This window comes from Rhinatrema bivittatum, chromosome 2, assembly GCF_901001135.1.
Source record: "Rhinatrema bivittatum chromosome 2, aRhiBiv1.1, whole genome shotgun sequence".
Classification (NCBI taxonomy): Eukaryota; Metazoa; Chordata; class Amphibia; order Gymnophiona; family Rhinatrematidae; genus Rhinatrema; species Rhinatrema bivittatum.
In genome coordinates, this window is record NC_042616.1 from 483,609,416 (window position 1) to 484,645,899 (window position 1,036,484).

General features: G+C 43.3%; 2 protein-coding genes and 1 long non-coding RNA gene across 3 annotated transcripts; 2 read left to right on the plus strand and 1 right to left on the minus strand.

Moving 5' to 3' along the window:
- Window positions 1–188,026: 188,026 nt before the first annotated feature.
- Window positions 188,027–190,680, plus strand: FOXC1 (forkhead box C1). The gene has a single exon (XM_029590531.1). The coding sequence runs from the start codon at window positions 188,834–188,836 to the stop codon at window positions 190,352–190,354; it is 1,521 nt and encodes a 506-aa protein (XP_029446391.1). The 5' UTR covers window positions 188,027–188,833; the 3' UTR covers window positions 190,355–190,680.
- Window positions 190,681–206,889: 16,209 nt separating this feature from the next.
- On the minus strand, window positions 206,890–974,178 carry LOC115083337 (GDP-mannose 4,6 dehydratase). Its single transcript, XM_029587139.1, has 8 exons — window positions 974,173–974,178; window positions 973,730–973,922; window positions 972,542–972,646; window positions 812,250–812,377; window positions 449,879–449,997; window positions 389,459–389,555; window positions 207,986–208,054; window positions 206,890–207,296 (listed from the first exon to the last, which is right to left on the minus strand). The coding sequence occupies exons 1-8, from the start codon at window positions 974,176–974,178 to the stop codon at window positions 207,234–207,236; spliced, it is 780 nt and encodes a 259-aa protein (XP_029442999.1). The 3' UTR covers window positions 206,890–207,233.
- Window positions 657,274–663,303, plus strand: LOC115085023. Its single transcript, XR_003854694.1, has 2 exons — window positions 657,274–657,392; window positions 662,555–663,303. It is a non-coding gene; the product is annotated as an uncharacterized LOC115085023 (long non-coding RNA).
- Window positions 974,179–1,036,484: the final 62,306 nt, after the last annotated feature.

Sequence of the window (1,036,484 nt, forward strand, 5' to 3'; positions counted from 1 at the left end):
GTATTGTTTTGCCTATAAAGAAATATTTCTTTTTTTTTTCCCCTGCTAACCATTCCTCTCCCTATGCACCCAAGCATCTGTTTGGCTTTTGCAATCACATTATCCACCTGTTTTGTTACAGATTTTGATATCATTTGCAAAAAAATGAAACCTTTCCCAATAGTCCTTCTGCAGAAGGACTATTGGAGAAGTCCAATACCTGGTATTATTTAAGTTGACTTAGAAAATAGCCACCGCTATTCCTGGCATCAGTAGCATGGGATAGACTTCGTTTCTGGGTACTTGCCAGGTTCTTATGTCCAACAGAGGCCAATCCAGGCCTCTGTTGGAAACAGGATGCTGGGCTTGATGGACCCTTGGTCTGACCCAGTATGGCATGTTCTTATGTTCTTATGTAATATCGCTTACAAAAAAGTTATAAAGAACCAGTTCAAGAACCGATGCCCGTGGCACACCATTTGTTACACATCTCTCCTTGGACTGAACATCATTTACCATTACCTTTTGTTGTCTCCCATTCAGCCAGTTGCATACTCAGTTTATTTATAAGCCTCCTATGCGGAACCGATTCCAAGGCTTTACTGAAATCCAAGTACCCTGCATCCAGCACACTCCTCTGATTCAACTCTCTGGTCACCCTGCTAAAGAAATTGATCAGATTCATCTGACAAAATTTACCTTTGGTGAAGCCACGCTGCCTTGGATCATGTAAGCCATTGGACTCCAGAAACTGCACTATCCTCTGTTTTAGCAACAATTCCCTTCATTTACTCACCACAGAGATCAAGCTAACTGATCTGTAGTTCCCAGCCTCCTCCTTACTTCCACTTTTGAGAAGAGGAGCCACATTCACCTGTCTCCTCCTGACTCTAAAAAAAAGCATTAAAAAGGTCAGACAGAAGAGCTACCAGAATTTCTCTAATTTTCCTGAATACTCTTAGATGTATCCCATCTGGCCCCCATCATTTTATCTACTTTAAGTTTAGCTAGCTCCTCACAAACACAGATTTCAGAAAATTGTTTGAGGTTAACCTCACTTTCAATCCTATTTGTGTCTGTTTTCTGTGGTCCTACTCCTGGCTCTTCCTCTTTGAACACTGACCAGAAATATTTGTTAAGCAATTTTGCTTTTTCCTTGTTAGCCTCTACATATTCATTCCCTTCTCCTCTGAATCTCACCATGCCACTTTTGCACTTTCTCCTTTCGTTTACATATCTAAAAAAAAAAAGTCTTGATGCTCCATTTTATTGTATTTGCTATGTTTTCTTCTGTTTACATCATTGCTCTCCTGACTACTTTCCTAACTTCTGTTAGCTTTTCCTGATATTGTTTCCTGTCTTCCTCTTTCTGTGATCTCATGAATGCTAACCTTTTTTCCTTACCTTTTCATCTACCTTATAAAACCATAGCAAGTCTCTTTTTCCTCTTACCTTAATTTACTTTCCAAACAAAAAACTTAGTTGCCCTTGTAATACCTCCTGTTATTTTAGCCCACTATGTTTCTACTTCCCCTGATTTTCCCATCCAGCTGACAACTCCTCGAGGTACTCCTCCATTTTAACAGTTAGTTTTCCTGAAGCCTAGGGCCCTCACCTTTGAATGAGCCTTCACCACTTGAACTTCATCACTGAACTGCACCAGCCATTGGTCACTTGATCCCAGATGATCATCCACTAGACATCACTGACAATTGGCATTTCTTCCAGGGCTCAAATCTTGTAGGTTATTTTGCTCTCTAATTTGCTTGTGAATTTTTTTTATATTGCACATTTTAAAAACCACACACTTCTTTGTATATTATACATAGCAAAATATAATTTGTGGGACTTACATATTGTATATGGTTTTACTTCATTTGCTATTTCCTGAAAATGAGTGAATACAGGATGCTGTGCTTTATCCATTTTCATCTTTTAAAATGGGTGTGAACCCCAATATAGATTCTAAATAAAATCTACATATGCAGGGCAGGTGCAAGGGGATTAGGCGCCCTAGTGACCTTATGCCTTGTGCCCACCCCCTCATCGCACCACCCCCACCTGGTCACACCAACCCCCCCTACACCCCCGGTCGCGCCGCCACAGCCATTGGGTGGCATGAGCCATGGTGGGGCCATGAGCGGTGGCACCGCAGCAGCAAAGAGGAGTGGAGATTGCCGAATCTCTTCTCCTCTCTGGCACGGCCACTCGGGGCCCCACATGGCTCATGCCCCATAATGGTCGGCGCCCTGGGCCTAGGCCTGGTTCACTTAGTGGTTCGCCGGCCCTGTTCATTATGTGTTTAGGTCTACAAACATATAGATATAGATATATAGACACAACTATATCATGAGAATTAATTGTAGCAAATTGTTATGTCCTTCGCTAGTTTGGAATATTTAACAATATATAACAATATATAAATATATGTTTTCTAAAACGGAGTTTTTATGTGCTATGTTATTCACACCATGTAAAGATGCATGGGGGTAACTTGCTGGTGTGGCAGTTACTACCCTTAACCAATAAACCTTGATACTTTTGATGCAACCGCAACACTTGTCTCTGCTTCAGTGGCTGGGGAAAAGGGGAATTGGCTTTAGACGACAACCAGTAAGGGCCCTGATTTTAACGGTCTGGTGAACTAATAAGCATGGGGGTAACCTCATGGGGAAGCAGTTACTAGTCTTAACAGATACTACCATAAGGAGCTTGCTGGGCAGACTGGATAGACCATTCGATCCTTTTCTGTAGTCATTACTATGTTACTATGAACACCCAAAGAATAAGAATAGGAGCAAGATTGCATGAAAATGAGCATTTACCCCGAAGCACTGAACCTTAAATGCTATATGCCTAATGTTATACACTGCGCTTCTAAATGCACAGGCCAGTGAATCGCCTCCACCCCCTCCATCATCGTCTCTCATAGTGAAGCTCGAGGCCCTGACTTTCATCAGCCTTTTCCCATAAGCAGAAAACATTTCCAAACATTATCAACCCTCCTGTCCCCTAAGAGACTTCTGAAAGTTATTTTGGCTAACCCAGCAATGCCTGCTCCTTTGGAGACCCTTATGTTTTTAGTTTCTGTTCCTACCGTTGAGGGTATAAACGTTTTGCTCTGTAAGATTATAGCCTAATATAGGTTTCTGGAGGAAAAGAAAAAGGACTGTAGCTGTCCTCGTAGCTGTAAGGAAATACACACCAGCCCCTGAAACTGGACAGTCGCCTGTGAAAAAATAACTGTTGTTTTTTTTTGCATATATTAGCATCTAGTTTCTAGGAGCAGGTTTTCTATGTGTTTAACGTGAGCTCATTGGAGCGTATAACATTGTTCTTGATTACATTAATGTGTGTGTCTCCCAACTGCATATTTTCTAATCCGACAGATAGCCAGATAGATCTATCTATATATGTTTCCAAGCTCTTAGCAGATGAAGGATCAGCGTTGCAGTTAACGTGCCATTTATGTGAGGTCCGTTGGGGCCTGCAATATATTAGAAAGTCAGTTTCAGAGTTTGCTCTGACCACAGAGCTGTGTTTACATTCTTTCGAAGGCAAGCCTGCATGCTCGTCATTTCTATCCTAAACACTTGGACGTATTCTGTTTATATAAGAGAATGACAGGATCTCAAAGACCAAAAAACTGAGTGGAGCAGAAAGGGGGGGGGGGTGAAGGGGGAGGGAGGAGCGGAGAGTGAGGCTGGAGCGCCCCCTGGTGGATTGATCCCCTGACATCCCATCTCACTCTGAGGATCCTGGTCTTTTCCAGGTACCAGGTTCAACCAGTTTTGGTTATCAGCCTGTTTTCAGTTTGGATTTCTTTTAAGCTATATATATTTTTTTTTTTTTTTTTTTTTGCAATATTTTAACCTGAGGATTTTGTTTCATTAAAAACATTTTGTTTCTGTGAACTTTTAACTTCTTTTTTTTTCCTGTACACTTTTGCTATTTACTTTATCGAAATCTTGAAGAAAACAGATGCCCAGATAGTACATTGACTGCATTTCCATAGATAACTATGAAAAACTATCCAATGAAAGAGGGATCCTAGATAATCAGGTTTACTAATCTTCGGTGCAAAATATGGGCTTAACTTGCAGCTGGTAACCTTTTGATGGCAGAAATGCACTAGAAATCTTTAGCCACCTATGCTGTGTCATCACCATTATCATCGCTGTGATCAGCGGCAGCATTATATAGGCACAGGAATCTTCCTCTTAATTTGCCTCATTTTACAATCCTTCAGTCCTTGAGGCAATTTTGGCCATGTCTGTTCAGATTTACCCTGGCATGCTTTATGTTACCCAGGAGACTTCTTTTAAGCTCAGTTATACCTATAATAAACTCATGCTGTTGATTCAGTGAATGCACAATGACACAATAAGTAATACAGCGTGGACTGTACTTGGAATGATATCTGTTTAATCCCACATTGTGCAAAACAGCTGAAAGCACTCCCAAAATCACACCAGGGAAATGCAGTAAGAATACATACATTTATATCTGGATTCTAAAAAGTTATATATGGACAAAGGACATAATAATGGTCCTGGGGCACTCTTTCCTTCTTTCTGCTTTCTTTGGAGGCCTTGTCATAGCATCAAAAGAACCCCACCTACATTTTATGCATGAATCAGTTAGTGTAAACCTGAGGGAAATTGCAAGACATATCTTTAAAAGTATTAGAAAAAGCATGCATGAAAATGAGTGAAAGTTCAAGGTTTGGTTTATACACTGTGACAGGCAATACAATTTATAAGACTATTAGCGATATATCAGATTTTTCTTTCCAATTTCTAAAGAAACCTGTTGGATGAAATCAAGAAGCAATGGCAGGAAATAAGTGATTTATGAAAGAATAAAGTATTTTTGGCACTTGGAAAAAATAAGCTGTGGTTTGTCATTAGTGCTTTTCGTTGCATTACTCATCAGGCTACATCTTGCATTGGATGTCATTGTGGAGGCTAGGATGCAGGAGCATGTAAGTTCCATTAATCGGGGGAGGTGAGTGATAGCTCTCTGGTAGTCACATATTTTATGGAATATCAAAAAGTGATAAAGACGTTTTCCTTTCACAGAACCGAACAGGCTTCTTTTTTTCATTTGTCCCTTATTACCCCTTGGGTAACTTCAGCTGTTACACTATTGCCTCCGCTGATATTGACTTTCGATTGTGCTACAACTTGTCCAATTAATTTCCATAAGAACATTTTTTTAACTCTGGCAGACCTACACTTTCTCTGCTCCCCTCTATTACTAGGATTTTCCTACTCCTCCCCATTTCCTTTCATTGATTCTCTACATCATATTTGACAGGACACAATCTGCAAATAGAATAAAATTCAGGGCTCCAATTATATTTACAGTGGCAATCAATATCCTGTGAGCACCTGAGCCAGCTAAAATAACCCTAGCACCCCGTCTCCCTTGTACCACCACCATCATCAAGATTTGCCTGTCTTTTTCTGGTCCACTATCCTCCATTGCATGAGCCAGGCAGCCCTCACATTTTCAGTCATGATCTCCCCCTTCCTCCAGTGGTCATGTGCTTACCACCACCATACCAACCAGCCATGTTGCTCCCTACATCTGTTGTGTCATCCAGAGATAGAACAGTCTCTTAGTCTCCTTATTCAATGCCAGTATCCCTCCACCCACCCACCCAGAGGCAGCAGCTTCCACTCTCCTACTAGACTCCTGACTCAGGCAAGAAGTAGTGGTACTCATTTACCCTTTGCCCTGTCCCTATCAGCTGTGACCCTACACAACATCCAGAACTTCCAGGCCATCATCCCATTCCCAAGGTAGCTTCGATAATTCCCTGTAGCATGATGTTAAGTATGTCAGAAAAGTGTATTCCGTTGACTCTGCACTGTTCAGCACAGTCCAGTACTATCAGCTCATGTGGAATGGCCATGCCACCCAGACTCACAATCAAGTTGCACATCTGCTTGTTGCTCCTCTGCCACTCCTGGTTATAGATTCTCTCATGTTGCCAACACTGTTTGGGAATGATGTCTGACCAGACTAATATTTACCTAAGGTAAATAGTAACATAGTAACATAGTAATGATGGCAGAAAAAGACCAAAATGGTCCATCTAGTCTGCCGAGCAAGCTTCCCAAGGTAGTAACTGCCACTCCGTGCAGGTTACCCCCATGTTTCTCTTAAGGGTAGTAACTGCCACTCCAGTGCCGGTTTAGCTTTTTTATTTATTCTCATCCTTTAGCCTTTTAGGGATCCACAGTGTTTATCCCATGCCCCTTTGAAATCCTTTACAGTTTTAGTCTTCACCACTTTCTCCGGAAGGACATTACAGGCATCCACCACCCTCTCAGTGAAAAAATATTTCCTGACATTGGTTCTAAGTCTTCCTCCCTGGAGTTTCAAATCATGACCCCTAGTTCTACTAAATTGTTTCCAATGGAAAAGGTTTGTTGGCGACCATGGATCATTAAAACCTTTCAAGTAACTGAAGGTCTATATCATATCACCCCTGCTCCTCCTCTCCTCCAGGGTACACATAGTCAGGTTCCTCAACTTCTCCTCTTAAGTCATTCGATGGAGACCACCCACCATTTTGGTCGCTCTTCTCTGAACTGCCTCCATCCTGTCTCTGTCTCTTTGGAGATACGGTCTCCAGAACTGAGCACAGGACTCCAGGTGAGGCCTCACCAAGGCCCTGTACAAGGGGATAATCACTTCCCTTTTCTTATTAGATATTCCTCTCTCTATGCAGCCCAGCATTCTTCTGGTTTTGACTATTGCCGTGTCGTACTGCTTCGTCGACTTCAGGTCGTTAGACACTATCACCCCAAGGGACTCTCTCCTGCTCCATGCACATCAGCCCTCCACCCCCCAACGCATATAATTCTTTTGGATTACCACGCCCCAGATGCATGACTCTGCATTTCTTGGCATTGAATCCCATTTAATCCCAAATCTTATGCAGTCAAGAAGTCCTCCTTTATTTTTTTGGTCAACCCCAGGCAGGAGGCTCTTCCTACATCATTGTCTCCTAAGTGAATTAATATGGCACCAAGACACACTTGGGTGACCCCTTTCTGCCACATGAGGCAGATCAGCTCATCCCAGGTCATTCCTCTTTTACACATCCATGTGACCTGAACTCCTTTTGCTGGCAGGCTGAGCAGCTGTCCATAAGATTTGCCCTGTGATCTCTTGGCTGCCCAGGTAATGAAGGAGGGGCACACATTCCACATCTTCCTGATCTGCTCCTCTGCACCTGTGCGATAGAAGAAAATGATTAGTCTAGGTCCTACCTTCCCTTTCCCAATCCATTCAAATATACAATGTATAAACATGACCTACAAGGCCCAATCATTTTATGTACAGTATCCATTTATTTCAATTCGATTACCATTTTTCAGATATACTCCCAAAGTGGATACAATAAAATAAAGTAAACATAAAAATATAGCACTAAACCTATTCACCTCAAAACAGTTCTAAACCCAAACAAATCACACTTCAAATAATAATCTATTAAAATAAAAATTACAAAACAGCAGTCGTGCAAAAGTTCCAGTCTTGCTCAATCTGGATCAAAATAAAAATGCCAAGATTTTACTTTCTTCCTAAAATCCAAATAGGAAGACACGGAGCATTCAGCGAAAGGTTCTGAGCTTCATTAATGAGGAAGCAGTTTTATGGGAAATCTTCAACCTCACCTGCGCTGGGAGAGGGACATGAAGAAGGACCACAAACCTCTAGTAGAGCAATATAGTAGAAGCAGCTTCTGAAGTTACCATGAGGTCTAACCGATCTAAGGATTTAAAATTAAGCTAGAGGATTTTAAATTTAATTCCTCATAGAACAGGAAGCTAATGAAACTTCCTTATGGTCTTTTTCCGCTACCATGTTTCTCTGTTTTATATTAGTTGATACCCTCAAAAGTATGATATCTGTTTGCTCCTCTTTGGGTCAAAAATAGTTTGGGTGGATCTGGCTCCTAGGATTTCAGTGACTCACCCAAACTTGGGACAGAAAAAACGGCAGACAAAGGTTAATCATCAGATTCAGAGAATAAAAACATTTGTATGCTGTGTTAGAAGCAATCACTGCTCAGAGGTCCTTTTTATCTTGCAGAAACTCCATCAGTCTGCATTTTCAGATGAGGCTGCATTTGGAATCACATAATATGCTATAAATATCATTACAATGTAAATGGCCCTTTTGAATCCCTTTCCTGATATGAAGAGTCACTCTCCTGACACCATCAACATCTGTGATTCAACCTAGAATCAAAAGAAGAATGATCTCACAATGATATTAGTGCAGACCAGTGACAAGAAACTAAAAATGCTTTTTTTACAATTTAGCCTTCACGCTATTGCATTTAAATACACTCAGACCCACTTAGGTGGCCCAACTCCATAAAAGACAAGAAGGAGAAAGGGGAAAAAATGCCAGATTATCATTCTTAGAAGAAAAAGCATCTTCATGGGTGGAAGACAGCTCAAGACAACGCTATACAAGAGCAAGGGAGGCTGCCGTGTGTACAGACTAAAAAAAAAGATGAATGAAATGCCTCATCCAACGTGCGTGTTTTGCTTTGTCCATATTACCTTACCAACAGCAACTGCACATCAAAGGGAATCAATCCATTCTGAAAGGAACCTCATATAATTGCTTTTAACTACAGTGAAGATTCATTCTTTTTCCTACTGTGAAAACTCATTCCCCACAATCTGAGCTGCCACTGCATCCTATCCCCCAGAACAGGACTAGACAAAACAGCTTGGTTTGGAAGCTATTGGCCATCTCAGTCAGTTCATTTTTGGAGATCATTTTGGGATCTGTACTTGCAGAGAAAGATCCATTGTATACAAGAGCTAGGAAGACTTGTTTAGCATGTTAATTTGCTCTCTGTTTTGTGTGTTCATTTTTATGAATGCATTATGTAAATCTGGTCTATACATGTTTTAAATGAATACATAACAGCACCGGATGCGTAGGGAGATGGGGGAAAGTGATACTTTTTTTCACCTCACACAACAAAGCCGTCTTCAGCAGTGTACGTGCAAGGTGAAACACTAAACAATGCATGCCAGGCCCATTGCAACCCACACCTCTCCGGCACTCAGACACAGGCATACACATCCAGCTCATACCCAGCTCTGCTATGCAAAGTCACATTCCCATGCCACACAAGTTCATGCCCATTTTCTAGAACTCAGTTGAAGTAATGAAGCGTGATCCGGTCTCTCTGACCCGACCGTGAAAGTACCTGGAGGTTCCACCTCCTTCCTGTCTCCCTCGGGATTCCACAGCTCAGCCACCAGAGTTTCATCCTCCAGCCAAAGACACGCAAGCAAGGCAAGACATGGGCCGTGGAGCGTGCCACACGCGCCTAACTTTGCAAATCAGTCGGGAATGCAAGGACAGAAAGCCTCCTGTGTGGTGCAAACAGGAAATGTGCTGGGTTTGTTTGTTTGTTTGTTTGTTTTTGGGAGGGGGGGGCGGGGATCAAATGCGCACTCAACAATTGTTCAGGTGAGCGGATTGGCATTTATTGGCCATTGCTGCACCCATCTGCTTCCGAGCCAGCAGATCGACACAGCAATAGCATTAACAGGGGGAAGCGGGGATAGTCATTATCATCTACAAACACCCACCTGGAAAAGCAGAGCATTAATTACAGGACTCAGTTTATAAGTTCCTCCCTCCTGAGTAAGTCTCGAGTAAGTCCTTTTTGAGCAGGGAGGAAGATTTCTCCTTTTAGGGCCTTGGGGCTTACACAGCTGGATTAGAACAAAGCAGTCTCCACAAACTGACTAGTGCTCGAATTCAAATCTTTACTGTAACATTCCTTCTTCGGTTTTAATAATCTGGCAAACAATCCATTTGCATGGTGATAAGAGCCTGTGTTTTCCATCTAAAACATTCACAAGCCACGCGGATAGGATCCCCTTGTGTCTCTATCACATGGACTTGTCCTACGGACAAGTTCTCGGAGTTGCCATACGCCATTGAACACCCCGTGGCACCTGGAATCCCATGTCTCTGTTCTGCTTCTCAGAAAGCCAGCCTCCTCTCCTCTCCTTTTCTTTCCCCACCTGCTTGTCATTGAATCCTCTTCTCCCCAATTGTGAAGTACTGTGCCATTTGGGCACGAGATTACAGACTGACTAGGAAAGTCAGCTTGAAACCACCCCCCCACACAGTGGAGTGCTGCATGGGTTCCAAAGCCCATCCTGTCACCCTGGAGCAGGAACTCTACTGAATTTAGTGATAGGGCTCTCTCCTTCCCTGAGAAAATCCAATGAGTGACAGCTGTCCTCCACTACCTGGGCAACTCTCACGCCTCCTTGGTCCTCAGCTGTGTAAAGGTAAAGAAAATAGGACTGGAGAGCTGTAGACTTGCTTTCTCCTCCTTAAATCGTTTGGGACAAGGGGAGGGAGAGGGAAAAAGTCTACAGACCCTTATCTTAATCTGAAGCTGCTCCCCTGCCTAAGAGTTCCTGGGTGCCTCCCTGGCCTCTACATCACTGACTCATCTATCTGGAAACTCTGGGGGTGGTCTCCATCTATCCACACTGGCAAAATCCATTCTTGCAACCTCCCAAAGGAGTACTCTTTTTTTTTTTTAATTCTTTATTTTCAAATTTTGAAACATTTCCCAAGCATATAACTCGTCTTCAGAAAATTAGACGTTGGTACAAATAATAAATCCAGGAAATATAAATGAATTAAGTATGCATCAACATCTTTCAGTACACAGCATCAAAATTATAGGAATTATGAGGGAGGCAGACAGAGCATCAATATAAGGCAATAATTAATATAAAGAAATAAGACTACGTCATCGAGTAGTGCTACTGCTTTCTTAATTTACTGAGCCAGGCTAATAACTGGAGCTTCTTGGGAGCGCGCCTGCAAAAAGGCTCTGAGCTGTTCAAGTTAAGAGTTGTATCCTAGAAGCTACACTGCGGAATTTTGGACTTGATATAAGCTTATTTATAGTTAATTCTGTAATTGTGTTTTGTAATATGTTTTTATTGATGTATGTAGAATGAATTGTATTTTGTATGCATTGTGAACTGAGGTGATGGTACTCCAACCAAACATCGGTATATAAAACTGTATAAATAAAAAACTGTATAAATATACTGGACATTTGATAGCCTTACAAAACATTTACAGGGGTATTTTAATATATAACTAGCCCCTAACTGAAGAACCTCCAGGCGCATCATAAGAAAGTTTTTACGACGAATTTGAGTTGCTTTAATTACATCTGGATAAATCCATATAGGTCCAGAACTATCCAGCAAAGTTTGTCACTGAATGTCATCAACTACCCACTTACTCACACAGAAGATTTTGCCTTAATAAATGAGCCAACCTGGCAGAATCCGGGAAGCTTGACCACTAATTCTGTGACCAGCAAGCAGCAGTCACAGCACACCTGCATATTCAGATGCTGGTTGCCGCCATCTCGAGAAAGGTATTAGAGACGTGCAGGCCATATAATTGTGTTTCAGTTCGGTTTTTCATTTCAGGGCATTTTTTGTTGTTGATTTTCTATGTGTTTAATGTTCTTTCCTGAACTGAAACAAACATTTAAAAAACAAAAAAACCCAGGGCCTCCGCATGTCTGTCCAAGCCTCGTTCCACCTTCCCAAGATGGCCTCGCTGCTTAGGCTGAGACCACCTGGAGCCTCCCTTGGACCCCTCTGGCCTTCCCACCCTGCAAAATAAGCCTTGGGGCCTAGACCCACCTAGCTAGGCTTAATCAAGCCCAGCTGGGGCCACCCGGGCCCCCTCCAGTCCCCCTCCTAAAGCCTGACGGGGCTGGGGACATCCCCGGCCCCCACGTATCCCTTCCGTGGGGGTGGGTGGCAAGGAAAGGGGCAGGAGTGATGCTTGATCGTGCCTGCCTTGACTGACTCCTTTTAAAAAATGGCTCCAGTTGCCCTGAGGTTGGTGCTGAAGTGGCATCACGTTGGGGCCTGTCTCAGGTGCAGCGGTGCCATTTTGTCCAGGACCGCCTCCCCCAGCAGCAGCTTTTGCCCCTCTTCCTCCTTCAGCAGTGATAGTAGCTCCAGCACAGTATGCCTAGCTCTTCCCCCACATGCACAGCCATCCCCTCTGCCCAGCACCAGTACACCCCCCCCCCCCCGCCCACAGTGCCCAGCATCCCTCATCTCTCTCCCTAGCACACTCCTATTTCCCTTTTTTCCTTTCATGCCCAGCAGCAACGCTCTTTTTATTGCCTCCCTTCCTCCTCCTCCTCGCAGCCTGATCCTTCACCTACCAGCACAGGCAGAAGTTCATTTCCTCCTTTACAGTGTTCTTGAGTCTCTGCTTGCAGACATCATATGGAAGGGTGCGGGGGAGGGGGGGCAGTGGCTCCCCTTTGAGCATGGCACTCTGTGCTGCTGCATAGCTCGCACACCCCAAAAGCTAACCCTGATTATGTTGCACGGCCATGTTTATTCTATGGCATTTATTCTTTGCAGCTTATTCAGTGATCTGCATGAAGATTTCGCTGAAAGTTTTTTAAAACTCTGCAGCTTATGTGATTCCAAGACGACACTATACTGATTCCTACACATGTGCAGGAAGTCCTCATTCTGGACTCTGCAAGCTGTGATCTCTTTGGATGTTTGGACAGTTCTCACATCAGCCCACAATAAAAGTAACTAAATAAATAGATAGATAGATAGATAGATAGATAGATAGATGGATAGATAGATAATGATGAAGATATATTTTTAAGTCCTCTAAACCACTCGGATTTCTACAAAGAAACCAAACTAAATGCAATAATTTTCTGGAAATTTGCTGGTAATGCAAATTAGCAAACACGGACAGTGCTTAACCTATGAGCACACTCAAGAGTTTATTTACACATTCTGCCACTTGATTGATACAAAGACGTCATGAAAAGAAGTAAATATAGAAGCCAGTATAGTTTTGTAGAAAAGCCAAATATTCTTCTAGCATTTGCTGCTCTCTTTGAGTAAATTAGAAAGAGTTCAATTATTCTAATCTAAATATCCAGCACTTTTAATATATCTTCAAAAGAATCTACCCTGTCCTAAGGAACTGTAAACATTTCTTTTTCCCATTCAAGAACAAGTTATAGAAATATGTGTTCTCCAAAGAGGGGAGAAGACTGTGGGCACAGCACATGATTAGAGAAGTTAAACACAATTTGATCCATAAATTATAGTGCATTCTCTCGGTTATACTTTATGCCTTCTGACTTTTATCTGGCATGCAACTCCTGAAAGAACAATTGCTTAACACAAGGAATTGCTCTAAAATACCACCCCTGTGAATCATACTTCTGACTGTTTATCCTATAGTGGTACTCGCTAGGACCACCAGTTTCAAAACCATAAGAATATAAATCAATATGAAACATATAAAGGAGCCCATGCGCAAAGCCTCTTCCATTCTGTGACCAGAGGCAGCGTGTACAAAGGGACCAGACTTAAGAAGCAGGCAAAATTAGGGCAAATAAGTGCCAAAAGACTGCAAGCTGGCACAGTCTGCAGCGAGTGCACGTTTCATCCAAAACTCTGACATCCTACAGCTTCTTCTGGAAGGGGCCAAACCTCCACAGAAAAGTGGCGGAAGCAAAATCGTGAACAGAAAGGAGTGCGGGACTTTGATTTCATACTTACATTTCCAGTAGCTCTTACGGGCAGGAATCCTGTAGTACCAGCGGAGGGGGGGGGGGGGGGGCGGGGGAGAGGTCTGGCGGAAGGGGGAAGGAGAGAGGTCTGATGGATCCACTTGCAAGCACTATTCAGTCCCACTCTTAATACCGTGACGTGCACCCACGCTGCTCATTCTGATCCTGGTGCAGCCCTGGGCCGCACTCGCTCCTGGTTTGCGTCTGCACTGAGGAGGAGAACAGGGTGAACACTCATTAACACCACATTAAATAATCCCTTTCTAGGAGATGGTGTTTGCTTCCGGATTATTTAAAGCTTATATAAACGAAGGCGGAAGTGTTTGTTGAAAAGCCAAGTGAAACTCACCTCTGCAAGCCCTGAGGTTTGACCAGAGATAAAGCAGCAGGAGAACCAAGTAACCTGGGAAATGTGTGGACAGGCAATGGGCCCCCAGCAGGGATAGAATTGCTATGAAAGCCAATGGTGGTGGGGCCAGAAAAGGAACCCAACCGTTGTTGGGGGGAGAGTAGGGTTGCCCACTTTTCCGCAGACCAGGACTGGATGCTTGAGGACCAGAAAGGGAGGGGGCGGGGGAAAGATGGTAACCAGCGCCATTTGCATAAATTGTAGATCCTGCCAGTTAACTACCTAAACTGTATCTGTGTTTGCATTAAGGCCAATAATAACCTGGCTGACAGGTTGCACACAGGCAACGGTTTGTCTTCCAGCCTCTCAGGGCAAACAAGGGGACCCCCTTGCCACTCAGCTGATCCCCATTTCTTATCTAGTGGATTATTAGGGGATAGTGGGGGCACAAACATTTTCTTCTCTCTCTCTCTAGCTGTTGGGAATCCCGCCCGCAGTTCCCCGCAGCCAGCTCCCCTTACCTGCTCCAGCAGGCCCCGACGCCGAGTACCTCTCTCTGGCGGCTTGAGATGGCCACTGCACGTCTCAGCCGCTGCAGGCCTCCCACATGGTCCGAGACACCGCCGGCAGACTTCCTGCGCACACCTCCCTAGGCGTGCGCACACGGCACCTGCCGTGTTTTATAGGGGAAGCGGCGGGAAACTTCAGCCCGGCCCCCGAAGATGATGTCAGACGCCCTGGCTATTTAAACCCAGCTCAGACAAGCATTCTCTGCCTTGGCAACAGGTCCTACTCTCTGAGTGTGTGTTGCTGCGTTCCTGCTTGTTCCTGCTTGTTCCTGCTTGTTCCTGAGTTCTTGCCTGTTCATCGCCTGTGGTTCCGCTGTTCCTGGCTCCTTGTCCCTTGGATGGTCTTCTCAGTTTCGACTTCAGCTTGGCTTCCCAGTTTCTCCGTGTCTGCTGCCCGTCCTGACCTTTGACTTGTTCCCGGCTTCTCTGAGTCCACTGCCTGCCCTGACCCCTGGCCTGTTTCCGCTTTCAGCCTGCTCTCTGTTTGCCCTGACTTCCAGACTACCCAGGTGCTTCTGTCCTCAGCCTGCCTCGACCCGGACTTCCTAACACCCCCTCCTCCTCTGGACCGCCCTGCACCAGGAGACCCTCGCCTAAGTCCTGCTGGCCCCAGCACCCAAGGGCTCAACCTGAGGGGAACGGGGTTGGTATAGGTGAAGCTCCTGCTGGGTCTCCTGGATCTGTACCGCCTCTCAGCTATGAGGTCCTCTGGGAGCCGTACCTCGGGGGTGTTACCAGCACTCATGCCGGCTCAAGGATCCACAGAGCTAACAGTTTGCCAAGACAATGGACCCGGTGGACTTGTCTGGCCTCCAGGCATTCTGGGCCTGGCCCAACAACTTCAACAACAGCAGCAGTGTCTGGACATGTTAGCGGCTACCATCGAGTGCCTGGCCAACTGCTTGGATACAGCACCGTTGCCTGGGTTTTCTCCTTCATCACCAGCCCCCTGTACCAGTTTCCTCCACTTCCGTGCCACTGCCAGCACTTCCCTGATATGCAGGAGACCTGAAACAATGCCATGAGTTCCTTAACCACTGTTTCATGCGCTTCTCTCTACAACTAACATGGTTCCCATCAGACCAGGTCAAAACGACCTTCATCTTGTCTCTACTGGATGGCAAGGCTCTGAAGTGGGCTTCCCCCCTTTGGGAGCATGGTGACTCCTTGTTGGAGGACTTCCCACTGTTTGTCCACACCTTCAAGCAGATCTTTGATGAACTGGCCCATCAATCCACGGCCACCTTGGAACTCCTCCATCTTCACCACTGGTCTCTCCCCCTGGTGGACTACTCAGTAGAATTTCACACCTTAGCTTCTGAGCTAGGCTGGTGGGAGGACAGCCTCCGAAGCATTTTCCTAGAGGGCCTGGCCTCTAGGATTAAAGATGAACTCGCAGCTCGGGATCTTCCCGAGGATATGGAGGCCTTGATTGACTTATCTGGACGAATTGATTGCTGCCTACAGCAGCGTCTATGTGAGCAAAAACCAGGGCGCAAGCCGGTGTCATTGGTTCTCTCCTTCTCATGCCCGCTAGTCCCAGCCTCGCCTCCCAGGCAGTGGGCATCATGCTCAGAGGAACCAATGCAACGAGATCATAGTCCTCTTACTACTGAAGAAAGGCAGTGATGTTGGTCGCTAGGACTCTGCCATTACTGCGGTAGCAAGGGTCACTTACTGACCCAGTGCACAGAGCGACTGGGAAAATCCCGAGCCTAGGCATCACAGGTGAGCTGACCCTAGGCTGTGTGAACCCTGCTCCCCAATGCACCGTTCCTGTGACTCTCCTTTACCCTGGAGGATCCTTCATTACCTTGGCTTTGAATGACTCCGGGGCTGGAGTTAACTTTATTTTGGCTGAACTGGTGAAGCAACTACAACTTCCTGTACAACCCAGGGTCTCCCCCTTATGGATATCCTCGATTCAGATGGACCCCTTACTGGTTTGAGTTACTTCAGTCACCATATCGGTGTCGCTCCACACCAGGATCCTTCATGAGGAGAAGATCACCTTTTTTGTGTTAGAGAAGGCCATCTACCCGTTGGTGCTGGGACTCCCATGGCTCCAAAGACATACTCCACACATTGACTGGGAGATCCTGCAGATCACCTCTTGGGACCCAGGCTGTTTCTCCACTTGTCTATCTGGCCTGCCTCGGGCTCGACTTCCGCTGGCCATGGCCTCCCTGGCTCTCCCAGCCCACTATACTGATTTTGCAGATGACTTCTCTAAAGAAAAGGCTGAGACTCTCCTGGAACATCAGCCCTTTGACTGTGCCATCAATTTACTGTCCAACACTACTCCGCCTTGTGGTCGGGTCTATCCATTATCCTTGCTCAAGACACAGGCAATGTCACAGTACATACAAGAAAATCTGAAACGAGGCTTCATCCAGCCTTCAACCTCCCCAGCAGGGTCCGGGTTCTTTTTCATTGCAAAAAAGGATGGCTCGTTCATCGACTACCGAGGCCTCAACGCTATAACCCGTCAGGACAGGTATCCTTTCCCACTGATCCCTGAGCTTCTGGACCACCTGCAGGGGATGAAAATCTTCACTAAACTAGATCTTCGTGGGGCCTTAAACCTGAGAATGAATGGAAGACCACATTAAACATGGGGATGAATGGAAGACCACCTTCAATACGCGAGATGGGCACTGTGAATACTTGGTAATGCCTTCAGATTGTGCACCACCCCAGCGGTCTTCCAGAACCTTATGTATGATATTTTCTGGGACATGCTCCACACCAATGTCATTGTATACCTTGACGATATTCTAATCTATTCCAAGGACCTTTCCACTCATTGCAGGGAAGTACGCCGCATCCTACAGCACCTCCAAGATCATCGACTTTTCACTAAACTCGACAAGTGTCTGTTCGAGTGCAATTCCCTTCCCTTCCTAGGATACTTTGTGTCTACCACCGGCTTTCATATGGATCCTGAGAAGGTGGCTTTCATCCGGGACTGGCCACGCCCAGAAGGTCTCCGTGCCCTCCAGCGCTTCCTTGGGTTTGCCAACTTTCACTAACACTTCATTCCCCGGTATTCACAGTTGGTAGCGCCTCTCACCGCCCTTACAAGAAAAGGTGCCAATGCCAGACGTTGGCCGCCTGAAGCGTTCCAGGTATTTGAGGACTTGAAACAGGCCTTCCTCCGAGAGCCCTGTCTCTGCCATCCCAATCCTTCACACCCATTTGTGGTGGAGGTGGACACCTCAGATGTGGCAGTGAGAGCCACACTGTAGGTGCTGTAGGATACCCAGCTGTACAAGGGTGCCTGAAAGAACCTAGGACTCCCTAGAACCCATTCCAAAATAATCTGTTGCCAAAGGGGCAAGAATTTGCCAGGAGTGTAAACCGGTCACTTGTAACCTCGCCCAAATATGAGATTTTTTTACCCAGGAATAATGTGTACTTTGTCAAATCATCACTATTGAACAAGCTCTACATTTTGATTTAGTAAACTTGTATTTGTTGAACACCACTTCCTGTCTGAAGGCCCCCTTTTACCTAACTGCTCTGGAGTATATCTCCCCCGATTTAGCACGAGCCTGGGACTGGTGAACTGAGTTATGTCAAGACTTGGCAATCCTCTCAGAAACTGCCCTGGGTTATATCAGGTAACAGCCAGCCCCTCAGCTCAGTGAGCACATAGGGGGGTGGGGGTGTGGGTTGGGGGGGGGAACTTCAGAAGATTTGTACCCATTGAAAAAATGAAACCAGACTTCTCTATGGTTTATTATAAATACTAGAGTTGATATCACATTTAACATTTTCTTCTTTTCCTATTCCCTGATACATCTCCTGTTTTGCCATTCTTATCTGTGTAGCAGGAGTGCTTAAGTGTCTTAGGAGATAATTTTCAGAGGGTCTTCTGTGCATAAACACAGTGCTTTATGCCCAGCAGTGGCCTGTTACAAAACTGCCTGCCCAAGAGGTAGATAAACTTGCGCGTGTATGTCCTGTTTCAGACTGAGCAGAGGCAATCCTGGGGATGGAGTTGCGCAGGGGTTTGGACTTTGTGCATATGGTACTTTGTAAAATTTGAGCATACACATGCAAATGTTCTGAACATTTTTTTTGTATCCACAAAACAGCAGGTGTAACTTATGTGGGGTTGATTTGGTGGGATAATTATGTGCGTAAGTCTGTTTTCAAAATTGGTGCAATTTCTGTGCATATTTGTGGCATAAGTTGTGCTGGATGTCTAAAAATGATCCTCTTATAGCTTACCGAAATGAGTCCCCATGGTGACTGACATTTGGGCAAGCATTTTTATCTTCTTGCCCTTCGTTCAGACTGACATCACACCGTGATCATACTCTGTACACTTCCTGTACCCTATTCTAGATGTCGCTGATGTCAAGAAAGTGATTCTGAATGTCCAGAAAGGGATCGTTGGAGCTGATTAATATTGCAAGGAGTCTGATTTACCCTGGAGAAAGAGAGCTAGCCTAAAATCCCATAAGGCTTCTTGGCTGCCATTTCTTACCAATACATGAGAATATTTGAGTTCTATAATGAATACGTTTATTCATTTAATATGATAAGGATTTTATGGGGAATATTTTCCATGGCCTACCTACTTGCAAAGTACAGGCACACATCTCTACATGCACACTTTGTGGCTAATTTTAGAAAAAGGGAAACTACCTAAGTAGTTTCGAGCACACAAATGGCATTTGAGCTTTACACCTGCCAGCTCTCTGGACGGATGATCAAGGAAGAAAGCATGCATGCACTTGAAAATCTCCTTCCCCTTTCTCACCCTGAAATGCCTCTTTTAACCAAACTAAAAGTACACACATCGTAAAAGCCCACACATGTACTTTTAGCCGCTTGGAGGGTGATAATTTTCAACAGAACGATCTACCTAAGTAAATAGCTGTTTACCTAGCCATAAACCTTCCTATTTCTTAAGCAGGGTTGTATCAAGCCCATGTTAGGCGAATTGTTGACCTGGTCCATTAATTGATTACAAGTTATTTGCTAAAGCAATATATATTCTAGAAGAAGAAATGCAACTCATTTTTTAATTCATCCAACCAAGTATGGTTTAGGAAAAATAGAATTAAATATAATGATCTTGATTTGCTTCTGCGACGCAGTGCGAATGAACGAGAAGGAGGGAATGACCTTTGGTACAGATGTTTAAAAAGCCATTAATAGGGTTCATTGAACCCTAATTTGAATACATCTTGCAATGGTTTAGGAGTTGGTAACTTGGTTTAGGAGTTTGGTAACTTTTTAAAGTCTGTTTCTAATTCTTTTTATAATAATTTAGAAGCTAGGGATGTCAGGGTTAGGGTTGCAGGGGGCAACCAGGGCAATTGCCCTGGGCCCACATTCCACAGGGAGTTTGAAGCCTGAATGAAGCAGAAGGAAGCTTTAGACTCCTTAACTGTCTGCCCCTGGTCCCAGCAAGCCTAATACCAGCCCCGAGAGTTGTTACAAGTAATGCTACCTCTAATCATTTCTCTTTTAAGGCAGATACCAGGCAGAGTTTGCCCTTTGTCTCTCTCTTTCCATTTACATTAACATTTGAGCCTCTTGCAGTAGCTATAGATGAATCAATGCAAGACTAAAGAATACCAATACATGAGAATATTTGAGTTCTATAATTTGTTAATATTTATAGCAAAATCTAAAAATAATTCAATGAACAATAACAATAAAGGATACAGAATAAGTCACAAGAAGCAAACCCTATTTAAGTGTTTTTAGATTTTTATGTACTGATTTCATGTGCTGAATTTTATGTATTGTATTGAATGTATTTTTATTGTAAACTGCTTTAATTTTATGTTGGGAATGTGATATAAGAAGGAAATAAATGAAACTAAACTAAATTATCCACTAGAAAGGACACTATAGAACTAGGGATCATAATAAAAAGCTCTAAGAGGTAAAATTCAGTAAACAACATCTGGAAGTATTTTTCATGGAAAGGGTGGGAGATGCCTAGAATGCACTCTCAGAGTAGAAGGTGAAGTAAAAACGGTAACGGGATTCCAAAAGATGTGGGATAAACACAAAGGATCTCTAGTGCAAGAGGATAGTAATGAAGCCCTGGGGTAACCTACACGGGGCAAAATCTCATCCCACAAGAACAGTAAAATGAGCGGATTTTATTTCCAAGGCATGGGAATAGCCTGCATGGAGCTGCAATTACAACCCTACACACTTAGCTGGACAGACTGGATTGACCATTTTGGTTTTTATCTGCTCTCATTTACAATGTCCCTATGTCATCACTTTCAGAGATGTAAACCATTTTGCAGAACTGGAGCAAATATGACATTTCCTCTGCTTTAAATGGTTGCTTATTTTCAGGACTGGTTATGTAAATGGTTTCTCAACAGTAGTTAAGTATGTGAGGCATAAGTTATGCGAGTTGTTATACATTTACCCTCTTCATGTTGACATATCGTCATATCTACACTGAGTCAAGCAGCTGCTTGACAGGGAGGACACATTTTCAAAGCAATTTAGCCAAGTGAAAAATGGATTAATGGGTCTAGATTGCCCTGACTGAAAGCTGTCGTCCTCAGCCTGGCTGAAAGTAAAGTACACATGGGCTTCCAGAACATGTGGACCTCTAACTGAACCGTGAAAAGGTATTCCCAGGAGCGCATTTGGGTGGCAGGAGGAAAACAACGTGCATATATGACACTTTCAAAGGTATGCATGCTTTTTTCACCCTCCCCAGCTGCCCACACAGCCTAACAGGTGCAAGGTAAAGGTGAGTCTACAGCACACATACTAAAAGTACCTGAGTACTGTGCAACCACATGAACTCTTTGAAAATTACTCCCCTTGGCAATCTTCTGAAATGCCAAGTGAATGTACTGAGAATATGACTGTATTTGTGTTTCATCATTGCTGTACGCCATCCATTCTTATTGCTTTCCTGAGGGTGAACTAGTTTTGTCATTAAGAATCTGCGCTACATGAATTTGGCTACTAGGAGTTAAAAAGAAATACATACTGAATAAGATTTCAGTATGGGCAGTTTCTTGTTTGAAGTGCATAGCAAAATCATTTTTGGAGATCAGTAGCATCATTCTGGTATTCATTCTATCAGGCATAGATAGCACTGTTCTTTAGATATGTTAAGACACAAATGTAACATAAAAATGAGCACATGAGAGAATAATTGTAATAGAGACATTTATTAGGTAAAGTAAAACTCATTATGAATAATTCTGTTCCAGAAACTTCAGATATTTATGATGTTATATAAGCCACATCTGGTGCCAAGGATAAAGCTTCCTTCATGTAGAAATGTATTTAAGATGAAATAAAAATCAATTTACAGGGGTTTAAGGAAACTTGCTCTAGTGATTTGGAATTGGACATGACAGAGAACATCTGGCAAAAGATAATATGAAAGGTCAGGATTACATCCATGGACTTGAATTTCTCACTTATTGAACAAAAAGAACATTATTCAGAATGTACTAGACACCATGACGTTGGCATTGCCTCAACAGTCACTTCACCCTCCATTGCCTCAGGTACAAGCTCAGATTGTGAGCCCTCTGGGGACAGGGAAATAGAATCTGGACATCTGCTTTGAAATGGCTGAAAGACAGAATATAAATACAACAAATAAATAAATGGATAGATATCTCTTGGTCATGTAACATGGAAAAAGAATCTTTAATTCATGAATTTTGTCAGAGTTCTGACATTCAAACATTGTGGTCAGAGATTTATGACAAAATAAAAATAGTTCTATGTTTGCAGATACTGAAAATATTTTGACAGCAATTTTAGGTTGGATGAATCACATCCTACCTTATACCTGTGGTCAACTGAGATGGTTAGCAGGACTTATTCACAGTCCACCTTTCATCACTGAAAGTATTGATTGAGATTGTACGCCGCCAGTTAACTTCTTCCTTTTAGAAATCTATCTGATTGGCTGATGCAAGTGCAGCCAATCCAAATCCCATCCCCTAATTTAAACAAAATATTAACAAAACTCCTCATCCCTCCCTAGTCAATACCCCAGTAATGTTCCTCAGTTTTTAGGAAAAAAAAATAGAGTCTTTTGACTCATCTCACTCAATAAATATATAAATGCCGGGAGCTCTGACAGCTCTTGGATTTCATGCATTCATTTATTGACACCACTTCTTCTCCGATTGGCCTTTCACTGACAGCTGAAGGGCCAAGCCTTGATCAGATCTGAGTTCTGAATGGGAATTGGTCGTTTACTATCACCTGAAGGGGTGGAAGGGGGGTGGGAGCATTTCAGGAGCTCCATGGAGGTGGGGCTGTGGAGGTCCATAGAGACTCACATTGGATGGGGTAGGAGTGGGCTATTTTTAACCTGGCAGCCTGATTTTCTAAAATGGTGGTATGAAACAAAATGAAAATCTAATAATCATTTCACTTTAAAAATTAAACTAAATGGGAACTGTTCTTGATGAGATTCATATTCAGATACAGTCTGGATAGCAAAGTTAGCCAGATAAAGTTATCCGGCTAACTTCGGAGGTACACTATTGAATATAGCTAGCTAACTTTAGGACAGCTCTTTGGCCCGGCCAGACTTAGGCCTAGATTTACCTATGTCACAGGGCTCCCTAAATCCCACGGTAACCGGGAGGGGGGGTGAAATGGGGGGGCTGGTCCTGCGATAGCTGGCAGCAATCGCACCTCCTCAGTGCGATTGCTGCCGGCGTCGCGCCAAATAACTACACCATAAAAGGTGTAGTTATTCGGCACGAAATGGGCAGCGAAAAGGATGCGTACCTTTCGCTGTCTGAGAAGTCTTCGCAGAGTCGGCCCCGGTGCCGCCCCGACCTCTCCTCTTCCAGGGCCGACTCCACCCCGAGCTAGCTATCGCACGCGTGCGTTAGCTTTAGAAAATAACCCCCTTAGACAGCTAAGGCATCCAGCTAAGTCTGGATATCACAGTTAGTCTGTTAACCTGGCCAGCTAACTCAACTCCTTCCAGTTATGCCCTTGGAATGCCCCTAACTTATCTGGCTAAATTCTAGCCTTTTAACTTATTAACTAGATAGAATTTAACTGGATATGTGCCCAAATATTCATTTAGCCGGTTAACTTCTGAGTTAGTCAGCTAAATGCTTTTGAACATGGACCTCAATATTTCCTATGTCATTTGAAATCACATTGTATCTTTATTAAGGATCAGAAAAGTCATATCATATGAGACCCCTGTTAGGTTTCACTTAAGTATGTATTATGTGCTAACACAGAAAATGTTCCAGCAATGGGAGGTCCAAGGGAGTGTGCAGGCATTAGTAAGTGATAGGAAGGTTCTTCCTCCAAGGGGATGGGTTTGGAGATATATATGAGATTTATTTTATTTTATTTATTTATTGGTTTTTATATACCGGCGTTCATCCAGGGATATCGCGTCGGTTTACAGTAAAAAACAAAACAAAACGTCAGAGCGTTGTACATAGAACATGGTAGTAATAATTATGAACTAATATAAAATAACTATGAAAATAGAAACGCAGTACATATAACAAGTTTATAATAATTTTGAACTAGTATATAATAATTAACAGGGAAAGACTAGGTAGTTTAAACGGTAGAATATAGATTAAAGGGAAAGGGGGAGAGGGGAGGAGAGGGGAGGGAGGGTAGTGAGGAGGAGGAAGGGGGGGAGGAGGAAGCGAGGATAGGACAAGGAGAGGGACTTAGAAGAGTTGCATCATGGAAAAGGCAGAGAAACGTGGATAATGATGGCTTTAATGAGTCATAAGAGATCATTTTTTTGGAGTTTTAGACTGAGAGCTAGTTACTGAAGAGCTCAGAGCTAGGGGTGTAAAAGATTGTCCATTTTTGTTGATCCACCAGAAAGAGTATCCTTTTCTCTGGTAAGGCCTCAGACCAGCTAGAAGAATCAGGACCCCTAGCCCTTGGGGACACTCTTCCTGTCTGGGGAAGTCTGCATTCAGTGAGTTGAGAAAAGAGGGAAGAAACATCCCACTGTCATCTGGGTCCGAAAGAAGAGAGAGGACCAGGCTGGAGCCGAAGAGGGAAATCTTTTTCCATTGCTGTAACGAATATTATGAAAATAATTAACTGCCTTGGAATCTTGTGGGAAATGTCTAAGAAACTGTTTGAATTCTGAACTCTTTGCTTACTTCTTATTGGCCTTTCTTCTGGGTTTTGAAATTGGACTCAGAGATTGAGTAGGGGAAGCCAGGATTTAGGGATAGGTGGGACAGCATGGATTTAGCAGTTTAATGGGAGGCATTTATTTGTTGGAATACAACTTTCTGGATGCAGACTCTTATTTTGAATTGAGTGAATTTCCCTTGGGCTTATAGCAGCAGTTATCTCCTCTGGATGAATCCTGACCCTATTTTAGTGTAACATTATGAATGAAATCACAATCATTTTGACTTTGCAAACTGGATGAATATAATATTCAATATACAACACAGAATTTTAATGCTCCTCTTTTCCAATTTTCAGTTAATTGTCAGTTATAGACAATAAAGAGGAATTTCTTTTTTCACACAGAGAGGATAACTATCAACCAACTACACACAATGGCATATATGCACTTAAATGACCATATATAGATCTCTGCTAGTATTTTATAATCTGCATGTATGAGATATGCACTTTTATAAAATATGCATATGTTCACCCTGGCACATATGCACATATGTAAGCATACACGCAATGTATACAATGCATTAAAACAGCATATATCAATGCATTGAATGCATGTACTTTACCCACCTATTTTAAAAATATATGTGCATATATTTTACATGTGAAAATAAAGTAGGACTTACATAAGTCAGGATTTATGTGTGTAGGTCAGTGTATTTTAAAACATACATATATCAGTGAAATTACCACTTTTATCAATTACTCCACCAATTTGCCAAGTCCTTCTACAAGCCACCCTCCTAATTCTTTACTCTGAATGCCCTCCAGTTCACCCATCCAGTCAGTGCTACACAATAAACCCATCCAGTCAGTGTTACACAATAAACACATTTAATATGTCATAATTTGCAGGATTTTCTAGTTAGAATCTTTTGTTAAATGATGCTAACAGCTGCCAAAGAATTGAGACTGCACAAATCAGTTTACCAATATGGCTGAAACTGCTTAAGGCAAGAGAACCAAAGATGATGTAGCTTAGCATTGCTATGGACAAACATGTTATATGCATTAGAAGTAATAAATCACCATATATAGTAATAAGATGTTTACTGCTAAAAAGCTGACCGGTAGAGTACGAGGGCAATGCGTGACTTATGCATAAGTATTAGATACAGGAATATTATGAATATTAATATTAGAGAGTATAGATACTGACAGCTGATTTTTTAATTTGCTTTATATTGTCTTCTATGGATAAATGTGATAGTAATCATTGGTATATATGTATGAATGTTAACTGCGTATGTCATAAGAACATAAGAACATGCCATACTGGGTCAGACCAAGGGTCCATCAAGCCCAGCATCCTGTTTCCAACAGTGGCCAATCCAGGCCATAAGAACCTGGCAAGTACCCAAAAACTAAGTCTATTCCATGTTACTGTTGCTAGTAAAAGCAGTGGCTATTTTCTAAGTCAACTTAATTAATAGCAGGTAATGGACTTCTCCTCCAAGAACTTATCCAATCCTTTTTTAAACACAGTTATACTAACTGCACTAACCATATCTTCTGGCAACAAATTCCAGAGTTTAATTGTGCATTGAGTATAAAAGAACTTTCTCCAATTAGTTTTAAATGTGCCCCATGCTAACTTCATGGAGTGCCCCCTAGTCTTTCTATTATCCAAAAGAGTAAAAAACCGATTCACATCTACCTGTTCTAGATCTCTCATGATTTTAAACACCTCTATCATATCCCCCCTCAGCCGTCAAAGAGAGATCAGCTTCCTCTTTTTGGGCTGACAGCTTGGTCCAGCAGATATGCATGCTATCTGATAACAATAAAGAGATGTATTTTACTGCACCTGTTTTAGTTTTATTTCTAAGTTACTTAGGTAATAAAGCTGGAAGAGTACTGTGTAGTGTAGAAGTACACTTCCAGCATTAATACCTAAGTAACACTGGACGCATATGCCGGGATTGCTTAGCAGTTAGCACAATGATCAGGCAATTTGCAAGGTAATTGTGTGGGAGGGAGGGTGACTGGCTGGGAGGGGTGATAAAAGGGTATTTGGGGGGCAGAAGGGATAAAGTTAAACATTTTTAGCAGGGAGAGGGAGCTGGAGGCTTAGGCTGATGGTGCTCATCTTCCTGCACTTTAGTGTGATTTTTAAAGATTGAGGCCCTTTTATTTTGGTGAGCGGGGTAGAGTGGGGGTTGAGACAGATGGTGAGGGGGTGGGCATTGGGCTGAGAGGCCCATGACTTGGTGCCATTTTTTTTTAAAGGTGTGCTCCTTACCTGGATATCTCTGAAGATTATAGCTGAATAACATCATATCCGACTATAATTTAGCCAGAAAAGAGGCTGAATATGCTGTTTAAGTCATATAGATGGATAACTTGTGAGTTATCCATCTAAATGGCTTTTGAATATCTAACCCTAGATGACCAAGTGATAAAAGAAGTGCTCAGAAAGGACAAGGAAATTGCAGAAAAAATAAATGAATTCTTTGCCTCAGTCTTTACTGAGGACATATCCATACCTGAAACATTCTTTGATGGTGATGATTCTGAGGAACTAAAGCAAATCATTGTAAAAATGGAAGTTGTAATAGATCAAATTGACAAACTAAAGAATAACAAATCATTGTGACCAGATGGAATTTATCCCAGAGTTCTGAAAACATTTAAATATTAAATTGCAAACCTATTGCTAGTAATCTGTAATCTTTCATTTAAAACAGCCACAGTGCTGGAAGACTGAAAGGTGGCCAATATAATGCAAATGTTTAAAAAAGGCTCCAGGAAACTATAGACTAGTGAGCCTGACATCAGTGTTGGGCAACATGGTAGAAGCTGTTATTATAAACAAACCACTGTTCCTATAGATAGACAAGGCTTTTCAATGGGAGAAGAGTCAACATTGTTTTAGTAAAGGGAAGACTTGCCTTACCAATCGATTAGTTTTTTGTTTTTTTTTTTTAAGGTGCAAATACACATGTGAATATAGGTGAGCCAGTTGATTTAGTGTATTTGGATTATCAAAAGGCATTCGACCAAGTTCTATATGAGAAAGTCATCAGAAATAGGAATAGGCGGCAGTGTCCTATTGTGGATTTGTAACTGATTGGAAAACCAGGAAACAGAGAATAGGACTAAATTGTTTTCCCAATGGAGAGAAGTCAATAGTAGAGATCTCCAAGGATCTGTAATTGGATCTGTTCTGTATAGCATACTGTATTCATAAATGATCTGGAAAGGGGAGCAACAAGTGAGGTGATCACATTTGCAGATGACACAAAATCATTCAAAGTCATTAAAATCACAGTGGATTGTGAGGAATTGCAAAAAACCTTGCAAGGCTAGGAGACTGGGCATTTAAATGGCAGATGAAATGTAATGTAAACAAAGGCAAAGTGATACCCAAAGGTAAAAAATTAATCCCAACTATAGGTACACTGCTGGATTCCTTATTAGGAATCACCACACAGGAAAAGGGACTTGTAATGGGAGTATGAGAGACAGGGCCTCGCTAATGGAGCATATTAGCAAATGTTACCTGACATTGTTCGGGTTATCTGTCAATAGCAGTCTATGTATGTGTGTGCCTGTTGTGTGCACCTGTGTATGTGTGTGCTTCTGCTTGTGTGTGCAGGGATGGGCGTGTGCCTGTGTTGGGAGTGCATATGCTTCTGTGTACGTGTGTGGGTGCGCGTATGTGTATGTTTGGGGGAACCTGTGTGTGCGGAAATGTGTGTGTCTGTGGACAATACGCTGAAATCAGTGTGCAGCGGCAGTCAAAAAAGAAAATAGAATGTTAATAATTATTCAAAAAGGAATGGATAATAAAATAGAGAATATCAAAATGCCTCTGTATCAATCCAGGTTGCAACTGCACCATGATTGAAGTGTGCAGTTCTGGTTATCCCATCTCAAAAAAGACATAGTGGAACTAGAAAAAGTAAAGAGAAAGGTGACAAAAATGATAAAGGAGATGGAATGGATCCCCTATGATGAAAGGCTAAATAGGTTAGAGCTTTACAGCTTGGAAAAAAGAGGACTGAGAGGGGAGTGGGGACATGATAGAAGTTTATAAAATCACTAGCGAAAAGTGCAGAGCATTGCACTGTCTATAACAGCCAGTGTATGTATGTGCCTGTGTGAGGGGGACCTATGCCTCTGTGTGTGTGTGTGGATGCCTGTGCCTGTATATATGTGTGTTTTTGTTTGGGGGAGGCCGTGTGTGTATGTGTGTTTGTGTGTGTGTGCGCCTGTACCTATGCCTGTGTAAAAGAGGGCTCAATCTGTGTGTGGAGGGGATATCTATCCCTGTGTAGAGGGGGCCTGTGCCTGTGTGTGAGTATGTGCCTTCTTGTGGGTGTGCATGCTTGGGCCTGAGTGTGTGTGTTTGCCTGTGCCTGCCTGTTGTGTGCCTATGTGAATATGCATGTACGAGTGTGTTTCCATGTGCAAACCAGTGGGAGCATGTGTGGGAGCCTGCCCACACCTTTGTAAGCTTGTGACTCCTTACATGAGCTTGCGTGTGCTTCTGTGCTCTAGCACAAGCTTCCATATATACTTGTGCCAGATTGCATGTGCTTGCACAAGCTTGTGTGCATGCACACTAGCATGAGCTTGCATGCACATTTGTGCAAGCTTGTGTACCTATGTGTGAGTGACTATGCCTACCTGTCCCTGTGTGTGGGAATGTGAGAGACAGGTCTTCGCAGACAGCACATTAGCAAATGTTACTCGGTATTACTCGGTTTGACTGGTCAATAACAGCCTGTGTGTGTGTGTGTGTGCATCTGTGCATGTAGTGCCTCTGCTTGTGTGTGTATGTGAGAGCATGTGTCTGAGTGTATGTGTGTGTGTGTGTGGGTATAGGTGCATGTGCTTCTATGTGTGTGTCCCTGTGTGAGTGTGTGTCTAACTGTGTCTGCCTTTATGTACGTGACTGTGCCTCTGTGAGAGTGCCTGTGCCTGTGTATGTATATGTGTGCATTTGTGTGCCTCTGTGCTTGTGTGTGTGTACCAGGGTGTATGTTTGCCAGTGTTTTGCACAGAACATATTGTCTTTGCACCATGCACCTTCCATTGTTCTGGGTGCCACATGGTACCACAGACAGACATGACAGCGTGACAGACACAACCAACCAACTGACATAAGCCTTAGATAGATAGATAGATAGATAGATAGATAGATAGATAGATAGGTGGGGTGGAATGATTAAAGAGTGGTTGTTTTTTCCCCATTCAGATAATACTAAAATAAGGGGGACACTCCATGAAACTAACAACCAGCAGAAGTAAAAAGAAATTGTGCAAAGTATTTTTCACCCAACACACAATCAAGCAATGGAATCTGTTTCTGGAGGATGTGGTCAAGGTGACTAACATAACAGGGTTTAAAAGAGATTTGGATAAGTGAAAAGTCCATAAGCAGTTATGAACCAGGTAGACTTGGGAAAACCATCACTTATCCTTGGGAGAGAGTAACAAAAAATAAATCTATTTTTAGGGATCTGCTGGGTACTTGTGACCTAAACTCTCCACTGTCAGAGACCTTAGTTTGACCCAGCAAGGCATATCTTATGTTCTTATGATTTTATATACAAAATCTTCTTTATATTATCTGTGATATCATATTAATCATATTATTAATCCTTGCTAATCTCTGTATCATTCTTTAAGTCTTTCCAGTGATCTCCTTTTACATTTTTTATTCACTTTCAATGAGTCATAGCTCATTGAAGAGCTGTTAAGTGTTAGAGGTGTAACTTAAAAAGGTTTTAAAACAAGAAAAACATATATAGAAATATATGTATATATATATATATATATATATATATATATATATATATATATATGTGTGTGTGTGTGTGTGTGTGTATATATATATATATATATATATATATATATACATTCTAGCTGAAAAGACCTGTCACACATGATGGACCATCATGACCTCTGGACATGTAGACAGGGGTCCTAATTCTTACCTACCTCCCTTCCCCAGTACTTGCCATATTGCTCAAGTCCACTGTGCCACTTTCTACTTCACTGTCAGTTTTCCAAAGCAAAACAGACAAAAAAGACCTATACAAACCCACTGCCATTTATATATAGTGATATTGATAGACAGATACACATACACGACTCTATACCTACATTGCATTGCTTAGAAAATATAGCGGCAGAGGATGGTATGGGATTGGTGTGGCCTGGATGCATGAAAGGTTGTATCGTAGATTATGGTTACATCTGTTTTATTGGATTTTCAAAAACAAACAGAGTAACATTCAATGAAATACAACTGGGGAGCTCTGACCAGTGCCCCAATAATACAAAAAAAATTCATAACATCCCAAAAAGATCCCCCCTCCCACCCCCTGTAAGGCCGCAGAGTTAATCATCAAGAAGGTTCCAAAGAAGTCCCAGAAAAGTCAATCAAGAGTGCACATCGTGCGTTGTGGGGGCGTGATTGGATGTAGAGGTTCCATATCCCAAGAAAGGTTCTACTCTTCCTTGTAATGTCCACTTGTTCGATGTATTTCTCAGAAAGACACATAACATGCACTAAGTTTCACCGTTGGGTAAAAGTGGAAGGGTCCACCTTCACCCAGTTTTGCAAGATAAATCTTTTACCCAACAAAAGCACTTTACGTATCCATAATTTTACAAAAGGCTTTCCCACAGCCACGCCAGACAGGGAATCTAACAAAAGCACTTTTGGATAAGAAGTCAATTTACGCTTCATTACACTATAAATGTAATGTAATATGTCGCCCCAAAAGGTGGCGATACAGAAACAATGCCAAAAGTGATGGCCTAATGTGCTCTTACTCTTGTTACATTTAATGCACATGGCCTTATCGGTAAGATGGATTTTATGTGCTAAACACTGTGAGAGATAATACCGCATTAGAAACTTATATTGTGTTTCCCGAAGGTCCATCCTACTGGTGATAGAACGAATTCTGCAGGAGCATTGTATATATTGTTCTTCCGTAAAAGATACATCTAGCTCCCTCTCCCAGCACCAAATTAATTCCCCAAAGGTGACACAAGGCTTGCGCCCTCATAGCTGTCTATACCAGAAGGAAATTGTGAGGTGGGTTGGGTCTTCAAAGTCAAATAAATCAGATAAAAATTCTCGATGTTCGTGGGACCAATCACTAAGGGAATGCACATAATGACGGACCTGCAAATAATAAAAATAATGTTTGTTTTCCAATGGAAGTATTGTAGATTAAAACATGCAGACAGATATTTAACTGACATGCACTGCAACATCACCATTACCTAATGTCAGATGATGTGTGTTGCCTTATGGTGGTCCGGGGTGGGTCGGGGGCTTGGCCAGAGGCCTCTGCAGGGCCGCTGGGCCGGGGGATCGCGTGCCGGCATTTGGCAGGCGTAACTTCTATGACAAAGGTACGGGGAGGTTTCTTTAGGGCTGGGGGGTGGGACAGGTAGGGGAAGGGAGGGGAAGATGGGGGGGGAGGAAAGTTCCCTCCAAGGCCGCTCCAAAATCGGAGCGGCCTCGGAGGGAACGGGGAAAGCCAGCTGGTCTCCCCGAGGGCTCAGCGCGCGCAAGTTGCACTGGTGTGCACCCCCTTGCATGCGCTGACCCCTGATTTTATAACATGCGCGCGGCTGCGAGCGCATGTTATAAAATCGGGCATACATTTGTGTGTGCCGGCCCGGGTAGCGCGCACAAATGTAGGCCGCGCGCGTAGGTTCTAAAATCTGCCCCATAGTGTTGATGCATTGTTTGTCAGTTGCTAGTGTGTGAGTGAGTTTTTACTTTAGATTAATACCTTTCTGGGAAGTAATTAATGTATTCATTTTTTATGTTTTCCAAAGCTATCCAGACCCCATGAGAAAGCTATACATGATCTAAGGAGCAGAGCAGGGTAGTCTGCCTCTTGGATGGATACTAGAAGTCAGAAGTCATGGTGACAAAAGGGACCTGTGATGATTTCCATGTATTTGTGTGGTGTTGTGCATCATGAAGGCTGGTATTTTTATGATTGATATTGTCTTTACATGTATTGTCTGTCTTTGTGTAGCATGCTGACATGGTATCTGCTATGTCCTGCAGTCTAGTTTGTGTGTCACTTAATCCAACTTTTCCAGTGTACAAAAATTATTCCTTCTGCCTCTCTCTCTCTCTTGCGCTTCTCTGTGTGTGCCCAGGGATATTGTTTCCTTTCTGTGCTTTGGGCAAAATCTTTTGTCATATGTGATAGAAAAGCATGTGCTTTTCTATGTTCCCTGAATAATATCTGAATGTTCTTTGACTGTCTTCCTTGAGTACACTGTATGGAGCATCAGCATCTAAGATTTAATTTATGACCCCTTTCCCTGTCTGCACAATATTATTTATAATTAGGGCGATATTTAGCGCTGCTTATCTGGATAAATAGGGACTTAGCCAGCAAAGTGACAGCCGCTGAAAATCTAGCTATGTTCAATGGCTGCCACTTAGCCAGATAAATATTTATCTAGATAAGTAGATAGCCAGATATCTTGGGGGTGGGCAATTGGGGGGAATGAGGCGGGACAACTTATCTGGCTATCTTAACTGGATAAGTGCCTATATTCAGCCTTATCCTTTTAAGTTAAATGAATAAGTTAGACTTGCTCAATACAGGTCTAAAGTTATCCGGATATAATTTATCCAGCTAACTAGAACTTATACAGTTATTTTGGCAACATAAGCATGCCGCTTAATATCTCTTCTAAGTTAGCCAGATAAGTTAGATAATTGGATATCTTTGAATATTGGGTCTATAGTTACTTAACTTAAAAAAAAAAAAAAGCACAGATACTCAGAATTAGGATCATGAAAACCACATACACTACTGTAGACAACCTGCTCAGTTTTAAGCTACTGCCTAAATGATACCCAACCAACCGATATATAATCTCTTCAAGTTTTCAGCCTCCCTTACCAGGCTCCCTTTTTAAACTTGAGTTTAAAAAGGGAGCCTAAGTCAGGGAAAATTTGAATACCCAAGTACGTGATAGAGGGCCCCTTTTAAATTGGTAGTCTTGTTTAATGATCTCTCTGGTAGCAGAACTGATGTTACATTCAGTATTTTTTAAAGCATGTATAATATCAAATGCACCTAATTTGTACATAGATTTAATGGAATGAATTTTCAAAAGGTTTTTGTATGTAAAAATAGTATATATTTTATTTATTTAAAAATGTTTATGTTTTGCTGATTCCAACATTGTTTGCAGAGCAAATCACAGATCATATATTCATAATAAAATTACAAAACCAGATAACATGGATCTTAATGAGCATACTCATACAGAGATCATACACTAGAATTATATAGAAAATGTTGTCATTCTGCCTGTTATGCAGCCTCCCAACCACCAGAGGCCCTCTGGAAGCTGCTCTTACCCTCTGTTCAGTCATAGCTACCGTGATCACATGACTCAGCAGGGCTCAGACTATTATGCCCAGGGCCTTGTCTTCGAGTCTACTCAGCTCCCTGCTTGGCCCCCATATCTATGAATGCTTTGTGGCTTTCCTAAGTCTTCTACTCTAGCTTTGTTCTGTGGCTTTCCAGAGCCTTCTGCTCTAGTTTTGTTCTGTGGCCTCCGTAGGCCTTCTGCGTTTGCCTTGCTCAGTGGCTTCCCTAGGCCTTTTGTGTTACCTGTCTGGTCTAGTCTTTGTCTTGTCTGTCCTGTCCTGTTCTGTTTGTCTCTCAGCTTGTCCCAGTGTCCCGACCTGTTCTAGTGTCCCAGCCTGTTCCAGTGTCCCAGCCTGCTTCAGTATTCCATGCCTGCCTTTGGTTCCAGCCTTGCCTCAGTTTCAGTCTCTAGTCCAGCCTGACCTCAGTCTTCAGCCCCCTATCTATGTCCTGCCGGCCACCAGAACCCTAGGGCTCAACCTGCAGGGGAGGTGGCTGGTACAGGCCAAAGATTCCCGAGCTTAGTTCTATCTTGCCCTTGTAGCCCTGGTCTGCTCTTCTGGGGGTTCCCCAGCCTAGCTGAGCCCTCAACCACAATATAAAATCACTTAAAAGCTTCAGTAAAATAAGTTGACTTAAATTGTTTCCTAAAAACCTTTAAATCCTTCTCTGCGTGTAATTCTGCTGGGACAGCATTCCATAATAAATGTAAATGCACTTAACCTTGTGGTTTGGAGTCTGCCAATGCGCACCAGGGGGATGGATAGCTGGCAGGAACCAGTTCATCTTAGCTCATGACCCTGGAGTGTACCATGATATCCTAGAGGACAAGTCACATGCTTACTCACCATACAGGAGCTTATGAATCACCACTAAGATTTGAAATCGAGTCCCTAGTGAAGTTTGCATAAGGCTGGCATAATATGTTTGGATACCTCAAACCTTAACAATAGCCTTGCAGCTGAATTTTGAATTAAGTGAAGCGCTCTGTATTTCTTTTTTTTTTGGGAGACCTGTACACAGGCTGTTACAATAGTCTTCCTGGCCAAATAACAGAACTTGTAAAACCAATCTAAGCAGGCTATCTGACAACAATGACCTCACAGGCCTAAGTAACTTAAGCTTGTAAAATGCTGCCATAATAACTACCTGGGTGAGATGCACTTTAAATGAAGGTTTTGAATCCAAAACAATATCTACATTTCTTGCTTCCTCAACAATCATCAGCTGTGAAGTTCCATATGATAAACTAGATAATCTATTATGAAGACCATCTCTTCCTCCGCAGGATTGGGTACCTGTTACGTAAGTTGAATGTATATGCATGTACTTGCACTGGGGGGGGGGGGGGGGGAAATGGCAGTCTGTGACATTCTGAGGGTGGGGTTCAGATGTATGTGCACAAGTTGCCATGTTATATAAGATATACATTTATATTTTACCAAACTTATTTGTACATTTTTTACACCTGCTAATGGCCTGGCACAATTGAAAATCGCTCTTGTCTTTTGTCTGCAGTTTTTGGGTGGGAGGTCTGGGTGAACTTGTGGGGGTTCCGGGTGAGATTTTGAAGGTCAAGATGATCTGGAGAAAGACTGGGAGAACTGATGAAGATATCGTCAAACTGGTAAGTCCAATTACATGCACAAGTATTTTCAGAACAATATACATGCAAACTTTATAAAATATCTGCCTCCACCTTTAAATCAGGGTTATTAAGTGGACATATTATATATTTTTACTCAACTAAAATAGACTTGCATACATTTATATAATAGTTAGAAATAAGCATTTTCTGGCATTAGAAATATACACATTTACTACAACATATGCCCATACTTTCACAACAGAAATAATCAGCATTTATAAACTACGAGGCACCAAGTTTATAAGATACTTGCATAATCTCCACATGTCACTTAGGTGTGCAACTGTGTACCGTAGACAATTTTGAAAATTTGACTGAATGAGCGCACATACAGTCATTTTATAGTGATGGTGCATGGAGGTTCATGTACTATAGCATGCATTTTTACATGCACTGTGTTTTTCATGCACTATTTTTTTCAGTGCATGCAAAGGAGCTCTATAGAAAGCAGCATGAGAAATTAAGCTGTACACCTCATTGAGATGTAGTTTGTTTTCATGTAAAACAATTCTGTAAACCCAATTTTGCATGTAGATTTTCTGTGCAGTAACACTTAGTGGACTGTTTTACATGAGTTGTATTGCAGCAGCTCATTAAATATTGATGTGAATAAAATTTTGCATGCAGAGGTGACATTTTTATTCACTGCAGAGGTAAAAACATCACAAACAGTGCTTCACGCTAAAACTCCCAATAGCGTGTGCTTTCACAAATAATGTGCACTATTTATTTATTTATTTACATTCTTCCTTTCAGACACTTCAAAGTGGATTACATTTCGAATTTTAGCATCCATTGTGCTATTTGCAAAATTTTAGATACCATCAGATGCAACCATTGATTATTGAGCTGGTTAATTAGTTATTATAATTTATTCATCATCCAAAAAGAGAAACATTTCATGAGATAACTGCGGGTCAAAGAAATCGTCTTGCTAATAATAACATCCTTTCTGTTCTCTTCTGTTCCTAGGTGTGATGGGAACCTTTCTCACAGCCCCAGCTAAGCCTCCTGTAACTCCCTGCCATAGGATGAAGCTTCGTTCATTCCTTGTACAGCATGTGGATAACTTTCGAGCATGTTTATCAGCTTCCAGAAAAAGCTACAGGTCTGTGGCCCCTGGCCAACATCTGTCATCGAGATGGCTGAACTAGATAGAGGGGAGAAAAGGTTCAAAATAAGAGGAAAAGAAAAAGAACTCTGGGCTATACATTGAATAAAGGCTCCTGGAGTGATAGCCATAACAGAGGCTGGATCCAATTGAGCTGGAAATCCAAAGTAGCAAGAGGAACTGCTGGCCCAAATTAAAACGAGGGGGAAATATGTGAATGTATCTAATTGAGCAAATTACACTGTGGCGTTCTTTGTGTAATTTATACTACTTTGAAAGCATGGAAATGCATAACACAGAAAATAAAATGTTATTTAGTTAAAACACGCTTCCTCCCCCTTCCCTTCCCCCACAATCTACTTCACCAGACAGAGCACAAAAGAGTTCCTTTTTTGTTGCCCAATAGCACCATCTCATGGAAACAGGGTCATACAGAAATTTACTGCGCTTGAAAACGATTTCCTTCATGCTGTGGCATATAGGCTGCTTCTCCCACACCCTGCATGGAAAAATGTCTTTTAAATCACACTGGCCAGAAAATATACAAAATCTGTGAGTCCAGAAAGCAAAGAAAGCAGGAATGTTTCTTGATGAAACCTGAAGCTCATACAGTTCACCACATATCCTACTGGTCAAGAGTTTTCATTTTCTGTTTGTCTGAATATTGTTAATTGTGTATTTTGGGGAATGTTTACCTTTGTCAGCCTCCTAGAATGACAGACAGGGTCTGGTTTTTTTTTTTTTTTATAAATACATAATTCAACCATTCCTATTCACCTTCTCCCCTCCCTAACCCAGATCTCAGTTTGGCACACGGCTCCAGGTGCTACTGTATTCCCCCTCATTGGAATAACGCAGCGCAGCTCACCTCTGAGCAGCTTTCCACGCTGCCCCCTGGCCGAGCCACCTCCTCACATCCAGGGTAAACATGAAGCCACAAAAAGTCTCTGAAGAGCTCTGCCATTATTAATCACTGGGAAACATGCCAGCCTTTTCTCTGACCACAGAGATAGCTTCTCATGCAAATGGCGATCAGCTCCCAAAAAGCCTTACACGCGTGAAAGTGACATTTTTAATCTTCTGTGTTATGGGAATAAGTGTCAGACGTGAACAGGCCAATATTCGCTTTGCTGAAGTCGGTTTTCCCAACTCTTTTTGCACTCATATCTTCAACACACCATTTCATCTCACTTTATGGTATTTATTTATAAACTGCTTTTATAAATTGTAGAATCTAAACAATATGGTGTCATCATAATAGCGATAACAGTACCAGAAGCTTCGCTGGCTTCCTATACTCCAGCGAATTAATTTCAAAATATTATTTTTAGTGTTCAGAATTCCTCATAACTCAAGCCCCATTTATTTTTCTGAACATATTCTCTTCTACTCTCCTATTAGACCATTTTGCTCTTCCCAGCAAGCTCTCTTACCAATTCCAGGGAACATTTGGTTAATGACAATAAAGAAAACAGCCTTTTTCTGTGGAATTCTGTGCTGCAATTTCTTAGATAAATTGATAACTCTGCTGCTTTTTGCTAGAAATGTAAAGCACGGCTCTTCATTGAAGGGTTTGTGTGTGTGCGTGTGTGTATATATGTGTGTGTGTGTGTGTGTATGTGTGTGTAAGTGTGTGTGTGTGTGTGTGTATGTGTGTGTGTGTGTGTGTGTTTTGGGATTTATGTTTATGTCTAGGTCATGTTGCTATGTGAATTTTTGAATTGTTTATGTACTTCTCGGTAGTTAGTTGGGAGAGGCGGTTGATAAATCTATAAATAAATGTAGAGACCCCCTTGGGTCTCCACTAGATGGCCTTACCTTCAGCCCTTTAGTTAGCAGCTAAGAGGGAGTTACCATTCCAAGCAGCACCTCCCCCAGAGGCTTGCTGGAATGGCGTGCCCTTAGTCCATGAGGTGGCAGGGTGCGAGAGGCAGAGTAAGTTCTGGTTTTGAAGGTAGAAGGAGCTGTTACAATTTGCTCTCCACATTTAGGCCCCCAAGCCTGAATAAGGAAGGGAGAGACACTGCCCTGGCCAGGTCTTGGTTATAGACAAGAGGGATGAGAGGCATAAAGAGGGTTTTTGCCCTTTTGCTACACTTCTGTAGGTTTCGTTTCTTTTTTTTATTCTAGACCTGTGTTTTCTGGGAGGCAGAAATCTCCTCTCCAGAAGTGCAGGGAGGGATTTGGACACACCTTCGCCCCAGCAAGAGGGAGAGTGCAGTGACCAGCAGTTGAAAGATCTAACATTTGTTTTGCCAAGACTATGTTTTTCCATTTTATTGGGAAGGAAGTATTTTCTCTGCCCCCTCCCCCCTTCCTTGCCCAGAACAACAAGTTAGGAACTGTTCCAGTAAAGGTCCCTCCTTCCTTCAGAAGGACCAGTATCTATTCTGGCAAAGAGGAGAAAAAACATCTGAAAACCCCCAACGGATTTTCCACCCTGGGGATGTAGAACGCAGGCAGGTTGAGGTTTGGGCGTGCCCTCAGTGCATCAGTTCCTGTGGGGAAGGGGACGTCCCCGCGGGCAAGGATATCCCCGCTACACCATGGATGATAGAACAGTTCCAAGCTGCAGTACAAAGGGAGACCTCCACAGAGGGAGACACAACTTAAACCTGTGTTCCCATAAGACTAGGGAACCTGGATGTAACTGGACACTTTATTATTTGCTCCTGTTGATTATTTCAAAAGCAATCACGGGTCATTTTATTTTGAACACCCCCACAATCCAATCGCCCCAAAAATTGAATAAGTTGTGCAGTGCAGGGACAGTGCAGCATGATAGGGTGGGACCGCATAGCTGTGAAACAAGGCAGATAGCAAGGTGGATCAAAAATAGAAGGCGGCAGAAGCACGGATGTGTGTAGCTTTTGCCAATGGGCAGAACACCTTAAATGGCAATTTCTAGTCTTAGGGGAAATGCAGTACAAATTACAGCCAATACAATACAAACTCTAAGGGGGACAGCGTGGGGAGCCGAAGGGCATCTGGGCATAGGAGAGTAAAGCAGCTGCCTCACCTTCAGGGGCTTATTTTGTAAATAAAAAGGAAGTGGAGCTGGAGAGCTGGGGGGAAAGAGGGAGCCAGAGCCAAGTGTCACACATGCGACAGGATGGCTCCAGGACTGTGTGTGAATGCTGTCTCCCAAACACACACACACATGCAAGCACACATGCACACACACACACGCACACGCGCATGCACGCACACACACACACACAAACACACACACGCATGCACGCACAGGCACGCACGCACACTCACACACGCACACGCACACATGTTGTATTCCAACCATTGCTCATCCTCTGGTTACTCTTCGTCCACGAGAACTGATTTACGCCATCAGCTCTGCTCCCTCAGAGCCTAGGAAAAAAGTTAGCCGAGTAGCATTTTTGGGTTATTCTACCGGAAATTAAGCCCTGGGTAAGAAAGACAAAAAAGCGGTCAGTTAGCAGAAGTTTGAAATCCCTTTTTGTGCCTGTTCTTTAGGCTGCAATGTCTGATGCATGAGGGGAGGGGGAAGAACAATAGGGGTGGGAAGTCATTTGTAACCAAATAGGAAGTACAGGCAATATTTCCTATCTCTTTGCATTTAGGGAAATACAAAAAAACGATAGGAAAAAAAACACAAAATTTCATCTTGCCTTTCCCATTGTTTTTTGAGGGGGGTTTAAAAAAAATACAAGCTTAAAAGAAAAAAAAAAAACAGAACCTGCCCCAACCCTTCCCATTTATTCAAAAACTGAGGAACCCTATCCCCACCCCAGGACTCAGCACGCTATGATATTTTATGTTTTATGCACCATGCTCATGGCATGTGCTTACAACATTATGCTAACCTTGATGCATCTGTCATCTTCCTCAAGCGAAACTGATGATTCTTCTCCAGTTCCTAGAGGTGTCTCCTGTACCTTGGTCCATGTCTGAGCTCTATAGAGTAGGGTGCAGATCACAGATGCAACATTAAACAGGAGTTTGGTTTCAGGTCTGATGTCACAGTCATCAAGCTCCTATTTCCTCAGGCAACCAAAGGCCACAGTTGCACATTTGAAGCAGTTGGCTTTCCTCATCAGTGTCAGCCTTCTGTGAGAGGGGGAGTGTCAGCCTTCTGTGAGAGGAGGTTGTCAAAATATTGACAACCTCCTCTCCAGCCTAAATCTAATCTTAAATTCTGCTAAAACCGAAGTCCTCATAATTTCCCCTGAAAACAGTAACCTTACCTCAAATCCTCCAACCGGCTTTCAAACTTCACATGTAAGAGACCTAGGAGCCATTATCGACAATCGGCTAAATCTAAAATCTTTTATTAATCAAACCACGAAGGACTGCTTTTATAAATTACACGTCTTAAAAAGAATCAAACCACTTTTCCATTTCCACGATTACAGAACAGTTTTGCAATCAATAATCTTCTCTAAGTTAGATTATTGCAATTCTATTCTATTAGGTCTCCCGTCTTCTCATACTAAACCTCTTCAGATGGTTCAGAACACGGCGGCCAGAATTTTGACAAACACAAGAAGAAGAGACCACATATCTCCGATTCTCAAAGACTTACATTGGCTGCCAGTGCACTATAGAATCTTATATAAATCCATTACTACCATCTACAAAGCATTCCATCAACTCTCTTCGCTTAACCTCCAAATCCCATTTAAAAAACATACCTCCATCAGACCTATCAGAGAGTCCTACAGAGACTCATTACAGGTGCCTCCTGCAAAAACCTTTAACCAGAGGACTCTCAGAGACAGGGCTTTCTCTACAGCAGGACCTACCTTGTGGAATTCTATCCCACCAGAACTGAGACAGGAACCTTGCCTCCCCACTTTCAGAAAAAGACTTAAAACCTGGCTATTCTTGAAAGCCTTTCCAGACACCAACTGAACCCACTCTCAACTCAAGCAACTAAGAACTCCCGTCAGGGTAATCAACAACCTTTGACAACTCAATAATGTTTTTTTAATGAGGCAGGTTTTATTTACCTTGGTTTTATTTACCTTGGTCATTCTTTTGTTATCTCAGTGTTAATCTCTCTTTTGCCTTCTCTTCATTCCAAGTTGCATTTTATCCCTGTTTTATTGTAACTGCTACCTTATTCTTCTATCACATGTAAATGTTTTTAAGTTATTAAGTATTTATTCTGTTGTCACACCTTGTTATTTGTAAACCGGCATGATGCGACTCCCATCGCGAATGCCGGTATATAAGAAATTTAAATAAATAAAATAAATAAAACACAGGGGGGGCTGATGCAATACAGTGCGCTCAGCTGAGCGCACTGTTGGACGCGGGTTGTGTAGGCGCGTGCACAGCCCCTTATGCTATAAGGGGATTAGCATCTCCACAACGCACGTCCATCGCGCCGGGAAACCAATAGTGCTCATCACATGCAAATGCATGCGAATGAGGCTATTGGTTATTCACTCCCTATGCAAAAAAAAAAAAAAAAAATGTGCGTCCAATACTCACATTTTTGGGCTCAAAAATTAACGCTGGACCGGAGGTGTTAATTTCTGAGCACCCCAAAAAGTTGTACAGAAAAGCAGAAAATACTGCTTTTCTGTACAACCTCTGACTTAATATTGTGGCGATATTAAGTCGGAGAAAGGAAAGATTAACAAAACAAAAAACAATTTTTAAAAAATGCCTGTGGTCAGGTTCAGGAAACGGATGCTCAGTTAACCAGCGTCCGTTTTCCGAATCTGTGGCTGTGCGCTGATTAGGAAAACGGACACCAATAAATTCAGCATCCATTTTCTAAACCTGTAGTCGGCTGGGGACAGCCGATCACTCACGGGCACCATTTGTCCAGGAGGCACTAGGGACACGCAATTGATCCTAGCACCTCCTTGACAATGCGACCCCTAATTTAAATATTGCGTGGCACCCCCAGGAGAGGTGCTTGGGGGTGCGTTAGGAAAGCGGGCGCTGAATGCTTTCAGTGCTTTTTTTTTTTTTTTTTGCATCAGCCCCAGGGAAAGGGAGAGAAAGAAATGTAAAGACAAATACAGAGCTGAAAGCACAAGGAAAACAGAGAAACTAAGACATAGGGGGAAAAGATGTGACAGCAACATGAGCAAAAAATAGGAGGATTTGCTGCCTGAGTTAGTCCAGGTTTTTCATCCATTGCATGCCTGAACCTATGGTTCCCATTTTTTAAGACATTGGTTCAGCCTCCTCCTACAGACATAAAGTTATATTGAGAGGCAAGCATCACCACACCATCCAAATGCTTTCTGAAAGCTTTTCCTAGTCATGGGGGCTGTCCCACAGTTTTATTTACCAAATCTAGTCAATTCATTTAAGGCATATTAATCATATAGCTCTGGTTCCAGAGGACAGGCTGATCTAATCCTGGTTTGTAGTTTTGATTTTCCTAAGAAAAGTAGCAGTGTTCCTCCATGTTGTCAGGACTGATGGGGCTTGAACCAGTGACCCTAAAAGGCAGAAGTCAGGAAGTTACTGAGAAGCCACACACAAAGAAAGGCCAGCAGATATTTACCTGGTGGGTGCCAGGCAGTTAAACATGCCTTTGGAAGGTCCCATTGATTCAGCTCTGGGTGTTCCCTGATTAGTGGTAATATTCGTATTTTACTCCATTCCTCTTTCCTGGGCCTGCTCCAGTATTATAGCTGCGTACCGAGACACTTTCCAAGCTAGGCCTGGCTTTTCCCAGCCTTGGTTCAATCTTCATTCAGCCATCCAGCATCTTCAGGTGTGCCTTTTCCTACCGTACCATTCACCAGCGGCTGGTCATACCCTGACACATGTATGCAATATGGATGGTAAAACCCTGCACTGCCTCCTTTAGACATGGAGGTATATGCTCACCCAATTTAAGATTCCGTTACATTTCCAAAAGACCTTTAATGCTCAGTCTCTCTCTCTCCCTCTCTAACACCACAAAGTGAATTGTTTCTTTGCACTTTTGGACAATTCCTTATATTCTTTTGTGGTTGGCCTCACCGCCCACATGAGGTTAACTTGTTCGCCGCTCATTAAAGTTCAATCCCATTCTGCAACTTTTGGAAGACAAAAAAGGCACAAGAAAAGGAGCAGAAACACATTCTCCACTTCTTAGAATGGGAAGGGTGGATATATCAAAGTTTTTCTGAGTGCAAAAGCCATTCCAGACTTAGCAAAGAAAAAAAAAGCCTTGTGCAAAAATTGAGAAAGCTCTGCACTGACTCATAAAAAGGAGCACAACTGATAAACCCTACCCCTCCTCCCCTAGTCTCACACTGTAGGATACAAATATGGAAACAGCTTTTGAATTGATTTGATTTATTGGAGTCTTTACTGTTGCCATTTATGGCCATATCAAGTAGAGCCTATCTAAAATTCTTGGTGGCTTATGTGCTGTCTGCTTCAGTAAAGACACGTCAGACAAAGCTGCGGATAGCAAACGATTCTTTGTGAGGGCAGACTGCAGCAAGCACCTCACTTGTCTGGTGTCAGTGTGTAAGCAAAGTGTTGCATCATCTCTTTTTCCACTGGGAATGAAGACTGAATCTATTCAGCTGGCTCCTCCACCCTCTGAAAGATTTATTAACCAGCCCCGGCTCTCTTTCAGTCTACCGTATCTTCCAGTGCTCCTGGCACTTTCCTGAGAGCCATCCACTACAGCAAGCCATTGTCTCTGTGTGTATGGCTGCCTCAGTGCTTCGCTGGCAGCTCCTCACTCCCAGAAAATGAGCTCGGGAATTGGTTCCTCTATTTTGTGTGTATGTATTTATGTATTAGAACAAGCGAGGGGACTGATAAACCTAAAAGGCATTTTAAGTCCACCAGTAAATCTGCTTCAGAGTAATTCACCTCTGACAAATCAAATTCCAATTAAAATTGACTTCTTATTTATCAAGGTAGGCTTCATGCAAAATATCTCAATGAATTCACCAAACAGTTGAGTAATAACCACATTTTGTAATCGTCTACAAGTCTGAAAAATACCTTTCATTTAATGCAAAGAACTTTAAAAAAATATATCTATCTATCTATATATATATGTGTGTGTGTGTGTGTGTGTGTGTGTGTGTGTGTGTATACATAAATGTAAGATGTACAAAACAAAGGTCTAGCCTGTGTTATGACTCTGCACTTACCAACGTGGCACGGAGCCGCCGACGTTCTTCGCAGCAGGAGCTGCAGTCAGCTGTTTCCTCTCTTCACCACGGCAGGGAGCTGCGCACTTCGGGACTTCAATGCTGCCGGAGCCGCCGCCGACGTCATCATCATTTTGCGGCCTGGAAGCCGCAGTCCCCAGGCTTTCCTGGCAGCTGGAGCAGCCCTCGGTGCCTCCAGCAGTGGCGGAGGCCGCTGCTGACATCGGGGCCTGTGCAGAGGCCTGGCTTCTCCCTGCACTGCTCCTGCAGCATGGCCGCTGGCCATGGTTCTGCATAACTTCCTGCTTCCTGTCTCCTAAGGCGTGGGCCGCACCTCCTTCACTGATTTAAAAGGCCAGCCTCCTGGCCCCACCTGGACTCCTCCCAGGGCATCTCCTGATCATCAGCCCTATATAAGGGCCCAGCTTCCAGTCCTTAGTTGCCTTCGCATGGAGTTAGTTCCTTTCCAGAAATTCTCGTCTTTGCTCCTGCTGGTATTTCCTGGTCTTCGTGGGATCCCTCATTGTTCTTCACGTTCCTGGTCTCTTCTGGATTATCCCTTGTCTTCCTGATGTTTCTTCCTGATGCCTCGCTATGCTTCTGCTTCCTGGACCCTTGGTTCCTCATTGCTACCTACTCTGGTGTGTCATGTCATGTCTCGTCACCTCGTGGCATGGGCCTGCCTTCTCGTTCGCAGCACTAGTCTCCGGAGGGTCATCTTCACTTGAAGCCAAGTCTCATCTTTGTCCCATGTTTCATGCCTAAAGCCAAGTCTCGTCTTGGCCCCCTACCCTATGCTCGAAGCCAAGCCTCGTCTTGGTCCCTTACCCTGGAAATCGTCTCGGCCCTCGAATGTTCTAGTGGCTGCTCTGTCCATGCCTAAGACTCTGACTGAACCTGTGCCATTCCAGTGTGGTCCATGACAAGCCATGGGCGGCTATGTAGGGCGCGCCTTGGTACAGGCTTCTACAGAATCTTCGCCATGTTCCGGCTTCTACTTTCACGTATTCATCTGGAGTCCGCTTTGCTCAAGCATGGTCCATGACAGCCCATTGGGTCCTCCCGTGTCGGTGGGCTGTGTAGGGCGCACTGCATGGCAGCCTCAACCCAGTACTTGACTTTGTTCCTGAACCTTGATCCTGAGTCTTCGAACTCAAGCTTCTCGTCTACGTCTTCACATCCCAAGTCTCCTGTCTGAGTCTTCATGTTCCAGAGCCTTCGTCCGCCCTTGTCTCCTGTCCAGCCTGCTGCCATTGCCTTTCCCAGCAGCAGGTCCAAAAAGGGCTTGGAGTAGTCGGAGGACCACTCAGAGACCAACTAAGGGTGGTTGGTCTCACTGAGGTATGCAGGTCGGCAGGGACCTGGGCTTGGCTTCGACCCAGACACGGATTTGTCTCACCAGCCTCAGTGTTTCCCCGGAGCTCCTCTCTGAGTTCACCGAGGTCCAAGGGCACACATCTCCTATTCCCGTCCAGCATCTCTTGCTACATCTAGCCAAAGCCTGCGTGCACATAACAGTTTGTGAAGTCCTCTCAAGGCCTCCCTTCACGTAACAGCCTGTTTTTTAAAAAGTGTAAAAATGAATCTATCACAGGGAAAAAAATTCAACAACTTCTTTAAAAGTTTGTACAAACCAGGTCTGACCTAAACAAATCACAAAGGACGTATTTAAAAGTACTTTTTGTTTATTATGAGGATGGGAGGAAAATAAACATGATATTTTATGTTAGACTATTGATTTACTGTATATTGTACTGCATCTTTGAATTTTGTTAATTATTGTATTATATATTGTATTAGATTGTAATCCACCTTGAGGCTTGGATTTGTTAAAGGTGGAAAATCAAAATTAAAAAATAAACAAATATTTGTCATATCAAATGATTCATTCAGAACTCCAAATAATCTAGAATCATGTACAGTTAAAATAGTCTTTTGAAATATAAGATATTCCTTATTTTATTAAGCAGCTCATTTAAAGGAAATGGGGAAACACATTTTAGGATAGGAGACGATGTCCTTTTCTAGATTTTATGTTGGTCAAAAGACAGGAAACAGAGAGTAGGATTAAATAGTCAGTTTTCACAGTAGAAAAGGGTAAACAGTGGAGTGCCTCAGGGATCTGTACTTGGACTCATGCTTTTTAATATATTTATTAATGACCTGGAAAAGGGTACAATGAGTTGTGGGAAATATAAGCTTTGCCAGCAAGCCATTTCATCAGGGTTTAAACATTAACTTCCCTTCTCCCTGAACTTTGCCTGAATAAAAGCATCACTTGTGCTTAAGCCTCTCTGCCTAGGAAAGGATACCTGACTGTCATGTATTTCTCTGGCTTATAATTATTCCTGATAGCCTGAAAGTAGGGCTGGGTGTTCCCTAGTCAGAGGCAGGACAAAAGTCAGGAGGTATAGATTTCAGCAGCCGATGAAATGATCCGTGCACACCCCCTGAGCCAAAGCCAATAGTGTAGGGACTCGTCTGTTGCTATGGGAAAGTAGCCAATCATGTAATGACACATCATCTGCCTTTGTATGAATGTACAATAAAGGAGAGCGCCAAAGCGTGCTCCAGTCCTTTTGCTGCCTGCGATGAAAGCTGCCTCAAGTGTGTTCTTTGCCTCCATACTCAACATCTGGTGAGCCCGACAGTGATGATAAACTCCATGCTCATTTCAGCTGGTCATAGCTTAAGGTACGTACCGTTCAACAGATTTGCAATCGTAATATTTAAAAAAAAAAAAAAGTACTTCTTAGTAATTTTTAAAGTATTTCTCAGCAAGTTTGTTCCCCACACTCGTGAGCATGGGCAATGGTTTGACTGTACAGCAGAGGCTACATGCCAGGGAGCTGCAGAAAATAATCAATAATCATTATTTCATCACCAGAAGAAAAATAGCGCAAGTCAGCCTGGGGGACTTAGAAAAATTAATAAGTGAAATAGCTTGCCGTTGCCCTTGGTATTCAATGGAGGCGGGAACTCTGAATATCCAAGATTGGATTTTAATCGGCAATTGTCTTCATACGGCTCCCAGAGCACCCATAAAGCAAAGATTAATCTGGCAAAAATGTACAGAGGCCATCGAACACATAGAAAAAAAAAGTTTAAAGACAGCAGTTTCAAACCATGTGCTTTTAGAAGCAGGCAGACTCAATCAGAATACCCTTCCCCCATCTTATGCTCAGTCTCCCTCAGAGACAGCAAATTCTTTGTATCAGCTCTCCATACCCACACCCAAGCCCATTCACACCTTCCCCACTTCTTTAGAAAAGCAACCCTTGAGAACAATTGAGCCACAACCTGGCCTGGGTGGGGCGATTAGCATTGAATTTCAGCAGAAACAGCAGAAAGAAAACCTTACAGAAAAAGAATTGTTGGAAGGACTTCAAGCCTTCCCCATCACAGAAAAGAACCATGAACAAAGGGGGACAGAAAATGAAATAGAACATCTGGGGACACACACTCACATGGCTCCTGTGGCTTCCTCTGCGTCCACCTCAGAGAAAAGGCCCCAGGAAACTGAAAACACTGAGGTCAGAAAAACTAGCCTTCCTCCATCTTGCCTGCAATCCCCTTCCCCCACCAACCACTCCCTGTACCCTCATTTGCCATTGCCTGAGACAGTCATTGACTCTGCATCACCAATTTGTCCTGGTAAATTACCATCTCAAACCACTGCTCCCGGTAACAATTTATGTGCCGTGGTCAGCATGGGATTTCACCTAGAACATGGAAATCTCACAAGAGAGGAATTATTGAAAGGGATTCAAGCCTTTCCCATTACAGAAAGAAACAAAGAACTAGGTGTGGCAGCAATAGAGTTGAATGCAGCCCAGAACGCCATGAGCAGTGGCTATGCCCCCAGGTCTTCAAAGAAATCAGCGTATAAGACCTTGGGCCAAGCAGCTGCACTCCTGCGTTACAAGCAAAGAAAATATCAATATGAAAAAAAGGATTTAATTAGACTCCTGCGTTACAAGCAAAGAAAATATCACTATGAAAAAAAAATGGTTTCTCTTAACAAACAGTACAGATTTGGAAAAAATGGTTTCTATTAGTCTTTGAATTCAGTTACAGAAAATCTGCATACTTTGAGAGTATTTTCCCCCACAAAGTGTATGCACAGCCTTATGTTAAAACTGTACTGAAATTTGAACAATTGCTGTGTGAATTACATGTGAAATGTTCACTTATTGCAAAGTTAATTTGGCTCACATTTAAAATGACTCCATTTCTCTGAGATTTAAGTTTATAGTTTGAATTGCCAGCGTACAGAACTTATATTTTTACTGTGATTCTCCCTTTCAGGACAAAAGTAAATTAAAATAGTATCTGTCTGCAAGGAATCAGCAAATCCTCGCCAGCCATTGTCTGTGGTTGATGTTATCTATTGTTAAACAATGCTATCTTTAAGTTCCTATTGACTGAAGGATTAATTCCTTGGGTGCAGTTCTTTTCTTTTGAGAAACACTGCTCCTCCCCCCCTTTACTGTCTTTCTGTTAACTCTTGCTTGCCACTCATGGGGGAGGGAGGGAGAACTTTTGAAAAGAAAAAAAAACTGGACTTAGTACTGCAGTTTCTCTGTCTAGTATATATATGTTATAACTCAGCATTCCTGTACTAGCCCTTCCTCTCAATCTGTCATTAATCTTTTTAATACTTTCAAACATACTTTCAAACTTCGTTAATACTGAACTGAGATTACTGAACAGCGTGTTTAATTTCCTATTCTAATAATTATATGAAGAAATTCTATTCTGATATTCCACATTGAAAGTAAGCTCAGAGTATTATTGATTGCAACCTGGAACAATAGTTGCAATCTATAAAGTAATGATGGTGTCTCCACTAGGAGGCGCTATGCTATTCTACAAGTTATATTATATTATTGTTTTAATAATTCTGTTGTAAAATAGTTTTTATTTTTCAGGCCTACAGACCTTCTGTATTAAGGACACTTCAGTTTTATTTTCTTTTTCACAAAATTTATACAGAATTCTGAACCTTAAAATTTTTACTGATAGAGGTTGCTACATCTAAAGCAATCCCTCCCAAACCTTTTCTTGCAAATCCAAATTGATTTTATTAAATTGAATAATGGAATTGATTTATCCAAGGTTAAAAAAGTAAGAATTTCACTTTAATCCTTACCTTAATAAATTTTTGCTGTATGCCAGTTTTTAATATTTTCCAGATTTACAGCCTTCCTGCCATGAGGAGATGTGAAGGTGAACACTTTGCAGTTTATTTTAACATTTTTCTAACACCTTTTGACTTTTGATTTTTGATCCTTGATCTAATTTTGTTTTTGTTACCTTTTGATAAGATTTTTAGCTCAAATTATGTGTTATCTGTTGTCTGCCTTGATGCCAAGAAGACTATGAATGAATATTTGCGGAATGAATATGAATATGTGTCAGTTTTGTGTAAATGAATATTTGCAGGATGAATGAATATATGTCAGTCTTGTGTAACATATGTTTAATATAATGTCTGACATACTTGTCATTTGTGATCCAGCTTACTGCAAATGACTTTTCCTTTAAATGATTAATTTACATTTATTGCTATTTTACTGAATGAAAATTGATCACTGCATAAAACTTTCTTGATAATGGGGTTACCCTCTGTTATGAAAACTAATAATGGCCCTGCTTATTGCAGCCATTCCTTTGCATGAATTTTGTCAATAATTGAACATTAAATACTTATTTGGCATCCCCTACAACACCACAGGGCAAGCCATTGTGGAGAGAGCCAATCATACCCTTAAGAGCTCTGGACCAAACAAAAAGAAAAAGGAGGGATTGCCACTGGATTTTCCCCTAAGAAGGACTGGCTGAACAAGAACAAAGTATTGTTTTAAATCACTTTAAATCATCCAAACATATCAAATTTAAGAACACAGCCATGAGTAATCATTATGGGACTAGGGTTAGTCACCCACAGCCATCAGTTTTGTATAGAATATTTAATGTCTGGTACGGTCCCGTCACCTTATCAAAGGGACGAGGATATGTTTCTCTGCTTGCTTCCACAGGTATCAAGCCGTGGCAAGATGGAAAGGTGTCCAGGTCTACAGGACCCGATCCCAAACTTCTCCATGAGCCTCCACAGCCCTCAGAAGGACAAAGACCGGACTCCTTGCAAAAAGCAGCACCACATGACCTGGAGACAGATCAAGGCCCTATCCAACCAATCTGCACAACTCTTAGAACAGCAAGGCCTTGAGAAAACTCCAGAGAACTTATTAGCCGCTTTTTCTTGCCTGAATGCCAACTCATTAACAATTGTGTTCTGCACCCTCCTCCTTTGCCTTATTTCTCCAGCTATGGCGATTTCAGAACAAGGACTCTGACAGAACTTTTCACACCTGTTGAATCGAACAGACTGTTGGATCTGCGCACACATGCCAACCCAAGCCTGCGGAGAATGACTGATGCATGCTGTACCATTTAACCTTACAGTATGGACTAATTATCCTTTACAGAGAGGTGTTTTCATTAACTCTCCAGTTAATAATACCATACTACACATTGGTAGCCGTATTCAAGAGACTGCCGCTCTTTGTTGGGACTATGATACAGGGGATGGGAAGGGGATTCAGGTGGGAAATATCCATATTGTAACCAAACTTTTGTATTAATCACTGAACACTTACATAATTATACCACATATATGTATGCAATTGGCAGATTTCAGGATGTGCAGTGGGAGACCCAAGCAGGTACAGAAAGTATAGAGGGGATGAAGGATTTACCTTTTGTAGTTATATAACCCAAATGATAGGAATTACAGAGACTTACACATCCTAGCTAACTGGACAGCTGCCATATTTAATCAGACAGTCCATGCATTAAAACTACTCACAACAGAAGTCTCTCAGATTAGAGAAGTAGCATTACAGAACAGCTATACCTTAGAAACCATTTTAGCCTTAAAGGGTGGTGTTTGTGCATTAATTGGATCTCATTGCTGTGTATACATATCAGACTATAAAGCAAACCTCACACATACCATAGAGCAGATAGAAACCATGGTTGCTGATGCACCACTTTCAGACAGAATACCAACTTCTCCATGGGACTGGCTATGGTCCTGGCTCCCTGATATTTCTGGTCTCAAAAGGGTGATTTCTATTATAATTACTGTAATTATCTTAATTATTTGCCTGTGATGCTGTATTCAGTGCATACCCAACCTCATATCCGTATTGAAACCTTGCTCTCAGCCCGAATACAAAGATGTCTTGTAAGATGCCTAATAGGGAATCCTGAGCCCTGCAGCGTTGGCACACCACCTGCACCAGCTCTGGGTGATATGGAGATTCAGGAGCTCATCGGCAGCTGGCACACAACGTCGAATCAGCTTTCTTCTCTCCATAATCCCCCTTCCCCTATTTCCAGCCCATACCAAGACATAACAGATTTCAGTAAGGGTCTAAAGCTTTACTGAGCTCCCTAAACAAAAACAGAAAGGGTGAGATGTGGGAAATATAAGCTTTGCCAGCAAGCCATTTCATCAGGGTTTAAACATTAACTTCCCTTCTCCCTGAACTTTGCCTGAATAAAAGCATCACTTGTGCTTAAGCCTCTCTGCCTAGGAAAGGATACCTGACTGTCATGTATTTCTCTGGCTTATAATTATTCCTGATAGCCTGAAAGTAGGGCTGGGTGTTCCCTAGTCAGAGGCAGGACAAAAGTCAGGAGGTATAGATTTCAGCAGCCAATGAAATGATCCGTACACACCCCCTGAGCCAAAGCCAATAGTGTAGGGACTCGTCTGTTGCTATGGGAAAGTAGCCAATCATGTAATGACACATCATCTGCCTTTGTATGAATGTACAATAAAGGAGAGCGCCAAAGCGTGCTCCAGTCCTTTTGCTGCCTGCGATGAAAGCTGCCTCAAGTGTGTTCTTTGCCTCCATACTCAACAATGAGTGAGGTGATCAAATTTGCGGTGACACAAAATTATGAAGAGTAGTTAAATCTCAAGTGGATTGTGATGAATTGCAAGAGGAACTTGCAAGACTGGAAGATTGGGCTTCCAAATGGCAGATTAAATTTAATGTGGACAAGTGCAAGGAGTTGCATATAGGGAAAAATAACCCTTGCTGTAGTTACACGATGTTAGGTTCTGTCTTAGGAGTTACCACCCAGGAAAGAGATCTAAGCATCATAGCAGATAAGACATTGAAATCGTCAGTCCGGTGTGCTGTGGCAGTCAAAAAAGCAAACAGAATGTTAGGAATTATTAAGAAGGGAATTGCAAATAAAACAGAGGATGTCATAATGCCTTTGTATCGCTCCATGGTGAGACAGCACCTTGAATACTGTATGAAATTCTGGTCACCACATCTCAAAAAGGATATAGCTGCACTGGAGAAAGTGCAGAGAAGGGTGACTAAAATGATAAGGTGCATGGAACGACTGCCCTATGAGGAAGAAGTTAGGGCTGTTCAGTTTGGAGAAGAGACGGCTGAGGGGGGATATGACAGAAGTCTACAAAATCATGAAAGAACTTGAACAAGTTAATATAAATCGGTTATGTACTCTCTCAGATAATAGAAGGACCAGGGGGCACTCCATAATGTTAGCAAATAGCTCATTTAAAACAAATCGAAGACAATTCTTTTTCACTCAGCGCATAGTTAAACTCTGGAATTCATTGCCCAGCAGTTAGTGTAACTGGGTTTAAAAAAGATTTGTATAAGTTCCTAGAGGAAAAATGCATAAACTGCTATTACGGTAAGAAATAAGCAATAGTAGCCTTTGATTTATCTAATGTTTGGTTACTTGCCAGGTACTTGTGACTTGGATTGGCCACTGTTGGAAATAGGATACTGGGCTTGATGGACCCTTGGTCTGACGCAGTATGGCATTTCTTATGTTCTTATGTACATAGTCAAAGCCAGAGAGTGGCTACTAAAATGGTCAGTGGTTTTCATTGTAAAGTCTATAGGGACAGATTTAATGATCTAAACGTATAATCTAGAGCAGCGGCTATCAACCGGTGTGTCGCAATACACGGGTGTGTCGCCAAGAACACGCAGGTATATCGCCACACTTCCCAGTCCCCCACTGACCCAGCTGCTCCCCCTACCCAAGCAAAATAGGACCTCCACCTGGGCTTAAAATGCTGATAGCCCGGGCAGAACGCGGCAAGACAGCTAGAGTCAGCGGCACCGGCATGCTCTCTTCTTCCTACCCACCCCCCCCCCCGGGCCTGGAAGAGGAAGTGGTGAGCAGCAAGTGCATGGGCGGGAAGAAGAGACCATACTAGTGCGCTCAGCATCGGCTCGAAGGAAAGAAGAGAAGTGCAGCCTGAAGGATGAGCAGAACAGCTCAGAGTAAAATGAGGAACAACGTCAACCCCCGCAGCCAATGGGACTCCTTTCTCAGCGACGGCTGAAAATGAAGGAGGTTGTTGCTGCCTTTAAGGTTGAAAGTGGGGGAGGCTATTGCTGCTGCTTGTTTGGGGGGGAGGGGGGAGAGTGAGTGAATGAGCAAGCATATGTGTTTGAGATCCTGTGTGAGTGTGTGTGTGCCAGTGAGACAGCATGTATGTGAATGATTGAGAGCCTGTATATGTGAAAGAGTGTATTTGTGTGTGATTGAGATTCTTTGTGTGTGTGAGAGAGATCATGTGTATGTATGATTAAGAGCCTGTGGTAAAAGTAAGAGAGAAAGCATGTGTGTCTGTGTGTGACTGAGAGCTGGTTTAGGTGAGGGAGCATGTGAGTATGTGACTGAGAGCCTGTGTGTAAATGAGAGAAAGAGAGAGCATGTTTGTAAGCAAGTGAGAGAAAAAGACAGCATGTATGTGTGTGATTGAAAGCCTGTGTGTATAAGCGAGAAAAGACAGACAGCATGTGTGTAAATGTGTAATTAATGGCCTATATAAGTGAGAGAGAAAAAGCATGTGTATATGTGAGCGATTGAGAGCCAGTGTGAGAGAGAGAGAGAGAGGAGAAAGTTGCAAGCAAACCATCCCGTCTTCTGCTAATTCAAAACAAACTCAGGACACCTGGATATCAAACGTTCCCAGGTATGTAGAACAAAACATTTTGTGTATCCTTATTATTTTTCATTACTGAGCCTTTGTGTCTGCTATTTTGAAATATTTTATTGGTATCTATAAATTTTTGATATGAGACTTTTAATTATTGGATATTCCACTCATCAGCTGTTTGAAATCTGTTCTTTTTGTTCGTATGGTTTTGCTGCTATTGATTTTATTTTTCTTGATTTGTCTTATAAGGACTGGTGATGTATCCTTTGTTACACTGCATACAGAGACTCTGGCTTGTTGCAGTTTCCAGTTCAGTTTTTGTCTGCATGCTTCTAGTTATGCGTTTTGGTCTCTTTATTCTTTGTTAGGTGAGGGTCAGCACATGTGATTCAGGTGAGGTTTTCTGCTGGCGTGTAGTTTCTGTGTAGGGCTCTATAGCAGCCTGGCTTGGTCCGTTTTCCTAATACGAGATGTATTGGTGTCTTAAGGCCTGGTGTAATATTTTCAGTGTTGCCTTTTCTTAGGTAAGGTGGTTACTGTTTGAGTACTGGAAATTGGTGCTGTTTTGGTGTGAGATGTTTACTAGTATTTATGTAATTTCTGTTCAGACAGAAGACGTATCTTTCCCTTGTGTCATTCTTAACAATAAAAATAATACTGGACCTTTATTTTTTATTTCCGCCGTGATTTGTAATGAGCAGTGTGTCACACATGTGAGCGTGGCCTGTCAGGTGTGTCACGATGGGAAAAAGGTTGAGAACCACTGGTTTATGAAGTCAGAAACCTCCCATGCTTTCAGGTTAATTTCTTATGTTCCCAGTTGTTTTCTCTTTTTGCAGGCACAGGGTCCTGGTGCTGGCAAGGGCTACCAAAGAGTAATTAAAACAGAGGAAGTGCTGAAACAAGTGCAGGAAATGTTTTGACATGAAAGCTCGTGTCTGATGGTGATACTCCATTTATTTTTACGACTCGGAAGTGCTATAGAAAGTCCTGGGAGTCTGAAATGCTGAGGGATAGCTTTTTTTTTTTTTTGCTTTAATGGTAAAGAAGCACCTTTGCAGGCTTACTTTATATCCACAAATCACTTTGCCGAACACGGCACAAGATGTGAGATTGCAAGCTACCCTCTTCAAAAAGGAGCACTGAATTACATTCCTCTGCCTCATACATACAGAAACATAAGGGCAGAAAAAGTCTGTATGGCCCATGCAGTCCGCCCATAGCAATGTGACAAGAAATGTAAACAGCTCTATCACCCTACAAAATTCTAACTGTTCTTTTTTTTTTTTTAATTTTGTCATCTCCACAAATAGTCCCAGACATTGCAAAATATTTATATATACACCCCTATTCACAATCGTGAATACTTTCTTAGCACAGAAAATGCACATTATTTAGAGCAGGTTCCCTTATTCCAATGAGGCCTATTCACTAATAATGTGTGTTTTCCATATTGAAATGTGAATAGTGGTGATTGAATGTTTGATTTTTTTTTTTTTTTTTTTAAATAAAGAGTAGGCACTTTTTATTATGGTCAGCTATGCCTTCCAGTGTCTTTATAAATCCTACTCTTAGAGCTACTTTTCTGCTGTTTCTGCAGTTTTTATGTGTAACACATGGTTTAAAAGACTGCAAAATGAGTTTTTCCTAGTGTGTAGACAGATGGACTCAGGACCAGTGGGTTATGCTCCCCTGCCAGCAGATGGAGACGGAGAAAGCTGACGTCACAGTATATCTAGCCCTGCAGTGACACCAGCCTGCCAGTATGAATCCCTATGGGGATTGCTTTGAGTTTTTGGAAGGAGAAATTTGAAATTTGACTTAAGGAAAAGAAAGCCCCACTCTCCTGCGGTGATACCAAATGGTCCCTCCCCCAGTTGAGAATTCATGGTCCCTCAGAAGTGTGCCTTGGTTCGGTAGCTGGGTTTCCCGGTGTGGACATAGCTGCTCATTCAGCTGAAAGGCAGCAGGTGTAGGAGGCCGAGCGCAGCGGTGATGCCAAATTCCCTTTCCCCCTGCAGCCGGTACTCAGCCAGTAAACGCTGAGCTCAGATAAGGTTTAAAAAAAAAAAAAAAAAAACATTTAGTGGGTTTTTTTAGGACTTCCTCTGGTCTCTGTGCTCGGTGCACCATTCCAATGTTAGTTCCCACTCCCGTAGGGGATTGGGGAACTGGGCAGCCTGACAGGTTGAGCAGCCCTGGTGGCCTAAACCCCGTATTAGGCTTTGTGCTTGCACGCCACGTGGTAGGCCGTAGTGGTGTTTTAGCGCACTCCTGTGCATGTTTTGCTGCCCTCTACAGGTCATTGGTGTGTGCAGTGCATTGGCTCTGTGCACGCATTGTGCACTCAGTTTTGGGCGCACCTTTTGCACGCACAAGTTTTGCACTGAATTTTTGAGCACGAGCCGATCAGATGCACTTTACTGCCACTATGGCACCGGTGAACAAGAAGCCTAAGCACCTTTCTCTTTGTGTTGCCTGTCATAATAGGGCTTCTCAGCCTGACCTGTCTTCTAACATGCGCCAGCGCTATTGGATGCTCAGGGTGAGTTGTCTTCCTCGGATTTTATAAGCCTGGCTCCTCCCATTCTGATGAAGGGTTGGTTAGGGCCTTGACTGGAGGGATGCCAGACCTTGGTTGTCCCTTGACTGGCTTCTCCGTAGGCGAGGGCAGTTCTATGGGCCCTGGTCCAGTTCCTTCTGGACTTGGTTTGGACCCAGCTGCTTTTTCTTGGATAAATATTTTCAAGGCTTACAAGCTTTTCTTCAGGCACAGTCCTCTGTTTCCCTCATTCATGTCCAGTCAGACCCTCAGCCAGTGGCTCCTCCCTCATGCAGTCCTATGCAAAGGCAATGGGGTTTGCCTTGGCTTCCCTGCAGGTGTTCCCAACAGGAATTCAGATGGCACTGATGATGAAGCAGATCCTGATTCCCTGGAAGATAGGGAAATCCCTCTGGGTCTGGAACCAAATTGCACCATGTTGTGGTTCTTTCATAGATATGAACTGCTGGCCCTGTTTTACCAAACTTTGAAGCAGTTGATGGACACTCTACCTGGGTAACATCAAGCTAGGTTGAGAGAACATTGCACAAATCTCATCTTTGGCTGAGTTTCCTCACTCCGAAGGTCCTCAAATCTTCACAAGAGAGCACTGTGCTATTCATACGTCTCACTTTGAATGTCAAAGTGGCCCCTAACCCTACACTAATATCTAAACCTCACCTTGAATTACTAGGTGGGCTTCCCATAGAGATATAAATACCTACGTAGGATGAGGGCATTATGGCTAGTCTCTCTCTCTCTCTCTCTCTCTCTCTCTCTCTCTCTCTCTCACACATAGCTAGGCTGTCACAGTAAGGCACTAAACACAATTTGATAAATGACCCCCTTAGACAGCTTTCTCTTGCCACCATCATAGTACCTGCCTAACACTGAGCCAGCAATAGAGAGGCATTTGCATTTTTGGGGAGATGATTGTGCCTGATGTCTCTGCCTGGATCATCACATGGGAGCCAGTTTTTCCTCTCTTCCACTCTCTCACTGGCCTCATCTTTTTGACTGGTCATCTTTAGCCTGGTGTGAGGGCAGGGCCCTTCCAGCCATGGGAGTCGGTACAATCACATTGGCCTAAGACAATGCTGTAGCTTGCCATCAAGAAATTAAACCTTTTAGAAGGGAAGGGGTGCAGTGACTCTATTCATATTTACCATGTGTTATTTGGTCAAAGGAAATTATCAGCCAATTGGTTCTAAGTCTACACTCCCTTCCCCACAGTCACAGACCTTCTGACTTCCAAAAATAAACCTTCTAAACACACACAGGTAGACCACATACAAAATACCCTTTGCTTTGCCATACTAAGCATACCAGCGACCTCAGGGAAGATGCTGACAAGAAGAGAAATGTATCCTACTAATTGTATCTATAAGGGGGCTCTACCAGCAACCTAAGTAGGACAAGACTTTGAAAACTCTGAATAAAATAAAAGACTGGAAGAGAAATGGGAACTTCAGTGCCCATCTGCCATCTGAAAAAAAGGGGCTGGTACAATCAGAGCTGCATTTGCACAAGGCAGCCATCTCTGGCACAGGAACTAGGAGAGCAAGAATACAATAATGACTCTATCTATCTCTTACTGACGGGGATCAGGCAGAGTAGGCTGGTGCTTTATCTCCTGCCTTCTTCAACCGTCTAGTTTCTCTCTGCTCAGGAGAACCAGTCAGAACAGAGAGGTAGGAGATAGCTGTCAAGGGCTTGTGTCTGCTTCCAGCACAAAGAAGGGAAGAGGGAAGCTGTCTGAGAAAGGGTGAAAGGGAGAGAGCTGAGAGGACAGGGGGAGGAGTCAGGTGGAAGGGCAAAGGAGCAGAGGAGGGGAAGAGGGGAGAGCTAAAGGGGGTAGCAAGAGACTAGAGGAGAGGGAGGGGAAGAAAACTAGAGAGGAGGGCAGATGTGAACATGGGCCAAGCTGAAGTGGTAATGGACTGGTCGTCCGCTGTGTGTCATCATTTCAAGGTGGTCCCCTGTGCAAAATGCCTGGGGACGACTGCTCTGCAGGCTTTGGGATTCGCTGTGCAGAGAATCAGAGGAAGAGGGAGCTGGCGTAACCAGCACCAGAGCTGAGCAGTGCAGCGAGGAGGTGCTGGCTTGAGCCAGGGTTCACCCCCTAACACAGACATATGCACATACATACAAAGGTACGCCCCCCCCCCCCCCCCCCCCAAAAAAAAAAAGAAAAAGCTTTCTCAGGTGTTGCAGCCTTTGTAGATGCCCATTATATATAAGATATATTTATATTGGTAATGTCTGAAAAATATCAACTCATATTTTATATACCAAATCTCATATTTTTAAGAGTTTGCCTCTCGATGTTTGAGAGAGTGGGTTTGACGATACTGCAGGTGCTGGGCTCAAGATGCCCTGCCTTTGATGGTTTCAGACCTGGCAAAGTGGAGCCAGGCACCTGCTTATCTAGCACTGCCATACCCAAATGTCCTGGTCAGAGTAGCAGCATGGAAAAAAAAATCCCCGTTGCACCCAATGCCTTCCCCCAGAACTTAGACTTTGTATAACTTCTCCTTCCGGCATAGAAAAGTAGCCTTGTGCCTAGCGCAGCAGACTGAGAGCCACAATTTAAATCCTGCTGAAGCTCCTTCTGACCCTGAGCAAGTCATTTTACCCTCCATTGCCTCAGGTACAAACTTAGAGCCTTTATTTACTAAGGGTTTTTTTCCCCAAGCTATGTCTATAGAAAAAAAGATTAATAAATCAGGTCCTTAGATCGAAATCCCTCTGTGGACAGATAACTAGTTACTGTATCTCGGTGTGACTCACTTTGAGCTACCAAGGAAAAGGTGTGAACTGAAAAAGGAAAGTATAAATAGAAATGTGCAGACAAAATCTGAACTGGAAACCACAGGAAACCAGACTCTAACATTTCATTGAGAAAATTCTTGGTGTTTTGAACCCAAAAGTAAGAACCTTCATTATATGAGCCAGTGGCTCAATTATTTATTTAGCTTTTTATTTTATTTTATTTACTATGCGGTGAAGTACCCCTTTAAGAATCGGGTCTGGACTGGCTTATTGATTTCTTTTCCTCAGCCCGGCAGCAAGAAGGCCCCCGAGTTATGCACCATCGGTAGCGGAAACAGGACCCACGGCCACAACAGTGTTGAAGCCTGAATGAGGCAGAGGCCATGCTGAGATGAGTGGTGGGGGACCGAATCCGGGCCTCCAGTGAGAGCAACACAGATAAGCCGCGCTTGGCTGTGGTAGTGACAAATCAAAATGAGGGAAACCCATTAGATAGCCAGGGCTGGCTTTAGCACCAGTTGCGCCCTCTTGTGGACACCAGGAGCAGTGCTCTCTCCATGGCCCTCCAGAGCACTACAGGAACACTCTTTAAAAGGAGCTGCAGCACACTGCCCGAGGTTCCCCCTCCCCCCTGGGGTGCTGCGTGGCGGTGCCTTTTCAAAGCCACCGTCATGCCCCTGAAGCAGAAGCAACTGGGGCCGATGCAATAAGGCGTGCCCACTCTAATGCATGGGTTTACCTGTGGTTGGGCACATGTTTTGGGAGCACAAGAATAGCATCTGATTCAGTAAAGGGATTAGTGCGTCCAAAACGCGTGCCCTAACAAATGCATACCCGATAGCGCCCAACGCATGTAAATTCCATGTAGATGAAGACATTAACCATTACCCTCAGATGCAGGAAAACACTCCCCAAGGCTGGGGGTCTGATGCACATTTTTAATGCAGGGAATTTAACCTCCAGCTTTGGAGGTGGAATAAAGTTAACTCACAGTCAACATTAAAAACTATAGTCCTCTGTGTTGCAATAAATGTGTCCTCCTCCTTAATATTATTATTCTGACTCATAAATTTACTGTTTGCAGTGGGGAAAAATCTATGGATATTGATTTGATCAAAAGGAAGTTCACCTTTCTCATGACCGCACAATTTAGATGCTCCTAGCAATGGGTGCCTGATATAACGAACTTCAGCACTGAAATCAGCACCTCAGCAAAATAATCAGAAAGAAATGCAATTAAAACGGATGCTCTTATTGAATGCTCATTGCAGTTGTGGTCACCCGACGCACCAGAAAGGCCCAATTCTCCTTAGCATGCTCTTTTTCATGCTCCCCTGATTTTTCTCTAATTGAAGTACTGCATCGAGCGCACAGGGGATGTTGCTGCACGTGCGTTAGGACGCGGGTGCTCAATGTGAGCACTCGCTTTGAGCTTATATCTTATTGCATCAGCCCCCGCAGGCACACAGGGCGCACGTGCCCCTAAAGCCAGCCCCGATTACATCTGGCTCAAAGAGCAGCTATTGGATGGCTTTCAGTGAACAATTTATAGATTTGGGGGGACTGCTGCTTTCGAAAAGCCCTCAAAGTTGCAAAGTGCATAGGAGCTTTTGCCAGCTGCACTTACAGATACTTTTCAAAGTAAAGCTCTGCAAATTAACTCACCTAAAATGCACAGGCACTCCCATATACTTTTACATAGTAAAATGATAGCAGATGAAGACCTAAGTGGTCCATCACCTTCATTTGCCCTCAGTTCAAGCCTTGACTGCAGTCCCTCTCAATATTGGAGCTGACAGTGGGGAACAATTTTTAAGAGAGGGACTTTGAGTCTATGATATTGCATGCTACCATAACCTCCCCCCCTTCCCCATACTTATTCACTCTGGTGACTGCAGGGCTGTAAGAAAAGAGCAGATACCACCTGCCCACTCAAACTTGACCCTACCCAGGTAGCACAGAAACCTTCACCAAACTTTAAATAAACAATTTTCCAACCATTGTGTCTGTAGTTTAAATCTGTCCTCTGTCTCTACTTGCTGTTGGCTTTCTCTTAATCTCCTCTTTGCCTCCTCATTCCTTTTATTTAATAGTATTTATGAATTGCTTCACTGATTTTTAAAAAATCACCTTACTTTTAAAGCTTATTTTCTGGTCTTTATTTGTTTTTTTTCTTCCATATGTATTTCTCTTTCTGTTATGAGTATGCAGTGTTTTGTTTTGTTGTGTTTTTTGTGTGTTTTCATTTTGTGTTGGGTTTTTTTTTTTTGCTTGATTTTATTTTTAAAATGCTTCATTGTTCTTTTTTTGTTGTTGTTGTTTTTTCCTAATTTTGTGGTTAGTGTGCACTAAGGGCCGGATTTTAAAAACCCTACACGAGTAAACCAGAGGATTTACGTGCGTAGGGGGGGGTTACGCTCACCAGGCCTATTTTAAAAAGGCTCAGCGATGCGTGTAAAGCCCCGGGACACGTGTAAGTCCCGGGGCTTTACTAAAGGGGTTGGGTGGGGGCGGGGCGAGGCGGTCCAGGGGCGGGGCGGGACCAGAGGCCTCTGACACAGCGGCCATTTGCCACTTTGTCGAAGGATCACATGCCGGCAGGCTGCCGTGCGCACAACTTATGCCTGAATGGACCATTGGGTCTTTTTCTGCCATCATTTACTAAGTTACTATGTTACTAAGATATTCAAAGGCATTTATCCAAGGCACTTTTGAGTTATCCAGATAAATACCAAGGTTTGAATATCATCACCACTTAGAATAAAAGTTATCCAGATAAGTCATTATTATATAAAATGTATCCAGATAAATGGAAGGCATTTTGGGGGTGTCCCAGGGCAGAGTTGAGTTAGCCAAATTGTATATCCGCCTAACTCCAATATTGGAGTTAACCAAGTAAGTTATTTGTCTGACTCTAATGTGGCTAAGAGCAGGGTTAACATTATAAGAGAACGTGTTCCCAGATAACTTTAACCAGTTATATTCAAACAATATAGGCAATCAAGTGGTGACCATGTTAAAAAAAATAAAAATTGCCCAATTGCCTACACCCCACCCCAATGAAACTAATGTGAGACCTACTGGCCATATCCCCTCACCCCTTCAAGCCTCTCCCAAAAACTGTGCCAAAGTTAATGGTCTATGGAGTCAAATGCCACCCCGCATCTCCCCCCACTCCCCCACCATGTGCCCAAACAAACTTTCTCCAGCCACTTCATCATCTCCCCTCCCCTGCCTGCCACACCAACCCTAACCCTGCCACCCCATCCGGCACCTCCCAAAACCTGCTGGGCTGCCAAGAGAACGGTAATACCTGTACCTCTCCAAGGCTTCCAGGTTTGGTTTTAGAATAATACTCTGACAGCAATGCTGGTAGCTTATAATAATCAGAGAGATTTTCTCTTCTGTGAAAATGCCAGATGAATCCAGAGGGAATCTAGGGATTCCAAGATGCCCCCTGTGCCTGCTTGCTATGCGGTGCCCTCCAGTACGGCGTGATCCTTGTTTGCAGTGCCATCCTTTGGATCAGTGGTAAGAGAACCAGCTTCTTCGTATAATATATTCCATGGTACCTGCATTGATGGGTGTGAGTAGAAAAGATTTGTGTCTTCACACACCAGAACTACCTGTAAGAGTTCTGATATGAGACCATAGTGACAGCCCTCAAGTGTTAGCTCAGTGGCCAGACTGCAAATTGATTCTGGATCTGACCAATTAGATGGATCCTTGCTGGGACTTTTTCCACGTTACCCTCAGGGAGATTCCCTGCGAGCCGAGAAGCAAAATGCGAACCCATCAGTAAGGAGCCTGACCCTCCTTACGAAGGAACAAGGAGAGGGGAGTGGCTTGGAGATTGAAACTAATCAGTACTCAAATGAAACACTGCAACAGCACTTTTACTTTATAATGGCAGCCTATGGGGAAAATTCAGCTGGAATACCTGACCGCCGAATGTAAATAGACTGAACTGTTATTCTTTCCTATGTAATGTTGAACTATCTACCTCAGAAAAATAAATGCAAGCCTGGGGAACAGCAACCCAGTTTTCTAAAATGCATTTGTATTATCACTTTGTTCCCTGCTGTTGCAGGTCTATTTAATTATAACTACAAGAGAGCATTTTTCCTGGAACCTTAAGGGATACAATTATCCATCCACTGCTTAAAAAACCACAGTTAGATTCTCTGAGGGCAGAAAATTACCATCTTCTGTCAAGCTTGGCCTTTTTGGGAAAAGAAATTGAAAAGGCAGTTGTCCAGCTACTGATTAAGATTCTTGACAAGTACACTTATCTAGACCCTAATCAATCTAGGTTTCAGGAGGGTTACACTACACAAACAGCATTAGTGACCCTGGTCACTGACCTAAGGAGACATTTGGATCAAGGCAGTGACTCCGTGGTGATCCTTCTTGATCTTTCAACTGCCTTCAATATCATGGCCACAAAATCCTATTTGAATGTTTGGAGGTCCTAGTTATGCAAGGCAGGAAGTTAAACTGGTTTGCTTCCTTTTAGACAAGAAAATTTGAGGGTTAAAGAAAGAGAAAGAGAGAGAGAAACTGTGCCTTGCCTCTTGGAGATACAGTTGGGTGTATACTAGTGCCCAATATTGTCACTGCTACTTTTCAATATTTATATTCAACTCTTGGCTAAGCTAATTGGAGATTCTGGTTTAAGTTTCTATTTATTTGGATATTACATCCAGATGTACTGTAGTCTGGGTAAGAAATAGTTCAAGGAATTAGAGAAGTTGCAGTTGTGCCTCCATTCAGCTAGTGAATGGTTGTGTTTTAATAAATTAAAGCTAATGGTACCATCAGAAGCAAGAGTCTTAGGTATGATTCTGGACAGTGAATTCATAATGCAAGCCCAGTGTTCAGAAATGGTCAAGCTTTCCTTTATACAACTTTGACTGATTCGTAGTTTGAGACCCTATCTAGATCATAAGGATTTAATTACAGTAACCCATGCCCTGATATCTGTCTAAAATTCAGTTGAGGAGACTACAGCTTATTCAAAATACAGCTGCCCATATCTTATTGGGGTTAAGGATACGAGATGATATCACACCAGCATTAGAAAGCCTTCACTGTCAGGCAGTAATTATTGGAGACCAATTTAAGGTTCTATTATTGGATTTTAAAGCCTTGTTTTTGAGAAACCAGACCTGAGAGAGTTGTTATTGAAGCAAGAGCTACTGAGAGTGGGACCTGGCAATGGCTAAAAATTGGAGCCTGTCTAACTTTCCTAACTAAACTATTGCTTGCTGGGAAAGACTGATTGTACTTTGAAATTATTACTATTTTTCTACTTAGGAGTTTTGCTTGATTGATTGTGCTTTGAAGTCTATTATTTTCTATTTGAGTATAATTATGCTTTATATCAATTAGTCATCTCACACAAATTAGTGCAAAATTAACCCTGACAAAAATTAAAAGAAATAGTAAGTCTATTATAGATAATATGAAATCAGATTAGGAAGAATATGTCATCAGTTGAGGAAAATACTGATTTGTACCTGGAAGCAGGAAGTAAGTAAGTGATATAGGTCAGATTTTTGTCATCTGCAAACAAAACAAAAATTAAATAAATTTCAGGGGGATCTTGATTGGTAGCATCTTATTAGATCCTTGTGGCACTTATTTTTAGTTGGCCTGGTTTATTTTATACCTTAAGCCACAAGATTCTACAAAGCAGCCACACTAAATTCCTTACCTCAGATACATAAATTCAGTATATCTAGTAGTTTGAAAGGATAAGATAACCACTTTATACTTCAATTGAGCAAGCAAACAGGTTTTCTGAATGTGGAGATCTAGAAGCAGTCATGGAAGAGGTTGACCTGGATATAGTAGCAGTCACAGAGATGTGATACACAGAGAACAATGACTGGGATATAGTTATATCAGTTTATAATCTATTCAGGAAGGACAGGTAGGAAGAGTGTGCTATATATAAAAAATAATATTAAAGCAAAAGAACTGCAGGGTTTACACTGTGGGTTAACTTGGAAAGAGGGAATGGAAAATCCATTTATATTGAGTGATATTCAAAACTCATTGGCAGGTAGAAGAAATGGGTAGAAATGTAATTGAACACTCACAAAATTGCTCTGAAAGGAGAGGTAGTGTTGATAGGGGATATCAATATACCTGATTTTGATTGTGACATTGCAGCTGTGGTGTCTTCTAGAAGCAGAGGGATACTGGATTGTCTGCAGGAAGACCTGTTCCAGCAACTGGTGACAAAATCAACTCATGAGAGGCCAATAGTGGACCTAGTGCTTGCAAATGGGGATAGTGTTTCTGATTTTATAGTGGGGGATATCTTGGAATCCAATGATCATTGCTGGATGATGTGGTTCAATATTGGAACACAAGCAGTAGAAGTTCATTCAAAGGCAAGGATCCTGGACTTCAGGAAAACTAACTTTGCTAAGATGGAGGAATACTTCAGGGATTCATTAATTGGATGGGATAAGCTAGGAGAAGTAGAAGAGCACTGGCAGAACTTAAAGGAAATAATGTAAGAGCAAGAAACCTTTCTGCTAGAAAAATATATAAAGATAAGTGGAAAAAGAGGCCACTGTGGTTTACTAAAGAAGTGACTAAAAAGGTAAGGAAATTAAGGTTAGTATTCTTAAATTACAAGAAATTGATAAACGAAGAAAATAAGCAACAATTTCTGGAGAAGCTAAGGGAAGCTGGGAAATTAGAGTAAAGGTGCAAATTGCTATGGAGTCTCAGTTTAGTGGACCCTTGGGCCGACCTGCCAGAGACTGGGAAAGGTGGTCAATGTCTCTAGTATGTGGCAGGCCGGGAGGCAGATGTTCAGACTGGTCGTAGAGGTGCTCTTCACCCTGGAAGATGGTACTCCCCCGGGAGGAGCCCGTAGGAGCCCGGCTGCTGGGACTTAGGCGGGTTGTTGATCAGGACTGAGAAATGGAACCAGACTAGGACAGTAGATAAGTACTGTAACAAGACTCGGGAACTGGAACCAGGCAGGAACTGTAGCAGGCTCAGTTACTGGAACCAGGCAGGAACTGTAGCAAGACTCGGGTACTGGAACCAGGCAGGAACTGTAGCAGGGCTCGGGTACTGGAACCAGGCAGGAACTGTAGCAGGGCTCGGGTACTGGAACCAGGCAAGAACTGTAGCAGGCAAGCAGGAATGGAGCGAGTAGCAAGGCAGCTCACTCCGGGGCACGATGCAACAGGGAACCAGGAGGTAAACCCGTTGCAAGGCAAAGACTGAGTGTCCGCGGCCAGCTTATCAAGGCCGTGGTGTCTGACGTCAGGAACTGGGCGGAGACACCACTGGCGGGAAACGGCCTAGAAAAGCACCCAAGTGGCGTGCGCGCGCCTCGAAGCAGGGCGTCCATGGGAAGCTTCCCGGCGGCGCGGCCCCCTGCGGGGACGCTGCCAAACAGTGCGCAAACCAGGCCTCCAGAAGCGGGAGTAGGTCCAGGAGCACGGAGGTAAGGGTCTGGTCGCGGCGCTCGCGGCCAGAACCACAACACAAATGGAGGAAAAATGGCTAATTCAGTGAAAAAAAGGATGACAAGATCTTGTTTTTAAATATATTAGGGACAGAAATAAGAGCAAAAATGGGACTGAAAGAAAAAGACAAAGGGCGGAATATGTAGATAACAAGGATAAAGTGTTATTGTTTAATAAAAATTTCTGTTAAGTGTGTTGTGATTCTGCTCACAGAAGGGGCCCATGAGCGACTCACTCACCTCCCAGTGCAGCCTTGTGTCTCCGCTCTCCACGGCAGTGCTGCCACCGTTGCTGCCTTCCCTTTCTGCATGGCTTTGGAACTCCGCTTTCCTCGACGCTGCCTCTGCTTAGCTATTTCTCTCCACGGCTAGAGAGAAACCGCCTGTTCTACGTGTCCTGAGGGCCGCCAACTTCCATCCTGCTCCTGCTCGCTAATGTTCTAGGTGCACTGCGCGCACCTCTGTTCAAGATTTAAAGGGCCTGCGGTGCTTCCCAATGATGTCATCTCCTGTCAGCCTTATAAAAGGGCTCTTCAGCCATTTCTTAGTTGCCTTCACAAAGGTCTGCTAGCGCTTTCAAGGTTCTCCATGTTGCCTGTTCCATGTTCCTGGTCTCCTGGTTCCTGTGATGTTCTGGTCTCTTCGTTTTGTTCCTGAATCCAAGTCTTCACCTTGTTCTTGAATCCAAGTCCTTGCCTTGTTCCTGGTTCCAAGTCTTTGTCCTGTCCAGAGTCTTCGGGGTCTTCGGGGTAGCTAAAATTCACAAAACTGCAAGTTCACTCCTCTTTTTCAGATTTGCATCACACCATGTGTTATGGTGCTATCGCATGCACTGTCGCATGGTAAGGGCAAATGCCATCGGCACCATTTTTATTAGTGGCAGCCGACGGCCCAAGAGCGGGAGATCGCTCCCGGGACCCCCACTGGACCACCAGGTACCTGTAAAAAGTTTTTGGGGGGGTTGGGAAGGTGGGGGAAGCTAAGGGATTAGTTTTAAAGGGTCGGGGTGGGTTTTTTGTTTATCGGCTTGGGTGCAGCCGATAAACAAAAACGCGATTGGGCCAGACGAAAAAAAAAACACGATGTGAATCGGAACCGGAATCAGAACCGACTCCGGTTCCGATTCACATCTCTACTGACAATGGTGCCAATATTGTTAAGGCTCTGGCTGATGGTGGATTCAAGGGCATCCGATGCTTTGCACATACGCTGCACCTGGTAGTGAGGGATGCTTTGGGGCTAAGTGGCAAGGAAGTGCAAGGTGGTACTAGTCAAGACCTGAAGCGGTTGATTGAAAAGTGTCACAAAATAGCTGGGCATTTCAATCACAGTGTAAAAAGAGGGAAGGAACTCAGAGAGAGGCAAATAGTAGTTAGGGCACTATTGCACAACCTTATTCAAGATGTGCCTACCAGATGGAATTCCACTTATCTTATGTTGGAGAGTTTCTGTGAACAGCAGACTCCTCTGCATGATTTGGCAATGAAATCTGAAATTGGACTGGAAAGTCCTCTTGGATGTCAGGACTGGACAAACATTGCATAGATGGTGCATGTCCTCAAGCCTTTCAAAGAATATACTGATGAACTGAGTGCAAATATGGCCACGTTAGGTGATATCATCCCTGTAATATACGATCTGGAACAGGTATTAGAGGAATTTCTGCATCAGCCAGATTTCTCGAAGGAAGTGTTGCAGCTTGTGAAATTCTTAAAAGATGAAGTACAGAAAAGGTTGAAACCTCTCATGCAAAGGGATTACTAAATGTCAGCCGCTATGTGTGACCCATGTGTGAAAGGCAGTTTTGCTCTCAAGTGCAATGCTCTCACACACTGGAAAAATAAGTTGCACCCGCCCTCTGGAACAATCTCCCCTCATCCCTAAGTCAAGAAGCCTGCCCAAAAAAATTTAAACAGTACCTGAAAACATGCCTCTTCAAACAAGCATACTCTGATCAGGATACCTCCCCCCCCTGACACCTACTCCCACCCCTGACCTCCACGGCTTCCTTGTAAAAAGTTATCTATTTAACCCACATATCCTATATTTTTATGTCTTATTATTGTAAACCGTTCAATTTTATATCTGTATTTTCATATGTTCTTTGTTTCACTGTAAAGCGCTTGTTGCTGACTTTTGTTTAATGTGAACCGATGAGATGTTCCCAACGTTCATCGGTATATAAAAACTTCTAAATAAATAAGTAAATAAATGATTCTGCTTTCTCTTACTCCTACTTTAGTATCACAAACATTACATTTGCCGCTTTAAATGGCTGCCTTGGTCATGCAGTGATTACAATGGTTGAAAAAATTTTAAAGAGGGATGACAAATTAGAATCTCAGTCTCCATCTGCAACTCCATCCTGCTCAACTGCTTCCACCAGCTCCTCCCCTTTCATGACACCCCATCCTCCCAAATTTCATCAAATGGGTGCCATTTCAAAGGCAAGAGCATCACTTCTTGGGCTTGGTAGAATTGTGACTGGTGGTGCTGCTAACCAGCAGCAATACCTGCAAGAGAAGGTTTCAGAAATTCATGTGAAGAATTTTCTGTCTGAGCCAGTTCAGAGCATGGAGTCAGATCCCCTGAGATATTGGGCAGAAAAAGCTTCAATGTGGCCTGATCTTGCCATAGTAGCAAAGCACGTTCTTTCCTGCCACCAACCAGTGTGCCAAGTGAAAGAGTATTTTCAATGACAGGGGACTTTGTGAGTCCACACCGTACACGTTTGTCTCCAGACTTAGTAGAGCAACTGGTTGTCATCAAAATGAACCTTCCGCTACTTCGGAATCCGAACATTCCCTGTGACTGGGAGGAGGAGTGAGCCTCTTGTCTAGGCCTGGGATGAAAGGTCGGTTAGGGACACAGCAAGACGGAGCGTTCATCATGTCTTGTGACTCCCGGACTGGCTTCTTCTTGAAGCTCCGTCCTGCTGCATCCCCGACACCACCTGTTGGGGCACACTACAGCCTGCCAGCAGTCAGCCCTGCTCCTGCCTCCTGTCCAGGCCCAAGATGCAAGGTCGAGGGCTGGAAGAGAGGCTTTGCTCTGTGCAGCTGTGCTCCCAGCACCGTCCGCTGGGGCACCCGGCAGTGCCGCTGACACCACACTGCAGCTGCTGCCTCTTGTGGCCCCCAGGAGAAGCCAGTCTGGGAGTCACAAGGCATATGAAAAGAAAACGCCCCGTCCTGCTGCACACAGGCTTCTCAAGTTCTCAGTCCCACGCTCTCTCTTGCCCACCTCCAAGGCCGGACCCAGCCAGGTTCCTTCCTCTGCCTCCCCCAGTGTCCACCTCCAAGGCTGGACCCAGCTGGGTTCCTTCCTCTGCCTCCTTTTCCCCAGAGTCTCATAGTCTTTTCCAAAACAAAATAATTGTGTGAATGAAGTATTAAAGAATTTCATGGCCAATGCAATAAAGTAAGTGCAAAGACCTTCAGAAATAATAATACAAAAGAAATATTAGAAAAAGAAAAACTGAGCCCCCAGCAGTTGTGTATTTCTGAAGGATTTTTTTTTAGGACTCTAAGCTCAACTCCACTAAAGCTTGGGCACTTTCCCTAGCTGCACCCGCCCTCTGGAACAATCTCCCCTCATCCCTACTTCAAGAAGCCTGCCCAATAAAATTTAAACAGTACCTGAAAACATGCCTCTTCAAACAAGCATACTCTGATCAGGATACCTCCCCCCCTGACACCTACTCCCACCCCTGACCTCCACAGCTTCCTTGTAAAAAGTTATCTATTTACCCCACATATCCTATATTTTTATGTCTTATTATTGTAAACCGTTCAATTTTATATCTGTATTTTCACGTTCTTTGTTTCACTGTAAAGCGCTTGTTGCTGACTTTTGTTTAATGTGAACCGATGAGATGTTCCCAACGTTCATCGGTATATAAAAACTTCTAAATAAATAAGTAAATAAATGATTCTGCTTTCTCTTACTCCTACTTTAGTATCACAAACATTACATTTGCCGCTTTAAATGGCTGCCTTGGTCATGCAGTGTACTCGTTGCAATAGCTTGAGTGCAGTGCAGTGCACAATATTGCATTGGCCAGTTTGAAAGATGTATGAATGGTCAGTAGCCACTGGCTGAAGCCTTGACGTTGGCGCTACTGCTCACAAGTATACAACTTGTGCTAATTCAACCAGACCGAATGTTCGTTTCTGAATATGTATGGCTGAGTGCCATACTAAAAAACAGTGACATTTGTTGGATTATATAATAATACGTACATATCTGCTCTCTGTAAATTTAGTACCATACTACATAATTTAGTAATAATAATGAAGAATAAGTTCAATAACTTGTTTAAATAGTATAGAAATAAACAAATACAGAAAGATATCTATGAACGTAATCAAGCACACTGGGCAGTTGTCACATTAGAACAATCCAGTCCACTAATATTTCTAAAATAAAAAAAAAACATTTTTTTTTACAAAGTTTAATTAATAAATTAAATATTAATAATTTACAAATTTAAAAAAAAATATATATATATATATAACAATATTATCACATAAAAAAGGGGGGTTTAGCCACGGTCAGGGTTAAATTAGATGGTCATTGCGCAGGACCCATTCCAGGGTCATGTGGAGAGGAGGATGGCAACCGGGAAGAGGATCCTGCTCTGGAGCAGAGGGCACAGGCATCTCCTCCTCGTGAGATGGGCACAGGCATCTCCTCCTCACGAGATGCCTCGTGAGAAGGAGATGCTTGTGCTCTCTGCTCCTGAAAGGTATCCTCCAGGCTGACATCGTCCTCCATATCCTCACAATGAGCATCTAATTTAGCCCTGATGTGGTGTACTCACTGCAGAGTACAGCAGCAGTGCTAGTGCTGCTGGGCCCGGCTGCAGTGGCTATCTTGCTGCTGGGGCTGCCTCTTCTTGCCCTGTAAAGAAATATAAAAAAATTCAACATGAAATAAATAAGTAAATTTTGTACGCGCACCAGCAAGTTTATAATCTTAAAATAAAATCTACCCCTTAGTTTACTAAATTAGAGGGTTTTAGGAAAATGAGTATATAACAGTGGAGAGGGAGAGAAGGGGAGAGTGGAGGGATATCAATCTAGATCATCTATCCCAGCCACTATAAGTGACTGATCACAAAAAATGATTTTGTTTTTCAGCCTCAGACAGATATACTACTACTTACTAGCCCATATATATAATACAAGCCGTTAAGCCCGTGAAATGGGCTACATTTAAAAAAAAAAACATTTTTCGGTTCGTTTTTGGACACGGCACTCTTCTACACTTCTTCTTCCTCACTCACCCTCTTTCTCCCACTGCCTTCCTCCCCTCTCACTGAAACCCCCTTCCCTCACTCTCACCTCTCCCCCCCCCCTCCCCCCATTCACATTTTTGGCACGTCGGGTCAGGACTCATTTATCTGTATTGATATTACCTGGCCCACTGGCTGTGGCTGTTGCCTCTGTCCTCCTCTGGTGGTATCTGCTGCTGGGCCCAGGAAGCCCTGCCTCATCCCTGCCATTGTGTGATTCTGTGCAAGACAGATCAAAATTCAGAGAACAACAGTTAAAATTTAAAAAACAGGAATGAGATCAGACACAAGCATTCATTCACTGTTATAATAAACAAACATTATTAAACACAAATTCCATTACAATTAAATTCCATTACAATTAAAATTTAGTATAGCAGCAGCAAAACACTTATTGAATGAATAATATTTGTGTACTTGTGTAGTATTCTGAAAACAACCTACCAGGCAAGGGACGGGAGAGAGTTCTGTGGACCTCCTCGAGCCACTCACCCTCGTGACGTCTCAAATGGCGACCTGAGAATTAGAGGGATAAAGGAAAAAAAAATAATATTGATTAATAATTACAACATGCCAAAGTTTTGCCTTGACCTACTAGGTTATTTTTTATGCAACATAGAAAAGTTAGTAATAGAAAAATACTATTTTATACTTAGTTATCTTTCAATGTGGCATTCAAAATCCCAAATACCACCTTTTCAAAACGATAAATATTAATATTAATACCACAGATAACTTCCTTTTTTTTTAGTCTAGTTACTAAGTATAGTATAGGGTAAGGGTGGTACACTATTTCTGTTCTTCTAAAATATATTTATTTTAAATTATTACTGTACTTATACATTTATATATTACTCACTCTATGCTACTACTACTACTAGTCATACTCTATTCAATTTTAAAATACAAAATATACATAATAATATGACCAACATTATTATCTCTCACCTTTCATTTTGAGATCTTCGATCTCACGAGGGTACGAGGCTCGCCGGCAAAACTTCTCCTGGAGAGAGGCCCAGACTGCAGACTCCCTTTCCAGGTTAGGTCTGCTGCCTGAGGGAGTGTACAAATTCCTCTCATCCAGGAGGATTAGCCGGGCTAGGAGGTCCACTTTAGCCTGCATAAAGCGGGGCTTCCTGGACATGAATTTGCCACCAGAGGAGGAAGGTGGGGGGGAGTCGGTGTCACGTTCCATTCTTCAATGAGAAAATAAAAAAGAAGATGGAAAAAAAAGTATGTGCTTTAGGACAGCTGTCTGTTCAGAAGCTCACACCTGAATGCAGGGGGCTGTCTCACCCTTCACATCCCTCCCCCCCACACTCACACCATTCACTGGCTGGTAAATGGGGGAGGGGAGGGAGGGTGAAGGGCCAGGCAGTCCCCCGTCTCTGAAGGACAGCTGTCTGTTCAGAAGCTCAGATGGGCCACGCAGAGAAAATTAATGAGAAAACTGTGCCCAAGTTTGTAGTTCCTGTGTTAAACCTTTTTTTTTTTCACTAGAGTAGCATAAATTAAAATGAAGTATTTTTTGTATTAAACTTTTTTTTTCCTCTAAAGAAACTTTACATAAAATGAAATAAAGTACTTGTCTTCAATTAATATTTATTATTATTTAATTATTTATGCTGCTTTAGTGAAACAAAACATTTAATAAAGAAACTTGCAACCTGAGCTTCAAAACATTAATTTATAAAAAAAACTAAAAAAAAAGCTTATAATACTAGTACTTATTGTTATTATACTTACAGTGGTTACATTTAAAGAGCAGAATGCACTGCAGTCAATGTGAGTCTCTCTCTCATTCACTCTCTGTCGACTGTCTACTCTCTAACAGGTCGATACAGTAACGTGCAGTTAAAGATTCCCCGTCTGTAACGTGCTGGGAGCGCACAATACAGACGAGTAAGGCGATCCAGCGATACAGTCTCCAGTTTCACGCGTCCTTAGCGCTTCCTAAAATAGACACATAACCCTTTCCGCACCCAGCATGTAAATGAACGAAAAAGCTGTATAATGAAGGAATTAGCTATTCCCCTCCGATACTGTAACGGGCGCTGATACTATCTCCTCAGTAACCCGCTGTTTTGCCGCGGCCTTAACGTGTTAGTTTACCGCCTCCCCCTAGTAGGAGTTAGCGTAGTGTAGTGTAGTGTAAAAAACATTGCTTACCTGCCCTGGTCCCGTCCGGTCTCCGGTGTAGCCCCAGTCCGGTCTCCTGCAGCCCGTCCGGTCCCCTCCTCCCGAAGCAAAAAAAAACAAAAAACGAAAAAGTAGCAAGACTCGGGCCTGCTACGGCAGTCCCTTCTCCCTTCCTCCCGATTTCGCACGGGCATCCATCCAGGCAGAGGGAGCCGACGGCGAAACGACCTCCGGCTCTCTCTGCCTGGATGAACGCACGGCCCCCGCCAGAATGGATGCCCGTGCGATTTTGGCGCTCATGCCATGAGCGCCAAAATCGCACGGCCATTCATCCAGGCAGAGGGAACCGGTGGCGAAAACGGCCCACGGTTCCCTCTGCCTGGATGGACGCACGGCCCCCGCCACAATGGATGCCCGTGCGATTTTGGCGCTCATGCCATGAGCGCCAAAATCGCACGGCCATTCATCCAGGCAGAGGGAACCGGTGGCGAAAACGGCCCACGGTTCCCTCTGCCTGGATGAACGCACGGCCCCCGCCGCAATGGATGCCCGTGCGATTTTGGCGCTCATGCCATAAGCGCCAAAATCGCACGGCCATTCATCCAGGCAGAGGGAACCGGTGGCGAAAACGGCCCACGGTTCCCTCTGCCTGGATGAACGCACGGCCCCCGCCGGAATGGATGCCCGTGCGATTTTGGCGCTCATGCCATGAGCGCCAAAATCGCACGGGCATTCATCCAGGCAGACGGAGCCGACGGTGAATGACCACCGGCTCCCTCTGCCTGGATGAACGCACGGCCCCCGCCGGAATGAATGCCCGTGCGATTTTGGCGCTCATGCCATGAGCGCCAAAATCGCACGGGCATTCATCCAGCCGGACACGCGCCCACCCATCCAGGCAGCGGTGGGAGCCGGACACGCGCCCACCCGCCCCCCGGGATCTGAAGCCATCAGCAGGATCGTAGCTCCCCCCGACGAAGACAAAGATGGCCGCCTGCACGGGGGAAAGCGTGCAATTGGCCGCTGAAGACGTGACGTCACATCCCGTGACGCCAAACGTCGTGACGTCATGTCTTCAGCGGCCAATTGCACGCTTTCCCGTGCAGGCAGCCATCTTCGTCTTCATCGGTAGGAGCTACGATCTTGTTCCTGATGGCTTCAGAAAAGTAAGTTACTTTTGCGACTTACTTTTGGGATCTTGACAGATCCCAAAAGTAAGTTGCTTTTGGAAAAAACCAAAATTGTCGCTTTTTGAAAAAAAAAACAAAATTGCTTTTGGTTTTTTTTTTCTTCTCTGCCGCCGCTGCTGCCGCCTACCCGCCCAATCGAACACGCGCCCACCCGCCCGATCGAACACGTGCCTTTGGTTTGTTTTTTTTTTGCTTCACCGCTGTGTCCCACTTCCTCCCGGAGCAAGGCTGCTTTCGCGCCCTGCTCCGGGAGGAGGAGAGACACAGCAAGAAGTAAGTCACTTCGCCGCTTCCCTCCTCCCGGTGCCTGTCATTCCAAATGTCATTTGAAATGACATTTGAAATGACAGGTACCAGCGCACCCAGGTTACTGTATAGGCGCTGTATTAAGCGCCTATACAGTAAAATGGGTTGCGCGGGCATAACCCTTCCCTATTGCTTCACAGCCGCGGCATGCATTTGCATGCAATTAGAAGAGAGTATCAGGCGCTAGGTCTAGAGAACTGTGCGTGCGGGGAGGAAGGGTGCGCCTGACACTGCCGCACTGTTTCTACCGCGGCCTTACTGTATCGACCCGTAAGTGTGTACTGCCGGTAGTGGCTGCTCTGCTTACTGCACGGTGAAGTAGCAAAATGTCTGTGGGGAACGCCATTGAGCATGCGCGGGATAGTGTGCACTAACCCGCCGTTAGTGCACACTAATTCACTGTTAGTGCGCACTAACTCACCATTAGTGTGCAATAATCGAAAGCAGTTACAGTTATGGTTCTACTTTCCCATTGGTTCTGCATCCCCATTGGAGACAGCCAATGGGGATGCAGAACCATACCTCTAGCTAACGAAGACTTTCTCAATTGTTACTTTAAACCTTTAAGTAGCATTTTTCTGTAGTGCGCACTAACGGGCCTTAACGCGCACTGCAGATGAGGTAGTGTGCACTACCGACGAGATGGTGTGTACTACTGATGATTGCAATAGTGCGCAGTAAGGCCCGTTAGGGCACACTAACTCACCATTAGTGCACACTAACCGAGAGCAGTTACATGTACGGTTCTACTTTCCCATTGGCTGTCTCCAAGGTGGAGACAGCCAATGGGGATGCAGAACCATACCTCTAGCTAATGAACTCTTTCTCAATTATTACTTTTAAACCTTTAAGTAACATTTTTCTGTAATGCGCACTAATGGGCCTTAGTGCGCACTACCGATGAGGTAGTGCGCACTATCAACGAGATAGTGCGCACTACCAACGATCACAGTAGTGCGCAGTAAAGAAGGTTAGTGCGCACTAATTCATCGGTAGTGCGCAGTAAGGCCCGTTAGTGCGTACTAACGCGCTTCATGAAAATCGTCGAAAAAAAAAAATTACGAACCGCGGGACATACGAAATTTCCCGTGGTTCCACAATAACGAAACCGGAAACGATTCCGGCACCCGATTCACATCTCTACTGGACATCCAAGTATTCCTGTTCCAAGACAAGTGTGCTCCTAGTTCCAAGACAAGAGTATTCCCATTCTAGTCAGCCCATGCCCAGATGCATTCACCTGCCAGTAGGGTGGACTGTGCCCAGCCCCAGGGTTGTGCAGGTCATGCTGCAGTACAGGGGCTCACACTCTCAAGCATCCGTCCATTCTTGCAAAAATGGTGCGGGCCATCCAGTGGTCCTACCATGTGACAGGGGCCGGCCAATGGCACGGATACCCTGTCACATGGTAAGGGCAAAGGACCATCGGCGCCATTTTGATTAGTGGCAGCCGACAGCCCGGGAGCGGGAGATCGCTCCCGGGACCCCCACTGGACCTCCAGGTACCTGTAAAAAAATTTTTGGGGGGTCAGGAGGGTGGGGGAAGCAAAGGGATTAGTTTTAAAGGGTCGGGGTGGGTTTAGGGGTTATTTTTGTGTGCCATTTTTCCCACCCTCCCCCAAAACGATAAGAGAACCCCCACGATCAAAATCGTGGGGTTTTCCTATTGTTTCGGTGGAGCCCCCGATTTCTGACGATTTTGAAAATATCGACGATATTTTCAATCGTCCGAAGCCCGATTCACATCCCTAATCTTTACTCCTTGACTGATTCCTTAAACTGAATCCCCAGTGTTCTAAAATGGCTGGACTAAATAGCATTCAGGCATCCAATCCAGACTCTCCAGGTGGAAGGAATTGAGAGGGAGGGATGGATGGTTTAATACCAAGTGTGCTCTGATAGGGACAGTGATATCTGGTGGCCAGATTGGTAGGGGTGCCACAAACATTTATTTGTTAAGACCCCTAGGGTCTCTACTAGATGTTCCTAGTCCCAGCCCTTGGGTAGTCAGCTGCAGAGGGAGAAACCATTCATTACAGCATCTCCCCCAGAATTTGTCTGACATAGAACATCCCTTAGGCACAAGGGGGGCTAGTTTAGCTAATATTAGGGCAGATGTAGTTTGTTTTCAGAAGAAAAGGATGTGTATCATGTGTGCTCTCTGAGTTAGACCCCCTAGTCTGACAAAGGAGAAGAGAGGCACATGCCTTGCCAGTTCCTTTAAGAGGGCTGGAAGGAAAAGGGGTATTTAAGAAACATTTTACAGTTTTTCTGGTTTCTACAATTTTGACCTGATCCATTCCTAACAGGCTGTATCCCCTGCTTAGGGTGGTCAGGAGGGACTGCACACCATTTTGTCCAGCACAAGAGGAGGTTGCAGCACCCACAGCTATGAGCAGAGATCCTAATTTAAGCTGTTTCAAGTTTGTAGCTTTCCACCAGTGGGGAAGGGAGATTTTTTTCTCCCCTTCTTTCCCCCTGAACTGGAGACGTTTGGTAACTGTTTACAGTATAGGCTGTCTTTTGAAGAGGAACCAGCAAGGCAGAAACATTTGGAGACACCCCATGGAGTTTCCACCACGTAAAGTTTGTGATGCAATGCGACCTCAGGTACTGAGGGAAGGGATCCAGTCACTATTAATTGTTGATGTAACTGATTGTTTATCTTTTAACTGTGTCATTTATGTTTTACATTGTAAACCAATGTGATGTTCCTGACGAACTTTGGTATATAAAAGCAAATAAATAAAATAAAATAAATAAATATTAGAACTCCCCAGCCACCTTAGGACAATTATCTTTCCTTATCATGGAGGATACTCATGTTCCATGCCCCTGCCTGGAAGGACATTTCAATAGAATAAGAGAGCATTCAAATCCTGTCTCATGTAAATCTGGGAACACTGGAAGTAACAGGACACTTTATACTTTGCATCTATTGATCCTTTTACGAGGAATTACAGTAAACTTTAATTTGGACACCCATCCAGTGAGTCCTCCCTGGTTACTAAATGTACCTGTCCCAAAGAGCTATGGTAACACACACACTTGGGAGAAAACTACTACCTGGGCCAAAAAGGTTAGCCTTCAACCCCACAGAAAGGATGCACATCTTGGGGATACAGGAAAGTGTTGCGCAAGAGGTGGATCCTTGGGCCGAGCTGGGGTTGATGCTACCCTTAGGAAGGATCCTACGGGACCCCACCATCGGCAAGCGGAGTGGGCTGACTGACAGAGGCCAGCTGGAGCTTTGCCAATACCAGCCCTCGTTCCCCACGGGTTGAGCCTTTGGGTACCGGGGCCGGCTGGAGTTAGGTGGACCTCCATATGAAGTCGTCGATGGAAGGATGGTGCGGTCAGCCCAGAGGCAGCAACAGCTGAAATGGAAAGTCTGTACTGAACGAGGCAGAGTCCCAGAGTCCCAGGCGCCAATAGGAAACAAAGTATTACAGGGGGTGCCCGAGTAAGAACATGCCAAAGCCTGAAAGGCCAAGTCCAGGACGTAGACAATAGAAGCGTTGTAGAACAAGCTGAAATCAGGGCTGGTGGCAATCAAGGAGTGGTGGCAAGGCAAGGCTGAGGTCTGGTCTCGGAGATGATCAGTAGCATGGTCAGGCAAAGCGGAGGTCTGGACAAGGAGAAGATCAGTAGTGTGGTCAGGCAAAACAGAGGTCGGGTCCAGGAGAAGATCAGTAGCGTGGTCAGGCAAAGCAGAGGTCGGGTCCAGGAGAAGATCAGTAGCGTGGTCAGGCAAAGCAGAGGTCGGGTCCAGGAGAAGATCAGTAGCGTGGTCAGGCAAAGCAGAGGTCGGGTCCAGGAGAAGATCAATAGCATGGTCAGGCAAAGCAGAGGTCGGGTCCAGGAGAAGATTAATAGCATGGTCAGGCAAAGCAGAGGTCGGGTCCAGGAGAAGATCAGTAGTGTGGTCAGGCAAAGAAGAGGTCGGGTCCAGGAGAATATCAATGGCGTGGTCGGGCAAAGCAGAGGTCGGGTCCAGGAGAAGATCAATGGCGTGGTCGGGCAAAGCAGAGGTCGGGTCCAGGAGAAGATCAATAGGGTGGTCAGGCAAAGCAGAGGTCGGGTCCAGGAGAAGATCAATAGCATGGTCAGGCAAAGCAGAGGTTGGGTCCAGGAGAAGATCAATTGCATGGTCAGGTAAAGCAGAGGTCGGGTCCAGGAGAAGATCAGTAGTGTGGTCAGGCAAAGCAGAGGTCGGGTCCAGGAGAAGATAAGTAGTGTGGTCAGGCAAAGCAGAGGTCGGGTCCAAGAGAAGATCAATGGTGTGGTCGGGCAAAGCAGAGGTCGGGTCCAGGAGAAGATCAGTAGCGTGGTCAGGCAAAGCAGAGGTCGGGTCCAGGAGAAGATCAATAGCGTGGTCAGGCAAAGCAGAGGTCGAGTCCAGGAGAAAATCAATAGCGTGGTCAGGCAAAGCAGAGGTCGGGTCCAGGAGAAAATCAATAGCGTATTCAGAGAAAGTAGAGGTCAGGTCCAGGAGAAGATCAATCCATGGAGCAAGCTGGGTAGCAGGAACACAGGATGAGGAAGACGACCAGGAACAGGAACTCAAAGGGAACAGGAACCAGGAACACGGAGGAATCATCAGGAGGCAATGAAGTACACGACCAGCGTGGAGATCTGTTGCAAAGGCGACTACCAGGAGCTGAACTCGGCCTTTTATACCGGAGCTTCAGCGACGTCATCATCCAGGGGTGCGGCCGAGTTCTCGCCGCGGGCTCTTCAAAAATAACAGTGATGCGCACGCATGCCTAGGGAGGGGCGGGGCACTGAACAGCGGCGTCTTTCCACGGGCCATACGGAGAAGCCGTTGTAGAGCACAGGAGCTTAGCACATTGTCAGGATTACTGGGGGTGGCCCAAGGACAGAACCGGCGGCCTACCGCCGGGAGGGACATGGATCCATTCCTAACAGGCTGTATCCCCTGCTTAGGGTGGTCAGGAGGGACTGCACACCATTTTGTCCAGCACAAGAGGAGGTTGCAGCACCCACAGCTATGAGCAGAGATCCTAATTTAAGCTGTTTCAAGTTTGTAGCTTTCCACCAGTGGGGAAGGGAGATTTTTTTCTCCCCTTCTTTCCCCCTGAACTGGAGACGTTTGGTAACTGTTTACAGTATAGGCTGTCTTTTGAAGAGGAACCAGCAAGGCAGAAACATTTGGAGACACCCCATGGAGTTTCCACCACGTAAAGTTTGTGATGCAATGCGACCTCAGGTACTGAGGGAAGGGATCCAGTCACTATTAATTGTTGATGTAACTGATTGTTTATCTTTTAACTGTGTCATTTATGTTTTACATTGTAAACCAATGTGATGTTCCTGACGAACTTTGGTATATAAAAGCAAATAAATAAAATACAATAAATAAATATTAGAACTCCCCGGCCACCTTAGGACAATTATCTTTCCTTATCATGGAGGATACTCATGTTCCATGCCCCTGCCTGGAAGGACATTTCAATAGAATAAGAGAGCATTCAAATCCTGTCTCATGTAAATCTGGGAACACTGGAAGTAACAGGACACTTTATACTTTGCATCTATTGATCCTTTTACGAGGAATTACAGTAAACTTTAATTTGGACACCCATCCAGTGAGTCCTCCCTGGTTACTAAATGTACCTGTCCCAAAGAGCTATGGTAACACACACACTTGGGAGAAAACTACTACCTGGGCCAAAAAGGTTAGCCTTCAACCCCACAGAAAGGATGCACATCTTGGGGATACAGGAAAGTGTTGCGCAAGAGGTGGATCCTTGGGCCGAGCTGGGGTTGATGCTACCCTTAGGAAGGATCCTACGGGACCCCACCATCGGCAAGCGGAGTGGGCTGACTGACAGAGGCCAGCTGGAGCTTTGCCAATACCAGCCCTCGTTCCCCACGGGTTGAGCCTTTGGGTACCGGGGCCGGCTGGAGTTAGGTGGACCTCCATATGAAGTCGTCGATGGAAGGATGGTGCGGTCAGCCCAGAGGCAGCAACAGCTGAAATGGAAAGTCTGTACTGAACGAGGCAGAGTCCCAGAGTCCCAGGCGCCAATAGGAAACAAAGTATTACAGGGGGTGCCCGAGTAAGAACATGCCAAAGCCTGAAAGGCCAAGTCCAGGACGTAGACAATAGAAGCGTTGTAGAACAAGCTGAAATCAGGGCTGGTGGCAATCAAGGAGTGGTGGCAAGGCAAGGCTGAGGTCTGGTCTCGGAGATGATCAGTAGCATGGTCAGGCAAAGCGGAGGTCTGGACAAGGAGAAGATCAGTAGTGTGGTCAGGCAAAACAGAGGTCGGGTCCAGGAGAAGATCAGTAGCGTGGTCAGGCAAAGCAGAGGTCGGGTCCAGGAGAAGATCAGTAGCGTGGTCAGGCAAAGCAGAGGTCGGGTCCAAGAGAAGATCAGTAGCGTGGTCAGGCAAAGCAGAGGTCGGGTCCAGGAGAAGATCAATAGCATGGTCAGGCAAAGCAGAGGTCGGGTCCAGGAGAAGATCAATAGCATGGTCAGGCAAAGCAGAGGTCGGGTCCAGGAGAAGATCAGTAGTGTGGTCAGGCAAAGAAGAGGTCGGGTCCAGGAGAATATCAATGGCGTGTCGGGCAAAGCAGAGGTCGGGTCCAGGAGAAGATCAATGGCGTGGTCGGGCAAAGCAGAGGTCGGGTCCAGGAGAAGATCAATAGGGTGGTCAGGCAAAGCAGAGGTCGGGTCCAGGAGAAGATCAATAGCATGGTCAGGCAAAGCAGAGGTTGGGTCCAGGAGAAGATCAATTGCATGGTCAGGTAAAGCAGAGGTCGGGTCCAGGAGAAGATCAGTAGTGTGGTCAGGCAAAGCAGAGGTCGGGTCCAGGAGAAGATAAGTAGTGTGGTCAGGCAAAGCAGAGGTCGGGTCCAAGAGAAGATCAATGGTGTGGTCGGGCAAAGCAGAGGTCGGGTCCAGGAGAAGATCAGTAGCGTGGTCAGGCAAAGCAGAGGTCGGGTCCAGGAGAAGATCAATAGCGTGGTCAGGCAAAGCAGAGGTCGAGTCCAGGAGAAAATCAATAGCGTGGTCAGGCAAAGCAGAGGTCAGGTCCAGGAGAAGATCAATAGCATGGTCAGGCAAAGCAGAGGTCGGGTCCAGGAGAAAATCAATAGCGTGGTCAGGCAAAGCAGAGGTCGGGTCCAGGAGAAGATCAATAGCATGGTCAGGCAAAGCAGAGGTCGGGTCCAGGAGAAAATCAATAGCGTATTCAGAGAAAGTAGAGGTCAGGTCCAGGAGAAGATCAATCCATGGAGCAAGCTGGGTAGCAGGAACACAGGATGAGGAAGACGACCAGGAACAGGAACTCGAAGGGAACAGGAACCAGGAACACGGAGGAATCATCAGGAGGCAATGAAGTACACGACCAGCGTGGAGATCTGTTGCAAAGGCGACTACCAGGAGCTGAACTCGGCCTTTTATACCGGAGCTTCAGCGACGTCATCATCCAGGGGTGCGGCCGAGTTCTCGCCGCGGGCTCTTCAAAAATAACAGTGATGCGCACGCATGCCTAGGGAGGGGCGGGGCACTGAACAGCGGCGTCTTTCCACGGGCCATACGGAGAAGCCGTTGTAGAGCACAGGAGCTTAGCACATTGTCAGGATTACTGGGGGTGGCCCAAGGACAGAACCGGCGGCCTACCGCCGGGGAGGGACATGGATCCATTCCTAACAGGCTGTATCCCCTGCTTAGGGTGGTCAGGAGGGACTGCACACCATTTTGTCCAGCACAAGAGGAGGTTGCAGCACCCACAGCTATGAGCAGAGATCCTAATTTAAGCTGTTTCAAGTTTGTAGCTTTCCACCAGTGGGGAAGGGAGATTTTTTTCTCCCCTTCTTTCCCCCTGAACTGGAGACGTTTGGTAACTGTTTACAGTATAGGCTGTCTTTTGAAGAGGAACCAGCAAGGCAGAAACATTTGGAGACACCCCATGGAGTTTCCACCACGTAAAGTTTGTGATGCAATGCGACCTCAGGTACTGAGGGAAGGGATCCAGTCACTATTAATTGTTGATGTAACTGATTGTTTATCTTTTAACTGTGTCATTTATGTTTTACATTGTAAACCAATGTGATGTTCCTGACGAACTTTGGTATATAAAAGCAAATAAATAAAATAAAATAAATAAATATTAGAACTCCCCAGCCACCTTAGGACAATTATCTTTCCTTATCATGGAGGATACTCATGTTCCATGCCCCTGCCTGGAAGGACATTTCAATAGAATAAGAGAGCATTCAAATCCTGTCTCATGTAAATCTGGGAACACTGGAAGTAACAGGACACTTTATACTTTGCATCTATTGATCCTTTTACGAGGAATTACAGTAAACTTTAATTTGGACACCCATCCAGTGAGTCCTCCCTGGTTACTAAATGTACCTGTCCCAAAGAGCTATGGTAACACACACACTTGGGAGAAAACTACTACCTGGGCCAAAAAGGTTAGCCTTCAACCCCACAGAAAGGATGCACATCTTGGGGATACAGGAAAGTGTTGCGCAAGAGGTGGATCCTTGGGCCGAGCTGGGGTTGATGCTACCCTTAGGAAGGATCCTACGGGACCCCACCATCGGCAAGCGGAGTGGGCTGACTGACAGAGGCCAGCTGGAGCTTTGCCAATACCAGCCCTCGTTCCCCACGGGTTGAGCCTTTGGGTACCGGGGCCGGCTGGAGTTAGGTGGACCTCCATATGAAGTCGTCGATGGAAGGATGGTGCGGTCAGCCCAGAGGCAGCAACAGCTGAAATGGAAAGTCTGTACTGAACGAGGCAGAGTCCCAGAGTCCCAGGCGCCAATAGGAAACAAAGTATTACAGGGGGTGCCCGAGTAAGAACATGCCAAAGCCTGAAAGGCCAAGTCCAGGACGTAGACAATAGAAGCGTTGTAGAACAAGCTGAAATCAGGGCTGGTGGCAATCAAGGAGTGGTGGCAAGGCAAGGCTGAGGTCTGGTCTCGGAGATGATCAGTAGCATGGTCAGGCAAAGCGGAGGTCTGGACAAGGAGAAGATCAGTAGTGTGGTCAGGCAAAACAGAGGTCGGGTCCAGGAGAAGATCAGTAGCGTGGTCAGGCAAAGCAGAGGTCGGGTCCAGGAGAAGATCAGTAGCGTGGTCAGGCAAAGCAGAGGTCGGGTCCAAGAGAAGATCAGTAGCGTGGTCAGGCAAAGCAGAGGTCGGGTCCAGGAGAAGATCAATAGCATGGTCAGGCAAAGCAGAGGTCGGGTCCAGGAGAAGATTAATAGCATGGTCAGGCAAAGCAGAGGTCGGGTCCAGGAGAAGATCAGTAGTGTGGTCAGGCAAAGAAGAGGTCGGGTCCAGGAGAATATCAATGGCGTGGTCGGGCAAAGCAGAGGTCGGGTCCAGGAGAAGATCAATGGCGTGGTCGGGCAAAGCAGAGGTCGGGTCCAGGAGAAGATCAATAGGGTGGTCAGGCAAAGCAGAGGTCGGGTCCAGGAGAAGATCAATAGCATGGTCAGGCAAAGCAGAGGTTGGGTCCAGGAGAAGATCAATTGCATGGTCAGGTAAAGCAGAGGTCGGGTCCAGGAGAAGATCAGTAGTGTGGTCAGGCAAAGCAGAGGTCGGGTCCAGGAGAAGATAAGTAGTGTGGTCAGGCAAAGCAGAGGTCGGGTCCAAGAGAAGATCAATGGTGTGGTCGGGCAAAGCAGAGGTCGGGTCCAGGAGAAGATCAGTAGCGTGGTCAGGCAAAGCAGAGGTCGGGTCCAGGAGAAGATCAATAGCGTGGTCAGGCAAAGCAGAGGTCGAGTCCAGGAGAAAATCAATAGCGTGGTCAGGCAAAGCAGAGGTCGGGTCCAGGAGAAGATCAATAGCATGGTCAGGCAAAGCAGAGGTCGGGTCCAGGAGAAAATCAATAGCGTGGTCAGGCAAAGCAGAGGTCGGGTCCAGGAGAAGATCAATAGCATGGTCAGGCAAAGCAGAGGTCGGGTCCAGGAGAAAATCAATAGCGTATTCAGAGAAAGTAGAGGTCAGGTCCAGGAGAAGATCAATCCATGGAGCAAGCTGGGTAGCAGGAACACAGGATGAGGAAGACGACCAGGAACAGGAACTCGAAGGGAACAGGAACCAGGAACACGGAGGAATCATCAGGAGGCAATGAAGTACACGACCAGCGTGGAGATCTGTTGCAAAGGCGACTACCAGGAGCTGAACTCGGCCTTTTATACCGGAGCTTCAGCGACGTCATCATCCAGGGGTGCGGCCGAGTTCTCGCCGCGGGCTCTTCAAAAATAACAGTGATGCGCACGCATGCCTAGGGAGGGGCGGGGCACTGAACAGCGGCGTCTTTCCACGGGCCATACGGAGAAGCCGTTGTAGAGCACAGGAGCTTAGCACATTGTCAGGATTACTGGGGGTGGCCCAAGGACAGAACCGGCGGCCTACCGCCGGGAGGGACATGGAGCCAGATGCTGGATTCGGCAGTAGAGGGTATGAGGACCTGGTCGCAGGCCTGCTGTGGCCAGCACACACAACAGAAAGGGGAAAGAGAAGTATGAAGACAGCCCCAGTTATGGCCCTTTGGAACTGGACACATTCCCCAGGAAACGGTTACATAAAATGACGCCCAGCAACAAGGGGGCTCGAGGGCAGTGGAAAGTATATGGAAATGTGTGTTACTGAACCATGATGTTAAAATGTTGCAATTTTGAGAACTGAATAAAACCATGAAAAAGAGTAAAATGGTTGTTCCCACCTTAGGAAGCGGCGGGAAAGAGAAAGTGCATATTGCATCGTGAGGGTCTGACATCATCACCAATGCTCACTGCTCGCAGCAAGAAGCAGCCTATAAAAACGATGATGTGGCCATTGAATCTTCTGAACAGGGTAATGCCATCAGAATAAACTCGCTGAAGCTCTTTTTTGTCTGGGCATGAACACATGCCACAAGTGCTCCGCTGCTGCTGATGTACTCACCACATGCTTCTCCTCATGCTAAGGCAAAAGTTACCTGCGTGCCGCTGGGACTTAGGTGGCTTCACCCTTGGAAGCCAAAGCCCCCCGAGGGGAGCCCGTAGGAGCCCGGCCGCTGGGACTTAGGCGGTAGTGGATCAGGACTGGGAACTGGATCCAGACTAGGACAGTAGGTCAGTACTGTAAAGGGGCTCGGGTTCTGGAACCAGGCAGGAACTGTAGAAAGACTCGGGTACTGGAACCAGGCAGGAACTGTAGCAGGACTCGGGTACTGGAACCAGGCAGGAACTGTAGCAGGTAAACAGGAACCAAGCAGGTACTGTAGCAGGCAAGCAGGAACCAAGCTGGTACTGTAGCAGGCAAGCAGGAATGGAGCGATTAGCCAAGCAGGAAGCTCCGGGGCACAGCGCAACAGGGATCCAGTAGGTAAGCCTGTTGCAAGGCAAAGACTGGGTGGCCGCGGCCGGCTTATCAAGGCCGCGGTGTCTGACGTCAGGATTTGGGCGGAGTCCCCACTGGCGGGAAAAGGCCTAGAAAAGCGCCCAAGTGGCACGTGCGCTTAGAGACAGGGCGTCCATGGAAGGCTCCCCGGCGGCGCAGCCCTCACCGGGATGCCGCCGACCAAGACAGGAATTAGGCCGGTGAAAGCGGGAACAGGTCCAGAAACATGGAGGTAAGGGTCTGGTCGCGGCGCTCGTGGCCAGAACCGCAACAATACCTCCCCTCTTACGCCCCCTTTTAGCTGGTCCGGGTTTACTCGGGTGGTCCAGATGGAACTGCCGTAATAAGTCCTTGTCAAGGGTGTTACGGGCCGGTTCCCAAGAATTATCCTCGGGTCTGCAACCCTCCCAGGCAAGCAGGTACTTGATACGTAACCTCGTCTGGTACTGAAGGATCCGAGGTTTCAGGAGCCCGAGAGTGATACCTGGATAAAACAAGAGGCTTCAGCAATGACACATGGAACACATCGTGTATGCGCATGGAGGAGGGTAGGCGTAGTCAGTACGAGACTGCTCCCATTCATTCGGCGACTCGAAAAGGCCCACAGAATCTTGGAACTAGTCTTCGAGACGGAATATGTAGCTGAAGATTTTTGGTACTTAGCCAGACACGGTCTCCTGGGAGGAAGATAGGTGCTGGCTGATGACGCCTATCCACCCATTTCTTGGCGGACTGGGCGGCTTTACGGGTCTTTCCCTGGATAGACATCCACAAGGAAAGAAGCTGGCAGGCTGAAAGTTGCACTGCCGGGAGTGCACTAGGTTCAGGTAAAGGCAAGGGCAGTCGAAGTTGCTTCCCATAGACGACCAGGAAAGGCGAACTTCCAGTAGCAGCATGCATGTGATTGTTGAACGAGAACTCCGCCCATGGGAGTAGCTTGGCCCAATTATCTTGGCGTTCGTTCACGAATGAACGGAGAAAAGTCTTCAGGGTTCGGTTGGTTCGTTCCGTTTGCCCATTACTTTGAGGATGGAACGCAGATGAAAGACTAAGTTGCACATTGAAGCATTTGCAAAGTGCCTTCCAATAACGAGCAGTAAACTGTGGTCCTCGGTCGGAGACTATATCCTGTGGGAGACCGTGAAGTCTGAAGATATGCTGGGTGATAAGGTTAGCTAAGTCAGGTGCAGAAGGCAACTTTGGCAGGGGGACAAAGTGCGCCATCTTGGAGAATCGGTCTACGGTTACCCAAATGACCGAATTACCTGCTGAAACGGGAAGATCCATGATGAAGTCGGTGGAGATGTGTGTCCAAGGCTCCACCGGGAGGGGCAATGGTTGCATCAGGCCTCTGGGCTTCCCAAAGAGCGGCTTCTGCACGGCGCAGGTTGGGCACGAGCTCACAAAAGCTTGGATGTCCTGTCTCACCGTCGGCCACCAGTAGAATCTATTCAACAAGTCTAAGGTCCCTTTACAGCCAGCATGGCCCCCCGTGAGGGAGTCATGGGCCTAAGTGAGAACTGCTCTCCGGGAGTGACGTGGAACGACGGTCTTCCCTTGGGAGGACACCAAGGTTGTTGCTAGACTGACCTTCACAGGATCCAAAATAAACTGAGGCATGTCAGGGGTCTCTTCGACCTCAGAAGAGCACGAGAGCGCATCGGCTCGAACCTTCTTAGAGCCGGGTTGATAGCGTAAGGTAAAGTCGAACCAGTCAAAAAACAGCGACCACCAGGCTTGTCTTGGGTTCAGGCGTTGGGCTTGCTTCAAGAATGCTAGGTTTTTGTGATCAGTGTAAATCGTAACCGGATGGTTGGCTCCTTCCATCCACTATCTCCATTCCTCCAGGGCAAGTTTCACGGCTAGCAACTCTTTATCTCCAACACAGTAGTTGCTCTCTGTCAGAGAGAATTTCTTCGAGAAATATGAACAGGGTAGCAATTGTCCAGAATCTGAGTACTGGCTCAGTACGGCCCCCATGGCCACATTGGAGGCATCCACTTCCACCACAAAGGGCCGGCTGCGATCCGGATGACGAAGGCAGGTGTCTAACAAAAAGGCCTCCTTAAGGGCCTCGAAGGCTTGACAGGCGGAAACAGGCCAATCCACCGCGTTGGCCCCCTTTCGGGTGAGGGCAGTCAGCAGGGCCACAATACGAGAGTAGTTAGGAATAAAGTGACGGTAGAAATTGGAAAAACCGTGGAAGCGTTGCAACGCTTTAAGGCCCTTAGGCCGGGGCCAATTCTTAATTGCCGCCACTTTCTCAGGATCCATTCGAAAGCCGGTTGCAGAGACTATGTAGCCCAGGAATGGCAGGGACGTCTTCTCACAGCTACATTTTTCCAGTTTCGCGTACAGGCCATGCTCCCTAATTATTTGGAGCACCTGACGGACATGCTGACGGTGGGAAGGCAGGTCCTGGGAGTAGATTAACACATCGTTGAGGTAAACAATTACGCAAGTATTCAGAAGATCCCGAAACACCTCACTCGCAAGGTGCTGGGACTCTGCCGGAACATTACGTAAGTCCAACCTTGTGAAAATCTTCGCTCCCTGGAGCCTATCGAGGAGCTCCGAGATTAATAGGAGCGGGTATCGGTCTCGCTTAGCAAAGAAATTTAGGCCTCGATAGTCTAAGCATGGACTCAGCGGGCCGTCCTGCTCGCTAACATAGAAGGAGCCTGCCCCTGCAGGAGACTTGGACGGGCGAGACTGCGGAAGGGTCTCCGCCTGGGTATAGGAAAATATGTCCGTAAAGTCCTCATAAGGTGCAGGAGGACCCAAGGCAGAGTACATCAATGGGAGTGTGGGAATCTTAGGCACTTTCATACAATTAGCTAAGGAAAAAGGACTCCACTCGACAATCTGTAATATATCCCACTGAATCGTGAGCGAGTGTTTCTGTAGCCACGGCAATCCTAGCACCACAGGGTGGACAGCCTTATCCAACACTAGGAAGGCTATCTCCTCTGAATGGATCACCCCGGTGCGGACAGTAACAGGTGCCGTGGACATCAGGACAGGTCCTGGAAGGAGCGTCCCCTGGATAGAGGTAATTCATATCGGGACCTCCCGTCTTTGCGAAGGGATGAGCAACTGAGAGACTAGGTCCTGCAGGATGAAATTACCTTCGGCTCCCGAATCCAGGAACGCGATCGTCTCAAACGATCCTCCAGGGTATTCCAGGGTAACAGGGACGGTACATTGAGGAGCTGTAGCACAGCCTAGGAGGAGCTCCTCCCGACCTCCTAGGCTTTGGCGTTTTCCGCACGCTCCTGGCAGCGTGCCAGGAAGTAGCCCTTCTGATCACAATATAAACACAACTTCAACGAACGGCAACGTTGCCTTTCTTCAGCAGAAAGTGGGGAGGATGCAGGTCTCGCTGGCCCACAGGCAGGACTATGGCGAGAGGAGCGCTGCTCCTGGGCCCGTTGTTGTAGGCGGCGGTCAATACAAGCAGCCATCTCAATCAAGGCGTTGAGGTCCTCCGGCAGATCTCAAGCGGCAATTTCATCCTTTATGTGTCCGGACAGACCTTCCAAGAAGATGGCCTTAAGACTACCATCCTGCCAACTTACTTCTTGGTCTAAAGTCCGAAACTCCATAGCATAATCTGCCAAGGAGCTGTCGGAGTTGCAACAGATCAGACGTAGCCATGGCTATTCGGGCGGGCTCATCAAAGGCCTGATGAAAGTTCAAAATGAACTGTTGTAAGTTCGTTAGCGAAGGATCATTATTTTCCCAAAGGGGAGAAGCCCACTTTCACCGCATCCGAGGGGAACTGCTGAAGCAGCAGAGAGAACCATACAAAACATTGGTTCAGAAAGCCGCGGCAGGTCCTTAAATCTCCAGCGTAGCGGGAGGGTGCCAGCAGCTGAGTCACTGAGGAGTCTTGACCCTCGGGGGCTGGTTCTGGGGCAGATGAGGTTCTGGCATCCAATCGGGCTGATAACTCCCCTACCGAACCAGTAAGGACCTCGAGGTATTGTTTTTGATACTGCAGCTGCTGGGCCAACCCAGGCAGGTCCAAGGGGACAGGCGCATCCGCCAAGTCCATGGCCTTGCAATCTGTTAGGGAATGTCAGTTTAGTGGACCCTTGGGCTGACCTGCAGGAGACTGGGAAAGGTATTCAAAAGTCTCTAGTATACCGCAGGCCGGGAGGCAGATGTTCAGGCTGGACATAGAGGTGCTCTTCACCCTGGAAGCTGGTGCTCCCCCAGGAGGAGCCCGTAGGAGCCCAACTGCTGGGACTTAGGTGGCTTCACCCTTGGAAGCCAAAGCCCCCTGGGAGGAGACTGTAGGAGCCCGGCCGCTGGGACCCTTAGGCGGTAGTGGATCAGGACTGGGAACTGGATCCAGACTAGGCAGTAGGTCAGTACTGTAACGGGGCTCGGGTTCTGGAACCAGGCAGGAACTGTAGCAAGACTCGGGTACTGGAACCAGGCAGGAACTGTAGCAGGACTCAGGTACTGGAACCAGGCAGGAGCTATAGCAGGTAAACAGGAACCAAGCTGGTACTGTAGCAGGCAAGCAGGAAGGAAGCGATTAGCCAAGCAGGATGCTCCAGGACACAGCGCAACAGGGATCCGGTAGGTAAGTCCGTTGCAAGGCAAAGACCGGGTGGCCGCGGCGTCTGATGTCAGGATTTGGGTGGAGTCACCACTTGTGGGAAACGGCCTAGAAAAGTGCCCAAGTGGCGCGCGTGCGCGCCTAGAGACAGGGCATCCATGGAAGGCTTCCTGGCGGTGCGGCCCTCACCGGGACGCCGCCGAACAAGACAGGAACTAGGCCGGTGAAAGTGGGAACAGGTCCAGAAACACAGAGGTAAGGGTCTGGTTGCAGCGTTCGCGGCCAGAACCGCAACAGTGTGTGAGAACCTATTCTATGATTCAGCATGTGTGTATATATGAGAGAAAGGAGAAGACTGTGAGCAACGATTCCTCTCCACTCCCCTCTCCACAACAATCTCAGGGCATCTAGAAATCAGAAGATCCCAGGTATGGACAGGAAGGGTTTTATCCTTTTTTTTTTTTTTTTAAGTTTTAAGTATTCGGTGGTATATATGACTGCTGTTTTGAAATATTTTATTGGTTTTTGGAAAATGTATATGAGTTTTATATCATTGGATGTTATTCTTTTTGTCAGCTTCTTTGAAATATTCTTTTTATTAGTATGATTTTACTTGTTACTGATTTTATTATTTGTTTTTATGAAGAATTGTAATGTTTCTGTTTTTCCATTGTTGCACTGCATACATAGTCTGGCTTGTTATGGTTTACAGTTCAGTTTTTGTCTGCATGTTTATATTACTACTTTATTCTACATTTGGTGAGGGTCTGTCTGTGTTCTGCATGTGTGATTGAGGTTAAGTATTTTTCAAATGTGTCATTTCTATGTAGGGATCTATAGAAGCTTGATATACTGGTATTTAGGGCCTAGTGTAAGGTTTGCAGGGTCACTTTTTCATAGGGTTATAACTGTTTGAGTGCTGGAGGTTAGTGCTGTTTTGGAATGGGAGGTTTATTATATTGTAATTGTAATTTAGTTTGCTCATGACTTTCTGAAGATCAAGCCCGCACCCAACATGCATTACAATAGTCCTAATACCATATGAGTTACAAGTGTCTCTTTAGCTTTTATGCGGGGTTTGCTGCTTGACACTACAGCAGTACATGTAAATATAATATAGATGCTGTTGCAATATTTTGACTTCAAAAGACTGTACTTTGTAGTCCTTCCTCTTCCAAATCTTCCAGCAATTCATCAAGAGTGATGATCTGTAACTCCAACATATCTACTTCCAACTCCCCGTCTCCATTGGCTACCTTGAGTGCAAGGGTTTCTAACTGGTTAGACCCAGCTCCATTGACAGCAGATTGCACTGGAAACCAGCCAGGTTGCACGCTCTGGAACACAGCAGCAGTTACTTCACTAGCCCCTGCTAGACCTTTCTGTTTGTCAGTTTTAGCCTTATCAACTCACAAGTTATGCACCAATACTATAATAACATCCTCAGTGCAAAAACAAAGATCACAATCTTTTTTCAACTGTCCCTCAAACAGGTCATTTCTTTGGGAAAGAAATGACCTGTTTGACCTGCTTGACCTGCTTCTCCTCTTCCACTTGGAAGTGGAGAAGCAGGCTATGAATTAGGTCAGCCAGGGTTCAAATCCCACTGCCACTCCTTGTGATCTTGAGCAAGTCACTTTACCCTCCATTGCCTCAGGTACAAAGTTAGATTGTGAGTCCTCTGGGGTCAGGAAAATAACTGGAATGTAATCCACTTTGAAATAGAGATGTGCATTCGTTTTTGCCGAATTGGAAAATTGCAACAAAATTGTCCAATTCGGCATGTTTCAGGGAGCCCGAAAAAAATCAGGATTTTCCAATTTTTTCACAAAAATTAGTTTTTCCCATTAATGCGCACTAATGGGAGTCAGTGCGCGGTAACTCCCCGTTAGTGCGCGCTATCTCCCGTTAGTGTGCACTAACAAAAACTAACAAAAAGTAACAAAAAGTAACAAAATCTAACGGTTTTTGTTAGTGCGCACTAACAGGAGTTAGCGTGCGCTAACGGGGAGTTAGCGCGCACTAATGGGGAGTTAGCACGCACTAACTAAAAATCGATTTTTCGCGAAAAAAAAGACCCGAACCAAAAAAAACCGACATTTTCCATGGTGGCCGAAAAACGACACGAACACAAAAAAAACGATGCACATCTCTACTTTGAAATGGCTGAAAGATAAATATAAATAAAATAAATATATGACTCTTTGGCAGGTGTAACTCCTCTGCTATAAACGTTTCCTTGTTCTCCTTCAACTCTGGAGTCTCTGGCTGATAAGGGAGGAATCAGTCTTCAATTCTGGTGACCTCCCAAGACAGGATGCCCTTCCCCTTGGCACCTCCCAATGCACTAATCCACCAACCTCTGTAAAAACGTCTCCTCTCTTGCTCTCTCTCTCTCTCTCTCTTGCTCTCTCTCTCTCTCTCGCTCTTGCTCTCTCAGGAATTTCCTGGAATTTTCACCCTGGCTTTCTTCTCCACTCAAACCTATCTCTATGAAAGACTTGTCCTACGAAGCCCCCTAAGTGGGAGTGGGCTCTAAGACTACCAGGACCCCAAGATTTGGAATCCTCATGCCTGCTCAACTCACAGGAATCCTTGCAAGATGACTCTTCCTTGCAGCAGGGAGCAGGGGCTTTTATACCACTATTATTCCTCTCCTAAATAAGAGTGGAGCTCCTCCTTACCACACTGACACTACTCTGACATCACCAAGGGGGCAGTCTGTTAAGACCCCCAGGAACATACTGAGGGCACTCAGACACACTGAAGTCACATTCTGAGCATGAAAAGTTGCCATACCTAGTCAAACTAAGCATCAAGCCTAGCATCCTGTTTCCAACAGTGGCCAATCCAGGTTACAAATACCTGGCAAGCAGAGATGTGAATCAGTACTGGACTCGTTTCTGGTATCGGGTTCGTAGAACCGTGGGAAATCTTCGTTTCCTGTGGTTCTGAACGTTTTTTTTTTCGGCTGTCCCGAGCCAAAAAAAAACCCCATCCCGACCCTTTAAATCGAATTATTTAGAATCCCCCACCCTCCCGACCCCCCCCCCCCCCAAAACATTTCTAAAGTACCTGGTGGTCCAGCGGGGGTCCCGGGAGCGATCTCCTGCTCTCGGGCCATCGGCTGCCAATAAACAAAATGGCACCGATGACCCTTTGCCCTTGCCATGTGACAGGGGCTATCGGTGCTATTGGCCGGCCCCTGTTACATGGTAAGGGCAAAGGGCCATCGGTGCCATTTTGATTAGTGGCAGCCGATGGCTCGAGAGCAGGAGATCACTCCCGGGGCCCTTGCTGGACCACCAGGTACTTTAGAAAGGTTTTTGGGGGGTCGGGAGAGTGAGGGATTCTAAATAATTCGATTTAAAGGGTTGGGGTGAGTTTGGGGGTTGTTTTTCTGTGTTCCCTTTCTTCCTGCCCAAAACAATAAGAAAACCACACGAAAATTTCCTGGGTTTTTCCTATCGCTTTCGGGGACCCCCCAATACCTGACAGATGAGAAAATATCGTACAATATTTTCATCCGTCAGAAAAACGATTCACATCCCTACTGGCAAGTACCCAAACATTAATTAGATCCCAAGCTACTAATGCCAGTAACAGCAGTGGCTATTCCCTAACTCAGTTTGATTAATAGCAGTTTATGGACTTCTCCTCCAGGAACTTGTCCAAATCTTTTTTAAACCCAGTGTTACACTCCTCCCATGGCAGGAGCCATGGGAGGTGCTTACCTTCATGGCCCGGAGGCCACCGCTGAAGCCGGGGCCTCGCCTGAGGCCACCAACGCTGGGTGCTCTCGTGGCCCGCCTGCCATCTTGTCGGCACGGCAGGAGCCATGCCGGGCTTTCATCTTGCGTCCGGAGGCCGCCGCCGCTCCTGTGGCTGGCCGAGGCTCTGACTGCATCTCTTCCTTGTGGCAGGGAGCCACGGACTTCAGCTCTTCTTCGTGGCATGGAGCCACTGACGTCATCGTCTTCCCATCGGCCCAGAAGCCACAGCCCTTGGGGTCTTCAGCGGTAGGAGCCGCCCTCTGTGCTTCCTTTTGCGGTGGGGAGGCCGCTTCCCTCATCGGGGCCTGCACGGCCCAGCTCCTGTTCCAGCGCGCCAACGTCCTGCAGGGCCACTGTCCATGGTCCTGCAGTTCTCTGCCTGCTCTCCTTAGGCACGGGGCCGCATCTCCTCCCTGGAGTTAAAGGGCCAGCAGGGAGAAGTCCCTCTGGCTCCTGCTGCGAGCTCCGCCTTGAGTGTTTCCTGCTTCACCCTATAAAAGGGTTCTTCAGTCATTCCTAAATTGCCTTTGCAAGGAGTAAGTTCTCTCTTGGACTTCCTGCTCTCTCTCCTGCTGGATGTTCCTGTTTCATCGTTGAAGCTTCTTCGTCATCTTGCTACTGGTCTCTTCCTTGGACGTCCCTCATCTCGTCTTCTGCTCCCAGTCTCGTCTTCGGCTGCAAGCCTTGATGTCTTCCAGTCCTGATGTTCCACTCAAGTCCTGATGTCTTCCTTATGTCTTCCTGTTCCAGTCTTGATGTCTTCCAAGCCTTAATGTCTTCCTGATGTCTTCCTGTTCCAGCCTTGATGTCTTCCAGTCCTGATGTTTCACTCCAGTCCTGATGTCTTCTCTTCTTGAAGTTCTTCATTCAGGTCTCTGAGGCTCCATCATCCCATCCTAGCATGGTCCGCAACCAGCCCGGCTAGGCTGTGAAGGGCGCTGCAGTCCAGTGGTCTGTGACCACCACCGCTGGGGTGTGTAGGGCACTGGTGGGATTCCTCCATTCTGTGGGGCCGAAGATCCTCTTCGTCCTTATCTTCTGATGTCCTCATTTCGTTCTGGGTTCCAGTCTGAACCCTAGTGGCCGTCTTCAATCCAACCTCAGGACTCCTCTGTTGCGTCTTCATGCCGGGTCAGAGGTTCCGACCTCTTTCTATTGACCTGTCAGGTGCATTGATCACTCTGGGTCCCGAGGCTATGTACAGGATGTCGCTGCTTGAAGTTGGCTGGATTCCTTCATCCTCCTGTCTAGATGTTCCCGGATTCCTTCTGGGGCCATTGTCCATCCTTTGCTCGTGGTTGCTCTTCATTGAGTATCTTCCAGCAGCAGGAGGCCCTCTGCTCTCCTGGAGTCTTGGACTCTTGACTCATCTGAACCCAAATCTGAGTCTGACCTTTGTCCACGTCTGACCTACATCCACGTCTGACCTTCGTCCAAGTCTGTTCTTCGTCCTTGTCCACCTCTGCCTCATGCCCTGCCTGCCGCCTCTGCTGCTCCCTGCAGTGAGTCCGAAAGGGCTGGGAATGGTCGGAGGACCATTCAGAGACCACCATTGCGTTGGTGGTCTCACGGAGGCGTGCAGGTCCGGTAGAGGCCCCCGGGTTCCAGACTTGGACTGTCTCATCGCCCCCTGGCGCCCCCTGGTGCTCTCCCCCATCGCAGCACTACACCCAGCTATACTAACTGCCCTAACCATGTCCTCTGGCAACAAATTCCAGAACTTAATTGTGCACTGAGTGATAAAACATTTCTCCTATTTGTTCTAAATGAGCTATTTGCTAGCTTCATGGAGTGCCCCCTAGTAATTCTATTATCCAAAAAATTAAATAACTGATTCACATTTACTCATTCTAGATCTCTCATGATTTCAAACACCTCTATCATATCCCCCCTCAGCCGACACTTCTCCAAGCTTAACAGTCCTAACCTCTTTAGCCTTTCCTCATAGGGGAGCCATTCAATTCCCTTTATCATTTTGATCACCCTTCTCTGTACCTTGTCCAATGCAACTATATCTTTTTTTAGATGCAGCGACCAGAATTGCACACAGTACTCAAGGTGCAGTCTAACCTTGGAGCGATAAAGAAGCATTATGACATTTTCTGTTTTATTCACCATTGCCTTCCTAATAATTCCTAACATTCTGTTTGCTTTCTTGACCACCGCAGCACACTGAGCTGATAATTTCAATATATTATCCACTATGATGCCTAGATCTTTTACCTGGGTGGTAGTTTCTAATATGGAACCTGACATCTTATAACTACAACATGGCTTATTTTTCCCTATTATACATCACCTTGCACTTGTCCACATTAAATTTCATCTGCCATTTGGACACCCAGTCTTCCAGTCTCACAAGGTCCTCCTGCAATTTATCACAATTCACATGTGATTTAACTACTCTGAAAAATGTTGTGTCATCTGCAAATTTGATCACCTCACTCATTGTATCCCTTTCCAGATCATTTGTAAATATATTGAAAATCACCGGTTCAAGTACAGATTCCTGAGGCACTCCACTGTTTATCTTTTACAATTGAGAAAACTGACTATTTAATCCTAATATCTGTTTCCTGTCTTTTAATCAGTTTGCAATCCATGAAAGGACATTGCCTCGTATCCCATGACTTTCTAATTTTCTTAGAAGCCTTTCATGAGAGACTGAAAAACTTCTGAAAATAGAAATAACTATATCTACTGGTTCACCTTTATCCATATGTTTATTAATCCCTTCAAAGAAATGTAGCAGATTTGCGAGGCAAGACTACACTTGGGTAAATCCATGTTATATGTGTTCCATTAAAGCTCATCTTTCTATATGTTCTGTGATTTTAATCTTTAGAATAGTTTCCACTATAGTTTCCCGGATCACCTTTTTAAATATTGGGGGTTATATTGGCCACTATCCAGTCTTCAGGTACAGACCCAATTCCATGAAGGAAAAGGCATAGGATATACAAGAGAAATAGATTTTAACACCCTGCTACATTATGTTATTTTTTGGGCTCACATAATCTGGGGCAGTTCTATCATGAGGCAGCATTTTGAGTGGCGAAACGTACTCCTACAAAATACCACTACTGCAGCCGCTGCCTCACCCTGCCTCCAAAGTCAAACATTGGATCGGGAATCCGCTCAGTGGCAATCCCAAGCAGCAGAAGTTGTGTTTTTCCTAACATCATCTCCTGCTGCAATGAGACCTGCGGCAGCAGGCGATGACATCGGGAGAAATGTGACTCATCATCTCCTACTGCCGAGAGATTGGCCCCATGGCAGCAGAAGATGACGTCGGCAGAAACGCGACTCGTCATCTGCTACCGTGAGACTTGCCCTGCGGCAACAGGAGATGATGAGTCATGTTTCTCCCGACATCATCTCCCGCTGACGAGGTTCTCGTGGCAGCAGGAGATGACATCAGGAAAAATGTGAATCCTACAGTCCGGGGTTGCCACTGAGGGGATTAGGCCTCTATGTGTTAGGGGGGTGAGAACCTGTATGTGGGTGTGTATATGTAACAGTTTGAGTGTGGGTGGGTGAATGAATGGGTGCCTTCCTGGGGGGGGGGGGTGAGAATGAACTGGTGCCTGCCTGGGGTCTGTGTGTGTGTGTGTGTGTGCATGCCTGGAGGGTGGGGGGAGAGCGGTGTGAAAATGAATGGGAGTTTGCCTGAGGGTGTGTGAGTGTATGTGAGGGAGCCAGTGAGAGTGTATATGTGTATGAGAGAATCTGGGGAAGGAAGGGAAGGAGGGGATGGAAAGGAGGTCTTAGAGCCTGAGAGTGTGTTAGTGTCTGTGAGCGCAAGGTTGTGGGTGTGTATAAGAATATGTATGTGTGTGTATGTGACAGTGAATGTGTGAGAGGGGACGGGGGGGGGGGGCACCTTCTCAACTCTCGCCTCAGGCAGCAGATTGCCTTGAGCCACCCCTGCACATAAAACTACCCTACATTGCAACTGTTGCTACCAAGGGGGCAATATACAATGTTCGCGGAAAGCGGGCGCTGACATTTCAGCGCCCGCTTTCTTAACGCACGCATGGCACCCTCAAGGGGGGGGCGCCATGCAATATGTAAATTAGGGGGTCGCGCTAGGAAGGAGGTGCTAGGGTCGCTTGCCGGTAAACTCGGCCTCGGTTTTCATAACCTGCCTGTCTGCCAGTACTGAAAACCGACGCCGAGCTTACCAGTGTCGGTCTTCATAACTTGGCCGTCTGCCGAGTTGTTTTTTTTTTACTTTAAAAAAGAAGTACAGAAAAGAATTTTTTTTCTGCTTTTCTGTACTTCTTTTACCTGTGCTCAGCTATTAACGCCTGCTCCAGGCAGGCGTTAATAGCTGAGCGATAAATGTGCGTCTGAGGCGCACATTTATCTTTTTGCGTGTGAAGTGAATGAGTAATAGCCTCATACACATGCATTTGCATGTGATGCGCATTATCTCATTCACGCTGCATCGGACGCACGTTAAATAGGCGCTAATCCTCCTATTGTATTAGGGGTGGATTAGCGCCTATTTATCCCGCGTCCAACTGCGGGTTATACAGTGCCCTTGGCTGAGCGCACTGTATTGCATCAGCCCCAAGACTAGCGCATGAACTGTCATTTCCTTGTCAGGATAGTGTGGACCCAATCTTAATTTTGTCAAGTCCCATCTTGTCTTGTTGGACTGTATAGTGTGAAGAAGTCTTGAAATTTTCTATTGATGTACAATGTTATATTAGTGTTAGTATGGTAGCAAATGATGCAGGAGAGCTGTTTAATTAGTCGTATTCATTTCTTTAGTGACATATTTTTAATTCAGTTTTTAAAGGTTGGCCATATTTGTGAATATTCATTTGTTCACTTCTGCTTTGATTAGTTATATTACGGAAAATGGGGAAGGAAGAGGAATAGGAGGGAAAATGGGAAGAAAGAGGAATAGGAAAGGATGAAGAGGAGGATGAGTGTGGTAGGGAGATATGAAGGGAGAAGAAGAATTATGAAAGATGGAGGAAGGCAGATGACAAAGATGGAAGGGTAAACAAAATGGAGAGGGGGAAAAAGAGCTGAGCATATGATGGAGAGGAGGTGTGCTGGGTATGAACGAAAGTGAGGATCCCAAATGCTCTTCTAACCAAAATGGTCGAGGAGGAAGACAACAAAACCGTCTTGAATAATGAGTGATATCTTACAAGCAGTTGAGCTTCTGTTACTGGAAGCTAGGATAGATCCTTATCAATGTGAAGTAGCTGAGAAGATTGGATGGGCCCAGTAGTCTTCTTACCATCATCTGCGTTACTGCAACATGTTCCTATGGAAAGAAGTGAATGGAAAGATTATGAAAAATCGATGCTGATACAAGAGGGTTGGGGCAGGGTGGAGACTGGAGAAATGATAAAATGAGAGAAGGTATGAGAGGGATTTATCTCAACGCTGTTTTTCCCTGTTTTGTAAGGTGCACAGCCATTTTCACGCCTCACTTGGACTCATCACACAGTACAAATTAGGCACAGTAAGGCTCATCCTGGCTCCAGTTTCTCCTGGGATTCCCCTATCAGCTATACTCTGGTGTACATGGGCAGTGGGCTTGCCACAGCTAGTTCCTATTTGTCAAGTTTGATTCAGTATGACGGTTTTTAATTCACAGACCGTGTTTCGCAAAGGCTGCATCGGGAGGGACCAATTACATGTGGTAAAATAAAGCGGCATTACATTCTTGAGAAATGTGTCTGCGAAAACAAAATCGATTGAACAATTGGTAGGACCAAAGAAAGGACGGCATGGCTACAGAGGCCACTGTAAAAACGTGTGCAAAACACGGTCCGTGTCGGGGGACTGACATTTCAATAAAGACTTGGCATTTTAAAATTATTGAACTTTTCCTGTTTCAATTGTTTTTTTTCTGGTTTGTTTTACATGGACCTTTGCAATTGATTTTGCAATACAGCTGTTGGATTGTGTTCATATTAATGTGTTTGCCCATCGTTCCACACTTCGTTGTGTGTTTTTAATTCATATCATGTTCACTTATTCCTCAGGTGCGAACGGGCAGACAGACAAGGTATCAGATGAAGCTGTGACTTCTGGAAATGTAATTTTACACAGTTATACACAATATGTGAGGATTAATTATGTCTTAACATTTCATCCGTTTGTTTTTCACCTTCAGAAATTGGTATCAGACTGCGTGCTCAATCGCTTAGGCTCTTGCCCTATACAGGGCTACAATCTCTTTCATGATGGCAATGGCACTAGAATAGTAACTTCATTTACCAATTTCACTAATGTACTCTTTTTATTATATATATATACCAATTTTTAACTTTTTTATCGTTTTAAAAGTTTTTTACTTATCTTGCCAAACTCATGACAACCTCTCCGCACCGATGTGTGAACTCGAATTTTACACAGTCAGACATAAAGTTGCTTAAAGCATTAAAACAAGTGGCACAAGACTCTTTAAGCTCAACTAGTCAGGCTGAGCAGCTTCAGATTCAATTAGAAATACATTGGTTCAAATAATGGAAGTGGCAAAGAAGTCTCATTTCCCACCTCTACCCCTTCATCCGCACCTTCATGGGTGTTCACACCTCACGTAAACACCATCTCAAGCATAGTTCATTTTTTTAAATCACCAGCAGCAAGGCTAACTAGCACAGTGGAAGAGTTTGCACCCTCATGATACATATTCACTCCCACGGAACAGCAGTGATATTTTACCACTAGGTGGTGCTACCACTCCATCTCATCCTTTCAAATTCAAGAGGCATTTCAGTAATCCTGGCTCCAGCAGCTTGAATATCCAGCAATTACTGTGAGCCCCTAGAATACGGAGGTCTGATGCGAAGCCAACGGTTCTATTCCTCTCTTTTCTTGGAGAGAAAATCAGTTCCAATTAAGCCAGCATCACAGGAAATATATATATATATATATCAGTATCAATTTACGACGGAATAGTACCAACAAGGCTTGTGACAAGGAGACATAAGATCTGGAATCTGACTTTCACTTTAATCTTAGAACTGGAGACAGAAGAGCTTGTCAAAGCGTGCCAAAGAAACATGTCGGCTGTAAAATATTAGTCATTTCTAATTAAGGCTCCTGAAAAAGAAGCTGGAACAGTGAGCTGGTTTTCTTGGCTGTTCTTAAAAATGATGCATGCCTTCAATGCTCCTGCTTGCTTCCAGTACTTAAGCAGCATAAGCCCCGTATACATGAACAGACTGTTAAAAAAAAAAAAAAAAAAAAAGCACATCAAGGTTGGTCCCCCATGACTCAGCTGTAGCACTGCAAGGCCAAAAAAAAAATCATGTGATCTGTACAAGGGATGCACACGGGTCCCTCAGTGGGCAAGAGGGCAGCTGCCACCATCCTGGCATCCCCTAGAGGGGCAGAGAAAGGCTGCAAGGGAGTAGCCTCGAGGGAGAACTCTGCTTGAGCAGATGATCAGCAAGCGAATCTAACGTTGCCCATGCCATGCGTGCCATCTCAGACAGGGGAAGCAGAGGAAGGCTAAAAGTGAAGGACAAAATATCCAAACAATATAATTATCAGATGGTTCTCTTAGAACTTTTAAGGATATTATGCCATAAAAGCACTAAGTAATTAAAATGTCAAGGCTAACCAATGATACAGCCTATATTATATTATATATGGGCTTCTGAAACAGTAACATGTCAGCAGAAAAAGACCATATCTCCTTTCTAGTCTGCCCTTCCCACATCAATTATTCAGCTTTATACTCCCTACTACTCCCTCAGACATCTTCTGTGTTTATTCCATTCTTTTTTGAATTTAGATACTGTCCTTGTTGCCACCACCTTCACGGGGAGGTTGTTCTATGCATCCACCATCCCGTTTGTAAAACAAATTTCCTTAGATCACTCCTGAGTCTACCCCCTTTCACCCTCATTCCAGAACCTCCTTTCTGTTAAAAGAAGCTTGCCTCCTCTTCATGGAAACCTTAGAGGTATTTAAATGTCTCTATCATATCTCCCCTATCCCGCTTTTTATCTAGAGTATACATATTTAGATCTATAAGTCTGTCTCCACTGATCATTTTCGTCAACCAGTTTATATCCTTTTGAAGGTGCAGTCTCCAGAACTGTACATAGGATTCCAAATGAGGTCTCATCAGGGACTTATGCAGGGGAAATATTATCACCTCCTTTTTTCTGCTGTCTACTCCTCTCCCTATGCAGCCAAGCATCTTTCTAGCTTTTGCCATTGCCTTAGCCACCTGTTTGGACACCTTAAAATCATCAGGTACAATCACCCCCATATCCTGCTCGTCTTTCATGATTAAAAGAATGTCACCACTATACTGTATCTGTTCTTTGGGTTTTTGCAGCCTAAATGCATAACGCTACATTTTTTAAGCATTAAGTCTTACCTGCCAGACCCTAGACTATTTCTCGAGCTTCGCTGGATCCCACTCCTTCTTGGCTCTCTGCTCTATTGCAGATTTTGGTAGTATCTGTGAAAAGACAAACATTTCTCAATAATCCTTTCTCAATGTCACTCATGAAATGGTGAAAAGAACCGGTCAAAGGACTGATCCCTGCAGCACACTTCTAATAACAACTAGGGATGTGCAATCGTTTTTGCCGAATTGTAAAATTTCAAAGTAGGGCCCTGTCCGACCTCTCCCGCCGTTGCAGCCAGCTCCCTGCACCCGCGGCGCCTCGTGGCGGCATCTCCAGGCCCTTCCGGGCCTTCAACCTCCCAGTGCTCCTCCCAGCATGGTTCAGCATCCTCCTCAGCTTCGGGCCCGTCCCTAGGCACGCGCGCGCGGACCGAGTCCTTTAAAGGGCCCAGGGCGGGAAACTGCTCCGCGGCGCACAGAGATGACATCACATAACGCTAGTATTTAAGGGAAGGCCCGCTCCTTAGTCCCTCACCTTGACAATCGGGTCATCACCTCTGTGTGAGCTAGTTTGCCATCCTCGTTCCTGTGCTTGTTCCAGTGTTCCTGTGTTCCTTGTTCCTGTGCCTGTTCCAGTTTTCCTGTGTTCCTCGTTCCTGTGCCTGTTCCAGTGTTCCTGTGTTCCTCATTCCTGTGCTTGTTCCAGTGTTCCTGTGTTCCTCGTTCCGTGCCTGTTCCAGTGTTCCTGTGCTTGTTCCAGTGTTCCCGTGTTCCTTGTTCCTGTGCCTGTTCCAGTGTTCCTGCCTTGCTCCTGTGTTCCCGTGGTCCTTGCTGTGTTCCAGCATCTGTTCCTGAGTTCCTGCATTCCTAAGTCCTGTTCCTTGTCTTGCTACCCAGGTAGTACCTTCTCGGACTGATCCTTGGTACTGACCTCTGCTCGCCTTTGATGACGCTCAGACTGATACCTGGAACTGACCATTGCTTTGGCTGTTTCTCGGATGGATACCCTGGCTCTGACATTGCGCTCCATTCAGTCACTCTCTTCGCTCTTCCTGTGATCACCAGGCCTGCCTGCCTCGACACCACCCGCTGTCTTCTTCGAGCTGGACCATCAGGCGCTGCCTATCCTACCCGGAGGACCTTCAGTTCCTGTCTCGTTCCAGTGGTCTCTGGTACTCTCTGTTCGGTCTAGCTCGCCTGTTCACTGACAGCCGCGCACCTCTGCTCATGGTGGGCACACCTCTCCGTCATCTCTCCTGGAGACCCCCAGAGGCCCACCTAAGCCCAGGCGGTCCGGGAAACCAAGGGCTCAACCCGCAGAGCTCCCAGATTGTTATTGGTGAAGTTCCTGTCAGCCTCTGTCTCCTCGTGTGCTCCGCCTCCTGGCGGCAGGCGCCCTCTGGGATCCCTCAGAGGGCCGTACCAATCCTGCGCCGGGCCAAGGGTCCAACTCCAGCGCAACATTTAGGTGCTTATTTTTCAGGCAATTAAATATTTTTGGAGGATACTAAAAATATGTGATAATTGGTGTTTTTATGGCACAAATTAAATTTACAGGTGCATTTTTAGGTTTAAATCAATTTATATACACATTTTTGCATGGCTTTATTATTTAAGTTAAATCTGCAAACTGCAACATCACAATGCTGTGCTGCGGAGTGTGTTATGTCACCAGGGAGATGGCAGGGTGCGTGTGTCTGGGGGTTGCTGGCAGTGGGGGAGAAGAGTGGGGTGGGTGTATGTGTGGCTGGGAGTTGGCAGGGTATTTGGCTGGGGGTTACTGGCAGTGGGGTAGGTGCAGGTGGGTGTGTGTGTATAGCTAGAGGGGTGGTGCAAAGTTGAGTGTGTTTGACTGAGTGGAGGGCAGTGGGTTGGAGGGTGTGTGTGTGTGTGTGTGTGTGTGTGTGTGGGTGCGGCAGGGGAAAGGTTTTGTCTGCTGCCTCCCCTAGACTCTGATTCAGTTCTTTAGCATTGCCAGCCTTCCATCCAACCCTCAATTCCCAACCCTGAACTTCAGCTCCAGCAGCAGTCCTCACAAATCAGGGAGTGCAGGGATTAAGCCTGTGCTCACAGACTCCACACCCTGCCCAGAAGGGGAAGGACCCAAAAGGGCAAGCTTAATCCCACACTCATTGACCTATGGGGGATTGTCTCTGGAGCTGAGGTTCAGGGTTGGGAGGAGGCAGGAAATGTGCTGCTTCCACCAATTTTGCTGCCCTAGGCATAGGCCTAGTAGACCTGTGCAGAAATCCAGGCCTGGACGTGGCTAGGGGGTGGCAAGGAGTGGATGTGTAAGGCTGGGGAGGGGGGGTGTCTTTCCCCCTTGCATTCCCTCATGGTCCTCCCCTCTTCATTCCCCCTTCTGCCCTTCACTCACCCCTCACAGTTTTACTCCCCTTCCCCCTCTTCACTTTCCCCTTCCTCCCCTTCACTCACTTCAAATCTTCATGGACCAATGAAGCTTGGGACTCCCCACTGATTCACTCCTCCAATGATCTCGTCTTTTTCTTGGGCCAGTGGGGCTTGGGATACTTTGATGATGTTATCTGAGCTCCCCAAGGTAGGCCTCATATCTGGGTTTTTCAGTTTAAATCAAAAAAACTCAATTTCCCTATCGGGGCTGGTGTTTGGTTTTTTTTTTTTTGGGGGGGGGAGATTCTGTCCTACCTGAAAATCGGGAGCCCTAGTTATATATTATACCTCTGTCCTATGAGGATATTATTCCTGCCCCTTCCTCATAACCCCAGGAAAAATGCATAAGAACATAAGAAGTGCCAACCTTGGGCCAGCCCGCTGCCTCAGTGGCAGTGCTGTGCCAGGTGAAAGGCCTGGCTCAGGTTATATCCACTCCCCTGGTCAGCCAGGGCTGGGGAAGTTGAGAAGGTAGCATTCACAGCCCATAGGAGGGGGAGTCACGCTCATCATGCAATGGCAACACCTAGTGACTGGATTTTGGGCCCAGGATTACAGGGTACCAGGATTGCCAGCACAATGATTGGACTAAGTAAGTTGAGAGGGGATATACAAAAGGGGGAAACACTCTAGGTAGCTGTGATGGAAGGCTCATGGTTGTTTGAGCTGGATGCTCAAAGGAGCAGGAGGAAACTGCTAGGTCAGAAAAAAAAATAAGTTCCCTGCTGTACCAGGCCAATGGTCCTTCAAGCCCGCACCCTGTCTCTGACAGTGGCCAATCGGATCGGTTCCAAGAACCCAGCAGATCCTCATGGGGAGATCCATTCCCTGTTGCTCACTCCCAGAAGAGATGGTGATCCCCAAATCTACCTGGCTAATAATTGTTAGTGGACCTGTCCTGCAGAAATGTCTCCAAACCTGATTTACAATCAGCTAAGCTGCTAGCTTGACCTGCAGCAACAAATTCCACAGCTTAATAGCATGCTGACTGAAAAAATATTTTCTTAAATTTGTTTTAAATTTGTTACCATTTATTTCATGTGTGGCAAGATCCCCAAATTTGTGCCTCTTTTCTGTTCTCGTCGTACAAGATATTTTGGTTGGGGGAGACCCAGGGATTCCCATTGGTTAACGTTTATCTAAAATGTTTTAACTGTTTGAGGATGTAATACCACTGAATGACCACAGGATTGCATTTGTTGTGAGGAGGGTCCATATGACATCTTAATGTTGTGGATTCGGGGTGGTGTGTTGGTTTTCATAAGAGTGTGGCCCTATATGATTGGTGGAATGCTGTGTCCGTGGGAGGTAAAAATTTTGGAGGATTTGGAAGGTGTTGGCCCTTGCTAGGTTGGAGCTGATGGAAAAAGGGACCTACAAGATTGCAGGGAGCCTGGAGTAGCCAACCATGAACTAGTGAGGCCCAGGGCCCCTCCAATATGGAGAGGGCTTGCAGGGGCTTTTCCTCTCAAAGGAAAAGGCCTGAGACCATGGAGTGGAAAGGAGAATTCCTCTCACTGAGGAAAGAATCCTGTTGCTGAAGAGAGACCCAGGTAGTTCCTCCTTCTGAGGGGGGTTAGTCCAAGACAAGGAGGAACTTCTTGAAGTCCAGAGCATGGAGAAATCTGGGTAATCCTACACATTTCTGGAAGAGTGAAGTGGAGAAGACCCATAGGAATGTACTCTATAGAAGTGTGAGTAATGTGATGGGGGTGTTGTGGTGAGAGGCCCCTAAGTAAGAGAGGTGAATCCAACTTCCCACAATGGAGAGTTGGTGTTAAAAAAAAAAAAGAAAGAAGAAGCAGGGAGCTAGATCTGTCCAGTCCATATAGGTTTGGGAGGTTACGGTGTAAGCTCTGCATCCCGACAAAGATTATGGTGGATTAAAAGGAGTTGGGTACCAATTGGGGATTGAGATGTCTAATGACTGTTCAAGTGAAGAATGAGAGATTGGTACTCTTACTCCTGGGTCTCCAGTAAATATCTATGTTGCATGTGTAATATCTGATGGTAGTCCCATGATTTTTCAGTATTTATTATATTATCCTTTACTAAACTATATAGTTTCTGGCTGGAAAACACAGAAAAAATAAAAGTTAGAAGTTGGTTAAGCCAATAAGTGGTGTGGCTTTGCTCTGAGCTTGTACTTGTGCCAGCACTAAAGTAGAGATTAGGGTTCATGGAGGGGAGGCTAAAACATGCCCCCATTTTCCCAAGTCCAAGAGCAGTGACCCTCTACCTGACTGCCTTTAACTGGGTCCACTTCACCATCTGCACGCCCCCAAGTTAGAACCCACAAAAATAAATGTGGGACCCTGATTACTAATGGGTAGGAACCTCTCTTTATCTTGTGTACCTTGAGAATAGGGTTACACATGGAAAAATTGAGAACCTACAGCAGCAGTTAGTACCTGTGTCAGATAGTTTAAGGCTGGAGGATGATCCCCCTTCAAATTACATTTGGACTGAGTTTGATATGACCACACTAAAGGAAGTAAGTACCAAGGTATATAGTCTAAAACCAACTTTTTCAGTACTTGACCCTTGTCCTTCTACAGTTGTAAAAACCTGAATGATGTTTCTTTTGAAGTTTTAAAGACAACGATTAATAAATCACTGAATGGTGGGGAAGTTCCTGTTGTTTGGAAGAAGCTACCATAAGATCTGTTAAAAAGGTCAGCAAGCTTCCTTCCATGGAATTGTCAAACTATTGCCCAGTTTCAAACTTGCCAATAGTAGTACAAATATTAGAAAAGATAGTCTTAGAACAGCTTGAGTCCTTTGTAAATGAGAGTCAGTTATTAAACACAAATCAATTTGGATTTCATAAGTCTCATATTACGGAGCATCTACTTTTGAGTTTTTGGACCAGGGACCTGCAGGCATATTAATTCAGTTAGATCTATCTGCAGCGTTCGATACAATTCATCATGAGATATTGATTCACTATCTCTCTAAGTATGGTTTTGGAGGTTTGGTGTTAAAATGGTTTCATTCCTATTTGACCAATTGGGCGCAGAGGGTACAGATAGGTGCGCTGCCTTCTGCATGCCATCGTTTTTGATGGGGTGTGCCACAGGAGTCGGCACTTTCTTCAGTACTTTTTAATATATACCTTTCCCGCTTGGCATCCTTATTGCAATCTTTAAATGTGAAGTTTTTCATGTACGGGGATGATGTCCAGTTTTTTCTACCATGTAGCTATAATGGGGAGCTTCCAGAGTCCGAGTTACAAGTGATCATTAAGGAGGTAAAGGGCTGGTTGACAAATCATCATTTGGTCTTCAACATAAAAAAAACCACCACAGATTCTTTGGGTGGGAAAGGGATCTGAAAGTAGGATTTCAGCAAAAGTCTTGTTGATTGATGAGTTATCTCTTCCCATTCAAACATAAGTGAAAAGTCTACGAGGCTTTTTGGACTCTCAGAGGAGTATGAAGCAGCAAATTCATCATGTTTCAAAAGTGGCCTTCTACAAATTCAAAATGGTTACACCATTGAGGTTTTCGTTACCTCATGATTTATTTCATTCAGAGATACAGGCTTTAGTCCTAAATCATTTGGATTATTGTGGCATATTGAATGTGGGATTATCTGAGAAACTAACTCATGTGCTACAATTGGTCCAGAATACTGCTGCTCGAGTCCTGACTGGTCACTCAATAAGTGAGCATGTCACCTCAGTGTTTCAAGATCTCCACTGGCTACCAGTTAAGAACAGGGTAAGATTCAGATTGCTGAATATGTTGTTTAAGCTTCTGAAACATTCTTACTCATGTGTCTAATGAAGTCTCATTGACTGGTATACTCCAAAACGGGCTCTAAAATCAGAAAGTGCCTACTTGTTGACTATCCTTTCAGCCACCAAGTATAAATGGGTACAGACAAGGGCACAGGTTTTCCCTTCCATAGCTGTGGGAGAGTAGAATAAGTTGCCAGTAGGGTTTCGTAAGCAGAAAGATATAAAAGTGTTTAGAAAAGGTCTCAAGACAATGTTTTTTGAACAGGCTTTTTGATGAGTTATATGTCTTTATTTCTGTGTTTAAATTTGTGTTTTTAAAATTTTATGCATTTTGTGATTTTATGAGTGTATTTTGTAATCTGCACTGAACACATACTTGGAAATTGCGGAATAGAAGATTTTCAAATAAGTAAATAATTTAAAAAATTGAAAGGCCCCTAATACCAGTACAGTTTGAAAGGATTAATAGTTGTTCTCTACTTACCTGTTCCATCTCACTCTTGATTTTATAAACTCTATCATATTCCCTCTCAATTGTCTCTTTTCCAAGCTGAAGAGCCCTAATCTGTTTGGGCATTCTTCATAATGGAGCCATTCTATATACATTTGTTTCTTTTCTTTGGCCCAATAGTTTCTTCCCGCTCCCTTGTGCTTACAGTTCAATCAGAACTGTCTTCTATTGGGCTAAGATGCCATGAGACTTCATCTGGAACTACCCAGGGTTTTCCTCTATATCCTAACCCTCCACCTGTAAACTACTGGGAAAGACACACTATCAGGCTTAGATAAGATTGCTCTCAAATTTTATTAACAGAGATTTCCTGACAATAACAGAATATAAAGTTGCATCTTTAATCATTTTCCTTTGTAATTATTACAGTAGAAACAAAAAGAGATAGTAATGTCACTGAACACAACAGAAACTTCACTTCTTCTCCCTCACTGAACAAAAGCATTCAGTATAAACTTTATTCTGTGAGTTCAATAAGTTGTATATTCTTTCTTTGACATTATAGGTATAAAAATTATCCCCTTCCTTAATTATTTGTTTGAAGAGACTTTATATCATTAATTTCTCCTGTTGTTGCCCATTAATTTTCCCTTGTTTCCTAGACAAAATTTGAAAACATGCCATTCTAAGCTTAAAGTCTTTAAATGCAAGGAAAATAAATCAGAGACCTAAACTCAAAATCTTGGATTCTTATTGTCATAAATTAATCTCCAGGTTAATTATCTATAATTTTAATGTACAAATAGGCCAACCCTTGGTGGACCCCTTTACTTCTCAGGCTCCTAATTGGTATACTGCTTAACCCTTAGTAGATCCCTTTATCTCTCAGGCTCTATAACCATGTACAAATCAATTATAGGCCTTGTGACCTCCACCCTTTCCAATAACTCTACTGGCTCCAGACTATCATTTAAAAATAGGAATTCACCCAAAATATATTAATAAAATTTACTATTTAAAGTTGCTACCCTGTGAGGCTAAACAGAAACATGTAGCCCCCATCTAAAATTTATATCACCTGAGGTTTAGCTGCTTCAGAAGTCTGGCTAAAAAGAAGTCTTTAGTAGAGCATGCTGATGTGCTGCCAGGACTCTGCAATGTCTTGTGCTCCCAACACTTCCTGTTTCCTTTGCAATCTTCTTTTTTAAAACTTCTGTGCTGATGATTTTGCATGCAGTCATTGTAGACAGAGCTTAGTGTGAATGTTGCAGGTGTGTGAGTCCTTTGTTTTGCGGCATAGTTGACACAGTCTCAGGGCAAACCTATGAGGCTTATGCCAGTAGCTGGCAAGTGCACCCTATAGTAGAACAACTTAGAGTTTCACATTTTCTAGCCACCTCCCTAACAGGTTGAACCCTTGGGTTCTGACAGCCAGCAGGACTTAGGCAGGTCCTTAGGGCAGAGGAGATAACTAAAGTCCAGAAGCACACCAGGTTCAGGGCAGGCAGCTAACAATCATGGTCAGATCCAGGCAAGGGATCAAATCCAGGCAGCAGGCAAATGTGATCAGATCCAAGCAGGAGGTCAATAACCAGGGAGTCGAGCCAAGGGTAGACAAAGACATACTGATGACAATATAAATAGGACAAGCAAGGCTGGATATGAAAAGCAGGAGAGCAAGGCTAGAAGGCAAATCTGGATGAGGCAAGGCTGGAGGCAAGGCACAGGAGCCACGAACATGGACAAGAACCAGTAACCAACACGCAAGAGCAACAGGCACTGCTGCAAGAGTAGGATACCTGTTGCTGAGGCAAAGACAAGGAGTGAAATCAGGGTTTAAGTAAGGCAATCCCTGCTGATGACATCACTGGGTACAGCAGGCTTTTCCCCACCACTTGCCCTTATACATATAGCCAAGTGGTGTGCACACGCACCTATGAGTCCACAGGTATGAGTAAGATGGTGGTGGTGTGTTGGCGGCACCAGAGCCACATCAGCAATTGGGGTCTGTAGTGCCTTTGAAGCATTTCTGCTGTGTCTGGAGGGCTTCGCTGGAGTTGGGGTGAGTGATGCCAGTCACGGTGGGTCCCACAACCAGCAAGTGTAACACTTAGCATGTCATCATCAGTATCTGGCTCATAAGTGGCTGATGTATGGTACTAGGCCTCTTTCATTGGTTAGCTAGTTCAAAGACATCTGATTAATTGGCCTTCCAGATATCTCATTAGGTATTACTGAGCCTTATGACAATCAGAGGAACATTTTGTAATGTCAACAAGTCATTATCAATTGGCTAAAGTTCATTTCAAATCTGATTGGATAGCATATCTGTCATTGTCAGTCTTTAATTGGTAATCATGGCCTGTTTAACAAAAGATTCACAGTTTTATATCTGCACTTACTTCCCATGCTGTGTTGAATTCTTGTACAGATCTCATGTATCTCTGTCTGCTCCACACTGTCAAGTCATTCCCTGCTATAATATAATTTTTTGTGTAATACTTAATACTCAGATTTATCTTACTGGCCCATTCCACCCTTCCCCTTCATTTTTCTGCTTTTCTTTTAACTTCTGAGCTAAGAAATGGCTTCATGTGTATCTCTATCTCACAGGATACATCTGTAAGCAGAAGCTAATTGCCTGTCTCTATGAAATGGATTCAGTCTTTAAGCTTAGAAAGGTAAAAATATAATATAATAGAAACAAAAGTATATATCTTGAGTAGGGTCACTTACACATATGTGCCTCTCCTACGGGTTAACCACTAGATGTTCCTAGTAGCCCACAAACGAACTTTCAGGAATACCAAATTTCAGCTCCTCCACTAGAGGCTGCCTGAGTGGGTGGACCTTGCCTATAAATAAAGGCTAGAGCTATAGGAGTCACATTTGAGTTGAGATTTTGTAGAGAGAGGAGCTCTCTGAGAGGTTTTCCTTTATAATAAGGCCTACTCCCTCAATAAGGATATTTTTTGGAGGAAAGTCTTTTCCAGGCATTACCTGCTTGTTAAGGCTCTACCACAGAGATAGAACAGAGATTTTATTTAAGAAGATTTCCTATGTGTATTTTATTTTTCTGGAGTGCAGCCTGGATTTCTCTTTGAGATGGCCATTCTCTGTATCCAGAGGCCAGGACACTGAATACCTGCCAGTTTCCTTCTAGGTCTCAGAAGAGCTGCAGTGACAGTAGCACTGTCAGAAGTTTTCAGGACAGTCTACTGAAGTATTTTTTTCTCTTTATGTTGAAAGGAGGCATTTTTGCCACCCCTCCTTTCAATTGGAGACAGAAGAAAGAAGAATAGCACTGAAGACCCTCGATAGGATCTTCCCCCTGGAGCAGAGGCGCAGGCTGAGCAGAAGAGAACAACTTAGACCTCAGGTAGGACTGCTTCATGATGTAAGGGGACCCCCAAGCAGAGCAGAATTTTCCTCAGAGCCTAGGCCTCTTACACACTTACTTCAGGAGTGTTAGGAATCACCCCAAGAACCTGAGTCCTTACCATGTATACAGAGAGAAGACATATCTGGATGTACTTTCAGTTGATTTACAAGTTGGACATTGATTCAATTTGAGAAAAATCAGTAAACTATCATTCTGAACACCCAGTTCTGTGTGCTGCATCATCTGTCCCAATATTTACTACCCCACACTGACAACCAGGAAGAGAGATGTGCACCACCACCCGGGCCAAAAGCTGCAGCTTTCCCCCCTCACAGAAAGAACTCACCCCTGGGGTACAATCAGCAGGAGGGGACAAGTAGCATTGGAGACAGGCCTCAAAGAAAGAAATTCTTTCGTGTTCTCTGAAGGATAATACCCCTTCAAAGAAAAGGGTTACATATACCTTTACACACCTAGCCCAACCATTGCAGTGATGGTCCTTGTGCAGGGGACACAGGCCATGGCTCCCTTCAGAATCTGATTATACATGCATCCTAGCTCCAGCCAGTAAGTTTGTAAATGGCTGGGACCCCTCCCCCCCAGAAGCTGTGCACATTGCCTCTGCAGCACCCCCAGACTTGGCTGGTCCAGAGGAACAGAAGTTGGGAAGGGGAATCAAACTCGGGTCTTCAGCATGGCAGTTCACAGCATTTTCCATTTAGTCACTGTGCTGGCCCACATTTATTTCTAAATTGAGAGATATGCTTTCACCACTCTGGCCTTGAATTACATCTGTAAATGTTAATAAAACAGACAAATGAATGGAAAGTATGGCTCTGCAACTGTGAAAATCGCAACTGTGACTGCAGGTTTGTGTTGCGCGTTCTGGCCCACGCTGGTGCTGCGACCGGGCCTGCTCACCTTGCACTTCCCTCCACGAGCTCCGGGCACTCCTCTCTCACCACTGCAGCCAGCTCATGGCGTCCTCTGCGCCTTCTCCGTTGTCCTCCGTCATCGCAGGCCTCACAGCGGAGCTCCCTTCGGGGCTCCACGTCCTCGGCATCCTCAGCCCCGCCCCCAGGCACGCACGCGGCCCGCGCTCCCTCCTTTAAAGGGTCCAGGGCGGGAACCTCGGGCCGGACGCCTCCCGATAACGTCACCTGAGCACCACTTAAAAGGCGAGGTCCTTCCCACAGTTCCTCGCCTTGGCAAATGGGTCGTCACGCATCGTGAAGCTAGTTGCCGTCCTGTGTTCCTGCTTCCTTGTTCCTGTGCTCGTTCCAGTGTTCCTGTGTTCCTTGTTCCTGTGCTTGTTCCAGTGTTCCTGCATTCCTGTGTTCCTGGGTCTTCCAGTGCACCTGCATTCCTGTGTTCCTTGTTCCTGTGCTTGTTCCAGTGTTCCTGCATTCCTGTGTTCCTGGGTCTTCCAGTGCACCTGCATTCCTGTGTTCCTTGTTCCTGTGCTTGTTCCAGTGTTCCTGCATTCCTGCATTCCTGTGTTCCTGTGTTCCTTGTTCCTGTGCTCGTTCCAGTGTTCCTGTGTTCCTTGTTCCTGTGCTTGTTCCAGTGTTCCTGCATTCCTGCATTCCTGTGTTCCTGTGTCTTCCAGTGCACCTGCATTCCTGTGTTCCTGTGTTCCTTGTTCCTGTGCTTGTTCCAGTGTTCCTGCATTCCTGTGTTCCTGTGTTCCTGTGTCTTCCAGTGCACCTGCATTCCTGTGTTCCCGCGGTCCTTCCTGTGTTGCCTTTGACCACGTTTGGACCGCTGCCTGGAACTGATCTCTGCTTGATACTGACCATGCTCGGACTGATACCTGAAACTGACCTCAGCTTGATACTGACCACGCTCAGACCGATACCTGGAACTGACCCTTGCTTTGGCTGACCACCCTCAGACTGATACCCTGGCTTTGACCCTTGCTCTTTACTTGGACATTCTCCTTGCTTCTCCTGTGACCACCAGGCCTGCCTGTTTTGATGTCACTCATGGCCTTCTCCAAGCTAGACCACTAGCTTGGTGCCTATTTTGACCGGAGGACCTTCAGCTCCTGTTCCATTCCAGTGGTCTCCGGTACTCTCAGTTCCGATCTAGCTTGTCTGTTCTCCATTAGCCACGCACCTTTGATCTTGGTGGGCACACCTCTCCGCTACCTCTCCGGGAGATCCTCCGACGCCCACCTAAGCCCAGGCGGTCTGGGAATCCAAGGGCTCAACCCACGGAGCCCCCGGATTGTTATTGGTGAAGCTCCAGCTAGCCTCGGTCTCCTCGTGTGCTCTGCATCCTGGCGGCAGGCACCTTCTGGGAATTCTCAGAGAGCCGTACCAGTCCTGCGCCAGGCCAAGGGTCCACCTCCAGCGCAACAGTTTGAGATTATCTTTTCACTTGATTCTGACCCCACCGTTCTCCTATATGAAGTGCTCTTAGCTGCAGCAGCAGACATGCCAGTGCTTCCATCCTGACTTAGAATTTAACACATAGAAAACTTGGACATGGGTGTTGCACATTCCAGCGTTCTGAAGGTATCCCACCCAGTGCCATAACTAGGCATTTTAGCACTCAGATGTGATGGTGACTGTTTGTGAGTTGCCCCAGAAATGAGCAACCTAATCCCAGGAAAGTAAAATCCAAGCCATCAACTGTACATGGATTTCTGCCTAGGCCAGACACCTTCCCATTGGGTGAGCCCTGTGATGTTGGTGGCCAGTGAGGCATAAAAACCAGGGGAAGACCCTGACAAAGACAGGGAACGAGAAGCCTGAAACAGAGTAAAGAGCAGAAATGAACCAGAAATCCAGGAACCCAGGAAAAAGAACAAACAGGAGCACTGAATGTGAAAGCTGAAGATAATGAAGTCTTCCAGCTAAAAGAGCGGAGCCAGAGTACAAGGTCTAGAAGGTAGGATCAAGCTCTGCCAAATGACTGCTGAGACTGCCTATATAGGAAACAAGATGGCTGCTGGGAGGAAGTTAAGAGCACAGAACTGGGAGGATTAGACAGACAGTTCAAGCGGCTGACAATACCACCAGCAGGCTAGAGAAGCACTCATTAACAGATCCTTACAGTCCCACCCCCCCTTCAGGGACAGTATTTTTACAGCTCCTTGCATTGCTTAGCAAGAAATTTCTTCAAAGGACAAGGTGCATGGAGGTCAGATGCAAAACCCATGATCTTTCTTCGGAGCCATACCCTTCCAATAGACCAAGTATTGTACTTTAATACAGGATAATCTAGACTACAGAATCTCCTCAAGCTTGAATTCAGATTGGCCATCGATCAGAACTGGATCTGGAGGCGTTGCTTGCCTATTGAAAGGATTTGGAATGACTGGCTTTAACAAGGAGATGTGAAGTTAGGATGGTATCTTATGAGTGTTGGGAAGCTGAAGGCACATAGTTATTGGGTTAATTTTCTCAATAATGGCATATGGCCCTATGTACTTAAGGCCAAGCTTAGCACAAGGGAACTTCAGACATAGATTCCATGTGGTAAACAAGACTTTGTTGCCAACCTGAAACTGGGATTCACATCTATGATGAAGGTGAGCACATTTCTTCTGCTGGGCCATGGTTTTCTTCAAATTATTCCATACCTGTGCCAAGGTTTTTGTATCGTACCAAGTTATCAGTTACAAGAATTTTCATAGCCAGAGTGGCAGGATGTAAACGAATAGGATGTCAGCCTTAAACTGTGAAAATATTTAAACCCAAGTAGATTCACTAACATGATTGTTGTGAGCAAACCCAGCCCAACGGAGCAATCTAGTCCAATCATTCTGATGAGCAGAAATTAAATATCTAAGGAACTGCTCAAGGTCTTGGTTCATCCTCTCCACAAGGCCATTTGTCTGGGGATGGTATTCTGATGAAAATTGCAAATTGAACCCAGATCTTTACAAAAGGTCCTCCAGAATCTGGCAATGAATTGAGGACCTCAATCCAATATGATAGCGATCAGAATGCCATGTAAGCGGACTACCTCCCTAATAAAGATGATGGCAGTTGAGGGGCCAAAAGCAGCTTACAGATGGGGATGAAGTGTGCCAGTCAGGAAAAATGGTTCACTACCACCAAGGTGGCAGTACAGTAAGTAGAAATCAGAAGATCTGCGATGAAATCTGTGGAGAGGTGAATCCACGATACAAAATTAATTGGGAGCGGGTGCAATTTCCTCAAAGATTGAGCATGAGGAATCTTGGATCTAGCACATACTTGACAGGCCAAGACACGGAACGGTACTTACGGTTTAGCTTAACATGATTTCTCCTCACATCTTCCTGCATTCAAATATGGCGCTCAAACGCCGTCTTTCTCATTTTACCGGAAATCAGCTGTTTTATAGCCATGACATGAATGATAGTCCGACCTATCAGCTTCTTTCTACAGGTATACCGACCAGTCTACTTCCTTGTTAAGCCCCGCTGGGGCTACAGTATTCAATTTAAAAATCCATCTCTGTTCGCGCTGAAGCAAAGATTTAAATCCCCTCCTCGCTCATCTCTCTCCACACTATCCAAAACTGTGCACAGTAAACTTTCAAAACTGTGAGATTTATCTACACAGTGCTGCACCAACGGAGCTTCCAGCTTACCACGTTTCAATGCACTCTTGTGCTCTATTAAATGAGTCTTTAGTAATCTAGTTGTTTTGCCTATGTATATTAGCCCACAAGGGCACCATATAGCATAGACAACGTTACTCGAAATACAAGACGTCTTTTTTATTGGCTTGAATTTTCTCAATTTCTCCAATGGTATATCAGTATTAGAATGGGCTAGTGGGCACATAGCACAGGACCCACACAGAAAATGTCCCTCTCCCTCCCTAGAGCTATTCACTTTTGCCTTAAAATGTGACCTCACCACCTGGTCTTTAATGTTAAAACCTCTTTTAAAGGCTATTAAAGGCTGTACTTCAAAGACCGTATGGACTTGTAAGACATTCCAGTGGCGTCTAATGCTACGTACTACCTCATTCACTCCCAAAGAATATGGTAACACACATGTTAAACGTTTAGTAATTTCTTTCTGTCTAGGTTCAAGTAATTGTTCTCTGTGGTTCCATTTTGCACGCTTGCAGGCTTTCCTTACTACAGATAATGGATAACCTCTGTCTACAAATCTTTGACTCATTTCTCTCGCTCTCACTTTGTACTCCTCTACTGTTGAGCATAGCTTCCTAAGCCTCAAAAATTGGCCAAAAGGAATACTATTTCTTAGTGTTAGCGGGTGACAACTGGAATATTCCAATATTGTATTACGATCTGTTGGCTTCTGAAAAATTGTAAAAAAGAATCTTTCCGCCTCTATAGAGATCTTTATATCCAGAAATGAGACAGAGGATTTATCAAAAGTATATGTGAACTGCAAAGCTTGCTCACAAGTGTTTAACCACTCAATAAACTCCTTAAAAAGAACCTCAGTCCCTTGCCACACTATGAAGATGTCATCGATGAAACGGCGCCACACCAAGATGTTATTTTTATATGGAGAAGTCTCTATCCAACGTGACTCAAAATGTCCTACATACAGGCTAGCGACACTCAGGGCCATCATGGTCCCCATCGCTGTTCCTCCCACCTATTGAAAATAAATATTATCAAAGAGGAAAAATGTTTTCTTTAATGCCAATCTGGCTAACTCTACAATAAAAGATACTGGTGGTCGAATCGATACCATCTGTGCTGTTAAACGTGTATGAATTACCTCTAGAGCAGCTTCTTGAGGTATATTTGTGTACAAAGACACAATGTCTATTGTAGCTAGAAAAACCCCTTCTAAGGGAACATTTAAGGTTTCCAAAAACTGTATCAGTTTTTGGAAATCACGTACATAAGACGGCAGTGTGGGTATTAGTGGTCGCAAAAAAGTGTCGACATATTGAGAAAGTGGCTCAAGTAGTGAACCCCGAGAAGAAATAATGGGGCGTCCCGGTGGATTCTCTAAGTTTTTATGTATTTTTGGGAGATGATAAAAAGTTGGTACCCTAGGGTGCTCAACCTTCAAAAAACGAAATTCCCTCTTTGTAATCCAGCCTTGTAATAAGGCTTCTTCTAATATATTATCAATATGTTCCTTTAATTGATTAGTGGGATCTCCTTCCAATTTTTCATAGAAATGTTGGTCCGCCAACTGTCTCAAAGCTTCTTCCCTATAAAAATCCCGGTTCATCACTACCACCGCTCCCCCTTTGTCAGCACTCTTAACCACTAATGCAGGATCTTTTTTTATTTCTTGTAGTGCCCTATATTCTTGAGCTGTTAAATTCCATAGACCCATATTGGATTTTCTCTGGATACTGTCTATATCTTTTTGTACTAATCTTGCAAAGGTATGTATAATAGGGTCTATGTTGCCAGGAGGGCACCACGTTGATCTTGGAAATACTACCGATTCATCGCTCTCATCTCCCGGTGGTTGTTTATCAAAGAACAATCTTAATTGTAAATTTCTTAAAAATCTTTGAAAGAATTTGTTTATTTAAAAATGATCAAATTGTACTGTTGGTACATATGTTAAACCCTTTTCTAGCAACTGAATTTGTGTGCAAGTTAAAGAGCGTGACGACAAGTTAATCACTGTGGATTCACTGGTCTCCCTTTTCCTTGTGAGTGTGTCTACCTTTTCTGTTGTCTCTGCCCTATTGGTGGATCTTGAGTATGTTGATGAAATCTGACTTTACGATCTTGTTTGGGATCTGTAAAAGGGGTAGTTGGGGGTCCGCTCTCTCCTAAATCTTTCTGCCCACGGGATGTTTCATCTCCCGAGGAATCTTCCGAGCTGGACTCAAATGTTCTTTTCTGAACATAAGAGAGAGAGGAAATGATGAGGGGCTATGAGTATGGTGGAAGTGGTTCATGAAAGCAGAATCAGGAGATGGAGAGATGACTATGGAATCAGGGTGGGGGAGCAAGTGGAGGAGAAAATTAACAGCAGGCCTTTGAGAAAGGAGTGGGATCAGCAGACAGGGTGTTTGCATGACATGGACCATCAGCATCCTGGGGCAAGGAGACATAGCCATAGCCATGTAATTTGGCACCCATCACCAAGTGAAAACATGTGCCCTCGCCCTGTGCACAAAACATTTAAAACATAGCACTATTATTATTTATAATCTGTATGTAGATTCAAGTGTGACTTTGGTCCATTAGGGTCTGTATGGATGTGATCCTTAACGTATATCCCAACTGATTAGTAATCTCTACCTTATTAAGCAGTAGAGCAGGACTTCCCAAACCTGTCCTGGGGACCCCACAATCAGTCGGGTGTTCAGGATATCCACAATGAATATGCAATGAGATAAATGTGCATATCACTGAGACTTAGTATGTGCACATTTATCTCATGCATATTCATTGTGGATATTCTGAATCCCCAATTGGCTATGTGGTCCCCAGGACAGGTTTGGGAAGCCCTGCAGTAGAGGTTGAAGATGGCATGTGTGATGATGATGTCATGCCTTTTTTTTTTTTTTTTTTTTTTTGCTGCCATTGAAATATATGATTTTTTGTTTTATTAAACTAATTAGGTTCTGGATCTCATTAACAGTAAAACAAACTCCCTCCACTACAAGACAAATAGTGAGACATTACAATACAAATCCCTGCCAAAAGCACACTCAGAATCTTTACAGCAAATTTACCATAGCAGAGTCAACACCCCGGGCTCACACAACAACATTACTGCAGGGTCTGTGGTTCCTGTGTAGCTAAAGCAGAATAGGCTCCTCTCCCCACACACCTGGCTGACCCACTTTCTAATCACTTCTCGCTGCTTAAGTCTTTCACTAGATTTCTCTGTTTATCACGGGTCCAGCATGTCTTGTCAGCTGTACCTTTCTCCTTCACAGCTGTTTAGCTTTCTAACATAATATTTTTTGTACTTTTTATCAGGCCGATACAATTCAGTGCGCTTGGCTGAGTGCACCGTTTAGCACGCGTCTGGCTGCGCGTCTATTACCCCTTATACTGTAAGGCGAGTGGCGCTGGTGGCGGTTAGAGTGGAAGGGTCAGTGGTAGATGGGGGAATAAAGTAAGGATGGAAAGGAGCAGAGTCAGATGTGTGTTGGAGGTTGGAGCTATAGGAAGATATTTTAAAAGAGAGTTACAGTGAACATAAATATATAAATTAAAAAAAAAAAAAAGTGAACACGGTAGGTAAAGAATGTGTCGAAAGGCAGAGAAGAGGGAGGAAGGAGAAGGAGTGGTTCTAGCTGGATGGAGAAGGGAGGGGGCCAGGTGAGCCGGTCAGGTTAGACGCTAAGAGGGGTGGGTTGAGGGGTGGGGATAGAGGCAGAAAGGAGAGGTGTGATTCAGGGCCAGATTCTGAAGATGGCAGCATGGAGGGAGGGAGGAAGGCAGGGCAGTGCAGGAAGAGGAAGGATATGGGTCAATGGCAGGATGGGATGAAGAGTGAAAGGAAGGAAAGAGTGGGAGGAAAGTGGAGCAATGCTGTGGTGGGAGGGAGGTGGAGTGCTGGTTTGTGGTAGGATGGGAGGGAGGAGGAGTGATGCTGGCCATAGGGTAAGAAGGAGGAAGATGACGCGATGCTGAGTTGGGAGGGAGGTAGTCTGCTAGTTTGCAGCAGGGCAGGAGGAAGAGGAAGAGCAGTGCTGGTGCTAGGGTAAGAGGAAGGGAGGTAGAGCAGAGCCAGAGCAGGAAGGAAGTGGAGCAGCGCTGGTCAGTGGCAGAGTAGAACAGAGGCAGAGCAATGTTGGTCATCAGTGGGAGAGTGTGTGTGTCAGGTGGGTAACCTGCGTCTGAGGAAGGTCAACAACGGTATGCGTCAGGGCATGTGTGTATGCGGGTGTAGTGTTGTACATATCAGGCGGGGTGAGGACAGGAATTGGAGGGAGTGTCGCCTGGAAGGTGGGCCATGGCAGCCAAGCTGCCTGTCTATGGCTTATTGGCTGCACCACCCTCCCGCACATTCTCAGTTTTTAATGGTAACTGATGGCCAAATACAGCTAACTTGGCGCAAGAATTCAATATTTTGCTTGGTGCAAGGGTTCAAAACCCATAAATGTGAGCGTAAGGAGCTTTGTTTTTTTGGGCCATATGAGTTTTATGTATCTATACTACAATCCACCTTTAACTGCCAGGTGAATTAATGTTTAATGTGTTCCATTTGGCTGTAAAAGAGAGTCTGAGTAAGCGTATCTGAAGCTGAAACAAAATGCATTCCCAGGCTCATTTGTAAGCAAGTTAAATGAGACTTGCAGTAACTCGGCCCTTCCATTCCCATTCTTCATCTCACTCTTAAACAGTGACTAATACGAAAGTTCACATTACAGGCCTCATTTATTCAATTTTTTTCTCTCACTCTGCCCGTGGGAAAAGTCCATGAAAAATCTGACCCTCTATATTTAAGTGCCTCTCTTGAAGACGTTTTCTGCATGATTTACACGGCACTGCATTAACTCTCACAGTAAGAAGCATGTTAACGGCAGCCTGAGTCCCAAAATAAAGCTCACATAAAAGTCTAGGGTGCACACTAGGATTGCTTCTGGCAATGTGGCCTTGACCCACCACCTTTTTTCTGCCAGGCTTCAAAACTTGCCAGGAAGAGGTGTATTCTGTACATTAACCAGCTTTGGGGCCGATGTAATACAGTGCCGAGTGCACTGTATAACCCACACTCGGATGCGGGTTAAATAGGCGCTAATCCACTCCCTAATGCAATAGGGGGATCAGCCCCTATTTAACGCGCGTACGACGCGGAGTGAATTCACTAGCACTCATCACATGCAAATGCATGCGAGTGAGGCTATTACTCATTCACTCCGCATTCAAAAAAAAAAAAAGTGTGCGTCTCAGACGCACATTTTGCTCTCAGCTATTAACGCCTGCCTAGAGCAGGCGTTAATAGCTGAGCGCATGTAAAAGAAGTACAGAAAAGCAGAAAACACTACTTTTCTGTACTTCTTTTTCTTTTTTTTTTACTTAAAAAAAAAAAAATACCTCGGCAGACCGCCGAGTTATGAAGACCGACACCGATAAACTCGCCAGTTATGAAAACCGATGCCGAGTTTACCAGCGTCGGTCTTTGTAACCAGCGGCCGCGGCGGGGTGGCGTTAGAAACGACCCTAGTGCAACTCCCTAATTTGGGTAAAGCATGGTGCCCCCTTGCGGGCGCCACGCACACGTTAAGAAAGCGGGAACTGACTTTTCAGCGCCCGCTTTCCGCGCTTTTTATTGCATCGGCCCCTTTGTAAGAGCTGCACAGTAAAAAAATGATTAGGTCTTGTCGCACAAATGAAACTAATTATGCTTCTAGCTATTTTTTAGTTACCCAGTACACTATAAACAGAGATTTGATGAAACAGGCCCATTAGCAGACTCTTGAATTTCAAAACAGCACACGAAATACCTTCCTTTTTTTTTCTTACAAAATGTTTGCCCAGGGTAGGGAAGATATAATTTTATGTTAGGAGTGACATGAATGCAGTGGGAAAAAAAAAAAAGAGAAAGAAGTTTAGCTGCTAAAAACGGGGAAATTTGCTGCTGCTGCTGCTGCATAAGGCCATAAGCATTACCATGCTGGGTCAGCACCTTGTCTCCCACAGTAGCCATTCCAGGTCAATTGGAATTACCCAACAGATCCTCATGGGAAGAACCATTCTCTGTTGGTCATTTCCAAAAGTATGAGGGGGCAGAGCCCAGATATTCAAGGCTTAATTTGCTTCCACCATTTCTTTTCAGACTTAACAGGCAGAGCAGCAAGACAGTTCTGCTCCAGCTCCTCCTGCAAGAAAGAATAACCTATAGCAGGGGTCGGGAACCCATGGCTCGCAAGCCAGATATGGCTCTTTTGAGGGCTGCATCTGGCTCGCAGACAAGTGTCGCCACACTTTCCAGTCCCCCGCTGACCCAGCTGCTCCCCGGTCCTCCTCCGCCCGGGCTTAAATTGCTGTCAGCCCGGGCGGAACGTGGCACAATAGCTGGAGTCGGCGGCACCGGCATGCTCTCTTCTTCCCGCCCCCCCCCCCCCCCCGGCCCAGAAGAGGAACTGGAGAGCATCGGGTGTGTGTGCGGCAAGAGGAGGCCACGCTAGTGTGGTCTGCGTCGGTCCAACGAAAAGAAGACTGCAGCGCGGCTCGGAAGAAAATGAAGAGCTTCAACCGCGGCCGATGGGACTCCTCCTCCGCGAGGGCTGAAAATGAAGGAGGTTAGCGTTGGGAGGAGGCTGCTGCTGCCACGAGTTCCCGGGGTGGGGGAGAGTGAATGAGCGAGCAAGCATGTGTGTTTGAGATCCTGTGTGTGTGAGTGAGAGATTGCATGTATGTGAATGATTGAGAGCCTGTATATGTGAAAGAGAGTATGTCTGTGATTGAGAGCCTGCCTGTGAGAGAGAGAGCATGAATGTAAGTTTACCATTGGGAACCTGTATGTGTAAGTTTGTGATTGAAAACCTGTTTGTGTGAAAGAGTATGTGTGTATGATTGAGATCCTTTGTGTGTGAGAGAAATCATGTGTATGTATGATTAAGAGCCTGTGTGTATAAGTGAGAGATCATGTGTGTCTTTGTGTGATTGAGAGCTGGTTTAGGTGATGGAGCATGTGAGTATGTGATTGAGAGCCTGTGTGTAAATGAGAGAAAGAGAGGACATGTTTGTAAGCATGTGAATGAGAGTCTGTGTGTGAGAGAAAAAGACAGCATGTATTTATGTGATTGAAAGCCTGTGTGTGTGTGTGTGTAAGCGTGAAAAGATAGACAGCATGAGTGTAAATGTGTAATTAAGAGCCTATATAAGTGAGAGAGAAAAAACATGTGTATATGTGAGTACTGAGAGCATGTGTGTATAGGTGTGTCATTGTCAGCCAGTGTGAGAGAGAGCGCTGGTATGTGACTGAGGGAGGAGAAAGTTCCAAGCAAACCACCCCGCCTCCTGCTAATTCAGAACAATCTCAGGACACCTGGATATCAAATGTTCCCAGGTATGCAGAGCAAAAAAAATTTTGTATCCTTATTATTTTTCATTACTGGGTCTTTGTGTCTGCTATTTTGAAATATTTTGTTGGTATCTGGAAATGTTTTATATGAGTTTTTAATTATTGGATATTCCACTCATCAGCTGTTTCGAAATATGTTCTTTTTGTTAGTACAGTTTTACTGCTGATGATTTTATATTTCTTGATTTGTTTTATAAGGATGGGTGATGTTTCTTTTTATCTTTGTTACACTGCATACAGAGACTCTGGCTTGTTGCAGTTTCCAATTCAGTTTTTTCTGCATGCTTCTTGTTATGCGTTTTGGTCTCTTTATTCTATGTTAGGTGAGGGACAGCACGTGATTCAGGTGAGGTTTTCTGCTGGCGTGTAGTTTCTGTGTAGGACTCTATAGCAGCCTGACTTGGTCCGTTTTCCTAATAGGAGATGTAGTGGTGTCTTAAGGCCTGGTGTAATATTTTCAGAGACTTATTGTACTTTAAAAGTGTGATCTTATATAAAATGCACACATTTACTTGTATTTAGTTTTAAACATATTGTATGGCTCTCATGGAATTACATTTTAAAATATGTGGCATTCATGGCTCTCTCAGCCAAAAAGGTTCCTGACCCCTGCCCTATAGGCTCACAGAGAAGAGAATGGGCCACTCTGCTCCCTAATCGAGTGCCCTCCACCCTCCTCTCCTGTACTGTAGGGAACAGGATGGAAGAGGGTGATCCTGAAGCAGGCACCGGAGAGCAAAGAACAGACACACACAAAAAAAACCAAGGGGTTGAATTGGCACAAATTTATATGCGCACATGTTATAAAATAGCCTGACCACGTACACATATTCGCAAATTTTTATTTATTTATTTATTTAAAGCTTTTTTTATGCTGACATTCGTAGGCACATCACATCGGTTTACATAGAACAGGAATAAAAAATAAGAAACAAAACATTTACAAGTAACAGAGGTAACAAAATAATGAACAATAATGGTAAACACAAAACCAATGGGATTGAGAGATTTCTGGAAAGGATTGTAGGGTTTAACATTTTAAACACGTCAATGAAATCAACTAGGTAAGCAATGGTAAGGGTAGGAGATCAGAGGTTACTGTAGGAAGGGAAGGGCAAGGGAAGAAGAAGTGGTCAAGGGGTATGGGGGGTGAAGAACGTACAGTAAGGGACAAGAGAGGGAAGGAGGGTGGGGTAGTTAAGTATTAATTAATGCTTTATTGATTTTTACAAAGTATTAGAAACATACTTTAAAGGAAAAGAAAAGCATACAAAGGACATTTCATTTTCAGGATAAATTCATAATCAGGAATCCATCACATTTACATGCTTTTAAGCGAGGAATAATACAGAACAAAATAGGGCCAAAACTCACTGGGAGTATTACTTAAAGAAAAGAAAAAATTTCCAAAAAGCGATTGGCTTAACATGCGATGCTGGCTTTATATTTATGATTGTTATGTGGAAGCTGGTCCAGATGGACTAACAACAGTTCTAGCATACAGAAATAATTTTAATTGCTCAATCATGGGAGCTCCAAACTCTGCGTCCTCTCATGTCAACACCATTTTGAATTTCCCCCCTTCTTTTCAGTTTTTATCTGCAAGTTTCTATTTATAGTTCATGGTCTCTTTTTATTCTGAATTTGGTGAAGATCTGTCTGCGTTCTGCATATGACTGAAGCAAAGTATTCTGCTAGAGTGTAGGCATCTATAGCAGCTTGGCTTGTTCCGTTTCCTAATAGCAGGTGTATTGGTCTTTTAAGGCCTGGTGTAATATTTGCTGTATTGCCATTTTCATAGGAAGGCAACACTGTTACTGTTTGAAGGCTGACAATTAGCACTGTATTCATAAAGGAGGTTTACTATATTGTAATTCAATTTCCTTATGGTTGTCTAAGGGTCAAGCCCACACCCAAAATGTATTACAGTAGGCTTAATACCATATGAATTCCGAGTGTCTTTTTTGAAGCATTATTTGGCTGGTACCTAGGTAGTGCATGTAAATATAGACACGTTTTTGTAAGTGATTTTTTTTTCTCAGAAGACTGTACTTTGATGTCCTTTCTTGTGTAAGCTCTGTTATTAATGCATAATGCAGGGGAGATATGATACAGACTTTCAGATACTTGAAAGGGTTTAATGATCCAAAGTCAATGACAAACCTTTTCCATTGCAAAAAAATCAGCAGAACCAGGGGTCACGATTTAAAACTCCAGGGAAGAAGACTCAGAACTAATGTCAGAAAGTATTTCTTCATGGAGAGGGTGGTGGTCTTCACCACCCTCTCCATGAAGGTGGTGGTCTCCATGAAGGTGGTGGTCTTCACCACCCTCTCCATGAAGACCACCACCCTCCAAGAGGGTGGTGGTCTTCATGGAGAGGGTGGTGAAGACCACCCTCTCCATGAAGTTTTCACCACTTCCTCCGGAACGCCCTTCCGGAGGAAGTGGTGAAGACCAAAACTGTGAAGGATTTCAAAGGGGCATGGGATAAATACTGTGGATCCATAAAGTCTAGAAGAAGTGAATGAAGAGAAGAGGCATGGGGGTGGCTTGCGGGAATGACGGATACTACCTGGAGATGAATATCCTTATTCAATAAACATACACACAGTTAATGCGACTCCAACATTGCTCTATGCTTCAACGGCAAGAGGAAATGTGGAAAAAAGGATTTGCATCCACATAAAAGCAGAGGAGTAGCTTGCTTGTTACAGCGGTTACTACCCCAAACCAAAAGTGCCTGATACTTCACTTTCAATGCATATCCAGCATAGCTCGATGCTTCAACGGTAGGAGGAATGAAGAAAAGATGTTTTATATTCAGACATCTACCAAACAAGGACTGAATTACATAGTCTGAGTAAAACAAATAAGCATGGGTGTAGCTTGCTTGTTACGGCGGTTATTACCCCAAATCAAGCCTGATACTTCACTTAGAATACCTATCCAGCTCAGCTCACTGCTTCAAAGGCAGGGGAATGAAGAAAAGAGGATTTATATTCAAACAACCGACAAGGACTGAATTGCACAGGCTGGGTAAACAAGCGCGGGAGTAGCTTTCTTATTACGACAGTTACTACCCCAAACCAATTAGCTGGATACTTCACTTAGATGCTGCTCCAGCACTGCTATCTACGATGGTGGGGGGGGGGGGGGGATAGAACCAAAAAAATTATTTAAAGGGACAAGAGTAACAGAAAAGTATGAAAAAAAAAGTGTCAAAGCTTGCTGGGCAGACTGGATGGACCATTTGGTCTTCTTCTGCCGTCATTTCTATGTTTCATAATTTGTAATTGTGTGTGGGAAGGGCTGGGGGACAGGGAACAAGGCTGTAAGGATCAGCAAGGGCACCACACACATATCCCCCACCATTCACCATCTCTCACTTCCCTGGTGCACAGATGCTGGGGAAACATGGGAGATAGGTGGTAGGGTTCCTGAGAGTATGGCTATGTTGCCAGATTCCTAGAAATATTATCACTGATGTTATCTGCCACTCCTCTGGGAACATGGATGTTTGTGGGTTAAGGGAGCTGGTCAGATGGGAACACATTTTGCTGGTGCTGCCTTCCAAATTTGTTCCATGCCCGGCCTCGGGCCCTGTCTAATTGTAGAATTGCGCAGTTCGCAGATGTGGAGTGTGGGACTGGGAAATTTCTTTATGCTTATTAATTTTAAGGTACGTGTGCATATATATGTAAATTATATATATATAAATTAAATTGTATGTGTAATTGGGTTCCCATGGGCTAATATGGAAAAAAATCCCCCGGGCCAATATTTTCCCAAAATCTGCCCCTGGGTCTCAGGGTGGAGTTAGGTCAAGGGAGGCAACAACGCATGTACTTTTGGATTTTCCAAATTATAGCCTAGAATCATCAAAATGCTATATAGCACAAATAGCGCCCACAATAAAAAAATGAGGGTGGTTAGGCTAATTTCCTATCAACCACATCGCATAGGCAATTTCCGTGAAGCGCGATGCGTTATCATGTCTCGCAATGTGTCAGCGCATTATGGGTAGTGTCAGTGCATTGCAGGTCATTTTACGCAGTAAACGTCGGTTTATGCGTGGCACGTTATTTTTTTAGTTTATATATACTGGCTTCCAGCAGGAGAGGAGAGGAGAGTTAGTAAGTTGGATAGTGGGAGTAGGAGCTTTTTCAGAATCGATTACCTGAGTGCGTTGTCTGGTCTTCTGTTGCCATCAGTTTTGTTTTTGTTCAGTTTGTCTGTCTGTTTTATTTGTGAGGAGTGGTGGTGATGTGTGGAGGAGGTGTGGTGCTAGTGTGATGCTGGTGTGGAGAAGTGAGGAGTGGAGAGAATAGAGCGTGAGAGGTGTGGGGAAAGAGGAGAGGAGGGGGTGGTGCTGGTGTGGAGAAGTGAAGAGTGGAGAGTGGAGAGGATGGAGCTTGAGAGGCATGGGAGGGAGAGAGAGGAGAGGAGGTGGGAAGACGGAAAGGAGGCATGGGGTATACCTCCACCACATACAGACAGAGCTAGTGTGCCTGAGGTGTGCTGCCAGCAGTCAAATCCAGGTCCTGTGTGATCAAATGAAAACACACATAATCTCTAACAATGGTGACAACATCCTTCAACAACATAACCAGCATGTTGACTCAGATTCTACAATGCATGCCAGAGCCTTCACCTATGCCTTCCTCAGCATCCCAAGGACTCCATGCCCCGCAGCAGTCTTCGGCCTGAGTGACAAACCAGAGGTAGGCCCTCATAAGGCATGTCACCCTTAAGTGGAAAGCCATGCCATGGCAAAGGGCCATGAAGCCACAGAGCTTGTGGCAAATAATGCCAAGTAACAAGACCTGTCAAAACAAGCCTGGCCAGGTCTCTGTGTAGAGTTTCTGTGTCAGCTAGATGGAAGAAGCCTGCTGGGCCTGTCCTGACTACAGAGTTCCTGGACCAGCTAGATTAAAGAAGCCTTCTGGGCCTCTCCTGACTACAGAGCTCCTGTGCCGGCTTGATGATGGGGATGGTCTACTGTCTGCCAATCTTGTCCTGCTGTCTACTCCTAATGCCCTCCTCGATGCTCTGCCCATACTCCAGCCACCTTGATGCAATGCCAGTCACAGTCCAGCTGCTGTCTCTTCTCATCATGTCTCATCTCCTGCTCCTGATGCTGGTATCTCATCTCATCTCATCCTGCTGCTGCCTCCATGCTGATGTCTTATCTCATCTCATCTCATCCTGCTCCTGCCTCCATGCTGCGATGTCTTCTCCTGGTCCTCAGCCTCCATGTTGTCCATGCTGCTCTCTTTGGTCCTGGTCTTGCTACCTTCTTGTTGAACTCTGCTACCTTGGCCCGTAGGTTGTCCCCTTGAGTGCACTTTTTCAACATGGACTGTCTGAGGCCTTTATAGAAACATAGAAACATAGAAACATAGAAATGACGGCAGAAGAAGACCAAATGGCCCATCCAGTCTGCCCAGCAAGCTTCACACATTTTTTCTCTCATACTTATCTGTTTCTCTTAGCACTTGGTTCTATTTCCCTTCCACCCCCACCTTTAATGTAGAGAGCAGTGATGGAGCTGCATCCAAGTGAAATATCTAGCTTGATTAGTTAGGGGTAGTAGCCGCCGCAATAAGCAAGCTACACCCATGCTTATTTGTTTTACCCAGACTATGTTGTACAGCCCTTATCGGTTGTTTTTCTTCTCCCCTGCCAATAAGCAAGCTTCTCCCCTGCCAATAAGCAAGCTACAGCCATGCTTATTTGTTTTACCCAGACTATGTTATACAGCCCTTATTGGTTGTTTTTCTTCTCCCCTGCCGTTGAAGCAGGGAGCTATGCTGGATATGCGTGAAGTATCAGTTTTCTTTTTTTCTCCCCTGCCGTTGAAGCAGAGAGCTATGCTAGATATGCGTGAAGTATCAGTCTTCTCCCATGCTGTTGAAGCAGAGAGCCATGCTGGATATGCATCGAAAGTGAAGTATCAGGCACATTTGGTTTGGGGTAGTAACCGCCGTAACAAGCCAGCTACTCCCCGCTTTGTGAGTGCGAACCCTCTTTTCTTCTCCCCTGCCGTTGAAGCAGAGAACTATGCTGTATATGCATTGAAAGTGAAGTATCAGGCTTATTTGATTTGGGGTAGTAACCGCCGTAACAAGCCAGCTACTCCCCTCTTTGTGAGTGTGAATCCTTTTTTCCACATTTCCTCTTCCTGCTGAAGCTTAGAGCGATGTTGGAGTCACAGTAAGCATGTGTATGTTTATTTAATAAGGGTATTGTCTCCAGGCAGTAGCCATCATTCTGGCGAGTCACCCACTCTTCATTGGCGGCCTCTTGACTTTATGGATCCACAGTGTTTATCCCACGCCCCTTTGAAGTCCTTCACAGTTCTAGTCTTCACCACATCCTCCGGAAGGGCATTCCAGGCATCCACCACCCTCTCCGTGAAGAAATACTTCCTGACATTGGTTCTGAATCTTCCTCCCTGGAGCTTCAAATCGTGACTCCTGGTTCTGCTGATTTTTTTCTTGTGGAAAAGGTTTGTCGTTGTCTTTGGATCATTAACACCTTTCAAGTATCTGAAAGTCTGTATCATATCACCTCTGCTCCTCCTTTCCTCCAGGGTGTACATATTTAGATTCTTCAATCTCTCCTCGTACGTCATCCGATGAAGATCCTCCACCTTCCTGGTCGCCCTTCTCTGTACCGCCTCCGTCTTGTCTTTGTCTTTTTGAAGATACGGTCTCCAGAACTGAACACATTACTCCAGGTGAGGCCTCACCAAGGACCTGTACAAGGGAATAATCACTTCCCTTTTCTTACTCGATATTCCTCTCTCTATGCAGCCCAGCATTCTTCTGGCTTTAGCTATCGCCTTGTCACATAGTGTCTAATGATCTGAAGTCGGCGAAACAATCACCCCAAGGTCCCTATCCTGCTCCGTGCACATCAGTCTTCCCCCCCCCCCCCCCCCATCGAATACAGTTCATTCGGATTTCCACTACCCATATGCATGACTTTGCACTTCTTGGCATTGAATCTCAGCTGCCATATCTTCGACCACTCTTCCAGTTTCCTTAGATCTCGTCTCATTCTCTCCACTCCTTCCGGCGTGTCCACTCTGTTGCAGATCTTAGTGTCATCCGCAAAAAGACAAACCTTACCTTCTATCCCGTCCGCAATGTCGCTCACAAAGATATTGAACAGGACCGGTCCCAACACCGATCCTTGCGGTACACCACTTAAAACCGCTCTCTCTTCAGAGAAGGTTCCATTTACCATCACACATTGTCTTCTGTCCGTCAACCAATTTGCAATCCAGGTCACCACCTCGGCACTCACTCCTAAGCTTCTCATTTTATTCACCAGTCTCCTGTGCGGAACCGTATCAAAAGCTTTGCTGAAATCCAAGTATATGATATCGAGTGCTCTTCCTCGATCCAATTCCTTGGTTACCCAGTCAAAAAAGTCAATCAGATTTGTCTGACAGGATCTTCCTCTGGTGAATCCATGCTGCCTCTGGTCCATCAATTCTCCTGACTGTAGATAGTTCACTATTCTCTCTTTCAACAGTGACTCCATTACTTTTCCCACCACCGAAGTGAGGCTAACCGGTCTGTAGTTACCAGCCTCCTCTCTGTTCCCACTCTTGTGAAGCGGGACCACCACCGCTCTTCTCCAATCACTCGGCACCACTCCCGTTTCTAGGGATCTATTGAACAGGTCGCACAGCGGTCCCGCCAGCACATCTCTGAGCTCCCTCAGTATCCTTGGATGAATCCCATCAGGCCCCATGGCTTTGTCCACTTTCAGATTCTTTAGCTCTTCCCATACATTATCTACTGTAAATGGATTTTCCTCTGTTTCGCTACCCTCCAGTTTCTTGTTGTGTAGAGATGGTCCTTCTCCAGGGTCTTCTTTAGTGAACACAGAGCTGAAGTATTCGTTTAATATTTCTGCCATTTCTTCGTCTCTCTCCACACATTGATCATTTCCACCTTTCAATTTCACTATACCACTTTGGACTTTTCTCTTTTTGCTGATGTATCTGAAAAATGTTTTGTCACCATATTCTATCTCCTTGGCAATCCTCTCTTCCGCTTGACTTTTTGCCAACTTGATTAATTTCTTAGTCTCCCTCAGTTGAATCAGATATTCTTCTTTGTGCTCCTCCCTTTGGGATCTTTTGTATTTCTTGTATGCAGTTCTTTTAGCTTTAATTTTGTCAGCCACCTCCTTTGAGAACCAGATAGGTTTCATTTTTCTTTTGCTTTTCTTTACATTTCTAACATATAGAGCAGTTGCCTTGGCGATTGCTCCTTTTAGATTGGTCCACTGCTGATCCATATCTCTCTCATTTTCCCATCCATTTAGTTCTTCCTCTAGGTACTTCCCCATTTCCTCAAAGTCTGTGTTTTTGAACTGTAAAACTCTGGTCTTTGTGCTTCTTTTCCATATTCTTTTAGTGATATTAAACCATACCGTTTGTTGATCACTGGTGCTGAGGTGGGCGCCCACCTTGACATCAGAGACGATATCTCCATTATTGAGCACTAAGTCGAGTATAGTTCCTTCTCTTGTGGGTTCCAATACCATTTGTTTGAACAAAGATACTTGCATGGCATCCACTATTGCTCTACTGTTTTTAGATTCTGCAGATGGGATTTTCCAGTCTACATCTGGCATATTAAAGTCACCAACGATCACCACTTCCCCTTTTTTACCTATCTTATGGATGTCTTCAACCAGATCTCTGTCCAACTCTTCCTTTTGGTTTGGAGGCCTGTAAACCACTCCAATATAAATGGATGCTCCATCATCTGTTTTTAGGTCGACCCATAGTGCTTCTTCCTTGCCCCAACTTCCTTGCAGCTCAGATGCTTGGATATTATTTCTGACATAAAGAGCCACACCTCCCCCTTTTCTATCCACTCTGTCCTTCCTTAACAAGTTATAGCCTGGTATTGCCGTATCCCAATCATGAGATTCTGTGAACCATGTCTCTGTGATAGCAACGATGTCATTAGGGCCTGCAGATCTGGGATTTTATTTCCCAAACTATGAGCATTTGTAGTCATAGCTTTCCAGGTACTCTCTTTACGGTTATTGATTTTCCTGTACTCCTTATGAGACTTTAGTTGAGATTTGTTATTCACTTTACTCTTTCCTTTTGCAGTTGTGCCATTGATGACAGAGTTATCCATCTCAATTAGCTTTTTCTTTTGGTTATGGATCTTGAAGTTCTGCATGCATTGGTTTTTTCTCTTTTCTGGTAACACGTCAATGTTTTTCTCTAGAATTTCTTCAGTTAATATAGGGAGGGCTTTATGTTCTTGTTGCATTTGATACTGTGTGTGTCTCCTTGTTACAGGTCTAATTCTACCAGAGCCCACTGTGATCCTGTTTTTTAATGATTTACTTGATGAACTGATTGAGTGGGGGGGTATACTTGTTGGCTTCCCATCTGTCAAGAATGGGTGACTGTGGGACACATGTGTTATCCTACCTGAGTCTACTGTATTTCTTTTTCTTGACTCCTGGTTCTTTTTTGGTGTTGGGGAATTATTTTCTGAGTAATGCAATGTGGGTGTAATTCTTGTAATTGAAGCTAATTGAGCTTTAACCTCAGTCAGCTCCATTTTCAAAGAAGAGAGCTGTGCACAGATTGGGCAAGCTCCAAGTCTCCAGATGCTTTCCCTCAGAATAAAGGCTCTACAACAGTTGCATTGGATAGTTCTCATATTGGTTAAGTTTTGGATTGGTATGTCCTTAGCTGTTAACATACTAATTTATCTTGTTGCTAATGCTAATTTAGTCAGTCTATATTAGTAATCTAATCCCAGGGGTGGGTGGGTAGAGGGGTAGGGTGGGAGGGAATCAAACAGTTGAACCTGGGACAAGCTGGGTAGAGTAGGACACTTTCTGGAACTTTATTAGTCCTTTAGCTATTAAATGATCCCACAGCACTTCTGTGCCAATATTAACCAGATTATTAAAGAACAGCTATACAAAAATAGAAATGCAGGTATACTGGATCTTAAAAATAACAGTTTGCAAGCAACAATTACAATTAATGTATAATAACAGACCTAGAGAAAGGTATAAAATACAGCAGTTCTACTGCTCAGAGAGCCCAGATATTAGTGGAGCACAGAGCAATTAATTAGAAGAAATAGTGAAGAAAAACAGCAGGTTTTTTTGGGGTTTTTTCTTTTTTTCCCCCAGAAGAGCACCACAGAAAATTAAGAGTCTTTTTTCCCCCAGAAGAGCACCACAGAAAATTAAGACTTTTTTCCCCCAGAAGAGCACCACAGAAAATTAAGAGTCTTATCTGCACAGGAACAGAAGAATCCCCTCTGGGGCTGCCTCAAGCAGTCTGCAATGCCCAGCCAGTTCACTATTTACCTTCTCTGCCACACCCAATCTGGCCTTAACTGGACACCTTAGGAACCTTCTAGTTCTTACCTATTAAAGGACCCCCTCAGCACTTCTGTGCCAATATTAACCAGATTATTAAAGAACAGCTATACAATAATAGAAATGCAGGTATACTGGATCTTAAAAATAACAGTTTGCAAGCAACAATTACAATTAATGTATGATAACAGACCTAGAGAAAGGTATAAAACACAGCAGTTCTACTGCTCAGAGAGCCCAGATATTAGTGGAGCACAGAGCAATTAATTAGAAGAAATACAGCAGGTTTTTTTTGGGTTTTTTTCTTTTTTCCCCCAGAAGAGCACCACAGAAAATAAAGAGTCTTTTTTCCCCCAGAGAGCACCACAGAAAATTAAGTCTTTTTTCCCCCAGAAGAGCACCACAGAAAATTAAGAGTCTTATCTGCACAGGAACAGAAGAATCCCCTCTGGGGCTGCCTCAAGCAGTCTGCAATGCCCAGCCAGTTCACTATTTACCTTCTCTGCCACACCCAATCTGGCCTTAACTGGACACCTTAGGAACCTTCTAGTTCTTACCTATTAAAGGACCCCCTCAGCACTTCTGTGCCAATATTAACCAGATTATTAAAGAACAGCTATACAATAATAGAAATGCAGGTATACTGGATCTTAAAAATAACAGTTTGCAAGCAACAATTACAATTAATGTATAATAACAGACCTAGAAAAAGGTATAAAATACAGCAGTTCTACTGCTCAGAGAGCCCAGATATTAGTGGAGCACAGAGCAATTAATTAGAAGAAATAGTGAAGAAAAACAGCAGGTTTTTTTGGGGTTTTTTCTTTTTTCCCCCAGAAGAGCACCACAGAAAATTAAGAGTCTTTTTTCCCCCAGAAGAGCACCACAGAAAATTAAGACTTTTTTCCCCCAGAAGAGCACCACAGAAAATTAAGAGTCTTATCTGCACAGGAACAGAAGAATCCTGTCTGGGGCTGCCTCAAGCAGTCTGCAATGCCCAGCCAGTTCACTATTTACCTTCTCTGCCACACCCAATCTGGCCTTAACTGGACACCTTAGGAACCTTCTAGTTCTTACCTATTAAAGGACCCCCTCAGCACTTCTGTGCCAATATTAACCAGATTATTAAAGAACAGCTATACAATAATAGAAATGCAGGTATACTGGATCTTAAAAATAACAGTTTGCAAGCAACAATTACAATTAATGTATGATAACAGACCTAGAGAAAGGTATAAAACACAGCAGTTCTACTGCTCAGAGAGCCCAGATATTAGTGGAGCACAGAGCAATTAATTAGAAGAAATAGTGAAGAAAAACAGCAGGTTTTTTTGGGGTTTTTTCTTTTTTCCCCCAGAAGAGCACCACAGAAAATTAAGAGTCTTTTTTCCCCCAGAAGAGCACCACAGAAAATTAAGACTTTTTTCCCCCAGAAGAGCACCACAGAAAATTAAGAGTCTTATCTGCACAGGAACAGAAGAATCCTGTCTGGGGCTGCCTCAAGCAGTCTGCAATGCCCAGCCAGTTCACTATTTACCTTCTCTGCCACACCCAATCTGGCCTTAACTGGACACCTTAGGAACCTTCTAGTTCTTACCTATTAAAGGACCCCCTCAGCACTTCTGTGCCAATATTAACCAGATTATTAAAGAACAGCTATACAATAATAGAAATGCAGGTATACTGGATCTTAAAAATAACAGTTTGCAAGCAACAATTACAATTAATGTATGATAACAGACCTAGAGAAAGGTATAAAACACAGCAGTTCTACTGCTCAGAGAGCCCAGATATTAGTGGAGCACAGAGCAATTAATTAGAAGAAATACAGCAGGTTTTTTTTGGGTTTTTTCTTTTTTCCCCCAGAAGAGCACCACAGAAAATAAAGAGTCTTTTTTCCCCCAGAGAGCACCACAGAAAATTAAGTCTTTTTTCCCCCAGAAGAGCACCACAGAAAATTAAGAGTCTTATCTGCACAGGAACAGAAGAATCCTCTCTGGGGCTGCCTCAAGCAGTCTGCAATGCCCAGCCAGTTCACTATTTACCTTCTCTGCCACACCCAATCTGGCCTTAACTGGACACCTTAGGAACCTTCTAGTTCTTACCTATTAAAGGACCCCCTCAGCACTTCTGTGCCAATATTAACCAGATTATTAAAGAACAGCTATACAATAATAGAAATGCAGGTATACTGGATCTTAAAAATAACAGTTTGCAAGCAACAATTACAATTAATGTATAATAACAGACCTAGAGAAAGGTATAAAATACAGCAGTTCTACTGCTCAGAGAGCCCAGATATTAGTGGAGCACAGAGCAATTAATTAGAAGAAATAGTGAAGAAAAACAGCAGGTTTTTTGGGGTTTTTTCTTTTTTCCCCCAGAAGAGCACCACAGAAAATTAAGAGTCTTTTTTCCCCCAGAAGAGCACCACAGAAAATTAAGACTTTTTTCCCCAGAAGAGCACCACAGAAAATTAAGAGTCTTATCTGCACAGGAACAGAAGAATCCTGTCTGGGGCTGCCTCAAGCAGTCTGCAATGCCCAGCCAGTTCACTATTTACCTTCTCTGCCACACCCAATCTGGCCTTAACTGGACACCTTAGGAACCTTCTAGTTCTTACCTATTAAAGGACCCCCTCAGCACTTCTGTGCCAATATTAACCAGATTATTAAAGAACAGCTATACAATAATAGAAATGCAGGTATACTGGATCTTAAAAATAACAGTTTGCAAGCAACAATTACAATTAATGTATGATAACAGACCTAGAGAAAGGTATAAAACACAGCAGTTCTACTGCTCAGAGAGCCCAGATATTAGTGGAGCACAGAGCAATTAATTAGAAGAAATACAGCAGGTTTTTTTGGGGTTTTTTCTTTTTTCCCCCAGAAGAGCACCACAGAAAATTAAGAGTCTTTTTTCCCCCAGAGAGCACCACAGAAAATTAAGTCTTTTTTCCCCCAGAAGAGCACCACAGAAAATTAAGAGTCTTATCTGCACAGGAACAGAAGAATCCTCTCTGGGGCTGCCTCAAGCAGTCTGCAATGCCCAGCCAGTTCACTATTTACCTTCTCTGCCACACCCAATCTGGCCTTAACTGGACACCTTAGGAACCTTCTAGTTCTTACCTATTAAAGGACCCCCTCAGCACTTCTGTGCCAATATTAACCAGATTATTAAAGAACAGCTATACAATAATAGAAATGCAGGTATACTGGATCTTAAAAATAACAGTTTGCAAGCAACAATTACAATTAATGTATAATAACAGACCTAGAGAAAGGTATAAAATACAGCAGTTCTACTGCTCAGAGAGCCCAGATATTAGTGGAGCACAGAGCAATTAATTAGAAGAAATAGTGAAGAAAAACAGCAGGTATTTTTTGGTTTTTTTCTTTTTTCCCCCAGAAGAGCACCACAGAAAATTAAGAGTCTTATCTGCACAGGAACAGAAGAATCCTCTCTGGGGCTGCCTCAAGCAGTCTGCAATGCCCAGCCAGTTCACTATTTACCTTCTCTGCCACACCCAATCTGGCCTTAACTGCTAATATGTGCTAATAACAGCACATAGTTGTGCTGTTATTAGCTATAACATTAGAGCTGTACTGTAGCTATTGGTGTTGTGTTCCGTGGACAGCCACAATCACGGCCCCCTACCTGAACGCTGATGGCGGACCGCCGTGACAGTGTCGGGGGAAGCTGCTGGAATCTGATGCCCGTCATTCCCGCATGCCGACGCAGGCCTCTGGGGTGGCCGCTGGGCTGGGAGCCATCCCTGCTCCTCCCTTGCGGCATCGGGCAGCCTTCCTCCGTGGCCGGGGATCCAAGATAGCTGCCGCCATCTTAGGTGCGAGGCTGCATCTCCTTGCTGTATTTAAAGGGACCTTGTCCCTTTAATTGCCTACACCTGTTCCCAATGTACCGGACCAGGGGAAGTATATAAGGAGACTTCCTCTGCTCATTCCTTGACTTGGCAATGTCTTCGTTATTCGAGTCTGCTTGTTTCGATGAGTCTTCTTGTGCTTCGGATCCTTGCTTCTGGTTCCTGTCTCATCTCAGTGATTCCTTGGTGTCTGACTTCGGATTGGCAAGCAGTGATTCTTGGGGTGTGACTTCGGACTGGCAAGCAGTGATTCCCGGTGTGTGACTTCGGACTGGCAAGCGGCGATCCCTCGATGTGTGACCTCAGACTGGTAAGCGATGACCCTCTGGCACTTGACCTTGGACTTCTTCTGGCCCATCGTCTCCAAAGGCCCACCTAAGTCCCAGCGGCCCGGGTCCCTACGGGCTCCTCCCGGGGGAACCGTGGGCTTCCAGTGGCGAAGACCCAGTTGGCTTCTCCGACGTCTCGACTCTTCGCTTCCCCACAGTCACCACAGTCTTCAGTGCCGAGGGTCAGCCGGTCACATCTTCTGTTCCGCCTCGCCACCCGACGGGGGAACCTAAGGATCCACCTCCTAAGGTATACCATCCTCCCATTAGTCCAAGGGTTCACAAGCCTAATCATGACAATTGGGGTGCCACGTCTGCTTTCTGTGTTCTTTGCTGTAATCATGATTGTACAAAAGGATAAGATCGTAAGACTATATATGTAATGTTGCCATTTGGAACAATCTATGTACAGGTCTACACTCAACATGCTGTTCATTTCAGTTACAATGTCATGTGCAATTTGATATCTTCTCATTGCAGAATGTGATTACCAAAGATGTTTTCTTGCTTTCAATCTGTTGACATTTGTTGTATAATAGAGTGGTCATAGGTTTGACAAAACATTTTCTGGTTGTCTTTTTTCATTGTGTGCTTTTTGTCTAGGTCAAAGGTTTGGGATCCACATGACTTTGCATGCTAGTCCAAGGTCGGTACCCAAGAGAATCACCAATCGCCAGTCCGAGGTCAGGAGCCAAGAGTCGTCGGGAGCCAATCCAAGGTCAGAATCCAGGAGATCCATCCAAGGAGCTAGAGAAGGGGAACAGGAGCAGGACAGGAATTTGGAAGGCAGGGAAGGACACGGAAGGCAGGAACAAGGAAGCAATACCACACAAGTGCTACAGATCTCACAGGAAGTGAAGCAAACTCGTTGCCAAGTCGAGGAATGCAAAGAGGAGGCTCCCTTATGTAGTCCCAGGATCCTGACGTCATCATAAGGGGTTGTCTTTTCCAATTGCTGCTGGCCCCTTTAAATCTTCATAGGAGGCGTGGCCACGCACCTAGGGAGGGCCTGGCCTGACCAGGGCAGTCGGGAGCGTCGGTCTGTGGCCTTGAGCCGTGAAGGGAAGGACAGGGAACGTTCCTCCTGCTGCGGAGCATGGCACAAAGTCGGCAGGCGGCATCACGAAGAAGGAGAGGGCCCGCAGCCTGTGCCAGGAACGCCTCCCTGCCGGCATGCCGATGCCGATGGCGGTCCGGGAGCCAGGAACAGAGGTAGGAGTATCCAGCCGCAGGTGGCCACAGCTGGCGATTCTAACAACAGAATTAAGAAAACATGAATAAAGTCTTCACACCTCTCTGCATTGGGGAGTAACAGCTATTGCCTTGATTAACAAATGATTTGCCTGAAGGAGTGCTAATTTTTACATACAACTTTAATCACAATTGTGCACATGTTTTGGACAGTAAACTCCTTGTTACATTAGGAACAAAGTTCTATGCACAAAAATGTGTGCATAACCAAGCTCTAGCATGAATGCACAGCTAAGCGCACCTTATTACTTAGGGGCCCTGATTGACAGCCTAAGGCTGGCAAATAGTTCTTTTTTTTAAGTAATCTGGAAGAGTAGGCAGAGGCAGCAGGAGTCAAGAGGACCAGAGGACACCATCTGCATTTCTCCAGGTCTGCAAGACAGATTTCCTGCTTATGGATTTGGATAGTCTTCCTATGGTATCCATCACAGAAAAGAACCATGAGCTAGCTCAAGCAAAACATGTACTCTCATAAATTAATTCTGGCTAGAATTTCACTGTTTTATTCAGAATTTGATGGAATTCCACTAAGGCATCATTTTTTTTTAACATGTACACCTTAATGATATTTAACACATAGCAAATGTTGTCTGAATGTACCCATGAAAAGAAAGGTATGTGCTGAGTTTTGTGACTCTCTTACAATTTTAAAATAGAGCACTTGTTAGGATTCTGTAAGTATCAGTTGGTAAGTGAACCCTAGGCTGAAGTGAGAGCTGGTACTGCCCACAGGGAGAAGCCCCGTGAGCCTCACTGTCGGGAGGCTAGGTCTCAGCTGGAGTTAAACATGGAAGCAATATAGAGTCTTTATTAAAGAGATAGAAGCACTACCCATGGAGCGGGGGGTGCCAGAGAGGAGGTCACACAGACCTAGAGACACAGGGTCGATAGAATAGGAAGTGCCAAGAGGGAATACCTTTGTAGCATTGGTAGAGGTCCATGGAGTGGGTACACCGAAGAGGTCTCCTGTAGAGATGGTAATGGCCCGCGAAGCAGGGTACACCGAAGAGGTCTTGGTAGAGATGGAAGTGGCCCGCGGTGGGGTACACCAATAGTGTCCTCAGTAAAGGTGATAATGACCCGCAGAGCGGGATATGCTGGTGGGGTCCTCTGTAGAGATGACAGCGGTCCACAGAGGAAGTGCACAGTCGAGGCCCTCGATGGAGGTGGCAATGGCCCGCAGAGCGGGTTACACCGGTGAGGGTCCTTGGTAGAGCTGGTAGTGGTCCGCAAGGTGGGGTGCGCCTGTGAGGTCCTCGATAGAGTGGTAAGGGTCCATACAGCGGGTACCTCTGAAGGAGTCCTCCGTAGAGATGGTAATGGTTCGCAGTGCGGGGTACACCAGGGAGGCACTTAGTAGAGTAGAAAGTAATCCGCAGGGCGGAGTACTCATGAAAGAGCAGTATTGGTTCCAGGGAAGCCCCAGGGAATGGGGCAGGCAGAGTTCCAGGCATCAGGCCCTCCGAGGAGCGGATAGCCAGGATGAGAGAAAGGCCCCTGAAATGTGGGTACCTGAGACGTCCACGTCGGAACAGGAACTGGAACGCAGAATCCTCAGGAAGCGAGGCGGAATTAGCAAGGATGAAACTCTTTGCCAAATCGCCTTTAGGCAGGGCCAGCTGGTTTAAATATCCGAGGAGAATGATGTCATCTGGAGGGGACACCCCGAGGTTCCCGCCATGACGTGGATAAGACTGGCCCGTGTGTGCGTGTGCGCACCTAGAGGGACCCAATGGCAAGATGGCGGTCGACGGCATCCGTGCCAACCCGGGAGGCCTGAGAGCGGTAGGCAGGTCGTCGGCAGCTAGCGGAGTCTGCCAATCTACCCCATGGAGTCAGAGAAGCAAAGAAGGAGGTGAGCAGTAGTAGTCGCAGCTGTCTGTGACCGACGGGTGTAACAGCACTATTGTGTTTAAAAAAATGGTTTTGATGAAAGAAAATTTTAAAGGTAATATTTATTCATTTATTTGCACAAAGCAGGATAGTTGAATATACTTAGCAGTAAAATCAGTTCCCAAAATTGCAAAGAAAAGAAAGTTTATGAAAAATTGACAGTGAATATTAATTAGTTAAAAAGTATGCAATGTGTAATTACTTACCTGCTTAACAAATTGACATCTCTTCATATTCTCCTTCCATTCCAAAGCAATCCTTAAAATTATGCATTCTACTTTGACAACGTTGTGTGCTTTATGAGATTTGAACAGATATTGTTAAGAGCTGTAAAGCAAAACCAGTAGGCCCATCCTACCTGGGCTCCAGTGGCATACCGAGGGGAGGGTGGAGGGGGGCCAATATCCCCGGGCGCAGGGATATAGGGTGGTGCTCATGGCTGACATGGAGGCCCATACGGCCGCCGGTGGACCTCATCCCACTGGTGACTGAGCAGGGAACTACTGCTGTGCTGAGTGCTGGACGCACACAGCAGAAGATCAGGGGGGCTATGGTAGAGCTCATCTCACCACGGCCTGAAGAAAAAGGTCACATCCAAACCTACAGGTGCTCCTCCTCCTTCCTGTGGTGCGGCCCCGGAAGAGCCACACAAGAAGGGCAGGAAGGAGGAGGAGCACCAGCCACATACAGAAGAGGAGCAGTGATTATGAACCACTGTGGATCCCATGTCGCAGCGACCTGAGAAGAGGAGGAGACCCGCTAGCAGGGCCGCCATGGATCCCATGTCGCAGTGGCCCAAGAAGAGGAGGCCTAGATGTGAGAGAGAGGCTGAGGGCCTGTAGAGTGTGTCTGTGTATGAGAGTGAGTTGAGAGACTGTGTGTGGCAGTGAGAGCCTGAATGTTTGGAAAGAAAGCATGTGAGAGCCTCTATGTGTGTGTGAGAGACAGCATATGACAGAGAAAGAGTGTTTGTGTGTGTGTGTGTGTGTGTGTGTAGGTGTGTAGGTGTGAGAGAGACAGCGTGTGAGAATGAGAACTTGACTGTTTGAGGGAAGAAGACAGATGGAGAGAAAAGGAATAGAAAAAAAGGAATTGGCAAAACTACAAGAAAGGGAAGGTGGAAAAAAAAGCCTGTGACCAACCCATTAGAAAACAAAGATCAGACAGCAAAGGTAAAAAAGAAATAATTACTTTTTAGTGATTGGCGTATGTTACCTTTGAGAATGTGCAAGAGTAGCACTTTCTCTATGCTGAACTCGCAATGTTCGAGATCGACATGGAGGAAGTGGAAGCCCCACAAATGTTTAATATCGCGGGGCCTGCACAGAGGAGGCAGCAGAACTGGCTTCAGTGTCAGTAGCAGCGATCGGTGCTTTCCCAAAAGCCACACGGCAGCATTGACAATGGCAGCAGAAGAATGAGAGAGGCTCCGAGGTTGCTGGCAAAAGAAAGTGAAGGGGTCTGCCTTTAGTGTGTGCATGTGTATGAATGGGTGCCTGTCTGAGGGTGTGTCTGTGTATGAGAATGAATGGGTGTCTTCCTGGGGTTTGTATGTGTGAGAATAGGTGCCTGCCTGTGTGTGGTGCATGTGTATGTGAGAATGAATGTGTGCATGCCTGAGGAGTGGGAAGGGAGTGGTGTGAGAATGAATGGGAGTCTGCCTGGGGATCAGTGTGTCAGTGTGTGTGTGTGTGTGTGTGTGTGTGTGTGTCTGAGCCTGCCTAGGGTTTGTGTGTGTGTTTGAGAATGACTGGGAACTTGCCTGGGTGTGTCTGTGTGTATGTGATGGAGCCAGTGAGAGTGAGAGTGTGTTTGTGTATGAGAGAATCCAGGGGAATAAGCTTGTTTGTAGGGGGGTGGGGGGAGGAGAGAGGGTCTTAGAGCCTCAGAGTGTGTCAGTGTCTGTGTGAGAGAGAAAAGGTTGTGGTGGGTATAAGAGCATGTATGTGTGTGTATGTGACAGTGTATGTGTGAGAGAGAATGGACATGTGTGTATGTGTGTGAGAGAGAGAGGATAACCTCCTAATCCTTGACAATATCAGGGTGACGGGAAATCAAGAGTTCCCCGGTATAGACAGCAGGGACTTTTTTAAAATCCTTTTTAGTTTTAATTATTGGGTGTTATTTGATATATGTGCTGTTTTGAAATATTTTATTGGTGCTTGGGAAATTTTTTTAAAATGTATATGATTTTAATTAATAGAAATTATTCTATTTATCAGTAGTTATAAATATTCTTTTATTAGTATGGTTTTACTATTATAATTGATGCTTTATGTTTCTTGATTTTATTTGTTTTATGAGGAATGGTGCTTCTGTTTTTTCATTGTTACACACAGAATCTGGCTTCTTGGGGTTTCCATTTCAGATTTTGTCTAATTTGTGATCCTTTATTCTAAATTTGGTGAGGTTCTGTCTCTGCTTGTGCATGTGATCAAGGTGAGAGATTGTGCTAGCGTGTAGTGTCTGTGTAGGGATCTATAGTAATCGGATTTGATTTGTTTCCCCAGTAGGTGGTGTATTGCTTTTTCACAGGTAGGGTTCTTGTTTAAGTCTTTGGTGTTACTATTGTTACATTACGATAGGTTTGCGCTATAGATTTGAGTGCCTTTTTTGCAGGGTTTTGTATTAGTTCATAATGTGCCTGGCAGTGGAAGGTGTTTGTGCTGCTGTTACTGTGAGGTGACACCGGAATTTGAAAATATCTTTTTATATGATGAGCTGTAAGGGAAACATCTAAGCTCCATTGTTGGGTGAATTTCTGAGGATGCACAGTGTGTTACAGAACTGGAGGTGCGGATATATATTGACATTGTTTTCCTTCCTGTACACATTCCAGACTTCACTCTCATGGCCATATAAAATTAGTTGAATGAAGCTATCAAATAATTTTAATAGTAGTTTTACTAGAAGTGTCAAACTGGCCAGATTTTTAAAATTATGCAGAAGACCCTTTGGACTTTCTTATTAGGACTTTTTTTTATAGCCAATTCTAAAGCAGGGGGCCATGCTATGGAGGTGGGTGTGATGAAGAAATGTCATTTTGGCTCCCCCCCCCCCCCCCCCCATTTCTTCTGTCTAGAGACACCACAGATTTTCTGTGACCTTAAGCATTAGTACAAGAAGGATTAAGGGGGGGATGCTGGAGAGGCACACAAATGCATTCGCCAGATGCCAGAGACCCTTGGTGCGCCACTGCTGGGCTCACCGTGAACAGCCTCCCTACCTCCAGGATGTGTCTTTCCCTTTCTCTGACGGCCACTCTACTAATTTGATTCCATTGACTAAACTCTGTCAATGAAAACAACCTCCAAATTTACAAGAGTGTGGGAGAATAATTTATGAATAAAAGTATTATTTTTAAAAAAGTCAAAATAATGATGACTAAACTTGGAAAGAAAAAGAAAGACAAAGCAAAGGCTGCTGAAGCCTTTGCTTTGTCTTTCCAAGATGTGTCTTTCCAAGATGTGTCTTTCCAAGATGTGTCTTTCCAGGTGTGTCTTTCCAAGATAGCAGATACACCTGGAGAAAACCTGTTGGCGGTAAGTGAGTCACAAACCTCAGCATTCACTAGCTCAGTTGTTAAAACCCTGGAGAGGAAATTTGAAAAGCGTATGACAAATTAGTAACATTAACCCAAAATGTTGGTAATAAAAAAAAAAAATGCTACAGAAGTAAAGCAACAGGTATTTGAAACAGAAGATCATATGAAGGGAGCCTTAACAAAAATTGCTAAATTCAAAATGCAGTTGCTTCCTACGAAGACAAAATTGAGGACCTAGACAGGGACAGCAGAATACCTTTTTCAATGGGAGGGGCTAGGCCAACAAGCTCCTTCCCTGCCCCCATATCCCCTCTCTTCCTCCTGCACACCCCTCCCTCTCTCTTCCCTATCCTACCCCCACTCCCCTCACTATCTCTTCATTTCATCCTGGCCTTCTCCCCGCTCCCACACTCAGCATAGTTGAGGTGTGTGCAAAAAGAGAGAAAGCCAGAGAACTGTTGAAAGGCAGCCTGATCCCTCTGAATAATGAGCCAAAACCCCGCCCAATGCAAATACACAGCTGGAGGCCTGAAAAAAAGAAAAATTCCTGCTCCTTAGTTAACCTGTTGCTTTTAAAATAGAGTGGTTCCTTGTCAGTGCCTAAAATATCAAGCGCTGACAGTCTCGACATTGTGCTAGGATTACCATTGGTTTAAGATTAAAAAGAAATTATAATCCCAATTGATAAGAAATAATAAAATAAAAATAACATTCCTTCTGTGATTTTCATACAATAGGAATAATTATCCTTTGTTTTGTAGGGTTAGTTAAATTAAGAAGTTCAGTAAGCCTTTGTGACCTACATACACCAGGGAACATTCTAGTTTTTCTGAAGTTAAATACGGGTCGATTCAGTATGGTGCGCTTGGCCGAGCGCACCGTTAGCCCCCGTTTGGCCGCGTGTTTTCAACACGCTATTTTTACCCCTTATACCCCCCCAAAACTAATAGCACCCGCAACATGCAAATGCATATTGATGGGCCTATTAGTTATTCCCGCCGCGATTCAGAAAGTAAAATGTGCAGTCAAGCCACACATTTTACTTTCAGAAATGAATGCCTGCCCAAAGGCGTTAATTTCAGCCGGCACAGGGAAAGTGTACAGAAAAGCAGAAAAAACTGCTTTTCTGTACACCCTCCAACTTAATATCATAGCGATATTAAGTCGGAGGCCCCAAAAATTAAAAAAAATCAGCCCACAGCCCGCGGGTTGGAAAACGGACACTCAACTTTGCTGGCGTCCGTTTTCCGAACCGGTGGCTGTCAGCGGGTTTGACAACCGACACCGGTAAAATTAAGCGTCGGCTGTCAAAACTGCTGGCAGCTGCCGCTTCTGTCAAAAAAGAGGCGCTAGGGACGCGCTAGTGTCCCTAGCGCCTCCTTTTTAATGTGGGCTTCCTGAATCGCGCGCCCAGGCTCTCCCGCGAGGTTTTCTGTATCGGCCCGATAGTAACTTCAGAAAACTACAGCATAGTAGTTTTCTAGTTTCTTTTAGTTATTTAAAGCATAGGTAGTAGATCCCAGAGAGAAGAAGAGAGAAACACAATGACACAAATGAGAAAAAAGACAATGCACCTCAAAAAAAGAAAGGCATTGAACGCTAGCATCACTAGCAAGCAGTATCCCCTAGCAGCAACTTGGTTTGTAAAAATTCTTCTCAAAAACAATTCAGGAAAAGGCTAAGCCTCAGACACCATAGACAGAGAGAGAAAGGAATATGCAGAAAGCAAAGATTCTTAAAGACTATTTTTGAGACAAATAACCCTGAAAGAAAAAAAGAACAGGAAAGACAGAGAGAAGAAAGAACAGAACATATAAAGAGAGCTAAAATAAATATATACCTACCAGAAGAAGACTTCTGCAGAGTTCCAAGACACTGCAGGAAAAACAAAAATAAGAACATGCAAATCCTCATTTAAGTATAGTTTTTTTTAGTTAAAACAATAACAAGATTTACTTAAAACAATGACCAGATTTAGTTATTGCTGATAGAAATATAGCTGTAGAGAGATCAGAACTGGTTCTGTAAAGAGGAAAGATAAGTTAGATTTGTTTGTTAAATTCTATCACCTTTCCTGATTTTTGTTCCTGTTTTCAGCACTTCTTTTCTTTATAATACGTTTTGATAAAGCTATTTGGCAACTCCTAATTTGCCTTTTCTTTTTCCCCTGCTCTCCCTCCCTATCACTGGGAGACCAGATTGGGTGGGTTTTACGCCCCAGTGCAACAAACCCAATAGAAGAGAGGAATCATCTAGAGTCTCCCTAACCTTATCATCACTGGCCTAAGACACTGTTATGGGAGAGGGCTCCATTGATAGAGCGGTTTACACGAGCATCTTTTGTCAATGATATTTTAATTCAAACCATGGATCCAAAAACCCCACTGGAAAGTACAATGAAAGAAACTGAGAGACTTTGCTTCTTTTCAGAATTAAAAATTAATTGAATTAAATCAGAGGCTCTGGCTCCCATTGATTCTACTAAAGGGTTATTGGGTTCAAACTTTCCTCTCTAATGGGCAGATAACACTTTTTACTGTTTGCAGTTATTGTATCTAAAGACCTGGATAATTTGCATAAAGTGAGTGTCGTACTGCTTATTAAGGAGACACAAACATTCTTACAGGGATGGGAGTCCCTTCCAATTCCACTGATGGGCAGAATCAACTTGGTTCACATGAAAGTCCTTCCAAAATGTATTTATGTGCTGCAAATGTTACCCTTGTTCTTGGACCAGAGAGACTCAGATGTAAATAATAGGATTCTATGGAAATTTTTATGGTGCGGGAAGAGACCTTGTATGAGATTGAGTTCCCTTTTGGGTAGATGAAAATGGCAGCGGGGGGAGGGGGGGAAGGGGGTTTAGTGGAAGTTAGCACTTCCAGATATTAAATTTTATAATCTAGCCTACACTTGTGCCATTTGAGTGACTGGCTACATGACAATTATTATACTCCCGTAGCTCTTGAATGATTTGTTCCTAACTCCTTAAACAGGGATGGATTTAGGATTTTGCCACTTTTGGTGCTTATAAATGCCCCCCCCCCCAACACTTCCTGTAAGGATCTGTTACAGCAGTGGTCTCCAACCCTGTCCTGGGGGCCCCCCAGCCAGTCAGGTTTTCAGGATATCCACAATGAATATGCATGAGAGAAAATTTGCATGTTATGGAGGCAGTGCATGCAAATGTTCTCTCATGCATATTCATTGTGGATATCCTGAAAACCCGACTGGCTGGGGGGCCCCTAGGACAGGGGTGGGGACCACTGTGTTACAGAGTCACAAAAGGCTGTTCTCTGCTGAATGAGATTCAGCAAAGCTGGAAGGCAACTCCTAGCTGTTGGGCGCCCCGTCCACACCCGGCCCATGCACAGGCCTGCTCACCTCGCTAGCTCCTCTGCAGGTCACAGGTCGGCCTCCCCAGTGGCAGCCGTGAGCTTCTCCAGGCCTCAGCGTCCCACGGCGGTGGTCACCGGGCCTTCCACTGTGCACCAGGCCTCATGTCGGAGTTTGGCGTCCTCAGTGGCGTTGGCAATGCCCCTACGCGTGCATGCACGCGGACCACCCGGCCTCTTGTAGGGCCAGGGGCAGGTCCTAGCTCCACGGCGCGCCCTGATTGAACGTACGATATAAGGACGTCCCTGCCTGCACTTCCTTGCCTTGGCAATCAGGTCGGCACTGTATGTGTACTAGTTTGCCTCCATGTTCACAGCCTTGTTCCAGCATCCTACTGTTCCAGCGCCCTTCTGTTCCAGCGTCTGTCCGTCCTGTCTCCCCAGGTAGTACCCTCGGACTGTCTCTCTGGTACTGAACTCGGCCTGCTCCTTGACCATTCTGGTACTGACCTCTGCCTGCCTTGTGACCTCATCTGACCTCTGGAACCTGACCCTTGAAACTCCTCAGACTGATCCTCGGATTCTGACCCCAGCTGTCATTGACCACGTCTCCTGATTCTGGCTTTGTCCCTTGCCTTGTCATCGTCTACTCTGCACTGGCCTTCCTTGCTTCTCCAGACCTACAGCCTAGTGACCAACTGTGCTCCCTTGCTGCTCGTGGGCACGCCTCTCTACTACCTCTCTGAGAGACCCTGTGAGGTCCACCTAAGTCCAAGCGGCCCGGGTCCCTACGGGCTCCACCCGGGGGGACCGTGGGCTTCCAGTGGTGAAGCTCATCCTTGCCTCTGTCTCCTCCTGTGCTTCACCCCCTGGGGGCAGGTGCTTCCTGGTCCCTACCAGGGAACCGTTCTCCACTGCTCCAGGACAAGGGTCCACCTCCAAGTGCAACAGGTTGCCAAGGCCATGGACTCGGCGGAGTGTCCCGCCTCCAGGACCCTACCGGGTTTGGCTGCCACAGTCCAAGAATATCAGAGAGCTTTGGAATCGCTAGCCTCTTTCGGTGGAAGAGCTTCATTCCCAGCTGCGAGATACAGGTCTGGCCAATCCCGTGGGCCTATTGACCTTTATGTTACCCAAAGCATCTTTGGTGCTCCCTGCACCTCCTCGATACAATGGGGACCCACGCTCCTTTCGTGGCTTCCTCAATCAGTGCTTCATGCAATTTGCACTGCAACCCTCCTTGTTCCTGAAGGAAACCACTAAAGTGACCTTCATCCTTTTCTGCCTAGAAGGGAAGGCTCTTGCATGGGCCTTTCCATTATGGGAATGCTCTGATCCCATGCTTTCCGAGTTTGTTGCTCTCTTCAAGCAGACCTTCAGAGACCCAGACAGCCAAGCTGTAGCCAGCCATAAGCTGCTCCACCTCCATCAAGGGTCATGGACCCTCTCTGAATATATGGTGGAATTCAGGACCCTGGCTACTGAGCTTGGGTGACAAGAAGATTGTTTGCAAGCCATCTTCCTAGATGGTCTCTCCAGTGCTCTCAAAGATGAACTCTCCACCTGTGAGACTCCCACGTCTCTAGAGGACCTGATTTCCCTCACCGGGAAGATCGACCATCAACTCCGGCAAAGGCACCTAGAAGTAAAGGCTTCACGCTCTCCTCCACCGCATTCCATGCATGTCCAGAGTCCTCCAGCCAAGACTCCATCACCACCACCTCCTCCCATGGTGGAACCCATGGAGGTGAACCGTGGGTGACTGTCTCTGACCGAACGTCTCTGTCAGAGGAAGGAGGGTCTTTGCCTTTTCTGTGGTGCTTCCAGACATCTTCAGCAGTCCTGTCCTGTCCAGTCCGTCCAGAAAACTGCAACGCCTGAGCCTGGCGGGGGTCCCAAGCTTAGGCGATACTGTCACTGGCCCCCAACTCCTGCTTCCAGTCTCTCTGGGCATCGAGGCCCACTCCTTCACCACCACTGCTCTTGTCGATACAGGAGCAAGAGGCAGCTTCATCATGGATGACATTGTCAAGCTTCTGAACATTCCTTTCTAGCCATTAGATATGAGTCTCCACATCACCTCCATTCAAGGAGAACATTTTCCAGGGCTCATCACCCATCAAATAGTGGCTGTCCGTCTTACCGTGGACATTCTCCACGAGGAGATGTCCTTCTATCTGTTAAAATGTTCCACACATCCAGTCATCGTGTGGCTGCCCTGGCTCCAAGTTCACGAACCCCAGTTTGATTGGCATTCCCTGCAGTTGATGCAGTGGGGTTCCAAATGTCAGAAGACGTGTCTATGTCAAGTATCTCCAGCTGTCTCTGTCTTGAAGTCTACCACCCTATCTGGTTTGCCTACCCAGTATGCTGAGTTCGAAGATGTCTTCTCGAAGCAGAAGGCGGACACTTTGCCTCTGCTATGCAAATTGAATTGCTCCATAGAACTTCTGCCGGGCACGATGCCTCCCAAGGGCAGAACTTATCCATTGTCTCATCTAGAAACCCTAGCCATGTCTGAGTATATCAAAGAGAACTTAGAAAAAGGGTTCATTTGTCCCTCTGATTCTCCCGCTGGAGCGGGCTTTTTGTTAAGAAAAAGGACGGCAGTTTATGCCCTTGTATTGACTACAGAGAGCTCAATGCCATAACCCGCAAAGACCAGTATACCCTGCCCCTTATCAGTGAGCTGTCTGACTGCCTTCAAGGGGCATGGATCTTCACCAAGTTGGATCTGAGGGGTGCGTATAATATGGTACACATCCAACCTGAAGATATCTGGAAAACCGCATTCAACACGAGGGATGGTTACTCTGAATATACTGTGATGCCCTTTGGGTTATGCAATGCCCCAGTGGTCTTTCAACACCTTATGAATGAAATCTTCTGAGATCTCTTGTACGCATTTGTAGTCATATATCTTGATGACATCTTGATTTTTTCCAAAGACCTTGAATCCCATCGAGATCATGTTCGGATCGCCCTCCAACGTCTGAGAAAAAATCATCGTTATGGCAAGTTAGAAAAGTGCCTCTTCGAGTGAAATCGCTTACCCTTCCTAGGGTACATCATATCTGATCAAGGTTTCTCCATGGATCCAGATAAAGTCCAGGGGATCCGAGACTGGCCCCAGCCATTAGGACTATGGGCCTTACAATGTTTCCTTGGCTTTACTAATTATTACAGGAGCTTCATTGCCAATTATTCTACCCTAGCTGCTCCGCTCATCGCCATGACCAAGAAAGGGGCTAACACTCGTGTGTGGACTCCTAAAGCACAAGCCACCTTTCAGACGCTAAAAGAAGCATTCTGTTCTGGTCCTTGTCTTCAGCATCCAGACCCAAGCCGCCCATTTGTCGTCAAAGTTGACGCCTCTGCAATTGGAGCAGGAGCTGTCTTAAGTCAGTTTTCTCCAAAAGGTAAATTAATACCTTGTTCATTCTATTCACACAAGTTCTCTCCTACAGAGCAGCACTACACCATTGGTGACCGAGAACTTCTAGCCGTCAAGTTGACGCTCCAAGAGTGGCGCCCCTGGTTGGAAGGGGCGCAACATAAATTTACCATTTTCACCGACCATAAGAATCTTGAGCACCTTAAAAAAGCTCAACTCTTGAATCCTAGACAAGGCCGATGGATGCTCTTCTTTGAACGCTTCAATTTCGTCATACGTTATCGCCCAGCTTCCAAGAACTTCTGTGCTGATGCACTATCAAGATCCTTCGAACCAGAGGATGTTCCTGATGTTCTCAGACACATCATAGATCCTGCCTGCATATCCCTTGCCATGACCACTACAGATACAGTTGGGAAAACTGTCGTTCCACGTAGATTACATGAACGAGTTCTGAAATGGGCCCATGATTCCAAGTTGGCAGGATACCCGGGTCATACCAGGACCCTGGAGATATTGCGGAGATATTACTGGTGGCCCAACATGGTGCAAGACTCTCGTAACTAAGTAGATTCATGTCCCGTCTGAGTAACAATTGGGTCTAGTGACTTACAAGCTCAAATTGCCAGTATCCATATGGATTCACGATGTGTTCCAATTCTCTCTGTTGAAACCTCCAATTCTTGGCTGGGCAGACTGTCTCTCCAGACTACCAAAGTTGCTACTGATAAAAACATTCAATTCAAGATCCAGGAGATTCCCAAGGAGTCCAAAACCAGTTATAGTATCTTATTTCCTGGAAAATCATTGGATCCTGTGAATTTTTGGGAGCCAGCCTCCAATCTGCAAGCCCCCCAACATATCTGAGATCCACAAGAGATTTCCTACAAAGCCCAGACCCAGAAGATTTTGCAGGGAGGCACTATTACATTTAGCAACTCACTGGATGGCCTCATGAGCCACCTCACTCACCCCCAATGCCAGCAACAGAGCTCCATGGCTGGGATGCTGTTATAACTTGTAAGAGAGTGAACCCTAGGCCGAAGTGAGAGGTGTCTCCACCCACAGGGAGGAGCCCTGTGAGCCTCACCATCGGTAGGCGCGGTCTCAGTGGTATAAGACACAGCTGTGGAATAGAGTCTTTATTAAGAGAGGAGAAAAGCACAGCCCGTGGAGTGGGAGGTGCAGTATAAGTATAGTTCTGAGCAGAGGGGTATACCCAAGGGTGATACTTCCAATGTGAAGATCCGGTAGTGGCCCACAGAGAGGGGTATACCCAAGGGTGATACTTCCAATGTGAAGATCCGGTAGTGGCCCACAGAGCGGGGTACACCAGGAAGTCTCTCAGTAGTGTAGAAATACTTCAGACGTGCTGATCCGGTAGTGGCCTGCGGAGCCATCCATACATTTACCAAAACCCACCAAACTCTAAGACTCTACTGAATCAAATGCAAAAGAGACATCAAGCAACACCAAAAGCACCTCACCTTCCAAATCCATCTCACATAGCAGAGGATTAAACAAAGAAGCCAGCAATGTCTCCGTGCTAGTACCACACTAGAATCCATGCTGAAAGGAGTTCAGTACATTTTATTTATCCAAAAAATAAATTAATTGCACTAATACACATTTCTCCAGCACCTTTGAGAAAGGGGAGATTTGAAATTGGGCAATAACTTGCTAGATCAGCAACATCCAGTGAAGACATACTACAACTCATTTAAATATATTAGGCACTATATCAGCAACAAACAAGAAGTTAATTAGCTAAAAACTCTACAAATTAATCCTTAAGAGTATGCACTACCCAAAATGAGCAAGGATCTAGCACACAATCAATTGAATTCAACTAAGCATAATAGCTACCACCCAAGAGGTGACTGATTGAAAACTCATCCACTGTGCCAGAACTGGAGCAGTAGAGTTAGCAACACCTGATCCAACTTGAACATTAAGGATGCATTGAAGATTCTTCAACTTCTCAGTACAAAAACTCGAAAACTCCTAACAGTCAATCACACATAACTGATCACTTTCACACAGTTTTTCAAGACAACCTTTCACAATCATGAACAATTCAAGTGGACGTTTCCAACATATCTCTAAATGTAAGATGAAATGGGACCTTCTCAGGCACAGATTTAGGTATAGGTAACTGCCTCTGGCACCAAATTTTGATAAGCATCAGAGCACTTCTGATTCTGCTATGCCTCTATCCAAGCCTGCCTCCCAGCCACTTGCTATCTAAATTGATAAACCCTCCTTACCTCCAAGCACTTCCAGCAGAGCATTCCGCTCCATGCTGCATCCTGGAGCTCCTCTTATAGGCCTTGCAGCCGGGACTTCCTGGAGTGCTGGCTGATGTCATCACATCCTGCTAAATATATAAGGTAATCTTTTTCAACCATCCAGTACCTCAGCAGCAAGTCATCCTATGCTAGCTATCAATGCTATTCTGCTACTGCTCCTGCCTTGTGCAGTCTTGCCTTGCTGTGTTCCTCCCTTGCTTTTCTCCTGCCCTGCCTTGCCTCTCTGCCCTGCCTTGCCATGTTCTCCTGCCCTGTTTCATCTTGTCTTTCCTTCCAGTCAGCCTTTCCTCAGACTGTTCTTCTGTTGCTGACCCAGACTGTCTTCTGACTTTCCTTGATCTCTGCCTGACTTGACCCCTGCCTGGACACCGACCTTGCTAGTTCTCTACCAAACCTGACCCATGCCTATTTTCAATGCTGTCTGAACTCTACTGGCCTTGAACTCAGCCCTCCTTGGTCCTGTCTGACATGTCGTTCCTTGCACCCTGCCAGAGAAGTCCTGCCGACTGCCAGAACCTGTGAGCTCAACCTAAGGGGAAGGGAGCCAGCCAGGTGGAAGGCCTTGCCTTGTGGCGTGTCAGCCACAACCTAGGTCCAGGCCCCAGGCTGTGCCAACCTAGCAACGGCCCAAGGGCTCACATCCCCAGAGTATGACAGAGGCAGCCGTGTGGACAGCCCAATCTGGTAGCAAAAACAATTTTAAAAAATTAATTTAACACAAGGCTTCCAGCTGCTCATCATGTGCTCAAGAACTTATGGCAGCTCCATCCCTTGCATGGATTTCCACATTAACAGGAAGCCAATGTGGGAGGAGGGGCAGGGCCATCACAGGGCCTTGAACATGTAACAGGTGGCTAGAAGCCCAGTGCTAAATTTCTTTTTTAAGAAATGCCAGATCGGGATGCCACCACCCCTTTAGGTAACAAGCAGCTGGGACATGAGGGGGAAAGTCAGGGAGGGGAGGATATGGATGGGGTAATCTGGGGACCCTTGCTACCTTCCCCTCTCCCCTCTTTCATGACAGTGAGAGGGTGGGATGGGATTAGAGCACCCACCCCCCCCCCCCCCCACACACACACACACACACACACACACTGTACAACTCAGGGGAGTGGTCACAAAAAGAGGGAGGGTGCTCGCCACCTCTTGCTGCCTATGAGTGCCCAAAATGTAAATCCAGCCCTGAACCTCCTGGTAACAGAGCTGGCTATTTTATATTGCCAAGAAACAACTTTAAACTTTTTCAATAAATGGGTTGTGTGTTTTTTTTACCATTGCTTCTGACTACGCCATCTTTCGACTGCTGTCTCTGGGCTGAACCAACTACTCTCACAAACCAATCTCGAGGCCCACCTAAGTCCTGCCGGCCCAGGCACCCAAAGGCTCAACCTGCGGGGAACGAGGGCTGGTAAAGGTGAAGCTCCAGCGGCCTCTACCTTCAGCCCACTCCACCTGCCGACGGAGGTGACCCGTAGGTTCTCACCTACGGGTTGCATCAACCTCACCTCGGCCCCAGGATCTACCTCCGACACAACAGTGATCTTGGGTTTCCATTCCAGGTTTTGTTTCCACATTTGTAATTTGTGGTCTTTTATTCTATATTTGGTGAAGGCAGGTCTGTTTGTGTTCTGTGTGTATGTTACTGAGATGAGGTACTTTACTACAGGTTTGTATCAGCCTTATTTATTGTATTTTTTCAATATTATATTGCACTGGTGGTGAACTGCTGCCTTTTCATGGGTAGGCCTATTGCTGTTTAATTTCTTGGAGTTAATGCTGTTGAGGTATGGCAGGTTTGATAAACATGTGCAGAGTGGGGTTTGTTTGTATTACTTTACAATGCACATGGTAGTAGAGGGAGTTTGCGATGCTGTTATTAAGATGACACCAGAATCAGAATATCTATTTTGTACAGGGAAATGTCTTAGTTCTGCTCTGCACCCATTGTTAGGAAGCGGGGGGACTCCTGTGGATGCAGAGCAAATGCTTATATGTAGTCCCATGATGGTCATGTGTTCAGTGTGTCACGCATGTGGGCGTCATCTCTCAGGTGTGTCCTGATAGAAAAAAGGTTGAGAGCCACTGCTCTAGGAAAAGGGAAATACCTACGGTATCTGAATGGACCTCACCTTGAGCTATCAATGAAAAGGTTAGATAACTATAACTTAATTAATTTAAAACTTTCCAGTTATTGTAATCAAATAATTTGAAAAAAAAGACTCTTTTACCTTTACCTTCCCCACCCATATCATAATGTTCCCTTTCCTCTACTTTCCTCTTCTGGCTTTTCTTGACTCCTTATCCTGGTTTTCTTTCAATTTTTTACTTTTCCCTTTTACAATTTGCATCCTTTCTCCAGCACTCCCCCCCCCCCCTCCCATAGCTAATGTTTCCCCTCCATGTCAATTCATTTTTATTTTTTTTATCATAATTTTTATTGAAGCAACTCAGCAAAAACCAATACAACGAATGGCAATTAAAGTACAAAGCCCAACAGAAACAGATATATCAGCGTAAAATGCATTGAAGGGCTACCTGTCACTTCAACATTTTCCAAAGAATATCCACTCCCCCAATCTGCAAAAAACAACAGTCATAAACACATCCATCGAACACACACACCAAGGAAAGGAAACCATGAGCACTGTGCCTCAGTACAAGTACAATATAAAGAGAATCAAATCCACGGCTTCCATTTAGAAACTTTCTCCCAAAGCACAAAATAGCTTTTCAAATATAAAACACTGTGCTTATTACCAAGTTCTTTCTTTCTCATATGTTCTACTGTTGCAAAGTGGATCAGTGCTTGCCGAAAAGCCAGAAATAGTGCAGCATTCTAGGTAGATAAAATCACTTTTTTTTGCCAAAGTTAAAGAAATTACAACTAACCTCTAACCCCCGCCAGGTAGTGACGGTGTCTCCTCAAACAAATACAAATAAATGAGGCCACTATTCCATGGAAATGGGCTATCCAATACATGTTCAATAGCTAAGCAAACATTGCTCCAGAAAGACTGAAGCCTCGGGCATTCTGTAAACATGTGACAAAAGTCCCCACACATATGGGAACATTTCAAACATTCATCAGATGCCCACAAGCATAATTGAGCACCTTTATCTCTAGATAAGTAAAGACGGTGAATGATTTTAAATTGAACTCTCTCAGGTTAACAGAAACCATACATCGATAAAGAAAACCAAATGCTCTGCTAATATCAGTCAACTCAATCTCTATACGCAAGTCCTCACTTCATTGCTTAGCTAATTTTTCCAGATGTGGCGAGGACTGATACTGGGACAGAAAATGTGCCCATATGCCAAGTTTGTTAAAGTGAGGAGTGGTTTCCAAAAATGTTTCCTCCTTCTCTGAAAAAGCAAGAAGCACAGTGTTTCTTTGGCAAATCTCCAGGGCATAATGCCTAGCTTGCAAGTAAGCAAAAATATTTTGCCTAGGACTATCCCATTGTTCTTGAAGCTGGTGAAATGACCATGACATTTTTTCTTCCAGATCTACCAGATGTCCAAAGCAAGACAAACCTAACTCCTTCCAGGAATGAAACACACAACGAGTGTTATATTCTGGTATGGTTATGAACCCTGGATCACCGGAGAGGTGACTCCACCCACAGGGAGGAGCCTTGTGGGGACTCACAGCGATAGGCATGACCTCAGCAGAGTAATGAGACTTTATTAGGCTGGTAATAGAATAGAATTAGACCTCGCAGAGTGGGGATATAAACACTGTCCAGGGTAGGGGAGTAAACCCAGTGATGAAGATCTGGTAGTGGCCCGCGGAGCGGGGTATGCCAGGAGGTCCCTCTGCAGAGTGGAATACGTTGCGTGTGCAGCTCCAGTAGTGGCCCGCGGAGCGGGGTATGCCGAGAAGTCTGTACTGTAGGTGGTAGTTGAAATGCAGGAGTCCAGAGGAACTGGGAGGTGAAGAAGTCCATACCCTGCAGCGTAGAATGATGGTAGAGAGCTGACTGAGATGAGCACGGTAGTGGCCTGAGGCACGGGGTACGCCATAGAGATCCTTCAGTGAGGAGATGATGAAGTAAAGTAACGTACTCACAAAGGCTGTTCCAGGCAAAGTCCCAAGAGTAAGTAGATAGATTCTCCAGGCAGGAAGGCCCTCCGAGGAGCAGATAGCCAGGACACGGCAAGGCCCCCATGGAGTGGGTATCTTGAGCATTCAAGGTATGGAGATAACCGGAACAAGTCCAGTAGTAGAGTGGATTTAGGCAACGAAGACTTTCCTTGCTAACTCGTTGAAGAAAGCACAGGAAGAAGTTTAAATAGCCCTGTGGGTATGATGTCATCAAGAGGCTCGGCCCAAGATTCCCACTCAGGGCCCTTTACATTCTCTCCCGATGGCATGTGCTCTATGGAGAGTCAGGGGGCGGAGCCCGAAAGCAGCGGCGGCATTCCTGCCGCGAGTTGAGGCCTGCTGCCCATGAACAGACAGGGAGAGGGGAGTGGCGCGCTGCGGGCAGTTCCCGCGGCCCGCAGCAGAACAGAAGGTCGGCCGGAGAGCAGGTGAGCACGGTCAGTCACAGTGCCTGCAGCCGACCAGCATAACAACAAGTAAGACCCACGGGGAAATCCTAATTGCCAGTTAGAGGTAAAAAAGGAGAAACAGAGGTAGAGCCTTGTGCCAAGGCCCTCCTCCATTTCCATGCATTCTGAAATGCCCCCAACCAGAAGGAATGAAGACATAAACTCTGAAGGATAGACTAAGGGAGATGGAGCAAATACATCCCATAGTAGAGATTGGCCCAATCATCCAGTAGCCCCTCCAGGTCATACTTGCAATTTTGAGAGGCCCAATCCTAAACAGAGCACATAAGACAAGCAACATTGTATAAACGCAGGTCTGAGACAGTCAAACCATCGTACTTTTTCTCGTGCATGAGTACGTCCATCCTGAGTCTCGGCTGTCTCCCACACTATAAAAAAGCAGAGACCATGGATTTAAATTGAAGCACTTTGGATTGTTTTAGCCAGAGAGGGAGCATATAGAGATGGTAGAGCACCTTGGGGAGAATAATCATTTTTACTTCAGTACAATGCCCCGTCAAAGATGGGAATGAACACCAAAGTTCATGCAAAGCCTGAACCTTCCCCAAAGTGGCTCCAATGTTCTTCAAATACAAGCCTCAAGACTTGTGAGCTATATGAATACCCACGCTCTCCATGCCCCATTTAAGAGGAAAAACACCACCCCAAGGAGCAGGTAAATCAGCAAGAAGAGGGAATGCAGTAGATTTGTCATAATTGATTCATAAACCAGAAAAGGAACCAAATAGATTAATAGTACCCTTGATATCCAACAAACAATCCTGTGGGTTAGCAAGGAAAAGAAGCATATCATCTACAAACATGTTCAGCTTAATCACTTTCCTTCCTACAGATAGACCCCGAAAGGAAACTATCCCTTGAAGTATAATGGCAAAGGGTTCTATCGCCAGTACATAGAGCAAAGGGGAAAAGGGACATCCTTGACGCGTTCTTCTCTCCAAACAAAGGGAGAGGACAATGCACCATTAACCATTATCTGAGCTCTAGGAGATGCATAGAGGGCTTTCACCCAATGAATAAACTTGTCCCCAAAACTGAACTGTTCCAACGCCCACCAAATATAAGACCATTCCACCCAATCAAGCGCTTTCTTAGTGTCCAATCCTACCAACAAGCTATCACACTCAGATTGGCCATTGAGCAATACCGTAAGTAACGTTTTGAGCATGTTTGCTGAGGAATGCCTGTGAGAGATGAATCCAGTCTGATCCAAGTACACGATAGTTTGAATAATTGTATTAACCTGTGTGGCGAGCATAGCAGAGAGGATTTTGACGTCCTGGTTCAAAAGATAAATGGGTCTATAAGACCCAGGTGCCACAGGGTCCCTATCTGGTTTTATGAGAAGGATAATCATTGCCAAATTATTCTCGGATCCCATTCTACCCTCAACAAAAGCCTCCCTAAACATATCCCTTAAAGGCTCAAAAATCCGTGACCCTAAAATTTTAAAAAATTTGGGACCAAAACCATCTGGGCCTGGGATCTTACCCAACTTAAGCCTCCGCACCACTGATTGGATCTCCCCCAAAGAGATGGGTTCTTCCAACTTAAATTTATCTACAGAATATAGACAGATCTGGCTGTTCACTGGTATAAAGATCCTGAAAAAATATTTGAAAAGCCTTAAGGACCACCTCTGTGCCAACATGGTCCTAACGCAATTTGATCTCAAAAAGGATAAGTACATAATGGAAACGGTCCAAAGAGAGACATCCAAAATGGAGTGGGATCTGTATGAAAAGCCATGAGATGAGACTGAAGAGCATACCTGGGAGAAGAGAAGAGATGGGGGAGATATGATAAAGACTTTCAAATACCTGAAAGGAATTGATGCACAAAAGTCAAATCTTTTCCAATTGAAATAAAGCTGCAAAATTAGAAGTCGTGATATGAAATTCCAAGGGGAAAGACTCAGGAACAATGTCAGGATATATTTCTTCTTGGAAAGGATAAAAGAGGCATGGAATGCCCTCCTGGAAGAGGTGATGAAGATGAGAATGGTGGTGGAATTTAAAAGGGGGTGGGACAAATGCAGAGGATCCTTGCTGGAAATAAAGAAATGGGATAACTTTTTTCTATTGCACCTAAAGTTTATATTTTTGTTTGTGGGTAGCCTGCACAGAGCAGTAGTTGCTTAACAGAAGGCTTGGGGTAGCCTGCATGGAATGGCAGTTGCTGCTATCCAGAATAAAAAAAATTTGGAGGGCAGACTGGATGGACCATTATGATCTTTATCTGCCATCATTCACTATATGATTGTCCCTGTATGTCTGGCCAGATTATATGTTGTGAGCCTGCCCGTGGCTCGTGGGCAGTCCCTCACCTACCTTCCAGCCTCGAACACGGCAGGCCACCGACGATGCCGTCCTCCACAGCCCAGAGGCCGCGGCTGTCCTCTGCTCTGTGCGGCAGGACTGAGCCACCCGACACTTCCTCCTTGCAGCTGGAGCCGCTGCCGGGGTCCTTGAGTGGCAGAGAGGCCATCTATCCCGGTACCTGTGTCTTCCTGTGCCTGCCTCTTCCTCCATCTTTGCGGCAGGCAGCCACTTCTCCTCGGGCCTCCCACATGGTAGGGACGCCGCCGACGTGTCTTCTGCTTCCTCCTTCATCTTAGGCGAGAGCACGCGCCTCCCTTCGAGATTTAAAGGGCCAGCGGTGAGAAAAGCCCTGCGGCCCGTTGGAGTGATGTCATCAGCGTGTTCCTGCTTCAGCCCTATAAAAGGGCCTTGCTGCCATTCCTCAGGGCCTTCAGATCGGGTTTGCACAGTGTCTGTGATCTTCCTTCCATTCCAGGTCTTCCGTGGTTTCCTTTGCCTTGATGGATCTTCGTTCCATGTTCTTCATGTTCCTGAACTTTGTCTCTGTGATGTTCCTGGTCTCGTCCCTCGTCGGAGCTCGCTCGTCAGCTGTCTTCTGTTCCTGATGTTCCAGATGTTCCATGTCCAGTTGTCCTGATATCCCGTGTCCTGTGGTGCCATGTTCCTTGTTCCTGATGTCCGATGTTCCTGTCTTGACTTCGTCCATCTCATCTTCAGCTCTTCATCCAGTTCCCAGGTCCCTCATCTGGCCACCTCTCTTGGTGTGCCATGTCATGGTCTGTGACCAGCCCATGGGAAGGCTGTGTAGGGCACTTCGTGGTACAGGGCCTTCTTCTCGTCTGCGGCGCAAGCCTCCAGGAGACTTCTGTTTTTAATGCCTTGCTTCTGAGTATCCTGAATCTTGAATCTTGTCCCGGTCTACAGAGTTCCCTTGTGCCTGTTTCCATCCATGCCTAAGACTCTGCCAGAACTTGTTCTGCTCCAGCGTGGTCCGCAACCAGCCACAGGTGGCTGTGTAGGGCGTGCCCAAGTGCAGGCCTCTACTGAATCTTCGTCATGTTCCAGTCTCAAGTTCCACGTCTTCACCTGGAGTCTGCTTCGCGTTCAGCGTGGTCCGCGACCAGCCATAGGTGGCTGTGTAGGGTGCACTGCAATGCAGTTCTCACCCAATACTTTCACCTGACTTCTGAATCCTTGCCTGAAACTTCCGAGCAACCTGATTTCTTGTCTGAGTCCTCCAAGTCTTCTGAGTTTCTTGAATCCTTGTCTGAGTCCTCCAAGTCTTCTGAGTATCCTGAGTCCTTGTTTGAGTATCCAAGTCTTCATCTGAGTCTCCTGAGTATCCAAGTCTTCGTCTGAATCCTCTGACTATCCTGAGATTTCATCCAAGTCTTCATGTTCCTGCCCTCAGCCTCCGTCTGGCCTCACACACTCGTCGTTCCCAAGTGGCGGGTCTGGAAGGGCTATCGAGTGGCCGGAGGGCTACTCACGAGATCAGTATTGCGTTGCTGGATCTCATAGGTGTGTGTAGGTCCAGTGGAGGGCTGAGCCTGCCTAGTTCCTGTTCCGGATAATCCTCACCTTGTCTTCACTCCAGCTTTGCTCCTGCTCCACCCGTGCTCGTACCAGCTCACCTCCCGCGGTGTGTCTTGGGGCTCCTCCCTGAGCCGTGCCGTAGCCCAAGGGCTCACATCCTACCTTAGATGGGACCGCGCCTCTGCGCTCCTAACAGGGCCTGAGGGCATGCCCCGCAACACTATACAGTATGCACTGAGGACAAAAGTAAAGCAAACTATACAATATTCAGTGATAGTAAAGCAGATGAAGAGAGAAAGTCTGAGAAAAGGACAGACACACAGAAAAAATACATAAGGAATATGTCAGGTCCTCCAGTAGTGATGTATGGTCAGGAGGATCTGGAAGTGGGTCTGAAGGTATGCCTGGAGAGCCTTCTTCAGAACTTAATAGCATGGTTCATTGATCCAGGACTCCAGTGATGAGGAGAGCAAACCTGAAGGGTCAATAATATCTGATCTACTGGACTCTGCACAACTGAGTGAGATGATGAAGAACTTTATATCAGGGTTCTGATGATAAGGTCACCCCAATAGGCAACACTGGGACTCCAGTCTGAGGGAGAGCCACAGCTACGGTGGAGAGGAGAGGTTGGATAATTCCTTCTATTTCCGTAGTTAAAGAGGTAAAAAAAATTTCAGACCAGACCCATAATCTGATTAAGTGACTTATGTGTCCTCTGACCTGGAGTAGGTGGTGGAACTTCCTCTTCAGGAACAAGGATAAATTTTTGCATTTGTATAGGAGGTGTATTAGAGGGGAGTGGGACTAGAGAACATACTAGATCCAGTGTTTCTAGGTGAAGGACCTCAGCCAACAGTCTGGATGGTGTGAGGGCTTTTGTCATTGTGGTGGCAGAGGCAACCTAACCCTTTCTTCAGCTGATCTAGAAAGTCCTGTGAAAAGCTAGGTTGGCAAAGAGGCTTGATGATTCGGATCAGAAGCCCGATGCATCAATGATTTGGCTGGAGTGAAATGCCTGGATGCTTCTGAGGCAGTTGGCTTCAATGAAGAAGAAACAGAACAAGGCTGCTTGGTCGATGCATGTGTTGAGCGCATTGGAGGTGCACCATGCATTCTTGCGCTGTGTATCGTGGGGTCATGCATAAGCTGAACCAAAGTACCGTGTGACTGGTGAATCAATGCATCAAGATGCGTTGAAGAGCAAGCTTCATGCATCAGGTGCTTCAGTGCTTCATGCATTGTGTACACCAGGATGGCATGTATCGAGTATACTAATACACTGTGCACCAAGTTCATCAGTGTGGCATGTGTCAAGAACTTTGATCAGAGCCGGTGCAAACGTATTTGGTGCTCTAGGTGAAACCTAGAGCCATGAACCCCCCTTCTCCAACTTACCTCCAGAACAGAGTTTCCTCCTACCATTAGCAGTGGCTCCAGCACAGCATTCCCTTCTTTAGTGGTATTGGCTCTGGCACAGCACCTCTGTGCCTCGTGCTGGTGCAATTTTGCCACCACCCAAAAAAATTTTGGTGATCTAGGTAACTACCTAGCTTACCTAATGGAAGCACCGTACCTGACTGCGAGTGCACCAGTGTGTTCAGCATTGTATGCATTGGTGTATTATGCATCAAGTGCATGTGTGTGCTATGCATCAGGTGCATCAGTGTGCTGAACATTGGGTGCATCGGTGCACCATGCGTCAGATACATGGATGCATCACGTACTGGAAATGTTGCTGCTCCGTGTGCCAATGGTGCCAAGGAAGGGCACTTCAATGACATTGATGTTCCATGAGTGGATTGTGTTAATGCATCATGTTTCATGTGTGCATGTTTTTTCTTTTTTTTTTTAAATTTGTCTATAAGGGGTCAAAGAATACAGAAAGGAACTACAATGAAACCAAAGTCCGACAATGACCCAAATTTTTCAGTTATACCCCAGTCCATTAAAAATGGACGAAATCCATTCATTCTCCCACTCATTCTGAACACACACAACCAAAGCCTCGAGAGGTTCACTCCTACTGAGTACAGCAGACATCATAAGAAAGCACTGAGTGCATTAAATATAACCAGCCCCCGATTTGCAAATCAGGATTTCAAAAGAACTTTATCCCAAACAGCGAAGTAACCTTGAAAACCCATGTGACCTGCAATCCATTACCTCTCTTTTCTGTAGGGTTTCTAGCTGCACCGTTTGAAGCAACAAATTTTTCCATTGGGCAAATGTAGGCACTTCTTCCAATTTCCAACACATTAAGATGGCCTTTTTAGCTAGAAAGATGGCAACAGCGAGAAACTGTCTCCCTCCTTGAGGTATCAGACATCCCTTATCTCAAATACAAAAATAAATAGCAAGTCCTGACCAAGTTATTGAGGATCCCAATAGCTTATCTAAGTAATCTGCAACCTACCCCAAAAAGTCTGCAGCTAATCGGAGTGTATGTAGAGTGGTTAAAGCAGCAGATAGATTTCTCAACCATATGGCGATTTTATTAAATTTAGGCAGGGGTCTCCAAAATTTCCTCCTCATCATCTGTAGGTATAATAGAGGAGATATTATTCTTAGAAATACTGAGGGAATAATGACAAGCTTGCAGATACGCAAAAAAATGTTACTTCAGCAGATCCCAGTCCTCCCGCAATTGCTCAAATGAGAACAGACAAGTGGAATCAGAATCAACTAAGTGAGCCAGGTTACGAATCCCTTTCAAAGCCCATCCTCGAAATATATGGCTACTTAGGCCAGGTGCAAAATCTGAGTTACTAATTAATGTCAAAAAGGGTGAGATAGACCTTCTGTGAGTTGTCATTCCTCGCCACAAGAGCCAGGCTTTGCACAGCTGAAAGTCATAATGAAGCCAATCTGCTCGGTTTTAGATGAACCAAATTAATTAGCAAATATGGAGCTGCCTAATCTATCATTAATCCCTCCACATTGTTGCATGTCCCAGCCGCGACAGATCTGTGACTGGGCCTACTCACCTCCGGTGCCTGACTCCCAGACCTGGCCCATCCTCTCTGGCAGCGATGGCCAGCCACCTGCGCTCCCGAACCCACGCTGCCTCCTCGGGCTCTCCCTGTAACTCTGTGGGCTCCTCCGGCTCCCGGCAGGCCTCCCCACGTGTGCTGTGAGGAGTCGCCATCGCCAGCGTCCTACCTCTTCTTAGGCGCACGCGCACCTATTCTGCTTTTAAAGGGGCCGTGGCGGGAATCTCACCCGCGGCCCGGAATGATGACATCATCGGGCCCTGCTACTTAAGGTAGGGTCCGCCACTCATTCCTTGCCTTGGCAACAGGTCTCCATGCTAGTCGTGTGCTCATTGCTCGTCCTTGTTCCTGATTTCATTCCTGGTTCCTGACTCCGTTCCTGGTTCCTACCTAGCCTTTGCCTTGAACTGATTACTGGCTTTGACCCTTGCTTCGTTTGGACCACGCTTGGACTGATTACTGGCTTTGACCCTCGCTTTGTTGGATCTATGCTCAGGACTGATTACTGGCTTTGACTCTCGCTTCATTGGACTACACTCTGGACTGACTACTGGCCTTGACCCTTGCTCCACTGTACCTCGTCTAGCTCAGCCGCCTGCCCCGACTCCAGCCTGTCCCTGACCTCACCTCTGATATCCCCTAGAACTTGGCCTTCCCAGGCTTCAGTCTTCTGCTGCCCGGGCGTCACCTACTTTTGCTTCTGGCCCATCCTTGCAGCCCGGGCCTCTGGCTCCCTGCCTCATCCAGACCTGCCTCGGTCCCTCCAATACCTCTGCTGGTCCCTGGCTACCTGCTACAACATCCACGGGGAGTCATCTGACGGAGGCCCGCCTAAGATCAGCCAGCGCCGGCACCCAAGGGCTCAACCTGTGGGGAACAAGAGCTGGTATTGGCAAAGCTCTAGTCGGCCTCCGCCTCCTGGTCTGCTCCGCCTCCCAACAGTGGGGACCTGTGAGGCTTGCCCAATGGGTAGCATCAACCCCACCTCAGACCAAGGGTCCACCACCAGCGCAACACACATCAAATTTGGGTCACTGGGATGCCAACTCCTGCAGGTGACAAAGGAGACAGGACATGTTATAAAGACATAAATCTGGGAGGGCCACCCCACAGAATTTCTGGTCTAATCATAAAACATCAAAACTCAACTGAGCTCTCCTATTCCTCCAAACAAAACAGCTCACAGCAGAGCGAAAATAACAGAAAGTCGAGGCCTTAAGCCAAAAGGGGAGCATTTGCATAGGGTAAAGAACTTTGGGGAGTACAACCATCTTAAGTAGGGCACAACAACCCATTAATGAAAGGGGTGAGCTTTCCATCATGTCAGCAAAGCCTGAACAGACTGCAATGTAGAATCGATATTCAGAGCATAAATCTCCTCTACCGTACTCGCAACTTGAATCCCCAAGTATCTAAAGTGGGATCTGGCCCCGGAAAATGGAAAGGGCCCTGCCAATCTGATTGCAAAGTGGGAGATAGCGGAAACACCACCGAATTCCCATAATTAATCCAGAACCCTGAAAACAACACATAATGATCAATAACCTCAATAATAGCTCTTAGGCTATCGTTCGGGTTTCCCAAATAAAGGAACATGTCATCTGCAAAAAGACTAAGCTTAATGTTTTTATTCTTAATCCATATGCCCTGAAAAATGTCAAGGGCACATAGCTTCACCGCTAGTGGTTCCAAAGCCAGGACAAATAATAAAGAAGATAAGGGGCAACCCTGCTGGGTACCCCTGCCCAGTGAGCCTCTGGTGAATAGTATAACAATTTCACCCAAGATAACATTGTTTCCCCAAAATTAAACTGACTTAAAATCTGAAACAAATAAGGCCACTCCACACAGTCAAAAGCCTTCTCTGCATCTAAACTGATGAGAAGAGCTTCAGGATTGTCGACTGATGATTGAAGTGAGACCATCAAGGATTTTAAAAGATTAGAGATAGAAAGCCATCCTTTAATAAAGCCAGTTTAGTCTGGGGCAACCATCTCTATTATCACAGAACTTACCCTATTAACTAGGACCACAGCCAACAATTTGATGTCTTGATTTAGAAGGGATATGGGCCTGTACGAGGAGGTCAGTGCAGGGTCTTTCCCAGGTTTGGGAAGAATTATAGTAGCCAGATTATAGCCCACCTCAAAATGTCCCCTTTCTCTAGCAGCTCCAAACATGGGTAATGGTGGTCATGGTTGCTTCCCATAGATGATGGGGAATGGTGACGTGCCTGTAGCTGTGGCGATGTAGGAGTTGTGAGAGTTGTAGGAGTTGTGAGAAAACTCCGCCCAAGGAAGAAGTTCAGACCAATTGTCTTGGCGGTCATTGATGTAGGCGCGGAGAAAGGCCTTTAAGGAGAGATTCATTCACTCAGCTTGTCCATTGGCTTGAGGGTGGTAAGTGGTTGTTAGACTGAGGTTAATGCCGAATTTTCGGCAAAGAGCATACCAATATCTAGCAACGAATTCAAACTGTGGACTTCTATCAGAGAAAATGTCCTTGGGTAGTAATGTAATCTAAAGTAATGTAATCTAAAGTAATGTAATCTAAAGATGTGATGAAAGAATAGCCGCACCAGTTCAGGAGCAGATGGTAGGCCTGGTAGAGGGACAAAATAGGCCATTTTTTAAAATCGATCTATGGTTACCCATATAACGGTATGGCCCTTAGATGGAGGCAAGTCCATGATGAAATCCGTAGACAGGTGTGTCCACGGTTTCTCAGGAGCTGGAAGTGGTTGAAGTAAACCCCAGGGTGGACCGACCGGGGGTTTTTGTTGTGCAAAAGTGTTACAGGATTCAACGTATGCTTTAGCGTCAGAAACCATAGTGGGCTACCAGAAGAACTGCTGGAGCAGCGCCAAGGTTCATGCTCGCCCTGGGTGATCAGAAAACTTCGAATCATGTGCCCATCAGAGGACTCTTTCTCGGAGTCGTCGGGGCACAACAGTCTTCCCAGTAGGGACTGGGTGAGTAGCAAATAAGCAAATGCAAGCTGGATCTATGATATGGCCAGGTTCTTCCGGAGTATCTTCAGGCTCGAAAGAGCATAATAGGGCATCTGCCCGGAGGTTTTTCTCAGCTGGATGGTAACAAAGCTCAAAGTTGAACCTGGAGAAGAATAATGCCCATCGGGCCTACAGGCGTTGAGACGTTGGGCATGGCTCAGAAGTTCCAGGTTCTTGTGGTCAGTGAATATGATGAATTTGTGTTGAGCACCCACTAACCACGGGTGCCACTCTTCAAGGGCTAGTTTGATCGCAAGTAACTCACGATCTCTGATACTATAATTTTGTTCTGCAAACGAGAACTTGCGAGAGTAAAACGAACATAGGACTGTGGATCCAGAAGCAGTGCGTTGGCTCAGAACCACCCCAGCTCCAATCGCAGAGGCATCCACTTCTACTTGAAAGGGGCGGTTCAGCTCAGAGTGATGGAAGCAAGACCCCTCCTGGAAAGCTTCTTTAAGGCGGCGGAAGGCTGTGATGGCTTCCGGTGTCCAATTTCGAGTGTCTTGGCCCTTGTGAGTCAATGCAGTCAGAGGGGCAGCCAAGGTTGAATAGTGTGGAATAAAATGGTGATAATAATTTGAGAATCCTAAGAACCGCTGGAGAGCCTTAAGGCCAATGGGTTGCAGCCAGTCTCGGATTCCTTGTAACTTAGCAGAGTCCATAGAGAATCCTCGTTGGGAACTAATTTACCCGAGCAAAGGCAGACTGGATTTCTCGAATAAACACTTATCCAACTTAGCAAATAAGTGATTCTCATGAAGGCATTGGAGGATGGTGTGGACATCAGTGTGGTGTGTGGCCAGATCTTTAGAAAAGACAAGGATGTCGTCCCAGTATGCCACAACTTTGATATACAGCAAATCTCTGAAAATTTTGTTCATCATTCGTTGGAAAACTGTGGGCGCGTTACAGAGGCCAAAGGGCATCACCAGGTATCCATAATGCCCGTCTCTGTCCAGTGGCAGAGGGTACTTGTCTTTACGGGTAATGGAATTCAGGCCGCGGTAGTCAATACATGGCCTGAGAGTTCATCCTTCTTGGTCACACAAAAGAATCCTGCCCCAGCAGGAGAGGTAGAGAGGCAGATGAATCCCTTCACAAGGTTTTCTTGAATGTATTCCGTCATGGCTTTTGTCTCTGGAAGAGACAGAGGATAGGTACGCTCTCGAGGAGGCGTGGTCCCAGGTAGGAGGTCTATGGGACAATCAAACCTCCGAAGAGATGGGAGAAGGTCTGCTTTTTGTTTGGAAAATATGTCTTTGAAATCCTTATAAGAAACGGGTATACCTGAAGAAGTGGCAGCCAGGAGAACCACAGGTGATGGTACCACTTTATGTAGACAGGATTGGTGGCAGGTGGAACCCTACTCCACCAGTTGGTGGAGTGGGGTTCCACCTGCCACCCAATCAAATTGGGGAGAGTGACGTTGGAGCCAGGATAGTCCTAAGACCACTGGATGAATGGATTTCTCCAGTACTAGTAATTCAATTTCTTCCGTGTGGAGAACGCCAGTGTGTAATTGAACTGGCTCAGTGGTGAAGAACATTCAACCAGGTAACAGTTCCCCATAAATGGAAGCTATGCACAAGGAGGTCTCCAGAGGACAGGTCTTTATACCCAGGAATTGAACTATATCCTTAAGGAAGAAATTACTTCCTGCTCCGGAATCCACTAGAGAAAGAACTGGGAAGGACCGGGAATCCCAAATCAGGGTAACCGGTACAGACAGTTGAGGGGCCGGAGATGTTGCACCCAAGTTCAGGAACCCTACTGAACTTAGGCCGGGAAGTTTCCCAGACGGGTGGGGCAAGTCTGTAGATGGTGGCCAGGTGCTCCGCAATACAGACACAGACCAGACGGAGCTGGCGGCCCACCACCACCAGAGAGGAGGAACCAGGAGCTGGAGTTACTGCAGAGAGGTGAGGGAGCCGTGCTGCGGGTCTGCCGCAGATGGCACGTGTAACACTGCTCTTCCCTGAAATTAAATACAGGGATTTCCTGATTATCATTTATTTTCTTTAGCTAGATAAATCAAGCCACTGGACACCCGCAGCAGAAAGACTTTTAGCTTGTGGTTGATAACTCGATGCCAGGGAGGTAGTCTTTGGTTTTTGAGTTGGTATAGTTAGGTAGTAGGTAACTCACTCTCTAACAAGCCGATACAGTGCAGTGCGCTCCAGCCTGTTAGGGAGGTGCTGTTTAGGTACCATAGTTATCTGACTAATAGTTGGATTCAGTATAAGAACTTAATAAGAAAAGAATTCAATTGTTAATAGTGTTCTGAGGGACTTGCTTATTACAAGAAAGGGGAGGGGGATTGCAATGAGTCAAGATTTCAAATACTTTTTCATGAGTTAGGATTTAAAGCAGGGCTTCCCAAACTCTTGGGGACCCTACAGCTATTCGGGTTTTCAGGATATCTATAATGAATATGAATGAGATAAATTTGCATATACTAACACTCCGTGATATACAAATTGACCTCATGCACATTCGTTATGGATATCCTGAGATCCCAACTGGCTGTGGGGTCCCCAGGACAGGTTTGGGAACCCCTGCTTTAAAGATACTTATTGCAAGCTGCCAGTAAACTGACTTGTTTACTGCCAGCCAGTTAGTTCTTAATCTGTTTTTAACACAATAAAATTATTCAACCAAATGTCTTGGAATCATTCTTTTCAGAGGTTTCCCAGTTAACATCCTTACATAGGACATTTTCCAAACTTTTATTCCTGGGAGATTAACTGGGTAGGTTATACCCGTTTTACCTGAAACCCGAAACCCAGAAAGACAGAGAGCTTTCAGGAGTAACCCCCTCAGTAAAAACATGGTGGGTGCCTACTTTACTACCTTCACTTACTCAGCCTGGGACAGCACAGCAGGAAGGACTCCAGTGTAAGGGCGATTTACACTTTGATTTTATGAGGCTTTTGCCTGGGGGCTTGCAGCTGCTTGGCATCTCCCCAATGCTTCAGTTGCTTGATGGCCTACAGGGGCAGTTGATGGTGCTCCGTTTGTTGCATCTGGAGCCAAGGGGACCAGTGGGACTGTATTACGTCTCTGGAGGCCTAGAGGCTTTCTTCTGCGATCTTTTGAGGGACGCTGTGCAGTTGTTAGCACTTCTCAAAAACTATTTGTTGGGCCAGTGGTTCTGGAGATGATGGGAATACTATAATCAGTAATGGAAGTTGGTGTCACTATAATCAGTAGCGGAAGTTAGGGTCAAATTCTAACATGAGCACCAATCATTCCTTGTGGCTTTGTTGTTGCTATTTAAAAACACAAGACAAGTCTCTCTTTCTGCACATGGTCCCTCCTTCTTCTGCAGTCACCACCAGAAGAGTCTCGTGCGACCGGGAGGGGATTCCAGTCAACCCTCCAGAAATTAAAGGGGAGAAGTTGAAAAGCCTGCACTTAGATATTCAGAAGCTTCCTGAGAGAATCATGTCAAACCTATCACACCCTCACCCCCAGTGTCAAAAAGGAGGTGAACTTGGCAGCTAAGATTGTAATCTGAGAGTTCTGTTAGGCCAGAAAATCTGACCTGCTTTAAGCCCTCTTTAAGATATTAACATGGCACAATCAATCATTGCTGGACAAAGCTGTAAGTGGAATTTTTGGAGAACTGTGAAGCAATGGCTAATAGGTCGCAGCTATCAGAGGGGCAAGCTGTTTTTATCAGGAGACTTGTTGATCTTAATGCAACATTTTTCTGCTTAAAGCTAGACTGAGGCAAGTATTGAAGTGCAGCATTTTTTGCAGGCTCCAGGACATGTGACTATTTTGCAGAACTCTGGGACATGGGTTTTTTTTTTTTGTGATAGCTGCGATTTCTCTGAATTTTTTTTTAATAAGATAAATCTATAATGCTATGTGCAGGAAGAAAGTAATTATGAAAGGTCCAGTTACACGTGGTTCTTTATCCGTTTGCCCAATGAATTGCTACGTGGTCCAATCAAAGGTGTCAGCGGCATGATTAGGTCCTGATGCTGGAGTACCTTTGCAGGAAGAAGAGCCAGGGTTGCGATGAATAGCCCTTTACCAGAATATGAGGCTACTTTTTCAGGAATTCAGAGATCTCAGCTGGAAGCAGATGTTCCTTTTTGCGAGACTAATTTAAATCCAGGTCAGCCTCCGCAGGTTTTCCTAACAGACTTATCAAGATTGCAGGAGGCAGATGGCGATGATCAGGCATTTTCCCCTTTCTCAAAAATGTCACTTTTATCTATTTCTCTGGAATGAAATGTTAGGAATGTTTTCTATGCTATACAGAATTTAGAGTGGAAAATTGATAAAGGAGTAGATTTAATGGAATCAAAACCTGATGTGGTCTGTAAGCTGGAGGAGACTGTTGCAGTGGCTCGCGGGTTACGAACTTGCTTCTACAAATGAAGTAATTGCTACATTAAGAAATGAGAAGGCACATTTGCAAACACAAAATGAAATTTGGATTAATATAGAAAGGGAAAAAAATCCTAGGTTTGGACTACCAAAAGGGTTTGAAGATAATTTGGAGGGAACCATAAGAGAGAAAGCAACATAATTCTGTGCTGAGCCTTTAGAAGTGGAATTTCCACAGTTATTAAAAGTGATTAACTTGTATCGACTGCCTATTAATGAAATTAAAGAATTGCCCTAAATAACTTGATTTAGCCCATTTACTTCAGAAGAAACCTCCTTTTCTTAGGAAAGAATATTGGTAAAGATATTGGGCTCGCAATGATGATTACTTCTGTTCTGTGTTTGATAAAGACCGAAACTGGTGAGCAAGTAAATTAAAAAAAAAAACACATTTAACTCCCATGTGACAGTTGTACGATTCCCAGTTGTCACAATTTCTCTAAAGTCAATCAGTTGAGATGTAAAAGGTTCTTGGATTCTCCTTGTGAGGAAGATTTGAGAGCGAAGGCAGAAGTTTCTATCCTGTATCAGGCAAACCTTAATTGTGATTTGAGTAGAATTGTATCTTTTTGAATAGATCAGAAACTGCGTAAATGAAATTCTGATGCAGTTCCAAAGGCGAGAGTGATGAGAAATGTTGTACAGTGGAAAAATTGGTAGAGATAATATTTAATCTGGGCAATGTAAAAAAATGAAGCATTGTTTCTCTAAAAGGCTCTCTCTCTATATATATTAGTGCTAACTTGCAGATGTAGCCTCTGCTCATCCACCCCATTCTAAGAATAAAAATAGTATAGATTTGATTTGAGTATGTGGGAAGATGTTCTGTTTTTTTCTCTTCTGTTTTATTTGGGAGAGGGCAGTTTGTATATTGCAATCTCTCGGGATGAAATATCACCATTAAAAAAAAGGTCACAGTGGAGCAGAAGCAGAAAGGTGCCTGGGTCCTGGTGCTCCTAATCAACAATCAGTGGTCGTTCGCCCCTGGTGCTGCCTCCATCATAGCTCTACCATCCAAGCCCTGCTGTCCAGGCCATCATTTGCTGAAAATAAATAAAAACAGTTTGCAAGGAGGAGTACTGAAGAGCCAGTTCCCATCTGTGTGCATCAGTAGGATTTCCCGTTCCCTCTCCTGGTTCATTTGCTATGTGGGATTATGTGAATGCACTGAGGCTCACGAGAGCGCTGTGCTCTATGTTCCCTCTCATTTTTTTTGTGGGGGAATGTGCAGGTGTGCGTTTCTGCTGTGCACATATTCTTTCAGTACTAGTGAGCAGAAGGAGTCCTCTCATCATGTCCTGTTTCATCGCCCCCTCCCCCACCACTTCCTTACCACATTTTTTTTAAAATTACATAACATTGCATAGCCTAAAACTTTCAAAACCTGGCAAAGAGATTTCTAAACTGAAAATAACACACTTCGCTTCTACCTGAGTGCTTGGTGATATTTCTTCCCTCATCACGCTGTTGTGATTCTCCTTGGTGATCTTGTCTGCCTTCTCCTGCTTCCTTTCCAGGTTCTCATGTCCATGCCTCTTTGCCCTTCGCTGTCTCTCTTTCTGTTGATCTCTTTGCAATCTTTTTTTCAAGTAACTTTTTCTCCGTGTCTCGCCTCTCCCCACGTTTTCATCTTTCTGTGCATCGCTCCACCACATCTTGCTGGTCTCCCTCTAGTCCTCTCATCCCTCCGACTATTTCCCCTCTCAGCCTTCAGCTCCCTTGTCCTGCCCCTCCCCATTCCCTCTCTCTTCTTCCGATTTGTACTCCATTTGCCTCGTCCCCTCCCAGTCCTCAAACTTCTGTCTCACTCACTCAGCCTTTTTTCTAGTCCATTCTTCAGGATCCTGTGCTCTCCCTTCTCTTCTTGCTGTTTCCTTTCATCACAGCTCTTTTGCCCTTGTCAAACCCAAACTCTCACCCTTCACTCTCTCCCCCATTTTCTGTCTCCTTCTTATCTCTGTCCCTTCTTCCATCTCTTTTCATTCATCATTCCCTCCCTTCCCATCCATCCTTCTTCCGTCTTCCACCTCCCACTTCCCTCCCCTCGCTCAGATTCCCTTCCTTTTTCCACATCTCCATGTGATTTCATGTAAAAAGACCAATAATCTGATAACAACTACGCTAGTCCCGGAGATAATGTTAATGGAGCGAACAATAAGCAGTGAATGATGTGATGTAAACTGATGTTCAGAGAGCGAGCAATAAGTACTGAATAATGTGCTGCACATCGATGTCATTAGAGCGAGCAATAATTATGAATGCGATGATGTACACTGTTAATGGGATTAGATCCTGTATTCCTATTAAGTCGACCATGAATGTGAACAAATATGAACTAGAACAGAAAATGCACAAACATGAACCAGAGTATAAAGTAACTAAGTGCCAAGGAGATAAAAAATGGTGACAAAACATTTTTCAGATACATCAGCGAAAAGAGAAAGGTCCAAAGTGGTATAGTGAAATTGAAAGGTGGTAATGATCAATGTGTGGAGAGAGACGAAGAAATGGCAGAAATATTAAACGAATACTTCAGCTCTGTGTTCACTAAAGAAGACCCTGGAGAAGGACCATCTCTACACAACAAGAAACTGGAGGGAAGTGGAATGGATATAAATCCTTTTACAGTAGAAAATGTGTGGGATGAGCTAAAGAACCTGAAAGTGGACAAAGCCATGGGGCCTGATGGGATTCATCCAAGGATATTGAGGGAGCTCAGAGATGTTCTGGCAGCTCCGCTGTGTGACCTGTTCAATAGATCCCTAGAAACGGGAGTGGTGCCAAGTGATTGGAGAAGAGCGGTGGTGGTCCCGCTTCACAAGAGTGGGAACAGAGAGGAGGCTGGTAACTACAGACCGGTTAGCCTCACTTCGGTGGTGGGAAAAGTAATGGAGTCACTGCTGAAAGAGAGAATAGTGAACTATCTACAGTCTGGGGAATTGATGGACCAGAGGCAACATGGATTCACCAGGGGAAGATCCTGTCAGACAAATCTGATTAACTTTTTTGACTGGGTAACCAAGGAATTGGATCGAGGAAGAGCGCTTGATATCATATACTTGGATTTCAGCAAAGCTTTTGATACGGTTCCGCACAGGAGACTGGTGAATAAAACGAGAAGCTTAGGAGTGAGGGCCGAGGTGGTGACCTGGATTGCAAATTGGCTGACAGACAGAAGACAATGTGTGATGGTAAATGGAACCTTCTCTGAAGAGAGAGCGGTTTTAAGTGGTGTACCGCAAGGATCGGTGTTGGGACCGGTCCTGTTCAATATCTTTGTGAGCGACATTGCGGACGGGATAGAAGGTAAGGTTTGTCTTTTTGCGGATGACACGAAGATCAGCAACAGAGTGGACACGCCGGAAGGAGTGGAGAGAATGAGACGGGATCTAAGGAAACTGGAAGAGTGGTCGAAGATATGGCAGCTCAGATTCAATGCCAAGAAGTGCAAAGTCATGCATATGGGGAGTGGAAACCCGAATGAACTGTATTCGATGGGGGGGGAAAAGCTGATGTGCACGGAGCAGGAGAGGGACCTTGGGGTGATAGTGTCTAATGATATGAAGTCTGCGAAACAATGCGACAAGGCGATAGCAAAAGCCAGAAGAATGCTGGGCTGCATAGAGAGAGGAATATCGAGTAAGAAAAGGGAAGTGATTATTCCCTTGTACAGGTCCTTGGTGAGGCCTCACCTGGAGTACTGTGTTCAGTTCTGGAAACCGTATCTACAAAAAGACAAAGACAAGATGGAAGCGGTACAGAGAAGGGCGACCAGGAAGGTGGAGGATCTTCATCGGATGACGTACGAGGAGAGATTGAAGAATCTAAATATGTACACCCTGGAGGAAAGGAGGAGCAGAGGTGATATGATACAGACTTTCAGATACTTGAAAGGTTTTAATGATCCAAAGACAACGACAAACCTGTTCCATAGGAAAAAAATCAGCAGAACCAGGGGTCACGATTTGAAGCTCCAGGGAGGAAGATTCAGAACCAATGTCAGGAAGTATTTCTTCACGGAGAGGGTGGTGGACGCCTGGAATGCCCTTCCGGAGGATGTGGTGAAGACCAGAACTGTGAAGGACTTCAAAGGGGCGTGGGATAAACACTGTGGATCCATAAAGTCAAGAGGCCGCCAATGAAGAGTGGGTGACTCACCAGAATGACAGCTACTGCCTGGAGACAATACCCTTATTCAATAAACATACACATGCTTACTGTGACTCCAACATCGCTCTAAACTTCAGCAAGAGGAAATGTGGAAAAATGGATTTACACTCACAAAGAGGGGAGTAGCTGGCTTGTTACGGCGGTTACTACCCCAAACCAAATAAGCCTGATACTTCACCTTCAATGCATATACAGCATAGTTCTCTGCTTCAACGACAGGGGAGAAGAAAAAAGGGTTCGCACTCACAAAGCGGGGAGTAGCTGGCTTGTTACGGCGGTTACTACCCCAAACCAAATGTGTCTGATACTTCACATTCGATGCATATCCAGCATGGCTCTCTGCTTCAACGGCATGGGAGAAGACTGATACATCACGCATTTCCAGCATAGCTCCCTGCTTGAACAGCAGGGGAGAAGAAAAACAACCAATAAGGACTGTATAACATAGTCTGGGTAAAACAAATAAGCATGGGTGTAGCTTGCTTATTGCGGCGGTTACTACCCCTACTACCCCTAACTAATCAAGCTAGATATTTCAATGGTGGGGGTGGAAGGTAAATAGAACCAAGAGCTAAGAGAAACAGATAAGTATGAGAGAAAAAATGTGTGAAGCTTGCTGGGCAGACTGGATGGGCCGTTTGGTCTTCTTCTGCCGTCATTTCTATGTTTCTATGTTTCTATGTCATTTCATTTCTATATTGTAATTACCTAAAATACCTTCCATTTTGAACCAGAACATGTTTACTTGTTGGTGTTGAACTAAAAAGTGATTGCTAACCCACAATATGTGATCATTAAGCAGGAATACGTATGCGGATCTTGTAAACCGCTGTGATCTACTTTTGAGCGACGGTATATAAAACGCCTAAATAAATAAATCTCCCCATCCCCACCTTTTATGCTTCTGCTCCCATCTCTTCATCTCTCATTCTCTTTCCCCATTCCTTCTATTTCTCATCTCCTTCTACATCTTTCTCTCCCCTCTCCCAGTTAAGTCCTCACTCCTCTCTCCCCGAGTTGATCCCTGGTCTTCTTGTTCCCCCTCTATTTGATCCCAGGTGCTCCCTATCTCCCCGCTTCCCCTCTTCCCAGGTTCTCCTTACTCCTTTCTCCAACCCCACCCCAGGTCCTCCTTGCCCTTGCTGCTATTACACCTAGGGCCTCTCTCCTCCTCACTCCTCTCTTCCCTCCCCCTCACCCCAAGTCTTCCTCTCTCTCTCTCTCTCACCCCTACCTCCATCTGGATCCTCCTCCCTGATCTCATGTCTTTTTCTATCTCATCCCTACTCCCTCTGGACCTCCTCTCTCTCACCTCCTTACCTAACCAGCTTCCCTCCCCCGGCCCTTGATCTCAGTTCCTCCTCCCTCCCTAAGAAGCGGCAGGGCAGCACTTCTAGCACTTGTTTGAAGTGTGGGGTTATAAGGAGCCCTCAGCAGTTTGAAAATCGTAAGGCTGCTGGAATTGTCAGGCAGTCGCCAGACACACAAAAAAAAAAAGAGCAGAAAAGTATCACTCTCCTGTCAATCAGGACGGGAGGGGAAAGGTAGACATGCACAAGAACACAGATCAGGGTCATCAGCTGGGAAGTGCGCAAGCAGAAACTGAAGGGATTTAAGTTGCACAGACTCGTCGTACACGTGTGCGGCTTAGGGGGAAAACCTTGGTTGTGTTGATGATTCAGTTTGCCATTACAACAAAATAAGTAAGATATTCCTTCAATCATGGAAACATGATCCTGAAGCGAATTTTGTTTGTTTTCAATTGTATGAATTTTGGGCCGAGAAAGATATCAGATTGACAGTACTGAATAATACTCTCCATCTAGCCAGGGGGATTTACCAATAGGCAGAGTAATCAATCGCCTGAGTGAGTCACTTTTTTTACATCATCAGCTCCACTGCCGCACCATTCCAGCTGTTATTCTTCCTTGTCACTTTCTAAACTGTGAGGGCCCTGTTGAACTGCAGCAGCATCCAGTAGCCATTCTGTTCTGACCATAGTTGACAGCAGGACCATCGCCACTGTTGGGCTAAGTGACTGGTCGGCAGGTGGCGGAGGGGCAGCCAACTATCCATGTGCCTAAGTGCACCTGAAGACATAAATCCACTGCTGAATCCATCCAAAGAAGAAATACAGCATAGGCACACACTGCCCTGCTGATGTGTCCAAGCCCAGCTCTGCAGTGAGAGGGTAATTCAGCCTCCACCCCGTGCCATCTTGGGTTTCTCTTCTGAGACTGCTTCCACTGCTGCCAATTAGTGTCAGATGCTAAACTGTGGTTTTAGTGATGTGGGCCCTGGTCTACAGAGGACTGAACTGAATGCACAGAGGGCACTGAATACATTTTGGTTGTTAACAACTGTCAGTCATTACCAACCTGAGCCCAGAGACTATGACCTAGAAGCGAAAGCTTGTAACCTGGGCCAATCGCTGAGCCATACAGTCCCGGAATATATATTACTGTATGTAAAGTTTCAGAAAGCACTGTGAAATCTGAGTGCAACTGCACTGAACCGTATCTGAACTCCATCCATCAAATATGAATAACAGAGGAGTGCTCTGATTCTGAAGAAAAGGAAAAGTGACCATATAAGATGTGCACACTTGTATTCCAAAAAAAGGGGCCAAAATGACAAGAAAAAAAAACTGCATTCCAACAAACGACAAAGGAGACTTCCGATTAAAGCAGAAAGGTCCCTATTTGGTAAGTGTTTTCCCCGTAGACACAAAATGGGAGAAAACCTTTAGCAAAACCAGGCCGCAAAGCCAAAAAGCAGGAGAGCCGCTATTTTCTAAGCATCCGGCCAAGCCCCGCCGCGGCAGCAAAGCCAGGCCGAGAGAGGGCGCGCCCGCCGCCCGCTGCAAGCAGGCGCCGCCCCGCGTCCGAAGAAGGCTCTGCGAGTCCTCCTGCACATGCAGGCTCGCGGCCGGCAGGGGGCGCTGCAGGCCCGCTCACCGAAGCGCCCCCCTGCCTTTTTCCTTCCCTCCGTCCCCGCGGCGGCGCGCGCGCGCGCGTGCACGAAACTGTCTTTTTTTTTTTTTTTTCCCTCCTTTCGTCACCGGCGAGTGCGCGCCCCGAAATGGAACGAGAGAACACCAAGCGCGCGCATTTCCATAGCCAAGCGTGCGCTCGCCTTCCGGCTCCTGTACGTTCGGCACTTGGCCGAAGATCTAGACGAGAGAGAGGGTGATGGTGCAGAGGAAGGGGGCGGATGGCAGGGATTTCAGGGGAGGGAGCGGGGGGAGCGAGGCTGTCGGCGCTAGCCACACGCATTCTTTGCAGTAGTGGCTGTCCCTTATTGCATTTATGCATTGTAGATAGAGGGGGGGGGGATCACGTTCTGGGCCGCAATAGTGCACTGGGGGGAGGGGGGAGGGTTGGTTACTTCTGATTGATGTAAACTAAAGCATGGATTCCTTCCACGAGTTCAGACAGGGGCGACCGCGGCTTGCAAAATATAGAGACAAAGGCTGTGTATATGACACCCCGCCCCCCCCCCCCCCCCCCAGTTCACTGAGTCTGCGAAAGGGTGCAACTATTTTATTGATGTGAACCAGAAAGAAGCGCTCGATTTCCAAGGATCCAGGTGGAAAGGTGGAGAGGAGGGCATGGGGGCCAGCTGTGTGGCGTAAGCCGCGTTTCCACGGGGGAGTGGAGGGAGTTAATGCCTCGGAGGTGGGCTTCAGCTGGTGGTAGTCACTGAGCTGGGCCACTGTCTGTCTGGCAGTGGCTCCCCTCCCCCGTGTCGGCACCCTTTGGTGGCCACCAGGCCCTCTCACGAGCTCGCCCGATATTTGGCAAGCCAGCACGGGGCGCCGGGGCGCCGCGGCCGGTGCAAGAGGAGGAAAGCCCCGGAGCACAGGGGCGGGGGCATTTCGCGGTCAGCCTGCCGGGGGCTGTGATAAAGCGGAAGGTCTGTGAGCGCTGACCTGCTACCGATTTCGGATCCTGCGTGTGTGAGAGGGGGGGACTTGCTCGTTCATCACCTGTAGAGGGTTGGAGAGACAGAAAACCGGGGGAAAGGGGGAAAAGAGCAGCCCGGAAAGAGAGAGAGCGAGAGAAGGGACCCATCCAGAGCTGCTGGTGGCAGCCGCTCGGACCTACCTCCCACGGGTATGGGAAACGTTCGCATGGGGTAGAATTTAGAAAGAACAATCGGGGATGTCTGTGAACAAGAAGAAGCCTTTTCTGCACAGTCCCACAGGAAGTTAAACCACCTCGGAATGTGTTCCATACATCGTTTGGGCTACACACTTTTTTTTTTTCAAGTAACATTTTCTTATCCGACAAAGCAGAATAATTGTAAAAGCGCCCGAGTCCGAGCATTCATTTATTTGCTAGCTTTAAGGATGAAAACGTACAGATTATTTTTTTTTTCATGATTTACCAAAGACGAGGGTTTTAGATTCATTTTAGAAAGCCACAATTATATTTCAGATTTTTGTAAATAAATAAACAAGCTGCGTCTTCAGGAGTGTTGCCGAGGGGGAGGGGGGCACAATTCATAATTATAAATATTAAGCGGCCCAGCGCTCTGAGGTAGAGCCCATACTTGGAGAGATGCGCTAATCAACGCTCCCCCCGATTCTGCTTTAAACTAAGGGGGAAAGAGGCACGCCAAATTGTCCTTCCGTTCTTATTTTTAGGCGACCTTTTCCATGCCACGCTTAGCTGCAGTAGGTGTGCTCGGTACCTCTTCACAGAGTGAGCTCTGGAGACGGTGTTCAGGAGCTGGAGCCCCTGCAGGACATGTGCCCAGGTTTGGCAGAGGTGGCCCTGGCAGGGGAAGGCTGGAGAGAGCGAGCAGGCAAAGCCAGAGGGGCAGGGCGCCGAGTGAAGTTCTGCCCGCACGGGAACAACCCTGGAGCTCCCAGAGGAAAAGGTGGAGAGACGTATTTTGGGTCACCTGCGGGCTTTCCCAACTCGTTCCCGAGCAGCTAAATAACTCATCTTATTGCATTCGCTACAGAATTTCGCGTTAGCCATCTACGTCTGTGAGGATCATCCTGTCTCATGAGTTTTAATTTAATACACTCAACTAGAGACATGTTTACACACACACACACACACACACACACATACACATATAGCATACCGTAGATCACAGGGCAATACTATTAGCAAAAGGTGAAGTAAATGTGATGAAAGAGATAGACAGAAAGGTAGACTGATGTGTTTGTTTTGTTTTTCTTTATGCTTTTAGCTTTGCATCTAGCTTGATTGGTTTGGGAGGAGGTTACGTTTTATTTTTGTTTCTTTAGATGTATAAAGTTAATGGCGAAAACCTTCAGATGCAAAAGTTTTTGGAGAAAACCCACGGTTATTCTGCAACTTTGGTCTGGCCTACAAATATATTACACTTGCTTTTATTTGTAGGTAGAGCTAAGGAAATCCAGTTCCAAGGTAGTTGAAATAATCCTCTGCCACCAATTTCTTTCCATGAAAGTACCATTAAAATAGCCACTAGTGTTCCCTGTCTTTTGGAGGCCATCCGTACCGTTTCTCCGCATTCCTCCTAAATTTGAAAAAGCCTGTAAAAACAGAATTAGGGCGTTTCCATAAATTCTATGTCCATGTTTCCGAGCAAGGAGATCCAGCGAAGGACCCAGAACCCAATTGCTCTGTCCTGCTTCTGCGCTGAACGTTTCCTTTGAGGCAGTTTAACGCTAATCTTCCACCTTACCAGGGCAGCTCTCCAGAGAAAGGAGATCTCTGGGTTTAGATATACTGATCGGACAGATAATCTTCACTATATTTCACGAGAAAACGGATCGAATGTATAGATTTCCAGAGACAATATAGAAATGCCCCATATAGGGAGAACCTCCGGCAGCTTCGACTCTCACGTTTAATCTACTCAAGTTAAAGCCCAATCGGGGATGTTTTGTTTTCTAATGAGGAAATGTTAAACAAAAGGTTCAACAAAGAACAGTCTGTTAAATTGAGAACCCATAGAAAGACTGCTGAGAAATGTACAGTAAGAAAACCTTAACAAAAGGACACATTCACTCAACTGTTGCAGTTCTAATCGTTTGTATTATTTTTTGTAACAAGGCTGTGCTTAAACCTGGTCTTTTCTTGGACGCTCACTTACCGATGAAGTTTACAACAAAACTCTCCGAGTGTCCCACTGTTCCAGGACTATTTATCAGGATGTAGGAGCCGCTGGAAATAGAAAGTGATGGATTCCGAAAACGAAAACAAGTCGCCACTCAGTCTTTACAAAATATAACAGGGTTGGGGAGGGGGATCTTATTTTAAATAAACAAGTACATGAGCAGTCTTTTTATTATTATTATTGTTATTATTATTATTTTGCAGCCTATTTTCTTATTGCCCGGTTCAAATATTATATGGATCGTTGGCAAACGACTTACAATACAAACAAGCCTTCTTTTCTGCCTGCCTTCTTTCAAAATATCCCTCCTGTCCCTTCGGTAACAAAAGGCGATCCATCAGATCGGAGATGAGAGATGAGACTTTGGGTTTCTGAAAACAACGAAGCTAAAAGAATGAAATCTGGTCACAAGTTAGAGAAAAGGATCGCCTAATGCTGGCAGCAATAACAAAAAAACAGCCCACACAAACACATTTTCTTCAGCTTTCCAAGCTTCTTTCTGTTAAACGAGCCATTATGAATTTTTATTCGAGTGCCATCAAATCTGGAGGTATTTCAGGAAAGTGGAACTGCGTCCTCTTGTTCACATAATCCTTCCTTTCAACCGTGCAGCGTTTCACTCAATTAAGCAGCTGTTTGTTCTTTGCCCTAATATTTATTTACACTGAGATGGTTAGAAAAATAATAAGTACGAATGTGTGTTTCGGCGCTGCTTTTAAATCCCTGAATCGTATTTAAAAAAATATATATATGGCCCTTAATTTCTACACATTCAGGTGGGCTAGCACGGCAGCCGTAATACTTAGCTCAAGTGTAAGAACACGAAAGGCGGTCGCTATTTTTTGTTTGAAAGTGGTTTTGTGAGGGATTTCTGTCACCTTCCCTGAACAGCTTTGTTTTCGTTCGCAAAACACCTGTAATGCTCACTGAATGTCCGTGTCTGAAGTCCCTTTCACTCTGCTTTCTTAACAAACAAACAAATAAATAAAAAGCGTAACATCTGATATTCTGTGAGCATTAGGGGGGTGTGTGTGTGTGTGTGTGTGTGTGTGTGTGTGTGTGTGTGTGTGTGTGTTGGTAATGCGACAAATCCCTCAGACCGGCTGACTAATTAAAGCAACTCGGGCAAAGCTTGTCAAAGAGAAGAATGGCCCCCTTTCATAAACGTTTGGTCTCCCAGCTGTTTGGGGGGGGGGGGGGGGAAAGGGGGGATGAAAGTTGTTTTCGCTTCCTGTGTAAACTCCTTACACTCGTGAGAAACAGGTAACCCGCTCCCCCTCCCCGTCCCAACGCGCCCCCTTTTGACGCGATGGTGCCAGCGATCGGTGGTGTGAGGTGACCCCCGCATCCGTGCCTTAGTTGAGAGAGGGCAGACCGATCGTACTGGATTATTGCAGTTTCGGTGTGAAAAAGGTTGTTCAAAACGTACCAGTCACACAGATTTCCAACAGGAAAATGTTACTTGAAGGTGTGTTGAATATAGGTGCAGTATAAATAGGTGGAGAGAGGGGGGGAAGAGAGATGTGTGTGTGTGTGTGTGGATATAAATCGATATAGAGATAAAGCGAGGTAGATAGAGGTAGATGTGAAGAGAGATTGATAGACCTGGCGAGAGACCCAAGTGCATAGAAGGGAGGAAGGCGCGTGCGCGTTCCCAGTCCCAGGGCTCGGGCTCGGGAGGAGAGAGAGAGGTGGGGAGGGGGAGGGGTTTCTTTTCCCATTCGGCCTTCCGATTGGTTCCCCGCCTGAAAGTGGGCGGGGCACGCCGGAGAGGAAACCCGCGTTAAAAAAGTGCTTGCCCGCCGACTGCTGCTCCAAAAGTTCAGAAGTTTTTTTTCCCAATGCTTTCCGCGGCAGCCAGCGGCTGAAAAGAGATTCTACGGCAACAACAACAAGTACAACTACCAAAAAAAAAAAAGGCAACAACAAACAAAACCCGCGAACGCTACTTATATGAAACGCTTGCACTGTGAGATCCTGAAGTCTGATTTGTTTTCTCTCCCACCACCCGCCGTTTCCCCCCTTCCTCGTTCCATTTTTTTTCTTCTTCTTCTTTTGGGATCATCCTCAGCATCGGCCGGACGACTGCTTTCCAGACATCGGGGGTGGCACCGGCAGCGGACGGAGACAGAGAGAGAGCGAGAGAGAGAGACCCAGAACTTGCAAAAACAAAACTTTGAAGGACTTGGGGCTCTTGCCTGTTCCCGAAAGATTTCTGGACGCCCCTCGCCTCCTCCTTGTTCCTTTACTTGTCGGAGGGATTGTTTTGCTCGCTTCCTGACAAGAACGCTTTGAGTCTTCGCCTCCTTTCCCTCTGTTTTTGTGTGAAGCCGGCGAGGAGCGAGAGCCGCGGGCGGAGGGGGGGGAGACCCTGAACTTTTGCATGGACAGCGCTGCGCCCCGGCCCCCCGCCGCCCCGGCCACCGGCACCGGAAGAGAGGGGGATCGGGAAGTGCCGGCCGGGCTCGGGGGAGCTGGTGGTGGTGGTGGGAGACCCCTTCCTCTCCGCCCGCCGCGGCTGATACTCGGGGGCCCGGGGGCGACCCCCTCGCCTTGCTGCTGAGGACCGGGCCCCGGCGGCAGGAGGAGGAGGCGGCGGCGGCGGCTGCTGCTCGCTGCCCGGAGGAGCCATGCAGGCGCGCTACTCCGTGTCCAGCCCCAATTCCCTGGGGGTGGTGCCCTACCTCGGCGGCGACCAGAGCTACTACCGGGCCGCCGCCGCCGCCGCCTACGCGGGCATGCCGGCCCCCATGAGCATGTACTCGCACCCGGCCGCCGCCGCCGAGCAGTACCCGGGCGGCGGCGGGGGCGGCGGCGGGGGCATGGGCCGAGCCTACGGGCCCTACACGCCGCAGGGGGGGGCGCCGCCGCTGCCGCCGCAGCCCAAGGACCTGGTGAAGCCGCCCTACTCCTACATCGCCCTCATCACCATGGCCATCCAGAGCGCGCCCGACAAGCGCATCACCCTGAACGGCATCTACCAGTTCATCATGGAGCGCTTCCCCTTCTACCGCGACAACAAGCAGGGCTGGCAGAACAGCATCCGCCACAACCTCTCGCTCAACGAGTGCTTCGTCAAGGTGCCCCGCGACGACAAGAAGCCCGGCAAGGGCAGCTACTGGACCCTGGACCCGGACTCCTACAACATGTTCGAGAACGGCAGCTTCCTGCGCCGCCGGCGCCGCTTCAAGAAGAAGGACGTGGCCAAGGAGGGCAAGGAGGCCGGCGGCGCCCCGCAGCAGGCGGCGGCGGGCGCCGGCAAGGAGCGGCCGGAGCGCGAGGGCCCCCCGCAGCCGCCCCCCGTGCGCGTCCAGGACATCAAGACGGAGAACGGCGCCCCCTCGCCGCCGCCGCCGGCCCCCCGCGCCCTCTCGCCGGCCCTGCGCGGCGCCGTGCCCAAGATCGAGAGCCCGGACAGCAGCAGCAGCCTCTCGGCCGGCGGCAGCCCCCGCAGCCTGCCCTCCAGCCGCTCGCTCAGCCTGGAGAGCTCCGACGCGCAGCAGCAGCAGCACCACCAGCAGCACAGCCAAGGCTTCAGCGTGGACAACATCATGACCTCCCTGCGGGGCTCCCCGCCGGGCGCCGGCGAGCTGGCCCCCGCCCTGCTGGCCCCCTCCCGGACAGCCGTCGCCCCTTCCTTGCCCCTCAGCTACTCGCCGGGGGGCCAGAGCTCCCTCTACGGCTCGCCCTGCAGCCAGGCCGCCAGCGGCGCGGCGGCCGGCGCCGGGACCTACCACTGCAACATGCAAGCCATGAGCCTGTACTCGGGCGAGCGGGCGGGCCACAACGCCGCCGCCGCCGCGGTGGACGAGAGCCTGCCCGATTACTCCATCACCACCAGCAGCAGCAGCGGCGCCGCCTCGGCCCTCGGCCACGGCAGCCTGAGCGCGGGCCAGGACGGGCACCACCCGCACCAGGGGCGCCTGGCACCTTGGTACCTGAACCAGCCCGGGGATCTAAGCCACTTGGCGAGCGCCTACTCCGGGCAGCAGCAGAACTTCCACTCCGTGCGAGAGATGTTCGAATCGCAGCGAATTGGCTTGAATAATTCCCCGGTGAACGGAAATAGCAGCTGTCAGATGTCCTTTCCTCCCAGTCAGTCTCTCTATCGCACCTCAGGGGCTTTTGTCTATGACTGCAGCAAGTTCTGACCAAAAGTTACAAAACACACATACACACACACACACACACACACAAAACAACAACCAAACAGTTTTACAGACCTTGTGTTTTGGAATAAAAGGTTTTTAACTGAACACCTTCGCACCCCCAGTCCACCCCCTACCCCTCGAAAACACCCCCCATCCCTATTTACTAAATATTTTGTACAGAACGAACCAAAGGTGTCTTGGTTTGTTAAAGGACAGTGTTAACGCCACATAACACGTAAGTTTCTTCTTGCTTTTGAAAAAAAAAAAAAAAGTCCTGGTTTCTAAGGTGTTATTTACCGTATGTTTTTGTATGAAAACATATCATGGCAAGCTATTCATGGACATGTTCTAAAATGTAAATTGCAATATAGTAATTTATTTTTAATTCGTAGTTTGATGCTTTGGACCAAACACCAGAAAGTGTTGCAAAGCTGACCTTAAAAATTGCCTGAAACATTGAGTTTTTTTTTCATTATAAAAAGGGAAATTGTATCAACCTTATCTTATCGATTTTTTTTTCTCTTTTGTTGAAAATATTCTGAAGATATTGCATTGTTTGTTTATTAATAAATTACCATTCTATTTGAATGACATTTACGTCTGATACTTTAATACAGTTAAGAATGTGCCCGCCGAAGGATTGTAGACGAAGATTTGTCAATCTAGAGTCCGCGAGGCAGCCTACAAAAAAACTCAGTCCTTTCACTTACTTTTTTTTTTTTTAAGGCAAAATCCTAACATTTTCAGGCTCAACTGTGATATCTTCTGTCAAACCTCTTATCCGCTAGGGACAAAAAAGTTTCCTATAGCTGATCTTAACTGGCAAATAAACAAACAAGTTTCCCTAAGAATGAATGAAAAGAACCCAGGGAATAATTACAAGACATATTCAAAAAGGTCATTTAAAAGTATTTGTATAGACCACTGCACAAACAGATAGATAGATAAAGAAGTCTCTCTATTATAAAAACATTTGAACTAAACTTTCTGCTTGCAATTCAAAAGAATTTTCATCCATAAATACGTTTAAAGGCGATTCCTTTTTTTTAGGGATTTCCTTATTAGACACTGACTAGATAGAGGGATCTATGGAGAAAATTATTTTGACTATGGAGAAAAATATTTTAAATTGTTTTAATAGCATACATCCTGGTGGTTGAGATGTTTCAAAATAGAGACTCGCATATTTTTATTTTTATTTTTACAAAAAAGAGCACAAAAGGTTTTGTTGGCCTTTCCCTGGCTGTTTACCAATTTTGCAGTTTAGATCTGCAATTTCGAGCCAGTCTCAATTCCCAGCCTTTCTACAGCTTAACTGATATAAAACACTAACTCTATTACCTTTCAGTCTCGCTGTCAATCACACTTTGAACGATGATTTTATTACGGACATTTAAGGCCTCAGTTTACTTTTGAGATAATGCAATTTCTCTTATCTAAATTGCAGATGCTTGTCAAAAGGCGATCATCCCTAAAAGTTTACTGCAAGCACATGGAAGCCGGTATCGGTAACAGACTAGTTTACTGTCAGCAGGACGAACTGGTCGCTACCCTAAGGGAGCGATCTAAAAGTGAACCGATGTTTAGGACCGACATTCCTCTGTTTTAAACTTATGTTTGCTTCTTTGTTTCTTTTTTTTTTTTTTCTCAAATTCATCACTTAATTTTTCCCACTGAGTAGTGACAAAATGTAAACATCCAAACTCACCATAGATAGTTTAAAAAAGGCTTTAAAATATTCTATTCATTTGCCGTATTATAGATAGATAGATAGATAGATAGATATAGATATAGATATCTTGTAACTTTGCTGCTCAATTTTATTATATATATAGATAGATAGATAGATATAGATATATATATCTTATAACTTTGCTGCTCAATTTTATAAAATAATATTGTTGCTCAAATATATATTATATATATATAAATATACACCCGACCTCCAGATTGATTGCTTTCGTTTTGAAAATGAAAATGAGATGGATTGCATTGTTTAAGCAAAAGCCAGGTGTTATCAATCCCCGCTCTTCGCAGACTGTCTCTGGTCTCGGCTTTCTCCGAGGAAGGACCTCAGTCCCACGCAGGACTGTGGGGGCTGTTTTGGGTGATTTTTCTTCTCCTCCGGCGTCTCAGCTGTTTCTGCTTTAAACCCAGGTCAGGGCCGTGTCAGGAGGAGAACTCGGCTGTCAGACCTCCAACGTTTGAACTGTTGTTCGTGGCTCTGCTTGCGCGTTTGGTTCTGTTGTAATTTTGTTTACCTGTTGTCCCCTTGCTCTCTTAATTCTGGGGAATAGAATGTTTGACTTTGTGATGTTCGCCGGGGGGGGGTGTTTGTTTTGCTAGAGAGGATATTTCGGATTGGGAACGATCCGGGCTGGTTTTCAGTCTCTCCTAAGTGATTGGGCAGGATTGATAGGAAGAAACAAGCTGGACGAGGGGGGGATAATGTTTGTTAAACGTTTTATTGTTTAATGACCCATTACAAAAGGGAGAAAGGATAATGGAAGGGACAAAGGCATTAGCTGCTTGTTCTCTGCCTGCCGATCTTCCTCCCTTCTCCTGGGCCCTCCCTGCACGGAGCGGGTGTGTTAGGGTCTCCTGCCTCGGACTGGCCTGATTATCCACTCCGCGGTGGCTGCTTTTGTTTTGAAGGCACACACACACACACACACACACACACACACACACACGTGTGTTTAGGCTCCGAGGTGGAAATATATTCGTGGTGGTGGAGAGAAGGGAAGGTATCGGCGTTAATGTGCGCGTGAGAGGACCTGAAATGGTAACGCCTCTCCCGGCTCGGTAAGATTTGCTGTCAGGATACGTGGATGGTATCTAGTTTACCCTCTTTTTTTTTTTAATGTCCTCGAGTCTGGGGCCCGCTGCCTTTTTGAGTGAAAGGCGGTGGGGAAAACACGACTTAAACTGCGCAGCTCAGTGTGCAAAGGATCTACGTACATCGCGCTTAAAGTTTCGGGCCACAGAATGTAAACCCACGAAAATAACGCTGGTCTTTGGCTGGGGGGTGCACTTAATTTTACTCTCGTGAATGTGTCAAGAGGCCTAAAGCTTTGCTGAGTCAGGTATAAAAATGTCCTCTTTACCCAGCCATTCTGTTGGATTTTAAAACAGGAGAAGGAAACCCGCTTTAGGCCTGAAGCTACAAGGGTAGGGTTATTTAAAGCCAGATTTTCTTTCAGTACCCCAATTATTCATGGTCTGAGTAATTAGTTCTCTGGAGCTGGTTTTGTACCAATTTCGCTCAGTAATAGTTTAGCCTTAGGATATGAACTTGCTTCCCAGCTTTGGAGAAACAGGTCTCAGGATGGCTCTCAGCTTTCTGCGGGCGGAGGATGTTCCTTTGTGAGAACTTAGGAGAGACAAACGGCTCCCTGCCACGATTGTCTTTTCAAGGGGACAGTGGCCGATGCATTACCAGTCACCGAAAGACATTTGTCGTGCCAAAGGGATCCAGTAAATTCATAGGTCGGCCCTTCTTTGTGGCCACACGGATCCGAGTTCCTTTAACAGGCACTACAGTAGCTAAAATGATTTGGCCAGACGTGGGGGGAGGGGGGGGGGGTGTCCTGATTTTTTAAATGACTGAAACCTGGCCTGTCATAATATTTTGTGTACGGAATGGCTGGAACTAGCTAAATTCGAACCCGCAAAGCAGAGGCAGGAAGAAACGTGTTTTTTGGGTTCATAACCGAAACAAAGCATTAACTTAATGTGTGGCTTGCACATTTCAGTAGAAAACCACTCTTAACATTTTCCCAGCAGTACAAAAACAAAGGCTGGCCATGCATCCTTTTCGTTAGGCTAACAAAAGTAAAAAAAAAAAAAAGGAGACGTAAAAAAAAAATTAAAAAAGAGGGAACTTTCATACTTTCATCTTCTTTCCGAAATTAACAGAATTGTGATTGAAGTTTGGAAAGGACTATTTAACATGCATATTTTAAAGGGAGGGTTTTGGGTTTTTTTTTTTGAGGGGGGGGGGTGTTCCCGATTTTGAAAGAGTAGCTTTCCCTCATTGATCATGACGTGGATAAATGTAGTTCAATCCACGGCGCGTCCAAACCGTAATTTTTAATCTTGTAAAATTGGTAACTTTTGATTTACAGTTTGTCACCACCAGGAACACGTTTAAGGTATAACAGGGACTGCTTTCGATTAAAAATGCTGAAAACTGTGCTTCGATTTTTGAATTGTGATAACCTGGTAAATGGAATAGCTTATTAAATCTGGACCATATTTGGCAGACGAGTAACATAAAAGATGGGCTTGTGTAACTACAATGTCAGATGGGATAAGCGACTTAGAATTATTTATTATATAACTGTAAACAGTATATATAATACATATTGTAAAATATAGAATTTGGCAATCTGTATATCTATAGAAATATCACAGTTATATCTCTTTATTGGATGACATTTTAGTTAATATATTTGTAAGCTAGTTTTTGCACTACTTTTTTTTCTTATAAATTTTCTAGAACTACTTCATCAGAGATTATGATTTTTATCGCTAAAATCACTACTGTAAATCGGTCTTTTTTGTACATTTTTCATAGGTTAGTGGGGAACAATTCAGAATTTAGAATCCATCTTTGTGAGTGAATTGATTTTCAAATCACATAATGGGTGTTTAGGATTCACAGCCTGTATCTCCTAATAGCGTTTGAATCTTGAATTTATATACGAGATCAATATTTGAATTTTATATGTAAGTCGGACCAGCATTGTGAAAATTCATATATCTATATATAAACAGGTCATAAGTCTGAGGCAATGCCCATAAACTAGACCCTGCCCCGAAGTGTTGCTGATGTAGTACAATTCAGGAAACTGTTCAACTTTTACAGTGGGGAAGCAGAAAACCTGCAGGTGGTCACAACGTTTTCGTTCTTTGCCTACCTGTTCGAGCGCACAGATTGAGATTTTATTTTATTTTTTTAAAGGAGGGGGCCGTCTTGGGTCCTGAAGGTATTTTTTTTTTCCTGTCCCGCTGAACTATCTTGTAAATAAATCTGGGCAAAGGTACTGCGTGTGTGCATGAATCTAGCTCTCCAGCTTTAATTATGATCAGGCTCATAAAGCCATTCATTCCTTTCCAGAGTAATAAACAAACGTCGTCTTAGTCCAAGATTGATGATATCCATGCAATAAAAGCAGGCCAGGTCAGGAAGGAATAAAAATGAAATCAGAGCGGCAGAATCATTTTTCAGGGGATGGGGAAGACAGAACGGGAGACTGGGGTCAAGGGAGAGGATGTCAGGCTTAGCAGCACACAGTAAGGAACAATGCCAGGACCGGCTAATGAGAGATTTGTTTTTGAACAAGTGGAGTGCGATTTAATAAAACAATTAGCAAATCGGTGAAAACAAGTCACAGCGGTTAAGCTCTTTAAGATAACTTTGTATTTGGGCGAAGGGAGAGGATTCGCACGAGGCTTACGCTTTCCCTTATTCTGCGTTTCGTTACCCATAACCCCCCCCCCCCCCTCCCCAAATAAATTAAAATCCCAAGTATTAGTTATGCGGAATTTCCAAGCACAGCACCGCACAAGCGTTTCTTGCATCGCAGACAGCGTTCATCTATGTGGGAGTGGGAGGGAAGAGAGGGCTCTAACTGTATTGATACGGAATCCATCAACGTAAAATTGTTACACAAGATAATTCTTTCGATATTTTTCTTTTTTTTTTTTAATCAAAACATGGCTGTTGTATTTCTAACGCTATTCGTTCAGTCCATCTTCCCCTGCGCCAACCCCTCCACAAGACGCCACTGGCAAAATCCCACCGCAGAATGGCTGCTATGAGTTAGGGGGAAAACTCTTTACCGAATTAGGTCCTGCGTTTTGAATTCTGTTTTTGTGCTTCTTTTTTCTTCCTACAAACGTAATTCAGCAGTTTTGTAACAGAGACCCGAGGTCAGTTTATTATGTCTTTAGAAACCTAATTTAGGGGAAAATTTTAGTGGCACAGTGCACGTTCTTGCCTCCATAGGTAAAATAATGGGCAGATTAGTAAATGTTGCTTAAAAAAAATAAGGCCCCCCTAAAAAAAACCAAAAAAACCAACTCTAGTTTCCCCAACACATAGCCGGAAAATATACCAACTGTGAAATGGTTAACATTAAAGGCTTGATTAGGCTTAAAAGGGAAGAAAATTTGTCAACCTGGTTTTATTGAAAACAGGAGTGCAGTCTCGGTGCATACCAGGATCACTATTTTTTTTTTTTTCATGTTAAATTTGTTTCTAACAATCCGGTACTTCATTCGAAAACAATCCTGTTTTTCATTATGTGTGGCGGTTTTTTTGTTGTTTGTTTGCTTTTTTTTTCAGTGTTTCTTCATTCGGTTGGCATAGTGAACGTGTCAGTGCCGATGAAATACAATTTGCCGTTTCCACAATGATGTGAGAACGGTTCCTTCCTATCGTTTGTTTCATGCACACAAGCACATGTTCCTGTGTAGTGTGTGTGTATAGTTTCGTTACATGGTGCGTACATTGATATTGAACGGAGGGATGTAATCGTCGCTATATGCCAGCATGGGCACTATTTGCAGAGATGCACAAAAACCTTTTGCATCTTTTCTTTTCCTATGCTGGCGGGGGACTTCCCATTGTGGTACCTTGGTCGAGGTTGTTCTTCCTTGCAGTTTGGCCAAACCTCACTCTTCTTTGCAATTCTTTTGTCATTTGTATTTTTCTGTTAGAAAGCAGGAGAAACGTGTGCCTGGATGGGTGGGGAGACGTCTGGGCAGTGCTGCTCCCTTGGATTTCCCGGGCGGCTTGCTCCGGGGTCTCGGGCGCAGTGGGGGAGGAGGAAGCCGTGACCGCGGGGTGCTGGGTGCACATAGCCTGGATGGTTCCAGTTGCCCTCTCCCCAGCTGTTCCTCTACCCCGCAGTCCTGATTTCCTGGGCACTTCGGCGTGGGAGGCAGAGAGAGAGAGAGAGAGACATCGGCACCCGACCGATCCCTGTAGCAGAAGGGGCTTGTTTGCTCTCCAGATTCTCGCTTACATTCTCCGCCTCCCCATCTCTTCTTTTATCGTAACTTTCTCTCTGCGCTGTTTTAAAATGACAAGCAAACGGGCAGTGGGAAATCATCAAACGGGCAGGTCGCTTAGAGGCTGATGTGAGTGGGGGAATGGGTGGTCGGGGGGATCTTCCCCCTAAATAAACACAGCTTGAAACAACTTGGGTGGGCAAAAAGAGTTGTATAAGGGGGGGGGGGGGGGGGGGGAGAGCTGGAGCCAGGGAGAGGGCAAGTGACAGCTCGGGCCTGCAAACCCGAAGTCACCTGCAGACCTTTACCTGACCTTTAGTTACAGCAAAGCGGAGGGAGCGAGCTGCAGGCACCGGATATGTAGGAAACCACAGGGGTAGTTTTATGGCTCCGGTGCTCCGGACTGGACATTGACCTTTGCAGCAGGGCTCCAGCGGTGAGGGAGTGTGGGATTATGAGACCGAGGGACATCATCCACCAGAGCTGGCCGGTCCCATCGGGGTCCACGCGTGGTTCTAGGTTCTAGATGTGGGCAGAAAAGGACCCCCTGATTCACCGGCCCGACCCATGACCTGCTGCTTTCTAAATCCTCCTTTTCATGTAAGGTTAGTAGGCAGCCAGGATCGCTGCCCTCCCCCTGCCCATTTTCCTCTTCCACATTCCCTAAAGCCCAGATACAGTTTTATTTACAGAACATTGCAAAACCCCAGGGTGCACCTAATTCCAGGGCCATCAGTTCATTTTATTTTTTTTAAATTTTATTTGAATGTTTGTTTGTTTTTTTATACCGAAGTATTGGTGTCAGCCTTCACTCCGGTTTACAGCCATAACAACGATTTACATTAAAACATCAGTTCATCTCCTGGCCCACCATGGGCTCCTTTAGTCCAGAGGGTATCGGCGGTGAATATGTAGGTGAGAGATTTGCTTACAGCCCTTGCTTGCAAATCTCTCTCCTGCATATTCAGTAGAGATGTGAATCGGAACCAGAATCGGATCCGATTTCAGTTCCGATTCACATCTCTAAGATTCAGTGTGGATACTACTGAAACCCCCACTGGCTGGGAGAGTGGGGTTCCCCCGGGACAGGTTTTGGAATCACCGTGTGTAGTCCTTCCTGACCGGGCCGCCTCGGCCTGCCTCACAGGGAGTCAGACTGCTGGCCACATCGGTCTGCAGGACAAGTTGGTAACCTTGTGACTCTCCCCGCTGCTAGATCCGGAGGGAGAGATTTAGGATTTTGCTACCGGTAGGGGGCGTTTGGTGCTTTCAGCCCTCCCACCTCCCTTAAGGGTCTGTTACAGGGTGGCAGAGGGCTGTTCTCTGCTAAATGAGATTCAGCAGAGCTGGTAGGCAGCAAATCTTAGCCAGCCTGCCGCCCCCTAATTGTTTGCACAACTATAATGGCCGGGTGCCTTTTCCACAAATCCAGGGTTGAGGAAGGGGCGCCTTTCTCCCCCCCCAGGGCAGTTTCAGCTGGCAGAAGACTCCTATCCTGACAAATAGAGATTGTGGTCTCTGGGGCTGGGTCTGCAGGAGGAAGAAAGAGGGCAAGCTACATGCTCGCCCCCTCCTCAAAGGGTCACCCCCTCCTCAAAGGCTCATCCTGCCTCTGCCCAGGGCCTGCCCCCCTGGCAGTCAAGCGCCCGAGTTGAATTCCCACCAGAAAAACCTGGGGAAGGTGGATAGGCAGATCAGGAGAGCAGGGGAACATCCGGGGCAGATTACTTAGCAGGGGTGTTTTTTCTCTTTGCTTCTGCCACTGTCAGGCCACTTTTCCGGGGGATTGTGCCTATGCCATTATACCGCTGGACGCTCTCTCCTCCCATTCTTTCATGTAGGCCCCCCCCCTACATTTTTTTTTTATCGCGTATAAATTATTTTAATGTATTTATAAATTGCTCAACCTGAAATTTTCACTCCGAGGCTCAGGTAGAAAGGGACTGCTTGCCCGCCAGTGAGTTTCTGCCCTGCAGATCCAAACTAGAAATGAGCCGATGGCAGTAAAACATAAATCTTAATGGCTGGATCACGGAGCACTGGTCCCAGCCACATAGCAAAGTCAATTAGGACCAGAGATCTTCCGTTAATGAAACAAGAAATGCAGCTTTTTTTTTTTGGTCAGAGGAAAATAAAGCAGGAAACAGAGTCGTAGACTGGAGGCAAGAGGAGGGTTGGAAAGCAGAAGATTAAATGGCAAGGTGCATCACTGAGCTGTGCCTGGTGTTGGCCCCTTAGTTCAGGACCTCCTCTCAGTCCCTGATGTGCAAGTTGTAGCCGCCAGGGTGGGAGAGCTGCGCCAAATTAGCCGGATTTAACCGTGTGCCTAATACTCTATTACTTGACGGGCAAAGTTTATAGGAAGGTGATTTGAAATTTAGTACAGTATAGGAAAACTGCTAGATGGAGCCCCAGAAGTCACCTATGGCTTAGTTAAGTTCTTTGGCATTTTACTGGAATTTTTTTTTATGTTCAATAATTTTTTTATTAGTATTTAATTATAAAATCAACTGTTACAAATTGCAATGAGCAGGTGATAAATGTAACATACAGTATCAATATTTGCTCCAATAACAATTAGAAAAAATAATGAAGTTATACAAGTAATCTTAACATTAATATTATTCCCTCCCTTTTTTAAAGTTCTTTTTCACAAAATAGTAAATGTAACTATTAATATAAGAACAATAAAAGCTAAAAAAAAAAAAAAATCCCTTCCCTTCTCATGCCCCACCTCCATCATTCTCCAAAACGAAATAAAAGAGCAACATCTAAAAAAAAAATTTTTTTTTTAATTTCAAACTTTTTCAGGCAATAACACTCGGCAGAGCGTGCATTCAAGGATTCTTCCAAAAGCCCTGAGTATTTTGCGCCGCACAAAAGTGAAGGTATTATGCCTTTAACATCTGGGAAGTGCATCAAAATTCTTCCTTGTACACCCTGCAGTAAGTCACTACACTTATAAAATGTGGTGGAGCCAAGAATGCTGAAGACTCTGCTTTTAAAATAAAATTAATACTTTCGAATCCTTTCAACTGACTGAACTGGAATGTCTGGGGTGGTGCAGCGTTTTGTAACCTCACCAAACATAAGCTAAATCTATCCGGCTAAGGTAGTAATGCCTGACCTGCCGGCATTTCTTGACGGTCTGTGCCCTGGTGGAAGGAGCTGTGAGGGCCTGAGGCGAACACCGAGGGCACCCCACAGGAAATGCTTAACCCTGGATGCGATTACGTCTATTACAAAGGTTCACCGGGGTAGTTAAAATAAAACACAGCTAAAACAGAATTACCTTAATGTAAACACTTTCTGAGCTACTCCAGTGAGCATCGCTTTAGAAGTCCCTCCCAGGGGAGAGCCTGCTCCTCTGACATTTTAATGCACAGGGAGGCTGTTAAGCAGCCAGCATGGAGGTGTCCTGCTATGGGTTTCCAATCCTGGAACTGTAATTGTGGAGCAGAGCCTCAGGAACGGGGTTCAAAGCACGTTTACAAGTTCTTTTTCGATGCATTCTGACAATACTGGATCCTCCTCCCCCCCCCCCCCCCCCCAATCATTTTATAAGCAGTTAATCGCGCACATCTGGGTGTACGATGAAGAATTTTGACAAAGGTGCCGTTTAGGGACCTTGAACACCCACTGAAATCTCTTCATGCAGGCCGCCGAGTGTGTTATTGCACTTACAACAAAAAAAAAATGTTCTAGGATCAAAATACTTCAAACTGGGCTTTTGATATTTTCCCTCTCTTCATTAAAGATGAAGTGAGGCTTCGATAGAGGATAGTGTGATGACATCAAGCACTTGGGCAGTGCCTCGTCGTGGGGACTGACAGGTACAGTAGCCAGCTGGTGTCTAACAAATCGCACTGCCGGAATTTTTTGATTATATATAACTAATCTGATATTTGTTAATGAAACGGGCCTCGGTTAGAGCCTTCCTTCTTTTATTTCAATTTGGTTGTGGCTGACTTACTTCAACTAAAAAAAAAACCCCCCAAAAAGGACAGATTCTCCCCATCTATCTAGCCCTTCTTGCAGAAAAGAGCAAAAGTCAGGAATTAACTTTTAAGACCGCTGTTATGTCCTCTCTCGTCCAGTACATCACTAAGCTCTTTCACTGCAATGTGGCTAGCTAGCCAAAAAAGTTATACAGGCGACAATTATTAATGATGACAGTTATCCAAATAAACACTATTTTAATGTTAACTAATAATAATTTAAAGTCATCCTTAGTTATAAGCTGTCGATTACATGCACTCATTTAAAAAAATAAAATGTTTTATAGTGCAATATCTTTTAATGATGCATTATTTTTTTTCTTTTATATTTTAACTTCTGCCTGGAGCTGGTTTGGAAAAAGCGGCTTAAAACTTGAAAAATTAAACAAAATTATAATTAAATTAGTAAAATCGCGGCTGATAATCGTGCCACTTTAGGCAATGCAAACAGCCAGAGGAATATGGATATTGCCATTTCAATAAATTAAATCCAGGGATAAATTGTAACTAATGCCGAACCCTGCTTAAAAGGAAACAGAGTGAGTGGTTTATAGTACAGATTTAATCTGAAGATTGTAAAAACATTTGTTTTTGTCAAAATCTGGCAATTATTTTTAGACAGCTGGAAGGTGACTTGAGGAATTTACATTTATAAATGTAGCGCTACATTAAGTCCAGGTTACACAAACTATCCGTTGTGACGGTATCCTCCAAACGACGGTATAGAAAAGATTTAAATAAATAAATACAATAAATGAAATATCAGATCAGGGCTAGCGTGATGTATAATGGGTTTATCCACCAGTAATGGAAATGAATCTTTCTTTATCAAACGGGCTCGCATTTTGCCGATCATTAAATCAAATAGCCATGGGCTACACGTTTGCGGGAATCGTTGAATCAGGGAAAACACAAGAAACTGAAGAGCAGACATTCTGTCTTTTAGCAGGAAAATAATTAGAATCGTTAACTTTTTCAACGAAAATATTGAAAAAAAAAAAATTACATTGAAACGTAGATAAAACTAAAGGTAGGACCAGTCGAAACCATAACTTTATTCTGGCTCCGAATTCGTCGCATATGAATATTTGAAAGACAAAGAGTAATTGACTATTTAATTGATAATGGCAGATTGCAAACCCTGCCTCCGCCAGTATATTATAACTCTCTATATTTATCGTCTTTTTACAGTATAAATACACTACGAAGTATTTATTTATTTTCGCATAGACTAGCCTAAACTTTGGATGCTGTTTCGTGCTTTCCTTTCCTTTTTTTTTTTTTTCCGATGTGGGTTTTGTTTTGTTTTGTCTGCTCCTGAGCACTTATCCGGGAGAGATAGCGGAGGAGGAGGAGGAGTGTGTGTGTGTGTGTGTGCGCGCAGCTTAGGGTAAGGTCAAGGTAAAAGCTTTTTTTCGGGGAAGGGGTGTCAGCTGCCCTCTCCCCATCCAAAAAAAAAAAAAAAAAATCCTACAGAGCTTCAAGGGGAGCAGCACCGGCCTATCTCCATCTCCCACAAAAAAAGTAGTGAGGTTGCCACTTAGAGACAAGTTTGCTTACTAGAAATCGGGGAGAAGAGATCCTCTCCGTGCCATCCTCACCCCGCTCCTGTGGGGAGCTCACGGTAGGCCCCGGAAAGAGAGGGGGGGGGGGTGTGAGGATTTGAGGTGCAGTTTCTGATCTAAGAGGGAAGGGCCAGGGGGCCCGTGTGCAGGCCTCACTCGCCGCCTGGTCTTTCTCTGGAAGCTGGGTGTGCTCTGGGCTACTTCCTTTCTCAGTGCTTAGGTCCGCACGGTGCCTGCCTGGTAATGAATGCATTCGTCCTCGACGTCAGGCATTTGCCGCGCACGGACCGATACCTAACCCAGCCAGGAGAAGGCCGTGCAGCAGAGACTGGACCAGGGCCACCGAACTCCTGGTCTCGCTAGCCCGATTTCTCAGCTGCTTAAAGAGGGAGGCAACAAGAGTGCGTGATGCAAGAGGAGTGTTTGTGCAGCTTCATAGCCGGAACTACCTGGGAGTCCGTACCCTAATAAGAAAAGGAAAAAAAAAAAAAAAAAGGACCTTTTAAGAGGAGGCTAGCAAGGCATAGATTCGATAGAGGAGAGGAGGAGGAAGCTGGAGAGCTTCGCCTTAGGATTCGGTGGGCACCGATTGCAGAGGAGTTCGCTTCTTGCCAATTCTCCCTTGCTGGGAGTTGCTTGACCTCAAGCTTTCCGAGGTGCAAATCGCTTTGCACAGGTTCAAGCCAGGGCTTAGGTTCCTGCTGCAGCGCCGGAGTCACAGCCTCCTGCACTGACAAGCCCCAAGAAGAGCAGAAATGGCCCGGAGACACATTCGTTGGTAATAATTCTTGTTGCTGAACATCTGCAGACGACAGAGGGAAGATTGTCCAACAAGGTAACATCATCCGGAGCGGCACGGGAGGCAACACCTTGATTTCACTTTTTTTTTCTAAATCACCATCATGTGCTATCAGCGCTGCCCTAGCAAGGTCCGCTCAGGGAGGGCGTTTCCTCCTGGGATTTAGACAAATGTCTCGGAGGGGAAAAAAAAAACAACTTAAGGAAAACCTTCTATAATATTTGCTTGTAAAGCAGAAGTGATTATACAGGGTGGCTGCTGATGAGGATTAAAAAACAAAGTGGCAATGAGAAAACTGGTGCTTTTATTGCTCTGTTTCATACATTGTGCACGCTACAGAAATGATATATATAATTATTTTATATATACACACACATATATCATTTCTGTAGCGTGCACAATGTATATAAATGTGTATAATGTCACACACACACACGAAAAAATGTGGAAAGTAAACCCCCGAAAGCAAAGTTTCCTTTCAAGTGGGAGGGGGTCAGGAAGTGCGAACCCTGCTCCTTATGCTGAAGGCAGCGCACGCTGCATTGTGACCAGAGCTGGGTGAAGCCCGCCCGGACCCTCCGGGAAGCAGCGCTTTCCGCCCGCCAGAAGGGGTCCCGGCCGCCTTATTGTTCCTTTGCAGAAGGAAAAGGAAAAACCAGCGGAGAGCTGCGCTCCTTTCCGCTTCTGTTTCGGCGGGATAACGGCTGCTGGGCTGCCACAATGCCTGCCCGCTGCGCCCTGCGCTGCCCCTGCCAGCTCCAGCTTGTTCAGTGCAGAAGGCCCCCTCCCCCGAGATCACTGTTCGGCATACTTACTGCGGCACTGACCCAGGGACACTGACCAGCAAAATAACATCCAATATCCATTTAGAATTTTATAATAAAGCATGCAAAGCGCGGAAATGAATCCGCTCGCTGGATGCACTCAGATTTCTAGAGGTGAAAAACCCGCGTTAGTCGCAGCTCACCGTCACTTGTTCTTGCTGCACAACTTGAAATTCAGGTTTTTTTTTTAAACTTAAAATTTACAAACCGAAAGCCACTCTTTTATTCTGTATTTTCTTCCGAAGCACACACATTTTGTCCAAATAAAAATCTTAATATTTGCTGGTAATTTTTTTTTTTTTTTTTACAACTTGTTATTCAAAATCGTTTTCCAGAATAAATTTGAGCTATACTAATATCCCAGCCCAGAAAGCCAAGAAGGTGGAGTTTGCACCAAAAGGATCTCCACTGCATGAAACCCCTAAACACTCAGAATAAAAACTCAGTGCAAACATATTTTTAATGTATTCCACAAAATATTCCCATGCATGCTGTCTGAAATAATTCCCAACTTCTCAACACTACGTTTGGAGAAGCATATGCACCTGTAGGAATCAATATTTATAATTCCCTCAAAAAAAAAATCTACTGAATGGAAGAATGTATTTGTATTAAAAGGTTACAATACATTTAGTGCCGCTTGCGGCTACCGTGAAAAAAGGAAAGAAGAAAAATACAGAAAGTGGCTGATTAGAATGGGAAATAGAAAATAACCAGTTCGCTCATTTTGGGCCATTTTTCACTTTCCTAGAGTAACTCTTGGAAAACTTCCGAAAAGGACCTGTACATCTTTCGCTGGTTCCCCCACCCAAATAATAAATAACGGTTTAGATTGCACTGCAAGATCTGCCTTCGGGTGGGAATAGGACATGGGCATGGATATACCGCCTCTCTTCCTAGACTCATCTTATTTTTAAATTCTCTTTCCTAGTCAGCAATGGCTGGGATGGCATTTGCACATTCCTTTAAAAAAAAAAAAAAAAAAAAAAAAAACCAAAACTGAGGAGGAGGCGGTATAACTATAGTGCATTTTATTTTCTGTAAGCAAAGAAGGAATAGAAATCCCGAAGCAAATCATTGCTGGACAAACTCGGAGCCTGGCTGGGGAGGAACACCGCGAAATCCAAGCAGACGGGCGCGATGGATTGGGCTACAACGCGCCTCCCGTGCTTCAGGGACAAGTTTGAGCCTTAATGCGCCACGTCCTCGTTGCCTAAATATTGACGTGGATACCGCGCTGCAGGCAGCTCCCTTTCAAACAAGCAGCGAGCATCGGAGCACAGCAGGCAACGCTAATCGGGCCTGGAGAGAATAATAATCATCATCAGCAGCAGCATCTTAGCGGCTCGGGCGCACCCCCCCCCCCCCCCGTACACCTGTGTGCAAGCGCAGGTCCAGCTCCGGGATCCGCCGCTCTCCCGCCAGACTTTCCTTTCCCAGCGCCTTCTCGCCCCCGCGAACTCTTCCCAAAGCGCGATGGCCGCCAGTTCGCGCACACAACACCACGCGGACGGAGCCATCCATCGGGAAATCCCTCCCAGCCGCAGGCAGCCCTCGGCTCTTCCGACCCGCGCATCCACAGACTCCCGGGCCCGTTTGTGCCCCCCTCGGCTACCGCTCGCGAGCTGTTAGAGATCAGGATGGGGTTAAAATAAAAAGGGATCAGTGCAACGTAGTGACCTGCAGTTCTTTTTTTTTATTGTTGCATTATTGCTGTGAAGTGGTGGCCATCCCGGGGGGGGGGGGGGGTGTCTGTTCGTTGAAGCTGTGCGCCGATCTCTCTCTCCTTCCGCCCGCAGTCCCACGACCTCTGGCTGACCCGAGCAGCCGCTGTTGAGGCAGCGCTTGCTCACCTTGCACCCTCTGGTTTTTTTTTGGTTTTTTTTTTGCAGATTCCTGCCAGCGCTGTCGTCGGGGGCCGGGGGCTGCGAGACACAGGGGCTTATTGTACCTGCGAGAAAGGGAGCAAACCTCTGCCCATTCATCGGCTCCGCGCGGGAGAGAGGGAAAGACTTTTTTTGTTGTTTTTTTTTTCCTTTTCCGCTGTAGGGTAAAATGGCTTCTGTGGTGAAGAACAGCATAGACTGAGGCCTTGTTAGACCGAATAAAAGGGGGGGGGGGGAGGGGGACACAAGGTCAGTGCAGAAGGCTGAAGCAGGTCCGCCAAGCTCTAGCTGAAAGGGACAACCCCAGTGGGGTGAACTCATCAGCTTCAGAGGTTGTGCACAGGCAAAACTGCTCTCTCTTTTTTTTTTTCCTGCAGTCATCTTACTGGGTTACCCAGCCTGTGCATCCCATAGCACAAAATAACTCAAGAGTCACATCCAGATTTAGAGGAAGGCTTTCTTTAATAAGAACAGGCAAAGAGACTTAATGCAAAAAGGACGGTTTCATGTCTCAGGAGGGCTCTCCTACATTACAGGAAAAGTAGTAGTAGTAGGTGCCCCTCCCCCCCCTCCTATCTTCAGGTTCAGCACTCAAGCTCAGAAAGTTGAACAGACAAGATCCCTCACACCTTTGCAGCAATGTAATGTATGAAACCCTGCACCGACCAGCAAAGAGAAAAAAAATCTCCTTCCCACCCTTAAATCAAGGCCCCGGAAGCGTCCTAAACTCTGCAGGCCCGGTCCCGGCAGCTGAAGGCGAGTGGCCCAGCCAGGGCGCTCCCCGGCTCTAGGCGTTCGGGTTGCTCCGCATGAGCTGCACGTCGGCTTCCACCATCTCCTTCACCAGCTCCTGCAAGAGAAAGCAAAAAAGGCAACTCGGGTTAGCTGGGGGAAGGCAGAGCCCAGCTCCCACTCCGGCTGCAGCCTCCAAACAGAATAGGTACAAGGGGCGGGAGAGAGAGCCCACGTTTCCTATCGCCGACCACAACATTTTTTTTTTTCCTTGTAAGTGTCAAAGCTTCAGACAGGAGGACCCGGAGAGGGGCTTTCAAGAGCCCACCGAGTGATCGGTGGAGGAACTTAATAGAAAGCAGAGGAAAATTGCTTAAATGACTGCTTTCTTTTCCAATACTTCTTTCCAAGAGCGCCTTGGTTAGCGAGGAGCAGGAAATATCACGACCTGGTATTTGTTTGCCTTTTGCGAAACATTCCTTTACCTGTTTTCCTGGCTTAGGATTGTTAATGCCACGATTGATATTTCACCCCCATGTTCTTCCGATTTTTTTATTTTATTTTTTTTTTTATTATCTCGCACTGGTGGCAAACTATGAACTCTGTCCACATGACGATCCCAAAAGTGCCCCGGGAAAGAAATATCAAGGAAGGCAAAATAACTTTCATTTAAAATCTCAAATTATGCTTTTTTTTTTGTGTTTTGTTTTATAAAGGTCTCTCCACCCTTTTCCCCTTTTTAAATTTTTGTTTTACAAATGTTGGCCCGGAAAATGTCTCCCCCTCCCCCTTCAGCAGATCACTTACCTCGAAAGTGACTTTGGGCTTCCAACCGAGCTTCTGCTTTGCTTTGGTGCAATCTCCTTGAAGAAAATCCTACACGGGAAAGAGAGAGGGTGGGGGGAGAGGTTAGCAGAGAGGTCGGTGTATTATTTTTCTCCCTCTTGGCCCTGTGTAACCGTATTAGCTGCTTGTTCCGATAATGCAAAGCACCTTGTGAGGAGGCCTCTGGGAGCTACAATTTGTCCTTCAGCAAAGTCCGGGCCAGCCTGTGGATGGCATCGCTAAAGGTTGTACGGGGGGTGAAACTGCCTGCCCCTAGCACCCCCCCACCCCCCACTTCCGACTAAGCAATGAGTACCCGCTTCAGCCTCGCCGCTTATACAGTCCGATCACAATCCGAACATTATTAATAGTAACGATCATGAAAGCACAATTTTTTCCTCCACCACTGATCGTGTACATATGATCGGGTCCCCAACCGCCCACCTACTAAATGCTGGTAAGTAGGTCTGCCAGGCACACCCAGATGAAGTTACTGCAATGATCTGCTTCAAATTATTGCGTTTTGCGTTTAAGAAACGAAACCCCCAGAAGTAAATGGCAAAGCAAACACGACAACTGCAAAGCGCATCTAACAAGCAGGGGCTGCCTATCGGGTGATTTGTGCAGACCCTGTCCCCAATGTCATTTGTAAAGCAGGTGGTGGTGGTAGTGGGGCGGGGGTCCTACCCCACCAGGTTATTTGGGGGGGGAGGGGGGGACCATACCTGCCTTTCTAATTGATGAAAAAGAGGGCTGGGGGCTGGGGGCAGCCACTGCACCAGTTGTGAGGGTTGGATTGAAGGGGGATGAGTTTTGGTCAACGTTTTGGTGGCCCTGACTGCTGCCTTTTGTTTTATGGATTTTTCCCACAAGACAAAAGAACGCAGCCATACTGCCCAGATATTTTTAATCCAGGCCTACATTTGCTAAAACACTTTTTTGGTATTCTAAGGGCCTCCCTCTAGGAAACAAACCTCTCACTAGACTCCGGTAAATAACCATATTTCTTAAGTCACGGTTTCCCTTCCGTTTTTTTTTTTTTTGCTGTGTTCTGCTTAGAGGCAGGATTTAAATCTAATAAAATACATACACACATTTTTGTCTTACAAACACCAGTTTTTAACCAAGACCTTACAGCAGAACTGCATATGAGCATACATTTAATAATGGTCTGAAACATTTTGCTTAGTGCCCCTAAACGAGTTGTATTTTTTTTTTCTCCACTAGAAAAAAAACATTTTATTAGCAAAGCTAAAGAAACAAAAGTTACTTTCCACCTAATTCACACTGCTAAGAACTAGTGAAATATATATGCACATTAAAGCAGTTATTTTAAACAATTCTAAACCGATCAGCGTTCTGGCTCTCAATAATGTTTTTGTAAAGAATCACGATACAATGGTGCATGAAAATTTCTGTAAAGCATATTTTGCACGTGGGTCAGTTTCCCCCACAATCTTTAAACCATTTCCTTTAAAGCCATGCCAATAAAGGTAATTTCTGCATGACAGCTTTCTTCAGCAAGGGGTTTCTGTAATGAGGTGCTTACTGCTGAAATCTTCAGGGCTCCATTCATCCAAATTTGTTTTAGCTTCTTGAGGGCAAAACGTGAAAAATATTCAGGTTTTGCCAAATATTGTAAAAGCAGATATTCAGGAGATATTTGCCAAAAAAAATAAATTATTTGTTAGAGTCTGAAAAAATATATATATTTGGAGGGCACAGGAGGAGTCACCACAAATTGATGATCCAATAACAGCCTCCGCTTCGGTGGAAGACCTGCTTACAAACATTTGAGTACATTTACCACTTTCATTCACCTCTGGGAACCATATGACTCAGATATATTGGCTCTTACTCAAGAGCACTGCCATAGTGCACAGCACCTATTGCTTCCTGTAGGACCCATTTTGACACTCTTACAACTCTATAATCATTTTGGAAAAAACATTTAGTAAACCTTTCTCTTTTACTCTAATGGAAACACCCCCCAAAAGATTTGTTTTAATAACCTTCCTCTGTTTTTGAAGACCACCTAGACTAGGGATGGCGAACTCCAGTCCTCGAGTGCCACAGACAGGCCAGGTTTTCAGGATATCCACAATGAACATATATTTTACGAACTAAAAAAATACAACTTGCTTACTTCAAAATATGATTTCCGTGGAAAAGCTGGTATGCTTTAAAACTAGCGTGCTTGAAATGACCAGTTTTTCGATTCTTTCACCAGTTCACCCAAGTCCTTCTCCAGATCAAGACCCTCCTAGTTCTTCAGCCTCAGCTCCCTCATTCAAACCTCCCACTCAACCAGTAATTGACAACAGACATCTGATATCAATGGCGCTGGGTATAAAACTGCACAGATAAGTTACCAAATGTACTCGCGTAAGCCTCTTATAAAATAGCAACGTACGCCCGTACCTCTTGGCCCCGCCCTGGAATAATTCTAGACCGCCCCTTTTTTTACGCATGTGGATGTTCATGCGAACAAAAATATGCAGGTATACGTATGATGTTTATAAAATAGCATGTACGCGAGTACAGGCTACTTCCGCATGTATATGCTAATTTTACACGTGGATCTCTTTGAAAATTCACCCCAAAGTCTATGTACTATCCACATACATGCAAGTCCTTTACCACATGTACAGCTCTAAGCTTCTCAAAACACAACTACGGGGATCATTATCCAGTAGGCCGGGTAGTGGACAAGTTATCCCATATAATCAGCGGGATAAAAGTCCCACTGAATATACCAGCCTAAAGTTATCCGGCTTCAGGGCCTTGTGTGACTGGATAACTAGCTATTCAGTAAATAGCCAGAAGCACACTTAAAAAAAAAAAAAAGTTGCGAGCCTCCTAGCCCAATGCCCCCCCCTTCCACAGCACAATTTGCAAACCCCCCCGCTGACCCAGAAATCACCCCCAAGCCCTAGAAATGTTTTCTTAATGCATCCACATCAGCGCCACTGGGCCCAGGCCTCCAGCCCTCCCCATTAAAAATACTTCTAAAAGTCACCTCCCCCCCCCCAGTACCCCACCCCCCACACAACACAACCTTCACTAAGACGCCCTCCCTCCCACCCAGCCGGTCCCTGAACGGAGACCATCTCTCTATGCCGAGATCACTGTGCAATATGATCCCGGCCGCTTCTCGCATTACCTGCAGTGGTCACGCTGGAAGGATGCATTTTCTCCGAAACAGAACATTTTCGGTGATGTTGGCCGGATAACTCAACCCCTCCCCAGAATGCCCCTTTTCCATCCAGCTAAAGCTATAGCTATAGAAACTTGGCTGAATATGCCCAATTTGTCATTTAGGCAGATAACGTTTTAAGTTATCAGTCCTCGTGGCTTTGGAGTACGGATCTTTACATTATCATAGCTCTTCGGTTCTTCAGGGTTTCCTGCAGCAGCTTCCCCACAGCTGCGACCATCTGCATGCTTGTTCCGTCCGCTGCTTCTCTAGACCTGGGCTTGGCTGCTGGTTCCACTCCCTTTCGCGAAGCCCATCTATGGCAGACTGTAGAGCAGAGCTCCACCCCTGAGAGAGAGAGCACAGCCGCTTCCCAACCATCCGCTGGCGCTGCAGGAGGATGGAGACTTTCTCCACCAGGTCCCCCCTCTTGCGATGTGATATAAGGAGCTCTGACACCAGGGGCAGGTTGAGGTGATCCAAAGGGGGTCGCATCTCTTTGGGGAGGTCCTGTGGAGGTGACTGGCAGGGGGGACTGGAGAGTATTATTTGAAGCTGAATTGGGGATATTAGTTTTTCAAAGGCCTTGGCGTGAAGGGTTTCCTAGTGTTTGCTGGGGTTATTATGATAGCTTAGTATATTACTGATGCATTTTGCTGTTTGGTGTTTTTAGCAGGGCAGATATGGGCTTGGTGGGGTGGCATTTTTGGGAGGGAGGTCGCTTATTGTCTGGTTTTTGTAAGACAGGTAGATCGAGTCTCTAGAGAGAGAGGAGGGGATAGGCTTATTCTGTATATCAATGAGTGTTTTTTTATTGATTATTTTCGGTGCTTTTCTTTCTAGAAAGGTAGGTGCCAGTACTCGGATGCAGAACTGCTCTTGCAGGGGTGTGCATGTGTGAGTGCGTGCGTGAGGGGCATCTGGGCAATTACCCAGTGTCTTGCCTCCTACAGCTGGCTGCAGGGTTCAATCAGATCTTCCCTCCCACTGGCTGCAGGAGTAAGAGAGCCGCGCTTTTCCCTGCTGTCGTCTCTTCTGCCACCCTCATGGCATGGGAAACGCACCCGTGGGGGGGTAGGAGGTTGAAAGAGAGAGGCACCACTGATGTTCATCTTTCTCAGTTACGGGTGCCATTCTCAGATTTAGATTCAGAAAACTTTATTGTCATGCCAAAATTTGTGCATGGGTTTCCAAAGAAATAGAAGAAGAGAAAAGAGAATAAATGCAATAATTCTACCAACAGTAATTAAAATTACAGGGTTAAAAGGATGGACAGTTTTCATGCTCTGTATTGTCCCTGGTCATGACATAAAGGGTTATTGTCCCATCTCTATTAGTTAGTGCCCTGCAGAGAACAGGCCTCCAGTTCCTGCTCTGTCCAGCTTCTCCCCTCCCAGGCAGCAGCCTGTATTCATTTAAAAAAAAATGCCTGCACCGAGCACCCTCTGCTACCGCCTGTTAGAAAGACCCAGTTATTGTAATTGTTTTTATCTTTAGCATACACTATTTTGGATTTTTAGATATTAAGATGATGTATAAAAGTGTAACATGTAATAATAATTACACTACTTGAAGCACTGAAGTGTATAGTACAACTACAGTAGTCATTTCTAGAGAAAAGGTACAGCACACATATTTCCCTCACAACCTTCCTTCACAACACACACAGACATAAAACCATTACAGATAGTTCCACACTGATATTTTCTGGCCATATGCAGAACAAAAAGTACTTGCAGGATCTGAGACCACACTGCACAAATCAAACAAACATAAGAAAATGCCATACTGGGTCAGACCAAGGGTCCATCAAGCCCAGCAGCCTGTTTCCAACAGTGGCCAATCCAGGCCATAAGAACCTGGCAAGTACCCAAAAACTAAGTCTATTCCATGTTACCATTGCTAATGGCAGTGGCTATTCTCTAAGTGAACTTAATAGCAGGTAATGGACTTCTCCTCCAAGAACTTATCCAATCCTTTTTTAAACCCAGATACACTATCTGCACTAACCACATCCTCTGGCAACAAATTCCAGTTTAATTGTGCGTTGAGTGAAAAAGAACTTTCTCCGATTAGTTTTAAATGTGCCCCATGCTAACTTCATGGAGTGCCCCCTATTTACAGAAATTAGAAACACATAAAGCAGAGGAGAAATTAAACACTCAGCTTCCTTTCTGAGAGATTACAGAATTACCGTATGGAGTGAGTAGCACGTGGCTTAGCCGGTAACCCTTTCATTCTTTGCAACCAGTTTGCTGATACCAGGTTTCATGCAGGTTTGGTACCACAGCGCCAGCCCAGCATTCAACACTGTCCATTGTGCACCCTTCTGCATGGCAAGCGGGTTCGCAGAGATTTACGCTAATATTTTACAAACGGTCTGGTGGCAGCACATAGTTTATAAAAGCATGCAGGAACATGCATACTTTTTAGCAGAGTAACGGTAAATGATGGCGGAATAAAGACGAAAAAAAGTCTGTCCACCAAGGTGTTCAGGGCTGTAACAGCTGCCCCGTGCAGGTCCCCCCCCCCCCCGCCTCCTCTTTAGGGTTGTAACCGCCACTCCATGCGGAAATGTAACCCCAAAGAGAGCACCTGTTACCTCGGTTATTCTTTCCCTTCCTCCAGCCACCAGGGATCCTTTGCGTTGATCCCATGCCCTTTGGATTCTGCTGCTATTCTTGTCCTTCCCGTGTCTTCCAGGAGGCATTTCCAGGCATCCGCCACCCTTTCTGTCTAAAAGTTTTTCTTGGCATTGGTTCCTGAGTCTACCCCTTTGGAGCTTTATACCATGACCCTAGGCCTTTAGCTTCCTTTCCATCAGAAAAGGTTTGACTCCTGTGCATTAATACTTTTCGGGTATTTAAAAATCTGTATTGAAGCCCCCCCCCCATCTCTCCTCTCCTCCAGGATACATATTTATATATTTAGGCTCTTCGGTCTCATCTCATATGGTTTGCAGTGCAGATCCCACACCGTTTTAGTTTTCTCTCCATGGATGGCTTGTAACCTCTTTCGATTCTTTTTGCGATACGGCCTCCAGAACTGAACACAGTACTCCAGGTGAGGCCTCACTAAGGGACCTGTACAGGGCAATATCACTGTCTCTGCAGCCCAGGATTTCCCTGGTCTTATTAACGCTTTGGAACCTTCAGGTCATCTTGTAACGTCACCCTGAGATCTCTCTTCCAGTCCATGCACATCAGTCCCTTGTCGCCTCCCATCACATACAGACTCCTTGGATTCCGCACCCCAAGTACGCGGCTCCGCACTTCTTCGCATAGAATCATAGCTGCTAAACTTTCAACCACTTTTCATCCCCTCTGCTCTTTCAAGAGATGCCAGTGTCATCTGCAAAAAGATAAACTTGCCGTCTATTTCCCCAAAATATTGCCCCAAAAGATCCTTGAGGCTTTCCAATAATCATCCTTCTCTCCTCAAAGTGAGTTCCATTTACCATTATTCACTTTTGTCAGTCAGTTAATCAATTTCTAATCCATTCCATCATCTTTGGAGCCACTCCCATGCTGCTCAGTTTATTCATGAAATCCAAGTTAACTACGTCAAGTGCCTGCCCTTCGATTAATTCTCTAGTCAACTAGTAAAAAAAAAAAAAATCAGATTGATTTGACACAACCTTCCTCTGGTGAAACCATGTCTCAGATCCTGCAGCCCACTGGATTGTATATAGTTCACTATCCTTTTCTTCGGCAGAGCCTCCATTAATTTCCCTACCATGAAGGTAAGGCTGAGCAGCCTGCAGTTTCCAGTCTCTTCTCTGCTACCATTTTTGTGATTGGCTATCATGGCAGGAGCCTGGCCAGTGGGCTTTTCCCACTCAATTCCAGACACTGGTGATGTCATGACAGTAACTCCAGGGATTGGCAAAGGAATGGCGTGTTAGACGATTCAGGCCTGGGCTGGTATAAAAATCAGTGTCCAGGAAGTTGGTTTGGTTTTACCGAGATGTAGGGCTCCTGAGATGCATTTCTTTAAAAGATAGCAAGTGACTCTCAACTCTCTTTTGAAAGCCTAAATATATCACAGCTACTAAAGAAATCTGTGAAGGACTGGGCCGAGAAGATAAGCTCCAGTTGTGAATTTTACCTTGGAGCTAGGCTATAAGGCTCCTCTCTTCTGCAGCGGTAATACTTCATTTTGTAATTTAATTGTACACGGGTTTCCTGACGTGGCTGAGGCCACCAGAGGAAGTGAAAGGATTTCCTTGATAAAGAGTGAAACGGGGCCAAGTTGAGCTCCACAAGTTTCTTAAAATTTCCTTATGCATTTATTTCCTATCATAGCAAATCTGTTTTGATCCTCAACAGTTAAATCTTTTTTTTTTTTAAGGATAAATTTGATTTGCAGCCACTTCCATTCTGCTGGGACTATTTCTGGCTAATTAAATGTAATATCTCCAATGGTTGTTGTGCTTGTATTAGCATTTAAACATTCGCACTGCATTCATTTTCAACTGGGTTACTTCTGGTTTGCTTTTTTCCCCCCTTATTTTCCTTTTTCATGTTTAAATGACTTGGATTTTCCCCATGTTTGTGAGGGCTTGATGAGATACTCATCAGATTATGCTGTTTCTCTACTTTTTTTTTTTTGGGAATATGCCTGATTTCTACCATTTCCATTTCAAGATCATTTCTTGATTGATTTATGAACGTGTTGTGTACATAAAATAATAATAAAAAAAAATAAGATAGGATGCAATTATTTTTGTTTGCCAGTCGGCTATCTTTCTGCCAGAAGTTGTTTAAGGCCCAAATTTGGGTCCGTCAGTTCTATAGAGCAAATAAGGCTTTTCAGAGAGTGTGCAGGAAAGAGAGCAAGATGAGAATTCCCTCCCTGCCTCATTACACTTCAGTTTCCAGCGGAGTCTGTGCTGACCCATATGTGCATGCTTGCATTCACCACTTCGGGACAGGCTTTCATTCTTAAACAGGAACCGCCCTTACGGATGGGAAAGGAATTTTGCTTTATATACTGCCTGTCATATAAACTGTACCTCTATTACAGGCCAGGGCGAACTGCAGCAATTCAGAGATACAAAGCAAAGCGTTAACAAAAAACAAAACAAAACAAGAGAGAATAGGAAAAGGACAGATGGGGGGAGTGAGAAAGAGAGGTTCACTGGTTTGCTCCAGATTCCTTAGTATATGACCAGGATGGGATTACAAGGATGTCTTGGTTCACAATCTTGCAGTGACCTGAAGGCTGCACAGTGCCAGGCATAGTTATATTTTATTACCAAAAACACTGTTCATCAATCCAGGTTTTAAAGATTTTTTTTAAAATGACAATTATTTAATCAAAAAGATTAAAAAAAAATCCCAACAACAACAACCAAGGCTATTGACCTACAGTTATGCTTGAGACTGCCAAATAACACACCTGGAAATGTGCTCTATGAACAGAATGACTTTAATAGAGAAACAAACACCCACATAAATAACTAATCAACAGCATGTATTTTGGCACCCTTGAACCTGCAGAAATGTCTTAATTATTTAAAATAAAATAAAAAATCATGTGCAGCAAACAGGGCTAGAGATATTCTGATATAGTTTTTCAGCGTTCAGCAAGGAAAGTAAGCCCATTAAGAACATAGGAAATTGTCATACTGGGTCAGACCAAGGGTTTAAGTCTATTCCATGTTTCCGTTGGTAGTAGTAGTAGTGGCTATTTTCTAAGTCAACTTAATTAATAACAGGTAATGGACTTCTCCTCCAAGAACTTATCAAATCTTTTTTAAACCTAGGTACACTAACTGCACTAACCACATCCTCTGGCAACAAATTCCAGAGATTAATTGTGCATTGAGCAAAAAAGAACTTTCTCCTATTAGTTTTAAATGTGCCACATGCTAACTTCATGGAGTGCCCCCTAGTCCTTCTATTATCCGAAAGAGTAAATAACAGATTCACATTTACCCATTCTAGACCTCTCATGATTCTAAAGACCTCTATCATATCCCCCTTCAGCCAACCTCTTTAGTCTTTCCTCATAGGGGAGCTGTTTCATCCCCTTTATCCTTTTGGCTGCCCTTTTCCGTACCTTCTCCATCCCAACTATATCTTTTTTGAGATGCGGCAACCAGAATTGTACACAGTATTCAAGGTGTGGTCTCACCATGGAGCGATATAGAGGCATTATGACATTTTCCATTTTATTCACCATTCCCTTCCTAATAATTCCTAACATTCTGTTTGCTTTTTTGACTGCCGCAGCACACTGAGCTGACGATTTCAATGTATTATCCACTATGATGCCTAGATCTCTTTTTTGGGTTGTGGCACCTAATATGGAACCTAACATCGTGTAACTACAGCATGGGTAGTTTATCCTTATATGCAACACCTTGCACTTGTCCACATTAAATTTCATCTGCCATTTGGATAACCAATTTTCCAGTCGCACAAGGCCTCCTGCAATATATCACAATCTGCTTGTGATTTAACTACTCTGAACAATTTTTTATCATCCGCAAATTTGATAACCTCACTCGTCGTATTCCTTTCCAGATCATTTATAAATATATTGAAAAATACGGGTCTTAGTACAGATCCTTGAGGCACTCCACTCTTTACTTTTTTCCACTGCTAAAGAGAATTCACTTTTTTGTAACAGTTCTTTAAAAAAAACTTTATTGTCAATACTGCCATATACAATGAACAAGTTGAAATAACCATTAACCATGACAAGTAGAGTAAAAATCTTACATTTGCTAATATACAATCCATATCATATTACTATTTTTTGCATACAAAACCAAAATTAGCTGTCTAAACAGCTAATAGCACAAGACAACCCTCACGTCCATCCAATCATACATCTTGCAAACTGAACATCAGCACACAACCCTCATCATTTAAGCCAATTAACAAAATAACCCACTGCCTCTAATTTCTCTTTAATTGATTTGGGTAAGATATGATAAAAAAAACAACCCAAACTTTACAGGGTTTCATGTAATCCTTACACACTTGTCTTCAAGCAAGTTTCAGGTCCAACACTCCAGTTGTATCCTATCTACAGAACATCTCTCTGTCTCTCGAATATCTATCTATCCAGACACACAGATACGAAACACACTATATACAGCTGCTTCTTACTTATGGCAGATACACAGGTACATTATTTAGGTGGCAGTAGAAAATTTTCAGAAAGAAGGGAAAAATACAATTTCTCCCCTCAAAATGTTCTAATTTTTTTTTTTAACTTTTATCACAGTTTCTATTTTTCTACTCCTTTCCGTACTTTCCTCTTTGCTCTGTAATTTGTGCTTTCTGCTCAGCTTGCTGTCGTCCCCCCCCCCCCCCTCTCTTGGTTCTCCTGGCTAATGGTTTCCTACTCGTTGTCCATCAGTCAGAGTTCTGACCCGGGGCAGTCCTGTCGGGCTTCCAAAACAACAGAGCTGCTGCTTCAGCACAGATGCAGGCCAGGCAGGGAAGGGGCCGGCGGAGGAGGGAGTGTGGTTGGGGGTTAAAGGGACCAGGAGCCGAGCCACGGAGGAGTAGGAACCCGAGATTTTCCTCTCCCTAGGTGGCCAGCCTTTACTGTGGCTGCAGTGTAGCCATCTTGCCCAGAGCCCTTACTGAAGGGGCTGTTTTATAAATGTGAGTGATAGATAAGAGAGAAAAGAAGTTACTGTAGAGCCAGCTGGGAGTGATTCGACAATAAACTTTTCAGCATCCTAAAAAAAATATTATCCAGACAGTTGCAATTTGTATGTCAATGAAACTCAGTCATTTGCAATTCACTTCACCACTGCTCCAGACTTTATTACTTTATTTTAAAAGCCTTTTTTTTTTTTTTTTTTGCACAAGCATAAAAATAGGATACAGCTTCTGGAAAATAATCCTCTAAGATTTCTTTAAATGCTCAGTGAGAGAAAGGTGTTTATCTCCCAGAAAAAGTCAAACATCTCACCATGATGTCTGAGGCCAAACTGAGAATGGATTATCACGTTAGAAACCCGGAAAATAAAACCTGCCTTTGTTAATATGATGCTTGAAGAAATGAGAAATTACTGAAACAGACGACTAGCTTGAGTACTCGGAAGTATGAAAGGGGCAGGAAGAAAATGGTTTTGCACGAGGAGGAAAGGGTTTTGAAGGAGGAAAAGTAAAGTGGGAAGGTCCCGGGCAGTGAAAGACTAGCACGAGGGTTCACGCACGGGTCTGTCCTGTAACCTTCCCTCCTTTCTCACACCCCCCCTTAAGTCCTTGCTTCTGCCTTTTAGCCATGACCCTGCGCACACGAGAGGAGGAATACAAATATAAACTAAAATATACCGTAATTAAATTACCGAGGTTCCGAAGCACGGGGCATTTGAGGGAAAGATTGAAGGTAACCATTGCCAAAGCAGAAAGATTAAACCTTCCTCCTCCTACAGGAGGAGGCTCCACTGCGGCCGGGCTGGGAGAATTACAGCTGACTGGGGTGGGGGGGCTGTTCGGGTTTTGCCCTTTCTCCTGCTTGACCTCCCTTTCAATTTGCACCTCTGTTTATCAGTAGTTTCCAGAACTGTTCCGTATCCTCAGCCGATGGCTCACACACATGGTTGCAAGCCTGCGGGCTTGTCTTGTCCCTTTTGAAAGAGATTGTAAAGGGCTCACAAACAGTGGAGACAAATCGCCATTTGCGGCACTTTCCTACGCGCGCTGCACGGCTTTCTCGGGTCAGCTCATGAGCCACACAACGTTTTGCATCCCTTCTCGGACAAAAGAAACCCCTCCAACCTCTCCTGTCAGCGGAAATGCCTCCTCCCATTGGGGCTCCTTTTCCACGGATTATAGCCTCATTAATGCTGGGTGGGGAAATATTGAGGCTGGCGCACCATGCTGCTGCTAATTAGGGACAGCACGGGCAGGCCCTGTGCCAGCCTGACATATGACCACCTTGGTGCGACTTGGGGAATCCTTTTCAGTGGTTTGTTTTGTTTTTTTCTTTTGGGAGGAGGAGGTTTAATCTTTCTGCTTTGGCAAAGGTCACTTAAATCTGATTTTTCTTTACATTTTGGATTTAATCACCCACCTTTCCCAACCCTAGCTCAAGGCGAGTTATATTCAGGCACAGGAAGTACTTCCCTACCTCAAAGGACTTCCAATCCTAGGGATCGGTGCAATAAACTGGAAGTAAAAACAAATATGCACTGAACTTCAGTCCACATTCTCTTCACTAATGAGCTAAAATATAGAAATAATGGCAGAAAGTGACCCAACTGGTCCATCCAGTCTGCCCAGCACGTTTTTTAGGGTAGTAACTGCTCCTCCATGCAGCAATTTAACACCTAAAGTCAACACAGGTAACACCATTTCTTCATTTCCATCCTCCAGCCACTAGGGGCTCTCTCTGTTTATCCCATTGCCATTCTTGTCGTCGCCGCCTCTTCCATGGGTGCAGTCCATACATCCACCGTGACTAAGTATTTCCTGATGTTGCTCCTGAGTCTATCCCCTTGAAGCACTGACATCATAACCCCTAATTCTACAGACTTTTGTCCATTGGAAAAGGCTTGATTTTTGTGCGTCATTAATATCTTTAATGTATTTAAGAGTCTGTATCATATCGTCCCCGTCTCTCCTCTCCTCCAGTGTATACATATTTAGGTTCTTCACTCTCATCTCATAAGCTTTTCAGTGGAGACCTCATACTTTGGTCGCCTCTCTCTGGACCACTTCCATCCAGTCTCTATCCTTTGTGAGATACGGTCTCAAGTGGGAAGTTATCTCGTGTGAAGAAATTGAATTGTGGGGGTTCTGTAAGGTTCCCCACTGTCGCCTTTATAGTTTAATGCTTTCTTACAGCCATTGGGAGTTTTATCAGTATCTCTAGGGATATGAGGATATTGCTATGCAAACGATATACAGTTCATGCTCTCATTGGGAAAAAAAGAGAAGAATGTGCTCATTGATTTTAATAATAAAATGATCGAGACAGAATGTAGGCATTCGGGGGGGGGGGGGGGGGCGGAGTTAAGATGGCGGCAGGCGTGTAGCGGCAGAGAGGAGCTGGCTGTTTCTTTTCTCTTCGTTTTTTTAGAATATTCCGTCTAGTATGCCTCCCAAAAGGAAAGGCAGAGTTGGGGTATATCCCTCGATGCCCTTAACACTGCCCAGCCAGAAAACGATCCCCGAACTGACCGCAATTTATCCCGTTGGGGGAGTAGGCCCCGCTGATGGAAAGCCGGTGGGAGCGGTGAATCTATCTGGGGAGAAATCTTTAAGCCCCCCAGATCTGAGAACTCCGGCTGCGCCAGGACCCTATCAACTCCCTGTGCTGACGCCGAGTGATGAGATACCAGAGAGTATCCTGAGCAACGCTGAGGGAGCAGCTTTCTAGTTGGAAGGTCCCGGATAAACAATGGTGCCTGGCGAGTCTTCCCAAGCAGGAGCGGTAGCGAGAGCGGAGACAGACCCTAGGAGTGGAGCGGCGCTTGTCCCAGTTGGGGAAGTGGTAAGAGGAGAACCGTCTAAAGAACATCCTGAGCTAATAGTTATTAACAACCTATACAAAAAAAAAATGTTCGCCTGATGTGCAAATTTTTACTCTCAAAAATTAATGCCTGCCCCGGAGCAAGCGTTAATTCTTGAGGAGCCCCTAAAGTTAACAGAAAAACAGAAAATACTAGAGATGTGCATTTGTTTTAGATGAAAATAGACAATGGCAATGAAATTGTCTATTTCGTCTTCTTTTGGGAGTGCCCCGAAACAAAAAAAAAAAAAAAAAGACAAAATTTTATATAATTAGTATTTTGAGTTAGTGCGCTCTAATGGGACTCAGTGTGCACTAAGTCCGAAATTATGGAAACATGAAAAAAACACCCCCGAACCATTTAAAAAATAAAATTAAGCACAAAAAAACATGAAACGAAAACAACATGAAAAAATAAATCAGTGCACATCCCTACAAAAAAATGCTTTTCTATAGTTCCTCCGACTTAATATTGTGACGATATTAAGTTGGAGGAACCGAAAAAAAAAAGGAGTAAGGAGAAAAAATATTTTTAAAAAATGTCACCAGCGGTCAGGTCAGGAAAGTGGATGCTCAATTAACGAGTGCCCATTTTCCTAACCCATGGCTGTGCAGTTAGGAAAATGGACGCTCGTAAAAATGAGCGTCCACTTTCCTAACCCGCACCGATAGCCACATTGCCTAGGCCCCCATTGCCAAGGAGGCGCTAGGGATGTACAATTTTCCCATGCGCCTCCTTTAATCGCAGCAGCCCATTTAAATACTAAATTGAATGCCTGGGAGAGGTGGTTCGGTGCATGTTAGGAAAGATGAGCGCCCATTTTACACGTGCTGATACTGCATCGGCCTGATTGTTTTGCCGCCTTCAGACCATCAGACACTATCACCCTATGGTCTCTCCCAGTCCATGCAGGCTGCTGTGGATGACTGACCTCTGGATAAGTCTCTCATTCTTTGCTTTTTCAAAATATCTGGGGCAAAGTATAAAGTGTGCCTGTATTTTTTTTATACCTGTGTGCTTTTTGAGAGGGCTGCTTAAAATTATTCACCAGAGAAAAGTTATGCAAAAGGGCTTGCAGTAGGAACTATTTTTTGGCCCTCTCTCTCTCATGGAGGGGCAGGCTAAAGAAATTGAAAAGCATTTGGCCAGTGATTCCCAACTATTAAGTGTTCATTTGTTACCAGGCTTCTGTGAGTGAATAGGCTCTGACTGACCTGTGGCTCAGCCTCTAATTCCAAGACTTAACTCCCAATGCAGTAAGAAAAATATGCTAATGCATCGGGACTTAAAAATAAAAAAACCTTGCTAACCCGAAAAGTGCGCACAAAGGCTCAGTATGCATAAAAAATAATATTTATGTGCATAAACCATGTTTTCTGCACAAAAACACATGGTTTATGTGCAAAAAGTTCTAATTGTGGACAAAGTATAATTTCTGTGCACAAAATCCTGTTTTCTGTATATAAATCACAGTTTATGCGCAGAAAACATGGATTTGTGCCCAAATTGGGTTTTCTGTGCATGAATCCCAAGTACAGGACCCCCCCATCATGAATTCCAGGTTCAGCCCCATAGACTAACATTGGTCACAGGCACATGGGTTAAGGCTATGCACCTCTCTACATTGGGCGTAAAGGGATAAAGCTAAGGCTGTCATTAACATGGGATTTGCACGGAGAAGCACTAATTTGTACACATTTTTTGTATGCAAACTCCTTGTTAAAATGGGAGTGAAGTTGTGTGCAGAAACATGTACGCACAACTGCTCACTAGAATGTGCATACAGCCCAGCACACATCATTACGTTGGGCCCTACATTTGCAACGGAGAGAGAAATGACTTGCCCAATGTCACAAAGAGCATCAGTGGGAATAGAACTGTGGCTTTCCTGTTTCGCAGCCCGCTGCTCTAACCACAAGGCTACAGCTCCGTCATCAGGTCCCCGATGGGAAAGGGTGACAGAGTGTTATCCTCCCATGTAGCACAAGTGCTCAGTCTCAGCCAAAAGGCCAAGCAGAGATCATATTCAGCTCATTGCTCAGATCCTGTGCATAGGGCCATGGGAGTTTTCTAATTTTACATCTACTTGAAAAAAAAAATGCATTGTTAGAATCCATTATGAACAGGACCCATGAGTAGCACATTTAACTCCTGTAATGCACCATACTGTATATCCTGGACGAAAGCAAATATACAAAATGTTTTCCCATTTTTAGCCTCCTTTCTAAAGGAAATGAATGTTTATGAGATTGCTGTGTGTGTGTGTGTGTATCCCCTGAAGAACTTGTGTGTTTGGTGTTCTGTCTATACCAAATTTTCAAAACATGTCAAGGCGGACATGAGGGACCTCACAGGGGTATATTTTCCTGATCTACGCATACACGTGGCTCCTTTACGTCTGGGTGGAATTTCTTGTAACACTAGTTTATTGTAATATCACACAAAGGCAATTTGATGGAAGGGCGGTCCTTCAAACCACCCAGTGAAATCACAGGGTAAGAAATACACACTGGAGAAGCCATCAGTAACACGACCCTCCCTCTCCCCCGATCCTGAACCATCTCTACATGAAATTAAGAGCTCCAGTGTCACTTTCACCATCTAGATACTGTTGTAGGTCATAGGACTATCAAGTAGGCAAGTTAGAAAGAGATTTAAATGCGACCTTAGAACATGGATTTTCAAAAATGCATACAACCTATCGTAAAAGACATCACAATGTAGAGATTTACAATAACAAGTACAAGAGATACCATATGATGCATGAGGAACAAACTTAATGAGAGATTGTAAAAAGCTTAACATACTGGCTAATATGTGAAATTTGTTATTTTAATTTATTTTCTGTACTTAATGTCTTATGTCCTAGATCATTAGTTAATATGCACTAAAACATTTCATTTGATAGATGTTAATGCCTGTTTATCAATATTACCTCTGTAACCCATCACTGTCTGCTGATTTATAGCTATGAATGTTATTCTTGTATACCGCTGTGATCTTTACATGGGACGACGGTATATAAAATGTCAAAATAAATAAATAAATAGTTGTATTTTATTGCGATCCATGCTGAGCATTCTGGAAAGGCAGGCTACAAAGTAGAAATTAAAAAATTAAAGTGACACAACCAATAATTTGATTGCATTTCCTGGTCGATCATCACAATTCTTCCAAGGACAAGTAAAAGTGTTTGGTGCCCAAGAACTGACTGAGTCTGTTGCCGATGTACAGAAGGGTCTACGCAATTTTGTAAATTAAGTCTTAAAGATGTGTTGTGAAAAAACACAGCAAATGCATTAAGGAGATGCGTTTTGTAATATCGCGCCTAAATTACATGGCAAATCCATACATAAGTTATGCCATTTCTCAAAGTGGACTTATACGCCTAAGTCTGCTTACAAAATTAAGCCACCAAATTTACCTGCACATGCTTACACCTGCTATTTAGTGCATACAAAATTTTCAGGAAAATGTACATGCATACATTGGAATTTTCAAAGTATGAGCACAAGTTCAAAGCCCTTCCTAACTCCACCTCCAGGAATGCCTCTGTCCAGTCCAGGTAAACTTGTGTGTGAACATAACATATCCGTGCACACCAGCATATTGGGTGGGCAAGTCTGTAAAAGGCCCAGGGCATTAGTAATGGGTGGACCCAGCTGAGCAGGTGCTCAGGGCTTCAACCTATAAGGGGCGATAGAACATCTGCACCGTTCCATAACGGCGTCCTTCCCTCCCTGGGGACATTATTTCCTGTAGCACCGCTGATCCATGTTTCCCCCAGACCCCTAACAGTGCAACACGAGGCAGTGCTGACACCTGCACTCGCCTGCTTTGTCTGAGATCCATACTCGCTCTGTGCCTATGGGAAAACCCTTTGACAACCCAGCCCAGGGATGGCTGGACCAGAATTAAAGAGAAATATCAGGTTAGATGACTTGGTAGCTGTAGAATCGTGGAAAGGTCCACAAACTCCTTGTCTCGGCATAATAAAAGTGAGAAGGGAGCCCGGTTATAATAGCCGCAGCCACACAACATTATTCAACTGCTCCATTTTCTTTAAATCGTTTTCCATGCTATCCCTCCTATTTAATTCTCTGCAACTGAAAACGCAGATGATTTGATCAAACACTGAGAGAGACATCAAGTCACATAAGCTGTCTGTGGCAGTACGTTTCAAAAGCTGCAAGACAATAGCCCATTTGTATGCTTTCTGAAACCCCCAAAACATTTTTTTTAAATGTCTGGATCAGCAATCAGCCTGCGCAGGCTTCTGCTCTACCGTATCATTAATGTGTGAGATTTAAGCCCAACGCCTTCAAGCCAGGAGAAGAAGGATCTTTCAAATAAGGGACTTTCCTTCAGGAGAGGGTGAGATGGGAGGTGAAGAAAGAAAAAGAAGGGGAGCTGGCAACAGGGGAGCAGAGTGCCAGAGAGGTCTCATGTATTAGCCCCCTTCATCCTTCCATTAGGGCTCAACTCGGGCTTAGACTGAAAGCAAAACCTTGGTGGTCTTTATCCAGCTCCCACTGGAAGCTGGTCTAAATCGTAAAAACCACCGCATGCTTTTGCACGGTTCAAATGTGAGTGCCGGTCTCTCTCTGCTCAGCCGAGGCCCACAGCTGAACTACCAGGAGAGCTGGAGGTCAGCACAGCAGGTCCTGGGTGTAGACGTGAACATTCAGCCTACTGCTTTCACGAACGCCATAATCAAAAGTAGCAGGGTACTTTAAACCCCCTCAACTGAGAAGCAAGAGCAACAAAAAAATCCTGTTGGCAGGCAAGAGTCAAAATTTGCAAGCAGTGGACATGAAACAGCTTTAGGAATTTGAAAAACTAGCACAATTGAAAATCAACTATTTCCCCCTCCTCTACTACCCTCAGAAAAAGTAGTGGAAAAGCTCAGATATCAAGGGAATGAGAAAATGCAAGGGAATTATTTGGTTCTTGGTCTAAATTTGTATTTAACACAACATGAGCGGATTCGTTTTCACTCTTGGGTCAGTGCTTTTTTTTAGCAAGACGGTACCATTTAGTCCAGAGTCACAGGGAAATGCACAAGGCAAATGCTTAAAGACAGTGCCAAGTCAATCTCAGTAAAAGAAACAAACAAACAAACAAAACATCTCCCCAAAACATGCAAATTACAATTCTGATTAGATGGGGTATTGCCTCTTTCAGTGCAAACTGAAGAAGCTGCGGCAGCATTCTTATCCCATCACTGTAGTAATTCCTCAGGTTCATCATATCCCAGCATGGAAAGAAACTTGTTCTGGAGCAGACACAACGGTGATGATAATGATAACTGAGCCAATACTGAAAGTACAACCCCTCCCCCCAAAGCTCCCCTTCCATCCCCTTTTTCCTGTTTGCGCTGCCTATCTGCAGAAATTAAAGCAGAAAGCAAGTCTCTGACGGGGATGATAAGAGATGAGAAAAAAAAAAAAACAACCCAGCAGTGTGTCTGTGTCTGCTCAGGAAGTTGGGAACTGGTGGCATTGTCCATCAGTGAGGCCAAGAGAATGCGGTCAGCACTGAAACAATACACCAGGTTCCGGGTCCCAGCCCGGGGAAACAGAGTCCGTCAGCATTGGCTCCGAGACCACTGCAAAGAGCATGGCAAAGGGAGCCTCCCGTCGAGTGAGCCGAGGACCTGCCACTGACAGACGCAGTGCATGAAGGCTTAACCATAAACTCCACAGAAAAAAAGATTCATGACAAAATGATGTCAGAATGTGATGGTGCTGGTTCCAATAAGTGATTTGGGCTGAGGACCTTGTGAAACTTGGGGAGTACATGCCTGTGGCATAGGGACGGTCCCAACTTCCATTATAATTTACTAGACACAATCTCAGAGTGTCTCTGCAAAATGACTTTCTGGAACACAGGGTACTAGCCCTTCAGAGAACACTCCTCATGTGTTGGAGACTAATAATATTGTTGCCTTCAGTGCTTGGTATAGAGTTAGATGTGTGAGGCTTGGGAGCACTTTTCTTGCGCACACACAACTTCAGTGAATGTGACAATGCAGTCAGATTTCCAGGTCATAGTATCATCTGAAGTATGACAGGTGCATGTGACCATGATACCCTCTGTCAAAGCTGTGTGCTATTACTAGCAAAACGTGCCTAGTATTGCTCGGGTTGACTAGTCCATTACCAGATACAAATTTTAAAATCAAACAAAAGTGATGATATATATTTTATATTTTATTTAGTAATTAACAGAAAGAACATAAGAAATTGTTGTACTAGGTCAGACCAAAGATGTTATGCTCGCCGACCGCGGCAGCCCCGCGGTGCGGTCCTCTCACCTCTCTGCACAAGCTTCAGGCTCCTCGTCGCTGGCGGCAGTGGAACGCCAGTCTCGACCTCGGACTCCCGCCAGCAGCTCCGGCCCTGCTCCGCTTTCCGGGACCTCCAGCCAGGATGCCTCCATTCCTCGGGCCTCTCCGCGGGCCTCGTGGAGAAACGCTGCCGGCAGTGCCGTGCCCCTCCCTAGGCCTGTAGCAGACCTTACCTGCCAAAGTACCAGACTCAAGAGTGTCAGGGGATGAAAGGCTATCCCTAAACGGAATCACTAGCCTAAAAACCCCCAAGTAGAGAGTTAAGCTAGGCCTGAAGCTCACCCACACTCCACCCTGTCAAGGGTAGTCCTAGCCATCCTGTCCACAGGATAGCTCAGATGAGCAAGGAGGCACTTTGATGAACTCAGTGAAAAGCTAAAGGCAATACTGGCCAGAACTTGGTGATAAAACAGGGAAAAGATAGTGTACCATTCCCTGCAGGCATACACCAAGATATACCATGGATGCCCTAGCTTTCCGACCGGAAGCTGGAAGGAGTGAAGAACACAAGGAGGCAGACCACGGGGCTGCAGGGATAAGAAAAGTCGCTGGGCTGTATTTATCACCCCCAACCAAACAACTCACTGCTGATTCCAGTAAGTAGTTCCCCCTCAGGTAGACCTCTCAGTGTGATAGGAACAGCTGAAACTGAGTGTGAACTTTCTGGAGAAGAAATCCAGATTTTTCCACCAAGAGATAGAAAGCAGGGATGCTGCAAGTGCAACCCTCTGTAGAAGCTGACTTTTTTTTACTGACCTGGCAACCCGAAGGGTACCATTGCAGGGTTAGTTTGATCGTGGAACAGACTGCCAGGGCCATGATTACATATACTTTCCCCAAGGAATTATGAGGTCCAGTATGTGGAACAACAGTTGCATGAACCAGGATCTCCCTGCCCGCAGACAGGGTTATCCCTAAACGAGGGAAGTATAGCTTACAAGCCACCGCAACAAAAGTGTAGCACTTCTGTTGCGGGGTCTTCTAACCCCTAACTCACGCAGCCATGGGTATGGTAAGAAGTTGAAAGGCGTACCTATCAACTGGGATGCAAATGGACCAGAATCCATTTGCATCCCGGTTGTAGGGTCCTGCATGCGAGAATGACTGGCAAGAGCTGCCATCTGTGAGAACCACACATTGTGCTCAGCAGGTAACAAAAAGGTGACTCCCATATGTGAGAAACCCCTAATCTTCTCAGGGCAGCTAGCCAGAAGGGAAGATCCTAGGTATGATGGGGGAGACCAAATCTGGAATAATTCCCTCTCGAAACAGACCTGCTGTGCTTTAGGATGACCTAGGAAAGAGTGCTAATACCTGAGTTGTTCTCGGATCCATGGGGAACTAAGAGTGACTGCTAGTCAGAGGTAATGAAATCCCTTTTTTCAGGAAACTGAGAACGAGGGCCACCCCCAGTATCCAAGGGGAAACTAGTAAGGGTTGCCTCTGGAAAACCCAGTCGTATATCCCCTTTCCAAAGGGACAAGAAAACAACAGGAATCGGGTCCTTCCCGATCTCGAAAAACCTTCCTACTCTCCAGGGGAGAGTGGGTTACTGTTGCTGATCACTGAGGTTCATAGGTGACCAAATAGGCCGCAGATGGTCACTCAGTCAAATAAGATAGACCACCATGGTAATCTATGGACCAGCAAGAACGGTACAACCATTGCTGCTGTCTCCCCAATGCCTGCAGATCCTGGTCTACAAGGAGATGCACTGATTAAAACAAATCAAGGCTCCAATTTGGCAACAGTCCTGCACATGGGTCAGAGCCCTAGAGGCTTCCACCTTAAGGATATTCAATATAAGCTAACATGGGAGGGTCAAAAGACTTATCCCCTCTTTTGTGGAAGACTCCCAACACTACCCACCTGGTATCCATGCCCCTAGTGGTTCGACTAGCAATGTAGTCTTATGGCAGTGGCGCACAACTTCTTGTGCTCACCATGAAAGAAACAGTGAGCAATTGGAGGAATAGTGCCCTCCACTTTTAAAAGCATGATGACCAGTACTCATAGATCGGTACCCCATCTTGAGGATGTGCTGCACATATGAATCCGATCACCGTGCTTGTAGGTAGAATCTTACAGCACTGCAGGAACCGAACACCATCTGTTAAAGTCAGCAGCTGTGCACTGCCAAAAAGCAATCCCAGAGTGTTAAAATGCCTTCCTCGTTGGTATCCCATTGTACTCTAAGGTGTGAAACAGACAAGGAAGCTGATACCTTGATACAAGAACAGCTGTCCCGCTATCTCTGGCATGGCTATAGCACCAACAGAGAGAATGTCACCCATCAATGCCTGAGGCACTTGGAAGAGTAGATGACCCCCGCCGTACCTGACTGTGCATGATGTGATCCGCTGCTGTGCTAACTCCTAATGGAGTCTGCATTGTGACAATGCCGTCCCCAGTGCCACTGAAGGTCTGACTATGGCCATCCCTGACTATGCTCAGAGAGGCTGATCGTGGCCCTTGAATGGCTCACCATCCTTTGTGTCGCATAATGGTGGAAGAGAACATAAGAAATTGCCATGCTGGGTCAGACCAAGGGTCCATCAAGCCCAGCATCCTGTTTCCAATAGAGGCCAAACCAGGCCACAAGAACCTGGCAATTACCCAAACACTAAGAAGATCCCATGGAAGCCCATGGTAACTGACAGTGCCCATGGAACTCTGACTGCATCCACCAGTGCCCACAGTGGCAATGGCGATCCAAGTGCCAACAGTGTCCTCAGTGCTCACAATCGATGGATCCATTATATGGCATCAATGACACCATGCCTAGTGTTCCGATGGCTCTTGATTGTGCCACAGGTGCCTGACATCCTCGATAGCATGAACCACCATTGATGGCGCCCCGAGCGCCTATAGATAATGACAGCCAGGGGCACCCAAAGGCACTGATGATTCGCAAACACTGCAGGCTGAGAATGTCTGAGGGTCGGCAGCTCCCGCCCCCTTCTTGATGGCACTCGATGGCCCTTATTGCGTCGAAGGTGTCCCATACCTTGATGGCATCGAGAGTGGCCCGGCACTTTGATGGCATCAAGGGTGACCATGGTGCTTGATGCATTCCTTGTCCTTGATGTGCTCCCGACAGCCACATGTTAGACCATCTGTGCTGTGGCACGGGTATGTACAGGTAATTGTAACCAAGCATGTCACCAAGACGCAGCAGCAAAGCTACTTGCCCAGGTTCCTGCTCACCCTGACTCACAAGGAGACTGCACTGCTATCACTGGCAAGCAGGAGGGGAGGCTATGTCTTCTATGGCCCTTGCCCATGGAGACTAGTTTCCTAGAATGTGATGAGGATGAGCTCTTCCTCTCACAGGAATGGAGCAGTCTTCATTCTCTTCACTGCCCGCGCCTCCATCGATGTCGATTGATCGGTGAAACGACATGGAACTTCTGCCCAGATAGAACTCAGGCGAGTTACCAGTCTCAGCTGCCTATATAGATCACTCATGGACTGCATTCTGTCAGTCCTGTCAGCAGCAGACAAAGGCACAAAACCCAACAGACAGGCCAATACAGTAATGGTCGCGGGAGAGCGCCCGCTCTCCTGTACGCGCAATTCAGGGGGGACAAACATGCAAATTAGGGCCCGTGGTAAAAAGAGGCGCTAGGGACACTAGCGCGTCCCTAGCGCCTCTTTTTTGACGGAAGCGGCGGCTGTCAGTGAGTTTGACAGCCGACGCTCAATTTTGCCGGCGTCAGTTCTCAAACCCGCTGACAGCCATGGGTTCGGAAACCGGACGCCAGCAAAATTGAGCGTCCGGTTTTCAACCCGCGAGCCGTGGGGCGATTTAAATGTTTTTTGTTTTTTTTTAATTATTTTAAACTTTTAGGACCTCCGACTTACTATCGCCATGATAGTAAGTCGGAGGATGCACAGAAAAGCAGTTTTTACTGCTTTTCTGTGTACTTCCCCGGCGCCGGCAGAAATTAACACCTACCTTTGGGTAGGCACTAATTTCTGAAAGTAAAATGTGCGGCTTGGCTGCACATTTTACTTAGTGAATTGCGCAGGAATAACTAATAGGGCCATCAACATGCATTTGCATGTTGCGGGTGCTATTAGTTTCGGGGGGTTGGACGCACGTTTTCGATGCGCTATTACCCCTTACTGAATAAGGGGTAGAGCTAGTGTGTCGAAAACGCGCGTCCAAAAGCAGGTTAACAGTGCACTCCACCGGAGCGCACTGTACTGTATCAGCCCGAGAGTAAGGAGAGGACACAGAAACCAAATTGCAGATGCAGAGAGGGATTTGCAGAGAGAACATATTAACGAAAAGTACCTGGCATTGCTTGGGTTGTATGGTTCACTACAAATGGTGTACCAAGGGGGGGCAGTTGGGAGGGCACTAAGTCCCCTGGATGCCAGGGGTTTGCTAATGACAGACATAGGCATTGCTATGGGGAAGCTCATGCGGCCACCAGTAGCCGAAAAAAGTGAGAGAGGCCCCTGCAGCCACTGTTAGACTTCATCCCACCAGGGGCCAAAGAAAGAAAAGAGAGGCCCGGGAGGCTGCTGGTGGACCTGATCCCACTAGCAATCGAAGAAAGAAGAGGAGCCAGTATGACAAAACCCTACTGGAAGCAGAAGATGAAGCCGGGACCTGTTCATCTTATGTACTGGTGAGGGCTCGTGAAAAATTGGAAAATCCTGCAAATTACCACAATATTCCTCCTTTTGATGCTCACAGCTGATAAAAGACCTACAAATCAGAGCCAGAGACTGCTTCTTTACAGCAAATCAAGGCTGTCTCATTGGAACTCTGTGGAGCCCAGGGCGAACACTACTGATGGAAATGAGGCATGCCTGGTCCTGGAAGAAGCCAACCCAGCTGGAGCATTGTCTAGTCCTCACTAGTGCCTTGACAGAGCCAGGTGTTGCCAGAGTCAAGATGCTGTCTGTGCTCATGCTCCTGATTCTTTTATCTGCTGGATCCTCTAATCTTCATTTGTACCAATGTTATAATCAGGCCATCAGGTTGTTTTACTCCATCAGCTCTGGCCTCAATCTCACTCAGTGCTGGCTTTGCACCCACATGCACCCACAGTGTCACTGTGACCAACTATACCAATATGTTCACTGTTCACCCAGTAAATCTCACTCTTTCTGACTGGGGAGATTTTTATCACCCACCAGCTGTACCCACCAGTGTAGGTGAAGAAGTCTTTTCTGTCAATCCCACTAACCTCAATTGCCTTGAAGGATGACCATGAGCCAACTGACTGGTGCTTCAAGTTGTGGTTGGACTACTTAATGACTCCTAATTCACACGCAAACAGCTCCAATGACTATCCACTGTGCAAGAACATTCTTCATGCCTACCTTAATGGTGTTTTGTGTGTGTCTTTGAGAGAGAATTAATAGTGTATGTATTAATGTGTATGCATGTGTGTGTTTACAAGAATGAATGGGAGCAAGCCTGGGGGTGTGTGTGTGTGTGTGTGAAAATGAATAGGAGCATGCCTGGGTATGTGTATATGTGAGAAAATGAATGGGATCATGCCTGAGTGTGTGTGTATGTATGTATGAGGGAGCCAGCGAGAGTGTGTGTGTGTGTGAGAAAGCCAGCAAGTGAGAGCATATGTATGTGTGTCTGTGTGAGGGAGCTGGTGAGAGTGACAGCATGTATGTATGTGTGTGGAAACCAGTGAGTGACATTATGTATGAATGTGAGAGAGAAGGAGCGTGTATGAGGGAAACTGTGAGAGTACGAGTCACTGTGTGCACTGTGTGGGTGTGTCTGTGAGAGAGGATGTGGTTGTGTGAATGTCTATGAGAGCATTTATGTGTGTGTTGTGTGACAGTGTTTGTGGGTGAGAGGATAAGGTTTGTGTGGACCTCCCCTCCAGCCCCCTAAATCCTCAGCAATCTTAGAGAAACTGGAATTCAGAAATTCCTAAGTATGGACAGCTGGGTATCTTTTTATCCTTATTTCTTTTAATTATTTGGTGTTATTTGATATGTCTGCGGTGTTGAAATACTTTATTGGTGCTTGAGAAATAAAAAAAAAAGTAAATGACTTATTATTAGATGCTATTCTATTCCTCAGCTGTTTTGAAACATTTATTCTTTTCATTAGTTTAGTTTTATTATAGTCAATGCTTTATATTTATTGATTTTATTTTTTGATGTTTTATGAGGAATGGTGATGTTTCTGTTTTTCCATTGTTACGCACAGTCTCTGACTTCTTGGAGTTTCCATTTCAGGTTTGCATGTTTCTGGTTCTAATTTGTGATCCTTTATTCTGTATTTGGTGAGGCTCTGTCTCTGTTCTGCGCATGTTAACAAGGTGAGAGATTCTGCTAGTGTGTAGTGTCTGTGCAGGCATCTATAGTGATCGGGTTTGATTTGTTTTCTCAGTAGGTGGTGTATTGGTATTCTGGGACCCAGTGTAATATTTAATATGCACTTTTTCCCAGGTAGGGTTCTTGTTGTTTGAGTTCTTGGTGTTACTACTTTTACTTTATGATAGGTTTGCTATATAGATTTTGAGTGCCCTTTTTGCAGGGTTTGTGTTATTTCACAATGCATCCGGCAGTGGAAAGCATTTGTATTCCTGTTACTGAGGTGACACCAGAATTTGAAATATTTTTTTGTATGGTGATCTGTAAGGGAAACATCCAAACTCCATTGTTGGAGGGATTTCTGTGCATGCGCAGTCTGTTACAGAACTGGAGGTGCAGGATTTATATTGAGATTCTGTTCCTTCCAGAATTCACTCTCATAGCCATATAGAATTGGTTGAATGAGGCTATGAAATAATTTTTAATAGTAGTTTTTCTAGAACGTTGAAACTGGCCAGCTTTTTAAAATTGCACAAATGGCCCTTGGGACTTTTTCTTATTGTGTCTGTTTTGTTTTTTTTAGAGGCAATTTAAAGGTAGGGGGCCATGCTGTGGAAGTGGGTATGATGTATGAAAATGTCACTTTAACTTGCTTCCCCCCCCCCCAATACTTCTGTCTAGAGATGCCACTGACTTTCTGTGACCTTAAGCATTACTTCAGGAGGCACACACATGTATTGGCCCCCAGGCACTGGAGATCCTCAGTACACCTCTATTCACAAATGTTCAAAACCAAACAATTGTGGAAAACAAATATTGTTTTAATGCATTAACAAATTAAGAGAAAAGCCTGTCTGTGTTTGTGTCTCTGTGTGACTGAGAACCTGTGTGTCTGTTTATGGGAGGGAGCCTGACCGACAGGGCTTTGCAGACAAAGCATATTGTCTTTGTACAGTGCATCTTCCACTGTTCCCGGTGCCAGCTGGTGGCAACAGACAGACACGACAGTGGGCTGACTGACTGATCTACATAAGCCTTTTATATATACAGGACTTTATGAACTATACCACACATAAGCATAAGCAGGGAACAAAAAGGCACTCTTGGATGAATGAAAGTTAACTGTAAGCAGGGCAGATTCTTGTGCTCTCTGGAAGTCAAATTTCTAATCCTAAGCAGTGGCAAGACCATTCCCTTTCACCTAGGCCAGGATTTAGGCATAGGCTTAGGGCACCAAATGTTAAAGTCTGCAAATATCCTGGTCTAAGCCAGCTTCTGCTTGATATAGTGCCATGTGATTCAAAGGGGCACCCAGCACCATGGCACTGCCTATCAGCACCATAATCTTAAACCCTCAACGTCTATTCCATAATTTATTCAATGAAGTCCATGCTTGATTTTCACAGTGCCACACTGGAAAGATGAAGGAAGTACGTTGCAACTGTGACTTTCCTAGCAGAAATGAAATCTAGAGTGGGTTGGGCAACATTATTAGCTTGTTACTCTCTGCATGATCAGCTTCATATTATACTTCACAAAATATTGTTCTTATTACTATTTACATAAAAGGCACCAAGCCTTTGTCTTATGAATAAAAACATGTAGAAAACTTCTGGAAACAGACATTCGTTTAGTTGAAAGAAGGCAATAATTCAAAACAACTAACCAATGTCATGGGAAGATAATATTAGGGGCAAGAGTACACGGTTGTTGGGGCCAAGTAATTTTCTGACTGGACTGTACCGTGCAGCTCGATGACTTCCGAAACACAAGTTATAGCAGGCCATTTGCTAGTGTGCACTATCTCTCACCATGTAAAAACCCTGTTGAAATCATGGCACCTTACCACTGTACAGAGCTTGTTGTTGGATATTAGCAGACGTGCCTGATGGAATGTGTTGTTATGGTTTGGGAAGGAGGTAAAATGCATCTTTTTGTTTGCTGTGGGTGATTTTGCTAGTAATTGATAGGTTTTGCCCTAAGTGGTATCTCTGCATATCCTTTGTTGTAATTGTGGATTGCTTCCCAGGTTATTGAAGTATCTTCAGAGATGTGAATGAACACGTTCTTTAAGTGTGTAACTGATGATAATTACTAACTGCGTAGAATGTTTGAAGTGTATAAACGTGAAGTTTGGTTGTCCCTGCAACCGTTCAGTTTCCTCATGGCACTGGAGATGAAGATTTTGAATGTGAAACTGTCCTACATGAGAGCCAAGTTTAATGTTTTTGAATTTTCCTTGATACAAGTTACACTGATTACAGCTCCCAGTTTCCCGTGGTAGTTGCAAACACAAAAAGGGGTTGAAACTTGTGAGCAGTAGCACCAATTGTCAAGGCTTCAAGAGTTAGAAAACTGCAGCCAAGTTTCTGAAATTATGCAGTACATTTTCAAAAATATGAATATTAAAACATGTACATTTAACTTTAACTTTATAAAAACAGTTGTTTACTGACAATTTTTTGTGTGCCCAGAGGACAGAAAACTAGCTGGACTCCGGCTTTCAACAGAAAGAGACTTTTATTCTTTACATAAAAAGAAAGACAGCAAAAGTCTGCTTACCTCAGCAGTGCTACATCACAAGTCAGGCATTCAGATGTACAGGGTTCTGGACTAATCTCTTGTTCTAGGCTTCCTTGTTCCTCCCGGAGCCTGGGATTTTATTTCTCTCCCCTGGGAAACACCCTATGGCCTGAATTCCCTCTCTGGGTATTTAAAGTGCAGCAGCCCAGATAGCTGGTCCTAGTCCTTTAAGGTGTTCTGGGGTTCTGGTCTATACATCCCTTCACGGTCCAGTAAATGTATTTGGTTCTTTTTCTGGGAAAAGGGATCTTCATGGTTAGTGCTGGGAAGAGTAGAGAGTACAGAGAAGAGAGGTAGGGGAATAGGTCTAGGGTTGGAGCGAGAGGGGATTTCAGGGAGGCGAGATAGGGGATGGAGGAGGGATCAGTGATGGAGGGGGATCAGGGATGAGGGAGGTAAAGGCACAGGAGGGATAAGGGGAAAAAGGAGGCAGAGGGAGGAGAAGGAAAGGGGATCATGAATTGGGAAGGAAGAATGATCCATTCAACTCCTCCTCCTGTTGCTGATCCCTTCTCTCACTCACACTCCTCACACCCTCTCCGATCTCCCCACTCATTCTCTCCCCATCCTCCTGCTCCCATCCCCTAATCCTCTCATTTTATTTCATGTCCTCTCCCATCTGAGCTTGCTGTTGAGAGAAGTACAGTAGCAGCACAGCACCTATGCTGTGTCCTTTCCCGCTGCTGCTGCTTGGGGCCAGAGTGGCACAGTTTGAAGTTTTGCAATTCAGAATGCAATACAAGCCCCACCAGCAGCAGAAGATGTGGCCTGAGGTACTGCCCTCCTCCTAAAAATACAAGTTAGGTCAGCATGGGCTGGGGGTGGGGAAAGATACGTGGGCTACCATTATGCTTCCTCCCAGCCTCGGGGTCCTATGGTGAGACTGAAGGGAACAGAGGTGGGGCTATTGCAGGGCCTGAGAGCACACACTGGCTCCCAGGCCCCTTGCTGACTTTTTTTTTTTCTTCTCTCGCTCCTTGTTGCTGGCTGAGGTGAGGAGGGAGCAGGGTTGCCAACTCTCTTGATTTTTTTTTTCCAAATTGTACAGTTTTTTAGGGTACTGAATGGAAAAAAAAAGAGGGAGGGCTAAAAGTTTTGGAAATGTCCTGATTTTAGCCCTTCAGCTGCAGGTTGGCACCCAGTCCTTCCCTGGAATTATACAATATAATGTGCCCTTTGGCAGTTATTGTATATTCAGTATGTGTTGGTTACCATTTATTTTGTGGTCACTCACGTACCGGTAGATTTCAGTCCACAACTTTAAAATATTTTACAATACAGAAGTTTGGCCCATGTGCTGGTAAAAGCTAATTTTTTTTTTCAGAGTAAAGAAGTTTGAGAACCAGTGGTCAAGATATGAGGCTCCAAAGGGTAGAGGTCAGGAGTAACATCAGAAAATATGTCTTCACAGAAAGGGTGGTAGATGCATGGGACAACCTGCCAGCGAAGGTGGGATAGAGGCAAAAACGAAAGCAGCTCATGAAAAGACAGGACAAGTACAGAGGACCATTAATTGCAAAGAAGTGGAGGGAAAGTCAGAGAACAACTGATATCCATGGCACCGAAGCAAGAAGTAAACTGGGCAGACCAGAGGGGTTCCTATCCGCTATTATAGTCTATGTTTTTGTGTTTTTCTAATACTGAAGAGTGGAAATAAAAGTCACCTGTGAATAAACTCAATCAGCAAAGATGTGAAACAGCATCTCCAAAAGTCTGGAAATATGATGGTTGAAAGTTGGCAACCTTAGGAGGGAGGACCAGGGCGAGTGTACAGGGAAAGGGAGAATCCAAGCACGGGGTTCTCCAGGAGGGCTGCACCACACTGCTCTGCAATCTACTGGGGGACAACCCCCAAAATTCAGCCAAGGCATCGAGGAAGACCAGGGGCCCTAGGTATGATTAAAGCTGCACCTCTCTGCATGCTTTAACCACCGTCTGAAGCCATGATTGTCCTGCTGTAACTATAGACGATTCATCTGAGTTTTTTTCACACTGCTTATCTTTTTGATTGAAAGCGTGCAAGTATGCCTGTTGGCTTTTTGCCTTGGATCACTTTTTTTCAGGTTCCTATTTCCTTGTCCATGGGGTGGCTTTTTTCATTAGTATAGATGCCACTGGGCTGATAAATCCCGAACTACAACTACTATTCATCCATGTGGGGCTCTACTTCTGCCAGCATTCTATGGTTATGGGGCATTTCTTTTGAAAATAGGGCCAGAAGCCTTGCTTTACAACCACCAAATGTGGTAGTTTCCAACACGTCAATCATTCTGCAAGAACAAACCACATATGAGGGGGGTTGGCTGTAAGAAGGGCCGGTGGAGACTTCTCTCTCTGTCTTGAATATACAGGAAGGATTTATGCAAACCAGAAACCACTGCACTTTTTTTTTTTTTAAGGCTTCCAATTAAAACTCATTCTCCAAGATTTAGGGTCCCAAAAGCAATAAACCTTTAATTTTAACACAGCACTTGAAATGGTGGACACCAAAGAAGAATGCTGTGAAGATGGATTATAAGTTAAATACCAGGTTTATTACTTCTTTTGCCAAAGTACTATGCTGGGTTATATTGTACTGGGCCTAGGCTTTGGGCTGGCCACATCATCGGGACCCCCACAACGAAATCTCATTGGTTTTCTATGATTTTGTTTTGAAAACATTATAAAATGAAATAGGAAACATTTCATTTCCTATTTCATTTCAAAGGCATGCACATCCCTATAAAACAGACATTAAGGTCAGCGAACATGCTGATGATTCCTTTGCACTGGACTAATGCAGGAGTGGCCAACTCCGGTCCTCTAGAGCCACAAACAGGCCAGGTTTTCAGGATATCCACAATGAATATGCATGAGATAGATTTGCATGCACTGCCTCCATTGTTTGCAAACCCATCTCATGCATATTCATTGTGGATATCCTGAAAACCAGGCCTGTTTGTGGCTCTAGACAACCAGAGTTGGCCACCCCTGAACTAATGGAATAGACTGCAGTTTATTTGATTAATTCAATAGAAAGCTTTCACCTGCAATTTGTTTGCTGCCTGGTAATGCATTTGAATCAAACCCATGTCTTGAGGAAGGAAGTGGAATCCAAGACATTTTACAACAAAGATCAGCAAGACACCAGCAAAGCCATCCTCAACCCGTCTTGCAGGGACCTGACTAACACCAGAAAGACGACAAAGAAATCCCTTCCCAAAGTAAACCACTTTTCCCTTCCAAAACCTTCTGTGAGCATAAGCATACCTGGGAAATTTTCCTGAATCTGTCGTGGATTCAGGGAGGGGTGGGAAGTGGGGGTAGTGTGTGTACACATTTTCTCCTCTCTCATATACACACACACACACACACACACACACACTGTAGCACACGTTCACTCTCACATGCTCACTCACTCGCTTCTCCCCCTCTTTCACACACATTTGCCCATTAAAACTCTTAAGCACACTCACTTCTCTCCCTCACATACATGCTCATTCTCTTCCTCTCCATCCATGCTCATCCACAATCTCACTTTTCTCCTTCTCCCCCTTCCCCATGTTCTCTCTCCTCTCCCTCTCCCAGACACTTCCTCTCTCACATACCTACTCATTCTCTCTCTTCCTGCCCAGCAGCGAGTGTAGCACTAACGTCGGGCTCCTGAAGGAAGAGGTAGCAGCATGAGCTGCTTGCGTTAGTCCATGCAGCGTTAAGCTGGTAGCAGCAGTGAGTTCTTTCAGCATCCAGGTACTTAAGACCACTTGTGAGAATGTGACTGGGTGTAATGGTGGCAGTGTGGGGATTGGGTCGAGAGCAGGAGCTGTGGGTGACAAAAAAAGAGGCCAGAACTTTAACAAGGCACTGCTCTCAGTGTAGTGTAGGCCAGCACAATTCGATCAATTAATAAAAATACCTAGCTCCTTTTTCTAGCCACACTGCACACCTCTTTCCAGCTCAACGCTCCCCTGGTTTTTGCTTCAGGCTGTGCAACCACAGCGTCTCCTTTTTCCAGACTGTGCGGGCCTTGGCGATTCCTCTTCTAGGGCCCGCAAGGGCTGACGCTGCCCCCAGTTCTTTCTTCTGGCCATATGGCCAACACTCCTATTTCTTCCTGCTGGTGCGGACCCAAGTGAATTCTTTCAGGGCTCACCTCTTTGCGAGCCACTTCAATAGCTGTGCCCGGAGACGTCTGGTTTTGGGCCTGGAGACCCAGCCTTTCATTTAGAATTCCAGAGTCGCTGGGTCAGATCCAGAGAATTCCCGAGGGAATCACCCAACAAGTGCACCTCAGCTTCCTTCCCCCACCACTGCAAAAATGAAAGCTTCTCGTCACCTTGGAGCACACTGGGTTTTCCACGACAAGGGTTAAAGTATAACAGTTTTAGCTCACTCTGCTTGTCGAGCAGGGTGTGAATGTATTCTTCAGAATGCTCGGTGCAGAAGGAAGTCCAAGCAGAGGCCTTTCACATGACATCATAAAAGCCTAATTTATCACCAGCCACCAAACATCGAGAGAATCATAACATCCTCTCAGGAAAGGCATGTGGAAAATAATCAGATTTACTTTGATGAAAGTTTTATTATGAGAGGCCAAGTCTGACACGCTCAACGGTAACCCTTTGCAGGTGTCTGTCTGTAACAAAACTGGCTCCTGATAGCAAACGGTGTCCCTTCTGACTCCTGGTGGCTTCTTCACAAATAGGCCAGGGTAGCTCCGGCTCACGAATGTCCCTGGGAAGGATTAATATTTTTTGTATCTGGCATTTGTCTAAACAATCTGAACATTAAAAAAAACCCCAAACCCCAATCCAACCACTCTGATCAACTATGACTAGTCTACTGCCTTAATCTGGATGCTGTCAGCATTTGTTGCTGCTATTAATAACTGACTAGACCTTGATATAGTTTCACATGCCTATTTAAGAGATTATGGGGTCAATTTTCAGCAGGGCACCTAACTTGCTCATCTCTGTGCGTCGACATTTCAGCCCACACATATCCAATCAGTATTCAAACACAAGGTGCCCATGTACCCTGTGTGTGAATGTCAGCTTGTTATGTATGTAGTAGTAAATGCAAAACATAAACACCACTAAAACAATGCGCTATCGTACAGGTGTGCATTTACAACACACAAGCAATGATGGAAAGTATAAGCCTGCATTATTTGAAGCTGTAATGTGCATGTGTAATTACCTTTCCCCACCCAAATTACACCCCAAGCAGCATTTCTTAACTATGGCTAAAAGTTCTCGAGCTATGAAACTATGTCCCTACTTCTAGTTGGCTGAAAGTTTATGTCAGGAGATTTAGCCATTCTGTCCACACAACTCATGATGTTACCCACATACAGTGGAGTTGCTACCTATAACAGGTGTTCTCTGAGGACAGCAAGATGTTAGTCCTCACACATGGATGACATCATCAGATGGAGCCCAATGTGGAAAACTTATATCAAAGTTTCTAGGAACTTTGACTAGGCACACTGAGCATGCCCAGCATGCCCTACACCACGGTCCACGCTGGGTCCCTCTTCAGACTTGTAACACAGAATTACAATGAAAATTAAAAAAATTAGGAGAAGCCCAACTCTGCTGGGTGGTGAGAGGGTTTTGTGAGGACTAACATCCTGCTGTCCTTGGAGAACACTTGTTACAGGTAAGCAACTCTGCCTTCTCCGAGTTCAAGCAGGATGGTAGTCCTCACACAAGGGTGAATCCCTAACTATAGGCTGCTCTCCAACTCAAAAAGGGACCAACAGACACCTAACCAGGTGCTAACAGGCACAACAACAACAGTGCTCTTGGTAACAGAGGTGGGAGACAGCCTGATGCCAAACAACAGGCCCTAGGTTGGGAGGGTTGGGCCTTACACCTCAAACAGGTTCCGGAGGACAGACTGGCTAAACCTACTGTCACGCCGGCCATTCCTATCCAGAGAGTAATGGGATGTGAATGTGTGGCGACAACTCCATGTCACAGCCTTGCAGATCTCCTCCGCAGGAAATGATCATATGTGGGCCACCGATGCTTTCATGGCTCTGAAAGAATGAGCCTTGACATGACCCCCAAGATGCAGTCCTACCTGGGCATAACAGAAGGAGATGCAATCTGCTAGCCAATTGGATACTGTCTGTTTGGCAACAGTAACGCCCAACTATTCTTATCAAAAGAAACAAAAAATTGGGTGTACTGCCTATGGGCTTCTGTCCACTCCAGGTAGAAGGCTAAGGCTCACTTGCAGTGCAAACTGTGCAGTGCTCGTTCGCCTTGGTGCGAATGGGGTCTGGGAAAGAATATTGGCAAGACAATTGTTTGGTTAAGATGGAAATCCGTCACCAGTTTAGGAAGCAACTTAGGGTGCATATGGCAAGACCACCCTGTCATGAGAGAACTTAGTATAAGGTAGATAAGTCACTAAGACCTGAAGCTTGCTGACCCTGCGTGCTGAAGTGACCACCACCAAAAATATGACCTTCCAGGTCAGGTACTTCAGGTCACAGGTGTACAGCGGCTCACAAGGGGCTTTCATTAGGTGAGCTAACACCACTTTCAAGTCCCAAGACACAGCAGGAGGCCTTAGGGGAGGCTTCGATTGGAGAAGGCCCCACATGAAACATACAACTATAAGCTGTACAGAGATGTGCATACCACCATCTACACTGTGGTGGTATGCGCCAATTGCACTCAGATGAACTCTAACGGAATTGGTTTTCAAGACAGCCTCAGATAGGTGGAGAGTCAAGCAGTTTTTGTGTGGGGCAGGAGAATGGACCTAGACCCTTCTGCTCACACCATACGGAAAACCTCCTCCATCAGTCCATAGGACTTTCTAGTGAAAGGCTTTCTGGAAGCCACTAGGACCTGAGACAAATCCTCTGAAAGATAAAGTGGCTGCAGGATTAACCTCTCATCCAGGCTGTGAGTGACAGGGCCTGGATGTTGGATGCCGCAACTTGCCTTGGTCTTGCATGATGAGATCTTGGGAAGTCCACAGACTGATTGGTTTCTGGATGAACAACTCCTGCAGGAGTAGAAACCAGGCCTGTCTCAGCCAATGAGGGACTATAAGTCTCATATTCCCTCTGTCCTTGCAAAGCTTCAAGAGAATCTTCACAACTACACGAATCAGAGGATACACATACAGAAGACCCTTGCTCCGATGACAGAACATATAAAGAACCTGAGGCACCTTCCTGGTGCAGGGGGATGTGAACAGATCGACGTCCGGGCTCTCCCAGAGGCAGAATATCGATTTGCTACCCCCTGGTCCAAGGACCACTCATGGGGTCTGAAGGCTCAACTCAGGATGTCTGCTACCACATTCTCTGTTCTGGCCAGGTACATGGCCCTGATCACCATCCCTTGGGACAGAGCACAAGACCAGATCTGGACCACTTCCTGACATAGGAGGTACAAACCCGTGCCTCCCTGCTTGTTGACATACCACATGGCTACTTGGTTGTCGGTCTGTATCAGGACAACTTTGTTGGACAGCTAATCTCTGAAAGCCCATAGCGTGTACCTGATTACCTGAAGCTCCAAGAAGTTGATTTGACAAGAACGTTTCTGCGCAGACCAGTCCCTGGATGGATGCATCCGTAGTAAGCATAATTTGAGTAGGGAGCCTCTGAAAGGAAATACCCTGTTCCAGATTAGAAAGGATAAGGAGTCCCTGAGAGACGGGGTGGCTCGGATCCATTTCTGGAGGCTCTGAGCTGCTTGGCGCCACTGTAACCTCAAGATCCATTGGGCTCTTTGCATGTGTAAGCATACCAAGGGAGTGACATGGACGGTCGTGGACATGTGATTGTTATTGATCTGAAGCTACGAGTTGCTGGAGTTAGCAATCTGTTGTAGATCTGATGCCTAATGGGCGTAGCAATCAGATAGGAGTAGCAATCTGTTAGGAATCTGATGTTAGTTAGACCGCAGGCTCCTGAAGAGGGAGGAGTTAGCAATCTTGTTAGGAAAGCTCTGTGTAGAGCTGAGAGTAGCAATCTGTAACTCTGATATAGTAGTGGGTGGATCCCTGGGTCGGTGGCAGATGATCACGCACCCGGGAGGATATCCCGAGAGAGACCACCGGCTAGGCTTGAGTATGGAGACAGACACACATTAGTTATTTTATTAAACAGGTTTTTGAAACCACCAGAGGTGGCAGTAGTGAGCTGATATGCCCGGCAGGGCTGTAGTCCCTCAGGTACTGGAACAGCAATCCAGGATGGCTGAGCTGTTGAGAAACTGTAGAAAGTGAGTAGGCAGAGTAGAGAGAGTTCATGAACAGAACTAGATGACAAAACTCACGTAAGGTCTCAAGGAAGCTTAGGAGCTGGAAAGGTGTAGGCCCTCGAGGCGCGAGATCCTGGTTCCAGGGAAAGCTCTGAGAGAGCGATGGTAACTCACAATTGTTTGTAGCAGCGATAGCTTCCAAGCACTAGAGAATCTTCAGAGTGTCCAGGAACATGGGCCCTCGAGGAGCGAGTACCGATTCCTATCTGTAATCTGAAAGTAAAGAAAAGAGCAAGGCCCCTGAGGAGCGGGTACCTATGGTAAGTCCGAGGAGGCAGAGTAGCTTGGATAGCCAAAGTGAGTCCTTAGCGAATCCTTAGCAAATCCTTGGCGAATCCTTGCTAACTCAGTTAGTTAGCGATAACAGAGACCTTTAAATATTGGAAGCGGATGATGTCATCTCAGGGGGACGTCTCTGAGGTTCGTGCCCTTGCTGGTACTTCAATCAGAGCGCGCGCCCTAAGTCTTCAGGCAACATGACGGATCTGCAACGTCGAGCCGGTCCGGGGTCGCCGGAGGGAAATGGCATGGAGACGCCGCGGCAGCCAGCCGTCCATCAGACCCGGAGGGAGTCGCCACAGAGGTAAAGAGGGCGGAGTGAGGGCGTTGAGCAGCGACGGTCGCAACAGTGACCCAACAGCCTCAACATGTGCTAGGCTGATATCTGCTACTCTCTTGCACTTCTGCCACAATGGTCACCAATGTGACAGCCCTCTGGCATGGCAGAAAGGCCCTGGCTTGAGCCATGTCTAGCAGGGCTTCAATGAAGTCCAATTGAGGTGGGATTTTAGGTAGTTGAGAACAAACCCTAGTAACTCCAACACCTAAATGGTCAAGCGCAGGGACCGGGTGGCCCCTGCCTGAGAAGTGCTCTTGACCAGCCAATCGTCCACATACGGGAAAACATGCACTACCAGTCTATAGAGGTACACCGCCATCAACCCGTGGGGCAGATGCAAGCCTGAATGGCAATACCTGGTACTGGAAGTTCTGTTTTCCCACCACAAATCGAAGATACTTCCTGTGACGGGGAAAGATCTTGATAAGGCTGTATGCGTCCTTTAGGTCGAGGGAGCATAGGTATTCCCCTTTTTGCAAAAGGAAGATCAAGATGCCCAGGGAAACCAACCTGAACTTTTCTTTTCTTAGAAACATGTTCAAGGCCCTCAGGTCTAGGATGGGACAGAGTCCTCATGTTTTATTTGGAATCAGGAAATACCTGGATTAGAATGCCCACCCTCTTTGCCCTGGTGGTATGGGCTCGATCACACTGGCCGTTAAGAGGGATGAGAGCTCCACTTGTAGTACCTCCTGATGTGCTGCTGGCCCCCAATATGGGCACGGAGGGCAATTTGGCAGGACACCCAATAGATTTAACTGGTATCCCTGGCAGACAATGGACAAAACCCACTGGTCTGAGGTTACACTGGCCACTGGTTTGCAAAGAATCTCAGCCTGCCCTCGACTGGAGGGTCCATTGTCCCGGGTACAAGCAACTGGCTTATGCTTCCTACGGCCTAGTCAAATCCCCATCCCTGGAGTTGACTGAGGACTTGGGAGCTCTCTTCTGCCTGGGTTGGTCGCGGGGGCTCTTATGGTGTTGACGGGATTGAGGAGGCAGAGGATAGTACTTCCTTTGGTGAAAGTCTTCCTTGGCCCCAGCCTCTATGATCTCCTCGATTAGGAGGATGGGTCCGGAGTGCTGACGGAGAGTTGTTGAAGGGTTTCATGATGGTCCCAGAGTTGGGCCACAGCATCCATCACCCTATCTCCAAAGAGGTTCTCGCTAGTGCACAGCATGTCAGTGAGTCGTTCCTGTACTTCTGATTGGAGATCCGATGCCCGCAGCCATGCCATTCTGCGGGCGCCAATTCCTGCTGTAGAGACTCTTGATGCCATCTCAAAAACCTTGTAGATCGCACAGACCTCATGTTTTCCGCACTGCAGACCCTTGTGCACCAGCAACATGAGGGAGTCTTGCTGCTGTTGAGGTAGCTGCTTAGCCACCTCCTGTGCCTGCTTCCAGATGTCCTGCAAGTATTGGTTCATATAGAGCTGGTAGGCAGCGATGCGGGCAATAAGCATGGTGTCTTGGAACACCTTCCTCCCAAAAGCATCCATCGCTCTGTGATCCTTCCCCGGGGGTGTCAAAGAATGGGTCTGAGAGCGCTTAGCCCTCTTGAGGGCGGATTCGACCACCACCGATTGGTGGGGCGGCTGACGCTTATTGAATCCAGCAGCCTTCTAGATGAGGTAAACACCATCCACCTTCTTATTCATGGAAGGCACTATGAGGGGATGTTCCCAAATCCTCAGCAGCAACTCCTTAAGGATCTCGTGTACCAGGACCACCATGATGTCCTTAGGAAGCTTGACAAACTGAAAAACTTCGAACATTTTGTGCCTGGCATCTTCTTCAGTCAAAAGCTGGAATGGGATGGCCTCTGCCATCACCCTTACAAAACCTGCAAAGGTTCAGTCCTCAGGCAAAGACTTCCTTTGCTCGTCTGGAGGATAAGGGTCTGAAGGGAGACCATCCAAATCCTCGGAGGAGGACCCTTATCCTCACTGTATGCCACAGGGAATGGGGCCCTAGGTACTCAGCCTATGTCCAGAGGTGCAGGCACCAACGCAACTGGATGGGGGTCTACAGGCCTCAGCGTCTCTGCCGGCCTTGACGGAGCTCATTTGGAGGAGGAATGGGCGATGACCACTGTATCCTTAGGGGGAGGCCTCTGTGCCTCGCCAGGAACTGATGCCAGCTGGGTCAGTAACGCACTGATGAGCACATTGAGCTTCTCCAGAATTGGTACAAGTACAGGCGGCACCGGCTCCGGTGCTTTTGATGCCACAGGACCGAAGCCCTGCAGTTCCCACTCCACCACCAGCTGGGCTTGACGCTCTAGCTCCTCCTTGAACGTTGCTGATACGAACAATGACTGGGAGGAAGGAGGGTGGCCAGATCTTCCTCGGACCTGCGAGGGAGATCAGCGACTGGCACCAAGACCGGTGGAGACAGTCACGGACCCCGGGCATCGATTGATCATGAGCGCTCCTCGCCTTGGGAAGCTCAATCAAACTGCAAGGCTCACAGCTCTGCGAAAAAAAAAAAGATTGAAGAGGGACCCCCACGTGGACACATGGTATAGGGCGTGTTGGGCATGCTCAGTGTGCATCAGGCTCCATCAGATGATATTACCCATGCGTGAAGACTACTGTCCTGCTTGTCCTTGGAGAAAGGCTAATGTAATAATCTGTGAGTTAAAACCATGCACTGAAATCCTGCACACGGTTTCTTAACACTGACTAAATTCTATTTAACCCCCTCCCCCATGCAGTAAGCTAATGATATGCTAATGCATTGGTCGTTAAAAATGTGTGAATGATGAGTTAAAACAAGCATTCAGCATGGACTGAATGCACATTTTAACTTGGGAAGAGAGGGGAGGCGAGGGATTAGCTACCAGAACACTATACATGCTGTGGGGCAGGCAAAAAAAAAAAAAGGCATATTTCTTTCAGGCTGGCCAAATAGCCAGATAAGTACTGACTTATCCAGGTAAATGGCAGCAGCTAACCTTGACCACATAAGTCAGTATTTATCCTGCTATCTGGTCGGCCTTGGGAAAATATATTTTTTTGCCTGTTCATTGTCAGATTGCAACACTGGAAACTTTATTCCACCTCTGACCAGGCATAAAGTTTCCAGCATTAAAAAAACGTGTGTTCAGACAGTGCACCTCTCTGCACTGGGAGAGCAAACTTAATGCCTTCATTAGCAGGGAATATCTATGCGAGGGCGCTAAACTGACCACACATTTTTGAACGCTAAGTTTATGAACCCAAAACTCCTTGCTGCATTCACAGTATGTTTTATGCTCACAAGATGAGCACTGAAGAGCAGATAAACCTGTGTGCACAGCTGAATACACCTTTCTGCATCGGCCTGAAACTTCCTAATTTAGCATTTGAAAATTTCCCCTTAATTTAGCGCTCTTTGTTTAGGATCACTTTTTAATTGCACATTCATTTGAGGAGGCCTACTTTTTTTCTGCTTAATGTGATGGTGACAACTTGAGGAAACCCACACCAGCCCTATGCTCCCTACACTCCAGTACTCTACTATGCTCAGATCTGCTGTCATGAAAACCACCTGATAAACCTCATGATCAACTTTCATAAAACACTTTGAAGAAAAAAAACAAAACAAAAACGCTTTCCTCTTTAAGCCTAAAATGTGACACGTCACCTTTTCTCCTCAGCCCTATGACTAACACAGGAATCACTCTGCTTCATTTCAAACGAGCTGAAAGGACCTGCTGGTTTCAAAACTATTTTTAATTTTATCTTAATCTTCAGATAAACCACAAATTAATTGCTACACCCAAATCAGTTAGCACTGGTTTCCGGATGAGGACTTTGTTGCTTGTGCATAATTAATGTCATTTCATCAACCAGGTTTATAATTCACCTTTCCTGCACAGAATATTGAAGTTCTGGTAATGCTAGGGATTCTTTGGAGGAATCTCACTTTTTTTTTTAATTAGTTAAAGCATGAACCTAGAAAAGTTCCTTACTGAAGGGGGGAGTGAGTATTAAACTGGTTTCTTTAGACTTTTCGCTTGAATTTTCACAGCTGTAAAAGGAGCAAGCGGCTGAGGGAATGGTTCACTCAAAGCTCCAAGGTATGCATTTCTCAGGGTGAACAATGACATCTAATTACTACAACTACTTACATAACCTGCAGTTGTACATCAGGGCTTTGCAGAGCCATGTGGGCAAAATATCCATCCCAAACACACCCAACACCGCCTATAAATTCACGTGGAGCACTACTGCTTTAGATTTGACCCTTCTATGACCTGTTTTGAGAAAAAAATAATAATCCTATGCATTAAAAATAATCTTCCCTGCTGGACAGGAACCAGAATTGATTCTACATTTACATACAGGCATATTACACCTTAACTCTTATTAACTGCATGGCAGAATATTAGTAAGAAAGCTAATTCAGTAATTTCCTTTTAACCGTACAACTCTAATAGAAAAAAAAAATATTTTTCCCAGTTTTGTGTTATAATTAGATGTAGCAAGCCTTGCTCTGCATAATCTCTGTCACAGGGTAAAAGAGTGGCTACTAGTATGGCTAGCAAACATTTTAAACTGTCAATTGCCAGGATTCGAGGTTTGGTTTATAATCGCTTCATTCTCTTGGTAAACATGTTTCCATTCAGGGAAGATCAGCAGCCAAAAAACGATAATATGGTACTTACATAGTTGCATTTATTGGAAGCCCTTTACATAGATAGTTCACAATACAATCGTTACTCATTGATCAGATTACATTCATGAAATCATTATGAATGGCCAGAATTTGATCTTGTAAAACCCTAGATTTGGATACACCTTACAAACGTAGGCGGACTACCTTTCTCTCTAGCTATAGAGTCACAGAAAAGATCATTTCACCTAACTGATCACCGAGCAGACATTTAAACGTGGATTTCATCCTACCAGGTGTCACATATCTGATATCTCAGAACTCAAAGTGGCACTAAGTATTGCCTCACACACATATGGATCGAGTGCATACGTCACTGTAGTGTGTAATAGTGCTGGGGTCTGGTGGCCATTATTATACACTAGTGAAAGGACCTGTTGCAAAATGCTGGGAAAATGTAGATCCATTCCCATGAGTTCTGCCCACCACTGGGCATGCTCCTTTCTTCAGCAACTGAAACTGCACGCGCTGTTACACACAGTCCACTTACTCTCAAATGTAAATAGATGAACGTGAGCCGAGTCAGCACACTTCTCCCAGCCAGTAAAAGTACGAATACTGGTATGCAATGCATGCACCTTTACTCACGCAGAGACTGAACAATGATAAGAATACTATTTTGTGCACGTAAATATATTTTTTCCCTGCCTGAATGGCGCTAAAAAAAATTGCCATCTTTGTATCCCATGAGAAAATAATTTTTCTTGTATTTCATCTTCAGTTAAGGTTACTAAGGCCGAACTTTTGGTGGAATACCAGAAATACGTCATAAGGAAACAAAATCAATCACTAAATGCCCCAAAATGAGAGTGGAAATATGGTTTCTGGAGCATGACCGACAGTCGCCAACACACAGACATAGCAAATTTTAGACAGAGAGATATGTTTTCATCTCTGAAGACAAACATTTTCTCTTTCAAATGCCAGCTTGCACACCAAGCAAGAGTTTTTCAGTCTCAATCTACTTTCCCACGTATATGCTTTCACCACAAAATCACCACAATCAACCATCTTGGCTCAAGAAATGACCAAAACTGGATTAGCAGAGATATTGCACATCAGAATTAAATTATACCATTACATCCCAACAGCTGTGGGGCGTTCACTGCAACATCTGTTGACATCTAAGGGTAGATTTTTAAAGAGCCACTGAGTGACCAAGAGAGCCAGTTCTGTTCAGCCCGCTATCTTTAGAATAATTTTCAGAGGAAGGCTAGCTGATGAGGTTGTGGCTGAAAAGAAGGCGAAGTTGCTTACCTGTAACAAGTGTTCTCCTAGGACAGCAGGATGTTAGTCCTCACATGTGGGTGACATCATCTGATGGAGCCCGGCATTGAAAACTTATATCAAAGTTTCTAGAAACTTTGACTGGCACACTGAGCATTCCCAGAATGCCATTATCCACATGCCCTTGCGGGTCTCTCTTCAGTCTCTTAAGTAGATCATGAAAAAATAAAACAACAAACCAGGAGAATCCAACTCTGCAGGTTGGTGGCCGGGTTTCCTGAGGACTAACAACCTGCTGTCCTAGGAGAACACCTGTTACAGGTAAGCAACATTGCTTTCTCCTAGGAAAAGTAGGATGGTAGTCCTCACATGTGGGTAAATCCCTAGCTACAGGCTGGACCCAAGACCAATGGGGCCAACAGACACCAGACTAGGTGCCAATAGGCACAACAACAGAGGTGCTGTTGGTAACATCGGGAAGAGCCTGAACCCAAAATAGCTGAAAAAGATTTCTGAGGACAGACTGGCTGCATCTGCTATCACGACAGCTGTCCCTGGCCAGACAATAATGAGCCATGAAGGTAAGAACATAAGAACATAAGAAAATGCCATACTGGGTCAGACCAAGAGTCCATCAAGCCCAGCATCCTGTTTCCAACAGTGGCCAATCCAGGCCATAAGAACCTGGCAAGTACCCAAAAACTAAGTCTATTCCATGTAACCATTGCTAATGGCAGTGGCTATTCTCTAAGTGAACTTAATAGCAGGTAATGGACTTCTCCTCCAAGAACTTATCCAATCCTTTTTTAAACACAGCTATACTAACTGCACGAACCACAATCTCTGGCAACAAATTCCAGAGTTTAATTGTGCGTTGAGTAAAAAAGAACTTTCTCCGATTAGTTTTAAAAGTGCCCCATGCTAACTTCATGGAGTGTCCCCTAGTCCTTCTACTATCCGAAAGAGTAAATAACCGATTCACATCTACCCGTTCTAGACCTCTCATGATTTTAAACACCTCTATCATATCCCCCCTCAGTCGTCTCTTCTCCAAGCTGAAAAGTCCTAACCTCTTTGGTCTTTCCTCATAGGGGAGTTGTTCCATTCCCCTTATCATTTTGGTAGCCCTTCTCTGTACCTTCTCCATCGCAATTATATCTTTTTTGAGATGCGGCGACCAGAATTGTACACAGTATTCAAGGTGCGGTCTCACCATGGAGCGATACAGAGGCATTATGACATTTTCCGTTTTATTCATCATTCCTTTTCTAATAATTCCCAACATTCTGTTTGCTTTTTTGACTGCCGCAGCACACTGAACCGACGATTTCAATGTGTTATCCACTATGACACCTAGATCTCTTTCTTGGGTTGTAGCACCTAATATGGAACCCAACATCGTGTAATTATAGCATGGGTTATTTTTCCCTGTATGCATCACCTTGCACTTATCCACATTAAATTTCATCTGCCATTTGGATGCCCAATTTTCCAGTCTCACAAGGTCTTCCTGCAATTTATCACAATCTTGCAGATCTCTCACAAGGGAACTGCATGCAGGTGGGCCACAGTAGTGGCCATGGCCCTACCAGAATGAGCTGTGACATGGCCCACCAGTTGCAGCTCTGCCTGGTCATAGCAGAAGGTGATGCATTCGGCTAGCCAGGTGAAAAGTGTCTGCTTGGTAACAGCCATACCCAGCCTGCTGGAGTCATAACAGACAAACAGCTGGACAGATTGTCTATGGTCTGCTGTCCGGTCCAGGTACAATCCAGTGTGTGCAGCTCCTTTTCTCTTGGGTTGGAATGAGGCCTGGGGAAAAAAAAGGGCAGGACAATGGACTGGTTAAGGTGGAATTCTGTAACTGCCTTTGGCAGGAACTTAGGGTGCGTTCGTAGGGCCACCTGGTCATAGAAAAACCTTGTGTAGGGTGTATGCAACTCACTGACCCTGCATGCCGACGATATCGCTATCAGGAATATGACCTTCCATGTCAAATACTTAAGGGCAGAAAAGCGCAGAAGCTCAAACGGTGGTTTCATCAACTGGGCCAGCACCACATTTAGGTCCCAGGATACTGTGGGGGTCTGTAGGGGAGGCCGAAGTTGAAGCAATCCATGCATGAAATGCCCTACAAGGGGCTGTACTGAGATGGCAAGCCATCAACCACATGGTGGTATGCACCTATGGCACTCAGGTGCACCTGAACGGAGTAGGTTTTAAGCCCGGTCTCTGAAAGGTGCAGCAGGTAATCCAGGAGTTCCAGGGTCGGACAGGAGAAAGGATCGATGCCCTTCTGCGCATACCAGATTGTAAACCTCCTCCACTTCAAAGCATAAGATTTCCTGATGGAAGGCTTTCTTGAGGCTACCAGGACCCAAAACACATCCTCTGAGAGATTCAGAGGCTGCAGATCAACATTTCAACATCCAGGCCATGAGAGACAGGGCCCAGAGGTTGGGATGGGGTAACCTGCCCTGATCCAGTGTCAGGCGATCTGGGGCAGTCCCCAGATGGATTGGGTCCCACTGGGAGAGATCCCTCAGTAGACTTGTCTCGGCCAATGAGGGGCAATGAGGATCAGGGTCCCCTGGTCCTGGTGAAGCTTTAAGAGAGTCTTCATCACCAACGGAAGTGGAGGATACACATACAGGAGGCCCGCTGCCCAATGGAGGGCAAAGGCATCCGCAGCTGTCTGTCTGTCTGACCTGGACAGGGAGCAGTACTGAGGAACTTTCCTGTTGCAGGGAGAGGCAAATAGATCCATGTCCGGGGTTTTCCAGCGATGGAAGATCTAGTCCGCCACCTCCTGCTTCAGGTACCACTCATGGGGCTGGAAGGTACGACTTAACTTGTCTGCTAGGGTGTTCTCCACACTGGCCAAGTACATAGCCCATAGAAACATCTCTGAGACAGGGCCCATCTCCAGATATGTACCACCTCCTGACAAAGGAGGAAGGACCTGGTGCCCCCTTGCTTTTTTATATACCACAAGGCCACCTGATTGTCTGTCTGAATGAGGATCACCTTGTTGGATAGCTGATCCCGGAAGGCCCAGAGTACGTACCGGATCGCCCTCAGCTCCAGGAAGTTTATTTGACACTGAGCTTCCTGAGTGATCCAAAGGCCTTGGGTGTAGAGGCCATCCAAATGGGCACCCCAGCCCAGGTGAGGGGGAACCTAAAAAGGCACTCCCTGTTCTAGATTGGATGGGGACCTCCACCAAGCCAGGGAAGCCCTAAGAGAGGGTGAAACCTGGATGTGGCCTTGAAGGCCCTGAATGGCCTACCGCCATTGAGAGCATAGGGTTTACTGAGCTTGATGCATATGCAAGCGGGCGAACAGGGTGTTATGGACCATCGCGGCCATGTTCCCAAAAAGTTGCAGCATATGCCATGCAGAGACCAGCTGGCGGTGTTAGACTTCCTCCACCAGGGTTAGCAGTGCATGCGCCCTGATGCGAGGCAAAAAGGCCTTTGCCTGTGTTGTGTCTAACACAGCTCCTATGAAATCCAGCTGTGATGATGGACAGAGTTTGGATTTTGGGTAATTGATTAGAAAATCCAGGTATTACAACCCCTGAATGGTCCAGCATAGAGCCCGCAACACCCCTGCTTGTGTGTCACTCTTGATCAGCCAGTAGTTGTGATATGGAAAGACCTGGATTCCCAGCTGGTGCAAATAGACACCCACCATGGCCAAACACTTTGTGAAGACCCAGGGCGCAGAGGCCAGGCCAAATGGGAGCACTACTGAAAATGTTGACCATCCACCACAAAGCGGAGATACCTCCTGTGACTGGGGAGGATCTCAATGTGGGTATATGCCTCTTTGAGGTCGTGAGAGCAAAGCCAGTCTCCTCTTTGTAAGAGGGAAATCAAGCTGCCCAAGGATACCATTTGAACCTTTCTCTCTTGAGAAATCTGTTCAAGACTCGCAGGTCAAAAATGGGACAGAGGCCTCCTGTTTTCTTTGGAATTAGAAAATAACGGAAGTAATACCCCTGTCCCTGCTACTCTTGAGGGACATGTTCCACTGCCCTGGCCATTAGAAGGGCCAAGAGCTCCCTTGGAGCACTTCTGGATGTGAGATGGGACCCCATTGTGGGCACAGGGAAGAATCTGGCAGAACAGTCATGAGATTAAGCCTGTAGCCATGACGGATGATGAAGAAGACCCACTGATCCAAAGTCATGGCAACCAGTCTGCAAAGAAATGGATCCTGCCCCCGACCAGTGGGTCCTCCGGTACCAGAAGAGGTGACTGGTTTATGCTTTCTCGCATCCAGTCAAAACCCCATAAGCGAGGCTAGCCTGGGATGCTGGCTGAGGCCTAGGGCCCTGCTGTTGCTGAGGTTTGCCCCTGGTGCTGGTCTGCTGTGGCCGAGAGCGAGGGGCAAAAGGATAGAACTTCTTTGGTCTGTAGAAGGGGCTCCGTGACCCTATGCGGGAGGACCTCTTAGAAGATGCTGGCGAAGCTGAAGCACCGGCCAATACATGCTGGAGGGTCTCATGGTGATCCTTCAGCTGTGCGACCGCCTCCTTGACCTAGTCACCAAACAGGTTATCGCTGGTACAAGGCAAGTCAGCTAGCTGGTCCTGCACCAATAGACGAAGGTTCGAGGCACGAAGCCGAAATGCTGGCCGCTGCCACTCGACCCACCATCTCAAATACGTTATAGGTAGCACGTATCTCATGCTTCCCACACTCCAGGCCTTGCTGGACAAGTGCCGTAAGGGCCTCCTAAGGCTCCTAAGGAATTTGCGGATGTGCCAGGCCATCCGCAAATTCCTGGACTTAATTCCAGAGATTACGGGTATACTGGATCATATACAAATAGGAGGCAATATGGGCCACCAACATGGAACCCAGAAACACTCTCCTACTCATAGCATCCCATGCTCTGTTATCCTTGCCAGGAGGAGCTGAGGCATGGGCCTCTTTGCCTTCTTTAGGGCAGATTCAACTACCACCGATTGGTAGAGAATTTGGCACTTCTCAAATCCCATATTCTGCTGTACAAGGTACACCCCATCAGCCTTCTGATTCACCGGGGCTAGAGAGAGGTCACAAGCTAGATTCCATAAAAATAAAGAACATTCAGCGAGTGGTAAAGCATAAATAAAGATGGTTTTATGGAGCTTCTGAAAACTGCCTGGGGATTGCAGGCGTAAAAGCGTGCACAGAACCAATGGCGCGTGTACTAGACAGAGACATTCCAGGTGATGGAGTTGAGACCGGGATACCATTTACAGGTATAATTTCTACCTTTGAATCCTCGTGCACGCACTTGTACCTGCTAGCGAGCAGCTGTAAATATGCGTGCACATGACGTGCCTCAGTAGGTTCCATGTGTAGAGGCTGGCTGTCAAAGCAGGCTTGTGCCGCTGAAAATTACTGTCAGCAGAAGTTGTTTCCCAACTCGCAGCTTTGAACAAGGTTCAATTACAGTAAAAGCCTTAAAAAAAAAAATCTCAGGATTTCAGGAATGCCAGTTCCTTAAAAACGCATCAGACTTTTCTGTTATTATCTATGTATTCAGTTAATTCATTTTTTGTCTAGCAGCTTCCTCTTCCTCCTTTGGACTTCTTGCTCACTTACAGGTCGATTTTAAAAGTGTTGCTCACCCAAAAATGCCCCCACACACGTGCATGTGGGCTGCACACTAGCAACACGGATTTTGAAAAGCCGCAGAATATGCGCGATTGTACTTGTGCGCACGTGAGGAATAAGAGAGCAGAAAAGGGGCGAGGAATGGGCGTTCTGGGGCGGGGCCAAGACATGCGTATAAAAATGAAACCCACAGCATGCATACGCCAGATATCCGTGTAACTTTACTGCTGCTCCTGAGGAGAAGCAAGTCTGTAGATCTTAAGTTATAGGGCTTAGAGGACAGGGTGAGAGGTCTGGGTCAACTGGGGGGCGAATAGTAGGTACAACTAGAGAGATCTGAAAGACCTTGCTGTTAACTGGACATACTAGTGGACGAATTGCAAAACTAGGAATGTGTCTCATGCCAGCATGTTTTAAAATTCGCCGACATATGTGCATAAAAGCCAACAAGCTCCAGTAGGGGACACAGATGAGTTAGCTGTGCTTGAGTAACTCTTAAAATTATGAGCCTACTTATGCACAGTTGGTGCCTTATAAAACATATGTGCGCAAGTGTGTGCACAATTAAAAATTCCAGCGTATTCTTGCTTGCGTGCCATTACACGTGTTTATGGGTGTACATGTGCTCGGTTTAAAATCGACCTCTTAGAATCTGCCCAGCTACAGCTAACGCACCATAAGTTTTCACTGGCAGATACTCAAGAGATTTCTATTCATTTTTATTCCCTCATTCTCTTTTCTCTCTAACCCTACCATCATGGCACAATGCTCAGTAAAGAGAGGCGCAGACTCAACGCCCGTGGGCGATAGGTCCTTATGTACCATGAATTCCAATTGTAGGAGTTACTGTTAGGCTCGAGATTCTCTCATATTCCTGTCTTCCCACCCAGGGGCTTGTGAAAACTACCTCAGCAGCATCCCCCAAGCCCCTTCTGGCCCATCCAGTAGCAATCACATCCTAATATTGATCATCAGGTACTATGCCTGAGATAACTCAGGCTAGGCCATAATGAGGCTAGCACAATTTTTATACACTAGCTAATTCATTTAAATGTATTGCTCTGACCCACCTACATGTTCTAGATTTCAGGGTACAATAAGCCGCAGTTCTCTTCCTGGATATGCCAGTAACTTCATAAAACTAAGAAATTCTAGTGGCCATGTACAACACTGACAATCAAAGGGCCTGGGTTCAAGTCCCCGATTGCATCTTCCACTCCCCAGGTTGGCCAGGGCTACGGATGCTGTGGAGTCAATGTTCACAGCCCCTGGGGAGGGATAGAGCACCTCAGTGAGTGCCAGTGGTGACACCTAGTGGCTGGAGTTGGGACCTGAACCTACAGAATTCTAGAGCAGAGATTCCCAAACCTATCCTGGAGGACCCCCCAGCCAGTCAGGTTTTCAGGATATCCACAATCAATATGCATGAGATAAATTTGCATACACTGCCTCCATTTGATCTCCTGAATGTTCTTTGTGGATATCTTGAAAACCTGATTGAATGGGGGTCCTCCAGGACAGGTTTTGGAACCTCTGTTTTAGAGGGAGTGCTAGTACACGACTCCTGGCTGATGACTGTTGCTGCAGTGGCTGGGCTAAGTGAGCGGGGGGAGGGGGCTGTATAAATATAGGGGAAAAATCCATGGGTAGTTTGGCACTGTAGCCCAGTATAAGCTGTTTCCACCTGATCTATAAACCCAGAGCGAGGAGGAAGAACCTACTAAGTTACCCCCCTCCAAGTTCCCTCAAAAAACAAAAACCAACCAAGAAATATGCAATTTCAGATTCTTAGTAGCACTGCTCAATTAGTAGTTAGTATAACTAATTGGCAGATTCTCAAAGACTGTACATGGTGCAATGAGCGCTATTATGTGTGGTCTTTCAGATCTAACTACAATCCAGAAAGTATAGACTGTAACTCAAAGAAACTACAAAAAAATAGTAAAAACAATCTCAAGGGGCTCCTTCCCCTCAACATTAAGTCAAGCCTCTGCTTGTGCAAGGCAATTTTCTTTCCGTTTTTAATTTTAAAAAGGCATCTTCTGAATGTGATAGAAATAGTATGCAAGCCGAGAACAAGCGGCAGGCACAGAGCTGCAGCCAAAGAAAAGAGCTGGCATTCAACCAATTTCTTAACTTTTGGCATCATTCTTCCAAATAATTAAGAGTCATGCTTTTCACCAACGTTAAAAAAAAAAAAAAGAAAAGAGAACCCACCAAAAGGAAAAAAAAAAACCCACCCCAGAACAAAACTCAGCGAAGACTTAATAAAAAGCTGCAGCACCTCATGGCTTCGCAGCTGCTATGCCTGCTGCTGCACGTAGGCAGCGGCTGACATCTCCGTGGCATGCTCGCTGCTACTCCTCTTCACATCATACCTGTCACAGGTTGGAAAAACATGATTAACAAAACAAAAAGAAATGATAATCCAAGAGAGCACCTCCCTACATCATGTTGGACTTCTGCCCTTCCTCAGCAGACAACGCACACGCTTCCATTTGCTGGTTTCTCAACCGCCTGGGTCCTAAGCTCTGACACGCCTAACGAAAGGATCGCGAGAACGAAGGAAACCGAAAAGAAGCATGGTGGAATGTGGAACTCTCTGCTGAAGTAGGGGCATGAAGAAGAAGATGGAAGACGCACTGCAGCTTTTCTTCCTGGTCACCAAGAGAGACCCGCTCACGTTTTGCCCCTAGGTGCCATTCTTACCAACACAGAAGGAACACTGTGCGAAAGGCAGACACTGGAAGACGGAGCAGAGATCTCTTCTGTTTGTGGTAACTTTGTGGTCTGCTTGTGAGACAGCACATGCGAATGCTACTCCCCCCACATGAAAACACACAGATATTAAAAAAAAAAAAAAAAGCCAGCTTTTTTTGTAATATCTTATACAACGGTGGCTACATTCTTGGAGAGATTTCAAGTATGATATTGATACTGGCTGTCGTTGTTAACAGACTTGTGTCTTTGTCAATTGTTAATGCTAACATTGTTATTCATGGCGAGTTTGTAAAGTACTGCTAGTACTCCAAACATGAGTTCCACCACATCAGTCAATGCCGTTACGTGCACCCCAGATTCCATATCGGCAATTGTTTGGAACCAGTTCATTCTTCACTTTCCTCAGAGACCAATGTTATTTCCTCGTAATCTTTGCATAATCCAGAAAAGAAACACCCCCCTCCCCCACGCTTCTCTATTACACGCATTCAAAGAAAAGAAGCCCATCATGTTTCCAAAGTGTTAAAGATATGTGGTCCAGTCAGTGCAGTCCATGAAGGAGCTGTCATTAACAAGCCAACATTTCAAGTATTATGGATAATCTTCAGGGAAATGTTCCTGTGCCCAGGTGAGAGGGGTGCCACCCTACGATTGTGTAACTGCGTCAGCAGAGACAAGAAAAATAATGCCTCTTTCTAATTTGCTCTTCTTTTGTAATTCTGCCCTTGTAAGTTGAATTTTAAATTTATAGATTTTTGAGCACACAAAAGCTATATAGTATTTGATGACAAAAAGAAATTTCCAGTTGCTTTTCATCCTCAAAAGCAACACATCCTAAACACCGTCCCATGGACACAGCCAGAAGTCTAAGCTTGTTTAAGAACTTTACTGTCTTTGTTGCCTTGATAGTTTACATGAAGGCAACCTGGTGTCCATCCTTCTTTCTAGTTACCTTGGGACAAGTAATTCCTTTGTGGTGATCAAACCCTCTGTGAAACCAAGGAGACCAAGATTCTCTTCCTAGTTTAATTCAGAAAATACAACTCCCCCCCACCCCCCTAACATCATCCCAGACTTTCAAAGTGCCATTAAAAACTACCAAGAAAATAGCATTAGAGAAGAGCGGCGGCGTCCTGGGTCCTTCTGCACGTTGGCAGTTCAGGTTATTCCCCACTAGACGAGTTCCCTGACATCCTGCATTACACGTTCAGTGCTGCGGTGCCACTTTTGCCAGTCAAGTTCCACAGGTATTACAGCTATTATCTAAGCAAATCTTTCAGTTATCGGTTAGAGCCTCACCAAGTCTGTAATAAACTTCATTTTCTGGGAACTCACCCAGCTTCAATTTACGGAAGATCAGTAGCCAGAACGGTTTCAACACATAGCATATTTTTAACTATATATATATCCACAAGAGAGGATCCAGGCACCCTGGGTTAATGCAAACAAAAGCTTCAATATATCAAGCAAATTATGTCGAGCTCTACATAAGAACTTTTAGTAAGGTGCTCTAGGGATATGCAACCCTGACGTGTGGGAGGTCTGTCAGTTCTTGGGCCTGGAGCGCCTGGTAATCTCTTTTATATATTCTTCGGGGTAATATTGAAACTGTCGGCATTAGGGCAAAATCCGCAGTTGCATTTGGCTCGTGGACTTCGCACTCGTTTTCAGAGAGAAAGTGCATGTGCACTTTCACTTTGAAATCTGCCATGGACACAAAGCATCCACAGAGATTTGCATCTACATTTTGTGGGGTTACTTTTTTTTTTCTCATGGAAAAAAAGCAGCATTCATTTTCCTTCTCCGCCCTAAATAGGGGGCCCGCAACGCCACCTGTGAATGTGGCTAAAAGCATGCACACTGTGGAACAATGCCCTGACTTTTAGCCATATCAAAGGCGGCCAATTATTCCACATGCATGACGATTAACCTACTTAAGTGGATTTGAGACGTGCCCCTCTCATGAGTGGATTTGGGTTTTGTGCCACTAACCTTTTGATATATTAAACTGTATCCCATTCATGTACAGAGAAAAAGCTTTCCCTTCTGGCCTCAGGACAGATCCTTTGGCCTTAATGCTGAATCGCTCTCAAGAATAGCTCTTTAAAATGGGAAAAATGGTGCTCAAAAGTAGCGTGGAACATTGAACATTTTTGCGTCACCTCACATGCTCAACGACACACTCATGTCAAACTGTTTCTTTACTGAATGGCCGCAAAATTCTGTGCAGGTGAAAAACTAGGAGTTTCACAAGCACCTTTTTGTCTTTCCTTTATCTCTGGCAACAAAGAAGGCATTCAAGTGATATTAAAATGCATGGGGCGGGATGAACAGGTACTGGATATGCCATGCCCATGCACGAGCCATTTCAACAGCTGGCATTAGCATATGGAATTGAGCACTTCCAGTACCAAATCTTGGGTATAAATACAGCCAAAATGTGTCTTTATAAAATGATTTCACTTTCATGTCTTCCTGTAAGGCTGCTTTATTGTCATTTTTACATTGGCATTAATCCCTGAATAGAGGGAAACCACTTCTAGGTTTGTCCGTCCAGTGATAAGGCACTTGTCTGCAGGCTGCATCATGCTGCGAACCATTTAGAAAGCCCTGAGAAATGTCCAGCAGTCATGGAGAACATGCACAGAAGAGACAGAAAGCAATAAAACCAGAAAAAGGAAACTGAGAAAAGTGTGGGTCAATCAAAGGGATGACTAGAGGTAGGGAAGTGAGGAGAAAACCTGAGATCAGATAAGACCAGCAATAGGTGAGGAGTGTCATCTGCTGCCATTACATTTCTAGGCTTGCAGAAGTTTTGCCAATTACCTTCCCTCTCACCTTTCTGTCGACTAGAAAAGAAACATATCCATAATCAAAGGGTTTTAAAATAGCATCTTTCTAAATCTTCATTAGATGCTGAGAGAAACTGAGGTGACCCTTGAAGGGGTTGAAAGCTGCAGCTCTAAAAACATGCATGCTCTTTTCTAAGACGATAACAACAACTCTGAAACCTTTACATAAATTAATTATAGCACAGAGTTACATTGGGGAATATTTACAGGCTAGAATGATGGTTACCAATAAGATTTCACATCCTGATCCGACATTCCAAAACCTTTAAGTCACAAGAACTTTTTGCTACCGCATGAACGAACGTGCACAATTTAAAAAAAAAAAAAAAATTCAGATGGAAAACCAAAGATGCAAGCAACAACAAGAAAAAAAGATTCTTAACTTGAATCTTTAGCATGATGACTGCGCTCTGATTTGCACTTCATAATCCAACCACTGAATAGCAGTTAACAGCTCTTTTCTCACACAAGGAATAACAGATGACTCTGCCTAGGAGCTAATTTCGTACCGATTGCCTTAAAGATCGCGTTCCCACACAAAGGGGCCGATGCAATATTTGTGCGCAGAAAACGGGTGCTCAGTGTTGAGTGCCCGTTTCCCTAATACTCGCCCAAATGCTTCTCCTGGGGGCACGATGCAGTATTAATAATTAGGGGTCACGCTGAAAAGGAGGCTCTAGGGAAAATTGTGCGTCCCTAGTGCCTCCTTGGCATTGGGCGCACAGGACAGGTGGCTGTCAGCGTGGGGTGGGAAAACAGATGCACAATCTATGAGCGTTCTACTACCAGCATAGACACGCACAAGACACACGGCCTGGACCGTGTATCTTATGTGTGTATATTGGGCAATCAGAATTTTTTTTTTTTTCAAAAACTGTTTTTTGTTTTAACCTAAAACTGCTTGCTTTGGTTTTCTCCTATTTAGTATCGCTAGGATACTATTAGGAGGAATCACAGAAAGCAGGATTTTTCTTTTTTTTTTCCCAATGAGTCCTGGGCTAGAGTAAAATTTACCATTTTGGAATGGGCACATTGGCTGCGTGGGAAATTTTGGGCATCTTGGAGATTACCTAATAACCTGGAATTTACATGCGATGAGCGCGATTAACAACGCGGTGGCTTGGGACGCGCCAGTCCCAGTATTGCATCGGGGGGGACTGACGCACGTCCAAAACACACGTCCAATCGCGTGTTAAGCCGTGCGTTAGCCACAGCGCGCGGTATTGCGTCGGCCTGTGTGAAAGCTTTGTAAGGCAGAGGCAGGAATCTGTAATTACACTGAACGATCTCAGAGCTGCAGTACATCCCATTTCCAGAAGGATCGCTCCCTCAGGCACAGTGACAGAATGGGAAAAACTTGTTTAACTGTCAACTCTGCAAACTTCTCACTCTTCCTAAGAGATGGAAAACACCACATTAACATTAAAAAAAAAAAACCCAACCCAAACCAACTGGAAAACTGATGAAACCTTGCTAAAAGTCACTGACAATCCTTTCCTGATCGCTGGGTTAGATAACATTTTCAAATAAGCATCCCCCACCGAAGCCTCTGAATTAGAAGAGTAACTGGATTACAAATAAACTAGTTACATTAAGAACCCTGTAATTAACTATGCAAAGAGATAAGTGGATGAATGCCAGCTCTTCACTTAACTGCTAAGGTTTTGGGGGCAGGGAACACTCCGTTAATTGTACTTCTCATTTGTTGTAGTCATGTATTGACTTATCTGTGCTTACTGTGTACACTCACAGCACAGGTAGTAAGGAAATTCTCAGGCTGGTGGTGCAGAATGTATTTTGGCAGGGAGCGGCAGCACAAGGAGAACCTGTGGCGACAGCAAGCTCGGGGTGCAAGCAAGGAGTGCTGGCAGTCCATACGGGTCCAGGATGTGGGATGAAGGCTTGGGGGGGACAACGCTCGGGAAGAGTCTGCAGTGGGGCCTATGTGAGCTCAAACATGGCATGGATGGCGTGCGCATGGATCAGAATCCCAAAGTGGATGCAAAAGCCCGTTATGGGTTCAAGTGTGGAGAACCAGCAGCAGCAGCGATAGCACCCACCGACAGCTAGCACTGGGGCCCAGGAGAGAAGGGGGGAGAGACCCAGAGGGGAGTGAGAGTTGGAAGGGGGAGAGAGATAGAAACTAGAAGCAGACAGAAAGGGGGAAGAATGGGATGAGAGGGAGCTGAATGGCTGAGAGGCCCCTGAGAGAAGAGAGGCCCAGCTCATGTACCTGAGACACATCTGGAAAAGGGAGGCAAGGGGGAGGAATGCTTGGGGGACTTACAGAGGCCTCCAGCAGCTTCCCACCTCCAGCCCCCCATGCTTTAGGACGGAAGTCGGGCTATTGCCAGATCTGCCACTACACTCTGTTTTCAGAAAAAAAGAAAAAACAAACAAACCCCAAAACACCCTGCAAGTGTCAATTTTGGAAAACGTTTTTAATATGCCACTGCAATTTTTCACTGCTGTAATCCAGCGGTGGAGCCATCAGCATCTCTCTCATCTAATCTTCCCTGAACAAGGAAATGGAAAATATAGTTCAGACTGCAGCTTCACTATTGCTGGCCGTTAGAAGCATTATCAGCATTTATTTTTTTGGTTTTTTTGGCATATATACTCTGCTGCTTTTCAAGGGGCAATGTGGGCCAGATCAGCAGTAAATCAAAAGATTTTTCAACTTTTATTTGTAAAGCATTTACTTTCTTCATTACATTTAGACCATCCTGTTTAATTTCCTACTCTGCTCGCATTTTAATAGCACCTAAAGAAACAGTGTAATCTCACAAGAAAAAGCACGCTTTTTAAAAATAAACCTCTTAGAGATCCATATTCAGCAAGCTAGGACCAAGTTATCCAATTAAAGTTACCCAGATAACTTGTCAAGGATATTCAGAAGGAAACATCTCCAGCTGAATATGACTGGCTAACTTTTAAACTTAACTGGCTAAATTCAAAATGTAACCAGTTAAGCAGAAAAATGAAAACCACCATTTTTTCAATTACTTCTGGGCCAGCAGACCTGATCTCCCACCCTTTGATGCTGCTAAATTACTAGAACAGTTGTCGGGCATGGCACCTAATTCCGCCCCTCCCCCTCTCATCTGAAGCCCCCAAAGCAAGGACAAAAAGATGCAGCAATGTCAGTCCAAGGAGCCCCCCCACACACACCTCAAATCTGCCAATAACAATCAGGCTCCAAGCCCTCTCCTACCACCATTCTCCCACCCATCCTGGATGCCCCCCCCACGACTCCATAACAAGGACAAAGCGTTGAGGGCCATATCAGCCTGAGAAGACTCAGTACTCTCAACCTCCAGATTCTGCCCCAAACAAGCAGGCTCTGACCACTTTCCTACCTCTTATCCTCTCCCCCTCTCTTACTACAGCTGGAACCCCACCCCCCACCCAAAAGGGGCCAGGGCCACCGGGAGCAAGGCACATTCCCGCTGCTCTCCGGGGCATCCAGTGTGGCTGTGGACGCCACCTTAAGTGGTAGGAATGAACCGCGATGCTGGCAGCCCTGGGCCTTTTTTTTAAAGGGCTCAAGGTGGGGATGGAAGGGGGGGAGGGTAAGGAGTAGAGAAAAAGGTCAAAGCCTTTTTAGCAAATTTATGGTGGGAGGGAGGTGGGGGCGAGGAGACTCTTCAGGCTGATATGGCCCACAATGTTTTGTGCTTGCTTAGGAGGCTTGTTGGGTGGGGAGGCAATCGGGTGCTATTGTCCGACCCTATTTTAAGTAATTTTGCAGGGTTGCAGTGTGGGGCTCGGGAAGGCTTCATTGTATTTTTTTTTTTGCTGCTTAACCAGCTATATTTGGAATATAGCCAGCTGAGATAAAAGTTATCCAGGTACTCATGCCCGGCTCACTTTAGGACTGCTTTTCACATGACCGGATGTAGCTGGGTAGCACTGATATTCAGCACTACCTGGCTAAATTGAGATCCTGCACACGGAGCTCTTCCGCACTGCCTCTCTTTTTTTTTTTTTTTTTTATCCGTCTAAGTTTTAGCCACTTAATGACTTACCCATTAAAATGGATCCGGTCGGCAGAAGAAGATTTTTAAAACTCCAGGGCTTGTTCAGTTAAGTCCAGAACTTAAGCCGGCTAAATCCTTTTGAATAATGACCTCACAGTTTTCTGTATCCTCTTAACTCTGGGGCTGTTGTAATACGAGGCACTAGGCTGAGTGCTTATTTTCACTCATGCCTGTGCACATAACTTGCTCACAACCTTACATGGATTTTAGTGCACAAAAAATGTGCACGCAAATTAGCGAGTCTCCATCTAAATCCATGTCAATGAAGGCATTAGCCATCCTTCCAATGCAAAGAGGTGCAAGGGCTTAACACAATTTTTCCTAACATTGGAAATTGAACTCCTGGTCAGAGGTGGAGCAAAGTTCACCTTTCTGGAGGCCAATGCCAGTCTGTGGTGCTGTGCACCGGTATGGACCTGGACTGGCGGTATTCAGCACTCCCGAACTCGGGTTTTGTGTAACTTTTTATGAGCACAAATTTTCGTCTCCTTCCTCATGTTTTATATATATAAAACATGAGGAAACATATATATAAAACATGAGTTGTACTCATAAAATAAGATTTATAAGCATGAACCAGGCTTTGTGAGCACAAACTGTTGCGCCGGAGGTAGACCCTTGGGCCGAGGTGGGGTTGACGCTACCCGCCGGGCAAACCCTACGGGTCCCCACCGACGGGAGGCAGAACTGGCTGAGCAACGGAGGGCGACTGGAGCTTCACCAATACCAGCCTAAGTTCCCCGCAGGTTGAGCCCTTGGGTGCCGGGGCCGGCTGGTCTTGGGCGGGCCTCCGTCAGACGACTCCCAGTAGATGAGGTGGTAATCAGCCAGGGACCAGTAGAGATAATAGGAAGGCCGAAGCAGGTCTGGACGAGGCAGGGATCCTGAGACCTGGGCGCCCAGGGAACCAGAGGCGAAGACAGTTGACGCCAGAGTAATAATAGGCCAGAGCCTGAAAGGCCAAGTCCAGGGAGATACCAGAGGATGAAGTGGAAAGCAGGCTGGTGTCAGGGCAGGCAGCAGACGTGGAAGGGCGGTCAAACGAGTGAGGGTCAAAACCAGAAGTCAGTCCAAGCGTGGTCAATGCGTAGCAAGGGTCAAAGCCAGAAGTCAATCCAACAAGGCAAGGATGGGATCAGGTACAGATCAAGAACAGGATCCAGGAACGTAGACAGGATCAGGAACGAGCAACGAGCACATGACAAGCATGGAGACCTGTTGCCAAGGCAAGGAACTAGTGGCTTGGCCCTGCCTTATATACCAGGGCCCAGCAACGTCATCATCTGGGCCGTGGGTTGGATTTCCGCCATGGCCCCTTTAAAACCCGGCAAGGGCCGGCGCGCCTAGAGGGCGGCATGGTGCTGGAAGGCAGCGTCTCCCTGCGGCACACATGGGGAGACCCGGCGGGAAACAGAGGAGTCCGCGGTGGAGCCGGGGACGGCAGATGAGGCTCGGGAGCGAAGGCGGCTGCCCACAGCCGCGAGGGAGGATGAACCGGGACTGGGAGCTGGGTGCTGAGGGTAAATGGGTCCGGACGGGGGCCTGCCACGGACGGGACACACAACACAAACCTTGTTTTATGTACATAAACCACAGTTTACATGAACAGAAAAACAATTTTTGCACATAATTCCTGTGCAAAAGACTGAATCCAGTTTAATACAGGTTTGTGCATGCAAATTTTGGTGTCGGCACGCTTTTCTTTGCTGTAGTCATCTGTATTGGGAATTAACTCTTTTTTTTTCAGGGCTTCAGTAATAAAAAAAAAAAGTGCACTGATATTCACCGTACAATTTTCCCTTACACCTCATTACATCGGCCCTTCTATGATAGTGCAGTGTTTGTCATTTCTCCAACTTCCTGCTTAGTCTCCTCTCTTTTATCTCTCTCCAGGTTCACCTTCATCCACCAAAACAAATACTTTTCTTTTATTCATTATTATTTCCTATTTGCAGTGTTTTCTTCATTTTCCCCTTAAGATAAATGTCTGTTAGAGCTGTGCACAAAAAAAAAAAAAAAAATTGCGCAAACAATGCAACAAAATCCAGAAGAAACAAATTGATAAGAAAATGAAGTCTGTTCTGCAACTGCACAGATCTCCAAGCACGTAACAATGCGTTTTCCTCCCCTTTGGAAGTCTCCCACGTCTTACCCCCGAATGATAACCAACTTCAGGGTCCACCACACGTGCACACAGGCATGAAGGAAACCCTTTCAGCACACATGTACATCATTCCTGAGAGCCCTTTTATGCCTAACCCAATGGACCCTTTTGCATTTCTGAAAGAGTCAGTAATTAGACCGTGCCCTCGTGGGCTTGGTGTGGTGACATCCATCCTCCAAAGCTTTGGGAAGTTACTGATAAACCTGTCCCCCTTTGATTCACATGGTCTTTTTTGCAGAAACCATATGTTCATTTAACTTGGAGTTCCGCAAAGCAAAAATCCGGAGGAGTATCATCAGTGTATTTCACCATAACCACAGTGCCTTAAGACAGTAATAATGCTTTGTTTCAGATTCTACACAATTTCTCTACTGAAGGGGGCAGGGGCAGGTATGATACAAACATTCAAATATCTGACAGGCTCCAATGGAGGTCCAGAGATCGTGTTTTCCATCGAATGAAAAACTCAAGGACAGCTACTACTACTTCTGTTACTATTTATCATTTTTAAAGCACTACCAGAGATTCGCAGCGCTGTACAGATACACACAGGGGTCAATGTATGAAGCCAAAGGAAAGAAAAGGCAAAATGAATGTGAAAAACTACCTTTCATTGAGAGGGTGGGGGACACCCGGAACAGACTTCCAGTGGAGATTACAGGAGGAAAAAAAAGAGTGGCAGAATTCACACATGAATGAAGGGACCTTAGAGATGAAGGGGAGGAGAAGAACACAGATCAAGTAAGACATGCGATAGCACCATAGGCAGGCCCAAATAAGCTGAATGGGTTGACTGGGGCTTCCCAAGCTCGTCCTGGAGACCCCACAGCCAGTAAGGATTTCAGGATATCCACAATGAATATCGATGGGACACATTTGCATACATGCTAATTTGCATACATGCTAATTTATCTCCTGCATATTTATTGTGAATATTCTGAAAGCCCTATTGGGTATGGGGTCCCCAGGAAAGATTTGGGAAGCCCTGGGGTAGACCAAGTGGTCCTTTTCTGCTGGCATCCCCTTTGTTTCTATTATCAAACACATTTCTACATACTTTGCAGGTGCTCCTCTATAGCTAAACTCAAAAACGGGATTCCTTTCTCCCAGAAGGATATCTTTTGAGATGCCTACAATGATATAATATGCCATTTCAGTGCTATATTAGAATAAAGGCTTGACGTAATTATTTTGAACTTGAATGCTTAGAAGGGGTGAAGTTTATCCTGTGCTGAATTCTAAATTGCAGTCTCTTCATTGACACCTTTTCCTATAGGCTTCTAAATCTGGTAAAACAAATGTCTATGGAATCACAGGACAAAAATCTGGACCCATATGTCTTGATACTTATTTGCTAATTCTACAAGATATTTTGGGGGAAGGTACATTTTGTAGAAAAGTATATTAAGCTGAGAAGGACAACCTCCTACCAGAAAAAGTTAATAAACCAGAAAAGATGAAACACAGGCTTCTCCTAAACTACATCAAGATACAATTTGATCAGTGTCTAACCAGTAGGTATAGAAAAAATTGTGGAGGAAATGTTCAAAAGGTTTTACATGCATAAATGGGCTTTTGAAAATCGCTATGATCTATGCTCCTTTTATTTGTGAAACGCCTTTGAAAGTTCACTCATCTGTTGTTAAGATGGTATACATCGCATTAAGGGGAGACCATGTCTGTCCATCTGTCTGGTGTGCATGTAAATCAGGCAGTAAACAAGGAGCAGTGTAGATGGACGGATTTACCTCCATCTGCATGAAAGTCTGCAGCAGCGAAGGAAGAGCACAAACAGAGGTACTCAAGAAACAGGCCAATGCAACTGATGTGTTCAGCATAACACAGTTTTAGCCCTAGCTGTGTGTGTAAACCTTACTCCCGATGCAGCAAGGAGTTTTACATGCATAAAAATGTGCGTGTAAAACTGTGCGTCCTGCTTACTGCCCTCGCATGGTAATCCCATGCAAATGAAGGCATTAACCATTCCTCCCCGATGCAGAGGTGCGCTGGCTTAACTCTGGGTTTCTTAGTGCAGGAAATCTTACTCCTGGTCAGAGATGGAATTGTTGCGGGCGTGGACCCTTGGACTAATATGGAGTTGGCACAGCCTACAGGGAGGAGCCCCGCAGGTCCCCACCATCAGCTGGCTGTGGCAGAGGCCCAACTGGAACTGCACCTATACCAGCCTTTGTTCCCCTTAAGTCGAGCCCTCGGATGCCGGGGCTGGCAAGTCTTAGGCGGGGATCTCTGCTAATGAGCTGGATGTTTGGAGAGATAGTCATGTCACAGGCTAGAAGTCCCAGGCAGGCTGAGTACAGGTGTAGTCAGAGGCAGGCAGTTTTCGGATTTGGTCAATGGTCAGGAAGTGGTCAGTGGTAGGCGGAGTTCAGGCAAAGCAGACAGTCAATCAGGCCAAAGTCAGAACCAGAGGTCCATCCGAGGGAAGGTGGGACAGATAAGCAGGCAAGGAGGCAAAGAACAGCCCAGGCAGACAGATGGTGACACAGAAGACACGGAAGAACTGAAGACTGACCACAGGACAAAGATGAAAACCAGGAACAGAAGAGACAAAGACCAGGACCACAGGAATGAAGACAAGGAACAGGCTGAGGCAACTTGCTCTACCAGGGTAGTGGACCTATTGCCGAAGTACCAGTCGCAGGGAGGAAGGACCTTTTAAAAGCCAAACTAGTGAAGTCATCATGTGGGGCCGTGGACTTTTCTCCCAGTGGTCCCTTTAAATTCAGAGAGGAGGTGCACACTCACGCTTAAGGAAGATGCACCACACCGCGGAGCATGAGTGGCATCCCAGCTGCGAGTGGAAGCAGTGTGCAGTTGTGGTGGATGGCGTCGTTCCAGCACCGGACTGGGGTAGAGGTGAGAGCGGCGGTCCGTGGGGTCACCTGCGGATCGCCGATCATAACAGAAGTAAAGTTTCCAGCCCTATTTTGTCCTTCACAAGCCGACTGCTTCTGTGCTACTCTGTGCAGATTTTAGTGAGAAACAAGGGATAAGAGTTTTACCTGTTTGCTCTCAGGCCAAGGTCATCCGGCCATGATATTAAGTCGGAGGGTGCACAGAAAAGCAGTTTTTATTGCTTTTCTGTGCACTTCCCCAGCACCGGCAGAAATTAACGCCTACCTTTGGGTAGGCGCTAATTTCTGAAAGCAAAATGTGTGGCTTGGCTGCACATTTTACTTACTGTATCTCATGGGAATACCTAATAGGGCCATCAACATGCATTTGCATGTTGCGGGCGCTATTATGTTCGGGGGGTTGGACGCACGTTTTCGGCCCCTTACTGAATAAGGGGTAACGCTAGCGTGTCGAAAACGTGCGTCCAATAGAGGGTTAACAGTGTGCTCCGACGGAGCGCACTCCCTCTTCTGAAGCCCAGGAGCAGCATTTCTGGAAAGCCAAGTCTCTACCCTGCAGCAGCTCCGGATCACTTTCTTGCTTGGATGAGGCTCCGGCTTTTGCTGAACAGTTGGTACTGTGGCAGGGAAGAGGAGGGAGAAAAGGGAGGCAAGGGGGGAGGAATGCTTGGGAACTTAGAGGCCTCCAGCAGCTTCCCACCTACAGCCCCCCATGCTTTAGGATGGAAGTCGGGCTATTGCCTGCTACCTGGCATGGCCGCTGCCCCTGGGCTATGTCCTCCTCACAGGGAGCCAGAGAAACCATTCGAGATTCCACCAAATGTTTGCCTTGATCTTCTCTCCAAATATTCCGTAAAGGTTTTTAGGACTCCCCCCCCCACCCCCTCCTCTAACCTCTCTCCACTGATGTTGCTGCAATCAGTCAGACCCAGTAGAGCTGGGCTGCAAGTGTTTAAAATGTGTGTTCCGCCTGTGCTAAGCGCACATTTTCCAGTCTGCACATTTTTTAAAACTCCTGAAATATACTGCATCTGCGCATGGCTATAATGCTCAGCTTCCTGCATCAGCCTGAAAGAGTGTATCTGGAACTTCTGTGTACTCACAAAAAGAACACACCTTTCCAAAGATGTTAATATCAACATTTTCATACAAAAATTGGAAACTACATGCATTAAGATTATTTGGTTGATTTTAAGACATTTTGGGGCAACTGAAAGACCCTTAGAATGCCACATCCTAAAGCAGAGCTTTCCAAACTTTTCATGTTGGTGACACACTTTTTAGACAAACATAATTTCACGACACGGTAATTCAGTCTACTAGTAAACCAGAGGTTAAAGGTTAAAACGAACGAAACATATTTCGACAATTTATGTATGTTTCCTTAAATATATACATAAATAAAATGTTTCACGACACAACCTATCTCATGAAAACCTTAAATTTATATTAAAAATATATATTCCAAGATTCATGTTATTGTTATAATTTATGAGAAACAATAATAAAACAAATTGTCTGTCCCCCACACACTCATCTCTCTCCTCCCCCCAGCACATGTCTGGCCCCCACACACTCATATCTCTCCCCCTCAAGCACATGTCTGTCCCCCCAGCACGTTTGCCCCCCACTCACTCATCTCTCTCCCCCCAGCACATGTCTGGCCCCCACACTCATGTACCTCGTCTTTTTGATTGTTGCCAGTTAAGTGCTTCACTCCCTTCCATGATCACCAGACACTGCTGCTTGCAGTCAGTACTCCTCATGGCCAGGCCTCATCGGCAGCAGCAGCCAATGCAAGGATGGCTGGGCTCGTTCCACCCACCAAGCCCCCCAAAAAAACGCGATTGACAGCAAAAATCACCCAATAATAAGCAACCCATAAACTGAAAAAAAAAAGTGAATCTCTAGAAAAAAAAAAAGCCCAAACTCGCATCAGAGTTGACCGGGCTTGCGCGACACACCTGCACACTGCAGGCGACACACTAACGTGTCCCGACACACAGTTTGGAAAGCTCTGTCCTAAAGACTAACAGGTGAATTTTTAAGGGAGTTTCACATGTAAATGTAACATAGTATCGTAACAATTTTCAAAAGCCATTTACCCACGTTAGGTGCATTTAATGCCGGTAAAACCTATTGACAATTCAATGACATCTATTGTAGCAATTTCCAAAAGCCCATTTTCATGGGTAAAGAGCATTTACACAGGTAAAACCCAGTTTTAAGCATTTAAATCCATCTGAAAATCAGGCCCTATCTTTTTTAAGCCATGGCTAAAATTTCACTGGGACAAGCAAATAGATTTAATAGGCGACAACTGTAGAGCTTTTCAAGTTATCCTCCCTGCCCATCTTACTATTGGTAAGCACGTACTCTCTGATCTCCACTTTAATATATAGAAACAAAGAAACGGCAGAAAAAGACCAATCAGCCCATCCAGTCTGCCCAGCCAGCTCCCATATGTATTTTCCCATACGTAGCTGTTTCGCCGACCACCAAGTTCAGGGCCCTTGTTAGTAACTGTTTGATTCAAATTTCCTGCCACCCCCTGCCATTGATGCAGAGAGTAATGTTGGAGCTGCATCAAAGGTGAAGCATAAGCCTTAATGGTTAAGGGTAGTAACTGCCACATCAAGCAAGTTAACCCGATGCTTGTTTGCCCAGACTGCACAGATCAATGCCTTGTTGTATGCCATCTGAATGTAAATCCTCTTTTCCACATTTCTCCCTGCTGTTGAAGCAGAGAGCAATGCTGTATCATTCAAAGTGAAGTATCAGGCTTAATTGGTTTAGGGTAATAACCGCTGCGATAAGCAAGCTACCCCCACGCTTATTTGTTTACCCAGACTGTGTAATTCAGTCCTTGCTGGTTGTTGTCTGAATGTAAATCCTCTTTTCCACATTTCTCCCTGCTGTTGAAGCAGAGAGCAATGCTGTATCATTCAAAGTGAAGTATCAGGCTTAATTGGTTTAGGGTAATAACCGCTGCGATAAGCAAGCTACCCCCATGCTTATTTGTTTACCCAGACTGTGTAATTCAGTCCTTGCTGGTTGTTGTCTGAATGCAAATCCTCTTTTCCACATTTCCCCTTGCCGTTGAAGCAGAGAGCAATGTTGGAGTTGCATTAACCATGTGAAGGCTTATTGAGTAAGGGTAGTAATCACCAGGTAGTAGCCTCCATTCCGGCAAGCCACCCGCATGGCTCTTCTCTTCATTCCCAACCTCTAGCCTTTAGGGATCCAGTGTTTATCCCATGCCCCTTTGAAATCCTTCACAGTTTTAGTCTTCACCACTTCCTCCGGAAGGGCATTCCCTTCCGGAGGAATAAAGAATAAATAAATAAATAAATAAATAAATAAATAAATAAAGGGAATAAAGAATCTCTCCCAATCAAATCTAACCGGGGAGTCCCACAAGGTTCATCCCTCTCCCCAACGCTCTTCAACATCTATCTACTACCTCTCTGCCATTTACTCTCCAACCTCAAACTAACATACTACATTTTCGCTGACGACGTTCAAATTCTGCTTCCAATCACCGAATCCCTGCAAAAAACCTGGGCACACTGGAATTGCTGCTTACAATCCATCACCAACCTGCTTACCAACCTCAACCTCATCTCCTCAACTCTAATAAGACAGAAATCCTCATCATTTTGCCAGATGAAAAACACAATCTCATCAATCCACAAAGCATACCCCAATCCACAAATACACTCATAAATCACACCTCTTCTGTCAGAGACCTTGGGGTTCGGCTCGACAACCTATTCAACCTAAAATCGTTCATCCACAACACAACCAAGGAGTGTTTCTATAAACTGCAAGTCCTCAAAAATCTGAAACCTCTTCTACACTTCAGTGACTTCCGGCTAGTAGTCCAGTCTCTCATCCTTACAAAGTTAGACTACTGCAACTCTCTTCACCTAGGCCTCCCTGCAATAACTACCAAACCTTTACAGATGGTCCAGAATGCTGCGGCAAGGTTACTCACAAATTCAAACAAAAGAGCACACATCACACCCATACTCCAAAGTCTTCACTGGCTCCCCATAAAACACAGGATCACCTTCAAAACACTAATGATGATTCACAAGGACATCCACGGCATCGCCCACCTCAAATTAAGCTCTCAACTCCGCACTCAAACTTCTGCTAGACCTATTAGAAACGCCTACAAAGGATCCCTATACGCACCTCCGATCAAAACCACTTTAAGAAAACGTGCTATGTCCACAGCTGGGCCCAGCCTTTGGAATTCGCTACCACCCGAGCTTCGCCAAGAACCCTCTCTCCAAACTTTTAAAAAACACCTTAAAACATGGCTCTTCAGACAAGCCTTCCCTGAATCTCAACATTACTCAGACATGGGTCAAAAGTCATAACATGTCACAAGGGAACCTCAGGGCATAAGACATATCAGGACTTTAAGGAGACACCTGACCACCCATTACCTCCGTAACATACTCTTTAAGGAGACACTCAATCCCTAAGGATCTTTAAGGAGACACTTGATCACCCTTTACTTCCGTATTATATCCCGCCAATCTTGATTCAACACATCACATCCTTCCTTGCTACATACTCCTCCTTCTCCACCACTCAACCAGATTCACATGCTACCCTATGCCTTGTGCTCCCGCTACGCCTTATCCATTATGCAGCTGCATAATGATAATCCATTAAACGTACTTTGATGTTACGCCCACAACCGCCCCATTTGTTGTTGCTCTATATATTATGTTATTCACTGATGAATCAGTTCACTATGGGGTAGATTTTCAGACGAGCGCGAACAGCCTACTTTTGTTTGCGCTCCAGGCGCAAACAAAAGTACGCTGGATTTTAGTAGATACGCGCGTAGTCGCGCGTATCGGCTAAAATCCTGGATCGGTGCGCGCAAGGCTATCGATTTCGTATAGCCTGCGCGCGCCGAGCCGCGCAGCCTACCCCCGTTCCCTCCTAGGCCGCTCCGAAATCGGAGCGGCCTAGAAGGGAACTTTCCTTTGCCCTCCCCTCACCTTCCCCTCCCTTCCCCTACCTAACCCACCCGCCCGGCCCTGTCTAAACCCCCATCCTACCTTTGTCGGGGGATTTACGCCTCCCGGAGGGAGGCGTAAATCCCCGCGCGCGAGCGGGACTCCGGCGCGCCGGGCCGCGACCTGGGGGCGGGTACGGAGGGCGCGGCCACGCCCCCGGGCCATAGCCACGCTGCCGACACGCCCCCGAAACGCCGCGACGACCGGGCCCGCCCCCCGACACGCCCCCCTCCGAGAACCCCGGGACTTACGCGAGTCCCGGGGCTCTGCGCGCGCCGGGAGGCCTATGTAAAATAGGCTTCCTGGCGCGCAGGGCCCTGCTCGCGTAAATCCGCCCGGTTTTGGGCGGATTTACGCGAGCAGGTCTCTGAAAATCCGCCCCTATATGTTATTGTTGAATTGTTGACCTGCTCTATGTTCATTGCTCAATGTTCTATGTTCGATGTAACGCCATAGCCGCGACTGTTCTGTTTAATTGTAATCTGATATGATTTGATATCTTTGTTCAAGAATGTCGGTATAGAAAAATTCTAAATAAATAAATAAATTCCAGGCATCCACCACCCTCTCCGTGAAGAAATACTTCCTGATATTGGTTCTGAGTCTTCCTCCCTGGAGTTTCAAATCGTGACCCCTAGTTCTACTGATTTTTTTCCAACGGAAAAGGTTTGTTGTTGACCATGGATCATTAAAACCTTTCAAGTATCTGAAAGTCTGTATCATATCACCCCTGCTCCTCCTCTTCTCCAGGGTATGCATATTTAGGTTCTTCAATCTCTCCTCATAAGTCATTTTATGAAGACCATCCACCTTTTTGGTCACCCTTCTCTGGACTGTCTCCATCCTGTCTCTGTCCCTTTGGAGATACTGTTATGTTTTGTAGGGTTTGGGTGGACCCTTGGACACTGTGGCAGCTGACCATGCCCACGGGGGGAAGTCCCATGAGAGGCCTCAGGGTCAGGCTCAGCTCCGGACACACAAACACAGATTATATCTTTTATTAGACAGTTTATGAAGCCACCAGAGGTGGCGGTAGTGAGTAGAAGATGGAGCCCGGTTGGGCTAGTATTCTTCAGGGCGCTGGAACAGTGGCTTCTCCGGTAGCAGTGCTGTAGGAAGAAGAACTGAGAAAATGAGTACACTGAGATATTCACAGAGTCCCCAGTATGGAGAAGCCCCGAGTTAGGGAGAGCTGGCCCTCGAGGAGTGAGTACCAGATCCCTGGGCACAGAGACTCGTTGGCAAGTGCTCACCCAGCAGTTCTCCGTGGAAGATGGCAGTGGTGCTGGAACGGAGGCAGGCCCTCGAGGAGCGAGTACCTGGTTCCAGGGAAATAGCTCTGAGGAGTAGATGGTAGTTGTACTCACAGATGGTGTCTGTAGCTAATTCTTACAAGTAGAAGAGGAGATGGATATAGGCAGTGAGTCAGGGAACATGGGCCCTCAAGGAGCGAGTACCGGTTCCTGGTAGCGACCTGAAAGAAGCAGAGAGGCCCCCGAGGAGCGGGTACCTCGTTAACAGCAAAGAGTCTAAATAGAAGTTGGAGGCAGAGTAGCTGGGTACGGAGAACGAATCCCATCCGTAGGAATTCCCTTGCTATCTCAAAGGCTAGCAATAAACAACAGGCTTAAATATCTGGGCAGCGTGATGTCATCACAGGGGGACGCCCCTGAGGTTCGCGCCATAGAGGAAATAAGAATGAGAGCCATGCGGCATGCGTGCTCTAAGGTACCTGAAGAGCATGGCGGGAGGCAGCGCCCAAGCCGGTCCAGGGACGCCGGAGAGGATGGCGGGCAGATGCCGCGGCAGCCAGACGTCCACAGGGAGCAGGAGGAGTCGCAGAAAAAGAAAGGTAGGCGGAGTGAAGCCATCGGGCAGCGATGGTTGCAACAGATACGGTCTCCAGAACTTATCATGGTACTCCAGGTGAGGCCTCACCAAGGCCCTGTACAAGGGGATCATCACTTCCTTTCTCTTACTAGATATTCCTCTCTCTGAGCAGCCCAGCATTTTTCTGGCTTTAGCTATCGCCTTGTCACATTGTTTCGCCGACTTCAGATCGTTAGACACTATCACCCCAAGGTCTCTCTCTTGCTCCGTGCACATCAGCCCTTCACCCCCCATCAAATTCAGTTCTTTCAGATTTCCACACCCCATATGCATGATTCTGCACTTTTTGCCATTGAATCTCAGCTGCCATATCTTCCACCACTCTTCCAAGTTCCTTAAATCCAGTCTCATTCTCTCCACTACTTCCGGCGGGTCCACTCTATTCCAGATCTTAGTATCATCCCCAAAAAGACAAACCTTACCTTCTATCCTGTCCGCAATGTCGCTCACAAAGATATTGAACAGGACCGATCCCAACACCGATCCTTGCGGCACTCCGCTTAACACCGCTCTCTCTTCAGAGTAAGTTCCATTTACCATCACACATTGTCTTCTATCTGTCAACCAGTTTGCAATCTAGGCCACCACACTGGCACTCACTCCTAAGCTTCTCATTTTATTCACAAGCCTCCTGTGTGGGACCGTATCAAAAACTTTGCTGAAATCCAAGTAGATGACATCGAGCGCTCTTCCTTGATCTAATTCCCTAGTCACCCAATCAAAAAAGTCAATCAGATTTGTCTGACAGGACCTTCCCCTGGTGAATCCATGCTGCCTCTGGTCCAGCAATTCTTCTGACTGTAGATAGTTCACTATTCTTTCTTTCAGCATATATGAATCATATTTTATTTATTATATTTAAATTGACATTTTACAAATATATCTGATGACCATCCTTGCTACAGAAACATAATGTACTTAGAAATAACGCAGATTCAGAAATTATAAAGCAAAATAAGTCATGAATATTCTTTCATTGAACCCATATCTTATAATGGGGGAGCAAGAGGGGGATCAGGAAAACACATCTCACATCTTCTGCATTCTACACAATCCTAGATGCCTCCAAACTAACAATTCATCAGACCTATTTTCCTGAACAAAGAAAAATAAATCTTATGTGGTAGAGCTAGAGATCATTTTCACATTTAGGAAAAATTGTAATTGAGAGGATGCAAAGAAAATGTATCTCACATTATTATATTATATGACACATTTACAAGGAAATCTGGCACACAGCTTTGCACCCACTGCTTACGCTTCAGAGTTCATGGAAAGAAACTTCTACCTCTCTTGGGTTGCCCTACCTAAATCCAGATAAACCACAACCCCCTGCCCCAACCCCCCCCCAAACTCTACAGTGAAAAAAAAAACCAAATGAAAAAGCTTATCTCTTTCTTGTTCAAAAACAAAATTCGCCAGTAAAGTTGCTCTTCATCTGATTATTTCTCCAGGATTGCTGTCACATCTAAGTTGTCATTAGGAAGAGCTAAGTCTCTCTGTAGCTCTATTCTTCCTCCAAAGGAGGAATTGCTTTTTGTGGAAGCTTGAGCACTTCAATGAAAACGCATGAGAGTAATAAGCAGAGCTTCTAAGGCAACTTTAGGAAAATGAACAAATCTTAAGTTCAAATGCCTAGCATTATTTTCCAACATCTCAAGCTTATGGTGTGTAATCATCTGGTCCTGAGTAACCACTGTTTACACAGATGAAGTCTTCCTTACTTTTTCCTTTAATTCAATCACTCTCTTATTAAGATCCTGCACAGCTTTTTACTGTAAGACAGCTTCAGATTCAATCTTGGAACTCAAAGCAGCAATATCTGCAGAACATTTAAAATAGAGCTCTCCAGCTTAACGCAGGCCAAATTGAATCCAGTGTAACAGATGGTTTTATTAAACTCAAATCCACTTTGTATTCTATAGGGGAAGGAATCACTGGGGTTAGAGTCTTACTCATCCCTACAAGGGCATCTTCTCCTCCTCTCAGGCCATTCGATACCTGAGCTCTACATAGGAAACCTTCCCATGAAGCTAATGATGACACAGAACTAGGAACCTGCACATCAGTAGGGAAAGAATCCATCACTGCAGTGGTACCTCTGAACAGTGAATCACTCAATAACACTTTGGTTGGAGTGAAGACATGCTGCATTTGTGTCGGCTGTGATCTGGGAAGAAGAAAATTCTTTTTCACTCCGTGCACAGTTAAGCTCTGGAATTCATTGCCAGTGGATGTGGTTACAGCAGTTAGTGCAACTGGATTTAAAAAAGGTTTGGAAAAGTTCCTAGAGGAAAAATCCATAAACTGCTATTAATTAATAAGCAATAGTAGCTTGAGATTTATTTAATGTTTGGTTACTTGCCAGGTACTTGTGACTTGGATTGGCCACCGTTGGAAACAGGATACTGGGCTTGATGAAACCTTGGTTTGACACAGTATGGCATATCTTATGTTCTTATGGGAGCTGGTGGAACAGCTTAGAGATATTTCCAGCTCCAGGAGAGCTGCATCATCCTCAAACCCATCTATAAAGTAACCAGATGCTGAAATGGCAGAAGCAGAGATGATGAATGAAGAGATCAAGGGCTGATTCTCTGGATTAAGCACAAAAGCTTCAGGGGGATTGCTCCTTAGAACAGAAGAGAAAGGCAAGGAATTAAAAAGCCTGTGAGAAAGTTGGCTGGACCGTTCAATGATTGAGGGGTTAAAGGCCATCGCTGAAAGACTGAATAAATTCTTTGCTTCGAAGTTTACTGAAGGGGATGTTGGGGAGATACCTGTGCCAGAAATATTTTTCAATAGCGATGATTCAGAAGAACTGATACAAATCACTGTGAAACTGGAAGATACAGTATAATAAGGAAAACTGACAAACTAAAGAGTAGTAAATTGCCTGGACCAGATGGTCTACACCAGAGTTCTGAAAGAACTGAAAAATTAAATTGCAGATCTGTTATTGGTAATTTATAATCTATCACTGGGATTGTCTACCTGAAGAATGGAGGGTGGCTAATGTAACTCCAATCTTTAAAAAGAGTCCAGGGGTGAGCCAGGAAACTATAGACCAACCAGTCTGACTTCAGTGCTGGGAAAAATCATGGAAACTATTGTAAAGAACAAAATCATAGAACATACAGAAAGCTGTGTCCCACAGCTAGCATGGATTTAAAAAAGGGAAATCTTGGCTCTCCAAGGAGTTAATAAACATGTGAATAATGGTGAGCTGGAGGATGTAATATATTTGGATTTTCAGAAGGTGTTTTTAAAAGTGCTCCAGGAGAGACTTCTGAGAAAATTAAAAAGTCACGGGATAGAAGGCAATGTCCTATTGTGGTTTGCAAACTGATTAAAAGATAGGAAGCAGAGAATAGAACTAAATGGTCAGTTTTCTCAGTGGAGAAGGGTAACAAGTGGAGTGCCTCAAGGATCTGTATGGGACCGGTGCTTTTTAATATATTTATAAATGATCTGGAAAAGGGAACATGTGAAGTGATTAAATTTGCAGATGATACACAATTATTCTGAGTTGTTAAATCACAAGTGGATTCTGAAAAATTGCAGAAGGATCTTGCAAGACTGGAAGACTGGGCATATAATGGCAGATGAAATTTAATGTGGACAAGTGCAAAGTGATGCACATGGGGAAAAGTAAACCACACTGTATGCCATTGAATTGTCCAAAGGATTTACACATGTAAGTGTATTTTATGCGGGTAAATGCCTTTTGAAATTGCTACAATAGTTACATTTACACATGTAAATTCTTTTGAAATTAACACATTAGGGCCTGATTTTAAAAAGCATTTACACACATAAAACTGGGCTTTACTTGAGTAAATGGGCTTTTGAAAATTGCTACAATATATTCCATTGAAATGTCCATATGATTTACTCGTGTAAGTGTACTTTATTCAAGTAAATGGCTTTTGAAAATTGCTATGATAGTATGTACATTTAAGTAACTCCTTTAAAAATTACCACCTCAGAGTACTGTGTGCAATTCTGGTCACCACATTTAAAAAATATATAGTTGCATTGGAAAAGGTACAGAGAAAGTTGACCAAAATGATAAAGGTGGTAGAAAGGCTCTCTTATTTTTTTGTTTTTATTTTCTTTTTAATAAATTTACAGTAAATATAAGGATACCTTGTACCAGCAATAAGGAACATCAGATGCTTACAGTAAAGACACATTTTCAACAAATAAAGAAAAATAGACATTCCTTCAAATTATACGAAATTGGGGAGACCAAAAAAAAAAAATGGAGCGAATCTTCGGATGAAAAATCATAAAAGGAAATTGAGAGCATAACCTACGCTATAACATTATTGCCAAGACTGCATAATGAGAGTGCAGAAAAACCCTTAACTGTGATGGTTCAAAAAACACATAATTGACATTAAGTATTTCACTAAGCATTTATATGGATAACGCAATATATATTGCGCTCCATGAGAGAGAACCTCAGATCTCATAGATACAAATTTTTTTGTCGCTCCTGTGTTGTTCTTGTCACATCCAGATAGATCCAAACTTGTTTTCCATGAAAAGAGAGACTCCTATTTCTTAGAAAGAACCTTAAGACAGTATTCCTGTCACTCATAAAGGCAAAGGTAACCAACATAGTCCTTCTTTGCATAATCTCTGTCTCTTGAGAAAGTTCAAAATATCCGTAATGTTCATAAGATGTTGATCTTGAGAAGTAGTTGCCGAGGATTCTGTCTCATCCCGAGGTAAGTAATAAGCCCTTGTTATAAGAGGCATGACATTAGATGGTATCTTGAGAATATTTAAAACATAACTTTTAAAGAGCTCAATCAGAGAAATCAGTTTAAGAACTGGAAAGTTGCGTACCCGTAAATTTAAACTTCTTATGGAGTTCTCTATATTCTCAAGTTTTTCTGAGTGAACATTTTCAGACTGAACCAATCCTTGTTGGATCTTTTCAAAAGAGGAAATTTTAGTTTCCATAGATTTTATCTTCGGATCTTGTGAAGTGACCATTCCTTCCATTGCCAATACCTGTTGGTTTGTATCTAATGAAACTTGAGTTAAAGAGGTAATAGCCAAAACATTCCAGACACTATCAAGTGTTATGCATACCTGAGGTAACTGGAACTTCACCTCCTTCACTCTGCAGGTTATTAAGACATGGTATCCCCAATGAAATCCCCTTGGGGATAACCATGGGGGTCTCTGTAGCAAGAGAGATGGCAAACTCTTTCCCTGCAGGTAATACAATTGTTGTGGAAATGCTGGAGGCGGTTCCATTTCTGAGGAATTGCATATCCTTGGGCCACGACGCAGCCGCAGAGGAGCTCCGGCAAGTGACGAGGCAGGTGAAGAGTGTCCAAGTATAGGCTGGTGTTGCTAGAAATACTGGAAGTAGCATCTAACTTCTGCCAAACCTGTACGCAGCAAAAGAGACCCAACAACGCAATGCTGGTCTCTGGAGTAGTCCTCCGACCACTCCATAGCCCTTTCGGACCTGCGCACGGGAGCAGCAACTGCAACAGGATGGACAGTGGTTGAAGGATGAAGACATCAAACGAAGACACAGGATACGTGAGGGTTTCACGAAGATGGTAACGAAATGTAGGTTGATTGAAGAAAATGAATCAATACACAAGTTGATGAAGAAGGACTGAGACGAACTCAGAGTTGCTAGAAGAGAAGGACTCCGACAGAGTCACAAACCACCATACTGAATAGGTACTACCACATCACGCGCCTTACTCAGCTGATGAGGGCTGGTTGCAGACCACGCGGGAAGGCGCGCCCTACACAGCCAGTCAGGGCTGGTTGCGGACCACGCTGGTGGTTCCCCACAAAGGTTGATAGAAGAATCCAATGAAGACTCAGACGAGGCCTGCACAGAGGTGTGCCATTCACAGCCAATCAAGGCCAGGCATGGGAGACGTCAACGGAACAAGGATTAGTGAGAGTCCAACCACATGGAAGAAGACGAAAGGGATTCCGAAGGTCCAGTAGGAGAAGAAGTTCAGGATCCAAGGACTCGGAAGACCTAACTCGGTGCGGAGCTCGAGTGGACTCGGAGTAAGGACCTGAGGCCAAAAGCTCATTGAGGGACTTGGAGCGAATACAATAAAAGCCGGAATCCTCTGGAGGCTTAAGCTGTCATAGCAGAGAGGATCTAGAATTGAGAAGGATGAAGATATATGAAGTCGAGGACAATGGAAGATGAAGAGAAGTCCAGGAGATCTGAAGAACAACACATCAGCAGATCCAATGGGACAGATGAAGGAGACATCAGGACAACTGGAACTTGGCAAGACGAGACAAGAGACCATGATGAAAACAAAACAAGGACCATGGACGAAGAACATCTGGACGAAGACACAGGATCCCACAAAGAACAGAGTGCCAACGAGAAGCTGGAAAGGAAGAGAAGTCCTAAGGAGGACTGGCTCCTTGCGAAGGCAAGGTGGAAGTGAAGCCAGGCCCTTTTTATAGGGCTGAAGAGGAGACTCCCTTGATGACATCAGAGGTGCACCACTCCCTGGCTGTACCTTTAAGAGAGGAGAGGAGGAATGGCTTCGCCCCTTAGAAGATGGGCAGGACCTTGGAAAGCAGCGTCCCTGCCGCTGAAGACACAGAAGCAGAAACTAAGCCTCAAAGCAGGCCCCGAGGTGAGCGGCGGCATCCAAGCTGCTGAAGATGGAGGAAGGATGGCTCCGGGCCCCAGGCAAAGCCGGGGATGAAGGCCCACTCCCACGGAGGGCTCGAGGTAAGGTTGGTAGCCTCCGGGCCACATAGGGATGCTGTCGGCGATCTCCTGGCCGCATAGGAGGCAGCAGCGCGGCTCCAGCTGTGTGGTGAGTGCGTCGGCGGCATCCGGGCCACGCAGGGTGACACAGCACGGCTCCAGCTACATGAAGAGAGTGACGGCTGCAGGAAAAGCTGAAACAGCGTGGCTAAAGCTGCGCTGAGGAAATGGCAGTGCAGAGAAAAAAAGGTGAGATACTGCCAAAACAGGGCAGAATCTCAACAACAGCGGACTCAGAGACCCCCAACAGCTCCAGTCCTGCTCCCAACGAAACAGTCCATTCCCCTATCTTGCATAGGGGAAGACAAAGAAGAAGAATCTAAACTTGCCATGGGTAAAACGTAGGGAGGAGTCGGCGTTCTTGTCTCTCTGGGGCACAATGAGATCTCCTCAGACAGTGGAGTTGGCGTTCACTCCGCGTCAATTCCCACAGCGGCCACTGCTCCTGGCATAATTGAAGAGGATGAGAGAAAATGCTCAATCCTCTGCTGTATTAAGTCAGAAGAAACTGATGACTGAAGAGCTTCTTTAAGTTTGGTTTATGTTTTGTATGAGGCATATCGATAGAAGAAAAACTAGAATAAAGCCAAAATAAAGCAGATTGAGGAGAGAAGGCTTTCTCCCTGCTTCTCATACGGTGGCCATCTTGATCTCCCCCCTGAACAGCTCTCTTATGAAGAAAGATTAAAGAGGTTGGGTCTTTTCAGCTTGGAGAAGAGATGTCTGAGGATGATTATGATATAGATCTATACAATCACGAGTGGAATAGAATGGGTAAATTTAAATTGCACTAGTGGGAGCACTGAAAGGAGAGGATCATCTTGCTGGTGACTGAAAAGGATTTGTAAATATTGCTTTGGAAAATTTTAGAACTCAAAATGTTTTAGGGATAGGTAAACTATTGGAATATATTCTTTAGAGTGTGTGTGTGTGTTTGTTATAAAAAGCAAACCATAAGTAGAAAAAAAGCTTACGGCCAGATTTTAAAACTCCGGCATGCAAAAATCCCTGGGTTTATGCGTGTGGCCGAGTGTTACGTGTGCCGGGGCATGAAAAGGGGCGGTCCAGGGGCGGGGCTGGAGGCACTGGTACAGCAGCCATTTGCTGCTATGCTGGGGGAGCGCGTGCTGGCAGTCGGCTGGCGCGAGCAAGTTGCTTCTGCTCCAGAGGAGCAGCAACTTCAAAAACAAAAAAATACCCGAAGGTATGAAACATTTAGGGGATGGGGAGGTGAGGGGAAGGGGAAGGGAGGTTAGGGTAGGTGGTAGGGAATTACCTCCCAGTCCATTCCTTAATTGGAGTGGATGGGAGGGAATTGGGGAAGGCTGATGATGCATCGCTGCATGAATTTAGCTAAACCGTGCCCCCCCTTAAGTGCGCCGCCCCCGATTTTATAACATGCGCACACTGGTGCGCGCATGTTATAAAACTACACTTCTATGTGCACGCGCTGGGTAGCGTTCGCACATGGATGCGTATGTGAATTTTTTAAAAATGTACTCCTTAGATTTTGTGTGTTTGCTACGGTATAAAAAAAGATCAAAAGGTAGGAAAAAACAACATTTGTGGGTTTGTTATAAAAGCAAGTAAAAGGTAGGAAAAAGCTTAGTGTGTTTGTTATAAAAAGCAAGCCAAAAGGTAGGTAACAGCCTAGAGTTATGTATACCTAACTAAAAAGATTGAAAATGATCAATCACTCAACTTGAAAAGGTGTAGAGTAGTGTGATTGATTTGAGTAGGTGTCACATTTGTTAAACAGAACAGCAGTGAGTCACTCAGGCTAACTAACTGAAGTGTAAATCACCAAAGGGTTTGTTTGGCACTAACTTGCCTTAGAAGCACAAAATATATTGACAGGGAAGAGCTCAGTAACCCACAATCCAGTTGGAGCACTGAGAAGAGAGGATAATCTTGCTGGTGGCTGACAAGGATCGGTAAGTATTGTTTTGGGAAATTTTAGAACTTAAAAAATTTTGGGGAGAGGTAAACTAATGGGGTATATTCTTTAGTGAGTGTGTATGTGTATATATATCTTCATTATAAAAAGCAAGCAAAAAGGTAGGAAAAAGCTTAGAGTTTATGTGTTTATTATAAAAAGCAAGCCAAAAGGTAGGATAAAGCTTAGAGTTTGTGTGTTTGTTATAAAAAGCAAAGGTAGAAAAAGCTTGTATGTGTTTATAGATGAGACCTTCAGGAACATAGTAGCCAAGGCCCAACTTCAGTCTGGCAGCCCTGGTGCTATCTTGAAGGAGGAAGGTCTCCTGGTTGGAAAGCATCAACCTGGTGCAGCAGGAAGTGATCCTCTAGCAAGGACTTGCTCTCCAGGTGATGCATTGTCCTCTTGCACAGATGATTTGTCTCCCAGGGTTACTGCCCAGGAGGGAAGGGTTAAGTCAGCCACCATAGTTAATGATTTGATTATTAGGAATGTAGACAGCTGGGTGGCTGGTGGGCATGAGGATCACCTGATAACATGCCTGCCTGGTGCGAAGGTGGCTGACCTCATTTGTCACCTAGATAAGATTTTAGTCAGTGCTGGAGAAGAGCTGGCTGTCACAGTTCATGTGGGCAACAACATAGGAAAATATGGTTCTGGAAGCCAAATTTAGGCCTTTAGCTTAAAAGCTGAAATCCATAACCTCCAGGGTAGCATTCTTTGAAATACTCCCTGTTCCACTGTTATGACTTGTATGTGTGTGGGCCCTGGGCCGAGGTGAGGGATGGTACCACCCACAGGAGGAGCCCTGTGAGCCTCACCGTCAGGAGGCACGGTCTCAGCGGACGTCAGACACAGCTGTGGAATAGAGTCTTTATTAGAGAGGTAGAACGCACAGCCCGTGGAGCGGGAGGTGCAGGAATAGTAACAAGGTCTGAGCAGAGGGGTATACCCAGAGGGAATACCTCAGACGTGGAGATTTGGTAGTGGCCCGTAGAGCGGGGTATGCAGAAGAAGTCTCTCTATAGTGGTGATACAGTAGTGGCCTGCAGTGCAGGGTACACCGAGGTATTCCTCACTCAGAGATGGTATGGTAGAGGCCCGAGGTCCGGGAACACGGGTGAGGGTCCTGTAGCGATGATGCGGTAGAGGCCCTGCAGCACTAAGAGATGACACAGTAGTGGCCCGAGGCACCGGGTACACCAGAGAGGATCCCATAATAAGGCTGTTATAGTAGAGATCTGTGGAGTCAAGGTACTCCCAGAGTCGTAGTTCCAGGAGAGGTCCCGTGGAACGGGAACAGATAGCAGTCCAAGGCAGAGGGCCCTCTGAGGAGCGGATAGCCGGAGACGAGGAAGGACCCCTGAGGAGCGGGTACCCAGAGCATTTCACGCCGAAGTGTAGAACCTGGAATAGGAAGTCTGTAAGAATGAAGCGGATTCAGTAACAAGGGAACTCCTTGCTAAGTCGTCAATAGGCAGGGCCAGCCAGCTTAAGTATAGCAGAGTAAAAACATCATCCGGAGGGGACGCCCCCGAGGTTCCCGCCATGACGTACATAAGACTGGCCTGTGCACGCGTGCGCCTAAGTGATCCTGAAGGCAAGATGGCGGTCGGCAGCGCCCACGCTGTCCTGGGAACGCCAGGAAGGTCGGCGGTAGCTGGCGGAGGCCGCCACTCTCCCCCAATGATGACAAGGTAGCAAAGAAAGAGGTGAGCATTAGTGGTCACAGCCATAGATAGGCAGAGCTCCAGAGTCTCAATGTGAAGATGAGAAGATAGTGCAAGGAAGAGTGATTCAGTTTTGTAAGGAACTGGGGAATCTTTGGGGGAAGGGAAAGACTTTTCTGAAGGGATGGGCTCCACCTTAACCAGGAGATAGAGCAGCTTTTAAACTAGAACAAAGGGGAAAGCCAACAGCTGCTCAACAGCACATGGTTCAGTGACGTATTTTCGAAGGATACTAATGAAGCAGGAGTTAGGGCATCCCAACAAAGAGGTTCCAATAAAAGCAAAAGTAGTCCATGTGCCTAAAAGTAAAGAATAACCTGAGCTAAAAGATTCCAAAATATTCCTGTCAACCGAAAAGCAGACTGTTAATACTCTTGATTTGATGGCTTTCTTAGAGAAGTCCAGTTCAGAAAAGGAAGTGAAAATTTGGGTACTTGCCAGGTTCGTATGGCCTGGATTGGCCACTATTGGAAACAGGATGCTGGGCTTGATGGACCCATGATCTGACCCAGTATGGCATGTTCTTATGTAAAATCACATTTTGAAATGTTTGTATGCCAATGCCAGAAGTCTAAGAAGTAAGATGGGAGAGTTAGCGTGTATAGCAGTGAATGATGAGATAGACTTAATTGGCATCTCAGAAACATGGTGGAAGAATGAGAACCAATGGGATAGTGCCATACCAGGGTAGAAATTATATCGCAATGATAGGGAGGTACAACTTGGTGGTGGTGGTGAGGGGGGGGGGGGGGGGAGGGGTGGCAGCGCTTTATGTCCGAAGAGGCATAGAGTCCAACAGGATAAGGATCCTGCAAGAGACTAAATGCACAATAGAATATTTATGGGTAGAAATCCCTTGTGTGTTGGGGAAGAGTATAGCAATAGGAGTATACTACCATCCACCTGGCAAAATGAGATGGACAATGAAATGCTAAGCGAAATTAGGGAGTGGGTAAATGTAACATCAGGACATACTAGAGAGAAAATGTTCCTGGATGTAATAAATGACAACTTTATGAAGTAATTGGTTCAGGAACCAATGAGAGAGGGAGCTATTTCAGATCTAATTCTCAGTGAAGTACAGAATTTGGTGCAAGAGGTAATGGTGGTGGGGCCTCTTGGCAACAGTGATCGCATTTGAATTGACTGGAAGGGGGACAATAAGTAAATCCATGGCTCTAGCACTAAACTTTCAAAAGAGAAACTTTGATAAAATGAGAAAAATAGAAAAAAACTGCAAGGTGCAGCTACAAATATTAAGAGGTACAACAGACGTGGACATTCTTAAAAAATACCATTTTAGAAGTGTAGTCCAGATGTATTCCACGCATTAAGAAAGGTGGAAGGAAGGCCAAATGATTGCCGGTATGGTTACAAGGTGAGGTGAAAGAGGCTATTTTAGCCAAAAATTCTTCCTTCAAAAATTGGAAGAAGGATCCATCTGAAGGACATAGGAAAAAGCATAAGCATTGGCAAGTTAAATGTAAAACATTTATAAGACAGGCTAAGAGAGAATTTGAAAAGAAGTTGGCCATAGAGGCAAAAACTAATAATAAAAACTTTTAAAAATATACTTATTTATTTAGGTTTTTTATATACCGGCATTCATGAAAGATCACATCATGCCGGTTTACATTTGAACAAGGAATGCAGGTTAACAATAAAACTGAAACTAGTGCATAGGAAATGAAGTTACAATGAACAAGGGTAATGGAACTAGGAGAAGAGAGAGAAAGACAAAAGTAAGTTAACTTCATAATTAATTATTTACAGAGCCGGAGTGGATACATTCTTTGAGTAGATGAGGTGAGATTTAGGAGTGTTCTGGGAAGGTTTGTTATATCCGAAGCAGGAAGCCTTTGAGGGAGTCGGTTGCTGCTGGGGAGATACCTGATCTGAAGACAGTTTTCAAGGGTGATGATTCAGATGAACTGACCCAAATCCCAGTGAACCTGGAAGATGTAGTAGTTTAGACAGACAAACTTAAGAGTAGCAAATCACCTCTACTGGATCATATACATCTCAGAGTTCTAAAACAACTAAAAAATGAACTTTCAGACCGATTACAAGTAATTTGTAACCTATCATTAAAATTAGCCGTTGTACATGAAGATTGGAAGGTGGCCAATTTTACTCCAATATTTAAAAAAGGCTCGAGGGGTGAGCCTGACTTCAATGCCGGGAAAAATTGTGGAAACTATTATAAAGAATAAAATCATAGAACATATAGATAGACATGATTTACTGGGCCACAGCCAGCACAGATTTCCCAAGGGAAGTCTTGCCTAAGAAATCTGCTGCATTTGTTTGAAGGGGTGAATAAATATTTGGAACTGGTATATGTGGTGTATTTGGATTTTCAGAAGGCATTTGCCCAGAGGCGGATTGGCCTATTGGGGCTTTGGGCATGCACCGGTGGGCCAGTAGGCCAAATCACGTGATTGGTGATGGTTGCAGTGGCCCCGTGTCTGTGGAGCCACTATGTCCAACATCAGCCCATATCAGACTGAGCCTCTGGCCACCACAATGAACCAGGCTGGCAGGGCCGAAGACTGGAGCCGTTGGACACTGTCGGAGACCAGGCCGCAGCTCTGAAGATTAGAGCTGCTAGTTACTGCCAGAGACCAAGACAGTGGGGCCGAAGACTGGAGCTGCTCAACTGGGGGCCGGTGTGTGTGTGTATATATTTGAAATCGGGTTGGTGTTTGTGTGTGTATGTATTTGAGATTGGGTTGGTGCTTGTGTGTTTGTATGTATTTCGGATCGGGAAGGAGCTTCTCTGTGTATGTTTATGTATGTGAGAGAAGGAGGGTGCTTCTGTGTGTGTGTGTGGTGTGTATGTGAGACTGGAAGGGAGCCTGTGTTTATGGTGTGTATGTGAGACAGGGAGGATGCTTGTTTGCGTGTCTGTGGTGTGTATGTGAGAGAAGGAGGGTGCTTCTATGTGTGTGTGGTATATATGTGAGAGAGGGAGGGTGTTTCTGTGTGTTTGTGTTTGGTGTGTATGTGAGAGCTGGAGGTGCTTTGTGTGCGTGTGAGCATGCTTCTGATTGTTTCTGTCAGGGTGTATGTGGGTGGAAGGGAAAGAGGGAGGAGAAAGTTTGTGCATCCACTCTCTCTTACTAATGTATGACAATCTTACAATGACTGGAAATCAAACATTAACAGGTATGGAGAGCACAAGATATTTTTATCCTTATTATTTTTAATTATTGGATGTTATTTTATGCGTCTTCCAAACACCAAAAACATATTTGAAAACAGTAAATTAAAAAAAAATTTTAATTATTGGATCTTCTATTTGTTATCCGTTTTGAAATATTTGTTTATTATTTTAGTATGGTTTTACTATTGTATTTTATATTTCTTAGTTTTATTGTTTGATGTTTTATGAGGAATGGTAATGTTTTTGTTTTTCATATACAGTGTCTGTCTTGTTGCGGTTTCCAGCTCAGTTTTTGTCTGCATATTTATTTATATTTTTTAGTGACTAGAAGAAAAAATTCTCAGGTATGGAGAGTGGTGAATTTTTAAAAATGTTTTTATTAATTGTTTAAGGTGTCTGCTGTTTTGAAATATTTTATTGGTGTTTGTGAAATATTTTAAAAATTTCCCAATGAGTTTTTATTTATTGAATATTCTACTTATCACTGTTTTGAAATATTCGTTCATTTGTTTAGTATAGTTTACTAATATATTTTATATTTCTTGATTTTATTGTTTGATGTTTTATGTAGATTGGTTACTGTTTATCCATTATTTCACTGCACACAGAATCTGGTTTGTTGCAGTTTCCAGTTTAGTTTTTGTCTGCATATTTCTGTTTATACTTTATGGTGTCTGTATTATTTATTTGGCTATTTTCCTGCAATCCGCCCTTGCATTTGACAAGGTCCCTCATGAGAGGCTTCTAAGAAAACTAAAAAGTCATGGGAGAAGAGGAGAAAGAGTAGGATTAAATGGTCTATTTTCACAATGGAAAAAGGTAAACAGTGGAGTGCCTCAGGGATCTGTACTTGTACCGGTGCTTTTTAATATATTTATAAATGATCTGGAAAGGGAAATGAAGAGTGAGGTGATCAAATTTGCAGATAACACAAAATTATGCAGAGTAGTTAAATTACAAGCAGATTGTGATAAATTGTAGGAGGACCTTGCGAGACTGGAAGATTGGGTGTCCATATGGCAGATGAAATATAATGTGGACAAGTGCAAGATGAAGCATATAGGGAAAAATAACCCATGCTGTAGATGCATGATGTTAGATTCTAATTTAGGAATTACCACTCAGGAAAAAAATCTAGGTATCATTGTTGCATTGAAATCGTCAGCTCAGTATACTGTGGCAGTCAAAAAAGCAAATAGAATGTTAGGAATTATTAAGAAGGGAATGGTTAATAAACGGAGGCAAACAGAATTACAAACAGTATTCAAAGTGGTTAGACCGCACTTTGAATACAGTGTGCAATTCTGTTTGCCGCATCTCAATAAAAATATACTTACGGTAGAGAAAGTACAGAGGAGGGCGACCAAAATGATAAAGGGCATAGAATGGCTCCCCTATGAGGCAAGGCTAAACAGGTTAGGGCTGTTGAAGAGACAGCTGAGGGGGGATATGATAGAAGCCTACTAAATCATGAAAGGACTTGAATGGGTAAATGTGAAACATTATTTACTCTTTCAGATAATACAAGGCCTAGGGGGCACTCTATAAAGTTAGCAAGTAGCATATTTGAAACAAATCAGAGAAAATTATTTTTCACTCAAAACACTATTAAGCTCTGGAATTCATTGCCAGAGGATGTGGTTAAGGAAGTTAGTGTAGCTGGGTTTAAAAAAGGTTTGGATAAGTTCCTGGAGGAGAAGTCCAAAAACTGCTATTAATCAATAGGGAATAGCCACTACTTGTTGCTGGCCTTAGTAGTATGGGATCTATTTAATGTTTGGATACTTGCCAGGTAGTTGTGACTTAGATTGGCCACTGTTGGAGACAGGATATTGGCCTAATGGACCCTTGGTTTGACCCAGTATGGCATATCTTATGTGCTTATTTACTCTTTCAAAAATACAAAGACTAGGGGGACTCCATGATGTTAGTAAGTAGCACATTTAAAACAAATTGTAGAAAATTATTTTTCACTCAATGCAAAGTTAAGCTCTGGAGTTCATTATTGGAGGATGTGGTTAAGGCAGTTATTATAGCTGGTCTTAAAAAAGGTATGGCCAAATTCTTGGAGAAGTCAAACTATTAACCAAGTAGACTTAAGAAATATTCATTATTTATCTCTACGTGACAGCAGCATGGGTTTTTATTTACATTTTGGGATCTTGCCAGCCAATTGTGACCTGGATTGGCCATTGTTGGAAACAAGACATTGGGCTTGATGGACCCTCAGTCTGACCCAGTATGGAAAGTTCTTTATGTGCTTAACATAAGGAAAGGGACACTAAGGTAAAAAGAAAAATCAGTTCAGAGAGCTCACATTCAATGTCTCACCATTGCCACCATTAAGGGATACATTACCTGTTCTTCCAGCTACAGTACACTGTAAATTGTACAGTTTATGAGTCAATCCCTAGCAAGCATGCCATATTGTAAAAGTCCGATACAGCAAATACCCCTTCTTCATATGAAGTTACTAATTTGGACTTTGTCGCCCTGCATGTTAAACATGTAATAGCTCTATGCAGCTTCTGTAAGTTGGTTTGAAGCACATATATCAATTTGGGCAAAACAATTAAATAATTAATTGAATCCTGTCAAATAGTGAAAAATTAGTCCAGCTAATCAGATTTTTCTCTACCTTTTTAATTAAGGGTGGAATAATCAAATTTTACATTTTGCTACGTCACTGGGAATAATCAGGCCCAATATTTTAAAGATTATTGGGTCCATTTTAAGGAAGTCACTCTGTCCATCCTATTCTTATGTTCCCTCCCATTCTCAGTGCTTCAGACTTTTCTAGACTGGGTTTAAGACCAGAGAATATGCCAAATTGCCTATGTTATCTCTTTATAGCTGGGAACAATGTTTCAGAGTCAGATAAGAATAATAAACATTATCCTTGAAGAAGGCTGGATTTAAGATTTTGGCCCTCATATGCAGGACTGGATAATGGAGTGAGGGTAGGTAGAGTACCATGATGGCACTGTTTTAAAGAAGCATCAGAGCACAGCCCTATAGTAAGGCTTCTCCTTGGCAGCTTCAAAATTTGGCACCCTAGACAAGTTGCCTGTGTCTAAATCCAGACCTGTCCACGAACAAGGCAATTTTTTACCAGTACTTTTTTTCCACATTAATGCTGAAATTCCTCAGACATTCTTAGCTTAGCACATATACAAGTGGGGAGTGAAGACAATCCTGTCTGGTGCCTCTAAACAGAGAAAAATCCTGAGACCAGTCCATTTGTAAGGACTAACCTCCTAGGTGCAGCGATTTGTCCAGAATCATCCCTGCAAAGTGAAATGATCTAAGGGAAAAAAAACATCAAATACGGCCATGCAAACTTGAATGAAAGCCGTTTCAGTGTCAAATTATTAGTATAGATTTGGTATCTGTAAAGCGACTATAGCAGCCAAGAGTTTTCCTATATTAATTGCTGTATGCCAATCATGTACAAATTCCACTTGAACATCATGTGTTAAATTAGGTAAAATGTATTTGAGTCCCTCAGATAGTTTAATGGTTTGTTTTGACAGCAAAATAGGCTGGTATAAGTCAGGATCTTCTGGATCTCAGCCTTTTTTTTTTTCTTTTTCAAATAATTTTTCCCTTATTCTTCGCTTTAGTTTATGAAATATGATTCCCTTGATTGGAGCTTTGCTCTGGCACATTTTTGATTCTTCCCCTTTCCAGTTTTCATTTCCAATAGTTCTCTTCTTTAGCCTTCTGGACAGTCCATGCTGCAGAGCCTCCTTCAAATCAGTTTCATATTTTTTTTTTCTGCATCAAATCATTTACCTTGTACTCTATTCCCTTCCATCTGCTTCCAATAAAACCAAATTGATTGGGGGATGTCCTTCACAGGATCAACATAAACAGTACAATTTGTTACACCAACTCTTGAATTTCTACAAGGCCTTGGAAATATAAGATAGCATGATGTTTAGAGTAAAACCATGCAATGCACTTACAGGCTGCGATACCTTTCACTGGACCAACAGAAGAAATAGCCAAAGAAAACAATGTACAGGAGCTTTCAAGACAGGAGAAGTCCAATTTTCAGGTGCCAATCACGGCCTCATTTATGGATATAATTGCACTGGTGCCATAAACGGAATCACCCTGAGGAAAATGCAGTTTTTCCCTCCAGGGCCAACATGTTTACCAGAAATCTGCGCTACAGTTTGAAGCCTACCACATAATTCCCATTATTTGTGTTTCCAGTGAAAACCAGTACAAAAAAAATCAGGTTCTTCAGGGAGAAGGCAACTTGTAATGAAAAGAAAAAAAAAATGTGAAAATCTAGCTGTGACCTAGATTCGCTAAACAGACTGATACGTTCCTATTTAAATAATTAAAAAGAATTCAGAGCATGGCCTGAAACACTGAAGTATGTGGAGGAGGCTTTAAGAAATCAGAATTCTTGTGGTATCAGGTCTGTAAGACGTGACAGGGCGATAAAAGTTTGCAGTTCAGAATGACAAGCAGTAAAGCTTTCAGGGGATGAGTCACCAGAGCTGAGTTACCTTCCTTAAGGTCTTTATGATCTCCATTTCTTTTTTTTTTCTCTCTCTTTTAAGCAGCACTGACACCCATACTCGGAGAAAGAGGGGAAGCAGTGGGCGTGGGAACGCACATTTTAGAAAACACTTCTTACAGTGCAGGCAAGAGCGTGAAGCACAACACAGCTTACAGAGCAGGGAAGGGTTACATTGATGTCTGCTTTGGAAATGAACAAAAAAAAACTCATGCGCTTGGGTCCTATAAGCTGGAAGAGAGAAAACTGTTTGCTCTTTTTATGCAGGAAAACAGAGGATGGCGCTACCAGCATGCAGCAGTTTGATCTGTTTTGGGAGAACTGGGTGGTTTGGTGGTGCAGTTTTAACATTTTCCAAATTAAAAATCTGGTTTTATTATGATAGGGCGCGAAAAGAAGGAGGGATGAGGACATGAGACTTAGGATCATGATGAAATATATTTTAATAGTTAAAATAAAAATTACCCTGTTGGCAATTTCGCCAATGTTTTCTTCATTATAATAATAATAATAATAAAAGAGCCCACTACCCACTTTCTCAGGTGTCATACAGTTCAATAGCAGTGTTTGGTAACAGTATTATGATTTCTCAGCCTGTCTTTCAGCTGCCTATTGGGCACTGGTGCTACTTAAACAACTTCTTCAAAAGAATATAACATTTTTGGAAGGAAAACCAACAAAGTAGTTGGCAGGTTAATTTCTCTTTTGATTCGGCAGGCTCCTCCAGCTCCTTTGGGCTTCAGGCTCACTCGGAACCAGGGTTAGGATCTGGCGCCTTTATTCAACAACTCAAAATACCAGAAACATCTGATAAAGATTTTTTTCTTTGCTACTCTCACTACACTCTGTTGAACCAGGCACTGTGTCTAAATAATTAGCACTGGATAGCGCTGAGCCTGGGAAGTAATTCCTTCGTATGATTTTTATATACATTTATCAAAAATTTACTAAGAAAAAGGGTTTATGAAAAAAAAAAACAATTTAAAAGAGCATTTATGAAAAGGAACTACGCGTGGGCCTACGATTATACGCGACCCTGTAGCAGCCAGATGCTAATACAAAAGCAAACTGCTTGGGCGTTATGATGGCCCTAATTATTTAGACACAACGCCTGGTTCAACAGAGTTTAGAGAGAATAACAAAGAGAAAAATATCTATTAGAAGTTTCTTGTATTTTGAGTTAATTATGCTGCATCTGTGTTGACAATTTTGTATGGTGATTGCCTTCATTCACAGGGATGTTTCCCCTATGTTATGACCCCTCCCATGCACCAGAGCTCCTTCAGAAACCCTACAATCATGGGCCCTGAATCAAGCCAGCAGACGTGGTCATTGTGCAATGGCGATGACACCCTGCCTGCCCCACCCTGGAGTATGAACTTTGCCTCCACAGCATCACCAGCCTCGGCAGACATGGGAGCAGAAGACCCGAGCCCTTCAACGTGGCAGTGCCACCGAGCCTCTGGCGGGTGCAAACACATGTTTGAAGCTCAAGCTTTCAGGACTGCTAAGGTCCCATGGTCAGAGAAAGGCATATTAATTGCCATGATAGATCGCCATACATGAAAATGTTTGTCAGCCTAATAAAAGTATTAGTTCTATTCAACAGTTTGGTTATTTTATATGTTTCAAACAGTTTTTAGTGGGCAATACAAAACATGATGTAGATAAAGACAGGGTGGGAGATTTCCACAAGGCTCCCACAATCAAAACATAAAATGCTGTTTTTCGGATGCATATAACAGCATCACAACAAATACTAACTGGACCCCTGGGCATTGATAAATAGATGATGCTAACACCCACCCATCCTGAAAACTTCAGGGTTCCTCCAGGGAGCTAAGCTGCCTCACATCTGTTCAGCTTGATCACATTACCGGAAGTCTCGTTGCTTTCCTTGTAACTATTTTTATGCTTAGCGTGTGAACGCGACAGCACCCCTTGTACTATTTTCCAAACGTACATGTGAGTTTTTCCTCCCCTCTCCATAAAGTGTGCGCACACGTTTTTTGTTTAACTGTGGCCAAATAACCATATTCCATTACTATCAGGCGTTACCAGGAGCCTATCTGTCAATGTTAATTTACCCAGTTTGTTCTCTCAGAGCACAAGCCTAAGACAAGGCAGATTGAAAAAGACAGAGATGAATTCATTTCTAAAAGCGCTACTATACATAGGCAGTGCTGTACACGTTAAGAGACAGTCCCTGCTCCATGGAAAGTCTAGCCAAGACAAACATACAAAGAAGAGTCGATGGGAAGTGTATTTATTGAGGAGAAGTGATTGGGATTTAAAAGCAGCTTCAAAAAGGGGAGCTTTTAAACTGGATTTGAATACGGCCAGAGAAGGAACAGGACGCACTGATTAAGGAAATCAATTTCAGACATACGGTACAGCATGGTAGACATGGGGAGTTGGTGGAGGAGGAGGAGGGCACAGATAAGAGCAACTTGCCCAGTGAATGGAGGTCATTTGGAAGGGCGTAAAGAAAGAGAAGATGGGAAATGAGCTTCAGAATCGATGAGCTGATAGGCATGTAAGAGAAGCTCAACTGTACGCAGAAGAGGAGAGGGAGAGAATTTCACTACTTGAGAAGAGGAGTTACATGGTCATAGCAACGCTGAAGGAAGGTAAGTTGTGCAGCTGAATTTTGAACCGATTGCAGTGGAGAAACACAGTTCAGTGAAGATCAAGTTGCAGTTTCTAAGTGGGAGGTGATAAGACAGTGGATGAGTATTTTGGTAGCATGCTTGGAAAGGAAGGGATGGATTTTAGCGATGCTGTACAATGTTTTGGATGTGAGTAGAGTAAACACTGGGAATACCTTGCCTAAAAACCAGAGGCAAGATCATCTGAGAGTTGATGTGGGTTACGACGATCTTTAGATCAGGTTTGAGAACAACATACAGGATGTAAGTAGAAAATCTGGGCACCTCTGATGTCTTGAGATGTGACAATTTGTTGCTATATACAGTCATGAATGTCAATACCTAAAAGATTTTGAAAAGGGGACATGCGAGACAAAGTCCCCTTATTCTAGTGCATTTCACTTTTTGTAGAGGGAAAGTGGGAAGAGAACTCAGAAGGTAAAAACAGGGAGAATGGTCTCAATTAAATAAGAAATATAACCTTTAAAATAGTTTCTAAAATCATTTATATATGTATACAATAAAAGCCTTATTAGCTAGGACTCAAGTGAATGAGCAGTTAACTAAACTGGCATCTCATTTTGCGCAATAATTCGGTGTGTATGTGTATGAGGAGGAAAGGAATGAGAAGATAGAACGGGCTGGTTTAGAGAGCAGAGTAGCTTTACTTTGCTCTGTTCTATGTTCTGTCCAATTCACTATCATTCCTCCTCTCCTGCTCCCTGAATGCTGCTGCCTGTAGCAGGAAGCAGAGAACTCAGATAACTACATATTAACCAGCAAGACCTATTCCCCATGCATGCCGGATAATCAGCCTTCAAAAGTAATCTCATTGGCTCTTTTCTCTTTCTTTCTTTCAGTCAGCTGTTGTAGTCTACCAATCTCTGTACCATAAATAAATGAAAACCAGGGCATTATTTATTTATTTATTTAGATGTTTTATATACCATTGTTCTTGAAATAATCACAATGGTTTACAAAAGTTAACATTCATCGCTAGGGTCAACATATAAAGACGGGTTACAGAGGTAGAATTCATCAACAGGTATCATATGAATTTTCCCAATACATATTAGCTAAAGATCTAGGGCATAGGGCGTGGAGAACAGAACATTTAATAATATAACAGATTTCAATTTTAGACAGTACGTTATGTTGAGGCTCTTTCATTCTCTCGTTAAATTTATTCCTCATGCTTCAATTTATTTCTCTTGACTTTCTTATTATTGTAGTTCTCTGCATTCTGATGATTTTAAGTTAGGTTATAAGCAATTTTGATTTTCAAGGCCAGATTTACATTTCAGGCAAGCCAGTTTGTTTGCACAGTTTTGAAGTTGTGTATCTTCTGCCCAATTATTTCATTTCCATCAATTTCAGGAAGGGCAATATAGCAACAAAAAAAAATATGTCTAAAAAATTTCACTGGGTTCTTTAAAGTTGGGATCCTTAGCAATGCTAAATTGGGTAGACCTCCTGTATTCAAGAAAATTCACCTACAAAACTTCAAACTTCTTTGTATCTTGTTTGGTCTAGATCATCTCCATGGCTTTGCAGTCACTCTTGCTAAAGTAGATAGATTTTTACAGAATAAAAAAAATCTGATTTGCCCATTTGCTCTTCCATCTGCAATGCAGCAAACTCTGATTGATCTTACATTTTTTGACTTTATCGCTCCACCACAAAGCATCCTTTATGCTTGTCCCATCCATTTTGAATTCCTATTATTTTGATGGGCCATGTTTGATGGGCGCACCAGGCGCGAACAAGAGTACGCAGGATTTCAATAGATACGTGCGTAACCGCGCGTATCCATTAAAATCCGGTGTCGGCGCGCGCAAGGCTGCCCAAAATCGGCAGCCTGCGTGCGCCGAGCCGCGCAGCCTGCCTCCGTTCCCTCCGAGGCCGCTCCGAAATCGGAGCGGTCTCGGAGGGAACTTTTTTCCACCCTCCCCGCACCTTCCCTTCCCTAACCCACCCCCCCGGCCCTATCTAAACCCCCCCTACCTTTGCGCGCGCCGGGCCGGCTGCCGCACTCCATGTTCCGGTCCGGGGGTTGGTCCGGAGGCCGCGGCCACGCCCCAGGAACGCCCCCGAGCTGAAACCACGCTCACAGCGCCGCCCCCGAAACGCCGCGTCACTCCCGGCACGCCCCCGAAACGCCCCCCAACACGCCCCTCCATGCAAGCCCCGGGACTTACGCGCACGCCGCCGAGCCTATCCAAAATAGGCTCGGCGCGCGCAGGGGGGGTTTGGGGTAGGTTTTCGGGGGGTACGCGTGTATCTTACACGCGTACCCCTTTTAAAATCTACCCCAAAGGTTGTATTGTCAACTGGCTCCCAATTTTCAGGACAGACTGATCCAGGCCTGGTTTTATCTCACTGCATGCAGGGACTTGTAGTCTTGCATTTCTTAGGGAATGTAATAGGGAAACCAGAACTACAAGTCCCTGCAGGCAATGGGGTAAAACCAGGACCGGACCAACCTGTCCTGAAAATCTGGAGCAATTTGGAACCCTACATAAAGGACACTGCCATAAAATGGAGTTGCTTTTGCTCTCACAGCCACAAGTATGCTTTTATTAGTATTTAGTGGTTGTGTTCTACAGTGAAAACCTGTTTCCTCCATTGCCAAGGAGCACAGTCCAGTGGTCACTAAAGGAATGTGGACATTGGTCAGTGACATATGAAAAAAATAGCTCACATCAGCCAAGCAGAATAACTTCACTTACAGTAGATTCATAAAAGGAGAACTTTTTAACCTCATTGAGCAGGCACAAAAGTCAGAAGCTATGGATCAGACTTTCCTTAATGTCATTTTAGTATGTCAACTAATGATTTTTATACAGTTGGTGAGAGAAAAGAGCACAGCTGAGGTCTGATGAGAAACACAAAGAGAAACAGATGTTTATTGAAACTTTAGATCCTGACTGGAGGAGACGGGGCAACCAAAAAAAAAAGAGAAAAGGCTGGGGTTGTGTTTGTTCCCAGGTAGGGGGAAAAAAAAAATAAAGAATTAAAACATACAATGGAAGAGAGTTCTAATAACTCACTGGTTTCTTGAATGAGCTTCCATACTGGTAAAGACCAGCTGATAATTCAGCCTGGACCGAGAATGCCTAATTCAGCACAGTGCAATATGTCAGAATGTACGGACCTGTCATACTGGCATCCAAACTACAGTCTGAAACACTCTGAACCAGTTCTGCCTATTGTATCAACATAACTTCAACAGCATTCAGCTGGATCATTTATATATCATACATGGGGCATATAAATATATACACTACATAGATAAACAGTGGTATTTTCAAGTACATTTAACACTCCCACATAAAGTATGATTCACTGGATTAACAGCTGTAAGTTTACCTTTTGCCAGTATGTTCAAAGGTAGTTTACATTTTTTCGCTTCCCAGTATACGTAATGATTATTACGCTCAAAGAGTTCTGTATTAAAGAGTAGTAGAGGGAATATAAATTTAGCATCGCGGGTTATGCCCCAACTGTCAGCAGGCTTTGCCATTGTCCAATTTTATAATCATTAACCCCAGGGCCGCATGTCAAATATTCACTCAGATTCATCTTGCGGTCTATATGGTCCAGCCCCTACTGCCTGCAATATGGCAAAGCTGGTTGTGACACCCTCCCCTCCCCCCCCCCCATCACATTCTTTGTCCTCTTGACTATTAAGCATGTGCGTGACAGGGATGGAGGAGAGAGAGCCTACAAGTCACAATTCTTAGGAACTGTTTCCCTTTCAAGATTATCCATATTTCAGCCAGAAATTCATAAGGGAAGGATAATGAGGGGAATCCACTGCTGGGACAGAACTGCGGGGCTCAGCCTGCTTTCTGTTTTCTTATCTTCACAACTGCCTTACAATTTATACAGCCCAAAAGAGATCCGGCTTGGTCCTGTCCCTTATTTATTTATTTATTTATTTATTATTTTTGTTATACCGAGTTTCATGACTAATATCATATCAACCCGGTTTACAGCTAACAATGTGTGTAGGGTAAAGCGTAACATAATAAACAAATTTCCCAATTGAAACTTTAAATACAGTAAAACAATAATAAGGATGTGAGAAAGTTACAATAAAACAGGGAAAATTAACTAGGATCAATTAACTAGGATTTGCCTTCTTAAGCTCCCTCCCACCCTAACAGATTTTCTGGGCCAAAATTAATTTGAGATCTCACAGTGAAAGACCTTGTACGCTTGGAATTGTGGGGGAGTGATGTAGCAATGTCTGCCTATCGCTCTCCATAAGGAAAGAAAAAAAAAAACCAAAAGGAAGGAGTTCAGTGTCATCTATTATAACTGTCACAGCACAATAATGTCGTACTTCACGGGGCTGTGGACCACATGCTGAACAGACCGTGAGGGCTCGGCTTATGAATAATGATCACCAAAAGGGACCTTGAACAGGGACAAATCGTGACCCAGACAAAGCCCACCCCGGAGCCCTCGTAACTGGCTGCACTCTCGCAACAAGCAAGCAAGGACATCTCACAGCCCCCCGGGGGGAGTGAGCCAAAGGAGGGCTCCATCACATGGGGCTTGATAACGGGACTAAAAGGGATCAAAGTCTGGCCCCTTTCACCTTATCTATGAGAAATCATAATTCAGGAATGAAGCTGCCCTGAGCTGGATCCTCCCCCGCCATTAATTTCCATTCAATCACCGCACAAAGTGCAGCCCATGCTCTCGCAGCCAGATGTTATCATTACGGGACTTTACTTATAAACTGATGCTGAAACCTGAGTGGTTGATGAGACTAGCTAAGCAGTTGTACCTTTGACCTGCTTGCATTAAACTTGCCCAATCAATTTAAGCTCAGTATAAACACGGTTTCCCAGAGTCCCTCGTGACTTCAGTGGTGAGAAGAAGCTGACTAAGCCTAAACATTTTTTAACAGCAATCTTGTCTTACAACACCAAGGGGATTTGCCATGTATCGGGGGGGTTTTATGAAACCATATGGACATGCTGAAAGAATTAAAGTCCTTTAAAAAAGGGAAAATTGATGGTGACAGTCCATTCTGAAAATCAGCTTTTTCAATGTCAGAACAATCAGAACTGGAAGCAAGCCAAAAGTGGCATTAAAAAAAAAAAGAAAAAAAAATGTCCCCTCCCCGCCTGAAAAAGTAAAGTGGCACATTTGTGTTCCTTCAAAACAATTACTTTTTGTTTGGGTAGGTATTTGCCGTCATGGCATGCTGGTATTCTGCAGCGCCCTTAATTTTCCTAACAAGACAAGAGCGTCTGCCTACCCCTTCCAAAATCAGAACATGTCCTAATGGGAGCCTGGAGTCGCTCACGCTTGGAATATCTTTGCGAATGATATCAGAGCTCCTTCCATGGCAATATACCATGGTGTGAGGGACGGCTAGAGTAGCAGGGCTGGCAAACACGTTCAGTTCGTTCCGTTGGTAGGTACTATAATTAAGGCCCTCTATTTTTCACTGAATTCTTGAGCAGGTATGAGTATCTGCAGTTTCTGACCACGTCCTCCCTCCTCATACAGGGGGCAGATCCCGCTGGGCAGACATCTGATCAAACGCTTCCAGAGCACGCTGATGTTGTCAATATTTCTGAGGTTACGTAGCGTAGTGGCAGGAGAAGGACCGGCGAGCCTGAGAAGGGCCTGGTCATCCTGTCGGCATGGAGCATGGCGGAAGATTAATGAGGCCTTCGGCAGAGGGCTGGATAAGGTACCGTTTCAGGGAAGAACCTCACTTAATTTGATGGACATGCTTTGGGGGTAGTCTGGCTATTCCCCCCCCCCCCCGGTGAGGAAACTTTTTTTTTTTAAAGCCTCCAGTGATCAATTTCAAGACTGTTTGGAAGGCTATTGCTAGACTTGAGACTTCTTTATCCTCTCTACTTCAGATAGTTTTCAGCTAATTACGGAACTCTATGGAAAAATCACAAGGTTTAGAGAATAAAGTTTCAGATGTAGCCTAGTGTCTAGACACTGTGGAAATTGCCATTAAAAAGACCTAAGACACCAAGACCTCTATGATATGAGATAATCTAAATCTTTATGCTAATTTTGAGAATTTGGAAAACGCGGTTAGATGTAGGACCTTATATTTTATACATTTCCGAAATTATCTTCTGCCACACTTGTCACTATCAGGGCTGTTGCGAGGAGTGGGCAAGCAGGATGTCCACCCAGGGCACAGGGTGGGAGGGGTGCCACACTGCCTTTTGAGACAATCTGCGAGTCTGTGTACACATAAGCCTGAAAGAGAAGGCGGGGGGGGGGGGGGGGGGGGGGCGGTGTGGAAACCAACCCTTGCACGGGACACCATTTTCTCCAGCAACTGCCCTGCTTGCTATGTTGCACAGACATATGTTAGAAGTTTTACAAATTCCAGACAAGTCCCGTTCACCTATAACCAAGGCTTATTGCTGCTTCCATTTCTTAAGAAAAAGGACAAATCAGCTCAGCCCTTGGCAGCTGCATCTTTCCTTTGATATTTTAAATTTAACAGAAGTCGTGGAGAAGGAAGAGGATGAATCCGTGAAGCCAGCTATTGTAGTTGTCAATTTTGTGCTCGAAACGTGAGTCCCTGTTGACCTGTAAAATCTGTGCTTACTCAGATGTAGCAAGAGCAACACACACAAACGGAAAACAGTGTTTACCAATGAAACCTAGGGTTCTGTAATGTGGTGAGTTAGTCCGGCTAAATTTTCCATGTCAGTCTAAGAAGCATATTTTTCTGAACTATCTTATCTTGCCACTTTCTTGAGTTCTAGGCCATCTTTGGGAATTCCCTATGTTTCTTCCCCTATCGTAATGTCAACTCTTTAAGTTAAGTAGTATTCGTTCTTAAAACTGCTTGCCTTGACCTATTCTTATACTTTTATAGTGCAATGGAGGTAAAAATGCCTGGTAAAATTTTCTTGAATTGTGGTATCTTGCCTCCTCTCGATTGAGTTGCTTTGGGTGTTAAGAAATTGTTTATATGTATTACTTCTCGTTCTCTCTCTCTCTATATATATATACATGCATACTCATGCCACACGGTTTCACACAAGATAATTTTTTCATATAACTTTAAAATGCAAGATGTAAAAAGGGAGCTGAAACACAATAAGTCCTTAGAATAATGCTTAAAAAAGAAAGAAAATGCTCCTGCAAAACTATAAACAGAGTCTGCACTGAAAACACCAAGGAAAACAGAGAACTGCTGATGGATTAAATCAGCCCTCAGCTAAATTACATGGCAAATTACCTCAGTCAATCTTAGCATTACTTTCTGTAAACCCAAATACCAGCATACAACTCAGGCAAAACAATGCTAGAAGGGATTGGGGGCGGGGAGGGGAGGAGAGAGAGATGGATGGGGCTGGGGGCAGGGTTAACAGTAGAGTGCAAAAGAAAAAAAAAACCCTGCAAGGAGGTGACATGAGGAAGGGGGAAGAGATAGATAGACAGATAGAACAAGTATGGCCTAGGATAGAATCCAAAAGCAGATCTCCAAAGGCAGGATCTGAGAGAGCGCTAAGATAGCCTCACTTGAAGCTGAGTGCTTCCCACTTGTGTCAGAAGTGCTCCAGCTCTGCATGCTAAGGCTGAGAGCTCTGACTGACAGCTCGGACATCTCTGCTCTTTTCTTCAGGCGGGGGATCGGCCGGGTGCTGGCTCCGCTCCATTAATATCTGGTGAAGAAGCCTCCTCTCTGAACATCTCTCACTCCCTCCTCCCGGCACCCAGCCAGACAAAGAGGCCTTTGTGTTTAATTTAGGCCGTGCATACCAGTCCTTGGCCCAACATATACAAATAGCTGAGAAGTCAGTTACCACCGTGTGCCTCTCACTTTACCCCGCTGCAGTAAATTAAGCCTCTGATTGGAGCCGCATGTTTGACAGGAGGACACTGTCGCTTTTCTTGGTTAATGCGCTCCAGATCTAAAGTTAATGCTTTTGTCGCTCAGTCCTAAATTTGTGTCGCAAAGTGTTTTGGAAGAGGCATCTTAAGAGTGGCTGTTAAATTGGTGAGGACCAACTGGCAAACAGGAGACACTCGGGGCCGGTCCAGTGGCTTAGTGGCAGTGATGGGCAGTGTGATGTGAAAGGTCCCAGGGTTTGATTGCTGACAGGCCGATGTACTGAGATGCGCTCAGCTGTGCACACTTTAATGCGCTGTAGGGCGCCCCCTTCTGTTGGGGCAACTTCACTCCCGATTTAACAAGGAGTTTAGTGCACGAGAAAATGTGCGCACAAATGCGAGGAAGACTGTGCATGCAACTCAGCACACCTCCATGCAGATCCCGTGTTAATCAAGGCATTAGCTATTAATTCCCATGGTTTCTTAACTTAGCAGGAAATTTAACTCCTGGTCAGAGATGCAGTAAAGTTTCTGTGGCTGAACCTGGAGGTTGTGGTGTGGATTTATGTGCGTATAACACGATTTGCGCACAACTCTTTCCTATGTGAAAATGTATACACTGAAGATATCCGTGGGTGCTGTGCCTAAAACCATTGAAGCCAGTGTTCAGAAACAGTGCTGTGAGGGTGATGCCTACGTGTCGGTGCCTCTGTGCAGCTGAGGATCCAGAGGCCTGGAGTTTACCTCTCCTCTTGGTGTCTCGTTTACCTCCTTCTCTCATTTTCCTCCCACAGCTGAAGTTTCCCCAATAACAGATCCAAAGGAGTGGAGGGAGGCTACTAAGCATGGCCCAGTTGGCTAATACCACCCTGAGTTTCAGGTTGAAGCACAAGCAGGGAGCTGCTGACCTCCAAAGCACTTCAGTTGTACCAACACAGCTGAAAAGTGAATACTGATGTCCCCCATCATAAACGTAGGAGTTCACAGTTTAGATGCAGGAAAGCATGAAATATTAGTACCACAGTAACATAGAAATGACGTCAGGAAAGGACCAAAATGCTCCATCCAATCTGCCCAGCAAGCTTCTTATTGTAGTATCTGCTGCGTCGTGCAGGTTACTCCAATGTTCTCTTAAGGGTAGCAACTGAGAGTCTTTGTCAAACTTGTACAAAAGTCCAGTGCACCCAAGATGTTGATCTCCAGCTCGCCCCCATCACTCACATACGCCTGTTCCTGGGACTCTGTTCTCAAATGGAAACACCTGGCCATCCTTTACCCTCGGCATCTGTCCTCCCCTGCAGGAACACGCACACCATGCTGCCTTCCCTGCCCTCCAGCATCTTATTGTCTAGCACCGCAACCGCATCTTAGAATATTGCAGTCATGGAAAGAGCATCAGGCACTCTGTTCCCAGCTTCTGGACACATTTCTGGGCTGTTTTGGAGTGTCCAAAGCAGAGGCCATGGCTACAGCCAGAATCAAGGGGCAAAATGAGAAAGAGAGAGAGAGAGAGAGAGAGAGAAAGGGTGTGTGTGTGTGTGTGTGTGTGTCTGTCTGTCTGTCTGTCTGTCTCTTGGGGGAAGAAAAAGAGCTGAGAACATTAACAGGTCGATGCAATATCGACGCGCCGATCCACCTCTCCAGGGCACCCAATGCAAAATGCAAATGGACTGCCGTGGTAAAAAGGAGGCGCTAGGGGAAACTGCGCACCCCTAGCACCTCCTCGGCAGCAGGTGCCCGGGAGAGGTGGCAGTCAGCCGGTTAGGAAAATGGGCGCTCAATTTTAGAGTGTCCCCACAGGTTAGGAAAATGGATGCTCGTTAATTGAGCGTCTCTTTTCCTAACCTGAACGCTGGCATACTTTTAAAAAAAATTTTTTTTTTGGGACATTCTAATTTTTTTAGTTCCTCCGACCTAACATCGACACGATATTAAGTCGGAGGAAATACAGAAAAGCAGTACACTTTTTGGGCTCCTCCAAAATTAAAGCCTGCTCGGGGCAGGTGTTAATAATGGCGAGTAAAAATGTGCGTCGGGCGCACATTTTTTTTTTGGCGTGGGGGGAATAGATAATAGCCTCATCAACGTGCATTTGCATGTGATGAGCGCCATTACCTGCAGGTGCGATTGGACGCGCGTTTTGGACGCACTGACCCCCCCGTTTTGCATCGGGGGGGGGTTATGGACGCGCATCCAAAACGTCGAGCCGTGTGCTGCAGCCAACGCACGGGATCGCATCGGCCTGTAAATGTGAGAGGACGCGGCCTGAAGAAAAGAAGAGGGAAAGGAAAATGGGAAGAGGTAAAGGGGAGGAAGGGGAGGAAGGGGGCAAGTAGAAAGCAATGCGGACAATGGTCTGGCTGAGAGCGTTAAGGACAGGGTTAGCAAACAAAAAGGAAAGGGAGGAGGGGACCAGAACACAGGGAAGAGGATAAAACTAGCTAGGAAAGACTCAAGGAATGAGAGGGGAAGAGGGAAGGGAGTGGGGAAGGGTATGGGTAAGTTTGGGGGTGCGAGCGCAGTAGCATTCACAGATGGATGCCGGGCGAAGGCAGAACCTCCAGAGATTTATCAGCCGGTGGCTGTTCGGATGTGGCAGAGGTTGGAGATGTGTGCGCCAGAGGGGCCCCCCCCCCCCAGCACTACACTGACCAGGAGGGCCTCTCCACGGGACAGGGCTGAATTTTTCCTGAGCTGGGCCAAAACTCTCCTTTTTGGATCACCACCACTTTGTAGCAGGAGAAAACATGCCCACGGTGCACAGGTGCAGGATTTCAGCAGGACGAAGCCCACTGTGAGAAAATTGCACCTCACCAAAGGAATCAAAATTGCTGCTCCTCAGGAGAAGATAGCGATGGCCGGAAAAAGCAAAACCATCCATGTTGGCAGTGTGCTTTCAAAGCAGAAGAGATATTCCTAAATAAATAAATATATATATAAATATATATATATATATATTCCTTGCTTATTGGCTTAACCTCTTTGTCCAACCCATTCCCATTCCCATATCTCCTTTTGTCCCATGCTCCTTTGGTTAGCATTTCGTTTTGCATTTATTTGGCACAGGGGAAGGAGGGGGAGTGCAGCCCTGAGAATAGCGGCTCCAGTTTCACAAGTGCTCAGCTCCTCTTCCCAGACAAGCACATTCTGCTACACACTGTCCTTTCCCAGTTATTTGGATTCTAATTTTGCTTTCTGTCTTAGTTTTCTGCATCAGCACGTCGCACAGACTTGCCCATGGTGGGCCACACAGAAGCACATGCGTTATCGAAGAACCTGACATCCACACACTCTAGCGTTGAGAAACGGTAAGCCAACGTAAAAAATTAATTTAGGGTAATAAATACACCCAAACAAGAAATCAGTTTTACATTCCCCTTCGTTTTTAACCCAGAAGATGTTTCAAAAAGGAAGCACAGCAGACACTGGTTGGTTTCAAACATTTCTCCCTGCCTTCTAAAGCTTTCGTCCCACGCCGGTCTGTGATGCTGCGTTATTCCCAACCCAACAATTTTGTGTTACCAAATATGCTACTTTTCCATCTTTACCCTAAATACATTTTGTTTGGCATTTGAACCGCACATGTGCTGTCAAAAATTAGAATGTACAAATCACCATCTGTAAGTTTTCATTCTAGACTTGAGCTGGCGCTTAATACTTTTAAAAAAAAAACCCTACACCTTTTGGCTTTCATTTTTTCCTTACTAACTGGCACCATTGATACGTCACAAGTTATGAGATTAGTTTTGGCGTGTGTGCATTTATCCTCTGCATCGCCTTAAAAAGCAGGAAGGGCATAATATATATATGGTAATGAAATGCTAGTCCAGATGCTTTGAAGTTCTGAACTCTTTCTGGCCTGGATGGAGCAGAAATCTCAAATTATCCGAAAGTAGAAAGATCTTCCTTTGTATTTCAGTACTGGTAAGGTCGTACATCATAATATTTCCCCTGCACAGCAAGCTTCAGCAGTTAACCCCCCCCCCCCCCACCCCCAAGATGATAATCTTACACTGCTGGCTTCATGCACATTTTCATTCTTAATGCTGCATACCATCCTTCCAAAAGCACAAGTCATTTGCAGGTCAAACCATGGCCTGAGGTAGTACCTAATCATTATTTTTTAAATCTTCATACTGACTACACGAAGAACCTCTTTTGCTGTAAGGTTGGATTTCCATGAGCCTCTCTCCTCTCTCTCCCTCTTCCTTGTCCACAGACTTTGCTGAGTGCTCCACTGTTACAGCACAGCTGGAGGGCTTTCAGAAACTCTAGACGAGGGAGCTCATTTTTGTCTTATCTCCCCCTCATGACACTCTTGAGATTTCTGGATGATTCCAGTCCACCCGACCCAACCTGAATAGCTGAGACAAGTCTTGCTACACAATATATAACTGCTGCAACATCAGGACGCAGACCTCCAAGTTTGCACATCTCCCCCCCCCCCCCCCCCCAGGAGTTTCTCCTTTCTCCTTCCTCCAGCTCAGCAGGAACTAGAGCTGGGATTCTGGCGCACTATGATCCTTCATTCAAAAGCACTCCGGGAGCGTTCCCCTTATTTAACTGTTCCCAGTCCGGTCATTGTAGCAACAGTCCTGAGGCTGGGGAAATATGCGCCAGGGGTTCCTGCTGAAAACCTGTATCACGGGCTCCAAATTCCGGCTACCAGATGTCATCCTTAATATGACCAAGACTCCTTCCCTCCCCAGGGGCTACGAATGCTGCCTTCGCAGCACCTCCAGCTCTGGTGGATCCAGATCTTACAATCAAACCGGGAACCTTCTGTACGGAAATGTACAGCACTTGCCACTAAGCAGCCGGGCTGGCCCAACTTTGATCCACATCTTATGTTTAAATATTTTTATTGATTTTAGAAAAAAAAACAAATACAAACATTCTCCTAGGAATGGTTGAGACCTTACCCATTATCCAGGAATACAATTGAAAAACACTCAAATTATGAGCAGAGTATATAACAAAAGACAAAACTTCTTGTTTCCATTCCTCCCTCCCAAATCACATTCTCTGTCCTGCCAATATTCAATATTTATTGTTATGAGTATTATCCAGTGGATTCAGCTTATGTTGTGGATATATCATTAACAATTCTTCTGCAAATTACATGTGGCAGGGTTTGAAAATCCATGTCCCACACCTTCAAGAAAGTAGCCTTAGTTTTCAATAAATCACAGACTACAATATACTTTTCCATGACACACAGGTGAAATACAGCATTTCGTACTTGAGTGATGGTAGGCAGTTCCGGTGTCAGCCATCTTTGCAAAATTGCCTTCTTTGCAAGTAACAACACCTTCTTGCACCATAAATGCACAAAACTGGTATGAAAGGGCACTCTGCTTAAATCAACAAAATATAATCTGCAGACCAGGGTATACGGGACCCAGTAACAGAAAAAATATATGTGAGGACTTTGTGCCAAAAATCTTGGATTCGCTTACACGCCCAAATTTGATGACCAATACTCTCTAAATTATTCCCATACTTCATACAGAGATCTGACTCAGCCAAGTGCATGTCCTTGGCCCATTTCTGAGAGATATAGTAACAGATGAGAAAACTTATATTGAGTCTCTTTCAAGTCCAGGTTACTAATTAACTGTTGAATACGCCTAAAATGATCCCTATAAAATTTGACAGATAAAGTAATGGTTAAGTCATCCTGTCAGCAACCGTGGCATACCAACATTCTTTTTTAAAAAGGTGTAAAACCCCGAAATAGTATGGCGAGAGGGATCCTCCTGGTCAAAAAGTTCCAATAAAAAGCCTCTATTTTCAAGTAGCGCTTCCTGCTTATTTAAAGAACCAGCAGAATGTCTCGCCTGCAAGTATGCAAAATAATCGTTCCATTCTATTTGAAAAGTACGTTTTAAGCCCTGAAAGCTAACCATTTGAACATTATCTCCAACAATGTGACACATTGTCTGAAGACCAAGGGTAGCCCATCTTGCAAAGACCTTAGATCTTACTCCCGGCTGGAAGGTCAAATTACCCACAAGTGGGAGAAAATGAGAAACTCTGTATGTTAATTTTAATTGCGTGCATAACCATCTCCATGTTTTTAATAAAGGGAACATGATTACATTCTGCTGCAATCGCACCGAGATTTTAGAGGTATAATTATGCAGCAAATAACTGAGATCTAATCGATAGACTAATTCTTGCTCCATCTCCCGGGGAGTATAAAACCTCGGGTTCATCACCCAATCACCCACATGCCGTAGCAAACAGGCAATACTGTACCACCATAAATTTTCCAAACCCATTCTCCCCTCTTTCCACTGCTCCATCAAGGTATGGAATGCAATGCGCAGTTTCCTATGCTTCCATAGAAATAACCTAATCAATGCCTTAACCCTTTGAACTTCTTGTGTTGTGAGAAAGATAGGTAAAGTCTGCAATAAATAAGGCCATTTTGGCAAAATGACCATTTGAAATAAATTAACCCGGCCAAATAACGAAAGGATAAAGTCTCTCCAATTCAATAACAACTGCTTAGTGTCTTCATATAGTCTTGTATAGTTTACTGTGTGTAATGTGGAAGTATCTTTACAAATGGTTATTCCTAAATACTTAATTGAATCTTCAGCCCATTTCATAGGAAATGGCTGTCCAAACTGGGTCACTACTACATCTTGTAATGGCAAAGCTTTAGACTTGTGAAAGTTCATTGTAAGTCCTGCCAATGTTGTGTGTCCCGCTTGCGCCTGACCTGCTTACCCTTCTTCCATGCCAGCCAGTCTCGGGACGGCCGCCTTCATGTCTGCCGCCAGCTCCACTCGGTCATGGCGTTCTGCGGCAGCATTCCCCGACGCTTCACCTCCCAGTTCCAGCCAGGCCTCACGGCGGGGCTTGGCGTCCTCCGTGGCATTGGCCCCACCCCTAGGCATGCATGTGCGGACTGACCGCCCTCTTAAAGGGCCAAGGGTGGATCCCAGCTCTGCGGCGCACCCAGATTGATCCCTGTACAAAAGAAGTGCCTCACATCACTTCCTTGCCTTGGCAATTGGGTCGATCGCCTAGTGATAGCAAGTTTGCCTTCCTGCATTCCGGTCTCTCTGTTCCAGTGTCTCCTGTATCTCCAGTTCCAGTGTCTCCTGGTCTCCTGTTCCAACGTCTCCTGTGTCTCCCATTCCAGCATCTCCTGCTCCTTTGTTTCTCCATCCATGGTAGTACCCTTCAGATTGATCTCACAGTACTGACCTCTGCCTGTTCTTGACTACTCCATGATTGCTGCCTGCCCTGACCTCTGCCTGGAACTCTGACTATTCTTGATTGCTGCCTGCTCTGACTTCTGCCTAGAACACCGACTATTCTTGATTGCTTCCTGACCTGATCTCTGCCTGGAACACTGATTACGCCCAGACAGACCTCTGTTACCGACCCTGCCTGGCTAACCATTCTGCATAAAGACTCTGGCATTGATTCTCGCTATACATTCGGACACTCTATTCTGGCCTCCTACGACCTCTGGACTTTCTTATCTGAGCACTGACCGCGCACCCTTGTTCGTGGTGGACACACCCTTGAACTTTCTCTCTAGGAGATCCTGTAAGGCCCACCTAAGACCAGGCGGCTCGGGTAACCAAGGGCTCAACCTGAGGGAAGCCCAGGGTGCTATTGGTGAAGCTACAGCTAGCCTGTCTCCTCCTGTGCTCCGCATCCTGGTGGCAGGCGCTCTCCTGGTCCGAGCAGAGGGCTGTACCAATCCTGCACCAGGCCAAGGGTCCACTCCCAGGGCAACAGCCAAAGAACCATACTCTTCAAATTTCTTTAAAGTTTCAGTAAAAGAAGGAACCGGATTAGTAATATGAAGCAATATGTCAAGTGCAAAGGTGGCCGATTTGAAAGGACAAGTCGCCCGGGATCCAATGGGAACTCCCTTTATACCCGTATTTATCAAACGTTTCCTAAATAAAGGTTCCAATGAGAGGATAAAAAGGGCAGGGGACAATGGGCAACCCTGTCTGGTTCTTCAACCTATAGGGAATGGCTCCAAGAGGGATCCATTCACTAAGATAGAAGCCTTGGGTTGTCTATATAAGGCCTTCACTGTGCATAAAAAGTAACCCATTATTCCATAACTCTGTAATGCTTCTAGCATAAAAGTCCAATCTACCTTGTCGAATGCCTTTTCTGCATCAAGGCTTAAAACCAGGGTGGGGATTTGACACTATCGACTCGCTTCCATTGAAAACACCAATCTACGTACATTAAATACCAAATGTCTGTTCTTAACAAACCCCCACCTGGGAGTTGTTAATCAAAGCTGGTAAAAATTTAGCTAGTCTGTCTGCCATTAATTTGGCAACTAACTTGAGGTCAAAATTCAACTGGGAGACTGGACGATATGACTCTGGGTAATGAGCATCCTTTCCAGATTTCAATTTAACAGTAACATGAGCCACGTTTGAGAAATAGGAGGGCATTTCATTAGTTATCAAATCTTCTACCAGTCATAGGCAGAACAATTTGGACCTGCAATAATTTATAGAATTCAGCAGGGAGACCATCTGGACCGAGGAATTTCATAAGCTGGCCCTTCTTAATACCCTCCTGAAGATCTGCAGCCATTATCAGGGCATTTAGTTTTAATACCTGCTCTTCAGTCAATTTGAGCAAACCTACTGTCGCTAAAGTATCTGCGCAGAGCATTAATATCAGTTGCTTGAGTCGAGTACAATTTAGAATAGTAATTTAGAAAAACTTTACATAAATCGGAATTTGAATGTACCATCCTACCTGACGATCCGTCATAGCTATAATGAAACAAGTTTTCCCCCACCCTTTAACTTGCTTTCCATTAATTTCCCAGCTTTGTTCCCATAATGAAAACATTTATACCTGTAATACATCAAGCCTTTCTTGGCTTTCTGATGCAATAAAACATTAAGGGCAATCTGAGCTTCCAAAAAGTTTGCTTTTGTAACCTTGGCAGGATTTTGTTCATATGTTCTCTTCGCTTTCTGCATTTGACGTTACAAATTAAAAATGTCCCTATTAAGTGCCTTTCGCTTAGCTGCCATATATGAAATTATTTCCCCTCTTAGCCACTGTCTTAGCTGTTTCCCAAAAGAGCAATGGCTGATCTTTATGTCCCCCCATTTGTCTCTAAATACATCTCCCTACACTTTTAAAAAAAATCACGAAAGAACTGTCAGAACTGTCAGAAAAAAACTGAAAGGTGCAGCTGCAAAGGTTAAAAGTGTTCAACAGGCTTGGACATTGTTTAAAAATACAATCCTAGAGGCGCAGTCCATATGTATTCCACGCATTAAGAAAGGTGGAAGGAAGGCACAACGATTACCGTCATGGTTAAAAGGTGAGGTGAAAGAGGCTATTTTAGCCAAAAAATCATCCTTCAAAAATTGGAAGAAAGATCCATCTGAAGAAAATAGGATAAAACATAAGCATTGTCAAGTTAAGTGTAAAACATTGATAAAACAAGCGAAGAGAGAATTTGAAATGAAGTTGGCCATAGAGGCAAAAACTCATAATAAAAACTTTTTTAAATATATCCAAAGCAAGAAACCTGTGAGGGAGTCGGTTGGACCATTAGATGACCGAGGGGTTAAAGGGGCTCTTAGGGAAGATAAGGCCATTGCAGAAAGACTAAATGAATTCTTTGCTTCCGTGTTTACTAGTGAGGATGTTGGGGAGATACCAGTTCCGGAGTTGGTTTTCAGGGGTGATGAGTCAGACGAACTGAACGAAATCACTGTCAACCTGGAAGATGTAGTAGGCCAGATTGACAAACTAAAGAGTAGCAAGTCACCTGGACCGGATGGTATGCATCCCAGGGTACTAAAGGAACTCAAAAATGAAATTTCTGACCTATTAGTTAAAATTTGTAACCTATCATTAAAATCATCCATTGTACCTGAAGACTGGAGGGTGGCCATTGTAACCCCAATATTTAAAAAAGGCTCCAGGGGTGATCTGGGTAACTATAGACCAGTGAGCCTAACTTCAGTGCCGGGAAAAATAGTGGAAACTATCCTCAAGATCAAAATTGTAGAGCATATAGAAAGACATGATTTAATGGGACACAGTCAACATGGATTTACCCAAGGGAAGTCTTGCCTAACAAACCTGCTTCATTTTTTTGAAGGGGTTAATAAACATGTGGATAAAGGTGAACCGGTAGATGTAGTGTATTTGGATTTTCAGAAGGCGTTTGACAAAGTCCCTCATGAGAGGCTTCTACGAAAACTAAAAAGTCATGGGATAGGAGGCGATGTCCTTTCGTGGATTACAAACTGGTTAAAAGACAGGAAACAGAGAGTAGGACTAAATGGTCAATTTTCTCAGTGGAAAAGGGTAAACAGTGGAGTGCCTCAGGGATCTGTACTTGGACCGGTGCTTTTCAATATATATATCAATGATCTGGAAAGGAATACGATGAGTGACGTTATCAAATTTGCAGATGATACAAAATTATTCAGAGTAGTTAAATCACAAGCAGACTGTGATACATTACAGGAGGACCTTGCAAGACTGGAAGATTGGGCATCCAAATGGCAGATGAAATTTAATGTGGACAAGTGCATGGTGTTGCATATAGGGAAAAATAACCCTAGCTGTAGTTACACGATGTTAGGTTCCATATTAGGAGCTACCACCCAAGAAAGAGATCTAGGCGTCATAGTAGATAATACATTGAAATCGTCAGCTCAGTGTGCTGCAGCAGTCAAAAAAGCAAATAAAATGTTAGGAATTATTAGGAAGGGAATGGTTAATAAAACGGAAAATGTCATAATGCCTCTATATCGCTCCATGGTGAGACCACACCTTGAATACTGTGTACAATTCTGGTCGCCGTATCTCAAAAAAGATATAGTTGCAATGGAGAAGGTACAGAGAAGGGCAACCAAAATGATAAAGGGGATGGAACAGCTCCCCTATGAGGAAAGGCTGAAGAGGTTAGGGCTGTTCAGCTTGGAGAAGAGACGGCTGAGGGGGGATATCATAGAGGTCTTTAAGATCATGAGAGGTCTTGAACGAGTAGATGTGACTCGGTTATTTACACTTTCGAATAATAGAAGGACTAGGGGGCATTCCATGAAGTTAGCAAGTAGCACATTTAAGACTAATCGGAGAAAATTCTTTTTCACTCAACGCACAATAAATCTCTGGAATTTGTTGCCAGAGGATGTGGTTAGTGCAGTTAGTGTAGCTGGGTTCAAAAAAGGTTTGGATAAGTTCTTGGAAGAGAAGTCCATTAACTGCTATTAATCAAGTTTACTTAGGGAATAGTCACTGCTATTAATTGCATCAGTAGCATGGGATCTTCTAGGTGTTTGGGTAATTGCCAGGTTCTTGTGGCCTGGTTTGGCCTCTGTTGGAAACAGGATGCTGGGCTTGATGGACCCTTGGTCTGACCCAGCATGGCAATTTCTTATGTTCTTATGTTCTTATGATCTTCTGTGAATCTCCACAATCTTTGAGAAGCTACTGGGCGGAATCCCATCAGATCAACCCAAACCATAGACTGATCTGACAGGAAGCAGGTAATATTTCTACAACACTCACTAAATAGAAAGAAGCACCATCAAGCAATAAATAATCTAAACGGAAACACATATCATGTGCCCTTGACACATGTGTGTACTCTCGTGATGAAGGACGACGTGTTCTCCAAATGTCCACAAGATCAAGCTGATGGCATAAGAAATAGACCCCTAGTAACTTTTTCTGTTTACTCTCGGAACTCAGAGATGTCTTATCTAAAATCTGATCATGCAAGTAATTAAAATCTCCACCCACTAATAGGGTAGTCTGTGCTTGATCTAAGAGTATTTTATAGATTTTTACAAAGAAGTTATGATCATAGACACTGGGGCCATAAGGGTTACACAACACTACAGGGCACCTATATAAAGTGCCCACCACCACTATATACCTGCCTTCAGGGTCCTCAATAACCTTAGTTGCTGAAAAGGTATCCTCTTCCCTACTAAAATTGCTACCCCCACTTCCTGTGTCACTGATTGAGAAGCATAGACTTGCCTAAGTTTCACGTGCTCATCTTTTATCAAGTGTGCCTCTTGTAACATCACAATATCTGCTTTTCCTCTTTTTAAGGCTTGAAGGACTTTATACCGTTTGACCACTGAGCCTATACCAGTCACATTTCAAGTGATATATCGGACTGTAGAATTACTCATCACTGTTCAGAAAAGATATGAAACATTGCAAAAGTAGCAAAATCCTCCAGACTCCCCAGCTAGGCCTAGAGTGTTCAAAAACACAGGACCCCAATGTAACCCCAATATTTTAAAAAGGCTCCAGGGATGATCCGGGTAATTATAGACCAGTGACCCTGTGCCGGGAAAAATATTGGAAACTATTCTCAAGATCAAAATCGTAGAGCATATAGAAAGACATGGTTTAATGGAACCCAAGGGAAGTCTTGCCTAACAAATCTGCTTTGTTTCTTTGAAGGGGTTAATAAACATGTGGATAAAGGTGAACCGGTAGATATAGTGTATTTGGATTTTCAGAAGACGTTTGTCAAAGTCCCTCATGAGAGGCTTCTAAGAAAACTAAAAAGTCATGGGATAGGAGGCGATGTCCTTTCGTGGATTACAAACTGGTTAAAAGACAGGAAACAGATAGTAGGATTAAATGGTCAATTTTCTCAGTGGTTAAGGGTAAACAGTGGAGTGCCTCAGGGATCTGTACTTGGACCGGTGCTTTTCAATATATATATATAAATGATCTGGAAAGGAATACGACGAGTGAGGTTATCAAATTTGCGGATGATACAAAATTATTCAGAGTAGTTAAATCACAAGCGGATTGTGATACATTACAGGAGGACCTTGCAAGACTGGAAGACTGGGCATCCAAATGGCAGATGAAATTTAATGTGGACAAGTGCAAGGTGTTGCATATAGGGAAAAATAACCCTTGCTGTAGTTACACGATGTTAGGATCCATATTAGGAGCTACCTCCCAGGAAAAAGATCTAGGCCATCATAGTGGATAATACTTTAAAATCGTCGGCTCAGTGTACTGCAGCAGTCAAAAAAGCAAACAGAATGTTAGGAATTATTAGGAAGGGAATGGTTAATAAAATGGAAAATGTCATAATGCCTCTATATCGCTCCATGGTGAGACCACACCTTGAATACTGTGTACAGTTCTGGTCACCGCATCTCAAAAAAGATATAGTTGTGATGGAGAAGGTACAGAGATAGCAACCAAAATGATAAAGGGGATGGAACAGGAAAGGCTGAAGAGGTTAGGGCTGTTCAGCTTGGAGAAGAGACGGCTGAGGGGAGATATGATAGAGGTCTTTAAGATGATGAGAGGTCTTGAATGAGTAGATGTGAATTGGTTATTTACACTTTCGAATAATAGAAGGACATGGGGGCATTCAATGAAGTTAGCAAGTAGCACATATAAGACTAATCGGAGAAAATTCTTTTTCACTCAACGCACAATAAATCTCTGGAATTTGTTGCCAGAGGATGTGGTTAGTGCAGTTAGTTTAGCTGGGTTCAAAATAGGTTTGGATAAGTTCTTGGAGGAGGAGTCCATTAACGGCTATTAATCAAGTTTACTTAGGGAATAGCCATTGCTATTAATTGCATCAGTCATGGGATCTTCTTAGTGTTTGGGTAATTGCCAGGTTCTTGTGGCCTGGTTTGGCCTCTGTTGGAAACAGGATGCTGGGCTTGATGGACCCTTGGTCTGACCCAGCATGGCAATTTCTTATGTTCTTATGACCACACCCACCAACTAGAAAGATGCCACTGGATCAATTTTTTCCGGAAGGAACCATTTCCCCTCCTCGTTAATCCCTTGTTTTTTCCCCCTTCCCCAACCCCACCCAACTGTGATGCGTTTACCCTCCTGTTCCACTCCCTCCCCTCCCAACCAATTCCCTCAAGCCATAAAGTCAATCCTTTGTCTAAAGGTAAGATATGGCACATTGATGTGAGAAGGGAACCCCACTCCCAGTTTCACTCTTCAAACTCAGAACTAAGAAACAGCAAGCACCCATAAAGCAGACCCAAAACATATCCCATGATGAGTGCTTAAAAGAATCAAGCGACCCATGCAGTGGAAGGAAATCAATTGTCAGTAAAGATTTTTTTTTAATCAATATTCAGTCTTATTACACTTCCCTATAAACTAACCTCGATACAAAAAGTGGAAATGTATATATTCATAAAAATCATAGTATTATATAGGTGCAAACCATTCTAAAGTGAGTGAAACACCATACCCAAAAAGGGGGGTAACTGCAAAAAATAACTTCCGAGTAGAATCATCATTTATTATAGGAAATATTTTTAACACAGTTTACATCACTGTGCCCTGTAAATCAACTAAATAAAATACTTTCCTTCGAGGAGCATTGTAGAAGGAATTCAGGCATAGATAAAATGTGCGTTCTTCATTTAGTCCTCCTTCCTCATTACCTGGATAGCATGACGAAATCTAAATTATAAACTGGGAAGGCCTCTTCTTCTCAACACAAGCAACTCACTTGTAATCTGTTGCTCTGTCAGAAACAACAATCGGTTCACTGCCCAATTTTAGCTTCCAGGTGCATTTAAACATCAAACTTCACTGTAAACCTTGAGTTCACAACAAATCCAAATAACAGCCCTGAATGGGAAGCAGGCTGCGGTACATGCAAAAATTGCTGGATAGGAAAAGACCACAGAGTAAATTTGAGCATGCCGCCTGGCAGACACCATTTTTTTTACATGACAATTTTATTCAAATAAAAAGTACATAAAAATAAAGTTATATCCTCTCCATCCAGAACTGTATAGGATCTGTATGTAACTTCTGAAGAATGGTAAATCTTCTCAATGAACATCTAAAGCAAATCCTGATCAGTTACCAGATTCACTCAGCTTAACTAATAGCAATCTCTGACATGTATTGCTCCCGAGTAAGTCCCACGATGAAAAAATAACTTGAACATTTCTTATTCAAATGCCAATCCTTTTAGGAATACTATCCCATAGCTCTCTAAGGTACTTTGCTGACCTCCTCATTAGTTCAAGATTGTTCCGATGTCTCCAGGTTCAGTGTGCTTACAAATGCTTGTGAATCTGCCACAGAATCATAAATTTTAGTTTGATTCCTATAAAGTATTTTCAGCTTTTCTGGATACTGCAAGTAAAATTGAACATTCAAAGCAACCAACTTGGAGCAGACCGGTGCATACGATTTGCGTTTAGCAGATACTGTTGCTGAATAATCAGGGAAGATTAAGATCTGTGATCCCTCATATTTCAGGAGCTGATTCTTTCAACAGAGCTGTAATATCTTAGTCTTATGGGCAGAATTAAGTAGTTTCGCCAAACTGAGGACGGTTTATTTCCTGCCACTTTCCCACTCCCTAGCCTGGGTGCATGCTTAATTCTAAAGAAACATTTACTACAACATCCTGGACCCAATTCGAAACAGTCGCCTCAACCAAAATAGAATCAATAATACAGAAACTCAACCCAGCCGCACACCCCATCGACCAGATTCCCATAAAACTTCTAAAGCAAATCACAACCACAATAGCCAGACCCATATCAGACATAGTGAATATCTCACTGGAACAAGGCACCTTCCCAGATGCTCTCAAATGTGCCAGCATCAGACCAGTCCTCAAAAATCCACAACTCAACAAAGCCGATCCATCAAATTATCGACCCATATCCAACCTTCCATTCATCGCCAAAGTAATAGAAAAAATTGTCAACCACCAACTCTCCGAACACCTGGAAAACCATAAACTCCTATCACCATCCCAACTTGGTTTCAGAAAATACTTCAACACCGAACACTCCTTTTGTTCTTCACAGACCACATCCTCAGAGGCCTCAACCACGGACACTCATACATCCTCATCCTACTAGACATCTCTGCCGCCTTTGACACTGTCAACCATGAAACCTTACTAAACAGACTAAGTGACATAGGCTTAGGTAACACCACACTTAAATGGTTTAAGTCAGAATCAACACCAAGGAATCCAAACAAATTCCCCTCACCCATGGAGTACCTCAAGGTTCATCCCTCTCCTCAACCCTGTTTAACATCTACATCCTCCCCCTATGTATGCTCCTATCAGGACTAAAGCTAACATACTTCCTCTACGCTGACGATGTTCAGATTCTACTCCCCATAAAAGAAAACATCACAAACACACTAAAAACATGGGACAACCACCTCCAAAAAATAACTCACCTTCTTTCACAAATGTCCCTCAACATCAATCACAATAAAACAGAAAAACTGCACATCAACAACAAGAACATCTCAACTCTCAAACACAATGAATCATCACCTACCACAATGAGTAAAACTACCTTCACAGTCAGAGATCTCAGAGTTCTCATCGACAATGAACTCAGCATGAAGAATTACATCAACACAATAATAAAAGAGGGATTCAGATTCTCAAAAAAAAATCAAACCACTACTCTACAATCATGACTACAGAACAGTACTTCAAACCCTAGTATTCTTCAAAATCGACTATTGTAACGCCCTACTCATGGGCCTCCCAGCGAATACTCTAAGACCACTACAACTACTCCAAAATGCAGCGGCAAGATCAATCTCAAATATCAAAAGAACTGAACACATCTCACCAACCCTCAAAAACCTACACTGGCTACCCATCCCATACAGGATTCAATACAAAGTCCTAACACTTATCCACAAAGCACTATACACCGAAATATTCGACTGGATGAGCCCTGCCCTGCATTTCCAATCCATGCAGAGAACACTCTGCTCCACCAACACTGGACTCATCTCAGCATCTTCACTAAAAATGGCCCACCTAACCTCAACTAGAGAGCAATCCCTAACAATTGCAGGCCCAACAATCTGGAACAGTTTACCATCTCAACTCAGGCTCGACCCCCACAACCCTTTCATTCAAAAAGAACCTTAAAACCTGACTCTTCAAAAAAGCATATCCCACAGTGACACATCACACACCACCCCCCCCAATCAACACACACTTCACTCCCCCCACCTCACAACAGAACCTATAATGGTTAACCCAATGCGAATCAAGCCATCTGGCTACATCTACAATCAAGCTAAAGTTATCTCTGTGTCACAAAGTTACCCTTGCTCCAAATCCTTGCTGCAAAAGTACTCTTACCTCAGAGCTACCCATCTCACATGTTCACTCATGACCCAAAGTTTCCCATGTTACAAAAAATAATCATGTTACAATGTCACAATGTTACAATGTTATCCATGTTACAAAACCAATCATGTTACAATGTTGCAATGTAAAATATGAAATCTATTCCTATAGATTCCACTGTTTAAGCTGTAAACAGGTGTGATGAAACCAGTTGAACATCAGTATAGTAAAAACAAATAAACAAACAAATTAGTAAATAAATAAAGGGCCCATGGTGATCACTCAATTTTACCTCTTGCGGTAACCAAGTCTCCAAAATCTGTGATATCTCGGCATCTGGGATCGATTCCAGGAGGCCCACAAACCGTAAATTTCACTCTCCAAGACCTATTTTCAAGGTCTTCGAGTTTCTCCTCATACCTGGTCGCAATAGTCTGCAAGGCCATCATTTCTCTTTCCAAATCACATGCGCGGTCATCAAGCTTGATATTCGATTCCCTGCTGCTTGTATAAGCTTAGAGGAACCCGCCAGCATGTTAGAGAGGCCATCAAATTTATTATATATTTTTTTCAAATTTGTCCGCAAGTGCAATGGCTACAGCCTCCGCCATTTCCTGCAAACCACAATCTGGTTCTTCAGCGGTAAAAGGTGAAGAACACACCGCCACCATTTTCCCTGGTCCAGCTTTCAATTTGTCCTTTTCTTTCTTTTTCAGCCATGAGCTCATACCACCTTCCAAATTCCTCAGAATCGGCTGTACTTGCAACCACCAGATCGATATCTTCTCCAATAATCACGCTTTGCTTGGATTATACTGCAGTTTAAGTACAAGTAGGGAGTGGGGTCCTGGAGCAGAAAGAAACATATTCTTTCCCTTCCACTATATCACGTGACTCCTCTTGATCCACATCTTTCCATGCTGTAAGGGGAGAGTTAGGAATCAGGCAAAATAAGGTCAAAAAGTGCAAACCACCTGCAAGGCAATTTGCTTATGGGAATTTGAACAAGCAGTCTTTTGCCAAGAGATTTAATTGCTTGCTATCTCAGCAAGAGAAATACTCAATGGAAAAAAAAACCTGTGCACGTTAAATATTGTGCAAAACCTACCACAGAGATTTTGCCCAAGACTTACATTTTAGCTTCTCACAGTGTTTTTGCTTGCACAATTTTTTTTTTTCATGTGGAATTTGATTCCCTTTCTGCAGAATGCTAAAACCATAAGCAGATGAGCTTTTCCCAAATTGTACAGGCAGAGTGGCTTACCGGTTCTTCACCCACGGTTTGTCCAACTTTTGTCTGATCCTTAAATCTGGCCATAGATGACAGCCTGCAGTCTTGTGACACTTTAATCTTTGTTTTAGGAAGCAGAGTTTGATAGAGTGTGATTACCTGGGCAAGGCAGGTTTCTGGAGTAAAAAGCAAATGTCTGTCATCATTGATTATTAACAAGACTGGAAAGGAGTGCTCCCCTATGGTGCATCAAATATCCAAAGTTATTCTTTACATTAAACACCAACATCCAAAATGTTCTTCTGAATTTGTCTGTGTCCTTTTCCATGTTACATCTGCAACATGCAAAGTTCTGAGCCTAACACTCACAGTTAGGCACTACGTTGAAAGTAAGCCTCCTTCAACAATGCAGACATGATGCCGGGATGGATGAGTTGGATTTTCACCTCCTCTCTGTGTATTAAGAGCTTCCCTTTGCTGTTCAGCAGTCCAGCTCTATCTTAAACCTGTGCTGATTTGCTGTTCAGCTTCCAGGCAGGAGCCATGAGCTTTGGTATCCCATTGGCTGCTAACACGATGGAAAGCCCTCAGTAGGTATTACCTTTCCCTGGGGGATCAAACTTGACTCACGTGCAATAGTGCCCCAGCTTCCTAGGCTGAAGCTGCAAAAACTGGGGCAGTTGATTACTGCCACCCAGACTGCCAAGAAAGTTAATTTGGCCCCTGAACTTTGTCTGCAGGGTAATCCAGATGGGCAGGTATATCTGAAGAGAATGGCAGTGACACCTGCTGGTCTACAGTGCAGGCATTATTCCATCTGTATTACTAAGTTGATACATGATGACTCCGTATGTGGTGCATATTTTTGGAAAAATGTAATGGGTGGCAAAGTGGCAGGCAGCATCAGTCTCTAACTATGAGTCAGAGTTATAGTCGGACACTTCCAAGGCTACTTCTTTAATCATTCCTCATTCTAGTTGCTTTAGCAATATAAGGCAAGAAGCTACGGTAGTGAAAAAAAGTTAGCCTTTTGGAGCCACGACATGGCCATACTGGAAGTTATAAACAGGCAGTCTGTCAGGTGAAGTTAGATAATCGACTTGCTGTGATGCTGTGAGAGCTGGTGCAATGCTGCTTGCAGTTGAACATGACGACTTGGGCCAGATATGATGAATAGGATGCTCCTGTGCTGGAGGATCTGTGGTGGTTTGGGAAAGGGCAGCCTGGGAATTCTTAGGCAATTTGGTGCCCTGCCACATTGGTGGAGAAGTATAAATGCAGTATTCAGAATATCTGCATTTACCTACAGAGCTGAGGCACAACTGCCAGGCCCATTTGCTCCTTAGTAGACTGTGTTCTTCATGCCAAGGAGACTGGGCTCTCCATGGGGACAGTGTTGTGTCACTTAGTTGGGCTGCCCTTCTCAAAATAGGTTGGAGCGATTCAACTAGGAGCTTTGTGGTAAGGAAGCTCATTGTGGGATGGGCTAGGGAGGTATCTGGTTAAGCTCTAGCATGCACTGCCCCAGATCTATCTATTGCTTTTTTGAAACAGCCCCCTTCCGACTGGCTTTCTCCCTGATCTTCTTAAAGGCTCTTCAAAACTTGTAAGCAAGATATGGGTGGGGGTAGGCTGACAATGAAATAGGTTTCTGAAAAGTAGGAAATTCTGGTTTGAAGTGTATACATTCAAGATATACCAAATGTGGTAGGGAACTTGACTACTCATGCGGGCTACTGTCCTTCTAGTCACATACATTCAGGCCGATTCAGTAAAAGTCGCGGGAGAGCGGGGAGGGCCGGCTCACCCAGCGCGTGCACAGGCCACTCTCCTGTGCGCGTGATTCAGTATTTAAATGAGGGCCCGCGGGGTAAGGGGTAAAGCTAGCGCGTCGAAAACGCGCATCCAAACACGAGTTAACAGTGCGCTCCACCAACGCGCACTGTACTGTATCGGCCTGATTGTGAATAAAGTACAGGCTTATCTCACATGGAGGCTTAAGGATGGCAGGCAGCTGCTAGTGCAAAAAGATGTAATCCAATTCACTTTATATAAGTTCACAGAGGTTTATAAGAGGATTCTGTTAGTTGTGGACCTGGATTTGTGCAACTTTGGAACACATTCCTTCTGGTATATAGAAGTGGCCATCTGTTCAGTGGTGTGGGGATTCCCACATTTGTGCAGACTGGGAAACAGTAGTCAGCATGCTTCTTGTATATCCAGGTAGATAAAGGGCAGCCATCATGAAACAAACACATCTGGAAGGCCTGGATAGCTGGCAACTCGTGTGTCTCTTAATTAGGAAAGGTGGCATGCTGTAGGTCTAATGGGCAGCATCTCAGCCAGGTGGCAAAAGGTGCACAAGTTTATTGGATAGGTACAGGAGGAATCGGCTATTCTGACTCTCCTGTAGCAAGCCGAATTCCAAGCTCTTCCCAATGTGCTGGTGATATTCCTTGAAGGGCAATAACCTGGGCAGGATTGTCAGCAAATCTGTAAGAGATGTGTATATCTCTATTCAAAATTTACAAAGCATCATGAATCAATTCTGTGACCTTGTCGAAGAATGCAGCTTAAAGAAATAAATACCAGCTTTAGCATATTGGTGCATATTACAAAATTAACAATGAGGATCTAATTATAGATAGAACACGTCTCATGATGAAAGACACACTTCTTTTTAAAGGCTCACTTAGAAACCTACGTTCAACAAATACTGGGCTTCTCTTAACTTCTTCACCAAGAATGATACACCATCAATTTACAAGAGAGCGTGCTTTTTCCATTGCAGACCAGCTTTATAGCAACAAACGCAAGGAGTAGAATTGGTATAAAAATGGACTTTATTGAGTCTTGCCCGACTCTGGCCGAGTTTCGCTCAACGAGCTGCCTCAGGGGCTTAAGAGCCACTTGAGTTGGCTCAGATTAGCATGGATCTCTCATATCATACTTAGAGAAACATTCATCAGCAAAAACTGACTACTCGCTGCTCCTGAGGCAGCTCGTTGAGCAAAACTCGGCCAGAGTTGGGCAAGATTCAATAAAGTCCATTTTTATACCGATTCTACTCCTTGCGTTTGTTGCTATCAGCCATCTTGGATCGGTTGCCGGTTTGTTTTCTAGGACCAGCTTTATGGAATACTTTACCCACAGAAATAAGACTTGAAGAAGCTACTAAAACTTACAAGAAAAAAATAAAAACTTGGCTTTTCAATAAAGCATTTACAATGTCTTAAGATCAATACCCCCCTCTTTCACTTTCAATTATACCTTCCCCTTTACTTCCCTTTTTACCATCCCCCTTCCTTTTATTTTATCAATCACTACAATCCTTAACCCATCCTTCTCTTGTTTCTCCCTCTTCTCAACCCCCAATCATTCACTGATCACACTCCTATTTTTAACATATATGATAATTATATATTGTAGTACATATCCCATTTTTTCCCCTCATTTGTTATATTTTATTACATTGTATCCATTTTTTTTAAGTTAAAATTGTTTTATGTAAACCGACGTGATGGCATTAGCTGAATATCGGTATATAAAAGCAAATAAATAATAATAATAATCATGTGAAGCAGGCAGTTAGCTGTGATGCGCAAAGGTACAATTACATGTCACAAAAAATGGAACCAGTCTGATGCTCATTTTTGGCTCTCTTTCAAAACAGGAGCCCTGTATCCTCCCCCACAGGGACGTCCTGGCAGCACCGTGCAAGAAGAGGAAGGAGGTTTATGTTTAGAACAAGCCGGATAAGCCTGCATTTCTTCCTAGACTTCAGACCGGGCACGTATACTGGCAGAGGGAGAGGGGGGAACATGGTTAACCCTGCTTCCCACATAACGACAACGTCACAAGATTAAGCTTGGGAACTGACTCGCAAATGACTGAGGTTCCCAGAGGGTGTGTGTGTGTATTTATAATCACTAGAAGACATCTCTGCTCAACAGACCTCTTCCTCCTACGGACCTCATCAGGTGACAGACAATGCCCATGTAATAAAAGCGATGAAAATAATCGTGTTCATAAACCCCCACAAAATAATACACTGGGGGTGGGGGTTGGTAGTGTTTCTGAAATTATTTACTGGATAAAGGAACAGTTCGAACACATGTCCTGAATCCACTGTCTGTGACTCTAACAGCATGACATCATGCCGCGAAATGCCATTTTTTTAATGAGAAAACACAGTTAAAAAAACAATCTGGATTCTAAGTTTCTTGAATTGGTGAAAAATAAAATCCCCAACCATGCTCGGGGAAGGCCGGCTCGGCTAAAATAGGAAAAGATTCCCCAGCGGGAAGCAGGGCTGGTGACCTACATCCCCCAACACCCTATTCCCGAACGAATCTCATCCTGTCTGTGAGAACATACCAGATAAACATAAGAACATAAGAACATGCCATACTGGGTCAGACCAAGGGTCCATCAAGCCCAGCATCCTGTTTCCAACAGTGGCCAATCCAGGCCATAAGAACCTGGCAAGTACCCAAACACTAAGTCTATTCCATGTTACCATTGCTAATGGCAGTGGCTATTCTCTAAGTGAACTTAATAGCAGGTAATGGACTTCTCCTCCAAGAACTTATCGAATCCCTTTTTAAACACAGCTATACTAACTGCACTATCCACATCCTCTGGCAACAAATTCCAGAGTTTAATTGTGCATTGAGTGAAAAAGAACTTTCTCCGATTAGTTTTAAATGTGCCACATGCTATCTTCATGGAGTGCCCCCTAGTCTTTCTATTATTCGAAAGAGTAAAAAACCGATTCACATCTACTCGTTCTAGACCTCTCATGATTTTAAACATCTCTATCATATCCCCCCTCAGTCGTCTCTTCTCCAAGCTGAACAACCCTAACCTCTTCAGCCTTTCCTCATAGGGGAGCTGTTCCATCCCCTTTATCATTTTGGTTGCCCTTCTCTGTACCTTCTCCATCGCAATTATATCTTTTTTGAGATGTGGTGACCAGAATTGTATTCAAGGTGCGGTCTCACCATGGAGCGATACAGAGGCATTATGACACCGCAGGACCCTCCATTTTATTAAAAAATTCAAGGGCAAGTCAGTGAATCCCATCATCGCAGAAAGAAGACGACAAAATTATGTAAAAAAAAAAAAAAGGAATATCGGTGATCTCCTAGAAGCAAAATGGCCAAGCAGCATCAGAAGGGATTTCCACTTATCAGGAATTCCTGTGCACAACCAGTTTCAGCTCTGGTTAAGTGGAACAGACTGGCGCATGGGGGGGTGGGGGAGAGAGGCAGGCTAAAAACAACTTTTGAAAATAGCTGTTCATTTCACCTTGAACAATTAATTGGTCTTAAGTAAAAAAAATTAAAAAAAAATGGTGAGAACGGAATTTATTGTTCTTTCATGTCGCAGCATGACAAATTACAGCTACATTATAAAAACAATTACAGAACTGATCATTTCAATTAGTATTTAATCTTACACATCTCATAAAGATTTAGTAAAATGGCAAATTAAATGGCAGAACACTCTAGTTAATTCTAGCCAGATAGGAGTAATTAGAAAAGAAGTTGTTGCGGTCATTTTAATTACTCCTATCTGGCTAAAGATTTAGGGGTCGATTTCAAAAATGGCGCCATGGCAGCCATGTGCGCACGGTTCCCGGTAATGCTCATACGTGTGAGATAAAATCTGATGGCCGCTTGCGCATGTGCGGCAAAGTTTCCCTACATATGCGCGGCGATGCAATCGGGCCTCCCCCAGTTCCCTCCCAGTCCGCTCCAATTAAGGAGCGGACTGGGAGGGAACTTCCCTAACCCCCTACATAACCTTCCTCCCTCTTCCCCTCTCCTCCCTGACCCCTGACCCCTTCCTGTCTACTTCCTTTCATTATTTACTCCTCCTCTGGAGCAGAAGTAATCCGCGTGTTGGCCGGCTGCTGGGGCGCGCGCCTCCCCAGGACAGCGTGGAATGGTGCTGTCATGGCCTGCCCCTTTGGAGAGGCCCGGCATTTGTGCGTGTACCAGGGTTTGCACGTGTGGCTGGACTTGTTTTAAAATGCGCGCGGTGCGCGCAAGGCCCGGCCATGTGCATAAACCCCGGTTTTTTTTTTTACGCGCGCGGGCCTTTGAAATTCCAGGCTATAGTGTCTAATTACCAGTACCAGATGGCTGGTACTCATTCATAGACGATTCAGGCACAATGTTGTTTACTTATACATATTCTTCTTTAGTTTAATTGTTCCTGATAAGAAAACACCATTAATAATTATCAAAGCACGCTATTAACAAGTGGTGTTGCCAACTCAGCAGTCCTCCTTAAAAAAATGGCCCAGCCCTTCTCCAGCTCCCCCCCCTCCCCCCCATGTGCCTTCCCACCTAGGAAGAAGTTGTGGAGTGACCCCCCCCCACTCTGGCTGCTTTCAGGGAACAGCAACAGCAGCTGGGCCTGTGAGTGCTGGGGAATGTGAAGCGGCATTGCCTTACAGTCCTCATGGCAGTCCCATCTGCCACAGGAGCTTGCTGTCCGAAAAGGAAAGAGAAGGAGCAGTCTCTGCACTCTTTACCTGACAGCAGCAGGATTCAGGGAGGCCCTGGGGCACAGATTAGTTGAGCAGCCTGGGAGGAGCGTGGTTGAGAGAGTGGGAGAGGGTGAGGAGGCAATGTTTTCACGCAAAAACACAGGGTATCAACTTAAGAGGTGGATGTATTGTAACCTGCAGTGTTTACCGGAGTTAGCAGTCAATTCGCGCAATTTTCCTACAGCTGCAAATGAGCTCATGAGCATCCACAGAAAGATTTCTCGTGAAATATTCTGCATGCTCCCAGCCGTGGCAACGCATGAAACATTTTGCAGGCATGATGTAAAAGTGCCTCGAAACATTAAAGGGGCTGCGAGGACCATGAGATGCCATCCCCAAGGTAAATTCCTGGTAGGCTAGTGGGCCTCTCGCAGAGCAAAAAAAAAAAATTTGATTGTGGCAGGGAATCGACACATTTAAAAAAAATTATGGTTCGCCCTTCCCCTACCACTTCTGTCAAAACCCAAACTTACCTGATAGCAAGGGGGGCAGAAGCGATACCCGCTAGCTCCCCTGTTCCACTGACCACCATTTTCCAAAATGGTGTGGGGCTGACCCCATTCACTCCTACATATAAAAGGAGTGAATGGGGTCAGCCAAAGGCATCTTGGAAAACGGCGAGCGGCAGGGCAGGCATGAGTGCATATTGCTTCAGCTCCCAGCAGACCACCCCCATAACTATCAGGTAAGCTTGGGGAGTCAGGTCCAAGAGAAATGGGGGAAAACCACAGTTGGATTTATAACATTTTTTCATGGGGACTTGTAGAGGTCCCAGCACACCCAGCCCACAAAGGACTTTCCTTTACTTATAGAGGCCTTACATGGACTAATCATTACTTTGCACAAAGCCCCATTCTCTCCCGGGCTGGATCAAAAAATAACTACACTTCTTTGAGATGCAGTCGTTATTTTTTGCAAAAACAGCCCCACCAAGCCTTTTTCATATACCTGCTTTCTCAAAATCGCCCTCTAATGAGTGTCATTGTATGATTTTGGATTGCAGCAGTTCAGGAGGGATGGGGGATTGAATATAATTTTATGTGTAGCCAAGATGCGCATGAAAATTTACTCTTGTGAAAACTACCTTTGCAAAATGTTTTCACAAAAATTGGTTTTCGCTAACAATTTTGTGCAAAATGCCCAGCATTTCACATTTCTGCATATTTCTGGGCATTGTGAGAAATGTTTCATGAGAACCCTGTCTTGTGAACACGGCTTTATCGCAGGCGTTAGGGCCCTAATGCATTTTGATAAATGACCCTTTTAGTATGCTACGATGTAATGTTACTATATTTGCATAACAGCTGTCATCAGAAAATATATTTTAGGGAAGAAGGACTCATCATTTTGTCATCTATTTTGCTATCTTGAACGCATATTTTATTAATAGTTTGGATAAAAGAGTTTTACAAAGACATAATTAATAAATATTAATGTAAAATATTTTGGGGCACACTTGCTGAGTGAAGACATTTAAAAGGAATTTTTTTTAAATTTATATTTTATTATTTTTTCAAATAATTATGACATAAAAACTGTCAATACAAATATGATCCATCGTTAACAAGCATAAGATCAAAGAAATTATATAACACAAAGAAGAGGTAATAAATACCATAAACATTCTAAACAATGGAGATCATGTGTTACCATGTAATATTACAGTATACATCTTTATTTTGAGCTATGTAAAGGTAATAAGTCTATTAATAAATGAAAGTTTCACACTCATTTATCTATACTAATAGCTGCTAATTGGTTTTTATTACCTCCAATTCATTTTTTTTGATTCTAAGAATCTTTTTAAATCTCCTGGTTCATAATATATGTATCTCTGATTTTCAAATCTCATTATACATTTAGCAGGATATCGAATGAGAATTTGTGCACCTACTTGCTCTGCTAGATTTTTCAAGACTAGAAATTCCTTCCTTCTACGCCGGGTTGTTTTTGCAATATCCGGATGGATCCATATTTGATAATCACAGAATTTAACTGATCTATTGCGCAAGAATAATCTCAAAACTGTATCCCTATCAGAGGGGAAAACAAATTTAACTAAAACTGTTCCTTTCTTCTCATACAATAGGATCAGATGAGGATTCCAATAATTCTGAGACGTTTAAAGGGGATATTTGTTCCTCAATTACAGAGGTAGATGCTATAAAATATATCTTAGCAATAGTAGGAAGAACATCTAATGGTATTTTTAATATTTCCTTTAAGTATTTCTTAAACTGGTCCTTTAAAGTTGAAATCTTAATAAAGGAAAGTTAACTATTCTTAAGTTTCAATACCTGTTTTCATTCTCTAGTCTTTCTAAATTTCTAGCATGAATAGTCTCCCCTTGTATTATATTTGCTTGTACTTTCTGTACTTGAGAACTTTTTTGTTCTAATTCTACCAACTGCGTTTTTGGTTTAACTAAATTTTCTTCTAATTTTTAACACTCTAAGGGATGTTTTTGATCACAAGAGATCCGAGGAATAAAATAGCAGACACTGTGATTTATTTTAGATCACCAGTGGATTTATCAAGAGCAAGATTAATCTCTAAAGTGGAATCAGTGGAGGCGTGTTACAGTCCTTCAGCATATTCTGTATGTCCGTGTGATTAAATATACTCTCAGCATCTTATAACTTCCCTCATGTACCAAAGGAACTGTTAGTGTTAAGCAGGTCGTGTGATATCTTGGTTTTCCTTAAAATAATCTGGCTGTATATTTGAGAACAAAATGAGGAAATAACAATAGAAGGGATTAGGTAGCCATAGGTTATCTGACTAGGAAAGAATGCTGCCATTTTGATAATTTTTTTTTCCTGGACTTGGAAAAATGACCACTAGAGGATGATAAACTGCAGGCTTGTTAGAATGTGCTGACTTTTTTTTTTTTCCTTTTTTCCTTTTCTCACAATCATCATGCACAAATTAAGAAGCACAAAGCTCCTAGGCACTTAAGATTAAGTAATAGTACATTGATGACTGATGTCTGCCAAGCTTCCTCAGGGACGGCATAATGTGAGTGCAATATATCATTTAACAAGTTGAACACTATTTTTGATACGTTTAAAATTATGTACCACATTCTTTTCAAATAATTACTAGGAAAGTTAGCAGCCTGAAAATATGTGGGAGATATATTCAGAGCTGTAAGGTAGGTGATAGATTGAACTTGTAAGCTTTGGTTACAAGCAATCTTCTGGATTATGGAAACATTCATTAAAAAGCACTTTTTTTTTCCAGTTTGTGCAAAAAAAAATTATAATTTTGTGGCTGAACAGTGAATTAAAGACATGTCTTCATAGATTTCTGAAGATTTAATAACCACATATATATTCTTTGGTGGCGTGGGAGCCTGACTCAAGTTTGTGGTCATTCTTTAATGGTTTTATAAAAGGATCTGACAAATTTGATCTCTAACTGTAAGCTTCAGAAGAAAACAGGGCAGTTATTTTAGTCCCTCCATTCTCCTAATCAGAATAAAACTGTCATTCATGCCTAGCACACAGACTCTGGGGGTGGGGGAAGGAACATGCGTGTGCCAGCAGGACCGAAACTGTTGCCAAATATGAGTTTCTATCCAGTTTCAAAGTGGATTTCTTTCCCATTATGGTGGATTGTAAATTTTGCTGAAATCATGAAGCCAGAGACCTAGTAAATGCAGATACAGCCTCAATATCCTCTTTAGCATTTTCCTAAAACTTAAAGCTCGAAGTTCCACTGATTACAGGTTCATTAACTGTAAATTTGAATGTGTGGTAGGTAAGAGGGAAAGGAAACAAAAGCTCCATAATTTTCTCCCTATTAGAAATCCAGGAGGGGTAGAAAGAAACACTGTTTGTCTTGTCCAAGGGGAAGAGTTGTTTTCCTGCTAATTAGCACAAGAAGCTGAGCCGAAGATAAGCTGAATTTACACAACAGAGTGGAGCCAATCCTCTTGCTTCAAACCGCCTAATCTCTGATGCAGCACCACAGCTGTAAACTGTGTGCGAATTCTGAATTCTCAGTTTAGCGCCTGTGAAGGCCTCACTCCATGCTTCCTTTACCACCTCGCTCACATTTTGTTGCCGGGTCTCCGATCCATTACTATACCTCTTCCTTTGGTGAAACTATCCTGCTTTGCAGACGTGAGACAAGCCACTGACCTGAGATATTTCAGTGCTTGTGTGGCAGAATCCAGACAGATTCGGAGGCTTTAACACTCCTCACAGGCCGACGCACAGCTTTACCCGCATTCGAACGCTCGTGCTGCGTGCGTGAACCTTACCGCCGACGCAGCGGGAGGTTTCACACTCACAAAACGTGTGCTCTAAAATGGGAGCACCACTTGCATGGCAATCCCAGGCAAGAGATGGGAATCAATCAATAACCCGGGTTTTCTTCACGTTGGAAACAATAACTCCTGGGCACAAAAAAATCTAAAAAAAAGAAGTCTTTCCCGCTCTGCCGCTACTCAACAGAATAAGTATGAACTTTATCTTGCTAGAGGGCGGCAGCTAACTGCAGCCAGATAACCAGGTAAGAATGATTTATCAAACTATCTTTTTTTTTTTTTTGTTGTCTGCGTGGTCTCTTTCTTCCCCCTACCTTCTTCAGAGTTAAAATGTGTGTTTGGCCTGTGCCAAACACACATTTTATAGTTAACTGGCTTTTCAAACTCCCGATGCATTAGCATAGCATTAGCTTACTCTATCTGGACTTTAAAATTTTTTTAATCTAAGCGTTACAACTGTGCACTGAAAACCAGCGCACACTTTTTTAATCTTTTTTTTAACACTTAGATTATTGTATCGGCCTGTCAGATTTTATTCAGAAAGACAGAGAGTATTTACAGGCCTGCTACTGTGGCTGCTTCCTAGCACTGACTGCTTCCTGTAGCGTGCCCTCTGACCAGATGCAGATCTGCTGGAGGATTGCTATACAGGATGCTGCATTGCTCAGTTCTTTGCAGGTCACTGTTATACGTCTGCCTAGTGAAGGGGGAGGCTGTCTATCATAACATCCCCTTTCTGAGATTTGTTTAGTATAGTGTCCTTACCCTGCAAACCCAGCATCACATTAAAATTATATACAAGAAAAACACATTTTAACAAGAAGTGTAATATTGGAAAGAACTGTCTAAGAAGTGACGGGTGACTACTTTATTGTTAATTTAGTACATAATCTTTGAATCTCACAGATAGTGTAATGTTTTGTGTCTGGCAAATGGAATGACTGTTGCATTTTGGGTATTCATATTTGTATCTTTCAGTGATGTGTGGTCAGGGCCTTGAAGAGATTTGGTGAATCCCCAGCACTAAGTCACTTCAATTTATTCTTTTTGCAGCGGCCAAAGAGAAGCCCAGCAGGGCCTGAGTGGACCCTCATCCCACCATCGCTCAAGTGAGACCTAGTACAGCCATTGCAGACCCCCATCCTGTTGTAACCAAATAGAGGTCAAGTGAGACTGTGACAGACCACAATCCACCGTGGCCCAAAGAGAAGCCAAGCGGGGCCGTAATGGACTCCGTCCCGCCACGTCCCGAAGAGATGCCCAGCAGGGATGCAGCAGACCCCATCCTACAGCAGCCCAAAGAGAGGTCTGGTGAGGCTGTGGCAGACCCCATCTCACTATAGCTCAAAAAGAGGGCTGTCAGGGCTGCGGCGGACCCTATCCCATCACAGCCCGAAAACAGGCCCAGCAGGGCTGTGAAGGATCTCATCCTGCCATGGCCCAAAGAGAGGGGGAAGCCCTGAGAATGTGTGCATGTGAGAGAGTGAGAGCCTGTGTAAATGTGTGTGAGCGAGAGAGGGAAAGTGTGAGAACTTGCATATGGGTGTGTGTATGTTTGAGAGAAGGGAGTATGTGTGAGAGCATAGATTTTGTGTATGACAGAGTGAGTTTGGGAGAGAATGAACATGTGTGTATGAGAGAGAGCCTGTGTGTGTATGAGTGTATGAGAGAAAGCCTGTATGCATGTGTGTATGTGAGGGAGAACGCCTGTGTAAGTGAGAGAGGGAGTGTGTGTGAGAGCATGGGTGTGTGTATGAGAATTAACATGTATAAGTGTGAGTGTGTCAGGCTGTATGCACATATATGTGTGAGACAGCCTGTGTCACACCTAGTCTCAAACAAGCACACAGCCTCGCACTCACAATATGTGTGACAATGTGTGTGTGTGTGTGTGAGAGAGAGAGAGAATTTATGTGCATATGTGTAGGTATTAGAAAGCAAAAGAGCCTAGGTATGTGAAAGAGAGGGAGTGTGTGTGAAATCAAGGGTGTGTGTATGAGAGGAAGTGTGTATGAGAATGAACATATGTAAATGTGTGTGTGTGAGGCTGTGTGCATGTGTGTGAGACAGTCGGTGGTTGTGTCTGAGAGAGAGGGAGAAGTTGTGTGCATGTGTATGTGTGAGTGAGAGAAACTAGAAAGAACCTGTGTATGTAAGAGAGAGGGAGTGTGTGTGAGAGCATGGGTGTGTGTATTAGAGAGGGAGTATTTGAAAGAAGGAACATGTGTAAATGTGTGTGTGTGTGAGAGAGAGAGAGAATAAAGTTTGGTTCCCTTCCCCCAGTTCACGACAATCTCAAATGATTCCAGGTATGGAGATTTTAAAATCCTTATTAGTTTTAATTATTGTGTGTTATATGATGTTTCAGCTGTTTGGAAATATTTTATGGATGTTTAGGGACATTTTTTAAAATGAGTTTTAATTAATGGATATTCTATTCATCAGCTGTTTTGAAATATGTGTTCTTTTAATTAATATAGTTTTACTATTATTGATGATTTATTTATTATTATTTATTATTTTTATATACCGACATTCGATCTCAATTGAGATATCACACCAGTTTACATTCAGGTACTGTAGATATTTCTCTATCCCCAGAGGGCTTACAATCTAAGGGGCGGATTTTCAGAGCCCTGCTCGCGTAAATCCGCCCAAAACCGGGCGGATTTACGCGAGCAGGGCCCTGCGCGCCGGTAAGCCTATTTTACATAGGCCTACCGGCGCGCGCAGACCCCGGGACTCGCGTACGTCCCGGGGTTTTCGGAGGGGGGCGTGTCGGGGGCGTGTCGGGGGCGGGCCCGGTCGTCGCGGCGTTTCGGGGGCGTGTCGGCAGCGTTTTGGGGGCGGGTACGGGGGCGTGGCTACGGCCCGGGGCGGTCCGGGGGCGTGGCCGCGCCCTCCGTACCCGCCCCCAGGTCGCGGCCCGGCGCGCAGCAGGCCCGCTGGCGCGCGGGGATTTACGTCTCCCTCCGGGAGGCGTAAATCCCCCGACAAAGGTAAGGGGGGGGTGTAGACAGGGCCGGGTGGGTGGGTTAGGTAGGGGAAGGGAGGGTAAGGTGAGGGGAGGGCAAAGGAAAGTTCCCTCCGAGGCCGCTCCGATTTCGGAGCGGCCTTGGAGGGAACGGGGGGAGGCAGCGCGGCTCGGCGCGCGCAGGCTATACAAAATCGATAGCCTTGCGCGCGCCGATCCAGGATTTTAGTGGATACGCGCGGCTCCGCGCGTATCTACTAAAATCCAGCGTACTTTTGCTTGAGTCTGATGCGCAAGCAAAAGTAGGCTGATCGCGCTTCTTTTAAAATCTACCCCTAAGTTTTTGTACCTGAGGCAATGATTTTATTGATTGTTTTATGAAGAATGGTAATGTTTGTCGGGGAACACTTTGAGAGCATTGAGAACGGGAAGACATTAAGAATGTTACAGACACAGGGGCGGATTTTAAAATGAGCGCGAACAGCCTACTTTTGTTTGCGCTCCAGGCGCAAACAAAAGTACGCTGGATTTTAGTAGATACGCGCGGAGCCGCGCGTATCCACTAAAATCCTGGATCGGCGCGCGCAAGGCTATGAATTTTGTATAGCCGGCGCGCGCCGAGCCGCACAGCCTACCCCGTTCCCTCCAAGGCCGCTCCGAAATCGGAGCGGCCTCGGAGGGAACTTTCCTTTGCCCTCCCCTCACCTTCCCCTCCCTTCCCCTACCTAACCCACCCGCCCGGCCCTGTCTAAACCCCCCCCTTACCTTTGTCGGGGGATTTACGCCTCCCGGAGGGAGGCGTAAATCCCCGCGCGCCAGCGGGCCTCCTGCGCACCGGGCCGCGACCTGGGGGCGGGTACGGAGGGCGCGGCCACGCCCCCGGGCCGTAGCCACGCCCCCGTACCCGCCCCCAAAACGCTGCCGACACGCCCCCGAAACGCCGCAACGACCAGGCCTGCCCCCGACACGCCCCCCTCCGAGAACCCCGGGACTTACGCGAGTCCCGGGGCTCTGCGCGCGCCGGGAGGCCTATGTAAAATAGGCTTCCCGGCGCGCAGGGCCCTGCTCGCGTAAATCCGCCCGGTTTTGGGCGGATTTACGCGAGCAGGGCTCTGAAAATCCGCCCCACAGAGAACAGTGAAAAATAAATATGCATTGCCAAATTCCTTGACAAGTGGTCTTTTCTTATAAACTACACCAAAGTTTGAGAATTGTATTTCCTGAGAATTGTATTTTTGTGAATTATGTTTTTATAAATGTGATATATGTATGTGTGAGGATGCTGTATGAATGATGTGATTTAAGGTTTTAAAGCTTTAGGGGTAGATTTTCAAAAATACACGCGGGCATAAACGTGTGCGCGCATGTTATAAAATCAGGGGTCAGCGTGTGTGTGTGCGTGCCGATGCTCGTGGGCTTCACCTGTTCCCCCTAATCTGACCTTCCCACCCCTTCCCCTAACACCTATCCCCCCAAATTTTTATTTTATCTTTTGCGCCTGCCTGGAGGCAGGCACAAGTTGCACACGCCAGCAGCCTGCCGGCACGCGATCCTCCAACACAGCAGCAAATGGCCGTTGTGCCGGAGGCCACTGGCCCTGCCCCACACCACCCCCGGACCGCCCCTTTTGTAAAGCCCTGGGACTTACACGCGTCCCGGGGCTTTACGTGCATCGCTGGGCCTTTATAAAATAGGCATGGCATGCACAACCCCCCTAAGCGTGTAAATCCTCTGGATTTATGCCCGTAGAGCTTTGAAAATCAGCCCTTAAAGTATTTTTGTTGTATGTATTTTGTCTAATAAACATGTAACAGATTTCTAAAAAATGTTGTTATGCTATTTATGTAAAAATATTATATGTATAAGAGGATTACTCTCATTATATGTCACATGAATGTTTCTGATTTTACATTGTTGTACTGTACACATTGTTGCAGTTTCCAGTTCAGCTTTTGTCTCATGTATCTATGTATATTTTATTCTCTCTTTATTTCATATTGGGTTGATGGTATGTCCATGTTCTGCATTTGTGACTGAGGTAAGGTATTCTGCTACCACATAGATTTTGTATAGGAATCTAAAGCAGGCTGTCTTAATTTCTTTTCTGAATAGGAGGTGTACTGGTATTTTAGGACCTGATGTAATATTTGCAGTATTGCCTTTTCATAGGTATGGTCGTTACTGTTTGATTGCTGGCAGTTCGTGCTATTTTGGTATTTACTATATTGTAATTGCAATTTAGTTTGCTCATGGCTTTCTTAGGGCCAAGCCCACACCCAACACCATTACAACAGGCTTAATACTATATGAGTTCCAAGTGATTTTATTGATTTTTTTTTTTTTGCATGATTTTCTGGTTGGCATCACAGCAATGTATGAAAATATAATATACATGGTGTAATAGTTTTACTTCTGAAGACTGTACTTTGAATGTTCTTTTTTCATGTAAAATCTGTCATTTTGAAAAGATGCAGCTGCGGGAAGAGAGGACCTAGGGGAGAATGGTGAAAAGGACCTAGGATTAAAGAATTACAATTTAAATGAAAGCAAAGAAAGCTAAATATAATTTTGTGTTGTTCTTTTCACTTGCAAAGCAATACAATACTTGAATCTTTTCAGATTTCTACCACAGACACACCACAGATATAGTGGTAAAAGAGAAAATGGCAAAAACAGAACAAGCCATGCTGCTATAGAAACCTATACAGAAACTACAGAATACCTCACCTCAGTCACACATGCAGAACACAGATGGACTTTCATCAGATACCGAATAAAGGGACCATGAAGTATAAATAGCAAAGTGCAGACAAAAAAATGGAACTGGAAACCACAACAAGCTAGACTCCTGTATGCAGTGCAACAAACGAAAAACAGAAACATCACCATGCATCGTAAAACATCAAAGAACAAAATTAAGAAATATAAAACATCAATCATAATTGTAAAAACATACTAAGAAAAAGAATATTTCAAAACAGCTGACAAATAGAACATTCAATAATTAACTATATAAGAATGTTTAAAAGGTTCCCAAAAAATGAAATAGTTCAAAAGAGCAGACACATCAAACATCACTCAATAAGGATAAAAGACATTTGCCATTCTCCATACTTGGGAACTTTTGTTTCCAATCACCCTGACACTGCCAGGGATTAGCTGGGGAGGAAAGGGGTGCAAAAACTTTGCTCTCTCTCTCATATATACACATTTTCATTCTCTTGTACATACTTGTTCACACACAAACTCACACACACACTTTTTTCCCGCCTCTAGAATGCACAAGTCATGGCGGCTTCCATCATCTGCACATGCAGCAGATGGGATGATTCCTCTTTCCTCTCGGGGAGTGGGCAGATGTTGCTCCTGCTCCTTTCTTCTGGCCACATGGATTAACATTGCTCCTGATCCTTCCCTCTCATTGACCCACCCCATTCTTTTCCCACCTTTTCTCACTCACTCAGTTCCCCCTTTGCTTTCCTTCCCTCTCATGCACCTCTCCTCCTCCCTTTCCTTCCTTCCCCTCTCACTCACCATTTTCCCTCCCCTCTCACTCATCGCCTTCTCTTCACTCATAACCCCTTCCCTTCACTTCCCTTTCACTTACTAGGTTCAGTTCCCCTTTCCTTTCCTGTCCTCTCTTTTCATTAAGGAAGGGGAGGGAAGGGAAGCAATGATGAGGTAGACACAGCCGGCATCTCAGAGACCTGGTGGAAGGAGGATAACCAATTGGACAGTGCTATACCAGGGTACAAATTATATTGCAATGATAGAGAGGATCAACTTAGTGGTAGTGGTGGTGACGGGGTAATGCTTTATGTCCGGGAGGGCGCACAGTCGAACAGGATAAAGATCATAAGAGAGGCTAAATGCTCAGTAGAATCTTTATGGGTAGAAATCCCATGTGTGTTGGGTAAGAGTATAGTCCACCTGGCCAAAATGATGAGGTGGATGATGAAATGCAAAGAGAAATCAGGGAAGCTAACCAATTTGGCAGTGTAATAATAATGGGAGATTTCAATTATCTCAATATTGACTGGGTAAATGTAACATCAGGTCATGCTAGAGAGGTAAAGTTCCTTGATAGAATATATGACAGCTTCATGGAGCAATTGGTTCAGGAACCGATGAGAGAGGGAGCTATTTTAGATCCAATTCTTAGTGGAACACAGGATTTGGCAAGAGAGGTAATGATGGTAGAGCCATTTGGCAACAGTGATCATAACAATGAAATTTGAACTAATGACTGGAAGGGGGACAATATGTAAATCTACAGCTCTTAAAACTAAACTTTCAAAAGGGAAATTTTGATAAAATGAGAAAAATAGTTAAAAAAAACTGAAAGGTGCAGCTGCAAAGGTTAAAAATATACAATAGACATGAACATTATTTAAAAATACCATCTTAGAAGCACAGTTGAGATGTATTCCATGCATTAAGGAAGGCTACTGGCATGGTTAAAAGGTGAGGTGAAAAAGGCTATTTTAGCCAAAAAAAAAAAAACCAACCTTCCAAAATTGGAAGAAAGATCCATCTGAAGAAAACAGGAAAAAGCCTAAGGAGAGGCAGAGCGGGCTTGTCCTGCGCTGCCATAGATAACATGAGGCAAGCGCAGGGAGCCGTTAGGGAGAGGGGATGGGGTGGAGGTAACCCATGGAGACGGCAACGAGTCTGACTTGCTGCCTCGTCATTGGTTACCTCAGAAACAGTAGCAATTGCGCGGGTTTTATTTGCTTGCCTCAATCAGCAAGAAGCAGCAAGGCAAATGGCAGCAGCTTGTTTAGGATTGTAAAGGACATTGGAGGCGGTGGGGGGGGGGGGAGAATCTCGTGTAGTTTGGGGCTGCTACACGGTATGGCCTATGAGCAAGAGGGGGTTGGGCACCGATGCTCAGGCTGCAAGCTTACCCTCGCTGGGGTTGCAGTGGGGTAGGTGAGATGGGAGTGACATAAGAACATAAGAAGTTGCCATACTGGGTCAGACCAAGGGTCCATCAAGCCCAGCATCCTGTTTCCAACAGTGGCCAATCCAGGCTACAAGTACCTGGCAATTACCCAAACATTAGATAAATCCAATGTTACTAATACACGTAATTAGAAGTGGCTAATTTCCTAAGTCAAGTTGACTATTAGCTAGAGATGTTAATCTGAACCGGAAATGGTTCCGATTCACATCGTGAATTTTTTTTCGTGCGGCCCGATCAGGTTTTTTTTGATTGGCTGCGCCCGAGCCGATAAACAAAAATCCCACCCCGACCCTTCAAAACAGCCCCCCTAGCTTCCCCCACACACCCACGACTTAATCTTACCACCGGGACGCAGTGGTAAGCGAAGAGGATCAAGGAGGAGGAGGGGGAAAAGGGAGTGGGGTTCTTTGCATTGTTTGTATAATAAGTTTGAGGGCTCGGGTTATGTTATGTAATAAACTGCGGCCTTGTTTTAAAGCCATATAGGTAAACTGTGATTCTTGTACAAGGGGGTGGGGAGACCAATAGCGAGCTGCAAGTCTTGCTTCCCTATGTTAGCATTGTCAAGTTAAATGTAAAACATTGATGGTAGGCTAAAAGAGAATTTGAAATGAAGCTGGCCATAGAGGCAAAATCTCATCATAAAAACTTTAAAAAATATTTCTGAAGCAGCAAACCTATGGGGAGGACGGAATGACCATTAGATGATCGAGGGGTTAAAGGGGCTCTTAGGGAAGATAAAGCCATCATGGAAAGACTAAGGAGTAGATTTTAAAAGGTTGCGCGCAGGTGTACATGTGTGCGCGCTACTCGACGCGCGCACATGTACATCCGATTTTATAACTTGCGCACGCAGGGTCGTGCAAGTTATAAAATCAAGGGTCGGCTCGTGCAAGGGGGTGCACAATTGTGCACCTTGTGCGTGCCGAGCCACACAGCATTCCCCCATTCCCTACTCTCTAACTGCCCCCCATATTTTTGTTTTACCTTTTGCATCTGCTGGCCTGACCCCGCCCTGCCCCTCCCCTTTTTGCAAGCCCCAGGACTTACACGCGTCCCGGGGCTTTACATGAACCGCTGGGCCTTTTTAAAATAGGCCCGGCGCGCGTACCTTTTTGAAAATCCGGCCCTACATGAATTCTTTGCTTCAGTGTTTACTAAGGAGGATGTTGGGGAGATACCGGTTCCAGAGATGGTTTTCAAGGGTGATTCAGATGAACTGAACCAAATCACGGTGAACCTGGAAGATTAGTAGGCCAGATTGACAAACTAAAGAGTAGCAAATCACCTGAACTGGATGGTATATATTCCAGGGTTTTGAAAGAACTCAAAAGTAAAATTTCAAATCTACTAGTAAAAATTTGTAACCTACCATTAAAATCGTCCATTGTACCTGAAGACTGGAGGGTGGCCAATGTAACCCCAATATTTAAAAAGGGCTCTAGGGGTAATCTGGGAACCCATACATCAGTGAGTCTGACTTCAGTAACAGGAAAAATAGTGGAAACTATTCTAAAGAACAAAATCACAGAACATATAGAACGACATGATTTAACGGAACATAGCCAATATGGATTTACCCAAGGGAAGTCTTGATACACAAATCTACATTTTTTTGAAGAGGTTAATACACATGTGGATAAAGATGAACCAATACATGTATTGTATTTGGATTTCCAGAAGGTATTTGACAAAGTTCCTCATGAGAGGCTTCTAAGAAAACTAAAAAGTCATGGGATAGGAGGCGATGTCCTTTTGTGGATTGCAAACTGGTTAAAAGACAGGAAACAGAGAGTAGGATCAAATGGTCAATTTTCTCAGTCGAAAAAGGTAAACATTGGAGTGCCTCAGGGATCTATACTTGAACCGGTGCTTTTCAATATTTTTATAAATTATCTGGAAAGGGATATGACAAGTGAGGTGATCAAATTTGCAGGTGACACAAAATTATTCAGAGCAGTTAAATCACATGCGGATTGGGATAAATTGCAGGAGGACCTTGTGAGACTGGAAGATTGGGCATCCAAATGGCAGATGAAATTTAATATGGACAAGTGCAAGGTAACTTATGTAGGGAAAATAACCCATAGTGTAGTTACACAAAGTTAGGTTACATATTAGGAGTTACCACCCAGGAAAATGATCTAGGCATCATAGTGGATAATACATTGAGATCATCGGCTCAGTATGCTGCAGTGGTCAAAAAACCAAACAGAATGTTAGGCATTATTAGGAAGGGAATGGTTAATAAAATGGAAAATGTCATTATGCCTCTGTATCGCTCCATGGTGAGACTGCACCTTGAGTACTACATGTAATTCTGGTCACTGCATCTCAAAAAGGATATAGTGGCACTAGAGAAAGTACAGAGAAACGCAACCAAATGATAAAGAGGATGGAACAGCTCCCCTATGAGGAAAGGCTAAAGCGGTTAGTGCTGTTCAGCTTGGAGAAGAGAAGGCTGAGGGAAGATATGATAGAAGTCTGTAAAATCATGAGAGGACTAGAATGGGTAAATGTGAATCGGTTATTTACTCTTTCCGATAATAGGACGACTAGGGGCACTCCATGAAGATAGCAAGTAGCACATTTAAAATAAATCAGAAACTGTTTTTCACTCAACACACAATTATGCTTTGGAATTCATTGCTAGAGGATATAATTAAGGGAATTAGCGTAGCTGGGTTTAAAAAAGGTTTGGATAAGTTCCTGGAGAAGTCCATAAACTGCTATTAATCAAGTTGACTTGGGGAATAGCCACTGCTATTACTGCCATTAATAGCATGGGATCTATTTAATGTTTGGTTACTTGCCAGGTGATTGTAACTTGGATTGGCCACTGTTGGAAACAGGTTGCTGGGCTTGATGGACTCTCGATCTGACCCTGTATGGCAACTTATGTTTTGAATCCACAAAAATAATAGGAGAGAAGACTACACTCTGCTGTCAGTACATAAAGGAGTGTGGAGAAAATGAAGGTCCAAAGTCACTTTAGAAGACAATTAGTTCTTTATTTATCACGACAACTGCACTGTTCCAGCATATTCAAAATAAGGTAAATAGAATGATCCCCCGACACGGATTCCATGTTTCGCCCAAAAGCTGCGTCGGGAGGGATAACACACAGCATTCATAAACACTAAAATTTCAAAAAGAGAAACAGACACAGTTACAAAATAGGGACTAAATAATGATGGGCATAATCTTTAAAGAAAGTGAAAACTTACCTTATAATTCAGTAATTCCTCATACACAGGGAGTGCAAACGTGTCATGTAAAGTCCGAACTTTTTAAAGATGCCAAGAAAAAAGGCGCCAAAAATGAACCATTCGGAACATCCCAGCAGATACAGGCAGCGGCCAATCACAAACAAGAAATCATTAAAAACAGAAGGGTCTGAACAACGGACTCAGTGGAGAACTTATTGTAAAAGCATCCATAATCAGGTAACATACAGATCTGGTAAAAGGGGACCTTATGGGGAAACTAGCCATTATGAAGAGAACGTGAAAGAGAACTTTAAGGAGAGACAGAGGGGAAATTTCATCCTACAAAGAGCACAGCAGAGCAAGCCCCACCTGTCACAGGTATCCGAGACCGGAGAGCTGAACAGCCCCTGTTGCTGCCCTCACTACCCCCGTGCCAAAACCCTGTGAAGGACTGAGACCACCGGAGCAAAGAATCAGAGATAGGGTGTCGCTGTGAAAAACTGTGGGCTCCATTCCCTATTCAGTGGGTTAGGGGGTTAATGCTTTTAGCACTTCACATGGAAGTCTCTGCTAGAGGAAGGTGATGCTAGCATTAATTAATTGTAATCTGATAAGCAATGGGTGTCAAGCATGCTTTCCTAACTATTGTTTTTCTTATTTTCTGTTTCCCTAATGATAAGTGCTGTCCCTGTATTAGTGACATTACGCCTAGCCCTGAGTAACTGAGAAATAATGCATTACTTAGACAAACAGTTTGATGAATTCTCTAATCAGATGGACAGGAGTTTGCTGGTAAATAGGAGGTGGAGCTGGAAATCCTAACTCTTCTCCCTACCAGGAATATATTGCAAAATCAATCTTTTATTCTCCTAGGGTTATCAGCAGTCAAGTGATAATAATAAAAATCACCAAAAAAGATGAGTCACAGGGTTCACGGCACAGATAAGCAGCAGGAAAAATGAAAACACACTTTAAATATCTCTTCCTTTAATACAGCAGACAGATCTTAATCTGGTTCTCAAACATCCCTGTTGACTTAGTCATTCTCCTTCATAACCTCATCCGTATTCACATCCCTGCACAGAATTCTTCATAGCAATCATTCTCAATAAAATCAAGGTATGTTCCATATTATAGGGGTGGTCCATAATCCCCTAGGTTGCCAGTTGGAACTACCTAGGAACATACCATATGCACTCCAGCTTTCCTGGTGGCTGGCCCTGCTGGGTAGGTTAAAACTAGCAGACCCACATGAAATCACCCCATACCAGCAGAATCTATTTAAACCAAAATCCTTAATCCCCACTTTCCTGTGCTGAACACAAACTTACATTGAGCACAGGATACACTCCCCTAGTGGTCTTTCTTAACATGTTTAATGAGACGGGCAGGAAAGATGACACTCTCCAATATAAAGCAAAATCCCAAATTAACCAAAAGTAGAGGTTAAGTGATAAAACTGGGACTTGAGAAAATGGAACACAGAATTAGTGGCACAGGGACCCCAAGATAGGGCCTGGGCCAGAGGCAGAAATATAATTCCTTTGGGGAAAAAAAGACATGGAAATAAGGACAACCCGGGGATAACAGGGCCTAAAACTGGAAAATTTCAAGGAAGAAAGGTAACACTGCTGTCCTAACAAACACTACAAATGTTATCCCTTGCTTCCCCCTCCCCCCCTTTTAAGCAGGTGCAAGGTATCTGAAGGTGCCTTTTGATTCTTTTCTTCCTTATTTTCCTGCTGTGCTGACTGCTCAGTCCGCTCCCACCCATGAAAGATTTCAATTTGAGCAATGAGTGAAATGTACACATTTTATTCCTTTTACCTCCCTCCCACAACTGGAAATGAAATGATCAACTACCTGCCTTTAGTATGCGAATAGAATTATTTTAAGCTACACATTCACGTGAAAACAAGAATTTTGCTCCTTAAAGTAAATCTGGTTCTGTTGTTAAGACTCCTCAGGGCTCATAGCGAAGCTGCTCACAATTTTTTTGCTACAGTGGATTATGTCGTCGCAGTGGAGTAGCAAGGGATTAGATGAGGATGTTAAAGCAGCTCTGCAACATTGTCAAATGAAAGTTGGCTCGGTTGAAATGCTTCAGTATGGGACGCTATGAGCTCAGAAAAGATCAAAATCAGTTCATTTGAAAGCTATTTATTTTTTAACTTTATCTTTATCAAATTTGACTATTTCATTCAAGAGAATCTTGCTTTACAAAAATATACAACACTTCTGCAAGGAATTACAAGTCCAGGAACAAAGAAGTAAAGCAAGTACAGATCAAACGAACCAGAACCTGCTGCCTTTAGATCACATTAAGTGGAGAGAATAACAAGAAATCATAAAATAAAAATAAAAAAAAAAGCACAAGCCTTAACAACTGAACTGAAAAGCTACTTATCTTTGTAAATTTGCTACAGATGTCTACTAGGAACAGGGGCAGATTGCAGGAAAATATCGGCCCAAAGGATTTTTTCAAAACTGGCCCACGGGGTATCTGACGCCCTCATGCACTTTCCCTGCAGCACATGTGTCACCAGCTCCCAAAAGCACGCCAAGTCAACCCTGGAACCTGGCAGACTGAGCCAAAATATCTCCAAAAGAAACTTCATCTTTCTTAAATAACAAAGAAGTTGAGCACATTCTAGACCAGGGGTGAGCAGAGCTGCAGCTCCTGTTCCATCCATGCAAAACTGATTGGGTCCCATACACATCTGCTTATCTATATAAATAAGAATGTTAAATAGTTTGGACAAAATCGCTAATCTCAGAAACCACTGAACCGATTGCTTTCAAATTTGGACACAACCTTCATTTCGCATACAGGAAGGTTCTTCTGTACTTACATTACAGATATGTCACACCTGTGACAGGTAAAATAGGTTTAAACATTTTTTTGAGAAAACAGCGACATTGGCTGGACGTAAGCGCCATCTGTTACACCTTACACTAACACACGCTACACTAATCATTTCGCCAGTCCAGGTCCACGTTTCACTTCCATTTTAACACATTTGCGCACTTTTTTCGCCGGAAGATAACTATTTCCTTTACAGATAAAATACACCCACCACCCTCCTCACACCCCCCACACACATGCCAAATTGATTTACTTCCCACAGCCTCCCAACACACACAAAACCACCCTCCTCACACCCCCCACACACATGTCAAACTTATTTACTTCCCAGGCCCTCACAACACACACAAAACCTGACAGAAGTCCGGGGGGGCCAGGACCGGTCCGGGACACATCTCCTGCACTACGGCCGTCGGCTGCCAGCAAGCAACATGGCGCCGAAAGCCCTTTCCCTTACTATGCCACTCGGGGGACACCAATGGCGGCAGTAGCCCATGTGACATAGTGAGGGCGCCATTTTCAGGACTGGCAGCCGGCCATGGCAGGATGGGCTCTGCCGCAGCCTCGCAGGACTCTCTTCTGGCTGTGACAAGATGTGCTCTGCCATGGTTTCACAGGCCTCTCTTCCGGCCATGACAGGAAGGGTTCTGCTGTGGCCTTGCAGGCCTCTCTGCCATGGCCCCCATGTCTGTCTTCAGACTGTGGCAGCGGCCTCTCGGGCCTCTCTGCCTCAGGCCTTAGCAGCCCCTCTTCTTTTCTTTGGCTGGGAACTGTAAGCTAAAAAAAAGCCCCACGTGATGGGAGCATCTGGTCCACCAGGGGAAGCCTGATCCCCCGATTAGCCAATCCTCTCCTGACTAGGAACTGTAAACTCCTTCTCTAGTTTCTGCTAAACTCCTTCAGGTAGCATGGGTCAAAAAAACTTTTGCTAGATAAGGAATAGCAGGTGTCAAAAGGCAGTCTGAAGGGCCAGACTCAGAACTCACACCAAATTCTCAGGCCAATGCTACATCATGCTCTGAGTCTAGCACACAGGCTAATGAGCTCTTGGACGCACGTTTTGGACGTGCTAGGCTAATACACGATGCAATAAGGGGATCAGCGTGTACAAAATGTGTGTCCAAAGCAGCACATAGCTAATAATGCTCATTACATGTAAATGCATGTAGATGAGGCTATTAGCTATTACCCCCGATGCAAAAAATTACTGTGTGCCCAATGCTTTAAGTCTTTACGTACGCCGAGCAATCTAAAAAAAAAAAAAACCAAACCAAAACTCCACAAAGTAGCCCAAAATACTGCTTTTCTGGAAGCAGCATGGAAAAAACAAATTTGACATTGGTCAAGTTTTCCGATGCCATGGATGTTCTAGGGATGCACAATTTATCCCTAGCGCATCCTTTTTACTGTGACCCCTCATTTAAATAATGCATCGCGCACCCAGAAGAGGTGGCTGGGCACTCACTAGGAGAGTGAGTGCTCAATCATGAGTGCCCGTTTTACACAGGCCGATATTGCATCGGCCTGTGAAGGTGTAAACCTTTTTTAAAAATAAAAATTGTGTTTAACCTCACTGGTTGTATGTACTATATAACAGTGTTATACATTCCTGCAAAGCAACGTACCACCACCAATTTATCTAAATAGATGCGGTATACATACAGGTGCATTTTCAAAGGAGTTACGGGCATAAGAACATAAGAATTGCCATGCTGGGTCAGACCAAGGGTCCATCAAGCCCAGCATCCTGTTTCCAACAGAGGCCAATCCAGGCCACAAGAACCTGGCAAGTACCCAAACACCAAGAAGATCCCATGCTACTGATGCAATTAATAGCAGTGGCTATTCCCTAACTAAACTTGATTAATAGCCGTTAATGGACTTCTCCTCCAAGAACTTATCCAAACCTTTTTTGAACCCAGCTACACTAACTGCACTAATCACATCCTCTGGCAACAAATTCCAGAGCTTTATTGTGCGTTGAGTGAAAAATAATTTTCTCCGATTAGTCTTAAATGTGCTACTTGCTAACTTCATGGAATGCCCCCTAGTCCTTCTATTATTCGAAAGTGAAAATAACCGAGTCACATCTACTCGTTCAAGACCTCTCATGATCTTAAAGACCTCTATCATATCCCCCCTCAGCCGTCTCTTCTCCAAGCTGAACAGCCCTAACCTCTTCAGCCTTTCCTCATAGGGGAACTGTTCCATCCCCTTTATCATTTTGGTTGCCCTTCTCTGTACCTTCTCCATCGCAACTATATCTTTTTTGAGATGCGGCGACCAGAATTGTACACAGTATTCAAGGTGTGGTCTCACCATGGAGCAATATAGAGGCATTATGACATTTTCCATTCTATTAACCATTCCCTTCCTAATAATTCCTAACATTCTGTTTGTTTTTTTGACTGTTGCAGCACACTGAGCCGACGATTTTAAAGTATTATCCACTATGATGCCTAGCTACCTGGGTGGTAGCTCCTAATATGGAACCTAACATCGTGTAACTACAGCAATGGTTATTTTTCCCTATATGTAACACCTTGCACTTGTCCACATTAAATTTCATCTGTCATTTGGATGCCCAATTTTCAAATCTAGCAAGGTCCTCCTGTATTGTATCAGTCTGCTTGTGATTTAACTACTCTGAATAATTTTGTATCATCTGCAAATTTGATAACCTCACTCGTCGTATTCCTTTCCAGATAATTTATATATATATATTGAAAAGCACCGGTCCAAGTACAGATCCCTGAGGCACTCCACTGTTTACCCTTTTCCACTGAGAAAATTGTCCATTTAATCCTACTCTCTGTTTCCTGTCTTTTAACCAGTTTGTAATCCCCGAAAGGACATCGCCTCCTATCCCATGAATTTTTAGTTTTCGTAGAAGCCTCTCATGAGGGACTTTGTCAAACGCCTTCTGAAAATCCAAATACACTACATCTACTGGTTCACCTTTATCCACTATCATAGCAATTTTCAAAATCCATTTGCATGTGTAAAGTTCACTTATGTGGGTAAATGGACAATTCAATGACATATTGTAACAATTTTCAAAAGCACTCATACTGGTAAAGTGCATTTATACGTGCAAAATCCAGTTTAATGTGTGTAAATGCTTTTGAAAATCAGGCCCATAGATTTTAGTAAAGCTTTTCACAGCTGTTCTACACCAATAAATTGAATAATCTAGGACCGGGTTCCAATGTGGTAAAACCAGGTTAGAAACAAGTTGAGTGTTAGGCAATCAAGGGTAATGATAAAAGTTCACTTTGAGGAAAGGGGGGTTTACCAGTGGAGTGCCTCAGGTAGCAGTGCTAGGTCCAGTCCTGTTCAATATTTTCACAAGTGATACTGATGAGGGGTAATAGGTAAGATTATACTAAGATCTGCAGCAGGGTCGACACTCTAGATGTCCACAGGCAAAATCAGGAATCTTCTGTGGAAGGTTCCCCTTGCCAAAATCCATTCTCTGGGGAGGGGGCATTTTAGCAAAGGAAGGAGGCTGAATTTCAGTGAGGGGATACCTGGGCATGGCAACACTATTGATAGTGATGTTACCACCTTTTTGGCACTTGATGAAGAAAGGTTGCCAACTCTTAAAATAATTATTCTCATTGTTTGCCTACAGGATAAATGGTTTATATAACTGGCCCATAGCCTTTTAGTTCTTGCTACCAGACCAATGCACTGTTCGTGGAAATCTGCACAGAGCTTGAATTTGCTCAAAATAGGTGGAGTTAAACATGGAAAATGCATTTGTAGATCTGAGTTCTGCAGAGAGAAAGCCGGAATGCAAACAAAGCATTTCTTAGCTAGCTCTAGCAAACATAATTCCAGGAAACATTTTAAAACTTCAGTATTTGTCTTTTAATTATTTCAGGATAAATAAAATTGCTATTAAGGATGCCTGATCTGCTCTTCTAAGTTGGTTCAGTATAGCAGCATTGCTTCTGCTGAAAACTGAACAGGCTAAACCAACTGGAATGCTGGTCAGTTCAGCGTGCTTAAAGGTAAACTGCCACGCCAGAAAAAGTTCCTCAAAATTTGGAAATGTTTTTCGACGCACTGCCTCATAAGCTGTGAAGTGAGATAGTGAACTCTCTGAAGTTGGAGTGATCCGAGTCAGAGGTGTATGTGTGTGTGGGTGATGTGTGTGTGGTGTATGTGTGGTGCGAGTGTGTGTGTGTGTGTGTGTGTGGGGGGGGGGGGGGTTCTTTAAAAAAAAAAAGTCCAAATGTTGAAAATATGAGTGGTGTGTAGAAGGAACAACTATATATTGTTAAGTGTTTGTTTATTCCTTGTGAAATACTCTCAATAAAAGGCTTTTACATGAATGGCAGTGCCTGGACTGCAACAGGACTTGTTGAAATGGTTTTCTTCTGAATTTGTTACTTGCCCCCCACCACGGCACACTCAGAGCGAGGTACAGGAAAACCCGAATAATTTGCCAGTGTGATAAAAATCATACTTCAACAGGGATACAAGTAAGAAACAGGTATAGAGACCATGCAACAGTAGTCAGACATCAGTAGGGTTAAATATCTGAGTCAGAGAACAGACATGGAGTTGACACAATAAAAGCCCAAGCTTCAATAGTATAACAATAGAAGCAGGGCATCAGGGGATTAAAAACAATAGTAAAACAGTCAAGATCCAAAGCATCCAGATGAAGGTGGCCAGCACATCAGAGTATAAAGTCAGAGGATCCAAAGACACAGGCACGAGGTAGTGATTTAGTTTAGTTGAACTTCCATGGAGCAAGCCTGAGGTTCTGTCAGGCAGATGCAGAGATCAGGAGGAGGCAGGAGTTACTGGCTATAATGGGTAAGCTTTGCGGAAGAGCAAACTCTTTGTGTTGTGGCAGAATGCAATATATTAGTGGCTAGTCTATTTTAAAACATTTTCTAAGTAGGTCTTCAAAGCACCTTTTTTTTTTTTTTTTTAAAGTATTTTAAGTACTTGATAGTGCAAATAAAAACCAGTTTAAACTGGTTGCAGTCCCTTTATGAACTTACATACCCTCATAAAGGGCATCACCTCTGTTCAGTCAGATGAGAGCACCTGTCTAGCTGGATGCTCCTTTATACACATAAAAACAGTTGACCAATATGGAGTTGAATTGGAGCTCCCCGGTGCTGTGCACATCTATCTGGTGTCTGGAATAAGTGTAAAAATCCATATGTTCTGAAAATAGTGGCACATGGCTGCCTAGAAGCAACGGGGCAACAAACTGGAGCAGCAATAACATGGGAAACACAAGACAAAAAGTGGCCTTCCACAGGAGTCTTTGACTCTCTGCATCCAGTTTGTTTAGATTCTCTGTTTTTACGAGAGGAAAGAACCCAGAGGAAGACAAGAAAGAACAAGCTTGTAAGAGTTCTCTTTATTTCTGGCCTAGCACTTTCTTCCTGCTCCTTTGGGCTTTCAGTTCACTCAGAACCACCTTCTGTTGGGTAGCCGTGTCATGATCCATCATTTGCAACCACCCCAGGGTTTTCCCTTTATTTTATATCCCCCTTCCATCTCAACCTAGCCTCTGTAGACACAGTACTTGGCAAGAAGCCATAAGCCCATTTCTTCCAAAAGCTGGTTAAACATGGCTCCTATAAGACTGAAAGTCAATGAAAGCCGAGTTCCTTCATTTAGGCTCCTAAGTTACATGCCTATTTCCAGCCATACTTAGGAGTCTAAGGGGGTCATTTTCTATAGCTTTTGCACGCGAAGAAAAGTCCCTTTTTGCGTGGCGATAGCTAGATCGGGGCAGAGTCGGCACCGGAAGGGGAGGAGTCGGGGCGGCACCGGGGCGGACGCGACGAAGACATCACTGACGGCAAAAAGGTAAGGGCCCTTATCGCTGCCAGTAACATACCCAATAGCACCACCTTTCAGTGTGGCGCAATCGGTTTGCGAAAGCCGGCAGCAAATGCACCGCAGTCGTGCGATCGCTGCCGGCTTTCGCAGGCCCACCCCCTGCTTCGCACCCCTCCCCCCCCCCGCGCGCGATTCTGAAAGGCCTGCAATTTTCATCTGAAAATTCACATAAATTTAGGTTCTAAAATTTTGTGCAAAGTTATTTGGACAAAAAAAAAAGAGCTGGAGTATGGGAAGTGCAGGTTAATATATTTAGCTTGATAGTGCCATATTGAGCACTTTCCAGCTACGTTTGTGTGGATATTCTTGGAGGAGCTCAGTTACAAACAGAGGCAATTTTTCTGGCCCTATTTTCAACAGTTAAGACCTTATTTTGAAGGGAGGATAATTTTTTTCATCATGGCTTCTATTTTGTTTATTTTTGAAAAAGGGATATTTAAGTTGCCCATTTGTTTTGCTAAATATTATTACTGCTTAGGTTTAGAAAGTAACTTTTAGAAGGGAAAGGGCTGTTTTGATGCAGATTTTTGTTTTCTCTTCTGCCTTTAGATTTAGTAGTTCAAAGGGAAAATTTTGTATGAAGCTTTGGGAGTTGAAAGGAGCTTGTTACCTGTTAGTGTTAGTTGTATCAAGGTCTAAGTTCTGTATACAGATGGGGTCAAGCTAAGAAAGATCTGGCATTCTTGAAAGAGCTCAATTACAAACAGAGGTAATTTTTCTGGCTTGATTTCCAAGTGCTGAGACCTTATTTTGAAAGGGGAATATTTGTTTTCATTGCTTTTGTTTTATTTTTGAAAAAGGGCTATTTAAATTGCTTTATTGTTTTGCTGGGTATTAATACTGTTTAGAGGAATTTTTATAAGAGAAAGGGCTCCTTCCCCTACCCTTCTTTTCTAACTTTATAGACTATCCCACTAATTAGGGGGCTGGAGTACACAGGATAACATGGCACTGGTTGGCAGAGAAACATAAGGAAATAATTTAGATAAATTTAGTCATTTGTGAAAACAGAACACTTACGTAAAGTTTAAGGGGAGATTAATTAGTGATTCCATAGTAAATCCTTCAGGTAATTGTTTTCAGTTGATCTGATTTTTACTAGACAAGGCAACAGGATTTTTTTGTATATAATACACAAAAGATACATAGAAACATAGAAATGACGGCAGAAAAAGACCAATCGGCCCATCTAGTCTGCCCAGCAAGCTTCCACACTTATTTTCCCATACTTATCTGTTTCACCAACCACCAACTTCAGGCCTCTTGTGGGTAACTGTTTGATTCAAATTTCCTGCCATCCCCTGTCATTGATGCAGAGAGTAATGTTGGAGTTGCATCAAAGGTGAGCATAAGGCTTATGGTTAAGGGTTGTAACCACCGCATCAAGCAAGTTACCCCGATGCTTGTTTACTCAAATTGCACAGATTGATGCTTTGTTGGATGATGTCTGAATGTAAATCCTGTTTTCCTCACTTCCCCCTGCTGTAGAAGCAGAGAGCAATGCTGTGTATGCATTCAAAGTGATGTATCAGGCTTAATTGGTTTAGGGTAGTAACCGCCATAATAAGCAAGCTACCCCCACGCTTATTTGTTTACCCAGATTGTGAAGTTCAGTCCTTTTTGGTTGTTATCTGAATGCAAATCCTCTTTTCCACATTTCCACAAACTAAAATCTTTATAAACTAAAAGAGGGTTTTTGATAATCATGTACAACTACATCTATTAGTGATTTTGACAAAAGTGCAAAATAAACCCTAACTGAAATTTAAAAGAAATAATAGGTATATTAGAGATTACAGGTACACAGATTAAGAACATAGAGTAGGATAAATTACTAGTCATCAGTTTGAGAAAGTACTGCTTTGTACCAGGAAGGGGAGGGTAAAAAGTGATTTAGGTTATTTTGTGTCAACTAATAGAAAAGATTAAATACATTTTTGGGAGCTTGATCGTTGGCATCATATTTGATCTTGGTGATAATTTCTAGTTGCTCCGGTTTACTTTTATACCCTAAGCAACAAGAGTCTACACAAAGGGAGCAACACAAAACTTCACATCTCATAGATTTATAAATATATACTGGTTTGAAAGAATAAGCTAAGACATGTCATACTTCCAAGCAACAAGTAAGCAAGCCAAGAGGATTACAAGCAGGGATTCTGAGTGTGGAGGCAGAAGTTAGATTCTATAGGCTAGCTAATTTTACCTGCAGAACAGTTGAGGAAAAAGCTGGGATTTTGGTAGTTCTTTCTCATTTTTTCAGTTAGTACCAGAACATCAAACAGCTCAAACAGCATATCACTAAAGCTATCACCACTGTTACCAATTCTACTGCTGTCTAGACAGATGTCCTGATATGTATGAGGAGCCAGTTCAGTGTGAAGGATGTCTGCAGATAGACTCCCTCAGGAAACAGAAGGCAGAAATATGAGAGGAGGAGGCATGAAGAAAAGCATCTGGGACTACCTTGATGGAAAACTTCTTCAGGCATCAAAGATGGGAAAACTCAAGTGGAGGAGAACATGAAACTGGACCACAATAGCTGGATCCAGATTATTACAGTCACTAGATCCTACACCCCCAACTCTGATTTCCCCGGAGCTAAAGAACCAGTATGCAGCTCTGGAAGCAGAGGAGAACCATCCTGGGATGAGAAGGGACCAAAGCTTGCCAACCCCAACCACTGCACCCAGAAGGCAGAGGGTAGTGGTGGTTGGTGACTTTCTTCTAAGGGGCACGATGACATTATCTATCTACTGATCAGACATGTCCTGGGATGTGTACTGTCTGCTGAGTGCCAAAGTCTAATGCTATCCAATTATGCTCATCGATGCTAGCATGAGTGATACTGCAATGTACCACACAGATCATATCAAAAGTGACTTCATGGTGCCGGGAGAGAGGGTAAAGCACATAATTGCACAAGTGGTATTCTCTTCTATCCTCCCACTCAAGGATAAAGGAGGTTCACCTACTAGGCCCATGCAGACAGCTGGCAAACACATCTGGGTCTGGGACAGGCTAGAGCTTCACCTATACCAGCCCTGTTCCCCGCAGGTTGAGCCCTTGGGTTCTGGGGGCTGGTAGCACTTAGGAGGGTCCCACAGGATAGTCAAAAAGCTAGAGTCCAGGGCAGGGCAGAGGTCAGGGCAGGCAGTGCCAAGCTTTTTAAAATCTATCTTTAAGATTTGTGACTTTCACCTATTAGTACAATCTGATCTGCATGGATATGAATGATAGTAATATAGATGGCTATGAATGATGAGTCACTTGTAGCAATGTCTTTAGCTGTTAATGACTAGACTGTATCATCATGGAGTGACATTCATGAGACTTTATCAGAGGAAGATTTCCCAGCAACAAAATGTCAATTTTGTATCTATGATACTAGCAGCTAGACATGATATAGTTTATTCAGCAAGACGGAATGTTTTGGTATCAGTGGTCAAGGTGGCCAGGAAGATGGCATGTTGACATATAATGAAGGCATTTATTAAATAGCTACGGAAATTCAGCTTTGCTGCCCTGATGAATTTCAACATCTTGTTCTATGTTTGGGTGGAGTCTACATGGTCAAAGTATTCCTGTCAGGTTTAGGAAAATATTTGCATGGAAGCCATGTAGAACATATTTCAATTGAATCGACATTCAGTCAGGCGGGGAGCAGATATGTTAGCTGGATAAACTAATACTGAATATTGAGCAGTACGGGTGTGACCAGTGATCAGGAAGTTAGTTGGCTAAGTTTATCCAATTAAATTTAGGACTGCTTTCATGAAGTTCTAAAGTTATCTAGCTGACAGGCCGATGGAATAAAGTGGGCCCACCCTAGCGCACAGATTAACGTGCAGTTGAATGCATGTTTTTGATGTGCTAAACTAGCATCCGATGCAATAAGGAGATTAGTGCATACAAAATGCGTGCCCAAACAAACACATAGCCGATAATGCTCATCACATGTAAATTCCATGTAAATGAGGCTCTTAGCTATTACTCCCCCCGATGCAGAAAATCTCTGGGCACCCAATGCACATTTTTTTATGAGGCAAATTTAACTCCAGCCCTGGAGCTGGCATTATGTCAATCCACGAGTCAAGGGCTCAGGAGAAATTTAGAAAATACTGTCCTCTGTGGTTCCCTCCTATTTAGTAACATTGCGATACTTAAATCTACTGCTTGCGGTATTTAAGAATAATGGTATAATGCAATGGCTTGATGAAAAAAAAAATTCTGAACATACAACATACACGCACAATAGACATGCTCCGGGCTGATTTCATTCCTTGTTATTGTGCTTGGATATTGTGCGCCCAGAATTTTTTTTTCCATCAAACCACTGCATTATACGACCTGAAGCGGGATAAAACGGATGCTCGTATTGAGCGCCTGTTGCAATTCCAGGCACCTGATGCATTTGAGCAATAGCAATTCACAATTCTTCCCTAGCGCATCACCGCAGCAGTTGATTTAAATAGTGCACAGGGCATCCAGGACACGTGGTTGTGCGCGCCTTAATAAAACAGGCGCTCAATACGAGTGCCCATTTTAATGCGCATCTTATTGCATCGGCCCGTTAGCCAGATAACTGAAATACTTCCCAGAGGCATTCAGCAAGTGGAAATTTTTAAATTCCAACATTTGTCTAGCTAATTTTCAAATTTAGCTGGGCAAATGAGTATATTTTCCTCAATTTTCAGTGGTAATCAGTATAACAGCGGCATTAGGAGACAAATTGCTAGCAGAAGTGATGAATGAAATTAAGATGGAAACCTTTTTCTCTTGACATTCAGGATGCAAAGAAATCTGATGACATGTTCCAATCTCTAAAAATATTTAAAGAATTTGTTGTCAGTAAAAACACTGAGGAAGTGTGAAGAGCTTCATCGATTGTGTTGAAGAAAATGAAATCCTTAATGGGGCGATTTGATTAATTTGTGTAACACAGTTCACTGCAATCCGAGACATTTAAATATTGTAACCCATATTTTGGTATGGTTGAGAGGGTGTTAAAGCTCATTAAAGTATAGCATGATGGAATCTTTAAAGAACATCTACCATTGCTGACAAGGATTAATCCATTTTTCTCTGATTTAACCACCAAAACTATGTACATTGGACAACAATTTACTGTTAAGCCTGGGCCAGTCTTCAACCAGTGCCCCAGGAGTTCTGGGCACTACTCTCCCAGAAGCAGGCTCTTTTACCTCCCGGGGACTACCTTCCTTACCGTTGTCTATATTTATGCTCTGTTATCCTGGCTGGCCCAGTCCAAATTGGCTGTGGTATTTCTCTCTCATCTCTGGCTGTATTCCCTGATAGTTCACTGATTTGTTGTCTTGTTCTATTTTCCTGGTTACCAATGCCACCCCATAGTCCTGGATCTCTGCTCCAGTCCTTTTCTGTTACCTGTGTTCCTGGTATCCCCAAATCCCAATGTATCCCTGCATTTGCCTTATTAACCTTGATTTCTTGTTTCCTGACTCGGCCTGCTTTTGGACATTGCTTCTGCCTAGTGAAATTGTCACTTAGGTATGGTTTCACAATAAATGAGCACCGCATTGAACCCCCCCCCTGAACTGATTTCCTGCTCTTGGCAGTTGGCACTGAGCAGGCATTGAGTCTAAGGGGGATCCAATCCACAGTGGCTGCCCACATCCCAGACAGGGATCCTTTGCGTTACCTCACAAATATGCATATGCTTTCTGAAATTGCACCAACGGTAAACAAATTCCAGGCTAATCATTTTTGTGCAGCAAGGACATTTGACATAATTGCAAAGGCAGAAGCTGTTCTCCAACAGCAGCTGAAATATTACATGAAATGTAACATGTCCACTGTGTTACAAGTGTTTTGTTATGTTACCAACAGTCACTAGATTTTTCAATCAAGCACAAGTGGCTGGTGTCTGGGGCTCTCATACAGGATCATATATTGCCAGTTCTAGCCAAATTACATTGGCTACCTGTGATTTGGCAAATACATTTTAAGATTCTTTTTATAATCTTTCAGGCTTTTCATGATCTCGCTCCTGCTTGTCTCATCCCTACAGTTAAGAGATACAATCCTGCACCATCTCTTTGCTCACCATCTAAAAATCTTCTAGTGGTCCCCTCTCTCAAAGGGGACTTGTCGAGTCCAGAGAACAAATGTTACAGCTGGCCCTGTCCTTTGGAGTGACCTATCTGAGAACATCAGGGCTGAAGCAGACCTGCTACGGTTTAGGAAATGGCTTAAGCCACACCTGTTTTCACTTGCCTTTTCTGACCGATGCTGCTCACAATGTGGTAGATTTTAAAAGCATTGCTCGCGCAAAAATGGCCACATATACACGTATGCGGGTTGTGTGTGAGCAACGCATATTTTAAGAAGCCATGAAGTACACACGTACATACCCATGCGTGCATCAAGAATAAGGGAACGAAAAAGGGGTGGGGGATGGGCTTTCTGGGGCGGGGCCAAGACTTGTGCGCGGAACTCCGAATTTAAAAAAAAAGCTGATCACAGCGCGCGTCTGCGTGTTATCCGCATAACTTTACTGCTGGCCCTGATGAGGAGCAAGTCTGGAGGATCTCGAGTTCTAGGGATCTCAGCACATCATGGACATTCGGGGTCAAGTGGGGGGCTTACAGGATGAAGAAGAACCAGAGGGGACTTGAAGACCTCAATATCAACAAACTGGTGGACTAATTGGAAAAACTGGTTTTTACCTCGTGCGAGCATGTTTTAAAATCTACCTACATACGAGCATAAAAGCTACTAAAGCCCTAGCAGAAATATGCACGGGACATTTACATGAGCCACCTCTTAAGATTACGCACAAAATTGGCCACAATGCTTCTAGCTTTTGCTAGCCTTTATTTTTTGATTTGTTTTATAATATTATTTTGATGTTTTTTAGATTTTGTTAGTATTATTTTGTTGTATATGTTTGTTGTAATTCGCTGAGAATTGTGGATCAGTGGAATATAAATGTTTTAACTAAATAAATAAATAGTAGTCAATAAGTAGAATGGATAAAGATGACAGAGATAGCCAACATATCATAGCATTTATTGAATCCCATATAAAATATTGTGGTTGCTATTTTAGTCCACCTGAATATGTAAAAATAAGGGTCAAACAAACAAGCTATAGATGATATTTTAATAAAAAGGTAACACATATAGCTTGATTGTTGACTCTTATTTCTTGAATCCCTTGAAAACACACTTGATATACACACCGAAGCAAGAGTTCACAACATTGCCTCATCTGTTGTTGTTGCCCCTCCCCCAAAGTTAGTTGGGATTTGCTACATATGCAGAAAATTGGTGACGATAAGTACAACACGTTTCTGATGTAATGCTCGTAGAATCAAAGAAAACCCCTCTTTGATCCCATCTCATGAACAAATCTGAAAATATTTAAGACTTCAGCTTTAGAAACTCATATAACAGATTCTAGCTTTAAGTTCTTAAGGCTAATAAACCTGGAAGATGACAGAGGATACGATAAGAAACGCTTCAACTTTGAATTTTTGGAATTGAAAAACCCATCAAATCAGAGCTGTTGAAAATATTAGAAGAATGCTGTGACTCTGTTACAAACAACTTACCAAAAACAGGTAGCAGCAAAATTACTTGCATAGTTGACAGTATGGCTGCAGTTTAGAGTCAGACTGAGCGATTGTAGAACATTTGGCAATTTAGCCCACACTGTTCTACACTCCGTTATTAAATTTGTCAATTTATACTGGGATTCCTTAGATTAACACTGTTTTTGACTTATTCATAACAATTTGTCAATAAAAAAGGGTGAAAAGCAAGATAGAGCATGTGGTGATCTGTCATTGAGCTGAGAATAACTAGGCCATCTACTGGACTGCTAGTTCAGTGGAACCGCTTCATCTCATCCAACCACAACAAATCTCAGCTAACAAAATTTCCTGTGCAAAACTTGGATTTGAAATGGACAGTTTTTTCTTTGATTAAATTTTTCATTCATACTATCTACCATTTATCAACAGGAAATTGTGAGTTTCAATTTCAATAGACCATCAGAAAGCTTATGAATCTTGTTTGTTGATCCATAGTCAGTAGGCAATTCAGATTCACAATATATCAAGAGCAATTGTATGATCCTCTGAAACTAATGTGGTAGTACTGGGATTGTTTTTTTCCCCAGAGTTTTGGGAAATGGGCATACATGAAGTTTAGTTTTGAGTCAGATTAGGAAAAAAACCAATTTTATTTATTCCATCATGAAACGTATGATAAAATTGGGGAAAGAGTATATCATAACCTACTGGTGTTACAACGCCCGTATGTTATGACAGAACCCTGGAATTTAGAAAACTGCTTTTTTTTTCTTTTGATTGAGCAGTTTCCTCCTGCTCCTTTGTAATTCCAGCTCATTTAGAACTAGGGTTTGGATCTCGGGTCATGAACTTTGATTCACAACTACCTATTTTTATATTCCCCTACCTTCAACATACCTAGCTTGATCAATGTAATGACTGTCCTGGACTGATGGCCATGCACATAGGCTCCTTCTGGAATTCTGCAATCATGGGCTCACAATCTGGCCACCAGGTGTCACCCTTGAGCAATGCCTAAGACTCCTTTCTCAAGCAGAGGCTATGAATACCTCCTCTACTGCATTCCCAACCCCGGCCAACTTGGGAGTGGAAGACCTTGCTTGGGAATTCATGTGAGGACCTTCCGTGCTGCTCTCAAATTGGTCATTACACAGCACAATGAACTAGAGTTCCTCAAACATATAGGTGACGATAATCTTTAACCACAACTGATTAAACTGAAGATATTCACAGTAAATATTTTGAGTCTCACTAACAACTACTCAGCTTTGGATGAACTCTGGTATAGTTCATACATTTGATATGTCAGCATGCATGATCATTCATACTATCTCCCACCGACATCCAACAGTTTTCAGCAGTATATCCTCAGAATGAACCCAAACGGTTTGGGATTTGGAAGGGTGCTGTCTTACCATGCCAATCATCTTATTCATCTGTCAATCATGCTATCTGAATGAACATGAACAATTGAGAATCTCATTTATGAGTACACATTCATGTGAACTTTATCACAGTTGCACATACTAGCAGGGTAAACTAAGTGCCACTGGTTGGAAACAATGTTAAATAGCTTATTTTGTACCTGCTTAACTGAAGAATGTCATAATATATTGTAATTTATCTGTGTCAGCAAAATGACTAGGTTCAAAATGTGTACTGTTCATTTATTTCTCTGAAAGGCAAATCATTTTCCTAGCATTTTCAACTTTCATCTTTACCTGTATTTATATAAAGGTGATGCATTCCACTTGTGTGCCATTAAAATACTCTCATAGATCTCAATTTTCGTCTCACAGCTCTATTGTCATTATTTCATGAGATACTGGACTCAGAAAAGGAGAGGGGGGATATATGTTTTTAGCTGCCATTTTGAATTAGGGCTGTCATCTTGAAATCAAACTGCATGGGAAATTCAATTTGGCATTTTTCTAAGTGTAAGGAACACATAACACGTCTGATATTTCACTTTCAAAGCAAAGCCAGCATAGCTCTCTGCTTCAATGGCAGGGGAGCAAGCCTGATACTTCACTTTCAATGCATAGCCAGCATGGCTCTCTGCTTCAACGGCAGGGGGGAATGAAGAAAGGTGGATATATATTTATTCAGGCAACAATCAACAAGGACTGAATTACATAGCCTGAATAAACAGATAAGCATGGGTGTAGCTTGCTTATTGCGGTGGTTAATACCCCTAACTAAATTAAACTATTTCACTTAGATGCAGTTCCAACACTGCTCTCTACCTTAATGGCGGGGGTGGAAGGGAAATAGAATAAAAAAAGGTTACTAAGAGCTTAGAGGAACAGATAAGTATGTGAGAGAAAAAAAAAAACCCTAAGTGCGAAAGCTTGCTGGGCAGACTGGATTGGGCCATATGGTCTTCTTCTGCCGTTATTTCTATGTTTCTATGAGAAAAGAATAGTCCCACTATATTTTCTGCATATAGCTTGTATGCCAGCCCCTGGACTACAGGAAGAGATATGGGAGAAATTCTTGGATTGGGTGGCTGCTTTTCCCTTCACTGCAAAAGACTTGCTTCCTGTCTAGATCCCCTGAGAGGAGCAAGCTATAGTGGAAAAAGAAGGACAAGTTGGGTGGAGAAGTGGGGGATGGACCCAAAGAAACAGAAGGAGAGAAGTTTTGTCAATGAGAATAAACCACTGGGTAATTTTGTAACAGCTCACATATGTTTTATATTATGATTTGGATGCTGATGTGTTACCTGCTGAGAAATGCAGATTGCGCATGATAGAAATAAAGAAATACTTATAAAGTCAGCAAAAGTGTGAAGAAGTTACACCAATTTTCAAAACGAACTTATGTGCATACATGTTTTTCAAAAATTATCCCTCCAAAACTACCTGCACACAATTGCGTCTACTAAATTGTGCGCAGACACATTAAAAAAAATATTTTACGCAAAGTTTCTGGGATGCTGGGTGTTCTCAGGCGGTTTGTTGATTTTCTTTAATTTTATTTTTTGATTTTCTTTTTATTTGGTTTGGTAGGGAGGTAGGTTGGTTTTGATTTTTTTTTTCAGTGTTAAAGAAGGATATTAGTTCTATTTGTATTTTGATGTTTTAATCATTGTAGGATTGTATGTTCATATGTTGTGCATCACTTTAGGCAGGTTTTGTATCTGGTGTTGTGGTACATAAATAATTAATTAAATGAAAATCCATAGGTATGCGTTTAAGTATGCGAGATAAGATCATATTATGCTGGCCCTTTACCATCTTCACTGGTTGCTGGTGGAATATAGAATTTGATTTAAAATTTTAACAATAGGCCACAAGATTGTTTTATAAGCTGGAGAATGCGTGGCTGGGGATAAAACTTCAGGTATATGTGCCTCAAAGAGAGCTACACTCTATGAAGAAAGATTTTTTGGTGACTCCCTTCCTTAAGCAAGTTCATTTAAATGCTATATGTGAAAAGACTTTATCAGTGGCAGGACTGGTGCTTTGGAACTTAAAGCCAGAAGAGCTGCAATTATTGGCAGATCATAAATTGTTTAAAAAAGGGCTAAAAATTAGCTCTTTATACAAGCATTCAAAGAGGAAAGTGTTAACTGGAGCAGAATAGTTAATATGGTACAGGTTAGGGTGCTAAAAGGAGATGAACAAAGGTGCTTTTATTTGTATGTGTTTTTAATATATAATTTTGAGATGTTGTATTGGTGTTTTTATTAATTGCTTTTTATGATATGATGTTGTATATGTGATAAAGATGTAAACCATTTAGATTTATGATTAGCAGTATAGAAACACAATAAATAAATAACTAAATAAATAAGTCCAAACCCTTCCCCAGCTCCACCCCTTGGAACGCCGTCCGCTTGTTCAGGGTAAACTGACACACAAACAGGCAGTACACATGCCAGGTTAGCCACACATCCAGCAGGCAATTTTGCAAGAAGCCATTTCTGCGGGTAAAATACTGTTGAAAATTGTCCTCCCTAGTCTTAGAAGCCAGCGTAGTGCAACAAACAAACCCATTAATCTGTAGCTGGAGCAGGGATTTCTGGTATTCTAGCCCTTAGATGTTCCTGATTTGTATCTACAGCAAAATTCCTGCTGACATTCTACTTACCAAGCAAGGAAGAGAATTATCTGTAGATAGCATACAAATAATTTTCTGTGTCAAGGGGGCGTGAGAACCCATCTCACCAAGATAATTTTATGTTTTAAAAGCTGCACATTCGATACTGCTGCAGATTTCTTACTCTTCCAGCTTGGCTGCGGTGGAGTTTGTTGGTGTTCAGCAAGTCTTTCTTGAGCGACATCTCCGCTTATCATCAGAAATCCGTGCCTTTCAGTCCTTTTCATATAAATTGTAGTACTACAGCATGTTCAATTAAAAGGCTGCCGTTAAATTTAACGCAGAATGCGGAGACTTAATCGCAAACCTGATGATCCTAAATATAAATATGCCAGTGTTAAAAGAAACTATTACTATAGCATATGAAAAAGGAAAAGGCTGCAGACTCCATATGCAGCATTCTGCTTTCTACCTGCAGACATGTCCTCATCAGGACGAGAGCTCTTAGAATGCTGACAAAAGGGAAGTGGAGTCTTTTATAACCGGCACATCCTGGGGTCAGGCCGGTGGTTAGTGATAAGGCACTGTCTGGCTGCAGAGCAGGCCCAGGTTCAAGGTCAGAATTCACTCCCACCCCCTTGCAGTTGATGAAGCGCTCTCCAGAAAAGGGGTGGGGCCAGAAACGAGCAACCGTCAGACCCAAGTCGGCTCAAACGAAAGGCTGTTTGCCACTACGAGGGAAAGGATTGGATAGTTTGAGAGCTCCTTGGTAGGATGGGAAGCACTGCAGAAAAAGAAAAAGAGGGGAAGGAACGGATAATTTAGAAATTCGTATGGTGCTGAATTCTAAAATGTGCATGCGTGGAGCGTACATCCACTGGCTGCGTATACCGTAAACTGGGTCGCGCAAGAGCAAAGCCTCCTGCCCGATCTGCGCTGTCTGGAGCTGGCACTGCGAGTTTACTCAAAGCTGGCATTACAGGCATCACAAGATCAACAGCCAGGAAGTGCCAGCCCATCAGTACTGAACACTTCTTTGAGTGCAGCCTAAATGGGGGAAAGCAGCAGGAAATGTTCTCGCAGCTCAGTTAGGTTCGCTGAGAGAAGCACGGGGGTCAGACACAATCAATCAATCAATCAATCATTTATCACTGACACTTCCTCAAAAGCTCAAGATGAAGTACAACAAGAATAAAACAACAATCACAAGAGAAACCCTCAGAATATCACGCATAGAGAAATAATCAGAGTATAAGTTAAAATATTATAAACAAAACCAACATAAACAATTGTACAATAAAAAAGCAGAGGACGCCTAAAACACATTGGGATAGATATTCAAGAGCCATTTAGACCAGTGTTTCCCAACCTTTTCAAGCCCAAGGTACACCTATATTAACAAACATTTTGTGCGGCACATCAACCTCCATGGAGCAGTCAGTGCAGACACGCAGAGGGTTCATATGGCCGGAAGAATAACTAGGGACGCACTGAAAGATCTGCCAGTCTTTCTTTGAAATTTTAAAATAAAGAGGGGAGGGGAGGTACCAAGACACACATGTTCTCTCTACATACAAGTGCAAGAGAAAGGAGAAGTCAGGGTGGCACAGGCAGCCAGCTCAGTTAGTTACCTCCTCCATTGCTGCTGCTCCCATCTCTCAGAATAAGTCACATCTAGTGCTCAGTGCTTGTTCTGCCTGTCTCATAAAGCCTAGGGATAAAGCCAGAGGCTGGACGGACTCAAAGGAGGAAGCTCAGAAGGCGAAGATACATGTGCCGAACAAAGTGGGGCTCAGCTATCCATACTCTGCATGGTGCTTATTAATCTCCATACTCCAGGGCTCGTGCTGTAGTTAGGAAGGGGAGGCATATGTGACCATACATGTTCTAAGAAAGGAGCTTCTACATGTTTAAGAACTTTTGCTGGTGAGCTTTGTTGCTATGAGGTGCCGAGAGCAGAGCCCAGGTGCCGGCCTGGATCTGAGACTCGGGCAGTCGTGGCTTTTCCGAGGCACACCTGATCAGGTCTGAAGGCACATTGGTTGGGAAACACTGATTTAGACAGATAACTTTTCAGTTATCTGTCTAAAGAGCCAAACCACGATTTTAAAACTCTTACCTGGCTATATTCTAGTCGGATAATGAGTTATTCGGCTAGAATATATCCGGTTAAGCCGGGGGCAAGCAGTAGGTACATGCGAGAGGAGCGGAGTTAGCCGGTGAACCTAACCGACTAAACTCAGGCTGTGCTGTAGGGCAGGTCTAAAGTTAGCCAAATATACCTACCAGGCTAACTTTAAGATAGCAGGTTATATACCACAGTGCAGACACGGTGTGGAATATCCCGGTTAAGTTAGCCAAACAGGTGTATCTGGAAATAACTAACTACTTAGAGGCTGAATATCAACCCCATTAAAGATTAACTAAAAGGCCTGCTGAAAGAGCTGTATTTAAATACATTTTCTAAAGACCAACAAGTTCTTAGACAAATGAAACAGAATGTTAGGTATTATTAGGAAAGGAATAGAAAATAAAATCGAGAATGCCATAATGCCTCTGAATTTACCTTTGGTGCGACTGCACCTTGAGAATTGTGTGTAGCTCTGGTCACTGCATCTCAAAGAAGAAATAGGAAAATTAGAAAAGGTACAGAGAGGAACAACCAAAATGATAAAGAGGATGGAACGGCTCCCCTATGAGGAAAGGCTAAAGAGGTTAGGGCTCTGATGTCTGGAGAAGAGATGGGTGGGGAGGAAGAATGACAACGGTTTACAAAATCATGTGTGAAGTGAAACAGGTAAATAGGGAAGGGTTATTTACTCTTTTAAAAAGGACTAGGAGAGACTCCATGAAAGAAATCAGAGAAAGTATTTTTTCATTCAGCACACAATTAAATACCGGAATTTGTTGCCAGAGGATGTGGTGAAAGCAGTTAGCGTAGCTGGGTTTAAAAAGGGTCTAGACAAGTTCCTGGAGGAAAAGCCGATAAACCAAACCATTATTAGACATGGGAGAGCCAATGCTTATCCCTGCTAATGAACTGGATCTATTTTTTGGGTGAGAAAAACAAATAAGGGAGGTAGGCGAACCACAAAAATACAAAAACAAGATAAATAGATAATAAAATATATGAATAAATAAATATTTAAAAATGTGTGATAAAATATTACAAATTTAATATCAATAAAAGCATATTAACAATAAAATCACATATAAAATTAGCACAATGATGGATCTAATGCACCCTAAATGGCCATGTTTTGACAAGGTGTCTGCTTCAGGGGTGGTTATATAATTGATTGTCCTTATTTCCCTCCTAGCTAAGATGAGAAGAGGCTGACCCACTGGACCTTAAGCGAGATTAAAAAATCACAAACCTAAAAACAGCTGTAAAAATTCCAGGGCACCCTAAGAGGCACCAGAAATGGTGAAATGAGTTTTCTTCCTTACTTATTTGCAAACAGAAATCACAGCTCACAGTGGACAGACTGTAGCACAGCATGAACGAATATTGCTAAAAACAGGACGATTGGAACAAACTGAAAATTACATCTTAAGAAAATACCTGAAATATTTGGGGGACAAAAAGGCCTCCTGTCCCCCCTCTGTAAGACAAGACTTGGCTCAGGGTCAGGACCAGGCCCAGCTGTGGTCTCACAGGGCCCCTCTGACCCTCCTTCTGCTGGCAAAATTGAGTGGGGCTCTGGCCTTTATCAAGCCTCTCTGACACCCCCCCTACCTTCAGAAATCACCAGGGCTAGGGATCTTCCAAGGTCCTCACTAACCCCCTTTCATGGAGGTCCAGAGGTGGTGGCAATGCTGGAAAGGCCAGGAGTGATAATCAGTAGAGGAATGCTTTTTGTCACCTTTGTTTTCCCTCAAGATTGAGACTCCGTTATGAGAATGTTTATCAAGAATAGGTCAACTTTATTTCATGGTCAGAAAGTTTGGTTTCTCAGATATTTGGAGAGCTACGCAAGAGTGAAGAAAGAAATTTTTGGCAAGGCACCAAGAAGCATTGGCTTTAGGTGTAATGTTCATAATTAATTTTCCATGTAAATGTTTGCTAATTTTACAGGTTAAAATCATGGTTTTTTGAGCCGCTATAGTTTCATTTCTTTTTAGATTCTAAAAAACTGCAGTGTCTTAATTATGTTAATTGATAATACAAGATTTTAAGTCATTTATGTAATGAAGGGAGGAGGCAACTGTCCCTCTTGTACTCTGGTCCTGCTCCTACTTGCTCCCCTCTCTAACCTCCCACTCAATCTGGCGTACACCCCCCCCCCCACCCCGTACCAAACACTTCTCTCTCACACACACACAAACATTGCCCCCTCCCCCCATGTCTCTCTCTCTCACACACACTTGTCCCCCCAACCGATGATCCTCACTCAGCCCCTCCTAACCTCCCTAAAATGATCCCCTTTGTTCACTCCCTCTCCTCCTGTTCCCTGTAGGCTGCCTGAGAGGAGAGAGGCAGGATCAGGAAGCAGAGAGCTCTTCTCAGTTGAATGAGATTCTGCAGAACTGGAAGGCAGCAAATCTTCAGCCAGCCTGCTGCCCCCACACAGGCCTAGTGTGCCTATGGGCAAATCCAGGCCTGCTAAGAAATAAAATAACCAGAAAAGCTGAGAAATGCTGCAATATTGTAACTTGCAAAAAAAAATAAGATATTGTAAACTGCAATAAATTCTTCTAAGCTGCTGCTGCTGTCAGTAGTATTGACCGCTTCTTTCTTTCCCAAAATAGCACTACTTGGGCACACAAACCTTACCAAAAGCAGCCAATTATCATCAATGCTCTGGAGCAAACAGGACTCTAACTGAAACGGAGAACAGCATAATACGGAAAATGATCAAAAGGACAACAGGCCTGGGTTGGCCCAATATGGCGTAGCTGTGCTGTACCATGTGACTGACCTGGGTTTCATTCATGGGCCCTGCTTCCGCTCTTTGGGTGGCAGTGTTTACAACAGGGTGGGGGAGGGGAGAGGTAACTTTAGCTAGAGCAGGATAGTAAAATCTATAGAGGGAGTCAGGGTGCATGCACAGGGGGCCTCCAAAGGGATCTGGAATCTGTAACCTTCTTACCCTAGGAAGATGCCAAGGCACTAGGGAGAAAGAATGAAAATGGAGAGAAAATCCTAGATAGTTGGGAGCGAAAGGTCATGGCACAGTAACCAAAGAGCGGGCTGTTTCCAACTGAGCTGCAAACCAAAGCAGCAGGAGGCATCTGCTGGGTTAACCCCCCTCCTGCATCCCAGAGGAAACACTAAAACAGGGCAATGAAATGTGGGAAAATGCCAAGACAAAAAAGAAAAAAGAAAATAAACAACAACAACAAAAAAAGAAAACAAAGAGAAGCCCATTCCAAATGCTCCCCAAGGTATGTAAAAGAGAAAAAAAAATGTAGATTTTTGCAAGTCCTAACCTCTTTTAGTCTTTCCTCATAGGGAAATTGTTCCATCCCCTTTATCATTTTGGGGCAGGTGTCAGTTCTGACAGAAGGTAGCTCTGGAGGGAAAAAAAATAAATGAAAAAAAAAAAGAAAAAAGAAGAGCATATCCCTTCTGCTTTGGGTGTCATCATGTGCCAGCTAGCTGCAGCGGGTAGTCAGGAAGACTGCACAGGAGCCCCGAGCTACTCTGACCCAGCTGTAGGTGGATCCTGGATCCAGAAGAGGCATGCTGGCACAAGAACATGCTTATTTTTGCTTATTTAGCCTCGGCCAGGTTGGGATTAAACACTTCCTAAGCAGAGACTGCCAGTGGAGCTCCTTATGCCTACTTGTATCCAGGGCCGGTGCAAGGGGATTGGGCACCCTAGGAACCTTCAACCTTGCGCCACCCCCCTCCCGGTCGCAGCCCCGACTACCCCCGCCCCCCCAAAAAAAGAAAACTGACAAATCACCTAGTGGTCCAGCGGGGGGCCCGGGATCCATCTGCTGCCCCCGAGTCATCGGCTGCCACTAATCAAAATGGCGCCGGTGGCCTTCAGCCCCTACCATGTGACAGGGGCTACCGGTGCCATTGGTTGACCCCTGTGACATGGTAGGGGCTAAAGGCCACCGGCGTCATTTTGGTTAGTGGCAGCCAAGGCCCCAGGAGCGGCAGATCGTTCCTGGGCCGTCCGCTGGACCACCAGGGGGGCATTGGGAGGGTGGCATGGGTGGGGGGGGGGGAGGGTGGGGGGGGGAGGCAAGGTGAGGCGGGGGCTGACAGAATTTCGAAAGGGCACTTTTTGCCCTTTCAAAATTCTGCCGCCTGCTGCGGCGCCCCCCAAGTCTCAACGCCCTAGGCACAGGCCTAGCTCGCCTTGTGGTTCCTGCGGCCCTGCTTGTACCTGCATTCCAATTAAGCAGCCACCAAGGCTTTTCTGCAGTTTACGGGATTTTACTCCATTGCCTATAGTACATGCTCAATGTTGTTAAATAAGATTCTGATAGTCACTTTACAGCGGTCAATTTTTTTTTTTTTACCTAGCAACTGTATCTAACAAATTTGCCAGGTAATGAATCTAAATTCTTATAGGTGAATTTTCAAAGTAGTTATGCATGTAAATGTAACATACTATCATAGCAAATAGGAGCCAAAATTTAGGCTCTCTGCCTAAATTTAAGCCAATAAATAAGGCCAATTGTAAGTGGACTAGTTGAACGTTTCCCAAGAATCATTTCTTCTACAGATGCTTGCTCTCGCACCTGTATAATATAAAATCGTATTTGTTTTCCTTGCTCTCTGTTTGGAATGAATAATCTCCCCTTGAAGAGCAAGGCTGGTGCACCACCTACCTTTCATTCCCTTTGCATTGATAAGGAAAAAAAACAAAACTAGAAATCTTATGCCTGAACAAGGGAGGTAGAGAGGAGGGTGTCACGGTCTTGACCAGGCTGTTCTCAGATGTCAGCTGCAATATGACTTCGTATGGCACACCCTTCTGCAGTGCTGCCTCTGCACATTCATTCTCTCTAATTCATGAAATGTATCAGTCCCTCTTCACTCTTAACTGTGCACAGAGAAAGATTAAGGAGAGTTGGATCGGGTGGTCAGCCAGGGCCCATATAGGGTCTTGCTAAGCATAACGGGTAAAGGGACTCTGGGAAGCCCAGGGCCAGGACACCACCCAGAGCTGAAGGCCACCTTTCATCCATCTCTTACTACGCACAGGACAAAAAAGGGTTCTGCCACACGCCTAGGATTATAACTGGAGAAGAACTGTCCTGCAAAAAAGTAGTAAATGCCAAAGCGTGCACTTAGTGGTGACATGATGTGATATAAAAAGAGGAACTGGCGAGCTCTGCTGCATAGCTATCGGTACAGCACACTGAGCAAACCTGGTCTCTCTCACTCACCTGAGCTCTCGCTAATACCCAGCACATGGCTTCAGTTTACATTTGCACAGTCACAAGCAACTTTCTAATCCCTTCTGTCCCAACACATGGAAACTGAATCCAGGATCAAGGGGACCGATGCTAAGAGATTAAAGATCCAGAGGCTTGTGACTGACACGCAATAAAGATAAGCTAAGAGGAGAGATCCATCCTCCCCAAGTCTGAGGTTCTCAGCATCCGTGCTTTGGTTATCACAGAAGATTCGATTGGCTTTTCTCAATTTTACTTCTGGAGAAGAATATGTGGTCATAGGTTTTGAAGATTAATAATAATAATAATAATAATAATAATAATAAAACAAATAATAATAAATAATAATAAAATACAGTTTAAATAGTTGTCATCTGCTTCACTCAGAACAGTCTAGTGAAAAAAAAATTTACCACCAACTGTAACAAATTGTTACAAATTGTATGTTTTGCCCCTGAAAAAAAAGAGAACTGTATTTCAAAAAACTTTTTGTTTTTATGATTATCAGCCCATTTAATATGTAGACTTTTTTTTTTCAAACTGCTCATCATGGGGCCAATGCAATAAATGAGCACGGAAAACGGGTGCTCACTGTTGAGCGCCCGCTTTCCTACCGCGTGCCCAGGCGCCTCTCCTGGGTGCGCGATTCAATATTTAAATGAGAGTCGCACTGCCAAGGAGGCGCTAGGGACAATTGCGTGCCCCTAGCACTTCCTTGGCTGTGGGCACCCAAAAGAGGTCAGCTGTCAGCTCGTAAAAGTGAGCGTCCGTTTCTCTAACCTGACCACTGGCACTTTTTTTTTTTTAAACCTTTTGGTTCCTCTGCTCAGAAATTAATGCCTGCTCTGGGCAGGCGTATATTTTTGAACAAAAATTGTGTGGGTTGGGCACACATTTATTTATTTTTTTTTAGATCCAGGTTTAATAACTAATAGCCTCATCAACATGCATTTGCATATGATGAGCACTATTAGTTTCGCCGGGGGTTGGATGCGCGTTTTGGGCGTGCTAATCCTCTTATAGCATAAGGGGCTGTGGACCCGCGTCCAAATCTCACTTCCAACCACGGGTTAAACAGTGCGCTCAGCTGAGCACACTGTTTGCATCGGCCCCTGTGTGTCAGCAGTGCATCAAAAGTTCCTCCTGTTTCTGTTCTGCAAAATACTCGAGATATGTAAACAGTTTAATATCTGGAAATATTAACTCTGGGGCATTTTCTTGGCCTGCAAAAAGCTTCTCTCCTACACCTATTAGCCAGACTCGGGATGCATGGATACTGGTTCCTAGAGGGAGCCAGGGTCTGTGGCCCTTGGTTGAGGACAGTTGTTGCAATGATTGGACAACCCAGGAGAAGGAATTAAAAAAAGCAAGGAAAACTGCAAATAGCTGTGCACAAAGTCTCTTCTCACCATAGCCCCAGACTGGGGGAAAGTTCCAACTGAGCTGCAAAATGCCAAAACAGCAGGATGAAACTGTCAGGCCAAAAGAAGAAAAGGGCCTATATACATCAACATTTAGATTTTTAAATTAGGTTTCGAAATACCTCAGTCAGTTCCTTCTGCTATTCTAATGGCTACCAGGGTAGCAAATATACATCACTGACATTACAAGCATGCCAGCATCCAACAATGTATCTGATTTCTAAAACTCACCTGCAGGGCAAAGGGGAGCCACAGGTTAGCCGGCATCATTTTGAATTATGGGGCTAGCAGGGCAGGAGCGATTGGGAAGAGATCCTGCTCAGGAGACCCTCTGATTGCCCTAGGCTAGGGAAGGAGGTTCCAGGTGGTGAGAAGCGGACGTATGGTAGAGGGGAAAGAGTCTTTTATTTTCCTGCAGTATTCAGGTGGGGGGAGTGGGCCAGCATCTGCTGGGTGGTAGGAGTGCTTAATGCTGCTGGGGTGTGGGATGCTTACTGTCAGGAATGCGCACATGAGCATTACCAATAACTCATGTAAACATGTTTCCTAATGTACGTTAATGCCTCTTAGTAAATAGCCCCCCACCCCACCCCCGTAGATAAGTAATGAGGTTAACAGTAATACTGTATGGTTTATTTTAAACAATGAAAAGGTGTCGTCATCATTTCACCAAAGGTTGCTGTCAGAGAAGAGCTGTAGACTGGCAGCTCCAACTTGCTCAGCATGCAGCGGAGTAAACTGAAGTCTAAAATATCTTTCTGAAAACACACGGATGGAGCTGGAAAGGGCAACGCTAAATTCAGCCAGACTCTGTGCTTTTAATAAGGATGAATGAGTAATGCTGTCTAATGTCATGCCAGATAACATTAACCGCTCCAACGCTGCCTCCGTCAAGTAAAAGACAGGTGATATAACAGTGCTTGTGAATTATTACAACAACTGTACCTAATCATCTTCAACTTTGGCTGGAGGAAACTATTTTTTTTTCACCTCAAAGCCCCGACCATCCACCTGTAGTTAACACTAGTGACTGACTGCTGCTGCTGGGTAAAAGTCACTTGTCTGACAGTTTCCAGTGCATACCGACAATAGTGGGAAGCACTAGAAAACAAGCATAGGAGGAGGAGGAGATTTTATTTTAATTTTTAACATTTTCTCCTAGCTGGCATGCTTGGGCAGATGCAGGGACTCTAGCTGGCCCAAGAACTCAATGGGTGCCTTCTCCATTGAGTACCATCTATACGACACATTGGGCAACAGAGGCCACCATGGAAACGGGTCAACAACTTTCCTTCCTTCCTGGGTCTTGAATTACCACATCTGCCCAAACCCAACCGGCCTAGATTGACCAGGGGATTTGGATATGGCTCCTTTGTTATGCAGTGCACAGTGCAAGCGGCGTGATGCATCGACCATGTGCCAGAGGGACAAATTTTAAAATGGATGGAACAAATGTTTTCTCCTCCAAGGTGATGACACTCCCCCCCCCCCCCCCCCAACGCTCCTTTCATCGACCATATGGCCAGCTCACAGCTTGGTAGATAAAACTGTAACTGCTGCTTTAAGAGGCAATCAAAGAAGAGGGCTTAATTAGTGTAATCATGCCCATTTTTTTTCATTACCTCCCTAGGATGCCACCACATCACCTCTTTGACAAGTTTGGGCTCCACAGAACCTCACTCTCCCATGGGCTGGGAGAAAGGAGCAGTCACTGAACCAGTGGATTGACATTAAACACCTCTGCAGGTTAACATTAATCAACAGGGTTTCGCTTGATCCACTTGATTACACTTGAAATGTAAAGCAGTCTTATCCTTTAAAAATGGGATTGTCAAAAATTTGTTAAGGATTCAAAAGCTCTTGAATAAGCGAAGCACAAGATGAGATTTATTCTGCAGATGGGAAGGACAAGTCCAGCAAAGCTAAATTCATTTTGCAATGGTTTCTTCACTGCTCTTCACTTTTTTTTTTCTATCTTGCTCAAATAAAACCAGCAGATTTCATTTCACTCAACCTTTTCTGGTCTCTTAAAGCACTGCCGTAGCAGTTGAGTACTGAGACAAGGCAGGATCAAGACAATAAAAAGAAAAGAACTATTGTGTCCCACAACAAAATAAGACTTTACAAGTTTCTTTACGAGATCTCTACAAGAAAAAGTTAATGTTTCCCTTGCGTTAATCTTTGATCGGCTCTCTTTCTGTGTCTTTCTGCTGGCTCCTTTGATAAATAGATGTGGAATGTTTACCACTGTAGCACATCTCGACTTCAGTTCAATCAACTTTCCCTATCATTTTACACAAAGGCCCTAATTGATCAGTGGTATCCACCCCTTGAAGAAAAGTAAATACTAAGAAAAAAACCCTTGAAGTGACTCAGAAAAAGCCTGCACAACTTTTCAAGTGCAATGCTAGACATACCAAGAGGGTGCCAAGTGCCCAATCAGAGCCTCTGATGGGCCGCGCCAAGTATCAGGGCCTACCTGCTCAGCACCACAGCCCTCTTTAACTACAAGATATGTATTTGGATACTTACAAAACCTTTTAGAAGGTAGGCAAACTTTCTTTTGTAGATTCAGATAACTTTATTAATATGACAATTTTACAATTTTAATGGGGATTTGTGGGCCAAGGATTCTTGTGGAAAGGGAGGGGGATTTGCCTTTTAAAGAGACGGTGTGATCTACATAGGGCATTTTAGTTCCCTTCAAAACACACTTAAAATCATTTTGTTAAAGGACTACAGAGAGAACTCGATTCATAAATATGAATGAAAATGATGACAAAAATTAAAAGTAGATATATTATGGCATATTCAAGTTGGTGTGGGATGTCGAATTAAATGGCTCATTTCTCCATTGCCATTTTAAAAGTGGAATTACTATGTCCAGCTGTGATACAGGCGTTCACGGTATATTCCGTACAATACAGTTTGAGATAAACTGAATTCCACACAGGATATTATTTCGCCTAGAATAATTGAATGCAAGGTTGAAAATATTCAGTATACGATGAATGGCATACGTGCAGCTGTCCTTGGGGAGATGATGTGGGGTGACCTCAAAGTCAAGCGAGGTTTAGTGGCAGCACAGAGCTGGAGAAACTGGCCTTGAACAGAATTGGATTTATTAGAACAGCCTGTAGATGTACAAGCCAACCACCTATAAGACTCATTGCAATATTAGTTTGAGTTTTGCTCTCCTCTGCTCCTCTAGTCTTCCATAAATTTGTTAGGGCAGAGGTTCCCAAATTTTTCAGGGGGAGGGCCAAATAGGACATTTCTTTTTTTTTTTTTTTTAAAACACAAAATATGTTTAATTCACATTTCTATATATATAATCTTAACTTGGGAAAACAAAATTATTTCAAATAATAACATTACATAAATATTCAGAAAACTTTCCCAAGTTAAAAATAATAATAATGAGGGGGGTCCTATATATCACAAATAACCTTCCATAATTACTCATTTTGTGAAGGGACGTCATCTATCTTAACTTCTATTGCTTCTCCAAGTATCGATTCTTGGTTACCATTAGAACTTGACTTATCTTTCAAGAAATTCTCTAGCTGTAATGGTTCATTGAAACTGAATTTTTTGCCCTGAAAATTTAAAAAACATCTAGAAGGATATCTCAAATAAAACATTGCTCCAATTTCCAGGACTTTACTTTTCAGTGCCAAGAACTGTTTCCTGCGGACCTGCGTAGGTCTAGAAACATCTGGGAACATATAAATCTTTTTACCACAAAATTGCAGGTATTTATTTCTAAAAAATTTCTCCAATACACATTCCTTATCTCTCTCAGCCATAAAGGACACAAAGAGAGTTGCTCTTTTATTTATAACATCTATCGATTCTTCTAAGAATGTCGAAATTCCCATACTACTTTCCTCATTTATCCTAGCTCTTATATCGGATCTAGACAGGAAGTAATGTATCTTAGAGAAAGCTGGTATATCACTCTCTTCATACATTAAGATCTCTTTTAGATATTTTATCAACATCTCTTTAGGGGACAATAATCTGGTCATTGGAAAATTTACCAACCTTAAATTTTTTGCTCTTACCAAATTCTCTAAATTTTCCAAATCAGTATGTATTAGAGTATTATCTCTAATTAATACATTATCCAAATTCTGAATGTTATTTATTTTCCCAGTTACTTCATTTAACATTACTTCCACTGCACTCAATCTTTTACCTTGTTCCAATATTGAAATTCTATTTACATTAACCAATGATGTGAGAGAGGAATTAACTTGGGTCAAATTCAAGTCCAATTTTACCAGTACCCTCCAGAGGTCCGAGAGTGTCACATTGGAAGAGTCCACAGAACTAATCTGTGTATCACCAATGGTCACAACTAGGTTCCCACCTTGTGACCCAACTAAAGAATCTTTGAGGCAATTAGTGGGATCAGTCCCATCCGCTGCGACATGCACCACATTTGCACTCACGTTGGATGGTTCCCTCTCATCCAGTTGCCCATCTCTCGGATCCTCATTCGGTTGGGGGGGAGTTAAAGCGTTGCCTGGACTAAGCGAGGCTTCAGACGAGTCTCGCAAACTGTCCATTCTTGGCGGTCCCTGCCAACTCACATGTGCATCCATGGGTCCAGTTCTTGTAGTCGCTGTGGGTGAAGACGTGACATATCTTGCTTTCCTTTTGCGGCCCATTGATTTTAATAGTTCCGGTAGCCAGTCGAATCCCGGTCAAATCCCAGTCAAAGCTTAGGCAGCGCGCCGGCGTCTCTCAGGTTTTAAAGCCCGGGCTCCTGATGATGACGTATGGGCTCGGGCTCAGCAGCTGGTATTCGCTGATCTTTAATCACTCACTGCTAGCTGGAATTAGCAGGCGTTTCAGTTCCCAAGCCTCTAATCAGGGCGGCAAGATGTCCCTTCCACTCTCAGCCGGACCCCACTGGTCTACCGGCGTCTCTCGGGTTTTAAAGCCCGGGCTCCTGATGATGACGTATGGGCTCGGGCTCAGCAGCTGGTATTCGCTGATCTTTAATCACTCACTGCTAGCTGGAATTAGCAGGCGTTTCAGTTCCCAAGCCTCTAATCAGGGCGGCAAGATGTCCCTTCCACTCTCAGCCGGACCCCACTGGTCTACCGGCGTCTCTCGGGTTTTAAAGCCCGGGCTCCTGATGATGACGTATGGGCTCGGGCTCAGCAGCTGGTATTCGCTGATCTTTAATCACTCACTGCTAGCTGGAATTAGCAGGCGTTTCAGTTCCCAAGCCTCTAATCAGGGCGGCAAGATGTCCCTTCCACTCTCAGCCGGACCCCCCAAATAGGACATTTCTAACCAAAGAGAGGGCTGGCGGTGGGGGAAGTAACCTAGCCTCGGATTTTGCAGAAGTAGAGGGTGCCCTTTTGTTGATTTGAAATGTTGGAAAAAAGGGGGAGAGCAAGAAGGCAGGATCCCCATAAATATCAATATTATTTCTAGATTTCTCTGACGTTGGCAAGTTTGCCACACCCTTGGGAATACTGCTACCTGCATCTGCACCCCAAGTGGTAGATGTATGTATGTGTGTATATATACAGTATATATCACTATATATCTATAGCTATGTGTGTGTGTGTGTGTGGGAGGGAGGGAGGATACGCTGCCTCTTGAACTCCCTCCTTTTTCTTCCTCTTTTACCTCCTTCCCACCTTTCACTCTTATTCTAACCCCCATCCCCTCTCTTTCACTCCTTCCTTCTCACTTCCCTCTCTTCCTTCTCACCCCACCCCATCTCTTTTACCTCCTTCTCACCCCTTCCTTCTTTTCTAAGCTCCCTTTTACCTCCCATCTCATTCATCCCTTGTCTTCTTACTGACCTCCCCTCCCAACTTTCCCCCTTTCAACCCCTTCCTTCCCTTCACTCTTATTCTTCCCTCTCATTCATCTTCAACCTTCTCATCCACCCTTCCCTTCACTCAACTTTCACCTCCCTCTCTTCCTTTTCACCTCTCCCTTCCCTTCCCTTTATTCACCTTCCTCTCTTCACTCACCCCTCCCTTTTCTTATTACCCCATCCCCTCTTACCTCTCACCTCCATCCCTCCCTAATTCTCACTCTCCTCTCTAGTTTATCCCTTCCTTCTCACTCAATCACTCTCCTTTCCCTTCTCTTATTTCCTACTCACCATGATTTTCACTGGTGGGGCCTGGCCTCCCTGCCAGTATCTGCTTCTAGCGCTATGGTTCTGGTGTCACTAGCGGGGCCTGATCTCCCCATCAGCACCTGCTTGCATTGTTGTGTGTTTTTTCTTATTCTACTTGTGGGGCCAGGAACTCCAAGCCTCTCTTTCACCTTCTTCTAGTTCCACTGTTGGGGCTAGGAAACCACTCCAGCCTAGGTGCTGTTACTGCATCTCAAGAGGTTACACCCCCCGAAAAGAACAAAAAACTTCAGTGGGCTGGATCCAGCCATAAAACGAAAAGTATGGTGGATTGGAAAACTGAGCTCCATGGGCTGGATCCGACTCGAGGGCCATAGTTTGGGGGACTTCTGTATTAGGGGATACTAGATCTATCTATCACTGGCGATCTTTTCAAGATCCTGGCATTATTTTCTTCTCCTTATTCTTGTATGTACACATGTCCAGTAGATGTGCTTGAATTTTTCTGCAAATTTAGTTTTTGCAAAGATATTTCATACACAGATGCAGAATGGGGTTCAGGTGGGAAAAAAGGGTTCTCTGCAATCTGTTTGGTACCTCTAAGCCTTCATCCCTTCCATGAAGTCTATCACACTTTCCAATCACTAAAATCCCAATCCATCTTTCATTCTATCCTCTCACTTCCTCTCAATTATTATTCTCTCTCTGTTTCTGTTTCTTCCATTATCAGTTCAAGTCTCTTCTTCCAATCTTTCTTATCTATCTTCCTATATCTACCATCTCTTCCTATCTTCTTCCTCCACAATCCTTTTCCCATTTTTCCTTCTATCCTTCAGTGCTGCTCTCTCTTCATTAAGCCTTTCTTCATCTCCCTTTCTGCTCCTTGCCATCTCTTCTACATACTTCCTCATCTCTCCTCCCACTTTTTGACATCTCCTCCACCTTCTTCCCTTCCCTTTACCTTCTTTTCCCCATCTTCTCCATGATCCTTCATCTCCCTGCATGGACCTTATTGTCTGTTTTTCTCCAAGCTCATCTCCCCATGTTTCTCTCTCTCTCTTTTTCTTTCTTTCTATCATCCCCCTTTCTACCCCATATTCTTTTCTCCCCTAACTCAGGGGAAATTTTTTAAATTTAGTGAAAAGGGAGGAGTTTATGAAAATGAGGGGTGTTTTATGTTGCGTGTGATAGCATAATGCACGCTATAACGCCGGAAATAACTACACCTTTTTTCCTGGTGTTATGCTGTGCGATATGTACTTTCTACCTAGCTGCTATCAAGCTAGGGCAAAAGTACATTGTACAAATCTCATCTTTGTGTACCTTTCCTCACTCCAAATCACGTCAAATCTTCCCTGTGTACTGTGCTGTTCGTACATCTGACTGTACATGTAAAACAGCCCCCCAAACCCTATATCACCACCAAAACCTCACCTTGAATTACTAGTTGACCTTCCTACAGCGGCATAAATAGTTGACTAATATGAAAGCCTTATAAAGAGTCTCTCTCTCTCTCACCAGGAGCAGTTTGCATTGCAATATCTCAAAAATTTCCCTAACCATGCCCCCATTTTTTTTTTTGTCACGGGTGCTATTCATGAAAATTTATAGCAAAATGATGAATCTAAGTCTCATCGAATCACAGTGTAGGTTGATTTATTTTGAAAATGTGAATGCACTTTTCATATGGTATTTCTAGACCTACTCTCAGTTTGATTAAGAATATATTACAATATTGATCTGAAATATTCTCATATTTTCCACTTATGCAAAAGATGCACTGAATGACCTAACCTGTTTATGAAAATATTCACAGATAAAATGATGTATGTGTCTGACTATAAAACCTGGTGTGTGGAGGCAAGATGGCCGCCGTGGCGTGAACCAGCTTAAGACGCCGGAGAGAAACGCTGTCTAATTTCGGAATTTCCTACTTCTATTACTTCTAAATAATGCCGCACACTAAAAGAAAAGGGCGACTAAGAGGTGAGAGTGCTAACTCACCTATGGCCGACCCTCGACAGCCTACTATCCCCGGTTTTTTCGCTGGAGCTGCATCGATTGATCCGGAGAGCCAGGTCGCTGGAGGTATGACGCGGGAGCAAGCGCAGACCTCCCTGACCCTTGACACTACTCTAAGCCCTGGACCACCGCGGAAACCTGCTCCCCCTCAAATCATTGCAGTGCCTTGCCCAGCTTCGTCAGAATCCGGAGCGGCCATGATGATGGCCAGAAATGATGACTGCGAGACCCGGGAAGAGGAGACCTTAGGAGAGAGTGGAGGAGAACTACCTGCAGGTCTAGAGGACTCACTAAGGACTTCAACCCCCCGGGAACTGGAAGCAGCCATCATAACTTCTACACAAGGTACGGGGATAAGAGGGGGCGCCGATGAAGTACAGGGAATAAGCCAGCTGCGTATGATTTCAGAGGCTCCTTCTACTCTGCGACCTGATGTTATAACGTTGGAGGGAATTTGGAGTGTATTAAATGGAATAGAGACATCGATAAAAACTCTTGCTAAGACAACGGTGGAAATTCAGAATCAGGCTTTAATAAATAACAATTTAATATCTAATTATACTAATAAAACGGAAGGTTATACAAGAAAAATTAATTCTTTCAGAGAATTCAACATCCAGAAGACTAGAAACAGTTGAAAATGCCCTAAGGGCACATAACTTACGTATACTTAATTTCCCAGTAATTAAAGCAATAGCCCCACTGGAATTATTCAAACTTTACATGAAGGAAAATTTAAAAATTCCAGATTCAGCATTACCGGTTATAGTTAAAGCTTTCTATTTACAAAAAGCTTCTCAACCAGAACAACAAAGTCCTGACTTGAATATCACTGATATATTGGAAATGTCATCTGAACATCAAATAAGTCAGAGGAAACCTCTCCTAGTTTCATTCGCATTTTTATCAGAGCGGAATCACATTATGAGATTATTTTTCAGAAACCGACAAGTTCCCTTTTATGGATTCCCTATCTGGATATTTCCAGATGTGATTAAGTCTACCCAGACATGTAGGAAAGAGTTTCTTCTGATGCGGCCAGTAGCCCTTAGAATAGGGGCTAGATTTACTCTGAAATATCCCTGCAAGGCTTGCATCAGGTATCAGAATGTGAACTATATGTTTCTTGAACCTGATCAATTGAAGACATTCCTAGCTGGGAAAACCCCTATGGAAACTTCATCAGAAACGGTGTGAAAAGAAAAGAAAATGATGCAGATACCACGACGTACCAAGTATACTTGCGGACTAATTTTCCTATTTTTTCATTGCTCCTACCGCCTCCTAATTGCTAATTTGATTTTTCTTATAATTTAAATGTCGTTAATCATTATGCTGAAATATTGCTTAACTTGAATTATTATTGTTTTCCTATTGACATTGATTTTTCTGTAAGGAGTTTTTCCTGGTAAATAAGTTGTGAAAACTTGATAAATAAAGAATTAAAAAAAAACAAAAAAAAACCTGGTGTGTGCTATTGTCTTTACAAAATTATGAATTTTAAATATTTTAACATTCACACTAAATATTTTGCTGTGATTAAAAAAATATAATAATTTGGGTTATGTACACCAAATAGCAGCACTGTAAAAGTTCCTAGAATTTAGTGATAATGCTATTAATCATGCATTAAACAGATAATGAATTCATTAATTACAATAAAACTTCCAACAAAAAAAAGATTTTAAATATATTTGAAGTAGAAAATGAGGCCTACAAATTGCCTCAAGTGAAGAACTAGGGACAGAGTCAGAGTTTTTGCTGTTTGTTTTAGTACCTACATATTCTAATCCTCAGCTGTCTTTGTCACAAACAAATAGCTTATATCACTTGAAAGTTACAATACCAAATTTTCAAAGTGCTAAATAATGTATGTCAATGTTTCTTGAGATGTGCTTCCCCAAATGCTGCTTGGTTCAATACAGAATATTCTAGAACATAAAATTAAATCAGAGGGAACCCAAAAGTTTCAGCCAATTCTTCAAATGGAACAAAAGCTGAAAAAGATTGGAAATACATACAAAAAATACTCTTTCTAAGATGGCCACTTGGATAATATAGTGTGGTTGCTGTGTTAGTCCACTTGTATATGGAGAAATAAAGGCTAACAAATAAGCTGAGGGTGACCTCTTTGATTTGGACTAAATGAATACATTTGTGATAAGCTTTCAAGAGCTATGCCCCCTTGTTTGACTTTGCACTGACCTGATAAAGGGAGCAGATATGTTGAAAGCTAGCGACAAATGAATTGATTTTTAGTCCAACAAAAAGGTATCACCTACAACTTGTTTATTAACCTTTATTTCTACAAGATGGCCACTGAAAGTTCTGTGGTAACTGATTCACAGGTACTTTGCCTGCTAAAATAATTCACATGTCTGTGTACAGATACAAGAGACGGTGATCAACCAAACCTACATCCAAACTGTGTGATAAGAATGAACTCTCAGCCTATCGGAAAGCTCCCTTAGACCCACTCATTTTAAAGAATAGCTTAAACTTTGAAATTATGGAGAAAAATTGAGCATTGTAATTTTTAATCACTTAGGGGCGGATTTTCAGAGCCCTGCTCGCGTAAATCCGCCCAAAACCGGGCGGATTTACGCGAGCAGGGCCCTGCGCGCCGGTGAGCCTATTTTACATAGGCTCACCGGCGCGCGCAGAACCCCGGGACTCACGTAAGTCCCGGGGTTTTCGGAGTGGGCGTGTCGGGAGGCGTGTCGGGGGGCGGGGCCGGAGCGCGCGGCGTTGCGGGGGCGTGTCGGCAGCGGTTTGGGGGCGGGTACGGGGCGTGGCTACGGCCCGGGGGCGTGGCCGCGCCCTCCGTACCCGCCCCCAGGTCGCGGCCCGGCGCGCAGGAGGCCCGCTGGCGCGCGGGGATTTACGCCTCCCTCCGGGAGGCGTAAATCCCCCGACAAAGGTAGGATGGGGGTTTAGACAGGGCCGGGCGGGTGGGTTAGGTAGGGGAAGGGAGGGGAAGGTGAGGGGAGGGCAAAGGAAAGTTCCCTTCTAGGCCGCTCCGATTTCGGAGCGGCCTAGGAGGGAACGGGGGTAGGCTGCGCGGCTCGGCGCGCGCAGGCTATACGAAATCGATAGCCTTGCGCGCGCCGATCCAGGATTTTAGCCGATACGCGCGACTACGCGCGTATCTACTAAAATCCAGCGTACTTTTGTTTGCGCCTGGAGCGCAAACAAAAGTAGGCTGTTCGCGCTCGTCTGAAAATCTACCCCTTATTGTACATAAGGAAGTGCTAACCAAGGCAAAATTGCTTGATGACATAATCTAGCCTTTCAAAGATATCAAATGAGGCAGACCAAAAGTCTACATGGACTCATGTGGCTATCACGCTACTACTTTATTATGCAAGTATCCTATCCTAAGCACAAAATACATACTTAAAGAAGCTTAATCCTGAAGAGCAGTGGTATGATTGCATCAAGCCAGTAAGGAAACACTGGGGGTAATCTGCACAGAGCTGCGGTTAAAACCCTAAACTGCAGTGGTACAACAGCATGGAGGGAGCATGGATATAACCTAACGTCAATGAACATAGTGATGCTGGAATTGTATTTTTCTCTATATATTTACAACAGCCCTATTCACCTTGGTAGCTGTGGGGATCATTGCAAAGCTTAGTAATAAGTTAGAGAAGGGGGACTGGGTGCTGGCATTGTATGAATTAAAGTTGAAGAGAGCGAGGCCTGAACCGGCTTACCAGCTGAGGTAGACGAGGCCATTACTGAAATGATTTTAGGAATGCTTGGGGCAGATATGGAGGGCAGTGGTAGAAAATGGGTTGTGAGGTTGGTAAAACACATGTGGGAAAAGGGGGCTGGTGTTAGGTTGTACAGGGGAATTTGTATGCATATCTACCCAAAGTGGATGACTCAACTCTGCAGTAGATTGGATGGGTCATCTTGGTTTTCATCTGTTGTTATTTTCTATGTCAAAATATCAATGTAACTGAAAATATCTGTATATGACCCAGGTACATCATCCATTCTTAAATTGTTTCTGTGTCAACGAACCTTGCAATGGCCAAATTTATGTGCTAGCCACTGCCCGAGACACTAAAAATTTGCATAGGTTTCTTTTAAAAATTGTATCCTAAACTTCAACAGGCAAGCTGATAGGTAGCTTAACATTCAGCTTTTGAAAGCAATCAGTGGGAGATCAATTAGATGGCTTTCACACACAAAGTTGACCAAATGCAGAATTTATTGGCTGAATTACTGGATTATCCATCTGCAAAGTGTGGGAAGGGGCTCTTACCACTTCAGTCGGTCTGTAGTACTTGAGATCAACAGTCACATGGATCTTGCCAGTTTCCTTGCATCGGCCCACTTCATTTTCATTCTTCCCCTCCCACCTGTAAGGAAGATGAACACTTAATCAGCTCTTAATGACTTTAGTACTCTGATCTTAGGAACATTTGGCTGCCTGTATTTTTCTTTCAAAGCTTAAGGGAATGCTCTCTGCAGGAGAGTGCAAACTCATCAGATCCCAGGAACAAAGGCAAGGAAGAACCACAGCACAGCTCCAATGACTCTTGAATTCCCGCATGTTTGCATCTGGTGTGAGTTTGCAGACCCAGGAATGTCAAAACCATACGGACAGAGCATCAGAAACGCAATAAAACTGACACCTTCAGGTGCTTCACATGTTTCGGTGTCCTGAAGTCAATTAGTTGCTGGGGATTTGCTTTGGCCAACTTTTGTCGGAAGTCAAGGAAGCGTCTGGTGTTACTTTTAGTTGTGCTTTCTTCTAAGATGGGCAGCCTTAGCCCAACTATCCCTAACCTCCCCCCCTCATGTTACACTCAAGACTCAGAGCAAAGCGTACTGGAGAAAAAAATAATCACAGATTTCACTGACATAATAATGCAGGATTACATTAGTATAAGCTTTAGCAGTGATTCTGCATTAACATGCAAACAGTCAGTCCTTACACTAACCCCCTTTCCCGACCTCCTTAGCTGCTCAGGACTTGAGTCAGCTTTACTGTTCATTGCTGTTGAAAGCCTGTGTGACTGAGTAATTAAGCATTACTGCTATCACGCAGGCTGATGCAACACTGTGTGCTGGCTGCAGTGCACGACTTAACACACGACTGGACGTGCGTCCATAATCCCCGATGCTAAAAGGGGTCAGCGCATCCAAAACGCACATCCAATAGAGCGCATAGCTAATAGCGCTCAATCACATGTAAATTCACGCTGATGAGGCTATTAGCTATTTCCCCTCAATTAAAAAAACAAAAAAATGTGCACCCGATGCGATCATTTTTACCCTAAAAAATGAACGCCTGCCCCGAGCAGGCGTTAAGTTTTGAGGAGCGCCATAAGTTGATAGAAAAGCAGAAAATACTGCTTTTCTGTACTTCCTCTGACTTACTATTGTGCCGATATTAAGTTGGAGGAACAGAAAAAGAGGGCGAGCATTTAAAATCAATTAAAAAAAAAAAAGTGTGCTGGCAGTCAGGTTAGGGGTGCACAATTTCCCCTAGCGCCACCTTTTTACCGCAGCAGCCTATTTGCATACTGTATCGGGCGCACCGGACTGGTGAATCAGCGTGCGTTAGGAGAGCGGGCGCTCAATCATGAGTGCCCGTTTTCTATGCGATGATATTGCATTGGCCTGAATGTTTACAAATTTGCTAAAAGCATTTGCACCTTATTTAATGGTAAATGTATCAAGGAAAGGGAACAGCACCAGCTTTCCTTGTGCCTTCATTATAATAGGTAAAAAAGGTAGGGCATTATGGATTCCAGTGCAAAAGGAATCCATAATGCCAAAAAAAAAAAGGAATCCAAAAAGTATATGCACCATAAACACATTTATGTAAGTCAAATGCTACATGTCCTACTTTAGCCCCAATTCCCAAGGCCCTTTGCCAATACCATGGTCTTAACCTAACCATTCTCTACCAGCCATGTATCATAGTTCTATATATATATATATATATATATACACACCCTGGTTTGTTTCAACAGTTTCATGATCCTAGTTCTGTATTCCTCTGTTTTATGTAATTGCTCTATTTGAGGCACTGTTATTGTTATTATGTAAACCATTTTGATTTGTAACCTGTTACAAGAAATTCGGTATATAAAACTGTTAAATAAATAAATAAATAAATAAATAAAAGCACAGAAACTAGGAAGATTATTTATATTTCAACAAGGGGGGATGTATCGAGACTTTTTGTGCTTCTGAGAAGCCTGAGTAGCAGAAAACCAACGCTACCTGCAAAAAGGTGATGCGAAGGACCTCACAATTGTTCTAAAAATATTTAAAACACTATTTAAAAAGGGTACAGTGGCTGTTAATACATAGTAACTTAGTAATGATGGCAGAAAAGGACCAAATGGTCCATCCAGTCTGCCCAGCAAGTTTCTTATGGTAGTAACTGCCGCTCCGTGCTGGTTACCCCCACGTTACTGTTAAGGGCAGTAACTGCCATTCTGTGCTGGTTACCATGTTACTGTTAAGGGTAGTAACTGCCACTCTGTGCTGGTTACCCCCACGTTACTGTTAAGGGCAGTAACTGCCATTCTGTGCTGGTTACCCCCACGTTACTGTTAAGGGCAGTAACTGCCATTCTGTGCTGGTTACCATGTTCCTGTTAAGGGTAGTAACTGCCACTCTGTGCTGGTTACCCCCACGTTACTGTTAAGGGCAGTAACTGCCATTCTGTGCTGCTTAGCATGTTACTGTTAAGGGTAGTAACTGCCACTTCGTGCTGGTTACCCCCACGTTACTGTTAAGGGCAGTAACTGCCATTCTGTGCTGGTTACCCCCACGTTACTGTTAAGGGCAGTAACTGCCATTCTGTGCTGGTTACCATGTTACTGTTAAGGGTAGTAACTGCCACTCTGTGCTGGTTACCCCCACGTTACTGTTAAGGGCAGTAACTGCCATTCTGTGCTGCTTAGCATGTTACTGTTAAGGATAGTAACTGCCACTTCGTGCTGGTTACCCCCACGTTACTGTTAAGGGCAGTAACTGCCATTCTGTGCTGGTTACCCCACGTTACTGTTAAGGGCAGTAACTGCCATTCTGTGCTCGTTACCATGTTACTGTTAAGGCTAGTAACTGCCACTCCGTGCTGGTTACCCCCACGTTACTGTTAAGGGCAGTAACTGCCATTCTGTGCTGGTTACCATGTTACTGTTAAGGGTAGTAATGCCACTCCGTGCTGGTTACCCCCACGTTACTGTTAAGGGCAGTAACTGCCATTCTGTGCTGGTTACCCCCACGTTACTGTTAAGGGCAGTAACTGCCATTCTGTGCTGGTTACCATGTTACTGTTAAGGGTAGTAACTGCCACTCCGTGCTGGTTACCCCCCATGTTTCTTTTAAGGGTAGTAACTGCCACTCTGTGCAATTATCCCCAATCCTTATAATCCATAAAACATTACTGCTAAGCAACATTTTTTACTGGGTGATGAGCAGTGCTGGTGCAAGGGTCTGCAGCTGCCCTAGGCGGTGATGTCACCATGTCACAGGGTGTTCTCTCTTTCTCTCCCCTAACTGGAACAGCCAAACTCGCATACCGCCTGTGCCCGATGTCTCCTTACCTCCCGCTTGATAAACCTCCATTCGCAAGCTGCTACTGGGCTCATCCCTCCTTTGCACATTAGAAAAATGACTCCCTTGCATCTGCCTATGGCGCCCCACCCACTTCCAGTGCCCAGGGCGGTCGCCTAGTTCCACCTAATTCTTGTGCTGGGCCTGGTGATGAACCTTCTTGAAAACTAGACAGTGTTGCTTTACGTGCTTGCTTATGGGTCCTGGCCCTAGAAGCAGTCCTGTACTTTTTCCTCATACGTCTGCATATCAGTACCCCACATCGTAAAAGTCAGGGCCTGAGATGGTTCCCGCTGAATCCAATTCCCTCACCTCCCCCTGCCTTTGAAGCGCAGAGCAAGGTTGCAGTTGCATTAAATGCATCAAAGCTTATTAGTTATGGGTAGTAATCTCCATGACTTCTGCTAAGGGTAGTAACTGCAGCATGAGCCAGATAGCAGGCTTTTGTTTCCATCATCTAACCTTTAGGTATCCAGAGTGTTTATCCCATGCCCCTTTGAAATCTTTCACTGTTTTTGTCTTCACCACCTCCTCCGGAAGGGCTATTCCAGGCATCCACCACCCTCTCCGTGAAGAAATATTTCGTGACCCCTTGTTCTACTGATTCCTTTCCAACAGAAAGGTTCAAACGTTCGTGCATCATTAAAACCTTTCAGGTATCTGAAGGTCTGTATCATATCCCCCCTGTGCCTCCTCTCTTCCACAGTGTATATATGCAGATCCTTCAGCCTCTCCTCTTACATAACACATATGACTTTAGCTTCAGATATAAAATACCCTAAGCATAACTGAAACAAAAAAAATTTTTTTTTATTAAAGTCTAAACTACATAAATAATATTTATAGATTTTTCATGCACTACTCTTAATTCCAAAATTACTTTAGTCCTTGAGAAAAAATATAATTGCAAAGTTACCTAAAAAGTTATTGGTATAATGGAATAAGTTTTTTAAAGCCATGTAAGAAATGCACCTTTAACCACATTGCTAGAAATACAGGAACTAGTTACATCACTTTCACCAATATCTTTCCCTAAATAAAACTCTCTGAAAAATACGTTGGATTTTTTTTTTTTGGCCCAGCATCTTCCTCCTTGGGCTTACAGCTTCATTGGAACGAGGGCCAGGGATATGGCGCCAGGAGCCTTCAGCTACAAATACCTATTTCATATTCTCCACTTTCCTGTGAAGTCACAGTCCAGTCACTGCACGCCGGGGCTCCTTCCGGAACCCTGTCACCATGGGCTCTAAATCTAACCAAAGGGTGACGGAGACTCCTGCTCCCCCCCCCCTCCCCTATAGGCTATGAACGCTGCCTCCGCAGCATGCCCAGCCCTGGCCAACCTAGGAGCGGCAGATCTGAACCTGGAGCCAAACCCAGGCACGGTAGTGCCGGCGAGCTCTCTGCCAGACTGAGAACCAAAACAAAATTGAAGGTAGAAAAGTAGTTTAAAAAATACCAAATGGAAGGAACAACTGTGGAAAATTATGTACTTAGGCATGTGCAGGCTGATTCACTAAAATGCGCTGCTGGCAGGTCACACTGCTTGTTTTCATGTATTCTGTGTGGGGTTTTTTTGGTAACCCAACGCAAACAGCAGAGTGCACAGGTAATAAGTGTTATAAATAAATAAATAATATGTTACTGCGCTTTATTAGTGAAGAGGTCCCATTAGACACAATGAGAGCTGCGATAATAACACGTTATTGCATGGTATCGCAGTACACTGATAGTTCTTAAACAAAGTGAGCTGATTTGGCCATTTGGCTGTAAGTTTTTTTCTTTTTTTAAACATGAAAACATAGACTCTTTAAATGTATTTTAATGTTTTAAAACTTGAATTTACTGTATTCTAAATTATGATTCTATGTTATGTTAAATATTGTGATTGTTTTTCTGTTATCCGCACTAGACGATTTTACTGGAAGCAGTGGAATATAAGTTTTAAGTAAATAAATACATTCGAAATAAGGTTAAAATAACAAGACCAGCACTGAGACGTTCTCTGGGTTTAGGCAATTTTTCATAATGCTTTGGTAGACTTAATAGACTAAACAGATTAATAACAAAACAAAAAGACTTATAGCCAGCTTACTATTAAAAAAACCCAAAACAAAAACCAATAAAAAATTGTTCCCCTCTAGTTAGCAAGTGCCACTGAATAATGGAAAGCCTCGTTAATTTAGTGTGGGAAGATGCATTTCTCTGGCACTAAATTATTCATAATGCCAAAAAATTAACTTCATTTCAAGGGGTCTAGCTAAGGTTTTGCTTTACCCTTTACATGTACAGAAGTACTTTACGATCTGTGATAATGCTCACCTAATTTGCACCTCATTCATACTGGCCATTAATATGCACCATAAACACATTTATGTAAGTTGATGGCTGATGTTAACCCACTTTAGTACATCAGTCCCTTAGTATAAACTTGTCTTTTAGTGTTGCTGCATTCCTGCAGTATCGCCAATGCAGCTCCATAGATGGAAGTGCATTCCTGCAGTAATGTCGTGCAGCTCCATACATGGAAGTGCATTCCTGCAATAACATCAGTGCAGTTCCATATATGGAAATGAGTTCCTGCAGTAACATCAGAAGCTGTTTCCACTATCACACACATTAGAAAAAAAATGCAAAAAAAAAAATAAAATTACACCTTCCTATGAGAAATGATTGCAGTAACATTCTTAACAAAAATAAGCTAGCCAGTCCCCACTTAAATGCAGATATTGGAAAAGGATATTTTCAGACTAAGCAATGGAATGAATATGCATAAAAATATCTGTAACGTAAGGCACTGAGGGAATTAGTGTCAGGTCAGAAAGCAGCTACAGTAATTGCAATAGCGGGGATTCCCAGGCCCCTTTCAGACTCGTGCCAGCAGCAGATGACAGCATTGCATGTTCTGTCCAGAATCCCAGACCTTTGGCATCTCCTCCTCCTCGAGTTTCCACATGAATGCAGTTGGTATGTTTTAGGTGGAGGGGAGGGGGCGCTCTGGAGATTTGGGATTGCTAAAAGCTGCAGTAAATAGATAAGTCATTTGGCAGCTACACCAAATCTTTTAAGATCCCCTTGATACTGTTCTGAGTTGGGATTTTGGTTTGCTCTGATTATCAGCAAAGTTTCATACGAGCATGATGCTGACACATATAGAGGTACATTTTCAAAATGTTTGTGTGTGTTAAATGTAAAGTTATGCACGCAAGTAGCAACAACCTGATGTATGCACGTACTAACAGTGTAGCATGTACATGTGAAAGGAGAAAAAAAAACGCCTCGTTCAGATTGTCAGGACAGGCGTCCTGGTTTTACCCCACTGCATGCAGGGACTTGTAGTCTTGCCTTTCTTAGGGAATGTAATAGAGAAACCAGAAATGCAAGAGGGGTAAAGCAAGGACTGGATCAACTGACCATGAGAATCTGGAGTCAATTGGCAACCTTATTTCTGGGGTGGGGTTTAGAAGTTTGTGCTCAGCGGTAAACGTGCAGATATTACTGAACTTGTGTGCACACTTTTACACCTGCTAATTAAGCTGCGGGAGTGAAACACCATTTATCTTTTATTTGCAATATTTGGGCCTGGGCTAAGTGATGGGGAGAGGAGGTCAGGGTGAGGCGCTGGAAGGTCTGGGTGAACTGAGATTCCAAGTACAAGCATTTTCATAAGAGGAGTAAGTGCATTCTATATAAAATACCTGCCTTCACGTGTAATTCAGGGTTATTTTGTGCACATGCTATAACTATTCCGCATGTAACATTATGCATCTAACCTTTATAAAATGGGTAGAGAATCTGCATTTTCCCGCATTGCACATGTGCATGCACACTGAAAGGCATGCGTGCACCTTTGTAGCAGAGATATGCAGAGTTTTATAAGTGCTCCCACCACACAGTTTATAAAATACTGCTGTAATTTTAGACATGCCGACTTATGCAAACTATCGAACATTACCCTCCCTAAGCACTAAGAGAGCCAAACCTTTCCCTTTTTCTCATCCATTTCCAGCAGCAGCAGCTCAGGGGTAGATTCTGTCCTGAGGGTTGGAGCATTCAGCGGCATTGTTTTCAAGGTATGTTGGCCATTCTGGCGCTTTTACTTAACTTGACATATACATGTAGTCCAATGTTTTGTTTACTGGCATTTATTTATGCACATATACTTCCTTGTAATGGGTAAAAGGAGTCATTTTTAGTGCCAATCGTTTGTTTTAATTAAAAAGGTTTTCCAAGTTTTATGTACAAAAATTATTTTGTATTCTGTTTCTTTCCTTTTTCTATTTTTGTTCCCTCACTTTTGTATATTTTTCCTTTTCATTCTCTCCTTCTCTTATTCTGCTCTCTCATTAGACTGTTGCTGCCCACTCCCAAAGGTGCCTTTTACGTTCATCTACCTCTATCTCCCACTCTATCCTTTTCTCTAGATTCAACACTTACTCCCAGCTTCCCCGCTAGTCTCTTACCCCTCACTCCTCTCTCTCATGCTTTCACTTTCCTTCTCTCCCCCTTTCCTCCCCCCCAACTCTCCTTTTCCCCTCTCATCCCCTCCCTGCTGGTCTCACATTTCCTTCTCTCTTCCCATCCCTTCTCTCACAATTTCCATCCCCCATCCTTCCTTCCATCTCTCAGTGGACTGACCGACCTCTTCACTGGCCCCTTCTCCCTTCCCAACTATTGCTGTCCCTCCTCTCCTCATCCTGCGCCACCACAGTTGCTACGGCTGCCCCTTGGCTTCGCCCATCTCAAGCCTTGTGGTGCTGACAATAACTCCTCTCAAAGGACAGTTACCGCTGGCACCATGTGGCTTACAGACACACTGAGCCAGACTGTGGGGGCAGCTGCACTCAGGGGCCATATAAATGGCAACAAACCCTTTTTCTTTTTTTGTTTCATCATATTTTTATTGTGTGCATGGTCTACCATGCTAATAGTGACAAGTACAATATATGCTTGCTTGATGTAATTTTAAATTCAATAAATGGATGGAGGAGTGTGGAGGAGTAGCCTAGTGATTAGAGCAGTGTGCTAAGAACCAGGAGACCAGGGTTCAAGTCCTGCTGGTGCTCCTTGTGACGTTGGGCAAGTCCCTTTATCCACTGCCTCAGGTACAAACTTAGGAGGTCATTTATCAAAATGCGCTAAGGTGTTTTCGCATGCAAAAAGCCCCATTAATGCATGCAAAAATGCCTTTAACGCATGCAATAGCACCATATTGTATGGTGTGATGCAAATCTGAAAAAGAGGAGGAGTTAGGGGCAGGAATGGGCTGGGTTTACCAGTATGCAAAGTCCTATCGCACAGACTTAATGCTGATTTTAGCTACACCTTTTTCAGTAGTGTTAAGCTGTGTGATAGCTTGTGTTATGGGGCAATAAGGCCATGGGGGGGGGGGGGGGGGAAGAGAGAGAGAGAGAGTGAGCACCTAGCCATAATGCCCTCTCCCTAGATAGGTATTTATATCCCTATGGGAGGCCCACCTAGTAACTCGAGGTGAGGTTTAGGTAGTAGTGTAGGGGGTTAGGGGCCACTTTGACATTTAACGTGAGACGTACAAACAGAACAGTGGTCTCTTGAGAAGATTTGATGACCTTCAGAGAGAGGAAACTCACCCAAAGATGAGATTGGTGCAATGTTCACTCCACCTAGCTTGATCCATCTGTTCATACGTCTCATTCATCTGTTCATCCATCTGTTCATCCATCTGTTCGTACTCCATCATTTTTAAAGATGGCGCCGGCCATCCAGTGCTCCCTCCATGTGACAGGGGCCGGCCAATGGCACGATACCCTGTCACATGGTAAGGGCAAAGGGCCATCGGCGCCATTTTGATTAGTGGCAGTCGACAGCCCGGGAGCGGGAGATCGCTTCCGGGACCCCCACTGGACCACCAGGTACCTGTAAAAAGTTTTTTGGGGGTCGGGAGGGTGGGAGAAGCTAAGGGATTAGTTTTAAAGGGTCGAGGTGGGTTTAGGGGTTATTTTTGTGTGCCCTTTTTCCCGCCCTCCCCCAAAACGATAAGAGAACCCCCCACGACAATTTCGTGGGGTTTTCCTATCGTTTTGGGGGAGCCCCCGATTTCTGATGATTTAAAAAAATCGTACGATATTTTCAATCGTCAGAAGCCCGATTCATATCCCTACTCTGTACCTTCTCCATCACAACTATCTCTTTTTTGAGATGCGGCGACAGAATTGTACACAGTATTCAAGGTGTGGTCTCACCATGGAGCAATACAGAGGCATTATGACATTTTCCGTTTTATTCACCATTCCCTTCCTAATAATTCCTAACATTCTGTTTGCTTTTTTGACTGCCATAGCACACTGAGCCGATGATTTCAAAGTATTATACACTATGATACCTAGATCTTTTTCCTGGGTGATAGCTCCTAATATGGAACCTAATATTATAGCATGGGTTATTTTTCTCTATATGTATTACATTGCACTTATTCACATTAAAATTTCATCTGCCATTTGGACGCCCAATTTTACATTCTTACAAGGTCCTTCTGCAATTTATCACAATCTGCTTGTGATTTAACTACTCTGAATAATTTTGTATCTGCAAATTTGATTACTTCACTCGTATTCCTTTCCACATCATAGAAACATAGAAACATAGAAATGACGGCAGAAGAAGACCAAATGGCCCATCTAGTCTGCCCAGCAAGCTTCACACATATTTTCTCTCATACTTATCTGTTTCTCTTAGCTCTCTTATTCATTTATCTGTTTCTCTTAGCTCTCTTATTCATTTATAAATATATTGAAAAGTATGGATCCCAGTACAGATCCCTGAGGCACTCCACTGCCCACCCCCCATCCACTAAGAAAATTGTCCATTTAATCCTACTCTGTTTCATCATTTGCTCCTAGAAATTAAGGGAGGAGTCCTTTATATGATAATACAATGCAAAGCAGCAGCCTTGTAAGTTTAACCGCCATCTCACACAAAGGCCTGGCCTCCCCAAATGTCACTTTATCAGTGAATTTCTTAACCTTAGCTTTAAAATTCCTGTTCTCCTTTTACCTTCTTTTTGTCCATGAATGGATCTGTAGTTCCTAATGCTGCATGATGTCTACGGAATAATCTGCTGCAGTTGGTGATGAGGTGAGATCTCTATTCAGAATGACAAATGTCAATGGATTTACCAGTACAGAAGGTGGATGCAAAGCTGGCGGTGGCAGTGTTAGAGGATGCTGAAGTGCCCCCTTCTGTGCCGTCTGTAGGCAACAAATTCATGGCCTCACAGAGAGGAGAATGGAGGAAATGAGCAGTGTGAACTCTTTACATGGACATTCACTTTTCTGCCCAAGAGAAGTATAAGCACCTGCTCACCCATCCTCCTGAGCTCTACCGTGCGGCACACGCAAGCAAGAACAATCAAACAACCCCCACCCAGTCACCGCAAATGTGCGCTTATTCTTCCTACGGTTTAGACTTCTTCAGCAAGGCCATCAGTTCAATGTTTTGCAAATTAATACTAAAGCTGTATTTCTGGATTTTCCCATGCTGCCAAAATCATGACAGAAATTGGCCAGACAGCAAGTCCTGTGTGAGCAAATTCCAGAGTGAAAATCCACTCCCTCAGCTTTCTAATCTAGGAGTCTTGGCCGAATTCCCCTACCCAGCTGATTAGCTTTCCATCGTTTCATCAAGGAAGGCTATCCAAACCCTGGCTTATTCCCACCTGAATAAAACTGAAACAGGCTCTTTCTTGGAGTTCTGCTGATCGCGAGTGGTATGGTGCGCCAGCACACCAGCTCACAATGCCATTCAAATCTCGAGCCAGTAATTTGGCCGATGCATATTCACTGATGTATTGAGGGTCTCTGGCACCCGGGGGCCAATGCATTTCTGCTGCATCCCTCGTGGCCCTCTCCCCACCAACCCTTCTTGTGGTAATGCTTAAGGTTACAGAAAGTCATACTAACTCAAGCCCCCAAAAAGAAATTAACTAACAGACTATTATGAACAGCCTATGGGGTGAAAACTTCTCTGCGCTCACAGTGATGGAGCTGGTGATGAGAAAAATGGATCACTTGCACTACTAAGGTGAAGGCTAACTTCACCCTAGAAGTTCCTGGTTGGTCACCCTATAGGGGTCTATATATACAAAAAAAAAAATGCCCACCCTTCAGCTAGTTAATGAAACATGGACAATCCTACTCAGGTACCCGTGTCCCCAGAGATCGGGAGGGAGGATTGAAATTTGAAAAGAAAAGACTGGAGAAAAGGTAATGAAGAGGGGATCCCCTTGGAATAAGTGAGAAAGGGAACCGACCAAGTTCAGAAAGGTGCATTCAGCTGAATGCACAGCTTAATTCTAATTCAAATGCCCATTTTGTGAGCATAAACCTCACCGCTGATGCAGCAATGAGTTTTACATGCACAAAATGTGGGTTAAAAAATGTGAGTATTGCTTACCACTCTCACGTGGAAACCCCATGCAGATGAGGGCATTCGGCAATACTCCCCAATGCAGAAAGCTGCTCTAGCCTAACCTGGGCTTTCTTAGCACTGGAAACTTAACTCCTGGCTCAGAGATGGAGTTGAGTTTCCAGCGCTGCTGTGCTGGCACTGAAAACCCTTAAAAGCACTCAAAAACAGGCCAAAAAATAAAGTCAGGATTTATCAAGTAACTGCCGCCACTTAGCCAGATAAGTACTAATTCATCCGGCTATCTGCCCATGGTTTTGCTGCCACCACTTCTCCTTCTGGCTCCATATCAGGCACTTGTCTGTGCGATATTGTCCCCTCACACTTTTCAAGTTAAAATGTGTGTTTGTCCTGTGCCAAACGCACATTTTATAGTTAATGTGCTTTTTTAATGTAATGCCCCTCACCTCTTGTCCAAAGCACCTCTGGGACCATGCAGTATCTCGGGAACATGGCTGAAGTTCCTGCAATTCCTGAGCTCTTCCTATAGGCCCTTTTTGTTTGGTCTTCCTGTAACACGCCCTGATGACATCACATTCTGCCTAGTATAAAGAGAAGCTCAGAACTACAACTCACTGCCTTCACAACAGGTTTCCTGCTCATTCTGCAGTGCTAGTTGCTTCCACCAGTCCTGCCTTGCTCTTATTTATTATTTATTTTATTTAAGGGTTTTTATATACCACGGCTCCGTTAGCAAACATCACCTCTGTTTACAATGAACATTAAATTAGCAACAAGCTTTACAATCCAACATAATTAAATAATGATACATCGCTGAAAACATTGAAATTATAATATAATTTAAATAAACTAAACTAGATTTAGCAGGGGCGGATCAAATTAATAGTACATTATTAACATTACAGATATTTACAAGTTCAGAATTAGTTGACAGCTAAATAACCATATTAATAATATTGCAAATAAATAGGTCACCATGGTGTGTTTAGCGAAATTGAAAAGTAACTGATTGGAAATGAGAAGATAGTATTATATGAATGTCATATTATATAATTTAATCTGAAGGGAAAGGTTCACAAATTGTAGGCTTGTTTAAACAGCCATGTTTTTAAGTTCTGTTTAAATTTCTCTTCATTAAATGTTTTTAAGTTCTGTTTAAATTTCTCTTCATTTGTCTCAGTGAGTTCCTGCTTTGCCTTTTTCCAGCCTTGCCCTCTCCTGTCCGTCCTGTTGCAGTTCTCCCCTCCATTTTGATTTCTCGTTGCCTTGAACTCAGCCTGGACCTTGACTTTGCTTTGCTCTCTGCCTGCCTTGACCTCAGCCTGGCCATCGACCTTGCATACTTCTACCTTCTTCATACCCAGCCTAGAAAGTCCTGCTGACCGCCAGAACTTGTGGGCTCAACTTAAGGGGGGAGCTGGCTGGTCAGGCATAAGATCTGGTCTCATGGCATATCAGTTGCCATCTGTTAAGGCCTATCTTGTACTCGCTCTACTATGTCCCTGAACTCCTCTCTATACCTTTCTTCCTAAGCTCCACCGGGTCTGCCATTCTGGCCTCCAGAGATTAGACTCGTACTCAGAGCCAGAAGCTCTTTGCACCAGGTGCAACATCCAACACCTCACCAACAGGCAGATAATCATACAGGTGGCCCTCAGTGCAAAAAGACTGGATAGCCCCCAACTTGCTGCTGGACGTCTGTCTGCATCTTAATTTTAAGTTGCTAAAGTATTAAAACTGATTACAGAGTAGGTATGTCTCTCAATTTAAGAGCTCTGAGCTCCCTACTCCTACGTGATGCAATCAGCAGTCACACTTGCCACTTTGGCCTGCACTGGGGACCTGAGTGCACTGCGCTGCCGTGGTGGTGGGGCTAGGAAGTTAGCATTGTTTTATCGAGGCCCCAGGATACTCTCTCTGCCAGAGAACATTGCTACCACTCCTCCTGGCAGTGGGTCTTGCACTCTGGGCATCTTGTTATGTTGGGCCCGGGGCAACTGCCCCTTTTTCCCATAGGTAAAAGCAGCCCTGCGAGAGGGCTCAATTTCAATAAATGCTAAATGTTAAGTCGGTGGGCTTATAGCAGCAGAAAGGAATCCTGCTGCATCCCCCATAAGCTTAATAACCTTGCCCCCCCCCCCACCCCAGTACACCACTGTGCTTTTTTTTTTTAATATTTCATTAAACAATTATCAACAATAGAGCAAGCTGCAGCCTGGACCATGTACATAGAGATTGATCATTGTTCAGTATTAGAACTATAACACTTGAATAAATACTGAAAATCCCTTGACCCTGATTATAAACAATAATGTCTGCAATGCCATTATGCCCCCACTTATCTTATCATAAATCTCCAGTTTATCCTTAAGAGCAAATGACACAGTCTTTCCATAACTGCTATTTCAGCTGTTACGATACTCCGATGATTGAGTTGCAGAGCAGATTTCCAATAACAGGCTATTGTGGTATGAGCAGCATTAAGTAAATTTATAATGAGAGTCTTTAATGACTTATTCAGAGTCTGTTCACCCAATAATCATAAAGGGGCTGTGAGTTGTATGGTGGATCCAGCTATTGCTTGTATATCAGATTGTACTTGTCCCCCCAAAAATTGTAAAATTGCACAGTCCCAACACATATTTAGATAAGGAACTGGAGTAGCACACCCCCTCCAACATGATGGACTTGCTGTGCTAAATCTAGCAAAACATAGGGGGTATCTATATGTCCTAGCTTATTATACTTAGACAATTTAAGAGAGGCACTCCATACGTTTCTCCAATCATCCTCATCTAGGGTGAATGACAAGTCAGTGTACCATTTTTCTATAAGAGAAGTACTCATCTCAAGTTCTTCAATCCCATTTTGCAAATATTTAGGAAGCCAAGAAATCATTTTGGAATGAAACAAGAATAGTTCCAAACCCGTATGTAGGTCTTAACATCTTGGTATTTCCTCTGGTTCCAAGATTACGGTATCTCTATGTAATTGTAAGAAGGCATAATATGTATGATCAGATATACTGAATTCTGCTTTGAATTCAGCAAATGTTTTAAATTGATTTCCTTGCCAAACTTGATCAAACAATTGTAAACCTTTATTATACCAGTCCCTCAAATCAACAGTCAGAGTAACTGCAGATAATGAAGGATTTTCTTTCAAAGATTAAATATGTAATCGGAGCGGAATCCCAATAATTTATTCACAACATGCCAATTTTTTAAGTATGTGAAATAACTGGATCGTTGAATTTTTGCATACATAGATGATGTCGTGGAAATAGTAAGCCATGTGATCAATTCTATTCTATTCTATTTGATTGGGACCTTTTGAGTGAAACCCAACTAGGTGCACCATTATATTGTAACCATATCTTTATCCCAAGTAATCAGGTGGAGAGATAATTTAAAAACAAATCAGGGACATGCAAACTTCCACAATCTTCAGTAAATTGTAAAGTAGACAGCTTTATATGGGGGTGGGGTAGAGCTTTCTCCATCAAACAAAGGAAGATATCACCCTGATGAGATCTGTAAAGGCTTTCTGTGGAATGTTACAATGCAGTTGTTGAAAATAAAATAAAAGGTGAGGAAGAACTGACATTTTAACCAAATAAGCTCTACCTAGTAATGATAATGGAAAATCTGTCCATCTGGCCAGAAATGAGTGAAGTTGTTTTAAAATCTTCAAGTGATATTAGAGGATATGAAAATTCCCAAATATTTTAAACTACACTATGTCAAAGAAAAGTTACCAATATCACGTAACGGACCACACAGAGGTCCGAAAGGAAAAGAGAGGCATTTAGTATAGTTCATCCTGAAGCCTGATAAAATACTGTATCTGTCCAGATGAGAAAATAATTTAGGTAAATATTTCGCCATTTGAGTAAGATATAACAGAATATCAAGGTGTTATGAACTCTGCCCGTGGGTCTCCCCGCGAGCAGGCTCACTTACCCACGGTGTGTCTTCAGCCGACGCGGCAGGACACCGTCGTCGGCCTTCCCACGCGGCCCGGAGGCCGCCCTGGAGTCTCCTCTTTGCCGCGGCCAGAGCCGCGGCCTTTGCTGCCTTCTTCGGGGCTGGGACCGCCCCGACGTGGTCTCCATCTTCGCGGCGCTAGGCCGCAGGCCCCGGTGTCATCCGGCAGCTGGAGCCGCCCCCGGGGCTCCCCGCAGCAGCTGGAGCCGCTGCCGATGTCTGCCGCGATTACGTCAGTGCAGGCCGCTGTCCGCGGTCCTGCACAGCTCCTGCTCTCTCTTAGGCGTGCGGCCGCGTCTTCTTGCTTCATTTAAAGAGCCAGGCACAGAAGTGTGCTGGCCCCACCTCTGTAACTGTTTCCTGCTTCAGCCCTATAAAGGGCTGCTCCACCAGTTGTTCTGGGCCTTGCATCGTGGTGACTTCGCTTTGGAGGCTCCGGCCTGCTAGAGCCTGTGTAAGGTCTTCTAGTCTTCGTGGAGCTCCTCGTCTTGTCCGTCTGTATCATGTCAAGTCTTCGTGCCTGAGGTCCTCGTCCAGGTGTCCTGATCTTCATGTCCTGGTGTTTCGTCCTGATCCTCTGTTCCTGATGTACCAAGTTCCCGGATGTCCTGTTCCTGTGTCTCGTCTTCGCTCTTGAGCCTTCTGGTACCGGTAGGCCGAGGGTCCCTCGGATGATGTGTGCCTGAGTGGACTGCTGGTGGACGTCTGTCCTGCGCTCCTGAGCTGTCATGTCCCGCCAGCCATTGTGGGGCTCCAGGCGACTTATGGCTCCGTTGTCGAAGTTCCGCCATGACTGCATCGGTCCCGTTCTTCTCGTAGTCCGTGACCAGCCTCTTGGGGCTATGTAGGCTGCATAGTGGACAGGGAGGTCCGCAACCAGCCCATTGGGTGCGACCGTGAAGGTGGGCTGAGTAGGGCACCCTGAGAGACAATGCAAATGTCCTCCCAGCCATAGTCTAGTTTCAAGTGTCTCGTCTGGATGCCGTCTGCATCAACCCAGTCTCGTCATGGATGCCGTCTGCATCAACCCAGTCTCGTCTTGGATGCCGTTGCATCAACCCAGTGTTTCGTCTGCGATGCAGTTGCATCGATCCTGGTGTCACGTCTTCATAGTCCTGGTGTCGTGTCATGTCTTCAACCCAAGTCTTCGTGCCATGTGATGCCCTCGCATCAACCCAAGTCTTTGTGCCATGGATGCCGTCGCATCAACCCAAGTCTTCGTGCCATGTGATGCCGTTGCATCAAGCTTCATAGTCTTGTCTTCGTGTCAAGGTCCGTCTGCCCTCAACCTCAGGCCAGGCCTGCTGCTCCATGCTGCTCTCAGCAGGTCCGAAAGGGCTCGGAATGGTTGGAGGACCATTCAACTTCCAACATCCTCGGATGTTGGCCTTGGGAGCGTGCCGGCCTGGCGGAGGGTAGACCGTCAACCATGCGGAGCCACCGTCAACCCTCGGCTCGGCCCTGAAGGTCTGGGTCGGGCTGAGGCCCATGGGCACACTAACACCCCTGTTCTTAACACAAGGATATTTTATGCACCTTGAATCCAACAGAGTAAAATTAAACAAAGAGAGAGAGAGAGGGGACAACCCTGTCTAGTATCCTTGGAAATATTGAAAGAAACAGAGAAAGTTCCATTCATTGTTATTTGAGCTTGTGAATTCTTATATAAAGCCTGTATCCATTGTAAAAACTGTGCAGAGAAACCATATTTTTGTAACACTAAAAATAAGTACTGCCATGGCATCCTGTCGAATGCCTTATCAGCATCTAAGGACCAAATGAATAATATTTATCATTCTCCTAATATTATTAATGGAGGACTCCCTTTCACAAACCTGTCTGGTCTGGGTCAATTAACATCAGCAAAATATATTTCAGTCGGAGTTGTAAAACTATTGCCATAATTTTCATATCAGCATTAATAATAGAAATTGGTCTGTATGAACCACAGTCTAAGGGATCTTTGTTAAGTTTAGGGGTCAGAGTAATAAGGACATCCAATAAATTCTCCATATGAACAGTAGGATTACCTAAAAAATTAAACTCTGTTAAAAGAGAGGCCAGAGCCTCTCTGAAAATGGTTATAATAATCTATAGGGAAAACATCGGGTACCAGTCTATTTTTCAAATCCAAGAATCGAATGGCCCAGAAAAGAGCTGACAGTCTCTAGCTTTCTCATAGATTTTGGGCAATTGAATAGTATGTAAGAACTGAATTATCTCATCTGTCACACTAGTAGGGAAACAGACAGTCGCTCAGAAGCGCATTGTTCGGAATGATGTATCTTTGAAGGGTACTAAGATGTTGAATTTTATAGCTAGAAATTCCAGGTGAAAAAGGGAATAAAATAGTAGTGGGGGTGTACTACCGTTCCCCTGGCCAGAATGAACTAACAGACAATGAAATGCTAAATAAAATTAGAGAAGTTAACAAAATCAACAGCACAGTAATAATAGGTGATTTCAATTACTCCAATATTGACTGAATGAATGTTATATCAGGTCATTCTAGAGAAGTAAAGTTCCTAGATGAAATAAATGACTGCTTCATGGAGTAGCTGGTACAAGGAACAACAAGAAGGGAAACTATTTTAGACCTAGTCCTTAGTGGAACAAAGGATTTGGTGTGAGAGGTAACAGTGTTGGAGCCACTTGGCAATAGTGATCACAACATTATCAAATTTGACTTAACTGAAGGGAGCGCAAAAAAAGAAATCTAATACAACAGCATTTAGCTTTCAAAAAGGTGACTATGAGAAAATGAGGAAAATGGTTAGGAAAAAACTGAAAGGCGCCATTGCAAAGGTTAAGAATTTAGCTCAGACATAGATGTTTAAAAATACAATTTTGGAAGCCAAGACCAGATGTATTCTCGCATTATACAAGGTGGAAGGAAGGTAAAACACTATCAGCATGGTTAAAAGGTTAGATGAGAGAGGCTATAATATCTAAAAGAACATTTTTCAAGAAATGGAAAAAAGAGATCCGAATGAAGAAAACAGGAAACAGCAAGTCAGATGCAAAGAAATGATAAGGAAGGCAAAGAGAGAATTGAAAAGAAGTTTGCCATGGAAGCAAAAACTCATAATAAAAACTTTTTCAGGTAACTTCAAGGAAAAAAGCCTGTGAGGGAGTCAATTGGACCATTAGATGACAAAGCATTAGCAGAGAGACTGAATGAATTCTTTGCTTCGATATTCACTGAGAAAGATGTAAGAGATATACCCATACAATAATTGTACCAACTTACACACCACAATTGTATCTCACTTATTCGGAGGTGATGGCCATCATACAGGGCATATGTCATTTTGTGTGGAAAAAAAATGCAAACTATGCCAGTATTTAATCATAGGTCAATGTTATTTTTGGATATTTTTCAATTATGCTTAATCCTTCACCAAATGGAAATTTCCCACAGTGATATTTTTAAATGTTCATTCAAGAATTCATTGATGTATTCTATGTTAGAATTAGAACAAAACCGGCTACTTAGCTTGATTTCCTTACAAAATTGCAAGACTAGATATTTGCACTTCGCTGAATTTCCTTCCAATGTTGTGAGATTAGCAGTGTTTACTTATGCCTAGACCATTGTTCAATACTACGCCTGACACGGTCTGTGTTTCAGAGTGCTATCCTTCGTCAAGGGGCGATTATTCTTTACAGCAAAACTATTTCCTCAGCTTGCAGGTTCTGTATGCCGGTTACGTTACCTATGCCAGAAATGATATTCAAAGGCAATGATTCAGAGGAACTGAAACAAATTTCAGTGAACCTGGAAGACGTACTAGGGCAAACTGACAAACTAAAGAGTAATAAATCACCTGGACCAGATGGTATACATCCCAGAGTCCTGAAAGAACTGAAAAATTAAATTACGGACCTGCTATTGGAAATTTGTAAACTATCAATAACATCATCTATGGTATCTGAAGACTGGAGGGTTGACAATATAGCGCCAATTTTTAAAAAGGGATCAAGGGGTGATCCAGAAAACTACAGACCAGTGAGTCTGACATCTGTGCCAGGCAAAATGGTAGAAACTATCCTAAGGAACAAAATTGCTGAACATTTAAATAAGCATAGTTTAATGGACAAAGCCAATATGGATTTAGCCAAAGGAGGTCTTGCCTCATAAATTTGCTACATTTGTTTGAGGGCATAAATAAACATGTGGATAAAGGTGAGCCAGTTGATATAGTGTATCTGGATTTCCAGGAACTTCTTAGGAAATTAAAAAGTCATGGGATGGGGTCAGTGTCCTATTGTGGATTGGCAAATGGATGAAAGATAGAAAAGTAGGACTAAATGGTAAATTTTCCCAATGGAAAAAGGTTAATAGTGGAGTGTCCCAGGGATATGTTCTGGACCACTACTTTAAAACATATTTATAAACAACCTGGAAATGGTGATCAAATTTGCAGATGACAAGTGCAAAGTAATGCACTTAGGGAAGAATAACCCAAGTTATAGCTACCTAATGCATGGTTCCACATTAGGAACCATGCATTAGGTAGCTATAACTTGGGTTATTCTTCCCTAAGTGCATTACTTAGGGAAGAATAACCCAAGGAAAAGGAAAAGGATCTAGGCATCATCACTGGTAATACGTTTAAATCTTCTGCTCAGTGATCAGCAGCAGCCAAGAAAGAAAATAGAATGCTAGGGATTATTAGGAAAGGGATGGAGAGGTGCAACCTCATCTTGAGTATTGTGTTCAGTTCTGATCACCACATCTCAAGAAAGATATAGCAGAATTAGAAAAGGTACAGAGAAAGGCAACCAAAATGATAAAGGGATGGAACAATTCCCTTATGAAGAAAGGCTAAAGAGGTTAGGACTCTTCAGCTTGGAGAAGAGATGGCTGAAGGGAGGTATGATACAGTTTTATAAAATAATGAGTGGACTGGAACAAGTATACATTAATCAGTTTACTCTTTCAAAAATTACAAAGACCAGGGGACACACAATGAAGATACTAGGTAATACATTTAAAACTAATAAGAGAAAATATTTTTTACTCAATGCATAATTAAGATCTAGAATTCATTGCCAGAGGATGTGGTGAAAGCTATTAGTGTAGCTGCATTTAAAAAGGGTATGGATAAGTTCCTGGAGGAAAGTCCACTAACATTATTAAGGGAGAGTTGCAGAAATCCACTACATGTTCTTGGGATAAGCAGCTTGGAATTTTGTATCCCTCGGGATCCTGCCAGGGACTTGTGACCTGGTTTGGCCACTGTTGGAAACAGGATACTGGGCTTGATGGATCTTTGGTCTGACCCATTATGGAAATTCTTATGTTCTTATGTTGTTATATAGCTGATAGAATGTAAAAGATTATTGGATGGTTCTTTAACGGCATTTATGGCAAAAAGGGAGTGCTTGGTATTAATCAAATGAATCAACAAGGTGCTAAGTTTATTTCCCTGCTCCTAATATTTTTGCTTGGTAAAGTGAGGAATTTTTTCTATTTACAAAGTTTGCAACTTGGCAAGCTCATCTCTTGTAAGTTGTGATGCCCTACAGGTTTTCAATGAACAACCAGATTAATGCTTATTTTCATGATTCTCAGTATTTATTTATTTATTTATTTATTTATTTATTTATGGCAGTGGTTCTCAACCCTGTCCTGGGGACCCCCCCAGCCAGTCGGGTTTTCAGGATATCCACAATGAATATGCATGAGAGAAAATTTGCATGTTATGGAGGCAGTGTATGCAAATTTTCTCTCATGCATATTCATTGTGGTTATCCTGAAAACCCGACTGGCTGGGGAGGTCCCCAGGACAGGGTTGAGAACCACTGATTTAAGGCTTTTATATACCGACTTTCTTGATACAGATCAAATCAACTCGGTTTACATCGAACTAAGCAGAACTATAACCAACCATTCAACAAGAGACAATTTGAAGGAGCATAAAAGTTACATTATAACAAGGTTGCCTTAACTGGGAGGAGGGAAAAAGAAGAGAGGGGGAGAACGAAAAATAAGTTACTCTATACAATAAATTACTATATACAATGGACTATGGGAGGGAGGCAGGGGGCCGAACCTCATGATGACTTGTGAGCATGACTAGCGTTTGTTTGTTTACATAAGCGATATGATAATTCTAGATCAGGCTGTTGGGCTAGTGGCGGGGAAGGCTCGGCAGAATAACCATGTCTTTAGTTTCTTTTTAAAAGTTAGTAGACAGGTTTCCTGCCTGAGGTCCGGAGGTATGGCTTTCCAGATGGAGGGCCCTGTGGTAGATGTTTGAATGGTGTACACTTTTGATTGGGGGAACATGTAAGGATCCCTTGTAGGCATCTCTTAAGGGTCTGGTCGTCGAGTGCAATTTGAGAGTTTGAGAGTAGTTTGAAGCAGCTGCTTTTGTTTAGATACAAAGTTTTTTTGTGGCTAGCATAAGAAATAATCTCTCCCTGCAATACTATTGTTAAAGTTTCTTAGTGCAATCAAGGATCATAATCAGCTGCTAAGTGATGGCTTTGAAAATTCTGAATAGTGAGCTTTTGTAATCAACTCTGAAAAACCTGGGCTCTTAAGAAGAGAAAGGTTGAGATGCCACCTATTCCGAGACCCTCTGTCACCCAATATATCCAGTGTGACTCTAATAGGGTGGTGATCAGACAAGTTGGAAGGCAAAATATCATAGTAACATTTCTCAAAATATTCTAACTGCAAAGAAAGAAATCTATCCTGCTGTATGTTAAGTGTCTGGGGGAGTAAAAACTGTAATTACAGCTACTAAGGAACCATTCCCTTGATATGTCCTTAAGGTTATAAAATTGATTATTTTTGAAGGCTTCCTGTGACTAGTGTAAAAACACTCACTGGGTGTGATCTGTTTAACTGAGGATTTAGACAAAGATTTCAATTGCTTCGCATAATAATACCATGAGAGGGAAAGGTTTACAGCTTTCAAAAAGTGAGGCGAAAAAATTCCTTAGCCCTGATTGGGACCATATATATCAACCAGTACTAACGCCACACCATACAGTGTCCCCTCTATTATAACGTAGCAGCCTTTTGGATCTTTGAAGGATCTTATTGTGCATAGCTTTATCACAAGGGTTTGGCTTGTCTCCTGTTTTGCAAAGTAAAGTCTATGACCGGGATTGGCAACCTGTTAAACTGGTCAGACTAGCTGGGCCTAATGGTCTTTACCTGCTGTCATATTCTGTTTCTAAGCTCTGGAAAGTATGCCACCATGACCTCCATCTTGGTATGCCACCTCCCTATAATGTTGTTATCCCAATCAGTATCAGTTTCAAAATTTGTGGGCCAACTGCATTTATTGCACAATGCATGAGATTAGCAGAGCCAACTTGCAAGTGCACTGTTGGCATTAGAGAGAGAGAGAGATGTTAAGCAAATGGTGAAGACAAGACTGTTGGGGGTGAAGCAGAGTCCCCCAACTGTAACTGGTATGATTCTGTAGGGGGATGAGGAGGGCACCCCCTAGGAGCAGGGGTTATTTTTACTTTATCAAAAAAACATTTTCAACCCTTCGTCTAAGAGGAGCTCCTTGTTGTGGTGATTTGAGGTCATTTTTACAATTCTGTTTGGATTTTGCAAGTTTAATGACAGAAAATGAGTTTTTTTTCCTGTCTATCATATCAATGATATGAGGAATATTCCCTCTTCCACCTCCATGTATTGTCAGGTTGTGGTTACAGCAACCACAGAAGCCTGATTGTGTATGAATTGCATTGGCTACCAGTGTATTACCGAGCCCAATTTAAAGCCTTAAGCCTGGCCTTTAAGGCTCTGAATGGTCTGGGTCTGTTGTGTCATTATGCTCCAATCTTTAACATCTGAGGATGAAGCTTTCCTTGTAGTTTCACCTGTAGAGGAGAGGAGGTTGACAAGGATCCGGAAAAGGGCCTTTCTTGCTTTATTCCACGCTTGTGGATTATATTACCTAAGGAAGACTGTCTTGTAAAGGACTACTTGATCTTCCACTATTTAAATGAGATATATGAGCCCTTGATTTAAATAATATCTGTTTAAGAAGGGTTTGGATATTTTTTGCTTGCATTTTACGTTAGGACATAGTTTCATCTAAGATCATTGGGTTGATGTATATGTGTGTCTATTTTTACTGTCTTAAGTATTTTTGTTAAATTTTACATATTTTTTTTGTATTTTATATATTTTCCATGTTTTTATGATTATTTTATCTTTGTTTTTTTATTCAAATTTACAGTACATTGTTTTAATGCTCACTATTATGTGTTTAAAATTCACCTTAATAAATAAAATAAGATTAGTAATAATGAACAAAAAGAGGAAAGTGTAATGTTTCCTAGGGAAAACAGACCTATTCCACAGACACTTTCACTGATGAATCAGAATGTTTTTGCTCAAAAACACTGCAAATGTTACTCTAGTTTTCTCCATGGTACAAAAGTGCATGCGAAGTCTGACTACCATTCCTTACATAAATAGTAGCAGAGATTAAAACAGAAACTAGTTTCTAAGCATTTACCTTACTTCGTTTTTGTTATAATTTCCTCTCTCATCTCTGGGGAAAATTAAAGCGGCGTCTGGCATCAGTGCTGTAGTTCAAGGTCTGTCAGCATTCCCCATTATAAGCCCCTTTTTCAGGGGGTTTATAACTTGGCCATTATTCACTTCAGGCTGAAAGCTTGGCATACAATGTTCTCTGTCTGAAAGCAATCTTTTTGTTTTAGATTATTTATTTTAAAGAGTTTTTTTTTGTCTGTCAGTCTCCAGCATCATTTAGTTCGGAACATCATGCTTGGTTTAAAAGTTTAAATGAGTTGAGGTTTTTTGTTTTCTGTTTGAGTTTAACTTCACATATTTTTCTTGCTGTGATTGGTCCATGACATTGCACAGTGATTAGCCATTGTCCATATAGGGGGTGGCTCATGTATTGTTGGCAGGTGTCCAAAGTATCTTGGGCGATCTGGAACAGGCCATGAACATGAGTAATTGTCCTTAAAGAGGCAAGATATGTTCCCCAGATCCAAGATGGCTGGCACCCAGCTGCTACTTCTTAACTAAACTGTCAGTTTGGCTCTCTTTTCTTCTTTTTGTTTCCTTTTTGCTTTGTTTCTGAAATGTTATGGTTAAATGGTAAGTCAATATTAGGACATCTCCCAGAATCCTTAACTTCTGCTGTGGGGTCTACTGATTATTTTGTGGTACAGTCGGTGAGTTTTGAAAGACCAGTGCATTCCTTGGAGCCATGGAGTTCACAGATGTCTCTGAATCTGGATATAATGCTAAAATCCCTGAGCTCACACTTCCCACCCCTGTGCAAGATGGTATTGCTCTGCCTGGCATTTCTGTAGTGCCAGCTTCTACTCCAACAGGAGCCTATGCTGGTGTTGTAGGAGAGAATGCTTGTCAACCAGAGGAGGCAGAAGGAGTTTCTCCCTTGAGAAGTGAAATGTTAGTGGTTAATCCAGGAAATTCTATGATGAGGCTGCCCAGATGGATGTCAGCTACTGCAGCAAACAAGACAAGTGGGATGAGCTTCCATGTGGCAATACTGACCTCTGAAATCAGTGGGATGTGTTGGGAGGTGTGCATTCTGTTCCAAAGAATATTAATCTTGAGCAAATATGAACTCCCATTACTTACTTAAAAAATGTTATCACGGATTGTACAAATGATTTGTCATTTGTTTCTACTAAGCTTGTGTCCAGGTTACAGGCTCAGGATATTATTCCTAAAAGCCATGGCCTGCGGTTTGAGGGGATTGAGAGGCTGGTCTCCTCACTTTCAGCATGTAAAGCTGCAATCATTAAAGACAATCCAGCACTGTATAAGCAAAACATTTAGAGAACTCCATCAGAAGGAAGAATCTCCACTTTAACTTCCATAAGTCATCTATGGTGTCCCATTAGATATGCTAATACATGCTGGAGGTTTTGAAAATGTTTCCTAAAGCTCTTCTATCTTTTCCCCATGCTCGATCAAAAAGCTAATGAAGTAGGGGGAGTATAGGAGATTCAGATTTCTTAAGATAACTTGAAAGAACCCAAGAGGTGGTAACATCATGAACCACCTTAATGGTTACATTTACTTTGGATCTTGACTGTGACGGAACTCTCAAAATTATTTTTTCAAAACAAAGATGTGTTATATTATGATCAGAAAATTCATGTGTACCTGAATTGTGTACGATTAGGAAAAGAAAATTCTTCTTGGGTGTATGCCAGGAAATAATATCCCTAGGTGCAGGTTTTTTTTCATAGATTTTCTTGTAAAGGTATTATCAAACATCAAGGTACACATTTTCTTTTTTGTCCTGATCCTCAGCAATTATTGGTGGTTTTTTTTTGAGAAAGAGGGACAGAGTTTCTGGGTGGCACTTCCTTCTTTGGGAATTTCATTATCTTTGCCTTAAATTAAATTCAGAGTTGGAGGTTGGTGTCTGGAAAATCTTGACTTGAGAATAGCCTACTGCTAGAGCAGCAGGCTGCAAACCAGGGAAGCCAGGGTTCAAATCCCACTGCTGTTCCTTGTGACTTTTGACAAGCCACTTCATCCTCCATTTCCTTAGGTACAAATTTAAATTGTGAGCCCTCTGGGGGCAGAGAAATGCCTACAGTCGCTGACTGTAATCCACTTTGAAAATGTTTGAAAGGCAGAATATAAATACAAATATGGTTGGGCATTTAGTAATTAATTTGTATTTATATTTTCTTTAAGTATATGATATATGTTTTATTTTGGATCTCTCTCCTGAGGACTGATATTTAAGGGCCTATGCACTGAAGGTTAGCGTGCAGAGGAAGAGTCATTTAGCGTTCCTGCAGAATAGTGGGCTGTGCACTAAGACCAGGGATGGTAACTTTCATACTGGTGCGCGGGCACACATTGGCACGTGTGTGCTGGCGCGCAGCCAGGGACACAGCAATTTTATAACTTGTGCGCATACATGTGCTTGTAATTTTAAAAAAGCGTGCGTCTAGGTGCACAAATCCCACTTCTACCATGTAAATCGGCCCGAGCCCATGCCAATTTCACCAGTTCGTCCACCAGTTCACCCACTTAACAGCTAGGTCCTCTAAACCCCCTTGGTTGAATAGCTTATACACCCTCAAGTTGCCCCAGACACTTAAGACCCCTTAGGTATGGCTAGTTTTTTAGTTTTTTAAACTTACACATCGTTCCTAGCAGAAGTATACTTATGCGGCAGGGGCTCTGGGCACACACCCAGGTGCATAAGTATTTACGTGCATATCTCTTGGCTGTGCCCCAAAACGCCAATATCCCGCCCAGAACACGCCCATGCTTTGCTCCTTTTTGAAAAGTTTTGAGATGCGAGTGCAGCGGGAAATAGACGCGCATCTGGGTAGCTTTGAAAATTCGGTGGGCGTGCGCAAGCCCGACTTGTGCTTGTATCTCCCGATTTTGGCGTGTGCTGGGGTCACAGGACATTACTCGGAATGAGCTAAAATTAGCATGAATCTGCAAGTCAATGATGAAATGTCATATGCAAATTAGGTTTTAGCAGGCAAACAAGAAATAGCATGGTGCTCCTCCATGTGCTATTTAGCACATGCTAAGGCCTAATTTTTAACACCTGCTTTTGACCAAGTGTTAAAGTTTTAGCATACTATATAAAGGGTTCAGCTGCCAACATGCAATTGTGAGTTTCAAGATTGAGAACAATTGTTTATTGGAATTGTGGGAGCTGGTGAAAAGAGAACTGGAGACAGAAGGCGGAGAGGTGAGAAAGAGAGAGAGGGAGGGGAAAGGAGAGTGTACAGGGACAGAGAAAGAGGAGGGGACAAGAGGCCTCAGCCAAGGAGGACAGAGGCAGCTAAGGCCATGCATTTTCAGACCCAAGACAGTCCTACCGGGCTTGCCAGAGGAAGAGTTCACAGACCATTAAGGACCTAAATGAGGAGACTGATGATGACAGTGATCCTTAGACATTCTTTGGCATACCCAATCTGTCAAACTCTTAAGCTTGTTGCATTATCTAGCCTCTGAGTCTTTTCAAACCACAGTGGCTGCAGTTGATGCGAAGGGAGAAATCACTTTCTACAAATCTGTCCACCAGGTAACTTAGTCATACACAGACAAGCTAGGATGTTTATTCAATATCCCATATAAATGCAAAACCCAAATTTGGGGAAATTCAGCATCTATGCTGCTAATCCCTTTAAATGGAAATTCCACTTTTTAACAACCAAAACGTTTTTTGCTTTAAGATTTTGACATATTTAAAATTTAGAGGGTATTTTAGGTGTTGCATTTATTTATATTCCTCTTACTGGACTTGACTGGGTTTGACTAGATTTAATATTCAAATCAGAGGCAAGAATGCAGGACCTGAAAAGGGATTTTTATACCATCATCGGCCTGTCAGTCATGATAGATCCAATAGATTATATGTACGCAGTGCTTATACCACGTCATGAAAGGACGTGGTATAATCCTTTCATTTCCTGAATGCAGAAGAAGTGTGTGACATGCACCCATATAATGTGGTGGATGGATATTCCTGCTCCACACTGCCCTCTTCCAGTAATTCAAGGAGGGCCTCTCCAGGAGAGGATAAGTACTGCTGGTAGGTAAGTGCTCCTTTATCCTATCTTTGTGAGCATTTTTTGTCGACTTCACCTCTGTGAGTTGCTTGGACTATTTATCCAGTCCTCCCAATTCTGTGCCTATCCACTTTCCCCTAAGGGCCATCTTGTTTCCTGCCTAAATCTGTATTTATACTCAAGTTTTTTGTCAGTCAGTTGCCAGAGCTTGGTGCTACTTCTGGGTCCCTGTACCCTGTGTTTCTGTCCTTGTTGCCTAAATACATAAGACTCCATCTCTGATTTCTGATTTCAGCATTCCTGTTTTTGGCTTTCCTGCTTGACCTCTTTGTATTCCTGATTTCCTGGTGTGCTCCAGCTTCCCACCCTGTTCCAGGCTTCTCGCTCCTTGTTTGTACCAGGGGAGACGCTGTGCATCTGAGGACTCAACCCGAGAGGAAGGTAGTTGGCATAGGAGGAAGATCTTCTACCATCAGTTGCCTTGATTTGCCTCTCCAGGCTGGTCATTCCTGGGCAACTCATAAATGATTGACATCACAATCTTCCCCCAAGTATTTGTGGGAGTATCAGGATCAGAACTCTGGTGTGCCTGGCTCTCAGCCTCCTGCTCTAATGACTAAGCTACTCTTTCATGCTTGCTTTAAGTGTCTAGATTTCTCAGATGGAGCATTACAATACTTCCCAGAGAAAGTGGCTAGGACTATGCTTGTCTGCTGCATTCTTCAAATTACAGTAAGGTACAGCACAGAAGCTGAGATTCAGGCCTGTCATCAGGTAACTGGCACCCTGGGCGGTCTGATGAAGGTGAAGAAAGGGGTTCATCTCTCAAGAGGTCTGGTCACTATGTGTGTGTGTGTGGGGGGGGTCCCTTTGATGGATTGGCCACACACTACCAGCTTGCTATTGCGCAATTGCATCAATTGAGGGGGAGCCCAAATGGCTATTTGTGTGTGCCGCATCATCAGTAAGGCCTATGGCTAGAGCTTGCAGCAGCGCAGCACATTGTTGTCCCACCCCCTGACAAGATGCACTGGTACCTCAGTGCCCCAGGCATTCACCAGCCCCTTCTGAAAGCCCTGCCTGAAAGACAAGGCAATGAAACCTGATGGGGTACTTCCTAGAATAGTGAAAATGCTAAAAAAAAAAAAAAAAAAAAAAAAAAAAAGATATTGACTGTACTACTCATATAGCCAACACAGTAATGGAAATAGGGAGATTACCAGAGATTGAAAAAGGAAGTGAAAAGCAACAGTCCTGCTAGTCTGACATCAGTTGGAGTCAAAATAATGGAGACACTAAGGGCAGATCTTAAAACTTGTTCGCGCAACCCGGCACAAACAAATCTACGCCCGATTTTATAACATGCGGGCTCAGCCGCGTGCATGTTATAAAATCCAGGGTCAGCGCGTACAAGGGGGTGCACAATTGTGCAACTTACGTGCGCCAAGCCGCGCAGCCTTCCTCCGTTCCCTCCGCCTCCCCCCACTTTCCCCTCCCTTCCCCTACTTAACCCGCCTCCCAGCCCTACCAAAAACCCTTTGTTCCAAAAGTTACGCCTGCCTGAGGCGCGCCATGCTCCAGCACAGGCCACGGTGTCGGAGCACTCGGCCCCGCCCCCAAACCACCCCAGACCGTCATCACGCCCCAGCCACGCCCCGGATCGTGGCCCCGCCCATGGCCTCGTCCCAGACCGCCCCCTTTTCGAAGCCCCGGGACATACGCGCGTCCCGGGACATACGCGCGTCCCGGGACATGCGCGCGCCGATGAGCCTATGCAAGATAGGCTTGGCGCACGCGGGGGCAGCTTTTCGGGTGTTACGCGCGTAACCCTTTGAAAATCTGTCCCTAAAACAGCTGTTGAGAGCTCCAAGGTGCTGATATGCCAAGGCTCTCTGGGTCCAAGGCAGTTTAAAAGCACCAGGGAACCCTTGAGGCACAGAACGCACTTAAGGGAAAGAAGCAAACTCAAAGAATTAAAACACTCGACACAAAAAAGGGTAACAACAGTAATGCTTGCATTGTGTACATATTGAAGTACTGCACAGTTTGCAGAGGTTACAACTTGGACTAATTATGTATTTTCATTTCTATAGCACTGTACAGACATATGTTTTATGTATTGTAATCCGCCTAGAACAGTGTCTGACAATTAGGCATAACAGAAATTATTGTAAATAAATAACCTTTGCTACGGCAATCTCAAAGAAGCAAAGCATGCACAAGATTTCTGAATTCTCTTGAAATTAAGGGTAGACTTGTGGTTACCGTGTTAGTCCACTTGAGTACATGGAACTAATGGTTGAGCTCTCTTGAAAAGCTGAAGCACTTTGGGACACTCATGTACACAAGCACTCTTGAGCTAGAAAAGCAACCTTGAGAAGCAGAAGCAGGTTGCAGAAGCAGTGACACAAAAGCAATCTGTGCAACCACGTAACTCACAAGATGCTAAAGCACTGAAGCAATAAAGCGTTGGATCTTTGGATCCAAACTGAAATGTGATGCCATATGTCCTACTCCACTTGATTCCTTTCTGGCATGATTGCTCATAGCGAGGAGGAGTTGGAGAATAGTGTGGCACGCTGAAAATTCAAATGTACATGAAGCTCCCCTCTTGGGAGCTGACTGGATCCTCAGGTGACAGTTTCCACTCACTCCCGCGCCATCAGCAGGAGAATGCACTGCTTGATTGAAGGTCCAGATAATCTCCTCGTTAATATGGATCTGAACTGAGAGAGAGAGAGAGACCGCAGCCCGACAAAAACTACCACATAGATGAAGAGAGTAAATGAGCGAAGCGACTAAAGACAAGGAACCGAAAGTTGCGGCACACGGTTTTACATCCTGCGGCCAATATTCACTGCTGTTTAGCCTGATGAGTCACATGTTATCAGGGAAAATGGCACGTTCTGAATATCCCCCTCCCCCCCCCCCCCCCGCCTTTCCTCCAAATAACTCAAAAGATATTTGGAGTTAGCTAAATAAGTTATTTGGCTAACCTCGTTTCCAGATAACGTTGCCCTTAATTGGCTATTTTCAAAGAACACAGCCAGTTAAGTACTGATGCTGTTAAAAAAAAGCACCAGCAAAGACAGCGTTTTGGGTGTCCCAGGACCATCTCCCCCCCACCCCAATTAAATGTACATATAATGTGCCTGGCGGTCAAGACCCCCAAGACCTGAAAACCTGCCCTTCCTTCCTTTCGCTCCCCCCAACATTGCATGATTAAAAAAAAAAAAAATTATTATTATAAAACTGGCAAAGCCACCCTTCCCCCTCCAGTCCCCCCACAACCCACCTTAAACTCTCCTGGCCTAGCCAGAGCCCTGCAAAACGTGTTCCTGTAGCCGGGAGCTGTTAAGCTGTCCAACTCCAAGCATCCAGCATTGTTCTAGCAGCAGCGCTGGTCACATAAGCTAATATTGTTGATGTCTATCATACATCCCCCATCTACCAGACCCTTTCCTCTAACCCATCTAATCTCTAGCACAACTCCATCCCATTTCATCAAAGCACCATCTCCTCTTAACCTTATCCTGCCTTCAGCCCCTCTTTACCCACTCACACTCTAATACACTTGCCAGTCCTTTCATTCACATCCAACACCCCCTCCTCACGCTACACACCAGGATCCCCTCATTCACTTTCCACATCCACTCCAATATCCTCATTCTTTTCCCATATCCTCCCCACTTTCTCAATGGCACTCTCTCCCATCCCCCAAACCCTCAGTCACTTTCTTCTCTCCCCTACCCCTGCGATCTCCTAACTCTCCTTCAGCCACTCTCCCACCCAACCTCAAGATCCTCTCACTGTCCCTCATTTACTTTCCCCTGGCACTCTCTCCCCTCATTCACTCACTCTCACCCCACCCCCCCCCCCCAAATCCCCTCACTCTCCCTCATTTCCTTCCTTTCCCCCATACCCTCACTCTCTCTAGTTCGGTTCACTTCCCTTGCCCCCTATCGTCCCCACTCTCCCTGGTTCACTTTCTTCCACCCCCACCAATCTCTTAACTCTCCTCGGGCCACATCCTCCACCACCACTGCTGGGGCCACGTGGTTCAAAATGTGACGCTCAGGCCCTGGCATGGAGGAGGAGGAGGAGGATGTGACCCAAGGTGTTGTAATGCTTCTGTCTCCCCTTCTCCCTGACAAGGAGGTTGTGTGAGGGGATCAGGGTTGGAAACAGGAGTGATGCGCTGATATTGCTGTCCCCAACACTGCCATATTTCTTGCATACAGGAACCGGCTCTTGCAGCAATTTGACCACGGCCGGCCAATTCCACGGCCAGAGCCTGGTTTTATGGCCCTTACAATGGCCGTGGAATCACAGGACCAGTGACCCGCCTAAGAGTGTGCTTGGAGTGGCCAGCAAATGGCAGGAATCACTAGCAGCTGCTTTCTATCTGCAAATGCTATTTTATATTTGTGCACATTTGCAAACAGAATCCAGTTAAGACATAATGTGACTTTCACAAAGTGACATTGCTAGAAATCCAGCACTGCCTCAAGGTGAACCCATCTGCAGATTTCTTTGGGCTCTTGGCAAGTGCTAGACATTCTTGGTGCTTGATATTATCAAGAAACAGATCTGCTCGGCTCAAAATGATACAGCCAAACAGTAAAGAGTGCATTCAGAAAGCCAAAATTACCATCAGATTTTTTTGGTCCATTTATATTTTATTGAGGGGCCAAGCAATCCTAATAATTCACTTTGGCAGTACAGTAATATGTGGGCTAGAAATGCACAGATAAGACATAATATGGCATTTTAAGAAGAGTTGGCCATTTTATATCAACACAAGGCACTGATTCAGTTTTTCCTTATTGGAATCACTACTGAAATAACATAAATAGGTTGTGCTATTACGAAAGTATAAATGTATAAGAACTCATTATTGTTTACATATGTATAAGCAAAGGGGCCTCTTCAGGACACCTGTAGGGCTGAGAAGTGGTTGAGTATCTTGCATTTCTTCCAAAGTTGGCCAAGTCTACCTTGGTCGCATATGTGTGTACAAATAGGCTGAATCAGCCTCTTCATAAAAATGACACATTTTTGTCAAGAAACCAAACTCTTTTCTATATTGCTATTAAGCTTCATTAGAAATCAAATTTACAAGCACCTACATTTAAAATGGCTTTTCTTCTCTCATCTCCTTCTTTTGTCGTCCCCCTCACCCCCCGCCCAAGTTCTTCTTGTTATGCTAATTTGTCTTAAAATATGCTTAAAAAATGAACTAAGAAATTCATTGTAAAAAGTCCATGCTTAAAGTGTTTAAAAAGGTAAATGAAGATTCTGGTTTTTTTTTCTTTTATTATTTTTTTAAATGAGCATTAACAAAAAGCGCTTTCCTTTGTCCTATATCCCACTACATGTAACTCCTGTAAAGTATTCTGCCTGTCATCTCACTAATTTCCACAGATGGCAGAACAGCAATGAGAAAAAACTATGCCAAATATCAATAACATATTACTTGGAGACAAAAGAAATTCACTTTAAAATAAAGTGAATGCACCTGTGAAAGAAAATCTAAGCACAAGAGTCAAGAAAGAGTTGGCAAGCACTAACCAGCCTTCATTAGCTGACATTACAGATAATTTGCTGCAATGTATTAAAAGAGCAATGATTATGCATAATCTATTCATATTAGACTCAATTCATCTAAATTCAGGATTCAGAAATCTTTGCAGTCAAAAACTATTTCTCAAATTTGAAGAATAAAAATGGTTACATCAAATGTCACCATGAAAGCTGAGAAGCCAAAAATACTTGCCCACACCTCACTCACCATAATATACCTTTTTAATATGGTCAAAACCCACTCATATTGTCCATAGGAAGCAATGAGGAAATAGGATAAAGAAAATATACACAACTTTTCTCTCTTAATAAAGTCATGAACACTGTTTTCTAATTAAGCTGATACGTTAAGGGTGGAATGGGTTGTATAGCTTTTGTAAGGGTGCTTTGAGAAGGTTCTCTATGAAGCTAGACTAGTTTGTTGGTGGTGAAGAAGCAGAAAGATAATTACAAGAGAATGAGATTGCACTGATCATCTTGTAGAAATAATCAAGGCTACTGAAAACCTAAAGTATGTTAAAGGTTAACCAGTATGTTAAAGATCAGCATTAAGTTTTGTTTCTGCCTTCTATGCTCAATTTACAAGAAATCATATGACTTATAAGAATGTAGTATTTTTAGCATATATGAGATAAAATAATAATTCCACCTAACTGGAAAATTTATGCAAACAAACTAACCCACTGGTGTGTAGGTATGGGTGAGATGACATATTTAATTTATTTAATTTAATTTATTCTATATTATTTATAGGACCCTTCGTTTTCAGTTTTTGTTTTATTTTCCTTGGGAATTTCAATGTTATAACAAAAAATAATCAGTGACTTTTCCACTGATTTATTTTTACTATAACATTGAAATTCCCGGGGAAAATAAATTAAAAATCTGAAAACAAAGGTCCCCAATTATTTGGTAAGCTGCACTATTCCTATATGATATCTTATAATAAAAACTAAAGATTAATTTTTCTCTTACTGGCTGGTGGTATTCCTACACTTTGGCCCTGTTCTCCCAGTGGGCACTGTGATTTGAGTTTGAATTTTTCTTATGTGGTATTTATATAATGATTTTTCTTATGTGGTATTTATATAATGATCACGCATATCCAGCATAGCTCTCTGCTTCAACGGCAGGGGAGAAGAAAAACTGATACTTCACGCATATCCGGCATAGCTCTCTGCTTCAACGGCAGGGGAGAAGAAAAACTGATACTTCACGCATATCCGGCATAGCTCTCTGCTTCAACGGCAGGGGAGAAGAAAAACTGATACTTCACGCATATCCGGCATAGCTCTCTGCTTCAACGGCAGGGGAGAAGAAAAACTGATACTTCACGCATATCCGGCATAGCTCTCTGCTTCAACGGCAGGGGAGAAGAAAAACTGATACTTCACGCATATCCAGCACAGCTCTCTGCTTCAACGGCAGGGGAGAAGAAAAACTGATACTTAACGCATATCCGGCACAGCTCTCTGCTTCAACGGCAGGGGAGAAGAAAAACTGATACTTCACGCATATCCAGCACAGCTCTCTGCTTCAACGGCAGGGGAGAAGAAAAACTGATACTTCACGCATATCCAGCATAGCTCCCTGCTTCAACGGCAGGGGAGAAGAAAAACAACCAATAAGGGCTGAATAACATAGTCTGGGTAAAACAAATAAGCATGGGTGTAGCTTGCTTATTGCGGCGGTTACTTCCCCTACTACCCCTAACTAATTAAGCTTGATATTTCACTTGGATGCAGCTCCATCACTGCTCTCTACATTAATGGTGGGGGTGGAAGGGAAATAGAACCAAAGAGCTAAGAGAAACAGATAAGTATGAGAAAATGTGTGAAGCTTGCTGGGCAGACTGGATGGGCCGTTTGGTCTTCTTCTGCAGTCATTTCTATGTTTCTATGATTTTTTTAATATGATGGTATTTTGTATTTTTTACTTTTATTGCATTATTATTGCCATGTTGTAAGCTGACCTGTGTCCTTTTGTGGAGGATGATGACATATATAAATAGAACAGAACAGGGCTCCCTGCTCCTGGTTATGTTATTCTACATAACCTTTATAAAAAAGGTACCCTGAGAGGTCAGACATGGGTGCAGACTCTATAGAAGTATTGTTTTGGAGTGTTTGCATGCAGGACCAGTGAAAAGGTATTAGGTGCCTATGGTTAACCTTCAGTCTTGGCCCCCCTCCCCCCCACCCGAGACTTACCATACTAGTGGCGGCAGCTCCAGCACAGCGCTTCCTTGTTTGGTGGCATTGGCTCTGGCACAATACCTGCTCAGTCTTTTCCCAGCAACCCCATCTGTTTTCCCTCTGCCCACAGTGCTCAGCAGCATTCCCTCTCTCTCTCTCTCTCCCCGCCCAGCATCTCTTTTTCTCTTTTCATTTTCCTCCTCTACTCCATGCTTAGCCTTCCAGCACCACTCCGATTTTTTTTTGCTCTCTTGCTAAAGTGCAAGCATCCTCTTTCCACCCCACCCTCCTCCCAGCATCCAACTGCTCAGCACTTCTCTCTCTTTATACCTTGCCACCCATTCTACATGCTCTTTCCATCTCCTACCTGTGCAGCATCACACTCTCTCTATCCATCCCTCCACGCCCCCCCCCCCCCCACCATTCATTTTCCTCTTTCTCTTCCCACCTTGCCAGGCCTGACACTGTCTCCTGCATTCTCCGCTCACTGAAGCCAGTAGGATGGGGGGTTCTGCCAGTGGCCCTGGGCCTCTTCCTCCTCTTCGGCCACTGGTGGGGATGGGCTTCGCCGGCAGGCCCTTGTGGTGCTCCCTTGCATTCTTTGGCCACTATCGAGATGGGCTCTGCCGGCTGCCCTGGGTTCTTTTTTGGCTTCCTCTGGAATAGGCTCCACTGGCAGGATTTGGCTGCCTCTGAAGGTCTGGCACTCTAGGTGACAACCCAGTTTTCTTAACGGAAGCGCTGGCCCTGTTTGTATGGCTTTATAAGTGTGGATGTTTGCAAGAGTGAACGGACATGAAGTCTCTCGGTAATCCATGTTCATCTGACAGCAGCATGGTGGCTCTGCTGACTTGTCACTGTCCGAATGATTGTTTTTGATGCTTGCACGCCATGATGAGGGTCAGATTGTTAATGTAGGGAGAAGGCAGAGGCAGTTTAGGTATCATCATGCTCCCATTTGTGTTCTTTGAGGAGTTACAAGCTTCCTGCTTTGCAACATCATTGGGTATTGATGGTTACAGGTAGTGTCAATTTCTGTAAAGTTCTGTTTTCTCTTATCCTTCTGTTTTTCTTCGCTGTTTTCTTTTTCAGTGACTCCTTTCATTAGTTTGCGTTTTTCTAGATCAGTACATATGGTATTAAAGATGAGAGCTGTAGATACTTAGGAAGGGTTAAAAGAACAGTGTAAGTACTTGCTCTCTTCTATTTTGTTTCTCCTCTTTTGAAGAAATACGACAACATGTTGCAGGAGCAGCAGCAGAAAAAAAAAAAAGAGGAAAAGCTGAAGAGGAAAAGAGCCAGCCCACTTTCCCCCAGCTTCAGCAGGACTAGAAAATAAGGTGCCATCCTACTGGCAGCCAACAGCAGCTTTAAAATGGCAATGCAATGGCTGATATTCTGCCAACTGCCAGCCTTCAGAGAAGCAAACCCTCCCTCCTTTTTCTATCCTCTCACCTCCCCCTCCTCTCTCCCAGAACTCTCCACAGCACCACTGCCACTGCTCTCTAGTCCCTTGCAGACCCTTTCTTATGAATGGGGAAGGGGGTCCTCATCAGAGGCCTGACAGTGGCGGTGGCAACTGCAGCAACAGGTTGTGAAAGTGCACGGATCAGGAGCTCAGCCAGTTTGTGCTCTGCTCCCAGGGAAGCATGGCGAGGGTGGGGCCACCGCGGGGTCTGAGAGCGGAGCATGCCCAGACTCAATCTCCAGCCCACATGTTTTCACGTCTTGTTGCTGCTGCTGCTGCCCCTGTTGCTACAGTCAGGCTTCAGACCAAACCCTCCCCCCCCCCCCCCCCGCTTAAGGAAATATCCACCGGGTACGGACTATGAAGAAGAAAAGGTCTGCAGACGGATCAGGGCTTCTGGAGGAGGGAAGGTATGTGGTGGTGGTGGTGGAGGGGAGAGAGGAGATTGTGGAGGACAGATGGTTCGTGGATGGGAAGGGAATATATATAGGGGAGATGGTCTGTGGCAGGGCTTTGTGGATACTGTTGAGGAAAGAAGGTCTTTTGAGCTGGGGGGGTCTTGCTCTTCCTTCTCTACCACTCTAGCAGGAAACAGTAGCTCTTGGGTCATGGGTGCCAGCTGACCTGATGGAGTGAGAGGCTGGGAAGGAGAAAAGACAAAGTAGGATAAAAAAGGAGGGACGAGACGAAAATAAGGAGGAGGATAGACAACAGGGGTTAGGAGAGAGGAAAAACACAGCATGAGGAAGGAAGAGAGGAGAAACTGACAGGAAAAGGAACATGGAAGAGCAAGCACAGAACTGAAGGGGACGTAAGGTAGGCGGGAGGAGAACAGAGTATAAAAGAAGGGGAACATAAGGCAGCAAGAGGCGAGGAGGTAGAAAAGAGAAGGAAGGGCGGAGGGATGGGGTGAAGAGGTGATGGAGAGCTTGGAGGAGAAGAAAAAGCTGGAGATAAGAGAATCGGGATACTAGGGGTGAAAAGAAGACAGAGTGATAAGCAATGTGACACAGGAAGAAGAGGTGAAAGAGAAAGACATAAAAATTGTGACAGACCTACGTTTGTCAATAAGTATAGTAGGCATATGCCTTAGGGTGGCAAAAATCTGGGGAAGAAGGCTGGTTTCCATTTGTGCTGAATCTCACTCAGATGAGAACAACTCTCTGGTTTCTGAGCCAGCCCCCCCCCCCCCCCAAAGCAGTAGGCAGGGAACAAGAGTGGAGGAGGTGAGCCTGGAGCAGGCTCAGAGCAAAGAGCAAAGAAACTCTGCTCTCTATTTCAGCCCCTTCCCTCCTGTCATTCAGGAACAGGAGGGGAGGGTGTGAGCCTGCCCCAGACAGAGCAAAGGGGGTAGTTAGGGGCAGTTAGGAGGTGCTGAGTTTGTTAAGGGGCTGCAGGATGAGAGAGGATCAGATAGGGGAGGCTGCGTATATATATGTGTGTGAGAGAGAGAGGGGAATGGGTGAGGGGGCAGAATTTGTGTGTGTGAGCGCTGGTGTAAGAACCCGGTGGATCCTGATTAGGCGAATGTGTTCCGCACACGGAGGACATATCATGGTTGATAGCGCGTGCTCGTGAATAGATCCTGTTGCTTAAACACCCCCATAGATGGTGCTGTGGTGGATCATTCCCTCTTCTGATATAGTAATCCAGAGAGGTTTATAGAGTCAGTGAAAGCCAGAGAATGGCACAGACAGCAGAGTCGCTGTTGTCAGAGTGGAAGCTGCAAGGCCCAAAGGAGGTTTTCCTGCAGTCTTTTCCCTTAATTTTGGAGAACAGGGAGAAGAAAGTGAGCGAGAAGCTTTTCAATTCTATTTTCTTTTCTGCCAGTGTTTCTGATCAGAGGTGATTTGCCAGCAAGACATCTGAAAAACCCTTATTGACTTTTTCGAGATTATATTTTTTAAAAGAGAGGAGCTTTATACTAATTAATCCAGTTAGTGGATAATTTTCAAAGGGCTGTCTGTGAGTAAAAATGTGTTTTACGCATAGAAACGGTCATTTACAAAACTGCCTACCAGATATGCGGGTAACTGCCTACCAGATATGCGGGTAAGCTTATGCATGTGCGTCCTGTTCACGCATATGTTTATTCACATTGAGGGGAGGCAGTCCTGGGGGCAGACTTGGATTTACAGTATACGCACACTTGTGTGGGGTAGATTTGGCGGGATAATTATGTGTGCAAGTCCGTTTTGAAAAATTGGTGTATTTGTGGCTTAAATTACATAGGATGTTTGAAAATTATCTTCAGGGACGGTAACGTTCAAACCGGTATGTGGGCGCACTTCGGCGGGTGTATGTTTGTGCTCACCCGGATATGCGGCCATTTTATAACTTGCGTGCACATATGCATGCACTTTATAAAACAGCCTGGGCGTGTGCACACAATTTTAAGTGGGAACGCGCCCAGGCGCGTAAATCGGGTTTTTACAACGTTAAGTCGGGGTATTTTAAAACTGGCGCTTGTCCACCCCTTCACCAGTTTCACCAGTTCGCCCAGTGTTGAGCTAGGTCCTTCAATCCCCCCTGGCTTAATAGCCTGCACTCTCAAGTTGCCCCAGACCCTTTAAACCCCTCCAAAATGGCTGGTTTTTTTTTTTTACAGTTTCACCTCCTCCATAGCAGAAGCAAAGATATGTAGCAGAGGACCTGGATGCTCGCCAGGTCGCATAAGTATTTATGCGCACATCTCTTGGCCCTGCTCAGGCCATGCCCCTTTTTGAAATCAAGTGAGAAGTGCGTGCAGTGAGAGATACACGCGCATCTGGGCGGCTTTTAAAATTTGATTGGCGGGCGGAATCCCAACTTGTGGGCACATCCCCTAATTGATGTGGAAGCCGGGCTTTTAAATGCTACATCTTAGTGCATAAAATGCCACCCAGGTACTAATCAGGACAAGAGAAGGCGAGAGTGCCCCTCCGGGGGGCCACAAGGGAAGAGTCTTGTGAGGAATTTTAGGAGGAGGCAGCTAAACCAGTACCATCGGGAGAAGGAGAGAGGATTCCAGAGATGATCAGAGATATTGGAGTTTAGGCAGCAGGGACTGTTCCCCCTGAGCAAGGGCAATAACTAAAGCTATTTATTAAAAGTGCATTTACTACTTTACTTTGAAGGTAGAAGTGTAGCTGCTACATTTTAACTTTAAGGATTCATCTCCTTGAACGTGTACCTTGGGTCAGATGGCACTAATGATAAGACTACATTTCAGTGAACTGCATTTCTGTTGGATCACCAGTCGCTAGGTGGAGAGTCCTAGCTGCTTCTCCCCTGTTCTGAATGAACCTGAAGAGCCGCACTGAGGTACATCAGGTCCCAAGAGCTCTGTAGTGAGTCCCTCTCCATAATGAGAACTCGGCTATTTCAACTAATAATGCTTGTATAAATGTATCATGTCAACATGCATTGACCAGCAATCATCGTTAGCCAGTACAAGATAAGTACATCATCTCTATGCTAGTCAATATTTCAGAAATGCACACAGAATAGTAAAAACAACCACCTGTGAAATATTTCACTGCCAAGCGGTTGGTTTTCAAATTGCATTCCAGTGCAATTCCCCTGAAAGGGGGCAACCATGTTTAGAACAGCATCACAGAGCACAGTATACTACTGTCCAGCTGACCAGAATAACAGACAGATGATAAAATGCTAACTGAAATTTGGGATTTGGCAGCACAGTGATAATTATGGAGATTTCAAGTAGCCTGGGTAAATGTCGCGTCAGGACATGCTAGGGAGATAAAAGTTTCTAGACGAAATAAACTGACAGCTTCATGGAGCAGTTGGTCCAGCAGAGGGGGAGCTAATTTAGGCCTAATTCTTAGTGGAATGCAGGATGTGATGCAAGAGGTAATGGCAGTGGGGCAGTTGGCACCAGTGATCATAACACGATCAAATTTGACTTAAAAACTGGAGGGAAAACATTAAGGGAAAGTGCTATTCCAACATTTAACTTTCAAAAAGGCGACTGATAAAATGAGGAAACTAGTTAGAAAAAAAACTAAAAGATGCAGCTGCAAAGATTGAAGAGTGAATTTTCAAAACTTTACATTGTGTAAAGATTAGCATAAACACGCATAAGTAGCCTCTACCTACGTATTCTGTATTTTTCAAAAGTTGAAAATACATGCATATTTTCATTTTCACAAATATATATATGCGTGCATAAAAGGGGATGTTCTAGGGATGTGGCCAACACTTATGCATGTACGGTGCATTTTTAATAGACAAGCGCATACTTTGGCAACTTTGTTGCGTATCTTTCCACCTGCTAATTATCTGGTGTAAGTGATATTAAATGTATTTATTGTGTAATACTGACAGGGTGGGAGGTCAGGGTGGATTTTAGGCTGAAAAACCAGCAAGGTTGCAATGACATGGAGAAGGACTGGGCAAACTAGTGGACTTTTTGGTAGACTGGTTAATTTCACTGACACATGCATGTTTTAAAATTGGCTAGCTTATGCAAGTAAGTCCTACTTTACTTTTGTGTGTAAAATACATGCACGTATATTTTTAAAATAGGTAGGAAAAGTATGCACATTCAATGAATTGATATACGTGGTTTCAATGCATTGCATATAGTCACACATAAGCATACCTACATGCGTTTGTTGTGGGGTAGTGATATGAGTATTTTATAATACGTGTATTTGTGATACATACGGGTAAAACATTACATGCATAAAAATTAGCATATAAACACAAATTGCATTATCACATATATGCTATTTCACAAACCTCAAACATACACGCATAAATAAGGGTTCATGTGTACATAGGCACATGTAAAAAAGGGCAGGGCGGGGGTCAAAACTTACGTGTGTAAGTTGCTATGTTATAAAAGCCTTATGTCTATAGGTTTGGTAACTTACTCGTGTGTATTTACACCTGTTCATTATCTGGCGTGATATAAAACATCTTTATTGTGAAGTACTGAGAGGTAGGAGGTCTGGGTGAATTTGGGGGGGGGGGGGGGGGGGAGTTCAGGCTGTAGAACCAGGAGGGTCTCCATGACCTGAAGAAGGACTGAGCAAACTGGTGGACTAACTAGTAAAACTGATAATTTCACTCATGTGCATTTTAGAAAATGTGCAGACTTAACACATATAAAAAGTGACTTACCCGGGGTAAGTGCTACTTAAAATTTGAGTGTAAAATCTCCATGTGCATGCATTTAAAATATATAGTTAAAAAAATTGCACATAGGGCGGTTCAGTACCACTTAGCTGGATTATTTGAGATCTATCCATCTTATTTAGCTGGATAAGTAGAACTTTTTAAGATCTATCCAGCTATCTTACTTTGCCAGATAAATAGCGCAATTTAAGACTTATTTGGCTAAGTGGCGGATAAATTGGAACATATCCTGCTAACTTCAATGTCTACTCACGCATATGTTTTTTTACATACGCACACATGTTGCAGGGAAGAATTACTCCTATTTTTTAACCCACTTGTATATGATACACGTGGGTTATAAAATATTGGGGTAGATCTCCGTGTGACCATATATACGTGTATATGGGCTTGTGCGTAGGTCTTTTAGAGTTATCCTCCCAGAGTATCAGGCATAGACAGTGTTTAAAAATACCATCTTGGTAGCCCAGATCAGATGTATTCCATGCATTAAAAAAGGCAGAAGGAAGGCTAAGCGATTGATGGCATTCTTAAAAGGTGACATAAAAGAGGCTATTCTATCCTAAAGAAATTCTTTCAAAAAATGAAAAAAGGATTCAAATGAAGTGAAAAGTATTAGCAGTGGCAAGTTAGATGCAAAACACCGATAAGGCTGACAAAGAGAGAATTTGAAAAGAAGCTTACCATAGAGGCAAAAGCTCATTATAAAGACTTTTTCAAAGCCTGTAAGGGAATCAGTTGGACCATTAGATGATCAAAAGGTAGAAGGAAGAAAGACAAAGCCATAATAGAAAGAATAAATAAATTGATTCAATATTTAAGGAGGAGGATGTTGTAGAGAGATCCATGCTGGAACTGGTATTTAATAGTGATGGATCAGAAGAACTGAAACAAATCACGGTGAACTTGGAAGATATAAAAGGGCAAGTTGACAAACTAAAGAGTAGCAAATCACCTGGACCAGACAGTAAACACCCCAGAGTTCTGAAAGAAGTAAAATATGAAATTTCAGACCTATTACTAGTAATTTGTAACCTATCATTAAAATCATTTATTGCACTCGAAGACTGGAGGGTGTCCAATATAACACCAATCTTTATAAAGGGGTCTGGGGTGATTCAGGAAGCTATAGACTCGTGAGCTTGATGTCAGTACCAGGGAAAATCACAAACTATTTTAAAGAGCAAAATTACAGAATATACAGACAGACAAGGTTAAATGGGACAAAGCCCACATGGATTTACCTACAGGAAGTCTTACCTCACCAATCTGCTACATTTTTTGAAGGAGTTGATAAACGTGGATAATAGTGACCTGGTGAATATAGTGGGCTGGATTTTCAAAGGCCTATGCGCATAAATCCAGAGGGTTTACGCACACCAGGCCTATTTTCAAAAGGCCCGGTGACGTACGTAAAGCCCCGGGACGCGTGTAAGACCCGGAGCTTTACTAAAGGGGCGGGAAGGCGGTGGGGTGGGGTCAGAGGCTGCCGGCATAGCGGCCATTTGCCGCTATGTGGAGGATCGCGCACCGGCCGTCTGCTGGCGTGCGCAACTTACTTCAGCCCCAGGGCCGAAGTAAGTTTTCAAACAAAAGTCAAAAAAAGAAAAAGGTAGGGAGGAAAGGGTGGGGGAGGTAGGGGAAGGGAAGGTGGGGTGGGGGGTAGGGAACGAGAGAAGGCAGTGAGCGCGGTGCGGGCAAGGTGCACAATTGTGCACTCCCTTGTGCGTGCTGACCCCCGATTTTATAACTTGCGTGCGTCTGCATGCGCAAATTATAAAATCGGGCGTACATGTGTGTGTGCCAGGTAGCGTGCGCACATGTACGCCGCGTGCACCTTTTTAAATCTACCCCAGTGTATTTGGATTTTCAGAAGGCAGTTGGCAAAGTTCATCATGACAGAAAATTAAAAAGTCATGGGCTAGGAGGCACGGTTCTGTTGTGGATTACAAAAGATAGGAAACAAAGAATAGACTACACAGTTTTTTCAATGGAGGAAGGTCAATAGTGGATGTATACTGGGACCAGTGCTTTTTAATATATTTATAAATGATATGGAAAAGGAAACAAAGAGTGAGGTAGTCAAATCTGCAAACACAAAATTATTCAGGATTGTAAAATCACAAGTGTATTGTGAGAAATTGCAGGAGAACCTTATGAGATTGGGCATCCAAATGGCAAATGAAATTTAATATGGACAAGTGCAAAATGATGTACATCGGGAAAACTAATCTAAACTGTAATCACACAATGTTAGGTTCCACATTAGGAGTCAAAATCCAGGGAACAGATCTAAGTGTCATTATGGACAATACGTTGAAATTCTTGACTCAGTGTGTGGTTGTGGTCAAAAAAGCAAACAGAATATTAGGAATAATTAGGAAAGGAATGGAGAATATCATATAATCTCTAATACTCCCTAATGTGACTGCATCTAGAGTACTGTGTGCAATTCTGATCATCAAATCTTAAATAAATATAAAGCTGAACTGGAAAAGATTCACAGAAAATGATAAAGGAATGAAACAGTGCCCCTATGAGAAAAGGCTAAAGAAATGAAGGCTCTTCTTCGAGAAGAGAAGGCTGAGGGGGGAGAGAATAGAGGTCTATAAAATCTTGAGTGGCGTGGAATGGGTAAATGTGAATCAGTGTTTATTCTTCTAAAAAATACAAAAATTTGAGGGCACTCCATATTTGTAAGTTGCACATTTAAAACAAATTGCAGAAAATAGTTTTTCATTCAATGCACATTTAAGTTCTGGAACTCATTGCTGGTGGATGTATTAAAGGCAGTTAACGTAGGTGCGTTTAAAAAAGGTTTGGATAAGTTCCTGGAGGAAAAGTCCGTAAATCCACGGCTGTAGCACTAAATTTTCAAAAGGTAAACTTTGATAGAATAGTTTAAAAAAAAATTGAAAGGTGCAGCTATAATGGTAAAAAGTATGCAACAGGCGTGGACATTGTTAAAAAATACCATCCTAGAAGCACAGTCCATATATATTCCTTGCATTAAGAAAAGTAGAAGGAAGGTCAAACAATTGCCAGCATGGCTAAAAAGTGAGGTGAAAGAGGCTATTTTAGCAAAAAGATTTTCATTCAAACATTGGAAGAAGGATCCATCAGAAGAAAATAGGATTAAGCATAAGCACTGGCAAGTTAAATGTAAGACATTGATAAGACAAGATAAGAGAGAATTTGAAAATATAATGGCCGTACAGGCAAAAACTCACAATAAAAACTTTAAAAAATATATCTGAAGCAGAAAGCCTGCAAGGGAGTCAGTTGGACCATTAGATGATCGAGGGGTTAAAGGGGCACTTAGGGAAGATAAGGCCACCCTGGAAAGATTAAACAATTTCTTTGCTTCAGTGTTTACTGAAGAGGATATTGGGGAGAAACCCAATCTGAAGACGGTTTTCAAGGGGGATGATTCAGATGAACTGAACCAAATCACGATAAACCTGGAATATGTGGTATGCCAGATTGACAAACTGAAGAGACGTAAATCACCTGGACCAGATAGCATACTCCCCATGGTTTTGAAAGAACTAAAAAAATGAAATTTCTGACCTATTTCAATTAATTTGTAACCTATCAATAAAATCATCCTTTGTACCTGAAGATTGGAAGATGGCCAATGTAACCCCCGATATTTAAAAAGGGCTCCAGGGGTGATCCGGGAAACTATAGACCGGTGAGCCTGACTTCAGTGCTGGGAAAAATCGTGGAAACTGTTATAAAGAATAAAGTCAGAAAACATTTAGATAGACATGTTTTAATAGGACACAGTCAGCATGGACTTACCCAAAGGAAGTCTTGCCTCACAAGTCTCCTACATGTTTTTTGAAGGGGTGAATAAACATGTGGATAATGGTGAATCAATAGATATGGTGTATTTGGATTTTCAGAAGACATTTGACAAAGTCATGCATGAGAGGTTTCTAAGAAAACTAAAAAGTCATGGGATAGGAGGCTATGTCCGTTTGTAGATTGCAAGCTGGTTAAAAGACAGGAAACAGAGAGTAAGATTAAATGGTCAGTTTTCACAGTGGAAAAAGGTAAACAGTGGAATGCGTCAGGGATCTGTACTTGGACCAGTGCTTTTTAATATATTTATAAATGATCTGGAAAGGGAAACAATGAACGAGGTGATCAAATTGTGGGTGATACAAAATTATGCAGAGTAGTTAAATCTCAAGCAGACTGTGATAAATTGCAGGAGGACCTTGTGAGACTGGAAGATTGGACTTCCAAAAGGCAGATGAAATTTAATATGGACAAGTGCAAGGTGTTGCATATAGGGAAAAATAACCCTTGCTGTAGTTTCATAATGTTAGGTTCTATCTTAGGAGATACCACCCAGGAAAGAGTTCTAGGTGTCATAGTAGATAATATATGACCTGTTTTAAAACGTGTGCACACGTAAATTTTGGGTGTTACGCGTGTGGCCAGACCTTGCACCCATCACGCACATTTTACAATGGGCCCGGCCATGCACGTAACCCCTGATATGCGCGCAAGTGCCAGGCCTGCTGATAGGGGCGGCTCGGGGACGTGCGCCATTAGCTGCTGTCCCAGGGAAGTGCGCGCTGGCACCCAGTTGACATGTGGAGTCTACTGCTGTTCCAAAAGAGCATATAGGGAAAAAAAACTCTTGCTGTAGACACACAATGTTAGATTCTATCTTAGGATTTACCACCCAGGAAAGAGAACTAGGCATCATAGTGAATGGTCCTCCTGTACTGCACTGCATGCAGAGTTTGGCTTCTTGGGGTGTCTTTTAAGCAGAAATGCAAAAATATTGGGATTGTACAGTCATGAGATGTAGCTTGTCTAGCTACAGTTCAATTTATGCTTGCATGTTTTTATTTCTAATTTGTGGCCATTTACTCTGTGTTTGTCAACATAAGAACATGAGAAATTGCCATGTTGGGTCAGACCAAGGGTCCATCAAGCCCAGCATCCTGTTTCCAACAGAGGCCAAACCAGGCCCCAAGAACCTGGCAATTACCCAAACACCAAGAAGATCCCATGCTACTGATGCAATTAATAGCAGTGGCTATTCCCTAAGTAAACTTGATTAATAGCAGTTAATGGACTTCTCCTCCAAGAACTTATCCAAACCTTTTTTGAACCCAGCTATACTAACTGCACTAACAACATCCTCTGGCAACAAATTCCAGAGCTTAACTGTGCATTGAGTGAAAAAACATTTTCTCCAATTAGTCTTAAATGTGCTACTTGCTAACTTCATGGAATGCCCCCCTAGTCCTTCTATTATCCGAAAGTGTAAATAACCTATTCACATCTACTCGTTTAAGACCTCTCATGATCTTAAAGACTTCTATCATATCCCTTCTCAGCTGTGTCTTCTCCAAGCTGAACAGCCCTAACCTCTTCAGTCTTTCCTCATAGGGGAGCTGTTCCATCCCCTTTATCATTTTGGTTGTCCTTCTCTGTACCTTCTCCATCGCAACTATATCTTTTTTGAGATGCGGTGACCAGAATTGTACACAGTATTCAAGGTGTAGTCTCACCATGGAGCGATACAGAGGCATTATGACATTTTCCATTTTATTAACCATTCCCTTCCTAATAATTCCTAACATTCTGTTTGCTTTTTTGACTGCTGCAGCATACTGAGCCAACGATTTCAAAGTATTATCCACTATGTTGCCTAGATCTTTTTCCTGGGTGGTAGCTCCTAATATGGAACCTAAATTCATGTAACTACAGCAAGGGTTATTTTTTCCTATATGCAACACCTTGCACTTGTCCACATTAAATTTCATCTGCCATTTGGATGTCCAATCTTTCAGTCTTGCAAGGTCCTCCTGTAATGTATCACAATCCGTTTGTGATTTAACTATCTTTGAATAATTTTGTATTGTCTGCAAATTTGATAACCTCACTTGTCGCATTCCTTTCCAGATCATATATATATATATATATATATATATATTTATTAATTTTATTTATTTAATATTTTTCTTAACTGACATTCATCAGAGACATCATGCTGGTTTACATGTAACAGGGGAAAATGAAGTAGGAAAAGAGCAGTTACAAGAAACAGGGTAATGAGGAATTGGGAGGTGCATAAGAAGAATGCATGGCAGAAGAGAGCAATAGGCATGTAGGAAATGTATCCCAAACTTAAGTTGGGATGTAAAAGCACAAGTAGCCAGGGGCATGTAAAATGTATAGAAAAATTATATACACAATGGGGTAGATTTTAAAAGCGCTGCGCGCCAGCGCGCCTATTTTGCATAGGCCGCCGGCACGCGCAAAGCCCCGAGACGCGCGCAAGTCCAGGGGCTTCGTAAAAGGGGCGGGAGGGGGCGTGTCCAGGGGGCATGTCGGCAGTCCGGGGGTGTGTCTGGGGCGTGTCCGGGGGTCAGAGGGTGGTCCGAGGCAGGTCTGGGGGCATGGTGACTGTTCGGAGGCAGGCCGGGAGGGCGGTCCTGAGTCCCCCGGCACTGCGGCCTGTGCCGGGGGATGGCGAGGCGGTGCGCGCAAGTTACGCCAGCCTCAAGCAGGCGTAACTTGCACAACAAAAGGTAGGGGGGGGTTTAGGTAGGGCTGGGGGGTGGGTTAGATAGGGAAGGGAGGGGAAGGTGGGGGGACGCGGAAGGAAAGTTCCCTCCGAGGCCGCTCCGATTTCGGAGCGGCCTTGGAGGGAACCGAGGCAGGTTGCGCGGCTCGGCGTGCGCAGGCTGCCGATTTTGCGCAGCCTTGCGCGCGCCGGCTACTCACGTATCTTATAAAACCTGGCGTACTTTTGTTGGCGCCGGTTGCGCCAACAAAAGTACGTGCGCGTGTACTTTTTTAAGATCTACCCCAATATGTTTCCCAAATTTAGATTGTAAAGTAGCAGCACAGAAAGCACAGATAATGCTTTAAACACAATTGAATATATCCAGGATTATCTGGGGGGAGGCTGGAGAATGGGAGAGGAATGAGAGGACTCTGAGAAGAGCAGGTTAGGTTGACAGACGGAGTTAGACTGGCAGGTTAATGCATACCGAGGTTAAGGGTAGGATTGCTTAAATAGCCATGTTTTGAGTTTTATTTTGAATTTCTGCGCATATTGCTCTAGTCTGAGTTCGGGTGGCATAGTGTTCCAAGCATAAGGGCCAGCGATGGAAATGGCATGCTCTTTTGTGGATTTGAGGTGTATATGTTTCGGAGAGGGAGTGTGGAGGGTACCTTTGTATGAGGATCTGGTGGGTCTGTTTGAGGCCTGGAAGAGTATTGTGTCTTTCATCCAGTGCATGTTTTGGTTGTGGAGGGTTTTGTGTATTATTGTGAGTGTCTTGTACGTTATGCATTGGTGGATGGGGAGCCAATGCAGATCTTTGTGTACAGGGGTGATGTGGTCACATTTACGAGAATTTATGAGTATTCTAGCAGCAGCGTTTTGGAGCAGTTGGAGAGGTTTAATTGTAGCTTTGGGTAGACCAAGAAGGAGGGAGTTACAGTAGTTTATTTTGGACATGATTGTGGCTTGCAGAACTGTACGGAGATCACTAAGGTGGAGGAGGGGTCTGAGTTTTTTTAAAGTATTGAATTTAAAGAAACAATCTTTCATAGTTGAGCCGATGAATTTTTGTAGGTTGAGGTGATTATCTATTATGACACCTAGATCTCGAGCTTGGAGTGAGAAGGAGGTGTTTCTTGGGGGGGGTGCTAGTGGAATGGTTCGGAGGAGAGACTATGAGTAGTTCAGTTTTAGAGGAGTTGAGGGCCAGGTTTAGAGAGGTGAGGAGGCTATTTATAGATGAAAGTGTGTTTTCCCATCTTTCAATGGTGGAGGTTAGGGAATCAGTGATGGGGATGAGTATTTGCACATCATCCGCATAAATGAAGTGTGTGAGGTCAAGGTCAGAGAGGAGTTGGCAGAGGGGAAGTAGATATATATTGAAAAGGGTGGAGGAAAAGGATCCTTGTGGAACGCCTCTGGAGAGGTGGATAGGTTTCGATTCATGGTCGTCAATTTTTATTTTGTAGAGTCTGTTGGTAAGGTAGGATTTGAACCATAGAAAGGGGGTGCCAGTGATGCCAATTTCACCGAGGCGTGTTAGGAGTATGTTGTGGTTTACCGTGTCAAAGGCTGCTGAGATGTCAAGAAGTGCTAGTAAGTATGAATGACCTTTGTCAAAGCCTCTTAGAATGGTGTCAGAGAGTGAAAGTAGGAGGATTTCGGTGTTATATAGTTTTCGAAATCTGAATTGAGAGGGGAAGAGGATGTTTTATTTTTCAAGATGGTCAGAAAGTTGAATATATATATTGAAAAGCACCGGTCTAAGTACAGATCCCTGAGGATCTGTTTACCCTTTTCCACTGAGAAAATTGACCATTTAATCCTACTCTCTGTTTCCTGTCTTTTAACCAGTTTGTAATCCATGAAAGGACATCGCCTCCTATCTCATGACTTTTTAATTTTCTTAGAAGCCTCTCATGCGGGACTTTGTCAAACACCTTCTGAAAATCCAAATACACTGCAACTACCGGTTCACCTTTATCCACGTGTTTATTAAACCCTTCAAAAAAAATGAAGCAGATTTGTTAGGCAAGACTTTCCTTGGGTAAATCCATGTTGACTATGTTCCATTAAACCATGTCTTTCTATATGCTCTATGATTTTGATCTTTAGAATAGTTTCCACTATTTTTCCCGGCACTGAAGTCAGGCTAACTGCTCTATAGTTACCTGGATCGCCCCTGGAGCCCTTTTTAAATATTGGGGTTACATTGGCCACCCTCCAGTCTTCAGGTACAATGGATGATTTTAATGACAGGTTACAAATTTTTTTTTTTTATCATCTTTTACAATTACAAACAAAGATTCCTTTGCTTTAAAACATAAGAGTTACTTATAAGAAATACTTTATATTTAATCAAAACATTCCCATAATGCAAATATACTCTTCCTATTCGTGGTAACTTTGGGGGGAAAATAAAGGAAATACAAAGGGGGAGAATAAATAAAGAAAATGACATACGTTTAAGCTACCCTGACATACCATATAATTCCCATGTGCGTGGTTATTAGGTGGTGGGGGCCTGCTCTTTCGAGCTCAAAAACTGCCTTAGCTGTTCAGGATTATAAAACACATAAGTGTTTCCAGAGTGTTTAATGACACATTTTGCAGGATAACGTAACAAAAATTTTGCACCCTTTGCAATAGCTTCTGGGCACTTTAGCAGAAACGCTTTTCAACGTAATTGTGTCGCTCTGGACAAGTCAAGAAAAGTTCGGATCATACCTCCAAGATAGGCAACATTAATACTTTTGAAGTAATATTTCATAATTTGACCTCTATCATATTCAGAAAAAAGAGAAACAAAAAGAACAGTTCTTTCTACCACTTCACAACCTGAACTTTCCAGATATTCTGAAAGGTTATTAAAGTTCCCTGGATCACCATTTGGAGACATCTGTATTTGAGATTGTCTCTGTTGAAGATATATTATCTTTTTCACCGCTGGTATCTGATCTTCCAGTAGCTTCAGTATTTCTTTTAGGTACCTTTTGAATGTTATCAAAGGGATCTCTCCCACTACCCGTGGGAAATTCAATAATCTCAGATTCAACTGTCTCAAATAATTTTCTACTGACTCCAGTCTGTGCATTACTGATGATTGTTCTCACATAAAACTGTAACATTTGAATCAGTCACAATTTTTAGATTGTTTTTAATTTCCATTAGGGCCTGGTTTTGTTCTTCTTGCCTTAATTTGCAGTCATTTTCTAGAGAGTCAATTTTGATGGAGGCTGTCTCCATATGCTGGGCTTGTTCATTGTGCCCGGCGGCAAGCCCCACAATTAAATCCCATATGGATTCCAGCGTTATTACAGCTGGTTTTTTAATTTCTAGGGGCTTCAACACAAGGCTTCTATTTACCTCCATTTCTCCCGTTCTCGCTGTACTCTGCTGTGGAACTGGCTCTCCATTACCTCCACCATCCACTGCCTCCTCAGGAGAAATGGTGGCGACCAGAGACCTCTCCCGATCCTCAGCAATGCCGAACAGCCCACCTGCTTGGGTTTGCCCAGAGGTATCACTCCCCTGCAACTCCACCTGCTCGACGCTGTTGAAAGGAAATGCTTCTAGCTGCAACCGTGGCTCTGGAGGACTTAGCAATATCTCCCCAGACGGCGTCAGGGCTCCCCCCCACACACCGTCAGTGGGGCTTGGTGTCCTCATATCAAATATGGGAGACGCAAACTGGGATATTGTTCACCGTCCAGCAGGGACTTGGGGTTCAGATGGGAAAACCCTTATTTTCCCCTTTCTCTTATATGGCATGGCATGGCAAAGTAAGTTTTTTAAAGAAAATCTCAAGAATTGCTGGCTAGTCTGCATCCGTTCAGAGAACCATCTCCTATAAATTTTAACTAATAGATCAGAAATTTTTGAGTTCCTTCAGTACCCTAGAATGCATACCATCCGGTCCAGGTAATTTGCTACTCTTTAGTTTGTCAATCTGGCCTACTACATCTTCCAAGTTCACAGTGATTTGGTTCAGTTCATCTGACTCATCACCACTGTAAACCATCTCCAGAACTGGTATCTCCCCAACATCCTCATTAATAAACACAGAAGCAAAGAATTCATTTAGTCTTTCTGCAATGGCCTTATCTTCCCTAAGAGCCCCTTTAACCCCTCGGTCATGACTCCCTCACAGGTTTCTTGCTTCGGATATATTTTAAAAAGTTTTTATGATGAGTTTTTGCCTCTATGGCCAACTTCATTTCAAATTCTCTCTTCTCCTGTCTTATCAATGTTTTACACTTACCTTGACAATGCTTATGTTTGATCCTATTTTCTTCAGATGGATCTTTCTTCCAATTTTTGAAGGATTTTTTTTTGGCTAAAATAGCCTCTTTCACCTCACCTTTTAATCATGACAGCTATCGTTTTGCCTTCCTTCCACCTTTCTTAATGCGTGGAATACATCTGGACTGCGTCTCTAGGATTGTATTTTTAAACAATGTCCATGCTTGTTGAACACTTTTAACCTTTGCAGCTGCACCTTTCAGTTTTTTCTAACTATTTTCCTCATTTTATCAAAGTGGTGTTAGAGCTGTAGATTTACTTATTGTCCCTCTTCCAGTTATTAGTTTAAATTTGATCATGTTATGATCACTATTGCCATGTGGCCCCACCACTGTTACCTCTCTCACCAAATCCTGCGTTCCACTAAGCATTAAATCTAAAATAGCTCCCTCTCTTGTTGGTTCCTGAACCAATTGCTCCATGAAGCAGTCATTTATTACATCCAGGATAGCAAGTCCTGATGTTACATTTACCCAGTCATTATTGGGGTAATTGAAATCTCCCATTATTATTGCACTGCCAAACTGGTTAGCTTCCCTGATTTCTCTTAGCATTTCATCATCTGTTTGACAATTTTGTCCAGGTGGACGGTAGTATACTCCTATCACTATACTCTTACTCAACACAAAAGCTACTCTATCTCCTTTTTGAAAGTTAGTGCCAGCAGCTTGGCACTTTCGGAAAAGTCTCCCCCTTCCCCAAAGGTTTTCCCAGTTCTTACAAAATTGAATCCCTCTTCCCTGCACCATCGTCTCATCCACACATTGAAACTCTGGAGCTCTGCCTGCCTCTGGGGACCTGCACGTGGAACAGGAAGCATTTCAGAGAATGCCACCCTGGAGGTTCTGGATTTCAGCTTTCTACCTAAAATCCTAAATTTGGCTTCCAGAACCTCTCTCCCATATTTTCCTATATCGTTGATGCCCACTTGTACCACGACAGCGGGCTACTCCCCACAGACTCTTTTATGAATCTTTGCTTAAAGTAGAGAATACTAATAAGTTGGGTGAGGATCAGCTCTGGCAGATTAAGGATCATATCCATATAGATATAAGGGTCACACTTTTGGGATTAACTTCACAGCTGTCTACTTAAGGATTGTAAATAATAATAGTGTTATGTTTTAAATTTAAAAAATATTAGTAGAGAAAGGCCAGTGATTAGCTCTCCTCAGTATCATCATATAGCACTTGTATGTACTGGGCATAGTGTATGTATATATATATATATATATATATATATATATATATATATATATATACACACATACATACATATATAATGTAGGCTGTATTTCCTTTTTCTTTTCAATCTCTTTGTACGCCCATATTGAGGTTTATTAACAGATATGTTTACTTGTATGGTTGTTTATTTTGTATTCTCCTATTAGGGTCCATGTATTGTGAATATCAAAATTTGTTTTGATAAGATTGCAAAATTAATAAAAATAAAATATAAAAAAAACATTTAGCAGTTTCTCCTAGTTCTTGATGTCGTGTGTTGTGTTTGGGATGAGAATGTAGTTTGTTTTAAATTTTTACTTGGCTATAGGTGTTAACTTGTCTGGGTAAAGTTTTGGTCTGGATTAATGGGGGGAGATGGCACTATCACAGAGGGGACTCCTTCCTCTAATTGTAAATGAAGGCCTATGGCACTGCAGTGTAATAAGAGACCGGTTCTGACTGAGCTGGAAGCACATATTAGAAGGAAGAAACTACCATGCCCCCCAATAAAGGTTTGTTTAGATGGTGGTGATTTTCAAATTCCCACCAGAAGATGGTCATTGTACAAAAAGAAAAATCAATTTAAAAACTGTAACCAAATAAATTGATGCTTCGAGCTATGATAGCTTTTTCACAATCAGCCAGAAACAAAAAGCCTTTTCTATCCCAGGTTGATAGTCATCTTTAAAAATGTTGTTTACAGAATAAGGTATGGCTGGATAACCAAGTACTTCCTCATTCAGAGGAGGAGCATTGTAAAAGGGATCTTGTACTAGAGCATAAAGCTGTGCAACCCTGCAAATTAGGCAATTTGGCACAACAGGAGCTGGATTAGCTTCTGCTAGCCCCACCCTGGAGGAGACAATTGGACACAAAAGAAAGGCAAAGACAAAGGTACTCCCATCTCTAGAGTGTCTCACAGCCTTTGCAGTAACGTTTGACATTTTGACAGTTTCAACTGACAAACTCAGTGTCAAATCACTTCCATGAGCAAATAAATGTAGAGAATGTAAAACTATTCTGATGCAACAGGAACATTTAGCCATTACAGGGTATCAGCAAATAGCTGCCTGCAGGTTAACGAGACTCTCAGAACCTTGCCAACAAAACAAACACTGTGTGTGTGTGTGTGTGTGTGTGTGTGTGTGTGTGTGAGAGAGAGAGAGAGAGAGAGAGAGAGAGAAAGTGTGTCTGAGAATTGTAAACGCCACCTCTTTAAAAGGAAACCCATTTTTGGGCCAAATAAATGACCAGCTTATTGCTTTCTCTTTCCTAACATGAGCCTTTCTTCAATGTATTTCAATTGGGTATTAAGACTTCAGATGGGTAAAGCTCCATCAACCTAGGACAAATCCAGGTTTGGACAAGGAATACTCCACACAAATGCAAATATTTCAAAGGAATAAAAAAAAAACCAAAACAGAGGTGGTAAACAATTTTGAAGGTAAGGAAAATCTAGAACAAGATATCATAATACACAGATGAAAAGTGATAAACCTAGGAATAAGGTCAGGAAGCATTTTCACTTGGAAAGGGTGGTAGAGGCATGAAACAACCTTCCAGTGATGATGCTGGAGGCAAAAAAAAAAAAAAATTACGTACTTCAAGAAAGCATGGGGCAAGCACAGGAAGACAAGAGCAAAGCCAGAGACCATGTATTGCTGTAGGTAGGGAAAATGGGAAGGTTAGATGGGTATAGAGGTTTTTTATCTACCCTCCATTTTTATTGTTTTATATCTTCAAAACTTGATTATTCACGTATACTCAGATAATCGGAGTTCACTTGCACAGAGCTTGAATCAGATGTTTTTAAAAATCCAGATTTAGGCAAATATTTCTATATTCTGAATATGCAAATAACCTCTTCCAAAAATGAACCAAAATTATCTGAAGCAAGAGAATGTAGAGACTGAACTGAGCTATGGGTATGGATTTATCAGATGAAATTAAGCCCGGCAACCGAAAAAAAAGGGGTATAGACAAAATTAGTCCGCCCTGATGCAGCGTTGAAGCGAAACATTGACCACGTTGGCGGCGGCCAAATAGTACACTATATTGGTGAAAGGCACGGCAATGCTGTTATGAGAAAAAACGATTTAGAACAAGCAAAAAGATAAGTGCCTTGCTGTTAAATCATGTCGGGATCTTGTCGGGAATAAAAGTACCCGTTACAGGACATACAGAGCTATGTTCTGTTAAATGAAAGGAAGTTTGGAACGGTGTGAAGTTTTCCCATCTAGAACTTAAGAAGGGTTTAAGTTCTAGACGGGATATGGTTATGTTAATGTTATTTCCCTATGTTCCATGTAAACCGATATGATATGTATCATGAATGTCGGTATAGAAAAGCACTAAATAAATAAATAAATAAATAAAATGAATTACAGATGATTTGCTGTAGTAAAAACTTATAATCATGGTAAAGGCTTGCAATAATTTAAGATATTGCCATATGAAAGATTTACATCAACTGCAGATAACAAAATTGGTGGTTATGTGAAAGAAAAAATCAGTAAAGATATTATAAGAACTTTAATTGGAAACACAGCTGCACTATAAGCAGTAACCAACAGAAAATGACTTCAAGTATTTTTTACAAAAAAATAAAATTAAGAGGGTAAAAGACCAATGATTGTAACAATTGGCTCACAAGAAGTTTCTGAGATATTCGGATCTCTTGCCAATACTGAGGTCTTCTCTCTACTATATAAAAATTTTTCCAAACAATTGCGATGAATAAAGTTTAAAATTTTAATAGTTAAATCTTACAATAGAGCAATCTCACCCACAGTGATTTTTTGCAGCAAAGAATCTAATCATAACTAGTTATTTGTTTAATATCAATTGTATACTAGTTATTCCTAGATTTTTTATCTTTCAATTTATCAAATGCGTAACATGGCTTGTCTTATTTAGACTCCAATTATATGAACCTAGAAACTATATTCTAGATGGATTGAGGTTCACTTCCCAAAGCACTCAGTAGACATTTCAAATGTGTGTTCAGAACATTGAATTATGATTCAGGAGAAATCTTCACACATCAGTTTGAGATTCCCTCTGCCACTGACTCTCTGCATGACTTTGTCACTATCTCTTTGGGCCTTTGGGACTCAGCTGAATACAAGGTGCTGTCTTAATATGGCTCCCCTAATCAACAAGTTTATGTATTTATTTAAATGCTCACTAATCAGAAGCAAACTCCTCTCAAATAGTCACTCGCAATAAAGTGCCACACTCTAGAGAGGGAAATAGTCTTTTCAGCTATTTACCACCAACACACATCAAAAACTAGACTAGAGACAATATCATAAGCAATTGCTCACGGTAAAAACTTTAATCCGCTGTCTCTCGCCCTCAAAGGGCCGCAGGCAGTAGTCAGCCTGTGAGCACAAAAGTTTTTAATCATCTATTGTCTCATGTCTACCTCACTATGATTAAATTATTTTTTTATTATTTTATAAATGTGAAACATTAAAGTGCAAATTGTTTAAGCATCTCTTAAAAAATCTCTAAACCGGCTTGCCGGTTTCACATTTATAAAATAATAAAAAAATAATTTAATCATAGTGAGGTAGACATGAGACAATAGATGATTAAAAACTTTTGTGCTCATAGGCTGACTACTGCCTGCGGCCCATTGAGGGCGAGAGACAGCGGATTAAAGTTTTTACCGTGAGCAATTGCCTATGATATTGTCTCTAGTCTAGTTTTTGATGTGTGTTGGTGGTAAATAGCTGAAAAGACTATTTCCCTCTTTATTTAAATGCTGGCAGGTACAACTGAGGAAAAAAAAATCCACTTTCTTTTATTCTGTGCATGTTTAAAGTCAAACTCAACAGGGGAATAATGTCAATCCTAAGGCAATACTAAATCCTAGTGCTGTGGATTATATTCAGAATTAGTTTAAAGCATAACCTACAACAGCCCACACTCCGGTTAGTATTTATAGTTTACTGTACTCATTTATTATAAAAGATTAATTAGAAAAGCAATTTGCACTCTGGAATCTCACCAGAAGAAATACAGTAATCCATGTTTCAAAAAACATTAATTGAATATACAATATTTGTGCTTACTGTAAATTGTTCCCAAGTGGTAATGGGACATGTGGTTTGCAAGCAAATATTTTACAGTGAAAAGAAGAAGGAGGCGCTCCTTGCTCAAGCCAGCAGCCAAATCGTTTAGTCTGAGTCTCATGACTGAGGCTGAGGGAAAGGATAAAATATTAAGCTTTCCATGGCAAGCAAGAAGGAGGTCACAACAGGAGATGGGGAATGAGATCATGAAATAGGGGTTATTAGCCAATATGACCACTTCTGCTGCTCAACACAGATGAAATTTGTCCTTAACAATGACACAGAAAAAAGCTGTAGTTTTATAATCTCTGTGCACACATATATTACCGTAGTTCAACCTGCAAACCCATTTGCTAACATCACGTGATCTCACAGTTTCCTGCCATAGCTTCAGTGATGCTCTATGCAACAACCATTCAGTGGAAAGGCAAGTAATTAATTTGTAAGGGCAAGAAATGAAACCCAAAATCCAAATCCAACCATTGCTGACCTGTGACCAGGTAAACAGTACAATCTGCTGATGATCCCCCTCCCTCTATTTGTGATCCTATCATAAATAATACATGGAGTACACAGGTCAGTACTACGGCATGCAGTACTTCCCTCACCCTACTTGGGTCTGGGCATTTTAATTCAGCTAGTGGTAACTTTTAGAACACAGGAATCCATAGGTGTCCATTATAAATAACCCTGAGATCCAATCCTGATCTACTATCCATATATATATATATATATATAGTGTTAGCCATTCCCCATGTTCTTTTATATCCCTTGTTAACAATCCCCATATTTAAATGTTTAATGTATTTGACAAAGGTAACGCATAAGTTCCTGCAAATTTTGTTTAAATGTAAACCGATGTGATATGTAAAATCGAACACCGGTATATAAAAGTAAGTAAATAAATAAATAAATAAAATAAATATACACTGCCTTTGTTAAATCTGTATTCCCAAGAAGTGCATAAACTGAATTCAACAGTTCACTAGTTAGACCAGTAAGTTTCACGTCTTTCTCTTTTCTAGCTGCAACTAGTATGTTATGGCAAAGCACGCCAATGATGATAAAGGAGAAGGGACTTAAAACTCCCAACAACCAAAAAAAAAAAAAAAGACAGAAAGAAAGAAAAGAATTCACAAACCCATCATGATTTTATTATTGGTCCTAGCGGAGGAGTTTATATTCAGAGTCTAACTACACAGAATACGCTTCGGAAGCATTCTTCAGCAACACTACTACTACTACAGTTATGGCTCAACCGACTGGAACGAGATAATAAGAATTCACAACTTGATTGCCAGATAATCCCACAATATCAGAGTAATTCAGCTCTCTGCAACATGGAAAAACCTGAGCGAGACAAATCTTAGGATGTGAAGGTACAATTGGACTAAACTAAGTGCCTCTAGGGGGAAGGGCGAGCACTATATAACTCTCCTGTATATTCTGGTGACTGAAACAGAGCTTGACTGTATCCCCCCAGCTCTCTGGCAGAGGAGCGGGAAAAGAAGAACAGAATCTATCAACCATGTCAGCCTCTAGGCTTATACTTCATATTCTCTCTCTGTAATGCAATTGTGTGCCAAATCTCAAGAATGCCCGGCGGGAATTGTAAAATGGGGTCCATGTCCTTATACTTACACAATGCTTTTCCCAATGTGTTTAAACGCTTTCTCCACAAATTCACGCACGCTGTGGACCTCACCGGTGGATATGACAAAGTCCTCCGGCTCATCAGTTTGCAACATCAGCCACATAGCCTGTAGAAAGACAAACAATCCCAAAATTAGTGCACCCATATGATGTCCTATTTCTACGGCACTAAGTTACACACATTTTTAATGAGAAGATACCAAGTGACCATATATTTCAGTTAGGAAAGCTAATTTTTCTGGGGAAGGATTAATATGCCAAGGGTCAGTCAGGTTCCAAAACTCCATTCTGTTATTCAAGAGGGAATGGAAGATGAAAAAGCATGCATATATTACATTTCACATATTTTACATTAAAGTTCCATTTATTTTAAAGTTCAGATAATATAGAGGTTAAAGAGCTGTTTAAGCATATGGGATTTCTTTTTTCCCTTGGTATGAGGGGAAAAAAAGATGTTTTTAAATAAAATCCAACTGCTCTACTCAAACATTTCTGTGAGAAATGCGAAATTATTTTTTTCCTTAAGTTCCTTTCTCATGTCTCCGCAATATAATATATATATCCAAAAAAACAACCAGAAGAGTAAAGAGTACAACACAACATGAGGCAGTTAAGGAAAGTGTTCTTATAAAGTAATACAAAGATAAAGAAGATTTGGATTGCAAGCTCATTCTACCCAGGATGGTAGAGACCCAATGAGTAAGACAACAAAGATTGACTTGGATAAGGAGCCATGTCCTTGCAAGCACTCCAACTTCTATACTGGGAGCTGGGATATATCCTTAGGAGTGCAGACTGGAATAACTAAGCAGACTGGATAGGCCAATTGGTCTTTAATTGCCATCATCTACATTGTACTATGTATGTCACCATTTACTAACATTTTCTTCCATTTTGAGTCTGAGGGAAAAATGCTCAGTAAATATGGTCCTGTGTTTGTCAAGATGGAAAATACACCTATGAATCATTTGCAAGACAAGAATTGATAAAGGCAGAAATGGAGTAATGGAAGGGAGAGGGGATAAATGGGTAGCAGGTCAATTTGAGACAGTAGTTGAGTAGCAGCAGGTCAGTTTAAACTGCGAGCACAGGACAGGACAGGACAATTCTTTGCAGTTGAAGGGGAATTCTCGTGCTCAAAGTTGAAGATTGTTTATAGTAATGTACAGTTGGTAAAAGTAACCTTCTGTCTAGACAGTAAGTTGTAGATGCAAGCAGGCTAGGAGCAAGCTACCTTGAGAAGGCCCCATCCTGCTGCAGCTGTGGCTGGGAGGATCCATTTTGCACAGCAGTGATGTCAGCATGTCTCACACCACTGTGGGGGAATGTGGAACACACCCATACAGTGATGTGCTGGCAATTTTTTATTATTTTTTTTTTAATCAAGGGGCTTTTCACAGAGTCTGCTTCATTCCCTGTGATCCTCAGTGTTACCATAAAACAATTAAAAAAAAAAAAAAGTGGGGGGGTGGTGTCACAAGAGCATCCCCCACACTGGGAGTCTGCTCCAGCTCATCACTCCACTGCCTGGATACCACATTGGGGTTGCTTTGCTGAAGACAATGAAAGGCTAAAGGATATGCAAAGAGTTAATGGCAAACCAAACCTACCACATTGTCTAATCTGTAAAGGATTGACCTACAGTAGCAATTCCATTGGTGCGCAATGCTTGCAATTAAAACAACAAACAAACCAAAAAGACTCGTCATATAAAGTGTGGCAGAAACAAAATTCACAATTGCTATTTTGCTTTGCTGCAGTCCAGAGCACTATTTGCAATGACCTCTTCCCATTCTATTTAAAGAAAACACATTTAGGAAGTCCCTGGATGCCAGTGGATACTCTGCAAATCAGATTAATAAATGCTGTGGGATAGATCAGTTTCTCTTACTAAATATCAACTGAATAGTCAAGACTTTTTTTTTTTTTTTTTTTAGCAAACTGGTGTCAGGCATCAAAATGAAATACAGGCCTTCAAAATACGACCTGCTTGGAAGTCATTTTTCTTTCCAGCTCCATATAACATTATGATTTATAGATTTGTATTTCTGATCGTTTTACCCAGCTCTGGTCCCATGTGCCAAATGTCTTAAAAGTGAATGGAAGGCAGGATTTGGGGCTACTTCTTCATACACCCTTGACATTAATGACACCTCTGGGATGGCAGCATGCTGGGTGGGACAACGATGGCAGCTGTTTTATTTTTCCTCCCCAGGGTAAAGCATTCCAGTCAGTGACCCTGTAATATCTGACTGATGAAATTCATTGCACTGGGCAGAGATGTGATCATTCATACCTTTAATACTCTTATAGATTCATTTGTATTTTGCTTTTTTGGATTAAGGGGGTTGCCTCTAGTCATTTCAAACAGAGACATCCTTGAATTCTTGTCCCACAAAACAATGCAGCTATGAAAACCAACAATAAAAGAAAGCATCTAGGATACAAACTCATGTCACTGAGGAGCTCCAGATGCAGGCAGTTTCTTCACCCTAGCCTGAGGGTGACATGCTAAAAAATAGAAGAGACTAAAGGCTAGACTAGGAAGATTAATGTTTGCAAGGTCTGAAATGCTGGGCAGACCTGCACATGAAAATGTGCACGGTGCTTGCAGCCTTGTGCCCGATTCCAAATTGTGCGATTCATGCTAAAACAGTCACATAACACACACACACACACACACACAAAATCAAAACCATGATTTCTCCTGAACAAGGAATATAACAAAGCTGCTGTGCATGCAAGATTTTTCCCCCAAGTTTTGGTTAGAATGAAAATTCAGAACTGCAGTGAGTTTAATTAAAGCAGCATAGCACTGTCCTGGCTGTTCTGAAAGAAGACATATTTGCTACAGTAAAAACAGTTTATTTCTACGACACAAACTGTGCTATTCTTCTGAAGCACGTATCACACTTACAGTATAAATAACCTTAGAATAACTATGTTTGCTCCCATTTTGCTGGTGAAGCTAAAATATTAGATGCAAGTAGAAGCCACATGTCTGCACTTTCACTACAGTAAATGCCAGAACTCTGCTTGCGTTACAGCAACAGACAGACTCTCCCAGGCCCTTGACCTACCAAATTTCAAGGCATTTCCTTTAAGAGCTCAGATTGTACCAGACTCCTGGCTGAGAGTGAAAAGCAAGGGGGATATACCGCCGCCACTACACAATTTATTTATCATTGCTGGATGGTTTACCGTTTTAACAGACCGGGGTTGGGAGGGGAGCTCTGTTTAAATTTCCACACGTATAATTAATGGTTATTGACTAGTAAATGAAGAACAGGTGACACTCTTGAATTAGAAGATAAATGATCTTGTGTTTTAGTGTGATAATGGCTTGGTAATTGCTATGAAGCCCTGGACTAGTGCGTTCCATAGTAATGCTAGATCATGCCCAGAGCACAAAGGCCTCTGTGTGAGAGGTAGTCAGCCGTTCACCTCCTTATACAGCTGCGCAGTTGATTTGCTCCATTTATTCTCTGATGGACTGCACAACTGAGGCAAAAGTTCACCAGCTCTCACCTTCCTGTTCACATGCTGAACCACATGACCCATGACACCGGCCGGGGTAGCAATCTATGATAAAAATCACTGCTTTTCTCTGGCTCTTGGCTATCTTTTAACCACATTACAGCTCACATATTTTAGGAATTTCAGAAGTTTGGCTGCCTAATCGTCTTGAAGGCTATCTGAAGTCCTGTCATTCTTCAGACAAAAAAAAAAGTTAAAAGGTTAGCAGTGAATTTCAACCCATTTTTCTTATTACATATTGGAGTGTCATATATATATATATATATGTGTGTGTGTGTATATATATCTGTATATTGCTATATAATTTGTGAATTTGTACTGAACATTAAGCTATGGGTAAACTGGAAGAAATCAAGCAAGAGAAAATTGCATTAAGGCTAAACGCTGTGCTTTTGCTAAAAATAGTTATTCCCCGTTAATGGAAAATGCCCAACACATTATTCAAATTTGAAAATATTTTCATTTTTTATTTGCTTTCCTTCAGTGACCCATCATAACATGAATTTAAACCAATCGAATGGAGAAGGCTGCATCGAATGTATAACAAGTTGGTGCACTGCTTACTAGGAGCTCAAATCCCAGCCATCAGAAAAAAGTTGCCAAAATTCATCAGGCCCTCAGACCATTGCCCCAAGCTGCTCATCCACGCAGGCACCAACAATACTGCAAGATAGGACCCTGAGCAGATCAGAAAGGACTAGATGGCACCAGGGGGTGGTGGGGTAAAAGAGGCACAGACCCAGGTGGTGTTCTCGTCTATCCTTCCAGTCTGGGCTAATGGAACAGTAAGGGACAGACATCCTAGAGACGAGCATAGGAGTGTGTGCATATCGTCAATGACAGGTTTTGGTTTCTTGGGTTATGGTCTGATATTTAATGTAGGTAGCCTGTTAAGCAAAGACAAGATAACCTTTCACGAAATGGAAAAAGTATCTTTGCTCAGAGAACCGCCGACTAAATAAGGAGGGACTGATAAATGAGCACATAGACAGCAATGTGCTAAAGGGTGCTTAACATGGCCAGAGTATGCATGCAAACCCACATTTATTTTGTGTACTAACAGATGATATTAATGGCATGCAAATGAGCCTAGAAGGTAAAGTATGTGCATATATATATCTGCAAACTTTATTGCAAAAACCTAACCTGTTAATGTTTGCTAATATTGCTTTTCCAGATATACTCACATTTGCAAGTTTAAGCTCACTTTAGAACAGGGGTGGCGAACTCCAGTCCTCAAGAGTCACAAACAGGCCTGGCTTTCAGGATATGCATAATGAATATAAATGAAAGAGATCTGCATGAACTGCCTCCATTGTATGCAAATTTATCTCATGCATATATTCATAGTGGATATCCTGAAAACTCATGTTTGTAACTCTTGAGTTCCGGAGTTGGCCACCTTTGCTTTAGCATATTGGCTTCCCAGTAAATCAGAATAAAGTTTTGGGGGTGAAGAAATATACAGAGAATCCTGTATTAGCACATGGATACACGGAACACAGTAATAAATTGGAAGGTATTTTAAAATATCAGATGGAAATTGGAAGATTACGAGCTAGGAAGAATAAGGGGTATGGTCAACTGGCAATGGGAGGACTGGTGCAATTCTTAGCAAGAAACCGATAAGAAACAAGAGAGAGAAGGGGAGGAAGGAATTCAACTTGGATAGACATGTATAAATGCTCCTAGTCTAACAAACTTACTGACATTGCACCATGGTGGAAGAGGACATTGACACGGTTGCAGTAACTGAATCATTAAGTGACAATCAGGTATGGAAAATGAATATACAAGGATATACTATTTTTCAGAAACGAATAGATAGGTGAGAAAGGGGGAATGAGCAGATGCATATGTTAGGAACAAAACAAGAGCCATTGAGATACTATGGGGTAAATTTTAAAAAAAGTACACATGGGCGCTCATCTGCATGCGCTACCCTGCACGCACATGGATGCCTGATTTTATAACACGTGCGCGCCAGTGCATGCATGTTATAAAATCGGGGGTCGGCGTGCGCAAGGGGGTGCACATTAGTGCAACTTGAGAATGCCGACGCCCATGGCCTTCCCCTGTTCCCTCCCAGGCTGCTCCCATTTCGGAGCGGCCTGGGAGGGAACTTCACAACCCCCTAAACTAACCTCCCTTTCCCTTCCCCTAGCCCTAATCTAGACGCCCCACGACTTTTGTCCTACTTTTTGCACCTGCCTCCAAGCAGGCACAGGTTGCGTGCGCCAGCAGCCTGCCAGCATGCGATCCCCCAGCTCAGCGGCAAATGGCCGCTGTGCTGGAAGCCTCTGACCCTGACCCGCCCCCTTCCCACCCCTTTTCCAAAGCCCCGGTACTTACTTGCGACCCGGGCCTTTACGCGTGTGGCCGGGTCTTTTTAAAATAGGCCTGGCGCGCGTAGGCCTTTTAAAATCCGGGCCTATATGAACAAGGAGCAGTTGAGTTGCTGTGGGTTGTCTTGAGGAAACCTAAGGGCTCTGATAGTTATGTCGGTAAAATCTTTGGCCACCATCACAAAGGGAAAAGGTAGATATAGACATGAAAGAAGTCATGCAAAGGATAGCATGCAAAATGAGCTGTTGTGAATGAGAGTACCTAAAAGTAACAAAGTAGATTGAAGAGTTCCAGCTGCTGAATCAACTAGAAGTAGGGTGATATGGAATCTCTCTCAATCAAAGAGTTAAGGGCACTTGTGAGGCAATGCTCGACCTGGTACTGACGAACGGTGACGGTATCGCTAAGGTTATAGTAGGGGACAATCTGGAATCTGATAACTGTTCTGTTTGGTTCAATGTAAATACTGGATCACTAAACTATACAACAACTAGAGTCCTAGATTTTACAAGGCCTTGACTTTAAGAAAACAGATGACAAAGTTAAGAAGGCCTTTTCAGGATTAGGTGATCTTTGAGATAAAGAGGAACTATGAACAGCAATAAAAAGTAACATTGAAATGGCTACAAATCCATGTCTGAGGCATGTAAGTAAGAGAAAAAGAATGAAGAGATCTCTATGATTCAGTAAAGAAGTAGGAGAAGACATAAGAGCAAAAAGCATAGTATTCAGGAAATACAGGCAGACACAGAAGGAGGGCGGTTAGGCAAAGGCTGATACAGAAGAGTGTACTGTCCAATCAGTAAAAGCAGATCAAACTTTCCTTAGGTCTATAAGTGAAAAGAGGAAGACCAGACAGGGGAATAGCATGAATTAAAGGGGAAGATGGGTTTGGTGAAAAGGAGGATCAGGAGAAAGCAGATCTCATAAACAAATACTTTTGCTTAGTATTCACACTAGAAGGAGAGGGTGATGGACCACTGGCAAAAGGCAAAAACTTCCGGGTCTGAGGAGTGAATAAGAACATAAGAACATAAGAACATAAGAAAATGCCATACTGGGTCAGACCAAGGGTCCATCAAGCCCAGCATCCTGTTTCCAACAGTGGCCAATCCAGGCCATAAGAACCTGGCAAGTACCCAAAAACTAAGTCTATTCCATGTAACCATTGCTAATGGCAGTGGCTATTCTCTAAGTGAACTTAATAGCAGGTAATGGACTTCTCCTCCAAGAACTTATCCAATCCTTTTTTAAACACAGCTATACTAACTGCACGAACCACATTCTCTGGCAACAAATTCCAGAGTTTAATTGTGCGTTGAGTAAAAAAGAACTTTCTCCGATTAGTTTTAAATGTGCCCCATGCTAACTTCATGGAGTGTCCCCTAGTCCTTCTTCTATCCGAAAGAGTAAATAACCGATTCACATCTACCCGTTCTAGACCTCTCATGATTTTAAACACCTCTATCATATCCCCCCTCAGTCGTCTCTTCTCCAAGCTGAAAAGTCCTAACCTCTTTAGTCTTTCCTCATAGGGGAGTTGTTCCATTCCCCTTATCATTTTGGTAGCCCTTCTCTGTACCTTCTCCATCGCAATTATATCTTTTTTGAGATGCGGCAACCAGAATTGTACACAGTATTCAAGGTGTGGTCTCACCATGGAGCGATACAGAGGCATTATGACATTTTCCATTTTATTCATCATTCCTTTTCTAATAATTCCCAACATTCTGTTTGCTAAGGAGGTAGCAAAGTACTGACTCAACTGAGAGTAAACAAGGCTATTAGTCTTGATGGGGTATATCCCAGGATACTGAACGATTTAATGGAGGTGCTGACCAACGTATCATTTGAAACAGTAAAGAGTCCACGAGACTGAAGAAAAGCAGATTTAGAACTGGTCCACAAGGGAACAAGGAGGAAATGGACCTGTTAGTTTAACATTAGTGGTGGGCATGACAATGTAAGAATGAAAAAGGGCAATACCTTGAAGAACTGGGTAACAGGATCATAGAAAAATATCTTGCCAAACAAATTGATTGATTTCTTTCAGGAAGCAACAAGAGTAGCAGATCAGGAGAGGGAGGGGCTGGCAGTGAATGTGGCCTATCAGGATTTCAGTCAAGTCCTTGACGACTGTTCCACACAGAAGACAGGTGAGCAAATTAGCAAGTGTGGGATTTTGAAGAGAAATTTTATTTTTATTTTTTATTTATTTAAGCTTTTTATATACCGGCATTCAAGAACTCGTTCTCATCATGTCGGTTTACAGATAACAGGGGTGCAAAAATATAACCAAAAACATAAATAAACATGAAGAAGAGATGCAGTTACATTTAACAAGGGCTAAGAACTGGGATTGTAAGAATTAAAAAGAGATAGAGGAGGATAATTATATACAAGTGTGCAGTATAAATATGGAGTCCACTATATATACATCTTCTAAGCAGAGAAATTATTGATGGTGCGTGTTAGGTGGAGTTCGGGAAGGCTTGTCTGAAAAGCCAAGTTTTAAGTTTATTCCTAAAGGTTAGGAGGCATGATAAACTGGGTGAGAATTAGTAATGATAAACTGGGTGAGAATTAGAAATGATAAACTGGGTGAGAATTAGTTTGAACAAAAGGACTCAGAGAATGGTTGTCAATCAGGTTCGGTCTAGTGAAGGGAACAGAACCAATGCTAGACCCAATCCCCTTCAATGTCTTTATGAGGACAGGTAAATCACTGGGGATCATTTCCTGCTGCTCAGTGGGTAAAAGTACACATGCACTGTCACAACATGCACACTTTTAGTCATGGGTGACGAGCGGAGGCCTAAGTTCAGGTCTATGGTGGGGAAGAAAAGTATGTGTTGAAGACTTCAATTTCAAATCCCCATGTGTACTTGCTTCAGGTGCAAAGCTTTTGTCAGCTCAAATTTACAAGCTCCATGGGGAGTTTCCCTTTGAAAATTAGCTTGTAGGTCTGTGGGTGTTTAAAATTTGCTTCCCATAAGTGAAACTGGGGATGGGTTAGAAGGGAAAGCTGTGCCTGTCTTTGGAAGATATGAAAATTTGCAACACAACAGACCAACTAGAAGGGGTAGATTAGATGAAAGATTACTTTTAAAAATGGAATAATTATCAAAGTTAAGGTGACTCTGCTTTAATCCCAAACAATGCAAACTATAAAAATGCTCAATATCTTTTTGAAGATAAAACCTCCCCCCCTAGAAATCATCATACAGTAAAGACGCTGGTGTCATCATTTCCGATGAACGCACTATAGTCAGTAAGTGTGACAAAGCAGTTGCAGAAGCTAATAGTGAACTTGAGTGCAAAAACAGAAGGATGACTACTAGAAAGAGGGAAGTAATATTACCTCTCTACAGTTATCTGGTGATACCTCACCTTGAGTAATGTGTTCAGTTCTGGAGACCATATCTATAAAACGCAATTCAAAGGAGGGCCACCAAAATGGTGCCTGCCCTGCAATGTAACCTTAAATGGACACACTTAAGGAGCTAGACGTATTCTGTAGAAGAAGGAAGTGAAAGGGGTGATTATGATGCAAATTTTCCAATAACTAGCATGCGTCTATAACGTGCCAGAAAGTAGCATTTCCTACAGAATGAAAGTCTCATGGACAAGAAGGAATATAAGAAACAGAATGAAAGTCTCAGGGACAAGGAGTTATAATATGGAGCTAAAGGGAGGAAAGCTCAGAAGTAATATAAGAAAATACTTTTTCATTGAGAGTGTGGTGGAGGATATAGGAGTCAAAATAGTGGCAGAATTTGAACATCCATGGGATAGACACAAAATGAATTTAGTGGCAGAGGGAGGGTGAAGACCACAGATTATTAAAGCCCTGTGACAGCAAAGTAAGCAAGCACAAAGTCCTTTTCTACCAACATCTGTTTATATGGACGTGTTTTTGCAACTGAAGGGCCAATGCAAAACAGTACGCTCAGCTGAGTGCACTGTTTAATCTGTGGTTGGACGCGCGTCCACAGCCTCTTATGCTATAAGGGGATTAGCGCGTCCAAAACACGCATCTAACCCTCCAGCAAAACTAATAGCGCTCATCACATGCAAATACATGTTGATGAGGCTATTAGTTATTCACCCCAAATGTAAAAAAAAAAAGTGTGCCCGATCCACACATGTTTACCCTCAGAAATTAAAGTGGCGATATTAAGTCGGTGGAACCAAATGTTTAAAAGCTTAAAAAAAATAATAATTAAAAAAAAGTGCCGGTGGTCAGGTTAGGGAAATGGACGCTCACTTAACGAGCGTCCATTTTCCTAACCCGTGGCTGTGCGCCGGTTAGGAAAACGGATGCTGATAAATTCAGGGTCCGTTTTCTTAACCCGCGGGCAGCCTACCTCCCCTGGGCGCACGCTGCCGAGGAAGCGCAAGGGGCCCGCAGTCGACCCTACGCCTCCTTGGCAGCGCGACCCCTCATTTACATATTGCATTGCACACCCAGGAGAGGTGCCTGGGCGCGCGTTAAGAAAGCGGGCACTCAACACTGAGTGCTCGCTCTCCGCGCTCATTTATTGCATTGGCCCCTTTGCGAGCAGGGTACTTGTTCTACATGCCTCAGCTATGTCTGCTCGTAAACTGTCTTTGGGGAAAAAAAAAACAAAAAACTTTCTTGATGGGAAGAACACTGGTGTGAAAGTAATATATAAACCTAAGGTGTTTTTTTTTACCAAGCCCACACCCACTCAGAAGCCACGTGCCCATAGTCTAAATTCACACCTGGATTAGTGAAGTAGAAAACTTGAAGTGGATTAATATGACTCTCTCTGAAATGATTCTCGGCATACCTGTCAAGGACTTGTGACACAGACTTGTCTGAGAGATATGGAGCCTGCCGTGCCTTGCCATTAACTTCCTTTCCACAGTACAGCATCCGAGCCAGCAATACTTATTAACTCTGCAGTCATCCATGAATAACAAGTCTCGTTAATCAAGCCTATGTCTAACTGCTTTTATCTGATTCCTTTCCTTAAACCTTATCCTCCTCCGCTTGCATTCATCCAGGAAAGCTGTGCAGTGTTAAACAGTCTTATTTCCAGAGCTGGACTCAAACATCTGATCTTAGAGGGGTTTTTCTTTTTTTTTTTTAAAGAAAGTAAGACAAATGAATATAATAATTTGGGTTCCAAAAGAAAAAATATGCAATTGTGGCTATTGGTGATTTGTCCATACAGAGGGCAATTTTGAAGTCATGCAAGCGGATTTTCAAAAAAAAAAAGTCCCCGTGGAGTCTCTCTTTGAAAATTCGGGTGGGTGCACACAATGAGGCCAACTTTCAAACCTATCTACAGTAAAGTTTGAGCGTGTAAGTGAATGCATGGGCATTAATACTAGTATTTTATAAACCACGTGTTTCTGCTCCAGAAGTACACATATATGTTTCAGTATGTGCATACATTTCTAATGCAAGAAAATGCATACTTTCTCAACTCATTTTATAAACATACACTCGTATATTTTACATGCAAAATAATCATGACACTGCATGAATAAACACCCAGAATTATATGTGGAGGCAGGTATTTTATAAAGTATGCACATATACCATTTTGAAATACTTACTTGCATGCATACTTGGGATAACCAGTTCTCTAATATCTCTACCAGTTCAGTCTGACCCTCCAATCACTTCGCCCTGCACCCCCCCACCAGTTCACCCAGACCTCCCACCCAAAAATTGCAGACAACAGATAAGTCCGTTTTCACTTGGGTAAGTCAATTAGCAGATACAAAAATGTATGAATCAGTCTGGTAATGTATATGCGTATAAAATGTCAACATCTGTGCATACTTCTGACCCCCCCCCTCCCAGAATGCCCCTAAGCCATCCCTTTTCTCCTTAGTAAAATATATGTGCAAAATCGAAAATATGTGCATACCCGTGACATTTCTAAAATGGCATATATGCATAAACATGCTATTTTCACGTGAGGAACCACTATGAAAGGAGAAATTTCTTACTTGTTATTTTTCTTTCCATTAGTCCAGCCAATAATTGTGGCTTGTGTCCCCTACCAGTAGATGGTAGGGATGTGCATCGTTTTTTTTATAACGGGTCAGGCCAAAGGTCGGGCAACCCTTGGAAAACTTAGTTTTCCAATGAGTCATTTTTTTTTCTCAGCAATTTTCACCGAAAAAACCCCAAAACAACCCAACCCTTCAAATTTAGTTAATTACACCCCCCCCAAAAAAAAAACTTTCCTAAAGTCCCTGGTGGTCCAGCGGGGGTCCCGGGAGAGATCTCCCGCTCTCGGGTCGTCGGCTGCCAGTAAACAAAATGGCGCCAGTGGCCCTTTGCCCTTACCATGTGACAGGGGCTACCGGTGCCATTGTTCGGCCCCTGTCACATGGAAGGAGCAATGGATGGCCCGTGCCATTTTCTAAGATGATGCCGGCCATCCACTGCTCCTACCATGTGATAGGGGCTGACTAATGGCACCGGTAGCCCCTGTCACATGGTAAGGGCAAAGGGCCACCGGCGCCATTTTGTTTACTGACAGCCGACGGCCCGAGAGCAGGAGATCGCTCCCAGGACCCCTGCTGGACCACCAGAGACTTTAGGCAAGTTTTGGGGGGTTGCAATTAACTAGTTTTGAAGGGTTGAGGTTGGTTTGGGGGTTTTTGTTTTTTTTTTAATAAATATGCCCCTCCCCCTGCGCTAACCCGAACAACAAATTTTACCCGAAGTTCGGGGAAAATCCGTCTCGAGATTCGGGTCCTGCAACCCATGCCGAATTGGACTATTTCTTTGAAATTTTCTAATTTGGCAAAAACAATTGCATATCCCTAGTAGATGGAGGAAAAGAACATTGTTTTTCCCAGCATGACATCATCGTCAGTACTTAGAGGTGGTGCAGACTAACACACCCTAGTATTTCAGAAAAAAATCTCAAAAAAGACTTAACTGAGGAGAAAATCTTCCATAGTCCGGACCCCTGTACTGAAAAAACTACAGAGGGGAAAAACAACTGCCATACAAGGAGGACAGGAGGGAGACAACAGCTATCTACAGTGAGTCTGAGAAATGTACAGTTAACAGAAAAAGCAAGAGCAGCCTTGGAAGCTGCCTCATTTTTATGTGGCCGCCTCCCCGAAACAGGGCAAACACCCCTGTCTGACTTTTGGAAGTCATTAGTCACCTCCAAATTATGAAGCATAACTCTACAGATGTCCAAACATCACAGAGACTTGTCCTCTCCTCTACCCTCATCCCACAAGAAGGCCAGAAGAGACATACAGTGATTAATATGGATCCCAGACACCACCTTTGGAGGAAAGGAAAGCACCGGACGGAAAGTAACCGCATCCAAGGAAATAAGGAAGGGATCTCCAAAATGTGGCAAGCAGAACAGATAGCTATGAGAAAAGCAGTCTTTAAACAGAGATCCTTAACCATTGCCCACTCCAACAGCTCAAAGGGAGGTGACACCAAGGCCCTCAGCACCAACTTAAGATCACACTGGGCAACCATGGCCTGAAAGAAGAGCACAATCTCTTAATGCCCCAAAGAAAGTAAGACACATCTGGGTGGACTGTCACCAAGATGCCACCTAGGCAACCTCTATAACAGGAAACAGACACTAGCTGCACCTTTAAGAAATTCAGGGCCAAACTTTTCTCTAAGCCCTTTTGAACAGAGGCTAAAATACATGGTGCACTGGAGTGCCATGGAGACACCGAGTGATCTTCACAAAAAGACTCAAACAAGCGCCAAACCCAGATGTAAACCAAAGAGCTCGAAGTCTTCTGGGTCTTTAACAGGGTAGAAATCACAGAAGAAGAGTAGCCTCTTCGCAGCACACGTGTCCTCTCAAGAGCCAAGCCATAAGATAAAATGAAGATGTATCTTCCATGACTGCTGGGCTCTGGAAAAGGAGACTTGGAGCAGCCAGCAGTGCAGTGGGCAGTCTGTCTTAAGCAGCAATAGATCTGCATACCTAATTCTCTGAAACCAATCTGGGGCCACCAGAATGACACAATTGTTTTCCAACTCCACTCTGCAGAGTACCCTGCTGATGAGAGACCACGGGGGTGTGAAGGAATATACAGGAGAAAACCCAAAACACCTTAAAGGACTGGATCCAGAGATCTGACCTAGTCCATCTTAAGACTTAGGCAGCAGGGAATCCTGGTCCCAGTCGAGGTCCCTGGGAAAGTGTACAAGTAGCCAGGCCCAGGAGGGAACAGGAGGCCCAGGAGAAGGAAGTTTAGGGAAAGAGAGCAATGCTGAACTATAAGTTGTGATACTACATTTATGTTGTTGAACTATAAAGAATAGCAGAGCTGCTTTTGTTTATTTTTTTGTCACTAATAAAGAAGTTTATGCCAGATTTCTGCCAGAGTGCAGCCTCAATCTGTCCTTTGGCTACCCCAAGACTGCTCATGGTGCTACATATGGTGTGAGAAGTGGGATTTCTGCACTAAAGCCTTGCACATGCAGAGAAACCACGCCAAAAGAAGAAAAAAAAAAAAGGGATTTTTTTTCTTCTGTTATTTTCCTTTTTATTGTGCCTCACTGCAGTGGCAGCCAAAGGTTTAATTTACAAATAGGTTAGGAAGAATAGTTTTGCCTGGGTCAGGGATTTATATCTATAGTGAATCGGTGCTGAACTGGTAGGTTTTATTATGTTTTTGCTGCAAGGAGAAAGAACATTGTATTTTAGTGTTCTAGAACAGGACAAAGCCCTCCAGTAAATGTTTGTGAGATCAGAGCTAGTGTGCTGGCATAGTGCGAGCCATGCATGCCCTCACTGAGGGGTAGCAGAAAACCTGGGGGGTGGTCAATACCCGGATTGAACAAGTGGACCAGCAGTTGGCGTTGGTGATCAACCAGCAAATGGTACTGACCCAACTGGAACAAGCAATGCAAACCACAATGATGCAGGCACACCCTCCACCTCCTATTCTGTTTAACATGAAGGCAGGGGAAGACTTGGATGTGTTCTCAAAGAATTTTGAAAGAACTGTCCACTTGAAGGGCTTGCCAGAGGCCAGTTGGACTATATACCTAGCAAACTTACTCACAAGCAAGAGCCAAGCAGCCTTCCAAGTGGCTAATTCTGATGGAGAGCTGACTATTCTTTGGTCAAAACAGCCATCCTGGAAAGAGCCAGTTATACGACAGAGATCTACTGGCAGCAGTTCTGAAGGAGTACCCTACAGTTTGGAAAAACCCCATGAAACCTTTTCCATTGGCTAAAAGATGCTTGTTGGCAGTGGCTACAGTGTGAGCCGAAGACAAGCCTCATGGTAGTCAATCAGGTTCTTTCAGAGCAGTTCCTGATTGGGTTGGACCAATCTATGCATAATTGGGAGAAAACCTTGGAAGACACAGATGCCTTTCATTAGGCTTAGCTGATGCTAGAAGTAGTGTGGAGACTGGAGAAACAACCCACACAGGCTCTCTAGTGTGGCAGTGAGAGCACAGGACCCCAACAACAGTCTTCAGAGTAGGACAAATCTGTCTTCATACTTAAAGTGCAGTCATTGGGCTACTCTGCTTGCTTCAACTGTGGATAGTGAGGTCATTTGGCCAGAGACTACCAATATCAAAGAACTGAGGCCATGGACGTCAACCTGGTAACTCAGCCAAAACCAGATGCTAATACATGCATTGACAGGAGAGGATCTTTAAAACAGGGATGACCAAAGAGTCAGAAGAAAAAGAAACTCAGAGGTACCCACCCTCTTGACTAGCAGGGGTCCAGACACTTTTTCTTGTTGCTCACTTTGCACCAGGAATGGACATGAAGAAGAGTGTTGCCTCTATGACAAAGAAGAAAACAAAGAACCCTTGATAGAAAGTGGAAAACTTAAAACTGAAGAAGCACCATAGCCATGTTCCTTCTGTAAAATGAACGATCATGCTGATGAGGACTGTCTATGGCTGGAGGACACAGAATGGGAGTGCAAGATAGTGGAGTAGTGTAGGACAGAATGCAGCCATGTGAAGGAAGGGAATGCTGAAACTTTTGTAGGCACTGTTGAAATCAAAGCGGAACAAATTCCACAGGCATGCTCCCACTGTGGAGCGAAAGAGCATGTTAGGAAGAACTGTTCTCAATGGGAGAATGAAGAGTGGGAACAAAAATGGGCAAATACTTTTGCGAAAATGCAAAGCTGCAAAGCTGTACCTTGGTAAATGGACCATGTGGGGAACGTATAGACTTTATAATTTCAGTGGAGCTGAATGAGGTGCCCAACCAGGCCCTAGTGGCTTCAGATGTGGAAAGACACTCATACATAAAAACGTACCACAGAGATGTTGAATTAATTACATGAGCTGAAGTTGTAAGGGTTTGATTCTTTTATCTCAATTATGGGAGATGATATTTTTATGGATTTCTCAGCGCTTGAGAGTGAGTTTGAGCTGGGCATGGAATTGCGTGCTACCTTCTTCCAGCTGCGGAGTACATTAGAGCACCATTTTAACTTGGCTATGCCCTTATGGCAGTTAAATGGGGTAGAATGTACTTAAGTGATCCTGGGGATTGCCTTACTACATAGAGGTATTCTAGTGGGGAAATATGATCTCACCATCTCGACCTCCTTGATTGAGGCCTGGATCAACGATCTAGGGGTTAATTTGGATGTTAGAGTCTGGAAGACCATCTGGCAGGCTGTTCACCATATCTCAATATGCATGAGATAGACTGAGTTAATGTTAAACTAATACACAGAACATACCACACACCAACCTATTATGCTAAACTTATATCTGGGGCTAGTCCCCTGTGTTGGCATGAGTGTGGGGAGAATGGCTCTTACAAACACATGTGGTGGTTATGTCCAGTGCTGCGTCCATTTTGGTCGCAGATTACACAGGAAATAGCGGATATATTGGGTATTCCGGTGTAAATCATGCCCTTGCTAGTGCTCTTGGAATAGTGGACTGGTTCGTTAACACCTTTAAAATATCATAAGTTGGTGTCCCAACTGTTGCTAGCTGCCAGATTCACAATAGCAACCTTTTGGAAGTTTAATGCCAATGTTGAGCATTGGTGGACTCAGGTACGGGTGGTGGCAGATCTTGAAAAACTTTGGTATGCCTTGCATGGTCATTAAGTACAATGCGATATGGGGCATTTATCATCAACATTATGTGTAACCTCTTTTTCTCTCCTCAGTACAAAAGTCTTTTCTCAGTACCCATGTTATTTCTTTGATTGTATAAAGTAGTATTCTCTCTTCCTGTCTAGTGTGCTACTTGGTTTGTTACTGTACTCTAGTCTTGTATGCCTGGAAAAATTTGAATAAATAAAGAGTTAAAAAAAAAGCTGAAGTTGTAATAGGATTTGCAGACCGCTTGATGGCAGAAGAACAAGGAGAGACCATAAAAGCATCTAAGACAGGAGTGAATAGATCCAGGGCGTAACTGAGAAGAATGGTATCCAAAGTTATTTGTGTCCACTCCTGGTAAAAATACGGCAAGCAACTGCCTACGAGAGTCACCAAAGTGTGAATCTGCTGCAACTCATTGTACGGCATGCCTGTATCTCGAGGAGGTTGCTGAATCAGGCCTTGCCTTCTGGAAGCTGGAAAAGGACTGGCTTCAGCCCCTTGAAATTTGAGAACCATGAAAGGAACAAGAAAAAGATTGCTTGCCAGGCTTATAATGCCTGGAGTCCCGGAACTATGCATGACCTCTTTTAGACCTATAAAAAGATCACCCCTTGTCCTTCAGGAATCTTTATGGTTTTGGCTCACCTAGATTCTCAACCAATTGCTCCAGATCCTCACCAAAGAGCAGCTTACCCTTGAATGGTATTTTCCTTAAGTGAGACTTGGAGTATGAATCTGCCACCCAGTTACAAAGCCAAAGTAGTCTCCTGACAGTAACAGATAAGGCTCTGATCATGAAAAATTCCGGAGAAGATCATAGCGCATCAGCCAAATAGGCCGCAGCTGTTATCATGTGAGCCGTATCCTCTCTCTCTGGGAGCTGTTGAATCCAGCACAAAAGTGCTCTCACAATGCTAGCCGAGCACATGGAAACTTGGTCCACCAGAGCAGAAGTAAATAAATACTTCAGGGGGAAGCGCAATCTTCCAATCCTTGGGGTCTTCCAGAATTACTCCGCTCCACCAGAATCATAGTACATCTAGTAACTTCAGTGACCAACACACTCACCTTAGGAGCCTGGAAATACTTCTGGACCATCTCTGAAGGGAGAGGGTATAGCTTCTGAAAACCATTAATGCACCCGAGACCGACCTCGGGGATTCCCACTCGGCTACCACCATCTCCTCTACCTCAGGGTACAACGGAAAGGCCTTGGTGGCCTTGTGAACTGCTTTATTAAAGGGATCTCAAATAGGAGTTTTCTCCACTTTAGTATTCTCCAAGCGGAGACAGAAAACCACCTGATCAATCAGCCCGGACACTTCATCCCGATGGAACGGCCAAATGCCTGAGTTATCCTCCTCCTTCTCTGAATGGATTTCCCTTCCTCCAGGGAAGTGCAGCTGGCAGAGTCCATGGGCTCTTCCACATCCTCTTGATTTTCCTCCCAAATAGGGACAGTCACTCACATGGGGTGCTTAGGATTCAGAAGCCAAAGTATTGATGGATCAGCATCCACAGGAGGAGTGTGGGTCTCCCCAGGGCACAAAATGTCTATTGGATGAAACAAAAAATCTCCAGAGAAAGTCCCCAAAATCCTTAGGAGCAGAAGGAGGAACCCATGTGGGAGATTCCCAATGGGAATGAAGTTCGGGGAAGCTTCAGAAATCCCGGCCCCTTCCCACACTGGAGCCGCAGGCAAGAAATAGCTTGATCCCACAAAAGCAGGAGACAAATTTCCGATGCACTTGCAGTTCCTGCCGCAATCTGTGCTCCTGAACCTCTGGCCCCCTTGGCTTAGGACTGAGCATCGACTCCCAGGGCTGCATGCAAAGCCTCTCCCCCCAAAACAGCCATACTTGAAATCTCCTTCGGGATCTCACCTGTGTGAACGCGGGCCACACACCAGCACCCCTTGTCTGAAGAAGTGCGCCGACTGCCACAGGTGCCACATCGGCAGCCACAGTCTACCTTGTCCATGGACCAACATTCAAATCACGTAGGGCAATGAAGTTAGTATCTCTCCCCCCTCAGTCAAGCTCCATGCTGCTGTCTTCCACTGCAGCTGAATCAGCAAAGCCAGACAATCTCCTCTGCTGTTCCTGTGGAGCACGAGCACAAGAACTGCCAGGCCACTGAAGTACTTTTTGGGTTTGTTTTTTTTTAAAGCACAGGACTCTGGACAGAAATTCAACAAGGGAGGAGAGGGAGGGAGAAACAGATAGGAGAGCCTCACTCCAAGACATTTCTCACCAGGCAAAAGAAAAATAATTCCAGATTTTTATTTTTGTGTACATAAAAGAAGCGCCCCCCTATCCCCCAAGCTCTATCTAGCCCCTTCTGGGACTGGGAGTTGCCATAAAGTGGACTTGCACTGCTGGTCAGAACAAGTGGCCTGGCCTTAAGTCTGTTTCAGAGTTTAAATCCGAGAAAGTCTTGCTGCACCACCAGTCGTCCTACCATCTGCTGGAGGCAGAGAATACTGGATTTCCTAAGAGCTGCTCCACTTCTAAGTACTGGCGATGATGTCATGCTTGGAAAAACAATGTTCTCTGTCTCCATCTGCTGTAAGGGGACACAACCCACAGGCATTGGCTGGACTGGTGTAGCAGGACAAAGTGGAAACTCACTTTAGTGTGAATGCTTTGAGGAAAAGGTGCAAAGAATGTACCAGAAAGTCTGTGCAGGGATTGGAAAATGAAATCACCGCATATACTTTTCCTCTTCTGACCTAACCCTGCCCCTTTTCCCTCAGGGTGCCTGAAGTCAGAGTGGACAAAAATCACACTTCGTCTTTACATGGGGCAAACATGAGTTTACCGGTGTAAAAAAACTTTTGATTATTGCACCCACCACGATCAGTAATTTTTGTTTTTGGTTGGGTTGTGTCTGAGGTTAAGTATCCAGGGGTAGCACGTGGCCACAGCTGTCATTAGTGAATGCATGTGCACAGACGACCTGCACAAGCCTTTTTTTTTGTTGTTGTGTAAACTATTTTAGGTATATGCTACTCCTTTCCCCCTCTGCACTCAGAGTGGTGAAGTCACAAGAGGAATGTGCTGCCAAAAGCTGAAAACCAACTGGCTCTTAATCCTCTCTGATGGCTAGAAGCAAAGAAAAAAAAAATTGACGTCAATCCATTTCTTACAGTACCACAATTAAGCAGCTTTCACTTTTCTGACATTTTTGTTAACATTTAGGTTTTGATTGAGTTATGAAACAGATGAAAGTTAGGGAAAACATCAGTGTCCCCCCTGTTTCCAGGTCGGCATTCAACTACAAATCTCACATGAATGAGGTGGGAGGTGGGCTCCAAGTCCTACTAACTAAACTGACTGCTTCTGTGCGAAGAGAATGCCCTCAAGAATGTTACTGAAAAAGAAAATGGGAGGTATTCTGCATTTTCCAGTTCAGATTCACAGGTTCAAGATAATAATTAAAAGCACCTGCAACTAAACCCATGCAAGATGTAACAGATCAGTAAGTTCCACCGAAATCCCCAGGTTTCTCACACACTACGGCTTGAACTCCAGGCCCCATCCGCTTCCTCTGTGCCAAAACCTAAATTTAATTAAAACTCGAGTTTATTTTTAAGAAGAAACTAAAAACCTTCAGCACTCACACGTAGCTCCCCATTTCATGACCAGTAGCTATTTATTTTTTTAACTTAAGTAGCTTTGCAGCTGGGAGTACATTTTTCTTAATAAAAAAAATAATAAAATAGATTAGATTTTATGTAAAAACGTAACTCTTTCTTAACAAAAAAAAAAGTGTGCCACTTAAAATAATACCTTGCTTTAGTGTAGTGTTTTAAAAAGACATATGTTGGAAGTTATGCCCAAATATAATGTGTTTCCTGAGCCAAATCCAATAAAAAGGTCTCACAACCTACAAAAATTCCAGTTTCCTCCGGGGCCAATATGGTTATTAGAGATCTGTGCTACTGAGCTAAATCAAAAACTAATCATAATTCAAAAAAAAAAAAAAAAAAGGTGTCAGCAATTTCAGTATGGTTTTTGCAAAATCAGAAATGTAGTGAAGATGGGTTAGTAGCCTATAAAATAAACTTTAGCTCAATGTTTTCAGGAAGGCTACTTTCTAGGATTTGATGACATCAAGCTGGGAAGGCAATTGTCTGAATGCTCTGCTGACTGAAGGGCCGAGTTTTCCAGTTTGAAAAGGGAAGTCTGATTAATTGTGCCTGCACTTAGCTTTCTCGTCTCTCAGCTTCTAAGCAACACAAGATGACAGCTGGGGGCGGGGGGGGGGGGGGGGGGGGAGATTCTTATGGTTGAATTGTATTGACTCAGTCAACGGTGCTGCATGATGTCCGGGCAATGGGTACGGAAGGACAAAGCAAGTCCAAAGAAAATCACCTGACATGGGTCAAATCCAGTTGCAAGAAGGAAAAGCATGGCAGGTCAGCCAAACGAGTTCTGCCGGCTAGGTCTGGCCCAAGGGCCATGGGCCATAATCTGGGGCTCCTGCTCAAGTGTATTGAGGAGGGGGGGAAAAAAGCCACAGGTATCAGTTATGCTTCCTCTTCCCTGGAGAAAGCAGTCCCACTCAGTCATGCCTACCATACTTCTGTTGACATTCTGGATGGTGGGAAGGCTTAATATCCATTGCTTAGATTTAGTAGTGGAGGCAATAGCTCAATCTATAGGGACTAAATGAGTACCAGAACATCACAAGCCTCGAAAATGCAAGAGACTTCCATACAGACAAGTTGTATGAAACAGCAATGAAGTGAGGTGGAGACAGTGCAAAGCAAAATATCTGCATATAGGGGTGCAGCGTACTGCACGTGAGCTACTCCTGGGGGAATTCTGCGCTACTGCAGAATGCAGAATTTGTGCAGAATTCCCCTCCTGTGCAGAACTGTCTTTTTTCACACAGAATTTGGAGATTCCCGGTGGGCCACAAGCAGAGCCCATGCCCGCTTGCGGCCAAAGTGGAGGAAAGCCTGGAGGCCACGAGTGGAGCCTATCCTGCTCACAGCTGAAGGTGATGGAGGCCCTGTCTGTCTGTATGTCTTTGATTTGGAGCCTGTGTGCCTGATTAAGGGTGTATGTGAGTACTGAGAGCTGGAGGCTGTGTTAGGATATACGAGTGTGTGCGTGCGAGAGAGAGGGGGCCTGTATGAGGAGGTGTGCGAGAGATAGAAGGAGCCTATGTGAGGGGGTATATGTGAGCAAGAGAGAAGGGGCCTGTGTGAGGGGTGCATGCTTGTGAGAGAGAGGGAGCCTGAGTGAAGGTGTATGTGTGTGCATATGTGTGCATGCAAGAGAGAGAGAGGGAGCCTTTGAGGGTATGTGTGTGAGAGGATAGAAGAAACCTGGTTGAGAGTATGTGTGTGCATGAGAGAGAGGGAGCATGTGTGAAAGGTTGTGTGTGTGTGAGAAAGAGGGAGAAAGTCTGTGTGAGGGAGTGTGTGTGTGTGTGTGAGTGGGACAGAGGGAGACTATGTGAAGGGCTTTATGAGAGAGTTGTCAAACTCCGGGAGAGGAGGGGGTGAAGATAATGGAAGGAAGTTGAGCCTAGAAGGGATGGGAGAGTTAGCGGAAAACTGAGGAGTTAGAGCCTGAGAGGACAGAGTGAAAGGGATCTGGCCAGGGGACTCGAGAGAGAATTGGAAGGGACATTCCTACAGTGCATTTCTAGGGGAATTCTGCTCAAAATATTTAAAACTCTGCATCTTTGAGTAATAACTTTTCTGTATTACATTTTAAGTTAATTACTCAAAAACCGATTTGTTTTATTTATTTATAAAAATGTAATAATCAATTTCCAATTTTATAGTAAAAATTTCCAAAGCGATGTACATATTTAGCTATCACATAAAATCATACACACAATAAAACAACATACATCATTAAAACAATAAAGTAGCACATCATATTACCATCCCTCTATAACAAACATAAAAATACCTTACCATTTCAGATCTCATAATCCCTTAAGCTTAAAGAGCATTTCCAGGGTTAACTCGGAAACTCTGACATCAACCATGTTTTTATTTTTTGCCAAAATCTGATCAGGTCCAATTCTTCCCTGATTTCCAACGGAGACTATTCCATAATTTGGGAACCATCATGGAAAAAGACCAATTTTGAAGTCTTGCATGACAGAATCTCTTAACCAAGGGAAGTTGCAGTTGTGAACCATACTGAGAGCAAGTAACTCTCAGAGGGCATTTACAAAGGATCTTGTTCCACAAATGAGAAGGGCCCTGTCCTCGCAAGATCTTAAATGCTAGGACCAGGACTTTAAATTTGCATCTCAATTTGACTGGCAACCAGTATAGTTTCACAGGTAGTGGTGCCGCTGATTCTCACCTAGACCGTCCTAAAAGCAGCCTAGCAGCCCTATTTTGGACTACTTGCAGCTTCCAAATTTAGGGGGTCATTTTCAGTCCCTTTTCGTGTGCGATAGCATGCTGGGGGCGGAGTCGGAGCGGCAAGGGGAGGAGTTGAGGCGGTGAGGAGGCGGACTCGGCGGTGTCTTCACTGGCGGTGATAAGGTAAGCAACGTAATCATCGCTGGTGGCGCTATTGGGTGCGAAAGCCGGCAGCGAAAACACCGCAGGCCTGCCCCCCCGTTTTCGCTGGATTCACCATTCTGCAATAGAATGGTGAATCCAGGCCTAAGTTAGCTGGTAGCCCCCAATATATATGATTACAGTAATCAATGATGCTATCACTAATGCATAAACCAACATAAAGTATGCAGCTCTGCAGAATTTTAAAATTGTGTGCGCAGAATTCCTGCAGGGGTGATGTGTTTGTTATTCCTATAATAAAAAATAGGCTGGACTGGCCCAGCACGATGTGCTGCTGTGCAGGGGCCCAGGTTCAAGCTGCTGATCGTTGGGATGGCCCCCTTGGAGGGAGTGATCCAGGTCGTTGTCCAGGGATGATGCCCGGAGGCCGGCCATAGAACACACTTGTATTGAGTTCCAGAGGGAGCCACGGCTCATTCCTCTTGGATGAGAACCACTGCTTCAAAGGGCGGGCTTGGAGGGTAAGCAGGAGACCCAGTGAAAAATCCCGATAGCTGTACTCAGGCAGGTTGGGGGGCTGCCTGGGCGGGGAAGCTCAGAAATGAGCAGTACTGAAGCCACCGGCGGAAAAATAAATAAATAAATACATACATTAGTAAAGAAACATACTGGCGATGTCTGGTGAACTACTTCAGCCAAAACTTTTTTTTAAAGGAGAGGTATGCCAATTAAAGCTGGGAATCAGCCCGGTGGGTTGATTCTTCCTCCCCGGGGGGATTGCAGACACTGAAGATGCAGGGTTCCCAGCCCCTGAAGGGAACCACAGCCCTTGTGCGATGGTGACACCTAGTGGCCGGAGTCTGGACCCATGATTGCTGGGTTCCAGGAGGAGCCTTGGCGAGAGGCCTCCAGCTGAGGACCTTTGCTGCAATGACTGGACTGAAGCTGGCAGGGGGGGTGGGGGGATGTATTAGCTCTAACTGAGCCCGAAACCCAAGGCAGCATTGGGAAATTGTTGGATAAAAAAAAAAATAAAAAATTGGGGCTACAGAGTCTGACAAGTTACTATTTCAAATTTTATTTTTTTTTAGTTCCACAGCTACATATGAGCTACATACAGTGCATCTGGTGCTCATAAGATAGTAGGGACTAGTAATGTCCCTGAAATATCTTATATATCTTTGCAGTCTACGAAGTACCAAGGAGAGCATTAAAGTGTGCTCTGATGTCACAGAGGATGCAGAGGGACTTCAGGTATAAAACTTTCCACAGATGTCATCTTACTGAACCCGTTTCCCTCAGTAATACAAAGAAAGTTTCATTACCAGAAAGGATACCATCCTCCAGTCTCTTATGCTTTATTTCAAGGATGCAGCTAACAGTGATTAAATGATTCTGAAGATTTCCATTAATCTGCTAAAACAAACAAACAAACAAACCCTTCCTCGTATCCGATGAATGAAACTGGTTGAAATCATCAGGAGGATAAAAAATAGCAATGAGGCTTACAAATATAAGTTGCAAGCAGAACTATGTATGCAAACAAAATAAAATGAAAGGCTGCATTTACCTGCAGGCAAGCTGGTCCGCGTGCCTTTAGTACTACGATCGTAGATGCAAAAAGACGCTAATGGGCCAGTTATTATGAAAACCACACCAGATAAACTTTAAAGGTCAAGTTCTGAGTAAAACCCCTCTCCCCCCCCTCCGGCAAGACAACCTAGAAACCTTCACATTCATTTCAGGTGAGTGTACAGGGCTCTCATTGTTTTACGAGACATTAATTCACTGTTTTCTTTTCTTTCTTGCTAGTGTCAACGAGTGTCAAAATATTGTTCTTTTAATACATGAAAGTATTTCCACTGAGCTTCACTGCTGATCGCTAGAGGTTTGCCAGCGGCAAGATATAAACAGTAGAACCTTGGTTGGAAAGTCTCACTATGCGTGGAAATTAGGAAAGTGTTCCATACGGTTGCATTTCTGCTGAAATTGTAATTTTCACTACAGTGCAGGAAGGGCTTCCTCGTGTGCCTCAGCCATGAAACGTAGAAACAGAGGCTATCCCCGGCCCAGATTTGGACACAGGCAATTTCAGCAACTGCCCAGGGCGGCAAACCTTGAAGGCATCGTGCTAGGCAACTGCATGTGCTGAAAAGGAGCCTGATCCCACTTGCTTTAGGGCCATGTGCCAGCAGCTCTAAAGGACCCTACTATGGCACTCCGTCTCTCCTTGATCTCCAAGGAGCTCCCCCTCCCCTTGCTTTCGGATCCTGCCTATAGGGGCTGAAAATCTTAAATCTGGCCTTGAGGCTATCACACAAAATCTAATCAATGATGAAATCTGTACTTCATTTTTTAGCAAGTATGCTGGCAGATAGACCATCGTGAAGTCAAGGATTAGCAGTGTTGTATAATGGTGAATGCAGACATTGGAAACACTTGGACATTCCCCCAATGCAGGGGTAGGCGTCTCCGGGCCTTGAGTGTCGCAGGATGGTCTGGGTTTTCAAGGTCTTCACACACTGAACATTCAGGAAATGCATTGGCAAACACCATCTCCATTATATGCAAATGCATCTCATGTATATTCAACATTGGACATCCTGAACACTTGATTGGCTTGTGGCATTTGAGGACCGGGTGTGGCCTAACTCTGCACTAGCATGTTCTCCAGGGTGACCCTTTACTATGCAACCTCCCTGTACATCAAAGACAAATGTAGGCACTTTGGGGTAAGCACACGGAAGCCAGGTCACCTATTTTGTAGTGCACGATGTGCACAGACCGCAGTAGGAAGCCATGTTTTATTATTTATTTTTGCATACTTCACGGGAGTAGATAACAGAAAGGCCCCAATTCAACACATTTCTGAGTCTTCTAATAATGGCCAGCAGCTAGTTTTGGTAACCATTTAACTCTGCCTTAGGTTCTTGTGTTCTTAAACTTATCCTTGTACAAACATTTTGTACATTTCCTTAATTAGTAGAATAAAGTTAAATCCAATGACATGTGGGGGTAATTTTCAAAGGGACTTTTGAGGGTAAAACAGTCTTGCACACACAGAAATGTCCGTTTTACACTTGATGTGTGGGTAAACGTACGTTCGCGTGTCCTGCTCACGCATACATGTACTTGGACTGGTTGGGGGTGATGCTGGGGGTGGAGTTCGGGTAGCGTTGGAACTTATGCGGGTACTTTGTAAACTTCCCATCATGTGCACATTTTCAGGAAACCGTTTCTGCGCATCAAATAGCAAATGGAACTCGTATAGGGTAGACTTGGTGGAAACATTTCCAAAGATTCATGCGTCTAAGTGCACTTTTAAAACTGCATGAAACATGCACAAGACGTGCTGATGATTATTACCCTTCCCAATTCTGCTTCTAGAGAGGGGATTTTTATATTGTTTTCTCTTTTCCCTTTTTTGTTTTCACGTAAGAAAGTTACGTCCAGGTTTAAAAGGACATTATTTTGGGAACATTAAATTAAAATTTACAGGGGCAGAAAAACAAACGAGAAGTAGAAAAGATAATACCAGCTATGAAAAAATTCCTTTTGCAGATGCTTTCTACACACACACACACAGAGAGTGCATAATCAGAGAAGCTATTGTTGGGACCCCAGCACATTTGTGAAAAGATTAATCATCTGCAAAATTATACCTTTCCGCACCAATCATAAAAAGCTTTCAATTACTTTTTTATCAATCACATTTATCTTAACAAGCCAAAAAATTTATATATAGCACATACAGTTTCTCAGGCTCCACCTAAGAGTAGATGTTAAAACCAGATAGTTGATCCAGTTCCCAAACTGTTTTTTTTTTTTTTTTTTGTTTTCTCAGAATGGATTTTCCTGCTATTTTGGCAGGAAACGAAAGACAAAATATCTTTTCACAAAGAGGCAGGCAGAGCTTGACAGGATTACTCACCACTGAACTAAAAAGGGTTGGACCCGCACTGCGGTAAGGCAGAAGAGCTGTGCCAGGAAAAGGTCACTGTGACACTACCGCAAGAAACCACAGCAGACTCGCAAGTCACGTGTTGACCTGTACCTACGCTGCGAGAGAGCGCATGAGCTCGAGAAAGAGAAACAATGCGCGCATTGATCTCACCTGGTTTCTGACGCAACTTGGCTGTGAAGGGATGCCAGTTTCTGTCCATAACGCATCCCTTTCTTCCTCCTCACCAAGAAGGAACGTACAATTACAGCAGTCTTATTAAATGCTGCACAAGGTGATTATTCCTGCAACCGATCCACTCCTCTTAACAGGTGCAGAGGATGGTTCCTTTGTTTTGTGAAATGTGTTTTGGTTTCACTCAAGGGCAAGTTGAGTCATCTAATAATTTTTACTTCAGTGCTTTAAAATTTTGATTTTCTATCAATTTAGTCTTGCGGTGCACCAGAAGTTTCTTTGTTTTTAGCGCACACATAGTAAACACGCCTCGGTTTTGTGGAAAGAAACTGCGTTTTTTTTTCAGTGGTCTCGATCCGCTCCTTTAAAAGGCACCATCACTCTTTCCATGGCTTGGTTTGGGTTATATGCTATTAACACATTCCGGACGTTGTCAGCAGGAGGGAATGGAAAGTTCACAACCTGATGACAAAATTGTGTTGCTGCAATCAGTAATATATGCCTCGGATGTATGTCTATTCTGTAAATCCAACTTAATTCGTGGACATCGGAGCTTTAAGATTTATTGTTCCAAATTGATTTTATTAAGAATAAAGTAACAATATTGCATGGAGCTTACTTGGAAGTCCCCAGATCAGAATGTTATGCAAGTCAAAATGTTACCTCTAGTGAGCGTACCAAATTGTGGCATCATAACAGAGCCACAGAAATGCTGGAGAAGTGGAAAGGAAACTTCTTGGTGAAAGGGAGTTAAAAAAAAAAAAAAGGACTTAAAAAAAAATTGTTTCTTTACTTCTGAGAAAGGGAGTAAATCTTTAGGTTCTAATATTACACAGCCATGGATGTGCATTTTCAGCACTGGCATATCTTTATTTGTGTAGGAAAAAAAGCATTCTTTAAACAGCTAAGCAGATGTATGGTGCTTTCCAGTTATAAGATTCAGTCTCCTGCGGGCAATTCGCAAGCCCACCAGAGTATTCCACCAAAAAACCCCAGCAGCGGACTCATTCCTCTCCGTGGATCTGCCTCTGTCTCTCTCGGTAGCCACGGCACACCTGTGACAGCTACAGGAAACCATGCTTTAGTGGACTGGAACCGTAATAGATAAAAGGCAGAGGTAATGTTAAAGATATACTTACATGTTCCAGACATACTGTTAGCCCATCAGATTACTTGCACAATCCTGACCATTATTCAACCGACTTCAAACCATAACATTTGCAAAAAAACCCCTAAAACTGCAACTTGGAATTCTCTTGGCTAAATGTAAGTTATATGACCTGGATACCGATATTATACTATTTGGCCAATAGTTCTTTTCCTTTTCCAAAGTAATTCCATGAAAGCTTTTATGTAAAGTTGGTGGTTTCCACTGTGCTTTTAATTATATATTTCTTTACACAAAAGGATCTGTTCTAAACTCAGATATAGCACTAACTTATACTAGAATGACAAACATACGTGTTTCTGGGGCTGACTGTGAAACTGTATACTAAAAAACTTGCAGGTATTTGGGATCATAAGTAGGTCATGTTGTAAAAAGGCTAAAATCTGAGATATAAAATCAAGGAAACCACAGACCAGATGTGATTAAAAATCTGTTTAGTGCTGAACTATTTATTAAGGCAACTCAGAATTTTTACTTTCTGGGGTTTCACTAGATATAAAAGATATCAGGGGTGCCTAGTTACCACCACATAGTGCCATGCTCTGGCCCTCTTTCCCCCCTGCCGGATTCAATTCCAACAGTGCTCCTCTTGATAATTCCTTGGTGGGAAAAAGTGCTGCCATCAAGGTGGGGAAGCCATGACGGAGCAAGGGAAACAGGAGGTCTCGCCGGAGGAGATAAATGGAGGACAATCAGATTGATCCCCCTCCTCTCTTCTCTGCAGGGTCACTCCCTCCCATCCACTTTTCAATGAGCAGCAGTTATTAGAATACAAGAAAGCGGGGGGAGGGCAGGGCTGGAGACACGGCTGCAGCTTGGAGAAGCGAGGTAACTAAGTCAGGGGTACAGAAGAGATGGATGGCAGCAAACAGCAGATGCTCAACTTGCAGGAAGGCTGCCCAGGGGATGGGGAAAGGGATAGGCCCTCCCAGTCCAGCTCAGAGCAGGAAGCAGTGGCTGGGGTTTCACCTGTTCCCATACCACTTGGCTAGTTGGTGGCACACGTGGTGCCAGATCACCCTGGGAGGCCTCCCGAGCACAAAATAGTTTCAGCCACACAAAAAAAAAAGGGCGGCCTAGCTGGTGGCAGGGTAGGGGGCCCAGTTGGCCCGTAAAAGGGGGACAAGAAAAGACAGGTCAGTGTTTGCCCGACCTTGGGCTGCCTTCTCTTGCCTCTATTTCCACTACCACTTTCAGAGCTGCCGACTTCTGGACCTGGATTCTGCCTCTCATGGGCGAGGTAGCCATCCCCTGAAAAAGAGGCGTGGTGCTTAGGTGGGCCCACACCAGCAGGTGTGGGCCCACCTAAGCACCTAAGATGCCCTTTTAAGCAGGTGTGGGCCCACCTAAGCACCTAAGATGCCCTTTTAAGTGCCCTGTCAAATGTACTTTCAGAAGCAATGATAAAAATAAATAATAGATTTATCAACGCTTCATTACCCACTAATCAGCAAAGCCATTAAGATGAGCTACAATAAAACAATAAACATAAAACACACCATACCATCCATAAAATCATTATCCTATAAAGCTCACAGTTCTCACCTTCTCCAAACCCCATTCATCATCATAAGATATGATGCTACCCTTCCTATTTCTTCTCCAACTCATCACAATATCTTTAGTAGCAAAAGGAAATAGGGATGGAGCTGGACCATTGTTTTGGAGATTCAAGCTTTCAAAGGCTCAAAGTCATGTTAACAAAATTAGACATCAGAGGCCATCATAGCCAGAGGCAGACTTGGAGTAATGGAAATCTAGATTGGGATGTTACTAACCTTGACTATAGTCTCTTCAGAAGAGACAAAGTACAGAAAAGGGAATGGGAGAAGTAGCTCTTTATATTAGGACATTTATGTATTTGATTTATATTCTGCTTTCCATGCACTTCAAAGCAGATTACATTCAGGTATTGCAGATATTTTCCTATCCCCAGAGAGCTCACAATCTGAGTTTGTACCTGAGGCAATGGAGGGTGAAGTGACTTGCCCAAGGTCGCAAAGAATAGCAGTGGAATTTGAACCCTGGCTTCCCTGGCTCATAGCCCGCTGCTCCAACCACTAGGCTGCTCCTCCACTCCAACAGTAGCTACTGAATTATAGCGAGAGCAGGGAGAAGATGAATTACTTTGAGTTGCCCTGGAAAAAAAAAAAGTATGAGTACGTCTTCAAAGGAGTTCCACATGGAAAAATAGCATATACCGGTATGCACATAAGAAGCACACATTCGCATATGTGCTATTTTATAAACATAAAAGTATGCTTGTACTTTTGATTCGGGTGCACATTTTACCAGCACAAAGAAGGGGCGGCCTAGGGGATTATGCGACTGGGTTAAGATGTACGTGTGGAAGTTGATATTTTATAAGGCATGTACGTGTATAAATTATGGAATTTATTTATACAATTTTACATCTGCTAACTGGCTAGTGAAATCAGACTAGCATAAGTGAAATCTGTTGTCTGCAATGTTTGGGAGGTCTGGGTGAACTGGTGGGGGCTCGAGGTGAAGTGCTAGAGGGCCTAGATGAAGTGGAGGTGGACGGGTGCCCTCGGTGGAGGTATTGGTGACCTGCGGTCTTTTGAGTACGCACGCTAATATTTCCTGGCTTCGGTGCCACCCCCCCAGCAGGCGATGCCATCACGGGATGCCTCTGAAAATTGGAAAGGCCTATCAAATTACACACTAACTCAGGCGATTCGCTCTGCGGCAAACTGCTCTAGGCAGCCCCCGCTTTTAAGAAAACACATCCGCAAGTGACGCGTAACCACTCTCTCTCGTGGGCCCCACGATGTAGAATGCCCTTCCTTTCGGTCATCACAGAAGAGACAGACTTTCTAGCATTTGGGAAGAAAGTATAAGCCTTTTTATTTATGCAGGCATTTGAGTTTTCCAAGTAATGTGCACTTTTTGGTGGAACTTGGCTCTCCCTGGGATGCTTTTTCAGCTCCTATTGTGAAATGATTCTTGTAGTGCATTAGTCTTTTGTTGGTTTGCTTGAGTTCTGATCTATGTGTTTAGGAACCTTTTTTTTTTTTTAGTTTTTCTTTTATTTTCCCTGGGAAAATATCAGGGTTTATCATAACAAAATAATCAGTGGGGGGAAAAAAAAAATGTCTCCGCTTTTTGGCACCGATTTTTCTCCCATTTTTTAATTCGTTATTTATTTATTTATTTTATTTATTTCTTTCTTTTATATACCGACATTCGATCGAGATATCACATCGGTTTCCTGATAACTAAAAGAATAGGGTGGTAACAGCCCTATTTTACATTATAACATGTTAATAAATATAACAAATTATAACAGAAATAACAGAAATGTATGGAACCTTAGATTATAGTATATAACATATGTACATAAACGACTATAACATATATAACATATGTACATATATAACATATGTACATAAACGACGTTATAATACTGATACATTCCCAGGGAAAATAAAATAAAAAACTGAAAACGAAGGTCCTTATATATGTTTTATGTGCCCTTTGATGGAGTTCTGTTATTATTTTGTAATCTGCCTGGAACAACTTGGGTTGCATTGGGCGTAATACACAAATTTTAAGTAAATAAATGGCCCAGCTAGTACCATGATGGACAGTCGATCAATGGGAAGGAATGAGGGAATGATGTGTTTAAAGCGCCCATACACTCAACAGGTTATTATGTGCTGCACAAATAAATCCGTGGCCCCTGTCATGCCACATAAAGCAATCTCTGGTGTATTTTATGTTGGCACGAGTCCTGGCTATGGTGAGTAGGTTTAAGGGGGGTAGGGCCCGGTCACAGAATGAGAGGGAATGCCGGAAAGATCATGACTGCTCATGTTAATGTTGATTTCCTGGAACAGAAAATAGGCTATAATTTTAAGAGAACTTGTTCTCAGCAATAAATACAGAATCATCATTTCAGATAAAGCCCTTACGTAACTGTGTGTGTGTGTGTTTGTTATACGATACGGGACAAAATCTATTTCAAGCATTAGAAATGTGGGTGTGAGATTCTGTGCCCATGCACTTCCTCAGAAAACAAAAGTTAAAACTGTAAGGCAGTCACAGAGTCGGGAAAGTAGCTACTACTGCTGCCAAGCATATGAAAATAACCCATATACATTTATTCTACTCTTTTTATACATACAGCATGCATACACATAATTTTTCGTAGACTCCTATGTTAAGATATATTTTTTAAAATATCATAAGATATTTTTAGAAAGTCTTGCCATTGTATGTGCCATACATAGAAAATATTTTCCATTTTCTCATTATACCACATGGGTCACAGCCCTACTAGAATGTTCCAGTTTGGGTGGCTAAACTTTCAAATGCTATTTCAAGAGACATTAGTGGTGAGAAAAAGGAAGACTTTTAAAGCTCTACTGAAGCATGATGAACTGGATGCATATTTTGCAAGGCGGAATAAAAAAAACCCCACAAAAAAACAAAATAAACATGGCCGCAATATAGGAATTTCTCTCCAAATGCAGGACTCTTTAGCACCCTAGTTCCAACATGCTAATGCATAAGACAGCTTTTGATGGGACATCGTGACTAGGCGGATGCCAGTGTGCAAATCCAACAAGTGGACATTGCTACCGGAAGCTTTAACTTTTGCTTAGCTATCTTTGCTGGCAGGTATGTTATCACTTTGTGGATCAGCCGACAGAAGGCGCTAGGATGCCAGCTGGTGCTGTCAGTATATGCATAGAATTACATGCCAGTTGTACATGCCATAGAATTACAGGCAGCCCCCTGTGAATGGGGGCTGCCTGTAATTCTATGGCATGTACAACTGGCTAATACATTTGTTATCTGCAGGTGCATATTCCATAAAGCACTTCTCTGGCATACAGTGGCTTTTAAACAAGGTGGTGGTGGTGCTGGATTTCCTCCAGGGGTCCGTGGCATTGGATGGGGAGGGGGGGGGAGGCAGAAGGAGGAAAGTGAAATGTTTGGTTGGATGATGTAACTTTAAATGCAGTACAGTGCACTGCAATTTAAAAACGAAGTAGCTAATGCCACTTTTTGAGTATATGTGTGTTCCTGTTTATGGGAGAAGGTAATGCTAATAAAAGTATTATAGAGAAGGACAGGGGAGGAGACACAACCCAAAGGCTTTGAAATACACTGCTGTACTGCAGCACAGATACATCACAATTCTCAGGTTGGGGCAGGTGAATCTCTCTTCATGTCAGCCAGAAAGCAAAACCAATTTTTCAGTTTCTTACTTTAACAGATTTTTTCTCCCCAGATTTTATCTGTGTCTGCATAAACTGTTTCACAATAAAAATCAACATACAGAGTGTCCACCACTCAAATGGTGTGGTCCAATTGCCCACTGTGGGAAGACACTTTGGGGAATATTTACTAAGATGCGGTATTTCTCCTGGAGGGAAAAATTCTGTGGGATTCACTCAATCCTGCAGTTTTGCAATCCTGTGGGTTATCTCCCCAGTGGTAAAATACTGCAATACAATGCCCCTGTAAGCAGAGTGCAATAGTGGCTCCACAGCCCGGGACTACCGTATTCTTAAGGCCCAAGAGGCCTGGCCAATCTACTACTCTAAGTAGTGAAAAAACCCAAGTGGATCTGCTGAGACCTCCTGTCCTATTCCCCGCCTACCCAGTGCCCTTTGAGATGGCCCCATTGGTCCTATGTTTTAAAATAAATACAAATGTGGCATTTTGTGCCCCACCCCTTCCAAACCTTGCCCTTTTGACATCAAATTATCTAACACCTCCCCCCCCCCCCGACTTTGTATCTCCCTTAACCCAGCAGCCCCTCATCCCTTTTCCTCCTGCCCTGGTGGTCTAGTGGGGCCTAGAGTAGCCTCTAGGTCTCTGGGCCCACTGCCACCATTTTCATACTTTTTCACCATCAGGTGACAGGGCAAAAGACTATTTTAGTGGCTATTTTGAAAATGGCACGACAGGGCCAGAGTCCTAGAGGGTTCTCTAGATCCCACTAGACCACCAGGGAATGTTTACCGCATATTATAGCCCTAACATGGCTTAGTAAATGACCACCTTTTAGCCTCATCCCTTAAAAGCCTACTAACCAGCCTCTGTTAGGTTCGCCACCCGTGGGAAGGCCCTGCGAGTGGCTTCAATCACCCCGACGCCACTACTGCAGTCCTCGCAGCAGGAAACACCGCTGATGCTGGGTGTCATCACTCCTGCTAGTGTGTCTATGTGCATTCACATCTGGGCTACACTTAAAGGACCCATGGCGGGAAAGCCTGCGGTACCCTCTGCTGATGTCATCCCCAGCTGGCCTATAAAAGGGCTCTTCAGTCTTGCCTTCGCAAGGTCTATTGTTCATCAGTTTCTGGTCTTCTGCGGTCCTTATTCTGTTACAGGTCTCCTGTGGGTCTTGTCTATCCTGGTTCCATCTTCGCTGGATTAAGTCTTTGGAGTCCTCTTAATTTTAGTCTTGTTCCGAGCTCCTGAGTTTCTTGTTCCAGAATCCTGTTTCTGGTCTTTGGAGAGTTTGTTCCAGCCTGTGGTCCATCCTGATCTTGAGTGTCCACCTGGTCCTTGTCTTTAGTCTTCGCCTGGCTCCTCATCCTTGACTGGATCCATGACTTCAGTCTTTGCCTGGTTCCTCGTCTTTTCCTGGACCTCTGTTTTTAGTCTGCTTTGGTCTTCGGCCTTGATCCTGGTCCCCACATCTCCAGCTCCACTTCAGTCTTCAGTTCCAGCTTGGTGTGGCTGCAGTCTTGGTTCCACTCTTCAGTGGATCCTTGTCATCATCTAGCCGGGGCCTGCATACGTATACCCGCTAGCAACGTGGACCATGGCCAGCCCTGGGGTTGTGTTGGTCACGTCATGGCATAGGAGCTCATGCATACCTGCAATCCAAAAGGGCCTTTGGAATGGCTGGAGGGCTACCCCAGAGACCAGCCCTGGCTGCTGGTTCTCTGACAGCCTCATCTTTTTTGTTTCATAAGTAAAGTTACATGGTAGGGGACTCCGACACATTTCCTGCCCATGCCGTCCCTTTTTTTGCCTTTCCCATTTGTGCACGCACCAGGAGATACGCGCATACTCGGGTGCTTCTTAAAATCCATGCAGTGCGTGCCAGGCCGAGATATTTGCATATCTCCCAGCTTTGGGACCTATGGGGTTTTTAAAATTCACCTTTATGTGGGCTCTTATAAAATTATCTTTATTATATACAAAACATATGTTTCCAGATTAATACTGTAGCTAAACAATAATTACCAGAAACAAAACTGTATAAATTACTAAGCTTAATGAAAGAATGCCATTTCAGCTACTTGTTCATCAAAGACTTTTTTTTCAAAGTATCAACAATGATCCAACTACAGGAGAAATGACCAGGAATTGAATTCCTGGCCATTTCTCCTGGCCATGTGAACAGCAGCGGTTGACTTCTTACAGTCATCTCTGAAGCAGTATGGACTCTCAAGTAAGCTGCAAAAACCCAGCATCACCACCAAAACCTGTTTTCTTCATTTGCACATTAAGAGGCCTATGTATTAAAGCAGTAGTACTCAACCTTTCTGGACTACTGCACCCTTGTCAAATATTTGAGATGTCTCTTGTACCCCTTTGGTTTACAAAAATTCAAATACTACACTTTTGTTTTTTCTTTATCTTGGTTATAAGGATTTTTTCTCCTTGGTCTCTTTTCTACTTTCATCTTATCTGGATTCTAACTTTTTGCCTGGTTCTCTGTTCCATTTCCTCTTCTTCTATGTTGGTGTCCTTTCTTCACCCATCTCTCCCATTTCTTTTTTGTATTCTCATTTCTCTCTTTCTTCTCCAGCTATCTGCTTTACTTCTCTCCCTTCCGCTTCCCACCACTCTACATTTCAGTCTCTTCCCCTCTTGACCTCTCTGACACTTCCATCTTTCTTTGCTGTCTCCAAGCTCTCCCTCTCCCCATCTTCTCCATCCCTGATTCTTTTTTCCACATTTCCCAACCCTCCATCTTCCAGTTTCTGACTTTTTTCCCCCACACACCTCATGTAATGGGATTGCTTGGCCTAAGTCTGAGAAGCTTGGCTTAGGATGTATCCAGAAGATAGTCCTCACTGAACTCAGTTTTCTCACACTGACCCCACATCACGTTACTGTACTACCAATGTGAGAACAGAACGAGTAAATACTAGATGTGCAGGATCTGTGGGGAGGGAGATCTCCCTCTGGACTATGTTTAGGGAAATCATATGAGTTTCTCAAAACAAGCTTTCTGATGCATAAACGAAAAGGTACAATTACAGGTAAGGGAGGGAGATGGTAAAGGGACAGACAGCGAGAATCCTCAACTGACAAGACATGACTGGGCCATCCTTCTAAAAGTCCTAAAGAAATGTGTATTACATTATTGCAACTATTGTCTTTGCTGTATCTGTGTATTATTTCTGTTGCACTTCTTTTAGAAACATAACTTAGCATTAATAATAAAACACTGCTATCCTGAAATCTGTGTGCTGACTCAGATTGTGAGTGTCTATAGTGCTTTGAGTAACAGATACTGTCAGGGAGAAGTTGCCTCCAGGATACTGATTTGGGTTTTGTGTTCAGGTCAGCAGATCAGGTGCCCAGACCTACTGGACACCTGCCTTGTTTGAGTTTCAAGACAATGGATCTGCTTGGGGGGATACTGGCCTTTGTGTCCTTGTGTTTTACCACACACATTCAGTGAACCTGTAACATCTCCCAAACTCCCAAATCTTCATCTGTTTCTTTCCCCTACACCTCCCTGTCCTCTATTTCCTTTTCTCCCTAGCTCCCAGTCTTCTATCTCCCTTTTCAACTCCCTCAATTAATCCCTTACCATCCCTTCTCTCCCCTTTTGTTCTCTCCAACTCAAAGTCACATCTCCTCAGTCTCCTTTATTTGTCTATCCAGGTCCCTAATCTTCACCTCTTTCCAACGGCAAGTAAAGAGCAGCAACAGAGCAACCACCACAAGCACGGGAGTAGTGGGACTCAGGAGAAGCAGATGGCTGCAGAACTAAAGCAGAGACATCAGGCACTGCAGGGGATATTTCAGGTGCTGTGCCTCGTCTTCATGGATGCTTCCTATTCTTTCTATCTCATGTGAGCTTCATTTCTAATCAGGAATCCTATATGATAAGGAGATAGCAGGAAGAGGAGACAACCATGGGAACAGGAAGCACAATGCTGCCTGGTGTCTCTGCTTTAGTTCCACAGCCAACTGGCTTTCCTGTTCCTCTTGTCTAGTGGTGGCAGCCTGGGTTCTCCTCTCCTGTGCAGCAGGGGCGGATGGTTGCTATTCACAGTTTACGAACCTCTCTCTTGAGTGTTGGTGGTCTGGTTGTATACCTATGTACCCCTGGCTGAGAGAATCACTGTAATAAAGCATAGCATGCATGCGATAGCCATTTAGCGTGCACATAAAATAGTGTGCTATAAGCTAAGGCCCTACTTAACAAGCAAGCTATACCAGACTAAAAAACTGTTTGAATGTATATGCTAAAATTAGGATGTATGCACACTTAAAAAGAGGAATAAAAAATTCAAATATAGCTAAAGCAGATGTGTGGTAGTGTGGGATATGCTCACATATGTGCTATTTGGCACATGTTCAACAAGGCCTAAAAGACCAGGTATTAAATTTAGAGCCACAGGTTATTTGCATGAGATGCTTTGAGTATTACTGATGGAAGAGATAGGGCTGTTAGAACAGGAGATGCTGTGGGGAGATTTAGAGTAGAGGACAGGGAAAAGAAGGAGAGGGAAAGCAGGGGAGAGAAAGAGAGAGAGAGAACAGACACACAAAAAAATACCTGACCACTTCCAAAAAACATTTCACCCTTAGACAAGAAAATGTATTTTCAAACCAAAAGTACAAAATGACAACTGTTTTTCAAACATTGCTGTACACTGCAGAGTGAATAAAGCACAATATTTTAACTAGTGTAAATAAAGGTCCATCTAACAGGTCCTAAGTGAATACCAAATTTGTGCTGAAATGTGTTCTGTGTCCCGCCTGGTCTCAGATAATGCAAACATTTTGCAAGTCAGGCGTCGCAGGGAAGACAAGGCTGTAGCAGTTGGAACTGTTAAGTCCTGCACTGAAGGCATTGAGTGGGAGTTAGGGAGGATGCTCATGAGGCAGCCTTTTCCCACTCAAGCTTGGATTGTCCCTCTTCAGCCTCTCCATCTCTGGTCCGTGGCCTTCTGAGATGGCTGTTCTTGCACCCCATGGATGGAGTAGATATCATAGATGGGGGGAATCGTATAAATGGCGGCATTGTCAGACACCTGAACTTGCTTGGCTGGCATATGGCAATGGCCACGGTGGTTGTGGTTAAGTCTCTTCAAAGTCAACTGCACACATTCTGAACCATCAGAACTATCAGCTCTTAATGTACTATTGTTGTTCCAAAACTACAGGGCTTCATAGAGGGACATGGTCTGATGCCAGTGTTCTTCTGACCCAGGGCTGGAAGTTTTTCCTCTCACCTTGGCTCACCTCTGAGGCAAGTGCTTTTTCTTCTGGTTTTTTTCTACATCTCTTCTCTTCTTTCATCTCCTCTCTTGGGGTCCGGGTGCCCTCCTGCTTTTGCCTTCAGCACTGACAACCAGCCCCCACATGCCAGGCTTACTGTTAGACAAAGTTAGCAGCATGGAGGCTGAGCCATGAGGAAAAGAGGTCTGTGCATGCTTAGTTAGTGTGCACATGCTATTTAACACACAGGTGCTTTTAATGTATACGGGCACATTTTTATGAATTAGCACGCATGTGCCCTGGAAGCCATTTTGTGCATTACCTGCTAAGCGGTGTTTTAGTGTGCACATTACAGTTTTAATGATGCGCGTGCTAAACATTTTGTAGGAGTAAAGGCACGCATTTTTAGTGCACAGACCCCTAAATCTACATTCTATATAGCAAACTTGTTCATTCCAAGCTGAGAATTCTGTTGGCTCCATCGCCAAGACTACCATCTTGAGACTGAAAGCACTTCCATCTGATATCCTTCCCAGGCACATAAGTAAACAGCAGGCAGCATCCATGGGCAGACCCAGCTCACATTCACACTGGATACTAAAGGCCACGGAGGCGTCAGCTTTCCAGAGAAATACAGGCTGCTTCGGAACAGAAACCATTCCTTACTTCAGTTTGACTGGTTGCTCTTCTTAACAACCTGGTCTCTTTACCAGGCAGCCTTTTATTTAGGTCTCGGTTGGGCTTTAGCTCTGCTGTCGTCACTATTCCTACTTTGACCCTTAAGGGCATGGCAGCTCAGACGTAGGAGTTCGAAGTGGGATGTCACAAGTTTTGCCATGTTACAGGCAGGGGGATTCGTAACAATGAAAAATGGAGATAACGTATATCTTAACTCTCTCCACGGGGAAGGCACTGCAAAACTGTGGCAATGCAGAACAATAAATCAGGGAAATTGTGTATTTAGTGAGTTGGCCAGCAATTTTGAAACCTCCACTTTAAATATCAGCTCTAAAATAAAATATTGTTAAGTTTTCTTTTTTCTTTTTAAACAAAACCGATTAATGGAAACCTTTTCATAGCAGCCACACAAACGGTAAGCTGTTGGATAGCCTGTTTCTGGCCCAACATTTGCGGCACTGCTGCTTGAAAGAGTAAAGTATTAGAGCTAACATTAAATGCAATAGTTTAGTGTCTTCCTCTGTCCATTCTTCGGTGTAGCCTGGAGAAAAGTACTTGACAAGCTAAAAAATGCTGTGGACCTCCCCCGATTTTTGCTCCTTTCAGATACCACCTTCCCAGTCTCAGTACTGACCTCTGAGGCAAGCCAGATGGGGCTGGCCAAGAGATGTCAAGGAAGTGCTGAAAAGGTGACTTTGGGTCTCTGGCAGCCAGACCGGAGTTAGTTGCTGTGCAAAATCTCTGGGGGTTGCTACTTTGCAATTTCTCAGGAATGTTTAATTCTCCTCATCCCTTCATGGAGTCTCTCTGGAGGGGTCATAAAGGCCTGTGACATCCCTCAGGGGCACTGCCTAACTAAATTAGCATGAGATAACTTTGGACTCTCTTCCAAACAAGAAAACGCAAGGGAGAGAATTTCATTAAAAGCAGAGGACTGGATGATCCAAGTTAATCCCAGCCCTGAGCTGCTGCAGAAATGTTCTGTGTTTATATTTTGACTTTGCTCGGTGTTACAGAGTTCACCGGCCATAGTGGGAGCAGTGTTAAGTGCACAACTTGACCTCTACTGACCAGATCTTAGGCTGATAAGAGAGACAAAAATGACCGGGGGAAAGTGAAAGGGGGTTTTCATTACACATCACACAACTAGCCTGCTTATGAGTCATTCTGTTCAGGTCTAGCACTAAGAAAGAACAGAAGTAATTCAGTCTTTGTATGATCTGTTTAATAAAGAAAGAGGAACTCCTAAAGAAGTCATTCTGCCTCATGCAGACATTTATCCACGTAGGATGTCATGTAAGCTAGCCATGTAAATCTTTTGTTTCTCCATTGATATGTCTAAAGCATGGAGAGGAGAGAGAGTGGCTTGTCAGGGTCCCAACAGCCTCCAAAAGAAGATGGATAAAACGATATACTAATAGCTGCCACAAATCCTGGAGAACGATTTTCGGATGCTCTTGTACAAAGAGCATGCACAGTTTCAACTGCTTCACTGTGCAAGGACTAACAGCGTGAAAAATTGAGGTTTAATTAGTAAACCAAACAGACATGGCCTAAAAAAAGCTACACAAGAGTGGCCTTCACATCTGCAATACAGATGGTTCACATTCAGAGTGACTTTATCATTGATGGGCCACTTACAAATTTATAAAGAAGTATTGGAGAATGGGCATCTTTTTTTATATTTTATTTAAGTTATTACTTATATTACTGCTCCGAGTGAGGATGACATGGCATTAGTAAATTTAAATTCTGAGTCTCAAAACTTTACGTGTACAGCTTAAAACTACCAAACACAAAGCAGATCATTCACTCAGTGTTGCAACCAGATGACTTGCACTGCAAGGTGACATAATTAGGCATATTTTGACATATTTACTAAGGAAACTCAAGCTAGCAATATGGACCCCCTTTTGCTGTGAGTGTCATCTGAATGTTTTCTTTTCTTTTTTTTTTTTTTTAACTAGAAGACAATGTAAAAGACTGAACAAAGATAGCTAAGTTTTAAAAATACATGAAAGAAGATGATAGGGATTGTGGTACATATACATACATCTACATTTTTTTATTTTTGTGCTCAGAGTCAAGCTGTTTTGATATTCAGATCCATTAAACTAAAGGTAGGAAATCAGAGCATGATGGTTTCAGAAGGGTAATTAAGCATCTAAACATCAATAAACTGATGATATGTGTTGTGTGCTGCCATGTGGGAAGTCTGGATTTGATTCCTTCTGCTTGTCTGGCCAGCCAAAACTGGGGATGCTATAGAGTTCACAAGATCTGTGGGAATGAGTGCCAGTTAGCAGTGAAACTGTGATACTGCTTGTATTCTAGGTATATGTGTACCTGGTTCCAGAGCAAGCAATGGTCTGTGGCCCCTGGTCAAGGATTGTCAGTGCAATGGACAGGGTAGATGGGTGTTAACAATAGGGAAAACCCTCAATTAGTTGCAAATTAAAGTTCATGGTATTGTAACACCAGGAGAGGCCAGGTCTAACTGAACTGCAAGTCCAAAGGATCAGGAGGAAACCCCAAGACCAAAATATCAACGATTAAACAAGAAAGAGGGACATTTTATAATAACCCCTGTAAGCTTATGCATTTTAATAATGCACATGATGCCAATGGTCAAAACAAAGTTATGCACATAAATCCGCTTTGAAAATGAGTCAAAATAACACACAAAGTTACATGTGCAAAGTTACACCTGAACTTTGCAGGGCATAACTTGTGCATGTTAATTTATACACACACTTTTTTAAATCAAAAGCAATGAGTATAAATCTACACTCTGCCCTAACTCTGTCCCTCAGAACCCTATCTTTTGTGTGAAATTGGGTTATGCATATGCTTTTATATTGCGCAAACTACACGCAATATTATAACGTGCCATTTGCATGCATAAACCCACATTATAGGCATGTAAATAGCTTTGAAATTTTCCCCCAAAATATATAGGTACATTTTACCTACATTTAAATGAAGCAAAAACTGGGGCATGTTTTTGCAAGCAGCTTTAAAACACTTTAGTTTAACAATACCCACAAATATCACTGCATCAAAATATTTTTCCTAGAAAAAGACATGAAAAGTATCTAAAAACCCTTATACAAAAAGGGCCAAAATAATAGGATATGGCCCTTAGATTTTTACAAATGGTAATGGTAAATGGAGTTTTCTCTGAGGAGTGGGTTGTAGTGGTTTGCCTCAGGGATTGCTCCTTTTCAACAATTTTGTGAGCAACATAATGAAAGGATTGTCGGGAAAGGTTTGTCTTTTTTCGATGATACCAAAATCTGTATCAGGGTGGGCAGGCAGGAAGAGGGGATCTAGCGAAGCTCGAGGAATGGTCTAAGGTCTGGCAGCTAAAATTTAATGATACAAAATGCAGAGTATTGGAGGTGAAACAAGCACAAAGGAAGAGCGGGATCTAGGGTAATTGTATCTGATGACCTTAAGGTGGCCAAACAGGTGGATAAAGCGATGGTAAAAGCCAGAAAGATCCTTGGCTGCATAGGGAGAGAAATAGCAGAAAAAGGGAGGTGTTATTGCCCCTGTATAGCTCCCTGGTCAGACCTCACTTGGAATACTGTGTACAATTCTGGAGATTGCACCTTCAAAAGGATATAAACAGGATGGAGTCAGTCCAGAGAGTGGCTACTAAAATGGTCAGTGGTATTCATTCTAAAGGATATGGAGATAGACTTAAAGATCTAAACATGTATACCCTAGAGGAAAGGTGAGATAGGGGAGATATAATTGAGACATTCAAATATCTCAAAGGTGAGCCTTTTTCAATGGAAAGAAGGCTCTAGAATGAGGGGTCATGAGATGAGGTTGATAGAGGGAAGACTCAGGAGTAATCTCAGGAAATACTTCTTTACAGAGAGGGTGGTGGATGTGTGGAACAGCCTCCTAGTGGAAGTGGAGGAGATAAAAGCAGTATCTGAATTCAAGAAAGCATGGGTACGAGGGATCTCTAAGGAAGTAATGAGAATTATAATGCTAAATTAATTGGACAGATGGGCAGACTGGATCCATCATGTTTCTATCAGCAGGAAACCACCAGCAATTCAAATAGGGGTAATTTTCAAAGGAGTTACGCACATAAATGAAACTACTATTGTAGCAATTTTCAAAGCCATTTACTTGGGTAAGGTGCACTTACGCGAGTAAATCCTGTGGACAATTCAATGGCATATATTGTAGAAATTTTCAAAGTTCACTTACTCAAGTAAATACTTTTTAAAATCAAGCCCATAATGTGTGACAAACCGAAATGAGCTTGTATGAACACTTGTATATTTCAATTTCTGTTCAGTTTTTCCAGTAGATATTGAAAAATTCGTTTAACTCAATTTTCACATGCTTGCATAAATCTAATGGTATATTTACCAATTGCTCAAGTCCATATCCCCAAATGAGGCATTCCACACATTTACAGTGCAGATGCAAGAAAACAATATATTCCTATGTGCAACACCAATATTTTGGGATTTGCCTAGAACCATCCCTGAGCCAATTCAAAAAAGGAATCAAAACATGGCTCTTTAGACAGGCATACCCCAACTCCTCTCAACCCTAATCATTGTCCTTTGAACCACCTTAGCCCACGCTCAGCCTTTATCGCTCCTCCCTGTCCTCCCCCACCCCTTCCCACCACCCCTCCTGCCCACTTCCCTTGCAATCCTCAGCCCCCCTTACCCCGCCCTCTCACCCCCTAGCAACCCCTCCCTGAAAGTACCCGTGCTTTAATGTACCCCTTTTTCACTCTACCCCACCCGCCCCTCTTTCCCCTTGTTCTCTCCCTCATTACTCCCCCTCAATAGCATTTAACTATACATATGTACACTTGCCTCCTCATACTGTAAATAAGCCCTCATATGCTAATTCCTCAAGTGTACATGCCTCGTTTACTTTGTTTATAAGTTCTTTTGCATATTTAAGCCTAACTTGAATGCAAAAAGTTGTAATTCTGCTCGTTGACTCTCCTCCTTTGTATTTCGCATATTACCCAGTTGGCCCTTCCCTTGTTCATTGTAATTTCCTTTCTCAGTTACTTGTAAACCGACATGATGTGTCCTACGAACGCCAGTATAAAAAAAGTGTTAAATAAATAAATAAATAAATAAATAAATAAGCAAGTTCTATCTGTTACGGCGGTGGCTGCTGTGCTACCGCCTCACCACCAGGGGTCCCTCTAGGGCTGGCTTTCCTGACAGGCCCAGTCCATCTCCTATGTCCACTCTATGCTCTGGGTGTGCCCTCTTAACCCTGCCTGACAGTTGCCTCGGTGCTTCGGCATCGAGCTCACCTGGGCTCCCTGCTCTAGCCTGCCTTGCGCGGCCTTCGGGCCTATCCTTGCCTTGCCTTGCCTTGCGTGGCCTTCGGGCCTATCCTTGCCTTGCCTTGCCTTGCGCGGCCTTCGGGCCTATCCTTGCCTTGCCTTGCGCGGCCTTCGGGCCTATCCTTGCCTTGCCTTGCCTTGCGCGGCCTTCGGGCCTATCCTTGCCTTGCCTTGCGCGGCCTTCGGGCCTATCCTTGCCTTGCCTTGCCTTGCGTGGCCTTCGGGCCTTTCCTTTCTTTGCCTTGCCTTGTGCGGCCTTTTGGCCTTCTTCCTTGATTTCCATACCTGGCCTACGGGCCTTCCGTGTGTGTGTGTGTGGCCTACGGGCCTTCTGACCTGCCTTGCCCCGCTATTGGTGTGTGGCCTACGGGCCTTCCGTGTGTGTGTGTGTGTGGCCTACGGGCCTTCTGACCTGCCTTGCCCCGCTATTGGTGTGTGGCCTACGGGCCTTCCGTGTGTGTGTGTGTGGCCTACGGGCCTTCTGACCTGCCTTGCCCCGCTATTGGTGTGTGGCCTACGGGCCTTCCGTGTGTGTGTGTGTGGCCTACGGGCCTTCTGACCTGCCTTGCCCCGCTATTGGTGTGTGGCCTACGGGCCTTCCGTGTGTGTGTGTGTGGGTGGCCTACGGGCCTTCTGACCTGCCCTGCCCTGCTTACTGTGCCCTGACCCAGCCTGGACCCAGACACTGCTGACTGCCGCCTGCCCTGACCCAGCCTGTACTTGACACTGCCACTTGCCGCCTGCCCTGACCCAGCCTGTACTTAGACACTGCCATTTGCCGCCTGCCCTGACCCAGCCTGAACCCAGACTCTGATTCTTGCTGCCTGCCCTGACCCAGCCTGGTACCTGACTCTGTTCGAGCTTCCTGTCTCTCTCCACCTGGAGCCACCCTGCTGGGTGGTGTGCACGACTCCTGTCCGGAGCCCAAGCGTAACAGTATGCCGAAGCCATCACATTTTCCAGGGGAAGAGATAGGTCTGTGTCCTGCCGGTGAGTCAACTTTTCACTAATTCAAGATGCCTCCTTCTTTAAAGTTTTATACCTGCCATTCCTGTCAGACTTTGAATTATCCAAGCTATCAGAACTGTCTTGCCTGTGAACTTGTTGGTCAGGAACACTGGTCATGCAATAACTGCAACAAGAAAAATGTCTCTGTCTATCAGGAGTGTTTGAACTGTCTGGCTCCTAAACCAGGGTGGTGGAAATGCTCCTGTCTCCCGTGTTTGTTACCTCCAGGCAAACCCTGCCCCTGTTGTTCTGCTCTAGGACCAGCTGTGCAATTAGAAAAAGCTATCAGCTCTCCTAACCAGTTTTCTGTTTCTGGCTCAACTAAAACAGACATTTTTGCTGGCAGTTTGTGGGTAGAAAAACCCAGGACTTACCTGGCCAAGAAGGCTTCTGTGAGACCAGTGCTAGAGCCTCGGGAACAGGTTTCTCTACAACGGAGAGAGCTGATTAACTCTAGCAGGGCTCAGCTTCCCACAGCTGCCAAGTGGACACTAACGAGCACCTTCCCTAGACGTCCTAGAACTGCCTGTGCCTTCTCTAAACTGCTCCTCCAGAAACAAAATCAGGAGCATCAGACTTTGGCTCGAGATATCAAGCCCACGGCAGTACAATCTGTGTCTTCCATGCACACTACCTTTAACCATGCTACTCTGCCATCTGAACCTGCTGCACTACCCCGAGAAGAGCCTGAGTCTGCTGAACCGGCCCTGCTGCCGTCCTCGGAGGGGTCCGCACCAGCCCTGCTGACAGACTTTCTAACTCTGCCATCTGAGCCTGCCGAACCGGCCCTGCTGCCGTCTTCAGAGGGGTCCGAACCAGTCCTACTGACAGACTTCCTGAGTCAGCCATCGGAGTCTGCTGAACTGGTCCTGCTGCCACCCCGGGAGGGGTCCATACCGGTCCTGCTGCCACCCCGGGAGGGGTCCATACCGGTCCTGCTGCCACCCCTGGAGGGGTCCATACCGGTCCTGCTGACGCCCCGAGAGGGGTCCGAGCCTGCTTCATCGCCCCGAGAGGGGTCCGAGCCTGCTTCATTGCCCCGAGAGGGGTCCGAGCCTGTTACAACGCCCCGAGAGGGGTCCGAGCCTGCTTCATCGCCCCGAGAGGGGTCCGAGCCTGCTTCATCGCCCCGAGAGGGGTCCGAGCCTGCTACAACGCCCCGAGAGGGGTCCGAGCCTGCTACAATGCCCCGAGAGGGGTCCGAGCCTGCTTCATCGCCCCGAGAGGGGTCCGAGCCTGCTTCATCGCCCCGAGAGGGGTCCGAGCCTGCTACAACGCCCCGAGAGGGGTTCGAGCCTGCTTCATCGCTCCGAGAGGGGTCCGAGCCTGCTCCATCGCCCCGAGAGGGGTTCGAGCCTGCTTCATCGCCCCGAGAGGGGTCCGAGCCTGCTACAATGCCCCGAGAGGGGTCCGAGCCTGCTTCATCGCCCCGAGAGGGGTCCGAGCCTGCTACAACGCCCCGAGAGGGGTTCGAGCCTGCTTCATCGCTCCGAGAGGGGTCCGAGCCTGCTACAATGCCCCGAGAGGGGTCCGAGCCTGCTTCATCGCCCCGAGGGGGGTCCGAGCCTGCTACAACGCCCCGAGAGGGGTCCGAGCCTGCTACAATTGCCCGAGTAGGATCCGAGCCTGCTGTACTGGCCCAGCTGCCGCCCCTGGAGGGGCCTGTACCGGTCTTGATGCCGACCTTGGAAGGGTCCGGACCGGTCCTACTATCGCCTCAAGAAGGGTTACGGACTATTTCTCTGCCCCGGGTGGGGTTTGTGTTCCCCTTGTCACCCCAGGAGGGGTTATGGAACTCTGCACCGCCTCTGCTACCCCAGGAGGGGTCTAACCCTGCCGCCTTGTCCCAGGAGGGGTTATGGACTCTTTTTCTGCCCCAGGTTGGGGTTGTGTCTGCCTTATCACCCCAGGTGGGGTTATGGACTGCCTTATTTCCTCGGGAAGGAGTTGACCCTGCCGCATCACCCCCGGAGTGGTCTCCCGGTATTCTTGATTACCTCCTGCACAGATGGGATCCAGGAGGAGGGGGAGGCCTTGAGGGGGGGGGGTACTGTTACGGCGGTGGCTGCTGTGCTACCGCCTCACCACCAGGGGTCCCTCTAGGGCTGGCTTTCCTGACAGGCCCAGTCCATCTCCTATGTCCACTCTATGCTCTGGGTGTGCCCTCTTAACCCTGCCTGACAGTTGCCTCGGTGCTTCGGCATCGAGCTCACCTGGGCTCCCTGCTCTAGCCTGCCTTGCGCGGCCTTCGGGCCTATCCTTGCCTTGCCTTGCCTTGCGTGGCCTTCGGACCTATCCTTGCCTTGCCTTGCCTTGCGTGGCCTTCGGGCCTATCCTTGCCTTGCCTTGCCTTGCGCGGCCTTCGGGCCTATCCTTGCCTTGCCTTGCGCGGCCTTCGGGCCTATCCTTGCCTTGCCTTGCCTTGCGCGGCCTTCGGGCCTATCCTTGCCTTGCCTTGCCTTGCGTGGCCTTCGGGCCTTTCCTTTCTTTGCCTTGCCTTGTGCGGCCTTTTGGCCTTCTTCCTTGATTTCCATACCTGGCCTACGGGCCTTCCGTGTGTGTGTGTGTGGCCTACGGGCCTTCTGACCTGCCTTGCCCCGCTATTGGTGTGTGGCCTACGGGCCTTCCGTGTGTGTGTGTGTGTGGCCTACGGGCCTTCTGACCTGCCTTGCCCCGCTATTGGTGTGTGGCCTACGGGCCTTCCGTGTGTGTGTGTGTGGCCTACGGGCCTTCTGACCTGCCTTGCCCCGCTATTGGTGTGTGGCCTACGGGCCTTCCGTGTGTGTGTGTGTGGCCTACGGGCCTTCTGACCTGCCTTGCCCCGCTATTGGTGTGTGGCCTACGGGCCTTCCGTGTGTGTGTGTGGGTGGCCTACGGGCCTTCTGACCTGCCCTGCCCTGCTTACTGTGCCCTGACCCAGCCTGGACCCAGACACTGCTGACTGCCGCCTGCCCTGACCCAGCCTGTACTTGACACTGCCACTTGCCGCCTGCCCTGACCCAGCCTGTACTTAGACACTGCCATTTGCCGCCTGCCCTGACCCAGCCTGAACCCAGACTCTGATTCTTGCTGCCTGCCCTGACCCAGCCTGGTACCTGACTCTGTTCGAGCTTCCTGTCTCTCTCCACCTGGAGCCACCCTGCTGGGTGGTGTGCACGACTCCTGTCCGGAGCCCAAGCGTAACACTATCAGTAGATGACATGTTCAGATTAGATATTTAACAGTAAACAATACAAAGCCAGGAGATATTTTAACCAATAAATGATTCATTACAAAACCACAGACACAGATTACAACTGCAGAAAGGTCCATCTAGTGTGTAGAGTGGCAGACCTGGAGGAGTCTAGGCAGAGGTATATAGAGGAGATCTCAGGACATAGAACAGCGGTCCCAAATAAAGTCTACCAACCCTTGTGCTGCTTTGGAGGAACAAAATCTCCTGGGAAGAGACCATCATCTTGGTGTGGCAGGAAATGATCCTGTAGCTAGGACTTGCCCACCAGCTGATGCCTTATCCTCTCGCACCAAGGTTATGTCTCCAGAGATGTTTGTCCTGGAGGGAAAAGTTTGGACTGATGTGATAGTTAGTGATTCACTTATTGATAATGCAGATAGTTGAATAGCGTGAGGATAAACTGATAACTTGCCTGTCTGGTGCCAAGGTAGTGGACCTCATTATCACCCAGATAGAATATTAGAGAATGCTGAGGGGGAGCCAGCAGTCATTGGTACGTATGGGTACCAACAACATAGGAAGATTCAATAAAGGTTCTAGAGGCTGTTTAGGCTTTTAGGTGGGAAATTTAAATCCAGAACATTCCAGGGTTGCCTTCTCAGAAGTGCTCCATGTTCCACACACAGGACTGAAAAGGCAGGCTGAGCTCCAGAGTCTCAATGCGTGGATAAGATGATGGTGCAGGGAAGAGGGCTTTAGATTTGTTAGGAACTAAGGAACATTCTGGGGAAGGAGGAGAATATTCTGACAGGATGGGTTCCACTTTAACTAGGGTGGAACTTGGTTGCACATGCTAACATTTAAAAAGGTGATAAAGCAACTTTTAAATTAGAACATGGGGGAAGCCAATAGATGTTCAGATACACATTGTTCAACGAGGTATCATCCAAGGATACTTGCAACACAAGGAAAGTAGAATATTTATTTATTTATGTAGGTTTTTTATATACCATCATTCCAAGTGAGAATCACCAGATCACAACGGGCAGATCAAATTGGAGGAGGGGAGATACTGTACGTAAAGGATAGCACAGAGTGAAGCAGGATAAAAGGACAGCAAAAAAACAAAATGCACAAGTGGAATCTTTATGGATAGTAATTACATGTGTGATAGATATAAGTATAGCAATGGGTTTATACTACTGTTTACCTAGCCAAGATGAAGAAAAAGACTGAAATGGTAGCAGAAATTTAGAAAGTCAAATAAAATTTGCAATACAATAATAATGGGAGATTTCAATTTCCTGGGTATTGATTGGGTCATTATCTCATCTTGACATGCTAGAGAAATTAAGTTTTTAGATGCTATAAAATGACTGCTTCATGGAGTAGCTGGTCCTTGAACAGATGAGAGGGGGAGCTATTTTACATCTAATAATCCTCAGTGCAATACAAGACCTGGTACAAGGGGTTACTCTGGTGGCAACAGCGATCCTAATGCAATCAAATTTGACATAATCACTGAAGGGGAAATGAATTAATTAAATTAATTTATTTAAAACAGATTTATTTCCCGCCCTTCCTACGATCAGAGTGGAGTACAATGTAAAGCGTACACAGAAAAAGAAGGAAAAGGGGGGAAGAGGACAAGGTAAATATCTTAAGAAACAGGGGAAGGAAAGCACATGTATCTAGGGAGTGGGATCATTAGCGAAAAAGGGGTTGAAATACTAAGTAACTGTAGTAACATATAACTATATGTTATGTAAACTATAACAGAATGAGGAAATTTGTCAAAAAAAAACACTAAAAGCAGGTGCTACGGTTAAACATTTGCATGAGGTATGGACATTGTTTAAAAATAACATCTTGGGAGCCCAGATAAAATGTATTCCATGTATTAAAGGTTGAAGGTAGATCACATGACTGCAAGCATAGCTTAATGGTAAGGTGAAAGAGGTAGTTAAAAACAAAAAGGGCATTTTTCCAAAAATGTAAAGTAGACGAAATGAAGAAAAACAATAATGAGACAGGCCAAGAAAGGATTTGAGAAATAATAGCTTGCCATAGAAGCAAAAACTCACAATAAAATCTTTTTCAAGTACGCTTGAAGTAAAAAGCAGTGAGGGAGTCTGTTGGGCCACTAGATGACTGAGGGGTAAAAGGGGAAGACAAGGAAATAGCAGAAACATTGAATGGATTCTTTATCTCAATCTTTACTGAGAAGAATGTTGGGGACATACCCACACCAATCATATTTGTTGATGGTGATGAGTCTGAGCAATGAAAGAAAATTTCTTGATAACACTGGTCTACATCAATTTTGCTGACTACAAGATAACATGTGATCTTTATGTATTTTAGTGCGCTGAATCCAAAAAATCACATCCGTCACGTCCAGTTTTTCCGCAAAACGCTGTCTACTCATAAACTCTTATAGCAATAACGTAACATTATTATTTAGATATGCTGAATACGCAAAAAGATAATTAATGCGCAGACATGCTGAATTAATGCGCAGACATGCTGAATTTCCAAATTTCCTACTCTTTCACATGAGAGGTTGAAAGCTGGCATATTTGATGGCCCGCATATTAGGCTTCTAATCAAAGACAGAGAATTCCTCAATACCATGAAAACCATCAAAAAGAATGCTTGGTCTGCTTTTTCTGATGTTATTACAGACTTTCTTGGCAACTTCAGGGCCAAAAATTATAACCTTTTAGTTCAAAATTTGTTGATTGCTTTTCAAAGACTGGGAGCAAGCATGAGTGTCAAATTACATTTCCTTGATAGCCACCTGAACTACATCCCCTCAAATCTTGGAGCTATGAGTGAAGAACAAGGAGAACGCTTCCACCAAGACATCAAAGACCATGGAACATAGATATCAAGGCAGATGGAACACAAACATGATGGCAGACTACCGATGGTGTTTACAGCATGACAACCCTGATCGTAAATATTCCAGAGCATCCAAAAAGAAAAAATTTCTCCCTAATAATTAAAATTTACACAACTATTGCTCTCTTGGTTAGACGATAGATTCGTTTTTTGCATGAAACAAATATATTCTGTGCTATCATTTCTTCAGAATTTCTTATTACCCTTGATATTCAACTTTATAATCTTTAATCAAACATTTCTCATTTGTGAAAAAATTTGACGTACTGCATATTTTTTTACTTCATATTTGGAATAAGCACTTTTCATTTGGGTAAAATCAGCAAAAATAATTAGGTCAGCAGAAAACGTTTTTTTCAAATGTAGACCAGTGTAATGTACAATATAATAGATCAAACTGAAAAACATGAGTAACAAATCACCAGGACATGAATTTGCAGACTTTTTACTTGTAATCTTGCTTGTAAACAGCAGTAGGACGACCAATGTAATACCAATTTTTAGAAATGGTTCCGTGGTGATCTGGGTCACTAGGTACCAGTGAACCTGACATCGGTGCTGGGAAAAAAGGTAGAAGAGATTCTTAAAAATAAAATTACTGGCCATATAGATAGAATGGCTTAATGGAAAAGAGTCAACATAGTTTTAACAAAAGGGAAGTCTTGCTTTACTATTATATTAGATTCTTTTTGAAAGTAAATAAATATATGAGCCAGTTTATATAGCATAAGGATTTTTATATGGCAATTGACAAAGTCTCACATGAGAGATTCCTCAGGAAATTGAAAAGTCAGGGGATAGGGGAGTGGTGTCCTATTGTAGATTGGTCACTGGTTGAAAAAGAGGAAACAGAGTAGGGCTAAATGTCAGTTTTCCAAACAGAGAAAGGTCATTAGTGAGTGCCCCAGGGATCTGTACTGGGACCTGAGTTGTTTAACATATTCAGAAATGACCTGGAAAAAGGAACAAGAGAGGTGATCAAATTTGCAAATGACAAAGTAATTAAAACAGCAGCAGACTGTGAGAAACAGCAGAAGGACCTTGTAATAGGAGACTGGGCATCAGAATGGCAGATGAATTTAATGTGGAAAAGTGTAAAATGATGCATTTAGGAAAAAATAATTCCAACTATAGATATACAAAGCTGGGTTCTGTATTAAGAATGAAGAATAAAACAGAGTATCATAATGCCTTTAAACTGATCCATGGTGTGACTGCTCCTTGAATATTGTGTGGAGATCTGGTCACCTTCTCCCCCCCCCCCCAAAAAAAAAAAGACAGAACTAGAAGACTTGTAGACAAAAGCATCAAAAATGAAAAAGGGAATGGAATGGATCCCCTCTGATGGGAGGCTACACACTTTACAGCTCTTCAGATTGGAAAAGAGACAGCTTAAAGGGGACCCGAAAGAAGCTGATAAAATCATGAGTGGGGTGAAACGGGTAAATAAAGGATGGTTATTCCTGCTTTTGAATAGTAGTAAAACAAGGGGACACTCCATGAAACTTACCACCAGCAGTTTTAAAACAAACTATAGAAAGTAATTTTTCACTAAAAGGTGAATTTTCAAAACATTACACACATATAATATAGCCTATACACACGTAAGTAGCCTCTGCTCACGTATTTTGTGGTTTGTAAAAGTCAAAAGTATGTGTGAATGTTCACGTTTGCGTGCACAGATATGCATGTAATAAGGAGGCAGTCTAGGGGTGGTTCCGGGGTGGGGCTAACAATTACATGTGTAATTTGCTATTTTAAAAGATATTTACACGCATACATTTCCCAACGTAGTCACATATTTTTACACCTGCTAATTATCTGGTTTAAGTGATATTAAACGTATTTATTGAGTAGTAGTAACTGGATGAGAAGTCTGGGAGGACTGAGGGGAGAACAGGCAGAAGAACCAGAAGGGTCTCGATGACGGGGAGAAGGACTTCTCAAACTTGGTAGATTAATTGGTAAACTGGTTAATTTCCTTAACATGCGCATGTTTTAAATTTGGCCGACTTACATGTGTAAATTGGGAATTTTATAAGCAAAGGGGTAGATTTTAAAAGGAGCATGTGCACATCCATGTGTGAGCGGTTTCCGGCGCACCCACATGGACGCGCCGATTTTAGAACGTGAGTGCGCATGGGCACCGGATTTGGTGGGCAGCACGTGCAGGGTGGGGGGTGAATTTTAGTAATTTACACACGGTGACGCAATCAGGCCTTCCCCAGTTCTTTCCCAGTCCACTCCAATTAACGAGGGAACTTTCCTATCCCTACTACTCTTCCTACCTCTTCCCCTCTCCACCCCGACCCCTAACTTATAGCTAACTATCCCCATTTTTTTTGTTTCTTTTACTTACTGCTCCGTTGGAGCAGAAGCAACTGGCGCACACTTCCCCTGGAACAGCGGCCAATGGCTGCTGTCCCGGTCGGCCTCCGTACCACTCTGACCACGCCTCCCCCCAGGCCCACCCCTTTTTAAGGGCCTGACACTTGTGCATTTGTCAGGACTTAAGTGCGTGGCCGGACCCTTTTGAAAATGTGCGCGGTGCGCGCAGAGCCCTGCCTCACGCGTAAGTTCTGATTTTTACACATGTGGGTCTTTGAAAATCTATCCTAAAATATACGCGTGTATATTTTTAAAATAGGTGGGTAATTTTTACGGGTTCAATGCACTGATATATGTGATTTCAATGCATTCAATAAATTCGCACATAATCCTATGTACACACGTATACTGCATGGTAGAATTAGGTGTATTTTATAAAACCCGTGCATATATATGCATGTTTTGTAAAATACTATAGCAAATACGCGCATGGAAACAGGATACTGGGCTCGATGGACCTTTGGTCCGACCCAGTATGGAAAATCTTACGTTCTTACAGTTCATCTCTAGTTTTCCCTTCAGTTCCTGGCAGCTAGGGACCCTCTGTGCACCCTATGGCTTCTTCAGTTCTGTTACTGTTTTTGCCTCCACCACCTCTAGGGGGAAGCCATTCCATGCATCCACCACCCTTTACTCCTGAGTCTAATCTTTTTGAGTTTCATACTGTGACTTTGTTTTATAAATCTCCCTCTAGTAAAAGTAAACTTTTTTCAATTTAAAGGAAGTTCTAAAACAAGAGGTCACAGTATGAGACTCCAAGGGGGAAAGTACAAGAGTAATATTAGAAAACAGTTTGTCACAGACAGAGTGCTGTAGGCATTGAACAGCCTTTCAGTGGAGGGGAAAAAAGAGTACACATGGGGGTAAGCACAGGGGAGCCTTGCTTACAAAGATCTGAAGGGAAAGGCAAAGATCAACTAGGGTTTATGGTATTCCACCAGGAAGAAAACTGGGCAGAGGGTCGACATCTGCCATGAACCCTCATCATCAGAGATTAATGAGAAACATCCTCTGTCTGGAGTGATTGGGATCAATTTTGTTCCAGATCATAGATTTTGCCAGATAACGGAAGTTCTAGATAATGAATCACTTTTTAAAACTCCAGGGAAGAAGACTCAGAACCAATGTCAGGAAGTATTTGTTCACGGAGAGGGTTGTGGTTGCCTGGAATGCCCTTCCGGATGAATTGGTGAGGACCAAAACTGCGAAGGGTTTCAAAGGGGCATGGGATAAACACTGTGGATCCATAAAGTCTTGAGGATGTGAATGAAGAGTAGAGGCATGGGGGTGGCTTGCGGGAATGATGGCTACTACCTGGTGATTAATAACCTTATTCAATAAACATACACATGGTTAATGTGACTCCAACACTGCTGTATGCTTCAACGGCAAGAGGAAATGTGGGAAAAAGGATTTGCATTCACAAATAAGCGTGGGAGTAGCTTGCTTGTTGCGGCGGTTACTACTCCAAACCAAATTAGCCTGATACTTCACTTTCAATGCATATCCAAGCAGCTCTCTGCTTCAATGGCAGGGGGAATGAAGAAAAGAGGATTTATATTCAGACAACAACCAACAAGGACTAAATTGCACAGGCTGGGTAAACAAATAAGCAAGGGAGTAGCTTGCTTGTTACGGCGGTTATTACCCTGAACCAATCAAGCCTGATATTTCACTTTGAATACATATACAGCACAGCTCACTGCTTCAACGGAGGGGGAAATGAAGAAAAGAGGATTTATATTCAGACAACAACCAACAAAGACTAAATTGCACAATAAGCGTGGGAGTAGCTTGCTTATTGCAGGGGTTACTACCCCTAACCAATTAGGCTTGATACTTCACTTTGAAGCACCTCCAGCACTGCTATCTACATCAAAGGCGGGGGTGGAAGGAAATTAGAACCAAAAAATTACCAATAAGAGCCCTGACCTCAGCGGACAGAATAACAGAAAAGTATGAGAAAAATAAGTGTGAATGCTTGCTGGGCAGACTGGATGGGCCACTTGGTCTTCTTCTGCCATCATTTCTATGTTTCTATGAGTTTTCTGGTAAAAATGTTTCAGAAAATGGAAGTTTTCCTCAACTACAAACATATGAAATCAATAAGCTTCTGGATAACAGAAGTGTTACAGATAACAGAGTATGTGAAGCCAACCAATTTCTGTATAATAGACATTTATTTGGTTGAAGGAACAGGAGCTGAAGCCCAGGATTTTTGGATATTAGGAGCTCAGAGATAAAGGGACTTCAAACATAAAGTCTTCTATTTGTTTCTGATATTTTAAGGAGTGCCTCACTTTTTGTTATTTACAATTTTATTAGCCTAGTGGTTAGAGGAGTGGGCTATAAACCAGGGAAACCAGGGTTCAAATCCCAGAGTCGCTCCTGTTGTGCTTCCCGACTGAGCTCCCTCATCTGGCGCGACAGTCTACCAGCTCCTCCCTGACTCCCAGCTCCACTCGGCTGCAGCTCCGACGAGCATCCCCGGACTCTCTGCAGCCTAATCCCTTGCAGCTCTCCTCACGCCAGGGCTCGACGTCCTCCACGGCGTCGGCCCCGACCCCCGGCTTGCGCGTGTGGAACTCTCACTGATTTAAGGATCCTAGCGCGGGAAAACCCAGGGCGGTGCCCGATCCTGACGTCACGTAGGCTTCGTATATATACACCAGCCCGGGCCCTAGCTCGGGGCCTTGGCAATCGGGTTGTACACTCCAGTGTCTCTAGTTTGCCTTCCTACGTTCCAGTGTCTTGCTCCTGTGTCTCCTGTTCCAGTCTCTCTGTTCCAGCGTCTCCTCTGTCTCCTGTTCCAGCGTCTCCTGTGTCTCCCGTTCCAGCGTCTCCTGTTCCTTCGTGTCTCCATCCCTGGTAGTACCCTTTGGACTGATCTCACTTTAATGACCTTTGTCTATTCTTGACTACTTCTTGATTGCTGCCTGACCTGACCTCCACCTGGAACTTCAACTACGCTTGTCTGCCACCTGGAACCTGACCATGCCCGGACTGACCTCTGTTACTGACCCTGCCTGGCTGACCATTCTGCACTAAGACTCTGGCCTTACTTCTCGCTATACACTCGGTCACTCTATTCTGGCCTCCTGCGACCTCTGGACTTCCTTGTCTGAATACTGACCGCGCACCCTTGTTCGTAGTGGACATTCCATTGAACTTTCTCTCTAGGAGACCCTGCGAGGCCCACCTAAGACCAGGTGGCCCGGGTAACCAAGAACTCAACCTGAGGGAACCTCAGATTGCTCTTGGTGAAGCTCCAGCTAGCCTCTGTCTCCTCCTGTGTTCCGCCTCCTGGTGGCAGGTGCTCTCTGGGTCTGACTGGAGGTCCGTACCAATCCTGTATCAGGCCAAGGGTCCACTCCCAGTGCAACAACTCCTTGTGACCTCGGGCAAGTTACTTTACTCTCCATTGTCTCAGGTACAAAATAATATTGTAAGCCCTGTGGGGATAGGGAAATACCTACAGTACCTGAATGTAATCCACTCTGAAGTGCCAAAACGCAGAATATAAACATTTAAAAATAAATAAAATATTTATGTCATCTAAAAATAAAACCCCAAAGTGACAGTACATAGAGGGGGCAATTTTGTAACAGTGAGCAAATACGAGTATAAGTAACACCAATTTTCAAAGCGAACTTATGTGTAGATGTTTGCTTTGAAAATTGACCCCTCAAAATTACATGCTCACAATTATACCTGCTAATTTGCAAACATAAATTTTTCAGGGAAATTTACATGCACACTTTTGAAAATGCAAACGTATGTGAGTAAGCACAAATCCCTCTATAACCCTACTCTCAGAAACACTTCCACTCAGTCCAGATAAACTTGGAAGCATAAAGAACATACCTACATATGTTTATCCATATATCGGGCAGACAATTTAATAATAGGATGTTTCCGTGGGAAAAGTATTGTTTTACTCAGGCAAATGACTTTGAAAATTCCTCTCTGAATGAATATTGGTATACGAGTCGCTAACAGTACTGAGTATCAGAGGATTACATACCTACAGAAATACAACAAAGCCATATAAGGGAGGAACCTGCGCAATAGGCTTCATCTGCTGGAGCAGTAACCAAAGGCAGCAGAGCAATTTTCAAAACAGCCAGTCTGTAGATATGCACAAAAGGGGTTATTTTTAAAGCCATTTGTGTGCACATAAACTGGTTTCAAGCGTATTTTTACATGCGCTGAGGAAAGGCAAATCCGGGGAAGACTCTGGGGTGGAACCGGCACTTCCACACTTTACTTTTTGATTTTAAAACGTTTGCATACAAGTGTACGTGCATAAGTTGTGTGTAAGGGAAGATGTAACTTTACATGAGTGAATGTATGTGTCCCCTTGGCCGGTTACCCAAGTATTTTCAAAGGGAACTTACCTGCGTTAAGCTCGCTTTGGAAACACTCGGTAAAGTACTATTCTGCAGGCTGTTTGAGCATGACCCTCATACAGTATAAAACTGAAACATATTCACTACATGAATAGGCGTGAGATGTGTGCAGTAAGGAGGAGATTTTCTAGGTGCGTGCTGATTTTATAATATGCGCATGCCGGCTCACGCATGTTATAAAATCGGCGGGCCGTGCGCACATGCGTGCCAGATTTCCCTCCCAGTCTGCGGACTGGGAGGGAATTTCCTTACCCCCTACCCTAACCTCCCTTACCCTTTCCTTCCCTTCCCCTCTCCTCTCCACCCCTAAACCCTTTCACTTACCTTTTTTTGTTGCTTATTGCTCCAATGGGGCAGTAGGAACTTGCACGCGCCCTCACTCCCTTTCCCGGTACAGCAGCAAAGGGTCCCATCTAAAATGCGCACAAGGCCTGGTCACACGCGTAACTCCCATTTTTTATGTGTGCTGGCCATTTAAAATCAGCCCATAAAGGTATGATTCACTAAAGTTTTCTGCCATTCTATGTGTACAGGAAAAAAGCTTAAAAGATTTTAAAAGGGCTGCGCACGCGCATATCTCACCGCACACAAAAAACACACGCTACTTTAAAACCTTCGCACGAGGGTTATAAAATACTCTTCACATGCGCATGTCTGCAGCTGTACGCAACACCACTTTGCTACGGCTCCTGGTTAGCTGCAGGAGTCTCGGAGAGAGACTCTATATAGGGCTGAGTCAGATACTCTCTATATAGACCATTGTAAGGGGGCACTTTGATTCGGGGTGAGCTTTCGGGAAGTAGGTTGGGGGCTGCTGTTACAGACACGTTCAGAGGTATCCATTGTAAAACTGACATCATTAAAGAATTTGTACACTGCAGTCTCCGCTATCTGCATTGTACATATCAAGTCCTTTTCATCACTTATAAGGTCAAAAATTCTTTAATGATGTCAATTTTACAATGGATACCTCTGAACGTGTCTGTAACAGCAGCCCCCAACCTACTTCCCGAAAGCTCACCCCGAATCAAAGTGCCCCCTTACAATGATCCATATATTGAGTGTCAGACTGAGCACTATAAAGAGTCTCTTTCTCTCTCTCTGTCTCCAGACTCCTGCACCTAACGAGGAGCTGCAGCAAAGGGGTGCGCGTCGGCTGAGGAAAATTTGCAGTTACGTGTGCCAGTACTGGCCCCGCCTCTGGAACACCCATGCCCTGCCCCTTTTCTGGGCGCGGGTACCCCAACGTACACGCACCCTTCCTGGCTGCTTAAAATTTGCGTAGCTCCTGCACGGCCCGCTTATGCGCGTTTTTTGCACGCGTACATTTTTTAAAATCTACCTTTTAGTGAATCACGCCCACAGACGGCAAAAACTTGATAAGTATTTGACAGGTTCATTTTTGTTATTCTCAAGGTGGTTGCCTGAGAAAGAGCAGTGTCTTGTGTTCAGCAACTCGGGCCCAGGAATGCCTGGAGGGAACCACAGGATCAAAACCATACTGACCCCTCTGAACTTAAAACCGCAGCTGCCTGAACCCACTAATGAACTCCAAAAGTTAACAAAGCCATAAAGATGAGCTTTTTCTTCATCTATTTTTCCCTTCCAAGGAGCCACTCCACCAACTTTAGCACTGCTAAACAAGGATCACATGCAGCATTCGGGGTTTAGTGATAGTTGTTAAAATCAAAAGCTGTTATTTATTTATTTATTCACTTTTTATATAACGATATTCATAAAAGCTTCGGTTTACATAATAAGACATTAAAACCAAAAGACAAACATAATACAGAAGTAAAGCAGGTCTAAAATAACAGGTAATAACTTTAAATACATTTAAATAATACAATCAATAACATTTTTTTTTTAACAAAACTCTAACTGCCCATAAACACTAATATTTAAAAGGTAAGCACTTCAGTGAGCTAAAATTATATAAATAGGAGACCAACTTCAATCCATTCAAAGCATTCATTTGGTCTGGTGTTACCCTATTCATTCACCTTTTAATAAACAATGGGTTGTATTTATCAGGTTTTTTTCCCCAATAAGCAGAGAATGTGAGGAAAACATTGATAATTATTATGTGACCGAGTGCACGTCTAATCAGAATCAGTCACTTTTGCTTAACGCTGGAGTGGCCCTGCCATAGTTTCCACCTTAGCCGCATGACATCATTAGGTCCTGCCATCAGTACAGGCTGCAGAGAATGACTGATTGTTGCCTGCTACTAACTTTTCTTTTAAAACTTCTGAGCGGTCTCACTTGGACTTGCAGAGCGAGCCTCTCTCCACTAGTGGCTACAGCTTCATGAGAAATGTGAGGCAACAGCTTGCTGACGAACAGAAATCACTCTTCACAACTTTGTTCATTGTTAATATTTTTTTTAGCAATAAAACTACACAGCTTGAAAGGTTTTGCTCAACGCTTAACCTAATTCAAGCTGGATTAGTGTCATTGACGCACGATGAAACAGACGCGCTGAATGGAGCTGGTAAAGAAGAAGACGGTTGTGGGATTTTGACAACCCCTGAGGAAAGACCTGAATTGGTCTGAAACGTGGCCCCGTTGGGCATTTGCTAACACTGGCGATTCACGTCGTTAATTGATAGATCTAATATTGCTTAAGTTGATTTCAGCGCTTTATCGTTCAGCTTGAATACATTATGAGTGAAGGATCGCTTGAAGATAAAAAGTTAAATGGAAGATTTTTTTTTAACAACTTCAATGTGGACACAGTTAATTGATTTTTTGCACGCAGAAAATATAGATAAAAACAGGTGGATCGTTGATGATTAAAAATTGAATTTCCATTACCTGAGGTTGGGTATTGGAAACATAAAAAAAAAAGTATGAAACGTTCCACTCCATCCAAAAAAATGTTGTTCTTTTTCCTTTTTTGAAATAGTATAAAGATGGGATGAGAACTGTTTTTATCAGTGAAACTGAATATATATAGAAAAGTGTTTTTTCAATTAATGAGGTGATATTATTGTGTATCGATTTAGTATAGTGTGGATCCCTCAATAGGATTTGTGTGGTATTTTTTTGAAAAGAATTTACTGGCACAATATACACACACAGGGGCCGATTTTAAATTTTATGCGCGTGGGGTACATTTGTGCTCGCTACCCGGTGTGCACAAATGTACACCCGATTTTATAACATGTGCACGCTGCCACGCGCATATTAGAAAATCCAGGGTCGGCGCACGCAACGGGGTACAAACTTGTGCACCTTGCGTGCGCCGAGCTCAAGGGGAGCCCCGATGGCTTTCCCCGTTGCCTCCGAGGCCGCTCCGAAATCGGAGCGGCCTCGGAGGAAACTTTTCTACCGCTCCCCCCCCACCTTCTCCTCCTTTCCCCTATCTACCCCCCAGCCCTAACTAAATCCTCCCCCACCTTTGTTGCAGAAGTTATGCCTGCCCGAGGCAGGCGTAACTTGCACGTGCCGGCTGGCTGCCGGCGTGCCATTCCCTGGCACAGGCCGCTTTGCTGGAGGACTTGGGACCGCCCCGGTACCGCCCCCGGCCAACCGCCATGACCCCGGCCCCAGACCGCCCATTTTTGAAAGCCCCTGGACATACGCGCGTCCTGGGGCTTGTGCGCACTGCCGAGCCTATGCAAAATAGGCTCGGCGCACGCAGGGGTAGGTTTTTGGGGGTTATGCAAGTAACCCTTTAAAAATCTACCCCACAGTATATTCAGCCTGCAGCATATATACTGTGCACCCCCCACATTTTTTTTTCATCAAGCCTTTCATTGTTTAATAATTTTTAGTCATTGCAAGGGGCAGGTCTTAGTATCATGACGATACTAACTAGGAGAAACCAAAGAAAAGCAGTATTTTTTGTTTTTTAGTTGATGTGCGGCAAGGTTTAACACCAGCTCCGGGGCCGATGTTAAATTTTCTGTGTTAAAAAGTGCACGTCAGGCGCATGATGATTTTGTACGGGGGGGGGGGGTAATAGCTAATAGCCTCATCTACATGGCATTTCCATGTGTGAGTGCTATTAGATACGCCTTTCTTTGGATGTGCTCGCCTCCAAAATGCGCGTCCAACCATGGGTTAACCTGTGCGTTAGGCTGAGCGGACTTTGGGGTAGATTTTCAAACCGCGCGAATTGGCGTACTTTTGCTGGCGCATCAGGCGCAAGCAAAAGTACGCGGGATTTTAGTAGATACGCGCGTAGCCGCTAAAATCCTGGATCGGCGCGCGCAAGGCTATAGATTCTGTATAGCTGGCGCGCGCTGAGCCGCGCAGCCTACCCCCATTCCCTCTGAGGCCGCTCCGAAATCAGAGCGGCCTCGGAGGGAACTTTCTTTTGCCCTCCCCTTACCTTCCCCTCCCTTCCCCTACCTAACCCACCCGCCCGGCACTGTCTAAACCCCCCCCTTACCTTTGTCGGGGGATTTACGCCTCCCGGAGGGAGACGTAAATCCCCGCGCGCCAGCAGGCCGCTAGCACGCCGGGACGCGACCTGGGGGCGGGTACGGAGGGCACGGCCACGCCCCCGGACCGCCCCGGGCCATAACCACGTCCCCGGGCCCGCCTCCAAAACGCTGCCGACACGCCCCCAAAATGGCCCGCCGACCGGGCCCGCCCCCCGACACGCCCCCCTCGCCAAACCCCGGGACTTACGCGAGTCCCGGGGTCTGCGCGCGCTGGTGCGCCTATTGAACATAGGCGCACCAGCGCACAGGGCCCTGCTCGCCTAAATCCGCCCGGATTTAGGCGGATTTAGGCGAGCAGGGCTCTGAAAATCCGCCCCTTTATTGCATCAGCTTGTTTGTCGGGTTCAAAAGAGGATTGGACAAGTTCCTGAAGGAAAAGTCCATAAACAGTTATTAGTCAGGTAGACCTGGGAAAGCCAGCACTTATCACTGGGAATGTGATCAAGTATTAGATCAACTATTGGGGATCTGACAGGTGTTTGTGCCCTTGCCTGGCCACTGTTGGAGACAGAATGCTAGCCTGAATGGATCTTGGTCTAACCCAGCATGGTACTTCTTATGTTATTATGGATGAAAACTATGGTATGCTTCTTTATTTCTAAAACCTGTTAAATTTCTCCTTAGATGATGCAGTGACACAGCGCAACTAGTAATATTTTTTAAACAAATAATTTACGTATGTTCACACAAGGAAGGAAATCACAGTTCACTTCTGAGTTTTAGTAGGTATATGTAATTTCAGTGGTAATGCAAATACAAATACAACAGTGAAGAGAAAGTACTGTACACAGTCATGTTAATTCTAGAAAGATATATACATGGAACACAGAATCTATTAGATTATTCAAATTTAATTTAGTATAAATTATAATTGGGCCCACCAGAATAACCTGAAATATGCCACAACTTCATTGTTGTCTAATTGCCTGGTATAAAAGTGATCATCACAATATTGTACATGACACGAACCAGGAAACAGAAGTGAAACATTTGATTTTAAATGGAAAATTAATCTGTTGCCTTGCAAATGTATCCAAAAATCAACAGCTAACTTCCTATTCAGCTACTAAACCTTACAATTCATGCTATCTGTGGATATGTAAGAGATACATGATGATTTTATATGAGATGCAGAAAGCATACCACACATGAGAGTGAGAGAACCATAACTCATTGGAGGCAATGTCTCCAATGAGTTATGAGGGCCATTCCTTCACAGCTGCAGATAGTTTTCAAACCTTGTAAAACAAAATATTATGCAATTTCTCTCTCTCTCTCTAGGCTGTTAAATTAGAATATGAGACCACCAGAATCCCCAGAAGATGAATCAACAAAAACCACACACATTTTTTTTATATTTATTTACAGTTCAATGTACATACTAAAAGAGAGTACCACATTGGCTCATCAAAAATAAACATATTTGAAAGAAACAAAAATTATGAAGTAGTTGGAGAGGGGATCTTATAAGCCCTCAAAGCTTGCATCTTTAAGCTTTATAAATAATATCAAAATGCGTTAGGGAGTTATTGTGGGCATTAGGACCCTAACGCCTGCGATAATACCCGTAACACATGCGTTAAACACCGCATCGTGAAATGCATATGCAAATTTGAAAATGTTATTAAAGTGGGAGGAGTTTGGGTGGAGTAAATGGAAATGAGGGCTGGTTAACGTTGCATGCGATAATGCAATGCACAATATCGCGGGATTTAACGCCAGAAATAACTATACGTTTTTCAGGGCATTATGCCTGTGATAGCTGTGTGTTATCGCTGAAACGGGATTCATCGCAAATCCCATTTCGGGAGGGAGAGGGAAGGGAGAGAGAGCCTCTGTGGAGACCCACTGATTTTTGAACTTTTTATACCACTGTAGAGGGGGCTCTAGTAACTCAGGATGAGGTGGGTTTTGGGAGGCAATGTTACATGCACAGTCATACGTACGAATAGCACAGTTACCATCAGTGAAGATTGAAAGTGATTTGTAGGGATGAAAGGAGAAAGAAAAGTAGGTTTGTACCATGTTCACTCTACCTAGCGGTAACTTGTGAAATAAAGGTATGGTTTGTTTTTTTTTCAGGCTCGGGGGTGGGACAGGTAGGGGAAGGGAGGGGAAGGTGGGAGGGGGAAAGGTGCGGCCTCGGAGGGAATGGGGAAAGCCAGTTGGTCTCCCCGAGGGCTCGGCACGCGCAAGGTGCACTAGTGCGCACCCCGACCCCTGATTTTATAACGTGCGCGGCTGCGTGCGCATGTTATAAAATCGGGCGTACCTTTTAAAATCTGCCCCAATGGAGGCAGAGCATGCAACTAGCTCTCATGTTTATTGATTGTGGAAATCCTGAAAGCCTAACTGGCTTATGGCCCTTGAGCACAGGGGCGGATTTTCAGAGCCCTGCTCGCCTAAATCCGCCCAAATCCGGGCGGATTTAGGTGAGCAGGGCCCTGCGCGCCGGTGAGCCTATTTTACATAGGCCTACCGGCGCGCGCAGAGCCCCGGGACTCGCGTAAGTCCCGGGGTTCTCCGAGGGGGGTGTGTCGGGGGGCGGGCCCGGTCGTCGTGGCATTTAGGGGGCGTGTCGGCAGCGTTTTGGGGGCGGGTACAGGGGCGTGGCTACGGCCCGGGGCGGTCCGGGGGCGTGGCCGCACCCTCCGTACCCGCCCCCAGGTCGCGTCCCGGCGCGCAAGAGGCCTGCTGGCGCGCGGGGATTTACGCCTCCCTCTGGGAGGCGTAAATCCCCCGACAAAGGTAAGGGGGGGGCTTAGACAGGGCTGGGTGGGTGGGTTAGGTAGGGGAAGGGAGGGGAAGGTGAGGGGAGGGCAAAAGGAAGTTCCCTCCGAGGCCGCTCCGATTTCGGAGCGGCCTCGGAGGGAACGGGGGTAGGCTGCGCGGCTCGGCGCGCGCCGGCTATACAAAATCAATAGCCTTGCGCGCGCCGATCCAGGTTTTTAGCAGATACGCGCGGCTCCGCGCGTATCTACTAAAATCCAGCTTACTTTTGCTGGCGCCTGATGCGCCTGCAAAAGTAAGCCAATTCGCGCTATTTGAAAATCTACCCCACAGTGTTTAGGACCCTTGTAATAGATAATTTCTGTTTGCTGCAGCATAGCTTATTAAATACGATGACATATAATTGCTAACATGATAATATAATTAAAAAATCTGGGACACTACTGATTTCAGGACAAAGGTGTGTATTCCTACATGTGTTTATTGTCCTTAAATCAGGGTTTCCCAAACGGTCTGGTGACCCCCAAAGTCAGCTGGGCTTTTTGGCCAGGTACAATGAATATACATGAAATAAATGTGCCTATGCTGGGTTTCCAAAGGTTGCAGATTTATCTCATACATATTCATTGTGGATATCCCGAAACATTGACTGGCTGTGAGGTCCCCAGCACAGGTTTGGGAGACCCTGCCTTAAATCATTTATAAAAGTACTAAATTCTGAGGTAGGACCTGCTGGAATGTTGATAAAGAATTTGTGAGGATGCAGGTGTTTTGGATTCACTCTAGATATTGACTCAGTGCATTTTAATTTGATAAATAATGCACTGACTCGATAAAGGTGAATAAAAAATGACCCTTCACTTTTACTTCTATATCCAGTTTAGGTTATTTTTAAAATATTTGTTTCAAATATGTTATAGAAGTATTTTTAAAACTTGCCCATTCTTCATACATAAATTGAAGCATCATCAAGCATACCAGGATGAAATAATTTAAAGAGACTTTTACATTTTTTTCTTAGAATTTGGATGCTAGGTAATAGTCGATATATTGATTTAGCAATCTTTATGAACAAAATGTAAAAATTAAAAATAAAGAGACCATATAAATATATCACAGATGCTTAAATATAATTTTGCAGATAGGGAAGATAATTTTCAAAGGTATCTCTGCAGGTTAAGAGTGCTTTAATAGCTTACATCGCTTGTTTTAAAATTGCTTATCCAATAAGCTGGTAAACTTAGTATGTCCTGTATGCATATAAGTTTGCCCAGACTTAGTGAAGGTATGTTTTGGGGATGGGGGCAGAGCTAGGGAGGGATTTGAAATTGCACGCAAATACACAGAATAAATCTGAAATTTTGACTTGTTAGAATTAATAGGTTGCTAACATAGGTCATCAAAATAATCCTAAAAAAATGACACCCCCCCCCAAAAAAAAATTCCTACTTACCAAAATAAGGAACTTTAGTTTGCACAATTACATGAAGTATGGTAGGATATTGCCTTCTTTAAATCATTTATCGTAAATAGCAAAATTACTATGGATTCCCCAAAGTATTACATAATTCCAGAGGCAGCTGTTGTATTTATTAAAATTGACAGCTTTCTACTATTGGCTCTTGCTATTTTATGAAATTATTTTAGCAGAGTCCTTGGCTGCAACTTCAGTGCTGAGTTCTGCAGAATGTGTAAACACACAAACAAAATTGTGTGAGAGAGAAGACACAATGGCATAACACAAACGATAGCATAGCAAAATGATATAACTATAGTATTAGCATAGTGACAGAGGATAGTTGTAAAAAAATATATTAAGAAGATTTCTTTATAGGCTCTCAGAAAGAAGCAAGCATCTAGAAAGACTTGTTCCAAAAGTCTTAATCACTAGCCCCCCCAAAACTGTCCAGTGATGTCTCTTTGCACTGCTATTCATTTGAGAAGTTGCAAATCTGAGTACGGACCTCTGTGGTTGCTGGAGAGCAGTGTATTTGCAAAGGAGGCGGTGAAAGACTCATTGTGAATGGAGCAGGCTTTCATATTTCTGGTGAGCAGCTCAAAGCAGCTGTTATGACAGATGCAAGTCAGCCTCATTAATTTACATATCAGTACCCAGTGCAGCTATATAAGTGAGAATGGCTGCTTGGGGTGCATTTCCTAGCAGGTAATGTCCTGACGGGAGGAGCTGAAAGTCTGAGGCAAAGCTGAGAGCCTCTAAGCCACCAGGACACTACTAACAGGAAATGTCCAACTCTGGAAGTCATTATTAAACTATTATAAGCCTCCCTCTGGCATTTATAAATGAAAACAAACAAATCATTATTTTAATTTAAAAACTTTCAAATCTGTCAGGATGAACATTATACTTGCTTCAACATTTCTTGCCAGAGAGATAATGGACAGCTAAAGTTAGGGGAGTGCTGCTCACATGAGCCAACAGGAGTCCTATTCTATCATTAAGTGCCTCTCCGATGAGATTTACAATAATGTATAGTTAGCAGAAATGGATCATGAGCTGGATAATGGAAGATCAGAATTGAAGGGTGGGTGAAACACTCATTCACACCCTTCATCCAGAAACCTAGCTTAGGAGAATTGTAAACACTTTGCCATAAACTGCAAATACCTCCATCAGATTTGACAATTATACAACTACCTCTAACAGCATAACCTTGCTTCTTTTATTCATGCACTAATCACCAGACAATTTGATTATTGTAACTCACTACTGAATGGTATCCTCCAGACGAGTTTGAAAAACCTGCAATTCATGCAAAACAATGCAGTCAGAATCTTGACAGTATGCCAAAGAATCGGACCACAGAAGGCCCATCCTATACAGACTGCACTGGCTCCTGGTAGAGACCAGGATAAAGTTCAAAACCTCCTGCTTTGTCTTCAAATGTGTGTGAACAAAGAGACCTCAGAGTACCTCTCCTGTTTCCTTGCCTCCTACACCCTCTCTAGAGAACTCTGCTCCTCCCAAAAAGCCCTTCAGTCCTCCCCCAAGCTTGACTTCCGCAAAACTGACCTGCAGAAGACTGAGAGGGCTTTCAACTGCTGTGCTCTCAAGATCTGGAACGAGATTCCACTACTCATTCGCTTGAACCATGCTACCTCACTTTCTGGAAAAAGGAAAAGGCATGGCTCTTCAACCAAGCCTTCCTCCAGTCTGTTTGTTAGGAAAAAACTAGGTTCCATTGTCCATGGACATTTAGAGGTAGATTTTAAAAGAAGCGCGCGTGTGTCCATGTGCTCGTGGTTCCCGGCACACGCATGTTATAAAATCCACTGGCCGCGCGCACATGCGCACCGGATTTTAAAATCCGTGCGTGCATGTGCGGGTGGCGAACGCAGGGGGGTGAATTTTAGTAAATTACGCACAGCAACGCAATCGGGTCTTCCCCATTTCCAACCCAGTCCACTTCAACTACATTTTTTATTTTTTGACTTACTGCTTCTCTTGAGCAGAAGTAGTTTATTTGGACTGGCCGGCTGCTGGAGTGCGCTTCCCCAAGATAGCAGCTAATGGCCACTGTCCTGGCTGGCCTCCGCCCCGCCCTACCCCTCCCTGCCCAGACCACGCCTCCGGCCCGCCCCTTTTTCAGGGTCTGGCACTTGTGCATTTATCAGGACTTATGCGCGTGGCCGGGCCCTTTTGAAATTCTGCACGGCGCACACAGGGCCCAGCCACATGCATAAGTCCCAATTTTTATGCAAGAGGCCGTTTGAAAATTCAGCCTTAAGCTTTTATAATTGTACATTATGCTATGGCTAATGTATCGACTAATATACTTGTTAGTCTATTAAAATTGATTGTCATCTGCTTTGAGACCATTCCTGGAAAAAACAGAATAACGACAATTTGTAAATAAATAAATAAACTTAGGGGGAAAGCAATCACTCAGGAACAAATGGTTTGGAATAATTTTTTGTTCAAAGCATATTGGCAAAACAGGGAAGTTAGAGTAGTTCATTAAGTGAAAAACAATATATAAACAACTGAAATGAAATGGAGTGGGTTATGGAAGAAGCGCTATGGCTTGTCTTAAAAAATGAAAACGGTGCTTTCATTTACACTGGAGTGGTCTATAGGCCTCCAGTTTAACAGAAGAACTGGACAGAGATCAGGTCTAAGACATGCAAAAGTTAAGAAAGAAAGGATGATTTTTGCTTATCGGAGATTCCAATCTATCAGATGTAGATTGGAGAATCCCTACAACAGTATACACAAGAGGTAGAGAGATAGTGGATGCCCTTCAAGGAGCTCTGCTCAAACATGATGGAACCCACAAGCGAGGGAATGATACTCAACTTAATGTTCACAAATGGGGATATTATCTCTAATGATAATGAGGATGGAACAGCTCTCCTATGAGGAAAGACTAAAGAGGTTAGGACTGTTTGGCTTGGAGAAGAGATGGCTGAGGGGGGATATGATAGAGGTGTTTAAAATCATGAGAGGTCTAGAACGGGTAAATGTGAATCGGTTATTTACTCTTTCAGAAAATAGAAGGACTAGGGAGCACTTCATGAAGTTAGCATGTAGCACATTTAAAACTAATCAGAGAAAGTTCTTTTTCACTTAACACACAATTAAACTCTGGGATTTGTTGCCAGAGGATGTGATTAGTGCAGTTAGTGTAGCTGTGTTTAAAAAAGGATTGGATAAGTTCTTGGAGGAGAAGTCCATTACCTGCTATCAATTAAGTTGACTTAAAAAATAGCCACTGCTGTTACTAGCATCAGTAGCATGGGATAGACTTAGTTTTTGGGTACTTGCCAGGTACTTATGGCCTGGATTGGCCACTGTTGGAAACAGGATGCTGGGCTTGATGGACCCTTGGTCTGACCCAGTATGGCATGTTCTTATGTCCAAGTAAGTGTTCAACTAAGCACCAGTAATCATCAGCCAGTATGGATCGATATAAATGCGGCATGGAGAAAAATTACACAAAGAACAAAGTTCTAGATTTCAAAAATAACAGAATTTGGTAAAATGGAGAGGTACTTTTAGAAGGAGCTTCAAACTGGGAGAAGATAGGAAAGGCGGAACAACTGTGTGCCAAATTAAAAGGAAGTATTACAAAGAGAACAAACATTTCTGTAAGAAAAGTAATTAAGAGTAAGAGGAAAAAGAAAATGATCTGTTTCTCAAAGGAGATGGCTGAAAAAATAAAGACAAAAAGAACTTTGTTCAAGAAGTACAAAGATTCCCAAAAAGAGGAACATAGGGAAGAAGCTGAAGGAAACGAGGAAAGAAATCAGTAAATCAAAAGGTCAAGAGGAAAAAGGATCACCCAAAAGGTCAAGTGAGGAGACAAAACACTTTGTAGATATTTCAGAAAAAGGAGAAAGGCTAGAGGTGGCACTGAAAAACTGAAGAGAGACAAGAACAAAGTATTGAGGAAAATGAGGAAAAAAGCAGAAATTTTAAATACTTCAGTTTGATGTTCACTAAAGAAGACCCTGGAGTAGGACCGATGCTTGTTGATAAAAGCTCAGATGGGAGTGGGGTAGTTGCAACCCCATTTACAGAAGAGAATCTATGGGAAGAACTAGGAAAACAAGGTGGACAAGGCCATGGAGCCATATGAGGGACATTCCAGGATACTAAGGGAACTCAGATGTGCTGGCAGGACCCCTGAAATGGGGGTGATGTTGCAAGGTTGGAGAAGAGTGGTTGCGGTCCCGCTTCACAAAGGTGGCAACAGAGAGGAAGCTGGAAACTACAGGCCGGTTAGCCTCACCTCAGTGGTGGTAAAATTATGGAGACTCTGCTGAAGGAAAGGATAGTGAACTATCTACAATCTGGTGGGTTGCTGGACTTGAGGCAATATGGTTTCAACCGAGGACGGATGGATTACAAATTGGTTGACTGACCAGTTATGGCTGCCAGATGCAGCTGCCCGCGGCGGGCTCAACTCACGTCATGTCATGCTTGGCTCTCTGCTCCCGGTGCACTCGTGGCTGTGGCCAGTCACTGCCGCGGAGTTCATCCTGACTCCCTGTGGTCCACATGCCGGCTGGAACGCCGCTGATCAGCGTTCTGACCCTGGGCCTCCCTAGGCGCGCGCCATCTGTCCTCTCTTTAAAGGGTCAATGGTGGGAACTTCAGTCTTGTCCCCGGCTGATGACATCACGGGGCCTGGATATTTAAGGACTACCTCCAGCCACCACTAACCGACTTGGCAACGAGTTCCTTGGTTCTTTTCTGGTGCTTGCTCCAGTACTCCAGATATGTTTTTCCTGCTCTACGGATTCCTGACTTCTCGTCTGTATCCTGTCTTGGCGCTTCCCGCTCCTCGGGGCCTGGCTCAGTGCTTCCTCACCTGGGACCCTGTCTTGGCGCTTCCCGTTCCTTGGGGCCTGGCTCAGCGCTTCTACACCTGGGGCCCTGCCTCGGCGCTTCCCGCTCCTCGGGGCCTGTCTCAGCACCTCTACACTTGGGACCCTGCTGAGGCGCCTCAGCATTTCGACATCAGAGATCCTGCTTCAGAGACCTGGCTCAGCGCTGCAACATTACTGGACTGTGTCTCTATGCCCCAACTCCTCGGGGCACTTCTCAGCACTCCTACATCACAAGGTCCTGTGACTGCACTGTCATTTCTCAGGCAGTCCCTCTGTGCTACTACTCTACTCATACCTGCTACAGCGGATTCCCCACTCTAGCCCTGCTTCAGCATACTACAATACAAGCCTCTGCTTCTGCACCTCCTCTCCTCGGGGCCACTCCCGGGTCCTAATCTACTGTCTTCAGAAATGCAGTGGCCTTTCACTCCTTGAGGCTTTCTCTCCCTTTCCCTCTGAGAGTACCTTGGTCTTGGATTATACCTAACCTCACTGACACTCTCTGCTTCCAGCCACCTACTCTCTCCGGGACCAGCCACACAGAGGTGCTCCTAAGTCCAGCCGGCCCCGGCACCCAAGGGCTTACCTTGCGGGGAACGAGGGCCGGTACTGGCGAAGTTCCTGTTTGCCTCTGTTCCTCCCAGCCTTGCCTCCCGATGGTGGGGACCTGCGGGGTCCAACCCCTCAGGTAGCGTCAACCCCACTTCGGTCCAAGGGCCCACAAATCCTAATAACCGGAGGCAGTGTGTATTGGTAAATCGAACTTATTCTGAAGAGAGAACATTATTAAATGGAGTGTCTCAAGGATCAGTTTTGGGACCAATTCTGTTCAATATCTTTGTGAGCAGCATTGCAGAGGAGATAGAAGGAAAAATTTGTCCTTTTGCTGATGACCCTAAGATCTGCAACAAGAGCAGACACACCTGAAGGAGTAGTTAGAATGAAAAGTGATTTAAGGAAGCTTGAAAACTGGTCAAAGTTTTGGCAGCAAGGATTCAATGCCAAGAAGTGTAGAATCATGCTTTTGGGTTGCAGTAATCCAAAAGAACTGTATGAAACGAGGGGTGAAAGATTAATTTACTTGGACTTGCAGAGGAATCTTGGGTTGATAGTGTCTGGCGATCTGAAAGCAATGAAACAATGTTGCCAGGTGGTGGCAAAATCCAGAGGGATGCTGGACTCCAAAGAAAGAGGAATAACCAGTAGGAAAAGGAGGTAATAATGCTCTTGTACAGGTCCTTGGTGAGGCCTTACTTGGAGTAATATTGCTCTATTCTCATATAATCGCCTGTTACATGTTTTACTACCAACCTTTACTGTTTCTGTTATTTAAAGGTTCTATGTCATTATGAGTTTAAATGTATAATATCCAAGTTCTGTATTTCCTGTTCTCTGTAAGACTCAAGTCAGTCATTTCAATAGTTATATGTAAACCGAAGTGCTTAGTGATTTTATCTCTAGAACCTCGGTATATAAAAAATGTTAAATAAATAAAATAAATACAGTTCTGGACACCTTATCTCAAAAAGGATAAGGACAGGATGGAAGCAGTCTAGAGAAAGATAACCAAAATGGTATGGGGTCTGCATCAAAAGTCATATGAGATGAGACTGAAGGATGTGAATATGTATACTGTGGAGGAGAGGAGGTGCAGGGGAGATATGATACAGACCTTCAAATACCTAAAAGGTTTTAATGATGCACAAACATGAAACCTTTTCCACTAGAAAGAAAACTGCAGAACTAAGGGCCATGATATGAAAGTCCAGGGGGAGATGACTCAGAACCAATATCAGGAAATATTTCTTCAAAGACAGGGCAGTGGATGACTGGAATGCCTTCTTGGAAGAGGTTGTGAAGATGAGTAGTGAAATTCAAAAGGGGATGGGATAAACACTGTGGATCTCTACAGGCTAGATGATAGAAATGAAAAATGGAGTAATCCATGTTAACTTTAGGTGTAACACTTGTGACTTGCACGGACAGACAGTTACTACCTTTAACAGAGAGCATGGGGGTAACCTGCACAAAGCGATAGTTAATATCTTTGATAGAAGGCATGAGAGTAACCTGCACAGAGTGGCAGTTACTAGCAAATGCAGCTTATTGGGCAGTCTGGATGGACCGATTGGTATTTATCTGTCATCATTTACTAATGATACTAATGCCACACATTAGTCCTTGTTGCATCATTTACTAATATACAGAGGCTGTGGTAAAGGCTGAAATAGCACAGGGGGAATTAAAGAGCAGACAAATATGAATAATTCCAAATGACCTATAATTGCTAATGAGAAGTTCGTGAATACAAATAAAATAAAAATATTACTCAAAATTGTCTGCATGTAAATACCATATGCCTAAAAAATAAGATTGCAGTGTTATAATGAAAGACATTAATAGATATCTCAGAAAGCTGGTGGCAGTATAGCCAATGGGACTCCGTGATACCAGGGTACAAATTATATCGACTGAACAGGGCAGACCGAATTGGTGGAGGTGTGGCAATAAGTGTTAAGGATGGTATAGTCAAGCAGGAGAAAAGTCCTGCTAGAAATAAAATGTACTGTGGAATCTTAAGGATAGAAATTCCATGAGTAGGGGAAGAGTATAGCAGTGGGTGTATACTACTGTCCACCTGGCCAGGAAGATTAATCACACAGTGAAATACTAACAGGATTAGAATGGCAATAAAATTGGCAACACAATAATAATGGGAGATTTCAATTACTCCAGTTTTGATTAGGAAAATATCTCCTTAGGACATGCTATGGAGGATAATATTCTAGATGTCATAAATGACTGCTTCATGGAGCAGATGGTCCTGGAACAGATAAGAAGGAAGCTATTTTAGATCTAGTCCTCAGTGGGATGCAAGACCTTGTGCAAGGTGTAACAGTGTTGGGGCTGATTAGCAATAGTGATCATAACGCAATCAAATTTGACATAATCACTGGTAGAGGGGACATTAAATACAACTATTGCAGAAGCATTTAACTTTAAAAAGGGAGAAAACAAGAAAAATGAGAAAAAGAAAAGTTGTGGCTACAAAGATTGCAAGTTTGAATGAGGCAAGGAGATTGTTTAAAAATACCATATTGAAAGCCCTGATAAAAAGTATTCTGGGCATTAAAAAAGGTGAAAGGAAGACCAAACGACTGCCAGCATGGTTAAAGGGTGAGGTGAAAGAGGCAATTTAAAGCCAAAAGGAAATCTTTCAGGAAATGAAAAACAGCTCCAGATGAAGTAAATTGGAAAAAGCATAAGCACTGTCAAGTTAGATGTAAAACTTTAATAAGACAGGCCAAGAGAGAATTTGAAAAGCAGCTTGCCATAGAGGCAAAAATTAATAATAGAAAGATTTTCAAGGACATCTGAAGCATGAAGCCTAGAAAGGAGTCAGCTGGTCCACTAGATGACCAAGCGCTCATAGAGGACCAATGTATAGCAGAAAAGCCAAATGAATTCATTGCTGTGCTATTTACAGAGGATGCTGGAGAGATGATTCAGAGACACTGAAGCAAATTGCTGTAAAAATGGAAGATGTACTAGAGCAAACTGAAAAATTATGAACAAAACACTAGAACAAGATAATATTCATCCCCCAGAGTTTTGAAAGAACTCAAACAAGAAACTTTAGCCTTGTTACTAGTAATCTGTATCCTATCATTAAAAACAGCCACAGGATGGAGGGAGGATGGCAAACATAACATCAATTTTAAAAAAGGGCTCCAGAAGTGATCTGGGAAACTATAGATTGGTGAGCTTGTCGTTGGAGCTGAGCAAAATGGTAGAAGCTATTCTTAAAAAAAAAAAAAAAATCATTGGCCATAGGGGCAGACATGGCCTAATGGAGAAGAACCAACATGGATTTAGCAAAGGTAAATCTTGCCTTACCAATCTATTAGATTATTTTGAAGGTGTCAAACCTGTGGATAAGCGTGAGCGGGTTGATAAAGTGTATTTGGATTTTCAGAAGGCATTTGACAAAGTCCCTCATGAGAGATTTCTCAGGAAATATAGGAAATATAGGAAACCTAAGAAATACCATACTGGGTCAGACCAGCATCTTGTCTCCAACAGTAGTTAATCAAGGTTATATAAATCCATCAGGATCCCAAAGAATAGATCCAAATTATTATCTTATTGCCTTTTTGTGGATTGGTAACCAGTTAAAAGGTAGGAAACAGAAAGTATGATTGAACGGTCAATTTTCCCAATGAAGAAAGCTAAATAGTGCAATGCCCTAGGGATATGTACTAGGACCAGTGCATTAACTGATTCATAAAGGTAGCAATAATTGAGGTGATCAAATATGCATATAATACAAAATTATTCTAAGTTCTTAAAGCACAAACGGATTGTGTGGAAGTGCACAAAGACATTGCAACACTTTATTTATTTATTTATTTATTTATAAATTTTTATATACCACCGCTCATCAAAGATATCACGTCAGTGTACAGTAAACAGGAACTTACGCCAAAGCGTTATACATTTAACAGAGTTATATAGGCGTTATACAATTAACAAAGGTAAGTAGATAAATATTTAAACATCAAACAATTAGAATCTTTTTTTTTTTTTTGAGACTGGAGACTGGACACCTAAATGGCAGATGAAATTTAATGTGGACACATGCAAAGTGAAGTACATAGGGAAAAATACTCCTGATTATAGGTACACAAAACTACATTGAGTTTCAGGAGTCACCACCCAGGAAAAGGATCAGGTTGTCATCATGGACAATACAGCTCAGTGTGCAGTGGCAGTCAAAAAAGCAAACAGAATGTTAGGAATGATTAGGACAGGAATGGAGAATAAGACAGAGAATATCATAATGCCTCTGTATCGCTCCATGGTGCGACCTCATCTTGAGTGTTATATGCAGTTCTGGTCACCTCATTTAAAAAATGATACAGCACAATTTGATAAGGTACAGAGAACAGCAGCAAAATGACAAAGAGGCTGGAACAGCTTCATATCAAGAAAGGTTACACAGGTTAGGGCTCTTCAACTTGGAGAAGAGATGAGTGAGAGGGGGTATGATAAAGGTTTATAAAATCATGAGTGGGGTGGAACAGGTAACTAGGGGTCTGTTATTTACCCTTACAAATATTACCAAGATAAGTGGACACTCCTCAAAACTCGCAGGCAACAGATTTAAAACAAATAAGAGGAAAATATATTAATTTTTACTTAACGTACAATCAATATGTGGAGTTTGTAGCCAGAGTATGTTGTCAAGGTATCTAGCTTAGCTGGGTTTAAAAGTGGTTTGGAAAAATTCCTGGAGGAAAAGTCCTTAAACCATTCTTAGCCAGGTAGAATTGGCAAAGCTGCTGCTTATCTCTGGGAGTAACAAGGAATGGATCTATTCTTTGGGATCTGCCTGGTATTTGGACCATATTGGCCACTGTTACAGATAGGATGGTGAGCTTGATGGACCTTTGCTAACTCAGCATGGCACATCTTATGTTTTTATGGTTAGAGGCAGGCTTTAATAGACCAGTTGAGCTGAAAAGAAATACTGCTAATTCCCACATTGCCCTAAAATGATTGCATTTGTGAAACTCTACGAGTTAAATCTATAGTCTAGCACTGACAACACATATACAAAAAAAATATCACAAACACATTTTTTTCTCTGTAATAAAATTAGTTAAAAGAAAACCAAGTAGTCGTATAGAGGTACCTTTGCCAAACTAATGAATATCTTGGGTGCAATATTGGCAGTACATCTGGATAAGTTAGCCAGACAAACTTTTCTAGCTATCTTATGTGAGATATTCAGCAGCATGGATACACTGTTGAATATGGCCACCTACTGGCAAATTAGTTGGATAAGTACCGGTATATCTGGAAAATTATTGGACTTCTTTCAAGCAATATCCTAAAGTTATCCAGATAATTCTGATTATTGGGGTTATCTGGCTAACTTAGAGGGTCATACATCAAATCACATTAGGGCGTTATTGCACACTCAACACACTCCTCTGAGGAAGGGGGCATGGTCTCCATACCCACCTTTCAGATACCAATATTGTCCACATGTTTTAACTGTGGACAGAAAGGACACTTGGCAAAGGACTATCGCTATGGCTGAAGCATATCTATTGACGTTAGCTTGGTGATCCAGCCAACACTCGAGGAAGAAGTACATTTGACAAAGTTTCTCATGAAAGACTCTTGAAGAAATTAAAAAGTCATGGGATAGGAAGTAATTTTCTATTGTGGATTGAGAACTGGTCAAAAGACAGAAAACAGAGAGTAGGGCTAAATGGTGAAATTTCTCATTAGAATAAGATGACTAGTGCAGTGCCCCAGATCTGTACTGGGACTGTTGCTGTTTAACATATTTGTAAATGACCTAAAGATGGGAATAACAAGTGAGATGTTCAAATTTGCCGATGATACAAAATTATACAAAGTTGTTAAATCACAAGAGGACTGTAAGAAATTGCAAGAGGACCTTGCAAGTCTGGGCATCTAAATGGCAGATGTCATTTAATGTTGACAAATGCAAAGTGATGCTCACAGGGAAAAGGAACCCAAATTATAGATTATACGATACAAGTTTCCACATTGGCAGTCACCATTCAGGAAAAAGATCTAGGCATCATTGAGGATAAAATGTTGAAATCCTCTGCCCAGTGTGCGGCAGTGGCCAAGAAAACAAATACAATGATAGGAATTATTAGGAAAGGAACAGAGAATAAACCAGAGAATTTCATACCGCCTCTGTAGCGCTCCATGGTGCAACCACACCTTGAATACTATGGGGCGGATCTTCAAAACTCCGCGAATAGCTTACTTTTGTTTGCGCTCCAGGCGCAAACAAAAGTAAGCTGGATTTTAGTAGATACGCGCGGAGCCGCGCGTATCTACTAAAAAACCTGGGTCGGCGCGCGCAAGGCTATCAATTTTGTATAGCCGGCGCGCGCCGAGCCGCGCGGCCTACCCCCGTTCCCTCCGAGGCCGCTCCGAAATCGGAGCGGCCTCGGAGGGAATCCTCTAACACCCTCCCCTAACCTTCCCCTCCCTTCCTCTACCTAACCCCCCCGCCCGGCCCTGTCTAACCCCCCCCCTTACCTTTGTTGGGGGATTTACGCCTCCCGGAGAGAGGCGTAAATCCCCGCGAGCCAGAGGGCCTCCTCCGTGCCGGGCCGCGACCTGGGGGCGGGTACGGAGGGCGCGGCCACGCCCCCGGACCGCCCAGGGCCGTAGCCATGCCCCCGTACCCGCCCCCAAAACGCTGCCGACACGCCCCCAAAACGGCGCGCCGACAGGGACCGCCCCCCGACACGCCCCCCTCGGAGAACCCCGGGACTTACGCGAGTCCCGGGGCTCTGCGCGCGCCGGTGGGCCTATGTAAAAATCCGCCCCTATGTGTAGTTCTGGTCACCGCATCTCAAAAAAGATATAGTGGAATTAGAAAAGGTACAGAGAAGGGCGCCCACAATGATAAAGAGGATGGACTAATTCCCCTATGAGGGAAGGCTAAAGAGGTTAGGGTTCTTCAGCTTGTTAAAGAGACAACTGAGGGGAGATATGATAGAGGTCTATAAAATAATGAGTAGATTGGAACGGGTAAACGCGAATCAGTTGTTTACACTTTCAAAAAGACTAGGGGACATGCAATGAAGTTACTAGGTGAATCATTTAAGACAAATAGCAGAAAATACTTTTCTACTCAATGAATAATTAAACGCTGGAATTTGTTGCTAGAAGATGTGGTAAAATCTGTAGTGTAGCTAGGGTTTGAACAAGTTCCTAAACCATTATTAAGGTGGACTTGGGGAAATTCACTGCTTATCCCTGGGATAAGCAGCTGGGATAAGCAGCATGGACTCTATTGAACTTAGGAATCCTGCCAGGTACTTGTGACCTGGACTGGCTACTATTGGAAACAGGATGCTGGGATCGATGGATGCTTGGTCTGACCCAGAATGGCAAAATCTATATTCATATGTATTAGCCATTTGGTTAAAGAATGGTTAGGGCACGGGTCTGAGAGCCTTGACACAGCAGTCTGATTTACCTACCCACCACTTACTGCGTAACCTTGGTCAGATCGCTTAAGCTCCCTACACTGTCACCTATAAATTATGTAATGGCTATGTCTAGAACCATGTGCACACTGATACTACATAAATGACTAATCTTGAAATAACAAAATCAAGCATTTTCCACTTCTTTGCAAATAAAAGTAAAATTATTATTATATTCAGGATTTCAAACCTCACAATTTATTTTGTTTTGAAATGAAAGAAAATACTTACACAGGGTGCTTGATAGTGGCCTGTTAAAGACTTGGGAGATTACAGTGCCAGTGACATTTCCTTAGCAAAATACCTCCGTTTATTAATTTATTTATGAAATTCTGCATTTTCCCAAAGTTGATCTGAAGGCAGAGTGCGATACATTTATACGAACAGAGGCATTAGAACAGCTTACAGTCAACTCAGAATTTGTAATTAACGCAGTATTGGGATCCGGCACAGGAAAACCCATTTGTGAATAGTTTCAAGACGTGCTGAGCAGTTGTCTGTTCTTGCCTTCTGTGGCCCATGGCATCTGGTCTTTCCTACTGGTTTACCTTCCAGGTATTAGCCAGATCCAATCTGCTTCCAAGATCTGACAAGTTCTGGCTCTCCTACGATGGATGCTGTTGGGGTAGATAGCATACCACTTCTTCTTTTTTTTTTTTTTTTTAAATTGCAGAAACCATTAAAAAGATTAGCTATCTATTTATTTCAATTTATTTACTGTCCTACCATGAATGCCCAGAACAGGTTACAATATAAACATTCATAATAATCACATCAAATACCAAGATTCATTATGATCACATACAAAACAAAACCACCTCCATATTTCTAGCAACATATTAAAACTCTTGATCTTCCTTATACTTACACCCCCCTTAGGGAATAAAAAAAAGTCTTCATACCTCGTCTAAACTGTTTTAGCTTCATCTGCTGACCTAACTCCATTGGCAAAGGATTCCATATTAATGGAGCCTCACAGCAAAACGCGCGAGCACCAGCCCTCGCCTGTCCAATCGCATGGAATGATGGAATTTCCAAACACCCCACTGACTAGGAATGAAGCCAATGGCCTGGCTGATACAAAAATAAATTGCATGCCAAACAGCCCAGGCCACTACCATTTTGAGCTTTAAAAGCCATAGCTGCAGCTTTAAGCAATACCCGCTTGGTGGACAGGTAACTAATTTATAACCTCTTCAGGAGGGAAGAACCATGTTCTCTAATCCCAGCCCTTACCAATACCCCTTGCTGTCGCATTCTGTAAGTGCCGCCTAGGCCAACCCCCAAGCACACGGGATCCGATTCACCTGCAAGCTCCAGGAGTTAAACCCCGAATTTAGAATGAATGAATGAATAGCAAAGTCCCCACTGCCCCACGTTTAAGCTTGCAATTATAATAATTGTCATGTACAGGGCTCAGGCTATCGTGTAAGGCTGTTAGGTGCATCGATGCTTCCTTAAAAGACAATTCTGTTTGCCGGCGAACACGCTTTCACCACGCAAACTGCGAAAAATGTTGTAAATGGCAGGTTCGGAGGCCAAAAGAGCCAGGTAAAAACTTCAGTCTCATGCAAATATCTTGGAAGAGATCAATTTTCACACAACCTTCTCTAACTCCAAAATCCTCGCCCCTCCCCCCCCCCCCCCCAATTGATTTACCACAGACCCTTCTTTGGTGTGCTTTCACGTGAATAAGGAACTGGGGTGGGGGAGGGGAATTACAAGCTCGAAACCTGCTAAAGAACTAATTTTTACCTTGGCTGTAAATCCAGCTGAAAGAATATAGACAGTTTTATGACCTTACACTGTCAAATGGCGGTACAAATGCAAAATTCTTTCCTTAGGAATGGTGGTAAAATCACAGCTAACAGATGGAAGAGATGAATGGAAATTTCAATAAAGCAGGCCACAAAGAAGTATTTGTAAGCATAGGGGTGTGCTCTCTCTCTCTCTTTTTTCAAGTAAAAAAATGGAACTTTGTTTTATTTTGATAGAGTGCCAAAACAGTACTGCAACTCCTTAAAAAGATGACTAAAGGATTGAGTTAGACTGGCCTTCTCAACACCTCAGCAAAAGCCCCCCTTGGGTCCCATTTTGCAGGGATGACTATTTAGATGACAGGTAAGGGAATAATTCCTTTGGATTCGGTTACACTAAAGCCTCCATGAACCCTTGGGTCAAAAGAGCAAATGCAAAAGTGACAATGTGGATAATTGCTTGTTTAAGATAATGGAATACTGATTGAGGTCAATTATTATAACACCTGAAAGATAAATGAGCTGCTGCTAAAGGTTCTGCAGAGACGGTAAACAAAGAAATCTGTTATGCAACCGCCGTGAGGAATAATGCACGGTACAGTCTGTGGGGCTCAACAGCCGAGGTGCAGATGTATTTTGAATTTCAGCACGCCGCAGTATAAGCTGTGACAAGCCCGCTGAAATGCGCTGAGAGCTGCTAGGTTACTGCACCCATACTGAATTCCATAAAACAGATATGGACAGGCCAACTCACTCCACCAATGATCTTCCATTTAGTATCACTGCCATTTCCGTTTTTCTCCTGGTGTAAAACTCCTAACCATTTCATTCTTCATCCCTGCCGTTCACAGGATAATTCTACCAGAATGTTTTCCTCTTAAAAAAAAAAAAAAAAATCTAAATCAGCATCTTCTACATCGTTGCTGACATTAATCACTACTACTCTGCTATTGAATAATTTCTGTTACTTTTGGATAGAAATTTTAAGAAAACAGGTGGCCGGGCCTAAACACCACAATTACCCTGTCCAAAGGGACTTTGTCAGCCACAGTAAAATTATTTGATCCAGGCAAGGGAGCAAAATCCCAGCAGATATTACATTTCTAGCTGCGCGTGTAAACATCCCTACACAAAACATACACAATCCTGAGATCTCACACTGAATAAACCAGGGTTGGAGCAGCGTTTTTAGAGAACAGAAAGTGACTGGAGAAGTTATTCCTATCACACCAAGGTCTAGATGTATTCTCTATCTTTTATAAAGAAGCCTCGGTTATAACAAACTGGACACTGGTTACAGAAAGGAAAGTCTGTTCTTGCCAAACCCACTTTGGGTATAATTTTCAAAAAGATTTGTGCTTATAAACCCTGGTTTTATAAATGCATAAATGGCCATTTGAAAATTGCCTGTGGGGTTGTAAGCATTAAAAAAAAAAATCCCACAAAAACGATTTTATGTTTACTTTAAAATGCATTCCAAAGACGCAGTCTAGGGAATCGTATTGGGGCGGGCACAGATCTTGCATGCATGCTTTCAGGAAATGTTGACAACCCCCACTGCAGATTTGAATTGTTCATCCAGGGTTGGACAATGCATGGCATGTGGTCCACCACACTATCTCCTGTTCAACAATACCAAAAATGATTCCAAAATGACTGTTTAAATTAATACAGCAATAAGACAGTAACTTTCAAAGCTACACACGGGTGCACATGTGCATGATTTCTTTGGCCCATGCCCAGGGACACAGCTATTTTATAATATACACGCATACATGTGCGCATGTTATAAAATAGCCTGGCCGCGTGCAAATGTGTGCTCAATTTTAAGTGGGCGCGCGCCTGTTCACACAAATCCCACTTCTACCACGTAAGTGGGGGGATTTTAAAAGGGACTCACCCCGACCCCATTGCCACTAAAACCGGTTTGTTCCCAGTTCACCCAGTTAAGGGAACCTCCCTAGTTTAATAGCCTTCCTTCTCCCCATTAGCCCCGCCCTCTAAAACCCCGCTGATCTGCCTAGATCTTTTTGTTTTAACGCTTACACATCATCCACAGCAGAAGTAAAGTTATGTGGCAAGGGACCCTAACGTGCGCCAGTGCGTGTAAGCATTTACACATACATTTCAGGTTAAGTTCCCGGAATGCCCATGCCCACACCCTGCCCCTTTTAAAAAACTTTTCATTTGTGCGCCCATTGGGAGATACTTACATATCCGGGTGGTTTAAAAAATCCGCTCAGCGTGTGCCGGCCCAACATATTTGTGAATCCCCTGATCGATGCACGCGTTGGGCTTTTACAATTCACCTGTCAGTATCTCCACTGTAGTGATGGAAATTCATATTCTTGATCCGAATTGCGATAATAATGTGCCTTGAAGATGACCGTTTCTTCTTACTGAGCTTTTTCAATGTTACAGCATCAATTCAGCATCGAGAAAGCAACATTCTGCATTAATTCTGTAACATTGGGCCGATGCTATAAGAACCAGTTAGTGATTTGATTACATCCCAGATCTAAGCCATGCAAATTTTACTTGCATGCTTTAAGATGTTCTAGGAAGACTAGAGGTAGCACTGAGAGCGGAGGAGTAATGCAGGAACCAAAATTATCCAAAAAATTCTTATATTTCCTAGTGTGATAAATTTGACTCTATGCTAGAAATTAATCTTCCATTATGCATTTTTGGAGGTCACCAAGTTTAACAAGATACCTGAACTCTTACAAATGCAGTTGGTAATAATGCTACAACAGCTTTTAGTGACAACTGAAAGGAAAATTCAGAGTATATGACAAACCGGTCATACAAAGTCAGAATTAACTCAGCTGAATCCAAACAAATCCCCCTAATACATAGGGCCAGATTTTCAAAGGGGTACGTGCATAAGATACGCGCGTACCACCCGAAAACCTGGCCCAAACACCCCCTGCGTGCGCCGAGCCTATGTTGCATAGGCTTCCGGCGCGCGCAAAGCCCCGGGACGCTCGTAAGTCCCGGGGCTTTCCTGGGGGGGAGGCATTTTGGGGGGGCATGTCACGATCCGCGCATCATCGGGGGGCATGTCGAGGGGGCGTGACGCGTCCAGCGCATCATCCGGGGGCGGAGCCGCGGGCGTGGTTTCGGCCCGTGGGCATTCCAGGGGCGTGGCCGCGGCCTCCAGACCAGCCCCCGGACCGGAACATGGAGCACGGCAGCCGGCCCGGCACACGCGAAGCAGACGTAACTTTTGTGATAGAGGAGGGGGGGGGGTTTAGATAGGGAGGGGGGGTGGGTTAGGTAGGGGAAGGGAGGGCGAAGGAAAGTTCCCTCCGAGGCAGGTTGCACGGCTTGGTGCACGCAGGCTGCCGATTTTGGGCAGCCTTGCGCGCGCCGACCCCGGATTTTAGCCGCGCGTATCTCTTGAAATCCCGCGTACTCTTGTTCGCGCCTGGTGCGCGAACAAAAGTATGCGTGTGCGCAGATTTATAAAATCTGCCCCATAGTGTATCTCAAGGTTCACCCCTCTCCTCCACCCTTTTCAACATCTACATCCTCCCCCTATGTACGCTTCTAACCGGATTAAATCTAACCTTCTTCCTATATGCAGACGATGTTCAGATTCTCCTCCCCGTAAAGGAAACTATCGCTAACACACTAAAAACCTAGGACAACCACCTTCCGAAGATAACACGCTACTATCTCAAATGTCCCTCAACCTCAACCACAACAAAACCAAAATACTTCACATCAACAATAAGACCATCTCAACTCTCAAAGATAACAACCCAGCACCTGCAATAGATGACAGAATAACCTCCTCAGCCAGAGATTTAGGTGTAATCATTGACAATGAACTCAACATGAAGAATCATTTCAAATCAATAATAAAGGATGGATTCTTCAAACTGCAAATACTCAAAAAAATCAAACCACTTCTCTATGCCCATGACTACAGAATAGTGCTCCAAGCACTGCTTTTCTCCAAACTCGACTATTATAATGCTCTACTCCTAGGCCTCCCATCCAACACCCTCAGGCCACTTCAACTGCTCCAAAATGCAGCGGCAAGATCACTCTCTAACACCAAAAAATCTGAACACATCTCACCAATCCTCAAAAACCTGCACTGGCTACCCATCACACACAGGATTCAATACAAAGTCCTAGCACTCATACACAAAGCAATATACACTGAAAAATTCGACTGGCTGAGCCCTGCCCTCCACTTTCAATCCACGAACACTGGACTCATTCCTACACCATCACCAAAAATGGCCCACCTAACATCAACAAGGGAACAATCCCTAACTGTGGCAGGCCCAACACTCTGGAACAGCCTACTACCTCAACTCAGGCTCAACCCCATAACCCAATCATTCAAAAAGAACCTTAAAACATGGCTCTTCAATAAAGCATATCCAACTACCACCTACCACCCACACACTAGATGCCAAGTTTTAACGATTTTCTCTACCTCTAATATAACTTATAATGACTCCCCACAGACCAATTGATGCGCTTGCTTCAAAGTTTCAAGGCAAAAATGTTATAAAGTTCAAAACTATATTATATAAAATTCAAAACAATTTTTTCATAAACTTCAATTCAAAATGTTAGAAAGTTCAATCTAAATGTTACAAAGTTTCAATGTAAAACAAGAAGTCTAATTGTTAGACTCCTCTGTTACACTGTAAACCGGTGTGATATGTCCGATGAATATCGGTATAGAAAAACAAATAAATAAATACATAAATTTTTTAACTGATTTATCAATGTGATTATATCTGAACTAGAATATTTAACAAAGTCTGCACAACAGAAGCTTTATTAGTGTTGAAATATAAAACAAATTTGTAATCTTTAAACCTGTTCTATGAGTCATTAAGCAAAATCACACCAGGTCATAAAATTTAAGCTGGCTGGGTTATTCTTTTGTTCCTATGTACAGAGATATTTCCTATATGAGTTGTCTCTCAGAATGGTCATTCCATAGTTCTATTTACAAGGATAAACAGTGGATAGGAATTTCTTAAGAGTTTAATTGAGATAAAGGACAACAAGGAAGTTGTAGGTGATACCTTTTTACAGGACAAACATAATAAATTTCTGACCAACTTTTGAGAGTAAAGCTCAAAGCCATATTTAATGAGATTCCTTGTCTATTGCCACATTTCTCTTTTGCAGCAGAATTCTGGGAAACAGACCACTAGCTTTCCATTACCTGTTCTCCCTCCCCTCATACCAGCTTCCACCCTCTTCCCACCCTCTTCCTATCCTTTTACCCCTCACCCCTGCTCTCCCCTTCAGGGTGCCTTTGGATCTTTGGGGCAGAATTCAGGCCTCAGCTGGATGACCCCCGCCCTTAGGGAATTACAACATCTGCTCTGTAAATGAACGTAGATGGCATAAATTTTGGCTGCATTCAAAGCAACACTGAAGCAATATTCATTACAGGTTCTTAAGGCAAAAAAATCCATTTACTCAAAAAGAATTCATGCTATCTAGTATAACCCAAAAGAACTGCTTCGGACTGCAAAAAAGTTAACTAAAAATCAACCAAACTCTGCTATTCCTGATTCTATCTCTATGCCTTCCTGTAATGATTTCTTGAATTTCATTTCTTCTAAGATTTCCAAAATTGTAAAAACTTTCTCCCCAGACTTTGCCTGGTATAATGAAGCGCCTAATCCTGGGCCCAGTCACTGGGATTCATGTGATAATATGTCTCTCACTGAAGTTAAAGATGCAACCCACAACATCAATTCCTCTTTTTGTACTCTAAATACTTGTGCTATTCCCATACTGATTGCCTGTAGGGACAGTATTTCATCGATCCTAGTTAACATCGTCAATCTGTCTTTAAAAAAAGGAACTGTTCCCACTCCCTCAAGAAAGCCTCGGTTAGACCTCTCCTGAAAAAAGAAAACTAAGCCCACTTGATATGGTTAATTATAGATCTATCGCCTCAGTATCATTCATGATTAAATTGCTGGAATGCATGGTTTTATATCAACTCTGATTCTGAAGACCAACATCAAATTCTAGATTCATGCCAATTTGGCTTCAGAAAGTCTCTGAGCACAGAAACGCCTCTGGTTTCATTAAATTAACACATTTAAAAGAGGGCTTGATGGTGGAAAGAGCTATATTCTTGTACTATTTGACATTTCATCAGCATTTGACATGCTCGATCATGACATTCTCTTGTTCCGTCTAGGGGAAAGTGGTATATCTGGTGTTGTCTTATCCTGTTTTTGTTCTTATCTATCTGAACGCACATATCAGGTAAGGATCGAACAATGGCACTCTCTTTGGTCATCTGTATCTACTGGTGTTCCTCAACGCTCAGCGTTCTCTGTGCTATTATTCAGTATTTGTTTAGCACCAATCAGTAAGATACTGGCAAGTCTTTGCGATGGTAATCAAATATATGCCAACGATTTTCAATTTTTCGTCCGCATTTGTCCAACTTGGTCAGAAACAATAAACATAATTCAAATTGGTATGTTGAATATAAACAGTGGCTTCAACAAAATAAACTGGTTTTGAATTTTTAAAGTATGATTTTACCAATATTCATCGTACATCAATAATCCATTTCCAACCTCTCTGACCATTGAAGGTGTGACATGTTCGATCCTATCATATATTAAGGGGTAGATCTTAAAAACATACACTGGATTTTATAAGATACGCGCGTAGCCGCGCATATCTTATAAAATCCGGGGTTGGTGCGCGCAAGGGGGTGCACATTTCTGCAACCTGCGCGCGCCGAGCCCAGCGCGCGCTGCCTGTTCCCTCCGAGGCCGCTCCGATTTCGGAGCGGCCTCGGAGGGAACTTTCCTTCGCCCTCCCCCCACCTTTCCCTCCCTTCCCCTACCTAACCCACCCCCCCGGCCCTATCTAAACCCCCCCCTTACCTTTGTTGGCAGATTTACGCCTGCTGAAAGCAGACGTAAATCTGCGCGCGCCAGTGGACTACTGGCGCGCCATCACCTGACCCGGGGGCTGGTCCAGAGGCCTCGACCACGCCCCCGGGCTGGCGCCACACCCCCGGGGCGCGCCCCCGAAATGCTGCGTCACGCCCCCGAAACGCCGCGTCGTTCCACAATACCCCCCGACATGCCCCTTTTATGAAGCCCTGGGACTTACGCGCGTCCTGGGGCTCTGCGTGCGCCAACGGCCTATGCAAAATAGGCATGCCGGCGTGCAGGGCATTTAAAATCCGCCCCTAAGGGTCTTGGGATATGGATAGACTCTAGTCTTTCATTCTTCCACAGATAAAATCTGTGACCAAAGTGGGATTTTTTTTTAAACTACATGTCCTTTGTGATTTAAAACCCTGTTGGAATCTTGTCATTTTAAGACAGTTGTTCAAGCCTCCATTTTTACAATACTGGATTACTGCAGTATACTCTATGTTGGAGTGCCTGGAAACAAGCTGAGGACAATGCAGATTTTGCAGAACTCAGCTGTGTGGCTCTCTGGCAAAAGCAGAAGGGAACATATTACTCCAGTCCTAATCAACCTACATTGGCTGACTGTGTCCTATTGGATCATCTTTAAGATCTCAATGATGGTCCATAAACTATTGAAGTTGGATTCACTTCCTTGGGCAAACACCCTACTGAGAATTTATAACCCAACTCGGTCTCTTAGAACATCCCAGAGAGGACTGCCCCTCAATTAGATGGGCAAGGCTGGTGAAAACCAGAGAAACTGCTTTTTCAGTAGCAACTCCCAACAGTTGGAATTCTCATTCAGAGGCATTACTTTGACTGAAGAGTCAAAGGCTTTCAAATCACTACTAAAAACGAATTTATTTACGCAAGCCTTTGATTATTTATAGAGATCTGTTGTTTTGTTTTAATATTATGATTTATGCCTGATCTTGTTTGCTTTAAACTGTGCGTGTAACCTGTAAATCACCTAGGTATCTGTAAGCGATTAATAAATAAATAAATCAGAAGCAATGCCCAATTTCTTCTGCCCTACTGGTGCCAAAATATAAAATGGTGCAAGCTGACCCAAGGCTCCTCTTTGCCCTGCTTATGCACTGTTGAATTTATTTTATTTGTGTTGTATTTATCTTACAGATATGAGGTGAATTTTAAAAGCCTGGCATGCGACAAAGCCAGGAGACAGATGCAGAAGTCGGGCTGGTGTGCGCAGCATGGATTTTAAAAGTTGCCTGCATATTCGGGGTGTCTCCCAGTACAAGCACAAACATTTTTTTTCCAAAAAAGGGGTGGGGTGTGGGTATGTTCTGGGTGGGGCATGGGTGTTTTAGGATTTATGAATGAAACCAGCGTGTAAATATTTACGCGCACAAGCATGTCCCATGTTCCTCTACTGTGTAGCTTTGCTTCTGCTATGGATGGCGTTTGTCCTAAAACAAAAAAAAAGCTAGGCTAGTCAGCAGGCTTTTAAGAGTAGGCGCAAATCGGGTAAAAGATAGACTAATTATCGAGGTGATTAGGAAATCCTATCCTTTACCTGAGCAAACTGGGAATGAAATGGGGAAACTAGTAATTACATTGGTGCAGGCCTACCAAAATCCCCCCACTTACGCGGTAGAGGTGGCATTTGCGCTCGTCCATATAAAATTGTGCGCACATGTATGCTCGTACAGCCTATTTTATACCATGTGTGCATATACATGCGCATATCTTATAATGTCTGTGTCCATTAGTGCAAGCCGGCATATGTGCGTACATGTGTGCCTGTATGACCAATTCAAAGTTATTTTTATCCGTTTCATTTTAAATTTGAATGTGTTGCTTTGTATTTGTCTTATTTTTATGCATGATTTTGTAATCTGCACTGCACATTTTATTGGATTTTGCAGAATATAAGTACATTAAATAAATAAAATAAAGGGGAGCCTTAGTTCAGGCAGTGCCACTTTGAATTTTGGTGCCAGCAAAGCAGAGGTGACTGGAAATCACTCCTGCTTAACATTTTCTGTGGAGTAGTCTATTTTGATCTGACTGATGGATGGAACGCATTTTAAAAAAAAGTTGTACAATTTTTTAAGATTCTCTTCCCTTTTAGTTCTTCTCAAAATTATGTCATCAATGTACTGGTAATACTTGCAAGGTTTGTTGTGGTATCCATTCAGGAATTTCTCTTCCATTTCTGTCATAAGGAGGTCGGCACACTGTGGTGCCATCCTGGTACCCACAGCAGTTCCCTTGCTCTGTAAAAATTGTTGTGTGTGCTGGGTGCAGCAGGCCCACGGCCGGGCCCTCTTACCCCCGTTTGCCTGCTCCAGCGCCTGGTTCTGCCTCTCTTGCGGCCGTGGGCAGCCGCCTCCGTGTCCGGGCCGCTCCCCATGCTCCCAACTCCACAGCGGATGTCTCAGCTCTGCGCGGGCTTCCCCGCGTGGTCTGTGGGAAGACTGTGCCGTCTCATGCTGCGCCCCTCCCTAGGCGCGTGTGTGCGCATCGGTTCTACTTTTAAAGGGGCCGCGGCGGGAAACCAACCCGCGACCCTGGATGATGACGTCACTGGGTCCCGGTACTTAAGGCCGAGCCCAACCAGTGCTTCCTTGCCTTGGCAACAGATCTCCACACTAGTCGTGTGCTTAGTTGCTGTTCCTGGTTTGTTCCTGCTTCATCTGTGTCCCTGTTCCTGATCCTGGTATCCGTTCCTGATCTGTGTTCCGTGTCTACCCTGCTTGTCTACTACTGATTGATTCCTGGCTTTGACCTCTGCTTCGCCTGACCACGCTACTGATTGATCCCTGTCTTTGACCTCTGCTATGTCTGACCACGCTACTGATTGATCCCTGTCTTTGACCTCTGCTATGTCTGACCACGCTACTGATTGATCCACTTTGACCTCTGCTATGTCTGACCACGCTACTGATTGATCCCTGGCTTTGACCTCTGCTATGTCTGACCACGCTACTGATTGATCCCTGGCTTTGACCTCTGCTATGTCTGACTACGTTCCTGTCCGTCTCCTGGTTTGACCTTTGCCTTGCCTGACCATTCTCCAGCCGACTTCTGGTTTTGATCTACACTTGTCTTGCCACTCTTCCTTGCCTGCCGCCTGCCCTGACTTCAGCCTGCTCTACGACGTTCCTGTTGAACTCAGTCTGGACTTGGCCTCTCAGGCTTTGGCCTGTTCTTACTCGGGCACCTTCTGTCTGCCTCCTGTTCTGGTTGGCGCCCGGGTCTCCGGGACTCCACCTCGTCCAGATCAGACCACCTACTCCTACTGCTGGCCCCTGGCTGACTTCCTCGTCGACCCTGAGAAGACCTTGGATGGAGGCCCACCTAAGTCTACCCAGCCCCGGTACCCAAGAAATCAACCCAAGGGCTCAACCTGCCGACGGTGGGGAACCGTAGGGCTTGCCCTGCAGGTAGCATCAACCCCACTTCGGCCCAAGGGTCCACCTCCTGTGCAATAAAAATAGTGCATGTTTCCATATCTAGGTGGACTAATACTACAATCACACTACTTTATTTAAGTTTAATCATACCTACTAGAAACAAAATTGGAGTTCAGTTATTTAATGAGAAGAGAATACAAATCTGTGCTAACAATTTTGGTTCTGGGCAGGTTGACAACTGTAATTCTTTTCTTCTTCAGCTAAAGAATATACTCAATCCTACAGCAGATAGCATTCTTTTAGGAGGCTGGCAGACACTGATTATCACTTTTGCCTATTTATTTTACAAGCTAGACCATCATACATAATTTCTGGAATGGTAGCATTATTAAATTGCAAGCTTCAAATCTCCTGCAGCCCTCCTATTTTTTTTTTTTGGCATGGAATTGCTATTGCCCATTTTCCTTAAGAACTGGGCAGAGTAAGACTGTTGCGCTGTTTTGGCTCCCTTAAAGCAAAGCTGAGTCAGTGGGTGGGGCATCCTGTCTAGGAATTCAACTTACATCCTTTCAAGACTTACTTAACGCACATCTGATCAGTTCGAAAAGTGTAAAAGCAAAATGCAACTAGCCATAACTATTAATGAAGGAAAAAAAAATAATCGGTGCACTGCCACTACAAATTCTAACATTCTGCTTTACCCTTCCCCCTCCAGTCTTGTCATTACCTACATATTCATGCTTTCACACTATTTCATATGCATTTTGACACCTACAAAAAAAAAAAAAGACATACTGCTAAACAGATGCAAAGAATTTAAAACATTGTCAGGTAGATTTTAAAAGGGCCGCGCAGGTGCCCATAAACACGGGTATCTTGCCGCGCACAAAAATACGCGCTATTTTATAACCTACTCCACGCATGCCTGCAAGCTCATTAGGCGCAGGAGTCAGGGCGGGGGAGACAGAGAGCCTCTTTGTAAGGCTCAGCCTGATACTCAATATATGGACCATTGTAAGGGGCACTTTGATTCGGGGGTGAGTTTTCAGGAGGTGGGTTGGGGTTTGGGGAGTGTTGTTACAGACACAGTCAGAGGTATTCATTGTAAATCCTTTTAAGTGAGTAAAATTCTAACCGGAGGAGTTGAGTTGTACACTGCAGTCTCTGTTAGCTGCATTCTGCAAATCAACTCCTTTTCATCACTTATAACATATGCCAGGCGGTGCTGGCCCCGCCTCTGGAATGCCCATGCCCTGCCCCTTTTCAGCCTACTTTTTCTGGGCGGGCGCACCTCACTGGGTACACACACCCTTCCCGGCTATTTAAAATTTGCGTAGCTCCCCTGCGGCCCACTTACGCCCACGTGTGGCCGTTTTTGTGCGCGCAAGGGCTTTTAAAATCTACCACAATTGTTTTAAATCTTGCGTTAACCGGAAATGTACTTTCTGGAGAAAAGGAAAGGGGGAATGCGACAGAAACATTCAAACAGCTAGCAGGCTTCAAACAAGTACAAGGCTGCAGCATTGCCACAGATAAAGAAATTCAAGGATGAGGGGTCATGACATGATGTTGCAGGGAGGGAGGGGTCAGAGGAAATATGAGGTAATACTTCTTTACTGAGAGGGTGGCAGATGCTTTGAATAAGTTCTCGCAAAGGCGGCAGGAACCAAAACCGTGACAGACCTCAAATATGCTTAGGATGATGGTAGGAAGGGCAGATGAGGGGGGAGAAGCAGGATAAAGAAATGAGGGTGGGGTAAGGCAACACATAGGCCTGTTAACTCAGAATTACAGAGGGCCAAAAACAGGAACTGATTAAGCCTACTTACAGCAGTAAGCCTCTGTCAAGCTCTTTGGATGAGGTTGCAAGGTTAAACTAGCACGGAGCAGTGTTACGACTTTGGAACAGCCTCAGATATAATTAGGGAAGAGGTGGCAGGTCACCTAGAATGGATGGCAGAACAACTCGGCTACGCTCACATGTCAATAGCAAAATAAGAATAAGGAGTATTCTCCTCCAGGCAGTCAAGCCTGTATGGCTGACAGCTGGGAGATCTTCTTAGCACACAGAGGGTGGTGCTAAGGTCAAGGAAGGGTGATAACAAGAGCTAGAGTACATTGGAGCAACTGATTGAACCTAATGTTCTTTCTATGCCAACAACTAAAACTGTAGTTTGTTTGATCATCAATAAACTGGATTATTGTAATGGTAGTTATCAAGGTTTGACAGGAACCAGCCTGCAGCAGCTCAAACTGATCCGCAAAACTGTGGCACTGTTAGTAGTAAGGACTAAGAAACATGATCATGTTTCACCTATACTTCAAGATTTATAATGGCTGCCTGCTGAATCTCGTACTCAATTTAAAGTCCTGACTTAAACATTTAAGTGTATTCGTCAGGGCATAACGCTTTGTTTAGCTAGAGTGGTTCGATCTTATGAACCAACGAGACATTTGTGCTCCTTACAGAAAGCCCCTTTGCCACTTCAAAGCCTTTAAGATTGTCTACTACTTGTCACACTGCATTTCGTTATTGTAGTCCTAAAATGTGGAATTATTTAACCTTGGAGCCAAGATTGGAGGCAAACTACTTGAAATTTAGGGAGCCAGGAAAAGTGTGGCTTTTTGCTTAGGCCAGATAAGAGAGAACTTTAAGGATGACCATCTGTAATTTATATCGTATTTATTTTGGTGATTGATTTTAACTGGATTGCAATTTATAAATGTTTTTAAATAAAAAAAATACATTTAGGAGTTAAGAACAGTTGGTAGGAAAGTAGGGATTTATGATTATTATGATAGAGAGTTGGTTGGAATGAGGATATGATTGGTTTTAAATGTTTTAGCTGTAATGGATGGTTACTGGGTTTGGATGGAGAGGGTGATTGATGTGTGATTGGGGTATGGATTTTATTGTATTATGCTTTGTTATCTATGATGAGAAGCATGTAATCAAGTTTTATTGATTGAATGAATAAATGTTATCTTAAAACATGGGTCTGGAAATTATCATAAATAAAATCCATTAGAGTATAAATTATGGAGTAGATTTTATAACATGCGCACACGTGTCTATGTGCGTGTGGTTCCTGGTGCACGCACATGGACGCGCCCATTTTATAACATGCACATGCTGGCGTGCGCATGTTATAAAATCGGGTGGCCACGTGCAAGAGGGGTGAACATTTGCAATTTCTGCGAGGCGACACAATCCAGGCTTCCCCAGTTCCCTCCCAGTCCGTTCCAATTAAGGAGTGGACTAGGAAGGAACTCCCCTAACCCCCTGCCTAACCCCTCCTTCCCCTTCCCCTCTCCTCCCCACCCCCTAAAGCTAACCTACTTTGCCTGATTTTTTAAATTTTATTACTTGCTACTCCTCGGGAGCAGAAGTAATTTATGCGTGCGGGCCAGCTGCTGGTGCGTGCTTCCAGCCTCCGTCCCGCTCAGACCCAACCCCCCAGCCTGCCCCTTTGAAGAGGTCCGGCACTTGTGCGCAATCCGGGGTTTATGCGCGTGGCCGAGCCCCTTTGAAAATTCGCCCGGCGTGTGCAAGGCCCGCCACGTGCGTAAACCCTAGATTTTATGCGTGCAGGCCTTTTAAAATCCGGCCTTATATGTGCATCACAATTGAAATGAAAGCTCCAGCAATACAAACCACATTGGGGATGGTGTCTCAATGCTGGTTTATTTATATTTATTTACAATATTTACATTCTGCTTTATGCAATAATTCAAAGTAAGGTGTTAAACATTTCATGACTTATAATATAGTACAAATATAAATAAACAGGTAACTTCAATCAAGATTACAAAAACTCATGACTGGGCAAAGCTTAAATCCAGTCCGTTTATCTAGTCCAGGTCTCTTTCCACAGTGATTCCTTTCCATAGACATGAGACAGCAAATACTTGAGACACAACTTCCACTTACAAAGTTAATACAGAGCTTCAGTACTTTTACATCAAATAATATCAGCATACAAAGGATTAAGAACAGAGGGGTCTTCCACTGAGATCCCACATATTACTTGGCCTCCAACCCTTCTAAATGCCAGGAATGCCTTTTTAATCCCCTGAGGATCAATATGGATCTACAGGGGAGGGGCTATATATCACCAAGCTATCAGTAATCTGACCCTGGATTCCGCAGAGCCATTCTGTGGCTATACACCCAGCACACCAACCTCCAAACTGAGCAGACACTGGCTCAAGGTCAGCTGCAGCACTTTTCCTCCATATTATGTAACACATTCCTGATTGACTAATGTAATCTGGATCCAGAATATAGATAGATATAGGTAGATACGCAATATGCCTAAAAGAACTGCTGCGATACAAACCTAAAAAAACAGTGGTCAATAATCAAAGCGTATTTACTTGTGAAAAAATGTATTTTGATTATTACTCCCTCCCCCTTTGTGGATAAAAGTAAATGCACTAAGAACAGGGGTGTACTTTTATCTCTCTATATAAAAGGTTTGGATTGGGACATCAGTCAGTCTCACTGTCATGAGTGTCTGTAGCCACCAGATAGCGCTCAGAACAGTGCAAGATGCACTGTGCAAAGACAATATGCTCTGTCTGCAAAATCCTGTCTGTCAGATTCCCACACATGCACACAACCCACAAGCTCTTTTCTTAATTTGTTGATACATTAAAATAATATTTATCTTTTCTACTTTTGTTCACTTTTAAAATTTATATTTGTTATGGACCAGATAACCTGAGCACCACAGGGCACTTTTCATATATAAAGAGGTTGAGGACAGGTTGGGGAGGCAAAGTATACACAGAGATTGCTTATTGAAATCTCCTTGCAAACTTGCTGGTGTGTACTTTGTACCTGCTTCAGTGCAGATGCAAAGTCAAAGTACTCACGTCGTGCATGCTGGTGGGAATTTAGAGGGAAAATTTGCAAGGAGTTTCCCTTTGAAAATGAGCTTGCAGTCCCATGGGGACTATCATTATTGTCCTTGTAATAAATACAATAAATAAAGATAACATAATAAATTACTGGTGTATTGTTCTCTTTGTTTTTTTTATGTTTTTGTTTTTACTATGTATCCTGTTTATAAATGTTTATGGCTACTCCATGTAGAAACTTAGCAGCCATATTGGTCCTGGAAAAAAGCAGTCTTAGTCTGAAAGAATTAAAACCAACCAAGATTCCTTGTTTCTTCATTAAGCCATACCTCCTGAAAACCCATCTTTTCAATCATTCTTTCCATGTATTTCTTAAGCTAAAAAAAAAATGAGCGCCCGTTAAATTGTAGCACTGCAGTGATAACACAGACTGTCACACTGATTTCTAGTAATGAAAGGCTCACATCCTTCATACCACAAGGACAAGCAAAAGCTTAAGCACATGAATGCAATACAAAATGTTATAAATCGTAACAAGGTTTTATTTATCTATTTTCTATACCGACGTTCATGACATGTCATATCACATTGGTTCACATCGAATAAGGGTAAAATTAACATTCACTTAATCATAGCTTTGAGGCTACTGAGAGTTAAGAGAAGAAGGTGAGTTACAATGAACGAGGGTTACTGGAACTTGGAGGGTGGAAGAGAGTAAGGAGAGAAGGAACAATAGAGTAGTAGTATATATGAAAGATGTTTGTTATAACAACGATATATACATATAGAATATATACAATAAAATACTGAATGAAGCATCACAGATTATAAGGTTAAGGATAAGCTTGTTTGAACAGCCAGGTCTTTTTTCTTAAAGGTCAGCCAGGTCTTTTTTCTTAAAGGTCAGCGGGCAGTGTTCCTGGCGTAGGTCTGGTGGCATGGCGTTCCATAGAGATGGCCCAGCTGCGGAGGGGGGAGCGTGTAGGGTTCCTTTGTAGGCCGCTCTAACCAGTCTTTTTGAAGTATGGAGTCGTAGTGGGATTTTTAGCTCGAGAGAGTGTTGATTGTGGATGGTCTTGTGAATAATAGTGAGTGACTTATGATGGGTAAACAACCAAGTCCTTCCTGCTAGCAAAGTTTGGGTGATCAGAACCAATAAGGCCAATCTCAAAGATCAAATCTTTTAAATAAAACAAGGACCTACCAAGAGGAAAGAAGCAATCAAGGTCTTATCTTTCAAATTGGCATACATTTAATTTTTCATAGTCAGCTCATTTGCTCTGATTTAAGCTTGTGTATATACTCCTTGGACATGAGTGCTTTTCATTTTCTTCACATGGTTTGATGTGCTCAGAAGCCATTAGAAAGAGACTACTATCGTGATCTCCTCAAGACACAGAGAGCCAATTGCCTGCTTGCTCTTTGTCCCATGACTGGCATTCTAACATAGTTTTGCACAATTTCTGAGGTTTGTGAACAACCAAACAGCTGGAGACTTCCAGTACAAGCCTTTTTTTTTTTTTTTTACTCTTCTGCTACAAAACAAATACAGAGGTCGGCTTGGGGGACATTTGAATCTGTCCTGCAGATGCTTACTCCTGTGCATGACTGTTTATTTTTGCACTCCTACAAATGCTGCAGAATGACGGCCAAAGTGATTTTATATAGAAACTGCCTCACTTCAAATGTGAAATTCTGTGCAGTTCCTTGAGCAAAGTCTTTTGAACCATGGTGCCAGGATCATCTCAACACGCTGGTTCTGCATGCAGCACTGTGCACAAGTCCATCCTTTCTATGATCTTCACTGTATGGTCTCCATACGTTTCTTGCTATTGATGAATGCCTGACCACTGTGTACACACAGCCGACAGGCCAGTCATTGATGCTTTGTAATTTAAATACATGGGCAAGAGGGGCCCAACCATCAGCTGTTCTCCTGTTTGTTTGTATAATTAGAAGTTCAACAGCTTCACATATAAAGTGAGATCAGATGAGATAAAAAGATAAAGTCGCTGCTTTGGATGCGGAATGGCACAGGCATGAGGCTTCTGACAATATCTGTCAATATCCAGGGAGAAGTTGAAAGCAAGAGGCATTTGCCCTGGCACCAGGAACTGCACCCATCACAGGCCCCAGAGTGACTGCAGATTCTTTTTCAACAGTTTTGTAATTATCCTTCCAACCCTTCATTCCCCCGCCCCCCCCACAAAAAAATCCATACATAAATAATCTGTTCAGCATGATTTAGTCTAATTTTCAAGTAAACACCATATCCCTGTATAAACATTTTGCATTTCTCAGTTTAAAACCTCCATTGTTTGGGGTTTCTTGTCTTTATAATTTTACATCAACACATAGGAAAAGGTCTGTAGCTGACTTCTGGTCTCAAGACTAACTGCATACAAGATTAGCCCGTTCCTCTATGGGGAACCAAAAGTCCATTAATGTGAGCTAAACAATATACAACTTCTCCTCTTCCAAGGCTTCCATTATACCATCTCACAGTCTCCAGTCTCTCAGGAGCAAAATAAAACTATAGCAGGATTTTACAAGCTCTATTTTTCAAGTTCGTTCTTTCTGAAAATTGGCAGTCCCTGCCACCATGTTGGGTTTAGAGAAGTAGTTATCATCCTCGACAATTAGGTCTCCCACCTTCCACTCCCATGATCGTTTCACATGGGCTCCAAGCCCCCCATATCACATACTTTCTCTAACAACATTTAATAGTGTCATTATTTCTTCCACCCTAATTAGCTAATCTTATATACTTTAATGAACATGAAAGAGACAATATGCATGCAACTCTATCACATGCGTATGCATTCTGAAAACTCCACCTGAGGACAGGTTTGGTCCTACTTGCTAGAGCCACAAACTATGAATCAGGACAGTTCTTGAGTTTTATGGCACAGAGCTCTGTGCCCCTACTCACTTTCTGCTTGTCTTGCCCAAGTTAATTCATCTCCCTATGCCTCAGTTTATTTAACTGTAAGGTGGATATCCAACACTAAGGCAGGAACCTAGGATGCCTATGCAGAATCACCTTATTATGAAAAACATTGTATAAAGTGGCTATATCACTAAGGCCTGGAGCTCACTAATTCTCCATCTTGAAGTGACTACCACCAAAAATAAGATCTTTCAGGTCAGATACTTTACCTTGAAGGAGTCTTAATCGGGGCTTCCCAAACTGTGACTTGGGACCCTAAATGGGGTCAAAAAACCTTCAGCTGGGGCCTCAAATTGCAGAACTCTTCAGGGGGGGGGGGGGGCGCTATGAACCAATAAACACTCATAAGCCCGTCAGTGGCACTGCCACTGATGAGTTTCTGTGGTAACAAGAAGCTCTGCACGTGGAGGGATCACGGCTGTTGCAGGCCCTGCTCCGATTTTCATTAGTAATGCTGCTGCCACTTGCAATTACTCTCAGGCTTGGGATCAGCCATGAGGGAAAGGGAGGGATGAATGTGCTTGGGTTGGTGGAGACTGCCATGGCTCCTCTCTTCTCACCCACCATTGAACCTACCCAAGAGAAAAATGCTGTCCTTGTCATCAGCCTCTCTTCCCACCAGCTATCAGCTACCTTTCGTCCTAGGTCCATAGGAAAATGTTGCTGCTGACCCTGGCCAGGGATGTTTGGAGGAGGCACTATTTAAAGGCAGTGGTGCCCAGGGGCTGATACATTTATGCTGCCTCCCCTATGCCCTCTCCTTCCTACCAGCACCACATCCTCCTTGCAGAAATGCTTAAGGTCACAGAAACAGCAGACATTTCAAATAACACCCTCTTCTCATCTTCTACCTGTGTGCGGCTGACAGAAAATACAAAAAAAGGCCCCCACGTGCCCCTACAACCTGGCGCCAGGGGGGCTTCGACCTCCACCACCCTCCTTTGTTATGCCAGTCATTGAAGGGAGGGATGTGAGGCAGAAGGGGCTTGAGGGTTAGATAAGGTAGAGAGGGATTGGTTGTGGAGGGTGAGAGAAGGAAGAATGACAGAAGATCAATTGGGGGATGTAAGAGGAGTTGTGGGGGTGGGAGGTGAGGGGGAATCAGCTGGCGGGGGTAATGTGAGTGGAGGATTGAAGGGAGGCTGGGAGGTAAGAGAAGAGATTGGGGGTGAAGAATGGGGGATATGGTGAGGAGGGGATAACAGAGGATCAGCTGGAGGATGCAAAAAAGGCTGGAGGAGGTGAGATAGAGGGGAATGGGCTGGGGAGTTGAGAGGAGCGCAGGTTGATAGAGGGGATATGCTGGAGGGGAGCAGGATAAGAAAGGAGGTCCTCTGGAGGGTTTTGAGTTTCACTGAGGGTATTTGTGGTGTTCAGGGAGAGTGAGGAGTGGTTGCTGGAAGGGGATCACATCCCTGCTGATATGTTTTAGTCATCCTCTGGGTTCATGGGATCACGCTGAGTAAACATTTCGGAAGTTATGGTCTAATGGCTCAAAAGGAACTTTCATTAGCTCAGTTTACAACTACATTGAGAACACAAGACACAAAAGAGGCTTGGTGGGAGACTTTATTTATTTATTTATTTATTTATTTATTTATTTATTTAACAATTATTTGTATCCCACTCCCTCCAAAGTTCGGAGTGGGAAAGAATATTACAGGCATAAAAGCAAGTATCACGTATATAAACAATATAAGAGACAAGCAACAGCATTAAAACTCATCAGAACATAGTCTTTCTCATGGCTACATTTGGCCGTTAAGTTAACCTTAACCTTAAAAATTTCAAATGGAGGGTAGTATGAGCCTATGAGTTTATATGAGACGTGCCTGACTGAGGAGGTTTTCGATTATCTGAAGATGCTACAGAGAAAGCGCTTGTAAAAAGGTATGTTTTTAGCACAGTTTTAAAATCTTTTTTGTTTGGCAGAAGCTAAATGTATCGTGGGAGGGAATTCCAAAATATAGATCCAGCAAGCAAAAATGCTTTTTTTGTGGGTGGATGACATTCTGGCTGTATATAAGGAAGGAATTTCCAGTACAGACTGTGAGGCTGATTTTCTGGTTGGTACATAAAGTTTGAGAGTACTGCTTACCTATGGTGAGTTGATGTGATGTAATAAACTATGAACTAGTATTGATAGTTTATACTGAATACAGTATTCGATCGGAAGCCAATGTAGGGCTTGCAATGTAGGAGTAATATGTACATGTTTTCATGATATGGTGAGTAACTTTGCAGCAGAATTTTGGTTAACTGGAAGGTTTTGATGGTGTCCTATGGGAGACCAGTATATAAAGCACTGTAGTAATTGAGTGATGTTAAAATTAGGGACTGCAGAATGGTTCTGAAATTTTGAGGGTATAAGCAGAAATTTTGAATGACATAGAGGAGTGGATGACATAGAAGAGTGGATGAGTTTTCATATGAACCTGCATAGATGGCATAGAATCAAGATGAACACCTAAATAACGAGCAGTATTAGCAATGGGGATGGACTAAGAATCAAATTACAGAGATGGACGGATGTGATAAAGAGTGGGATGACTTAAGATCATAATCTTGATTTTGTTGAGGTTAAGTGAAAATCTGTTATGGGTGATCTAAGCTCTGATGGAAAAGAAACACAAATGAACTGGGAAGTTGTTGACCAGGATGATGTGATTGGAAAGAGAAACTGAATGTCACCAGTACAGATGTGATAGGATAGACCCAAAGTAGCAAGATGTCAACAAAGAGGAGCCAGATAAATATTAAACAGTGCAGCAGTGCACTCTCTCTCCCTCACACAGGCTCCCCTCTCTCTATATCACATACACACACAAACAGAGAGACCTCACATACACACACACAAACCCTTCCAATCTTTCTCTGGCTCACAGGCTCTCTTGGTCTCTCCTTCTTCCTTCTGAAGGCATATGGGCTGTGCCCCTAGCTCTCCCTGGCCTATCTCTTCTGTATTTGACCATTCTCAGGCCCCTCATTTTCTCTCTTCCGCTAAGAGTAGGATGGGCTTCACTTGCAGCCTGCTGAGTGTCTGATCCTCGGAAACGAGCAGGATGGCCTCTGCTCATGGTCCACCAAGTCTTTGATCCTCTTGGCTATGAGCAGAATGGGCTCGGCTTGCAGCCCGCTGAGTCTCTGATCCTCTCAGCCGCGAGCGGGATGAGCTCCACTTGCAACTCCAAACAGCTGTTCTTTGCCGCCCCCTAATGGTTGGAGCTCTAGGTGACTGCCTAGTTCGCCTAATGGTTGCCCAGGCCCTGGTCCTCTTTGAGCAAGTCACTCAGAGCAGATTACAATTCTAAAATATAAAACACTGACTATACACAGAACTAAAATCAAGTCAATATCTAAAAAGTCCAAGTTATTAAAATGAATGATTATTAGGCATAAAAACTAAAATCTATTTGCATCGCAAACATGAAACATCCCAAACTTAAAATCAAACCTTGAAAGCCAAATAAAAATAAAACTGGCTAATTTTAAAAGGGATATGCATGCGTCCATAAACGCATATATCGGCACACGAGTGGAGATATGCTGCAATTTTAGATTGTGTGTGCAAGTACACACGTATCATTTAAGATCCCCCTGCTGCGTGCATGTGTGCACGTAATCTCAAGAGGCGGCTCGAGTAAATGTCCCACGTGTATTTCCGCTAGAGCTTTAGAGGCTTTTATGTGCATATGCAGGCAGATTTTAAAACGTGCTTGCGCAAGGGAAAAACCAGTTTTTCCAATTAGTCCACCAGTTGTCCAGTTGATATTGAGGTCTTCAAGAACCATCCGGTTCTTCATCCTGTAAACCCCCACTTGACCCCGAACAATGGTCTTTTATTGGATCCACCTCTTCCTTGACCTTATTCCCAAAGTGGATATCTCCTTTACAGGGCATGTCTGTGAGCCTTTTCTGCTCATCTGACATTAGGTCTGAAGCCCACAGTCATGATTCTCTGTGGATACCAATCCCAATAGCAGAGGATCTCGATGCCATCTCCAAAGCGTCACACTTCTCTTGAAGGAGAGTGTCTGACAAATCCTTTACCTTTTGCAAACTGTCATGTGAATATTGGCTCATGAAGAGCTGGTAAGAAGCTATTCAGAACCTGAGCATAGTATTCTGATATATCTTTCTCCTAACATGGTCCAGAGGATGTGGATCCTTCCCCGGAGGCACTGCGGCATGAGTCCTCCACCTATTGGCCTTCTTGACAGTGGATTCTACTATAATTAACTGGTGAGGCTGGTTTTGAATCTGGAAGCCTTTTGGAAACAATCTATGGTGTCCATCTTCTTGTTCACAGGGTTTTACAAAGAGGTGGGAGTCCCGCATTCTTATCCGCACCTCCTTCAGGAGATCATGGATGGGCATTGCCATGATGATGGTTAATGATTAGGAGAATGTCCAATAAGTTCAGCTTGGGCTCAGCCTGCTCCAACTGAAATAGAAAGGCATCAGCCATTACCTTCACAACGTCTGCAAAGTAGGAGTCTTCATGTGTATACTTTCTCCTCTCCTGTGGAAGAAAGGGTTTTGAAGGGAGACCCGTTAACTCCTTTTGGTTTGAGAAGTCTTCAGACTCATAAGCGTAAACTCAAGAACCCGCAGATTATGACCAGAAAACTGGAATGGCGAAGAAGTCTGATTGTGTGGTTTTCATCAGATTGGTTCCTACATTCACATGTGATGATCATGAGAATATGTTGGGTGTTTTCGGAGAGAGGGACAATATTGTTATTATGGGGGAACATTGAATCTGACATGCCAGTTATGGGTTAAGCAATCTCTGAGCAAGAAAACTAAGATACTTGTGCCCTATTTTCCTAGTATTTGAATGGGTGGACTTGCAGGGGTACATTGTTTTGCAGTGAAAAGGATAATCATGTTTGTTGTTTATTTTTATAACTTTATGGCTGTTACTTTACTATAAACTGCTCTGATAGCTTTGCTTGGATATGGTATAAAACATTTTAAAATAAAATAAGTAAATTTACTTCAGGTGGTGATTAACAATTACCTTTTATTGGAAGGCCACTATTGTAGAGGTTGCTCTCATGGAAAGCATTTCCTATACCTTGTTGGGGGATACCTCAGTTTGAGACTTTGTCTGGGCAAAGTAATTGGGCATGTGTAAATCTGATCCTCAAATGTGAAGGATTTTTGGTGTATTTCTTTATTCGTCTGGGACTTTTAATGTTTGTAATTACTCTATTATTTGCTCATGCTGTTGATTTTGAATATCTACCTATACTTTATGGTGTTATGATGTATAATATTTCCTTTTGCATTCTGGTTAAATAAAGAATTATAAAAAAGAAGTATGAGGATGCACTTGTCTAGCAGCCAAGACCTCAGAGAGGCCCTTAGTTAGCTGGGGTCTACAATCTGATGTAGCCCAATGCATCAGGGAAACTTCCCTCCTAATGCACTAGATATTGACAATGATATGGCCTACATGACTACCGATGCTGTGCTTTCAATGTGATGCCATCAGGTATACCAAAAGTCTCCAGAATTGGCTAATCATCTGTCTTCATTGCTGCCGATGCTCTTGATGCTGGTGCAGCACTGCTAGCCAGAGAGCAGTAAACCACTTCTTCGATCTTCTTGTTCAAATCCTCCTCAGAAATTGTTGACGACAATGCCACTTGTGGAGCAAGAAAATAAGTGACATCGTCTTGAGTGACATGAAGAGTATTGCTAGCAGTGACCTGGACCCTTGAAGACTATCACAATTCCCCAGATTCCTTGGAGGGTTAGCAACTTTATATGAGGGGCTTCTTGGAAGGACATACAGTAACTGCCAGTAATAACCTACTCTAGACATTATATACTGTCAGGGACCAATGTGAATGCTTCTTCAAATTCGCCTAATGTATCCCTTGGTGTTCTCCAATGCTGAAACCAATGAGGCAGAATCATTAACCTTTCATTAGGTGTGGGAAGCAAGAAGAGCCTCTGCTCTCATTACTTCTATCAATATTCAATCTGAAGGATGACTGATGTCTCCCTGATACCGATGCTTTGACAACATCCTGTACAATTCCTGGGATCCTTGATTTTGATGCCAATGTAGGTGGATTGAACTTCTACGATACAAAGAGCTTCTGCATGCACTCCTTCCATATCTTAAGACCTCAAAAGGACATCCTTTCGCAGGTGCTTCATCCCAGAATGGCATAACCTAGCGTCCATGCACAAGATGCATTTATCATGGGTGTCAGTGACTGACATTATGTGCCTGCACCAGGTGAACATCTTGAAGTCACTAGCCTTCTTCTTGGACATGGCCACAAATATGGCTGAAGTGAAATCAGACAACTTAATGGCAAAAAACTAAGCCGATCGATGCCGTTTAATAAAACTGTACTGATGCAGGAAACATGACTGCAGAAAAAAAATTATAAAACTTCAAAATACAATGAAAAACCTACCTAGGAGACTATAGGGAAAAAAAACCAAGGCCAAAATTGAGGGAGGCCACCTGATAAACTCCCCTTTTTCCTTGAAAGCAGAGAAAAAAAAGGGAAATAGAATATTTAGATTATTATGGAGCTTTGTGTTTATACCCAGGAATGGAACCAGTGCTAGAAGTGAACTAAATAGGGGACCTTGCAGGCTCATCTACCCAAGAAGATGGATCACAAACGAGGAAGATAACAAAAACTGTATTTGATAAGAAGAGATGCCCTACATGCGAAAGTGGGCTATGGCTGGTTGCCAAGATATATCCTTGATAGCATGGAGAAGAGTAACTGGGCAAACTGGATGAGATTTTGTTGGTCTTTTTATGCCATTAGCTACTATGTAAACACTTCCTCCACAGCATCACTAGCCAACCATGGAAGTGGAACACCTAACCTGGGAATTGAACCAGGGATACTCCACATGGCAATGCACTGCGCTGCCACTGAGTCGGACCTAGTTTATTCTTTAAACATAAAAAAAAAAAGAATCTGGCTCATCTCACATACTTATTAGAGCCTCTGGAGGTTCAATAGCATCAATAATTCATATTCATATTAAAAAATGTTAAATGTCGAATTCTTCCCTATAGTTTAATGCACATCAGTATAAATAGATGTGCTTATTGTAGCAGCAATTAACACACATCAACTTCAACAAAACTTTAATTGTAAAACACTGAACTGAAATAGCACTTTGATTTTAGGATCACTAGGAAGGCTGAAATATTACCAAGGAGAATCTGTTAACTGCAGCTTGATGGCTATTTACATTAAGGCCAATGAAAGTTAGTTACTGAAGTAAAACAATTCCATGATGATCAGCAAATCATTATATAAACAAAGGATCGACTGGCAAATACCATTCCGGAAAGACAGTTATATATTTCATCAGCACGCAGGTGGTACTGACAGTACTTTGGTTACTAAGCAAGGAACACAATCTGAACAGAGCGCAGGATAGATAAAGCAACCAGGGTGGTTTTTGTCTGTTTCCAAAACTGTAAGGTGGAAAGCTGCACTCAGTCAGGGAGCCGTCCACCCCCAAGCAAGAAAGGTTTTCAGGTTATTTGCAATCAATATGAAAAATTATTCGTGCATATACATTAGTAGACATCCTGAAAAGCCAACTGGCTGGTGGGTCTCCTGGACAGATTTGAGAAGCTCTGCTGTAACATAACATTCATAGTCAACAAACCTCGAGTACTAGGTACCGCATCAACTTTTAAAAGAACGTTGAATTTCATGTTCAGGGATTCTTTAAAAGCAAACAGAAAACCCCAAACAATACACATACAGTAATAAAGTGCAAGGAAATTGTGCTGTCTCTAAAACTCAGACTGACAGTGGGAATGAACCAGAATAGCATGTGAATATAACCCAGATGCTCCAAGACATTTAAACTCATCCTCAAATCGCTCATTCCAGCACAAGTCAGATTATGTGCATATATTCTGTTGCTGCAAGGACTAAGTGAACCGAGTTGGAAGGGGATATGAAATAGGTGTAGCAAGTGACTATAAACCAGGTTCCTACCCCCCCCTCAGCTTATCATGTGTTGAAGCCTTACAATGTGAGCCGAGCTGCGTCTGGATCTGAGTGATGTGTTTTGGACCTCTCAAAAGGGAGTTTTCAATACTGCAGGGACTGCAAGTTGCCATAGCCAAGGTAAAAGTATATAAAAATGTCAGAAACCTGTGTGCTCTCCTGTGAATGACAAATGTTCTGCAAGAACCAGCATCTAGCACTCAAAGTGTTAACAAGTTGGAAAAGGGCTGTACTATTTAGTCTGCCCAGAGAACAGCACTACAAAGCTAGCAGAGTCAAAGGAATGCTGGGAGACCATTTAAGGAAGAAAAACACAAATTGGCTTGCTCTGATGTGTGCTAGGGGCGGGAATGGCCAGGAGTTGTAGCCAGGAAGAGAGAAGTGCATCTGGCAGCCCTGCAATCAGTTCTTCTCCTGAAGAACTAATTATCAAGGAGAGACAGAAGTCTGTGCTCTGAGGAAATAGAGAGCAGACAGCTGTTCTTGCTTCATAGCCAAGCTACATGTAAAATCCCAATAAGGGACAGAGGAGCCAGGAGCTGAGAGACTGAGAAACTTCCTATACAGGCCCAGGAGTACATGGCTGGATCACCCTCCTAAGAGACTGAGTTAAGTAATCTAAACTTTGTGCAGAGAGTATCTTAGCGGAGGAGGAAGAAGGTTTATTTCCTTGTTTTTTGTCACAAATTCAGTATCTCGTCTTAACTGTTTCAGCCTTACAGCAAAAGTCAAGCATAAACACTTGTCACAGGCAAAGGAGATAGGGCAGGAAAAGAGAAGCTGATGGACCATGGTCTTTCTGTAAGAGACTGAAACCTGGCCTGCTTTGTGTTTAGCACCAAGTAAACCATTTGGGGAAGCTCCCCAGGAGAGAGAAAGAGACCTTCCACACACTGCAGTGTTCATCTGTTTGGTTTGTCATCTAGCCAGATCCACCAACAAGAGGGACTCATTCATTATCTTGATTTTTTTTTTCACATAATTTTGTGTTTGGGACAGGGTGCACCTTTTACAAACTGGTGACATTGTGGTGGATCTGTTGCCGCCTCCCCCCCCCTTTTTTTTTGAGTACTAAGGGGTAAATATAATTTTTAAAAGCTTTGTACCTCACTGTATTTCCTCCCAACCTTTCTATATTAGCATTTCTTTTTTTTTTTTTTAACTATATATATATGAGTATGTTGGTTGCTCTGGCTAACAGGCCATACCCAGTGTTATTTTTGCATTGCTTGATTTAAAATAAGAAAACTGCAAGTTTTTATTAAATCTCACTACTGTACTTTTCCCATTTAATGTTCTGGTCGGATTTACTGTCTACTTACACAATACTAGTAAAAAGGGTTAATTACTGTTTTATTCTGGTGTGATGATTTTATCTGGTCTGTGGTGCCACAAGGGAGAGGTTGTTTGGGAAGGGCCACAAAATTGTGGTATTAGGGTGACCGGGACCCCTGTCTCATCCCCCACTCAGGCTACGAGCCCGAAGATAAATCATATTAGTAAATATAATTTCTCATGTGGTATTTCCTACCACAAGCATAGGGGTAATTCATAGCCCAGACCAAGGGGTGTCACACAGGGGAAAAAAATCCCCAGATCGCTGCGAATGGAGGCTCTTGATGCAACATCCAATCCCTGGTTCTGTGGAGCTGGAAGCCCAAAGAAGCAAGAGGAAACTTCCAACACCCCTTCCTCCCCATAAAAATCTGCAAACCCTGCACTTTGTACACCTCAAGCCCTGAAGCACAAAATAGCCTGCAAAATGAATAACTTTCACTTACTAGTAAAAGCATCTCAACTCTGCATTCTAAGCTGCTTTTATAACCTCAAAAATGTACTAGCACGGTGTACATTAATGTAGCCTGACTTACATTTCCTGCCTCCAGCAATACACGTGTTCAGAAGTAAGAATTGTTTTCTATGCTTGTTATTTTAAAAATGCCTTCATTGTTTAACATTTTTAGTGCTGCCCACTCTGGGAAGAGATTATTAAAATATTGCCGACTTAATAAGATCATATGAATGTGTCAGTCAATGCCAGATTGCCACACTGTGTGCAGTTCCAATATTTCCAACTCTTCATGTTAGCCAGCAAGGCCCTATCTGCTTTATTCATTCATTATTCATCTCATTAATGCCATAGTGTCTACAGTACAGCTGCATAAGCCTAATATATATGCATAAATATATAAAACATGAAGGTTTAACTAGCTATAGTTTCTAGGTGGTGTTCACATTTTTTCCAAATGCTATAGTAAGTTCACAGTTTCTTTGCAAATTAGTTTGACTTCACCGGCAAAGTCAAATACTACACTCAAGACCTCAGTATATTTATATACTTAAGCGCAAGGACATTCACCAATATGACTGATAGGCACCGACGTCCCAATAGATGTACCTAGATCAAAGAATATGGGGAAGTAAAACTGCTGATATTATTCAACGATCCAGGTAAGTTCAGGTAAAAAATATACAACAAAACATAGCGACTGTGATAGCAAACTGTTCTAACTTGGATGGTGGACCCTTGGTCCGGCGAGGGGTGAGGTCCTCTCGTCGGTAGGCGAGGCCAATCTCGAAGGTTGCTGGAGGTAATTGATGAAAATCTGGATGCAGGCGCCTCCTGCGGGTCGTTTAATCCAGATAGCTGGCGCCTCCAGCCGGTCGTGGAAACAGAAGCTGGTGCCTCCAGCAGGTCGATAGAGAAGAGGAAACGGAAGTCGGTCCGGGGAACAAGAACCAGCGTACTCCACCGCTAGGCTAGGGATCGAGAGCCAGAGTACTCCGCAGCCAGTCCAGGGGTCGAGAGCCAGCAGGTTCCTCAGCCAGTCCAGGGATCGAGAGCCAGAATAATCCGCAGCCAGTCCAGGGGTCGAGAGCCAGAAGATACCTCAGCCAGTCCGGGAATCGAGAGCCAGAATAATCCGTAACCAGTCCAGGAGTCAAGAGCCAAGCAGGAACGACAGCCAGTCCAGGGATCGCAAATGGAGGAGCAAATCAGGAACCAAAAGCAGGAACACCACCAGAGCCACAAAGCCAGGGCACCTTGCCTTAAATAGTAGACTGACGATGGAGTCAGGCAGGAAGGAACCTCCTAACTTCCTGTAGGGGTTCCTTTAAGGCCAGGCTCTTGCCGCCCACGCGGCCCTAGTGAATTCCAGGGGGCGTGGCTTAACCTGCTCCGCGGCAACGCCGCGGCCATCTTGGAGGGCAGAAGCACTACAGCTGAGGTGGCTGCCGATGCCGGTCCCGACGTCTGTGCCTGGCCCTGCCGCGAGGGTAAGTGACCGGCCCCCGGTCGTGGTCTGCCGCGGCCGGCGATCATAACACAAGCACACAGAATATATTTTAATACAGCTTGTGGAAAATACTTCCCCCTCTGAGAGCATTCTTGGACAGATACACAGCAGAGTGTTGGGCAGAGAGGGTGGGAGCACATTTCTAGCTGCTGCATCGCCTCCTAATGGGCCGCCCTGGATTCTCTTCCTCCAACACTTGCTTGTAAAGGTAACGGTGAAAGTTATCCTGCTCTGCAGCTAAAACGCATTTGTGACTGCGGCTGTCTTTGTCTGTGTTTTGGAGTATGCTAGGTGACAAACCTCTGTCTTCTGAGCACCCTCTAAAGGCACGGGGTGGGTGGTGGAGAAGGCCTATACAGTTTGGCGTCTCCTCCTCCTCTGCACGCCTGAGGCTGTCCCTGAATACAGGCATTGCTTTTAGTTTTACAGTGCCCCGCCGTCATGCGTCAATCACAGCCTAACAATGCAAGGCAAGAAGGGACTTGAGAACATGCGACATGATATCAGGAACAGCAGACGTACCGAGTAATGGAAGCAAAGGCGCCATGTGTGCATTCTACAATACGCTAAATTGAGAAAAGACCAAAACTTCTCTCTCTCTGTATAAAAAATGCTCCTTATCTAATAAGACTGGTATTACATTCTCTTCCAGCAGGTCTGCACAGAAATAATCAGGACAGAAGTTCCAAGATAAAAAAACATAAGGTCATAGAAGGCATGTGCTGCTGTTTTAAAATTGCATGAAAACCTCACAGATCTTAGCTGGATTGTTTTGCAGAACAAAACTAAAATGTGTTCCAAGTCATTACATCATTTTAGTGTGCAGTTTTAGTAAAGTACACACACTGTTTAGAAAAATGCTTTTGCATTGTAAAGATATATAGCGCCTATTAAAACAAAACAAACTATATATACTGGAAAACAAAATGCTACAAAAGAAGAGAATTTTCCTTGCACACCCCTGCAATGCACGGAGAATCCAGGGTGGGCAGGGATGGAATAAAACTGATATACAATCTTCTGTGTCTGGCCCCACATATTTATCTTTCAGAAATCACAGGGACACTGTTGTGAAGTAAAAGCACAAGCCTACGCTGCATGGGCATAAAACATGGTGACTTTACTGGAACACAGAGACACTGCGCCAATTTCACATTTGTATTGATAAGATACCATATTAGTGAGTTCTGAGTCTGTAAAGCTTTCTGGGGCAGGCCGAGGAGTCACATATACGGACGTTCGCAAGGAGTCCAGTGTATTAAGAGACAAAAACTGTTAGAGAATTTCAGCCAGCCACATCGCTCTCTTTTTTTTTTGTAATCAGCGAAAAATAAATGATCTGCGCTGAGGTTACATATTACTGTAACATAGTAAATGATGGTAGATAAAGACCGGTTTGCTCAGCAAGTTTTTTAGGTTACCCTATCCAGAAATGTAAACTTTAGGGGATAAATATTCAAAGCTGGCCGTGTAACTTAGCCGGTTAGAACTTATCCGGCTAAGTCACGACGCGTGCTCGGCGGCACGGTGAAACCGCTGAATATATGCGTATATAAATGCACGGAGCCAGACAAGTCTACCCGGCTATGTTTAGGCATGCTCTATGGGGCGTCTAAAGGTACACGTATACTTATGCGGCTAACTCTGAATATTGGCAGTTAGCCATGCAATTTATACGGCTGACTCGCTCTGCCTCCGATGCTCCCTACTTTTGGTGCATGTAACTTTCAGCCACATAAGGGACTTATATGGCTAAGTGGCGGCCGCAGACCTTAGGCACGTATGTCCTGGGGCTTGAAAAAGGGGGCGGGGCATGGGCGGGACTGGAGCCATTTGCCGCTGTGCCGGGGATCGTGGGCCGGCGCGCGCAACCTACACCTGTCCGGAGGCAGGCGCAACTTTGGAGCGGCCTCGGAGAGAACGGAGGAAGGCTGCGCGGCTCGGTGCACGCAAGTTGCACAATTGTGCACCCCCTTGCGCGCGCCAACCCTGGATTTTATAACATGCGCGCGCATGTTATAAAATCGGGCGTAGATTTGTGTGCGCCGGGTTGTGTGCACAAATCAACACCCGCGCGTAACCCTTAATATCCGGCCCTGTATGAATAACCAGCAAAGAATTCCAGTGATGTACAATTATTTATTCATTGGAATAATTATATTTTACAGGATAGATTATCTGGGCATTCGTAAAATGTGTACTATTAGATTACTTGTTTGCATGTTTATAAGTACAAGTGAAGGAAAATTGTTATGTTTGGAGGCAGAGGAATCACAACCGTAGATTATTCCCTTGACATCCGTGATGTGTGAATCTCCTACCATGTATCTGTGTAGCAAATGGAGGCACTGAAGTTTAGAGAAGATATCACGCCCACCCCAAACTGGACAGCACTTTCCCAACATAAAATGACAGTTGGAGTCTATTTTCAACTTACACAAACACCGTAAGCATGTAGGAAAGAGGAATTCAGTGAGTCATCGCTTAGCCACAGACCCAATTTACTGTGGCAGCTCGAAAATTCTGCCACAATTATGTGGCACAACTGCAGAGATTTGCATTTAAAAAATATTCATTTGTATTTTACTTTATAAAGTTATTACTTGCCAGTGAAATAATGTTATTTTCACTTTTTTAAAAATGGAAAATACTGTGGCCTGTCTACACCTGCACTCTAGCCATCTCTTTCCCATGCTGTGGTTATTCATGCTACATTCGCACTTTACATACGTTGCTGTGATGCCTACATGGGATTTGGATTTACTTATGTTTCGGATGCTGGGAAGAGCCATGTGAAAGGAGCTTTCAAAGATGGATATCATTTTAGGAATGAAATAAAAATCAAAGAGAAAAAATGGCAATAATGATTTTAGCTGCCTACTAACCAGCCTGCTAACCTATCCAACTGTCTACTGCGAAATCTTTAAAAGAAAATGTTTACTCCTACTTCTGTTTTAAACCAGCTGCTTGGCTGAATTCTTCCCATCTTCCATCTCCCTTATTCAATAACTTCATTTTTTTCCTAAACTAGCAGGCTTATAGCGGCATAGTCTATTCTTTTCAAACAGGTTTACTTGACTTTCAGTATAGCAGGGTTTCTGGAAAATTGATCCTTTGAGTAGGTGAGTGGTGAAAGAGACTAAAGTAATGAGGTAATCTCTCAGCTAACAAGCTTACACTTCTTGCTGGACTGTGGCCCCTACAATCGCCTTGGTCTCATCCATAGTGAACGCTTCAGGCCCACACTGCCCTGAAAGGTCTTTCTTGCTGTGCTATTTCCACAGTCAGGTATGTTTCAGGAAATCTGGTGGCATAATCTGTTTCAGATATTCTAAAAATGTGGACTCTCAGGTTCAGAGGGCAGAGGAAGGAAATGAAAGGGCCAGAGCAGGACATAACACAGAGACAAAGGTGAATGGAGTGTGGTCAGGGAGGGCAAGGGGGAGAGAAGCCGCCACAGGAATCAGTTAAATGATTCATTAGCATAAAGAACTCTTCATGACCAGTACAGGCTGAGATACATAAACTTTTTTCTGTCTTCTGCTAGCCATAATATTTTGAGTATCAATTTTCAACACACATTTAAAGAAAGAAAACTAGTTTTGTCTGTAAATATAGTCAGATGCACGTGTATACTAATATATATGTTATTTTTTTTATTTAAACACAGATTTTGTTCAAAAGAAACAATGGGGTAGATTTTAAAAGAAGCGCGTGCCACCCGGCGCGCGCACATGGACGCCCAATTTTATAACATGCGCGCGCAGGTGCGTGCATGTAATAAAAATCGGGGGTCGGCGCGCACAAGGGGGTACACACTAGTGCATCTTGCGTGCGCTGACGCTCGCGGCCTTCCCTCGTTCCCTCCTGGGCCGCTCCAATTTAGGAGCAGCCTGTGAGGGAACTTCCCTTTCCCCTACTCTATCCTTCCTACCCCTTCCCCTAACCTTCCCACCCCCTAGCCCTATTCTAACCCCCTCCCCCCCGACCTTTATCCTATCTCTTGCGCCTGCCTCTGCCGGCACACGATCCTCCAACACAGCAGCAAATGGCCGCTGTGCCGTAGGCCTCTGGCCCCACCCTGCCCCTGCCCCTGGACTGCCCCGCCCCCGCTGCCTCACCGCCCCTTTTTTGAAGCCCCGGAACTTAGACGTGACCCGGGGTTTTACGTGCGTTGCCGGGCCTTTATAAAATAGGCCCGACGTGTGTAGGGCTTTGAAAATCCGGCCCAATATGTTTAAAGAAGGATGAACTATTCTCATTATCACATGATAGTCGAAAGGCTAAGCACAGTACCCAGATGTTCTGCGATTCCACATCTGCAATAAGGGCTGCAGAATTGCCATATGAGACTGAGACCTGGGTCATGGTGGTGTATTTCTCCTCTCCTGTCCTCTCCTCGCCCCCCCCCCCCCCATCTGCTCACTCACTCTTCCACCCCCCCTTCCTGCTCTCTATCCCCATCACTCATCTTCCCATTCTGGCTTGAGGCTAGGAGGAGGACGACAGTGGAAGTAAGATGTCTTAGGCACATCCTTCTCCTCATTCCCTGCTGTGAGGCCTGTGTCACCATTTGAACCTCACATGACCTATGCAGCTCAAAGCTCAATACCAGCCCCAAGCAAAAGTGAAGGCAGGAGCCCAAGACACCACGCTGCCATTATTGTCCTTCTAGTCCCAGGCAGAGATGGGAGGGAAAACTGAGGGGATCTGAGGGGGGCACAAGCTGGGAAGAGGTGTTGGGGAAGACAGAGAATGAGGGAATGGGAGAAAGAGTGTGTGGGTGGGGGGGTGTAGAGGCTGGGAGTGGTTGTGAAAGGAATGAATGAGGGAATGGGGATGATGTGGTTTAGAGAAAATGAGTGGGGGGGATTGGAGGAGATGAAGGGGGAGAATGTGAATGAGGGAATAGGAAGCACTAGGGGGAGAAATTGAGTGAGGGAATGGGGAAGAGAGTGCTGGGTGAGACAGTAAGCAAGAGAATGGGAGGAGGGGAGAGACTGAGTGAGGGGACTGAAGGCTAATGGTGACAGAGTGGATTGCAGTGGATGGGGTGAGTAAGAGGATCAGAAGAGATGTGGGACGTGAGGGAGGGAATTGGGGGGGGGGGTGCAAATTGAGTGAAGGGATCAAATGGGGTGTGCTGGACAGTATGAGATGGACTACATGTAAGTGAGGGGATCAGGTGGGGAATGCGGGGTGGGGTGATTGAATGTGAGAAGGGATTGGTATGTCTGAGAGAATGGATTTTCTATGCTCTTCTGATCCTGGATTTCTCCCTCTCCAATCCAGGATCACCACCTCATTCCCCTCCGCTCACTCCCCCTTCCCTAAGCTTGTGTTTCTTCTTCCCAATTCCCCCTCTGTTCCTTGATCCCCCTTCTCTCCCCAATACCCCCTTCCATCACCAAAATCCCACTTCTATCTTCCATCCGTCGTCTTCTTCTCCTTCAGATTTCCTCTCCATCTCCCTCCTCCAAGATCCCCTTTCCCTCTCCCTCCTTTCTTTGCAGCACAGACCACTAAGGTCCCTTCCCTTCCCCCCCAAAAGAGCCAAAGATATTAGCCAGATACACAAGACATATCAGAAAATAATAAATAAAACATTCCACACCAAACATTCTGCACCAAAGTATAAACAAAATATACTATGATAAAATAAAGAAAGGTGACCTAAGAATAAGACCAAAAGAGGAAGGCAACAGAGGCAAAAAACAGGCAACTTGATATTTAAAGAATCAAATAGCATGGCTGCTTTGAAAACACATCAAATAAAGGTTAAAATGGAACATCTCCCCATGTGGGTTCAGTATTTTTTGAAGAGAATATAACTATTTTTTGTAAAGGATATTTTTGTTTTCTACTGCCTTACTACATTTTAAGCAGTAATGCAGAATAGGGTTAATGGTAAAGAAATGCAAAGCTTGTTTCTGGTATGTTGTGAAGTACCAGGTCACCTAAGAAGTATAGCACAATCATTTCTTTATATCCTGAACGTAAAAGGGCCAACAAAATCCAACAGACGGTTTTTAACTTAACAAAACCTAAACTTCTGTGGTTTCTGCTCTTTATCTGTGTTAGCTGAAGTTTCAGTGAAATGAGAGCTCATCAGGCACTCTTTTACCACTACTCTGTACCCTTATGAGATGTGGACTGTGCACAGAAAAGATATGAAATATGGTCATGCATTGCCATCTCACAAATCTTTTCTCAACCACAGAGTGCTTTGCATAATAGGTATATGCTGTGATTGGCCAGCTGGTCTATAAGTGCCTCAACAGGAAGTGTTGTGATGTCACTTCCCCTAAACAAGGCAAAGACAAAATCTCTGTCAGGCTTTGCCCCTTAGGATATTTCTAAGTTTGGCATATTTGGTGGGGGTTTTAATTAATTGTTTTTATCTTACCAAAATGATCAGTAAAATGTGAAAGGTTTTGAAAGCAATCTGCTTCACCTTGAAATATAAGAAGCAGTAGAATGGGAATGTGAGAAGTGGAAAAGAAGCTCCATGACTAAAAAGTACCATAGATTGCTACATAGTAAAAAACAAAAATCTATAGACTGGAACACAGACCATTTTAGTGAAATGGTGGTGTACAGCAGAAAAAAAAAAAAGAAACTGTAAGAGGTCTTTTTGGTCAAAGGGGATTGTTCTATTTTAGAGCTAATACACTTTCCTCCTTACATATAAAACAGCTGAACTCATACATTATGTTCTTAGCCCAACAGAATTTCATGCCTAATTTAGGGAATAAAAAAACGCAAAAGGGAAAAAAAAATTAACCTAAAGAAAAATGAGAATGCAGCATTAAGTCAGGAACCTGCTACTCCTGTTGTCTGGCAGAAAAAGCCCCGTGCGATTCCTGCCCCACAGAGTATCGCAGCGAGGTTCCAGCAAAAACATGTGCTCTGGAATGGGGGAGAAGGGGTAGAGAGGAGGCGGGAGGGCTTAGTTGAATGAACTTACTGTTACCTTGTTTTTTCTAGCATAAGTCTTCTTTTTCCTGATACTGTCTGAATTTGAAACATCTAATTTAATCCATTGAAGGGCCCCAGTCTTTCTTTTATTTCCTGTCTGTACTGGAACAGTCGCCTGTTCCAATTATGACTTTCTCCAGCTCCTACATTTTTCGTGCTCCAGCTGGCTCAAAGTGCACTTCCTTGGAAGGTAAAATGCACTAACTGTGCTGATCGGAGACTGATAGCTGGAAAGCCACAATATTTAATAGCTGAGCTGATAAGAGGAGGGGTTTATATATGCTCTTTCTTTCTTTTTTTTTTAAAAGGACCATTTTTCAACCTACACAAAGGGTATTTATGTAGTTGCACATTCACTTAAAATCCAGTTTAAGAAAAATGATTTTTTTTTTAAGTGCGGACCAGAAAACTGCTTACATAATTAATAGCTGCACTGTATAACTCTGTCCACTTGCATGTGTGTGTTAAATATTCCTTTCCTTCCTTTTGAGTCAGTTACTGCTGATTTGGGACTTTACCAGTGCAATTACTTCAAAGAATAGGATTGTGGGATTGATACGGCATTATTGCAAATCTCTCCACCACCGAAAATCAGATTGGTAGTCAAGAAGGCAACAAAAAGTTCTGGATCGCAAATACCAGTCAATGTATAAGAAAGCCACATAGCTTTCTTACTCCTGAGACAGTTTAATTACAGTTTAATCTGTTTCATTGAGCATCCCCTGAGACCTCATTGTCTAAGCAGTGTATTATCAAGGCTACACACATCTACAATTCACCCTCACAGGCAGGGGTTCTGCTGGGTGAAGGCCAGGACACACACACACACACGCATGGAAAAGGCAGTTCACTTAGTTTATTACATACTGGCCTTGTAAATCTTTACTAGCCCAGAGAGACACTCCCGGTGTGGGTCAGCACTCACTCACTCACTCCTCAACTTTGATGCCATCGTTAATTCTAAATGAAAACTTAAAATTTAAGAAGGCTGTTTGTTCCTCCGGTTTCAGCAGATTCTCTGTGTGCACGGTGGGAGTGGAGAGGAGAGGTGAGCTGTTCACAGAGCCGCTAGCGGGCTCTGCAGGAAGGAAAGGGGTTAGAGTTACCCGTGTTCTCTCTCATGGAAACCAGGGGCACTTTCCTTTGTGAGCAATGGATGAACCATGGGAGGTTGGTCAGATTCTCTTGGAAGATTTTCCAAAATTAATGCTAAAATACATATCTTCTTGCACTTGGAAAATGTATTGTTAACTTTAAAACAGGAGCAGCCTCTCTGCACATCTTCCCTATCAAATCCCTACTGCACCCTCACCTGGCCTTGTCTCAGGTGGACTAGAAAGATGAGAGAGAGGGACGCTTACCTCTGAAAGATTTAGGGACCTGTACCCATAGAAACATTTTAACTGTTGACCTTTCTTTAATCCTGAAAATTGATTAGGAGGCTTCTAAGACCTTAGGAATGCACCTTCTTGTCCACTCTGTAGCATTCTGCCTCCACCTGGCATCTTTATGGCAACTCAGCTGTCCCATGACCCTTCCCTTTGGGCCATCTGCCACCCCCACTGCCTTTCCTTTGGGTATGCTTTCCCAACATTACTCTCTCTATGCATTATCTTGCCCCATCGTTCAGTTTTACTCTTCCCATCTGCCCTGCAAGATTGCTTCCTATAGGTCCAAAGATGCTTGGAGGCTATAATGCCACTGCATTCATATCCATCAACCAGCCCTAGCAACTTACCTTTCCTATAACTTGCATGATCTAGCCAACCATGAACTTCTCTGACAAGATGGCACAAGAGGTGGAACAGTGCCCTTGGGGCTTCTTAAATATGAAATGGCAAGATTCTTCCCTTGTTCATGACACATTTTTAGTGGTAGAAACCATTCACCCATACTCTTGTCAATAACTTCCACTCATGTGGTTAGAGCAGTGGACTATGAACCAGGAGACCAGGGTTCGAGTCCTGCTGTCACTTGTGACCTTGGGCAAGTCACTTTACCCTCCATTGCCTCAGGTACAAAAACTTAGATTGTAAGCCCTCTGGGGATAGAGGGCTTACCTACAGTACCTGAATATAAACCGGTGTGATATCTCAATTGAGATCAAATGTCAGTATATAAAAATAATAAATAAAATAAATAAAATGTACCTCTTTATATTCACTCACTCACCCACACGCTCACTAATCCCCCCCCCCCACTTTGCACGGACATAATTTCCTGTTTCCCAGCGAGTGCTTCCGCCATAAACAAGGGGAACCAGGGAGCACTGGGATAAGTCTTTTGGACATTCATCAATTTAGCTGTCAGTGAGAATAGTTGGTGAAGAGTCAAAAAAAAGACCTGTAGGAAAATATAAAAATGTACCTAAGATCCTTTCTCCTCTTACTAAAATTATGGTTGTTCTGGGCAAACTAATAGGGTCATTCATCAAAATGCGTTATGGCGTTAACACCATAATGCATGCATTAATGCCATAACACACGCGATAGTCGCAGTAGTGCGTGGCGCGAATGTAAATTTTTCAAAGAGGTGGGATTGGGGAGAGGTTTATGTGGGATTAATGAAAATGAGGGGCATTATCGCACTGTCCAATAGTGTAATGCATGCTATCGCACATTTTTAACGCTGGAAATAACTACACATTTTTTCCTGGCATTAAGCTGTGCGATATGTCCGAAACGGCCGTACCCTGGTATACAGTCCATCAAGCTAGGGCGAGAGAACACTGTACAAATCTCATCTTTGTGAGACTTTTCTCACTCCAAATTACATCAAATCTTCACTGAGGTGAACTGTGCTGTTTGTACGTCTCACTCTGCATGTAAACTGGCGACAAAACCCTAAGCCACCATCAAAACCTCACCTTCAGTTATTATAGCTGACTACTATGAAGGCCTTATAAAGAGGTTCTCTGTCTCTCCCAGCACTTCAAACTTTAACACACCCTGATACTACCTATGTGGTAATTCTAAAATTATCACAGACACGTCCCTCTTTCTAATCGCGGGCATTATCCATGTGAAATTATAGCATTTTGATGAATCTAGGGGTCTGCACCTGATTCACTAAGGGTTTTTCCCATACATCCAAAATGGGAGAAAAGCCTAAATGAATCTGGCCCTAAGTTGGATGAGAACCCTTGATAAACTTGAAATAAACTCACATCAGAGCCAATGCACAATAAGCACATTTTTTTGCATGCTATAAAGGAGTACAAATAATATGCACACATTTGTTGATTTTTTAGTAACGAGATTTGTTTTTCTCCTACACTTCCAAACAATGAAGCTCAGTTTTTGAATTCGCAGAAAAACAGACATGACTTTGAAATAATAATAAAAAAAAAAAAAAAAAGACAAAAGTATTTTTTCTATTTTGGGCTAGCTATCTGTAGCGCTTCAGGATTATAGAGCTGGCACTACTTGAGATTATTACCACTTTCACCCAGTCCAAATGGAAGAAACATAGAGAGCAGCTCTCTAATCAGACTGATGCACTGATACATTGTACATTTCCAGGAAGGCTGTCACCACTTCGATAATTCAATTATTCCTATCCACTCCATTCGAAACTGATTCATGGTTCTTTGCTGTAGAATGTAATGACGTGAAGGGTGATATCTTGTTCCTTTAACTACCAATTTAGCTACCCGGAAGAGTAAATCTGTATTCTTTTGGTAAATCTGTTATTTGTGAGCATTTCTTTCCTCGCCAATGCTATCCTATTTTTTGAAATAATTTTGGTATACAACATATACTGAACTCAGTAAATCACAAAACAATCAAGATTATATACAGTTTTTTTTTACAAAACCTGTGCATACTAAGAATATACGTATTTTCATACCTGTCTGCTCACCTCACCCATGGCTTTAAGTAAGCCAACAACTAGTGGCAGGGAGCCTGTTAAATGGATTGTGGCACATGCACTGGGTGCGTAGGGGGACATAATGCAAGGGTGGAAGAATTTCTGCAACAGAAAATGCATCAAACCGTTTAAGATGCATCCTGAATAAGATATTACAAATTTAAGAAACCCCTACACAAAAAACAAAAAAATTTTTTTTTTCTTTTCTGCTTTTAAAATGAAACGCTCCCTTTTTCTCTTTCTTTCCAATGTCGCTGTTGAAATACCATCCTGTGATGCCGTTAGAATCTTAGGGCTACCTGACAGTACATTTAAGGAGTCAAACGCACCAGCACCTAATGCCCAGGGCCAGATTTAAGATGTTGGTGCCACAGAGGCAGCACTTTGGAGCTGTGCTGGCACATTACCCTAAAGCAAGCTCCTCTTCGGCCCTGATATACCTTTAAAGTTTGGGGCGCAAGGCAGTTACCTATGCTTAAAGCCGGACTGGGGAATGACAGCACTGATTTTTGTTTTCTCAAGAGTTTTTAAAATAGATCACATAGAACATCCAGTGGAAGAGTCTTTTACAAGTGTTGTTTTTTGCTATTAATAAATTTATGTAAAAAAAAAAAACCCTATGGCTAGGATGCACTGCATTCTTTATTACTGTGTTCAGATAAAGAACTTTATTGCTCAGTAAAAGTCTACACAGAAATGCTTCCAAAATAGGGGGTGTGGGATGGAAATCCTGCGAACAATTCTTCAAATACACTTTGGGCTCAGCCGGAGTACATATTACCAGTGCCAAAAATGCTTCTGTTGAGAACCTACATGGAATCAGTGCTGGCTCTTAACGCTTCTGCTCCTTTCTCCTCTCCCTGGGACTTCTCAGACACAGTGCCTTTGATTTCTCTCTCTGCTCGCTGTCTGCCCCACTATTTCATATCTGTACTATAAGTAGCTGGTTGCAACCTAATCAAGAACAGGGAAGCAAGAAAATGACTACGGTTATGAAGGAAGTCCGGGCACTGCCACTGGTTTAACGAGGAACCATTCCCAATGAGATTTTTATTTGCTTAATGAACAATGCTCCAAAAAGCACACCAGCCAGAACGCCTACGCTGTGAAATTGCCAGATACTGCCAATGACCCCTCCTCAGCTATAAGTAGTAAAATAATTCAGAACTCGTCCAGTTGTTATTTAAAAGTCCCCGAATGCATGACAAGTTCTTTCGTTGAGCAGTCTGAAGAGCAGATAAAATGGGATCGATTTCTAAGCAGGTTCAGATCCCCAACTCGGACCAAGTGTGTACATAAAAACAGGAAGGAAAAGAATAGAAGAGGGGTGAGGGAGTTCGAAAACATAAAAAGAGATAAAGGATTAACAACGGCCGTGGGTAAGCTTACAGCAAGAGGCATAATGAAATAAAATCAGCCCATCTCAATCTGTGTCTCTCCGTAAAATACAGAGGGCCACAATTTAAGCTTTAGCTGAAATAAGTTCAGAAAGCCTATGTCACTTTGCTACACAGTTCTGAAATAGCACAGCTTTTGCCAAAAGATTGAATTTCCTATAACTTTCAATAGGTAGAAATAAAAGGTCAACAAGTAGCTAGGAGTGAACCCGTTTTATTGGATTTAGAAGGTATCTGAGGCTCTTTCATCCTTCTTGCACTCACCTAAGGAACGGGGACGCACAGCTCCCGAAAGAGAGAGCCCCAAATCTAGGAAGCTCGGCCAGTACAAAGAGGTCACCTACAGCTTCTTTGCTAACCTTCAGCTCCACACATCCAGGTGGACTAAGGCCGCAGCCACGTTACTGTAGCTTCAGGAAAAGAACAGCAAAACAGAGAAAAAAAAATCAGGAAGGAAACAAATGCTACAGAAAGCAACCGTACAGGCACAACCTTGATAAAAAGTGCTGTGGGACTTTTTCCTGCTTTTTAAATGTAGCATTTTTGGGCAGAAGTCCCACAGCACTTTTTAATCAAGGTTTTGCCTGTATGTTTTTTTTGTTTTCTGAAGCTGCAGAAACCTAAATCCTTCTACCAAAGATACGAATGTTAAAAAGTGCAACATGTAGATGCCTTAATGGCAAAAGCTTAAAGACACAACAGTACAGTTTGCTTATTGCAGTACCGTCTGCATTAATGTGCATGCTTTACCATCTGCAGTAATTCACGTCTCATTTGCATCTCATTAACATCACCCATTAACATGCACATCGAACACTGTTTAACACACTTTAGAAACTGGCCCCTGTATTTGCATTTTCAGATTATGGCAGTAAAATAGTTGACTTCACAATAAACAAACTTTTGACATTTTTCCACAATTTCTTTAGCTGAAGTTCAGGGGAAGACTGTTTTTGGTATCCAAATTTCACTAATTTTCATGTAGGCAATTTAACTTAAACAAAAACATTTAAATATTTTTTTTCTACCTTATGTTTTCTTACACTAACTGCTGCAAATTCTTTTTTTTTTTTTTTTTTAAAGATGATAAAGTGTGTCTGTTTTCTTTTCTGCAAATATTTTGGATACTTAAAATTTTTTTTTTTTTTACAGTTCATAAACGGGATCACTAGAGAGGTGTCAGCGTTCCATAAGTTTAACCCTCTCGTTTGAGACACACAATCCAGAAACATTGCCAAGACTTTTTCTGCATGGTTAGTTAACCGGAATTTTGCAGATTCAAATTATTTCAATGGAGAGCAATTTTAGTTCTATTACTTCTCCTCCAGTGATAGTTTAACAACAGACTGGGCCAGATTTTACATTTCAGGCCGAGGTAAGGCAAAAGCAAAAAAACCTAAAAAACAAAGGGAACAAAGCCTGCAAGTCCGTTTTCTTGTACCGTTTTGAAATAGCACATATTTTTTGCTGCGCTCTAGGGATATCAGTTATTTTGCATCTCATTATCTCATTAGTCTAGACTGTGAATTATCACTACTGCAAGCTAGTTTGTATGTATTAATAAGTGTAGGCCGCCTAGAGCTTTGTACAGGCAACTTATAAGAATTTCAAATCAATAAAATGTTAATCACTAGCCACAGTATTAAAATGCTTCAGTACTTTGGCCCATCAGTATGTGTTTCTTGGAAAACTAAACTGCTTAAAGAGAAATGTAAATAGATTAAAAGGAAAACCGCAGGTAGTCACGGTGCTTTAGATCAGGGGGGTTCTCAACCCGGTCCTCGGGACTCACCCAGCCAGCCTGGTCTTCAGGATATCCGCAAGGAATATGTATGAGACAGATCTGCGTATGATGGAGGCAGTGCCTGCAAATCTATCTCATGCATATTCACTGTGGATATCCTGAAAACCAGTCCCGAGGACCAAGGCGAGAGCCACTGGTGTAGACTAATACAGCAGTTTCCTTTTTTTTTTATTTAACAGCAAATGTTTTTCCATGGGTAACTTTCTTACCTTCCTTGTGGATAAGACTGGAAAACCTCTCTCTCTTTATGGTTGAATGCTTGTTTAGAATTAGAGAAGTGCACAAAATCTCTAGGGGTTGGGGAGGGAGACTTTATCCAGGACATCTGCAGCTGCCGTCTCTTCTATTAAGATAATAGTTTTCTGTTATGTACCTTGAAAAAAAGCTGTCTCATGTTATTGACTTCCAGTAGTGGGCTGATGCACATCTCCTTCTTCCAAATGTTGGCATGACAATATTTTCAAAAGCTTAGTTGGGACTTGAGAGGTTTAAAATAATGACCTGCTCAAGTAACTCAGACATATGTGTAGTACATGCATTTTTCAGTATCTGCAGTCTAAGAAATATATAAAAAAAATTTAATTTTTTTATGTTATATTCTGCTTTTTCAAACACTTCAAAGTGGTTTATATTTAGGTACTGTACTTTAAGTATTCATTACATAACTAACTTTGCACACACCAAAAAGGGTGTTCCAGAGAAGGGGCTGGGAGAACTGGTAGTTGTTATGGGGGCATGTTTGTGATGTAAACACATAGAGGACAATATTCAAAGTGTATTCAGTGCTATTTATTCGGATAAGTGTAACTTATGCAGCTAAGTGGCAATTGCTGGATATGCGCCTACATTTAGCGGCCGCCATTTAGTCACTTATAAGGTTAAAAGGTTAGCTGCATAACAAGTGGGTGTGTAGTGGGCGGATCAGGATGGATTCAGTAAGCCGTACAAGTTATACAGCTAACTACCGATTCAGTCTTAGCTGCATAAGTTATACGGCTAAGAACAGACAAGCCACAGAGCAGGTCTAAATTTAGCTGGTTATAACGTATATGGCTAAACGTGGATATATGTATGCATATATTCAACGGCTTTGCCATGCTGCTGAACATACTGGGGTAGATTTTCAAAGGGTTATGCGTGTAACCCCAAAAACCTGCCCCTGCGCGCATTGAGCCTATTTTGCATAGGCTCCGTGGTGCGTGCAAGCCCCGGGACGTGCGTATGACCCGGGGCTTTGAAAAAGGGGCGGGAAGGGGCGGAGTCATGGGCGGGTGCCGATCTGGGGGCGGGACCAAGGCCTCCGGCACAGCGGCTGTGTTGGGGGTTGGCGCGCTGGCCAGCTGCACAAGATACGCCTGACAGAGGCAGGCGTAAAAAGTTTAACAAGGTAGGGGGGGGGGAGGTAGGGGGAGCGGAAGAAAAGTTCCCACCGAGGCTGCTCCGATTTCGGAGTGGCTTTGGAGGGAACAGGGAAAGCTATCGGGCCTCCGCTAGGGCTTGCGCGCGCAAGGTGCACAAGTGTGCACCCCCTTGCGCGCGCTGACCCTGGATTTTATAACATGCGCGCTTTAAGCTTTTACAATTTTGTAGACTTGCAGACCTTACTCTGATATTAAAAGTATGACGAAATTTTCCAGACTTTCCATCTTTAAAGCTGTACTATGCCTTTCTTTGAGAATTACCACTTGATTTTGTTGTACTTTGTCCAACTCAGTTCTTATCGCTGATATCTGATTTCCCATTTGTACATATTCATTTGAGACCACTTCAATTTTTAGATCATGCTGTTTAACTTGCTCCGTTACCGGAATTACTGGAAAATTTGGTTAAAAGCAGAAATCTGCGATTTATTAACTTTCCTCAGTTACCTATGAGATCTCCTAGAGAGGTCTTTATGAGTTACCTAAAAGATTTTCTTAAAATCTCAGATTCTGCGTTACCACCAATAATCAAGATATTCTATCTGCCTAAAGCAAGAACATTACTGGGAGAACAAGGAGGAGAAGTTGAAACTTTGAGACCTGCAACTAGTCAACCGTCGGAATTGGATTTATCAGCAATCCTTGAGACATCAGATTCAGAGATGGCCGTCCCTGCAACTCTTATAGTGACTTTGGCACTAGAGACAGACAGGGAATGGCTTTTGAAATTAGTACTGAGGAATCGGAATGTAACTATTTGGGTTGTAGAATACGTGCTTTCCCAGATGTATCTAGAGAAACTCAGAAGAAGAGAAAGGCTTTTCTGCTGTTAAGACCACAAGTTGTACTAATAGGAGGAAATTTCCTTTTGAAATTCCCGTGTAAATGTGTAGTCAAATACTTAGGGAATACCTATGTATTTTTTGATCCTCCGCAGCTGACCCAATTTTTAATTGGGAAACAACCATTGACTCCAGTAGCCCCCATGGAATCTTGTATAGATACCCCTAGTCTCTCATGAATGGATAAATGTTCGTTGTAACAGTCTGGAATTACTTTAAAAATTATTGTTATTATTTCCTTAGGTTGTGGATACTCACCCCCTCCAAATTAGGGGACTTAAATGTTAGAGAATGGGAATTTAAATATTTTTCTTCTATGATGTATAAGCAAATGTGGTATTTTGTTTGTGTATACCTTCTCTATTTTTCTTTTTCAAGTTTGATCTTGATAAATATTTGTAAAATTGCATAAATAAATAAAAAAAAAAAAAAAAAAGTATGACGAGTTTCACAAATTTTCTAAATGCTATTTTTTCACAGTGATATCTATCCACATTCCCATCTTTCTTCTTCCAACAGCGAAATGAGTAAAAACATGACAAGGGAGGGTGCGGCTTTGAAGATAATGGTGAACTCTGCAAATTGGCTCCTTATTGTTGATGGCATCATGCCTACCCTACCTTGTGTAGAGGTCAATGGCTCTGTGTTTTGTTCTAGATTGCTTCTATAAGAAGGTTTTCATGGCTCAGTTGTGCACGGAATTTGGTGGCAAAGAAATAATACTAAAGTATAATGTGGGGGGAAATACCTTACCATCTATACTGTGCTTTGGAATGAAATTTTGTTTTGAAAGCAGCATTGTTTCATTGCTAGCTGCGGGAATGTCCAGCTCTGTTGACGTTCCCATATAAATGTAACAGAACTCTAATATTCATCTTTCACTGAAGCAGAATCTACTGCAGACAGTTTTCAAGTTCACGCAAAAAAAAAAAAAAAAGAGCATAAGCTATGGAATCCATGTTTATAGCCCTTTTTAAATTAATTTTTAAATTAAGATTTTATTTATTTGTCTCAGCATTATCAGTTTGGGTTTTTTGACAGAGGAGACTCACACACTGTGACAAAGAACTAAGGATAGCCAGTGAGATGCTAGGATGCATAGAGGAAGCGATAACACAAGCCACTGGTGAGATTTAATGTGAAATCGTATCCAACGAAAGTTCATCACCAGCAGAATACAGTGCCGAGATAAAGTCCGTGAACCCCAAGTATAATAATGAGAATTCTTCCATGTTTCTTGAGACACAATAATGTACAAGGTAGGAACAATAAGACTAATTCAGAATCAGTGTGTGTGAAAGTGTAACTGAACTCCTAGTTTCCTTAGTACAATTAATTAGATATTAAAAGGTGCTTAAATAATTTGGTAATACGTAAGCCGCCCTGTAGAGTAAATCTGCATGATTGAGTTTGGGCATTCAGTCCTATACAAAAGCCTAAACATTTTTAGAGTCTTCACTATCAAAGCTAATGGAAACTCATAACCTACCAAAAAAGATTTCAGAGGACCTACAAAAAAAAAAAGAGTAATTGATGCTCATCTGTTTGGATAGGATTACAAGACCATTTCTAAATATTTTGGGCTCCTTCTATCCAGTCAGATAAATGGTCTGCAAATAGAAAACGATGAAGACTTCAGTGATTCTACCCAGGAGCAGGTGTTCTGCCAAGATCTCCCCAAACAAGCCTTCCCGGAATAGTACCGCTCCCCCCCCTCCCCCCACTGTCCCTCAGCAAATAACCTGAACTCTTGGTACCCTTGTACTTCCTCGAACTTCTCTTCTCATTTGTACATAACATGACTAGACCCTTGTATATATGAATCTCTTGTATATAGTGTTTACCTATTAACGTGTTTCAAGTTACCCTCCCAGTTCCATTCACCCCTGTTTTATGTACTTTCCATGTTCTGTTCCATGTAAACCGACATGATGTTTCGACGAATACCGGTATATAAAAATGTTCAAATAAATAAATACAAACTAGAAAATCACCCATGGAGTCACAAAGAAACCCAGACTATCATCTAAAGATCTACAGGCCTCTCTTGCTGCATTTGATGTGAGAGTTCATACAGCAACTATCAGGAAAAACTGGAAAAGAGATTCATGGTAGACCAGCTAGAATTAAATCACCGCTCTCTAAAAAGAACACTGCTGCACACCTGAGTTTCATCAAAGAGTATATGGATGACCAAAACAACTTCTGGAATAATGATCTCAAGACAGATGAATTAAAAATTGAACTTTTCAGTCACCACAACAAACAAGTTGCCTGGCAAAAAACAAATGCTGCCTTCCAAAGTAAGAGCCTCAACCCAACTGTCAAGTATGGTACAGTATCAAGGTGTGGGGCTGCTTTGCTGCATCAAGACCTAGATGGCTTGCCATCACTGATGGAACCATGAATTCTGCTTTATATCAGAAAATTCTAGAGGAGAATGTCAGATCATCCACCCATGAGGTGAAGCTGAGCTGAAAGTGGGTCATATGCAGCAAGACAACGACCCCAAGCTTTAAAGTAAATCCAGTACAGAATGGCTGAAGAAGAATAGATTTTGTGTTTTGAATTTGCTAAGTCAAAGTCCTGATCTAAGCCCTATTGAAATATTGAGGCAAGACAAAGTGAGGTCCTCATACAAGGAAGCTGTGATAGCAGGGTGAGAGGCCAGGGTTTTTAAGACCCTACGTGAAGCTCCTCTGGTTACAAATACACTGGATTGTAGATCCTAACAGAGTCTTTATTTAACAACAAAAATTAATGGACTTATGATTACACATGACATTTAAATACCTCAAAGTTATACATAATACACATAAGACTAGCATTCTCCAGTACTAAGGAAGTTTCAAAAAGAGGTCATGATATTAGGCTCAAAGGGCAGGATTTTCAAAGGGTTACGTGCGCCGGGCCTATTTTCAAAAGGCCCGGCGACGCGTGTAAAGCCCCGGGACACATGTAAGTCCCAGGGCTTTACTAAAGGGGCGGTCCGGGGGCGGGGAATGGGCGGGGCCAGAGGATCGCATGTCGGCAGGTGCAAAAGGTAAGATAATAAATTGGGGGGTTAGAGTAGGGCTAGGGGGGAAAGATTAGGGGAAGGGGTGGGAAGGTCAGGCTAGGGGGAAGGGAACGGGGGAAGGCAGCGTGGCTCGGCACGCGCAAGGTGCACAATTGTGCACCCCCTTGCGCGTGCCGAGCCCCGATTTTATAACACGCACATGCCTGCGCTTGCATGTTATAAAATTGCGTGTCCATGTGTGCGTGCCGTGTAGCGCACGCACATGGACACGCTTGCGCACCTTTTAAAATCTACCCCATAGGAAGCAGTTAGAGGAATAATATAAGACATTTCTTCAGAGAAAGGGTGTTCAATGCATGAGACCGACATGCGATGGAGGCAATGGAGGCAGCAATATCAGAATATAAGAAAGCCTGGGATAAGCACAGAGGATCCACAGAGGATCCACATTACCTCCAAGTAAATAAAGATAAAGGTGGAGATCAAATAGGATCTGTGGTATTCTAACAGGAAAGGAAAATAGGCTGACAAGCTGCTTCTTCTGGTTGCTATCTGCCATCATATTCTTCTATATTTCTTTAACTCCTAACAAAAATAATTTATATCAGATTATTTTTGTGGCATCAAACAGTAAACTTCGGCCTTGGAAACAGTTTGCTAATGGTATTTTTCCAGTTCATGATCTTGGTCAGGGCTGAAAAAATCCCAGTTGCCAAGCTACAATAGTGCCTAGAAATTACATCATGGCACCTATCAATGTAGCAGCCCTCTGGCACCCTCTCCTTCCCAGCAGCCAACAGGATGAGAAGGGAGCAATATACCTGACTCCTGCCACCTTTATTACTGCAGTTCAAAACTTCATGGCGTGAAGAGCCTACACACACTGTTCAAACTACAGAGTTTTAAACAATGGTATAGCACTGGCAGCTGCTAGCTGGTAGGAAGCAGGCACGTTGCTCCGCTCTACTTCTGCCAGATGGGAATGGGAAGACAGAGGACTGTGGTGAGCAGAGGAGAAGAGAGGGAGTGGGCACTGAAATCCTTCTTGGCACTTAAATTTTGGAGATGGCTACTAGATTTGGACAATATTTGTTCAAGTCTTTCAACCTTTTGGGATCCTGCCAGGTACTGGTTACCTGGCTTGGACACTGTTGAAAACATGACACTGGGCTTCATGGATCTTGTGGTCTGACCCAGTATGGCAAATCTTATGTCCTTATGTCCTAGATCTGACCTTGGTAAGATCATTTTCTAACTATCAAAGGTGATGATCGGTGGAAGTGCTATACTATTGTAGGGGTTTGTAACCTTTCAATGAAGACACGACATGTTTTATGTTATAGCCTTTGACCAAAATATTTTGAGAGCTACATCGCATGCATGAGTATTAATGCACTTCCACACACATACATGATCCATACATAAATACACAGAATGTACACAAACACTACTAAATATAGAACATACCACAAATTGTGATTAAAACTCTTCCCCCCCACAGCCCCAGTTCCCTCACCCAGTGCCTTTTACCTTTCACTGAGCCCTCTCCCCCACACAGCTCTAGCACTTAAAGTGCCAGTCCTCTTATACCACCACCACAATCCCAGAAGTAATAGCTCCAGGCCCCACAGCGCCAGCACCCTTCTCTCTACAGCTCCAGATCTTAAGGCCATTACACAATTAAGCTATGGAATTTGTTGGCAGAGGATGTGAACCAGGTATCTGTAATAACGGAGTGTAAAAGAGGTTTGGGCAAGTTCCTGTAAGAAAAGTCCATAAACGATTATTAACCAGGTACGCTTGAAGAAAGCCTCCACTTATCCCTGGGAATGAGCAAGAAGGAATGGATGTACTTCGAGAACCTGCCGGTCATTCCTAGAGATCAGGACTGGCCACTGTTAGAAACAGGATGCTGGGCTTGATGGACTCTTGGTCTGACCCACCATGGGTCAGAGCACTTCCTCCTACAGCTCCAGCATTCTTCATGAGACCCATTATCCCACCCCCCTTAAACCCCTCCAAGGGGCTGATGCAATACAGTGCGCTCAGCCGAGCGCACTGTATTACCTGCAGTTGGACACGGGTTACATAGGCACTGACTAATCCCCTTACGCAATAAGGGGATTAGCGCCTCTACAATGCACTTCCAACGCGGAGAGAATCTAATAAAGTTCATCACATGCAAATGCATGTGAATGAGGCTATTAGCTATTCACTTCCAATGCAAAAAAATAAATAAATAAAAATGTGCGTCTAGGACGCACATTTTAGCAATCAGAAATTAATGCCTACGTTGCGATATTAAGTAGGAGGAAAAACTAAAGTAAATTAACAAAAAAAAACAAAAACCCCCAAGAAAAAAAAAAGCACAGGCAGTCGAGTGCAGGAAACGGATGCTCAATTGACAAGCATCCTTTTCCTGAACCCCTGGCTGTGCGGCTAGGGAAACAGATGCCGATAAACTTGGTATTGGTTTTCTTAACTGGCGGACGGCTGACGCACTCGGGCTCTCGCAAGGAGGTGCTAGGACCAACCCCCTAATTTAAATATTGCATGGCGCCCCTGGGGGCGCATTAGAAAGCAGGCGCCCAAAAACAGCCCCATACACGTGTATGTGGAAGCTGGGAATTACTTGCGCACAGGTATGTATGCGCGTCAGGAATAAGGAGGCAGAAAAGGGGCGGGGCATGGGGGTTCCTGAGTAGGGCCAAGGCTTACACGTGTGACCCTGAATTTTGCAAAGGCTGAATGTGGCATTGCGCACCATGTTACCCAGGTAACTTTACTACTGGTCCTGATGAGGCGCAGGTCTGGAGATTTGTAGCCAGAGGGATCCTGAACACCGGAGGGGTGGGTGGGGGAGAGAGAGAGATTTGACACTTTATATATCCTACTACTGTAAGAGGGGCACTTTCAACTCAGGGTGAATTTTGTGGAGGCGGTGTTACATTGGTCTGCCTAGTGCGCAAAGGTCTGTAGACCCTTGTAACACTACCCCTCCAAGACCCACCCTGAGCTGAACGTGCCCCTCTTACAGTGGGAGATATGTAGCGTGTCAGACTGCCTCTCTATTAGAGACTCTCTCTTTTTCTCTCTCTCTCATATGGTCACTCGCATGAGTACACGCGTAAAGGCTGCACACACGCGTGCGGCAGGGATATTTTAAATGAATAGCGTGTACTTGCTCACACGATATAAAATTAAGCGTATCTTTGCTCACGTGTCCAAAACGTGCGTTTATGGGTGCATGCACGCTCCTTTTAATATGCACCTGTTATTATTCATGATTGTTAATTATTATGTTAATCTGTTGTACACCTAACTCTGAGCTTTGAGACGGAGCAGTGTAAAATTTAAACCCCCAAAATAAATACATGATGTTAAACAAAGAGGGGGCTGCAAATCAAAGCCCTGTAGTGCCTTGTTAAACAGTGCATAATCTCAGGAGACTTCCCTCTGCAGCCCGAGACTACAGCTAGCGTGTGTTACATAGGAGAGCAGCATCAGAGGTGCAGCTGCTCATATAAGATAATGGCCTCCTGCTGGGGTTGGGAAGGAAGGGGTTAATAAAGAGCCACATGTACAGTATATACTCAAAGAGTTGGGATGAGGCTCAGCCGACCCCTGGGGTATGGGACACTGCATGCTCCCACCATTTATAAAGAGGAGGGTACAAATTGAGAACAGCACCTACAGAGTCTTCAGCTTCTGATACGGTTATTTTAAGCTTTGAGACAAACTGCATTTGGAAAAGATTGCCTATTAGCCTTGCTGAAAGAGTAGCAGTCGATTGACATGTTTCTGCAAGGCTGTATCATGCAGTGACACCATTGCTGTCCATGGATTTACTGCAGCGACAAACAGAAGCATGCAGTATGAGCTCCTGAAGCTTTTATAGAAACAGGATTGTGAATATAGCTTTTATCATAAGGGTGATAAGGGTAGCTCTACTGTATATAAAGTTAGGGAATCTCAAGCACTCTGCTTCACGAAGAACGGGAAGTGATGTTTGTGTCAGCGAGAAAGAGAAAAATACACAGATACAGGTACAGATGTACCAGCAGAGAAATAAACAAGAACATAACTTACATACAAGAGGCCAACAGCAAAAAAAAATAAAAAATATATATATATATATATAAAAGAAAAAAAGAAAAACAAACCTGTAATAGGACAACTAGATCTTCTGTTAAAGACTTACTTAATCAAACAAATAAAAGCACAGAATAAATAGCTAAACTATGTAGGGCACATTCTTGTTAGAGGCAAGAAGTTACTTGGAGTTCATGAACACTGTCAAACAGACTCATCATGGCGTATGCTATTTTGATCCAAAATAGCTCTCTTTTAATTATTTGTTTTGTCCAAATTCACCACTAAATGCAACACAACTGACAAAAGGACTGCTCTCCCCCAAGTATAATGACATGTTATTCAGTGATCACATGAGCAGATCAGTAAACCAAGTTGATGAACATCATAAAATGAATGGTCAGTCAAAGCAAACGTCATGGAAATAACCATTTTTCTTTTGGAGGACTATAGTGAAATAGGTTAAGATGCAGATTTTAGCAATTTTACAAAATCCCACTTACTGGCACACTGTAGTCACAGCAAGCCCTGCAATATAGTCATTTAGAACATTATCCGTGAGGCCATGGTATTAAAATCAGACACTGAAGTTAAGTCTAAGACAGTTAACAGCCAGCTTTTTTTTTGTCCATAGACACAGAATGGAAAAAAAATCTTAGTAAATCAAGCCGTGACTGCAGGTTCCCCAGACGGCATACAAGGAATGATCCAGCACGGAACAGAGAGCAACTTTCACATACCTACTCCTGGTAGAGAGATTGGCTGAAGACCATCTCTGCTTACCTAAGCTGTGCCGTGCTTTCAAGTACATAGGAGAACTGCATTGTTACTGTGCTTGAATGTAATAAGGCAACAGAAAAGTACCAAACAGTTTGAGGGAACAATAATATAAATGAACCAACTTGAATTTAGTTCCCTATGCAGGAAATTGATTTCCTTATATAGATCATATCTTTATGTGTAATCTATTTATCTATGTGTGTGTAGGAATGTATAAACCCTTTCCTGCATTTACTTGTACACACTACCACACCTCAGAATCAATTTGCTATTACAATGCCTTTGTCTTCAGAAACATGGGCATGCATGCTTTACAAAGCCTATTTTTATGTGATAATGTTTTCACACTTTGTGATATGTGCCAGACCTGTTGTATTTCCTGCATACAACCACTGAGGGACTGGGGGGGGGGGGGGGGGGGGGGGAGAGAGAGAGAAAAAGAGCACCTAGCCATTATGCCTTCATACTGGAATAGGTATTTATATCCCTATGGAAGGCCCACCTAGTAACTCGAGGTGAGGTTTACGTATTAGCGTAGGGGTTAGGGGCCACTTTGACATTCCAAGTGAGACAAACGAACAGAACAGTGGTTTCTTGTGAAGATTTGATGACCTTCAGAGAGAGGAAACTCACCCAAAGATGAGATTTGTGCAATGTTCTCTCAACCTAGCTTGATATGGAGAGAACCTAGGTGGAGAGAACATTGCACAAATCTCATCTTAGGTCATCAAATCTTCATAAGAGAGCACTGTTCTGTTCGTACATCTCACATTGAATGTCAAAGTTGCCCCTAACCCCCTACACTAATACAAACCTCACCTAGAGTTACTAGGTGGGCCTCCCATAGGGATACAAATACCGCTATAGGGAAAGGACATTATGGCTAGGCTAGGTGCACTCTCTCTCTCTTTCTCAGTGCTCCAAACCTACTGAAACAGGCCTTTCAGAAGACATCTCAAAATGCAATAAAACCTTACCACCCCATAACGCAAGCTATCGCACGGCTTAACACTACTGAAAAAGGTGTAACTAAAATCGGCGTTAAGTCCTTGCGATAGGACTTCACAGACTGGTAAACCCAGCCCACTCCCCGCCCCTAACTCCTCCTCTTTTTCAGATTTGCATCGCACCATACGATATGGTGCTATCGCATGCGTTAAAGGCATTTTCGCATTCGGTAAGGGCTTATCGCATGCGTTAACGGGGGCTTTTCGCATGCGATAAGCCCTTAACGTTTGCGAAAACGCCTTAGCACATTTTGATAAATGACCCCCTGAGTTCTTTGTTCCTAGGTTGCCATGTACTGCATGTTGAATCCTGACAGGCTAACTGTAAAACAAACGTGTAGATGCTCATATGTGCATGCATGGGTGCGCGAGTGGACATACGCCGGACTTTTTTTTAAAACATGTGCGCTCTTGCACATGTATGATTTAAAATATCCCTACTGCGCATAAGTGCGCTCCTAACTTTAAGATGTTGTTTGAGCACACGTACTTTGCTGGCTTTAATGTACGTCTGTAGGCAGATTTAAAAACGTGCTAGCATGAGGGACATTTCCAATTAGTCCACCAGTTTGCCCAGAACCCCTCTGGTTCTTCATCCTGCATGTCCCCCAGTTGACCTGGACCCCTCAACCCTATCGTGTAAGCCCTAAAACGAGATTTCTGCAGACTTACACCTCATCAGGAGCAGCAGCAAATATACCCAGCTAACCGGCCGCTGCACGCTGTGGCGGCTGGTGTGAAAATACGGAATTACACGCGTAACTATGGGCCCCACCCCAATTCCACCCCCTTTTTTTTTTTTTTTTTTTACTCATGCCCGCGTATATACCAGTGCAATTTCCGGCTTTTAAAATATGCGTGGATTGCGCGCAGCCCAGATACTTGCATACATGGACTTTTTAGCATCAGCAACGCTTTAAAAATTCACCCTCAAAGGGTATGCGTGTACCAACAGAAGAAATACCTTCAAATCATTTCAGCTCCTCTGGGGAATAATCTATAAGCTGCAGAGGGAGACCCTCCCAGGGCTCGATTGAAGAATTTGGCACCCATGGGCAGGGTCCTCCACCGGAGCCTGAAGTGCAGCGGAATTCATCTCCAGAGAATGGAAAACAGGGAAGGGGATCTTAGGCCAGAGCACCACAGTGGTGCCTTTTTGAAATGGCAACAGTGCCCAGCCTACAGTAAGTGGGAGAAGGCTCCTCTTTGGCCTGCTTATCTGGCACTCTAGGTAGTTGCCTATGCTTAGATCAAGGCCTGGACTCTCCTATAGTTGCATTCTTCTCCACCTGCATAAACACTCAATGGCTCTACTTTCAAAGGTAAGCTGAACAAACGCTCCAGCAATTGGCTGATTTGCACACTTACCACAGCCATCTGCACATTTTCTTTTCTGCCAAAGTCTGCACTTTCTAAATAAGCACATAAGGTAATAAAACTGTGCACTCAGGCAAAAGAAGAACACAGATGTCGGAGATAAGCACACCGCGCCACCAAGTGCATAAGCATTCATTTCCTCTCTTCTTAAAATAGAGCACTTAATTGCTCTCCAAAACTAGGTTGGCAATCAAGTGTAAGAGAAAGACAGAAGAGAATGTAAATGTTCACAGAGGCCTGGACAACTTCCCTCTGAGAAGTTACTCTACTCAAAAGTCAGATTGAGTTTCATAGTACAGACCAAATATGTATTCTGTAATACCATCTCTACTATGTTTTTTGGAAAGCAGAGCACATTTTTTGACGTACAAGTATTGTGTAGTATTGGCATGTATAAAAAAGTTAGGTAATATGCTGGATGATTTTCTATGAAATGTTATATTATCGTGTACAAATATATATTACCTGGTTGTTTGACAGGTACACTAACAAGCAATAAACATAGTGGACAAAAAGTATTTGTTGAGAAACAATTTTCTAGAGGCAAATATAGTTACTGCTCCCAAAAGTTAGAGCCCCACTATAGCACTGAACTTCTAATTCAATTTGATGGCTAAGTGAATGTGTCAATCAACTCACTAATTTAATGAAAAGTACCATACTGTGGGAGTACATCTACAAAAAATACTTTTTCTATAATTGAAGACTCAGCTAAAATTTACAAAACATATGTTAAGGTTAATTTTACCTTTGCAAGCTGTAACTGAATACAAGGCTGATGTAATAAGCAGAGTTTAATTTCATAAACTCTCTTGCATGCAAAAAACTGGTAACTAGTATGCATTATTTACAACAGTGTGAACTATTTCTCATTCTAGCAAGCAATCTTTGTGAGTAATAAAATGTTATACATAGTTTTCCATGTGCAAAATTGTATTCGGATTAATAATTAATGGGCTGGTATTATGTAAAATCATGCAAAGCAGCTCATTAACTAATGGTGTGTAGACAAAATATATGCAAAATTTGTTTTGTGGCCTAAATTGAGCAAAAAAACCCAGCTAATTACCTGTTTATATATTTATTTGCAAAATTTAGCATAGCAAAACTTTGTGATATTTTTCTAAGGGGCTCATTTGCATGCCTATAAAATGGTATGTGAAAAATGCAACAGTGTGTGCAAAACCACACATTTTAGTATGTGAGTCTCAATATGTCTAATACGAACAGAAATGAACTATATAATTCTTGAATAGGAAGTTTCCTTCACCATAATATATGTCAGGACAAGAGCAGTGATGATCCTGTTTTAGACACCTCTATATACAAATGTGCTAGTGATTTCCTCCATTTGTTTGTGCACTTGTCAGAGGATGCAGATTTCTAGCAGTCAATTTGGCACGAAAGGAAACTGGATTCTTTGCATGTTGTGGTAACCTTTTAGGGGCGTGACCTAAGAACCATCTAAAAATGTACAGGGGCTTTCAAGACCACCACATTGTACCTGAAAGAGAGTTGGAATTGGAAGCTAATGTACAACATCATGTTTGGATAATTTTTTATTTGTAGGAACATTAAACAGCATTAAACTATGGACATTGTTCATAACTAAGGCCCAGTTGTATTAAACTGTTTTTTTTTTTTTCCATTTTGGGTCTATGGGGAAAATGTTTAGTTCACCTGTCCCAGGACTCTTTAAGGATCAATTTTCAAAAGGTTTCCACCTGTAAAATTGGCACACACATGTGTAAGTAGCATATACACGTGTGCCATTTTGGAAACATTGTGAGTACCCATAAACTTGCAGTATCATGTGTAAAGGTTAACAGGGAAATAAAGGGGCAGTTTGGGGTGTTCTAAGGCAGGGTTTGGAAGTATGTACACAAGTTGCTATTTTACATTTGATATATGCATATAAATTACTGAACTTGTCCTTACGCTTTTATAGTTGCTAATTAAGCCACAGAAGTGAAATTGCACTTATCTCTTGTTGCCTGCAGTTGGATGGGAGATGTACATTATGTGGTAGAGGGTCTGGGTCAATTGACAGTTAAAAGTATGCACACAAGTTAATTTACCTTCAGAAGCAGAGTACACACATTATTTATAAAACAAATGTGGATTTACGTCACTAGCTAATTTTGAATGCTTTTTGGAAACTTTGAATTTGCTTCGTTAAAAGCAAATGGTAATGCAGGCTACACATAAGTTAGAACTTGTGACTTAACATTTGTGAATTAATCTTTTATGAGCTCTTGGTGATTTGAGGTCACTACTAAAGTTATTCCATTGTCTGATCATTTTTTTATCTCTTTTACGTATTCTTCCATATTCATGTACAGCAGTAAGTCCACTGAAAATCTGGTATATGTGAAAAGTGGCTATGTTGATGTTGAGCAGTTCACGGAGTTATTCATCTAAGTTGGCTGAATGTTTTCCATCAAATGCTGACTCGGCAGTCTCCATCTGGGATACTGTTCTGTCTGCAACCCTTGGCCAAATTGCCCCTTTGAGAATTGTCACAAACTAAGTAAAAAAAAGGCCCTTGGCTATCTTCTGAGTTAAGGGCATTGAGGCGGAGCTCATGAAAACAAAAGCAACTTTGGAACCATACTAGAAACAATGATAATTTGAATTGTTATAAAATACTCCATAGTGAATTTAGGTTAAAACTTGATATGGCTAACAAATCTATTATTCTGATTGGCTCCAAGCTGTGGATAACAACCCTTAAGAGCTATTTAGAATTGTTCAAAATTTGACTACTTCCTGTCATGCTTAGTCAGGTCTACTGTTAATCCAGAATAAGTCATGGCTTAGTTGGTTGTGAAAATAACTGAGATTTCATCATCTTTCTCTTCAGTTAACAAATGGTTTGCGGAACTCCATTCAGGTAAAGAGGTAAAGTGGTCAAACTTTGAGACTGTTCAGAAATTTAGGTCTCATGTATAGCTTTATCTTTGAATTCTGCTTTCTGCCCATTAAATCCATGTAACATTGGTGTATTAAAAGATACTAAAGATCATTCCTACCATTCTTGACTTCCGTGGTCAATATGTCTTTGCATGTGCCAATCTCTCTTAAGCAAGCTTCCATCAGACTTCTCCTAAAAAAGCCTAACCTTGATGCTTATGACCAAAGAACTGTAGACCAATTTCATCACTTTCTTTCACTGCTAAGGTTCTGGAATCAATAGCTCTATCTCAGTTGTCAAACATCTTGGACAATCATGCTGTACTAGACCTTCTACAATTTGGGTTTCATAAATCCCTTAGTACTGAGTACTGCTAATATCTTTAGTTGACTCTTTAAGGAGAGGCCTTGATGACAGAAACAACTATACTTGATATCTTTTCAGCCTTCGACACTATTAACCATGGAATTCTGCTGAACCGAATGAGAGAAATTGGTATTTCAGGAGTTGTTTTGGCATGGTTCCAGTCATACTTATCTGATCAGCAACAACAAGCAATTTCTAATTCTGATTGCTCTTCTTAGGTCCTGCTAGCAATCAATGTCCCGCAAGACTCAGCACTGTCTGCAGTACTTTTTAACATTTATCTGACTCCTATTTGCAAACTTTTTTCTGGTTGCACTACGGAATACTGGTTGCATACAGATGAGATCCAATTCTTTGTCCATGCTGAGGCATCTTCGGATGACATGGTCCAGACAATATCATGCTGTATGTCTTTGATTAAACAGTGGTTCAGTTTTAATAAACTAGCTCTTAATGTTTCATAGTCTGAAGTTAATAAACATGTGGATAAAGGTGAACCGGTAGATATAGTATACTTGGATTTTCAGAAGGCGTTTGACAAAGTTCCTCATGAGAGGCTTCTAGGAAAAGTAAAAAGTCATGGGATAGGTGGCGATGTCCTTTCGTGGATTGCAAACTGGCTAAAAGACAGGAAACGGAGAGTAGGATTAAATGGGCAATTTTCTCAGTGGAAGGGAGTGGACACTGGAGTGCCTCAGGGATCTGTATTGGGACCCTTACTGTTCAATATATTTATAAATTATCTGGAAAGAAATACGACGAGTGAGATAATCAAATTTGCAGATGACACAAAATTGTTCAGAGTAGTTAAATCACAAGCAGATTGTGATAAATTGCAGGAAAATTGGGCATCCAAATGGCAGATGAAATTTAATGTGGATAAGTGCAAGGTGATGCATATAGGGAAAAATAACCCATGCTATAATTACACAATGTTGGGTTCCATATTAGGTGCTACAACCCAAGAAAGAGATCTAGGTGTCATAGTGGATAACACATTGAAATCGTCGGTACAGTGTGCTGCGGCAGTCAAAAAAGCAAACAGAATGTTGGGAATTATTAGAAAAGGAATGGTGAATAAAACGGAAAATGTCATAATGCCTCTGTATCGCTCCATGGTGAGACCGCACCTTGAATACTGTGTACAATTCTGGTCGCCGCATCTCAAAAAAGATATAATTGCGATGGAGAAGGTACAGAGAAGGGCTACCAAAATGATAAGGGGAATGGAACAACTCCCCTATGAGGAAAGACTAAAGAGGTTAGGACTTTTCAGCTTGGAGAAGAGACGACTGAGGGGGGATATGATAGAGGTGTTTAAAATCATGAGAGGTCTAGAACGGGTAGATGTGAATCGGTTATTTACTCTTTCGGATAGTAGAAAGACTAGGGGGCACTCCATGAAGTTAGCATGGGGCACATTTAAAACTAATCGGAGAAAGTTCTTTTTTACTCAACGCACAACTAAACTCTGGAATTTGTTGCCAGAGAATGTGGTTCGTGCAGTTAGTATAGCTGTGTTTAAAAAAGGATTGGATAAGTTCTTGGAGGAGAAGTCCATTACCTGCTATTAAGTTCACTTAGAGAATAGCCACTGCCATTAGCAATGGTTACATGGAATAGACTTAGTTTTTGGGTACTTGCCAGGTTCTTATGGCCTGGATTGGCCACTGTAGGAAACAGGATGCTGGGCTTGATGGACCCTTGGTCTGACCCAGTGTGGCATGTTCTTATGTTCTTATGTTCTTAAGTGCTTGTTCTACAACGCGGCAGCCAGTTTGTCTCTCCTAGATCTTTTATGATTGATCAAGACAACAGACAAATCTCCTCTTCTGCCAGAAGTCTTGGAGTCATTCTTGACACAGATCTTAACTTTACTGAACAAATTAAGTCTGTTGTCAAATCTAGCTTCTTCAAGTTACGTGTAGTTTGCAACTTGAAACCCGTTCTTTCCATTCCTGATTTCCGTGCTTTAGTACAACCACTGATTTTATCTCTGTTAGATTACTGTAACTGTTTGTATTTTGATCTAGCAAAATACAAATTAAAGGCCTTGCAAGTGTTGCAGAACACAGTTGTAAGACTGATTTCTGGTTGCTTTCTAACAAAGCATATTTCACCTGTGTTAAAAGAGCTATATTGCCTTCTGGTTTACTCTAGAACTTCCTTCAAAATTCTCATTAAGGTTCATAAACTGACTGCGTTCGATTCATTTCCATGGGCTAATTTACTGCTCCACCTGTATAGTCCAACAAGATTGCTGTGTTCATTTATTTATTTATTTAGCATTTTTCTATACCGACTTTCCAATAACAAAATTATTGATCAATTCGGTTTACATTTTAAACAATAACAACAATGACAAGTAAATGTCTTACAATGAACAGGTCGAATTAACTTGGATTAAGATATATGGGGGTAATAACATAATTAAGATATATGGGGGTAATAACATAATTAACGTGAGCGGTGCCTAATATAGGCTAGAGGTTGGGTTTTGATAATAGACTGCCGAAGATAATAGACTGCCAAAGATAATAGACTGCCAAAGATAATAGACTGTCAAAGATAATAGACTGCCAAAGATCATGTGATTTCTAGAGAAGATCTATATAGTTCTCTAGCGTGTTACCACTGAGGGGATATTGGCAGGGATATTTCGCAGGTTGATGTTATGGGAAAGCTTGGTTGAATAACCAAGTCTTGAGTCTTTTTTAAATGTAGTGGAGCATTGCAGTGATCTGAGCTCTGATGGGAGAGAGTTCCAGAGTTTAGGCCCAGCTGTGGAGAAAGCTCTTTTACTTAATGCTGACTTCATCGGTGGAATTTGAAGGTTGTTTTTGTAGGCTTGTCTCACTGGTCTGGAAGATGTGTGGAGTTGGAGAGGGAATGTGAGCTCGAGTGGTGCCAGGTTGTGTATTGCCTTGTGGGTTACTGAGAGCACTTTGAATAGTATTCTTAATTTGACGGGAAGCCAGTGTAGGCTTTTTAAGATGGGTGAGATGTGGTCTCTTTTGTTGGACTTGGTTAAGATCCTCGCTGCAGCGTTCTGCAGCATCTGTAGTGGTTTTATGGCGTTGGCAGGGAGACCTAGTAGAAGTGAGTTGCAGTAATCTATTTTCGTGAGAATGATTGCTTGTAGAACTAATCGGAAGTCTTTGAAATGTAGGAGTGGTCTCAGTCTTTTTAAGACTTGTAATTTGAAGAATCCATCCTTTACGATGTTATTTATGAGTGATCTGTAATTCATTTGGTTATCAAGTATAACTCCTAGATTTCTGACTTGTGGGGTTATTGTTAATTGAGTTGACAAGATGGTACTTGGAAGTGTGTAGGTTCCGTTTTGGGAAATGAGGAGATATTCTGTTTTGTTTTGATTAAGGATCAAGTTGAGGCTAGTGAGTAAGTTGTTGATGGCTTGCTGGCAAGAGTTCCAGAAGTCCAGAGTTTTTTGGAGAGATTCAGTAATTGGAATCAGTATCTGAACATCGTCTGCATATAAGTAGTGGACGAGATTCAGGTTGATGAGGAGCTGGCAGAGTGGCAGAAGGTAAATATTGAATAAGGTTGGAGAGAGTGATGATCCTTGTGGGACTCCTAAGTTGCAGGTGACTGGTTGACTGGTTCATCCCAAAGACTGGTTCATCCCAAAGAAGACTTTTGGATGTGCCATCGGTTGGTCCGACATGCTCAAATTGATGTGACCAGGGACAGTTCATTTTCAGTTGCCGCTATTTTATGGCACTCTGTTCCAAAGGATTTATGTCTAACAAAGTGTACAAAAACTTTTAAAACATTATTAAAGACATATCTGTTCAGATCAGCTTTTGATTAAGTTGTAGTCAGTGGTCTGAACTTTTGTTTTCACCTTCTCTGTATGTGAAAGTGATTGTATTGTTTTTGTTTTAAATTATATTAATTAATATTTGCTTTACAGTTTTTATGCCTGGAGCTCAGGCATTGATGGTATATAAGCGAAATAATTAAATCACATGCTTCTACATATAACAGGCTTTTTATGTGGCTCATGATATAATTATTATGCAAGTAAGATATATGCACAAAATTGTATAAACTGGATCAAAGAAGTAAGCGTTTTTATGTATTACAAATATACATAAGTACTGAAACATACAAGTGTACTTTTAGGGCATCTACTATTAAACCAATTCTACTACTCTAATAGCTCTCAAACCATCATCAAACCCCACACATCTCTCCAGAAAGCAAGTCTTATTACGCTTCATTAAAAAAAAAAAAAAAAACTAACCTCACCAGCTACAATCTGAACACTATTCACATGGGCCTCCCAATTCCAATCCTCCATCACAGGACCTATCTCACAGGAAAACATTCCTTGATCTCACGCCCACCCACTTACAAATCCCTTATCCCCATCATGATTTCCCCATTTACCCAAACTTTAGGCTTAGCTCTTTTCTCTCTGATACTATTCAACGCTCAATCTCTCTCCAAGAAAACACTAATACTTAATGACATTCTCCTGGACAATAATCCCAACCTCTGCGCTATCACGGAAACATGGCTTAAACAAACGGATACAGCACTAATAAACCAACTTCCAATTCAAAGCTACGATATTTTCTCCATTCCCAGAAAGAAAAAAAGGGGAGGAGGTATCCTCCTAGCAGCCAAAAAAAATCTAAAAATTACCCAATTCCCAATTAGTTCACCCTCAAAAATTGAAACAGGACTATTCAAATCAGACCATCTGCAAATTCTTCTAATCTACGCCCCCCCAGGCCTGCTGGAATCCAATGCATCACCCATACTAGAATTAATAGCAACTCACTTAAATCTGGATCGTCCAACCATAATACTGGGCGATTTTAACTTACATGTCGACGACCCCATTCGCTCTACCAATTGCGAAGCTTTCCTAACCGCCATGTCGGCATTAGGCTTCAAACAAATCATAAACAAACCTACCCATAGAGCAGGCCACACCCTGGACCTTATATTTGTTAACTCAAACATATCACACTCAACGCCACCTACATGCCAACCAGTCCCCTGGTCAGACCGTACTTTAATATCTTCTGCCTTTTCGTTGGAACAAACAAGCAAAAAATGCGTCCCACCTCCAGAATTTATATACAGGAAATCCTGCACATCAGAGGAATTACACAATCATCTGGTCCCAGAACTCCCACTAATAGACATCACCTCAGCCAACGCAGCCCTTCACTCTTGGAACAAGATAACAGAAACAGCAGCAAACAAACTCTGTCCACTGGCAACAAAAAAACTCAAACAGAACACTTCCAAAAAACAACCTTGGTTTAACGAAGAACTTCAAAAACGCAAACACACACTCAGACAGAAGGAAAGCAAATGGCGGAAATCACCAACACCAACCTCCCTCTCCGCTTACAAACTCGCTCTACACCAATACAAAAACGCCACATTAAAAACTAAAAGGGACTTCTTTGCACAGAAGATCCACCACATTATTTTCGATTCCAAAGCCCTATTTGCTTATGTATCTAACTTAACACAAACCATTACTCCTGACATCCCAGCAAACCTAGCACAAGAAAAAGCTGAGGAACTGGCCCTCTACTTTAGCAATAAAATCTCCAACCTGATAACACAGCTGAGACCCAATACTTCAGATCCATCAAACCTATACTTACATCACAACAAAGACACTTCTCTACAATCCTTCGAACTATTCTCAATATCAGAGATACTCGCTGCATTGAAGAAAATGAAACCCTCATCACACCCATCAGACTACATCCCATCCAAACTTCTCCTGCTAATACCAGACACCATCTCTACCGCTCTGACAGACATCATTAACTGTTCACTAGCACAAGGAATCTATCCTGACGACCTGAAAATTGCATCCATCAAACCGCTCTTAAAAAAACCCAACTTAAACTCCAATGATCCCACCAATTTCCGTCCTATATCAAATCTCCCGTTCATAGCCAAGGTAATGGAAAAATTGGTTAACTCCAGACTATCAGACTACCTCGAAGAACATAAAATTCTGTTCCCGACCCAATATGGTTTCAGGAAATCCTTAAGTACAGAATCACTACTAATCTCCCTGACTGACTACCTTATCATGGGCCTGGATAAAGGTCAAGCATACTTGCTAATCCTCCTGGACCTCTCAGCTGCCTTTGATACGGTTAACCACTCCATCTTACTAATTCAACTAGCAAATATTGGAATAACAGGAACAGCTCTATCATGGTTCAAATCGTACTTAGGAAACAGAAAATACAAAGTTAAACTACACAACAAAGAATCTCAGCACTACGCTTCCTCTTCAGGAGTTCCGCAGGGCTCCTCCCTCTCACCAACGCTCTTTAATATCTACCTGCTCCCTCTTTGCCAACTTCTAAACAAATTAAACCTTAAACACTATCTATATGCAGATGACGTCCAGATAGTCATCCCCATCAAAGAATCCTATACTAAAACTCTTGAATTCTGGGAATCTTGTCTTCAAAAAATTGATGGACTCCTCTCCAACCTAAATCTAATACTAAACTCTTCAAAAAGCGAACTCCTCCTAATTTCCACCGAAAACAGTAATACAGACACAAATCCTCCACCGAATTTACAAACCCCACAAGTAAGAAACCTAGGAGCTATCTTTGATAATAAGCTAAACCTTAAATCATTCATAAATCAAACCACTAAGGACTGTTTCTATAAACTCCAAGTCTTAAAAAGAATAAGACCACTGTTTCACTTTCAAGACTATAGATCAATTCTTCAATCAATAATATTCGCGAAACTAGATTACTGCAACTCCTTACTATTAGGTCTTCCCTCTTCTCACACTAAACCCCTTCAGATGGTTCAAAACACGGCTGCAAGAATATTAACAAACTCCCGGAGAAGAGATCACATATCACCAATTCTCAAAGACTTACATTGGCTGCCAATTCACTACAGAATTATTTATAAGTCCATTACCATTATTTACAAAACCATACATCAACACTCTCAGCTCAACCTTCAAATTCCTCTCAAAATATTTACCTCAAATAGACCAATCAGAGAGTCCTACAAAGAATCCTTACAAATACCACATTCCAAAACTATGCGACACATAACAGCCAGAGACAGGGCTTTCTCCACCGCAGGACCATCACTGTGGAACTCCATCCCACCAGATTTGCGACAGGAACCCTGCCTCCCCACTTTCAGGAAAAGACTCAAAACATGGCTTTTTATGAAAGCATTTCCTGACCTAAACTGAACCTTAATCAGTCTTTGACTAATCACTCTGACTTTACCTTAACATAGAAATTAACTCCACAGCATTAGGGCAATTCGTTATTACCTCAAATGCATTGATATGCATATATGTATCATATGTATCTAGTTAAAAACCCCAGCTTCTTTTCTCTGTTCCAAGTTATTACTACCCTGTTTTATTGTAACTGCAACCCTTAACTTTCACTTGTATATTGTTACTTTACTACTACCTTTTTTAATTTTTGTTATTTATTGTTATTTATGACCTCTTGTTACCTCTTCACTTGTTAATTGTAAACCGACATGATGCGATACTCATCGCGAATGCCGGTATAGAAAAACTTAAAATAAATAATAAATAAATAAATAAAAATATATGGCATGCTATAAACTGTGCTGCTGTCACCACACAGATTATAAAATACTAGCATAAATCTCCACAGGCCCACTTAAGTATGTATTTAGTGACCTATGAAGACTATTCAAAACTGGACTTCATAAGGCATCAAAAATCAAGGAAAAGCAGCCAATATTTAATGTTATGGGTTAGGGGATTATCTGCTCTGTGTGGGAAAAACAAAGTTTAAGACTACAGGCATGCTCAGTTTTTGCCCTCATATGAGCAAATACAAGAAAAGATAATAGCCTATTAAGTAAGTGGATTTGATGTGCAATATACTGCTTGCTATTTAACTCAAAATAGCAAAGTTAAGATACAGGAAGAGCTTATATAGGCAAGTACAACAGTGCCTGATTCTTGTTGGTTTCTTCATTAACTGGCGAATATTCAAAAGGCTGTGAGCATAAAAATCGGGATTTATGCACGTGGCCAGGCCCTGCGCACATTTTCAAACGGGCCCAGCCACACGCGTAAGTCCCAATAGGTGCATAAGTGCTGGGGGTGGGGTCTGGGTGGGGAGGGGAGGGGCAGGACAGGGCAGTGGCTATTAGCCGCTGTCCTGGGGAAGTGTGCGCTGGCAGCCAGCCAGCGCGCAGAAACTACTTCTGCTCGGCAAGAGCAGTAAGTAGAAAAATAAAAACTTTTCGGGTAGCTAGGAAGGGATTAGGGGTTGGGGTGGAGAGGGAAAAGAGAGGGAAGGTTAGGCAGGGAGGGTAGGGAAGTTCCCTCCCAGTCCGCTCCAATTAAGGAGCAGACTGGGAGGGAATTGGGGGAGGCCTGATTGCATCGCCGCGGGTAATTTACTAAAATTCACCTCCCCTGCGCGCGCTACCCGCACATGCACGCGGCCAACACATTTTATAATATGCACGCACGGGCATGCGCATGTTATAAAATGCTCCTTTTAAAATCTACCCCTAAATCTCTTATTATGGTACTTGTGTAGAAGGCCAGGGAGGCCTTTCCTTTTGAGTCATTCAGTATTAGGAATGTGGGAATTAGTTGTAAAAACGGTTATAAATCAGTCCATTTAACTCTTAACAGAAAATCCACATTTGCATCAAGACTGCGTCAGATCTTCAGAATAGTGAATTATAAGAAATCCACAGTGAATTTCTCTGAATCAGCAAATCTACCTCCGATTTTTCCAAGGTTCGCTTTGCTTAGATTCCCTGAGTGGACTGGGGGGGGGGGGGGGAGGGGGGGCGGCAATCAGACTGATTTCCCTTGTGGATCTGGGGAAAATCTGAAATTTTTTTTAACCAGACTAAAATCTGCCTCATTTGGGCATCAGTTCAAAAACAACTTGTCTGCGCATCTCTATTCGGCATATAAAGAATGCCAAGTCCAATAATCCAGTACCCAAAGGGACCTGGAAAAAGTCAGGTAAATCTGATTCATCAGGAAGACATGGGTATTAACGCCACTGGAAACCTATTCTATACCCATTAATAAACACGAGTCATAGGAAAAAAAAAAAAGACGTACAAAAGAGAAATGCAGTCCAAGTGAGGGCTTATCCATAAATGCCACCCATCTTGCAGAACAGATGGTGATTCAATTCCTTGGGATGCTGGTCAAGAACCAAAACTTAATAGTAAATGTCTAAATGCTGATTTTTACAAGGCATCTCCTGCCCCCCTAGCAGGACACTGTTCAGTACCGTTAAGGTGAGCAGAAATAAGATTTGTACAATTTTTAGACACAGAAATAAGATTTGTACAATTTTTAGACAGTGTGCAAGATTGAGACAGAAGCAAGCCCAAGGCACTGTATTTCCAGTCTGTCTGCACACAGGGGGGCTGACACTCACTGGTGTTTGCGAGAGCTGGGGAGTCTCCCCGGGGTGAGGGGGTGCCCAATGGAGGAAACCTGCATTCTCTACATGTAACCTAAGTGCTCTCTGGCTGCGAGGATTCAGCCTGCACACAGCCATGCCTTTTAGGAATGCAGACAGCTAAAGGACCACCAAAGTTACATAGCGATCTGCACCACCGAATTTTCCCTGGATTGTGACCTCCGACCCCAGCAGGCCAGAAGAAGAACAAGAGAAGAGAAAAAGAGGCGTGGGCTTAAAATAGAAAAAAAAAAAAAAAAAGTCAGCCATTTATATAAACTACACAAACCTTTGTGAGAAAGTAAGAGAGATAATTGTTCACATTCCAAACATTTTGATATATAAACTGTGCAGCCATCACCCATGAATAGCCCAGCTGTTAACAATTGTTTTTTTCAGATAATAATCAAGTCTTATGCCAAGTGACATTTCTCCCTCGTCTGATAGCTTGAAACACCGGTCAAAACATAGCTGTGACATAAGCAATTAACAAAACAGCCTACACACCTCCCCCAGCTATAGGGTACATGTAAGAAATCCCCCCTCCCCCATCCTCCAGATTATACCCCAATTAGGAAGAAACCTCTGTCAGCTTTTCAACGTAGTAGAAGCTTCATCAAGCCTCCCAAGGGGGTGGGGGTGGGGGTGCCGAGAAGAAAAGGTCAATTCAGAATGCACATCTGTTTCCAGTGTGATGCTGGTATGCAAACTATTGTCTATTGGAAGTGTGTTGTGGTAACGTTTGCCAGGGTTAAAGACTGGGTCAATCTGATCAAGAAGCTAAAATTAGCTTCTGTGTGTTTTCCTGAAAAGAAAAAAAAAAAAGAAAGAAAGAAAGAATTGCCCGTAAAGCTCTTTTGTTCGCCTTCACGTGCTGTTCTCAGATTTCTGTAGCTGGTGTGTAATTTGCTGTGAAATGGACAACTACAGGATGAATGACTGCTTTCACTGACTGCCCGCACGGTCTCCATAATGAGGAGACGGTACAATTTGGGGATATTATGCCCAAGGAGGGACAGAGAGGTCTGCAGTAAACCACAATCCACACAAAGGTGTTCTTTAATGTTCTATCACTCCCCAGCTTCTCAGAGATGAGAGGAAATTAGAGAAATACTGCTCTTTTGATGATGACGCTGAATGTATCCAGTGCACTGTGACTGCTGCTGCTGCTGCTTTACATCTCTGTTCCGTGACAAGCTTGTCATGTACACTGTAGATTATGCGCCTTGTTTACAGAACGTTTTACTTCACCATACATTTTCCTAAATCAGTGGCATCTTGCATATTGAATTTAAGGCTCTAAACCAGCAGATCAATCTGAAGCAATCTGGTTTCTTTTTTTGCTCTCCCGTTACTTGGGATAATTTGTGGCAATTCTGTCTTTCCTAACAAAAATCATAAAATGTGCTAACGTCGGGCAGCTTGTCTTCATCATGGGCGTGAAACCGAGACAATGACTTCATTAAAAAAACAAAACAAAAAACCAACAAAACAGGACCCTAAAATCTCCATTGCACGTTGTATCCTTAATAAGTGGGAGCCCTGTGAGAGGTTTCCATTTCTTTTTTTCTCTTTTTATTGAGATTGTTTTCCTATAAGACAGAGCCTGCATTCGTCTCCAAAGTGAAGAGACTGATCAAACGATGGCCTCCTTGTTTTATGACGCTTTTTTTTTTCATTATGAAAAAAGTGTGCACCATCTTCCCAGGCATGTACCTGGGTAAAAATGGCCTGATTTGAAAGTGGCCTCCTGAAAAGCGGGTAAACACGCGAGGGCAGGTTCCACGGCGCGTGCATTCTTAGGCACGGGAGAAAGAGACACTCCCAAGAGTTTGTTTAGGTGGGAGGCGGGAAAGCGCCCGCTTTTCATCTTCCATATGTGGGTCTGCTATTTTGGGCCCGCACCCTTCCTTTCCCCCACTGTCCACACAAATATTAGGTGAAAAGCAGGTGGATGCTTTTACAAGATATTTATATAAGTCTAGGGCATAATACCAAATATAACTTGAAACAGGAATGAAGCATACATGGGCAGAAAAAGAAACCTGTAATGGGGGAAACAACTGCAACTGCTTTCAATTTCAAAAGCAGAAAACATTTCACACGAATTTTCCTACAAAACACTCCATTAATGTGTGTGTGTGGGGGGGAGGGGGGGGAAATCACAGAGTAATACCGAGGAGGAAAAAAAAATGAAAAAGATAAACAGTGAAAACCAAACAGAAAACAAGCAAACCAGCTATCTTGCCGGTTCATTTTGTACACTGATAATCATGCCGCAGCAATCACCCCCGCCACCTCCCCAGAAGAAACTTCACTCCAAGGAAAGGTCTTGAGCTGCCTGCGCTCATAAAAAACATAAATCTCACACAATTATAGTTTGACAGACACATCAGTGTCTCAGAAAAAAAAAAAATTCAGCGCCAAGGCTTCTTGGTGCAATGCCAGAAATTGTTTCCTCTTGACGCAGATCTTTTTTACACGTTGCACTTTGCACTTGCTCTTCTTCAAAGGGAAACAATGCAGGTCATTTCTATTTGAATATCTACATTAAGGATGCAAGTTAACAGCGCCTGGGTCGTTTACAAAGATACAGGCTATTTAAAAATCTCCCTCCCCCAAAACTGATGTACATGTGCAAACTTTAATATTATTAGCCATGAAATTGTAGAAAGGAAACTTAGTCGGTAGGCAGAAGGAAGCAGGAACATTCTGTGAATTAACGTATGCCTGCTGCTCCCTTCTGTGCACTTCCCTTGCTAGGGGAGAGTGCCTCAGCAGTTGTACATTCACTTAAAATAGCAAAAAGCAACATGCACAAATAAGCCAGGCGCTGGCTGCATGGCGCAGACAAGCGCTCTGTATTGTGGTGCAGGGTAGCTGAGCTCAGATACTCTGTCGAAGCTGATCAGGCTTGAGTGTACTGGGGACATCATGAGCTCAAGCCTGGGGTGTAAGGATACTTGTGCAGTGCTTACCTCCCGCCAGCAGGGGCCCTCAGTGGGCCATGCTACCTGCTGCTCAGTGCTCCAAGCTTGGAGGTCCTGCTGGTGGTCATGTTCCCAGCACTGCCCAAGAATATAAGCCTGCCTCTCCGTGAGTACCTTACCTCAGCTTGAGTCTTAGCCTGATCTTTGTTGTCACCCTCCATAGTCCTAGTTCCTAGTCATGAATTCCTCTAGCTTTTAGTCTTGTATTTGGCCCAAGCATTGTGGCCTTCTAGCTCTGTGTGTTTGTCTTGTTGTTTGCTCTTTTTCTGTTCTTGTCTTGGATCCTGCCTTGTTCTTGTATTGTGTCTGTATTGTTCTTGTGGCACTTGTTTGTTCTTGTTTCTGTTCCAGTCCTACCTTGTCTTAGTGCGTGCCTTTTAGTCCCTGTGTGTTCCCATTAAATCTTGCCAGCCACAGAACCTGAATGCTCAACCCAAGGGGGAGATGGCCAGTACAGGCAGAAGATCCTGGAGGCAGAGCAGTTCTTCTCCTGAAGAAACCAGTTGTTCCAGAGTCCAGCCCGCTCTGAATCCAGGGGTTACTATAACTGGGCAGCCGTGCCCCTGACATGGGGGAAGGGAAGAAGAAAGCTGCTGCTTCTGTGGCAGACCCGGCTGAAGCAGCACCAAGGAGGAGATGCCACTGCAGTCTTTCGGACCACCAAGGATCACCTGAGCTGCATGGGTATGCCATCTGAGCAGAAAGATTGGAGATTGTCTAGACCACAGCTTTCCAAAAATAACAATCCTAAGTAAGATGTAACACTGATCTGCATTTAATTTTCTTAATCAAAAACCATTGTACCCATAAGAAATAATTTTGTTGACATTTTCCTATTTCATAGCAATATTGCTATGTAATATCATTTCCAAGGCAACATTCCACAATGTGCATTCACTGTGGAAAACATAAATACAGCTGCTCTGCACGTGTATGGGGGCCTTATTTTCCAAATGCCCACCTTCCAAAATTATGGCTGAAGAACTTATTTATTGCCATTTTCTTGGAATTAACTAGCGTGCTGAAAAGCACAGCGAGTCACTCTACATGGGCTAAAGTACGTGATGTCACAATCACCCACCTAGCAAAGACATTCCGCATACAGAGTCCATGGAATAAACAGGAGCAAAAAGAAGATGGCTGAAGCCTCTACACCGAAGGGTTGCTCCGGTTATTTTGCCCTTATCCTACTTCCTGCTGAGTGGTTAGTGGTCGTGCACCAGCAGGGAGCCGCTGCCACTAGGAAGTGGGGGACGCAGGATCTAGCCTGGTCAATCCGGGGCCGCCAGCGGTAGGTCTAGTTCTGGCGGGCTTTCCTTTATCCAGTAGCCCGCCAGGGCTGGAGTACGTCCGTCAGCTATGCCTTTCATATGAATTTTAGGAGTGGTGGTCTTGTGATTGGGTTTTAGTCGGCGGTTTGGGGTCTATTTTGTCACAGCTCGTGAGTTTCCAGCCCCCCCTCCAAGTATTTGGTCTATGTGTCAGGTCCCATATTTTGAGAGCTGGCTCCAGGGAAATCTCAGTTCTGTGAGCGATACGGTAGTGGAATTATGGGGTTTCCTTTGCTTATAGCATCGATTGATGACTGGAGCCATTCAGTATCTGTAAAGCCTAGTGTTAACACAGATTGTGGAGTATGGATTGAGGGTATCCGCAGGGTACAGTTACCTCATCATGGCTAGATCATCACTGATTAGTCAGGTAGCCGAGTTTGACAGTGGTCCCCATATTTGAGCTAGTAGCCCTAACAAGATCGTGTTTTCTGGCTAGTAGCCATAAATATATTCGGAAAATTTGCAAAGGGACCCTTGGACAATTGGGGAAGTGGTTAGGAGAAACTTTTATTAAGATAAAGCAGTTTACTGTTATTTGCATGTTGTAACCTCTGAACTTTGTAATGCCTTTATGTTGGTGAATAAAGCCATGGCCATACTTTTGTCACTACAAGTTGTCATGATATTTGTTTTTGGCGAGGGAATTAATGTGGGGTTACAAGTGCCTATTTTAGGGGATTACATTCATGCCCTTCTATTATTAATGTATTATATATTATCCAATGCAGAAAGTGTGAAGAGGAATGCCATACCAGTGAAATGGATCAGAAATTAGAGCAGAAGAAGCATTTACAGAGATGAGAAAGCTGACACTCCTGTGAGGAAATTATTGCATTATTGCATATTGACTTTAAGATCAGGATGCCAAATGCAACTTTAAAAACTATCCAGAAGCGTAAGAGTCAACAAAAAAGTTTTAGGTGCTGCCTTTTAATTGGACTAACTCAAAACACCCATGACTAGCTTTGAGAGCCAACCTCCCTGCATCCGTTACACTGGGTGTAAATAATACTAGGCCTCAGGTTGTCTTTATGCACTGTTACAGCTCACTAAAGGAATTTGGGGGGAGGTTGACAAGACATCTCCATGAGGCCCAGGTCTCATAATGGGTGAGAAACTTGATTTCCTTACTCAGTCTTTTTGTGTTTGTTTCAAAGTATTTGATCATCTAAATTTCAAATGTTTTGTGTTCTTGTGTACTCCTAAAATTCCCTTTGTGTCATTAAGGGAGTGATCTTCCTTTGAGAAACGTTCACTTATGGAGGTGTCACTCTGTCCTTCTCTGAAATGTGTTATTTTATGCTCTTGAAGCTTCATTCTTACCCTTAAATTTTGCCTTGTTTCACCCAAGGAGCATTCGCCTTCCCATGTTTTGCGCTGGATCTTTTAGATCAATTTGAAGCCTTCATGTTGTATGTCTCTTCTATGTAGGGTCTTGTAATATGCACAGGCAACCACCACACTTTGCCCAGAATTATTAGACATTCAAAATTAAAATGATCAAACACTTGATCAAATACAAAAGAGACTTACTAATAGGGACATTGTTTCCTCATCTATTACCAGACATAATCCTCTTACAGCTGAACATTCTGTTCTTTGTTTTTCTCACTTTTTCTCAACCCACTGCAACGAAATCCTGCAATTTAGTTCCATATTCAAGAAACATCATCCTTAGGTTTATTCTGTACTGATCTGATGAAAGAAGCACAGCTCTCAAATTCTAATCACAAACGACCACCGTAGATCGGTAAAAGGGTATCACTGGCAAATTGTTTGTTGCCCTTTTGTTTCTACAGTACTGTGGTTAAAATGACCCCGCTGCAGCTTCTGCCTCCCAGTTCATCTAGAACAGAAGGAAAACCAGCACATGCTGCCGGGGGGCCCACCTGCCCCTTCCCACCTGATGAACGGCAGCAGCAAAACAGAGACTAACAACACCCTTCTCCCCCCCTTAACACAGACAAAATTGAAGCTGTCTGTCTCTGAAGCAGACATTACAAAGCAGAACCCAGAAGATTAACAGAGTAAATGCATTCTAAAAAAAAAAAAGATTTAATGTCAAATCAGTCCTGAAAAAATGATTTTCATATTCAACCTCAGGAAGTTAAGAAGCCGGCATTATAATGCAGTGTCTAAAAAAGGTGAAAAGGAGAAGGAATAGATTTAGATATTATAAATGTTTGTTCAGTTGGATGGAAATTTGCCAGCTCGGCACAAGAACCTTACTCCGCTGGAATCTGCTACCGAGGCACATTTGTCATCGCGAGGGTCATCTTCAAAGCCATTTCCACGGGCAAAAAAAAAAAAATGGGCTTTTACAAAACTGCCTCCCCTAAATGCAGGTGGTGCCTCTTTGCATGCACTTTTACACCAAGCGAGCAGTGGCATTCCCGTGAGCCGGCACAGGGAAGGATTCATACTTACACACTTACTTTTGCATTTCTAAAAGTTATGTGCGCTTTCCTTGTAAAAAAAAAAAAATAAAGCAACAAAAACCTCTCTGCGCACATATTAGCGAGTGTAAATGCATGCAGGCAGTTTGGGCAAGATCATTTTCAAAGGGAAAAGATATGCACACTCTCCCTTTTGGAAACTGGTGTACAAGTCTGTGGATAAAATGCACTCGCAGATTTTTAAACCAGTGCAGGCAGTTACAAAAGCACTCCCGGAGAGGGGAGATAAACAACGTGACGAGGTGAACTGGCCAATCAGATTGGACAGTTCGGCTATCCCTTCCGTGAGGGACTCGTGCCAGTCAGAGGAGTTGCAATTGGGTCCCAAATATGCAGTTGAAAGACTACATCCATATGATTATAAGAAGTCCATAAGCTAAGCCCCTCACTACTACAGTTACATACTTACAGGTATTATAGCCCTGAGTCTTCTTGAAAGAGCAGGAACAGCTATATATTTTATCTTAGCTTTTAATTGGCATTTATACTGTGTATGTAGAGATCGCTTAGATCCCTCCTAGGAATAGGTGTAGGAGCAAGCCACATTTGTTTTGGAAGAACACATAATAACCATAGTGTGGATATATAGCTCCCCCATGTGGAAGAGAGTATTTGATGAGCTCCTCTGGTGTATATATAACCAGACCACCATCTTAGGGTGTGGATTTAGTTGGTTTTTTTTCAGAGGCAGCATATCTTGTCCTCTGTTGTTTTCTGTTGCTTGTCTCTTAACTTCTCCATGGAGACTTTTATTTTGGAGATGGGAGTTTCTGTCCACCCTCCCCTATCCTCTTTTCCAGTGGCGTAGCGAGGGGGGTCCAAATCCTCTGGATGCCAGGTTGTAGGGGGGGATATCCAGGGTCCTTCTTTTTGTATTTTTTTTAGTTGTACGCAGGTAGAAGATGAGAAGAGGGTGTTATTTGAAATGTCTGCTGTTTCTGTGACTTTAAGCATTTCTACAAGGAGGATTGTGGTGGTGGTGGGAAAGAGGTAGGCAACACAAATGTCCCGACTCTCAGGTGCCACAGACCCTTGCTATGCCATTGCTCTTTTCCTATTTTTTCAATTGACTATCTGAGTTTTGAGTACCCATTAGCAAAGGACTCAGTTAAGTTGTTTTCTTTGCTACTTTAACATCAAAGTGAGAGGCTGCTTCCCGGAGAAGGAACCTGCAGATCACCAGTATCCAAAAAAGGGGATGACTTACAGCCATCCAAAGGAGACGAAGAAAGGAGTTGGGATGGCCCCCTTATAGGGACCATGAATATCTATCGGAGGTTTGGAGAAGAGGAGTATCATTCTGACACTGGAAGGGAGAAGAGTATATTTTGGTGCCATTCAGGAACTGTGAGGGAACTAAGGAGTTCAGAGGAGAAAGCTACGTGGAGAGGTAGGAGATAAATGGCTGTGTAAAATGGATTTCACCTTATATACTTCACCAACATTGAGAGGGAAGTAAAGAGCTTGCCCTAAAGCAGTGAAATGGGAGAGACATCTGCAACCTGACCATCCTATCAGGTTACCAGTAAGCCCTGGGACATGTCTTAGTAGTACAGTTAGTGAGGGAATAATTAGGAGAGGATCCATTCGTGTGCAGCTCCTCCCCTTGAGGGTGCTGGCCTGGTTGTCCCATTTCAGAGGTTTTATAGCAGCGCTCTGCCAGGAGCTCCGGGGACAGTATAAGTCTGCAGTTCAGGAGGAGGGTTGGAGATTTCATTTAGGTTTATTTTGGGCCTATTCTTGGGCCTCTGGCCCTATCAAGCTGGCAGTCTGAGAGTAAGGTTGGGGGATTTCCCTGCCTATCCATACTCCCTGATGGGTAAGGGTTTTCTCATGGTAATTTTTTTTGGAATTTTCGACTTTTACTTGGTATGAGCTTTGCGGGACACTTGGGTCTTTCCTGGATTCAGGGAACGGGGAACCTTGTGTTTGGGACGCCCAGAGATAGAGAAGACCTGCCCTCCGAGTTGGTGACCCGTTGCAAGGGGGCAACTCTGATGTTATTACCTTTTAGGGGACCAGAAGAAATTGTTTTGTGAACATCTGGAAGGAAGTATTTTTCTGCCCCTCTTCCTACCCATCTAAGGACCTGTGAAGAAACAGTTCCAGCTAGAATCCCTCCCAATAGGAATCCCTGTGAAGTAATGCAATCAAACATGACTTTGGATATTTACGTGTACACACAATAAGGATTCGCTAAAACAATATGCATTACATTTTTTTTATTGTTTTATTGTCCTGTTATATTAACCTATGTTAGTTTATAAATTGTGTTAATTTATTTGCATATTTTATTCTTATGTGAACTGTTGTACTATTTGTTACTTTAATGTGAATGCTGAATCTTTATACATTTTATAATCTTTTCTATTACAATCATCATCATATCATACCAAAATACTTGTGCAGCTGACCAACTGTATCAAAGTTAAAGCATCCACATTTCCAAAACTGGGCTCTCTTCTCTGGGTATCTGCCATTTTTCCAGCCCTGGGCCGCATGGCATATATAATGATGCAAGTGCATTTCGGTCAGTCAAACTGACAGAGTCCCCTCTTGGTCCTATATTGTTATTCTATGAATAGGTTTATACCAAATCAGAAATCAGGAGCATGAGTTCTTGTTTTTATTCTTTGCAGTGTGTGAGCCTCTTCCCATTATATCCTGTCAGAAAGCTACTGAACGGGAGAGTAAAACTTTGTCCAAAGGAAAAAAGGCTGGCTTTAGTTGCAGGACTAGGCTGGCCACAGTCCTGGTTGTGAAAAACACTGGTAACTACAGGACTGTTTAATAAGCAGCACACATTCAGCATATTTATGCAAATATACAGGATGCAGAGTGCTTCAAAGGAGTCTTAACACAAGGCTGGCCTGAGCCTCAGTGGCACCCTGTGTGGCTGGCAGGGAGGAGGAGAGGGGGAGGGGACCTTCCCTCAGAGGGCTGCGGCTTTATTCCTTTGAAGCAGCTGCAGTGCCCCTCCTACGGAGGCACCCCTCGCAGCCACAGCGATAACAGAACCCCAACGCTAGCCCTGACTTAACGGAAAATATATTTTTTTTGTTTCAAAATAATATGTAGCTAATATGCATGTTACATAGAGGGCTTATGCAATAAAACTCAAAAAAGCTTTTCAGTGCGCTTTGCTAAAGATTTAATACACACACTAAGATGTCACTTGGGGATAATTTGTAATATCACACCTAAAAAAGTTGGCAAATACATGCATAAGTTACTTTGAAAATTATCCTGATAACTTTGCTTGCAAAAGTTTTACCTCCTCATACGTCTGCACAAATTTTATGTAAAAATGTACATGCATACTTTTTAAAATTGAGAAGTATGCATGCAAGTCCAAACCTCTCACCAGCTCCGCCCTTATGAATGACTCTGCTCAGTTCTTGTAAACATATGCATGAATAGTACATACACACATAAGTTTCCCTGCATATCAGGTGGTCAATTTTGCATAAGAACATAAGATATGCCATACTGAATCAGACGAAAGGTCCTTCAAGCCCAGTATCCTGTTTCTAATAGTGGCCAATCCAGGTCACAAGTATCGGGCAAGTACCCAACCATTAAGTAGATCCCATGCTACTAAAGCTGGCAACAAGCAGTGGCTATTCCCTGTTGATTAATAGCAGTTTATGGATTTCTCCTCCAGGAACATACCCAACCCTTTTCTAAACCCAGCTACACTAACTACCTTAATCACATCTTCTGGCAATGAATTCCAGACCTTAATTGTGTGTTAAGTGAAAAATAATTTTCTCCAATTTGTTTTAAATGTGCTACTTGCTAACTTCATGGAATGCCCCTAGTCCTTGTATTATCTGAAAACGTAAATAACCAATTCACATTTGCCCCTTCAAGTCCTTTCATGATTTTGGGCAACAATGTAGGTTAGACACCAAAGATAGTCCAAGTATAAACTTTATTTGGATGGAGACATGAATTCCTAGGGCGTTTGTATGAATTCATGTCTCCATCCAAATAAAGTTTATACTTGGACTATCTTTGGTGTCTAACCTGCATTGTTGCCCAAACGGCTTTTTTAGACAACCTACCCTCTAGATTTCTCAATCTTTCATGATTTTGTATACCTCTATCATATCCCCCCTCAGCCGTGTCTTCTCTAACGGCCGAGCCTTGCGTGCACCACACGCATTTTAGAAGTGGCCCGGTCACGCGTGTAACTCCTGTTATGCGCAGAAGTTCCAGGCCAAAGAAAAGGGGTAGTCCGGGGAGCAGGGAGGGAACCGGGGAAGGCTGCAATGCGTTGCTGCATGAAAATTACATTATTCCACCCCCCGCTTGCACGTTCCACCCTGGATTTTATAACATGTGTGCGCCGGGTAGCACATGCACACGGACTCATGCACTTATGTTTAAAAATCTACCCCTATGTGAACAGCCCTAACTTCTTAAGCCTTTCCTCATGGGGGAGCCGTTCCATGCCCTTTAACATTTTGGTCACCCTTCTCTGTACATAAAACACTATTTTACTCACAGAAGACCCTTTGAAAATTATCATCTTAATGGTTTATGCAGTATATTTTAGTATATATGCATTATAAAAACTGCAATAGCGTGAGCCTGCTATTAGTTTGGTTCTAATCCCTAAAAAACTCTCACTCGTATAAGTTCATAGCATCAGTGAGTTAAATCCAATATGCATGAAAAATTGAGCATTGGCCCTGCTTCTTACTTAATGGTTCAGCCCTCTTGCTGCAAATGTGTCTAAAACTTGGCCTGGCATGTAGGGCTGTTTGTCAATGCCAAGGACAGACTCCCGAGAGAGTATTTGGAACCAAGGGGAGGAGCTTAAAGAAGAGAAGAGACTTCTAGGAGAGGAAAATGCAGCCCAAAAGCACACACCTTTGATGTCTGCCAAGGAAGAGAAGGACTGGCATCAGAAGGTGCCTGAGCAAGCCTTGGCTCATCCATCCCATTGATGCTAGGGAGGGAAATCTGCCAGCCATAAGTCAAAGGGACACCAAGGTCAGACCACACCCTCTCTACAAGCACCCTTTAGTGTTGGGGCAGCAACAGCACATTGACAACTGTTTATGCTGAAACCTGAAAACATCCACAGTTGTCTTTGGACAGACTAACCACAGCCATGGGTATCACCATGCATCAGTAAAGCAAATTCAGGTGACTGATAAATTCACCGTGTGCTCAATCCCCTGAATTTATTCTCCCCGTCTTTCAGGTGTGCCCTCTATCCCTGTTACACAGGGGGCGTCCTCTCAAAGGGCCACAGATCAGAGGAAGAAATCTGGAGATGAGCATCTACTCTTGGATGGGAGGGCACTGCCACATGAGCGACCCCCAGAGTTCCCCCTTCCATGTCCTCTGTGAGGGACTCGGCTCTCTCCTGCTGCTGCCTTCTGCGACATCGCTCTTGCACACTGTGGGATCCATCTGAGACTATGCGGGGCTTAACACACATGAGGTTGAACTGTCTAGGGGCCCAGTCATGGCAATGGCAAATAATTTGTGGGATGGCTCTTTGTTTTCATTTGTGAATGCACACACTATTGTGTACAACACTGTGAACCTTCTCATTTGGAAAATCAATTTCACTGTGCAAGAGCAGAATTATTTTTTAATTGCTCAAGTGCGTGCTGGTGTGCCTCCTCCATCTCAATTACTTCCTTCCTCTCCTCCTCCTCTTCCCTCTACAGTACTGAACATCTCCCATAACGCCCGCTGTTTCAGCAGCCTCATCTACCCCCATCAGCAATCCCCAATGCAGCCTGTCGGCTGAGCCCTTTGAATAGCTCGTCTGCTAAAACGTTACACCTGGTCTGAGGCAGATGTTAAAAATTAGGCTTTAGGAAAGCTCATGGTAAGCAGTTCACAGAGAAGAGACTATTAGCAGACACCCACTGAAGCCTGATTTGCCTACGACATCAATGATCTGAGGCTGTGGCTGAAATCAATAGTCATGGAAGAGGCGCTCGATGCCATTTTCGAAAGCATCGCAGGTTTTGTGGGCAAGTTGCTTGTCACATTCCCCCCCCCCCCCCCCAGTCATCATCAGGTTTCTCTCAGAGGAAATGGGGGTGGATTCCTGGGCCCCTTCCAGGCCTGCATACAAGTAATGCATCATGAAGATGTGCTTAGAAGCAAGGCAGGGCTGGAGCATGAGTGCTCTGAAAATGCTGCTTCTCGAAGCAGTCTAGGGTCTGAAAGTACCGGCTATGCATGGATTCTAGACCACGTCTCCCTTTCCAAGGTGATTTCGACCACCGTGGTCTGGGAGCCCATGCATGGGTACAAAACTAGACTTAAATGGCAGCTATAATTAGAGGGGGCCCCAAGGGCTTTCAGAAGGCCCTCAGAACTGCCAACAAGAAAACAATGAGAAACTACAAAATAAAAGGCAGGAAAATGAAAAAAAAAAAAACAAACAAACAAAAAACCCCCCAGGAAAATGAAAAAAAAAGAAAAAAAAAAGAAATGATTGTCTTGCATAGAAACATACAGCCAACTCAGTCTGCCCATCCACATCCACTATTCATTTTTACGATGCCCACCACTTCCTCTGTATTTATCCCATCCTTTCCTGAATTCAGATGCTGTACTGCTCTTCACTATCTCCTCTATGTTCCATGCATCCCCCACCCTCTCTGTAAAGAAATATTTCTTTAGATTACTGCTGAGCCTCCCACTTTCACCCTCATCCCATGATCCTTCATTTTAGAGCCTTTTTTCCTTTGAAAAAGGCCTGCCTCCTGGGCATGGAAACCTCAGAGATATTTAAATGTCCCTATCACATCTCCCCTATCCCGCCTTTCCTCTAGTGTATACATTTAGATTATTGAAGTCCGTCCCCATATAATCTCAGGCAATTCACTTTCAAAATCATTACTGAAAGTTCTTTGAACTCTGGTCCAATTAATAGCTGAGACACACTGTCTAATACTGTGCAAGCAGGTCACTATGTGCATGTTTACTGAGAGGGCTGAGATAAACATATCAATTTTTTAAATTTTTAAACATTTTTCATGGAAAAAGGTTCCCCGATGGCCCAACTCTAATAGTCTTGTAGGGGTAGATGACATGTCAATTAATCAAGTCAATGTGATTTGGTGATCATCTCCTGAATACTCTGAATTGATTTAACTGGGGTTTGGACCAATGGGATTATTCCAATACTGGATTCAGAGATATAAAGGTTGATCAGCATGGCAAAATTCAAATTTCAATGCATGAGCAGCTGGTCTGGTTTGGGCGGTCATGATAAGCTATTTATTCATGAAATTTTGTAATCAAGGAATAAGGGAGGATGGCATATGTTATAGCAGCACTGGCACACATTGGTGCCATAAGTTGCCATCACCTGAGAAGTGCCTTACCTTGATTTTAAAATAATATTTGTTTAAAGAAAAAATCTCTTATGGTGTTTAGACCTGACCCATTTCATTCTGTTGGAATAATGTTAAGGCGGAGAACACTCTGTAGCCAATCATGCAGGAGGGACTATACCAGACTACACCAACCCTTCTACAACATGAATGTGATAATGAGGAGGAGTAGTTGCAAGGAACTAGGACACACACTTGGAGTTTCTGGGACTGTATGAACATAAAAGCACACGTGTAACCTGGTATTGCACATGCCCTGGCGTGAACTGGGGAGAGGTGTTCTCTGGGGAAGGGGGGGAGGGGGCAGAGTTAGGACTTACACGCTTAATCACGCTAGTGCTATCTTATAAACCTCCGCACATATGCATGCAAATACCGGGGTACAAATTTGCTCATCTAAAAAAAAAAAAGGGGGCAGGTCAGGAGCATTCCAGGGTGGGACCAACACTTACACGTATATATAGCGGCTTTATAAGCTGCAAACATAGTGCACGCGGGCTGTTACCTGCACATCTTTTTTCTTCTCTTTAACTGGCCTGAGTCAGAATAAACCTTTTTATAGCCGAAAACTAATGGGTGAAGGTTCTGGGTAAACTGGGGGCTGAAGAACCAGAGGTGTCTTGATGACCTAGAGACAGACTGGGCAACTGGTGGGCTAAGTGGTAAAGCTGCTCATTTCCTTCACGCACGCAATAAAATATGCTAACAAGTCCGAAGGAAAATATGTGAATAATATTTCCTCATGTAACTGCTTAAATTTAAGAGCACACATATTCGTGCTAGCCGCATTTTACAACTAGCCCCCTACTTCGGTGATAGGACCAAAATGGTGCAGGGGTCACTCTTAGTCCAGGGGCTAAGTCCTAGTTTCTCTAGCACTGGGTCCTTTACACCCCGGGGCATGGATTCTCTCGATGGATTCTCTCTTGGGCCCAGGGCATGGATTCTCTCGATGGATTCTCTCTTGGGCCCAGGGCATGGATTCTCTCGATGGATTCTCTCTTGGGCCCAGGGCATGGATTCTCTCGATGGATTCTCTCTTGGGCCCAGGGCATGGATTCTCTCGATGGATTCTCTCTTGGGCCCAGGGCATGGATTCTCTCGATGGATTCTCTCTTGGGCCCAGGGCATGGATTCTCTCGATGGATTCTCTCTTGGGCCCAAGAGGCTTAACCTCTTGGGCCCAAGGTGTGCGGAGGAATGGGGAACCCACTTTCAGTCCAGTCACTCTCTCACAGTTGGTACTCACTGTCATGGTACCTTTCTTCAGGGTACGAACAGGCAGGACACTAGAAAGTTGATGTAATAAGACCCGCAGGTAAAAATCGATGCTAGTTGTCAGCGCAAATTTTTTTTTTTAGCACGTGCAACAAAAGCCTCCACAAGATGTAATAAAGGGCCCGTATGCAAACGAGATGTGCACTGAAAATTCATGCTGAAGTGAAACCTGTGCGAAAATGTGCTCACAACTCTGTGTAATAAACCACACAGAAACCCATGCTGAAACCCCTTTTTAATGAGGTACCCCACGAATGATGCTCGGGGCAAAAGTCTATCCCTTTTTATAGAACAATGAAGACGTTAGTGGGCCGGGAGTGGAACTGAAGGTGGGCAGAGCAATGTATAATCACCCCCTTCATGTTCCGTCTCTGACTGCGTGGCAGCTATACCGGCGGATGCCGGAAGGCGCTGGAATGCAACAGAGGTTTCTACAGCTGACGCACAAAAATGTTCCAAACATCCGGAAAAAGTGAAGGTTATCCATGATTATCCCAGAGTAAACGAGTCTCCAGACTCCAGGGCTTTAACTTAACTCCTGCCCTGACGCAGACGCTAAAAAACCTGCTCTAACTAATGCATAGCCCATGAATAGTTAATTGCCTCATTTGCATGTTATTGAGCTAAACCAGCTGTGCGTTTTAAAGCAGGTTTATGCGCGCCATTTTCCCACGCTGAACAATTTTTTTTACATTCCCACGTGAGGTTAGCGCAGGAAAAATGATGCAAAACCCCAGGTAAGTGTGTGTAAAAATCCGCAACAGCCTTAGCGCAGCTTATTATATTGGCCCCCTAGAGGTAGCGTTCAAATAAACAAAAATAATCTTCAACATCCATTTAAAAGATAAAGCTCAGGAATCTCCACAAAACATGAAAATCTGCAGTGCCTGTTTCCCTCGCTGTTCTCTGAGTCAAACATCCCTCTGGGGTAGGAACTTTTTTCAAAACTCACATTCTCAGGTGACTGGCAGTGGGCGTCTGGGAAAACTAAACCAAGTCTCAGTCCAAAAGCTTCCACAACTGATTCTCTCAACTCTTCTCTGGGCAGATGCAAAAACTACCCCGCCTCAGATGGGCACAGGGCAAGCAATGCGCCCGGACTCTCTTTCCCTCAGGCAGGAGGGCTCCCTCATGAAAAGTGGGATCGAGTCCAAAATCAACATCCAGAAAAATCTGTCTTCCAAAATGTCATCCTCTCCAACAAAACCTTCCTTTCCCCTTTCTCTTCTCCAGGCTGAGGGGGCCGAGCAAGGGATCATCACCAAAACACTCCCTCCAACATCTACTCAGCTCCAGTACCCTCAGCCTCAATTTATAGGGCCAAGCTGATCAATCCCAGCCATGGGAGAAGGAAACAGTTAGGGATGGTCTAAAAACTGCAAGTCCCTCGTGCTGGTCAAAAAATGGGAAAACACTATCTAGTAAGGGGTGTCACATTGCACATGTAAGAGTATCCCTTACATGCACTTGTGTGGATGATATAAAATTCAAGCACATATATAGGCATCATCCTATTTTTTTGTAAAGTATCAGCCTAAGTTAATGCTCTCCGAAAAACAGCTGTAATTTTGTGCACATACTGGGCGAATTACCTGAGCGCTTTCAAAGCTAAATTAGTCATACATTAGCTTTGAAAATATGGGCTAAAGTTCTGAATGTAAAAGATACCTGAAAACTTTAGTCCTATCTGCACCATTATAAAATGACCCTCTCTGTCCTTGTTGGGCAAGTCAGTTTACCCTCCTTCCCCTGTATCCATGCCATCATGATTTGGTAATAAAAAAAAAAAAGAAATACAAACAAAATTCTCTCATCTCTTCACTGTGGCTAATTATTTCTCTAAAGCCCCACAGGTGGTATGCATATAGAAACCAATTTCAATTAAATACATTTCACTTATTATAATGCCATTTAAAATATGGCAAACCTAGTATACTAGTAGGATACGTACCTACAGTTTACATGCCTTTGAAGACAAGCAACATGAGCATGATGTTCATTGGATGGCAGGAGATAATGGACGAATAAGAACTCCGGAAACATTCAGGTCCGCAAAGAAAAAATGTCAAGAGATCATGCCAACGTATAACCACTTGCCTATATAACTATTAAAGCGAAAGCTACCCAAAATCACCATCCACAAACCATGGGTCAGGATGGAGAAAGTGAGAAGCTGAAGCAAGAAATAGGAACGCACTGCCCAGTTCTGAGCAACTTGAGAGTATCGCTCTTTTAATGTTATATATGAGGGAAAACATCGTCTCTAAGCACACGGAAAACTGGATGCTGCATTCTGGACTTTGCAATAGGTTTGCAAACACAGCAATAATTGAAATCTACAAAAAAAAAAATTAACTGAGCCTTTGGACAAATATGTGATTGTTTAAAATTAAAGGAAAAGGATGATTTGATTAAAATTGAAAAAAAAAGGTAAAGGAAAAGTGATTCAGCCAGCTCCTGAAACTTTTCTTTTTCTCACAATATTAACCACACATAATGTATTCCTTATCATGTTACGCTCAGGCAATTAGGACATATACAGTACTTAAAAATAAATGGTTTAGGGGCTAATAGGCTATCAGGCTTACAAATGACGGCAAGACAATAAATTTTACTCATAGCCTTCAAAAGCAGGAGCATTTTAGGTTAAAATCTGAAACCAATTTGTTTATGTCACCGTTTATCTTCTGGGATCAGCAGGCATTAAAGTTACTGATTTACGTACCAAGTTTCGTCAGTCTTTGACTCTCTGTCTTGTTGGGTGACTATCCGTATTTATTTCTTTTATATTACACTGACAAAGAAAACTAAATAAGTAGACAACATAGATTTAAAGCAGCAGTACAGAACTTTTTTTTTTTTTTGCTTGCTTTAAGACAATTCATTCGGAAGGTATATGAATATAGGATCTGATTTACTAATAAGGCTTATCTCTCATTCTGAATTCACAGGGGGAAGAAATGCTTAGGGGTAGATCTTAAAAACATACGCGCGCGCGAACAAAAGTACGCTGGATTTTATAAGATACGTGCGTAGCCGCGCGTATCTTATAAAATCTGGGGTCGGCGCGCACAAGGGGGTGCACATTTGTGCAACCTGCGCGCGCCAAGCCCAGCGCGCGCTGCCTGTTCCCTCCGAGGCCGCTCCGATTTCGGAGCGGCCTCGGAGGGAACTTTCCTTTGCCCTCCCCCCAACTTTCCCTCCCTTCCCCTACCTAACCCACCCCCCCCCGGCCCTATCTAAACCCCCCCTTACCTTTGTTGGCAGATTTACGCCTGCTGAAAGCAGACGTAAATCTGCGCGCGCCAGCAAACTGCTGGCGCGCCATCACCCGACCCGGGGGCTGGTCCGGAGGCCTCGACCACGCCCCCGGGCTGGCGCCACATCCCCGGGCCCGCCTCCGAAACGCCGTGTCATGCCCCCGAAACACTGCGTCATTCTGCAACGCCCCGACACGCCCCTTTTACGAAGCCCCGGGACTTACGCGCGTCCCAGGGCTCTGTGTGCGCCGGCGGCCTATGCAAAATAGGCGTGCCGGCGCAGGGCATTTAAAATCCGCCCCTTAGTGAATCAGGCACATAATTTAAGATTCACCAATTTCTTTTCTGATTATTTCATTCTTGAGAAGATATCAGGCTTTCAAGTTTTGGTAAACTACCCCTATGTAGCCCCTCTAATTGCTGTCAGGCGAATTTTCAAAAGGATTTACACGTGTAAATGAAACTACTATCGTAGCAATTTTCAAAAGCCATTTACACATGTAAAATTCCCTTATGCAAGCAAATCCTATGGTCAATTCAATGGCATATATTGTAGCAATTTTCAAAAGCCCAATTACATGAGTAAATCCAAGTTTTACATGTGTAAATGCTTTTTAAAATCAGGCCCTGTGAATCTAATCTATAATCTGCTGTAATGACTCTCAGCAGACCATCATATATGTATCATACTCATATATATCAAGAACAAACATAGCATGAGCACCTAAAGAGCAAGTATCACAATTCATGGAAGGCAGTTTACCAAAAAAAAAAAAAATAGGTGCAGCTATGTCAAATTAATTTAAACACATATGAGTACATTTTCAAATGGGTTATGTGTGGAAAATTAGCATATAAGCATGTAAGTAGCCTGCATTTATGTGCATGGTATTTTATAATCTTCGAAAGTACTAAGAGGAATGGTCCAATGTTACAGGGGAAACAGATGTTGCAGTATTAGTGTGGATTTTAGCTCCCCCTTGTGAGAGTTTGAGATGGTGAGCTCCTAGCTTTGATATAAACTCCTGCCACCATTTTAAATTGTGGAATTTTTAGTTGATCCTCCTAGGGGCAGCCTGTTCCTTTGCTGTTCCCTTTTTGGTTTAATTTTCCCAGGGAAGGACTTTGTGGGTCTCTGGGACTGAGGTCTGGGTAAAGAAAGGAGACAAGAGTGCTTGAAACCTTTCTTTGGTGAGGAGGACGTTCCTTCCGGTCTCCTGTTTGCTTTTCCCTTTTTCTTAGAGAATTGTCCTTCATTTTATCTGAGCACCTAGAGCCCAAGGACTCAGTTTTCTACCATCTGGAGGAAGTGGAGGAAATGAATCATTCTCAGGGAGACGGCGTAAGAGAAGTGAGAAGACCACCAGTGGCACACTCAAGGGTACCCATGACCATTTCAATGAGATCACCAAGGGAGGAGAGGGGCATAAAGAGCACCACTCAGGTATGATCCAGGGGAAAAGAGGAGAACATGGAGTAACTACAGGAAAGGTATGCAAAATGGGATTGGAAATTAACATCTAAAATGGGCTGAAATCCTATCCACCAACTACCCCAATGCTTGTAAGGGACAAAGAACAAATTGCATAATGGGAATTGGCTTTAACTATCTGATAAATTAATTGGAAGCTTATGGTCACAAATTTATTGAAGAGCTAAAAATGTATTGTAAATATCAAGAGCTGTAAAGAATCTATCAACTTTTCCATCCTTAAGCAGTAAACGTTTGAGCTGGAAACTACTTCAGCTTCCAGAGTGATTATTAGTGATGTTTACAAGTGACGCTACTGCTTGATTAAAATTTTAAAATGCACAGGGCCTAGATAAGTAATCTTCCCCTCATCAGGAAATTCTGAAAACTCAAAGCTGTAATACCTAAAACTGAATTTGAGGTGTGGTTCTTGGGATTCTGTGATAGGACACCAGTCTAGAAGCTACAATCATGAAACAATAAAATCAAGAAATATTTATTTGTTTATTAGCTCTTCTATAAGGCTCAACAGATAGATCTGGCCAGAGCGGTGTACAACTATGATGCATCATACAATAAAAATAATAATAAAAACCCAGCTTAATAAAATAACATAAACTAATTTCTGCCCATTATAGGTACCCTGTCCAAACAGTAACAATAAAACCAACAAAAAGAATAAGTATTTCAAAACAGCTGACAAACAGAATGACATCCTATAATTAAAAACTCATTTAAAAATGTTCCAAACACTAATAAAATATTTCCAAACAGCAAACACATCAAATAACACCCAATAATGAAAAATAAGGATTAAAAAATTCTCCTTCTCTCCATACCTAAGAACGTTTGATTACTAAATGCCCTGAGAATGTCCTGGTGATGGTTGGGGGTTGTTGCACACATACTTTTTTCTCTCTCTCACAAATATACAGTGTATATTGAGCATGTATGATAGATCAAATGCGAGAAATAGAGATATATATATATATATATATATACATACATACACACACACACACACACAGATAGAAACATACTCTATTTCTCGCATTTGATTGATCACACATGCTGAATCACACATACATGCACACGCCCTCTCTCAATCACCCACTTCCACCTCCTCCGGAAATACAAGGGGCAATGCAGCAGCCTTCTTTGGCTTCATGGACAGGATTCTTCCTCTTTCTTAGACAGTAACTTATGTTGGTAGCGTTCGTTGGCCCACGTCCAGGGACATGGCCATTTTATAACATACATGCCTGTGCATGCAAATGCACTTCTACTTCATACATGGGTGGATTTTAAAAGACACGTGCGCCGACACCATTACCAGTTTTCACAGTTATTCCCAGGTAAGTAATAGGACTTCCAACCCCCCCCCCCCTAGTTTAATAGCAATTAATTAAGTTGACTTTTCTAAGTCAACTTAATTAATTGCAGGTAATGGACTTCTCCAAGAACCTATCCAATCCTTTTTTAAACACAGCTACACTAACTGCACTAACCACATCCTCTGGCAACAAATTCCAGAGTTTATTTGTGCGTTGAGTGAAAAGGAACTATCTCGATTAGTTTTAAATGTGCTACTTGCTAACTTCATGGAGTGCCCCCTAGTCCTTCTATTATCCGAAAGAGTAAATAACCGATTCACATCTACCCGTTCTAGACCTCTCATGATTTTAAACACCTCTATCATATCCCCCCCTCAGCCGTCTCTTCTCCAAGCTGAAAAGTCCTAACCTCTTTAGTCTTTCCTCATAGGGGAGCTGTTCCACCCCCTTTATCATTTTGGTTGCCCTTTTCTGTACCTTCTCCATCGCAACTATATATTTTTTGAGATGTGGGAACCAGAACTGTATACAGTATTCAAGGTGCGGTCTCACCATGGAGCAATACAGAGGCATTATGACATTTTCCGTTATATTCACCATTCCCTTTTTCTAATAATTCCCAACATTCTGTTTGCTTTTTTGACTGCCACAGCACACTGAACTGACGATTTCAGTATGTTATCCACTATGACGCCTAGATCTCTTTCTTGGGTTGTAGCACCTAATATGGAACCTAACATCGTGTAACTATAGCAAGGGTTATTTTTCCCTATATGCATCACCTTGCACTTATCCACATTAAATTGCATCTGCCATTTGGTTGCCCAATTTTCCAGTCTCACAAGGTCTTCCTGTAATTTATCACAATCTGCTTGTGATTTAACTACTCTTAATAATTTTGTATCATCTGCAAATATGATTACCTCACTCGTCACATTTCTTTCCAGATCATTTATACATATATTGAAAAGTACGGGTCCTAATACAGATCCCTGAGGCACTCCACTGCCCACTCCCTTCCATTGAGAAAATTGTCCATTTAATCTTACTCTGTTTCCTGTCTTTTAGTCAGTTTGTAATCCACGAAAGGACATCGCCACCAATCTTATGACTTTTTACTTAAACTAGAAGCCTCTCATGAGGAACTTTGTCAAACGCCTTCTGAAAATCCAAATACACTACATCTACCGGTTCACCTTTATCTACATGTTTATTAACTCCTTCAAAAACGTGAAGCAGATTTGTGAGGCAAGAATTGCCTTGAGTAACGCCATGCTGACTTTGTTCCATTAAACCACGTCTTTCTTTATGTTCTGTGATTTTGATATTTGGAACACTTTCCACTATTTTTCCTGGCACTGAAGTCAGGCTAACTAGTCTGTAGTTTCCCGTATCGCCCGTAGAGCCCTTTTTAAATATTGGGGTTACATTAGCTACCCTCCAGTCTTCAGGTACAATGGATGCTTTTAATGATAGGTTACACATTTTTACTAATAGGACTGAAATTTCATTTTTGAGTTCTTCAGAACCCTGGGGTATATACCATCCGGTCCAGGTGATTTACTACTCTTCAGTTTGTCAATCAGGCCTACCACATCTTCTAGGTTCACCGTGATTTGGTTCAGTCCATCTGAATCATTACCCATGAAAACCTTCTCCGGTATGGGTATCTCCCCAACATCCTCTTCAGTATACACCGAAGTAAAGAAATCGTTTAATCTTTCTACGATGGCCTTATCTTCTCTAAGTGCTCCTTTAACCCCTCGATCATCTAATAATCCAACTGACTCATTCACAGGCTTTCTGCTTTGGATATATTTAAAAACGTTTTTACTGTGAGTTTTTTCCTCTATGCTCAACTTCTTTTCAAATTCTCTCTTAGCCTGTCTTATCAATGTCTTACATTTAACTTGCCAACGCTTATGCATTATCCTATTTTCTTCTGTTGGATCCTTCTTCCAATTTTGAATGAAGATCTTTTGGCTAAAATATCTTCTTTCACCTCACCTTTTAACCATGCCGGGAATCGTTTTGCCTTCCTTCCACCTTTCTTAATGTGTGGATTACATCTGGACTGTGCTTCTAGGATGGTATTTTTTACCAATGACCACACCTCTTGCACACTTTTTACTTTGTAGCTGCTCCTTTCAGTTTTTTCTAACTATTTTTCTCATTTCATCAAAGTTTCCCTTTTGAACGTTTAGCATGAGAGCTGTGGATTTGCTTACTGTCCCCCTTCCAGTCATTAATTCAAATTTGATCATATTATGATCACTATTGCCAAGCGGCCCTACCACTGTTCCCACTCTCACCAAATCCTGTGCTGCACTGAGAATTAGATCTAAAATTGCTCCCTCTCTCATCGGTTCCTGAACCAATTGCTCCATAAAACTGTCATTTATTCCATCCAGGAATTTTATCTCTCTAGGATGTCGCGATGATACATTTACCCAGTCAACCCTGGGGTAATTGAAATCTCCCATTATTACCGCACTACCAATTTGGTTAGCTTCCTTAACTTCTCTTAGCATTTCACTGTCCGACTCACCATCTTGGTTAGGTGGACACTATAGTCTTCCCCATCACACAAGGGATTTCTTCCCATAAAGATTCAATTGTGCATTTAGTCTCATGCAGGATGTTTATCCTGTTGGACTCTATGCCATCCCGGACATAAAGCGCTACACCGCCTCCCAGGTGCTCCTCTCTGTCATTGCGATATAATTTGTACCCCGGTATAGCACTGTCCCATTGGTTATCCTCCTTCCACAATGTCTCTGAGATGCCAATTAAGTCTTATGACATCATTCACTGCTATACATTCTAATTCTCCCATCTTACTTCTTAGACTTCTGGCATTAGCATACAAACATTTCAAAGTTTGGGGTTTTTTTTTTTGTATTTTCATTCTACTTTTTAATTGATATGGATAAGTTAGAATCTTTTAGCTCAGGCACTTGGACTACTTTTCTTATTATTGGAACCTCACTGTCGGGATACCCTAATTCTAATGCATCATTAGTATCCTTTGAAGATTCCTCCCTCCAAACCATGTGCTGCTGAGCGATTGTCGGCTTTCCCCTTTGTTCTAGTTTAAAAGCTGCTCTATCTCCTTTTTAATGGTTAGCGCCAGCAGTCTGGTTCCATCCTGGTTAAGGTGGAGCCCATCCCTTCGGAAGAGACTACCCCTTCCCCTAAAGGTTCCCCAGTTCCTTACAAAACTGAATCCCTCTTCCTTGCACCATCATCTCATCCACACATTGAGACTCCAGAGCTCTGCCTGCCTCTGGGGACCTGCGCGTGGAACAGGAAGCATTTCAGAGAATGCTACCCTGGAGGTTCTGGATTAAAGCTTTCTACCTAAGAGCCTAAATTAGGCTTCCAGAACCTCCCTCCCACATTTTCTTATGTCGATGGTGCCCACATGTACGACAGCTGGCTCCTCCCCAGCACTGTCTAAAATCTTATCTAGGTGACACGTGAGGTCCTCCACCTTCGCACCAGGTAGGCATGTTACCAGGCAGTCCTCATGCCCACCAGCCACCTGGCTGTCTACATTCCTAATAATCGAATCACCAACTATGATGGCTGACCTAACCCTTCCCTCCTGGGCAGTAGGCCTTGGAGACACATCCTCGGTGTGAAAGGACAATGCTCCACCTGGAGAGCAGGTCCTTGCTTCAGGATCCTTTCCTGCAGCACCAGATTGATGCTCTCCGATCATGAGACCTTCTTACTCCAAGGCAGCACCAGGGCTGCCAGTCTGAAGTTGGGACTTGGCTACTATGTTCCTGAAGGTCTCATCTATATACCTCTCTGTCTGCCTCAACTCCTCCAGGTCTGCCACTCTAGCCTCCAGAGATCGGACTCATTCTCTGAGAGGCAGGAGCTCTTTGCATCGCATGCACATGTACAATTTCTCACCGGTGGGTAAAAAATCATACATGTGACTCTCGATGCAAAAGACTGGAAAGCCCCCCTCTTACTGCTGGACTGCTGCCTTCATCTCAAATTTGTTCAGTTCCTAGTTAGGTTTTAGAATGCTATGGGAGTAGGAATGTGTCTAATTAACATCCTTAAATGTATTAGTGAATTCACTATGGGGCGGATTTTCAAAGGGTTACGCGCGTATAATATGCGCATATCCCCGAAAACCCGCTCCTGCACGCATCGAGCCTATTTTACATAGGCCCGGCAATGCGCGCAAGCCCCAAGATGTGCGTATGTCCCGGGGCTTGAAAAAATGGGCGGGGAGTAGGTGGGCCGGGGGTGGGACCAAGGCCTCCGGCACAGTGGTCATGCCGGGGCGCAACTTCGCCAAAAAAGGTCAGGGGGGGGGTTTAGATAGGGCTGGGGGGCAGGTTAGGTAGGGGAAGGGAGGGGAAGGTGGGGGGGGGGGGGGCGGAGGGAACAGGGAAAGCCATTGGGGCTCCCCTAGGGCTCGGCGTGCGCAAGGTGCACCCCCTTGCATGTGCCAACCCCAGATTTTATAACATGTGCGCGGCTATGCGCGCATGTTATAAAATCGGGCGTAGATTTGTGCGTGCCAGGTTGCGCGCACAAACCTACACCCGCGTGTAGGTTTAAAAATCTGCCCATATATGTCTGGTAGTGGCCTACAGGGGAATAATCAAACTTTCAATAAGGTGTGGGGAGTTCGTGAAGTGAAGTTAAAAGGCTGTTTTTTGGGGGTTTTTTAGTGTGAAAGTGGCACCTGCCTATAAACTAAAGGGTGAGCTAGGGGTGGATGAGAGGGTTGGGAAATATAAACAGTTTAACTTCTGTTTATTCACTGCCTTACTGACTATTAAAAGCACAAACACACACACTAAATAATATTCCCCATTAGTTAACTTTGCCCCATTACTTTTAAAAAAGAAAGTTTCCCAAGCAAAACTTACTGATTCCTTTCAGCCACCAGCAAGGTGATCCTCTCCTTTCAGTGCTCCCACTTCAGTTTTATTTTATTCACTTATTTGAAAGGATTTATAACCCACATGTGCCAGAACATTTGCAGCAGGGAACAAAATAAAACATTCATAAAATCAAGACCTGTGCAAACTTGAAAGTAAGACAATCGGTAAATTGCTGTAAGCACATGAGACCAGTCTGCGGGGTACTAAGCCTCTACATTGAAAGCGCATTGAAAGAGAAAGATTTTTAAGTGCTTTTCTGAATGTTTGTGGGTCAGTCAGACTGTAGTCGATTGGGGAGAGTCTTCCAAAAGAGAGGGACAGCAACGGAAAAAGCCCGCTCATGTATTTCTACTAGGTGCGCAGATCTCCAAGAGATTACCTCAAAGCACAAGAAAGCCTGTACAAACGAAGAACAGATGCAGTCCATGGCAATGAAGCATTCCTCAATAATCCATGGACAAGCATGGCAAGTGTGAAATTAACCCTTCATGGTACAGGAAGCCAATGGAGGGAAAACATGAGTAAGCTGATCTCTTATGTGTGTCCCAGTTAGGTTGCGGGTGGCAGAATTTTGAATAATTTGAAGGGCTCTATGAGAAAAGGCCAACATAAAGTGAGTTGCAATGATTAATACCATGCTGTTCCTCTTTAAAAAAGAGTTACAAGTGCTTGGAGTGCCATACCAAGGTCACCGGGGTCGATCAGATGTTTAGTCTGCAAAACATACTTATCAATGCGAGCGTCTCCTATGAAAAGTTTGTAATTGCACAATGTATCTGTCCAATTGCAGACACAGGTAACGTTAAACACAAAGTTAAAAAAAAAAAAATAGTATTTATATTTGACTATATGGGATCCAAATATTCAATCACTATCACCACCAGTAAGGAGCTTAAAGGTTGATTTTAAAAGCTCTAAGTGTGCCAAAGCCGGGAGATATGCACACGTCTTGGGCTGGCCCGAGCCATGCGGATTTTAAAAAAGTGCATGAATAACGTGTATTTCCCGGTCCACACACAAATAAAAAAACTTTCAAAAAGGGGCAGGGCATAGGCATGGTCTGGGCGGGACATGGGACATTCTAGGAATTTGAAATGTGCACTTACGTATTTATATTCACAAGCGCATGCTGGGGAACCCTATCGTGTAACTTTACTTCTGCTATGGACGGTGTGTAAATATTAAAATAAAAAACACTAGGTGAGTCAGCAAGGTTTTAAGAGTTGGAGATAAAGGGGTAAAAGGGAGATTAAATAACCGGGAGGTTAGGACATCAAATCCGTTAACTGGGCAAACTGGGAGCGAATTGTGAAAAAGGACTATTGTGTCACCACACATATTTGATGAAATCCCACCCCCCCCGGCACATGGTAGAGCTGACTTTTGCGCGCACATGTGCACATCCATATATAATTGTGCGCACATGTACGCAGGTACATCCGATTTTATATCATACATGCATATCCTCGCATGCGTTATAGAAGGCCGCATCTCTGGGTGCAATCCGACATAAGCGCATACATGGACACCCGTGTAACTGTTTGAAAGTTACCGTATTTATATGCAATACTTGAGATTAAATTTAAATCTTAGAGTAAAATAACTAGTGAGTCTGTTCAATGAAGGTCTGAAGCTGGTAAAGCTTATTTAAAGAGGAACAGCACGTACTTGTTGAATGTCTCCCTATGGTGAGATGATTTGCTGATTTAATATTTTGTTTATTTGATATGGTGATATATGAGTGGGGCAGGGCTTGTGGAGAAAATAAGAAAAAATGTGGTTGTTTATATATTTGTTATGATGTTTATATATTTTTCAATAAACACATTCATGCTTAAAAAAAACCCATTTGCCGCTGTGCTGGGGAAGCGCGTGCCGTTTGCTTCTGCTCCAACGGGGCAGTAAGTTATAAACAAAAAAAAAAAGAAAGGTATGCGAAAAGGTTTAGGGGGTGGGGAGAAGATAGGGAGGGAGTATGGGTAGGGGGATAAGGAAGTTTCCTCCCAGTCCGCTCCTTAATTGGAGGCGCGTGCATTTTATAAAATCGGCACGTCCATGTGTGCACGCATGCACCTTTTAAAATCTACCCCTATATGTGCAAGTAGCTACACACCTGGGCTCATGCCCAGCTATATTTGAGCGCAAATATACTTCTGCTATGGAGGAGATGTAAGCCTTTATAAAACTATTTACAGGCATCTCTGAAGTGTTTGAGGGGGTCTGGGTTAACTGCAGGCTAAAGAACCACCTAGCTCTAGACTGGACAAGCTGGTGAACCTAGTCATGGGCTGGTCATGCATCTATTATAAAATTCCCTCACTTGCGAATCCGAAAGCTGTGCACACAGAAGCGTAAAATTAGAAGCCCACATATACATGGCAAGGCTATTTTATAACATGTGTACGCAGGATATAAAATTGCTGCATATCTGGCCACGCGAAGTATAATGAGCGTCCGTGCACCCATTTGAAAGTTACCATCCCTGTGTTAAATGTACTTTGAGGGAGGCGGATCTAAGATGGCGATCTGAGAGGGAGCTGCTCCGGGAGTGAGACGCTGTTTTGGGGAAAAATTATTGCTATTCAAATAAAATCATGCCTCCTAAGAGAAAAGCGAAGGTGAGGGTGTTTCCGGCTGAGCCCTGCCTTCCAGCAACGACTCATACCGGAGTTCGCGATACCCGCGCTGACTCGGGGGTTGACAACCCCCACTGGTGGCGTGGCAAGAGGAACTTCGCTCTCACCTGGGGAAATCTCCCTAAGTCCCCCTGCACCCCAACAGCTGACTACAGCTCCCCCCCCCCCCTGAGGTACAGACGCTGGAGGAGACGGAAGTACTCCTACCTTATTTTCTCAGATAGCTGGAGCCAGTGGTGGAGAATCAGAGGAGGCCCGGACCTCGACCCCGGACCAAGTTTGAGTCTACCACAAGGAAAAGGAGGATTTACTGGGTGAAGCTTGAATGTGGCAAGCGGAGGAGAGCGCAAACTAGGTCCTGGAGGGGTGAGTTTGAACCTGGTTGGGATAAAAAAACCCAGCAACTGTGACTTTAGAGCCCCTATGGGATCTAATGGTGGGACTGACAAATAGTTTCCAAGAACAATCTGTAAGTTTGCCAAAGGTGTCCATGAAGCTAGGATCACCAGCGAGTTTTATTAGAGCAATGCACAGCAATTCATTCTCTGGAGGAAGAAATTAAAGATGTAAAATATACGACAGCCATGATTATTCGCGAGAGGCTGGTGACTACTGGAAGAATGGAATTCCTTGAGAATACTATCCGACATCTTAATATTCGGATATTAAATTTCCCTAAAATAAAAGAGGAACAAATGCTAATTACTTTGAATAAATATCTGGGGGCAATATTAAAAATTCCCACAGAGAAAATTCCTGTTATTAAAAAGTTAATTCACTTGCCATTAAAGCAAAGCTCCACAAGAAATAATCTAACAGGGAATTCTATAGATTTTACAAATCTGACTCGGTATTTGGAAAAGTCTCATGTGGAAATCGTGGAAAGGATCACCTTATTAATTACATTTCAAACCGAACAAGATATGAACTGCGGGATGCGTGCTTACTTTAAAAACATGAATACTCAGTTTCATGGAGCTCTGGTGAAAGTATTTCCAGGCCTCGCCGAAAGGCATCTCTTTTGTTAAAATCCGAAGCTATTGCTTTAGGAGCTAGTTTCAATATAAAGTATCCATGCAAATGTGTTTTAAAGCTTCATGGAACCACATATATATTTTTCGAAGTAAATCAGTTAAGAGATTTCTTGGGAGCTAGGAGACAAGTCTCAGTTATTAATGTGAATGGGGGTAATTAGATAAATTGCGGGTAACTCTCATATCTATCATATATTTTGGCGAAATTTCTATGTATGTAAAATTCCTCATTTTCAGATTTCCGCCTCCCATATTGCCTCTATGATGTCTGGACAAGTTAAACAAAAGTGACGTAATGAGTCATTTATATTTCTTTTAAATTGAATTGTTATTTTAGAATTGTATTTTCAGTTTAAACATGTCCATTATTATTTCTTGTACAAGGTTTGATCACTTTGTATAATTTGTGAAAAAGCAATAGAGAGAAAAAAAAAAATGTACTTTGAAATACTGCCTGCTGCATGACATTGATCCTAAAATGCATGCATCAAATCCCTTAAACATAACTACTGCTCAGGCTAAAAGAATCTTCATTCAAAACAACATCAACATGCTATATATGTCTATTTATTTTTTTGCTTATAACATGTTGAAAGAAACAGCACTGGTCATCCCTTTTCCAGTATAGTTCAAAAGCACAAAGGAGGCTTGGCTAACAGAGGAATAAAAGGTCAAGAATTATTCCCCATTTCCAGTATCACTGTAGGATAAAGTTGAATGATTATCTCAGAAATGTATGAAGTTATCTCACTGGCCTTTTAAAAAGTCAGAATACACAAGGCTCCAGAGTATAAGGCCACTGTAATATTTTTCCACTGCGTTGCTGTTTGGAGTCAAAGTTTGTTTCTGACTAACTTTGGGGAAACTTTGGTACTTGACACTCTGACACATTCAGGGACTTATCACTTTCTGTCTCTGCTGCTGCCATCCAAATTACACATTTATATAGTGTTAAGGCCGCACCAGGAAGGAAGTCTTCAGCTACTGAGGATGACATGGCAGCGAGTGAAACTGCTGGCAATTGCTCCACACAGGTCCCTGGATAGTTGTACAAAGGACGGAAAATTGCTGGCGCCACTGGGCCTCAGCCCAGGTCACCCCCCGCTCCCCCCCCCAGCTAACATTTTGCATGTTTATGCCATGATAACGGAACCCAGTGGAGAAGATGAGGGGGTGGCATGAGCCCTCACACACATTAATCACCAGGGTAAGAAGCCAAATGCCACCTCCTGCTGGGATTCCGGGCAAAAGTGTCTGAAGAGCAACTCCACTGAGAAGGAGGGGAGGCACCAGAATAACATTCGATACAGCAGTTGTCCTCCTTCACCAGGGCATGGAAAGCTCATCTAAGAGGTGTCAGCGTGAAACACAAGAGCTGCAGTTGGACTTGGAGACAAGGAGGAGTGATTCATAATTTCACGCCACAAGGAGAGGAGGCTGCAATAAAATCTTTACAAGGTGAAATGCTGCACTCTGGATGCAGCAGTGGATTAGAAGCTGAAGGACGTTATTTATTTATTTTTTTTTTGGGTTGGGAAGAAGTCAAGTCTGCTGTTATATTAACTGTAAACTTCTTGAAGTGAAAAAGCGATATGTCGAATTGGCTTGAAGCAAATAAATCAAATGGATTTTTTGCAGGCTCATTGCATTTAAGTATGTTTATAATACTGAACACCAAAAATGGGAAAAAAATAAAATAAAATTCAAGGGCATAGATGCAAGAATGCATTTAACATTTGGTTTTCTTTGTTTGCCAGGTAGGTTTAATTCTTTTGAAAGTAGAATGAACATATCAAGTTAGCCCACCACCAAAAATAAAATTAGTAGAAAGAATATAGGAGAAGTAGTTGGTTAAGGATAACATATTTATTAGTTTCATGAATGCTTAGAAGGTACAAGCTTACAGAGTTAATGGCACTGCCATGAGAAGAGAAATCAATAAACCCCATGGCTTTAAACACTCATTATTATTTTGGCATTTACACAAGGCTTTACAACAAATCATGCACAGCAACAATGGGTCCCTGCATCAGAGATTGCAGCTTAAAAGGATAACTTTCAAATTCTGCACGGTCCCGTATATGCACACATATGGGGGCAAGAAGATCTACTATAGTATTTCATAATCTGTGCACATCATTCAGTCTGCACAGGTTATAAAAGGTGAAACTACTTCTTACCTGATAATTTCATTTCCTCTAGACAGGGCAGGCCAGTCCTCACAGGATTTAAATTGTAGTGTGTTTCTTTTACCGAACCTGATGGATTGAAAGATCTTCTGGCAATATAATGCTCGGATCAGGAAAATGTTAAGGGATTGAATGCATAAATTTCATTTTTTGTTTTATGTTACCTTTAGACCGTTCAATTAGGAGAAGACACTTCTATTACCTTATATAAGTCCTATAAAAAGCCAGGAAAATATTACCTTAAGTTAATGTTTTGTAATAATTTTTTCTTAATTTCTGACTTATAGGACTGTATTTTCATTGTATTGAAAAATTTTGTTGTAATTTTCTCACTTGAAAATAAAACAGAGAATTCAAAAAAAAAAAAAAAAAATTGTAGTGTGATGTCCGGCGCAGACGACCCCATGAGGATTTACACAGCAATGGAAAATGTTCACTTTACCAGCGTCACGGATATGTTAAAAGTGGCTCTTCAAGCTTAAAGCCCTGATGAAGAAAGACCATCGAAACCCAGCCAGTGTCGGGTTATGACATGCTTTGTCTTAATATTGCCGGTCATGGGTTATGATGCTATTCCACATTGTTACTGTATATTATTTTATTTATTTATTTATTTATTTTATTTAAGTTTTTTATATACCAACATTCAAGACGGTAGTCCCATCATGCTGGTTCACAAGAAACAGGGGTGCATATAACAAACTTTACAATTTGAACAATAGTGCAGAAAAGCAGTTACATATAACAAGGAAATCAATAACTTGGAGTGAGAAGTAAAATGAAGATCAAATAATTATATATATGAATAGATAACATTGTAAGAGGTGGCTATTAACGCTATTGCTAGCGGAGCGTGATGATTGATGGGAGTTACATAGTGTTGGAGTTAGGAAAGGCCTGTGTGAACAGCCACGTCTTGAGTCTTTTCTTGAATGTTGAGATGCTGGGTTCCATTCTAAGATCCGGGGGAATGGAGTTCCATAAAGTTGGACCGGCTGTGGAGCATGCCCGATCTCTAAGCGTGATGTGTCTGGTAGTTTTGGCTGGAGGTACTTGAAGTGATCCTTTGTAAGCATCTCTTATCGGTCTTGTTGAATGGTGTAATCGGAGGGGGATATGGAGATCGATTGGAGCTAATTGATGGATGTTTTTGAAAATGGTGAGAATGGCCTTGTAGATTATTCTGAAGTGGATGGGCAACCAATGGAGGTTCATCAGGATAGGGGTTATATGTTCTTTTCTCCTGGTGTTAGTGAGTATACGGGCGGAGGCATTTTGGACCATTTGCAATGGTTTGGTGTGTGATGAAGGGAGACCAAGCATGATGGTGTTACAATAGTCCAGCTTTGCGAAAATGATTGATTGTAGAATCGTTCTAAAGTCATGTGTGTAGAAGAGAGGTCGTATTCTTTTCAGCACTTGGAGCTTATAAAAGCAGTCTCTGGTGGTTTTGTTGATGTTAGCTTTCAGGTTTAGGTGATTGTCAATTAGAACTCCTAGGTCTCTCACTTGTGTAGTGTTTGGAGCGGTAGGATGAGTGTGTGAGAGGGGGCTGTTTTCTGGTGTGATGAGTAGAAGTTCCGTTTCTGATGAATTTAGTATCAAGTTGAGACTTGTGAGAAGCTGTTTGATGTTCTGGAGGCAGGTTTCCCAGTGAGACAGAGTTTTTGCAAGCGACTCTTCGATGGGGATCAGGACCTGAATATCGTCAGCGTAGAGGAAGTGTTTGAGATTGAGGTCAGTGAGAAGTTTACATAAGGGTAACAGATAAATGTTAAACAAGGTAGGCGACAGGGACAAGCCCTGAGGGACTCCTACTGACGCAGGGTGAAGAGAGGATTCTTTATTATGAATCTTAACCTTATATCCTCTGTTGCTGAGGAAGGTTCTGAACCATGATAGGGCAGTGCCTGAGATACCTATGGCTGTTAGTTGGTTGATGAGAAGGGAGTGATTGACCGTATCAAATGCAGACGAGAGGTCTGCATTTGAATTAAAAGGAATGAATTAAATATGAATTAAAAGGTCATTTTCAGAACCCGGCGCACGCAAAAACCAGGAGATATGTATGTGGCCCGGCCATGCACATATCTACTGGTACGCATGGAAGTGCCGGGTTCCGTGAAAGGGGCAGGCTGGAGGCGGGGTCTGAGTGAAGCTGGGGACGGGGCAGGGGGCAGCCGAGGCAGTGCCATTAGGGGCTGTCCCGGGGAAGTGTGCACCGGCAGCCGGCCAGGGCGCGGAACTTACTTCGTCTCTTCAGATGAAGTTCAAAAACAAAAGAAAAAAGGTAGATAGAGGGGTCTTAGGGGTCAAGGAGGAGAGGGGAAAAGGGAGGAAGAGTAGGCAGGGGGATAGGGAAGTTCCATCCCAGTCTGCTTCTTAATTGGAGTTGACTGGGAGGGAACTAGGAATGGCCCAATCGCGTTTCCACATGTATTTTTTTTAAAACCACCCCCTCTTGTGTGCATGAGTTGCGACCCACCCGCACATGCACGCGCTGATATAAAATTAGGTGCACATGTATGCGCAGGTATCATATTTTATGACATGTGCATGGCGATGCGCGCGTTATAAAATCAGTATGTCCATGTGCGCATGCCGGGAACCGCGTGCACGGCTTTTAAAATCTACCTCATATTGTGACTACAGTCACGGAAGAAAGACAATTTTGATCACACATTTGGCAACTTTAAGAGACTGTAGAAATGAAAGCAGGAAATATGTTATTGCATATTCTTAAAATTCCTAAAAATTAAGTAAAAATAAGTTGGGTGGAGGAAGGAGACATGATGATGAAACTGAAAAGAGTCTGGTGGATACATTGTTTCTTTATATGAGTGAACCCCCTTGACTCTGATTACATTTTTTGATTTTGAAGGTATTTATATCTATAGCTTGCTGTCTTTTTTTTTACATCTATGTTGACACTAAGGGATCTTTTTTGATCTTTATCTTTACCTGAATTTATAAAATCGCCTAAAATGGTACTCTAGGCAATGTACAAATGAAACAAGCTTAAAATATAAAAACAATCACAGAAGCAAATAAATACAATATGAAAAGTCACTAGAGAACCATAGCAGTCAGGATTGTCAGCAGAGATAATACTTAATTCAGAGACCCAAGAGCTAGTAATATGCCTGTTTAAATAACCAGGTTTTCAGCAAAGTTTTAAAAGTTTTGACGCCATCAGCCAAGCACAAAGCCTCTGGAAAGGAGTTCCGGAGAATGGGAGCCGCAACAGAGAAGGCACAGTCTCTGGTACTGCTCAATCTGGCATGTTGCAAAGAAGGTACATCCAAGAATCCCCTTTGTGATGAGCGCAAATGGCGTGTTGGACAGTACATATGCAGCAGGGTATTGCGCCATGGTGTAACAGTGGAAGAAATCAATTTAAATAAAACAACTGCAATTTTGTACTGAATGCGTTTAGTAACTGGGAACCAATGGAGCTCTTTTAGAATGGGTGTAATGTGGTCACTTCTTTTACAACCTGAGATAACGTCACAGTGGGTAAGCCGATGAAGATGGAATTGCAGTAATCGACTAATGGCAGGATTGAGGCCTGTATAACAGTCCAAAAATCTGGTTTGTCTAGAAGCACGACTTTAGTACACTTCTTACGTGAGGACGGAAAGAAAGCAAAGGGTCGATTAGAACACCAAGGTTCCATATACATGAGTTAAATGGGTAAGTGGTATTCTCAATTACAATTGCTGTATGTTGAATCTTGGAAAGGGTCACTTGATCAAAACACACAAAGGCAGATTTTAAAAGGAGCGCGCTTGTATAAGGACGCGATCATTTTATAACATGCACTCGTCATTTTTAACATCTGCGCACACGTGTGGGCAGCCTGCAACTCGCATGCGCAGGGGGGAATGTTCTAAAGTACGTGCAGCACCGCTATTGAGCCTTTGAGATCGTAACTTTCCTACCCCTAACCCTATCCTTCCTCCCCGACCCCTAAACTAACTCTAACCTTCCCCATTTTTTTATTTTTATACTTACTGTTCCTCGGGATCAGAAGTAAACTCTGTGCACTAGCCGGCTGCCGGCGCATGCTTCTCCAGGGCAGTGACTAATGGCTCAGCCTGCCCCACTGCCCCGCCCAGACCATGCCCCCCGGCCCACCCCTTTTGTAGGGCCCGGCACTTCTGCGCGTAACGGGGGTTATGCGAGTGGCCGGGCCCGTCCTAAAATGCGCGCAGTGTGACAAGGCCTGGCCACACGCGGCCCTTTTAAAATCGGGCCTGTTGTGTTTTAGCAAGATTCAAAGACAGTTTATTGAAGACTAACCATTTCTTGATGGTAGAGAGACAAACTCACAAGCTCAACCGTATCTGTCCAAGATGGTTGAACACGTATGAAAAACTGGAAGTCATCAGCATAAAGTTTGTACCCATCACATAAGCCTGCCAGGACCTTGCACAAAGGGGCTAAAAGAGGTTGAAAAGCATGGCAGATAGGGCTGAGCCTTGCGGCACACTTGTCTCAATCTCTGTCCATTGTGAGTGATTATTATTGTGCTCCACACGTTGGTACTGTTGTGATAGAAATGACCTGAACCACTGCAGGACAAATCTAGAGATACCGCATTCCCGAAGTCGGTACAGAAGGATGAAATGATCCACTGTATCAAAAGTGGCTGATATTATAAAACGGCATGTACATGAATGCAAGCTACTTATGCGAGTATATGCTAATTTTACATGCGTAAATCTTTTGAAAGCTAACTCATAAGAGAGCATCCCAAGCCATAGGAAGTAAAGTGCCTTATCCAAGGTCATGACAAGTGTCAGCGGCAAAAGTAGGTCTTACTGGTTCTCAGTCCATTACCCTAATCATTAGGCCACCTGGCTTCTCCATTCAGTGGCTTTAGGAAGAAATCATCTTTTGCCAACTATTTGTTCATTTTGTTTTCCCCTTTCTGTCCTTACTTGGTTTGAAATGTCAGCCTTTGTAAAACCCGGGTGGGGTGTCACGCAGAGCCTCTCTCCTCATTTCCTCCCCCCTTTCCAACCCTTTCCTCTGAGACTCAGGCACAGAGATGGTGCATAAAAAGCCATAGCGTGAGTATTATAGCTGCAGCACTGGGGAAAACGCTACCATTAAAGAAAGAGCGCAAAAGGTCTGAAGGAGGAAAAGTGGGCAATGAGCATCAGCAAAATGTGGGGAAATGAGACGAGAAAAAGGGGAAAAACAGAAACCGAGAGAGAAAAAGAATGGGAGGAACAAAAGAAATGATTCAGACACAAACAAGAAATGTTGGGAAGAAAAAGATTCTTGCCTATTATATGGCATAAAGAATGCAAATTGAGGCAAGCAAGCTGCCACAAAATGTCATCAACTGTGCCGCAACGTTTTCTAGCTTGTCGCAGAGTCAAACCCCGAGCTTCAGCAGGAGACTGGGAGTCTTTTCTGTACTGTAGCATCATCCACCCCAAAGCTTGCCCACAAATGGAAGAACGGCACTAACCATTGAAAAACGATTCCATGGGGGAGATTTAAGAAAAAAAAAGAAACAGTGCATGGTTGAGATCAAGAATGTACAGGCCAACCTACTTTACCATAATAGAACTCAATGATTCTGAGCCCTGGATTATGTATGTGCATCACTTGCCATTTTTCCGGAGTTTAAGCCTACTGTACACTCCTCCTTCACAAATAAAGATTTCATCTTGTCTGCCATCTTTGCTAAATGGAGAGATAGCCCCCTCCCTCCCACAACAATTTAAACTACTGAAAAGTTGCAGACTTTGCAGTCCTCCACAGAAAACATCACTGTTTCATGCAAACAGCATAATTATTATATAACGAAACGAATTCTGCAGGCGAATGTGATCCCCATTCTCTAAGGTTACAGGTAGGGAGGGGAGAGGAGGGATGCTGCTTTGATTCAGTCCAACCCCGCTGCTTCTCCTGCTTCAAGGCTCTTGAGAATCAGGTTAACGGTCCAGCAAAAACCCTTTCACACACACCAGATTGGTGTTCCAATCAAGCACAAGCATCCTGATGCAAAGTACAGTTGAAATGATAGAAAAATAATTGTTCCAAAATTACTGTTCAGTACAAAATACAATCACAAATGCAAGCTCTTAAGGTCCTTTAGGCCTCCCTTGACTCCAAGACTTCCTTAAGGTCAGTTACAGGCGTTTCTTTCACTCCTCTAGGCTCTTCCTTTGCACCTACAAGAGGTTTTCCCATCCTCTTGTTGGGATGGCTGCACTCTCTGGTTGTAATCACAGGACTCTCGGTAGACGATGCTTCTCTGGGGGTCACTAGACTTTCCCTTCTCCTCTTGAAGCTGGAAAACTCACCTGCTTCCCCCTCCAACTCCAATCTCCCTCCCAGTCAACAGGCCAAATTGCAGCAGCCCCTCTCGTCCATACTACCTCTCACACCTCCCCCTACAGATTCTGGTTTGGACACATACAGTGTGCGTAAAAACGTGCATCCAAACTGGGCACCCGTTTTTTTTTACCGTGCACAGATTCACCTCTCTTGGGTGCTCGATGCAATAGACAAATGAGCTGCCAGGCTAAAAAGGATGCATTAGGGATAAATTGTGCATCCCTAGTGCATCCATGGCATCGGGCACCCAGGAGACGTGGCTGGGCACGGGTTAGGAAAACAGATGCTCAATTTTACAACTGTCTGTTTTCCTAACCCGTGCACAGCCATGGATTAAAAAAATGGATCGCTCGTAAATTGAGCGTCTGTTTCCCCTAACCTGATCGCCATCAAGAATTTTCTTTTCCTTTCATGTTTCTGCTTTCTGTGGTTCTTCCTACTTAGTATCACAATGAAATAAAGTCAGAGGAACAACAAAAAGCTATATTTCCTGCTTTTCTGTTCAGGTTTTGGGGCGCCTCAAAACTTAATGCTGGCTTCGGGCCTGGCGTTAAGTTTTGAGAATTAAATAGGAGAATAGGAAAATGACTAAAACAGGCGGCAGAACATCAACACACAGCATGTATTCAACTATGTGCGTAGTTTATTATTTTATTTCTATCTAACTGCTAATATTAGATAAAAGATAGTAATGTATAGGTAATCTATTACTCTTATAAATGGACAAGATCCATGTCACTTATCAAGTAGATTTTATTTTTGTAACTATGTAACCGGAACCTTATTGGCACTTTGATAGAAAGTATTGACCAATTTGAACATTACTATATGTGCCTATCTGTAAACCGCTGTGATGGTGTATGACTAAACGACGGTATAGAAAAGATTTTAAATAAATAAAAATAAATAAAAATAAAATGTACGCATTGGGTGCACAGTATTTTTTTTTACATTGAGGGAACTAATAGCCTCATCAACATGGCATTTACATGTGATGAGTGCTAATAGATATGCACTAGTTTGGATGCAGACTGTGGACGCGCTGATTTCCTTATTGCCTCAAGGGTTATGGACGCGCGTCCAAACCTGTGAGCTAGCCTGAGTGCACGATATTGCGTTGACCTGACAGAATATTGAAAAACCACCTCCCACTTCGGATGGATTATGCAGATGCTCTAAGTAAGGGACCTGGGGATCCCTAAACAAACATTTGGATCCGTAGTTCAACAGTAATTACAGCCAATAGTCCTATCAGCATGGGATTCCTCTAATTGTGTGCCTATGAGAAGACTTCACAAGAAATGCTGGATCAGAAGTCTTCAGTCAGGGCCCCTAACAGGTCTAGTTTTCATCAAATGTATCTGCATATGTATGACCTACAAACGAGGCTACTTTGCATAGGCTGATTACCTGAAAAGCAGACTTGTTTGTGGCCCTTCAGGACTGGAGATGAAAACTCCTGCTTTGGACTTTACATAGAGTCTTTCATCCAAATGGAGTATTTATTTATTTTATTTATTTATTTAAAAACTTTTATATACCGGTATTAGTATGCATACATCATACCGGTTTACAATGTAACTTTAAAGGTAGAAATTACAATGAACAGGGAGGGCGAACAAGGAGGAGTATACAAAGAGCAGGAGGTGGAGGAATTAAAGCAATAAATAAAAACTGCAACGGACTATTTACAGGAATATACAAGGCGTAGGCAAGATACTTGCAGAAGTCGGTGTACTTAATCAGGGTAGGCTTGTCGGAAGAGCCATGTTTTAAGTTTTTTTCTGAACTTGGCGTAACATGGCTCTAGCCTGAGAGTGGTAGGGAGGGTGTTCCATTGTTTAGGGCCTGCAATGGATAGTGCACGGTCCCTAGTAGAGGAGAGGTGGGCTTTTTTCAAAGGGGGGAATGGAGAGGGTGCCTTTGTTGACAGTGCGAGTGGGTCGTTCAGTGCGTATAGGACGAAAGGGTTCATCCAACCAATTGGAATTGTGCGAGTGGATGGACTTGTGCACTATGGTTAGAATTTTGAAGAGAATTCGGGATGCGATGGGGAGCCAGTGGAGTTCTTTGAGTATTGGGGTAATGTGATCAGCTTTCCTTGAGTTGGTGATGACCCTGGCGATGGCATTCTGGAGCATTTGTAAGGGCTTGGTGGTGGAGGAGGGTAGGCCAAGGAAGAGGGCATTACAGTAGTCCAGCTTTGAGGAAAGGGTGGCTTGGACGACGGTGCGGAAGTCATGATAGTGGAGGAGGGGTCTGAGTTTCTTCAGGATGTGAAGCTTGAAGAAACCTTCTTTGAGGATGGAGTTGATCTGTTTTTTGAGATTGAGTTGTTGATCTATGATAACCCCAAGGTCTCTTACTGTGGGTTGGGGTGTTATGACGTTGAAAGCTGGATCGATGGAGATCGGTGGTTTGGGAGGGAGGTGAGGAGAGATAAGGAGCAGCTCTGTTTTGGAGGAGTTTAGAGCGAGGTGGATGTTGGTGAGGAAGTCATTGATGTTGGCAAGACATGTGTTCCAGAAGGCAAGGGCATCTGAGAGAGAGTTGTGAATGGGAATGACGATTTGAACGTCATCTGCATAGAGGTAGAATTTGAGGCCGAGGTCTGTGAGGAGCTGACATAGAGGTGTGAGATAAATGTTGAAAAGGGTGGAGGAGAGGGAGGAGCCTTGTGGGACACCTTGAGACAAGGGATAGAGTGTGGAGTTGGCGTTTCCTATCTTGACGGAGAACTTTCTGTTAGATAAGTAGGATTTAAACCATAGTAGGGCTAGGCCTGAGATGCCTATTTCGGATAGCCAGTTGATGAGGAGGTTATGGTTGATGGTATCAAAGGCAGCTGAGATGTCGAGTAGGGCGAGGAGGTAACAGTTGCCTCGGTCCATGCCTATGAGTAAGTGGTCCGTGAGGGAGAGCAGGAGGGTTTCTGTATTGAGGTATTTACGGAGATAGCTTAGTAAATAGCGCAAACCTTTTTTGAAACATGTCTTTTCAGAAAACGTTTCTTCTCTTTCAGCTCTGTAGAATCAGATTATACTTTTTGGATGTGTGGTGTTCTCTTTTCACCTAGCTTGATTTATACTTAGGGACCCTTCGTTTTCAGTTTTTATTTTATTTTTCCTGGGAATTTCAATGCTTTACCAAAAAATATCTGTGGAAAAATTACTTTTCCACAGATTTTTCTCCTTTTTGTTATAACAGTCATTCTTATTATTTTTGTAATAACATTGAAATTCCCAGGGAAAGTAAACTAAAAACTGAAAATGAACCTCCCTATTTATACTACTCGGAAGCATTTTTTTGTTTCTGGAAAACAGTATGCACAGGGAAACTACTTAATTCAAAGAGGGGATAAAAAAAACGTAGAAAAGATGACTGAAGTCCATCAGTCTCAAGCATTAAAAAGCAGCTCTGATTTAATATTTTCCGTTTCTTTAAATGTTATCTTTCGCTTTCTGCTAGGGAGAAAAACCAAGTTATACAGCTATTTAAGACATAAATTTTCATTCTGCAAGTATACACAGGCCTGCAACATAGCATTTCCCTGAGCAACAGCCAAGGGATCCCACAAGGGAGGATGGAGGGGGTTACACAGTGTCAGAGGCACCATGATGCATCTCCTGGCAGTCTCTTCCATTTGGGATTCATCTTCTTTTAGTGCCTGTCAACTGTGTGGGGAGCCCTATTTCCTCCATCCAACTATCTGTAAATCACCCACAGTACTGGGTGATTTCTAAATACATTATGTAAAGAGAAGATTTACAAATAGCTATAACGTCTGTAACCTGTCTTGTCGTCCTGAAATCTCATGAGAAAATATAACCACATGTTAATAACTTGTGGGAAGAGGGGGCTCTTGCTTTTAAAATTCAGATTCCTTCTGGCCACTGATCCCTCAGGAGCAGAATTGCCAACTCTCTCTCTCTCTCTCTTTTTCTTGCTTTGGGAAGGAGACACATCTTTATTTTAGAAAACATAGGATTGTTTCCTTAGTCTCTCCTCTAACATACCCTTACCCCAATAATTTTGGAGGCACAGTAAGCCATTATTTTCCTGAATCTTTCTCTTAAGACGTTTTAAATGTTGGCATGAACGAAGCAGACACTACAATTAAAGAACAATTTACATTTCAGCAATTTTACCTTCACATGAACTTTTCTGGAGTCAAGGATTAGAAAGGAGATGGCATCATTTTTCATTTTTACTTCAAGGTCTATGGAGGGCCATGAACAACCCAGGAATTGCCTGAGTGTGATTTCATGTATCTGACAAATCCCCTGCTGGCTCATTTGCCCCACACTCTACTGTAGGAAAAGCAAATGTTTTGGATGTCTAATTTCCATCAGGGATACACATTAATTTGAAACAAAACAGAAAATGAGTCCTATTTTGTTTCATGTCATTTGAAAAACTAAACAAGAGAAAAATCATGAAATGTGGTTTTATTTTCTATCGTTTCTTTGTGCACACTATTTGCAAACAGTACTAAAATTGAACCTCCCCCTGGGAGCTGGCACCCCATCATCCTTTATTCACCCTCCCAACCACCCCTCCCTGGACTTACCAAAATGACACCAGCCAGCTCTTTGCCTCTATCATGTGACAGAGGCTACTGGCACTATTTTGCCAGGAGTCGCTCCAGGCCCCCACTAGATCACCAGGGCAAATTTGGTAGGTTTTGGGGTAGGGAGGATGGGTAAAGGGGGGAGGCTGGATCCCTGGGCGAGGCTATATTTTTTAACAAAGGGGTAGGACCTTGACTGGGTTCTTTTTCATACTATAACTTTTTCTGGGGGAATTTCAGAAACCTCCAGTGTTGGGGTGGGGGCTAGGACAAGGGATCTCTGAAAACTCCCAGGGTCTGAAACACTTCCAGGTGATCAGGTTTATTTCTTTTCTCTTTTTTTTTTTTTTAAGGTATCAGAAAATAGAATGCACTAATTTTCATAATAAAAATAAAACAAATAAGAAAAGGAAATAATACTAAATAAATAGAAAATTAATAAAAAAAACTAAACAAAATCAAAGCAAAATGAAAATTTTTCCTCTGCATACTCCTAATTTCCATATAGAAGTTAAATATTCTTGACTGAATTTCTTCTCTGACTTCCAGAGGATGCTGCCCTTAAATATTTCAAAGGGTTGAAGAAAAGTATAGGCATGATAAAATCAAATTGCAAGTGTAATCAGCTTAGTGCTTTGAGTTGGACTGCAACTATCTGGGCTTTGAGGCTATTTTCTAAGCTGCATTATCGCAATAATGCATTTTATTTCTTGAATCATAAGTGTTATCTGCATTTATTGCATGTTAATTGCTAATGCACATTTTTTGTGATAATGCAGCTTGTAGTAACATAGTAATGACAGTAGAAATGCTAGCAACATTTTTACTGAGTGAGGAGCCTTATTGATAAATGAGACAATGCTGCTTGACGTTCTTTGCTTTGGGACTTGGACGTAGAAGCCGTCCTATGCTTTTTCCTTATGTCTGCATGTCAGAACCCCAAACCGTAAAAGTCAGGGCCCATATTGGTTGATCTCTGTATCTAGTTCCCCTTTCTCCCTCCCACTCCCCTGCGTGAAAGTAGGAGCAATGTTGCAGTTGCGTCTAAAGCATCAAGGCAATTGATTGAGGGTAGTAATCCCCATGCCTTCTGTTAAGGGTAGTAACTGCCACTCCATGCAGGTTACCTCCATGCAGCCTCTTCTTCATTTCCATCCTCTAGCCTTTAGGGATCCACAGTGTTTATCCTATGCCCATTTAAATTTTTTACTGTTTTCTTCTTCATCACCTCTTTCGGAAGGGCATTCCAAGCATGCACCACCTTCTCCATGAAGAAATATTTCTTGATATTGTTTCTGAGTCATCCCCCCTGGAGTTTCATTTCATGACCCCCTAGTACTGCTGTTTTCATTTCAATGAAAAAGGTTTAAAGTCTGTGCATTGAAATCTTTCAGGTATCTGAAGGTCTGTACCATATCTGCCCTGCACCTCTTCTCTTCCAGGGTGTACATGTTTAGATATTTCAGTCTCTACTCATGTCTCTTCCGATACAAACCCCACACCATTTAGTCCCTGTTCTCTAGACCGCCTCCATTCTGTCTCTATCATTTTTGAGATATGGTCTCCAGAACTGAACGCAATACTCCAGAAGAGGTCTCACCAAGGACCTGTACAAGAGCATTATCACCTCCTTTCTCTCTGGGAGTGGGGGCGGATACACAGAATGCTTGAAAAATGGAGAAATTGGGTGTTTCAGAGTCACAGGTCTTGTTGAACCAGAGTCCACTGTAAACCATTTATGCCTGGGTTTTTGACTCATTACTTTTCAAGTTGTGCTACTGAAGAAATATTAGCTACAGCTCAAGAGTTAAAGGGGCTATTGGCTGTTCTCAAAGCTCTCCCCATACCCTGGTAATCTACGGGGCAAATAGCTAACATCACCCTCACCCTTTCCCATCCTGGGAAAAAATATAAAAATGAAATTCTTATCTTCAAGTCTCACATCCCGCTCTGTAGCTCCACCTCCTTGCAAACAATCCCTCCCCCTCTCCCAGCATTCTCTACAGATTATTTGTGGGGGCAAGAGCAATTTCCACTCACTACTGCTTCTCCAGTGCCATCTTGGTAAGTGTGCATTAATGACTGAAACACATAGATATCCCCAGCACCTTCTTTAAAAGACGGTAGACCAAGAGTGTGGGGCTGCAATCGCACATTGCTGCGGGCAGGAATGCATGATTTTCCCAGTCATGACAGCACAAGGAAAAATCGCACAGGATTTACTAAACCGAGCTTCTCATGTACTGCAGTTTAGTAACTCTCACGGGAATTATCTCATGCTGAACGGCATGGAAATGCACTTCTAATGTAGTTTTGTAAACTAGCCCCTATTACTGGTGGAAGTGAGGTTTTAATATACATGGCTATTATCACCATTTGCATAAGGAAACACAGCATAAGCCACTACAAAAGATAGCTGACTGCACGTACTGCTTCCGCAGGTGTAAATAAATGTTCAGTACAGGTTCCTAGAAATAACACTTTGTTTCCTCAGTATAAATGAATGGAGCAGGGATCCACAAATCAGATTTTTAAAGGCTGCAAACAGGTCTGGTTTACAAGATTTTCACAATAAATATGCATGAGATATATCTGGTATGCATTGCTTCCATTGGGCCGGATTTTAATACCTACGCGCGGGCGTACATTTGCGCGCACACATGTATGCCCGATTTTAAAACATGCGCATGTAGCATGTTATAAAATCCAGGGTCGGCCCGAGCAAGGGGGGTGCACAATAGTGCACCTTGCGCGCGCTGAGCCCTTGGGGAACCCTACTGGCTTTCCCCGTTTCCTCTGAGGTCACTCCGAAATCGGAGGGAACTTTCCTTCCGCCCCCCCCACCTTCCCCTCCCCTCCCTTCCCCTACCTAACCTGCCCCCCAGCCCCACCATACCTTTATTTTATAAGTTATGCCTGCCTCCGGGCAGGCGCAGGTTGTGTACGCCGGCCAATGGCCAGACCGCGATCTCAGATCCAGCGACAAATGGTCGTTGCACCTGGAGGCTCCTGCCCTGCCTCCTGACTGCCCCACCCTGCCCATTCCCCGCCCCTTTTTACAAGCCCCGGGACTTACACGCGTCCCGGGGCTTTATGAGTGCCGCCAGGCCTTTGAAAATCTGCCCCATTGTGGGTAAATTTATCTCCTCAAAACCCATTGTGGAAATCCTGAAAACCAGACTGATTTTGAGCCATCAAGGAATGGATTTGGGGACCTTTGCTTTAAAGTACTGAAAATACCATAGACTCACATTGGAAAATGTGGACATGTCTTCCCTCTTCAACTACATATGCATATAGCTCTATCCTGGCATTTATGAAGACAAGAAAAATGCATTCTCCCCTAAACCCAATGATATGGAAAGGTTTTCAATCAAGTATTCTGCTATAGAATCTGAACTCTTTTCCTTCATACTAACTTAGAGCATTCATTAATTCAAGACTGCAATTCTGTGGCTAGCAGAAAGCTACAATATCATAACTGTGTTAACTAAAGATTATTTTAGATTTAGCACCATAAATCCAATTAATATGTTAATTGCCATTTTGTGATACTGACCTACCATGGGGATGAGGAGGCATATGCATTAAGGGGTAGATTTTCATGTGCTCGCATGGAAGCGAAGATTTTATAACATGAGCACGTTGGTGTTTGCATGTTATAAAACATGATTCCTGTGTGCACATTTTAATGTCCGCGCGCGCAATGGGGGGGGGATTTTTTAAAAATATGCATGGCGACACGAGTAGGGTTTTCCCAGTTCACTCCCAGTCCGCTCAAATTAAGGAGCAGACTGTGAGGGAACTTCCCTATCCCCCTAACTACCCTTCCTACCTTTTCCCCTCTCCTCTCCTCCCTGACCCCTAACCCCTACCTAGCTAGTTACATTTTTTTGGTTTTAATACTTGCTCCTTTGGAGCAGACGTTACGTGCACTGGCCAGCTGCCGGGGTGTGCTTCCCTGGGACAGGGCCTTATGGCCGTTGTACTGGTTAGCCCCCATCCCAACCAGACCCCGTCCCTTGGCCCGCCCCTTTTGCATGGCCTAGCACTTCTGCACATATCGGGAGATATGCACGTGGCTGGGCCGTTTCTAAAATATGCTCGGCGCACACACAGCCCGGCCACACGCCATATCTCCCGGATTTTATGATGTGCACAGGCTTTTTACAATTTGAATGTAAGCTGGCAAGCGGACAAGTTATTTGGCTAAAGCTAGCTGGATACCTAGTCCTCGATATTCAGCAGGATAAACTTCCTGCAGAAAAAACTTGCTTAAAGTTATCAGGTTACACGTCGCTGGATAACTTAAAAACCTAACTGGCTATTTTTGAATATAACTAGTTTAATTTAGAACATAAGAACATAATAACATAAGAAAATGCCATACTGGGTCAGACCAAGGGTCCATCAAGCCCAGCATCCTGTTTCCAACAGTGGCCAATCCAGGCCATAAGAACCTGGCAAGTACCCAAAAACTAAGTCTATTCCATGTAACCATTGCTAATGGCAGTGGCTATTCTCTAAGTGAACTTAATAGCAGGTAATGGACTTCTCCTCCAAGACCTTATCCAATCCCTTTTTAAACACAGCTATACTAACTGCACTAACCACATCCTCTGGCAACAAATTCCAGAGTTTAATTGTGCGTTGAGTAAAAAAGAACTTTCTCCGATTAGTTTTAAATGTGCCCCATGCTAACTTCATGGAGTGCCCCCTAGTCGTTCTACTATCCGAAAGAGTAAATAACCGATTCACATCTACCCATTCTAGACCTCTCATAATTTTAAACATCTCTATCATATCCTCCCTCAGCTGTCTCTTCTCCAAGCTGAAAAGTCCTAACCTCTTTAGTCTTTCCTCATAGGGGAGCTGTTCCATTCCCCTTAACGCTATCCCCTTAACGCTATTCGGCCTTGTGTAGCTGGATACCTTAAGACTTAACCTGCTATATTAAAAAGAATAAAGCTGGTTAAATGGCATTGTGTATTAAAAAAGAAAAAAAAGCATGCTATAGGCCTGCGTCCCGATAATACTCCCCTTCCAATATTTCAGAACTGGCCCTAACGGGCAGAGAAACCTGCCCCCTCCAAACACCTCTGAATAATTTTTAAAAAATTATGCAGTGTTGCAGATCGGTAAGCACATCAGGATCCTCATATTTAAATAAGGATTCAGTCAGTGAAAGAGGTTGCCATGCAATTCCATTCTTTATTATAGACTGTATCAAGAAGAGCTGATTTCGGTCCCCAGACACGAACTGTGTTTTGACACTCCGGCTGCATTGGAAGGGACAGAAGCCAAAACCGATCAATGACAATGTGAAAGAAACCAGTCTATTCAGAACTCAGCGTCTTCAAACACACAATGAAAAATTGTTGATTCAACTCTTTAAGAAACTCATCATAACAATTGTATGGAGAACCTTATCAAAGCAACTTCAAGGAATATAGGAGCCCCCAGAGAATAATCAGTTGTAAGTTTCAGCTGATGGGTACCTTGTACAATTGCTTAGCGCTTCACCCTACACCAGAGACATTATATAGTAAGGGATAATTTTGTTACAGCCTGAAAAAGTTGAATATAGTTAAAAAATAAATAAATAAATAAATAGCACACATAAATAAATAAGTAGCAAATACATTTACGAGTGACATCAAATTTTAAGGGGAAAGTACACACATATGCGCACACTTTCTCTTTTGAAAATTATCCCAACTAAACTACCTTCTAAATTATGGGGCAGATTTTCAAGGATTTACACGCATAGGGGGTTTACGCATGCCGGGCCTATTTTCAAAAAGCCCGACGGCGCGCATAAAGCCCCGAGACGCGTGTAAGTCCCGGGGCTTGCAAAAAGGGGCGGGGGCGGGGCGGTCCGGGGCATGGCCAGAGGCCTCCAAACGGCCGCTGTGCCGGTGGATCATGCGCCAGCAGTTGGCCGGTGCGCGCAAGTTACGCCTGCCAGAGATAAAGATATGTTTTGTTTTTTTTTGGGCTGGGGGCAGGACAGGTAGTGGAAGGGAAAGGAAGGTGGGGGGGAGGGAACGGAGAAAGCCAGCTGGTCTCCCCGAGGGCTCGGTGTGTGGAAGGTGCACTGGTGTGCACCCCTTTGTGCGCGCCGACCCCTGATTTTATAACATGCGCACGGCTGTGAGTGCGCATGTTATAAAATCGGGCGTACCTTTTAAAATCTGCCCCTATGTGCAGAAGTGTTTTCTGGAAATTTTACTTTCATACTTTTAAAAATGCAAAAATGTGTATATCCACTGGGAATGTCTCCACTCAGTCCAGGTAAACTGCTGTGCAAACGTGACATTATATAGTGTACAAATCAACTCCTCTTGTTAGAATTTTCATCACTTATAAGGTCAAATATTTTTTAAAGATATTAATTTTATAATGGATACCTCTGAATGTGCCTGTAACAACATCCCTCTAACCCCCTCTCAAAAACTCACTCTGAATCAAAGTGCCCCCTTACAATGGTCCATATATAGAGTATCAAACTGAGCCCTCGGGCAGTCCACTAATGCACATATATGGCCGTGTTTGCGCGCGCAAGGCTTTTAAAATCTACCTTAAAATTGGTAACCCCCGACCTGCAGTCAGCTAATAAATATGCAATGGATGAAATGCAGGAGTAGGAGAAAACATATTGGTTCTGGAGGCTGCCAATTGGTAGTTCTCAAACTACTTGCCCAACATCTGCATTGCTCTCTGGATCATGGTAGAGTTTTAAAGATTTTCCCTGCCACAATCTCCATAGGCCATTCTTACAAAACATCTTCAGTATGGCTATTCTCTTTCAATATGCGAGACACCTGAATCACATAAATCTCGAGCACAAAGTAACATTTTCCGAGCAAAGTAAAAGCTGTCATGAAAAATGTAATGAAGAAGAATGGCCTGCACAGAGAGCTATAATGATATCCTGCTGCTATTCTATGTTAGTTGCTGATAAGGCTTGATGGTGATTTTACAACTGAGAAAGTTTGGGAAAGGTTAAAATTCCAAATACCGGAAGCAAACATCTTTATACTTCATCTGGTACATTTCCCCCACTTGCATTTATTTTCATACATTATTTGGTTTCTAGCATGCGTGAGCGCCTTTTTTTGGAAGAATAATTCACTGTAGCCGAACAGAATGTTGCTCAGTTTAATCCACAGGTATAGTACAGAGCAGCCATGCATTATATACTGCAGCTATTTAAAGGGAAAACAAACTATTAAAAGAAAGTCATTTCCTCTTTAAAACCTGCCCAAAATCTGTCACACTCCATTCAGACATGGCTCTTTTTCCCACCTGTGCACTATTAAAGGGTCTGCAACTGAGGAGTGTCTGCAGAGGTAAAAGCCACCAGGGCAGCAGCATTCAGATTTGGACACTGGTCAAGAGAGCTAGATGTGGAAATATGGAGGATGCAAAAGTATAGGAATTTAGGTGAATTGTACAGTAACATGGTTTGAACCTTTGATAATGGCATCATGGTTCCTAAGTTTCCAACCCGTGCCAATTCAAGCATTTTTTCGATGCACTAACATCTGTCCAACATACACTGTGTACTTTTCTATAGCACCTGCTTAAACAGTGAAGAACCAGTGGCCTCTTTTTTCCCCAATTAATAGTTATATACAATAGGGCTAAAAATCTGAACTCTGAACAAGATGGCTGAATATTTCAAGTAACTGTTAAAGAGAATTCTAAAATGGTTGAAAAAACCCAAACACTTATTTTCAAACAGTAAGCATGGGAAGAGTGAAAGAAATGTCATTGATCAGCTTTTGGTATACTTCTGTTTCTTCTGCCGTATTGTCAGTGAAACATGTATGGATCTGGGTGCTTTATACATGCTGGGATAAAATAAAGCATTCTGAATTATTCTGAGATGTCATAATATGATCATGCATTAAAACTCCGTCAATGTCCAGAAAACACCATCATGAGGCATCAACCAAAGCAGAGGCATGATATTGCAGTCTGCTCTAGGTTCATTGATACTTGAAATGGAACCATTTTTAACCATACAAAAATCGGGATTAATCACCACCACTTATAAGCAAAAAATAAATGCTATGTCTGCATTCAAGATATCAATTAACTTCTTGGGTGCCGAAGGCCAGATCAGATTTCTTTAATGTATGCATATAATAACAGATTAGATCACTTTAACCAATAGTGAAACAGTTTTACAAGGGTTGATAACAAAACAGTGTGAAACGCTACTGAAACTTCAACTGAATTGTTTGGATATACAGTAAAATAAGGACGTTTCCAGCAGAACCAATAGAGCTTATTTTCTAGTGCACATGCAAGCATGTATATCCACACAAACACATACTCTTCTCAGGATCCTTTTGAATCTCCAACATATCCTGAAAATTTGGTGTGGGCAGGACATCAGACACAACACTTTCTAGGGAGGATACAGTTATGGATGCACACATACACAGACACACAGACACACAAACACACACACACAGTGATTTCAAAGCCTACTTTTCTTTCTTCATAAAGTAGGCTAAACAGGGACTAAACATTTTTCTACAAGCTTTTATTTGAAGTAATAATGCAGGGCAAAAGACTTGGTTGCCTTTTGCCCAGAGTGTTACAATGCACCCAAGATGTGCATGAAATTCCTTTATGGGGCCATTGGTTGCACTATGATTTAGAAGGGTTCTGGGACACGACTTGAAAACTCTCCTCTGCAACTCACTCTCCATATGGCCAGAGACAGTTAATCTCCTTGTGCCTCCAGGACCTATTTGAAAACAAGGCATTTGTCTTAATCTGGCTTTTCTGCTCTACAGTTTTTAAAAAATGTGTTACTGTCTACATATTTCTTTTACCTTTGTTTTGGAAATGCATTTGAGCTCATTTCTAGTTCAGGGGAAGAATGTTTGACAACCGCCCTAAGTGTTAAAAGCAGAGGGCTAGACCACATGATAAATAATTGTGCTATGACACTTCACAGACTCAACAATATTCAAAGTACAATTTTATTCCAACAAAGCTTTCCCCTGAAACCAGATTCCTAGTCCCTACTCAATTTCTGAACATTGAATTATGTTGATTTCTAAAAAGATGTTAAGGAAGGAATTATGCACAGAATGTTGCTAAAAGATCATTAAGGTCAAGAAGCTCAGCTATGGATAATAGTCAAACAATCAAGGGTTTGATTTATAAAAAGTTGCTCCTATAAGTAAGTACAACATGGAAAAAATCCTCTATGTGCCAGTTAGAATATATGGTGCTAAAGGAAGATATAGACATAATAGGCATCTGAGACCTGGTAGGAGGAAGATAAAAAGTGATACTGTGATACCAGGATACAAATTATGGGGTAGATTTTCAAAGGGTTGCGCGCGTAAGATACGCGCGCAATCCCCGAAAACCTACGCCTGTCTCCCCCTGCGCGCGCCGAGCCTATGTGTCGGGGCCTGGCCAGCCAGAGCGCGCAAAATCTACCCCATAATTTGTATCCTGGTATCACAGTATCACTTTTTATCTTCCTCCTACCAGGTCTCAAATGCCTATTATGTCTATATCTTCCTTTAGCACCATTGGAATTTCTATCCATGACGGTTACAGAATACAGTTTGTTTCCTGCAAAACTTTTATCCTGCTTGGGGCTGGAAAAAAAATTCCCCCCAAGGCCGCTCCGATTTCGGGGAAAAGCCATCGGGGTTCCCCCATGTGTGCACCCCCTTGCGCGAGCCAAGTCCGGATTTTATAAGGCGTAGATTTGTTCGCACCAGGTTGCGCGAACAAATCTACGCCCGCGCATTATTTTTAAAATCTGCCCCCAAAATGTAAAAAAATTAAGATTATCAGTAATGTCAAAATCATGCCATTATTTTCAAGCTCCACGTGAGAGTTAGGTTTAAATGCTGTCAGTGGTAAAAATCAAACAAGAAATGCAAAGAGAAGCAAAATAATGCTGGCTTCACCCTCCCAGAGCAGTAAATGGCCAAAAACATTTAGAAGAAGACGAATAATCAATATATCAAATAGAAGCTCACAGCAGAGACTACATTCCCTCTGTAATTAAGTCTCACACTGGAGTCAGGTCTCAGCAGAACAGCAGTGCCGGCAGGAAGGCTAACTTTAAAACGGGAGCCCATTTGTGCACACATGAGGGTGCGAGCAGAACATGTGCCAGCATTTTATAATCATCTGCGCAAGTGTGCACGCATTTTATTAAATACCCCCAGCACGCATGTGTGTGCTCTTAATTTTAAACACTTGTATGAGCATTTGCTAATCGCGCATTTTCTTTAGGAAATGTCAGCTTTTACATGAGCAAGAGAGGTGATTCTATAACGTGCGCATGCAGGAAATAACCAGTTTTACAAATGAGTCCACCAATTTGCCCAGTTAATCCCTAGGTAATCAAATCCCCCCCCCCCCCCCACCCCCGGTTACTCAGATCCTTCACCCAGTCTGTAATTGGCTATAAGGACTGCTATTGTGACTTACACCTTTTAAACAGCAGAAGTAACTGGGTGCAGGAACAGCCATATGCGCGCTCTTGCACTGGTTATAAAATGGGAAGTTATGTGCGCATATACTAGCCCCACCCATCCCCCTTTTTAAGCAAGCCAATTTGTTCACGCACTAGTATGTGTGTACGTAAGTGCGAAGTTTATAAAATAGGTCGGACACAGGCATGTGCTAGATGTACGTGTGTCTCTTTTAAAACTCACCTTTAATTGTAAATACTGCTTTCCCTGGAGAAATGGCTGCTTTTAAAATTGCCTGCCTGATGGCGTTCTGGAGGCAGGGTCTAGGCAGAGTCCACAGTTATGCACAGGATGTAAATTTCAAAAGATTTTAGGCACATAAATGGGCTTCTGAAAATTACTATGATTATATGCCACTTTTATGCATCTAACTCCTTTGAAAATTCACTCCATACATTTTGCTGTCACAACCCCTCACACAAAGTAGCAGGTGTAGCTCTGTGCATAGAGTTCTGACGGGGTAATTTCCAAAACAGATTTATGTGCACAAATCCACTTTGGAAACCGATGTAACCTTTCCTGGATAACAGCCTGTAAAGTTATGTGGGCTGTCATAAAAGGACCTCCTTAATATTTCTTGAATACAATTTTCATTAAATGTAAGGTGCAGTTGATTACAATTAGCTAATTTTCCAGTTTGATTCCCCCCTCGTTATGATAAATAATTAAAAAGGGAACATAATCTGTGATAGGTATACTTCACCTTGAAGTACTGATAATTCATGGTTGTAAATGCTTTTGTCCCTAATGTGTTTCTTGCTTAGTGTTAAAGATCTAAACATGGATATGTAGAATGAGAACCACCCGCAAAATCCTGAGAAGCTAGACATGTTTCTGATTGGCTTCTATATCAGTAATGCACAAGGGCTTAAGAAAAAAAAAAAAAAAGCAGTGTGCTGTGGAGTACAGAAACCTTCCTGCTGGCAGTTACTTTCAGAAGGAGTGGGAAAAGAACAGTATTAATAATAGCTGTAGCTTTGCTAAAAACTTTCCCACAGGTCTGGACAGGATCTCCAGATCTGCTTCAGCCTCTTAGGAAGGGCGACCCGAATCGACGGCAGATATCAGAAACCGGGAGCCTCACAAGGAGGAAGCAGGAGGACTCGAGAGACAAACATGGCTTCACCGTGCATGATGGCTGCGCAGAGTGAGCCTTCAGAGCAAAAATATAAAACGAGGGGATGAAAAGCTACGAGAAGGTCAATCGCAGGGACGGCACGGTCTCGTCTTGCAATGCTCATGCAAACCTACATCCCCCACAGGCTGAGTCAATCAGAACGTCCCATTCTGGCAGGAAGTCTCAGGATACAGGAAGGGCTGGTCCCCGGGCACCATTTCACCTTACAAATTAGGAACAAAAGTAGTTCACAGTGGAGACTGATATTTAATCCATCATTTACAGAATATCAAGCTACAAATGCTGAACTGCTGACAGGACAATATTAGTATTTTTTAGTTAGCCTTAGCAGATATAGAGGGTATGGGGAAGCTATGCCTGTATTTTATAAACTGAATGGCTTCCATGAAAGAAACAGAATTTCTAAACTACCCCATTTCTTTGCCCCAAAAGTATGTGCGCATGTTGCAGTACACGCACATTTTTTTTTTTGTAATTTATAATTTTATTGAGTAAAATCCAACTAACAACAATCCAAATGTAATCTCAGCCAAAATATCCGACGAACAAGTAGAATCTGCACTTGTGAAAGAGCATTGCACCTCATCCTCGACCATGGAGAAACAATGGAAAAGAGTACAAGAACAATTAAAACTAATAGGGTCTCACACCTTTGCAGAAAATTATCTAATTACCAGATTCCAGATTTTCCAAACAGCCTTCTCCTTCCTTCTAACTTTAGTGGCAAGCAACTCTAATTCCACCCATCTACAGACCTCACTGGACCAATCAGTAAACCTGGGAGAAACTGATTTACCCCAAAAATGCAACAATGCTCTCTGCCCCAAAGCAAGCATTTTCATGTTAGAATAATAATCTGTCCCCCCTTAAAGATCAATGGGCCAATATAGTAGGAAAAAAAATCCGTGGATCCTCAGGGATATCCCAGGCGAACATTGACCGGGCTGCTTTAACAATTTCGGAACTATACTTCGCCATCACCAGGCAAAAATACAAAATGTGCGAGTGTGTACCAACAAGGCCGCATGCCGTCCAACAGACATGCACGTTTTTTTAATGCAGGGAACTGCATACTTTCTACACTTAAAGGTGAACTGTAAAAGGCCAGCGTGCACCAAAACCAGAAGATACATGCGAATATGTTGGGCTGGTGCGTGCCGAGCAGACTTTAAAAGGCACTCGCGTATGCGTGTATCTCCCACTACACGCACAAATGAGGCGGGGCGTGGGAATGCTCTGGGCGGGGCATGGGCGTTCCTGAATTTCAACTTCAAATTTGCGCGTAAATACTTATGCGCGTAGGCACGCGCCGGAATCCTCTGCTACATAACTTTACTTCTGCTACGGAGGACGTGTAAGTAATCAAATAAAGAAAAACAGATCAGTGGGGTTTTAAGGGTAGGGGCTACCAGGGAGGTCATTAAACCAGAGGGGTTTGGAAGTCCTATCCCTTACCTTGTTGAACTGTGAAAACTGGAAATGTCATCAGCGTGCATCTACTAAACTCCCCCCACTTACGTGGTAGAAGCGGCATTTGCACGCTCAGAAGCGCATCCATTTATAATTGCGTGCGCATGTGCACGCGGTCATGCTTCTTTACAAAATGCGGGCGTATTTTATAAAACGGCCGCGGCCCTGGGTGCGGGCTGACAAATGCGTACATGTGCACCCTTGCACCTGTTTAAAAGTTACCGTCTTATTTTAGACAACTACACAGATATATTTTACCTGCATAATATTTGTAACATGTGCATGCAATTACAGTAATAAACAGGTGAATTTTCAAAGGAGTTATACGCATAAATGTAACATACTATCATAGCAATTTTCAAAAGCACTTAAAGTCTACATACATGTGAATATCCTATGATCAATTCAATGGCATATAGTGTAGCAATTTTTAAAAGCCCACTTACATGGGTAAAGTGCATTAACATGTGTACAACCCACGAAGATGCTTTTAAAAATCAGGCCCTATGTGCGAAGGCAGGTGTTTCACGAAGTACACACATAGTCTGCTTATGCAAATACTTATGCACATACTTGTAACCACCAGTTTGCCAAGATCTGTACCAGTTCACCCAGATCCTCCCTATCTTCATAATGATCCCCCACCTCCATCCCTTAACCCAGACCTGCCATCCAAAAAATGCAGACAAAAAACCCCTGCAATTTTGATTCTATGACTCAGCTAGCAGGTGTAAAACTGTGTGTACAAGTTTGGTAATGTATGTGCACAAACCGCTTACAAAATACTAATCTGTGCGCAAACTTCCGAATTCCACCCTGGAACAATCCTAAACTGTCTCTTTTTCCCCTTTTAATATTTACGTGCAACACTGTTAGCACACACATACCTCAGGCTTTTCCAAATTACTACTTATGTGAGTACATGCCACTTACATGCTGGAACCTTTTGAAAATTATCCCCAGAATGTGCAATGATTTTTTTTGCACAGAAACAGTTTACATGTATATTGGTGGAGTAAAAATGTTAAACATTAATCCAGATTTTTTTTTTCATTTTCATTGTGCATTTCCTAGAACATAATTTGGAACCACTACCATTATCCTCTCCCACAAGTCAGGCATGCCAGTACAGAGTAGTAAGTAGGTCCCTCCAATGCATGCCTTTGAACCTGAAGGATCAGGAGCAGGTTTGCTTTTCAGCAACAACATTTGCAAATGTTTGGTCTATGGACCCAGTTCATTTGTACGTTTGGGGGTTATCCTGAAAACCAGAACCTTTTGTACAGTTGTGGGCCTCCTGTTCTAATGGTACTCATATGCTGCTCTTTGTCCTCTGTTCGCTTCTTCCCTACAAGGCTGGAAATACTGCTTCAGCTGTCAGACCCAGCCAGCTTTAATCTTCAGCTCAACCCAGGTTCGCCTATGTTTATTCACAGCACTAACCCACTGGGCCTCAGACAGACCTTTTTTTTTTTTTTTTTTATTGAGACTGTATTATTTTCATAACCAAAATGAATGGATGGCCCATGGGAGTCAACGCAGTGTTTCAGAGCCTTTCATCTCTACATGGCCCATTTAAAAATAGTAGGTGGTCTCAGTCCAGTTCCAAGGGCCACAGCAGAAGTGCTCATATTGTGGCATGGACCAGATTCCTCTGAATCTTTGAATTCTGCTGCACACTTTATCAATGATAAGCAGCAAAGGCAAGAGAAGTTAGGATTATTTAAATGAAAAACTTCTCAAGCAGTGTTTCAAATTTATCTTCACAGATAGTTCCGTTTGCAGCAAGTATGTTCATCTGAATTAAATGTATTTATTTTTCTAAATTGTGACATGAGCCACACGTAAATGTCTGTGAGCTGCTGATAGAGTTTAAAAATAGCAACATCCCACTTTCAGAAGTTGGAGACTCACCAAATCCCTCACACAATCCATGTTCATGTCTTAGGCCTTGTGGGGGGGGGGGGGGGGGGATTTTCAGGAGGATGTAAGGTAGCAGCTCCACAGGGAGCGGCCTGTGGTTGGGAGTTGGAGTTTTAGGAGAGGCAGCACAAGGGTGCTGGCCTGCTCACTGGGAGAGATTCTCCAACTCTATTTTTTCCAGTGTCCTTCCATGCAGAGCATGCCTGCTCTTTTGTTTTCCTCTGTTTGTGGGAGTTTGTTGAGTTTTCTCTTTTTATTTTTTCACACCAAGGAAAGTTCAATCCTGTACATGTTTTTTGTGAGCCAGGATATGTAGTAGGAATCCCTAGCTTTTTGATTGCATTCTATTTTTTGTGAAGGAGGAATATTTTCCTGTTTGCATTTTCCGAGAAGTCTGCAACTGTTCGAGAGTTCCTTGCCTATGGGAGGAGATGACAATCAATCCAGAGAGTCTGCAGCAATTAGAGGTACAAAGGAGATTCTGGATTAACACATTATTTCAGGGAAAAGTCTTGGAGGCAAGTCAGGCCAAATGGACACCTGGAATTTGCAGTGCTGTATTGTGTATTTTTACTAGACTGTATATTTTTGGGAAACTATACTTTTGGAAGAGGATTTTGTTATTTCATACCACTATACATTTTGCTTCAGTAAATCTTTTTTTTATTGACTGGAACAAGATGTGTGTATTGACTATGAATGTGATTCCTTTTGGGCCTAGAAGCAATGTGTTTGCCAAGCCTTTGCAGGGCCCAAAGTTATAACTTTTTCCACAGGGTAGACCCAAAAAATGGAGCTACACAGGCATCAAGTATTCCCTAGGCATCATGGGAAATGTAGTTCAGAAGATCATTTCCATGGCTGTAAATACATCTTTCAGAACTACATTTCCAATGATGCAAGAGCAGCAACATGAGTGAGGTAACATTGCCACTTGTACAAATTTGGAACAGAAAACCTACCTCTACAGCCCTACCAGAAAGGCCTGCAATGACCATATCATCCCCTTCTAACTACATCCTGCCTGAAACCAGAGCACAAAGTCTGGAACTGATGCTTGTACATGATTGGGACAAAAAGCCAAGCTCTGCAGGAGGAAACAGGCACTGGTGATACTGAAGAGGAGAGCAGGGTGAAGGGAGTCTCAGAGAGAGGATTGTGATTGCTAAGAGAAAGGAGGGAAAGTTATGCCAATAAAGAAGGAAGCAGAGATAATGGAAGCAGAGATAAAGGGAAAGAAGGATATCTGAAGACAGAAGGTGATATCATTAAACCTGGGAGTGAAGGAGAGGTGAACGAGGAAGGAAAAGGTGTGACAGCAGTTAGGATGGGGAGTGGGAAGCCGTGATGACAATAGAACAGCAATAGAGACCGAGTGATGGTAGCTGGATAGGGAAAGGAAGAGATGCCTATTGCGGGAGGAGGGAGAGGAAGCAGAAGAAGAGGGGGAAAGAGCAAAGGGTGATGGCAGTTAAGGAAGGTATAGGAAACCAATAGCCAGGAAATGCAAAGAAAAGCTGTGCAGTCGATAGGATGCAAGAAGGGCAGAAGGCAGAAAGTAAATTATTTAATTGATTGAAATCCATTGACCAGAAAATCTAGATTAAGACAAAAGACTTGCTTTCAACTAGGAAAGGAGGGAAGAGAGCTGGTGGGTGATACAGGACAACCGAGGTGGGGAGTGGCCATGTGTGACACAAAGATCATATGTGAGTGCAAGACAGAGGTTGCGAGTGTCCGCTCACATGGGAGTGAGACAGATTGAATGTGTATAGGAACATTGCTGACTTTTTTCTCTAGTCAAACTGTACATATTGTGACACAAGACAATGATGCATCTACAGATGCCTTATTTTTTGTCAGCGCTATCAGGGACCACCCCAGATGGAAGGTTGCATACCTGAAGAGGCTAGGCCTGAGGCGTGATGGTGGAATCCAGGGGGCTGGGCAGAAGTCAGCAGAAAGGCGTGAAGGAGCACAGAAGCTAGCTTGCACGGCAGGAACAAGGCATGAACTCTGGACTAGATAGCAAAGCAGGGACACTGGAAAAGGGTCAGGATCATAGGCTGAACAAATAGCACTTCGGCAGGGCAGATGCTAAGAAGGCTGTTGGACCAGCAATTGTGTGTTTTCTGAGCGTGCCTTATATTTTGATGTCAGTTTTGGGGCACACCCAGAGCTGGTCCAATTGGACTGTTGCAGAGATGTGTCTACCTCTCCCTAGTACAGAGGGTGAAATGCCAGAGCCAACAGCCTCTGTAACTCTGCGGCAGATTCACCACCTAAAGTTTCCAGGGCAGTGGGTTCCGTCGACCCTGACAATTTTCAGCAGCTACCACTATGTGCAAAGCTGAAGTAATTTCCTTTTGCAATATTTTTCTCTTATATTTTATCATCCCAAAAGCTCATGCACATCATCATCCCTGGATAATTTTTCCACTGGTCCATTAAGAGCCATCACAATCTGCAAAGAGCAGCTGATTAACATTCTTTTTTTGCAGTTTTAAACTGCAACACTACTTTTATAAAATCATACTTGGATTACCCACATCAAAATTTGTTAGCTGTACTGTGTGTAATGCACAGATCTCCATTTAAAAGATTTGAGCGCTCTCTTGACGTACAGAAACAGGTCTCAGATGAAAAAAAAAAGGATTTTTCGAAAGCGTGAAAATGAAGAGAAACTTGCAGAACAAAAACAAAAGTCACTTCTCTGCAAGGGTCTGCCTACACACCCCAGGGTTTCCCACTCCACACCAAGGACCCTCTGAGCAGAGAATGGGCATTGTTCTATATTTCATAGTGGTTTTGTGACAAATGTCTGCCAAGGACCTGGCCGAGACTACCAAACTCATTTCACTGGGGACCTAAACCAGAATTTGAATCCAGGTCTTCAGAGGTTAAAGGTTAATGAACTAATGGCCTTAGGTGACTAAGTTCCCCTCCCCTCAAGTTATTTGGATGTGTTGGTAGTTACCAGCCTTTTTAACATAAACAGCTAGCAAGGTTTTTTTTTTTTTTTTTTTTTTAGAAGTTAACAGAGTTAATGAAATACTATTTTTTAAAAATCGACTTCTAAGGATTAGTAGATACATTTTTTTTCTTCTTTGCTTTTTTTTCTAGCTGCACTCTACTGTGATGCCCTGGAATTTTATTAATTTAATTTCATGTCACAACTCCGCAATCATCAAGGCACAGTGAAAACATGAAGCTCACAAAATGCGAACCCTATCTGCTGACTGGAGTACATTCAGATGGGGTGATTTACGGTGGAGTAGCCTAAGGATGATTATTTTAAAGAGAAAAACTAATTAACAATCTTAAAAAAAGAAAGTTTACCTTAACACAATTTATATATTTTTGCATGCATGACTGAGATTTGTTTTGTATTATGCAGAATATGTGAGCACTCATTCTACCTATTCGTATTATGTTAACAATTGTAAACTATCTACAATTACTGCTAGGCTCCCTAACCTCTGAAAGGTGGTAATCCAGCATTGGTTGTTAGCTGTCAAATATATTTCCCTTCAGTGAAATATACCCTGGATTTAATTGCCAGTCATTCTCCATACTTTATGAACGGAGCCCAAGTGCTGTGGCTTTGACATTTAACCCTTGACCCTTAAATATTTACCAGCTTTTAAACTAGTTGTGTACAATTATCCCTTCAAGTGCAGCTCTGATCCATCAATCTGACCAGGAGTTACCATACCCAGCAATTCCAGATCAGCTATGCTGTTCTGCCAAAATGCAGTGCTTCGTTTTCTGTCTTGCTTTAGCGCACACATAACATTTAAAAAAAAAAAAAAAGGACTAAACAACTATATTATGTCTTGTATCTCATAACAGTTTGTACTTCTTAAAGAATACATATTACAGCAAAGAAAATGGACAGTGTGCTTATGGGAGGAGGGGTGGACAATGATGGCAGGGGATAAATGTATTATCAACTAGAAGCCCTTGAAAGTGATCCTGTAAACAGACTCCAGGTATGAAAAGACATTTTCCTATGTCCTCTGCATCTTATTGGACACAGACTCACACCCTGTAACAAGAAAGATATACAATTTCACTACAAAATCTACACCACACACATGCTACAAAACATGCAAATAATATTTTGACTGACATATTATGTAAAAGGAAAACATTACTTCAAAAGTTTGCTCTCTCTCACTCATTCAGCATTTGAACATATACAATGAGGAACCTGTATCTTCCCTTTCTATCCATTTTATAGCATTGAAGCTATTACACTGTGTATGTTACATTGGGTTGAGTCTGGTTTTATCAAGACGATTGGGCATTAGTTCTGTTTTGAATGCGTGGCTTCTGCTGCAGTGTCATTAAGCAATAGGTAGCAAGAGCTGTGTGGTCTGGCATGTAAGTGGGCCTCAGAGTGATTGTGCTGTACAGCTGTGGTGCGATGGTGTTGCGTTGCATGCGTTACATTGCATGATTGTGTTGTCTGTTGGCATTGCTCGGTCGTGTGGCACGGCTGAACAGTGCACTGCGGTTGTGCGGTTGTGTTTTGCTGTGTTGCATGCCCTGACAAATGACGATCACGATGACAAGTAAATACCGAAAAACAAACTTCAAGGACAGATATTTCCAACAGTTACAGCAAGATAAAAGTTATGGAAAATATGAGAGGCACGGCTTGCTTACCGGAGGTAGCTATGTAACTGGCAGATTAGGTATCTATCCATCCGAGGTGAGGCATTACTATTTTTTCTTTGAAAGAAAAGTTCATTAGGGCCCATTCAGAGCTCAGGATGCCTCTTTTTAGGAGCTCTGTCGTCCTAAGAATTCCCATTTCTACTGAAAGGATCGGCTGCAGTTTTGACTCCATTTCATTTATGCTTTTACACCCTAGATCTATGACATGGGCAATTTCTATTGCATGCATCCTGCACACCTACCTGCCAAATTTAGCTGGTGACCCACATTGGTCCTATTTCTGGTTTAATACATTTTAAGAAACATCTCATCTGTAATAATTTGAATAGAGTACACATTTTTTCAGTTTTATTATTAATTATGTTCCACTTTTTGGGCATCTGAAAGTGGATTGCATTGATGAACTGTAGGTATTCCTCTGCTCTGAAACCTTACAGAGATATACCCACCCACAGAGGAGCCGTGTGACACATAATGGTGAGGACGAGAGGGCCAGTGAAAGCCTAAGCCTGGCCCACGCCATCAGAGAAGGAACACAACATTCCTTTTAAGGAAAATCTGTGACAAGCTTCTAATCAAGCACTATATTCATACTTATAAAGAGAAAGGAAAGAAGCATAAGAACATAAGAATATAAGAAATTGCCATGCTGGGTCAGACTAAGGGTCCATCAAGCCCAGCATCCTGTTTCCAACAGAGGCCAAACCAGGCCACAAGAACCTGGCAACTACCCAAACACTAAGAAGATCCCATGCTACTGATGCAATTAATAGCAGTGGCTATTCCCTAAGTAAACTTGATTAATAGCCATTAATGGACTTCTCCTCCAAGAACTTATCCAAACCTTTTTTGAACATAAGAACATGCCATACTGGGTCAGACCAAGGGTCCATCAAGCCCAGCATCCTGTTTCCAACAGTGGCCGATCCAGGCCATAAGAACCTGGCAAGTACCCAAAAACTAAGTCTATTCCATGTTACCGTTGCTAGTAATAGCGGTGGTTAAACCTCTTCAGCTCACCTATCCTTAGGGGCCAGGGATGCACAACTCAGCCACTGGCAGTCACCTGAAGATGGGGTGAGGGCGGTAGGTAGAGTTTTGGAAGAAGAGGGGCAGGCATACACAGGCATACCAGAGTTGGAACAGGGTAGCCTGCTTCAGGGAGGAAACTGAGGCAAGGCTGGGGAAGTGAGAGAAGGGTACACAGGAGAAGGACAGATTGCATCAGAAGCGAGAGAGGAGGAGAAGCAGAAGGTCAGTAGACAGCACTTCCTTTTAGAGTTGCTGGCTGACAAAGCCAACTGAAATGTAAAAATTAGCACTGCTGGCACTAGGAGATCTGCATAACAACAGGGATCACGTTTCAGAGAGGGGATGCATTTACAGCATCTAACCCTTGTGAATCGTTCTGAAGTGTATGATAATTAAGCAGTGTCTAACCAGCCAGTCTGGTCAACCATGTTGTGCTGAACATTTTAGTAACTCCAAAGTTGTATTGCTGTTCACTATCTGATAGTCAGTTACCTTACAATACTACATAGAGGTTTTTACATTTACCGGCAGCGAAGCCACATGGGCAGGTCAGGACAATATACATCTGTCATCCATCTCAAAGGCATAGTAGGCTACATGGTACAGCAATCACTTTACTAAAGTACTTCTGCAGGCCAGTAACATAGTAAAAACACACAGTGCCCCTATTACTAAAACAAGAAGCCTTTCTGCTGCCAGTGATGCCAAATTTTAAATTGGGTTTGTAGCCCAAAGTAAGTTAAACTGTAGCCCAAATAGCCATGGGGTCTCAAGATCAAAAGTAGCCCAATCTTCAAAAGCCCAAATAAAGACCTGGATTTATCAAAATGCACTAAATATTGCATGCGATAGGAAAAGGGGCATGTTTTATGGTAACAGGCAGTTTATCACAAAGTGTGATATCTTAGCGCTTCGCATAGGTATTAGCGCAAACTGCAATAACTTTTTCGCACTTTGCTATGTGCCAGAATTGTGGTATTTCCTACATACAACCACTGGGGGGACCATTTTAAGCTGCTGGAGATCCAGCCTAGCTATCAGGGCCCTTCTACAACCACGAGAGAGAGAGAGAGAGAGACTAGCCATAATACCCACAGACTAGGTAGGTATTTATACCTCTATATGAAGCCTACCTAGTCACTTGAGGTGAGGTTTAGGTATTAGTGTAGGGGTTAGGGGCCACTTTGACATTCAAAGTGAGACGAACAGAACAGTGCTCTCTTGTGAAGATTTGATGACCTTCGGAGATGAGATTTGTGCAATGTTCTCTCAACCTAGCTTGATGTTATCCAGGTAGAGAGTCCACTGTGGTTGAACACTAGAGAACAACCCAGACCAGTATTATTACAGTCATCCATTAAGGATGTAACAACCTAATTTCTCTAAAAGGCATCTGTCTTATTATCCAGATCAAGGAGCCTATGGCATTGCTTACAGATCACTGGACTACACTTAGTAATAATATGGTCCTGTAACATTTTCAGATTGAAATGGAGGGATGTATGGATAAGAAGGGAATACAAAGGAGCAAGAAAAGACTGAACAGGATGGGAGGAGAGATAGTACACCACGAGAAGCTGCAATGGTGTTCACCTTACAGTTATTGGGCTGGAAATTTTTTTTTTTTTTTTTTTCTTTTTTTATTAAATTATTACTTCGAATACATCGAAAATAACATAAGAAATCCAAGAAAAAAAACACACAACATAAATTGCATACATTGCATAAATTACAAATAGTTAAGGTTATCTAGCCCACATCAAGGAGGAGAAAGGGAAGCGGGTTGATCGTGCTCATTTGTCTATTCAGCAACCTTACTTAGAAACAGCACCTTTCAATTATGAGTCAAAGTTTTGTCCCTTAAGAAACGTTCCAAATGTAAAGGATCCGTAAATATAAACTTATTATTTTGATACATTATCTGGCATTTACATGGGAACTTGAGGAAAAAATTTGCCCCTATATCCAGAGCACGTTGCTTATATACCAAAAATTGTTTTCTACGAGCCTGAGTAGCTCGTGACACATCTGGAAAGACCTGAATCTTTTGACCACAAAAGTTTATATCTTTCACATGAAAATATTTAGAAAAAAATTGATCCTTCTCCTGTTTTAGGGAAATTTGTATAAGCAAAGTTGCTCTGGATAAAATATTATCCATGGAGTCCTCCAAAAAGGTCGAGACCCCAGGGCTTTCCAAAGTGTCTGTACCACCTGGTTGACCTGACAATATTTTCCTCTTAGGTATATAATATATTTTAGAAATTCTTGGGACTTTCTCTGATTCATATGATAATATCTCTACAGCATATTTTTTATATAATTCATAAGACGACATTAACCTGGAAATTTTAACATAGCTTGGCAATGAGCTATTGGACACATAATAGAGCACATACTACAATGAACAAAACATCATAAGATATGCCACACTGGGTCAGACCAAGGGTCCATCAAGCCCAGTATCCTGTTTCCGACAGTCGCCAATCCAAGTCACAAATTCCTGGCAAGTACCCAAACATTAGATAGATCACAAGCTACTATTGCTTATTAATTACCGTCATAGCAGTTTATGGATTTATCCTCTAGGAACTTATCTAAACCCAGTTACATTAACTGCTGTATCCACATTCTCTGGCAATGGATTTCAGAGCTTAACTATGTGCTGAGTGAAAAATAATTTTCTTCGATTTGTTTTAAATGAGCTACTTGCTAACTTCACGGAGTGCCCCATGGTCCTTCTATTATCTGAGAGAGTAAATAACCAATTTACATTAACTTGCTCAAGTCCTTTCATGTTGTTGTAGACTTCTATCTCCTCAGTCGTCTCCAAACTTAACAGCCCTAACTTCTTTAGCCTTTCCTCATAGGGTAGCTGTTCCATGCCCCTTATCATTTTGGTTGCCCTTCTCCGCAGTTTCTTCAGTGCAACTATATCCTTTTTGAGATGCAGTGACCAGAATTACACGTAGTACTCAAGGTGCGGTCTCACCATGGAGCGATACAGAGGCATTATGACATTTTCCATTCTATTAACCATTCCCTTCCTAATAATTCCCAACATTCTGTTTGCTCTTTTGACTGCTGCAGCACACTGAGCTGACGATTTTAAAGTATTATCCACTATGATGCCTAGATCTTTTTCCTGGGTGGTAGCTCCTAATATGGAACCTAACATCGTGTAACTACAGCAACGGTTATTTTTCCCCTATTTGCATCACGTGACACTTGTCCACATTAAATTTCATCTACCATTTGAATGCCCAATCTTCCAGTCTCACAGGGTTCTCTGCAATTCATCACAATCCGCTCGAAATGTAACTACTCTGCATAATTTTGTGTCATATGCAAATTTGATCACCTCACTCGTCGTTCCCCTTTCCAGATAAGTACAGATCCCTGAGGCACTCCACTTTTTGCTTTTTTCCACTGTGAAAACTGACCATTTAATCCCACTCTCTGTTTCCTGTCTTTTAACCAGTTTGCAATCCAATTTTTTTTTTTTAATTTTAGGTGGCAATGTCCTTTTGTGGATTGCAAGGAAGACATAATAAGGTGCTACAAGATGGGTGGGGGTGGGATATTCAGCCCAAATAAGGGTTTACTGGCATCTCCTGGTGTCTCATTGGCAGAAAGGGGAAGACATACATCTATGGCATATGGGCATGTAGGCTTCAGTTTCTTTAATTAAAGGTAAGACCCCAAAGGCTGGGGATCAGGTGGCTAAATAATATGGTTTCAAAGCAAATGGAGGTGTATGTTCAGACTATAAAAGAAGGATGGTCTTGGAAAAGAAGGCAATTAAAGTATGGTAATTAAAATTGTGGGATAGGGGGATGGAAGAGTATGGCATGGCTGGATGAGATGCAAAGAGATCATTAGTAAAAGTAAAATGTCTCCTAGTCACTGAGCACTGTCAAACGCAATGGATAGTTAGGTGTGTATATAGTTAATGATAATTTAGCTGTGTTCTGTACATCCAATGTGTTAATCATGGTCATGCATTTGTCAATGTGCTATATATAATAAATGTTACAAAAAAAAAAGTGTATGATATGGTGTCTTCATTTCAGGATGGGGTGGGAGGAAGGAAGGGAAGAAGCATTAAACAAGAGAAGATTAACAAATACAGAAGAGGTGAATCAGATTAACAATTTGAAAAGGTATATCTGTGGCTAGGTGATGCGAAAGCAATGGGTAGTCCAACGAGTAAAATTAGGAGAGTGACTTTTGGATAGAATCCTGTATTAAGAGATCTTTTACATATTGGAGCAATCTGAAAAGAAGAAGAAGAGTTTTATTTTAATTTGACCAAGGAAGACCATACAGCATTAAACTAGTTAGCTCCTAATAAAGATCTGATTATTCGATCCACAGTTAAAGGAGGAGCGATAGTATCATATGAGAGATAAATATGCACAAGACATTATGAGCCATTTAAAATCTCTTATAACTCCAACTTTTTTATGGAGCTCCCAAGCTGCATAAATATATGGAAAATCCTTCATGGAGGCCAATAGTAGCAGGATGAGATTCATTTTTGAGACCCTTAGCCAAATTTTTGGATTGTTTTTTTAAGGTAGGCGGTGTTTGTGTTATGGGCTTACACCCAAGCTACGTGGGATTTGTTTTGAAAATTACAAGAGATTGGGAGAATATCAGGAGACAGTTGGTTAGTAACCGTGGATATATCGGCACTTTATGCAAATATTCCACAGCAAGCAGCGTTGAATACAATTGAAGAAGTTTTGATTAAAAGATTGGTTCTCCAATGCATCACTTCAAATTTTTTTTATGAAGTTAGCCAAGATAGTACTACAATCCAATTATTTTATGTTTGATCAAGATTATTATCTTCAGTCTCATGGTATAGCAATGAGTTCAGCAGGAGCTCCAAATCTGGCAAATTTGTATGTGGGGCATTTTGAAGCTCAGTATATTTATACGTCAGAGTGTTTCCAGTACATAATATTATAGTTTATTGACGACTTGTTTTCATTTGGACCAAGGATAAGAAACAATTGGATAATTTTTTGCATTGCATCAGTATTTTGGATAATAATTTAACATTTACTATAGAAGCTCACCAAAACTAGATTCCTTTCTTGGATGATTTAATAATATCAAACAAAGGACTCATAGACACTACATTATGGGCCAGATTTTAAAAGGATTTACGCAAGTGGGTCTACGCGCGCCGGCCTATTTTAAAAAAGCCCGGCGACACGCATAAAGCCCCAGGATGCATGTAAGTCCCAGGGCTTTACAAAAGGGACGGTCCGGGGGTGGGGCCAGAGGCCTCTGACAAAGCGGCCATTGCCGCTGTGTCGGAGGATCGCGTGCCGGCAGGCTGCCGGCGCGAGCAACTTGCGCCTGCCCAGAGGTAGGCGCAAAAGGTAAGATAAGAGTCGGGGGGGTTAGAGTAGAGCTAGGGGGGGAAAGGTTAGGTGAAGGAGTGGGAAAGTCAGATTAGGGGGAAGGGAAGTTCTTTTCCAGGCTGCTCTGATTTCGGGATGGCCTGGGAGGGAACAGGGAAAGGAGGCCTCTGATTGGTCACTGGGCAGGGAAAAGGAAGGAGGCAATTGGCCCGTGTAAGCCAATCATACACCTTCTAAGCAAGCTGCTTCACTACTAGCGAAGCAGCAGCAGGGCACCCGGAGATTACGGCTGTTGGTCCGTAGGCCTGGCAATACCATTAGAATTCTGGAGTTTCCGGGTCAAGACCAGAGCGTTCCCAGGTATGGCCAGTAGGTGTCTCCCCTGAGTGAGCACAGAGACTCTCTGCTCCCCAGAGGCTGTGAATGCTGCCGCCTCGGCAGAATCCAGAACCTCAGCCAGCCAGGAATCAATCCCAGGGCCTCAGCCAGCTGTGCACAGCACAACCAGTGAGCCATTGGACCGACCCTTTCCGTCACCAATACTTGAGAACTGTCTTAAAAGTTCTAATGCCTTGCCATAGACTCATTTTCCCTTAGCAGTAAGTGCAGGTAGAGATTCTACTCCCCTCCTCCACCCTCCGAGCTTAGTGCCGAGGGCTTTATTTTCCATTGATCGTGCTTCCTAACATCGGCTATTAACACTGCTTATCCCACTCAAAGGTATCGATAAGTACAGTCAGTGGCATCCCTAACAATAAAGCCCGTGGTACTCCATGTGCACATGATGGGTATCTTATTTCCCTGAGCATGTTTTAATCTATTCCACAAATGGGTTAGAAAGAAATCCTAGGACTTTGGTTCAGATGGACCAAGTAGCCTGAAACGCTTGCTATTGATACTCCAAGGACCAGGAGAGAAAGCAAAATCTCCACAGATGCTAAAAAAAAAAAAACCCTTCCTGACACAGCAAAGAAAAAGAGTAAGGAAGAGGGAAAAGGAGATGGTGGAAGGAGAAAACACTCTCAACCTTTGCACTCCAGAAGCTACTGAACGTAAAGATGCAGGAACTTCTTCCAGGAAAACATTTGGACAACTACTCTGGAATAGATCCAGGAAATGCTTTCATGAGTTTCTACACAAAACTAAAAATCATGTTCCCATCGCAAGAAATCACACCACAGTCATCCTCACTTGAAAAAATGTTCCATTATTGCTTCTGAACAGCCTGCCGAGATCTCCTCATCCTTTCAACAAGAGCTTACGGGAGGAGCTGCACTAAATATGCTCAGAGAGGCGAGGATTCTGCAAGCACTTTACCAATGCTAACAAAGAACTGTTCAGATCCTCTTTTCTAGAGTTAAAGAGGCATAGAAAGATCATTACTGTTCCTTACAAAGTGAATTTTGTTTTCCCACGATGGGAACATTTTATAAAGAGCTCTCATGCCCAGTACCCCTTAAGGTACCTGTTGAATGCAGAGCATGTGCACAGATCAGCCAACAAGTCCTCAGGCACAACATTAAAAATCACCCCTTCTAATCTGGTGCAGGTTTTCTGTGACCTTTCCAATATATGCTGGCACAAAGTTCCTGCTCTGTATCTCCAGGTTACGTTATGCAGCTGGTAACTGCAGACAGCAACCGTGCAGACAATGTTTTGCACCTGACTAAACTCCAAAAACATCATATTTATTTAGATATTTGTAGATAAAGTGACCAGATGGGCCCAATTTTCAAACAGACTGCACAGCTGCAAGGTTCACGGGTACCCAGTGGTTGGTTTTCGGAGGAAAACCATAAGGATGCTTTGTGCCAGCACAGTCCAATTTGTGCAGGCGAAAAAGGTGGTTGGAAATTAATATACGCAGACTTGAAAATCAAATCTCCCCAAGTGGCTTGCCTAACCTACCCTCTTCCCATCCATGACAACGCCTTCTGTCAATCTGGCATAAATCATGTGCACTGTTTAAGCCCACACAGACATCTGACGGGCCAGAGAGGCAAGTTTCAGCCAAGCCAGTTCACCGAGGCAAATGACTCTGAAAACGGTCAATAAAAAAGCAAACCTGCAAACAGTGTGTTATTGTTCCACCTGCTGCACAGCCTCCCATCCACTAGGGTCCTCAGTGAACCCCGTTCACAGTTGCACAAGTTATCCCATCACTGATCACCTAATTCCTCAACCCTGGGTCTACTTAATCCAGCTTGTCCAGTCCCTCGTGCCTCTTCATTGTGTCACCTCGGCTCCCTGACCTGGCCATTTGTCTTGCTATTCTATTTTTCCTTGTGGCCTACCCAGGCTTCCTACCTTGCCTTGCAGCCTACAGAGGCCTCCTGACTTGCCTTGCAGCCATCTCAAGCCTCCTTCCTTGGTTTGAGGCCTACTCAGGCCTTCTGCCTTGCTTTGTGGCCTATCTTGGCTGCCTGACTTGCTCTGGGCCTTCTAGGATCTCATGCATTGCTCAGTGGCCTTCTGGGCCTACCTGTCCTGTCTTGTGGCCTTCAGGCCTACTAGGGTTACCATGCCCTGTGTTGTGCTCTGTTTGGCCTTCTGATTTATTGTTATGTGTCCTAGTCCTGTCCTTCTCTAGTCCTTATCCAGTCTTGGTCTTGTCTAGACCTGTTCTTGTCCAGTCTTGTCTTGCCCAGTCCAGTTCAGTCCCTTGTCTGTTTCCCAGACCTTGCTCTTGTCCTTGGTTCAAAGCCCTACATGTATCCAGCCCTGGCCAGTCCTCCATACCAGCCTTACAGTCAGTGCCTAGATATGGTTCCCAGCCAGTATCTGGGTCCAGCTCCCAGCCTGTGCATGGATCCAGTTCCCAGACAGTGCCTGACTCGAGCTTCCAGACCGTGACTGCTCCACCCATGATATTCTGCAGAAAGCAAGTCCTACTGGCTCACAGAACCGAAAGGCTCAACCTGCGGGGGAGGAGGCTGGTTAGTCAGAAGGTCTCCAGTCCTGCCTGCCAGCCCTGTACTGCTTCTGCCGGGGTACTCCTTGATTCCAGGCTGCCAGACCTTGACACAGTGCTCACGACGAAAGTAATTTTGAAAAAGGATGTCAGCAGGTACAGAAGTATTTGAGCTGCAGAAATAGCCCTTTAGAAAACTGCGCAACTGATACACACGTCCTCCTATGCGCGCAAGGGAAAGATGTTCCGGGGGCAGAGTCTGGGCGAGTTGTTGGAACTCCGTTCATGCTTTCGTTTTTTTAAAAGATGCGCATGGAAATTCTCTTGCATAATTGGGTGCACCAAGCTTTGCTGGGATAATTTTCCACGTGAGCTTTTGCGCAGAAGTCCACTTTGAAGACAGCCGTAACCCGTGTACACTGTTACAAAATGACCCCCTTCACTGATCTTTCCCACGTGATCACAGGTGTCAGAATTCTGCCTCCGTGTGAGGGAGCCATGTGCATCTCATCCTATAAAATGATCTCCTTACTTTTGGACTCACTTATCTCCGTCAGTTTCCAATTAGTTTACAATGCTGTTTTGTTTATCAAACCTGGACCCTGGCCAAACCTGGAGCACATTTGATGAGCCTTACAATAACCCTCCATGCACCTGTTAATTTTGCCTCTGGGTAAACAGTTGAAACCTCCTCAACTATTTCCTCAAATTGGGGTGTAAACAGAAACATGAGATTAAAAAAAAAAATAAAATAAATTCTGACTTAGGGAACTGGAGCTGCATTAATTTAAGACGGGAATGGGGTCAAACTAGGGGGTGGGAGGCTAATAAGCCCGGAGCACATAGCAGAAAAGCTCACAGCAGGGTAAGAGTTCACTTAATTTATCCGAACGATCTATTCCAGACACAGTAAATGATACATTATTGGATCCAGACCTGCAACTGCTCACTAAGACTAACTTTGCTTAAGTGCCATTATCCTTCCCCTTGGCAAGGCTGTCATTACCCAAACCCCTTCGCATCCACCGCTATTCTCAGTTGACAATCCAGTAACTTTTGCTCTTTGTGCCTCCACCAATTTCGCCCCTCTGCTCTGGGAATTAGGCATAACAACCTCCGTGCTAAGAGAACACCCAAGCCGATCCTACTACATAAGATCTCTAGGTTTTTTTTTTTTATTGCACAGGAAACTAAATCCCATGGAAAAGAAACTTAGCGGCAGCAAATACTTTATCGAGTGCAGTGCAACCCGCTAAGGACTTTGCAAGATTTTACTGAAGGAGAAGGGGCTGGCAAACAAAAAGGGGGAGGGGAGGGCCATCAATCAAGGTCTGGAGATTTAGAAATTAAGGAAAGAAAAGCAATAGGGGTGCAGGGGCAGCACAGACTTGGGAAGCTGTATGCAGGCTTTCTTTAAATAAGAAGAGGGGAAAAAAGGGTTCTGGGATTTACCCTAATTAATCCTTGTTCTTAGTGATTTCCTTTATGATTGATTTACTGATGTGGTTAAGCATGTGCTTAATAGAACCTTCTTAAGTGACAGCAGCAGTTTGCACTGGAAGGTGATGCACTACTTTCTTACACAGATCCCGAAAGCTGGATAAAGAGGAACAGAATTAATAGGCAAGAGAAGGTAAAACTCTGTTAGGGATAAGAATGCAAGTACGAGATTTCCCTTAAGCTTTGGAGGGTGCCTTGCTAACATGGAGGATAACTCAACCGCCAGGCCTCCGGATCCTCAAACAAATCCCTCGTTACAAAGCATTCTCTATATAATGCTTGCATCATTCCATGGGAGGGTTTATGCAGGTTAAGTACATGCACAGACAATTAATCACTGCAAATGACAACTGTTGCTAAAAGGCAGACAATTAAACATTGAACATTAATTTGTAATTTTAAAGAACAAAAGGTTTCGCTTTATATGCAGAAAAACTGGAACACAGTGTAGGACAAGTGTGAAGGGCTGCGGTGCTTAAAAAAAACCCCCAAAAAGAAACAGAAAAAAAGAAATTCCTCCATTCAACACTTTGGTTTATGAGCCTGCCAATTTGTCTGTGTTAATAGCTTCATCAGGTCACTCTATATTCCCCACCCAGGGCAATCAAGTCTATCTTGGGAAGGTAACACTTCCCCATTTAAGAAAACAATGGCGATGGACAACTCAGTAGAAGTACTTAATGCATGTGTGCTCCTCCATCACCACACACAGTTTAGGCTGGACTCATCAGCAATGGACCTAGTAAGACATATTTTAATTGATCCTAAACCCATGCAAAATATTTGAAGTGGTGGAATAAGACGTCATGCCCAGGTCACTGCCACGTTCCTGAGATCAGGTCCTGACATGTTTTTCCTTGTCATGCTTTATGCTACCAGTACATTTTATAACATTCCTGTATGATAGTTGCTCAAGTGGTCCCCATAAGAACCACAACAAATTAAAAAAAATATCTGCTTATTCCCTTTTACATCTCTTTCATGCTATACTGTGCAAACCTATCAGAGAAAGTAGAAAGAGGTGTATTACAAGATTGAAAGGAGACAAGGGTCATTGTGTGGAGAAAGATGAGGAAAAAGCAGAAATATTAACCAAATACTTCAGTTCAATGTTCACTAAAGACAACCCTAAATAGAGAACTGTTGTTGGTTGGCAAGAGTACAAAAGATTGTGAACTTTGGATCAACAGAGTATCTCTCTGCACTTTTCGTGGATCACTTGATGGTCAAAATGCAGTTCTAGCTTGTGTATTGGTGTTTTGAAGTAGATCCATGCCATTTACAGAAGAGAATGTATGGGTAGAGCTACCAAAACTGAAAATGACAAGGCAATGGGGCCTGATGAGATACTTTCCAAGATACTAAAAGAGCTCCGAGAAGTGCTGATGGCGTTACTGAAAGACCTATTCAATAGATACCTGGAGATCTGCAAGATTGGAGAAAGAATGAAGAGGTTTTGGTCCCACTTCATAAAACTACTAGCAGATAAATAGGTTGGAAAGCACAGACCGGTTAGCCTTACCTTGCTGGTGGGAAAATTAATGGAGGCTCTGCTGAAGGAAAGGATAATGAACTATCTGCAATCAACAGGTTGTAGGACCTGTGGCAACATGGTTTTATCAGGGGAAGACTGTGTCAAACGAATCTGACTGATTACTTTAGCTTGGGTGGTAGCATTTTATACAGGCATGTGGCTAGAGTGGAGGTGTGCAAAGAAGTTTTTTTTTTTAATTTTATTCATGGTATCTATTTGTTTTGTTTACTATATTCTGATTTATGTTTTTATGTATAGTGATTTTATGAATGCATTTCTGGAAACTGCCAAGACATTTTGATTGGCAGCCTATAAATATTGAAATAAACAAATAAATAAATCAAGGACAAGAAAATGAGTGATTTATCTGGATTTCAGCAAATCATATGACACTGCCCTGGAAAATAGGCTCATGAATAAAAGAAGAAGCCTTGGAAAAGGGTCCCAAGGGGATGGAATGGATTACAAATTGGTTGACAGATAAATGACAGCAAATAGTGGAAAATAGAATCTACTTTGAAGAGAGTGGAGTTCCTCAAGGATTGGTTCTGTGGCCAGTTCTGTTCAATATCTTTGTGAGAGATGCTGCAGATGGGTTAGAAGGAAATGTTGTCTTTTTGCAGACGACACTAAGATCTGAAACAGAGTGGACACACCTGAAAGAATAGAGAGAATGAGAAGGCATTCGACAAAGTCCCGCATGAGAGGCTTCTAAGAAAACTAAAAAAGTCATGGGATAGGAGACGATGTCCTTTTGTGGATTACAAACTGGTTAAAAGACAGGAAACAGAGAGTAGGATGAAATGGTCAGTTTTCACAGTGGAAAAAAGCAAAAAGTGAAGTGCTTCACGGATCTGTACTTGAACCGGTGCTTTGTAATATATTTATAAAGGATCTGGAAAGGGGTATGGTGAGTGAGGTGATCAAATTTGCGGATGACACAAAAGTATGCAGAATAGATAAATCTCAAGCAGATTGTGAAGAATTGCAGGAGGACCTTGCGAGACTGGAAGACTGGGCTTCCAAATGGCAGATGAAATTTAATGTGGACAAATGCAAAGTGATGTATATAGGGAAAAATAACCCATGCTGTAGTTACACAATGTTAGGTTCTATCTTAGAAGTTACCACCCAGGAAAGAAATCTAGGCGTCATGGTGGATAACACATTGAAATTGTCAGCCCAGTGAGCCGTGGCAATCAAAGAAGCAAGCAGAATGTTAGTAATTATTAAGAACGGAATGGAAAATAAAATAGAGAATGTCATAATGCCTATGTATCGCTCCATGGTGAGACCGCACCTTGAATACTGTGTGCAGTTCTGGTTACTGCATTTCAAAAAGGATATAGCTGCACTGGAGAAAGTGCAGAAAAGGGCGACAAAAATGATAAGGGGCATGGAACAGCTTCCCTATGAGGAAAGGAGAAGGAAGTTAGGGCTATTCAGTTTGGAGAAGAGATGATTGAGGGGGATATGATAGAAGTCTACAAAATCATGAAAGGACTTGAACAAGTTAATGTAAATCGGTTATTTACTCTCTCATATAATAGAAGGACCAGGGGGCACTCCATGAAGGTAGCAAGTAGCTCATTTAAAACAAATCAAAGAAAATTCTTTTTCACTCAGCACATAGTTAAGCTCTGGAATTCATTGCCAGAGGATGTGGTTACAACAGTTAGTGTAAGTGGGTTTATAAAAGGTTTGGATAAGTTCCTAGAGAATAAATCCATAAACTGCTATGATGGTAATTAATAAGCAATAGTAGCTTGTGATCTATCTAATGTTTGGGTACTTGCCAGGTACTTGTGACTTGGATTGGCCACTGTCGGAAACAGGATACTGGGCTTGATGGACCCTTGGTCTGACCCAGTATAGCATATCTTATGTTCTTATGAGAAGCAATCTTCAGAAATTCGAGGTGTGGTCAAAGGCTTGTCAACTAGGATTCCATGCCAAAAAGTGCCGAGTTAAGCATTTGTTGTGCAGAAATCCAAAGGAGCTGTACATGATGTGGGATGAAAGACTGTTGAACATGGACTGGGAGAGAGACCACGAAGTGATCATATCTGATGATCTGAAGGCAGAGAAGCAATGCAACACAGCTGTGGCCAAGGTCAGAGGGATGCTGGGCTGCATAGAGAGAGGCATAACCAATAGGAAAAAGGAAGTGATATTGCCACTATACAGGCCATTGTTGAGGCCTCATCTGGAGTACTTTGTTCAGTTCTGGATGCTGGATCTCAAAAAGTACAGAGACAGGATGGAAGTGGTCCAGAGAAAGGCAACCAAAATCGTGTAGGATCTGTATTGAAAGACTTATGAGATGAGACTAAAGTACATAAATATGTATACCCTGGAGGAAAGGAGACACAGGGGTTCTATCATACAGATATTTAAATACATGAAAAATATTAATGATGCACAAGGATCAAAGATGTAGACCTAGGAGTCATAATATGAAACTCCAAAGGTAGACTCACAAACGTCAGGAAATATTTTTTCATGGAAAGAGTAGTGGATACATGAAATGCCCTCTCGGAAAAGGTGGTGAAGACATGAATGATAATGGAATTCAAAAGAACCTGGGATAAACACAGAGGTTCCCCAATGGCTAAAAGATAAAAATGAAACCATAAGGTAACCTAGGTTAACTTTAGGTGTAACATTTTGGCATAGGGGTAATCTGAATGGAGCAGCAGTTACTACCCTAAATAGCTTGCTAGGCAGACTGGATGAACCACTTGGGTCTTTTTCTGCTATCATATATTATGATATTATTTAAACAAAGCCCCCTGGGTTGTATGAATCATGTAAAGTGTAATTTCAAATATTTTTCCCCTCTCTGATGCACTGCCAGCCTCCTTTTCTGCTGGCAATATTAGTAGAAGACAATAAAAGCACTGTTCTCTCCAGTAGAATCCTCCACAACATTATCAACTATTGATCCAAAATATTACTGAAAAAAACATTCATTGTTATCAGGAGCAAATAAAATGATCAACAGTATTTTTGCATAAAAGCCCCAGAGGCTCGAACATACTGCATACATGAGCTCCCACAAGAGGGAAGGGGGATCTTCACACCCGCCCTTGACTAAATCTGCCTCTCTGTTGCCTATCCCAGTGCATTGTGTTTCCTTTGTAGGGCTCCAAGATGCTTGTATGCACTAACTCCCTGGGAATCCATTTTCAGCAACTAGCTGGCTAGCAAAGTTTGTCAGATGAACGAATCTGGCTAAATTTTTTGAGATACTGAACATCACAGTCGTGTCACTGAATAAACCTAAGTATATCGAGTTTAGCCAGATAAGTTTATCTTGCTTACTTTAGGACTGCTTTCCAGTCAGCCAGATACTCAGATAGTTGGTGTTTATCTGGCTAACTTAAGCAAATAACTGGCCCCACCCCAGACTTATCCAGCTAACCCTGAGCCTGGGACTTATCCGCACAAACTGCTTTCAGTATTGACCTAAAGCCCACAACGCCCCTGCTTTTACCCTACATATTCTGGGGCAAGGTTAGGTCAGAGGATACAACCACATGCATCTTTTTGCATTTTCAAAAGCTGTTTTGAATGGGAAAAAAGTACCTGTGGAAAAAGAAGATGCAAATCTCTGGGGACTTTTAACTTCAACAATTTCCAAAAGGAAAGGATGCATAATGGCGTGACTTTTCCTTTGAAACTTGGTGCAAGGCCCTCAGATAAAAATACCATGGACTCTGCAGCAAAACTCGGTTTTAAAATTGTCCCCTAAATTATCTCCTTCTTCCCAGACCTCAAGGTCACTCTTCTATTGTGATAGAAATAGAGAAATAGATTGGCAGAAAAAGACCAAACAGCCTACCTAGTCTGCCCATCTCTATAATTCCTACCACTCCTTCAGAGAGGCCCTGGGGGTGTCCCATGCTTTCTTTAATTTAGATACTGTTCTTGTCTCCACCACTTCCACTAGGAGGCTGTTCCAGGTATCTACCACCCTTTCCGGAAAGAAATACTTCCTCAGATTACTCCTAAATCTATCCCCTTTCACCCTCATTCCATGACTTCTCGGTCCAGAGCCTCCTTTTCATTGAGAGAGACCCACCTCCTACCTATTGAGGCCTTGGAAATATTTAAATGTCTCTATCATATCTCTTCTATCTTATCTGTCCTCTAGGGCAGGGGTCAGCAAACATTTTGAGCCTCGGCTCCCCCTTCCATCCATGCAATTTGTTGGACCCTCCACCCACCGTTGTGTTATATCGTGTATATAATATATATTTATATGTGTATGTATATATATATGTCAAAGTTTCTCACCAACCAATCACCTGTTGAACTGTTTGCCAAATAGCAGGGAATCCCGCTGCCAGCCAGAAGCTCAAAATTCCAGTTTTGATTCTCTTCAGGTTGCTGATAGGCGCAATCAGATACAAACAAACACAAAGAGAGGCAGATACCACTCCACATCCAGACAGGCACCTCACAGTAACAGCAGCACAAACACCTTCCACTGCCAGACACATTGTGAACTACAAAAAGGACACTCAAAATTTATACAGCAAACTTATCATAACGTAAGAGTAGTAACACCAAGAACTCAAACAAGAACCCTACATGTGAAAAAGCAGCACTGCAAATATTACACTTTACTAGCACTTCCTCCATGCTGATCTCGTGCTTCGTGAGATCAACATAGAGAAATTGCACAAACGGGGGGTCCTCCTCTGCTCAGCTGCTGGTGGGATAGGTCCACTGGCAGTTGTACAGCCTCTTTCTCTGTTTTTCTGCTACCAGTGGGATTGGATCCATCGGTGGCAGCGTGCACCTTCTCCTGCAGTACGACATTCGCGGCACCCCATTTGTACCCTCCTTCTCTAGGGTGCACGTTAGATCTTTACGTCTGTCCCCAATAAAGACAGCCTCTGGACAGACTCTACCCCCTTTTATATCCTTTTGAAGGTATGGTATTCCAAATAAGATCTATCCAGGGACTTTTACAGAGACAATATCACCTCCTTTTTGATCCTTCCTCTCTAAGCACACAACCATCTTTCCGGTTTTGCTATTTTTCATTGTTGACAGGGGTGCCCTCATGTGTTACTGCATTACCTCCCTGCTTGCTTCTTAGCCTTCTCTCTGCTCTATCCCTTTTATTAGCTTTCAGCTGGGATGAAGGCAGCCAAAACACTAAATACAGTTTTCGAGCAGAGTACTCACAGAATCTGAATTGGCACCTTAAAATCACTATGAGGCTGGAAACAAACAGGTTTGATAAGCGGAAATGTAGTTAAGGGCTAGGGTGAGGTCAAATCCAGAGAATCATTCTGCGAGAACAAGACAAAACTCAGGAAGGCAAACACAGGAATAAGCAAGATCAGGCAGAAGGATAGGGAATAAGAAGTACACACAGGGAAAGTAGGACAAACACTCAACTGGTCAACAGCACCGAGGGTCAATCCAAACTGTTGTACCAGGGGGGGAAGTCAGAGTTGAACTGGAAGTTAAATAGTTCAGCCAATCGGGGCTGACTCCTATTAATGCAATGGTCTTTCTTTCCTTCTAGTTAAGATTACCAATTCTTAGAGGCAGATAAATTCTTTATCTATGTTATTCTCTCCATATGACTTATGTTAAACATTCATTTTATTAAAGAAAAAAAACAAAAGTTTCTATGCACTAGTATTTTTTAAATATACACAAAGCGGATACTTTTCAAAGAACTCTGAGTGGCCCCCATATACGTGTGTATATGGCTGCATGAAGATCTACTACAGCATTTTATAACCTGCACATATCGGGCACATGCAGATTATAAAATATGCGTACGTCTACCCTCTAATATTCGGGCGTATGTTTGGTTACATGCAAGTACCTGAGATGCATTGAAAGCATGTACTTTTCCTACTTATTTTATAAGAATATGTGTGTACATTTTACGCTTAAAAAATATAATTTGATCAGGTAAAACCCTGATTTATATGCAGAAATCTGAATATTTTAAAATATGCGTGTGCAACTGTAATTACCTTTTTGCCAATACCGCCACCAATTCATCCAGCTCTTCTCCAGGTCACTTAGATTCTACTCGTTCTTCACCGTGAACTCCCCCCCCCAGGTCACCTAGACCACCCACCCACTAATAGACAACAGAAACGTTTGACATCAAGTGCACTAGTTAATTAGCAGGTGTAAAACTGCACGATTAAGTTGCCAAATATACTCACCTACGTTTCTTATAAGATAGCAACTTACATGTGTAACTCTTGGCCCCACCCTGGAACACCCATAGACCGTCCCTTATTTGCGCATGCAAATGAGCACACAAAATTGAAAGTATGCACATACTTTTGATGTATCTAAAATAGCATATACACAAGTACAAGCTACTTCTGCACGTAACTGCTTTCTAAATTAATTTGAAAGAGAGCAATTTTGTAACAGCCCACAGAGAGGAGTGGAGGAGTAGCCTAGTGGTTAGAGCAGTGGGCTAGGAGACCAGGGTTCGAGTCCTGCTGTTGCTCCTTGTGACCTTGGGCAAGTCACTTTACCCTCTATTGCCTCAGGTACAAACTTAGATTGTAAGCCCTCTGGGGATAGGGAATACCTACAGTACCTGAATGTAATCCACTTTGAAGCACTGTGAAAAGTGGAATATAAATCTAAATAAAGAAAAGAAAAAGTCTGCAAACACCCATATAAATTACATAAATTGTCATAAAGAATTTATGGCATATGTTTGCTTTGAAAGTTAGCGCAATAAAACCAATCACACACAATTACACAGAAATTTTTCCGGAAAATGAATGTGCAAATTTTGGATATTGCATAAGCATGTGCTCAAGTCCAAATCCCTCCCACCTTAATTCCCAGGAACACCTCTGCTCAGTCCGGGTAAATTTATGTCCATACAGGACCTACGCATGTAAGCTTACCTGTATACAGTAACCGAACGTAATCTGCTTTGAAGTGCCAAAAGGTGGGATGTAATAAAATAAAGAAAGAAAAGAAAATATTGTGCAGGCAATTTTATAACAGGCCTACAGAAAATGGCACCCTTAAACTGGAGAAAACCTTTAGCACATAGGTCCCAAAAGCAATAATCAGGAATAGCCAATTCATCGAAAATAACTAAAGGGATATTAAAATTCTGGATATTACTGGAACGCCGACGTGGGAAAAATAAATCATACACAAACTAAATCTTGAATGTGTAGGAATTTTAATTTTTTTTTTCATTATACCACATCTAGATCTCTTCAAAGCATGTTGCAATGCCTGATACTTGTTTCTTTTATTGCTTTTTACCATACGACTGACTGTGTTATACTATATAAAGTCCAGAGCTGGGATTGCCATCTCCTCAAACTCCGGCGTGAACAATTCAGAGTTATCAAGCACAAAATACAAAATCAGACAAAATCCAACCATAAAGCCATGTAAGGCCTACAGCAATAATAAAACCTAGAGCAAAGTACTTGAGACGTTACCCCTCATTTCTTGCAAAGTAAGCTCATATTTAAGTTCAGATGGACCCAGTTAACAATCACTATTTTTAATGTTAAATTACCCTGGGGAAGTTATAAACCAACCAAATATGCTGTTAAACTCACTTTATATTGTGTGCAGCTGTATGGCTTCGTACCAGTGACCAAACTTCCTAAATGGGCCAGCAATGTAAAAAGAAGGTTTGTTTTTTAATTTGCTTAAATACAGTTTTTGTCAATAACAAAGTCCTGCTTGTCATTTATTTTATTTATTTTTAATTTTTATATACCGGAATTCCTGTATACAATACAAATCAGTCCGGTTTACATGGAACGAAAAGATAGCCCTGGTCTGGGAAGTCAGATCAGGCTTTTTTTACAAAGAACATTGAACAATAACATATAATACATTCATAATACAAAGAACATTGAACAATAACAATAAATCCTTAAATATTTTCGTAATTTAATTAAAATTAGGCCAATGGCATGTTGAACTTAAATTAAATGTAAGGTAAATTGAAATTTAATTTTGCATAAAATTGCATATTATTAACTGTAACACAGAATATTCCCAAGTTCAATCAGGATGCGGCGCTTAGTTACATTCTGGAGATTGGAACGCTTGCCTGAAGAGCCAGGTTTTTAACTTTTTTTTGAACTCTGGTAGACTGGGTTCGAGGCGTAGGTCAGGGGGGAGAGCGTTCCAATGGTGTGGTCCTGCAGTTGAGAGTGCTCTTTTTCTTAGTAATGATGTTGCTGGAGGGGCGAATAATGTGCCTCTGTAAGCGCTTCTGATGGGTCTGGAGGATAGGTGTGGACGAAGTTGAGTTTGGAGTGATATAGGTGCGATGTTGTGTATTGATTTATGAATAATGGTGAGGGTTTTAAAAAGGATTCTCTGTTTGATGGGTAGCCAGTGGAGGTTGCTCAGAATGGGGGAAATATGTTCTCTTTTATTGGTGTTTGTTAGGATTCTGGCAGCGGCGTTTTGTACCATCTGTAGAGGCTTGATACTGTTAGCGGGGAGACCAAGTAGAATTGCGTTACAGTAGTCGAGTTTTGAAAAAATAATGGATTGAAGGACGAGGCGAAAGTCATTGAAGTGAAGGAGTGGTTTTAACTTTTTGAGGACTTGTAGTTTATAGAAACAGTCCTTGGTGGTGGTGTTTATAAAAATTTTTAAGTTAAGTTGATTGTCAAGCCATGCTCCTAGATCCCTGACTTTTGAGGAGAGATAAATGTTTAATGAGGAGGGTTGCGAAAGGCTGGGTGAGTAGATACGTGGGTCTTGTGAGATAAGTATCATCTCTGTTTTGCTGGAGTTTAAAATCAAGTTTAGGTTGGAGAGGAGTTGTTTAATTGGTTGTAAACAATCCTCCCAGAAGGAGAAGGTTTTTGAATAGATTCTGTGATGGGTATGAGGATCTGGATATCGTCTGCATAGAGGTAGTGCGTAAGCTTGAGATTTGATAGCAAATGGCAGAGGGGGAGGAGGTAAATGTTGAACAGGGTGGGTGAGAGAGATGAACCTTGTGGTACGCCTTGGTCTGATAGGATGGGTTCAGATTCCTTATTGTTTATTCTGACCTTGTAGAACCTGTTTGATAGAAACGATTTAAACCAACTGTGGGCAGTGCCTTTAATTCCTATGTTTGATAGTTGGTCTAAGAGTTGTGAGTGGTTTACCGTGTCGAAAGCTGAGGATAAATCTAGAAGAACCAGTAGGTATGATTGTTTTTTCTCCAGATTCAGAAGTAAGGTATCCGTGAGAGAAAGCAGTAGGGATTCTGTGCTTAATGATTTCCGAAAACCATATTGTGCAGGAGAGAGAATGTTGTGCTCCTCGAGATATTCGGAAAGTTGTTTATTGACTGCTTTTTCCATCAGTTTGGAAATCAATGGTAAGTTCGCAATGGGTCTGAAGTTTGCTGGGTCAGTGGGAGATGCGTTTGGTTTTTTCAGTAGTGGTTTAAGAATTGCTAGTTTTAACTGATTGAGTATCGTACCTTGGGCTAAGGAGGTATTAATGATTTCAGCAATGGGTTTTGCTACGGTGTTTGGGATGGAGGTGAGCATGTTGGTAGGTAGAGGGTCTGAGGGATGTGCAGCTGGTTTGATTTTTTTGAGTATGTTTTCGATCTCCATGGCGGATGTAGGTTCGAATGCCTCTAGACTGGCATTCTGAGAGATTTGGTATGTACTCAGAGGTGTTAGTGGAGCATTGTGGGTTGTAAGAGGTAGAGTTAGGTTGGAGATTTTTGTCTTAAAATAGGTGGCCAATTCATTGGCCTTGTTGAGTGCTTGTTGGTCTGGAATGGAAGGGGGGGTTGGTTTGGTAAGAGATGAGACGTAAGAAAATAGAGCTTTTGAGTCGAAGATGAAATTGTGAATTCTTTTTGCGTAGAAGTCCTTCTTTGTTTTGTGTATGGCATTTCTGTAGGTGTTGAGGGTGTTTTTGTAGTCCAGTCTTGCTGTATGTGAGGGGTTGTTTCTCCAGCTTTGTTCTTTATTTCGTAGTTTTTGTTTCAGGGATTTGAGTTCCGGAGTGAACCACGGTTTTCTGTTGTCTCGTGCTGGTTGTATTATTTTGGAGGAGATTGGACAGAGTTGATCTGCTATTTTGTTCGTGAGTTTGATCCATGAGGTAGTGGCTGTGTTGTCATAAGAATTAGCATTTTTTTCTTATACTGCAGAGCAGTGTAGAGTTTGAATTTTGCTTACTCAGATTATGTGCTCCGTTACCCTCTCTCCCTTCTCAGGGAGAGGACAGAGCATTAGAGGAGTTGGAGAGTTCACCACATTGGACAACTCATTGAATGAGGATAAGAATTTTGGTAGTTTTAGACTGCGCTCTCGGGGCAGTGTCTTCAAATGGGGTTGTTTTGTGCGCACCATGACAGGAAGGAACCTCACTCATAAGCCAAGGTAGGTTGGATATGATCCCGGTCTCTCAAATGTACTGTTATTGCTTGCCTCAATACATGCGTTGTGCCGAAGAGAGCATCCCTCTGGAGTTCTTGAGATGTTCTATGTATAGGCGACATATCAAGGTGCGTCTGAAAATTCATTTTAATCAAGCCAGTGGCATCCAATACAATTAGAACCATCTTTGTATCTTTCTGCCATCTTTTTCCTGGTCTCTGATTGCATCTTTTGGTAATTGTGGCTCTTCTCTCTGCTCTCATGATGCACAGAATAGTCCCTAGCAGGCCGATACAGTAAAGCGCGGCCACAGTTACCCTGTTTCTAACCCGCTGTGTACTCACAATTTGGCCGCATAAGTCTAACCCACGATTCACTATCCTTTTTTCCCGATCCTTACCGCTTCTTGAACTCAACGCGTATCCCTTTCCGCCCGCGGCATGTATATGATATGTAAATGATCGGATTAGCTATTCCCTCCCATACAGTAACGTGCGCCCCGATTATCTCCTTTTTTACCTGCTATCTTGCCGCGTCTTTAACCTGCTAATTTACCGCCTACCGTGACCCTGGCGTTAGTGTGGTGAACTTAGCCGCCCAGTCCCAAACCAACCCAATCCACAGAAAAAAAATGCTTCTCGCACTTAGCCACCCAGTCCCAAACCAACCCAATCCAAGCGTCAGGCAAGCCCCAGCAGAGAGAGATGAAATTTCACAGTCCCAAACCAAACCAACCCAATCCAAGCCCCAGCAGAGATAGACGAAATTTCACAGTCCCAAACCAAACCAACCCAATCCAAGCCCCAGCAGAGAGAGACGAAATTTCACAGTCCCAAACCAACCCAATCCACAGAAAAAAATGCTTCTCGCACTTAGCCGCCCAGTCCCAAACCAACCCAATCCAAGCATCAGGCAAGCCCCAGCAGAGAGACGAAATTTCAGTCCCAAACCAAACCAACCCAATCCAAGCCCCAGCAGAGAGAGACGAAATTTCACAGTCCCAAACCAAACCAACCCAATCCAAGCCCCAGCAGAGAGAGACGAAATTTCACAGTCCCAAACCAAACCAATCCAATCCAAGCCCCAGCAGAGAGAGACAAAACTTTCCCCCAGCCGCCGCTCACCTGCCGTGGCCACGCAAGCCCCCAAAAGCAGCAGTAGAAGGGCGTCCATGAGTGCCGGTCTCCCATGCGAGGCGGCTTTCAACAGCCCAGCCGACGAAGATGAATACGCGCACGCCCGTACGTCCAATTTGGGCGCTCAAGGCAGCAAAGGCGCATGCGCCCACACTGTGACCTCCAGGTCATGGCGTGCACGCATGCGCGCATGCACCAGGTCACAGTCAAATTGGACGTACGGGCATGCGTGTATTCATCTTCGCTGGCGGGGCTGTTGGAAGCCGCCTCGCATGGGAGACCGGCACCCATGGACGCCCTTCTACTGCTGCTGCTGGGGGCTTGCGTGGCCGCAGCCAGGGCAGGTGAGCGGGGGCTGGGGGAAAGTTTTGTCTCTCTCTGCTGGGGCTTGGATTGGGTTGGTTTGGTTTGGGACTGTGAAATTTCGTCTCTCTCTGCTGGGGGGCCTGTAGGAGAACCATCCACTTCCTGGTACCTGTCATTTCAAATGTCATTTGAAATGACATTTGAAATGACAGGTACCAGCGCACCCAGGATATTGTATAGGCGCTGTATAGCGCCTATACAGTAAAATGGATTGCGCTTCATGGATGCTTCATGGACGCGGCTTGCATTTGCATGCCATTTAAATACTGTATCGAGCGGTATGTGATCTCAACTGTGCACGTGGCAAATGAGCGGGCGCCCGGCACTGCCACACCTTTTCTTACGCGTCCTTACTGTATCGGCCTGTATGTTTGGTTTGCTCTCTCTGTGAACCCTTTCAATTTAAACAGAGGGTGTGTAGTATAAAAACCAATATCTCATTTTTATCTTGGGGGGGGGGGGGGGGGGGTCCACGTTCCTGCATCTCTTCCCATAAGTTTTTTCATTAGCTTCTGAGGTCTGCAACAGTGGATCCGTGAGCAGTCGCCATAACCTATAGATGTACCAGGAATCTTGCCTTCACCTGAATGGTCTGCACTGTTGCAACCTCCATCATTAGTCTTAGTACTGGAACTAAGTTGGACACCTCTTGATCAGGGGCGACATACGGCAAGTATGAATTTATCTTTTTTTTGCATCCTTTCATACTTATTTAACTGATATCTGTTCAAGATATTATACAACATGGTCACCCCGTGAAAGTAGTCAGCAAGACTTGGTGAGAGAAATTTACTCCGCAGAACTTACTCCATTCATTTATTTCCTCCACCTCAGACCTCCTGTATAACTAAACGGGTGCTGTCTGCTGGTTTTTAATTTGAATATCTGAACAGGTGTCCACACAGGCTTTCAACTGAAATCCATCATTGCACTTTCTACTGAGCTGGCCATGGAGAAATCTCTCAGGAGGAAAGGTAAATAAAATTTTAATTCACCTGACAGCATAAACTGTCAGGTGGCTGAGGGGAACAGAGCCTTTCAAGCTAGATCACAGTTCAGGTGGCCTAAGTGAAATGAGATGATGGTCACAGTCCAGTTCCAGGAGACCACAGCAGATGCATTCACATCATGGACCCCTGTCTGATAACTGGAAGCAGTGTGCATGACCCCCTTCATGGTCTCTGCCAGCTCCTGGCACCTGTAACTTCTCCACTTTCAGTTGCAGGTTTTCTTCCTTTAAGCCTCACTGAATGAAAAGAGCTGACTTGCATTACGGGTTCTGAGTTTTACATGGGGGGATGGAAGGAGGGCAATGTCAAAAGTATTCCTCACACTGCTTTTCACCTAGAGATGAAGTTTTAAAATAAACCAACATATTCTCAGGCAACTAAATGAAAACTAAAATCTGAGAATGACGCGTGTTCTCCAGTTACTAGGATGCATGCCAAACTCACCCAGGCTTCGGTACAAGTCCTGCCAAAACAGGGACAGAATTTTTACATGCTGTTTTTTTGGGAAGCCTGTCATGCACAGCCGTGCTTCATATTTTCAGAGGATACCTTTAGTACACATATAAAGCACAGCAAACTGTCTTCCAAAAACATACTTTTTTTCCTCTAAACCATGAACAGACCTATTTTGGTGAAGATTTTCTTTATACTTTGAAGAATTTTGTAACCAACAATTAATTTCTTTGTTTGAATAACGGAAGAGACCATGAAAGCTTTATCTATTTATTTTTTTTGTTGCCACATATGGGAACATAGGGAAAAAAGACAAAAAGTAAATGTGAACGGAAGCATTTTGATTGCAAACACAAGCAGAGGTGTCAGACAAGCTTGTGAGTTTCATTTTGCTGGACTTTGGGAGTGGATGAAGATTTACAATTCTCAGTCCTAAGACCTATATGCGCATTTATCTTGTGGAAAACATACAGCTTCTTGCCAAGAGGTATGTCAGATATTTCTGTCCCTGGGCGCCTCACAGATTTTCCATGGTGTACAGCTGGAACCCAACCAAAAGTGCTGGACGATATCACCCACACCACATGTCCTGAGCTAAGCACGCAAGTTTTGGGTTCATCATGATAACTGAAATGCAGTAGGAAAGGTTACCACACTGCTCCAGATCTTTAGGGAGAGGCTACGCCAGGCCTGATTCCACATTCACTGCAAGCACAGACAGAGCTCTAATATCTGAAGAAACAGGAAATACAAGTCCCTGCATGCAACGGATGGAAATCAACACGGGCTCAGCTTCTCCTGACATATAGAGCCACGTGGTAATAGGGAAGTAAAGAGTAAATACGTTTTCATTTGTCTGCTTTGGCACCCCCAGCTGGAATTACAACCAAAAGGCAAATGATAAAACAATGTATTTTGAAGTTGAAGTTCTAGATAGGAGGATCCAGTAGTTTGATGGAGACTAAAAATCATTACTCAGTTATTTCTTGGGACAAATCATTTCTTCCCTGATTATCAGTTACACACGCACAAGCAAAAATCAAACAAGTCCACACCTAAATTTCGCTATTATTCTTTGATCCAACATTTTCATACTGTGAACAGTGTAAAACTAAATCTTCAGATTATTCAAACCCAGAGAGGGAGAATTGCTTCAAGTGCAGAAAATACAGACAGAATAAGCCTGACCTTGCTATGTATTCTGTTTATTTATCCTAATTAGCAACATTGCTGGAAACCATTTTAGGGTTCATACCACAGGTAGAGAACATATTCTAAGATGCCCAGGCTGTACAAAAAGAGAAAAGCTTCTTTTGACACTCGGATCCTACAGACATTAAAGAAGAAATGCTAGGGAAGAAACCTTTCCCTGTGGGAGAAAAAAAAAGCAAGCTGCTCAACCATCCTTTGGCAGTGGCTCAGTTACTGTAAAAAATCTGTGCATTGCATCTTCTGATTTCTATAATTCACCAAGAAACTGCAAAAAAAAAAATATGGATACTATTGGCAGGAAATAAAAACCCTTACAGCATCGAAAGAAAGGAATTTCTGTATTAACAGATAACCTTACTGATGTTCCCAAGGGTGAACCACAGAATACAACCCTCACAAAGTAGAGAGGTAAGGCCCTTACCATATTTCTTTCCTTTACTGAAATCTGAGAAGGAAACGGTGCGACTTCTCTCCTCCTCCAAACTCACTGCCTGTCCCTCTGATCCCATCCCCACCCAGCTTCTCAGCGGTCTTCCCTTCTGTCACATCCTCAGTATATCACTTTCCACTGCCATTGCTCCTGCTGCTTTCAGATATGCTGTGATCACAACACTCCTCAAAAAACCCTCCCGGGATCCTACCTGCCCTGCCATAAGCTCATCTCCCTCCTCCCTTTTGGATCCAAACTCTTCCAATGCATCATTCACCTCCACAGTCTTGACTTTCTTTCATCACTAACCATTCTATACCCCTCCAATCTGGTTTCTGCCCTCTGCATTCCACAGAAACAGCCCTTGCCGTTTGTCAAGCGACCTATTCCTAGCCAAATACAAGGGCCTTTAAATCAATCCTTATTCTCCCTGATCTATCTGCTGCTTTCAACACTACTGATCACCACCTACCGATAACTGTGTCCTTACTTGTATTCCGGGTGCTGTATTTTCTTGGCTCTCTTCTTACCTTTCCCATCACATTTATAGTGTATCTACTGGTGGATCCTCTTCTACTTCTATCCCATTATCAACAGGTATGCCTCAGGGCTCTGTCTTGGAGCATCTCCTCCTCTCTCTATATTTGTTCCCTTGGTACTCTTGTCTCCTCTTCTATCAGTGCCATCTTTATGTTAATGACTCTCAGATCTACCACTCTACACTAGAAATTTCATCAGGAATCCAGTTCCAAATCTCAACCAGCTTGTCTGGCATTACTCCCTCGATGCTCCACTGCCACTTTAAACTCAACATGGCCAAAAGAGAACTTATTATCTTTCCCCTCCCAACCCCACAACTCTTGTCAACACTTGAACCCTTTCTCACCCTCTCAGTCCCTGCAGGCCAGAACTTTGGGGGCATCTTTGATTCCTTTCTCTCTTTCACTATGCACATCCAAGACTGTTAAAATAAGTCATTTCTTTCTTTATCACTACCAAATTTTGTGCCTTTCTTTCTGAACATACTACCAAAACTTTTATTCACACTCTCATCACCTCCCACAAACTGCTGCAAACTGTGCTTCACAGGTCTCAAACTGAGCCATTTCTCTCCACTAAAATCTAGTCAAAATTGAGCAACAAAACTTATCTTCTGCTAATGGCACTACACCCATATAACCCGCTCTTCTCAAGTCACTACACTGATTTCTTTTCCGTTCCTGCATACAGATCAACCTTTCTTACTCGCCTACAAGTGTATTAATTCAGGAGGTCCTCATTATCTCTCCTTACACATGTCCTCATGAATTTTATTCAGCAGGCAAATCATTCTTAATCTATGTCCTTCTCTTCGTCGCCAACTCCATGTTTTCCACTTTGTTGCTCTGTATACCTGAAATAGATTTTTCCCTCTCTGTTCTTGTTCAAATCTAGCTAAAACCCCACCTTTTTTATTCTAATTTTAAATCTTTATCCCTGGTTCTCCTGATCATACTCATATTGGGGCAGATTTTAAAAGCCCTACACGCATAAATCCAGCTGGATTTACACGCGCCGAGTCTATTTTGCATAGGACCGGCGACGCACACAAAGCCCCGGGATGTGCGTGTGTCCCGGGGCTTGAAAAAATGGGCGGGGTGTGGGTGGTCTGGGGCGGGGTCAGAGGCCTCCGTAAGGCCGCTAGGCCGGTGGATCGCGCGCAACCTACACCTGCCCGATTTTATAACATGCGGCTACGCGCGCATGTTATAAAATCGGGCGTACATTTGTGCACGCCACATTGCGTGCACAAATGTATGTCCGTGCATACGTCTTAAAATCTGGCCCATTGGTTTTAACCATTTTGTATAATGAATGAAACTCCCTAATTCTCTTATTTGCCCTAGTTTTCTGTGTTGAATAGTCCGTAATCTCTACATAGAAGGGACTATCTCTTATGTAGAATTGTACAGCACTGCATACACCTAAGTAGTGCTATAGAAATAAATAGTAGTATATAAAGTTGTCTTCTCCACCAACTATATTACAATACAAAGGTTGCTGACACTGTTGGCAGCCTCTGCAGAGAGGCCAAGATTGGACAGGCCTGGAAACTGCCTTACCCTTTCACTCTTTGAGGGGCACCCTTTAGAAGAGGTTGATACACATATCTTTCACAGCAAGCTTCGCTAGCTTTTCAATGAAAAAAGGAGGACTTATGTTTCCAGTGTTGTCAAAGTACCATCATTCAAAAGCACTAAAATTCAGTAGAACATTTTTTAAAAGCACAATACTGGTAAAAAAAAAAAAAAAAAGAAAAAGACTTGAACATTAGGGTTTTTGCCTCAGTGGAGAAAAAAAAAAAACCCAAACAAAAAAAATCCTTAATCTTATTTTCTCACACTGTCATAATAGGTTTGTTGTGATTTTTACCCCCAGTAATGACTCACATGAACAAAGTTAGTATCACTTTTTTCAATCTTTCCATAACAGAGCCTACCACCCAGAATTTTAACAGCTGTCCCAGTGCAGTAGTATTTTGTTCTGGTTTTATGCCCTGTATTCCCATAACTACAGTATTGCTAACGCAGTTCCAGATTACCAAGAAAGTAGGTCCAGGTTTGCTATTTTAACTACCATCCCAGTGAACACTGTACCTTGTCATCCAGCTTTTGTGTGAAAACCAGAACTACAAAGACTAGAACTCTCTGAGATGTTGGCTGAACAATTAGCTAAAAAGTTCATTATTACATAAAACAAGGCAGACTAAACCATAATCTTCCTGCAAGCACCATAGTGATTATTCTGTTGAGGTCAACCCTTGTTTTGTTTTGTTTTTTAACTACTACTGCTAGCAATAACAATTCGTATTTCTACAGTGCCTTCATTCATGATAGCACAAGGGTGGATAGAAGATTAGGAGTGGCGGAATCTTAAATTAAGAGATTCTCAAGCAACTGAAGTAAGCAGCTACTGCAATTATGAGTGCAAACTCCTAATTAAGACGATATTTAAAACTTATATAGCTGAGATATATGGAAAAAAATTAAGACAAAGAACAAGATCAACAGAAAGAAAAACAGAACAGAAACAACTCCTCCCACCTCACGACACGCACCCTCATCAAATTAACCATTCTCTGGATCTTGTGAAGGTAATTCCTAGCACTGCTGCTGTAAGAGAGAAATAGTTTATTTGCTGTGGTTGCCATTTTTTCAGATGTACAAGTTTTATTTTTTATTTTATAAAATTCGAGTCAAAATATTGAATGAAATGTTGAAATCTAGACCTCATGAGGTTACACTTAGGGCCTAACTTTAAAAAGCATTTATACACGTAAAACTGGGTTTTACCTGAGTATATGCACTTTACTAGAGTGTGTTTTTGAAAAATGCTACAATATATGCCATTGAATCGTCCATAGGATTTGCTCGCGTAAGTGTACTTTACACGCATAAATGACTTTTGAAAATTGCTACGATAGTAAACTCCCCCATCGTTCATTTGAACCTAATTTACTGCCTGATTCACTAAAAGGTAAATTTTAAAAGGGCCGTGCGTGCGATGTGTTGCAGGCCTCTGGCCCTGCCCACGCCCCCGGATCGCCTCGCCCCTTTAGAAAAGCCCCAGCACTTTCACGCATCCCAGGGCTTTATGCGAGCCGCTGGGCCTTTTGAAAATAGATCGGGTGCACGTAACCTTTTGAAAATACGGCTCAGAGAATCAGACTGAACCCTATAAAGTGTCTCTCTCTCTCTCTCTCTCTCCCTTTCAAATGCCTGTGTAACATATGTGTGCTGGCTGAGGAAAATTGGGAGTTACATATATGTCTGGAATGCCCCTTTTCTGGCTGCTTACCCGTGCCCTTCCCGGCTATTTAAATTTTGCTTTGCTCCTGCTCGGGCCACTTAAGGCTCGTCTCTGTGTCTATGGGATGTTATGCATTTCACTCTAAGCTGAAAAGTTTCCCAAAATCAGTTCCATTGTTTCCTTTGAAAGGAAATCAAAAGGGGAAAGGGAAGGCCTAGGCATACATTAATAAATCGTGAGGATTATTATTATGCATGCAACCCTCACTCGCAAAATGTAAATGCATTGACCAGCAAGAAGATCAGGGCAATGTAGCAGCTTCCAAAAAATCTAATTTAATAATGTAGATTTGGGGATCCAATTAAATCTCTCTTGCTTCCCTTTTCCACTAAAAAAACAATCATGCCCTACTAAGAAAGATAAAAAGAGAGCGAGAGAAAGCGACAGCGATGGTAACTTTCAAACTGGCACAAAGGCTCACATTTGCATGCAAATGTTGGTCTGCATGGCCACTTTATAACACACACACACACACATGTTAATAAACAGTCTGGCTGTGCGCACATGTACGCCAAATTTTAAGTGGGCATGTGTGTGGAAATCCTGCTTCTACAGCGTAAATCGGGGGATGTTAAAAGTGCGCATGCTAATGCTAATCCCAATTTTACCAGTTCGCCCAGTTAAGAGATAGGTCCTTCAAATCCCCCTAGTTTAATAGCCTTCACTCCCCTCAGTTAGCCCCTACCCTTAAAACACGGTATATCTGCCTAATTTCTTTCTTTCTTTTTTTTTTTTAACTTACACGTCATTCGTAGCAGAAGTAAAGGTACACGGCAGGGGACCTCGGCGTGGACCGGGGCACTTAAATTTGTATGTTCACATCTCTGGTTCACACCTCGAAATGCCCTTGCTGCACCCAGATCACTCCCACATCCCTTTCTGAAATCTTTGGAGATGTGCACGCTGCGGGAGATAGGCATGCATCTGGGCAGCTTTTAAAATCTGCTTGTCGCGTGCAAGCCCGACTTATTCGTGCATCCTTTAATTAATGCACATACCGGCCTTTTAAAATTCACCTCTTAAATTGTATACTTCTGAAAGTGAGCAATAGGGAATGGATATCCCATTAGGACCTGCAAGGTACTCTCCAACAGGCTGATACAGTACGGACGCTTAAGAAAATGTGCGGCAGTGCCGGGCGCCCGCGTGTTTGACGTGCACATATTTTGGTTCACAAGCCGCTCGATTCAGTATTCAAATTAGATGCAAATCCAAGCGGCGGCAAACAAGTGTCCAAAGCATGCCTATGAAGCGGTAGGCGTTCGCAATCCATTTTACTGTATAGAGCGGTATACAGCGCCTATACAGGATCCATGGTGCGCTGGTACCTGTCATTTCAAATGTCATTCCACCAGGTAAGTGGATGGTTCTTTTCTACAGACCCCACATGGCCAGCGGGGCCGCTGCCCTGAGCATCTGTACATCCTCCTGTTCGGAGGCTACCCCCAACCTTCCACGTCCGGGCGCCCGGCTGGACGTCCAAGGTCAGGGCTTCCGTTCATGGACCTTCCCGCCTTTATCCGGGCGTCCATGATCGGAGTCCCCGCTGCCTTCCAACGTCCATGGCTGCTGACTTGAGCGCCCGGCCGGATGTCCAAGGTCTCGGCTTCCGTTCATGAAAAAGATCGCCAGAGCCAATATATGCATGTTGTCCATGACGCTGTCCGGTCCGAAGCTGACTGAACACCACACTAATGCCAGGGTCAGGGTAGGCGGTAAATATTGAGGTTAAAGACGCGGAAAATAAGCTGGTTAAAAAGGCGATAATTTGAGCGCACGTTACTGTATCGGGGGGGAATAGCTAATCCGATCATTAACATATCATATACATGCGGCGAACGGAAATGGATACACGTCTTTTTCGTCAAGCGCTAAGGACGCGTAAAAGCCGATACCGAATCGCGGGTCCGTCTTATGAGCTCAAAACGTGCGTCCAAAGCGGGTTATAAAACAGGCAACCGCGGCCGTGCTTTACTGTATCGGCCTGCAAGTGACCTGGATTGGGAATCATTTTGGAGACAGAATGTTGGGCTCAAAAAACCATTGGTCTGACCCAGCATGGCATTTGTTTAATGGATGACTCAGCAGATTTGTAGTACTACAGTGAGAAGGAAATCGATAGACTAACCATGTGATTCTGCAGTCAGGAATTTCATTTTTGCAAACCAAATCATTGAAATGCTTTTTTCATTTTTTGCAAGTGAAAAGATTTTGATTAATTAGAAGAAATCATTAGCAGGAATGTGCAGCCCAAAAAAGTTTGTTTCACTTTATATGTTGTTTTTTTGTTTTTCATTTTATTTGAATTTAGTGCACACTATTTCTTTGTACTGCTCATCAATTTGATTTAGTACACACTAATAAAAACAAAACAAAGAAATACTTAAGAGAGTCATTTATGCCTCCAGGGGAAAAATCTGTTGAAAAAATGAATTATCAGATGAGTTATAGACTGTTTAAGGAGTTATAATTTTGTTTTGTACATAATGTGTGCATATATTTCATTGAAAACTCCCTCAGAGTTAAAATGAGTTAGCGTTTGTTCTTCCAAAGTTGTTTGTAATGTATATGCCCATTAACAAGCTTAAAAAGGTATTAAATATATATATATATATATATATATATTTATTTCACCCAAGCAAAGGAAGTGCAGGATATAATTTTGAAGCTCTGGAGTATTTCAGTACACAATGGGGTAGATTTTCAAAAGGTTACGCACGTCGGGCCTATTTTCAAAAGGCTCGGCGACGCATGTAAAGCCCCGGGACGCGTGTAAGTTCCAGGGCTTGCAAAAAGGGGTGGAGAGGGGGTGGGGAGGTCCGGGAGTGGGGCGGGGTCAGAGGATCCCCAGCACAGCGGCCATTTGCCGCTGTGCCGGGGATTGCGCGCTGGCAGTTGGCTGGCGCGCGCAACTTACTTCAGCCCCAAGGCTGAAGTAAGTTTTAAAACAAAAAAAAGAAAAAGGTAGGGGGGAAAGGGCGGGGGAGGTAGGGGAAGGGAAGGGAAGGTGGGTGGGGGAGTAGGGAAGTTCCCTCTGAGGCCGCTCTGAAATCGGAGCGGCCTGGGAGGGAACAGGGGAAGGCAGCGCGGCTCGGTGTGCGCAAGATGCACATAGATGCGCTTGCGCAAGTTTTAAAATCTACCCCAATATTTTTAAATAGAGACCCATTTTTGTTAAAACTAGATGTCGTAAATTAAGGAATCAGTTTGTTATCACTTTAACTCCAGTAGTACAGCTCTCGGTCTCTAATGAATGGGGCCAACATATGTGTGGCAAGTGTGTTGTCATCCTTCTTTATCAATTAAACATCGATTAAGGGGGCATTTCACATGCGATTTGGCACAGGTGATATAGGCAACCCTATGTCCGTTTCAGAAGTTATACATTGACTGCAACAAGCGGACAGTTAAAAGGTGCATTATACAGCACAAAAGCTGTATTTGTATTAAAAAAGATGATGCTCCAATTGTCCAGCATTGGATAGACAATAATCATATTATTCAACAGCTGCAGGTTTTTTTTGTAATTTAACAATTTGTCATGAGTAGGGAAGGATATCTCTCATTCTATTTACAGCATAAGGAACAAATATCTTCAAATGGCACTTCCACTAGAATTAAATATGGCCATTGAATGGGAGTCATTATACTAAAGGTTCAATAAAGTTTTGATTGTTCTCTTCGAGGTGGTTATAACTGAAGGTTTCCTGGCTATGTTCCAGTGCTCAGTGTCATTACTGAGACATGTGAAAACTGTAGAACTTCTGTTTGGAAGGTAATTTTAAAAGTTGAAATACAGGGGTTCGAAAGTAAATTTGATTGGTAAAAGGTTTTAAATGTAGCTATTGAGCTACAATCTGTATTTTAAATTCTGGTTGGTGTACCCGTTTTGAGGTTTAGTTTTCTAAGCTTTACAGGGTTTGCAATGTGCGTTTTTCATTTATTTTTAGGGCCAATGTGAGATATAACAACTGAATCTATGAGAAGACTCGCAAACATTAGTGCGGAATCATAGAACGAAGGAAGTGAAGTTCTGTTGACAGATCAAAGTATTGCATAAACTGAAAATGCTGCCAGTCAGATGATCTTCGTTAGACCCAGGAGCTCAGTTTTTTCTTTAACTGGATTTATAAGCAGCATGGCAAAAACCCGTTTCATAGGATGAAATAAAGGCCTTTGCTGGGTTCTTTTAGTTACTTAAGGATTGCATTAATCTCCAGTTTCCTGGATTTAGTCTGCATTATTTTTCAAATGTGGACATTTTTATAATTTTTCATGAAGATAGACCAGTAGTAGATATGCATTTGGTATACCTTTGGACATTCAGTGAAGTATGTTGTATTAAATCAATGATGGTAACTTCAATGAATCTGTTTATAAATGAGTGTCATATGTCTGTATATTGGATTATATTTCCACATGGATGTGTGTGAATGGTTGGAGATGATGGAGTGTTTGTTGTTTGGTTTTATTTGATGATTATAATGCTGGGTATATTGTGTGAAAGTCACTTAGGGTATCTTTACTTTATATCATTAAGGAATACTAGTAGGATAATTAAAGCAACTTTAATTAAAAAGAGGAGGTTCTATTATTTATTTTTTTGTGTATTATACTTCATCTGTTTCCCCTGGCCTTAGAAGAGATATTAGTGCCATCTTTATTTATTTTTTTCACTTATATATATATATATATATATATATAGAGAGAGAGACACACACATATGCACATATATACAAAAATATACCACATACATACTATATATATATGTAAATATACCCAACATATATATAGGAAACTTCGAGTTGAAATCTGAAGCAGCAAGTAATGGCGCGGTGACTACGTTTAGAAATAATAATGTGATGAGAATGGGATATTTAAGAAAGATTTGAGATCTACTATTTGAGAACATAAGACAAAGTATACATGAATCTCCAGAACGTGATAGTGAGTAATTTGTACCCGTGAAGAATTTTAAGATGATCTGTGAATGAGTTCAGTTTCTCCCTGATGAAGCCAAGCGGACGGTGAAACATTGAGGCCTCTGTGTTGGGGTGTTAACCTATGAAGATTAGGAAACAGCTAATGAAAATCTAGGACACAGCTGTGGAAGTGTGGCTCTTGCAAGAAGAGGAAGGTGTTTTACCTTTGAAGATACAGCAGGATGGGAAAATATGGGCAATTTTGTTGAATAGTGGGGTAAAAAAGTTTTTTTTGGGAAGGTTTTAGTAAAATCTGGTGATAGAATTAATATTAAAATTGAAAGGTGGATATTATGTATTAGGGAAATAGTATGATGTGTTTTTAGTAATGTGGATGTGGAACTTATTTAATAAATAAAACATTTTTGGGAAAAGAAGGTAATGGTGACTTATCCTCATAAATAAATGTTGTGTATATATATATATATATATATATATATATATATATGTATGTAAATTTACACACACACGCATAGATATAGATATAGCAGATTTGCTTATCTGTAACAGATATTCTTCAAGGACAGCAGGATGTTAGTTCTCACAAAAGGGTGACATCATCAGATGGAGCCTGGCATGGAAATTCTATGTTATAAGACTGAAGAGGGACCCCACGTGGACATGTGGATAGTAGCATGCTGCCAGTCTTACAACATTGAATTCACGAAAAATAAAATAACAAACAGAAAGAAATCCAACTCTGTGGGGTGGCGGGAGGGTTTCGTGAAGACTAAGATCCTGCTGTCCTTGGAGAACACCTGTTACAGGTAAGCAACTCTGTTTTCTCCAAGGATAAGCAGGATGGTAGTCCTCACATATGGGTGAATATGTAACTACAGGCTGCTCCCAATACATGCAGTGTATAACAGGTGCAAACGTGCACAACAACTAGAGCTGCTGGAACAAGGGGAGCAAGCCTGCAACCCATGAAAGGGCCCAGGTAGGAAGAGTTGGGTTTTCATGGCTGAAAAGTTTACGGAGGACTGACTGGCCAAAGTGACTGTCACGTCGTCCATCCTTGTCCAGAAATAATGAGAGGCGAAGGTGTGGAGAGAACTCCAGGTCACTGCCTACAGATCTCATGAATGGGCACTGCACACAAATGGAGCTACCGAAACAGACATAGCTCGGACTGAATGAGCCTTAATATAACCTTCAAGCTGCAAGCCCGCTTGAGTGTAGCAGAAGGAAATACAGTCTGCTAGCCAATGGGACAGGGTCTGCTTAGATACTGTGAGTCCTGACCCGTTTTTGTCGAAGGAGACAAAAAGCTGAGTGGACAGGCCAGGGCCCTTTTACAATTCAGAGTATGCAGGGCACGCTCACCCTGGTGAGCATACGATTTCAGAAAAAAGGTGGGCAATAGAATGAGTTGATTGAGATGGAACTCCGTGACCACCTTTGGAAGGAACTTCGGGTGCATATGCAGAACCACCTTATGACAAAATTTTGTATAAAGGGGGTATGACACCAAAGCCTGAAGCTCACTGACCTTGTGCGCTGAAGGGACTGCTACCAAGATGATGACCTTCCAGGAGAGGTACTTCAGATCGCAAGACTTCAGGGGCTCAAGACACTGCTGGGGGTTGCATCAGAGGCTTAAGCTGTAAAAGCTACACATGAAATGTCCTATGAGTGGATGGACCGAAATGGAAGCGCCATACACCCTCTGGTGATATTCCCCGATAGCACTTAAGTGAACTCTTACCGAAGTGGTTTTCAAGCCAGCCTCAGAAAGGTGCAACAGGTTGTCCAAAAGCCTCAGTGGGGAGCATGAGAATGGCTCCAGACCATGAGTGTCACACCACACCAAAAACTTCTTCCACTTGAGGTTCTACAATCTCCTTATGAAAGCTTTCCTGTTCTCCAAGAGAACCCTAGACATGTCCTCCGAAAGGCCCAGGGCCTGCACAGTCACCTGGTCAACATCCAAGCCGTGAGGGCCAGGGCTTGGAGGTTGGGGTGGCGTAGCTTGCCGTGGTCCTAAGTGATCAGGTCTGGAGCAGTCCCCAGCTGGATTGGAGGGCAGGAGACCAGTTCCTGTAGAAGAGGGAACCAGATCTGGAGTGGCCAAAACGGTACAACCAGGATAATGGTGCCTTGGTCCTGTTGGAGTTTCTGAAGTGCCTTCAAGATCAGCAGCAGGGGAGGATAAGCATACAGCAGACCTGTGCCCCAGTGATGTGAAAAGGCATCTGACATTGATTCCCTGCCTGGCAGTCCCAGGGAGCAGAAGCAATCCACTTTCTTGTTCTCTGGGGAAGCAAACAGGTCTATGTTCGCCATCCCCCATAGGCAGAAGATACAGTTGCAATCTCCTGCTTCAAGGACCATTTGTGGGGTCGGAAGGCCCGGCTCAATGAGTTGGCTAGGATGTTGTCCACCCCTGGGAGATATACGGCTCAGAGGAAGATGCCATTCTGGAGAGCCCAGGACCAAATTTGGACTGCCTTCTGGCAGAGGAGATATGATCCCGTCCCTCCTTGCTTGTTCAGGTACCACATCGCCACCTGATTTTTGGTCTTAACTAGGACCACCTTGTTGAGCACAAGCTCCCAGAATGCCCTCAGGGTATAACGAATCACCTGCAACTCCAGGAAATGTATCTGGAAGTACCGTTCCTGCATTGACCAAAGGCCCTGAGTGTTGAGACCTGCAATTTGTGCTTCCCAACCCGTAAGAGACATGTCGGTGGTGAGGGTGACCTACAGCTGAGGAACCCAGAAGGGTATCCCCTTTCCAGATTGGACAGGGATTCCCACCACGTGAGGGATCGCCGAAGGGGAGTGATGATCAGGATATAGGTTCAAAGGTCCTGAGTGGCTTGGCACCATTGAGCACACAGCATCCACTGTGCCCTACACATGTTCAGCTGAGTGACTGGGGTGACGTGAATCTTCGCTGCCATGTGCCCCAAAAGGTGCAGAAACTGGTATGCCGAGACATGGGGGCAACAGGAGAATACTTGGGCCAGGGAAGCATGGGTCAGTGCTCGGTCCTAGGGCAAGAAGACCTTCTTTTGGACAATGTTCAGCCTGGACCCTATGAAGTCTAGTTGCAGTGAAGGCTGGAGATGGTTTTTGGGTAGTTGATTAGAAATTCCAGACCTTCCAGGGCACTTATAGTGGACAGTAGGGAGCGTAGTGCCCTCTGTATGGAATCGCTCTTGATGAGCCAATTGTCAAGGTAAGGAAGGACATGTACTCCCTGCCTCCAGAGATAGGCTCCCACTACCACCAGTCATTTTGTGAAGATGGGGGCCGCCGATGCTAGACCGAAAGGCAGCATGCAATACTGGTTGTGCTCTTCCTCTACCAGAAACTGTAGATATCTCCAGTCCGTGGGAGAAATGGGGATATGGGCGTATGCATCTTTGAGATCGAGGGAGCAGAGCCAGTCCCCCACCCTGAGGAGAGGGATCAAAGTTCCCAACGAGACTATATTGAATCTTTCCCTTACAAGAAAATGGTTTAAAGACCTCAGGTCCAGTATGGGGCGAAGGCCACCAGTTTTCTTGGGAATCAGGAAATACCTGGAGTAGAACCCGCCTCCCTGTTGGCCAGGCGGGACCCGTTTAATCGCTCTAGCCATTAAGATGGTGAAGGGCTCTACTCGGAGTATCTGCTGGTTCCCTACGCTTCTCCACCGAGGATACAGAGGAGAATGAGGAGGAGTTCATTGGAAATGCAATCTGTACCCCTGCCTCACGATGAACAGGATCCAGTGGTCTGAGGTAACTGAAATCCATCGCTTAGCAAAGAGCTGCAGACGGCCCCCCACAGGGGGGTGTTGGTGCCTCGGGGCATGGTTTGCTGGTTCATACAACCTGGACACCAGTCAAAATCCCACGAAAGGGTTCTGAGGAGGGGCTAGGATCAGTCAGGGTGCACGGGGATGCCGTGCCCTTGGCCTAGCTGGCACCCGCTGGGGTCTCATTCGGGATGCTGGCGGGTAATATTGCATGGCCGGTAAAAAGGCCGTCTTGAGTATTGCCTGGCAGGCTTCTTGCCCGAGGGCTGGGTGTCCAAACTGCTGGCTGACAACTGTTGAAGGGTTTTGTGATAGTCTTTCAGTTGTGCCATCTGCCAGATGGACCTGCACTTCAGGCTGAAGGTCAGAAGCATGCAGCCAAGCCATGCAACAAGCACCAATGCCTGCTGCTGCTACCCTCATAGCTGTCTCAAGCACATCAGACACCAAGCGGACATCATGTTTATCCTGAAATTGTTGTGGGAGATATTCCTCTAATTCTTGGGCTTGTTTCCAGAGGTTTCTGGAGTACTGGCCCATATGCATTTGACAGCAGGCAATCCTGGCTGCTAGGATTGAGCCCTGAAATACCTGCCATCCAAGAGCATCCAGAGCTCTGTGCTCATGGCCCGATGGGGCCAAAGCATGAGTCTGGAGCCTCTTTGCATTTTTTTTTAGGGACTATTCCACCTCCACCAATTGATGTGGAAGCTGTCGGCGTTCAAAACCAGTGGTGGTTGGACCAGATAGACCGCATCCATCTTGTGGTTCACTGGAGGGATGCAGATGGGATGCTCCCAGAGCCGTATGACCAGCTCCTTAAAAATATCATGTACTGGTACTGCAAACACCTCCTTAGGAGCACAGATAAATTGCAGGATTTCTAACATCTTATGACGAGAATCCTGTTCTGTTAATAGTTGGAAAGGCATAAACTCCTCCATGGCCTTACCAAGTCCAGAAAAAGATAGATCCTCAGGAGGGGATTTCCTTTTCTCTCCGGCGGGGAGGGTTTGGAAGGTAAATCCTCTGACTCCTCCGTGCAGGAAAAAGATGACTCACCTTCTCAAGAATCATACGGGGCTTCCCCTTCACTCTGAACATCCGGAGACACGGGAGGTGGGGTCCTCATTGGAGCCTTAAGCCTCGAGCCAGAAGGACTTGGGGGCAACGGTGGAACTGAAGACGGCACCAGGGACACCAATGGAATCCTGGGTCACAGAGGCACTCATGAATCCCCAGGCATCAGTAATGCCAGAGGCATTGACAGCACTGAACGCACCAGTCTCAATGGCCCTGGATGTACTAGAGTCTGCCGGGGTATCATGCGTGGCTTGGGCGCTGTCGACCCCGATGGAGCCTCCTCATCCAAGGAGTCACTCACTGGAATAGGAACCGGTGGAAACAGCAGCGATACTCCTTTCAACCGCGAAGGCGTTTGTGGCATCGCGGCTGGCTGCGTTGGTAAGACACCAAGCAGCAGGTCCAGCTGCTCCACAGAGGCGCAAGCATGAAGGGAGTTGGCTCTTGCGGCAGTTCCAGTGGAACCAGAGGCTTGATGCCCTGCAGGGCCCAGTTGACCACCAACCACACTGGCCTCTCCAACTCCTCCCCAAAGGGTGCCAAGGACAGGACAGCTGGAGGAGGAGGCGGCAGCGGAATCGGATTGCCCCTCGAATCGTGGGTGGGAACTGAACCTTCCACCGGTACCGGTGGAGACCGCTGCAAGTCCTCGAGAGGACCAGAGGGGGAGACTTCCTCCATATGGGACCGCTTCGGGGGAGGCATGGAACCGGTTGATGCCTTCCTGGGCTTCGAGGAAGACCAGTGATGGTGTTTCCTGGACTTCTCCTGTTGTTCACCTCAGTCCTTTCCCGGGACCAATGGAGACATTGATCTGGACTCCGAGGATATAGACCAAGGTCGGTCCCCTGCCCCTACCCCAGGATCAAGGAGTGGTAGAGGAGGGGATATCGAGGGGGTCGAGGCTGAGACTCCCTTTCCTTGTGGAGTAAAATTCCTGGATGCCAACGAGGGTTCCGATTTTTTGGCACTGAATAGCTTCTTCATTTTGTCCAGGCGCGCTCGGCAACCCTTGGGGCACAAAGATCGCAGACACAGACATCATGTGCTTCCCCCAGGCAGAGAACACAGATCTCGTGGGGGTCTGTGATGGACATGGTCTGGGGGTACTGGGAGCAGCAGCGAAAGTTGGATGGTGCCATGGCAAAAAGAAAGCAGGAATTTTATATAACCACACAAATGTACATATTGTAAATAAATCCAAGCAACCTATGCAACTCTTATTTCCCTTCCCTCCCCCCTCCTTCCTCCCCACTATCCTTCCTTCTTGCCCCTTCCCCCAATAACTCTCTCAATGTTTTCCTATTGTCCAATAACTTCTATCCAAGTTTCGATATGAAGCCTCGTTACTAATTTTATAGCTGTTAATCACTGTTTACTTATAAGTTCTATGTAAAGCTATTGTTGCTGATTTTGAAGTTTTACTGTAAACCGATCTGATGTTTCTCTACGAAGTTCGGTATATAAAAACCACAAATAAATAAATAAATAAATAAATAAAGCAGTGCAGAGTCGATGACCGGCAGCCACCGGGAGGTGCCACCGTCGGCAACCAACCGCAAAGAACCGAAAAAAAACTTACCGATACAGAGGAAAAAAATCTGAAAAATATGCAGAGGGACCTGACGGGACTCAGGAAGGAAGAAAGAGAGAGATTTCTCACTGAAAACGTGCGAGCTCCACAGCCGCAAGGCTTCAGCTTCATGGAAAAAGAGAGACTGAAGAGGGACCCTGCGTGGACACGTGAATAGTGGCATGTTGGACTCTATCTGATGATGTCATCTGTGTGTGAGGGCTACCATCCTGCTTGTCCTTGGAGAAAAATATATATAGACATACATATATATACACATGCACACACACACACACATGTAAATCTATACACACACACTCACACACACACTTTGGAGTGTGGTACTAATTTTTTTTTAAATTTACAGTTTTTCTGTGGCGGCATTTGTTTCGTTGAACATGGCAAAACGTATTGGTTGATCATGTAGTTTTTGCCATTATATTCTTATGATTCTAGCAGAAAAATAAAACAAAATTTGTGAAAAAATAGTGACAGTATTAAAACAAAAAGTACACTTCCCATCAGAAATGTATTCTACATGTTGCTAACATTTATATGGTCTCTCCAGCATCGTAGTTACACAGTGTTATCATGCTGACATTAGCCAGCTGAGATGCTTGGCTGGACTGAGAAAAAGAGAATGCATAATATTAGTTGCTGATGGGATGGATTATACCATCACAAATCAAACTGACAACACAAATTATTGACCAATAACTGGAGAAGCACTACCCAATCAGTGGACAAAAACGACAGCCCAGAGAATATGGAAGACAGATAATACCATAATACTTTTTCACAATATTATACTACACATAGTTTACACAAGGCTTAAAGTCTTAGAGCATGCTTAGAAAAACAGATTCGCTTTCAAAATAAAAGCAGGATAAAGAAACGAAAGAGTAGAGCAGTTATGTGAGAAATGCATATTTTTTCTAAACTGGGCCAATACAAACAAGGTTGCATTAGATCATTTGAAACAATGTTCACAATTATTTAAAAGCCCGCATACGTTAACAAGAATGCCATGAACGAAAGACTCTGATATTGTGGCTTGAGCCCTAAGAGAGCAATTTTCAAAAGCATTTCTGCAAAATTCCCTATCTAACATGGGTAAAGCTATATACTTGCAATTAAGTTTACTCAGACTGAACAAAAGCCCTGCTGGGAGGTGGAGTTGGGGAGGGGGTTTCAATTTGGATTTTAGATTTAATTTACTGGCCTTGTCCCAAATACAAGCTCAAGGAGGGTCATACAATGTAGGTGCTGTAGCTATTCACCTGCCCCAGAGGGCAGAGCTAGGATAACCGAAAAGATAAATGCCTCATTCCACTTTCTTTAATGCTTTTCTGATGCCCTGATATAATTATTCATCCTAAATATCAAGTGGCAGAATCATAATTACTCAGTAGTGGAAAAAGAAAATGCAGCAATTTGATGGCTAAAAAAAAAAAGCACATTGGCTTTTTCTATAACTCTACTTTAAAACTTTAATTGGAGCAGGCTTTCCATCCTCTGCCACCTTACTTTTTCCAGGCTTTTTGTAACTGTGTTATATTTTTATCAGGAGCACATTTCCACAATTGCCTCGGCCTGTACATTAGTTCCTGTCAACCAGAGTGGAACAGAATCTGCCACAGTTCCTGTAGACATAAATGTTTTAAATGAAAGGAGCCATTAAATTAATGTGAAAATACCTCAGCTTTTGTTAAGCTGACATATGCCTGTGGGTGGAAAACAGGGGCTATAATGGCAACATGACACCGGGTTGCATTATTCTTGTTTTCAATGCTACAGGCAAAAATCCAATTCCACTTGAAAAATAATAAAAAAAGAAACAGGCATATTGTGTAACAGAAAATCGTCATGAATAATATCACCACCACTTCTGCATGGAAACATCTAAAATAAGTTCTGGTTTTAAATATTCATTATCTAAAATGTATTTATGGATCAGAGGTTTTCTTAATTCCATCAACAGGCCCATGGTTTTTGTTTGATAATTTACTAATATCATACAACAGGATACTTTTCCAGCATTTCATTTTCAAGGATTATTCCACAGCCCTTAGTTTTTCCACAGGGAAAGAGGAGGAAGCGTGCTGAAGAAGAAGTACTAGGACACGAGCTCAAGTCGTCGTGGTCCCCCCCCCACCAACTCCGTTTGGACCCCGAGCAAAATCAATTTAATCCAACTGTACCCTAGTTTATGCAATTATAACTGGGCAAATAATAGAAATAGCTAGGAGGCTGATATTCAGCCATGGAGCAGCTAGTTAGGTTAGCCGGATATAGCTATCCAATTAAATTAACAGGGACATTCAGCGGCACAGCCGCGCTACTGTATACACTCGGCTGTCTTAAAGGTGGCCGGGAAAGTATATCCAGTTAACTTTAGGACAGCTCTTCAGCACAACCAGAGTTAGCCGCCCTGAAATGCCTCCTGCCCGCCCTGGACCACCTGGCTTCAAATATTGCCATTTGGCCATGTAGATGGATAACTTGTCAGTTATCCGCCTACGTGGCTTCTGAATATCGGCCTCCTTGTTCCTTATCCCCATTAGCCCACGTGCCAAAATGTGCTTCCAAGTCATTTCTTCCAGAGGTCTCTGCTTCCCTGAAGTATTAACGTTTAGAAATCTGGTTTCAGTCCTCTTTTATTGAACAGTGTATTCTCAATCCAAAGGATCACAGCTCATGCAGCCTGCACTTCTGAAACTTTCATTTTCTCCAAACCACTTCCACGGTCACTACACTGAGCAAAGCAGGGCACTGCATTCTTAAAAGTGAATTTTGAAAGCCCGGCACGTGCCAAAACCGGGAGGTACACGAAAATGCTGGGCCGGCGCGCCCCGAGCAGATTTTAAAAGTTTGAAAAGTTGTGAAAGAGGGACGGGGCACGGGTGTGATCTGGGCGGGGCATGGCCTTTCCTGGATTTCAACTTTAAATTTGCGCTTAAATACCTTACGCGCTCAGGTGCGCTGGGGTTCCCCGCTGCGTGACTTTACTTTTGTTACGGAGGACGTGTAAGTAATAAAACAAAAGAAAAATAGATTGGCGGGGTTTTAAAGGTCAGGGCTAATAGGGGAAATGGGAGGCTATTAAACTTGGGGGGAGGGGGGGGGTGCGGGTTGAAAGTCCTGTCCCTTATTTAGGCAAACTGGGAATGAACTGGGAAAACTGGAAATGGCGTTGGTGCGCGTGTCTACTAAAAATCCCCTCGCTTAAATGGTAGAAGCGGCATTTGCACGCAAGGACTTGCGCCCACTGAAAATTATGGCATTATACAGGCGTATGTTGTAAAATGGCCGCGTCTCTGGACACGGGCCGAGGAACGCAGGCACACGTGCATTCGCGCGCCCGATTAAAAATCACCGTCTCTGTTGCTATTAATGTGCCTGTGTAGCACCCAGCAGAAAGGGCGCTAAGAACAGAGACAACGTGTTTAGTTCTTGCACTTAATTTCTTTAGGATCTTTTGCATAAACCAAACTGGATTCTGATGTTTCCAAGGCGTAAGGAAAAATATCAAAACAAAATCTGAACACTACTGAAGTACCTGACAAGGAATAGTGTTATATACTCAGTTTTACCATGAGACAGTAAAACTGGAATCTCACTGTTTTTATGTCTCATATTACCAAGAGGAAAAAAAAAAAAGGAAATTTCAATTTTGTGCTTTCACCAAAGAGCTTCTGCTTCTTATCTTGATAACCTCGGCTATCCTAATGGCTGTAGATTGAGTACAGAGAGCACCTGGGAATGGACTGGGTGTTAAGTAGCCATTTTTGGTCTCTGAATGACAAATTACACTTGTGTCTATTCTGTCTTTCACAAGAAAAGTCACCCTAAGAAAGAGACGGTTTTAAGTCATATTCTGACAGCCAAAACCAAGACCAGATTAAAGCGATAGGAGGCACTGGAGCAATTTCAAAACGCAGGGCCCCCTTTCCACCCCCCCCCCCCTCCAATAACAAAACTGAACACCAGAAACGGGAAAACTTCAAGAAAGAAAATGTTAGTTACCTTTTGAGTGTGTTACGGGGCCCTGGAGCAACCGCTCTATTTGTTCCCCCTTTTAATCCATCCTTAGGTAAATCATAACGTTTTAGTAGGTCTAGAAAGGCGCTTTAATCATTGTGCATGTGCACAGGAGTGAAAGCAGGGTCATCTCTATACATCGAGCGCATGCCCTCTACGAGGCTAGTTTCGCATGCAAAAAGAGCCTTACCCACAGAAATGGGTCTTTTGTGAAAACTGCCCGCTCCATGTGCTGGTACAATTACCTCCATGGTGACACTACCGTACCCAGAATAGGGGAAGATGTTCCGGAGGAGCTTGCACTCACACGCAGACTTCAAGATTTCTCCAGAAAACCGCCATGTACGACACAGCAGCTGTAAAAGCGTGGGGGGTCGTTTTCCCAGATCCCTTTCCGAGTGAAAATGCACGCGTAATTTCACTTTGAAGATACCCACGCACTCTGTACCTCTGCACAGCAAGGCAGGAGCACGAGGATGGCCGGGTGAGCGGGAGCTGCTGGCGGGAGTGACCTGAGGTGCAGGCGGACACCCAGTATAACAGTCCTGCTGATAACTGTGGAATGAAACATTCATCAGACCGCACTCGAAAGGCTTGTCTGAATGTTCCGGAAGGGAAAGTTTCCTCCATGGAAAATGCTCATCCTGTTCCCCCTTTTACTCCATTCCCGATTCAATGGGGAGTTGCAGTCTATGCTTGCTGGTCTTCACCAGCCACCACAAAATTGGGTTTATTTTTTGGTGTGACTCTAGGAAGCATGCAGAGACTGGATGAATTTCTCCCCCCAGCTGTGTCCCCCCTCCCCAGAAATGGAGATCTCAAAACAAAGGTTCTGCAAAAATAAATGCAGTGTGTCATCTCAAGGAAGAGACATTTTTCTGACAGGGGCAACAAACACTTCACTTAGAGGCCATTTTTAATTAATTACCCTCTTTATATTTTAGAGGAAGGGTCGAAACTGTAAATTGAATCCAGTTAATATCCATTTGTGTATTCCCTTGAGAATCATTTTATTAAAAAAAATTTAGACTTGCTCAATCCCCTGCTATGGGCGGTTTGCAATAAAATGCATATAAAAATATAAAACATTAATAATGAAGTATAAAACAATGGCAACATATAGATGGTACACCTTTAAACAGCCGCGCACATGTGCACGCGTTTGCCGGCTCACGCCCAGGGATGGGGTCATTTTATAACGGATGTGCACATGCGTGCGCACTGCGCACGGTATAAAATAGGCTGAACGTGCACCCATGTGCGTGCAAATGCTGCTTCTACTGTGTAAGTGGGGGATTTTAGTAGACGCGGCGCTGACGAAATTACCAGTTTTTCCAATTCGTTCCTGGTTCGCCCAGGTAAGGGATAGGAGTTCCTAACCTTCCTAGCTAAATAGCCTTCCTTTTACCCTGTTGAGCCCGACCTTTAAAACCCTACTCACCTCTTCACTTTTTTTTGGCTTTCTGAGTTGCACGTCATCTGTAGCAGAAGTAAAGTTCCGTGGCAGAGGACCGCAGCGCGCCCTCGTGCGCGCGCGCGAGTATTTACGTGCGGGTTCCATTACGGAATCCAGGAAGGCCCATGCCCTGCCCGGAGCCCACCCCTTTTATTAGAACCTTTTTTTTGTGCACGTAGCGTGAGATGAGCGCGTACGCGAGCACCTTTTAAACTACGCTTGGCGCACGCCGGTCCGACTTGTGCACGTATTTCCCAGTTTTGGCACACAGCAGGCTTTTAAAATTCACCTTATAATTAATAAGAGTACACTGCAATATACATATAAGTAAAACTAAAATACGTAAAAACAGACAGAAACAAATAAGTGAATAAAACAGAAATGACATCAGACATACTCAGCTCTCCCGCATAAGCTCGATATACACGGTAGAAGTGAGATTTGCACACCGATGCCTGCGCCCACTTAAAATTTGGCACAGGCTGTTTTATAATATGCGCGCACATACATGCTCAAGTTTTAAAACAGCAGCATCCCTGGGTGCAGGCCGACGCACGCACGCACATGTGCGTCCACGCGCCAGTTTGAAAGTTACCCTCCCTTTGTTTTAGTATGGTATATCGCTTTGTTGTCCTGCAACTAATCCTTAAAAGAATGATTAAAAAAGCCATGTGTTTACTGTTTTCCTAAACTTCATGTAGTCGGTTTCCAAGCGAATATCTATAGGAAATAAGTTCCAAAACAAAGGCCCTTGATAACTAAACGTTGTCTGCCATTTCTTCAAGGCATGTTGGGTTTTATCCAGATACAGTTTAGTGCATGACCAGATAAACTATGTTTTGTGCAGAGCAGTTTGTGAATTTTTTCAATCTGTATTCTCTTTCTGTAGCTGGATTCACAAAGGCAGAGTGCTTTAGAGACTGAGAGCAGGGCACACACTAAAAATATCCCCTCACCGAAGAAGACTAGTCAAGTTAAAAGTATAACAGTCTATAAATTAGAGGACACTAATGGCTCATAAATTTCTATTTCTAGTGCAGGACGAGCAGGGATTGCTGTACAAGAAGGGTTCACAGCCATCACCAAGAATTCCCAATGAGAGAATAACCAAGTACACTAATTCCACAAAGGAGGACGAAAATACAAAGTCTAATGGACACTGGGCTCATGCTTGGCACACAGGCATCTTTCCCTCCCCCGATCAGCCCTCGTCTTTTCATTTTCGATCTCCACACTGTCTTGCGAGGTTTCCTAGGAGCCATCAGTACACAATAAACGGCATTCGAAAACCAACAGCCAGAGAGGTGATAACAAGAAAGCGAACCACCATGTAAGAGCACCCGCCACGCTCTTTTGCTCTAGGCCAGCAGTTTCCCCGCCTTGCTCCTTTGGGCTTCCAGCTGAGTTGGAACTGCTCGCTGTTTGGCTACAGCACCAGGAGCCCTCATTCGTAACTACGCAGGGATTTTTCTCCTATTTTTTTTTTTTATATCTCCTCCAAATTCATAAGGTCCACTTACTGCAGTGACAGTCCTTGGCTGGTGGGCCATGTGCCAGGATTCCTTTCCACTGCAAGTGTGGTTCCTAAACCCAGCCACTAGGGGTCAGTTTTGCACGACACTGCCTCCAACCTACCACCACACATCTGACTCAATATAACTGTGATACCAACTAAGAAAAGTCTGCCTGAGTTTCCAGAATACTGTACCAGATGCCGTACATAGAACAATGCCAAAAAGCCTGGATTTCTTGGTTGCCTAAGAAGCTATAAGGGATAAAACCCAAAATGTGTTTAGCTAGTCCTGCTCCTTCGCTATGCCTCTCCACGAAAAACGCAAATGTAATTAAAAGACCCACCACACTCATTTGGTGTCCCTTAATCTAATGATAAAAATAGTCACAGCCTTCTTCTTAGCAAAACAAGAACAGCTCATACGGTTTAAAGCAGAACCCTCCCCCTCCGAGGTTAGAAAAGCAAAACTGGTGCTAAGTAAACGTGCTGCAAGGCCAAGAGCTTTGAACCTGAGTCGCACCAGTCATTCCAGACCGCTGAAGTAAGAGCTGCCGCAGTTTGGGCTCCTGAACAACAGAGCCTTCATTGTTCTCCGTGGAAAGCCAGAAAATGCTGCTTTGCATCTCCTCACACCAGGGCCCCAGTGCAAAGGGCCTGGAGAGGAATGGGAGGCCGAGAGTCCCGGGATCCAGCCGTAAAGAGATCATTTCTCCACCATATGCCAACTAACAGCACAGTCCTGACTCACAAACCGTGGCAAAGGATGCTGTGGGGGCTCATCATTTACTGGTGGAAATTTCCAAATCACGGGGGATTTGGGGCACTTTTCTGGCCCTCCATTCTCCTCAGCTCCCTGTGGATAGACCAACATTTTCTAAAATATTATTATTTAGCATATAAAACGTATAGATCTAATTACTCTGTATGAGGTCAATAGTTTCCATGCATCATTTTGACTGGATGAAGCTTAGCTTAATTTGTTCCTAATTTTCCACAAAATACTACCACCCATGGCGTATACTCTGTGCTGTGACTGAATGAAATAGTGACTTTAATCAGAAGCTACAGATTGCCAACCTGGCTATCTCAGAGGTGTACAGGGGTACAGAGCTCCACTGAAGACACTTTATACTACATCTATTTACTTGTCACACCTAGATAACAGTGACACCAGTTCATGAGGACAACGGGAACAGTAGCAACCTGCAGTCTTAAGGGTTATAGTGGTAAGAAGTAGAGAGCATGAAGAAGAACATTGGACAATTCAACCACTCATTTCTCCTTAAGAAATCAAAGAAAACAGGATATCTTAATTTGCTGTCCTTACTTACGGGTAGATTTTAAAAGGGCACCCATAAACCCGCATTTCTTGCGCGCGCAAAGATACATGCTATTTTAGCTTTAAAATACTCTTCACACACGTATGTTTGCAGCTGTACACGCATATCTTATGCACGCTCAGAGAGAGAGAGAGCCTCTTTATATTGACACTCATTATATGGACCATTGTAAGGGACATGTTGTTACAGACACATTCAGAGGTATCCATTGTAAAACTGACATCATTAAAGAATTTTAGACTTTATAAGTGATGAAAATTCTAACAAGAGGATTTGATCTGCGAGCTGCATTGAACAAATCAACTCCTTTTCATCTAAAATTCTAACCCGTAACCCCAACCCATCTCCCGAAAACTCACCCCGAATCAATGTGCCCCCTTAAATGGTCCACGTATTGTATGTTAGGCTGAGCCTTATAAAGATTCTCTCTCTCTCCGGACTCTTATGTCTACTGAGGAGCTGAAGCAAAGTTACGTGCGTAACATACGCACGCGTGTCAGTGCTGGCCCCGCCTCTGGAATAACCATGCCCTGCCCCTTTTCCGCCTTTTTCTGGGCGTGCATACCTCAATGTACATGCGCCCTTCCCGGCTATTTAAAATTCGTATAGCTCCCGTGCGGTCCACTTAAGTGCGCAGGTGGACCGTTTTTGCGTGCGCAAGGCTTTTAAAATCTACCTCTTAGATTTTAAAACTTCCATACACAATCACAGAGGTGGCAACATGGCCAGCTGGCCGATTCTTCCTCCCAGTCAAGGCACAAAGGAATAGCAGTTAAGGAGCTAGGTTAGGAGGAAAGGGGCGGAGCTAGAGAACCAATAAAAGATGGAGGTGCCAGAGAAACCACTGGGAAAAAAAAAAACACCACTGGCGTACAGAAGGCCCCTACCTTTTTTGATCCAGTAGAGGGCATGATGGAACCTGTTTACCCAGCCCCTTTAGTTCAGGGAAGAAATGCAGGCAGAGAGAGATTTGTGGCAGATAGCAGAACAATCAAGACATTTGGCTCGGCTTTATAGAAGATCGGCAAATGACTGGGGAAAGTGAACATTTCAGTGCCCTGGCTCAACCTGCCTCCTGTATTTAAAGACGGTAACTTGAAAAAAGCCCTTTCCACGGGTAAAACTGTGCTTTACTTGAAGAAATGGGCTTTTAGAAAATTGCCCTCCTTATGTGTGGGCAAACTTAGGGGCATAGCGCCAGCACACAGATGAGTCTACCCGCACTGTGAAAAGAAGGACCAGTGGGCAGGCTGGGGAGGGGTTTAAACTTACAAGCACACGTCTGGATTTCTAAACACATGTGTGGAAATTTACCTGGGAAAGCCACTCACTCAGCTTAAGAGGTTTAAATGTGCCCGGGTAGTTTTCCTGGAATCATTTTCATACGGAAGGCTTAAGCACATATTTTTCCCTCTTGCAAATGAGTGCAAGGTCTGCAGGTAAAGGTTACCTGCAGACTTTGCACCAATGCAGGCAGTTATAGAATTACCTCCCCCCACCAACCCCCCCCCCCCAAAACAAATGCATGGCTGAAGGCATTGGCATGGTCAGAGTGTTAAAAAGCGGTATTGGGGACCACAGCACAGCCATGTCTGTCCAGCAGGCTACAAGGGCAATATCCAAAAAAAAGGCCTAACAAAAAAAAAAATGAGAAGACCTAGCGGAGCCTGCAGATGGCAAGCAGGCAGGTCTGTCTGGTAGGCTGTATGTGGGTGTGTAATTTATTTGAGTCTATCGGGCAGGTCAACAGCAGCCGGTGTCTGTATGTCTGGATGCTAGTGAGAAATGGTTCAGTTCGATCTGTAGAATCTTTAATTGTTTATTAGTAAACCAATGGGGGCTTAGTAAGTTGGGAATGATGATTTCAATGTATTTTATTGCACATTTTAATAAAGCTGTGGCCATTTGTTTTTTCCACTATTCCTGCCTCCAAGTTGCACTGTTCTCGATATGAAGGAGGAAAAGCTTCAGGGGCATTAGTATACATTAAAAATCTGAAGTAACCAGGGATGGCTGTGGGAATGATTTTTCTAAGAAGAGAAAAAACAAGCACTTTTGTGTTACTACTGCCAAGTGATGCCAAAATACTGGCTGAGATCTGGATTTCCACGCCAAAGGATCACTCCTGTCAGAGTGTTTGGACTTTCTGAGGAAGTTCAAGTTATTGACTTTGTTCAGTGGAGTTGTTATTCTTGTTGGCTTTCTGTTTTTGAGTGTTTGAATACAACATTTAAATAATGGAATTTTCTTTGTAGGCTAACGGGCAAATTAAAAAAAAAAACCCCGCGCATAAAATCTGGGGGTTATGCGCGTGGCCGGGCCTTGCGCGCACCGCGTACATTTTAGAAGGGACCCGGCCGCGTGTGTAACCCCTGTTAGGCGCACAAGAGCCAGTCCTCAGCAAATGGGCAGTCCAGGGGGTGGGGCGGGGCTGAAGGTGGCCGGTACTGCAGCCATTTGCCACAGTGCCTACGCGCGCAACTTGCTACTGCTCATTTGCAGGTGCAAAAGGTAAAATAAAAAATATAGGGGTAGCTAGGATAGGGATAGGGGGAGGGGAAGGGGGAGGGGGAACTGGGGAAGGCCGCAATGCGTCACTGCGCGAATATTGCACTAGTCCACTCCCCTTGTGTGCGCCGCCCTGGATTTTATAACATGCGCGCGCATGTTATAAAATCGCGCATCCATGTGCATGCTCTGGGTAGCACGCACACATGGATGCTCGCGCATACGTTTTTAAAATCTACCCCTGAATGTTTGTAGTTGCTGTTTGTCAATCTAGAAAATGTATGAATTGGTACCAGATTATACATTGCTACTGCGTTAACCTAGAATATGTATGGATATGAAAGAGAATATGATTTTACTGTTGTGTTGACCTAGCGCATGAAAGCCGACAACGATGTGAATGCCGACCAAGAATTCTAAAACTGACTTTGCAAACCGCTGTGATCTTCTTTTGGAACGACGGTATATAAAACACCTAAATAAATAAATGCAGCTACCACAGAGCATGGCACTCTTTTTCTGATAGGCTTTTTTAAAATTAAAACTTGCTTTAGACTCATTTTGGTTTCATATATGCTTTTGGACTAACAGCTCCTTAAGTGCTTCTGTCAATACTCTTTCCACCCTACTCACCTAGTCCTCCAGCACTGTGAATTTGTGCCAGTTGACGTGTTTCTAAACTTCTTGCATTTCTAAAAAATAATAAATATTTTCACAAAGAAAAAAGTTGATTTTATTTTTCAGGACTCAAAAGACATGAAGGCAGTAATCTGGTTAGATTAATTTAACAAATCTATAACTGCACATAACCGAAGCAAACAGAGTTGTGCAGATTAATAGGTGTTATTTCCTCTCAAATGCTATGGTCAATCGTTACATCAGAGAACGATCTACGGAACATGTAAAGCGGCCAATGCTTGCAATCAGTCGTTCAGTGCAAGTATGAATAAGTGAAGGACGTACTCTGCCCTTCTTTCTAGCCCCCTCCCCCAACCCCCCAACACTTCTCTTTGGCTTCCATGAAAAAGGAAAAAGCATGTTGCACAAATGAAAAGTGCAGCTCAACATATGGAGGGAGTTTCCAAAAACTACTAAATATATATATATAAAAAAAAAAAAACACCAACAAATTACCCTAAACAAGCAATCCGTGTTGTACGCTCCAGCTGGGATCTGTTTGCGACTTGGCTGTTGCACCATCAGACATTCTGGCATTTTTACTGCCTTCCCTTCTAATGATAATGTGCAAGTGCAAGGAGAAAAAAAACCAACCCTCAACCATAACAAAAAGCTGTAAACATGAATTTGCTGAAATGCATTTACTCTCCCATCTACTGGAAAAAAAAAAAGAATCTTTGTAATCACCCTAGCAACAAGTCAGTCCTACAGCTGAGGCATTTTCAAATGGAAAGTCCCAAGGACGGTAGGGGGATACCAATTATGTCCTTAACGCTTGGGACAATGATGCGACCTGGCTTTTGGAAGAAGGTTATTTGGCCAGTCCTGAGTTTCCAACTTTAAAGCCCAATGCATTACCAGAGGCGGGGGTGGGGTATTTTGATTTTGCAAGGTTCAACAACCCAACGGGAGATCCAAGCTGCTGCTGGTAGCTTCCTTAGCATCCAAAAATCAAGGAAAACGCTACACTGAGACAACTCCTGGTAAAGGAAGGAGTGTGGCACAGGGGATCTCTGGGACGTACGAAGCCCAGTGTCGGGCTCCGAGCCCGGAAAAATTAAATTCCCCCAATTATCTTGGCAGGCCATTTTCAAAGGATTTACGCACATATGGACTTTTGAAAATTGCTATGATATATGCTACTTACGCGATTAACTCCTTTAAACATTCAACTCCATAAATCCCAGTTCTGGTCTCTGCAGCCCTGCATCTTACATTTGCAGTCAGCACATCAAATAGCCGCAGGTTATTAGGTGGGGGGGGGGGGTTCAAAGGTGAAGAATGGCCGCCAACGCCTCATCACATCTTCATCGTCATAAAATGAATGTTTCATGAAACACAGAAACGACGGCAGAAAAGGACCAAATGATCCACCCAGTCTGCCCAGGAAGTTTATGCCAGTACCTGCTGCACTGTGGAAAGGTTAAATGAGTTCTCTGGGGACAGTTTTATACTACTGTTGCAATTCTGGCAAAATGCAGCATTCTGAAATCCTCTATTCTACATGAAACAGCAGTAGTTTAAATATATATATATATATATATATATATATAGCAAAAAAAGTTTTGGCAATTCTACTTCTACTAGTGCAAAAACTCATATACAAAAAACCCCCAACATACAACCGCGGGGAACTATAAGCACTATTATTATATTTAATAAGTCAAATGCAATATGTGATATTTTTTAGAAATATAAATCTTTTATTAAATGTTTTAACAAATGTACTAATAATTTAAGTGAAAAATCATGTATACATGACATTAAATATTTCAAAACATACTAAAATCTAACTATTAGTCCAATCAATGATAAACCCCAGTCTTCTCCTGTATCTGTCCTCAATCTGACCCTAATTGAACTAAATATACCCTAACCTCATTGATGTTGACATGGGTCTGTACAAAGGAATACACCACTTATTGTTTTAACAATCTTGTATATTATGTCTTAATGTACATTACTTATTCAAAAGCAGTTAATATATAATAGTAGTGTAATTCCTTTGATGGAATCTCTCTGTTGTCCCGACAAGGTCCTCGTTTCGCCAATATTGGCTTCTTCAGGGGAATACTTCTATTGAGACCACACATCAATGAAAACAAAAAACTTCCATCACCCGCATCTGCGTTTTGAACGGAGTGGATTCAGAAAAAACACATTCTATTCAATCCGGCTCATTGGCTCCTTAAATCTTAATATGTGAAATCTCCCGAATATGAATGTGTTCCTTATTTGTAAAGAAAACTGCTGTTCTCATGATGGAATCACAAATACCACGCTCCTAACAAACTTCCAGCCGACTCATCGTTCAACCGCACAAGTGAGGTTTCGCATCCGTTTCTTAATGATTCAAAATCCGCCCCAATGTTCCTACCACTTGTATTTCTTCCCTGGGGCTTCACGCTCTGAGTAAGACGCACGGTTATTGAAGCCCCAGGGAAGAAATACAAGTGCTTATAGTTCCCCGCGGTTGTATGTTGGGGGTTTTTTGTATATATATATATATATATATATATATATATTTGCATTATTGTTGTTGGGGTGGTTATTATGGCCATAATATATATATATATATATATATTATGGCCATAATATACAACAGGAACATACTGGACTAAAATCATGCATTTTTGAATATAACTAAAAATTGCCTTCCTGCAGTTCTTCTGAATGGTCACACATCAGGAAAAAATAATAACCACCCCAACAATAATAATGCAAATCATGCTTTCTTTACCTGTGGTTCTATCAGGGACGTTATAGTTAAAGGAGTTTGACCATTGCAGAGTCAAAGTGAACCCCTGTGGTATTTGTTAGCTGAGTGTGTGTGTGTGTGAGACCACATGCAAAAGGAGCATGATATATCACATAAAATCTGCTTTCAAACTGACCAGTCACATTATTTACTGTGAAGAGCACATGTGACAAATTATTTAACTCAGTGACTCCTAATAAATCAAAGAGCAAACAATTAGCTAACTCAGTATGAGGGCTGTTTGCAGCAATTTATAGATACTCTCAAGCTGTCAAATCACTTCAAAGCACCATGGGGAGGAGGGGGGGCCTTTTAATGACTCACTTGAGATGACAAGCATTACACAGCACATATGGCAGGCAAGAATTTGCCAGCAATTACCCCCTTCCTCCCCCCCCCCACCTTAAACAGCTGTTGATATGTTTGGAGTTTATACTCTTCTAAATCCAGTCACAAGCTGCTGCAGACAGTGAAGCTACGCAGGATATTCCTTCTGTATATCTTTAGAGGAGGATTTTAGGTTCTGAACCATCCTGTAGAACAATTTCCAGAAGCAGCTGGAATCGGGGGATAGTTTTACATGGCAGTGCACGATGCATTGTAGTGTTCGTCCAGTTGAAACTGCAGAAGTAAGGGCAAGAATCAGGTTTTCGGTGATGCCTTTTTTTTTTTTTTTTATATTAGCTCAGTCAGCACATCTATGAATTAGTTTTGGAAGCTATGCTCCATCGGGGTCGGTGCTGTTTCTTCACTGAGCCCATGAATGGAGCATAGCTCTCAAAAACGAGTTCACAGACAGACTGAGTTAAATTCAATTAAAAGGTATCACTTAAAATCTCTTTCTTGACCTTTATTGCTGATTGTGCAGAGGAAATGATATGGGGCAATTTTTAAATGTCCGAGTAATTGCATGGCCCTTCAAAACAATGCACGTAGTCTGAAAATGCTAAAAAGCAGGCAGCATTGTATTCTCTACCCCATCCCTGGGAACGCTTCCACTCAATGCTCATGCTCTTATCCAGAGCAAGGGTAGGCAGTTGTTTATCCACGTAAACAGCTTTTGGACGCACCATAGTATAGTCTTGATATATTATGGTGGGGGAGGTGGTGTAACGTACCATGGTATATCCTTGACAATGGTCCAGTGCTGTGGTTAAGGCTGTGCATTTATGAGCCTGGGCAGCTCTCATGCCTCTGTTTAAAAACCCATTCTTCCTGACTTTTTGTGAGTCTTTGTCAAAGCATTTATCTCACTGTGCCACCGTTTGCCAAGCTGTGTCCGGGCACTTAGAAGAACTCCATTCCTACTCTTGTAAAGGTGTCAGTGAAAATCAGGTGCCAATGTGCACATGTAAAACGTACAGAGATCCTGTCCGAATGTACCATGCTACATAAAAACTAACGAGTTGCTGTGAGCATTTTTCAGTACACCGACCATACTGCCTGCAAGTCTGTCAGAACATATTTTGATTGCAAAAATAGGGGAACATCCAATGCTTGTCCCAAGAAAAAAAAATGGAGCTATGGCATGATGCATACAAATGACATATTTTGGTTAACATTGTAAAAAAAAAAAAAAAAATCTCGAGGGCATTGGTTGTGTGACGCTTTATTGAACTATTTGAGCCAGGAGTTCTGTAATAAAGGTTTATTATCCTTTTCTAGATGAACACCGTATTTCACAACTGCATGGGGTGTGTGCATAAATAAATATTTATTTTGAAAAGCGAGACCGATAGTTTGGCTTTAATCTTCCAAGAGACAAGGCGCTTGCTATTCTCTGTTTCATTTTGGTTAGATGTCCTTATTCCGTGATTGCCCACCTACACTTTTCATTGCCATGGAGTGCTGTCATGCCCTTACTTCATTCCACACCGCCTTAGCACACCCATGTTCCACACCGTCACAAAAAAGAAAACAGCAAAGTTTGAATCAGGCATGCTCCGATTGCTGTAAACTAATGTAGGTCAATACAATGTCTATAGCCTAGGCAACCCAATTTACTGGCAAACGTAGCCCACACAAAGGGTGAAAAAAAACGTAACAGAACACTAACATCAAGAAATGCATTTCAGTGGTATTTCACAGATGTCATTTGCACTGAAAGAGGTGGCACTGACTGGATAGGAGCTACAGAAGAGGGAGATGCCAAATAATCTCTAAATGGACTCAGTACCAAAAGCCCACATAAGAAACATGGCACAAACCTGCAGAAGTTACACCAGCTTTCAAACACAGCTTACCCACCACATGTGTTCACTTTGAAAATGACTCCACCATAATTATCAGCACACAACTGTAGGCAGAAAGATTTGGGGAAACTCAAACCCCCTCCTTCCAGTTTCACTTACGGGAATGCCTCTACTCAGTCCAGATAAACCGACACACATACAAGACATATCCCAAGTGAGTTTACGTGCAGGTTTTATAACGAGCCCTTTCCGTGGCTCAAGCATGGCTTTATCCGTGGAACCGGGTTTGAACATTTCCCTCAAAGGCAGCACCGAGGAACGCAGAAGATAAAAATGATCATTTTTTTTATGCGCCAGCGCCCTATCCCGTCCGTAGCTGCTGGAACCATTTTTGGGCCTCATCTGATGAAAATTCAAGATTAATCAATGGGAGTGAGCTGGGGACAGCAATAAAAGCCCAGCCGCCCTGCTTTGGTTTTGCTGTACCACAGCCTTGCTGAAAGGGGGGCAGGTGACAGGCTCAAACTCAGAAAAAAAAAAAATAAAAATCTGTCAAAGTCATCCCTTAACCAGCCTCCCCCACCTTAGGGAGACACACACCAGAACTAATTAACGTTCTCTTACACCACACACAGGCTTTATTAAAAAATGAAACAATCAAGCGATTGTAATTTAGCATTCCACCTCAGCCGCAGCCGTATTACCGCAATGCTGCAATCGTAGATAGCCCAGGGAGAAAAGTATACCTCTGTGTAGGAGGATTAACCATTATCTTTTATAGCACAATGTCATCACCAGCCCTAAGACTTAAATCACACATTTGCCAGGTCATCCATGATGTCCGGTATGTCCTTTTACAGGCCAATGCAATAAAGTGCACTCGGCCCGGTGCACAGTTTGACGCACTTTTGGACGCGCTAGAATAACTCCCGATGCAAAAATGGGATTAGCGCATCCAAAACGCACGCCCAAACGAGCGTGTGGCTAATAGTGCTCATCCCATGTAAATTGTACATAGATGAGGCTATTGGGCTATTACCCTGCAATGCAAGGAGGTGCGCTAAGCGTGAGACTGCCTTGCGTGTCTCCTACTGCCAAGAGAAATGTAATGCCTGCTCAGAGGCAGGCATTAAACTTCACACGGCTGATCTGACCCCCCCCCCCCCCCCAAAGGCCTGGCCCGGACCCAGGGATCCTCTACCTGAAATGGCCATTCTGAGGTTCATATCATAAAACAGCCCTTTGAAACCCCCAAATCCCATCTCCAAGCCAGGAACGCCTGCTGGAGACCCTTCTCTTGCAGGATTGTTCCCGTTTGGTCCTTTTCACTGACACTTGTCAGCGAAAGGACCAATCCACTTTCAGGACAGGTTTCTGAAAGGAGATTGGTTCTTTCGCTGACATGTGACACTGAATGGACAAATGGGTACTAAGTGAAGGAGTGAATAAATGAAGTGCCCGACACTTTTTATTTACTCCTTCACTCTCTGCCAATTGGTCTTCCCGCAGGGCTTCCTGAACTGGAGGGGGGATTTGGGGTCTGGCAAAGGCTGTTTTACAACAGGACCTCAGAATGGCCATTTCAGATAGAGGACTCCCGGGTCTGGGCCGGACCGCTTGGCGCACCGGGCCAGACCTCGAGGAGGGGGAAAGCTTTGGTCAGGTAGCCACTGGTGCTAATCTGAGTGTCCAACACTCACGTTTCCTGGGTGCCCGATGTTTTTGAGCACTAAAGACACACAATTCATCCCTACTGCGTCCTTTTTACCGCACCAGCTCATTTAAATATTACAGTGGGCGCCCAGGAGAGGCGGCTGTGCGCGCGTTAGGAAAACGGCTGCTCAATAATGAGCGCCCGTTTTACCGTGCATGATTTTGCATCAGCTTCTTAGTGCTCTTGTTCTTGCCCTTGCCTTTTTACATTATAAAGTTTTAATAAACCGAAATTATTTTTAAAAAATGAACAGAATCACCAACTAAGTATGATGGGTTAGGAGCAGTGCCTGATCCAGCTTCATTAAACTTCGGCAGTCCATCTTTCCCTAGGTCCGCCTGAATTACTCTTTCCTGTAGTTTCAATTTTCTGTACATCCATATTCCCAATTCCTTTATCCTTTCCTTTTCAAGGTTTAAAGCCATTAGGCCCTTCCTGGTTATTTCAATTTTAAAGTTTTTGAGCAGGGACCTTCATTATCAGTTTGTATTTTATTTTGTTTCCCGGGAATTTCTCAGGGTTTATTATGAGAACAAAAATGGGAGAACTCGGTGGAAAAAAAACAACCTGTCATATTTCCAGGTAAATATAATTTTTGCTCCTGTTGTAGTAACAAGCACTGAAATTCCTGGGAAAAAATAAAAACTGAAATGAAGTCTATTTTTATGTGGACAGGATATTGGCCTGTAGCACTTTCCCCCCAACTTGGGAGGACCTGTGGTCCACTCTTCTCTTGAGACCTGCTTGGCAAAGGGGTCATTACCAGGAGCCCACACCTCGCTGAGACAACTCTCAAGAAAAATAAAAAAAATCTCTCCAAGACCGAAAGCAAATAGACTTACAGGTGCAACAGCAGGGCTGGAAGAGCACGGCACCAATGCAAGCCCAAACAGCTATTATGAAAAGAGAAGGAACACGCTCCTGTGTATGCTACTACATTCCAAAAAACAGATGCTGCCAAAGGAAAAAATACACATTCTTTGGGGGGAAGAGAGCTTCAGGCTCCCATTTCTCTAGACCCCATACAAATCTACAAAGATTTTGAACTTTAAGAAGAAATGGCCTAGTTTATTTCAGAAATAAGCTGGAATGGGACTTGACAATAATTGAAAAGTGGCATACCAAGTTTTATTAAAGTGAACTAAACTACCCAAAATGACAATTGAGATTGAGTCAGGATGTGTCCCTGGCTATCCCCTTTTATAAGGAGAAGAAAAGGGACCATTTACGGTCTTTCAGTAATATATCCATCATTTTGGTATTGGTTATCAGCAAAGATAAGAGCAGAATTTAAATATTTTAAGTTGCACAAAAGGGTGAAAACCTAGTTGTTTTTACAACTGGGGTGGAAAAACAACTTTCCTTTTTGGCAGTGAAGCCTTGATTCCTGCAGGTTGAAATAGCTGGTGGAGATCATGAAGTGGGCTTTTTTTTGTTTTTATGACACAAAGGGGCAGATTTTCAAAGGGTTACGCACGCTCCTGCACGTGCCGAGCCTATTTTGCATAGGCTCTGTGGCATGCGCAAGCCCTGGGAAACGCGTAAGTCCCGGGGCTTTGAAAAAGGGGTGGGAAGGGGGCAGGAGCGTGGGCATGGTGCTTGTCCGGGGGTGGGACCGAGGCCACCGGCACAGTGGCTGTGTCGGGGAATGGCGCGCCGGCAGCTGGCCAGCGCGTGCAAGATATGCCTGCCAGAGGCAGGCGTAAAAAGTGAAACAAGGTGGGGGGTGGATTTAGGTAGGGCTGGGGGTGGGTTAGATAGGGGAAGGGAGGGGAAGGTGGGGGGGAGTGGAAGAAAAGTTCCCTCCGAGGCCACTCCGATTTTGGAGCGGCCTTGGAGGGAACGGGGAAAGCCATCGGGGCTTCCCTAGGGCTTGGCGTGCGCATGGTGCACAAATGTGCACCCCCTTGCGCGCGCCGACCCCACATTTTATAACATGTGCTTGGCAGCGCGCGCATGTTATAAAATCGGGTGTACATTTGTGCGTGCCAGGTAGCGCACACAAATGTACCCTGCGCGCGCTTCTTTAAAAATCTGCCTCTAAGAGTTTTGCCATGCTGGGTCTGACCAAGGGTCCATCAAGCCCAGCATCCTGTCTCTAACAGTGGACAATCCAGGTCACAAGTATCTGGCAAGATCTCATAAGGTTGATAGATTCCATGCTGCTTATCCCCAAGTTCACCTTAATAATGGTTTATGGACTTTCCTCTAGGAACTTGTCTAAACCTTTTTTAAACCCAACTACCCTAACAGCTTTTACCACATCCTCTGGGAACAAATTCCAGAGTTTTCATTGAGTAAACAATTATTTTCTCCTATTTCTCTTAAATGAATCACTTAGTAACTTCATTGTGTATCCCCCTAGTCATTCAACTTTTTGAAAGCGTGAATAACCAATTCACATATAACCATTTCAATCCACTCATTCTTTTATAAACTTCTATCATATCCCCCCTCAGTCGTCTCTTCTCCAAGCTGAACAGTCCTAACCTCTTTAGCCTTTCCTCAGAGAGGAATCGTTCCATCCCCATTACTTTGGTCATCCTTCTCTGTATTTTTTCTAATTCCGCTATACTGTATCATTTTTGAGATGCGGTAAACAGAACTGCACTTAATATTCAAGGTATGGTCAAACCATTGCGTGATATAGAGGCATTATGATTTTCTCTGTTTTATTCTCTATTCCTTTCCTAATAATTTCTAGCATTCTATTTGCCTTCTAGTGTGCTGCCGCACACTGGGCAGAGGATTTCAACATATTATCCAAGATGACGCCTAGATCTTTTTCCTAGGTGGTGACTCAATGTGGATTCTTGCATTGTGTAAATATAATTTGGATTTCTCTTCCCAAAGTGCATCTCTTTACACTTGTCCACATTAAATGCCACCTGCCATTTGCATGCCCAGTCTCCCAGTTTTGCAAGGTCCTCTTGCAATTTCTCACAATCCTCTTGTGATTTAACAACTTTGAATAATTTTGACTCTGTTTGATTTATTTGTATAGATGTTTCTTTGGTGATTTTGTGCCCTTGATTATAAGAACTATCGGTGTGTTTATTTCTTGGTACATTTGTTGTTTTGCATTTATTATGCTTATGTTTTATGTTTCATATTTATGTTGAATTATGGCATTAACATTGTTTCAATGATTTTAAGTTAAGGACATCCAGCTTTGATCAGGAATGCAATTAATGTTTTAAACAAAAAAGTCTACTTTATGTATCTCCAGAAATGACTACTAGCCATGCACTGAAAATGTGCTTACAGAAATCCAGAAAATTCAATCTACCTTTGGAAATCTGAAAAGTCCAGTGTTCCACAACTTTTAACAACAAGTAAGCAGAAAAACAATTTATGTCATTAAGGAGGTCATTTATCAAAGTGCTATATAGTGGTTTCACATGCAAAAAATGCCTTTAACGCATACAAAAACACCATAACGCATGGTGCGATGCAAATGAGAGGACACTGGGGCAGGATTTTTGTGCTCATACTAGATAGGTATTTATATCTCTATGGGAGGCCTACCTAGTAACTCAAGGTGAGGTTTAGGTATTAGTATAGGGGTTAGTGGCCACTTCGACATTCAAAGTGAAACGTATGAACAGAACAGTGCTCTCTTGTGAAGATTTGATGACCTTCGGAGTGAGGAAACTCACCCAAAGATGAGATTTGTGCAGTGCTCTCTCAACCTAGCTTGATGGACTCTCTATCTGGGTAACATCAAGCTAGGTTGAGAGAACATTGCACAAATCTCATCTTTGGGTGAGTTTCCTCACTCCGAGGGTCATCAAATCTTCACAAGAGAGCACTGTTCTGTTCATACGTTTCACTTTGAATGTCGAAGTGGCCACTAACCCCTATACTAATACCTAAACCTCACCTTGAGTTACTAGGTGGGACTCCTAAAGAGATATAAATACCTATCCAGTGTGAAGGCATAATGGCTAGGTGCTCTTGCATTCTCTCTCTCTCTCTTTCTCCCTCCCCCGAGTGGTGGTAGGAGGGCCTTGATAGCTAGGTTGGCTCTCTAGGAGCTTAAAGCTACTAAACATGGTCCCCCCCCAGTGGTTGTATGTAGGAAGCACCACAAATTTGGCACTTATCTCAAAGTGCAAAAAAGTTATCACAATTTGCACTAAGATAGCACTTTGCACAGGTATTAGAGCAAATTGCAATAAACTGCCTATTACCATAAAACAAACCCCTTTTCCTATCACATGCGATATTTAGTGCATTTTGATAAATCTAGGCCTAAGCTAGCTGCATCTTTACAATATGTTTTAAATTTAAAATAATTTTGACAAACACATCACATATAGCTATATGATTCTTCTCCTACTGAGGGAACATGAAAAGCTGTGCACAGTTAACAGGTTCACATTTATCTTCAAAACAGAAGCACAAACCTCCCTGCATGCGCCGAGCCTATTTTGCATAGGCTCGGCGGCGCGCGCAAGCCCCGGGACGCGCGTAAGTCCCGGGGCTTGCATTGAGGGGCGTGTCGGGGGCGTGTTGGGGTCGTGCCGCGAGTGATGCGGTGTTTCGGGGGCGGCGCCGTGGGCGTGGTTTCGGCCCAGGGGCATTCCGGGGGTGTGGCCGCGGCCTCCGGACCAGCCCCCGGACCGGAACTCGGAGCGCGGCAGCCGGCCCGGCGCGCACAAAGTTACGCCTGCTTCCAGCAGGCGAAACTTTGCCGACAAAGGTAGGGGGAAGGTTTAGAAAGGGCCGGGGGGGGGGGTGGTGGGTTAGGTAGGGAAAGAGAGGGGAAGGTGGGGGGAGGGCGGAGGGAAGGGAGGCAGGCTGCGCAGCTCGGCGCGCGCAGGCTGCCGATTTTGGGCAGCCTTGCGCGCGCCGATCCCGGATTTTAATAGATACGCGTGGCTACACGTGTATCTATTGAAATCCCGTGTACTCTTGTTCGCGCCTGGTGCGCGAACAAAAGTACGCGTGTGCGCAGATTTATAAAATCTGCTTCTATGTGATGACCTGCTCATGAGCATCAGTAATTGTCTTCTTGGCATCCCAGCCAGGTGGTCTCTCTTGAACTCCTCTCCTAATTAACATGTATATAAAAATGGAGGGGCAAGGAATATACATTTGCTAAGAAGCAGAGCATCTTCCATATAAAAGAGTTATGCTCTGCCTTAAACTTTTGTCCCACTCCCTGTGTAAGGTAATCAGAACCCTCCGTGACCCTGCATGAGAGGCACGCTTATGAGGTGTAAAATGTCTCATGGTTTAAGGGCGTGCTATCAAAATAAAAATGAAGAGGGAGAAACAAAAGGAAGAGAAAGGAGATATTTATTTTATGTTCTGTGCTGGATTAATATGTCAATAGTGGCAGTAAAGTGACATTTTGCATTTCATTAATGTGTGGAAAACGTTCAGTGTCAATTTACAGCCCTCTCACCCACAGAATATATTTCTTTTATGCGAGAGGATCACATTAGCAGCAATCCCAGCCTTTGTCCAGTGATTGCTCCACTCCAAAACTAGTGTCCCAGTGACATGGCACCACTCCAAAACTGGACCATGTGCTCACTGTACCTTTAAGAAAGAAATCACAGGTCAGGCGAGTTAAAGCAAAATTAGAATTAGTTTATGTTACAATTAATCACTGTACCCAACACTGAATGGACACTATAAGAAACAACAACCAGACTCATGCCTTCAGGTCCAGTTTCCTTACTGCTCATCTTTACTAACATCAAAAGCAATTTATTTTGCTACAGTAGTGCCAGCAAATGACTCTTGACAGCTATAAATCATGTCTCTCCCTGCATCAATTGAATCTTTTTAGAACTATAAAACAGCATTGTTAGCCAACCAGCATTTGGAAAAAGCAATAAGAGAAAACCAACATTTGCACCTTAGCAGCTGGAAAAAGTCTAATCAAAGCAATCACCCATTTACACAAAAGTCTAACCAAAAGCAAAAGGAGCACTCACAAAGCAGATATTAAAAACTCCCATTGGATCTGTAAGTCTCAGCCAATGGAGTTCAAAGAACTGCACAGAACTTGTTTTGCAGGACACATTTTTCTCAGCAGATACTTCAGTGCACAACAAGTAAAACAAAAAATGTAGTTGCCTTCCTGGAATATGCAGATTTTTATTTGATTTATTTAGAAGTATATTCCACCTTTTGGTCTCTTCAAACCAGATTACATTCAGGTACTATAGATGCCAACCACCCAAGGGGAGTGTAGCACTAAGAAAATGTTAAGTAGTCAGCCTGCTAGACCCCAGATGGGCTGCATCTCATAGGGACTTCCCTTCCTGGTAGCTGCATGTGATGACGATGCAGCATGCCTGACTGGGATCAGAAGTGGTCACCCAGCCAAGATGTTTGCAAGCCATGCATGCGGATGTGGTCCCTGTTAACTACTTCCAGACGCACAGGTTCCCAGTACTCTACCAGCAGCCTGTCTGCATACCCTTGCGGGTAGCCCTTCACTAGCATAGGTTGTGCCACCACTGGTCAGTCGAAAACTGCACAGCCTTACTGGGGGGAGGGGGGGGGTGCTAGGGGTAGAGGATAAAGAAGGGGAATGAATCAGTGTCCTAGCTAGTCATCTTCTGCATCTCTCTCCACGACAGCGATTACTACTAACCCACTTAGCCATATGTGGTAGTGGTGGTGGGTGGGAGGGGAATCCACCATTTCTCAACCAGATGTCGTTAACTGCTTTACCACTGATTGTTTGATTGCAGCTGTTTGTTATTTCATCATTTATTTTACCGACCAATTCATTACCAATTGTTTGGTTTAGTTGTTTGTTCTGTTTCATGAGTTTTTATTTACTATTGCAGTTAGGAGACGGGAGCAAGGGCACTTGAGGAGGAGTTAGATGGGGTGGGGATAGGAGGGGGCTCCAAGCACAGACAGAGCTGCTGACTGACAATTCTTCGGGCATGGTGCTGCCTGTCACCAGGGCTTACTGGTGAAGCAGTGGCCTGATTGATTCCCAGTGTGGTTGTGGCCTGCAGCTGTAGGCTGGCAGTGTTGCTTTGAGCGTAGCGGGCTGCCCAGAGATGTTCAGACATACCCAGAGAGGCCAGCAATATGGTTTATCACGGGGGGGGGGGGGGGGGGGGGGCGGCATGGGATTGCCCTTCAACCTCCAGCAGTTTGGCTCTTCCCCACTTAAGGGCTGGAAAGGGAGCATCTGGAAACGTATCTAGGAAGGGCTCAGGTATTCAGGTTAGATGCCTTCGTTAGGAAACCCTAATGAAGCTGCGGGTTTTAATTTTACCCTCAGTTAATGGGTGTTTGTGTTCATCATGTTGTGTATATTATTTGTTGAGGGTTAAGGGAGGCTGGGTTAGTCACAGTTATCTAGGTTATACAAATATGGCAATCAGTCAACTCTGTTGTGATTTGTAATTGCTGCATTAAAAATCCGAAAATAAGAAAAATGCTGTTGTCAACACAGTATCTACGGGATGAATTTTCAAAATGTTATGCATGGAAAGAATATCAAGTGGCCTCTACTTGCGTATCCCGTATTTTATAAAAGTCCAAAATATGTACGTATTTTCACTTTTGCGCACACACACACACATGTGTGTAAAAAAAGAGGTGAACTCTGTTCTGTGACAGGGCCAATATTTGCAAGTGTAAGCTGCTGTTCTAAAAGACCCTTACGTATGGAGATTTTCCAGCTTGCTCACGTAATGTTGCACCTGCTAATTATCTGGCGTAAATTATATTAAATGTGTTTAGTGTGTAGTACTGACTGGATGAACTGGGGAGAGTTCAAGCTGAAGAACCAGGAGGTTCTCGATGACCTGGAGGACTGGGCAAACTGGTGGAGTAATTGGTAAAATTGGTAATTTCCCTGATATGCGCTTGTTCTAAAATACACCGATTTACAGGAGTAAGTCCTACTTTCTTTTCGTGTGTAAAATACATGCGGGTATATTTTTACCATAGATAGGAAAAGTACATAAATTCAATGCACTGATATGCGTTCTTTCAATGCACTGCATGTATTCATGCATAAGCCTATCTACACGCGTATGCTGTAGGGTAGAGATACACGTCTTTCATAAAATATGCTTATATCATACGTGTGGGTTATAAAATACTTGTGGCCATATACATGCATGTCTGCAACTGTGTGCATTTGCTTCTGAGTATTCTAAACCTTAATGGAATTAATGAATCTATTAAAAAACATTTTTCATATGACTTGCAAATTATTATACATATGTAATATTCATTAAGTGGTATTTCTTCCTACATATTCTTTTTTTATTAATGTGACAGACTTTTACATTAAAGAACTGGCTTATCACTCTATTATAGTTTGCTGTGTGCATTGGTGTGCTCTTTAGATAACACATTCCGAGAAACATATTGGATCTCTTTACTCCTTCAGGTACGACTTACATAGTCCAATAAAGAGATCATTAATATCTGGTTTGTGTGCACCCCTTACCATTTGCTTTTGAAAAAGCAATACAAATCAATATGTTTCAATCACAATCAATATGATTCAATAAAAAGCAATATTTAACCACTATCCAGAGTAAATGGATTTTAATTTTACTGCTACTGTAATATCTCAGTGTACCATGTGACAAATTCGGAATGGTGAGGCACGGCTCTCAACCATTCTGGTCTACTCCAGAATAGACAGGCATAAAATATTAATCTTCTTGCCAGACAAAAACATCTTCAGGAGTGACATCACCACCTCTTAGTGTGGACACTACCACCTTCAGAGGATACACTTATTTTAAAGGAAAAAAAAAGTGGAAGACATATGTTTTTTTAGAATCATGGTATTTTCAAAAAATATGTCTGCTCGGTTTGAAGCCAACTGCCATGACTTGACATGCATTTTAATACCATTTTAAATTGGATACTATGGGGTTGATGTTTAGAGGGATTTTTGCAAATATAACCCGGTTTAAATGCATACATTGCCTTTTGAAAACCACCCAGGGGCCAATGCATATTAAAGCATGCATATAACTTGCAACAGGTGTTCTGGGGGCAGAGATGAGATGGGGAAAGAATTTATGAGCATACTTTCCATTTTCAAAAGTATGCATGAAACTCTAAAATCACAAAATGACAGCTGCTCAGGAGCAGGTATAATTTCGTGTGCATGTCAGTTTGCAATCCTATCTGGCCAATATGTGTTAGGACTACGCCAATCAAATAGATCCGGCTGCAATTTAGAAAAAGGTTCAGGATAATTTGCCCCAGAGAGGGAGTTTCTGTTTATGATATTAATTCCTAAATATTTTATGCAAGAAGAATGCCTGTCACAAATGATAACATTTGAGAGTTCAAAAATGTCAAGGTGTGGGGCATTATTTTGGTTACATTTCCCCTGTAAATGCGTGGTTAAGCTGCAAGGGGTCAGAAATATATTTTTTGAATCTTAACAATTGTCTAATTTTATAATTCAGAGGCAAACCCTTATTCCCCCGTTGGTTTCTTCCTCTCCTAGGTTTTCCGACTCAGGACAGTTAAGTAATTTGTTTTTCACTGAACTTGATGCCAAGATTGGCTGTCATTTCTTTTGTTCAGTTTACGCCTTCTCGTTTATGGTATTCTCCCCCTATTGTGGACTAAAATTTGACTACAAATTTCCTTGGGTTCATTTTGTTTTTTTATGTTACCTTGTTTATCTTTGATTTCTGTACAGGAATTATTGTAAAAATTACAAATAAAAAACAGAAAACAAATTTCATGGTGTAGTGCACCCAGGACTGGAAAAGTAGACTCCATGAAGTACATACCATTTCCAATGGAGTTCTTTACACTGTGCGTGTGTCTTTGCGCCTGCTCAATCATCAGTCCTTTCTCTCCTCTCCCACTCGAGCCACCCTTCCCATGGTGCCCCCTCCCCCCCCCCTCTCCAAGCCTCAATCATCCTTCTCAGTGCTCAGTTGTATCCAACTTTTTCTTAAACTATCAGCAGAATACAACTCACTGAGAAATGACCTCCAATTTGGGAATTCTCAACTAGTAGTTTATCTTCCCTACTACTTAATTCTAGTGATTAGTCCTGAAGTGAAAAATGTCACAAAGTTTTAAATCCAATAAGCTCTCTCAGAATTATAACCTGACATGATTGCTTGCAACTTTCCTTGCAACATGATCAGACATCTAAAAATCTTATTGGAGAAAGTTGCTTAATGCAGGTTTTCCAATTTTTCAATTTGTAGATTAAGATCCTGCTTTTCCGTTCTCCTATGATATGCTTCTTTAATTATCTTGTCCTCTTAGAATTATTGTAAACCCATCCTTCAAGTGGATTGATTTATCTTCACATTATCATGAATCTAAAATATTATTTTATAGTATTTTGCATTTCTTGTTTAACTTTCTAATTTATTTGTTTATTTAATTTATATTCCAACCTTCATGAAGTTAAAATTGGATTACATTCAGGTACTGTAGATAATTCTCAAAAGACTTTCATTTAGCTTCCATCCCTTTTAAGTATGTTGGTTAACCGTTCTCTCCAGATCTAGCCACACTGGAATATGCTCAGATTATATTATATGTCCTATTTTAGACAGAGACAACTTTCCTCTGTTGCCTTTATTGTGTCCTCTGAAGCAGGAGTATAGATAGGGATTAAATGTTTTTCTCACATCCCCACTATCTACAGAATATATAGATTGTCAAGTAACAACTACTGTCAGATCTTTTAAGAGACCTTTTAAATGTCCTTCTATAATTCTTGAGACCATCGCTTCTACCAACAGAATTGCATGAGATGGGGATGAATGTAAAATAAAATTCTCCTGCCATTACCAGGGGACCCGTAGCAAATGCTGAAAACCTTACAAAAACAAAAGGTTACCTTTATACGCATGTCAATTTGCTCTTTACCTACATATTTGTCATATCTACTACTGGTTGATGTGGTAGGATGTGGTTAGTGCAGTTAGTGTAACTGGGTTAAAAAAAGGTTTGGATAAGTTCTTGGAGGAGAAGTCCATTAACTGCTATTAATGAAGTTTACTTAGGGAACAGCCACTGCTATTAATTGCATCAGTAGCATGGGATCTTCTTAGTGTTTGGGTGCTTGCCAGGTTCTTGTGGCCTGGTTTGGCCTCTGTTGGAAACAGGATGCTGGGCTTGATGGACCCTTGGTCTGACCCAGCATGGCATGTTCTTATGTTCTTATGGTTTTAATTTAATAATTCCCCAAAACCAGTCACCAAATAATTTTTCAGTGGGTTACACAACATGCTGCAGATTTAAGGAAATTCAACCAAATGTAAAACTGAAGAAAATCATGTTATTGTTGAAAAGCTGCTTTAATTCTGCACACTCTCTTGTATTACTTCCTACAGACTGCAGGAAAACATCAAGTATGATCTGGGTGGCTAACATAGTTTTCCAAGCAGGATGGCATCTTCGCAATGCGATTTAACTCCTTTCTAAATTAACAGGTATAACACTACACTTCTTAAGAATAACATGGCCCAACCAAGCTGGAGGCTGACACAGAGGCATTTGGTTCAGGAATTCTCCGGCATCAGCGAAGTCGACATTCCCTTTGCCAGCTCAGGAGAGATTCAGAGTTTGGGAACGGGGTGGGCAGGGAGGCATAAAATGGAAAAGAAAATAATGAAGAAATATATAAACATTGCCTCCCTTTCCTGAATCCAGGTCACAGTGTTTGATTCCACCACTGACATTGCCACCCAACCACACACCTACACGTGTACCTCCCCCCCCTCTGCTCTTTACTAATTTCTTTATCATTTAATATTTTTGAACCAAAGCACAATTCAAAGGTCCCCCTACATTCCTCTTTATGCTTAAAAAACAACAACTCTGCTCACTCCAATTAAACAAACAGGAAGGGAAAAAAAAACCGTTTTCAAGCAGAATCAGCAGTAATGCATAAGGTAGCGAGAGCAGACTTTCTTAAATAAACAAATTATTATATACAGCCATAATTTTTAAATGATGATGTAAATAGGACATTAGAATTTTGGGATGATAATTGAAATAACTAGATTACAGAGGGTGAAGTTAATCTGTACAATCTCATCAAAATCAGTTACTGGGTACCTAGATATTTTCTAGTAGTTCATATGAAAAAAGAGACTGAATGTCCACGTGATACGGGTTCTGTGTTTCCCCCCTCTCCTAATAATCTGGAAACGGCTGACTTAGGTTTTACCAAAACGGTAACTTTCAAACCTGCACCCGTGCGTCAGTCCATGCCCAGGGACGCGGCCATTTGATAACATATACGCGCATATGCGTGCATGTTCTAAAAAAAAAATATCTGGCCGCGCACATATGTGCACCAAATCTTAAGTGGAAGCGCACATAAGCACGCAAATCCCGCTTCTGCTGCATAAATCGGGGGATTTTAAAAGTGGCGTGTGCCGACCCCATTGCCAGTTAAACCAGTTCATTCCCAGGTTGCTCAGCTAAGGGGGCAGCTCCTCCAAACTCCCCTAGTTTAATAGCCTTCCCTGCCCCCAGTTAGCCTCGACCCTTCAATTCCTGCAGATCTGTCTATTTTTCCTTATTTTATACCTTACACCTCATCCATAGCCAAAGTAAACGCATTTGGCAGGGGATCTGGGCATGCGTCCAGGTGCGTATTCACGCGCACATCTTGGTTCACACTCTGAAATGCCCATGCCCTGCACACGCACCCCCTTTCTGAAAATGTTGGAGACGTGCCCGCTGTGGGAGATGCACGCACATCCGGGCGGCTTTTTAATATCCGCTCGGCGCACGCGAGCCTGATTTATTCGTGCATCCCCTAATTAATGCACGTGGCGAGCTTTTAAAATTCACCTTTTAGTGTGGAGCTAAGTCCTTTGGGCAGCCATCAGGCCCTGAGGTTTTCAGAGTTGGTGAATGTGAGTTGGGGGGGTGAAAGAGAAGCGAAACCTGGCAATTTTGCCATAAAACAATGAATGGGATTTGGACAAAGAATAATTAGCATGTTTTGCCTTCTTCTAGGTTTGCAAAGTGAAAGACTAGGAGATGTCTTGGATACGTTTAAGAATTAAATTTAATTCAGTACATGTATGACTTGCTATCTGACTTATTGTGAAACATTCATAAAAGCTGCTAACAAAATATAAGAAATTTACATTCAAAGCACTCTAGCTGGTCTATGTACAAAATTTAGAAATATAATATCACTAGTATCAAAATATCAGCGCCAACAGTCCATGAATTCAAAAGATTGGCATATCCCATATTTGGCCCTTAAACATAATTAATAGTCTAAAAAATACTAGGGCTAAAATGTCAAAATCAGGTTCTTGTGCACATCAAGCAGGTCTGCAAAAGCTTCTGAAAATTAAAAATGTTTTAAATTTTTTCCTAAAGGACTTTAGGTCTGTACTAGCTCTCAGTTTCTCTGGAAGAGAATTTCACAACTCAGGTCTGGCCACAGAAACCGCTCTCTCCTGCACAATCAGCAAAGGGAACCTCTAGTTAGTTTTTGTTGCATGAGCGCAAGGTTTGACTAGAAGTATAAATCTTCAATAAAGCACTAAGACTATAGAAAGGATCTTAAATTTGATTCTCCAATATAAAAGTAACCAGCACAGATTGAACAACACTGGCGAAAGATCTGCAAATTGGGAAGTCCCTATCACAATTTGTACTGCTGCATTTTGAATCACTTCAATCTATTTATTTATTTGTTTAAAATATTTCTAGGCCACACCATCCTCACTCTCGCAAACCACTCACCAACTCTGCTTACAGAAGAAACAAGCATAAAATAAAACAATATGTACAACAAATTAACTAACAATAAAAATAAAATAATCATGGTACAAACTTCAAGTAGAAGAACATCAAACAAGTTAAGTTCTGACTTCTCTAGATAAGTGGCTGCTTTGCTGCCACTTATTCGTATAAGCCTTAAATACTGTCAGCTTTTCAGCTAAGCAAGATAGCTGGATAAGTCTCAGATAATACCATTTATCCAGATAAGTAGCTCTATTTGAGACTAATCCAGCCATCTTACTTTCTTACGGGCCGATACAGTACAGTGCGCTCCGATGGAGCGCACTGTTAACCCGCCATTGTACGCGCACTTTCCCTTACCCCTTATTCAATAAGGGGCCGAAAACGCGCATCTAACCCGTCGAACCTAATAGGGCCATCAACATGCATTTGCATGTTGAGGGCGCGATTCAGAAAACAAAATGTGCAGCCAAGCCGCACATTTTGCTTTCAGAAATTTGCGCCTACCCAAAGATAGGCGCTAATTTCTTCGGGCACCGGGAAAGTGCACAGAAAAGCAGTAAAAACTGCTTTTCTGTGCACCCTCCGACTTAATATCATGGCGATATTAAGTCGGAGGTCCCGAAGGATAAAAAAAAATTGAAGTCGGCCCGCGGCTGTCCAGTTTACGGCCCGCGGCGTCCAGTTTACGAGTCCGTGGCTGTCGGTGGGCTTGAGAACCGACACTGGCAAAATTGAGCGTCGGCTGTCAAACCCGCTGACAGCCGCCGCTCCGGGCCAAAAGGAAACGCTAGGGACGTGCTAGTGTCCCTAGCACCTCCTTTTGCCCGTTTCTACCGCTGGGCCTCATTTAAATACTGAATCGCATGCACAGGCGAGTGGCCTGTGCGCGGACCGGGAGAGCGGGCATTCGCCTGCTCTCCCGCGGACTTTACTGAATCGGCCCGCTACTTAGCTGGATAAGTAGTACCTTTAAGACTTATCCGACTATCTTACTTAGCCAGATATAATTAAGGCCCAAGATAATTGAGGTCTGTAATACAGAGCGAAAAACTGTTAGAGACAAGTACGTTTTCAGCAGACTCAAAATTAAAGCTTATAAAAAGCATTCTTAATTCATTTTGTTCCAATTTTTTTAAGAAGCTATTCTCTAAAAATAGGACACTGGGACATAATGGGTTAAACTGCATTTCCAACCTGTGGTTTAAATGATAATGTATTCTCAAATATAACACTTAAATTGCAGACCTTGGAGGAGATTGGGATCCGATGGCCATCTAACAACAAAGTTAAATTGGAATGTGGACTTAAAAATCTTGATAAATACGACATTCAGTTTAAGTTTGTTGAGATACATCCAGGTTTGCATAGCATTTATGCAGCGAGAAATGTCACTCAGAGCGTCATGAAAAGTTCTCATGGTTGGAACAGAAAACTGGATATTATTTGCACAAATGCAATATATGACATCAATGTCAAAAAGAATCCTGCAAATAGGTCTTAGATATATATAAAATAATATAGCTGAAAGAGGGGAACCTTGGGGACTCCAGTTTTAAGTGGAAACCAATTTGAAAATAGGCTGTCAATAGTTACACTTTGAACTCTTATCAATTAAATATGAGTGAAACCATGATAAGACCTTTCCACATACACCTAGATCAGCAAGATGTAGTAATAACAAATCATGATTTAACAGTGTCAAACGCAGATGAAATATCCAAAGGTATTAATAAAAATTGATTTCTGGTATGAAAGCCTCTTTGAAAAATATCCAAAATAGCTATTAGTAGAGTCTCAGTAGAATGACCTTCTCTAAACTCAAGCTGTTGATGAACAAGAATGTCATGGTCATCCAAGAAATCTTTTACTTGAATATAAATCATTCTTTCAATAAATTTTGATAGAAAGGGTAACAAAGAGACAGGTCTAAAATTAGTAGGATCACTGGGATCACCTGTAATTTTCTTCAACACAGGACGCAGACTAGCACGTTTCAATAATAAAGGTAAGTGACCTTCCTCTAGTAATTGATTTACAAGATTAGCTATTGGCGCAGCCAGATCTTCCCTTAACCCCTTCAATATTATGGAAGAACACGGAGTAAGGAGGAATCCAGAGGAGTTCATACTAGCTAGGTAATTCTTAATCTCGATTTTATTAACAAAGGCAAAGTTATCCTAGCACACATTCTGTAAAAGTTAATCCTTTTAATTTCTGGGGATATGTCAGAATCAAATTCTGAAACTAAGCAAGAGACTTTTTATCAAAACATGAAGCAAATGTTTCACAGTCAATAAAACTCATTCTCACTCTCCCCACCAAGGGGAGAAAGTGAGCATATAAAATATTTCACAGTAATTCTCTAGGAGAATTACTGGCTGTCTGGAAATTTTATCTGGTTAGGTTAGATTGAATAGGGCATGAGATGAGGAACCTTCCTGCATCAGAATCAAGATGACCCAGAAAAAAATTGAATAGGAGGAATGTCAACAGGACCCTCCGAAACTGCTCCGACCAACACAGAGGGACAAAGGTCATAAAATGAGAAAACTATTAAATTACTATTAAGTTGGTTGCCTGCTCAGATTTTGTCTATGAAGGTACAAGATTTGTGGCAGAATTTGTACACATTATAGCTAGCTAAAACTACTGTTTTATTTTGGTAGATCTGTACCTACTTACACTTTTATATTTAAGCGTGTGTGTGTGTGTGTGCGCGCGTGTGCGTTCCCGAGTGGCCTCGGATGGAACTGGGAAAGCCATCGGGGCTCCCCTAGGGCTCGGCGCGCGCAAGGTGCACAAGTGTGCATCCCCTTATGCACGCCGACCCTGGATTTTATAACATGCGTGCGGCAGCGCGCGCATGTTATAAAATCGGGTGTATATTTGTGCGCGCTGGGTAACGCACACAAATGTACCCCGCGCGCGTAACATTAAAAATCTGCCCGTTAGTATTTTTGTCTTTCACATTGCCATGCACTGCCCTGGAAAGGCTTTTGCCTGGTTGGGTGGTATATAAATATTAAATGAAATGAATTTTTAAAAAAATGTCCATTAGTTTTGCAGTCATACATTTCCTTTCGACTAAGGTTGGGGCTAACAACATAAATGGCAATGCAAAAAATTGAACGGACAGCAATCATAAAACAAATCTTATGAGAAAAATGACCTCTTTATAGAGCCATATATATATATATATACACACTACCTACAAGGGCAGATAAGACTAAACCGTATCAGAAATAATTGCATTTTCTTAGATGTGCTTCAATGATGTGCACTTTGCCAACAAACCTTAGGGCCTGTTTACTAAACATTTTCTCTCATTAATGTCTATGGCAAAAATGCTTAGTAATAGGGCCCTAAGACTGACTAGAAAAAGCGCATGACCAAAAAGGCTGCCTATTAAACAAGGAAACAGATTTTTTTTTCCCCTGTTAGGCTCATCTTAAATCCTTAAAAGCATAACTCCAAGCAAACAAATTAGACTTTAACAAAGCCAAGTTGTCCCGAGGTCATCACCGCTGCCCTCTCTCACTTCTTTTAAGTGCAGCTAAGTTTCAGAGGAGTCATTTAATATCACAATACAGTGAAACAGAATTATTTTTAGTGCTGATAATGTCATTTTGTACTTCATGGCTTCTCTGCCTTAAAAGCGTTTTTCTTGTGGTTGGTGGTGGGTATGGGATAACCTCTTATATGTCTATTCCCCCTTACTTCTCTCTACCCTGTTTTTTGGTCCTTTTTGGCTGAATATAAGTTTCACTGGCTGTTTCATTCACTCTCTCTCTCCATCTCCTGCCTTTATTTTCCTTCATTTTACTTTCTTCCATCTCTCGTCCCACCTGCTCTATCCTTTTTTTTTTTTTTTATCTTTACTATCTCATGTCTTTTTCCTCTTCCTTGGTTGCTGCCTGATCTGAAGCAGCAGACGAGATAATGGGAGTGAGTCAGGGGCACCGTCCTGCATGACAGGGTCTGCTCTGTGAAACTCTCGGGACAGTGCTCTATCTTTCCTGGAGGCAGAGCAACAGTTGCAAAACAACTGCCACAGCGCTGATCTGACACTAGGTTAAGTTCTTCCCTGGTGATGATCCATTTTGGTTAATATCATATGCCCCAGATTTTGACAATGGCCCTTTCCAATCTCTTCCTGGCTGAACAAAACAAGAGATAAGAGCAAAAAAAAACCCTGCACAAGTTGAGCATCTTCTCTCGTCTTTCCCACGATCAATTACAATTATATCTCATATGCCTCTGACTATCTCTCTAAAGAACCAATGGATGAATCCATTTTCCATATTCATTCTTTGCTGGCCAAAGGCCCAAGTGTGCTTGAGAGAGAGAAAAGTATCATGAAATCACCCAGAAAGCCTCAGACGCTTTGTGGCAACTTGTGTGTGTTGCTTGACATTGGTTTGCTGAAAGAACCACATCTGTTTACGCAGCGAATCTTCCACTCTTTGCATTTCCGTTACGTTTTCTTTTTTTGCGAGAGAAACTCGTAAGATGATGTCATGAGCCAGTGGTCAAGCAGAGAACATGGCTATTGCAGAATAAAACTTAAAAGGAAAAGAAGGCAGCCTTAGTTCTCTTTCATTCATTAAGAAGGTTGCTTCCTGGCCCAAAAGAAGAAAACGGGGCGGCTGCCATATCCGCCCAGACAGCTGCAAAGTCCGTGCATGCTTTTACTTATGGACTTTGCGCCAGTTCTCAAAGGGAAAACAGGAGCATACTTGGCCTTTGAAAATTGTCCTAGGAAAAAAAGCCCCATATATAGATTTGCATCTTCTATCTCTCAGGGTACTTTTTTACATGGAAAATAATGCATGCAGTTTTGAAAATGCAAAACTATCCATATTGTTACCGCCTCTGGCCTAAGAATGCCTCTGCAGAAGAGGTGGGAAATTTACAATAAAAGAAAAAAAAAAAAACCCCAAAACAAAACCCAAACCCCTTTTAGCTAGATAAAAGGGCATTTTTGAAAATTGCCCTCAAAAGGTTTTAAGATGTATTTTGTCTGGAAAGCCGAATATATCCGTGAGAGCAAACCACAGTTTCTTAAGGATGGAAAGTAGGTCAGAAGGTTAGCTTAGTCTATGCCATTCAGGAAGCTATAGCTATTTAGATTCCCCTTCTCAAAATCTTGCACAATCTCAGTAAAAGGAAGTGATATCACAGGAAAAATAAGAAGTGGCATGCATTAATTAGTCTGTACTAGTGTCAGTTTGTTGTTTTGTACTGTGGGGCCACCAGCTTTGCTATTTCCAGAATGTTTCTCAATGCGCCTCCTGCCTACAAGCTCTCTCCTGATTGGCTGCCCCAAATACTTCTCGCTCTCCGCTGACAACACTTACACAAAACAACAAAGGTTGTAAGTTAACATAGCAAGCACTAATGAAGCCGTAATTGTTTAAACATATAAGCTATCGATGCACCTGAACAGCAGTTTTTCTAAGCCAAACATGGAGGAAGAGTTTTTACCTATAATTAGTTTTGGTTCCACTGGGGAAATTTTGAGGGGCCAACTTCATAACAGTCTATGGGGTGCGATGTAGTAAGCCGAGCTGAGCCTACCGCAAGTTTTCATTTCGGTGCTAACCTTGTACAAGTGTGTGATAAGGGCTTTAGCGCTTCAAAAAAAACCAAACCAAACAAACTTGTGGAAAGCTAATGCAAATTTTAGGGTAATAAGCCTTATTAGCTATTAATTCAAGGAGGAGTGCTAGTGGGGAGGCAACCCAGCGCTTCTCCTTTCCCATGGGAAATGTAATGCCTGGTCTAAGGCAGGAGTTAAACTTCCTGTGCACTGGCCTGGTTAAGTCCTCCCTTCCTCCCCAGCATGCCAAACCCTCTCCCTCTTACCTATAACGCAGTCAGGGCACAGACTGGGTCCTCCTCCCAGCCCCCCCCCCCCTCCTCTTAAAAAGGAATCCGGTCCAGCGCAGCTCCGGCCTTCCCAATCCTCTCCCCCCCCACCTGGAAGGCCCTGCCGGGGAAGACATTCCTCTCCAGCAGGGTTACGCCTTCACCCACAGTCGACTGCACCCTCCAGTGTCACAGGTTGGTGAAAAGTCAAGCCTGCTGAAAGGGGATTGCTCCTTTTACCGACAGGCGGCAGTAAAGAGAACAACAGGCTTCCTTTTGGCAACAGCCCTGCCTGGAGGAGGTGAGATCTTCTCTGGCAGAGGCTTCGGGGGGGGGGGGGGGGATTTTGGAGTTGTGCTGGGCTGGATTCTTTTTTTAAGAGGAGAGGGAAGGGTGTGGGAGAAGGAGGATGAAACCCGACCCGGACCCTGCCCTGACTTCTGAGCTCCACTCAGGGAGGTAGGGGAATGTACGTGTGTATGTGTGTGTGTGTGTGTGTGTAGGTGTGTGTACGTGTGTGTTGCCATGCAAATAGACCATGAGTCAAAGTATGTTTTTTCAGTTTAAATGTTTTTGTTTTTTTTTTTTTTACTTCTGATCTATTTGCATGTCATTAGCTTCCTGCATCCCGTGGGGATCACATTTTTTTTTTTTTTTTTTTTTTTTAATAATTGCGTTGAATAAAACCCTCACAAAAATCCAACCCCGATTTTAGCATGGGTTTTATTACGTCGGCCTGTATGTCACCATGACCGTAGAATAGCCCTGCTTTTCTGAAAGGAGCTGTGGTATCCTGCATATTCACAACACACAGGACAACAGTTGAAAGTCTCTTGCAAATGACCGCACTGGGTGAAGCGCAGTGCACCCCACACCACCATGCTAGGGCACTGGCTCAGTACCGATTCACAGAAAACCGGAATCCCCTGCTGAACTATTAGCACTTGTAATATTGCCAGTGCTCTTTGGAGGACTCTCATCCAAAAACTAATCTGGCCCAATGTTACTAAGCTTTTGAGATTTTACAGGATGACAGCCCAAGATGGCATGGCAGCTGCAGGCATGAAATGCAATTTCAGGTCACACACACACACACACACACACATAAGAGTCTGAGGTTTACCACACAAAACTGCACCCTCCTAATGTCCTATATGTGGTAATTCTTTGGAAGCCTGTCACAACATCAAACAGGAATGCTGGAACAGGAGACATAGGACATTTGTTTCAACTGCCAACCTGTATATATACACAAGTAACTCACACAGCTCTATACAAAAAACAAAAAAACACTCATCTTAAATCAAAAGATTCTGCTAAAAATATCTAAATAGAAGTTGAGTAAATAGAGATTTGACTGATCCCAATTTAAAACAGAGTACTATGGCTGGCCCAGCTGATCAGTGCCGGTGGTGTGCACCGTCCTGCTAAGAACCTGGGGTCGATTCCTGGGTCAGGTCCTCAGCTCCTCAGGTCAGTTGGGGTCTGCTGCATTCACTGCCCCCTGGGGGGGGGGGGGTAGAGGAAGAGATTCCCACTCACGGGGCAACAGCAACACCTATTAGCAGGGTTTAGGCAGATTTTCAGCAGTCCTCTTACATGGCCCCCTGGCTGAGGAACGTTGCTGCAACGACTGGGCGAAGTGAGTTTGGAGGGGATATAAAATAGGTAAAAAAAAATAAAAAAATATCCATTTATAGCTACAAATAAAAGCTCAGGGCAAGCAGATCCTAAACTAGGTGTTGAATGAGCTGGAAGCCCATAGGAGGAGGAGGAAACCTCCAGGCCTAAACAAAAACAAAGTACGAGCAAGAGGAATGTCTAGAAGAAGAAATGTGTTTAAATAACTTGCGCATTTGTCAAGGTACATTTTTTCAGGCTGATGGGTGAAGAACGTATGACGTAACTCAAAGTGTCACGCAGAATGCTGACAGAGGTGATAAAATAATTGATGGTTCACACAGCTTGTTGTTAATGCTCCCACTGTTGACCATTACAAACGTTCATTATACTGGGGACGCAGCTCCTTCCACTAGATGCGGACTCCGACTCGCTACTCCAGAACAATGAAATCATGAACGAGAAAAGCTTAGAGCTGGCCTGATGGCTCAGGAGGCCACGCAGCAGGTCCCCAGGTCCATCCCCCCGTCGGGTCTCCTCCCCTGAATTTTAGGGATACTGTGGAGGCAGCATTCATTGCCCACGGGGGAAAGGGAGTGTGGCCATTGCTCACGGGTCCATGATTAGAGGGTTTCAGGAGGAGGAGGAGTCCTGCTGCATGCCCGACAATATCTCAGACACGATGGGCGCGGGGCTAATAGAAAGTAGGCTTATGGTGCCAAATCCCCGCCCTGGTTCTGATTGGGCTGGAGGAAACAGGCAGATCTGAAAAGGAAAAAGAAAATGCTTATAGGTTATACACGTTCAAAATAACTCACCGTGTGGTGATTTTAATGGATGTGTGGCGGAGCGACCACTTCTCTAGTATACTCTAAGAGGAAACTGGAATGGTGGTAAAAGCCATAAAATGTCCGCATGAATATGAAGCTGAATGCCAACAGCCTGAAAGCCATCCTGTTTTAACCTGGATCCGTTCCTTTTTTATAATGAGGTCTTATCTGTTAATAAGCATAATACTAGATAAGTTTCCTATCCAGCATTATTTAAGTTACCCAACAGAACAATGTTGCTATCCAAACTGAGCTAAAACTTAGACAATACTTTATTATAATAGGAAAGCTGAGGTTTTTTTTTTTTTACTAGCTGCTACGTTATCTCAAGAACATTCTCAGTGGATGCAATCCCTAACAGGGCTTTATTGTACAGCAGAGGTTACAGTTTGTGCAACAGGAACAATAAAGCACTGCTGAAGTGGAAAAACAGAAAATCTACTTATAAGTGTTTGAAAAAAAGAAAAAATCAATGCTTTGTTATACGAATAGCGCAGTCTACCCTCATAGAAATCAGGCTAAACTGAAATCCGAGCAATCAGATTACACTGCGTGACCAAGAGCGTTTGCTTTCATCTTACACGCAGCGGGATGAGGTAGGAGCTGTCGAAGGTTCTAAACAGAACAAGGGTAATACGGAGAAGATTGTGCAAAGGAAAGCAACAATTGAGCGTGCAATGCATTTAAACTGAATGATCCGACGAGTGGGGGTGCGCGCGCAGGCGTATCAAGTCGTATTTCCTTCACATTCATTGCAGAGAGTTGAGGAGTTCAATTAATTAGGAGCAGGAGAGATCACAGAGAGAGAGAACAAGGCTGGATTGGTTTAAGGCGCAGAATGAATCGAGTGAGGTTGACTGTGATAACAGAATCCCAACCTGGTTTAAAGGAAAGGTGTAGAAGATGGTGATATGACCAGTATTATAAACTACAGAACAGGGAGTATGACATTCAAAGAACTCCGCATGGCCCTCATATATGCATGATTGCAACTGCGTGGCGATCTAGTACAGCCCTGCACGTATCAGGTACACGCAGGTAATAAAATATGCGTACATCTACCCCCCAACATATGTGTGTATGTATGCTTACGCACGAATATTTGCAATGCATTGAATGCGCGTGTTTTCTACTTATTTTATAAACATATGCATGTGTATTTTATGCTTGCGTAAAACCCTGATTTACACACATATGTCTGTATATTTTAAAACGTGCACACAGTCGGAATTAGCAATTTTCTGATTCATCCACCAGTTCACCCAGACCCTCCTGGTTCTTCAGCTTGAACCCCCACCTCCCACCCCCAGTTCGCCCAGACCTCCCTTCCAGCCCAGTATTCAACAGCAGACCTGTTTTATATCAATTGCCCAAGATAATTAGCAGCTGGAAATCTGCACAAATAAGTTGCCAAGTATAAGTGCATGCCTTCTAAAATAGCAATTTATGCAGAAACCACCCCAGAACGCCCGTAGACAGCCCCTTTTTTACGCATGTAGCTGTGCATGCAAAAGCAAAATTAGGTGCATATTTTTGATGTTCATAAAATACCATGTGTGCAAGCACAGGCTACCCATGTGCGTATATGCTAATTTTATGCGCCTACCCCATTTGAAAATTCAGCCCAGTGTGTTGAAGTGCATGGGGAAATAACTCCCCAAACAAGAAAAGGGAGTCCCAGAGATTAAGCAGCTGCACAGGACGCTTAGACTGATACAGAGGGATACGCTGAGAAATTAAGAAGACGGAAGAGGCTGAAAGAGCCTGAGATTTCGAATAAGATGAAGAAAAGAAAATTGGTGTGTGTTTGGTTGCACTGATAGGAGGGCACTGCAATTACTGGTGGAGGGGAAAAGACCCAGAAGAAAACCTAAGAAGAACAGGGCGAAAAGGTCTTCTTAGAGCTGGAAGGATGCTAGGGTGCATAGGGATAGGTAGAACTAATAGAAAAAATGAAGAGATTCTGCTGTTCAAAATCTTTGCTGAGACCTTAATTGGAGTACAGTACGTAACTTTGGAGTTCGTACCTCTGGAAGGATACAGACAGCGTGGAGACAGTCCAGAGAACAGCTCCCAAAATGGTGCAGGATCTGCACCAAAAGCCTATAAGATGAGACTTCAGGAAAAAACAAATGCACCCTAAAGGTCAGGAGAGACAAAGGAGATATGATGGAGACATTCAAACATCTCACAGGCATTAACATGCCCAGGAAGTAAACCTTTCCAATGGAAAGAAAGGTCTAGAATAAGCGATCACAGAATACGAGTTAAAGAAGGTAGACTCGGCAGCAATGTCAGGAAATATCCTTTCACAGAAAGGGTAGTGGATATGTTGAACGCCCTCCCAGCGCAGGTGGTAGAGGCTAAAAAAACACCACCACCAAAGATCCTTTCTTGCAAAACATGAAGAGACAGCAGAAGCAAGATCTAGTGGCACATGGTTAAAGTTCCCCAACTGAACGATTCAACAAGTCTTGGCATTGCCAGAACAAATGATAAAGTGAGTGATCTGAAATGGCAGAGGTCCCAGTGGAACATGCAGGCAACTGCACACTGCATAGCCATTGCTGTCTGGTAGGCTGCAAGTACAGTATCAACTAGAAGTCTCAGCAGAAATGTAAATACTCATGAAGACAGTCTATCTGGCATAAACACGCTCCCATGTGTCAATCAGACGAGTACAGCAGGCTGGGGGCATTAGGGCACTGTCCAGAAAGGCTACAGGCAGCAGGAGGCTGGATGTTTGGGCAACGGCCAACATAGATATTAATCTACGCTTTATGGTTAGATTTGGGAAGGGACAGGTGGGAGGTGTGAACTAAACAGAGGATCCTGCATGCTCACCTACCCAAGACGGAGAGGTACAAAGGAGGAAAATGATAAGAACTAGTTGAAGCAGGCAGGATGTATCTTTTAAGTGCCCTTGGTGCAGGAGGGAGGAATGTTGTTCACTCTCCAAGAATCTGGGAGCACCGAGATAACCTTCCAAGGATGCAGAGGGGGATGGGGGGTCCTCCTCTAAAATTGTACCGTGCTGAATGAGTCTTCTCCTTTTTCTGCCTCAGCTGCACTTTCTCACAGGCAACCATTGGACTCACATCCTTAAAGGTGCGGGGGCAGGCTGGTAGCGAGTCTAGAGGTCAGCCTTCAAGTTGGGGACAAACTATCAAGCCAATGCAATATGGGCGCGTAGAAAACGTCACTCAGTGCTGGCAATATCATAGAGTTGTGCCAATATTAAGTTGGAGGAATTAAAAGTAGAACTGTCTAAAAAAAAAAAAAAAAAAGTGAGCTGGCAGACAGGTTAGGAAAACAGACACTCAGTTTTACCTAGCTTAATGTGATTTGTATTGAGGAAAGGTGAAAGAAGAGTAGATTTGTACCATGTTCTCTTCTTTCACCTTTCCTCACTCCAAATCTTCTCTGATGGTAACTGTGCTGTTTGTTCATATGACTCTGCATGTAAAACTGCCCCCCAAAACCTCACTCCTCCTACAGCGGTATAAATAGTTAACTTTTTGGTGAGTCTCTCTCTCTTGCCAGCAGCCCAAACCGCCAATTTTGATAAAAGCCTGTCCAGTCAGTAATTCAGCATGCGATGGACTTCTCAGCTTGCAATGTGAAAATAATTTGAATGTGCATTGCGGTAAAATACCTATGCGGTACCAGGGAATTTATCCTAACCACACTCCCCCCTTTTTTTTTTTTTTTTTTTTATCCCAGGCACTATTTTTGCTATATTTATAGCAAAATGATGAATCTAGGCCTGATTTTGGTATTACAATATATTTGCCAGATAAGACATGCTGCATCAATGACAAGCCAAGTCCATATAATTTGCCTCAGTACACGGGGAAATATATTAATTACAGGAAGGTTTCAGCAAAATGTTCTGCAATAGACACTGTTTCGAAGAATCATGAAGATAAACCTAGATCATGCAAGGGCAATTTATGACAGGCTCAGAGGACAACATTTTGATGTGGTGTTCATGACTTGATAAATTCATACAAGGCTGTTTTCAAAGAAGACAGAGTTAAAATAAACTATGTGGTCAAAACCTCTTTACCAAAATGGCATTTTTTTTTTCTTTTTTTGCCAACAGGACTCTTGGCAGGCTGAAAGACCTAAAACTAGCAAAGCTTGCCAAATATGGTGGGGAATTCAGATATTAGCATTTGTTCCCAAGTCTAACATAACACAGGCCACAGACTTCAAACTCAAAGCCAGTAACTATTAAGTGATAACTTAAGACGTGGAATGCAAATAATCCATTGGTTCACATTAGCGTCATGCCCATTTGTTCATGTTCCCAGTGAGCTATGGCCCTGTGGTACTTCTTACTTGACTATGGAGGGACAAAATCTACAAGGCATGGATCCAAATATGTTAAATTATGTGAGCAGTAGTCTGCAATGATTTACTTGTAAAAAATGATATATTAAACTGCACTGCACAGAGTTGCTTGACCTCAAAGTTGATTGCTGCTAAATTGCTTGAATTAAAGTTAGTCATTTACCTACTGGCAACTGACCAACATTTATCTATTTAAACTTACAAGGTTCTGTGTGTCATTTATCTACAAACTCACTACTAAATCTTAACTTTAGTAACAGTGATTTAAATGGCAAGCCAGTGGCAGCTGCGTTATAACAAATGAAAAATTAACACAACTGCTAGATAACACATTATGTATTTAAACAAGCTGGCATCTCATCTCGGAGAAGAGAAAGGAATGCTTGGAATATTTTATGGGCAAACAGGCATTAAATGCTAAATTATAGAGAACAGGATCAAGATGCTCAATGCAGTTGGGCTACAGGTACCATATTTGGCTTCTAGTTATAAAAGAGAAGTGCAGAATTGATCACTGATTCATTAGACTACCCAAATTAAGTCCAACAGCTTTATGTTGCAGACATACTGTACATGTGGCTTGGGAGATGTTGGCAATTTTATAACAATCTGCACAGAGGTACATGTAGACTTCACCGGGGATTTTCAAAGCAAATTTACAAAGCATATATTCTTTTCAAAAATCCTTGAGCAATTGGCTGAGCACACAGACAAGTGACCTCGTACAAAATTGCATCTGCTCCAAGCAAGGTGTGACTTGTGCAGGGTAACTTACATGTAGACTGTAGACTTTTTAAAATCAAAGAGCGTCCCCTGGGAACACCTCTCCTCACATAAAAATGCGCGCAAAATTGGGTGACGTGCACCGGCTTCTGATTTTCAAAACACCACTTAATTGCACAAAACAGGATTTTATGCACGCAAGTTGCTTGCTCTGATAACCAAGCCCATGATTAGTTCAGATTTTACAATGCACAAGGAAATAGACCCATAACAGCTCACAATGACACCCCTCCTTTGTCCATCCAATTTCTCTATTGAATGATTATTTTGAGATTCCTTCCAGCTCTATTTTCCTATAATACTAAGATATAGACAAAGTGACAAAATCACCTACAAAATCACATCCATGGAAGGTGAGTACATATTTATTATGAGAAAGCCATGACTACAAGGAACTGTGAAAAAAGAGCACAATATTTTTAACAGATCAGATCCTTTCATCAAACATTAGTAATTTAATTTATTAATTTATTGTGTATTTAGCTCGCGCCTTTTCAATAGTAGCTGAAGGTCAGTTACATTCAGGTACAGTAAGGAATTTTACTCAAGTCAATGACATCTCAACTATTCGCTTTCGGCTGAATTTTTATTCCTCTGCGTGCGTAAAAAACAGGGGTTGCACTTGTGGCTGGGCCTTGTGCGCGCTGCGCGCATCTTCAAAGGGACCCAACCACACACTTAATCTCCGTCACGCACTGAAGTGCCGGGTCCAGATAAAGGAGCAGTCCAGGGGGCGGGGCTGGAGGCGGCCGGTAGAGCTCCGGAGGAGCAGCAACTTGAAAAATAAAAAAAATAAGGTAATTATAAATATATTTTTTTAACTCAAATTTCAATTTTGAATACAGAAGACAAAATTATATTAGAAATCCACCACGTCTTTATGTAAACAAAAAAAGAATGAAGTATACAGCAAAGGCTTGGAAAACAAATCCCACATATCAAGAAAAGATGTGAAACCGAAGTGCACCAAAATGGGGGTGGAGGGCTATAAGAGCCAATTAAAAAAAAAAAAAAGAAATATCTGATCCTGGAGAAAGTAGAAGCGAAAACAATAATGTGCCAGCAGGAAAGTGGCTTAATCCAGCCAATACCATCCCCTCAGCTTCTCGCTCTGGGAACCCTTCACCAGAAACAGAGGATTTTCCCTGAAGGAAAATCTTCAAATGCTCAGGATCAGTACTGTTAAGTATTACCCCCATCTTGTAAAGGAATATTTAAAGAAGTCATTCTCTCTCTGATAGACGAAAGAGGAGGGTGCATCACAATTAGCATGCAGTACTAACGTGAAACTGAGACAGATATTGAAATTACAAACTAGATTCATCAACATGCTATAAATTTCGCAGGAATAATGCCTGTAGCCAGGTAGAAAGTGCATCAAGCTGGGTAGAGAGTATATTGTACAAATCTACTCCTCTTTTACTTTTCATCACTCCAAATCAGACAAAATCTTCACCGATTTCAACTTCTCCGTTCGTGTCTCCGACTGTGTATCTAAAACTGCCCCCGCAAAGCCTACCCCAACCCCCCAAACCTCACCCCGAGTAACAGTGCCCCCTCTTACAGTGGTATAAATAGCAGAGTGACCGATTGGTCCCTACAGAGGTGATCTCTCTATCGCGTGCGTTAGGGCCTTAATGCTAGCGTTAAGGCCCCAATGCGAAATGATAAATGACCCTGTACTTCCCTAAAAAAAATGAAAGGGCTTTAGTAGCAATGGCACTGAGCAGAGACACAGGGATGGTAACTTTAAAACAGGCACCCGGGCGCACATGTGCGCCTGTTTTCCGACTCGCACCAGGGACACGGCCATTTTATAACATATGCACATATAAGCGCCCGTGTTATCAAATAGACTTACTGCGCGCACATGCGTGCACAATTTTAAGTGAGCGTGCGCCTAGGCCTGCAAATGCCACTTCTATTGTGTAAGTGTGTGTGTGTGTGGGGGGGGGGGGGGTCTTAAAACACACGCGCTTACACACAATTACCAGTTTTTCCAGTTCGTTCCCAGTCCGCCCAGGCAAGGGATAGGACTTCTGAACCCCTCCAGTTTAACAGCCTTCTTGTTCACCCCGACCTTTAAAACCCCGCTGACGTGCCTAGATTTTATTTTCTTACTGACCCGCCATCCAGAGTAGAAGTACATTTACGCGTCAGGGGACCCCGGCGCACGCCTGTACGTATTCCTGCGCACATGCGAAGCTGAAATCCAGGAATGACCGTGCCCCGCCCCTTTTTTTTTTGGAACTTTTCAGTTGTGCGCGTAGCGGGAGATATGCGAATACGCGGGCATCTTTTAAAATCAGCTCGGTGCGCGCCAGCCCGACAGATTCTCGTATCTCCCGGTTTTGGTATGCTTTCAAAATGTACCTTAAAGCGTTGTGTATTTTGTGTGTGTGAGGGGAGGGGGGGGGCTGTTTTGTAAGAATTCCATTGCCATTATAATTAAAAAACGATTTATTTTAAGAAAGAGTTCTGTGAACTCTCACACTTCAGATCTGATGTTTCAAGTAAGAAAATGAAACATTTAGATAGAGATGATCTAGAAGGGATTAGATTTACACCAAAATGCCCTTGCTTTAAGTCTTGCGTTTCTGGGATTTAACCTCCTGCCTGCCCAGTCCTTTCACTCCTGCTCCTTATCCACCTCCATTTAATTAATCACAGCTTGCTTAATCAGGAATAAAACAGCATTTATACTAATACTGCCATCAGCCTCGGCAACTGGAAAAGGAAAAATAAAAAGTTATCATGTGAGAAGTATCGCTGTCTGGTTATTGTAATGAGAGATTAGATTTGAATGTCTCAGTAGATTACGCAAGCCTAATTAAGGCAGCCTGATGCAGACATTCATTTTAATAAATGGTTATTTGCATAGAATTCCTACTTGATTCAGTATCCTACTATTAACCTCTGGCATTAAACTGTGAATATCATCAGATTCCCAGCAGTTGAATATACTCCAGTGTTGCTACTTTCATCTGCCTAAATCTATAGTCATCACAGCAGTATCTGGAATTATTTACAAAAAAGAAAACGTACATGGGAAATTCTCACACATTGCACTCTACTGGATTTACATTAATATAATAATAATTAATAATATTCACAATCTCCTAATTTTGGGGAGGATTTCTGGGTGTTCTCAAGACAGCTACCAACAAATTTCTGTTACAGAGAGACGTGCGCGTTGTTCTGCTACCCAGAGGCGCGGCGGTTTCATAACACACGCGCACACAGGCACGTGTGTTATAAAACAGCTTCGGCTTATGCGCGCGCCCAATTTTGCAAGTGGCCATGCACGGCTGCGAAAAGATGGGTTTGAGCTGCGCGAGTGGGGCGATTTTCTAACGCGGGCGCGTGTTCACCCCCCTGACCGGTCTCACCAGTTCGCCCAGTCTGGAGCTCGATCCTCCAAACCTCCTGGTTCGTTAGGCCTCACTCCCCCCCCCCCCCCCTCCAATTACCCCAGACTCCTTAAACCCCTCAGGGATGCCTTTATTTATTTATTTTTTTTTCAAGCTTACATTCCTCCATAGCAGAAGTAAAGTCACGCGGCGCTGGACTTGGGCGAGGGCCCAAGCGCGTATTTCCTCGCACGCGCATCCCTTGGCCCCGCCCCGGAATGCCCACACCCTCCTCACGCCACGCCGCTTTTTCGCTCAAAGTGAGAGAGTCACGTATCGGGAGGTGTGCGCGCATGTGGGCGGTTTTTAAAAAAAAAAAATCGGGCGGACATGCGCATGCCCTACATGCGCGCACATCTCCCGATTTTGGCGCGCGCCCGGCTTTTAAAATTCCCCTTTAGGAGGATAACTTTCAAACAGCTCCACTCGTATGGCTGTGCGGAGATCCACGATACGCACGCTTTATGAAATATGCGTATTTCTACTCCCCCGACGTATGCACTTATGCGATACGCTTAAGCACGGACACATGCAAATCATGGAAAGCGAGTATTTCATTGCACTAAATGCGCACACTTCACCTACCTGTTTTAAATATATACGCATGTACATTTTATATGTGAAGAAAAGGTAGGATTTGTTTGTGTAATGTCTGAGTCCCGCCCCCCCAGCCCTAAAGAAAAACCCCTACCTTTGTTGTAGAAGTTACGCCTGCCAGAGGCAGGCATAACCTGCGCACACCGGCCGACTGCTGGTGCGCGATCTCCCAGCCAAGCGGCCCTGCAGAGGCCTCTGGCCTCACCCCGCCCATTTTTTCAAGCCCCGGGACTTACACGCGTTCCGGGGCTTTACGCACACCGTCGGGCCTTTTGAGCATAGGCCCAGCGCACGTAACTCCCCAAAGGGCAGATTGTTAATGCCCTGTGAGCATAAATCCCGGCCTTTACGTGCGTGTCCAGGTCTTATGCGCGCCAGACGAATCTTCCAAGAGGCGCGGCCATGCGCGTAAAGGCCAGGACATGCTCAAGTGCCGGGCCCCTTGGAAGGGGCTGGCTGGAGGGCGTTGAGGGGCGGGTGTGGAGGGGCGGCCTGTTTGCTGTCCCGGCTGTCGCCGCACGCAAGTTACTTCAGGTCGGGCTCTGAAGTAACTTGTAAAAAAAAAAAAGGTGTAAAGATTTCAAATGGAGGTAGGAAAGTTCACTCCCAGTCCGCTCCTAAAGGGGCCCTATATGAATGTGTGCACCAGGTAGCACGCGTACATGGACGCGCGTGTGTATGTTTTATAAATCTACCCCTAATTAGGGGATTTTATTAGATACGTGCGCCAATCCAATGACCATTTTCCCTAGTCTGTTCCCAGTTTGCTGAGGTAAAGGCTCCCAACTTTCTAACCCCCTTAATTAAACTTCCTCCCTCTTACCCTATTAGCCCTGACCCTTCAAATCCTGCTGACTAGCCCCGATTTTTTTATTTTAAAACGTACATGCCACCCATAGCAGAAGCAAAGTTATGCTGCAGCGGACCCTGGTGTGCACTTGTGCGAGTAAATACTTACATGTACATTTCAAGTCACCTTCCCGGAAAGCCCATGTCCCACCCATGCTCCACCCACACCATACCCATGCCCTGCCCCTTTTTTAAAAAAAAACTTTTTGATTTTTGCTCATACCGGGAAATACCCGCACTCTCGGGCGATTCTTACAATCCATGCGGCGCTGGCCCGAGTCACGTGCGTATCTCCTGGCTTTGGCACACATAGAGCTTTTAAAATTCACCTTTAGATTCTCTACACTGTTTACGTATGTTCCCCATTACATAAAGTTTTGAAAAGCTGCGTGTGGGTTGTGCTTAGCTAAAGCTTTAGCAGATACCTTTTGAGCACATGCTTACGAGAACACCTGAGGCAGGACATCATGTAGGACATCCAGAGGACTGAATGTCTTCCTGGGTAAATTGTGCATTCAAAAATGCAGGTAACAAATCCAAATAAATACGTGCATTTCAATTCCCTTACAGCACCACATCTAACAAGAAAGTGGCTATAGCAAATCTGGCTTTTCTTTCTTTACAGCAAACTGGAAGGGGCCCTATATGAATGTGTTTGTGATAGAGAGGTTTTGTCCAGCAGAATCTGACTGCTACAACACATACTGAACAAATGCTATTTGTGACTCATACCTGCAACTTATTACAGAGGGGGAGCATTCTTTCTGCTAGCAGTGAACGTTATCTCTGTATACCGATTTTGATACCGGTATGCGTAAGTAAATTCACTGATGAATTTCATGAACACAATCCTGCACCCAAATGCCAGAAAAGAAAATGTCAGAAAAGAATTAATGTAACTATTTTGGGTCACTTACAACATGACAAAGCCTTGGGATGCTTTCTTTCTGCGGTACACATTACATCACTGGTAATGGATACAAGTGCTTTCCATGACACATGCTGTTATATTCAGCCTATCTGCAATTACATGCTGCTTTTAGCAAAAAATGGTCCTCTCAAACTGCAGAAGTTTAAACAACTTTGTTAGGGTATAAAGGTTTTTTTTTTTATAAATATAAATGACTTTGAAAGTATGCTTAGATTGCCAAATGCAAAAAAAAGTGAGCGATTCAGGTCTGATAGATGCCATCATTAATTTTGAGAAAAGTCCATTAAAAAGTCCTCATTGTTTGTGAGAATCGTTAGAACGGAACAGAATGCATAAGCGTGGTTCTATCTTTCCTTTGTAGCTTATCTGTTTGTGACTGGAGTCAAGCTTTTTTTTTTTTTTTTTTAAAGGAAAATGCTGTTTGAAGGCCGAGGCTCATCACCACCCACTCAGCTCCCAGGAGCCAAGAGAAGAAACTTACAATTTTACACCAAAACTCTCTGGCCTTCAATCCTCTAAACTCTCAGGCACTCTCTAACGAGATCAGTAAAAAGTTAAGCTTTCAGAATACGAAAAGTGGACTTCAAGCATGTATGCTACCATTCTAGTCACCTTTGAGAGTTTTAGTGTGTAAAATATGAAAACTGGTTGACCATTTTCATTTCTCTGTGGCCTAAGAGTCACACTCATCCTTAATCCCTTTACTGTCATTATTATTAGGATGCAAGAGCTAATGGAGCTGCATCACTGGAAGATGATAAAAGGTTCCAGAATGAATTCTCATTGTTTGAAAATGATCCATGTCACATAAAGATGGAAACTGAAACATCTACAGAATGTTGTGCTTAACTGGAAAGCCTTTCTGTCAAGATGAGATTTAAAGAAAAAATAATGATACAACATTTAATTCAGAATGGATGTTCTAGTTGGATACTGGCATGTCCCAGGCAGGAGGAGGAAGCACGCGGCCTTGTTAAGGCTGGGACATGGAGTGAAACAGCTTGAAGCTTGGTCACATTTGATACTTACTATGTCGGATTTTAAAACCGTGTTTCACTTTAGCAGTCAAAACCTCAATGAATTAAAAATGCGATGACTGTCAAAATAGGCATCGTTTTCTACATTCTTGTCTCCTTTCATCCTCATCAGGTTTAAGCCAGTCTCTCACTGAACCCCGCTGTGTGTCGTAAATTTTCCCTTGGGGGGAGGGGGAAGGTTTTGGCAAGGAACACATATTTGATTTCAGTTTGAATAAAAACAAAAAAGAACAGTCTAGTGGTTAAACTATGAGCAGGAAAGGTCCTGGGATACCAGCTCAAATGCCCTCTCCCACTGACTTTGTGCAGGACTCAAGACATAATGCACTTTTCTCCCTGTACTTCAAATTACCCAAGCACAATGTTACATTTGGAGGAAGGGGCGGTGCAGAAACATGCTGATCGCTGTCTTGGTTAAACGTACATTTCTTTAGTACATACAGGTGTGAATTTTCTAAGCCATTTACATAGCGTATGTAAACCCAGGTTTTATATGTGTATACATGGCTGTACTGAAACCACCTTGGGCTCAGTGTACATAAACACATGCGTGCAACCTGATTGTCCCCATTCTTTCATGCAAATAACAGAGAAGCCTTCAGAGAGAGAGCAGAGCTGGGTTATGCATGCATACGTTTTGATTTTACAACATATGTATGTGTATTTCATCACACATATGTTACACCTTCCAAACAGCAGGTCTAACGCTGTGTGTTCCAATCTGTGTCTGAACTTGGCCATTTACCAGAACTTTTTCAAAATAAACACTTATGCTCCTAAATTTGCTTCAAAAATACTTAGCAAAGTCTGCGGGGACAGCATATACAAAGACTTAACTGCTACCTAGACTGTTTGCAAATTACCCCCACACAGTGTGCTGCAACAATGGTTGGAAAAATCCAAAATAATAACAGAGGGATTTTCTTGGGCGTAAAAACTGACGTTTACCCTCACATGATGCTACTTGGGGAGACCAACTTTCAACTGTATTCATGGTACAGCATTTGCGTGTGGAGATTAATGCTAACATTTTATAAACTGCGTGACGGCAGCTGCCCAGTTATTACAATATTCCTTATTTTTGCTCTGAAAGTACACAAGTATTTTTCAGTGCACGCATATGTTTCCAATGCAATGAAAGCACTTACTTTCTCTACTCAGCTTACAAACATACATGCATGTAATTTTATGCATGAAATAATAGTGACGCTGCAGGAATAAACACCCAGAATTAAATGCGGAGGCAAGTATTTTATAAAGTATTGTTGAACATGCCTGCACGCGGACTTGGAATCACCAGTTCACTGATACCTCCAATCAGTTCATCCGGACGCCCCTAGCACTTCACCCTGATCTCCAACCAGTTTTCCCAGAAGTCCCACTCAAAAACTGCACACAACAGAAGAGTACGATTTCACATATGTATGTAGGCATAAAAATGCACAAACAAGTTTGGTAATGTATACAGGCATATTTCTTACAAACAACTACCTGGTGTTTTTCTGAACCCTGCCCCTGGTATACCACTAGACTGACTCTTTTCCACCCAGTAAAATGACCACGCAAAACCAAAAATATGCACGACTCTCGATGTTTATAATATAGCAAAATCCTGCATACATGCTAGTTAGGTGCGTATATGCTATTTTCACATATGGAACCTCTTTGAAAATTCACCCCTAAATGTCTTCCTAGGAAAACCCCGCTACACAAATAACTGCACCATACAAAAAGTAAACCCTGTCAAATAATGAGCACAGTGCAACCTGAGTTCCTCCACTGGAGGGAAAGCAAGGGTTTAATACAGTCCACTCGGCTATTTCCAGCCCCAAAGTCAGAAGACATGCGCTTGTATCTACTCAGGAAAAACACATTTATTTCCACATAGTCTTGCTTGAGTTAAAGTTCAGAGGTATCACTGGCTATGCAACCATTCGAGTCAAAAGAACGCGTGCACACAGCACAATCCTAAGAGTCCTATGCAGCAGCAGCATCCTTCACCTGCTTATTCCATAGCTTTTTGTTATTTCTATGGGCAAACAACATTCCAACAAGCATGTAAAACACAGCAGAGCAGAGACATTCATGTCTAAAATTAAGTGCATTCTGCATGCCAAAGCTAATATGAGCATGACTTCTGGCATGCCAGTCATCCCATCTTACAATGCTTTAGAAGTCTAGTTCTAATTGGCCGGTGTTCTCCAGATTGCTAGTGTTTGTTTACATCAAGGCATGGTACAGGCTGAATTACCCTTAGATAGTCTCATCTCTACCTGCACTGTATATTTCTGTAGGTCTTTACAGATAGTAGCCTAAGGAATGTCAAGCAGCAACAAGAGCTGGCGTAAGGTGCCGACACATGATCCCTTGGCACAGTGGCAAATGGCTACTGTACCGGTGGCCTCCAGCTCCGCCCCTCCCTGCTCCCCCGGACCCCCTTTTTCTTTGGTCTGGCTCTTATGCACGTAACGATTGTTACACACGCGGCCGGGCCCCTTTTAAAATGTGCGCGGCACACACAAGGCCCGGCCGTGCGTGTAACCCGTTGTTTTTTGTTTTTTTTTTACGCGCGACGGGCATTTAAAATCAGGCCGAAAGTCTTTTAATGCATGGATCCATATGTTTTATACAACTATTTTATAAAACTACATGTATATATTTTCTGCATTAGACTATAATATGTGTAGATATTTTATAACGCTGGCTGACGCTTGTGAATATTTCGCTTATGAAAATGCTTGTGTGCGTACTTCCAAGCAACAGTTAGTCAACACCTACACTGGTCGACCCAGACCTTTATTAGTTCACCCCCCACCCTCCACCACTAGCTCAAGACCCCCACCCAAAAACAGATAAAAGAGAAATCAAGTTTCATTTCTGTGACCTGATTAGGAAGTAAAAAAAAAAAAAGAAAAAGAACACACACGCAACTTTGATGATGTCTATATAACTCCATTATTAAAATACATAAATGTGCACGTACTTCCAAACTCTCACTTCCGGAATGCCCTATGTGCTTTTCTGTGTGGCAGCGACAGGATGCACACGCTCCCGCCCTTCTGCAAACTCGCTTACCACGTACAAAGACTGCTCACACACACACACATGTTGATTTTACACTCACAGCCTCTGCGTAAGTCTTCGCCATCTCACCCCATTAAGTGTTGCCTTGTGTGAACTCATGTATAAAAAATTGAAATTATATTCCATTTTACACACTGAAGAGGGTATTGGGAAAGCAAGCAAAATCTTTGTTCTAACCACCCTCCTCCTTTTTCATAATCCTTTCCTCAGTAGTCTAGCTACCAAGAATGTATGTCTATGGAAACACCTACAAACAGGGGTGGGACCCTAACAGTACTGCAGTGTCAATACCACAGGGCTCAATGCTAGTCATTGTTCCTAGAGGTGAGATAAGGTTTAGTGACGCAAGGCTGAAATTCCCTTACCCCAGAGGGTAAGCCTGTTAGGGAGTAACTCTCCACTGCCTAAGAAACTGGGATCCTAAAAGCATTCGACAGTCAAAGCAAAGTGCCTCATTTGAATTCACAGAAGCATAGAAAATGGCACCCCAGTCTATTCATTTATGCTTGCCTGCCGTGCTAGGTCTTACGCAATCTGTGGCGTTCTCCCTCTTTTCACCACGCAAGTTCCTTTCTGTCTGACCCATTCATGCTTGAATTCTGCCACTATTTTGACGCCTATAACTTCCACCACCCTTCTCAGTGATGAAGCATTTTCTCACATTCCTTTTGAGCTTCCCTCCCTTCAGCTTCATTGATGAGCCCCCATGGCCTTGAGGTTTTCAGTCTATGGAAAACTCTACCCTCTGACACTTTATTGAAGCATGCCAGATATTTGAAAGAGTGTATCATCTCTCTCCTTTCCATCTTTCCTCTAGACAACACCTCTTTAGCTCCTTGAGCATCTCTACATATGAGTTACAGTGAGTCCATGCACCATTTTAGTGGCCCTCCTTTGAACTGCCACCATCTTCTCACATGTCCTTCTCCGGATGTAGTTCCTAGAATAGCACACAAAACTCAGGCTGGGGGTGTCAGTAGAGAGCTGTACCTAGGTAATGTTTTTTTCCTTTTTTCTACTAATGATACCTCTCATTATGCACCCAGGCATATTACCAGCTTTCCCAGCTTCTTTGGCTATCTTGAGGTCAAAGATAACCCTTGTTCTTTCTCCTGTTTGGTGACTGCAAGGTCTTCCCTTACAAAAGTATTTGGCCTTCAGATTTCCGTACGCCAAATGCATGGTCTTTCACGATAAAGTGTGGTATTTAGTTGCAGCATATAGGGAGTCAATTTTCAGACCCGCGCACGCATGTTCATGGGCTCACGGTTCCCGGCACGAGCATGTGGACATGCCAATTTTATAACATGCGTGCACTGGCACGCACATATGCGCACCAGATTTTAAAATCCGCGCACGCATGTGCGGACGGCCCACGACTCGCACATGGGGGGGTGGGGTTTTAACAAAATATGCACACTGTCGCAATTGGGCTTCCCCCAGTTCCCTCCCAGTCTGCTCCAATTAAGGAGCAGACTGGGAGGGAACTTTCCTAACCTTAACCCTACCCTTCCTTTCTCCTCCCTGACCCCTAACCTAACTCCACCTATCCCTAATTTTTTTATTTTAATACTTACTGCTCCCTGAGAGCAGACGTAATCTCTGGCGCGCGCTTCCCCGGGACAGTGGCTAATGGTGCTATCCCGGCCCACCCCGCCAGACCATGCCCCTAATCCCACCTTTTTGCAGGGCCTGGCACTTCGACATGTAATGGGGGTTACGTGCATGGCCAGGCTCATTCTAAAATGCGCTCTGCGCGCGCATGGCCCTTTTAAAATCAGGCCAATAGTGAGGACCTAGAAAACGTTTTCTAGTTTTGATCAAACTACATTTTCAGAATGGCCCCTTACTAACTTAAAGCTGAAACCTATCAATGTATAAAATCTTCACAGTAAAATTCAGCATGACAGCAGATTTTTTTTTCTTTTTCATAGAGATAACAAATAAATCTGCAGGCTTGTGTGGTTTAATGACTTGTGCAAGAAACCGAATTTATGAGGGAAAATATGGTATTTGCACATCCTGGGCCTGATCCAGAAAGGTCAGATAGCTATATTTTTTGCCAGCACTGGCACTGTAAATATTCCAGTGCAAACTTTTAAATCCATTTACATAGATAAGCGTTCGTCTCTGCCCTATCTGTAAAGCGCTGCACATGCCTAATAGTGCTATAAAATGTTATAAGCAGTAGTAGTAGTAGTAGTAGTAGTAGTAGTGGTAGTAGTAGTATTTCAGGTCTGTATTTATTTAGTCTTTTATATTTCCCCTCTTTAACACTGGTTCAAGCTGCTTCCAAACAAGCAGCATCCAGTGATCAGCTGCTACAGTCCTGTGGGTCGTACAATGCGGTACAGACCTCTAAAACACTGCAAGCTGTGCGTTATCGTAGGCCCCCAGGGGAAACGCCATTGACTTACACTTAGCTACCCGAATATTGCCCATAAAGCTATGCAAGTTTTCAGTTATCTGCTATCAAATTTAGCTCACAAGAGACTGCCTTACAAGGCAAATACCATAGCAGAGTGACCCTTTAATACCAACTCACTCACTTTCTGACTGGCAGTGCAAGCTTTCCATTATTTCAGACATGTGGATCAAGTCTTACTGTAAATATGTTTTGCCTAACAAAAATTCTCAGACTGATCAGCCAAATAGAGAATATCACAACTGTGACTTGCCCTAATTTACAGAAGGCTTGCTGAGGTCCAGATGAATCCCCATGTACACAAATTAATCAAAACACCTATTCAAGCAAATGACAATTTAAGGCAGCACTAGTTATTTTAGAAGACCCAGTGCTTTAAGTGGTTTGATCAGTTCCACTGTTCAATTAAAAATGGACACATTGCATGGGTCACAACTGCATGACAACAAGCGATAAAAGTGAAATAAATACAGGTACATGGTCTTTAGTACATGGAAGACTCATCTGTTAGGTTAACATTATTCCAAGGTACAAACAGAGGAGACGTTTTTCCCTCTCTTGCGTTAGTATCACCAAGAAGCCTCCACAGGAAGCGACCTTGCCTGTAAGCCAGGCTACGGTGGGTATGAGCTCAATCTCAAATGTATTACTAGTGCTCTTCTCGATACTTGCATTGGGGCAAAGTCAGCTTCCTTCTGGAGTTTGTACGGTGTAATACTCCAATGAAGTTTTTTATTTATTTGTTTTTTTTACCAAGGATTAGTGCACTATATCACAAAGGTAGAGGAAGGGCACGGCACACGTCCAGGTGTCTAGAGACACCAAGTCCTGAAAGCCAGAAGAACTAGAAGGTTCCCCCCAAATCAGTCATTATTGCAGCTTTCATCTTCAGAATAAAAAAAATTGTTTATGAAAATTTTATTTTGCTTCTCTAAATCAATGCAAACCATCTTGATGCGCATTTTCATTAAAGAAACTGTTAACAGAGTATATTTAGTTTTATGGCAGGATTCCCCCCCCCCCCATCCAAAAAAGGCTTTATAACACAAAACTAGTTTTGTTTTCAAACAACTTTACACCATAAAAATCACTGAGAACATGCTTCTTCAATTTTCGTCCCATGCATTCCCCTTCTAGTCGAGTTGCTTTACCCTCCTCCACGTTCTTGGGTGGGCAGATTCATGGGGAGACTCCGCTTCCAGCACAGCCACTGCCAGGCAGTCCGCTACTCTGCCGAAGCACATCTGGGCTTTATATCAGGCCTTTAATTAATCCTCAGTGAAAGCCAAGCTCTGACATTTTGACTGGGCAGGCTCCAGTTTTGGACAGGTCTTGATTTATTACGACTGAGTCTCAACCAGCTTTGATTTATTTCAGCTTTGGGGAGGAGGGCTAGCAGCACACAGAACAGAAAAAGCACTGTTGGGCCTGGGGACACGTGATGGCAGGAAGAACCTCCGAAAGGTTCCTATGGCCAAAATGACAAACAGTTCAGACGCGCTGCAATAAACAGAAAAGTCTATCCAGTGCTCTTGGCTTTGAGACTGCTGGTAAAAAGGAACAATACAAAAATCCCATAGGTTTTATCAAACTAAGATAAAATGAGTGGTCTTAAAGTATCCATCCAGGAAGCCCATGTCTTATCTCCAAGAGAACAATAAATCCCTGGCCGCTCATTAGGATTAATCATCTGAACTGAGCCAGCCAGAAGCAGTGATGACTCTTTCCTGATGAGCTGCTCTGAATAAAAGGGATATTCTTCTATAATCTGCCATTCCTTCATGGCTGGACATCCTTTAACAGGATATCTCATTCTAGCATGTAGCAAAGCCTCTGTGAAAGGTTAAACATGGTAGACACGTAGATTATTCTAACACCGATCATTTTTTGAAAATAAGGCAAAAACTTCACATGTAAGTGAAAAAACAAGGTAACATAAGCCTTGTAAACAACTATTAACCAGCCAGGTCGCCCTTCTCTGCACTTTCAAATCCTGCTTAAAGATACTTTTTTTTTTTTTTTTAAATCCCCTCTTGTTCTACTACTAAACCATTCCTCTAATGCTGCCATCCTCTCATTTTCCCTGTGCCCTTCTTTCCAAGACTGCAAGCTCATCTGGCAGAACATTTCCTTACCTGTTGTACCATTACTACCTTTGTTAACCCTTCTTTCATGGTGTGCATTGATTTATCTTGTCGTTCTGTCAGAGGTACACACACCCTCAATGCTGTATACAAATACAATTACAGTTCCTTCAAATATTTTCGGCACAGTAAGCCAGCATTAATGGTATATATCTTACCGCCTATTCACAAACTCAATTAAAACTGGCACAATAGTATCTATTAAAATCCGGCGTACATTTGTTTGCGCCGGTCGCACGAACAAAAGTACGCGCGGGCGTAGTTTTTTAAAATCTGCCCCACTGTATGACATCTTCTTTGTTCATCCAATAAAAAGTATCAGAGCCTGTCAAGATTTCAGTTTTCTCTGGACCAATATAACTTCTAAAACTCTGCTTACAATATTCATGCAACTGTGATCCAAAATGCATTCAAAAGGGTTTTAGATGCACTGGAATATGCAATAATTGGTTCCACTCTATTACTGGACTCAGGTTCATGGCTTATCTGATCTCATCTGGATCTACATTTTTGCAGATAAATTATTTGGATTGCTGGGTGATTTTGCTTTTATATCTAGCCCATGTCATATCTAGTTCTTTTTTTTTGCTGCCACATGCTTACGCTGTTTTATTCATTCCAACTTCTTTACAGAGACATAATCAGGCACTTATGAAATCCTTTCAGGATATATACTCAAACAAGACCATGAAAACGTGACAGAGAAGGCTCTAGAGAAAGCTATGCCGTATATGGAAAAATTAATGCCATCATCTCTCACCCCCAGAAATACCATTTTAAGGGTCTCCTCCCACATCTTCAGTCACAATATAAAAAATATCATCGGATCAAATCAGGCTTTCAAGTATCTGGTTTATACACCTTTTTCCCCCCATGTCACAGACCTGCAGAGAATAATTTTATAACACCCTGTGCATATTATACCTTGTCAAAGCACTTAAGTTATGCCAAGTTTCAAAGTGAGCTTCTAAGAATAAGTCTGCCTTGAAAACGTCCTCCACCTGCACAAACTAACTCGCTCTTTGCAGTGCCTAACTCCGGTGGGCTAATTTATGCTCCTGCTTTTTAAAACAGTATAATGAGTTCTGCCTTGGTGGTAAGCTTCAAACTTATCAAACAAAGCATGCATTGCATTCTTCATGTGCACATATATTAGCTGTACCATCCTTTTCAAAGGTTTGAAATTAAAGAAAACTATGTTAAGGACATTTTTCATCATAGGACCTAATCTATGGAACTCTTTAGAAAGTGGTTTGAGAAGCAAACTGCATTGCTTGATGTTGCGAACGAGGTTAAAAGCAAATTATTTCTGCAAGCTTTTGAACAGTGATAAAGATAATTGAAAATTACAGAGAATGTTGTCTAAGATTCATTTTAATGTGATATTATGGACATTATTTTCTAAAGGTTTTGCATGTGTAAATGGACTTTTTTGCATGCAAATGGGCTTTCGAAAATTGTTACTTTTACGGGTGTTAATGCCTTTGAAAATTCACTCCATAGGGCTGAATTCTAAAAAGGTTTTACGCATGTAAATGGGCTTTGAAAACTGGTATGATATGCGCTACTTTTACGGGCATAATTCCTTTGAAAATTACTTCCTATATATTTTTATTGTCTTGTATGTCATAATTTTATGGATGTGTTATTGAAAACTGCTTTGAACAATCTTTGCTTGGATCTCTCAGAATATAGGGCCAGATTTTTAAACTTATGCGCGAGCGTAGATTTGTTCACTCAACCTGGCGCAAACAAATCTACGCCCGATTTTATAGCATGTGCGCACAGCCGCGTACATGTTATAAAATCCAGGGTTGGCACGCGCAAGGGGGTGCACACTTGTGCATGCCGAGCCCAAGAGGAGCCCCGATGGCTTTCCCTGTTCCCTCCAAGGCCGCAGGGGCAGCTTTTCGGGGGTTACGCGCATATCTTACGTATCTTATGCGTGTAACCCTTTGAAAATCTGCCCCATAGGTTTTAATAAATAAATACATTTTAAAAATACATAAAATCAAATGTATGCACAGAAATTTTTACACCTCCCCTCTCTTTGAACATCTATTTCTTTTGTGTGCAAAATGTATGCATGAAATTGTGTTTTCCACATCATTAAAAGCACACAAATCCTGTACAAGGAAATATTTACGCACGCAAACCCATGTTTATGCATGCAAATGGGTTTGAAAATTATCCCCTTAAAGGTTTTAGTAAAATATATTCATAAATTAATACATTTTTAAGGGTTTACGTGTGGAAAATTAGCATATATGCGCATAAATAGCTTCATTTCGCATACATGGGAAAAAAAGGGGAGGTAGGGGGTCAAGGGGTACACATGGAAGATGGCATTTTATAAGAGACATTCACGTATAAATTAACTTATTTGCACAATTTTATACCTGCTCATTGACTAGCGCAATTGAAATTGTACTTCTCTGTTGCCTGAGTGAACAGGTGGGGGTCCAGAATGAAGTGCTAAAGAGTCTGGGTGAACTGCAGGTAGACTGAGAGAACAGGCAGAGGTATTGGCAAACTGTTTTTTTCAACTATGCACACAACAACTTTTTTTCAAACGGTGTACGCACATACTTTATAAGATACCTATTTTCATGCATACGTGTTCTACTTTTTTTTATGCATCTAAAATACACGTGTGCATCTTTATAAAATAGATAGGAAAAATAAACGCTTTCATTGCTTTGGAACACACACATGTTCTGAAACACAGGCACATACTTTCACAGCATAAGTACCCGATATTTTATAAACTGCAGTTCCCACTATGCAATTTATGAAATGCAAGGAGAAATCTTCGCACATCCACTTATACATGCAAATGCAGTAACACAACTAGGTTTGAATGCCAAAATGTGTCAACAGTCTGAATGAGAGGGATTAGTCGGTCACTGTCATGCAACAGACCATGTACAGTTCTACTTCATCTAACATATGTTCAATCGTGATAGCAGGAGTGGCTTGTGCTCCACTGAATTGTTTGAAACTCACAGAAAAATCAATAAGAGTTCCCTTGAAGCAGACTTGACAAAGTCATAACATGATTTGTGTCAGGATGCATGGATAAGAAAAGCAATCGATACATAAGAAACTGCTGACATAGAAGTATATTTGTTATGTTGTATTATATATGCCCATTTGTCTTTTTTGTATTTCTAAGAGTTCTTTTCCATTTCCTTAAGGATTTTTTTTTAATATAAAAACAGTCACATATAGGCATAAGTGGGCCATGCGAGAGCTACGCAAAATTTAAATAGCCGGGAAAGTCGCACGTAAATTCATGTACACACGTACAGAAAAAGCAGGCAGAAAAGGGCCAGCACTGATGCACGTAACCCCTAATTTTCTTCAGCCAGCGTGTGCATGTAACTTTGCTACAGCTCCTCAGTAGGTGAGAGAGAGACAGAAAGAGACTATAAGGCTCAGCCTGGCAGTCAATATATGGACCATTGTACGGGGGCACTGTGATTCAGGGTGAGCTTTCGGGGGTGGTGTTACAGACACATTCAGAGGTATTCATTGTAAACTTGACATCATTAAAGAATTTTAGACTTTATAAGTGATGAAAAGGAGTTGATTTGTACAATGGAGTCTCTGCTAGCTGCATTGTACAAATCAACTCCTTGTTTGAACTTTTATCGCTTATGAGAGCTAAAATTTTTTAATGATGTCAAGTTTACAATGAATACCTCTGAATGTGCCTGTAACACCACCCCCCCAACCACAACCCACCTCCCAAAAACTCACCCCGAATGAAAGTGCCCCCCTTACAATGGTCCATATATAGAGTATCAGACTGAGCCTTACAGAGTCTCTCTCTCTCTCCCCCCCAGCATTCGTAAGATATGCGAGTAAAACCGCAGCCACATGCACGTGAAGAGTATTTTATAACCTATACGTATACTTTATAAAATAACACGTATCTTTACGCGTGGCGAGATATGGGCACACGCATGGCCCTTTTAAAATCTACCTGACTTTTGTTTAGTCGTTTTCCACATAATACCTCATAGTGTAAATATGTACTCAGAAGGATATCTAATGACTAATCATTATGTTTGATCTGGGAAAGCCAGAGATCTTTTCTGGGCTATAGCATTGTACCTGGAATGAAACTGGGCAAATTAGACAGAGCGACTGATCCGTATCTGCCATCATATTCTATGAAAGTGGTAGGAACAGGGTTAGGAGTTTGCAGTACTGCAAACAACCCGCCTTGTATATCCCGGAGAGCAGAGAGATCAGGAGCAAACAAAGCACAGATAAAGGAAGCATGATCTGGTGACACTGCATTTCGCGGGGTAGCCAGGTGGGTACCAGACAACTCCAACTCTGCAGAAAATAACTGAGTTGATACTGGAAGGTTGGTGGTGGCCCTGGTACTGTCCAGCAAAGCCAAAATACCTAAAAGGAAAGATGTTCCAGTAATACTCTGACTAGTTTTGGTAGCTGATAGTAAGGCATGTGTGAGTGCGCTGGGGTGGGTGGTGGGAAGAGGGTGTAGGATTAAGTATGGAAACTTGTATGCTCGTCTACCCAGAACAGTAAAGAACCAGTGAGGAAGAAAACAAAAACTGGATAAGTGATATGGCTGTAGTGTGAACAGGAATAACTGGCTCTACTGGATGGGCTAAATGGTCTTTTCCTGAAGTCATCTACTATGAATGCTACAATACTCATACACAGTGCTCTTAATTATCATCAAGAATAAGAATTCAAGAATCCTAGGTTAAAAAAACAAAAACAAAAAAAAAAACAGAAAGGGGAAGAGATCATGTAAATATATACTCCATTTTACCCAGGTATACTCAACATGGTTAATTATCAATCTTAGTTCCACCTTGATGAATTGACACACACTGTATCAGCAGAAATTCCACTCTTATTTCCATCACATTTTAATCACCTACAACATTAGTAAAAGTCTGAACATATATTCTATCCACAACCCAGGCTCATTCAAAGGAGAAAATCCAAGTATCAGAGAAAAAGAAAGGCATGCATATCCAAGAGAAACCCATTCCAGGGGATATCAAATGCAGAAATGGCAGAGGGAGCTTTCTATGCGTGGCCTTTTAGAAATAAACTGCAAAGCTTTAAGACCAAAATCTGTAACACTGCCTATTACTCAGGCTGGAAAGAAAAACAGCTGAATCAGCTAATTTTTGCCTTTCCTAAACACTCACTGACGTGACTTGTCAAAGCTAACACGGCTGCAACTGGCAAGCTCCTATAAGACCCTGATGGAAGCAAGATTGTGATTTCTGCTGTTACAGTGAGTGTCACCTCGATAACATGAAAGGAAGCTGGATAAGTAATATCCTCTTCTCATATTACCTATATCTGGGGAAGGAGGCAACAGCATTATGATCATCTCTTCCATTTTCTGGTTGCTATATTTGACCTTGGATTCTTGATTCTTTGTTTTTATTTGAGAGCATATTATGTTTATAAAATTGATTTATTCCTCTGAGCATTGACCCCAAATCCTTTCATGTTTCTTCTTCAATTTTATGGCTACCTTTAAAAACGCTTCAGATGCTTTAAAAAGTGAAGCTTGATTATTGGGCTAACCCAAATAATTTGATATGTTCAGTCTCCGGTAAGCAAATGGAAAACTAGATTTACATTTTTTTGTGTGTTTGTTTTTGCAAAGCTTATGCTGTACTATACTCAGATAAATGAAAAGGCAAATACAAAACTTTCTTTCTAAAACAAAAAGGATCACCTACACTTTAAAAGACATAACATACTATGAGGTCCGTATTCAGTAAGCCGGGGAGCAGACAAGTTATCAGATAGAGTTAGCTGGATAGCTTGTTACAGATATTCAGCCGGAGAAGTCTCCCACTACGTATACTCAGCTAGATATTCGGGCAACTTACCCAGTTAACTTTAAACTTAACCAGACATTTTCCATAGCCAGGTGGGATTAAATGTATCCAGGAAAAGGTAACAGCTATAGAACATGTCTGGGGCAGTGTCCAATACCCTCCAGTTCCTCCTAATCTTCAAAATAAAAAATAATATGTGGGCACAGCGGTGTGAGGTTCTTGCTCCCCCCCCTCCCCCCCATGATATTAAAGGTTCCTAGGCCTCCTCCTTTCCCCCATTCACTGTCAGGGCCACACTGGCCGATTAAAGATAACCCCTCAGGACAGGGGTGGCTGGCAGGCTGAATCAACAGTAGGACAGGCTGGATCATGGTGATACCAGGACAGAAAAGAGTCTTCATCGGTCCCGGCCATCAGGTTGAGCCTTTGGGCTCTGGTGGCTGGGAGAACTTGGATGGACCAAGGGCAGGGACTTAAGGGCACCCACAAGAGATGGAATAATTACAGGAACACACACACAAAACAAAGTGCCCATAAGGGACAAACAATACAGACAAACGAGCCAAGAAGGGGAGAGACAGGACAAAATAACAAAAGGAAACCAGAAAACTACAACTAGGGTCACAAGCAAACAGAAACAAGTGAGACAGGAACTAGGAACAAGAATACACAGAGCAAAAAGGCCTCCTACCAAAGAGGGCCAGAATCCAAGACAGGAACAATGGAGTGCTAGATCAAGGAGCAAAGAGGCTCCAAGATGAGGTAGGCTTAAAAAGGTGTGGCAGGCCTGAGTAATGGAGAGCCTTCAAGGTAACACCTGTGCAGCTCGGAGTGTAGCCCACTGAGGGCCTCTGCAGGCAGGAGGGCCACACTGCAGCCTGGATCCTCACATCCATCATCAGTACGCCACACTTGTGAATCACTCAGAACCCCTCAAGCCCAGTTTTACCATGTTCCTAGCTGTTTCCAGTGCTAGTCTGACAGCAACACTGGAAACGTACACTAACAAGATTGCTGTAAAAGTTGACATGTACCCTGATAACTTTAAACCTACTCTGAGCACAGACAGACTTAGCTGGATAAACTTAGTTGGACAGTGCTGAAAGTTTGACTAATCTCCTACAGGCAGGTGTGAGGGCTACATTTTTCCTGGTATGAGATGTTGGGTGGTTGATTCAAGAATGAATGTAGAAGTGTCTTTGTTTTATTATGTTTTTAATTTTATCAGATTTGCAATGTATTGTATTCAATGTATTTTATGTTTTATTTTACATTAGTTTGGGTGATAGTTTACAGCTACAGAAATGGTCTAGAATAATTTAAATAAATATTCAGTGCTACCCAGCTAAGTTTAAGCCCCACTCAGAAAAACCTTTTTTCATCCGAGTAAGTTTTAACTGGGTGATGACTTATCAAATCAGCTGTGGGGAGGAGACATATTTAAAACTGCATGTTTAAGAACAATCTAAGTTCAATAGGAGAGACTTTTTTTTTTATTTATCTACAGCTTTGGAATTATTTCATTTCTCTTTTTGTACCATCATCGACCGCTTACACCTCGGATAAATTTAAATCATTTATACAGAGCTTGAGCCAAAAGTGAGTTTCTTGTCTCCTCTATGTATAAGTGCCTGATTTCGGTCCAATCGTTTTCTACTTTGACAATATTGGCTGATGTCTGGAAAAGGGACTGTAATACTCATTTCTCAGTTAAACACTTATTGGCCTCAATTGTCTCCACCAAAACGACCAAAGTTAATGTTGAGCTTAGAGAATTGCAATACAAAATTATGCATAGAACTGTGATTTTGCCCACTAGAACAAATCAAAAGCATCTTTCTGACTCAGATCAATATCTTAAATGTACGACTCAAGGTACATTTCACTGTCTTTGGTGCTGTCCAATTATCCCTAAGTTTTAGGAATCTATTGTACAGAACTTAGTGACTATAACTGGGAAACCTGTACCATTTACTCCTGTTGCCTGTATTTTAAAATATTTAGATGAGCATATGCTTGTTGGGAAATTTAATAAAATCCTAATTACTAAGGTTTATATCCTGGCAAAGAAATGCATTCTGCATTATTGGTTGAAAGATGAACCTCCTTCGTTCACTGAATGACATGTACATATGAGAGATATGTTTTTTTCTGGACTATAGTACTGCCATTTGTAAAGTTGCGAAAGACTACGCTGGTTCCAATGAATTTGTTCTCTTTTTACTTTTAAATTGCCATCTGAATCGCAAAATTTGCTTAAGCTTCCATGGTCCGCTGTGCAGCGATGGGTGTTTGATTTGTTCCTAATGGGCACAGAGAATAATGGATGAAGGTTTCAACGCACTACTGTTTGATTTGTGTGTTTGATATAATCACATGGGCCGTTGGGTGAAAAAGTTGGTAGGTTTGAGGGCATATGGGGGGTGGTGGAAAGGTTTGTTGTAATATTTTATATTGTTGTTCTTCTTTGCCGTACACCAATAAAAATGTTTAACCATAAAACCCATATGTGTCCAGCTAAGTCCTGACTTTAGCCGGGCAAACCATTTTGAATACTGACCTCTATATCTAATACATATGAAATATGTTTTCATATTTAAATGTTATGCTGCTTTTTTTTTTTTAAACATTTTATAATTTTGTAAGAATACAAACAAATTAAGAAAACTTGATTTACAGCAAATAGATGTGATTACAATTAAAGAAAAGGGGGGAAAAAAGCAAATATATAAGAATAAAAAAAAGGGGAGGGGTTAACAGTAGGAAAAGAATTATAATGCAGGTAGATCCAACCTTAAACAAGTAGTGAAATGATGTGCTAAACTAACCTCAGCTAATCAAAGGAGAGGAGACCGCTAATCCATTAGGATCAAAAAAACTATATTTCTTGTACCTTCGAGATCGATCTGACACTTGTACAGATATTGAAGAAAAACAAAACTATGCTTCTAGAGCAAATACTCTCTGTCTTTTCACCAAGAAGGATTTATGCTGCAATTGTGTCCCCCTGGTAACATCTGGAAATAAGGAAATCCTGCCACTATGAAAAAAAAACAAAAACCAAAAACGATTCTTAAGTTAAAAAAAAAGTTTTTCGCTGTCCAGACCCTATCAGCTTCTGAAAGAAAGGAAACCAAAAAAAGCAGCCCTGGATTCCACTTCTATCTAGGGCTCTTGGGAAGACCCAGAAGGACCTACAGAATTACAAAACAGCACAAACCTCTCTGGGGGTACTAGCTACTTGACCTTCATTCCCCCCTAACAGAAAGATAATAAACCTTAACAACCTGGGGGATTAATTCCGAAGACATTTTCAGTGCATCAATATAGAAACCGTAGCATCTTTGGTAAAAAAATTGAACATATGCAGACTCATCCGTCTAGCCAGGGCCGGTTTGAGCCACTGTGTACCCATAGGCAATGGGGGCGGGAATTATTCTCTTTGCGGGAATGTGGTATGATTCCTCCTGTCCAAATCCTCTTCGCCGGCCCCCCTCTGCCCTTTGTGGCCCCCCCCCCCCCCCATCTTTAAGTCACCACGCTGGCTCCAATGGCAGCAGCACAGACCAGGAAGGTAAACCAGCACGGGGTCCTTTCAATGCCTGAGCCTTCAGCGCTCTGCCCTCCCCCCCCCTCCTCCGGCATGGGCTTCCTCTGCATGAGGGCAGGATGCTGCAGGGCCCATCAGCACAGAAGGGCCAGGGAAGGCCCCCGCACTGGATTTATCTTCTTGGTCTGTGCCGCTGCCATCAGAGCCGGTGCCAGGAGGGAAGAGAGGGAACGGCGCGACAGCAGATGCAGAACTCAGGCACAGGCAGCAGCAGCGGCAACTATAAAAAAAAAAAAATGTGGCACTGGAGGCAGTCGCCTACACCTAAATCCAGACCTGCTTCTAGCACGGATTTTCAAAGTTCTCCTGTCTTTGACTGAAATATTCTTTCCCTTTATCAAAGTTAGCTCACGGGCACAGAGCGTCTCACATTGGTCCTGGAGACCAGCAGTTTTATCAGCGGGAGGCTGAAGAGCCTCCTTGTACGAGTTAATTTGCCCCCCTGTAGATCTTTTTTTTGCCCCTTTATAGCATTCCACAACATCTCTAAGTACCCACAAGCATGTGGAAAAGGGGAGAAAACTATTTTGCACACCATCCCCGGCCCTTTCCGAGCCCAAACGTACAGGGATCTATTCCATCACCAGGACCAGCACTCAAAACAGCATTAGGGCCAGAGGGACTTGGAGCAAGAAGATCCGGTCAGCGGCTCAGCAGCAACTCTGGGAGGGAGGCAGCAGTCCCCTTCTAAAGTGGCAGCCGGAACGCCAAGCCGAGCAGACCCTGACCAAATCCCCAGATTTAAAATCCAGCAAAGAAGCCGCAATGGTTAGCCGAGTCATTTAAAAGGGGACCGCAAGGACCCGGACGGCAGAGTCTGTACGTCCCCCCCCCCTCCCTCTTTCCCCATCAGGAGTCACCGAAGCAGAAAAACTGCAGCTGGAAAAGGCAAACACCACCGATGTCTTGCCAAACCGCTCGCCCCGGAACCTCCCCCAGGGGGCGCTACGCCTCTTCGGCTGGGCACCGGCGGCTGTGCACCGCGGCAAGCTGGAATCTATGGAGGGGGAGAGGACCTGCTTGATAGGTCGGGCACCTCCGCGGGGGTCCCACCAGCAAGCTGAAGCAACCGGCCTGGATCCTCCCGCGGCAGGAACGTGGAAACCAGAAGTCTCTCTCCAGCTACGACAGCCCCTCCCCCCCAATTTAATGCTTCCAAGTTTGTAATTCTTTTTTAGAGCACAGTTTAGATGATTAATATTTCTTTCCAAATATTAGTTACAGTGCATGTCTATGATCTAAACTATCAATAAAACTGAGATTTAAGTGTACTTAATAAAACAAAGTATCGAATAAAAATGAATGCCTATGGGGGAGGGGGCAGGTGTCAGTTGCCCCCCTTCTTCCTGGATTTTAATGATATTGTTTTTGTAACTGTTTCCATGATTTTGTTTTTTATGAGTCCCTGATTTTATTTTGCACCCCCCCCCCCAATAATTTCGGAGAATACTCATGTGTAAGTAAAATTTGCCATCCAAACAATCACCAATGCAAATCCTATTGCACTGCTTTTAAATGTAATTGACTTCTGTGTAAATTAATATTTAAAAGCAATTCTGCATGCGTTCCCCGAGCTTTTCGTCTCCTCCTGCAGCTGTCGGAGTGCAAAGGCTTGTCCAAAGTTTAATTCCTCTTGCTGATTACTTTGCTGCTTTAGAATCAATGGTTCACTCTGTCTGCTTTCTTCTTCTGAAAACCCGCCAAGTTACACTGCGCCTGCCATCTTCAGATGTGGCCTTATGATAGTTTGGGTAACAAAACACGTCTTTGAGAAAAGCGTAATTTACTTTAATTGCACACATCGGTTTCATCACCTCATTGTGTAGGCGACTGAGAACCAGCACGAGGAGCAGTGCATTCAGGAAAAAACAAAAAACAAAACCAACAACAATTCTGTGTTTGGAGAGTTCCTCCTTCGAGGTTGCACCTAAAATTTTGGCGTTGCAGACTGACACCACTGTACAATATATTCTGAGTTTTCCAAGCCCGGTCTGCAAGAAAAGCAGTGCTTTAGCAGTAGAAATGGGCGTAGGGTCGGCGTGTGCGCAAGTGTTCATGCGGGCAGAGCTGGGGGGAATCAGAAATATGCGCAAAGGTTCACATTTTCAATAGTAATTAATTAAACCATCTTATATACACACATTAGCAGATGGAAAGGTGTGCACGCAATTTTGGCGGGATAAATTGCTCTGGGAAAGCACGCATGCCTATTCCCTTTGAAAACTGGTATTACAGTCTGTGGGTAAACGGTATACGTAAACTATAGAGCAGTCACAAAATGACCTCTCAAAATGACCCAAGTCCGTAGCTAATTATATACCACACAGGAACGGAAGAAGCAAATGCAGCAAGAAAACATTTTGGGCCTGATGGCTGGGCAGTTTTTTTTTTCCATGCATGCGGAATGGAAACAGAGTCTTAAAAAAAAATCAAGGCCGTTATGTTGCCTGGGAATTATAGCAGCATGGTAAAATGCAATTCCTAAATTCGCATGAAAGACAGGCAGAAATCCATGCTTGTGGATATTTATGGTCAGTGAGAGAATACGCGTCGTTAGACTGGATGTGCGTACATAGTATGCAGAGGCATCGAGAGAAACAAAATACATTCTCCCCTACAATGCTGGTCTAATGCTCTCTTATTAATCTGCAATGCCTCTATATACTGTATTCACATCCAGTCTAATGACGCGTATTCTCTCATGGAGTAAAGCAGATGCACAGGGCACTGAGAACTCAGTTAGAGCCTGCTTTACTCAAATGGGACACAATTTAACTAAGTTTCTTCATCCTTGTTCTCAGCTGTCTCTATTCTCATATTTCTCCCCCTTCTGTCCTCTTTGGCGGCCCTGGCTCTGAAACCTCTATTCCACGCACACCAGAGGTGCAGAATGGGAACGATCCTATTTGAAAAAAGCTTTAAACTTCCTCCCAAAATGTTGCCCAGTCACAGACTCCTTTTCTGCTATTGTCCTCATACCTCAGTCACTGGGAGACACAGCTCTTACCAAGGCAAACATTTCTGACATCTGGACTAACCATGCTCCTTCTGAGAGAGAATCACGTGCAGTAAAACTGTCTCCTCTATCTCCAACTTAACTTCTTTATGTAAAAAAGAGAGGAACGCAAACAAATTACAAGAGAAACCTAGCTCATTCACGACTACACTAGAGTTGCCAACTGGCTCCAGATTTTCAGGACAAACTGATTCTGTCCCCGGTTTTACCCCTGCTGCATGCAGGGTGCTGTAGTCTTGCTTTTCTAAGGAACTGCAATATAGAAGTCAGAACTACAAGTTCCTGCATGCAATGGGATAAAAACAGGACAGGATCAAGCTGTCCTGAAAATCTGGAGCTAGTTGGGCAACGCTAGACTAGATATACACACACACACACACACATTATAACAGCAGCCATTTTCTAATGACCCACGTGTTTTGGCCACAATCTGAGCCTGTTTCAAGAAAGAAAATGCAAGTATCAGAGAAAGAGAAATGTATATACAGTATCTCAATGAGAAACCTGATCCAGATGGCATCTTCCAGGTAACAAGGACGCCTGATGTGGAAATTTCAGAAGGAACCAAAAGTCCTCTTTGCAGAAAAAAAATCTCCATATGTGGCTTTAAGGAATAAACTGCAAAACACTAAAATCATACAGGGTAATTTTCAAAGGAAAATATAAATGAAAATGTAACATACTATTGTAGCAATTTTCAAAAGCCCATGTACCCACGCTAAGTGCATTTAATGTGGATAAAACCTACTGACGACTTGACAATTCAATAATTAATATATATATATATATATATATATATATGTGTATATATATATATATATATATATATATATATATATAAATGCCTTTGAAAATTGCTGCAATAGTATGTTACATTTACATTTTCTGTTGAAAATAACTCTGAAAATCTTTGGCTCACTGCATATTACTGTGGCTGAAAAACGCCCCCTGAATCAGCCAGTTTTGACCTGGCGAAAGACCTGCAAATGGCAAGGTCCCACTGGTCTCCCATAATTAAGCAGCTGCTTAGGTTGAAAGAAGGCCTCTAAATTGCCTAACACTCATCTCTAAACAGTAACCCAAGGGGAAGGTGACTTTTCTTCATGAAGTCCAGCTGTCCAGGCTCCTGCCACCAGTATTTGTTGCAGTTTAGCTGAAGCCAGTTTGTTCTTCAAAAGAAAAAAAAAAAAAAGACAGAACCGTATAAACAAAACCCAAAGAGACAAAAACCCACAATAGATTCCCCTCCCCCCCCTTTGTCTCCCATCTCTCATACATATCATTCTCTAACATTTTTATTGTTTGCTGTTTTTGCTTTCAATAAATTCAATCACAGGAAAAAGGTTTTCAAGGATTTTTACTTTGCGTGGTCAGTTCTTTTGCTTTAGGATCAGCATCGACAAAACTGTAGGCCGGAAGACTGCTCGATGGAGTTACTTGAATGGCAGCCTTCATCTGAGAAGTACTGTGCTTGCCATGATGATGGAGGGGTTGCCATAACAACCTGTATTTATTATCCCACATAATCACCCAAAGAAGAAAACACAACTGCCCACTGAGGCACACGCTATATTAGAAAACACGTTCACGTCATCTGTGGGAGTATTTTGCTATTTTGAGATTTAGAAACAAAATAAAAAAAAAAAAATGCACTGCGTTTGCAAGGGATTCAATCTTTTTTTTTTTTTTTTTTTACATTATAACAGCTTAAAACTATATTTTAAACAAGGAAAACAATAAAGAAGTCCATTCCAAACAAACATGCAGTCTGGATAAAATATTCATGTGGCACGAAATGGAACTTTATTATTTCCATGCCTTCATGTCTATCTTGTATGAGAAAAATCAATGGAAAATAAAATACAGCTCTAGAAAACTTTCCTGAACTCCATCTTCAAGTTTCACCTTCCCCCCCCCCCCAAAAAAAATAAAATAAAAATCAAGTTAAACTGAGGATATTCTGTAAGCAATTGAACTTTTGAGCTCAAAAGGACGTTCGTATTTAATTACATAGTATACTGCACAATTATGTTGTCTATGCTTTAAAAATAACAGTGCGCAAAATTGCATTTTAATGTATTTTTATACATTTGAGTACATTTCAATACTTCAGTTTAATAAAAATGTTCCAAGCAAAATTAACAAAGTAGCCATACATGGCTATTAAATGGTTTTCTGGCTATAAGCAATCCCTGACTAGGCATGCTACAACATCTGGCTAATTCTGTAAGGCTTTTGGTGACTCTTTTATAATAACGATAAAGCAAAAACAACAACAAAACAAAACACAACGCAGTTTCCAGAAGTATAAAAGGCTAAACCAGTCTGGCTCTCTACATTTTTCAGTTCATATGTCTAAGACAATGACTGCTCGGTGGGAAACAATATTTTGAGAAGAAGGGGAGATGGGAAAAGACACAGCAGAAGCTTTCTTAAGGGTCAACTTTCTCCGTGTACCCGTCTCCATCTTTAGTCTGGTAGCCAGAGCTAACTAGCCCCAGGTCCAAGTTATCTGCCTGCCAAAGGCGGCCAGTGGGAGAAACTCAGCCGGCCTCTCTTTGGCTCGTCAACGTTAGCTACTAGGTCAGGCTACATCCTGAAACACCTGGGCCGGAAAATTCAAGGATTTTTTCTGAAACGAAAAGTGGCATATTAAGCAGACTCCGAGGGTTAGGAGAATGTTCCCCACTGAAACGAAAAAAAGACATTTTTGTGGGGGAGGGAGAAGAGGTGGGGGTCGCCACGGCCAGGAGCGTCTCCTCTGACGGCAGCTACTCCCCGTCCTGCTGTGTTTATAAAGAAGCGTGCACCGTAGCTTGCACGGGTCAGTCGTACACCTGGATCGTTTGTCATGGCTGTGCGACGCAATGAAAGGAACCAGAGTTCTAACAGAAGGGCATCCCCACAAAGTTCACCGGACACTTTACAAATAAAACAAGGGACCCGGCTTCGACAGTGGTAAAGACAGTCTAAGCATTGCCCATCACTCATGCCACTCACTGTTTGGACAGAAAGTGGAACCTGAGCCTTTAAGGTCCTCTGTAAATTGCAATTGTCTGTTTTAAGTTGTTGGGAGGTTTTTTTTTCAGTTTCATACACCACCATAACGAACGTGTTTTTGCTACAAAAAAAATGTATCTGACCAAGCATGGCACATGCTACCTACACTCTGTAAACCAGCCTTGGAAATATAACCTGCCTCATTTCTTCCTGCAGTTGCCAAATCTTGCTCATACCAGCAGAACCTTGAATTTCCTATTTATTTTCAGCAGCACCTTAAATTAACAGGGTTTTTTTTTTTTGCCTTTTGGAAAACAATGCATAAACCTTCAGATATTTTTAGCAGACTAGTTTTTTTTTTCTTTTTTAACACACTGTCCGCTTGTTTAACTGAGCTAGCTGGTCATCTTAGGGCCTTTGAAAAGGGCATGAAAGGTAAATTAAGAGACAGCGGCAGCCAGCGATCCCTTCTGCATTGGGCCGAGTTGGAACATGATGCGAGGAGACCAGCAGCTGGTGGAAAGCAGCAGAAGCAGCAGCGCTCTCTACAATCTTCTTGGTGTTCTCGGCACCCCCCCCCTTCCGTTAGTCTTATTAATAGGCCTTTTTTTTTTTTTTAACTCAAAGGTTTTATGTCATTTTTTTGGTGGGGGGGCGGGATGGAGGAATATAAAGATTCCATTCTCTACAGAAAAAAAAAAGAGAGAAGCTCAAGGATAAGGGGGTTATGATATGAAATAGGAAGGTCAAAGGAAATGTGAGGAAATACTACATTACAGGGAGGGTGTTGGACGCCTGGAGTAGCCTTCCAGCAGAGGTGGCTGTGACTAAAGCAGAGACAGAATTCAGGCATTCTTAGCGCAGATACGGAGGGCGGTATTCTTGTGATCTCCTTAATCCCCAGCCTACTAATACTTTTTTAAAAATTTATTTATTTATGACCTCATTCCTGCTGCCAAACTCCTTTAGGCTGGGATGGAGAAGAGTAGTGATGTGCAATAAAAACCTCAAAAATGCTTTGAAGGAATGCCCGTTGGTTTCAGACAAAGAGTGCTTGCACAGAGCTTCCTTTATCCCACACGCATTGACACAATCACCCTTCTTGCAGTCCTCACTCATTTATCCACTATGGGTGACCTGTCTAATGTCAGGACCAGGATTATCATCAGATTCTACGCAGTCTATCTTAGATAAGAGCTGTTTTGGTGCAAAAGAACCCTCTTATTATGAATACGACAATAAAACACACACAAGGTAATTTCCAAAGGAAAATGTAAATGTAATATTTTCGTAGCAATTTTCAAAAGTTCATTTAACCCATGTTAATAGCACGTATAGTGGGTAAAACTTATTGACAGTTCAATAGTATATACTGTAGCAATTTTCAAAAGTTTTTGAAAATTGCTACAGTATATACCATTGAAAATTGCTACAGTATATACTATTGAACTGTCAATAGGTTTTACCCACGTTAAGTGCTTTTGAAAATTGCTACGATAGTATGTTACATTTACATTTTCCTTTGAAAATTACCTTGAATGCTTCTGTATTATAGTGCAGTGCAAATTCCCAAGTCAAGCTTGAAGCTTTTTCCTCAGAACCAGATAGAATATTAAAAAACTAGCCAAGGGAGCCGGGGAAAGAAAATAATTATTAGCTTTCCCTCTCAAACACAGCAGCCAGCATTTGTATTGTTTATCTACCAAGCCTCTATCGACTGCTTCATTTCTGTACAGACCCTTCCTTCCCTAGATCTCAGGACAAGTTCTTGTTTGCCTGACGCGATTCCTGTGGATGAAAACGGACTCTGGTAAAGCGCCAGGGAAGAGGATGACAGGAGACCACGTAGGACTGAAGAGGACAGTAGGCAGGGGCAGCTGGGAGGGTCTAGCAGGCCCTTAATCTGCTGACAAGCATTATCTTTCCCCTTTAGAAAACTTATTACCATCAATAGCTCTCCAAACATTTTCTCATAACTTTCTCTCTTCAAAGTCGCTCTTCGGCTGTTATTTTTTGCATGGGTTTCTGATAAACAGTGATCACAACAGCACACTTATTATTCTCTTATTTCTGCTTGGGAAGGACTATAAGTGGGAAAAGCTTTCAGATTTAAATCACTTTAGGAATAAAACAGAGGGAAGACTGAAATGTGTACAATGTCCTTGTATTCCAACTTCCTAAGGAATGATTTAAAAAGAAATGAAATGTTAAGAGGATGCACTATTCACTGTATTGTTTGTCGCAGTCTCATTTTAACCGATCCACACTTCCAGCAACAGCTGGTTATTCATCAACTGTACATCACAGTTCAAAGAAGAAACTACAGCAGGTGATCAGATTGTTTGTATTTTTAAGTAAACAGTCGCAAAATCCATAAATCACATCCAGATTTCATGACAAAGCGCAACCAAAATCTTCCCTCCTTTTCCCCATCTCGACTACTCCATAAACAAATATAAATGTGGCATTTTACTCTGCAGATGAAGTTTTATTTTCAGATTACAAAAAAAAACAAACCACATCTAGAGATAACGTAGTCCAACGGGGGATGGATAAAACGTAGGGACACGCGAAAGCTTTGCAATGACTGTGCTTTCATGCATCGGCTTTACAGACACGTAGCAGATGGAGCCTCCAAGAGCCTGCAAAGAAAATCTAAGGTGGAGATAAGCTAGTGGATGCTAAAGCTAATAATAGGTCAGACTCGTAAATATGACAATAAAACTAAATTCCCCAATCTGAACTTTATACTTTCAAGAAGCCTCTCGTGTACTCTTTCCATCACTCCAGTTGAATTGTTAAGACCACCAGTGTAACTCGACTACTTAGAAAACCACAGGGGTGGCCCCGAGGATAATATATGTAGAGCTGCTGAGGCACAGGAAACTAAACCAGATGGTTTTGCTGAGGGGAAACAGGGCTTTTTTTTTTCTTTTTTTTCTTGGCTGTATAAAAATCGAGCCTACACTAACCTAAGTCCACACACACACACCAATTCAGACATTACAAGAGAAAGCAGAATTGGGTAATTACGAAATAACCTGGAAATGAATCCTAGCTGTGTATCAGATCCCCATATACATATAAATTAGACAATGAAAAGAAAAGAAAAGAAAACAAAACCCAAGAGCTAGAGCTGATGATCCCTGCCGTAAAGAACCAGACAGCTGTGGAAGGGCACACGGTATCATCTGCACGGGGAAACAAACTACCTAGTGATAGACGCCACCACGGTAACGTTCAAACAGGCGCGCGGGTGCACATCTGCACGGGTTTGTCAGCCCGCGCCCAGGGACATGGCCATTTTATAACATCCGCGAGTCTATGCGCGCATGTTATCAAACAGCTTGACTGCGTGCATATGTGCACGCGTTTTTAAGCGGATGCACGCCTACGCGTGCAGCTGCCGTTTCTACTGCGTAAGTGGGGTGGAGGGGTTAAAAGACACATGCGCCGATGCCTTTACCAGATTTTTCAGTTCATTCCCAGTTCCCCTCCCCCGCCGCCAGTTGAATAACGTCCCTTTTCCTGTTAGCCTCGACCCTTGAAACCCCGCCGATCTTGTCTCTTTGTCTTTATTTTGTAACATGCACGTCATCCACAGCGGAAGTAAAGTTCCGCGGCAGGGGACCCTTGACGTGCGCCAGCGCGTGTAAGCGTTTACCTGCCGATTTCACGTTAAAATCCAGGAAAGCCCGTGCCCTGCCCAGAGCAGGCCCACGCCCCGTTCCTTTTGCTGTAATTTTCATTTCTGCGCGTAGCGGCAAGTACGTGCATATCCAGGCGGCCTTCGAAACCCGCTCGGCATGTGCCAGCCCAACTTCTGCGCGTATCTCCCAGTTTTGGCACACTCGGCTTTCAAATTCACCGTAAATAGCATGGAAAAGAGTAAGAAGATCTGAAATTAATCTCTCTCTCTCTCTCTCTATATATATATATATCAACCTAATAATTGAAGCTTGACCGACGTGCCGCAAATGTGCAGAAGAGAGCAGCTCTACTGCGCATGTGCGGGCAAGCTCGGTCTCAGCGAGCGTTAGCTGAATATATCAATATGGCGGTGTTGAGCAGCAGCGGCGGCAGCCAGTAGTGAGGGAGGAGAGAGTGAGAGGGAGGGACTGAGTGAGAGGGAGGGAGGAGAGAGTGAGAGGGAGGGAGGGAGAGAGGGAAGAGTGGGTGGGAGAGGTGGGGAAGAGTGAGGGGAGATGGAGAATGAGGGAGGTGAGAGACAGAGGGATGTGAGTAAGTGGAAGGGTAAGAAGTTGTGGAGCAGAGAAAGGGAGTGGAGGAGGGCTGAGGGAGAGGGGATGGGATTGAGAGAGGGTGGGGAGTGACTAAAGGAAGGGGAGGGAGGTCAGAGTGAGGGGAAGGAGGCAGTGGGAGACAGAGGGTGAGTTAGACTGAGTGGAGGGAATGGGGTGAGTGAACGAGGGGAAGGGGGAGTGAGGGAGAAAAAGTGTAGAAGGGTGCTGTGTTCGAAAATGGACTGAAAAAAAATTTAATGTAGCCCGTTTTAACAGGCTTAACGGCTTGTATTTTTATAATTAAAGAAACAGGATTGGTGGTCATTGAGTTTCTGCCTTCTTTTACAGCCTATAGTGGAGCGGCCTCGGAGGGAACAGGGAAAGCCATCAGGGCTCCCCTAGGGCTCGGCGTGCGCAAGATGCACAAGTGTGTACCCCCTTGCGCGCGCCGACTCCGGATTTTATAACATGTGCGCGGCTGCGCGCGCATGTTATAAAATCGGGCGTAGATTTGTGCACGCCAGGTTGTGCGCACAAATCTACACCCACACGTAAATTACAAAATCTGGCCCTTGATGTGCACCATACTTAGACAATGTGAACATAAAATCCATCTGAGCCATAAATTGACCTTTTAAGATCTAGCAGTCAACCATATCACCCTCCTCTGTTTCCACCTCTGCAAGGTAGGCATATTTAGCTGACCAAAATGTGTCTCAAATTAAACATTTCCTCCCCCGAACTGACCAAGGTTGCTTTTCACTGTATTCCTCGCTCCATGCAGCCTGCTTATACCTGGAAAATATCTAAGGGGACAATTCTTCTTATTTAAGAGGTCCTTTTCAAAAAGATTTATGCACAGAAATCTCTTCTGAAAATCAACTGGGGAATGATGTACAGGGAAAAGTCTGCGTGAAACCTGGATTTCACGCAGTCTATTCCCTGCACTCATGGTAGGCATTCCAGGGAGGTGGAGACAGGGCAAGGAAAGCATTTAGGCACAGGTTTTGGATTTTTAACAGTATGCGAGTAAATTTAATCTCCTCTTAGAAACTTAGATACCACCTTTTTAGGCCCACAGCATTTTACAAATGAAAATACAATTTCATAAACAGAGATCACAAAACACATTAGAAATCGCAGAAGGTAAATCAAATAACTAAATACATTAAATTCAGAAATAGATATGCAATTCAAAGAAAAAAAACAGTTAAAAAACATTCAGGAACAATACAACAAATAAAATAAAACTTTAATAACTCCAACCCTCAAATGACTCACACTACCCTACTCTCACTAAGGGAAGAGTCAGCCAAGGAGCAGCTCGGGGAGCAGGTCTAACTTCACGTGCATAGGTCCACGTGCACACCTGCACAGCCCAAGAATTTTCAAAACAAACTTACATGCCTAAGTCGGCCTTGAATATTCCGGCGAAAGTCGGTGACTACTTTATACCTACAAATGTTAGCCCTATATGGGCTGCTGAAAATGACCCTTCTTCAGATTACTCTCATGTGTGGCCAGCAAGCCATATTAGAGACCCTGTCCTAATCACCACATACTCCCAGCACATCAGAAGGATTTCAGTATTTCTGTGTGGTGATCATGCCTTAATGTGAAAAGTCAAGAATGTACCAGTCGTTTGGCCATTGCACTGGATCTGGGTTTGGGAATAAACTTCAAAATGTCAGAAAGAAGAAAAGATTCATTCTTCACACCTGTGAGAGTGCCTTCTGTCACTCGTACCATACAGCCAAGCTGACGAAGGACCCCAAGCATGAGGTACAAGCGCAAAAAATGACATCTTTCCATTTCTTTTGACCTTTGGGTAGCCTGAAATGCGCCCCCCCCCCCCCCCCAATGATTGGGGACTAGGCTATTGGAATAATTTGGTGAAAGGAATAATTCTGTTGTTTTTTATTGTAATTCCAATATGTTTTCTTTCTGGATATTTTCAATGTATCTTGTTAAAATCCAAAAAAATATTAATTAAAAAAAAAAAAAAGACATCTTTTATGAGTAGCTGCCACTTTGTGTAGGAAAGCATGCTCAGAATAAAAAGATATATACTAGCTCATGCATATTATTTATACCATTAACAAAACCACACAAAACTATCCCTTTTAAATTTTCAGATCTTTTTTCTAGGCACACTGTCTTCCAATAACTCTGTCAAAAGGCTACTGCAAGAAACAAGCACCAGGTTTGGTACCAAATAACTTTTCATTTATTCTTGTACAGGTATACACCATTGAGAAGGTAGAGATACGGATATCCTGCACTCTTCCTCAGTAGTCTCTTTTCTTCAATTAACTACACCCATTAACCCAACTTATTCTGGTTCTTTCTAATAATTCCCTTGTGGATTTTAACCCCAAGCTTCTCTCTTTTGTCTGAGTCCTTTTACTATAATGTAGCAAGGGCTATCTCTTATAAGGCAGATATTCAACATTAAACAGCTAAGGCTTATCTGGCTAACTTACAAGGGGATACTCAGAAGCACAGTTATGCTGCTGAATATCCCTGTAAAAAATGCTAGTTAGCTGGATAAGTTTTATCCAGCTAATTTTAGACCTGCTATTGTGCCAGCTCATTTAGCTGGATAAGTTTAAATATTGCTATTTATCCAGCTAAGTTAACCGGATAAATAACTCCTCCTCAAAATGCCATTTCCCACCCACCGCTTGCTGGATTAAGCGCTTACCTAGGTAAGTGGCAGCTGCTAAACGTGGCCAGATATTCAGCCATCGCCACGTATCTGGATAAGTCCTTACTTATCCGACTAAGGGGGGGGGTCATTCTCTAACGCTATCGTACGCGAAAAGTCCCTTTTCGCGTGCGACAGCTAGCTCGGGGTGGAGTCGGGCCCCGGAAGAGGAGGAGTCGGGGCGGCACCGGGGCCGACGCTGTGGACACATCGCTGGCGGCGAAAGGTAAGATTCCTTATCGCCGCCAGTTTCGTGCTGAATAACTACACCTTTTTTATGGTGTAGTTATTCGGCACGAAAGCCGGCAGTGATCGCACCGCGGAGGTGCGATCACTGCCGGCTATCGCAGGACCGCCCCCCCCGCTTCGCCCCCCCCTGCCCCTGTTACCGCCGGATTCTCTAAGGACTGCGACCTTAGAGAATCCAGGCCTAAGTGGCTCTAAACATTTACCTCTATGTGCCTGTATAGTGCTAAAAAATTACTCTTTAGTTAGCTATATTCAATCTTACACTTAAAAAATATATACGTATTGGCGAATTTGAGAGCCTCCTTGCATTTAAATTCCATAGCCAGATCAGTCCTCTGAGGTGTCTTGGGACCGGCAAATAATCTGTGACCTCAAGAAAAGTATAGTAAAACAAAACCAGATTAAATCCTTTTTTGTAATGAACAAAACACATGGGACAGACCCTCTCCATCTTAAAGCAAGGTACTGCCCACTTGTTTAGTAACAATTTATTAAAGAGGAGAGATCTATTTACCATACAGTTTAGCGCAGCAGTGCTGACATGTGTCTAAGGTTTCACAACGTGATTAACAAAGATGTATTTCCTGCAACGAGGAGGCGAAGTGAGCTCTGGCACAGCTGCTGATTGTTTATTTTCACAGCTCAGAGATGCAATGAAAATACCAGCACCAGGGAGAGATGTCATCAAAATTGGTCAAAGTGTGAGAGCCCCATGCAAGGAGAATTCCTCCAGCTTATCTATCCCACCCCCACTGCCACCCTGCAAATGGAGCAGCCTTCCAGTTAAGTTCCACAAAGGCACTCCTGGGTCAGCCCCCCAACAAAGTAGCTGCCTCAGCCACCGTCTTGCAAGGGAAAAGCCGATATAAAATAATGGAGAGAGAGCAATTTTTAAACCCAAGTCAAAGGGAGCTTAGCTAGTCTTAAACTGCAAACGCGCTCAGCCGCAGGGCAGTCCTTGCACTGCCCGTCTAACAGTGGGAACATGTGCAGGAGAGCCGGACTGAAGGGAAAGGCTCGACACAGGTAACCTTCTTCAGACTGCTAGAAAGGGAAAGAGAAGAAAACTAATGGAGGCATTATTTTCTGAAACCCAAGTCTGTACCGACACTAACAAAAAAAAGCATTTAGGGCAAAGCCATGTCTTTCAGGCTTTATGAATGACACCCGCACCCTCTCTGCAATAGGTGCTCCCCCCACCTCACCACAAAAAGAAAGGTACAACCCAAGCTTCTTTTTATTTATATTTTTTTAATTGCGGTAAGGGACGGTGACTTACGGTAAAGAAAGCACAACCAACTACCAAGGTCTGCTAAGTGAAGGAGGGCCTACCATCTAAAAAGCGCTCCATGGATGCCAGCTCCTGCTCTGCTTCTGGAGCTCCCCCCCCCAAAACATATTTCATCATAAAACGTTTGGTAAATAGGGTCAGTGGCATTTCAAACTTGAATTAAGTTGACAGAGTTACTGTAAAATATATGTATATATATATGTAAAGGAACAAGCAACGGTGTGATCTCGCTGATACACAATAAAGACACGTTGCCAGAAATTTTATTTTATCTTTTTTGCTCCGGTTCAAAAAAGCAAAATAAAATTAAATTAAATTAAATAAAACCCACAAATGTAGCACACATTTCTTCCACCCCACCACCAGCTGTCTCTCTGCTGGAGGCTCAGGCAGGCCCCTGGTCTCACAATCACTTCACCCTGATGAGTGGGATAAGATAATCGTTGCTGCAGATCACCGCCATCAATCAAAGCAGATTGGCTCCGATTTCAAGATTAGTTTAATAGAGAGTCATCAATTATCCTACCTCCAGGAAAAACTGATGGAGAAGAGGGCGGCCAGGGGAAGATGGATACAGTAACAGTGACCCGAGAGCGCCGAAACAGTTTACAGCAACCCTAAAGGTGGTTATAATCTCATTCCAGCCCTCCAAAAGGAGGTACCCACGCACGAGAGAGGGAAAGAAAGAAATAGCAAGGAGCTCCTTGAGTCAGACGAGTATAGTAAGCAGGAGAGAGTGACCTTTCAATGACGACATTCTTCTATTGCTGTGGCTTTTAAGGCAAATTGAGCAGATTATCACCGGTTAAACAACCTAGCAAAGACGGTGGCGAGGAGCTGATGACCTGCCTGCAGTACAATTCTATGCCACTAAATCTTCTTCATATCAATCGAAGGGAGCATTAGCCCCCATAGAATACGCACGTTCCAAAAACAAATGGCATTAGAAGACCTCTTTATCGGGGAGATAATGTTAATAAAAAAAATCTTTTAGGGATGATTTTATCTTTCTGGGATTTTGTTTTTTTGTTTTGTTGTTTACATGAACTACTATTCTGGAAACCGAGCATACTTGTAGATACAAGATACTTAAGCATACCTTTAGGTTTGATAAATTTATTTTAAAGGCTAATATTTGAGCAGTAAAGGAATTATCACTGTTGTTCACCTGTGCAATAAGAACTTGGAAGATGAAGACAGCTCAGTACTGTAAGGCCCGCATTTATCTTTGGTGCAATATCATAAACCTCAGTAGATCTTGGGATTTTCCCTCACTTTTTTTTTTTGCAATTAGTGATCCCTTGTGTTTATTCCAAGTTTTCTTGGAATAAACACAAGGGATCAGTTCCATCATTTCCACCAGGAGGCCATTCCATGCATCCACCACCCTTCCTGTGACAAAAAAGCATTTTCTAAGGTTGCTTCCGAGTCCTATCCCCCCACACTATGACTTCTTGTTCCAGAGTTTCTTTCCTCAGAATAAGGTTTACTTATGTATTATTTATACCTCTGAAGTATTTTAATGTCTCTATCATATCATCCCTATCCAGGGGCGGCTTGTAAGAAAATAAAAGCCCAGGGGGTTTCAAAACCAACTGAAGGGGGCACATGTTTGGCTTCCTCATGCACTCTCTGTGCAGCGCATGCTTCAATGGCTCTCAAAAGCAATGCCAAGCCACACTTTGAAAGACACATCTTGTGACATGCAGCCTGGCGGAACTGAGTTAAAAGATCTCCAACATAAAATTCACATTTTTCCTAAATAACCAACTATAGCAGGCTCTAGACCAGAGGTGAGCAAGCTGAGCTGCAGTCCCCCCTTCCTCCCGTTCAATTGGTTGGACCCCCATGCTTCCAAGTCTTATATCTTACATATCGCCTAGATTCCTGGCCTGGTGTTAGTCTCTTGCCAACCAATCAACTCTTGAACTAGTTGCCACGCAATGAGGCAATCACACTGCCAGCCAGTTGCTCAGACTCATACACACATACACACCCTCTTGACACACACATTCTGCTGTTGTGATGCTGCTCATGTGCTCATTCAGCCAGAGTCCTCACCCCAGCACTGCCACATCATTTTGTAGGTTTCTTGCTTGCTACTGGCTCTTCCCCAGCCTGCAGCATCCTCTTGCATTTCCTTTTCTCACTTTCCAGGTGACTTATTGCTTCCACAGCCCAACAACCTCAGAAATCAGTGTCACTAATACTGCACAGGCACTTCAACTAGACTAATATCCCCCCTCCCCCCTTACTGAGACTGCAGCTTGCCTACGCTTTTCTGGTCCCACTTGCCTACCACTTTAGAGCATTCCCATTGTCTGTGTGCTACACACAATCTGCTGCTTTTAAGGTTCCCTAGGCTCTGCTCTGCCTACCTACTGCAGGTAAGAGGGGCCTAGAAGTGATCCATGCTACCAGCTTCCTTTGCTGCTGCTGGTGCTGCAAACAAAAAAAGAAAATTAAGCCCTGGCTGAGAATGCATGCATCGTGCTATAGCTAAGGCTGGGGAGAGCCACTGACCCAAAGAAGCACAGTTCTAGATGGAATCTTGCTTTTACAGTGTAGCCAGGGTTAGTACAAGGGTATTAGGTGCCTTAAGAAAACTTATAGCCTTGCAGCCACCACCCGGATCCCACCCTGCTACACACAATTAAAAATTATGCATTTATAACAACGGATATGACATGTAAAAAATAGAACACAGTCGTCTGAGGTAAAAATATTACTTAACAACATGTATAATATATTTACATGCACTGTTATTTTGACAACCAGAAAAACATGCAAAAAAGATACTCAGAACCCATATGGAAGGGTTGGCAACATTGGTCCTTAAGAGCCACAAACAATTGGCAGGCACTCAGAAATCCATGAGTAAACTGAATTACAATTACAATACAGTAAACCTCACATACCAAAACAGTACTAACAGTCAGCATTGAAACAGTAACAATCTTACCTATAAAAAGGCAACATCACAAATATTGCACAGACTGCAGAACAGGGAGGACCAACTCCATCCTCAAGAGCCACAAATAGTTCTGGAAACACTGCATGCAAATCTATCTCATGCATATTCATTGTGGATATCCTGAAAATCAGGCTTGTTTGTGGCTCTTGAGAATTGGAATTGGCTAACCCTGCCCTAGAACACCAATATACCTTTGATTGGGAAAAAAGAAGTTGGACTGTGACAAAGTCCTACAAAGACACTGCACTTTGATCACAAATGCAGAACACAGACAGATACTCCTCAACTACAGAATAAAGAGACCATAAATTATAAATAGAAATATGCAGACAAAAAGCAAACTGGAAACTGCAACAAGCCAAACTGTATGCAGTATAACAGAAAAATAAAAACATTACTATGCCTCATAAAGCAAACAATAAAATCAAGAAATACAAATCAATCATAAGAATAAAACAATTCATAAATACTGTAATAAAATAAGACTAAATATTTCAAAACTGTTGATGAATAGAATATTCAATAATAAAAAAACTCATATAAATACTTGTAAAAGCTCCCAAACACCAATAAAATATTTCAAAACAGCAGACATCAAATATTTCATTTTATTTTCATTTCATTTATTAAAAGTTTATAACCTGCTTGTAAAGCATGTTACCCAGTAGTAGTACAAAAATTAAAATCAATCATAATCTTCAAAAATAATAATTAAAACTAATAAGGATTTAAAAAAAATCCCCTACTCTCCATATCTGGGAACGTTTGATTGGAGTCACATTCAGATTGTCGTGGATTAGTTGGGGATGGGTAGTGTGCATAGATTTTATTCTCTCTCATATACACTCACGCTCTCTGACTCACACATGCTGACTCATGCATGTTTGGTCACTGACATGCTAGCTCACACACACCTGCTCACACACACTCTAACTCAGATGCACATTATCTCACATGCTCACTGACACGTTCTTTCTTACACACTTGCTCACTCTCACACACTTGCTCATTCACACACACACCCACACACACATGCTGACACACACTGCGAGCCTGATTTTAAAAAGCATTTACTTGAGTTAAACTGGATTTTACATGAGTAAATGAACTTTACTTGATGAAGTGAGCTTTTGAAAATTGCTACAATATATGAATTTAATTGTCCACAGAATTTAATTGCCTAAGTGCACTTTACTTGAGTTCATGGCTTTTGAAAATTGATACAATAGCATGTTACGTTTACATGCTTAACTCCTTTGAAAATTACCCCCATTTTCACTAATTCAGATGTATATTATCTCACATGCTGACTGATATACCCATATTCTTACACACACTCTCATAACCTCTCACACATGCTTGCTGACTCATTGACAAAATTTAAATAAATAAATAAAAAGATTTTCTTACATTTGTGGTTGGAGGGAGAGGGAGTTCAGGCAAGGCCGCAGGAGTACAAGGTCTAGGTGGGCTGCTAGCTGATGCTCCAGGATGACTGGGAGATGTTCCTTGGTGTGGGAAGGGGAGGCTGCAAGACACCGATACTCTTTTTTTCTCTTCTTGCTGCAGTTCAAGGATGGCTGAAGAGTGCAGTACTAGGCTGCGAGGCTGCAGAAGGAGGTCTGTTAGGTACCGCCCACCAGGAGAAGCAGAGTATGTTTGAGCTGAGGCAGCAGGCATGCTTCCCATCACCATGGCTGAAGATGGTGAAGGGAGGGGGGGGGGGTCTAAAGGAGTAGCAGAGCAGGCCCAAGGACTCACTGCAGTTGCAGCTGCTTCCATGGAGATCCTTGGAGGAGGCTTCTCTACAAGAAGAACGTCTGCAGGGCCTGGTGTTGACTGCAGCAGCTTTTTAGGCATGGAGTCACTGCAAACACCAGCAGGCACGTAACTGGCCTGACCGGCCCACCAGGACATGCCAGAAGCCCTGATTGGTCAATCCATCCTGTCCCCATCTTTCCTCTTCTGCTGCAGACCGTTTATCATTTTGGTAGTCCTTCTTTTGACTATCTCCTCCTTATCTACATTCTTGCAGAGGTATAGCCTATAAAATTGGACACAATAGGTCTAACCGCTGATGATAGGCATTACCATTTTTTTTTGCTGGTTATGCCTCTCCCTATGCACCTTAGCATCCATCTGGCTATGGCCACTGCCTCGTCATATGGCTTCACTACCTTGAGGTCCTCAGACACGATCACCCCAAGGGTTGTCTCCCAGTTAGTGCACATCAGTATTTTACCTCCACAACATTTACCATTCCCTTTTATTTCCCCTCTCTCCTTTTCTGCCCTGGTATTACAGAAAGAACTGCTGAGGTTAATGTCTCCAGTAGAAATCAGATTGGGACAAACACAGCAGTCAACTTTTAATTATCAAGCACCCAGGGCTTTGGAATGCCCTACTGATATCCAAACCGAAGTGAAGCTCAGGAAACAGATTAAGATGTAACTTTCAAACTGGCACGTGGGTGCACATTGGCGTGTGTGCGTCAACCTATACCCAGGGACATGGCGCATATATGTGCACGTCATAAAATAGCCTGACCGTGCGCACATGTGCGCCTAATTTTAAGTGGGTTCATGCATGGGCATGCAAATCTTGCTTCTACTGCATTAAGTCGGGAGATTTTAAAAGAGTCACGCACCCATGTCATTCCCAGTTTACCAGTTTGCCCAGTTAACAGCTAGGTCCTTCAACCCACGTGGTTGGGCAGCCTACACTCCCCACCCCCCCCCCCCCCCCCCCCCCAGTTACCCCAGACCCTTTGAACTCCTCAGAAATGGCTCGATCCTTTTATTTTATAACTTACATGTGCCTCTTGGCCAGGCCCCAAAATGCCTATGCCCTGTCCCTTTTGGAAAATATTTAGGATGTGCATTCAGCAGGATGTGTGTGTGTATCTTGGCGTTTTTTATAATACGGTTGGCGTACACGAGTCAGACTTCTTCACGTACCCCTTAATTGATGCGCGTGCGGGATTTAAAATTCACCTTTAAGGCTTGAATGTTTGTTCAGGCATTTTATGATTAATTTATTTCTTTATTTTAGTGGTGGTTTTCAAATTTCAGATTGCCTGTTTTGACTGGTATAAGGTATCAAGACCGTGTTATGCCAGCCCTTGAATTACTCCATTGGTTGCCAGTTTCTGAAAGGATTCATTTTATAATGGCAGAGTTACTGTGCAAAGCTATATGTCTTGATTATCCTCTTACTAAGTTGATTCAACACTTTACCAGCACCCCGATATTGCACTCTGCAGGAAAGAATCTACTATCTGCACCTTGTTTTAAGAATTTTCACACTCAAGAAACTCGTAATAAAGCTTTCTCCATAGTGGGTTCTTCTCTGTGGAACCCTTTGAATGAGCAATTGTAAGAGGAAGTTGAATACTGTTTTATTAGAAAGAAGCTTAAGGCTGACATTGTTTAATGGACCAGTGCTGTTATATGCATTTTACGATTGTTAACTGTAGTCTGCTCTGATCTTAATGGGATGTCGTGGACAATAAATGTCTTAAATGAATGAATAAATAAATACGGTAAATAGGTTTGGTTATGAATCTTATAGAAGCAACTCAGATGACGTTCCCATAATTTTATTTAGCAGTAATAAGACAATGTGGTGGTATTTATTATGGTGTGTTATAATGTCTATTGTTGAGTGATGTTATTGTCTCTTATCTGCCTTGAGTGCTTATTATGGTTTGTATGCTTATTTTAACAAATTATGCATGTGTTTCTTTGTAAACCACCTAGATTTTTATGTAGGCAGTATACTAAGTCCAAATAACATAAACTTAACTTCTTGTGCATTTCTGTAGATGCTGGCAATAAAGGGGCACTGTTAACTACAAAACTTATGTTTATAGAAGGTAATTGTCCTAGAATGGCAGTAAAGACTGTGGGATTTTACTAAGCACTCGCCTCCCTAAGTTCCTTCTGAAACTCCTCGGGTGCACATGTAAAGCTACCCATCCTCTTCGGAGGAGGCAACTCACCCGAATATACTAATGCCCATACATTTTATCAAGTCTCAACGCTGCTCCCCCTAATGCCTTCTCATTAGTTTGTGCAAAAGTCTACATGAAACCAGGTTGTGTGTGCCTCCTTTTAAGTACACCAAGCCCGGGTCAGTTTGGAATTGCCATTTACGGCGCATTAAATTCAGGTTTCATGCACATCTGTGGCTCTGAAAATTATCCCCATATTTAGCAATAAGTTTCAAGTGGTCCACAGATAAGAAAGAAAGGGTGAAATCACATTATTATATCAGGCAAGGATATGAAATCCTTACTATAAAAATAAAATCCCTATTACTTAAGCAATATTTTAAGAAAAGAATAACCATTCCTTGTCCCTCTCCAGCCCCCATCCCAATTTCACTTTTTTTTTCTGCAACGTATTTCATTAAAAGAGAAAATGTCTGCAGGCTTGGTAAAATTCAGTCATCAGCATTTCAGATTTTTTTTTTTTTGCTGGATAGAAAATCTCAAAAACTCTACTGCTGACAAATGATAAAGAAATACCTGGGAAAAAATGTTAAAAGAACAAAAACATTCCCTACCGATGTCCCCACGTTGTCTTGTTGTTATTTCTTTAAACCCAGTTTGGGCCATGCCCATAGGGATCACAGCGCTTCTAATCGGAAATGTATCCTTTCTCTGCCGAGAAGAGGCAGAAGAGGGTTTTAAAGAGGAGGATGCAGTAAGAAATTAATTGTAATTAGTAATGTTTGGACTTCAACTAGAAGCAAGGGAGTAGTGGGGAAATTAGCACTGCTTTTGCTAACCAAAATGTTCTTAAAAAAAAAAAAAGAGGGAGAAAGCTATCGAGGACTTAAAAGAGGCTTTTTTTTTTTTATTTCCTTAGATTTCTTTTCATGTGTATGTAATTGTTTCATTAGCCTTTATGTTTGCTATTCAAGTGTGAAACTTATTAAATTGTATTGGGAATGCTATAAATAAAAAAAATAAAAGAGAAAGCAATAAAAATGAATTAAATATTTCCTAATGTGAAAGTGGTGAGAGACAGGCCTTTTAACACAGCCTATACCCACACTGCAGACAGAGACAGACGAGAATATACATCACCCATAGCCCTGTTTTTTGTGGCAGCTCAGTGGTAAATACTACGGCAAGACTTAGACAATTCTGCAGCAGAGATTTAAAAATTCTATAGCATACAATGTACATTTGTTCCCATTTTTGTCTTCTCATCTCCTCTTGCAGGCTCTCACAAAAGCCTACCTTTTTTTTTCCCCTCCTAAAAATTCTTTTACTCTTTCCTACCTCCAACCTCCACTATTCTTTTTTTCTCTTTTTCAGACTCTTCTCTCTCTATCCTGTTTGATCCATCCAGCAGATTTCCACCTTCTGTCTCCCAGTTATGATCCTTACCTTTCCACTCATGCAGCTTCACCACCTAACCCCCTCCCTTCCTTCTGCCCTTTCCCATGTCAATCTCTCATTCTTTCTGCTTTTACCACCTTCACCCATTGACCTTCCATCCCTGAACCTTTCCCATTTCCTCCTTGTCAGCCCCCATCTTGGGTTCTTTTCCCTACCTCCAATCCTGGGCCTAGATTTATCATTTCGCTATAAATATAGCCAAAATAGCACCCACGCGAAAAAAAAGGGGGGGGGGCATGGTTAGGCTAATTTTCCTGGTACCGCATTGATACTTTTTCGCTTATCGCACCCGTGCTATTTTCACATCTCACAGTTTGAGCTCAGAGAGAAAGAGCGCCTCTGTAGAGGCTCAAAAAAAAAGTTAACTATTTATACCACTGTGAGAGGGGGCACTAGTAACTCGAGGTGAAGTTTGTGGGGTGGCATGGGTTCTGGGGGCCAGTTTTACATGCAGTCATACGTATGAGCAGAACAGTTACTATCAGTGAAGACTTAATGTGATTTGGAGGGATGAAAGGTGAAAGAAGAGTAGATTTGTACACTTTATTCTCTACCTACCTTGATAGTACATAGGTAGAGAGAGCAGGGTACAAGTCTATTTTTCTTTTATCTTTCATCCCTCCAAATCACATTGCATTTTCACTGGTGGCAACTGTTCGGTTCGTACATGTAAAATTGCCCCCAGAACCCATCACATAAACCTCACCCAGAGTTCATAATGCCCCCTCTTACAGTAAGAACATAAGAACATAAGAACTTGCCATGCTGGGTCAGACCAAGGGTCCATCAAGCCCAGCATCCTGTTTCCAACAGAAGCCAAAACCAGGCCACAAGAACCTGGCAAGTACCCAAACACTAAGAAGAACCCATGCTACTGATGCAATTAATAACAGTGGCTATTCCCTAAGTATAATTGATTAATAGCCATTAATGGACTTCTCCTCCAAGAACTTATCCAAACCTTTTTTGAATCCAGCCACACTAACTGCACTAACTACCTTCTCTGGCAACAAATTCCAGAGCTTTATTGTGCGTTGAGTGAAAAAGAATTTTCTCTGATTAGTCTTAAATGTGCTACTTGCTAACTTCATGGAGTGCCCCCTTGTCCTTCTATTATTCAAAAGTGTAAATAACTGAGTCACATCTACTCGTTCAAGACCTCTCATGATCTTAAAGTGGTATAAAAAGTTCAAATACAAGAAAGCCTCCACAGAGGTTCTCTCTCGCTCTCTCTCTCTCTCCTCACCCCTCCCGAACCGGGATTTGCGATAAATCCTGTATCGCACAGCTATCGCAGGCATATCGCCCAGAAAAAAGGGATAGTTATTTCCAGCTTTAAATCCCGCAGTAGTGTGCGTTACATTATCACATGCAACATTAACCAGCCCTCATTTCCATTTACTCTGCCCAAGCTCCTCCCATTTGACTACTAATCTTAATTTGCATACACATTTCACGATGTAGTATTCATCGCATTCGTTAGGGCGTTATCATGGGCGTTAGGGCCCAAACGTGCGCTATAATGCCATAACCTGTTTTGATAAATGACCCTCTTGGTCTCTGCCATCTACATCAGGCTCTCTCTCCCTTCCCAATCCTTTCTTTTTATCTTTCCTCCATTCACACACTCTCTTCTCCCTTAGCTGCCCATCCTCTCCCTCCCCCACCTTTCCTTTTCTCCATGATATCTTTCTCCCTTTCCTCAGGGCTTATCCTTTTCCCTGACCAGCTGGAGAAAAGCGGCTCGTCATTCTGCTTCTGCCTCCCCAGGTCAGACTCGTAATTCGACCAGGGTGGGACCCTGTAGTTCCCAGGCCCAGGCAGCAGGGGGAGACACAAGTGAGATGAATTGCCACTCCCCTCCTCCTGCTGCTGAGGAAGTGGCAGACAGAAGGGGAGAAAGGTGGCACTGATTAACCTCCTCCACTCTTAGAGACTCAGCGGGTGGAGGAAGAGAAACGAGAGAATGGTCCATACATGCGTGCATCATCCTGCCATTACCCTGCAGCTAGGCTCCTTCCTTCACCACCATCCAATTTCCCATAATTCTGCAGGGATTGCCACAGAATCATGGGAAACGAGGGGCTGTGGTCAAAACTGCTGCCTTTTTATGGCAGTGAACTGTAATTTCATCAAAGGAGTTCTAGTGGCATCAAAAGCCACAGGTGTGATTTTTCTCTCCAGACGAAAAGATTTATTTGAAATTCAGTGACCATCTGGATCCCACATATCCTCAAAAGTAAGTCAGTCAGAAGCTGCAGAAAAAAAAAAATAATCACAGCTTGCATGTGCCACCTTTGCTCTCGACTAGATCAAAATATTTTCAGACAAGTTTTTGAAACGCCCACTCCCTCCCCATTAGGCCACCAGCTGATGAGAACAGAAATGCATGCCCTCGGTGTTTGTCTAAAATAATATTTAGAGTCAATGCAACATGAAGGTGGCATCGTGTCCGACTTGTTTGCTGCTACTTTTTTCTGCATCTCTGACAAACATAATTACCACATTGTTGTATTTCCCACAGAACACACCACAAATGGTCGGCTGATACGTCTATGCGCGTTAGGAACATTAAATGTTTTTTAAGGTGTTGCTCTTGGGATAGGTAGGAATTTGGGTTAGCTCTGTGCTTATGTTTAGTGATGGCAGGGTAATGTTTCATGGATAGTACTGTATTATTGCATTTTGATTTGCTGGTATGTTTTTAGCTGCTTCGAATCTATTTTTATTTAGAAAAGCAGGAAACAAAATGTAAACTGTACTGGATTGTACGTAATCATAGGACCTAATTCATTAAAGATTTTTCTATTGGCACAGAGCGGGGAAAGCCCTTTTATGATTAAAGTCTGAAGAGCTCTGCCATGAGCCTGGGATTGCTTTCTCCCTCACACGCTATAGTGTCCAAAGGCAGATTATGACTGTACAATCCTGACGGGATATTATATATGAGTCCGGGGGGGGGGGGGGCAGAGGAAGGGGTGAACCAGTCATCATAAATATTAAGGAATTTATTTTAATGAAAACAGAATAATAGTTTTCTAACTTTTGGTGGAAAGACTGCTCATTTCGCCCACAGATTGTCATCTTCTGTTTTTCTTGGGTTGGGTTGGTGAATGAATAATAGATTCACTCTAACATGATCTTGTGTGCAAACCTGAAACTAGAGGATTTTGTTTTTCTTCATCGGTTCCCTGTGTTTCCCAGCCAAGGATTAGGGGACAGGGAGAGCTGGCATCAAAGTTAAGCCATTCCCCCGTCCTGTCTGAGCTGAAGAAAAAATAATATGGCCATGATAAAGTTTCATTATAGACATAAAAGGCCTTTGATGCGTCTTCAGACGCAGGCAAAATTTTTAAACCTCCCCTCTCAACCTTTTCACCTTTTCCCCCATTCAAGTGGAATATTCCAGTTCTCTGCCAGGAAATAGCTCAGAAGTAGCCCACTTCCCCATGTTCAGATTATACTGCTCTTTATATGCAACCTAAGTTCAAAAGTTAAATGAGGTAAGAAGGCTAGCCTTGTGGATTTGAGAAGCATTAGATTACTGTAAAATGTAAATTGACCAGCACGCTGGGAAGTATTGTCCTTTTCACCTGAAGGAGCCCCCAACACCATCAGCAGGATAGCTACACAACCAAATGCTTGGGAAAAGAACTTAACACAAATAGTTTAAAGTATTACATTCCCTGGAGGGTTATAACCTATTCGCAGGAGACCATTTGCATGCGTAAGTGGATCTGCGGTTATACATCCTAGTAGTTTATAAACTGTGCAGCAGGGGCTGCTCAGTTTAGAAAACACCAAATAGCTCTGCTTTAAAAGTACGTGCGTATATTTCAGTACGTGTGAATTATTTCCAATGAAAAAAAACCACTTACTTTCTCTATGCACTTTTTAAACACACGCACATGTAATGTACACATGAAAATAACAGGTATGCGTAATAACCCCGATTTACTTGTGGAGGCAGGCTATTTTATAAAGTATGCACTTGAAATCACCAGTTCACAGATCTCTGCCAGCTCACCCAGTCCATCTCCAGTTCACCCTCTAGTATTCCACCCGCGCCGCGCCCCCCCCCCCCCCCAACATCCAGGCTTCCCATTTAAAACCTGCAGACCACAGACAAGTCCGATTTCACTTGCGCTGGTCAATTAGCAGGTGTAAAATTGTACAAATACATTCAATAGTATATACACCTGCAGCTGTTATAAAATAGCAACTACTAGGTGTATTTCTTGAACCCACCCTGGAATGCCTCTAGGCCATCACGTTTTGCGCCGGTAAAATGTGTGCACGAAACTGAAAATACACGCACACTTTTGATGTTTATAAGACAGCACATATGCGGACACATTATTTGCGGGCCTATATGCTATTTTCCCACATAGAACCCCTTTGAAAATGTACTCCTGTGTATTATACACAACAGAAAAGGTAAAACTCACCGTGTGATCACTTTTGTTACTGTTAATATATAAAATACCAAATCAAAGACCACAACAGTGTATGGACTGGACCAGACCGACAATCTTAGTAAATCCTGGATTTCAGATTCACTCAATCTGCTTTGGTTTCCACTGTGGCTGTTTGTGGGACTTGTAGGTACCCTAAACATTGAGATGTGGGAGCAGAGCCATTGGATATGGGGGCACCAATACCATGAGAACAAACGAGGAAGTCACATGTTTTCAGTGGGATCTGCTATAGGTTCAGGAATTGAAATTCTGCTTTACTATCTACAAATATCTAAAGCAGATAAGGTGATCTCCCTTTTGGGGTGAAAAGTCCATAAAAGATGCTCCAATGAAAAAAAAAGGCGCACCAGGACGACCAGTGTGTCTTATTGTGATTTGCCCCAGAGGCTATCGGTTGATGTGTGCAATTTTAATTTTCCCACATTTCTATTTTACTACCTGCAAAAAAACCTAAAACAACTCCTGCATTAGATCCATTTTATAGCACTTGCAAAATAATTACTGGCAAAAAATGCTTTAACCAAGATGAGTTTGAAATCCAGTCTTCAAACAGAAACATAATTGTGGGGGGAAGGGAGGCAGAGATGAGGGGTATGCTCAGCATGTTCAATCAGTGATGTATACTATGCCACCGATACTGTTATTTATTTTTATTTTATTCTATTAATATTATATGAATGTGTGCACTTGGTGGTCTCTCTTTCCTCGGTGCATCATCATGCCCGCTTGCAGGGAGGATGGTCCTACTAGCCAAATACACTACCACGTGGTGATACTCCTAAAAGAGCACTGTCAGCAGAATATATTAAGTTATCATGAAGCTCCTACCAACTGTACAAACTACACGGACTTTAGGACAGAATTTTCACACTGGGGCAGATTTTCAAAGCCCTACGCGCGTAAATGCAGGTAGGAAAAACTGCCCACAGAGGAAGCAGGGGGGAATCCCTGAGGGTAACTTTTCTGGAGGTAATAATTGAAGGAAAAGTCTGTGCGGACTTTTACTTTGATTACCCTGAGTATAAAAGTACTCAGGGAATTTTGCACCAGTGTGAGCAGTTTTGATTATTGCCACTCCACCCCTGACAGTGTAAAGGGATGAGTATCAGTCAATTGAAATTGTGATTGGCTTTACAACACCCAAAGGCGCTCTCTTCCACCCTAACTGTGCATATTTCGATTTCAAACTCTCTCACGTCTTGTGCCAGTACTGAAGCTGCCATCACATACCAGGGACGTAAAATATTAAACCATTAAACATTTAACCAATGAGCTTTCATGAAATGAACCCAAAATAACTGACCTGGAATGAAAGCCTACAAAAACCTTACAGAAACGGAGGGAAACGTAAACCCTGAGCTCCAGTGAAAGGGAGTCAGATACTTACCTTGAAAGAAGGGACCAAACCCCACTGAGAACAGGTACTGGGCCTTAGCTCTGAACTGGGATGAGAATACATGAATATGGAAATAGCTGTCACTGCTTTCCCTCACGGCTTTGCATTTGTCCCAGGTTTGAAATGCTGGTTCTCAGTAAGAGGATAACTTTCAAATAAATGTAGTGTGGTGGCATATATGCACGTATATGGCTGCGAGCAAATATGCACAAGTACTTTATAACACATGCGTATGATACACATGCATTTTATAGAATACGCAGAACTCTACCCCACAACGTATGTGCATATGTAGGCTTATGTGCGAATACATGCAATGTACTGAAACCACCTATATCAATACATGGAACATGTGTACTTTTCCCAATCATTTCATGAACACACGTGTGATTATTTTACACGGTAAAGTAAAGTAGCACTTACTAGCATAAGCCCCAGCTAAAGTGTGCATAAATGAAATTAACCAGTTTCCCAATTAGTCCACCAGTTCGCCCAGTCCTTATCCAGATCACTGCGACCTTACTGGTTCTTCAGTCTGAACTCCCCACCAGTTCAGCCAGACTTCCCAACCAGTCAATACTACACCATAAGCACATCATTTACACCACATAATTATCAGGTGTAAAAGCATGTAAGTTGTCTAATATACAAACATGTCTTTTAAAATAGCAACTTACATGTGTGTAAGCGTTGGGCCCGCCCAGGAACGTCCCTAGACCACCCCACGAAAGTGAAAATACATGCACATTTTTTTTACTTTTATAAAATATGGAATAAACAAGCAGATGCTACTTACGTGCATGTATGCTAATTTTTCCCGCACATAACATTTTGAAAATTCACCCCTAAGGATTTTGGAGGCTTTCATTCCAGTTCAGTAATTGTGTTCATTTGGTAAAAGTCTCCTAAACACGTACTTTGAGCTGGCATTTCAAACTGCAGAAAATGTAAGCCTAGGGTGCTGGGAGAAATCAGTACAATTTTTGAACTATTTTTAGGTTGTGGGCTTAACAGTTAACTGAAATTATTTTAATAAACGGGTATCTTTTTTTTAAAAACAAATTCTATTTACCTATAAATTTTACAATGTATCACCGAGCATAAAACAAAGACTTGACATAGAAATACAGGTAAAATAATTAAGAAGTAAATCTAAAGAATATTCTTAAAAAAAAAATATGTAGGACACTAAGTCCCCCAAAGAAGGAGCAGGGAATCAACCAAGAAAATGTATGAATAAAAAGGTAACAAAAATTTTAAAAAGGCATATCAAATTATGACTGACAGGTCATTTCTCCTAAGATGCCACCAACTGCCCCTACTCTTCTACAAATGTTTGCAATTATTCAGAGTCAAAAACAAAAGAAAAATAGACTTCCTTATATTTCACAATGCACTTGGTTGGGAAACTTCCAAAAGAAAATTGGTCCTTGTAATGGTCAGCAGCTGGTAAACACCTCACATGGATTTGTGCTTATCTGCAGGAGCTTTACTAAGGTCAGGTTATACCCTGACTTTCTGGTTATAAATTCAAGAGGCCTTATTCTGGAAGAAGGCCTGCAATGCCCGTTTTTTTTTGTGTCAGGTTCTCGTACAAATGCAACGAGCAGAGCAGATCCAGTATCACGCATCTACCGAGAACCTTTATACATAGTTACATCCCTATCACACATCGCAGTACTAATCAGAGGAGGGAAGATTACGCATTTCAGAATTTTGAAAGAGACAAAAAAACAGTTGTGTGACCACCGAGCTTTCTTCTAAGGATCATAAAAATAATATTCAAAAACAGTGTTAAATATATCAAGCACCAAACCCTGACTTTGCTGTTGCTGCTGGACTGTACTTCATTTCACCCAAATATATTTCTCTACCCCTGCTTAAGGAGGGTGTGGACATCTTAATCCAACTAAGGGCCATTTGTCAGTGTGATTCTGTTTACTTGACCTTTGTAGTAGAACATGGCTCATGACAGAGTAATTCTGTCTTTTTAAGCAGAAAAAAAAATTGTTAAAAATCAAAGAAAGCAACTAAATCGGAGACTAACAATTTATTCTGCAAACATTTTTTGTCTGAGGGGGTCAGCGTAATTTGACTCAAAACATAAACAAGGGGCTTTACAGTCCAACTTCTCTCTGGTTTAGGTGGCTTTTTGCCGCACAGAGCTAGCATTAGCATATCCTTCTTCTTAGCAAAATAAAAAAACAAAACAAAACCACATCCTTTTACTGCATACGACTTGATAGCCATGTCACATATCTCCACATACTAGCACAGAACATGCAACAGCAGTAAATTTACTGAAGTTCGCAAAAAAATGAGCAAACAATGACATGTCCATAAAAATAATGGCATGTCAGTAAAAACCTGCTATTCTGGGGAGTGGTGGCCAGGCTTGGGAAAAAAATGTCTGTCGGGTGGGTACGACGTCAGCCCCTATAAAAAGGGCATCTGCCCAACCGCATGCAGAATCCTCTCTCATGAGGTCAGCACTGGTACGGGAATCCCCTCCCTGTGATACAAGGGAAAAAAAGCAAGCGTGGGGCCAGGGATTCTTCTTCCTGGGACCAAAGAGAAGAGAGAAGTCAATGTAAGCCTGGGTTCCCCTTCCCTGCCCAAAATGGATGGGCATGTGCTCTAATGTTATAAAGGTGACTCAAACGGGGGGGGGAGGGGTCACCCAGAGGAGCAAAAGAGTGAGTCAGCAAGTGCTGCAGATCTTCTGAGGTCCAGGGAAGGAAAGGGCCAGCTGCATTTCTCTTCCACTGGGAAAGCAGATTTACTTTCCTTAGCTTCCGGAGTGAGCTTCAGAAGGGACTCTTGGAGCAAGGCTGAGGAAAGTGAATGAAAACTTATCCTTACTGCACTGTCTATTCGTCGTGGTATTTGAAGGAGATGGAGGATTTCAAGTTTCATTTCAGGTCCTATGGGAAAGGAATCCACAGGAGACTCTAGTTTCTTCAGTTCTTGCTCAAGCAGCACGGCAAAGTAACTTCTTGTGAGTTTTTTGTTCTTTTTCTGTTAAATTGGGATTGCATTAACTGAGTATGCTTATTCAGTATTTATGAGTTGCCCACATTGAAGCCTCGGGTGACGGACAATTTACATACCAGTACCATGAAGAACTGGTTTTCTTGTACTTTTCAATTTTTGGACTGCTGAAATTTTCTGCTTTTGGTTTCAGTAAAGGATGTTTGATTTTTGACCACAGCTCACTGTGTGGAATATTCTCATTAAGAGACATTGTGAATGATCCCCCTGGGCCCTATGGCACTGCTGTCTCCCATACAGCACTGCAGCCAGGTTTTCCTCCACCCTTCAGGATCTGAATGTGACCCCTTGCTGTTCACAGGGAGTGCTTCGTAAAAGGGGGGTGGATAAAGGACATGCACATACATCTAGACTCCGATATTCAGCACTACCTAGTCGGATAAAGGAGGAACTTATCCAGTTAAGTGGCAGCTGCTGAATATCCAGTCCTGTTCAGTGGCTGCCACATACCAGGATAAGCGATGGGCGGGATATAGGCAATCCGGGGAGGAGCTACTTATCTGACTAACATAGCCGGATAACTAGCGATATTCAAATTTATTCAGTTATCCGGCTAACTAGCGACTTATTCAGGGTATTCAAACGGTATAACATTGCTACTGAATATCCTTTGTAAGTTAGTTGGACAAGTCTTAGCCGGCTAACTTAATTAGCTGTTCATCTTTGCATATCTCCCCCTTAAGCTCCAAATGTTAACAAAGGATCAAAATATACCGAGCTCTAAGCCAAACAAAGCAAAATGAAACCAATTAATTCCTGAAAAGATTCAACTGTAAACTAAGACGTCCATATTGAAAGCCATTTAGCAAGATAACTCATAAGTTAACTGGCTAAATGATAAGCTTTTTAATATTGGGCCACTTATCCGGATAAAAAAGGAGGCGTTCCAGGATGTTCCTAATTTATCCTGATAACTTAAGCCGATTTTCAGCTGTATCTAAGTTAGCTAGATAAATTTAGACATGCTTCAGAGAAGGACTAGAGTTAACTGGCCTTAAAAGGTCAGACAACTTGCCACCTAATCAGATTTCAAAGAAATCCTGTTAAGTGACATTGATGAGAATAAAATAGGCGCCATCTGGGCATGGAGCCCGATTTCTGCACCTCTTCCTCCATATGTCACAAATACACCCCCCCCCCCGATGCACATAAATATGGTGGAAGGATCTGCAGGTTGGCCCCCGAGTCCTTTCCCCTGTTTTTTAAATTATAAATCTGGCTCTCTCTCCTGCCCCCTCCCCGCTCACAACCTCTGTCACCAGGCTGTTGTCAGGACAGCAATGGAAGCACTGGGAGTGCGGTAAGAGAAGACTTCAATCCCGGTTGGACTTTCAAGATCCAGGAAGGTAGAGAGAGACAGCCCAGTGGCAAAGAGTTTGCAGGTGGGTGAAGTGTAGGGCGGGGGCAGGGCTGGACAGACCATATCTAGAATTTATAAAATGGAGAAAGGGATGGGGGACCTTGCATCATCTTTATACACATTGGAGGTTTAGGGAGGTGCGGGATGTGTGAGGTGCGGGATGTGTGGCCCAGCAGAGGAACAGCCAAGGAAATCGGCCTGTAGACCCACACGGCATTTTTATTTATTTATTTATTTATTTATTTATTTATTTAAACTTATCAGTATCACCTAACTGGACATTTTTGAAGATATCCGGTTAAGTAGTAAATTATCCAGCATCACAAGGCTAGATATCCTTAAAACCTAATTGGTTACAGACATAGCACCAGTTAGGTTTTTAACTTTAGGCAAATTTATTCAGCGGGGCGTTTATCTGGCTAACTTGTCCATTCACCAGCTTATTATGTCCCTCTAAAACACTAATCTTGCACCCCTCTTCCCACCACCACCACAATGTTTTTTTTTTTTTCCCCTTCTGCTGCTTTGGGTTTTCAGCTCAATCAGAAGAGACCTCTATTGGGCTGTGGCAGCACGCGGCTTTATGCACAACTCTCTGGGGGTTTCCACCTATTTTTATATTCCCTTCCAGCTCTGGCTAGTCATTGCAATGATGGTCCTTTCCACCGACAATGGCTCCTTCTGGAACCTGGCTAACATGGACCTTAAATCTGGCCACGAGGTCTCACCATGGCACAATGACAAAAGACACAAGCAGGCTGTGTGGAAATTCAGGAGGACTGTACGAGATTGGGAGACTGGGCCTCCGAATGGCCGATGAAATTTAATGCGGGTACGAAGGGAAAAATAATCCCAATTACAGGTACAAGATGCTGGGTTCCTTATTAGGAGCCATCACTGAAGAAAAATACGTTGGAGTCCTTGTGGACAATACTTTGAAATCCTCAGCTCGGTGTGCAGGGGTGGTAAAAAACAACCAAACAGAATGTTAGAAATTACTTGAAAAAGATTCACAAATAAAATTGGAAATATAAACAATACCTCTATATTGCTCCATGGTACGACAGCACTTTTTATTGCTCTGTGCAGTTCCGGTTGCCACACCTCAAAAAAGAATTAGCAGAAACAGAAAAAGTGTAGAGAAAGGCAACCAAAATGGTTACTGGGATGGATTGGCTCTTTTATGTGGAAAAAAAAAGGACAAGCTTAAGGTTCTTCAGCCTGGAGAAGAGAAAACTCAGAGGGGAATATGACAGGCTTTGAAAAGTTATGGGGCAGATTTTAAAAGCCCTACACGTGTAAATCCAGTTGGATTTACGCACGTAGGTGGGTTACGCGCACCAAGCCTATTTTGCATAGGTCCGGCGACGCGCGCAAGCCCCGAGATACGCGTGTGTCCCGGGGCTTGAAAAAGGGGCGGGAGCGTGGCCAGAAGGTTAGGTAGGGGAAGGGATGGGAAGGTGGGGGGGGGGGGGGGGGTGTGGAAGGAAAGTTCCCTCTGAGGCCGCTCCGATTTCGGAGCGGCCTCGGAGGGAACAGGGAAAGCCATCGGGGCTCCCCTAGGGCTCGGCATGTGCAAGGTGCACAAGTGTGCACCCCCTTGCGTGCGCCAACCCTGGATTTTATAACATGCACGTGGCTGCGCGCGCACGTTGTAAAATCGGGCGTAGATTTGTGTGCGCCGGATTGCGCGCACAAATCTACGCCCACGAGTACCTCTTAAAATCCGGCCCAATGTGTGGTGTATAGCAAGTTAATAAGGAACAGCTATTTCTATTACCAAACAGTACTAGTATTAGAGAACAGCCATGAAACTATCCAGTAGCAGGTTTGAAACAATTTAAGAAAGTGCTCATTCAGTCAACGCACTATGAAGCACCAGAAATTTCTGGCAGAGAACGTGGTAAAGGCTAGTAGCATAGCTGAGCTTAACAGAGGGCTGGAGATGTTTTTGCAGGGCAGGTCCATTAACAATTATTAGCCAGATACACTTGGATGCCCCCCTCCCATCTTTTACTTTTGAGAAAGAGCGAAAAGGGAAAGGACCTTCCTACTCGCATGCACCAGGTACTTCCAAGCGACCCAGACTGGCCACTGACAGAGTCTGGCTTGCTGGGCTTGATGGACCACAGGTCTGTCCCAGCGTTGCCCTTATGAAGTTCTGATTCCCTCCCCTATCTGACTTGGCAGCATCCCGAGCTCCAGCAGACCCAGGGAGAGAGGCCTGGCCAGGGAATTGTAGTGCACATGCCAGTGCAGAGCACTATCACTCAGCAGCCTGGAAAGTCCCCAGCAATTCTGTGTAAATAGCTCACTCGGCGGCAGCAGTCTTGTTTCCTTCTGGGTGTTAAATAAATACAATGTTTACAGTTCTTTCCAGCAAATTTTCACAGATCCTCTTGAACCACTGTCACTTTATACACATCGGCATGTTTTTGTGTCATTAGAAAAGCAAGCAGTGGACAAGAAAAGCAAGGAGAATCAGAAACAAGTCCAAGAAATGGGCAGACTGCGATTTTGTGAAAAGCAGATAATGCAGCTCCTTTGAGCAAAACAAATGCAATCTTTGACCATCTGCTAAGTCAGCACTGGGCTTTGCTGTGGTGTACCTCTGATGTCCCTTTAGCAGCCCATGGTGAAGCCTGGGTCTGACTAGAGATATTTTCTTGTAAGTGGATCCATTCAGTTTTAAACATGAAGGTTGTACCAACATTAGAGGAAAAGAAAATTTGTTGAAAATACTGCAGGAGTACAACAATAAAAAAAAAAAAAGAAAGAAAAAAGAAAATATTCACAGGAATTAAGCAAAGGAACGCAAAACCTAAGTTGCATGATACGACGGGATTTGTTTATCTGTTCAGGTCATGACTGGGGTAGCCTACTGTGTGGCTGAACTCTCTGCTCTGAAATTGAGAACATTAGGTTAACAGTCCTTCACTGGCAAAAAAATTCACAAGGGACCCCCTGTGGGTCACACAGCTTCACTGGAGACGTTGTGTCAAGCTTCCCAACCACACAAAGATGTTGTTCTCAAGAAAAGGCCTATGGCAAATAGCCTACCTCAACGTAGTCCTTGGCATGGCCCCAATCCCGTTTGGAGTCCAGATTGCCCAAGCTGAAACGTTCCAGCTGTCCAACATGAATCTTAGCTACTGATCGGCTAATTTTTCGGGTTACAAAATTAGCCCCTGAAAGAGAGGTAAGAGACAATATCAGTACCGTTAGGCTGACTGCTTAAGAGTCTGAAAGAAGAGGCACCCCCCTCCCCAACCCAATTCCTTTTCTTCTTGCTCCAGCCCCCCTCCCCCACACACACAGACAGATAACCCACAGCATCACTTATTGTTTGGGTAAGCAAAGAAGCTCCAAGCTTAAGAGCCAAAAAGCTTCACTTTCACAGCAAAAACAGTGCTCTCTGTGGAACTTCTTAAGAATTCCTAATTTGCTGCCTCAATATTTAATCCAGGCAAAAGGCCAAAAAAAATCAATTGGAATGTCAGTTTATAAACACGAAATGCAAAAGGTTACACAAAAGGAAACACCAGAATGAAAGACAGACATCTCAGACCACCCGAGGAAAAAAAAAAAGAAAAGAAAAAAAATAAATTAAAAAAAACAACAAAAAGACATGTATAAGTTGGATTTTTTTTTTTTTGCTTATTGATAAGTCTTCTGGGAGGATTACCTCACAACTCATTTTACTCAAGATGTTTGCAGGCTATGAAGGGTAGATGAGAAGTTCATTAGTGATATGACAAATGGCATTTCTATGAGATGCTAAAAAGGTGCTTTAAAAAGTGAGAGCAGCTCCTTAACAAGAGGCTTATGATTTCACTGTATGTTCAGCTGCTCAATAATATGCTCCTACATCCTCAGTATCAAGTAGTTTTTCAAGCAGTAGGTATGCGGGGTTTTTTTTTTTTTTTTTTTTTTTCTCTCTCTAAGGAACATACTTCCTGATTATGAACAATGAGAACCACTGTCCATTGTATACGCACAAAGCAGGCAATAGTTCATACAAACAGGGAGCAGTCAGCAAGGTGACACTGTCAAACATCCTCCTCCATCAGAACAGCATCAAGAAGCCACACAAGATGTCACTTTCAGCTCCTCCCCCCCTGCAGGAGGGACTTAATAGCTCCAGAGGCAATAGCACTCTCCCTTAAGGTCATTTTTTTTTAACTTGAGACGAATAATTGCTATACGTGAAAAATGTAGTATTGTCAACTCTCAGCGCAACCACTGCCTTCTTTAAGAAGCCAATAAAATATCAATAATGGGTACAATATACTTTTGTGGAAAAAGTAGCAATGTCAGCTAAGCCTTGCATTCTCCAGCATGCTCTACCTTGCACAGTACTATTTACTATGTTAAGAGCTTTACTCGTAAAACAAATCTTCAGAGTCAGCATCTGTTGCTGGACAGCAATGTTTCTTAACACAGGCGCTTGCAGAAACAGAAAGATTCCTTGCATTGGGCAAGATTCAGCAAGGATTTGCTCTCAGCTTGGACCTATGGTAAAAAAAAAAAAATCTCCTTGAAAAATGAGGTATCTAATTCAAGGGGGGGGGGGGGAGGAGAAGCGAGGAGTCTATATTTCTATACATGCACATAAATACAATGGTCACAGATGAACCCAAAAAATTAAAATTTTGATCATAAGAATACTTCGAAAATAAGCCTCTTGCTGATAAAATCTACCACCACTTTTTTTTTTTTAATTTTATTTCAGGCCTCACATTCTATATTACAGGCACAAGCAACCATTAACAGAATAAAACACAAGAGTTAAAGGAAACACAAGCAGGTCCAAAGGAAAGGTTAGAAGCAGACCTGGCAAAATGCTGGAAATCAGGCATCATTGCTGATGAAAATTCAGATCCCAAACTCACTTGAAAGCAACAGAAGCCGCAACGCCTTTCAAATAATTCAGTTGTGCCATGAAATCAAAATGAAAAATCATTACAATCACCATTCCCCGTTTGGATTATTATGCAGCTTCTGAGGAGAAATAAGTGCTTTGACGCTAGAAACCTTGCACAGCTTTGTAATTTTGAAAGGAGTGGGGTGGGGGGAGACTGCTGACCAGAGCTGACAATTGTCAGGGAATTTACTGATAGAATAAAACAAATCCACAAAAATATCTTCAGGTCAGTAAAAATGACATGGAGCAATGAGCTTGCCTCTGTGGAGCTGTGGACACAGGGTCTTCCCCGAGCATAAAGAGGGAAATCTCGTACACATATTCACTGCTCTTCTCTCCTCTCATCTATTCTGTGGAAGGGGCTTGAAATCATTGGACTTGTTTTCCCCTCCCTCTCCTATCGACTGGCATTGGAAATGTTTCCGAGTAACCACAGTATAATATTCTTTTTAGCCTTTAATCACATTTTGTCTTAACTAATCATCTGCAGTCTTGTTCTCCTTAAAATTATTAATTTCCTCTGCTTTTAATGCATTACCAATATGCTTTTATTTATATGGTGGTGATTTACTTCTGAAGATAACGGGGATAATTTTGGAAAAAACCCATATAAGGTGGTTAGCAAATATGTGCATAAGATATTCGTATGTTTGCTTTGAAAATTACTCCACCAAATTACCCAGCCACAATTATATCTGCTAATTTGTATGCAGAAATTTTACCTTTACTCTTCTGAAAACCTAAAGAATGCACCTAAGTACACATTTCTCCCCAATTCAGCCCCTGGGAAAGCATCTGCTCAGTCTGAACTTACGCGCATAAGCACATATAGAACACAAGTATGTAAGTTTACCTGTTTAATGGACAGGCAGTTTTGTAACAAGCCATTTTCATGGGCAAAGGAATGTTTTAACTGCAGAAATGCCTTTGAAAATTACCTTCAATATGTTTACGCTACAAGATTTTAGCTTAGCTAAATAAGCATGGCTGCTAGCAAAAGGTATTAAATATAGAAACAATAATCCTTTCCAAACATTATATTTGTTTTTTTTTTCTTTTACTGCTACAAACAATGAGCTGAGAATTTCAATTATTCACAATTACTTATTCCTCAGTGGTAACTCTTAATGCAGAATTCAACATCATGTACATAGGCAGCCCAATTTTCAAACCTATCCGTGGTACAGCATTTGTACACATAATGGATTCATAGAGATTAAAGCAAGATTTCTTGCCATAAACAGGGCTCTCTGTAGACGGCAGGATGAATTAGCCATGCCACATGGGTGACATCATCCATTGGCAACAAACAGACCCATCTCTCTAGCTCAGTAAAGTTTTACTACTGAGCATGTGTGGGAATTCCTGTGCAGGTGCTGCTTCATTGGCTACCAAGTCGATTGTAGAGCAAAGCTTTAGCTAGGTAGTCAACAATCCAACGAGATGGGAGGGTAATAAGCATGGCTAATTCATCCTGCTCTCTATAGAGAACTCTGTTTATACTAAACAAACTCGCTTTCTCCATCAAGTAGAACTGAATTGGCCATGACATGTGGGGAGACCCATGCAGAGGGTTGTAAACAAAGAACTTACTGAAAAAGCAACCCAGCTCCCTGGTCCTTTAAAGAGTGGACAACTGAGGGAACAGGCTGAAGAGAACTGCTTGCCCAAAGCTACTGTCACGTTTGGAGAGATTGTCTAGACACTAACAGGATGTGAAGATGTGAACTGATAACCAAGTTGCAGCTTTGTAGATATCTTCAATGGACATAGTTTTTAGGTGAGCCACTAAGATAGCCATTGCTTTTACTTGATGAGTCTTGATAGATTCTGGATCTGGAGGTAATCCAAAACATAGCAATGTGCAATAAAGTCTGCTAGCCTGTTGAACAACGAGTGCTTGGCAACGGCTATTTCCATTCTATTAGGATCATAGGACATGGAAAGTTGAGAAGCCTGATGATGTGGTTGAGCTCTCTTTAAATAATAGTCCAAGGTTCTTTTGCAGTCCAATGAATGGAGGTCCTTCTCTCCTTTATGTGCATGAGGTCTTGAAAACAAACGGGCAAAACAATGGCTTAATTCAAATGAAATGCCTAAACCACTTTGGGCAGAAACTTCGGGTGAGTGTGGAGTACCACCCTGTTGTGGAAAAACTCTAGAAATGAACAGTAAAGTACCAGTGCCTGTAGCTTGCTGACTCTTCGAGTTGAGTGATGGCAACTAGAAAGAGCATCTTCCAAGTAAAAAACTTTAATGAAGCTGACTCCAGTGGCTTCTAGGGAGGCTTCATCAGTTATGCCAAGATGACACTGAAATCCCATTGCATAGTGGTTTGGCAACCAGAGGTTTCATATGCCACAAATCGTTCATGAACTTTGATACCAACGGGTGGATGGAGATCAGCTTTCTGTTCACTTAAAGGTGGTAAGTGGCAATGACACTGAGATGCACTTTGACCAATGAAGAACTGAGGCCCAAAGAGGATAGGGAGAACAAGTACTGAAGATTTTTTGGAGCACAGGTGAACAGGTTCAAAGCACCTGCCTGATACCAAAATGAGAAATGCTTCCATTTAAAACTATATTATCTTATGGTAGATGATTTCATGGATGAGATCACAATGTCCTCAACCTCCTTAGATAGAGATAATGATGAGACAATGACATGCCCAAAATCCAAGCTGTAAAGTTGAGGGAGGATAGATTTGGATGACATAGATGACCCTCCTACTGAGTTAGTAGAGCTGGATCGAAGGTCCACATACACCGCTGCTGCAATATACCTGAGGACAACCAGAATTGCTTGGGCTGGTACCTGATCCCATTGTAATAAGTTCTGAACCAGCATTTGCAAAGTAAATGCCTGATCTGATAGGAGGACTGATTTCTCCTCTAATTAATCTATCCATGCCCCGAAGAACTTGATACTCTGGGTAGGATCCAGGTTTGACTTGGCAAATTTGAGCATGAGCCCAGATGACTGAAGGAGCTCGATCATCTTTTGTAGAGAGTCCAACACACCAACTTGGAAAAGTCCCATCACCCATCCATCATCTAGGTAAGGGAAGACACAAATTCCCTGATGACAAAGATGTGCCAGCACTGCTGTCAAGCATTTCATGAAGAACCTTAAAGCTGCCAACAGCTTGAAGAAAGAACATTGAATTTGTAGTGAGAGGAATCCACTATAAACCTGAAGCAATTCCAATGAAACTGATGAATGGATATATGAGCATATGTCTCTTTCAGATCCAGGGTGCACATCCAGTCTCCCACTTGGATGAAGGGTAGGATGGTGTAGAGATAGTTCATTTTGAACATCTTTCATAAGTAGGATCTTGTTTAGTCTTGATAAATCCAGGTTGGGTCTCAATCCCTCTGACTTCTTGCCATGATCTTTGGGGGATGCAGGTTCTATCCCTCGATGGCTCAGAAGCGACTCCACTTAAGACAGAGCTGGGTTGAGTGAGAAGGATCCAGATTAAAGAATATACTTAAGCAGTGCTGAGAGAGGAGAAACGTATATTTATATTTATTTATTTATTTAATTTCTTTTACTATACCGATGCTCAAGACTAGGTCTTATCGTACCGGTTTACAATGTAACTGAGGGGAAACCAATTAACATCAAGGTAGAAAGTAAAGTTACATTAAACAGGGAGCGTAAAACCTGGGCAATGGAAGACAGTACAGAATTTAAACTAAGAAACAATTAGAGAGAGATAAATATATAATCAACAAAAACTATAAGATACATAAATATAGATTTATCCTAGGCAGTTATTAGCATGGTATGTCCAGTGGGAGATGGAAAGGGTGGGGTTGGGTGGGGGAGAAGGGGAGGGGGAAAAAGGGGGGGTAGGGATTAGGGAGGGGTGGGAGAGTGAGAGTCAGTGATGGTTCAGGAGATCCTTCAGCGGTAGGCTTCTGCGAACAGCCAGGTTTTCAATTTCTTTCTGAATGTTGAATGGCATTGTTCTTGGCGTAAGTCTTGGGGAAGTGAATTCCAATGTAGTGGACCTGCTGTTGAAAGTGCTCGCTTGTGAATAGAGTTGTGGACCGATGATTTGTTGGGGGGGGCCTTGAGCGAACCTTTGTAGGCAGTTCTGATCGGTCTTGTGGAAGTATGTAATTCGAGTGGAAAGGTGAGTTGGAGAGTGGATTGCTGGTAGACGGATTTGTGGATGATGGTGAGAGCCTTGAAAAGTATTCTATATTGGATGGGCAGCCAGTGTAGGATTTTTAGGATTGGTGTGATATGGTCCTTGCGACGAGTGTTTGTAAGGATCCTAGCCGCTGCGTTTTGCAGCATCTGAAGAGGTTTGGTGGACGAAGCAGGGAGACCAAGTAATAGAGCGTTACAATAGTCGATCTTTGAAAACAGTATGGCTTGAAGCACCGAACGGAAATCCTTGAAATGTAAGAGCGGTCTAAGTTGCTTCAGGACCTGTAGCTTGAAGAAGCATTCTTTAGTTGTGGCGTTAATGAATTTTTTGAAATTCATTCTGGAGTCAAGGGTGGCCCCAAGATCTCTGACCTGGTTTGCTAATGGGATGCTAGCATTATTTGCGAGGGGGTTGTTGTCACTAGGGGAGATAACCAGTAGTTCCATTTTGGAGGTATTTAGGACCAGGTTGAGACTCGAGAGCAGAAGGTTGATGGCGTGTAAGCAGTTGTTCCAGAAATTTAGAGTGGAGATGGGGTCCGAGATGGGGATTATGATTTGTACATCGTCCGCGTATATAAAGTGGGTGAGATTGAGACTATTGAGTAGCTGGCATAAAGGGAGTAGATATATATTGAACAGGGTAGGGGAAAGTGACGAACCCTGAGGTACACCTTGGTTTGATGGAATGGAGTGAGATTCTTTGTCATTTATTTTGACTTTGTAGTGTCTGTTGTTCAGAAAGGATGTGAACCAGAGCAGTGCCGAGCCAGAAATGCCTATTTCCATTAAACGGTTTATGAGGATAGTGTGGTTTACCGTGTCGAACGCTGCAGAGATGTCGAGAAGGGCTAGCAGGTAAGATTGTCCCTTGTCAAGGCCCATCAGGATGTTGTCCGTTAGAGAAAGAAGGAGGGATTCTGTGTTTAGGCGTTTCCTGAATCCGAATTGAGAGGGGAAGAGAATATTGTGGGAGTCAAGGTAGTCTGTGAGTCGGATGTTGACAAGCTTTTCCATTAGCTTGGCTATAAAAGGTAGGTTTGCAATGGGGCGGAAGTTTGCAGGGTTGGCTGGGTCCAGGTTGGGTTTTTTAAGTAGGGGTTTAAGTGAAGCAATTTTTAAGGAGTCCGGGACCGATCCTTGATTGAGGGAGCAATTTATGAGGTCTGCTAGCGGTTTAGCAATGGTGTTAGGGATGGTGAGAAGTAGTTTGGTCGGTATTTGGTCCAGTGGATGAGTGGAAGGTTTCATTTTCTTGATTACTGATTCTATTTCCAGGGAGGATGTCTGTTCTAGAATTTCTAGTGACGGTCTGTGGATAGTTGGTGGAGGGCTATTGGTTGCGAGGCTTAATGGTTGCGAAGGGTTTGGAGAAGTGTTCGTTGGTGCCAGGGGGGCAAGTAGGTTTTTGATTTTGTTATCAAAAAAGATAGCCAACTCTGTGGATTTGTTCTGGGCTTCTTCTTCTGGGATGGTGAGGGGCATAGGTGTGGTAAGGGCAGCTACATATGAGAACAGAGTTTTTGGGTCATATAAGAAGCCGTGTATTTTTTTGGCGTAGAAATCTCGTTTGGTGCGGGTAATGGATGTCCTATAGTAGCTCATTGCAGTTTTGTACGAAGCAAGTGAGGAAGGGGAGGAATCTTTCCGCCAGCGTTGTTCTTTGTGTTGTAGATCCTGTTTGAGTTTCCTTAGTTCGGTTGAGAACCAGGGTTTCTTGTTCGTGCGGGCTGGGTTGATAACTTTTGTTGTTACAGGGCAAATTCTGTTAGCTACTGAGTGTGTAATAGTTTGCCAGGAGTTCATAGCAGTATCCGCATCGGAGAAGTCCAGTTTAATTAGTTCTTCAGCCAGGCTGTTGTTGAGAGTGTCCATGGAACAGGGTTTCCTGAACTGGATCGAGGATTTAGTAACAATAGGGGTCAATTTTTGTTTTATAGATAATTTTGTAGTTATCATCGAGTGATCCGACCAGGGGATGGGGGTGCAGGAAGGAGGGGTGATGGGCGTGATGGTTTCGTTAGTGAATATCAGGTCAAGCGTGTGGCCTGCCTTGTGTGTGGGATTGTTTATAATTTGTTTGAATCCCATAGCCTGGAGAGAAGAGAGAAGGGCTTCGCAATTAAATGATAGGGTAGGGGAGTCAACATGGATGTTGAAATCTCCTAAAATAATAGCCGGTGAGTTTGTGTTGATGTGTTTGGCTATGGTTTCGATCAGTGGAGAAGGGTCAGATTCTAGGAGCCCCGGGGGGGCGTAAATAAGGCAGACTTGAAGCTGGGAGGATTTGAATAGTCCGATTTCTAATTTGGTCATCAATTTGAAGGCTTGCTGGGACAGTCTCAGTTCTTTTTTTGCTATTAACATTATTCCACCCCCTCTTTTTTTAGGTCTGGGGATAGAGAAGATGTCATATTGTTGTGTTGGCAATTGGTTAATTATGGCGGTGTCTGTGTTTTTTAGCCATGTTTCGGTAATGGCACAGATGTCCGGTTGGGTGTCCAGGAGGTGGTCGTTGAGCAAATGAGATTTTTTAGAGAGCGACTGCGAGTTGAAAAGGGTTAAGGTGATTAGAGATAATCCTAGGAATTGTGTAAGAGGGGAGATCATGATTGGAATCAGGGATCTCTTTGATCGTAGATTGAGCACGGGTGTATTCGCTCTGTGAGAGAGTAGGTGAGGGATGATCTGAATGGGGAAAGTTTGTAGCATGCTGTCTTTTTAGAAGAAATTGCTAGTGGAGAAGATTGTTGGATGACTACTGGGTGTTGGAGTGGCTTGATGAGTGCTAGATGCTGGATTGACTGGAAGAATGCTGGATGCTGGAGTGATTAGAGGATTGCTAGAGGAATGCTGGATGCTGGATTAACTGGACGCGTGCTGGATGCTTGATTGACTGGAAGCATGCTGGATGCTGGAGTGACTAGACGAATGCAGGATGCTGGAGTGACTGGAGGAGTGCTGGACTGGACGAATGCTGGATGCTGGAGTGACTGGACGAATGCAGGATGCTGGAGAGACTGGACGAATGCAGGATGCTGGAGTGACTGGAGGAGTGCTGGACTGGACGAATGCTGGATGCTGGAGTGACTGGACGAATGCTGGATGCTGGAGTGACTGGAGGAGTGCTGGACTGGACGAATGCTGGATGCTGGAGAGACTGGACGAATGCTTGATGCTGGAGTGACTGGACGAATGCTGGATGCTGGAGTGACTGGACGAATGCAGGATGCTGGAGTGACTGGAGGAGTGCTGGACTGGACGAATGCTGGATGCTGGAGTGACTGGACGAATGCTGGATGCTGGAGTGACTGGAGGAGTGCTGGACTGGACGAATGCTGGATGCTGGAGAGACTGGAGGAGTGCTGGACTGGGCGAATGCTGGATGCTGGAGAGACTGGACGAATGCTTGATGCTGGAGTGACTGGACGAATGCAGGATGCTGGAGTGACTGGACGAATGCAGGATGCTGGAGAGACTGGACAAATGCTTGATGCTGGAGTGACTGGACGAATGCTTGATGCTGGAGTGACTGGACGAATGCAGGATGCTAGAGAGACTGGACGAATGCTTGATGCTGGAGTGACTGGACGAATGCTGGATGCTGGAGTGACTGGACGAATGCTGGATGCTGGAGTGCCTAGAAGATTGCTAGAAGAATGCTGGAAGCTGGAGTGAGTGGAAGCTTACTGGATGCTGGAGTGGATGCTTGATTGACTGTGCGAATGCTGGAGTACTGTTCAGTGTGGGAGTGGGTGGACGACTGATAGGGGAGAGCTAAGGTGGATCGCTTGGGAGAAAGGACGGTTGGAGTAATAGAGGGAGGTAGCGAGTGTATCGTCTGGTATAGTCTGGTACAGTGTGCTGGAGCGCACGAAGGAGCGCACAAAGGGGCAGGCCCCTTTGTCGCGCTCCTTAGGCGCGCGACGCCTCGAGCCGTTTCAGCCCTTTAAAGGGCTCTGGGGAGGCGTCAGGGCTTCCGGGGAGGGCTTACCGGTGGCTGCTTCCTTCTGCCGTCGGTTTTGACGCCGCTGGGTTTTTTTTTAGTTTTTAAATTTAGTGTTGCCTCGAGGCCTCGCGAGAGGCTTGTCTCCGGTCCACCTCCCCTGGCCCCGATAGGCCGACGCCGACCGCGTGGGGAGGGCCGACCGAGCCGAGGGGAAGAGCGGCGAAGCAGCAGGCAAAAGGGTGCGCCTCGAGCCATTTCAGCCCTTTAAAGGGCTCTGGGGAGGCGTCAGGGCTTCCGGGGAGGGCTTACCGGTGGCTGCTTCCTTCTGCCGTCGGTTTTGACGCCGCTGGGTTTTTTTTTAGTTTTTAAATTTAGTGTTGCCTCGAGGCCTCGCGAGAGGCTTGTCTCCGGTCCACCTCCCCTGGCCCCGATAGGCCGACGCCGACCGCGTGGGGAGGGCCGACCGAGCCGAGGGGAAGAGCGGCGAAGCAGCAGGCAAAAGGCTGCTGCTTCGCCGCTCTTCCCCTCGGTACCTATACTCCACAATCTTGAGGACCCAACTGTCTTTGGTGATCTTCCATTACTCTTAGAGTAACAAGTGAATTATTCCTCCTACCAGAGTTCCATCAAATCTCATACTTGTCTTACTGCCTTGTTGTGGTGCTTTAGGTTGACATCATGCACATGGATGTCCTCATACCAGAAGTTGCTGAGAGGCATGATACAGCTAGAAGGGGTGTCATTGGAAAAAAGAAAGCTTATACGTGAAGTAAGGATGTCTAAAAGAAGGAAGCTGCTTGGCTCACATCGATAAAGACTTGACAGCCATGTATCAATTCTTAATTTGTGTGACAGTTTATCTGCCCTTGTCCCTGTATAGACTATTGCCTGAACACAGAACATCAGAAATCTCTTCATGAAAATACTTGCGCAGACTGCTGTTCCTCAACCAGACCATCCGGTGTGCTCCATAAGAACATAAGAAATTGCCATGCTGGGTCAGACCAAGGGTCCATCAAGCCCAGCATCCTCTTTCCAACAGAGGCCAAACCAGGCCACAAGAACCTGGCAATTACCCAAAGTTAGATTAATGTACGTTTGAGAAATGGATAGACTTCCCAGAACTTAACTACTGATCAGAGCAAGTGCAAGGCAGCAATATAATATTCTAGTTGAGCAGATCTAAAAACTTATAATTTGGCATTGCCTTCACCACTGTTTGCTTGCTGCTCTCTGCCATCTAAATACAACTGAAACCATTTTAGTGCTGTTCCATATACTCCCACTTCTCTCAAACGATATAACAAAATTTTATGGAAAGGCTGACGAGATGGCCAACATCATCAAGTTGTATCCTGGCCATCCCTCCAGCCCTCTATGGATCTAATCAAACAAGGTTTTTGGTGCTCACTTAGTACTGAAAAACAATTTGGAACTGAGGATCTCATTTTCCTCAACAAACTCAGCTACCTGCCTCAGCACAGCAGACTCAATGATTTTAGTCACAAAAGACAATGTTGACTTTGGCCAGTAGTTAGCAGCGCAGTTGGGTGTAAGTTAGGCTTCTTCAAGCCTAACTTACTGCTGCCAATTGCTGCCAAAGAAGATCTTAAGAACATAAGAAAATGCCATACTGGGTCAGACCAAGGGTCCATCAAGCCCAGCATACCAACTATTGCAAAAATTTATTATATCTTTAAAAAATCCTCTATAAGAGAAGAACAACCAGAGCAATCCATTGATATATCAGATGTCTTAGAAACTACTTTAGACACTGTTATAACTTCTAGGGAAACTCTTTTTGTCTCCTTTACATTTCCACATTTATTTATTTCCACGTTTATTTTTACGTAATAGATTGTTAAATTTCCATGGTCAACAGATCTGGATTTATCCAGATCTATCTAGACCAACTCAGGTAAGGAGACAAGAGTTTCTTAAATTGAAGTCTGCCACCCTGGCCAGGGGTGCCAGATTTCTTTTAAGATACCCTTGCAAGTGTGAAATTTGGTTTAAAGATCAAAAGTATGTTTATTTTGAAGTTGCAGCATTACAGGCTTTCGTGGACTCACACCCCCAAAGTGCAGAAAATGGTTGAGAGCAAAAAAAAAATTATTTAAATTGTTGTTTTCTCTTATTGCCTAGTATTATGGGTGAAACCATATTTACCTTATATTTTTCGCTCTGTTTAATTTTTCAATGGTCCACTTTTGCTTTAAATATTACTATTATCTGATTATATGGGTAAAGATTGAGATTTAGTTTCCACAGGAAATGTATAAGTATATTATATGTATTGTATCCATTTGCCTGTTATAATTAAGAAAAGTAAAATAAAGAATTGAAAAAAAAAAAAAAAAGTTAGGCTTCTTCAAGCCTAACTTACTGCTGCCAATTGCTGCCAAAGAAGATCTTAAGAACATAAGAAAATGCCATACTGGGTCAGACCAAGGGTCCATCAAGCCCAGCATCCTGTTTCCAACAGTGGCCAATCCAGGCCATAAGAACCTGGGAAGTACCCAAAAACTAAGTCTATTCCATGTTACCATTGCTAATGGCAGTGGCTATTCTCTAAGTGAACTTAATAGCAGGTAATGGACTTCTCCTCCAAGAACTTATCCAATCCTTTTTTAAACACAATTATACTAACTGCACTAACCACATCCTCTGGCAACAAATTCCAGAGTTTAATTGTACGTTGAGTAAAAAAGAACTTTCTCCGATTAGTTTTAAATGTGCCCCATGCTAACTTCATGGAGTGCCCCCTAGTCTTTCTACTATCCAAAAGAGTAAATAACCGATTCACATCTACCCGTTCTAGACCTCTCATGATTTTAAACACCTCTATCATATCCCCCCTCAGTCGTCTCTTCTCCAAGCTGAAAAGTCCTAATCTCTTTAGTCTTTCCTCATAGGGGAGTTGTTCCATTCCCCTTATCATTTTGGTAGCCCTTCTCTGTACCTTCTCCATCGCAATTATATCTTTTTTGAGATGCGGCGACCAGAATTGTACACAGTATTCAAGGTGCGGTCTCACCATGGAGCGATACAGAGGCATTATGACATTTTCCGTTTTATTCACCATTCCCTTTCTAATAATTCCCAACATTCTGTTTGCTTTTTTGACTGCCGCAGCACACTGTACCGCCGATTTCAATGTGTTATCCACTATGACACCTAGATCTCTTTCTTGGGTTGTAGCACCTAATATGGAACCCAACATTGTGTAATTATAGCATGGGTTATTTTTCCCTATATGCATCACCTTGCACTTATCCACATTAAATTTCATCTGCCATTTGGATGCCCAATTTTCCAGTCTCACAAGGTCTTCCTGCAATTTATCACAATCTGCTTGTGATTTAACTACTCTGAACAATTTTGTGTCATCTGCAAATTTGATTATCTCACTCGTCGTATTTCTTTCCAGATCATTTATAAATATATTGAAAAGTAAAGGTCCCAATACAGATCCCTGAGGCACTCCACTGTCCACTCCCTTCCACTGAGAAAATTGCCCATTTAATCCTACTCTCTGTTTCCTGTCTTTTAGCCAGTTTGCAATCCACGAAAGGACATCGCCACCTATCCCATGACGTTTTACTTTTCCTAGAAGCCTCTCATGAGGAACTTTGTCAAACGCCTTCTGAAAATCCAAGTATACTATATCTACCGGTTCACCTTTATCCACATGTTTATTAACTCCTTCAAAAAAGTGAAGCAGATTTGTGAGGCAAGACTTGCCCTGGGTAAAGCCATGCTGACTTTGTTCCATTAAACCATGTCTTTCTATATGTTCTGTGATTTTGATGTTTAGAACATCTTGATGTGGTATCAAATGATTCATATGCTGACTAGAGGAGATAACACTTGCATTCTTTCATATCCAGAAGACCTTGCTGATAGCTTTCCTGCTCCCTTTTGAGAGACTCTACCAGAGGCTTCAGTTTATCGATGCAGTCATGCAAATACTATGCCATGCATAGTTGGTAGGCTACAATGTAGATGTTGAGTATCAAGCTCTGGAAGACATTATTCCCAAAGTTGCCCTACAGTCTAGGGATCATACCCAAGGAGGATACTCGAAAAATTCTGGTTTTTCAGCCTGCTTCAAAGCCACTCAACAACCACTGCTCTGGTATGAAAGTTGAACCACTGAAAATCCTGGAGATTGTTGGATTCTGTTCTTAAGGTCCAGTTCCTGGCTACTGGTAGATAGAAGGTCAGTTACCCCACATTCACATTTGTTAAAGGATTGAAAGGATTGGGATCACTGCAGGTTCAGAGCACATTTCCAGAATCTGAAGGAGCCCAAAGACCGCTGCACAGGGATCGTTGTCCCTAAGGATATTGATTCCGATCGCCTTACTTGGCTTGTCCAGCAATTTAGAGTACGAGAGGTCTTCTATCAGAGATGAATGCTCTAGCAGGTCAAGTAAAGAGTCTGAGGAGATTCCTGTAGACTATTCTTCTGAACAGAGAGGTAGAGGGACACTAGCCTATGACCCCAATGAAGATGATGGTGACTGGGGTGGGGTCCTCAGTCATCTTTGATGGGAATATTCCTGAGGTATACTCTAGACGATGGTGTTTTGTGACTGGATTCTTCCACAGTGAGGGATGGTACTCCTGACTGATGAGGGCTAGTTTCCACCACTGGGACTTTTAATGGGAGTTCTTGAGGCATGGAAGCAAGAGGAACTCCTCCTTGTGGGAAAAAAATCCAACAATCTAGACAGGAGATTTGAAGGGTTACCTCCTTGTCACTGGCCATCAATGATTTAAAGAAAGTCTTCACTAGTTCAGCCACTTGATCTATGGACTGTTGTTGGGGAAAAAGACATCCTCTTCTGAAACCAGTAGAGGGTCATCCTCCTGAGAAGCATGTACTAGACTCCAGTAAGAGACTCCCTTCTAGATAAACTGAGCTGGTGGCCACATACAGACCAGAGGGACAATGGAGCATATCAGATACAGAATCTCCAAATGATACCCAAGGTTAGATTGAGGAGGAGGTGGAGGAGTTCTAGAAGGTTTGAGAGCTAGGCTGAGGAGGTGATATATAGATAAAGACATCAATATGGAGGAAGGTAATGGTAAGGAGTTTCATCTGGATCCCCCAGTGCCTATTCTTGCATCAAGTGCATCGATGGCACTGGAGACCAGTGCACCAATCACATCAATGTCCAGTGCACTAATGGCGCCATAGTCCATAGGCTCCATAGTTCTAAGGCCCAATGCATCGACACAACAGCTAGTGCACTGATGGTGTCAAGGCACCGGCAGTTTAGAAGATGTGTACTGTACCACTTGCTCAGATGAAAGGCATTTTTTTTCTTTTGTATCAATGCACCCTGCAAAGACGGGGGAATTGGCCCATGGGCATATCAAGGAGCTTGCTGGATGTTGACTCGATGTGCCTGCATCTTGCTCGATCTCTGAACTACAGAAGTTCCAGAGCCCAGTGCCGCAGTTGGGGAAGCTTTACCCAAGAAGCTCCTGTTCGACTTGGCATGGAGGGAGCCAGAGGAGGCCCTGTCCCAGGAGAAGGAACAGCTTTGACTGATGGACTCAGGAGGCAGCACAAGCAGGAACTCTCACACATAATCAGTATTAAACCTTACTGAGCTAGAGAATGATAGGTTCATTCGGCGCTATCAGATTATGTTACCTAAGTGTCATGGCTAATTCAGTCCTGCTTGACGGAAAAAACTAGTATTTTATAAACTGTGTGGTAGGTGCTGCATAGCTTATAAAAGACTGAGTACTTCTGCTTCAGAAGTATACATGCATGTTTCACTATGCACATATATTGCCAAAGTAGGAACATGTATATTTTTCTACCCATTTTATAAACATACCCATGTATATTTTATACACAAACTAATTGTGACACTGCACGAATAAACACCCAGAATTAAACATGGAGGATGTATTTTATAAAATATGAATGAGGATTTGGAAACACCAGCTTGCTAATAATTCACCAGTTCAGCCAGTCCTCTTCCAGTTCAACTAGACCCTCTAGCACTTCATCATGAATTTCCACCAGCTCAAAAATAAATCATCAGTCCATTTCTGGAAGCAATTAAAGGCCTATTTACTATTTAGCGAGGCCTTTAATAATGAGCTTCTTCATTTCAACCTGTGAAGCTCATTCAATAGATTGATCAGCTGCAACTGGCCATGCAAATATTGTGGCAGCCCTGCCCATTATTAAGCTATTTGAGCAGCAATACAATTGATTAGTAGATACAGTATTTTCCATCTTTGCTGGTTTTTACTAGCTCATGCTATGAGATCCAATTTATTTATTAGTTTTCAGTATATTTAGACTTGTATGTTAGTGTTGATCCCTGGATACTTGTTTTATTATAATTCACATATGTCTTTTGCTAGCTGTTGAGAATTTATGATTAAGTGGAATATACATTCCAAACTTCACCTTCTACTCAAAAACTGCAGACAACAGACAAGTCAGATATCACTTGTGCTAGTCAATTACCAGATGTATAAGTATGAGAATGAGTTCGGTAATGTACGTGTGTGGTTTTTTTTTTTTTGTTTTTTTTTAAACAGCAACTACAGCACGCACTTCTGAGCCCTGCCCTGGAACACCACTAAGCTGCCAATAAAATGTCCCGTAGGTATCTAAAAGATCTCCTGTTCCAAGAGGTCTAGGACAGTTCTTAATTTGTATTATCAGGTATTAAGAGTCAGAGTCAGGTGGCAAATGCATGTTTTAGTTGGCTGCCCTGTTGTGAATAATATTGTTTTAATTGTTTGATCCATTTTATGCCTGTAATTTCATGTTTTATTTTTTGTAATTCACCTAGCACATTTGTTATAGGTGAAAGATAAATAATTTTAATAAATAAAATGTACACATAGGGGGTCATTTTCAAAGGAGTTACGCATGTAAATGTGACATACTATCGTAGCAATTTTCAAAAGCTATTTACTCGAGTAAAGTGCACTTACTTGAGTAAATCCTATGGACAATTCAATGGCATATATTGTAGCAATTTTGAAAAGCCCACTTACTTGAGTAAAGTATATTTACTCGAGCAAAAACCAGTTTTGCTCGAGTAAATGCTTTTTAAAATCAGGCCCATAATGTTCCTATAATGACTTAACTGTTTTGAAACTGATATTGTCCGTTTTCTTTGCTCTTTAATAAAAAGTATTTTGCAAAAAAACAAACAAACCCTGAAATATGTGCATACTCTCAAATTTTATAAAATAGCTTCTACATGCTGCTTATGCATGGAAGCCTTTTGAAAATTACCTCCAAAGTTAAGAATAATGTTTTTTGGTTGTTTTTTTTTTTGTGCATCACTTTGCACTTGTCCATATTAAATTTCATCTATTTAGATGCCCAGTTCCCAGGTCTCACCAGGTCTCCTGCAATCATTCACAGTCTGCTCATGTTTCTTGGTTCGTTGGACCAGACTATTTAAGTAGTTAAAACTTTCAAAGAATTCTAATCAATTAGTAAAGCAGGACTTTCCTTTGTTAATGTTGGCTTTTTCCCCATTAACCCCTGTTTATTCATATGCCTAACTATTCTTAATAGCAGCGTCCCACATTTTATCCAGTATCAATGGCAGGCTCAATGGCTTGTAGTTTATGGTTCAGCCTTGGAGTCCTTTATAAAAATGGTCATTAGATTGGCTACCCTGTACTCCTCAGAGACAGAGGCATAGTTAGAAGTCAGTACTCTTCTAGTAGTGGAAATGAAAACTGTGTGTAGTTTATGCTTCCAGCACAGTTATACACGGGCTGTGCTGGAGATCATGGGGAGTGGGTAAGTTCCAGTCCCGCTACCCACAGCATTTTTTAGGGTTCGGGGCAAAGGAGAGAAGGTCTGGACTCTGGGGAGTAGAGGGATGCAGCCCTGAAGATATTTAAATATAGGGGGAAAGGCCAGGAGGCAGCTATATTTTTTTTATTTTTGAGAGAACCAGAGAAGGGACTTGGTCCAGGAAGGGAGGGGAGTAACAACGGACCCCGGCACATTTTAAACATTTAAAAAGGGGATCGGAGGTATGGTCCAACAGGGTTTATCTTTTATTATGTGGCCAAGACTGCAAATCGGGCCACAGGTCTTTTAATTTTTCTTCCAACTTTTTTTTTTTTTTTACAGCCCTACTTATCCGGATATACATAGTGATGGCAGAAAATGACCAAATGGTCCATCCTGTCTGCCCAGCAATTTTCTTACAGTAGTAACTGCTGCTCCATGCAGATTTCTCCAAAGCCTTATGTTAAGGGTAGCAATATCTACATTCAAAAGCAAGCAACTGACAAACCCATAAGAAAATTATTGCTCGCAACATTTTTACAGGGTGAGCAGCCTTCTTGATAATTCAGGCAATGCTGCTTGAATGTGCTTTGCTTTTAGGCTTGGCCACAGAAGCAGCCCTGTGCTTATTCCCTATTGTCTGCGTATCAGTACCCCGGACCGTAAAAGTCAGGGCCCAGCATTGGCTGTTGTCTGAATCCTGTTCTCCTCCCTCCGTCCACCCCCACTGTCAAAGCAGAGAATGATGTTGCCTTCTGCTATTGGGTAGTAGCAACTGTCGCTCAGTGCAGGCCGCTCCCAAGCCTATTCTTCATTTCCATTCTCAAGCCAGCAGGAATTTTCTCTTTGTCCCATGCCCTTAAGAATTCCATTACTCTTCTTTTTTCACCACCTCTTATGAGAGGGCATTCCATGCATCCACCACCCTTTCTGTGAAGAAATATTTCCTGACATTGTTCCTGAGTCTTCCCCCTTGGAGTTTCATATTGTGACCTCTAGATTTACAATTTCCTTTCCATCAAAAGAGATTTATTTTTTTGCACATCATTAATTCCTTTCAGGTATTTGAAGGTCTGTATCATTTCTCCCCTCTCTCTCCTCTCTTCCAGGGTTTTCATATTAAGATCCTTCAGTCTCATCTCATATGGCTTTCTTTGCAGACCCTACACTAGTTTTGGTTGCCTTTCTCTGGACTGCTTCCAGTCTGTCCTTATCCATTTTAAGATGAGGTCTCCAGAACTGAACACAGTATTCTAGATGAGACCTCACCAATAATACGTACAATGGCATTATTATCTCCTTTTTCCTGCTTATATATCTTTCTCTAGACAGCCCAGCATCCCTCTGACCTTAGCCAGCACATTATCACACTGCTTCGCCACCTTCAAATCATCAGACACTATCATCCCAAGGTCTCTCTCCCAGTACATCTGTCTTCCACCCCGACATATAAAGCCCCTTCAGCTTGCCATGCCCCCTTCTTGGCACTGAATCCCAACTGCCAAACTTTCAACCACTTTTCCAGCTTTCCTAGGTCACTTCTCATTCTCTCTACTCCTTCAGATGTATCCACTCTGTTGCAGATCTTAGTGTTATATGCAAGATGATGCATTTTTCCTCAATATCACTCGCAAAGATATTAAACAGAACCAGTCCCAGCACAGATCCTTGAGGATCTCCATTTATCACTCTTCTTTCTTCAGAATAGGTTCCATTTATCACTACTTGCTGGCATGTGTCAGTCAGTCAATTTGTCATCCATTCTACCACCTTGAGACCCACTCCTAGGTTTCTCATTTTACTTATGGCCTTCTATGTGGGACATATCAAAAGCCCTGCTGAAATCCAAGTAAACCACATCGTTTGCTCTTCCTCTTCCTTGGAAGAGAGTTGCTTATCCAGATATCTTTTGAAGATTTCTGGATAAGCAGCTGGTTATCTAGCCACACAAGGCAGGATAACTAAATAACCTAAACGGTTATATTCAAACAAAGCCGGCTAAGTTTCTTAGTTATCTGGCTACATGTAACCGGATAACTTAATTGAGTATATTCAGTGAGATGTTTATTCTGCTGAATATACAGAACAAGTTATCTTGCTAATTTTAGCCTGATAACTTTGTCCACTACCTGCCCTATTGATTATGGACCTTCTCACATATCACCTTCCTTTATCTTTGCATTTTACACTTGTGCGTTCTTTCTGTAGTTTTTCCCTCTGCTCTAGTTATATACAAGCTAATAAAGGGTAGATTTTCAGCAAGAGCTAGCAGGTTTATTAAAGAGCAGATTAGGTCCCAGGCTGAAAATTACCCCTCCTGCAGAGCAGCTTAATCTAGATTTAGCTGCTTTGAAAGTGGCTGACCCCAGGCTGGAGAGTGTGGGGGTGGGTAGAAAAGATGGCCAGCTAATGTCAATTTTTCAGTGCTGATTAGATGCCCAAACCTAGTTGCTGCAATAGCAGGCATAAATCTAGATTTCAGTTCATCGTCAGAATAAGCAAACCTACCCAGCTGAGTTCAGCTGACTATGGGATTAACTTAAACTGCCAAAATCTAAGCAAAATCAGGCGCTCTGCCCTGCACTGTAAATGCATCCCTAACTGATGACATAACTTAAACAATACATGACTGGGAGGTTTACAAGTTTCCAGAGAAGTGACTCTTTTTCATCTAATAATGAACAAACAGCTCTCCATTCATTTCATAGTGGTGGCATGCATTCCATTTAACAAAAGATTTTTGTTACTGCGCATTTCTTGTTTTATCTTGGATGAAAAAAAAAAGTAATCTTTCTCTACCCAACCCCCCAGACTAAATATGTTATAAACATATATATATATATATATATATATATATTTCTATAATTCACACAGCATGTTGAAATATTTGTTATAAAATCAGGTATTAAAATACAGTCAAACTTCATTCTTGATTTTGTGCCATCAAAAACACATACCTAGGCCTTATTAGTTTTTGTTTTTCTATCAGTGATGCCCAGAACCACATATAATGTCACATCAAAGCTCCTCAAACCTGAATGGAGCCCGTATTATAATTACCTGTGATCAGTGAATGTAAACCACTCATGACAATGAAGAAGAATTCAGATGCTGAACAAGATGAGTTTAGTATAACTTCATAAAGCTCATAATATTTAAACATCTATTCTACGGGGGCAGGAGCAATTTTTACATGCTTATGTTTATTACAGTTTACCTTAGAAAATGCCAGATAATGCCTTGTTAAATCTATTTGATGATCAAACAGATTTGGGACCAAATGGAAACTATACCACAAAGTAATGCAACAAAATCCAAAAGTGCTATATGAAGGAACAAAGAGCTCAAATCAAACGTTTGGTATTATCTAATAATTTAACGACCATTCATTAGGCTGGCTTGGACATATTCTATCTTAACTATTAAGTTTGATCAGACTTATACAGTGGGAAAGGGTAAGCCTAGTCCTCCATGTGCAATTTGACACTCAGCAGTATTGCGGTACTGAAGGGGATTTAATTGTGCCATATTCAGGTGCAATAAAGGAGCCAGAACTTTGAATAGTTCTATGATCTAGTTAATCTGTGCATGTTGACCATCAAGCGATGTCTATTTTTCAACAAGCTATCTCTCAATGTTTCCAAAACCCAGTGTCTACTGATTCAGTGTCCTCTGTCTAAGACCCCACACACTATAATTGTTATAGAGACTATGTCATTCTCTCTTAATTCCTGAATTCAGAATCTAGGTGTCTTAATTGACCCTACCTTGTCATTCCATCCTTATGTCAAAAAGATTCAAAACAGGCTTTTTCAAACTTCACGTACTCTGCGGTCTTAAACATCTATTAGATAAAGCGGATTTCCGCACAGTGTTTCAAGCTTCCAACCTTCCCATTGTAGACTACTGCAATTCCACCCTTTGGGTCTACCTGCTTCTACTCTAAGACCTCTTCAACTACTGATGAATGCTGCTGCGCAACTCATTGCTGGCACCAATAGGCGCGCATATCACTCCTATGCTCTTTGACTTACACTGGCTTCCAATAGCAGAATGCATTAAATACAAGGTCGCAATCATTAATTTCAATCTGATTTCCTCCTCCGTTTCACCATGGTGCAATGTTTTGCTATGACTTTGCTGCCCGACCCGTTAGCTCCACCCTTCACAAAGGGGTCTTTCTTGACGAGCCTTCACTTTTGCATGTCAGGCTTACTGTCACCAGAGACTGTGCTTGCTCTGTGGTTGCTCCCATCTTTTGGAACTCTCTTCCTGAAGCACTGCACCTTGCAGACAGCGTGAAGTGCTTTAAGACTTTGGTAATAAATGGCTATTCAGACAGGCATTTTCTTAGGCCCATGGATGGTCTTTGATGATCTGGTATTTTCTCTGTTGTAATTTTTGTTTTGGATTGTATTTGTATTGATTTTATGCTCATTTTCCTTTTGTACATCACCTAGGATACAGGCGATTAACAAATTCAAATAAAGATGATAAAAATGATTTGGATAAAAGCATCCAGCATGATATAAAATCTAATACTTCAGAAATCTTTCTGTAGTCACCTGTAGAGTGGTTGGTCTGGAAGTACTCATCAAACACATGGACCAAATAAGAATTTCCAAAGAAAAGAGGAAAGAAACAATATTGCATTACTGATCCGATTATGGTAGAGCAGAGAGGGAAAAAATGACTTTTCTTAACTCCCATAAATAGGCAATAGCAAAGGAGAATTGACTTTTAGTCCCAGGCACATTCCTCTCACATGTAATTGAATGCTTTAACGATGTAACCATGTTCCTATTCAAGTAGAAGTAATAAAGATTCACAGGATCATTCATCAAACCGTGATGTGGCATTATCGCGTGCATTGGGGCCTTATCACGCACGATGACGCACTATCGCACGCGATACCCATCATATCACGGCAGCACAATTCAAATTAGGGGAAGGGGAGGAGTATGGGGGGGTTTGGGTGGGGTTATGTCCCGGCGGCACTGCGGGCGATCATGTTTTACACATGATCGCCGGCAGCACCACGGGAAATAACTACACCTTTTCCCGTAGTCCTAGGGGTGTGGAAGTGTGCGGCCCTCCCGCAACTGCGGTGGGCAAAAATGTACCGCTGCGATGTGGCCGGCTGCACATTTTCACCATGCCCCTTTTATTTATTTATTTTTTATATCAAGGCCATCATTCCGCTGTACTTATTGCGGAATGATGAATCCCAGGGTTCATTAGCAATTACTCTTCCTTTTCAGCATGCACAGACTGATATATTTAGTAGAAGAGAGAGAAAGCATTCTATTCTGACCCAAGGAAGGGAGTATTAGCTCCCAAAAGCTAGTTGAGAAATATATAACGTTAGTCCAATAAAAGGATTCTCTTCATTTTCTTTTTATTTTATTGATCTCTATTTATTTGTATTACAGAGGTAAAAATCAGACCTATAATGTAGACACATAGTTGCAATTTAGGAACTAGTCCAGGTCACCCTTAATGGAGATGTACTAGATGAACCAAATACAATGGAGTTAGAGCATGATGAGACAGACACTGCAAAAATTGCATTAAAATTAAACCTGAATAGCTCAAAAAGCAGGATATTATTTTCCACAAATGAAATTGTCTGGCATAGTTACACACAAACTTGTTGAAGCTTCTATGGCCTTGACAGACAATATATCCATTTAAGAAGCATATTCTAGTCAATCAGGTGTCTCTGCAAGCATACATACCTGCCACTTGAACTATGCATAAATATGCCTGTCAAGAAGAGAACAGCTTCTGAAATTCACCAATCCTATACCAGTGGGCTGTGATATATCTACTGACTTTGTCTACTTTTGGATGCTATGAATTTACATGGAGGACCCAGTAAGGCCCAAGAAAGTCTTAAAAGGGGACCCTAAGACAAAGGACTGGGTCCTCCCTCCGCCTGTGAAATCCTCCCTGGGGCCTGTCTGCAATTTCTCTTCACCTGCTCTCTCAGTGCCTACACTATGGATGCAGTCGGACTGCTTGCGTTTTAATAACCTCCCAGGATGAGACCATGAACCAGATAGACAGGACTGTTTCGGAGAGGGGCTGCCTAGACGTTCACAATCTCCTGTCGGATAAGTATAAAACAGGACTAACATAATTTTATGCTGGTGTTGCTGGAGTGGACCCTTAGGCCGAGATGGGGTTGACGCAACTTGCAGGGAGAAGCCAGATGAGGCAGAGGCCCAACTGGAGCTTCGCTTTTACCAGCCCACATTCCCCTCGGGTTGAACCTTTGAGTACCGGGGCAGTCAGGTCCTAGGTGGAGCCTCTGCTGGTGGTGATGAGAACCGAAGAAGCTGAGTCGGAGTGATCATAGATGAGGCATGTCTGGTGGCAGGCCAAGTGGTCAGAGGCAGGTGGCAGTCAAAGGTATGCATGAGTCAAGCAGTGGTCAGTGGCAGGCAGTGGTCAAGATTATCCAGAATTCAGGCCAAGGTCGATACCAAGTATCCGTCTAAAGGAAAGGCGGTGAGGCCAGACAGGGCAGGGAGGCAAGGAGCAGAACAGGCAGGCAAGCAGGAAGGCAAATGAAGACAAATTGGAAATGAAGAACCAAAGACACTGGGGCAACTCACACCACTACAAGTAGATGAACCTGTTGTCGAGGCGAGTTGGAACTGCAGCATTGCCATTAAATAGGGCCTAGGCTGATGTCATCAACAGGGGCCTCGGGAGGGGGGGTGACCCGGCAGCAGACTCCTTAAATAGTGACGAGAGGTGCACATGCACGCCTAAGGAGATGTCGGTGCTCAAGGATGGTGGCATCCAGCCACGTGTGCCGATGGCATCCACAGAAGCAAGGCTCGTCAGGCTGGAGGCACCTTGCCTCGCTGGAGGGCAATGCCGGTGGTATTTGGGAGTAGCGAGGGCCCGGCTGAGAGGTGAAGGTGGCGATTCACGGGATTAGCCTGGAACCGCCAAACATAACAGCTGGGTATTTAGATAGCAATGTATCAGTAAAATGCAGATTAAGCTGGCATGAGGTATTTTAAATCTTTTTTGGATCCAGAATGTTTTCTATTTGTAGAACCACAAATGTTAAGCAATGTCAAATAACATAGTAACATAACATAGAAATGATGGCAGAAAAAGACCATCCAGGCTGCCCAGCAAGTTTCTTATGGTAGTAACTGTCACTCCATGCAGGTTATCCCCAAGCCTTATGTTAAGGGAAGTAATACTACTAGCAACATTTTTACAGGGTAAGCAGCTTTCTTGAAAATTCAGACAACGCGGCAGGATCATGCTTTGTTTTTGGACTTGATTATAGAAGAAATCTTGCGCTTTTTCCCTAATGTCTGCGTATCAGCACCCTAGACCATAAAAGTAAGGGCTCAGTGATGACTGTCATCTGAATCCAATTTCTCTTTCATCCCCACTGTTGAATTGGAGAGCGATGTTGCAATTGTGTCAAAATCATGAAAGCTAATTGGTTAAGGTTAGTAACTGCTGCTCCAAGGTTACCCCCATGTTCTAACCTTTAGGGATCCACAGTGTTTATCCCATGCCTTTTTGAATTTGTTTACTGTTTTTGTCTTCACCACTTCTTTTGGAAGAGCATTCCAGGCATCCACCACCCTGTCCTTGAAGAAATATTTCCTGACATTGGCTCTGAGTCATCTTCCCTGGAGTTTCATTTCATGACCCCAAGTTCTACTGTTTGCTTTCCAACGGAAAAGGTTCAAAGTTCGTGCATTAAAACCTTTCAGGTATCTGAATGTCTGTATCATATCTCCCCTGCACCTTCTCTCCTCCAGTGAATACATATTTAGATCCTTCAGCCTCTCCTCATAAGTCCTCCAGTACAGACCCCACATCCTTTTGGTCCGGACCGCATCCATCCTGTCTCTATCCCAAAGTTAACCGACCTTGTGTGGTTACTTAACTGGATATCTTTAAAAGGTATCTGGTTAAGTAGCGCCGTCATCACCTAACAAGATTAATCATCAGTGGAGGCAATCCCCCCGCCCCCCCCCCCCCCCAGCCAAATCGTAAAACTAAGGCCCTGTTAGGCTGTGCTCTCCTAGACACCCCCCCCCCCCCAAAACCTTTTTAAAGACTTTGGAAGGGGCCCAGCATTGTACGCTGGTCCCGGTCCCGATTTTCACTTACAAACACAAATGGACATCCTTACCCCCTCCTCCCCAACCACCCATAAGGAAGAAGAGTGATGCTTCCCCCCCCCCCCCCCTCCATACCTTGGACCCTCCCCCATCCCACTGACACCATATTTTATTTATCTGAGCCGGGAGTGAGGGATCCTCTGCCCTGCTCCCGGCACCTCAGAAAGAGGCAGCGCTGGAAGCATAAGCTCATCTTGAAGTTAAACTTTCAGCGCTGCCTCTGTCAGAGCGAGCGGCACTGGAGGTGCAAGGAGCGAGGCAGAGGGTCCCTCACTCCCGGCTTGGATAGAAAACCAGTTTGGAGAGGATGGGGGATGGGGGGGGGGGGTAGGTGCTACTACTCTTCCTTGTGGGTTGGTGGGGGGGGGCGGGGGGAGAGGCAGGAATCAAAGGAGCAGAGGTTCATGTTGCTGGAAAAATCTGATGCGTGGTTCAAAAGTTCTGGGAAGATAACCCTGACGCAGCTCAGTCAGGTGAAACGTGAACTGAACCACTCATAGGTACACTCGACATAAAGGTTTGGGAAATACACCAAATTTTTTATGGACATATTCAAGATAAGTTTTTAAGGCTTTATTGAAGTATTTTTTTTTACAACAAAAATTATTGAAGTTTTAATGCTTCATCAAAAAGTTTCACTATAAAAAAAAAACAAAAAATAGGAGATGATAAGAACAGTGATTATAATGGTAGGCACAGAAAGTGTTCAAGGGGCACTTTAAATATGAAAATATTGAGTCTGGTATTTTGTTAGCTTGAAATCTTGGAGCACCCAAGTTGGCCATCCCTAGAGAAGGAGCCAGTGATGTGCTTAAACTAGCATTCTCTGTCTGGTGGTTGTGTTTACTTTGTCCTTTTTCACATTCTGTATCCTGGATTGAAAGATTTATCATAGCAATTAGGTGTAATAGGTATATTTAAGCCTCCAGACTTCACAGGGGGTGTGGGCAACATGAATTATTCACAATGCCCTATTGTACCAAATGTCATGAGGTGAAACTGAGTAGCATTTATGCGATTTGGTGTCATCAATACAGTGGTCCACTATGAAATTTCTCAGTGCAGTTAAGATTTTGCTAAGGAAGGGGACAAAGTTATAGGAGTTACAGAAGGTGCAGAGGCAGGAGCAGCTGTGGTGTACACAGTGTAGTTGGCCCATTGACACTGGCCAGTAAGGCTGCATTAATAACTGTGCTTTGAGTGTCTATATAATATGAATATTAGGGGCTCCGGGTAATAATTCCAACATGATTGTACATGTGCACGCTCCAATGCATGAACGGATCGACGAATAGTGTGGGAGGGTGGGCGCCAGCAGAAGAAACGAATGCTGACTGGGAGAGACTAGAGAAACTGCTGGGCAGGACTTAAATGCATGCTGCTGTGGTTTCACACACCCATGGAGTCAGGGGGAGGCTGGCAGCAATGGCAGGCTCCAGCAGCAGATGAGAAGCAGGCAAACAAAACATTCAAATTCCTGCCAGGGCTTTACAACTTCCCCTAAGTCAGTGAGGGTATGAGGGGTGGGATGCGGGGGATGGGGGCCACAGCGGAAAAAGAACTAGTGCGCCAACAAACCCTATGAAATTTGAGCTACAAGCAGCTGCTCACCTGGTCCGGAGAGTAGAGTGAGGAGGAGCGGGGAGGGCGGACAGGAAAGTGCAGAGAGAGACTGTGCAGGAGGGAGGAAGAAAAGGTCCAGAAATAGACAGACAGTAGGAAGGATGACAAAGTGGGGAGGGCCATGAGACAACAGTGCCCACACTCCTACACTCACTGCCACGCATCCATGACCCCCAAAACACCCCTAAGTCCTCCCCCATACCCACAATACATGCAATCTGCAAACACACCTCTGCCTTCACCCAACACCATTCACCCTCGAACACCCACTCACCCCCTCACATGTCGAACACCATTCACTCGCTGCAAAACATAGCCTGAGACACCTCTCCCCAAACCCCCACCCACATGCAACCTCTCCACAGCCACTCACACCACATGCACCACCAGAAAACCAATCACAATGCTCAGTGTGCGGCACACCACTGACACCAAATACTTCACACTGACCCCCCACCCCCTCACACCACTGACAACACTACCACACACCATCTACAACGCAACCTGTACCTCCACCCCCACACATCCACTCTCACCTCCACCATCCCTGTTATAACACTGTCCCTCCCCCACAAACTGACTTCCCTGCCCCATTGACTCACCCCCCCCAACACACACATTCCACAAAAATGTACCCTCACACACATCCCCCACCCATACACCTCCTCCACACCCCCCTAACCCTAACCACAGTCACCTACACCACGCACACCGGTGGAAACCCTGTCACAACAGTCCTCCCCCTATCCCAAGCACACCCATTCACCTCTTCACACCATCTACTCAACCCCTCAGACCACTCACACCACCCATACATGCTCCCCTCACGTCCACCTGCAAACCCAGATGCAACTTAACTCCCCCTGCACACCTATTCACTTCTAGTCATTCATCCTCTCACAGCACCACCACTACCCACAATGCACCTCACACCTCCACACAACCATGCACACCACTGCAAATCCAGAGGCAACACTCTACCCTCTCCCCTGCAAACCTAGCAGAGGGGGGGGGGGGTGAATTACAGGAGTGAGAGGGGAGGGAAGGCATTTTGGGTGAAGGAGGAGAGGTAACATGGAAGGGGACATGTGGAGAATTTGATAGGGAATGCACACACACACACACACACACACACACACACACACACACACACACAGCCTTCCATGCCCCCTTTACCTCCCCTCCATACTCTCACACCCTCACTGTGTACCCATTCCCACATAAACTCATCCTCCCCAAACCTACCCACTCCACACACATATCCCACTAAACAACCCCCCCACACATACACACACACACACACATGTATACACAGAAGAGGAGAGGAAGTGGAAATTGAGGGGGTAGAGCTGGACAAAGTGGAGAGCGTAGAGGGAGAGAAGTATAGATGCACATAGAGAGATACCCCGCCCCAGCATACCTACTAACACCTTCCTCTATCACCTACACATAGACATGTCCTATACCAACACCACTGCCCCATGCAAACTCCTCACCTCTCCCTGCCTTTACAGTTCTTTCCCCAACCTACATCACCTCCCCCCACATAAAAACACCACACTCAAACATGTGGCAAGAAGGGGGAAGTGGAGATTGTGATAAGGGAAGAGTGTGCACATATAACCCCCCTAAACTGCACTTCCACCACTCTCACCCTCTCCTACCTTACACTACTACCACCCCTACCATTCACCTCATGTATACCACCTTCCCCATTCAAATGGAAGCGGAGAGGGGGAGCAGGACAAAGTGGAACATGCATGAGGGAAACAGTGCCCCAAACACGGTCAAAACAGCGGTCAAAACAGCAAACAGGGCTTCCTTTTCCTTTTCGAGCTGAGCCTATTTTCAAAAGTGGCCGGGGGACTGCGCACTGGCACAGCACTTTGCTGGCGCGCGCAGGTTACGCCTGCCTCTGGCAGGCATAACGTGTGGGATAAAGGTACGGGGTTTTTTTTTTCGGGCTGGGGGCGGGACAGGTAGGGGAAGGTGGGAGGCAGGGGAAGGAAAGTTCTCTCTGAGGCCGCTCCAATTTTGGGGCGGCCTCGGAGGTAATGGTGAAAGCCATCGGGACTCCCCTAGGGCTCGGCGCACACAAGGTGCACTAGTGTGCACCCCCTTGCACGCGCCGACCCCTGATTTTATAACATGTGCGCAGCTACATGCGCATGTTATAAAATCGGGCATAAATTTGTGCGCGCGGACCTTTTAAAATCTGCTCCTAAGTGTACCATATGCAAAATAAACACTTTTGGATTTAAAAAAAACCCAGCAAACAGAATGTTAGGAATTATTAGGAAAGGAATGGAGAATAAAATGGAGAATGTCATAATATTTCTGTGTCATTCCATGGTGAGACTGCTCTTAGACTACTGTGTGTATCTCAAAAACAATATCGCTGAACTGGAAAAAAATACAAAGAAGGGTGACCAAAATGATAAACCGGTATGGAATCTCTTCGCTATAAGGAAAGACTATAGAAGTTAGGGCTGTTCAGCACAGAGAAGAGACAGCTGAGAGGGGATATGATAAAGGTCTATAAAATCATGTGTGTAATAGAACAAGTACATGTGAATTAGTTATTTATTCTTTCAAAGAATACCAAAACTACGTTAGTAAGTAGCACATTTCAAACAAATTGGAGAAAATTCTCTTCCACTCAATGCATAAATTAAGCTCTGGAATTCATTGCTGGAAAATGTAGTAAAGGCAGCTAGCATAGCTGGGTTTAAAAAAGGTTTGGACAAGATCTTGACGAAGAAGTTCATAAACTGTTATTAACCAAATAGGGTTCAGAAAAGTCATTAATTATTCCTGGGATTGGTATCCTTCCAGGTACTTGTGACCTGGATTTGCCACTGCTGGAAACAGGATATTGGGCTTGATAGACCCTTGGTCTGACCCATTATGGTAATTATGTGCTTATGATGTTTTTATACACTGGGTCTCCAATGAGATATCACTACTATTACTACTATCTATCACTTCTATAGCGTTACTCGACAAACACAGAACTGTACAAAAACCCAGAAGAGAAATTTCCTTCTATTTAGAGCTACAATGAGGTCCATATTCAGTAGTTCATGTCACTGGAAAAATTTGTTGTATGGTTCAAAAGTTGTGCGAAGATACCCTGACGCAGCCCAATCGAGGGAATTCTGAATCGTGTCTGGTTTTTCAATAAGAAAAATGAACTGAATTGCTCATCGATATACCCATGATAAGTTTGAGAAATGCACCAAATTTCTTAAGGACATATTCAAAATAAGTTTATATGGCTTTATTGAAGTATTTTTTACAACAAAAAAATTATTGGAGTTTTAATGTTTCACTATAAAAAAACCCCCCAAAAATTGGAGATAATAAGATTGGGGATAACAACGATAGCACGTATAAAGGTGAATTGTAAAAGCCCAATGTGCCAAACTTAGGGGCTGCATGAATATTTCAAGCCAGCGCATGCTGAGCTGATTTTAAAAACCATCAGGATATGTGCATACATGCCATTACATACAGAAATGAAAAATCTCCAAAAGGGGGCAGGGTGTGGGCATGGTCTGGGCGAGGCATGGACGTACCTGGATTTCACCACAAAATATGCACAAAAATACTTACGCATACTGGGCCGGATTTTCAAACGGGTATGCGCGTAAATCCTCTGCATGCATGAGGGAAACAGTGCCCCACACCCGGCCGGCAACGTGCGTAAAGCCACGGAATGCGTATAAGTTCTGGGGCTTGCAAAAAAGGGGCGGGGAGGGGCGGGGTCAGATGCATCCCGGCACAGCGGCCATTTACCGCTGTGCCGGCACGCGCAACTTATTTCAGCCCCAGGGCTGAAAAAAAAAAGAAAAAGATAGGGTGGAAGGGAAGGTGGGGCGTGGGGGGTGGGGAACGGGGGAAGGTAGCGCGGCTCGGCACGGGCTCAGTACGCGCAAGGTACACAATTGTGCACACCCTTGCGCGCATGTTATAAAATCGGGCATACATGTGTGCGCGCTGGGTAGCACATGCACATGTATGCCCAAGCGTACCTCTTAAAATCTACTCCACTGGCATGTAGGTGTCCCCTACCGTGCAACTTTACTTCTGCTTTGGATGACGTGTAAGTAATAAAACAAAAAATACTAGGTAGATCAGTGAGGTTTTAAAGGTCAGGGCTAACAGGGGAGAAATCCTATCCCTTAACTGGGAGAACTGGGAATGAACTGGGAAAACTGGCAATAGCAGTGGCATGCATGGCTTTTAAAATTCCCCCACTTATATAGTAGAAGTGGCACTTTAGTTAAGTGGGCTTTTGAAGATTGCTACGAATATGCCATTGAATTGTTCATAGGATTTACTTGCATAAGTGCACTTTACTTACGTAAATGGCTTTTCAAAATTCTATGATAACATGTTACATTTACGTGCACATCTCCTCTTAAAATTACCTCCACAGTTTTCAAGCGTTCAAGTGACTCTGTGCTAGATGAAGTCTTTTTCTCCACATTTAAAAATTTATGTCACTACAATATGAACGTTATTGGCAGTTTCATAATGGGAAAATATTGAGTCTGGTGTTTTGTTTGTTTGCTTTATATAACAGACTTTCTCCTTTATATATTTTTGGCTCCAAGATTTCAAACAAGTCTGCTATTCAATATTACAAAAATATGCAAATTAATCTGGTTCTCTGACAAAACCTATGCTACTATATCTCATCTATCTTCCTTACAAATATTTAGAAAGCCTGACTTGCTCGCAACTCCCAAGGACAGGCAGTGGCCATCTGTGCTCCAAGTCTAAAGTGTAACTAATTAACTTGCAATATATACCCAATGATTACTCTCTATACAACTTTCCATATCCTTAATTAAAGCTGGCAAAGGAAAAATATTTTTTTATACAATACTTTGGCATATTCAAACATATTCTATCTGCACCTCTTAAACAGAGAAAACATTTTTATAATGGGGATAGGTAATAAAGGATAAAATTGCTATAAGTTGATTTTTGCAGAAAGAAATAGTTATGTGGAAAAGATTAGCTACCCGTGGTCAAACTGTATGTTTCGATGTATCTCTAAGTGAACACAAACTGACACAACCTCTACATAGTACAAAGATAAAGACAACATTTTTCTCAAATTTTAATGCAAAATAACTATTTGCTGATTTTAATATATTGAAAATAATAAAAAAGTGTGCAAAATTTTGGACAGCCTTCCAGTTAAGTCATTACTGCTTTTTAAACAAAGTTTAAAAAGTGATAGGAACCAAAATGTTGATTGACTCATTATGCCTTTATTTAGTCAAGTGAAGACAATTCAATGGTTGAACAAATTCTCTGACTCTTCTAACCTTTCAAGATTGTGATGATTGTTCTATCTTTCAACAACCATGGGCTCCTCCAAGCAGCAGCTGTCTGAGCATTTGAAAATGAAAATAATTAATAATTAAAAAAGCAGAAGGCTATTAAAACTTTTGTAAACACTTCCAGCCAGCAAGTTCTACTGTCAGAAACATAATTAAGAAATGGAAGTTGCAGCATCTTATGTGGTAGTGGCTGAACAGATCAATTTTCTTTTCAACAGTCCAAAGCACTTTGTCCATAAGGTTTCAGGCTTATTAATGTTTTGTTTTGCAAGATTTAGATGATGCCTTTTGTAATGAGGTCACAGAAAAGGTTTCCTTCTGATAATTCTCCCATGAAGATCATTATTGTGTGAGCAAAACTGTACTGTGTACCTGTGGACAACTACACCAGTATTATTTAAACTTTCCAATAGGTCTTATGTAGTGAGCTGTAGGTTCTGCTTTTCAGTTGTGATCAGTTTTCAGGCAGATCTAGCAGAGATTTTTCTTGGTCTTAGAGATCTTGCTTTGGCTCAACAGCTCCATGTAAGTTCCATTTCTTAATGTTACTGATAGTTCAGATTGCTAGCTGAAATCATTTAAAGACTTTTTTATATCATTCTGCAGCTTTGTAAAAGTGAATTAACTTCATTTTCAAATGCTCAGACAGCAGCTGCTTAGAGAGACCCATGGTTGTTAAAAGTAGAACAATTACAACCCAAGAGGTTAGAAGAGTCAGAGCAATTGTTCAACTATGGAATTGTTTTCACCTAATTAGAGACCTAACGAGTCCATTTGTTTAGTCTTATTAATAACTTTTTTAAAAGTGTATCCAAACTTTTGCACATGCCATATTTTCAATTTATTATTGTCAAAATGTCAAGATCAGCAAATAAATAGTAATTTTGCATTAGAAATTGCAGAAAGATGTCATGTTTAACTTGGAACCATGTAGAAGTTGTGCTAGCTTCTGTTCACTTAGGGCCTGATTTTAAAAAGCATTTACTTAAATATAACTGGGTTTTACTCAAGTAAATGCATTTTATTCGAATAAGTGGGCTTTTGAAAATTGCTACAATAAATAACATTGAATTGTCCATAGGATTTATTTGTGTTAAGAGCACTTTACTTGAGTAAATGGCATTTGAAAATTGCTAAGATAGTATGTTACATTTACATATGTAACTCCTTTGAAAATTACCTCCTTAGAGATTTGTTGAAAATACAATTTGACCAGGGTACCTAAACCTTTACATGCAACTGTAACTTTTACAAACAAAACATTTTCTTATGAAAAAAATGACAATGATCCATAAACTTTGGACTTACTTTATCAAAAGGTTTTCTTTACAGCCAAAAATGTAGGAGACACTTCTTTATATATGTGTGCATAGATATGCAGATCTAAGTAGATAGATACATATAGAGAGATAGAATTTGGGCTTGATTTTAAAAAGCATTTACATGCTTAAAATTGGGATTTAGCTGTATATATTAGGGATGTGAATCGTTTTTGAACGATTAAAATTATCGTCAGATAATTTTAAAATCGTCCAAAATCGTTTGAGTGCACAATACAATACAAATGCCCCCGATTTATCGTCAGGGGCATTTGTATTGTATCATTAAATAGGGCGCGGGAAAACCAGCACACCCGTTTGACCATCGCCCGTATGACATAGTGAGGGCAAAGGTAGCGCCGGCACCATTTTGAAGATTGGCAATACGGCCCGCGTGCAGGAGGTCGCTCCCGGACCCCCGCTGGACTTTTGGCAAGTCTTGTGGGGGTCAGGAGGCCCCCCCAAGCTGGCCAAAAGTCCCTGGGGGTCCAGCGGGGGTCCAGGGGCGATCTCCTGCTCGCGTGACGTCGGGAGCCAGGAACCAAAATGGCGCCAGCGCTACCTTTGCCCTGTCACATGATAAGGGCAAAGGGCCACCGGCACCATTTCTCAATGCAGCTGTGGCCAGAGAGAGAGGGAGATTGTGCCGGAAGCCCCCCACTGGACCCCAGGTAATTTAAAACATTTTGGGGGGGGGGGTTCGGGAGGGTGGGGGATTTGTTTTAAAGGTTCGGGTGGGTTTTAGGGTTTTTTTGGTGTGCCGGTTTTCTCGCCCTCCCCTGATTTTTAACGATTTTTAAAAAATAAAAAACACGACGATCAGATTTCCCTCCCCTCTCAGCCAAAATCGATCGTTAAGATGATTGATCACACGATTCACACCCCTAGTACATATGCACTTTACCCATATAAGTGGTCTGCTGAAAATTGCTACAATATATACCACTGAATTATCAATAGGTTTTAACTGCGTGAAGTGCACTTAGCATGGGTAAATGGCTTTTAAGATTGCTATGATAGTATGTTACATTTACACATGTAACTCCTTTTAAAATGACCTCCACATATAGAGATAAATACAGATATACACACACACATACAAATAAATATAAAGAATTAGATTTAGGAGGCTAAGATATAATTTTACTATGAGCACAGTCTGGACTTCTTTTGCTACCTGCATGTCAGATATACAGAAAAATAAAAAGCAGTGGATCTGGACTCAAAATTTTTCCATTATTGTAACATTCTTAAGTCTGACTTATATGTGGTAGCATGAAAACATATGAATCCGGAGCTGACCCAGTGCCATATGCCTTGTGGAGAATCTGAGTTCCATTCCTAAACTTGCCTTTTCTTGCCATGCTAGATGGGGCTGGGAATGCTATAAAGGTAGGGGTTCGAAACCTCTAGCAGGGAGGGAGTTCCAATGGTGACATCCAATGGCTGCAACGAGGATGTACACATACAGTGTTCAGGACAGCATCATATTCTATGGCTCTTGGCCAAGGACCATCACTACAATGGCTGAGCTTGGGATTCTTACAAAAATATGAGAAATAGGCCTGGACAGTCATGAATGAAGGCTCATAGCACCACTGCCCAATGGAGGACACTTCCGACTGAACTGGAAGCCCAAAGAGGGCAGGAGGAAAAATATAATTAAAAAAGAAAAGTCACAGCAGTCTAAGTTATTCCTAGGATGTATCTGATCCAGAAGCATAGGAACGGTGTACATATATTTCTTCCAAAAAAATAATCTCCAGTAATACATGTTAGGAGACTCTTTAGGAGTCTTGGTCTAATGCTCTCACCAGAGAATACAGAGTATTAGTAAAAGCTGGAACTGATTCACTTCCAGAGGTTTGGCCCTCCACTAAGCACCAGAATGTCTATCATCATTAAAGAGAACGTTAGGCTACTGTTCAATGTCACAATACCCCTTTTCTAAATTAGAGTTCTTGTAAAGATCTATAGACTGCAATGAGCTTTGAGATCTGCAGACCACAATTTGCTGGATATCCCCTTACTACGTCTAATATATCTAGATGAGACGCGTAAACACATCTTCACCATGGCTGCCCCAGTTCCCTGGATAATCTGTGAGCTGAAACTTGCTTTCACATATTTCAAAAATTCTTTAAAAACTTGGCTCTTTGAGCAAGTATATGGTTTACATGATGAATGACAGTAGGTGGCCAACTGAGGTAAGATTGCTCTTTTAGCAGGTTTGTTGTTGCCAAGCAGAGATGTATTTGGATCAGGCTAAGCAATGTAAAGACTCACTGTTTTATTTCTTCAAGATGTTTGTTTTTATCATAAATATGAAAGTTTTTAATGAAGTTTTTCAAGAGCCCTGGATTGGCTAGGTGATTTTTTTTTTTTTTTTTTAAATATTCCAAAACGTATTCAGGGCATGCAGGAGGTACAGCCTGCCTATTCACCCCATTATAAGGCTCTGCTCAATTCCATAAAGGCTTATTCAGCACCCATCCCTCATGACATGCAACTTTTATTCACTTTCCTAAGGTCTCTACCCCAAACAGATTTACTACTGCTCAGAACAAAAGTAAGATCAGACAACTTCCCTTTTGCCTGCACAGCTCCTATTATTTCCTATGAGAGCAAAAATGTAATTTTATTTTAAAATATTTATATTTTGCATGCTCCATAATCCACAGTAGATTACAATAATACATAAATAATTCAATAAAACCTAAATACCACCAGAAATAAAAACTCACATCAAATGAATATAAGACAAAAATTTAATGCACGACCATAATAAAACAAACAATCAAAACTAAAACCTGGAGGCACGAATCACTAATTCAACTATTCATGAGATTGGAAAATATACTGAAATATATCCAAAACAGATTTTTCATTGATCTCAAATGCTAGCCTAAATAGCCTAGTTTTGAGGGCTTTCCTGAATGTCTATATCTGTGAGTACAGGAATTTGCTCAGGCATCAAATTCTTCAAGAGAGGACCTGCTATAGAGAATGTTCACTTTCTGGTTTCCATTAAATATACAACTCCATTTAATCCCATATGAACATAAAGCACTCGATGGTTTATAAATTAGAAGAGCAAATGATATCCAAGGTGATGAAGTAGAACTAATTGATTTATATACTGTATTAACATTACAACTAGAAGCCAGTGAAGAGAAAAACGAGCTGGGGAAATATGCCAGTTAATATAAGTACAGCAGAATTCTGTAATATCTAATGATCTAGGTGTAATTACTGGAAGTCCAATAAATAGCGAGTTACAGTAGCCCAAACTGGAAAAAACATACAAAAATATTCTTTTCCTCTCAAAACATATTATGGGAGCCAGCCCATGCCACTCTCTTGCCTTTTACTTTGAGAGTGGATGGAGAATTAAGAATGTACTTTATAAATAAAAAATAAATAAATAAATAAATTATATATATATATATATATATATATATATATATATATATATTTTATTCCACATTTGAACTGAAAATACAATTTGTCCAACAGTTTCCTTTTGTTCCTTTCGGCTTCCAGTTTAATGGAAATCAACCTCTACGGGGCTACGGCAACATGAATCTCCATTCACAACTGCCCAGTGATTTTCTTCCACTATTCTATACCCTACGCCCCCCCCCCCCAACAAAATCAACCCAACCAGCAGAGTGACAATCCTTAACCAAAGCTAACAAACCATGGCTCCCTCCAGAACACAGCTAACGTAAACCTCAGGCCTGGCCACTATGGAGTGATAGACGAGATTCCCTTCCCCCTAGGACTGTGAATGCTGCCTCCACCACACCAGCAGGGCCCAGCTTGGGACCACAACGCCAACCAGGGAATCAAATCTACACATTCCGCATAGCAGCGCACAGCACTCACAACTGAGGCACCAGACCAGCCCGCTTGGTCCTATGCAGCCTTGGCAGCATTTTCCGGCTGGCCTACGTGATTTTGCACATGATCTGTATGAACATAAGAGTATTCCCGATTGATTTCTATGCAGCTGGGGCAAATATTGCAAGTGTTGAAGAGAGTACACAAAGGAGGCAGAGGGGAGATTTAAGTGTGGCCAAATTATTTTGGCTTCTTATGCTTACTTTTGCTGATGTCATTGGCCATGTATGTCCCCACCTTTTCCTATAGGGGATGGTCACCCAAGTGAATAGGGATAATGGGGTTTATGCATAATGTAATATGGCAGATAATGCATTGTGCAGTTTGTAGCAGGCAGGCCCTCAAATGATTCATTATATAATCATTAACCCAAGTCATGGCTCTTCAGCCTCTCATGAATCATTTGCTTCATTTTTTTAATAGTGATTTTTGGGTATCTGTGGCAAAACTACCTGTCAGTGCTCTTGGATCTTGACAACTTGAGCTAGACCCAATACATGTCAGGCAATGCTTTTTGTCCTTGTTTAAGCTCTGCACATGCACTGTTTTGTCCTGCTTGGATGCTTAGACACTACACTCCCACAAACCCAACAAAAAAAACAATTACATAACTTCATTTTCCATCCTGGAGGTTTGAGGTGCTAATTCCGAAAGTAATCTAGGTCATATCCATATCCCTAGAGACCAAGGAGGCATCCAGGACTTTATGAAGGTTAACGCAAGTTACTGGAGGGCAAAAGCCACTGCTGCTCATTCGTGAAGCTCGCTTGCAGCTGAATCCTTGGAGCTGCACTTTATTGACTGTGCTGCCATCTGTGGCTATGGTAGTCCTTTTGGCATCCTCCTGAGAGCTGCCTGGGCCACAGTGCCGCTCAGACAGGGTGCAGAAAGAAAAGAGACACTGAGAACGTCATGGCTGACCGGCTAGACTGCCGAGATCAGAGAGATTACGCCTCATTTACTCGCCAAGCCCTGCCAAAAGCAACACCATTTAACTGCAGGTACTCAAAATCCAACAGGCACGTTTAAAAGAATTTCAGCCTTATAAGAAGACCATTCATAATGTACATTTGTTGAGGATAACAACCTCTTTCTTGGCAAAGATTCATGAGTAAGTTTAAAAAAAAACCAAAACAAATCACTACCCACAGTTAGACACAGTTTTCATCCCAAAGTTGGACTTTATTTTGAAGGTGGCACTCCCCCATCCCCTGCCTTCAATCCTACCCCAAGCACACACACACACACACACACACACACGAGAGAGATATGATCTATAGTAAGTTTAAAGTTAATACAAAGGATTGGACAGCAGCTTGGCAAATTTACAATGGAAATTAAGTAAATGAATCTCAATCTGTTATTACACAGTTGGCCTGGTCTCCAGTTTGATTTCCAAATCAGGTCTTCTGTACCCTGGGCTGGCTGTGGGGGCAGCATTCACATCCCCTGGGGGAGAGTGAGCCAAGGTCACTGCTGAGGACAGCAGCAGGTGGCCCGATTTAGAGTCCATGACACAGGGTTCCGGAAGGATTCCTAGTGCATAGCTCCCGGCCTCAGACTGGGAACCATGGCAGGGAGGAAGTATTAATAGAGGACAAAAAAACCCTTGGGTGAATGAGGTTCGTGATGCCAAGATCCCAGCACTGGTTTTGACTGAGATGTAAGAAAAAAGGAGGAAAGATCTGGCTAGAAAAAAAAAAAGAAAGAAAGAAAGAAAGCTGGTATTCCACTGGTGAGAGGAAAACAAGAATTTCAGTGTGAGGACTCAGGCTGTACAGAAGCGCTGTATGAAATGCCCATGCAAATACACAGATACCCAAAGAGAACAAAGAAAACGTCCTGTCGATTTTCATGGTGCATTTCTCATCCCCTCTTTGGGATACTTCCCCTTTAAGAAGATAATTTTCAAAGGGCCTTCTGGGTAAAGCAGTGTTTTACCCACATAAAGGGCCCTTTAGAAAATTGCATGACTGATGTGTATGAACTTTTATATGCATAAGGGAAATGGAGTGTGAGTGGGGATGGGATTTATGTGTATACTTTTTGATTATCAAGAGTACAAACATGAATTATCTCAGATAAATGATGTGCACCAAACTGCAGATGCAATTGTGTGTATGCAGTTTTGCTGGGATAATTTTCAAAAGCAGATTCATGCAAGTAGGTCTGCTTTGAAAATCGGTGTAACTTGTGCATACTGTTACAAACATTATCCCCTAAAACTATGCACCACTTGTTGAAACCGTGGAGTCAATCTAATCAGTCAAACTTTACATAGTATTTTACTTTACACGCAGACATGCTTCCTAAAAAGATTCGGCCCGATTTTAAAAGGGCCATGCGTGTGACAACGGGGGGTTATGCGTGTAGCTGGGCCTTGCGTGCGTTGCGCACATTTTTGGAAGAGCCCAACCATGCACATAAAACCCCGTTAAGTGCTCAAGTGCCGGGCGTCTCCGAAGGGGCGGGCCAGGAGAGCGCCATTAGCCGCTGTCCCGGGGAAGCGTGCGACAGCAGCCAGCCGGCGTGTGGAGGTTACTTCAACTTGAATGTTGAAGTAAGTATGAAAACAAAAAAAACCTAATAGGTAGGGGCCGGGGAAGAGAGGGGAAAAGGTAGGAAAGTTAGATAGAGGTACAGGGACTGGGAGGGAACCGGGGAAGGCCTGCTCACGTCATTGCGTGTTGCTTTGTAAATTACCCCCCCCCCCCGCGTGAGCGAGTCACAGGCCACCCATGTATGTGCACGCGGATTTTAAAATCGGGCACGCATGAGCACGCAGCCATCGGATTTTATAACATGCGTGCATGTTATAAAATCACCACGTCCATGTGTACGCGCCAGGAACCGCGTGCACATGGACCCTCGCATGCGGGTCTTAAAATCGACCCCATTGTGCTTTGAAATGCAAAACTAGCTATTAACATTCCTGAACTCTTCTATTTGACAGTTTTTGGTTTTCAACTTCACAAATAAAAACAACTCTGTACATTGTCCTGCTTCCCTATGTCCCCTCAGCTCACAAGCTTATCAGAAAGCCAGGAAATGTATTAATGTGAAACAGCATAGTAGAATAATAATAATGCTAACACTACTACTAAATATACTGGTAAGAGGCAATGCTTAAGAAGAAAAAGCCCTAAGTGAGCAGTTTCTGCTCTTTGAATGTCTCCGTTGTTCTCCGTGCTATGGAGCAGGAAGAACTTTTCACAAAGTTTCTGAGCCAAGCTGCCATTCAGCTGCACATGTGGACAAGACAAATATGTAGAAGGCAGCAACTGGATTTTGTACTGCTAAACTCGCTCATTCGGCTCCCATGACACAACTTCTCTGTTATTTTGCCTGGCCATGGTAAAGTAAACCGCTGTGCTGCGCAGAAAGCAGATGAGGGTAATCAGCCTTTTGTATAAAGGATAAGCTTTTCACTCACTGAAAGCAAATACCCGTGCCCCCCCCCCCCCCCATGATAACTGTTTCTAATACTTCATTTATACTTTAAACCGTTTATACAAACACTTCAGGAGGGGTCAAGCCGAATGGGCCACAATAATTAAAGATTAAGGGCAGCATGTGAGTATTTGGTACCAGTGAGTAAACACTGCAGAAATTGTTATGATGTGAAATATCTCCAAGAGATGTGTGTATATATGTGCTCACATACACTTACTTTCCCTTCAGGCTGATTCTAATGGCCACTGGCATCACAGGATGCACTGTCCAACTTACACAAACTGAATTAATATTTCATTAAAGCTCTTGAAGATTTAAGCAGCTGCAAGGTACTTATGATGCCCATGTGCCAAATTAGCAACGCGAGCCATTTATCAAAGCCATATTTGTACGACAAATGCAAGTGCTATGGTGTATGCCAGTAACACTATCCACATTTCTAAGCAATAAAAGGATTATAGTGAGCAGAAGGAAGTGTTCAACCACCAGTTTTCAAATGCTCCATAACACCTCTTTTCCTCATTAAAAAAAAACAACTTAAGTATAAACCCTCACCACCTGTTTTAGAATAAGGAAATATACTGCACAGGTTGCTTCCAATTCACATTTTTTTTAATGGATGATGAAGCAAAATACAATTAAGTAGCGCTATCAGTATATAGTTGGGGTTGCACAGGATAGGAAAGCTGTCTCAAAAATCTTGCAATCTCGGTGTGCGAGTTGGAGAGCAAAGCAATTTTCTCTAGGTGACATGGGGGGCTGAACTGGGACCCCAGGTCTCTAGCTCTGTGCTCTAACCATTGTGCTATCCTTTCGCTCCTGAATGTTTATATGACAGTAAAGCACTCTAACACGACTGTCTGAAAATGGCTTTCCCCCAGTCACAGTTCTGAAGCGCACTCCTGAGTGTGTGATGTTATGGCGTGCATTTTCAGCCTTATTATCTGTTCTGTAGTTTAGTCTGTTATTGATACAATTAAGGTACTTCGCCGATTGTGTACTGAGCTATCAGCTGAATGTCTGAGGTTTGGCTTTCAAGGTCTAGCTCCTTACTCCAAAGTTGCAACTGAAATAGCACTCACAGCCTACACAGTAGAACTGGAAATAGGCCTGGTGAGAGGTAAAGAGGTGCGTGTTTACCTCTCCAGTCACAAGGCTGCTCTTGTACTTCGCTAGTACATGGAAAAGTATTAGGAAAAAAGTGAAAAGAATACTAGAGACTGTATACAATGGCTGCCAATTCTGAAGGAAGTATAGAAAAGCTAGGAGAGAGGCTTTATCGGAGGAAGGCGAGAATGGATACCTACTAACCAGATAATTTTCAGTAACACGCTATCATTATCTCACAGGCACACATTTTTAAAAAAATAGTCTAAATTGTAGTAACTAAAAATACATGACTTCATCAGAGATTTCCTACCAATATGGATTCTTGACTTAAAGAAAAATATTCTGTGGCAGGATGATGCTCCCACTTGCTACAACCCATACAGACTTAAATTTTTTCCTCCTATGGTTAAGTCGCCTTTAGAGTACACTCATATACCCTTAGCTACATTATCTTCAATGGTTATTTTGAATATTCTCATCAACTGAGGATTGTAGTATTGCACCAGGAAGGAAACCAGGTAGTCTGGATTGGCCTTGCAGCCTTTGTCTGCTTCTCTGTTTCATGTCTTGGCCTCTTATTTTTAAGTCCTGCACGTCAATGGTAAACAAAGTAGAATAGATGCCAATGGTCCTTCAAGGTGTTTTATTGAGATGGAGATGAATTGTATTAAAATAGCCCGACACTGGCCAAGTTTTACCACATATTATGTGGCTGCCCCAGGGGCTACAACAAATAAACAAAACTAATTTATTTTGAAATACATAGAAACACAAACATATCAACTCACAGATAGACCATATTGGATACACTTGTATCTAACAAAAACCACATATAAAATGGTAACAATCAATTATGAAGGAAACAGACTTGAAAATCAATGTGTGATAATGTTGAACACTGCAGTCTTAAATGATGGAGGAATATATAGAATCATAGTAAAGGAGCAATACCTGTATATGTATGGAACTGGAGTAGCAAATGAACCTGAACATTCTAAGTGACGCCTGTAAAAAATAATCGAACTTCAAAAAAGTTGTTGAAGGTGGGATAACAAATAAATGGGTGTGACGCATCGATGTGATACTAAGGAAACAAAGGGGTCCATGTGATGTGTGGAAAAAAGATAACTTGTTACACTAAACTGTATTCAAATCGTCCGTAGTGGTGTAATTTAATCCGACCGTGGTACGGATAATTTAAACTTCTAATTAGAAAATCGTAGAAAAGAGATAACTCTCCGCCTTGTCTATCATATGTGCGTCCGTAACCTGATTAACGGCTCATCACGTCTGATGAGCCTTCTAGTGTCTTATATGTGACCCATGTGCAAACTACATGGGGGTGGAGGGAAGGGGAGAAGATATCGCTCTTCACTCTTATTTGGTGCAGAAGGGTGGCAGCACCACCTCCCTAGAGGCCCTTCCCGCCTCTAGAGCACCATACGCTGCAAGACCAGAAACTCGTGAAAGCTGGCTTCTTTCAGATTTCCGGCCAATGATACTTACCTTATTTGTTTTCTTTTGCTGCACTCTTCCCAGTATTTGTTCTACCCTAATCAGACAATTAGAAGAAAATTGCACTTCCTGTGTGCTGTACACTGTTTCAGAAGTACACATGTTCAGCAATAATAATCACCCTGTGCTAATTAAACATGGAGCAATAATAATTTGGCTATATATATATAGAAATATTTATCCACACACGATTCCACTGGGCTTTGTAATTCCACACAAAACAGCACATTCTAGACTAGAGTATCCCAGATTCAAAAAAAAAAAAAATGCACTCCACTTTACCTTGGGAACAAAGAGCTGGTAAGTACACAAATACAGCATACAGACTGCAGGAAAGCTTCACCAAGGAAGAAAACCAAAGAGACAATATCGTCCTTCAAAAAGCAAATGCGTAAAATCAGGCAAGAAATATAAAGTGACTTGACTAAGGTTAGAAATAGCAGCAGAGGGAATACCTGAACTCACATGCCAAGATCTCTTCGGGCTCAAAGTTCAGTGGCCTTGCCACCTGGCTGGACTACAAATATTCCCCACTTAAATATGTTTATGCTTAGTCATTATACTTAAATTTCCTTTAGCTGCTCTCCTACAGTCCTAAATCTAGTCCTAGGAGCAGCCATGCTAGAATTTCACAAATCTGTTTTTTGTTTGTTTGTTTTGTCTTGATCCCTAGGCTTTCAGTTCAATTTAATTGGCCTCCATTGGACTATAGCACCATATACGTTCATTTACAACTACCCAGGGTTTTTCTCCTTCCTTATATTTCCCTTCCTAATCCATTTATCCCAGTGATTGTTGCAAAAATATTCAGCTTGGGGTTAGAACTAGGCCTCCTGTCAGCGTCCTGCAACCATGGGCTCTAAGTCCAGCTACAGTGTGCTATTGATATGCAATGACTGGGATCTGTCACTCTCCCGGCCATACCCATACCCACCAGTGGCTGTGAACACGGCCTCTGCAGAATCCACAGCCTTGGCCCACCCAGGAAGAAGCAGATGGTCAGGAAACCAGAGCAAGCTCCTCTGCAAGGCAGTGCACAGTGCTTGCCACTGACCCATGTTGCTGGCTCAAATGTGGATCTGATTGGTTCATACACAGTATGTAATTTCATTTGAGGCATTACATCTAAAGGCTTTGCTGTCTTAGTCTAAAGTCTCGTGTTATTTTCTTGTTGTGCGGCTTGTTTGTCTGTCTTGATTAGCTTGTAAGGTCCAAAGAGTAGAGACTGCTATGTGTCTGAACAGTGCTGTGTATACCTAGTATGTGCTATACGAATCATGGTGATAATGATAATAATGGTTCGGTTAACCCAGCATATGATAAAATTGGTGAATCTTGAAGCTTCTCCAGGGAACACAGGGGAGAACATTAAACACAAAAATGTAAAAGTAATGCCATTTCTGTAAAATTATAATTGACATGGCTAATGTCACTTTGTTGTTTATTTTTTTTAACAATTCACAGAATGGTGCAATTTTATTCTAAATTTTGCAAGATGGATGAAGCTATCATCATAATGGTGTCCTGGAAGTTATGCTTGAAGAGGCATTTCATATTCCAAAAAAGTAGAGGCTGAACACCTTTTTAGAACTTACTACTGTGCAAGTGGTGTCACACAGTAGCAACTGCTAAAAATCAGCTGAAAATTGATGCTTATAAGAAACCAATGTGTGCCAGTTAATGCTCTGAGGGATTGGGACAGCTGTCTTGTGATCTTGGGTTTCTAGAACACGGGTTCTCTCTCTGGTCCTCAAGGGCTGGTTTTAAAGGGTAACAAAAGTGCTCTTCGATAATATATAAGCACCCATATCTGATGAATATAGATTGTAGCTATCCTGAAAACCAGACCTGTTTGCAGTCCCTGCTGAGGACCCCTGTTCTAAGATTACAGATCTGCCTCTTCTTTACCTCTAACAGTGCTAGGACAATACTGGCGGGGAAAAGGAGGACAACATGCCAAACTTCATCTATATGACATCTTTTTACAAGACGTTTTACAATAATAAATAGAAGGCTACCAATAAAAAAGTATATGTGTGTACAAAATCTCTAATTAATTAAAATGAATGGAAAATAAAAAAAGGTCCAGAATACGACAGAGAGGAAGGAAACAACAGTCAGATTAATAAAAGTATGTTAAAACAACAATCAGATGAAATTAGTTGCGGCCAGCTAATTGAGCATTTGAAGGTTGATCAAGGAAAGAAAACAAATGCACCGTCAACATTTTCTTAAGTTGTGGGAAGCTGGGTACAGATCACACCGAAAATGGCGAGCCCTTCCATGTCTTTGCAGGAACCCATGAGAAAAAATAGCAGCAGTCTGAGGGGGGCCATGCTTAGGTGAGAGAGAAGAAAGGTACTGAGAGAGTATAAAATCCTAACTGAAACAGAACAGTGAATCCTAGCTAAAAAGATAAGAAGGAACAGATAAATGAAAAGCCTGATAAACTAAAGAAACATAAATGTAAAAGTAAAGGAAACAGAAAGTCCATTGATAAGGGAAGAGGAGGAAAATTTTAAAAAGTAAATTAAAAATAAGATGAAAAACTTTTTTTGTCACTAGAAAAGAGGAAGAGTAGAAATATTTGACAGAGAGCATTACAGAAATCCAGCCTAGAAATAATAAGAGCATAGAGAATCTATTTAGTTGACAGTACAGTACAATAAGGACACAACCACTGAATATTACAAAGATGATATAAATAAGTCTTGAATGACAGTAATTTGAGGGTGAAAAGTGAGTTTGACAGCATTAAATACTCCAAAACACTTAACAACAGAATGAGTGAAGATTGTGGATAGAATCAAAGGGAAATAGTGGAAGAGGGAAAGGAATACTATCCAAGGATGGAACATAAAGGATTTCAGTCTTTCTTCTCCGAGAGAACTAGGCTGACATCTAATTTGAAACAGCAGAAAGACCACTGGAAAACTGAGTGCAAACAAATGAAGGAAAAGAAAAACGTTCTCTATCACCTACATAAATATGTTAAGAAAAACCAAGAGTATGAGAGCTGAGGCACTTGCTATTTGTGCAAAATATACTGTGAGATATCCATGTAAATGTCACATAAAATATCAGGGAAATGATTATATTTTTTTTGAACCTTCACAGTTAAAGTTCTTTTTGGATGCTCACCCTAAGGCGACCGGATCAGAGCATTAGGCATAGAAGGCTGTTAATCTTAGTGTTTTCTTTTTCAGTATTTCCTCATATATCGCTCCTAGTAATTTAGGCCAATAACTCCCCCATGCATTCCTTTTTTAGTAAGGTGGTGTACTAGAGGTTTATTATTATAATAATCCTAATTAGGATTATGGTGTAAGTGTAAATTTCCTGTATTTTGTTTTAAGTATACCATCTTATTGCCTCACATTGTTATACTCTGTGTAAATTTTGAAATGCATAATAAAAAATAAATAAAAAAAAAAAAAGAAAAACCAAGAGAAGAAAGAAAGGGACGAAAAGAAGAAGAAGTATAAAGAAAAAAAGAAAAGGATAAAGAACAGAACTGACCCATTAGGTATACTAATGGTTAAAGGCTTAGGACGAGAAAGCTCTGTGTCAGCACTAACAGAGAAAGTAAAATTACCCAGACGTGAACGAAACTATGCAAGAACAGTACCAGAGAAACCCAAGTTGTAAACTAGACAACAAAACTCATGATTTACCATATGAAAGGCAGCAGGGAGATCAAATAAGATTAAAACTAATGACAAACTATGTGATCTACCAGACTGAAGAGAAGAAACAAATAGAAGAAGGGAAGATTCAAAAACTATGAAGGGTGAAATCCCAACTGAAACTCATTAGCGACATCATTAGAATCTGTGCAACTACAGTAGAAGAAGATAAATAGGACAATTAGAAGGAATATGAGGGTCAATAGCCTTTTTTTAAAGAAGACATTTAAGAAAAGTATTGATTAGAGAAGACTCCCTGAGTAAGAGAAAGATTAAAAGGAGTAAAAAGATACCAGAATCATAATAATGGAAAGATAAAGGAAGGAAGGAAGAAAAAGGAGTTACTGAGCCATTTGAATAATGAGAGAAAGCTTAGATACTTCCCCAGTATAATAGGATCAAAGAAACAACATTTTGGAACTAATAGAAAGAAAAGACTTGAATAGAAGTGGTTTTATAAATTAAAAAAATCAGCTAATATTTCAGGAGTCAAAACAGGAGGAAGAGAATATGAAGGCAGCTGAAGCTGATAATTCATACTTCAATACAAGTGCTAAGAACTTACAGGGTCACTGTAAGCTGGGCTGTTATCACGACTTTAACATTTAAATGAGGGAAAGGGGAGGGGTTAGGGTGGCTTTGCGCAGGGCTAAACACATTTTGATGCCGATACTGCTGCTGGCGACAATGTTTTACACATTATCGCCGGCAGCGGCACCGGAATTAACTACACCTTTCCCATGGGCGCTATTGGGGCAATAATATGCAGCACGGTCGCAACTGCCGTAAGTGAAAACGCACAGCTGAGATGCGGTTGCCGGCTCACTATTGCTTCCCCTCCCCCCCTTTTCTTCACAACTCATCGTTCTGCACCGACGTCATTGGCCATTTCCCCAGTTCGGTCTCAGTTCGCACAGTTAAAGGATAGGATTTCCAAACCCTCCCAAGTTTAATAGCTTCCCTTCTCTCTCCTATTAGCCCCAACCCTTAAAACCTGGCTGACATGTCTAGATTTTTTTATTTTATTACTTACATGCCATCCATGGCAGAAGTAAAGTTACGCTGTAGGGGACCCCAACACTTGCTTGTGTGCATAAGCATTTATGCACTGGTTCCAATGTGAAATCCAGGAATGCCCATGCCCCACTCCTTTTTGGAAACACATTTTTGTGAAGCAGTTGGAGATACGCGTGCATCCGGGTGGCTTTTAAAATCCACTCGGCACATGTCGATCCGACATATTTGATTATCTCCCTGGCACGCTTCAGGCTTTTTAAAATTCACCTAAAAGCTTGCTGGGCAGACTACATGGACCACTTAGGTCTTTTTCTGCCGTCAATACTATGTTACTAAGAGTTACATTCGGCTAGAAAACTTTCAAATGAACAACTTGGAAGATGAAGTACAGCAATGAGGAAAAGATAAGGAGAGTCAAGATAAGCATATGTATTTTAAAACAAGTATAATAAGATTGAGGAGTAACAGAATGGGATTGAGAAGGCAAAGAATAAAAAAAAAAAAAAAGCAATCTAAGTTCACCACTAAAATGATAAAGAGGTGGTGTACATCTAAAATGAAAATGAAATAGAATGGCAGTTACTATGGCTGAATCATCAGGTGGCAGCCAAGTTCCAGCTAAGGCATAATGATTCACAGCGGATGAAACAGCAAGCTCATATTTACGACATGGACTTATTCCTAACTGAATGGGTGTTCACAATATACAGGAATAAGTAGATATAGCATGAGAATCTGAACCGTAAAACTAACAGAGATCAGAAATAAAGTGCAAGATGTTTTTTTTCATAAGCAATTAGAATTACCATAATAAATTAGAATAACCAATATTTATATACTGAATTGTGACGGGGGTCCAAGCCATTGCTAATATTTTGATTCCTCCCTGTGTGATAACCCCACTTTTTTTTGGGGGGGGTACTGCATCTGGGGTATATATTTCCCAGAAGCATGCTCGGAACTTCAGCGGGAAGGAGGAGCTGAGAGAGGGTAGGGGGCTGGAGATGGAGATTTCCCCAGAATTTCAAGGAAGGAAGTTGTAGAAAGGAGAGTAAGGTATTCTTTCTGGATTTCATCCTTCTTTCAGAGCTCTGGATCCCCTCAGGATCTATAAGGAGGAGAGAAGATTGGAGCTTTCTACAGGGTCTAAAAGGACTACAGGTGAATACCTTTTAGATGGGTCTTTGCTCATCAATTTTTGCATTTTGATACTGAAGGACTTTTGGCTAAAAGTTATTTTGAACTTTGACTTGAACAGTTTGAAGAGAAGGGCATACCCCCGGTATCCCAGAGGATTGGGGCAAGGATCTGGTTGCCTGAGCGACCTGAAGAAACAAGGGTAAGAAGATTTTGATCATTTTTGATACAAGGACTCAAGAGGGCTACACTCCACTGAGACATTGTGATATAATTTTTTCCAACTTGAAGAAAAGTAAAAACCTGGATCAACAGAAGTTAAATGTTTTTGTACATCAAGACGGTTGGCCTACAGTTTTTGTGCTTGGGGATTTTCTTCTGTTTGGTGATTGACTTTATGCCGGAACCCCATTCCAGTTTTCCTACATTACAAGAAGAGCAATTTTACTCCATGGATAATGGTGCAAGAAATATGAGAAGGGAGGTAACACCTAAGATGGACAAATTGACAATAGTCTTTCATTGCTATTTCATTTTTTATGCTATTCCTGATTGCACTTTTCAAGTTACCGTAAAGCCTATTTTATTTGAACACCATTCTTGGATTCCAGAGAGTATTTTTCCCTGATTTCCTACCCTTTTTAGTGGTTGAACTGTATGGCTGGACATTGGTGTGAATCCATTTATATACCTTTGCTGCTGTTATTGCCTTCATTGCTCCTTCTCTGGACTGTTTGGCACCTGTTGCAGGTCCTCTACCTCCAGTGTGAGCACTGAGAGTGAAGACTGGATAGACACGCCAGGGGCTCCCTCACCGTCCGGACTCAACCTGGGCCCCTACCACCCCTTAGCGACGAATAAAGCACCAAACGGGGGGGACCGGTTACACAATATTCCACGTAATCTCAATAGGAATAGATATGACCATCTAAACACTTATTTAAAACATTACAATGCCAAATGATATTAGAATATGAATAAGACAAATCTTTATAAACTATGCGAGCCAATCTTACTTTTAAGGTTTGCCTTTCCTTCTGAACCAATTATTGACTAAACATGGGGAAAGTAAGTTTATAGCAGCCCAAATTGGGATAAAACCTGTGGGGAATTTGAACCCGCAGACTTTAGCCTGAATTTTGGAATCGGACTTATGTGCATAAGCTGCTCTGAAAATTCAAGTGTGGTCCTGGTACACATATACACACTTCTAGAGCAGGGGTATCTTTCTGTGTGTACATTAACGTGCATACTTTCGGAAACTGAAAATACGCATGTAAATGCTTTCCCTGCCCCAACTCCGCTTCCTAGAATGCCTCTTCCTAGTGCGGGTAAACGTCTGCACAAAATGGAGTTTGGTATATTCTTTGACACACTCAACCCCTAATTGATTTTCAAAGCACCACTTATGAACATGAAACAGGAAATTCTGTATGTAAGCCACTTTGAAAATCAAACCAAATAAGTCACGACACTATGTCCAAGCAACAAAATGCCAACTAGAACCAGGCACAACTAAGTTGCCAAATATTGCAGTTCTCCTAGTGCAACTCATGCTCAGCTCAGCGTGTGCATCAGATCCTCCAGTGGCAGCTACAGCAGATCAACTTTCCTGTTCAGGTATTTAAAATATTTACGCTTCAAACTTGAACCTGATTGTCTTTTCCTTTCCTTTCCTTTCTGCCTAGTGCTTCTCAGAGTCAATGGCAGAGGAGGAAAATCGGTCTCTATTCAGACAGCTTGGCTCTTCTTCAGAGCAAACTCCATTTGTTTCTCTTCCCAAACATAAAACTAGCTCTGCACAGTCCTCCTCTGGGCCTCCTGATGCTACAATCTGGCTCCGAAAATCATGGGTCTCCTTTCTTCTCCTGTGGGGAGTGGGGAAGGAATAGGTTATAGGAGGGGGAATGCTGCTTCTCAGCTCAAACTTCTGCAAGTCTCCCTTCCTGGTCTCCTGTTCCTTAACCCAGCCTGGGTTTGGAAACACTTCTGCTGGTTCCACCGCTGTTCCTCCGCTGGACAAAGTGCTTTTAGGATCTGGGACTGCTAAGCTGCTAATCGCATCCAAGTCTCAAGGATGTGATGATCCTGCTTTCCCTGAGCTCAACAGGACTGGGAAATTTAGGCCTCTGCTATAACTCCTATAAAATCTGGCATTTTTAACAGCCTCCCAAGCCCTGTGAAGTGTATACCTGGTAACCATCACCAATTTTCAGCTAACTTTAAAAGCTGTTATTTTGTAGCAACTGGCTGAAGAAAAACTTCTAAAGGCTACCAACCACCATGTTTTAATTATAAGTTAATAATGGGCCCTATTTACTATACATTTTTCCTATTCGACACAAAATGAGAGAAAACCTTTAGTAAATAACCCCCAATATTAGCTAAGAATCCAGGATAATCCTTAAAGTTAGTGCCACAGAGCACCAGCGGTCTATGGCTGGCTAGAGGAAAGATTCACAGCCTGGACTCCAGTTTTCTCTTGCACAGCTTTATTCTACATACATCAAACATAATTCAAGACTGCTTACCTTGTGGCACATCAGAAAAACAACTTCAGTAGGTCAGTTCTGTTATAAGGAGCTGCCTTCTCCTTCTCCCCAGGGCCCATCTTACTCTCCCTCTGAGCCTTTGCTTTATTCCTGTCCAGAGGAAATGCCCTGCACCCAGAATGCCCTGTATTAAGGTGGACCAGGCCCAGACTGCTGGGACCAGCCTATTGAGGTGTTCTGAGGGTTTCTATAGGCACTCTGCCACACAGTTAGCCTGCTTTACAATAGAATTTAACACTTGTATGATATTCAGATGTTTTGTCCAGTCTCCCAAGATAAGATGGCTGACTTAGAGAGGGATTAATAATGATCTGGAGGCCCATTGCTCTCAGGCTGAAAGACCTCAATCTGAAACTGAATTTATGCAAGACTAAGGCCTTTTAGGTTTGGAAACAGGAGTTGCCTATAGACTTCCATTTAATAGTTAATGGTAATAATACTGCTTTTTTTCAATCAGTCCAGAATATTGGTGTATGGTTAGACCTAGATTTGTCATTTCAGGGAAATATTTCTTCCCTAGTTATAGTGCTGTTTGGTAACTTGCAAATGACTTGTCAGCTCAGAATTGCCAGATATTCTTCAAAACAAAATAAATGGCCACATAAATAGATGTGGTTTAATGGGGCAGAGTCAACATGGTTTCTGCAAAGAGAAGTCTTGCCTTACCAGTTTACTAGATTTTTTTTTTTTTGAGGATGTCAATAAACGTGTGGACAAAGGTGAACCAGTTGATATAATGTAATTGGATTTTCAGAAGGCATTTGACAAAGTCCCTCATGAGAGACTCTTCAAGAAACTGGGAGGTCATGGGATTGGAGGCAGCGTCCTATTGTGGATTGATACCTGGGTAAAAGACAGGAAACAGAAGGTAGGACTAAATGGTCAGGTTTCTAAATGGAGAAAGGTTGTCATTGGAGTGTCTACATTACATTGGGACCTGTGCTATTTAATATATTCATAAATGATCTAGAGCCAGGAACAATGCGTAAGGTGGCCAAATTTGCAGATGACACAAAATTCTTTCACGTCATTAAAACAGCAACGGATTGCGAAGAACTGCAGATCTTGTGAGACTAGAGATTGGGCTTCCAAATGGCAGATGCAATTTAATGTGAACAAGAGCAAAGCAATACACGTAGGGAAAAATAATCCCAGTTACAGGTACACAATGCTGAATTCCATGTTAAGAGTCACCACCCAGGAAAATGACCTCGGAGTCCTTCTGGACAATACCTTGACATCTTTGGCTCAATGTGCAGCAGCGGTCAAAAAGGCAAATAGAATGTTAGGAATTATTTGAAAGGAATGAGGAAAAAAACTGAGAATATCATAATGCCCTTGTACAGAAACATGGGGGGGACCGCACCTTGAGTATTGTGTGCAGTTTTGATCGCCCCATCTTAGAAAAGGTAAAGAGAAGGGCAAAGAAAATGTTAAGAGGGTGGAAAAGCTCCCTTATAGAGCTAAACAGATCAGGGCGCTTTAGCTTGGAAAAGAGATGACAGAGGAAATATGATTGAAATCTATAAAATCATGAGTAGAGTGGAATTGCTCCATAGGAAACAGTTATATATCCTTTCAAACACTAGGACTAGGAGACACTACATGAAACTAGCAACTGGCAAGAGTTAAAACAAATTGTAAGAAGTATTTGTTTTTTCACTCAGCTCATAATTAAGCTATGGAATCTCTTGCCAGAGGACATGGTCAAAGCAATTTACATAGTGGGGTTCAAAAGAGGGTGGGACAAGCCCCTGAAGGAAAAGTCCATAAACGGTTATTAGCCAGGTAGATTTGGGAAAGCCAGCATTTATCCTTGGGAGTGAGATACAAAAAAACAGATCAATTATTGAGGATCTGATACTTGTGACCTGGACTGGCCACTGCTGGAGACAGAATGCTGGGCTCAATGGACCCTGGTCTGACCCAGAACAGCACTTCTTATATTCTTAGATCTTTCCTGATATCTAAGAATTTAACACCTGTAATCCATGTATTGGCCATATTTTGTTTGAATTATTGCAATTCCATTTATATAGAATTACTCCAGGAAGTCTTTAGAAGGCTATAACTAATCCAGGACACAGCAGCATTGGTCACCATTAGAATACTGAGTGAGATTTAAAATTCTGATGTTAAATCATAAAGCTGTTATGGGCCTGAATATTCACAATCATTGTAAGTGATTTATGTTCTAATCGTTTGTCCCAGAGTGAGCCGTTATGCATTCCCACAATCACAGTAGTATGGCTTCAAAGAACAAGACTGAGAGCTTTTTCTGTGGTGGGCCCCCATGCTATGGAACAGCCACCCAAGAGCGTGCTATAGCCAAAAAGATTATCTTCTCTTTCAAAAAGCAGTAAAGAACTGGTTATTCAATATGGCATTTTGATTAGTCTAGTGCAGAGTTGGAATATGGTATTAGCAGTGAGCCATGGTGGGCAGTTATTACTATATGTGCTGTTGTTTGATTCATATTTATTAGTATTCATATTATTTAATATGAGAAAGGGGCAGATTTTTATTTATTATATTTTTGCATTATTGATTGATGTTTTTATTTAGTCTTTTTATAGGCACTTTATTAATTTTATTTATATATTTTTTTATAGTTTAATGAATTGTTAATTTATTTTATATTGTACTTAGCTTATGTGGGTGTTGCAAGGCTACATAGATAAAGACTAAAAGGCCCATCCAGTCTGCCCATCAGTCATTTTATGCATATTTACCCAATTAGATCAAATTCCCATATGAAACCCAACCCCCAATAGCACTGTATCCCCTTTGAAATTGCAACTGCTGTTCCATGCAGGTTTCCCCATGCCATCCAGGACGCACAAAGCAGCCATATCACTGCTGCCCTGGGTTGCAACTGCTGCTCAGTGAAGGCTGTGCAATTCCCTCAGTAGCATTCTGTTGCCATCAGGGATCCTCTGAGTTTATCCCATGCTTTTTTGATGTCTGTCATTATCCTTGTCTTTAGTACCTTCTGGGAAGGCATTCTAGGCATCCATCTGTCAGGTTCTAAACACAACAGTTGCACTTTTAGTAGATGTCCTTTAATGCAGAAGACAAAAAGTAGATAAAACATGTGCTTCCTGACTTATAGATTGAAGGGAACCCATTACCTTAATGGGTAATCTGGGAAGACAGACTCAATCCTGCTCTCAGTACCTCAGCACAGCCTAGTTCAGACCCAGCAAAGGAAGCTCGGAAGACATTTAGCCAGCAGCAATGGTGAATATGGTGGGTAAAGCTATAGCCAATGGGAACCTGGCTGGGTGTAGCCCAGACCACAATACCTGGAAAGGCAAGAACACTACAGCTTTTCCAGGTTCCTCACAGGTAAAATAGCTCTCTACAGAGCTCCAAGTCCACCACCTCCAGAGATAGTGGTTGGAAACCCTCAACACCGTTACACCCTCACACTCTCTATGACAAAATACCCCCTGACATTGTTCCTCAATCTGCACTTTTGGAGTTTCATATCGTGACTCCTAGTTCTACAGCTTCATTTCCATTGAAAAATCTTAACTCCCTGTGCATTAATACCTTTCAGATATGTAAATATCTGTATCATATCCCTTCTATTTTGTCTCTCTTCTAGGACATAAATATTAAGTTGCTTCAGTCTCATTTCATAGGACTTCCTGTATAAATCCTGCACCACTTTAGCTGCTGAACTCTGAACTGTCTCCGGCCTTTCTATATAATTTCTGGTGATACGGCTTCCAGAAATAAACACAGTACTCCAGGTGAGGATTCATCAATGACTTGTAAAGAGACATAATCAGATCTTTTCCTCAACTGGTTATGCTTTTCCCTATACGACTAACCATCCTCCAAGCTCTGGCCACATTGTTTTAATACCTTGAGATCATCTGGCACTATCACACTAAGGGGCGGATTTTCAGAGCCCTGCTCGCGTAAATCCGCCCAAAACCGGGCGGATTTACGCGAGCAGGGCCCTGTGCGCCGGGAAGCCTATTTTACATAGGCCTCCCGGCGCGCGCAGAGCCCCGGGACTCGCGTAAGTCCCGGGGTTCTCGGAGGGGGGCGTGTCGGGGGGGCGGGCCCGGTCGTCGCGGCGTTCCGGGGGCGTGTCGGCAGCGTTTTGGGGGCGGGTACGGGGCGTGGCTACGGCCCGGGGGCGTGGCCGCGCCCTCCGTACCCGCCCCCAGGTCGCGGCCCGGCGCGCAGCAGGCCCGCTGGCGCGCGGGGATTTACGTCTCCCTCCGGGAGGCGTAAATCCCCCGACAAAGGTAAGGGGGGGGTGTAGACAGGGCCGGGGGGGTGGGTTAGGTAGGGGAAGGGAGGGAAAGGTGAGGGGAGGGCAAAGGAAAGTTCCCTCCAAGGCCGCTCCGATTTCGGAGCGGCCTTGGAGGGAACGGGGGGAGGCAGCGCGGCTCGGCGCGCGCAGGCTATACGAAATCGATAGCCTTGCGCGCGCCGATCCAGGATTTTAGTGGATACGCGCGGCTCCGCGCGTATCTACTAAAATCCAGCGTACTTTTGTTTGCGCCTGGAGCGCAAACAAAAGTAGGCTGTTCGCGCTCGTCTGAAAATCTACCCCTAAGGTCCTTCTCCTGGTCAGTACACATCAGCTGCTCACACCTACTACATACCACTCCCATTGATTTCTGCACCCTAAGGGCATAACACTGCACTTTTTGGCATTTAATCTTAACTGCCAAGTATTAGACCACTCCTCAAGCTTTCATAGATCACTTTTCATTCTGACTACTCTTTCAGTGGTGTCCAATCTGCTGTAGATCTTAGTGTCATCCACAAAAAGGCAAACATTTCCTTTTCACTTCTCCGCAATATTTTTAAAGATATTGAACTGAACTGGCCCTAGGATTGATGCTTGAGGTACTCCAATTATCACCCTTCTCTCCTCAGAGTCAATTGCATGTACTGTTATCCTCTGTCTTCTATCACTCAACCAGTTTCTAATTAGGTTACTACTTTTGGACCCACCCCCAGGCTATTCAGCCTCCTATGTACCGTGTTTCCCCGATAGTAAGACACCCCTGATAGTAAGACGTAGTGGGAATTTTATGGGGGTCGGCTAATGTAACACATCCCCCGAAAGTAAGACGTAGTAAAGTAAAAGGTAGCCACGGCATAGCGCGGAGGAGGACGGTGGCGCCGGCTTCATTGAATTGTGTAGCAGAGCAGGAGGTCACATGGGCACAGCCAATGAGAGCTGTCAGAGACATAGCGTCATGTGTCTCCGGCAGCTCTCATTGGATGTGCCCCGCGCGATCTCCCGCACTGATATCGCGCTGTCTGCGAAGACACAGGATAGAGAGGTACGGTAGCTGTTGCAGCGGTGAGATATCGCCATACAGTACTTGTTCTGTGTCCTGTGTGCATAGCAGGGGGTAATATTGCCCCCTGTTGTTCACATAACACACTTTTTTTCCAATATAAGACATACCCTGAAAGTAAGACATAGTGGGACTTTTGGGGGTAAAAAGAAAGTAAGACGCTGTCTTATTTTCGGGGAAACACGGTAGAACAATATCAAAATGTTTTCTGAACTCCAAATAATCCACATCCAGTGCATGTTCTTCATCTAATTTTCTAGTAACTCAACAAAAGAAATCAATGAAATTTATCTGGCAGAAACTGTCCGTGGTAAAACCATGCTTCCTTGGATTCTGCAATCCACTCGATTTTAGATAGTCCGCTCTCCTTTCCTCCAGAAGAGTTTCCATCAAATTTCCCTCCACAGAGGTAAAACTAACTGGCCTTTTTTTTCAAACTTTCTCTCAGTTACCACTTTTATGAAGAAAGATCACATCCATCCTCATCCAGTTCTGTAGGATCAAGGCAGACTCCAGATCCTTCAGCAGACCCACCAAGACATCTCTGAGCTCCCTTTGTAGCCTAAGGTGCATCTCAGCTAGCCCCATGGCTTTGTCCACTTTCAGTTTTGCCAGTTGCACACAGACACTCTCCTCCATAAATGGTGTCATATCTTCTCCATTCTCACATTTACTTCCGTCAACTATCAGTAGTCCTTCTCCAACTCCTTCTTCAGTGAAAACTGAACAGAAGTATTTATTTGGCAATTCTGCTTTTTTCTCATCTCTCTATACACATTGCTCTACATCCCCTCTCAATCTTACAACAGCACCTCTGGCCTTCCTTCTTTTACTGATGTATCTGAAGAAAGCAAAAGAAATAAAATGTAGCTACAAAAGTATCTTTTCTTCCATTTGTACTTTGTCCATTCTGACATCTTTTCCAGCTTCTTTCAGCTTAACTAGATATTCTTTGTAGTGTTCTTCTTTTTGTGATTCTTTGTACCTATCGAATGCTAAACTTTTGGCCCTTACTTTTGCAGCCATCTCTTTGGTAAATTGTACTGGTTTTCTTTTCTGCTGTAATAAATTTCTTGACATATAGATCCCTCGCAGCACCTTTTGGTTTATTCCACTGTTCTTCACTTCGCCTACTAAATCCCACCCTGTCATAGTCTCATTTAGGTACTTTTCCATCGTACATGTAGCGGTTCTGCTGGTTCGGTGCTTTATCCTAGACTAGGGGTGCTACGGGTCCGGGATCAGGTCCGGATGGGGAAGAAGATTTTCTGGGGCCCCTGGCTTTGTCTATCACCACCTCTGTGACGATTTTACAGTTAAACTCCAAATTCTCTAAAAGGTGCTGAATAGTGAAGAACAATAGCAAGGAAGCCAATTCAGAATGACTGGGAAAAATCCTGAAAAACAAAGGGGTCCCTCCATCCCCTATTAAGGCAAAAAGGGGTGAACTGGAGGAATAAAACACTGAAGACTGTAATAGGTGTTCAAATGTAAGTCTTTATTGTAACTTAAAAAGGATGATCCAAGCCACAATACTAAAAATCAAAAACATCAGAAATATGATGGCAATGAATATTATTGTCAATTTGTCCATCTTAGGTGTCGGTTCTCTTCTCACTTCCCTTGCACCATTATCCATGGAGAAAAAGTTCTCACCCTGTAATGCTGGGTAACTGGAATGGGGCTCCAGGATAAAGATAATAATCAAAAGGTAGGAAAATATCCCAGTCACAAAAAACTGCAGGGTAACAGTCCCCAAGTACAAACTCTTCAACTTCTTTCTAAAATGGGAAAATTCTCAATAGGGGTTAGCCCCTTGAGTTCTGATCTCAAAAATATCTCAATTTCTTCTTACCCTTGCTTCTTCAGGTTGCTCAGGCACCCTTCCATTTAGGCTGGTCAAATTAAAAGTCCAAAAATCTTATTCAGAGGTCCATCAATTGTACAAATGTCTAAATACGAAAAACTTGATGAGTAGAGGCCCACCTAAAGTAGTAGTAAATCTTCTCTTGAGACTCTGTGAGGAATCTCAAACTCCATTTTCCTCAAGATCCTGTGGGAAGCCAAACTTCTCAATAATCACTGAAATCCTAAAGAGATTTATTTCTCTTAAGCTGAAATCCTGGGGGATCTCCTACTCCTCCAAAAACTGGCTTGAGATACCTAGAAATCTCTAGCAGTGACTCCTATCTCTTCCTCGTCATTTTCCCACTAAAGCACTGAGCATGCTCCAAGGGACTATACACCCTAAGTGCCATATCCCCAAAAAGGTGGGGTTACAGAAATAGGAGGAATTCTAAAATACAAAACTCCTCCAACTATCCCTAGCTAGAAAATCTCTCAGAAATATTAGTGACTGGCAACACTTGTCACATATAAAATCACTATTTTTCATATTGAGAAATTTTAGATTTGTAGGACTCCTTTCCAGTAAAATCAAACCATACTGTATAATGGTCATTGGTGCTAAGGTGCTACCAGGTGCTGCTTGGACATTTGAGACACTGTCACCATTTGTAAGTACCAGATCCAGAATCACCCCTTCCCTCATGGGTTCCAGCCCCATTTGTTTGAGGCTAGATAATTGAAAGGAGTCCAGAATATCTAGTCCTAAACCAGTCTGCCAATGGGATACTCCAGTTAACATCTGGCAGGTTAAAATTTCTTATCAATACCAACTCTCCTTTCTGCTTCAATGGCAGGGGGAATGAAGAAAGGTGGATCTATATACAGACAACAAACAACAAGGACTGAATTAGTCTGGGTGGGCAGGTGGGTGTGGCTTGCTTATTGCGGCGGTTGCTACCCCTAACTAATTGGGCTAGATATTGCTACCCCTAACTAATTGGGCTAGATATTTCACTTAGATGCAGTTCCAACACTGCTCTCTCATTAATGGTGGAGGTGGAAGGGAAATAGAACCAAAAGGTTACTAAGAGCCAAGAGTAACATAAGTATGAGAAAAAAAAAAGTGCGAAACTTGCTGGGCAGACTGGATGGACCGTTAGGTCTTCTTCTGCCGTCATTTCTACATTTCTTTGTTTTGGATGTCTTCAGCTGGATCTCAGTCTAGGTCCTTTCCTTGAGTTGGAGGTCTGTAGACCACCTCAGTGTAAAAGGAAATGCCATTCTTTTCAATACAGTCCTCAGTGTCTCCCCTTTTACCCCAAGCTTCCTGCATTTCAGTCACTTTATTGACATAAAGAGCTACTCCTCCCCCTTTTCTGCCAATCCTATCCTTCCCAAAGATTGTAGCCTGCAATGACTGTATCCCATTCATAGAACTCCTTGTTTTCTTTTATTATTTTTTGCATTGTAAACTGCTTCAAGTGTTTCACACAAGTTAATGTAAATATGTAAATTTCAGCTACAAAAGTTACTGTATTTATTTTAAAACTCTATGCTGCATATAAATCCACAGCTCAAAGCAGCATACATATATTGTACATAAAAAATACATACAAGAACCAAAATAGCAAAAATTACAATAACAATCTGTCAAAAACAAAGTACATCTCTGTCTGCCAAGATCACTGTCTAGACTATTCCATTATGACCTGGTTTCTGCACAACAGAAAATGAAAGACCACATTGACTAAGCAAAGATCTGCTGGAACAAATAGTTTTCAGCAACGTCCGAAATGTCTTTGTGCAGATAGACAGCTGGAGCTTCTCAGGGAAAATATTCTACTAAACTGGTCCCTGCAACTGAAAATGCTCTGTTGCACATTTCTATGAGATGACCCTGGTGTGGCAATAGAACATCTAATAAGCCTCTCTACAAGGATCTAAGTGAACATGCAGGTCTGTAAATAGTATTGTGTTCATCCATGAAAAGGCATTTTCACCCAACAATTTCTGTATCATCATAGTTGCTTTACAATTCATCCGCCATTCAACTGAGAGCCAATATAACTTATACAGTACTGACATAATATTTGCCCACAGGAACTGACCAGAAAATCCGGACTGCTGAGTTCTATAAGATCTGAAGTGCCATGAGTGCCTTAGATGGCATCCATATACAGACTGAATTACAGTAGTCCATGCCAGAAAACAGCATGGACTAGAGGACAGAACAGAATTCTGATGGGCCCAGCAAAGATTGGCCATAGAGGCAAAAACTCATAATAAAAACTTTTTAAAATATATCCAAAGCAAGAAACCTGTGAGGGAGTCGGTTGGACCATTAGATGACAGAGGGGTTAAAGGGGCTCTTAGGGAAGATAAGGCCATTGCAGAAAGACTAAATGAATGCTTTGCCTCCGTGTTTACTAATGAGGATGTTGGGGAGATACCAGTTCCAGAGATGGTTTTCAGGGGTGATGAGTCAGACGAACTGAACGAAATCACTGTGAACCTGGAAGATGTAGTAGGCCAGATCGACAAACTAAAGAGTAGCAAGTCACCTGGACTGGATGGTATGTATCCTAGGGTTCTGAAGGAACTCAAAAATGAAATTTCTGATCTATTACTTAAAATTTGAAACCTATCATTAAAATCATCCATTGTACCTGAAGACTGGAGGGTGGCCAATGTAACCCCAATATTTAAAAAAGGCTCCAGGGGTGATCCGGGTAACTATAGACCAGTGAGCCTGACTTCAGTGCCAGGAAAAATAGTGGAAACTATTCTCAAGATCAAAATTGTAGAGCATATAGAAAGACATGATTTAATGGGACACAGTCAACCTGGATTTACCCAAGGGAAGTCTTGCCTAACAAATCTGCTTCATTTTTTTGAACGGGTTAATAAACATGTGGATAAAGGTGAACCGGTAGATGTAGTGTATTTGGATTTTCAGAAGGCGTTTGACAAAGTCCCTCATGAGAGGCTTCTACGAAAAGTAAAAAGTCATGGGACAGGAGGCGATGTCCTTTCGTGGATTACAAACTGGTTAAAAGACAGGAAACAGAGAGTAGGATTAAATGGACAATTGTCTCAGTGGAAAAGGGTAAACAGTGGAGTGCCTCAGGGATCTGTACTTGGACCGGTGCTTTTCAATATATATATATATATAAATGATCTGGAAAGGAATACGGCGAGTGAGGTTATCAAATTTGTGGATGATACAAAATTATTCAGGGTAGTTAAATCACAAGCAGACTGTGATACATTACAGGAGGACCTTGCAAGACTGGAAGATTGGGCATCCAAATGGCAGATGAAATTTAATGTGGATAAGTGCAAGGTGTTGCATATAGGAAAAAATAACCCTTGCTGTAGTTACATGATGTTAGGTTCCATATTAGGAGCTACCACCCAGGAAAAAGATCTAGGCATCATAGTGGATAATACTTTAAAATCGTCGGCTCAGTGTGCTGCAGCAGTCAAAAAAAAAATAGAATGTTAGGAATTATTAGGGAGGGAATGGTTAATAGAACGCAAAATGTCATTATGCCTCTGTATTGCTCCATGGTGAGACTGCACCTTGAATACTGTGTACAATTCTGGTCGCCGCATCTCAAAAAAGATATAGTTGCGATGGAGAAGGTACAGAGAAGGGCAACCAAAATGATAAAGGGGATGGAACAGCTCCCCTATGAGGAAAGGCTGAAGAGGTTAGGGCTGTTCAGCTTGGAGAAGAGACGGCTGAGGGGGGATATGATAGAGGTCTTTAAGATGATGAGAGGTCTTGAACAAGTAGATGTGACTCGGTTATTTACACTTTCGAATAATAGAAGGACTAGGGGCATTCCATGAAGTTAGCAAGTAGCACATTTGAGACTAATCGGAGAAAATTCTTTTTCACTCAACGCACAATAAAGCTCTGGAATTTGTTGCCAGAGGATGTGGTTAGTGCAGTTAGTGTAGCTGGGTTCAAAAAAGGTTTGGATAGGTTCTTGGAGGAGAAGTCCATTAATGGCTATTAATCAATTATACTTAGAGCCGGATTTTAAAAGCCCTGTGCGCGTAAATCTGGCCAGATTTACGCTCGCAGGGTACTCACGCGCCGGCGCGCCTATTTTGCATAGGCCGCCGGCACACGCAAGTCCCGGGGCTTCGTAAAAGGGTCGGGGAAGGGGCATGTCTGGGGTCAGGGTCAGGGGGCGGTTCGTGGCGGGACCTGGGGGCATGGTGCCGGCCCGGGGGTGTGGTCGAGGCCTCCGGACCAGGCCCCGGATCAGGTGATGGCGCGCCAGCAGCCCGCTAGCAGGCGTAAATCTGCCAACAAAGGTAGGGGGGGTTTAGATAGGGCCGGGTGGGTGGGTTAGGTAGGGGAAAGGAGGGGAAGCTGCGGGGGGGGGGGGGGGGGGGGGGGGGGGGGTGGTGGTGGTGGAAAGAAAGTTCCCTCTGAGGCGGCTCCGATTTCGGAGCGGCCTTGGAGGGAACAGGCAGCGCGCGCCGGGTTCGGCACGCGCAATTTGCACAAATGTGCACCCCCTTGTGCGCGCCGACCCTGGATTTTATAAGATACGCGCGGCTATGCGCGTATCTTATAAAATCCAGCATAAATTTATAAAATCTACCCCTTAGGGAATAGCCACTGCTATTAATTGCATCAGTAGCATGGGTAATTGCCAGGTTCTTGTGGCCTGGCTTTGGCCTCTGTTGGAAACAGGATGCTGGGCTTGATGGACCCTTGGTCTGACCCAGCATGGCAATTTCTTATGTTCTTATGTTCTTAAGATAGAGGTCAGTCCACTAGCTAATTGAGAGTCATTAATTTAATTGGTTGATTATTTTTCTTCTATTGTGGTTTCTTATTACTCTCCCATTATATAGGCTATACACTTGTAATGTGTTAGTAAAATACGTAGTAACATACTAATGACGGTAGAAAAAGACCAGTTGGTCCATCCAGTCTGCCCAGCAAGTACAGGTTACCCCTATGTTTTTGTTAAGAGTAGTAACTGCTGCTCCCTGCAGTTTACCTCCAACCGTCAAACCCATAACAAAATTATTTCTAGCAACATTTTTACAGGGTAAACAGCCCTCTTGATAATTCAGACAATACCACTTGAACATGTTTTGCTTTTGGACTTGGCCATGGAAGCAGTCCTGTGCTTCTGAATCCAATCCCCCCCCCCCCCCCCCCCCCCCCACTGTCAAAGTGGAGAGTGATTTTGCTTTCTGTTAAGGGTAGAAGCAACATCTGCTTCATGCAGGCCACCACTAGGCCTAAATGTGTAGCATAAAAGTTACCTCAATTCTTCATTTCCATTGACAAGCTAGCAGAAATCCTCTAAACCTTTTAGAATTCCATTACCGTTCATTTCTTCTTCACCTCCTCTGGAAGGGCATTCCATTCATCCACAACCCTTTCTGTGAAGAAATATTTCTTGACATTGTTCCTGATGAAGGTCCACATTGCTTTGAATTTTCCTTGTATGCATGTGTAGGTTGAGTTCTGAATGTGATTTGTTAATGTGTGTATGTTTTGTGGGTTATTGGTGTTTATTAGAATGTATGTGTTTGGAAGCTTTAATTCCTATTATGTTCCATATGGCACAGTTATGTAACTGGATACTTGGTTGTCTTTAAATGTATTCAAATTTATCTCTAAAATAATTGTAATAAAATAGTGAAATTTAATTTTTTCATTCTATTTCTTGTTGTAAGAAATATTTCCTGACATTGTTCCTGAATTTTCCTCCTTGGAGTTTTATATCATGACCTCTGGGTTTACAGTTTCCTTTCCATCAGAAGAACTTTGTATTTTCGTCCATCATTAATTCCTTTCAGGTAATTGAAATTTTGTATCATATTTTCCCTGCCTTTCCTCATTTCCAGGGTATAAATATTAAGATCTTTCAGTCTCATCTCATATGGCTTTTTGTGCAAATCCCATACCAATTTGGTTGCCTTGCTCTGAACTGCTTCCATTCTGTCCTTATCCCTTTTTTAGATAAGGTCCACAGAACTGAACGCAGTACTCTAGGGGAGGATTCACCAATAATTTGCCAGCTTCAAATCATCCGACACTATCACTCCAAGGTCTTTCTCCCAGACCTTGCATATCAGTCTTTCGTCCCCCAACAAATATTGCTCCTTTTGGATTGCTATGCTCCAATTGCATGACTCTACACTTCTTGGCATTGAATCCCAATTGACAAACCTTTGACCACTTCTCAAAATTTCTTAGGTCATTTCTCATTCTCTCTACTCCTTCAGGTGTGTCCACTCTATTGCAGATCTTAGTGTCATCCAAAAAAAAATTACTTTCTAATTTCTTGAGGAACTCCACTTATCACTCTTCTTTCTTCAGAATAGGTACCATTTTTCACTACTCTCTAGCATCTGTCAGTCAGCCTATTTATAATCCATTCCACCACCTTGGGACCTTCTCTCAGATTTCTCATGTTGTTTATGAGCCTTCTATGTGAAATTGTATCAAAAGCCCTGCTGAAATCCAAGTAAAACATCAATTGCTCTTTCTTGATCCAATTCTCGTCACCTAATCAAAAAAAATCAATTAGATTTGTTTGATAGGATCTTCTGCTGGTAAAACCATGTTATCATGGATCCTGTCACCCATTAGATTGCAGATAGTTCATTATCCTTTCCTTAAGCAGTCTCTCCATTAATTTTCCCACCATCGAGATAAGGCTAACCAGCCTGTAGTTTCCAGTCTTTTCCCTGTTGACACTTTTACAAAGTGGGAACACAACCATCTTTCTCCAGTCCTGTGGCACTACTCCCATTGCCAAGGAACAGATCCTTTAGCGGACCCACCAGCATTTCTCGGAACTCCTTAAGTATCCTGGGATGCATGTCATCTGGCCCCATGGCCTTATCCACTTTCAGTTTGCTTAGTTTCCTCCCACTCTTTTCTGTGAGTGGGGGTGAAGAGCATCCTCAATCTCTCTACTTCTTGCAGATTTTGCAACAGGGAAACTCCAATCCACATCAGGTAGATTAAAATCTTCAACAAGCAACACTTTACCCTTCCTTCCTACATTGTGGATGTCTTTGGTCAGATCCCTATAACCAGTTTTTCTGGCTGATTTGGAGGCTTGTAGACCACACCAGTGTAAATGGAAGAACCATCATCTCTTTTTAAGATAGCCCATATCTCTTCTTCTTTTCCCCATGCCTCCTACATTTCAGTTTCTCGGATGTTGTTTTTGATATATAAGAGTTCCTCCTCCCCCATTTCTATCCTTTCTGAATAGGTTATAGCCCAGTATGGTTGTATCCCATTCATGAGACTCATTAAACCATGCTTCCATAATGGCAACAAAATCAAAGTCCACCTCCACCATGCAGGGCTTGCAGATCTGGGATTTTATTGCCCAACCTGCGAGCATTTGTGTTCATAGCTTTCCCTCAACTTGCTGCTCTTCTTGAACATCTTTTCTGACTTATTCAGCAGATTTTTGTTAATTTTTCCACCCACTTCCTGGAGTTGTTAGAGAGACTTTCCAACTTTCTTCTTCCACCCCCATCCTCTAGTTTATATGGCATAGGATCCTTTTTCCTGCCACAGACAGATGTAAGCCAATTTTTTACATAGAGCCTTTTACTGTTCCATACACAGCCCCAGCCCCAAATACAATCAAAACATTCTTCCTTAGACTAGGTTTTGAACCATGTGTTGAGGTTATATATATGGCCTAGTCTCTTCTCCTTTCCATGTCAGATAACACTTCTGAAAAAGCAATAGACTTCGCCATGTGCCCAATCAGCTTCCCTAGTGTCTATTTATTTATTTATTTATTGATTTTTATATACCACGGTACATATAGTTATACATCACCTCGGTTTACAGTAAACATTAATATTAGCAACAGGCTTTACATTAAAACGGTTTAAGCAGTAAGTAAACAATAAGATAACAATAAGGAGTTAGCAACGAGCTTTACAAATAACAGTTTCAAGAGTAATTCAACAATTAAATAGCTGAAGGCTATACTTAAATAACATTTCCATAGTTCAATATATAGTAATCTCTCTGTACTGCTTGGTGCTATTTCTAGCAAGGTAGAGATTATCAGTAAACAAAATGTTCCCTGACAAGAACTTAGTGTGAGTTTATCTAATCCACAGACAGTTAGGGGGGATTTTTCCTTATTTTTACAAAACAATAAAAGCAGTCTAAATTCCATACTTTTTTCTTAAATTAAATCTGCCCCCTCAAAAAAACAAAGGCACACAATAATATACAGAAGAAGACCGCAAGCCTCATTTGCATATCCTACACAGCAGCCCCCAGGAGAGGTCTCTAGTGGTTACTGTGAGCAAATCCAGGCTTCAGGCTCCACAGCCCCAGCTTCCAAAGGTCCCACAACCCTTGCAGCAGAAGAGGACCAGAACGGTGCGCTTAACAGCACGCATACCTCCCAGCTCCTTAATGTATATTTACTACAGGTTTTATTCAGAAGGAATTTAATTTAAAAAAAATTTACTAACATCTTTTTCATTTCTTTCAACAGGTACAAGAAGCTACCAGCAACTAGTCAGGAAACATCATCTCGCCAATCTGTTGCTGCTGTTACCAGTTATACTGTTCTCCAGACAGATGACCTGATCCACAGTGAGGAACCCATTCAGTGTGAAAGATGTCTGCAGATCAACTTCCTCAAGAAAGAGAGGGCAGAACTTAAAGAGGAGGTGGCAAGACTGAGAAGCATCTGGGAGAATGAAGATTACATCAATGAAATGCTTATCAAGACATCTAAGATGGAGAACTCAAGCAGAGTGGAAGGTGAAACTGGTCCACGAGATGACAGCTGGACCCAGATTACCACAACTACTAGATCCTACCCCATGGCTCTGATTTCCCTTGAACTGAAGAACCGGTATGCATCCCTGGAAGAGGAGGAGGAGGAGGAGGAGATGGAGATGTCATCCCATGATGGGGAGGAACCAGGACATGCAAACACCAAAGCTGCAGGCATAGCAGCCATTGCACCTAGGAGGCAGAGGGCAGTGGTTATTGGTGACTCACTTCTGAGGGTCACAGAGGCATCCATCTGCTGATCAGATGTGTTGTCCTGGAAAGTGTGACCAGTCATGCTGTCTGCCAGGTTCCAAAATACAAGCCATTATGGAGAGATTGCCAAGAATTCTCAAACTATCTGACCACTATCCGATGCTGCTCATCCATGTTGGCATGAATGATTTTGCAAGGTACCACACAGACCATATCAAAAGTGACTTCATGGCTCTGGGAGAGAGGGAAAAGAAGATAGTGCACAGGTGATATTCTACTCCATCCTCCCAGTAAATGATAAAGGCCCAGGAAGGGAAGCTTGCATTCTGGAGATAAATGAATGGCTGTGAGGATGGTGTCGACATAAGCACTTTGGCTTCCTGGATCATGGGATGATATTTCAAAGACTGCTGAGAAGAGATGGGATCCACTTGTTGAAGAATTAGGTGAAACGTCATTCAACACAGAATAGCAAGCCTACTGAGGTGAGCTTTATACTAGAATCATTGGGGATGGGCGATCAAAATCATAGGTAAGTAAAACAAATACTCATATAGAAATGGGAAAAAAGGTAATATTTGGAAAGCTATATACACTAATGTTCATAGTATGGGGAATAAAGTCCCAGATCTACAGGCAGTCATGGAAGAAGCTGATTCAGATATAGTAGCTGTGACGGAGACTTGGTTCATGGAAAAACATGACTGGGATACAGTTTTATCTAGCTACAATCTATTTAGAAAGGACTGGATAGAAAGGAAAGCAAGAGGCATGACATTAAATATAAAGAATAGTATTAAAGCAACAACATGGCTGGGCGTATGAGGTAAGGAGGAGGAACTGTGGGTTAATCTGGAAAGAGGGAATGGAACATCTGTTTATACTGGTGTAATATACAGACCTCCATCACAGACAGAGGAAATGGATACGGATTTAATGAGGATATTCACAGGTTTGCTATGAAAGGGGAGGTACTGCTTCTAGAGGATTCTAATCTTCCAGATGCTGTTTGGGATATCCCAACTACAATATCTTCTAGAAGCAGGGAGTTCCTGGATTCTCTGCAACGAGAATTGTTCTGTCAACTGGTAATGGAACAAACATGGGAGGGGGCGATACTGGACTTGGTGCTTACCAACGGGGACAGTATTTCAGATGTTGTAGTGGATTATCATCTGGGAACGACTGAACACCAGATTGGTGGTTCAATATTAGGATGTAAGAGATGCAGGTTCATTGGAAGGCGAGGGTTCTAGACTTCAAGAAAACTAACTTTCTCAGAATGGGGGAGTATTTCAAGAAGTCATTAGCTGGATGGGAAAATCTAGGGGAAGTAGAAGGGCAATGGGCAAAGCTAAAAGGAGATATCATGAGGGCAACTAATCTTTTAATTAGGAATGTTAATAAAGGGAAGAGGAAAAAGAGACTTATGGTTTTCTACAGAAGTACCTGAAAAAGTAAGGGAGAAAAAGGTAGCATTCATAAACTACAAGAAATTGCAGAAAGAGGAAAATGGGCAACAATATCTGGAAAAATTAGCTGGGAAAGTAGTCAATAATGCAAAAATTAAAATAGAAGAAAAATAGCAAATTCAGTAAAACAGGGGGGCCAAGACTAATTATAGATATGTTAGTGATAGAAGGAAGTGCAAAAGTGGCATTGTAAGACTGCAAGGTGAAGAGGAGCAATATGTAGAGGCTGATGAGGAAAAAGTAACATTGCTTAACTAATATTTCAGTTTGATGTTCATTATGAAAGGACATGGAGCAGGACCACATAAAACAAACATAAATAAGATTGGAGGTGAGGTAAACCTCAATCGATTTTCAAATCAGTGGGTTCGTGAGGAGCTAACTAAACTTAAATTAGATAAGTTGATGGGGCCGGATGGGATACATCCGAGGATACTAAAGGAACTTAGAGATATCCTGGAGGATCTGCTGACTGACCATTTCAATACTTCCTTTGAAGTTGGAGTTGTTCTGGAGGCCTGGAAAAGGGCAAATGTGGGTCCAATTCATAAAAGTGGAAGTAAGGAAGAGGCTGGGAACTACTGGCCATTTAGTCTGAACTTTATGGTGAGCAAACTAATGGAATTGCTGCTAAAACAGAGGATAGTGCAATTTTTGGAATCTAATGGATTGTGAGATATGAGGCAGCATGGTTTTGCAAGAGGTAAATTTTGTCAGCCGAAACTGATCAATTTCACTGATTGGGTGACCAGGGAGTTGGATTAAGGGAGAGTTCTAGACATAGTGTACTTGAATTTCAACAAGGTCTTTGACACAGTTCCGCATAGAAGACTTATAAATAAACTGTGTACTCTTGGTTTGGATCCCAGACTGACTGACTCGGTTAGAAACTCACTGAGTAGGAGGTAACAAAGAGTAGTGGTACATGGAGTTTTCTCTGAGGAGGGGGTTGTTAATAGAGTTGGACTGGTTCTTGGACCGGTTCTTTTCAACAATTTTGAGAGCGCTGAATGGAAGGGTTGTCAAGAAAGGCTTGTCCTTTTGCTGATGATACCAAAATCTGTGACAGAGTGGACAGCCAGGAAGAAGTGGAATACATGAAGAGGGATCTAGGGAAGCTCAAGGAATAGTCTAGGGTCTGGCAGCTAAGATGTAATGCTAAAAAGTGTAAAGTAATGCATTTGGGATGTAAAAACCCAAGGGAAAGGTACAATATTGGAGGTGAAATTCTTCTAAGCACAAAGGAAGAGCGGGAACTTGGAGTTATTTTATCTGATGATCTTAACATGGTCAAACAGATGGATAAAGTGACAGTAAAAGCCAGAAAGATGCTTGGCTGCATAGAGAGAGGAATGATCAGCAGAAAATGAGAAGTGATATTTCTCCTGTATAGGTCCCTGGTGAGACCTCACTTGGAATACTGTGTACAATTCTGGAGACTGCACCTTTAAAAGGATATAAACAAGATGGAGTTGGTCCAGAGGGTGGCTACTAAAATGGTCAGTGGTCTTCATTCTAAAGCATATGGGGACAGACTTAAAAATCTAAACATGTATACCCTAGAAATCCAGAACCTCCAGGGTAGCATTCACTGAAATGCTCCCTGTTCCAGGTGCAGGTCTCCAGAGGCAGGCAGAGCTCCGGAGTTTCAATGCGTGGATGAGACGATGGTACAGGGAAGAGGGATTCAGTTTTGTAAGGAACTGGGGAAACTTTTGAGGAAGGGGGAGACTTTTATGAAAGGATGGGCTCCACCTTAACCAGAGTGGAACCAAGCTGCTGGCACAAACATTTGAAAAGGAGATAGAGCAGCTTTTAAACTAGAACAAGGGGGAAAGCAGACAGCCACTCAGCAGTGCATGGTTCAGAGGAGTGTATCCTTGAAGGATACTAATGAAACTGAATTAGGGCATCCCAACAGAGAGGTTCCAAATAAAGCAAACGTAGACCATGTGCTTATATGTAAAAAAAAAAAAATCCCCTGAGCTAAAGATTACCAAATTATCCCTACCAACTGAAAAGCAGGTTGTTAATACAAACAAAAAACACACTTTTAAATGTCTGAATGCCAATGCCAGAAGTTTAAGTAGTAAGATAGGAGCGTTAGAATGTATAGCACTGAATGATTAAATAGACATAATTGGCATCTCAGAGACCTGGTGGAAGGATGATAATCAATGGGACAGTGCTATATCATGGTACAAATTATATCGTAATGATAGGGAGGATCAACTTGGTGGGGGTGTGGCACTTTATGTCCGGGAGGGTACAGAGTCCAACACACAAGAGACTAAATGCTCAGTAGAATCTATATGGGTAGAAATCCCATGTGTGCTGGGTAAGAGTATAGTGATAGGAGTATACTATCATCCACCTGGACAAAATGGTCAGACAGATGATGAAATGTTAAGAGAAATCAGGGAAGCTAACCAATTTGGCAATGCAGTAATAATGGGAGATTTCAATTACCCCAATATCGACTGGGTAAATGTAACATCAAGATATGCTAGAGACATAAAGTTCCTGGATATAATAAATGACTGCTTCATGGAGCAATTGGTTCAGGAACCAACGAGAGAGGGAGCTATTTTAGGTTTAATTCCTAGTGGAACGCAGGATTTGGTGAGAGAGGTAACAGTGGTGGGGCCACTTTGTTGGGGCTCCCGGCCTCCCTACCTGGTCTGACGCTCTGTGACACCCCCCCTGCTCACTGGTGCAACACACTCTGACTCCGAGTCGGCAGCCTGCATAGTCTCAACGCGGTCCTGGACACTGCCAATCCACCCACTGTGGATGCTTCCCTAGGTGCGCACACGCACGCGACTCAGCCGGATTCTTAAAGGGGCCGCAGCAGGAAACTTCGGCCCGGGCCCTAGTGATGACATCAGGACTGAGGGGTATTTAAACCCTGACTCAGTTCTCAGTTCTTTGCCTTGGCAACAGGTCCCTCTCTTCGGAGTGCTAGTTGTTGTTCCTGTGGTTCCTACGATTCCTATTCTTGATCCTAATCCTGATTCTTGTTCCGGTGGTTTCTGTTCCTGAGTTCCTGACTGATCTTCCTCAGCTTGATCTCCTGGTTCTGACTTCAGCTTGCTTCCTCGTCTCTGCTCGGCTGCTGCCTGTCTTGACCCTTGGCCTGGTACTTCATCTCTTCGTCTGCCGCCTGCCCCGGATCTTCGGCTTGGTTCTTTGTTTTGCACCATTGCTACTTGTCTCGACCCGGATTCCAGACTCTGCCACTGGACCCATCTTCACCAAGGAGACCCGCTCCTAAGTCCTGCCGGCCCCGGTATCCAAGGGCTCAACCTGAGGGGAACGAGGGCTGGTGAAGGTGAAGCTCCACCCGGGTCGTCCTCATCCGCACCGCCTTCCGGCAATGAGGACCATTGGGGGCCATCCCTTGGTAGTAGCACCAACTCTCGTCCCGGTCCAAGGCTCCACAGCTCTAACACACTTGGCAATAGTGATCATAACCTGATCAAATTTAAACTAATAACTGGAAGGGGGACAATAAGTAAATCTTCAGCTCTACCACTAAGTTTTCTAAAGGGAAACTTTGATAAAAGAGGAAATTAGTTAGAAAAAAAACTGAAAGGTGTTCAACAGGCATGGACGTTGTTTAAAAATACAATCCTAGATGCGCAATCCAGATGTATTCCACGCATTAAGATAGGTGGAAGGAAGGCAAAATGATTACCAGCATGGTTAAAAGGTGAGGTGAAAGAGACTATTTTAGCCAAAATAAATCCTTCAAAAATTCATCTGAAGAAAACAGGGAAAAAGCAAAAACACTGTCAAATTAAGTGTAAAACATTGATAAGACAGGTGAAGAGAGAATTTGAAATGAAGTTCACCGTAGAGGCAAAAACTCATAATAAAAACGTTTTAAAATATATCCGAAACAAGAAACCTTTGAGGGAGTCGGTTGGACCGTTAGATGACCGAGGGGTTAAAGGGGCTCTTAGGGAAGATAAGGCCATTGCTGAAAGACTAAATTAATTCTTTGCTTTTCTGTTTACTAATGAGGATATTGGGGAGATACCAGTTCTGGAGATGGTTTTCAAGGGTGATGAGTCAGATGAATTGAAGCAAATCACTGTGAACCTGGAAGATGTAGTAAGCAAGATCGACAAACTAAAGAGTATCAAATCACCTGGACTGGATGATATGCATCCAAGGGTTCTGAAAGAACTAAAAAATGAAATTTCAGATCTATTAGATAAAATTTGTAACCTATCATTAAAATCATCCATTGTACCTGAAGACTGGAGGGTGGCTAATGTAACCCCCAACATTTAAAAAGGATTCCAGGAGTGATCCAGGAAACTATAGACCAGTGAGCCTGACTTCTGTGCCAGGAAAAATAATAGAAACTATTCTAAAGATCAAAATCACAGAGCATATAGAAAGACATGGTTTAAAGGAACACAGGCAGCATGGATTTACCCAAGGGAAGTCTTGCCTTACAAATCTGCTTCATTTTTTTGAAGCGGTTAATAAACATGTGGATAAAGATGAACTGGTAGATGTGGTTTTATTTGGATTTTCAGAAGGCATTTGATAAAGTCCCTCATGAGAGGCTTCTAAGAAAACTAAAAAGTCATGGGGCAGGAGGCGATGTCCTTTCATGGATTACAAACTGGTTAAAAGTCAGGAAACAGAGAGTAGGATTAAATGGTCAATTTTCTCAGTGGAAAAGGGTAAATACTGGAGTGCCTCAGGGATCTGTACTTGGACCAGTACTTTTCAATATATTTATAAATGATCTGGAAAGAATACGATGAGTTAGGTTTATAAAATTTGCAGATGATACAAAATTATTCAGAGTAGTTAAATTTCAAGCAGTCAAGAAAGCAACCGAATATTAGGAATTATTAGGAGGGCAATGGTTAATAAAACAGAAAATGTCATAATGCCTCTATCTCTCCATAGTGAGACTGCACCTTGAATAATGTGTACAATTCTGGTTGCCGCATCTCAAAAAGGATATAGTTGCGATGGAGAAGGTACAGAAAAGTGTGACCAAAATGATAAACGGGGTGGAACAGCTCACCATGAGGAAAGGCTGAAGAGGTTAGGGCTGTTCAGCTTGGAGAAGAGACGGCTGAGGGGGGATATGATAGAGGTCTTTAAAGTCATGAGAGGTCTTGAATGAGTAGATGTGAATCAGTTATTTACACTTTTGCATAATAGAAGGACTAGGGGGCACTCCATGAAATTAGCAAGTAGCGCATTTAAGACTAATTGGAGAAAATTATTTTTTACTCAATGTACAACTAAGCTCTGGAGTTTGTTGCCAGAGGATGTGGTTAATGCAGTTGGTGTAGCTGGGTTTAAAGAAAGGTTTGGAGAAGTTCTTGGAGGAGAAGTCCATTACCTGCTATTAATCAAATTGACTTAGGGAATGGCCTCTGCCATTACTGGCATCAGTAGCATGGGATCTTCTTAGTGTTTGGGTACTTGCCAGGTTCTTGTGGCCTGGTTTGGCCTCTGTTGGAATAAGGAAGCTGGGCTTGATGGACCCTTGGTCTGACCCAGTATGGAAATTTCTTATGTTCAAATATCTCAAAGATTTCCATGCACAGGAGGTTAGCCTTTTTCAATGGAAAGAAGGTTCTAGAATTACAGGTCATGAGATGAGACTGAAAGGGGGTAGATTCAGGAGCATTGTTAGAAAATTTTCCTTTACCAAGAAGATAATGGATGCATGGAACAGCCACCCAGTTGAAGTAGTAGAGACAAAAACAGTATCAGAATTCAAGAAAGCATGGGATAAATACAGGGGATCTCTAAGGACTTGATGAAAATTGTAATGTTAAATTAATTGGATGGATGGGCAGGCTGGATGGGTTATATGCTTTTTTTATGCCATCATGTTTCTATGTTTATATTATGCAAATATAGACAATTCCTATACTGTAGCTCTAACATAATTTAAATAGCAAAACGTGTACTTAGCTCTCTTGAAAGCCTTCTATACACAGGAATTCTTGTAGAGAAAAACACTTTGCCTGTCAGGGAGTGTGAGTGTTTGGTCTGTGGTGTGATTGTTATGACCCAGTACATGGGCATGGGCTGGGTCCATGTTGACAGCAGGCGGACATACTATTACTACTGGGATAAGAGGAGGTTCACTTATACCAACCTCCTTCACTGCAGGTTGAGCCCTTGGATTCATATGCCAACAGGACTTAGGTGAAAGTCTATATCAGGAAGGCTCATCCACAGTTTAGGAAGACAGTGGTCAGACAGAGTCGGTAGACAGGCCAAGGATTGATGTCAGATGAAGTCAGGTGGCGACTGTATCCAGGCAATGGGTCGAGGCAGGTGGAGATTAGTGGCATCAGCATCCAGGCAAGGACAGGCAATGAGAGATTAGACAGGGGTCAGGAGAAAAGGGGCAAGGATATGGGACAAGGCAAGTGTTGGAATCTGTGGAAGGGACCGCTAGGGAACACTCCCGATTCCGGGGAGATGTGTGCTCTTGGAGCATGACGTGACTGCAGAGAGGAGCTCCGTGGAAGTGCGGCGGCAGGCAAGACGTGTCCAAGCATGGGAGGAGCAAACTGACTACCACCCTAACCTCCGCCGAACCTGCACGCTCTGGTAGAGACCCAGTAACGCAATGCTGTTCTCTGGGGTAGCCCTCCAGCCACTCGATAGCCCTTTCGGACCTGCCACTAGGGAGCGGCAGATGCGGCAGGACGGACAGAGGTTGAGGACAGGCGATGGTACTGGAACTAGGAACAAGAAGGGACCTCGGACTTGAACTAGGCTTGAAGACCTGAACAAGGCAAGGATACTTGGAACTTGGAGCTCAGACGAGACGAGGACGCTTGGAACTCAGACGAGATGAAGACACTTGGAACTTAGATGAGACGAGGACATTTGGCACTTGGAGCTCCAACGCTAGATGCTCCGGCATGGAAGGAAATCAGATGTAAATTGAAAAGAGGATTCCAGTTACTCAGATGAGTAATCTTGGAAGTACTTGGATGAGGACTTGGAACTTGGAAAGGCTCACACAAGACTTGGAACTTGGAAAGGCTCACACGAAGACAGAGGCTTAGGAACTAGGAGGAATCCAGGCAGTGCTCAAAGACAGATCCAACCGGACGAGAGCTCCAGCCATCAAACTCATACACCGTATAGGAATGGATTTACTCCCAGGAAGGTCAGCTGAAGATGAGGACCGGGGCGAGGGGAAGCTAAACCTAGAGCTTGAGGATTGATAGTACTTCAGGATCAGGACTTGACAAAGGACATCAGAAGCAAGACTTGGAACATCAGGGTTGGAATGTAGGACTTCAGATACGAATGGACACTGGTACCTCGGGACATCAGGACATCTATTGCATCTGGACATCAGGGGACTTCTAGAGAGGAGGACCACAGGGACGACTGGAGCATGATGGATGAGGACATCAGGAGATAAGGGGACATCAGGACATTTGAGGATACGGAGACATCGGGACATCTGAAGACAAGAGGATGGATCCGACGAGAGACAAGAACATGGAATGAAGACAACGACGGAAGTTCAAGAACCATAGATGAAGACATGAAGGACCAACAAAGAACAGAGTGCCTTGAAGAAGTAAAGGGAGACCATGGAGGGCTCCTGGAGTGAAGAGCTGGAACTGAAGATCCAGGAGAGGTCTGACTCCATGACTAGCTCCTTGCGAAGGTGAAGACTGACTTAAGGCTGAGCCCTTTTGTAGGGCTGAAGAGGAAATGCCTGGATGACATCACAAGGAGGAGCCAGAAGGACTGGCCCATTAAATCCTGAGAAGAGGCACGGCCCCGCGCCTAAGGAGGCAGGAACTTGGAGAGCAGCATCCTGCCATACAGGAAGAAGCAGGCCCTTCACTGGCTGCTCCCTGCCGCAAAGGCGGCTAAACATGACGGTAGCTTCCTGCCGCAAGAAGAGAAGCTTCAGGGTGGTCTCTGGGCAGCGGAAGAGGATGTTGGCGGTGGCCTCCTGGCTGCGAAGAAGAGAGGACTTTGGTGGCCTCCTGGCCGCAAGGAAGGAGGCAGCAGTGGCAGCTGACCTGCCGCGTAGCACGACGGCATGGCCCGCCATGCAAAGAGGAAAGGGTGGGTGGCTCCAGGCCGCGAGGCAAGATGACGGCGGCTCTGACCGCCAAGGCACACAGAAGACTGTGTCGGGAGAGCAGGCAGGTGGAGGAGGTAAGAGGCTGCTCGCAGCTAGGCCTGCGGGCAGCATCGCAACAGCAAGCAGGTACTGGAACAAGGCAGTCAGGTATTGGGATGAGGCAGGCAGGTTCTGGGATGATACAGGAAGGAATGAGTGGCAACATACATGAGCAAGAAAGAGGATCTGTTACTGAGGCGTCTGGCTGCAGTAACTCCAAAGTTTAAATGTGCTGGCTTGGTGACATCATCCTGGTGAGCCCTGGGACCTTTCCCACCCTGGGCTCTTTAAATAATGGACATGCATGCACACTTAGAAGAAGCAAGAGCTTTGGCACAGTGGTGCAACATGGAAGGCCTGGAAGGCAAACAAACACTGGCGCGGCATGGCTACCATGGTCAATGGAGCATTACATTGCTTTGCCTCAATACATAATGATTTCAGGTATTTTCCTTTTTCTTCTTTGCTTACAACATCACTATGTTTGATTCTGATTCAAGTATTTGATCATGATTCTTGAAAATTTCATAAATAAAAAATTAAAAAAGAAATAGGATTTTGTCAGCATAGATTTCAAAGCTGATTCCAGGATAAGTCAGAACTTGAGAAATAGAGAAGATACAGATATTAAAGAGAACTACAGAAAGTGAAGATCCTTGGGGGAACTCTAAGATGCGTGGTACAGATTTATAGGATCCCACAGAGATACAATGAAATCAATTGTGAAGATAGAAAGAAAACCATTACGAACCACAAAGGAAATACCAGTAAAATTATGGCATTCAAGAAGAATGGAATGATCTAATGTATCAAAAACAGAGGATATATCTAAGAGGACCAGAAAAAAGTTGGTACCACTGTCAAAATCATGATGAATAATCTCAGAATTAGACATGTGTAGGGTTTCAGTGTTGTGGGAAGTTCTAAATCCAAACTGATAGCCATTGAAGATGCTGTTTTCTTCAATGTAGCTGTTAAGTTGCTTCAAAACCACCTTCTCAATGACTTTAGTGAGAAATGAAATAGAAGAAAGGGGTTGATAATTAAAATCATTAGGATCAAATGTGGATTTTTTGAGAACTGGTTGAATCGAAGTAGCTTTGAGTATCACAGGAAGATGATCCTTGGCTAATGACACGTTGACTAAATCAGAGATAAAATGACTATAATCAGTGTGCAATGCCTTCATCAAAGCATCTGAACAAAGATTTAACGGACAAAGATTAGTGTTCATGCTCTCAATGATTTCTACAACTTTAGAGGCAAAAAGAAAAAGGGAACTTTCATACACAAATTGTTGATAACCTTTTTGTATTTTTGGGGGACTTGTTTTTAACTTTCAGGGAAAGACAAAGAAAATGCAAGTAATTTATTTAACTTTTTCTAATGTGAACCTCTGAAGTTCTTTCAACTTTTCAAATCCAAACAATTGCAGAGTCTAAAAAGAATGAATAATAAGATCAGACTATTCTGTGGTGTTCTACCAGGGGTGCTGATTGTCAGTTATCATAGTCTGCATATGCACTGGTAAACCAGATGATGTTACGTCACACATGGAACCCAAAAAGGCCACTGAATGCCTGATGAATTCACAGCAAGATGAAGACAGTGAACAATTCATTTACAAGAAAATGGTGTTGTGCAATTTTGTGACTACAGTGCTCCAATGAGCTCAAAGCAAGATTACTTCACCCCATGGTTTCACAATATACCACTTAAATCCCTATGGATGGAAAATTAAGACTGTAATGCACATCTTGAAATGACAAGGCATCATTATGAGAGTTTGGTATAAATAAAGTAATGAGCTGTTAGTTATGGTTTTGCTGGCTTCTTGACACTCCTTTGGCTGCATAACTTGGCTACACTGGCAAGGATCATCTATTGACATTTATTAACATTGGCATCTGATAAGTACAGAGGTTCCTTGAAAGGAAGAATTTGCCGCCATCTTAACTGAAAGCAAATATTATTCTACACTGTTTTAAACTCACTTTCCATACACACATTTGCTCTACTTCCAGAATTTTTCTACCTCTTTCCAAATATATCCAGCAAATTTAAGTTACATAATGCCAGTAGGAAATGGCACATTTTTTTTTAAAGTCTATCAAAGGCCCAATCCAGACTTCTTAAATGGAGGTAATTAAAGTTGACTAGTGACCACAGAGAGGTGCAGTTCCTGCTATCATCAGTGAATGAGATTCACTGGTTACAGTAGGAGACGGTGAAGAGCCACATGTAGAAAGTCTGTTCTGATCCCACTACAAAGAAAACTGCCTTGTTAAAGATTGAATATGTTCATTAGTGTAGAGCAGCGCTTCTCAACCGGTGTGTCGCAACACACCAGTGTGTCGCAAACACCGGCAGGTGTGTCACATCTCCCAGTGTCCCACTGCCCCGTTGTACTTTCCTTCTCTCTTTTTCCAGCCCCCGCAGGCCAATTGGAAGCCTCCTTTCTTCATACTCCCACTGCCCAATGGGAAGCCTCCTTCATTCTGCCTACCCCCGCGCAGGCCAATTGGAAGCCTCCTCCCTTCTACCTACCAATGGGAGTAGGAAGAAGGGAGGAAGCCTTTGATTGGCCGGTGAGGGAGGCATCGCATAGCCCGGGGGTGGGGTGGGAGGAATGGCAGTGTTGAACCCCGACGAAGTAAAGCTGCCATGGGAGCCCATCCCCATGGCAGCGAAGAGGAAAACTCGACCCTGACGAAGCAAGGCTGCCACGGGAGCCCATACCCATGGCAATGAAGAGGAAACCCGACCTCGACCGAAGCCACCACGGGAGCCCATCCCTGTGGCGGCGAAAAAAGAAGGCCCGCCGGAGTAAAGCCGCGGCGGAACTGGAGCCCATCCCTGCAGTGAAGGAAGAAGTTTTTGGTGAGAGTTTGTCTGTGTGAGTGTGAATGAATGCCTAGGTGAGAGCTTGCGTGTCTGTGTGTGAATGAGTGCCTGGGTGAGAGCTTGTGTCTGAGGGTGTGAATGGATACATGGGTGAGAGCTTGTGTCTCTGGGTGTGAATGGGTGCATGGGTGAGAGCTTGTGTCTGTGGGTGTGGATGGATGCCTGGGTGAGAGCTTGTGTCTATGGGTGTGAATGGATGCATGGGTGAGAGCTTGTGTCTGTAGGTGTGAATGGATGAATGGCTGAGAGCTTGTGTCTGTGGTGTGAATGGGTGCCTGGGTGAGAGCATGCATGTCTGTGTGTGAATGGGTGCCTGGGTGAGAGCTTGTGTCTGTGGGTGTGAATGGATACATGGGTGAGAGCTTGTGTCTGTGGGTGTGAATGGGTGCCTGGGTGAGAGATGGTGTCTGTGGGTGTGAATGGATGCATGGGTGAGAGCTTGTGTCTGTGGGTGTGGATGGATGCCTGGGTGAGAGCTTGTGTCTATGGGTGTGAATGGATGCATGGGTGAGAGCTTGTGTCTGTAGGTGTGAATGGATGAATGGCTGAGAGCTTGTGTCTGTGGTGTGAATGGGTGCCTGGGTGAGAGCTTGTGTCTGTGGGTGTGAATGGGTGAGAGCTTGTGTCTGTGGGTGTGAATGGGTGCCAGGGTAAGAGCTTGTGTGTGTGTGTGTGGGTGTGGATGAGTATTTGGGTGAGAGCTTGTGTGTGTGGATGTGAATGAGTACCTGGGTGAGAGCTTGTGTCTGAGGGTATGAATGGGTGCCTGGGTGAGAGATGGTGTGTGTGAGTGTGAATGAGTGCCTGGGTGAGAGATGGTGTGTGTGTGTGTGTGTGTGTGTGTGTGTGTGAATGCCTGGGTGAAAGATGGTGTGTCTGTGTGTGAATGAGTGCCTGGGTGAAAGCTTGTGTCTGAGGGTATGAATGGGTGCCTGGGTGACAGCTTGTGTTTGTGGGTGTGAATGGGTGCCTGGGTGAGAGCTTGTGCCTGTCGTTATGAATGGGTGAGAGCTTGTGTGTGTGTGTGTGGGTGCCTGGGTGAGAGCTTGTGTGTGTGGGTATGAATGGGTGCCAGGGTGAGAGCTGGTGTGAATGGGTGCTTGGGTGAGAGCTGGTGTGTGTGGGTGTGAATGGAAGCCTGGGTGACAGCTTGTGGGTGTGAATCAGTGCCTGGGTGAGAGCTGGTGTGCATGGGTGCGAGAGCATTTGTGTGCAATTGAGAGCTTGAATATAAGAGACCATGAGTGTGATTGAGAGTGAGACTGGTCAGGGAGGTGATGTGTTTCTGTGTGAGAGAGAGAGTCTGGTCAGGAAGATGAGAGAGACCGAGACTGGTCGTGGAGTCTAATTGGGTGTGTGTGTGAGTGACTGGCTGTGGTCGCTAAGGAAGAGGACTGTGAGGACAGAGCTTCAGCAGCCCTTGTAGCTTCTGGTGAGTGCTATTGGCCTGGAAGGGAAAGGAGTAGGAGAGCTGCTGGAGAGGGTAAGTAAAAGTGACTTTTTAAATTTATTTTTCTTGATTGACTGCCATTTTAATTATTGGGTATTATGCGATGTTTGCTGTTTTGAAATATTTTATTGATATTTGGACATGTTTTAATAATTTTTATGAGTGTTTAATTGAATATTATTCTGTTCAGCAGCTGTTTTGTAACATTTTTAGTATAGCTTTACAATTATTTCTGTGTGGGGCTTTAAAGCAGCTTGGCTTATTCTGTTTTCCCAATAGGAAATGTATTAGTGTTTAGGGCCTGGTTTATAGTTCTATTTCTTAGATAGAGTTGTTACTGTTTGCGTGTGTTCCATAATACAGGTGTAACTTTGTGTGGGTTAGTTTGTGTGCATTATTGCAAATCCTGAGAGTCTGTTAGGTGCTATATTTCTCTTTCTATTTCTCCAGGTTCCCATTGCATGCAGAGTGGCTTTTTTGGTTTTTCATTCCAGTTTCTGTCTCCATATTTATAACTTGTGGTTTTTCTGTACTTGGTGAAGGTCAGTTCTGGGTGTGTGACCGAGGTGAGGTATTTTACTAGCATGTAGGCATTTGTATCAATCTTATTTGTTGTGTTTTCTCAATAGGATATGCATTAGTGGTAAATTATTGTCTTTTCATAAGGAAGGCTATTGTGCCTGGTAGTAAAAGGAGTTTTTTTGCTTTTAGTGGGATGTCATCAGAACCTGAATATCTTTTTTGTATGGCAAGTTGTGCAGGGTAATGCCCTAGATCTGTTCTGCACTCATTGCTGGAGGTTGAGGGGAGTCCTGTGAATGCAGAGTGCATGTTTACATTTAGCCCCGTGTTGTTCACATATTCAGTGTGTCACGCATGTGAGAACCATCTGTCAGGTGTGTCCCGGCCAAAAAAAGGTTGAGAACCACTGGTGTAGAAAATGTTATAGTTTTTCACATATCCCTTTGGGAGTCCAGTAACTGGGATCTGTCAATAGGAGGGAATGCAGAGATCCTATAGGAGTTCTTCAGTCTTGAGCTAGTCCTGAAAGACAGACAGGAAACAATTTCCTTCCAGTTTTCTAGTAGATAGGAGGTAGTAGTTGAGAGTTGGGAGCTCCCTGACCTTACCATTATGCCAGAGGAAGCAGGAAAACGTTTGTAAAGCCTTAAACCTATTTCAGCTCACAGTAGAAGTACAAAGAATTCTTGTCAGCAGTGGCCAGAAAGGGGCCACGTGGGTAGAGAAAGGTTTTTGCTTTGACGTAAAGAAACTACCAACACAGTGTCTTAAACTGGGAAAAGTAATAACAGTCCTAGAGAACTGAACATGTTGACAAGACTGCAGCATGCATCAAGAACTTTCTAACTGGGAGAGTCCCTACGTGGACTTTGACTAACCCCAGGTGGTATCCTTGTAAGTTGAAAGGCTTGTGAAAACAAATGCTGTGAAGAAATTTGTATCCTCATACAAGGGACATGTAAGAAAAGGTAAAAAGGTATGTAATTAATTGATTGTACAGGCTACAGGAAATTCTCTATGCCTAAGTTGACTTACAACTGCTCATCTTTTTGATCTGTTTCTATTACGATTCCTCCCATAGTTGGAGCCGGGGCCTCGCCTGATCTGGTTGCCCAGCTTTTGCTCCATTGTCTGGGAGGCCTTCGACGTCCTCGGGGCCTACCTGAGGCCTGCTTCAGTCTTCGCCTGGACTTCCTGGTTTGGGCCACGCCCTTCTCCCTAGGGGCCGGCCTGCAGCTCTTCTCTCCAGTTATAGAGCCAACCAGGTGTGGGTCATCTGAACTCCTCCCAGGGAGTTGCTTGTTCCTGTTCTACAAAAGGACTTCCTCTGCACGCAGTCCTTGCTTCGGCAATGGCGCTAGTCTACCTAGGCTGTGTTTCTCTTGGACTTCCTGATGTTCCAGTCCTGATGCTCCAGGATGTGGGACCCATGCCTCCGAGAGTTCCTGCTTCTGTTCCGAGTTCCTAGACTCTTGCTTCTGATTCCTAGTTCCAACTCTGGAGGACCCGAGGGGTTTCCACTACCCTGGGCTGAGTGACTTCCCGAGCTTCTCCCGCTCTTCTCGGGGTCCGTGACCAGCCTCTGGGCTGTGTAGGGCGCAAAGGACACAGTGTGGTCCGCGACCGTCCATTGGGGCTGCCCGTTGGCAATGGAATGGTAGGGCACCTGAGGGTCCTGCTCATCCCTCTTGTTCCTGTCTTCGTCCTGAACTGCTCCAAGTTCCAAGGCCTTGCTTTCTCTGCTTCAGTCCTGTGCCAACCTGACCTCCGTCCGGCCTTCTGCCTCTGCTGCTCCCTGCGGCAGGTCCGAAAGGGCTGGGAACGGTTGGAGGACTGTTCAGAGACCACCATAATTGTGTGGTCTCCCGGGGCGTGTAGGTCGGCAGAGTGGCCGGGACTTGGACCGTCTTCACCACTGCAAGGGCACACCTCACTTCTCTTCTACCTAGAGAGCCTTGGTCTGCCAAACCTCGAGTGCTTGCTCGAGACCGACGCTAGCCATAACAGTTTCATTGAAGGAAACAGCTGTAAATATTTTTCTGGCCACTTTCTTTCATTCCTTTTTTTTTTTTTTTAAACTAAAAGAGACTGTTTTATGAACCATGTATCCTACTTTCCATGTCTTGATTATGTGCATGAACTAAAGTGGATACGATTCTCTACAATTCACCAAAGGCTCTTGGAGACTTGAATCTCCACCCCCTACCTCCCCCAATCAGCAAGAACCATGGTTATGCTTTCTGTGCAGCAAGCAGCTGAGAATTGCACACAGAGAAAAGACAAGTACACCCAGAACAGATGTGAACCCTAGTCCACAAACAGAACAGGGACTCTGAAGAGAACTGACAAAACAAAGTGGATAAGCCCATAGAGTCAGAGAGGATGCATTCTAGGATACTAAGAGGGAACTTAGAGATGCGCTGGTAGCACCAATGACAAAGGAAAAAAAAAAAACTACAGAGATGTACTGTCTTCAAAGTTTAATCCATGGTGGGATGTTAGGATTTTGAGTTTATGAATCCATAAGTGTTCTCTTTCATCCAGCATTTCTAGTTTGCAAACATTTTCTATGGGAAAGAATCCTGGATCAGCAAGGTATAGTTTCAGGAAATGAAATGCTAAGCAATGGATTAACTCCAATTATCTACAAGACTTGTGACTCATAAAGCAGGTTGGAAGGTCAGACATTTTTGTATACTTACTTTTTGTTTCAAGCAGGATGTTACTACTGTCACATAAACCACAGTATTTATTATACAGCCTTGTACTGAATGTTCTTCCTATCGTGGTGCTGTTATAAGCAGCAGGGTATTGAGGATCACAAGTTTTGGAAACACATCTGTGAATTTCATTGAATTGAGGCCATTATTCTTAACTTGGTTTAGGGTCAATTCTCTAGACATTCAAGCTACTACAGTTGTCCAATGAATATGAAAACATTGCTGAGAATTAGCATAAAAGCGTTTATTCATGGCTGGATCACTTTCTCATCATTATCATTAATACATCCATGGAGCTATTTTGAAATCTAAAGAATCAGTACTCAAAAAGGTTAGGAAAATGTAACATCTCCCTTCGAAAAGGAGCAGTGAATGATTCTTATTCTAAAAGATCTTTAACTATAGTAAATGCATATACGTATTAAAGCAGTTTTTCAATGCAACTATTCATGGGGAGGTAAATAAACAAAGATTTTATCCAGGTAGCTTTTAGAATTACCTGGACAAAAGCAGAGTCCGAAAACATCCCCTTCCTTCCTGCAAAAAATGGGATTGATGTCCTGATAAAGAGGGACATTAATTTAATAATCACGACCGGAAAGTGATTCCTTTTTATATTCACCATTCTCTTTTCCTCTTTTAGTCAATGAAGTGGTATTTATGTATTTATATTGCCATTGTGAAGCGGTATGCACAAAAGAGCCCCAGAATACCTTAAAGGACCAGAACCAGAGATCTGGCCAGGTCCAACTACAGCAAGTATCAGGGGATCCTGGTCCTGGCGGAAGCCCATGGGAAGGGGTATATCTAGCTAGACCAGGAGGGAACAAGAGGACCACAGGATAGAAGGAAGCTTAGAGAAAGAACACACTACTGAACTGTAAGTGGTGATACTATTTTTTCTTTTCTGAACTGCAGAGAATAGCAGAACTACTTTTTGTTTATTTTTGTCATTAAAGAGTTTATGCAAAGATTTATATCAGAGTCCAGCCTGAATCTGTCCTCTGTAAAAGGGCAGAAAAAAATAAAAAGGCACTTGAAGTAAATGGAAAAATAGTAAATGGTTTGGAAGTTGTGCTTCAATACAAAAGAAAAGTTTAAAATCATGTTTCAGGGGAACAACAATCCATTTGTCACTTATCAATTAGGAGGACAAGGACTGGCAAGTGCCAAACAAAACAGGGACCTAGAAGTAATCATCTGAGATGACTTGAAGGCCCAAGCATAATTTTTTTTTGGAGGGAGAGGGCTCATGCACCCCCAAATGCTCAAGGTGCTGGATAGACTCTCCTCCTTCCCCCTCCTCCCTTCTAACCCTATCCCTAGTCCTTCCTCCCTCCCCCACAAACTGAGCAAGGAAACCACACTTATGCCTGAAGATTGACAATTACAGTAATAAAGCAATAGGGAAAGCTTACAGTATGCTGGGATGCCTAAAGAGGGCTATCAGCAGGAAAAAGAAGGCAAAATTGCCTAGTAAGACCCTATCTCAGTTCAGCTATAGAGGCCACAGTTTTGTAAGAACATTTTTGATAGGATAGAAGCAGTATCAGAGAAGGGCTATCAAAATAGTACAGGGCTTATAACAAACCCTACATAGATGCTTAAAAAACTCAAAATATATTTATCAGACGAGAAAAAGAAAAAAGAGAATAAAAATATTAAAAAATATTTAGCAGGCTTAAATAAAATGCAATATGGTAAAAAAAAGAAATTCAAGGAACAAGGGTCATGAAATAACATAGTAACATAGAATGATGGCAGATACAAGACCAAATGGTCCATATAATCTGCCCAGCAATTTGCTTATGGTAGTAACTGCTGCTTTGTGCAGGTTACCCCCATGCAGAAATGTTACACCATCCTTTTCTTTAAGCCTTTAGGGATCTGCAGTGTTTGTCCCATGCCCTTTTGAATACATTAACTGTTCTTGTCTTCACCACCTCTTCTGGGATGGCATTCCAGGCATCCACCACCCTCTCCATGAAGAAATATTTCCTGATATTGCTTCTGAGTCATCTCCCACTGGAGCTTCATAGCATGATCCCTAGTTGTACTGTTTCCTTTCCAACAGAAAATGTTAGAAGTTTGTGCATCACTAATAATGGTCAGGTATCTAAAGGTCTGTATCAAATCTCCCCTGCACCTCCTCTCCTCCAGGGTAAACATATTTAGATCCTTCAGCTTCTCCTCATAGATCTTTTGAAACAGAGCCTACACCATTTGATTGCCTTCTTCTGGACTGTTCACATCCTGTCTCTCTATCTTTTTTGAGATACGGTCTCCAAAACTGAAAACAATATTCCAGGTGAGGTCTCACCAAGGATCTGTACAAAGACATGATCACTTCCCTTTTCCTGCTAGTTATATCACCTTTTTACATTGCTGCGCTGCCTTGAGATCACCAGACACAATCACCTCAAGGTCCCTCCCCTGGTCCATGCATGCTAGTCTTTTGCACCCCATCATATTCAGCTCTTTTAGATTACCGTACCCCAGGTGCATGACTGCACTTCTTGGCATTGAATCCCAGCTGTCAAATCTTTGACCATTCTTCAAGTTTTCTTAATCACTTTGCATTCTCTCTACTCTTTCAGGCATTTGCAATCTGTTGCAGATCTTAGCATCATCCGCAAAAGGCAAACTTTTCTTTCTAATCCCTCCACAATGTCACTCATGAAGATATTGAACAGAACTGGTCCCAAAACTGATCCTTGAGGCATTCTACTTAACACCATTCTCTCATCAGAGTGGGTTCCATTTACCATCATGCATTGTTTCCAGTCAGTCAACCGTTAGTAATCCACTCCACTACCTTGATGCCCACATCCAAGCTTCTCATTTTATTCATGAGCCTCCTATGTGGGACCATAACAAAAGCTTTTCTGAATTCCAAGTAAATCACAGAGTGCCCTTCCTTGAGCCAGTTCTCTAGTTACCCAATCAAAAAAGTCAGATTTGTCTGGCAAAACTTTCCCCCCTGGTGAATCCATGCTGCCTTGGGTCTAGCAACTCACTGGATTGTAGATAATTTACTATCCTTTTCTTCAGCAGAGCCTCCATTAATTTTCCCACCACTGAGGTGAGGCTAATCAGCCTATAATTTCCAGCCTCCTCTCTGTTATCATTCTTGTGAAGCAGAACCACAACAGCTCCTCTCCAATCACATGGCACCATTCCACCACTTTCTAGGGATCTGTTGAACAGGTCTTTCAATGGACCCGCCAGTACATCTGTGATTTCCTTCAGTATCCTAAGATGTATGTCATCTGGCCCCATGGCCTTGTCCATTTTCAGGTTTCCTAGCTCTTCCCATACAGTGTCTGTTGTAAAAGCTGTTACATCTATGTCACTCCCATCCATAATCTTGTCAATCAGCAACGGTCCTCCTCCAGGGTCTTCTTTATTGAAAACTAAACTGAAGTATTTGTTTAATATTTCTGCCATTTCTTCGTGTTTCTCTACCCATTGCTCCTTGTCACCTTTCAATTTTGCTATACCACCTCGGGCCTTCCTGCTTTCTTTGAAATATCTGAAAAATGTTTTGTCACATCGCTTTACTTCTTTAGCAATCCTTTATTCTACTTGTTATCATGCTTTCCTGATTACTTTCTTCATCACCCTCAGTTTCACCAGATTGATTTCTTTTTCTTCTTACTTTTTTTTTACATAAATATTTGTTGCTTTTGTAATAGATTATTTTAATCTGACTTACTGTTGTTCCACCTCACCCATTTTTTTCTTAGTCTTCTAGTTCTTTCTCCAGGAACATTCTGATTTTGACAATGTCCGTATTTTTGAAATTCAAAATTCGTGTCTTTGTGTGTCTTCTCTGTATCTTATTTGTGATATCAAACCATACCATCTGATGATCACTGGTGCTCCAGGGACACCTACACAGACATTAGAGACATTATCCCAATTTGTGAGCACTAGATTGAATATCACATTCTCCTTTATGGGTTCCATTACCATTTGTTTGAGCAGTGCCTTGAAGGGCATCCACTAGTTCTCTCTAATTTTGTAGATTCTGCAGAAAGGATACTCCAATCCACATCCAGCAGCTTAAAATCTCTAATGAGCAATACTTCTTTCTTTCCCACCTTTTGGATGACTTCGACCAGATCATTGTCCAGTTCTTCTGACTGAATTGGAGGCCTGTAGACCACATCAATGTAAATGGAAGCACCATCTTCTTTTTTTTTTTTTAAGGACAGCCCATAATTCTTCTTCCCTACCCAATTGACTTGTTGCTCTGAGACATAAGCCCAAAGAAAGCTTTTCAGGATGGTAGGCAGAACTGAAATCTAGTCACATTAAGTTTTTTCAAAGGTTCTGCCAGAACCTGGATGTAAACTGGACACCTCTATCGCTTACAATATGTTGTGGTAGGCCATGGAGGAGAAAGAAGTCCCTGAAGTAGTACTAAGCAAGGGAAGAAGCTGTTGGTAATGACTCAAGGGGGATGAAATGGGCCATTTTTAGAGAAGCGGTCAACTGTGACTCAAATAATGGTGTGTCTTCTTGAGGTGGGAAAGTCCTTCACAAAGCTGTAGTAATAAGGAACTAAGGTCTTTCTGGTATCAGCAAGGGTTGAAGAAGTCCCCACTGCTGTTAGGTGAGATACCTTGTTGCAGGCACAATTTGTGCATGATTCGACGTACTGTCCTACATCATGAATCATCCGGGGCCTCCAGCAGCAGCAGGAAATTAGGTCTAGTGTTTTACAAATGCTGGGGTGGCCTGCAAGCTTGGAACTGTGTCCCCACTTGAGAACTCATTCTCAAAGCTGCTTGGGGACCACAGTCTTGCCAACAGGAGGAGACATTGTAGTAAATTCAAGGCTCAACTATAGGTCATGGTTCTGAGACAATATCCGAGGCTTTAAAAGATCGGGATAAGGCATCATCCCCGACATTCTTCTCAGCCAGGCAACAGATTAGTCTGAATTCAAATCAACTGAAAAATAATGACCACCAAGCCGGTCAGGGATTAAATCTTCTGACTTCTTGTAGGTATAATGATCCTTGTGGTCAGTAGTAATGGTAAAATGTTGCAAAGCTCCCTCCAAACGATGTCACCACTCCTCTAGAGCTAACTTAATAACGAAAAGTTCTCTGTCCCCGACGGTATAATTCTGTTCCACAGGGGAAAAGTGTTTTGAAATGATGGAGCAGGGCATTAATTTGCCGTCAATTGCTGCCTGAGAGAGCACTGCTCCTGCACCAATGGATGAAACATCCACTTCAAGGAAAAATGGACAGGCAGGATCCATACACCACAAAATAGGTGCTGTTACAAAGGCTGCATTTAGATGATGAAAAGCTTGGATTGCTTCACTTGGCCAGTTTCAGGCATCAGCCCCCTTACAGGTGAGGGCTGTGAGTAGTGCCATGATGGTTGAATAGCCATGGATAAACTGCTAGTAATAGTTGGCAAAGCCAAATTTAATTTTAATTTAATTAAAAAATGTATCAGTCACACAATTCATAGGTCTAGGTGACTTACATTTCGACATACATAGTATCATTTAACATATAAAACATAAAAGTAGTAAATAAAAATTCAAACTAATAAAATAATAAAAAGTAACAAATAATATTAGATAAGACATTCAAACAAATAAAATTAAACTATACAACATGTAAAATACGCATCTTGAAGCCTATTGACTAACACAGTACATTCTTCAGAAGTTTATAAAACTATAAAGTGTTTCATGCCATCGGATCAAAGTTGAAATTGATAATGCTTTAAAATTAATAAACAGCCTGCCTAAATAGTTTTTAACTGTTTACACAATTCAACAGGTAAAAGATTACAGAGAGCAACTCCTTCTACCGAAAGAAGCCTCTCTCTCTACAGGTGACTAAATTAATTATTTTATAGCTTGGGACTTTTAACAACCATTGACCCTCAGATCTTAAAGATCTAACTGGCAGTAGTTTTTTGAAAGCACATTTATACTTAAGGCTAAATGAATCTTGACAAGAATTTTATAATGAATTCTAACTTAACTGGTAACTAGTATAACATATGTAAAACTGGAGTTATATGCTCACTTCATAATGTGCCTGTCAAAATTCAAGCTCTCAAATTTTGTATCATCTGTATGGCTTTAATAGTATAGGTAGGCAGAAGCAAATAAAGGCAGTTACAGTAATCTAAGCATGGCAAATAAAGGCTTGTATCACAGTTCTAAAATCTGATATATCAAGGTAAGGTTTTAACCTATGAAACATTTGTAACTTCCAATTGATCTCTGAACTAAAGATTTTACACGATCTTTAAGGGTTAAATCAGAGTCAATAGAAATATCTAGGTTTTTGCTATTTTCCGTATTGGAATTTGGCATCCTTCAAATCTGAAATGTGAACAGAACTGAATTTAAGTTTTTCTGATGAGAAATATCTCTATTTTACCAAAATGTAGTACCGGTTCATTATGTGCTAGCCATATCTTAATGGATGTCATTTAGCTATCTAAAGATCCAATAGTGGTGTTGATACCAAATGAACAAGGGAAAAAAAATGGAAGTCATTTGCATAGATAGAATACTGCAGACCCAATCCAGCAAGAAGGTTACATAGTGGCTAAAGGTAAGTATTTAATAAAATTGCAGAGAGCAAAAAACTCTGTGGGACACCTTGTTTAAGTAATGACCATGAGGATGTAAAACTCCACATTTTACTTGTTGCATTGTATGTGATAAGAATGAGGAGAACCATCTCAACACAATGCCTTTAATACCAATGCGTGAAAGACGACTAAGTAAGATATTATGATCCAATCTGTCAAATGCTGATCATACATCCAACAAAATCAGCAAATAGATGGTGCCTTTATCAAATCCTTGCTGAATGATATCAGAATTAGATCTCAGCAAGAGCTCTATGCAGTGCTTTTTACGAAATCCAAACTGAAAAGTGTCAAGTATTTGATTATCATCTAAAAACTGCTGTAATTATTGAAGCACAGCATAAGAAATAGTTGTATGGCCTTAAGACCCATTAGTTGCACTCAGTTCCGAATCGCTGAGAGCTTAGAGGGATCCATCCTGAGACCTTGCACAGAGATGATATACCTCAGAAAAAATAGCTCAGATTGTTTAAAAGAGCATTTTTCAAGTTTAGCGTTAAGTCCATTATCTCTCAGCCACTGAAGTACTGTTTTAACATGCATTCAATGTTTGGGGAGTGACCTGGAATAGATCAGAATGTCTTTTATATATACCACAGAGACATTGAGAACGTCACTTAAGACGTCTTTAATAAAATTCTGAAATACGGCCAGTGCATTGCATAAGCCGAAGCTCATTATGAGATATTTGTAATGCCTATCCCTGGTGTTGAAGGCCATCTTCAATTCATCTCCTTCACATGTTCTTATCAGGTTATATGTCTAATTTTGTAAATATAGTGGCCTCCTGGAGTCTGCCAAATGACTAGAAAATAAGAGGTAGAGGACATTTATTTTTTACAGTGATTGCTTTCAAGCCTCTATAACTGATGCAGAGCCTCAGGGACCCATTTTTTACTCACAAAGAAGAAGCCTGTGCCTGCTAGAGAAGAAGAAAGCATTATGAACCCCTGCTCAAGGTTCTCCTTAATGTAGGCTTACATAGCCTGAATCTCTGGAATGGAAAGAAGGTAGACCCTGCCCCTTGGTGGCATTTCTCCAAGAATCAGGTCTATCGGGAAATCATAGGGTCAGTGAGGTGGTAGGTCTCTATCTCGGTTTTATTGAAGATGTCCAATGAGGCTGTATGGGGTGTTACAGGTAGGAGGCAGTGCTGGAAACAGTAAAGTCCCCAGATAATAACATCCTCAGAGAGCTAGTCAATACTGGGAGAATGCTGCTGCTGCAGCCATGGAAGTCCCAGGATAACTGGATTAATAGACATTTTGAGCATATAGACAGTGATCCTGATGCAGGATTTCATTCTTTAGGAATAGCAGCCTCATGATAGCCTGAATGCTGCTTGGTAGAAGAGATGATGAGAGGACACTGAGATAGATTCATCGGAATGTGGTACTGGTGTACTACAGCTTCGTCAATGAAATTTCCTGATGCTCAAGAGTCCACAAAAGTTTCGACAAAAAAGGTTTTGGTGCCCAGCTCCACTTCTTCTGGGAGTACCACTTTGGAGAGAAGAAAGGGACAAGTACTACCTAGGGCTGCCTCTCTGGCCAACCTTAGGCATTTGAAGTTTCCTGCCTTAGTAGGGCAGGTCAAGGCATAGAGTCCTGAAGCGGCACAATAGAAACACAGATTGTCCATTCTGCGTTGACATTTCTCTTCATTAAAGATCTTCAAGTGTCCCAATTGCAAGGGTTCCTCCTTCTGGGCCAAAGGGAATGACTGCCTAGTTGGAGTTGTATGGATCTCTGGAACCTTGATGCCAGGCAAAAATGCTTGCATGCCGAATCTCATTCTCAGGTACATTCTTGGAAAAGGACGTTCACCCTAATACTCAGGGAGCTGAGTCCATCCAGCTGAGAGGGAAGATCCCATCCAGCTAGCTCGTCTTCAATACAATCAGAGAGGCCCTGCCAAAAAAGACAACTACTTGGGCCTCCTGGTTCCATTGAAGCTCAGAAGCCAACATCCGGAAGAGAATGTATTCCCCCATGGTCTTAGAACCCTGACAGAGGGAGAGCAAGTCTGCGGCAGCACAAGAGGATCACCCGGGCTCTTCAAATACCTTCCTGAATGGCAGCAAAAAGTCAAGAAGGATAGCTAGTACCACATCATTTCTCTCTCACAAGAAAGATGCCCTTACCAAGGCTTGGCCTGCAAGAAATGAAATGATATACATCACTTTGGTTCAGATGGAGGTAAAGCTCGAGGCTTGCAGTTTGAACTGAATAAGGCACTGATTCAAAAAACCTCAACAGACCTTGCGATCCTCGTCAAAATGTGGAGGAGGCGAGAGACGAGGAGCAGGTCCCTGAGGGGGAGGGGCTAGAGCCGGAGCTGGAAGAGCTGCAGAGTATGGCATGACATGTGGCCTAATCATCTGCAGTCGGCTCATCTGAATGGAGAAATCCTGTAGCATTTCAGTAATATGCTGCTGCTGGAATTGCTGTTGCTGGACAGTTTGGGCTAGGCCTTGCAGGAGTTCAGGTGACAGTGAAATCAGCAGAGCTCATGGTGTCTGCAATCTTTTGAAGATACCAGCCCTTTTTTTCCTTTAACAAACACAGTAAATTAAATAAAGGCTAGCAAGGATTCTCAAAATTCTATATAACTAGTATAAATATAAAGACAGATTTCAAACCATGCAAAGACAAAGAATACAGACAAAATAAACATGAAGTGCCGTGTAATGGAGTTAGGGGGAGGATGGCTATTTTATTTATTTATTCATTCATTCAAAAAAAATGTATTTCATGCCTTTTCACAGTTCAAGGCAGGAAATGCAAAAAACTTTCATAACAATTTTGTAAACAAAACGACAACGATCACAACAATAAAGCAGTCCAGTCTAAACACTAACTCCTACATAAATTTAAAAAAATACAGATACCAGCTTCTAAAAAGTGAGAATGACAGCCTGAGGAAGGAGGGAGGAAAAGTAGTGTGAAAATTAATCCTCAAGCTCAACTGCCTGTCTAAACAAATAGACCTTCAATTGTTTCCGAAATGACCAAATACAAGTGGTGGAATGCAGGGCTTCAGGCAATGCGTTCCAAAGAGTTGGCTGGCCACTGAAAAGGCCCACTCACGGGTCTCTCTGAGGTGCACAAGTTATGGGGAGGTCACCTCAAGGAGGCTGCATTATGCTGATCACAATGTATGAGAGGAGGTGTATATGCGTAAGATCATACTAATCAGAGCAATTATTTTGTAATTTATGTATCAATGCAGCTGTTTTCTATTTGATTTTCCATTGGATAGGAAGTCAATGGAGAGACACAAACATAGGTGTTTATACATTCTTTTATGCTAGGACTGGCGAGTATGCATGCTGCCACATTCTGTGCAATCTGCAGTGCCCTGAGGACATAAGCTGGAAAACCAAGGCATAGAGCATTGCCGTAGTCCAAGATAGTAAGGATAAATGCCTGTAAAGAAAAATCTTCCCTGTTTAGTAATGGATTCGACCAGCATACCATGCGCGGCTTAAAGGTAATCCCTTTTACTACACTTTACTTGTATATAAAAAAATACTTTATTGAGCAGGTGGCAGATGCCTGGAAAAAGCTAGCAGAACTTAAGCATGCTTGGGACAGAAGTCAGTAGTAACGAAAGATCTGGGGAAGTAGTGGGTAAAAGAAATGGGAGCCTTGGTGTTGAACTAGGTATGCAAACTTAATATGCTCATCTGTAGTGGTAGAGGGCTAAAAGAGGAAAGATGACCAAGCCAACCCAGCACAGAGCTGCAGTACATCTTTGTCAAGCTCTGAGACAAGTTCAACAGAGATGCATCAGTGGTAGGGCTTTGGTATATAATCAGATGGAACATGGCAAGTTTCCTATCATGCTCAGCAGGCTGACTTAGTCACAGCTCTCAACTAAAGAGAACAGGAGAAGGAGCAATCTCCTAGCAGCAGGCGGTCAAGCTTGTATGGCAAATGGCTGAGAGATAACTTTAAGTACAGCAACAGTATAGGCAGATGTAATCGAGGAGACCATGTGATACTTATCTGACAATATCTATGATGACTGAGTTATGTTATGCATTAGGCATTCTCCAGAGAGGTGACAAGGTATGGCAAATGAGTGTTTTTATTGTGAAAGATCATTTCAATCTCCCATTGGAGAGATACTGTTTGTTTTTGGGGGGTTTTTTGGGGGGGCGAAGCCATTGACAAAGAAAATTCTCTCAAAATCTGCCCAGCAGTAGATATGACCAGCCATGTTAAACCTATCAAAGGCCAGTAAAAAGACTGGAACTTTCCCCATCTCCTAGGTTTATTTTTGCATTTCTTGAAAGGCTCTAAGTGTATCACTTGTACCAAAAGATTATGGGGCAGATTTTCAATGGGTTACGCGTGTAATATATGCACATAACCCCAGAAAAGCTGCCCCTTGCACCCTCTGCGCACGCCGAGCGCAAGCCCTGGGACGCGCGTAAGTCCCGGGGCTTTCCTGGGGGTGTGTGTCGGGGGTGTGCCAGGGGCGTGTCATGGCCGGCGCGTCATCGGGGGGCATTCCAGGGGTGGGGCCGTGGGTTCCGGCCCAGTGGTGTTCCGGGGCGAGGCCGCGGCCTCCGGACCAGCCCCCGGACCGGAACATGGCGGGCCGGCGCGCACAAGTTACGCCTGCCTCGAGCAGGCGTAACTTATAAAATAAAGGTGGGAGGGAATTAGTTAGGGCTGGGGGGTGGGTTAGATAGGGGAAGGGAGGGGAAGGTGGGGGGGCGGAGGGAACTGAGGATGGCTGCGTGGCTCGGCGCACACAGGCTGCCAATTTTGCGCAGCCTTGCGCTCGCAGACCCTGTATTTTATAACAGGCGCGCGTCAGCGCGCGCCTGTTATAAAATCGGGAGTAGATTTGTTCGCACCGGGTTGCGCGAACAAATCTACTCCCGCGCGCACATTTTAAAATCTACCCCTATATGTATTAGAAAACATCTAGATAAAGTAGTTGTGATACTCATCTCCTGACCCTTCTCAGTGACACAGCACTTCACATTTATTTCTTGTCACTCAAAAGGGGGGTGGCTGATACACGTATATAATACTAGCAGAAAACAAAGTGACTGAATGAATGGTTTTATTTCCACTTACAATGCATCCAGCCATAGAATGCATATGGGGGTAGATTTTCAAAGGATACGCGCGTACCCCCTGAAAACCTACCCCAAACCCCCCCGCGCATGCCGAGCCTATTTTGCATAGGCTCGGCGATGCGCGCAAGCCCCGGAACTTTGCAAAGGGAGCGTGTCGGGGGCATGTCGGGTGGGCGGCACGAATTTCGGGGTGGGGCGGGAGGCGTGTCGGGGCGTGATGCCGGCCCGGAGGCATGGTAGAGGCCTCCGGACCAGCCCCCGGGTTGGGTGATGGCGCGCCAGCAGCCTGCTGGCGCGCTCAGATTTACGCCTGCTTTTAGCAGGCGTAAATCTGCCAACAAAGGTAGGGGGGTTTTAGATAGGGCCGGGGGGGGGGGGTTGGTTAGGTAGGGGAAGGGAGGGGAAGGTGAGGGGAGGTGGAAGGAAAGTTCCCTCCGAGGCCGCTCCGATTTCGGAGCGGCCTCGGAGGGAACAGGCAGCGCGCGCACAAATGTGCACCCCCTTGCGTGCGCCGACCCTGGATTTTATAAGATACGCGCGGCTACGCGCGTATCTTATAAAATCCAGCGTACTTTTGTTCGCGCCTGGTGAACGAACAAATGTACACGTGCGCGTATATTTATAAAATCTACCCCATGGAGTTTATGATTTAATTACTATAGTTATTCAAGCCATTTTCAAGGTTAGCCACTTTATAATAGGATGTAGCTCTCCTGAACTGAGCTGAAAATGCAATCCAATACTAAACGTAGGCACTTAATAAAATAAATGGTATTCAGTTCTGGAGACAATGTTTACACAGTACTATAGAAGAAGGGTAACCAATATCCTAAACTGATTTCTGTATTGTAGATTGTGCACCTGAGTACTGTCACATTAGAGGTTTCAAGTCACTTACAAGCGTAGACACTATACATGACAATTCCTTTCAGCAGTGAGGGGCTCCTGATACACCTCAGATGTGAAAGAGTTACTATAGCACTATTTTAAGCCCAATAAAAAACAATAGTTTAGCTAATAGTGACAGTATATCTAGGGTAGAATTACAGAAGGGACAAAGAAAATTTCAATTCAAGATAGACATTAAAAACTACACAAATGATCTGGGCTCACAAGAAGAGCAATGTTTTCTGAATTGTCATTCAGGATCTTAAAAAGCAGCTTGCAAAACTGAGAGAAAAAAATGATCAAAATTCCAGACTCTAAGCAATGGCTTTGTCAACTTTTGTCCTTGCTTTTTACTTCTAAGTAATCCAGAACTGCAATCTAGAACACTTTATCTGATAAAAGTTTTCAACTGTGATCCTGAATTGCTAAATTTTACCCCATCTCTAGGTAGAATCATCAGTGTTAAGATTATGGGCCACATTTAAATTTTAAGCAAACGCAGGGCATTAAAAAACCCCAAAAGCCATATTTGGTATGTCATTCTGCTTATGCAGAAATCCTGCATGATTTAATTCCTTCCCACTTCTGGAAATAATGTCTAAGCAAAATTTTGCCCAAAAAGGCTAAACAAACTACACAGTACTGTGTACTTCTTAATGCTGGATTCTTAGCTTGGAGAACTGCCACATACCTTATACTGACTTGTCATGTGGGCTGCAAAGACAAGAGCAACAGACCTATGCAATTCAGCTAGCACGATATTTTCCAATTTATATGCAACACTTCAATAAATATAATTAACAAATTGTTTACTAGTGAGGTCATCAATGACTCATCTCACTTCAGAACAAGTGCATAGAAAATCTCTCTTACTTTTCATTTTTTCTCATTCTTGAACTGTAAATGTGACACAGAAATGCACCACAGTATACAGGAAAGCAAAAAGGGCTCAATGCATGATGTCACTGATGACATTGGTAGATAAAAATAAAATATGAATCCATGTTAGTTGCAGTGGGTGTTACATAATTATACAATATCTTGAAACTGGCAAATATGCTTACTTTGATTGAAAAGTTATAATGATAATGACTTCCACAGTCTATTTGGTTACAGTATTTGGTTGCCATTAGTTTTACATTTTGGATACAGAGAACAATTATTAAGGAGTTAATATTGGTTAAAGAGGCAATTAAAGCAACTGAGAATTTTACCTGAACAAAAGAAAACACATTTGTGTGCATACAGATGAACTATTTTGCTATCGACTATGGGCTTGATACACCACATTTATTTTGGCCTTGGGAGGGTCTATAATGAAAAATATTTGGGTTTTACCAAACAAGAAGTGTCATAAAACCAGATCCCAAAATCCAATGTAAAACAAAATCAACTTAGATGCTCTACATAATTTAGAAAAACAAAAAAACTCCATTTTAATGCAAACTTCAGGCACAATATAGGTTTAATAAATAAAGTTTATAATGCATTATTTGATTCTGAGACAGAATTCAATAATATGTTATCAACTTTGTAATTAAACTCATAAGCCAAAAAAAAAAGGTTGGGCAAAACCAGCTTTATATGATATTCAGAATAAAAGCTAAAATGTCCACAAGCAAATCTGTTAAAAATGTTTGACTTTACTCATCTCAGTTTTCCATATAAACCTTTTGTTTGATGGTGTTTACATTGCTGTAGTACACAAGCTACTCACAAATTTCTGGCATACACATGACAATTTTTAAATCTGGTAGAGTATCTCCATGTCAGTATCATCTTTTTCTTTACATTTGACTGAAGGCAACTTATTCCAACATATATGAGCAACATGCTAAACATTTTGCAAGTAACAAACACCTCACTTAACAGTATTTTCATAGTACTTTTGCAAAAGCTCTGTGACGGTTAAGAACAAACAAATGGTTTCACAATCAACTGCAAAAACAACAATCCATTTTCTTAAAAATCTCTGAAAAGGTCTATGAACACTTCTGGAACTTTAGAATTATGTTCTCTAACATTAGTTGTGCTTAAACATTTTAGCTTTTCAACTATATTTAGTCTAGCGCTTGAAATGGAATCTCAGTGAATCCTTGTGCCAAGCTGATTTGAGTTATACCCATAAATAAATGTCCTAGCAGGCCACATGACAAAAATGCACAAGTCTGTAAAAAACAAGGTCATGAACCGTACATGTTTAGGTCTTTTAGGGTTCCTTCTCTGTTTAGACTGATGGCTGCGATTTCTTACAAAGGTCTATATTTAAGTAAATATCCAATGCTATCTTGAAATGTCTCAAGACCTAAACAATGGAACAGACCATCAATTTGCGGTTGTCTCACACTGCTAATCACACGAGTGCTTTGAGCTCTTTGCAATCTCTATAATACCAAATATAGTGTATTTAAAAATATACTGTACTGTAAAACCTACCTTTACTACACTGTCTCCTGTCCATTAAGTGCCAAGCAAAGGCACTAAAATGTCTTCTGAATTTATGGTGTAAGAACATGGACTAATTGCTCTTATCAAAGCCTACTCTGTTTTAATTCTGACTTTAGGAACTTTTGTTATTTGGATAGGTTCTTGTTTCAGACAGGTAGAATGATACAAGCACATCATTTTACTGAAGTACAAAGATTAGACAACCACTAGTCTTATTTTATAAAGATCACAGAAAGACCACAGACACTTACAGTATTTTCTCTATTCACCATCACAAAATAACACATTCTTGGAAAAATCTATTGAATACCATAAACGCAATGTTATACAACATTAACAATGTCTACAATACAAGGAGAATTGTAGAGAACTGTAATGAATACTACTGTAACTCATATCTGAAGTCTATCTGCAGAATTGAAATGGTTAATCATTGTGGTGGCTATTCCATTCCAACTATTTCGGAAGTGCCAGCCCATGTGTTTTGAGGTCTGGTCATCATGGAGTTTGAGTGACCTGGTTCAGATCAAAGAACTAATGCTCTGACCAATGGACTAATTTGAGAGCACAGAACTAGACCAAAGCCCCAGGGCGAATGACCTAAAGGATAGCTTCCGAAACCGCATTACCAAGGAACAAGATTGATTGGAGGATCAGTAAAAGAAATTGCTAGGAACAAGGAAGCATTCCTAGCAGATTGAAGAGTCACAAACTTGCCGCCACACTTTGGTCCAGCTTTCTCACTCTGGATGTGACCTGCTTGCCTGTGACCCTACCTGATCGATACCTGGACTCAACCGTGAAGCCTGTGGTCTTCATCAAGCCTTGCTTAAGAACTGGAACTACTTGGTCCCTACTGCCAAAATCAAAGCTGATTTGTTGGTATCTGTTAGCAAATATAACCTGAAATAGAGGACTAGACGTGTACCTGACCTGCTTGTTGATCTTTCTTCAGATACTTAACCCAAATCTAAATTGGACTGTGCAAACTAATTAAGGAATTCCTTTCTCAAGATGTGATACAACTGTATACATTCTGCAAACATTTCATTCCCAGATACTCAAGAAAGTTTAGAGGGAAAAAAAAAAACCTGGCAATCATAACCCCATGCTCCATCATCAAATTTATAAACAAAAGGAAACATTCATATAACAGCCAAGGGGGCGAAATCCCCGCTGTGGAGAACCTCGAGGGAGCGAGGGAGTCACTAGGGGAAGTAACATTAAGTCCTTTGAACCTTCAACCTCCTCAGGCCCCAAGTTTGACTGGTTCCTCTCTTCTTCCCGCGGCGCTGATGGATGACGTCGGTCGAGTGACTGCGGAAGATGGGGGTTTGAGAGAGGACTTGCCCAGTCAAGGAACCGCATCCCCGTGAGCAGTGGAGCTAAACAGTGCGGGAGTAGGAGCTTGCCTCCTTTCCTCGACGCCGAATGGAGATGCTGAAATGCGGGAAGGAGCGTTGAGACTGCCCGAGACAGCAACGGAGGAGGAAGACTCAGCCCATTTGGAAGATATGGATGAGTCTTTTCAGATTCCTTCTAGACCTGAGGTTGTAACACTTGAAGCATTGTGGGACTTAGTGGCCGGATTAGGCCATTGTTTCAAGGAACAAGGGACTACAATGAGGCGTTTAAAGTCTAAGATTGAGACGCTGAAGGAAAAAGTGGAGAAGCAAGAAATTGAGTTTAAGGACCAAATTTGGAAAATCGAATCTTCAACCACTAAGAATACAGACTGTGCAGTAAAACTTATAAAAGACTTTAGTAATGCTAGTAGAAGGCTGGAACATCTGGAAAATTATAATAGGCAGTTAAACTTGCGCCTATTAAATTTCCCTAAAGTCCTAGAAGACCCGCTTATAACACTGAAAAAATATATGAAAGATTTTGCAGTTTGAAGATCAAAAACTCCCTGCTGTGAATAAGTTGGTATTTTTACCTGCATCTTCTAATGTGAGAAATACTCAAAAACAGCCTGAGGCTTGAAAATTTAACCCAATTTTTAGAAAGCTCAGTAGAGGAGGTTTATGAGCGAGGTACCTTCTTAGCAACCTTCTTCAATGATTTTGATATGAGTCAAATAATGCAGAGATATTTAAAAAATATCTCAGCTAGTTTCCTTTCTCAACAGATTAGAATATATCCTGACTTTACTCAAGTTACTCAGGAGAGAAGGCGTGAATTTCTCTCCTTAAAGCCTCAAGTAATATCTTTAGGTTATAATTTCTCACTAAGATATCCATGTAAATGCCTAATTAGGTTACAAGATGAATCCTTCATCTTTTTCCTGCCAGAGCAAATTGAAGTCCTTTATCTACGCCAGGAATATAACTGCCCAATCCTTAGTTAAAATCTAAACCCTGAAGGTATATAGTAATAAATAGGTACGGATACGTAAAATCTGTTTCCTATATAATAATTCTTTTGGATGTAACTCCCGATGATTCTGTCCCCCCCCCTTTCCTATTCTATTATCTTTATGGTGGGGGGCATGAGTAAATGGTAATTTAAAGAGTTTTTGTTTAAATCAATGGATAGATATTTTTCTTGAGAATGGATATTATTCTTGAAAATCATGTATTTAGAAATGTACTTATGCATCTCCGATTTTTTTCTGAAAGAGTTATTACTTAAATGTAGATGAAAATGAATAAAAATAAAATACAAATAAATAAATAAATATATAAATAAATAAATAAACAACAGCCAACCAACTTAACCTCTTTGTTCCAACGTATATGGCTCTCTCCCATGAATATTATCCAGCTTAAATGAATGCTGTTCTAGGGATAACTATGTTAGATAGAAGAAAGGAAAGATGTTCTAGCCTGACATATTGGCCATTGAGCTATATTTTCGCCTTTCACCAAGTGGATCTTTTCCAATTACATCAGTAGGGAGTATTTTTGTTTAAACTGATGCACATCACTTTGACCTAGAAGGACCTATCAAAATGGCCACCACTGCCAGAGTCCACCATCCTGGGCCCTGTATTTACCATCATTCCCTGTTGCAAGGAAATCTCAACTACTGGTATCAAGAGTTTAGGTAACGGCTTGCAGCACATACATCACATCACAAAAGGCTATTTTATTCCTAGTAAAAAAAAAAAAAATTCAGTGAAAGGCTGTATGTGTTTGAAGTATATCAAGCAAAGTACAGTATTCCTTGGAACAATTATACAAATAGTCTTTATACCAATGTGAACTTTTTTTTTTAACAGTTGATATACCCCAATTTCTTTATAACATAGATACAGAGAGAAATAAGACAAAGCTGGTTAAAACAGGAATATAAAAACAGTGACTTTAAGGTTTTCTTCTTTTCTTCTGTTGCTCTAGCAAAAACCATGTTTATAGAAGATTACTTTGAAACCACACACCATTTACAGCTATTAGTGCCAGGTATCTGCAGACTAATTAGGTCTATACAGATATCGACCCTGATAAGCCTTACATTGTTAAGACAGTGAAAACATTCACATAAAGATAAACCAGAATTTGGCTCCGCCTCTGAGAAAGTTTCACGTTACTTTGCACAGATCCATACCATCATAAGTGACAAAAGTGCCTTTCTGGAGGCTGTGTCCCTTGGAAGACAGGAGGCTGAGGGGGTGTTTGATCAATGTGATCAAGTACATCAGAATGCCTTATCAAGACATGGCATGGAAACTTCTCATCAAGAGCTATTTCTAAAACAAATAAATTGGAGATTTAAACTCAGAGAAACGGGTATTTGGACTGGGAGGCATTCAGCTATGGATTTTGCTTTGGGAGTCCCATCCGCATAAAAGATTGCATTGAATGAGTCCCTAGATAGCAGAAAGGATTCTTGAAAATTCAGCTTGTACTGAGATTTCTACTTATAGATTTCTTTTTGAGCCCAAGAAGGGTTTTGGAAGAAATCCCTGGATCAGCAGCGATTTATTGCCCAAGAAGCACAACTGGCTGAAACCAAGATGAGGTTTTGCCTTCCTATGAGTGTTCGGGTTCAGAAAGGATGAACTTGAAGAACCAAAACTTTCCAGCAAGCAAACCAACCAAAGTATTGTTACACATTTTGGGGGCTGACTCTCTCCTTCCTGCTCCCACAGGCTGTATATTTAGTAAGCAGTGTGCAACCAAGGAAAAGAGCAGGAAGGGTCCTAACCCTCATGCAGCTCACAACAGATAAAAACACAGAAGGCTGAGCCTGCTACTCATAGTAATGATTCCAATGACTCTGCTAAACACTTGGCACTTTGGTTTCCCTGTGCTGCATCTCCCCACAGCCATGGGGATGCTGGCTTGATTTGGCTGATAGTGGCTAATGCACAGGGAACTGGTTAAATTACAGAACACGGGTACTGGCTGGCAGGAGCGAAGGGATGGTTCTCTCATTGGTTCAGGGGCAAGGCGGAAGCCTCAGGTGGCAAAATTTTGGGGCGGCAGCAAATGACCCCAAAAATATCCCCAAGCAGCTGCCTCACCTCGCATTAGATGAAAAATGCAAGCCACAGGGTTTAAATATGTATCCGCAGACAGAAAGAAAACTCCAGCAGCGGTGGCGTGGCCAAATAATGAAGGAGACCCTGCAGCGGTGCAGGATAGTGATACACCAAGGGGAATCCCACCCTCCTTGGGCAGGAAGAGGCTCCTGCAGTGGCATGGGATGGTAATGTGCCCATGGGGTTCCTCCCCTGCGGACAGGAACAGAGCCCTGCGATGGTGCAGGGGGGTGATTTCCCCAGGAGGTTTCCAACCTCCGTGAGCAGGAAGAGGACTCTGCAGTGACACAGGATGGAGACATGCCTTTGCAGTTTCCACCCCCTGCAGGCAGGAAGAGGGCTTCACAGGCAGCATGAGATGGTGACATGCCCACAAGATTCTCAAACCCCTTAGGCAAGAAGACCCGGTGGGTGGGTGGGATGTGAGGGAAGGGTAGAGAAGAGAAGGAACAGAAGTGGGTGAGGGGGAGGGAGGGAAAGGAAGAGAAGAGAAGGGGGGTGAGTGAGGATGAGAAAAAATGAAACAGAAGGGGTGTGAGCTAAAGGGAGATGTGAATGAGCAGGAAGGAAAGGGAAGGAGTATGAGTGAAATGAGAGGAAAGTGAGAAGAAAAGAAGATGAGAGGATAGGAAGTAAAGAAAGAGCAACACTTTTGGTCAGGGGTGCGAGCAGGAGAGTGTGCAGAGCCAGTGGAAGTACTAGGTGGACCATGCAGCTGCCCAGAGCACCATCTTTGGGGGTGGTACATCAGTGGCAAGAGTGCAAGGACTGCGAGTCCTTGTTCTTCGATCTTGCATGGGCATGGAATTATAACTTGTGACCCACTGTGTGGGTGGAAAGAAGTAGGTGCAATCGCCACGGCTGGAAGGTGCAGGAGCAGCGTCAGCCTACACCCTAGGAGGAACGAGGTGGAGACCTGTTGGCTGGACGTGGAGGCTGCTGCTGCAGCTTGTGCATTCCAGAAGGGAGATGAGTGAGCGTGTGTGTGTGTGTGTGAGAGAGAGAGTGAAAATGTGTGTTAGAGAGGGGGTGTGGACGAGAGAGAATGGACAAAGTTTGTGCAGCTTCCTCCCCCAATCCAAGTCATTTATCTACAGCTCTCTGGCTCTCCTAACTCTAAATTACACTGACAGTCCCTGTAACTAAATACAGAATAAACTAACAGTTTTTAACTAAATCATCATACTTACAAAACATGGCTGGTTCATCTTAATTTCTTTGATTTCTCCGGCTGTTTTCCTGCTTTCTGTGACATCTTCCTTAAATATAGCCCCTTCTCTCATCCCCATTGGCTCTCTCTTTCTGCATGCCTGCATGCACATTCAGTCATAGTGCTAGAGCACTATCTATAGGAGTTATTGGTTCTGCTCAGTGGGAGGGAGGGAAAAGCAATAGCAGCAGCAGTGGCGAGCTCCCATCTGGTTTAGAGTATGCAAATCATAAAAAGAACACATATATATATATATATATATATATATTATACAGTATGGGGTAGATTTTAAAAGGTGCGCACGGGAGTAGATTTGTTCGCGCAACCCGGCGTGAACAAATGTACTCCCGATTTTAACATGCGCGCGCTGCCACACGCATGTTATAAAATACAGGGTCGGCACGCGCAAGACTGCACAAAATTGGCAGCCTGCGTGCGCCGAGCCGCACAACAATCCTCCGTTCCCTCCGAAATCGGAGCAGCCTCGGAGGGAACTTTCCTTCCAGACCCGCCACCTTCCCCCCTTCCCCTATCTAACCCACCCCCCAGCCCTAACTAATTCCCCCCCCACCTTTAATTTACAAGTTACATCTGCCTCGACTTTCGCGCGCCGGCCGGCTGCCGGCGTGCCATGTTTCGGTCCGGGGGCTGGTCCGGAGGCCGTGGCCATGCCCCGGAACGCCCTTGGGCCAGAACCACGCCTGCGGCCCCGCCCCAGAACACCCCGCGATGAGCGCCGGCTGCGACATGCCCCGATACGCCGCTCCCGGGGCTTGCGCACGCCGCTGAGCCTATGCAAGATAGGCTCGGCACGCAGGGGGTGGAAGGGGCAGCTTTTCGGGGGTTACGCACGTAACCCTTTGAAAATCTGCCCCACAGTATATAAGGATTGAACTAAATTCACAAAAAATGGGAAGTGTAAGAGCAAGTTTTAAGAAGTTGCTTGAAATTTAAGCTTTGCAAAAACAGTCCTGTCTGCTGCTCCCAATATTGCAATGTTAATCCTAAAATGAAGAAGTGTGATATGTTTACCTTAAACACACAGGGAGGGTCTTTTTCAAAGACTTGCCATACTGAACTTACTGGGTCAGACCAAATGTCCATCAAGCCCAATATCCTGTTTTCAACAGTAGCCAATCCAGGTCTCAAATACCTGGCAGGATCCCAAGGGGTAGATAGATTCCAAGCTGCTTATCCCAGCAATAAGAAGTGGATTTCTGCAAATTCACCTTAATAATGGTTTATGGACTTTTCCTCCAGGAACTTGTCCAAACCTTTTTTAAATGCAGCTACATTAATAGCTTTCACCACATCCTCTGGCAATGAATTCCAGAACTTAATAATGCATGAGTAAAAATATATTTTCTCTTATTTGTTTTAATTGTATTATTTAGTAGTTTCATATTGGGTCCCCTAGTCTTTGTACTTTTTGAAAGAGTAAACAACTGATTAATGTTTATTCGCTCCAGTCCACTCATTTTATAAAATCTATCACATCTCCCCTCAGCCATCTCTTCTCCAAGCTGAAGAGTTCTAATCTCTTTAGTCTTTCCTCAAAGGGGAATCGCTCCATCCCCTTTATCATTTTTGTCACCCTTCTTTATAACTTTTGTAATTCTGCTATTTCTTTTTTGAGATGATGTGACCAGAACTGCACACAATACTCAAGATAAGGATGCACCATTGAGCGATACAGAAGCACTATGGTATTCTCTGTTTTAGTTTCCATTCCTTTCCTTATAATTCCTAGCATTCTATTTGCTTTCTTGATGCTGCTGTACACTGAGCAGACGATTTCAGCATATTATCAATGATGATGCCTAGATACTTTTCTTGAATGGTGACTCCTAATGTGGAACCTTGATTGTGTAGCTATAATTTGGGCTACTCTTCCCTAACAGGCTGATGCAATACCATGCATTAGCCACAGCGCACAGCTCAACACATGACTGGATGCATATTTTGGACGTGTGTCCATAACCTCCGATGCAAAACAGGGTTAATGCAACTAAAAGGCACATCCAATAGAGCGTGTAGCTAATAGAGGTCATCACATGTAAATTCATGTTGATGAGGCTATTAGATATTTTCCCCGATGCAAAAAAAAAAAGTGCACCTGACGCGCACATTTTTACCCTCAAAGGGGCCGAATCAAAACAGTGTGCTTAGCAGAGCGCACTGTTTAATCTGTGGTTGGACATGCTAATCCCATTATAGCATAAGGGGTAGTGGATGCGCCCAGAGCAGGTGTTAATTTCTGAGCAGCCCAAAAAGGTGTACATGGTGATATTAAGTCGGAGGAACCAAAAGGTTTCAAAAAAATAAAAAGTGTGCCGACTGTCAGCTTAGGAAATGGGATGCTCAATTAACGAGCATCCATTTTCCTAACCCATCGCTGTGCACAGATTAGGAAAACAGACGCTCATAAAACTGAGCATCTATTTTCCTAACCCGCTGACAGCCACCTCTTCTGGATGCCTGCTGCCAAGGAGGTGCTAGGGGCACACATTTGTTCCTAGCGCCCCCTTGGCAGCACGATCCCTCATTTAAATATTGAATCTCGGGCCCAGGAGAGGTGCTAGGCGCACATTAGGAAAGAAGGCACTCAACACTGAGCACCCGTTTTCCAAGCTGATTTATTGCATCAGCCCCAAAAAGTGTTCAGAAAAGTGGTACACATGTTAGGAAAACAGACGCTCCTAAAATTGAGTGTCCGTTTTCCTAACCCACTGACAACTACCTCTCCTGGACACCCACTGCTGAGGAGGCGCTAGGGGCGCACAATTTCCCCTAGTTCTTCCTTTTTACAGTGGCAACTCATTTGCAAGTTGCATCGGGTGCCCCAGAGAGGTCAATTGAGCACGTTAGGAAAGCGGACGCTTAATTATGAGCGCCTGTTATCCGCACACCGATATTGCATCACCCTGTTTGTGCGTGACTTTACACTTGTCCACATTAAATTTCACTTTCCATTTGCATACCCAGTCTCCCAATTTTGCAAGGTCCTCTTGCAATTTCTCACAATCCTCTTGTGATTTAACTATTTTGAGTATTTCTGTGTCATCAGCAAATCTGATCACCTCACTCATTCCAAATTCTAGGTCATTTATAAATATATTAAAAGCAGTGGTCCCAGAACAGATCCCTGGGGCACTCCACTTTCACGTTTCTCCATTGGGAAAATGTAACATTTAGACCTCCTCTCTGTTTTCAGTCTTTTAACCAGTTTGCAACCCACAACAGAACACTGCTTCCTATCACATGGCTTTTTAATTTCCTATGAAGTCTCACATTGTTATGGTCGTGGACCCTTGGGCCGGCTGAGACTGCAGATGTTGCACTGTGAGGACCCACAGTGAGTGTCGCAGCCGGGAGGCTGCGCTGACGAGAGACTCCAGAGAAGACTTCACCACTGGAAGTCCGAGGTCCCCCCCCAGGAGGAGCCCGAAGGGACCCGGACCTCTTGGACTTAGGTGGGACCCGCTGCGACCAAGGATCCAGGAAGCGGTCGAAGAGATGGTCGATGAGGATGGTAGGGCCCAGGAGGCTGGAAGAGTCTTCACCCTCGGACGCCCGCGGCTCCCCCGGGAGGAGCCCGTGAGAGCCCGAGCCGCTGGGACTTAGGAGAATCCCCTGGGCCAGCAAGAACCGGATACCTGAAGAGGCGGAGGGAAGAAAGTTGGAGTCCAGGAACGAAGCAGGGTCAGAAGCCAGAAGTCAGAAGTCCAAACCAAAACCAGGAGCGGGAGCGAAGACGAAGTCAATGGACGAAGCCCGGTCGGAAGCCAGAAGTAGAAGGGACGATCCAAGATCCAACGCAGCAACTAGCAACTCAGGGGACTGAGTGAACCTCGTTGCAAGGCGAGGCATGTCAGTGACTGCCGGGTTTAAATAACCCGCAGCGTCTGGCATCAGTGGGAGGCTGTCCCTGAGTTTCCCGCGCTGGCCCCATTAAGACCGAAGCCCCGGCGCATGTGCGTGCCTAGGGGGTGGGGCCAGCCACGGATCGGCAGCGGCATCTCCCTCGCAGGGAGAATGCTGCGGTAGGCCGCGTTTCGGGCCTTTGGGGCCGAAGTGGAGGGACTCCCGCGGCCGGCCCGGGCCGGGAGGTGAGTGGAGATCCCGGGCACGGCCCGGGACCGTAACACACATGAGGGACTGTCAAATGCTTTCTGGAAACCCAGATACACTATATCAATTGGTTCACTTTTATACACTTGTTTATTTACATCCTCAAAAAAATGTAGCAGATTGGTGAGGCAAGACTTCTGCGGGTACAGTAGGGATTTACCCGCAGAAATAGTCCTTCAGAAAACTGTGTGACTGATACAGGCATAAAATTATGTGCAAAGACACTGTACATACTTTTATGTGCATAGAGGCGAGGCTTTGAAGGGGTGGATTTTGGACAGGGTTAGGACTTACATGCATACTTTTTTGTACAAATAAATTCTCTCGGCTGGTGCAATTGTATGCATGTAGTATTGCCAGGATAATTTTCAAATCAAATTTACATGCATAAGTTTGATTTGAAAATTGGTGCTTCTTGAGCACATAAAAGCTTGCAAATGTATGTGGCCTATTATAAAATTAATTGTACTTGCAATTTATTACATGATATATCACTGCTTATTACATTAGTAAATCAGAGCGATGTTCCCCCTAAGAGCATAGAAATTCGTCATTTTTGTGATTTTTTTTTTCCATGTTTCAAAATGTTTGGCTAAAGCTCTATGTGCCTTCTTTATGGTTAGATGTGATTGTGTGCATATAAAAAAGCTTATCTTTATTCTACAGAAAACTGCACCAGTAATAGGAACAAATCAATTATGAATTGAAATAATTAACATACCCTTCCCTGTTTTAATTTAATTTCATTCCCTCATCAGAGATTAGGATTAAGATTTACAAAAATAGCCCTACTATCGCCACTATAAATCTATGTAAACATGGAACCGCCACAGCTAGATGGAAAGCACGACTATTCCATGAGCAGCTGGAAAAGGAGACTAGGAGACTTTTAAATACAGGGAATCAGCCATAATATAAGGGCCGTTTTATTCCATAAAAAAACCAACCCTACATAAAATATACTTCAAAAAACTAATGGAAACCTTTGGAAAAGAGATAGGAACAACAAACACAAAAAAAGCAAATTAGTGTCTTGCACAATCTAGCTAGGATTAAATGATGCACATAGTAATGACTGGATTTTTAGGTAATTGCATTTTTTTTAGTTTAATATAATCAATGGTATTAGGGTTTTTTGAAATTGAGGTAAATCCTATCAAAAAAGGAAGATTATCAATAAAGCTGGCAAATTGTAAAAAGTGCAAAACGAGAGGTTGCTGAACTATCTGTAACAGGATTACAGATTTCTTGATGTACATTGATAATCCGATCCAATACCTGATTTAAACACAATGGCCCCTTTTCAACACAGTCCTTTCATTTAGAAATTGGGCTAGGAACATGCTAATCAAGGGCCCCAAGCCACTGTGTCATAAAACATTTGGCTTAGCTCAATACATTTCTTTTTTTGATTGGAATCACAATCTAGGATGAAATCAAATGAAATACTAACTGGAAATTACTAGACCCAGATTATGAGAAGCAAATCTTTATGGTCATCTCTTCTATCTACTGGCTTTTCAGAATTTACAATGCTATCTGGAAAAAAAAGTCACTACTTTGTCCTAAAGTTTGAAGCCAAATCAGCATATCTCATGGAAATATATTTTTCAATGTTGCCCTTTTGAAGGATTAATCAATAAAAATAAACTGGTCCTACACTCGGATGTTTCATGCACAGAATCAAAGAACTGTCACTGTGATTAAGGAAACATTTGTCCAGGTTCATTGGTGAAGAAAAAGAAATTGGATTTATGAATACAAAGGACAGCTTGTGCCAATGAAATGAACATACAATTGCTTCTTGTCCTTTTTTGTAAGACAAGATCCTTTTTTGATGTTTTGGTTGTGGTTAAAAGGGAGAGTGGTGTTTAATGCCATGCCATAAGATACTGAAGGAATACACAAATATACTGAAGTATCCACCAAAAAAGATGCCAACTTCCTTTGATACTCTAAATCATAATATTCTCATTAATTGTTTCCCCAACATTGGTATTTTGGGCTTAGTTCTATTCTGGCTTACATCTCATCTTTCTAGAAGATCGCAATGTATAAAAACTGCCAATGACACATCTTCTAGGTTTCCTATCTCTACTGGCATTCCACAAGGTTCTGCTCTATCTTCCATACTATTCAACATTTACCTAGTGCCCCTTTATTGTCTGCTTTCTATACTTGGATTATCTTACTGCATATATGCCAACAATATCCAGTTCTTCTTTCCAATCATGACATCATGGTCCACTACCCATCAGTAAATCTCTCTCTGCCTCTATTCTGTTTGAGCTTGGCTCAGTCATAACAAACTCTCACTCAACTTTACTTTACTTTAGGATATTCCACTTCATTCCCCATTTCTTCTTCTCTTCAACTTGACTCCGAACCTATTCCCTTAATTGAGACAGTTCGTTACTTTGGAGGCTCTCTTGACTCTACTCTATCCATGATACTACATGTAAAAACAGTTGTTCAATCAACATTCTATAAATTATGTTTACTTTGCCATTTAAAACCTCTATTGAGTTATCAAAATTTTCGCACTGTCCTCCAATTTTTAGTTCTAACTGCATTAGATTAATGCAATGCCTTACACTGGCCACTTTACTCCACTAATAAACCCCTCCAACTGTTTCAGAATTCTGCTGCTAGGCTGCTGTCAAACACTCACTGCCATGAACATATTTCACCTACCCTGCAAGCTTTACATTGGCTTTCAATTGAATATCGAATTCAGTTTAAACTTGCTTTGATCATTCACAATCTGCTGCATCATGTAAGTTCCCCTTGGATCTGCAGCACATTAAAAACCTATACCCCTACCCAAACCCTTTGCTCTGCTTCCAAGTCTCTCCTTGAAATCCCTTTCCTTCATTCCGCTTGATTAGCTTCCACTCGAGAAAAAGCTCTCTCTCTTGCAGGACCTTCCTTTTTTGGAACTCACTACTGCACCATATTCGTCTCTTGGCAAATAAAAAAAAAGAGTTCAAAGTTGGTCTTAAAACTTATCTTTTCAGCATTGCCGTTTCATTAGCAAGTCCTGAGGTTTCTCTTCTCCTAATGGTGCGTTACTCTTCACTGTGATTCAGTCTTTCTTGCAAGTTTATTTTCATTGTGGTCAAGTCCTGCCCCCCCCCCCCCCAATTAGAAAAATCTAGCTGGACCAATCTTTGGCCATAGCTTTTATTCTTTTGGTTTTATTTTATTTTAGTTTGTCTGTTACACTGGTAAACACATTTCTAGGAACATTTTGTTTCCTCCACAACCTTCAGTGAAACTAGTAGATTTTAGCAAGCTGAACACAAATATGCTTTTATTAAGTCTGTATCAGAAAAGTGTGATATAGATTAAGCATTGTTACGTGCCTTTAGCAGCATAAGCTATAATGGCAATGTTGGCACCAGAAAAAAAAACTAAAAATGTTTGCCGTAATCACAGTCCGATGCTTCACGGATGAGAGTCCAACAATAGTCACCCAGCATGGAGGAGTTCCACTTGCCTTGATACTGTTTCTCCATTTTGACAATGTCTTGATGAAACCTTTCACCATGTTAGTCACTCACAGAGCTAAGGTTGTCTGGGAAGAAGTCCAAGTGGGAATGAAGAAAATGTATCTTCAATGACATGTTTCACTTCATCAATTTGTATGCCTGAAGCAGATTTTCAACTTGTTCGACATAGTCTGCTGCCTTATAGTTGCCTAGAAAGTTACAAACGACATTTTTGAAGGTTGTCCATCCAACACGTTCTGTACCTTGCAGAAGACCATCAAAGTGGCTGTCCTACATCACAGCTCGGATTTGTGGGCCAACAAAAACACCTTCTTTTATCTTGGCATCACTTATGTGTGGAAACATTTGCTGCAAATAATCAAAGGCTTTACTTTGCTTGTTCATTGCCTTAATGAAGTTTTTCATCAGCCCAAGTCTGATATGCAAAGGTGGAAGAAATATCTTACTTGGATCCACTAATGGGTCATGCACAACGTTCTTCTGCCCTGGAACCAACTTCTTGCGGAGAGGCCAGACTTTTCTGACAAAATGCGAATCTCTTGCTCGACTGTCCCACTCACAAAAGAAGCAACAATACTGTTATGGTTTTGAGGTGTTTGAGTGGATTCTTGGGTACTGTGGAGATGACCACGTCCACGGGGAGGACCCCCATGAGGAACCACAGTACTAGGCTAGACTCGAGACACACAAACACAGAGATTTGTCTTTTATTGTACAGCTGAGATATACCACCAGAGGTGGCAGTAGTGAGGTGATCAAGAGGTAGCAGTCCAGGGGCCCTCGGCAGAGGAGACCAGTCTCACAGAGATAGTATAGGGAGATCCGGATGCAGGTTCCCAGTGCAGCAAAGCTGTAGATAAGAGAGACTGACAATGTTAGATTACTCACTAAATTGGAGCTGTATAGGTGGAGATCCCAGCAGGCAGAAGTAGTTGTATACAGGCACCGAGCCAGGGAGAGCAGGCCCTCGAGGAGCGAGTACCTGATCCCAGATAGGCACCTGAAAGAAAGCAAAGGGCCCCAAGGAGCGGGTACCCAAGTTACAGAAATACCCCGAAGGGCAGAGAGAGCTTCCAGCGGCAGCAAGGAAGCAGCAGAGTAGCTCAGACCGAAGGCTTTCCATCCATACATGATCCTTGCTAACTCGATTAGCTAGCAAATGAAGGGCAGGCTAAATACCCGGATGGCGTGATGTCACTCGAGGGGGACGCCCCCGAGGTTCCCGCCATGACGTGGATAAAGACGTGGGTGGCATGCGTGCACACACCTTAGGAGGCCCTCAGGAGAAACATGGCATAAGGCTTTGCCATTGCCATTCCAGGGACGCCGGAGAGAGCGGCATGCAGACGTTGCAGTAGCCATCTTCCCGAGGCTAGCGCGGAGAGCAGAGAGAAAGGTGAGGCACAAAGGTCAAAGCCATCTGAGACCGACGGATGCAAAAATACTTGGTGTAACCAAGCTGCAGACCCAGTAGAATTGCAACTACCTTGAGATCACCACACAAATTCCAGTTGTACCTCGAGTACTCAATGTGGTTTTGCAGTAGCTGCATGTTCTCATATGTTTCTTTCATATGAACAGCATGTCCGACAGGTATTGATGGCTAGATATTGCTGTTGTGCAGCAAAACAGCCTTCAAACTTAAAATTGATGAATCAGTAAACAGTCGCCATTCTGTTGGGTCGTGGTCACAACCGAAAGCACAAAACAATCCACTGATGTCATAGCAAAAAGTCAGACTGTCTACTTGGTTGAAATATTTTGTCAAATCTTCATGATGGCTGCGAAATACTGAAATTTTCGTATCAGATGACAAAAGATCCATCCTTGCAGCCTTGACTCAAGCAGTTCCGCCTGACTCTTCATAAAGCCAAATCTCTGACCAGATCATTCAGCTCTGACTGAGATATTAAATGAGGATGCTGGATGTTGATGGCACAAAGTCAGGATCAGCGCAGCTTCCATCTGTGACAGCTCGCCATCATCGCCTACCTCCTCATCCTCGTCATCAAGTGTCCACATTGGCAGTTTTGGACAGGAAGACTGTCGTCATGCGGCACTGGTTTATTGCCAATGCAAGGTTAGGGTACTCAAACTTCCTGTTCTTTGATGAGTATCCTGACACATTCGTCATGCAGAAGTAACAGTCAGTTATATGATCTTTCTGTTCCCTCCATATCATTGGGATGGCAAACGGCATGGATGGTCGCACACCTTTCAGCCAAGCTCAGACTACTGGCACAAGATGCGCAACATATATGAGGAGCCCATGCTTGTCCTGGTCACCAATTTTGCACCCGAAGTATAACTCGTATGCCTTCTTAATGAGTGCAGTCATACTCCTTTTCTGTGCTTTCAGAGTAAACTCACCACAGATGTAACAAAACATGTCACGGCTATTACGACATTGCGTGACATTTCATAAAGTATATGAAATTAAATCCACAAGCTTTAAACTCAACAGTTTTAGCAATACGATTCGCTCATTCACACAGATATTGCATAGGAGACTACTCGCTTCTGCTTATATAAGGCTACGTCGTCATGGAAACAAGTTTGAATCTTGCAGCCAAGCTGGGGCTTGCCCGAGCAAGTTCTGGCATGATCAGGCAGAGTTTCTTGGTGAATTTTTAAAAAAGTTAGTCTCTGTTACATTTTACGTTGCTTATGGCTGTCAAAAATACGACATGAATTTTAAAAATCATAAAATCTACTGTCCAGCAAGAAAATATATGTACACGAGATTATGTTTTAAAATTTCACAATTATTGTTAACACAAAGTTGGCCGTTTCCCAAAAACCTTACATGATGTACAAGTTTCAAAATAATATCTGTGATCAGCGTCAAAAACTCTATTTGGAACACCAAAAAGCCTGAAGGAAACAAAAACTTTGTTTATCAGTGCTATCTGACCAAGTCTTAGTATTGTTCTTATGCTTGCCACCTATATGTGTATTTTATGCTCGAACTATTGTTACCCGCCCTGAACTCTGGAGGGTGCAAGATAAAAAATATATATATCTTTCAAATAAATAAATAAATAAATAGACGGAAAACCTCACTACAGAAAAACACACATTATTTTTGTCACTATATTTATAGTGGTATACAAATAAAAAAATATAAATCAGATAACTGACCAAAGTTACTCACAGTAATGTTTAAAATTCCCCCTGTTTCAATGTAATCAGTTGATTATTGTCACCTATTAATGCTCAGATTGAAGTAAACCTTTATGAATTTAAAGGGTAAATTTATATCAATTTGTGCAGGGCTGAAGTCCATATGTAGAAAGCACAGACGGACTTCAGCCTTAATTTTTAAAGCAGACATTGGCTTTGAAAATTAGCAGGTGAATGCAGAATCTTAAGTGGCATAGGCGCACACATTTACGCCTGCTCGGAAGAATGTGTAAATGTATGCAAAGATGTGCATATTTTCAAAAAATAGAACATGTGCACATAAATGGTTTCTCTGCACCAAATCCACCCTTGGGAATGCATCATTCAAGTAAACACAAAAGTATCTATGAAAATGCTTCTGCACATACTTTTACATGTGTAACCTCCAGACTAATTTATGCACATAAATGCTTTTGAAAATTACCCACTCTAAACGCCAAAAGACAGAAAATTTTCCTGTATAATGAGTTTAACAGATGTGTTATTTTCACACTTCAAGAGTCTACTACTGGCTATCTATTATACTATTAAACTACTGTCATATTTACAATACAGATACACATTTTTAAGTTCATTGATGTATATGCATTTTCTTAGGATGTGTTCTTAAACTTTTCTCAGGCAATAATATTAGTCGGCATGAAATTGCTCTGGGTAAATGTAATAAAAAAAGAAAACAAGGATCAAATGAAAAACAGGTCAAAATACAAATAGACATAAATATAAATTGTCCACAATTGGTACCAGATGTTCCACTAAACTGTGTTATTAGTTCTTGCAGCCAGAATCCCTTCAAACAAAATAACCCCAGGTCAAAGACTCATGATATGTAAAAGGTCCAGCAGCAATTCAGCACATTATTTTGAAATCTCAGGCTGGATAAAGGGTTAGACTACATACTATTAAAACTTTGCCTAATAACGCAATAGTGTAAGTGTCGAACACACACAGTTTCACATCGCTGCAGGAAATTGCTTTGAAAAGTGGAAGAAAGTGTTTATTCAAATATCTCAGTAAATATTGAAATCCTGCCTTCAGCAGAGGTGATACATGTCATGTTGCTCAAATTGAGATACCCCTTTTGTTGTGGCATGCTTCAGACATCATTTAGGCAACTGATGGGAGCAGGAGGTTGCACCATGGCAAAATATAGCATTGTGGCATTCCACTGATATGCCATGAAATGGGAATTTTGCTATAGCAAAAGCAAAAAGGTCACTGCACATTTCTAAACTTACCTAATTTGTTTGTAAACATGAAGCCTCTAGGAATATGGCATGAAAGAACAAAATAAAACAGAGAAATAACTTAGAAACACACTATTTTAGATTTGTACTGTACATTGTCTTATCTGAATGTGTCAAGGCAGCTATACAATCTGAAAAGGCATTTGATAGAGCCAATGGAATGCTGGGATGCACACACCAATGCATAACTAGCAGAAAAAAAGAAGAAAAAGTGAAGTACCATACCCAGATTTAAAAGCTGTATCTTTGGAAGGAGACTGACATTTCAGTTTGACAGTGGTTATTCCACATCAAGCTTGCTCTGAATATGCATTACCTAAACAGATACGTTTTATCTGGATTTTTAAATTATTCAAAAAGTCAGTCAAGGCATTTATTTTAATGATGCTTTTAATATATAATGGGTATCAATTTGTATTTAATGTATATTATTTATGTCATTTTAATGTTTCATCTTATATTTTATGCTGTTTATGAATGTTATTCTGTACACTGCGATCATAATATGGAGATAGCTGAATATAAAAAATGTTAAATAAATAATAATGGTTAAAACAGATTTCATGCTAACTTTAAAAAGTCATCTCATGCTAAGCTGCGATATACATCTATCACCATTAGTAATCTATCCTTTCCAGTCTGCTCTATGTATAAGAATTTTAGGATTGGATTGACTTCAAACCTTTTTGCCAACACTATTAAAAACTGTCATCAGGCCAGGAGTTTCTAAACTATGAGTCCTCTATGGCCTGAATAATTTATTGACCAATGTTGACTTCCACACCGTAGTTCAAGCCTCAATTCTGCCCTCACTCAACTACTGTAATGCAATCTACCTCAGACTTCCGTCAATTGAATATTAAAACCATTGCAGCTACTAATATATTCAGCCAACAGACTCATCTCTGGCAAGTGCCATAGTTGATCATATTTCTTCTATTTTGATAGATCTCTACACTGGCTCCCAATTGTGCATCATGTTCAGTCTAAAACTGGGGTGACAGTACGCAAGCTGATTATGTCTATTGACTATTTTGGTCCCAATGCACTGGTATGACTTTATTGTCCTTCAAGGGCCTTGAGATCTCAGAAACGTGGCCTGCTTGATGTGTCCTCATCTAGATAGGACTCATCTTTTGGAACTCACTATCTGAAGCAATGTGGCACCTTGATTGCGCAAAATCATTTAAATAAGTGTTAAAAATATTCCTTTTAAAACAGGCATTCTTTTCTAGATATTAGTGCTGTCTGTAAGCAACAACTTGTGTTCCATGTTTCTATCTGACACAATTTTGTTTTGTTTTATAAGTCATTCTATTTATGCTTGTTTGGTATGTATATTACCTAGTTCTTTCAGGTCAATTTTAAAAGCACTGCTTGTGCAAAAATGCCCACAAAAGCATGCAAGCAATGCGGATTTTAAAATCCACAAAATCCGCACAGATGTACTCATGCATGTGAGGAATAAGAGTCGGACAAAGGGTGGGGCATGGGTGCTCCGGGGCGGGGCCAAGATTTACACGTGTACCTCCAGATTTTAAAACTGAAAACTGCAGCATGCGAATGCGAGATATCCACATAGCTTTACTGCTGTGCCTGAGGAGGAGCAAGTTTATAGAGCTCAAGTTTTAGGGCTTTTAGAACAGGGTGAGTGTGCAAGATGAAGAACCAGAGAGGTCTGAAAGACCTCAAAATTAACTGGACAAACTGGTGGACTAACTGGGAAACTGGGAATGCGCCTCGTGCAAGCATGTTTTAAAATCTGCTGACAAGACGTGTCGAAAAGTAGAAGAAGTCCTATGGAAGACACATGTGCACTAGCTGTGCTCAAGTAGCATCAAAGTTAGAAGCATAATTCCGTACGGTTGGTGTATCTTATAACATATGCACACAAGTGTGCAGATCTTTAAAAATTCCATCTTCGCTCACATGCCAATATGTGTATGTATGAGTGCACGCGTGGGCATTTTAAAGTTACAGCCTTTGGGGCAGATTTTCAAAGCCTTACGCGCGTAGGGGGGTTACGCGCGCCGGGCCTATTTTCAAAGGGCCCAGCGACGCGCGTATAGCCCCACAACGGGCGTATGTCCCGGGGCTTTTCTGAATGGGCGGGCAGGGCGCAGAATGGGGCGGGGCAGCCGGTTCGGGGGCGGTGGCATGGGCCGAGGACTCGGCACAGCGGCCAAGGGATTGCGCGCCGGCACAACACTCGGCCGGCGCGCACAAGTATGCCTGCTTCTGGCAGATAGGGAAGGGAGGGGAAGGTGGGGGAGGGAATGGGAAAAGCCAGCTGGTCTCCCCAAGGGCTCGCCCTGCGCAAGGTGTACTAGTGTGCTCCCCTTGAGCGCGCCGACCCCCTGATTTTATACCCCCTGATTTTATAACATGCGCGCGGCTGTGCTCACATGTTATAAATCAGGCGTACATTTGTGCGTACCGGGTAGCACGCACAATGTACCCCGCATGCTTACCTTTTAAAATCTGCCCTTTTATGCATAGGCAATTTATACATTTTAATAAAGATAAAATACAATTCAGAAAACCACAAACAAAACAATGTGAGCCTCAACTGTAAGACCCATAACATTACATAAGGACCCAAATATATACATAGATATAGAGAGAAAGAGAAAAGAAAGGAATATGACAGAATATGCAAATACTTCAAAGATATAAAGAATGCACTACATGCAAGTGTCTTTCAGTGGGAACTTGTTCTAAAAAAGGGGTCATGGCACGAAGCACAGAAGGATTAGTAAGATTTCTTCATAGAAGCAGTTGTAGCTGTGTGAAACGCCTCCCTGTGGAGGTGGTAGGGTACAGATGATTCTGTATAGGTTTTGATCAGTAAGTTTTTGGATGATTTTTAAAGAATTGCTAGAGGTAGTAGTTTTCAGCCATTACACTTGATGCTGGATGACTGATTTACATGTATTGGATGGTGTTTTGTGTGATATGTATTTATTTGTCGATACTGTGTCTCTTATTTTTGTGTATGTATTCCATTTGGGGTGAATCCTGGGTTTAATAAGCAGCTCATTAAAGCAGTGTGCTCAAATATCTAAAAGTAGCAGAAGGGTAATATGCCAAAGAGGATAATAAGCGCATAGCCCAGAGGAAAAAAAAAATCACATTTTGGAGCAAACTCAGGAATATAGTCTTCTTTCACCTTTAATTTAATTTGCATGTGTCAGGTATCAGTTTCTCCTTTCCATCCGCAGAATCTAGGCCTCTAGCTCTGACTTACATAGCTATTTCCCTTTTATGATAAGCAACCAGCAAAACGTTGTAATTGTAAGTTTATAAATTGTCATTGGAATAGGGTAAAGTGCATAGTAATGGTACACTACATTTATAAGGCAATAAAAATATAAAGCACGCAATTAACCCAAAGTTACTCAAATTAGTCTTTTAAATTCCTCCTTGTCAGCGTAATCTGGAGATATTAAAATGACTAATGCTTAAACCAGAGTAAACATTTCTTCCAAATTTAAAGGAGAATTTTATAACAGTCCAAAATTTTCAAAGCAGACTTGCGTGTGTGCAAGTCCACTTTGAAAATTATAAGGTGTACAGCCTTTGGGGTAGATTTTAAAAGGTGCGCGCGCTTCCCGGCACGCAAACATGGACGTGCGATTTTATACATGTTTGCGCCGGTGCACTGCATGTTATAAAATTGGTGGGCTGCGCACACACATGCGCCGGATTAAGGAGTGGACTGGGAGGGAGCTTCCCTACCCCCCTACCCCTCTCCCTCCCCACCTCTAAACCCTACCTTTTTCTTTTCTTCTTCTTGTTTTGCAACGCATGCACCGGCAGCTGGCTGGTGGGCGAGGCTCCGGGGACAGCGAACAATGACACTGTCCCGGCCCGCCCCTTACAGGAAGGCCTGCACTTGTGTGCGTACCGGCCTTTACGCGCGTGGCCGGGCCTTTTGGAAAATTGGCTCGGTGCACGCAAGGCCCGGCCACGCGCGTAAGGCCGGATTTTACGCTGTGGCCAATTTAAAATCAACCCGTTTCTGTGGCACACATGCACATAGTGACGTCTGCTTTGGAACAGATGTAATTAATGCACACATACATGCACACGAATACTGTTGAAAATTGAAAGCATGCACATAAAGTTTCCCCACCAACCATGCCTCGGGAACACCTCTTTCACGATACATTAACTAAGTGCAAAATAGCTTCCATGCATCCTTTTACACACACAGCCCCCAAGATTAATTCTCAAAAAACCCATTTATGCGAGAAAATGCTTTGGAAAATTACCCCCACAAAATGTAAAAATGCATTTTCAGAAAGGACTAGGAATTTTCATCTCATTATGAGTTTAACAGATGTGTTATTTTCACACATCAAAAGTCAATGACTGCTGGTCATCTCTTGTACCTCCAAACTAATTACAAGACTCTTGTACAAGTCAACGAAATGGAAATTAGTTTTCCGTTTTTAAGAAGAGATGGTTTGTCTTTCTTCTCTTCATTTAATTAGTCTCTTTCATTTTATTTTTATTTATTCATTCTTATATTATACAAGTCAAATAATATTATTCAATGCAGAACACAATGTAAAACATCCATATTCAATATTATAAGCATCACACACACACACAAAACTATGACATGTCATGTAATCTAACAGCATTAATAAATAGGTAACATCCGAAATCATCAGAAAGCAGCACTAAAAAGACTCAATTTCATTTTTTTTTTCTAAAATCAAGATAATCATTTCCTCTCTAGATTCATTTGCCTTTTTGTTTTTCCTCTTATTTGTACTTTATTAAAAACATTTGCCAGACTTCAGTTTTTAAAACAAGTGCACATCCCTATGAACCATTTCTGATGGGTAGTGAGAAATGATGCTCCCCCAAAGAACATTTATTGATCTACTCCACTGATGAAACTGGCACTGCCCTAATATTCTGCCACAGAATAAAGCACGGTGGAGACAACAATAGGATTCTTTTCATTATCGGGTTGTCCTTTAGAACAACTAAAATGTATACGTATATATTTATTTGTTTCATATTTTAAGCCCCATTTTTTTTCCATTTGAAACACCTCTCATCCCTAGTCCCCTGACAACTGACCTGGATGGCAGTTTGGTTCTCTAACTGGCTCAGGACTGGATGGGGAAGCAGGAGTCTAACCAAAGTCTCCTGGCTCTGCAGAAGTAGCGCTCAACCTCTGTGCCGGCCCTGCTAAAACTGTTCTTCCCTATACAACATTCTTACAGTCAAAACTGTTTCCATATCCCAAAACACACTGTGACATTTTCAGATATTCTTGTAAACAGAACACCTGTATAACAGATGTTGATGAAAATGGTATCCCCTGTACTTTTATTGGTGAAAGGGCAGAAGAATAAATGTGTCACCAATATGTAACTTAATGGATTCTTAATTGTCAGAACCTAAACACACAAGTTTGTGATGGCTTTCATAAAGAATGCAGGAAAAGAACAATCTATGTACCATAAACTGTACAGAAAAGTTATATAACATTCTTACAGGGTTGATTTTTTGGGCAGGGGGGAGAGATCAGAAAGGTAAAGACTGCCTTAATCTGCATGTACTACAAGAAACATGCATTCATCAAAAGTAACACATACATGAATATTTTTCTATGGGACCATCATATAAACACAAGTGTTCATAAGGTGACAGGCACTCCCTGTCACCTTATGAACACTTGCACCAAGATTGATTAAATCCCTGTTGGTCCCCCCGATGCAGCCACCGGCGAAACACGGGTCCGTGTTGGGGCACCTTGAAAATTGCTTGCTGTGTTAACATTATGCAGTGGAGTTGCCGCAATAAAATTTAGAATTTGTTCTTTCCCAAAATGATTGGAATCTTCTTTGATCAGGACTAAAAGTTCTATGCTCTGCACTTCTTTGATTTGGAATATTCTGTAGTGCAGCACCTTGCTTTTGTCCTTTTGGACCATCATATAAACCCCAACTATTGATATCTTTTAGAGCATTAATTGTGCTCCATCGATAGCTCACAGGTGTACGATTTTAATCATAGGTCCAATTTTTTTTGAGGATTTTTTAAAGCATTTCACAAACACGGTAATGCCTTTTTGAAGAAATCAGCAGTCGTGTGTTTACTCAAAAAAACAATTATGGGACTGAAAAGAAAAGAGAATATTTGTGGATTCTGAAACATACTGATTCCAGCCCCTGAAGCAGCAGCTTTGCGAAACATGGTACCGTGTTTGTGAAATGCTTTAAAAAATCCTCAAAAAGAAGTGAACCTATGATTAAAATCGTACCCCTGTGAGCTATCGATGGAGCACAATCAATGCTCTAAAAGATATCAACAGTTGGAGTTTATATGATGGTCTCATAGAAAAATATTCACGTATACTAATATTCACGTATACTAAGAGCCAAGAGAAACAGTTAAGTATGAGAACAAATGTGTGAAGCTTGCTGGGCAGACTGGATGGACCGGTTGGTCTTCTTCTGCCGTCATTTCTATGTTTCTATGTTTCTATGTATGTGCTATTTTTGATGAATGCGTGTTTCTTGTAATTTATTCTTTCGTATCATCTATTAAGGCTTTTTCTATAATTATTAATCTGCATGTAGGCATTATCCCTGGGGGATCTTTAAAATTATTCAGTCATGATGGTGGCAGCTGATTTCAGAATCAACCCATTAAAGACCCTTCATTCCATCTAATCCCCTTTTTACAGTAGGAAAGATACTGCAATAAAAGCCATTTTTTAATTTCAGAAATATGCCTCCAATTTGTAGTCCTATATTCAAGCCCATGCAGCAGTCATAACTCTGAGGCCTATTTTTCCAAGAACTCCCAACCTTTAAGAAAATAAGGAAACTCCCTCGCAAATGAATAATTCTAGGTGGGCTGATGCTGGAGTCCGAATGTTACAGTTCATATTAGCAACAGCAGTGGGGTTTTTTGGTTTGTTTTTTTTTGTTCAGACTGCAGCAGTGATACTTGGGCTGCAATCAGAGGTCACGGACTTTTGCATAGGGACCTTCGTTTTTGGTTTCTATTTTTCCCAGGAATTTGTCAGCCTATATTATGACAAGAACGAAAACAGGAAAAGATCAGTGGACCCTAATGACTCGTTACTTTCCCAGGTAAATGTCGGAGCTTATTCTGGTGGACAGAAGCCAGGACAGTGAATAAATATTACGCAGATTCCCCCACCCACCCACTCAGAAGCATCCCCCCTCTCTATCTCCAGCCTCTGCTTACTATGTCTTTCATTCTTCCCCACCACTACCACCACCACCACCAGTGAAACAGTATTTATCCTTACTGGTGCGCGCTCCAGGCTCCTCCTCCTTCCTTCAGCAGCACGCTTGCCATGGCTCCTGCGATCTGCAGCACTGCATCTGCCAGAGAGCCTGCTGGGAAGTACTTCTAGAGGGCAGGTCCTACTTTACATACAGTATCTGGAGGAGGCACCAGGCAGCAGGAACTTTGGCTAATTTGGGGGGGGGGGGGGGAGAAAGGAGGAGGGACTTGAAATGCCACATCAGCAGCACATCAGCATGCATTCACTGGAGGGGGGTGGGGAGGACTGGAATCACAGCACACGCTTTGGCCTGCGCTGGCTTCCAGCGATGGTGAGAGGCCTTGAAATGCTGCATCCAAAGCTCTGGAGCTGCTCTTTTATTAGCCTAAAATTAGGGTGAAAATTGGTTTAAGCTGATTGCCGCTTTTGGAAAAATCTGGGAATTTATGAGCGAAAATCAGCTGAAACTGAAAATGAAAGAGCCTAACAATGCAGTGTTTCCACAATCATCATACCTGGACAATCTCAGCTTGTGTACTGGCTGGGATGTTCTGTAAATAGTTCTTACATTTGAAGGGGGAGTGCTATCCATTTTTTCCTCAAGGTTTAAGTACCTTCTTCATTTAACAGCCTGGAATCTGCTTCTTTTTTCTTTTTGTATTTTTGATTTGATAGGATTTGGACAGTGGATGTGCTTTTAGAGTTATTTCCTGTTTTTTCTTGTGACTCACTCTCATGTATTTTTTTTGTGTGTGTGTTTTTCCTGTTACAAGGGTTGTTGGTAAAAGTGATGTCATGCTGCTCTGGGGAATTCAGACACACTTGTGTGTGTTGGCCCCACTGCAGGAGTTTCCAGCAGCTAAAGACGATGGGATCCTTCGTAAGGCGGGCAGCAGGGGCCCACTTGTCTCAGTTTCATGGACTTGGGGGTCCGCAAAGGGCAGGCAGCAGTGGCTGGCTCAGGAACAGTTTAGCAGCAGCAGTAGCTTAATATGATTATCAGTATTATGTGTCTTTTCTGGAGTAATACTGGTTTAAAAACTGGCTTAATAGGTTACGCAGCTCAACTCATCATTATTTTTTTTTTTTAATTTTGGTCCATAGTTTCTTCCTGATCCTTCGGCTTGCCATTCAATAGTAACCAGCCTCTCTTGGGCTATAGTACCATTAACCTTCATTTGATATTACCTGGGGTTTTTTCTTTAAACATTAATTTTAAATCCCCAATACAGCAGGAGTCCTCATCCAGAGACCACACACCATGGTTTTCTCTGGAAAATGGTGAATATGAATACCCTATGACTAAGGCAAAGAAGAGTAGCGTGCATTTGACCAGCAATATCTGAACCAGGGAGAATGCTACATACACTTGCCTCTCACTGGCTGAGACAGGGGCAGGTAGCAGCTCTAGTGGGAATAGAGCATCAGGGTGCAGATGGGTTATGCTGCACACCCAGGTGATGGATAGCTGCCATACCTCATGCAATATTCTATCAGCTTGTGAGACAGCGCTCCTAATATTTCCCTATTTTTCTGTGCAGAACCAGGCTAGATGCTGGGTCCACCTTAAAGCCACTAAGAAAAGTATGCTCTATGGGTGGGATCCTGTGGGGCAAGTGGGGCTCAGAGGGTGTAACCAGAGACTGGGGAATAAGAGTTGGGACCCAGGTGGAGATAACCAGATCAGGCCAGGTTTCCAGGAGGAAGGCAGCTCCTGTATGCAATAGTGTCAAATACTGTTGAGATGAAACAATACACTGTAAATAAAAAGAGTACATTGTCTGAGGAGAAGACACTATTGTTGTGCTTGTGAGATGTTATAATAAAGAGATACTATTTTAAGAAGGCTGGAATCAGACTAGTTTGTCTCCTTTGGGAATCACTGCTCATTCTCACATATGGTGTAATGCATGGGATTTTTCAAAAGCTTTGCACAGCATCCAAGAAAATATCTGTGTGGAATGCAAAAAGTTGCAAAGAGGACCTTTGATTCTAAACGTTGTATAGAACCCAGGAGGCCTGTGGCTCTAAAACTAAGGACAGAGCACAGGGAGTGCAGGAGTGCATGGTGGTTTGTGAAAGGGTGTGGCTCAGAAGCTGCACTGAAGAAAAAAAACAACTCAAAGTTTCAAGTTTCAGGAAGAGAGGAAACTGTGTGTGGGCCTGGTTGCAGGGACAGCAAGGAGGTTTAGGGGGGGTACTGGCTAATGGGAGAAGCCTGGCTGGAGGCAGCTAGGGATTTAACAGTGAGAAAGTTATTGCTGGTCAAGCAGGCTTTTTTTTACCTCTTTTCCTTGAAAAGAAAAGTGAAAGAAACACCAGTGCAGCAGGGCTGTGCTGAGCAGGGCGTGATCCTGTGGGGAAAGCAGCCAAAGGGCAGGAAGGTAAAAACAGCATGTATTTCTGTGTAGTGGAAGTTCCCCAGTTCCAAGAACCAAGCCAGAGGGGAGACCCTGAGGCTCAAGGTTTGGCAGCTGGAAAGGCTAGCCATGGTAATCGAACAAGGGAACCCACTCCGAAGAGTCCAGGCCAGGCAAACGAGTAAATGCCTAGACTGGCTGGACAAGGAATACCAACGCTCATGGAATAATGGATGAGTAGCTGGCAGAGGTGTCCAGTGAGCCGACTGAGTCATGGCAACAGTCTGAGATTGGTGCTATAGGTAGTCCTGAATAAGACCTGTAGAATACCCAAATACTACTGGAAGTGCAGAGATAACTCCATTGAGAAACCTAGAGAGAGAGGGCATGGAAAGGTAAGCAAGAGAAGCCATGGAGAGCCCCAAAGTGTGGTGCTATGGAGATCCCAGTGAGTGTGGCTGTGGAGGAGCCAGCGATCAATGTGGGCGAATGGCCAAAGTGTACAGATGAGGAAACCACAGAGAGAGGCGCTCTGGAGAACCTGGAGGAAGTTTCCACAAAGAGTCCAGAGGGAGGCACTGTGGATACTCCAGCAACTGAGGATACAGAGGAATCAGCCTGGTGGTTCTCCAGTTGGTCCATAAAGCTCCATCAGGGTGAAATTCAACCCAGAGCCAGCAAAGGACTTAAAGGACTGAGGATGTGCATTGTGCGAATGGCACATTGGGTGGTGGTTGTGACGCAGTCTAGCATAACCCTAAGAGAAAGGGACTGGGAGGTCTTGGACTCTCCTGGATGGTATCCAGGAGGGAGTAGGGACGCCTGCCCTGATGTTTCCAAGCTGAGGGGATGGGTATGTGAGGCAGTGCCTCTAGTATTCCCCTATTTTACTGTGCAGAATCAAGCTAGATGCTTAGTCCACCTTAAATCCCACTAAGGATAGTATGCTCTATAGGTGGGATCCTGCGGGACAGGTAGGGCTCAGAGGGCATAACCAGAGACTGAGGAGTAAGAGCTGGGATCCAGGTGGAGATAACCAGACCAAGCCAGGTCTTCTGGGAAGAAGGCAGCTCCTGTATGTAATACTGTCCAAATACTGAGCTGAAACAAAGCAACACACTGTAAGTAAAGAGATACACTGATGAGAAGACAATTTATTGTTGTGCATGTGTGAAGTTATAATAAGAGATGCTGCTCAAGAAGGCTGGAATCAGACTAGTTTGTCTGCAGGCCTGTGGGAATTACTGCTCGTTCCCACACAGCCATAAGAAACATGCTGGAGGGTTGGCAGCTAGACTGGAGAGGCAGGTTTCTTTGTGAAAGAAAGTGGGAAAATTCTGATCAGGGCAACAGATGATGGGGACTTTGAGATATCTGTTGCTTTGCACACTTGCTGCACTTAGCATTGAGAGATGCCCTGGGGCTAGGGCTCAAGCACCATGGGAATCTTTCTGAAAGATCTGACAGGTGCAGGAAAATAGCAGAGCATTTCCATCGAAGTGTGAAAGGAGGCAGCATTTTCCTTGAGAAGCAGGAAGAATTTGGGATGCCTCATAAGCATTGGATTCAAGATGTTGGCACCCACTGGAATTCCACTTACCTGATCCTGCAGTGGTTAGTGGAGCATCAGAAACCACTTCATGAGCTGTCTCTAGAAACAGAGATAGCTGTGTATTATCTCCTGGGGCATCATGACTGGATAGTGATCAGGCAGCGGATACAATTACTGAAGACCTTCATGGATGCCACAAAGGATCCGAGTTCCAGAAGTGCCACCCTGGGTGGGGTCATCACTAAAGTAAATATTCAGGAGGAATAGTTTCTGTGAGCAAGAAGGAATGAAAATAGAGGTGCTGCAGTTTATAGACTCCTTGCAGCAGCACAAGTTGGATTGAAACCTCTGACAGAAAATAATACATACATACTTGCTACACTTGGTGATCCATGGCTGAAAGGGAATCTCACCCTCCAAGCCTAATGTCTCATATGCATAAAGGAGATTGGTAAACAAGGTGTATGAACAGTAGCACTACAGGCAGAGGCACAATGGGGATGCAGAGCAAGAAAGAGTGGCCACCCCAGAAAGTAGTGCAACCAAGAACAGCATCCTGTCAGCTAGCACTTCCTCTCCCACCCCAATATGCCAAAGCCAGGATGCCCACACAGAACCACTTCTTCAAACAAAAGCCATAGCTAGAGTAGCTGGCAAGAGAGACCCTCTTCCCACCCAGTAAAGGAGACTACAGCAGAAATTTCTGTGACATGCTAGAGGACATGGACACAGATGCACGGCATATTGGGCACACAAGTCGGTAGTTTGTCGAGACCTAGCCAAAGAGGCTCAGCACTATCTTTTATGCCCACCGAACCAAGATGCCCAGTGTATGTGTCTTCTCAATGGCAGGGGACTTAATAAGCCTTCATCATTCCAAGCTGGTACCGGACTTGATGAAAAAGTTGATGTTTTTGAAACTCAATCTCCCCTTGGACTGGGCTTTCCAGAATTTACACCTCAAGGGTTAGGTGCCTCTATGTTTGCTATTGGATCCAAACCCAATTCTCCCCAACCTACTTCTTTGTTACACTGACTTTCTTGTCCCCTAAATAAAAATGTGAAAAAAAGAAAAAAAAATACGTGTCTCCTCCCACCCCACCTCTTTTCTGGTTTTCTATCTTGCTGTCTCGGCCTATGTGTTGTTTTTGATTGACTGCACTGTATGCCTTGGGGGATTTGATGCCTTTGTGCAGTTTACAATTCCTCACTCTATAAACCTTGTGGGGTTTGGATGCCTTGTGCTGTTTGTGATTCTCTGCACCATGTCTTGGGGTCAGTACTCATTGGCATGTATTACTTCTACAGTTACCACAGTTATCCAAATAACAGATGCACTCATAATTGACTTAATGAGCAATTTGTAGTTTCATTGAACTGTCCGTGTGTACTTAAAATGTGCATGGCCTAACATTTGACAGAAGCATATGTTACAGGCAGTATTAACCAGGCAGCCATGTCTCCAACTTGAACAGGCACTCACTCACTCCAGCTGTCTTCAAAGTTCTTTTCAAATCCCCTTTTCTTATGTTACTTGCTGACTCTTTGTCTTGCTCAACCATCCGTTGCTTTGCACACTCACATCACCACATCTTAGGCTTTTGATACCATTCTTCTACCTGCTTGAACCCTTGAGGGCACTTTGTGGGGGAATTCAGCCATTCTATTGCTGCATTGCTATATTCTTACCGTTTCTGTTTTTAATCACCAGCATCACTGGCATATTAGGATACTTGCTCTTCTGTTTCAGCTTTCTTGGAGTCTCTTTGCAAATCCCCCTAATCCTTTTCCCCTATGGAATTTACGGACTCTTAGTCTTAATCTGGCTATCTCTTGCTTTGTATGCTTGCTGCACTACTCCTTGGGCCCTTCATGCCACTCCTAATAAAGCTTTGCCCTGAGCTTTGATGCCATTCTCCTCCTACATTAGCCCTCAAAGTACACCTTGGAGTTTTTTTCAGCTACTTTTCCTGTGCATTGCTCTGCTCCTACCATTTCTGTTTTTAAATCACCAGTGCCACTGCTACCATAGCCACTCCAAACCGATCTTGGTACCTTAAGGTGCTTCCTTCTCTTCTTTGGGTGTCTTGTTGGTTCTTTCCGATTTCCCCTCCCCTATGGTACTTATTGACACTTGGTCTTACCCTGGCCATCCAATGTTTTGCACAATCTTAACCCACCCAATTATCTTTAACAGTTTCATGCCCTCTTGGACATTTTCTTCAAACTCCATTCACTTGTGGTTCTTTTGATTATTGGTTTCAGCCAGTATTTAGCCTTTATGTATTATACCAGAACAAAAGACAAGGGCTGCAGAAGTGCAGCACCCAGAACCAAGGCTGCGTGCATCCATAACTGCTTCTGATGTAATTGTGGCAATATTGCAAAAAAATATTCAGAAGAAGAATTCAGTCCTGGTTTCCTTGAATCCTTAGCTAGTGGCTAAGGAGCACTGGTGCTTCTATTCAGTAGCATCTTAGCCTCCAGTGAAGACCAACTCCAAGTTCGAACAGCCAGAAACTTCACCTACTGATGATTCTCTCCTCTCACTCTCGCTCCTTCTCTTCCACCTTAGTTTTTCTCTCCTCCCTTTCTAGCCTGTTCCCCTTTCCCCCGCCCCCTGTTCATTGTAATTTCCTTTTCATTATAGTTAATTGTAAACCAGTGTGATGTGTCCCATGAAAGTCGGTATATAAAAGTTCATAAGAAAATAAATAAATAAATATGGAAATGACATCAGGCCCCCTCCAGGGATTTCCTCTGGCTTCTCCCTGACTATAGTTTTCTACCAATTTTGCTGGTGTCCTATGCCCTCTTTTGGAGCCTTGGGGTGTTCTTGCTATTCTGGATGGTTGCTTTAAGCCTCTCATGATGCTTTAAGATCTTCATGCCACTCTTTCAGGTCCTCTGACCTCTATCACTGCCTTAGGGAAGTTTCTGATTCTTTTAGGGCTTTGTTACTCCTTCATGGTACCTTGAGATCTTCATACCATGCTTGGTCCTGTTTTGACACTCATGTAGCCTGCGGGGGGATTCATGCTATTACTGTTGGTGCCATTTGCCCCACTTTTGCAGCCTTGGGTGTTCTGGTCAATCTTGATGCTGCTTTATTCCTCTGACAGCACCTTATTTATTTATTTGGTGGATGTATGTCTCTCATGCTCCAAGGTACTCGGCAGGTTACACTTAACATATATAATAAAATGATATAATATGATATAGACAATAAAATCAAAATCAATAAGTAAAAAACATCATAAAAAGATAAAAACAATAAAAAAAGATTACTATAACAATTAACTTCTGCCACTGGTTTGCCCCATTGCAGATTCTTGGGCTCTTCATGACACTTTGGAACCACATTTACAGTCTTCATGCGCTGGCATGCCTTCTGATGTCTGACCACCAGTTTCATTAGAAATGATTAGAAAAGCCCAATTTGGGAGCCCAAAATAGCCTCTACTGCTTCCCCCATTGACTATAATGGTAAAGGAATGAACAAATAAAACAAAAAAAGAAAACATTTTTTTTCATAGGAACCTAGCCAAATGAATGACTGTGACCTACACAACTAATAAATAAACTGAAACAAATTTTTTTATTCTGCACATGCCTAACGGTTCATCTGAAATACTCCGCATTTATCTGCTAGCTAAATATTTCTTATAACAAACTGTTCCTGAAAAAAGAAGTCAAGTAACTAGATTTTGCAAAAGTCTTTTTTTAAGATGGAACTCATCCCTCTTTAGTGTTGGAAGAGGGAGACATCTACACAGCATCCACCGTTCTGCATGGAATACAAGCATACGTTTAAATTTGGCAGAGGGCTTGGCAGTTCTGAACATAGAGGTTACTGCTCTGACTACAAAAGGCAAGCAATCAATGTAGTCATACTTTTGAGCCACTCCAGCGGTGCTGGAAACAGCTGGGCAGACATTTCTGGAAAACATGAGCACAACTTACTATTTCATTCCCTATCATTTTACCTTCTAAAATAATAATTTGTAAGGGCTAAACTATTGATGTATTTGCCTATTCAATTCTTACCTCATGGCTGTCCACCACTATAGGGTAAATATTCTAAAGAAGCACCTTTCATAGCTGACAGGCCCACACTAATCTATCCATAAACCTTAGGCTGAACAATTCATCCAGATCACGGAGGCCAGCATTGATCTGTGAGTGAGTTTGTATGTGAGTGTACATGTATATGTCATTTATTCTGTCTGCTAATAGGAAATAACTGGAATGCCTTTACAGAGCATGGCCCTTTGCATACACAGGAGACTGGCATGGGAGAGGTCAGTCAAGCAAAAGGAATTACTACAGTGATGTCATCACCACCTTACCCATGGGATATTTTTGAACATGCAATGAATTCATAGCCTGAGAATCTGGAACCTAAGTTTAAGCCCTAGCTTTGGTTTTCCAAGCCAACTGGAAGCCTTGCTCAAAAGCAGTTCAAAGCATAGACGTTCAAACATTTGACAAGTGATGCAGAGAACCCCGAATGTTAAATCCTTACAGTCAAATTCTCATGCAATCATTGTATGACACTATTGCAGTGCTAGTTTTCTGCACTGCTTGGCATACACACAAAACAAAGTATTCATCCATACAAGACAGTTCCTTTCTTTTTGCCAAGCTGGATTTTAGGGGTGGAGTTTCAATATTATTTTTCTTGTGGTAAATAGCCAATAATATGCTTTGGGGAAAATAAATCGTGAGAGTTCTCCTTTAAATTGCAAATATATGCCAATCATTCTGGAGAAACAGAAAAAAAAGAACAAAGAAAGGATGACAAAAAGGAAAATTTAAAAGTGACAAAATAAAACAGAGATAACACTGAGCTGGGAAAAAACAAAGCAAAGGAAGAAAAAACAGAACCAGACTCACAGCTTATTAAAGTTTATTTTAGTTAGAATGAAGCGGGGCTTTTCCTCAGTTAATTAAATTGTTTCAGCTTGACTTTGACCCCTGGGGAGTAGGGACAGGGAGCGAAAAGGGTGGCTGGCTTCAACCACCATGAAATGAGAATGGAGAGATGCAAGTGACTCGGTAACTGAGTGGGTGGGAGACATCTGGGCCTGGATCACAGAGTGATGATGAATAGTGAATCACTAAAAGAATCCAAGAAAGAATAATTCATTTTCTGTACTTGTATTCAGAGATTTAAAAAAAGTAAACTTAAATAAGTATTCTTCATTCTCCCCAAAGTCATCCAAACCATTTAGACAATAACTTAAAGTTAGCCAGTTATCCAGCTAAGTTATAGTCAGATAAGTCCTTATCCAGCTATAATTTAGTCAGATGACAGGGGTTTCTGGGGTGTGACAAAGTTATCCAGCTAGCTTAGCTGATTTTTAACTATAACCAGCTAACCGGGTCATTAATCAAACAGCGATGTGACCGGTATCGTGTACATCAGGGCCTTATCGCATATGATACCGGCCACATCGTGGTGATACAATGCAAATTAGGGAAGGGGAAGAGTGTGGGCGGGGTTATGTCCCGGCAGCACTGCGGGCGATAATGTTTTCTACATTATCCCCGGCAGCACCACGGGAAATAACTACACCTTTTCCCGTGGCGCTATGGGTGCAAAACTGTGCGGCCCGGCTGCAACCATCCCTTTTTTTTCACGTGGCTATAATATAGCCGGTTAATTTGCAATCCTGTTAAAAACAAAAATGCAATGCAGGCTTACAGGACAAAACACTCCCATGCCTTCCTCCCACTGGAGCTCCAAACATCCTGCAAGGCCAAACCTGCTGCACCCTCCTCATAGCATCCCATCTTAGTAGCCTAGCAAAGTCAGAAGCGGCAGGCCCAGATCGTGGTAGGATGCTGCTGCAATCCGGGCTGAAGAAAAACTACAATTTAAGATACCGAGGGGTTGAAGGGAAATGGTTGGGGTGTGCGGTAGGAAGGAGGGTCCCAGCAGGAATCATATCTTAGAAAAAAAATGCGAACAGAGAACAGGGAATAGGGGGAGGGGTGGCAAGTTCGGCTCCACAGGGTCTTTGGAGCTCAGGTGAAAAGGAGGCGGGAGACTGGTTTGGGCTTCTAGGCCTATAATGTTTTTTGTTTTTTTTAACCAGCCTTTTAACCAACTATATTTTTCTGAATATCGCCAGTTAAGTATAAAGTTATCTAGTTAACCACAGCCAAATAACTATACATAACTGGCAATATTCAAAAGAATATCCAGTTATATTTAAAATTATCCAACTAAGGTTAGCCGGATAACTTTAATCGGGATACTTCAATGGGACATTTATCTCACTGAAAATCCAGGAAGAAGGATCCAACAGAAGAAAATAGGATAAAGCATAAGCATTGGCAAGTTAAATGTAAGACATTGATAAGACAGGCTAAGAGAGAATTTGAAAAGAAGTTGGCCGTAGAGGCAAAAACTCACAGTAAAAACATTTTTAAATATATCCGAAACAGAAAGCCTGCGAGGGAGTCAGTTGGACTGTTAGATGACTGAGGGGTTAAAAGGGCACTTAGAGAAGATAAGGCCATCGCAGAAAGATTAAATGATTTCTTTGCTTCGGTGTTTACTGAAGAGGATGTTGGGGAGATACTCGTTCCGGAGAAGGTTTTCATAGGTAATGATTCAGATGGACTGAACCAAATCACGGTGAACCTAGAAGATGTGGTAGGACTGACTGACAATTGAATAGTAGTAAATCACCTGGACTGGATAGTATACACCACAGGGTTCTGAAGGAACTAAAAAATGAAATTTCAGATCTATTAGTAAAAATTTGTAACCTATCATTAAAATCATCCATTGTACCTGAAGACTGGAGGTAAGCTAATATAACCCCAATATTTAAAAAGGGCTCCAGGGGCGATCCAGGAAACTATAGACCAGTTAGCCTGACTTCAGAGCAAGGAAAAATAGTGGAAAGTGTTCTAAAGATCAAAATCACAGAACATATAGAAAGACATGGTTTAATGGAACAAAGTCAGCATGGCTTTACCCAAGGCAAGTCTTGCATCACAAATCTGCTTCACTTTTTGAAGGGGTTAATAAACATGTAGATAAAGGTGAACCAGTAGATGTAGTGTATTTGGATTTTCAGAAGGCGTTTGACAAAATTCCTCATGAGAAGTTTCTAGGAAAAGTAAAAAGTCATGGGATAGGTGGCAATGTCCTTTCGTGAATTACAAACTGCTTAAAAGACAGGAACAGCGAGTAGGATTAAATGGTCAATTTTCTCAGTGGAAAAGGGTAAACAGTGGAGTGCCTCAGGAATCTGTACTGGGACCCATGCTTTTCAATATATATATAAATGATCTGGAAAGGAATAAGACAAGTGAGGTAATCAAATTTGCAGATGATACAAAATTATTCAGAGTACGTTATATCACAATCTTATTGTGATAAACTTGCAGGAGGACCTTGTGAGACTGGAAAATTGGGCATCCAAATGGCAGATAGAATTTAATGTGGATAAGTGCAAGGTGATGCATATAGGGAAAAATAACCCATGCTATAAGAGCTAGGAGCTACCACGCAGGAAAGAGATCTAGGCATCATAGTGGATAATACATTGAAATCGTCGGTTTAGTATGCTGTGGCAGTCAAAAAAGCAAACACAATGTTGGGAATTATTAGAAAGGGAATGGTGAATAAAACTGAAAATGTCATAATGCCTCTGTATCGCTCCACTGTGAGACCGCACCTTGAATACTGGTACAATTCTGGTTGCTGCATCTCAAAAAAGATATAGTTGCGACGGAGAAGGTTCAGAGAAGTGTGACCAAAATGATAAAGGGAATGCAACAGCTCCCCTATGAGGAAAGACTAAAGAGGTTAGGAGTTTTCAGCTTGGAGAAGAGACGACTGAGAGGGGATATGATAGAGGTGTTTAAAATCATGAGAGGTCTAGAACGGGTAGATGTGAATCAGTTATTTACTCTTTCAGATAATAGAAAGACTAGGGGGAACTCCATGAAGTTAGCATGGGGCACATTTAAAACTAATCGGAGAAAGTTCTTTTTCACTCAACGCTGCAATTAAACTCTGGAATTTGTTGCCAGGGTATGTGGTTAGTGCAGTTAGTGTTAGCTGGGTTTAAAAAAGGTTGGATTAGTTCTTGGAGGAGAAGTCTATTACTGCTATTAATTAAGTTGACTTAGAAAATAAGCCACTGTTATTACTAGCATCAGTAGCATGGGATAGACTTAGTTTTTGGGGTACTTGCCAGGTTCTTATGGCCTGGATTGGCCACTGTTGGACACAGGATGCTGGGCTTGATGGTACCTTTGGTCTGACCCAGTATGGCATGTTCTTATGATCTTACGTTATCCAGCTAACGTTAGCCATATAACTTGTGCACTAAATGGCTTACTGAATATTGGGCTCCTTGAGGTTACATCCACCCCTCAACTAAGCGATTATTTTGCACATGGTTCACTCTTCAGTTGGGGGGTGGGGGGTGGGAGTGCAACGCCTTTTCGATTTGGGTGGAGCTGGGAGGGCAACCCAGCTCTGGCCCCAACTCCCATTGCCAATTTCTTAACTTTATGTTTACAGTTAATGTTACTCTTTAATACATACATTCTTCTTACAAATCAGAGTATAATTATTCATTCCTAGGCCAACCATTAAAAAGCTTGATAGCAGAAAACCAGACATAGTGGTAAAGTGGAAAATGACAAAAATAGCATTGCCACAAGAAGTGTCAGCACTAAGTGACTATTCTGTACTATGTATGGAAAGAGAGATTATCAGGTAGCAAAAGATGTATGTAATCAGAGACCAAGGAAAATGTGGCCTAAAAATACAGAACAAGTCCGAATTGTTTGGGTGCCACTTGCCTGACTAAAAAAGAACTTCCTCGCTCACCTCGACATGCTGCCTGTATTTACAACACTGTACAACCTTCAGAAAGAGGCCGTGTGGCGCAAGGCAAGTATTAAGAAGAGCACTAGCAGTAAATTTTCATCCCCAACTTACCCTGGCTTAAGAGTGAGGCTCATTCTTGTCATTGTGTGCAAAAGACAAAGCCAATATAAACCCCTGCGCCTCCGGTTCTATAAATATAAGCTCTGTAGCCACACGGCAACCACCCACACACACTCCTCCTCCTCACCCGCCCCTTCTAATATTGGGGGTAGAGCAGGATATTTCCCCCCCCAACACCTCACCACACACACACAACTGTTAGACGATACCAGAAACTCCCCCCACTACCAGGCACAATGTGAAATACAAAATCCTGCAAAAGAAAACCCACTCAGCATATACTGTTTTGTAGCAAACCTGCAATCCCAGAGGAACAACAGCAGAGCCAAACACATTAAAAACCCCAAGAAGCCCAGACCTCGGTATGCAGTGCAAAACTGGAAACTGACTCCCTCTCTTTCCCCTATGTACGGCAGCTTCCCCCCTTGCTCCAACCCTAGTGTGTCTCTCTTTCTCCTCTCCCCCCACTCATCCCCATCAGAGGCCAGGTGATGGGGAGAGAATCAGGGGAGGGAGAGAGAGAGAGAGAGAGAGAGAGAACCTGCTTTGAAGCGCCAAAAAGGCAAAATATAAATAAACGAATAAATAAACAAAGCTGGGGAAGGGGGGATAGCTCTCTCTCTATCCCTGCTCTTTTCCGGTTTCCTTTTCTCATCCCCACCCTCTCTCTGGCCCGCCTCTCTCTCACATCCCCAAATCTTGCATGCCGGTCTTCTCCCGCAATAAACCCTTCCCCTGTACCCACAGCTAGCAAGCCTGCTCCACCCCTCCACATCAGTCATTCCTCCAAGCCAACTAGCCTTACTCCCCTGGCTCAGCCCCAGTCAGCCTGTCTGTAACCATTTCCTCTTCATCTGCTGGCCACCTGAAAACTTATTCCCGAGATAGATAATCATCCCCAAGTCCTGTTTGCCATGCATCCCCCAGTTAGCATCCAGCCCTGACTCCCTTCCTACAGCCAGCCAGCTTCAACTTCCCACAACCAGCTCTGATCCAACACCCCTCAGGCAGCAATCAGCATACAACCTCAGACCCTCCCAGCCAGCCTCCAGCCTGACCCCTCCCCCCAGCCAGCCTCCAGTCTTGACCCCCTCCCAGCCAGCCTCGGCCCCCTCCTCTCCTCTCCCCCCCAGCCAGCCTCAAGCCACAGCCAGCCTTAGATCTCCTCCCCTCCCGGCCAGCCCCCAGCCCCATCCTGACCCTCCCTAGCAGGCCTCAAAGCCTCAGACCCTATCCCTAGATAACCCTGGAACCCTCCTTCCTCCCTCCCTCCCTCCCCAGTCAACCTCCGACCCAGCCAGCCAGTCTCTAGCCTTGGTCCCTTCCCTCCCTTCCCACAGCCAGTCTCCAACCTCCAAACTCCACCCTATCTCTCAAATCAGTCTCCAGCCTCAGATCCCCCCCCCACCCCATGAGCCAGCTTCCGTTCCTTATCTTGCCAGCCTACACTATGCAGCTCTCTGTATTATCATACTAGTCTCATAGGACATGCAGATCAGGGTGTTATTTCTATGTATTCTTGTCCTGATCTGCATGTCTGAAGAAACCAACGCGAGAATACAGTCATGCAGTGCAGGTTGGCACCACAATTTCCGAGACTGCAAGGTTGAAAAGCTGGGCGAGCCCTGATCTGGGTGGCCTGCCCTGTTAGCACCTATGGGTGGGAAAAAGGGGAATGCACTGGGACCAATATATCATACCTTGTGGCCAACAATTAAGCAGTATAAAAAGCATAGATTATTATTGGGGCATGAAAGTTAGATCCAGTTGCACTAGCCCTATAAAAGTTACACTTGCCAAACTTGCTTACCTTGAAATTTGCAAGGGGTAGTGGTTTTGGTTAGTAGTCTCTTCTTTTCATCATTTTGTTTCAATTTTATACTTGTGTAGTGTATATAACTGTGTGTATATAGTAGACCATGAGCTAGTATATCTATTACATATTATGTTCACAGATCATCAACGGCTTTCTACTCTTCGGTATTGTTTATACTATATGTTTTAATGTTTTTATCTTTCTTTTTCTTTTTATTCATAACTTTATTTTTGTATTTCTATTACCTTTTTGTTCTCTACCTTTATTTTTCCCCAGTTTATCTTTTCTTTTTTTTACATTTTTATCTCTATTTTTCCAGTTTATTTTTATTTCTTACTGTTTTCACACTCCTTTTACTTTAGATTTTTTTTTTTTATCATTTATTATGTTTTTACTCAGGATGGACAAAAGGATAGATGCCAATAGTCTTGTAAAATTCCTTTATTGAAGTGGAGACACAAGGGTAGCCGTATCAAAACGGCTGCCTCAGGGGCTTACATATATTCTCTTCAAATCACAAATTAAACAATTTGTGTATGGAGGATCATATACACCGTTATATGACCAACAAAAGTAATAAATCTTTTGAACGCATTCACGGATCGATCTCCACTTGTGCGGACAAAACATTTGTGATTTGAAGAGAATATATGTAAGCCCCTGAGGCAGCCGTTTTGATACGGCGAAACTCGGCCAGAGTCGGGCTACCCTTGTGTCTCCACTTCAATAAAGGAATTTTACAAGACTATTGGCATCTATCCTTTTGTCCATCCTGACGGCTTTTATAGATCGCCTTCCTTTGTGTTTTTTGGGTCCTTATGTTTTTACTCTACATCACCTGTTAATTTTCATTCAAATCCTTTCCTTTTTTGCTTTTTTGAGGTGGGTGATAGAGTTTTTTGTTTCTTTTTTTTTTTAGGTTTGTGAGAGGGATTGAAATGTGTTAAGTAGAGGTGAGAGAGGGGATGGGATGAAGGAAGGGTTAAGAAAAGGAGGAGTGGGAAGATCAACTGGGAGAGGACTATCAGCTGGGGTGAGTGCAGGGTGAGTGATGGAATTGGTTGGGGTAAGTGGGGGTTGAGTGAGAGGTGAGCAATAAGTGAGGAGGGGGCAGAGTGAGGAAAGAGGTAGTTGAGAGAGCAGGGAAGGTTAAGTGAGGGGAGTGGGTGGTGAGGGCATGTAGGATGTGAGTGTGAGAGAAGGCACTTGGAACGGTGACGAGAGAAGGCAAAAGAATTAGAGGGGTTTAGGGGTTTGGGACAAAGGAAAGAGGATGTGGAGGAGGAAAGAGGATGTGGAAGAGGGAGAAAGGACTGAAATTAGGGAACTGATGCCTCCCCTCCTCCCCCATGCTAGATTTTCTTTTCCTTCCCTGTCCCCTTCCCAAGTTCCCAAAACCTCATTTCCTCTCCCTTTCTCCCTCTTCTTTCTCCCACCTCCCCAATCAATTTCAGTTCTCCATCTCTATCCTTTTTTCTTTTCTCCCCCCTTGCAGATCTCCCTCCCCTCACCAATTCCCCCATCATCCTGCCGTGATGGGTCCTATTCCTAAAATACCCTCTCCATCTCCCCCCCCCCATTCCTGAGATCCTCTCTTCCTCTTCCCAGCCCTGCATTCCCTCCTTTTCTCCTCCCTCATCCCTGTGACATCCCCCCCCCCCCACCTCTCACCTTCTATCCTGAATTTTATGTTCGAGGAAAAAGCTCTGTATGTTCTTTCTTTCAGACAGGCCCACTTACTGGAAATTCATGCTTTTTTCGATAGCAGGCCCAGTTTTGTGGCATGCCCTACCTTTTAATCTCCCATAGCAGAATCTACCATGGGCTGCCGCAGGATGCATAAGGGAACAATGAATTGTCATTCCACCGTAAAAGACGGCAAGTGGTTTTATACAAAAGTAATCCAATTAACTGTAAGACTCTGACTGTTGTACAAGGTGTGATATGAAAATAAACATCTTTCAATGAAATTGACCTCAACATGGTATCCCTGGTTCACAAGTTCATCAAGCAAAGTCAAATTACTGACAACGCCTTGTAGCATAACTAGCATCAAGTGCAGTATAACCTGAAAATCTGACTCCACCGCCACATTTTTCTGATTCGTTTCTAACTTCTAAGTCTTAGATATGGCCTACATAATACTCAAAAATTAATCTATGGCCACAGCTCCCACTTTCCCATCACAACTCAAGGATAGAGTTTGCAGCAAGAATTAAAAGATTCATTGTCAATGAAGGGGCAACGCTGCATGAAACTATATATGCAAACCTTAATTTTTTACAATTGTAAATGTATTTTAAAATATTGCTCTTCTCTTTTTTTTTTTTTACACTGCTGTTTCTCAGTCTATTTCTGAGGACATTGTCTTCAGTTCCATGAGAGAAGGTAAATTATGACAAATGCCGCAGTAGCAGAACCTCAGGAAATTGGGGGTTGTTTCTATGGTTTACAGCATGAATGATCAAATACCAACAGGATGTCTATAACGAATATTCATGCTGCTCATTTGGATAAGAAGACTAACTGAATAGCACACCGTCAGAGCTTAAAAATCTACTACTATTACTACTCTATGATGGCTGTTACTTAGAACATTTGTCCAAAGTATTGTACATGTTTTACACCTTATAGATTAAGAATGAATGGGGTTCATTAGTAACAGCGGCATTTCTTTCTTCTGGCCTATAATCTGGGCAGAGAGGCTGAATAGTTCTTCCTATGATGTGCACCAGAATCTGCATCTGACTCACATCAGCAAGAAATTATCAATGTATTGTACTTGCTAGTGTCAATATAAGCCAGGGCTGTACCGCGTCGTGACACCAAAAAACCACTATCAATCTGCCCCAAAGAACATAATTGTTACACAAGTTACAACTGGTAAAATAGGATTCTGAAATTGCTATCTGCTTACATCAATGGTGGAGCAACAATGATATGCTAAACAGAAGCACAGGACTGTCCCAGGTTACTGAGCAAATTCCTATATATTTAACTTATTTAAGATTTCTATGGTACTTTAATCCAGAGAGTATTACAATAATCCATCAAAGGTAAACAATTGAAGAGTGAAGGTGTAATGATGAAAACATTTACAAGAAAGCTTGTTTATATAAGTGAGTTCTGACATTTGTTTAATAAAAGGGTTAGATGTGTAATCTTGGATATCTTGGGAGAGTTTATTCCCTAAATAAGGGGCCAGGAAAGAAAATGCATGGAAACAGGATGGAAATTTGTGAATGTGTAGAAGTAAGCACAAGGTGTGGCTTGAAGAGTGGAGGCTACAAGAAAGATGGAAGCGTGTAGTCAGAGAAGAAAGATAGGGAATGTAGGGAATAAGCTACTCACCCTAAAAGGATGTGCACAATTGAACCAGGGCCTGCAGACTTGCACACAGACTGAACCAAAGTGCAGGCCTGAGCAACACAAAATGAAGTTTTCAGCCATATGGTGGCCTCTACAGTTTCACTTTAAAGACTGTGAGAAACTACACAGTGAGAACCACCTGCAATTGTTCTTCTATCAGCCTTCTGCCTACACTTTACAAACTGCTAATCATATCCTTGGTGGAAACTTTGCATCTATCCATGAAATGGGCATTGTTCATAAATGTCCACTGATGAACCTCATTGCTAACAGTGAGAATATGAACATACATCTGGACTCAGAAGACATCATCAGCATCCCACCAATCCTGTGCCTGTAGATGGGGATCATATCTAATCCAGTGTTAACATTGGACCTTATGGAATTAAATATGCAATAATCAAGCACAGAAAAAAAAAGACTCTGGACTACACAGACTGCAGAATCTTTCCCAGAACTTCCCAGATCTATGGCTGCCCTGCCAACATTACTGCTACTTTTGCAGAATTTCCATTGTTCCAGTTCATTACACCTGCAAACTAGAGAGTTAAAGACTGAATTTCTTAATCAGCACAGCCTGCTCCATTAACTGTGGAGTCGCTGCTTTGTCGTACTCTCCAGTCTTATCTCTGCCAGAATCTTGGCAAGCTAAGTCCTTCTTTATCCTGTTCATGCTGACATACCTCACATAGACATTTGTGAGATCTCTGGATTCTATTTTCCTGGAGCCTGTGGTGTAACCTGGCATTTGCCTCCCAAGGGTGTTGCTGTATTCCCCCCCATGCCGTACCATAAGACAGGTCCCGGATCTCTGCAGTACTACAACTCATCATGGCTAAGGATGAGATAAAACTGGCTTAATCTTTTGGCATTGCATAATGAGATGTGCAGGTTGACTTTGAAATAACAAGAATATTTCTTTAATCTTATAAAAGTACTTTGCTCTGTAAAATTAAATTGAAACTAAGAACAAAACTATATCTACTATATTAAACCTTGTAAATCATTATGCTGCTATAATAAACCCAATTATCTACTTCATAAAAGTATAAGTTTCTGCTTCCTTAAACTGACTTTGAATCACAAGCTATCTGTTAAATCAAATAATCTATAGCCAACCCCCCCCCCCCCTACAAAAAGTGAGCAAGGCCATGCAAGCACATGGATTTAAGAGCAAGGATCTTGAATTGGCAACCAAAATTATACAGAAGTCCAATGTAAAGAAGCAAGAAGGGGAGAGTCAAGTACTCCCCTTGTCTCACTGAGGCCATTACTGACCTTAACATCTTCATTAGAAAGTGGAACACACATAGGTACTTGTTGACCTCCTTTTAGTCCAATACTGGCCAGAAGAAATGGTTCTTTTTGGTACGACAAAATATATTGAATAAGTGCCCTGTCTCCTCTCCTATGGAATTCTTGGCACAATGGCCTGAAGGAATTGCAGTTTCAGCATGTTCCCTTTATGGCTTCTCTTTTGGCTGGAGACATGCAAGAGATCACTAAAAACATGTTTGGAACCTGTCTTGCGCATTCAAGGGCATAGCTTTGCAGGACTATGTCCAGTGTGATTTGGGTCCACTCCACATAGTGCATTAAAAGGTGGCCATATATGGGTACTATCATGGGGGGTGGGGTGCGGGGCAGGGAAAGAGACCCACTACATATCTTTGCAAGAGCGCCCTGAGCCTGCAGCTTCAGAAGCCTCACCCCTAGCCTTTCTGGCCCATCAAAAAAACTGGGTCATGGACCTTCTGTTTGCTGCAGCATATATTTATCAGCTCAAATCCCCCCAAACTCCCTGAAATGTTGATGCTTTGGCCTTCGCATATCTACTCTGGGCCTATCTTTGGGTAGTCTCTGGGGTTTAGATTCCCCCAAGTTCTTAATGAGATTTCCCAATGCCTTTCTGAACAATAGGCCTCCTCTAAAAGGCAACTTACCGAGGCAGGATTTGGACCCTGCATCTGTAGCCCAAATCCAAAGCCAAAGCAGCCTCCTCACAGCCACCTCTGAGGCCAATATTCATGATGCCATACTTATCAGATCATGCAGGGTGTCCACTAAATACTCCACTCCGACTCAATTCTTGCTGTGTCTTCTGAATCCGGGAATTACTGAACCCAGTGTACCACTGCTCAGGCCACAGAACCTCCACAAAGAGCGGCCTTCAAGACTAAGGCATTGGTGGAGAAGGCCTGCTCCAGAATTCAATCAATTTTTGTATCCTGTGCATCCCTCAGGGAAGTCCCACCTTCAACTGGAATGGTTGTCCTGCTGGTGACACTGAGACCTTGGGAATCCTTAGAAATGCTCTACTATCCTTTACCAGCAGGGATAGATCCTACCCATAAGCCTTCTTCCCTTTAAGACACCTGGGGCATGTCCCATTCTTCCAGCACCACCAACCTCAGCTTAGGGAGCAAAGCGAAGATTTTCAATGGCTTTCAGATCCCTTGCAATATGAAGTCCCCGTTCAACTGATTATCTCCTTGAGGATCAAATATTTTAAGGGTATACATGACATTGTTCTCTATAGAAAAGACATACCACTGCCGACTCTTGCTCCTCTGAGGAGCATTCCCCCTCTTCCAAGGGCTCTGAGGGCCTACCATGATCTGGGTGAGCATCTGGGCTGAATAGCCAGAGTCTCTCATTGCTGATCTGGTCCTTTTTGGATGGACTCCTCTCCTGTGGATCTTTAGGGAGTCCAGGCTGGGAAAGGGGGAGGGGGGGGGGCAAGGGAGCCCAGTTCTGGCCTCTGAAAAGCTGAGAAAGCCTGATACATGGGGTGGATGAAATTGGAGGAACTGCTTCAATGGGCCCCTCATCAGGGTCCTCCTGAGGAGACCACGGGATTCCCAGTCCCTGACACAATGCTTACTCACTGTCTTTTGGTTTTTTTTTTAAGGTTGGGTGGAGGAGGTTGCCGTGGATCATACAACATTCAGATTCTGCCTTATTGCAGTTCTCTGTCTTTCACTTTCCTCTTTATATACATGTGACAATATCAGGGGAAGAACTGGGCCCAATATTCAAAGCTGTCCACTTATCTAAGCAATCCAGGTAGCTTAGAAGATATATTCAGCTACACGGCTATGCTGCCGAATATAACTGGGTACGTTTTAGTTATCCAGATAAGTTATATCTGGATAAATTTAGAACTGCTATTGAGCCAGTTTAACTTATTCAGTTAATTTAACCAGATAAGACCGAATATAGGCACTTATCCGGGTAAGATAACTGGATAAGCAGTGCCGCCCCAATCCGCCCATTCCCCGCCCATTGACTATCCGGTTATCTACTTAGCTGGATAAGTGACTTATTCGGTTAAGTGGCGGCCACTGAACATAGCCGGATAAGTCCTACTTATCTAGCTATCTAGCACTAGATCAGACCAATGCAATACAGTGCGTTCGGCTGAGCGCATGGCTTTACATGCGCTTGGATGAGCGTTTTGGACGTGCGTCCACAACCCCTCAATGCAATATGGGGACTAGCGCATCCAAAACGCACGTCCAAACTGGCACGCACCTAACAGCACTCATTACATCATGTTGCTGAGGCTATTAGCTATTATCCCTGAGGCAAAAAACTGCCGTGCAGCCATGGCACCCATTTTAATGCTGCAATTTCACACCTGCCCGGGAGCAGGTGTTAAAGCATGGGTGCTCAAGGGCTGATGAAAAAAAAGAATCCTGCTTTCTGTGATTCCTCCTATTAGTATCCTAGCGATACTAAATAGGAGGAACCACAGAAAGCAGAATTATTTCCCACTTAATGGCTTAACAAAAACTAAATCCTGCTTTCCTGTAGTTCCTCATTGGGGGAAATAACAGAAAGCAGCATCCCCAAGGTCTGGCCCAATCGGAACCCCTGCTGGCACTTGAGATTAATTTATTCACTCCTTCACTTCCTGCCAATTGGACAATTCACTGTCACATGTCTGTGAAAAGGACCAATCAGGAACAGCCCTGCTGGTGATGGGGAGGGAGCTCTAGTCAAGCTGTTCCAGATACACAGCCACTTTTCCTGGGCGCCCGATGCAGAGCACTAGGGACGCACAAATTCCCCATTACATATCCCTTTTAGCACAGCACCTCATTTGCCTATCGCATTGAGCGCTCAGGACAGGTGGATGTGCGCGCATTCAAAAAACATGCACCCGGTTTGGACGCACGTTTTTTACACGCTGATACTGCATCGGTCTGAATGTGCTTTCAATAAGAGCAGGCCCACTATTATCAAATATTTGTTCAAATCAAACAAAAACTTTCCAAATACATAGGATAAAACATATCTTTAAATCATATTTTTAAATAAGAGTCCATATAATCCTATAAATCAATTACAGAGTCCATGACACCTGTGAACTGTAAGATGTTCTTATATATATGCCAATATTATTCTAAAGGTTGCTACCGCTCGGGCTCGACCAAATGAGTCCTGAATGTGTCTGACTAAAGCGTTGATTAACAGGTCTTGCTCCTTCTTCGACAAAGGACCTTCATTTAGCCTGATAATGGCTTCATCAGGAGGAAGAAGATATCTCTGTTGCGCGCTGCGTCCGCGCTCAGCCCGCGCACGGGCCTGCTCACCTTTCCAGCTCCTCTGCAGGTCCCGGGTCGGCCTCTCCAGCAGCAGCCGCAAGCTCCTCCAGGCCTCAGCGTCCCGCGGCTGTCACCGGATATTCCTCAGCACACCAGGCCTCACAGCAGGGTTCGGCGTCCTCCATGGCATCTGCCCCACCCCTAGGCACACGCATGTGGACCGCCCAGTCCCTTATAGGGCCAGGGGCGGGTCCTAGCTCCGCAGCACGCCCTGATTGAACGCAGTATTAAAGGAAGTGCCTGCCTGCATTTCCTAGCCTTGGCAATCGGGTCGACACCGTGTGTGTACTAGTTTGCCTCTGTGTCTCATCACCTGTTCCAGTCTTGTTCCAGTCCTGTTCCAGCGGCCTTCTGTTTCGACGTTCCCTCAGGTAGTACCTCTTGGACTGACTCTCTGGTACTGATCTCTGCCTGTTCTTGACTATGCTGATCGCTGCCCGGATACTGACCTCTGCCTGTTTGTGACTATGCTGCTCGCTGCCCGGATAATGACTTCTGCCTGTCTACTCGACCATGTCTGACCTCTGGAACCTGACCTCTGCTATTACTGACCTTGCCTCCTTGATTCTGGCCCTGCTCCTAGCCTTGTCATCTCAGACACTGTTCTGGCCTTCTTTGGTCCTCCAGATCTCCTGCCTTGATGTCGACCACGCACCCTTGATCCTGGTGGGCATGCAATTGAACTTCCTTTCTGGAAGACCCTGGGAGGCCCACCTAAGTCCAAGCGGCCCGGATCCCCGCGGGCTCCACCCGGGGGGGACCGCAGGCTTCCAGTGGTGAAGCTCCAGCTAGCCTCTGTCTCCTCCTGTGCTCTGCCTCCTGGTGGCAGGTGCTCTCTGGGTCCGACCAGGGAGCCTTTCAGCACTGCTCCAGAACAAGGGTCCTCCAGGCGCAACAATCTCACAATAATGACCCATTAGAATTAAAAATAAACATACCAAATTCACTTGCATTCAGTGTGTGGTATGTGAGAATGTTATGGAAATTAATGTTTTTCAACATCCATTTTTGCCCATCAGTTTTTCACTCAAGGGGCACTTTGATTGTAACAGCTTGCAAGTAATTTATGCCATTCAATGTCCATGCCGCAAACTTTATACAGGTCAAACTAAACTGCCTATCAAAACTTGTATAATGCAGCACAAAAGCTCTATACGGACAAACAAGCTGGATTATCCATTAGCTAAGTACTGGAAGGAATTGTCCCATGATGTGGCATATCTAACATTTTTTACTGTACAACAGCTTAGATAGCCGAGAGGGGCTAATGATTCATTACATCTGTAATACCAAGAACAATATTTTATTTTTTCCTGGCGCACGATAGTCCAGGAGGGCCTTAACAACCAGAGCTGGTGCAAGGGTCTATAGCACCCTAGATAAACCAATGTAACACTGCCCCCGCCCCCAAAAACCCCGAGTTGAATGTGCCCCCCTGACAGTGGCAGATATCTGGAGATATGGTCTCTCTTTCTCTCTCTCACTAACCTAGCAAGAACTCCGCAACTGCTGTCACCCTGTCTTTCACATTTTAAAAATGGCGCCCCGCCCACGGCGACTGCTCAGTCCCACCTAATAGACGCGCCGGCCCTGTTAACAATGCAACTGAATACATTAAGTATGGCTCTGTGCCAGCAGTCGCGACGTAGCCTCTCTAGCAAAAAAGAAGTGCCTCTTTTTCCATCAGCTGCTTCACGGGATTGTTAAATACCCTGATACGCTCTATGACCCCCAGCCTCACTCTGCTCTCTCTTGCAGATGACGTCTGGAGAAGGAAGGCTCAGGTAAACTCTCTGCGGGTGCTGTCGCTCTTTAAACAGCATTCTGGCTATGCATATGTGATCTTGATCTTATATTACACAGTTCTACCAGTTTGATTCCTACCTTTTTAAAATTTGTTGCTATAAAATTTCTTTAGGTATGTGTCATGTTTGGCAAAGCAGTCGTTGATATGAAGACCGGGCCTTCATGACATGGTGGTTTTCTTTAAAGTAATGTGAGTAGTCCTAGTTATACAACGAGTTGTGACAAGGAGGGTATAATAATATATATATATATATTGGGATGAATTGAAAACAGCTAAAATTGAGAAATTCCAGAGGGATGAATCAGATTACACCCGAGGGTATGTGTACCCTTGGATGAACAAAAATAGAGTACATAGGCGAGCAAGATCCTTTGATACGTCATCGAGTGAATCATCTGATGAAGATCGCTCTATGAACAATGGACAAAATGATTCTGGTAGAAGGGTGAAATTTCAAACTCCATATCAAGGAGAATTAACACAGGTACAGACATCCTCTAATTTTTTGTCGCAACAACCAGTAAACACCAAGAAAAAGACGGGCATTTTACAACACAAAACGTACAACATGATGACAGACAAACGCAAAACACGATCGCAACAGTAGATACCTCATTGGTATTTAACTTATCCACTCGAAGGATTTCGAATGTGGAAATGTCATTATTACAAAGAGGTTTATCGTTCGTCCCAAGCACACAATATGACTCATTCGCCACACGTATCTCATTACAAAAATTTTTTAGAAAATTAAAAATCGTTCGACACTTCGCTGATCAACCTCGATTAACAACTAAGGGTTTATGGAGACCAACGAAATGGAACCCACCGGGAGTGGTGGATCCAGCTATAGCCATTTTTGAAAAGTTAGTATTACGTGATTTGGAGATACTAGAAACATCATCTATACAAACATCACACAATCTTACTAGAGACGAGAGAACAGCTTGCATGGCCCTTCAGACTGATGATACTATCACTATACGCCCGGCTGATAAAGGGGGCGGAATAGTGATTTTAGATACGGAGGACTATGATAGAGAGGTGAGGCGTCAATTAGCTGATCATAAATGTTATATTCTCTTGCCACGCGATCCAACATCTGAACTCCAAGAAGTCATTTATGATCTGTTGGAGGAAGGAGAAGCACAGAAACTTTTAACAAAAAAAGAGAAACATTTTCTATGGGAACCTTATCCAAACACTCCGATTTTTTATGTGGTTCCTAAGATACATAAATCTTTGACAGCGCCCCCGGGACGCCCGATAGTCTCCGGTATACATTCAGTGTTGGAGCCGCTTTCAAAATACGTTGATTCTTTTTTGAATCCATTGGTAAAGAAGAGTCGATCATATATTCGAGACTCTTCAGAATTTATTTCTCGGATTCAATCTTTGACTGATGTTAAGGATGGATGGCTATTGGTCACGGCGGACATAGTGTCACTGTACACTAATATCCCTCAAGTAGATTCTTTAAAGGTGATTCAGGAAGTATTAAGAGCAAATGAATTTTCGGAAAAGAAGAGCATGTTTATAACAAAGGCAGCTAGTATAGCTTTAACAAAAAAATTTTTCCGGTATAAAGATGAATATTATCAACAAATACAGGGGACAGCCATGGGTGCCACCATGGCGCCCTCGGTGGCCTGCCTGTATGTCGCAGAATTCGAGGAACGGTACATTTATATGTCATCTCATTGGTCCAAAATTTTGTGTTGGGTACGTTTCATTGATGATGTATTCTTTATCTGGACGGGGTCTTTACAGGCTTTCTCCGAGTTTAAACTGTGGATGAATTCATTAGACGTTAATTTACAGTTTACTTTCTCATCACATGAATATTCCATTTCGTTCCTGGATTTACAAATATATAAGCAAGATCGACGATTGGTCACTTCCATACATGTAAAAGCGACAGATCGTAATAACTTGTTGCACTTTAGCAGTTTCCACCCACAGAATCTTCGAACAAACATCCCTGCAGGACAGTTTTTGAGACTGCGACGGTTATGTAGTGGTACGGATGAATATAAAAAGCAAGCAGAGTCAAGGCGGGATAAGTTTGTAGCAAGAGGATATCCAAACAAGACTATCAGGAAAGCGTATAAGAGAGGACTATACGCAGATCGAACATCATTACTTCAAATACGACAACGTAGTGAAGAAGATAGACTAGTATGCGTACTCCCTTACTCACAGAGAACACATAAGATTCAAGATATTATATTGCAACACTGGCACATCTTAACACTTCATGATTCTCTACAAAACAAACCCGTATTTGCTAAAACTAGAGGGCGAAACTTATGAGATTTATTAGTACATTCGGACTCTCAGAAAACAGATACAGGACAAACCCCTGGTCAATATAAGTGCCAGGGATGCTCTGTTTGTAAGCATGTTATAGAGACACGGAGTTTTCAGCATCCCACTATGCCATATAAACAGGTATTGAGTCATCATTTTGATTGTGATACAGACAAGGTGATATATGTTATTTTATGTCCATGTCAGAAATTATATATTGGTCAAACCAAATTACCAATACGGACCCGGATTATACAACATAGGAGTTGTATACACACTGGTAAACTTGAATCTCCATTGGTTAAACATTGGCAAGATTATGGCCACACAGAAGATCAGTTAAAATTTTGCATATTACAGCAACGTTTAAATAGAAGAGGTGGACATATTTCTCAAGATTTGCGGCAAACAGAGCAAAGATTCATCTATTATTGGCAAACTACAGCACCCAAGGGACTTAATGCCACAATAGAATGGGAAGCATTCGTGTAAGTGAAAGAGCAATGTACGGGGAGAGGAATAGGTAGTACGTATGGGGGAAGGGAATTAACTACGTATGATACGTATTCTTTAGAAGAGTATTGATTGGAGAGAGTTTTGGACGTGAGTTGGGATTGGATGTAATAGTAAACCGTGGAGGCGTATTCTTTAGAAGAGTATAGATTGGAGAGAGATTTGGACGCGAGTTGGGATTGGATGTTACAGCAAACCGTGGAGACGTATATAAGGGCAGTTTTGATAGGAGAAGCTTCATTATGGAAAAACCTTTGAGGACGACGCACGGTTTTACATTGAGAAGGTGAGTGTGACAGATGTTTGTGATATAGGAGGTTAATAGAGAACTGCTTGGGTAGCTACCTATTTGATTTCAAATTTATAGAAAATGAAGGTGGTTGAGAATTACCAGGAACAACTTTGAAGTTGAGTGAGAAGAAATCGAACAGCGGTAGCGTGCAGTTGCTTTGAGAGTCATTTGGAAGTTTGAGAAGAGCTTGAACCTTTAACATCATTGTGAAAATATAGTAGTTTTTACTGCGGAAGAAGAGGTAATTTAAATAGGCATAAAGACAACGGGAGAAAGTGCTATTTGTTTTGTCTCACAGGTGCTAAAGTAATGAAAAAATGCAATTTGTGATGTTCATAGGTGATGTGGATCAATGAATATTTTTAGAAAGCATATATCCATGGTTGACGCCGGTAGAGACGAATTTGTGATGAGGCAAAGGTAAAGTTCTATTTGGTTTTCTGCGGGAACATCTTAAGACGATGCCAGATTAAAAAGCACAATTGAGCCATTTTTTTGAAATCATTAACTTTTAAAAATTGCCTTAAATTTGGGGATTTAATTGAGTAAAGAAACATTTTTTTGAAATTACTTTATAGGTTCACATTCATATTCGGGAGTTTTCTAACAATTAAAATTTGGAGCTACTTAGCCGGAGTGAATTGAATGTGTTGGTCTGAATCCACTCCTTTAAAGTCCAGGTAGGAGTGGGTATCAGGATAGAATTTTTAAATATTGTGGTTTCAGTTGTAATTATTAATGAATCATCATGGTATATTTTTGAATATTGATGATAATAAATAATTGGTTAATGAATATGTTTGAATATTGTCGAAGAGTGGGTATACATATAATAATGGATGTTAGGGGGGAATGATGCTAAAAAATTTGTCTTAATATAGTTGTGTGATTTTCAGATATATGAAATAGAAGATATTGGTCTTTGTTGATGTTTGGTCTCTATGCAAGTATTCCCCTGAAGAAGCCAACATTGGCGAAACAAGGTCCTTGTCGGGATGGAAGATGGAACCATCAAAATAGAACACACCACTAATTTTTGTTAAGATTGATGGGCATAGCAGTGGTAATTAGGCTATGCAGATAAAATTGTTTAATAACTAAGTGGTGGATTCACTCACAGGAGACCAAGTACAACATTAAAGTGAGGATAATAGTCCAATGAGGGTAAGATTGAGTTTAGCAATTAGGTGAGAATTGAGGGCTAACATTCATTGGACTAACTAGAAATTTTAATGTATGTAAAAATAATGTATGTGATACAATTTTGTATTAATATATCTGTAAGGTGAGTGTCAAAACTCTAATAAAAAGTTGATATTTTTAAATATTGTGGGGTATTTAAATTGGATTATTATATGTAAGGGGTGCTAGGTGTCTCCCACGTAATTACGTTGGGGGTTTTTTTGATATATATATATATACACACACATATACATATATCTTTTGGTATGTTTATTTTTAGTTTGACTGGGTCATTATTGTGAGATATCTTCTTCCTCCTGATGAAGCAATTACCAAGCAAAACGAATGCCCTTAGTTGAGGAAGGAGCAAGACCTGTTCATCAATGCTTTAAATTTAGATACATCTAGGACCCTTTTGGTCCAGCCCTAGCTGTGGCAACCTTTAAAATAATATTGGAGTATATAAGTAGAACATCTTACAGTTCATAAGTGTCATAGACTGTTTAACTGATATATAGGATTACATGGACTCTTATTATTTTAAAACATAATTTATAGAGATGTTTTATCCTATGTATCTGGAAAGTTTTTGTTTGATTTGAATAAATATTATTTGCTAATAGTCTTTCTACACTTCTATAAAACAATACATTAGTGTTCCTCCCCTGATATTTTCATATGTGTATATTCAAACACTTGAATACATATATATATATATATATATATATATATATATATTTTACTAATATGGCAAGTTGCAGGAAAATAAGCTGCTTAATCAAAATGCCGATCAAGCTTTGGCATCCCATGGCCTGCCCCAGGCTTTTTCATGTTCCCAAACTCCTGCTGCGGGTGCTGCCGCTCTGCCGTAGCTGACAAGAAAAAACCAGCTGCAGTGCTCAACTATGCAGCTTCGCTGCCTCCTATGCTCCTGTGATGCTGACAGCCATGGTTCTTTTCACCGGGCGTTGGACATAAGAACATAAGCACATGCCATACTGGGTCAGACCAAGGGTCCATCAAGCCCAGCATCCTGTCTCCAACAGTGGCCAATCCAGGCCATAAGAACTTGGCAAGTACCCAAACACTAAGTCTATTCCATGTTACCATTGCTAGTAATAGCAGTGCCTATTTTCTAAGTCAACTTAATTCCTCCTGCTGCTTGCTTCATTTTTTTTTAAGCTTTAATAAAGACCTGCTGCACCCAGGAGGCCTAGGTAACAGAGAGGGGAGTGGGGAGGTGCAGTCCCCAGCCCTACCATACACTCGGGTTCCCAATTCTTTGGGATGGAGCAGAAGGAAATCTCCTGCCAGTGTACTCGCAAGTCTCCTACGGGAACTGTGGCTGGACCCAAGGGAGCACAACTGGTTTTTTTTTATTTGGGAGGGAGCTACCCAGAACAGACTTCTACCGGGGGAACAGCCCTAAAGGACTTTCGCCCTGGGAGTCAAAAAGGGCTCAACTAGGCCGAGGGAGTTTGCAACCCTATCTACCCATCATGACTGCTGGACACAGAGACCACTGGGATTAGGCTACGACCACACGTCCTTTATAAACCCATAGTGAGGCCATAAAACAGGCTTGTCCTCTGTACGCATCAGCTGTGAAGAAAGGGAAACCTCCTACATAATCACTGGTCTAGCAGGTTGCTAAGGAAAGTCGGTGTTGGCCCATGCAGCGTCAGCCTTGGCCTGAGCAAAGGAGAGAGTAGTGCGGGGGAGGGGGGGGGGGCTGGTGGAGCCTGAACGAGACAAGTAGACAACAAGCTTGTGGGAAGGTAGGAGAGAACTATGAGTCTTGCTACAGAGGAGGGGCAGACAGAAAGAAAGCTAGAGGACCTTTCTAAAATGGAGGAGGCAGACAGAGAATGATGAAGGGGTCTGGCTGGGGGGCGGGAAGAGAAGGCAGAGTGATAGAACGGAGGAGTATTCAAGCTTTGTAGGGGGCTGAGACAGAAAATTGGGTGCCTTCTTGGGGGGATTAGAAAGGCAGAGCCTGGGCTGAGGGGTCAAGCTTGTCGGGGGGGAAAGACGGAAAGCTGGAGATCTTGCTGGGGAGTGGTGAGAGAGAATGAGCTGAGGGTGTTCCTGAGGATGGGAGAAGAGATAGAGGAGGAGATTTGTGCCTCGTAGGGCAAAGAATAAAAGCTGGTGGGGGATAGAGGCGGGAGAGAAGTCAACATTGGAGGGGGAGCGGGAGGGGGAGGTTGCGAATGAACTAGAGGATTGAGCCAAGATGGAGAAGAGATCAAGAATGGGGAAAAGGGTTCAAGCCAGAAAGGTGGAGACAGCTGGAGAGGGTCATTGTGCCTAGGGTAGGGGAAGAGCAATCCAGAGGGGCCAGGCTTCCTCATGGGAAAATTCTGCACACAAAATTGGAAAATTAAAATTCTGCATGCTTGAGAAATAACTTTTTTCATATTGCACTGTAAATTAAATATTATTCAACAACTGTAATTGTACTGTGTTATTTGAGGAAATAAAGTCTGTGGAAAGTTGCAGAACTTTAAAATATCATGGTTAAGTTTTTATTTTTTTTTGTGCAGAATTCCCCCAGGGAGAAACAAAAATGCTTGAAAGAAAGCTGCACTTGTGCAATGCCCCATGTTTCAAAAGTACTTAACAAGTAGTTGCAATATTCACCATATATATATATATATATATATATATAATGTAATTCTTGAAGTAACTCATTCATAAAATCCCTGAAATTCTCCAAGTGGCACAATTTATCCAACACTTTATGGATCTAATGTTTCATAGTGACTAAAGGGGTCAGCAATGTGTATTTGGCAAGGTGCTCAAAAGCCTGCAACATCTCCATGAGATGTTGCTTTGTCAGAGCGATGGTGGGTTTTTGAGTATCCTGGCAAAAATAATGCCTCCGGAGGGTGGGGGTGTCTCTCTTCAACAAAGTTTTGCCTTCCAGAGAGGGAGTAAATGCGACCTCATGGAGTACAGAGACAATTAAAGCCATAGATGCTGATCAGAGGATTGAACAATGACAGGCGGCAGTCATAGGCCCTTCCCCATCTCAAGCGTCCTTGTGGGAGTTAGGACTTTTTGAAAGTGTGCTGTCGTAATTCCTGACTTGCACGTTTTTTCCTGTTTCTGAAGTCATTTATGCTGCCATTAGGTGTGGGGGCAGAGGGGATCAGAAGTCTGTAAGTGTTGGCAATGTGCTAGTAAAGATGCTCTGACACGTCAGGTCGTGGCGCATGTGCCAGGAATTGCCATCCCCTGACCTATACTATTACAGATGGCATCACGTATTGCATGAACCAGCTAGAACCGGCCAGAGGCAATCTGGGACAGTCTTCCCAAGTGGCCGCTCCCAGGAGTTCAGAGGAACAGCCGGAGAGCAAGTATGACAATTCAAAAACATTTTAATGGATAGAAAATAGGCTTAACACGTGGGGAGTGTTTTTGAAACACTGCAAAGTACACGGAGGGTACCAATTTATTTTAATTTACATGTGTTCTTATCCTCAGAGGAACATTTGAAGCCTATGAGCAATAAGATCTACCAAACTCTGATTTAGAGGAAAAAAGAAAATACACTGAGCTACCTTTTCCACAACAAATCTGCATAACTGTACCTTCTATTAAGAACATAAGAACATACAAAATTGCCATGCTGGGTCAGACCAAGGGTCCATCAAGCCCAGCATCCTGTTTCCAACAGAGGCCAACCCAGGCTACAAGTACTTGGCAATTACCCAAACACCAAGAAGATCCCATGCTAATGATGCAATTAATAACTGTGGCTATTCCCTAAGTAAACCTGATTAATGCCGTTAATGGACTTCTCCTCCAAGAACTTATCCAAACTTTTTTGAACCCAGCTACACAAACTGCACTAACCACATCCTCTGGCAACAAATTCTAGAGCTAAATTGTGCGTTGAGTGAAAAAGAATTTTCTCAGATTAGTCTTAAATGTGATACTTGCTAACTTCATGGAATGCCCCCAATCCTTCTATTATTCGAAAGTGTAAATAACCAATTCACATCTACTAGTTCAAGGCCTCTCATGATCTTAAAACCTCTATCATATGCCCCTCCCCTCAGCCATCTCTTCTCCAAGCTGAACAGCCCTAACCTCTTCAGCCTTTCCTCATAGGGGAGCTGTTCCATTCCCTTTATCATTTTGGTTGCCCTTATCTGTACCTTCTCCATCGCAACTATATCTTTTTTGAGATGCGGCGACCAGAATTGTACACAGTATTCAAGGTGCGGTCTCACCATTGAGCGATACAGAGGCATTATGACATTTTCCGTTTTATTAACCATTCCCTTCCTAATAATTCCTAACATTCTGTTTGCTTTTTTGACTGCTGCAGCACACTGAGCAGACAATTTTAAAGTATTATCCACTATGATGCCTAAATCTTTTTCCTGGGTAGTAACTCCTAATATAGAACCTAACATCGTGTAACTACAGCAAGGGTTATTTTTCCCTATATGCAACACCTTGCACTTGTCCACATTAAATTTCACCTGCTATTTGAATGCCCAATCTTCCAGTCTTGCAGTCATGCAAGGTCCTCCTGCAATTTATCACAATATGCTTCTGATTTAACTACTCTGAATAATTTTGTATTGTCTGCAAATTTGATAACCTCACTCATTGTATTCCTTTCCAGATCATTTATAAATATATTGAAAAGCACCGTTCCAAGTACAGATCCCTGAGGCACTCCACTGCCCACTCCCCTCCACTGAGAAAATTGTCCATTTAATCCTACTCTCTGTTTCCTGTCTTTTAACCAGTTTGTAATCCACCAAAGAAAGTCTTATTGGAACTTAAGTGTATGTTTGTATGTGTGTATATGTGCATGCATGCATATATTAAAGCTTCATTTTAAGGAATCTATCTCAAGCTTACATGAGCAATGGAACAGGGGTAGTTGGCATTATATGAAAAGAGGAGAAGATGTAAGAAACTTCAGTGTTTACCTCATCCATGGGACAAACAGTCATTGTTTATGAAGAACAAGGAAGGGGGAAAAAGTGAGTAGAACACAAGAGGGATTGTTTTCTAACAAGCCTTTGGCACTACTACCTGGGAACTGCTGATGCTGAGAGCCTCTGAGCTTCCTGGACAGAGTAAGGATTTCCAGAGAACTAGCACAGCTAATGCATTCTAACCAGCTTCACCGAGCAGAAGGGAAAAAGCAGCACAGATATTGTAATTTACAGTCCCTCTTTTACAAGAAAAAAAATACCCTTAATAACAACTTGTAATCCTGCAAAATGTTCATTTTTCATCATTAGGAAACAGTTTTTATATTAATCAGAAGGTTTCCTGACCTCTACGGGGACTTTCGTGATTGAAAAGGATGCCATTAACAGCAAAGAGTTGGTAGGCCTCCCTGAAGTTCACCACAATCCAAAAGGCATAAAGCTTGGCTGCCCCTGCAGAAAACATGAAAGTATAAGGAGTTGCAAAGAGTCAGTGATATCTTTCTCAATAAAACATTTCATGGTTTAACCATCATCCACTGGGGGGGGGGGGGGGGGGGGGGGAGAAACACATTTCAGTCATCAGCCACAAAGCGGTCCCTATTCATAAGCATTTAGCCAGAGAACTCAGAAGTTAACCAGAGAAACTGAGATTGGGGCATTTGTCGGGCTAAATTCTAGTTAGATAATAAATTATCCAGCTAGAACTTAGCCAGGCGTAATAGGGACATAACTGGGAGGAGTTGCATTAGCCGGATAAGTTATCTGGTTAACTCTGGTCAGCCTGAAGAACTGTCTTAGAGGTAGCCAGAGAAGTTTGTCCAGCTAACTGGCCGAGCTGCACAGCAGCTGAATACGGGCCTCTACGTAGAACACACAAAAATATTCTGTTTATGCATTCAGTACTCAACAGGAAATGTTATGATAATTCTCAGTTTTGGAACATATAGAAGAAGCATAACACTTTTTTTTTTTTTTTTGCTTATATAGGGTAATTCACATATGAGGCATGTGCAAAAAGACCACTATATTAACCTTTTATGAGAAAAAAGCAAAATTCTTGATGCAATACAGGCTTTAGTGCGACAGCTGAATTGAAACTTTATCACGGCAGCTTTCCAGGCACATCGCTTTAATAAGTGTTTCAAATTTAATAGGAGTCTATGAGGTGAGCAGACCCCAGGAGTCTTCCATTTAGGCGACAGAAAATATGAAACACTATCGCCACAGTGCTATCTTACCATCCTCCAGTATCAAGACTGTGCTTTCAGTTTTTTTTGTGTTTTTTTTTCTTTTCTTTTCGGTCTACGTGTTTTCCACTCCAGATCTGAATGAACAAGACCCGTGAAAGATGTTAATTCCCATCCTTCAGGCTATAGCAGTAAATGCTTTTTATTTAGCCATTTATAAAGGTATGCCTCTCAACAAGTCCAGTCACTTGTGTTCTAAGTTAATTTCAATCTCACGCCCAAATGACTTCAGTGTACAGACACGAGCACGGAAGCATGCATACATGCAGAGAACAAGGGCACTCACCATAGGGGGACCTGGGATAGAAGGGGGTGGTCTCCTTCTGGGGGATTTCCTGAACTTTCCCATAGAGTTCACTAGTTGAGGCTTGGTAAAACTTCACAGAGTTGATAAGGCCACAGGTTTTAACAGCATCCAGGAGCCGTAAAGTGCCAACCCCGTCAACATCAGCAGTATATTCTGCTAGGTCAAAGGAAATCTTGGGGGGAGGGGAGGAAAAAAAAAAAAGAGAAAAACAATGAACATGTACATCAAACACATAGAAACATACCCTCACAATCCTAAAAATCTAAATTTATTGATTATTCATCAGCGCCTAGGAAATTCGATGAAGAGGAGCAGATTCCCTCCATTGCGTCAAACAATTTTAGGAAGGTCCGAGCTCCTGTGAAGGATGCTCCTATACAGAGGTTTGCAGGCTATAGCAGGATTTGTTACAGTCCACTCACGTACATGACTTGGCTCAGATACTGTGGTGGCAAAAGGTTTATTTCCTATGAGTGCAGGATAAATCTACAAAAGCTTTTAGCATATCATACTCCTCAGATGAAATGCAATAATCCTTGCTTGTTTGATTTTAGTAGGAATGGTGAAAACCCAGAAAAGTGAGACCCTCATCAACGGCCCTCGCTTCTGTCTCAGCAGTTGCCAAAAGGTTGCTACCTTTCCTCCTACTTCATTTTCAAACCACAGCAATTGGGGAAATATATTACGAAGGGGCAATGTAAACACGCATTCTTTTACAGTCCATGGGCTGCTTAATAATGATCTTATCGTGGGTAATTTTCTAACTGACCCCATTTAGTGCACAGTACAAGGCAGCCCCAGTTTTCAAAGTGAAAGTATCCTTGTAGTTTCACTTTGAAAATCATCACAGGAAAACTACCAGTACACATTTACACCTGCTACTTTGTGCAGGTAATTATCCTGCCAAAAAATTATGCCCATGCTTTTGAAAATCCAAAAGTATGAACGTATTTGCAAGCCCCTCCCTAACCCTATCTCCAAGAATGCCTCTGCTCACTGCTTGAAGTGGCAGTATGCACGTGTACACAAGGAAGGCAATTACAAATTTAAAAAAAGTGCATTTCTGCAGGAAAAATGCTGTTTTATCCATGGAAATGGCTTTCAAAACTCCCCTCAGTATCATTTACAAACAATGGGAAAACTATTCTGGGAAAATAATGGTACACACAAAGAATAACAGACAATCGTCACTATCTGTCTCATCCTGCACTGCTATGTCCTACCTGGATGAACCACACAAGAACTGTAAGTTTGGAGAAAGAAAGCTACAGCTTTATATGTAACTCAAAGATTATATCATACCCACTATCTACCATAGTTCAACTAGACAGCTAAGTTGCCTGGATTGCATGGCCCTTCTCATCTGCAAAACTATGCAACCTTTGTGGGAACAGAGGCAGGGGCGGATTGGCCTAGCGGGGCTTCGGGCATGCCCCGGTGGGCCGGTCCAGCGAATCACGTGGCTAGTGTTGGTCGCAGCAGGCCCCATCCCTTAACAAGGCTGCTGTGACTAACACTGGGTCCCCCAGTCGCATTTCTTTTACGAGAGTTGCCCTCAGGGGCATCATTAGCCCCGTCGGTGCCCCGAGTCTCAGCATTAGCTATCGCTAAGGAGGCGGCGCAATGCTGCTGTGTCGGCACAAGGAGGAGAGGCTGTAGCTGCGTCGGCGGAGCTGCGCAGCCCAAGGTCGAGGAAGAAGCTGCAAGGTCTGATTAGGAGGCAGGGCTGCAGCTGTGTCGGCTAGGCCCGCCCCCCCCCCCACCTTCACCATGGAGGCTTGAAACTATGTAGGCACCTGCCCTCTTCGGCTCTTTGTCTCTCTCCCTTCGGGAGGCAGGCAGTAGGCCTCCCACTGCTACCTCACCGCTGGATCCACACTGCAAGAACTTCTGATCCTCTGCTGCGGGTCCCCCTACTCGTTGGGCCAACACAAAAAAAAACAAACCAAAAACCAGTATGGAGGCTTACAGCCTGCCTCCTCCCGTAGCAACAGGCAGTTAGCTCACCAGAAACCCGTTAATCCAGGGTTTTATTTGTATCCCCCTAACCACCAATGTGAGTAAAAAAAACCCAAACAATTTTAAAGTTAATAGGCTGCTGCTACTGCTCCTGCATTTTTGGGGGGTGGAGGAGAGACAGTATGTGAGTATATGTGACTGTGTGAGTAAGCATGTGTGACACTGTGTGAGAAAATTTGTGTGAGACTGAACATTTGTGTGTCAGCATGTGAGAAAGTGTATGTGTGACTGAGCGTATGTGTGTGTCAGCATGTGAGAATATGTGTGAGACAGGGCATTTGTGTCAATGAGCATTAGACAAATGTATGAGACTGAGCATGTGTCAGTGAGTATCTGAGAAAGTGTGTGTGAGACTGAGCGTTTTTTGTGTCTGAAAAAGTGCGTGAGACTGAGGATTTGAGTGTGTCAGCATGTGAGAAGGTGTCAGTCAGTGAGCGTGTGTGACAGTGCCTGTGTGTATGAGTCAATGAGTGTGTGTGACTGTGTGTGTCTGAACATGTGTTTGTCAGTGAGTTCCAGAGAGAGTGTGGATGTGTTAAATGTGTGTATATGAGAGCAAGAGGAGAAAGTCTGTGCACAGCCCTCCCTCCTGACCATCTCTGAGCTTTTGGAATCAAAAGAAAATGATCTGAAACATGTTATTTATTTATTTATTTAAGTAAGAATAGGGGATTTTTAAATCTTTATTGGTTTTAATTGTTGGGTATTGTCTGCTGTTTTGAAATATTTTATTGGTGTTTGAGAAATTTTTTAAACATTTTATATGAAATTTTAATTATCTGATAATCTATATTTTAACTGTTTGAAATGTATTGTAGGCCCCCCATTCTCTGTAATTCAGCCTTAACTAGGAGTGCTAGAAGTCCAGGTGGAGTCCAGATGGGGAGGAAGAATAATCAATAGGTCTTAGATGCATAAGTGTACTGAAAGTGCATAAATGGACTTTTGAAAATTGCTAAATTAGTATGTTACATTTACACATGTAACTCCTTTTAAAATTACCTCCTAAGTGATCACATGAGCAGCAGTACAATAGCAGAATATGTGTCTGAGCCACTGGTTGGCAGTGTGGTTGCCTCATCACTTGGCAACTTGTTCAAGAACTGATTGGTTAGCAAAAGACTTTAACACCAGATCAGGAATCCAGGATATATATATATATATATATATATATATATATATACATGAGAGAGACCTTATCTCAAAAGAGATTGAGACAGGATAGAAGCAGCCCAGAGAAAGGCAACCAAAATAATGAGGGGTCTGTATCAAAAGCCAGATGAGATGAGATAGAAGGACCTGAATATGTATCCCCTGGAGGAGAGGACAGAGAGGGGAGATGCAAGCAGATCTTTAAATTCCTGAAAGACATTAATAATACAAAAGAAAAAAACATTTTCCAATAGAAAGAAATCTGTAGAGCTAGGGTCATGATATGAAACTCCAAGGGGATAGGAACAATCAGGCCAATACAGTACAGTGTGCTCCGACAGAGCGCACTGTTAACCCGCGATTGGACACGCGTTTTCGATGCGCTAGCTTTACCCCTTATTCAGTAAGGGGTAATAGCGCGTCGAAAACGCGCGTCCAACCCCCCCAAACCTAATAGCACCCGCAACATGCAAATGCATGTTGATGGCCCTATTAGGTATTCCCGCACGATTCAGAAAGCAAAATGTGCAGCCAAGCCGCACATTTTACTTTCAGAAATTAGCGCCTACCCAAAGGTAGGTGTTAATTTCTCCGGGCACCGGGAAAGTGCACAGAAAAGCAGTAAAAACTGCTTTTCTGTGCACCCTCTGACTTAATATCATGGCGATATTAAGTCGGAGGTCCTGAAAGTTAAAAAAAGTTAAAAAAAAAAAAATTTGAAATCTGCCCACGACTCGCGAGTTGAAAACCGGAGGCTCAATTTTGCCGGCATCCAGTTTCTGAAACCGTGGCTGTCAGCGGGTTTGAGAACCGACGCCGGCAAAATTGAGCATCGGCTGTCAAACCTGCTGACAGCCGCCGCTCCTGTCCAAAAAGAGGTGCTAGGGACGCGCTAGTGTCCCTAGCGCCTCTTTTTGCCGCGGGCCCTCATTTGAATATAGAATTGTGTGCACAGGAGAGTGGCCTGTGCGCACGCCGGGAGAGGACGCCCACTCTCCCGTGACTTTTACTGTATTGGCCTGAGGGTGATGGATGCATAGAATGCCATCCCATAAAAGGTGATGAAGTTCAAACATGGGGAGCCCAACTTTCAAAACTATCCAGAGTACATATTTGTGCACATAGGTGGACGCACTGAGATTTATGTTAGAATTTTATAAACCTGGTGGGAGGAGTAGCACAGTTTATAAAATATCCCAGATTTAAACACAGAGGCAAATATCTCTTCATAGCCGCGCGTATCTTTTAAAATCCGGGATTGGCGCACGCAAGGCTGCGCAAAATTGGCAGCCTGCGCGCACCGAGCCGCGCAGCCTGCCTCCATTCCCTCCAAGGCCACTCCGATTTTTTTTTGTCCCCCCCAACTTTCCTTCCCTTCCCCTATCTAACCCACCTCCCAGCCCTAACTAAATCCCCCTCCCCTACCTTATTTCGTTGAGTTACGCCTTCCTCTGGCAGGCGTAACTTGCATGTGTCACCGGCTCCCTGTACCGGCACAGGCCGCTGTACCGGCACAGGCCGCTGTGCCGGAGCACGCAGCCCCGCCCCGGACTGCCATCACACCTCTGGACCCTTCCCCAGACACGCCCCAAACGCCACGCTGCCCCCGACATGCCCCCGACACCATCCCAAGCAAAGCCCCGGGAATTATGCGCATCCCGGGGCTTTTCGCGCGCCGGCAGCCTATGCAAAATAGGCGCACCGGCGCACAGGACTTTTAAAATCTACCCCAAATTTTGGAATCACCAGGTTGCTGATACAACAGTTCACCTAAACCTTCATCTGTTCACCTTGAACTCCCACCAGGTTCAACCAAACATCCCACCCAAAAACAGCAACCAGAGATATGTGCAATTTCAATTGTGCACGTCAATCAGTGGATGTAAAGATGTATGGACATGTTCGGGAATGTATGTACATATAGGGGTAGATTTTAAAACGTGCGCTCACATCTATGTGCGCATGGTTCCCGGCACGCGCACATAGACATGGTTATTTTATAACATGGGTGCGTCGACGCGTGCATGTTATAAAATACATTTCCCACGCACGATTGTGCAGGCGGGTCAGGCTTGCGCGCGCACGGGGGGGGGGGGGGAGGGGATTTACAAAGCTGCATGCAGCAACGCTTTGAGGGCTTCCCAGGTCCCTCCCAGTCCTCTCCAATTAAGGAGCGGACTGGAAGTGGACTTCCCTAAACCCCTACCTAACCTTTGGAGCAGCAGTAAACTCTGTGCGCCAGCCGGCTGCCGGCACACACGTCCCCAGGTCAGCAGCCAATGGCGCTGTCCCAGCCTGTCCCACCCACCCCCACTCAGACAGGCCAGCACTTCATCGCGTATCGGGGGATATGCGCGTGGTCGGGCCCGTTATAAAACGTGTGCCGTGCGGGCAAGGCCCAACCACGCGTGAAACCCCCGAAATTTACATGAGCAGCCTTTTTAAAATCGGGGCGATACTGCCTACAAAATAGCAACTTGTGCCTGAACATCCAAACCCCACCCCAGAATGCCCCTAAACCTCCCCTTTGTTCCGTTAACATTTATATGCAATACTGCAAATATGTGTGTACTCCTAGGGTTTATAAAACAGGATATACGCATACCTGCTACTTACGCACATATATGCTAATTTTATGCACACAACCCCCATGTAACGCTTTGAAAATTACCTCCATTCTGTCCAACGTGAACAAAAGGTTTTTCCTGGAACAACTTCATTAACTGCTGTGAAGGGGGAATACATCTTTCCCCACTGACATATACACTGCTTTAGTGTACATGTCAATGGGAAATTCAGATTCCATGTTTGATTGGCTCTGTCTCTAGAGAAGGCCTTATTCAAAATGTAATTGTTCCCATTCTGTGCCCATGGAAAAACTCTTTATTGAGTAAGGACCTACGTGTTCCTGTAATGGTGACCCTTGTTCACTGGGAACTGTTCCACAGACTTATGAATTAAGTCATCCAAGACAAATCATAGCTTGTTACAAAGCACGCTACATTTCAAACAAAATTACACAGATAATTCTAGCTCCTTCAGCAGCAGGCTTAACCCAAAGCAGAATTCCCATAGTACATTATATTTCTGTTCTTCTAGTGATCATACTGTAACACTAGGTGGAAGGGAGGAGACAAGTGTACTAATTCCCAACAGTTAATGCATTTTGGGACATCTATCTGCTCTTTCAGTAGAGCCCTTCATTTGGTAAAGCTCCAAGAGCAGCTTTTAAAGAAAGAGGTCCTTCAAGTGAAAATGTTTTACCCGCTTCTCTGTACAACGTTTGAATTCTTCTGGATTGTAAGTGCTTTTTGATAGCTTTTGCATCTTTGAACTTTCAGGAAGTTCATTTAAAAAAAACAAAAAACATTCTGAAGAAGAAGGCTGAGGGATGCCAAGAGGTGATGAGTCATGCAGCAAGCCGGGTGTCTCCGTGGCACTGACTGACAAGCACCCGAGCCCCATGGGGCCCCTTTAGTTGGCATACCAGAAGGTTTTCAAGTTGAACTTCTCCATTTCATGATCAAAGCTAAATGGAGAAAACATCAAAACGCATTTCAACATTGGGAAGACTCCAATGCTGTAAATAAAATACAAGGTTTAGTAATCTAAAGACCTGAATAGCTTCTCTCCCTCTGTACAGAAACCAGAATGCTCAGTGGCCTCAGTGAGAACATTTATTGTTCTATGCGATGAAGATCTTCAGCACTGGCTCTTACGCTGTTTTCACATATACTTCTAATCCAATGATGAGTGGTCACTCACTCTAATCTCATCTCATTGGAGATTACAGAGCAAATTCCACCTTAATCCTGAGATTACTAATTCCCCCCTCCACCACCACCAGGGGAGACTGTTTACTCCTGAATTCATTCTTCTAGGAATACTAATGCAGGATTGATATATGTGAATGGAGTACTGCAATCATCTCCAGGTTTTGGTTTGGATTTGCACTCAAATGGAAACTGTTCCACGTTTCATCTTCAAGGAGTTCCATCGAGTGCATAACCAAACTAAGTATTCCAGAATCAAATACTGTATTCTCAAATCTACTAGGGAAAAGGGTCGGTGTAGAATGTTTAGAACAACAGGTAATATGAAGGGCAACATAAACTGCCAAAATAAAACTAGGTACTTTTTCAGGTGCCTTTCCAAAAGAAATGGATTTGTTTTTGTTAAACATTGGCTGGTTTCTGTATGAAAAATGTGTGTTATTTTTTTCATGGATACAAGTTTTGCATTAATTTGGTTTATATGAATCATTTTTCTTTTTACGATAATTTATGATTCATTTTGATGTCCAAGATATGGAAGTCAAGAAATCAATCTTTACAAACTTCTTGATACCTGGTTGCATTATCTTGCCATGCTGTACAACTATGGAATATTTCTCGTCTGTGAATATTTGACTTTGAAAGGATTAAGGAAAGTAATTTTTGTGTGTTCTCAATGTGCAACTAATTACTTGAGAGTCATCATAAAAACAGTCGAGGTTCCCTTATGTATTTATTTATTTATTTATTTAAAATTTTTATATACCGACATTCATCCAGGATATCACATCGGTTCACAGTGTAACGCAAATATACGCCATGCATGGCGCTTTACATGGAACAGATAAAACATGTTAACAAGGGAATAAAGGGGTAAGAGAACGTGGGATAAATTGCATTAAATATTAAACAAGAATTGCAAATATATACATATGTACAATGTTGAGAGAACTGAGAGAAAAGGGATTTGGGAATATTAGGGGGGGAGGGGGGAGTGGAGAGCAGAGGGGGAAGAAGAGGGGAGAAGGGGGCGGAAAGAAGAAGGATGGGGCAAAAGTGGGGTACCGAAAGGGGGGCGGTGGAAAGGCAGAGTGGAGATTAGGTGTATGCTTTGGCAAATAGCTAGGTCTTAAGCTTCCGCTTGAAGGATTTCAGGCATTCCTCTTGCCGTAGTTCAACTGGCATTGTGTTCCAAAGGGTCGGCCCGGCGATGGATAGTGCACGGGCTCTTGTGGAGGTTAGTTTGTGGAGTTTGGGAGAGGGGATAGGCATGGTTGCGAGATGTGCATGTCTGGTAGGCTTATTGGACTGGTGTAAGCGGAAGGATTCATTGAACCAGTTCATTTCAGGATTGTATAAAGCCTTGTGGATGAGAGAGAGTGCCTTATATTGTATACGGGATGCTATTGGGAGCCAATGAAGATCTTTTAGAACAGGTGTAATATGGTCATGTTTGCGTAGGTTGGTCAAGATTCGGGCTGTTGTGTTTTGCAGAATTTGAATGGGATGAATGGCGTTGTTAGGAAGGCCGAGGAGCAGGGAGTTGCAGTAGTCTGTTTTGGCAAAGATAGTGGTTTGAAGCACTGTCCGGAAATCAGGGGCATGCAGTAAGGGTTTAAGTTTTTTCAGTGTATGGAGTTTAAAGAAACCATCTTTAAGTATATTGTTGATAAATTTCTTCAGGGTAAAGTGCCCGTCGAGGATGATTCCCAGATCACGGACTTGTTGGGCAAATTTGAACTGTGATAGAGGGGGGAGGATCGAGTGGTTGGGGGGTGAGATGAGCATGATTTCAGTTTTAGTTGTGTTAAGGGCTAGGTGGATGGAAGAGAGGAGATTGTTTATGGATTGGAGGGTATCATTCCAGAAATCCATGGTTTTCGAAAGGGAGTCAGTGATGGGTATGAGCAGCTGAACATCATCAGCGTAAATGTAATGGGGGAGATTTAGGCTAGAAAGGAAGTAGCAGAGGGGAAGGATGTAAATATTGAAGAGGGTAGAGGAGAGGGATGATCCCTGAGGGACACCTTGATTAAGGGGGATGGCATTGGATACGTGATTGCCTAGCTGAATTTTGTAGTCTCTGTTGCTGAGGTAGGATTTGAACCAGTTGTGGGCAACACCTGTAATGCCTATTTCAGTTAGGCGCTGTAGAAGAATGGGATGGCTGACGGTGTCAAATGCGGATGAGATGTCAAGGAAGGCAAGTATGTATGATTGTCCTTTCTCAAATCCTTTAATAATGTGGTCAGTCAGTGAAAGTAATAGAGTCTCCGTGCTGTGAGATTTACGAAAGCCAAATTGTGCGGGGGCAAGAATGTGATTGTCTTCAAGGTATTCTGTCAGTTGCTTGTTGACAGTTTTTTCAAGGAGTTTAGCGATGAATGGAAGGTTAGAAATAGGGCGATAATTGGCTAGATCAGAAGGGTCTAGTTTGGGTTTCTTGAGGATCGGTTTGACAATAGCCTGTTTCAGGGGGAGCGGTACCTGTCCAGAGTTAATGGATAGGTTGATAATGTTTGTTAAAGGTTTAGCAATAATATTGGGTATTGTGAGGAGATGTTTTGTGGGTATGGTGTCAGATGGGTGCGTGGAAGGTTTGGCTTTTTTGATAAAGGTTTCAATTTCTAATGTTGAGGTGCAGTCTAGAGAGGATAGAACTGTGGTATTTTTGCTAGTCATTGTATGGATGAGATCAGGTTCGACGAGGTTGATGGGAATAGCAGAGGAGGGGAACTTTGATATTAACTTATCTATTTTGGTTTGGAAAAAAGTGGCTAATTCTTTGCATTTGGATTTAGCTAGTTCATCAGGGATGTCAGGAGTAGCCGTCTTGGTAAGTGAGTTAACGTAGTCATAAAGAACTTTGGGGTTGTATTGGAATTGGTGTATTTTGATGGCGTAGAAGTCTCGTTTTGTCGTGTTAAGTTTGTCACTGTATAGTTGTAGGGAGGATTTAAATTGTGCCAGATGTGTGTGTGAAGGGTCCTTGCGCCATATCTTTTCAGATTTCCGAAGGTGGTGTTTGAGGTTTTTTAACTCTTGGGAGTACCAAGGTTTCTTACTCTTATTGCTTTGTGGACAGATAAGTTTAGTTTGTAGGGGACAGGTAGTATTGGCTATATTATTGGTGATGTCGTACCAGGAGGCAAGTGCAGTGTCTGCATTGGTGAGTTCAAGGTGTTCAAGGTTATTAGCAACAGCCGAGATGAGGTCATCTCTGGTACAGTTTTTTCTAAAGTGTATGGTTTTATTTGTGTTGTCATGGATGGTAGGTGTCTTGATGGAGAGAGTGGTATTGATGAGGTGATGATCAGACCAGGGGATAGGAGTATGAGAGGGTGAGTCAGTTTGTATGAGGGCATTTGTAAAGAGGAGGTCAAGGGTATGACCCGCCTTGTGAGTAGGTAAATGGATGGATTGCTTGTAGCCTAAAGCATTTAATGAATCAAGAATGGCATCACATGAAGGGGTGCGGGGGGTGCTGTCTACATGCAGGTTAAAATCACCAAGTATGATTGCTGGAGTGTTGATGGAGATGTTTGTTGCAATGTATTCAATGAGGGTTGAAGGGTTGTTATGTAGGATACCTGGAGGGGCATAAATAAGGCATAATTGTAAAAAAGGGGATTTGAATAGGCCTATTTCAATTTTTGGCGGGGGCGGGATAGTGTGGAGAATCATGTTAAATTTTTTCTTTATGATTAAGAGTAAACCACCTCCTTTCCTTTTCGGCCTAGGGATGGAGAAAATGTCGTAAGTTTCTGAAGGAAATTGGTTTAAGAGAACAGAGTCAGATTCCTTTAGCCAGGTCTCTGTTATAGCACAGATGTCTGGGTCTTGGTCGGTGAGAAGGTTGCAGAGGAGAGGTATCTTTTTGTTTAGAGATTGGACATTAAGTAGGACGAGGGATAGAGCAGTGAGGCCGATGATTTGGGTAAGGGGGGGGGAGATCATAGTGGGGAGGATTGTTCTTATATGTGACTGGTGTCGTGGGTATAGGGGGGTGTTGGGTCTGCGTTTGTTATATTTGAGTATGGTGATCTGGTGCTGATGCATGTTGTAATGTGAGGTGTTGGTGGGTGGTGTGTGAATGGAAATAGAAAGAGTTAGGGGGGGAGGTTAGTAAGTCGTGAATAGGTTGTTTTAAGCTATCATGAAGTGGACAGGGCAGAGGCGGGGGTGTAGATTTGTGAATGGGTAGAGGGGGGTGAGGGGGACCTGGTCGGAATAGATCAGGCGCGACCTTTTGAGCAAGATGACAGAAGGGTGAAGGATTGGAAAGTTTGTGATTATATCTTGGGGAGCAATTTTCAAAGGGGTTTCTGTCAGTGAGTGAGTGTTCACCCATAGAAAACATTCCTTTGAAGATTCCATCACTCCAAGTGAGGAAAGGTAAATACACTGAGAAAAGGAGCCATGCTGGAGATAGAGTTAGGGTAGGGTGAATAAAGTGCAAGCAGGCATTTCATTTTGAAACCCCTCCACCTGCTTTACCCCATATTTATTTTTATTTATTTTCATTCCCCTTTTTAGCACTTCAAAGTGGATTCCATTTAGGTACTGCAAATATTTCCTTGTCCCCAGAGGGGCTTACAAAGTTTGTACCTGAGGCAACGGAGGGTAAAATGACTTGTGCGAGGTCACAAGGAGCAGCAGTGGGATCTGAACCCTGGTTTTCCCAGTTCACAGCCCACTGCTCTAACCTCTAGGCTACTCCTCCACTCCCATAAATTTGCACCTGCAAATTATGCAGGATAAAGACTCCCCAGCTGCCCCAGCTCAAAGAGAAATTTTCAAAGGGTGCAAGGATTTTCTTGAGATATTACCAATCTCCACTATGACAGACATCTGCCAGTCCTGCAAGGAGTAGTTATTTATGAATAAGATATGTAGAAAAAAATCTAAAAGTGAATAGAAGATACAGTGAGTAGTGGAGGCTTCAGAGAGAAAATGGAGCAAATAAGAACCAAAAATATATGAGTTAATGACCATAAACAACCTACAAGAAAAGCAACTCCTCCCACTCAAATGTCTTTCAAGAACCTGCGCTTTTAATACGATGTGTTTGTCATCACACTCAAAGTATGACAGTCTATCAAAACTAGAATATACCGTATCTACAACTAACTAAACATCAAATTAACAGTATCTGTAATGCACAACATTCCAAGGGCATGGAGTTCCATAGTATGGGTCCCGCTAAGGATAACGCCCTTTCTCTTACCTGGGTTAGTTTGCCAACTCCTCTTCCCTGGGGAGTTGATCCATAACAGTTTGCTACCTCCTTTCCTTACAGGAGCATCTAACAGCAGTTCGCTAACAGTTACTAACTCCGCGCTCCTAGTGGGGTAAGCATTACAGATAGCTAACTCCTCCCCTCTGGAGGAGCAGATCATGACAGATTGCTAACTCCTCCCCCTTTCAGGAGAAAAGCAGAACAGATTGCTAACTCCGCCCTCCTGGCGGGGTGAGCGATAACAGATTGCTAACTCCTCCCCTCTGGAGGAGGAGAGTGTAAACAAGATGGAAAACTATAATGGAAGGCAAAAAGAAAATGGACTGCAAGATGGCAGCTGGACACAGATCCATAGAATCCTCCCTGACCCTACTTTCCCTTGAGCTAAAGAACCAATATGCAGCCCTGGAAGTGGAGAAACCATCCCAGGATGAGGAGGAACCAATGCTCAAGAATCCCAGAGCTGCACAATCAGCAACCACTGTGTCTAAAGAGCAAAGGTAGTGATGGTTGATGGCGCTCTTCTGAGGGATACCATGTCATCCATCTGCCAACAAGACATGCTGTTCGGGAGATGTACTATCTGCCAAGTGCCAAAATCCAAGACATCACAGAAAGATTGCTGAAAATCATTATGTCTATAGATTATTATCCAAATCTGCTCATTCAAGTTGGCACAAATAATACTGCTGGGTAGCCCCTGAAACATATTGAAAGTGATTCCATGCCTCTTAGAGAGACTATGAAGCATATGGGTGCACAGGAGCATTTTTTTCCTCTCATGGATAAATGCTACAGCAAAGAAGCTCGCATTGGCTTCCTGGAACATAGATGGCATTCCAAGGACTGCTGAGCAGACAGGGTGTCCACGTATCGAAGAAAGGGTGAAGTGTTTTCCAGAACAGAATGGCAAACCTACTGAGGAAGGCTTTAAACTAGAATCATCATGGATGGGAGAAAAAAAAGCCCTCAGTTAAGAATAAGCCCTCATGAAGCACTTGTATAGAAAAAATGCCAACATCTAGAAAGCTACTGTATATACTACTCCTGGGGGAATTCTGTGCAAACAAATTTAAAATTATGCGCATAAAAAATATAAATTCTGTGCACAAACTTAAAATTCTGCAAAATTTTGCAAACTTTATATTGGTCAAAATAACACAATTTACATGATGGTCCTTAAGTAATTACATTTTAAATTAATACAGAAAAAAGTTATTACTTAAAGATGCAGAATTTTAAATATTTTGAGCAGAATTTCCCTAGAAATTTACTGTAAGATTGTCCCTTCCACTCTCTCCTTACTCCCCTGGCCACTTTGCCCTCTCAGGCCCCAACTACTCCACCTGCCACTATCTCCCCCCTCCACCTCTAGGCTCAACCCCTTCCACTCTATCTCCACTCCCAGAGTTTGACCCCATTCTCAGAACTACCCCTTATACAGGCTCCCTCTGTCCTTCCCTCTATCACACACATGCTCCCTCTCTCTAGTACACCTGCACACACCCTCATACAGGCTCCCTTACTCTCTTGCACACACACATCCCCTCATTCAGGGTCCCTCTCTCTTGCATGTACTCTCTCACAAGGTCCCTTTATCTCTCACGCATACATCCTCACACAGGCTACCTATGTCTCTCTCACGCACTCCTTCACACAGGCTCTGTCTCACACAGACAATCCCTTCACACAGGCCAGCATCCTCACATACACAGGATCCCCTTTTCATACACACCAGCTCCCAATCTCTCACACACATACACACTCCTTCACAATCTCCTCATATAGGCTCCTTCTCTCTGGCACCCACACTCAAACACCCCCCTGCTCCATCATGGGAAATAAAGTCCAGATCTAAAGACAGTTATGGAAGAGCTTAATTTGGATGTAATGGCTGTCATGGAGACATGGTACATGGAAAAGCATGACTGGGATATAGTTAGCCCAGACTACAATCTATCTATTCAGGAAGGACAAAGAAAGAAGAAATGGAGGAGTGGCATTATATATCAAGAACACTACTAAACAACAGAACTTCAAAGTTTACAAGGTAACGAAGAAGCACTGTGGGTTAATCTGGAAAGAGAGCATGAACATAAACGGTGAGGTGCTATACTTCAAGAAAAGCAACTTGCTAAAATGGGGGTGTGCTTCAAGGATTTGTTAGCTGGATGGGGACATTCTTGGGGAAGTGGAAGAACGGTGGTCAAAACTAAAAAGAGATTTTATAAGAGCCACCAATCTTTCTGTGAGGAAAGTAAATAACAGTAAGAGGAAAAACAGGCTTCTATAGTATTCTAAAGTAGCAGCTGAAATGGTAAGGAAAAAAAGGTTATTTATAAACTACAAGAGATCGCAGAAAGAGGAAGACTTGCAATAATATCTAGAAAAAGCTAAGAGAAGCTGGGAAAGCAGTCAGGAGATCAAAGATGCAAACAGAAGGAAAAAGCAAATACAATAAAATGGGGGAACAAGACTTTTTTTAGTGATAGGAGATAGTGCAAAAGTGGCATTGCTGTGAGACCATTTTGGTCTTTAACTTCTGTCATTTACTATGCTACCATATTACTATGTGACTCAGAAGTAAAGTGAAGAACACGTAAAGGCTGAGGAGGAAAAAAGCGAAATAGATTTACAAATATATCTGATGTTTACAGAGGAAGGAACAAGAGTAGAACTACAGAAAACAGACACAAATAGGACTGGCAGTGAGGTAAACATCGAACAATTTTCAGAAGAATGTGTTCACTGGGAGCTAGCTAAACTAAAAGTAGGTAAAGCAAAGGAGTGGATGGGATATGTCCAAGGATTTTAAGGGAACTTAGAGAAGTTCTGTCAGCTCTGCTAGCTGACCTTATCAATGCTTCTTTAAAGTCAGGAGTACATCAAGAGGACTGCAAAGAGACAGATGTGATTCCTCTTTATAAAAATGGAAGAAGGCCAGTTAGTCTGACCTCTGTGATGACAAAACTAATGGAATCACTGCTATAATACAGTACAGTGCAATGGATTACAAGATCGAGACAGTATGGGGCCGATTTTAAATTTTAAGTGCGCAGGGTACATTTGTGCGCGCTACCTGGCGCGCACAAATGTACACCCGGTTTTATAACATGCTGCTGCGCGCATGTTATAAAATCCAGGGTCAGCGTGCCGAGCCCCGATGGCTTTCCCCGTTTTCTCCAAGGCCGCTCCAAAATCGGAGCGGCCTTGGAGGGAACTTTTTTTTTTGCTCTCCCCCACCTTTCCTTCCCTTATCTAACCCACCCGGAAAGCCCTACCGAAATCCCCCCCACCTTATCTTGCTGAGTTACACCTGCCTCTGGCAGGCTTAATTTGCACACACCAGCCGGCTCCCGGTGTACGAACCTCCGGCACGGCCGCTGTGCCGGAGAACTCGGGAACGCCCCCGGACCGCCGCCACGCCCCTTGCCCCTCCCCCAGCCTGCCCATTTTTGAAAGCCCGGGACATAAGCGCGTTCTGGGGCTTGCGCGTGCCGCCGAGCCTATGCAAAATAGGCTCGGCATACTCAGGGGTAGGTTTTCGGGGGTTACACGCGTATCTTACCCTTTGAAAATCTACCCCTATGGTTTTATCAGAGGCAGGTCTTGTCAGACAAACCTGATCAATTCCTTTGATAGTTTGATCAGGAGAGAATGCAAGTTGTAGTATATTTGGATTTCAGAAAGGCTTTTGAGACTGTTCCGCAAAAACGTCCTAAAAATAAGCTGAGTGCCCTTGGTATGGGCCCTAAAGTGACTGTCCCAGTTAGAAAACTGGTTGAGTGGTAAATGGAGTTCACTCAGATAAGAGAGGTTATGTGCCATTGGGATTGGTCCTGGGATCCGTTCTTTTCAACATTTTTGTAAGCAATATTGTGGAAGGACTATTGGGAAGGTTTGTCTTTTTGTGGATGATACCAAAATATGCAACAGGGTAGACGCCCAAGAAGGTATGGAAAACATGAGGAGGGATCTAGCGAAGACTGAGGAATGTTCTAGAGACTGGCAGCAGAGATGTAATGCTAAAAAATATAGAGTCACGCATTTCAGCTACAAAAACCCAAGGGAGTGGCACAGTATAGGGCCAAAATTCTTCTATGCATGGTACAAGATCGGGATCAGAGATGATCATATCTGATGATCTTAAGGTGGGTTTACAGGTGGATAAGGTGGATCAGGTGATGGGAAAAGCCAAAAAGATGCTTAGGTGCATAGGGAGAGGACAATCAGCAGAAAAAAGGAGGTGACATTGCATCTGTAAAAGACTCTGGTAAGACCTCATTTGAAATACTGTGCATAATTCTGGAGATTGCATCTTCAAAAGGATATAAACCAAATAGAGTTTGTCCAGAGGGTTGCTATTAAAATGGTCAATGATCTTTGTTCTAAAGCATATGAGGACAGACTCAGAAATCTAAACATGTATACCCTAGAGGAAATGCAGGATAAGGGAGATGTGATAGAGACATAAATGCATCCAAGGTATCAAAGCACAGGAGGCAGGCCTCTTTTTGACGAAAAGGAGGTCCTGGAAGAAGGGGTCAATGGATAAGCATGAAAGGAGATAATTTAAGGAAATATTTCTTTACAGAAAGGGTGGTGTTTACATAGAACTGTCTTCCAGGCAAGGTGATGGAACAAATATATCATCTGAATTAAAGAAAGCATTGGACAAGCATAGCGGATCTCTTAAGGCATGGTAGGGATTGTAGAGCTGAGCAGTTGGTGTAGTCTGGCAGATTAGATAGATCATTAGGTCTTCTTGCGCTATAATTTTTCTATATTTCTATGATATAGGTGAACTACATTTCAACCAATACCGCAAAACCTAGCTCACAGAACCATCACTATGGTAGACACCTTCAGACCAATTTTCAAAAGGAGCTGAGCACCTGACAGGTGCCTAAAATTCAGAAAAGTTTCAGTTGAAATTGGGCATCTCGATTTTAGGATGAAAATTCATCTTATCTGAGTGACTAAAACTGAGATACTTAATCTTAGACCAACTATTATCTCACCTAAATGTAAACACTTAAGTTAGACACCAAGCACTGGAGATCATGGCTGTGCACCTAACAATTTCCCTGCCCTGGCCCTACTCCAACTTTGCTCACTTTTTAGGTGCATAAGTGAAAATAAGTGCCCAAATTTAGGAACTTAATTCTTGTCAGTTTTCAAAGGTAAAAAATTAGGTGTTCAACTTTCAAAGTTAGGCACCTAAAACCTTTGAAAAATGAAGTCTATGAAATCCACCATCTATAAGCTTAGACTGTCAGAAACAACTTCCCGCATGCTGAAATGTTGCACTCCCACAGGATGGAGGAGACTTTGACCTCTAGTAACCTGATTAGATTCAAATAAGTATAGAACCTCACTCCTACGTGAAATATCTCAACTGATAATCCATTCATGCTCTTACAGCAAGGAGATGCCTTGTTGCATGCCTTGCAGCCTTGCAGCACTCCAAACTGTCTACAACCCTCTGATGAATATGTCTTCCAGAAAGATAAATAAATGCTCCGTATCATGAGCTTGCATCAACACCTTGGTTATCATTTTGGAGACTAAAGCAAGACTGAACAGAAGAGCCATGTATTGATAATGCTATTTGCCTAGAGCGAACCTGAAAAACATCAGACAGAATAGAGCAATTAGAATATGCAGTTACACATCCTGCAAATCCAAAGAGCAATAGGTAGTACTCTGGTCTGACTGCTTGAATCAAGAGAATAAAGGACCTATTCAGTTTCTTTACATCCAGAATGGGCCTGAAGCCCTCATACCTGAGACTAAAACGTAATTAGAATAATCCCCCACAGAGACAGAAAACATGGCCCACATTCCCACAACCTGACTCAGAATTCTTCACAATATTGCAGACCTCTCCTTCCTTGAAGAATTCTCTAGCTCATAAAATGGCCCCTATGAAAATCTTATGATAATTGTTATGGTTCTAGCTACTGTGCAGCCTCTCCTCCACCAGGGGACCCTAGTGAGTATACTCTACAAGCTAGCGAAGCTCTTCCTTCCTGCCTGCACCACACCCAGACTCCAGCCCTACTTAACCCTATTTGTCCTTTGCCTCAATGTTTCTGCATAGAGTCTCCTTTGGCTCCCTGCTCTAGCCACTCTTGCCTTGTGGCCTTCTTAGGCCCCTCCTTGCTTTGCCTTCTGCTTTCCAGGCCTTATGACCTCAGCCTTGCCCTTGGGCCCTCTGCTCTTAGCTTTGTCTTGCCTTGTGGTCATCCAGTCTTTCTGCGCTCTGGCCTATCTAGGCCTTTCTTGCTCTGCAGCTTTCCAGGCCTAATCCTGACCTCTAGCCTATCTAGGCCTCTCCTTGTCTTGCCCCTCGGTCCTTCCTTGCCAACACTGCCTTCACGCTTTCATATTTAATGTTCTGTATTGTCCCTGTCGTGTGCTGTTTTGTCCTGTCCTAGTCTGTCCAGTCCCAGCCTGAGTTCCAGTGTTCTTGTCTTACCAGCACTCTGTTTCAGAGCTCCAATTTTTCCTGCACTCTGTTCCAGAGCTCTAGTCTTACCTACACTCTCTGTTCCAGAATTCCAACCTTGCCTGTACACTGTTTCTGAGTTCCAGATTTCCTTGCATACTGTTCCTGAAGTTCCAGTCTTATCTCCATGCCACTCCAGTCCAAGCCCTGGTTCTAGCATTAGCTACACTCTGCTCTGGTTCAAGCTATGACTCCAGCCTTACCTGCACTCCGTTCTGCTTTAGCCTTGCCCACCATACTGCACCATTCTGAAAGTGATGTCCCCCAAGCTCTGCCTGAACCAAAGCCATAACAATAATTAATTTTAAAAATGTCTAGGATCCAACCATCTACACTGCATTTTTGCTATCCTGGGACGAAGCTCTGCAGCCTCCCTCCTAAATGTCTTGTCGAGCTTTTCTGGAAGTGAGGACTTGCTCTTTTGCCTTCTTCTGTTATAGGAGTTTTGACCTTTCTTACAGGCTAAATTCCCAAAAGGATCTAAGGTAAAGAAATCTTGCAACCCTGGGGAAATGAAAATGGTCTTCCCTAGACACCTCTAATTTAAAAAAATAGGGACTACATAGATCTAGATTTTTCTGGAAGGAAGTTCTGCTTTCCTTTGGTCACCTTCTTAATCTGCTTTCCAGTCTCAAAAAAGATTTGAGCTTTTAAAAGGGATCGCAAGCCAATGGTTTTTACAAGAATCATTTGCAGACCAGCTTGTCAATCTCTCCTAGAGGCTATTCCAAAGATCATAGCTTGGGAGAAAGATATTATAGGCCATATCTGCCCAGAACTATGCCACCATATTCATAGCCAATAAGGATATGACTAAGTCAGCTATATTCACCCCATATCTATCTAATGATCACCTGCATGAAATATGATGGCAGAAAAAGACAGTATGGTTTATCTAGCCTAACCTGTCTCCATCCTCCACTCAATGCTTTCTTTACAGCAGAGGCAACTGCTACAGAACAATGATCTTACAAGATATTCCAGTAATAATAGTGGAACCACATTAGGAATCAAGAGCGAAAATTCCACTTTATCTTTATGTAGCTTGCTTAGTTTAGCAAAGGTTTTTGGAACAGCAGCCATCCAATCCAGATTTGCCCATCTATTACCAGACATACTAGCAACACCTTAGTGCTTCTGAAGGACTATGTATTGAGCATTTTTCCCCCATCAACACAAAATGGGAAAAGGCTCATTAAAGCATCAGGCCCTTAGTCTATGTGATCAGCAGTCATTTAGCTAGAAATCCTAAGCAGTACAGTCTCCAGACTGAGGAAAATGGTGACCTTCCTTGTAAAGGTACACACAGAACTCACTGAAGAATTAAACTCTTTCAAATAGAAAGGTTTTTATTAAAAAAAAAAAATCATATTTTTTAAATGATTTAATATTTTACAGCCCGTGAAGCAGCTCTTTTAGAGGGCGAAACGCAGCCAGAGTCGGGCACCTCTGTTGGCACTTTATGGATAATTTAATAAAGGGATTTAATAAAGTATTTCAAATATTTGGTCAATTTCATCGGCTGTTTTGGGATGATGCATCAGATTGAATTTCAGCATCTTATAGTTTAAGGAGGTCAGTGCAGCTATTCAAATGTCCCAGAATCTCACACTTTGCTTCTACTTCCTTGAAATCTAGACAATCTCCTGGGATTTCCTGGTCATAAACACATTTCATATGTAGCCAACCAAACAATCTAGTTTAAGGAAAAAGTAGTATGATCCCACAAACATCACATCTCTCTGAGGGGACTTTTTCTTATCACCTATAGTAAAATCTGTCCCAGTCCCAGGAGACAGTTGTGCATAAAATCCTTGATGTTCCAATCCAGAAACAAGGGTTTGAGCCAGAGGTCTCTACAGCTATGAATATTCTGGGATACCCAGGTTAATAAAAGGAAGTTGTGATGTAGGCTTGTCCCTATGCCTAATAGCCAAAGGTCCACAAATGTCAAACCAAAAGAATAAACATGTGGATAAAAGTTAACCAGTAGATGTGGTGTATTTGGATTTTCAGAAGGCAGTCAACTAAGTCCTGCTTCTAAGGAAACTAAAAAGTCATGGATAGGAGGCAATGTCCTTTTTTGGATTGCAAGCAGGTTAAAAGACAGGAAACAGAGAGTAGGCTTAAATGGTCTCTATTCACAGTGGAGAAAGGTAAACAGTAGAGTACCTCAGGGATCTGTACTTGGACCAGACTGAGAGGGAATATAATAGAGGTCTACAAAATCATGAAAGGACTTTGAAATCTCTGTATGCCAATGCCAGAAGTCTAAGAAGTAAGATGGGAGAGTTAGAGTGTATAGCAGCAAATGATGAGATTGACATAATTGGCAACACAGAGACTTGGTGGAAAGAGGATAACCAATGGGACAGTGCTATATCAGGGTACAAATTATATTGCAATGATAGGGAGGATCAACTTGGTGGGGGTGTGGCACTTTATGTTTGGGAGGGTATAGAGTCCAACAGGATAAAGATCAAGAGACTAAATGCTCAGTAGAATCTATATGGGTAGAAATCCCATGTGAGTTGGATAAGAGTATAGTGATAGGAGTATACTATCATCCACCTGGCCAAAATGGTCAGACAGATGATGAAATAGTCGACATAGTGAGGGCAAAAGTAGCGCAGGCGCCATTTTGAATATTGGCAATACGGCCCGCGTGCAGGAGGTCGCTCCGGGACCCCCGCTGGACTTTTGGCAAGTCTTGTGGGGGTCAGGAGGCCCCCCCAAGCTGGCCAAAAGTCCCTGGGGGTCCAGCGGGGGTCCAGGAGCGATTCTCCTGCACTCGTGACGTCGGGTGACAGGAACCAAAATGGCGCCGGCGCTACCTTTGCCCTGTCATATGGTAAGGGAAAGGGCCACCGGCGCCATTTCTTTTAACGCAGCCGTGGCCCGAGAGCGGGAGATCGCGCCGGGACCCCCACTGGACCCCAGGTAATTTAAAACATTTTGGGGGGCTTCGGGAGGGTGGGGGATTTATTTTAAAGGGTCGGGGTGGGTTTTAGGGTGCCGGTTTTCCCGCCCTCCCCCGATTTACGATTTTTTACGATTTAAAAAAACCATGACGATCAGATTTCCCTCCCCCCCAGCCAAAATCGATCGTTAAGACGATCGATCACCCGATTCACATCCCTAGTACTTAAGAAAGCAAGTTGGTGTTAGCCAACTATTGCCCTATTTCATCATTGACCTTTTTGGTGAAGATTATTGAACCAGCCATGCTAAAACAGCTGAGGGGATCATTCACTAAATCGTGTTAGGGCATTATCGCGGGTGTTATTTATTGCATGCGTTATGGTGTCACGCATGCAATAAATAATGCATCAAGAGATGCATACGCAAATTCTAAAAATGTAGTCAAAAGGAAGGAATTTATGAAAATGAGGGGTGTTTAACGTTGCATAACACATGCTATAATGCCGTAAATAACTACAACTTTCTTCCTGGCATTATGCTGTGTGTTATACACTAAATGGGATTTGTGATATTTATTGCAAATCCTGTTTCGGGCTGGGAGAGGGGAGGGGAGGGAAAAGAGGGAGGATGTTACGTTTGGGCAGTGATCCGGTGTAGTGAACACCACCTTCAGGAGTGACTCCAGGTGGAGAGAGACAGGGATAGCTGGAAGGTCTCTGATGATGGCTGGGAGGAATGTGATGTGGCAGGAGTGTATGGAGCTGGGCGATGGCTGTGATATATGGAACAGAGTACTGGCTGGGAAAAAAGTCAAAGTCCAGGCAGGGTCAAGGCAGGCGGCAGGCAAACAGAGTCAAAGTCCAGGCAGGGTCAAGGCAGGCGGCAGGCAAACAGAGTCAAGGTCCAGGCAGGGTCACAAGCACCTTATAGCAAGACAGAGAGCCCGAAGGCCACACACACACACAACAAGGCAGAGGGCCCGAAGGCCATACACACATGGCAAGGCAGAGGGCCTGAAGGCCACACACACACGGCAAGGCAGGAGACCCGATGGCCACGGACACACAGTAAGGCAGGAGACCCGAAGGTCACACACACACAGCAAGGCAAGGCAAGGCAGAAGGCCCGAAGGCCACACACACACAGCAAGGCAAGGCAAGGCAGAAGGCCCGAAGGCCACACACACGCAGCAAGGCAAGGCAAGGCAGAAGGCCCGAAGGCCACACACACACACACACACACAGCAAGGCAAGGCAAGGCAGAAGGCCCGAAGGCCACACACACGCAGCAAGGCAAGGCAAGACGGAAGGCCTGAAGGCCTGAAGGCCACCCACACGCAGCAAGGCAAGACAAGGCGGAAGGCCACAAGGCCACACACACGCAGCAAAGCAAGACAAGGCGGAAGGCCCGAAGGCCACCCACACGCAGCAAGGCAAGACAAGGCGGAAGGCCCGAAGGCCACCCACAGCAAGGCAAGGCGGAAGGCCCGAAGGCCACACACAGCAAGGCAAGGCAGAAGGCCCGAAGGCCACCCACAGCAAGGCAAGGCAGAAGGCCCGAAGGCCACACACAGCAAGGCAAGGCTAGAGCAGGGAGCCCAAGCGAGCTCGATGCCGAAGCACTGGAGTCTAGGGTAGGCAGGGTTATAAAGGAACATCCAGGACATAGAGCAGATGGATTGGGCCAGCCAGGAGAGCCTGCTCTTGAAGGACCCCTGGTGGTGAGCCGGTTGCACAGCAGCCATAGCCGTAACAGGATAAGCAAGGAGTAGCAATTTCCTCATGATATTGAATAAAAATGGGTGTTCCACAAGGATCTGTAACTGTCAACAACATTATTCAATATCTCCTTGTCTCCAATTAGTCGGCTCTTAGCAATTATTGGTATAGGATATTAAATTAAGCATACGAGAATAATATCCAGTTTTTTTAGCCCCATTACAAATCTTGGTCTGATGCTATGAAACTTGCTTCACATTACTTGACTGAGATTAGGTTCTGAAATATTCAGTGTTCATTAGCCATTATCACAAAAAAAGAAAGAAAGAAAGAAAGAAAAATCCCTAAGGCTATGGTACTGAGTAGCCTTCCTTCAAAACAGAGCCCCTTTGGCCATTCAAGTTAATAGTTTAGTGATTTGAATAGCACATCAGGTGAAAAATCTAGGTTTTATATTGGAGTTAAACTTGTCTTTCCATACTCATGTTAACAATTTTGTTAGAACCTCTTTCTTTAAGTTGTGTCTCTTGTTTAAGCTGAAACCATTTCAACAGCCTCCAAATGTTTGACCACTACTGGAAGGCATTAGTTTTGATTAAATTAGATTATTGCAATTCTGCCTATATTGACTCCCCACAAGCATCATTAAGGCTCTGAAGGCTGTATAAAAATCACCTGCCTGGGTCCTAACTGATGCAAGTCTAGAAGATCATATCATCCTGATTCTGCAAGCATTATATTGTTAAATGTCATTTAGCAGATAAGATTCAAGAATGCTGCTTATCATCCAGAAGGCCATGAAAAGCCAGACACTCATATATTAGCTCAGGCCTAAGAATCTATCATCCACTGCGTGCCCTACACTTTACTAGTCAGAGCATTTTAGACACCCCATCTTCTCGATTGGTACATTTAATAGAAGCTCATGATGACTTTTTCAATTGCAGAATCTGCATTTTGGAATTTGCTTTCTGTGCAGTTACGAGCTATCGCGTGCCATAAGCTGTTAAAAAAGCAATTGAAGGCATATTTATTTAAGAAAGCATTTGAGCTGGTTGAATAGCTATTTATCACAGCAAAATTGTCTGTTTTAGCTCCTGAAGGTGGCAGATAGAGTGATCAGCGTTTGTCTGTTTTTGTAATTTTTATAACTATGGATGTTTTTATGTAACCCGAACATAAGAGAGTGTGAATAATAGGTATTTAAAATAAATAAATGAATTTGCTGGATGACAGATGCACTCTTGAAGAAGTGAAAGAGTTAGCAAATAATCACTAGTAATGGCAGAAAGAGAACAGCCTTAGCCTAATCTTGATTGGGGGGGGGGGGGGACAGATTTTAGAGCATGAAAGAAATTATTGGTTCCTTTATACTTCAAAATACTTGCAAAAAGAAAGTTTAAATAAATATTTACATTCACAAAGCAAAACCGTGCACTTATAAAGAATGCAGAAGTTAGTTTAAAAAATGAAAATACCCTGAAAATTCCTAGACAAAAAGCCATCACTGGCACACAGTGATGTTTTGGGCAGAAAGCCAAATTTAGATCTAAATATTAATCCTTGTCATTCTAATTTGCTGGACTACTCGTTTAAATTCATAAACGGAAGAACCTGGCCCTCCCCACTCCAGCCATCGCCTGGTTCATCGGTAACCTGGCGCTGGGGGGTCCTCCGCCGCGGCCTTCTTCTACTCTGTTCGGGAGGTGGGGGGATGGCACCTGCACGGCGCCCGCGTGGGCTCTCGGTGTCATCACTATGGCTTTGTTTGGTGTGGTGCGAATCCTGAGCCCGCGAGAAATTGGCGGGCCGCGCGTGCATGTCAGGTAAGGTTGGCAGCGCCTCGTGATGATGTGCATGGGCCAAATTTAAAGGCCCGGCCATCATCTGAGGCGCCAAATTGGTGACGGCAGCGGCATTCCCCACCCTCTTACCCCATTCATATAGAGTGGGTTAGGGAGGTAATTTTGTAGGCAGTATGAAGATACCATGTTAGATAGTTTGACCAGTACTGCGATACTGTGATGGTATTTTGTTTGATAAGTCACAGCTCGGGGTTAATGTAAGCAGGGCGAAGCAATGCGATGCCGGACTTACTGCCTAGGGCAAAACGCTGGATTACGTCCTGTATAGGAGGACGTTTCTGAACGGGTCTGTGGGGTGCGGCAGTGCCCGGAGGTGGGACCCCGCTTGCTCGACATGGCTGGGGGGGGGGGGGGGGGGCTGGTGACACTGAGCTGTCTTACTTGATTGTGGTGGGACTGTGGGCAGCGCGGTGATACCGCCCGGGTTCTCCACGTCTCGGGTAGTATAGTTATCAGTTGTGTTGTAGTTCAAGAAAGCTGCGGCCTTTTGTTATCCACCACTGAGTCTCCTTGTCTTATTGGGGAGGGGCAAGGACTTGCGGGGAGGTAGGGGGAGGAATGGGGGAACATCCCAGCTGCCAGCTTTATATTGTTAATTGCAGCAATGTGCAAGAGAAACTCCAGTCAGGCTTTAAGTAATTGATTCTAGTCTGCTATGACAGAGATCACAGGTGAGCAAGCACGTGGCCCCCAGCAGAAGTGCAGTTTGTGACTGAAATTATCTGTGCAAGCTGCACAGAGCAACTGCACCATGGATTTCCTTATCGAGTATCTCGAGAACTACTGCAGTGAGGGAGTTTTATTGTACAGAAGAGTCAGGGTTTTGTTTGACCTCTCTATCTCGGTGCCAAGAAAATAACGGCCAAGCAAGAGATCAGACAGAAAGCATTGCAAATGTTATACGGGCCCTCACTGTAGGAAAGATGTAGGTTTCAGTCAAGTGGAGGCAAAGTGCTGAACTGCAGGGACACATAAACAGAGGACAGAAAGCTCATTTCTCAGAATAAGAGAAGGCAACAAATTACAGTGAGCCAAGTAAATTAGCTAATAATTCTTTGCTTTGGAAGAGTGAAGAAGAAGCTGAGGTCCCTCTGCTTGATATCTAGAATGCTCAGGAGACAGTGAGGCAAAATTTAGCACTGAAAGAAAATAAGGAATGCTTGAAGTATTTAAGGAGGCTCAGCAATGCTGAATTATCCATTTTAACAGGCTGTACAAATTATATTAAGAGTTAATTCCCATGCAGTTTAGCAATAGCCAGGGAGTCCGCCCATATAAATTTTGCCGTAGTGTGGTGACTGGAAACTGGGAATCTGGGTATTGTAGTAGGATATCGTATGTTTTCTGTGATCTGTGAAAGTACAGAGCATAACAAATCCTAAAGTATCTCTTTCACAGAGACCGTGAAATTGACTAAAAATAAACTGTCATAAGTCCCTTGTAATTAGGAATTCAACAAAAATTATCTGCAATCAATGAAAAAAATAAATATATTGCTATAAATTTACTTTGGCATTTTTATTAATTAGCAGCGAGATTTCTGTAACAAAGCCATAATCTTGTTATTTCCCATAGTCTGCATCAAAGATTATTAATCTAAGCCAGTGTCAAGTGGTAAAAATAGGACATTTTGCAAGGTGCTAATCATCAGGCAAGACACTAACCCCTTTTTACTTTGAAGAATTATCTAATTAATTATCCACAAATGATTTATTAAGAGGCTGATGTACTAAGCCATAGTATTTTCCAGGGTATAGCGTCCATTTGTGCACATTTTGGATATAAATGTTAATGAGTTTGAAGCTCACTAGCATCCATAGCAAAACTGCACAATACTTTTCTTCAACATTTCTATGTTTCAGTGGAGCAGAGTATGCACAGCACTCAACTCTAAATAATGTCCAAATTGCGTATCAACATCCATCCATCCATCTACAGACTTTACAGGCCCCTTTTGGGCCAGCTGAAGTTCCCACCCAATCCCCTCCAAATGTTCACAAAATTACCTGGTGGGCTTAGTGACCCCCATGTGGGCCCTGAATGGTAATGCCAACTTCTTTGAGAAGCTCTGGCCATTTGTACCCCCCTAAATCAAACCCCCCCACACTCCCCATGTACCCCATCCACCCTGTCCTTTTGTAGGCAAGAATGATCCCCACTCATTGCTGCCCCGTCACTGCCTGCTCACAAAATAGCTCCCTCTGATCTCAGAAGCTGCTTTGCACATTTCACAGGAGCTCTTGATGCCAGCCGGCAATATTCTGGAACCAGGTGGCAATAGGGCAGGAACATGGGGGCGGATTGTTCCTGTCCCCAGAAACCCACCCCTGCACTGGAATAAGCTTTTGGGGGCAGGGTGGATGGAAAGCATAGACACCAAACTGGGACGGTGCTTGAATTTGGGGGGCAAGAGGACGGAGCAGGAAAGGCTTCTGAAAGGAACTAGCATCGTACATTTAAGGCCTGCAGAAAGCTTGAGGTGGGGGGTGGAGCACCACTGAGGGCATCAGGTGATTTTGCATAAACTTGGGGAGGGCGGGGTTGTGGGCACCTCATTCAGCCTTTACAGCCCCATGGCAGTTTCATGAACTGCCACTTCATAGACGCGCTAGGAAAAATTCTATTTATTTTTTTAAATGGGCCCACAAAGCCTTTTTCACATGCCCATTTTTACAAAATACCTTAGTGACTTGTTTTGCATGATTTTGCATTACAGCAGATCATTAATATGGCATTTGAATAAACCTGTGAACTACGTGTGAAAATGTACAACCTGAAAGTTGTCTTTTGTGAAATTGTTTTGCAAACGGGGATTTTACACACAATTTTGCAAAAAAAACACCCACGTTTTTCTACGTTTACTGAAATATGTTTTCACAGAAGTAAAATTGAAGCTTAAAACAGAGGATAACAATTTCTATGAATGGATGGATGTTGATACACAATTTGGACATTATTTAAGGTTGAGTGCTGTGCATACTCTGTACCACTGAAAAATAGAAATATTGAAGAAATAAAGTTGTGTAAATTGTGATTACTTTTACCTGATGTGCAGTGAGTTCTGGTTTTCAGAAATTCAAGATGCTATATGTATTCCAGTGGACCTAGAACTTGTGGTCAACAATTTACAACACAACTTTGTGAGCAAAGTTGTGGTCTACATGCAGAAGTAATATAGGTTATAAGTTAAATCCCAGAATTTATTTATTTTTTTAACTGCAGGCCACAAAACTTAGAGCCAAAAATGTCCCTTAAACAAAATAGTCACTTTTTTTGTAAAGGGCCATTTTTGACTGTCATATGTATATAATTGTGTCTTCAGTGATAACCTGTAGTCTGCGTATGTGTTTGTTACATCTCTGTAGTCTAGATCACATCTGTAATTTTACATTATTGAGCTAAGACCCTTAACAGAAAAAACTATCTACAACATTTATAATCAGAATAGCCAACTTGCTTGCAAGAATAATGGAACAGTCTCTTCTCATCTGACCAACAGGCCAATGCAATAAGCTGCTTCAGCAAAATGCATAGTTTTAACTCTAGCTGTGTTTGCGCATTTGTGCATGTAAAACTTACTTTTGATGCAGGAGTTTTACATGCATAAAATGTGCACGTAAAACTGTGCGTTCTGCTTACTTCTCTCACATGGAAATCCCATGCAGATGAGGGCATTAAGCATTAACCCTCGGTACAGAGAGGGGCACTGGCCTAGCCCAGGTTTTCTTAACACTGGAAACTTTACTCCTGGTCAGAGATGAAGCCTGAGAGGGGGAGCAATTAATTAAACAAATAAATGCTAGCTCCTGGAGTCCATTAGTTACAGAAAGAAAAAAAAACACACAAGGATTAAAAGGATTAAAAGTGAAGGAGGAGGAGGAACAGAATTTTTAAAATGAAGCTCAAAGAAAACTTTGCTGTGGAGAAGTTTCCCAAGTGGGATGTGTAGCAGAGTTAGTGAAGGGAAAAAAAATGGGAGCGCTATGTAAAGCCAGAGTCCTGTGGACAGGGAATGCCATAGAGAGCTAGGGACGGTTTTCAAAAAGCAATTTTATTGGTAATACTTAAAAACCTTTTTCAGCTAAATTCTGGAACCTATGGACTGGATTGGATCAGAATGGACAATTCAATAGCATATATTGTAGCAATTTTCAAAAACCTTGGAAAATTGCTACATTTCAATACGTTTTTCCCATGTTAAGTGCACTTAACATGGGAAAAACAACATGGGATAAACAAGCTTTGGAAAAGTGCAATGGCAGTATGTCACATTTATGTGTGTAACTTTTGAAAATGACCTCCTAAGGGTCAAACTCTCTAGAACTGTTTCATAAATAAGAACACAAAGCAGGGGATTTTGTGCGAGACCCAATAGCATAACACGTTGTAATATGGGAGAATCAAGTTCAGTTCCTAACTTCTTATCTTGCTCTTTGTGCCAAATGAGGCTGGAAGCACAGGGTAGACGATAAGCTGACAGGGAGGTTCAGATATTGGTCTTGTAGCGAGAGGGTGGCAATGAGACGAATGCCTGGTGACCTTGATTCTACACATCCTACTAGACATCTTTGCTGTGCCATGAATTTGGGATGGTAATGGCGTACAGGGAGAAAAATCTCTCATCATTAATGTCTTTGATCCTCTTTCCATCCCTTCACCCAACTCCAGACAAGTAGGTGCAGTGCAGTACTAGCCAAGGTGGAAGCAGGAGTGCCAGAGCTGAGGCACAACCTGATTAGATTTAGATAACCACTCCGAATTATTTGAGAAAAGTGGTCAGACAAAATAATAGACTAAAGAAACTAATCCAGAGTTAGAAAACAAGCAGGAGTAGTGATGAAAAGAGCTTACAAAACATACTGAGGGAAATCTTAACTAAATAGAGAGCCAACAATTAAAAAAAAATGTTTCGCGCCGGTTGGGCTGTGAGAACTGCAAGACAAGCAAAGTGAGGATAGCAGTCAAACCTGCTTGCAGTGACAATCGGGAAAACCCACTAGCAGCATCTATTTTTGCAAACCACCTACAATTTCCACACTGGCAGGTGCCTTCTAATCAATATTTTAATAACTATAGCAAAATATGTTGTAGGGAAAGGTTCCCTTATGGTGAGCATGGAAAGAGTCAGTGACAACCTTTTGGCTAAATGTTCCCCGCCGCTTCATTATTATATTTGAAAACATTCTCACGTTCTCATCTCCTTCGCTGCCGTTATAAAAAAGGGCAAGGAGGACAAGAAATATTTCAATGGGTGTCCATCTTATGAGCAAAGAAAATGCCCCACCTCTCCAGAACTCAAAAATAAAAATGAATTGTTAAGATGCACAAGCTGGCATCCTAGTGCTCCTGCCAATGAATCTGGTTCTCAGCCCAGCCCACCTGGCTTTCAGGAGCTACACATGTGTATTCCATGCATACCTTGGAAACTAGAGTGGCTGGGCAAGTCCCCAAGTTTGAGCACAAGGGGGGAAAAAAGGAAAGGAGATTCTGAAGACCATGAGAAGGAGAAAGAGGCTGTATATCAACACAGCAGTCATTAAAAGGTAATTTTCAAAGCCATCTGTGTGGGAAAAACTGTTATACCTACCGGTACATATGTAAGGCCTCTATGTGCAGTGACAAGGGCCATTCCTGGGCTTAGAGTTGGAGAATTACATACGTACTTTTGCTCGAATTTTAAAAGGCCTACACGTGCCGGGCCTATTTTAGAAAGGCCCGGCCATGCACGTAAAGCCCTGGGATGAGCGTATGTCCTGGTGCTTCAGAAAAGGGGAGGAGTGGGGCGGTCCAGGGCGGGCTCAGAGGCTCCCAGCACAGAGGCCATTTGCCAGCTGGCGCAGAAGGTAAGACAGAGGTCGGGGGGGGGGGGGGGGTCTAGGTTAGGGCTAGGGGAAGGGGAAGGGTGGTTAGTTTAGGGGGTTGGGAACGAGGGAAGGCCATGGGCATTGTCGCACACAAATTGCACTAATGTGAACCCCTTTGTGTGCACCGACCCCCGATTTTATAACATGCGTGCACCGGTGCGTGCATGTTATAAAATTGGGCATCCATGTGTGCGTGCCGGGTAGCACGTGCACATGGACGCCTGAATGTACCCTTTAAAATCTACCCCTAGGACTACACATTAGCACATTTACATAAGAAAATAAGATGTGCCATGATGGGTCATCCCAAGGTCCATCAAGACCTGCATCCTCCCTTCAACAGTGGCCAATCCAGGTCACAAGTACCCCGTAGATACCAAAGAGTAGAAATATTCCTTGTTGTGCACTTTCAACGACAAGCAGTGGCTTTCCCAAGTCTATCTGGCTAATAATGGTTTATGGACTTTTCCTCCAGGAACCTGTCCAAACCCCTTTAAAACTCAGCAGGGCTGGTTTAAAGCAAATGGTGGCCTGGACAAAAATAGTTTATCATGCCTCCCATCCCCCAAACTGATCCCCGCACTTCACGTATATTTCTGCAAAACATGCATAGCTTATAGTTTAAAATAAACAAGCTAGGCTGCTGTAGATCCCTATACTGAAAGTACATAGTAGCAGAACATCTCATCTCAGTCACACATGCAAAACACAGACAGACCCACACCAAATACAGAATAAAGAGAACAGAAAGGTAAACAGAAAGGTGCAGAAAAAACTGAACTGGAAACCGCAACAAGCCAGACTCTGCATATAGCACAATGGAAAAAGAGAAAAATCACCATTCCTTATAAAACATCAAATACAATCAAGAAATATAAAACCTCATAATAGTAAAAACATACTGAAAAAAAACAATATTTCAAAACAGCTAACAAAAAGAACATTCAATAATGAAGCACAATTTTTAAAAAGTTTCCAAAAATCTATAAAATATTTCAAAACAGCAGACAAGAAAAAACGCCTGATAAGTAAACTAATAAGGATAAAAGAATTTCCTGTTCTCTATACCTGGGAACGTTTTATTTCCAGTTACCCAGAAATTGTTATGGTTTAGTGGGAGGAAGAGGAACGCACACAAACTTTGTTCTCTCCTTCTCGAATACCCACACTAATACACATGCTCCCATTTTCACTCTTCTCGAGACAGGGCCTATGGTGCTCATGTTCATTTTAGTTTTTCTGCTTTAGCCTTCTCTTCCCTGGGTGCCCCTTTTACCCCTTTGACATCGTGTGGTCCAACTAACTTCCTTACAGACTTCTTGCTTTGAGTGCACTTCAAAAAATTATTAGCATTTTGCCTCTATGGTAAACTCCTTTTCAAATGCTTTCCCAACTTTTTTTTTTTATTGTTTCAGATATTTATTTTCATTTGATAACTTGCTTTTCTACCATAGGCCTATAAAATAGCAAACAAAAATAAAATCTGCCCCATAATGTAAAACCTACGCGCAGGTGTATATTTGTGCGTGCAACCTGGCGAGCACAAATGTACGCCCAATTTTATGACATGCATGCGCATTTATAAAATCCAGGGTGAGCATGTGCAAGGGGGTATACAATAGTGCACCTTGTGTGCACCGAGCCCTTGGGGATCCCTGCTGGCTTCCCCGTTCCCTCCAAGGCCGCACCGAATCGGAGTGGCCTTGGAGGGAACTTCCTTCCGCCCCCCCTCCCCACCTTCCCCAACCTCCCCCTAACCTTTATTTTACAAGTTGCGCCTGCCTCCGGGCAGGCGTAGATTGCGCAGCACCGGCCGACAGCCGGCCCACTATTCCGGGCACAGCACCAAATGGCCGCTGTGCCTGGAGGCTCCAGCCTCGCCCCACCCCGCCCATGCCACGCCCCTTTTTCAAGTCCCGGGACTTTACGCGGGCCTTTTGAAAATCTGCCCCTATGTTCATAAAAACATACTAAACAAGAGGTAGAGCCTAGCCACAGGATTTTGTTGGGGGTTTTTTTTCAAGAGAGCTTTGTATAGGTATTACCGCAGAGTGTGATAACATTTTTGCACTTTGTGAATTATTGCAGTTCCTACTTGCAACCATGGGGGAGAGGAGGAGAGAGAGAGAGAGAGAGAGAGAGAGAGAGAGACTGAATAGCTATAAGGCTCTTCTAGTAGTTAGCTATTTATACCTCTATATGAGGCCCACCTAGTAACTCGAGGTGAGGTTTAGGTAGGAGTGTAGGGATTAGGGACCACTTTGACATTCAGTGAGACATAGGAACAGAACAGTGCAGTCTTGTGAAGATTTTATGTCCTTCTGAGTGAGGAAACTCACACAACAATAAAATTTGTACAATGTTCTCTCAACCTAGCTTAATGTTACTCACAAGAGTGTACTGTTCTATTCGTAAGTCTCACTCTGCATGTAAAAGTGGCCCCTAACCCCTAACACTACCACCTAAACCTCACCTCGAGTTACTAGGTGGGCCTCCTATAGTAGCATAAATAGCTGCTTACTATGGTGCCACCACCAGAGGCGCTCTCTCTCTCTCTCTCTCTCTCCCCCCACCAAGCTAAAAATGCAAAAAACGCAATTTGCGAAAAAAATCGCAATTTGCGTTATGGGCATATCACACAGCTTAATGCCAATGAAAAAGGTGAGTTATTTTCGGCGTTAAAACTGTGCAATGTGGCTTCGCAAAGTGAGAAGCCAGCCCACTTTTCCCAAAATCACGCCCTCAACTCCTCCCCTTTTAAAAATTAGCAACGCACCATGCGTTATGGTGTTTTTCTCATGCGTTAAGGCATTTTTCGCATGAAAAAATGCCTTAATTCATGCAAAAAGGCCATAACGCGAGTTGGAAAATAACCCCCTGAGTGTGTTTTATTGTACCATGCCTTGACAGATAGATAAGACGGCAAATATATTATTTTAAATAAATAATAAACATCACTTCTGCTAAAAAAAAAAAAAAAAAAAAGCCCAACCAACCCTAACATGTGAAAGGGGCGAAGGCCGATCAGTGCCATTTTGGAAAATGGCACCAACTGGACCCAGGGCTGGATGGTGCTCAGGCCCTCCATTGATCACCAATGAGCTTTTTAAAACTAGGGGGCTCATGGCGGGGGTGGTACCAGGGTTGGAGCACTAGACCACCAAGGACATTTTTGGAGATTGGGAGAGTTGAGAACACTACCAAAGTGGGCAAGGGTACAGGAGGTGGAGGTGGAGGGGTTTAAGGGGGACGCTGTTGTTTAGGACCGGGATGGTATTTGATTTAATGGGGAGAGGGGGCAGGATGTTGCTGCATGGTTGACTATTTTAAAACTTTTTTTGCGAGGAAGCCTCAAATGGCAGCCCAGTGTGAGTGGGAGAGGGGGTTCTAATAAGACCGTCAGAAGAATTTATAATTCTTTTGGGGGGCGAAAGGGTTCATGTGGGACCATATGGCCTTTTAATACTAGTACGGGAGAATTGAGACCTGAGCGGCCGATGCAATACAGTGTACTCAGCCGAGCGCACTGTATAACCCGCACTCCGACGCGGGTTAAATAGGTGCTAATCCACCCCCTAATGCAATAGGGGGATTAGCGCCTATTTAACCCACGTCGGACACGGAGTGAATGTAATAGCGCTCATCACATGCAAATGCGAGTGTGGGTTATACAGTGTGCTCGGCTGAGCATACTGTATTGCATCGGCCCCCAACCAAAATGATAAAGGGGATGGAACAGCTCCCCTATGAGGAAAGGCTGAAGAGGTTAGGGCTTTTCAGCTTGGAGAAGAGACGGCTGAGGGGGGATATAATAGAGGTCTTTAGATCATGAGAGGTCTTGAACGAGTAGATGTGACTCGGTTATTTACACTTTCGAATAATAGAAGGACTAGGGGGCATTCCATGAAGTTAGCGAGTAGCACATTTAAGACTAATGGGAGAAAATTCTTTTTCACTCAACGCACAATAAAGCTCTGGAATTTGTTGCCAGAGGATGTGGTTAGTGCAGTTAGTGTAGCTGGGTTCAAAAAAGGTTTGGATAAGTTCTTGGAGGAGAAGTCCATTAACTGCTATTAATCAATTTTACTTAGGGAATAGCCACTGCTATTAATTGCATCAGTAGCATGGGATCTTCTTAGTGTTTGGGTAATTGCCAGGTTCTTGTGGCCTGGTTTGGCCTCTGTTGGAAACAGGATGCTGGGCTTGATGGACCCTTGGTCTGACCCAGCATGGCAATTTCTTATGTTCTTATGTTCTTAATGAGCCTATCACTCATTCACTCCCAATGCAAAAAGATAAATGTGCGTCTCAGATGCACATTTATCGCTCAGATATTAACGCCTAGCTGAGTGCTGGTAAAAGTAGTACAGAAAAGCAGAAAAACCTGCTTTTCTGTACTTTTTTTTTTTTTAACTTTAAAAAAGAACTTGGCAGACTGCCGAGTTATGAAGACCGAGGCCAGTAAACTCGGCGTTGGTTTTCATAACCGGCCGTCTGCCAGTAATGAAAATGGCCGGCGTCGGTCTTCATAACCGGCAGCCACGGCAGGTCGCGTTAGCAAGGAGGCACTGAGGTCACGCAAGCAACCCTAGCGCCTCCTTCCTAGCACAACCCCCTAATTTACATATTGCATAGCGCCCCCCCCCCTTGCAGGCGCCATGCGTGCCTTAAGAAAGCGGGCTCTGAAAAGTCAGTGCCCGCCTTCCGCAAACATTATTGCATCGGCCCCTGAGTTAGAGTCTTCATGCTCCCTCTCTATAACAACATTTTTGGAAAAGGTGTAGCTGAAAAATTTCTCTGTTACCTGCATTCTTCTATTTACATAAAATTTAGTACACATTAGTGATATCACACTTTTTAAAAAAAAAATCTGCCCCTTATTAAAATTCGCTGTTTTGCATGCAGTATACAATTTTATGCATGCAAATGTATACAAAGCAGCTAATTGAAATATGGGGGTTTTTTTTCCCAAAAATGAGCGATATGGTGAATATCGCGTGCTATGCAATGTTTAAAGTACGTTACAGCCCTATTGCGGCTTCATAAATCACTCCCTTACATTCTAAGCTCTCTAGGGATAGGGAAATATCTACACTATCTGAATGTAATCCGCTTTGAAGTACCTGAAAAGTGTTATGTAAATCAATTAAAAAACAAAACAAAACATACCTCATAATTCAATAAAGTTAAGTAAATGCTTGATCAAAAGCCAGGCCTTCAATTTTTTCTAAATGTCATGCAATGATCCCTCTCAAAGTTGCTGTGGCACAAAATGTCTTATTTTTGAAGCTCTGCATGTAGAAGCATTATGCCGAGTATAAGTTAATGTTGCTACTTGCAATGATGGAATCACAAGTAGCCCAGCTGCGAAGTTCTCAGCATCTTGGGCAATGAGCCAAATAATACAGTCTCAGAAAATGTAGACCCTTATAGGCCAGATTTAAAAGTTTAAACCTGATTCTACTGATAAAAGACAGCCAACGTTTTACCCATCAATATCCTGGCTGCAATGTTCTACAAAATTTGGAGACTACAAATAGGTAACCTCTCACTCAGTGCTTTACAATAATCCAGTTGATTCCTGATCCCATATATAAATAACAGTTATTTAATCCTTTTTATTCCAAGAATGGCCCCATACTATCACAGATATTCAGCCTGGAATGGGCAACTAATTATCTATTTCACCCCCAAGCCAGTGACCATCACTTTCAGAGGATACTAACTGGCAATCTAACTTGCCACTGCTTAGGTTCTTTCTTATCTTCCTCACGTGAATCTGCTTTTCTTTTGTTTGTTTTTTAAAGATACCTTTTTGGCATTACTTGCCTCTTCCTCTTCACCACTGAACCATGCTGGCGATTGTTTGGTTTTCCTTTGGCCATTTTTTTTTTTTTTTTTTTTTATTGCTGGCATGGAATACGTTTTAGCTAGACTTCCAAAACAGAATGTTTAAACAAAGTCCACGCCTCATGCAAACTTTCAATCTTTGCAAATGTTTACAGTTTCTCTATAACAACTTTTTATTGTTCTCCCTTCTTTAAAGTTAAATGCTGCTGCAGTAGTTTTACTCAATGTCATTCCTCCAGTAATTATGTCACATTGGCCTGCATTATGGTCACCATTGCCAAGCGATCCCCGCCACGGTTTCTCCTTTGCAGCAGGTCCGAGGGCGAGATCCTGAATGGTTCCCCCTCGTCAGGTCCAGGACCAGCTGCTCCATGAAGAAGTCATTTATGGTTTCCAAAAAAATCTTACTTCCCTAGCCATGTCCTGAAGAGACATTCACCCAATCAATAAGTGGGCAAATGAAATTCCGTTATTGTATTGCTAATTTTGTCTTTATGTGCTGATAGTTTTCATGGGATAATTTTCAAAGCGAAATGATGCACAGACCTTACACCAATGCAGGCAGCTACAAAATTACCCACAAACTGGTAGCACCAGAAATCAATCAGGTTCATTACTGCCAAGCGTAAGCAACATTACAGTTTGATTTGTTCTTATAAAATTATTTTTAACAGCAGCAAAAAAAAAACAAAAAAAAAGAGCAAGTACCATGTTGGTCTACCAAGAACCTGAATGTAATCTGAAGTGCCGAAAAGCGGAATATAAAAGCCAAATTAAAAAAAAAATTATTTATAACAATCCCAACAGCATAGGTGGGTGCTATGATACCTTTTCAAGCTAAGAATTCAAGTATTCTGGTTTACTCAGATCCCTTTCTCAGGCAATGGCCTCAAGTGAAATGGTTTAAAAAAGCAGCTGGCGCAGGTTGTCCCTGCCAGTGGTGAAGGAAAAGCAAAAGCAGAATTTATATTAGGTCTGCACGAGTTTTGTTTTTTTTTTTTTTTTTTTTAAGGTAATACCTACAGGTATAACTATTTCTTTTCACATTTCTTTTATGACCGATCTGCCTTTATCAAGCAGGCTAAAGATAAACCACCAGATGTAGTTGCTGAGATTTAATAAAAAAAAAAAATCGCTGTGCTCTGTTTGCAGCCTAGGCAAGCGCCAGGCGAGGCATTACATACAGACTGCAGTGGTAAGTCTGGTTTCCTGCTGACATGAGCTCCATAGACTTGCAGGTTCACACAGGGCTGAAACAGCATGCTGGGCGCACGTCTGCCAACTCCCTCCAAAAACAAAAAAAAAACTGTCCACCCTGCTTCTGACAGACTAACAGTTCTCTCAAGCACTTGCATTTTTCTCACTCACTATAACCTCCACTGCCTTTCAGATTTATTACAGATAAAGACAGGGAAGGTCCTGCTTCATCATAAGTAATCCTTTCGCTGTCTCTCCCCGTCTGTTAATTAACTGTGCTAGAGGACTGACCTGCTCTGGAATTCCTAGGCTGAAGCAGAACTGATTTCTGTTTGCTCAGCACGGATCAAGTTTTCTCTTCTTTTTTTATCGATTGGATGATTTTTTTTTTGTTTGTTAGTTTTTGGTGCCTTTGAGATCGGAGTCTCAATTACAAAAAAAAAAAAAAAAAAAAAAAGCTACTATATTTCAACAAGAGGCACCTACTGTAACAACAGACCTAGACATTAGAGGCTTAACTCGTCAGGGCCATTCCCACCTTTTCTATGCAGGGTCCTCGCTCTTCTCCTCCCTCCCACCCACTCACACTTCCAGGCAGCAGAAGTCCCTGACTACAGGAATGCTCAGATCTCAAGATAAGATGCTGAGGAGGAGAAGTGGGAGGGAGCCCGAAGAACATAAAGACTTGGTGCAGTCATAAACCTCTGTCGCAAAAATGTAACCCTCCCTATTATTTTTGCTTATCTCTCCTGTCCATTCATTATTGCCCTGATAGAACTGGGGAGCTGTCAGGAGTTACATGGCACATGCAATCTATCTTCCATATCATCTCAGGCAGGCAGCCAGCCTCACAGGGGCACTTCCCGCTCAAGCTCCCTCTTTTAAAATAAATTGTGGCTGCTTGGTTTTTAAAGTAAAAATGGAAATGAGCTGTGCCATAATTAATTCTTAAATAAGCTAACTGTATCTGTGCAGAAGAGTGAGCTGTGCTGAGCAAGCAAAAGGGCCTGCTAAACTACAGGGGCCCTGCCAAACCCATAACCCACAGACCCCAGATTCCAGGGTCTGGTGGCTCTTTCCTGTTTCCTCAGATACTGAAGGGCCAGTGCAAGAGAGAAACAGCAAGGAGATGCAGAGATACTGGAAACGGAGGTCAGCCACGGCTGTGACATCAGTCAAGCCCCAAACCAATTTGCTAAATAGTTTAAGAAGTATTCTGAAGCATCAATTCACTTGTAAAAAAGGCTAACTTTTAAAAAGTGTATGACAGCGTACATACTGTAGATATAAACTGATGGAAGATGGCAAGTTTCCTAGTAAGGGCTGCAAGTTAACTTAGCCACATCTCCGCTAGGGAGAAGGAACGATAGCCTGCAGATGGTCAAGCATGTACGACTGACAGCTGAGAGATATCTTTAGCATGGTATAGGAGGGGTAAGAAAGAGTTATAGCCACAGCTAAAATGGTAAAGGCAGTTGAGCTTTATATGGGTGACAGCTGGGATGTATCCTCAACTGGAATAGTATGGGCAGGGGGCAAACAGGCAGACTGGGTGGGCCAAATGGTCTTCCATCTATGAATATCTACTGTGTTACCGTGGAGTGTCCCTATAATACCAGATGCAGAAAGTTAAAAAGCCTGAAGGGAAAAGAAAACCTCTGTGGAAAATTTAAGCAAATAAATATTCCTGGTTTTCAGAGGATACAGCATTCAGGGTGTCTGTATTCCAAAACCATTATAGCACAATAAGTGCATAACAGGAGGAATTTGCAATTTGAAATGCTGTAACTTCAATAATTAGTGACACTAATACTCTGAAAGTCTTACATGCTGAAACCTAGAAAAAAAAAGAATGAAGAGAGTTATGGTCATCAGAGAATAGAAGTAAGGGAGATGAAACAGATAGCCATTCATTTTTTCTTTATATGCAACATGGGAATCAAGGATTCAGAATAAAATGTGGGAGGAAATGAGCCATTTTGAAACTTCTTCCAACTTTATGTTCCACTTATTTCCCTAGACATCCATGGCTAAAGGAAGCTCCAGTCTGCTTTATCAAATGGGCAATGTATTTCATCTCATCGGACATCAAAACTCTATTCAATTTAAAATGTTTTCCCCCATAGGTATCAATGACAATGATTGCAAAAGGAACAAGATTTCAAAAAGCAAAATTTAACATTACAAACTGTGCTTCAAGTCCCTCCCTCCCTCCTTTCAGAAAATGCAGAAAGTATTAACTTGAGCAACCTTTCTGGACAAGTCTTAGAAAAAAAAATCATTTTCATGTAAATTCCATAAACTGTCAACATTTTCTTGGATGAATGTGACATTACATAATGAAGTTTGCCTGCCTTGATTCTGACATCATTTTGACCTAGTATCTCTGCTATGTTGTTACAATGGCCTTAGCACTAACTTTAGCACTCACTTAACTAAGCTCTGGTAATTCCTGGATGGGATGGATCCTTTACTTGGCACCCAGGGGCACATAGAAAGAATAAAAGGTGGACCTTTTTTGCTTAAAATACCTCCATAGTCTTTATATACCTGCCCCTTACTCCACAGATAGCTTTAGTCTCTGAGGCCAGGCTCCCATTGGTGGGGGTCGAACAAAAACTCTTATACCCTGCTTCTTTGCAATAAAGTCCCATCTCCATCCTTAGTTCGCAGCACTGCCAATTTTTACTGTCTTTTCATCCAATAAACACCCAGGAGAAGAATGGTGGTTTCCAACTTCTTTACTAATAGTTTGCTCAGATGACTGAATAACATTTATTATTATTATTTCTTTTTTATATACTCCGACATTCCATCTGAGATATCACACCGGTTTACATTCAGGTACTATAGGTATTTCCCTATCCCCAGAAGGTTTACAATCTAGGTTTTGTACACTTCTCTTATTCGACTGATTAGCAGCAATAAATAATAAGACTGCAGATAGATGGAATAAACTTGTGACTTCATGCCTTTTAGCAAAATCTCTTAATCAATTTAAGGTGAATTTTAAAAGCCCAAAGCGTGCCGAAATTAGGGGATGTGCGAATATGTCGGACTGGTGTGCACCAAGCAGATTTTAAAAGCCGCCGGAATATGCGCATGCATCCTGCTATGTGCACAAATAAAAAGCTTTTAAAAAGGGGCAGGGCATGGACATTTCAGGATTTTACCATGAAAAAATTGTGCCTTCATACTTACGCACACTGGCACGTGCCGTGGTCCCCTGCCACGTAACATTCACTCTGCTATGGTTGCCGTGTAATTAATAAAATGTAAAAAAATAAATAAATAGATCAGCGGGATTTTAAGGGTTGGGGCTAACCAGGGGGGGGGGGGGCTTGGAAAATCTATCCCTTAAGTGGGCAAAATGGGAATGACCGCTGAAAACTATCAATGGCGTCGGTGTGTATCCCTTTTAAAATTTCCCCAGTTACGCAGTAGAAACAGGATTTGTACGCACATGTGCGCTTCCATTTAAAATTGAGTGCACATGTACGTACAGGAAGACTATTTTATAATGTGCGTGCACGTACGCGTATATTATAAAATGGCCGCGTCTCTGGGCACGGGTCGATGAATGCATGCACGTGTGCACCACCACGCTGGTTTAAAAGTTGCTGTCTCTGGAATCACTCTTTTACTCTGAAATGTCTTCTTCTTCCACTTACTCAGTTCCCTCACAGCAAGTAGATTGAAGTTAGTTCAATCCTCCTTTACCTCCTAATTTAATTCTTACATCTTCCCACTGAAACTGGTTAGAATGCATACAGTCCCAATATTTAATCAGAACTTAGTCCCAAATTTAATATCTTCCAAGAAATCCTTACGACATCCTTTAAGCCCTCAGAGAGCACCAGAAGGGTACTTCACTTCTTCTCAGTTCTGCTAACTCCTTACACAGTGCCTGGTGGGCACTTCTCACCCCTTCCTGAAAGACTTCCCTCAATAGTAACAAAGTTCTTGTTATCTTTATGTTAATTATTCTTTATTTCTCCTAGTAGTGCACTGTACTGAAATCTATAACATCTCTGTATCTTTCTGGATGAAAGACTTCCATCTTCCAAAGGTTTGATATACTGACTCCCAGGTACCATAAGTCATTGGCATCCAACTGGACAAAAATATTAGTTGAACCAAAAAAAGGTGAAAAATCAAGCGAGAAACAGGAAGGGAGGAATAAATCTTCTGTGCCTCCAAACACAGGAGGCAGTTAAACAAGAACAGTTAATGCAAAAATATCCTTCCTCTGCATTGAGTCACCAGTCAACTTGAATCCTCTGTAGGAGAAACAAAAAACTGCTAGCATCTTCCCTTACACATGATCTAACCTTACACTGTGAAGAGGTAACAAGGCTTTCACAGGGAAAGCTCAAACATTATCTTAAAAGAGTCCAAAGCAATACTAAAAAGGCTGGAATATTAAGTCAACAGAAGGTTGACTCCTATTTGTGTCGCCCCTATATCACCATATTATATACTTGTATATAGTTTATTAATTTAATTTAATTATTTATCTCTTACATCTGTTATCCCTAGTTGACCCCAATTTGTTCCTTGTAACTGTTATGCTTCTTTTTTTTTTTTTTTAAGTGCAATGTTCCTTGTAAACTGATACGATGTGCAAACGGCTATCGGTATATAAAAAAAACCTTAAATAAAAAATAAATAAATAAATAAATGTGAACTCTTCCTTACTCCTTTCCATTAACTTAGGAAAAATTACAAAGCAGAAGGCTGCAAGTTTCTTACTGCTTGAATATCTAAATCACAATCCACGAGGATAGCAGGTCCTTTGAGATATTAAACAGCTAGGACACCCCATCCTCATGGTAGAGGAAAATCCAAATCTCTCGCACTTATTTTCTCATTGAAGCTTCCCAAGTTAATCGTTCACTCCTTTAGGAAGGGAAAACCAAAAGTCCATTACACCATGTTAGAATGTAATTTCTGTTGCTATTCTAAATTTTGTACACCTTTCTTATTGTGAAGCTGCAATTAATCTCTGTTGGTGTACAGCTATTCTAATATACCGTGAACTTCACTGAGTGAATTCCGTATTCAAAAAGGCAAGCAATAAATCCATTTAAATAATGACATCGTTGCAACCCAACCCAAACATAACGATGGACCTATTTTCTAGCTATGAAAGCTTGCTCACACAGGGGTAGATTTTAAAAAAGAGCGCGATCGCGTACTTTGGTTCGCGCAGCAGGCGCAAACAAAAGTATGCTCGATTTTATAAGATACGCGCATAGCCGCGCGTATCTTATAAAATCCTGAATCGGCGTGCGCAAGGCTGCCAATTTTGGGCAGCCTGCGCGCACCGAGCCGCGCAGCCTGCCTCCGTTCCCTCCGAGGCTGCTCCGAAATCGGAGCAGCCTCAGAGGGAACTTTCTTTTACCCTCCCCTCACCTTCCCCTCCCTTCCCCTACCTAACTCACCCCCCCGGCCCTATCTAAACCCCCCCTTACCTTTGCCCCTCGATTTACACCTGCTAGAAGAAGACATAAATCTACGCGCGCCAGCGGACAGCTGGCGCGCCATCATCCGACCCGGGGGCTGGTCCGGAGGCCTCGACCACGCCCACGGGCCAGCGCCACGCCCCAGGTCCCGCCCCCGAAATGCCGCGTCATTCGGCCCCACCCAGTCACGCCCCCTTAAAAAAAACCCCGGGACTTACACGCGCGTCCCGGGGCTCTGCGCGCGCCGGCAGCCTATGCAAAATAGTCGCACCGGCGAGCAGGGCATTTAAAATCCGCCCGACAATGTATTTATGCACCTCGAGCTCAACAGGCTTCAGTAATCTGAGGCCTATCGAGGACACTACAAAATTAGTCATACAAAAACACTTTCTATTATGACTCAGTGGAAGGGAAATAATGAAAGGGTATTCCATCTGCAGGCTGGAATTTACAGACACCCCCCACTTTAAAGCAGCAATACTAATTAGATTCAATATAGCAACTTTTCCATTTGCTAGCTTTATTGCCTCTTCTAATAGCTCTATTCACAAGTTTCTTTTTTGTAATAAGAGATTTAATTTCGTATACTTTTACACGATTTTTTGCAATAAACCTTTAGCACCTTTAATGCCATTCAAGTTCTCACATTAAAATCTCCTATCTACTGTTTAGTTGTTTTGTGAAATACTCATGCTCTACAAGTTAGACTGAATGAGATTCTTGTAAGGCCAAGCATAATAGCAAGGATAAGGTGGGTGTGCCTAATTAAGACATGCCTTAAAAATATGTATCACTAACATTCCTTCTAGAGTGAAATAAAAATCAGAATAAAAGGAAAAACGTAACCATTTAAAAAAAAAAACAAAAAACTGGCAACATGAAATAATTAACGCCACTCACGTTACTGGATTGAACGCTCTTTGGTGTGTGCGATTCTGGAAAGCCGGTCTACTTTTTGGCACCCTGTCAGTTGTATAACTTGCAATGATCCCTGTTAACCGTTGCTCAACTCTGTACAACTGTGTGCTGGAACTGTGATCTGCGTTTAGTAGTTCTGAGTAACGGTGTGGTACACCTCTCCCCCTCTTACAAATGCATTTCAAGAAGGGTACTTGGCAAAATCAGCTTCAAGTTCTGACGGCACAGAAAAGGACTCAGCATGTTTTGAGTGTCTTTCCACTGTGCCCTTCCTCATGCATCTCTTTCTTTTATATCAGACGCAGAAAGTAAGGCCTTATTTACACTTTGTTTGTGGTTCCCCCCCCCCCCCCCTTTACGGTTATTTGTGCATAAGGAATGGTTATAGAGTAGAGCTTCACATGGACTCCACATGCATAGTATCTTAGTCAGGAATATGCCTATGCTTTCCCTGGAGCACAGATGACCTCATATTGCCTGCAATGAATGCTCACTCCTAAATAACAGGAAACATTGGCACGAGGAGAAACATTTTTGTCCAAACAAAGATTGATAGTACAGTCACGTCTGGAATTTATAGTACAAGAATATGCATAAACGCAGCAAAATTGTGACATAGCCAGTTGTTACACATTACAGCCATCACCTGATCTGTGCTGTGCTGCCTGCCAAATACTGTTATGCAGGGCTTCTAATCACAACAAAGTTTTGTTAGGCAACTTCTGGTCATATCTGATAATCAACCTACTTCCCTTGGCCATTAATTTATAAAAGGTACTTAACTTCTGTATGGAGCAGATGATGGTTGCCCATTTCACTCTGACTAATCCTTAACAAAAGGAGATGTTTCCCATAATCCATAAGTGGTAAACACAAAAGTTAATTATCAACATGTTTCCTTCATGAATGAGTAGTGTAATCCTTGCAGCCAGTGGGCAATCATAATGCAATTTTTTTTTGAAGGATTAAAATATTTAAAAATTGACTCCTAATAGGCTGTTTTATTTTCGTACATGTATATGTATATACAATTACTGATATCTATATGTATATAAAGATATAGAAATATATATCTATATACATGCATGCATATATATATATAGAGAGAGAGAGAGAGAGAGAAATACAGGCTGACACATATGCATATAAAAGTGGAACTGATAGATAAATAAATGAATAAACTGTCTAGTGCATGTATCAAATTTCTATAGATGGCACAAGCTTACTAGTATGTTGCATTCATCTCAGCAAATAAGAACATAAGAACATAAGAAATTGCCATGCTGGGTCAGACCAAGGGTCCATCAAGCCCAGCATCCTGTTTCCAACAGAGGCCAAAACCAGGCCACAAGAACCTGGCAATTACCCAAACACTAAGAAGATCCCATGCTACTGATGCAATTAATAGCAGTGGCTATTCCCTAAGTAAAATTGATTAATAGCCATTAATGGACTTCTCCTCCAAGAACTTATCCAAACCTTTTTTGAACCCAGCTACACTAACTGCACTAACCACATCCTCTGGCAACAAATTCCAGAGCTTTATTGTGCGTTGAGTGAAAAAGAATTTTCTCCGATTAGTCTTAAATGTGCTACTTGCTAACTTCATGGAATGCCCCCTAGTCCTTCTATTATTCGAAAGTGAAAATAACCGAGTCACATCTACTCGTTCAAGACCTCTCATGATCTTAAAGACCTCTATCATATCCCCCCTCAGGCCATCTCTTGCTGTTAATAGACACTCATTTAACATGTAATAGGTGAATGGCATTTGCCAGTTTTGCCCCAAAGCTTTGGATTTCTTTTCTGCTGGATCTACAGACTAAATATAATTACCTTCATTTTAGAAAAAAAGCATTTTACTCAAGCATGTGCATAAATATTAGTTGGCAGAAGAGTATTTTAACTTGAGTCAGTGAGTGTTCAATTGTAGTGATGAACACTGTATTTTAGTTATTAGACTGGATAATTATTAATCTATGTGTTGATGATTTGTTTATTTGTAGTATCTATTTTATTGCTTATATTTTGTTATGTAGTTTGATTATTTTTATTTTACCCTGCTTTGATATGACTTGTTAAATGCGGGAAATCAAATACTAAATAAAAAAATATGATGAAATGACATAAAAATTCAAAAATAATTTACTGAATCATTATTTTTTTTTTTTTAACTTTTTTAAAGTAAACACACGGTGAATAGAAATGCCATGCTGTTCAGGAAGCATTAGAAGTTGGATCCGATTGAGAACTGGACTGCATGACAGACATGATGTGGGAAGAACCCTGCATAAAAATAAGCGTACAGCATTGCACAAAGGTAAAGCAGCAGTAGGTTAGTATGAGTCAGGGCCATTAGAAGAGGTAGGTGAGACTAGTAATTGCTTGAGGCACTAATGCACCTTCTCCAGGGGTGAGGCTCCAGCGTACCATTCCAAAGGTGCAGGCAACTGTATTGCCTTTATATACTATTGTCAAAGGTGGAGAGTTCTCCACCTCCCCTGCAGTTGACCAGAAAATCTGAGAGTGCCCCCCCCCCCCCTTTGTCCCATGGACTGTCCAGGATGCCAGTTAGTCCAGTGCCAGGCCTGGTAGGAGTTAACTAAGATATAGCTTTACTCTCAACTTCAATCTTTGGGGAGAGGGGCTGGGGGAGGGAGTCCCACTATCTAACCAAGTTCCACTGAATCGGCTAAAGTTCAATAAGTGGATTTGACTGGACTGATCCACTTTCCATGGTTGCTCTATCAGGCAGTCATATTGTAACATTCCAGACAGTGACATAATAGAAGTGACATTCTATGAACTAGAACATGGGTCCAGGTATACTGAAAACAGGAGTATCAGATTTGATTCTGCACTGGAAACAGCAATTCATTTTTTTCCAGTGCAAATCAACTCTGAAAGACAGTATTATATAGCTTCAGTTCATTTCAGCCTCCTGTTTGATAGGGCCAGCTAGGAGTCAGGCAACACACAAGGGTGGTGTCATAGTCTCAAGGGAAGGGAGGGAAGATTCAAATGGCTTAGTTAAGTGGTCAACATTTGACAGAGTAACTAATCTTGAAATCAATCAAATCATTGCTAAAATTAAGCCTGCTACTCACCCACATGACCCAATTCTAGCCAATTCCTTGAAACAAGTACACTATTTATCACACCATCAATCAAAATCTTAATTAAACATTCTCTATCAGAACGAATTGTACCACATGGATTAAAACAAGCTAAGATAAAGCCGATTCCTAAAAATAAAACTGGTAGAATCGACGATTGGGATAACTATTGTCCAATACCCAATCTGTTTTTTCTATCAAAAGTACTTGAAAAAGCAGTACCAACTTGAAAATCACTTGGAAGAACAAGATATTCTCTTCCCAAATCAATTCAGATTTAGAAAATATTTTTCAAATGAGACACTATTCCTCTCATTAACAGACTCTGTTTTACGAGGTTTTGATGCAGATGAATCTTATTTTCTTGTGCTAATCAACTTAGCAGCCGCCTTTGACACTGTGGACCATACCCTTTTGTGCAACATTGGGATTGAAGGCAGTGTTCTCAAATGGTTCTCTTCCTTTCTATCTAATAGCACATTTCTGTTGCGCCCGGTCGCAGATGGCTGCGACCCTCTCATGCTCACCTCTTTTCTCTCTGCACCATCCAGCACTGGGAGAATGGCGGCCTCCGCAACCAACACCGACTTCCCCGGCGTCCCCGGGACAGCGTGGGCGCTGCCGACCTCCATCTTACTTCTGGCATCACATAGGCATGCGTGCACGCAGGGCCTCCTTATGAATATGTCATGGCGGGAACCTCGTGGGCGTCCCCTCCCGATGACGTCAGCACCGCTAGTGTATTTATACTGACTGGCCCATTGCTAGTCCACAAACTCTACATCACTATAAACATAATTATAACACTATGAATAGTGAATTTTACATGTGAACATTACCTCACAGGTACAATGGGTCATGACCTACCCCACTAAACAATTGATTGCCTTTAATGATATATTGTAACCGAACCTTTAGCGGCACCTGTTAGAATGTACTATTGTACGCCCTCACCTACATTAATTTATGTGCCTACATGTAAACCGTTGCGATGGTATATGACTTAGCGACGGTATAGAAAATATTTTAAATAAATAAATAAATGCCATACTGGGTCAGACCAAGAGTCTATCAAGCCCAGCATCCTGTTTCCAACAGTGGCCAATCCAGGCCATAAGAACCTGGCTGTTGTGTCCTTACCGCTGGTTAGGGTGGGCTTTGCTGGGGCCTGGGGGGGGGGGGGTGGTTTCCACTCTGTATCATTAGTGCAGCGTCCTGGATCTTTGCCCGCACTGCGTCTGCGATGATCTGTATGCTTGACGTCTTTGGCGTCGAAACGCGTGCGCGTGCATGCGCGTGGGTGCATGCATGCACGGACGTGCGCGCGCACATTTCATCGGAGATGCCTGTTACTGTTTTATTTTAAATTGTGGGGATCCAGCGCATGCAGCTTCCTTAAAAGGCTTGGAATGGGGGACTCCTGCTGCTGGAACTTATGAGGTATGTTAGATGTTTGTAAGTTGTAAGGGGGTTCATGATGTTAGAACTTTCATGTAACGTTAGATCTTTATATTCACTGCAGGAAGCGTTTTCGGTTGTCCTGGCAACTGTCTACAACCGTGAACGCTTCACTGCAGCCTGGTCTCTGCCAATACTTAGCTTTTTTGTGATTTTATCAGTTTTTTCTCTTGTATTCATTCGTTCAACTTTCAAGTATTGATGTTTCTGGACTATGTTACTTTTAAATAAATATTTTATTGAGATTTAACTACGTGGTCAATTCATTTCATCCTCAAGGTAGTTTTTAAGAAAAGACTGTTGTTCTCTGTCCACCTTCTGACTTATCTGCATAAGTCAGACTAAGAGTCCACACACTGAGAGCCAACAGATTGCCAAGACCATGGACTCGGTGGATTTATCTGGCCTTCAGGCTATTCCAGGTTTAGCTCAGCGGGTTCAACAACAACAAGGCTTAGATCTATTAGCGGCTACTGTCGAAAATTTAGCGAATCCTCAAGATTCTTCTTCTGCTGCAACAAGTTCTTCATTTACAGCGAATCCTGCTTCAAATTCTGCAACGCCTATTTCTATGCCTCCTCCGCCCAGATATGCTGGTGATGTAAGACAGTGTCGAGGATTTTTGAATTTATGTTTCATGAGATTTGCCTTGCAACCTAGTCAATTTTGTTCAGATCAAATCAAGACAACATACATTATGTCACTGCTGGATGGCAGAACTTTGGCTTGGGCATCTCCTTTGTGGGAGAGAAGAGATCCATTACTGGGAGATTTACAATTATTTGTTCGTACATTTAGACAGATTTTTTGATGAACCAGCACGTCAATCTACAGCTGCTACTGAGATTTTAAATTTGAAACAAGGTTCTCGTCCTTTAGTGGACTATGTAGTGGAATTTAGAACTTTAGCTACAAAATTGGGTTGGCAAGAGGATAGCTTACGCAGCATTTTCTTAGAAGGTTTATCTTCTCACGTAAAAGATGAATTGGCGGCTAGGGATCTACCTGATAATTTGGAAGAATTGATTGATCTCACGGGACGAATCGATCGGCGCATTCAACAAAGACTTCGTGAAATTAAACCTTTCAGAAAACAAGTTTCATTGGCTCCTTCCTTTTCTCGTCCTTTGCTTCCATCTACTGAGAATTCTACTGTTCGAGCTGAGGAACCAATGCAATTAGGACGAAGCTCTCTTACTCCTGAAGAAAGAAGAAGACGTCGTTCTTTGGGACTTTGTTTTTATTGTGGGAGTAAAGATCATATGTTAGCACAATGTGAAGAGAAGCCGGGAAACACTCAAGTCTAGGAATTTCAGGGGAGCTGTTCCTAGGCTGCATTACTTCTGCTCCTCTATTTATACTCCCAATAACTTTGGAAAAAGTTGGAAAAGATGAAGTTTCTTTTCCAACTCAAGCATTTGTAGATTCAGGATCTGGAGGTAATTTTATTTTAATGGATGAGGTTAAAAAATTGCAAATTCCATTGATACATCATTTGCCACCCATTCGAATATCCTCTATTTATGGAACTCCATTGCCTGGTATTATAACACATAAGACTGTTCCAGTGACATTACGTACTGGAATAATACATAAGGAGAAAATTTCTTTTTATGTTTTGGAAAAATCCATTCATCCAGTAGTTCTAGGATTACCTTGGCTGCAAAGACATTCACCATCCATCTCTTGGGATACTTTACAGATAACTGCTTGGAGCAAAAAATGTTTTAATACTTGTTTGCTTGAAAGACCTCAAGTAAATATTCAGTTATGTAATACGTTCTGGACTTTAACCTCACAGTATATGGACTTCGCTGATGTATTTTCAAAAGAAAAGGCAGATGTTCTTCCAGAACATAGAATTTTTGATTGTGCTATAGATCTACTTCCTGGTACCATTCCTCCTCGTGGAAGAGTATATCCATTATCTCTACCAGAGACACAAGCAATGTCTAAATATATACAAGAAAATCTGGACAAGGGGTTTATTCATCCATCTACATCTCCAGCAAGAGCTGTTTTTTTCTTTGTGGCAAAAAAGGATGGATCTCTTCGACCTTGTATTGACTATCGTGGACTCAATTCAATTACCCAAAAGGACAGATATCCTTTACCTTTCATTTCTGAACTTTTGGATCGTTTGCAAGGGGCTAAGATTTTTACTAAGCTTGATTTAAGAGGAGCTTATAACTTAGTTAGAATCAAACCAGGTGATGAATGGAAGACAGCTTTTAACACTTGAGATGGACATTATGAATATCTGGAATGCCATTTTGATTATGTAATGCTCCAGCAGTATTTCAGAATCTTATGAATGAAATTTTGAGAGATTTACTTCATTCTTCAGTGATAGTTTATTTAGATGATGTACTTATTTATTCAAAACATATTACTAAACATCGTTTCCATGTACGTCAAGTGTTGCAAAGACTTTGTGAACATCATCTATATGCTAAATTAGAAAAATGTCTTTTCGAAAAAGAATCTTTGCCTTTTTTGGGATATATTGTTTCCACAACTGGTATTCACATGGACCCTGAAAAGGTATCTGCTATCCGAGATTGGCCTCAACTGACGGGTCTTAAAGCCCTTCAACGTTTTTTGGGATTTGCTAATTTTTATCCCTCATTCTTCTTCACGTGTAGCACCATTTACAGCTTTGACAAAGAAGGGAGCCAATGTTAAGGATTGGTCATCAGAGACTATCAAAGCATTTCAAGATCTAAAGCAAGCATTTTTGGATGGTAGTTGTTTAAGTCACCCAGATCCCACTAGACCATTTGTGGTAGAGGTGGATGCTTCAGATTTGGCTGTGGGAGCAGTATTCATTCAAATATCTAACAATGGAGTATCATTACCTTGTTCGTATTTTTCAAAGAAATTTTCCTCTTCTGAAAGGAATTATAGTATCGGAGATAAAGAATTATTAGCCATTAAGATGGCTTTTGAAGAGTGGAGGCAATGGTTGGAGGGAGCTTTACATCAAATAATAGTGTATACTGATCATAAGAATTTAGAATATTTGTCATGCTCAATGTTTGAATCCACGACAAGCACGTTGGTCTCTATTTTTTTGTCGTTTTACATTTTTATTGAAATATCGTCCTGCTACAAAGAATATCAGAGCTGATGCTTTTTCACGCATTTGTGAATCGGAAGATTCAGACATTTCACCACAATACATTATTGATCCTGCTAAAATTTTAATTACAAGTAATAACATTTCTTTTGATGGTAAGATGGTAGTATCTTCATGACTGCGAAAACAAGTTCTTTCATGGGCTCATGATTCTTTAACTGCCGGACATCCTGGTAGACTTCGAACATTACAATTGATTTCTCCTTATTGGTGGCCAAATATTAAGTTGGATGTAAGAAGGTATGTTAAATCTTGCCCTACATGTGCTAAACAAAAACCATTGCCAGGACGACCATGGGGTTTGTTACAACCTTTACCCATTCCAATAGAACCATGGACTCATCTTTCCACTGATTTTATTGTGGATTTGCCTTTATCTGAGGGAAAACAAGTTATATGGGTCACTGTGGATAGGTTTTCTAAGATGGCCCATTTTGTAGCACTCAAGAAACTTCCTTCTGCACCAGAACTAGCACAACTTTTTACCAAACACATTTTTCGACTACATGAACTACCACAACATATAAATTCAGATCGAGGAACACAGTTCACGGCAAGATTTTGGAGGGCTTTATGTAAAAAATTCAATATTCAATTGGATTTTACTACAGCGTATCACCCTCAAGGTAATGGTCAAGTAGAAAGAGTTAACAGATCGTTAAAGACGTATTTACGATCATTTATAAGTGAAAGACAGGATAATTGGGTGTCCTTGTTGCCTTGGGCGGAATTCTCTTACAATCATCACATTCATTCAGCTTCAGGATTTTCACCTTTTCAGATTGTTTATGGAAAACAATTGAAACCCCCATTACCTCTTTCATTAATGGTTAATTCACCTGCAGCTCAATCTACAGCCCTGCAACTTAAATCACTTTGGGATGCTACACGAGATAATTTAATTCGGGCAACTTCTACAGCCAACAAAACTGCAGATAAACATCATAGAATAGCACCTGTTTTCCAACCCATAGAAAAGGTATAGCTCAGTACTCGAAACATACTCCTTAAACTTCCATCTATGCGTTTAGCTCCGAGATTTATTGGACCATTTGCAATTGTGGAACGCACTGAAATGGTTTCTTATCGACTGAAACTTCCATCTAATCTTTGTATACATTGGGGGTCATTTTCAAAGGAGTTACGCATGTAAATGTGACATACTATCGTAGCAATTTTCAAAAGCTATTTACTCGAGTAAAGTGCACTTACTTGAGTAAATCCTATGGACAATTCAATGGCATATATTGTAGCAATTTTGAAAAGCCCACTTACTTGAGTAAAGTGTATTTACTTGAGCAAAAACCAGTTTTGCTCGAGTAAATGCTTTTTAAAATCTACCCTATAATGTTTTCCATGTTTCACTACTTAAGCCATTTATTTATTCTAAGTTCCATCATAATACATCGGAGACTATTAGTACAGCTGCAGATGCGGATATTATTTACCAAGAGCATGAAATTCTTGATGGGCGTTTTCATCAATAACGCTGGGAATATTTGATCTCTTGGGAAGGATTTGGATCTGAAGAGAACACTTGGGAGCCAGCTTCTAATATATTGGACAAATCTTTGTTATATCAATATCATCAAGATAATCCACAAACCCAGACCTTCTGGAAGAAGACGTAAGAAGGGGGGTACTGTTGTGTCCTTACCGCTGGTTAAGGTGGGCTTTGCTGGGGCCTGGGGGGGTGGTTTCCGCTCTGTATCGTTGGCGCAGCGTCCTGGATCTTTGCCGGCACTGCGTCTGCGATGATCTGTATGTTTGACGTCTTTGGCGTCGGAATGCGTGCGCGTATGCGCGTGGGTGCGTGCATGCACGGACGTGCGCACGCACATTTCATCAGAGATGCCTGTTACTGTTTTATTTTAAATTGTGGGGATCCAGTGCATGCAGCTTCCTTAAAAGGCTTGGAATAGGGGACTCCTGCTGCTGGAACTTATGAGGTATGTTAGATGTTTGTAAGTTGTAAGGGGGTTCGTGATGTTAGAACCTTCATGTAACGTTAGATCTTTATATTCACTGCAGGAAGCGTTTTCGGTTGGCAACTGTCTACAACCGTGAACGCTTCACTGCAGCCTGGTCTCTGCCAATACTTAGCTTTGTTGTGATTTTATCAGTTTTTTCTCTTGTATTCATTCATTCAATTTTCAAGTATTGATGTTTCTGGACTATGTAACTTTTAAATAAATATTTTATTGAGATTTAACTACGTGGTCAATTCATCTCATCCTCAAGGTTAGTTTTTAAGAAAAGACTGTTGTTCTCTGTCCACCTTTTGGCTTATCTGCCATAAGTCAGACTAAGAGTCCACACACTGAGAGCCAACACTGGCACACTAACCTTACCTATAAAAGATTGGTCTTCCTCTCCACTTTCCTTATTGGGAGTAAGGGGTATACGTATATTTTCATATAGATAAATCTATATATATCCATATAAATACAGCAACACAGATATACACACACATAAAAGTATATAAATATGCCTGTGTATGTTTCTTAAATAAGCTGATCTGCAACTACCGATTTCAAAAAGCGTGAACTATTGCAGGCTCAACTCTATAACTTGTGAATATCGTGTTAACTACAGTCAAATAAAACAAATCCTTCAATTCATATGTAATTTTTCCCTTTTTTTGATCCAGAAGGCAACTTAATTTAGATACAAGCCAGAAATATTTTCCTATGAAGGCTTTAAGATAATGTAATGATCTTAAAAAAAAAAAGGGGGGGGGGAGGGGGAGACCTGATATACATACACTGACAAATAAATCAAATCTTAAAAAAAAATGTATCAAATCAAAGCTTTCAATCATCGTTACTGAGCAGGGCAGGAGATTAAGAAAAAAATGAAAATTGAAACTGAAATCCTAGTAAATGTCCCCATTTAACAATGTCTGATCAGAAAGCTCCTTTGCCTCTCAGTCATTTTCACTGGGCTGTATTGATTCCTTATACCTCCACAGCTGTCAGGTTATTTGAATATCTGCCCAGCCCCTAGATTTTCTCATCAGTATATACTGCTGATTACTTCAAATTATGATGTCTTTAAAGGTACTGTTGGGCTAACTCCATGGCTTTCTTTAACAGAAATTACACTCTCTATGGTGCACTTCTCAATATCTCAATAGTATGCAGAGTATGTTCCTGATCATTTCCTATAGCTGCTAAACTTAAATTCCTTGACCCACTAAAGGCAGCCATGATGGTAAGAAGGTCGCACTAGCTCACACTGGTCTGTACTGTGATGACAAACGACCGCGTACATCACAGGGCTAATCAGATCCCATTCCAGGTGAGGTGATTTATGACACTGTTCTAAACACAGTTGTTTGCTGGAGCTTAGGGAAGCTAATGAAAACACAGAAAAGATAATGCTATGCCCCTTTCCTCATAGTAACACAGTAGACAATGGCAGGTAAGGATCCATTGCCTCATCCAGTCTGCTCTGTTGTCTTTCTCTTAGAGCTTGGATGACTTTGGGTAGATTAACACATGGTTTACTACACTTAAGCCAACATCCATGCTTCATCAACCTCTCAACTCTGTTCCTCGGTCAGGATGGCTCCATATGAGTAAAGATTTGAATTTGTCATACAGCAGCCATTAAGCAGTGACTGCTCTGCTCTACCAATGTTTACATAAATAATCTGCTGTGGTATTTCAAATTTATTTACAAAACAATAGGGTTCTTTGGAAGGAAGAAAAGGAAAACTGGATAGGAGGAGGTTTCAAAATCTATAATCCAGATAAGCTATTTTGAAAAATTCTTTGCATAATTTCATAAAACAATGTTTAAATTAAACACCAAGAATGTTGTGGATAAGCTGTTTTAGTGGACCCTTGGGCCGGCCTGCGGTGACTGGAGAGAGATGGACTATAGCCTCTGCTTGAGGGCAGCCTGGGAGGCCGATACCAGGCAGGCGATGGACGGTGAGCTTCACCCAGGAAGCTGGTACTCCCCCGGGAGGAGCCCGTAGGAGCCCAGCCGCTTGGGACTTAGGGGATTCACCCTGGAAGCTGGAGCTCCCCCGGAGGAGCCCGTAGGAGCCCGGCCGCTGGGACTTAGGAGATCACGGAAGCTGGAGCTGAAGCAGGCGGACAGGCATCCGGAATCAGGCAGGAACAGAAGCAGAACAGGTACTGGATCCAAACTGGAACTGAAGCAGGACAGGTTACTAGAACCAAGCTGGAACTGAAGCGGGACAGGTTACTGGAACCAAACTGGAACTGAAGCGGGACAGGTTACTGGAACCAAACTGGAACTGAAGCAGGCAGGTACTGGAACCCAGCTGGACTGAAGCAGAAGGTACTGGAACCAGCTGGACTGAGCAGGACAGTACTGGAACCAAGCTGGAACTGCAGGACAAGTTACTGGAACCAGGCAAGCACTGAAGCAGGACAGGTTACTGGAACCAAACTGGAACTGAAGCGGGACAGGTTACTGGAACCAAACTGGAACTGAAGCAGGACAGGTACTGGATCCAAGCTGGAACTGAAGCAGAACAGGTACTGGAACCAAGCTGGAACTGAAGCGGGACAGGTTACAGGAACCAAGCTGGAACTGAAGCAGGACAAGTTACTGGAACCAAGCTGGAACTGAAGCAGGACAAGTTACTGGAACCAAGCAAAAGCAAAGACAGGACTTGGACACAGAAGCGTAGCAAGTCTTAGGCAGGAACGGAGCTGCTAACGCAATAGCACGCTCCGGGGCTCGGAGCAACTGGGAACCGCAAGGAACCCCATTGCAAGGCAAAGTTCTGGGCTCCACGGCGGCCTTACATAGTCCGCAGTGTCTGACGTCAGGGGTAAGGCGGAGCCTTCAGTGGCGGGAAAAGGCCTTCATAAGTTCGGCTCCTGCGCATGCACGTGCCTAAGGAGACGGCGTCCAGGAAGGGTTCTCGGCGGCGGCGGCCCCCCCGTGGGGACGCCGCGAAACAGGCCGCAGGCTCTCGGAGACGGAACGGGACCAAGGAGGTAAGGGCCGGGTCGCAACCGTCGCGCCCGGGACTGTAACAAAGAATGACTAGATGTTTGCTGGTAATGAAATATCAAACCATTAACAAGAAAAGACAAAATGTCATTAAATGTTGTAGGACCGACCTGTATAAAGCCTTTAGCCCCACAGAATAAGGACAAACCAAAACATAATCTATTTTTTTTTTTAGAAATTTTCATTGCAAAATAAGAGTCATGTCATTTATATCAATTTTTACAGGAATGCGTCTTTACATCCATCAGTAAAAAATGTTGGAGTTATTTGAAAAAGAATTTTGCAAATGTAATTAATCACTAAACAACCTGTGATCTCAAATTATAAATCAGGCAAATGTGCAGAAAAATTCAATGTCCACACATAATTTTAAGTGAAAGTGTTGTAATTTTAAGATGGCAACTCCACAGTGTTATACAATGGAATGGTTCAGAACGGGTCCCCCGACACGGACCTGTGTTTCGCTGCCAGGCTGCATCGGGAGGGACAACGGCGTCACTGGGAGTGCACTCCCAGTGACGCCATTTGTGAAACCGGTTACAGAAAAAATAAAATATTGTTTTGTCCCTGCTGACGCAGCCTCGCGGCGAAACACGGGTCCATGTCGGGGGACCCATTCTGAACCATTCCATTGTATAACACTGTGGAGTTGCCATCTTAAAATTACAACACTTTCACTTAAAATTATGTGTGGACATTGAATTTTTCTGCACATTTACCTGATTGATTTGATTGATTGCGTGCAGTAGTGCTCCCTCTCTGTTTTTTGGATTATCTCAAATTATAACACATTATTTTCTCTTTCACAGATAGATGATGGGATTTATACAACTAGACGAGTATTCTTATCTAAGCACTCGAGAAGTTCAAGCAAGTTAATAAACACATTTGTTACTATATTTCTAACAGGCATGTTACTTTTATCTATCAATTTTCTTCTGCTTTTCAGGCATTCCTTTTTGAATTCATATTTGCTGTTTTATGATTTAGGTCAGGGGTGATCAACTCCAGCCCTTGAGAGCCACAAACAGTCCAGGGTTTTGAGGATATCCACACTCAATATGCATGAGATAAATTTGCATGCACTGCTTCCACTTTATGCAAATGTTTGTCATGCATATTCATTGTGAATATTCTGAAAACCTCTTCTGTTTGTGGCTCTCAAGCAGCAGAGTTGGCCACCCCTGATTTAGGTACTAATTCTCAATCTAAGGCATGTTTCAGTTGCTAGATAACATTAGTTGCCTTTCTAGTATCCACAAGTAACTAATTATTGTTCCATTTACAGAAAAGCTTGAATTCTGACATGTGTCAGAATATTTCTGACAGTCTTTTTTAGGTCAGACAGGTTGTCGCTTTTGAAAATTCAGATTTACTTTCTTTGTAACTGTGTTTATCAAATTCACAAATTATGCTATCAGCATTCCATAATGATTCTCTCATTAGGGGCTTAGCAAAGCAACTGCTCTGTTTTGACACATTCAAACTCTGTCAGAGCCTCTGCTCTCAGACTTTGATACAGTTTTTTCAAACAAGCCCAGACTCATTTAAAATCCCAAGACTGGAACTTTCAAATTAGGTTTCCTACTATAAGGTGGTTTATAATTGGTGAGAAATTTTTCAAGCAATTAAAGCTTATCTATGGTTGATTACATGACATATATTCCTCATATGATTCTCCCTAACACACTGGCCCCTGGATTTATCATTCCACTATAAATATAGCGGAATGATGAGCTGCGAAGAAAAAAGGGGCGGGGAGTGATAGTGAGCAAGCGGCCGCATCACAGCTGTGCGTATTTGCCCACCACAGTTGCAGCCATAGAAATCAGGCTACTGTTAACATCTCCTGCACCATTAGACCACAACACTAATATTTTAAATCTGAATTCATTAATATTCATTCAAATAATGTTAGCAGAATCCTACTCGGCATAAAATCTAATTTACAACCCTATATTTTCAAATTAAATCAATCCAACTCCTCTCAAGAATCAAATTTCTTATTTTTTAACTTTAAAAAGTTAATTTAAAATTTCTTTTCAATGCCAGCATTTCAAGCTACTTTTATGATGTTATGATATCAGACATACAAATTGCGTCAATAGTAAATGAGAAAATGTCAAAAGGACATTTTCCGTAAAATGCCAGATGACATAAAAATCACTGCAAGTCTGATAAATATTGTTCCTGACATTACAGAAAAAAAAAAAGAATGAGTAGCTTTATAATTACCTATTCTATCCTTTTTGTAAAGAATATATCCCTCTGCGTCTGTCACTCAGCCATAATTCAGTGACTGAAAACCACATTGATATGGACTTCAGAACGCCAGCTTATGAAAATACTTTTTACTGACCTAAGCTTTATAATAAACACATTTCAGTTTTACCATTTTGTAGCACAGCTGAACTTACCTTGCTGGGATTCTCTGTTAGTTCATCCAAGCATAGACCTTGACTCCTGAGCAGAGTAGCCCTGCAGAGGCCGAGCCCACAACACTGAAGACAGGCTCCGATGCTCATGACGATGTTACTATTTTTACAAACGTATCTTTTTTGTTTGTTTGTTTGGTTTGGATTTTTGGGGATCTTTTGCTATTAGTAAAATTACTGACACGTTGGCAACCCTGGTTGTTTTCCAAGATGGTGGCTTCTAAGTCAAAGAGTTTTTTGGACTATGAGCATTTACACAGGACTTCGCAAACTGTTCTTATACCTCCGTCTCTCATTTCCTAACAGCTCCTTCCTAGGAATTAAGCATTCCCTCCACCATCTCTCACCAGCTCCCTTTCTCTCCCTAGACTACAATATTCCAGTTTTCAACTTGTATTTCAGTCCATTTGACTCTGTGCATGTCCTCATGCCCATGAATTCATTCTGGTTACTATGTCTTCTGCTTTCCTGTGGGCTTTGGTTACCTTCCCCCAATGAACCTTCACTAAATTGTCAAATCTATGGACAAAGACACTTGGGTACCAGACCTTCTTAGCTCTTTTGTCTATATGTCAGATTTCTTTTTTGCTGGGCTTTAAATTTTGGGAGGGTTTTGGGGTTTTTTTGCGCTTTCTTACTCTTCTGCTTGTATTTTCCTTATTGCAGATTTACCTTGCTTACCTTTTTGTTTTATTTTGTCCATTTATGTTTATTGATTGTTTTTATCCTATACTCTCTTTGGCCTCTCTCCTGTCCTGGCAGGGAACAGCCATAGGACACAGCAGCACCAGCTTAAAGAAGACCAGGCCAGTGGCACTTTTTTTTTTACTCAGTGAGAGAACGTGTGTGTGTGCATGTGTGTGTGTGCGCACACATGCATGATTGAGCATGTGAGAGTAAGAGAGCGTGCGTGTATGTATATTTCTTCACGGAGAGGGTGGTGGATGCCTGGAATGCTCTTCTAGAGGAGGTGGTGAAGACAAAACAGTGAAATATTTTAAAGGGACAAGGGATAAACACTGTGGATCCCTAAGGCAAAAGGATGAAAATGAAGAAAAGAGTGCATGGAGATAACTTGCTGGTGTGGCAGTTACTACCCTTTACAAATAAGTCTTCATACTGTTGATACGACTCCATCACTGCTCTCTGCTTCAACCGCAGGAGGAAAAGAGGAAAAATGGAATAAGATTCAGATGGCAACCAACAAGTACATTTAATTTTATGGTCTGGAAAACAAATAAGCATAGGGGCAATTTGCTGATGCAGCTGTTACTACCCTTAACCAATAAGCCTGATACTTTGGATGCAACTCCAACATTGCTCTCTGCTTCAATGGCAAGATGTAATGGGGAATTGGACTTAAAACAGCAACCAACAACAGCCCTGACTTTGACAGTCTGGAAAACTGATAAGTATGGGGGTGACTTGTATGGCGCGGCAGATACTACCATAAGCTTGCTGGGCAGACTGGATGGATCATTTGGTCCTTTTCTGCCATCATTTCTATGTTTCTATGTGTGTGCACAATTGAGGAGATGAGTGAGCGAGCATGTGTGTGTGTGTGTGCATGCGCATAATTCAGCATGCGAGAGAGAGCATGCGAGTACGCGTGCACGATTGAGCATATGAGAGTGAAGAGAGCGTGTGTGTTAGGATCCTGCCTGCTATGCAACCTCCTTGTCCGCATGGAGCTAACCTGCTCTCACTCCAGCCATACTTTCCATGGGCCCTTGACTCAGTAGGGTTTGGCCTATTTAATCCTGCCTCTTGTAATACTCAATACTTTGTCATCAAGTCTACTCGCCCCATTCTACCTTGTATTGCTCTTTGGCCTCCGAGCCTTCCAGTTCTGTTGTGCTTAGCTCTATGGTCTTTCAGGCTTTCTGCCTAACTCTGTGGCCTTTTCAGGCCTTCCATCTAGCCTGCGGCCTCTGGTCTTCCTAGTATCTCCTTGTCTGGCCTTCAGGCCTTATGGTTAATGGCCTACAGGCCTTCTGAAACACTGCCTTCGGGCCTTTGTGTTCCTCGTTCTTTGTTTTGTCTTGTCCTGTCCTCGTTCATCATGTTTAGTCTTAACCTTGTCTGGCCTAATCCTGCCCTTGCCTTGCTTAAGTATCCAGCCCATGACTTGCCCCAGTCTCTAGCTTTGCCTCAGATTCCAGTCCTGCTCTGCCTCAGACTCCAGTCTGCCTTGCCTTTGTATCCACGCCTTGACTCCAGCCACAGCCTAAGTCCTGTCGGCCACTAGAACGCAAGGGCTCAACCTGTTAAGATATGGCTGGTATAGGCAGAAAATCCTCTCTGCTCTGTTCTGAAATCCTGGGCTGCCCCTGTGGGGGTCCCCCAACTGTAACCAGACCCTCAGTCCTGACAAAGTGTGTGTGTGTGCGCATGATTGAGCATATGAGAGTGAGTTAGCATGAGTGTGTGTGTGGCACCACAGCAATGCATGTAAATATAATATACATTTTTTTTTACCTCAGACTGTACTTTAAATGTCATTTTTCATGTAAAATCTATTATAAATGCTTCATGTTTAATTGTATGTATGTGAGAGGGTGTGAGAGTTTGGGGGGGGAAAGGGGGGGGGGGTGCAAGGCTATATGTTTCTCCTAAGGCACCTAATATCCTTGCACTGGCCCTATGAGGCAGACTTCTCCTACTGGGCCCATTAGGGCTCTTGCCCTCCATCCCTGCCGGAGCCCAGCAGGAAATGGCAATTCTCCTTTTCTTCTGGGCCGGTGATAACTAATTCCATTTACTCTTGCTGAGCCTCAAAGTGACAGCAGAACAAATAGTTCTGATACCCCACAGGGGGAATGGGGAGGTGTGTCGGGGGGGGGGGGGGAAGAGACAGAAAATGCAGTTTGTACAAAAATGATGTAATTTCTGTTCAGAGAGAGTAGCTTACCTTTCCCTTGTGTCATTCTTAACAATACAAATATTACTGAAGCCTTTTTTTTTTCAGTTCAGCCATGGACTATAGTGAGCAGTTTGTCACACACATGGGGCACTGTCTGTCAGGGGTGTCACAACAGGAAAAAGGTTGAGAAGCGCTGCTATAAATAACACCATCATCCTCCCAGATGTTCCTA

What these genes read in the sequence shown, in the direction of transcription:
- FOXC1 (XM_029590531.1), top strand. Translation starts at nt 188,834, where the DNA reads ATGCAGGCGCGCTACTCCGTGTCCAGCCCCAATTCCCTGGGGGTGGTG.
- LOC115083337 (XM_029587139.1), bottom strand. An exon ending in CTATCCCAGGTCCCCCTATG is followed by an intron (nt 972,647 to 973,729) that starts GTGAGTGCCCTT and finishes TGTTTTCTGCAG; the next exon opens with GGGCAGCCAAGCTTTATGCC. An exon ending in AGCCCAAAGTCACTTTCGAG is followed by an intron (nt 207,297 to 207,985) that starts GTAAGTGATCTG and finishes TTTCTCTTGCAG; the next exon opens with GAGCTGGTGAAGGAGATGGT.